The 1153433-nt window shown below is 43.1% G+C and overlaps 1 protein-coding gene, 1 long non-coding RNA gene and 2 other non-coding genes across 5 annotated transcripts in view; 1 reads left to right on the top strand and 3 right to left on the bottom strand.

Annotated features, from left to right (window-relative positions):
- Positions 1 to 186478: 186478 nt before the first annotated feature.
- Positions 186479 to 712071, bottom strand: LOC126251445 (cyclin-dependent kinase 14). 2 transcript variants are annotated; one of them, XM_049951872.1, is made up of 11 exons: positions 712053 to 712071; positions 380964 to 381098; positions 319961 to 319993; positions 245076 to 245269; positions 218954 to 219045; positions 218558 to 218732; positions 217905 to 218091; positions 215550 to 215764; positions 206434 to 206595; positions 198111 to 198201; positions 186479 to 188923 (listed from the first exon to the last, which is right to left on the bottom strand). In XM_049951872.1, the coding sequence occupies exons 3-11, from the start codon at positions 319965 to 319967 to the stop codon at positions 188853 to 188855; spliced, it is 1194 nt and encodes a 397-aa protein (XP_049807829.1). In that variant the 5' UTR covers positions 319968 to 319993; positions 380964 to 381098; positions 712053 to 712071; the 3' UTR covers positions 186479 to 188852. The 2 variants fall into 2 exon arrangements, with proteins under 2 accessions (XP_049807829.1, XP_049807828.1); XM_049951871.1 differs by lacking the exons at positions 319961 to 319993; positions 380964 to 381098; positions 712053 to 712071 and adding an exon at positions 282363 to 282447.
- Positions 468113 to 468187, bottom strand: Trnat-ugu (transfer RNA threonine (anticodon UGU)). Its single transcript has one exon. It is a non-coding gene; the product is annotated as a tRNA-Thr (tRNA).
- A 310163-nt stretch (positions 712072 to 1022234) lies between the features above and the next one.
- The window catches only part of LOC126251444 (uncharacterized), a 313933-nt gene continuing 182734 nt past the window's right edge, over positions 1022235 to 1153433 (bottom strand). The window contains exon 3 of the long non-coding RNA XR_007545737.1: positions 1022235 to 1022321. This is a non-coding gene — a long non-coding RNA (uncharacterized LOC126251444). The remainder of the gene's footprint in view (positions 1022322 to 1153433) is intronic.
- On the top strand, positions 1151912 to 1151983 carry Trnat-cgu (transfer RNA threonine (anticodon CGU)). Its single transcript has one exon. It is a non-coding gene; the product is annotated as a tRNA-Thr (tRNA).

Below are 1153433 nucleotides of genomic sequence, written 5' to 3'. Positions count from 1 at the left end.
CAATCTATTGGTTATGAGCTGTAGATTAAAACTGAAGAAACGGCAAAAAGGTGGGAATTTAAGGAGATGGGATCTGGACAAACTGATTAAACCAGAGGTTGTACAGAGTTTCAGGGAGAGCATAAGGGAACAGTTGTCACAAATGGGGGATAGAAATACAGTAGAAGAAGAATGGGTAGCTCTGAGGGATGAAGTAGTGAAGGCAGCAGAGGATCAAGTAGGTAAAAAGACGAGGGCTAGTAGAAATCCTTGGGTAACAGAAGAAATATTGAATTTAATTGATGAAAGGAGAAAATATAAAAATGCACTAAATGAAGCAGGCAAAAAGGAATACAAACGTCTCAAAAATGAGATCGACAGTAAGTGCAAAATGGCTAAGCAGGGATGGCTAGAGGATAAATGTAAGGATGTAGACGCTTATCTCACTAGGGGTAAGATAGATACTGCCTACAGAAAAATTAAAGAGACCTTTGGAGAAAAGAGAACCACATGTATGAATATCAAGAGCTCAGATGGAAACCCAGTTCTAAGCAAAGAAGGGGAAGCAGAAAGGTGGAAGGAGTATATAGAGGGTCTATACAAGGGCGACGTACTTGAGGACAATATTCTGGAAATGGAAGAGAATGTGGATGAAGACGAAATGGGAGATACAATACTGCGTGAAGAGTTTGACAGAGCACTGAAAGACCTGAGTCGAAACAAGGCCCCGGGAGTAGACAACATTCCATTAGAGCTACTGACAGCCTTGGGAGAGCCAGTCCTGACAAAAGTCTACCATCTGGTGAGCAAGGTATATGAGACAGGCGAAATACCCTCAGACTTCAAGAAGAATATAATAATTCCAATCCCAAAGAAAGCAGGTGTTGACATGTGTGAGAATTACCGAACAATCAGTTTAATAAGCCACAGCTGCAAAATACTAACGCGAATTCTTTACATACGAATGGAAAAACCAGTAGAAGCCAACTTTGGGGAAGATCAGTTTGGATTCCGTAGAAATATTGCAACACGTGAGGCAATACTGACCTTACGACTTATCTTAGAAGAAAGATTAAGGAAAGGCAAACCTACGTTTCTAGCATTTGTAGACTTAGAGAAAGCTTTTGACAATGTTGACTGGAATACTCTCTTTCAAATTCTGAAGGTGGCAGGGGTAAAATACAGGGAGCGAAAGGCTATTTACAATTTGTACAGAAACCAGATGGCAGTTATAAGAGTCGAGGGACATGAAAGGGAAGCAGCGATTGGGAAGGGAGTGAGACAGGGTTGTAGCCTCTCCCCGATGTTATTCAATCTGTATATTGAGCAAGCAGTAAAGGAAACAAAAGAAAAATTCGGAGTAGGTATTAAAATCCATGGAGAAGAAATAAAAACTCTGAGGTTCGCCGATGACATTGTCATTCTGTCAGAGAAAGCAAAGGACTTGGAAGAGCAGTTGAACGGAATGGACAGTGTCTTGAAAGGAGGATATCAGATGAACATGAGACACTTAAAGTAGTAAAGGAGTTTTCCTATTTGGGGAGCAAAATAATTGATGATGGTCGAAGCAGAGAGGATATAAAATGTAGACTGGCAATGGCAAGAAAAGCGTTTCTGAAGAAGAGAAATTTGTTAACATCGCGTATAGATTTAAGTGTCAGGAAGTCGTTTCTGAAAGTATTTGTATGGAGTGTGGCCATGTATGGAAGTGAAACATGGACGATAAATAGTTTGGACAAGAAGAGAATAGAAGCTTTCGAAATGTGGTGCTACAGAAGAATGCTGAAGATTAGGTGGGTAGATCAGATAACTAATGAGGAGGTATTGAATAGAATTGGGGAGAAGAGGAGTTTGTGGCACAACTTGACAAGAAGAAGGGACCGGTTGGTAGGACATGTTCTGAGGCATCAAGGGATCACAAATTTAGCATTGGAGGGCAGTGTGGGGGGTAAAAATCATAGAGGGAGACCAAGAGATGAATACACTAAGCAGATTCAGAAGGACGTAGGTTGCAGTAAGTACTGGGAGATGAAGAAGCTTGCACAGGATAGAGTAGCATGGAGAGCTGCATCAAACCAGTCTCAGGACTGAAGACCACAACAACAACAACAGGATAAGTGTGCCAGAAGGAAAATGTAGCTATAAGTGACATTGTCACACGGATTAAAATCATGATAAAATATCACAGAAACGCCGTAATGTTGGGGTCGTCGCCTGCCTACAGTGCTTACAATGCCAGTGGAAACAACTCACTGGGCATGGCCGCTTGAAGTAGTTGGGCGAATACAGTTTGCAATGGCGTAATACAAAATTAGAAATGTAATCTTAGACCACGTCTGCATACAACTAAATTGAATGCATAAAATGCGATTAAAAGGAGACAGACAGCGTTATAACATGAGTCAGAGGGAAATATTAGCTTAATTTCAGAAGGGTAGCTGCAAATAAATGTATGTGCCACACGCAATACTTCAAGGTAATTGGCACCAGCTTGAAAAACGATTTTAAAAAGTTGACAAGGGGCGAAGAGGTGATGAAAATGGACGGACTGAGGAATAAAAGTAATGAATGCTCCAAGCCTAAATGAGAGTATGATGAGTGTTCTTTCACCAACGGCATTTAACGTCTACACCAATGATCAATCACTTCCGAAGAGCATAAGGATCTTGCCTCGTGCCGATGGTGTGGCAGCAGAGAATCAAGCGAAATCTTTTCAAGATGTTGAAGCACACCCGACGGATTTATTGAGGGAGCTGACTGCCTGTTACTCTAACAACTCACTTCGTCCAAACCCAGCTAAAACACAACTGTGTACGTTTCATCTGAAGCATAATCAGGCACGTCGCAAACTTGACATCACATGGCAAGAGACGCTGTTAGTAAATATGGCCCATCCGAAATTCTGGGAGTCACACTGGATTGTGGTCCGATTTACAGGCAGCATTGCAAGAGTACGAGAATAAAGATGGAAGCCAGAAATAATATCCTTCGCAAGATCACTCGTAACACATGGGATTCTAGATCACAAACCCTGAGAAAGATAGCACTTTCCAATAACATGTTAAATCCTGCAGAGTACGTGTGCCCAGTTTGGTACAAATCTACCCTTCCAAACGTAGTAGATAAGGCGCTAAACGAAACGTATAGGCTTGTTACAGGCTGTCTTAACCTACGCTACTTGTAAAATTCTACAAACTCACTGGCATAGCGCCACCGGATATTCGTCGTCGTGAAGTAGTTCCAACGAAGAGAGAATAAATCAGGCTCATCAGAAAAACCATCCTCTGCATGGGCACATTCCATCAGCCCCGAAGTTGAGAGCCAGAAGTTTCCTCAAGATCGCTTCAGTCTTGCAATCAACAGCAGCTATAGCAAGGAAACAGTTGTGAATCTGTCGACTTGAGAATAACTCTTCCTGGCCTCTCTCTCCGGAAACCTTCCCAATTGGGCATGAACTGAACCGGAATGTGTGAAGTTCATCCAAGCGTCTTCGTTCTAGAGTTGGAAGATCCAGGAGTAGTCTCCAGAAATGGAACTTCTCTGTGGATATCACCAATCACCAACTGCGAGTGCAGAGAAACACAGACCATGGAGCACACATTGTCAGCTGCACCCTGGATCTTGCACAAAAGAAAATCTGCTTGCGGCACTGCTTGCAATTGAAGTTACAAGATTTTGGTCAGGGGTATTGTAGCTTAGTAATTCTTTCTTTAATTTGTCTGTAATGGTAATTACCGCGTATTGTATTTGATTCCCAACTCGAATACATAATAATCTTTTATACATGTCAAGAAAAGCAATACATCCAGGAAAGAACCCTGTGAACCAACCTGCTCCCCTTCCCCCATCTTACAGGACTCCAGTCAGATCAAATCTGTTTCCTGTTTGTTGACACTGGACGACAGCCTCCTGCTTCCTACTTTTGAACTGGGAAGTGAAATACTGTTGAGCTTTTTTCCTAATCCCATATTGTACCAACTTACGAAAGAGTATTGCAATGGTTAAGGTACTGTACATACATTCGGGATGAGCGGGGTCCAAAATCCCCATTCCGCCATCCTGGCGTAAATTTTCTGTTTTTGCCAAAGCGATAAAGGCGAATGCCAAGCTGGTCCATTTGAAAAGGACACAGATCACTTCCTTCCCTATCCTTGTTCTCTTCTAGTTTGTGCTCCGTTTCTATCAATAGCTTCGTCGAGTGAACATTGAATTCTGATTTTTCTTTTGGGTCTAACCTCTTGTCTGGCGTGCCTAGTACTTAATCGCCAGCCACTAAACAGGGAATTGCAAAATTGATGATACCGCGGACAGCAGGCCCCTCGATGTGACTGAGTAAGGGCTGAAAAAAAAAAAATGTTCACGTAACTTGTTTCACATATGTTTATTTTCTTTAACTAACATAATTACGACACTGTATTTTAACATAAACATTATTTACCCAATTCAATTTGAGACATGATAATCCACTAAGTGCACAATTGTTTTGATGTTTTCGTCACTGACAAGAGCAAAACTGACTCTTAAATTTTCATTCGTGCTGCGGTTGCTATTTTTTGATTTGTTACTGTTTCTTATGGAAAAAGTTTGCTTACATATATATGTTGATAGAAAGAGGCTAGTGCATTTTAATACATTGTATGCCAGTAACTTGTAATTGTTTCTTATCTAAGAAGTGCGTTTACACAGGCTTTGTGACCCCCTTTCAGCTATCGTTTTAATCTCTTAGAGAAGCTTAACGTGAAGTTTTGTTCCGTGATAGATCATGCCGTAAATGTTTTCACTTCCAAAACAGACCGGTACCAACCCGTGAGAATATTACCGAAATATCAGTTTAATAAGTCTTGCCAGCAAAATACTGACATGAGTTGTTTACAGAAGAATGGAAAAATTAAGAGATGCGGATCACGGGGAAGATTAGATTAGGTTCCGGAAGAATTGAGAATACGCGAGGTAATACTGGCTCTACAACTTACGTTAGAAGATAAGCTGAAGAAGGACAAACCAATGTGCCTAGCTTTTACGGGTTTAAGAGACAACGGTTTGCGGTACTGCTATCTTGTTACCTTCGGGTCAAATTCCACGCATTCCTTGATGTAATCTTTTAAGACTCTTTCGGAAGCCGAAGAAAAAGTATAAAGTTTCGTTAAAAAAATTCGGAGTCATAGTTACGTAGCTGTTAACGCTAAAACTTACTGGCGACCTCCAAAATTTCGCCACATTGTGCTTTATAGCTTGGCAATAACGGCAGCTCGTAATATCTTCTAGCTCCAGATGTACGCGGACGGAAAAAAAAAAAAACGCAACACCATGAAAGAGCCAGTCACATATGAGTGGCGCTAGTAGCGCCACTTTGAGGATGCAAATCAGATTTGCTTTAAATACTTTCTGTGAAGGTTGTTAGGTTTTAGTTACCTCTGAGATTGGATGTTGTGAGCTGTGTTTGTCAAGAACGCCTTTAAGACGACAAAATCGTCATATTAACACTCTACTGAGTTTGAACGCGGTCGTGTAATAGGGCTACGACAAGCTGGATGTTCCTTCTGCGGTACTGCAGGAAGACTTGCCAGGAATGTAGCCACTGTACATTATTGCTGGCAGCGGTGGTCACAAGAATACGAGGTGTGGCTAGAAAAAAACCGGACTAGTACTGGTGAAACAATAAAACGAATGCAATAAGGCTGAAAGTCGCGTGGCCTGTCACGTGACTCTCGCTCCGCCTACTGCTCGAGTTTCATCTGCCTCTTGCACTCAGTCTGCCCGTGGCGTCTGTTTTAAGTAGTTGACGTTTTGTCTGTGCGTCGGAAAATGTTGAGTGTACAGAAAGAACAGCGTGTTAACATCAAATTTTGTTTCAAACTAGGAAAATCTGCAAGTGAAACGTTTGTAATGTTACAACAAGTGTACGGCGATGATTGTTTATCGCGAACACAAGTGTTTGAGTGGTTTAAACGATTTAAAGATGGCCGCGAAGACACCAGTGATGACATTCGCACTGGCAGACCATTGTCAGCAAAAACTGATGCAAACATTGAAAAAATCGGTAAACTTGTTCGACAAGATCGCCGTTTAACAATCAGAGCAGTGTCTGAGTTAACAGGAGTTGACAAGGAAAGTGTTAGGCAGATTCTTCATGAAAGTTTCAACATGAACAAAGTGTGTTCAAAAATGGTTCCAAAGTGTCTCACAATTGAACAGAAGGAACGCCGAAGAATGATTTGTTCTGACATCCTGGAAAACACTGAAAGTGATCCCACCTTCTTACAAAATGTTATTACTTGCGATGAATCGTGGTTTTTTACTTACGATCCCGAAACTAAACGCCAATCGATGCATTGGAAAACTCCTGGTTCTCCACGACAAAAAAAGCACGAATGTCAAAATCGAAATTCAAGACAATGATGATTGTGTTTTTTGACATCAAAGGGATTGTGCACATTGATTGGGTACCAGAGGGACAAACAGTGAATCAGCATTACTACATTAGCGTCCTGGCTACCCTACGTGAGCAAGTACGGAGAAAACGGAACAATTTGTGGAGAAAAAAGTCATGGATCCTTCACCAAGACAATGCCCCAGCTCACAGTGCGTTGTCAGTGAAGACGTTTTTGGCAAAACACAACATTCCCATCTTAGATCATCCACCCTACTCACCTGATTTGGCCCCCTGTGACTTTTTTCTTTTCCCTAAAGTCAAGTCAGCTTTGAAAGGAACTAGATTTGAGAATGTTGAAGCAGTAAAAGAAAAAGCGACGGAAGTAATGTATGGACTTACCGAAAATGATCTGCAGCATTGCTATGAACAGTGGAAAATTCGTATGGAGCGGTGTAGAGACCGAGGAGGAGAGTACATTGAAGGAGATAACATGAAATTGTAAATAATTGTAAATAAATGTTTTTTCCAGCATCAGTCCGGTTTTTTTCTAGCCGCACCTCGTATGTGGTCGCAAGGAGACAGGACTCAGGACGGCCACGCGGTGCTACCGAGAGTTGACCTGCGTGTTGGTGTAAGGCTCTGACGCATCTTAATGCATCTGCAGTAGAAATTTGAGCAGAAGTTGTCACCAGAGGGACACAATGAACTATTACAAATCGGTTACTTCAAGGACAGCTCCGAGCCAGATGCCGTGTAGCGTGCATTCCACTGATCCCAAACGACCACCATTTGTCACTTCAGTGGTGCGACGCGAGAGGTTATTGGAGCGTACGGTGGAGATCTGTTGTGTTTTCTGATGAAAACTGGTTCTGCCTCAATGGCAGTGATAGCCGTGTATTGGTTAGATGGAAACTGGCTGAGGCCCTACAACCAACCGGTCTGCATACTAGACACTCCGGACCTATACCTGGAATTATGGTCTAGTGTGCAGTTTCGTATCTACATCTACATTTATACTCAGCAAGCCACCCAAAGGTGTATGGCGGAGGGCACTTTACGTGCCACTGTCATTACCTCCCTTCCCTGTTCCAGTCGCGTATGGTTCGCGGGAAGAACGACTGTCGGAAAGCCTCCGTGCGCGCTCCAATCTCTCTAATTTTACATTCGTGATCTCCTCTGGAGGTATAAGTGCGGGGAAGCAATATATTCGATACCTCATCCAGAAACGCACCCTCTCGAAACCTGAACTGCAAGCTACACCGCGATGCAGAGCGCCTCTCTGGCAGAGTCTGCCACTTGTGTTTGCTAAACATCTCCGCAACGCTATCACGCTTACCGAATAACCCTGTGACGAAACGCGCCACTCTTCTTTGGATCTTCTCTATCTCCTCTGTCAACCCGACCTGGTACGGATCCCACACTGATGAGCAATACTCAAGTATAGGTCAAACGAGTGTATGACGGCAGGAGCACTCTTGTGGTTACCCCGCAAACCCTGCCGCCAAATCTGTTCGTCAACCTGGCGGTTCGACCTATTGTGCTGCCGTTCATGAACAGCATTCCTGGGGGTGTTTTCCAACAGGGTAACGCTCGTCTACATACCACTGTTGTAACCCATCATTCCCTACAGAGTGTCGACATATTGCCTTGACCTACTCGATCACCACATCTGTGTCCAATCGAGCACGTATGGGACATCCTCGGGCCATAGCTCCAGCGTCATCCACAAACAGCGTTAACCGTCCCTGTATTGTCCGACCAAATCCAACATGCATGGAACTCCATCCCACAAACTGACATCCGGCACGTGTACGACACATTGCATGTACGTTTACATGATTGCATGCAACATTCTGGCGGTTATTCTGGTTATTAATGAACCAGCATTTCACATTTACAATGGCTCACCTCGCGCTTGCGTTAACCTTTGAACTCGCAGTGTCAGTCACTTAAATATGTTATCCAAACAAATATATTCTCGAAATTCCATCATTCTGCAGTCTACATTAATTATTTTTTGGTGTTGCCATTTTTTCAGCCGATATACAGGGTGGTCCATTGATAGTGACCGGGACAAATATCTTACGAAATAAGCATCAAACGAAAAAACTACAAAGAACGAAACTCGTCTAGCTTCAAGGGGGAAACCAGATGGCGCTATGGTTGGCCCGCTAGATGGCGCTGCCATAGGTCAAACGGATATCAACTGCTTTTTTTAAAAATAGGAACCCCCATTTCTTTTTAAATATTCGTGTAATATGTAAAGAAATATGAATGTTTTAGTTGGACCACTTTTTTCGCTTTGTGATAGATGGCGCTGCAATAGTCACAAACATATAAGTACGTGGTATCACGTAACATTCCGCCAGTGCATACGGTATTTGCTTCGTGATACATTACACGTGTTAAGATGGACCGTTTACCAATTGTGGAAAAGGCTCTGGCTCTGAACACTATGGGACTTAACTTCTGAGGTCATCAGCCCCCCTAGAACTTAGAACTACTTAAACCTAACTAACCTAAGGACATCACACACATCCATGCCCGAGGCAGGATTTGAACCTGCGACCGTAGCGGTCGCGCGCTTCCAGACTGTAGCGCCTAGAACCGCTCGGCCACTCAGGCCGGCTGTGGAAAAGGTCGATATCGTGTTGATGTATGGCTATTGTGACCAAAATGTCCAAGGGGCGAGTGTTATGTATACTGCTCGGTATCCCGGATGACATCATCCAAGTGTCCGGACCGTTCGCCGGATAGTTACGTTATTTAAGGAAACAGGAAGTGTTCAGCGACATGTGAAACGTCAACCACGACATGCAACAAATTATGATTCCCAAGTAGGTGTTTTAGTTGCTTTCGCGGCTAATCCGCACATCAGCAGCAGACAAATTGCGCGAGAATCGGGAATCTCAAAAACGTCGGTGTTGAGAATGCTACATCAACATCGATTGCATCCGTACCATATTTCTATGCACCAGGAATTGCATGGCGACGACTTTCAATGTCGTGTACAGTTCTGCCACTGGGCACAAGAGAAATTACGGGACGATGGCAGATTTTTTGCACGCGTTCTATTTAGCGACGAAGCGTCATTCACCAACAGCGGTAACGTAAACCGGCATAATATGCACTATTGGGCAACGGAAAATCCACGATGACTGCGACAAGTGGAACATCAGCGACCTTGGGGGGTTAATGTATGATGTAGCATTATGGGAGGAAGGATAATCGGTCCCCATTTTATCGATGGCAATCTACACTCCTGGAAATGGAAAAAAGAACACATTGACACCGGTGTGTCAGACCCACCATACTTGCTCCGGACACTGCGAGAGGGCTGTACAAGCAATGATCACACGCACGGCACAGCGGACACACCAGGAACCGCGGTGTTGGCCGTCGAATGGCGCTAGCTGCGCAGCATTTGGGCACCGCCGCCGTCAGTGTCAGCCAGTTTGCCGTGGCATACGGAGCTCCATCGCAGTCTTTAACACTGGTAGCATGCCGCGACAGCGTGGACGTGAACCGTATGTGCAGTTGACGGACTTTGAGCGAGGGCGTATAGTGGGCATGCGGGAGGCCGGGTGGACGTACCGCCGAATTGCTCAACACGTGGAGCGTGAGGTCTCCACAGTACATCGATGTTGTCGCCAGTGGTCGGCGGAAGGTGCACGTGCCCGTCGACCTGGGACCGGACCGCAGCGACGCACGGATGCACGCCAAGACCGTAGTATCCTACGCAGTGCCATAGGGGACCGCACCGCCACTTCCCAGCAAATTAGGGACACTGTTGCTCCTGGGGTATCGGCGAGGACCATTCGCAACCGTCTCCATGAAGCTGGGCTACGGTCCCGCACACCGTTAGGCCGTCTTCCGCTCACGCACCAACATCGTGCAGCCCGCCTCCAGTGGTGTCGCGACAGGCGTGAATGGAGGGACGAATGGAGACGTGTCGTCTTCAGCGATGAGAGTCGCTTCTGCCTTGGTGCCAATGATGGTCGTATGCGTGTTTGGCGCCGTGCAGGTGAGCGCCACAATCAGGACTGCATACGACCGAGGCACACAGGGCCAACACCCGGCATCATGGTGTGGGGAGCGATCTCCTACACTGGCCGTACACCACTGGTGATCGTCGAGGGGACACTGAATAGTGCACGGTACATCCAAACCGTCATCGAACCCATCGTTCTACCATTCCTAGACCGGCAAGGGAACTTGCTGTTCCAACAGGACAATGCACGTCCGCATGTATCCCGTGCCACCCAACGTGCTCTAGAAGGTGTAAGTCAACTACCCTGGCCAGCAAGATCTCCGGATCTGTCCCCCATTGAGCATGTTTGGGACTGGATGAAGCGTCGTCTCACGCGGTCTGCACGTCCAGCACGAACGCTGGTCCAACTGAGGCGCCAGGTGGAAATGGCATGGCAAGCCGTTCCACAGGACTACATCCAGCATCTCTACGATCGTCTCCATGGGAGAATAGCAGCCTGCATTGCTGCGAAAGGTGGATATACACTGTACTAGTGCCGACATTGTGCATGCTCTGTTGCCTGTGTCTATGTGCCTGTGGTTCTGTCAGTGTGATCATGTGATGTATCTGACCCCAGGAATGTGTCAATAAAGTTTCCCCTTCCTGGGACAATGAATTCACGGTGTTCTTATTTCAATTTCCAGGAGTGTAAATGGTGCAATGTATGCTGACTCCCTACGTAATGTTCTACCGATGTTACTTCAAGGTGTTTCACTGCATGACAGAATGGCGATGTACTTCCAATATGATGGGTGTCCAGCACATAGCTCGCGTGCGGTTGAAGCGGTATTGAATAGTATATTTCATGACAGGTGGATTGGTCGTCGAAGCACCATACCATGGCCTGCACGTTCACCGGATCTGAAGTCCCCGGATTCTTTCTGTAGGGAAAGTTGAAGGATATTTGCTATCGTGATACACCGACAACGCCTGACAACATGCGTCAGCGCATTGTCAATGCATGTGCGAACAATACGGAAGTTGAACTACTCGCTGTTAGAGAGGAATGTCCTTACACGTATTGCCAAATACATTGAGGTTGACGGACATCATTTCGAGCATTTATTGCATTAATGTGGTATTTACAGCATGCGTTCTCAGAAATGATAAGTTCAAATGGCTCAAATGGCTCTGAGCACTATGGGACTTAACATCTATGGTCATCAGTCCCCTAGAACTTAGAACTACTTAAACCTAACTAACCTAAGGACAGCACACAACACCCAGTCATCACGAGGCAGAGAAAATCCCTGACCCCGCCGGGAATCGAACCCGGGAACCCGGGCGTGGGAAGCGAGAACGCTACCGCACGACCACGAGATGCGGACTAATGGTAAGTTCACAAAGGTACATATATAACATTGGAACAACCGAAATAAAATGTTCAAACGTACCTACGTTCTGTATTTTAATTTAAAAAACCTACCTGTTACCAACTGTGCCGGCCGGGGTGGCCGAGCGGTTCTAGGCGCTACAGTCTGGAACCGCGCGACCGCTCCGGTCGCACGTTCGAATCCTGCCTCGGGCATGGATTTGTGTGATGTCCTTAGGTTAGTTAGGTTTAAATAGTTCTAAGTTCTATGGGACTGATGACGTCAGAAGTTAAGTCCCATAGTGCTCAGAGCCATTTGAACCATTTGTTACCAACTGGTCGTCTAAAATTGTGAGCCATATGTTTGTGACTATTACAGCGCCATCTATCACAAAGCAAAAAAAGTGGTCCAATTAAAACATTCATATTTCTTTAAGTACTACACGAATATGTAATAAAAAATGGGGGTTCCTATTTTTAAAAAACGCAGTTGATATCCGTTTGTCATATGTCAGCGCCATCTAGCGGGCCAACCATAGCGCCATCTGGTTTCCCCCTTCAAGCTGGACAAGTTTCGTTCTTTGTAGTTTTTTCGTTTGACGCTTATTTCGTGAGATATTTGGCCCAGTCATGATCAATGGACCACCCTGTATAAGGAGCACTCAGATGAATACGAGACATATGGGAAAAAAGTAAGTAAACTGTTTATTATTTCAAAAGTAATCGCCATAGCTGCTAGCACACTTATGCCATTGTGAGGCTGGTCGAGCGGTTCTAGGCGCTTCAGTCCGGAACCACGCTGCTGTTGCGGTCGCAGGTTTGAGTCCTGCCTCGGGCTTGGATGTGTGTGATGTCCTTAGGTTTAGTTAGGTTTAAGTAGTTCTAAGTCTTGGGGACTGATGACCTCTGATGTTAAGTCCCATAGCGCTTAGAGCATTTGAACCGTTTGAACCACTGTGAGGCAAGATGGTCAGTGCCTTCTTGGAAAAATGTCTACGGTTGCCTACGGAACCATGATTGTACCCAGGCGTGCACAACTTCACCTGAAGCGGACTCTCTTTCTTCAGGACTCCAGAAATATGGAAATCGCACAGGGAGAGATCAGGACTGTATGGAGGAGGTGTAAGGGCTTTCCAGCGAAACTTCTTAGCTTAGTCGAAACAACCTTGGAAACATGTGGGCGGCCATTGTCCTGCAACACAATGATTCCGTCCGCCAACTTTCCTGCGCGTTTGCACTTGATGCTGTGCTTCAGTTTGCAAAGTGTTCACATGCCGCTGCGCTATAATTGTGGCGCCGTGTTCTGAATGTCAATCAGCAGCAGGCCCTTTCAGTCGAAGAAAAAGGTCACCACGACTCTCCCGCAGCTGGCGCGCCTGTTGTTCAGACTATGCTGCAAAAGTTTCGCTGGAAGGCTTTTACAAACCCTCCATACAGTCCTGATCACTCCCCATTCGAGTTCCATGTTTTTGGAGTCCAGGAGAAAGACATACGAGGCCGTCGACTTGCTTCGGAAGTAGAGATGCATGCCTGGGTACAGTCACGGTTCCGTAGGCAACCGCATAGGTTTTTCCATGTATGCATTGGATACCTTTTCTCACAGTGGGATAAATTTGTTGACAGATATGGCGATTATTTCTGAAATAGTAAATAGTTTATGTTATGTATGAGCGGAACTATGGGCCTCATGGAAAAAGGGTGGCCGGCCGGGGTGACCGAGCGGATCTAGGCGCTACAGTCTGGAACCGAGTGACCGCTACGGTTGCAGGTTCGAATCCTGCCTCGGGCATGGATGTGTGTGATGTCCTTAGGTTAGTTAGGTTTAAGTAGTTCTTAGTGCTAGGGGACTGATAACCACAGAAGTTAAGTCCCATAGTGCTCAGAGCCATTTGAACCATTTTTGAAAAAGGGTGATCCGGCTGAGTCACGCAATTTGACTCTAAGTCTGATCACGAGGTGTGGCCATTAATTGCACGCGTTGATCACGTTGGCTGACGTGAGGATCAATGAACTATACTTGACGGGATGTATCTGGAACATCTTAGGTGATTAGAAAGTTAGTAGACAGGAATACAATTAAATACTTAGCTTTAATTCAGCATCAGCGGTGAACGTCGATCTTGACTTTGTACAATAATATTTACAAGTGCAGTTATAGACTGAGCTGTGAATACTTCTTTACAATTCTGATGGCTTCACACATATAGATCAATTTTCAATACATAAACTGGAAGTGGCGCCTGGATAGGTCTTAGCCACTGACTTAGCTGAAGGCTATGTTAACTAGCGTCTCTGCAAACGAGATCTCTGAAGCTATAACAAGTGAACCATTCCTATTACAGTCGACTGTAGAACTGGCCAGTGCGCTAGCTTGTCTCGTAAGACCAGCCGAGTGGCGGCGCTCGGTCTGCTATCGTCGACAGTGGCGACTTGCGGGTCCGATGTGTACTGACGGACCGCGGCGTATTTGAAGCCTACAACCTAGCAAGTGTGGTGCCTTGCGGTGACTCCACAGTTTAGTTACTGTTTTTCCATCTGCCTCGTTTTCAATTGACTGCCCCTCATATTTTGTAAGGCCAATCTTACTTGCTTCGCCGTATTCGTGACTCAATATTGTGCATCAAGCCTTTGGGACGTAGAATAGTCTGTAGCAGCTTTAACAATGTGAATATTAAAAGTAGAACAGAGGGTTGTGTTTTCTGATGAACTTACAGATCAGGCTGAAAATTTTTAAGCAGCACCCCGTATACTTGAATCCATCCACACGAAAAATACTGTCAAGAAATACTTACAGAATGAAAATACTTGTCGAAGCTGACCTCGGCGAACATCAGTTTGGGTTTCGGAGAAATTTAGGAACAATACCAATCGTCTGGCATATCTTAGGAAACAAACTGAAGAAGGCAAACCTGTGTTTGCAGATATAGAGAAAGCACTGGGCAATGTTGTCTGGAGTACACTTTTTAAAATTCAGAAGTTAGCAGAGGCAAAACACAAAGAGCGAAAAGTTGTCTACGACTTGTACTAGCACCAAACTACAGTTGTGAGTGTCACGAAGGGGAGTGAGACAAAGTTGTAGCATATCTACATCTACATCAGTACTCCGCAAACCTCCTGAAGGTGTGTGGCGGAGGGTACTTCTGATACCAATAATTTTGCATTCCTTGTTCCAGTCGAGAACGGCGCATGGGGAAAATAAGTGTCGGTAAGCCTCTGTATTAGGTCTAATCTCTCAAATTTTTTTCATTGTGATCTTTTTGCGAGATGTATGTGGGGTGAAGTAATATGCTGTCCTACTCTTTCTGGAAATTACTCCTCTCCAAATTTCAATAGTAAACCTCTTCGTGGTCCGCAATGGCTCTCTTGTAGTATTTGCCCCTGGACTTCGTTGAGTATCTTCGTAACGCTCCCGCGCCGATAAAACGATCCAATGACAAGACACACCGCTCTTCGTCTGACCTTTTTCAATTCTGCTATCGGTCCTACCTGATAAGGGTTTCAGACTGATGAACAATACTCAAGAATCGGTCGAACAAGCGCCTTGTAAGCCATTTATTTCTGGATGAGTTACATTTCCTTAAGATTTTCCATACGAATCTCAGTTTGGCGTCTACTTCTCCTACTATTTGTTTTATGTAGTCATTCCACTTAAGGTCGCTCTGGATAGCAGCTCCTAGTTGTTTTACAGTGGTTACCCTTTCCAGTAGTTAGTCATCAATAGTGTAGTTGTACAATAGTCGATTTCTTTTTCTATGTATGCGCAGTATGTCTCATTTATTTAGGTTCGTGGTCAACTGCAAGGTCCTGCACCATTCCTCAATCTTCTGTAGGTCATTTTGCAAATCGATCTGTCTTCTGGCGTGCTACTTTCTTATAGACAACCACAACATCTACGAATAGTCTTACAGAGCTTCCAGCGCTTTGTACTATATCATTTATATAGATTGTAAACAGTCATGGTCCTCTTACATCTGTCGATTTCGTTCTGTTCAGAGCGACATGTTGAGTTCTAACCGCAAGGAAGACCTGAATCCAGTCGAAAATCTGGTCCGATGATCAGTAAGCTCGTATTTTTTTCACTAGACGGCAAAGTGGGACGGTGTCATGTGCCTTCCTGAAGTCAATCTGAGCGCCGATGCCTCCAGCGCTGTGAAGCTCCTGGAAGAACAGAGCGACCTGAGTTTCGCAAGATCTCCGTTTGCAGAATCCACGTTGATTTTTCTATGGGAGATTTTTATTCTCCAAAAAGGTCATAATTCTTGAACATAAAACGTGTTCCATAGTTCTACAGCAGATTGACGTCAACGATATAACCCTATAATTATGTGCATCTGTCCTAGTTTCCTCGAAAACGCTAATGACCTGCGCTTTTTCCAGTCACTACGTACCCTTCGTTGCTGCATCGAACTATGATAAACTGGTGATAGAAGAAGAGCAAGTTATGTCGCATAATCTTTGTAGAATCTTACAGGTATTTCAATGTTTCCTGATGCCTTCCCACTATTAAGCTATTGTAGCTGCCTTTCTGATCCGCGATGGCTTATGTCTGTATTCGCCATTTCGAAGTTCGTACGATGACGGAATGGAGGAACTGTATTAAGATCTTCCACGGTGAAATAATTTCGGAAGACCAAATTCAGTATTTCGGCTTTCTCTCTGTTGCTCAAAATGGCTCTAAGCACTGTGGGACTTAACATCTGAGGTCATCAGCCCCCTAGACTTAGAACTACTTAAACGTAACTAACCTAAGGACATCACACACATCCATGCCCGATGCAGGATTCGAACCTGTGACAGTAGCAGCAGTGTCTCTCTGTTGTCTTCCGTTTCGGTGCCTGTACACTGATCAGCCAGAACATTATGACCACCGACCTACTGTCGATATAAACACGTCCAGGAGATAGCAGTTTCACTTGCTGGGGAATCACTACTAGTCAAACACACTCACGGTGCATGTAGTAATAGTGAGCGTACAGTCCGTGTGTAGAATGGGGAAGGCGCGATGTATACGAGTTTGACCGAGGGTAGATTGTGATGGCCTGGAGGCTCAGCACGAGCATTTCGGAAATGCCCGACTCGGCGGGTGTTCAGGGAATGCTGTGGTGGTGTCTTCAACACGTGGTGGTGAAACCGAGGTGAAGCTACATCCAGACGTCATGGCGTTGGCCGGCGACCCCTCATTACAGATGTCGGACGCCGTAGGGTGGGCAGACTGGTAACACAGGACAGGCTGCGAATTGTGGAGCAACTAAATGGTTCAAATGGCTCTGAGCACTATGGGACTTAACTTCTGAGGTCATCAGTCCCCTAGAACTTAGAACTACTTAAATCTAACTTACCTAAGGACATGACACACATTCATGCCCGAGGCAGGATTCGAACCTGTGACCGTAGCGGTCGCACAGTTCCAGACTGTAGCGCCTAGAACCGCTCGGCCACACCGGCCGGAGGAGCAACTAACATCAGACGTCAGTGCCAAGCAGAAGTGTGTATGAACACACAGTCCATTGAACCCCCTAACGATGGGCCTTTGCTGGCGACCCAAACATGTGTCAATGTTAACACCACGACATCGGCAACTTCGACTGAAATGGGTACGTGACCATCGGCGCTGGACGTTGGCACAGTGGCACAGCGTAGCATGGTCTAATGAACCCCGATACCTTCTTCATCATGCCGATGGGAGGGCGGGAATCCATTGTCTTTCAGGGGAACAGCTCTTTGACACCTGTACTGTGGGAAGGAGACAAGCTGGCGGTGGCTTCATTATGCTCTGGGGAACGAGCGTTGGGCATTCGTGGGTCCAATGGAGCTCGTGCAAGGCACCATGACGGCCAAGGAGTATTGTACATTGATTTCAGATCATGTACACTAGTTCATGACGATCATGTTTCCTGATGGCAGTGGTAATTTTCAAGAAGATAATGTGCCATTTCACAAGGCCAGGAGTGTGATGGAGTGGTTCGAGGAACACAGTGGTGAGTTCCAATTGATCTGCTGCCCCCCCCCTCCCCCCCCCCCCAACTCGCCAGATTTGAATCCGATCGAACACATCTGGGATGTGATTGAAAGTGGTGGCGTCAGAGCTCATCGCCCTCCTCCCTGAATTTACGGGAATTAGGTGATTGTGTGTGCAGATGTTATGCCAGCTCCCTCCAGCGCCGTACCAAGGCCTCATTGCTTCCATGCCACGACGCGTCGCCGTTGTTACCCATGCCAAAGGTGGACATACCGGCTATTACGTAGGTATTCGTAATGTTCTGGCTGATCAATGTATGGTCACAGAGTGGCTGAACAGACGATTTAGAACCGTTTACTGATTTTGCATAACACCAAAACCTCGTAGGATTTTTAGTCAGGTCCGTTGACAAAATTTTACTTTCAAAGTCATCGGATACGTCTCCCATTGATCTTCTTACACTCGTTTTCGCTTCTTTCAGCTTTTGTTTGTCTGCTAAGTCTTAGCTTCTCTTGAATCTGTGATGAAGCTCTCTTTGTTTACGTAGAAGTTTTCTAACACAGCTGTTAAACCATGGTGAATATTTCCCATCCCTTAAGACCTTGCTCGGAAATTACTTGTCTAAGACATATTGAACGATGCTCCTGAATTTTTTCCATTTGTTCTCCTCATCTTCGCCCTCAGCACTGAATATTTCTTTTTGACTACTCAGATACTCTGCAATTTGTATCCTGGTACTCTGTCCTGTACATTGAGCAAGCAGTAAAGGAAACTTATAGTCTTTAGTCCTATCATATCTTTACTATTAGGCGCTAATAGTGAAAATTTCAGACAACTCGAGCTACCTATGAATGCTTGCCTGTGGCATGTGGGTAACATTCGATAGTTTGATGCTGTCAGTCCTTCCTACGCTCAGTTAGGCTGGATGCGAGTGGATAAGCGACGTGATTTTCACACAGTATATTTACTTCATTGCTTTCTAAACCACTGGTGTCTTCCGTATCTCTCCTCACATATTAATAACTTTCGTCGTTCCAAAACCGCAATGCCAGATCGTATACATTTAGAATCTTGGCTGTACCTTTGAATAGCACTAAATCTTCACCAATCTTCCTCCACTTTTCAGCCTACGACTGTGTAGCAAATTAGGCTGAAACAAGCGTCTTATCGAAAACCAGTCTCCATTCAGGAGGAGATTTGAGCTTTATTTTTTGCCTTCAATGTAGCTTCGCACTTGGCATATAGCAGCTGTTGTCCTTCTGCCCAGCAGGGAACACAAGTCTCTGTCAAATTGTGTAAAACGTAACAGCTAGGACCTTTCCTCTTCTTTAAAGTTAGCCACCACCATATTATCACTCAGTAATTAATTGGAAAGCTAATAACATCATCATCATTCATCCCCATTACGGTCGGAGGAAGGCAATTGCAAACCACCTCCGCTAGGACCTTGCCTAGTCGGCGGTGTGGGTCTCCCGCATCGTCCCCCTACGCTCCTCAGAGTATGGGACCTCATCATCATCAATAACATGGCAACAGCAATCCTAAGCATAGCCAAATAGGGGCAATACAATTAATACCACACTTTGGGAACAGTTATGAGGAAATGAACCTGTACAAAGTATTCCTTATGCCTTATTTAGACACTGTAGTTGGTAGGAATGTTTGCAGCAGTATTATTTACTTAAAGTTACCAAAATATGGTTACAATCATTATCTATGACACATATAAAATCTGATATTATTTGAAACTAAAAAACATAATTAAATTAAAATATGAGTCTTACTAGGTAATTGCAAAATATTATCGTTTCTGTGTGAAATGTAATTATTGGAATTAACAAGAATTTATAATTGTAAATAATGTAAAAAGTTACTTCAAGGAACTTTCCAAAGACTGGTACTATTAAAATTAAGTACATTTTTATTGAAGCTAGAGGATATGCTAAGCATAAATTATATCTGATATGTTTCATGTAATCCATTAAGATGCAATAAGTATTGTTATATTTACATATCTAACTATTTTCATTGTTAATAAGACTATTGGGATTCATATATGCATAACGTAATTTTATTTTACTGTTTATACTTTCAATGAATTTCATTATTTTTCTTTCTCAACAATCATTGATATTGTAGCAAAATGTATATAAGGGCCATGCAGGACAACTGTTGTAGATCAAGATCAGTTTTGCCCAATCCTTCAAGGTGGCCTCTGTGACAATCTGATTCGTAAATGCATCATTGATTCTTAAAGCCACACACTGTAGCAGTTTTAGTTCAGTTGTACCATGGCTTGTTTCATTACCTGAATGACTTCAAGACAGAAATAATTTACACTGAAACTCAAAATCATGAACAGCATGAATAAAAGTGAGCATTTTGCTCACTTAAATAAGTCATTGTTATACCAGAATTTGGACTTCTTTTCTTCTTTTCTACAGCTACAGCAGTAAATCAACTCTATGATGCAGATAACTTGAGTTAATTATATGTTCAACGACTTCACCCATTGATTCATTTTCTGCATACACAGGATAATTAACCAATAACTTCAATAATCTTCATTACAGCGCTATTAAATTCAGTAAATTTGTTAATTGCTGGGTATTAATTGCCTTTCAAGTATTTGATCCAAGCCTAAGGAAATTTTACATTTGTAGGAGGAGCTGGGTATATTTCGATGATGTATTGTAAAACAAAGAGCATAAACAAAAGCGAAGAACTGTTTGGACAAAATACATCGCAAATTTCAACTGTGTGTACAGTAAACTACAACATTATACAACTGAGCCAGCAGCAACATCATCATTTGCAACAAGGTATTTACAACAGTTATTTCCAGTTTTCTTAAAAGTTATAGTGTGTATAGGTCATGTGAAGAACTTTTGTTTAAGTCTGCAGTTTAATTTTTTGATTTTATTTTGAGTGATATTTATGAGCAGCTAAATACTGTGGAACTTTGGGAGATGTAAATGTATAAAATGTTGGTGAAAGAAGTGAGTTTGAGGGAGATGTAGAGTCTGAGATGGAGGCAGTAGAACATGAAGTAAATAGTGTCTGTACGCCTTTACTGTTGTTTGATGAGACAGAAAGTATGAATAGTAGTAGTAGCAGTAGTTTGATTGATACACTAGCGAATTTAATAAACGAAACTTCAGAAAAACAGAGTCAAACTAGGTAAACTGAATAAACAAGACAATGAAAGCTTCGATAGGCTAGAAAATTATGTTAAGAGACAAGGAGAAGCTTTGAAGGTAGTGAAGAAAGACTTAACAAAACAAAAGTCAAGCTAAGATGAACAGCAGAAAAAAACAGACAAGCTTGAGAATAATATGGTTAATATAAAAGGACATCACAAATTCAGTAACAGATTTGAGAGAAACACAAACTCTAAACAAAAGGTAGGAGAAACAACTAAATGGTATAATATAAGTCTGTCAGAAATTAAAAGTGATGCTGAGGCATGTGTTAGCAGTATTTCTGATGTAAAGTTAATGGGTAGAAAGTAATGCAACTAGAAATTTTTACAGTAAGAACAGTACTATCTGGAGTAATATTAATATCAAAAATGTTCTAGGTGATAATAAAACCCATCCTGTAGATTTCAATGCAAAGATAATTATTTCTCCTACACACGAGAAAACTTGAAAAACAAATTTGCAAGAAATTTTTAGACAATATAGCCCTATCATTGTCAAATTCTGATTATTAATCCAGATACGCACTTTGTAGAATTTGAAAGATGTTTCATGAGCAAATTGTGATCATAAACCAAGCAACTGAGAATAAAGTAAGAGTTTTTAAATGGACCTTGGTTTAATGATGGTAGTGACAGACTAAAAACCTGTTGTGAAAATCAGATTAAAGTATGCCTCAAAAAAACCTTTGGACAAAATGATTCAGATTGTTGCCCTTAACAGGTGATTACCATATGCAGATCAATGGCGGCTGGTCTATAGACCAGATGATTCAGTAAAGGAATTTTTAAGATATGTGGATAAACTGGATGGCCTGTGGGAAAACGACAGACAAAGGAAGAGAGGAAGCGAAAATGAATTTTATGGGAATGAAGGTGTTTCCAATGATATCATGAAGCAAGAAATAAAAGGTGAATAAAAGAAGGAATTATCAGGATAATTATAATAGTAATGGGACAGATAATCACTGGAATGACAAGCATAGAGTTGAAGAAAGAAGTCATAAGCAAAGAAACAGATGAGGGAGAAATAGTAATGATAGAAGTGTTTCTAATTGTTGTCATGGAGAAAGAAAGTGGAGGGATAAAAGACGCAAATATCAGGATAATTATAAAGTAACAGGACAGACGATCACTGGAATGATAGGCATGGGGGTGAAGAGAGAAGTCATGAACAAAGAAACAGACAATGGAGAAATAGTAATGATAGGAACTATAGTAACAGGAACTAAGGAAATAGAAAGAGAAACAAGGAAAACTGAGACATGCCTCAAGGGCAGTCTGTCAATCTGAGGCAAGGAATAATAGATACCAAAATTAGGCAACAATAATTTCAGAAGAGGGTAGAGGTAATTACAACAGAAAAACCAGAGTGGATACACCAGTAGATCACACACAATGAATAAACTTGAATGAAGTAGAGAATTTTGGGAGGGTGTTGTAAGAGAGATGGAAGAAGATAATAGCAAGGAAAAAATCTGAAGTATATCTTGCTAGCGATGTTTTGACAAATTTGTTGGATGAATCAAGTTACAGTAGGGAAGTAGGGTCTCTTTTTGATAATAATGTGAGTTATGATGAATATGATATTGTGAGAGTAATGGAAAATTCTCAGGCAATGGTGTGTAGTGAACCTGTCGGTGCTGAGGTGGAATGTATAGAGGTAAAAAGTCATGTGCTTGGGGAGAAAGAAGAGACTGTAGGGAGATATTTAAGTGATCATGCGATGAAGAATGATTGATTATTGATGATGATGATGATGATGATGATGATGATGTCATTAATCCTGATTTTGTTAGGATTACTGAAGTATCTGATGACAATTTGGATGCTTTTGATGATTTTTCTGATTAAGGTCATAGAAATATTTCTGGTGGTAATGACAATATTGATGATGCTTTCCTATGTGTTGAGTTAGTTGTAATGATTCATGTGAAGATTAACGATAATAATTTAATGCAGAATGAAGTCAGTAGTGTTATTGCAGATTTGGAGGACGATTCTATGTTAGGTAGGGAAGTGTATCATAATTTGCTCTGCCCAGTTGATGTCATTAAGATTGTGTAAAGTTATTCTGATGATAGAAAGATGAAGGACTCAATTAATAATGCAATATTGAAAGTAGCTTATGATTTTTGCCCATTATGTTGACAATGGTAATAGATTGTATGAAATGTAGAGGGAAGTTTGTCAAAATATAAACTCAGGTAATGAAATAAAATTTCATTCCAATGAGAAGTCATATTGAGAGGCACCCACTTGCCTTTCTCATACTGTGGCATCAAGCAGTCAGGCCTGCAAGATGAGTGGTTTGCCAAGCGAGTGGATTCTTCCTTAATTTATCGAGCAACATGAATTCTCGTATCTTACTATTTAGTTACAAATTATCCTCCTGCATGAATAATACGCAACGGAAACACGCATCTGACTATCAGTGATTTATAGAACTCTGACTGCACACTACGCACTGGCAATACCACATTTACTTTTTGTCTTTGATTTAACGGCTTTTATATAAATTCGGGACATTATGACAACATACAATTTAATGAAAAAAGGCCACCAATCTCTTTCTATTCACTATCTGATTTATTCCTAAACACACAAATTCTACAACCTACAACAAAATCACATGAGAAATTCCGCCCAGTGGGCATGGCTTTACGTTAGTGAATCTCTATACTATGGTCTCGTAATCTATTTACCGCAACAGTGCACTCCCTGGATCGGATGGTGGATCTTTTATTATACCTCACACTTCGCCTCTCACAATCATCCACACGAAACTTTCCTCCAGATCGAGCGATACAGAAGGAACAGGCATACCCACAAATCTTTCGAAACTACCTTGCTACCCCCATGCAAAACACACATACCCAAATTACATGACATATACAACACAACAATATGAAATACAACACAGAGAACGGTTACAACTTCATCACTTTCCGCTTTCCCACTTCAATCAATATTTATCCCAGTTTCACACGACACTGCCCCACTTTGTAATTCTACTTTCCTACTGTGAACTCTGGAGATAAACGCACGTCTTCCTGTGCAATGCAAGCCAAGTGGCGTTGCTGGAAAAACGGCCGACTCACCTTGATTCTCTCTCAGAGTTTAAATTTAGCGTCACACGGAATGATATTTCTTAAATACTTCAACTTATGATACACACGCTATTTCTTAAATATTTCAGCTTATTGTACACACGCTATTAATTCTTAAATATTTCAGCTTATTGTACACACGCTAGTATCTCAACTTATAACTACACGTGGGCTCATTGTGACCGTTGGTTTACTACAATCCCCTTAAAATTACCTGCCTCACTTTGTAATTTTCCCCACAAAAGTTCCTGGGAAAGAGAAATGATTAGTTCTAACTACTCTTAAATATTCCACATCCATACCATGCCTCCACACTTTCATTACGGAGCACAACAAAAAAACAGGTCTTTACAGCAGAAGGTTCAGCGCCAGAGTGCCGAGTCTGAAACATGGCCGTCTTCCGGTTCTCTCGCACCTCTCTCGAAGTGGGAGAAGCACCTTGCTACCTTATTGGTCAGCCACATTTCAGACGCCCAAAGCTCTGGTAAAATTTTCATCTCTTTGGTCTCACCAAAGGTAGCCAAAGGATCGACTCAAAGATGATCATATATTCCGATTCACTATCTGTGGTTAGCAGACGACCATACATTCATTCATTTCACAGATCTCACCAAACTGGATGTAGGGATTTATTTTGAGGGAGTGCACATGTGATCAATTAAATAAATAAATTGTCATTCTTCCCCACACTGGTATCCAGCTTCGCTGTATTAATTGAAATTGAGTTACTTTTACACAAAAAATGTGTTGTTCTGACAAGAATTTCGTACCTATTTTCAATGTTGGGCGGTACTGTTCCCTTTCACCACCGGCTACCCATGCAGAAAAAAATGGCACGGTACTATCCTTGCAATGCGAGGGTAGTTCCGAACATTTTTTTAAGAAAACTGTATTAAAACAAACGTAGCAATTCATCAAAATAACCAGGAGGAGACCTTAGCCCCTGGTGACCTCAAATAGACGACCAAATTATTGACAGTTGTTGCATTATTGTACTCTCCACAATCCGGAGTAACGTACACATACAAATATATAACAATCCACATGACAAATAAAACATCACATCATAGAAATGAAAAAATAATATTGAGGTAAAAATTTGCTTTAGTTACTGGGATCTTCGTTATTTTTATGAGTGATCCAAATTTCAATAATTCTAAAACAAATAAAAAAAATACTAATTGTACTCATGAAATTTTAAATAGCTCACCATCCAAACACAGAGCAAGTAATCTGACATTCATAAATTGCGCTGTAAAAACCCTTACACAGCAAAGTCTAAATACAAAACAAAATCAACAAAAGAAAAAAATCGTACACTAGTTACACGTAGAATGTCAGGCTCCATACCATTACTCTAAAATTTACCTCAAACCTACAGAGAAATAAAAACTGAGAAGAAAAACAATGAAATACACCACAAGTTACATACTGGTTACGTAATATAGTTCGTCTAAGACATCATGTCATACCTCATTAACTATCATCACCTAAACAATTGCCACAGCTACTCGACAGTGAGTTTAACCTTATCCTATATCCATCAGTACAAATACCTGCTGCTAAGCTAGTCAGTCCATCAACTTTGATCAATACTCGCAATAAATAGTTAGCAATAAGTGCTTGAATCTACCAGTAGCTCTCTTATCTTACTCTACTGTTCATTTCTCTGTTGTCACACATATAGACGACAAGAACTTGCATTTCGACTAGCCTTCGTTACACTTTAATGTGAAATATCACCACAGTGATAATAAAAATAAGTGGCTTCAGTCAAAACACCAACAAGATTATTACTATGCACGACATCAAAATACATCAGTTAATTCCGATATTTGTTGTGCAATGCAAACTCTTGTCCCCTGTGACAATCTTACTGATCAATGCTACATGAACCGCTACGTTAGTATTACGCCACTGGCTTATAATTAAAGCATCATTGTACCAAATATTCTAATAAACATGCTACGTGAACTTGATAACCCAGAACAAACAAAAAAAAAACACTAACTATTCTAAACACAAATATTAATAAAATACAATTACGCTTGCTGTCCCTTCAGGAATGAAACATATAAAAAAAACATTTACACAATTACAAATACATTATTCCCTATCTTGCGAGTCCCACGGAAACATTTCATTCTGTGATTTTCTTGGGGTCAAAAGGTTGCTGATAGTTTTCCTAGAACCACTGTCTCGGTGTCAAAGCTCTCCCATGGTTACCCGGACGAAAGTCTTTGAGTCACTCAATTCGGCATTTTGAACACGCACTGAACAGTAAACTGTATCTCTCATTAAACACAAATGTCATAGTCACTCTCAGAGTACCATCCACACGAATCTGTTCGTCCAAAAAATGGCCCTACAACTACTATTACCCACGGTTCTGTCCTTTCAGTTCATGGTGTAATTAAAAGTCGTAAGTTTCAACAAACAGCACTTATTCCCGCGCCAATTCAAGAAATGTCTCCTACTACAGACGCAAATGTCAATGTCCCACTCTAGTTTCTTGCCTTCATACAATAATTGTTCACCATACGACAACTGTCCTCTAAGTATACCAAGTGTCCCACATACAATTCACAAAGCACACTTAACAAGTCACTGTCAAAAGTTTATGGATCCCACCATTCAGTGGTCAAGACAAAACAAAACAATCGTCCTGTCTGCTACAGACAAAATCTTTTCCCCCACTCACAATGTGGAAACACCAGTCCTTCACTTTCCACATTATGGAAAGTCGCAGTCATCTTGTTTCACGGCTCCACAGTCCAGTACTAGTTATTAGCTGCTGGTAAAAAAAAAATGCTCGCCGGGCTCTGCCGCGCCTCGTCCATTCTGCAGTAGCGCCGCTGCGCGCGCCGTTGAGCAGAAAAAACCACCCGCTGTTGCCTCCGCGGGATACCTTCCCCAGTCGTAAGGGTGGCGGAACTCATGAATGGCCAGTGATACGTGCGTGTCGCCCCAGGCCGTTGACCTGCTGTAGCGGGCGCGTGGAGTGTACCTCGTCCGACAGTGGAGTGGGGAGTGCCGCGGCTGTGTCGCCTGTCGCCATGGCGACGTCAGCTCGGCCCGTTAGCGGTATGGGCGTTACGACACCCAATTAGCCAGATCTTCCGTGCATCTCGCAACATTACAGACAAAAGGAAATTCTTACATTAAAATTATACACCCTAGTTTTCTACACATACAACATCAACATTTATCTCTTTTCTATAGACACCCCACACTCGTGCTATTCATTGTACCTGTCGTCCCTCATACAAAACATGAAAGTGTAAAAAAAAAAAAAAAGGAATAATAAACAATCTATACTGCTCATAATTACAATATCAAATAGTAGGCTACTCTATCATCCTATCACAGTGAAAGTGTTCGAAACTGTTTATTCTAAAACTACAATATACAATGAACTTTTGTGCTTGTGACAGACTGAAATTAATAGCCCTTGAAAGTGCTCTAACAAAAAATAAGAATAATCCACAAGGCTCACAATTACCTACCACATGTTATTAAATAGTAAACTACTTTAACATCCTAACACAACAAACATTTTAGAAACTGATGACTCTAAATCTACAACATACAATGCACCTTTGTGCTTGTGACTGACTGAAATTAGTATCTTTCTATATATTTTACCTTTTTTTTATTATATATAACAACATTTCTAGGACATGTATGAACCATCCACATGATGTCAGATCCTGACCTGCCATCGAGGTTCATCCCAATCAAACAATACATAATAATGTTTTAGTTACAGATCGGTAGCATCCCCTTTACAGGAGTGTGCGCATTGATCACACTACTCTACGACTCTCACTCACCAGACATCACATTTTCCCTCTCATTCAATCCATTAATACACTAACAGAATAGGTCTAGAAGTCAGCTAACCTTAACACCACCACACTCACAACAACATACCATACCTTTGCTCCCTTATACTCAACCACATAACACATGAAGCTGTTTCGGAGATAGCATTCCAGTCTCCGAATTCGTCCTTTCACTCTGGCACCTCTCTCCAACGGCTTACCTCTGCATTCACTTTATGCTAAATATCAACTTAGAATCGCGACATTTCATCTAAGAACAAAAATACACAAATTAATCAACCTGCAAAAATAACTGCACACATTCTTGGTACCGTTTTGATTGGTTATACTGGTACCAGGCTTCAACAACAACAAAAAATATTATTTTTGCCCAATCGCAAATTTTATGCTAAGAATTAGATCTACACTTATATCACATCTTACGTCAGTATTCCACAACGTTCACCATCTGGGTCTCATACTCCCTTTACGTCCTTTCACATTGTGCAGTTGTCCTCATCTCTTCATTCGTATTTCGGCTCTCCGTCCGTCCATTACTCCATCATTTCCTGGTCTTCCTTCGCCATTGGCATCAATCTCTATTGCAGCATACACAGGCCTCTCTGTAACATACATCTAAGACATCTCCACATTATTCAATTCTACTCACCTTTATTTACCACTGTTTCATCACGTCGAATCTCTCTTTATTAATCACCTTGCTTCACGTCGCTTCTCCTCATATACCACCTTTATCCACTACTATTTATCACGTCGCTTCTCTATCTACTATCTTTATTCGCTCATTAATCATCACGTCGTTTCTGCTTGATCCTTATTCATATGACAAAAAATACGTGCATACACCACTCTGTCGACTCCTGTTCATGACTCATTTGACCAGTCTATTCCGTCATACTTCCTGACATCCCGCCTGAAAATTCTTACGTTCGATTTGACCCTGCACAACGTTACACACCACAAATAAATACACTGACTATTTACCATAAATTGACTACTTTAGATCTATCCTTAACTTTTCCATAATTTGATGTTAGAAATGTGATGAAGCCCACGAGATTGTTTTCCTTTGATCGCCTCAATCAGTACAGCATTTTCATGGACAATCCGCCTCACTCTGAATGGTCCACTGTACACCGTAAAGAATTTGCTAGTTAGGAATCTGTGCTTCTTCGATAATCGATGAGTTTTTATTAGAACCTTGTCTCCTACTGCCAATTCGATCTTACGGATCTTTCCTTTCTGCTTCTCCTGCCTATCCTTAGCTGCTTTCTTAATTCGCTCTATCGCAACCTTGACAATTTCTGTGTGCCTCTGCTTTCCTGATCGCGGAAAATCTACCAGCTCCCTGACTCGATCTGGTGGTGGTTCATTCTTTAGTACCGTAATTGGTGATAAACCAGTTGCTCCATGTGGTAGCTCATTGAGGATGTCCTGAAAATCTTTGAGAAAAATACTCCAACTTCTATGTTGCCTATGGCAATAGATCTTACACAATTTTCCCAGTTCTTTTACTACTCTTTCACTGGGGTTACTTGCAGCATGGTATCGGGATATGAACACCGGTTTTATCCTTCTTCTCTTCAGTGTGGTTAGCCATTGTCTGGATCTATATTGCGGTCCATTGTCAGCAATGAACTTTTCTACAGTTCCTACTTCTCGCAAAAAGTTTTTAACGATTGCTGCTGCTACTGTCCTTCCTGTCGCACGTTTCAATGCGGTAAAGGTCACATACTTTGACACCAATTCCACTGCTACTAAAACATATCTATATCCCTGCACTGACTTAGGTAGCGGGCCAAACAAATCTGTTGCTCCGAATTCCCTCAGTCTACCTGGCACGATCGGAAAAAGCGGTGCTTTGCATGAGATAGTTAACGATTTTGCCTTCTGGCACAATTTGCAACTACCAAGCACGTTCTTGATCCTCCTCTCCATACTAATGAAATAAACTGATTCCCTTAACTTCTTACCGGATTTCCTTGCCCCGTAATGCCCGTAACTTAGGTGCGTGTACCAGATCAACTTGTTGACTATTTCATTCGGTATACACAACACCCAGTCCTGTGTGTTCGGATTTCTACGGTAGAAAAGGACCCCGTTCTGAATTGTATAAAAGCGAGCTATATTGGCATCTAAGTTAGCTCTAACTCTGTCCTTCACCATTCTCCATGACGCGTCTTTATCCTGCTCTTTCGCGATATTTATGAGTACTGCCTCTATGTATTTCTCGAACGGCACGCCCTGCATATGCAATATGTCATATCTGTTCTCGTTTACCTCCTCATCAAAGCATTGACCATGACCTACTGGGTTCCTTGACAACGCATCTGCCACTATATTCTGTGGCCCAGGAATATACGTGACCGAAAACTGAAACTCCTGTAAATAGAGTGCCCACCTAGCGAGTCGTCTATGGTTAAGTTTGGCCGACATCAGAAACTGTAGTGACTTGTGGTCAGTATAGATTTTAGTATGCCTTCCATACAAATAGTATCTAAACTTACTAAAACCCCATACTATTGCCAAAGCTTCAAGCTCAGTTACCGTGTAATTTCTCTCAGCTTTGCTAAGCACTCGGCTCGCAAATGCAATAGGTTGTTGTATCACTTCTCCTCCTTGCTCTTGCTCTTGGAACAATGTTACCCCAAGTCCACTACGGGAACTGTCCGTGGCCATACAAAACTCTTTCCCTAGGTCTGGATGTCCGAGAAGAGGTGCCGATAGCAGTGCCTTCTTTAACGCCTCATATTCTTCCTGCGCGACAGGGTCCCAATTCCATACCGTTTTCTTTCCAGTCAGCTGACATAGTCTAGGTGTCGCTGCACCCCCAATCTTAATGAACCTCCTGTAAAAATTGATTAATCCTAAATAACCCTGTAGCTGACGTTTTGTTCTCGGCACCGGAAAATCTCTGATTGCTTCGAGTTTGTCTGGATTTGGTCTTACTCCCTCTGGCGTCACAATGTGACCTAGAAACTCGATTTCTTTTCGTCCAAATTCTGACTTTCCCAAATTCACGGTCACCCCATGTCTCTCCAGTGCACCGAGCAATATGCCTAACGTCCTATTGTGGTCTTCCCAGTTTCTTTCGGCTATCAGGACATCATCCACGTACTGTGTTACCTTATCTTTTATTTCATTAGGAATGACAGTATTTAGCGCTCTGATAAATGCCGCGGATGATACATTTAACCCAAAAGGTAGTTTCCGGAATTGATACGATTTCCCGTAGCACAAGAAAGCAGTGTATTTCCTACACCCCCTGTCTAACTCCACCTGCCAGAAACTCATTCTCAAATCAACTGAGCTGAGAACTCTGATCCCGTGGAACTTTTGTAGCAATTCGTCAAGTGTCAGCGGCCGATCTGTCTCTGGCTCTATTATCTTATTAATCCTTCTTGCGTCCAAAACTAATCTAATTGACCCATCCTTTTTTTCAACACAAACTAAAGGACTGTTGTACGGACTGGATGCTGGTTCGATAATCCCTTGTTGTAGCATGCTTTCGATCTCAGCTTCCACTCTTTCTTTGTACACAACAGGTATCGGGTACACTTGGGCCCTAAACTGTTTATGTGGCTTGACCTTGAATCTATACACAAAATTTCTTATTGTACCCGCAGCATGTTTAAATACCTTTCTATTCTCGTATAAAATTTTCTGCAATTCCCCGTAGACCGTGGTCCCTCGTAAATGCCAGATTTTCTCCCTGATCTCCTCCTCCAAACATTTATGAATTTCCTTCTTCTCTTGTTCGAACCCCGCATTCTGTGCCTGTCTTCCGGACTTTACCGCCAGACATAATGCTAAGTGTGCGTTATCTTTACCATGTAAGCAATCGTCGAATCTTAACGTAATTTCCTCCGAGTCTCGTTTCAACTCCATCGAACCATTCCTCATGTTAATGACTGCTTTATATTGGTTCAAAAAATTAACGCCTAATATCCCTTCAACAGTTAGAGATGACACAATCATGAACACTGTACTAAACCTCTTCGCCTGGCACACAAAGTCTACCTGCGCTTGTAACTTCACCTCAATTCCCTTTCCTGTAATTGCCCCTCTCACCGTTGTCCTTTGCAATGGCAACGTTGGCCATGGTTTTGTAAGACTACAACACTTAAACACATCTTCCCTCAAAACACTCATTACACTGCCTGTGTCGATGACACAAGGTACGATTATATTATTTATTTCTACGCTAATTATTGGGTGGACTTCACTCCTCACATCTCCTGTCTCCTCTAACAGATTCTCCCTTAGTTTTCCGTAATCGATATACCTAATATTTACATCATTAATAGTCCTGGTTTGTACCCGTCTATCAAGTAGTCACCTTCTTGTCCCTCCGTCATTGTGACAATGATTGTCCTGTCGTGAACCCAATAACTGCCTATCCTCTCTTCGCCCATCATTTTCATTTTCCCTTCTTCTTCCATCTCTGTCCCATCTTCTATTTTCCCGGTTTGCTGGTCGATTTCCCCATGAATTCTGCCCCCTATTTCCTCGCCATCTTCCATTTCCGTCATTCCTCTGATTCCATGCCCTCCTGTCATTCTGATAGTTTCTACCGTTCCTATCCTCAACTCTGTCTGACCTATGAGTCATGTCGCCGTTCACAATGTTGCTCTCATTACCCAGTTCCTGTAAGAAGTGCTGAAATGACGCAGAATCGTTCAAGCCTCTGCCTGCTATCACTATATCTCTGCGCAATCTCACTGGCAACTTCGTTATACAGATCCTAATGAGCTCCCCAGTTTCGTATGGCACGTCCAAATACCTGTTTCGTCTCAGCATTTCCTGATAGCACGACACTGGATCTCTTATACCACCTTCGTTACAATTTGGCATCATCAATATGCTTTGCTTAACCTGGTCCTGCTTACTTTTCGACCAGAATTCATTTAAAAATTTGTCACAAAACATCTTGTAGCTACTACAGTCTTTAATAACCTCCTGCATTTTTGCTCTAGCCTCGTCCCTCAAATGGTTACACACAAACTTCATTTTGAGGAGCGGTCCCCACGATGAAGGTAATGAATCTTGAAATTGAGGCAGCCACAGGCATGGATGTTGGTAATTATCAGGATCCGGAAAGCAAGTGTACGTTTGTACCGACACGAAGTGCCTCCTACATTCTTCTTCCGCATCTATGTTTTCCGACCTTGGGCTATACCCAGTTGGGTTTGCCACCTGTTTTATCCGACACAACCGTTCTTCTAACTCTCTGAGTTCGTCTTCCTCTTTCTGCCTATTTTCGTTTTTTGAATTTATCTCACTCTCCCTCTGCAGTCTACCTGGTGGTGTTTCACCTTCGCTTCTGCACGCTAATTGCAACTGTGCTAGTTCTTCCCTATGTTTCCTATTTGTTTCTAATTGTGCCTCATTAAACTGTAATAGTGATTGTATCTCCTCCTGGTCGGCATAAACCTCTCGCTGCGTACTGTCAGACCCTGTTTCGCCTCTCATACTGATCTTTTCTACATCTGCGCTAATCGTATTCATTCTGACCACTACCTCCGCAACTTCTTCCCTGTGTTTATTTAGCGCCACTTCCTGTCGGGTGACTTGAGCTTCCACGCTGTCTAATGCCCCTTGTTTATCTGCAAGTAAGTCCTCCACTATCTCTTTGATTCGCTCATCCGGCAACACGTCCCTACGTTCTGTAATATCGCTCTCTATTGCACTTATTCGTACCTCCAGATTATTGGCTTTTTCTTTCACGGCATCACATACTTGCTTCACCGCACCCAGATTCTTCTCTCCCTCATCTATCCGATTATTAACTGCGGACAGACGCTCATCGATAACTGTGTGTAGCTTCTTCATTGCCTCTTTATTTCCCTTATCCATTGCCTCCAATTTTTCCTTATTTGCTTCCAATTTTTTCTTAGTTGCTTCAAATCGTTCCTTATTCTCCCTATCTCTCTCCTTATTATCTCTATCGATTGCTTCTAATCTTTCGTTATTTGCTTCCAATTTTTCCTTAGTTGCTTCAAATCGTTCCTCATCCTTCCTATTATCTCTATCTAATCTTTCGTTAATATCTCTATTCATCGCTTCAAATCTTTCCTTATTCTCCCTATCTCTTTCCTTTTCCTCCCTATCTTTTTTCTTATTATCTCTATCTAATCTTTCGTTAATATCTCTATTCATCGCTTGTAAAAACTGCAGTATCACATCGTTATTTCCTACTTTCGACGCGCTCACCTCGTTCACCTGAGAGACCGTAGCTTCGCTAAGGGTAGCTGCACTTTCACTCTCTACCTGACCGAGTCCCTGCTCGCCCGCGTCGTCAGGAAAAGCCCGCGTTTGTGGACAAAGCCCGCCGCATAAAGGATCCCCTTGCAGCGGTCCACTGAACAATACGGCCTCTTCGGAATGTTTGTCTTTCTCCCTCATTAACCCATGGTCCACAGCTACTTCCTGCTGCACTGCTACGTTCACGCCAGAATCGTTATTCTCCATGGTGACTATACTTTTAGCCTGCGACCTAGTTACTACGGACATTACGCAAAAAAAATTATAAAACGATCCTCTAGCCTTGTGCGATACCGCAATTAATTACATAAAACAAATAAAAGATCCTCACCAATCCAGAAAGAAATTGCAAACAGAAAAAAATTTTACTTCTTAGCGCTATCACAATACATTCCATAAAAAAATTTAACAGCAAACCCTAACAACAAAATATCCTAACAAAAATGATCCTGGCAACAAAATTATCGTGACAAAAACGGAATCCTCGCAACAAAATATCCTAACCAATAAAATAATCCTGGCAACAAAATAATCCTAACAAAAGGAATCCTGGCAGCGTCGAAATTATGAGAGGCACCCACTTGCCTTTCTCATACTGTGGCATCAAGCAGTCAGGCCTGCAAGATGAGTGGTTTGCCAAGCGAGTGGATTCTTCCTTAATTTATCGAGCAACATGAATTCTCGTATCTTACTATTTAGTTACAAATTATCCTCCTGCATGAATAATACGCAACGGAAACACGCATCTGACTATCAGTGATTTATAGAACTCTGACTGCACACTACGCACTGGCAATACCACATTTACTTTTTGTCTTTGATTTAACGGCTTTTATATAAATTCGGGACATTATGACAACATACAATTTAATGAAAAAAGGCCACCAATCTCTTTCTATTCACTATCTGATTTATTCCTAAACACACAAATTCTACAACCTACAACAAAATCACATGAGAAATTCCGCCCAGTGGGCATGGCTTTACGTTAGTGAATCTCTATACTATGGTCTCGTAATCTATTTACCGCAACAGTGCACTCCCTGGATCGGATGGTGGATCTTTTATTATACCTCACACTTCGCCTCTCACAATCATCCTCACGAAACTTTCCTCCAGATCGAGCGATACAGAAGGAACAGGCATACCAACAAATCTTTCGAAACTACCTTGCTACCCCCATGCAAAACACACATACCCAAATTACATGACATATACAACACAACAATATGAAATACAACACAGAGAACGGTTACAACTTCATCACTTTCCGCTTTCCCACTTCAATCAATATTTATCCCAGTTTCACTCGACACTGCCCCACTTTGTAATTCTACTTTCCTACTGTGAACTCTGGAGATAAACGCATGTCTTCCTGTGCAATGCAAGCCAAGTGGCGTTGCTGGAAAAACGGCCGACTCACCTTGATTCTCTCTCAGAGTTTAAATTTAGCGTCACACGGAATGATATTTCTTAAATACTTCAACTTATGATACACACGCTATTTCTTAAATATTTCAGCTTATTGTACACACGCTATTAATTCTTAAATATTTCAGCTTATTGTACACACGCTAGTATCTCAACTTATAACTACACGTGGGCTCATTGTGACCGTTGGTTTACTACAATCCCCTTAAAATTACCTGCCTCACTTTGTAATTTTCCCCACAAAAGTTCCTGGGAAAGAGAAATGATTAGTTCTAACTACTCTTAAATATTCCACATCCATACCATGCCTCCACACTTTCATTACGGAGCACAACAAAAAAACAGGTCTTTACAGCAGAAGGTTCAGCGCCAGAGTGCCGAGTCTGAAACATGGCCGTCTTCCGGTTCTCTCGCACCTCTCTCGAAGTGGGAGAAGCACCTTGCTACCTTATTGGTCAGCCACATTTCAGACGCCCAAAGCTCTGGTAAAATTTTCATCTCTTTGGTCTCACCAAAGGTAGCCAAAGGATCGACTCAAAGATGATCATATATTCCGATTCACTATCTGTCGTTAGCAGACGACCATACATTCATTCATTTCACAGATCTCACCAAACTGGATGTAGAGATTTATTTTGAGGGAGTGCACATGTGATCAATTAAATAAATAAATTGTCATTCTTTCCCACACTGGTATCCGGCTTCGCTGTATTAATTGAAATTGAGTTACTTTTACACAAAAAATGTGTTGTTCTGACAAGAATTTCGTACCTATTTTCAATGTTGGGCGGTACTGTACCCTTTCAATATGATCATAATGTAGATATGGAAAGTTGGCAGTCTATAAAGAGTAATGAAGTTTCAGACTTATTATATGAAAATTGAATTGATTAAAATCTGATGAACTGATGATACGAAATTATATAAAGTTGCACATATGTTGGTTACGTATGGCAACATATGATTGAACTTTTACCTCTTTCATTACATGGTAGAATTTATGAACATTCACATTTTGTTTTTACATGTTTCACACAAGAATCATATATATATATATATATATATATATATATATATATATATATATATATATATATATATATATATATATATATATGCAATTTTGGAAGGACCTAATATGTTATTTTGTGATTTGTGGAGCCAGTTTCTCATCCTATTACACCAGCATATACACTGTACTAGTGTACCGCAAGTCTTTAGAGGAAAGGAAGGTTCCAAATGATTGGAAAAGAGCACAGGTAGTCCCAGTCTTCAAGAAGGGTCGTCGAGCAGATGCGCAAAGCTATAGATATATATCTCTGACGTCGATCTGTTGTAGAATTTTAGAACATGTTTTTTGCTCGAGTATCATGTCGTTTTTGGAAATCCAGAATCTACTCTGTAGGAATCAACATGGATTCCGGAAACAGCGATCGTGTGAGACCCAACTCGCTTTATTTCTTTATGACACACAGAAAATATTAGATACAGGCTCCCAGGTAGATGCTATTTTCCTTGACTTCCAGAAGGCGTTCGATACAGTTCCGCACTGTCGCCTGATAAACAAAGTAAGAGCCTACGGAATATCAGACCAGCTGTGTGGCTGGATTGAAGAGTTTTTAGCAAACACACCACAGCATGTTGTTCTCAATGGAGAGACGTCTACAGACGTTAAAGTAACCTCTGGCGTGCCACAGGGGAGTGTTATGGGACAATTGCTTTTCACAATATACACAAATGACCTAGTAGATAGTGTCAGAAGTTCCATGCGGCTTTTCGCAGATGATGCTGTAGTATACAAAGAAGTTGCAGCATTAGAAAATTGCAGCGAAATGCAGGAAGATCTGCAGCAATAGGCACTTGGTGCAGGGAGTCGCAACTGACCCTTAACGTAGACAAATGTAATGTATTGCGAATACATACAAAGAAAGATCCTTTATTGTATGATTATATGATAGCAGAACAGACACTGGTAGCAGTGAAATGAAATGTCGTGTGACGAGGGCCTCCCATCGGGTAGACCGTTCGCCTGGTGCAAGTCTTTTGATTTGACGCCACTTCGGCGACTTGCGCGTCGATGGGGATGAAATGATGATGATTAGGACAACACAACACCCAGTCCCTGAGTGGAGAAAATCTCCGACCCACCCGGGAATCGAACCCGGGCCCTTTGGATTGACAGTCTGTCGCGCTGACCACTCAGCTACCGGGGGCGGACACTGGTAGCAGTTACTTGGGAGTATGCATACGGAACGATTTGAAGTGAAATGATCATATAAAATTAATTGTTGGTAAGTTGGGTGCCAGGTTGAGATTCACTGGGAGAGTCCTTAGAAAATGTAGTCCATCAAAAATGGAGGTGGCTTACAAAACACTCGTTCGACCTATACTTGAGTATTGCTCATCGGTGTGAGATCCGTACCAGGCTCGGTTGACAGAGGAGATAGAGAAGATCCAAAGAAGAGCGGCGCGGTTCGTCACAGGGTTATTTGGTAAGTGTGATAGCGTTACGGAGATGTTTAGCAAACTCAAGTGGCAGACACTGCATCGCAGTGTAGCTTGCTGTCCAGGTTTCGAGAGGGTGCATTTCTGGATGAGGTATCGAATATATTGCTTCCCCCTACTTATACCTCCCGAGGAGATCACGAATGTAATATTAGACAGATTTGAGCGCGCACGGAGGTTTTCTGGAAGTTGTTCTTCCCGCGAACCATATGCAACTGGAACAGGAAAGGTAGGTACTGATAGTGGCATGTGGAGTATAAATGTAGATGTAGTTGTAGAATAAGGAATTAGGATGTAATGTGAAAATGTTCCTCTTATAGTATATTTATATTTAGTTTGATAATTGGAGTTGAGGATATTATGATTCATATATATATAAATATATATATAAATAAACAAAGATGATGTGACTTACCATACGAAAGCGCTGGCAGGTCGATAGATATACAAACAAACACAATCATACACACAAAATTCTAGCTTTCGCAACCAACGGTTGCTTCATCAGGAAAGAGGGAAGGAGAGGGATAGACGAAAGGATGTTGGTTTTAAGGGAGATGATGACTCCTTACCCTCTCCCTTAAAACCCACATCCTTTCGTCTTTCCCTCTCCTTCCCTCTTTCCTGATGAAGCAACCATTGGTTGCGAAAGCTAGAATTTTGTGTGTATGATTGTGTTTGTTTGTGTGTCTATCGACCTGCCAGCGCTTTCGTATGGTAAGTCACATCATCTTTGTTTTTAGATATATTTTTCCCGTGTGGAATGTTTCCCTCTATAATATATATATATATATATATATATATATATATATATATATATATATATATATATATATATATATAAAATTAGTTTTGCCTTCTGCCCCCTCAGACTCCAAAGATTGAAAAATTAGACTCTTTTTTAGCAGCAGCAACTGAACAGCCTCTGTCATTTGTATTTGTTATCTGTCATATTATGTAAACTACATTATTATGAATAATTTATTTTTCACTTAACATTTATACTTGTTGGCTTATTTAAATGTCTTGTCACTTGAATTACAGTGTCAAGTGTTACCTGAAATTCTATTACCAATCAAAAAGCTGCAAATGTAGTATTATTTTATGAAATCCGTTAATTGATACTTATAAGTGTATTGCGTTATTACCTGTAAACCTGCATACACAAAACAACAGAGGTAACCACACTTAAGTATTTACTTTTTATTAAATATTGTCATTACTTCTTTAAATTTTATATCTTATTGGTATCCTGAAAATGTAAAAGTCTGTTTAATTTGGCTTGTTCTAAAATTCATAATGTTCACCAGAATTAGTTAGGAATGATACAACTGATATATACTTAAGTGGCTCCGGAAAGGCTCAAAATCATGAAAAGTTCAATTTTTACTTTTTTGCGTTTTCTGAATCTGCAGACTATTACCTTTTAATAGATATATAATTTATTCAATTCCGAAGACTACAACTATTTTTAAATTTTTTTTGAAATGTGTTCTACATGGGCATGACCCACTGTGGCGCTGTTAAACTGCTGTTAAATGGTGTTATTATTAACGTCCGTGTTCATCAGGTACATTTTAGTGATGTGAGATAAAGTATGTGTTGTGGCTAACCTGTGATGGTTCAATATATATCGCTGGTGTGGTTGTCGATTGTTTCATGTTTATTTACTTTGTCGTTATCTCGAAAATATTCGTAATTAATTCTGTTTCTTCAGTGTTTTGTTGAAGTATAATAATGAGTAAAAGTAAAGTTATTAGAAATCCTCTGGAGGCTTTTAAGAAAAGGAGAAATGTTGGAAAGCCAAAGGTATGTGTTATTACTGTAAACAACAAAGACGATAACCAAGTGATTGAACCTAACCTCTCAAGTACACCTGCCCATAGCAGTCAAAGTGGGAAAGAAAATACTTCACAGAAAAATCTTGGTTCAATGAGTGAAAACTATGAAAACTATGAATGTTTTATGGGCGAATCGGATGTGAATGAAATATTTGATATGTCGGTTCTCAAAAAGTGTATTCACGGAAAAACTCAAAACCCCAATGAAAGTGTAAATACTGTTATATGGTCGAGAATCCCCAAGACTGTATTTGTTGGAATAGAAACACTTCACCTTGGTGTGTATGATGCTGTTGCGACTTTCAATGATGGCAACATTGTAAGGTGCAAGGTATTTAGAAATATGGGAATGAAGATAGGTTCTAACATGGTATGAGCGATGCTTGCTTTAGACAAGGAACACCTTCGGGCTGCAGACAGGGCTGTAAAGAGTCTAGAAATACAAGCAAGAGTAAACAGGAGGAGGAACAAGAGAAAGCTGGAGGAGGAGTTTGCAGAGGATGAAGATAATCCATCCTATGGACCTGAAATGCACTAAAAAGTTAATCCAATCTTTGTCGCTCGATTCCCAAAACTTTTATTTTCTCATACTAATTACATGTTTTCTAAGGAGTGCCTTCTGCGTAATTTAACACAGCCTTTTTCCAAGAAACCGTATATTTTTGAATATATAAATAAAAAATTGCAAAAAAATGTTGTGAATTTTCATTACAATTGGAAAAAAATTATCTTTAATAACTGAATTAAAATTTTGTAAAATCCCTGTGTTAAGTTGTAGCCCATATTCCAATAAATAATCTGTAAAAAGTTCAACTTCCTACCTCAAATACTTTGTGAGGAAAGATGTAATTTATAAGCGTTATTTTAACATTGCAAGTATAGGGCGTTCCAGAGCCCCTTAATGTTTGTACACCTGTGTTTCTCGCAATGTGGTACCAAATTTGAAAGCATACAATCCATCTTTTGTTCAAATAGGAACATTTTGAAGAAATGTTTATGCCACTGGTATTCCGATTACCTAAATTAGTATCATGCATACAAAACAGAAGATTTATGTTAACACTTTCACTTGTAACTCATGAAAATGAAAGAAACTGTACCTACCTCCTGCTTCTTGAAGAAGCTTCAAAACCTTTGATCAGACTTCTGCTGCACAGACCTTTAGTGGAGGGGGGGGGCAGGGGGCAGTGTGAAATGTAACAGCTAGAACCTTTGCTCTTCTTTGTTACCACCAGATTCGCATTCACATTCATTAATTGAAAAGCTAATAACATGTCAACAGGATTCCTAAGCATAGTCAAATATAGGCAGTATATTAATATTACACTTTGCGAAGTGTTATGATGAAATATACATGCACAAAGTATTCCTTATGCCTCAAGTAGGCACTTTAATTGGTAGGAATGATTGAAATCATACTTTTTAGTCAGAATCACTAACAGAAGTTATGATCATTGTATATAACTCACATTTTAAAATCCATCGTTATTTGAAACTAAAATACAGAATTAAATTAAATTATGAGTATTACTATGTAACTGCAAAACTGTCTTGTTTGTGTGATGTGACATTATTGTAATTAATTAAAACGATAACTGCAAATAATGTAAAAAAGAAAGTACTTTAAGGAACTTCCAGACTGTTTTTCTAAAGACTGCTACTACTAAAATGAAGCTCATTTTTAGTGAAGCTAGGAAACATGCTAGGAAGAAATTATATTCGATATGTTTCATGTAATCCACTAACTGCAATATATGTTGTTATATTTACGTATCTGACTGTTTTCATTGTGAATAAATCTGTTGTGTAACAAGATTCATATGTGTGTGATGCCATTTTGTTTTACAGTTTATTCTGTGTTATTTTCTAGTCTGCTATGTGTCAAAATTCATTGCATTTTATTAATTTTCTGTTTCAACAATAACTGATATTGTTGCAAAATGTATATAAGGACCATGCAGGACCACTGTTGTTGATCAGTTTTGCTCAATCTCTCGAGGTGGCCTCTGCACCAATCTGATTTGTAAACATGTCATTGATTCTTAAAGCCACACACTGTGGCAGTTTTAGTTCTGATGTACCATGGCTTGTTTCATTGCCTGAATGACTTCAAGACAGAAACAAATTACGTTGAAACCGAAAATCATTTGTGGCATGAATTAAAGTAAGCATTTTGCCCACTTAAGTCAGTTGTTGTTGTACCACTATTTGGACTACAGAAACAGCAGCAAATCAGCTCCATGATGCAGATAACTCAAGTTAGGTATATGTTCAACGAGTTCACCCTTCGATTCATTTTCAGCAGATACTGTTAATTAACTGATTACTTCAGGACTCTTTAGTACAACACTATTCAATTCAGCAACTTTATTGAGTACAGTGTAGTAATTGACTTTTATGTATTTGAACCCAGCCTAGGGAAAATTTACGTTATTGATGTTTTTCTCACTATTTCTGTCTTCGTTTCATTCTTCCATCTCGTTTGCTATCTTATGCTACTATTTCCTGTGCTTCGTCCAATCAGTCAACCTCTTCTCTGAATTAATTCCTTTCATACACCTACCACATATTTCTCATATTTCTGTTACATCTGATGATGGGGAAATTGCTTAACACAATGTTAATGAGAGTGACATTTCTTACATACCACATATTCTGTATATCATATTACTGTTATCATGATCATCAATATATTTTGCTCAATTACTACACAAACAGTGAAGTTGACTCACTAAGGACGTCTGTTTACACGTAAAAGAGAGTCTGAAGGCCATAACCTTGCCAGGTGAAATAAATGCTTAAATAAATCAAAAGGTAACCAAGGAAAAATTTAGAAAGGAAATTCAAGTTCACCGATTTGAAATAAAAACTTTGAAGTTTGAATTTGCCAATGACATTTTGATTCTGTTTGGACTTGGAAGATCAGTCGAACAGAGAGAATAGTGTTCTGAAGAGTGTTTTCAAGAGGAATACAACAAAAGTAGAAGGGTAACGGAAAACAGGCGAACCGAAGCAGGCAATGGTGAGGGAAATAGGATAGGAAACTAGAAATTGAATATAATAAATGAGTTTAACTATTTAGGCAGCAAAATAATTGATGAGGCCCAAAGCATCGTTTCTGGAAAAGAGGAATTAACATTGAATGTAAATTTAAGTGTTAGGAATATTTTTCTGGAGTTATTTGTCTGGTGATTACCTCTCTGTGGAAGTGAAATGAACAAGAAGAGAACAGAAGTTCTTGAAATCTGGTACTACAAAAGAATGTTGAATACTAGATCATATAAGTAATGGAAAATATCAAATCGAATTAGGAAGAAAATAAGTTTATGGCACAGCTTGGAAGAAGGGATCAGTTAATATAGTACATCCTGAAGCATAGAGGAATCATCAGTTTGGTAATCATGGGAAGTGTGGGTGGTAAAAATTGTAGAAGGGAACCTAGTCTTTACTACTCCAATCAAGTTAAAACACACATAGGTTGCAGTAGTTATGCAGAGACGAAGAGATATTTACAGGATAGACAAGTATAGAGAACTGCTTCAAACCAGTCTTTGAAATGAATTCAATAACAATAACAGCTTATTTCCAGATGCACTATACTAACCGAACATGATATTATTGTACTTCATCTTGTGTGGGTGTTATTTAAAGTATGCAGTGATTTTACAGAAAAAAAGTATATTGTAGACTAAGGAAAACACACCACAATGTGAGTGCTTTCAGGACAGTTGTACAGATGATATGTGGTGATTCAGCAGTCCTCATCTCCCAAAACGCTTTGGTAAGACTTGTTCACATGTTACGATTTTGTCTTATATTGATAAATCAATTGTCTTGTCAAGTAGTAGTCAAAATATACTACGCCATGTGCCTTCATTAGTTATGACAAAAGTGGTTTTAATAAGTAACAGCTCACATTTCATGTACTATCTTCTGTTTCACAACTAACTTTGGCCCATGCACATTCTCAAGTGATGAGAAATTTTCTTACGCATTAAGAACCTTGTTGCAAGTCCATCAGTCCTCGAAATACTCTGTTTCAAGCATTGATCGACCAGAAACAAGATTCGTGTTGAATAAAAAATTCCTAATCAAGTCTGTGAATAACCTTTTATAAGACTTTCTTCAATTAACACCACTAGGAATTTGTGATATGCTATTCTGAACTCACACAACTTTAACTTGGCTTGAGAAGTTAGCGCAAAATAAGACACAACATGGTATTGAGAAATTAGATGGAGCAACATATGATTGATCTGACACACTGAGAAACACAAGGATTCAAGCCTCAATATCCTACACATATTATGAAAAAATTGTGTACCCCCTTTATCTTACAAATATTAATTAATATTGAAGATTAAATTTATAATTAATACTAATTCACAAAATTTATACATATAGTTTAGTGACGATATTGTCTTTTGACAGTTTGACAGTGATAAACGGAATGTTATCTGCTTTTGACTTTTGCATCAGGTTGCATTTTTGATGCTTTGAGAACTAATTATATCACAGTAGTGACAATACTTAGGCTGAAGATATGCATATCACCAGTACTGATAATATGTAGGCTGTAGATATGCACATTTTGTGTACTTCAGCTTCTGATTATATATTACCTATTTCTGGTCTTTTTAATGTTTGGCATTTTCTCTTATAAATCCATGTTGTTAAAATATTTTCAAGACTAACAAGTATGTACACATATTTTATTCTATTGTGCTGTATGGACAGAGGGATTTTTCTTAACGCTGATAGTTTAACTCTGTAATTTTAAGGGCTTTTATTATTGCCTGTCACTTTCTATAAAGCTCGCTGTGGTATAGCTTGATATACATTTATACTCTTTTTATTACATGGGGGCGTGAAGATTGCGTAATGAATTGCCGAAACTAGTAGTGAAAATAAAATAAAGTAACTTCTCAATTGCATGGCTGTTTGGTGAATTTAATTGTTAAACAAAAACTATCCATTCTTTCAACTTCTCTTCCATTTCATTTGTCGTCTTTGAGAAAATTGAAATGTCATCAGCAGACTGTAAAGATTCTATTTCTTCTTCCTGAACATTAATTCCTCCTTATCTTTTTATTTTTTACGACAGAATCACAGGAACATTTCACAATGCTGTATCAGGTATTCACCAGCAGTCATATTCAGATTGTCGGTAGATTTGAGGAGGAAACATTTTCTCCAAATTTGTGTTTGACTTTCTTCATAGCTCTTTCGATGTAAGAATTGAAAAACATTGACGACTGACTCCAATCACACTCACCCCTTTCTCACCTACTGCTTCCCTTTCATGCCCTTCGACTCTTGATAAATGCAGTCTGGTGTATTTATTGCAAATGTAAAGACCTGGTACCTGACATTTTAAAACAGGTCGTACAAATACAGTTATCGTTAGACATTTTGTAGTTCTTTGTTTTGTTTTTATCTGCAACATTGGAAATGGAACAGATAATTTTGTAAAATAACAAATGATATGAGGCTGAAATATAAATAAAATTTTATTGTTTTAAGCAGAATGTAAATAGATGATATGATAGAGAAGAAATTTGTTACTGTCATCACCAATTGTGACTGCTGGTGAGTACCTCAGAGCGAAATAGTTCATAGATAGTAGCAGAGAAATGGTATTGCTGATCATACTTATTATGTACAAGACTGAGTGCTTTCTTGGCTAGACTGCCAGACCCTTACACTACATTTAATCTGATATTCGTTATCCTTAACTAATACTTCACTGATGTGTATATTTTGTCAGCGCATTTTGGCATGTTACGTCTGGACGTTGTTGTCCAGCCTCTGCAGATTGATGTTATGTTGCATATAGGGATGTTTGTTATGTCATGTTCACAGGTACTCTTCAAGTGTTGTTTTTGAAATACAGTCTGCTAATGCATTTAATTCTGCCCATTGTTCCTGGTCTCTCATTGGCGAGTATATATGTTTTCCTATTTATGTGTAGTCAAAGTGTATTGTATGTCCATTGGCTGGCTCTGAGCACTATGGGACTTAACAGCTATGGTCATCAGTTCCCTAGAACTTAGAACTACTTAAACCTAACTAACCTAAGGACATCACACGACACCCAGTCATCACGAGGCAGAGAAAATCCCTGACCCTGCCGGGAATCGAACCCGGGAACCCGGGCGTGGGAAGCAAGAACGCTACCGCATGACCACGAGCTGCGGTGTATGTCCATTGTTCGCGTACTGCCTGCAGAAGAAGACAGTGTGTTCTAGGGAATCTTCTTCCCACATATGCTTCTAGGTGTCTTCCCAGACTCACGTGGCTAAAATGCATGGGATAATGTCCATGTCCAGTTAAGAAATGTACTATACCAAGGCTGGGGTCGATGTATTTCTTAACTGGACACTGATAATATCCCATGCACTTACACTATGTGAGTCTGAGACAGACGCCTGACACACACATGCAGGGAAGAAGGTTCCCCAGAACACACTGTCTTCTTCTGCTGGCAATATGCAAACAAAAGACATACATTACACTTAGACTACATGGAAACAGAAATACAATTGTATATTGGTTTCTGCACAAGCTGGGGATATGAAACTTCATGGCAGATTAAACTAGAGATCAGATGTATAGGTGTAGGACAGCTGGATAACCAGCAGCCGAATGTTCAGCATCACTTGCCACGGAGCATGTAAACTTTAGATCTTAGCGAGCCCATGGAGCTCAGACGTGGACAGTTAGGCAGATTTGGGTAAATTCGAGCATCATGAGTAAAGCGACTGAATCGCATATTGGTTGACTGAATTGACTATTGATTTGTTGCTTATTGCGACCACTTTCACTTCTTGTAATTTGAGGTCACCACTGAAAATAATTAGTTGATTGGTAAATGAATTACGAGAAACGTCATTTAAGAATATTTTGATGTAGGCAGTGAAAATAATAAGTTTGCCATTTGTTGTTGTGCCGAGTACAAATTTCTCGTGACAGAGTTGCGATCATTTTGCTATAGTACGACGTTCTTATTGTGGGGTAACCTTGGTATTCAGCCAGCAGTACGTATCTAAAACAGCATTAAGATAATTTAATGATTACAGATTCATGTATGCTTTCGCGGTCTGAATGTGGGCATTAATTCTATAATGCAACAGGTAGAAACCGGTTTTATAATCCGTCACAGTCAGATTCCAGAATCTCTCCGGTGTCATACCAACCCAGATATCATTTTTAAATGCAGAATCTTCCTGATTCATCATCTCGGCTAGTCACAATATCTTTGTTCTCTATAAATCACTTAGTTACTCTACTGGGAGTTTCTTGATGAACAATGTTTGATTTAAAATGTTCTTATCTTATTAGAGATTATAGGCCTACAATGCCACGACATTTCAATCGTTTGCACTTTGATTTATATAATCAGCATAATTTGTTTACACCAAGGATCATAACCACTTCCGTGCATTGAATAATATAGTCTCCGATGCGTAATATCCAGCTTTCAAACTAAATGCAAATTGGGTTTAAATTTCAGTGCTCGCTTCCCAGAACTGTTTATAACATTCTATATAAAGAATATTTCAGAGTCATTTATCACTTTGAACTGATCTGATAACGAATGAGATTAATAAATTTGTGGTTCACATTTACCTAAGTTTTCATAAGCCAAAGGTAACTTTCACTTTCCCTTGAGTGTTGATAAGAATCTCGTCTTCAAATATGTAATTTCTGAAACTTCTTAATGCCACATTTCAAATATTATCTTAGCAAAATTGTCGAGATAATCAAAACACGAATATTTACTAATAAATCTGAAAACTTCACGTATGTTTAAGTCCGACACATGCATACAGCGCCATGTTACTTAATAACTTTTAATTTCTATATTAGGTAACAACTCTTGACATTTTACATTACAAATTGTATCTGTTTTTCTTTATTCATTGATAACAAAAATAGGCTTAGCAAGAACTTGATCCTGTTGGTATTTTTTTCATCTCTCTGGCCGCCGACTTGATGGCCAGTACCTCTGGTGGTGTTAACTACTCTCTCGGATGTGAAGACTGCCGTCGCTGCCAGTTTCTTGCTGAATAAAATAAAACAGAAAATTTTGTAGTTGTATGCGAACAGTGCAAATTACATTACATAAAATCAAATGTTATAATTACATTAAAATATGAATTTGACTTACTACATATCACTGCTGTTGGAAAGACCAGTAATGATAGAACTGACAATTTTGTTGATTGGCGACTCCATGGAGTGCTGTGTGCACAACAACCATATATGTTAAATTAAAAGGAAGGTCAGCATTGGCCGTAATATTGATGGTTTATTGATAGCAAAATCGATTTTCAATCGTATACTGATCATCTTCAGTGCTATGGTGTACAAATTAAACTCATAGGCACTGGTATCAAGTTATTATCAGTAACCAAAACTGAGTTATTGTGATCTTTTCTCAGTTTTGGTTACTGATAATAACTTGATACCAGTGCCTTTAATTTGTACACCACAGCGCTGAAGATGATCACTATGTGATTGAAAATCGATTTTGCTATCAATAAACCATCACTATTACAGCCAATGCTGACCTCCTTTTAATTTTGATAATTCTGTGTTGCTATAATTTTCGCTTTTTATTATTCGACGTTACCACTGAAAATGCCATTTGGAAATAGTTTCATATAAACAGTGACATTATTAAGCGTGCTGTTTGTCACCCTCTTTATTTTTCTCTGTGGAAAAGAGTGTGTACCACATACCGCTTCTCAATTTTATATTCATATTGACAGCTTTTTTCTGTGTTTGTTAAATAGTTTCCTAAAACTTTGCTTTTTATCCTAGTGACTGTGCATAACTAGTGCCAGTTCTACATTCTGCTTATAATATAATTAACAATCTCGATTACATTACATCGACATAAACATTCCAGTGTGAATCTGTTGTTTAGTGCCATCTCTACATTTTGAATGAAACTAACTTAATGCTGGAGAGTTATGTGGCTTCCCCAACTCAGTTTAATCTAGACACTATGACTTCTGAGTACCTCCATGTAGTATTACTGATCACAGGCTTATTGTAAGAGACATAGACTAAAGTAGCAGCTACGTCTGTGGATGGACCCTCATACTTATATTACAAGTAAAGAATAAACTGTACATATATTAACTGTTTTTCTCACTGCCATTACCATTGTACATGAAGAGCGTTATAGCCCCAGTATGACAAATGTCAAAGATACGCCAACAATGCACAATTCCTCTAAATTCTAATATCATTGAGTTATGGGTACACTCTGTCTCTGCCTATTCTTAAATACATCCAACCCTGGTCACTCCTAGACCAATACTAGTAAGTCCTGTAACTCATCTTATGTAGTCCACCGCAGCAGTGTCTCTCTGAGTAGTCAACACTATTTACCAGTTTACATTTTCATGTACAACTATACGTTACGTTTACTGGTTCATCACATGCATGGCACTTTTTTTCCAGTGACAAGCATTGTTATCTTCCAACATTGTTTATTTCATGGTTCCCTAAGGTCCGTCTCTTGTTCCTCACATGATACGCTCTGAACCACTCTGCCATTTATGCATTTTCGGTGCTCGAATCCGCTAATAACTTTTTCTACTTGTCGTTCGATTAAGTTTATACAATGTGTCTTAATGTGCAGGTTTATGTGTCGTGTTCTTAACTGCTGTCTCCTAGTCCTATTTAACTTAGACTATACCCTGTTAATGTACTTTTACTCTGAGTTTTCCTACATACAAGTAAGCTTGAATATCACCATACAAAATTTCAAGCACAGGTCTACCACATCATTTTTTCTAATGTTTTTAAATTCAACGTCTTAGAGGCTTTTCACACTAGCAATATTCTGTACTAATGGATATGTTCTATATTATCGAGACCTTTGCATTCACCTGTAACTGAGTCTTTCAGTGTTACTGGCTTATGATGTTTAGCTGCTATGATTTCCCAAGGTCCATGGTTTCTTAGGTAAAACTTTTTTCTATTCTTTTTAGAATTGACACTATGTTCCTGTGCCTGTACCATTACTAGATCTCCAACACCAAACTTAGGTACCTTTGTACCTTGTTATGTGCTTTTATTCACTTCCTGTGCACTCTGTTTCAATTGTTGTTCAACTATGTCATGAGTAACAATTACCTCCCTTTTACACTGAGGTGGCCGTATTAAATTGTTTAATAGAGGCTCTCCTGTTATATTACTGCCCAAGATTTCTAATGGTATCAACACAGTACTCCCATGTGATAACTCATTCAGTAATGTCTCAAACTGATTAAGACATTATACTCACTTAGTATGCCTATTCATGCAGTATGTTCTGCACAGTGAGCCTCTTTCCCTCATTACCCATGCTACGGGTTTTCCTTGAGGATGGAACTCGGATATTCTTATGTGCTGCACTCCAACACTCCCAAGGGACTAAGAATGTTGTGAACGTTTTCCCAAAAAATTGTCAACCATTGTTCAATAAAAATCGTATTGGCACTCAGTATTTTATAAAATAGTCGTCTCTTAAACACCCAATTGCTATCGAAGCCGTAGCTGGTTTTAATACACATGGACACACCACCTTTGACCAACATTGTAGAGTGCGATCCCTATAAACCCAAACTACTTTAATGAGTCATAACATTTTGACTAATAATGGGACACATTTGCAGTTCTGGGAGATGATTACTCACAAATGGGACAGTACATACATACAAAGTCCTCACAACAAATATAGGAAGTGCCCTCTATCAGCATCGATGCACAATTATAATCGTTTCACCACATTTCGCGACGTTCTGGGAACGTATCCTCGCTGTCGTTGCTTTTTTCGAGGGTAATTGTCTGTGGTCTATTCTTATACACTCAGTTTTTAAGATACCCTTCAGAAAAAATTCCATGTTGGTTAAGTCGTCGGGTGATCAGTAGGGGGAACCACAAATCTTTTGTGATTCTTTGGTCACCAAAGAAACTAGCTACAAGTTGCATGGAAGCATTAGATGTGTGACATATACCTCCATCTTGTTGGAAATAACTTTCCATAAGTTCGACATCATCCAGCTGCTCCAGAAATGTATTGAAGGTGCCTGTATAAGCTGTAGTGTCTACAGTCATATCAAAGAAAATGGGGTCAACAATTCTCGAAACTGACATGTGCACCACACTCGAATCTTTTCATCACGCAGTGGTGTTTCATGCAAAATATGGGGGTTTACACCAGCCCAATACCTGCTGTTTTGTGTGTTCATGTAACCTGATAGATGGAACCACGTCTCATCTGTAAACCAAGCTATGAAAAGAATGTCTGCTCTATCAGATTGCTTGAGGCAATGGTGATATGTCATATGTAGACCAGACAAAACGCACCATTCATGAGAGGTGCGTGGAAAACCGAAGATACTCACATTTACTACCACCAGACAAGTCAGCTGTGGCAGAACATTGTAGGTATGTATCATTCGATGAACTACAGTGACATACAGATTTTAACATCCTCGTCTCCCTTCTGAGATTCTATTTTCATGGAAGCCATAGAATTAGAATAACCAATAACTTAATAAATAGAGATAATGGTTTTAATATGGATAAGGGATGGAATCCGGCTCTTGGTGAAAGGAACCTGCAGAGAAGTCGTCAAGGCGTTACCGCCGCCGGACATACATTGATAAGCGAATCGATTTTCTGAACGTTTTCATCACAGGTGCACGAGTGCCGCCGAACAGCGAATGTGACCGCAGGCGCAGTACCACCGCAGTACAGTATGTACGAGGGATGAATGAAAAGTAATGCCTCCATCTTTGTTAATTGGGTTTGGATGGGAATATTTTAATAAATTAAATACAGAGATAATCCTTAGGATGTGATCTTTAATTACCAATATTCACTTTTCCACATTATCACCAGCCAACTGGATACATTTCTGCCAACGATGAAAGAGTTTTCTGAAGCCGTCATGGAAGAAGTCGACACTCTGTTTTCTTTCCATGGACTGACTTTTCGTCTCCGGGTCATAATGGTGTACCCACCTATCGTCTCCAGTCACAATTGAATGGAGAGAAGCGTTACATCCATTCTCGTAAATCGAGAGGAGTTCGTGGCAAATTTCAACTCTTTGCGCTTTCATTTTTGGAGACAGCATCCGGGTTTCCCATCGTGTACAGGTCTTCCGATATCCAAGCAAAGCAATAATGTGACCCACACGTTCTTGTGAAATGCCGATTGTGCTTGTAGTTTCTCTCTGAGTGATACGACGATCGTCCTGAATCAATCAGTCAACATTTTGCTTGTTACACTCGGTGGTTGCTGTCAGAAGACGTCCCACTCTTTGTTTGTCACGCAGGTCACATGTTCCCCCTCCCCCCCCCCCTCCCAGCATCTTTAAACTTACTCGCCCAACGACGCACAGCAGTCACATCAACACAATCACCATAAACTGCTTTCATTCTCTGATGAATCTCCTTTGGGGTGACACCTTCTGCTGTCAGGAATTCAATGACTGCACGTTGCTTAAATCGCATTGATCGACCAACTGTGCAGGGTTCTGTACACATTGTAACAACACAACTGTTCAATGCTAAGGATTCCCGCCAACTGGAGCTGTAGAGAAGAGGCTACGGAACAAGCCAGTACCTGCCGCACACCAATGCTGCCAACTGTTGAAGAGTTACGAAGGTGGGGGCATTACTTTTCAGTCGACCCCCGTATATAAGGCCGCGCTTGGCACCTTGTCGTCAGCCTTGCGACTCATTCTGAGGATGACGGACGATACGCGGCCGAAATATCAGACTCCACGCCCGAAATTTAATAGATTGATTGTAATCTAATCAGTGCAAGAATTTACATCGATTCTGCAGACCACCCATAAGATTCTCTACAGCTTGACTGAGGCAATAACAATATGAGTCTAGTGCACAATATGTACGCTATGAAATGATAATAAAATCAAGAACCTAAGCTGTCGACAGGCGATGATATACATCACGGGGGCAGCTGAAAATGTGTGCCCCTACTGGGACTCAAACCCAGGATCTCCTGCTTACATGGCAGACGCTCTATCCATATGAGCCACCGAGGGCACAGAGGATAGTGCGACTGCAGGGATTTATCCCTTGCACACTCCCCGTGAGACCCACATTCCCAACTTAATGTCTACACACTACATTCGTAGTGCCCCTGCCCGTTACACTCATTACTCGCGGCAGACAAGAGTTTGGGCAATGCGTGTGGATCCAGCACAGAAGAAGAACGTCAGTGGTCGGTTAGCCTTAACTTTATGAAGATGGTATCTGCTCTTTCGGACATGTCCGGCTTTGTTGTCGTCCTACGCTGCTACCTGTAATGGGAGACCGTTTTTGGGTCGCTACTTATATACTGGTTCTGCCACACAGTCCAGCGCCCCTGTGATGAATATTTTTGGAGCATTGGGCATGTCGATTTTGTTTGCCACTCTCTGTTTCGTTGCCTCTGTTACAAAATAGACACAGTTATTCTAACAACTGAAGGCGTTTACTTTAAAAATCCCCTAGAAATGAATCATTGCATAGACGAACACACAGGTACTGCTTCACATCTAAGAATTATATGTTTACTGTAGTTTTTAGTAGGATGTTACAAGCGAATGAGGAAATCGACATGTCACTTTGGATTCATCTCAGTAAGTTAGTGTCCTCTCATATTTACCTTCCCATAAACCTGCCATCCTACACATATTCATAACTGTTGTAACACAAGGAAAGGATGAACCTATCAGTGATGTCACTCTAATACGAGGGGCATTCTATAAGTAATACAACACATATTTTTTTCTGAAAGCAGGTTGGTTTTATACTGGATTCCAATACACCACATTATTCTCCGCTCTTTTGGCTACAAAACCCTATTCTTGAACATAATCTACATTCAATGCGTTGGCCTTACGCCACTTTATTGGGAGGGCCTGAATAACTGCTTCATACAACTCTACTTGTCGACGTCGGAGCCAACATTTTGCTGTATCAATAACCTATCGATCATCCACGTACGGTTTCCCATAGAATGCATCCTCCACTGGGAAAAACAGATGGATGTTGGTAGGAGCGGCCTATAGGGTGTAGGGTGGATGAGGAAGAACAGTCCAGTGAAGTTTTGTGAGCTCCCTTCGAGTGTGCTGACTTGTGTGAGTCCCTGTGTTGTCATGGAGAAGGAGAAGTTGGTATGCATTTTTGTAGCGACGAACACACAGAAGTCATTTCTTCAATTCCCTGAGGGTTTCACAATACACTTCGCAGTTGATCGTTGCACCACGAGGAAGGACATCAAACAGAATAATCCCTTTAGAGTCCCAAAAGACAGTCGCCATGACTTTACCGGCTGAGTGTGTGGCGCTGAACTTTTTCTTCCGAGGAGATGTGTGGCGCTATTCCAAGGATTGCCATTTTGTTTCCGTTTCGAATTGGTAAACTCAAGTTTCATTACCTGACGATGTCTGACAAAAAGCGAACGTGCAAGCAATCCTTTGAGTACCCCAACCGGTGGATGAGTGTGTCAGCACTGCCAACAGAGGCGTCTAGTTGAGGAGCGAGGTGTTTAATTGTGATCCATCGGTCACCTCGTATGAGAGTGTCAGCACACTCCAACATCGCAGGAGTCATGTATCTACAGCTGACTGCAAACGGCACGCATGTGGAAGATCGGACAGGTTTGCACAACCTTGTTGCGATGATGACAGGCGTGTCGCCCAACGACACACTGTGCTGGAATGAGATTTTCACTCTGCAGCGGAGTGTGTGCCGATATGAAACTTCCTGGCAGATTAAAACTTGTTCCAGACCGAGACTCGAACTCGGGACCTTTGCCTTTCGCAGACAAGTGCTCTACCATCTGAGCTACCCAAGCACGACTCACAACACGTCCTCACAGCTTCAGTTCTGCCACTACCTGATCTCCTACCTTCCAAACTTCACATAAGCTCTTCTGCGAACCTCGCAGAACAAGCACTTCTGGAAGTAAGGATACTGCGGAGACATGGCTTAGCCACAGCCTGGGGGATATTTCCAGAGTGAGATTTTCACTCTGCAGCGGAGAGTGCGCCGATATGAAACTTCCTAGAAGATTAAAAGCAAGGCAAAGGCAAAGTCCCGAGTTCGAGTCTCGGTCCGGCACACAGTTTTAATCTGCCAGGAGGTTTCACTGTGCTTTTGTTGTCTGTTTGGTCTCCGTAGACATTCTGCACGTGCCTGTGAATATCTGGGAAGCTCGGGTTTTCCACCAAAAGAAACTCAACGACTGCTCTCTGCTTGGAATGCACTTCCGTTACAGACGCCATTTTGAATGCTACGCATAGCGCCGCCACCTATCGATACTTCATGAAACTATAGGAGCCGAAGCAGGCATTTTTTTTTTTTACCGAAATTGACCGAGGAAACTTTTGTCTTGCGTTACCCGCTGAACGTTCCTTGTACATCGACAGTCGCTGGGAACCACATTAATAACTTTTTTGCTCCACGTTTGTTAATTCACTCACGAAATGTCAGTGACGCAGCTGAGTGGACACGCGGGCCGGTAGTGAAACACTTATCATCTGGTGTTCAGACAACTGTTTGGCGATAAAATTTGATTCTTTCATGTCCTACAGTATGATATCTTCGATCGATAAAGCACTGAATTTTTTTTTCATTATTCTTCTTAGTTACTGTGCTGAATCCAGTTAAATAAAATATTTAACGAAATTTTAAGATTTTTGCAGAGGTAGACTTCGCGTGTGGCTCGTCTTAAGTAACTTATTGCTTTGTATGAAAAATAGCTAACATCTAGAAATTTTGTTCAAAACTATGAGCAGGGCGACATATACCACCGTTCTCCAAATATTCGTTCTTATGTCTGCGGGATGGTTACACGAATTTTGGCGATGCGCTTGAATGGACATGCTGACCGTTATGAAACACATATTATCCGATTTTTAAGAAAACTATTTGGTGAAAAAGCTTGATTCTTTTGCATGTTGCAGTGTCATATCTTCTCTTGATAAAGGATAGAATTTATTTTCGTTATTCGTCTTAGTTACTATCGTGCTTCTAACGCAGCGAAGCATTGTACGGCATTTTAAGATTTTTGCAGAGGTAAAAACACACTGCGTAGCCTATGCGTAAGGTTCGTTTTACCTATTGATTGCTGTATGTGAAATACAGGATTTTCATGATTTTTTTAAGTATATGTATGCAGATTGTTCTTTTGATTTTTGGATATATCAATAGCTGTTTGGAAATTAATACATTACATTTGAAGTTTGCAATCGTTTTATCCATATAGAAAACCTTAAGCATCATGAAAAATTATAACTTGCAGAAAGCGAGTGTTGAAAAAAACCATCATTATTTGACCCTCGACAGCGACAAGAGACGTGCGACATCCTCAAATGATACCGACCCAAAATATGACTGACCATCTTCAAATCCAGGTATTCCTTGCCACGCCATCGCGTCCCACAGGGGGAGGGGGGAACGTAGCGTTTTTCTTATAGGTCGCCTAGAGGCCAAATTGTTCGTGTGGAGACGGTTGCATAATGTTTGGGTCGACGAAGGTCTCCCGGTCGCATCCTCCTAGGGGACCTAAGAGCCGTAACATGTACGTAACGGTGTTGTTGACCACGAGATCTTTAATGTTTCGTGTTTTGAGATAGCGGTCCAGTGGTCGAGTGGTCGAATGACGTCGCTGTGATTAACACGTGTTCGGCAGGTAACTGCAGCTCGAAATGAACCTTTCAAGACACCGCGAGAGACTGCACAGTGCACACAAGACGCGTTGTCCCGTTCACGGTTGGAGACATAGTACGCTCTGTTGAACCCCACGGAAAATGCACGTGTACTTTTGTCTCCATAATATATTAACGCTACTGTAAAAAAGAGTATCGGAGAGACGTGTCCCATCTACAGTACATAAGTTATGCCAGTTATGAGTACACCGCAGACCTTTAGGTTAAAAACTATTCTTTTCCCTGAATTCCTAGTTGCAAATAATCTTGTACTTGCGCGTTTCATGACTAATTAAACTCGAAACCATTAATTTTATATCACCTAAACGGCCTGTTTCGAAGTAAACGCCTATTTTAACATTGCAACCCTAAAAGATATCTATTTCATTAATGTAACACAAATTTCGCGTATTTTCAAAACATAAGAATTGCTTACAATAATGTCTCATGGAAGGGCGATATGTGCGAAAAAAAAAATGCCTGTACCTCGTAGAATCCAGGCTAACTGCCTCTTTCCACAAAAGATTTGTTTGTGCTCTCTGTAGATTAGTGCAGACGTTCTTTGCACAACAGTTTTTAGCATGGATAGGGACTGCAACTGCTGTGTTCGGATGAAGGCTGAGTTGGCATCCCTTCGCTCCCAGCTTCAGGCAGTGTTGGCTTCAGTCACACAGCTTGAGGCTGTTGCCAATGGGCATCACTGTGGGGGTCTGGATGGGGGTTTGTCGGGGACGGCCAGCTCGTCCCACGCATCCCCCGATCGGACTACGACTGTGGCTGCCCGGGATACTGCCCACATTGAGGCTGATCCCTCACCTGTGGTAGAGTGGGAGGTCGTCTCGAGGTGTGGCAGGGGGCGAAAGACATTCCAGAGGGCTGAACGGTAGGCTTCTCCAGTTTCTCGGATGAACAGGTTTCAGGCTCTGTCTCAGGCTGATACTGATCTTCGGCCGGACATGGCTGCTTCTCCTGTTCCAGAGGTTGCCCCTCAGTCTGCAATATCCGGGCGGTCGCAGAGGGTGGGCATACTGGTAGTTGGGAGCTCCAACGACAGGCGCGTAATAGGGCCCCTTAGGGATATAGCAGCAAGAGAGGGGAAGAAAACCAATGTGCACTCCGTGTGCATACCGGGGGGAGTCATTCCAGATGTGGAGAGGGTCCTTCCGGATGCCATGAAGGGTACAGGGTGCACCCATATGCAGGTGGTCGCTCATGTCGGCACCAATGATGTGTGCCGCTATGGATCGGAGGAAATCCTCTCTGGCTTCCGGCGGCTATCTGATTTGGTGAAGACTGCCAGCCTCACTAGTGGGATGAAAGCAGAGCTCACCATCTGCAGCATCGTCGACAGGACTGACTGCGGACCTTTGGTACAGAGCTGAGTGGAGGGTCCGAATCAGAGGCTGACACGGTTCTGCGACCGTGTGGGCTGCAGATTCCTCGACTTGCGCCATAGGGTGGTGGGGTTTCGGGTTCCGCTGGATAGGTCAGGAGTCCACTACACGCAACAAGCGGCTACACGGGTAGCAGGGGTTGTGTGGCGTGGGCTGGGCGGTTTTTTAGGTTAGATGGCCTTGGGCAAGTACAGAAAGGGCAACAGCCTCAACGGGTGCGGGGCAAAGTCAGGACATGCGGGGACCAAGCAGCAATCGGTATTGTAATTGTCAACTGTCGAAGCTGCGTTGGTAAAGTACCGGAACTTCAAGCGCTGATAGAAAGCACCGAAGCTGAAATCGTTATAGGTACAGAAAGCTGGCTTAAGCCAGAGATAAATTCTGCCGAAATTTTTACAAAGGTACAGACGGTGTTTAGGAAGGATAGATTGCATGCAACCGGTGGTGGAGTGTTCGTCGCTGTTAGTAGTAGTTTATCCTGTAGTGAAGTAGAAGTGGATAGTTCCTGTGAATTATTATGGGTGGAGGTTACACTCAACAACCGAGCTAGGTTAGTAGTTGGCTCCTTTTACCGACCTCACGACTCAGCAGCATTAGTGGCAGAACAACTGAGAGAAAATTTGGAATACATTTCACATAAATTTTCTCAGCATGTTATAGTCTTAGGTGGAGATTTCAATTAACCAGATATAGACTGGGACACTCAGATGTATAGGACGGGTGGTAGGGACAGAGCATCGAGTGACATTATACTGAGTGCACTATCCGAAAATTACCTCGAGCAATTAAACAGAGAACCGACTCGTGGAGATAACATCTTGGACCTACTGATAACAAACAGACCCGAACTTTTCGACTCTGTAAGTGCAGAACAGGAAATCAGTAATCATAAGGCCGTTGCAGCATCCCTGAATATGGAAGTTAATAAGAATATAAAAAAAAGGGAGGAAGGTTTATCTGTTTAGCAAGAGTAATAGAAGTCAGATTTCAGACTACCTAACAGATCAAAACGAAAATTTCTGTTCCGACACTGACAATGTTGTGTTTATGGAAAAAGTTCAAGGCAATTGTAAAATGCGTTTTTGACAGGTACGTGCCGAGTAAAACTGTGAGGGACGGGAAAAACCCACTGTGGTTCAACAACGAAGTTAGGAAACTACTGCGAAAGCAAAGAGAGCTTCACTCCAAGTTTAAACGCAGCCAAAACCTCTCAGACAAACAGAAGCTAAACGATGTCAAAGTTAGCGTAAGGAGGGCTATGCGTGAAGCGTTCAGTGAATTCGAAAGTAAAATTCTATGTACCGACTTGACAGAAAATCCTAGGAAGTTCTGGTCTTACGTTAAATCAGTAAGTGGCTCGAATCAGCATATCCAGACATTCCGGGATGGTGATGGCATTGAAACAGAGGATGACACGCGTAAAGCTGAAATACTAAACACCTTTTTCCAAAGCTGTTTCACAGAGGAAGACCGCACTGCACTTCCTTCTCTAAATCCTCGCACAAACAAAAAAATGACTGACATCGAAATAAGTGTCCAAGGAATACAAAAGCAACTGGAATCACTCAACAGAAGAAAGTCCACTGGACCTGACGGGATACCAATTCGATTCTACACAGAGTACGCGAAAGAACTTGCCCCCCTTCTAACAGCCGTGTACCGCAAGTCTCTAGAGGAACGGAAGGTTCCAAATGATTGGAAAAGAGCACAGGTAATCCCAGTCTTCAAGAAGGGTCGTCGAGCAGATGCGCAAAACTATAGACCTATATCTCTGACGTCTATCTGTTGTAGAATTTTAGAACATGTTTTTTGCTCGAGTATCATGTCGTTTTTGGAAATCCAGAATCTACTATGTAGGAATCAACATGGATTTCGGAAACAGCGATCGTGTGAGACCCAACTCGCTTTATTTCTTTATGAGACCCAGAAAATATTAGATACAGGCTCCCAGGTAGATGCTATTTTCCTTGACTTCCGGAAGGCGTTCGATACAGTTCCGCACTGGCGCCTGATAAACAAAGTAACAGCCTACGGAATATCAGACCAGCTGTGTGGCTGGATTGAAGAGTTTTTAGCAAACACAACACAGCACGTTGTTATCAATGGAGAGACGTCTACAGACGTTAAAGTAACCTCTGGCGTGCCACAGGGGAGTGTTATGGGGCCATTGCTTTTCACAATTTATATAAATGACCTAGTAGATAGTGTTGGAAGTTCCATGCGGCTTTTCGCGGATGATGGTGTAGTATACAGAGAAGTTGCAGCATTAGAAAATTGCAGCGAAATGCAGGAAGATCTGCAGCGGATAGGCACTTGGTGCAGGGAGTGGCAACTGACCCTTAACATAGACAAATGTAATGTATTGCGAATACATAGAAAGAAGGATCCTTTATTGTATGATTATACGATAGCGGAACAAACGCTGGTAGCAGTTACTTCTGTAAAATATCTGGGAGTATGCGTGCGGAACGATTTGAAGTGGAATGATCATATAAATGTAGATGTAGAAGAAAGATATTCGCAGCCCTTGAACTGGCCTTGGATGAAAAAAGGCATATACACAATGGGAGAGTTAAAGCTGCCAAGCTACTGTAGTAAGCAAAACCTTACTTCTCCCCTTGGTTATAAACGGATCCTCGTTGTAGGGAAACGAAGCCATTGTCGAATTCTTGTTATACACCCGCCAAGCTACTGTAGTAAGCAAAACCTTACTTCTCCCCTTGGTTATAAACGGATCCTCGTTGTAGGGAAACGAAGCCATTGTCGAATTCTTGTTATACACCCGCCAAGCTAAACAAGTATGTAGTATGCCGACGAACGTATAAATTGTAACATGTTCATTGCTCAAAATCAATTTTAGTATCTGAAGTGTGCGAATAGTTCAACAGAATAAAATGCCAAAAACATCTAGTTAAATGTCTAGTTGTATAAGACTGACTGCCAGAGTTTCCATACTAGAGGGTAAATGGAAAAATTATATTCTACTAACAATGCAACAAAGAGGTTAGTTGTTATGTTTTCAGGCTTCTTAGTTTTTCCTGTCATTTCGGAATTGCGAATTTCTTCTTACTTCTTCAGACACCAGGTCATTTGTGAGGCAGTTTATTCCGTAAATATTGTTTAAAATTGTAGTAAGAGACACCAGGGCTCAACTGTTCATTTTTATTATAATTCTGAAGTTGGTGCCTTCAATTTTGATACAAAGGAAAAGCATGCAACGTGAAAATGTCATACCTATAAGACAAAATATAAATGTTTTGAAAATGACACAGCAAGTTCAGTTTTTTAAAGTTTTGAGTTGCAACAAAAATATATTCAGTGACTGGACACCCGGGTTCCCGGGTTCAATTCCCGGCGGGGTCAGGGATTTTCTCTGCCTCGTGATGACTGGGTGTTGTGTGCTGTCCTTAGGTTAGTTAGGTTTAAGTAGTTCTAAGTTCTAGGGGACTGATGACCATATATGTTACGCCCCATAGTGCTCAGAGCCAGTGACTGGACAATTGGAAACCTAAAATTGCAAAAACTGTATTGTTTTATTTTCTTTTGCTGAAATTAATTAGCGGTCTCCCTTATCAACACCAAATACTTTTTATACACTGGAACACTTAGATAGGGTTTTAGTCACTTACTGTGAAGCCAACTAAGGTCTGAATGTTTGAAACCACTGGTTTATCCGGCATTTGTTAAATTACACTGCTGAGCTGAAACATTATGACTACCTCTTTAATAGTTTGTTTGTTCATCTTTGGAACGAAATAAATCACTGAGTCTGCGTGTCAAGGATCCGACAATTTGTTGGCAGGTTTGTGGAGGTATGTGTCAGTAGATGTCTACGCACAGTTCATGTAATTCGCGTAAACAACGGGCTGCTGATTTGCGTACCAGGTGATGGCACCCGATAGCGATTCAGATGGGTTTCATAAGATTTACATCTGACGATTTTGGTCACCGAGACTGAGACCTGGAACTTACGGAAAAGGCAGGATTCGGTGTGGACGGGGCTGTAACCAGTTACCGTTGGTTGCTCAGTTTTTTTTTTTAATCACGTACCCGTTATTTTGAAACAATTGCAAATAAGGTTCACAATAAGGAACAATTATCAAATTTGACTGTTAAACACATAATTCTAATTTAAAAAATTCTTAAGCAAGTTGCACTCATGGCTGAAGGCCTTATTGACCAGAAATTCAAATTATATGTCGGTTGAAGGCCCCAATAGTAATGACTCAAAAACAGTTGGACAGCTGAAGGCCTGGATAGCAAATTTTTGAGAAGCAATTAAACTTCTTCGAGAGATATTTAAAGAACAATGATCATCGTTTCAGTGTTAAGATATTTTGTCAAATTAAAATTTCTTAAGACAAGTTACACTCACAGCTGAAGGCCTTATTAACAAGAAATTCAAACTCTTCATCGGCTGAAGGCCCAAACAGTAATAACTCAGAATTAAAATATTTTAAAAAAGAAAAACAATCATCACAATCTGACCAAATCAAGAGAGAAGTGGGCCTCAGACAGTGCTCCAAGGATTGACCTGGGAAAGTCGCTCATCTTAGTAAACGATGAAACAGGCAGCCAAGAGTTGTATTCACTTAACCGGATGGCAGCTCAAACTAGTGACAGTTTAAACGCAGACCAACACTCGTGCAAAATCTACCTAACGTCTGATAACCAATACAACGATGAAATAACTCAGGCAAGGCGGAACCAGTGGACAGCACTGTGTCTGCAGAATCCGGTGTTTAGAACATCCAGAAGCAGAAGGAACCACTACGACCAAAGTAGTCCAAAAGAAACAAAATATCCGAATCACAATCAAGGAGGCTGTCGAGCTACACGCCTTACCGGACAGCAGCGGGAAGATGAGGAAAAGCACACTGTTGCGAAAATACGCAAACCTCCAGGGCAGGTAACTGGGGCGTTAGCGGCCACTAGGCAGAAAAATACCGCTGGTCGAACTTCACCAATAATAACACAAGGAATTCAATGATTAATAATAAGAAGTGGAGGACACGTAATTAATTTCGCCAACTCCAAACACTCCACTCGTTGCTCTTCATCTCAGCGACCCTGCAAGCAGCAACGAGCGAACAAACGGCGTGATGTGAACAGAGTGGAGGTTTCACTACTGGGTTAATGTTCACTCAACTCAGACGTCCTGGGGCTGGTGGACAACCAGGTTGTGGCCCTCACAACTACAGCCCCTCGATCCAGCAGTGCTTGTGTACTGCCAGTAGTCCCGGCATGTTCTCGCACTGCCGGACCTCACTGCTGCTCCGTCCCAACTGAACTATGCGACACACTCCGGCCCCAAAGATAGTACCATCGTACTGGATATCGATAACCGCCGCTGCAGCCACTCCTGGACAGAAACACAAGAAGAAAACGAGACGCCACTATCCCTATTACACGATGCCAGCCTACCAACGGCACTAATGCGAGCCGCAGCATGACTCAGAGACATCAACGTGAGTTCACTACAATGCTCCTCAAACCGTTGTAACACGGATCTGGCTCCGATAAACAGGCAATTATACTGCTGAGAGATAACATTGCAGTTGGGGAAAACATCAAGCATGAAGGGATGCAGGTGGTTCAAAAATGGCTCTGAGCACTACGGGACTTAACTTTTGAGGTCATCAGTCCCCTAGAACTTAGAACTTCTTAAACCTAACTAACCTAAGGACATCACACACATCCATGCCCGAGGCAGGATTCGAACCTGCGACCGTAGCGGTCGCGCGGTTCCAGACTGTAGCGCCTAGAACCTCTCGGCCACCATGGCCTGCGGGATGCAGGTGGTTCGCAGCTGTCAGCGTGTCTTTGATTACTACCTCAGGTCCCGTGCAAGCGCAGGATGAAGTATGCCATAGCACAATACTGCTCCCACCAGCTTGTGTCCATTGTGCGCTGCACGTTTCGAGTTGCCGTTCACCCGATGACGGCATTTGTGGAGACGAACATCGACATAGTTAGTGCAGCAAAATCGTGATTCACCCGAAGAACCGACACACTTTCACTGATCGACGGTCGAATCCCAATGGTCCCGTGCCAAGTGCATTCGTAACTGACGATGTCGTTGGGTTAACATGTTAACACGTAAGGCTACTCTGCTGTGGAGCTCCATATTCAACAACGCACGATGAACGGTGTGCTCCGAAACGCTTGTGCGTGCACCAGAATTGTGCTTTTTCGGCAGAGATGCAAAAGATCACCATCTATCCTATTTTACAGATCAGGAAAGCCTCTGAATCACACGTTCTGTGAAGAGTCGTGGACGTCCAACGATTTATCGCCTGGTGGTAGTTTCACTGTCCTTCTGCACCTTCAAGTAGATGCTCACGACACGTGAACATTCGTCCAGTTTCGCCGTTTTCGAACAACTCATTCACAGACTCTGTTTAATGACAATCTGCTCTTTGTCAGAGTCACTTATCTCAAAAGGAATTTTCCATCTGCAGCCCATATCCTCGCTAGGGTGATACCCCGTTCATGTCTATTCCGCTTACATACTTTTGTTACAGTATTACGTTTCCTCAACGCCACCAGGCGGCATCCAACATCGTGGTGTGCAGTGATCATAATGTTTTGGCTGATCAGTGTACATGCTACACATATTTCAACATATGGCTATAGGTATTGTGTACAGTATTTTCATCTTGGAAGAACTAAAAAGATCTGGGGGCAGTTTGATCATTAAACTAGTAAAATGTTTGTTGTGTTGTGCAACTGTGCATCTTTTCATCTCCTTGTTTTTAATTAATAATTATGTTCTCATATGTCAAAATTGTGTATTTTACATCATATTTAGTTTTTCTGTATAATACATTTTATGACCTATTTTAGGGTGTATATAGTGTAAATGAGATACTGGAAGAGACGGTTTTAGTCGCCTAATGGTTCAAATGGCTCTGAGCACTATGGGACTTAACATCTGAGGTCATCAGTCCCCTAGAACTTAGAACTACTTAAACCTAACTAAGCTAAGGACATCACACACATCCATGCCCGAGGCAGGATTCGAACCTGCGACCGTAGCAGTCGCGCGGTTCCAGACTGAAGCGCCTAGAACCGCTCGGCCACACCGGCCGGCTTAGTCGCCTAAAATACACTTCATACAACCTAAAAATCTGCGGTCTAGTTATGAGGTTGGTGCAAAGAATTTTTTAATTTTTTAAAGTTATCGGCGCATTTCTGGAGCTGTTAGAACTGATCAATGATCATCCGTACGATGCAAGAATTGTTGAAGACTTCTTATTGTCTCTCAGTTTACCAGCGCTAATCTGGCGTGTACATTTGACGTGTAGAGTGTTGGAAGATGCCTGGAATGTTGTCGGTTACTGGCACACCCGTGAAGGTGCTCAAGCAAAAAAAAACAGCTTGACCTTGGCCTTGAGTAGAAGCTGTGTGTCATCCTTCACTGACGGCAGGCTTCAGAGCGCGCTGCTGGACTTAACGAGTTGCCACCTCTCTTCGGCCCCCAGTTTCCGCACACACATACGTCACTGTATTCCTATTTTTGGTGTAGTCGCGAGAGAAGAGAACTTGTATTCAGGAAATATGGCCATTCGTCTCTACCCAAACGCCGTATCGTAAGAGCATAATCAAAGCAAAAGTTATTTCTTCAGAGATTGTCTTGTATATCGGATACTGGTTTTCAAATATTTGTTCTTGTTTTATAGCTCTGAAATACAGTCACTTGCTCATATCTTTGTACGTCATATCGGACTATGCTTCCCAGTAACGACATTAAAATCATCACGCGGTGCAGTGTTTAGTACATTCCCATAGCGACGCCAAGCTCTGTTGTGAATGTGTGCACGTAATGGCAGTGGAACAACGTCCTAACGTACTCATCGTTTCTCTCCTTCTAGTTAACTGTGAAACCTACAAACATTCACCATCCTAATGGAGAGAACTGTGTGCAGATAACAGAAAAGAGATCCCCATCCTTGTCCACATCTGCTTCCGAAAGCCTCTTATTCCCATCCTCGGATGTTAAAATTTTACAAACCATTTTAACCCGTTAGTCAAGACAGAGGCTCTGCCGGTAGAGTTGCCCTTGGCCTAAAGTTTAGTTTGATAAAGTCGGACCACGCAATTTACATTTCACACACTAAGAACGAAGATGCCGATCTTGACCTCATTTCAATACAACATTACCTGTCATATCCTCTATAATGGTCCAGTTGTTACAACTTTCTGTCGTAATTAATGTAACGGACTGTGTGAAATGTTCTGCAGGGCATTTACGCAACTTTTGGAAGGCAAACGAAGTCGTCTTGCAAGTGCTCGTCACATATTGCATATTTAAGGAGAGCTTTGATAGATTCACTGATTTTATACCGATTATTATTTGTGACGTTTGTGGCACACAAACAGGTATCAGACAAGGAAGCATAGATCCTAATGGTTGGTGTATCGTAGAGGAGACTTCAGGTAGCTTTATGGCAGATTTCGGTAACTGTATAAGTGACCTCTGTTGCTGTAAATGAAACAGGATTGTTTTTCCTACTCATCCGCATTAACTTCCGTTTTTCTGCATTTAGATCAAGCTGCCACTCATCATAGCAATTAGAAATTGTGTGCAAGTCATCTTGTACGCCCCTCCCCCAATAGCCATTTAAGGACGACACTTTCCCACACATCACGGCGTCATCAGCAAACAGCGGTAAATTACTGTTCACCCTGTCCGCTAGATCATTTTGCGAGGTGCTGGGGTGGAGAAGAGTTTTTACCTCTTTAATTCAGGGGTTGGCGACTGCTTCTTTCATCACGATCGAGCACCTGTTCATAATGCATGACCTGTGGCGGAGTGGTTACACGACAGTATCATCCCTGTAATGGACTAGCCTGCACAGAGTCCTGACCTGAATCCTGCAGAACACTTTTGCGATGTTTTGGAACGCCGACTTCGTGCCAGGCCTCAGCGACCTACATCGATACCTCTCCTCAGTGCAGCACTCCGTGAACAATCAGCTGCCATTCCCCAAGAAACCTCCCAGCACCTGATTGAACGTATGCCTGCGAGAGTGGAAGCTGTCATCAAGGCTAAGGGTGGGCCAACACCAGACTGAATTCCAGCATTACTGGTGGCCGACTGAAATAAGACTTCTGTTCAGCAGCCGAACTTCTCACGATAGGGCCTCGCGTCCAACAATACCACATGCTCAATTCATTTTTGTTCTATGCCAGTCTGCAAGTGCGGGTTGCATACATTCAGAGGCAAGCCTATTGCTCTCTTTTGAATGATAGATCCTTAACCTGTTGTTCTGCTAAGTGGAGTATCACCCCCCCCCCCCCCCAGGGTGTAATCCATCCTTCTGAGAAATCCCCCACCCAGCCCCCTTCCCTTCCTCCCCCCCCCCCCAACCCCTCTGAAACCTCCAACCCTCCTCCTTATCCTCCCCAATACAAGTACATTTCCAGACCTGAGTTATTCGAATAGCCCTCTCCCACCCTATCAATAAATCCCCCAGCCCTCTTCCTCCCCACATCCACCTGGAATTTATGGGTCTGTACCGGAGAGAAAGGATCTCACAACAGGAAATTCAATTGCATAACAAAGTACATACTGTTTCTTTATAAAAAATTCAGTTCGGAGGGGTTGGATTTCTCTTGCTCATCATCTGTACCAGCAGCAGCTATCATTGGCTCATCACGATTTGCAGCAAACTCTGTCCTGTCAGGACCAGCAGCAGCGCCGTGGGATCACGTAGTGCACCTGACCAGCATGTCAGAGCAGGACAACGAGCTGCTGTTATCCATCCCACTCATTGATGTGGACACCCAGCAAGTCCCTGACTCTCAGGAGAACTGTGCTGGTGTGGTTCAGCGTTGGTCTCCGTCATACACACCATCCCAGAACAATCCAGTATTACTGCAAGGACAGAGTGCCAATGTGGTGGATGAGAAGCTGCCAATTCATCCTAGTGCTCTACTGGTTTCCACTTCAACTTATAATTTAATAGCTAGCGGTTCAAACTGCTTTAATACTGATATGGAAACATCAGTGGATAGTGACTGGCATGTTCTGTTAGAGATTGAAAATCCAGTGAGAAGTGTTACAGTGTGGTTTATGGAGTTGGAATGGGATGAACTGTGTCGTGCAGAACACCACATCAAACAACAGATGACCTCCGAGTATTCTCCAACTCCAGACATTTACGGTGCTGGTCTGATGCTATCTTTAAAATCACTGTACAACAGTGCGACTGTGCGGCTGGTCCCGGCGGAGATTCGAGTCCTCCCTCGGGCATGAGTGTGTGTGTTTGTCCTTAGGATAATTTAGGTTAAGTAGTGTGTAAGCTTAGGGACTGATGACCTCAACGGTAAAGTCCCATTAGATTTCACACACATTTGAACATTTTTTGACAACAGTGTGACACTCATGGAGAGATCTGGAGGTAGATCCATGTATCTGCAACGTTCCACAGTTAACCGGTCCTTTACACTTTTCTTCCATAAGTAAAAGTTCTCGCGGAGGCGAATATCCGCAGTAATATATATTTTGCTGATAAAAGCCTGCGCCGATTCGTTAGCACGTGTATCTGCGGTCTTAACGTTAACATTTTAACAGAAAATTTTCACTTATAACTCATTTTTAATTTACTATTTCCAATCGTTTTAATAATAATAACTGTATATGTAACGAATTTTAGCAATAAATACAAAATATGCACGGTAATTTTGAAATTATGCTACTTGTGTGGAAAAAATTTGTATCTGTATTTTATATTGATGCATATCTTAGTGTAACGTAAATAATATCCTAGTTATAAAACTATGCGTAAAAAGTTTTATTGGATCAAGTTGTTTACTAATGCTGCATATTGTGTTCCGCCACTTATACAGTTACCGAAATCTGCCATAAAGCTACCTGAAGTCTCCTCTAGGATACACCATCAATTAAGGTCTATACTTCCTTGTCTGATATCTGTTTGTGTGCCACAAACGTCACAAATAATAATCGGTATAAAATCGGTGAATCTATCAAAGCTCTCCTTAAATATGCAATATCCACTGTTAAAAACTTGTTCAGCCTACAGATGGTGCTATCCCTGAATCGTGGGTTACCGTGTGTTCACACTGTTTAGAAAGACATCGTGAGCTCATTAATGCAGTGTCAAAAGAAGAAGCTAAAGGACACCCATGAGTTTGAGAGAAATATGTGCGTAATTCACTGCATACAAAGAACAGTTATTCGGGAAGTAGTGTAAAAAATGAATCAGTTTTTTTGTTATTGTTGATGTAATGCAGTCTATGTATCATTGTTGAAATGTAAAAAAATATATATATGTAATCGCAAATATTTGTTTTTCTCTTAATTAACTGTCTTGCCATTACATGATATAAGGTGTAGCCATTGTAGCTCAGTCGGTGAGATGATTGCACTCTAGGGACTACAAATAGTATTATTATTAGAAGTGTTCATTTTTTCTATAAAAGCCCATTGCACACCTAAACCTGAAATAGTCGGTATCATGGCCGGGTGGGTGAAGCATCAGGACTTTATTGTAAGTGACTGGTCCTGTGATGGTGTGGAAGAAGACCATAAGAAGAAGAAGAAGAAAAATGGGGTTCTCCTACCTGGTAGAGCAATAATCGTGGGTCTGTCCTACTGTGGCAAGACAAATGTTCTCATGTCACCACTAACACACCCAAGTGGAGTCCACTTTGAGCATGTATGTGTATTTTCAAAAATGCCGTTTCAACCGAAGTACCAGCTACTGCAAAGGATACTACAGGGTGTTGGTGGTGTAACATACATGACATTCAGTTAAAGCAGTCAAATTCCCACGCCCAAAAAAGTAAAGCCAAACACAGGGTTCATATTTGATGATGTTGCTGTGGAAAACCAAGATCAAATTCTACGATATTTCTGTCTTGCTCGTCATGTTAGTACTGATATATTTATATTACAGAATTCCAAAACAGTTGGCGAGGGGTAATGCAGATCTCATTATAGCTTTCAGACAAGACAATTTGATGTAAAACACCTTTACCAGCCACACATAGGAACTGAAATGTCACCTAATGATTTTGCAAAGATATGTGCAGATTGCTGGAATCACATACAGTGTGGGTTTCTTGTTACTGACAGATCAGGAGGACTGAGTTTGTATACGTATAGCTATAAAAAAAGTGATCAGTATGTTAGTATACTTCACACCATGGACAAGTTCAAACGTATGTCAGGCACTCAGCCCAAGATGATAGTTGTGCATAGACGGAGAATGCATCCGTTTGTAGGTGGAAAATTTCAGTCTCCCAAACATAAAGTTAAGGAGCTAGGGACGTATGCCTAGACCCTTCTGAGACTGATGAGTGAACTAGATGCTAGGGTTAAGAACTAGAAACGTACACCCTTTCACGGCTAAGTCCTCTACTTTCTTTCTCAGAATAATTTCTAAGAAAGGAAGTAGACGACTTAGTTGTAAAAGTTGATGAAATTGAAAAGAAAGTAAATGACTTAACTGTATAGGTTGAGCGAAATGTATATAAGGGGCAGCGCGTGAAGCTGCTCACTTAGTATATAGTGAGATGTCGACTAAGCATAAGGTCATCGCTGCACAGAAGGCCATTCGAGAGAAGTCATGGTTGCTGATGTTAGGACATTTAGATCGAGAGTAGACACTGTGAGAGACGTTTAAAACAATTACAGAATCTCTCGATGAACTCTCAGAAAAATTACACAATAAGGATTATGACACTGTTGCTGGTTTCATTAACCATAACAGCAACAAAAAAATGGTTCAAATGGCTCTGAGCACTATGGGACTTAACATCTGTGGTCATCAGTCCCCTAGAACTTAGAACTACTTAAACCTAACTAACCTAAGGACTTCACACACATCCATGCCCTAGGCAGGATTCGAACCTGCGACCGGCCGGCCATAACAGCAACACTAGGATAGACAAAACATTCGGTGTCAGTGCTGAAAATCATACATGTTGGGCATGTAGCCTACAACTTTATATGAAAAAACAATACAGATAGGTGATAGGAAATTTCGAAGAACACCAGGTCTACTGACCCTCATTTTCCTAAAACCCTCAAAAAAAGTAAAATTTTCACCCAAAGATCTCGAGATGTATGGTCAACTACTACAATTGACCAGTATACACAGGAAAGCAGGAAACCAACGCAGTGCAAAATATAGAGACGTTATAAAGCCGTTATTATTATACACTCAGTATAGCAGTGGTGATGGTACTGACATTCAGCACAAAAGAGTCAGCTATTTGCCTCCTCAGTATATATACCACGACAACCCCAATGAGATAATAGATCGACTATGACTGCTCATGGCACCAGCTGCTGCGGGCAATATAGCGCATTCAAATAGGGTTGTCTCAGTAATTTCAGAGCAGTATAATCGAATGAGTATGGAGCCAATAGTACGAGAACTGCACAAACCAGCACACAAAACATACTTTCGTAGATGTATTATGATGAAAGGTTGGATAACTTATGGCAGGCTGATCTTGTGGATACGAGGGAATATTTACATGAGAATAATGGATTCAAATATTTTTAATGGTTATTGATACATACTTCAAATTTGCCTGTGCATTTACCTGTTAAAACAAAAATGGGGAGAAATGTCGCGGATGTGTTTAAGCGTTTCTTGCACACAGGGATGAATCGATGTCTAGACAACCTTCAAACCGATCACGGTGGAGAGTTTTACAACAGATATTTCAAGACTGTGATGCAGCGGTATGGAATACATCACTACTCAACATTCACCTACCTGAAGGCGAGTATCGTGGAATGTCTGAACAGTACAGTAAAAGGTCAAATGTGGATGTGTTTTAATTTTCACGGCTCATGCAAATGGACAGATAGCGTTCCAGAAGTAATTGTACAGTATAATCGAACCAAATATAGCAGAATAAAAATGAGAGCATCGATGTTCGTGATGATGGACTGTTGGATACGGTATACTATCTCATTAAAAAGCTGGATCCACGTAAACAGATATTTAATGTAGGTGATTTGGTATTATCTCAAAACATAAGACTGCATTTGAGAAGTCATGCCTCCCAAATTAGTCGAGTGAGATATCCACAGTTTCCAAAGTGCAGTGAACAAATCCCAGAACTTACATCTTAAAGGGTGGGAGTGGCAATTAAATTTCGGGATGCTTTTACACCGAGGAAGTGCAGAATTGCTCAGAACCAAACTTTTTCGTAGAACGTGTCGTAAGACTTCGAGGGAATAGAGCACTACTTAAATGGCTTGGTTTTCCTGTGACATAAAACAGCTGGAGAGACGCTGACGATTTTCTGTATAATGGGATGCACAGAGTACAACCAGTACAGTAGCATAACATGCGTGATAGTAGACGCATTATAGGAGGTGGTGGTATTCTCGACGAACTACCATTCGAATTGCACCTTCCGGGGTACAACTGCTGTCGACCTGGTACAAAGCTTCGAGACCAATAAATTACTTTAAATCACATTAACAGTTGTTCCATAGATCATGAATATGTCATTTCAGTCATTTTATAATGATGTGAAAGGTGTCAGTTTAACATAAGTTTTCTTTACAAAATCCATTTTTTTTACAGCTACTGCTTCATATCTAAAAATTCATCTATTGAGTAGAAGGAGCTGTCATTCAGAAACTCTTTGAATTTGTTCGTAAATGTTGGTTGGCTGTCTGTCGAATTTTTAATGCTGTTTAACAAATGAGCAAACATTTTTGTGGCAGCATAATTCATCCCTTTCTGTGCCAAATACAGATTTAACCCAGAACAGTGAAAATCATCCTTTCCCCTAGTGTTGTAGCTATGCACTCCGCTACTATTTTTGAATTGCGATGGGTTACTAACAACAAATTTTAAAGTGAATATATGTATTGCGAAGGTTCTGTGAATATCCTGAGTTCATTAAATAAATGTCTGCAAGGTGATCTTGAGTGGGCTCCAGCTATTATTCTGATTAAACGTTTTTGTGCATTGAATACTTTTTCTTTTCAAAATGAATCACCCGAAAATATGATGCCATATGAAAGCAGTGCATGAAAATAGGCATAGTAGGCTAATTTACTTATGCTTATCACCAAAATTTGCAGTAACCCTAATAGTATAAGTAGCTGAACCTAACCATTTCAGCAGATCATCATCTTCTAATTCAATTTCTCATCAATGCACACAACTAGAAATTTTAGTGTTCTGCCTTAGCAACTGACTTCTGTTCAAAGTTTATATTTATCAATGGTGTTAAGCCATTTACTGTACAGATTTGTATGTATTGTGTTTTCTCAAAATTTAATGAGAGTCCACTTGCAGAGAACCACTTAATAATGTTCTGAAAGACATTATTTACAATTTCCTCAGCTGATTCTTGTTTGCTGGGTGTGATTACTTCACTTGCATCATCAGCAAAAAGAACTAGCTTTGCATCTTCATGAATATAGAGTAATAAGTCATTAATATACACTACTGACCATTAAAATTGCTACACCAAGAAGAGATGCAGATAATAAATGGGTATTCATTGGAAAAATATATTATACTAGAACTGACATGTTATTACATTTTCACGCAATTTGGGTGCATAGATCCTGAAAAATCAGTACCCAGAACAACCACCTCTGGCCGTAATAACTGCCTTGATATGCCTGGGCATTGAGTCAAATAAAGCTTGGATGGCGCGTTCAGGTACAGTTTCCCATGTAACTTCAACACGATACCACAGTTCATCAACAGTAGTGACTGACGTATTGTGACGAGCCAGTTGCTCGGCCACCATTGGCCAGACGTTTTCAGTTGGTGAGAGATCTGGAGAATGGACTGGCCAGGGCACCAGTCGAACATTTTCTGTATCCAGAAAGGCCGTACAGGGCCTGCAACATGCGGTCGTGCATTATCCTGCTGAAATGTAGGGTTTCGCAGGGATCGAATGAAGGATAGAGCCACGGCTCGTAACACATCTCAAATGTAACGTCCACTGTTCAAAGTGACGTCAATGTCAACAAGAGGTGACAGAGACGCATAACCAATGGCACCCCATACCAACACTCTGGGTGATACACCAGAATGGCGATGACGAATACAAGCTTCCAATGTACCTTCACCACAATGTCGCCAAACACGGATGTGACCATCACGATGCTGTAAACTGAACCTGGATTCATCCGAAAAAAAAAGTCGTTTTGCCATTCGTGCACCCAGGTTCGTCGTTGAGTACACCATCGCTGGCGCTCCTGTCTGTGATGCAGCGTCGAGGGTAGCCGCAGGCATGGTCTCCGAGCTGATAGTCCATGCTGCTGCAAACGTCGTCAAACTGTTCGTGCAAATGGTTGTTGTCTTGCAAACGTCCCCATCTGTTGACTCAGGGATCGAGTCGTGGCTGCACGATGCGTTACAGCCATGCGGATGATATGTCTATCATCTCGACTGCTAGTGATACGAGGCCGTTGGGATCCCACACGGCGTTCCGTATTACCCTCCTGAACCCACCGATTCAATATTCTGCTAACAGTCATTGGATCTCGACCAACACAAGCAACAATGTCGCGATACGATAAACCGCAATCGCGATAGGCTACAATCCGACCTTTATCGAAGTAGGAAACGTGATGGTACGCTTTTCTCCTCCTTACACGAGGCATCACAACAACGTTTCACCAGGCAACGTCGGTCAACAGCTGTTTGTGTATGAGAAATCGGTTGGAAACTTTCCTCATGTCAGCACGTTGTAGATGTTGCCACCGGCGCCAACCTTGTGTGAATGCTCTGAAAAGCTAATCCTTTGCATGTCACAGCATCTTCTTCCCGTCGGTTAAATTTCACGTTTGTAGCACGTCATCTTCGTGGTGTAGCAATTTTAATAGCCAGTAATATATATATATATATATATATATATATATATATATATATATATATATATATATATATGTGTGTGTGTGTGTGTGTGTGTGTGTGTGTGTGTGTGTGTGTGTGTGTGTGTGTGTGTGTGTGTGTGTGTGTTTAACTATTTATTCACAAACGATACGAAAACGTTTGATGTTTGCACCTGTTACTGTCCTTCAATGTAGACACCAGCATTGTGTAGGACCCATTGCCAGAGATGTGGAAGGCGTAGTATACCATTAGCAGAGCCTGTTCTGTTGATGGTGCGAATGGAGCAGTCTAAAGTGATGGTGATTCTCTTGTACGGCTGTGATGGTGTTATCCTAACTCATTATGTTCCTCCACAGCAAACAGTCAGTGCACAGTATTACTGTTTGTTTTTGGAGCATCACCTGCGACCAGCTTTGCGAAAGAAGCAGAGACACTTCGTGCGCAACCGACCCATCATTTTGCACAACAATGCGTGGGCGCATACAGTGCAATCTGTGGCTGCTATGTTCAATCGATGGGACTGGGACGTGCTGTACCATCCACCATACTCCCCGGACATAAGACCTTGTGACTTTGATTTAATTCTGCAGATGAAGGAACCACTTCGTTGCATTCACTTCGGAACTGTTCCTGAGTTTCGCACCATCAACAGAACAGTCTCTGCTAACAGTATGCTATGCCTTCCACATCTCTGGCAACAGGTTCTACACAACGCTGGTAACTACTTTGAAGGACAGTAACAGGTGCAAAAATGTAACTCTTTTGTATCGGTTGTGAATAAATAGTTGCCACTATTTAAGTTCCAACCATCATAAACTGGAAGAATGCATAAGGTTGAAATTAACAGTACAGACAGTCTGCAAAAATCAGCAGAGTCCTCTAACTGAGGAGGAATCATATATATATATATATATATGTGTGTGTGTGTGTGTGTGTGTGTGTGTGTGTGTGTGTGTGTGTGTAGAACCAAAGGGACCCAAGACTGAAGCCTGTGGGACACCATTCGTGATTCATCCTCAGTCAGAGGACTCTGCTGATTTTTGCAGACTATCTGAACTGTTAATTCCAACCTTCTGCATTCTTCCAGTTAAATATGAATTAAACCATTTGTGCCCTGTCCAAATCATATCACAATACTTAAGCTTATCTAGAAGAATTTCACGATTCATGTGGTGTCACAGCCAGACACCACACGTGCTAGGTGGTAGCTTAAATCGGCCGCGGTCCTGTAGTACATGTCGGACCCGCGTGTCGCCACTGTGTGATCGCAAACCTAGCGCCACCACAAGGCAGGTCTCGAGTGACTGACTCGAACTCATCCCAGTTGTACGGACGACAGAGCTAGCGACTAGACGTACGAAGCCTTTCTCTCTCATTAGCCGAGAGACAGAATAGCCTTCAGCTAAGTTAATGGCTACGAACTAGCAAGGCGCCATTAGCCTTACAGTGATTGTAATTAGAGTCTCACTTGTGTTCACCATAGAGATGTACAAGAAGACATTAAAGATAAGTATATGAGAAGCTCCGTTCTTTTCTTCATAGCATTAATTACGTATCCTGTTCCAGTACTTCACGCCCGTCTGCGTTAGTCTCGCGTGCATTGTAAGCCACCTCTGTTTACAAGGTGTTGGCCCAGCTGCCGACACATCAATTCACACAGTCAAAAGCCATTGAGAGATCACAAAATATCCCAATGTGTGATGTTTAGTTATTTAAAGAATTTAATATTTTATCATTGAAAGCATATATAGCATTTTCTATTGAAAACTTTTTCTGAAAACCAAAGTGAAATTTTGTTACTATTTCATTTTTACAAATATGTGATGCTTCTCTTGAATAGGTAACATTTCAAGAATTTTGGATAAATCTGTCAGAAGTGAGAGTGGGTGGTAGTTGTTATCATCAGACCTATCCCCTTTTTTATGCAATGGTTTAATAGTAGCGTATTAGGATGATGATGGCATCCTCTTTCGTTAAATTTTCTGGCAGTAAAATAGTCCCTCTTTTCAATCTTTCCACCAGGAAAATGAAATCTGGAATTCTAATTGCAGAAGTTTGGAATGTTAGATCCCTTAATCTGTTAGGTTAGAGAATTTAAACTCTCTGACCTATGTTGAAGATATATACAATGGAAAGTGCTGAAGTGCAATGTCAGGAAGAACAGGATTTCTGGCGAGTTAAGTGCAGGGTAGTCAACGTAAAAGGAAACGGAAGAAATGCAGGAGTAAAACAAATAATGAATGTGAAAGTAGAAATGGGAGTCAGCTACTGTGAACGGTAGACTAACACATTATCGTTACCAAGATAGAACGAAAGCCAGCAGTAACCACAGTACCCATAGAATAAGTTTATAGGAATACTAACTCCACACATGATGAAGAGATTGGAAGAGTGTATGATGTGATAAAAGAGGTTATTCAAAAGTTGAAGGAAGGTGAAAATATTAAACTGTGATGGTGGGGAAGAGGAGGCTTGGAGGGAAGAGGTTGAAATTCTGTGTTAGGAAAAGCAAGAGAAGGAAAAATTTTAGGAGAACATGGACTGAGGAAAAGGAATGAGGGTAAGTTTTCTGGTAGGTCTTCATTTTCCAGCTGCATGCCCTGTAGTACCTCCACAAACTCAGCCGAGTTTTTCACATGGTGTGGACTGTAACTGTGTTAAAACCCTTGGTGGGTGAGATGAAATAGTTAATGCAGTTAAGGATCAAATAGGCAAAAAACACAGCGTCCAGTATAAGTCCAAGGCTAACACATGAAGTATTGAATTTAACTGACAAAAGAAGTACATAAGAAAATTCATTAGATGAAGAGGATATAAAGGAATAAAGACACCTAAAAATGACAGTGAAAGGTTGTATACAATGACAAATCAGAAATGGGAGAGGAGAAATGCAAAGCTGTAGAGTCATGAATGCCTGTAGGAAAGATAAATTTAGCCTATAGAAAAATCCAAGAGGCCTTCGGAGAAAAGGAAATATGCATCTATGATTATTACGTCAGATGGTAGGTGAATACTAAATAAAGAAAGGAAGGGTGAAAGATGGAAGTCGTATATAAAAGGGCAACACAAAAGAAACGAAGTTGAAGACAATATCATGGAAAGGGAAGAGGAAGTAGATGAAGAAGAGATGGTACCTATGATAGTGTGAGAAGAGCTGGGCATAGCACTGACAGAACGAAATCGAATCAAAGTATTTGGTGTAGGTTACATTCCCTTAGAATTACTGAGATCCTTGGAAGAACATACCATAACAAACCTGTTTCACCTCATATGCAAGATGTAAGAGACAGCTGAGATCCCAGACATAAAGCAGAATTTAATAACTCTATTTCACTAGTAAGGTAGGTATTAACAGGTGAGAATATTACCGAAACATCAGTTTAATAACTCTTGGTTGCAAAATACTGACATGATTGATTTACAGAATATTGGAAAGACTGGTAGAACCGACAGTTTGAGCTTCAGAGGAGTGTAAGAACGCGCAGGACGATATTGACTTTATGACTTGTCTTAGAGGACAGGTTGAAGAAAAACTTAATTTACTTTTATAGTGATTGTAGAATCAGATAAAACATTCGACAAAGCTGACTGGAATAAATCCCTTGAAATGTAACTAAACTCTGTCCACAGGTCCAGCGAAAAAATCGGTACCGCCGACCGCCGTGTCATACTCTGCCAATGGCATCATGGGATGCAGTATGGAGGGGCAAGCAATCAGTACACCGCTCCACTCCATTGTCAGTTTTTGTAATCTGGAGCCGCTACTATCCAGTCAAATAGCTCCTCAATTTGCATCACAAGGCTGGGTGTAGCCCGTTCCAATCCACCCACCTCGGGAAAACACCAGGCAGTATCAGAAATCGAATCTAGGTCCTCCACATGGCAGTCAAGCCGTGCTGACCACTCATTTACGGAGGCTGACGAAATTCTTAAGGTAGCAGAGATAAAATATAATTAGTGAAAGTTTAACAATGGCCTGTTCAGACACTAGGCTGCAGTTATAATAGTCAAAGGGTATGGATAGGAAGCAGTAGTTGGGAACATAGTGAGACTGGATTGAAGTCTATTCCCCAAGCTACTCAATGCATAAATTAAACAAGCAGTAAAGGAAACCAAGGAGAAAATTGGAAAAGGAGTTAAAATTCAGGGAGGAGAAATAAAAACTTTGAAGTTTGCTGATGACATTGTAATTCTGTCAAAGAAGAGAAGTTGAGCAGAATGGATAGTGCCAGTAGCAGGATAGAGTTTGTTCTGTGTCACTTTGTTAGTGCAGGTTGCATACGTTCAGGGAGATGCATAAATTCAGAGGCAACCCTATTGCCCTCTTTTAATTGACTGGTCCTTATCGTATTGTTCTGCTAAGTGGATTACGACCCTCTGGGAATAATTCGTCCTTCCTAGAAACCCCCATCCCTTCCCCTCCCCAACCTCCTCCCCAACCTCCTCCCCCACCCCTCTGGGAACCTCCAGCCCTCCCTTCCCTCTCACTGATAAAAATACAGTTTCAGGCCTGAGTTATTCGAATAACGCCACCCACTCTGCCAGTCTGATTGGCTAATCAGTTAAATCAATCAATTAATTAACCCCTTCACCTCTGATAAATTCCCCAGCTCTCACCCTCCCCACCTCCACCTGGAAACAGCGGGTCTGTGCTGGAGAGGAAGAATCTCACAAGAGGAAATTCATTTGCATAGCAAAGGATATCTACATCTGCATCTGCATCTACATCTATACTCAGCAAACCACCATGACGTTCATGGTAGAGGGTACATCCCATTGAACCAGTTATTAGGGTTTCCTCCTGTTCCATTCACATATGGAGTGCAGGAAGAATGGTTGTTTGAATACTTTTTTCTTTTTGCGAAGCGCAAAATTGTACATATTGCTCAGACCAGCATTCATAAGCAAGTGGGGGGGGGGGGGGGGGGGAAGGGGGTGATGCTGCACTCCTATTGGCTCTCTGTGTGTGAAATGGTGGGTGGAGGGGGTAGAGGTTATATAAACTCTCGTTTTAGTGCAGTCACTCTCATTGTCATTGTCAGTTTGCCTGGGTGGCCACTTGTGTGTTCTTGCGTCAATATTTTTTGGGAAAAAAATGAAGCACATAGTTTTCTGGACAGCATCAGCGGCGGCAGCAGCAGCAAAGGCCTTCGCCAGGACAGCCTACCATGTAAGTTAAGTGTTTTATTCATTCAATGAACCTGCCTGCCCCATAATTTTAGTATCCCTCACAGCAACTATTTATGTCTTTGTCGGTAGAGGCATACCTCCATACTACCAAGCTTTTGAACGGTTTGCTACTGTAATTTTAGTGTGTGACGAATTTTTATCCTGTAACGGGTATTACAGTCCTTCTTTTTGTTTCTTATCGTAGCAGCGTTCGTCCCTGCGATGCTGCCTGAGCTGGACCACCAATTGGGGACGAGAGGGTGCTGTAGTAGTTACCTCCGCAATCAATATTCCATCCAGATCAGCAAGAATGTAAGAGTATTCGTTTTTTGGTGACTTGTAGATGTTAGAGAAAATATATTTTTGCACTTAATGTACTGTGGTTCTAATGGTGAGGGCTGAGGAATGTATATATATTTATTTTTTCGTAACATGTTGAATTTAGTTGTCTGAGACATATTCTTTGCTTTTCTAGGCGTTTCTATGGACAAGGAAGGAGACGTAGGGATATGTGTTGAGGCTGAGAGCCAGGAGCCATCGATTCAGTCTTGTAAGTAGCGGAATATGATTTTCAAAATCAGTGCGTGTGTGTGTGTGTGTTTTGTGTGTGTGTGTGTGTGTGTGTGTGTGTGTGTGTGTGTGTTTCATATATAAATAATTTGTTGTGCTTAATTTTTTTCGTTATTTATATGCTACAGAGGCACCACAGACACCACAACGGCTGTGGCACGAGTGCCTAGAGCAGTGGTTGCGGGGGCGGGAATGAAACACGCGTCCAAGCGGCGTACACCGCCGTGCAAAGCGCCGCTCGTGGCTGCGCGAAAGGTGGCAGCAGAATCGGCTGCGGACGGCGCAGTGCCGGCCCCCACACCACTGCGTACACTCTGGAGCTCATGGACGCTTCAGTTGGAGGAAGAGCAGCAAAGATCTTCCACTGCACGAGGTCCAGCATGCAGTAGCAGAACCGTCATCAACCTGGCTGATCCCACTGGACGTCACCGCCGCCACCTCCTCCTACTGCAGGTGTCACTGTTCGCGCTCGCCGGCAATTAAACGTATGTGCGCCTCGGCGCATACCCCTCACCCCTGCAGGCGCCCCATCCCCAACGCCGTCATTCACCATGTCGACACACCCGCCGGCTTCCCCTAGACCTAATGTTATTGATATTGCTAATGATAATGAGCTGTGGCTACCGGCAATTGCATCTGCCGTCTTTTTAGTGTAGGGCATCAGGTCAGTGACACCAAATTGCAGCTACAATACTCGGTTATTCCAGACGCCTTCGAGGACCGAATCTCGTTCACAAGGATCGAGAATCCGGCAGGATGGTACCGCGACGCTGTTGGTTTTCTAAGAGCGTGCCCTCCTGTCATGGAAACGGAGCTACTCAAGGTCTTCAATTACCCGCGGTTCCCGCCTTAAATGCGGTGCATTGCTCTGCATCGAACGGTCGCACCCCCCCCCCCCCACACCAACCACCCCACAGCCCCCAGAGTTCTGGTATTGAAAAGACAAGTCTTCATTATCTTTGGTGGAAAAAGGCGTGGTAGCATGGAGCACCTCATTCACAGACTGGTTTTGTGAATCCACCTTGAGAGCTGCACAGGACCTATTTCCCGAGATGGAAGGTAGAGGGCTGCTAAAACGCTCAGCCGAATGGTACACCTGGACACCCATACACATGTATATGATCCGATAAATGGAGGGTCCCGCTATATCAAGCTCCGCAAGGATTTAGCTGATGGGGACATGTACTACTGTCGAAAATAAAACCGATCAGGCTTGTTTTGCATGTCAATCCTGGCATCATGATACAGTAGATACCTTGACGTTCGTAATTGTTATAACTTTGGCGGTATCGAGTTTCTTCGGAATCGAGGTCATTGGAGACGGAGCACGAGCTCTGAATGTTTGAAGGATGAATAAGGAAATCGGCGGTGCCATTTCAAAGGAACCACCCCTCATTTGCCTGGGGCGATTTAGGGAAATCAAGAAAAACCTAAATTTGGATGGCAAGATGCGGATATGAACCGCCATCCTCCGGAATACAAGTCTGGTGGGCTAATCACTGCGCTAGCTAGCTCGCCAGGAAATTATAACGGCTGTAGCTCTCCCTTGATTTCAGACGTTCGTAGTACCAACATAGCCAGGTTGTGTTGTTGAATGTTACAAGGACAAATCAGTAAATCATCCAGACTGATGCGCTTGTACCTACGGAAAAGGCTACTGTCACTCTTCAGGAACTATATTTAGTATAGCCTGTCCACAGATATCATTCCGAAATGGTTGCACCACAATGCGACTGTGTGTATCGTTGAGTTGCACAAATCACACCACCGCTGCTAGCTATACGGTTCGTTCGGGCGAGATTTCAATAAGACATCTTATTACACACAAGAATCGGCAAAAGACACCCTCCAAATTTTAAATGGTACTAGCTGTGCCCGGCAAGCGTTGCATTGCCTCTTTTTACTTTCTTAGTAGAAGCGCATATACAAAATACACGCACACAATAAGTGAATAACAGTGATATTTTGTGCACTAAACTAATTTAAACTAACTTACGCTAAGGACAACACACACACCCATCCCGAGAAGGAGGTCTCGACCCTCCGACGGGGGGTGCTGCGCGGACCGTGACAAGGCGCCCTAGACCGCGCGGCTACACCACGCGGCCGACAGATTGTACTCCATACATTTAAAGTGTTCCACGTTAACCAAAGGCAAGAAAGAAATGCCTACAGGTCGGTTTCGAACAGTTTTACACGTCACTCGTTCTCATCCTCGCCTCACCCCTAGGGATAATAAGTGTAGACCCCCCCCCCCCCCCCCCATGAACCGTGGACCTTGCCGTTGGTGGGGAGGCTTGCGTGCCTCAGCGATACAGATAGCCGTATCGGAGGTGCAACCACAATGGAGGGGTATCTGTTGAGAGGCCAGACAAACGTGTGGTTCCTGATTAGGGGCAGCAGCCTTTTCAGTAGTTGCAGGGGCAACAGTATGGATGATTGACTGATCTGGCCTTGCAACACTAACCAAAACGGCCTTGCTGTGCTGGTGCTGCGAACGGCTGAAAACAAGGGAAAACTACAGCCGTAATTTTTCCCGAGGGCATGCAGCTTTACTGTATGGTTAAATGATGATGGCGTTCTCTTGGGTAAAATATTCCGGAGGTAAAATAGTGCCCCATTCGGAACTCCGGGATGGGACTACTCAAGAGGACCTCGTTATCAGGAGAAAGAAAACTGACGTTCTACGGATCGGAGCGTGGAATGTCAGATCCCTTAATCGGGCAGGTAGGTTAGAAAATTTAAAAAGGGAAATGGATAGGTTGAAATTAGATATAGTGGGAATTAGTGAAGTTCGGTGGCAGGAGGAACAAGACTTTTGGTCAGGTGATTACAGGGTTATAAATACAAAATCAAATAGGGGTAATGCAGGAGTCGGTTTAATAATGAATTAAAAAATAGGAGTGCGGATAAGCTTCTACAAACAGCATAGTGAACGCCTTATTGTGGCCAAGATAGACACGAAGCCCATGCCTACTACAGTAGTACAAGTTTATATGCCAACTAGCTCTGAAGATGATGAAGAAATTGATGAAATGTATGACGAGATAAAAGAAATTATTCAGGTAGTGAAGGGAGACGAAAATTTAATAGTCATGGGTTACTGGAATTCGTCAGTAGGAAAAGGGAGAGAAGGAAACATAGTAGGTGAATATGGATTGGGGGGAAGAAATGAAAGAGGAAGCCGCCTTGTAGAATTTTGCTCAGAGCATAACTTAATCATAGCTAACACTTGGCTCAAGAATCATAAAAGAAAGCTGTATACATGGAAGAACCCTGGAGATACTGACAGGTTTCAGATAGATTATGTAATGGTAAGACAGAGATTTAGGAACCAGGTTTTAAATTGTAAGACATTTCAGGGGCAGATGTGGACTCTGACCACAATCTATTGGTTATGACCTGTAGATTAAAACTGAAGAAACAGCAAAAAGGTGGGAATTTAAGGAAATGGGACCTGGATAAACTGAAACAACCAGAGGTTGTACAGAGTCTCAGGGAGAGCATAAGGGAACAATTGACAAGAATGGGGGAAAGAAATACAGTAGAAGAAGAATGGGTAGCTTTCAGGGATGAAGTAGTGAAGGCAGCAGACGATCAAGTAGGTAAAAAGACGAGGGCTAGTAGAAATCCTTGGGTAACAGAAGAAATATTGAATTTAATTGATGAAAGGAGAAAATATAAAAATGCAGTAAAAGCAGGCAAAAAGGAATACAAACGTCTCAAAAATGAGATTGACAGGAAGTGCAAAATGGCTAAGCAGGGATGGCTAGAGAACAAACGTAAGGATGTAGAGGCTTATCTCATTAGGGGCACGAAAGATACTGCCAACAGGAAAATTAAGGAGACCTTTGGAGAAAAGAGAACCACTTCTATGAATATCAAGAGCTCTGATGGAAACCCAGTACTAAGCAAAGAAGGGAAAGCAGAAAGGTGGAAGGAGTATATAGAGGGTCTATACAAGGGTGATGTACTTGAGGACAATGTTATGGAAATGGAAGAGGATGTAGATGAAGATGAAATGGGAGATATGATACTGCGTGAAGAGTTTGACAGAGCACTGAAAGACCTTAGTCGAAACAAGGCCCCGGGAGTGGACAACATTCCATTAGAACTACTGACGGCCTTGGGAGAGCCAGTCCTGACAAAACTCTAGCATTTGGTGAGCAAGATGTATGAGACAGGCGAAATACCCTCAGACTTCAAGAAGAATATAATAATTCCAATCCCAAAGAAAGCAGGTGCTGACAGATGTGAAAATTACCGAACAATCAGTTTAATAAATCACGGATGCAAAATACTAACGAGAATTCTTTACAGACGAATGGAAAAACTAGTAGATGCCGACCTCGGGGAAGATCAGTTTGGATTCCGTAGAAATATTGGAACACGTGAGGCAAAACTGACCCTATGACTTATCTTAGAAGCTAGATTAAGGAAAGGCAAACCTACGTTTCTAGCATTTGTAGACTTAGAGAAAGCTTTTGACAATGTTGACTGGAATACTCTCTTTCAAATTCTGAAGGTGGCAGGGGTAAAATACAGGGAGCGAAAGGCTATTTACAATTTGTACAGAAACCAGATGGCAGTTATAAGAGTCGAGGGACATGAAAGGGAAGCAGTGGTTGGGAAGGGAGTGAGACAGGGTTGTTGCCTCTCCCCAATGTTATTCAATCTGTATATTGAGCAAGCAGTGAAGGAAACAAAAGAAAAATTCGGAGTAGGTATTAACATCCATGGAGAAGAAATAAAAACTTTAAGGTTCGCCGATGACATTGTAATTCTGTCAGAGACAGCAAAGGACTTGGAAGAGCAGTTGAACGGAATGGATAGTGTCTTGAAAGGAGGATATAAGATGAACATCAACAAAAGCAAAACGAGGATAATGGAATGTAGTCGAATAAAATTCTGTGATGCTGAGGGAATTAGATTAGGAAATGAGACACTTAAAGTACTGAAGGAGTCTTGGTATTTGGGGAGCAAAATAACTGATGATGGTCGAAGTAGAGACAATATAAAATGTAGACTGGCAATGGCAAGGAAAGAGTTTCTGAAGAAGAGAAATTTGTTAACGTCGAGTATAGATTTAAGTGTCAGGAAGTCGTTTCTGAAAGTATTTGTATGGAGTGTAGCCATGCATGGAAGTTAAACATGGACGATAACCAGTTTGGACAAGAAGAGAATAGAAGCTTTCTAAATGTGGTGCTACAGAAGGATGCTGAAGATTAGATGGGTAGATCATATAACTAATGAGGAGGTATTGAATAGGATTGGGGAGAAGAGATGTTTGTGGCACAACTTGACTAGAAGAAGGGATCGGTTGGTAGGACATGTTCTGAGGCATCAAGGGATCACCAATTTAGTATTGGAGGCCAGCATGGAGGGTAAAAATCGTAGAGGGAGACCAAGAGATGAATACACTAAACAGATAAAGAAGGATGTAGGTTGCAGTAGGTACTGGGAGATGAAGAAGTTTGCACAGGATAGAGTAGCATGGAGAGCTGCATCAAAGCAGTCTCAGGATTGAAGACCACAATAACAAGTGTAGACCAGATGTGGCAGCAGTTCAAAGAAACAGTATCGCAGCAATTGAGAGATTTATACCAAAGAAATTAATAAGCGACAGAGCTGATCCCCAATGGTACACAACGCAGGTCAGAACACTGTTGCAGAGGCAACGAAAAAAGCTTGCCAAATTTAAACTAACGCAAAATCCCCGAGATAGGCGATCATTTACAGAAACTCGAAATTTAGCGCTGACTTCAGTGCGGGATTTTATAATAGTTTCCAGAACGAAAATTTGTCTCAAAATCTGGCGGAAAATCCAAAGAGATTCTGCTCGTATGTAAAGTATGCTAGCGGCAAGACACAATCAATTTTTTCTCTGAGCGATAGCAATGGAAATACTATCGATGAAAGTGTTGCTAAAGCAGAGTTGCTAAACACGGCCTTCCGAAATTCCTTCACGAAAGAAGGCGAAGTAAATATTCCAGAACTCGAATCAAGAACAGCTCTCAGCATGAGTAACTTTAAAGTAGATATCCTATGAGTAGTGATGCAACATAAAGCGCTTATTAAAAGCAAGCCTTCCGGCCCAGACTGTATACCTATTAGGCTCCTTTTAGAGTATGCTGATGCAATAGCTCCATGCTTAAACAATTATATACGAGGTCTGTTAAAAAAACTGCGAAACTTTGCCCACAACATTTTTCTACGCTTACCTTTTACTTATGTGCATGGTCTCTTTCGGAATACTCTCCTCCACAAACTGATACACGGCTCCCAACGCCGTTTCCACTTCCGGAAGCAGTCTTGGTACGCCTCTTGCTGGATGGCGCCAGGTGCTGTCTGCGAATTTTCCTTTATCTTGTCTATTGTTGCAAATCTTCGTCCTTTCAACGTTGTTTTCATCTCTGGGAATTAGAAAAAAGACCTACAGGCGTCAGATCAGGAGAGTCGGAGGATGAGGGAGCACAGTGATTTCGTTTTTTGTGCAATAGTCTTGCACCAACAAGGATGAGGTGCGGCCGCCGTTATCGAGATGCAAGAGCCACGAGTTGTCTCGCCACATTTCAGGTCGCTTCCTTTTCACATTTTCTCGCAGGCATCGCAACACGTCCCGATAGTACCATAGATTAACAGTTTGTCTTTGTAGCACGAATTCATGACGAACTAATCCTTCAAAGTCAAAGAAAACTATCAATATGGCTTTGACATTTGACCTGACCTGACGAGCTTTTTTTGGTCTTGAACAGCCTTTCCCGACACATTGTGAAGATTGAACCGTGGTCTCAACATCATAACCGTAGACCCGCGTCTCATCACCAGTTATGATTCTCTTAAGGAACATCTCGTTCTCATTTGCGCCATCCAAAACTCTTCACAGATCGCGCGGCGAAGGTCTTTCTGGTCCCGACTCGTGAACCGTGCGACGAACTTGGCGGCAACACGATGCATTCCAAGATGCTGTGTCAGGATTTCATGACATGATCCAACTGAAATGTTACATTCTTCTGCAATCTCTCGGACAGTCAGTCTTCGATTTGCACCCAGAATTTCGTTGACGCTCCTGACGTGAGCGTCGTCGGTAGACGTCGAAGGGCGTCCTGAACGAGGGTCATCTTTAACTTTCGTCTGGCCATTTTTAAACCGTGTGAACCATTCGTAACATCGAGTACGGCTTAAGCACTCATCATTGTAAGCTTTCTGCATTATTTGGTGTGCCTCTGTAAAGGTTTCCTTGAGTTTCATGCAAAATTTAATACTCTATGCCATCTCGAAATTTGCAAACTATGCAATACAACGTTCTACTCGATACAGCACTGAACAAAACCTAACAGACATACAACAATGAAACTTCCAGCAGTTACACATTAAAAACAGGCATGTGCAGGGATGCCAATCGCATGTCGCTCCAACAAACCATCGGCGCGAAATTCCGAATGTTGTGGATTTTTTTCAGCAGCCCTCGTACAACGTGAGATCCATATCCAATGCCTAGAAAGTTGCTCACATCACACCAACATTCAAGAAAGGCAATATTAGTAACCCGCTAAATTACGGGCCCATATCACTAACGTCGATATACAGCAGGATTTTGGAACATACTCGAACATTATGAACTACCTTGAAGAGAACGGTCTATTGGCACACTGTCAAAACAAATTTAGAAAACATCGTTCTTGTGAAGCAAAACTAGCTCTTTGCTCACACGAAGTGTTGAATGCTATCGACAAGGGATTTCAAACTGATTCTGTATTTCTCAATTTCCAGAAGGCTTTCTACCCCGTACCTCACAAGCGACTTGTAATCAAATTGCGTACTTACGGAATATCGTCTCGGTTATGCGTTTGGATTTGTAATTTCCTGTCAGAGAGGTCACAATTCATATAACTGATGGAAATTCATCGAGTAAAAGCTATACCCTAAGTGACTTGTGGCTTTCCCCAAGGTGGTGTTACAGCCCTCTGCTGTTACTTATTTATAGAAACGATTTAGGAAACAATCTGAGCAACAATGTTGGGTTGTTCGCTGATGACGATATCGTTTACTGCCTAGTAAAGTCATCAGACGATCAAAACAGATTGCAAAACGATTTATAAAAGATATTTGTATGGTGCGAAAATTGGCAATTGATCCTAAATCACGGAAAATATGGAGTCATCCACACGAGTTCTAAAAGAAATCCGTTAACCTTCATTACACGATAAATCAATCAAATTTAAATGCCATAAATACCTAGGAATTACAATTACGAATAACTTAAATTGGACAGAACACATAGAAAATGTTGCGAGGAAGGCGAAACTCTGTGATTTATTGATAGGACACTTAAAAGATGGAAGAGATCAGTAGTGGGACAAAGTATGATGTGGCCCATTTTGTTAGTGTGGGTTGCCTACATCAGGGGCAGGTGTGCACTCAGGGGCAAACCTATTGTTCTCCTTTGATTGACAGACCCTTAACCTATTGTTCTGCGAAAATGATCCTTCCTTTTGAATGACAGGCACTTAACCAACCGTTCCCCTTCCCCTTCCACTCCACTCCCCCCTCAGGAAACCTCCCCCCACACTGCTATAGTTACACTTTCAGATCTGAATTGTTGGAATAGCTCCTCTCACTCTTATCAGTTTGATTGACTACTTAATTAAGTTGATCAATTAATTAACCTCTCACCCCCTGGTAAACCCCTCCCCTCCCCCTCCCCCTCCCCCTCCCCTGCCCTCCCCAGAAAATGGTGGGAAGTTCAAATTCAGTCAGGATATTGCAACACACCGCGGCTACCTCCACTAACCTAAGAAAATGGCGGGAAAAAGGGGCACTTTGGCTACCTCCACTAACCTAAGTCATCTGACGACCACCTCTTCCTGGGAATTGGCTGGAAAAGGACTCAGCCTGTGCTGGATAGGATGGACACAAGTCTTTATTTTCAGTCTTTGGTGTGGACATAATTAAAATAAAGGTGTTTCTCATTAGGGTAGGATCTTCTCACGAAATTTCAGTCACCAACAATCTCTGAATGAGAAATGTGTAATTTGCTGACTATGCATGTAGATATAGATGAATGAGACATGAATGTATAAAATTTGGTTGAAATATCTCCAAGCGTTCCTAAGCTATGCTTTTGTCTCATTCCTTTTATCTCCACCCACATCCATAGAGATGATAGGGATGCCTTACTGTCACAGTAATTTTTTTGCAATGATGCATGTACCTAGTTTAGTGGAAACTGCGGCAGTGGTTATAGAGGTGGTATGCAGATATGCCTCTGTCTTTGCGCCCCTAACCCCACACACCCTCTGCTCCCAGGAGTGCAAATTTATGGGCACTGTCACCAGTGAGTGTAGCAACTCCGAAAACTATGGATTTGATACTAATAGCGATCGTTACCTAATATTTGTACGTTGTAAATGTCATGGTTTCTCACCCGCCCCCGCCCCCCCCCCCCCTACACACACACACACACACACACACACACACACACACTCCCATTCTTATGGTTGGTGGGGGCATAGTATCCACACATTAGTTTTATACAAATATACAAATCAGTCATGCACATAAGAAATTTGGTTGAAATTTCTGCATATGTTCCTGAGTTATACTGCTACACCAGCCCCTTTTCACCCGAATCCTCATTCCTATAGAAAGTAGGTGATCCTTGCCCCCTTGGAAACCTTCGCAGGTGTGCGCGCGACAACTCACCAAAGTTCGCAGTCGGATGAATGGAACAGGAACGATACGAGACGAACCATTAAATAGTTTTATATATTAGATTACCATAGGCAATGCATATTAGGCACAATATGTGCTCATGTTGCAAATAATACACCTTGTTATGAAACAAACACTATGCCTTTGTATGAGAAAAGGAAAGAAAAAAATTTTAAATACTGCAAGATATAACTATAGTTGGAGTCGCGAACGATGGCGGTCGACTTGAGGCTTGTTCTGGGTATCTACATCACGCATTCTCCGACAGTCAATGAGCGTTCAGTAATGTTTTCAGCGGTCTCTTGTAAATGTCGTAGCCAATGCGAGCTTTAAACGTGATCGTAGCGAGTTATTTAGTGAATTTTTATTTCATTTGTTGTGACTTACCACGGCTGCTGGTGGTGATAAACGACAAATTCTGTACAAGGAAACGAGAGACATCATCTGCAGTACACGCGCTTTCTTCAAGCGCGGAGCACGTGTATGTGCTTACCATAAACGACGCTTGGAACAGGCAACAATGCAATCTCTGCCCGTGTCTCGAGCTGCGCGAGACGCCATCGTTCGTGGATCGAATTAGTCACAAGCAACCTAGCAACTGAAGTTAATTTTACTGAATATGTTCCTGTGTCATTCAGAATCAACATCCCTCTAATGACGACGAAATCTCGCTGAAACTCTGTTGCTGTAAATTATCCGTCTTAACAGCTGCTGCGTAAGATGGCCACACAAACAAACGCACTCGCTGAAACTAGTTGGAGTGAGAGAGATAAGCGATTTTTACCTATGAAATCTGCGAATATCGCAACCTGTTCTTCAAAGAAGGACCAATAACTAAGGAGAAGAGCAAGTGTACCATGGTTATCGCTGCAAAACCAATGACGCAAACAGGACATTTTAATCTTGAGTTGGAGGGAGGGGATTTCCTTGGACGAATGTGTATCCTAGTATTAAAGAAATCAGTGCAGTTGCAGATATTCGCAGGTATCCGCAGTAATATTCACTTTGACGATGGAAGCCTGGGACGCTGCGGATATTAGTAGGTGCTTCTGCGGTTATCCGCAGTAACTAATACTTTGCGGTTTTAAGTTAAAGGACAGTGGCAATATTACGTTTTACGTCTATTTTGCGTTACTACCTGTAGACAATAGTAATCATCATTGCATAACTGACTGTTTCATTTATTATTGGCAGGCGCGACACTGATGTAATGTTTTAGAATATTACTCCAGTGTCATGTATTTCTCATTCATAATAATAATAATGGTTTGAGTCATTCCAGGCGCAATGACATTAAAGAACAGATTTCAGTTGCTTATTACAAACTATAACATACAGAAACACATCAGCACAAGCAGATTTATGACTGCCATACAAAATTCTTGGGAGCTGCTTGCATACGCAAAGGGGAGAGCACTGGTCGGCGAGGCCAGTAACTTCAAGTTCGTCAAAGAACGGTGTGGCGTGTTCTGAAACGACGCAAGGTTATGAAGCCTTACAAGCTGCAGTTACTGCACCAGTTGCATTCCGGCTACCGTAACAGAAGGTACGAGATTTGTTTTTCTCTTCTCCAGGAAATGGCAGAGCAAATTTTTTTTCCGAACGACTCATCTCTTCGGACGAATCGACGTTTCATCTATGGGGTAAAGTAAACCGCCATAGTGTAAGAAACTGGGGTTCACAAAATCCTAGCGTCGACATCGAACATGAAAGAGACTCGCCGAAAATGAATGTGTTTTGTGCGTTTTCTGTCCACAAAGTTTATGGATCTTTCTTTTTTGCGGAGGAAACTGCGACAGGAATGTGATTTCTGGACGTGCTGCAAAACTGGATGTTTCCTGACCTTCACGAATATCAATGATGTCATTTTGGTGCATGACGGCGCCCCGCCTCTCTTTCACCTTGAGATGCAGCGTTATCTTAACAACACCGCCCCACAACGTTGGACTGGAGTGGGTGGACAACAAGATCTTGTTCATTATTTTTTGCCTCCCAGGTCACGAGACCTCACACCTTGCACCTTTTTTTCTGTGGATGTACACAAAAGTCAAAGCCTTCGTCCCACCTATGGCAGCTACTCTTCAAGAATGGAGAAATCGGAGTGTTTAAGCTGTCGATTCAGTGAAAAGGGAGCTGTTGATTCGTGTGTAGAACGAAATAGGCTACCGTTTCTCGAGCAACGCATGGTGCTCATGTTGAATATATGGTATAGTGCTTGTGTGAACATAAAACTTCGAACGAGTCTATCAAGTGACATGGGCAATGTCTTTCTATCTTTCACAGTTTTTCTGAGTAAACAACTGAAATCTGTTCTTACTTTTTGAATTACCCTGAATTGGCTTGAACGCGCAGTGTCCTGGAGACGTTAGATGCATTGTTGACATATGCGAGAGACAAAGATGGGCGAGTTGGCGATGTTTCTCGTTATCCTCACAAGTACAAGGGTATCCTTTTTCCATCGTGCCAGCAGCTGCCTTACGTATGATTCATTCCTGTACCGTTTACGCCAACATAGCTCACTTACGTAATCACGGAAAGCTGATACAGAGACATAAAGGCTCTCTAGAAAATTCCATCCATTTGGAATCTTCGTTTCATAGTCTGCCCCCCGTTTGTACATCACTTACGACATAAATAATGTCCGGTACAAAATCAGCGAATCTATCAAAGTTTCATTTAAATATACACTCCTGGAAATTGAAATAAGAACACCGTGAATTCATTGTCCCAGGAAGGGGAAACTTTATTGACACATTCCTGGGGTCAGATACATCACATGATCACACTGACAGAACCACAGGCACATAGACACAGGCAACAGAGCATGCACAATGTCGGCACTAGTACAGTGTATATCCACCTTTCGCAGCAATGCAGGCTGCTATTCTCCCATGGAGACGATCGTAGAGATGCTGAATGTAGTCCTGTGGAACGGCTTGCCATGCCATTTCCACCTGGTGCCTCAGTTGGACCAGCGTTCGTGCTGGACGTGCAGACCGCGTGAGACGACGCTTCATCCAGTCCCAAACATGCTCAATGGGGGACAGATCCGGAGATCTTGCTGGCCAGGGTAGTTGACTTACACCTTCTAGAGCACGTTGGGTGGCACGGGATACTTGCGGACGTGCATTGTCCTGTTGGAACAGCAAGTTCCCTTGCCAGTCTAGGAATGGTAGAACGATGGGTTCGATGACGGTTTGAATGTACCGTGCACTATTCAGTGTACCCTCGACGATCACCAGTGGTGTACGGCCAGTGTAGGAGATCGCTCCCCACACCATGATGCCTGTGTGCCTCGGTCGTATGCAGTCCTGATTGTGGCGCTCACCTGCACGGCGCCAAACACGCATACGACCATCATTGGCACCAAGGCAGAAGCGACTCTCATCGCTGAAGACGACACGTCTCCATTCGTCCCTCCATTCACGCCTGTCGCGACACCACTGGAGGCGGGCTGCACGATGTTGGGGCGTGAGCGGAAGATGGCCTAACGGTGTGCGGGACCGTAGCCCAGCTTCATGGAGACGGTTGCGAATGGTCCTCACCGATACCCCAGGAGCAACAGTGTCCCTAATTTGCTGGGAAGTGGCGATGCGGTCCCCTACGGCACTGCGTAGGATCCTACGGTCTTGGCGTGCATCCGTGCGTCGCTGCGGTCCGGTCCCAGGTCGACGGGCACGTGCACCTTCCGCCGACCACTGGCGACAACATCGATGTACTGTGGAGACCTCACGCCCCACGTGTTGAGCAATTCGGCGGTACGTCCACCCGGCCTCCCGCATGCCCACTATACGCCCTCGCTCAAAGTCCGTCAACTGCACATACGGTTCACGTCCACGCTGTCGCGGCATGCTACCAGTGTTAAAGACTACGATGGAGCTCCGTATGCCACAGCAAACTGGCTGACACTGACGGCGGCGGTGCACAAATGCTGCGCAGCTAGCGCCATTCGACGGCCAACACCGCGGTTCCTGGTGTGTCCGCTGTGCCATGCGTGTGATCATTGCTTGTACAGCCCTCTCGCAGTGTCCAGAGCAAGTATGGTGGGTCTGACACACCGGTGTCAATGTGTTCTTTTTTCCATTTCCAGGAGTGTATTTACAATTACACAACACAGTGCTTAATACATTGGTAAGTGTAATAAGTTAACATGATTTAACACCACGCTAAATTAACGTGGAATGTAGTCGAATTAATTCAGGTGATGCTAAGAGAATTACATTAGGAAACGTAGTAGATGAGTTTCACTATTTGGGCAGCAAAATAACTGATGAAGCCCCAAGTACAGAGGATATAAAATGTAGACTGGCAATGGCAAGAAAATCTCTTCTGAAGAAGAGAAATTTGTTAACATTGAATACAGATTTAAGTGTTAGGAAATCTTTTCTGAGGGTATTTGTCTGGAGTGTAGCCATGTATGGAAGTGAAATATGGACGATAAACTGCTTAGACGAAAAGAGAATACAAGCTTTCGAAACGTGGTGCTACAGAAGAATTTTAAAGAGTAGATGGCTCGACCGCGCAACTAATGAGGTGGTACTGTACAGAATTGGGGAGACAAGAAATTTGTAGCACAAGTCGACCAAAAGAAGGGATCGGTTGACAGGACACATTCTGAGACATCAAGGAATCACCAGTTTAGTACTGGACGGAAGTATGGGGATAGAAATCGTAGAGGGAAACCAAAAGATGAATATAGTAAGCAGATTCAGAAGGATGTTCAGTAGGTTGCAGTAGTTATTCGAAGATAAATAGGCTCGCACAGCTGCATCAAAATCAGTCTTTGGACTGAATACCACAACATCGACAGCAAATTTACGTATATTTGATAAACGAACTACATGAGTAACATTTAACAATAGGCAAGATGCTGTATTAAGTTGTAAGAAGACTTCATTCGACTTCCAAATCTGAGGAAATATTCTGCAGACATATTCACAAAATCCGTTCAATAATTACGACAGAAAATTGTAACCTAGCGTATGTACCATGAATGTAACAAGCTACCGTATATATTATTTCTCAACGTATACAAACCGTATAGGGATGAAAGAAGTTTCTTTAGAAAGGTGTTCTAACCAATTTCTGACACTATACCGATTTGGCTCTGAAACGACCTATTTGTGCAAAATTTTGACATAAAAGAGACTTTTAACTATTACAGGCAAAAAAGCGTCATGGATGTCAGCTCCGTACCTATATTTTACGAAGCTCACTAATTACTCAGGAATAAGAAACTCCCTTTTCCTATTATCTTATTACAAATACCATTTTGTTTGTTTTAAAGTACTTATTAACTAGATAATTTGTATACAGCAGTGTCATAGATAACAACCATGACCACTGCGGTGGTCAATTATCTCCACCTGTCATACAACTTGATTTTTCTGAACGAATATACTTTGTGGAACAACAAACATACACTGAAGAGCTAAAGAAATTGGTACACCTGCCTAATATCGTGTAGGGCCCCACGAGCACACAGAAGTGCCGCAACTCGATGTGACATGGACTCGTCTAATGTCTGAAGTAGTGCTGGAGGGAACTGACAGCATGAATCCTGCAGGTGTGCCCATAAATCCGTAAGAGTACGAGGGGATGGAGATGTCTTTAGAACAGCACATTGCAAGGCATCCCAGATATGCTCAATAATGTTCATGTCTGGGGAGTTTGGTGGACAGCAGAAGTGTTTGAACTCAGAACAGTGTCTCTGGAGCCACTCTGTAGCAATTCTGGACGTGTGGGGCGTAGCATTGTCCTGCTGGAATTGCCCAAGTGCGTCGGAATTAACAATTGACATTGTAAGGTGGCAGAATAAATGAAGGTCAATTTCGCACCTTACATAAGAGTTTTATACATCGTAACGGGAAGGTGAGTGTGACACCTAACTTACTTCGGCAGTCATGAGCAGATTTCCCTGTAAGTATGTTATGCAAAAGGGATGACACTCAATCGACGGTATTAACACACAGCCCCTATATGATGCATGTCAATGAGCAGAAGGTGAAACAAGCAGCAAGAGGAAACGTTTTGTGAGGAAATGAGCACAGTCAGAAGCAGAGGCCACACCGTCAGAAGCACCATGAAAAACTCTTAGGGGGCATCCAAAAAAAAATGGTTCAAATGGCTCTGAGCACTATGGGACTCAACTGCTGAGGTCATTAGTCCCCTAGAACTTAGAACTAGTTAAACCTAACTAACCTAAGGACATCACACACATCCATGCCCGAGGCAGGATTCGAACCTGCGACCGTAGCGGTCTCGCGGTTCCAGACTGCAGCGCCAGAACCGCGCGGCCACTTCGGCCGGCAGGGGGCATCCCACGGTGGGAGTCAGCAACTGGACAGGTGACGCATACTGGAGAGCAAGCAATGGGCCACCAGAAGTAGGACAGAAAGAAGCTTTAGAAAACTGTGTTTCGGAATTCCAAATGGATGCAAACAAAACCAGTGATGCAGTTGATCATGGGAACAGTGAATGGAACACATGTGATGTACACATGTAACTTTTAGGCATCTGGAGCAGACACAAAACGTCGGATTGGCGGAAACGAACTAGAAAGGAGTAAAGTGCTGAGATTTCGACACAATTCAATGGAAGGGCCCTTGCGATTGACAGAGAGAGTTTTCACAAAATAAGAGGAACACTCCCATTGGTCAAAAAAGCTGTGACACGTAGAACGAAAGAACCCAAGTGGGGAGACAGTTCGGCTACGAGAAAGACAAGAGCGAAATTTTCGTGAACTCTTCTCTGAAATGGCGTCAAGTGCAGAACGGAGCACAACGCTCTGTACGACACAGAGGAGAAATTTGAGCGAACACTGTGTTCACTGCGGCTGACATTCTGCTAGATATTAGCTGTAGTGCTGTTGAGCTCCAACTGGGGAGAAATGAACTAGCCAGTTCGATAATTGTTCTCGCGAGGACTGAGAGGGCATTTTAATATCCATGCACGTGCATATCGCCATGTTCCAAGATTAGGGATGAGTACATGTTTTCTCGCATAATGGGAAACATAGAGACAGTTTCTGCTGGAAAAATTAGCAAAGGCTTAATTAGTTTTTATAGGAATTTCAGAGGACGGGAGCAGCCATGCCCCCGACAGCTCATCGCAGCTAAGGTAAATACCGCGAGCAGAGTCGTAAACTTGTTGGTTCACCAGCTTGCGTCCACTGTAAACTCGAGCGACCTTGGGTAATCGTTTGCTCAACTTGTCACAAAACTAACCATCCTCCATAGACTTGATTGTCATCCTAAATAGTACCGAACTTTGAGCCGGAATTGGATGATTTATCATAATACTGGCTAACATCATGACGTGGTCGTAAGAATAATTTTGTAAAGAAACTTCTAGTTAAAATTTACCATTGTTGAGTTTAGGATTATATCACTTGCTGAGGATGAGACATGTTCATTTGATAACGGTCGTAACATTGTCACATTGTAACTGGATAAATGCATGTATTTCTGTGTTAAGATTTCAAAATTAAACAAAAAAATGACAGCTTATACAGTTGTTGTTCTGACCACAACTTACAATATGAATTGCTGCAGGTGATCCGACAGAATGCTTACATACGTGTTACTTGTCGAAGTTTTATCTAGACGTATCAGGGGTCCCATATCACTCCGACTGCACACGCCCCATACCATTACAGAGCGTCCACCAGCTTGAACAGTCCCCTGCTGCTATGAAGGGTCCATGGATTCATGAGGTTGTCTCCATACCTGTACACGTCCATCGGTTCGATACAATTTGAAACGAGACTCATCCAACAAGGCAACATGTTTCCAGTCATCGACAGTTCAATGTCATTGTTGACAGGCCCAGATGAGGTGTAAAGCTTTGTGTCATGCAATCATCAAGGGTACACGACTGGGCATTCGGCTCCGAAAGCACGTATCGATGATGTTTCGTTGAATGGTTCGCACGCTGACACTTGCTGATGGCCCAGCTTTGAAATCTGCAGCAATTTGCGAAAGAGTTGCACTTCTGTCATGCCGAACGATTCTCTTCAGTCGTCGTTGGTCCTGTTCTTGCAGGATCTTTTTCCGGCGGCAGCAATGCCGGAGACTAGATGTTTTACCGGATTCCTCATATTCACGGTGTACTCGTGAAATGGTCGTACGGGAAAATCCTCACTTCATCGCAACCTCGGAGATGCTATCCCATCGCTCGTGTGCCGACTATAACACCACATTCAAACTCACTTAAATCTTGATAACCTTCCATTGTAGCAGCAGTGACCTTTCTAACAACTGCGCCAGACACTTGTTGTCTTATAAAGGCGTTGTCGTCCGCAGCGCCATATTCTACCTGTTTACGTATCGCTGTATTTGAATATGCATGCTTATACCAGTTTCTTTGGCGCTTCGGTGTATTTGTCGTTGTCACCTTGAATTATGGTTTCCACTACGGCCTACGCCCTACGGCCTAACGTGCTTACCTAAAGTACGAAGCGCAATTAAAATCACAGAATGCAACTGTAGGTTATTGTGGCGATAATGAAGCACCAGGTAAGAAGCAAACACTATGTTTTAACTTATATGTATTTCACATTATTTACTTCGTTGTATTTTATACTCGTATTTCACATTAAACTCCTCTTCAACAACGTCAAAGTTAAATACAGGGTGTCCCAAAAAGAATTACCCGATTTTAATTTATGATAATATTGAGACAAATGTCACTAGATAACTGAAACAGCGCTAGATATAATCGGCATGGTGTAGAGTTTCAGAAAAAATCCTCTAGGTGTCGCTACGAGCGCTGACCTGGAGCGTGGACATGGAAGATGACACTTTTATGTCACGGTTGATATTAAGAGATGAGGCAACTTTCCATATTAGCGATAAGGTTCACCGTCATAATGTGCGTATATGGGGGCTCATGAAACAATTGAACACAACGTGATTCACAAAAGTGAATGTTTTTTGTGCTGTTTCGCAAAGCATGGTTTATGGGAAATGGCTCTGAGCACTATGCGACTTAACTTCTGAGGTCATCAGTCGCCTAGAACTTAGAACTAATTATACCGAACAACCTAAGGACATCACACACATCCATGCCAGAGGCAGGATTCGAACCTGCGACCGTAGCGGTCGCTCGGTTCCAGTCTGTAGCGTCTGGAACCGCACGGTCACTCCCATGGTTTATGGACCCTACTTTTTTGAGGAAGAAACTGTAACAGGACAATCATATCTTGCACTGCTACGGAACTGGTTATTCCAACAACTTGACTCTGACAATTTCATCTGTCAGCAAGATGGAGCACCACCGCAGTGGCACAACAACGTGCGCTGTTTCCTCAGTGCCAACGCGCCTCAACGTTGCATATGGCGTAAAGGACCGCGAGACCAGGCTTTACACCCTTGGCCTCCTAGCTCCCCTGACTTAACACCATGTGATTTATTCCTTTGGGGATATGTTACACAATGGGTTTACGTTCCACCCTTACCTCGTGACTCTGATGAACTAAAAACCAGAATATCAGCTGCTGTAGCTTCAGTAACAGAAGACATCTTACGCTCAGTTTGGGATGAATTCGGCTATTGGCTAAATGTCCTCCGTGCAGCCAGTGGAGGACATATTAACGTTTATGATGGATTTTTATAGACTTCTGTCTTTTCTGAGTAATTTAGTATGCAATTCATTGATTTTAAGCCGCCCTTATACCTAATAAATAATTCTATTTAAAATCGGATCATTCTTTTTGGGACAGCCTGTATTACTTTTGAAAGTTTTAAATTACAGTAATACTCGTAATGCATGGAAATGTATATGCAGCGATGTGTCAGAAATTCATGATTATTGTTTCATGTCGTTCGGTTCATTTCTAAAAATGTTTTCTTTTCATTCTCACACACACCCTCATCCCAGTATTCCAAGTACTGTCATTATTTAAAACTGTAAAAGCGCGAAAGTTTCGCACGGGTCGCCTGGTGTTGTATTAAAATGTGCTCATGACAGACCTCTCAGTCTATCGAATAAAAATTACAAGATCGTACTTGAGCAGACGAAAACTAGGGCCAGGCGTAAGCGTAGCGTCAGAGCTACACCGTATGTAGCGGGTTAACGCGCTCAACTTTCAAAATGTACGTTTGCGGATGAAAGCTTTACAGAAGTGGACCAGGAGCGTGTGGATGCGGTGCAGATGAGGACAGCATTTTTCTCATTCGCGCAGACCTACGCCAGGGTGGAAGAAATTCAGGGAGAGAGGAAGAAGAGAAAGCTGAGTGAGCGAGAGCTGAGGGACGGGTCGCGGTACCTGGAACCGTGGAAGGGGTGCGGCGGCGGCGGCGGCCGACAGGCGCACGTGTATTCGGGGAATGCGCCGAGGGCGGCCGGCCGCTTTTGTTGTGCGTGGAGGCGGAAGGCCGCGTCCACGTAACGGTCCACGGCTCGCAGCCGCCAGCTGGTGGATCCAGGCAGGTACCCGCTCTGCTGGAATGCAAACAACTGCGGGAGACTGCTGTCCAACGTGGAGGAGACACAAGCGACGAGTCGATTTCAGCGAGCTAGTATAAACGGGGATGAAGATCTGCGCGGATGAGAAAAATCAACAAATTGTCTGTAACGGTATCCGCAGGTACTAAATCTTTGTAAACCACCTCAACCCGTTCGGTAGGCCAGTCCTCTATAAGTTGGCTACAGCTTGTCTTCAAATTTCGTCTGCTAAAATCGGACGTTGTAATTTACATTCTGCAGCTACGAACATAGAGGCTGTTCATAAGCACTCTGCAACACGTGCATCTACGTGACTATTCTGTAGTTCATACTTCAACGTTCTGCAGAGGCTTCATTCAGTCACTTTCGGACTTATTCTCGACCGTTCCACGTCCTATTTCATGCGGGAATAAGGAACACCTATATCCTTCTTCCTCATAAGATGGGCCCTGAATACTGTGTAGGTTGGAATCAACAAAATAATTTGGTATTTGGAGCAGAAAGTAGGCGACTGACAAAGGGACTGTCAGACATTTTGCTCACGACTTTTGATGAATCTTAGGTAGATTGTAGAAGGGCCTGTCCTGAGCACCTGGCTAGCGCCTTTTCATGGGACGGCCTCTAGTTTTCGAAAAATATTTTACGCGTACTTCCTATATCTGTAACTATACATATGTTTCGATTGAGCAGCCATAGTGCAGGGGCCAGTGTTCAGGCTAGCACGCTGGCGGTACGGGTTCAAATACTGTCTCTGTACCTTCCTTTTATTTTTCAGTTTCATCTTACAGAATATTATTAAATAGTATACGACATCCAAAATTACTCAAATATAGCCATTTTCGCCGTAGTAATTTCTTAATAAGTCAAACATTACAGGAAACTTTCTTCAAATGTTTATTCAATTTGTTATAGAAATGATTACAAATCCGTCTTACACGCTATCGCTTGCTATGTTAGAACAGAATTCTGGATTTTATTTGTCGCAGAAGCAACCGAAACACAAATTCACATAGCACTACGCGCATTTAATGACAGCTACTGTCTTGCAAGAATTCAGATTTTTTGGAAGTGATACCAGAAAACACAATTCATTTACATTCAAAAAGAGTGTTCTATCTTCGATTAACTTCGGTGCGAACCACACACATTTGATAGTTCCTGTGAAAGCGGATGCACTAATTGATCCAGAATTAAGTAATGTATTTTTTATGGAATCTTACCTCTAAAGATTTCTCTACTAGTTGGGAAAATTTTTAATTTTTCCGTGAATATTTTAAGCTGCCTATAAGAGTAAACATCACAGGGTTGACAAAGTGGGGTACATTTGGGTGGAATAATTTGCAAGGTACAGGCGCACATATTTGTCTTTAATTCACAGAGATTTGATCGTCAAGTGTCTGATCAATCTTGCCAATTCAACGAATCATTAATGTAAAGAAATATTTCTTGTCCCATGTACGGAAGAATGATGGATTTGAAAAACTTTTCGTGTAGCACTTCTTTGAATTTCACTGATTTCGCGCAGGTTACAATTACGTTTTTTAATTTGCGAGCCAAGATATCAACTCTTTTTGAACAACCCGACCAAATTTTCCGGATGGTCCTCGCTTACATAAGAAAACAGAAGGGAATATCTTTCCTGAGGTAGTTATCTATACAGTGCTGTAAAGGAATGAGTAATCTTGTACAAATCGGAGTTCGTCGTTTTCCCGCAAGGGATCTGTTGTACATCGATTGGTACTACAACCGGTTTGATCGATATTAATTACATAATCGAGATCAAAATTAGGAATAGGTGCTTTCGTCTGTATTTGGAATACTTCCGCAGCTGCTAATAATTCGTCTATCGTTGAGAACTCTTAGAAGGTATTCAGATATTTGGAACTTTCACTACGAACCACAAACGGAGTACACATTTGAAGAAGGTTTGCTGTAATGATTAATGAAATCACTAGGACGGAATGACTATTATTGAATAATTTTGCATGTCGTGCGCTATTTAATAATACTGTCTGCGATGAAATCGAAGAAAAAAAAGTACCACAAGCTTGATAGCCCAGAATATCATCTCGTGCACTAGGCTCGATTGTTCGAAATACGTGTAAAACTACGCTTATGGGATGTACGCGTTAAACTTCAACATCGATTTTCTCGGGAACTAAGCACCGTCGCACGAGAAGCTTCTATCTAATTATTGGGGACAGTTACCTCTACAAGATACCTAAACCTCACCACAAACCGTAATTAATAAGTCTGATGGTCCCCTTGTGATATTACGTGAAACGATCTCGCCGCAACGAAGACACCTTTGTTTTAGTAATGGGCAATGGAAACCTAAAGTCACCTGTTATATCTATGACACTACCTTCGATTAATTAATGGCATCATGATACCACCAACAGCTATTGCAGTGTCTGCTCATTTACCGACAACCAGTTTTGATCTAGTGACCATCTTCAGGTCGCTTACATATTAACAGGAATTCGTAAGAAATATTACATATCAAAATAATGCGGTGAACTATTGTGTTTAGCAGATAATCAGCGTATAATAACATTAAATCAGGTTACAGTTAGATTCCTTGGCATCAAGTACATAATAAATCTCAGGTGCAGCATCCAAATAAAATAGTTAAAATGCCTTGTGCATAAAGAATTTAAAAAAAAACGCATACATATGTATACATGTTAAAGATATCCATATACAGAGTACATATCACTCATACATTATTCCACTAATCATCAGCGGCAAAAAATTACACTTTGTTGCACTGACCTATATACTGTCACACTAAAGTCCTGTCGTGGGAAGGGTGAATGAATCAGCTGATGTTTGTTTTCATATGACTCCAGTAATGATGCTTACGGGTTTGAATAACCGATCGCAGCTTCGTCAGAGATGCGTAACGTACTATACCAATGTCTTCGCTTGTAGACAGTGAGTAAAACCAATAAAACTAATAGAACAGAGCAAGTCACATGGATGTATGGTGTCAAATAGTACATCGAAGAGTGTATAATTTTGTTTACATAAATAAACACAGAGCTTTTCACTCATTGGTAGCCTATGACAGGGAATCCCAAACTTATCTTCTGAAACACTTTGAGAATCCTGGTAATGTGGTGGAACACCGTGTTTATTTTGAAGGCTAATAAAATTTTTAAAAATGAGAAAAACTTGTTTTATGTACTGATTACTTCAGTTTTTACTAATATCAAAGAAATCATAAAAATGTTTAAAAATAATTAGTATCGTCCAAATGTCAGAAAAGTTCTGCATGTTATTAACAGTTTTTCGCGGAGCACTTATTCACTTCCCACGGAAAAACCCTGTCCTATTAGTTAAACACATTTTAATATTGTACTGTTTCATAAACAGTTATGTTATGTCTAAAACAATGCACCTCTATCGAAACTGCATTATAAAACTTAGCTTTTGTAGTGGACATTGTATTTTTAACTATTTTACTTAATGCTACAACTGACAATAATTATGTAGTTAACACCAATGAACTTTCCTTTAACCTGATGAAATGGTATACGTGAATATTTGCTGTACACAAAAAGTTCAACGAAGTTATTTCGATGTGAACCATTTCTTATACCCGCCTTCGCAGTTGAGATAGCTAACGCACACTTGTGCGCTGGTGCTCGACTCGGAGGTACGCCGATTCGAATCCTTGTGGTGGAAAATTTTCCCTCCCAGTAATTGGCAGGCAAGTGGAGGAGAGTTAGTGGCGTAAAGTTCATGATCATCAGTCTTTGCGCTAGTGTCCTGGATTAAATTTCAAGTTTTTAAATTCTACCACCACAGCATGCTGTGGCCAAAAAGTTTTACCTGTTCTCAGCCGTTTCTAAATACCGGCGAGTTTCTTGGTTAGTGTATATGCCAGTACAGCGCCTTTAAGGACTAAATTTCATTTGCGACTCGATTTTTTCTTCGCATCATTGTATATGCCACTCATGAGGAATGCTCGGTCTTACACTTAGCCGGAACACTTGCCAAGGTCTATATTCATTAAACTGATTTTCGAATAGTGATACAGACTGATCTCTGACCTGAGTAAAGGAGGTAAATTATTTGCATATCTTCAAGAGACAATGATGTCCAAAACAATCTTTCACTGTTTTAACACAGCGTAACACTTTTCTTGACTGATGGATTTTACTAAATTTTGCACATGATATCTTGTTTGCCATCGTCCTGGCACTATAGTCGCCATTGTTTAACGCTGTCTTTCAGCTGTAAGCAATTTGTACCAATATAATTTGTAGACAACCTTTTCGCCATTGTATACCCCGTGATATTGCACGAGAATTAACAGATGGCCCTGAGAAGACTCTCGGAGCAGTGGCTGACGAGAGTAGCTATTTCAATAGAAGTAGAAAAACTGTGTATGTCTTCTGACTAATATTTGCTGTTACCGGTCGCTAACCGTCTCATGTGCAGTATTGTATTGTGTGCAAACAGTAACTTCTCCGAACGTAGCCACAAATTTACACCATTTTACATTCCATTACGAGTAACATTTTCGGTCTACGGGTACTTTTAAGCGCACTGAACACAGGACCGTGTGCAACTAAAGCTGACTAAATGATTCGCGTATCTTTATGTGAAAAAGGTTTTCGAACCCAGTCTTGAGTATTTCAATATAGGTAAGGACTTCATCTGACCGATCGATTTTACTAATTTTTCAGGTTTTAGGTCTTCCTTGTTTCTTTTTTTCTTTCTTCTTTCAGGAACGAGCGGTCCCTCATCCTCGGGGCACCTGGACAATGTCCCGGTTGTCCAAGCCTAGTCACCCCCGCCACCTTGCCCATAGGCAGCTGTTCACCTGGATGGGGGTGTATCCGGACACAATCTTCGACCTCGCTTAGCAAGAAACGTGATTCATCCGACCGGGCGACGCGTTTCCATCGACCCACGCCCCAATATCGATGATATTGTGTCCACCACTGTCGTAACTGACGATGTCTTTGGGTAAACATGGAAAAACGTAGCAGTTGTCTGCTGCAGAACGCCATGTTCAGCAGTACGCGCTGAGCGATGTATTGCGAAACATTTGTATGTGCACTCGGTCGCCAGCCATCTGTCCTGCATTGAGCTCCTTTTACACGATCGACGTCCTTGTGTCGGTTGAGTGCTCGAGACAAGTGAGTCTACTGCAACGCCCCTGGCGTTTTTTTTCTGCACTGCGTCTCGTCTGTTTCGAGTGGTCATTTTCTTACAAGTCAGCGCCAGAGCTGCGTTTGCTGTGAGAGCTGTCTGCTGTGCAGTTGGTATCTGAACGATGAGAGTGAGGTTATAAGGAACTATCCTTTTTACGACAAAATCGATATACAGTAACAAAATGTAGGAACACGCAATGATAATAGAGTTTATTAATGACCAAAGCAGAATTCATAGTGGAAGTTCTTGTCAAAGGTAGTGTGATAAACTCTTTACACTCCTGTGAACTGAAAGAACAGAAACAGTGTCATCCAAATATTTCACAACAAGTTCATTTACTTGCTCGAGAAAATATAAATTCGCAAACACATCAAACAATACCTAGAACTCGGTAAATAGCGACTTTTTGCTTTATTCTTCCTTTTTTCATGTTTTCTTGCTAAGTGCCAAGTAACATAGAAAATTATTTTTGTCGTTAAATGATTCTGACTTTATCACTGTTAAAATGATTTTCATTAGAACACGTCCATCAGCTTACGTTATTATTTATGAATTGTGTAGGCTTTTTCTCTGTAAAATGTAAAAATCATTTTGCCTTCAGATATTTCGCCTTTCTTGCAGAAGGACACTCTCTCATCTCAGTAGTGCTCAGTCCTGAGGTAGGTTCGCAGCAGTACGCCATTCCCCTCTTCTGTCTGCCTTTCTCGTAGGTAATGCATCCTACGTCATTCATAATCTGCTGTATGTATGACATCCTCGTCTCATCTCTTGTTTTCCTGTTGTTCAAATTTCTCACCCGTATATGGCAACGCTCCAAGCAAGTGCTTTCATGACACGTTTCCTTACTTACAGACTGGTATTCTTGCTTGTGAATAAGTTCTTCCTCAGATTAAATGCAATTTCAACCTGCTATATTCTGCTTACAATTTCTTTCTGGCTTGTGCCATCTCTTGTAACCCTGCTTCCCAAATAGGTCAATTCCTCCATCACTTCTATCTTCTTTCTTCCAGTTCTTATTCTTAATGGTTCATTCTCTTCTTCAGCACTGCATATCGTTAGTTTAGTCTTTCGCTCGTTTATTCTCATATCACACTGACCACTGACTGCAGAAAATCTTTTCCATTGTGATGACGACCTTCCATAGGTCTTCTTCCGTCTCCGCGATCACAGCAATATCATATACGTGACGTAGTATGTCAATCTTCTGCCCATTCATTTTGATCCTCACCTCAGCAGTTCCACGAACTTGGTCTGTAGCTTCCTGGGCGTAAGCACTGAATATAAGAGGAGAAAGAGCACAACCTTCTCACACGCCTTTTCTAATTTTTGCTTCTTTTTCCTGATGAAAATTCCTAATCACAGCCGCTTCGTTCTTATAGAAGCTGTGTATCACTCGCATCTCTGCATTTTAGACCTGCTTTCTTCAACACTCTGAACATCTCTTGCCACATAACATTATCAGATGCCTATTCCAGGTCTACAAAGGCAATGTAAGTTCGCTTATTTTTCTGTATCTGCTTTTCGATAAGAAGCCTCAGTACCAGAATCGCGGTGCTGCTTCATACTATTGCTTTCATCGACTTTTGTAATGTGAATCGTAATATTGACGCTGTCTTCTAACTTTTAGCGGAAAAGCGACTATTATTGTACATACCCGCAGATTAGGCGCGGACATCTACATCCGCGCAGTCATATAGTCGGGGGCCATTCGAGAGTAATTCCTGAGAAATGACTCAGATCATTACGCACCCGTTTTCAGAAAAGATCGATATCCAAGGTTGTGGAACAGGTAGCTCATGATCCAGACTCCGTTTAGGACCAGGTAGAATCGATAGGACAGTCGAAAAAAGGAAATATCATTCAGTGTATCAGGCACGCCACCTAATAGTGTCCGAGAAATCGGCGAGCTAGTGATTTCTATCCGTTTTAGATACACCTAAGTAGGCGTATATGAAAGAGGTATGAAGCTTTCGAAGACATTGTCACAGGTAATAAATTGGTGCGAGTGGCAGCGAGCACAGCATGCACGTGATCTGATTCCAGAGTAAGAATAGAAACTTCACTTACACCCCCATCTATAGCCACTTCTTGAAAACAGTATCGCTCAGGCCGAAAAACAACTTCTGCGCAGAGGCCGTGAAGTTTCAGTCACACTCTAAGTGCACGTCCGCACATGGTACTTTGCGGATGAGCCACAGTCAAGGGGCCAAAAGACCACATGTGGCTCGCGAGTCACGTTTTGCCGACCAATGCTATAAGGGACCCTTGGTCTCCAGTGGCTCGTTACAGAATAATTACGTTACACAGGGATGCCACCTTTCAATAAACCCTGAGTTGGACAACTTCCCGATCACGCGGAATCAAGAAAATGCTGATATTGTAGTTTACTACAAGCGTCATGAGTGATATAACCGCCGGCCGAAGTGGCCGTGCGGTTAAAGGCGCTGCAGTCTGGAACCGCAAGACCGCTACGGTCGCAGGTTCGAATCCTGCCTCGGGCATGGATGTTTGTGATGTCCTTAGGTTAGTTAGGTTTAACTAGTTCTAAGTTCTAGGGGACTAATGACCTCAGCAGTTGAGTCCCATAGTGCTCAGAGCCATTTGAACCATTTTTTTGATATAACCATATCGTTCTACCTATAACTTCTAATCACATCAAAATTTAGTTTTAATATTTTGTTAATATAAAAATAAAAACGAAATTCTTAACCTTTTCGTTCTTATTTTTAATGTATCGATTTGTCGCTTAAACATGAAATGAATTTTTAAAGGAACATTTTCAGACAATGTAATAAGTTCAATTCAAAGTTCAGATACAGAAGAGAGATAAAAAATCTTGAGGAAAATGTCCAACAGTTGCATGATCACAGTTTTGTATTTTTGAACGTATGTTTTGTGTTGCTCTTCGTTGCTAGCAGTAGTCTTTCACTGTCCCTCCTCTCTCTCAGAAAATTTAAGATTTCTCCACAACTTTCAGAGAAGTCCATTTTTATTTGAAATTCTTTTTTCAATAAGACCACGGACATCTGATTTCTTTCCTCCGACTGCTGTACTTCATCACACTGAAGATTCTTTCAGCAAACTATTTACTGTTATGAACCGGAAATTTGCATGATATAAGCCTAAGCAATTCGGAATGGGAGATCTTAGTTCTAGTCTGCTGCTTGAAGAAATCTTCCCAGATCTGGTCTTCTGTTTTACTTTTATCAACTCCAGCATATGCATCCGGGAATGACAGAATTCATTGTATAACTGCTCTTCATGCAGGTTCAGATCCTGTTTGATGGTAACATTTAAAACACTGCCATTTCAGACGAAAATCTTTACATTCTTTAAGCGAAAAACTTGTAAGCAGACTGAACACATTGTTCTAAAAAAAGTGATAGTTTTGGGACAAATAATCAATGCAACGTGACAAGAAAGGTTGTCCATCATTTTCAAAAATCAGTCTCTATAATTTTGCTATTTCTACCCTGATCTCATGAACTTTCTTTCTTAGGGATTTATCTTGTTTCCTGATTCCTGACTTGCTCCTAAGGTCCCCTGTTATTCTGTCCAACTCAATAAAAGCAACCGAGCTATTTTCCAGTTTTCTAACAGCAGTTTCAAAATGGAGCAAAATATTCTGCAGAAAACGTAGGTAGCACCCAGGAAATGAATATTCAGTTTCTTCAGCATCATGCTCCCCATTTGATGTCACAAACTGCCAAATCAGTCTTGGAACAAAGTTCCTCGACCTTTGAAATAAAATATGAGTTGATGCCAGGCCAGGAGCATACAATTTCGTCAATTGCAGGAAGTAGCGACAGCGATCTTGTACGGACATCTCATAATATTTCCTTACACTTTCTCTCCACAAGCTATGAAAATTCTCTCAGTGAGTGAACATTTGATACAGAGGAACCAAATTCACTGCAGATTGTGAGAACTAATCTCTCTACATGATAATGACATGTTTCAAGACCATGTTTTACAGTATTATTTATAACATGGCAGTTGCAGTTAGCTCTCAAAATGGATGGATTTTATTTTTTCAGCAAGACAAAAGCCGAATTGTTTTTGCTCTAGTTCACTGGAGCATTGCTAGACCTGCGTGCACTTACTTGATTCAGATGAAAGCTATTAGATTCTGTAATGTTCTTTATTGCATGGAAAATGATAGAAAGTGTCTTTGTGGATTTCTTTGGAGTCTATATAAAAATAGAGCAATCTCTGACGTATCCCATGATTAACATGAAAGTACTGAATTGCATAAGGAAAATTTTTCATATTTCCTCGATGTGAGCCATCTGAGGACAGAAAAACAAAAATGCTTTATAAAGGTCGCCTATGACTACATCTTCACTGTATGGACCAAGAGCATTCTTTGAGATAGCCGTTCCTTAGTCCTTCCACACAAAATTTTAGACGCACTATTACTGTCTGAAAAGAAACAATGATGAAATTTCATTTGGCAATCCAACTTTACGCTGAGATAAGCAGATAAGACCGGTGTCCTAACCGCACAATAACCCAGGGTTCGGTCTGGGGCCGCGGAGGGGTGAAGTGGACTGCGGTAGTCGTCGTGGGGTTGTGGACCACTGCGGCTGCGGCGGGGACGGAGCCTCTCCGTCGTTTCTAGGTCCCCGGTTAAACATACAACATAGATACATACAATACTTTATTACTCTGTAACGAGCTACAAGAGACCACAAGTCCCTTGTACCCAAATACTCAGAAAATGTCCCTGAACAACCTCTGAAATTTTGTCGGCGGAGTTTTTCCCCCTACGTACTTCTCGTGAAAAGAGCACGAAAGCAAAATTAGAGTGTTGAAGGCCACACGGTGGCTTGTCAACAATCATTCCTTTCGCAGGGACACTGTTACAGAAAGTACCCTCCGCCCTAAGGTGGCTTTCTGAGTACAGATATTGACATAGATTTGTTGCAAATACACTTCCCCGGTTTGCAGCGGAATAACACTATGTAAATCTCATTAAAATCCTTTTGTGCATACTGCCGCATCATCTTATAAAATACTTAAAGAAGTTCAACACTGCGCCCTGACGAAGGCAGCGACAACACTCTCGAAATATCGGATATTTTAGCATGTCATGTATTTTATAAGATGAGGCGTCAGTATACTCAGAATGATTTTAATGAGATTAACACCGACCACAGAAGTCGTAACATTTCTTCTATGCAATTGTCCGACATCACTGGGTGGTTATGGTAGTTCCTACTTGCAAGACGCTACCGTTGATTGCCTGTTTCGGCGTTCCCGGTCTATAGGCGTCTAGAGCAGGATTTGATTCAAACTGATAGTGTGTTCAGGGCAGAACTGGGACTTCGACATATGTAAACAGGGAGTCGAAACCCTCAACCGTTTCGAGAAAATCGAGTCAGACAATTTTAGTCGTGCTTATATGCCTTGGTCGCTAACATTCACCGAGTCCGCATCCAAGCGAATAAGCTCTTAGCTTCATAACGACGAGGTCTCTGGATCGAATGTCACTGCCGGTACTTTCTTTTTCTTGCCCCGTAGTTCTAACGACAAATACACGTGGTACGCAACGAAATTGTGTGATTGCGGAAAACGGTATATGACTGTAAGCCGAGTTTGTGTTGCAATAGACACAGCGAGAAAACCATGCACATGCAAAAATTCCGCTTTCATCATATGTGCTGTATGTCGCAATAATTATTGTTTTCCTTGTTGATTTGTGCGGTGCTCCATAGGTTATACATCATACTTTTGACAAATGTAGATACAATGATATAAATAAAATGGCTATATTGATGGAATTGAAGTTTTTATGTAACCTATTTTTATATCCAATCTCCTTACGAAAAAAAATTCTACTCTCATTTTTCGCTGATATAGATTATGAAAACAATAAATGGATCATTAAATATCGATAATTTGCACAGTGATACTAAACCTGTTGTTAGAATAACGTGGCGATGAAAAAAAAAAGAAAGTTGTACCAGCAATACGATTCGAAGCAAGAGATTTCGCGTTTATGAAGCTAAGCGCTTAATCGCTCGGCTGCGGACTCCTTGGTCGATAATGACCATACGAAGTATATAAGAACGCCTACAATTTTCAAACTCGTTTTTCTCGAAAACGGTTGAGAGTCGCGTCAACCTGTTTGCATATCTTGAAGTCCTAGTAGTGCCCCGCGCACATGTCGACATGAATCAGATCGGTGAGGGGGTGTTCGTACCGTTCCTTTGTAAGCAGCGTGTTTCCTGCGGCGAGTCGAAGACTTCGAGCGTGCGCCATGGGCAATGACAGTGCTGCCGGGGACTGCTGTTGTCGAGGCCACGATGAATATGGACGCCGCCGTGCCAGTATTGTCAGTTGTGTCTTGCAGCACTACTTATCGTAACCACATCAAAATGTCTAACAGCTGCTTCGAAGACATATTGTGGGACTTGCACAATATTACCCGGCGGCAATACCGTCGTATGCTGACACATCGGAAGCTTAGATTTCAAAACCCTATCGCCAGAAACAATCCAGGCTATTGTTAATCTTCTAGAGCCAGAAAAAAGTGGGGTGGGGTGTGGGGCAGAAAGGAGAGAGAGAGGGGGAGAGAGAGAAAATTTGGAAATTTGTCGTAAGGTCTTATGGGACCAAACTGATGAGGTCATCGGTCCCTAAGCTTACGCACTACTTAATCTAACTGAAACTAGCTTTCACTAAGGACAACACACACACCGTGCCCGAGGGAGGACTCGAACCTCCAACGGGGGGAGGGGTGGGGGGGGGAGGAGAGAGAGGGAGTGAGCGAGAGAGAGCGAGGTGGGGGGGGGGAGGGGGGGGCGAGAGAGAGAGAGAGAGAGAGCACATATTCTAAGAATTCGCTAGTGATCTCTTCTTTTGTTCTGCGTAGGCCTATTGTGCTGGCTCAACGTTGGAAATTCCGAGTCCGGAGGATTACACAGCATCTCCATTAACGGCAGATGTCCACCTCAGCAGTTAGCAGATGTTCCAACTGCTGGAACAGCAGAACTCTAGAAACTGCGTGTTCAGTATTATTACCAACGGTCAAAAGCTTGAAAGGTAAGACTTGGTGTAAATTTTAGCTGTTTTTTTTACTTGTTCCAATGACCAACTATCGCATTCAATTACTAAGTTATGTCGCATGTCCATTGAGCCAAAAATTTCTACCAAAACGAGAGAAATTAACGCATCTAGCAGTAACAAAACTTACGGGACAGCCTGCAGATCACTTCGTTGTGACAGGGACTACTTTGTTCATCATAAGAATAAACTTGAAACGAACACAAACGCAATGATTGGTCAGCAGCCATAGCTCACGCACGCTACCGTTGTTACGCTCTTGGAAGTAGGTCCTACTTCAGTACATATTAGGTATACTGTTACTTTGTTAACAGAAACTTCAAGATATTCTATTGTATTAACAGCCATCGACGTTTTTCTTAATCTTACTTTAGCTATGCAGTGTTTATTCAAAAGATCGTGTACAGTCGCAGTCTATGTATTGTTGTGCTCTGATTATCGCGCTGTCAATACGTGTTACATAGTGTGAAAATATCTGACGTTGCTTCCTGCTCCGTAGTGGAACACGTGCATGGAGCTCGTTGTGGCGAGGAACAGATTTTCCTCAAAGTTTTTCTCAAGTTCATAGAAAATAACAGTTTGAAGTTTTCGGAGATCTTTATTTACTAAATTCGAGGCATCTTTGTGATCAGTAGCGCTGTAGAATCGTAAAGCTGGAATAGTATATTGATCTCTGGTTCAAATCTCGCTTTGGTATTTTTTCGTTCAGTTTGAAATACCTACATTCTTTAAATACAATATTCAGCAAATATAGTCTAATTAACACATACAGAATCATCATTTTTTGTGAAAAGTGCACTTATCCCTGTTTCTAATAACATATTGCTAGCAAAATCCCAGTTTTAATTGCAAATGTAAATTTTTAATTACCCATGATTGTTAAAATTAAGAAAATAACAAATTAAATTTGACGACAAAAATCAAAATCAAATACTCTTATTTATTTGGACTATGTACATTGTTTTATACCACAGATGTGAACTCACAGGAGCCAGCGCCGTAGAAACATGGAAAACAATAATTTTCCCGGCAACAGACACACCATACCAATGTTGTACTTTTACAGTTGTCCAAGAAATGTCCGGTTTTGTTGGAACTGCTGAATGCTATTTCATTCTACTTAAAAATTAAACGATATTCGAAGCTACATGTTTCTCTGTTCATTTCCTTTTACGCCATAACTGCTACTCCTCACATCACGGCAAGTTAGTTGGGCCGTTTAGTCTGTTTCTGCTGTCCAAGTTAAAAGCGCCGGTAAAGCTGTTGTTCTGTATTATCGTTCAGTCGACGTGCGTGTAACACAGAGCATAAAACGTATCCCAGCTGTAGCACCTGACTATACTCGAAATAGCTTGCCTTCCACTCCACGTGAAATGAAATCCAATGAGATTCCAACAAACACGGAAGAATACATGGTGTTATGTTTGTATCAGATTTGTTCTTCCAATGAAAAAAAAAAAAAAAACACTCCGTCTACAAGCCACAAATGGTCCATCGGAACCATCCGACCGCCGTGTCATCCTCCGAGGAGGATGCGGTTAGGAGCATGGGGTCGGCACACCGCACTCCCGGTCATTATGATGGCATTCTTGACCGAAGCCGCTATTATTCGGTCGAGTAGCTCCTCAATTGGCATCACGAGGTTGAGTGCACCCCGAAAAATGGCAACAGCGCACGGCGGCCTGGATGGTCACCCATCCAAGTGCCGACCACGCCCGACAGCGCTTAACTTCGGCAATCTCATGGTAATCGGTGTATCCACTGCGGCAAGGCGGTTGCCGTTCTTACGATGAAAACAGTTATATTGAAGCAGAGTTCATACTGCAGTTGACGTGATTCAACCTCCGTAATGGAGTAAATGCTCATCAACACGATATTTGGAAGCACATTGGATATGAAGGCGTGCAGTTCCGTATGACGAGTTTTTGCGGTAATGGCGGTAAGTTTCATACCATGCTGCAGGGCTGTCTGTATTGTGGGCTTAATAAACTGTCAGCGGCGAATCTTCCGTCGGGTACGCACGGTATAGGTGCATTTACACCTGCACAACAGTCTGTGCGCCCAAGGTGCAAGCGGCAGTTGGACGAAGAGGCGTGGAGGCGCAAGCAACGGCGTAGTCATGTACACCATTGATCTCTCCGTGGGCCACTCTGGCCAGGCGTTGGACTCTCCTCGCCCCAATCGGGGAGACAGGTGTAACTTTCGGGTGTTATTTTCAATTGCTGCTTCCCTTTACCGTCACTAACTGTGGAAAGATTCCGTTTTTCGTAAGCTTTTCAAATAAGCCTTTGTGTTAGTACTATGACTGCGTGGTGTAATGAGAAATGCATGGAATCTGAAGAGGACTGTCGTGCCTTTCTTTGTTTGCGGTTGGTTAATTCCCCCAGTGTATAAGGACGCCTTTAAACGGAAGGACTGTTTACAGTTCTCGCAAGTAAGTAGGACGACCCTTTAATAACTAAGGCAAAACATTTTTTTCTTGGCCAATTTCGATGAAAAAATAGGGACTTTGTTGTGTGACACCGTGTAATATACCCGCTTCAGCCCCACAAATTCATGAAGCTGACGGGTGGAGTCGCTATACGTAGCCTTCAATGTGGCATCTTTAACGTAGGGGCTTTCCCGAAAAAGAACTTTCAAGTCGCACACTCAGTCGGAAAGTCATGGCGACAGTCATGGTGCAACGAGTATATTGAGCTTCCCTCGGGCTACTAAGCAAACGACTTCATCGTGTTTGTCGCCACAAAAATGCAGACGAACTCTTCCATGACAACGCAAGGCCTCACACAAGTTTGCGCACCCGAAAAAAGCTCAGAAAACTTCATTGAACTGTTCTTCCTCATCCACTCTACAGCCTGGAATCTCGCACCTTCCCACTTGCATGTGTTTGGCACACTAAAGGATGCGTGGGAAGCAGTACATGGTTCATAGCTCCGACGACGATCAGTAGAGTGCAGGTATAAGGGTCATAAGGTAGCGCAGGGCCGTCACATTAAACGACGATTATGTTGGAAAACAGGGTCTTTTAGTCATAAGAGTGTGGAATAATATGATGTATTGGAGTCCTGAATAAGAATGAACCTGCTTTCAGAAAAAAAAGTTTTGCATTACTTATTTAACGCCTCTCGTACAACTTGGAATCACAGAGACAAGCCTGAATGAAGTAAAAAGACTTGTTGAAGGAGAGTGACTCAAGAGCCATTGACGTGGTAAAGCCGCGTTAATTCACAGCTACTTTACGTCTCAGAGAGTAAATAAAAGAACACTGAAATCGTGCTCATAATTCTTCCACCGTTGAAAGGGCGATGCATGAGCACACGTTTGCGGACCAAAAACAGACAGTGCAGCGAATTCCACCATAGTTCGAAATCTGTAAGACGTCCAACCATTCCTCTCTACAGTTTGCAGACTGAAGGTAAACAAAAAAGAAACTAAAAAATCTAATGAAAACCTCTTGACAAAATAACATCCTGCCCCTGTCTCACTCCCCCTGTCCCCTCCCCCCCCCCCCCACCAACCCACTCCTGCCAACAACCGCACACCAAATGCTTCTTAGTTTACTGTATGAAGGGCGATCAAAATGTTGTCTTTGAATGCCGTACACTCCAAAATCGGTATGCCAATCAGGCAAAATCGCCTCGTACATTGAGGCAATCAAACCACCGAAGCACAAGGTTTAAGATAACCGTTTGGTAAATCACCGTGTCTTGCTACGTGAAGAAGTCCATAACTGCCTCCTGTACAACCTCGTCCAACAGGAATCGTCGATCCTTCAAGGTCTATCCCAAGGGACCAAAGTTGATAATCGCATGCGAAGATATCAGGACTACAGTGCGGTTGCTCGCGTGTCTTCCACTGAGTTGAGGTTACGATATTTGCGAAATGGAGCGTGAGTTACCATGAAACAGCAACACCACTTGGCGTACCATTTCACAACGGTGGGTTTTCAAGAGGTATGTTGCCCCATTCTTCATACTCCGAAGGATGTCTACCGATGTTTGTCCTTCGATATTCAAGAAAAGAATAACAGCACGTTGGTGCTACTTGGAGCTTTCAGTAATATCGTCGCCGTACTTCACGTTTCCCCATTTGCCGGACGCACGTCGGAAAGACACGACGCCACACTAATCCCTTGCCTACATGTCGGTATTTACATAGCCGCATCGGAGTCGCGCTACGTTGCATATACACTGCAGCGACGTCCCCAACCGGAAACTTTTTGATCACCCTTTCTAGCAGTCCAGAGATTTCACCAGAGCCTGAAAAACATCTCTGATGATGTTGGATCTCGTTGCACTAGATGCTTTGAACTGAAACGTGGAACTGAGGTAGCCTCATTGTCCCCGGCAGCAAGATTTTGAAGTGTCACAGCTAACATTGTCGCCACTGGTGCAGTGTCTCTCTATTTTGTATTCTCATTTCGGTATCGACGGCCTAATAAGATGAGGTACAGTTTTTAAACGTAATGCTCCGTACCATCCCATACTCTCAAAAAATACACTCCTGGAAATGGAAAAAAGAACACATTGACACCGGTGTGTCAGACCCACCATACTTGCTCCGGACACTGCGAGAGGGCTGTACAAGCAATGATCACACGCACGGCACAGCGGACACACCAGGACCCGCGGTGTTGGCTGTCGAATGGCGCTAGCTGCGCAGCATTTGTGCACCACCGCCGTCAGTGTCAGCCAGTTTGCCGTGGCATACGGAGCTCCATCGCAGTCTTTAACACTGGTAGCATGCCGCGACAGCGTGGACGTGAACCGTATGTGCAGTTGACGGACTTTGAGCGAGGGCGTATAGTGGGCATGCGGGAGGCCGGGTGGACGTACCGCCGAATTGCTCAACACGTGGGGCGTGAGGTCTCCACAGTACATCGATGTTGTCGCCAGTGGTCGGCGGAAGGTGCACGTGCCCGTCGACCTGGGACCGGACCGCAGCGACGCACGGATGCACGCCAAGACCGTAGGATCCTACGCAGTGCCGTAGGGGACCGCACCGCCACTTCCCAGCAAATTAGGGACACTGTTGCTCCTGGGGTATCGGCGAGGACCATTCGCAACCGTCTCCATGAAGCTGGGCTACGGTCCCGCACACCGTTAGGCCGTCTTCCGCTCACGCCCCAACATCGTGCAGCCCGCCTCCAGTGGTGTCGCGACAGGCGTGAATGGAGGGACGAATGGAGACGTGTCGTCTTCAGCGATGAGAGTCGCTTCTGCCTTGGCGCCAATGATGGTCGTATGCGTGTTTGGCGCCGTGCAGGTGAGCGCCACAATCAGGACTGCATACGACCGAGGCACACAGGGCCAACACCCGGCATCATGGTGTGAGGAGCGATCTCCTACACTGGCCGTACACCACTGGTGATCGTCGAGGGGACACTGAATAGTGCACGGTACATCCAAACCGTCATCGAACCCATCGTTCTACCATTCCTAGACCGGCAAGGGAACTTGCTGTTCCAACAGGACAATGCACGTCCGCATGTATCCCGTGCCACCCAACGTGCTCTAGAAGGTGTAAGTCAACTACCCTGGCCAGCAAGATCTCCGGATCTGTCCCCCATTGAGCATGTTTGGGACTGGATGAAGCGTCGTCTCACGCGGTCTGCACGTCCAGCACGAACGCTGGTCCAACTGAGGCGCCAGGTGGAAATGGCATGGCAAGCCGATCCACAGGACTGCATCCAGCATCTCTACGATCGTCTCAATGGGAGAATAGCAGCCTGCATTGCTGCGAAAGGTGGATATACACTGTACTAGTGCCGACATTGTGAATGCTCTGTTGCCTGTGTCTATGTGCCTGTGGTTCTGTCAGTGTGATCATGTGATGTATCTGACCCCAGGAATGTGTCAATAAAGTTTCCCCTTCCTGGGACAATGAATTCACGGTGTTCTTATTTCAATTTCCAGGAGTGTAGTAAGTATCTCAGTAATTGCTCTTTTTATCAAAATAATAGTGCCTGAGGTGACAGCTGCTGCTAGCAGAGCAGACACCTTGGTTACTAGAATAGCGTGGATGGTTCTGCCTATGCGTGAATGGATCACATATGCACACATCTCGAGAGAGAGTCTTGCGCCTTCACGCATGCATCTTCATGCGTCTGGAGCAAGCGAGGGCGCATGGCGATTAGGCGCATGATATATACGTGTAATAGCACTCTTTTCCAAGAACGGTAAGACGAGTCTTGGTTCTGTCAATCGCACCTTGCTTCTCATTCTTATACTCATCCAAAATAGCTCCGTCCAAAACATAAGACCTAATCATTGCAGTCATCTACACTAACCATTTATTCGCGTAATATACACGGTAAAAAATTGTGGGAATACAACGGGTCTTTACCCTAAAAGAAAATGTGTGAGTTCAGCAGCGTCCAAGCGCCACCTGGCGCTGGTCCCTCATGATCTATCGTGAGGTGCACTTTTTTTGAGTAACTTTACAAGTATTGCAGTTAAATATGACTTCAGTGTCATTGTATTGAGTTTGCAGCATCAGTTGAACCTACCCAGCTGCCGATAAACAACAACAGATATCGCAAATAGCGAACACTTCTGCATTTACATCTCCATGTTTACATCTACATGGATACTCTGCAAATCATATTTAAGTACCTGGCAGAATGTTCATCGAACCACGTTCACAGTAATTCTCTATTATCGCAATCTCGAACAGCGTGCGGAAAAAACGAACATCTATATCTTTCCACGCGAGCTCTGATTTCGTTTATTTTATTATAATGGTCGTTCCTCTCTATGTACGAGGGCAGTTCAATAAGTAATGGAACACATTTTTTTTCTGAAACAGGGGTTGTTTTATTCAGCATTGAAATACACCAGGTTATTCCCCAATCTTTTAGTTACACAACACTATTTTACAACGTAATCTCCATTCAATGCTACGGCCTTACGCCACCTTGAAATGAGGGCCTGTATGCCTGTACGGTACCATTCCACTGGTCGATGTCGGAGCCAACGTCGTACTGCATCAATAACTTCTTCATCATCCGCGTAGTGCCTCCCACGGATTGCGTCCTTCATTGGGCCAAACATATGGAAATCCGACGGTGCGAGATCGGGGCTGTAGGGTGCATGAGGAAGAACAGTCCACTGAAGTTTTGTGAGCTCCCCTCGGGTGCGAAGACTTGTGTGAGGTCTTGCGTTGTCATGAAGAAGGAGAAGTTCGTTCAGATTTTTGTGCCTACGAACACGCTGAAGTCGTTTCTTCAATTTCTGAAGAGTAGCACAATACACTTCAGAGTTGATCGTTTGACCATGGGGAAGGACATCGAACAGAATAACCCCTTCAGCGTCCCAGAAGACTGTAACCATGACTTGACCGGTTGAGGGTATGGCTTTAAACTTTTTCTTGGTAGGGGAGTGGGTGTGGCGCCACTCCATTGATTGCCGTTTTGTTTCAGGTTCGAAGTGATGAACCCATGTTTCATCGCCTGTAACAATCTTTGACAAGAAATTGTCCCCCTCAGCCACATGACGAGCAAGCAATTCCGCACAGATGGTTCTCCTTTGCTCTTTATGGTGTTCGGTTGGACAACGAGGGACCCAGCGGGAACAAACCTTTGAATATGCCAACTGGTGAACAATTGTGACAGCACTACCAACAGAGATGTCAAGTTGAGCACTGAGTTGTTTGATGGTGATCCGTCGATCATCTCGAACGAGTGTGTTCGCACGCTCCGCCATTGCAGGAGTCACAGCTGTGCACGGCCGGCCCGCACGCGGGAGATCAGACAGTCTTGCTTGACCTTGCGGCGATGATGACACACGCTTTGCCCAACGACTCACCGTGCTTTTGTCCACTGCCAGATCACCGTAGACATTCTGCAAGCGCCTATGAATATCTGAGATGCCCTGGTTTTCCGCCAAAAGAAACTCGATCACTGCCTGTTGTTTGCAACGCACATCCATTACAGACGCCATTTTAACAGCTCCGTACAGCGCTGCCACCAGTCGGAAGTCAATTAAACTATACTAGACGAAGCGGGAATGTTTGAAAATATTCCACAAGAAATTTCCGGTTTTTTTCAACCAAAATTGGCCGAGAAAAATAATGTGTTGCATTACTTATTGAACTGCCCTCGTATGTCGGCGTCAACAAAATATTCTCTTATTCGGAGGAGAAAGTTGGTGATTGAAATTTCGTGAGAAGATTCCGCCGCAACAAAAAACGCCTTTATTTTAATGATGTCCATCCTAAATCCTGTATCATTTCACTGACACTCTCTCTCCTATTTCACGATAATACAAAACGTGCTGCCCTTCTTTGAGATCTTCCGATGTACTCTGTCAATCCTATCTGATAAGGATCCCACATTGCGCAGCAGTATTCTAAAAGAGGACGGACAAGCTTAGTGCACGCAGTCACTATAGTAGATTTTACATTTTCTAAGTGTCCTGTCAATAAAACGCAGTCTTTCGTTTGCCTTCGACACATTTTCAGTGTGTTCATTCCGATTTAAGTTGTTCGTAATTGTAATTCCTAGGTATTTAGTTGATTTTACAGCCTTTAGATTTGACTGATTTATTGTGTAACCGAAGTTTAACGGATTTGTTAATGATATGTAAAGACAAGACATGGTTTAACGTTGTTCTCAAAAATCTCGAAAAGTTCTTGACTAGTTTACTGCAGATATATACAGGGTGTCTCACCTAACTCTGCCGCCACAAATATCTCTGTAGCAACGATAGATATTCAAAAACGGTTTTCCTCAGCATGGACGTACGGCAGAGGCTTAGAAAACCAAATACTATGCGAAATTTTAAAACGTAAACAAATACTATTTTCAGCACAAACTTATGAATTTTTAAATGGACACCACCTACAATTTCGTATGCAATCAGTAGTATGAAAAATCACAAAAATAATGGCGTCGGTTGCATTGCTATACGTCAATTACATCACGAGAAATTGCGAAGCGAAGTTGACGCTTGAAATAAATGAAGGGCACAGCTAGCGCACGTCCTGAGACTCAAGTGTGCACCTCACGCTGCCGGTAATTCTGATATGATTGACGTACTACGTCAGTGGAGCGTTAATATATGGTGTGGTACTGTATGACAACACATCATTGGCCTACATTTCATTGATGGCACTCCTAAAGGGGGATAGTTTAGCCCCGTATTGAGCTATACCTTACTTGAACCAGTCCACCTCTTATAATGTGTCAAATAAGGCGGTATCAGAATGATGGATGACCTGCACATAACGTTTATTGTGGTGAAATGACAACTAGAGGTACAATTAGTGGTAACACACTTGGTTTCACGTTTCTAAACCTCATAAGTTCTGAAATATGTGGCTTGTAAAGGATAGCAACGGCGTCACAGTTTCTAACCTATTGCATCGTATACAGTACTGCGCTCAGAACAGGGGTTGTCAGCTCTGGAGCCTGTATCCTGCCGCAAACATACCAATATCACCATGGTACGCTCTACCTTCAATGTACAAGTGTCTCCTAATCTGGTCTGCTGAACTGCTCTCATACTGTAACGTAATTCACATACGTTACCACATTAAAACCTGTTTCCTTGTGGCTTGTTACATTTGCCGTCATCTAGTCGATATGCCGGCCTTCAGTAATGAAGAAAAACTTTACTTTAATTTATGGCGAATGCCACAGAAATGCAACCGCAGCTGTGACACTGTATGCTGAACGCTACCCAGATAGGCGGTGTCCGTCAATACGAACTAGTGGCAACATCTGCAAGACACTCACGGAAACAGGAAGCTGCCTCCCACAAAACGTCGACGTACAACGCCAGAGACTGGCAATGGAAACGAAATTGCTGTTCTGGCTGCTGTAGCGCACAATCCTCAGGTGGGTGTACGAGGAATTGCACGAGGTGTAGGAATAAGCCACAGTAGTGTGTGCAGAATCTTGCATCGGCATCGGTTTCATCCCTTCCATGTCTCACTGCGCCAAGAACTGTACGGGAATGACTTTGAATCCCGCATTACATTCTGTCGTTTTGCACTTCAGCAGTTGCAAGGTAATCCAGTATTCCTAAGCAATACGTTGTTTACGGACGAGGCTTCATTTACAAATCACGGTAATGGGAATCTGCGCAACATACACTACTGGTCCGTGCAAAATCCCCACTGGATTCGCCAAGTTGCTCATCAACGACAGTGGAGTGCCAATGTTTGGTGCGGTATCATTGCTAACGGTATTGTAGTTTCCTATTTTTACCGTGGAACATTGAATGGACAGCGATATGCATCATTTCTTCAACACACACTAGCGCTCCTCAAGGAGCATCTAGGATTGGAAACTCGTCTATCAATGTGGTTCCAACATGACGGATGTCCCGCACACAATGCAAAAGTTGCCAGAGACGTTCTAGATGCGACATTTCCAAACAGGTGGATGGGGTGGGGAGGTACTGTGCGATGGCCAGCACGGTCCCCCGTCTTGACGCCATTAGACTTCTTTCTCTGGGGCGCAGTGAGAGACAGTGTATCAAGAACAACATACGCAACATCGAATTACTGCGGCGTGTGCGGCAATATCTATAGAAACTCTACAATCTGAGCAACACTCTTACCCGTCTGCAAGCGTGTACTTATGCAAACGGAGGCCACTTCGAACATATGTTGACGTGACACAGTTTCATTGGTCAAGATGTGGGTGTATTTTCTATGCTGGATGTAATGCACAACAATGCAGTTTCTGTGGGCGACAGGGCACTAGTAAATGTGTTTATCAAAGTGAATGCAAGTGTGTTATCTCTAATTGTAGCTCTAGTAGTCATTTCGCTAGAATAAACATACATTTACAATTTGAAAAACGCAATTTTGCGTTGGACGTGTTACTTGTCTATTTCTGTGGATTGTGCATACCTTCCCATTGTGTGAGCCCCTGAGACAGGCAGGGTAAGGTGCACACTTGAGACTCAGGACGTGCACTAACTGTGCGCTTCATTTATTTCAAGCGTCAACTTCGCTTTGCAATTTCTCGGGATTTCATTGACGCATTGCGATGCATCTAACGCCATGATTTTTGTGATTTTTCATGCTATTGATTGCACAGGAAATAATAGAGGGTGTCCATTTAAAAATACACAACTTTGTGTTGAAAACAGTATTTGTTTACGTTTTAAAATTTCGCATAGTATTTGGTTTACTAAGCCCCTGCCGTACCTTCATGCTGATGAAAACCGTTTTTGAATATCTATGAGTATTGTTGTTCCAGAGATATTTGAGGCGGTAAAGTTAGGTGAGACACCCTATATATATATATATATATATATATATATATATATATATATATATATATAGGTATAAGTTATGACATCACAACATATTATGCAAATATTAACAAAACTTACTATGAAAATGTTTTCAGTATTATTTAACGACAAATATGCTCTCACAAAGACTGTTTGTAAATGTTAAATGAATACCACAGGACGAATTATGATATTACGTAAATTTACCAACAAAAACTCTCTTGCAAAGACTTTACTTGTTAAAGTAAAATCACTGTGTTATAAGACAAACAAACACCGTCCGAACTGGCCGTGAAGGCCCGACGATACTGACCGGCCGCCGTATCATCGTCAGCCCTTAGGCGTGCCGGGATGCGGATATAGTCATCACACCGCACTCCCGGCTGCTGTCAGTTTTCGTGACCTGTGCCGCTACTTCTCAACAAGTAGCTCCTCAATGGCCTCAGAAGGGTTGAGTGCACCCCACTTTCCAATATACTCGGCAGACCTGGACAGTGACCCATCCAACTGCTAGCCAAGCGTAACAGCGCTTAACTTCGGTTATCTGACCGGAACTGGTGTTACCACTGTGGCAAGACCGTTGGCATCACTGTACTACACATAAACAAATAAACTTTTGCTATGTCATTCTTACATTACTAGTGTGTGTGATTTTAGAGTGTATTTATTAAAACAAGCGTGTTCTCCTATTGGCATAAGTAATGACGTCATAACATATTATGCAAATATTAACAAAATTTACCTCATAGCAGACTTCTGAAATTTGCTTATTTCCAAGATGCACGTAAATACGGGATCGCCGCTGTCAGCCTCAGTAGCTGCTACAAGTCAAATGCGGAAAATAAACTGCCTGTAGAATACGCAGCACTTTGAGTGTTGATGCACAGTGAGTTTACAATCTGGCTGCAACTGACTCAGGACTGGGAGCACTATGCTAGCTGCCACCCTGCTAGCGCAGAGAAATTTACAGTATTTATACAATGCAAGGATAATCGCCCCAATGGAACTGATCTTGTTGCTGGAGGAAAAGAAATTTGCACCCATGAAGGGCTATCCCACCTGTGTGAATATCAGCAAACAGTCATCACGCACCACGCGACAGTCGCCACCACGGAGTACCCAACCTCCATCCAAAGTGCCTCTGCCTCACACAAGGGATGTCCCTCCCACCACCTTCCAATCCAGCTAGCCCCTCACCCCTTCACCCAGGCCACTACGCCAAAAAACCTCCCATGTGCCCAAGCGGGGACCTCGCCTGCACCCTCTCCTCCAAAAAGCCACCACCCACCACTCTTCCATCTGATTCCCACATCCCCAGCCCCCACCCTGTATACCTTCCTCCTTGCTGACCCCGATCCCAAATTCCTAGATGACCGCACGCTCACACTTGACATCTGTAAGTACATCCCCAGTGCCCCTATTTCTCAACTTATCACCCACAGAGACTCTGTCCTCATCAAATGCCCCTCCGCCTCTTTCCACACTGATCTCCCCTAGAAACTTCCCCGCATCACCTTTGGCCTACATGTGTCCCTCACCCCTTTCCTTACCTCCTCCCCTCCTCATCAGCCCCAACCCCCTTGTTGTCTGCCACCCCTCACCGCTGTGATCACAAAACTCACCCCTGTGATCGCAGGGTGTTGGAGGAGCTAAATGCCCACCCTGCCCTGGAAATCAGCTCAGCCCACCGTATCTACTACAACTCTGGCCCTACCTTCCTCATGCGTGTATTTACAGAGTCCACCTCTTCCATAGATCACCTCCTCACTTGGGGAGCCCTGATTTTCAACTTTCGACACCCCGTTGACCCATCCAATGCCCCTCCTCAATCCTATCGCTGTCAACACTGTCTCCTGTACAACAACCACCTCACCCAAAACTGCAAGAACCCTCCACCTGGTGACCGAGTGGTTCTAGGCGCTACAATCTGGAACCGCACAACCACTGCGGTCACAGGTTCGAATCCTGCCTTGGGCATGGATGTGTGTGAGTTCCTTAGGTTAGTTAGGTTTAAATAGTTCTAAGTTCTAGGGGACTGATGACCTCAGCAGTTAAGTCCCATAGTGCTCAGAGCCATGTTTGAACCCCCCACCTGCCTCCATTGTATAAACTCCCACTTCCTCAAACAGAGTCATAACCTCGTCTCTCCTCCTTCCTGCAACACCTGCAATGAACTCCACACCACCTACTTCTCCACATGCAAAGCCAAATCCCTCCCACCAACCTTGCACACACTGACCCTGTTCACCCCATCGAACAGCCCATCCACGCCAACAATTCCCTCCATCCTCCTGCTATCATCTGGTTCATGACCATTGTCCTGCAGAATATCCAGCATTTCCAATGCCCTCACACTCTCCAGCAGATCTCCCTTGCCATCCACTTTTTCTTCCATTTGAATACCTATGCCACCTACTCCCACAAACCGGCCCACTTTACCTTCACCCATCTAGACACCCTCGTTTATGCCCCTCTCTCCTCCTTCCTCTGCTCCCTCCCCTCCTCCCACCTCCTGACACATCAATAGTGTCGTCTCCTGTACCTAATCATTCGCTCCTTTCCTGCCAACAAATACTTCTTCATGCGTTCCCTGTTCTAGCACCAGGTCGACTCCTTCATCATTAATGAAACCTTCCTCGAAACTCACAATGTTGTCCGCACCTCTCCCTATCTCCTTCACCACACCGACAATCCTCCTCCCCTCACACGAGTTGGGGTCACTAATGGCCACCTCAAGCACATCCCTGTCCAGCCACAACCCCTGCTCAATGACCTGATCGAACATATTCTCCTCAGCGTCTTTTCTCCCTCCCTCACCATCACCTGTGCCACTATCTATGTCTGTCCCACAGCTCCTCTCCCCTATGACTTCATTTCCCATGTTGAAATGTACCTTCTCCACTTATGTGATTGCTGCTGACCATAACATCCACAACTGTGACCCTGCTGCTCTTCAGCAGTGGCATCAGTTTCTTGCCACCTTCCACGGTGACGTCATTCCTCTCCCACAGCACGTCCATCCTGAAAGTAACTCCGCCCCAGATATCGTCCTCACTTCCCCCAACCTCCTTGATCGTATCGCCATGAACATCCTTGACCCCATTGGTAGTGACCACCTCATTGTCCTTCTCACCATCTCCACCCATTGCTCCCCTCCTGCCCCCAACCTGCTGCCCCTCCAGAGCCCATCCATGAATAGTGCCACGCGGACTGGGATGCCTACCGGGAATCCATCACCTCACAGGTCGAAAGCCATCCCCTCACCTTTCACTATCCTGTTGACATCAATCATGCCTCTTCTTTCCTCCAGCAGATCATAACTGATGCTGTGGAGGCTCATGTTCCAACCAAACTCTTCCACCCTCACCACCCTACACTTCCTCCACAGGCCGCCATCCTTCTCAGTGAATCCTGCAGGGTCTGCCGCTCCTTCCTCCACACCTGTGACTGGGATACACTCTTCCGCTAACGGCAATTACAACGACATATCCAATCTTAAACATCCTCACAGCAAAGAAACGCTGGGACTGGCGCCAGACATGTACACACCTTAACTCTGCCCTCCCTGTCAACTTCTTCAAGTACTGGTCTGCCTTCCACTGCCTTACTGGTAGCCAACCCTCCATGCATTATCGTCTTCTCCATGAGAACCGCCCCTTCCCTGACAACTTCAGTAAGGCTAACGATTTTGTTTCCCACCTCACTGATGTCTTCTCCATTCCTGACGATCCCCATTTTGATTACTCCCTCTTCCTCACTATTCTTGAACTCACTTATACCTATATCCCGCCACTTGCACCCAGTTTCCAGTACTTGGATCAGTTACCCACTTCAGACATAAACACTCCCATCACCACACACAACATCAAACTAGTCCTCCACTCCAAATGCAATGCCGCCGCTGGTCACGATGGAGTCACCTATTGCCACCTCAAGGAATCCCCTTCTCCTTCCTGGCTGCCCTTACTACTATGTATAACCTCCTCCTCTCCATCCTCTCTACTAGCTTTTACCATGACCTGTGGAAGACTTCCTGAATCCTGCTGCTCCCTAAACCCAACAAACATCCCTCTGGCACCTCTTCCTATCGTCCCATCTGCTGCATCTCCATGTCCATCCTCTCCTGCTGTATTCATCACCACCTTCACCAGCACCACCTCCTTCCCCTTACCCAGCGTGACTTCTGGCCCTTCTTCTCAGCTGACAACCAGCTCCTTAACGTTACCAATCTTCTTTCCCACCAACTTAACTCCTGTTGCTCTGCTATCTTTGTTTCCTTCGACCTCCAGAATACCTATGACCATATCTGGTATTCTGGGCTCTTCTGGTTCCCCTCCTGTTCACCTCCTCCACTCTGCTGATGACACCGCCTTCCTGGGTCTTTATCCTACCTTTCAACAGTCCCAATGTACCCTTCATACCCACCTCGAGCTGTTGACTGCCTGGTACAACCAGTGGCTCCTTGCATTAACCCTTCAAAGACCCAGGCAATCCTCATAGGTTGTACCACTAGCTCCTTCCAGGTCCACGATTTTTACGTCATCATTTATGGTCATTCTATCCACCTCACTTCTACCCTGAAATATCTTGGCCTCACCCTCGACTGTCACCTCACCTGGACTCCCCATCTCCTTACAATCCAACACAAAGCCAACAACAGACTCCACCTCCTGAAACTCCTGTCCAGCCAGACATGGGGATGCATCCTTTCCCCATCGTTCACACCTACAAATCCTTTATCCACCCCGTCCTTTGTTACCCCAGAGTTCATTGAATTTCCACCCCTCCCAGGTTCTATAAAGCCCTCCAAATGCTAGAACGCCATGCTCTCCGCCTCACCTTCCGTATCCACCTTCTGTCCCCCACCCGAATCCTCTATGACCTCTTCCCGTTCCTATATCTTCTTCTTTTCCTCAAACACATCTGCATTCTGTACGTCATCCGCTGACTCGATCCCCCCACCCCCTGGTGTCTTCTATCCTCTCTACTCCCAGTCCATTGCTGCGCCTTTACTGTAGGGTCCCGCCCTCTCTCCATCTCCACACCCTCCACCTCTTTTCCCAATGCAACTTCCAGCACCTATCCCTCTGGGATGATGAGCTTCACCCTGATTCTTACCCCTCCTACCTACTCTAACCCCACCTTCCCCCTCCTACTCCTCAGCGCTCCCTCTGCCCTCCTCTTCCCTTCCCCTGAGCGATTTTCCTCCCTCCTACAACCCCTCCCTTTCCTGTGCCCCCTTCTGTGTCTCTGCACTCCCTCCCGACTTGCCTTCCCTCTCCATCTCCCACACTGCCCGTCTCCTGCCTCTTAGTGCACCCCCAACCCCCCTTTTTTCTTTTCCTCCCAGCCCCTCCAGCCCCCATGTCCCATTGCACCATCCTCTCCCCTCTTTTTTCCTCCTCTCAGGCCGCTTCTCCCTTGGCAGGTCCCTCGTGGCAGGTTTCATTCTTCGTGTGTACTCCATCACTTACAGTGGTTTTTTAAGTGTCTCTCATTCTGTGTGTTTTTATATTGCTGTCAACTTTTCACTTGTTCATGTGACTCCAGTGTATTATAAATGCTCAACATCTCACCAGCTGTATTCTTTTAACTTTACGTCGACTTCTTTTAACTGTCCCAGGTCTTAACTGTCCCATAATGAACGTCCACATGTCAGTTTATATTTTAACGCCCATTGTTTCCACTTATGTTGTTATGTCCCCCTTTTTCCGCCTTTTGTATGAATAGTTTCCTCTTTTTTTTAATGTACTGTTATTCGGCTGAAGAGCGGCGGATTGTGCCTCTGCCAGCCCTCCTCTTCCCATATGGGGCAGGGGAATGAAATCACAATAAAGGAAACAAAAACAGATCTTCGTTGATCCATTGTGGATCGTGGGACGACGGCTGGTATGAACTTCTTGATCCAATAATTTACCAACAGCCATATGTATTGTAGAAATTTATTTTATTTTATGAACTTCTATGTGCTACATAGTTAACATGATACCTGTCAATTGTTAACATATGTTCTATATTTTTATAATTTTTTATAATAGTACATTTCTTCTACTCATTGTACAGGGGCCTGAAGATGGCATCAATGTAATGCCGAAACTGGTAGCACATAGAAGTTCACAAAATAAAATAAATTTCCACAATACATACGGCTGTTGGTAAATTATTGCCTCAAGAAAAACAAAAACACATGGATCAATGACCTGGGGCATCTCCCTTGGTGGTGGAATTGCAGAAATCAGCTGTGCTCATGGTTGACCCTTGCCGCAGCCATCAGCGTACCCTGTCGTCTTCGATTGGAGCAAGTCATGGAGATGATAAGGTCCACACGTTATCCATCTGGTAGCCGCTGTCACAGTTTATTAGATTTTCCACAATGCGCATTTCCACAGATTATTTCATAATGGAGTCTCAAAAACCTGTTGTTCGGGCCAAAGCCATTGATTTATCACACTCTATTGAATGTCCATTGGGGGATACAATGTCTGACGATAGCAGACTTGCTTGGGTTCAAAAGGCATAGTGACATGATCTGGCTTAAATAAGTCATACCTCACTGACACACTGTTTTGTAAATTCCAGCCTTTCGTAACAAGAAATCTTCCCAACACGTCGGCAGTCTTAGACTGTGGGCGGCAAACCACTGTAACCTGTAAATTACGCAGAATTCTGCCTATTTTAAACGAAATATTGCCAACGAATGGAAGAAAAGCTAGAGATTTTGCCTGCGTGCTCTAGTCTTTACCCACTCTCTTGTTCTTGGTTTTTAATCAATACTGCGCCGAGTGAAATATCCATTTTCTCTTAACATTTTCTTCAGATTGGTAAGTTATTTGGTACGCTTTCTGCATTTGAGAGTTGTGTGTAAAAGTGTTTGAAGTACTCTCATAGTTTGCTACAGGTAATAACAAATCGACGACTGTAAATACGAATCGATATGAGTGGGCTTACCGTAAACTAGATGCCATCATTCTCTAATTCAATAGTGAACCGGTTATTCTTATGAATAGAGTTGAAGTGATGTAAAAACGCCATTAATATCTTCTCTATGAGGCTACGCTATGAAAATATCGCTCACATACCTCCAAAACAAGTTGGTCTAAGTGTCAATTCTCCTCAGTCAGCACACAAAATAAGCGATTTTTACTTTTTCGGTAAAAATAAGGAAGCAATCAACGTAAATCTTTTTAGATATTATCTATCGATTCTTGGACAATATTTTATGATTTTTAAGGAAATTCAGTCATCATTAAGCCCCCTATCCAAAGAGTTAAAGTTGCTCGGTCTAGAATGAAGTGTGTCCATGATGGAAGTACTCAGTCTGCAAATATTATCTGAAATCAAGAAGCAAACCATTTTCTTAAGCTATAGCATATTGCAAACGGATCAATACTACGATTTTTTTTTTAAATTGGAAACAATAATAAATTGACGGACGTTTGAAACAGAGATGTAGGTGTCTGTATCAATGTAGCTCGAGCTGAAGGGACGGATTCCGGTGCACCAATACAGATATCTTTCGAAATTTGGAGGAATTACTCCTTGGGCATGTCTGCAATGAGTAACAGGCTAATTTTTTTTCAATTTATTCATTACGTATTGCAAAAGATGTGACCATAAACATACGACAAAACTACAGCTTCGTTTCGAAAAACCATCAGTTTATTTTAGTTTCAAATTTCAAAAACTGTGCTGCTACTCCGCGCACAATAGCCTATAGATTAAGAAAATTGTTTACTATTTGATTTCAGATAAGATTTGTAGAATCCAAAACTTCCGTCACGGATACACCTCATTTTGGACAGAGCAACTTTAACCCATCAGATGTGGGACTTAATGATGACTGAATACCTTTAAAAAATGAGATATGTTGTCCAAGAATCAATAAATAATATGCAAAATGGTTTACATTGATTGATTCATTAGTTTTCCGAAAAAATCGTAAAAATCACTTATTTTATAGACTGACTGAGCGGAATTGACCCTTAAGGGCCAGTGATTCAAGCGCTTTCTCCTCAGAAGTCCCCCATCACAAGATTGGCTACCAGGTGAGGCAGAGGGCTACCCATGGCGACGCTGTCAGTCTGCTCAAAATATTTATAGCTGAAGATAAAATCAAGTAGATTAAGTTAATAGCGTGCCGAAACGAAGTAGTGATGTCCACCTGAAACTTATTACCAATTAATATCAAAGAATCTGCGAGCAGACATTTGTTAAAGGAGGCTACATCGAAGCTAACTAAAGGGTCCGAACTATGTACACACACCTTCCTCGTGACTTAGTCGTCTATTAGTGAAAACCGTATAAAAAAACCCTGCGGTACTTCCTCAGATTAGCCTTGACATACAGACAAAAATACGCGGTGTGGGGATTTAATTTGTAATATGTAGAGACATTATTGTAATTGTAGTCGGTTAGCCATTTTCAAATGGAACAATGTAGATATTTAATGCTTCTCTACATATCTATATTTTAAAATTAGCATATATATTAATTCTTCACCGCTTCCATAGTATTTAATGTTAGTGGAATCAACAGAATTTTCCGTCGTTTGTGGAAGATTGAAATAATATTTAATAAGAAATACTTGCTAATGTTCTGCAAAATTAAATTTAATAGGCCATGAACTGGCCTTCGACTGCTTACGCCATCTTCATGTCATAATTGAATGTCACAAACACAGATAAAATGACATGCACCTCACACAGATGTTATGTATATTGACGATATAAATATGATGTACATGTAGAGTGCTTACACATAAAAGCATTACCTTTATCGTCACAGGAAAATAATTACATTAACTTAAAAAAGGAACAAAGGTTATTATGTGGAGATAATTTAACAACTGATGAAAAGTCCAATTTACAATTTATTTTTTACAGTTTTAATCTAATAGGTACTAGATTAAAACGGTAAATTCAACTTCAACAGTTGCTAAACGCATTTGCACATAACAAAGACTTTGTTTACTTTTTTATTTAATGAAATTATTTCTTCATGACAGACATGTAATGGTTTCTTGTGTGAACACCCTACATATCATCATTTTTGTACACTGTGTATAAATAACGTCGGTGCAAGTCGCATGTCATTTTATCTGTTTTGCGACGTTCAGTTGTCACCTGAAGGTGGCCTAAGAAGCCAATAACTGGTTCGTGACCTATAAATATAATTCTGCTGAACATTAAGAGTGTTTCATATTTACACTGAAGAGCCAAAGATACTGGTACACCTGCCTAATATCGTGTAGGGCCCCCGCGAGCACGCAGAAGTGTCATAACACGATGTGGCATGGACTCGAGTAATGTCTGAAGTAGTACTGGAGGGAATTGAAGCGATGAATCCTGCAGGACTGTCCATAAATCCGTAAGAGTACGAGGTTGTGGAGATCCCTTCTGAATAGCACGTTGCAACGCATCCCAGATGTGCTCAATAGTGTTCAAGTCTGGGGAGTTTGGTGACCAGTGGCAAAGTTTAAACTTAGAAGAGTGTACTTGGAGCCACTCTGTAGCCATTCTGGACGTGTGGGGCGTCGCAGTGTCCTTCTGGAATTACCCAAGTCCGTCGGAATGCACAATGGAGATGAATGGATGCAGGTGATCAGACAGGATGCTTCCGTCACCTGTCAGAGGCTTATCTAGACATATCAGGGGTCCCATATCACTCCAACTGCACATGGCCTTCACCATGACAGAGCTTCCACCAGCTCGAAGAGTCCGTGGATTCATGAGGTTGTCTCCATACCTGTATACATCCATCCGCATGATACAATTTGAAACAAGACTCGTTCGTTCACGCAACATGTTTCCAATCACGAAAAGTCCAATGTCGGTGTTGACAGGCCAAGGCGGGGCGTAAAGCTCTGAGTGGGACCACCTCGATCGGGCTGTACGTGCCATGGATCCTCAACTGCAGCTGGTCTCGGCATTGGCATGGCTCCACATACGATCAGTACCTTCCAGAACCTCTTTGACTCTCTTCCTGCACGTCTCGCCGCGAAAGGGGGTTATTCAGGTTTGCGACACGTGGTCTATTAATGATAAATCAGGATTCACAGTTGTGGACGTTGTTTATTAATGATGTTGTGAGGACGTAAATTAACTGGCTTTTCATTTGGGTCGCTAGTGTTTTTTATTAACAGGTGTAATGTCATCGAACGACTCGGGGCTTTGCCGCGCGGGATTAGCCGAGAGGTTTAAGGCGCTGCAGTCATGGACTGTGCGGCTGGTCCCGGCGGAGGTTCGAGTCCTCCCTCGGGCATGGGTGTGTGTGTTTGTCCCTAGGATACTTTAGGTTAAGTAGTGCGTAAGCTTAGGGACTGATGACCTTAGCAGTTAAGTCCCATAAGATTTCACACACATTCGCCACTTTGACCCATGGCTTTCAACCAACGCTTGTGAGAAGGCAGGCATCGGCCGCAGTCCGACAGGAATGCAGCTACGTTCACCAACAGTGACGAAGCGTTGAGCGATCGTCCAGCAAACCCTCTCTAACTCCCCTGTAGTTCGTGAAATTCGCTCTTGGTTTGTCTTTTCTTGTGATTGGCCATCTTGGGTTCTTCATCCCGCTGACAGATTTCTTTGCTAACTACTGTTGTTTTCGAGTAATATCCTCTTTTCCCATGCGAAAAATACGCATTGTCTATAAATGTATTCTCCCACAATATTCCTGGGTAAAACTTAATTTGGCAATGTCTTTCTCAGAACTTTCACAGTCTGTGTCTTGTTCTGTCGTAAAGTCGTAAGTCTTCCCGGCCAGAGCTTTGATCCCTCCCTTCTGAATTTATCGTTGCTGACCTGCAGATCAAATAAACGAGAGATTCTATTTTGTTTTATTTATTCATTTATTTATAATGTGCCGCGGGACCGTGTGAGCGGAAGCTTCTTGGTCATGGAACGAGTTTCGAGGCGGTAATATTGAATACAGAAAAGAGAATGCAGAAAATTTACCCTCACCGCTCTGTACTTGCACGCTACCAGCTGGCATCACCCGTCACAGACGCGGACGAGTCTGTACATAGTTCACGAAAAGCTGATAAAAATTTTTGTAAAGAAAAGAAACTATGTATCTATTCTCTGCTAATAATAAATCTGTTAAACTGTCCTATCTATCTGTATGTCGGTTTGAAAACGCTTCTCCCAAGAATTTTGATGGAATTTATGCAGGTAACTTGAGCGTAGCTTGGAGCACCACACACTATTTATTTCGTCAAAATCAGCTAAGGAAAAAGAAAAAAGACATCGTGATTTAAAAGTTTAGCTAAAACTGTCGTATCTGTTTCTCTGTTTGAACATGCTAATGTCCAAAATTACTAGGCAAATTTTCATAGGATTGTCACAGGTAACTTGGGCATAACTTGGGGCACTATAGATTTTCTCAAATCAAAATAAGATCATGGAAGAAAAGATATCGCAATTCAAAATTTTGTTCGTATTAATATTATCAATGCGAAAGTAACTCTGTCTGTTAGTTTCCACGACTAACTCGCTGAACTGATTTCGATGAAATTTGTTATGGAGATAGCTTGAACCCCGAGGAAGAACACAGGCTGCTTTAGAAAGTGTGTAGTACAAATACTTATTGGTGTAAAGAATATTATGCAAATTAGGGAAAGATATTTATTCACTGAAAAACTATTTACTCTTTGACTTTTGATCTTTATCTATCATATTTGTGAAAATGCTTTTATTGGTCGATAGCTGCCACATGATTGGATACAAAGTAATGAATACAATGCTTATAAATCTTCATTGTGTTTAATTCATACTTCCACAGTAATTGTTGCATAATGTGCATATTGTATAATGTATAGCTGCTTAAGTAGCATGATGCATAGATGAGCACTCCTGCCCATGGCCCTCTGTATGCACTGTTCGGCAGTGAAGCTGGGAGAGGGGAGGGAGGGGGGGAAGGGCACATTACGAGCGGTGCTTACCTGAACGCCGACACGTAAGGGCAACTGATGTTATTGCATGTACAATAGCTTATTTACTCATTATCACTCAACAAAACTACCAACATCCAAGCGCAGCTGCGGACAACGGGTAATACAATTCATAAAACTCAAAACTTATTGTGAGATAATATATGAATAAGTAACACACCACAAAGAAAAATTCTCATCTACTGTGAGGAACTCCTGTACCAGATAAAAGGAGTGTAAGAAAGGTAACCTCTCAATCAAATCTGAAGACTTTTTCTGTTCTGCTAGTAGCCTATCGAAAATGAATAGTTCGCGCTTTTCTGTAGAATGCTTAACTAAGTGTTACAGCAGTATGATTCGTTTTTCCTTTTAGTGTCCACTGAAATAATGAATGAATCACTACTGCCAAACGCGAATCCTGTGATGGATAACAGGTGCAGAGATGGTAGAGTTAGCATTATTAGACACCTGAACAACGGCCCACGAGAAGTTGACCTGAGTACCATTTCCTGTGATAAGAATGTTCTTGCTGCTCAAAGTATGGTACCGTAGGTGGTTATAGAATGAAAGTGGACGAGCCTCCGCATTTCTTTGCCAGAATCAGAGGAGATTATACGTATATTGGAGACAGCAACATTCGGTTTTGGCACAAGATTTTGAATGCGTTACTTCCAAGAAAGCTTTCTATCCATCCTCCGCCCTAAGACTTTAAAATTGTCGACTTCATTTGCTGTTTTATCACCTGCAGCTACAATGGCCCCTGGGAAGGTTCACACGAGGCGTAATCGTGTGACGGATGCTTTAAACCAGAGTCAGACAAGCTGTTTAGACGAAGCTTACCTTAATACAGTTTTTAATTAGTTTTGTGGATAAAAAATTAAATAAGTGGCTCAATACAAATTACAGCTTTGATAGTTGAGTACAAAGATTAATATTTCCACTCTAAACGTATAGCAGATACGACAGTCTTAGTCATGATTTAATTCCACATATAATTACAAATTATCTGTCGCATTGATTCGAAGGAGTAGGAAGACTCTGAATAGCGCTAGTGTATTTAGAATCGTTCATACTAACCTGATTTTAATGATTACTCATCAGTAGGCAATCAGAAAACACTTCCTGGACTCTTCCAGTTTCCGGTTTTTTTTATGTACAATTAAATTTGTGTACTTATTCCATTAAAATGAGCGTTGTTTCGAGTATGACACCTCATTTATGCTGTAAATCACAGGATTTGATTTATGGATTTCATTAGTTCAGTTGTGGTGCATAAAGTCACAGTGATTAAACTAACAGGTTTTCCTTCTTTCTTCACATATACGGGCCATTAAGTCCCGTCAGTGTCGAGATCATTGTTGTTGTTGTTGTGGTCTTCAGTCCTGAGACTGGTTTGATGCAGCTCTCCATGCTGTGCAAGCTTCTTCATTTCCCAGTACCTACTGCAACCTACATCCTTCTGAATCTGCTTAGTGCATTGGTGATCCCTTGATGCCTCAGAATATGCCCTACCAACCGATCCCTTCTTCTAATCAAGTCGTGCCATAAATTTCTCTTCCCTCCAATTCTATTCAATACCTCCTCATTAGTTATGTGACCTACCCATCTAATCTTCAGCATTCTTCTGTAGCACCACATTTCGAAAGCTTCTATTCTCTTCTTGTCTAAACTATTTATCGTCCATGTTTCACTTCCATACATGGCTACACTCCATACAAAAACTTTCAGAAACGACTTCCTGACACTTAAATCTATACTCGTTGTTAACAAATTTCTCTTCTTCAGAAACGCTTTACTTGCCATTGCCAGTCTACATTTTATATCCTCTCTACTTCGACCATCATCAGTTATTTTGCTCCCCAAATACCAAAACTCCTTCAGTACTTTAAGTGTCTCATTTCCTAATCTAACTCCCTCAGCATCACCCAATTTTATTCGACTACATTCCATTATCCTCGTTTTGCTTTTGTTGATGTTCATCTTATACCCTCCTTTCAAGACACTGTCCATTCCGTTCAACTGCTCTCCCAAGTCCTTTGCTGTCTCTGACGGCGAACCTCAAAGTTTTTATTTCTTCTCCATGGATTTTAATACCTACTCCGAATTTTTCTTTTGTTTCCTTTACTGCTTGCTCAATATACAGTTTGAATAACATTGGGGAGAGGCAACAACCCTGTCTCACTCCCTTCCCAACCACTGCTTCCCTTTTATGTCCCTCGACTCTTATAACTGCCATCTGGTTTCTATACAAACAGTAAATAGTCATTCGCTCCCTGTATTTTACCCCTGGGACCTTTAGAATTTGAAAGAGAGTATTCCAGTTAACATTGTCAAAAGCTTTCTCTAAGTCTACAAATGCTAGAAACGTAGGTTTGCCTTTTGTTAATCTTTCTTCTAAGATAAGTCGTAAGGTCAGTATTGCCTCACGTGTTCCAACATTTTCACGGAATCCAAACTGATCTTCCCCGAGGTCCGCTTCTACTAGTTTTTCCATTCGTCTGTAAAGAATTCGCGTTAGCATTTTGCAGCCGTGACTTATTAAACTGATAGTTCGGTAATTTTCACATCTGTCAACACCTGCTTTCTTTGGGATTGGAATTATTATATTCTTCTTGAAGTCTGAGGGTATTTCGCCTGTCTCATACATCTTGCTCACCAGATGGTAGAGTTTTGTCATGACTGGCTCTCCCAAGGCCATCAGTAGTTCTAATGGAATGTTGTCTACTCCCGGGGCCTTGTTTCGACTCAGGTCTTTCAGTGCTCCGTCAAACTCTTCACGCAGTATCATATCTCCCATTTCATCTTCATCTACGTTCTCTTCCATTTCTGTAATATTGTCCTCAAGTACATCGCCCTTGTATAGACCCTCTATAAACTCCTTCCACCTTTCTGCCTTCCCTTCTTTGCTTAGAACTGGGTTGCCATCTGAGCTCTTGATATTCATACAAGTGGTTCTCTTTTCTCCAAAGGTCTCTTTAATTTTTCTGTAGGCAGTATCTATCTTACCCCTAGTGAGATAAGGTCTACATCCTTACATTTGTCCTCTAGCCATCCCTGCTTAGCCATTTTGCACTTCCTGTCGATCTCATTTTTGAGACGTTTGTATTCCTTTTTGCCTGCTTCATTTACTGCATTTTTATATTTTCTTCTATCATGAATTAAATTCAATATTTCTTCTGTTACCCAAGGATTTCTATTAGCCCTCGTCTTTTTACTTACTTGATCGTCTGCTGCCTTCACTACTTCATCCCTCAGAGCTACCCATTTTTCTTCTACTGTATTTCTTTCCTCCATTCCTGCCATTTGTTCCCTTATGCTCTCCCTGAAACTCTGTACAACCTCTGGTTTAGTCATTTTATCCAGGTCCCATGTCCTTAAATTCCCACATTTTTGCAGTTTCTTCAATTTTAATCTACAGTTCATAACCAATAGATTGTGGTCAGAGTCCACATCTGCGCCTGGAAATGTCTTACAATTTAAAATCTGGTTCCTAAATCTCTGTCTTACCATTATATAATCTATCTGAAATCTGTCTTTATCTCCAGACTTCTTCCATGTATACAACCTTCTTTTATGATTCTTGAACCAACTATTAGCTATGTTAAGTTATGCTCTGTGCAAAATTCTACCAGGCGGCTTCCTCTTTCATTTCTTAGCCCCAATCCATATTCACCTACTATGTTTCCTTCTCTCCCTTTTCCTACTCTCGAATTCCAGTCACCAATGAGTATTACATTTTCATCATCTCCCTTCACTACCTGAATAATTTCTTTTATTCATTATACATTTCATCAATTTCTTCATCATCTGCAGAGCTAGTTGGCATATAAACTTGTACTACTGTAGTAGGCACACCGAGCGAGGTGGCGCAGTGGTTAGCACACTGGACTCGCATTCGGGAGGACGACGGTTCAATCCCGTCTCCGGCCATCCTGATTTAGGTTTTCCGTGATTTCCCTAAATCGCTTCAGGCAAATGCCGGGATGGTTCCTTTGAAAGGGCACGGCCGCTTTTCCTTCCCCATCCTTCCCTCCCCCGAGCTTGCGCTCCGTCTCTAATGACCTCGTTGTCGACGGGACGTTAAACACTAATCTCCTCCTCCTCCTGTAGTAGGCGTGGGCTTCGTGTCTATCTTGGCCACAATAATGCGTTCACTATGCTGTTTGTTGTAGCTTACCCGCACTCCTATTTTTTATTCATTATTAAACCTATTCCTGCATTACCCCTATTTGATTTTGTATTTATAAACCTGTAATCACCTGACCAAAAGTCTTGTTCCTCCTGTCACCGAACTTCACTAATTCCCACTGTATCTAATTTTAATCTATCCATTTCGCTTTTTAAATTTTCTAACCTACCTGCCCGATTAAGGGATCTGACATTCCACGCTTCGATCCGTAGAACGGCAGTTTTATTTCTCCTGATAACGACGTCCTCTTGAGTAGTCCCCGCCCGGAGTTCCGAATGGGGGACTATTTTACCTCCGGAATATTTTACCCAAGAGGACGCCTTCATCATTTAACCATGAGAAGCAAAATTTCGAATTCTGGAAGGAATTCGGCCAGTCTTTTGCTTTAACCGATTTAGGGAAGCTAGTGGAAACCTGAACTTGGATTACCGGATGACAGGTTTGACCCACGGTCCTCCCATATGGGAGTACACTGAATTGAGCTCTCTGCCACCTCACTCGGTAACACGTTAGGTCCCCGTTATTACCTCAAGTCTTTTATCTAATCATGTGCTAGCAAACAGAATGCATACTTTATCTCTTTGCGCGCTAGATACCATATAACGTTTCTTATCAGTTGGCAGTAAGGTGGAGTTCCAAAATAGCAGAACTTCTGTGAAAATCAGAGTCTCCAATGATGAACAATGAATAGAAGAAGTGTCTATTCATACGACGTAACTTTCGAAGGAAGAAGGAAGGGAGGAAGAAATGAAGGAAGATAAACGTACAAAGGCCCACGGAATGCGGGGTCATTAGAAACGAAACATGAATGTAACTGACGCTATTAGTAACAAATGAAGTGTTAGATCGATATCAGCATTTTTCTTAATCCAAGCATTGCCTTTCGAGAGTGTGAGAAACAGGGAAGTACATACGACAGAAAACGAATGGATAGCTTTCGGAGATGAAACAGTTAAGGCAATGGTGAATGAAAGGCAAAAAGAGAAACGGAAAATAATTTACAAAAGGATAAAATATAAAAATGCAGTAAACGGTGCAAGCGAAAGATAACACAAATGTCTAAAAAATTAAATTGACAGAAAGTGCAAAATGGCTAAGCAGGAATGGTTGGGGGACATATGCAATGCTGTAGACACATAAATGACTAGAGGAAAGATAACTCCTTTCTATAGAAAAATGAAGAGATCTTTGGAGAAAAAAGAAGCAGGTCTATGAATATGAAAAGCTCATATGACAAGAAGGGAAAGCCGAAAGTTTTTCTCTTTCATCTCTGAAAGCTATTCATTCGTTTTCTATTGCGTTTATTTCTCCCGTCTCCCACACTCTCGAAAGGTAATGCTTGGATAACGAAAAATGCGGATATCGTATCTAACAGTTCATGTACACTGAAGAGCCAAAGGAACTGGTATACCTGCCTAATATCGTGTAGGGCCCCCGCGAGCACGCAGAAGTGTCGCAATACGACGTGGCAGGGACTAGATTAATATCTGAAATAGTGCCGGAGGAAACTGACACCATGAATCCCGCAGGGCTGTCCATAAATCCGTAAGAGTACGAGGGGTGGAGATCTCTTCTGAACAGCACGTTGCAACACATCCCAGATATGTTCAATAATGTTCATGTCTGCGGAGTTTGGTGACCAGTGGCAGTGTTTAAACTCAGAAGTGTTCCTGGAGCCACTCTGTAACCATTCTGGATGTGTGGGGCGTCGCACTGACCTGCTGTAATTGCCCAGGTCCGTCGGAATTCAGAATGGACATGAATGGATGCGCCGGCCGGAGTGGCCGAGCGGTTCTAGGCGCTACAGTCTGGATCCGCGCGACCGCTACGGTCGCAGGTTCGAATCCTGCCTCGGGCATGGATGTGTGTGATGTCCTTAGGTTAGTTAGGTTTAAGTAGTTTTAAGCTGTAGGGGACTGATGACCTCAGAAGTTAATTCCCATAGTGCTCAGAGCCATTTGAACCATTTTTTTGAATGGATGCAGGTGATCAGACAGGATGCTTACGTACGTGTCACCTATCAGAGTCGTATCTAGACGTATCAGGGGTCCCATATCACTCCAACTGCACACGTCCCATACCATTACAGAGCCGCCACCAGCTTGAACAGTCCCCTGCTGACACACAGGGTTCATGGATTCATGTGGCTTTCTCCATACTCGTACACGTCCAACCACTCGATACAATTTAAAGCTAGATTTGTCCGACAGGCAACAAGTATCCAGTCCAATGTCAGTGTTGACGGGCCCAGGCGAGGCGTAAAGCTTTGTGTCGTGCAGTCATCAAGGATACATGAGTGGGCCTAGGACTCCGAAAGCCCATATCGATTATGTTCGTTGAATGGTTCGCACACTGACACTTGTTGATGGCCCAGCATTGAAATCTGCAGCAGTTTGCGGATGAGTTGCACTCTGTCACGATAAACGATTCTCTTCAGTCGTCGTTGGTCCCGTTCATACAGGATCATTTTCCGGCCGCAGCAATGTCCGAGATTTGATGTTTTAACGCAGGGCTTCCCAACTTCTTCAGCTGGTGGACCCCTTCTTCAGTTGAAAAATCCATGGCGGACCCCTAGTCAGTCAAGCGCACAGTAACTTTAAATTTCAGAGCGAAACCCATGGGAACTGAAAGCTTTTCTAATGCAAGTTCCAAGTTCCCAATGCCCCCTCCCCCCCCCCCCCCCCCCCGAAGTATCAATAGTCTTTGGTTTAGAGATGAGTGAAAACAACATGAAGGTCAAAAATCGACTTATGAAATAGGTAGTGCACTGACAAAGCAAGTTTAACATTTAGTGATGCCTGGGGCCGCTTACGTCCCAGCAGCGCTGTGATTAGTCGACAAAGCTCGCTCCGCGCATGCGTAAAAGGTTTCAGCGCATCTATCGCCTCGAGCCGGCGTACAAACGACCCCCGTATTGTTGCGAAACAGTCGATCAGAGAAGCCGCATCCTCCGACACTAAACTGTGTATGCGTTCTCACTTAGGAACCGCAAAGGCTGCTTGGGAATATGACCTGAAGTAAAAGTACACACGTTTTGCACACGAAAAAAAAAATTGTGATGAATTTGATTTTCACATTTTTATTCCATAATTTTACTCATTATTTTACACGATTTGGTGAAGGGTGGCCGCGGACCCCCTAGAAAAAACCGGCGGACCCCTAAGGGGTCCGCGGACCGCACGTTGGGAAGCCCTGTTTTAACGGATTCCTAATATTCACGGTATACTCGTGAAAAGGTCGTACGGGAATATCCCGACTTATCGCTACTGCGGAGAGGCTGTGTCCCATCGGTCGTTCGCCGACTATAACACCACGTTCAAACTCACTTAAATCTTGATAACCTGCCATTGTAACAGCAGTAATCAATCTAACAACTGCGCCAGACACTTGTCTTATATAGGCGTTGCCGACCACAGCGTTTATTCTGCCTGTTTACATACCTCTGTATTTGAAAACGCATGCCTATACCAGTTTCTTTGGTGCTTCAGTGTATAAACGTGAACAGCACTCTGAAGGTGGACCTGTTTGAAACCAGTTAAGGTGCTATTTGCGTAAATAATTACCCTTATCAACAGTCGCTGTTTGCCGTTTTCTCCTTTGCAAGAATCAACTTCTTGTTTAAACAATGAGCAACCAGTTGCATAAAAGAAATTTTATTTCTAAATCGGTTTCAGGCATCTAGTACCCTTCTACAGAAGGCTGTACAGAAAAATATACCACAAATACGTACAAGTTAGGTAAAGATATTAAAATTTAAGAACGAAAAGTGTAAAAAAATAAAGATAAAAAGTGGTACACATTTATAATTATCGCATTATTTGTGAGTGTGAGAAATAAGTAGATGTAAGCAGCTTACTTCCGTGGTCCTAATAAATACAAGAACAATATGTAATACAATAATAAAACCACCAATGTAGAAAGAGCTCGTAAATGCTTACATGTGAATCGTAATGGCTATACAGAAATGGTAATTTTACCCACACCCTGAGATCAGCCTCAAGATATGTGTGTCATTAGCTGACTAGCTCCAGTTCTGACATGATGTCTACACTTGTTTATTTTCCTAATACCGTTTTTTACGCTGTCCAATATTGCGATAATTATAAGTATGTACCATTTTCTATCTTTAAATTTCTAAACTTTTCGTTTTTAATTTTAATATCTTTCCTTAACTTGTACTTATTTGTGGCATATCTTTCTGGGAACCTGAAAGCAGCAAATGAATAAAATTTCTATTGTGCACCTGGTTGCTCATTATTTCCAAACAGAAGTCTATTGCTTAAGATGGATAAAATTCTAAAGAATCGACTTGTAAAAACTTTCTTATTGCCACATAGAACCAGTCAGTTTCCTGTTATAGCACTTAGAACACTGTTAATAAAGTGTTTGATGTGATGTTTAAAGCTTTCCCGGCGTACTGATTGTTCCATAAAAACACGGGAGAACTGCCGGATATCAGTAACTTCCTGCCACGATATTTCCTTGGTCAACCGTGCCCATACTATCTCTGACGCCGACAGTCTTCAAGCGGAACTGGAACACCTGCAAAAAGTATTTTTGAAGAATGGCTTTTCACATAGGCAAGTGAACAGAGTGATGAAGACCTACAAACGACGGAACAAGGAAGAGGAAGAGGCCTTCAAAAAATGGCTCTGAGCACTATGGGACTCAACTGCTGTGGTCATCAGTCCCCTAGAACTTAGAACTACTTAAACCTAACTAACCTAAGGACATCACACACATCCATGCCCGAGGCAGGATTCGAACCTGCGACCGCAGCAGTCACACCGTTCCGGACTGCGCGCCTAGAACCGCGAGACCACCGCGGCCGGCAAGAGGCCTTCAGGTCGACTGTTTATCTACCATTTATTGGGAATATTTCTTCACAGATAGGCAGAATATTGAGAAAGTATCAAGTGAGAGTCATCTTTCGCCCTCCTTCCAAAATTTCATCACTGGTGGGATCCGTTAAAGACGACCTTGGCCTGCGTAAACCAGGTGTTTACAAAATTCCGTGTGAATGCGGCAAATCATATATAGGGCAAACAACACGAACTGTGCAGGAACGCATTGTGGAACACCAACGGCATACTCGCCTTCTCCAACCCACCAAGTCCGCAATCGCCGAACATAGTATTTCCACAGACCATTCCATGAATTACGACACAAAAATTTTGGCTCATACATCAAACTTTTGGAGCTCGATTATCAATGAATCTGTGGAAATAAGATTGTCTGACAACGAGACTCTCATCAATCGAGATAGCGGTTATCAGCTGAACTCTGCTTGGAATCCTGTTATAGAGAAACTTCGTAGTCGACGTAGTTATCTGCATAAAGATGGAAATCGACCTGACACCGATACGCCAGGCTTTCACAGTGGAGGGCGCGAGGCGCAGCGCACGGAGCCGTTATGAACGCGCATGCGCAATGTCACCTCAGAAGGCTTTAAATAGCGGAGCCCAGCGCGTACTCGCCCGAAATGTGTGAAGCCCCTCCTATGTTACCATCCATAATGCCACTTCCTACACCTTCTACCCCTCTGCAGGTGTGCCCCAGGGCTCTGTCTTCCCCCCTCTTCTCTACCTCCTGTACACAGCAGATATGCCCCAACCCCCCCCCCCCACCAGTACACCTCTTGCAATATGCTGATGACACCGCATTCATCGCCCTCGCTCCTACCCTCCAACGGTCCCAACGCCTTCTCCAGAATCACCTTGACCTTTTTGCTTCATGGTGTAACCAGTGGCTCCTGAAACTCAACCCTTCCAAGACCCAGGCAATCATCGTAGGTCGTACCACTCGCTCCTTCCGGCTCCTGGATTTCTCCCTTACTGTCTGCGCCCGTCCTGTCCGCCTCACCCCCACCCTCACCTACCTTGGCCTCACCATTGACCGTCACCTCACCTGGATCCCTCATCTCCGCTCCATCCAATCCAAAGCCCACAACCGCCTCTGACTTCTCAACCTCCTCTCCGGCCGGACTTGGGGGTTGCACCCCTCTACCATCCTCCACACCTACAAATCCTTAATCTGTCCCATCCTCTGTTATGCCAGTCCTGCCTGGATATCTGCCCCCCCCCCCAAATTCTATAAGTCACTCCAGGTCCTTGAGCGTCATGCACTCCACCTCGCCTTCCGTATACGCCTCCCGTACCCCACGCGGATCCTCTATGATCTCATTCCTTTCCCCCATCTGCTCCTATTCCTCGAACATATCTGCATCCTCTACACCTCCCGCCGTCTTGAACCCCCTCACCCCCTGGTTGCTCCTCTCCTCTCCGATCCCCGCCCCCTGCCACGTCTTCACCGTTGTGTCCCCCCTACCCTCCATCTCTACACCCTACATCTCCTTTCCCAAGGTGGCTTCCATCAACTCCCCCTCCCGGATGATGCCCTCTCTCCCTCCATTTATCCCTCCTATCAACTCCGATCCTCACTCCCCCTCCTTTCCTCTGTCCTTTTCCCAGGCTCCCTCTCCCCCCCCTTCCATCCTCTTTCTTCCCCACCTCCCCTCTCTTTGCCCCCTTCTCTCCCCAGCGTCCTTTTACATTTCCCTCCTCTCATTCCCTCTCCCCCTTCTCACCCTTTATTAGTCCTCTCCCTCCTTGGTCCCCCCCCCCCTTTTCGTTTTTTTTTCCTCTCCTCCCTCCTTGTTTTTCCCCCTCCTGAGGTCCCCCCCCCCCCCATCTGCCTTTGGCTCAGGAGTGTCATCTTTGTGCTGCCACTTTCGTGCAGTGTTCTCCAGTGAGTGTTCTACAGTGCGTGTTTTACAGTGAGTGTTCCACGTTGTGTTTTTTGGGACTTTTTGCGAACGGCCATCATACTGTCGCTGGGTGTGCCTTTAATCTCTTGCGAACAGAATCCAGACTGTCGCTGTGTTTTTTAATTGTGTGTCTACTATGTTACTTGTCTGATTCCTGTGTATTTTATCTACATTGCCAACCCCTTTTGCTTTCTGTTTTAACTTTCCGCATTTTTACGTCATTTGACACTTTAAATCACCATTTTATCGCCTGTTTTACCTTGTTTCTTTCTACTTCCTTTATTTAAAAAAAGTCTGTAGGCTGTAGAGCAGCGTAGTAAGCTGCTGCCAGCCCGCCCCCTTCGGGGGAATTGAAAATCAATAAAGAAAAAAAAAGCGTACTCGCCAGTACTACTACAGTGGCATTCACCTGAAGATGGCCAGAAGACTGCGCCGAAATATCGTGGCAGGAAGTTACTGATATCCGGCAGTTCTCCCGTGTTTTTATGGAACAATAAAGTGTTTGTTTCCAATTTGTCTCATTATTTTCATGCAGTGATGCAATGAGCAGCATAATTTCATGGTATCTGGAAATATTCTCAATTTTTTAAAATACAAATCACCTGTAGAAACATAGATTGTTTTTTCATTCTCCTGACAACTGTCAGTCTGGCACACGGAATGATTTCCATTTCCACTCATCGTATGAATGAGGGTAATTATTCATTTTAGCTTAGAACTGTGAGAATTTAACATCCGTTCTTCGTCAATGGGATGTGACGCTGTGTTATCGGCTTTAATCGATTTGGTTTGATATGAGCATAATATTTATTTCTGATTATTTGATTGGTAAGGCAACGTTTAAAGCTCAAGTTCCATGGGAGGGAATTTGCTTTATACTATTCAAGAAAATCACGGAAAACCTGAATCTGAATGGCCGGAAGCGGGTTGAACCGCTGTCCTCCCGAATACGAGTCCACTGCGCCACCTTTCTCTGTCGTAACTTTTGTGGTTCTTTCTGACAAGAGTATTTGCATTAAGTTTCGAACTCGCGTCTGACTGCGTGAAAAAAGTCATATTTGAGACGAGCAAGAGCTTCTGATAAATAAATTGTTATTAACTACCGGTTTCAATCTTCTGATCATCATCAGGTATCATAAATATTTTTACAGCAGCCATCTTCCTGTGGCGTCAAATAAATTAAATAACCCTCCTTCGTCACTGCTATCAACTCTAAATGCAACACACTCCCTCCCTTCCTTTCCTATGCCCTATAACCTGCCAATGGCGGATCAGGACTGATGTAGTACTTCTGCAATTTCCACGGAAAACCAACCATACATTTACAAAGGCTATTATTACTATGATGAGTTCACTACTTCCAAATGCATTTTAAAGTTAATGCCAGCTCCCTCGTGAGGAATCCCTCTAGGAATCATCAATTTGGTAATGGAGGTACTGTGACGAGGAAAAATTGTAGAGCCATATCATGGCTTGTCTACAGCAAGCAGCTTCAAATGGATGTAGTGTGCAGCGGTTATGTAGAGGTGAAGAAGCTTAGACAAGATAGAGTGGCGTGGTCTGCTGCATGAAACTAGTCTTCGGTCAGAAGACCACAGCAATAAGAGCACCACCTGTTTATCTACACCTAATCTCACATTTATCAACGCTCCGTTAAACTGTTCTTTGCAAATCTACCACCTCTAGTCAGTATTGTAACGCATTATCGTGCAAGAATATTTGTTTTGAGAACAGATTATTTACTAAATAGTGCAAATTAAATAAATTGCAAAACGTTGGTGAAGCAGATTCAATTTGAGATGTCGCACACTATCAGCTGTCCACTGAGAGCAAGTGACGGTTCCGTTTGTCTTGTATCGGTACGTGGACGGAACACCAAGTGATTCTGCGATCTCGCACAATGCTGGCAGAGTACACTGTTCGTCGCGGAAACGCTTCAGTTTATTCTTGTCATACTTCGGCAAATCATTCGTAGCAGAACGGATTAAAGTTTTATTAGCAGCGGGAGACCAGCAACACTGAATGAAGAAGACCCGTACAGACAGGCCACGCCATTAACTCCATAAGCTCTAAAGGAAAACCGCGTTATCTCGGCGCCAGATAGCGATAGCGTAATCATCATTCCCGTTAGCCCGGCGTCAGACATAACGATGCTTATGAGTCTTTGTATAGCGGGATAACAGGAAAATTTCAAGAAGGAAAAGCACACGGATGGACGAACAGTTATTCCAAGACGCACAACAGGGTCCAAGAAAACATCAGGTTTAAAAGTTGAGATACGTTGTGGAGGAGACATTTGTAGAAGATTTGCGTCACAGACGTATCGTCCACAGTGTGTAACAAGAGTGCAACTCAAAAAATCAGTTCGTAGATAACAAGAGTAGAAAGTTCGTCTCAGCAGAGCAAATAAAAACCATACTATCATTAGGCCAGATACGTCCCTCAGGGATTCATTTATCGGATGATTAACCCTTCTGTTTTTCATTCTGTTCTTCATATTTCGTTCAACTCTGCAGCAAATTTGGTCCCTAATAATGAAATAGCGTCTCCTCTATTAGTCATACTTATAAAGGGACCGCACCCACTTGTCGCCACCCGATTTCGTCCAAATTTCTGGTACATACGGGGATTAGCCAGAAACGTAAGTTACAGAAATTGGGGCTCCACATGGACAAGCGTTTAGAAAAGAAATAGCGTTTTTTGGCGCGGGTCGAGTGAGACACGAGTCGGTTAGATTAAGGTAACCTACAGACGGCTCTTGGGGACGCGGAAAGGGTACAGAACGGAAGTCCGAGGGTCGGTGGTTCGATTCCTTCTCTGGAGGCTTTCTTTATTTATAATATTTACGTTACTTACATTGAAAATAAATCGAATTGAATATCAATACAGTGTATTTATTAATATTTTCATAAATATGCAGAAAAAATTTGGTGGATAGGTAAGCGTCATTGTTCATAATCATCTTGGAAACGTACAACTACTTTATACATACACACACACACACACAAAATACTGATGTGATGAAGCCTTATGTGTAGGAAAACTAATCTCTTCTGTATATTGACTGATGGTGAGGGCGAAAATATCAACGAAAAGATTTTTCGAGATGAAGGGTTGGCATCACACAGTATTAGTGAAGGCCCCCTTCCCCCCATTGCATTCGTTAGTGCAACCTTGCAATGTCTGTTTCCATCGTCAAGTTAATTATTTTATCAAAAAGCTCTAAAATTGCTCTTATCTCATAGAAATAACATTTACATAATAATGCGTTGTGTCCGCTCTTTCGGATATGCCCGAAAAAACAGACAACACACATTCACATGTAATTGACGTGCCTAGCTGGGCAGTGGATCTCCGTTCATCAGTACGGATGCACAAATACGTCCGACCTCCTGTGGGAATCTCAGGGGGGAATAGGAATACAATGGACAGGGGCTGCGGATAAGTGGTGCTCGGTAGGAGTGTGGATCGGCCGTGAGGCGTGTCGAGATAATCCGTGCAATAGCGATAACGCTGTGTCCCGGATGGCGAGAGCTGGCTGGTCTCTGTAATAGAAAACTGAGTGAAGGGATCTACAACGAACTTAAACAGATGTCATGTGACGTCCGCTACAACCAAATACAACGAACAATAACGAACAAAATGCAAAAATAAAATAAATAAATAAAGAGGTGTAGTGGTTAAGGCACCTGCCCAGTAAGCTCGAGCTCCTGGGTTCGAATCTCAGTCCGGTACACATTTTCACACGTCGCCGCTGATTCCGCGTAATGTCCCGCTGCAGCTGACAGCAGTGATCCCCTTCAATTTACAAAAAAATACATTCTGTTGTCAGTATTTAGTGAAATGATGTATTGTGTGTGGTTTGCTGGGACACTGTGCGATAAGAGAGAACCTTTTATAAAGGTAAACCAAGTTTGTTTTGCTATAGAAGCTCTGAAAACATCATGTAACTGTAAAAATGTGGCGTTTATAAGGTGTGCAAGATGCAAGATAATTACTGCTTCCTCGGTTTTAAGATGAATTTCACAGTGGCACGTGTAACTTATCAACTGTGAAATAGTAAAAGTTCCTAATTTTATGTATGAAATTATCGTGTATCCCTTACTATTCCTTCCTGGAAATTGATTCGCAAGCCCAAATTTTCGTTGATGTTCCCTTTTCATGCATTTTATGAAAATATTAATAAATACAGTATACCGAGCGTTATTTCCATTTGTTTGCAGAGTAAGTAATGAAACAATAAAAATTAAAAAAGAAGTATCCTCAGAAAGAATCGAACCCACAACCCTCATATTATCGTTATGTAATCTTTTTAAAATTCCTCTTCTATAAATTTAATAAACTTCTTCCTCTTGAAACAACATTCTTCTTCTTAGGCGTATGTTATTACTAATTTCGTGGTGGTATTTTACAAGAACTAAAATTATGTTCTGAATTTATTTGAAACAAAGGAACTAAGCTATAATTCTACGTAGACTCGCAACTTCCTCTGAAAGATAATTGTTTGAGGTTTTCCTTTTTAAATATTCTTGTTTTTATAAAAAGAGTACATATGGGTCAAATTTTTCCTTTTTCCATATGCTTCTAACCAATTTGTCCCTTTCTTGGTGCAAGTACAGTTTGAATCAGTTACTGGTGTACTTCCATCGTTGATCACGTAGCTTATATAAGAATATATAAGGCACGTGATTCTTCTCGTCTTTGAAACTGGGAACGTTCTGAAATCTGTGTACATCATCTTCTTGGTGTTAATTTCAGCCGTTGTTGTCGTTAATAGCATTACACATTTAAATTTAATCCACTTCCACAAGCCTAGAGTTCGTGAACAGCCTACTGTTCGGTGCAGCGCTGTGTCAGTCAAGCCACAATGTTCACAGTAATGGTTTCCCGTCAGTCTCAGCTGGAAACATATCATTTAAGACCATGTAAGCGGACGAGCGCAGCGTTGAACTTAAAGTCGCATCCGAAAAGTTAGACCACACTACTTTCCAGTTTAGATCTTTCTGTTTCATTTGGCTGACTTTTGTGTGGACTGTTTCCTTCTCTGATTCTTCCAAAATCCTTTTCGTAGCGAAGTCCTTTTCATTTGGCAGTTTTTCTATCATTCACGAGTGCGTGTAATATACGTTGGCTTCTGTCGTTGAGTTCTACTTCTTGTGGTAGTCCCCCATGCGGCCTTCAATAAATCCGACTGAATTGCTAATTGTTTCAAGGGTTTTATAAGATTTTTAACGATGAGTCTGTGCATTTTTTTCTGACAGTCTTTTAAGTCAAATCCGCCTGCATTTGGCGGTTTTGTTAACTGGTCTCTCGCTACACGGAGTAGTATCGCATTCCATATGAGCCATCCTATACACTTCTTAATTTGAGCAACGTATTTTCGCCCGTTTTTTCCACTGCGCAAATCGTTGCTTCTTTTAGCGAACTACAACATTATTGCACCTCGGAGTGAGGGCGCTTTGGCCGGCTCGTGCGTTTACCTTTGCACTTGAAACCGAATGTGCTCCACTGTTCCAACGACCAGACAACTTCCTCGTGAAGTCATTCGAACTTCCACACTGTATGCGTCAGTCGAAGAAATGGATGTTGTTTTCGTTTACCGTAATGTCACCTCTTGTTTTAGCCGGGCGGAGTGGCCGAGCGGTTCTAGGCGCTACAGTCTGGAACCGCGCGACCGCTACGGTCGTATGTTCGAATCCTGCCTCGGGCATGGATGTGTGTAATGTCCTTAGGTTAGTTAGGTTTAAGTAGTTCTAAGTTCTAGGGGACTGATGACCTTAGAAGTTAAGTCTCATAGTACTCAGAGCCATTTCAACCATTTTTCCTGTTTTAGATTGCGGGCATGGGAGGCCAACCGAAGGGATGGCGGTTATCGCTGCAACAACAGGTTTTCGGTTTATCATTTTCTTTTCAACGCCAGTCGAACCCGGGGACTTAACATCTGAGGTCATTAATCCCCTAGAACTTAGAACTACTTAAACCTAACTAACCTAAGGACATCACACACATCCATGCCCGAGGCAGTCGCGGTTCCAGACTGAAGGGCCTAGAACCGCTCGGCCACAACGCCCGGCGCCGAGAGTTAAAACCACTCAAAGTAACCTGTTTCTGAAATAACGGATTTTCGATTTCTTTTTTTTTTCCTGTTATTTCCTGTAGTAAACGTAGAAACCGGACAAAGACTGAAAAATTTTAATTCCTACAGTTTTAAGAGACATAGATTCAAAACATTAAATTAAACGGGTTAACAAGAAAACTTAGTCGTCCACCGTTCTCTTCTTTACTCAAAAAATGATAAATGGTTAGTAATACGATCACCAGCATTCTCTTATTGATTCTAAGTTTTTGTAAGTGCATTCAAAAACCATGCTGTAATCGAAGATCATACCAGTATTTGGGCATTACGAACAGTCAGTGCTGAAGGGTGAAAAGTGAGGTTCCAGAACTCAGTTTTTCGTTTTGATTTGTCCGTAGCCAATGGTGGCGGCGTGTTTATTGCAGTACAAAATTCGATAAAATCTAGCGATGTTATCACGGATTCCGGATTTGAATTAATCTGGGTGAAACTGAGTATCAAAGATCGGTCAAAAATGGTGATCGGATGCTGTAATAGAGCATCTGGGTCGGGATCTGTAGTTGTAGAGCGCTTCAGACTGAACTTGCAGAAAATCATTAGCAATTTTCCTGATCATGCCGTTGTAATAGGGGGTGACTTCAACTTACCAGGTATAGATTGGGAGTGTTATGCCATCATAACTGGTGCCAGAGACAGGGATTCGTGTGGCATTGTTCTGGATGTCTTGTCCGAAAATTACCTTGAGAAGATAGTAAAAATTTGCAGAACAACCTGCAGAGAATTGATGAATGATGCAGGCTCTGGCAGTTGACCCTGAACGTAAATAAATGTAACATATTGTGCATACATAGGAAAAGAATCCACTGCTGTACAGCTACATTATTGATGACAAACAGCTGGAGACAGCGTCTGCCTTTAATAAGGCGTAACTGTCCACAGCGACCTCAAGTGGATTGACCACATAAAACAGATAGTGGGAAAAGCAGATATCAGACTCAGATTCATCGGAAGAATCTTAAGGAAACGTAATTCGTCCACGAAAGAAGTGACTTATAAGGTGCTTGTTCGCCCGATTCTTGAATATTGTTCATCTCTCTGGGATCCCTATCAGGTAGGACTAATAGACAGAAAAGATCCAACGAAGAGCGGCGCGTTTCATCACGGGATCGTTTAGCTGGCGAGAGAACGTTATGGAGACTGGCAGACGTTACAAGAGAGGCGTTGTGCATCACGGAGAGAGTTACATTTGAAATTTCGGGACAGTACTTCTCAGGAGGAGTCGGGCAACGTATTACTACCCCCCCCCCCCCCCCGCCCCTCCCCCCGTAAATCTCGCGTATTGACCACGAGGAGAAATTAGAGCCAAAGCCAATACAGAGGCTTACCGATAATCATTCGTCCCACGCACTATTCGCGAGTGGAATAGGGTTGGAGGGATCAAATAGTGGTATCGAAAGTACTCTCCGCTACACACCATTGGGTGCTACACAACGTGTTCGTCGGATTACCGATTCTGTCAAGATGACTGTTGAGCAAAGTTACTGCAACAAATTTTTTTAAAAGCTTGATGATTCTCAAAGCGTAACAATTCGTAAGATTCAGCACGTGTTTGGAGAAGATGCGATGAGTGTAACACAAATTAAGGAGTGGTTCAACCTATTCAAAAATGGCCACACATCAGCGGAGAATGACTAACGTTCTGGCAGACGCAAACTGCTCGGAGTGCAGTTGTTGAGAGGGTGCAAAATTTTTGTGATGGCAGATCGTCGTTTGACCATGCGGGAGATTGCCCAAGAGTTTGGAGTGAGTAAAGATTCTGCACATGCAATTTTGCGTGATGATTTGAACATGCACCGAGTGGCTGCGAAATTCGTGCCCAAGTTGTTGTCGCCGGAACAAAAAGACCTCCGTTATGACATTGTTGCACTAGACCTTCTGGACACCACCAACACTGATCCTGGGTTTCTAAACACGGTGATAACTGTAGATGAGTCATGGGTGTACGGGTACGACTCAGAAACAAAAAGCCAGTCGTCGCAATGGAAGCATCCAGAGTATCCAAGACCTAAGAAAGTGCGACAGGTGCGAAGCAAAGTCAAGGTGATGCTGACTGTCTTCTCTGATGTCCGTGGAATTGTGCATCACAAATACGCACCGGAAGGACAAGCAGTGACAAAGGAGTACTATCAAGATGGTTCTCCAGCGACTCCGTGACTCAGTTTGGCGCAAAAGATCAGACATGTGGACGGCGAAAAACTGGCAACTGCATCACGACAACGCCTCCGCACATTCATCCCACTTGATCCAAAATTTCTTGGCCAAACATGGAATTACAACCGTTCGCCAACCTCCCTATTGTCTAGACGTGGCCCCTTGCGACTTCTGGTTATTTCCAAAATTGAAGAAGCCACTGAAAGGATCCCGTTTTGAGAGTAGAGAAGAGATAATGCGGAACACGACGACGGAGCTGAACACCATTCCAAAAGAAGAATTCCAGAGGTGTTTCCGGCAGTGGAAGGGCCGGTGGGCTAAATGTGTGCAAGCACAAGGGGACTACTTTGAAGGGGATTAGGGTCCCAACCCTGTCAGGTACTGGGAATATTTTTTCTGGCCAAAGGTCGGATACTTTTTAGACAGGCCTCGTATTTATGCACAATATGTTTACCGGTACATTTATTTACTTTCACGGTCAACTGGCATTCCCCGAACGAATCGTCAATTATTTGAGACTCTTCTTGCAAAAGTGCAATTGTTACAGCCCTGTGGTGTTGCTACCTTTTATAGCCAGCGGCCTGCACAGTGGTAACACCGGTTCCCGTCAGTTCACCGAAGTTCAGCGCTGTCGGGCTTGGCTGATACTTTCATGGGTGACCGTCTGGGTCTGTCGAATGCTGTTGGCAAGTAGGGTGCACTCAGCTCTTGTGAGGCAAATTGAGGAGCTACTTGACTGAGAAGTAGCGGCTCCCGTCGTGTGCACTGAAAACGGCCAGGACTGAGGTATGCTGACTACATGTTCCTCCATGACTGCATTCAATGAGCTTTTGGGTTTAGGATGACACGGTGGTCGGTCGGTACCGTTGGGCCTTTACTGCCTGTTCGGACGGAGTTAGTTACGACGAAAATAGCCTCATGGAACCTCAATGTTGGCCACTAGATCAGTGATTCCCAACCTGGAGGTAACTCCCCCACTGAGCAGTAAAAAGTATTTTCGTGAGGGGTAAAAAGAAGAGTTCAATTGTATTTCGATCACGAAGCTAAATTATTTTTAAAAGGTCTTTGCTATTAACACTATTTCATAAGACTATAATACTGATCACACAAGTTACAAATAATTTCATTTTATTTTTCAAACACTAGTATGAACACATGAAAGTGTTGTTCGGGTTTCAGCTTGTGAAACGAATGTACGAACAGTCTCTTCCTCACATTGTCCACCCACTACACTCATACTTTGTGCTTTACACTGAAGTGACAAAAGTCATGGGATAGCGATATATATGTATACAGATGGCGGTAGTATAGCGTATAAAAGGGCTGTGCGTTGGCAGAGCTGTCATTACTACTCAGGTGATTCATATGAAAAGGTTTTCGAAGTGAAAAAAATTGAAATTTGTGGCAAGTTCCTATGGGACCAAACTGCTGAGGTCATCGGTCCCTATGTTTACACACTACTTAATCTAACTTAAACTAACTTACGCTAAGGACAACACACACACACACACACACATATATATACACACACACACATGCCCGAGGGAGGACTCGAACCTCCGCCGGGGGGAGCCACGCAAACCGTGGTAAGGTGCCCTCGACCGCACGGCTATCATGCGCGGTTTTTCGAAGTGATTATGGCCGGACGACTGGAAAGCGGAAATGTTAGTTGGAGCTAGACACATAGGACATTCCATTTCGGAAATCGTTAGGGAATTCAATATTGAAAGTTCCAGCGTGTCAAGATGTGCCGAAAATACCAAATTTCAGGTACTACCCCTCACTATGGACAAAGCAGTGGTCGACAGCCTTCACTTAACGACCGAGAGGAGCAGGATTTGCACAGAGTTGTCAGTGCCAACAGACAAGCAACACTGTTTGAAATAACCAGAGAGATCAATGTCGAACGTAAGACGATCGCAACCGTTAGGACAGCGCGGTGAAATTTCGCGTTAATGGGCTATGGCAGCAGACGACCGGCGGGAATGCCTGCCGCGCCTCTCCTGATCTCGTGAAGGTATCGGTTGGACCCTAGATGAATGGAAAACCGTAGTCTGGTCAGAAGGTCCCGACTTCAGTTGATAAAAGCTGTGGTAGGGTTCGAGTGTGGCGCAGATTCCATGAAGCCATGGACCCAAGTTATCAACAAGGCACTATGCAAGCTGGCGGCAGCTCCATAATGGTGTGAGCTGCATTTATATGGACTGGACTTGGTTCTCTGGTACAGCTAAACCGATCATTGACTCGAAATAGTTGTATTCGGCTAATTGGAGACCATTTACACGCATTCACAGATCTCATGTTCCCAAAAACGATTGAATGTTTATGGATCACAAAGAACCATGTCACCAGGTCAGAATTGTTAGCGGTTGGTATGAAGAATATTCTGGACAATTCGAGCGAATGATTTCGCTACCCAGACGGCCTGATATGAGTCCCATCGAACATTTATGCTACGTAATAGAGAGATCGTTTCGTGCACAAAATCCTGCTCTGGCAACACTTCCGCAATTGTGGACTGCCTTAGAGGCAGCATGGCTCAATATTTCTGCAGGGGACTTCCAACAACTTGTTGAGTCCATGTGAGAGTTGCTGCACTACGCCGGGCTAAAGGAGTTCCGGCACGCTATTAGGAGGTATCCCATGACTTTCGTCGCCTCAGTGTATACATTCATCTATGACAGTAACAATGGGACATGTAGATCACATATGCTAAAATACCTCATGAAAATGCGTTCTTCGAGTTGTAGGTAGTTCTCGCAATAGACCAAAAATTTACCATTATCCACTTCGCGCAATAAACTAATTGATTAACAGCACAATACAGTTGTAACTATGTAATGGCTACTACGCTGTTGCATGGCGTACAGTGTATTACTTTCATTATTATTATTATTATTATTATTACTAGTAGTAGTAGTAGTAGTAGTAGTAGTAGCATGGAGAGCTGCATCAAGACCACAACAACAACAGTAGTAGTAGTAATAGTAGTAGTAGTGGCGATGGTCAGACACAAAGCATTGGCAGTCAGAGTTATTCTAATTTCCGCCATTTCAGAAGTAAGGATTCCAGCAATCAAGTGATTTAGAAACAGTAGACCTAAGTATAGTGCAACATTTTAACGTTTTTATCTTAAAGTGGGGTGATGGTTGTGAGTGAAGCAAGTGTCGCCAGGGAGAGAAGTAATGCAGAAGAAGCACGGTTTGTTACAAGTGCCTTCCCTCATTGTGGACAGTTAGCTTCCGTTTCTGATAAACAGCTGTAGCTAGTACTTCTAATGCAGTGACAATTGCTTCATTATTCTATAGAAAAAGGTTGTTAGAAATAAGCAGTACCAATTATCTCGCTCACTCTTTAGTTCGTGGATTAATAAAACATTAAAAACTGAATACCATCTATCTTTCATCATTTAAAAAATTAAAATGTTCGAAGAAAATTGTTTTTCATTCTAAAGTTTGGTTAGGCTCTAATATTTATGATGGAACCACTCCACTGGATCATTAATATATACTGTATATCTTAACGGCCCTTGAGGTATTCCCGAAATCACTTTATATTTATCGATTGTGTACCTTTAAGAACGACGTGCTGCGTTCTGTTTGCGAGGAAATCCGGAATAAAATCACCAGTCTGGTTCGATGCTCGGTACGCTCGTGTTTTGTTTTGTTCGCTAAACGACGGTGTGGAACTGTATCGATGAACTTCCCGAGGTCGAGGAACACAGGATCGACCTCGGCACCTCCATCTCCGGCGCTCCGTGTCTCACCATGGAGGATGCCTCCCATTATGAACTGTTGTACTGGGAACATATCTGTCCAGTGCACAATCAACTATTCTTTTAAACTTGAGCCATAGTTCCGCTACATGCTGCTGCCCTGTGCTGAAAGCTTTAACTTCATCACTGAGTTAGGACACAACTGATTTTGTATCTAGTTTACTGAACATATATATCTTTCTGCTTGTTTTAGTTACCCTTTGTACTTTGCTCCTCATTACTGCCACAACCGCATCATGGTCACTGGTACCAGTTTTGATGTGGACATGCTCAGAGAGGTCAGGCCTACGTGTTCTGTTCTAGGTAGTTTCCAGAGAAGAATTAATAATACTTCACAAGAAGTGTTATCGCACCCACCCAGAGGGCACCGACTTATAAAAAATATTTTGGGGGTGGGGGGGCATATTCGGGGTCTTGCCCCGGGAAATTTTCTAAATTTTAAATGAAAAAAGTGAGTTTTAAAGTTTTTTTAAGCATTTTAGTGTCATATGATCAACATTAGAACCCCGAAAACTGGACTCTCGATAACTCGACACTCCGGGAAACTCGAAAAGCCTAACACTTTCTTTGGCTTTGAAAAAAGGAACAAAACATAACCGCGCTGGGTATTTTCGTAAAAAGCTACTTTAATTTACAGTAATAATCATGCTTATAAACTATTACAGAGCAGTGAATATATAGCTCTCAAAAGACTGAAATTATATTTAAATAAATCCTAAACAATCATTAAAATAATAAAATATTAAATATTGCTGTTGCATGGTAATAGCACTTTGATTAATAAGTGAAATAGCTAATTTAAGCTCACTTTGAATAAGGCTCAGGGTTCATTAAATTAAAAAAAAAAATCTCGAAGTTAATGCTTTAATACAGATAATAAAGTTAATACAGTGTGCCTTATACTTTCAGTCAAAAAGTATGTAAATAGTGGGCTTTAATTGGGTCTTACACCCTAAAAATATTTAAGTGTTTGAAAATAACTAATACAATACTGTAGTAATATAGTAATACAGTACTAAACTAGTGTTAATATTTCGAAACTGAAAATTTAACATTATGTATGTATTTAATTCTCTATTTTATAAAGATTTTTAATATTGCTCTAAATGCCATTATTAGCGCTAGAGTGTCTTTAGAAAGGTGCAAATGTCGACCATCTGACTGGATTACTGAATATGAAGTCGTTGATGACTGGTCGGATATCCAATTCCATCTGCACATCTGGGCGGGCACGAAGAACAGCCAAGCTGTTCAATCGCTCATGTCCCATTGTTGATCGGAGATATGACTTCAGACGTCTAAGGGCCGTTCTGCTGTTGCTGTCGTGATTGGAACTATTTGGAGAAGCTTAATGCACTTCGCTACTTCACATAACATTTCTCCAACTGCAGGCTCTTGTGTAATGTACTTTCTTACACCACGCATGTTTTTTTTAGACCAGTTGCATTTTATTAGCGATATCGGCTAACGTATTCAAGTGTAAGCTCAGTCTCTCAATGTCTAGGTCATTTTTGAAAAAGTCAGTTGATTTTTCCAAATTTGTTTCAGCTCTGTTTACTAAAAGCAAGCACTCTTGTTCAACTGCAATGACCTGTGTGAGTCCAGTTGAAGCAAACCGCTCAGTAATGCAAGATTGCACTATTTCACAAACTTCAATGTAAATATGTTTGTAGTATTCCTTTGGGGATTTGAAAGTGTGAGGTGAGCTGGCTTCGTTGTTTTCATACTTCTTTGGTATTCTTCGATTCCGAGGAAGCGAAGGATCATCAGCTTATGAAGGTTTTTCTTTTAAACAAAATTCTCAAAAGTGTTCAAAACTATCACGCCCTCCAATCAATATACAAATCAAGTCCTCATATATTTTTTCCAGGTCAGCAACAGTTGGACGAGGGCATTGAATGTTTTCATTGACATCATCTACTGGGTTCATTCCATGGCAATAAAGACGTCAAAATAAATAAGTCTTGAATTGTAGCCTGCACATTTGAAATCTGCCTCTATTTTGTCCTCTGAAGAAAATGTTTCAAAAACCTCTTGAAGTTCTTCAAAGTTTTTCAATATTCTCAAGATACTAGAAGCTTGCATAGTCCATCGAATCGGGCAAAGGGGTCGTAGACCAGCTTGGTCTTAGGCACTCTCACAGCGTATACTTCTCGAAAGTCCCATCCTTTTGTTGGGTTCCCTTACGGCGTTTATCAAGTCCTTGGCTAAAGCCATAATACCCCTCATAGACGTAAGATGGCGGAGACTGCCAACAACTGCCAAGTCTAAACTGTTAGCAGTGCAGAGCACATAATGTGCCTTTGGTTGTATATCCAAAACTAACTTTTGTAGTCCTTTGAGCTTACCTCTCATTTTTGAGGCACCGTCATAGCACTGTCCTCTTAAGTTATGCATTGACAAATCAAGACGAGCAAAAACGTCTTTTTATAAGCCAGTGAAGTCTTCGTTGATGATTAAAGAATCATCGACAGTATGAATACAAAATTACACTTGTTCGTGAATCGAAGAATCACCTGTTTCGTCGACCATAATAGAAAAATGTTCAGTCTTCTCGATTGAAGCCAATACCTTTCTCAACACAGACTTTCCTAGTAGATCAATGATCTCGTTTTGAATATCATGGGACATCCATTTATACCCCGAACGCCCTAACCACTCTTTAAACTCAGGTATGTCATTCTTTCGGAGTTCCAACAATTGAAAAAAAATTAGTTTACATCTTCGTGCTCTCTAATTGCTAGTCCTTGTCGGCATAGAAATTGCACGGTAGTAAAAATTGTCTCAAGAGCTAAACGGTCTATCTTCATATCAGTATCCTACTGTTCATTCAATTGGCAGGCTACTAGAGACAGAATTTATTTTCAGAACACCTTCTTTACGCGTAAACATATTTTCATGTAGACGGAATTTTTCCAAAGCCTTTTTACAGTTAGAAAAACCTACAGAAGTAAATGCATCTTCTTTTTTTTTTTAAGAAAATTGTAATAGATTTTTAGCATCTGCCTCTTTGCAGGTTTTTCAAAAAACTTTTTCTGTAGATGCTTCATATTCTAGCCATGTATATTTGATCAACCAAGACTTCTGAAATGATTGTCCAGGTTTTGGCCTGAACCGACGAAGCAATTGTTGTTGTTGTTGTTGTTGTGGTCTTCAGTCCTGAGACTGATTTGATGCAGCTCTCCATGCTACTCTATCCTGTGCAAGCTTCTTCATCTCCCAGTACCTACTGCAACCTACATCCTTCTGAATCTGCTTGGTGTATTCATCTCTTGGTCTCCCTCTACGATTTTTACCCTCCACGCTGCCCTCCAATGCTAAATTTGTGATCCCTTGATGCCTCAGAACATGTCCTACCAACCGATCCCTTCTTCTAGTCAAGTTGTGCCACAAACTTCTCTTCTCCCCAATCCTATTCAATACCTCCTCATTAGTTACGTGATCTACCCACCTTATCTTCAGCATTCTTCTGTAGCACCACATTTCGAAAGCTTCTATTCTCTTCTTGTCCAAACTGGTTATCGTCCATGTTTCACTTCCATACATGGCTACACTCCATACAAATACTTTCAGAAACGACTTCCTGACACTTAAATCTATGCTCGATGTTAACAAATTTCTCTTCTTCAGAAACGCTTTCCTTGCCATTGCCAGTCTACATTTTATATCCTCTCTACTTCGAGCGTCATCAGTTATTTTGCTCCCCAAATAGCAAAGCTCCTTAACTACTTTAAGTGTCTCATTTCCTAATCTAATCCCCTCAGCATCACCCGATTTAATTTGACTACATTCCATTATCCTCGTTTTGCTTTTGTTGATGTTCATCTTATATCCTCCTTTCAAGACACTGTCCATTCCGTTCAACTGCTCTTCCAAGTCCTTTGCTGTCTCTGACAGAATTACAATGTCATCGGCGAACCTCAAACTTTTTACTTCTTCTCCATGAATTTTAATACCTACTCCGAATTTTTCTTTTGTTTCCTATACTGCTTGCTCAATATACAGATTGAATAACATCGGGGAGAGGCTACAACCCTGTCTCACTCCTTTCCCAACCACTGCTTCCCTTTCATGCCCCTCGACTCTTATAACTGCCATAACGAAGCAATTAACGACACAATAATTGTTGGAGGTTGACGTGCAGTATCATTAACTTCCAAGCGCGCCTTTTTGGTAACAAATTTATCCATTGAAAACTTAATTCACAATACACTAAGGGACTAAAGTAAGCGAATAAAACATAGTCATATATAAATAGTCTACTAGCCACTAAAGTCGAACACTAAACACGTCTGCAGCATGCACTGAACGAAACTACCCACACTGAATGACTGCGACAGCAGGGTGGGCTTTGTATAGCCACGGCGTCGTAGTGTCTCGAAGCGTCTAGGCGACGCGAGGCGGAGGGTTCCAGGCGTTTCTGCTCCAGTCCTTTTGACGTCGCCGCGGCCGCAACGATGGTCGGTGTCAGACTTTACCCGAGCGTTCGCGCAGCGGGACAAATTCTAAGTGTGCCCGCAGCACCGTAACTCTATCATGATTCACACCACTCGTTTTCAGTTAACCTGCTTACTACCGTAGTAATTATTTGATTTAACTCGTTACTGAACGTATTTCAAAAGATAACTATCGTCAAACAAGGAAAACAAAAAAATCCAACATAATTTTGTGATTTTACAAAGCATAATATAACTAATAATTTTCTTCAATTATTGGGGGGTCTCCGCCCCCCAAAAGAATTTTTGACGGGGCTCAGGCCCCATGGAGTCGGCGCCTGTGCACCCACCACTAGCAAAACTGTAATTTTCGCAATTGATTGTTGGATTATACAGTGCGATTGTGGAACTTACGTACAAGAGAACTGAGATCTTCAAAGTTTTCAGTTACATCAGGAGATGAGACTAGCGGACAATAGAAGGATCCAATTATCATTTTATACTCACCCCTGATATTGAGTCTTGCCCAAGAAATATCAAGTGCAGCTTCAATTTCTGTCTCGGTGGACTTAAGTTTCTTGTCTGCTGCGATAAATTCACCATCTTCATTTCCCACTAGTCGATCTTTTCGATGTACACTTAAATTTTCCCCAAAAATCTCAATGCTATCAATTTTCTATTTCAACCAGTTTTCTGTATCTACTTTTTTTTTAAATTTGTGGTAAGGTCTTATGGGACCAAACTGCTTGGTCATCGGTCTCTAAGCTTACACACTACTAAATCTAACTTTAACTTACGGTATGGACGACACACACACCCATGCCCGAGGGAAAACTCGAGCCTCCGACGGAGGGAGCCGCGCGGACCGTGACAAGATTCCTAAGACCACGCGGCTACCCCGCCCGGCTATCTAGTATTATGTGAACACTTTGTTGCATATGTTTCGGCAGTTAAACACTAGGATTTTAATACTCTCACCTATGGGAGGCATTTCTTTCAATGTTACACTGATACTAATTGATTTCCTACAGCTGCCTTTATTTGTATTGGTTGGAAAGTCACCTAATCTAAAATATACTTGTGTGCACCCCACAGACACTTTTCCTGGGTAGCAGCCTCTGATATGTAGTGCACACCTGACCCATTTAGTGGGAGCCTACGGTTCTCAACCCTATGGCGCAAGTCCGGGAAGTAGCAGCCTAGCCTGTCGCAGAAGCTTTGAAGTCTCTCGTTTAGTCGCTCCACACGACTCAGAACCAAGGAGCCACGATCAGTTCTGGGCACAATGCTGCAAATGCTCGTATGTTGAAATTCCGTGCGCAAGGTTGGCCTTCTCAACCTCAGAGTCCAGATGTCAGGCATCATTTATTCCAACGTGAGCCACAATCTGCTTCTGGTTGCACCCTGGTTGTCTTTCACTCAGCTATAAATATTTCGAGACTAGGAGCTAAGACATAGCACTTTCATCTGACATCATAATCTTACGGCGAGCCGTTAATACTGGAAAAGCTGAAGTAACTTTCCACATGAATTCGTCACGTACAGATATCATGATCAATTAATTCACTGTTAGCTATTAGGTGATCTAAGGCATTTGCCCTCACGAGTCAGTTCTCTAACTAGCTGCGCGGAATAATTTTCCGGTGACACATTCAGAATAATTTCACACACATCTCTGTCTCTGGCTCCAGTCTTAGTTGCACAAATCTCCCATTATAATGCCTGGCAAGTTAAAATCACTCCCCATTACAAAAGCACTACCAGGGAAGTATTTCGTGGCATTCTCCCCCCTTGTCTGTGAAGCGCTCTGTCACTACAGCTTCTCACGCAGGTGGTCTGCAAGAGCATCCGATTACAATGTTTGACCCACTTTTGATATTGAACCTCACAGAAATTACTTCACATTCTGACTCTGTAGTAACCTAAGCCATTCTTAGCCATCTCTAGTGACCCTCATTTCACGAAGGCAATTGTAGAATGAACAATGCTGATAATTTTCGCAGACTTGTTTCAGAAGGGAACAGTAGTTTAACAAAGTTAAAAGAGTGGCCATTTTCCGTCCAGTGTTTTCGTACTCAGCGCTTGATCTGGTTGATTCTTGGTGCCACCCGTGATTAGACATTATGATACAAACATATCCAGGAATATCAGTGAAGTGTCACGAGAAATATTTCTTGTGGGTGAATGTTCTTCCTCAGAATTAAAATAAAATCCATTCCAACTATAAATCTTAACTGAGACTAATGGAAAAAGTCGTTCAATTATGTATCACGCCTTTTGGCAGGCCCACACGCAGCCAAGGTTGTTTCGAGTACGCTGCAGAAGTTTCGTTGGGAAGCCCTTACACATCCTCCATACTCTCCCGACCCCTCTCCATGCGATTTCGGTGTTTTTGGAACCCTGTAGAAAGACATTCGTGACCACCGATTTGCTTTGGACGAAGAGGTGCATACCTGGATCCAATCATGCTTCTGTAGGCAACCGCAACTATTTTTCCGTGAAGGCACTGACCGTCTTGTCTCACAGTGGGATAAATGCAGTAACGGTTATGGCGATTACTTTTGAAATAATAAAGTTTATTTACTTTTTTCCAATCGTCTAGTTTTCATTTGACTGTCCCTTACACATCAATATTCCGTTAAATATGATTTATCTTGAAACGAAGTATTAGAATTTTATGCAATCAGATACGCATACAAGAGGAATTACTTTTGCTCCGCATTTATTCATCGCTGAACACAGGTTTTACAGCACCTGGTCTTACAATGTTTCCATAGGAATCGCTAGCAACAAGTACCAATTCAAATATTCTCACAAGCGAAATATGCAGACATTTCAGACGTCGGCTATGAAATCGATTCATGAGCTGGCTATGAAGCGAACTTTTGTCTGTCGTCTTCCAGTACAAATTTTCTCCAGTGGCGTTAGCAAGCAGCAAAGAATAGCACACAGAACCCTAAAGTATTGCACGCAAATACCAACCCTGGTTAGCAGGAAACTGACCAGATAATGCAAAATTTGAGCAAAGTGAGCGTTCTAAAAATGAAATACTACAGCTTTGTTCATCACGGGGAGATTTCCTGTTGAAATTTCGAGGTCATACATTCCAAAAACAGTCGGGCGCCGCATTATGTTTGTCACTCGATCATCCGTAGTCATTTGTCTCTGTACTTGATTAGTAAAGACAAGAAAATAAACTGTTATTTTGTTTGAAAGTCAAAACCTAGTCCCCGCGTTCTCATTTAACCCGAAGTTACTAAATAATCGCTATTTGAGAGAAATCATTCCTTATGTCAGAAACAAGCGAGATCTTAAACTGTGGAATATTAACAAGTATAAAACAGCTGTCAAAGAGATACTTGAGTTACAAATGAACGCAAGATACGTAATCCAAAGTATTTACAAGTTAAAGAGCCTTCACTTCAAGATCATTTCATTAATAAAATCATGATAAAATAATTAGGACTATAGTTTGTGTTTAAAAGGGTGTAAGAGTGTTGTTATCGATACAAAGTATAGAAAACACGAAGGATTGGTTTTTTTTCCAAAGCTTACGAAACGTAGATTCGTAGCAAAGACAGGGATATTGTTTATATTATTGAAGGGCGTTGCCGTAGCAAAAAAACAGATCGCTGGCTGTATCTGTCAAAATTCATACATTTGAAACATTTGGGATTGTTGGTGAAGATAGTACACGTAAGTAAGATGGTAGCAAAATTTACTGTGATTTTACTAAAAGCTCAAAAGGGAAATGAGTGCATTTAGGGTCTGTGACATATGTTATCGAGTCGTCTGACGTGTGTATTGCTAGTTACTCTTTAAGTTGACGAGTAAGAAAATTAAATTATTTCTGTTGTAGTGACCTTTCTAGAGCCCTACCTCTTACATATGTCTTTAGACAAAATAATTTCAGATTAATTTTGATCAATTATGGTATTTCATCCGTGGTATTACTCGACAGTGTACTATACGCAATTGCATTTTTCCGTTGGGGTGTTGACGTCAATATAGGAGGAACTATCTATTCAAAGTCACTGCTATTGACCTTAACATAACAGTTACACGTAACGGAAAGGTATTTAAAAACTATGTAGATAACAATCGCCGCAAATGCTGCAGTTTGGGGGCACAATTGCAGTTCCCCCTAACATAAACTTCTGTGTAGTGAGAATGTTACCGCTGCGTTCCTTCTTCTTAATTCTTAAGACTATTTAAAAAGTTTTTTCCTTCTCAGTTTCTTCTCTTAAGGGCTGGGTTGTATCTGCCAGCAAGAGGACTATTTACGTGAAGTTATAGGCGGCAATTCCGGCATAGCGCTGCTATTTAAATTTTTCCGCCCCTACCGACATCTACAATTCGATACTCTATTTCACAATCATATTAATTAAATTTTTTTCTTTTAAATTGTAACTTTATCGTTATTACACCATCTCTTACCCATCGTCCTATTTACATCACATTTTTCCCGTAAGATTGTGAACTAGGGACAGTTCCTAGATTATTTTTACAATCCAACGATTTTGTTAAGGTTGCGCAAAAAATAGTTTTTAGGTATATTTCTGAGCCAATTAAAGCTCAGTCATGGACTACAAATGAGGTGGGGTAAGGTATGCCTTAATACTATATGCACAATAATGTATATTCGTAAGTTATGAAAGCTTTACAATTCCTTTTCGCGCAAGTTTCTATTCGCAAAATCATCAGTTATGTCGTCCTTTGAAATCGTATTCACTAATTTAGACTTTGTGCACAAAAGAGTTGATGCGGTTATCTTTTCTTGGCTCAAGGTAGGTCTTTGACATTTTTCGCCAATTTTAAGCAAGAAAAGCTTCTCTCACCCGAACAGTTTGTCGCTTGTGTACAGTACATAGATCCATGCGAACTACTGTATCCAAGTTTGGATTAACGTTTTGCAAATTCTGTGTTCACAGGAACGAGGATAGTCCATTCAATGATCCAGAATGTGGTTTTACCGAAATCCTTTCAGAAGAAAGGTGGCATTAAAAATGTACACATTCGTGAACTAAGTCAATCTCTAAATCATTAGGATACATTTCTCATAAGAAAAGGTATTTTCCGTAATGGCTAATGACAACAGTTCACTCATTTTGGTCAGATGTGAAACTTTTCGTTGCACCTATTGTAGGTCTCCTGCCGTTTTTTAATTCTAATCCGAGACTACATAAGAGGACGAGAATGTGTTAACACTGAAAATATCACTCGCAGTCATTCTCATTTCCTCATCGGGCGTTTCATCATAAATTCCTTTCCTTTTCGTTTATCTTTTTCCCAAGTATTCTGTATACAGCTTCGACGCGCGTAATTCCGTCGCTTTTTCTTCGAAATACTTAAAATTTTATCGTTCAGCTACGAAAAACATGCAAAGCGGCAACGGTGATCACATCTTCGGTAGAAGTCTGAATTTGGACAGTCACTTTGTTTATTGTTTCAAAAAAAAATATTCCACACAACAACCATTACCGCCGTTTCCAGTTTTCTAAATTCAAAAGTATTGCCGACGCTTCGTTTCGCGTTACAGGCTTTTCGGTACAATCGTCCCGGATTGATTCCAAAGTTTTAAGGATTTCGTGCCAAGTATCTCTCAAAACTTCTACATGTGGCCTCTGCAGCTGGCCAACGTGTCAGATTTATTCTCTTTAGCGTTTTCCCTTTCTCGATTTCAGTCCTTAATTTTTGCCCCTTTCTCGATTTCAGTCCGTAATTTTTGCCAGTGTTGTGCCAAACTACTACTTCTTCTTCTTCTTTTTTTTTTAAAGCAACATGAAGACATGCTGAAGGAAGCTTCTGTGCAACATTTAGCAGCTGTCGTTGCCACCAAATTTAAAGAGGGGCAGAGAAAGGAACGAAAAAAGGAAAAGGTGCTTGGCTCTGAATTTTAGTCTGTAAGCCATTGTACACACCAGACATGTTCACTGTATTATCATATGATTGTCCATGACAGTCCAGCATTTATGTTCAGTGCTTCGAGTTCCGAAATATGGCAGAAAACATTTCTCCAGCTTTACGTCCCACTGGGAGTAAAAAACTTTTCACATGATTCACCTGTGTCCAAAATGTGTCTAACGGTCCACATGTACTATATACGGTCTTGAATCGATGATTAACGAAAAATATTTCGCCCTTTAAAGCGCATCTCCAGTCTGTTTTAAGACTTTATGAACTATCAATAGAGTAGACTCATCGCAAACGTGTTTGATAAATGACTGGTATTTCCAGATCTTTGATTCCCAAATCGTTCAATATGACTGGCTAAGAAAGGGTCGAAGTCAACTAAAAGTTCCAAAATCATACAACAGTTTCCGTTATGAGGATCACCGAACTTTTCATTTTTTCCTCTGAAAGTGAGGCCTCTTGAGCACAGTGGCTTCACTAGGGTAATAACCCCCTTCGGTACATTTCTCCAATAAGTAATTTCTTCATCAATCTGGAGGACATGCAATAAGTTGTCGAGCCGGCCATCAATCTCACTACTAACTTTCAAACTAAGGATACTAGATTAATGACGCACAGAGTCTTCACTAGATGTTCTGCATTTTTTCAGTCATTTAATCATTTGTTGGTCAAACTGAGTCTTATTCTCTATTGGACCAAATGCCGGACAGGGCCCTCTATATACATATCTTTTGCTTTGAGAATAAACCAGCCAATTTTGGTCATTGATTTCATTATTTTTCGCTTTTCTTTGGAAGATACTCACTGGCAAGAAAAGACACTGATCAGCATACATTTTGTCACTTTTAGAGAACTGTAAGACTTGTTTTGATCGAAGCCTTATCTTGTGATAATCTCTCTTAAGGCACTGTTGATTTCCCATAAAGCTGGATCTTTGGTTAGATTTACTAATGTTTGCACTTGGTCTTACTTAATGTCTGATTCTGAGATGCATCTTCAGTTTTTATACTTACTCATGATTCCTCTACCACCTCTTCAGCAAAAATATAAATATCCATTTTTTCCCCCCAAAAGTAGCTTGTTCAACAGATGACTGTTGTTGTTGGGCTGCAGAGTTCAGAACCATTTCATCTTTTCCAGATTGTATTGTGTCAGTGTATGTTGTTGAAGTTCACTGTCTTCCAGCACTACTTCCATTTCCACTTTCAATTTTTATTGTTTTACAGATAATCTCTTCTTGTTCTTCTTTTTTTCATTTTGGCCTTCCTTTTTTACTCAGCTCTGCTAAGTCACCTTCTCCCATCATTCATTCTAACAATTTTTATCCAGGAACTGAAATAAAACAAATTACATTAGGAGTTTTATATTTCATACATAATTAGCAGTATCCTTTCTTCAGACTTCAGACATTGAATTATTACCTAACATATGAACAAAAATTGAAATTTCTTTGCATAGTTTCCGAAACAGCTATTTATGAAGTTATGCCTTACTAATTGGTTATATGTGACTTATTGTAATGTATTACGATTACTTACTTACTATTAAGTTTTTATGCACTGGTAATGTTATGTTATGAAATTATTCATACAATCCATGAAACACTCTCAAAAATTACAGTACACAACCAGAAAAATGTGCCAGAGAAATATTCATATGTATTACTTGGCCACGATAACTTAACGATTGCACTTGTGCTGGCACAAGCAGAGAAAACCGGCACTAAAGTCCGCGTTGTATTGAAAGGCGGCCCAATTTTCATCTGTTCTGCACATCCCCCTCCACTAGCCACTGGCAGCCAATAATATTCATTCTCTTTCCAAGCAACTAGCAGCGAGTTACAGATAGACCGCGAAAATCTTGCTCCTACATGCTGCACTGTTGCCATACTACATGACAACCGAATTATTCATTCAACCGTCAGTCTTTTTTTTTTTTTTTTTTTTTTTTTTTAAATCCTGTAGCTGGATAGGTGTGAATTTATATTTGTAAATGTTTAAGTGCAATTTAAAAAAAAAAAACAGCCTGTTGATGGCAATAAATGTGAAGTGCTTCACAAGCAGGCGAGGGGGATATTCTTTACCGCATTTATAACTTTTTCAAATGTGAATTTGAAAGCAGGTCTCCCACTGCTGACAGTTGAAGTCACAAGAACGGACTTCTGAACCATGTGGTGTCGGCAAGAGAAATGTAAAGAGAATTGTAAACAAAAATGTCAGAGCTGTAGGAACCATAGAAAGTTGGTTTCGTGTCGCCTGGGAAGCATCGAAATCACAAGGAACCTGTAACACAAATGGATGGTTGTAGCAACAATGTTTAAAAGTGCTCCATGTGAATGATGAATGCCCGACATCACAAAAACGTGTTACAGTTATGCAGGAGAAAAATAGCTTCATTGGTAAATGCTTCGTCAATGTAAAGAATTTTAAAAGACCTTGGTTCCTGATATGTTAAGAAGAGTGTTTTTAATTCAAAGAAGTGACATAGGTGCAGCACGAACTTCAATCCATATAAAGATTCACGATACAAGAGAAGGAGGTAGTTCAACAGTGTATTACCTTGATGAAACATGGGCCAATTAGAATCATTCCAGGAAGATCTGCTGGAAAACGAGTGGTGGTTCTGGCGGTTTTAAAGTTTCTTGTCGTATCTTGCATCGAAGTGGGTTATTACCACTTATAATTCAACTGTTACAGAGAAAACACCAAGTATAAACACCAGAAAAGTGGATGTTTTTCCCTGGCTTAAAAATAAAAATATGAAGCACAGTATAAACCAGACTCATGCCAATCTCCTGCAGCTCGTTAATTTATAAAAGTCATGTGACAGAACGCACAAACTTGACTTCCTTGCACGTGAATGGGGTCACACAGTTTTGTGTTTACCCATGTGTCACTGTGTAGCCCTATGGAATTAATTTGGGCAAAGGATAAGGCTTTATGGGGAAAAACAACATTCAAGTCAACATTCACTGAATCGCTTGTGCACAAGGCAATAAACAACATCCCACCTATAGTGTGGACACATCTGTGCGGCATGCTGAAAAGCTTCAGAAACAATAATTTGACAGGGAAGTGATGATGGATATAAGCCTTGAACCTATCATTGTAAATTTATAATTAGATTGTTCAGAAACAGACTCAAATGAAAGTGACGGTGGTATTACGATGTAGACTTTGGAACAAAGTAATAATATTTCTTAGTTTTAAAGACCCGTGGTTTAAAAAATGTTTTTGTCATTATATCAGTTGCATACATAATAATGAGAACTTCCTAGCCTTTTTGATTGGGACTTTGTATCCGTTGAATTATACAGACTATAATGTTCAACATATTGCCCAAGGTGAAGTTACACTTCTCCCACCATGTTGTATGTTCTAATAACACATGAGAATGCAGCTGGATGAATTCATCAAAAGTCCGATATTTCCACATGTAAACCCCTGTCATTTTCGAGGAACGAACTGGATAAGGTCCTAAAATGACAGTATCTGTTACTGGTCAAGATTTCAGTGGTTTTCAGTGTTATTGGTCACCATTCCCTGGAGTTATTCACAGATGATGGTTAATTGTTTGCTTGTTCAATGTATTATAAATGCGGTCTCTTACTGTAATGTCGAACGAGTTAGCTTACAGTCATAATGCCCGTTAACAGCGAAAAATATGACAACTTACTGACCATTTTGACAATAGTGTTTTCATTAGTATTTCCTACCACTAATTCTTTTTTTATGTATGATGATTACACTCATCTACAATCAAACACATCAACACACACAGCTTATACAAATTTTTAAAAATTCTACTGAGCAGAAGCATTTGTCAAGCAAATATAATGATTTTGTTTGTGCTTGAAGTTAATTTTGTTTGGTATTAAATTTTTACTTATAACACAGTTTAAATCACAATAAATCATAATTATTGCAAGCACTTTCAATAATCTTGTCGCTAGAGAATTGTCATTTTGAGAAAAATTGTACTCCACGTCTTCACAAGGCTGTGTCAGCTGTTCTCATCTCCCAACGTCATGCAGAGTAAATCTGTGGAGCAGTGGGCGCAATATCGCCAAGATGTAAATTAATATTTCTCTCATGACAACTGAACAAAATTGGTTTTAATGTTTACTATTCCCCTCTTAGATTTGAATGTATAATACAATGTACTGTATGCGAATGAGCCTGACTGTTGTCTGCAGCAACGCAGTTCGGCAACGTGGACGTGGTTTGCCCGCTCTATGCTGCTGCGCATGTGCAGTTCTCATCCCTCCACTGCTCCGCCTCTATGCGCAGAAGTGTTGTCTTATGTGGCGCGAGCTATAGTTGAAAGATATTCACTTATATTCTCTGAGCGTCGCCAACGTTACAGCTGCCGTAGACGCGAAGTGGTACTGTACAAATTGTTAAGGGTAATGGTGCTGCTGCAAGGGCAGATGCTGCCTTCCCCCTACCTCTCCTCCCTCCTGGGGAGCTTTAATGTGGGGAGGCAAGGCTGATCGCAACAGCCACTGTGCAAATCGTCAAGTTATTGCAGCCAGATAGTGTTAGAATTTGCAGAATGCACTCAAACGAGGTGGCTCTCCCGTTGTTCTTGAAGTAAACATGAGACAGGACTTTCCCGTTTGCATCAATGACTGTCTCTCTCGAACTCCATGCCAGCACGCGGTGTATGCTTACAACAGCATGACCTCGCTTCGGCTCCTGCAGCGGATGCAGAACCAGCTGCAGCATGCTTCTGAATACGTCAGAGTTCCTGCTGCAGAATTTTTGCCCACAGACCTAGCATACCACTGGAGTTTACACCAGGAGTCACTTCTCCCTCTCCGCCAGTCACAGCCGAGACCTTGCACAGTGGTGCCAAAGGAGGCTGACACCATGCCGCTGCAGCTACTGTCACCACTGCCACCACCATTGATGATGTCACCAAAGTTGGTGCCTATCCTGCAGCTTGAACTGATGTCAGTGGACACACCACCCCGAGATGGTCATTGTACTGCCCAGAAGATCCCCATGCAGTTTGCCCAACCATCGACCACTACAGCTGCATCTATGGATGTGAACATGCACCCTATGACTTGTTTTTCAGCTGCTATTCCCACTCACTCACAACGTGGATACTAGGTTGTGGGCATGGGGCTGCCATCGGCTACAGTTACACTCCCTGTTTCCTCTCTGCATCTTATTCAGTACTCCCCCCAGCCATTGTCATGTGCTATGTTCTTACTTGATGATGATGTGGATGTTTGGGGGGAGGGGGGGGGATGTGGTAAAGAGTGAGCAACCACAAGCAAATATAGTCACTGCAGGCCACATCGATGAATGAGCGACACCAGCATAGCCATGCCTAGAAATATTTCACTACGCCACTGCAACAGCTCTTCTGCTTATGACTGAGTACAGTACTGCCCAGCCCAGTCCATGATCATTGACTAACATGGCAGCATCATCTTCCATTAGGCCAGCTGCATGATCAGTGTATCAGGGAGACCACTAACTGAAAGTTGTCATTAAATGTACTTTAAGTGAGAGATTTGCAATGGTTCTGTATCAAGTGATATGTTAATGTTGAGAGACAGTCATAAATACTCATGATAATGCTGAGGAAATGGGCTGTAGAAAGTTAAGTAATTCTTCCTATCTATGTTGTGATAAAGGGAACTAATATTTTATGCATTGCAGTATCCACTCCATCTCTGCCCAGAGCAAACCAAAGAACTCCCTGTTGTATCTATGAGTGTATTTCACTCCAGTACAACATCAACAGCTCAGGGTAATGAAAGAAGATCTAGCAGAAGTGAAAGAGATTGTCAAGGTTGACGTATCACGACTAAGTTCTAAAAGAAACTTCCGTGCAGAACCAGTGCATGAAAAATTACCACGTACATAGTACATTTCATTAACCAACCTGTCACTGAACATAATGTGTGGTGTTGGTGTTGCCATATTTTGCTTAAGTAATGTTGGAAGAAAATCTAATTAGGTATTGCCAGTTCCAAGCTTTTATTCCGGATAGGAAAAATGTGCATTCAGTCATGTTCATAACAGCATTCCAAAAAGCTATGCCACGTTTGTGGTTGAACGCCATCCACGTTCCTCCAAAACGTCAACACCTTCTCTCGATTCACTTCAACTAGTCCTCTTCAACCCAAAAAGCCACCTTCCTCAATGCTGACCTCCACCTCACAGGTGGCTACATCAGTACCTGCATCCATATCTGATCCACCACCCACCAGGAATACCTCCACTTTGACAGCTGCCACCCACTTCATACCAAGAAGTCCCTTCCATACGACATAGCCACCCATGGTCATTGCATCTGGAGTGACGGGCAGTCCCTCTCCAAATGCACTACAGTTCTCACTGAGGCCTTCAAAGACTGAAATTACCTTTCCCACCTTGTACAGAAACAGATCTCCTGTGTTTTGTCTCTCCTGCCACTTACCAACTCCCACATACCCATCAGCCAGCCACAAAGCAGCACTCTCCTCATGACTCAGCACCATCCAAGACTAGAGCAGCTGAATCATATTTGCCACCACAGTTTCAGCTACCTCCCACCGTGCCCTCAAAATGAGGAATATCCTACTCCTCCCACCGTGGGATTCCACCACCCACCAAACCTACACAGTATCCTTGTCCATACCGACTCCACTCTTGCACCCAACCTCTCACTTCATGGCTCTTATCCCTGGAATAGACCTAGAAATATGAGCAACACCTAGTCCAGTCTGGTCACAGGCGTCCCCTGTCACATTAAAGGCAGGGCTACCTGTGAAAGCAGTTATGTGATATACAAACTAAGCTATAACCACTGTGTTGCTTTTTAGGTAGGCACGACAACAAACAAGCTGTCTATCGGCACCAGTGGTCACCGACAGCTCGACCATCCAGCCAACAGACTGCTGGACCATCCAATTGCTGTTCATTCTGTCCAACACAATGACATCTTTACAGTATACCAACACCAGGTTTTCTGAATTAGGCAGTTGGGAATTCTCCCTGCAATATATCCTACATTCCCATAACCCAGCTGGCCTCAACCCTTGCTAGTTCGTGTCCTCCACCTACCAGTCCTCTTCCCTGCTCCCACTCCTGCACTTCACAGCCTTCTATGCTGCCAGTGCACCCTCTAGTCTTTTTCTATTCTCTACTTCTCTCATTTTCCATTCTGTTTCTCCGTTCCCTTCCGCAAACTGTCCCACTCCACCTAGCAGCCCTACCCTGACCGCACCATGCATCCATATGCTCCCACATGTACCATTACACGTATCCCCACACTGTTTCTGCATGCTCCCACAGCCAGCACTACACCTACCTCCACCCCCTGCCGTCTCTCCCCCACCCGCCCCTCTCACGCCTCCTCCATCATACCCACCATCCACACCAGATTGCTTCTCCCATCAGGCACGGTTGCAGTCCGCAGTCCGGCCACAGTGGCCAGAGACAGTGATGGTGTCTGTGAGTTGTGCTTGTGTGAATGTGTATATTTCTCTAAATCAGAAGAAGGCCTTCTGGCCAAAACCTTAAATGTATAGCAGTCTTTTCATTGCCCCTATCTGTGACTCAACGTCTCCTCTATATGGTGAGTAGCAATCAATACATTTCATAATTTGGTTTGCTTAGCTGATTACAAAAATTTATCTGCTCATAGTTAATTGCCTAATATTGATAAAACTTAACTTCCATTGTAATATCATGCTTTGTAGTGTATTTAGTTCATGGTGAACAAGCATTCATTGATGGACCACTCTGTTGCTGAACATGCTGCCAAACATGATCTCCCTCATCTCAATGACTGCTTCACAGCCTGTGCCAAACACCAGCTTTTCTGAATTGCACAGGGGGGAACTTTCCCTGCAATACATCCTATGTTTCCATAACCCCCTGTGGCCTCAACCTTCGTTAGTCACTGTCCTCGCCCGTCCAGCCCCCTCCCTGTTCCCATTCCAGCATTACATAGCCGTCATTTCACTGCCACACCGAGTCTTATTTTCTCTCCTTTCTGTTACTTACCCCCCCCCCCTTCCCCACCTTCTCTCCTACCCTCCGACTAAACTACAGCACTTCACTGACTGCCACCCCCACCATAATTTCCCTCCCCCTCCCTGCCCCAGCCTCCTCACCTCCACCCAGTCGCCACTCCCATCATGCACTGCTGCTGCTGCCCCTCGCAGTGTGGTTTCAGTTGTCAGACTGCAGACGTGTTTGCAAGTTGTGTTTGCGTGAATGTGTGCGTGTGTATATGTGTGTCTATTGCTGACAAAGGCCTTAATGGATGAAAGCTATAATTGTGTGAATCTTTTTGTTGTGCCTATTGCGACGCAGCATCTCCACTATACGGTAAGTAGCAACTTTCCTTCTCTAATATTGATTTATTGTTGAAGGTATTTACATGTGTCAAAGAGACCAGCAGTTGTACAAACATGACTGTAGTATAATTGTCAGTTTCTGACCATCACCAAATGGCCTGAATTACTTATAGCCTTGTGCCATTCAAAGCATAATTTCACTGCTGATCTTCTGTTTATTGATTCCATATTCTCTTTTGAGAGAAATTTTTGCAGACACTATTGTTTCACAGCAGCAGCTACATTACTTTCCATCATATTTGTTTATTGCACTCTTATTGTATAATTGTCATCATGACAGATAAGATTTCTCTCAAAAATGTAATGCCTATCCCCATGCAGTATCACTGTCCCACACACGCCTGCATGCGCCTGTAGTTATAGCTGAGTTAGACACTTGATAAAGAGTACATCCTTTGACACTCTTGGATGCTCACTTCTTCCTCTTGGCTCACACTGCTGATCTGTGAAATGTACATTCTCTCAGTGCTTTCCAGCTCAGGTGGATCAATGTGCAGGTGAGATCTTAATAAAATAAGTAACAGACCCTATCTTTTGTTAAACTGAAACCTCCATGAAAGTTTATTGGGTTTGCCAGTATCTTTATTTTGATAGACTCCTCACATAGACAGTCCCAAAAATATTTTTGCACCATAATACTGGTCTCTCATTTCATTTGAAGATTTTATTTGAGTCAGTGGTCAGTAACTGATGATTTTCTTGGTTGTTTTACTCAGGTATGTAGCCAATATTCCTTGTGTCTCACCTCAGCTGTTGTGATATTCTGCCCCATGTAACACGTGCCACATCCACATGTAATGCATTTCATATCCAGCTATCCAAGACTTAGATCACCTTTGACATTACAAAGAATACTTTTTATCTTAGTTGAAGGAAGCAAAATGCATTGGATATCACATTTCCATACTGCAGACTATTGATTCTTGGTTTTTCTTTTTCTCTCTCATTCTCATCTCTTCCTCAGGCATATATGATTTTTGCTGTCACACCTGTTCAGTTCATTGATCCGAGTACCACTTCTTTATGATCCTTAATTGTAGTTCTTATGTCTTCAGTGAGACCCTCCTTGTCTGAAAATGTTTGAACTCTATGGACGAGAATCTTTAGTATTGAATTTATTTGTTGAGGATGGTTATCGCTCAATTGACATTTTTGTACACGTTATTGGCAACGTTGTGAGGAGTGTTAGACCTTTTTTTCTTCCAAAAGCCTCTGTTATGATGGAATATCAGATCTAAAGGTACTTTTGAAGAACAGTGTTCTGTGATCCGATTTTACTTTCTGAAAGTGTACAGCAATCATAAACATTCTCTCAGATGAACATACAGTATGTCAGAGGTTGCATGAACGCTGGTTTTTCATGTGTGGGAGTAAAAGTTTAGAAGGGGCTGTGAACATTTAACCGCTGAGTACTGCTCTTGGCATCTGGTAGCATCAACATCAGCAAGCTAGTTAATATTAATTCATTTATCCAAGAAGACAGTAACTTACAATTTAACTAACTGCTGGAATTGTTGAGCAAGTGTTGACATAATGCATTCCATAATTCTAAACAAAGTGAACTGCTGTAAAATTTTTGCAATGTGGGTTCCCAAAGAGCTCACTGTTCATCAAAAAGAACAAATTTTTCATTTTAAATGAGCTCAAAAATAGTTCCAGTAGTGGAGGTGGTGCACTTCTGTGCAGTATTTTAATCTGTGATAAAATGTGGATGCATCATCTTGGGCAGGAGCCAAATTATCAAAGCAAACAATGGAAAAAAATATTTCATCACCTATGCTTACAAAATTCAAATTGCAACCATACACTGCAGAGACTTTGTTGTTTACCAAAACCTCTGGAGCTTATGGCTGCTACATTTTGGAGCATCCATAATCCAATTGTTTGTGATTTTTGCAAAGAGCACCACACTATCAACAGTCTATACTACTCAGGATTGATTTACAACCAAGTCAAGCCTGCAATGAAGAGGAAATGTCTAAGATGGCAGAGGACGCAAGCTGCTTCCTACAAAACATCATTCTACCTCATATGGCTCAATTAAATGTAAACTGTTAACAAAACGAGGTGGAGCTCTGACCCCATCCTCCTCACAGCCTCTTACCCTGCCCCTGTGGATTTTTATTTGTTTCATTTGATGAAATAAGCCTTGGGTGGTATGGCATTAGCAAGTTTAATGGCAATGAAGAGTTCAAAAAAAGGTACAAAATTGCTTCGAGATCAAGGTAGAGAATTCTTCACTGAGAGGACAAGAAGACCCCTAAGCAGTTGGGACAAGTGCATAAAGTTGGTTGGGATTATGTAGAAAAAAAGAGAAAACTTCATTTATTTAATAAACCATTTTTGCTGTATAACTATTTGCTTTGTTATTGAATAATCCTTGGATACATGCTGTGGCCCACGTATCTGTATGTTGTTCTCTTAAGCAATGTATCAAAGAAAGGTAGCTGGTCTTTTTCCAATTCCATGTAAATAGATAGAGTTTAAGTTTTCAAGTAACCCTCCAAGTTTATTCATTCCATGTGGCCACACCACAGACGTGTACTTGTATCAACACAAACATGTTGGACTGAACTTGGCAGATTCTACTGTGTTTGCTTTAAAGTGTTTCATGTATAGCTTTAGCATGACAGGCATTAACAGAATACCCATTGCCAGTCTATGAGTTTGTTCATTATATTTCAGTGAAAAAGGAAATATACTTACTTCTCAGTAAGTCAGGCTTGCCATGTAACACCATTAAGGGTGTCACAACACAAGCACTTGTACCATTGTCATTATATGGGCTTTCTTATGCACACAAGGAATGAATTCCCGTAAGACCCATGGTTAGTGCAACTGCATACCAACTGGCAAAGCATCTGAAGTGCATTTCCACAAGGAATACCTTGAGTGCAGTGTCACAAAGGCCAATGATGTTTATGACATTCACCACCTCACATATTGCCTAGCAGTTTTGACTGTTAATGTCAAGGGGGTGTGCGACTGGAGTTATCCAATGATGAGCATAGCACAAGGCTATGGAGTTTAGTTGGAGCGTTTAGTCAACGAGTGAGTCACAAAGTTCTACAGTGCTAATGGTGTTGGTACAAGCCATGTAGTTTATCATCCTTGTCAGACAAGGAGGCACAAATCGTGTCTCCGGTGAAATGTAGTAAAGGACAATCATCATTCAAGGAGTGGGTACTAAACATAATTACATGCATGAGAGATCATCTGTAGCATAGTAAGAAAACAGTTACAAATAGTGTTTGAATAAGTCCACAGCATTATTACTGTGTGGTGCATAGGAAAAAAATCTGGATTACAAAAACAGGTGTTTGCGCATTTCAAGGATGCTCAGTACAATTTGCAGGATATAAAATTGCACATGTCAGATTACAGTGATTTCAAGGGAAGTAGTGGATGGTGGTTAGTGCACCTTCACTTCAACCAGATCTACAGAACTGGAAGACAAGATAATGAAATTTAACAGCAAGCATCAACTTTACAATGCCAAGCAAACTGGAACTGGCCTAAAAATTTGTAGATGAGGTAAACAAACTAATCCCATTGTGCAGTAAGGTATTTGTTTCCAACTCCAACAAATTGGGATTTGAAGAGGAAATGGAGATGAAAGGAACCCTTGAAATCAGAGGTACCAAGAGGGTTGCATCAGTTAGCATCAATATCTCAACATACTCATACACAATTATGCCAAATGTTACTCTGGATGGTAAAGTTATTGTGCTGCAAGAAGTTGGATGTTCTCTGCCCTTTATGATTCCTTCTCATGTGTGTCATCTTGTAAGGACAGTAAGGAGTATTTACGACTCAGCAAGCAAGAGTAGGAAATAGACATCAGCGAACTATGACTATGGTATGAGCACTTGTTTTGACCAATAGCTTGACATCTGGTGTGCATAAAAAAGAAAAAACAATATCATACTCTTTTAGAGTGAACTACCCCTCCTGAAAAGTTTATGACTTTGCAATTAATACCACCTGGAACATATGCAGCTACGCCTTAGAAGATAGCCAGTTTCATGATAAGCTCCACGACAGACTGTTTCAAACTGGGTTGAATGCCATCATATTCCACCAGTTCTCATCACTCCATTACACCAACATAGCTGAAAGTCCCACACAGTTTGTCACTCCCAGGGAGTTTGTCTTTAATCTGGTGGAGCAAACTTTTGTGATCACTGTGGCACACCATTTTTCACTCTGTGTTCATGGTGCAAATTAATGGTTTGTTTTGAACATTCAAGAAATGTTGGTGATGTCCATTTTGTGAAGTGTAATACATATGTCCAATAGGAGATTGATCTCTGCACCTTCAGGACACACTTTTCTGTTGCTCTACTGATGCACATGGTGAGTCACTAGCAACTAAAATTTTTCCTCTCATAATTGTTGACACAACACTTTCAAATGTGCCAAAGACTGAACTTGTGATTACAAAGGGTTCCTTGTCAGTAACATGAGAATACCATAACTGTGGAAGTATGAACACCACATTAACAGCTTCTCTCAATTAGTTCTACTATTCAGTCAATTATGGCTGCATTGATATTACAATCAGTTTTGATGTGTGCATCTTCATATTTTCGCAGCACAAAGACTGACCCATAAAATTTCGGGAGTGCAGCCGCATAAATTTGACTTCTAATATTTTGGCTGAATACCGTCCACCCATCTTCAGAGTGAGCCATCTTCAGAGTGGGCTCACTCTGAAGTTGGCTGGACAGTATTCAGCCGAAATAATAGAAGAAGAAGAAGAAGAAGAAGTCGAATTTATGTGGCTGCCCTCCAGAAATTTTATGGATCAGTTTTGATGTGGTCACCCTTTGTATGAGAAGCCCACTTTCTAAATCCTTTGAATTAATTGTGGAAGTACTCCTTGATGTTTCACTTAACTCTTTACGGATATTCGCAAGCCAACATATTTCCTGTTTGGTTGAAAAATAACCTCAACAATCTGAAGGCACGGTTATGGATAGTCCATTACTCCTGTTGCTGTGATGCGATATGTTGCACACACATTGGACGTTCATTAATCATAAAATGTTTTCTTTCAGGAGATATTAAAGAAATCACTGGGTTCCATACCTCATCCAGCTGAAAGTCACCATCACAATTAACAAGGTGGTGATCAACGCACTTATGACTAATGACATGTCCAGTGACAGTTAATTTTGTTAATTTGACGTCTGAATTTTAACTTCATTTGCCCACTTTTTGACAAAGTGTACATGCAAAATCACCATTACAACTGCACCTGCGTGCCATAGATGGAGCAATACTCGAAGAGGGTTTCTAAGCTGACAGAGATCACATGTGTAGTGGTTGCCTTTATGCAAGCATTTCCATGCCAATTTTAGTGCAATGTTAGCAATGTTAACTAGCAATCTCCAGTATATCACATTCAACTGAAGATGTTCGAATGGTTTTCAGCCAAAATATCAAGGCAAGGAGTCAACATCATCAGACTGCAATCCCAAAACTTCATGGAATACTCTATGCTGGGAAAATTTTAAGAATCGTATCTATCCTAATATAAAATTCATCATTGTCCTTCCTTGACATATTTGTTAAGATAAGAACTGATGATTCCCTGGGTCACAGTGCTTACAGAAAACCCGCACCCTAACCTCTATCTCCACACCTTGAACCATCACCACTGGTCACATAGAAATTCATTGAGGAAGACTCGTCCACCAAGATTTAACAGTCAGGCAAGGATAGTCTGGTCACACTGTGGGTCTACAACACGTACACATTGTGTTTTGAAGGTCTTTCAGTCAAAATCAGCAACATTGGAGTAACAGATTAAGGCTGATGAAGAAACATTCAATTACCTGCATTATGCTGGTCCAGTCCCCTGACAAAAATCAACAGATTCCTATGGAACCGCGCCGCACTGTGTATTTCACTCACCTCAACAAAGGTAAAGTCTTCTTTATAATATTAAAGACAATTTAGGTTTCAAAGTCTGGAGCGTACCACATTTCACATGAATGTGGCATGTTTTTCATGTGAGCAGATTATTAGAACAGTCAGAAAGAGGTGGAAACTATAACAACTAAGCAAATCATCTGTTGTCACACACTGTCTCAAATACAGATGACTCCAAAAATGTATCCACTGTTTAAAAGCCCATAACTGGCAAACTGACGGAGTTGTCTCATCTTTGGTAGTGTAATAGTTTGTAGTTCCGGCAATCGCCACACAAGTGTTGTACTGCGTTGTTTTGTTTTGTCAGATGACAGTCGCTAGAAAGTTAGTGTTTTGTTCTTAGTTGCACCTAGTTACTCGAGTAAACATGGCTGGTGCAGACTTTCATTTGATGAAAGAAAGTCAATTTTGAAGTGTTATTTTAAGTACGAAAACATTAATGAGGTTCAACGGCAATGGCGAAATGAGTATCAAACAGAGCCACCAACACGTTTAATGATTCGTCGCATTTGAGACAAATTTGAAGCTGAAGGCTGTGTTAAAGATGTACACGAACAACAATCTGGATGACCTGTAACAGTAGCAAGTCCAGCTAACTCCCGCCGTGTGTTACAACAATTCACTCGCTCACCACAGAAGTCTGAGACAGCGTGCCCGTGAAACTGGAGTGAGTCGCTCAAGTATTTGGCAAATTTTGAAGACAGCAAAGTGGAAGTGCTACATCCCGCGATTGCTACACGCAATAAACGAGGACGACCCAGATTGTAGAATGGAGTACTGCTAGTGGTTTACTAACATGGTGCGCAACGATGAAGAGTTTGCAGAGATGATTGTGTGGTCTGATGAGGCACAGTCCACACTCAATGGTACAGTAAATCACCACAATTGCATCTACTGGGCCGCCGAAAACCTGAACGTCCATGTAGACAAAGCCGTGAATTTGCCAGGAGTAAATGTGTGGTGTGGGTTGTCTTACCGGGGCTTGACTGGGCCGAGGTGTACCTTCAGAAGCTTCAGATATCCATTTTACCTGCCATCAGAGATTTGTATGGAGATGGAAGAGTTTACTTTCAACAAGATGGTGTCCCAGCCCACTACCAAAATCACATTACGGTGTATCTCAATGAAAATCTACCAGGAAGATGGATAGGCCATAGAGGTGCTGTGGAGTATCCACCATGTTCCCCAGACCTAACTCATCTGGACTTTTACCTGTGGGGAACACTAAAGGACGTCGTCTATCAACAAAAGCCACACATAGTCGTTTATCAACAAAAGCCACACATATTGGATGAACTTCGAGAATCCATCGTATATTCATGTGCAAATATCCAACTGAACACGTTGCAGTAAGTAATTCGTGCTGCAGTTCGGTGGCATCGTTTGTGTGTGGATGTTAATCGTGACCATTTCGAACACCTACAGCGATATCTTTACGTTGGACTTTAAGCTACACTTTCACAAAAAATGAGACAACTCCATCAATTAGTTTGCAAGTTATGGACTTTTAAACAGTAGATACATTTTTTTGGGCCCCTCTGTATAATCACGGATTCAAAGTTGTTGAGACCAGAATAATGTTGTGAATAATAGATTTCTGGGACAGTGTAATTAAGGAGTATCATAATAAAGATGTTGGAAAACCTAATGAACTGGCATGGAGGTTTCAATTTAAACAAGGCTTGGTGTCTGGTACTCAATTTATTAGGCTCTCCCTGGCCCTCTCATCAACCAGAGCCGGAAAACACTACGGTAATGTGTTTCACAGCATAACAGTGTGGGTTCATAGAAACAAATAAGCATAGAAGGGGCATAAGAGGCACTAGGTTTCCATCTTCGCTATAAATAGTAGCACGACACCAACAGGAGTTCAGTCTGGTTAGAAACCAGGCAGAAAGTAGAAGAACACAGTTTGCCATACCTGAAATTCACGAGTGGACTGGCCATCAAAATATTGTGCAGAAAACTGAATCAATAATTAGGCTGAATACTTGAAAATACAACTTTATTCAACCATACTGAGAAAACCTGAGAGATCATGACATCAGGATGTTTCACAAGTTTGACAGATATCCAGTGAGAGACCTTGGATTACAAGTGTTCATGGCAGACACAGCCAGAACAATTAGCTTGTGTATTCTGCATACTGCAATATTAGTTATGCTTAGACAGGAAAATGAGGTTACACAAGCAAATTTTGTAGGTCGTGCTGTCGGTAACTCATTCCTCAGGACTGTATGTGGAGTTCGTAGAGTCGTATTGGTTACAAGGACTCCATTTCTTGGCAAATATTAAAATTTAAGTATTTTCCACAGCTGTGAAAAACAAATAGTGACGAATAAGTTTGGATAGAATAAATTGATATTAAATACATTCTGCAGAATGTGCTAGACATTCACAGGCATTAACGTAGCTACTCTACTGTGACTACATTTAGCCCATCAACATCTTTAGTGCTGTTTCTTCAGAAGCAATGTTCTTGAATCTAGATCTTTGTAAAAGATGAAAAAATAAATACACACTTTGTAAGCAGATACATAGCTAACTGCATCATCAAAATAAGAAAAACAAATGTCTTATAAAAGCACAAAAATTAAATAATGATAAAAAGGTCAAAGTGAAGGGATTACAAAAACCACAATATTACAAAGAGACATTTATTAAGTATCCGATCATGATTTTTAGTGGTATAAACAACCAATAACTATTTACATTTCAAATTTTACATGTATATTATCATGTATAATATTAAATTACTCTTTGTAATGTAAACTAAGAGGTGCTGAAAAGTCATACAAATTTTTGTAGTCTGTTGCTCTTTCTTTCAGTACACAAGCAGAAGATGTATGTGCTACTAATCACCTCTTAATATCTGTATAACTGCTTTGTCTGAACATAATTGTTTCTCAAATGATTTATTTGTAAAAACTTAGGACAAGGGTTGGTGCAGTATGGAATAGTGCTCTCCCTTTCAAAACACTTCTGAATTTTTTCCCTAGTTCCTAAACATAGTACTGTGTTACCCTCTATACCTAAATTTGACCAACCCACTTGAGGTGACATGTTGGACCTAATACTTCTCATCAAAGTAATGAAGAAAAAGTAAGTTTTACGTCATAAATACAGGTGATTAAGAACTTCGATCTTAACCAGAGACAAACATTTTGGTTTGCCCCCATGTTGGTAAGTTAATGTAATGTTACTGTTAATTCCAGGATAAAATCTGGAATCTGAAGCAAATAACAGAAAAAATATTGTCTGTTTCTGAAAAACTGTAAGAAGGTTTTCGTGTGATTCACAGTTTTTCCCAAATTACAAGGGAGAATGTGTGCTGATCATAATTTACACTAATTCAAATGCTTATAAAAATATACTAGTAAACTCTCACAGTTAATAAATAAATGGGTGGCTGAAAATGATTTACTGTATCTAGAATTACCAACATGTCACATCATCCTACTCTAATTTTTTTATTGTACTTCATTAAACTAATGAAAGTAATTTTAAGCCTCACTATTCCACCGTTTTGGTTTTAGAGCAAGGGAAGTAAAATGGGATTGTCATCAATCAATTCTAATGCTCTGAAAAATCACAGTTCAAATGCCACAGACTGCTGACTGCAGAAACACTGCTACTTAAAGAGTTATTTGGCACATCATGAATACATAGTCAACTAAAATATATTACATAGAATCTGACAGTTCAGTGCAGTGTATATCGTTCATTGATTTTTCTTTAAAATAGAGAAACTGCAAATCGAATTTTAAGAAAATAGCAACATTACCAACAACAGCACATACACTCTTCAAGGCCAAAAGCAAGTGAACCATACAAGAATATCGTAGGAATCGAAACACCCTGTTCATGAACATTAGAAGTATCCAGTTACCAAGCAAATCCATTTGTTTTGCTATATTTACTGACAATTTCAGTCAGTATCTCAACACAAATGTGCGCTTACAGTGTTATTATTTGAAAATACCACCAGACAGAATTTGATGGTTCAACAAATTTATCCAGTTCTTATTTTACTTACATATAACTGTTGGCCCCTTATCATATACAGTTGCTAAAAAATATATGTAAACAGAATGAAACAGGAACATTTTACATGCTGTCAATAGAGAAATCACATTTCAGATCTAGAACACACTGATCGGGTCTTCCCGAAACAGCTTATTCCCAGCAAACTATTCCTTTGCCATAATCCACATAAATTTTTATACAATGACTATGAGCAGTACATGACACATTTGGGCATACGTTACTTCAGACTATTGAACAAAGCACAGAAAGTATACACTGTAAGAAGCAGAGAGATGTCTTCACATTAACTTTTATTTACAAATCAATACATATCACCTTGCTAAACAGCCTGAATAAGTAGATCAACAATAATAATTGAGCACTCTGGAAGGAATGAACGTGCAGAGCCGTGCAAAATTTATGGCAACAGGTGAGAATGTTTTCTTCGATGAAAGCCATTAGAATAGATTTGCTAATGCACTGCTACTTTATCCTCTCCGCTTAAATTTCACCATTAAAAGTACTTTTTTTTTTTAATTTCATTCTACTAATTTTTTCACTCACTGGGGAAATTTTCATCTTCACTATTAAAATTCGAGTTGTAAAGTACTGCAATCATAAAGGGCAGTTCTGAAATACAACATTGTACCTATTTAGAAAAAAATGTTCCGTCTGGTACATATTGCCTTGGCTATTACAAAACTGCATTAAAGACAGATCACACATGTGCTGAGAACACTTTTATTGTACTCTCAGTAGATGTAAGCAAATGTGATTTGAGCAAGCAATGTTCATAACGTCAAAATCTCAACAGTCATAACAATCGTCCCTGAGCTGTTCCATCCGAAATAAACAAAAATATTGATGGTGTCAACAAGTTACAGCCAATCGAGTCACTTTTTTTATCTGTCTCTCTCTCACACACACCAAGGCAATTTTATGGCCATCAAAAAGCTTCAGTGCAACCATCAGCCACATTTTTCATGATGGTGGTGAATAAATGGCAAATTCCCACGAACCTCAGGTCTTCACAGAACAAGACCGTCCTTCAGGAAACAGGTAGACTCCCTCTACACTAAAGATGGAGTTTTCTGAAAAAGAGGATTATGTACGTAAATACACATGTAGTTCCAGAAAACACTATACATTTAACAGTTTTTCAGTTCTGTGGCAGAGAAGAAAATCTCTTTAGTGCCCGCCAGGAAGACAAGAAGACAACAAAGATATGCAGATTTAGAAATACAACAATGGCTAGTTTGGATAATTTCCAACATCTCTTATGATCATCATACATGCTGCCAGATTAGTTTTCCTTTTTGAATATCATCTTCAGCAATGTGAGAGAAAAGTAAGCCAGACATTATGAGCACATAGATTGCCTGTGAACCAGGAGAGTGTGTGACCTTATAGTAACTAAATACAATATTTGAACTTAATATAATAAAGAACGATGATTACATTATCATTAGAAACTCTAGCTTGACAAGAAGACGATAACTGATTCATTTATTTAAATACTTGTATATATTTCATATCCAAAGGTGTAACCATGGGTATCCCAGAGCAAATTGACTGAACATTAAACCCACTCCAAGACACAAATGTACCACGACCTAGCTCCTGATTGTGTGTTCAAACGATGTGCAGCAAATCAAAAAAGAAGTCAAAAGATGAACACTTAACTCTGTTGACACTTAACTCTGAGAGAATAAAGACGAAAGAAATGTTTAGAAATAAGAAAGAGCAGCAAACAAAGTAGTTAAAGCACAAAGAGGGTGATAGAGAAGAAGAGCAATGGCAAAAACGTCCCAAAACATACAGGAAACACAAGAGAAAAGGGGGGGGGGGGGGGGGCAAAGAGCAAAAAAACTAAATGGTATCTTCACACCAATGCAACATTCTGAGGTTCTGAGACGAAAAATGACTTTACAAATTTGAGTTCCCAACTTTTTTCTCTTATTATGCTAGCTGCTAAGCACACACACCTCTTCTCCCAAACATATTATTAGTACTAATTTTTTTGTTTAATTTTGACTAGTTATTAATTTATTTCAGTGGCATGTGCTATATGCTAAACAAAGAAAGTAATCTAAAATTAACTTAAAGGAAATCTACAAAACAAAAAAAAAAACAAAATATGGAAATAAACAGTTTGTACATTAAAAATGCAGCTTCTACTAGACATAATACCCCATTAGCACCTGACATTTAATATGACAAAACTTCTCGAACTTCATAATTTTGATTACAATTTTAGGTACATGTGTACTAATGTCATAGTTCCTTTAAGTTCATGACAGAGAGAAATCTGTGAATTTCTCTACCTGCATCTACACCTGTACTCTGAAAACAGTCTTATGGTGTGATATGGAGGGTACTTTGTACACCAGTGTCACGCCCCTTTTCCGGTTCCAGGCACAAACGGTTCATGGGAAGAATGATTACTGGTAAGTCTGTGCAAGCTCAAATCTGATTTTATGTTCATCTGTCTTTTCATGAGCATATTAGAAACCAATATATTAGTTGGCTCTTACAGGAATATATACTCTTGAAACTTTAATAGTAAACCACACATGACGCAGATCGCCTCTCTTGCAGTGACTGCCACTTGCATTGGCTGAGCATCTCCATGATGCTTATGCACTTACTAAAAAAACATGTAGCAAAATGTGCCGCTTTTCTTTGTGTCTCTTCTATTTCCTCTATCAATCCTGTCTAGTACAACTCCTAGACTGCTGAGAAATATTCAAGTACTGATAGAATGAGTATTTTGTAAACTACTCCCTTTGCTGATGGAATACATTTCATGTGGATTCTTCCAAATAATCTCAGTCTGACATCTGCCTTGAATGTGGTTAGTTTTATGTGGTCATTCCAATTTCAGTCACTTCATATACATACTACTGCACGTTTTAAGGCAATGACTGCTTCCAATGTTTGCAGAATAGTCATATAATCGTACAATAATTAGACTTTCTATCTATTCATGCTCAGTACATTACATATGCTTATGTTGAGGGTTAGTTACCACTTCCTGCACAAAGTGTCAATCTCAGCAGGTCTTCCTACATTTCCCTACAATTTTCCAGCATTGCAACTTCTCTCTGTACAACAGCATCATCCGCCAAAAACCTCATGGAACTTTCAACATAGTCCACTGTGTCATTTACATACACTACTGGCCAACACCACGAAGATGACGTGCTACAGACGCGAAATTTAACCGACAGGAAGAAGATGCTGTGATATGCAAATGATTAGCTTTTCAGAGCATTCACACAAGGTTGGCGACACCTACAACATGACATGAGGAAAGTTTCCAACCCATTTCTCATACACAAACAGCAGTCGACTGGCATTGCCTGGTGAACCATTGTTGTGATGCCTCGTGTAAGGAGGAGAAATGCGTACCATCACGTTTCCGACTTTGATAAAGGTCGGATTGTAGCTTATCACGATTGTGGTTCATCGTATCGCGACATTGCTGCTCGCGTTGGTCGGATCCAATGACTGTTAGCAGATATGGAATTGGTGGTTTCAGGAGGGTAATACAGAACACCGTGCTGGATCCCAACGGCCTCGTATCACTAGCAGTCGAGATGACAGGCATCTTATCCGCATGGCTGTAACGGATCATGCAGCCACATCTCCATCCCCGAATCAACAGATGGGGACGTTTACAAGATGACAACCATCTGCACGAACAGCTCGACGACATATGCAGCAGCATGGACTATCAGCTCAGAGACCATGGCTGCGTTACCCTTGACGCTGCATCACATACAGGTGCGCCTGCGATGGTGTACTCAACGATGAAACTGGGTGCACGAATGGCAAAACGTCATTTTTTCGGATGAATCCAGGTTCTGTTTACAGCATCATAATGGTCGCATCCGTGTTTGGCGACATCGCAGTGAACGCACATTGGAAGCGTGTATTCGTCATCGCCATACTGGCTTATCACCCAGCGTGATAGTATGGGGTGCCACTGGTTACACGTCTCTGTCACCTCTTGTTCGCATTGATGGCACTTTGTACAGTGGGCATTACATTTCAGATGTGTTACGACCCGTGGCTCCACCCTTCATTCGATCCCTGTGAGACGCTACATTTCAGCAGGATAATGCACGACCGCATGTTGCAGGTCTTGTACGGGCCTTTCTGGATACAGAAAATGTTCGACTGCTGCCCTGGCCAGCACATTCTCCAGATCTCTCACCAATTGAGAACGTCTGGTCAATGGTGGCCGAGCAACTGGCTTGTCACAATGCGCCAGTCACTACTCTCTATGAACTGTGGAATCGTGTTGAAGCTGTACCTGTACACGCCATCCAAGCTCTGTCTGACTCAATGCCCAGGCATATCAAGGCCATTATTACGGCCAGAGGTGGTGGTTCTGGATTGTGATTTCTCAGGATCTATGCAGCCCAATTTAAGTGAAAATGTAATCACATGTCAGCTCTAGTATAATATATTTGTCCAATGAATACCCGTTTATCATCTGCATTTCTTCTTGGTGTAGCAATTTTAATGGCCAGTAGTGTATAACATGAAAGCTAATGGTACTTTAAGACTCCCATGGGATAAGCCCAAAATTACTTTTACAACTGAAGATTTACCACCACAGGAAATGATATGCTAGCTGTGATGTGTGTGCCATAAATTGTTCACTCCTATCACACAGCTGGTCTGGTATTGTAGATGCTCATATTTTGTTCTTTAGCGGACGTGCAGAACTGTCTTGAATGCCTTCTGTAAATCAAAGAACAGTGCATTAACCTGGGCACCAGTACCTACTGCTTTATGGGTCTCAAAAACTAACAGAGTAAGCTGGGTTTCACAGAATCTTTTTCGTAAATCATGTTGATTCCTACAGCGGAGATTCCCAGTCTCCAGAAATGTCATAATATGTGTACAAACAAAAAACATTCCAAAAATCAACAACTGGCCCAAGTCAGAGATTTAGAACTATGGATTTGTGTGTGTGTGTGTGTGTGTGTGTGTGTGTGGGGGGGGGGGGGGGGGGGTGTTCAATGACCCACTTTGAAAATAGAAATGACTTGCAATTTTTTCTGTTCCCAGGATCACTTCACTCCTCCAGTGGCCTGATGTACACTGCAGCTACAAGAGGACTTCTTTCTGTAGCACACTATGTAGAATCATATTAGTATCCCATCAGGCACAGTGGCCTTTCATCTGTTAAGCAACTTCAGTTGCTTTTCTATCCCATGGTCACACATTTCAGTATCTGTCATTTTGATGTTCATGTGACAATTTGAGGAGGAACTAAAATGGTAACTTTCTCAGTGAAACAGTTTTGGAGAAATATGTAGTGCTTTGGTCTTTTTTGTGTCATCCTTAGTTTTGATAGCGTTATGATCTCTCAATGTTTAGACAAATGGATTCAATCCAATTCTTGATTTAACGTAAGACCAAAACTTCTTACAATTTTCTGTTAAGTCGGTATATAGAATTTTACTTTTGAATACATTGAATGCTCCACAGACGTGTCTCCTTAACATGAGTTTTGGTTTTGTTCAGTTTTTGTTTGTCAGTGAGGCTTCAGCTATGTTAACATTTGCAATGAAGCCCCCTCTGTTTTTGTAGCAGTTTTCTAACGAGGCTGTCTAACCACACCAGCTCTTTCCCGTCCTTCACTACCTTGCTTGGCAGATACTTTCTACGGTGTATTTTACATACTCTAACTTTGGCCATTGATGCTCAACATTGTCAGTGTTAGAGATGAAATTTTCATCCTTATTGCTGACCTAACCTGAAACAAGCTACTGGAAATGACAGCAATGTACATTAAGCCTCGCATCAGTAAACAAAAAAGTTAATACTCAGTTGATAAAGACATTATGATGTATTGTATGAAAACTTTAGTCTCCATTTCCTCCTCTCACAACAACTGGTAATTCTACAGTCATCATTAAGATGGAAACATGACTAAATTGAGTTTCCTGATAGCTCCCTGTAGGCATTCTGGTTCAAATTATCCATCACCTCAGCTGAAGGACTCAATTCTGTATAACTAAAATGTCCTTACATCATCTTTAGAAATATCTCCTGCTCTCACCATCCAATGCATGTAATCCACTAGATAATCTTTCTGTGGATTACAATGATCACAACACTGCACATCATATGTGTATAGACAGTTATATATATGAGCACACAATCTGATTAGAGTCTTCTGTTGTCCACTGTGTGTGCCACTGTAGCTCTACTACTCACTGTAACAGTGTATTTTACAGGCAAGAGTGACCAAGAACTTCATCTGTGCAACTCTAGTTCAAATGTCCCAGTGATGCAGTGCACTCTGCATTGATTGTTCACAAAAGAGCTGGCAAGGACCAGTATTAATGTCCTACAAATATCTTTTTGCCTGATGGCAAACAAAATTTTAATCTTGGGCCAAGACATATGCTGTTTATGTGCTTCTTTGTGGTCAAATCTTGGCTGCAGTTTGGTTAGAAATTTCTACTAGATCAACCACCAACAAGAAGGTGATGTATTATGTGGCAATACACTTGTGACATACAACAACTGGAAGAATTACATTTGCGACATCTGTAATTTTCGTAACATGTTTCATTTTATCTTCCAAGAACAAGCAGGAAAAATTAACACTACGCTTGCTTGACTGTTTACAGCACCTATAACTTATCCAGTACCATATACATGCAGATACTACGAGAGGCATTCAGTAAGTAATGTGACACACTTTCCTTTGGCCAACTTCGATTGAAAAAATGCAGAATTTGTTGTGGGACATCTTGGAATATTACCACTTCAGCCCCTATAATTTCATGAAGTTCTGATAGGTGGCAACACTATACATAGCCTTCAAAATGGTGTCTGTAATGGGGATGCATTCCAAGCAGACACCTGTCATTGAGTTTCTGGTGGAAAACCACAGATATTCATAGTACTTAATGATGACAATAATGATGATTGGGATGATTGGTTTGTTGGGCCCCGTACAAACTCTCAAACTTTGCTCAGCCGAAGCTCACCACGTTCATGAATGATGATGAAATGACGACAACACAAACACACAGTCATCTGGAGGCAGGTGAAAATCCCTGACCCCGCTGGGAATCTAACCTGGGACCCCATGCTCATGAAGTGAGAATGCGACCACGAGCTGCGGATGGTACTTAACGAATGTCTGCAAAGACCTGGCAATGAACAAATGCATGGTGAGTCATTGGACGAGGCGTCTATCATCATTGCAATAAGGTCAAGCAAACCAGCCCGACCTCGCGCATGCTGGCTGGCCGCATACAGTGGTGACTCCTGCAACATTGGAGTGTGCGGACACTTTCATTCATTTCATTCTGACAGACCACAATCAAACATCTTGCTGCACAACTGGATGTCTCCATTTGTAGTGCTGACATGCTCATCCACCAGTTGGAATACTCAAATGTGTGTGCCCGCTGGATTCCTCACCACTTAACAGAAGACCATAAAGAGCAACAAAGGACCATCAGTGTGGAATTCCTTGTGCATTACCAGCCCTCACTGTTACAATTTTTCATCGCTTATCATCACAGATACTGAAACACGTGTTCATCAGTTTGAATTGGAAACAGATGGCAATCCATGGAAAGACACCACACCACCTCACCTACAAAGAAAAAGTTCAAAGCCACACCCTCAACCAGTAAAGTCATGGCGACAGTCTTTTGGGACTGAAGGAGATATTCTATTTGATGTACTTCTTCACAGTGCAATGATCAACTCTAAGTGTACTGTGGTATTCTCAGGAAATTGAAGAAAGGACTTCAGCTTGTTCGTCACCACAATAATACAAATGAGCTTCTCCTTCTCCATGACAACATAAGGGCTCAATAGAGGAGCTCATGGAACTTCCATTGGACTGTGTTTCCTCACCCACCCTACAGCTCTCAGGTGTCACACCTACCTACTTCAATTTGTTTGGCCCAATAAATGATACACTCCATGGGAAGCAGTACCTGGATGAGGGGAAGTTTATTGCTACAGCAAGACATTGACTGATGTCAACTAGCAGAGTGGCACCATACAGGTCCTTCCAGTAAGGTGGCACAAGGTTGTCAGATTGAAAAGAAATTTGGTTGGAAATAGGATTTTGTAGCCTAAAGACTGGAGAACTATTTGGTGTATTGGAATTATGAACAAAACCAACTTGCTTTCAGAAAAAAAAAAGTTTTGCATTGCTAGCTGAACACTCCTCGTACTACCTTTAACATTCGAGGTGATTAATTTTCTATTCAAGCATACTATTAAGCTGCTGGAAAACACACACACACACACACACACACACACACACACACACACACACAAGTGCAAGTAGTTTCTGTAGCAGATTAATGTGAACACATATTTTGCATACATACAGGTGTGACCAACACACTTTGTAAATGATCTGTCCAACAGAGAGCCATTTAAACTGATGTTCCCTGTTACATTACTGAATAAATGGAAAGTAAGACAGGTTTGAGTGTACAGTCTCACCAATGTGAATATCGCAAAAGGTGGAAATAGTAGTTAAGATGGCCAATTTATGGGAAGGAAGTGAATGCAGCTGATTTAAGGTGACATCCTGGCACTCACCTCCAGTAATTTTGCAAAATGGTAGAAAAACTGAAAACCTTATGCTTCTGAATACAAATTGGGTATCCTAATTAGCGTAACACCCTTCACACTGACAAAATTATAATGTTTCTGTTTCAACTTAAGGAAAACAGGACAACAACAAGATTGCAATATGTAAAGCTTTTTGTATTTGTGGTTTTCCTTCAAAAGACAGCCTCATATGTTATGGCAATTCAGTGTCTGTACCATAACATTTATTCTTCTTCCTCTTCTTCGTTTGTTCCCAATATTTTTTCTTTTCCATCAACACAAACTCTAGCAACAATAGCTCAAGATCCTGTGAACATTCCATGCTGTTTGACACATTTTGTATGCAGAAATTTGTACTGCACCGAGATTTAAACTTGTAAAACTTAATGAAAAGCTGTTTAACTGGCTAAAGATGAAGTATGTGCCTCCATAACCAATGCATAACAGTTAACTGAGATGAACACGAAGGTAGCCAGTTAAAAATCAAGACGTAGAAATTTTCTTCTCCAGAATTTGATTAGTAGGAGGGGCAGAGGTGAAGAAGGTGGTGGTGGTGTAAAGTTTTTTGCTATCAGGCTTTGTGCTAGTACCATTTAATAATCAAACTTCTCTACAATGTGTCACATAATGAAGACAAGGACACTTTATGGTGACTCGTACACCGGATGGCTATGGTAATGTAACACTTCTTTGGTAACATTTGACAAGAGTGGGTTATCTACTCAATGAAGTTGCTCCCTAGTCTTTTCTTGCTTTTTGTGCTCATCCGTAACATGAACTTTGCAAAGTACAAAGAGTTATCCACAGAATACAGAGATACACTTCAAACTACATAATAAGCTGTAGAAATGCAATGGCAAACAGTTTCCACTACAACGTTGTCAAGAAAACATCTTTGAATTCTCATATTGTCCTTAACATAAAGTATAACTCTTAAGGACAGCACTAATTTAATATTCAATAAATGTGTGGAAAACATGAGACACATTAATACCAATGAGGTGATATTTTTCTACTCTTTCTAGTAGTAGATCTTAAAGTGAACATTGGTAGTAAGTTAAACTGTTTCAATGGCAGTCTTTATTTTCACTCTAAATAACAGAACAAGCAGATGTGTGCATCTCCTGGAGAGCAGAAGAAGTAATATACAGAGGTCCTAAAATACACTCTAGGAAAAAAAAGCAATGCACATGAAGGATTTATCAAAATGGGATGGAAATCAGTATATATGATGTACATGCACAGGCAAACAAATTATTACAATTTCAGATAAAAATTGGTGCTTTATTTAAAAGAAACCGCTTCTCAAATTGACTAAGTCAATAACACATCCTCTCTCAAATGCTGACGTATTGTTCACGCATCTGTCTATGAGACATAGTTACTTTCAGACTCTGTATACAGAACGAAATTCATGAGGACTTTATGCCCTGGTGTGGACATGTCCTCTATTTACTATCATTGCAAGCTGTGCAGTGCAATTTTGCTGTAGCATCACACATTCATCCATCAGTCATCAAAGTTTACAGTTTTCCATTTTCTGATAATACCTGTATTAATATCGATTTGCGACCAATTTGCATAGCTTGTTAGTGGTGCTTTTTGTCTTAGAATGTACTTGCAATATGAGTAAAAGGAAAACAATTTTAAATGGTAACATACCATCTGGTAATTCATACAGCTTCCGAGGAAGTGAGGCAAAGTAACGATGCCTCAGTGCATCTTCTGCACCTATCCTGTTGTCTGGATTGAGCTGTAAAATGAGAGAATAGAAACTGACTGAAGACTCTACTCTGTTATTATGTTACAGAGCCAATAATTTCACTAAACACTTTTATGGTTAATACTTCAGTCAAATATAATACTGGTTGTCTCACAGTTTGTTCCTCTAGCCTCAATTGCAATACCTGTGACCTATTCCGTACTCAAGTTATTCTCATTTATCTTATGAACAACACTTCTCACTTACAAGGACATATGTGTGTTTTATTTTTAACTTTCAGCAATGTAAACAGTTTTCCTTATCACAAAAAACATGTAACAGCAGATATTGTCTTTGAGAGATACAGGAACTGTTAATGAGCAATAAGTGGTACTTATTTGTCACCACTGTAGAAAAATAAAAAGAAGTTCACTTCACAGAGCTGTGACAAATTAAGACAGGTTGTAACTGCAATACATGTTTATCACAGTTTTTTCTCCATTCTGCATATGCTGTGCACAGTGTATAAATCTTCATGACAAGATATGCAAGTAATTATTTGTGTTTACACATAAATTTGCTAATTTTAATTTGGTTTATTGCTGTATTAAGCTGGCTTGTCTAATATCACTATCCTATTATCTGTGGATGAATTAAAAACTAGTTGCTATGGTGTTCATTCCAAAGATGCTCGATACCAGTCTATCCTGCAAAATCCTCTTAATCTCTCAATAATTACTGTATTCACACCCTTGTCTCCCTCCACAACAGTTACTCCTCACACTTCCAATACCAAATAGACAATTTCTTGATGTTTCACATGAATTGATTAGTTGGGATATCAACAATATGATGAAAAGGATAGATTGCTACTGATCATAAAGATGACACATTGAGTTGCAGACAGGCACAACAAAAAGACTTACTCTCTGAGCTTTCAACCAAAGCCTTCTTTAGAAAGGAAAACAAAACTGAATACCCTGCACTCCAACACCTGAAAGAACACTCCATTTATCAAGCCTATTGATATCCTATTGCCGCCTTAGGGCACCACTATCCAATTTCTGTCCTACCCACTGTTCCTCCTCATCAACCCCTCTTAACACCCAGACCCTGCCCTCCAGTTAGCCACATCCAGGAAACTCCCTGCCAACACTACACTAAATGCAAAGACGAAACAATCCCAGAATACTGTTGACAACATTTCCACCAAAATCCTCAGCCACAGACAAGTTTTAGCCCTATCCTAAGAGCTCACCTTCAGCATTACACCCTAATTTAATCAAGCTGGACTTGCCAAAGACTTGCTATCCTCCTCCCAGTCCCTGTCGTGAAACACTTCCTTGCCACCAATCACTCCAACCAAAGGCAACCTAATCCCAACATTAAACCCTGCCTCTCCAGTTCTAGCATCATCCAACATGATTCTCCCTTCCCTCCCCCCTCCTAACCATCACCTTCCATGTTTTCCTTACCTCGAACTTGGCCTCATAATCCTTCTCCAGGTTCCTTCCTAAGAACAACCTTTTAATTTTATCCTAACACACAACCACTTCAGCCGGCCGGAGTGGCCAGGCGGTTAAAGATGCTACAGTCTGGAACCGCGCGACTGCTACGGTCGCAGGTTCGAATCCTGCCTCGGGCATGGATGTGTGTGATGTCCTTAGGTTAGTTAGGTTTAAGTAGTTGTAAGTTCTAGGGGGCCTGATGACCTTAGAAGTTACGTCCCATAGTGCTCAGAGCCATTTGAACCATTTTTGAACACAACCACTTCTTGTTTGATGGGAATGTATTCAAACAAATCTGCAGCACAGCCACAGGCATCAGCATGGCACCCTCCTATGCCAATCTGTTTATGGGCCATCTGGAGGAAACCTTCCTAGCCTCCCAATCCCCTGGTTCATGTCCACTGATGATGTCTTCATGATCTGGACTCAGGGCCAACACATCTTATCCTTATTACTTCACAACCTCAACACCTTCTCTCCCACTTGTTTCACCTGGTTCTCCTCAACCCAGTGTGCCACCTTCCTGGACCTTGCCCTGCTCCTCTCTAATGGTTCCACCCACATGTGTGCCCAAATTAAACAAACCAACCACCAATAGTTACCCACATTTTGAAAGCTGCCATCCCTTCCATACAAAAAAATCCCTCCCATCCAACCTTGCCGTCCTGGGACAGCATATCTAAAGTGACAAGAACTCCCTTGCCCAGTATGCTGAATGTCTCACAAAAGCCTTTACAGACAGGCACTATCCTCCAGACAGAGTCAGCCATCAGGTTTTCCATGCCATAAATCCATACACCTACGATCCTACCACCACCCCCAAGAACAAGTTACAAAGGAGCACCCGCTTCGTCACCCAATACCACTCCAGACTGGAGCAACTGAACCACATCCTTTATCAGGGGCTTTGATTACCTATCATCATGCCTTGAAATGGACATCCTACCCAAGAACCTTCCACCCTTCCTAAAATGGCATTCTGACACTCACCCAACTTCCATAATATTACAGTCCATCCCAATGCCACTCCCAATCAGATCCCCTGGCTACAGGGATTTTAACCCTTTAGAAGACCCATGTACGAGACCTGCCCAATGCACCCACCCAGCACTTCCTACTCTGTCCTGTCACAGGACTATTTACCCCATCAGAGGTCGGACCACCTATGAAAGAAGCCATGTCGCATATCAGCTCTGTAACAATCACTGCACAGCTTTTTATATTGGTAAGACTACCAACCAGCTGTCCACAAGGATGAATGGCCACCACCGAACTGTCCAAGGGCAAAGTATACTACCCTGTGGCACAACATGTAGCTGAACATAATGTGCTTGACATCAATCACTCCTTCACAACTCAGGCGATCTGGATCCTCCCTTCGGGCACCAGCTTTATTGAACCACGGAGATTGGAATTATCCTTACAACATATTCTCTCTCCCGAAATCATCCTCGCCTCAACCTACAGTAACCTACTGGCCCTCCTCACCCTACACTCAATAGTTTCTGCACCATCCCATCATCATCTCCCAGTTCACATTCCTTCACCCCATTGTGCAGTGCTCTCTGCCAGCACACCCACCTTTCTTTTCCCCTTCTCTGCTTCTCTTCTGTTCCACACTCCCTCCCCAAAGCCTTCCAAAATTGCACATGACAGCCTTGTCCTGCCACCTAGTCCCTGCATGCTCCACCAGGCAGTGCTGACTATTCCCCCCCCCCCCCCCAACTGTCTCCCACTCCCTCCCCCATCACTGCCCCACTCTGAAGTAAGCAACTCAACTGTCACCTTTACAGTGAGTTGCAAGCAACCTTTTTCATAATATTGTTAACTAGTATCAATATTTTGCAAGCATGACTAATTAAACTGACAGTTCAGTAATATTCAACAACTGTCAGCACCTGCTTTCTTTGTAATGCAAATTATTACATTCTTCGCTGAGTCTATGCAATTTTCACCTCTTTCATGTATCTTGCATACCAGGTGGAACAGTTGTCTTACTGGCTCTCCCAAGGATTTCAATAATCCTCAGGGACCATTGCCTGCTTCAAACACCTTATTTCCAGTTAAGTTTTTCAATGCTGTGACAAATTCTTCTCACAGTACTGTATATCACCTATCATTCTCAACTACTTCCTTTTTCCTTTCTGTAATATTTTCTTCAAGTTCATTTCCCTTGTAGAACCCCATGTAAATTCCTCTCACCTTTTTCTTTTTCCCTTCTTAGCATAGTACTGGTTCACCATCATTTTTCTCAATATTCATATTGTCACTTCTCTTTTCCCAGAAGGCCTCTCTCTAAACTTCCTATAGGTGGTACATATCTTTCCAATAATTGTGTGTGCTTCTAAACCTTGGCATTTGTCCTCTAGCCATTCCTGCTCAGCCATTTTGTATTTTCTGCCAGTCATTTTTACATGTCCACATTCCCTTTGATCTGTGTCATGCTATTTTTCTTTTTTATTTTCTCCTTTTGTCAATTAAATTCAATACCTCCTGTGTCATCAAAAGATTTTTACAAGGTCTTGTCTTTCTACCTATTTGATTCTTTGCTGCATCAGTCAAACATTGCCTAATGCTTCCTACAAAACTGTCAACAATCTCTGGTTCTTTCAATGTATTTGCGTCCCATCTCCTTAATGTTTACCTTTTTGCAATTTACAATGTACAATTCATAACCAACAAGTTGTGGTACGGTACATGTCCACATCTGCCTATGGAAATGTCTCAGTTTAAAATCTGGTTCCCAAATCTCTCTTACCATTATGTGACCAACAGTAAACCTTCCAGGTCTCTTCCACATATTATTACATCAAGAGTTAGCAATGATTAAATTATGCTCTTTACTAAATTCTACCTGACAGATTACTCATTCATTCCTTTCCCCCAGTCCATGTTCTGCTGTTTTTCCTTCTCTTCCTTTTTCCTAATATTGAATTCCAGTCCTGCATCACTCTTCAATTTTCATCTTCCTCAACTATGTGAATAATTTCTTTTGTCTTACAACTATTATAAAGGTAAACAGGGTCTTTTTTCATAAGATCTTCTTGTCTGCTATTCACTAGCTATTTTCTGCTCCTAAAATGAAACATTAATATAGATGTACTATGCAAGTGAAGCATGATGATTGTGACATGATGGTATATACCCCTCACGTTCCTTAGGAAACCTAAAAACATATGTGGTATCATCATCTTGTTGCTGCATTTATTGCACTATTCAATGCTCCCATCTGTAAAAACCATTGTACACACAAAAATAAACTACTGTTCGCTTTCACTTTCACGATCACGCCTAACTCAACAGTTTTACTTACTGACTACTTGGCACGCCACTGGCGCAGTAGGCAACCAAATCGAGACGAAGTGTCACAACTGTTATGTTAGACTATGGGAAAGATCAATTTGGATTCAGGAGAAATGTAGGGACATGCGAGACAATGCTGATCCTACGACTTATCTTAGAAAATATGTTAATGAAAGGAAACCTACATTTATGGTATCAGTAGACTTAGAGAAAACTTTTGACAATGTTGACAAACATTCTCTTTCAAATTTTAAAGGTGACAGGCGTAAAATACAGGGAGCAAAAGCCTATTTATAATTTGTACAGAAACCAGATGGCAGTTATAAGAATCTCCCATCCCTGATGCTGTTCAATCTGTACACTGAACAAGCATTAAGGAAACCAAATAAAAATTTGGAACAGGAATTAAAGAAATAAAACCTCTGTGGTTTGCTGATGACATAGTAATTCTGTCAGACAGCAAAGGACTTGGAAAAGCAGCTGAATGGAATGGACAGTGTTTCGAAAAGAGGATATAAGATGAACATCAACAAAATCAAAACAAGGAAAATGGAATGTAGTCAAATTATATCAAGTGATGCTAAGGGAATCAGATTAGGAAACAAGACACAAAGTACCAGGCGAGTTTTGCTATTTGGGCAGCAAAATAACTGATGATGGCCGAAGTAGAGAGAATATAAAATATAGACTGGCAATGGTAAGGGAAGTGTGTGTGAAAAAAAGGTATCTGTTAACTTCAAATATAGATGCAAGTCTAGAAAGTCTTTTCTGAAGGTATTTGTCTGGAGTGTGGCCTTGTATGGAAGTGAGACACGGACAATAAACAGTTTAGATAGAGAGAGAATAGAAGCTTTCTAAATGTGAGACTACAGAAGAACACTGAAGATTAGATGGGTCCATCATGTAACTAATGAGTAAATACTGAATATAACTGGGGTGATAAATTTGTGGCACAGCTTAACCAAAAGAAGGGACATTCTGAGACCTAAAGGGATCACAAATTTAGTACCTGAGAGAAGTATGTGACGTAAAAATCGTAGTGGGAAACAGATTTGAATACAGTAAGCAGATTCAGAAAGATATAGGTTGCAGTCGTTATTTGGAGATGCAAGGCTCTCACAAAATAGAGTAGCATGGAGAGGGGACATCAAACCAATCTTCAAACTGAAGACCACAACAGGAAGAGCCCCTCTCTAAGGTTACTGATAAAATCAAGTTTGTGATTTCAAAGGCAAGAGAGAATTTTCATTCACAATGCTGAAAACATTAGGAGGAATTAGCCAATTAAAACACTGGGGTGGGTGAGTGAGGTTTATGGGCAATTCAAATTGAATAGCTGATCTTATCTAGGAATCTGTAGCTCCTTCCATTTTTAATTTCAGCTGCAGAATGGAAAATCCCCTAAAATTGCTCCACCTCAGGTGACAATCCAAAGAGGAATTCACCATTTCATCATGAAATGCAACTGAACCTAAGGTGCTAGCTAGAACAGTCCAGACATCTGCAACCACTAAGGCAGAGTTTAAACATGCTTGGAATCCCTCAAAACTTAAATTTAAAAAGAGGCAGTTTATAGTTACCAGTACTTAAAACAGCAACTCCTTACTGAAGACCAGTGAATAGAAAGCATATGAATGTATCCAGACATCTTCATTTTGTCACAGTTTCTTGTTATATTTCTACCTCATTTTGAATGTCCCAGAATAATTAGCATGATTATCATTATTGTTCCTTTCTGAAAGAATGTGATTTGTTGTAGTGATAGAAGTATTTGGTGGAAGATCAGACAAAAAAGAAAATGGTATGACTCTAAAGCAGCTCAGGTACACTTCTAGACTGTTGCCTTAACTGGTTGCAATAATGTGCCTGTTCGATGGTTGGTATTCTTGTACGGTATTCGAAAGATTAATGAAACTGAACAATTTCTCAAAAACACTTGAGAATGTTTCTTACTAGAGCAGCATTTATTACATCAATCTATGTACTACTATCACACAATAGTTTGAAAGAATAGTTGACCATGCATAGGACATTTGTACCCAGGTAGAATAGTACATAATGAGAGGGAACCTCCATGGTATACAGTAACCGTGAACAAACTTCTAAAGAAACAGAAATCACTGCATAATAGTTGTAAAACAAAGCATAGGGATATATATTGAAAGATGCTGAATGAAACTAGTCTGGCTGTCAAGACAAGAATGCATGATGCCTTCATGACCACCATAGCAGAGTATATTCAATGATATTTTACAAAACATGAAGAAATTCTGGTTATATTTAAGTTAGTGTCCAGTCCCTGCAGAATGATATAGGAACTGAAATTGAGAGTAGCAAAGCAAAAGCTGAAATGCTAACTCCTTTCTCAAATGTTCCTTTACAAACCAAATGCAACATAATTGCCCCAAATTTAATCCTAGAACCTCTGAAAAGCTGCATAAAGTAAGTATTAGTGTCAGCAGTGTTGAAGTCCCTCTTCTAACTATCATAGATCCCTTGAACGAAAAACCGCACCCTGTTCTTGGGAGAAAAGAACAGGTGACACTCATCTACAAGAAGTGCAGTAGAAGTGATCCACAAAACTACTATCTCTAAATAAAATAACCAAAGAATTCACTTTTATATCTGCACTGGCAAATCTAATCCTGAAACTGGAGTTGAACACCAGTGAAATACTAAATTCAGATTAGAACAGATATATAACAAGGATAGACTAGACATCAGGTACTAAATTCATGGATGACTTTCACGAAATCTAGCCCTTTTCCTAGACTTCTTCAGATCTTTTCTTCCACCCCTCTTTCTTCCCCTTCAACCCTTCTGCCTGAAGGAGGAGCCACTGGCTCCAAAAGCTTGCTTAATTGCAACCTTCTTTTATGTGCATGTTCTGCCGCTGCTTGGTGAGTAGATTTTTTTTATCTATCCAATTTAATTTTCTGTCAAAAATTGATTGTTTGAGGTGTTATATTTCAAATATCTGGTAGAAAGAATTCAGAAACTTTTGGTTAGCAAAATATGCAACACAGAATGATGATATGAATGACTTAAAATATTTTCAGAACAAGGTTCATATGAGATGTATATAAACACCATTACATTACTTTAGTGAACCAGAAAACCTATGTTCCAGTGAATCCTTAGTATTGAATCATAACTTGCATGAACTATAAATACTAGAGAAAAGAATGAAAAAAATTTGGTTTCAATTGGAAGTACAAAAGCCTAGAAAGTAAAAGTGAGAAAACATTTTAAAACATAGACACTAAAATAAGAAAAGATACCATAATTTTACATTTATACTGAGTGGACAACAACAGTCTAAGAAAAAAGCAGTAAGAGAACAAATGTCTATGGAAAGAAGAAAGTGAAGAATAACTGAAATCAGAAAGAAATGAAATATGATTTTACTCTTTACCTGCCCATGAAATTTTAATGAATAAATTCATAATTTATGAAAGTAATGATTTTTAACCTGTAAGAGTGCAGATGCCATATTCTCGCCTTCCATTATATCATAGAGCCTTGGAAAGGTCAAGCCAAGTTTCTGACCACGATAGAACCCCAGCTTGTGTGGTTTATAGCCAGGCAAGCGAGTAACTCCTTCCCACGTCTCTTCTGTTGGTGTGCCAAGCACCTGCACAAAAAGAAGCATACAAATGTAATTGCTATGAAAAACAATTTCCATAAGAACATTTCATCTCCATAATCTACTCCATCGGTTCCAGGACTGATGAAGTATTGTCACACTCTCTTAACAGTTGCTGAAACATAATTCAAAGCAATGATATGAAATGAAATGCCCTGCATGTGTTCCACAGAGATATTGAATACTATTTGTGTTCTGATTAGTAACAGTTTGCAGTCTTCATTACATGCCTGTTCAGAAACAGCATGCAACTTTTAAACACTTTAGCGCCACTGAAAATGAATGTCAAAACATTCCTTCACCTGATTACTTGCAGGAGATTCTCACTGCCCATCTTGCATTACATTTCACTCACAGGACCGTTCCCAATAATACAAACTTCTTTACAGTTAAGATCAGTGAACGACAGCCCTAAACAGACCCCAACTTGATCATCTTAGATTGATATAAAGGCTCCTCCATTGGGGTCATGAATCATATTAGCTAGCAGATGGTCTCTCTCAATGGTCATGCCTCTTCCACCAGCATGCCTTGCCACAGCAATGAAATACCAAATGCTCAACAGAATCTCCAAAACATCCACCCCCTCAACCCTCCCTGCAGTTTCCTCTAGCTTCAATACGAAGCCCAAAATTCACAAACCTAGCCTACCTGTATGCTTCTATGTAGCTGGTTACTGTGCTCCCACAGAAAAGATCTCTGTCCCAGTTTACCAACTTCCCCAACCGTTGCATGTAGCGTAAGGCCCTGTAGCAAGGAAACCATGAACTTTCTTCATTGACTCAACACAATCAGCTTAGTTCCTAGCCCATTACCAACCACCTCCCTGACTGTCACCACTGACATCACCAAACTAAACTTTAGCATCTTCAACACTCAGCCATGCTGCATCAAACATTATCCTTACAAAATACTACCCCTTACAAAATACTACCAATATGAAACCCACTACCTCATTCCATATTCAGATGATCAACTATGTCCTTCATGGCAACTACTTTCTTGGAAATACATTCTAATAAAACCATGGCATAGTCACAGCAGTCACATGGCATCCTATTAAGCCAATTTTTTGATAGGCCATCTAGATGAATGATTCTTAACTATCTAAGTATCTAGGTCATTATTATGAAAAAGGAAGTTGCCACTCACCACATAGCGGAGATGCTGAGTCGCAGATAGGCATAACAAAAAGGCTGTCAGAAATAAGCTTTCAGGCAGCAGGGCCTTTGCCAGAAACACACACACACACACACACACACACACACACACACACACACACACACACGTACATTTGTAAATGCAACTCACACACGACTGCAGTCTCTGGCATCTGAAGCCACACTGCAAGCAGCAGCACAGTGCATGATGGGAGTGGTGTCTGGGTGGAAGTAAGGAGGAGGCTGGGGCAGGGAGGAGGGGGCGTAGTAGGGTAGGAGTGGGGGACAGTGAGGTGCTGCTGGGGAGTGCGCAGGGATGAGGTGGAGAGAGGGCTGGTGAGAGGTGGGGGGAGGTGGGTAGCGGAAAAGGAGGGAGATAAAAAGATTGCGTGTGATGATGGAATGAGGACTATGTAGTGCTGGAATGGTAACAGGGAAGGGGCTGGATGGATGAAGACAATGAAAAATGAAAGCATTGGCCAAAAGCTTATTAGTGGCAGTCTTTTTGTTACGCCCATCTGAAACTCAGTGTCTGCACTATATGAAGAGTGGCAACTTTCCTTTTCATAATACTGTTATGTTCCATCCTGTAATCTCCATCATTACCAGGGGTCATCATATACCTCTTGCGGTTGTCGAGGGCAATTCTCATCTCAGTGGTATAGGGACGACATTCTGCAACCAATAATGGGACTGTATTGGCAACATTTTGTGATAATTCTGTCTTGATGGATGATAATTCATGTAATTATTATGCTGTTCTTCAAAACACGTTCCTTCAGCATGCTAGGATCACTAGAATGGAGTTGCTTCCTTTGCCATGGACATCAAACTGTGTGAGAAGCTGAAATGAGTTGTTTTTGGATGTTGGCAACAACCATGTACTTTGTGTCTCTTATGCAGAATCACCATTTAAGAGTGAGACAATTTAGATCTCATTGATGGTGCACCACAACCAAATTAAGCCTGCATCTGAGCAAGACGACATTCCATCACATACTGATACCATTCTGGAGTACTGTGAAAAAGACGATTTTGCCACTAGACTATTTTTATTGTATTTGTTTATCTTGTGATTTGGACACAGTGAAAATGAATATTACACATGGCTCAGAGACAATTTTTGTTTTCTGTGCCATGAATTTTAAAATAAAGGGGTGATGCCAAACTTTTGCTGATGTGTGTACATTGTGATTTCCACTACCTTTAACAATGCTCTGAATATATTCATTCGCACCACATCTGAAGTGATACATCACAGGTCACCAAATCTATATAAAGAACATGGTCCACAATAAATTTTTTCTCTGAAACTGAGAATGCGGAGACTTGAAACTTCTTGGTAGATTAAAACCATGTACCACATCAGGACACAAAACCAGGAACCTTTGCCTTTTGCAGGCAATGCTCTTAATGCCTGAGCATCAAGACAACACATGACCCACCCTTGGGTTATTTTGGGGGGGGGGGGGGGAAGAGACCCAACAGCTAGGTCATCAGTCTCATTGGATTAGGTAAGGATGGGGAAGGAAATCAGCCATGCCCTTTCAAAGGAACCATCCCAGCATTTGCCTGGAGCGATTTAGGGAAATCACGGAACACCTAAATCAGGATGGTCGGACGCGGGATCGAACCGTCGTTCTCTCGAATGTGAGTCCAGTGTGGTAACCACTGTGCCACCTCACTCACTGACCCACCCTCACAGCTTTATTTCCACCAGTATATCTTTCCTATTTCCTGGATTCCACAGTTCTCTGGAATAGTTTGTGGGAACAGTCCTCCAGAAAGAAACAGTATAGCAGTTAAATGGCCTAGACACAGCCTAGGGGATTGTTTATAGAATGAATTTTCACTCTGTAGTAGTGTGTCCACTTTGAGAGCATGTCATAGGTCATGCCTGGATATTCCGTCAGTATAGCATTTGACTGCAAAAGGGAAAGGTTCCAGTATTGTGTTTAGGTCTGGCACTTAGTTTTAATCTGACAGGATGTTTCATCCTAGTACATCTTTATGTCATGCATACTCCCAACCCCTTGCCATTCGGGTCATGCACTACCTGCTCAAACATTTTGAGATGGATTTTATTCCTGCCATATAAGCGATGGACATCAGAGCAGTAAATGCAGTGGCAGTTTAAACTAACAACAGATGTTTAGTTGACCAGTTAGTTGTAAGTAGGCAGTGTTAAGTAGTGGATGTGTAACCATAGTGTGTCAATGTTGTTGTTGTTGTTGTTGTTGTTCTGTTATTTTTTTTGTATGGGGCACTGATCAGTGTCCTTAATTAAACTGCCTGGGCAAGCTATCCATTCAGAGGACGCTGACCTCCACTCCCCATCACTTTAAGGTTGAAGCCACGTTACACTGGTGTCGATATCAGCGAGGCTGGTGGGGAGATCTCCAGCCAGTGTGTGTGTGTGTGTGTGTGTGTGTGTGTGTGTGTGTGTGTGTGTGTGTGTGTGTGTGTGTAAAACAGAGGGAAACATTCCACGTGGGAAAAATATATCTAAAAACAAAGATGATGTGACTTACCGAACGAAAGCGCTGGCAGGTCGATAGACACACAAACAAACACAAACACACACACAAAATTCAAGCTTTCGCAACAAACTGTTACCTCATCAGGAAAGAGGAAGGAGGAAGGAGAGGGAAATACGAAAGGATGTGGGTTTTAAGGGAGAGGGTAAGGAGCGGAAAGACTTACCTTAGGGGGGAAAAAAGGACAGGTATATATACACACACACACACACACACACACACACACACTCTCTCTCTATATATACACAAGCAGACATATTCAAAGACAAAGAGTTTGGGCAGAGATGTCAGTCGAGGCGGAAGTGCAGAGGCAAAGATGTTGTTGAATGACAGGTGAGGTATGAGTGGTGGCAACTTGAAATTAGCGGAGATTGAGGCCTGGTGGGTAACGGGAAGAGAGGATATATTGAAGAGCAAGTTCCAATCTCCGGAGTTCGGATAGGTTGGTGTTAGTGGGAAGTATCCAGATAACCCGGACGGTGTAACACTGTGCCAAGAAGTGCTGGCCGTGCACCAAGGCATGTTTAGCCACAGGGTGATCCTCATTACCAACAAACACTGTCTGCCTGTGTCCATTCATTCATGCGAATGGACAGTTTGTTGCTGGTCATTCCCACATAGAATGCGTCACAGTGTAGGCAGGTCAGTTGGTAAATCACGTGGGTGCTTTCACACGTGGCTCTGCCTTTGATCGTGTACACCTTTCGGGTTACAGGACTGGAGTAGGTGGTGGTGGGAGGGTGCATGGGACAGGTTTTACACTGGGGGCGGTTACAAGGGTAGGAGCCAGATGGTAGGGAATGTGGTTTGGGGATTTCATAGGGATGAACTAACAGGTTACGAAGGTTGGGTGGACGGCGGAAAGACACTCTTGGTGGAGTGGGGAGGATTTCATGAAGGATGGATCTCATTTCAGGGTAGGATTTGAGGAAGTCGTATCCCTGCTGGAGAGCCACATTCAGAGAGTGATCCAGTCCCAGAAAGTATCCTGTCACAAGTGGGGCACTTTTGGGGTTCTTCTGTGGGAGGTTCTGGGTTTGAGGGGATGAGGAAGTGGCTCTGGTTATTTGCTTCTGTACCAGGTCGGGAGGGTAGTTGCGGGATGCAAAAGCTGTTGTCAGGTTGTTGGTGTAATGGTTCAGGAATTCCGGACTGGAGCAGATTCGTTTGACACACACACACACACACACACACACACACACACACACACACACACACAAAACATACTGAATTGAAAATGGTACACTACAAACTTCACAAAGTAGTGGATCCTCATGTCGGAGGAGGAAACTGTGCATTAGTGGGTAATGTCCTATGCCCAGTTTGGTGTGGTTCACTTCAATTCCAGTACACCTGCGTGGTAGATTTAAGTGATGGCAGTTTGTTGTCCATCAGTTCCAACCATTTGGTTTCCAAATGATGCATGGCTCTTCTTTGAACAAGAAGACAATAGTGCCAGTGGACAGCACATCAATGCACAACAACATCCCTACATGCTGCTTTGTCAGCTGCACCATTTCCCTGTCTCCCGATACACCAAGGTACCCAGCAAAAGATCATCTCCTTGCCTCTGTGTTGTATCGACTGAAGTGTCATTTGTGATCTGAATCAACTGGTCTACTGGATACATTTGGTCGACAGTGTAGAACTAGTCAGAACAGACGAGAAACTTCATACTTAACTTCACACTTCACACTTCATAGTGTGATGCCTCTGAATCCACTCCAGTGCCATTCTAATGTCTGTATCAGAATTTGGAAAGTATTACACAAGGCATAGTATGAAAACCCTATAGCGGAAAACAGCTTCCCTTGCTGGAAGCCATCCATATACAAAATGATAAAACTGCGATACATACTTTAAGGAAACAGGTTTGTAAAAACCTGATGCGGAACAAGAGTTTTCTTGTACTGTATGAATCTTAAACTCACTTTTGCACTCTGAAGATGCGATGCAGGCAATTTGTTCTTTCCCTGGCTGCATATTTGGAGCAATGAGCCAGTCAGTAGCACAAATCCCAAATGGCTTGGTCACATGGGGTTGATTCCTGAACAGCCACTCAAAGTTGGGATGAACTGCCATTCTAAATGTCAATGAGACAATTCTACGATTTTAAGGGCCTGTTGAGCTAGGAAAAGGCACTCCTCAATATGGAACAGTGGTCCTGCAGGTTCTGCACACAGACTTTGAACTGTGCTGGTCTGATAGGCTCCAGTTGATATCCAAATCCTCTCATGGTGGAAAGTATCTAACACCTTGAGAGAAGTAGTGTGTGCTGAGCAATGAACTATCTGAGAAATGTCCTGGGTGAGATTCTGTCAGCTCCCCAAGCCATTCTGCTGAGGCATTTCAAAATATTCATTAAGTTGATGCTCTTTGTTCATAGGTCTTTCAGGTGCAGGAGCCAAGTTAATTTGGTGTCAAATAGTAAGACAGCAATTGCACATTGTACTTAATATTTAAAATATTGTTCACCATTGTGAGCTTTAGTTGGTTAAAACTTCAATGAGCACAGTTAAAACTGAAAAGGAGTCTTGTGTAGTGATAAACTAAAACCAGTTTTACTTGGCCAAGCTTCAAGCCTCCCGATGGTCAATCGTAGTTGGCTCATTGTATCTTAAGATTAGAGCAAGAGGAGAAGATTGCAAAGTCATCCACAAATGAAGATCATTTAAATGGGCTCCTGACTGCAGAAGAGATGCCATTGATAGCAGTTGTAAACAATGTGACACTGAGTACACTGCCTTGGAAGACACCCACTCTCCTGAATAAAGCAGTAACACAGTTCAGCACTAACATGATAAATAACTCTCAAGGAAGGATTGGATAAGAAGAGGCAGGTATACAGGTAGTTCCCATTCATGAAGTTTGTGCTGGATGCTGTACCTACAAGAGGTATCTTTTGCTTTCTGAAGATCAAAAAACGTATTGGCCAAATGGTTTCAGCATAATGAAGACTCCTGTATCACCTCTCCAGTAGAATTATGGTGTCAAGGGCAAAATGATAGCACTTGAATCCACACTGGGAATGACAGAGGTGACCTCAGGATTCGAGGAGCCAGACGAGACAGCAGTTGACCATGCCCTTAAAGGCCCTACTCATAAAACTGGTAAGAGGTACACTCTAGTACAGCACGATCCTTGCTTGATTAATACCTCTTTCTAAATTAATACCTCTTTCTAAAAGGCTGGGAGTACTGTCCATCAAACCACATCTGACTGAAACAAAACAGAAGCTTGCCTTTGGCTTCAGAGCACAGAAGACTTGAGCGTGGCATAATGAATCTGATCCAGCCCTGTAGCGTATGTCTGGCTGCAGACAGAGCTGAATTCAGCTTTCACATGGAGAATGAAAGATTGCAGACCACATCATCACACGAGATGATGTGGAGCATCCTCCTCTCCAGTCCTGTAGAAAATCTGCACCTCAACTGTTTGTCTGAATGAGGCATTGACAGTACAAAAGTGTTCAACTAAAGCCCAAGTCATGTCTTCTTGTGCCAACAAGGCCAGAAGAGGAGGTTTCTCATCTTTGCCTGAACACCGCCTTACTTATGACAAAACTATCAGTTAAAGTGGACCGATTAACTAAAGTTGTGAATTCCTTCCAGGAGTTTCTCTTCTGTTCTTTATCACTCACTTTGCTTGCACTCTCAAAGAGCCAAAGACATGAAGATTTTCTGTAGTTGCAGGTGTCTAAATTTCTGCAAAGTGTGTGCCTGGCTCAGATTGTCAAGTGACATTCTTTGTCCCATCAGGAAACAAGCCATCATCTGAGGTGGTTGCTAGATGGGGGAACTGGAATCAGCAGCAGCATGGTTGGTCACAGAGATAATATGGTCCACCATCTCCTGGGTACATTCCATTCATTCAAAGATGGCCTCCTGACTGTACTGCAACAAATTTGCCTTTTGAAGCATCCACTTTGCAGTCTCCTGTCGACTGCCGTCCGAGTCAGCAGGTGGGTTCACACGAGACAGTGGTCACTGGAATGCAAATTTGTGACCACTTCCCACTGAAATGAGTCACCAATAGTTGGGGAGAAAAAATGAAGGTAAGTGGTTGAAAAAGATCCTGTAGCTGTAGAGAAGTGTGTCATCTGACCAGATTTCAAAAGGCAGATGCACACTAAATGGACAAGGTTCTCAATAATTTGACTCCTGGGCATGTGGTAACTGAGCCCCACAGCACATTGTGAGCAATGAAGCCCTCAATAATGAGGTATGGGCAGCGGAGTTTCCAAAAGAGGTCTGTCGGTGCCTCAGATCCTAGAAGCTTAGCTGCTTGGTGTGACTTGGCAATTTCAACAAGAGTTATTCTGTTATGGAGTTATTAAATACTTTAAGGACCCACCAATATCCAAGAATGCTTTAAAATATAGAAAGGGGAGGCCTTTCCTAATGTTCCCTCTGTTCTCTCAATAACAATGAAAATGTTACAACAGACTCGTGCCCTGTTTTTGTAATTCTGACTTGGATGGACTGACCTTCCAAGCTCTCTTTGTTGGGTAGGTGTCAGTACTACCTGATGGTACACACATCCTGTCAGGAGCAGATCTGAGTTGAGATATCTCCATGGGAATCCCACAAGCCGCTATGCCCCAGATGTTGCCCGCTAGAGGCTGTGTTACTTTCCTGTAGAAAACTGTCATGGGAGACGAGACTTAGCATTGCCAATATGAACCTACCACAAAATTACGAAGTGCAGAAATTCACATGAAGGGTCAATGCTTTGTTGATGTAACCAACATTCAAACCAAAGTAATAAGTGAGTTCTATAACATCCCAATGGAGGACTTTTCTGACAGTTTCTCAGGGTTGTGCGAATTTTTTGAGCTTATGGGGTATCCCACAAGGACATGCTAGATGTAAGACCTGCCTCCATACACTTACCTAGCACATCCTATTCTAGTTGTGTCACAGGCATGTAATATCCATCACAGGCAGTGCCTTGTGCGGAAGTGGGCATGTCATATAATCATTGTTGTACCCTTGCACAGCCCTTTACATAGGTATCATCACTTAGATGAATGGTGGCAGTCAAACTGCAATGAAGAGTTTTACTGAATACCCAATGGCAGGAAATGGCACTGAGCATAACTTTTTTTTACTTCAGTGGCTGCTTCACTACTCATTTGATCTGTATCTTTATCTTTACTGTGGTATACTTACAGGATACAGTTCTTGAAGAATAACATTTGTAGGAAAAAAATATATTTACCATAAAAAGAAGATTAGACACTGACCTTGAAAATTTTATCCAGCTGGTCATACGTATCCCGAACTCCCGGGAACGTAGGTACACCTGTGATCATTTCAACAAATATACATCCAACACCCCACATATCTAATGAGGTGGAATACTCTGTACTGCCAAGCAACACATCTGGTGGACGATACCACAGAGTGACTACTTCATGGGAGTAGGTGTGTGAGGGCACAGATTTTGCACGGGCAAGGCCTGTAATAGACATGTTTATTATACATATGAATATATTTGATAAAAACTAACACAGTAATAAGCTGGAAATTATAGAATGTACCAAAAGAGATCCTGGTATGGCGAGTGGAGGCTACTGGTAGTTATCACTGACTGACTTTTCTTCCTTTGTCTGAAGGTGTTTCTATAGCTACTTTGGAACAACTAAAGATTGTTATTCACGCCCACAGCCAGGAAAAAAGCAAGTGTAAAACATTAGTATTAGATCTCTCAACTTTATATTTCAAATTGCCACACTTTTTTTGCGAATTTCTGTCCTGATTTTGTACTGAAATTAAATTTTGTTACTATTGGTGACATTTAGTTTTGTACCTAGTCACACTCAAAGAGATCAAGCACTAAAATATCCACACTTGCCAACTGCTCGTGATGTGTGGTCACCTGGTATGGGGAATGGGAGAGTGGGTGCCACTGCCCGTAGGACAAGGACTATCCAGAAACTAACATGGATTTTCATGTAACGTGAGAAATAGCGGAAGGAATGGGACAGCTGTTGCATTGACTCGTTCCCTAGGTCAGTGTTCTTAGAGTGAAATAGTGAGAAAGACACATTTCTTCTCATTTACCTACAGTAACCATCAAAAATAAACACTGTATCTGAAAATCTCTAACTCTGAAATTCACTCCATGTAATGCAGCTTTAAGTGGAAAAAAAAAGAAATCTCAAATCTTTTGGCTTGCATCACAGAATTTGGGCTGTATGTGGGTCAAAGGTAACAAGTGAAGGAAAATTTTGCGAGAACCAGCATTTAACGAGATCTCAATTTGACAACTTTCTGCTGATTTCTGCGCAAATGTTCTCCAGATGATCATGACTAAATAGTTACGGTAACATAAGGTCTGTGCTCAGTGGGTCCCACAATTTCTGAGAAAAACTAAATCCATTCTTTATCTGATTCTCTCTTATTTATTGATTAGTTAGTTACAATACGGAAATAGAAGGTTCACCAAATAGAATTGTTACTGGGGAAGAATTTCTGATATTAATGCAAAGAAAACAGTGCAGTCAGTGATGACAAAACACCCTGCCTCACCCAACAAGAAAGCATATGAAGTTGTCACCATGCAATGTAACAACTACAATTTTTTAATTTTTTTTTTTTTTATGGTACAGGAATACAATGCAGGGGACAGAATATAAAGATAACGTTTGCGTAATTCATTTCAAACTCTTGTACCCAATTATAATTTTAGTTTCAAAGCATTCTTACACACAACAAATTGGTATCTTCCTGCCATCCATATCATAATTACCAACCACATAAATACAGTTTCATAGGAATGATACCTTAAACTATTTTTCTTCAGACGTATTAAAAGCAGTGAAATAACTGAAATTATTAAACAGTGGAAAGTCACATGATGGGATAGACCCATGGCTGTTCTACTTGTGACTGTAACCTAGTCAATCACAAAACATTTTTGGTTACAATAACGTCACTGACAAATAATTTTGGTCCTTGCTAGTTCTAATGTGCATCATCAGTTATTCCTGTACTGACATTTACCTGACATTTAGGTAACAACAATATTAGAAGGACAAATTGCTACTTACTACATATAAGTGCCACAGTTCCAGACAGGCACAATTAAAAGACTGCCGAGTCTTCATACTTAGTTACATTCATTTTACTAGCATGTTCTAAACATTAAAACTGATATTTCCTGTTTTATAATCATAAGATGCACATTGCTGACATGGTTTCTTGTAATTGAAAGTTGCCAGAAAGGGCAATATATTATAATGTATTTTGAAGACAGAAGTGAACAGGGATGAGACAGGCATGGGGACACTAATTTTATACAACAAATTTAATTTAGTTACAGTTTCCCAAGAGTTTATTACTACATCTGCAATTTCTGCAGAAAATGGAGAATTGGAAAAGTTTAATGCGGAATATAAATTTCAGAAGTTCACATGTCTTGCTATCTTCTTTTATGGTATTTCCACGTTTTGCTTCTGACTTTATTTCAGTGTTTTGATCAGAAAAGTTCAACTTCTTAGAATTTCTAATGCAGTTTTCTTGGATTCTTTAGTAGTTTTATAATGATAGAATACTTAAATATTACATTAGAAATAAGACAGTAAACATTTTCATACCAAAGTCAGCTAATTTGAGCTCTCCTATCTCACTGATGAGAAGATTTTGAGGTTTGACATCACGGTGCAGGACACGACGGCGATGGCAGTAAGCCAAGCCACGAAGTAGTTGAAAAAGGAACAGTCGCACATTGCGTGGCTCCAGCCCACCGCTATGCTTCTCCATATACTGAGAGAGGTCAGTGTGCTGTGACGGAAATTTGTAAATTTCAGGAATATTAGTAGAATGAACAACAACTAAAATTTTTGTGCAATTAGAAACTATGCTGTTACTTTTGTTGCAAAAACTCAATTACATTATGGTACCAACACAAACACAATACAGTTAAATATGATTCTGAAGAAGGTAGTTGAAGGTGTATAATCCAGGTGAAACCGCAGCCATTCCATTACTGAATATAAACAGTACAATAACAATAACTTAAGGATGGAAACAATTAACAAACCATAGGAAAGGCAACCATTTGTGACTAAGTACCCTGTGTGTGAAAATACACACATCAACCGAATATAGGTACTCACGTTTCCTCACTTATTTATTATAAAGATAGAGGAATACTTGAGAACAACCAGAGTTTGTGTTTCCCTTTACCAGTATTTGCCTTAGCAAAGTGCAACTCTGAGGATGGAAAACAAACAATTACGCCACTTACCACATATTCAAAAACAAATGTAAGTGTCTCCCGCGTGTGCACAATATCGTGCAATGTTACTATATTGCAGTGCTTCAACTCCTTAAGCAGAGATGCCTCTCTTATGGCTGTGAAAGGGGCACCTTCCTGCTCTTGTAATCTGATCTCCTTTAAGGCCACAACTTGGTTCGTCAGGCTGAAAAATGAAAAAACACAAAGAAATCTTTATGAACAACAGTACTGACCAAATTTATGTTGGGGTTTATACATAGTTACATATCAGTATCATAGTGACAAAATATGATTTTATTACTACTTAGAATTAAGTGTTAATATACTGTGGAAAAAGAATAAAATTGTAAAGTAGTAAAAAATTATACAGTGACAAAGTATAACAAAAAGATTCTCACAACTTACTTGCTGTAACCTTTGAAGACAGTCGCATATGATCCCTCTCCCAGCTGTTCCAGTTTAATGTACGCCTCTGACTTGCCAAAAGGCGAATCACCCTGCAATGGACAATCACGGAGTTGAGTATAGAGTGAAGATTACATCACATATTTGCTACATTAAATGTAAGAGCAGAATAAAACACAGTAAAACCCACACAAGATGCATTTAAACTCAGCAATATTGCAACCAAGTGTTCCCTGCTGGCATCTGAAACATTCAACGGTGCAAGGAGGAAGATTGAAGAAATGTTGTGAACCTATTTTCACATTACATTTCGAGAGGATATGACCACATACGTTCCTGGAATACAAAGACTGACTCTTTGCCAGTGCATGCTCAGAAAGCTCAAGGTGCCACAATGACCCATACTGAAGTCTCACCCTAGTCCTCAAAGCCAAAAAGCTAAGCAACAGCATTGGATGTAATTGTGTGCTGCATGTTGTATTACCAAACTACAAATACCGAATAGGACAAAGAGGGGATTGAGAATGCATATACGAGTGAAAATGGGAACACATTGTCACAGGATGGTTGTACTCACGAGAATGCATCACAGAAATGCTGAAAAACTAACTGGCAGACACTTGAATATATACTGCATGTGTCTCACAAAAACCTACTTACAAACTTTCACTCATCAGTATGACTTGAGGAAATTTAGGAATCACTCCAGTAAAAACGGCAAAGACAAAATTATATTAATTACAGCTCCATAAGAAAATGGAATGGAAATAAAACTCTAATATGATGTACAATGGCAGATATCCTTCACCATGAATTTTACAGTGGTTTGCAGAGTACGATTACAGAAGTATATGCGGAACAGTCGAGCATGTTTGGAGGTAGCCTCAGGCTGGTTATAACTAACCTTGTGTTTAGATATGAGTCTGCTGGAATGTGGCAGATCTATAGCTTCTTCAGATACATGATCTGGTTCACTCAACAAGCTATAATTGGGACTTATGGTTAAAGTGAAGATCGAAACCGGTGCAACTTAACTTCAGTCTCATATTCAGATATTTAACTCACTCTCTTGTGATGGCACACAACTTTCAGATACTCTATTCTAATTTTTGGTGTAACAGGTTTCCATCACACACACACACACACACACACACACACACACACACACACACACACACACACACACACACACACACACACACACACAGAGAGAGAGAGAGAGAGAGAGAGAGAGAGAGAGAGAGAGAGAGAGAGAGAACATACACTGAGATTTCCCGTCAATTTTCTGGTTTAAATTCCAAACCTATCTGCAGTGTCTCATTGAGTGAGGGCATGTAATACTGTTGATGGTGATTCATCCGCTGAATAGGGACGTTAATCTCGACGGCCAGCACAGTGCTAATCCATACCAGTACGCTGTGTTTTTATACATATTTGTGAATACAGAAGCTGCACAGACCTTGGTTAAAAATGATGAAAAATATTAGCAATGTGTTTTGAAAGTTTATAAAAGTAAAATTGTATGTTTCACAAAAAGCAGGGAAGTAATGCCCTACGACTACAGCACCCATGTATCGCTACTGTAGGGATCGTGGAGACGAAATTAGACTCATTACAGCACGAACAGAGGCATTTAAACAGTCATTCTTCCCGCGCTACATATGCACTTGGAACGGGAAGAAAATCCACCATTTAGTAACATGCCAAGCACCCTCTGCCATGCACTTCACATTGGTTTGCAACGTGTGGATGAAGATGTAGATAAACGCGATGCTATGCAATCGAAATGGCGACTGAAAATTTGTGGCAGAAGTCGTCTTCGGTAGCCTAATGCCGAAAAGCACAACAAGACCAGGTTCGAGTACGGGTCCTGACACACAGTTGTCTCCCATCATTTAACATATGTAGGCTACGTGACGGAATCAGGTTTCATCTGGTCCCTCCACTGCAACCACGCCACAGTACGCCCGCTCATCATCCACACAAAACTGAAACTTCTTAGAAGTAAGCACTAAGATCACGGCAGTCAACTTCCAGTAAGACTTCCCATCGGTTTGCAGCACAGTTCTTGAACATATTCTCACTTCGGATACAGTGAACTTCCTTGACACGAAAGAGCTTCTGTCCACAAATCAGCACGGTTTTAGAAACATTTACATCTACATGGTTACTCTGCAATTCACATTTAAGTCCCTGGCAGAGGGACTACTCTACCATTCCACTCTCGAATGGCGCGTGGGAAAAAGGAACACCTAAATCTTTCCGTTCGAGCTGATTTATTTTATTATGATGATCATTTCTCCCTGCGTAGGTGGGTGTCAACAGAATATTTTCGCATTCAGAAGAGAAAGTTGGTGATTCAAATTTCGTAAATAGATCTCGCCGCAAAGAAAACCGCCTTTGTTTCAGTGACTGCCACCCCAACTCGCGTATCACATCAGTGGCACTCTCACCCCTATTGCACGATAACACGAAACGAGTTGCCCTTCTTTGCACTTTTTCGATGTCCTCCGTCAATCCTACCTGGTAAGGATCCCATATCACGCAGCAATATTCCAGCAGCGAATGGACAAGCGTAATGTAGGCTGTCTGTTTAGCGGGTTTGTCGCATCTTCTAAGTGTTCTGCCAACAAAGCGCAGTCTTTGTTTCGTCTTCCCCACAATATTATCTATATGGTCTTTACAATTTAAGTTGCTCGTAATTGTAATTCCTAGTTTTTTAGTCGAATTGACAGACCTTAGGTTTGTGCGATTTATCATATACCCAAAATTTATCGGATTTCTTTTAGTACCCATGTGGATGACCTCGCACTTTTCTTTGTTTAGTGCTAATTGCCACTTTTCGCACCATACAGAAATTCTCTCTAGATCATTTTGTAATTGGAATTGATCGTATGATGACTTTACTAGACAGTAAATTACAGCGTCATCTGCAAACAATCTAAGGGGGCTGCTCAGATTATCACCTTATTTATATAAATCAGGAACAGCAGAGGGCCTATGACACTATCTTGCGGAACGCCAGATATCACTTCTGTTCTGTTCGATGATTTACCGTCTATCACTACGAACTGTGACCTCTTTGTGAGGAAATCACAATTCCAGTCACAGAACTGAGACGATACTCCCTATGCACACAATTTGATTAACAGTCGCTTGTGAGGAACGGTTCAAAAGCCTTCTAGAAATCTAGGAATATGGAATCGATCTGAGGTCCCTTGTCGACAGCGCTCATTACTTCATGGGAATAAAGAGCTAGCCGTGTTGCACAAGAACGGTATTTTCTGAATGCGTATTGGTTATGTATCAATAAGTCATTTTCTTCAAGGTGATTCATAATGTTCGGGTACAGTATATGCTCCAAAATCCTACGGCAAATTGAGGTCAGTGATATGGGTCTGTAATTCAATGGGTTACTCGTATTTCCTTTCTTGAATATTGGTGTGACATGTGTAACTTTCCAGCCTTTAGGTATAGACCTTTCATCAAGTGAGTGGTTGTATATGATTGCTAAGAAAGGCGCTATTGTGTCTGCATACTCTGAAAGGAACCTGATTGGCACACCACCTGGACCGGAAGACTTGTCTGCCTTAAGTGATTTGAGTTGTTTCACAACACCTAAGATATCTACGAGGGCTATTCCGAAAGTAAGGTCCGATAGGTCGCGAAATGGAAACCACGGTAAAAATCAAAAATGTTTTATTTGCAACAGTTAGATACACCTTGCAGCTACTTATCTCCATAGTCGCCGACCCGACTTAGACGTGTATCGTAGCGTTGTACCAACTTTCCCATACCCTCGCTATAGAAGGCAGCCGCCAGTGCTCTCCGCCAATTCTCTACGCTGGCCTACGGCTCGTTGTCTTGTGCCGAAATGTTGTCTTCATAACCAGCGGTTCATGTGACCTGAGCTGAAACTCAGAGGGAGACAATTACGGGCTGTATTGTGGGTAATCTCACATTTCCATTTGAAAACGATGCAGGAGCATCTTCATTGCCCCTGCAGAATGCGGCTGAGAATTGTCTTGAAGACGAAACAGCACGACAGTTATGTAATGTTAGCTGCATAGCTTCAGGGGAAATTTCTCACCAGGCCCCCGTACTTGGCGGCAGACACTATTTTCTAGACATCTTTACGCACTCACTGCGAGCTCAGAAATGAGAAGAGCGACGTGATGCTAACTGGGGTTATACTAGAGACACTACCCAACACATCTGTGCAAAGCTTTATCGGATTTTCATAGTCGTTTCCATTTCGTGACCGATCGGACCTTACTTTCGGAATAGCCCTCGTACATTTATGTCACTCATGCTAACAGCCGTTCTGGTTTCGAATTCTGGAATATTTACTACTACTTCTTTCGTGAAGGAATTACGGAAAACTGTATTTAGTAACTCCACTTTAGTGGCACCACCATCGACACCATTTCCAGCGCTATCGCGCAGTGATGGTATTGACTGTTTTTTTGCCACTGGTGTAATTTACATAAGACCAGAATCTCTCTGGGTTTTCTACCATATTTTATTTTGAGACCATATTTCATTGTGGAAACTATTAAAAGCATCTCGCATTGACGTCCGCGCGAAATTTCGAGCTTCCGTGAAACTTAGCCAGTCTTGGGGATTTTCCGTTCTTCTGAATTTGGCATGCTTTTTTCGTTGCTTCTGCAACTGTGTTCTGACGTGTTTTGTGTACCATGGTGAACCAGTCCCGTCTCTTATTAACTTATGCGGTATGAATGTATGAATCTATCTATTGCTGCCGATACTGTATCTTTGAATTTGAGCCGTATCTGGTCTACACTTACATAATTGGCTTGGAAGGAATGGAGACACTCTTTTAGGAAGGCATCAAGCGAATTTTTATCTGCTGTTATAAATAGATATATTTTGCGTTTTGGTTGATATGGTTTTGAGCCCCGCTACAATGACCTTGTGTTCACTAATCCATGTATCCCTCATGACGCTCTCTATTAGATCAGGATTATTTGTGGCTAAAAGGTCAAGTGTGTTTTCGCAACCATTTACAATTCGTGTGGGCTCATGAACTAATTGTTCAAAGTGAGAAAACATTTAGTACAATTTCGGAAGAGGTTTTCTGTCTACCACCGGCTTTGAACATGTATTTTCGCTGATAAAAGTCTCCAACAATTATAACTGTATGAGTAGGATCCTTATTTGTGATGAGATTCAAGTTTTCTTTGAGCCGTTCAGCTATTATATCATCTGAGCCTGGGGTCGGTAGAAGGAGCCAATTATTTTTGATACGGCTGTTGAGTATAACCCTACCCATAATAATTCGCAAGAACTATATTTCAGCTTCACTACAAATAAACTACTACCAACAGACACAAACACCCCACCACCTACTTTATTTAATCTATCCTTTCTAAACACGTTTTGCGCCTCTGTAAAAATTTCGGCATAATTTATCTCCGGCTTTAGCCAGCTTTCTGTTCCTATAACGATTTCAGCTTCAGTGCTTTCTAGAAGCGCTAGAAGCTCTGGTACTTTTCCAACACAGTTTCGACAATTTACAACTACAATACCGACTGTTGCTTCGTCGATTCTCGCAAGTCGAGGAATCGGCTGCCTACACGGTCGCAGAACCGTCTGAGCCTCTGATTCAGACCCTCCACTCGGCTCTGTACCAAAGGTCCGCAATCGGTTCTGTCGACGATGCTGCAGATGGTCAGCTCTGCCTTCATCTCGATAGCAAGACTGGCAGTCTTCACCAACTCAGCAGAGAGAATCTCTTCCGATCCATAGCGACACATATCATTAGTGCCGACATGAGCCACCACCTGCAGTTGGCTGCACCCTGTACCCTTCATGGCATCCGGAAGGACCCTTCCCACATCCTGGATGACTCCCCCCGGTATGCACACGGAGTGCACACTGGTTTTCTTCGCGTCCTTAGCTGCCATATCCCTAAGGGGCTCCATCACCCGCCTAACATTGGAGCTCCCAATGACAAGCAATCCCACCCTCTGCGCTCGTGCGAAACTCAGCTCGCCCCCCCCCCCCCCCCCTCTTGTTATAACCTGCGAGGTATTGATGAAGGGCAACAGGCAGATACCATACTCCTAGATTTGTGTAAAGCTTTTGACATGGTGCCCACCTGCTGACAGTTGATCATGGAATAGGTTCCCACATACGCATAGGGCAGTTTCATCTTCAGTAACAGAACCCAGTATGTTGTCAACGACGGCGAGCGTTCATCAGAGGCATGGGTATCGTCAGGAGTGCCCCCAGGGAAGTATGAGAAGACAATTGTTTTCTTTATACATAAATTAACCGACCGGCCGGTGTAGCAGGAATCCGTGACTGTTTGCTGAGGACGCTGTGGTGTACGGGAAGCTGTCAAATGGCTCTGAGCACTATGGGACTCAACATCTTAGGTCATAAGTCCCCTAGAACTTAGAACTACTTAAACCTAACTAACCTAAGGACCTCACACACACCCATGCCCGAGGCAGGATTCGAACCTGCGACCGTAGCAGTCCCGCGGTTCCGGACTGCAGCGCCAGAACCGCACGGTCAACGCGGCCGGCGGGAAGCTGTCGTTGAGTGACTAAAGAGATACAAGATAACAGACAACATTTCTAATTGGTGTGGTGAATGGCATCTAGCTCTAAATGTAGAAAAATTTAAGTTAATGCAGGTGAGTAGGAAAAACCATCCTGTAATGTTGGTATACAGCATTGGTGGCGTGCTGCTTGACATGTCGATTAAACATCTAGGCGTAACGTTGCAAAGCTTTATGAACTGTAACGAGGATGTAGCAGGGAAGGCGAATGGTCGACTTCGGTTTATTGGGAGAATGTTAAGGAAATATGGTTCATTGTACAGGCGGCCATATGTAGAGCAAGAGTGCGACCCAGTACTGCTCGAGTGTTTGGGATCCGAACAGGTCGGTTTAAAGAATGACATAGAAGCTATGCAAATGGTAATCTTGGGGAGAAGGCGACATTCTTTTGGAGGAACTGAGTAAATTTAGGGAACCGGCATTTGTAGCCGACAGCAGAGCGATTCTATTGTAGCCAACGTACATACTGCAGTTTTTAAACGCTCTATTCATAAATAATGCAGACATTAAATTGCACTCGCGCCACCTAGGTCTGAAGATGTGCACGAAATTCCTCACAATTAGCTTTAGGAAATCCTTAATTTATATTATGAATTAAATTGATACAAGAACAAATGTTAATCAAACCTGTACGATGTTCACAAACGCAATTTACTTTTGTTCAGCCAATAAGTGATGTCATAAACACCACGCATTAAGTGCCATCTGGCGGTCTGTTTGCTTAAGATTTCCTAGGGCAGTTTCATCATTTTGGACTTGGTATGACAGTAAGTTGAGGAGATACTGTGTATCTGTATCGCAAAGATTCATTCTGCTTTCTGTTACTCATAACCTTCTTGTATTTTAGATAAGTGTCAAGTTTTATTATGCATCATTGTGTTCATAAAATTTCTGGTTGTTACTACATGCTCCTCATTGAGAATTTTTGCAGAACCTTTAAAAAATTGCGTAACACCGAAACGCATAGGAGATAATACGAGTTCCGTTCAAACAATTCCCGAAAATTCGTAATTTCGCGCCAACGGTGTGTTGGAGCGAAATGCGGTTGGCATACCTGCACACGCCTGTGCCAGAAGTTTCATTGTTTTATGTCTGTTGGTTATTGTTCAGCATTGTATTGTGTAGAACGTTGTCGCACAGTTTGCGAATTTCGAATTTAAGAGGGGCAACGCGTCTGCATTACATTTTGGGTGAAACTCATGAAAACCTTTACAGACACACACCAAATGATGCACGAAGCCTACGGTGGTAAGTGCTTAAGCCGTGTTACGAATGGTTCACACGTTTGAATGGCTGAACGGAAGTCAAAGACGATCCTCGTTCAGCACCACCTACCGACGTCGCCCATGTCAGGAGCGTCAAGGAAATTGTGGGTGCGAATCGAAAATTGACTTACCGAGAGATTGCAGTAGAATGTAACATTTCAGGTGGATCATTGAGAAGGAAACAGCCTGAAATGTGGCTTGACAATTCATGACTCTTGCATCACGATAACGCACCCACACATTCATCTATATTGCTACATGACTATTGCACAAAAAAAAACCATCACTGTGCTAACCTCATCCTCCATACTCTCTATACATGGACCCAAAGCTAAAAACTCCGTTCAAAGAACGAAGATTTGCAATGATAAACGAGATAAAAGAAAATTCGCAGACGGCGCTTCGCACAATCCAGCAAGACGCGTACCAAGACTGCTTCCGGAAGTGGAAACTGCGTTGGAAGCGGTGTATCAATGGTGGAGGAGAGTACTTCGAAGGAGACCGTGCACATTAAGTAACAGGTAAGCGTAGAAAAAATTTTTGGACTAAGTTCCGGAATTTTTTGAACAGACCTCGTGAAGTGAATAAAATACTGTGGTCAAGACAAATATAATTTAATTACAGGGCATAATCCTAAAGATGTAAAAGACGTCCAGATCTTGCACTCAGAGAAAAAAGGCTTTAACCTTAATATCTTCGACGAGCTCGAAATTTTTCAACACCTATCTCTGAAGGACGGTCTCATTCTTAACGAACAGTTGTAATTACAGAACAAAAACTTTTTTCAAGGTATAGGACCGCTAATTAAAATTGTCTGAATGGCAATACTCTCCTCAATGTTCGTTTTTCCTTCAAATCTTATGTTTTCTCCGTATATTACCTGAACTGTATTTTCTTCTGTAAAAAAAGATTTACGTTATGTCGTACACTGGTTCCTGTTTTGTTACCGGTAATGTTTAAAATTGCCCCTTTGCAATGCCTCATTTGCTCTAAGTTGTCTGTATTTCGATTACTTCCTGCTAGATAGCGCGAATCAGTTTCTGTGTACTCCTCGTGTCAGCATCGTCGTGATAGCCGTTTAATCTGACGGCGGCGGCTGTATTATGCCGCTCTTGGTAAGCGACCTTGCGGTTGTCATATTCCATGGTGTATTTTATCTGGCTGACAATTATGTTATATCTTTACATTTTAGTCTTTATTCCTACGACATTTGTTTGACGAGAGCACTTTTGCTCAAACGTTTTAAACCATGGCGTGATTCCAAGTAAGTAAATTCTGTTTTACGTAATTTATGAAAGTAATCCTATTAAGCGTATATTATCTCAACCCATGTCATATTTTTAGGTAATCCATGCAACTTTTTATTCTGATGAGTGCCCTAATGCAATCGAAACCGTGGTTAACTGACAAAATTTTGTGCAACCGAAGTGGCTGTATATATGACCTGTAATTAAATAGCGTACGGTTGTTGAATCACAGCCAATCAAATGTTTAAAATTTTTACAAATAGAATTATTAAACTTATTAACGTGTGATTGATTTCATCGTTCTGCTGACGACACTGCTCCCAACCAATAACACGTTTACCTATACCCATGTGCATTGTCTTACATTTGTCGATATTAGAAGACGTCACGCTTCTCTGTGCGAAGTGTTTTACCGCTGAGATTTTCTGATCTCTCTCTCTCGTCTGTGTCCAGTAAAATCACTAGTCAACGTTATTTTAGTGGTGCTTTTTTTAGTAGATAAGTTACATAAAGTGTAACCCTCTTAATCTGTCATGAAGTATAAGATAGGCGCGCGCACTTCGCTGCAGAGTGGCGCATTCGTTCTGGACGACCTTTTATATCTTCGCTACAATTGTATCGCGCTGTTTTAATTACGTTATTGATGTGTGTTATTTCTTTTGCATGTGTAATGAAATTATTCGCATCACACAGCTCCGCGACATATGCAAAGATTTGTCACTAGCGGCATAAACTGACGCTTCTGATCTCTTGAGTATCGCAGGACAGAACAGCAGCACAGCCTCCTAACATCACCTTCAGCTGTTGCGTGTCAAATGTTGGTGTGTACTCTAGCAGCTGCTCCGATATTTTTACAAGCTATTCAGACGCCGGTCATAAAAATGTTTTATTTCACTGCATACTACTTCTGTACCTACGAATTTCCGCGTATCAGTATACTGAGGTCTATCACTTGAAGTCTCACAATCATAGTCTCTATAAATTATCCACTCATATTCGTTAATGACTTTCCTAACGTAACCTGTATATGAGAAGCCGTAATTATCCCGAAGAGGGAGGAGGAGGAATAAGAACCTAGTACGCAAACCATCACGCTCCGGGGCATTGACCATCACTACTGTTAGTGCAGTTTAGGTACCTAAACCAGTGCGATCGGACCACCCGTCGGCAAACTTGCGTACTACTGATGTTACCTGTCCTTTCTATGTCGAAGTCTCGATAGCTGATCACAAGCCAGAGGAGAGGCAAGGAGACAGTTTTCTCGCGATTCTCTGTCAGAAATGTCAGTTCGTTGTAATTGACAAAGTCATCGAGTTAAACAGAACTGATATCTGGGTTCCCCATTTATGTGTTTCAGGCCATCTGCTGCTCCTAATCAATATCAATAATTTATGAGACAATCTTTAAGGCCCTCTTGGATTGTTTGCAGATGCTGTAGTTTACCGCCTAGTAAACTTATCAGATCAAAACATATTGCAAAATGATTTGGACATGGTATTTCTATGGTGCGAAAAGTGGCAGTTGTTTTTCAGTAAGGGAAAGTGTGTACAAAAAAAGTGAGTACAAAAAGAAATTTTTTAAATTTCTATTACACGACAACAAGCACGAATTTAAAAGCTGTCGATTCAACTGAACGCTCAGGGATCACAATTACTAGAAACTGAAACGATCACATAGGTGATGTCCTGGGGTGGGGGCACAAAGACTGAGTTTTATTGGCAGGACACTTAGAACATGCAACAAATGTACTAAAGGGACTGCCTACACTAGGCATGTGCGTCCTCTACTGGAGTATTGCTGTACGGCATTAAGACTGACGGAGGGCATCGGAAAAGTTCGAAGTAGGGCAGCTAGTTCTGCATTTTCGCGAAACGGAGAAGTGTCACGGATGTGATACGTGATTTGGGTTGGCAATCATTAAGACAAAGGCGTTTCTCGCTGCAGCGAAACTTTTCACGAATTTTCTCCTCAGAATGATAAAATACATTTCTGGCGCCTACCTGCATAGAAAGAAATGATCATCGCGATAAAATAAGTCACACCTCGCAAGGAAAGAATTAAGTGTTCCTTTTTCCTGCGTGCTATTCGAGAGTGGAACGCTGAAGAAACAGTTCGAAGGTGGTTCGATGAACCCTCTGGAAGCACTTAACTGTTAATTCCAGCATAGTCACGCAGGTATGTATGTCCTCTGCTACATCTCGTAAAAGCTTGAAGAGGAGATGTTTACTGATTTTCAGCAGCAATAAATTTTAGATTATAAATTACCATTTACAGTAACAGACCAGGAAAACTGATAGGGAAGCGCGCGTCTTAACATCCGCCTTGTCTAGGAGATTTTTCCTGTCGATAATGGGTTTGCTATTAGGCATGTGTCAGGCGAGTTAACGTTTCGATCGAGGCTCTTAAGTTAACATTAGCCACTCGTATCTAGTTACCTGCTATTATTTGCCAATTTTTCTGGCTCGAAGGTCCAGTGAAGGTTGCACAGCTGAAATAAGTTAGGTTGGCTTATTTTTGCCAACGTTGAAACCTCTGAGTTCCATGACGATAAATTATGATAGCGTTTCACTGTACCAGCCACTGATAGAACTGTTTGAACTTGTTAATTCTTGCTACTCTGAGTTATTTAAATTTTCCTGAACCCTCAATTTTCGGACTGATCTTATGAGACCCACTTTGAATTCTCTCCTGTGGTAGCCTCTTCATCTTAGAGTAGCACTTGCACCCTACGTTTTCCATTATTTGTTGGCTATAATCCCATTTTTATCTACAGTTTTTATCCTCTACAATTCCCTCTAATACCACAGAAGTTATTCCCTGACGTTTTAACACATTTACTATCATCCTGCCCTTTCTTCTTGTCAGTATTTTCCGTATGTTCCTTTCTTCGCCAATTCCTAGGAGAGCCACTTCATTCCTTACCGTATCAGTCCATATAATTTTCAACATTCTTCTGTAGCACCATAAACATTCCGATTCTTCCTCTTTCGGTTTCCCTACAGCCCATGATTCACTACCATGCACTGTTCTGCTCCAAACAGTATGTTCTCAGAAATTTCTTCCCCAAATTAAGGCCTATGTTTGATACCAGCCTGGTGTTTTATACCAGTAGACTTCTCTTGGCAACGGATGTCCTCTTTCCTTGTGCTGGTCTGCTGCTCAACATCGTCTACTTTGTGATCAATTTTGATGTTAAATTTCTCGGTATTCTCATTTCTGCTACTTATCCTTGCTTTTGTCTTTTCCGATTTCCTCACTATCCATATTCTGTACTCATTAGACTGTTCATTCCATTTAACAGACCATGAAGCTCTTCAGTTTCACTCAGGACAGCAATGTCACAAGCAAATCTTATCACCGATATCCTGTCACCCTGGATTTTAATCCAGCTCTTGAACCTTTCTTTCATTTCAGTCACTGCTTCTTCGATGAAAGACTGCATCGTTGTCATACCCCTTTATAATCCGAGCACTTCGTTCTTTGTCTTCCAATCATTGTTCCCTCTTGTTTCTTGTACTTATTGTGTATTACTTATCTTTCTCTACAGGTTAGTCCTATTTTTCTAAGATTTCGAACATCTTGCCCCCTTTTACAATATCGAACGCTTTTTTCAGGTCGGCAAAACTATCAGCGTGTCTTGATATTTCTTCAATCTTGCTCCCATTATCAAGTGCAATGCCAGGACTGCCTCTCTGGTGCGCTTTTCTATTTTAAGTAAAGTAAAACACGTAAAAGGGATTCATGTCAGTATGTCTACCCATTGTTCGGTTACAGTTATGAACTTTGATTCCGTTTGTGACTGCAGAAATCAGTTAAAACGCAAATTATGAACTACTTTTACTGAAGACAGGGCCTCGTCATCAATGGTACTTTTTATGCTTTTATTATTTATGGTGTATCATTTAATGTGTTGTGCAAAAGCAGTAACATAACTCTGCTGGTACGTAAGTGTGAGAAAGAGTGTTTTGTTTAGACTTTAGACATTCTCATCGATTATAGAGGTGTGATGTTCTGAGCTACGATGCTAAATCCTATGCTTATTTGACGGACGTTTCGCTGAAGTGGAGAAATGTGGAGTCCGATCATACAACTAATTATCTCGGCCGTACTAGTATCACTACCATCGTTAATTAGAACACAATTACGACGGGAGTAAATGACTCTGCACTCAACTGAAGTTAAAACTGACACGTTGTGACGAACTGTTACCTATTCAAATGGTTCTGAGCACTATGCGACTTCTGAGGTCACCAGTCCCCTAGAACTTAGAACTACTTAAACCTAACCGACCTAAGGACATCACACACATCCACGCCCGAGGCAGGATTCGAACCTGCGACCGTAGCGGTCGCGCGGTTCCAGACTGTAGCGCCTAGAACCGCACGGCCACTCCGGCCGACTGTTACCTGTTCGTCACGGATATTACGAAGCGCATACGAACATAAAGAATGCCCGAAACACAAATTTTAATAATTGGCAACCAATGCTGTACAATCGCAATAAAGTCATGAGAATAACATATGACTGCGACATAAACAGTCTTGAAGCAAAGCGTATACTCTGCTTCAAGGCTGCTTGTGTCGCATTCATATCTTATTCGACACATTCTTTGAGTTGTCAAGGCTGTACGCCTGGTTGGTTAGGAAGGAGTTGAAGTTTGTGGTCTGAAGATGAGTGTAATCCCGAAAAACATGTTCTAATGAAAGAGCCAATCGAACATCTCATGACTTTATTGAGATTGTACAGCATTGGTTGCCAATTACTAACATAAAAATGATCGCAGACCTCAGACGGGATTTTATGTCCTGCATATCACCAAATTTTACCCTGTGTCGAGTTGGGCCATTTGGTTGCATCACTCCCAAGTGGTGATCTTTCTAGCTCTGCCGCGTGATGGAATTGAATGCAGCAGAAAGGGTAAACAAAGATCACGAACTGTCTCCCAGACAGACAGTAGAACAAAAGCGAAACTTCCATAACGGGAGCCAGTCTGCACTGTTCTGAAAAATGCCTCGTGAATCAGTGTGAGGTGACAAGTTTACTGCTTCTGTTCAGGCAAGAATGACATGCCAGCCCCCTCCCTTTCATGTCGTCGGTGCGGAGGACGACAGGGTCACCATTCGCGTGTGCTGGGATGCCGCTGTTAACAGCCCCGCGCCAGTAAAACTTTACTGCAGCCGTTTCTGTCTTCCTTATTTATACGCGGTCACCCTTGCCGGCTTATAGCCGGCTGCAGCGAAGGCGAGGACACCATTCTGCTGGCGCATCAATAGGAAACCGGAGTATATGTCTACGAAAGCTATCCCGCGGCCATCTCTGGACCCAGTGTCCTCAGTACTTTTTTCGCTCAGGTTATTCGTACCGAGCGCTCGCTGGCAGAAGCGGGTCGCGTGAATAATGCACATGGCCGCTGACATGGCAGCGGAGCGACATAACACGTCGCCGTAGGTACTACATTTCTGATACAGCACCAAAAAACGGGACGTGACTTGGGGTATGATGAGGCGAAAAAAGGGAGGCGGTACGTACAGACGACGAACGTATTTCAATGCTGCGGGAGCAAACGAGATCACGAGTGCTGTACAAATTCAAGCGAAAATTAAAAATTGCTCTAATTCAGGCATGGGAACCTTTCCTAATTATGGAGACAAATTATTATTGTCACCTAGTCCTGAGCGAACTAATTCTTTGAACAGAATTAAAGTAAGTAGCTACTAAACACTCCATACTTTACAATGCTCTGGCGTAACCTTTGCATAATTTCGCAATACTAATTGGAGTGAAAAACGCTCTTGTGCTTTAATTACGACATCGTAAATCTGACATTGTTTAAGCAGCGTAGAATTTGTCGAGCTGGTTATACTTTCGCACATATGTGCTTTTGCGAGGGACAGGTGTTTTTCCTGAAAAGGTGCGCACATATATGGGGTACATCTCTCTACCATCAGGCAAAATTTATAAAACCCCTACAAAACAATATTGTTATGTTTATGTTTCAGTCATGTTCAGGACAATTAAGAGTAATTTACAACTAACTATTAAGAAATCAAGTACTGCCTAACTATTAAGAAATCAAGTACAGAACTAAAATGTTTCAACATGTTTCAATATCCCGCTGGTCACTATAAGTAAGGTACCTTGACAGAATAAGACCTGGTATTCTCTGTATATTAGCTGAACATAAATTACGAGTAGCTCTGAGACCGTATTTTATACCATCATGAACCACTCACTCAGCTGAAAGAGGTTAGGATCAGATCGAATGAAATGGAAGGCCGAATCTGGCGTCCCGTGGCTCAGTGGGGTGGGATGGGTGTTGACTTTTGCCGTGTATGCCTCAACAGCACTCATACCTTAACTTAAATACAACTTATGCTAAGTAACAGTCTTTCCAATAATTTACAATGTAAAGGGCACGCCGTCAAGATACTTACCAAATTCCTCGGTGTTTGTATGTGCTGGTAAATGAAACACGCACTAGAGAAGCCAACTTCAAGTCTTCCAGCAGCTATTCTAATTTACATTTCCCTCGATTTTCCCCAAAACAGTTAGGGCGATTGCCTACGTGACACAGTAGTAATGTCAGTGTTGCTCATTGCTACATGGTTTACGTTACATCACTGTTGTATTTCTAGACGCTGGCTCAACAGATTAGAGATTGTTTTACCGCTTCCCGCAATAGACTCCATTTTTCAGTGACCACCAAAAAGTTAAAAAATCCACACAAGGGCGAGTAGGACTCGCACTGCCAGGGTTTAGTGAAAACTTAATTACATATTTAAGGTAGTTATCTATAGCTTTTGATGAGTGAGTTTGCGAGTATCCAAATACGTGGCGTGAATGGCCGTATCTTTTAATTGCACTGACTTAGAAGATTATTTTTTTTACTTAGCCAAGGGATCGTAGACCTAAACATTTGACACAAACTTCAACTTGATATCTCTAACCGTTCCTGAGGAAAAGATGTCTAAACGGTCGGACGAACTGACGTACAACAAAGTGATCCCTTAAGGATTCCTGTTTTACTGACTGAGGTACGGGACCCTAAAAACGAAGTTGGAGCAAGTTTCACCATGGTTTACATTTTGGTTCAGAATCAAATATTCATTGTCCAAAGAACATTAATAATTTCCCATCAGTTATCGGGAGCTCGTATTCAGGATTTCTCTCAAAGGCTCATTAAATTATGTAAACCACAGACTTTTCATCTACACCAGCATGAATACTCAGAAAATCACGTTTAAGTGTCTGGCAGAGGGTTCATCGAACCACCTTCGCAATAATTCTCGATTATTCGTCTTTCGAACAGCGCGCGGAAAAAAAAACATGCACCTAAGTTTTTCCGTGCGAGCTCTGATTTTCCTTATTTTATTATGATGATCGTTTCTCCCTGAGTAGGTAGGTAGGCGTCAACAAAACATTTTCGCATTCCGAGGAGAAAGTGGGTGACTGAAGTTTCGTGAGAAGATCCCGCCGCAAAGAGAAACATCTTTGTTATAACGATGTTCATCCCAAATACTGTAACATGTACGTGACATTCTCTCCCCTATTTCTCGATAGTACAAAACTTGCTGCCCTTCTTTTAACTTTCTCCATGAACTCCGTCAATCCTATCTGGTAAGGATCCCAGTGCCGCAGCGATATTCTAAAAGAGGACGGACAGGCGTAGCGTACGCAGTGTCTTAGATTTGTTGCATCCGCTAAGTGTTGTGCCAATAAAACGCAGTCTTTGGTTCACCTTCCCCACAACAATTTCTTTGTGTTTTTTTTTTCAATTTAAGTTGTTTGCAATTGTAATTCCTTGACATTTAGTTGAATTTACGGCCTTTAGATATGGTTGATTAATCGTGTAACCGAAGTTTAACTGATTCCTTTTAGAACTCATGCGGATAACTCTTCATTATTCCTGCTCAATCACCAATTTTCACACCATACAGATACCTTTTATAATATTTTTGCAATTTGTTTTGATCTTCTGGGGAGTTTGCGAGGCGATAAACGACAGCACCATCTGCAAATAACCTAAGACGACTGCTCAGATTGTCTCCTAAATCGTTTATACAGACAAGGAACAGCAGAAGACCTATAACATTACCTTGGAGAACGTCAGACATCACTTCTGTTTTATTCGGTGACTTTCCGTCATTCACTACGAACTGTGGCCTCTGACAGGAAATCACGAATCCAGTTGCGTAACACGATATTCCCAAGCACGCGATTTGTTTACAAGGCGCTTGTGAGGAACGGTGTGTAAAGTTCAAAAATGGCTCTGAGCACTATGGGACTCAACATCTTAGGTCATAAGTCCCCTAGAACTTAGAACTACTTAAACCTAACTAACCTAAGGACATCACACACACCTGCCCGAGGCAGGATTCGAACCTGCGACCGTAGCTGCAGCGCGGTTCCGGACTGAAGCGCCTAGAACCGCTCGGCCACAGCGGCCGACGCGAGTAAAGAGCTAGTTGCTGTTTTACAAGAACTATGTTTTCTAAATTCGTGTTGACTGCGTGTCAGTGAACCGTTCTCTTCGAGGTAATTCATAATGTTGGAACACAATATAAGAGGGTAGCCCAGAAAGTAATGCACCGCATTTTTTTCTCATCTGAAAACAATGCTAGGAATGCAAAACGTTACATACGTATTATTTGAAGTCCCCTGTGCGAGCATGCAAAGTTTCCGTCACTTCCGACCGATAGCGTAGCTGCAGGACAGTTTCAAAACGGCGTCTTGAGGCGATGTACAGGGGATACGTAAAATAATGTGAACAGTCGTAGAAATGGGATGTTTGTCTTTGACTGTCAACAACGCAGGTAAGGCACGTTTCACGAACTGTGCGTTTTCAGTACGGATTGCAGGTTTTTTACGAGTATTGCACACTTCGTATTTACATTCAGAGGTCGAAGTCGTCGTGTAATGAAAGACCTAACAGTTCCAAAGAGAGCACTTTGTGGGGTCCCGATAAGCTGGAGCATTAGTAACCAAGACAGCCAACTTGCTGAATGTTTCAAGAGCAACTGTTTGAACAATCATAATAGCCCACACAAAACATGTAAAGACATCATCGTGTAAACGCAATAGTGGGCACAAATCAGAGATCGTTGTACGCTAACAATAATTGTGTCAAAACAACACAAAACTACGGCGGCTAAAGTGACTGCAGAACTCAGTATCCATCTTCGAGACCTGTACCTATTGACACTGTCTGCCGAGAACTCCATCAAACGAATATTCATGGACGAGCTGCTACACCGAAACCATAAGCGACGACAATGAACGCAAAGAAACGTAAAACATTTTGTCAGGAGCATAAATCCTGGACAGCTGATCAGCGGAAACACTTCATATGGTCTGACGCGTCAGCGTTTTCTTTATCTCCAACATAGGGCCGGGTTTACGTCTGGAGGCCGCCAAAAGAAGTCTACATCCTGATTGCTTGTTATCAACGGTTAAATATGGAGGTCGAGGTGTGAAGGTGTAGGCAGCTATATCATGGCATTCTGCTGGTGCCATCATTACTCTCGAAGGCCGTGTTACAGCCAACGATTAGGTAAACATTTTAGGTGATCAGGTGCACCCTATGATTCAAATGTTATACCCAACAATGCCGCCATATTTCAGGACGATAATGCACCCTTTTAAACAACCAGGACAGCACAATCGGGGTATAAGGAGTATGCAACTGAAATGGAGCATCTTCCAAGTCCCCGGACTTGAACATTATCGAACCCCTGTGGCTGGTATTGGAGTGCAGACTCCAGAGTTAGAAGAGATTCTGATCGAAGAGTGGCCTAACATTCCACTGGGGACTATGCAATCATTATATGCCAGTATTCCAAAAAGAAACGCAGCTGTATTACGGACAAATGGAAATCCAGTTCCTTATTAATAAGCCTTTCCCAAGTAAGTACATTGTTTTGTCTATCCCCTGTAAGTTACAAGCAATGTGCCGTCATTAAGTTTCTCGCTGCAGAGAAAGAAACCGTGGGGAATGTTCATAAACGCCATTCTATGGAACACCTGCTGTCGACAGAAGTACAGTTAGTCCTGGGCACGGACGGTAAGGTGTCACCAGAAAGCGGTTTCGGCGGAACTTCACGATTTGCAACGGTCGGGGAGACCGTCCACGGCTGTCACAACTGATGTTGCAGCGGGCTGCTGACGTCATTCGCGAGGGCAGAAGCATTACGACTCTGCAGTTGGCGCTGCATCTGTCAATCAGCAAAGGAAGTTCACACAGTGAAGCACTGGCTCCGCCACCAGGACAAGGATTGGTACCGACAGGGCATACACACCCTTGTTTCGCGTTGGAGGAAGGTCATAGAACGGGATGTAGATTATGTGGAAAAAAAGTGAATGTATATAAAACAACATTCCTTCGTGTGTGTAATTCTCATTAAATTCAATAAAGAATTGTTGAAGAAAAAATGCGGTGCATTACTTCCTGGGCAACACTCGTATGTTCCAAAATACTGCTGCATATCGACACATTACTTTGATCTGTTTAATGCTGCTCCAGAAATCATTCAGTTTTTTTGTTGCCGATGCTAAGTGATTTTCGTAGTAGCCCTATCCAGACCACCCCCATCAGAATGCTATAGTGCATAGGCAGACAACCGGCGCATCGCCGGCCCACGATTGCTTAGAGTACGGTCCTGCAGAATTTTGCAATGGAAGATTGTAAAAAGCCGCAAATAAAGAATTTTCATGACATCTAAGTAAATGTAAACATCTGAATATCGGGTGAACATAAAATGAATGTAGTCGCAAAAACACGTGTTTTGCGGCATAATTCGTTGGCATGGCGTGTCGGGAACGGGGTGCCATTCACATCGGTGAGTTATCCTATAAACATATTAACGTCACGGACGTCATAGTTTGACTTGACGCGCTAAGAGCGCTGCTTCAAGCGACGAGATGGTCCGCGAGCTTAAGTAAGTATATGTATCAGGCGCATAGATCACCAAAGATTGCCATGCCTGCTACAGCAGGACCAAAAGAGAGATGCTCCCCGGACGAGTGTATAGCGATATGGCGCAGAGATTAACAGCATGGACTGTGATGGATTTAATTTAGCAGCGATTATCCTCATTTAGGTGTTTCGCATTTTCGCCGAAATTGCTTTAGGTGAACGTTGCAATTGTTTCTTCAAGACTATGGTCGACATCCTATCTCTGAATAGGAGTATCTTAATCGAACGTATGAAATTCTCACAAAATTTTGAGCTATGCATCATTAATTTTACTTTCTTATCCAACTGGGCCTGCCGCGTTCTTTAACCGCTTCGGCGACGCTAATTTCTTTGTGTTTCCTCCGTTCGCTGGAGGATGTTAAAGAATTGCTGAGATATCTGAACTTGCAGGTATCAAGATATCGCACAACGTATCCATAGAAGGAAAAGCTTTTTGAGAGAAGGCACAATTAATAACATTAAAAAAATTAAAGCGTGTGACAGCCTTTTCTGGAAGCTTTTGTCTCTAGTGTAGCTTTATACAAAAGTGGCAGATGTACGATAAACAGTTCGGACGAAGAGAATAAAAGCTTTTCGAATGTGACGCTACCGAACAATGCTGAAGAGTAGTTAGGTAAATCGAGTAATTAATGAGGGACTAAACTGAACTGAAGGAAAAGAACGAATTTATGGTGCAACTCACCAAAAAGAAGGGATAGTTTTGTAAGACGCATCCCGATCATCAAGGGAGGGTTCACTTGGTTATAGATTAAAATGAGGAAAGGGGTAAAATTAGAGATACTGTAGGTTGACTACTGTAAGCCTGTAGTGGATGTAGTCTGCAATAGTCACGCAGAGATGGAAGTTGCGTAGGAGAAGTGCATCAACCGCGTCTCCTGCTTGGAGGGCGCAACAAAACAAATTTTTCCACAATAAAATTTTCACTCTGCAGCGAAGTGTGCGCTGATATGGAGGTCCTGGCAGATTAAAACTGTGTGCCGGACCGAGACTCGAACTCGGGACCTTTACCTTTCGCGGGAAAGTGTTCTGCCATCTGAGCTACCCAAGCACGACTCACGACCCGTCCCCACAGCTCCAATTCTGCCAATACCTCGTCTCCTACCTTCCTACCTATCAGCGCGCACTCCGCTGTAGAGTGAAAATTTCACTCTGGAAACATTCCCCAGACTGTGGCAAAGCCATGTCTCCGCAATATCCTTTCTTCCGAGAGTGCTAGTTCTGCAGGGTTTGCAGGAGAGCTTCTGTGAAGTAAAGTATGGTGAAAGTTATGGTGATTCTCGTGTACGACTGTGATGGTGTTATCCTAACGCATTACGTTCTCCACGGCAGACCGTCAATGCACAGTATTACTTTTCGTTTTTGAAGAATCACTTGCGACCAGCTTTCCGAAAGAAGCGGCTACACTTTCTGCGCAACCCACCCACCATTTTGGACGACAATGCACGGGCGCATACAGCGCAATCTGTGGCTGCTCTGTTCGATCGATAGGACTGGGATGTACTGTACCAGCCACCATACTCCCCGGACTTAAGTCCTTGTGACTTTGATTTGATTTCGAAGATGAAGGAACCACTTCGTGGCATTCGATTCAGAGCTTTTCCAGAGATTCGACAGGCAGTAGAACGCTCTATTCGCACCGTCAACAGAACAGGCTCTGTTAACGGTATACTACGCCTTCCACGTCGCTGGCAACGGGTTCTACACAACGCTGGCGACTACTTTGAAGGACAATATCAGGTGCAAACATGTAACACTTTTTTATCGGCTGTGAATAAATAGTTGCCACTATTTAAGTTCCCACCCTCGTAGTAGTAGTAGTAGTAGTAGTAGTAGTAGTAGTAGTAGTAACGAGTGCCTGGTCAGGATGGCAGTACCGTTCTTTTTGCGCTGGAGGAACAGGGCAGAAAGGTGGTGACTACAGTATACTCTCAAATGCTCCTGGTCTTACGCCCACGCCCTGCATAGCACAACGAACTTGCACCAGATCATTTGAGAACATTACTCGGACACTATCACTATTCACGTAACTGAACCACTCCTTATTTCTATCCTTAAGCCTCATTTTTCCGTGAAAATCATTTTGAAGCCCTTCTCATTCGCACATAATAAATAAACCCCGGAAAGCGTACGAGATAAACTTACTCATCATCCATTAAAACAGCAACAGTTTTCGAAGTGGTGAAGTAGTCGTGCGTGTACCATGTTTGACATTTTTGGGGGATCTATGGTTCGGAGCAAGCTGTGTAGTAATTTTTGTGGGTATCAAAATGCGTTGGTGTATACGACAAAGTACGGGAGAAAACCGCTGAATTTAGGTTGTACGTTGGTTTATGCATGCAAAATTACCGGAACTACAGTGTTTGCAGAACGTTAGTGACAAAGTTTCCCCTTAAATTATTGAAAATTAAATGCATCTGTGGCAAGGCGTCCACAAAATGTTCACAGCGCAATGTGTCACCTACGTCTCAATGACAGCCATCTCACTAAAATTATAAATCTCGCCATAATAAATTTGAAATCTTATATGAAATTAATTTTAAGTTCTCTCTTTGTCATTATTTTGTAACTAAAGTATAAAATCGCTTATCAGCTGTTAACAAATGTGAGATTAGAGCAATAATAAAAAAAGAACAAAATTCGCTTTGGATTGGGATAAAACCAACGCATCTCAGCGTACTACGCTGGCGCATTACACTAGCCTATTGAGCTCTCTGAAACATCGTGGCCATTGTTAATGGATGGTAAGTAACCTCGACTGCTTTCTAAGGAACTAAATGTCCTGAAAGAAGGCTTACCAGGTAGGACGGCTTTAGGGCGAGAAAACTGACATCTTAAACCACACCATCCTTCAATCTGTTATCCGATACCTATCCGCGACCCCACGCCATTATTCTTGTCCAGTTCATTTGCTATTCGGGTAAGTCCAGCTCTGTCCAACACAAGCCGCTAAGTTCTCGTAGAGTTTGCATTTTCTTGTGTTGTTCACAATATCGCAAAGACTGCTGCATAATGACCCATTTGTCCATATCATCAATGATGTAGTGTGCACTCTGCTTGATTCTTTGGGCGGAATATTTGTTATACTAATCCCAACATCGTGTTCCTCCTGCTGTAATTTGCGTACCATCGACTTACCCGGTTTTAATATTTTTCTCGCACGTTCCATATGCACTTTCCCTGCCTTCGCCTCATCACTAGTAAATTTAATTTTGTTACTCGCAATCCGGCGCGGCTGGCCGCAATGGTATTTTCCGCGATCTCGCTCATTCTTTTACACTCAGTAACATCACACACTACTTCAAACTGGAGCATGTCTGATCTTCAGTTAGCTTTGCCTCACAGTAGGTAAAGGGTGTACATAAAGTCTTGCTCTCATTTAAAAAATCATGACTTGGAAACCATTACACTTAGAGAAGTGGTTTTTTTTCTAAACGTATAGCAGCTCTCAATTTTTTCTTTCCTCCTCTGTTGCAGTTTTGACTGATGCATCAGAATTGGGACACACCAAGAGAAGGCGCAATGTGTCATCTGGTATGTAGAATCCAAATCTGTGATAACTATAATGGAGAATTATGGGTGTCAGTATGGGAGTGGCCAACTGGTGTAAATAAGCATAATGAGGTAGTTCAAAAATCTTTCCTGGAAGTCTACATCTGAAAGCACATGTTAGAGTGCAAGCTACATTTCTACGCTGCCCCCAGAAGTCAAATCGCCGCGGATCACACGAATAGCAGGAACGAAGGTGTACCCTTCATAAACTGTCACATAAGCGTAAGATGTGCAAATGGTCCAAGCTCTGTATCTAAAGATCGTTCTCTGTGCTATGGGTTCTCATATTCCATGCTGGCCTCCATAGATTCTGGTAACGGCTACCCAAAAAAGTGCCTGTTTTCAGATGACGCTACATTCTTCATTTCTGGAAATAAGAATCGCCACAACATTAGGATTGGGGGCTCCGTGAAACCAAACAACTCACGTTAACACATATGTGATAGCCCGGAAGACGATACGGCCATAGGTCCATTATTCGCAGAGAAAACTATAACGCCGAAATGTTTACCTGTGCTTGCGGGAGTAGTTCCTGCGATCACACATCGAAGCGCTAAAGCCGTCTATCTTCTCCCAGAATTGGAACTTGAACGTGCGCGTTGTACTGAATGACATTTCCTGAGGGGTGGCTGGGTTGTGATTGTACCATCGCATGGCCCCGTGCTCTCCACGACGTAACGCCATTAAACTTCTTTTTGTGAGGTTACTGTGGCGTTGTCGATAGGCGCAGCGCTAGCTATCGACACCACAAAGACACTCCTTGCTATCGGAGCATCGCGGGGCACACCAATGAGACGAAAGTAGCAAGACACACCCACTGAAGTTTTCCGTGCCACCGTAGGCGGCCTGTCTTCAAACAGACCCACACACGGACACGAAAGCTCTACGCCCGGCTACGCTCCAGTCGACGCCTAGTCCACAGCAAGCAGCGGAAAGAGTATCATGTTCGCCGGAACAGAGTTAGACTTAAGTTAATCTGCCAGTCCTTGCACGTGTTTGTCAACTCTGAACAGTGCTTCGAGTTTTATTGCCAACGACAGCCTATTTCAGCACAAGTGTCACACTAGTTCGATCTTTGTACGTAAATGTATCTCCCCTCTGACCCACTGCCACCTCAAAGAAGAAGTTCACTGTAAGTATATTTCAATTATCACATTTTACGCGTGTTTGCATGCAATAATCATGTCATTTAGCACCTATTTGGAACCCAATTTATTTCTGACTACCCGTCACAACAGTTTCGTCAAGAATCGCTTATACAGAACACCAGTGAATGACACTACTGCCCTTCGTGTACAGATAGACGAAGCAATCAGGACTTAATACCGCAAAGCTTACTCGTACACGGACAGAACACTAATATCGCCTTGATATTGTACGAGTGACGAGTATGGAACACACGGAAATTGTAGCATAACATAAAAATATTTTCAGAGCTTCTAAACGTTTCCGAACAAACCACGAAGCTATGTATCTAATAGTTCCCAAGTTATGATTTTTAGAAATGATACGGGTACAGCGAAGGTCCTGGAAGAGCATCTGAACGGAATGGACAGTGTCTTGAAAGGACGATATAAGATGAACATAAACAAAAGCAAAACGAGGATAATGGAATGTAGTCGAATTAAATCGGGTGATTCTGAGGGAATTAGATTAGGAGATGAGACGCTTAAAGTAATAAATGAGTTTTGCTATTTGGGGAGCAAAATAACTGATGATGGTCGAAGTAGAGACTAAATAAAATGTTGAATGGCAATGGCAAGGAAAGGAAAGCGTTTCTGAAGAGAAATTTGTTAATATCGAGTATAGATTGAAGTGTCAGGAAGTCGTTTCTGAAAGTATTTGTATGGAGTGTAGTCACGTATGGAGTGTAGTCACGTATGGAGCGTAGCCACGTATGGAGCGTAGCCACGTATGGAGCGTAGCCACGTATGGAGCGTAGCCACGTATGGAGCGTAGCCACGTATGGAGCGTAGCCACGTATGGAGCGTAGCCACGTATGGAGCGTAGCCACGTATGGAAGTGAAACATGGACGATAAATAGTTTGGACCAAAAGAGAATAGAAGCTTTTGAAACGTGGTGCTGCAGAAGAATGCTGAAGGTTAGATGGGTAGATCACATAACTAATGAGGTATTGAATAGAATTGGAGAGAAGAGAAATTTGTGGCACAACTTGACTAGAAGAAGGGATCGGTTGGTAGAACACGTTCTGGGGCATGAAGGGATCACCAATTTAGTATTTCAGGGCAGCGTGGAGGGTAAAAAATCGTAGAGGGAGACTACGAGATGAACACACTAAACAGATTCAGAAGGCTCTAGGCTGCAGTAGGTACTGGGAGATGAAGCTTGCACGGGATAGAGTAGCATGGAGAGCTGCATCAAACCAGTCTCTGGACTGAAGACCACAGCAGCAGCATGGCTACTTTTCAGGATATCATGTATTTCCTCTTTACGAGATTTCTGTGAAAGTGTGGCCCAGCAAGCAGCGTGGCAGCTCACCCCGAAGGCGGAGTAGCGTTTGGTGCGGCGCTGGCCCTCCTTGTTGAGGAAGACCTCGGACTTGGGCCGCGGCGGCTTCTTGGGCCGCAAGATGACTCTCGCCTCCTCGCGGATGTCCTCGTCCAGCAGCTTGGAGTCGCTCGACACGGACAGCTGCCGCGTCACTCGGTCGCGATCGCCCAGGCCATCCCAGTCTGCAAAACAACAACGCCGCCATTACGGCTCCGCACACACTGCGAGATCAGAGCTCAAAACATTACAACGGGCAGCGCGCAGAGTAAACTGGCAGGGGGACCATCAAACCTGTCACTCACAGAGTTTGACAGTCTTTGGTATTATGTAGATGGTTCTGCCCCGACTACCTGACTAAGTGGCTTTTCGTGCGACGGCCCCTGGTTTCAGGGAAGATAGATGTAAAAGTTTTATATAGTCTGTCGGTAAACTGAAGAGCGAGCGAGCGAGTCCCCACTCTGCCTACCCAGCTACGTCACGAGGCGCTTCTACAGGCTGTTTCACAACGTAGTACCGGCCCTGCCGCGGCGCGCGCTTCAAATCTGTGGCGACGCCGTGTACAGATACGTCTCGGCTGCGTTCATTTTTAGACAAATGCATTAAGACCATAAGGAATACAAAAAACGATAGCTTCTTCCGAAACACAACATTATAGAGTAAATAATATTAAGATAAGAATGGAAGTCAGGATTATACTACAAACATAGAACCGAATTCCTGTTTATGTGAATATATTGTATGTTCCTCTATTATTATTCGTAAAACGAACCCCATATAATGCAATCAATCTGTAGAATTTAAGGCTTGTTCTTACTTTGTGTTTCTACTAAAAGGCAGAAGTTTTTATTGAAGGACTTGCAACACGAAGAGTGTTTAAAAGGTAAGCAGAAATTTATAATTTTGAGTATTGTATTAGTCTTATTTGCACTACTTTCTTGTCACTGTCTTCGTAAACATGTCTCAAAAGTATGTACACAATGTTATGCATATTGGGTATTTACTCTGATGTCAGCTGTCAAAAAGGTTACATGTGTTTTTGTAGCATCAAGGATTATTTGTTATAGGAATGGAATGAAGTGTATGAAATTTTTAGAAATGTTAAATATTGCTTTTGATGAGTCTGTATATGAGTGAACCAAGGGCACACAAGTGGTATAAACATTTCAAAGTAGGCCTTAAAGGACAGCGGTTTTACAAGCATGGATGAGATTAAAAATGCACAGTTAAGAGACTTATAAACTAACCCGAAGAAACAGTTCCTAAATAATTCTAGGCGCTCAGTCCGGAACCGCGCGACTGCTACGGTCGCAGGCTCGAATCCTGCCTCGGGCATAGATGTGTGTGATGTCCTTAGGTTAGTTAGGTTTAAGTAGTTCTAAGTTCTAGGGGACTGATGACCATAGCTGTTAAGTCCCATAGTGCTCAGAGCCATTTGAACCTAAATAATTTCGGGAACTGGAAAAAGCACTGGCGCAAGTGTATAGTATGTAATGGGGAATATTTTGAAGATGATAACATTGCTATAGATTAACAAATAAAGTTCTTACCAAAAAATAAAAATTAATCTGTGAACGCACCTCGTATGTCAAGCTTTCTGCTTAGAAGTCCAGAATCGATGTACATGTTTTGAAGAAAATTTCAACAGTGTTTAGAAAAGCTATTGAGCACGTATTTCAAGCAATATGTCTCAGAAGCAGGTGAATAGTGACCGAGATAGAGATTTAGTGTCCCATAAGCATCAAAGGTGTTACGTGATTTTGAAACGGTCTATAACGATCGGTTTCCACCCAAGATTATTAGTTTTCCTTCATGGCGATTCCATTAAACTATGCGGCTTATTTTCGCGTGCGTTCATTATGCGTCCTATTGGATGAGGCTGACGTGTGCATAAATTGCAGCCCTTTGGTTGGGACTGGTAATATTAGCCAACATTTCTTTTTGGATCGCCTCTTTAATACGCGCTGTAATAACATTAGAGACGACCGAACGCTCGTTATTCCGCAAATACCTCCTCTTCCTCGTATTCCGCACATTTTCTTGCAATGCTAGACGATTATCCATCACTTCCGGATATCGAAGTATATCATTAAGTATACAGAGTTAACTGACCGACACTGGCAACTAAGATCCCACGAACAGAAACGACGTATATCACTGCACGCCGATCTACACCGCTAGACCGATAACGGGCAATACATTTTGGGTGCCCCTGTAGGCCGGTGGCAGCGTTCTTCCGGGAAACGCCGCTTCCCCCACCAAAAGCGCTGCTCGCTCTTGAGTTTACAGACAGACTATACGTACCTCCTACATGTGTAACGTTAGTCACGATTCAACCGAGCAAGTGCAGCGCAGCACCTAAGGTTCACGGCTATGTAGGAGGCGATACGGCTTCAAATCCTGCCCTGTGTAGTATTCAATGTCATTGCACGGTATATTAAACAGAATGTCACGCAAAATTATTAAAAATATTCATTTTTGTCACAGCAATTTCATTAATAAATCAGTCATTACAGCACACTTTCTTCAAATTATATTCCGTTGGTAGTGCATAGCTAAAATCCAAATATATGGAAAACATTCGCTTCCTGAGTTTCCTGGACGTGATCTCACGTCTTGATGTCCCCTCTCCCTTACAGGCCGGTACGGAATTGCCAGGTCCCGTAAACCGCCAGCTGGCATTTATCGCCAGCGTCAGGGGTTCCCAAACGCATCGTCAGAGCAGTGTCAGTGGAAAGAGTACACCTAAATGGAAGAAGCAAGCGTTACAAGGACAGCCCGAAGAAGATCCACCTGAAGTAGAGGAATTTGATGAAAAATCTAAGGGCGAATTCACCAACTCAAACAGATACATCGAAAGATTGCTTCAGGATTTGCATGGCCTATACTATTTAATGATACTCTGTAAGATGAAATTGAAAAATAAAATTACTTCGATTGTTCAGCAGAATTTAAACCTGTACCGCAAACGCGGTAGCCACGGACCTTAAGTGCAGCGCTACGATGGCTTGGTAGATACATATTTAACGTTACAGGTACAGTAGATTTGGATAAACCAACATTGATACTGTCGGAAACTACGGAACGTCGCACGAAAGGCCGCTAGCCAAGTACCCATGACATGTCCCTCTACAACATACCCAAGGTTCATTAGAAACCGTGGCTAACAAGTCTAGTTGTCTCCCTGTAAGCCCAGTTCCTTCACTGTTTCCTCGAGGCACGACTCAATCCAATGGCATCATAGCTGATGTGGACTTAATAGAAAGTCGAAAGTGGTTACGATATCAATTCTGACCCACAGTTGGAGAAACAAAAGAATTTTTCTTTACTAGACGTGAAATGTGTTTCCCTTAGGCAGTGAGACTCGTTTAAGTAATGTAAACTTAGTGTGTGCCATAGTTTCATGAACATTAGCCTTAAGCCGTCTTCATATGGGATGTAAAATTTTATATGGACGTGGAAGCTGTACCGAGTTTTGTGACCTCCGTTCGTATTTTACATTGAGGAGGCATTGCTACGTGTGAATCACGAGGTAAGTTCTGCTAATTTTGCCAACGTGCAACTGAAAGATTAACCAATAAAAGGCAAGAATGCTCTACGGCACAATCAGAACTTGGTAGACGCGACATTGGATTTCAATGTTTACAGTTGAAACTCATATGTGAAGGGTTTGAAAAGCAGCAGCACATTGATGATCTCCCGAAAATGCGTTGTTATTGGTACGATTTGTTGTAATAATATGACTGGAAAATCATGTTAGTGGTTAAAGAATTTCCGTTTGTTATTTTCGTATTGTAACTTGTCTGTTACAGAAGTACAAAAGTGTACAACAGCACAGTGAAAATTCATTTGTTCTTGGTAAGGCTTGCTACAATTAAATTTCAGTTTATAACATATCGGACATTAAAAGCCTTCAGGAGATCCTAAGGTAAAAGAAATGGTTGTACGTTACCCACGTTCAACATAGTGTAGTGGCTAAAGGTGCGGAGTTAACAAGTAATGGGTAGCTTTCCACGTCCTACAACACCCGAAATCTTTTTTGTGCACCTTCGCGGTTCCTGAAAGGTTCTGGGACTTCCTTATTAAATTATTGGATGTATATTTTGTAATACTGTATGTAAAACTTTTTTAAATGTAGTTGCAAGTGTGCGAATAAATGATAAACTAACTTGTTCCCCATCATTTCGCTAAAAGAATCATTCAAATGATTTATGGAACATGTAAATAACAACTACCTATTTGTCTAACTATCTAGCTAAACTAATGTAAGAAAACACACACACACACACACACACACACACACACACACACACACACACACAGACACAGAGAGAGAGAGAGAGAGAGAGAGAGAGAGAGAGAGAGATGCGTTGGCGTACGTTGTCACCGCACCATACGCCAACGACTGGGCTCAGATTCCAAACTTCTCTTAGCGTCAGAAGAAGACAGGATGCGTAATGTTCTGGCGTAACCACAAGCGCCGGAACTTAGAGGAAGAACGCAGGACCAGAGAAGGCGGGGAGGAAACGTCAGCCAATAGCCCGCTGACAAGGACCACGCCGCTACCTCTGCAAGAAGTGAATATAAGCGTCGCTCCTGTCAGCGTCGGCCGCTCAGATCGGCTCAGTATACGGACATTAGTCATCAGTGACGTGTGTAAAACTTGCAGGAACGTTGAATAGCCAAGAATATTACTGTTTGCATGGACCGGAACTCTAACGCGGAACCTCACTTTTCTCGACTTAACTACCCACAGACGCGAATCACACCTGTCTCCTCTTCTACCTATTTTCTGATCTCTAAATGTCTCTATACCACGATGGAATTGCACTCCTGGGAGAAACAGCTTAGTCACGATCTAGGATTGATTCCAGAATGGTTATTTCACACGGCCAAACGAAAGTCATTCTGGACGGATCCTTCGTGAACTGCTTCTTTCTTTCGAACTTTTACTTACGTCTTCATCCAAGTTTAAAATAATTATCTATACCACGAAATATAGCGCCAAATAGAAGACACAGTTTTAAAGGATAATGCCATCTGATTAATGATAAGGAGAGCAAGCTTAAGCAAAAAACGCAGTATTGGAGGGGAGGGGCGGAGGAATGATTTAGTACTAACACACTTCTGAAAACTGAATATGTATGGTGGACGGTAGGTACTGGGAGATGAAGCTTGCACAGGATAGAGTAGCATGGAGAGCTGCATCAAACCAGTCTCAGGACTGAATACCACAACAACAACAACAACAACAACAACAATGGTGGACGGTGAGCTCCTAGTTTAATTACCTGAAAGCGTAGCGAATAACACCGAAACAGATGCTGTTAATTCCGAAAACGTGCCCTAATATCGATCGCCTATTAGTGCTTAACAACCTGAAAAGTCTGCTCTTTGACCAGTATTAGTAAGTGCAAGTAGTTCGCCTCTCCCGCTGAAGGTTAACAGAGAAACTGCATCAGTGTCAAAATTTCCCTTACAGTCTGGAAAGCACTTTCAGAAGAAAAGTTCAAAAACACGCTAGTGAAATGTGTCCCTCACGTACTAGGTTCTATGTATTATGTGAGCTCGTTTGCAGTGATTCAGGGAAAAGGACGACGCAAATAAACGGATGTGTGTATGCTGACTGTATTGACAGTCTGTAAATTGCGTAAGGAATCAAATACACGATTAAGCACTGGCGGTTGTGCTCAAACGCTGACGCAAACATTTTAGATGGATTCTGTACAGTATTTATAAACACTTTAATAAAATCGACGGGAATAAACGTTACGTAATTTGACAAACTACGTGCAAGTCACCTGAAACTTAGGATGCCTGTCACTGGAATATATTTGGATGCCTGTCACTGGAATATATTTCGGACCACACGGGCTATAGGAGTGCTAAAGGAGGTTTTACACCTGTGCGACTTGCGCGTAGCCGCCGTGCGACAATGGCTAGCCCCACACGCAAGAAGAAGCAGAAGTGTAGGTTGCATGCCTCTTACTCGACATGTGCGTGTGATTGATTCCCTTCACACCTGTGTCCATACTGGGCGCCTCTTCCGTGTGGGGCAAGGTGGAGCCGCACAGCGACTAGCCGCGAAGCGCACCACAAGTCCAACAAAGCCCTGCATTTGCCACCCCAAGCTACCAGATATAAAGCAGCGCTAACCATTTTATCAAAACCCGATAATCCTGTAAAGTTCATTTAAAACTGAACTAAATGCAATGTGAGTGGCGATATGCGTCTCACCATATTTCATACACGTGTACTGCTAAAAGGCTTCCGTCTCGTGCACTAGGCAAAGGTCTAAAAAACTGCCTGGTATGGCGTCCCGTAACGGCAGCGAGCGATAGGTCAGCACGCCTGCCCCTCCGAAAGACGACCAGCCGAGAAGCAAGCTGCGGGCCAGAACTAACTAAAGTACCGCCTAGCATTCGTATTGGCTGACTTTGGTTCGAATACCTTAGCGTCTTAGAAGGGGTCACTGCATTCTCGCACTAGCAAAAATGCATTGCTCCCACGTTTCGCAGTGGAGACGTTGATCGACGGCCTAACCTAGTAAGTTACATCTTGAAACTACGAGTAATCGAATTTTAGCAAACATTATGATGGTAACTATTATTCTCTTTGCTGTGAATCATATTTTAACATTTGGTTCACTTTATGCCTAGTCTCACACGGTGCATGGAAAGCTTCCTTGCTGGTCGTGTCTGCCGAGGTGCAAGACATGGCGTTACTCGCGTTGCCCCCCAAGACTTGCCGACGTCACAGACAGTTCCTACAATGAAGTCATGTCCATGCACCACTGCAAAGAACGCCGATGCACTAGACAGTTCTACGTACGGGGGAATTAGTGCACGCCGCAGATCTACCGAACCACACGCTCGAAACCAGAATTCCAAGACGCAACATATTCGTAGAGGAGCACCACTGGGACCTCCGGCTGAACGAATTATGGCCTTTGAGTCGACTCGCGGAAAATTGCATCCGCAGAGGGAGCTGCTAGTCGCCTTGAAATATTGGCTCCTGAGTTATGGCCGCAAGGAAAGGCGGACGCAGTGGGATCGCGAGCTTTTTAATCGCTGCTCACGACGGGCAGGTGAACTGAAAAACGAGCTGTCCGATTACACCCTGAAGGAGGTCCCAGGAAGCAACGTGTTGGCTTCAGCTACGCCGAGAAAGTGCTGCAAAATTTATGGCGCTATCGAGTTATGTGCAAGGTGGCTGCCCAGTGAATGTGGATGCAAGAAAGAAAATATAAATCGTGGTCCGTGTGCCGCGGTGCCATGATATATTTATGTAACACTCGACATGAACTATGCTAGTATAAATACCACAATCGTTCGTGTAACACTCAGCTGTATTGTCCCGTCCTCTCTTACGTCATTTACTCATTTTATTAGAGGAAGAAGTCCAAAATGACGTACGTCAAAATGAGGAAGTTTTAAGCAAGGGGGTGATCAAACCTGTGCGCACGTGCCTGTTTTTCGAGAGGTTGCGACTACCGAACCATCCGTCGAGGAACAATGCTAATACTGTTCTTTCAGATCCATTTTATTTGTACCTAGTTACTTTCCCTATTAATGCATCAAGATATAGATCCTCGCAATCAGGTTTCGATCGGCGTCCTCAGTAAAAAGTATTTTCATACAGTACTTACCGGCCAGGTGACAAGCGTCGTATACAACATATCCCTGTAACATCAATCGTACCATAACGATATGAAGTCAACCCTGAGAGTACAATGGCATTTTGCGCAGAACCGCGTGCATATTTGCACGAAACGGTGTAATATTGGCTGCAGAACTTTATTTCCACGCCGCTATTTGAAAACATTTGGATGCACGGTTAATTCTCTCTCTCTCTCTCATCTTGCAAAAACTGTAGCGTGCGCTCCTATAGGGAGAATATGGAGCTCAGATGATTCTTCACACATTGGTTTATCGTGAGGTTCTTATTACTCCTAAGAGGATTTATAGTCTTTAGTACGGCGTGACTGTGTTCTTCCCTAATATTTTTTCACTGAACTCTTGACAGTTCAGATTCAAACATCTGAAACAGTTGCCCGGTCTTGGAAAATTTTCGATTTCGTGGTTTCATTATTAGACTCTCTTCGTAATATTCATAGAGATATAAGTGAGGTATGTGTAAAAGAATTAGTTAAGGATTTTCAATTGTTCAGTGCAATATAACGGGCCAAGCTTCACCATGGTGTCAGATACCGTTCGCGTCAATATCTATTACGCAAAATTTTAAGATGAAATTCAAAATATAGCGCGGTTTTTCAATTAAATGCAGTATATTTGTGATGTAATACATTTAAGGACCTGTTTAGCGGTTGCTAAGGTAATTGATATAAATATTTTAACATAAAGCTACTAATATTAGCAACATTATCGACTGCAGCAAGTTTCTGAAGACAATCCCCATTCTTTCAGCCCCGTACATGCGTTTACGAATTACTGGTGCACTGAGAGGCAGCTGTTATGACCGGTGTTTACCGCCTTACGGCAGCAACGCTTTGGAGGATGTGCGGTAACATGGATAAGCGGAGCAGAGAATCCAGTGTTGCCATTTTGAAAGAGGACGACTTCATGCCCGAATAATTTAATTTCTTTTCGTATTTTGATCTTGAGTGGTTTTGAAGAGCATTTTGTGTTGGATTAATTTAGACAGCCAGATGATAGGAGCTTCACTCCCGAAACGCGTTGCTGTAGATTATCTTCCTAATATTTGTGGTTGTGTGTTAAAATATTTATAACGAATAAACGCACTCGACCTTTGCCATTATGCATGATCTAGCAACTTCTCGGTGCTGATGTCGAGAGGCCCCTAGTTACGTCCTGCGAGAGCAACGCCGCAACTGTTACAGTAATAAGTTGAAAGCAGATAGTTATTGCTCTTGAGACCGTGTTACGACATGTTAATAAGGCTGTACGCTCGCTGTATGGGCTCTTGATGCTAGGCTTCCTTGTGCGACAGTGCAAGTACGAAGGTCATTTTGAAACTAACGCCTCATTTATTTTCAAGGGAACTACAACAGAAAGCACAAAAACAATTAATAGAGTAAAATTTCTGCTGCATACCATCATTTCTCCATATAGTCACCACTATTCATTATGCACTTTTCCGACGATGAATAAGACCCTACTTGCCGTGTTTGTAAAAATATGAACTAGCGGAGCCTATCGACTGTCTTACGGCTTTGACGACAGAATCTGAGTCTCGAAAATGTTGGACAGGTGGTCCATCTTTCATAGGCTCTGGAAGGTACTAAACCAGGACAATACGACGTATGTGGTAGGGCAGTCCAAACAGTTTAGCAATGCGTTCATGGACACACAATTTATGAGGATGGACGTCATTTAGTCGCAAGCAGAAGATTGCCTTCTCTGAACTGACAGTTGCTGTAGGGCTCCAAGACACGCGTAAGAACCGCATCATACCTTTCGCAGAAGACTAAGCACACCATTTGGCTGTCTCTTGTCTCTTCAGTCAGACATGGACCAGCAAGTCCCGAAAAATTTCCATTCGATGATTTTTTGGTTTTGTGTAAGCATCTGCGGAAAACATCTCTCACACAATTTATGATAACCATAATTTTGTAGCATTTTGTTTATGGCATTACAAGCAACATTCAGCTGTGCATACAATTTTTTGGCCGTGATCTTCCGATTATCATGGATAAGTTGATCAAAACGCTGTTATGACGGCTGGCAGCAATATCCATCGCCTCATACTACTCACGTCTGCTGTATCGTCAGCAGACAATTTTAGCAAGCGTCAATAGGTTTCAAGTGAAAAATTCAGTGACATTCCCCGTTTTATACTGATCTATACGAGATGCCATTTAGGAACGCTCCCCCACTGCTTTTATTTGCCGTAGGAAAACGAAACAGGACGTTAACCGTTTTCCGAAATTCCTTCGCCGAGGAAGACGAAATATAAGGGGCGTTCAAAAAGAAACGAGCCGGAGGCATAATTACAGAAACCAGTACCTCTATGTTGGATGTATTGACCCTGGCTGTTGAGACACTTTTTCCACAGTGACACAAGGCGGTGAATGGCTCTCTCAAAGTTCACCAGTTCCGCACGTACAGCTGGACGACCTCGTCCGAGGTGAATCGTTTACCCCTCAGAGCCTTTTTAAGGGGACCAAAAATGGCGTAATAGCAGGGAGAGAGGTCCAGACTGTATGGAAGATGACCGAGAACCTCCCATTTGAATTTCCGCACGAGTGCCGCGATTTTGTTGCCCGTATGAAGCTTTGCATTGTCGTGGAGCAGAATGACCCCACGGGTGAGATTGCTTGGTCGTTTTGATTTGATCGCTTGACGAAGGGTGGTCAAGGTTTGCGAGTAACGCTGGGCATTCACTGTTGTCCTGTATTGCAGTAAGTGAATCAGAAGTGGGCCATCTTGGTCGAAGAAGAACGTCAGCATAACCTTTCCGATTCACCTCGGACGAGGTTGTCAAGCCATACGTGCGGAACTGGTTCACGTCGCAGCCCCGGGAATTTTATGAGACAACCATTCACCGCCTTGTGTCACAGTGGGAAAAGTGTCTCAACGGCCAGGCTCAATACTTCCAACAAAAAGGTACTGGTTTCTGTAATTATGCCTCCGGCTCGTTTCTTTTTGAACGCCCCTTATAAATGTTACAGAACTGAATCTAGAATAACTGTCAACATGATTAATTTAGAAGTAGATATACTTGGCATAGTGAAGCAGCTTAAATCACTTAATAAAGGCACTCCTCCGGTCGAGATTGTATCGCATTTAGGTGCCTTTCAGAGTTTGCTGATACAATAGCTCCGTGTACAACCTCTCGCTAGTCGAAAGATCCGTACCTAAGGACTGGGAAGTTGCACAGGTCACACCAATACCCAAGAAAGGAGAGTAATCCGCTGAATTACTGACCCACATCACTAACGTCAATTTGCAGTACCGTTCTGGAACATATAATGCGTCTGAACATTATGAATTACCTCGAAGAAAGCGAATTATTCACAAATAGCCAACACGGACTCAGAAAATATTGTTCCTATTAAATACAACTAGCTCTTTATTTTCATGAAGTGATGAGTGCTATCGACAGGGGCTGTCAAACTGATTCCATATTTTTAGATTTCCAGAAGGCTTTTGACTCAGTCCCCCACAAGCAACTACTATCGAACTGTGTGCATGCGTCTAGTACGACAGAAGTGATGTATGACGTTTTCCAAGGAAGTCTTGTCGGCCTTCTGCTATTCCTGATCTATTTGAACGATTTAGGAGACATTGAACAGCCCTCTTATATTGTTTGCAGATGACGCTGTCATTTACTGTCTCGTAAAGTTATTAGAAGATCAAAACTAATTAAGAATGATATAGACAAGGTATCTGTACGGTGCGAAAAGTGGCAAGTCATCCACATGAGTACTGAAACAGCAACGACCACTTAGATAATGCCGTGGGGAAAGCGAACCGAACACTGCGTTTTCTTGGTGAAACGCTTGGAAGACGCAACACGTCTTCTAAAGAGACTGCCTACAATACGCCTGTCCATCATTATCATCTGGAGTACTGCTGCGCGGTGTGCGATACGTATCAGATAGGATTGATGGAGGACATCGACAAACTTACAGCGCTTATTAAAGGACATTGTGTAAGAAATCCAGTAGAAATCTGCCACACACCACTTACAAATTAAATATCCCACTTTCTGACCGTGGCATGTTACGACTACGACGTATCGAACGTTGAGACGAGTAGTAGCGGCTGACGTTAAGTAGCGCTGTCAGTAGCTCACATGGGACCGTGATAATGACAGTCACATTCGTAAGGAATTTCTTTCAGAGTGCACGCCTGCGAGCCTTATAAGGCGCATCTGGTGAAGAAGCGGCTGCGAGCTGCTGAACGGTAGCAGCCGCGCCCAGGGCCAGAGGAAAGAGAAAACCCACACAGGCACAGCAGAAGAGAGGACAGGAGATCCCGGCCGAGTGGCAAGTTTCAATAACGGCGGGCTGCGGGAGACTTAACAAAACGGCGCCACGCACACCTGCTCCTGGTCCTCGTCCTCTGCAGCTACACCTGCAATACCGATGGCAAACACGCCTCAGTCCGCTATTACACAGCCACTAGGCGGCTTTGCAGGCTAAAATCGAGGCTCGGCTCAGAAAGCCGAACGCGGAAAAATATTTGCCACATTTTTCGCTGCAGCACCTTACCGACAACGTTCCTCACTCTGCGGGGAGCATATCGACAAACAGTTCTCTCTCTCTCTCTCTCTCTCTCTCTCTCTCTCTCTCTCTCTCTCCCCCCCCCCTCTCTCCCTCCATCGAGTACCAAAGGATCTTTCAAAAGTGTCGTCAAATGACATAGAAAAACACCTTTTTGAATGTAGATCTGAATGGTGCTAGATGCTTAATCAGCACGACTGTATTTATCAACAGAGCAATTCACTCAACATTCATTGTTTACACAGTGTATATGGAGTACGTGAAAAGATTACCTTTCAAGCGATTCCGAGGTCTCAGGTATCGACCAATGCTGAAAGACTCGTAAGTAGCCTCCTCTGGCAGCAATGCAGGTGCTAATTCTGCCATCCAGTCGATTGTGCAGATGGCGATACGATATACCACGCCTGCTCGACACGTTCACGTAGTTCTATAAGAGTTGCTGCTTGACGAGTCGCACAAGTCACTTCTCGTCCCATCACATCCCACGTGCTCGATTGGACGACAAGTCTGGACATCGTGGTGGCCAGGGATGTCGCTGCATATCTTGCAGAGCACGTTGAGTTTAGTGGACAGTGTGCAGGCGATCATTATCCTGTTGGAGCAACACATCACCTTCCAGTTGTAAGAACTGCAAAACAACTGGTCTAACACTATTCTGCACGCACCGCACGCTGGTTAGCGTCCACTTGAGAAACACTACAGCTGAACCGGAGTTGTAGCTTATCACACACGAGACCATAAGGTCATGGGTGGGGCCAATGCGTTGAAGAATGCACTCTACAAGACAGCTGTCACCAGCTCGAAGTCATACGCGCACATGACTACCACTTGAGTGGCAGAATCTTTCATTGCTCAAGACCACTGCATATTAGTCCATGTCCCAAGTAGTACTCTGATCGCACCAGTCGAACCATATATGTCGATGTTGTGGCCTGAGTGGAAGACGGACAAAAGGTGTGCGTGCACGAAGAGCCATTGCTAATAACCTTTTCGTGTTGACATGTCTGGGCTCACAATCCCTCTTTCTGTGCTGTGGTAACTGTACGATCTGCAACTGCTGCCCTTACAGTACGTCCTTAGGACGGTCCCAGAGGGCGTCTGTGCTGTGTGAAAGTACGGAAACTCGTCTACGGGTGTGAGAATGTTCACGTGACCACTGATTCCAGCAGCGTTGCACAACTGACGCAGTACGTCCAACTAATGAGGTAATTCTCCGAAAGGACCATCCCGCCACTTGGAAGGCCACAATTTCACCCCTTAAAAACTCGCTCGGCTGGCTGTAGGACGCCCAAGTGCACCTCCTTGACATGGTTGCCTGCTCGCTTCACACGTTTGCAACATGATGAGCCTTCTGGTTGTGAGCATTCCCTATTAAAGGGTAGACACAGATGACGCACTGATAGCTCTGCCACTACGCTTTCTGTTGGCGGACGACGGTGAAAGCATCATCAGCACATCTACATTCCCCCAGGAGGCATATGTCATCATCGAACCAATATCGACGTCGTCTTCCCAGGTGTACTAATTTTTTTCTGGCAGTATTTAAGATTTGCAGTGATCACTTGCTTTCTCCCGTTTAACTTGTCACGAGATCCACTACACAGTTATTTCCTATACGAGGTAAAAAATTAATCGGAAACTGTTTTTACGAAATACGAGCTTGATCTGAAGGTGCGTGGTTTGCTCCTTACTCCCAGAGGTTGGTGGAATTTTTGATAGGATCTGTGTGACATTCCGTTCAGTAGCTCGTTGTATGCAGTTACCTGAACAAGGCTGTGTGAGTGAATTCTAGGAAATCCCAATGCTGGACAGAGGCAAGTTTACGTAAAATAGGGTCTGACGCTACCGTAACTAAAGTCATTCAGTACTCACATACGTCGATAGTGATTTCTCCTCCATATGAAACTTCCTGGCAGATTAAAACTGTGTGCCGGACCGAGACTCGAACTCGGGACCTTTGCCTCTCGCGGGCAAACGCTCTACCAACTGAGCTACCCAAGCACGACTCACGCCCCCTCCTCACAGCTTTACTTCCGCCAGTACCTCGCCTCCTACCTTCCAAACTTTACAGAAGCTCTCCGGCCCGCGAAAGGCAAAGCTCCCGAGTTCGAGTCTCGGTCCGGCACACAGTTTTAATATGCCAGGAATTTTGATATCAGCGCACACTCCGCTGCAGAGTGGAAATATCATTCTGGATTTCTCCTCCAGTTTACACTGTAAAGAAATGGACTGTCGAATATAAACGATGCCGTTAAAGAGTCCAAGATGATTCACATGAAAGGCATACGGAAATGCAAGCACACCAGAACTCTCCGAAAAAGCATACTATCTGACTTCGCGATATCGGCATACGAAAGTACCTGAATGGCTCAAATTTGTGGATTTCCGAAGAGCCTGTCGGCTACACTGCATGATTAATCGCACAGAGAAAGCTTCGTGCACGATTGGTGGCGCACGTGCTCACGGCAGACCGGAAACGAATTCATACAGTTTTAGAAGTGTTTGGGGCATTTTCGAAAAAAAAAAAAAGCCAAGTTATTTTATACGTTAGTATCCGATAAGAGATAAAACATGACTCCATCAGGACTCACGAAATTCAAAACAACCTAAATAGTGGACAGAAGCCGATTCTTCAGTTTGAAAGAAGGCGAAGACCTTACCAGCGGAAAGACTCGTGGCGTAGGTGTTTTGTGATGCGAAAGGAATTCTGTTGTTTGACTATCTTCAAGAACGTAAAAACAGCTGACTATTACTACACTAACTTACAGATCAAAATGCAGAAACTTTAGCGGAGATACCTGGTTAAAATATAAAAACCTTATTATCACTACTTCCAACCAAAGTGTCTTGGTAATGGGAAAAATTGAGGTATATGCGCTATCCAGTGTTTGAACACCCGCCCTATTTCCCAGATTTGGCTCCCTGAAACTGCCATTACTTCCCAAAACTCAGTTTCCTTGCAGCTTAACGTTTTTCATAAAAAAATCCAGCTGTAGATGAGTATTTTGCAGCCGCTGCAGGACAACAGTTAAGAGGCTGACACTGGAACATTGCTAGATGAGGTATTAATATCAAAGTTAATTACGTTGAAAAATAAAAGTTTTTCAGATCACACTCTTATGATGTATGCCAACGTATTTCGAACAGAAAACATGTCAAAACAGAGTGAAACAAACAGAATATGGGATTGATTAAATTAATCTGAGACTTTCGCAACTACTTCTTGGCTTATTGCTTCCAGGCTTTGTTTAAGGTTCTTCAGCTGACGACTGGAGCCATCAGAGGGACTAGGAAGCGGGATGCATCGTTCGCATCACAATAAAGCAATACAGGAGGGTTTTATCAGAATAATACTGGATAAAGCCAGGCAGTCATCGAAGTATAATTTACTATCCTAAGGGGAGCGTAAGTAAATTTGAGAGTGACAACAGAAAATATACCTGTTGTAAAGCGTCACTCAGCTTCTGAGTAGAAGAAGCTAGCCAACAATTTTTATACAGCCCGCACCGGAGCTGTGTGCAGTACCTTCGCAAGCTGTTAACACGACGAATCATTATCGGCTTAAATATCCAAGAGAGGAAAGAATCTATTCCGGCTAATTGTGCCTAGTTGCAACAGCCTTAAAAAGAAGTTAATGAGGAAAAATCAACAGGAGATGCACGCACTGATTCGAAAGTGGCATTCGACCTTAGTTTGGCTGGAATGTTTTAGCAACACTTAAAGCCATTTTAACTCTGTAAAAATTACATGCACTTTGCATTCTTCAAAGTGTGACAGGTGACAGCAAATGGACTGCAGTTTCAAATTATGCTCCTCTTAACCGACTGTGTGAAATTGCTGAAGTCCGAGGAATGCACGTATGTACAACCATAAAAGGATAATGTCCAGTAAAGCATTGGAATACTCTAACAAATCTTCAGTTTCATGACTCACTTCTGAAAAGATTAAATTGGAAAATGTCCTGACTTACTGTAACACTGCTCGTTCATAGCGTCCACGTTTTCTGCAGTCAAACTTAAGCTTAGTGCAGGCTTCTATATTCATGAGACAGCTACTAAACCGCTAACTTTTAGGTGAAACGTAGCGTCATTAATACATACGACGCAGTCCTGTATTTTTAAATTCTTAACACCGAAATTTATAGCCAGTAAATAACTAGTTCTGGTGGTATTCATAACAGCAGATATGAAGGAGTTATTTGTTGATATCTTACGTCTGTACATGTTTTCATTCAGTTGCCCGTGGCACTTTGAACTATCAGCACTAATAGCTTACAGACTTCAGCTATCGAATAAAAATTTCATTTGACAATCCTCAAATTTTGCTGCTTTAAACTTCAATAGCTTCATTTGCAGTTACATTTTTATGTCTAACCAGCCGTACTTGAAAAACAAATTCATTATGTCCTACAGACCTGTTGTGCAACATAATGGGGTGTAACTGGAATAAAGGCAAATCGTTTCCTGGGTCAAGCTGTAGTCGGATGCAACCATGTCGCATTCCGTTGAATGCCTATATCAGTTGTATTTGTTCGCGTAATCACGGAAAATGTTACTAGTAATTTTCTGAAGATTAACGTTTTAACTACAACATAACAAGAGATTTAATTTCGTAAATCCATCTTTTAGTGGATAACAGCTGTTGATTTGTGTGTACTATTGTCGCTACACAAACAGTTATGTTTGTATTTCATATGTCTTATTTCTAATTTACTCCAAAACAAACAACGTTGTGCCGTTTGATCACTGAAGACTTCATCTCGCCAAACTTCTCGGCGTTTACGCAAGAGATGGATAGTAGTTGGTTTACGACTTAATCATATCGAAAAGTGGTCTGAGGGAAGTAATCAAAAATTTTATACCGTGTAAGAAAAATTGGAGATTTTGTCGTCAGTAGTCACAACACAAGCGCTTGCTCACACGCAAATACTCCATGAAGTTTGAAGTCGATCCCGTATCAGTTCTAGAGGATCCTTAAAAAATATAGGCTACAAACTATGCACATATTATGCGATACGCATAATGGACAATGTATATTATGTTTTGATTAGTGACAGACATGGGCCTATAAAAACACTTTTTCCGCTACACAGCCTGATACGTACTCGATAATAGAACTTTGTGCCGTGAAACCGTTACAGGCAAAAACGAGACGAAGCAAGCCATTTACAAAAATACTTTCCATCATACAGACAAGTTTATATAAGTGCAAACTGACAACTGTATCAATGTGGTAAAGAAAAAAAAAGAAAAAAGATGAATTACTCGCAGCCAGAGAGAAGATTACTAATTATCTGTACTACTCGTGCGCTTGTACTTGAGCTAAGAGCGAATCACGGAAGAAACGTATGTGCAATGTGAAACACACAACAGAATTAGCAATTCATGTATCTATGCAGACAATGCACATTTGTCGTTAGTCTTAGGCATCGAATTGCTAGCGTTAGGTAACTGTTCGCAGTTGGGTTGAACTCTCTCACATACTTTTATGTTTCTAATTTCAAACTGGGAGTTTTAAGATTTGCGCTTGTCTTCAGCTCACCAGTATAATACTGGCTGAGAACGTATAACATAGAACAACATAGGTTACTGTTATGTACTTATATCCCGTTGCTACTGTTACTACTGTGGCCTATGTTCGTGTTTCTATTAGATGAAACAAAATTTAGTAGACGTGTCAACTCGTTTTTTAAAAAGTTCCACTCATCAATTCACCAAACGCTTCAACTCCATTATTAATTTCATCATCAGCATTTCCGTAATTGCACTGAACACTGACAAGTATTTGTAAATATAATGTAATTTGAGGTAAATGTACGAAAAAGTTAATATTTTTGTCTCTTCTAGAAGGAAAATACATGTACGGACAGAAACATGTTTGACATTGTCAAATCGGGAGATATGCGACCTGATGTTTTAAAATACGTGGATAAATCTTACGTCAATATCGGTAGAACACCTTTGATAACTAGTTTCAGCTCATTGACGAGCCATCTTCAGATCATTAATTTTTATTATTTGATACCTTGTACACCAATCACCAGGCATTACACATTGTCAATCTATTCAGATGAATCGCTCTTATCGTAATGTGCAAAACTAATTAGGTCGCCATGGTTTCGTACAGTCTTATCAGTAGCAAAGTGTGTCGCACAGCCTACAAATGAGCCTCCTTTTTCTCCCAAAACAAGAATCGTTTCTTCTGGGAACAGCTGGCTAGGGTTATCAAAGAAACCACGAACCTGAATGGCCGGAGTCCAGAGACATGGCCGCTGCACCACCTTGTTCTATACAAGGAGTAGCGGCTCAAGAATGCTCATCGCAACTATGAAACTTGAGACTGGGTTGTTGATATTCGGCTATGGGCTGCAGGTACACTTAGTTCTAGAGCCGTCAAGTCACTCGGCTGGATATCAAGAAAAATTATGAGTTTAAATTATATTGTTGCCATACAGCCTGCGTATGTTACATTCTATTGTGACTAAGTTAATTAACAGATCTGCAGTTGAGAGCTAACTTCTTGTTGTAAGCTGAAATAATTAACTTTTGACATTAAACATCTGAAGCGCTAACCTTTAAGCCTAATTTTTGCGGCTCGTAAATAAAATTTCTTGCAGTGTAACATGTGTTCAGTGATGTAATTCTATTTTGGGGCGTGTAATCTATTTTTAAGCGTGGTAAGTGAGATGTTGCTGTAGAATAGTCAAAGACTGAGTGTTATGTCTAGCCTGTGGGTTGGAATCACTTGGACTGCAGTGGGGAAATGAATGGGGTGCTAAACGAGGCCCGTCCCATGGAACTGTAGGCTCTGCAAAACAGATAAGAGAATCGCTGAACAGGAAGCAAAGATTTCTGCCCTTCCGGCTGAATTAAAAACGCGAAGTTTGAAGTAGGCAGGTTGAAGTGGGAAGCAAACGGTGGGAACTGGGTAAAGGTGAGCGAAACGGGAACAGCTCCTCAGCTTCATCTACATTTGAGCTTACAGTATCGAATAAATATCCTGAAGTAGTAGGGGATGAGCCTCGTCCAGCTGTAGGTCATATTAGGGTGCACCAGACTTTTAGCAAAGGAACTAAGTTTAAATCGATACCAAAAGAATAGGTAGCGGCCATAGGAGGGGGTGTGGGTCAGATGGTACATGGAGAATTAAGAAGAGGGTACCAGGTCGCTAGTATTGCGAAGCTTTAGCCACGTGACAACATAGGGAAGTTTTGTGGAGGTTCTAATGCCTGGGTTAGCACTACCGTGTGCCGTGTTACCACTGATCTAAGCAGGCTACTGTCCACTAAAACGAAATCCCAGTGCAGTGCCTGTTTCTACTATAGGGGGATGGAGGTATACTAGATATGATAAATGACAGAGGAGCTTACAGTATGGATACTCCTCAGTGGAAATCAGAATAATTATTGACTTCTCGACAAATATTCGTAAGAATAGTTTAGAAGAGACGAAGTTTATAATGAATCAAATGCTAACAAAGTTTAATCAATTCGTTTTTTGGATTATGATTTTAGGGCGCAAAACAGCTACGGTCTCAAGCGCCCACTCTGTGGCTTAGTGAAAGGTAAAAACAGGAATTTAATCAGCAACAATGGGAGCGAAACTCAAGGAAGAGGCAAACTAAAAACGGAAGGAAATCTTAGAAAAGTGTTATTGAAGGGGGTTGTTTTCTCCGAAGAGAGCTTCAAATGACCGATGTCATCTCACTAACACTTATAAACTCAAGGACAGGATCGGCTGAGCGCGCTTCATCTGCTAAAAGGGAAAATTTATTCCATGATAAACTAATATCTGAAAATAGCTTTCTGCATAAGCTGATCGGAATAGCCATTAAACAGCCATGTAAATAAACCATGGACCTCTAGAGGGATTACACAATCTTCTAACCTTGTGAAAGGGAATTAATTATTAGCAAGAACTAGAGATCCTGCAGTAGTTGCACACTAGAAAGACTACTGAAAAATACTAACAAACCAACATCCAATAAACATGCACAAAACGCCAGGAATCGGTGATTCGGACCACTGACTTAAGGCTGTATGGAATGCAGTGAAAATAGAGACAGTGCAACAATCCGCAGACCAAGATAGCAGCACTAAGGAACTGAACGGCACGGCTATAAATGAATCGTCACAGGTAGCAAATATATATAATAAAATCACTTCTTAGAGTAGAAAGTATAGGAACGAACAGTTCAAGAGAAAAATCACGGTAGTATGTTGAAAAAGCAACTCTCGTAAAATTCAATCATATGAATTTATCATGAATTTAAGAAAATTATACATCCTCTCAAAAATAAAAGCCCATCTGATTTTGATGAGGTTTCAAATACATTACTAAACATTTGTTCAAGCCTGGTCTTATATGAAATATTTAAGGCATCACTAACTCAAAGAATTTTTCCAAAGCCTTTAGATACATCATTGTTAAATCCCTCTTCAAGAAAGGTAATAAGAGAAATGTCAGTAACTACCTACCTGTTTCACTGCTGACATTTTCCAAAATATTTGGTGTGGTGATGTATTCTAGAGTAGTATCTCACCAAAGGAACAAAAACTATCCTCGGCAAATCAGTTTGGGTTTCAGAAGAAATGCTCTACTCAGAATGCCACTTACATGCTGACTCACCAGATTCTACAAGCGCCAGTTGGTATTTCCTGCGACCTATCTGTTGACCGGGGACATTATTTTGACTGGGGAGAAATCGTGTATGATGGGGTTCCCCAAGACTCAGTCATATGTTAATGGTATTCCGTCTAATATACGCCACGCAGAATTAATTCTTTTTGCAGATGACTAGTATTATAATCAATCCAAGCTTGCATACAGAAACAGAAACAGAAGAAATGGTAAACAATGTTCTTAAAAATATCATTGACTTTTATTCTGCGAATAGTCTCACTGTCAATTTTAAAAAGATAGCTTTCAGTTCTGCACATTTATTTGAACCCACAATAAATTAATTCAAATCAAACAAAATTATACAAACTTCAAAAGTATTGTGTCAATACTGATAAGAATTTAAACTGGAGAAGCACATTTTGGAACCCCGAAAACAACTTTTTTCAGGCACATCTGAACTTAGAATCATCGCAAATTTTAGAGAGACAAATAAGTAAGTTAACATATTTTGCACATTTTTATTCAATGTTACGCACATTTCTGGGGTAACTCATCTCTAAGAAAAAGTTTTCATTGCTCAAAAACGCGCTGTAAACATAATGTGTGGTGCTCAGCTACGATCATCTCATCCGTTCAGGTGGTGTGCATTCCGACTACTGCTTGAAAGTACATTTATTCCCTCATGAAGTTTGTTGTAAATAATCCACTGCACTTCAGAAGGAACAATGGTGAACATAAATACCAGAAGGAAAACTGACGTTCATTATTGCACATGAAGGTGTCTTTCGCACAAAAAGGGGTGTACAATGATGCAACTAGAATTTTTGTTGACTTACCCAATGATATAAAATGTCTGACAGACAGCAAAGTAAAATTTGAAAGCGAACTGAAAAAGTTCCTCGCAGACAACTCCTATTCTGTAGAACAATTTCTGTTGTTATGGATAAAATGTGGTGGCTATGAATTACTAACTCGCATCTGTATATTTAAAAAGAAAGGAAAAAGAATCATATAAATGTACTTAATGTAGCTATATTTACGAGTTAATTTGCGATGTGAATGTAAAATGACTCGTCGCCCATCATTACGTTAAATCGTGCAAAATGATCTATGGAACATAAAAGTGCCTAGAAAAGAAATTAAGTGCTGTACGTACAATTTTAAGCCAGTCACAATGAGACTATTAAACCAAGAATGCATTATGAGACATACGCTGTCCTCAATAGGGATACTTAACGTATACAAAGGGCAGCTACATGGAAGCGCTGAAAAACCTAACTGGCAGACGCTTTAAGATAGACATCTATCATTCCGCGAAAGCCCACTTACAGTGTTTCGAGATCTAACGTTAAGCGAAGAATCTTGAGTGTGTCTCCGATAAGAACCGCAAAGACAAGATTAATTGCAGGTGCAGAAAGGCGTTTAACGTCATTCTTCTCGCGATCCTAACGCGACTGGAACGGGAAGAAACCCTAATATGAGGTACCATGTTAAGCATTCTGTTTCACAGTGCGGTGGTTTGTAAAGTATGTAGGATAACAAGATCTGCTTCCTCGATATCAAATTTCTTACGCTACTTTAGGCATCTGGGACAGTCAATTGCAGGGTAAGTCCATTAACCAAGCACCTGTCAAATCAGTGTTCACTTCTATATTCGCAAATGGCATCTAACACTAGTTAACATCATAAAATGTCCAAGTCAAACGATGATGTGCGGTTTGTGGGGTACTTAACCGCGCGGTCATCTGAGCCCGCACAAAGTCACAATTTTTACACAGTCCAATCTAGCCAGTGTCACAAATGGTGATGATGAAATGATGACAACACAAACACCCAGAGAAAATCAACCCGGCCGGCAATCGAACCCGGGACCGCGTGATCCAGAGGCAGCAGCGCTAGCCACTATACCAAGAGCTGCGGATTCAAAATCACACGTTCTGGGATCGCAGTTGCAACTTCAGCCGTATTCGTTAGCACGCGTTATACAATCTGGGGGCCATAACGATCGAGCACACGTCGTTGACTCGCTGTGTATTCGGCGTGTAAAATGGCCAGACTCTTCCGGACTATTGTCTTACTGACCAGTTCACACACCAGATTCAGTACGCACGCAGGTTCTCTGGTCGACACATTCCTTCTGGTCAAGTGAAACGGACTTACGTTAGCAGCGAGCCGGTGGTGTTTGTCGTGGAGACAGACAGTACCTGATGACGAATCGTCCGTGGCTGGTGCGCAGCAGCACATGTTGCGTCTGTGGCAAGGCGGACTTTCCCCGCGTCGACCTTGTCCCCGGCACGCGAGTTCTGTTGATAAGCACGGACACGACTGCCGCCGCATATACGCCAACGAACGGTGACTGACCACTGAGCGCGCAACGTGTATAATAACATTGGTCCTGACCGACACGACAGCAGCGAGACATCACTGGCCCAGGAAACGGCCAACAGTGAACACAGGTTTCGAGGCGACGGTGCGGAGCATACTGGAATACAATCATAGTGGCACATGCGTCTCACACTTATTTTCGGCCTGGAAGAAATTACACATATTCCTTTTACATAAGCTGAACGTACTTTCTTGACTGAGTGAATGTATCTGTCGGTGAGAATGAGTAATCGACCGGCAGTAATTGTCTTGTTTCCTACAATAGCCAAAGCGGGCATGCAGGACGCATGCATTCCTTGTAACTGGACAGCTGACGTGTTGCCACAACCAAAAACAAAGAGTCAATGTGAAACTTATAGTTACTTTGAGAGATACAGCAACTAGCCTAGCCACTTCTTATACGGCTTCATTTCCGCCAAGAAGCGTTTATCGCTACGACAAAGGTTTTCTTTATTTTTTTACAGCATTCAGTTTCCCTGTTCACAGACGTGTAGCTATTACGTTCCCGACTTGCATACTAACTTTTAACTATTAGTTAGGTGCAATCATTTTTATTCTGTAACTTGTAGCTCCTTTTCTCGCTCTTGATGCGCATGAAAGACCTGCAAGTTATAGAATAAAAGTGTATCGTACTACTAAGGTTACTGATGTTTTTGCTGTGTTTTTTTTTTTTCCCCCGAGGACTGATTTGATGCAGCTGTCCACGTTACTCTATCCTGTACGTGTCTCATCATGACTACTGCAGTCTGCTTCAATGTGAACCTGTTTACTGTATTCGAGTCTTCGTCTCCTCCTACAATTTTTAGCCCCCCCCCCCCCCCCCACACACTTCCCGCCCTGCATGTTAATTAAACGTAAATGAGCAACACAGGAAACGTGGTGGCTAAACGAATGTTTATTTTGCACACGGTGACTTCGGTGTTCACAATGCAGTCCACAAAAACGTTTGAATTGACGAAGATATAAATGGAGAAAGGCCAAACCCCGAAACGTCTCTTGGCGAAATGTATTACACGTTGTCTGATTTTCACTTCATTTAATGCGTAGCCACGGACCTCAGTCACCATCAGCGTGGATAAATTAACGAAATATATGGACCAGAAAAGCTATTTGCGTCACGAAGTTTGCAGTTGAAAGTGTGATTTATAAACTCTGAAGCCACCGAATGGACCTACAAGGGCGTGCTGAAAAGTAATGCTCCGATTTTTTATGTGAAAGTTCAAAATGGCTATGGGACGTAACTTCTGAGGTCATCAGTCCCCTAGAACTTAGAACTACTTGACCTAACTAACCTACGGACATCACAGACACCCATGCCTGAGGCAGGATTCGAACCTGCGACCGTAGCGGTCGCGCGGTTCCAGACTGGAGCGCCTACAACCGCTCGGCCACCCCGGCCGGCTATGTGAAAGTTCTTTAAGCTTTTTAAATAAAACAAACATTATTAACAGTCTACATCTTTAGTCTTCATGTCTACAAATTTGCAACCCTCTACCGCTAGAGGGCTGAGCGTGTAAGATGGAGTTGTGTAACGTAACTGTCCGTGCGTGAGAAACAGTGTGCTGTAATCGTGTTCCGAATACGAACAGTTCACCCGCACATGGAGCACTCTCTCCTTCAGCATTATAATGCCAGACCACACACGAGCGCGCGCTGCGACATCCGCAACAATACACCTTGTGTTCACTGTCATCTATCATCCACAACAAAGTCCCGACTTGCTCCCATCCGATTTTCATCTGTTTCCAAAACTTAAAGGACACCTTCGAGGACTTCAGGAAGCTTGTGGCGCTACTTTTTAATAATAGCTCACTTTTCATCTGAAAAATAATTAGTTGAGAGAATGACGTATGGAGAACTACTTACTCTTCATTCCTCTATTCAAAAAAATATTCGATAGGGTAGTTCAAATGGCTCTGAGCACTATGGAACTTAACATCTGAGGTCATCAGTCCCCTAGAACTTAGAACTACTTAAACCTAACTAACCTAAGGACAACACACACATCCATGCCCGTGGCAGGATTCGAACCTGCGACCGTAGCGGTCGCACGGTTCGAAAGGGTAAGGAAATGAGAAAACATCCAATGTATATTATTCGATAGAACTCGGCTGTTTTCTCAGAGTATGCTTTTGTCCTGACTTCAAAGGTTGCAGGTTTCCTTTCAATCTCTTATTTCGGTCTTCTGTATTTATTCTTGTTTTGAACATTATTCATTTCCCTCGCATCTCGACGTAGCTTATTTGCTGTTTCCATATTTATACACTGATTAAAAAATGGCGATGTGGTAACGTACAGCAACAACCGCGAAGTTCGCAGTACTGTAGCAACAAATTACTGACGGACTGTGGGGCTGGGAGTACGTGCTTGAGTGACGTATCGTATGTGCACGCAGGTCCATCGGGGAGAAGTGGCGCGACTAGTGTCCACAGATAATAGGCTCAATGTATCACGATGTCCCGTGACGGTCTTGGGCAACTACAAGGGGACAGAGCTGTTACCAGGCGCGCCAGCTAGTGAATCAGTGGCGCCGCCAGTTGCCGTTGGCTAATAGGCTCTCGCCACTGCCTGTGAGACACAAGGCACCGAAATCTCTGAAAGCTAGCGGCAGCACTCGTGGTGTCAAGATTAAGGCCCTAGTGCCCCTCGACTAATAGAAGCCTATGGGAGACTACTTCGGCGTGCTACGCAAAGAATGGTGTCCACATTTAGTTTGATTCAAGGAAAGCTGGAAGCTGAATCATCTACTGCGCTGCTGAAAGAACGGACTATACCGAAATTAAACAAACTTGCTGAAGTACTTTTTCGGAAAACGTTTTACTTGATGCGTACAAAATAAATACCACACATTTTGGATTAGCATGTTTTTTCGCTATGTAAGTTATTCTCAAACGACTGATTCTCAAAAGATTTAATTATTTCATATTTTAAGTCTCACATCACAGTCTGATGATGTTTTGGTTGTCTTTTCATTGTTGATCATATTTATTACGTATTCAAAGTTGAGTAACTCACTGCAGTAAAATAAGGGTGTGAACTGCGAATGGTAATCTGAGGGAAACAGAAATTGGTAGTCTGAAATTGCCGTCATATTTCGAAATGCGTCCCACAAGTGTATGTAGAAGTATTTCGACTTCAGGGAACACGTCTGGGATGTGGGCTATACTTTGGATGTGTGAGCGGTTGCTCCATCTTGTTGGAATAGTACTTACAGTTTCTCCGTATCTGTTAACTGTGCATAGAAAGAGTGAAAGACCTATGATATCTGGCACTGTTTCACGTTTAACCGAAAAATACGGGGCCAATAATGCGCATGACAGACAATGCGCACTAAACACCTGTCTTCCCTGAGTGGAGAGGTTCTTCATGCAGATTTTCTGTGAGCAGTATCTGCAAGTCTGGGAGTTCACATAATCTGACAAATTAAACCAGGCCTCATCTGACATGACGTAAACCAAGGACTCAAGCAACCGTTAGCAATTGACGTTAACAGCCAGTTACAACAATGAACTCTTTTTTTCTTGATACTCAAATTGCAACTCTTGCGCCACACTCACACGACAGGCTTTTAATTTCATATCTTTTAATACACGATGTACGAGATACACCAACGTGCTGTGATAGCCTCCTTGCTGATTTGTGGGGACTTTTCGTAATGTCCATGCGAATTGTACCTATAGTTCGGGGGTCCTCACTGTTGGTCGTCAATTCCTCTGAACATTTTGAACGGATCCTACAGCCCGCCCATGTCATGTACAAATCATGAATAGTGCTGGTCGTGGGCAGTTTCCTATCAGGATACTTCGCTCGAAACATTTTTTTTACATTCCTCTATGGAACCTGTCTTTATGAAACACTCCACAATACAAAATCCATGTTCTAATGCAAACTGCCCCATTTCCGTAGCAACAGTACGAACTTCTAAGAAAAACTGACGCACAAACACACGACTGCACTCAACTTTCCGATAAAATGCAGTCTAGCCAACTTTCGTGACACTGCTGCCACTTCACAAGCAGTTCGACTAGAGATGATTAACCGGTACGCGAGGCGTACCAGTTTTATGTGGGACACCCTGAATTGTGTATTCATTCGGAAGAAATTTTGAGTCCCATTCACGAAGATCGTGCCCATGTCTTTATGATGTTTAAAATACTTAAATCTCTTTCTCGACAGTGGAGATTAGTTTACCAGTCTTCTGCATAAATTGAAAGTGTCCAAACAAATAATATCTTTCACCCCAGCATGCAGAGAACCGTGTTCACATCTATGTTTGACTCGAGGAAAGCAGAAAGTTGAAAGCTGAGTCATCTGCTGCTCTGCTCCTAAACTTACTTTATACAAACGAAGTAAAGCTTCATCCCATGCTGCTTTTCACTTAATGCGTAAATAAATGAAAAGCACAGTTTTTTCGCTATGCAGCAGTTCTGAAACGACTACAATCAATTGAGTGTCACTTAGGCGACTTCCATGTCCCTAACCAGTTATCCAAAAGGGTGACATGGAACCCGAGCCACGTTTCGTTTCTGGCGAATCTCCGCATCACTGAGAGGTTAATGCTACGTTAAAAGGAAAGGAAGCGTGCAAAAAGTGACTCAGCGGCGATTCGATTACACAACTTTTCGACTGACAGCCACATACTCTACCACCGACCCACTACAACATGCATGCCAAAGGAACTCCACTCCGCCTCGTATTCGGAATAACACAGGCATTGCAATATCATCTTTATCCGCCGATACTGGACGAGCTACTTTCACGTAAAATTTCTCGCCTGTGAGGAAATATACATAATGGATGTACGAGTACAGGTTGTCGCACATGGCTGACGACATACGGAAGTTTGGCTATCCGTGCACGATTCGGGGCTAGACCCAAATGGTAAGGCGATGCTCCCGTTAAGCGGTAAATCTGGGTTCGCGTCACGATTCGGCACAAAGTCTATTGTCGTCATTCCATTCTACAGCTGACTGTTGTCCGTATTTGCAATTGCGAATACATTTAATCAACTGTATGCCGTTTGCTGCGTTCTCGAGGCACTGCTGCTCTCTCGAGTTGTACCAGCTGATCGCTATGTGGTAATGGCATCGTTTTCAAAACTGAACTTCAATTCGTCATAATTCAGAAAATTTGTACGTAATATTTACAAATTACATACAAAAACCTTCCTCGTGAATCAGATATACATCTTTATTAGTGAAAACCGGATCAAGATCCTTACAACAGTTCCTGAGATTCGCCTACACATGCAGATGGACTGGTTGGTTTCGAGAGAAAGGGACAAAACCGACAAATGCAGGGGGCAGATTCCTGACTTGAAATGGAGGAAAAAAGGTCCTATGAACGTGTGCCCGGAAATGCATCATTGCCACGGTAGATGGCGTTGACGAATGAAAGTTCCTCTAGCCACGTGGCAGGTGTCCCTTGTGTTTTGCAGGCTGTGAGATAGACGCAACGTAATTCACGCAGCAGAATGGTCCGGTATTCATGTCGGGAACAGACTGGTGGGTCTGTGTACGGCCAAGCAGAGGGAAGCGGTCGAGAGGCAGCATGGTTATAGCAAAACAAGCATTCTCACAGACACGAACCACACCACAGAACATTTCAAGCCCTTTTTGAGCATTTCTATGAGCATGGGTCCTTTCAGGCAGACGAACGTGCAGGGAGGCGGCGGACTATGTGTACACCAGATTTTGAGGACCAGGTTCTACAGGATATTCAGACGAATCCAAGTACAAGCTCCAGGCAAGCGGTCAGCCAACATGATGTAAGCGAAATTACGATTATATGTATACTGCATGACAACCGTTACTATCAGCAGCAGATCTCCCTCTAAGGGTAGGATTTTGTTGATGTTTTTACACCAGACCATCACAATGGTGATATTTCTGCAGTCAATCCTCTTTACCGACGAAGGAACATTTACCAGAACTGGCGTCACCAATCTGCATAATCGTCACCTGTCGGATACAGACAATTCTCGGGGAATGGTTGAGGCATCGCATCAGCATCGGTTCAGCATGAATGTGTGGGCTGGAATTCTTGGCGACCATGTACTTAGACTAGTTATTATCCCACAGTGCCTTGACTGAGGAATGTAGCTCACTTCCTGCGGAATACTCTGCCTTTGGCGTAACGACAGGTTATGAGGTTTCTGTATGATGGAGCACCACCCCACTTCCACTTTACAGTTCACCGACACCTCAAAAAATGTTCAAATGTGTGTGAAATCTTATGGGACTTAACTGCTAAGGTCATCAGTCCCGAAGCTTACACACTACTTAACCTAAATTATCGTAAGGACAAACACACACACCCATGCCCGAGGGAGGACTCGAACCTCCGCCGGGATCAGCCGCACAGTCCATGACTGCAGCGCCCCAGACCGCTCGGCTAATCCCGCGCGGCCCGACACCTCAATAACATCTTCGCGGGATGGTGGATAGGAAGCGGAGGCCGTGTAACATGGCCTGCCAGATCCCCGGACTTAAACCTCCTGGGTTTTTACCTCTGGGGGCATCTGAAAAGCGTTGTGTATGCTGAATCAATTCCTGAAGTGCAGACCCTTCAATAGCGTGTTCACGACACCTGTGACGTAATTTAGAGGGAGGCTAGAATATGCGAAAGAGAGCGGCAATCCATAATGCGAAGTATGAACACGTGCATTGCATCCCATGGTGGCCACTTTGAACATTAGATATATGTATGAGAGAGAGAGAGAGAGAGAGAGAGAGAGAGAGAGAGAGAGAGAAAGAGAAAGAGAGAGGGGGGAGGGGGGGGGGAGGTGCTGCATTCACGAATGCTATTGTGTCCTGCAAGGTTCGCCGAGAAACGTCTGAAGAGAGATCGTGAATCGTGCTTCGGTAGCTCAGTTGGTAGAGTCCTTGCCCGTAAAAGGCAAAGGTCCCGAAATCGAGTCGCACTCTGGCACACAGTTTTAATCTGCCGGGAAATTTCATATCCGCGCACACTACGTTGCACAGTGAAAATTTCTTTCTATCTCCTCAGTTGTCCTCGCGAGGTTGAACTGGGAAGCATACAACCAACGGGTGGCACGTCTGTAGTAGATGGCTGGAAATTAAAAATGCTGCTGTAGTATGATGTGTTTTCGTGAAATCGGGTTTCAAATTTTACGAGCCTGTTGAACATCACACGAGAGCGCAAGCCGCCCAATAGCCGCGTTGCAGCAACCAGTTAAGGCATACAAAACAACAACAACAATAATAATAATAATAATAATCATTATTGTACAGTGCTGGGTAGGTATAATCGAAACAGAATAATGAATCATCGTGTGCACGTATTGGTACATAATGTTTATTATATCACTATTCCTTATTATACCACGATTATACCTCTCCACGAATGTCCCATAATAACTATCATTGATATTATCCTAGTCCCTTTCCGAAGAAAGGTGATTCACTGCTGCGATACGAGTGTATCCCTCGAATGCTATACGAGCAAATTACACTAGTCTGTCGCCTCCGCCGGTTGCACTTGGCGCCGTTGCTCGACTGCTGGCGTTCTCGTGTTGTATTCAACACGTTATTAAAATGTGTGAGAAGCGCATCATACTAGAGCAGCATCTATTACATCTAAGCATCTACACTGGCGTGCAAAACTTAATGACGAAAGTAACTTCTGCATGATGCGTCACTGCCAAGTAACATAGCTCTATGAAACTTGGACCAAAAATAGAAAGAACTGCTACACTGCAGTAGAGAAGGTAACAAAGTAATTAGGTGAACAGATATACCATATTTATTCAAAGACAATAATTAGATTCCACAAGGTTTGGTGAGGAGTTCTTGCGGTAGAGCGTTCCATTTCTCTATCAGCGCGATTAACAATTGCTGAATGGTGGTGCATGTGGATTTGCTGTAATATGTGGATATGCTGTAATATGCATCCCACACGTGCTCGATGGAATTTAAGTCGGGCGAACGGGCAAACCAGTCCATTCGCCCCATATCCTCATGTTCCATGAGTACCTCCACCTCCGTTGTTCGATTCGGTTGCGCATTTTCATCCATAAAAATGAAGCCAGGGCCGAATGTACTCCTGAAAAGACGCACATGCTTAAGGAAGACAGAGTCACAATAATGTGTACCAGTGAGTGTGCCACGTTCAAAGATTTGGAGGTCAGTACGTCGTCCCAACATTATACATTCCCACAACATAGCACATGGACCACCAAAACGATCATGTTCGACAATCCTTGACGTACAACCTATGGCGCGAAGTGGAAACATGAATACACCCAGGAACATTGTCGAACATATTCGCTTTGTTGGCCCAAGTGTTGTGGTGTGGGGAGGAATTATGTCGCATGGGTGTGATGAGAGAATCTTTGAAGATGGTACACTCACAGGTCAACGTTATTGTGACACTGTACTCCTTTCCCACGTGCGTCATTTCACGCCATTTTCATGGATGAAAATGCGCGACCGGATCCAACAGCAGAGGTGGAGCAGCTCTTGGAACGAGAGGATACTCGGCGAATGCACTGACCTGCCCCTTCCCCCGGCGTAAATCCTATCGAGCACCAACGACCCTCTCCAGTAGAAGTGAACCACGCTGGCGGAGGAAGGGTACGCCTTATGACAAGAACTCCTTGCAAATATCACGGCCAGCATGAGAGCACGTGACAGAGAGTGTACAGCCGTCCTTTGCGATCACACACACTGTTAAGATCCATGCTACGCTTTTTGTAATGTCCAGGGGACCGTCCTGAATCGGCGTGCATTTGTCTCTGAATAAAAGATTCATTTCTGTTAGTCTCATTGTGTGTTTCTTTCAAGTTCCATTCTCTACTATATTGTAGCAGTTATTTCTGTGTATCGTCCTAGTTTAATTGAGCTATATGTTACTTGGTAGTAATACACCATGCGAAAGTTGCGTTGGTACTTATGCTCTGGACAACAGTAGATATTACTAAACGTCTAATCCGGTTCATGAGTCGTGGTTCCTAGTGCACGGTCCAAGTTGCAGTTTGCCTATCTAATGTATAAAATATTCTCGGACTTCTTGCCGCGTTAATTCACAGTAAAACCTCGAGGCTTCGACGGTTACCTCCATCGTCTTCATCAGAAGCAACTGACTGTCAAAACTGCTGCTGTGGCCTTGCATAGCCGATACATGATTTCTGATTGGTCGGTGATTACGCACTGGTGTCGCAGATGGTGTCAGCGTCTGCGCTGGTGGCGCCGCCGCTCCCGTCGTAGCGGAAACTTTGCGATGAACATATCTCGCTGGCTCTTGTCTGCATCGACAGCTCGATTCCGTGCACCTCTAACATTATATCCGCTGTCACGGTTGAAGCTCTTCTCACACATTCTTATTTCTACCCCCTCTTTAATTACAGAATCCCATTATGTAAGAGCCTGGGACAAAACTTTTGTTTCGTCAAACAATATTTTCTGTTTGTTTGTGAGGCTCTGTTCAGCAACTGCAGATTTCAAAAAAAAAAAAAATGTTCAAATGTGTATGAAATCTTATGGGACTTAACTGCTAAGGTCATCAGCCCCGAAGCTTACACACTACTTAACCTAAATTATCGTAAGGACAAACACACACACACACCCATGCCCGAGGGAGGATTCGAACCTCCGCCGGGATCAGCTGCACAATCAATGACTGCGGGGCCCTAGACCGCTCGGCTAATCCCGCGCTGCAGATTTCACCAGTTTTCTACTTTTAATATGCCACTGAAGTTCTGCACAGCGGTCGGAAACGGTGCGGATGGACGGACCGATGTAATTGCTTCCGCACTCACTCACAAGGGATGTCGTAAATTCCAAGAATCCTAAAGCCGAGACTGTCCTTAACAGCACACAGCATCTCCTAATCTCTTAGGAGGTCGAAATATACATCTTACTTCGTCTTCCCACGACTCTGCCTATTTTTCTGGAAGTAGCGCCGCAGAAGGGAGGGAATGCAATCGGTGGCTCGTCATGTGAATGTTCAACATTTTCACGTTTCTTTTTCTTCGAGAACGCTGACTTTGTATCACGTGATCCGTTTCCGTTCTTTCGCAACACATACTTCAGATGATTAATTTCGGAAGCCAAACGATCCTCGTCAGCAACTGTTTTTTTCTCTGTGTATCAGTGCATTTCAAGGTATTCTCTTCTGGACTGGATAGTGAAAACTCTGGGCGCTAATATATAAATCAGTGTGCGTCGGCTTGCGGTACACTGAGTGGCCGAGACGTCCATCACCTCTAAAAATGGCAGTCTTCCCTCTTTCTCTGTGTCGACGGTGAACTGAACGTTTGGGTGCATACCGTTCATACGTTCCTGGAAGTGCTAAAGAGCTCTTATGCCGAGTAGCCAGACCATAAACCACAGCAGAAGCTTGACAGTCAATCGACGAAAGCTCGAGGTTTTACCCTGAATTCACGCGGCAAGGAGTCCGAGGTTGTTGTATACAACAGGGCCATCGTGAAACAGTTCGTTGCCTATCAAATGCCTTCCATGAACAACAATTTTTTTTTTAAATATTTCATGTAACTCTCGAGCGAACTTAAAAATTTTACATGTTGTCTTAATCTACTCATTCAGACGTATAATCTTACGTTAAAGCTTAAATACAATAGAACAAGTATTAAAGTTAGAAACGGTGTGTACTCCTTGAGGCAGCGTTATCTGACGGTGCGCCTGTTATACAGATTATATTCATCCAGTACTTGACTTAGCGACACCCAACAAACTTTACACATGCTTTTACGAAACTTTTTCGCTGTTCATGCAGGAAAACGGCAGCGTAAGACATGACGTATTAATTTATTACTTCTTTATCTCTGTTCACAATATATTTTGCACACAGAAACTACATACACCTCTGAATGCACCTGCTGGATTATATGACAACACAATAAGTAGTTCAGGAGATATGACGTCATAAATATTGAGATGTGCAGGAAACTAGCATTTGTTTAAAACGGAGCGCAAATTACCTGAACTACACTCATCGAGTGTTTGATAATGAGCGTACTTAGCGACTTCCGACAAACTTTGAATTTGTATTTAAATTTTTTCTCGCTTACAAGCTTAACGTCAATTTTTAACACACTGGTGTACTAAAACCGTGCGAAAGATGAGCAAACTCGGTGGCTCGTTGGGAACATGCTTTGCTTGTGAACAGTCTTCAAGGAAAATCATTACAGTGTCGGGGACCCATCGCATGTTTCGCATCAGGTAACACTGTCAGCTCAGATATGGGAGCGGACAAACTTCGTTACGGTGTAAATGTGCTTTGAAACTGTCGCTAGTTTGCCTGTGATCTTAATTAGAAGAGCACGTGGAAAAGTCTCGCCCTGGTAAAAGACTGCGTTGATAACGAAATATTTTTAAGTTTGCTTTTGATGTTTGAAGATGGTCAATAACGCAAGTGAAATGACAAATTGATTTGTGCGGTAGTTTCATTTATGCAGATTTTTAAAGAAGTCATGGTGCGTATGTTTCATTAAAATGGATGAAATTAAACAGTGTATATCATTATTTTTTCCTTTACTCTGGACGGCCTACTCTCAAATATAAATTAATCTAAAATTGACAAGCTCCGCAAGGCTGCCCAAATACTGCAACTACATGTGAAAACTCTGGTGTTGAACGATCGACAATTAAAGGCGTATGTAAAAGGTGATGAGTTAACTATTAGGATGTTAAGTCCGCTATTGGTGAAATAGCAATTCAATGCTGATCAACAGAAAATGCGCGGAAGAAATTTCTCGGTAACATTTGGACCGTCTTCATAACATTCCAACAAAATTATGCGCCGATTTGTTAATTTGAATGAGATTTGAGACCATTCTTTCAGGCAAGAAACGAAACAGCAAAATCAGTGGTCCTGCGATAAAAAGTCGAGTTCATATGCCGGCATTGATATAGAATGTTTTCGTGGATGCCAAAGGAATCGTTAGTTTTTATTATCTCGCAAGGGTAAATCGTGTCCTAGACATTAGGTAAGTCCTATGAACCAGGGGGAAAGTCAGAAGTGCGGTGTGTAAAATTAGAGAGAAAAGCGTTATGAAGACGCATATATCCACGAAACTGATTTTGTAACGTGAAAATCGAGAAATATGAACTGTTGAAACTTCCGCTTCACACAGTCCCGAGTCCAAGCCGCGCGGGGTGGCAGCGTGGTCTGGAGCGCCTTGCCACGGTTCGCGCGGCTCCCCCCGTCGGAGGTTCGAGTTATCCCTCGGGCATGGCTGTGTGTTGTCCTTAGCGTAAGTTAGTTTAAGTTAGATTAAGTAGTGTGTAAGCCTAGGGACCTATGACCTCAACAGTGTGGCACCAAAGGAACTCACTACAAATTTCCAATTTTCCCAAGTCCAAGGAATATTGTTGTTGTAAAGTGGAGGCGTAATCGCAACCACAGAATGCTTATTTGGCAGGACTCGCAGAATCGCAGTTCAGTACTGAATCTATTTACGGGAAAGACATTCGGTTAGTGTACTAACTTGAGGAATACTGGCACTCATAATTGTCAACATGTGTTTTAAGAGTGTTCTATGTACATACTACTATTACTGTACACGTAAAGGAACACATTTATTTTGCTATTCTTTTACTGTATTCAGTAACTGTTGCTGTCCACCACGGCAATAGACGAATTGAATACAATACAATAATGAATGTGTTACAACCGATACGTGTTCCACACGTAAATGGCCGTCTGAAGAGTTCCTCAGTCAAGACAGTCAAGAACAGAACCAGCGGTAGGCGACAATGGGAAAACGAGTGCACTTGTGAACAAAGATCCTCAGAGACATTGTCTTCCTAGTAGTTTTCGTTTACACAGCAGCTCCCGCAAGAGTGTGTTTCATCGATCATTAGTAAATCCAGTTTAAGTCTAGTCGCAATCTGAATGGGCAGGTTTCTTCCTGTGGTATAAGTGGGGCACTGCACAAATGGTTTAGTTCATATTTAACTGGAAAAATGCAGACGATTGAAATTAACAGTACAGATAGTCTGCAAAAATCAGCACAGTCCTCTAACTGGGGAAGTATCAATAATGGTGTCCCACAGGGTTCAGTCTTGGGTCCCTTATTGTTCTTAATATAATTATTAATGACTTGCCACTCTGTATTCATGAAGATGAAAAGCTAGTTCTTTTTGCTGATGATATAAGTATAGTAATCACTCCCAACGAGCAAGAATCAGCAGAGGAAATACTAAATAACGCCTTTCAGAAAATTATTAAGTGGTTCTCTGCACATGGATCCTCACTAAATTTTGAGAAAACATAGTTTATACAATTCTGTACAGTAAATGGCACAACACCATTGATAAATGTAGACTACGGACAGAAGTCTGTTGCTAAGGCAGAATATTCAAAATTTCTGGTTGTGTGCACTGATGAGAAATTGAATTAGAAGAAACACGTCGATGATCTGCTGAAACTTATACTATTAGGGTTATTGCAAATTTTGGTGATAAACATATCAGTAAATTAGCCTACTATGCCTATTTTCATTCACTGCTTTCACATGGCATCATATTTTCGGGTGATTCATCACGAAGAGAAAAAGTATTCAATGCACAAAAGCGTTTAATCAGAATAATAGCTGGAGCCCACCCAAGATCACATTGCAGACATTTATTTAAGGAACTCGGGATATTCACAGAACTTTCGCAATACATATATTCACTTATGAAATTTGTTATTAATAACCCATCCCTTTTCGAAAATTACAGTTAAGTGCATAGCTACAACACTAGAAGAAAAGATCTTCACTATTCTTGATTAAATCTCACTTTGGCACAGAAAGGGATGAATTACGCTGTCACAAAAATCTTTGGTCATTTGCCAAATAGCATTAAAAGTCTGACAGATAGCCAACCTACATTTAGCAGTAAATTAAAAGAATTTCTGAATGACAAATCCTTCTAGTCAATAGATGAATTTTTAGATACGAAGTAGTAACTGTAAAAAAAATTAATTATTTTGTGCAAAGAAAACTTATGTTAAAGTGACACTTCCACATCATTACGAAATGTCGTATTCACGATCTATGGAACAGCCGCCTCCAGCAGGCAGGCAGCGGGTACTCACTGGCAGCAGTGGGTTCGGCAGGTTCGGGCGCCGCAGTGCACACCATGCTCACAGCCGGGATGTGAGTGCGTGCTGCTCACGCGAGCGTTAGGCGCACTGCTGTTCTCTCTCTTCCCCTCCATGTCGTCACCACACGAAGCTGGATGCGTTGCACGCAAAGGAAAATTACTAACCACAGAGGCAGGTGCCGAAGCAATCTGCAGCGTTACCAACCATTATGATCTGTGGTATCGCGTACACCGCCTTTCCAAAAAGTTACGAGACTGATTTTATTGTGGGCCTATACGCGACGTCAGCGCAGTAACAACGGAACGGATGCAGTTTGAACTAATAACTACCAACAACAGATGTGCTATCGACCACTCAGACGTGAGCAGGCAGTGTTAAATAGTGGCCGTAGTTCGACAACACTGACGCGCCTCAAATTGCAATGGAGCACCATCTCTAAATCAAGTGTTCAAGACATTGTCTGTAAAGTTTTGAAGACATTGTCCAGAATGTTTTGAAGAATAGAAAAGTGTGTGTAAAGTCTGTGCCGCACACATTGTCTCCTGAACAAATACAAGGACGCGTTGAAACATGGGGCGACCTGAATGAAATGCAAAACGAGGACAGCCCTTTTCTGAAAAAAAAAAGAAGAAGAAGAATCACCGTTATGGGACTTAGTGTTATCAGTACGAAGTGCAGAAACTCACACAAAGGACCAATGCTTTGACGATATAACAGACATTCACGCCAACGCCATGTTCGAGTTGAAGAACATCCCAAGGAAAGACTTTTCTAACAGTTTCACATTGTTGTATGAATGATCTGTGCGTTGTACTCAAGAGGGGAAAAGACTACGTAGAACACCTGAAGCACTAAAAGCACCACTTTAACGTCTCTCTCTCTCTCTCTCTCTCTCTCTCTCTCTCTCTCTCTCGCTCTTTTTTTTATTTTTTTTTATTCCAGTCTTGAAACATTTTGGAGTGGCGGAATGTATGTCGCCAGCAAAACAAATTTGGTCTGCAAAGAGACGCTAGATAGAGAGAGTGAGACACACACTCACGGGGAGAGGGGGAGGGAGAGGGAGAGGGAGAGGGAGGGAGAGGGAGGGAGAGAGAGAGAGAGAGAGAGAGAGAGAGAGATACGGCGTAACTTACAAGACGAACAGAGGATGTATATACAAATGCCATTAGTCCATTACTGTGAAGCAGCCGTTTCATTACTATATAGGGTGAGCCCAAACTGGAACCATAATATTCTGGTGATGAGGGGTATTTTCTTAGTATTCTGGTGTATGATACCCGTGGTCTGGCTCGTTACAGAGTAATAAAGTAATTTCAATTAATTCGGTTTGGTACAGCAATTGCCTTAATAATGAAAAAGCCTGCAATATGGAATCATCAATGCGAATAATACAAAACATGCACTAACCTCAGACGAAATAAACACACTTTTATCACTGTGTATGATCTGTTCTCTTTCTGTAAAGTACAGCAAGTGACAAACGCAAAATTGTTCAACCATAAGTATTGTTCGAAGTGTCAACCATCACGACCACGGTAGAGTGTACAGCGAAGCACCATCGACTGTCTTACACTCTCAAGAATCTCAAGAGATCACTACTTACGCGGCTGCGACAATCCTAGCAACTAGCTCCAAGCTAATATCGACTGGAGTCTCATAAACTAGGCTCTTCGCATACCCCCCCCCCCCCCCCCCCCAAAAGAGTCACTCAGTTCAAAATGGGTCTGAGCACTATGGGACTCAACTGCTGTGGTAATCAGTCCCCTAGAACTTAGAACTACTTAACTAACCTAAGGACATCACACACACCCATGCCCGAGGCAGGATTCGAACCTGCGACCGTAGCAGCAGCGCGGCTCCGGACTTGAGCGCCTAGAACCGCACGGCCACCGCGGCCAGCAGTCACTCAGTCTCGCCTCTGTTATGTAACAGGACCTCCGCGACTACCTACTGTTGTCCAAACGAAATGCAAATACTCTGTAACAAACCACGGAGACGACAGGTCAAACACTTAGAAAATATCACTGAACAGTCCTAAAAATTTCTGGTTCAAGTTCGGGTTCACTCTGTATACTCGTACATGATGTCACATGGTACATGATGTGTCAGATGACATAACATGGGCATCCATAATTTTTCGGCAGACGTTCAAGAAGTAAGCTTTACGGCATTTAAGATTACACGAAAGAGTGTGGACTTTGTTGTATGATTAATGATATTATCATCATGCCACAGACTTTTTTATGCTTTTCCAGCCCGTTTTCTAATATCATACATCCATCTTCCGTTAGCTCATCGGCACTGTCTCATCTCTTCGAATCCAGCAAAGAAATTCTTTGCTCCCATTACCATCCATTCCCCCACCTCCATACCATTTTCATTACAGTCATAATTATTTCTTCCACTCCAGTCTGTTCTCGTATTCATTTACTTGTTTTCCAATCTCCACTAGTAACTGTAAGCATGCATCTCTCTTCAGTTTACTAGCCGAACATTTCGTAAATGGTTCCAGCTATCGGAAGAAAGTATCTTCTTTGTCTACCGAAGTACTGAAGCAACTACGGTTTTTAAATAGAGCTATATACTATTAAGGGCATTCGAATCCTCTCGGAAAGAGTAGTTCACTGGCATGTCTTTTTCTTAAGGTTTGTAGCGAAATTTTCGCAAAAATAGCTAATTACTTTTCTAAAAAGAAATGCCAAGACAAACGACAAGACTTTATCTATGCTTCACATCGCTATGTTTCCGGAATCTGCCGGAGTCCTGTTCGGCTACGTTACGCCATCAGCGAATAAGGGCCTGCGTCTGCGAAATTTCCCACTCTCCTTTAAAGAAACGGATATATAAAATGATAGGACAGGGAACTGAATGACGCAAGCATTATGCATTACTACGCCATCACGTTCTCTGTGCGAGTGGGCTTGTTAGATGGTTCAAATGGCTCTGAGCACTATGGGACTCAACTGCTGAGGTCATTAGTCCCCTAGAACTTAGAACTAGTTAAACCTAACTAACCTAAGGACATCACAAACACCCATGCCCGAGGCAGGATTCGAACCTGCGACCGTAGCGGTCTTGCGGTTCCAGACTGCAGCGCCTTTAACCGCACGGCCACTTCGGCCGGCAGGGGGCTTGTTAGAAACCGCTTTCGGTTCAGCGCGGCAGCGAACGTTCGGCACGTGCGCTCTACAAACGGCCCAGCTGCAATCCATTGTCGCGCCTGCCTGCTCGGGGCCACATTCACATGCTGGTTTATTAAACAAGCGAGACATTCGAAACTCATTAGCAGCACTGCACACAGACACAGAAAAAAAATGTAAATCCTGAGCACGACATCCTGTCTGTAGCTTTCCACACACTTATGCTCATAATATTAACTCCTTCTTGGTGAAATGACATTAATTCCTAATGATTCTGAATTGAAGATGAGTATTAATACTTTTCTTTTTGAAAGGTTGCTGTGCTAATTAAAAAGTAAATTTTCCTGTTTCATTGCACGCAAAGCAATGAGCGGTGAGCGCAGAAGTTCTCGCAGTCGGAGAAAAAGTTACATCAACCGTCTTTTGGGATGCGCATGGTGTGATTTCGTGGTATGTAGAATGACTAAGAATTAAGAGATATTGCGATAACCTGTTTGATTACATGAGTCATTCTGGACAACTGCTGCTGTAAATCAATGTCACGAGGGAATCACATGGATGATTATTTAAAAAAAAAAATGAGGAATGGTGCAGCAGATTCTCTTCAGTAGTAACAAAATACGGGAACATACTTTTAAACTTACTATATAATGTATGATAAATGTCCTACGTTATGTCTATCGTCATATCTCCAAACTTCAACAACTCAAGTAGTTGACAAAACTCAGCATTGCCTGGGTATTCATTTTGCCAATTTTCTATTAGAAGCGAAAACAAAAAAATGAACTCTGTTTGTAGCGTAATATTGAAAAAAATTTATTACCATGTATTCGTGGGAACACCTCTGAAATTATGAAACAGTTGTACAAAGGAACATGCATAATGCACGAACATATAAGTACGGCGTCCAAATTGAGAAAAAAAGTCTGCAAAATACAAATTCTCTGTAAAGTTTATTCAACACTGGACTTGATTACAAACAATATATCTAGTTACATGTCCAAGCAGCTGGGCGCAGATGCTTCGAGTGTCTACAACGCGAATTTGTACAAGTATCTATGTCAATTCCTCTTCATAGCTCTGTAGACGGCTATTGTTTTCATCTACAGCCGTTTGTGCTTCGTAGTTAAAACCTGTCAAAAGTGCTGCCACGTGTCAGGGAGTCCACTATAGGGGTGTCCCAGCAGTAAAGAATAAATGTATTAAAACTTTATGCACGATGCGGCATTTTTTCACACATCTCAATGTTTATGATGCGAATTCTCTTGAACTATGTATAGTACAGTGATATATTTGTGTATGTAGATTCAGCGGCATAAGTGGATATTGTCTGCAAAATTTATTGCGAATAGAGTTCGTAGCAATGAAGTAATAAAATTAAACGTCACGCATGATGCGGCAATTTTTCACCCATCTCACTGTTTAAGACGTTATGATAGGCAGGTGGTTTTTGCAGCTATTGTTGCTAGACTATATAGGGTATGTGTACCATGTTGGGCTGAAATCTGTCCAGTGGTTTAGGAGATGTGGAACATACACACTTAAATAAACCCATTTTTATAATATGTCTGGATGGATGTGGATATGGATGCCCTTCTCAAGTCAGTCTGTGAATCAACATATTCAAAATTTCAGATTTATTTTAGCGTATTTAGAAAAAAAATTAATTTTAAACCCGGCCACGGTTGATATCTTTAGAAGCAACACTCCAAACTAATCTTGCGACTGAAGATGCGCGAAGACGGATACACGTAATCCACAGTTTAGTTTGTGGTATCGCCCCAATGGTGTGTCATGGACAGAAGCACCGAGCAAGGTGGAACACTCTTAACACACTGTATTCGCGCCTGGATAAAGCACGCCGGTAGCGATCCGAGAGGCATCAGAGTATCACTTATCACAGGCGTGTGTACAGGGTTTGTTACTGTCTCCCCTCCCCCTCTGCACCAACACCTCCCCCCCCCCAATAGCATGTCCAAAATATAGCTTGCCGTCACCCCACATTCAACGTGTTACAGATGCCTACGATTTTACAAATATATACCTACCAGTTCCACAATTTAAATATTTCTGTCAAATCATCCAGGAAAATGGGATCGAAACAAAAGCGAAGGAAATAAGATGCGAAAAGATGAAAACTGCATACCGACTTACCCAAGGTACCTACAACAAGAAGTTATCTCCAGGCACACTCAATACACACTGCCTCTATGGCTGCCGTACACTTAAAAAATGAGAAAAAGGAGCGCTGAATCGTAAGAAAAATTTTAGGCCGAAAAATTGTAGACGAACAATAACGAATCAGAGGTAGACAGGAAATCAAACAATATAGAAACATCCATAAAGATATTGGAAAACGCAACTTAAGATTCTATGGTGACATTAAGAGACTGAACCCAGACAGACTTTCAAATCAAATAGTCGAATTATTTCACAAAAGGCGCAAAGCCAAAATGGACACCATGATATGGACTGGCGAGATCAAATTTCATCTTAAATTGGCAAGATTATACCACAAAATGTCAAATACCGCGATATCATATATACGAGTATTGTCGCACCTCCTTTTACCCGGCATAGTGCAGCAAGTCGACGTGGTATGTACTTAAAAGTGTTTGGAAGTCCCCTGCACAAATATTGAGCCTTGCTGCCTCTATAGTCGTCCATAATTGCGAAAGTGTTCCCGGTGCAGAATTCCATGTTGGGCGATCTGGGTGGCCAAACTATTCGCTCGAAATGTCGATAATGTTCTCCAAACCAATCGCGAACAACTGTGGTCCGATGACATGGCGCATTGTCATCCATAAAAATTACATCGTTGTTTTGGAACTTGACGTCCATGAAGGGCGGCAAATGGTCTCCAAGTAGCCGAACATCCGGAGGACCCAGTCCAGACCAAGTACACACAACCCACACCATTATGAGGCCACTATCAGCTTGCAGAGTGCCCTGTTCACACTTTGTTCCATGGGTTCGTGGTCTCTGCGGCACACTCGAGCCCTACCCATCAGCCCTTACCAACTCAAATAGGGACTCATCTGACCAGACCACAATTTTACGGCATCTAGGGTCCAACCGATGTGGTCAAGAGCCCAGAGAGACGTTGCGGGCAATGTTACGCTGTTAGCAAAGGCACTCGCGTCGTTAGTCTGCTTCCATTGCCCATAACGCCAAATTTCGCCGCACTGTCCTAATGGATACATTCGTCGTACATCCAACATTGATTTCAGTGGTTATTTCAAGCAGTGTGCTTGTCTCTTAGCACGGACACCTGTTCGAAAACGTCGCTGCTCTTGGTCATTAAGTGAAGGCCGTCGTGAGAGAGTGCCTGAAATGGGGTATTCTGGGCACACACTTGACACTGTGGATCTCGTAATACTGAATTCTCTAACGAGGCCCGGACTACCGTTCTGCATTCTGTTAATGCTCGTCGTGCGACCATGACCACGTCGGAAACATTTTCACATGAATCACCCGAATACAAATGACAGCCCCACCACTGCACTGCCTTTTATACCTTGTGTACACGATTCTACCGTCATTTGCATACGCGCATTTAGCTATCCCATACTTTTTTCACCTCAGTATATATATATATATATACACACACACAAACATATACACACTCTGAAGCGCCAAAGAAACTCATATAGCCACACGTATTCAAATACAGAGACATGTAAACAGTCAGAATACGACGCTGCGGTCAGAAACGCCTATATAAGACAACAAGCGTCTGGCACAGTTTTTAGGTCTGTTACTGCTGCTACAATGACAGGTTATCAAAATTTAAGTGAGTTTGAACGTGATGTTACAGTCGGCGCACGAGCGATGGGACTCAGCATCTCCGAGGCAGCGATGAAGTGGAGATTTTCTCCTACTCCACTTCAAGAGTGTTCCGTGAATATCAGGAATCCAGTAAAGCATCAAATCTCCGACATCGCTGCGGCCAGCAATAGATCTTGCAAGAACGGGACCAGCGAAGACTGAAGAGAATTGTTCAACGTGACAGAAGTGCAACCCTTTCAAAAATTGCTGCAGATTTCAATGCTGGGCCATTAACAAGTGTCAGCGAGCGAGCCATTCAACGAAACATCATCGATATGTGCTTTAGAAATCGAAGGCCCACTCGTATAACCTTGATGACTGCACGACACAAAGCTTTACGCCTCGTCTGGGCCGTCAACACCGACGGCGTTGGACTGTTGATGACTGGAAACATGTTGCCTGGTCGAGCGAGTCTCGTTTCATATTGTATCGAGTGGATGGACGTGCACGGGCATGGAGACAGCCTCATGAATCCGTGGACCGTGCATGTCAGCAGGGAACTGTTCAAGCTAGTGGAGGCTCTGTAATGATGTGGGGCGTGTGCAGCTGGAGTGATATGGGGTCCCTGATACATCTAGATAGGACTCTGACAGGTGAAACGTACGTAAGCATCCTGTGTGATCAACTGCATCCATTGATGTCCATCGTGAATTCCAACGGACTTTGACAATTCCAGCAAGACATTGTGACACCCTACACGTCTAGAATTGCTACGGGAACACTCTTCTGAGTTTAAACACTTCCGCTGGCCACCAAACTCCCCAGATATGAACATTATTGAGTATATCTGGGATGCCTTGCAACGTGCTGTTCACAAGAGGTCTCCAACCCCCTCGTACTCTTACAGATTTATGGACAACCCTGCAGGATTTATGATGTCAATTCCCTCAGACATTAGTCGAGTCCATGCCACGTCGTGTTGCGGCACTTCGTCTCGCAGGGGCCCTACACGATGTTAGGCAGGTGTACTAGTTTCTTTGGCTCTTCAGTGTATATGTGCATGCGTGCGCATGTTTCAAATAATTTCTGCAGCTGGTCAAGCTGTCTTACAAACTGAGAAGTATCCAGTGTTGAGCGCAGCTTTTAATTTTATAGAATTCCTTGCCATCTTTGACACACTTGGTTTCTTGTAACTTTATTCTAGTAAACTTAGCCGAAACAATTGGAAACTAATTATTTAAAAATAAAAAACGATTTTAGTGACATTTTATTTGGGATCGGTGAGGCAGACGTCACGACCACCCCGTCTTCTTGGATTCATGCCTGGTGTGCGCTAATCGATTGACTACAAAATGCCTTCAAGGGACTGCGTTGACTTGTCTAGTTTTGATATGCCGAATTGTCTTGTTATAGTCTTTGTTTGCGTGCGTATAATTCGTATCTGGATAATTATCCTGCTCAAGAGCAGTTGCTTTCGGACGCTGGGACACTTTCTTGTCTCGTTTTTTCTCGCTGCATACGACAGCTTAGCTAGGACTGATACCTATCGTTCGCCCAACGGGTATCTGTGCTGACTCTATGTGCCTGCAATAGAGTGTGTTTGTACCGCAGATATGAAAGATTTCCGCTCATTAATCCAAACTAATCATTCCCTAGGTTAATGTTGTAGTCAACAATAAGCCGCGCAGTTGCATTCGTCGACGGTGTCCAAATTCCGGCTAATGTTACATTGTTTCCTATTAGAAGGGTGTCACGGAAGGACAGCTCGTAACAGAAGCGGCGCGTGCGACATTGCACGCCGACAGCCGGAAACAGCAGCAAACACAGCCGTTTGTGGCGCTGTGCAGCAGAGGTGAAAATCCGCGAACCGCGGGGGACACGGCGCGAGCCGCTGTCAAAGCACGAGTGTCACTCTGTTTGCTTAACTCGTCCACATATTCGCTTAATGATGGTCAACACTGATACGTTTACGCACTGTTAACAACCCACCGCTATGCATGTCGCGCCGATAAAGTAACTCATTTGCTATTCGAGTTTTAGAAGAAGTGGCATGAAGGTAAATAACTGTGATTCTAGTTATCACGTCAAGCACGGCATTATGCTGCACAGTCTGACGTACCAATGGGCGCTACAATAAGGAAAAACTTCTAATTACGGCAGGGATACAGCCTATAAAAAGACAACTGCTTGCTGTAGTCTGAGGACAGGCATTGTTTAAACGGGATAAGTGGCTTTTTTTTATATATAATTCTCGGTACTACTTCTGAATCAAATGTTACATTTTCACGACGTGTGGAGAACACTTAATTCATATCTTTTTTACACATTTGTAACAGCAGTGTAACATCGCCTTTGAATATGCCCTTACAATGATAAGTAGAAGCTACAATACAGCTTCCCAGCACAGATTCTCACCTCATGAAGATAACACAGTAATACCTGGGCGACCATCACATAACTGCTGAAAAGCAGTCTCTGTATTGTAAATATCTGTATTACATTTTTATGTTGATAAACACTGATAGTTACTTGATAGTGGCCGGCCTCCTTGGCAGTATACAAAAGGTGACCTGTCGCGTAATACACGAAAAAATTTATAAAGGTAATATGGAAAAATTTAAGAAGTTATTATATACATAACGATAGGCTGGAGCACCAGAAATTCGAAATAAATCACTTAAATTACCCAGTACATTTGCTGCGATAATGAAATGTACTGATTCGGCGGAGTGCGAGATACGTTGTAGTATAGGTAGTTGGTAACTTTTACAGGGATATTGGACATATTATGGCATTACAGTTAAAGAACAAAGCAACATAATTCGTTATACACTCAGACATTTATCTACTTACGGGTCCAGTTTGACAAAGATAGAATACGTAGCAGGCCGTGGCCTTATAGTGGGAACCATCCAGGCGTTTTCCAAAATAATTTAAGGAAAGCACGTAACTCTAAGTCTGGATGGCCGGACTTAGATTAGGCCATCCATCCTCCGATTACACTGCTACTGCATAACACTGTTTTGCAAATAAGTCATTAAATAACAAAAAACCCTAGAGCTACACTCTTCATTTCTCATCACCGGTTACCGCACGTAATACACAGGCTATTCGCAAATTAATTCATAAAACAGAACTAAACACACTATGACGTAACCACGGCAAGGATGCTTGATTTCCATTTTGTGTACCGCAAATCCTCATTTGCTTGTATGGAAAATTGAGTCAGTATCATTCCCCAATGAGTAAGACGTCGCGTATAGGTTACGCAGAGGACCTCCTTCGCGTACTTCGAGTCTATGTATTTGGCATTCACATTCGTTGGCTGCGCCAGTTCACAAATAAATCATGACCTTGTTACCCAACCTAGACGTCGGGAGCTACAGATCAGGGTGTCACCATGACCACGATTACAGAGCAGGGGGATGGGCAGTCGACTTGAGAGAGAGAGAGAGAGAGAGAGAGAGAGAGAGAAGAAGAAGAAGAAGAAGAACAGAAGGGCACTGTATCTTCTTCTTTTTTGTTGCTCATCTCGGCGTATGACGTTCGTCACTGCTACCTTACGGAAGAGGTGTCATTGTCACAGCCGTTTCGGGTATGATCTGTAGCAGATTGAGGTCGTTTCCGTATTTCTCAACCTGGGTATTGTGGTTTTGGGATTTGAATAAAAAAAGTGGAAGATATTCTTTGTCGTCCCGAACTCATCCATTCGTTTGAAGTGACTTTAAAATCCTACACGTCCTTTGCGGATTTAATCTGTAATTTTTTTCTATTTTATAATAGATTTCCTTATAATTGGTTCCCATGATTGCCCGAATGAGTCTGCGTTCTCGAGTAACCCTTTATTTGCAAATAGGGATAAGGTTTCGGCTGCATACATAACTACTGGCTTCAGAAACGTTTCACAGTGATGTTTTCTACTGTTTTGTGAAAGGCATTCTTTGTTGTTGTAAACCGTGCGCGACGTTTGCCAGACTATGTCAGGTTTACGTATAGTTCCTTTCGTGCTTCCTTGTCTACCTTTCTTCATAATGATCTCATTAATTTTTTCTACTCTGCTGATGTCTCCGTGTTTCGCCCCAACTTCTCCAGGGGCATCTTTGATGTTAGTTATTACTTCTGTTTTATTAATTATTATTATTTACTTCTGTTACATTTTTTACCAGAACCCTACTGCCTGTTATCTTCGTAATTTTTCACTGTACAGAATGTACAGCTTATTGGTACTTTTTAAACCCTGTTTAAACGAATTCGTTATATTAGCCTATTTAATGTCCTTGAGCAATTTACTGTATAATTTTATCCATAGGTAGAAAATGCTGTTAAGAGTTTATTCTTTCGTGCTAAACTTAAGTTCAGACTAGCCCTTGTTCCATGGTCATGGACAGAGCGGTTGGAAGGTTATTTCTGATGTGCATAACCGATTGGTATATGCACTCCAATAGCGCAGTTAAAATCCCAAATGTATGACATAGCTCTTTCCAACGAGCTCGATTACTATTTTTGGTTATTACTCTTTGAAAGTGTGTTCGTGTTTTTAGGGCCTTATCAATCTGTAAAAATGGAACTGTTACAGGACCGTCTGTCTGTCGGAGTGTCAAGAAATCTTTTTCTTAGAACAGGTCGACGATCAAGTTCACATTTAAGTCACATATGGTCCCTTGGCGGCGTAAAAATTGGAAGCTTCTATGCCACTGCAATCAAAAGACAGTCATTTTTGTCACATATTTTGATACTCGAAAACTCACTCATAAAAATCATGAAAAACGGCAAGAAAGAAAGTTTCACAGTACAAGTAGAGTAAACACACAAAATTGTTGAACTGTAATTATATAATATAAAAAATATACTTCGCCATTTGAACATACATTGTATTCATCACCTGTCAAAAGAATAATAGACGAACAGTGCTGCATGCAACCATAAGATGTAAGTTGTAGTCATATTTTAGTAACTACATATTACATATTCTCTTCCTACATATACAAACTGAAGTTCCCTGCTCGCTTCTTTTTGTATATCGGGGTAGGAATTACAGTAGAATTTTGATACGGTTTTGGAATTCCCGGGACCAATATCTAGCCAGTATCGATACAGATAACAGGCAAAAATCTGTTGAGATTCTCGATTCCCAGGATGGGTGAACAACATATATACATAATTATGTTTTTACGGAGCACTCAGTGCGACAGGCCTACTCCCATTTGGCTAATTTTTTGCATATGTTCCCTACAAAATAATGCATGGTTAAGAGTTGAGCGTGCATATAAACAGAATGACTTTTCACTGAGCATGTGTGTACGCTGAACATCAATACTTCGCAACCAAAAGGTCACGGCTGTTACATACTGAAAACAGCACATCCCAAGGACTCACAAATCGCGATGCAACCTTCTGAAAGAAGAAGAGTCTATTCTCCGTGGCGGTACTGCAATAAACGCTTACTGGAAGTTCTTGCTGCCGCCGGCGCCTCTCCCTCTTTACTCTGGTGAAGAACGGTGGTATTCTTCTCGAGCGGGCGCCTGTCTCCAGCCTCCCTTCTGTCTTTGCTACCACGCAAAACCTGCAGGTCGGTCTATCAGGGTATAAAGGGGATCACCGTAAATCCGAAACAACACCGGCGTCTGGGGAGCATGCAGATTGGCCGGAAAGGAAAAAGGCGGCGGGAAACGGAGAAGCAGTCGCAGGAAAGGGGATGCGATCCCGCTTAAAGGCGTCCGCCGCGTGGAAAGCGACGAATAAACATCCACGCGGCCGAAGGAGCTACGACCGTAGATATGAAGTACCGTAGCCAAGTGCGTGTGGCTTGCATAAAATTAAGGTGGCTCTTCTTAAATAAGATCCTTCATGCACTGAACTGAATGATAACGCCACGGCAACAGAGATAAGGTGGAAAACGAGAATCAGTAATTTCACGGAAGGAAAAGGGTGATAAGAGAACGTATGTCATTGTATCTTGACCTCCACGTAAGAAAGTTCAGCTGAGTTGAAGAATATACCGCACCAACACATCTGTCGTAGAGTCATATAGTTAGGTATCATTTGAAAATTGTCTTGGAGTGAATTCGAATTTTACAGAACTCTAGAACGCTATCATTTTGTTTGGGTGCATTGCAATTTTTCTATTTCACTATGTTCCCGGAAGTTCGGCGCGTTATAAACAAACTCTAAAGCAAGTGAATCCAATAGGACGACCAGGCGACAAGAATGACCGGCAGTAGTAGCACGCCCAGAGCGGTAATGGAGGGACTGAGAATAGGTTGTCTGGACGAGTGCCAAAAAGACTTGCGCGAGTCATGCCTTACTAAAGTGGACAAAATAAAGGAAGATTAGGATTTACCGACCCGTCGACGATGAGATCGTTAGAGCCGGAGCATAAGCAAAGATTGGGGGAGGATGGGGAAGAAAAGCGGTCGTGCTTCTCCATCCCGGCATTCGCGTTAATCAATTATGGAAATGACGAAAAACCTAAATCTGGTGGCTGAACGGGGATATGAACCGCTGTCCTCTCGACTGAGAGTCCGATGTCTCACCCACTGTGACATCTTGCGCGGCGTGAGAAGAGATGGCTAGTTAGATCAACAATGGCATTGGCAACTTGTTGAGGCAACGTGTAATCGTCAGCGCCGATGAGAGATGAATAATGATGACAATAATAATCATGACGACAATGGTTAGTTGGTTGATTTGTGGGAGGGGACCCAACAGCGAGGTCATCGGTCCCATCAGATTGGGGAAGGAACCATCCCGGCATTTGCCTCAGTGACTTAGGGAAATCACGGAAAACCTAAATCAGGATATAATTTTTTCATAATGCGAGGTCACAGTTATAATATATTTCTTTAAATCCAGTACCGCCATGAGACTGTTGTTTATTTACAGTGTAACATTTACACTTACACAATCATGATTTCGGCTTCAAAGTGCCAGTATAAAGTGTTTTAAGTGTTATAAATTGCCTAAGATGGCATACTATCGTATTAAACTACACTATTAGACACACTGTCTAAGACCCGAGCCTACTGCTTGTTTGATTACTTAGTACACCATCTTGGCTGTAAATAAACAACAGCCTTATGGCGGTACTGACTTTAAAGCTAAATCAGTATGGCCGGACGCGGTTATGACGACAATGTACGACAATATGTAGTGACGCACGTTAAGTGGAATTCAACTTGCTGTATTTGCCGGCATGACAGTGCTGGCAAATGAGGGATGAAAACCGTCAATGGCGAAAATAAGCGACACTGAACTTCTGTATCTGGCAATAATTCACGCCACACTTGGTAGTTACGCGAGACCGTATCATAAAGGTATTGAAATTTGCGAACTGTTTTTGTGTTTTCTAAAAGGAAAATATTGCTTACTGCAGTTATATTCACTTAGTTGGTCATGTCTAGGTAGTAAATTAACTACACCACATTTTTATGAGTAAGGATGGTAAACTGTTAACCATTTTCTATGATAAAAAGTAGCCCCAATCCTCCGATTGAATGTAAATTATCAGACTGTATGGTGGTTCTACTTTGATGCCATAATTTGAAATAGCAACAAAAAATTAGGGCACATAGTTTCTATTAGAAGCACCACAAAAATATTGCAAGGCCAAAATCGCCAGTAAAAGGTACGTTGCATAACAGTTTGCTACGTGGTCCTATCTGTTCTACCTAGGACAAAAACAGTTTGTTCGACGAATTAGAATCGAACTGTAAGAAAGCACAGCGACACATGAGGGGGTTTTGCAGCACTCATCAACATCCACCTGACGGCGAGTAAAAACTTCATTTTGAGAAGACATTATTTCTGAATAAAAATGTAAAACTGCAAAAAAGAAACTGTTCACATTGTTGCACAAAAATATTTTAACACACGGTGAAATTCAACAAAGCAGGTCACGTATTGTGCCACCTGCGATCCAAATAAAAGACTAAATTAAGTGTGAGTTCTTTGTTAAAGTTTATATGGTACTGGCCACAACACGATGCGTTTGATCTAAATGCGTAACTGACAAAAAATTCCAAAACGTGCTTTCCCAGTAACGATAATTCTACGTTACACAATAGTAAACATGTCTATGTTTCACGGAGTCCGTGGAAACAATTTGAAAAATATCTACTGGATAGAAGCAGCTGCTGGAGCACTGTCGATCATTCGGTTAACTGTAGTAGTGTATAGGATCAAAAAAGAACTGCACGGTTCGTGACGCATTATATATTTCGATCGTTTTAATTTCTAGTTAATCACCAGTTCATTATTTCCGACATTACATGCACATGCTGTCCGTCTCGTTTCCGATTAATGTGTTTTTGAATTACTGTTATTCTTTCTATTCGTCTCCTTTTCAACTCAATCAAAACCACTGTAATGAAATGACTGGAAGGAAGGAAGAAAGGAAAGAAGATTAGAGTTTAACGTCGCATCGACAATGCGGGGCAGAAGGTCGGATTACGAAAGTACGCAGAACGAAATCAGCCATGCCGTTTTCAAAGGAACAATGCCGACACTTGCCTGGAGCGGTTTAAGAAAATCACCGAAAACCTATATCTGAGTGGCCGCACAGAGATTTGGACCGTCGTCTGTGTTAATCCATGCGTCACATCGCTCGATTGAAATTATTGGAGTCAGCGTGCATGAAATGAATGAAGATGCCACCGCATGATACAAGCGAAAACGGCTGAGAAATGCTGACCTGGAAATACAACCGTGGAAGCAATTCAGAGGTGGGCTGCTAGATTTGGTACCGTTAGGATAAAACAAAAATGGGAATTCTTGGGGGGAAGGCAACGTTCTTTTCGAGAAGCAGTACTAAGAAAATTTAGAGAATCGGCATTTGAAGCTGACAGCCGAATGATTCTACTGCCACCGGCACACATTGCGCATAAGGGCCACGACGATACGATACGAGAAATTAGGGCTCATACGGCGGCATATAGATAGTCGTTTTTCCCTCGCTCTATTTGCAAGTGGAACAGGAAAGGGAATAAGTACTGGTACAGGGTACCTACCGCCACGCATCGTACGCTGGCTTGCGGAGTAGCTATGTAGATGTTGATGTAGATGTAGATGCAGGTGTAGATAATGAATATGTAGTGAGAAATAAAAACTTGTGCCACACCTGGATTTGAAACAGAATTTTCTTCTTTTCGCGAGCAGACGTTACCCATATTTCCAAGGCAAATTCAGATTCCCTTCGTCACTATGTTTCCTGCTATTATTTTCAAACATTCAACCGCAGCAACTTTCGCAGACACTATGGGAATAACACTACTGGGGGAACGGAATTTATAGTACTGAAATACAACTGACATTGGAACTTTTTCGGTGGTCGGGAAGTCGTGGTTGGAGGCCACAAAATCTTTAAGATAAGTTTTCAAGAAAAGCTGGAGATCCATATTCGAGTCTAGTTTGGCATAAACTTTCATTTGTCACGATTTACTCATTACTTTGCAGGTTCATCACTTCTGAACGGTTTTCACTGCTACAACTTCACGTCACTTCGTCTTCATGGATTTCATGCCCACTGCGATTATTCTTTCCATTTCACAAAATTTAATTCAGTATACAGTGCGTCGCTCCTAAGAGTCGTCGGGAGTATTTTTTCTGGTGTTTCGGTAGATATTTGAAATTCCTTTTTGGTAGCATGCAGCTGGAGTCAGCGCAGCGTCAATGGGAAGTGTAGGTTTGTTTCCCCGTTACAAGCAAAATTATTTTTAAATCGGAATTTTACGTCGGCATTCGATGGTGCGATATTCGTTTTGCCGGCATGTATTAAGAGGAACAGTAAAACATGAGGAATAACGAGTACTCCAGCAGCGACAACATTCGCCCTGGCACCGCGCTGACTGCTACCGCCATGCAGAAGGTCGCTGTGGAGTACTCATTATTCTTCGTGTTTTACTGTTCCTCTTAATAGATGCCGGCAAAACGAATATCGCACTACACTTACCTGGTAACGCTCTATCGAATGGGCACGTAAAATTCCGATTTAAAAATCATTTTCAGTGAAACGTAAAAAAAAAAAAAAACCGACGCATTCCGTCGACGCTGGGCGTCGCATGAAACGTTTGATGAGCAGTATCTGTTTGGGCTGACACCGTCTACATGTTGCAAAAACAAAATCGCAAATATCTGTCGAAACACCGTATATGTAGGCTTATACATCTCCTTGTGGTAGGAGACATCTACTGTCCTCGAAGAAAATTATTCCCCAAATTACGATACTCCCACGTACAACCTCGGAGAAACTATACAACGCAAACCAGAATTATAAATATTTTTCATGGAGACCACTTACGTTTTACATCAATAAAACGAACAGAGTTTGGTGATTCAATTGTGTATTTTCTAGTACTTCCGCAGAGAGACGTAAGAAAGGACTGTCGATTATGACACTGCTTACACAGAGAGACGTAAGGAAGGACTGTCGATTATAACACTGCTGTTGCAGAGAGATAAACTGCCACATAAGAAAGGAAACGAAGTAGTTATGGCGAAAACTGCTTCATTGGAAGGACGGTTTCTCCTTTAGATAATGCATGATACGCTTCTGGGAGCTCGTCGACGTTTAATATAGTATATTGACTCTAGGTTCCGCTAATTAGCGGCAATGCAGCCACTCAATGACTCGTCACCTCATTCGATCAATGACGGTTATTAGCACCCCTGTCGGGATTCAAACCCGGGCACTGCTGGAAGAGAATCGTGAACGCTACCAGTGAGTTGCTGGGTGTTAAATACTAACAGTTTAACGCAACATTAAGCATTTCCCAAACAGTTTACGAAAAAATTAATTTTCACAACAGATAATAGTGGCAGTGAGATATTTCTGAGGCTCCCCGAATAGCAATGCTCCATGAGGTTTTCAAATTTCCATCTGAATAAATGTCAAGATAGCCAACAAGGTTACAGTTTACTCCGTCACACATCCCGCTCTTCTTAAGCTTGTGTTGGACCGTAATCAGGATGGGTACCACCACTATACGGAAACAAAAATTGAGCCGTCTGTGGAACTTTTTCATATACGGATGGTGTACAGTATTCATTCAGGTTGTCAGTAATGTGAAGTCAGTGGTCGATGTGGCGTGGTGATATTCGGCACCAAACGAGTATGGAGGCAAAGTGATTAAGACACTATATTCGTGTAAGGACTAACCAGAGAACAGAACGGCATATAAGATTTGCGTATCTCCATGAAGTCAGTGGCAAATCTAGTCCTGGAGCCAATAAGAAGTAAACCGGTTAATGTAAGGGAATTCGAATGTGTTTGCAACGGCCAAAAAATCTGGAAAGCTAACAAAAAAAAATATCAGCTTTTGGAAAAAGTTTTGCGACAGCCGGCCAGTGTGGCCGAGCGGTTCTTGGCGCTTCAGTCTGGAATCGCGCGACCCCTACGGTCGCAGGTTCGAATCCTGCCTCGGGCATGGATGTGTGTGATGTCCTTAGGTTAGTTAGGTGAAGTAGTTCTAAGTTCTAGAGGACTGATGACCTCAGATGTCAAGTCCCACAGTGCTCAGAGCCATTTGAACCAAGTTTTGCGACGTCATGTAAAAACTGAAACGTTCCTTTGCTTCAGTGGCCCGTAGCGTGGGCAAAGCGATCCCTCCTTATACAATGAATTATTTGTCGACGAAATTAGAATACCCTGCGAAGTTTCGACTGTGTCAGAGAACGACCCATGAAGAGTTTCACTTATGAGTGGAGTTGGAATTCCCGACCGGCCGTTTCACTTCGTGTTTCCTATCATTTCCTTACACTATTCCAAGCGACTGTAGGGGCTTCTGCAACAAAGCCACGGCCGAATTCCTTGCGTATCATTGTTCGTCTCTAAAAAGCTTAATGTCAAGAGAACGTTTAACTTCCACTTTTCTCCCTTCCTTTATGTTCGGTTTGACAATAGTGATGAAGGCAACTTCCGTCGCCGGGACTGTGCGTCTGTGTTCTAGATTCCGTGTCTGTTCAAAATGGCTCTGAGCACTATGGGACTCAACTGCTGAGGTCATTAGTCCCCTAGAACTTAGAACTAGTTAAACCTAACTAACCTAAGGACATCACAAACATCCATGCCCGAGGCAGGATTCGAACCTGCGACCGTAGCGGTCTTGGGGTTCCAGACTGCAGCGCCTTTAACCGCACGGCCACTTCGGCCGGCTCATTCCGTGTCTGTCTTCGTCCCAATGATTACTGGAATAAGACCATGAGGCACACTGATGGTTACCGCCGTCGGACGGTAAAGCTGAGATTGGTAGCTGCTTGGTGTTTTTCGCAGACAGGGCACTGAATTGTTTTTTCTACATTCAGCTATCGTCATACATCTACGAAACGTCTCGTTCATAAACACTACAGAAAAATTCTCCTTTCTAATTCGACTCCGTCTTCGTTGTCCTTACAGTTACTATGGTATCGTCACTAGTATTATTCGTGCATTTCTGCCTTTCATACATTATGTCTTACATCCATTTTCTTTCTAACTCTATGCTCTTTTAACATTGCACTTGCGTGTGATGTTCTGCAGGGTTCTCAGCAGAATACAGTCACACATTTAATTGCGTTACCAAGCTTTAGAGCTTTACACGCCTGAGACAAATGTAGCTCTGAAGTAGAGATGTAACGAAGCTCCCATTCCCACTAAGAAGTGTAAGGTCGTCTGACTGAAATTACGTTGCAACTCCGCCGGCCGTAGTGGCCGTGCGGTTATAGGCGCTACAGTCTGGAGCCGGGCGACCGCTACGGTCGCAGGTTCGAATCCTGTCTCGGGCATGGATATGTGTGATGTCCTTAGGTTAGTTAGGTTTAAGTAGTTCTAAGTTCTAGGCGACTGATGACCTTAGATGTTAAGTCGCATAGTGCTCAGAGCCATTTGAACGTCGCAACTCCGTCTCCGATAATTTGGAATCTAAGGTTTTACCGAACGTGAAGGTACAAAAATGGGAGTTCAAACTTAATGAATTATAACATGCGACAGCAGCTAAACTTTGCAAACCCCCAGTTTGCAAGCCGTCGCTTCTGTCTTTTGAAGCATCTCGGCCCACTATAAAGGGGTGTTGCTGATTAGCAATCGCCACAATTATGTCCAGTCAGTTTGGTTGAATTTCACCGTCTTAGACACGCGATAGAAAACGAAGTTTTTCAGTGAAGCCGCTTAATAAATGTTTCAATACGAGCTAACGAGTTTGATGTCAGTACAAACTGAAGTTTCTGACGATGCTGCCCAGACACATTTAATGCGACACTGTCACGAAGATAGGTAAATGCAATGTCCAGTTTCTTTTCAAAAATGGTTCAAATGGCTCTGAGTACTATGGGACTTAACTTCTGAGGTCATCAGTCCCCTAGAACTTAGAACTACTTAAACCTAACAAACCTAAGGACATCACACACATCTACGGCCGAGGCAGGATTCGAACCTGCGACCGTAGCGGTCGCGTGGTTCCAGACTGTCGCGCCTAGAACCGCTCGGCCACTCCGGCCGGCGAGTTTCTATTATTAAGTATTTTAATCCGTTAAGCCCTCTTGTTAGTGGGCTCAAATTTCACTCGTGGTCTATCTTAAAAGCCAGCACATTACTTCAGCTTGTAACAAGCTACGATTTACTGTACACCCGCACTGGCTGAAGGTGGTCTGTAACGTTCCGTCCTCGCTTCCGGATGCAATACTGTACACGTCTCTGCAGTGAGTTACGAATTTAACTCCGAATCATCCCGTATATCCTGACAATACTACAAAACTCGCTGTTCCAGTTCTTCAGCCATACAAACAGGAATTGTGCACTCTTCATTTCTGAGATGATCACGCACAGAAAATTCTAGACAAGTGCAGTCACGTAATTTCAGACACCAGATGCAGGCCCTGCTACATTTACCCAGCTTCGAGCATACTGTCGGGGGCCGATATTTACACGAACATTTCTGCTTCCTTTACCGTATACCTTCACCTCTGTCAGTTTTCGGGATTTTTTATGATACACTTACTAATTTCGTAATCTCTTCGTCTGATTGTCTTAGTGTACATTTTATCTTGCAATCGTTAGTTATTTTCATCATCTTGTCTTTCCTCCCCCGTAAGTAATTTACTAGGAAGCCAATTTTGTTGTAAAAATAAGATACCGCTGAGTTTTACAGAGTGCTGCTGTTATTCTTAAACGGTAATTACCTAAATACGCTCAGATCATCCGAAATGGGCTTCGACGAAATAACTGCAAAACCTCAGATTTCGCTACCGATAAAACCATGTCCTAGTCAACACTGAGGTGACAAAAGTCATGGGATAGCGATAATCACATACACAGATAGCGTACACAAGGTATGAAAGGCCAGTGCATTGGCGGAGCTGTCATTTGTACCTGGGCGATTCATGTGAACAGGTTTCCGACGTGATTATGATGGACGACCGGAATTGCCAGACTTCGAATGCGGAACGACAACATTCCAAGTCTCCTACAGTCGGCGCTGCGAAACCTGTAAAGCAAACAGCACGTACCGTGACAGGGCATCCCGCAGTCTAAGTGTCGGAGCGCCTGTGGCGAGAGACAGGCCGTCTACTTTCTCCTCGTCCTACCCAGCTCTTTAGGAAAGAGTAGTGTGCAGAGTGCAGGTGTTCGCTGCAGGCGGCTCCTCTGGAGAGACGGCGCCCGCAGGTAGTATAGCGGTAGCGAGTCTGACGCACACAGTCAATATTTGTGGCTAGCCGTATTTACTCGGTACGGCCGCCCACGCACAGCAGCCCCCGGGCGGTCCGGGCCGCTGCAGCCCCGCCCCGGCTCGCCTGCCGCCGCGCCAGTCCTGCAGCCGCCACGTCAAACAATACGTGCTCCCACCCACTCCTTACCCTGGTATTAAACCCAACTCCGTGTATCAAAGCTCAGCACCTCAAACGCGTTCCAAGCCTAACACAGAGTTGGCCTTAAAGTGGCGAAAATACGTTACCATAAAGAAAATTGACCAACCCGATGAGACATCACACCAATACATCTACACTGACGGAACAAAAGTCATGGGGTACAAAAGTCATGTGATACCTCCCAATATCGTGTCAGTCCCCCCTTTTACCCGGCGTAGTGAAGGAAATCGACACTGCACACGCTCAACAAGTCGTTGGAAGTCCCCTGCACAAATATTAAGCCACGTTGTCTCTACAGCTGTCCATAATTGCATGATTTTGAGCATGTACTGACCTCTAGATTTGCACCATAAATATTCGATGGGATTCATGTCGGGTAACCTGGGTGGCCAAATCATTCGTATAAAGTACCCTCAATCTTCTTCAAACCAATCGCGGACAACTGTGGCCTGGTGATATGGCGCTTTGTCATCCATAAAAAATCCATCGTTGTTTCAGAAAATGAAGTCCGTGAAATGCAGCAAATATTCTCCAAATAGCCGAGCATCCGGAGGATCCAGTCCATACTATGTACACACACCGTACGCCATTATGGAGCCACTATCACCTTGACCTGTCGGTCCATGGTTCCGGGAGGGGGGGAGGGGTGCACCACACTCGAACCTTACCATCAGCTCTCCCCAACTGAAACCGGGACTCATCTGACTAGGCCACGGTTTCAAAGTCAAATGGTTCAAATGGTTCTGAGCACTATGGGACTTAACTTCTGAGGTCATCAGTCCCCTAGAACTTAGAACTACTTAAACCTAACTAACCTAAGGAGATCACACACATCCATGTCCGAGGCAGGATTCGAACCTGCGACCGTAGCTGTTGCGCGGTTCCAGACTGTAGCGCCTAGAGCCGCTCGGCCACCCCGGCTGGCTTTCACAGTCAGTTAAGGTCCAATCTATATGGTCACGAGCCCCAAGAGAGCCGCTGCAGGCGATGTCGTGCTATTAGCAAAGGAACTCTCGTCGGTCGTTTGCTGCCATAGCCCATTAACGCCAGATTACGCCCCATTGTCCTAACGGATACCCCTTGTCGTACGTCAGACATTTATTTCTGCAGCTATTTCACGCTCTGTTACTTCTCTATTAGCACTGACAACTCTATTCAAACGCTGCTGTTCTCGGTCGTTAAGTGAAGGTCGTCGACCACTGCGTTCTCAGTGCTGAGAGATAATGTCTGAAATTTGGTATTCCCGGCAAGCTATTGAGATTGTGGATCTCGGAATACTGAATTTTCAAACGATTTCCGACATGGAATGTCCCTTGCGTATACTTCCAACTAGCATTCAGCTTTCAAAGTTTCGTAATCCCTGTCGTCCAACTATAATCACGTAGGAAACCTTTTCACATGAATCACCTGAGCACAAATGGCAGCTCCGCCAAGCACTGCCCTTTCATACCTTGTGTACGCGATACATGTGCATATCGCTATCTCATGACTTTTCTGACCTCAGGCTGTGCTCTACAAACACCTCGCGCTGTGTAGCGGAGGGTACTCTGTGTACCACTGTTACCCTCTCCTCCCGTTTACTGTTCCAGTCGCGAATAGTTCGCGGGAAGAATGAGTGCGGTGAAGCTTCCGTGTGGGCTGGAATCTCTCTAATTTTATCTTCGTGGTCTTTTTGCGAGATATAGGTAGGAGGAGGCAATACGTTTTTTTTGACTGTTCTAGGAACGTATACTCTACGAACTTTAACAATAAAACACATCGTGACGCAGAACGTTTCTCTTGCAGCGACCACCACTGGAGATGGTTGATCATTTCTGTGACGCTTTGTTCAAAATGTGTGTGAAATCTCCTGGGACTTAACTGCTAAGGTCATCAGTCCCTAAGCTTACACACTACTTAACCTAAATTATCCTAAGGACAAACACACACACCCATGCCCGAGGGAGGACTCGAACCTCCGCCGGGATCAGCCGCACAGTCCATGACTGCAGCGCCTTCACCGTTCGGCTAATCCCGCGCGGCCGTGACGCTTTCGCGCTAACTAAATGAATCTGTAACAAAACGCGCTGCTCTTGTTCTGATCTGTATTTCCTCTATGAATCCTACCTCATGCGGATCCCATATTGACGAGCAATTTTTTTTTTAATTTTAAATGTAAAATTGAGGAGCAAATCTCCAAGGTCATGGAACGTGTCAGTACATGAACTTACAACATAAAAAGTAATAACAGATAAAAATAAATGTTCATGAACCTGAAAGAAAATCAGTCCAGAAATTTAAGCAAACGCTATCAGCAATACAATGAGAATCATCTTAATTTTTCAAGGAACTCCTCGACAGAATAGAAGGAGTGACCCATGAGGAAACTCTTCAGTTTCGATTTGAAAGCGCGTGGATTACTGCTAAGATTTTTGAATTCGAGTGGCAGCTTATTGAAAATGGGTGCAGCAGTATACTGCACACCTTTTTGCACAAGAGTTAAGGAAGTCCGATCCAAATGGAGGTTTGATTTCTGCCGAGTATTAACCGAGTGAAAGCTGCTTATTGTTGGAAATAAACTAATATTGGTAACAAGAAACGACAATAAGGAATATTCATATTGAGAGGCCAATGTCAAAATACCCAGGCTCGTGACAAGACGTCGACAAGAGGTTCGTGAACTCACACCACTTATTGCCCGAACCGCCCGTTTCTGAGCCAAAAATATCCTTCTAGAATGGGAAGAGTTACCCCAAAACATAATACCATACGACATAAGTGAATGAAAATAAGCAAAGTAGACTAATTTACGTGTCGAAATATCACTCACTTTCGATACCGTTCGAATAGTGAAAATGGCAGTATTATGTCTTTGAACAAGATCCTGAACATGGGCTTTCCACGACAGCTTACTATCTATCTGAACACCTACGAATTTGAACTGTTCAGTTTCACTAATCATATGCCCGTTCTGTGAGATTACAAAGGTCAGGTTTTGTTGAATTGTGCGTTAGGAACTGTAAAAACTGAGTCTTACTGTGATTTAACGTTAGTTTATTTTCTACAAGCCATGAACTGAGGTCATGTACTGCTCTACTTGAAACCGAGTCAATGTTGCACACAACATCCTTTACTACCAAGCTAGTGTCATCAGCAAACAGAAATATTTTAGAGTCACCCATAATACTAGAGGGCATATCATTTATATAAATAAGGAACAGGAGCGGTCCCAACACTGATCCCTGGGGCACCCCCCACTTGACAGTACCCCACTCAGATCCCACATCACAGCCGTTATCAACACTGTGAATAATGACCTTTTGCTGCCTGTTGCTAAAGTAAGAGGTGAACCAATTGTGAGCTACTCCCCTTATTCCGTAATGGTCCAACTTCTGGAGCAATATTGTGTGATCAACACAGTCAAATGCCTTTGTTAAATCAAAAAATACGCCCAGCGTTCGAAACTTTTTGTTTAGCCCATCCAGTACCTCACAGAGAAAAGAGAATATAGCATTTTCAGTTGTCAAACGACTTCTAAAGCCGAACTGTACATTTGATAGCAAATCGTGTAATATAAAATGATGAATTAACCTTGCATATACAGCCTTTTCGATAACTTTTGCAAACACTGATGGCATAGAAATAGGTCTAAAATTATCTACATTATCCCTTTCTCCCTTTTTATAAAGCGGCTTTACTACTGAGTACTTTAATCGCTCAGGAAACTGACCATTCCTAAAGGAAAAATTACAAATATGGCTAAATACAGGGCTAACATGTGCAGCACAGTACTTTAATATTCTACTACACACTCCATCATAACCATGAGAGTCCTTAGTCTTCAGTGATTTGATTATTGTCTCAATCTCCCTCTTGTCTGTATCACAGAGTATTTCAGACGTCAATCTCGGAAAGGCATTTGCTAAGAAATTTATATGATTTCCTTGAGATACTAAATTTTTATTTAATTCACCAGCAATGCTCAGAAAATGGTTGTTAAATACTGTACATATATCTGATTTATCAGTAACAGAAATACTATTACTGCAAACTGACTTTATATCGTCAACTTTGTGCTGCTGACCAGACACTTCCTTCACAACTGACCATATGGCTTTAATTTTATCCTGTGAATTAGCTATTCTATTTGCATACCACATACTTTTTGCCTTGCTAATAACATACATAAGTATTGGTCGAACGAGTGTTTAGTAAGCTACTTCCTTTGTTGATGGATATTTCCTGAGGATTCTTAAAATGAATCTTGGTCTGGCATCTGCCTTACTCACGACTAATTTTTTGTGGTCGTTCCATTTCATATGGCTCCGTACGAAAACCCCTAGGTCTTTCATGGAAGTAACTGCTTCCAGTAATAACTCTGCATTTGTGTAATCATACAATAAATGGTCTTTCTGTATATGTATTCGCAACATGTTACTTTTGTTGATGTTGCACCTCTATGGACAACCTTCTCTCCACACTGCATGGATTTGCGGTTTCAACACACGGACATAAAAGCAATCGACATTGGTCGTTAAGCGACTGGCTGCCATTCACACGAGGGTGATTCGCGAAGTAACTTCCACAACCGTTAAGAAAACTCCAGGTAATATACAAAATGAGCATAAAATCTTACTCCCATGTTGTTGTTGTTGTTGTTGTGGTCTTCAGTCCTGAGACAGGTTTGATGCAGCTCTCCATGCTACTCTATCCTGTGCAAGCTTCTTCATCTCCCAGTACCTACTGCAACCTACATCCTTCTGAATCTGCTTAGTGTATTGATCTCTTGGTCTCCCTCTACGATTTTTACCCTCCACGCTGCCCTCCAGTGCTAAATTTGTGATCCCTTGATGCCTCAAAACATGTCCTACCAACCGATCCCTTCTTCTAGTCAAGTTGTGCCACAAACTTCTCTTCTTCCCAATCCTATTCAATACCTCCTCATTAGTTACGTGATCTACCCACCTTATCTTCAGCATTCTTCTGTAGCACCACATTTCGAAAGCTTCTATTCTCTTCTTGTCCAAATTGGTTATCGTCCATGTTTCACTTCCATACATGGCTACACTCCATACAAATACTTTCAGAAACGACTTCCTGACACTTAAATCTATATTCAATGTTAACAAATTCCTCTTCTTCAGAAACGATTTCCTTGCCATTGCCAGTCTACATTTTATATCCTCTCTACTTCGACCATCATCAGTTATTTTACTCCCTAAATAGCAAAACTCCTTTACTACTTTAAGTGTCTCATTTCCTAATCTAATCCCCTCAGCATCACCCGATTTAATCTGACTACATTCCATTATCCTCGTTTTGCTTTTGTTGATGTTCATCTTATATCCTCCTTTCAAGACACTGTCCATTCCGTTCAACTGCTCTTCCAAGTCCTTTGCTGTCTCTGACAGAATCACAATGTCATCGGCGAACCTCAAAGTTTTTACTTCTTCTCCATGAATTTTAATACCTACTCCGAATTTTTCTTTTGTTTCCTTTACTGCTTGCTCAATATACACAATGAATAACATCGGGGAGAGGCTACAACCCTGTCTCACTCCTTTCCCAACCACTGCTTCCCTTTCATGCCCCTCGACTCTTATAACTGCCATCTGGTTTCTGTACAAATTGTAAATAGCCTTTCGCTCCTTTTATTTTACCCCTGCCACCTTCAGAATTTGAAAGAGAGTATTCCAGTTAACGTTGTCAAAAGCTTTCTCTAAGTCTACAAATGCTAGAAACGTAGGTTTACCTTTTCTTAATCTTTCTTCTAAGATAAGTCGTAAGGTTAGTATTGCCTCACGTGTTCCAACATTTCTACGGAATCCAAACTGATCTTCCCCGAGGTCCGCCTCTACCAGTTTTTCCATTCGTCTGTAAAGAATTCGCGTTAGTATTTTGCAGCTGTGACGTATTAAACTGATAGTTCGGTAATTTTCACAGCTGTCAACACCTGCTTTCTTTGGGATTGGAATTATTATATTCTTCTTGAAGTCTGTGGGTATTTCGCCTGTCTCATACATCTTGCTCACTTACAAAAATTTATTTCCAGGGAACTACACTGTCCATCCAAAAATTTCAAAAACTGCTTTATTCCTGACGCATAAGCGACATCAGCGGAGTAATTACGGTGGCAGCTTCAACTGACAACTGTAAACAATAGATGTGCGTTTGACCAGTGAGTTACGGACAGGCAGTGTTAAGTTGTGGTAGTGTGACAACGCTGTTGAATTCACAGACAGCAGTGGAGCAACATCTCTAAATCAAGTTAGCAAGACATTCTCCAGAATGTTTTGGAGAAAAGAGTGTGCAAAGTTTGCCCCGCACACCTTGACTCCCAAACAAAAACAAAGTATCGTGGATGTCGGGCGAGACTTGATTCAAATGCATAACACGGGCAATTCTTTTCTGGAAGAAATAATCGTAGGTGACGAGACTTGGTGTTATCAGCACGGACATACCACAAAACAGAAATTCACATGAAGGTTCAGCGCTTTGACGACACAGCCAACATTCAATCGAGTTCAACACTACCCCAAACAAGATTTTGCAGACTCTTTCGTATGGTTGTATTAACGTTCTCTGCATTGTATTATTGTAGTCAAGTAGGGGGGGGGGGGGGGGCGGAGTGAAGGACTATGTAGAACAACCGAAGAATTGAAACACCAGGTTAACGTTTCTCTCCCTGTCTTTTTTTTTTTTACTCCAGTCTCAAAATTTTTTTGGACTGCTACAGCCATGCGGTTTGTCGCAAATGCTAGCTCAACTCACGAAGTTGTTATCGACGTACATGTCAATGGACTCTGACATCAGGGTTACATGGATTTCAACCAAGGTTAGTATTTCTACAGGAAGCTGTACCCACTCTGGGGATTACTTATATGTCAGTCCTTGGATGAAACTTTTCTGAACAGCCGGATCTAGAGAGACAGTGCAACATCATGGCTATCACGTTCACCAGTCACAAGCAATGACTTTTTTGAGGATTTACATTAAGGATAAACTGATAAACTGTTCAGTAAGCAACCAAGAATAGTAACAAATTTCTTGTGCATTCCAGATCACAGTGGCATTTTTATAATGAAATAGCACACAACTTAGCGAAGCGAGCAATGAACTTAGGTGAAATTCTAATTGGTGGACTTATTTATCAAGAAACGCTGAGCTTAATCAACTAAAAAGAGAGAAACGACTGGCAGGCGCAATGGAGTTCTATCAAGATCCGAAAGGAGTAAAATATGGCTAGCTGCAGCCTAAATAGCACTATGCTCATGGTTTACTGGTTGGAATCGGAGAAGACGATTCATAACAGCGATTACGCGCATGCACTTAAATCATAGAAAATTCCCAGCCCACCTGTTCTGAATAGGATTTAAGGAATCTTCGTAATGCGGTTAATGCAATGGAGAAGGATACGTGACTCATCTAGTGTTTTCCTATACCAGATATAAAGCAACAAAAATCCTTTATCAGCGCATTGGTTAAAGCTTATATTTCTCTTCCAACGTCGGATGCAGTGTTTTCTGTCAAACCAAAAAGTGCACTAGTTTTAAATGTGATGTCCAACCACTTAAATATGTGTGACCAAACTATCTACACACAATGTGTACATGATTCTTGGATTTTTTTATGTTCTATTTTCTTTTTTTATTATTGTGGTATAACCACTTTATGAGTAGTTAATAGTGGTCACATGTTTCAATCTTTTGTTCATACCCTAAATATTTTTAAAGTAGAAGTTCAAGACGTGTACAGTAGGATAACCATTAAGAAAGATACTCTGCAAGTGTGATGGATGGTAGTACGGCAATGGCCAAGTGTCAATAAAAAAAACATCTGTTCTGTTTACCAATCCCTGATGTGAAAACTGGTATGGCGTAAATACGAGATGATGTAGACACGGTTACGAAAGAGATGGCGGTAAAACAGGGAGACAAATTGAATTTCTACGAGATGTTCTACGGGCAACAAACGGAAGGCATGTGGAAGTGTACCCATAAAAAAACCCTATGGGTTAAGCTGCCGCTTGCAACGAACCGCGTGGCTGTATTTATCATATTAGAAACACCGCCTCTAGCATTGATAATGGCCCCACCGCCAGTTATGCCATATTTAGTCGAAACCACTCATTGGATAATTAAAAACAGTCCTGATCGCCAATTTCTTTTAATTGGAGTGACCGGTTTCAATCCTTAAGGAGCATCGTCAGACTCCAGAACCGCAGGTGGACTTCCATAGAGCAAGCTGGGTCGACCCACGACGCTGAACTGACTGGGTCGACGCAGCTTGCTCTATGGAAGTCCACCTGCCGTTCTGGAGTCTGAAGATGATCCTTAACGATTGAAACCGGTCACTCCGATTAAAAGAAAATTGCGATCAAGATTTTTTTAATTATCATATTAATATATTATTTGCTGATAACGTTTTCAAAAAATTTACACTCATTTGAAATTGGAAATTCGTGTAAAGTTCCTATCGAACCATACTGCTGAGGTTATCGGTCCCTAGTCCTACACGCTACTTAATCTAAATGGTTCAAATGGCTCTGAGCACTATGGGACTTAAACTTCTGAGGTCATCAGTCCCCTAGAACTTAGAACTACTTAAACCTAACTAACCTAAGGACATCACTCACATCCATGCCCGAGGCAGGATTCGAACCCCCGCCGTAGCGGTCTCGCGGTTCCAGACTGTAGCGCCCAGAACCGCTTGGCCACCCCGGGCAGCTACTTTATCTAACTTATGCTAAGGACAACAAACACAACCATGCCCGAGGGAAGACTCTAACGTCCGACAGAGGGAGCTGCACGAACCGTGACAAGGCGCCCAAGACCCCACGGGTGCCCCGCGCGGCGAACCACTCATTCACGATTAGATCCATATAGCTAGCAAATTGTGGCGATGTTGGTTGCTACGTTTCACTCGCTGTTCCAAATAATCCCAGAAACTTTCTATGGGATTACGATCCGGTGATTCAGTGCGCCAGTCGAGGTGTGGTAGGATCCCTGAGTGTCCGTCACACCAAGGATGTATGTACTGCCCTATGAATACGGCTGTTGTCATCTCTGGAAGCGAGTCTGTCTACAATATACCCACCATGAGGGTGTAGATAAAAGGGCAGCACTTGGTTCATACTCGCAGTAGTATGAATCACCTATGCTACGCGAAACAGCTTCCGAAACACCTCACTAACATCTACAGCCTGATCTACACCCGCCATACAATGCGGTTAAAAGCCTTCGGAGCTTGCTTCATGTGAAAATAAGTTAAATCGCAACTCGTAGAACCACACGTCACGCCTCCAGTCAGCTACTGTCCAATTTCTGTGTCGTTTGGTCCATTGAATAGCAATGATCTTTTGCGTTGTACCCGACTGTAAATGTCCACAGCATGCAGTTCCCTTCGAAATGTTCACTTGGATACTGATTGAGAAGGACCTGCATTCACTGACTGCAGCAATTTCCATCGTGTTTAAAATCGTTTGTCACTGACAAGCGCCGGCCGCGGTGGTCTAGCGGTTCTAGGCGCTCAGTCCGGAACCGCGCGACCGCTACGGTCGCAGGTTCGAATCCTGCCTCGGGCATGGATGTGTGTGAAGTCCTTAGCTTAGTTAGGTTTAAGTAGTTCTAAGTTCTAGGGAACTGATGACCACAGATGTTAAGTCCCATAGTGCTCAGAACCATTTGAACCACTGACAAGCAGTGGGAGTAGTCTGCGGTCCCTGTCGGTTGGAATCTTCTTACGACCACAGTTCTTATGTCCTATTACACGACTGCGTAAATACACCAACAAAACGGGCAACTTCATTCACGGTGTATTCACGGACGCGCCCACACACGACAGCTCCTTTCTGCAATTCTATCACGTCGTAAATACATATCACTTGATTCCAGTGGCTTATGCGGGCGGCGGGTGGGCTGCAAAGTTCGCCTGTGTAAATGACGTACTGTGAAGTTTAAGAAATTTGGACATTTGTGGTACGATCCTATGGGACCAAACTACTTAGGTCATGGGTCCCTAAGCTTACACACTACTTAATCTAACTTAAACTAACTTACGCTAAGGACAACACACATACCCATGCCCGAGGGAGGACTCGAACCTCCGACGGGGGAAGCCAACCGTGACAAGACGCCCAAGACCGCTCGGCTAACCGTGAGCTGTTGTCCAGGGGGTAGCGGAACTGGCTGCATGTTTTGTACGTTCGACACACATTATTCGAGTGATAATGAATCACTATGGCATACTGAATACTTCTGGAAGACATATCGCTGATCAATGGCCAGTCACAGGTGACGCACGATGGTCCTCGAGTTGAATGAAGTGCCGTTATCGTCTGTGAATGACAAGAGGGTACAAACTTACCACGGAGACACTACTCTTTCTGCTTCAACCCACGACTTCAAGAAAATGATGGACGTGAACGGTTTTCTTACTGTCGCCAGTTGTTTTGCTGTCCATATACAACAACTCGCCTACTGCGTTTAATGCCACATTTCCTAATATAGTTCCATCGGCAATGCCTGATAATTCAATTTACTTCATAGTCTGAAGTTTTTCAACTCTTGTGGTGTTTCCGTAGCCTTGGAGAGCGAGTTCAATTCATGGGGTAACCAAATGTTCAGGAGTTTGTTCTAAAAAATCTAACAGCTCATTAACAATATAAATAGAAAAGACCAGGTGATATTACAGCATATTTCAAAGCTATGCGTTGGCGGGTGATGTCGCAACTCCAGAGAGACGAGGGCCTGTGCAGGTAATTGGAGGGGGTCACAGTAAAGGACGTCCGGCCAGTCGCAGCGACCCCTGCGCCGGACGCGGGGCGCAGCCCTCTCGCCAAGTTGCTCCATCTCGTCGAACGAAGCTAAGCGGAGCCTCTGTAGGAGGAACACGCTCCCACTGCGCCCTGTAATTGGCCTCAAGAAAATGGCGCACCACCGCGGCGACAGGGGACCGGCCCCTGTCGGTATGGGTAATCGACATGATCTTCTAATTAGGTCCTCTTTGAAACACTTGGCTGAGCAAAGGAGATTAATTAAACGTTTCGTCCTGCTGACGGGTGGGCAGCCGCCGGCACAAACCTTTCATCTCGACTTCGGTAGCAGGCCGCATCAAACGCCTTCAGAACTAAATGTATGCAACCCGTCACACAGGGGAGCATACTCGGCCGGGCAAACGGACGTAAGCGGGCAGCTTCCGGTGCCTGGAACGCGAAGGATTCCTACAGCGGTACGACGCGAATTTCGTTCTGTACGGAATATGACACCACGTATTGGACAGCACTCTTAATACTGCCCGCTGTAAATACTGATGCAATCATCTGGCTGAGATTTAAGTTCTACAACAAGACCTCCTTTTTCACATCAATGTTTTTTTTTCCATTTTTTAATATCTGAAAAGGGTGAAACGACTCGAGTATGAAGTTGCTGCGTGTGACCCGTTCATGCTTGTTAAACAAAATATTGCTACCTGCTGCAATGTTGGAAAAGCGCTTGTGTAGAACTTAGTTAGCGAAACTACCTTATTGGAATCGGTCTTTTTTATGCGGTGTAGGACTGCACAATACAATCCTCGTATATCTTAAAAAACTGTACTTTTGTAGAAAGATATGTTTTTGGATTCAAAATCATATGCTAAGTCTCTATGGAAAGTTGTTTAACGAGGAGGGCGATGAAACTACAACGCGAGAAACAAATGTTCCGGTTTCGAGTCCCGGTAGGGCACAGAGATTTAATCTGTCAGTGAGGCCCATATGTATATATGCAGTTTCTGAACACCAGCAAATTGAATAGCTCTTTAAAACCCATCATTAATTGTATGATTCGTTGTAATAAAATGACGAGAAACGTCATATTCGTGGTTACAGAATTATTGTACCTTGCGTGTTATGAGACTATGCCGTTTGAAGGCAACTGCACATTGAGGATCCATCAAAAACGCATTGCTCTTGGTTCAATTTGTCATGATTAAATTGCAATTTGAAAAGTACCAACGATTAAAGCTTTCAGGAGATGTAACATGCTAGGTGCAGTCATCAAATACTTGTGGTTGGTTTAGCGCAGGGAGTAGTCCCAGATTCAGAAAGGAAGATATGATATATTAGTGGATCACGTCCTCGTATATCCAAATTTTTTTGTACTAGCCTTCGCGTTAGTAATAGATTCTGACAGTTTTTTATTAGTTTAATGTAAGTATATACTATAATATTGACAACGGCCTTACTGCAGTGGATATATCGGTTCCCGTCGGGTCACCCAAGTTAAGCGCTGTCGGGCGTTGGGCGCCACTTGTGTGGGTGACCATCCGGGCTGCCATTTTTCGGGGAGCACTCAGCCTCGTGATGCCAACTGAGGAACTACTCGACCGAATGTAAGCGGCTCCGATCAAAGAAAACCACCAGAACGACCGGGAGAGCGGTGTGCTGACTACACGCCCCTCCTATCCGCATCCTCAGCTGCGGATGACACGGCGGTCGGATGGTCCCAATGGGCCACTTGTGGCATGAAGACGGAGTGCTTTAATGCTACAATATTCGATGTTCTGTAAATGTAAGTCCGCTCTTTTTGAAGAGCGAGTTTGTTCGATTGGCTTAATCTACACGACAGCTTGCACTACTTGCAGAAAATTATTTTGCTCTCTCTTCTTTTATGTTTTGTACTTCACATGTTGTAAGGATTCTGCTACTGAATAGGAACAGTGATCAAGTAAGAATAACCGGGGTTTACTAAAAAGTGAGAATGATGAAATAATTTTTACCTCATGTGGAGGACTGTTGTAAAGCTGTAACGCACTATTAGAAATGTAACTTTTATAAGCCGATGTCCTTACTGACTGGACATGGTACTTTCTTTTTTGCGTTATAATATGTTCACGAATATTGAAGTTTTTATTTATATTTCAGGCAGAACAACATGACTAATATACGAACAAGCGAGGAAATGTACGTTTTAATAGAGTTAATACAATAAACAGTGTGATTTACGAGCCAGATACAGCCGACGACTGCCGCTGGAGCGCGTTGCAATCGCATATACAACGTTGGGGCACACGTACCGTATGCACAAACCGCATCGTTCTGAGCGTTCAGCAGCACGTTGAACTCGACACGCTCAACGCTGACATTGGACAGCTCGGTCCGTCTATACAAACCTTACACATGTGGACGTTGGTGCGCCCTGTTTGCACTCTTGGATACAAGAATAATCAAAGGCATGAAACATACTCACTGGCGATACAGACTGATTTATTAATTCCAAATCCTTAATTACTATGCAAAACGTGACAACTGCGAATACGTCCGCCCACACACGTACAACAACAACCTCCATAGCTCCTCCAACTCAGCGTTTATTCCCCCCCTTCTCTCTGTTTCTCGATACACACACACACACACACACACACACACACACACACACACACACACACACACACACAAAAAAGTTTTGCATCACCTTGGTTCCGAGAGTTCCGGAACCTGTACATAAAATTGGAATAGAGGTCAACATAATCATTTCCTCCCTTTTTATTGCTCATGAAAACCACACATTGCATGTTGTACCACCATACAATGAGATCTTCAGAGGTGGTGGTTCAGAATTCTGTACACACCGGTACATCTAACACCCAGTAGCACGTCCTCTTGCGTTGACACATGCCTGTATTCATCGGGGCATACAACCACAAGTTCATCAAGGCACTGTTAGTCCAGATTGCCCCACTCCTCAACGGCGATTCGGCGTAGATCCCTCAGATTGGTTGGTGGGTTACGTCGTCCATAACAGCCCTTTTCAATCTATCACAGTCATGTTCGATAGGGTTCATGTCTGGAGAACATGCTGGCCATTGTAGTCGAGCGATGTCGTTATCCTGAGGGAAGTCAGTCACAAGATGTAAGATGTGCACGATGTGGGCGCGACTTGTCGTCCATGAAGACAAATACCTCGGCAATATGCTGCCGATATGTTTGCACTATCGGTCGGAGGATGGCATTCACGTATCGTACAGCCGTTACGGCGCCTTCCATGACCACCGGCGGCATACGTCGGCCCCACATAATGCTACCCCAAAACAGCAGGAAACCTCCACCTTGTTGCAGTCGCTGGACAGTGCGTCTAAGGCGTTCAGCCTGACCGGGTTGCCTCAAACACATCTCCGACGATTGTCTGGTTGAAGGCATATGCGAACTCATAGGTGAAGAGAACGTGATGCCAATCCTGAGCGGTCCATTTGGCATGTTGTTGCGCCCATCTGTACCGCGCTGCACGGTGTCGTGGTTGCAAAGATGGACATCGCCATGGACGTCGGGAGTGAAATTGCGCGTCATGCAGCGTATTGCACACAGTTTGAGTCGTAACACGACGTCAAATGGCTGCACGAAAAGCATTATTCAACATGTTGGCGCTGCTGTCAGGGTTCCTCCGAGCCATAATCCGTAGGTAGCGGTCATCCACTTCAGTAGTAGCCCTTGGGCGGGCTGAGCGAAGGATGTCATCGACAGTTCCTGTCTGTCTGTATCTCCTCCGTGTCCGAACAATATCGCTTTGGTTCACTCCGAGACGCCTAGACACCTCCCTTGTTGATAGCCCTTCCTGGCACAAAGTAACAATGCGGACGCAATCGAACCACGGTATGGACCGGCTAGGCATGGTTAAACTACAGACAACACGAACCTTGTACCTCCTTCCTGGTGGAATGACTGGAACTGATCGGCTGTCGGACTCCCTCCGTCTAACAGGCGCTGCTCATGTGTGGTAGTTTACATCTTTGGGCCGGTTTAGTGACATCTCTGAGCAGTCAAAGCGACTATGTGATACAGTATCCACAGTCAACGCCTATCTTCAGGAATTCTGGGAACCGGGGTGTTGCAAAACATTTTGGTGTGTGTGTGTGTGTGTGTGTGTGTGTGTGTGTGTCTGTGTGTGTGTGTGTTTTCTCAATCTGTCTTCTTAGCAGTCCGGCTTATCATGTGGAAGGAGAAGTAAGGAATATTTGGGTTTGGTGTCCTGTCAACAGCGAGGTTATTACTGAAAGACAGCGAAGGAAATCGGTCATGTTCTGTCACAGGAACCACCCTTGAATTTGCCTTAAACTGAATACTGATACAGGATGCAGATTTAAATCGCCTTTCTCCCGAGTGCGGTTCCAGTGTCTTAATCACTGCGCCACCTAACGCGATTATTCCCGTTGAAGCTACTGCAGCTATTTCGTCTACTGCTTTATAATCACTTTCGTTGTCTTCCGTTCCTCAATCGTGACTGAATATCCTCAAAGAATTTCCATTTGAAACGCGTCAACTTTGCACACTATTCAGGAAAATCTTTCACAGATCAGTTACGAACAGATATTTTTAGAACCACTTAAACGCAATATTACGTTAGCTTCCAGTGAATAATCGTCTCTGTAATCCACCAACATCTGCTATTCCAGCAACCAACAGTGCAAGAAAAAAATAGGTTCTTCAGATACTATCGTGGATACAAAACTCATTTTCCGTATGACTATGCGAACTAACATTAACAAACTACAGCACTGTGTAAAATGTTCCATGCGGAAATGTTCTGCGTGGGTAAGTTACATGCTAAGATTTATGAAATAATAGCTCAGTCAACACTAGAACATACAATGCATGCTTCTAACTGATGCTTTGTTCAGATGTCATATTCCTACCATAGCAACAGAATGAAAGATACGAACAAAGTTACAGTTGTTCTCATTCCAGTATTCGTGAAAAACAAATATGTATTGTTGGACAAGGGTGAGAGAGAGGCGAATTTTGTAAATGGGATGCAGCTGCTACAGTCCAGGACATCTCTGTTTAAACAACAGTGCTACACTGATTTGAAAAGAGAAGCAAACTTTCTCACTTACCTGACATAGCTCCGCCTGACGTCGACCTCAGACCTGTATGGAAGAAGAACTTATAAGTAAAGATTCATTTCTAGCAACACAATCTAAGTATGATACAGTGCTTAGGCAACAAGCTGTGACTGCAGAGCCGCCCAACAGCAGTGTAAAATATGACTGGCTGAGCCGGCGTTTGACTTACAAAATATGGAGTCCAGAAATGAGACGAGCGAACGGCGGCCTGTGGAATTTGTCGCGAGAGCGGGGTAAGTGGGTCGGACACGCGACGCCACGCCCAGCTAATACGTGAAGTAGACGGCAGCACGCACGCGACGTAGGCGAGCGCCGGCGCGTCCAACGCCAGAGTTATGCTGTTCCCACGTATACCGAGGAATCCTCAGACGTCCCTTCTAAGGTCCAATTTAGAGTGGTTGGCATACTTCTACAATCCGACTTAGAGTAGTTTCCATATCTCTATGACAGCTACCAGGCTCGACCGCTCCCGCCACCAACACATCACTGGCAGCTGTATAAGCCCTGTCGGTACCCAATGTCAACCACCTCCGCTGCGCAAACCATTAAGCCTAAATGCTCTGAGCAACCACTGTAGTAGGAAATCCGCGTAAAGTGACTGGGTGTTACAGTAACCTTCTAAGCAAAACGTCTTAACCCCTGCACCGCCTCTGCCAGACTCTACGCCCTAAACAGTGTGATAATGATGATGATACACTGGAGGCATGAATTAAAAAACACCTTCAGTCACAGCTTTTCGTGTTTTATGAAGAACACGACGCATTTCGGACCCTGTGGGTCCATCATCAGGTGTAATTTGTCTTAATACATGCTTTATTTTTTCCCTTGAATGAGGTGAAATGCATATTCCTGTCGCGAAAAGGTTTGATGTTAGGTTAGGAATTTCGAAAGTCAAACGGGAAAATTTGTGCGAGACAGTGGAAAGAATGAACAGTGTAAACTTACCACAATCCAAGAAAAGTGTTTTTAACATTTTAGCACCAGCATACACATATGTGGTAAGTTTACACTGCTCATTTTTCCACTATTTTGCACACATTTTCCGCATTTGACTTAAATTCGTAACCTAACATCAAACCTTTTCGTGACAGGAATACGCATTTCACCTCATTCAAGAGAAAAAATAAAGCATGTATTAATACAAATTACACCTGATGATGGACCCACAGGGCCCTAAATGCATCGTGTACTTAATAAAACACGAGAAGTTGTGACTGAAGGCGTTTTTTAATTCGTACCTCCAGCATCATATTGAATACAGTCACGTTTGAAGCTGCGAAATATGGATAAAATTAAGATGATGATGATGATGTGGAGATTATTATTATTATTACTATTTCTTTCGTATCTCAGACGTTATGTCTGGTCAAAAATGGAAAGTGACGCGGATCTTGATCAAGCGTGACTTCCTTTTAACTGTACGGTATATGTTATATTGCATTTAGGAACTTTCGGGTAATTGAACATGTATCAATAATTACGGATTTCTGTAGTTGTATATATCAATTTGGATGTAGCTGTATTGCATTGATGTACTGGTGGATATTGTGTGGTATGACTCCTGTAGTTGATAGTATAATTGGTATAATGTCAACTTTATCCTGATGCCACATGTCCTTGACTTCCTCAGCCAGTTGGATGTATTTTTCAATCTTTTCTCCTGTTTTCTTTTGTATATTTGTTGTATTGGGTATGGATATTTCGATTAGTTGTGTTAATTTCTTCTTTTTATTGGTGAGTATAATGTCAGGTTTGTTATGTGGTGTTGTTTTATCTGTTATAATGGTTCTGCTCCAGTATAATTTGTATTCATCATTCTCCAGTACATTTTGTGGTGCATACTTGTATGTGGGAACGTGTTGTTTTATAAGTTTATGTTGTAAGGCAAGCTGTTGATGTATTATTTTTGCTACATTGTCATGTCTTCTGGGGTATTCTGTATTTGCTAGTATTGTACATCCGCTTGTGATGTGATCTACTGTTTCTATTTGTTGTTTGCAAAGTCTGCATTTATCTGTTGTGGTATTGGGATCTTTAATAATATGCTTGCTGTAATATCTGGTGTTTATTGTTTGATCCTGTATTGCAATCATGAATCCTTCCGTCTCACTGTATATATTGCCTTTTCTTAGCCATGTGTTGGATGCGTCTTGATCGATATGTGGCTGTGTTAGATGATAAGGGTGCTTGCCATGTAGTATTTTCTTTTTCCAATTTACTTTCTTCGTATCTGTTGATGTTATGTGATCTAAAGGGTTGTAGAGGTGGTTATGAAATTGTAGTGGTGTAGCCGATGTATATATATGATTGATTGCTTTGTGTATTTTGCTAGTTTCTGCTCGTTCTAGAAAGAATTTTCTTAAATTGTCTACCTGTCCATAATGTAGGTTTTTTATGTCGATAAATCCCCTTCCTCCTGCCTTTCTGCTTAATGTGAATCTTTCTGTTGCTGAATGTATGTGATGTAGTCTATATTTGTGGCATTGTGATCGTGTATGTGTATTGAGTGCTTCTAGGTCTGTGTTACTCCATTTCACTACACCAAATGAGTAGGTCAATATTGGTATAGCATAAGTATTTATAGCTTTTGTCTTGTTTCTTGCTGTCAATTCTGTTTTCAGTATTTTTGTTAGTCTTTGTCTATATTTTTCTTTTAGTTCTTCTTTAATATTTGTATTATCTATTCCTATTTTTTGTCGGTATCCTAGGTATTTATAGGCATCTGTTTTTTCCATCGCTTCTATGCAGTCGCTGTGGTTATCCAATATGTAATCTTCTTGTTTAGTGTGTTTTCCCTTGACTATGCTATTTTTCTTACATTTGTCTGTTCCAAAAGCCATATTTATATCATTGCTGAATACTTCTGTTATCTTTAGTAATTGGTTGAGTTGTTGATTTGTTGCTGCCAGTAGTTTTAGATCATCCATGTATAGCAAATGTGTGATTTTGTGTGGGTATGTTCCAGTAATATTGTATCCATAATTTGTATTATTTAGCATGTTGGATAGTGGGTTCAGAGCAAGGCAGAACCAGAAAGGACTTAATGAGTCTCCTTGGTATATTCCACGCTTAATCTGTATTGGCTGTGATGTGATATTATTTGAATTTGTTTGGATATTAGGTGTGGTTTTCCAATTTTTCATTACTATGTTTAGGAACTGTATCAATTTAGGATCTACTTTGTATATTTCCAATATTTGTAGTAACCATGAGTGGGGTACGCTATCAAAAGCTTTTTGGTAATCAATGTATGCGTAGTGTCGCGACCTTTGTTTAGTTTTAACTTGATATGTCACCTCTGCATCTATTATCAGTTGCTCTTTACATCCTCGGGTTCCTTTGCAACAGCCTTTTTGTTCTTCATTTATAATTTTGTTCTGTGTTGTATGTGTCATTAATTTCTGTGTAATGACAGAAGTTAACATTTTGTATATTGTTGGTAGACATGTTATGGGGCGATATTTAGCTGGGTTTGCTGTGTCTGCTTGATCTTTAGGTTTCAGGTAAGTTATTCCTTGTGTAAGTGTATCAGGGAATGTGTATGGGTCTGCAATGTAACTGTTAAATAATTTAGTTAGATGTGAATGTGTTGAGGTGAACTTCTTTAGCCAGAAATTTGCTATTTTATCTTTTCCAGGGGCTTTCCAATTGTGAGTAGAATTAATTGCTTGGGTGACTTCATGTTGCAAAATTATCACTTCAGGCATTTGTGGTATCATCTTGCATCTTGTATGTGTCTGTTTCTGCTTGTATCCACCGGGTTTGACCATATGTTGCTCCAGAAGTGTTCCATGTCTGTTATGTCTGGTGGATTGTCTATTTTAATGTGTGTGTTATCTATTGTCTGGTAAAATTTCTTTTGGTTTGTGTTGAATGTTTGGTTTTGTTTCCTTCTATTTTCACTTTTTTTGTATCTTCTAAGTCGTTTGGCCAATGCTTGTAATTTCTGCTTCTTTTCATCTAATCGCTCTATTGCTTCTTGTTGTGAGATTTTACCTAACCTTTTTCGTTTTTTTTCTGACATTTCATTTCTTATAAATTGTGTTAGCTGTCCGATGTCTTTTCTCAGTTTTTCTATTCTGATCTGTAGCCTGTGTTGCCATGCTGGTTTTGTGGGTTTCTTCTGTGTGTTGGTTGGTTCTGATCTCTACCTAGTGTGTGTATTTAGTGTAGTGAGTGCTCCTATATAGACCAGTAGTTGTAACTCTTCCATAGTTGTGTTTTCATTTATTTTGTTGTGTATGATTGTGTTGATAGTTTTTATTGTTGTTTCGACTTGTGGGTTATTTGGCGGTCTATGCAAGAATGGTCTAATGTCTGTATTTGTGTCTTTGTATTCTATATATGTCAGCTGAAATTTTTCTTCTATATCTAACATGTGTGTCACTTCGTGTTCTATTTGTGCTTGTTCTGGTGGCTGTCTTAAGATTTCGTTTTCCTCTGATTGTTTAATTGATGCGTGTTGTTCTTTGTTTGTTTGCTCTGGGATGTTTGAGTCCATTACTGTATCTTCTTCTTCTTCTTCTGATTGCACATTATTTTGTTCCAGTATTTGTTGTACTTGTTGTTTGATGTTTTCTAATTCTGACTGGGGTATCCTGTTATTTTTGATTATTACGCGGATCTGATCAGCTAGTCGTTCTGTTAAAAATTTTAATTCTGGGTATCTGGTAATAAATGTTGTGTATACTTGTGATCTGTATCCAGTTGTGTTGGTTCCTAGGTTTGTTGCTTGGTAATAACAGAACATGAGGTGTCGATTAACTTCATCTGACCATCTCATCCTCTGTCTTTGTTTTCCTTCTAGGGTGGTTGCAGGAAGCATATCCTGCAAAACACCTCTATTTGAATTTAAATCATTTTCCAGTTGGCTAGCAGCGTCGTTACCATTGTGGGCGGGCATAGGGTTCAAGCGTCGTCCCCGACCATGACGGCACTTGTCCGAGGCTTCTTTAGTTCTGTCCTGAACCAACTAATCACACTAAAAGGGCGGTTAGCCCTATTAGTGGTTTGTTCTTTTCGTCGCCTTTTACGACTGGCAGAACATACCGGAGGCCTATTCTTTTCCCGGGCCTATTATTATTATTATTATTATTATTATTATTATTATTATTATTGTGGTGGTGGTGGTGGTGGTGGTGGTGGTGGTGGACCATTACGGTAAGACCGCCATACTCAGAAATTACCAACAGATCTACGATAAATAAAACTCATCAGTGATAACTGTAAGGTATCTATTCCCTTATTCGTATCTTTCACGGCCAAGTGTCTCTATAAAACCAGCTGGGTTGATGTAAGCACAGCGATCGAAGCAATCTTTATGCTGCGCAGGTTAGAGTGGACATCTTACTCCCAAGGAATATGCACCTGAAGAATAAAACTGGAACTGTGTGCCTACCGGTACATGCCCTATCAAAATCACCAAGCTTTCCATTAAAAACCTTCACACTCAGAGTCAACAGATATGAAAATGATTCTACAGCAGACACTGAGTACACTGAACTGGTAGGTTTATTGTCTCTAGTACAAGGCACGGCACAGGCAATCATTGCTTCTACCGATCTTTGGCTGGCTCTGAGCACTATGGGACTTAACATCTATGGTCATCAGTCCCCTAGAACTTAGAACTACTTAAACCTAACTAACCTAAGGACACCACACAACACCCAGCCATCACGAGGCAGAGAAAATCCCTGACCTCGCCGGGAATCGAACCCGGGAACCCGGGCGTGGGAAGCGAGAACGCTACCGCACGACCACGAGATGCGGGCTCTACCGATCTTTGCCAACGACTCGCTTCTAATACTGATAAGTTCTCAATCCCGTCCACGACCATTGCTAAATTTAATGGACCTATCGAACTTGTCACAGCACGCGGCCTTGTATCGTCCAACCACATCTGACGTCCAATCACGACTTCCCACTACTCACTGCTCACTGATCACTGCTTTCCGTGCCACCCCTGTAACAGCTGGCGCCAAACCGAGCTTCTCGATCACTGGGGTTCCCCAGGTGACAATGATGCTGTGCTAGGCCGCTACATGTAAGTTTCTGTTTGAAACTATATATCTAACCTTACACGGTGAAACAAACCGCCACGTACGGAAATCTGTCGAGAAAGTGGCGAACAGCACCACCCACACAAAAGAGAAAATCCGCTGCGTGCAGGAGAAAGCTTATTTGAAATATATGAAGACACCGCCAAGCAAATATTTGCAAGACACCTTGAGGAAATTGCCTACAAACTTAAGGTACCGGAGACCGCACTGTGTTACTGTACAGCGTTACTCGCGCAGTAAGAAATAGATCACGCGGAGTACATTTCAAGGAAACAACAACTCCGAAATCCTAAGCTACCTGGTAATTACTAGCTTAAGTTTATTGATCGCGAGCAACGCGGAAGCGGTCGTAGGCGGGAGCGGAATTAATTAGGAAACGCCAAAAATCGTCAAATCTGCCTTCCCCAGGAGCCGCCCGGGGCGCTGCGAAAATAACTGACATTTGACAGCGTCCGCTGGGTAATAGCCGACGGTGGCGGTGCCGGAGGCGGGCGCTCTGCTGATGAAATAATCTAATCAGATACCAGCGCCGGTAATCACGTTCGAAGAACCAATTAAGTCGGTAACCGCCGCTGCCGATGAATCATTACTTCCACAACCCTGCCGGGAGTCTAAACATCGAGATACTATCGACTGCACGGCTATGAGGTGGTTGTGCGACTCATTTGTAAACTGCATAGGGATGCTGAGGGACAAACATTCTCCACGCATTCGCCAAACACAAACACTTTCATCGGATTGTCACAGGGTCTAGCGTGATTCCTCACTCCCGATGACTCGTTTCCAGTCATCAACTGTCCAGTGGCATCGCTTTTTTTCGCCACCTCAAGCGGCACTTAGCAGTAACTGCAGGAGACGACGAGCTCCTAGACCATTGCACCTCATTGTTTTTAACTCCCTTCGCACAGTCACTATGCTAGCTCGACTGCTTGTAGCACTTTCATTCCGCTAATTTCCTGCGATCTTTTTACAACCACCCTCCGCAAATATAAACGGTCCCTGCCCGTCCATACGTGAGGGTCACCTGGTCTTTGTTTAGCTGTGGTTATTCCTTCGCGTTTCCACTTCACAATCACATCACCGACAATCTACTTGGGCAGCTTTACAAGTGTGTAAGTAGGCTGTTTAGGTTTTTATGTTGGTAACGCCACGTAGTGCTCTGTATGAAAATCACTGACTGTGCTGTGTGCAATCTGTGGCTGGTTGGCATTGTTGGAACATTCGCTATTGTAGTGTTGGGCAGTTTGATGTGAACAGCGCGTAGCGTTGCGCAGTTGGAGGTGAGTCGCCAGCAGTGGTGGATGTGGGGAGAGAGATGGCAGAGTTTCGAGAGCGGATGATCTGGACGTGTGTCCATCAGAAAAAGGAAATTTGTAAGACTGGATGTCATGAACTGATATATATGAGTTTTGAACACTATTAAGGTGAATGCATTCTTTGTTCCCCATCAAACTCTTTCATTTGCTAACTATGCCAATCAGTAGTTAGTGCCTTCAGTAGTTAGAATTTTTTATTTAGCTGGCAGTATTTGCGCTCGCTGCATTGCAGTAGTTCGAGTAACGAAGATTTTTGTGAGGTAAGTGATTTCATGAAAGGTATAGGTTATTGTTAGTCAGGGCCATTCTTTTGTAGGGATTATTGGTAGTCAGACTGAGTTGCGCTAAAAAAAAAAAAAAAAAAAAAAAAAAAAAAAAAAAAAAAAAAGTGTCAGTTTAGTGTTGATCAGAATAAGTAAAGAGAGAAATGTCTGAGTACGTTCAGTTTTGCTCAGCTGTTCGAATATCAAATGACGTAAGAGGTTTACCAGCATTGTCAGTCTCAATTTTTCTAAGGGAATGTTTCAAGTGTTGAATGTCTCCTGTCGATTTGCTACTCATGTGATCTCCAATGACCAGTTAACGTTCCAAGTCACTGAGATCTCCTGACCAGGTCATTCTTCTGTTCCTATTTCTCTACTGACAACACAATACTCGCCGTTTCCTTTTATACTGGCGGGTTCACCTCTCGTGAAATCTTGCGGTCAGTTCCGCATTTCCAAGGGGTGTCCAGATACCTTTGATCAGACAGAGCATGTATATAAGGTCATATACAAAAATTCCTCTGCTGTGGACGTCTTCACCTCATTTCCTCTCCCAAGCGCCTAAGAACACCACGACAGAACTCCTTTTTGACAGTCTGACTACAAAGGACGAACTCGTTATGAATAGTCCCGTCAATTTTTTTTTTTAAAAAAAAAAACCACACATTGGTTTTATGCTCAGTTTGGCCGAAGGGAATGTGGACTCTTCCATTCCGACGATTGCTGTTTAGTTTCAGGATCATTGGCGTAAACCCAATTCTCGTCACTAGCAACAGCCTTTGAAAGGAAGTCTGAATCGTTTTGAATCAATCGTAGCACAGACTTCGCCGCAATCCCTCTCACGTGCAATTCTTCTGACAGAACACAATCGGACGTACCATAACATACTCCTTATGTGTTGCACAGATCTTGGATGGTCTGTCTATAATCTTGCATTAACTTAAAGCGCTTACTCTGAAAGGTTGCTTCACATATGGTGCGTTTCTGCATTTCGTGGTTAAATAATACCTTATACAGATCTTTCAGGTAAACCATCGCGAACTCAGGGAAACACGACAATGGAAACATACTCATACTCACCAACAACTGACTGGAGCACTCAGTGTGCAGCCAGTTGCCATACTGATTCAAGAAAGATGTATGGGAAGACATCTAGCGATACTTCGGTGTAGCTAAAAACATCTGCGCACAAAACTTGAATTTCGGGAATTTTTGGACACAACCTCGCAATATTAACTTTATGACCGGTTTAGACTTTACGTGGTGATCATATTATGTTGTGAGCTAAGTGTTTTACGCCATCAGAACTGTTAAAGAATTATTACGATGATTAGCTTCTGCCATTGAAAGTATATCCGCAAAAGAAGTTAAAAAGCCCAAGGCACTCTCGTACTGAGGTGGTGAATTACTTCTGACTCGGTATGAAACTGTATTTATACATTTGTATCGTGTGAACGATCAAAAAATATAAACCGAGAAAAAAATCGTCATAAGCTACGTCTGAAGCACAGTTCTGCACGAATGGTTTGAAGCCTGTCAAATGTTATGCTGCAGGAGACTGCTGAACATTAGGGATTGTTAGAGTAAGGAATGCACACATCCTGCGACGAGAAAAACTGTCTAATAAATAACGTAATGAATCGAAGAGAGAAAATGGATTGGAGCATATTACGATATGAATGATTGCTAATATCTTTACTTGAGAAGACAGTGCAAAGAAATTCGGAGGGGCAGGTCTAGATAGGAGCATATAAGGAAGATCTTTGATGGTGTGGGATGCAGCAATTATGAGGACTTAATGAGGATAGCTGGCGAGTGACAGGACTGGATAGCTACATAATCAGTTCAACCTTAAGGATGGCGATCGCGACAATAATCGTGGCCCCGGAACCGTTTGGGGCCGTGTTTGTGTTGTCAAAGGCAAGCCTGATATGAATGGACGTGAGAGGATGAAACCTAGTGTCAGCACAAAACCTACTCTTTTCGAATAGCATCAAGGAGGCGGGTTAGCTTAACATCGCCTTCTGAAAGACGGACAACGATCAACAGCGTTACACGAAATGTTTAGCCAACTTAACTGACGCCGGGCCTGGTGACATCATCTCCTTTCTGGCATTCTGTCGCGTCTCCACGACGACCCACCTTACTGCGTTGATTCCATATAACTAATTGCCAGCTACGGTCGCAGGTTCGAATCCTGCCTCGGGCATGGATGTGTGTGATGTCCTTAGGTTAGTTAGGTTTAAGTAGTTCTAAGTTCTAGGGGACTGATGACCACAGATGTTAAGTCCCATTGTGCTCAGAACCATTTGAACCAACTAATTGCCACATACACACCACTTCACTGCTATCACGTCAGAAGTGAAGGGTCACGTGACCGCCTGGTAAGAGATCTACACGATCTAAAGAGCTACAAAGCGATCAGTGCGCTCTTTAGATGAACTGATTAATACCGAACTTTTCAGGAGGAATAGTAATTATTCACAGAGGTAGCAGTATAGACTTATTCGAATAAACATTCCATATAACGCGTATTCAGGTTGATTGATTGATTGATTGATTGATTTGGGGCAGGGGACGAAACAGCGAAGTGATCGATCCCATCGGATTAGGGAAGGTTGCGGAAGGAAGTCGGCCGTACCCTTCCAAAGGAACCATCCCGGCATTTGCCTTAAGTGATTTAGGGAAATCACTGAGACGCGGGATTGAACCGTCGTCCTAACGAATGCGAGTCCAATGGGCTAACCACTGCGCTACCTCGCTCGGTACACGTATTCACCCTTCAATAGTTACAAAGAACAGCTGGTTAGAGAGGTAAGTCTTCTTTTCAGATTTTGGTGTTCCAGTTGCATTGGTTTCATTTATCATCATTTTTGTTTTGAAGTTCAAGTTGTAAAGTTGTGCTAGAGGTTAGGTAACTGAACTTCTCACTGCAACTGTAATTTATTGACCATTGTAACATGTAATTTAAGGATGCGGCGTATATTTGTACAGGGTGGCCAGAAACAGTCTGAAAAGCTTGTAAGGGTGTTGCAGGTGAGGCTATACTAAGAAATAAAGAGGTTGTGCTGAGAAATGATGGTTAAGAAAAAAAATTGATACGTTGCGCCGTTCCAGAGTTACTTATCGTTGCAAGTAGCCAATCAAGTAGTCGCGCCCGCAATTTCAAGCAGCTTGCCAGAGGCGGTGTCGCTAAATTTGTTCTTCCGTTGGTTTCCTCAAAGCAAACTAACTTAGCTCTTGTTCACTTAGCTTAAATTTATCACTTCCGGAAAAAGACACTGAGGCGAGTACAAGTGTTAGAATTTTCGCGCGCAACGATTTCATTGGTTAACTGCAATGCTACACAACTCGGAAAAGGCGTTAAGCTATGATTTTTTTATTAAAAATTATTTATCAGCACAAGCTACCCTGCAACATTCTTACAAGCTTTTCAGACTGTTTCTGACGACCACGTAAATGCCGAGTGATATTAATGTACGGCTTTTTTTTTTTTTTTAATGGAATACGATAGATGATATCCTAAACGGAGAGTACCAGATTCAAGAATGTTTGCTCGTTTTTTCACTAATGTATGCGGAAGTGATGCAGTGCCAAGCAATCATACTTCATCTAAACGTGCAAATGAACAGAGTGTGGAGGAAGTAAGAGATATTACTCAGTTGGTACAACACCGTCTTTCAAGAAGCACACGCAGACGTTATACGCGTAGCGGTGTTCCACTTACAAAAATACGGCGGAAATTAATATGCACAGTCTATATAAGGTGTCCCAGAAATGTTACGACAAACTTTGGGGATTGCAGGTGTTTTGAGGAACAAGTCGAGGATAGGAACCCTTCGTCCGGAAACGTTTTCCAACGGCGCTACAGAGCGTCGAAGTTGTAGGCGCCGGCGCTTGATACTTGACCACCCTGTCTGCAGCAAACGTGATTTTTTGCGCAGACAGACTATAGGCGGTAAGTCCCGCAATGTTGTTTGTTATTAAGTGATCGTTACTGATGGCCACAATCGCCAGCGGAGAAGATGGAGCTAGCTGCTGCGTAGAAAGGTCTTGTGTCATATGAATGCGATGATCTGTTACATCGGTGAATGATGGTTCCGGAGACGGGTTTCCATCCACACAGTTTATTGTTATCCTGGAACTCTCTAACTTCCATGTTTTTCGGTATAAAGTAGAAAAACTGCAGATGGAATACCATGTCCTAAACTGTCATCCGCCAAGGCAACAGTGCATCTCTTATTCATACGAGACAAGGCTTGTCTACGCAGCAGCTTCTCCGCTGGTGATCGTAGCAATTAGTCGCGATTACTGAATAACAAAGCTGCGATATGTTTCGCCTACAGTCCCTCAGCGTACAAAGTAACTTTTGCTGCGGAAGGAGTGGCCTGATGGCCACGCTTCGTACACGGGTTCGTGTGCTCGATTTATTCCTCAAAACATCCTCTACAACCCCTCGATGTTTACTGCAACATTTCTGGGAGACCTTGCATACAATCATTTATCCACGAGAAAGAGATGAAGGTGGACGATTGTAATTTTGTCCAGAATGAGATTTTCACTCTGCAGCGGAGTGTGCGCTGTTATGAAACTTTCCTGGCAGATTAAAACTGTGTGCCGGACCGAGACTCGAACTCGGGTCCTTTGCCTTTCGCGGGCAAGTGCACTACCATCTGAGCTACCCAAGCACGACTCACGCCCCGTCCTCACAGCTTTACTGCCGCCAGTACCTCGTCTCCTACTTCACAAACTTCACAGAAGCTCTTCTGTGAACCTAGCAGAACTAGCACTCTTGGAAGAAAGGATATTGCGGAGACATGACTTAGCCACAGCCTGGGGGAAGTACAGCTGTCAGGACGGGGCGTGACTCGTGCTTGAGTAGCTCAGATCGCAGAGCACTTGCCCGCAAAAGGCAAAGGTCCCGAGTTCGAGTCTCGCTCCGGCACACAGTTTTAATCTGCCAGGAAAGTTTCGGTGGAATTTTGTCGCTGACTAACAGCAAATCGCCCATTAATCCCATTAATACAGTTATTGATGAAGCGACAAACTCGTAACGGTATAACTAAGTCTCGTGACTTACATCAGTGGTCCGTTTCAGGAACGCTTCTTGTACATGTGGTGTGATGTGGTAAGATAGATAACTAGTTGATTCGGCCTGTTTGTTATCACATCATCTTTCAGGACCCTTTTATCTTCATTTTCTTGAAAACGAGTTTTCAGCATTGCTGATAGAATTTCTTCTGGCTACAAGGAAGGTCATATTTTTCCAGCAAGTTGGGAGGCCTGCACATTGTAGTCATCAGGTGACCATAATCGAAACCTAATATTCCCCGGAAGATGCATCTTCACAAACAGTCACGTTTCTTGGTCACCAAGGTCCCTAGTCTTTATCGTTTTATATTTATGCCTGTGTGGATGGCTAGAAGGCGAATCCTAAAAAGCAAAAATAAACACGAGGGACGAATTGATCATTCGGATTATGAGTAGCGCCGCGTGGAATTTATTGCAATAAACTTTCAACTTAATTATTTCCATCTGCTTAACACCATCTGTGAGCATTTGTTTTGGTTATATTCTAGCAGCTGTATCTCTGTAACCAATAAAAAATGGACGCACATTATATGGAATGTTTTACAGTAATTCGTCTACACTACCAGCTCTTAAGTATTCACCATTCCTCCTGAAAAACTGTGTATTTTGCCCGGTAACATTACCTCGGCACTAGCAGAGATTAGTATTTGGAAACACAAATCACAATGGTTGGTGAGGGATTTGAAGTAACATTTGAATGTCTGAAGTAATATAATAAAGTTTCAAAAACTCTACGAAGTGCCACAGTGTCTTATGATGCGCTCTGTGCGACATCAAACTACGCGTCCGAAAATATATTAAGAATAGCAAAATGCGAAAACAGCATAGAAATGTTTGTCTTGAGAGAGAATTAGTGAAATTGACGAGAACAAGGTTGTAGAGGCTCACTAGCTGAGATGTTCACTAGGAGAGATTTCACAGTGCTAACAGGTCTCTACGTAGAAAGGTAGCAATATTCCTACGAAGTTGTAAGTTTGGGAAGCACCAAACCGGAGCGATACTGTGCTAGACATAAATAAGTGACCAAGAATTCTAATAAATTGATTGATTAATTGAAGGGTGTTATTAGACTAAACGGCGAGGTCATCAGTCCCGCGATTCCAAAGTTACACACGGAAGAGAGAGGGTCCGCTAAAAGTTTATGGATCCAGCCAGAGGAGTCAAACTACAAAAGCGAGGAAGTTAAAACACATGCAGGAGAAGGTATAAAAGGGTAGCCCAAATCTAAAACCTGGGAAAACAGAGGGATGAAAGTGCAGTCTTTGCAAGGGAGAGTGGTCATAACCACTGTGCCCCTGCGCCAGCAGTAAAGCAAAACCTCACCTCTGAAAATGAAAACCACTTTCACGGAGGAAACTGATGACCAGTTCAACCATCCGTGAATCGTCTGCTAATATTAAATTTAAGGAATTTGGAAGACTATACTTAGTACGAAGGGCCAAAAGAAGGGGACATTCCACCTCCACCAATATATGGGATGCCGTCAGTCTGGCTCCACAATCACATTGTAGGGGTGGTTCGTTACGCAAGAGGAAACAATGAGTGAGCCTGGTATGACCAATACGTAGACTCCTTCCAAGAGGAACGGAAGGAAGAGCGCGAAACTGCAGTAGCCTCTTGGATTTTGCGGAGTTTATTACTGAGAGCAGTAGCGCACCAGATGTCATTCCACTTTTGGGCAAGAAGACATTTGATGTAGATCGGCATATCCACAGTTGGAATCATGAAAGGGAATGGGGGGTAAGTACCTCCTTCTCTAGCCAAACGATCAGCCAGTTCATTCTCTGGGATGCCTAATTGACTTGGGACCCAGAGAAAGGAAATTGAGCGGGCGGCACGACCAAGGGCAGAGATAAGGTCACGGATAGCAGAGACCAAAGGGTAGCATCAGTATATAGCCTTAAAGATGCTCATTTAGTCGGTACATATTAAAACACTGTGGAAGGAGGCCTGAGAAACAAAATGGAGGGCCCTGTTGATGGCTAGTAGCTATGCTTGAATACACTACATGATCCCAGCAACAAATGGTGTTCTAAGCCAGTAGGAGACGTGAAAGGGTATCCCGCCTTATCTATCGTCTTAGAACAACCAGTGTAGGTAAAAGATGCCGGAAAACCATCGGGGCGACAGAGATCTTAGGACCCTGGAACATGTCGGTCCTAATCTGTGGTCAGGTACCTTCCAGGGGAGTTGCAGGGTGGGAGAGAATACATGGGACACATTCCAGTGAGTGGAGATGGAGATCGGAACAGAGGGAAGTCAGACGCATCCCAACCGGCAATCCCACCCGTGGGCGGTTATCAGGAGGGAGACAGTCCTCGTTTCCAAAGAGGACTGGGTACAAGGGATGGTCAGGGAATCGGCGATTGGTGATTGCGTAGGAAACTAGAAGTTGGTTTCATCGTGTTTGTAGAGGGGTAATCCCCGCTTCGGGAGGAAACTGTCAACAGGACTAGTGGGGAAAAGCACCAATAGCCAGACGCACCCCACAATGGTGAACATGATCAAGTATTTTCACAGTGGAAGGAGCCGCTGAGCCATAAACCTGACTATCATAATCTAGTCTGGACAACACCAGAGCACTGTAAAGATGGATAGCACGATCTGTACCCCAAGATGTGTGGGCCAGAAGGCGGAGAGCATTAAGCTTCTGCATGCATGTAGTCTTCAGGTGGCTATCATGGGGCAACCACGTCACCGTTTTATCAAAAATCAGGCCCAAGAAACGGGACTATGCTACAACACCGAAGAGTTGGTCACCTGAATGAAGTTCTGGATTGTGGTGTACTGTGAGACGACAAAAATGTCTTCCGCGTTTTGGAGGGAGAAAACTGGAAGGCATGGGAGACGGCCCACACAGAGGCCCGTTGGATGGCACCCGGCGCTCAGTAGATACTACCGAGTGGGAGCTGCACCAGATGCAAAAATCATCGACATACAACGCCGGGGTAACCATAGGCCCAACACAGGTTACGAGCCCATTAATGGTTCACACTAAAAACAGAAAATTTAGAAGTGGAGGTCAAACCTTAAGCGGGAACCTAAACGTCAAAAAGGATGAAAAAGAACAGGCAGAAGGAGCAAAACTGCAAGCAATACGGGGAACCAGGTGGATAGCAAGGTCGACATAAATCAGAACACCGAGGGATGGGAGGAGGGGAGAGCGGGGAAGGAGCGAGGAAGAAGCGAGGATTGGGAGGGAGTGTCAGGGTGAAGGAAATGCAGACAGGAAGGAAGAATGGGCTGCAACAGTTCGGGGCTCTGTGCGCGCCACACACGAACTCACGAAAGAACCGTGAGCCCCTGGGGGGGGGGGGGGGGGGGGACTGAACTCTACAGTACGCTTTACTAAAAAATCGTGATACCTTAGCTGCTGTAGTGTCCAGACCAGTTTAACTACAGAGATCAGTGAGGAAACGAACTGTCGAGCCGCGATCGGACTACGACTCAGGAGCATGCACAGCCTGACGCAAGCCACCGGCCATAAGAATGAATTAGAGTTGTCGGTGGGAGTGGGTCAAACAACGCCGTCACTGTTCGGTACAGGAGTGCAAGACGGTTAAATGAAGTGCTGTCTCGCATCCCATGGCGTGGTCTTCAGTCGTGTAGATCTAGCCAATGTCCGCAAATAATTTTGGCAGAATGTGTTGTGACGGCACTGATTTTCGGCGGAGGTGGAGGTTGTTTTTCTTGTTTACACTCCAGCAAAGGCAAAATTATAAAATGAATTCAGCTGCTTGCAAAGCAGTTACGAGTGAGATCAACTGGCCGAAAACCATAGCAATAATTGTTTACAGTGCATCAGTAAGTATGGAAACAATTCTGCTTTCAGTGAATCAGCAGCTAAAGAAAAACCTTCCTTGAAGATTACAAATTGCAATAATAGGCTCCTCTACTTGCACGGCTGGAACCCTTGAAAACGATGTACAAGTAAGTGGCCGCTGACAACTGGCTGGTAAAAATTATGCTGGCTGTATAAAAATCTCGACACTGCTCTTCTGGATATTCAGTATAGTAATACGGAAAACTGAAAAGAAAATCTACGGCGTCCAATAGTGATAACTATCCTCAAAAGTTGAGGAACGCCGAATAGCACCCAGAATGGCCATTTCATGTGGTGTAATTAACTTAACTGCATTACTTTACTTACTAACCTGGATTACCCTTGCACTCTGACATGCATACGAACTCTCTTTTTCCTGTCGACAGGAAATGGGAAATGTAACGCCAACTACCGAAAATCCATCTGTATGTAAATTTTTTCCGAGGGATTCCCGAAAAAGGAACAAAATTGACTGGCAATTCTACTTCAGGGTGCACAGGAAAAAGAGGAGACTAGTAGCTGACGATTCAAATCTCGCCTCACACTGGCACCGTTCCGCGCGCTGCGATCCAACAAAATTGGCTGCAAAATGAAAAAGAGCCAGTTTCGTGGAGTGTTCCGTAGCGGCCGTGCGTCACCAACAGTCACCGCGTCAGCAGGCTACCTCGGTGATCCCTGCTTCAGCTCGAAGCTAATAAACCATTTGCAGCGTCCAATTGAGCGATATTAATATAAACCGCTGCATTTGAAGTGTCTTCAGTATTTACGCAGCTACGCGGCATACTATTTAGCAAAAGCTCAAGCACTTTTAGACAGCTGTCTCGCAGTAGGATACAACCGCCATTTTCATTTCGAAACTAAGGCTATAACTAATTTAGCTTCCATGTATCGGGTAGAAATTACAAAAGCCGATAATTCAGGAAACTTGAAGTATCTAATCCGAAACTGAGTTTCGTTATAAAAGGAAGTCTGCGACAACGTACTATATCAAAATCAGCTCTGAAGTAATTTTTAATCATAGGTTGACAGTCGCGAAGACTGAGCCAAGGACAGCGAACGGTTCCAAAGCTCACGAGAAACTTGGAATTGTGCTTTCTAAACAATTCTAAACTCTGAAACTGAGCACGCTTTTGTAAGTCTCTGAATTACCTATTTTTATATTTCAGCAATTCTTTTTTATACTTTGACGTCGTGTTGAAAACTTTTTTCGCAGTTTTATTAATTAAAACAAAATGTAAAAATAGCTTATCAGTATTTGAAGAACTCGATATCCAAAAGACGTTAGGTTTTATAGATACAAATACAAAATGTTTTATTACTGCACTGCTTTATCAAGTCATTCCTTTTTGAATAAGGATATTTGAGTAATTTTGGACAGGCAATGTATTTCATAAATGACCTTTTAAAAATATGTAAGGACATCCCTTCCTTGGTCAGTTCCCTGCGCAGTATTAACGTTGTAATTATCTGTGCCCTAAATTACGTCTCCGTTACTTCGCATGTCGCTAGATGGCACTATTATTGTTTTCACAACATCTAGTACTTATTTCTAAAATCGTTTAACTTAACGCGAGAAAAGATTTGCTAGTCTAGTGCCACGTCAGTAATATAACACCACAGGTTCATTTTTATAGTACTTACTTTCAGCAAATACTACTTTTACTAGCAGGTCGCGTTTAGATTATATCAGAATTTAATTTTTTACCTTCATGGACCTGAAGCAGACCGAAACCGGTAATACAGTGTAATAGCGTGACTTTGTTGAATAAATAATTTTAAAAAGGTGTTTTTTGTTATCCACTGGCGTGTCGTCTACGAACTGCAGGCATCGGTGGGGTGAGAGCATACCGAAAGAGACATATTTCTATGAATGTAATAACACAAGATTACTAATTTATTTAATGAACGGTATACAACATGTTTTGCGAAACTGATGCTCACACTGTGACGAAAAACAATGAACAGCTCACTACACACATTTTTCAAACTCCCTTTCTCTTTTAGGCGAATCCTGACGTGGCGCCATCTATTTGCCACAGGAAAACTGTACGCAAATAATCAAAACTCGGAAGTACGAGTATCCCGAATAGAATTAAAGCAAATCGGAGGCAAATGGCTATCACGAAAGTATAAACTGAATTCAAAAAGGAAAGCTCGTGAATTCTGATTCATCACAACTGAGGATTACAAATATTCGCTAAAGCATGTGCATACCCTATGTAAGTTTTTCTGCATAATGTTGAGATTGTATTTGAAATAAGTGAAAGTCTGTTCCAACTATCACAGCGACCTTAGAGGAGCTGGTGTGCCACTAGTTTCCACCAACTCCTCATAGAATGTACCTTCACCAATGGATCACCATCGACAATGTCCTATGTTCTCATTTCCAATTTAACTGTCCGAATTTTGAAGGATAATGCACCCAAAGTGGTAGAACTTGGTGTTCAACATCCACTCATTATCACTTTCCCGAAAAAGCAGACATCATGCATTCATATGATTGATTAGCCTCGATGGGCAATGAATCCACAGCTTTAAGTGCGGATGCACAGTTACGTTCAAACTTCAGCGGGAATCTAAAATTAGAGAGCATGGACGACGTGGACGGGGAATGCGGATAGGTGACGCTGGGTGGACACGTGGATCGCCCGAGGGGAATGCGGAGATGGTGCGCGCATTTGCGATATACACTGTGTCTAGATTAAACAGTGGTCACTGCAACTTCCTAGTAAGCAGGAGATCGCGGGTTCGAGTCCCAGTCCGGCATGCATTTTCACTCGTCGCATGAAGTCCTGATGCAGCTGATATCATCATTTCCTTTCCTCTCCTTTTCTTTCTCCCCCCTCCACCTTCAATTTACAGAATCAAGTTTTTGTTCAAAATAGAGCGCAGTGCTACCTCGTTCCGCGAGGTAGGAAATTAACAGCGGGAAACGCCTTCGCATATAGTTGTGTCGGCTTGCTGACATTAAGCTTAATGTCCATTACAAAGGTATGAGAGCAGAAGGCGACGCGTCATCCTCGTAAGATGTTACAGTTTACTAAGTCATTGGCCAGCGTGAGGGAGATGAAGGCGAGGACAGTGGGATTGGACAATGTACATCGAAGAAGGGGAAACTACAAATGGATCACAATATCGGTAAACTAAACAGAGCATTCAAAACCAAGCTTCCGAAGCGGAGTGTTACAATCAGCGAGTATTAACAGTTTTCACTTATGGCAGTGAGACAGGGACTCTTAGCTTGAAAACGATTCAACAACTGAGGACTCTCAGCGAGCAAGGAAGAGATGCATGATAGGACTTACGAGGGAAAGGAAAACAAGCAAATCGACCAGAGATCACAGTAGAACACGTAGTACCAGCTTCAACGAAAATGAAAGAAAGCGGGCGAAAAAAACAATAAATCTTCGAATCAAGCAATTCCATTATTGCCTAAACACACAGTTCTAATGAAGACACTCGAATCATCGATAAGGCGTTTTATAGACTAACGCATAGCATTAAAAAATTACTTAATGTCTTCCAGGAGTATCATATACTACGTTTCTTAAATCTAAGTGTGCTCTCCAATGGATGCTTTTCGACGATATGTAAATCCGACACGGAAGTCACACAGCCATAAAGATATCGTTCCATATGGGAAATAACCGGGCAGTATTGTTCCGATACTTCGGTTGACAACCTTTCAGCCGTTTTCAAGGTGAGTCGCTTGCCAGATTTTTATATCACTTTTCCCAATACTGTGATGCAGTCGCGCATGCGTCCAGGATACCAATGTTGGTAACAAGAGCGTCAGTCATACGAGATAGATAAAATTTCCCGCGTCTAAGACCAAAACAAAGCAAGCGCAGAACCAGTGAATCCACAGTGCTTACCAAGTATTTGGTTGATTGTTATGGATGGGATATGTTGGAATGCCAAGCAGTGGACACTTACAACAATATTTCCTTTAAGAGCGCAGGCGTGAAATAAGAGTTTCCATTATTCGTCGAGCTAGAAACACTCGTCCCGGTTGCGTAGGTTGTCTGCTAACAGTATTTCCACAACTTTCTTGACCACTGAAACCCAGAAGGATGACGCTGTAGCCAGTACCTTAACTTGCCCGACAACCATAAAATAGCTGGCGAAAATACATTTTCAGCTACTGCAGATCTATTAGGCTGCAGAAGGCGGGTGTATCAGTGGCGTTCTACAGTGCGTATTATTTATCCTTCACAGATTCCATTCCATAGCATACCTCGTCGGGGAAAAGATGACTTTATACGTCCGAATGTTGGACAAGCCATCGAAGCTGCAAGCAAGATAATTAAGTCCAGTGAGCTTATTACTAAGATATGGCAGACGTGATGTTATACATTCGTGGTACATTTCATTAAAACTGTAGCTGCTAATACAGATTACTTGTAAAGCAAGCTTAAAGACAGAATGCGGTAAACATTTCAGCGTTTGGGCTTGACCTCGGAAGGGGTGTATCACTTCCACCTTACAATAGCAGCCAGTCTCCCTCCTATTACCTGGGAATGGGTTGATGGCATAACTCGGACAAAATCAGACTGGCCTATCAAAACTGGCTACTTTTTCTCAACATGAAACGTCATTAAAAAGGTCTATTTTTAATCTAATAAGTATCTGGACAAGTCGACGGTCTCTGTTTTAGGAAAGGGCTTGAATTTTGCTCCTACGCCGAAGCCCTGTTATCGGAGGAATTAAGGAAACCATCAGAAAACTACCCGATGACGCCGCTGAAGGAATAAGGCGTTAAGTATGCCGAGCGCTAACAAGATCCTGTCCACGAAAGATCATATCCGAAATTAAGCAGATTTTATTAGTTGGTTACAAATTTTTGGAACTTAACACCTTAGTCAACCATGACGTCGTTTCCTCGTTCGCTAAAGTACCTACTATTGACTACAAATGACCAACAGGAAGTTTGAAGAAGGCGTAGAGGCATTATTAAATAGTGCTTAGATTTTAAGCTTGCGCTAACCTACACTTACTTTTTACTTGATAACCAATATTTTGAACAGACTGATGGTGCTGCAATAAGCAGTCAACTCTCACAAACAGCAGTTTATTTATTTATTGAGGATTTTGAAGAGAAAACACTGCTCTGCAGTTTTAAAACCTGCAGTGTTCTGGGGATATGTCGATGACATATACATAGACTGGCCCCACGAATTTTTTGAACATCGAGACTTCCTTCACGAAAATAATAAATTTGCAATGGACGAGAACTGAATGACTGTCTACCGTTTTTAGATGCATTAGTTCGCCGTAGGAAAGATCAGTTTTTAGGACACAATATTCAGCGTATGCACACACATACTGATTTATACTTGCAGGCTTCCAGCTACCATCACCTTCGCAAACTATAAGTGTACTTACAACTTTAGTACATAGGGTTCAAGTGCTGTCTGATGCTGACTTCAGCGAAATATTCCATAAGAATATATGAACGAAACAGCATATTAAGAGCGCTCTGGAAGTGAAAATGCCAGACCAATAGAAAGGAGAGCAAGAAGAGACATGTGTAAAGTCTATGTCATTTTTACCGTACATGGGAAATATTCATTCAAACACTGTGTTAATAATGAAAAAGCATAAAGTGGATGTGATCTTCCTTCCCCCAGCCAAGATAACAGCCCTTCTGTGAAGGCAAATATATTCGAAACTCCTTATGAGTGTGGTAAAGGGCACATAGGACAAATAATAAGCACTGTAAAATACGTTGCATCGAACACCCGCCTTTTACAGCTCAATAAATCTGCATTGGCTGAACACAGTATTTCGACTGCGCCGTTCCATGGATCATGAGAACATTGAGGTACTAGCCACAGCCTCATCTTACTGGGATTCAGTTGTCAAGGAAGTTATGGAAATACAATGACCAGAAAATCCGCTCAACCGAGACGAGTGTTTCAAGCTTCCTCATTTAAAGCCTGCGCTCTCAAAGAAAATACTTTTCTAAGTCTTCAATGCCTGACATTCCAACACGTGCCATTCATAATAATCACCCAAATACTTCGTAAGCGCTGTGGATTCGCCGACTCTGCGCTTGCTTTGTTTTACTCTTAGAGGCGTGAAGTTTTATCTCTTTGACTGATGCTCTTGATACCAAAGTGTTATCTCTGACGCAAGCGCGATTACTCCACAGTATTGTGTAAAGTGGTTTTAAAAGCTTCTAAACGGCTCACTTTGAGAATTACTGAAAGGTTATCAGTCGAAATATTGGAACAAGAATTAATAATGCCCAAATGCACACCCGAAAGGTAATGGAATGTCTGAGCGTAAAGAGTGCAAATCGGTAAGAAATCTTCAAGAAACACATTCCAACAGCTGTTTGGCCAAGTTGAGATCTGGAGCAGCTGAGACTGCTAATGATATTCATGGTTCCGGTATTACTATCTAGAGTGCACACAGATAAACCATACAGTGCACACCTGATTGCCGTCCCAACCCAAGGAAAGACAGACGGCCCAAAAAATTGGCTCGTACGCCACACCCACCAATAATTCTAGTGTAGGATATCAGAGTTTCAGTGTCATTTTCTAGCGTGCGTTTCGAGCCTTACACTAGATGAAGAATGGACATGATGCTAGAAGGCGCCACAATTCATATTTGGCCGCCAGAATTACTACTGATAACTATGAAGTCTCAACAGCAAACGTAGCCCGGAAGATGTAGAAATTAAAATCAATAACCTCTTCTTGAATCGATCCGTATAACGCCGAAACACTATTTTCAGAATCTTCTCGGTATCTCCAAAACAGCCTCATAGATCTCCAGTCACGTCGTCGGATGGGAATGTACAGTAGATAGTTTCTCGCAATCTGGCTTATGCCTATGCCACTATTACATCTCTAGATATCATTGAAATGCAATGATACTCTTGGAAGTCTTCAAGCACGTCTTTAATTTTATATCGTATAGAGGCTCTTGGTTCAATTTCTGATAGGTGCGTAACATTCTGGTACGTGACAATCGTTTGGTCGTATCAGTCGGATATTTCAATTGAATACTGATTATTGGAAATGTATGCGTTAACATGATTTTCCCCAACTGTTTCTTCCTAGAGATGCGTTTTTGCTTATTTTTTATTGATTTGAGTTTTGACGCGCAAAATCGAAGGTCCGCGATAGTGGCATGAATGCTCAGGTAGGTCACCTGGAGAAATACAGTACAACACAAAATGTTACCTGTGGAAGTTTTTTTGCATCCAGTAGCTGTGTAAACGTCCACTAACAAATTTACGTGCGACGAACTACGACTAATATATTTACTGATACATTACGGCCCGTTACATAGATACTAAAACGGGCTGTGCTACTTCTATACACTCTTCTTATCCTATTACCAATACTGCGTTATAAGTTCGAAAGCATAATAGGTCGATATTCATTACTACTAACTACACGTATGGCCAGTTAGCCCCACATAAGGCGGGTTTACCTCCTAGCCAAGGGGAGGCGTAATCCTACTGTGTGATACTACTTTATTCTGTCCAACCTAAACCAACCAAAAGTAACGATATTAATTAACAACTCTAAGACAGAATCTATGGAACTACTGCTTTTGAACAACTTTAAGTTTCAGACTCTGAGCTAAAAGTCTACAGACGTACTCCACTACTGGAGCAGGCAAACTACTACAATAAGAGTTTATAATTCCTGGAGAGAGACGGGAGAGCCTCTGCCCGATACTTACATGCTTGTTTAATATCAGTGCTGCCATCCGTTGCTCAAAATATGACGCAAAGCTAGATTTTTTGACTGTCTACCTGAATAATTCATTTTAGTTTGAGGATAAACAAAGTTTACAGACTTCCAGGACTTGTATTGGGGAGTAAGTATATAATATTTTTAATAGGAACCGATGTCCGGAAACGTAACGTTCCCGTTAGACGACGACTTGAATTCAGATATGTAACGCATCCACGTCTGATGAGGGAAAGAGAAAAGTCTCAGTGTTGCCTGTTCTGGTAAGCAATAGGGTGGACAGGATGTACTACGTCAGACGGTCACCTAACGTCACTTAATGTCTGTGTTGCTGCGAGAGTCGTGTAGGGACAGATGGAGATCTGGTGCAAGAGTTGTGGCCGCTGCACTTGAAGCTAAAGACACCGGGCGGGATGGAGAGAGAGTGTACCAGAACATATGATAACGTTGGTGGTCGCCACATCGAGCAGCTGTTGTAATGCATTATTACTGTTTTGTACGTATACTGTGCCGGGTTCTTTTTCGTTTCGGAATAATGTAAACACGTAACATTTAAGTGTTAATACAAACAAATGTGTTCAAGTAATAAATGGATGTTTAGTTATGTTTCTTTTTGAACTGTTACCTACTGCGTCATGCCTAATATAATTCCTCAAGCAGAATTGGATGAGTTAAACATATGAACTGAAGCCGTCGTAGAATGGAAGCATGTCCGGCGTTTCCGGACATGGGTTCCTATGTGAAACATTATGAACCCATTCGCCTCTAAGTCCTAGGAGTTCCTGGCGGGAATTTCCGAATACCATTCAATTTGATGGCTGTTTCCAGATCACTTCATTGAATTTTATGTGACATTTGAATAATAATGACTTTCATTTCTTCGTTAAAATTTCAGTGCTGAGAGGTCGTGGTCGATATATGAAACTGTTTCCTAACGTTCATCTTCGACTGTGGAGACGTCTCCGGAGATGAAACGACAACTGTATCAAGGATTCTAGAGGGAACCATGATTCGTCAGGTGACGCTCATTGCATGCTCATCTCTGACGTTATAGTTCATGATTAAAAGTGATCGATCGTCATTATGTTACCGCTAAGTCGACATCCTTAATTCATCTAACATAATACCACCTTCTTTTTCGCTATATTATTCTGGCGTTTGTAAATATCTATGCCTTTATACCCACAAGCGCTCCTCAGTGGGCTTAAATCTACAATAACAACAATAATATGCCTTTATACTTGCCCCCATCAGAATGCGTTCTCTTTGCTAACACTCTCGTCTCAATGAAATTTATTTTGTGATTTCCCTCTCGGAAAAGGTGCTCTACTTTAGCCGCTTTGTCAACATATCCCTGGCGGGAATTACTTTTGTGCTCGGCTAAACGCGTGTTAACACTTCTTTCCGTGGTTGCCTAGAAGTGGCCATAATGTGCCGCTGTGACTATCCCATTATTTGCTATTCAAGAAACGCTTGGCATCATGTTGATTATTTTAATGTTTAGTAATGTTTTGGTAATGTACTAAAATATTTTATCATCGATTGTTAATCCCTATCGTTTGCAATTGTTTCTTAATTCCACTTGTATTTTATTGCATATCAGACCATTCAAGATTTTAACAACGTACTGACTGTAATCCAAAAATATCTTATTTTTTCGTATTTTACACCACACAACCACATAAGCTTTCCACGTTTTGTGATACGTCGTGAAAATGTAAAATCAAAGAACATAATCGATCAATCAAACTGCGTGGACAGTATGCCATTTTTTCCGAATATATTCGTTCAACGAGTTCTTCCACGTAAATTCTCTGATATGGTATGTAACTTTAATTTTTATTCCGTCGTCCAAATAACTAATAATTGTTTTATATTTGTACTCGTATTTTAACGATGTTACATCTTGTACGTATTTCGGACACTTGAAAGTGTAGTGATAAACTCCGAATGTAGACTTTTCAGATGGATGCTGACCTACTTTAAAATCTCCATACCGACAGACGTACATTGTCGGTTATAACGCAGTTTCGGACAGGAAAGAGTTCTGTAAGAAAACGAGAAATTACATCCTATAGGACAGCGTGATATTACAATCTTTGCCATCGATGGACGAAGACGCATCGATGGGAGAGACCAGAGACGTTCGGAGATAAGAACAGTAAACATACCACAGGACAGGCGGGAGTTAGTTTCACTTCGGCGAGCCAACTCAAGAACATCATCGACAGCTTTGCTAAAGCCGTCCTCACATGGGACGTGATAACGCACGTGGACGAGAGGCTGCTGACGTCACTGCGTGTAATCCCTTGTTCCACTACACTGGACAGCGTGAAATAAAAAATATGGCATGTCTGATTTTTGCCTCGTGGAGAGGAGACGTCGTATTTGGAGGGTTTTCTTTATCACATAGTGCGTGGTATGAATATAAGCTGCTCCAATGCATCAGCAAATTAAGGATCTCTCGAAAATGCCTCGTTTTAGCTGCAATTCGTTATAGTAAAATGACCGGAAGCTACTTATCGGCAGGCAAAGGCTTACTATAGTTGATGTTTTTAGTGTTATAACTTTTGTTCTACGAAAGTATGCCTTTCAATGCTACGGCACAATGATGATCTCTCAAAAGATCATCTTTCTAATGAAGTTTGGATATTAAATATCAAATAATGATATACGTAGATACTTTTTTAGACATTGTATGCCTTACGGAAGCATCGCTGTCACGTTGAAGTCGTGACGAAGATGATAGCGTCGTGAGCTGTGAAGCGAAAGGTAACATGTTCGTGTCCACTTCATGCCAAAATTTTCTTTTTCATCTTTTCTTTTCTAAACGACTCTGGGTCTTTCTTATTAAAGTAATACAAGTATTACCTGCATTACAAATAGTGTATTTGCTGCAGTTCTTGTTGGAAACGCCAACGACTGGTATGTCTCCCCAGCGCCCAGAAATCTTAACGTAAGTATCAGTGCACATAAGAAAGTAAACACAAGTCACAGAATGAAAGTTTTTGCTATTATGAAGCTCTTTGTAAAACATTCAGGAAGTCGAATACTTTTAGAGGTGGTTGTACTCGTCGAAACAAGAAAAGTTCAATACACAACATGGGTCTTGAAATGCGTACTTTCAGTAATAAACACGCGTTTACAGGAGGTGTTTAACGTGGCGTCCATGCATGACAAGCACCCTTCCGCTCTCCGGCGTAAGGAATGACGCACCGTTTGAAATACATCCGGTGGTTGTACCCGCCAGGATGCACTCAAGACGCGATCCTGTAGTGCCCGCACATCCTTGACAATGGTGGCGTAGACAAATTCCTTCAAGTGTTCCCATAACCAAAAGTCTAGGGCACTGAGGTCTGGGGAGCGAGCATGCCAAGGTGTACCCCTCCCCCCATCCTCTCACTAATCCAGCGGTCCTGAAATGTCTGCGTCAGATGTCCTCGCACATTCTGACGAAAGTATGCTGGTGTGCCATTATGCATGAAGCATATTTGTGTTTGTTGCTGCAATGGCACACACTACAACAAGGTAGGCAATACATTAATGATGAATTCCAGATAATGCGCCCCAGTTACGCTTTGTGGTAGCACATATGGCCTTGATACCCTATTAATCTATCGCGTGCCCATACGTTGACTGAACATGCTGATTACGGAAATTCACAACACCTTCTTTTGTGAACCGTGCCTCATCGGTAAACAAAATCTTGGACGTGAACAGTGGATCTGCGGCACACTTCTGCAGCAATCATTGACAGAACTGCCATGTACCATGACGATACTGTGGCCTTAGGAGCTGAACACGCCATAGACGATATTGGTACAGCAATTGTTCATGAAGTACCCCCAGATAAGAGAGCGGGACACGCCTTCTGCTGCTGCTGATTGTCCCAGACTGGTCCCAGGGATTTCTTCCACCTAACGTACCACACGCTCCTCCATGTCAGGTGTAGGACTATGTGGGGCCTTCCACTGTCAATCTTCCGAGGTGCAAGGGCACCTGTGTGCCTCACACGCTGGGAAAGTCTGCCCAACAACTATCAGAGAGAACTCTGCGCTGTGGATATTTTTCAGCGTAGAGGCCATAGGCTCGCAGGCTACGTTCATTTGCTAAACCATAGCAGAACATCATATCCGCTATTTCACTTGCCGAGTATTAGGCGTCCACTGCTAACTTTACTTGTAAACAGCGCAACAACAGTGAACAGGTAAGCGAATCTGCGTTTGGAAGAAAGTAAAACAACATGATATGTACCCATAGTTGACAGTATCGTACAATAAGGCACATAAAAACGACGAAAACTAACACAGCCTAAAACACGTCTCAAACCACACAACTGACTGCACACCGCCTAATGGTAAGTACAGTACTGTCAGTAATATATTATAATACCCTGATGACACATATGACGGCGCGCGAATGCGGCGACTGTGCTCTTTTCCGCAACCAAGCGACACGCAGCTCTAAAATGGCTCTGAGCACTATGGGACTGAACATCTTAGGTCATAAGTCCCCTAGAACTTAGAACTACTTAAACCTAACTAACCTAAGGACATCACACACACCCATGCCCGAGGCAGGATTCGAACCTGCGACCGTAGCAGTCCCGCGGTTCCGGACTGCAGCGCCAGAACCGCTAGACCACCGCGGCCGGCGACACGCAGCCTTTCTGTAAACATGTGTATCTCAAAAAGTATGTGTTTCCGGGCCCATGTTTACTGAACTTACTTTTCTTGTTTCATTGATTACTACCACCTCTCAAAATATTCGATACTCTTTTTGAACGCCCTGTATACACCTAGCTCTTGGTTAATGGGCTCATGTTCGTATCTTGCCGGTAATTATCTTCTTTTTCAGTGATGGTGAGCAGCTTCGAAAAAATCTGCTCTTCCCGAAAAAATCTTCTCTTCCATTCCAACGAAATTACGAAACCAATCGCGATCTAGAAATATAGGTGATGAATTACTGATTTCCGATTGTTGGTACCTTACGCGCGTCCACTTTCATAAAGAAATTGCGTAGTTTGGGAACCAAATAGAGCCGACAACGGCCGCTCAGACAGCGCAGATCACGGTAAACAGCTCGTCCCTTGTACAGACGGCACTGTCTCTCGTGAGGTCGGATTTCCCATCCGCGTTCACGTTAACGTCGAGTGGGACTCTCTGAGCATGCTCATGTTACTACCAAGTGATAGCCGGCTGGTGTGGCCGAGCGGTTCTAGGCGCTTCAGTCCGGAAGCGCGCGACTGCTACGGTCGCAGGTTCGAATCCTACCTCGTGCATGGATGTGTGCGATGTCCTTAGGTTAGTTAGGTTCAAGTAGTTCTAAGTTCTAGGGGACTGATGACCTCAGATGTTAAGTTCCATAGTGTTCAGAGCCGTTTGAATCAAGCGATAGACTATGTCCTTCTGGAACTTTCACGGGTCTGCTTCTGCTGCCTCGTTTATTTCTTGTGGACTTCAATTTATCCCAGACAGAAGGATCTGGCGATTTAAGTTTTATTAGTGTCTGATGCCCAGTACATACTGTAACGGCGTATGTGCTGTTTGCTGTAAGTTACAGCGGCTGATTTGACGAATCTGGCGTTAATGCGCAGCGCCTGTAGCCATGCCGAGGAAGCCGGCGCAGGCGCTGACGGGATAATTAAAACACGGACGCGGGCCAGGGCTCTAAACAGGCATTAGTCGGTGGCGGGGCGCGATGTGATTTTAATAGGAGGCGCGCACCTAAGGCCGGCCATCCATCTGCGGGAGAGGCCGGATTACCGGCGCGGCCGCCAGATAGCGCTGCCTCCAAATTACGCCTCGTCCGCCGACGTGTCGGCAGCTAATTAAAACAAAACAGGGGCTCCTCCCGCGCCTTCCTGCGCCAGCAATATGCGCCGCGCTAAATCCTCGCACCTGCCAGCCAGACGGCGCGCCCAATTTACTGGCGGGATCGTTTGTCGCGTCTGCGGCCTGCGGTCTACCTGGCCGGCGCTGCGTCTCGTTAGCGCTTCCTGGGGCGTTAACGCGCCGCCTACCGCGACACTGGCCACCGGATTCCTATCTACACCACTGGCCATTAAAATTGCTACACCAAGAAGAAATGCAGATGATAAACGGGTATTCATTGGACAAATATATTATGCTAGAACTGACATGTGATTACATTTTCATGCAATTTGGGTGCATAGATCCTGAGAAATCAGTACCCAGAACAACCAACTCTGGCCGTAATAACGGCCTTGATGGCGTGTGCAGGTACAGCTGTCCATGCAGCTTCTACGCGATACCACAGTTCATCAAGACTGGCGTATTGTGACGAGCCAGTTTCTCGGCCACCATTGACCAGACGTTTTCAATTGGTGAGAGATCTGGAGAATGTGCTGGCCAGGGCAGTAGACGAACATTTTCTGTATCCTGAAAGGCCAGTACAGGACCTGCAACATGCGGCCGTGCGTTATCCTGCTCAAATGTAGGGTTTCGCAGGGATCGAATGAAGGGTAGAGCCACGGGTCGTAACACATCTAAAATGTAACGTCCACTGATCACAGTGCCGTCAATGCGAACAAGAGGTGACCGAGACGTGTAACCAATGGCACCCCATACCATCACGCTGGGTGATACGCCAGTATGGCGATGACGAATACACGCTTCCAATGTGCGTTCACCGCGATGCCGCCAAGCACGGATGCGACCATCATGATGCTGTAAACAGAACCTTGATCCATCCGAAAAAATGACGTTTTGTCATTCGTGCAACCAGCTTCGTCGTTGAGTACACCATCGCAGGCGCTCCTGTCTGTGATGCAGCATGGAGGGTAACCGCAGCCATGGTCTCCGAGCTGATAGTCCATGCTGCTGCAAACGTCGTCGAGCTGTTCGTGCAGATGGTTGTTGTCTTGCAAACGTCCCCATCTGTTGACTCGGGGATCGAGACGTGGTTGCACGATCCGTTACAGCCATGCGGATAAGATGCTAGTGATACGAGGGCGTTGGGATCCAGCACGGCGTTCTGTATTACCCTCCTGAACCCACCGATTCCATATTCTGCTAACAGTCATTGGATCTCGACCAACGAGAGCAGCAATGGCGCGATACGGTAAACCGCAATCGCATATCTGTAGTTTCCACTTTCTGTGGCATGAGAGTAGACTAAGGTGACAAAAAGTTATGAGACAGCACACTTACAGACGGCGGTAGCATCGCGCATACAACGTACAAAACGGCAGTGCGTTGGCGGAGCTGTCATTTGTACTCAGGGGACTCTCGTGAAAAGGTTTCCGACGTGATTACGGCCGCATTACGGGAATTAACAGACTTTGAACGCGGAATGGCAGTTGGAGCTAGACGCATGGGCCATTCCATGTCTGAAATCGTTACGGAATTCGATAGTCCCAGATGCACAGTGTCAAGAGTGTGCTGAGAATACCACTTTTCAGACATTACTTCTCACCACGGACAACGCAGTGTTCGACGGCCTTCACTGAACGACCGAGAACAGCGGCGTTTGCGTAGACAAGTAACACTGCGTGAAATGAACACAGAAATCAATGTAGGACATACGACGAACGTATCCTTTAGGACACTGCGGCAAAATGTGGCGGTAATGGGCTATGGCTGCAACAACCGACACGAGTCTTCTGCTAACAGCGCGACATCGCCTGCAGCACCTCTCCTGGGCTCGTGACAACATTGGTTGGACCCTAGATGACTGGAAAGCCGTAGGCTTGAGAGATGAGTGGCGCTCTGAGCTGGTAAGAGCTGATGGTAGGGCTCGAGTGTGGCACAGTCCCAACAACACCATGGAACCAAGCTGTTTACAAGGCACTGTGCATGCTAGCGGCTCCATAATAGTACCAGCTATGTTTACATGGAATGGACTGTGTAATCTGATCCAACTAAACCGATCATTGACTGGAAATGGTTATTTTAGGGTACCTGGAGACCATTTGCAGTCATTCATGGACTTCATGTTCCGAAACAACGAAGGATTGAAGCTTCCTGGCAGGAAGTTTCATATCAGCGCACACTCCGCTGCAGAGTGAAAATCTCATTCTGGAAACGAAGGATTTTTTATGGATGACAATGCGCCATGTCACCGGGCCACAATTATTAGCGATTGGTTTGAAGAACATTCTGGACAATTCGAGCGGATGATTTGCCCACCCACATCGCCCGACATGAATCCCATCAAACATTTATGGGGCACATTGGAGAGGTCAGTTCGAGCACAAAATCTTGCACCGACAACACATTCGCAATTACGGACGGCTATAAACGTAGCATTGCTCAATATTTCTGCAGGGTACTTCCATGCCACGTCGGCTTGCTGCACTATGACGGACAAAAGAAGGTCGGACACGGTATTAGGAGGTATCCCATGACGTTTGTCAGCTCAGTGTAATCTGTGAATGACTAAAACGCGAGACCCAGTAGAAGAGAAACATAATGCGCGAGGTGATGTAATTGGAAATGTGGACCGTTTTGGGGTGCTTCTACTTGTCATCTATACTCCGAAATCCACTTTATAGCGTGTGGCAGAGGGCTTTGTGTATCACTGTCACTGCCACCCTTTTCTGTTCCAGTTGCGCATGGTGCATGGGAAGAAAGGTAGTTGGTAATGTCCTATTCGAGCTCAAATGTATTTAATTTTGCCTTCATCTGCCGCTCCGGAGTCAGCCGAGTATAGTACGAGGGTAAGTCTTTATTATCCGGAAAGTAGTTATGAAATTTTATTGTAATCAAATAGGAAACTTACAAGAACATCATTTTTCGACATAGTCTCCTTGACTTCGGACATGTCCGAAAGAACAGATAGCATCTTAGTGTGTGTGTGTGTGTGTATATATATAGTTAAGGCTCACCGGCCACTTAACCATTTTCTTCTTCTGTGCGGATGCACAAATAGTGCCCGAACTCTTACGGGAATCGGCAACGCGCCGCGAGTAATGAGTATAATGGGCGGGGGCACTACGAATGTAGTGCGGGACAAACCGTTGAGAATGTGGGTTTCGCAGGAGATGTGCCAGAGATAAATCCCTGCAGTCGCAATATCCTGTGTGTCCTCGGTGGCTCAGATGGATACAGCGTCTGCAATGTAAGCAGGAGATCCCGAGCTCGAGTCCCGGTCGGGGCACACATTTTCATCTGCCGCCCGTTGACATATGTCAACGCCTGTAAGCAGCTAAGGGTTCTCATTTCATTGTGACTTCAAACAACACATACGTAACATTTCTCATTCGTAGCATTCTTTTCGGTTGAGAAAAGAAAATGCGGTGCATTACTTTATGGGCAACCCATGTAGTTTCAATGCCGATCGTACTATCTGACTACGATAATATTGCACTTGGCCTGCCATCTCGTCATCGGAAACATGCGGTGACAAATAGTGTGGTGATTAAGGAAAACGTGTCGCATTGTGAATGGTTTCAAGACACAAAGACTATCAAATGGTTCAGCGTGTCCTCGTGAAATCACACATTAAAAACTCACGAGAAGCCGACCGAAGCCCTTCACGTCCTGCAACAATATTTTGATGACTAATATATATCTCAAAATATATATACAACAACATCTACGCCGGTTTCTCTTTGTGTCCATTCTAGAAGAGACCATAAATTAAGTATAAAGCTGGTTTCAGTGACTGATCAATCTTTTATTGCTATACCAGTTTTCATGTGGCCATTCTCTATCAACAGTTCATAAATACTTCTTGCCCGACAACACCAGAGCATATTAGGAGTGAACGTGTTCGCGATGCTTCTACTCCAGACCTCTAGTAGGACCGACATGAAAATGCTGACTCCTAGCACGCTCTCACTCAGGCACCGGCAACGCTGTTGATAACCAATAGGCAGGTGAAACTGGTATAGGCATAAACAGTTGATATTAGTATAGAGTAAAGTAAACTTTACCGTCAAAATATTTACTTATTGATGCTCTCTGCCAAATAACATGGCAAATATGAAAAAGTCCATAAATTATTCAGATTACAGTCTGAGAGCCTGTGAAACGAAAATAATGTATAAAACATTCGCCGCAACAGGGATCACCAACAACTGTCACCTGCGGAAAGTAAAAAGAAGTGACGGTAGCAGAAAGGTGGGCTCCCGCTTCCGCGTGACGCTGGAGCACGCTACCCTCACTCCCGAGTGGCGTCCGGCAAACGCTATTAGAGGTAAATGATTGAGACAGATGCCAGGAGGGAGTGGAGCTCCTGTGTTTAATCTATTAGAGGAGTGCGGGGCGTGGTGTGGGCCGCACAATGGGCTATCAATCACGGGTCGGCGCGACCCTCGCACGTGCGGCGGGAGCCGGTGCCATCCGTCAAGCAGGACGCGCCGTGCCGGCTCGCGCTCGTTTTTAACTTGACCCCGAGGAGTGCCGCTTTCCGCGCGTTAATTACGGAGGGCCTTCTCGCCGAGATTTGCCGGCCGAGTCATCTTAGGCGCCCCCTCGGCCGCCGCCGGCGCTCCGCTCCTCGCTTTCTGCTGCGGGTCTCGCGCGATAAATGCGCCTGCCTCCTGCCTCCAGCCTCCTCCCGCTGCCGCTGTTAGTACCGGAGCCGGCCGTCCCCAGCGCTACCTGCAGTTCCCGCCCGTATCTTCGCTTTTTGCCCCGCCTCCAGCTCTGAGTACCCGCGGTTTTGCCTGTCGACACTTCAAAGATGGTCTACGGGGCGACGTCCTTTGTGCCGGCAGGCGGAGCGTGAAATGCAGAGTAACGCGTAACGTGTGTTACGTGAAGGGACTCCGAAAGAGAGAGAGAGAGAGAGAGAGAGAGAGAGAGAGAGAGAGGGGGGGGGGGGAGGGAGGGAGGGAGGGAGGGAGGGAGGAGGGGGTAACAAATTTGCTGACTCAGATAAGAAGCAGATGCGACTGTCGCACGTCTACTCAGTTACGTCTGTTTCAAAAGTAATATTCAGTACAAATACAGACAACTGAAAATTCATTATATTCACTTGGGATGACGACCTGCAACTGCTTTTTAAATTGGAAGCTTATTGGTATAATATGCAAGCAGTCGCGTTCTTAACTGGATACGATTAATTGTAAATTAACTAGTTCTGGAGCTATTGCTACAGGCTCATCGTCCGATGGATGTTACAGGAACATTATTAACATTATTTTCTGGACAAAGTGTCGTGGTGATTGCACCTAGTTCAGTTCAGCGCGCGCGCGCGCGTGTGTGTGTGTGTGTGTGTGTGTGTGTGTGTGTGTGAGAGAGAGAGAGAGAGAGAGAGAGAGAGCGAGAGAGAGAGAGAGAGAGAAAGAGAGAGATATGAAGATGATAATTAATAATAATAATGAGCGTATGGCATTGGTGGCCGGGAGACCCCTCGCGGGGCGGTTCGGCCGCTGCTCCACAAGTTCTTTAACGTCACTACGGCGACTTGCGAGTGAATGAGGATGAAATGATGATGAAAGACACACAACACCCAGTCATCTCGAGGCAAAGAAAATCACTGACCCCGCCGGGAATCGAACCCGGGACCCTGTGCGCGGGAAGCGAGAACGCTACCGCAAGACCACGAGCCGCGGACAATGATAATTTATGTAGCTGTAATTAATCTAGGACTGTAATTTAAAAAGTAACGTGCTGTAGAAGAATGGAAAAGTTAAAACTTCACTTGTACTATTGGTTTATGCATAGGGCATGTAGGGTTCGTGATCATGTAAAACATGGAGGGAAGTCCTTCCGCAACGAAACGGGCTTGGCGAGAATAGAGAAGGTGGATTTGGCTGTCGAACTGCAAAGCTCTTTTGTGGCATGAGTCAATCGATGGCAAGTAGGCAAAGTGTGTGAATCTTGTGAACTGAAACTTGCCGCCTTTTCTCTTCTAATAGCACAGGAGATCGACAATGCCACCACCTTCATCTCAAATTAGCTGTTGAATACTCTATAACTGCATGGGCCAGTTATGTGGCTTCTCTTTGAGTAATAAGTTTGTGTTGAACCATCGTTTTTTATCCATAGTCTTTTACCTAGACAGGTTCGTGTCTCAAGCGCTACGGTAATTCTGATAATCCTATTTTAATGTACTGAAAAGTAATTACGTTCCTCAACAAAAGTTAATAACATTAGTCGAGCCGTGAAGTACATGATAACTTAGTGAGCATAAATTTTTAAATACTCCATGTAATTTTCTTTAAAGGGTAGTTAACGTTTCATCAAAGTAGAATTACGAAGAGAAGTTTTAAAGTATACAGTTTAAAGATTCTTCTTATTCAGATAACTGTGTTTTTTATTCCATGTTATATAGTTAACCGTGTTTCTAACCTTGTATTGTGAATAAATGTTCAGCCTAGATCAGTGTCCAATGATAGACAAGTTTCCGCGTCCCCATGCTAATAGCTGAACCAGATTTAAACAGTACTCAAGAGGTAAAATTGTCATTCTTGTAAGTGTGTGTACTATAGTAAGCAAATAGCTACAACTATTCAAGTTATACTAGATTCACGTACCACATGTCCCATCTGAGCTAAACAGTATAAGAAAGTGAATGTTCCTGGAGAACACAAATAATAACCAGTAGAAAGATACAATTACTTGATAATTATTTCAAGGGTAGTAATTTCCAATAATTAACCTGACAAAAGAACTCCTTGCCCAAGTTAGTAGCGCTCCATCATTAAAAATAGTTTACATATAATGATCATTAGCTTCCTTCTGTAACATACAGATTGTAAGCGTTATTTAGAGCCAGTTGCTGCTTAAACGAATTAATACTACTACTGTGTAGTACATTTCAAATCACTCGTACATTGGTTGTTGAAATACGCTACTGTCTCTTATCTTACCAGTAAAACAGAATTTCAACATCAAGTAAAGTCAATCCCAATAGCTAACTTACTTTATGAATCATGCTAGTAATTAGTACGACTTTGTCTAATTGGCCTGCCGACCATTTTCTTTCACATAATTACAGGTTACTTGATTACTAATAGAACACTGGTTCAACTCCCGTTTGTTCTGCTGCTGTTTCCTTTCTACAGAAATCTTTAGAAAAACAACAATTGTCCGATACGTTTCCATTACGCGCCATCAAAGTAAGTATCCTTTCACACGAGTAACATTATCGGTGTACTGCTAATTCAGCAGTAGCCGGTAGCGTTATAAGCCTGCAATGGCTTGAAACCTAGGGAATGGCACAATAAATTATATGAAATTAAAAACGCGACTGCTTGCACATTATACCTACATAAACCTCCAACAGATAATTGCGACCACTAACTTAAGAATTTTTATTTTCATTAATTAGTTTTAGAGCTTATCTTTCGAGGAGGCATGCATAACTTACTTATTCGCGCTTGTAGCATGATGCTACGTACCGGAAGTTCCATTTCTGTGGCTAGAAGATAGGAACATGTTTAATGTATCGTCTTTATGTTGTGTTGTTTATATGACATATTCTACAATGGATTTCAGCACAACGTTTCATGTACCAAACATAAAAGGCTCTACATCAGAGTGTCTCCTATCTTTCTAAACTATATTTGTTCAAAACACATGCCATGTGAAATGAAAATCATCTTCGAAAGACGACTCGTAAGGTGTCTCCAACAACGCTGCTGTAGGTTTCCAGTGGTACCCCCCCCCCCCCCCCCCCCAAAATACCTCAAGGTTGTTCCATGAAAGAAGGCAACATCCATTTTCCCTACCAATCAATGCGAAGTATTAGTGATCCATGTCTGACTACTTCCACGTTCGACTTAAATCTTCCTTCATTTGGCTTTCGACGATGGGACACCAAGAGATTATTATGACAACGACTGATAGCGACATTACCCTGCAACAAAATTAAATCTTCTTCTACACCCGTAAACTCTGGAAATATTGTTAACCGAGTTTGTTAGCGCACACGTTTCGTACCTCTCTCACAATAAGTTCCCAGGAAGGCTGTCACCGATAGGGACTTTCCTTCCCACTCTGTATCGCTATTTGCGTAGTACAGAAATGAATTTACTATTAACTTAACAACTACAAATTTTTCAGCTTTCTTGATAGGCCAAAAGGATGTCCTTCCTAGCTATTATTATCGTTGTTGCTATTTTTGTGATAGAATGGCAAGATGCTTAGCGACAAAGCACAACACATTTTCGAACAGGACATAAGAACCGATTCGGCGTAATCTTGTATCCTTTGAAAAACGCAATCCCATAAAATCCAACAAAGTCTTTATCAGAACGGTCGTTTCATAGCTTTAATCCAATTGTGGCCTATTACGAGTATCGTAACCTATTCATAACTCGTTCTATACCATTTTAGTTTGAAAAAAACGGAAAGTTTTACCAGATTTCGATCTGAGGAACAAGAAAGCTGAACAACTAGAGCTTCTACGTCTACGTCGATACTCTGCAAATCACACTTAAGTGCCGGGTAGAGGATTCATCGAACAATTTTCACAATAATTCTCTATTATTCCAATCTCGAACAGCACGCGGGAAAAAAGAATACTTATGTTTTTCCCTTTTTTATTATGATGATCATTTCTCCCTATGTACGTCGGCGTCAACAAAATATTTTCACATTCGGATGGGAAAGTTGGTGATTGAAATATCGTGAGAATGTCCGCCGCGAAGAAAAGCACCTTTGTTTTAATGATATCCACCGCAAATCGTCTATCATGTCAGTGAAACTCTTTCAACTAAAATTTCATTGCTAGGTATCTTGGTGTGAAGCGGTCCATCGCTTACGGGAACGAGCACTGCGAGTAACGCAGAAAGCGCGTATACATATGTTCTAGCAAACAATATACAAGATGATCCAAAATTGGTGCATTCGGACACCACCAGCGCGAGTCCTTGCATAATAACGGTACAAATATGTCTACAAAAAAATTTTCGTTCCGTGTATATTTTCGGTAGGAAGTAGACGTCAAAGGAGGTCACTTTGGCGGAAGTAGTAATTTGCACACCTAGTTCTCTATTCAATTCCTTACACCTGAGCTGACCCGTTAGTGCATCGCGTGGAGTTTGGCGACAGAATACTCGAGTTCGATTCCAGACCTAAGAGTATTTTTTATTTTAATTTCTAATTCTGGACTGTGTGTTGTAGTGTCTGACTTCTTAATTGTTGCACACAATTAGACTACAACAGTTCCTTGCACAAAACACGTGAAATTATTTAATAGTAACACAGAAATTTGAGTACGTTCGTCTTGATTGTTCCACTTTAAAGATGTGTTTTACCTTTACACATTTACTCTGTTCTCTCTGTTCTCTTCCACGCACTAACAGTCCATTATTACCACTGCTTCCCTTTTCTTCAGTTATACTTCTTCCCCCACAGTAAAAAGAAACGGACTCAACCCGTATTCTTCTGGTCTGTCCCTTCTTCCTTTATCCTCGGTAGTTCTGCACATTGTCTGAGTGTACTGCATCGCACTACTTTATCAACTACATTCATACCATGTTTCCAGTTTACCCTCCTGGCCGCGCGGGGTAGCCGAGCGGTCTGAGGAGTCTTATCACGGTCCGCGTGGCTCTCCCCGTCGGAGGTTCGTGTCCTCCCTCGAGCATGGGTGCGTGTGTGTGTTGTCCTTAGCGTAAGTTAATTTAAGTTCGATTAAGTAGTGCGTAAGCTTAGGGACCGATGACCTCAGCAGTTTGGTCCCATAAGACCTTACCACAGATTTCCAATTTACCCACCAGAAGTTCGTTCTATCGGCTCTAACCACTACTATACTCACCACAATGACAAAGATTTTATTTTATGATTGACTAATGCTCTTCATGAATATTTCTGACATATCTAATAATTTTTATGATCAACGTTAAAAATTGCAGTTTTAAGATATGTATCACTTAAGAAACGGTATATACCACAGCTTCAATGAGCAGTACAGAATTAGACACCATAAAAGAAAAAATACACCTAGGCCCGAAACTAAGTAGAGTATTCTAACGCAAAAATACATCCACTGCAGTAACTGAGTAGCATTGGTACAGGGTACAGCAGGGGTGTCCAAACCGCGGGCCGCACTTGGCACAAGAACTGAGCATCTATCTCACGAAGGGCATATAAAAAACTATGAAATTCCATTCATGTAAAGTTATGGTGAATTGAATATTTTCATTTTGAAACTCCCGCCGCACAATGCTGTTCTCTCATTGATTCATCCCTTTTTCTTCCAGCGGTTATTGTTAGTGTTAAGCATATTACGTGTTGCCCAAAATACTCGTCTTCTTCCGATGCGGCCCGGGTAAGCTAAAAGGTTTGACACCCAAGGGCTACAGGTTTAACTGAAGATATTTATCGTACCTGCGATTACAATGTTGCCAAATTATCTCTCTTTCACGTCTATGTTTTACTGAAAATATACACGAGACAAAATTTTGGTACACACAGTTTTGCGCTGTTAGTGATCAAGGAAGAACGTGATGGCGTCCGAGTGCGCCAATTTTGGTACTCCCTATACACACGACGGTCAGAAAACAATCTGAAAAGTTTGCATCGTTGTTGAAGGAAAAGCTGAGCTGAGAAGTAACTGTTAAGAAACAAATTCGATACGTCGCGCCGTTTCATAGTTAATTAGAATTGAAGTTAGCCAATCACGCCTTTGCGCGCGCAAATTCATGGGACCCGCCGGATACATCTAGTGTCAGTTCTTCTCACAGAGTAGATGACAGCGCACAAGGCTGATGAGCCACTGGCTCGGGTTCGATCCTTACTGCCGTCCTATGTCCAGTTTTTGTACCGTTCTAGGAAACCAAACAAAGAACAAGTTTGGCGATACCGCCTCTGGCGAGTAGCTTGAATCCTGCAATACTCTTACATATTTTTCAGATTGTTTCTGATTACCCTGTATAGAAAGTTACTTGTGTGGCAATCCTCTGCAGCAAGCACAGACACAGAATTACTTGTTTTGTAAATAAAACTGCCTTTTCTTCCTGCAACTTAATTTATTTTTTTCCCAGGTGCGTCTCGTTTTTTTGTTCTAGGGCATCATCACAGATCAGTGGGATCTATAACTATCCAGTTTCGCCATTTTCAGTTTATCAAACAGTTGACGTCGCGACATTTTATGTAAATAAGTAATAACTTATGGTTTGCTGTGAACCAGATGAGAGGAAACGCAGCTCACAGCAAACCATAAGTAGTTATTTATTACATAAAAATCGAGAAGTCGACTGTTTGATAAACTAAAAATAACAAAACTGTATCGTTATAGATCCCACTCATCACTGATGATGCCCTAAAAAATAAAAACAACAACGCCTAGGAAAAGTAAATTACGTTGCAGCAAGAAAGGGCGGTTTTATTTACAAAACAAGTATTTCTGACCCTGTATAGTGTTTCACAAATCACATTACAGGGTTGTGAGGGGTTGCAGACGGGGCTTAGAACATAAGGAACCCATCTCTGGAAATGTGCTGTTTGGATGTCAAACAAGTTTGAAGATCGTATCAGATTCAAATCTCCCGACTCACGGTATGCTCACAGCAGAGACTATGAGCTCCTACCTGTGCGCTCTACAGGAGCACATGGCATGGCCAGTGTTCCGTGTACTCGTCGTCTGGTTCTCTTCTACTGGACGTCACGAAAGTCTTAAAGAGTGCGGCTCGTCCGTGGAACCCCACCCCACGATCAGCTCTCCTAGTTGCAAACGTAGCAGATTCTCCCAGCCGTTGTCGTAGTCGAACGAAAATGGCATGTGGTGTCTTCGGATATTCGAAAGTGATACGATATTCAAAAGCGTTTTATATCCAAACGGAACATTTCCGGACGTGGTTTCCTTATCAAGACTTTATCTATAAGGAGCAGTCAAACGAAGAAGAGAGATATGGAGAAAAGTAAAGTGTTTATCATTCCAAACGTAGCCTTATAATAAATTTACATCATTGAGAGGGGAGACCTTCAGTGCCTTTATGGAAAAATGTTTGCAGTTGCCCGAAGGAAATCGACGGCTGCGAATGTGTCTTCAGAACATCAAAAAAATGATAATCGCATGTAGAGAGATCGTCAACATGGAACTTCCTGGCAGATTAAAACTGTGTGCCGGACAGACTCGCACTCGGGACCTTTGCCTTGCGCGTGCAATTGCTCTAGAAGGTAGGAGACAAGATACTGGCAGAATTGAAGCTGTGGGGACGGGTCGTGAGTCGTGCTTGGGTAGCTCAGTTGGTAGAGCAATTGCCCGCGAAAGGCAAAGGTCTCGAGTTCGAGTCTCGGTCCGGCACACAGATTTAATCTGCCAGGAAGTTTCATATCAGCGCACACTCCGCTGCAGAGTGAAAATCTCATTCTGGAGATCGTCAACATGTTGCCAAGGTTGTTTCGAATAAGCTGCGTAAGTTTCGCTGGGAAGCCCTTACACGTTCTCCATACAGGCCCGATTTTCCCCCATGCGATTTCCATATTTTTGGAGCCTTACAGATAGACATTCGTGGCAGTTGGTTTGCTTAGGACGAAGAGATGCACACCTGGGTACAATCATGGTTCCGTTGCAACCGTAAGCTTTTTTCCAGTATGGCATTGACCGTCTTGTCTTTCAGTGGAATAAATATGTTAATACGGCAATTATTTCTGACATAACAAATGGTTTATTTACTTTTTTGATGTGTCTCATTTTCATTTGACTGCTCCTTATACTAAGGCCCATTTGCAACCCTTAGAAACCTATAATATCAAATTTGTAACAAGACAGAATCACATGCATGTGGTTATGTAACTGGGCTTTGTTCATGGCTCTACAGTCTTGGGGTGAGAATAAATTTCATCCTCTACTGCTGATTATTGTTTCAGAATCATTACCAAGAGTGATATGCAGTGTCGGCAGAAGTAATTTTGGTGAAAACAATGGCTTAGCAAAGACTTCTGGAAGATATGTCAAGAACTTGCTGAATATCGCTCGATCCGAATAATAAAGTTTCTGGGTGTGACACTTTTCACAACACCGTCGTCCTTAAAAGTTGAAAAACTTGTGTATCTTAATACACGAGGCTGTAATGAAATTTCCACAGACGTTCAATATTGTTTCTTTATCTGGCACCATGCTTATGCGAATTCTGTGCAGTATATACCAGCACATCGCAATCAAATTAGTTCTCTTCTACTTTTGTCGTAAGACAAAACGTAAGTTTGGAAAGAATAAATACAAAAATAAGCCGGTGAGGTTAACGGAGTTCAAACCTGGGTAGATAGGTTGCGTGAGTAGCCTCATTACATTTAAATGCCTTGCAGCTGCTTCATTACAGACATATACACTATGACCACCGACGAAGGTGCACTGAAGTTAAACATCTCGTTGACAGGTAGGTCATTACAAACCTAGTACACGATCAACTGTAGAATTACGGATGGAACCATATCGACATTCGCCTACATGCGGTTTAGGAAATCAAGAGTTCAGGGAGACCGTGCCTAAGACTTCGCTCGTTATTGTTTACAAAAACGGGACTATGTTTCTCATGTTTTGTACGAGCTAGTGAGAATTTTGATCATCGTATCCACCATAACAACATTAATCGTAAGTCCAATGAAGACATAATACGTTGTGAAAACAGACGAATAGCAAGTGTATCCATCTTCTCCAGACCAGCTACACGCAAGATTCTGTGTCATCCCGCACCACTGGTAGGAGACTAGCAGCATCCAGACTACTGACCTACCGTCGCATGTGTAGGCTGCCGTTAACACCACAACACAAACGGTTGCATTGGGAGTGGTGCCGTAAACGGGAAGCATGGGCTGCTGAGCGAATGGCGTCGATGAATCGCGGTTCTGCACTGCTCCGGATGATTGTTGTCGCAAGTACAGTATGACGGCGACCTGAGGAGAAGCACAGCGATGTTACTCGTTGCGTCATGATGTGGGGATCCGTCAGGTGCGAGAGCAGATCATGACTGGTAGTGACGGAGGGTATTTTGATAAGCAATGTTACGTCATGGACAGCCTGTTTCCTCGTGTATTACCTCTCATGTAACAGTGTCATGATGCCATTGCTCTTCCACTTCGAGGAAGCCATATGGGTTGGCAACACTGTTATAATTATTCATATAACACTTCATTGACAAACGTTCACCACATTAATGCCGCATCTCGTCAGCGCGTCCATCTCTGTCGATGTCTCGTAAGGTCCGCCCTATGGCACAGATGATGCCTCCTCTTGTAGCGCGTGCCACGAAGAGCTTCCTTCATTTTGGCGAATACGTCGTCATCGCATGGGTGTTCCAGTATCTCCCCCCCCACTCCCCCCCCCACCTACAAAGGAGCTCCGGCAAGGAATTCACCGTGTGGTATCGTGCCCTGTCACGAAGTCCATTGGCGATTCACATCCCGCGGGAAGCCAAGGAGGTCAATTACCATGATCATGTTGTCCGTGGTGGGGTCGTCCCGAACGGGGCCGGTATTGAGTGACATCCCTGCCCTCTCAAAACACATGCACCCGTCTCGCCACCGTACGATACGGCAATGCTGCATCGCATCACGCCTCACGCAGTCCCTGAAAACATTGGTGTTCGCTCCAACCACGTGCTACTTCAGTTTTGATCCACGCACGTTCTTCATGTTTCCTAAACATATTGTTGTGGCGCTTGAAGTGGCCTTCCGCACTTTCAGACAGTACACATTGCAACTGATTCAAACACAGCTGTCGCCGCTCACTGCACTACTTTAGCTGACCTGCTATCAGCTACAGACAGCGCGCATGCCATCTGCCGCACATCCTTCGTTTTACAGCAGTGCTGCCACTAATTTTTATCCAACCCTCGCAAAATTCGCATACAAAATAAATGTGCTGAACAAAGGCACGCGGTCGTCGATGTGAGTTGCCGCACAGTGGTAGAAGCGAGCCGCCCGGGAGTATTTATAGACGGTGACAGCGTGCGGCTGCGGCGGCCGGCGAGTACTTAGCGGCCGACCTGTCACAATGGACGGAGGGTCCGCAGGTCGGCGCCGGACGGGGGCGCTCTCCAATTACATTAGGCGCGCACCGCCTGCCGCCTTTCAAGTCTAATCACGCGTCCCCTCTGTACCGTGGCGAAAACAGTGATCAAAGCCTACACGCTACACGCGGGGGCACTACCGGCCCGCTAATGGATTGAGACACCAGGGGTGGCGAACGACCCGCTGTTCAGTCCCTGGCCCGCCGCTGCACGCTACAATTAAAACTACTGGCGTTCCGAAACTCATCACGCCGCTTCCGAGACATTCCTCAATCGTGTACACACCGCACCAACCGTCACCAACGCACAGAACGCAAAAGGAAACTGGTAGTAAGGATCAGAGTAGTGAACGTCGAATCGAGCAACATTTCCCAGACAGTTAATTGTCGGAAATGTTCCGTTCTAGGCTGCGACTGCCACACGCAACCAATCAACGAGTGAGACAAAGTCGACACTCGTGAAGAACTGGTGACGAGAATTTTTGCGGCGACGATCGTCCGCAACAGGCCAGGACTTCCCGAAAGGCTGAGCTAGTATTCCTCGAGGATGTTAACTTTAGTCAAAAAGTAGTTCCTATTAAGGGAATGAGCGTAGTGGAGCAGATGCAGTAACCTAGCATCGCCTGCTAGCCAAGGTCCTAGTGAGGGTGATTTGCCGCTGCCTTTCTCCGACCTGTTACGAATGGTCAAATGTGCATCCGTGTCGTCGTGTGGATGACTGTAATGCGTGCATGTACAATGTAGTGGCGGGTTTGTGTTGTCAACGATGAAGAAATGGAGAGAGTGTAGGCCGGTGCACGTAAAAACCTACCTACTCACGTAAAAACCTACCTACTCTCGTATAGACCACAAGGGGGCCGCCGTGCTCCACGTCCCCACCCCCCCCCCCCTCCCGCGGCTGACTGATTACCACATACCATCACTCAATGAGATAATAAGGAGAGATGGGCGCAAAGACTGACGACCAGAAACTTCACGTCACCACCTCTCCCCTCCGCCTGTCCGCCGAATACTGGCAGTGAAGCTTTTCCGTCAGCGAGTCGAGCGCCACCGCACAGGTGACCTCGGATACGATGGCGGGTGCTAACTTAAGTAAGATGCAGTAATATCCAGCAATTGCGGTAACAATGATATTTGAGAAAAAAAAGAAGAACGTATAAAAGTTAATTTCAGTTTTCTTTGTCATCAGTGTCATAATAATTTTAAGTCGCAGATCTAGTCGTTAGAAGGAAAGTTTAATCACGGTCTCCGTAAATAGGCAAAAATTAAAATACGCGGTCTGTAGATTTCTTTGTCCTTGCAGTACCACTTGTCATTCACCTCACTACTCTACTGTTACTGTATTCTAGCTTAGTACGTTAAAAAACTGTAATTACATTACTTATAGCATAGTTGATTTAGTGGTCTAGTTGCAGCCAGTAAAAATAACAGAAAAATCGCGTATAACGAAAAACGCTGTGCATGGGGACTAATTTGGAGTGTTCAGGTTAAAAATTACCTCGAGCCAATTTAACCGGTAACTGCGCTTTTGGATATAGTACGTACTTCTGTGGCAAATTAAGATTCGCTGCTGCTTTGTGGCTGTGGTTTCTCACGGGTACATTTACAACCTGTGGTTTGCAAATTTTCCTATATTTGAAGTCCGATACCCTGATTTGACGTTTCCAGACTTTATCTTTTTTACCATAATGTACATCATGAACAATAACAGCACTGAGGCACTTCCTTGAGGTCAGCTGTTTGCTACCGTTTCTGGCTCCCGATAATAACGACTTATGAGTTCTGTTTTTAGGAGGAGGAGGAGGAGGAGGAGGAGGAGATTAGTGTTTAACGACGCGTCGACAGAGGGGTCATTAGAGACGGAGCACAAGCTCAGATTAGGGAAGGACGGGAAAGGAAATCGGCCGTGCCCTTTCAAAGAAACCATCCCGGTATTTGTCTGAAGCGATTTATGGAAATCACGGAAAATCTAAGTCATGATGGCCAGACGCAGGTTTGAACCGTCGTCCTCACGAATGCGAGTCCTGTGTGCTAACCAGTGCGCGGTCTCGCTCGGTCTGTTTCCAGGAAGTATTTAATCCAGTGGTATACGTTTTCCGATATTGCTTAGACCTGTAATTTGTTTACTAGCTGGCGGCATGGAACTTTACAGAACCATACAAACACAAGGTGAGTAACACTTCCTTGAATTACTTCGTCAGATCAGGAGATCAAATTTTTTTTCGGCCCAAAATTGAGCTATGTCCGATTCTTCCCTTCTTCCCCGCCATAACTGGAACTGTTACGAAAGATCCTGAGATGTTCCATATCCCCATATTCGTCACTGTCGTATCTGTCGTCATATTTATCTACAGGGTGTGTCATAATTAAAAGCGTCAACGCATACAGTTGAAAGTACACGATACTAGAGGAAAAAATTCTCACTTAACATAGGCTCTAAAACGCATACTTCAAAATATATGAGCACGTGTTCCTCTTTGCTACTACGAAATACAACTGTTCCACTGAACAAGAACTCATAGCTCGTAAGGTATGCACTTTAGAGTCCACGTTTACTGGACATTTTTTCCTTGTTTAGGTCCGTACTTCCTCCCCCCAAAACGTGGACAGCAAAGAGCTTACAGTAGAAGAGATGTGTTTCACAGTACCCAAGATGAAAAAGTGCTCATAGCTCTTAAGGTATGCGTTTTAGAGCCAATGTTTACTGAGGCTTCTTTGCTTCTAGTATCGTGTACTTTAAACTCTGTTCTCCAGTTCTCGCCGCTGGGCGTGTCCTGTAGTGGAGAGTAGTAGCTTGGAGGCTCTGAAGGTTCTTTGTTCAAGAATCTGTTGCCAAATTTAAGTCTTGCAGGTTCACACGAAGCTCTAGATGAGAAGTGGCATTCATCGAAGGTATGTTTTAAGCCTCTCGGCTCTTCGGGAGTTGGGATCCGTAAATCGGCCCGCTTTCTGTAGTTTATAGTGTGGTCTAGGGGTAGCGTCTTTGATTCATAATCAAAAACGTCTTCGGTCCCGGGTTCGATCCCCGCCACTGCCTAAATTTTGATAAATAATCAGCATTGGCGGCCGAAGACTTCCGGCATAAGAAGTCAGCCTCATTCTGCCAACGGCCTTGTCAAAGAGGGCGGAGGAGCGGATAGAGGTTCGGGACACTCTCTTGTCCTAGGGGTGGGAAATTGCCCCTAAAGGCGGAAGAATCAGCAATGATCAACGACATGAGGATGCAGAAGGCAATGGAAACCACTGCATTAAAGACACGTAACGTGTATCCACAGGACATGTGGCCTGTAATTGAAGAAGTGTCATGATGATCTTTCCATTGGCAAAATGATTCCGGAATAGTCCCCCATTCGGATCTCCGGGAGGGGACTGCGAAGGGGGAGGTTACCATGAGAAAAAGATTAAATAATCAACGAAAGGATAACGTTCTACGAGTCGGGGTGTGGAATGTCAGAAGCTTGAACGTGGTAGGGAAACTAGAAAATCTGAAAAGGGAAATGCAAAGGCTCAATCTAGATATAGTAGGGGTCAGTGAAGTGAAGTGGAAGGAAGACAAGGATTTCTGGTCAGATGAGTATCGGGTAATATCAACAGCAGCAGAAAATGGTATAACAGGTGTAGGATTCGTTATGAATAGGAAGGTAGGGCAGAGGGTGTGTTACTGTGAACAGTTCAGTGGCCGGGTTGTTCTAATCAGAATCGACAGCAGACCAACACCGACAACGATAGTTCAGGTATACATGCCGACGTCGCAAGCTGAATATGAACAGATAGAGAAAGTGTATGAGGATATTGAAAGGGTAATGCAGTATGTAAAGGGGGACGAAAATCTAATAGTCATGGGCGACTGGAATGCAGTTGTAGGGGAAGGAGTAGAAGAAAAGGTTACAGGAGAATATGGGCTTGGGACGAGGAATGAAAGAGGAGAAAGACTAATTGAGTTCTGTAACAAGTTTCAGCTAGTAATAGCGAATACCCTGTTCAAGAATCACAAGAGGAGGAGGTATTCTTGGAAAAGGCCGGGAGATACGGGAAGGTTTCAATTAGATTACATCATGGTCAGACAGAGATTCCGAAATCAGATACTGGATTGTAAGGCGTACCCAGGAGCAGATATAGACTCAGATCACAATATAGTAGTGATCAAGAGTAGGCTGAAGTTCAAGACATTAGTCAGAAAGAATCAATACGCAAAGAAGTGGGATACGGAAGTACTAAGGAATGGCGAAATACGTTTGAAGTTCTCTAACGCTATAGATACAGCAATAAGGATTAGCGCAGTAGGCAGTACAGTTGAAGAGGAATGGACATCTCTAAAAAGGGCCATCACAGAAGTTGGGAAGGAAAACATAGGTACAAAGAAGGTAGCTGCGAAGAAACCATGGGTAACAGAAGAAATACTTCAGTTGATTGATGAAAGGAGGAAGTACAAACATGTTCCGGGAAAATCAGGAATACAGAAATACAAGTCGCTGAGGAATGAAATAAATAGGAAGTGCAGAGAAGCTAAGACGAAATGGCTGCAGGAAAAATTTGAAGACATCGAAAAAGATATGATTGTCGGAAGGACAGACTCAGCATACAGGAAAGTCAAAACAACCTTTGGTGACATTAAAAGCAACGGTGGTAACATTAAGAGTGCAGCTGGAATTCCACTGTTAAATGCAGAGGAGAGAGCAGATAGGTGGAAAGAATACATTGAAAGCCTCTATGAGGGTGAAGATTTGTCTGATGTGATAGAAGAAGAAACAGGAGTCGATTTAGAAGAGATAGGGGATCCAGTATTAGAATCGGAATTTAAAAAAGCTTTGGAGGACTTACGGTCAAATAAGGCAGAAGGGATAGATAACATTCCATCAGAGTTTCTAAAATCATTAGGGGAAGTGGCAACAAAACGACTATTCACATTCGTGTGTAGAATATATGAGTCTGGCGACATACCATCTGACTTTCGGAAAAGCATCATCCACACAATTCGGAAGACGGCAAGAGCTGACAAGTGCGAGAATTATCGCACAATCAGCTTAACAGCTCATTCATCGAAGCTGCTTACAAGAATAATATACAGAAGAATGGAAAAGAAAATTGAGAATGCGCTAGGTGACGATCAGTTCGGCTTTAGGAAAAGTAAAGGGACGAGAGAGGCATTCTGACGTTACTGCTAATAATGGAAGCAAGGCTAAAGAAAAATCAAGACACTTTCATAGGATTTGTCGACCTGGAAAAAGCGTTCGACAATATAAAATGGTGCAAGCTGTCCGAGATTCTGAAAAAAGTAGGGGTAAGCTATAGGGAGAGACGGGTCATATACAATATGTACAACAACCAAGAGGGAATAATAAGAGTGGACGATCAAGAACGAAGTGCTCGTATTAAGAAGGGTGTAAGACAAGGCTGTAGCCTTTCGCCCCTACTCTTCAATCTGTACATCGAGGAAGCGATGATGGAAATCAAAGAAAGGTTCAGGAGTGGAATTAAAATACAAGGCGAAAGGATATCAATGACACGATTCGCTGATGACATTGCTATCCTGAGTGAAAGTGAAGAAGAATTAAATGATCTGCTGAACGGAATGAACAGTCTAATGAGTACACTGTATGGTTTGAGAGTAAATCGGAGAAAGACGAAGGTAATGAGAAGTAGTAGAAATGAGAACAGCGAGAAACTTAACATCAGGATTGATGGTCATGAAGTCAATGAAGTTAAGGAATTCTGCTACCTAGGCAGTAAAATAACCAATGACGGACGGAGCAAGGAGGACATCAAAAGCAGACTCGCTATGGCAAAAAAGGTATTTCTGGCCAAGAGAAGTCTACTAATATCAAATACCGGCCTTAATTTGAGGAAGAAATTTCTGAGGATGTACGTCTGGAGTACAGCATTGTATGGTAGTGAAACATGGACTGTGGGAAAACCGGAACAGAAGAGAATCGAAGCATTTGAGATGTGGTGCTACAGACGAATGTTGAAAATTAGGTGGACTGATAAGGTAAGGAACGAGGAGGTTCTACGCAGAATCGGAGAGGAAAGGAATATGTGGAAAACACTGATAAGGAGAAGGGACAGGATGGTAGGACATCTGCTAAGACATGAGGGAATGACTTCCATGGTACTAGAGGGAACTGTAGAGGGCAAAAACTGTAGAGGAAGACAGAGATTGGAATACGTCAAGCAAATAATTGAGAACGTAGGTTGCAAGTGCTACTCTGAGATGAAGAGGTTAGCACAGGAAAGGAATTCGTGGCGGGCCGCAACAAAAAAAAAAAAAAAAAAAAAGTGTGGCGTTGGTTGCATGTAACCGATTATTAGTCAGCGGGTATTGCTTTTAGTCTTAAGTTGGCCTTCTTGGCATGTATATATCTGAAACACACCGGGGAAGCATATCCTGTAGTGAAGAAGCACAGTGTCTGGATCGTGATCCTCAGCACCCTTGGTCTAGCTCCCCGTTTGCTCTTAGGTGCTTTCTTCAGTACTTCACTCCTTGTTGCAACATTATGACGGGTCTTCTCGCAGTCTTGCTTGTATGACCAGTACGGCACCAAAGTGTGTCGAGCTATCTGTGTGTTCCAAGCTGATGCCATTCCAGATTAAAATCAGCTGCAGACTTGCTCGTTTTGAGAGACGATGGAAGGTGTTGACGAGGCTTGTCTTTCAGCAATTTCGTATAGGGAACTTCGTGTATGCGGATTTAGAGTGCGTTCCAGGTTTTGCTCTGCATCGAATGGTTCAAATGACTCTCAACACTATGGGACTTAACTTCTGAGGTCAGCAGTCCACTAGAACTTAGATCTACTTAAACCTAAGTACATCACACACATCCATGCCAAAGGCAGGATTCCAACCTGCGACCGTAGCGGTCGCGCGGTTCCAGACTGTACCGCCTAGAACCGCTCGGCCACCCGGACCGGCTGCTCTGCATCCTCAAAACTCCTTCCTTAAACTGTGATAGCTACATCGGCTTATAAGAAGTGAGTCGTGTAATTTGGTGTTGGCTGGTCATGGGCATACAAGTTAAACAGGAGCAGTGGCCATAACACTACCCGGGGAGAACGCATTTTTCTGCCGTTGCCGCCGGCTCTTTTTGTCCTCCAGCCTGACACAGAAAATCCTGCTTTCCAGTAACAGTCCACTAATTTTTACGAACTGGAAATCTTTAAAAGTGTCATACTGTTGTTTTCAAAATCTACTTACAATGGGGTGACAAAAGTCATGGGATATCTCCTGATATCGTGTCGTACCTCCTTTTGCCTGGCGCAGTGCAGCAACTCGACGTGACATGGATTCAACAAGTTATTGGAAGTCCTCTGCTGCCTCTATACCCGTCCATATTTGGAAAAGTGATGCCAGTGCAGAATTCTGTGCACAAACTGACTTCTCTATTATATCCCAAAAATGTTCGGTGCGATCCATGTCGGACAATCTGGGTAGCCAAATCATTCGCTAGAATTGTCCAGGATGTTCTTCAAACCAATGGCAAACAATTAAGGCCCGGTCACTTAGCGCATTGTCATCTATAAAAATTCCATCGTTGTTTGGGAACTGAAGTCCACGAATGGCTGGAAATGATCTCCAAATAGCCGAAGATAACCATTTTTCATTCAATGATCGGTTCAATTGGACCAGAGGATCCATTACATTACATGTAAACACAGACCACACCATTGTGAAGCCACTAACAGCTATAAATAATAGCGTGTGACGAGGGCCTCCCGTCGGGTAGACCGCTCGCCTGGTGCAAGTCTTTCGATTTGACGCCACTTCGGCGACTTGCGCGTCGATGGGGATGAAATGATTAGGACAATACAACACCCAGTCCGGAGAAAATCTCCGACCCAGCCGGGAATCGAACCCGGTCCCTTAGGATTGATAGTCTGTCGCGTTGTCCTGTCAGGTACCGAGGGGCGGACACCACTAGCTTGAACAGTGCATTGTTGCCGACTTTGTTACATGATTTCGTGGGGTCCGCGCGACAGTCGAACCCTATCATCAGCCGTTACTAACTGAAATTGGGACTCTTCTGACTGCGCCACGTTTTCCAGTCGTTTAGGGTCCAACCGATACGGTCACGAGCCCAGGAGAGGGGCTGCAGGCGATGACATACTGTCAGCAAAGGCACTCGCTGTCGGCCGTCTGCTCCCATAGCCCATTAACCCCAAATTTCGCCGCAGTGCCCCAACAGATAGTTCGTCGTACGTGCCACATGTGTTTCTGCGTTTATTTCCCGTAGTGTTGCTTGTCTGTTAGTTCTGACAACTCTACGCAAACGCCGCTGCTCTCAGTCGATAAGCGAAAGCCATCACTGCTTTGTTCAAATGTGTGTGAAATCTTATGGGACTTAACTGCTAAGGTCATGAGTCCCTAAGCTTACACACTACTTAACCTAAATTGTCCTAAGGACAAACACACACACCCATGCCCGCGGGAGGACTCGAACCTCCGCCGGGGCCAGCCGCACAGCACTGCTTTGTCTTTGGCGGCAGGTAATGCCTGAAATTTGGTGTTCTCGGCACTCTCTTGACACTGTGGATCTCGGAATAGTGAATTCCCTATTTATTTCCCAAAATTGAATATAGCATGTGTCTAGTTCCAACTACCGTTCGGCGTTCAAAGTCAGTTAATTCCCGTCGTGCGGCCATAATCACGTCGGAAAGATTTTCACACGAGCTCAAATAACAAATTCGCAAAAACACTGCCCTTTTATACCTTGTGCACACGATATTACTGCCATCTGTAGATGTGCATATCGCTATTCCATGATTTTTGTCGCCTCAGTGTGTAGTACACTGTGTCCTACGCAGCGTTTCTGTCAACGAATCTGTGGGAATACAATAATAACGAGCCGGCCAGAGTGGCCAAGCGGTTCTAGGCGCTACAGTCCGGAACCGCGCGACCGCTACGGTCGCAGGTTCGAATCCTGCCTCGGGCATGGATGTGTGTGATGTCCTTAGGTTAGTTAGGTTTAAGTAGTTCTAAGTTCTAGGGGACTTATGACCTCAACAGTTGAGTCCCATAGTGCTCAGAGCCATTTGAACCATTTTTGAATAATATGGTGGTGGTTAGTGTTTAACGTCCTGTCGACAACGAGGTCATTAGAGACGGAGCGCAAGCTCGGGTTAAGGAAGGATTGGGAAGGAAATCGGCCGTGCCCTTTCAAAGCAACCATCCCGGCATTTGCCTGAAACGATTTAGGGAAATCACGGAAAACCTAAATCAGGATGGCCGGAGACGGGATTGAACCGTCGTCCTCCCGAATGCGAGTCCACTCCCGAATGCGAGTCCAGTGTGCTACCCACTGCGCCACCTCGCTTTTGAATAATAATGAAGCTTAACGGCAGTATCACTGGGCATTACAGTACATAAATATATAAATAAAAGCAGCAAGCTACTGACTAGAGAAATTGTAATTAGGCACGAACTGTGGATGTGAAACACGCGTTCCGCACTCGTGATGTTTTGCAGCGGCTGGGAACAAGCCGCAAACAGCGCGGGGCTGCGCGCACAGCAGCAGCACGGCAGTCGCAGTGCGCGGCGCTCGCACCACGAAGTGCGCGTCCCGCCGCCAGATGGGCTGCCCGACCGGCGGGGTTAGCACCGTGGGGGCACGTGCGGCTCGCGCACAGCACTGCGTGCAGGCCGGTTTACCCACACACCACGTGTGTCGCACATGCTGAGGTCTCCGCTCTGTCAGGGGTCCTGCAGCCCAACCGACCAGCTTTTCGTGGGAGAGAATGGTGTGTGTTTGGGGGGGGGGGGGGGGGGGGGGAGATTAGCCGACTGCAACTCTGAACTGAAAATGACCCAAGGATTCTGTGTGCACGATTCATAACACATCGTATTACGAACCGTCCCACGTGCAGTGACAACCGCATCGGCGGCCGTGCAAGGCCGGATAGAAAGTATGAGTCGGGAAGACATTAATAAATATGAAGTAGGTGACAGATTTGGGATCTTTTGATGAGGAACAAGTAGCTGCTCTATCCATAACTTGCATAAAAATTTTATTTCGATGTATCCAGAGAGAGATTCAACCGCGAACTGAAGCACCTAAATAATTACAGAAACGAGAGAAACCTTGTAATAATAAATCACTACCTCTGTAAACAGATTTCGGTTTCAAATGGTTCAAATGGCTCTGAGCACAATGGGACTTAACATCTGTGGTCATCAGTCCCCTACAACTTAGAACTACTGAAACCTAACTAACCTAAGGACATCACACAACACCCAGTCATCACGAGGCAGAGAAAATCCCTGACCCCGCCGGGAATCGAACCCGGGAACCCGGGCGCGGGAAGCGAGAACGCTACCGCACGACCACGCTCATGGTTCAGTATTCCCCCTCCAAAGTGTTCTCAGTTAAACGTTTATAGCTATTGGTGATTGTTATTTATACACGTCGTTCTGTAAATGTGTCTGTATCAGTGGAGTCTGCCCTCAGTTAAGAGTATGCTGTTTCGTGATAATTTCAGAATATATCTCGTTGCGTTAGTGTCTAAATCTTTTATTTGTGTTGCGATGTCTACCACCTATTCTCCCCGTATCCAACCAAATCGGTGTCTTCCTGCAAGTAGGATCGTATTCTACGCCTTCCCACAGTCTGATAATAGGTAGAACGATAACACGAGATCCTGTTCGCCTATCGATATGTATCCCGCCCGATAAATGGGGCGACGCCGCCTGGGATACGAAAACCGTGGCAGTCCGTTTAGGTGAGGGAGCGCAGATCGTGCAGTATTTTTAAAGCACTGAAAGCAATAGATACACTGCATGCAAACAGAGGGGGACACTCGTATGCGCAAGAGGAGGAAATGTAAGGGAAGAGAAGAGGTACTGCGCTGTAGCGGACGAGTAAAGGGGTAGGATTCAATTATGGGGTGGTATAGAGGAAGTCTTAACATTGGAAGACCATGTTCGATTAAAATATTGTCTATTTTATAAGTCATGTGGCCTTGATTGTTCATTTTGATCAATGTGTACAACTGACATCTCAGCGTATTCTTGTAGAAAGGAACTCTCTCTTCAACGGTACGAGGAAGGGCAGCATCGGTGTAATTTTTTAATCTGTTTATTCCAGACAGGTTTCAGCTACTGTTTAGCTATCTTCAGTGCATTATATCCAAGTCGTAATGATTTATCTTAAATATAATAGCACAGGGTACCACTTGACATTACAGATAAAAATCATCTTTTAGCTGATGTTTATTACCTGTAATGTCAAGGGGTTCCTTGGGCTACTGTAATTACGGTAAGTCATCATGACTTGGACATAATGTATTTAAGATAGCTGAACAGTAGCTGACATCGACCTGCAATAAACAGATTAAAAATTTATGACCGATGCTGCCCTTCCTCCTATCGTGGATCTCGTTGATACGGTCGTGGAGCACGGTGTTCCTGATGGAAACAACCTGATTCCCTTTCCTGTAAACCAAAACATCATATCGCTCCTCGTGGAGTTAATGGTTGACCACGAGTTACATGCTTATTGTGACTTACTGTGACAAGGAGCGCTACCTATAACGAGGACAGTATGGGGCAATAGATTAGCTATTAATCTCTCCTTAAGCCACTTTTTATAATTTGACGTGTCTTTGTGACAATGCCCTGTTTTCTGCCCAATTTAAATCTTATGTAGGCATTCGGTACAAAACCGGCCTCCTCGCTAGCAAAACTGATGACAATTCTGCTTTGTTTCGAAACTGGTTTCAAGAGACCCTATAGTGAACTGTCACTCTATCCGTACGACGCTGTGTGGCAAGTGTGAATGTATGTCTCGTCCACACAGACGACGACATGCACGTCTATACTCCCGGATACTTCCTGAAGTACGCAATTCGTTTTGCCTTGTTGCTATTTCGTTTGTTCCTGGAGAACTTTTTAGTTGTTCGTCATCTTCTTCTACGTAAATCCTAGAGTGCTAAGTTTTTTTATGAAATGAGTTTACACACCCTTCAGACTTCATTAAACTCTGTAAATGTTTATGAATTTCCTTTAAAGTGGTCTTCTTTTATCATTAATGTAGAAATTATTCACCACGCGGCGTATGATTTGCTCATTAAAATTTTCTGAACTGGCCTAAGATATTCTGGACCTTTCCTTATGATATGCTGAAAGCGTAGAGAATTCACCTGCATGGGCCCTTTCCGGTTCTCTCTCGATTCGCCGACGTGAACGATACGCAAGTTGTTTCCGCCACTCGTTTGAAAGGACCATCTACCACAGCTTCTTTTTCATAAACTGGTAGACATTTGCAACCATTTCGCATGTTTGGCTATGAAGAAATACGCCCTTATTTGTCTTTTACTGGTGGCTCGTTCAACTTTGAATGTGTTCTCCCAGAGTATTTACTAGTGGAGCGCTCCGCCGACTCGCTGGAAACACTTCCGACGCTGACAATCGACTGAGGGGGAGGAGGGGGGGGGGAGGTCTACTGTGCGTCTTGTTTAAGGTACTTACATCTGTATGCATGAACTGTAATTAACATAAAATTTAACTGCAACAAGTTTTCGATCATCCTGCTTTTGGTTATACGTGCATACTTTCCCGATTCAAAAAACAAACAAAAAGAATCTTAAAGTACTCAGTTACATGCAAGCATGACATTATTTCAAAGAGAGGTATGTATCAGCGACCACTATACTTTTAATATTTTTATTGCAGTCTATGTCGCATTTGTTGATAATTACCGGTTTCTTTCCATTTTGAAACATCTACACATCTATTGCAGTTGCATAGCAGCTACTGAGTTAAATGCCCTGTGTTCAGGCTCCATAAATCACTGACTTACACCCATTACAATGTCAGGAATTATAAAGAAGTGTGGGGGCACTACGTTATGAGGGCTCGCTCCTATATGTGGTACATCAAGATGACGGAGGGAAGCAGGATATCGACCACCTAGCAACAATGTACCTCCAAATGTCACCTTCATGGTTGAACACGAAGAAAATCGCGAAACTACAAACTTTTTAGACATTACCATATATAAAAATAATGGACAATACATGATCAAACTATAGAGAAATCCGAATTGTTCGGATGACATATATTGTCAGCAACTTCGTACATTGTTATGTAAATGATTAGAATTGCAATTCTCTCTAATACGTTGAACGTCCAGCAGAGAGTGTTAGTATCGTTCGTGTTTAGTGTTGTTACCAGGCCTTGTAGGATACATAAGGGGCATGAACACCGCTAGGTGCCAAATGATTCAAGTGAAAGGCACAGAAATGACACATACTCTTGTGAGACAGCGTTATCAGCGCCAGTCAGATGTTTCAAGTAATCCCAATGAGAGTTCCATTTGACCGGCTGGTCGAATCGTGAGATGTCCATATTTGTGGGGCATTCTGCTGTGACAGTGGCCCGATGTCTGACTGCACGGTGACGTGCTGGCAGGCGTACTGATCGTCACGTTGCAGTCTACCACGTCTGACTATCACAAGTGACCAAGCCCTTTGTAATCCTTTCGTAACCGCGTCTGCCATCCGAGAGCAAGTAAGGGACACCCTGCAATATTCTGTGTCATCCCGCACCATCGGTCGGAGGCTAGTAGGAGCCAGACAAGGAATAACACAAACGGCTGCGTTTGGAGAGGTGCCGTAAGCAGGAAGCAAGGGCTGCAGATAAATGGCGTCGCACTGCGTTCGGTGATGAATCGCGGTTCTGCACTACACCGGACGACTTTTGTCGGCGGCTATGATGGCGACCTGGGGAGACGTCCCATTATTTCCATGTTTTAGAGAGCACAGCGATATTGATCCCGGCGTCCTGTTGTCGAGAGCCATCGGGTATGACCTCAGGTCGCGGCTGGTAGTGACTGAAGGGACTATGAAGGCACAATGGTACGTCATGGACATCCTGCGTTATCCTCATGCGACAGTATCGTGGTGTAATATTCCAACAGGATCATGCTCGTCCACACAAGGCACGTGCTTGTATGAACTGTCTGCGTGATGATGTACTCCGGAGGCCAGCAAGATCTGTCCCCGATATATCACGTGTGGGGCCAACTGGGACCTCAACTCTGTCCTATATACTGCCAGGAGCCGGGATATCAAGGACCATTACAATAGTTGTGGGCCAGCTCGTCAGGAGACGATACAACAACGGCTTAATGACACACCAGCCGTATAAGTATATGCATCCAGGCCAAAGGGGTGCAACGTCATACTGGTAAGGGGGTTCGTACTTCCAAGTTATTTGTAAATTCGACTCGATTTCGTGATCACCTGAACGACATCACAAACCTGCTCAACCCGTGAATTGGAATTTCGTTTCCTCCTCCCCTTCTGGCTGCTGCCCCTTTTTTGGCAGAAAGTGTAGCCTAATAAGCGAGAATTCCTGCCAGCCAATGTAGCACGGTTAGTACACTTTCAGAACTAACCTTGACGGAATTCGAAGAGCAGTTCTAATTAGTCATCCTCAAGCAAGTGGCAACGGCTTTAAAATGAGTGACGTAATCAAAATGCGTAAAAGGATTTAAAGTAAAATGCAAAACCTCCGAAACCAAAAATACACGCACCAATAATACGAAGTATATAACGGTTACATACAGAGGAAACATATCACAAAAAATAGCAAGATGTTTTCTTAAAACAGTCACCATGGCATTCTGTACGCAATGTTCCATCAAAATGAGACTGCTATGCATTAAAATTCAGTATATCAGGAGTGTGTAAAATAAAATTTGCAGATTGTGGGAAGTTTCACATAGGGCAGACAGGGCGTAATTTCCATGCTCGATTTAAGGAACACGTAGGCACAAATAAAGAAACTGCGTTCGGTACACACATAAATCGGCAAAGCATAGGACACGAAGTATTGGACAGAACATGGATTTTTGTTTGTTTTGGTGAAAAGAGTAGACTAATGGGTACATTTGGCAATTTGTTTAGCGCTACAACGCTTTTCCAATGCCTTTCTGAATGCTATGTTTTCCGTACAGTTGCTTCCGAGTCGGTGGCTCAAAGTGCAACTAACAGAGAGAATTAATTCAGAAAAAAAAAACATTCTCAGTCTTCTCGATAGAAAGCATCACTTGCCCCGATCTCTGTTTTAGTCGAATTGGTGATTACCAAAAGTAATGCAACACCCTTTCATTATTTGCTAGATGGACTAATAGAAAACATTTCGCTACTAATAGCAGTACACATTGCTTTCTTTTACGTTAGATTTGATTCTAATGTCTTGGAGACCACATACTGTTCTTTGAACTTTGTTTTATTGTTTTGGAGTCGCGCAGATTATACTATATATATATTATAGTGACGAAGAACGAAGATTTCAACTCAGTGAAATGATATATATATATATATGAGAGAGAGAGAGAGAGAGAGAGAGAGAGAGAGAGAAAGAGAGAGAGAAAGAGAGAGAGAAAGAGAGAGAGAGAGAGGGGGGGGGGGGGCGAGGGCTTACGACAAAACAAGATGGACTGAATAAATAAAAATGCTTGCAAACTTAGAAAGATTAAAACGTAATTGCTTTGTGAGGTCCAATAGGGTCCAAGAGAACCTTGGGGAGGGGATATGTACATCAATAACAGAAATGTCAGTCTTAGACGAAAGCAGAATGTGACGGAAAGACGGTCCACAAAATACGATTAATTAGTGTATGTTACCAGCATGAGGAGATATCTAGCTAACGATTGTTGATTTGCTGTCTCCATCTTGACAGTCATCCTTTGCCAATATCTGCTCTATACCACTAACAAGCGCAGCGAGTGGGCGGCCCTTCGTGAAGTTTAGCCGGAAATGCAATCTGACGGAACTGACCGATATTCTCCTCGTACTATACCATGCAGATAACTTGTCTTGCAAGATGCAGAAATGTGCTAGGTAGCAGCGTAATTACTCACCATATCCTCGCAGGTCCTTGTCGGCGGGGATATTGCCGTTGGGCTCGAGACGGTCGAGGAACTCGTCCGAGTAGCCATTGTACGGCAGCTTGCCGCCGCGGGAGTTGGCCTCCTCGGATTCCTCCTTCGAGATGGCTGCAACAAATAGCAGGTGCACACGTGTAAGTTACCGCGCTTCTCTATTACGGAGGTCATATGTCAAAAACATTGCTCATAAGACATCTTCTGTAAGTGATAGAAAACATCATACCGTAACAACTTCTCTCCCGTATTAGAGGACCACCAGTAATGTAAAATCGTTATTCATTTCAAGACGTGTGAGCTTTATTAGGCGGAGTCCTTCCAGAGCGACTTGACATTCTACGACGCACAAACACGCTTAACCTGCCAGTCATGGCAGGTTGTTAAGTTTGAACACTAGGTGTGACGTACGATTTATACGCACACGAAATTTCGCGAGTAATTGATTTATATAAAATATGACTCTTAGGATCCCATCATAGTTCTACAAATATGTAGTTTACACTCTCTGACCATTTTGAAGACTGTGAAAACTAGATGAATGTATGAGTCTGGAGTACTGAAATGTGCCTCTTGCGTTTTACTATCTTTCTCTGCACATTTTGCCAAGTCCGTAGTCAGGATTTGCACGTCTTCATTTTGTAAAAACCAAATAGCAGTTATCATGGGTATTGTCTCTTCATATCATATGAAACAAAACTATTACGTCTGTTTGTGACTGAATAAATGTGTTTAATTATGTTGATGCGGTATGGGACAGACTAAGCAATGCTTTTCTGGGGTACACTATATGCAGAAAACAAAAATGGTTCACAACAGAGAGGAAAGCTACTTTTCGTCTAACATCTGCTGAAGAAGTGAAGACAGCTGTGATGAGTATAATTCAAGATGGCATCAAAAAGTTGTGGCAGCAGAAAAACAACACAACCTCCCTAGACAGACTCCGGAAGGTTAGTTATCTTAAAGGTGCAGTAGATGGAAATGTACCGGTAAATACTGATGTAAAGCCAACAGGGCAGATCAGATATAACAAGACAACAACAACACAAGCTGCAGCTAGTAGCTGTTCAAAATGGTTCATATGGCTCTGAGCACTATGGGACTCAACATCTGAGGTCATCAGTCCCCTAAAACTTAGAACTACTGAAACCTAACTAACCTAAGGACATCACACACATCCATGCACGAGGCAGGATTCGAACTAGTAGCTGTTTAAGCAGTTCAAGACTCTTGGTATACCCAAGAAATTCGACCTCTTTCCAAAAGCAACTACCAGTAAGACAACAGCTTGGCATGGAAGAAAAAAAGGAACGACAAGAATTCTTACTAATACCCCAGACAAGCAGGAGCTTCTAGAACGTGAAAATAGGAAGAAAAAAATTAGCAAAACTCTCAAAATCTAACAACCAATAAGCACGTTCCTAAAAATGTCAGAAGGCAACTTCAGCCATAGAACAGTTCAGGAAGGCTTTGGTGCTCTTCAGGCGAGTGACACTGTCGATAAATCGAGTCTTCACGATAAAGAAGAATTTAACTCGGAAGGTGAGCTCGAAGCGAATGACTACGTTACTGTGAAAGTGGCAACAAAAGGAAAAGAAATACCGTTTCTTCATTGCGTAGTGCATACCAATTCTGTTAATAAAAATGAAAGCACTGCAATTGTAACTTAACCGCAGAAGTCATGTAACTTTGACAGACATTTTCTGCTTGTTGCAGATGCAGAAGCACGTGAAATTAGCTTCACAGATGTCATCTGAAGACTACCAAAGCCTTCCACTGTCGGCGGCACAAAACGATCTGTATCAATATGTATTTCTCCCCGACATGGATACTTACATTGTCCCTTGAGTTTATTATGTACAAATACAGTGTAGTTATCAAATAACGTTTACTAAGAAAGATAAATATTTCCAGTCTGTCCGTGGATTTGTTTACTGTCGCTCAGTGTGTCACACACCAATGCTCGCTCATGGCGCCCCACGATGATGGGGGGGGGGGGGGGGGGGCTCAGTGGGCGTATCACATCACTTTGCTGTCAGTTATTCTGTTTGTAATGTTTTTATCAAAACAAAACATACAAATTAATACTAGATGGTACAGGCTTCCTACATGAAATGAAATAATCCAAAAATATCACATTTCATCACAAAATATTGTAAAACATAAAATATGCCCACTGTGTCCCCGTCTCTGCTATGCAGATTTTAGAACTGCCATAATCAAAACACATGTTTAGTTATTCACTGGCACAAAGAAATTTTTCGCCACTAATGTGCATTACCAATTGGTATGCCTTTTTACACATACAATATTATTCTGTACCAACATTAGTAGTGTTATCATTTTTAAATTTTTATATTATTCACAGAAACTTTTATTAACAACACTGTTATTCTCGCATTTACGGCTACACAACGATGGAACTTTACAATTACTTTGTTTTGCTATGGAGAATAAAGACTAGTTGTTTCCTTCCATTCACCTGTAGTCATTCTTTTAATTTATCCGCAACTCGTGGTCTTGTGGTTGCGTTCTCGCTTCCCGAACACGTGGTCCCGGGTTCGATTACCGGCGGGTCAGGGATTTTCTCCTGCCCCGAGATGACCGGGCGTTTGTGTTGTCCTCGTCATTTCATTATCATTCATGAAAGTGCGACTTCAGCATTAGGCACTCTGGCACTGATATATATGTTAAGCGTTAGTTAAACTTCCACATCCTTCACTGACTCATAGCAAATATTAGATAAGATAGATGTTAGACATTATGGTATCTACGGAAATGGAAATTAAAACTCCCTGTAAGAATTAGAAAAAACAATCGGAAAGCGACAAGCAGATTTCCAAATATATAGTATGTTGGCTACTGCAAAGCAATGGTAAAAGTTGAAACACTCTAACCCGCTTGAACTGTGTGCTATACATTAATTCGAAACAGGTAACGCTCTAGCACTGCGCCATGGCTTATGGCCCTACAATCATACTTCAATACGCCAATACTTCTCTTTGAATTATCGTCTTTCTTCTGTCTGGGGTTAACTCAAGACTACGTTTCCTGTTTCACAACATTAGTAAAGACGGAGGTGATTAGGGCCATTGATAACAGTTTCACTTCTTGCTGCAGTTTCAGAAAGTTGAAATAAACCCATGATATTGCTTATACCAAAACTGCAACAGGGTCATTCTCGGGTTAAGGATGTAACATTCGTACAATATATATTGAAAAATGAAAATAGCAATTAAAAAAACTGATACTCCCAAGGTTATGGTCCCGGGAATTCCAAGGCTGTCGAAAATGTTTTACTCGTCAGTATGGAGTCCAATAACAAATGACAAAAGAATTACAAATTAACAATTTTCTAATTTTTTCCTTTACTTGTACTATGAAATCTTGCTTCTTCCAAATTTCATGATTCTAGGTCAACGGGATATACCCTATTGGTTTTGATGGGTGAGTTTGCGAGTATCAAGATATGTGGCATAAATTGTCGTATCTTTTGGCTGCAAAACTTCAATTTTTCATGGAAATCTCACACACGCTACGTTACTCGACAGCAAGCAATAGCAGCACAGAGCAAACAACAAAATTTCACCAAAATAAACAAATTTTGCAAGTATGATGCTTCTGCTATGAAAGTACGAAACAGTAGATACAGAGTTTTGTTCGCAGCTCTCAGAGGAAGGAGACAGGGCGAGTGAGTGAGTGGAGGGCGGAGGCTTGGAAACGCCAGCTGCGATCCCCTTCGTACCTCGTGAACTCTGTCGACAAAGGGAGCAGAAGCACAAAAAGCGTTTCCTTGTAAGAGGATTCCTGGCGATACTTTCCCCGAGATTCGAATGACCCGTCAACCTAGAGTTTCGAAATGAGGGGCAGCGTGAAAGAAACTTTTACAGGGAGGACCCTGTTCTTCAGAACGATCTGCCCGTACGGCACACCTCGCCGTGACTATGGTCTCGGCAACGGCTTCTGCTGTGACGAATGTTCTCCGAGCCGATTCCTTGGACTTTAACAGCGCATTATTCCTGGTAGCAACAATGGGAACACCGTGTCGCGGTTCGGCACAGTCTTCCTCTCGCATTCAAGCAGTTGCCTCGCCCGCAATACGATAGCCGTTTGAGAGGTAGCACTACCTCACAGCCGAATAAGGCTGCGAATGGGGGGGGCGTGGCAGGGGGAACAGGAGGGGGAGGGAGAGAACGGCAGGGGGAGGGGGACGGAGGGACGGGTGACGGCAGCGTTGGCGGGTATGAATCGCTGGCTGCATTCGAGAAAGTTGCACGACATTCGCCAGCCAGGAATTTATATGCGAATTTTCGCCATAAAAAGTCAAGTCCACAATATCGTATGCCCTCATGGTCAGAGCGGTAATTTAAGTACGCTGTTTCTAACTAACACCTGGGAGCGATCACAGATATGGTGCAATGACAAGGAAATTAATATCTGTCTTAATTTTAATATCTGTCTTAATGACTGTCTATGAATCTAGTTCTTTTCCAAATCATGGGAGTAGAGTAACAAACACCAGTGGATAATTGAACAGTAAAACTGTTTTCTTTTTTCATGGATATTTTTTTGTAAGGCGAGACAGTGAAATGAAGAGAAAACTTAATAGTAAAGTCAATCTACTGCCTTTCAATAGCGTTTTCACTAGGTGAAAGTAAATCTCAAAGCACAGCTTCATTATCAGGGCATCGGTTGTTATCGAAGGCTTCTCTGCCTCGTGATGACTGGGTGTTGTGTGATGTCCTTAGGTTAGTTAGGTTTAAGTAGTTCTAAGTTCTAGGGGACTGGTGACCATAGATGTTAAGTCACATAGTGCTCAGAGCCATTTTTTTAACAAATGGGGAGAAAGTGACTAACGAAGTTGAAACTCAAATACTACACTGCTGCTGGAAAGGAGAAAGTAAAACATCTAAAAACATTTCTGATTAAATGTCGCGGTTAAAATACAGGAAAGGCTTGCGAAAAAAGTCGACGGCGACACTTTTCACAGTCAATTAATATACTGAAAAGAGGAATTCGCAGATAGAGAGGAGCGTGACACCATACAATCAGAAAGTATCACACTTCCACATTTCAGATCGAGTGAAGGAACGTTGTAAGATCAATTACCGATTTAATCTGTGAATTATTACGGGGTGAAAGTAACTGAAGAAACGCAGAAAACATATATTAGCAAATTCTTATTAAATCCGCTGTAAACAATTAAAATTATCGCGGAGTTAGATAAGTAACTATATCAATGAAGAAATCTTGAGATCATTAGAAAACTGTTAGAGTACCATAAAAGCAAAATAGTATTTCTTTCGTTCTAGCGATCACCACCACATTAAAGTAACTTTGCCTGACATTTGAAGATACAAAGTGGCTTACTAATTTTTGGGAGAATATTAGCTCAAGCGGAAGCCTTGTTCGCTTCACATTCGTCACATCAAACTGAGGAATGAGTCTTGTCAAGTCTGCGTGACTGATTTTGAGGAAAGCTCTTCAGGCACAACTGGTACTTTGTCTACCAGCCTACAACGAAATTTCAAGAGATCTATCCAAGTAAAAAATTAGGCTCCCAAAAATGACGATGATATGGATCGTGCTTTTTCAACAGCAGTTCACAAAGCATCTGTGATTCTAGGTGGAACAATAGGGAAGACCGGGGACACTTATTACACTTTTTTTCAATAATTTTTTAACAAGAAAGCTGTCGAGATAATTTAACGCCATGTATTTAAAAAAAATTACGAACAGACGGAGAAACTTTTTCTCTCGCAGTCTCTCGCTAATACTGACGGCCCGCCCTCCAGCGAGCGACATGAGAATTCTACGATCTGTTGCTACCGTCTATCCGAAGGAAACTGCGCCGCTGTCATCCTTTAGTTCCAAATTCGCCTGTAACGAATTGCCCCGTGTAACAACCAGCCTCACTCTCCCCTAAACATGGCATTCCATCACAAAATGATAAAATGCTTGCTGCACCTAATTCAACGAGTTAGCTCTGAGCGTTTCACATCTAGTGATATCTTTATAGATATTTTTTCTTGTTGCTGCATTCGACTCATTCGGCAGCAGTTAACGACCACTTTCTCGTTAAAAGGCAAGTCTCATCGTTTCACAATCCATATTTTTCATCAGAGTTATCACCTTTGCAGTACTTTTCGGTCCCAGAACTGAAAATGCACCAGAAAGTTATCGATTGAGGATCTGAAGAAGGCCGAGAGAGACAAACTCAAGAAAATTCTCGAAATAATATTTCTATGAGACTTTATCAAGCCGTATGCGTTGCACTTGAGTAAATAAAAAGACAAATCTTATACGACTCTGATTGTGGATTTTTATTGCCATAGTTCATGAACACAAGGACCGCAGTGTGTATTTACACCGCAAAGAGAAATAGTAGTTTATCTGTTACCTTCTTATTTTGTAAATGAAAGTCGCAAGATAAGATTAGATGTTGATCAACACGCTAAATGCAAACTATAAGTAAGGAAAATCGTAGTGAATTTTGTGTCAATTCATACCTCATAAAAATCCAAAATTTTTAACCAAGAATAGATATAGCAATGGTCCCAAGGGAATGTAGTAAGAACAGAATCATTAATCTCATTCCTTATGCCGCCTAGATAGTGTAATGGATCGTACACAAAAAGCTCGAAATAAAAACTAATGAAAAGTTAGCTGAGAAGCAATTTGGATTTAGAAGATACACTGGGTGAAGGCACAGAATAGGACCCTTACGCATTCTAGGTGAGAGTTATTGAGAAGCGTTAGAGCTTATATAAATCTTCTCGTAAGACTTCTGGGCTGAGAGGCCGTGGTAGTCGCAGAAGACTATTCACCAAAAGTTTTATCCACGACTGTGGCAAACATATTCAGAGATGAAAATAATGGCGTCAGCATAGAAATCTCAAGGATGTTCCAATTTATAGGGGCGTTATGAGATGTATAGAGGACACTACAATTCGTCACGTGAGGCCAAGTGCATATGATTATCGCTGACAGGTGGCATCATCTTCGACTCCACGTAAGCTTTCTTTGTGCAAAGTCGTCATCCATGAAATCCATACGTACTTACATTACTTTACTTTTTCGTGTCCGGGAACCAGGTCACAATCTTTCAGCCCAGTATAGGGTCACGTCCAAGGTTTCTTTCTTGTTCAGCCGTAAATCGTCGGGGTTGCACCTATAAGGGCAGTCTGGTCAGGCGAGCAGATGCTCCATACCTTGCCAACGCCACAGTCACACTTATCATCCGTGGTTCCAAGACCCCACCTGATCACATTTTTCGGTTCAGTGTCCTCCATGTCTTCCAGTTGTGGTGAATCCGCTGGGCACTTCCTGTGAAGGTGGGTAACCAGCTGGTAGTTCTTCCCTTATCGTGGCTAAGAACCTTTTACAGGATTTCAATCGCCGGGTTTACACTCACTGCCAAAAAGGGGATGCCGATCGTCAATAGTTTGTCTGATCCTCTCTGTGAATTCATGTGTTGTTCTCAGAGAGCTGGGATTCGCAAACCCTGCAGTTCTATATAGTTTTGGTAGGGCAGTAGGTTTCATGCATCCCGTTGTCAATCGACATGTTTTATTAAGACTTATGTGGTCCTTCTTTGCATGGATTGATCTGGACCATACTAGGCAGGCATATTCGGCTGTAGAGAAGCATAATGCTTGTGCCGTGGTTCTTAATATGGAAGGTTTAGCACCCCACTTGCTGTTAGTTAGTTTCCACAGAATATTATTTCTGGCAGTTACCTTTTATCGCGTCTTTTCGCAATGGTACCTGTATGTCAGACATCTATCAAGCACCACGCCCAGGTAAGTTGGTTTGTCAGTACGCTCCAGTGTGATACTATTCCAAGGGACGTTAAGTTTACAGTTAGCCTGCCAGGATCGAAGGAAGGCGCTGACTTGTGTTTTGGCCGGGTTTGGTTCAAAATGGCTCTGAACACTATGGGACTTAACATCTGAGGTCATCTGTCCCCTAGAACTTAGAACTACTTAAACCTAACTAACCTAATAACATCGCACACATCCATGCCCGAGGCAGGATTCGAACCTGCGACCGTAGCAGTTGCGTGGTTCCGGACTGAAGCGCCTAGAAACGCTCGACCACTGCGGCCTGCGCCGGGTTTGCCTTACAACAGTTGTTTTTATAATACTCATTTCTCTAAGAGCTTTCTCCAGCTTCTGTTCAACATCCTCAAAACTCCTCCCCTGTGCTGTAATTGCCAGGTCATTCGCATACAGAAAATGTTTTGTATGCTTAGGCATCGTTTGGTCGTTGGTGTACAGATTAAATACGGATGGCGCCAAAACGCTTCCTTGGGCCAGACGATTTTTCTGGTTTCTCCATCTGCTCTGTTTCCCACTGAGGACAACATAAAATTGTCTATTTTGTAATAGGGAATCGATAATCTTAACAAACTGATGGTCTCTTAGCTCATTATACAGCTTCTGGAGCAGCAGCCTGTGGTTAACTGCATCATATGCAGAACTAACATAGACCCAGGCTAGCCCTGTTATCTTTTTATTTTCGTATCCTTTCTCTATGTGTTCTGTTAAGCACAGAATTTGGCTAGTACACGATTTTCCAGATCTAAAACCAGCTTGTTGAGGAATGAGTTTCATCTCAATGAGTCTGTCATACGATTTAAAATACGTCTCTCATACAGTTCGTAAAGCTGACACAGGAGAGATATTGGGCTGATAGTTCTTTGGTGAACCACGTGCCTTCCCGGGTTTCAAGAGTGCCACTATCCTTGCGTTCCTCCACATCTTCGGGATCTTACATGTTTCACGACATTGTTTGAAAAGTCGCAGGACCCAGTTCTTTGTGCCCAGTCCAAAGCGTTTTATCTGCTCTGTTCACATGTCATCCACCCCAGCTGTTTTGCCGCTTTTCATATTGCTGAGACCCTTGTTGAATTCCTTCATTGTAAAGACTGTTCCAAACCTATCAGTTTCTGATTCTAACGTCCTGTCAAGTTCATAAAACTTAGGTGCCTTTGAGATTTACTGTTAGTGCTACAGAATCTCCCAGCCAAGCATCTAGTCTCGTTAGTGAAATCCTACGTTGCCAGTCGTTCATCTCTATTGATGTTTCCCAAAGGCGTGTAGTAGTTTTATAAGTCGACCATGGCTTATCAGTCCTGAACGTCACACAGAACCAACTTCACTGATTTTATGTGTGTTTCTCATAGAATTAGATAAAGCTTTTGAGAGCATGAATTGGGAAAAGCTTTCGAATATACTTAAGGAAAAATCAGTGTACTGGAAAGATGTAAGTCGTCACTAAGACTGAAAGGAGAGACTACCACCTGAACCGAATTAGAAAAAGTACCCGACCAGATACCCGTGCATGTTGAAGTGCCGCTTCCGCAGTAGGGAGAGGCGTCGGCCCCGGATTGAATCCGTCCGGGTGATTAACGACGAGGGTCAGTGTGCCGACCAGTCTGAATGTGGGGGTTTAGGCGACTTCCCTCATCCCACTGGTGAATAATCGGCTGGTACCCACGTCCTGCCGCAGTTACACGATTCGCGAACATCTTGCAACTTACGCAAACTAACTCGTCCAATGAAGTTCTTCACAGAGAAATGCGAAGTGCGCCATGAGTGCCGTGTTAGTTGACTCGAAACCAAAAACTCTCGAGGCATAACGTTTTGAAACCGGGTTAGAGAAAGTTGAAACAACCGAAGGACTTACGGCTTCATTAAGTGACCTGTACGACACATGGTGCCACCATGAAACGCTCTAAACAAAACTTCTGTTAAAACAATGACTTGAATGAAGGTGAAAAAGGGCAGAGAAAATCGAAAAAATATTTAGCGTACAGAAATTACTTTAGTAAGGCTATTCAAAGGAATAGTTCTTTCGGAATTTTTATATATTTGATTTACCTTTGCCAAACAAGCAAACTGTCCGGGAAGCAGCTTTAAACTGATAGACGTGGTTTCTAACAACTTGTTCCTCCAGTTTTACAGTAGGGGGTTAAGTTGTTACAGTTCTTTTGGAAGACTTACTGTAAGGACTTTGTAGACCCGCCAGGATAGCCGAGCGCACTAACGCGCTGCTTCCTGGACTCGGGTGGGCGCGCCGGATCGGATCCGCCTGGCGGACTGACTACGTGGGCCCGTGTGCCGGCCAGCCTGGATGTGGTTTTTAGGCGGTTTTCCACATCCCGCTAGGTGAATACCGGGCTGGTCCCCACGTTCCACCTCAGTTACACGACTTGCAGACATCTGAACACGTTCGCACTGTTCCATGAATTACACAAGTCGCAGACAGCAGGGGTACACTAATTCCGTCCCGGGGGGCACGGGGTGGCAGCAGGAAGGGCATCCGGCCACCCCTTTCCACTAATCTTTCCAAATCCGTTCCTAACAATGTCGACCCTGCGTCAGCGCGTACATGGCACCAGTGAAAGGAAGACTGTGAGGGCTTTGCCCTTGACGTTTTTTAATACTGTTGAATTTTAATACAAGTATTTCCATGCACAGTGCACAGAAATTTTACTTTAAGTGGAAATGAACAAGACAACAAAGATAACCTGTATCAAATATTTTCACTATTAAACTCTTACATTTCATTGTACGAGTTCCAGTTATGGCAAATATAATACGCAGCAGCAAAATCGTAAGTAACACCTTCAGCTCCTGAATTAAACAGCTTTATTCGCTACAGGTTCCAGTCTACATGACCATCTTCAGTTAAAAGTTGAAACTCGTATCTGTGTTAGTGGCATATCGTTTCATTCGCAATGATGTAATAATAGTACTCAGAACCCGGCAAACAACCGCTGAAAATATGCACCGCACTGCGGACGCAGACAAGAGCGGGCAGTCTCTTCACCTGGACTTGTGTGATATTAACGAATACATCATGATAGTTGTGGACTATGCGAACATTACAGGGGACAACCAGCAGTCCTGCATGTCTGAGGTCTTGTCGACGGCGATGGTATCTTTCAGCACCGTAAATGTCCGTGTCACGAGTTTAGAACCGCGTTAAAGTGGTTAAAGGGGCAAGACAATGAACTCGCGTTAATGTTTTGGCCGCCAGCTCCACTTGATCTAAACACAATGGGCGCATCTGGAACGCTATCGGGCGACAGCTCTGCGGCCCGCTATTTACGGGAATTGTTTAACCTCTGTTTAAACATGTGATGCTCCATGCTTCCGGGAACCTACCAAGGACTTGTCCGACTCAAATCACGCATAATCGCTGCTGTATTGCGTTTCAAAGGTGCATCAGGACGCTGTTCAGCAGTTCGTCATACTGTTTCCGCTCATCAGTGTACATCATCATATTTATCAAAAACCTTTCACATATAATACGTATCATTCACGCCAATGCACCGAGCGGGGTGGCGCAGCGGTTAGCACACTGGACTCGTATTCGGGAGGACGACGGTTCAACCCCGCGTCCGGCCATTCTGATTTAGATTTCTTGTTATTTCCCTTCATCGCTTCAGATAAATGCCGGGTTGTTCCTGTGAAAGGGCACGGCCGACATCCTTCCCAATCCTTCCCTCAACCGACAGGGCCGATGACCTCGCTATCTGGCTCCCTCTCCCCGAATCAACCAACTAACCATGCCGCAGCACCTATTGTTGATTGTGACTAAGGTTTCAAATATTTAACGCACACAGTCTTACTCTCACACTAGAACTGGAAGGTGAAGTGTCCCGTTCTGCAAGTTCTGTACAAAAAAATAGGCCATATGAGTGCCGGTTCGGCTTAAGTGCCTTAGCTTTATGTTTTTTTTCTCTGTTTTTTTTCTTTAATGTCTTATTTTGATTGTTCTGCTCCTATCCCTGCTTCACCAGAGAGCTAGACAAATCTCCCGTTGACTGTTTTTTTTTTTTGCCGTTCTTTAGCCAGCAAATATGAGTTCAGATCTTACAGACTGTGCGACAGACTAACAACGTACCACCGTACTCCTGTAACAACAAATTTCAGTGTGTTGGCATGATGGCAAAGAGCCTACTGAAGACCAATGCTTGCAAAGCAACATAGTCAATGCTACAGAAATATTCCGAGTGTACAGGTTGTTTCAAAGTCTTTGCATCAAACGTCTAGGGGTGACAGATCACATCATCGGTAATAACTTTTGTCAGAGATAAAATGCTCGTTGAAGCTTCCCGGCGAAGACAGGAAGAAAGACTAGGGTTCATCCTCCCGTGGGCATCGAGGTCATTAGAGATGGGGCACAAGTTCCGACTGTGTCCTTTCGAAGGAACCATCCTGGCATTTGGCTGAGGCTATTTAGTGAAATGACCTAAATGTGGATGGCCAGACACGGATCTGAATCGTCGTCGTCCTCCCGAATGCGGGCTCAGTGTGTAACTACTGTGCCACCTCATCGCGGTGCGTCGTTTAGTATTCGCTGCCCCTGGGTCGACAAGTTTGCACCGAACTAGCAGAGTCTACTAGCTATGTATGGTTCGTATTACCTACCCCAGTATATGCTTACAGCAACTTTCAACACGAAAACGTTAAGAATCAGTGCCCTATCACTATTCATAAAGTGCAGATGACTTACAGGCAGGCAACATACAAGGTATACACAGGACGCAGAATGCGCTTCTGTGGGGCGCAAACAACACAAAACGACGCCTACCGTCACCGGAAAGAGTCTGCCAAGATTTTGTCTCTAACAAAAGTTGTTACCCATGACGTCAGATATGATCCCTAGACGTCTGATGAAAAGACTTTGAAAGACAATGTATTTTTTTGAATCACCAGTCTTCTGTCTGGTATGATGTGGCCCGCTACAAATTCCTCTCCTGCGGCAACCTTTTCATCTCGGAATAGCACTTGTAACCAACGTCCTCAATTACTTGCTGTATGTGCTCGTGGTCTCGCGGTAGCGTTCTCGCTTCCCGAGCACGGGGTCCCGGGTTCGATTCCCGGCGGGGTCAGGAATTTTTCCTGCCTCGAGATGACTGGGTGTTGTATCGTCTTCATCATCATCATTCATCCCCATCACGGTCGGAGGAACGCAACGGCAAACCACCTCCGTTAGGACCTTGCCTAGTAAAGCGGTGCGGGTTTCCCGCATCGTTCCCCTACGCTCTGTAAAGAAGCATGGGACTTCACTTCCATGTATTCCAATACCCGACTCCTCGTATAGTTTTTATCCTCTACAGGTCCCTCTAGTACCCCAGATGTTACTCCCTGATGTCTTAACATATGTCCTATTATCCGAGCCCTACTTCTTGTCAGTGTTTTCGATATATTCCTTTCCTCGCCGATTCTGCGGAGAACATCTTCATTCCTTACCGTCTTTAGTCCACCTAACTTTCAACATTCTTCAGCAGCACCACATCTCAGATGGGTTGATTCTCTTCTATCCCGGTTTTCTCCACAGTCCATGTTTCATTACCGTACAATGCTTAGTTCCAAACGCAAATCCTCAGAAACGTCTTCCAGAAATTAAGGCCTATGTTTGATACTAGTAGACTTCTCTTGGCCAGGAATGCTCGTTTCGCCAGAGCTAGCCTGATTTTGATGTCCTCCTTGCTCTGTCCGTCATTGGTAATTTTGTTGCCCACGAAGCAGAATCCGTCAACTTCATCTACTTCGTGATTCCCAATTCTGGTGTTAAGTTCCTCGCTGTTCTCATTTCTGCTACTTCTTATTAGTTTCGTCTTTCTTCGAATTACTCTCAGCCCATATTCTGTACTCATTAGACTGCTGATTATCCATTTAAATTACTTTGAGGATTGCAATGTCATCAGCGAATCTTATCACTGATATCCTTTCACCCTGAATTTTAATCCCACTCTTAAACCTTTCTTTTATTTCCGTCATTAATTCTTCGACATACACGTTGCACAGTAGGGGCGGAAGACTACATCCTTGTCTTACTCTCTTTAATCCGAGCACTTCGCTCTGAAATATGCACTGCTTGTTTATATCGGTTTTGGAGCTATGGGACTCACTCCAAGACGAAATACAGGGTTATTCTAAATGATGGACCCATTTTCAAAAAATCGTTTGTATTCAAGTACAAATCCAAATTGAACAAGCTTTATACTAATGAAAAGAGGAAGTTTCAAAGTTTTTAGCGGGCAGGCGATGGTAGTTTCAGAAGTGGCCGGTAGAGTTCGCGCGGCATTAAGGCCGTCATTCCGTTTCACTGTCAATTGTGAGTGAGATGGCGACAGTGGAGCACAAGATTTTCTGCGTTCTTGAGTTCGCGAAACGTGAGTCGCAAACTGTGGTGCTGTGAGCGTTTCCTACCAAATTCAGTATTCAACCACCAACTGGTAAAATCATTAGCCGTTGGTTTAAGCAAGTTAAACAGACTTTAAGTGTGTGCACAGGAAGAAGCACAGGCCGAACGCGTGCGTCAAAGGATGATGTCCGACTGATTCTAGAAAGTTTTGTGCGCAGTCCCAGAAAGTCTAGCAATAGAGAGTGTCGAGAACTTGGAGTACCCCAACCAACTGCATGGAAAGTTCTGAGACGGCGTTTGCTGTACAAGCCCTACCGATTACAACTTCTGTAGGCTCTCAACCCCAATGACAATGAGAAGCGTCTCGCATTTTGTGGTTATGTGCAAGCAAAGATGGAGGACGGCGCATTTCTACAGCCTGTAATTTTTAGCGATGAAGCGACGTTCCACCTTAGTGGAAAAGCCAACAGACACAATGTTCGCATATGGGGTTTGGAAAATCCACATTCACCATTGCAACACGAAATAGACTCACCGAAGATGAACGTGTTCTGTGCCGTATCCCGTAAAAAGGTTTATGGACCATTTTCCTTTGCGGAAAGAACTGTAACGGGAATCACGTACCTGGACATGTTGGAACAATGGCTGTTCCCTCACGTTATGGAAAATTCCCAGAACTTTATTTTCCAACAGGATAGAACACCGTTCCATTGGCACCGTGATGTACGAGGCTTTTTGAATGACTATCCTCCTCAGCGCTGGATCGTTCGCAGGGGACTTGAGAACCTGGCTCTGCACTTCTGGCCACCGAGATCTCCTGATCTCACACCCTGCGATTATTTCTTATGGGGTTATGTGAAGGAAGCTACTTACGTCCCGCCTCTACCAACCACCTGAACGATATGCGGAACCGGATCACTGCTGCCGGGCACTCAGTAACAGCAGATAGGCTTTCGCGTGTGTGCGACGAATCTGGCTACCGCGTCGATGTTTGCCGTACAGACAATGGTGGCCACAGAACATTTATAAGGTTTATCACATTTCTAACTATTACAAACTAATTAATTCAAATTATTAAATTTAGTACCCCCCCTGAACCATGGAACTTGCCGCTGACGGGGAGGCTTGCGTGCCTCAGCGATACAGATAGCCGTACCGTAGGTGCAACCACAACGGAGGGGTATCTGTTGAGAGGCCAGACAAACGTGTGGTTCTTTAAGAGGGGCAGCCTTTTCAGTAGTTGCAGGGGCAACAGTCTGGATGATTGACTGATCTGGCCTTGTAACACTAACACCAAAACGGCCTTGCTGTGCTGGTACTGCGAACGGCTGAAAGCAAGGGGAAATTACAGCCGTAATTTTTCCCGAGGGCATGCAGCTTTACTGTTGATAGGGTAGCATGGAGAGCTGCATGAAACCAGTCTCTGGACTGAAGACCACAGCAACAACAACAAGTTTAGTAAATTGATACCAAACATTATGTAAAAACTTAAAAACTTCCTTATTTCATTGGTATAAAGCTTGTTCATTTTGGATTTGTACTTGAATAAATACGAAGTTTTGAAAATGGGTCCATCATTTACAATAACCCTGTATTTAAAAAAATTAAAACAGTCTTGAGCGCATAAAATATTTATTAAAATTGTAAGTTTCCAACGATTATGATGTCTTCAGACCGATCTCTTGAGGTGATCAGCAGAGGCGGCGGACGGAGCACGAATCATACGCGCAAAGACGCAAACGTCGACAGTGCAGCCGTGGCAGGAAATGGGGAGGGTGGCGAGAAGGACAGCCCCGTGATGCTGTGGTGCCAAGGACGTTCTGCTTGTAGCACCGCTTACGTGGAACACATTATAACAACTTACCCTTTTCACTTCTGACCCCACTTTCCCTTTAGTGCGCGTCCCGTAATTCAGCAACAGGTGAAGTTTTGCATGCCCCAGTTAAGAGCTGGGCAGAACACCGTTCGCTTTGCGTAGCTTCTTACTCCTCGAATTTGGCGAGTCTCTGTGGGGATGTCTCCGAGCGTACACATTCATAGCTGGCTGCTCGCTGAAGACGACAGACATACGAGACGAGACGAGACGGGAGGTCGGCCGTCATTTCGCTGTGGCTGTGTGCGGTAATAACGCGGCCGAGGGGAGCGCCGTGGCGTGCCCATGTGAGCAGGGGCGGCCGCCGCTGGGTCACTCTGCGGAATTGGAGGCGGCGCGCCGTTACGGCTGAAGAACGACCGGCCGCGTGCATAAAGATGGCGAGGCTCGCGTGTGCGCCGGCTATCCCGCCTCGCCGGCGTCGGCCGACGCTGCTACCCACGCCCACCCTCAGCGACGTGGGAAACTGCAGCCAACACCATCCTAGTGGCCGTAACGAAGAAAATTTCTGTGTGCGCCATTCGGATCCGTGCCGTGGATTTTTCGTGGGAACGTCGGAATAAAATTACTTCTATTAATGTCTAATTTAAGTAACTATCTCTTTAATACAATCCTTACATAGAGTCAGATTAATGTGATTACCGCCAATGTGGAATAACCACTCACAGACAGGTGGCAGCACTAGCAGTGGAGGGTATATAACGGGGCGACGCGGTAAATAGCGCAATCGTTGTCGTAATGCAGAAACTGAGCGATTTCTATGACGTCCAAAACGGCATGATCATTGGCTTTCGGGCCAAGGGTAAATGTATTTCCGAAACGGCTAAGTTTGCAAACTGTTCGCTTGCCGCCGTGGTTTATGTAGACTATATTGTGTATGAGAAAATGCCGCTATCTAAAACCGGCGCCGAGCCAACTGTGGTGCATCACACAGGCTATAGATGAACGATGGCTGCGGAGAAGTGTACGGACGAATAGACGTGCAGCTGTTCAGCAACTCACCACCCAGACGAACCAAGGGGATACCAACAGTGTCTCCTCAACGACTACTCAGCGAACGTTGCTGCGCATGGGACTCCGCAGCAGGCGCCTATTTCACGCACCCTTGCTGACTGCTATTCATCGGCGACGAAGGCTGAAATTTGCAGACCAGTACCGTAACAGGACGTCCACTGAGTGGCGACAGGTGGCCTTTTCAGATGAATCACGTTTTATGCTGCATCGGAAACTCGGCCTTTGGCGTGTAAGGCATGAAATGTCAGAATGCATCTATCTTTGGGGAACATGTTCATCCCTACATGCAGTTTGTTTTTCAAAGCTGCTGTTACTCTCTCATTCGTTCGGCACTGGACTCATTAGGCTTTCTGGGTTCCTTTTGATGCGAACTTTTCTCTGCCTTGCGATTCCTATTATTCCGAGCACATTTAAAAGTGCTATCTGCGAATACCTTTTGTTATTTTGTTATTTTCAATTTCATACCGATTTTCGCTTAATATTTTTACTGCCTCATTTAGGTCCTCCGCAACCTCTCCATAATGACACCCTAACCAATTTCGAACGCGTTTCTAAGCTACACCAGTTCATAATATTACACACAGCTAATTCATAACAATCACCGCATCCGCCTACACTGGTACGATGACGTCATAGGAAAACAAACACAGCGCGACAAATATGTATAGTCATGATCTACTACTGCTTACCCATAATTGGTCTTGTAGTTATTAGTATATGAAGATGGTATCTGTTCTTTCGGACATGAACGAGAGAACAGAAACCATCTTCATATAGTTAAGGCTAACCGGCCATTGACCTCCTCCTCCTGCGCTGGATGCACACGCATTGCCCGAACTCTTACGAGACTCGGTAAGATTTTCTGCCGCGAGTAATGAGTGTAATGGACAGGGACACTACGAATGTAGTGTGTGGACATTAAGTTGAGAATGTGGGTCTCACGGGGAGTGTGCAAGGGATAAATCCCTGCAGTCGTACTATCTTCTATGGCCTCCGTGGCTCAGATGGATAGAGCGTCTGCCGTGTAAGCAGGAGATTCCGGGTTAGAGTCCCGGTCGGGGCACACATTTTCAACTGTCCCCGTTGATGTGTATCAACGCCTGTCAACAGCTAAGGGTCTTGAGTTAATTATCATTTCATTGTAATTATTGGCGTTTCAAATCTGGTGGTATTTTGTCACCCAAGAAAGTTCGACCGACGAGAGAACAAATGTTTTGACGTCAAAATATTGCCATTACTTTGAGCTCTACCTACATTTTCTTTTCAGCATTTAATTTCAGTCTCTGTTCATAGTTTCTCAATTTCTTAACTCCCATGGATACACTAACTGGGTTTGCTTTGCCCAAGGTTACGGCATCAAACTTCGTATGTTGTCTGGGGTGATCTTAGAGGTTCAAATAACAAAAACATTACGCAATGGTCGTTCATTAAAGCACGGTGCCACGCGGGAAGTAGTAAATTTTCATTTGGTAACTATGCGATATAGCGTATATTTACACCAAAATAACTTATACAGAACTGTTGTACACACATTGCCGTTACTGACATACCAAACGCAGGTTTACTCCTTAAACAGTACTCCACACAAATTGCTTCCATCATTGGCACTGTATTGCTGAAGACGTTCGCGGCATAAGCTCATTATATTCTCAATTATTTCTTGAGGAATAGTCTCCCTTTCTCACAGGAGTGCGACTGAACAATTCGTCAGCATTGTGGAGTCACTTTGAAAAATTTCTGTTCTTGAGACGACCGCACAGAAAAGAAATCAGGGGATGAAAGATCAGATGATCCCGCAGGCCATCGTATATCACCGAATGGCAAGACTAATCGACGTGGAAAGTGCCGCCTCAGTGTATCGTTGAATTACGTGCCGTATAGGATGTAGCCCCATACTAATGAAAACATATCGCGTTTACACGGCACTGAAGCTGTTGAATAAAGAAATTATTAATCACGGCCATACAACAGTAGGAACTGACGTTCAGTGGCTGGCCGTTCTCTTAAAAAAATAACGACTGCAACAGACTGTCGGACGACATTTAGACTACTCTGGGTCTTTTCATGAATTAGCTGCGGATATGTTTCCGAGTGATATCGGAAATTTTGATTATTGACAAACCCATTCAGATCTAAGTGTTCGCCATCATACATTACAAGAATTGTCAGAAATGCGTCATCCTGGTCAATTCTGTCCAGTAATGTTGTGCAGAAACTGCGGCTACTCATTTTATCTCCTAATTCTGTCCAGTAATGTTGTGCAGAAACTGCGGCTACTCATTTTATCTCCTGGCCGTAACTGTTGAGTCACTTGCAGCTTATAAGAAAGATACTTTAAATCTTGTTTCACAATCCTCTGCGAAGAGGTGAGAGAGACTGGTTATGTTCTGGAATGGCTACGAACTGATGGCTGTGGGGTTCCCTGCATAGTCGCACGAACTAGGCGGGTATTTTCCGGCATTCGAACTGTGATTCCAGGTCTCTTATGCTTCACTTTGGTTACAGAACCTATCTCAAGTCAGTCTTTTATCCACATGGATATTGTCCTTCTGTCTGGAATACGGAAACTGATGTCTCTTGCATGGCGTGTTTGCGCGCCGGACAGTCGCAACGCTCCGTACACGACAAAACTGCTCCACTGCCTCAATACCAACCTGTACTGGCCAAAGTTCCATACCGAACTGAGAAATATATTATGTGGGTCCGATTAAATGCTGTAGATGGCGCGGGTACATCTACATTTTAGGAGGATGATCAAATGAAAATGTACAGTTTCCCTTGGGCCACCCAGTATTGACCTCCAGCAGAAGTAAAAATGTGGATAGTGCAGACACTTCAACGCGGCAGTCGGCTGCGTGATTAAAAAAAGCGGCACTTTAAACCTCGCGGGGACGGGAGCGGTGCATGGTAACAAGCTCCACCTCCCTATCGCATGCCGACAACCTACAATCGCGTTTCGTGCTTCTGCGAAAGCTGAAACGACTCACGGTGATACCGAACGCCGATCCTATTTCGGTTAGCCGGAATCTTACTTGAACACTACGATGGACTGCCGTAGCCTCGTCACTCGATTCGAAATAAGAGAAGGAAACAACGGACAACGCACAGCACAAAGCAAAGCAGAGAACACATAGCAATCGGAAAGGGCTACAGCAAGTTTTTGCTGGGGTTGGCAGTACCATAACGAGGTAGTACAGGCCTGTTACTGGTGTCTTACGTAACCCTCTCCCCCCCCCCCCCCCACCTCCGCCTGAAACTGCCACGTTAAAATACACAATTAAATGTGGCCGCCATAAGTGTTGTCAGAAAGCAACTTCTCAGAAACGAAAATACTGTGTTATTGGAAGCCGTCAAAACTAAATTACCACCTATCGCTTCCGTCACTCTGTTACTAACTGCTGTAATTGCCTGTCAGTGGCGAGGAAGCTATTTTTATAATGGTGGCTTGTGACGCCAGGGTGTTAACCATCTCATACGCCAGAATTACACAATGATTTCTGAGAGAATATAATTTCAAATGCCGCTGAAGACCAAAGAAATTTGGGGAACCTCACAGATTGTCGGTTCTTGTGAGGACTGTTACGTAATCAAAAGCGAATTTTTCTATCGAACACGATATGTCGAAGTCACAAGTAGTCACTAGAGATGGGCAAAACTGTTCTTTTCAGAGATTGGATCAGAACTGTTCACTCCCTGAAATGAATTAGCTGTTTTTCATGACTCACCACTCATTTACAAAAGAAAATAAATGAAAGGCACATTGCCCTTTAAACTTGGTTTATTCCAGTACTATACCTGTATTTTGATCTTATTTGATCCTATTTTGAAGTAACATAGATAATGAGTAAGAATTTTGTATTGTTTATTGAAATTTCCACGATATGACAAAGTTTTTGATTATTGATTTATTTTGCACTAGCGTGGTTTTTTGGGTGATCGGAAAATGTTGTAGCTTGAGATTTACATTAACAATATATTTGGCTATAATGTATTAAAATTTCATTAACCTCATACAAATACATCGCAAGCCATATATTTTTCCTTTCGAAGACGCCTAAAATCGCAAAATCCGTACCAGAATAAGAAAAAAAAATATAAATTTGACTGTAAAACGAAAGTGCTGCATATAGCCTTACGCAGAATAAAACAAGGAAAATATTGGTGTATCACATTTTGCGATACGTTTATCGGTTCGCTCGTAATTAAAGCGTAAATTCGCGTGTCCATAATAAAAATCCTATAGTAAGAGTAGTCATCAGGAACCTAATCTAATCAGTTTAAACAAATAAAAATAAAATAAAAACAATTGATGTATACATAACATAATAATGTAATATACATAGCGGTATTACTACGAAGAACAATATCCAGTGGGGACAAACTCCGATGCAGAGGCGCTGAGTCGAGCAGGTCGAGCCGCGAGCTGTATTACTGCGTGAGCTGAGACCGCAGAGACCAGAGTGACACCAGAGTCGCTTTGCTCGACGCTCTGGCTAGAGTCGAGACGGTGGGGTGAGCGTTGAGCGGGCGAGTTCCGAGGGTGGGGGGAGCTCACCCGCTCCGAGACAAATCGTCCGCTCCCTTGCGAGCAGGTTTTTGCAAGTAGTTCCTATGTTATCCGCTAGGTGGCTCTCTGTCCTGTTGCTGGCATCAACTGCCCAGAGGGCAGGACGTGCGACTGAAACGATCGCCGACAGAGTGCGATGCGAAGTTAAGCTGCGCTAGACACTGCACAGTGCACACGACAGACGACGCACAGAGACGGCCCGGCATATGTGAAACACAAAATCCAATGGGGCACTGCACAATGCAGGCAGCCAAGGTAGAAGCAGGGCAGAGGCCGGCGCTGGCTGTGTTGTGTGGCGTGCACTGTGCTCTGACCAGCAGAGGCGCTGCTGATATGCTCCGTCTCTCTCTCTCTCTCTCTCTCTCTCTCTCTCTCTCTGCCTGGGAAACGTTTGGAGCTACCGTTCTTTTTTTCTGAATCACTGATTGTTCACTCCTTTGAAAGATTGAACTCTATGAATTAGTTCAAGAGCGGATCCCCCATCTCTAGTAGTCACCCAAGATTCATTGCCCAATAAGTGACCCTGGAGCCGGAGGAAAAAAAAAATAATAAACACGGAGCACTAGAACTATCCCAAGCCAAGTGAACTTTACTTTCAATCAAACGCACCTTAATCAAAGCCGGAATTGGCTGCCTACAAATGGGGAATTGCTGCAACGTTGGTGGCAAGACGATTGTCACAAAGCACACAGTACCACAATCGACACTAACGTAATCACTTGACGGTACTTCCACCATAAACATTGGGCTAATCTTAGAAATGAGAAGCACATGATAGTCAAAAATAGTGCAAGTACAAGTTAAATATTGCACGCGAATCACTCTATAAATGAAACTATTCGCACGCAAGACAATTTCGAGCGGCTGAAGGAGAGTCAGTCTGTACCAACGGAGGAAGGCAACAAAAAATCGAGCATATACTGAATTCGTGGATGTGGGAATTGAGGCTAGAAACAGACGCTAAAGTACAAAAGTTGCAAATACATAATTTACAACTTGAATGCCTTTGAGTAGCACGAGGGTAATTCAGAAAGTAGTAAAAAATGTTCAAATGTGTGTGAAATCTTATGGGACTTAACTGCTAAGGTCATCAGTCCCTAAGCTTACACACTACTTAACCTAAATCATCCTAAGGACAAACACACACACACACATGCCCGAGGGAGGACTCGAACCTCCGCCGCGACCATCCGCATAGTCTATGACTGCAGCGCCTTAGACCGAGAAAGTAGTCCTCCGCCCAATACGGTTGCTTGCTGCTTAGCTGTGCGATTTTAAAATGTGTGACAAGATCGACGATCCCGACAAGTCTGAGGTGTGCAGTGTTATCCGCTTTTTAAACGTGCAAAAAGTCTGACCCATCGAAATTATAGACAGATAACTTTGTTTTACGGTAATGTGATGAACGAAGCGTTAGTTCGGAAGTGGTGTATCATTTTTAATGGAGGATGAAGGAACGGACACGGCGAAGATCGCTCAGGCCGACTCAAAGCAAGGATTGAAACACAAATTCAAGAAGATAAGGCGTTTCACTATTATTGGACTGTATTCATTTTTCTAGACTTTTCAAGAATTGTTTTGTACGAGATTGTTAGTGCAGATCTACGCTATACAAAATGTGTGCCAGGTACCGGGCGGGTTCCTCGAATTTTGTCAGACGAACACAAAACCAAACGAATGGCAGCTGCACTGACGTTTCTCAGCCGCTAAAAAAAGGATAGTGATGAATTTTTTAACCACATTGTCGCTGGTGATGAGATCTGGTAATCACATTTCACACTAGAAACAAAGCGCCAAAAAAATGGAATGGCATCATTCACAATCCCCAACGAAACCGGAAAAAGCAAAACAAATTTTGAGAACCAAGAAGATTATGGCTACGTTGTTTTGGGATTGTGAGGAAGTCCTCATCAACTACATGCCTCGAGATGAGACCATAAATGCAGCGGCCCACTGTCAAAGACCTCAACGACTTCGTCGTGCCATTACAAGCAGGCGGCGTGGAATGCTAACCACTGGAATCATCCTCCTCCAAAAAATCCACGTCCGCATGCAGCGGGAGTGACAAAGGACTTGCTTCAGCGATTTCAGTGGGAAATGTTTGAAAATCTGCCATACAGTTCGGACACAGTCCCAAGTGATTATCACTTGTTCCCCAAATTGAAAGATTTTTGCCTAGACAACGCTACGGAAGTTATGTTGAACTTAAAGGAGGCGTTAGTAAGTGGTTCAACAACTTGGCGGCAACTGAGTATGCAAGGAATAGAAAAACTGGCAAGATGTTACTACAGTTGCCTAAGTTTGATCGGTTACTACGTAAAAAAAGTAGGTTTGGTGTCAAACTGTATGTAAAATACAGTTTCTTTTAATTATATCACATACAAATTTCTGTAGAAAAAAAATTCTTTATTTTCCAAATGACGCTCGTAATTGGCACTCTGTAGAAAGTCGAAGTTGATGACCTTAAGATTTGATCAGTCATAATTTTGTTTTGTATTCAGAATGAGTTGGCAACCAGACATTGTTTCTGAAAAGATATCCTTCTTACAGCTTGATTTAAGATAGAACAGAAGTAATTCTGCCATCTGTCTCCACAAAACACTCTTCAGTAATAAAGGGTGGTCGCTCTGAGAAATCTAGGAAATTATTTAGGGAAAAGACATAAACGCCTGCTCTGTTTAATTAATACATGTATACCAGCAGAATGTGAAGGCGAAAGAGCCATACGTCCGCGTAATTGCTTCCTTTAATAAAAATCAAGGTCTGTAGGCGCTATTGCGTCCTTGAACTTCCTATTAATTCACCTAACACAACCAAATATTTCAGTGAAGACCAGAATTTCTATTTCCGAAGTCTTTACTGAAATATCATTCTTCAGAATTCTGTTACCCAACTCTAACTCTCCGTTAAGGCGCTGGTAATGTAGCGATTCGCAAAGGCTGAAACAGCGGCTCATTACATTGTGTTCACATGCAAATCATGTTAGTCGTATATTGATTGAACTGGACTGGCTTAGGGATAGAAGGGCTAAAAAAATACAAAAGCAAAAATCAGTACAAAAACGTCAGATTAACCAGACGCACATGTACATAAAAATATTGCATTTGATTAGGGAAAATCAAATCTGGGATAGGATTTTGGCAAGGCAAATTGCCTTGAAAGTAGTCGATGCATTTATAGCGACGGTTTAATTAATTAAAACTAACTAAAACATAGTCTTTCTGTAGAAACAAGTAACCTGTATCGAGGTATTTTGACCACATACTTCGGCCGGGATAACTCACCTGCTTCAAAATGTTTTATAAGTTGAGCAGTGCTCTCGATGCAGCCGGGGTGGCTGTCGTGGAGGCTATCCCAAACGCAGCCTATTATGTCACTGCGAATAAGACGAGATTACGACAGCCAATAAAAATGTCAGTAGTGTTGGGATGATTGTAGAAATGAAGCCCAATGCGAAATGTTTAATCGCAAGATGAGATATGATGCAGTAAATACAAGTAAAAACACTGATATGAAAAGAGACCGATAGTTTCTAGTCATTTTATGTTATAATCGAAAGCGTCTGCAATGTTACATCATCAGATTCAATTTATTACATGAAATTTACAATATGATCTACAAAGAGATTTTCGCGTAAATCAGTCACCTTAGATAAACGAAAGAAACAGAGAATTCAGCACAATTATATCAGAGCTTGCCGGCAAAGTAGCTGGAATATTTAATAGTAAAATATACGGATCTGTCAAGTTTCTGAATCTCAGTTTTTCACTAAACAATACACATTTGAGAGTGCAAGCTCCATCTTCAGGAAATAGAACATATGACCGCCTAGAAGCTGTAACATTACATAATTTACGTCTAACTCCGATAATACCTTCTACAGACCGCTTAAAATTACTTTCTAGCTGACGTCTGTCACTTGCCGCTACAGTGTTGCTCCGAGAAAACAGCCGTCAGCTATCAGCGGCAGAACTAAAATCACGATCGCTTTGTTCACGACGATTAAAACCAACTTTACGAGCAAACTCAAAACAGAAAAAAAATCCAGATTCAGCGTTAAAAAACAAACTGTAATTCCTCGCTATCATTCATTGGCTACCTGAAACTATGCTCACACTGGCTACACGAACTCCCGCTTTACCAACCGAAGAGCAGTCCTTGTTGGCACTTGGTTGTGAATTATAGAAGATGTGGCAGACAGCAAATGAGAATGATAGGAAGAATAATAATAGAAAACAAAAAAGTCAATACGTTAATGAAAATGACGCATCAAAGTATTAGAAATTTTTTAAAAAAGTTACTTTTAAATCAATTAATTGAATAAAAACAATATTGAAAATCTTTTGATTGGATTTAGAAATTTAAAACAAAATTGGCTGCATTACGGGAATTCCGAGCCCTACACGAGAGATTGAAGCGCTACGACGCTGTGTTACAAGTCTTTATATTTATTACTGTGGTAGTCCAATAGTAAAGATGAATTGCTGCCTTGAAAAATTTGGATTTACGTATTGTGCGGAACTTTCCTAATGTAAGCCTATCTCTGTGATTATAATAACTGTACCCATAGTGCTGAATAGCGTCTAGTGCGGAAGGATCCAGTAGTATTTGATGAGTGCTGTGTATGAAACGCGTATATATCGTTAGCATCGGTGTGTGGGGGGAGGGGGGAGGGGAGAGGGGGGAGGGGAGAGGGGAGAGGGGTGGAGGGGGAGGGGGAGGGGGGGGAGGGGGAGTGGGAGAGGGGGGGAGAGAGAGAGGAGGACAGGGTGAACTAGTTTTCTAGAGTTACTATATAGAGTGAAGAATCTTTTGTAACAGTACCTACACAGCTACACTTACGAAAATTTTGAACAATGCTTAATGATTCACGGTAACGCCTAGCTCGCGAGACAATACCCCCCTCCCCCAGCGTGTGCATCCCCCCTCCAACTCGACCCATACGATGGTGTCACGGGCTCGACACGGCCACGCAAGGGGAGCGCGCATCCTTGCAGGAACTGTAGACGGATAAACGGCGCTTATACTGCTGCCATGTTTATGCACTGTGACGCAGTGTGTGTGTGCGCATCAGTGTGTTAACCAACCCGTACACGATCAAACTTTTTTTGTCAAATTCGGTCTTTTCTGTCGGTTTGTAATGCAACATCTACGACGTACCAACAAAGCTTGTAAGTTTAACCTCACTTTCAAAGCAGACGCTTCGAAGTATTTTGACGTATTGAGAATGGCTACTACTGCAGACAAAACAATTCTTGCATTGATCTTAGCACTATGTATAAAGAGGAAAAAGAAAATGTTCGTCCAGGGAATTTCTGAAACTGAGAGAGAAATACGTCCATGAAAGCTTGCTAAAGGAAATATTACCCCAGAAACTGATGATTACATCAACTTTGTCCGCATGGTGAGTCAAACTTTTAATAACCGAGCTACTTCGCCCTCACAATTAAAGACGTGACAAGTATGTGAAACTTAATTCTCTTCTTCTTGGTCCTCTGAAAGTTCATTAAAATATCACAAAGTGGGAACAAATACATAGTCAATGGAAGAACCAGAGAGCTTCAATTTTTTATTTTACTGCATTAGCGCTTGTATGTTGTGCATAAGATATTGATTTCCTTTCTGACCTCTTCCTGACTCTGAAGGACGCAACACCACTACCATTTTGGTAATAGCTAATGCTAATTTACTTTTATCCTTGATAGCAGTTTCCTTACTTGTTGAAACTCACGACGCAGTGAGATAAACAGTAATAAAACTCGTTTTCGCTAAACATGTATACCGAAACATCGACACTAACAACGTCTGCCATCTAGGCACATACGCCGTCAATCAGAGTATCTCTCCAACATGCAAAATACTCTCTATATTTGACAAACACGTCAAACTGTGCCATGGAGGTCAAATACTTGGCTAACCTATCGAAGTTTGACAAACTGTTTGCTTGTGTACGGGGTGCTTTAGACCGGCTCCTTTCTGCAGCTGGGTACGGACTGAATGAGGAATAGGTAGAAAATGAACGAAGGCGTCACTTCAACAAGGTACTGTAAAAGTTCGTATCCATCTAGACTACAAATCAACGTCGAAACCGCAGCCTCACCAAGAAATGGCATAATTTCCTGGAATAGAGAGACTTATAGGGATTGCTAAGGCTGCAGAATGTCTCGTCAGGGTCGGCAACGCTAAATTAGCTGTTCAGTGAAGTCCCAGACAATGATTGCCAGAACTGCGAGATAATTCTGTAGTGAATAAAAAGTCTGTCCTGGGATTTCTGAGAAAATCCGACTCCTTTCGAATAGCATCAAGCGCGTCCCAAGTTTCTTTTCAACTGAAGTATCACCATCAACAGTGTCACTTGCTCTCACTCCTTGAGAGAATGCGGACAATATCCCATAATCTGAACCTCTATGGCACCACATCTCTTCTCCCTGTTAGGCAAATAATGATGTCGAATATTCCTTCCACTAAATTAAGCCACCACTAGGAGCGGTGCCAACATAGTAACGTGAGTCAGCGATCTCGTACACGGAGGGACGTGTCGATCATAAACTTCACGTCGGTCTTTCGCCAGTAATGATGTACGCGGATACACAAAGACTGTGGAAAATACTAGACGAAGATCAGTGATTCCCGACGTTTTTGAGATCACTGACCCTTAACGAGATCGCATATCAGCAAATAATGACGACTAAAGAAGAGAGCTTCTGTGGAGACTGGAAGGTAGAAGACAAGGTACTGGTGCAAGTAAAGCTGCGAGTACGAGTCTTGAGTCGTTCTTGGGTTCTCAGTTGGTAGAGCACTTGCTCGCGACAGGCAATGGTCCCGAGTTCGAGTCTCGGTCCGGCACACAGTTTTAATCTGCCAGGATGTTTCATATCAGCGCACACTCCGCTGCAGAGTGAAAATCTCATTCTGGAATTCCACCTAAGTTTAGCACACCAGTAAACTTACGTTTGGAAAAAAAACCCAGCACTCCTATGAATATTTTAAAAATGACAGTAGATAAATAATGTATAGTTGGCGTTCGAACACATTTAACATAAAATATTTTTAATTAAACCAGGAGGTCATGAGATGGTTGGTTCTGCATTTTTTCTAACAATGTTCGTATACGGTTTGGTGTTCTCCCATGTACATCGTCATGACGCTCAAAGACCAAACAATACCTCGGTTTTGTTTGCATTGCTACCACAGTCGAAAGCATACTTTCACACCTGCAAAGTGTGGTGAATGGCGTCAGTAGTTTCCAGACGTTTTCCGATGATAAGCGATACTTGCCACATACCTTTCACCAAAATATGTTTTTACTGTTTTCTTCGCGGAGTCTATGATATTGTACTTTAGCTCTGATTTTAGAATCTGAAAATATTCCTTCGTTCACTGAAAGTATTTTTGGACCTCAGGAATTTGTGTGTCGTTTATGAAATTAGGGAAATAATTGCTCGGTCGGTCCCGGCGGAGGTTCGAGTCCTCCCTCGGGCATGGGCGTGTGTGTTTGTCCTTAGGATAATTTAGGTTAAGTAGTGTGTAAGCTTAGGGACTGATGACCTTAGCAGTTAAGTCCCATAAGATTTCACACACATTTGAACATTTTTTTGAAATAATTGCTACGAGAGTTTTTGTTTACTGACGGCAAGTGAGGACTGCTGCGACTGGACGGACAGCGAAAAAACAAACAAAAGCGTAGACAAACACCAGTAGTTATTTTGGTAAACTAATAAGTTTTCAAAAGGGATCTTGCGCTATGTCTGAAACCCAAAGTTTCCATTTACAGTATAATACCAGCCTTGACATAACGCAAAGATACAGACTTTCAATGAAAAAAGAAAAACACTTACAAAGTAAGGGTTGTTCACAACTAGCAACGATGAGGTGCATTTAACCCTACAACAGTCGCGTCGCTTTTCCTCCAATCCAAAGTCGCGCTGCACATGTGAGATGTTTTATTAACAGCTACCAACCGTCAGGGAGCTTAGTAAACCCTAAGATAAAGTAATTTTATGTAAATACTAAATCTTAAGGAATCTGAAAGTGAACAAATAAGTCATTGGCTGAGAATAGCTCTGTTACGCCTCGGACCACAGCCGTGGGAGTACTCCCTCTGCTGCAGTGGAGTTTAGAAGAGGGCGAGGCGCCAAAGCAATGCGCATGTAAGTGGCGACAGATACAAAAAGTTTATGCACTTGTGAGGTGCGCGCTCGAACAGATAACTTTTCTGGGTAGGGTGCTGTGTCGTGTTAGACTTGCGCCATCCTGGCTGCCAGCCGTCAAAGCCCAACAGGCCGTGCAAACAACTCGAGACGCGAGCGTTACCGGCGGATCCACACGCCATTCGCGCTGCAGGCGCTCACGCCAGTCGACTGCTGCCATAGTCCATTAACACCATATTTCGCCGCAGTGCCTTAACAGATATGTTCGTTGTACGTTCCACATAGATTTAATTCACGCAGTATTGCTTGTCTATTAGTACTGACAACGCTACGCTAACGCCGCTGCTCTCGGTCATTAAGTGAAGACCGTCGGCCACTGTGTTGTCTGTGATGACACGTAATGCCGGAAATTTGATATTCTCGGAACAATCTTGCCACTGTGTATCTCGGAATATTGAATTCATTAACGATTTCCGTTGTGTAATGTACCAAGTGTCTAGCTCCAACTACCACTCCGCGTTCGAAAACTGTTGAGTCTCGTCGTGTGGCCATAATCATACCGGAAACGTTTCCACATGAGTCACCTGAGCACAAATGACAGCTCCGCCAACACACTGCCCTTTTATACCATGTGTACGCGATACTACCGCTATCTGTACATGTGCATGTTGCTATCCCATAAGTTTTGTCACATCAGTGTCCAACAAAGTGCACCAATAGACGTCGAAGGACGTCACTGTAACCGTAGCCAGAAAGGTTGTTTTTTTTCCATTGATAGTTATCTTAAAATATCACGCGGTACCAAACCCGGGAAACCTCACGTTAACTGACTCTCGCCGCAGAAGCTTACGCAAATACGACGTGAGATGCTTGCTGGGAATTACGACGGAAGACAGCAAAACAAAACGGAAAGAGACTGGGGTAGAAGACATAATTATGACTCTAATGACAATTAAATGCGGGGAAGCACGTGAGCCAGGTGAATAGTAACTGAACCACGAAAGTTCTTTGCTGGGTACTAAGAGGTAAGAAAAGACCTACATGACGACCAAATGGAGGGTGGGAACATCACATTAGTAAACACGAGAGAGCAGCATGAGCGCGCGTCCTTAAATACCGCACGCCACGGAAAATTCTAAAGAGTGCACTTACCCAGCAGCGGGTGTCGAATGGTTGTTGTTGTTGTTGATGATGATGATGGTTTATGACTATGAACAAATACTAGTGCGTAACGAAGTAATGATAGCAGGCATTACTAATTCAACTATAATCGAACTTTTGTTTTGTTTTCTCCCTTAGAAAATTTCATATTACCTTCCAGAATGTAAATACTGCCAGGCTGGGAAACAGTGAGGGAGACAGAATGATTGTCGAACGACCATCACTGTACCGACATTGGTACCTGCAGCCTCGGGGGGAAACGCTGGGCAGTCTCGGGAGGAAGGCTCAGCCGAGACAGTATCTCTCGTGCCGAATGGCCGCTAGGCTGAGCTCTGGCCGAACGGTCTATCGTGGCAGCGGGGGCGGCGAAAACAATGGCCATCGGGCGCATCGCGGCCTGGGGCTGCGCTATCGACGAGCTTGACCTGGCACTTCGCCAGCTCCGTCCCCCGTTGCAAACTCCGATGGCACTTCTCGAACATCGCACGCGAATTTCTCTAACTGCGGCTAACGGAAAGCTTTCGAAAGCTATAAATTTGGAGCGAACATGTAGCGCACGTCTGAGAATACTCATCAAAGTTATTTCCAAGATACAGAAACGAGATATAACAATTCAGAAAAATAGTTGATTCGCCTGGTGAAACAGTTATGTCAAAACTACAACAACTACGGCTGGTGACGAAAAAACAAGCACACTGGAGTTTCTGTGAGACAAGTATAATTGTTCCACTCTTTGATAAAGGTGGAGAGTGGATTGCTTCACCAATCAGAAAAGAACGAACTGTTTATTTATTTGTTGCTTACATAGACTTGCGGAAAATATGCAGTATTCACGTCACCTGCAGTCAAATACGTAGATAAATCAATCATCAAATTGAAAGCAAATTTATTTTGGGATTCCGTTATAAACGAAACAAACCACCTGGACAACAGAGCGCGCTAATGCACCGCTTCTGGGATTCAGGAAGGCCCTGGGCCATATCCGCCCGACAGATTAACGATGAGGTCTGATGTACCGACCGACCTGGATGTGCTTTTCAGGCGGTCTCCAACATCAAATTAGATGAGCAGTGATCTCGTACCTACGTCTCACGATTTCACAAGACGAAACTGAAATTCCAACCTTAGCCGCAATCGGACTCTGACATAAAGTCAATGGCGAACGTCAAAATTTATGCCGGAACGGGACTCGAACGAGGACTTCCCGCTTTACGTGAGTGGTTGCCTTAATCGCTCAGGCTATCCGAGGCTGCTTCACGCCCAACCCAAATTCCCATCTTGTCGCATACTATACTGACGTAGTGTCTCCTGTCCATTATCCCCGCTGCTCGCAGCATCACACTGATTACCACAAGAATCGGTCAAAGAGTGCATCTGCAATGAATGATCATTAATTGCGGTCAACAAATTCCACAAGTATAAAACGACCTCACACTTGAACATGTACTTTGCTTTAAACGCAGACAAAGCGACACACGAATTCTGTCCCGGGAGGAGGTGTGGGGTCAGGAAGGGCATCCGGTCACCCACCGTTACTAAAATTTTTTCAACCCATGTAGCAGTGCCGACCCCGTAATCGATCGGGACAACCAAGGACGAAGAAGATATAAACAAGGCAATACACAGGGGATTTCTTTAATTTGAGACAGTTAAATATCTCGAATATGGTACACAGTATGAAAAAAATGTTCTAGGTGAAAAGTTAACATTAGTGACGGGGCATCCGTCTGTCTTAACCACCCCTCCTGCGTAGGCAGGGTCGACTTTGTATTTTCAAATGGGAACTCTCCATTTTTACTCCATATTCGGATTCTACGTCAATAAATACGTGCGGTTTTCCATTCGTGGTAGATGGTGCGGTAATCGACAAATATCAAGAGTGCCTATTTTTGTAATTAAGAATCAACGCATCTGAGTCTACATTTCATTTACAATGTAAATATAAATCTTTGTCTTATAACGGTTAATATTTATGTTCGAAATTTACTTTAGTGTCGCAATTTGATTGTACAGTACAATATGGCTGACAATTTCAATATCTGGTTAGAAACAACGTTTAGCTTGATCCAGGAACAACAACGTGGCTGTAATAGTTTTCTGTTCGAATCACATGTTCACATGAGTGTGAGTTCCTAAGGGACCAAACTGCTGAGGTCATCGGTGCCTAGACTTACACACTGCTTAAACTAACTTAAGCTAAATACAACACACACCCATGCCCGAGGGAGGATTCGAACCTCCGGCGGGAGTGGCCGCCCGATTCGTGACATGGCGCCTTTAACCGCGCGGCCACTCCGTGCGGCTCTGTTCGAATCGGGATGCTTCTTATCGGTGAGTCCACTTGCCTCTCACCATAATTATAGCTTATAATAATTACTCAAATCGACGATACTTTTATTAATTCGTGCGTGGAACACATACACACAACGTAAAAGCATGTCTGTGGAATCTGAGTAAGCATTTCCGATACGGTCTATCATGTTCCGTCGAGTATTTCGTACTCCTGCATACACTTTGTCCTTCAGATAATTCCACAAGATAAAAATCCGGTAACGTGAAGTCGGATGATCTGGCAGGCCACCTTACGGGACCATCTCTTTCGATCCAGCGACCATTGAAATCGCGAGTCAATGTTTCTTTAGCTCTTGGGGAGTAATGTTCTGTCGCACAACAAGGGGTACATCTTCCACCAGAATGTGTAGCTCCTATTGCAGTAACTTACGGTATCTTTCCCTGTTGAATGTGTGTTCCCTAACAATGGAGCCGATTAGTTTGTCACCAAAGATGCCGGACGATACGTTAACAGACCACGGATGCTGACGAGCAACATCACATATCCAGTGTGGGTGTTCCACACTCCAGCAATGCTTGTTGTGTTGGTGATCGAAAATGTTGAATTTTTTTCGGTCTTTGCTCTTCGGAACGACTGGGCTCGGTTCGACGTCATACCCGCATACCCACGTTTCGTCTCTTGTTATAACCTTCTTCAGAAGTTCTGGATCGCTGCCGACTTCATTCAGTAATTCCTGAGCGATTTCTAAGCGACGTCGATTTTGGTCGAAATTCAACAGTTTCAGAGCAAACTTTGTTGCTACATATTTCATGCCCAAAACATTGGAATAAAACTTGCTTGGCATGAGCCAAAGGATACACCGACATCGTCAGCAACCTTTCCGATGGTGATTCGGCCATTTCCCAGAACCATTTTCTTTACTTCTTCCACATTATCCTCAGTAATTGATCTGTGAGGGCGTCTAGGGCGGTCGTCTTGAACGTCTTCTCGACCCTGTTTGAAACGTTTATACCACTCGTAAGCTCCTGTCTTACTCATGGTACATTGGCCAAAAGTCACAGTCAACAGTTCGAAAGCAATATTGCACTTTCTTTTAAGTAAAATTTAGTGGAGATTCTTTGAGCCACCTTTTCGAAAGTAAAAATTCGCCGAGCACTCGAAAACACGTAAAATCTTGTCGACTGTCAGCAATAAACTAAATATTCAAAACAACTGAAAATGCAAACAGGCATCAAGAACGTATGCATCAAAAAAATAAAACAATCGAAAATTGGATGTATAAAGCGTGGTAAATTACAAAATTCCCGTTACTTTTTGATCACATCTCGTAAAGTGCCTATGAAAATGTTCACTAAATACACTCCTGGAAATGGAAAAAAGAACACATTGACACCGGTGTGTCAGACCCACCATACTTGCTCCGGACACTGCGAGAGGGCTGTACAAGCAATGATCACACGCACGGCACAGCGGACACACCAGGAACCGCGGTGTTGGCCGTCGAATGGCGCTAACTGCGCAGCATTTGTGCACCGCCGCCGTCAGTGTCAGCCAGATTGCCGTGGCATACGGAGCTCCATCGCAGTCTTTAACACTGGTAGCATGCCGCGACAGCGTGGACGTGAACCGTATGTGCAGTTGACGGACTTTGAGCGAGGGCGTATAGTGGGCATGCGGGAGGCCGGGTGGACGTACCGCCGAATTGCTCAACACGTGGGGCGTGAGGTCTCCACAGTACATCGATGTTGTCGCCAGTGGTCGGCGGAAGGTGCACGTGCCCGTCGACCTGGGACCGGACCGCAGCGACGCACGGATGCACGCCAAGACCGTAGGATCCTACGCAGTGCCGTAGGGGACCGCACCGCCACTTCCCAGCAAATTAGGGACACTGTTGCTCCTGGGGTATCGGCGAGGACCATTCGCAACCGTCTCCATGAAGCTGGGCTACGGTCCCGCACACCGTTAGGCCGTCTTCCGCTCACGCCCCAACATCGTGCAGCCCGCCTCCAGTGGTGTCGCGACAGGCGTGAATGGAGGGACGAATGGAGACGTGTCGTCTTCAGCGATGAGAGTCGCTTCTGCCTTGGTGCCAATGATGGTCGTATGCGTGTTTGGCGCCGTGCAGGTGAGCGCCACAATCAGGACTGCATACGACCGAGGCACACAGGGCCAACACCCGGCATCATGGTGTGGGGAGCGATCTCCTACACTGGCCGTACACCACTGGTGATCGTCGAGGGGACACTGAATAGTGCACGGTACATCCAAACCGTCATCGAACCCGTCGTTCTACCATTCCTAGACCGGCAAGGGAACTTGCTGTTCCAACAGGACAATGCACGTCCGCATGTATCCCGTGCCACCCAACGTGCTCTAGAAGGTGTAAGTCAACTACCCTGGCCAGCAAGATCTCCGGATCTGTCCCCCATTGAGCATGTTTGGGACTGGATGAAGCGTCGTCTCACGCGGTCTGCACGTCCAGCACGAACGCTGGTCCAACTGAGGCGCCAGGTGGAAACGGCATGGCAAGCCGTTCCACAGGACTACATCCAGCATCTCTACGATCGTCTCCATGGGAGAATAGCAGCCTGCATTGCTGCGAAAGGTGGATATACACTGTACTAGTGCCGACATTGTGCATGCTCTGTTGCCTGTGTCTATGTGCCTGTGGTTCTGTCAGTGTGATCATGTGATGTATCTGACCCCAGGAATGTGTCAATAAAGTTTCCCCTTCCTGGGACAATGAATTCACGGTGTTCTTATTTCAATTTCCAGGAGTGTATTTTATTGGAACAATTGATTTTTTTTTCCCTATTTACTGTACAGTCTCCAGTCAAGGCAAATACCGGGAAGATTTTTTTGGAAAAGATACAGCGAATTTCCATCCCCACCTTTCCGGTCCGTTTCTAATTGACCTCGCCATCGACAGGTCGTGAAACCCTAGTAGTTAATCCGTCCTTTATTAGTGTGATACCGGTCCTACGAGTTGTGTTTTCAAGAAGGGAGCGAAAGAAAAAAATATGAGAATGCTGTACATGTTTGTATACTACCTTGTATGCGGCAGGATGATTCACATGCGGCGAGCTTCATCTCCGTGGCAGGAAGAAAACTGAGCGCGAGCCTGTTAGGCGGCTGTCAGACGGGAAAAGGAGACGAGGAGACAGGTTGGCAGGAAACCGCATTTCCTCTCCGGAGGCGGGCGCAGTAGCTCCAAGTATGGCGACAGCGGATATCTTTACTGCTGCCGCGGGGCCGAAGAAACCATATTTTATGCTCCCGGAGCGCAGGGCGGAGAAGTTGCCGGCCCGCCTCCCGGGGGCTGGCCATCTCCGCGTAACGCGGGCCGCTCAGTTTACAAAAGCGCCGGCCAGACAGCGCAGCGCAGAGCCGCGCCCTCACGCGCCAACGGCCGACCGCGGTAACAGAATATCGGCGGGGGCCGGCCACGCTGAATGCATAATACAGCGTCAAAACAAGGTGGGGAGTTGTCGCGCCGCGACGCGCTCGCACCCTCGCAGCCAGACAATACGCACATATGCCGCGCAGATTGGCACGCCAGCAACGCAGGCCGCGGCGTGCCGGGGCTCCCGTCCCAGCTAAGCATACTCAAGGTCGATCCGCCCGAGACGGAAGTCTCGGTCATTAACAGAAAACCAGCACAAACAAAGTTTTTTTCTGGGACAAAGGACTACTACTCTGTAAAAACTGTTGCCGGAGCACTTCTCGCGTTAATTCAGTATGAAAATCCGAGCTTTTGATAGTAACTACCGCGTCTTCATCAGCGAAGCAACTAACTGTCGAAGAAGTAACGGTATCACACAGATTTAATAGATGTACTAGCGTCCACCGCGACCAGCTGTGACACTGTGCCAACGATGAAATATCACTCGCAGCGTCTTTGTTTCCACCACGATGTACAGGGTGATTACAATTAAACTTTCGCTATTTGAGACGGCCCCGATAACAAACGAGTGATTGTAGGACAATGAAACTTCGCGGAAACACTTGTAAGGGCATGCGGACGAGAAATGACGAATGAGCGACAGAAATGAAACACATTGTAATTTACACATAAAAGGGTAACATTCATTAACAACGTAGAATGCTTATGAAACAGATTAGAAACTTTGCTCTGTGACGTACACCTGCATCCACGACAAACTGGAACCGCACTAGGTATACCATTGCACATTTGTTCACAACACTTTTCGAACGATGGACCGTGGAATATTCAGCTGTCGTGACACAGCTCGTGCAAACACAATTTCTCAAATTTTATTTGGCACAACTGGCCGTCGGCCTCTTCCAGAAGCAATTCCCAAATTGCCAGTTAGTTCAAACTTCCGAATAACTAGTATTACTGCACCTGTAGCGGCGAGGCTGACCCGAGGCGGCCGGTTCAGCAGTGATGCTTCCACAGCGGTCCGCGTGGGTGCAATGTACAGTCCATCTAGCTAGCCTAGAAAACTAACAATCTGACATCGGATAACAAGAAGACAAACGAAATAGGAGCCTACACCAGGTACACAGAAGAAACTTGAGGTAAAGCACTAAGTGCTAGCACTCTATCCCACCAACGACTGAAGCACCTCTATGAAGACCGCAGAGCGCACTATGTAGTCGCCGGCCTGCGATCGATAGCGACAAAGGGCCACTGCACATGTCAAGCAAGTCATTGTCTTTCCAAAGTACACTCAGGAACAAACTGAATTTTCAGACAACCTCGTCTTCCATATGTTTTATCAGGGACACACACGGTACGGTCACAATAAAGAAACCACCACCCGTGTTCGATGTCAACGCCCAATAACCACTTACAGACGGCATGTGGCAGCACTTGCAGTGGAGGATATAAAAACGCGTCGGGGGGGGGGGGGGGGGAGGGGACGCTGGAAGCAGTGCAGTCATTGGCCCATTGTGGAAATGGATCGATTTATCTGACGTCCAAAACGGCATGACAACTGGCTTTCAGGGCAAGGGTTGAATTATTTCGGAACGGCTAAGTTCCGAAACTGTTCTTGTGCCGCCGTCGTTAAAGTATACCGCGTATGGCAAAATGTACCTGTCAGAAACGGCGCCGAGGCAACTGTGATGCACCATGGACATACAAGACAGGGGTGAACGACGGTTGCGAAGATCGTACGGATAAACAGACGTGCAACTGTTCAGCAACTGCCCACCCAGATGAACCGAGTGGCTACCAGTGTCTCCTCAACGAACGTTCAGCGAAAGACTGTTCAGCGTACATTGCTATCTTTGGGCCTCTGCAGTATGTGCCTGGTTCATGCAACCATGCTGAAGCCCGTTCATCACGATGGCGCCAGTGCCCGAAAGAACTGAATGTCCACTGAGTGCAGACAGGTGGTCTTTTCAGATGAATCATGTTTTAAGCTCAATCGGACAGATGGCCATAAGCAAACACCCTGAACAAACCTTGGGAGGGTCCAGACCAGAGGAGGGAGCTTTATGGTCTGATGAATGTGTTTGTGGCATTCCCCAGGTCATCTCGTGATTCTGGAAGGCATAATGGACCAACACAACTACGCATCTATTCTTGGGGACTATGTTCCCCCCTCCCCCCTCCCCTACCAGTAGTTCGTTTTTCCTCGGGAAGATGACATCAACCAGCAGGACAGTGCAACATATCACGCAGCTCGCCGTGTACGTGCGTGGTTGAAGGAGCTCCATGATGAGTTTACTGTACTCGTCTGGCCACCAAACTCCCCAGATTTAAACCCAACCGAAACTCTTTGGGACCACCTTGATCGGACTGTTCACACCATGGTTCCTCAACCGACAAACTTAGCGCACCTGGCCGCGGCATTGGAGTCGGCATGGATCCACATCCTGTCAGTACTTCCAGACCCTCATCAACACTCATCTTAAATGTCTCACAACAGACCCCGCTGCAAAAGTTGGTGATTCTGGCTTTTGGCACGTGATCAAATTAATGTGACAGGGCAGTATATTATCGCGGCGTTAAGCTAAAACAGTTACCATACCCCAGTTTTGACCAAGATTTTCACGAGGTTTCCCCCTTGGTTGTAAGGTCAATGCCGGAAATGGAAATCGTCTCATAAATTTTCCCAACCTCGACTCTTTGCTCCACCATTAGCTTACCGGGCACTTCGTTCGAAAGTCCTTGACTCCAAAAGGGGTCGTTACTCGAACTGCCTGCTCTACCTTTAACAGTAGGAAATTGAAGGTATACAATAATGCAGCCCGACCAAAGATTTTTGGAGGCTTCCATTGGTCATCAGGTGTATTCCCAAACAATCCCGACTCGGATTCCCTCTCCCCTCTTTCAGCCTGCTGGAATGTTTGCCTAGAACCAATTTCTAAAAAATCTTTCCTGCTCTCAGTCGTTGGGCTAGCAAGATGTAAAATAAAGCAATGTTAAGTGCTTGCTTCGACGCACTCCTCATTTTCAGTCCCGTATCTCCATTACAGTTGTTGACACACATTTTAATTTCCACGGTCACTTTGATCACTGAGTACCAGGAGCTTGCAGAAAAAATTTGTACTTATTCGTAAGCCTACGGCAGATTTGTCTAGATTCCTGGACTTGATGTGCCGCTCATGTTCGGTACTTTTGGGAAACACCTCAAACACACTGAATCACAGAGATATTGCCATATTCGCAGGCAATATTATAAATGCTTGGGACTCTTTTTAGGTCATGGCCATCTCTCAAAGGGCGCATCGTATCCTTCATTTTCTAGGCATCTGGAAGGACGTTTTAATCATAGGTCTGTTGAAGATTCGTTCAATTTTACTTTACATTACTTCATAGAGCGAAAGTATCGCGTACGCAGAGCTCGTTATGTTAATCTGCTAGACGGTGATTTGTGTTTCTGAATACAGCTACTGTATGTCAAGTGCCCCACAGGCATTTTTTCTGAACAGAGATGTTAGATGTCTTACTTCGGCGCCGATATGGTATCCGTCCGATATGCTTTTAGTTCTATGTAATAGAGTGTTCATTACTTTTTGGGCAGGATGATGGAAACAGTGCCCTTTGGTACAATGGGCAATGTAGGTTGGTTAATGGTACAACAACTCTCCACATCAACTGTCTAACTCTCGCTCAACTAGAACGTCTAACAAGGATAGCTTCTTCCATCTCCATCTCCGCAGTGATGTATGGTTCTGTTCCAGAAATAAATTAAAAATACTTCCAATCTCTCCGTTCTCATCAACATTTTCGGAACGTTTTCCCTTGGTTATCATGCGAATACGGCAACTGCAATGCGGCAATTGCAATTATCTCATTTGGGATCCGTTTGCTCGCTTTCATCTTCCTGGAATGTGACTGATAAGAATTTGGCTCTGCAACAGGCCGCCATGCTATCAGGGTAAGGTGTGAAAGATGGGCAAAAAGATACAATGCGCTAAATGTATTATCACGGAATCGCAACAGCCTGTCAATTATAGAGATGGGGGATCCGCTCTTGAACTAATTCATAGAGTTCAATCTTTCAAAGGAGTGAACAATCAGTGATTCAGAAAAAAAGAACGGTAGCTCCAAACGTTTCCCAGGCAGAGAGAGAGAGAGAGAGAGAGAGAGAGAGAGAGAGAGACGGAGCATATCAGCAGCGCCTCTGCTGGTCAGAGCACAGTGCACGCCACACAACACAGCCAGCGCCGGCCTCTGCCCTGCTTCTACCTTGGCTGCCTGCATTGTGCAGTGCCCCATTGGATTTTGTGTTTCACATATGCCGGGCCGTCTCTGTGCGTCGTCTGCCGTGTGCACTGTGCAGTGTCTGGCGCAGCTTAACTTCGCATCGCACTCTGTCGGCGATCGTTTCAGTCGCACGTCCTGCCCTCTGGGCAGTTGATGCCAGCAACAGGACAGAGAGCCACCTAGCGGATAACATAGGAACTACTTGCAAAAACCTGCTCGCAAGGGAGCGGACGATTAATTTTTGTCTCGGAGCGGGTGAGCTCCCCCCACCCTCGGAACTCGCCCGCTCAACGCTCACCCCACCGTCTCGACTCTAGCCAGAGCGTCGAGCAAAGCGACTCTGGTGTCACTCTGGTCTCTGCGGTCTCAGCTCACGCAGTAATACAGCTCGCGGCTCGACCTGCTCGACTCAGCGCCTCTGCATCGGAGTTTGTCCCCACTGGATATTGTTCTTCATAGTAATACCGCTATGTATATTACATTATTATGTTATGTATACATCAATTGTTTTTATTTTATTTTTATTTGTTTAAACTGATTAGATTAGGTTCCTGATGACTACTCTTACTATAGGATTTTTATTATGGACACTCGAATTTACGCTTTAATTACGAGCGAACCGATAAACGTATCGCAAAATGTGATACACCAATATTTTCCTTGTTTTATTCTGCGTAAGGCTATATGCAGCACTTTCGTTTTACAGTCAAATTTATATATTTTTTTCTTATTCTGGTACGGATTTTGCGATTTTAGGCGTCTTCGAAAGGAAAAATATATGGCTTGCGATGTATTTGTATGAGGTTAATGAAATTTTAATACATTATAGCCAAATATATTGTTAATGTAAATCTCAAGTTACAACATTTTCCGATCACCCAAAAAACCACGCTAGTGCAAAATAAATCAATAATCAAAAACTTTGTCATATCGTGGAAATTTCAATAAACAATACAAAATTCTTACTCATTATCTATGTTACTTCAAAATAGGATCAAATAAGATCAAAATACAGGTATAGTACTGGAATAAACCAAGTTTAAAGGGCAATGTGCCTTTCATTTATTTTCTTTTGTAAATGAGTGGTGAGTCATGAAAAACAGCTAATTCATTTCAGGGAGTGAACAGTTCTGATCCAATCTCTGAAAAGAACAGTTTTGCCCATCTCTAGTCAATTATAAATATAACCTTTTTTCAGATCCCTGCAGAATAATATGGAACATGTGAGATTAACAAGGGCATAATATTGTTAATATGTTTTAGCGTTTAATAAGAGCAGCTACGGATACCGATAGTTCCTAAATTCTATGTTTTTGCAAAAAGTATGGTCCCACATAACCATGACTTTCTGTGATGTTTGACGCTTACTGCACTTTATTTATACGGTGGGGACAGTACTGTCAACTAGCGAAATCTCGCTTGTCTATCGTGTTTGGTGAAATCGCGTACCATTCCTGTGTCCTCATTTGTTCTTGTATTTGTGTGCCTCTCTTGTTACATAAACAGAGAAATTGGTAGAATGATACGTTTGCTACATCTGCGCACGAGGCAACCACACTTCTGTTTGGAGCATGTTTACATACGTCGACAGCTGTTGCCGACAAAATGAGCTGTTTTACCCTATCTGCACCAGCACTGCTCTTCGACTAACATCAACACACGTCTACGATCACCGGGTGGTTGCGGTAGCTCTGCGTGGAGACACCAGCAGCTCCGACAGCCCGCCGATCGCGCGCCGCAGCGCATTCTGCTATCGGCGTTTGCCGGCATTGTTTCCTGTCGTTATACATTCTGTCAATGGAAAGTGGTGCAATATTATTTTTTGTTGTGGTCAGTGAATACTGCATGATGATGCAAACAAATCGCAAGGAAAAAAAAAAAAGATCGCGTGGCACATCTAAAAAAATTATTCATACAGGTTATGTAAGCCTGTTCATTACACTAATTTCGTAGCAAAGTTAAAAGAAAAATAACTGGAATGTTTAAAGATGAAAGTCTCCCTGTCAGACCCCAAAACTATCGGTCAGTCTAAATAACCTCCTTTGTTGGCATGCAGGTAGCAATGTAACGCATAGTATTTGTGACTAAGACTGTGATTGCAACAGCGCTTGACTAGGTGCAAATGTGCTTAAAACCGCCCAGAATCAATACCCACATGGCGTTCGTTCAACCATAATAACGGGTTCGTTTAGTGTGCGCGAGAGCCTCACTGAGATTCCCACAAAATCCAGTAGCAGACGCTACACGACAAGCTTTGTGCATCATGGACAAGATTGCTGTTAAAATTCCGAGAGTGTACATTCCAGGAACAGGCAGGTGACGTATTACTGCCACTCATATACATCTATTAAAATGACTACGATGGGACTAAGTTCACATGGAGGCTTACGGACAGCTGTTCTTTGCACCATTCCCGATTAGAACAGGAAAGGTGGACACACTCAAATGATACCAGAGACACCATTCGCCACACTCGAACGGTAGCTCAAATGGCTCTGAGCACTATGGGACTCAACTGCTGAGGTCATTAGTCCCCTAGAACTTAGAACTAGTTAAACCTAACTAACCTAAGGACTTCACAAACATCCATGCCCGAGGCAGGATTCGAACCTGCGACCGTAGTGGTCTTGCGGTTCCAGACTGCAGCGCCTTTAACCGCACGGCCACTTCGGCCGGCCCGAACGGTAGCTAGCTGAATATAATTGTAGATGTAGAGGCACTGATACCGATGTTTTTGTGAATTGGAAACGTCGCGGAATCGTTAATTCGAATTATCTATCCAACAGACCCAAGCAAGACCTATAACCGTACGGCTGGGAAAGGATTTGAACCATCATCCTCCCAAATACGAGTCCGGTGTCTTGTCGCTTTGTCACCGAGCTCGGTTTGTATTCTATTGATAGCTATAAGAGTGGTTGGGCAGTGCAGTTAAGAGTTGTGTTTGTGTTATTGTGGGTGTGTAAAGCACGCGAGGAAAGCAGAAATGTGCCAACAGCTAACCTAAATTCACAAACAGCATCAAAACAACCGTGAAGTTTAACGTCCTTATACCAGTGTGACAGACGGCTCGCTTTTGGCAGTGTCACGTGTTCTCCGCTGAGACTGGGCTGAGCTATTTGTAATTTAACATGGGACAGTGACGCAAGAACCTTGACGGCCAAATGTTGGTGACGAAACATTGAAAGGTGGCTGCACTGAGCCACAGCGCCAGAGATCGCGCTAGAGAGTATTGTTCCCCCGCCTCCACTGGCAGTTCTTGTCGAGACGAGGGAGTAGGCAGTGATTATTGAGATGTCGTAGTGGGCAGTGCTTGTCGAGGACTCGTGGTAGTCAGTTCCTGTCGAGAGATCGTGGTGGAGTGTGCTTGTCGAGATGTTGTAATAAGGAGTGCTTGTTCCATGTTTTATGCAGTTGTTTGATGGAATAGACAGCAGATGTTGTTCTAATGGAGATATTGTAATGATTTGAGTGGTTTTCATCAATATATGAAGGTAACAAAACTTGATTTATTTTTCATTATTTTAATGTTGTAAATAATGCGTCATTACAGGTTCAGTCAACAAAGCATCTGGCTTGTGTTCTTGTATTAGAGTGTAATTCTGGGTTTCTTGCGTAATTATAGTATTTCTATTTTCTTTAATTACTTCAGTATAAATGGTATTTGAAATTTCTTGTCTTATTGAAGAAGAACCGTGCCAGATGTGTACGTTGAGTCACACTTCCACACACAGAACAGTGACACTTGTGCTTTGGTTTCTTAGGTTTTATAGTTGCTGGGGACTTAATTAATTAATTGTGTTAATGAAAATTTCCATTTCATTCTTTGTTGTTGTTCTATGCAGTCAGATAGCGCAATAATAGTCAGGGCCAACCGTTACGAGACTTCGTAATCGGACAAACAGTTACTGAAGCAAAAAATAAAAAAATATTTGCATTCTATATTAATTAAGCCCCCATGCACGTGGCGACCGCTGCTTCGGATCGTCCCTTGGAATTCTTCTGATTGTAAAAATAGTAGACAGTAGTATTGTTGTAGTAATTTGTAGTTTAGTAATTGTAGTCTATTTTGCATGTGTAGATTTGGTAATTGTCATTCTTCTAATGGTATTTTTTTTCAGAATTTAATTTTGTTGTCTTGCATACGCGTTTGACAATTTAGTGCAATTATTTCAATTGTTCGTTAATCGTGTTTGAGGGAAACATTTCGTGTGAATGGTATTGTTGGCGATAAAGAGTCATTGTGTGTAATTTTCGTACAGTGACGAGTTTTGTACATTTTGTAAATGATTACGCGATCAATGAAAAAGGCAAAAATGATGAATAGTGAGAATGACGAAATTGTTAACATGGCGAACTCGCCAACAGAGGAAAACAGTATCATGAATAATGAAGTGGAAAACACAATGTAATAAGTCGGGAAAATAGACCGGAACCATTTCAAAATTTTTCTCAATCAGAAAATTCACAGAATACGAGATTAACGACAGAAGATATGGAGCAGTTGATGAGTGCAATATTAAATTTGGGAACTGAATTAAAAACAGTGGGATCACAAGTGGGAACAATTAAAACAGAGATGGGAACTTTGGCAACACGGTTAGACTTACAAAAGGGAACAATGGAGCAGTTAGGATCTGAATTAAAAACAGAGATAGGAACAATTAAAACTGATATGGGAACAATGGAAAGACGGTTTGACTCACTGGGATCACAGTTAGGATCTGAATTAAAAACAATGGAAACACTGTTAGATTCGCGAATAGGGACATGTTTCAAAAACATGAAGGATGAATTAAAGAAAGAAATTAGAGAGGAAGTACAACCGATTTTGAATGCTCACAATAATAGATTAATTGCAGTAGAGATTAGACAAAGGGAACAGGATAGAGAACAGGAAGAAAGAGATCGCGTGATAGTACAAAAATTTTCAGAGTTAAATTTACAACGCGCACACGATAAGGAAGAAATATTTGAGAGAATCGAGGAATCCATACCAAATGACAGATTAAATAATCTAACACAACAATATGAACAGTTAACTACCAAATGTGTCAATACTGAAACCCGAGTCGCGACACTTACGGAAGACGTAAATAAACAGAAAGAAAAAATAGGTGACTTATCGGAAAGAGTTGAGGAGATTTCAGATAAATTGACAAATCTTAGTTTACATGGGGACAGAGAGTCGGATGATAAAGCTCCATTACCATTTGCAGAAACCGAAGAGTACCAGAACATAAATAAGCATGTTGAAAATCAGGGAAAATTGAATGAACGTGTTAAAAGGGAAGTTGAGGCATTACGAAAGCAAGTCAAACAAATTGAAGGGGAAATTGTAGGAAAAGACAGCAAAAGAAATTTGGAATCACAGATAGCAGAGGGGTTTGAAGAAAATAATTTGTTTCATTTACGAGATGCAACAAGAGAGCGCCAGACGCGCGAACTTGACAATAATCAACACTGGGACTGGGACAGACGCGGTAGGTCTTTGTCGCCACGAGGCGAAAACTTTGACTATAAACACTTTTTGACTGTTCGGAAATTTAAGATCTTCCGCAATTCTAAGAATGACATACATCCATGTGCATGGTTAGATCAATTTATGTACGCACTTCCACCAAATTGGCCACTAAGTCACAAACTGGAATTTATGTGTGGATATTTAGAAAACGAGCCGGCGACGCGGATGCGCGCACTCATTAGAGATTGTAATAATCTGAATGATTTTTATCATGCATTTCTATCGGCATATTGGTCCGAAAACACACAAGACAGAGTCAAACATAGTCTGATTATGCAGCGTAATTTTAAACAGTCTGAGTTCCGCACACCGGCAGAATACTTTGAAGACATGATTCGAAAGAATCAGTTCCTGTCCAACCCTTATAGCCCGACTGAATTAATTCGCATTTGTTTAACTAAGCTGCCACAATCCATAAGACAAATTGCTTTAGCCGGAAGATGTAAAGACGACATTGAGACTTTTAAGACTTTGCTACAAGAACTTGAGTATGACAACGACGACGGGACTTCTTGTAATTTTTTCAGTAGCAGTAATTACGATAGATTTTCAGAGAAAAGGGATAGTGATCGGAACGGGCGTTATATGGGTAATTTTGAGAATGACAGACGTAACAGACAGGACAATAGATACCAGCCTTATGACAATAACAGACGTTCTAATAGAAATTACACAGACAATTATAATAACGGTAATTCTTACCGGAATGATCAATCACACGGAAACAGTAATCGGTATCATCAAGACAGAAATTATTCATACAATAATAGAAACTCTTACTACAGAAATAACCAGGGTAGTAGGTCTAACAATAATTTCAGAAGTGACAGTCCAAATTATACAAGAAGTAGTTATGCAGACAGACAGGAAAACAGAAATTTTAATAACAGACACAACCAAGAATTTGCATCTAACAGACAGGAAGGACCTAATTGGCATCCTCCGCGTGACAGAAATTCAGAGAGACAAGTGGAAATAGTAGAAATTGATCCGCGAAATGACGGGAATAATCAAAGACGTGACGCAAACAATCGACCACGAGTTGCAGCTTCGGCTTCTGGCAGCAATATAGACGGTTCAGAAAGTAATGACACTACAACTTTACACTACGTACGCCTGGAAGATATGAGAGACATTTTGCTAAGCGAAAAGGAAAATAATGTAGACGCATTTTTACATCCTGTTATTGAAGTATGTGTGGGTAAGAATAAGTTCACTGCAATTTTAGATTCTGGGAGCCCATTGAACGTCGTTAGTGAATCAGTTTTTCGTATATGTGAAAGAACTATTGCCTGTCCTGTGTTACCTATTTCTAAAACTACAATTCGAGGAGCGATTTCTGGAAAAGGTGTGGAAGTTAAACAACAGACCAACCTAAATTTCATTTGTCAAGGATACGAATTTTCTGCTAATTTTATTATTGTTCCATTACTCAGTACACAAATTATATTAGGTATGGAGTTTCTTAACACACATAAGGCAATTTTGAACTTTAAAGAAGGAAGTGTGAATTTGACTGTTGCCGGAATGCCGAAATGTTTGAAATTTTTCGAGTGTTTAGCAAGATCTGAATCAGATACAAAATGTTTAAGGTTTCTTACTTCTGATGTTTTCGTTGAGCATTATGACGACAGTGTGTTTATTCATGACAATGACAATAGCTACAGAGACGCGATGGAGGATATAATTAATAGCGAAGATTTAATTAATGAAAAGGTTAAGAAAGCTGAAGTGCCAGATGACGTTGCAAGAGAAGAGCTGCACCACATTTTGACTTCACATGCTACAGTGTTTAGTCATCACACAGGAACTATACAAGGCTTACAATATTTATTTACAGTGAAAGAACACACACCATTTCGCGGGAAAACGTACGCTATTCCTTTGGCTTACAGAGACAAGGTTAAGAGTGAACTACAATACATGATAGATCAAGGCATTATTGAGCCAGCAGTCAGTCCTTATACCAGCCCATTTCACGTTGTTCTTAAAAAGGATGGGTCAATTCGTTTGGTTCTGGACTCCAGAAAGATAAATAATATTATTATTCCTGAAACTGACCGTCCACAAAATTTAGATGAACTTCAACATTTCCATGGAATTAAAATTTTATCCACGATTGATATGCGCGCAAGTTTTTGGCAAATAGAACTCCATCCTGATTGTAGAAAATATACTGCCTTTTTAGCCTTTGGTAACTGTTACCAGTTTCGGAAATTACCGTTTGGACTTACTGTATCTTCTGCAGCATTTATTCGCAGTTTAAATGAAATTTTACCTGTTTATCTTCGTGACAATATTACTTCATATGTTGACGACATTCTTATTGCTAAACGTTCTTGGAGTGAGCACAACAAAATTTTGGATTCATTATTACGTATTTTTGCAAGAGTTGGCATTACAGTGAACTTGAAAAATCTGAATTTGGTCGTTCTCATGTGAAATTTCTCGGTCACATTATTTCTACAGAAGGTATTCTTCCCGATCCAGAGAAGCTAGATGCTATTCGTAATTATGCTGTTCCTTCCACAAAACGTGATGTTCGTAGTTTCCTCGGTGTCTGTAATTTTCTTAGACGCTTTGTTAAATTGGACGATTTGGCCACAGCTCATTTACGCATTTCAGTTATGCGCACTTTGGTCCCAGAAAATGCTTTCATAAATTACGAGAAAATTGCTACTTTAGTAATATGGAAAACATATTCGATCGGTTCTTGCCAAATGCAAATTATGTCAACAGGCTAAACCACCAACTATTTCTCACAGAGCACCGTTGTTTCCTATCACTCCAGCGAAATTAAAGGAGATTGCTGCAGTCGATTTGTTCGGTCCAGTGGTTCGTTCTACTAATGGTTTTGCGTACATTTTGGGAGCAGTGGAACTGACATCAAAATATGTGTGTTTTACACCTTTACGCAAAGCAACAGCTCGTTCAGTATCTAATACTTTCATCAAACATTTTCTTAAAGAAGTTGGTCATGTTGATAAGGTTATATCAGATAATGGATCACAGTTTCGCTCTAAAATTTGGCTTCGTACTCTACGGCGTCGTAAGACTAAACCAATTTTTATTTCACTTTTTCACCCTCAATCTAATGCTTCAGAGAGATGGATGAAGGAAATCAATAAATTGTGCCGTCTTTATTGTCATCAGAATCACAGAACTTGGGATCAGTATCTTAGAAATCAGCTAAACGTCCTGGTCGTTTAAAAATCTTGTCAGTTGGTCAAAAGGTGTTAATTAAGTCTCATCGTTTGTCTCATAAAGGAAAAGGCTTATGTCGCAAATTTTTTTCTGCTTTATAACGGTCCATATAGAATTCGCAAAATTATCCATGATAACACTGTTGAAGTAGAAACTCTTAAATCTCGACGCTCCAAGGGAATACATCACATATCAAACGTTAAAATTTTTGTGGAATGACATACTTTAGAAAAACTAACAGCTACATGTAAACAGGCAGAGAATACAAGGATACCGCGCTATGTTTTGGCGGCGGCACATACTCAAAGCAACAGTCAGTCTGCGCGCCGCACAAGGCAGTCGTTGACCGCAAACAATTACTTCCTACGTCACGCGCCTACAGCTGATCGAGCGCTCAGTGCGAATGCACTGACAGACGTAAACAAATACACAGTCTAATTTTCTGGGATTAAATTCAGTATAAAGCTATAGTGACTTGATAAATTATGTTATTAACGTTCAGTATTTTTCAGGATATGGTTGTATAAAATATTTAAGACCTTCAGGTAAATTCTGTGCGTGTCCGACGTTAAGACGACTTGCTATGGAGAAAATTTCAGGAAGAATGTGATTTCAAAAAAAAAGTAATAAATTAAAAAGGGTAACTATTAATTGAGTTTATTTTTCAGGTAACATAATTCCACTTAGGTACGTATTTTAGATGTAATTTGCTGCTCGCGATTACGTGATTCATACTTTGTGCTAATTTCATGTTCTATGAATTTACTTGTGAAGCGACGTGCTTGTGTACATTTGCTGATTTTGACAATTATTGATTAATGAACAGGCTTGTTAATTGTATATTATGCATCGCTTGGCTGCTATGCTTTTTCACTGATGTTATATTTTGTTATTATGTGCCTGCTGTGCTTATTTATTTAAATTGTAATTGTCAACTGATTAATTGTGCTGACTGTGGTTATGTATGTAAGTTATACTTTGTGATTTATCTGCTTGCGCCTTCATGTTTACTTATTAAGATTACGTATGAACATTTATTTGCTTATGCTGATATGATGATAATGACCTGTTTATTATGTAAGATATATGTTTGCTGCTGTGCGTATGGATTGCATATTTACACATTTCTGTTTTGTTGTCATAATTACTCTTCAATTTAGAATATAGCAATGCTGATGTACTGTGTACAAACATAGAGTTTAGGTTACACTGTGGTATTAATTATAGATTGTTCACTTGGCAGAGCCTCGTTGTAGGAATTGTGCTGCATCCACTTGTTAACATTCTGTTCTCTACTGGTATATTTACTCGCTATTGCATGTTTTGCTTACGCTCAGTGCCTGATATTTTTAAGATAAGAAAATGAACTGCTATAATTCGACGAACGACATTAGTACGAGAAACTTCATAGAAGCCACATGAGCTGGAGGTTTTATGGAAGCTGTATAAATTTATGCTAATAGGAAGGAAGCTAACGACATGACATACCAACACTAGGGTTAGACCATTGACAGTTATTACACGTCATTCTTCGTGAGCAATTGAAATAGTAAGTGACACTTGACACAAGAAATATTCCACATGTTTGCTTCTGTTTGCTATAATTCTTGAAGTGGTGTACACACTGAAATATCACGATTATTCACACTTCGTAATCGTACTTACTTACTGAAAGTTCTTCGAACTAAAGGCTTTTAGAGGTCATGTATGCATTTCTTTTATTTAATGATGGACAAAGTAACCAAAATATATTTTATGATTCATAATGAGTAGAAGATTTGGGTCAGATGGATTACACAGAGGTTGTGTGTTGACATTGTGTCTTCTGATTGTATGGGATGATGAATTGAAGTTGCACTAGGATTTTGTCTGTACTTGTTCGAAGAGACTGACTAGAGGAAAGAGTTGTTATGAAAGTGAAATGATATTGGTGCTGAGGTTTATATGTAGACATAAGAGGTATTACTGAAGTATTAAGATTAAGTGATGATGATTATTTGAGTTTTGGTGGATAAGAGGCAAAGTAAGTGAGGAGCATATTTTTTTTGTTGGTCTATATGGAACAAGGAGGATGAAGATGGTAGACTAGAACACTCAAGTAGAAGGAAGATTGTCTACACACACACACTTTGTCAAATCACTAAGCAGTATATACTTTTTTTTGAGAGAAGAAGCATTTGCATATCTTGGCTCACTGACAGTTGTTCAGCAACCGTACATTTGATCTGGCTTGGCAAACATTGGTCTTGACATGATGACTATGACGTTGAATAACTATTATTGACTGTTATACATTGCTGCCACTACTACTTGATACACACGATGAACATAAAATTTGACAGAATTGCATTTACACAGTTAACACTATTCAATTACACAGTAGCACTAATGTGGATGAAAGATGAGTGAGTGTGTTTTGTGTGTTTTCCTTTTCCTATCCCAAATTGGTACCAACCTATCTCCTAAATATTATTTTACTTGTTTGTTGTGGCTTGCAGTGACACCCATAAATATTATAGGTTTACTGCTATTTGTGTATTGTAATAGTTAATATGACAACTACTTGATATCATTTGTGCGTTTATTATGATTTGTATGTTTAGTGTATGAGCATTGATAATAATTTTGTTAATTGTGTGTGCACTCAAACTATGGTTCATGACTGAACTGTCTCATTAGTGATAGGGAATATTATGGACTGTTACTTGCACTTTTTCTACATGATTGGTGCCACTAGAACATGTTTAATTTCTGCTGATGAACTGTGTGATTAGAGATAGTGAATATTATGGACTGTTACTTGCACTTTTTCTACATGATTCGTGCCACTAGGACATGTTTAATTTCTGCTGATGAATAGTGTGATTAGTGAAAGTGAATATTATGGACTGCGGTCAGCACCTGTTCAACATTGCTGGGTGCCACTGGTGGACTGCTTCTACTGAAATGATGTCACTTGTTGCTGTCTGCACCTGCTCAACATTGCTGGGTGCCACTGGTGGACTGCTTCTACTGAAAAGATGTTACTTGTGGGTGTCGGCACCTGTTCAACATTGCTGGTGCCACTAATGGAACTGCTTATACTGAAATGGTGTTACTTGTTGGTGTCTGCACCTATTCAACATTACTGGGTGCCACTGATGGACTGTTTCTACTGAAAAAATGTCACTTGTTGGTTTTTGCACCTGTTGAACATTGCTGGGTGCTACTGCTGGAACTGTCAACTACTTGTTTCTTGGGCTATGGAAAGCGTTTATGTGAATATTTGTATAAACTGATTTTTTGTGTATTACTGTTTGTGAAAAGTTATGAGACTCTTACCTGCACATATTCGTCATTGCTGACGCTATTGATTGAATTGTTTAACCACACAATACTTGTGTAAACTATTATGTAAAGTCACATGTATGAAAGAATTTGTATTGCTTACTGTATTCTATATATTAGGTTATTGAAAGGTCAGTGCAAAGCCAAAATTTTATCTAGTTATATGATATTTACGCATTAATATTATATTTTATTTTTGTCTGTATTTTTTTTTACGAATTTGATGGTATTTTCACCACCAATGCTGGCAAAAATACCATCAAATTCTAGCCCGTGGAGGAAGGGCATATGAAAGGTGGCTGCACTGAGCCACAGCGCCAGAGATCGCGCTAGAGAGTATTGTTCCCCCGCCTCCACTGGCAGTTCTTGTCGAGACGAGGGAGTAGGCAGTGATTATTGAGATGTCGTAGTGGGCAGTGCTTGTCGAGGACTCGTGGTAGTCAGTTCCTGTCGAGAGATCGTGGTGGAGTGTGCTTGTCGAGATGTTGTAATAAGGAGTGCTTGTTCCATGTTTTATGCAGTTGTTTGATGGAATAGACAGCAGATGTTGTTCTAATGGAGATATTGTAATGATTTGAGTGGTTTTCATCAATATATGAAGGTAACAAAACTTGATTTATTTTTCATTATTTTAATGTTGTAAATAATGCGTCATTACAGGTTCAGTCAACAAAGCATCTGGCTTGTGTTCTTGTATTAGAGTGTAATTCTGGGTTTCTTGCGTAATTATAGTATTTCTATTTTCTTTAATTACTTCAGTATAAATGGTATTTGAAATTTCTTGTCTTATTGAAGAAGAACCGTGCAGATGTGTACGTTGAGTCACACTTCCACACACAGAACAGTGACACTTGTGCTTTGGTTTCTTAGGTTTTATAGTTGCTGGGGACTTAATTAATTAATTGTGTTAATGAAAATTTCCATTTCATTCTTTGTTGTTGTTCTATGCAGTCAGATTGCGTAATAATACTAGTCAGGGCCAACCGTTTACGAGACTTTGTAAACGAACATTCAAATACTAAAAATTAAAATTATTTGCATTTTATTATAATTAAGCCCCCATGCAACATTTTTAACTTGCAGGATTCGAACATGTAACCCCAGTGTCGAGCGCCACCGCGTTATCGTGTTTATTGTTTGTAGAGATGGTTGCATATGGTGTGACGACTGCGATGTTCTATTTACGGGTTACACGGTAGACTCCAATTTTCTTTATCTTCATAGCAACTAATAAATAATGAAGTCCACATTTCTTAATAGTGCTCTTCACGAAACGGAAAAAAAACATAATATCCTATGAAATACACACTGGTGTCCAAATTAAAGCAACAAACGGAAATTTCCGAAGGCAAGGTTGTGTGTATTTTGCCACAAAAAATTACAAACACGTCGTAGTAACGTAGAAACAATGTAAAAAACACAGAAAGCAATCAACTGGAACATGAATAACGGTAGACAAAGATGTTCTTAGTTTTTTCCAACTTAACGGTTTTGTGCACACATTCTGAAAACTGGTTAATGCGCTCAGTATGGAGTGTGACCACCTCTGGTACCAATACAGGCCTGACAACGACAGGACATGCTGTGAATGATGTCATCAATCTCATGTTGAGGCAATAACGACCATTATTCCTGCCAGAGCTCCTCACAAGTCTTGGGGAGTGGTTGGTGTATGCAGACGTGACGCAACACGTCTCCCTAGGGCATCCCAGATATGCTCTATGGGATTCAGGCCACGTCATGTGTGCCATATCATGTTAAAAAAAATCCGTTAAAAAAAGCCATCAACCACCGGTGCTCGAGCATTATCGTCCATAAATACGAATTCTCGGCCCACAGCACATCGCAACCACCCAGCATGAGATCCCAAGATCTCCTCACGGTACCTGACAGCAGTTAAATCTTGCCGATTCACCTGTACGATTTCATGAATAGGCGTTCGTGTGGTCAACATAATCCCTGCCCACACCATTAGGGATCATCCTCTTCATCGGTCTCTTTCCACAATGTTTGGGTCTCAAAATCGTCTTCCACGTGCCCTTCAGAAGCCCAATCCGTCGAGAATCACTCTTCTGATCAAATCGGGACTCATCTGTGAAAAGAACATTGGCCCACTGTTCAACGTCTAGGTTGCATGTTGGCGACTCCACTCTAGACGTTCCCTTCTGTGAAGACGTGTCAGATGTACACAAACAGCAGCTCTCCGCCAATAAAGGCCACTCTACCTAGGCCTTCTGTACACCGTTTGCTTCGATACAACAAGTCCAGTGGATGCTGCAACGTCAGATGTCAGTTGCTTTGCAGTACTAGGCGGTACCGTCGCGCCCTTGCAGTCGAACAACAGTCCTCCCTTTCTGATGTCTGTACTGGTCATTGGGGCACAGTTTCGGTCTCTATAAACTGTCACCATATCCGAGAAACAACAGAACGATTAACTTTAAGCCATCGGGTCACATAAGTTTGCGACTGTCTTGCTTCCAGTCTTCCTACGGTCCTCTACCGCAGAGTGTCTGGAAGGTGTCTTCTCTGTGCCATACTGCACCGTCTCTGACTGGATGTGGGACTACCATGCAAACGTTACCTCCCTTAATAGATGCCCTGACGTCATTGTTGGCATGGTTGTCCGTTGATGGGAATGCCATCTTCCGTTCAGAACACGATCGTGACAACATTTGTTGACAGTTTGTATGATTATATTGTGAATTTGACAAATAATGGGGAAATAGCAGATTATTGCTTTAATTTTGGACACCAGTGTAATATCAGCGAGTCACAGCTGGAATCTGTAAACTCACACAAATAACTTGGTGCAACACTTAGTACGGACATGAAAAGGAACGATCACATAGGCCCAGTCGTGAGTTATTGATAGAATACTAGGGAAATGCAATCGGTCTACACAGGGGACAGCTTAGAGATCACTCGTGCAACCATCCCAGAACATGCTAAAGTGCGTGGAACCCGTACCATACATGACGAGCAGGAAATGTTGAACGTATACAGGAAGGGCATCACGAATGGTCACAGGTTTGTTTGGCACGCGGGAGAGCGTAACAGAAATGCTGAAAGAACTGAACTGGCAGACTCTTGAAGAGAGACTGAAACTATCCCGAGAAAGTCTGCTAACGAAGTTTCAAGAACGGGCTTTGAGTGATGACTCTATGAATATACCAAAACCCCTACATTTCTCTTCCATAGGGATCTTGACGACAAGAGTAGATTAATTAGAGCACGCACAGAGGCATTTAAACAATGATTCTTCCCTCGCTCCATACGTGAATGGAACGGGAAAAAGAGTTAATCACTGGTACAGTGGGACGTACCTTCTGCTACGTACTGCTCGGTGATTCAAAGGGTACAGATGCGCAGGGTATAGATGCAGATGTAGATGTAGATAGTTCTGCTGCGATTTTGTACTGCCACTTTTCAGTAACAGACATCAAAGACTATTTATTGTAAACGTATAGCACGTTTTCGAGTTTCTTTAATGTTGCACTTGTTTCCCCTTGTGAGAGAAACATTCAAACCAGTCACTTGCTGCAGATAAGACAGCATCATAAACGTAACAGTATCCTGTGCCGCTTAAAGACGTGTGATAGGACCGTTACTAATTACTTTATATATATGCACATAATATCTTAAACACTCTATGGCTCTCAATAGTTGTGTACAGGAAGTGACGTCGTTAAGAAATTGTTGTGAACTGCGAAATGGAAAAGAAGATTGATGATGAGCTTTAACATCCGCCTACGATGAGATCATCATTAGAGACTGAGCGCATGCCCGGAATGAACAAGGGCACGGACCCATTTCTGCATTCGTCTTATGAAATTTAGGGAAATCCTAATGTTACGTAGGGATTTGAACCCAGCTTCTTCTGAGCGCGAGTCGAGTCTCTTTATCAGTGAGCCACCTCTTTCGGTGCTATGAAATGCAATAAGACTAGCCAATGATTAGCGGTTGGTGAAACGTACATCTCCCAAGATGAATTAATGTATTTAAATATACGTAATTGGAGGGAAACCCAAATACAGTTTTGACTATACGATCAGCAGGTACTCAACCAATCACAAGTGTCTGCTATGTAGTAGTAGCCCTAGACAGTGATTAGTGGTGAAACGGATAAATATAAATACCGCTATGGCGAATTATCAGGAGAAACTAAACGAAATGCGTATCATCAGCGAAGGACGCAGTACATAAAACTCTCGTTCGACAAATGCTTGAGTACTGTTTGTCGATCTAGGACACTAATGAAGTTGAATTAACAAACCAGACAAAATAAAATTGAAATATCTGCGAAATTCATGAACTCCACAAAAAAGATGATGTGCATCGATAGCCTTACTCACAAACGTATCAAGAGACATATTTTGCAATATACATCTCGTGTGACGTAAATGAAGGCAAAATTTTTGGAAGTCGTGCTTATACAAAGAGGTACTAATAGTCGTTCGATCTGCGTGTCATCCACAAATATAATAGGCAAGAGGGATGTGATTATGACTCTATTTACCCGCAGTACCGCGCTGTGACAAGCAGAAATTTGGAAAGGGAATTGAAGATCAGGGAAAAAGATATTGAAAATCTGAGATTTGGCGATGACTGTAATTCTGTCATGGACCTGGAAGGGTAGTGAAACGGAATGTATAGTGTCCTGAAAAAGGGTTGCAGGATGGACATCAACAAAAGTAAAACAACGATACTGTAATGTAGTGGACTTAAATCAGGCAATGCTGCGGGAATCACATTTAGGAAATAAGATACTGAATGAGCTAGATGGGTTTTGCTATTTCGGAAGCAAAATAACTGATGTTGGTCAAAGTAGTGAGGATGTAAAATATAGACTGGCAATAGCAACAAAGGCATTTCTGAAAAAAAGAGAAATTTGTTAAAATTTAAAATAAATAGAAAATGTTAGGAATCTTTTCTAAATCTATTTGTGTGGAACGTAGGCTTATATGAAAGAGAAACGTTGGTAAAATCGAATAGGGGAGAAAAGAAATTTACGGTACAACATGGCTAAAAAAGGGATAGGTTAATACGACACACCCTGGGATAGTAAGGAATCGTCAGTATTGTAATGGAGGGAAGCGCAGTGGTGAGGGGATAAAAATTGTAGAGCGGGATCAAGGTTTCAGTAGAGCAAGCAGTTTCACATGGATGCATGTTGCAATAGTTGCCGTTTGAGACATACTCCATACGACCCCGAACTCCCCCCTCCCGCCCGCAATACCACTGGCTACCGAGATGTAAATTAAAGCGGTGTGGCAAACAGTGCAAGTGTCTGTACTGGCTGGCGGCTCTTAGGATGCACTTTGCTGGGAGAGAGAATCCATAATGAAGGGCCGTGCGCGGCGCAGGCGGGATCCGGGCCGCGGCTGGGCCCGCCGGCTGTGACGTCAGCGGCCGGTGACGCAAGCGGCGCGCCGCTGCAAGACCCACATGCTTGGCCGCCGAGCGCGCTACTGCCAGTGCCGGGGGTAGGACCCCGCAAGCGGAAGAAATCTCATTGGCATTTGATAGTACTACTGGCATTGCGGGGTGCGGTTAGGTCCATACCGAACATAGGTAATTAGGCTGCAACCAGCTACAAATAGCTATGAGCACAGCACGTGAGTTGGGCACGATAATGTAAGGGGGCAGTCAAATGAAAACGAGACAGATGGAAAAAGTCAGTAAACTGTTTATTATTTCAAAGCAATAGCCGTACCTGCGAATACATTTATACCACCGTGAGACAAGACGGTCAATACCTTCACGCAAAAATGTTTGCGGTTGCCTACGGAACGACGACTGTACCCAGACGTGACCTCTTCGTCCGACGCAAACCGATGGCCAACAATGTCTTTCTTCGAGCTCCAAAAATATGGAAATCGCATAGGGAGAGATCAGGACTTAATGCAGGATGTGTAAGGTCTTACCAGAGGAACTTCTGCAGCGTACTTGAAACAACTTGGCAACATGTGGCCTTTTGGACTTGATAGCGCGCTTCAGTTTTCGGAAAGTGTCCACTTACCGCTGTGCGCCGTGTTTCTAGAAAGTCAATAAGCAGCGAATCTTTGCAGTAAACGAAGGATATCATCATCACTTTCCCGGAGCTGGCGTGCACGGTTGCGGTGAATCCACGTGCTTCCATTGTTGGCTCTGACACTTGCTTTCCGGCTCAAGACGGTGACGCCATGTTTCACCTCCCGGGCCAGCACTGAATATGAAACAGTATTTACCGCGATACCGTTCCAGGTAATGCAGTGGTGTCGACATTCTGTTAAACTTCTATTCCTTCGTCAGGCTGTGGGGAACCCACTGCGCATAGATTTTCCGTAACTTCGCAGAACGTGAGTGGTGCTGTGACTGTACTCAACGTGAGCCAATTGTCATTCGCCGTTCGCTGTCGGTCATTTCTGACGGCAGCATTCACCGCTGCAATGACAGAAGGGGTAACGACCAGAGGTGTATAAATTCCCCTTCCAGCCCGCCTCCGCTACCTCTGCCGCAACCATTTAGCAGCTCATCCTGCCGCAACGGAGACAAGAGACGGCGTGTATTGAAGCAACTTGGGTTTCCACAAGCCTGCCGAGTTTCAGGGGACCCGTTCAGCCTGCTGAACCTGAAAGCAGGTTGCGCTGTCAGTCCTGCTCGACTAGCCAGATGTGTGTTTTCGTACGAAGTTTCACTGCAGCACATTTATCGTAACGGTGGGAGGAACAGTAAAACGAACTAACTAAAAAGAGAAATTCTCAAATGTGTGTGAAATCTTATGGGACTTAACTGCTAAGGTCATCAGTCCCTAAGCTTACACACTACTTAACCTAAATATTCCTAAGGACAAACACACACACCCATGCCCGAAGGAGGACTCGAACCTCCGCCGGGACCAGCCGCACAGTCCATGACTGCAGCGCCTGAGACCGCTCGGCTAATACCGCGCAGCACTTAAAAGAGATTGAGGAGAAATTAAGAATTGGAGAATATATACCAGTCAAGAAGCAGACCCCAAGTTCAGCAGGAGAAAAGTTATCGTGTGTTTCTGAGGCAACTTCAAATAAATCGGTAGGTGCCTCGCAATGCAAACCGTGTAAAAAGTTACTAAACAATCATTCGGGAACCTCGAGCATGTTACATTTTTGTAAATCTGACCATCAGTTTCCTCACTCCATAAATCTTTTTAAAGAGGACAAAGACTTAGTGGTTGACAAGTGTGTGGAAATGTGTACTCATGACGTGGGGCTATTTAGCAGTATATGGAATTTCTAAATTTAGGGCGAACATTGAAACAGGAAAAAACATGGCTCGGTGTATGTTAAAAACCACATTCGGGTGGTAAGCAGCGTAGTGCGAAGAAAGCTTAGTATGAAAGAAATCTTTTTCATTTAGACATGTACTTTTTAGATTAACATAACAAGAACAACAAACTTCGTGTCTGCTAAAATGTGTTTGGGACATTTAAAATGCACTATTTTGCCCGCTTAGAATGTGTTCAGCGAACCCGCGGTCATCATCATCATCATCATCATCATCATCATCATCATCATCATGTCCTCCTCGCCGTGTCCGGCGACAGCGACTCCATCAGTCGTTTAGTCCGTATTGTGACGGGCTCGGATGTGGCTTGCAAAGCCGAGCTTTGCTCTGAAGATCCGGTCGCACGAAGTGCAATACAGTTGCCCAGTGGAGTTATACGTATAGATGTAATTAGGCTTGGGCTTAGATTTGCGGAGCCTTCGTTTACCGTCCACGTTCTTTAGGCGGATATGCTGGAATTATTCCACTCTCTTGTGCACAGTTGAGCGCCACTTTGATCGGTGCAATACAAGCTCCTCCCAACGTTTGCTCGGAATGCCACAGGCTGTGAAGTGGCGTTTGATGGTGTCTTTATATCGCAGGTGTTGGCCACCTTGCCGCCGCTTTCCACACGAGAGCTCTGAGTAGAACACCGCTTTGGGAAGTCTACTGTCGTCCATGCGTATCATATGGCCACTCCATTTCAGTTGGTGTTTCATTAAGTGAGCTTCAATGCCAGGCAGTTTCACGCGACGCAAAATCTCCGTGTTTGTAACACGGTCTTCCCATTTCATGCGAAGAACTGATCTCAGACAACGAAGATGAAACGTGTCTAGCCTCCTAATGTCAGCTTTATAACATCACCAAGTTTCCGAGGCGTAGATTAAAGTTCGTAATATTATTGCTTTGTAAACCACAATTTTAGTTTGTAGTCTGAGATCATGTGATTTCCATACTTGGTGATTCAGTTTGCCGAAAACTGAGGCTGCATTGGCAATACACATGTTGGAAAAGTAATTAAAATTGGTATAACTCGAGCCACAATCGGCTGGAGCACGCTAAGGTTACAAAAACTAGACTTCCAAAACCTTACTTTAGTTGGTGTTTCATCTTCAAGTTCTTAGGTGCAAAGGATCTCGATTTCAGAGATGGTTCTGATTACTACAGAAAACATATATTAGAGGTGAGCTGACGAGGTTCGAATTGATGATGTGATGATGTTTTGGTTTGTGGGGCGCTCAACTGCTCTGTCATCAGCGCCCGTCCAAAGTCCCAATTTTTACACAGTCCAAGTTTTTCACAACGCAATCTAGCCACTGCCACGGATGATGATGATGATGAAGAAGAAGAAGAAGAAGAAGAAGAAGAAGACAACACATATATCCAGTCCCTGGGCAGAGAAAATCCCCAACTGGCATCTACCTGCTGTAAACCACATCGTATGGCATAATATTGGTACCTACATTGCCTTTCGAGTTGTATGTTGAGACTATGAGTTCCAGGTTAATCTGATGGTTCAAATGGCTCTAAGCACTATGGGACTTAACATCTGAGGTCATCAGTCCCCTAGAACTTAGAACTACTTAGACCTAACTAACCTAAGGACATCACACACATCCATGCCCGAGGCAGGATTCGAACCTGCGACCGTAGCAGCAGCGCGGTTCCGGACTGAAGCGCCTAGAACCGCTCGGCCACAGCGGCCGGCCCCAGATTAATCTTAAGATGCCACACAAGGGCGAAACGCGGCATTGGCAATAAATATATAAAATAATTTGCAAACAACAGTGTCTTATTTCAAGAAAGTATTTCGTTGGGCCTCGTCTTGAGATACTCGGGTTTGTAAGACTTTTCATCAACTTCCGAACCTTACTTATAACCTACAGTGAAAGCTTACAGAATAAACGTAGCGTAGCTCAGCGGGAAGACAAGATTCCTTTAGCCTGCTTGAGTTGGGCATAGCTTGGCTTGGATGGGGGTAAAGCTTGCCCGTTCTGTTGATAACGTGTGGCTGCTTGCCCGCATAGCTAAGAGGCAAGCATGGGCAGGTTAATGGCGGAATTTGTACGCCACTCTCCTGTCCAACTGCTATCTTTCAGTGACACCGGACCTTCTCGAAATCGTTTATTTCACGCAAACACATGTGCACGTGACATACTGTGTTCCATCCGTAGTCTCATACCGCATTACAACTCAATGTTCCTCTTTCCCAGTCTCCATATAGTGAAGTCGGACGTGCGCATGACTCATTGACCTCACGTCGAGCACACCTAACACACAAATGGCATAGCGGCGAAAGTCCGCGCTGTCCCCTCTTGGTTCTCAATAGAGGGCATACACCTACCTGCGTTACTAGTGTTGGCGCTGTGCTTGTTATTTATTGTGCCTCGTCTTCATTTGACAACAGTTTTCACAGAATTCAGGACATACTGATACCGACTCATTTCTGCAAAATAACATCAAAATAGAAACTCAGACTAAGCAAAAACAAACCTGGAGAAAAATCTATGCACAGTCACCCAAAGCGCCTAGATAACTTACTTTGTAACAGAGAGCAATGCTTCTGCAGCTTAGAAGAGGAAGAAAGAGGGCAGTCACAAACTCTAGTAACTGCTGGCCCAGATCATGTCTTGAGGACGAAGAAATATGGTGCAAATGGTTCAAATGGCTCTGAGCACTATGGAACTTAACATCTTAGGTCATCAGTCCCCTAGAGCTACTTAAACCTAACTAACCTAAGGACATCACACACATCCATGCCCGAGGCAGGATTCGAACCTGCGACCGTAGCAGTCCCGCGGTTCCGGACTGCAGCGCCTAGAACCGCATGACCACCGCGGCCGGCACGAAGAAATATGATAAAGTTATAAATGAAAACTATTTAAGATAGATCGATATCGATTATGTGAGTACATTTTATATTCACGGACCACATAACAGGACCAAAGAATGAATACGTCGGGAGAAACAACAAGGTGTGCCACACCTTGCCTAGTAAACACGCACGGCTCTAGGAGCGCCGGATATCTCCAACAAATAGCACGACCATAAACCTAAAGCGGTCACGACAGCAGGATGCTATCCTGTCCTGTTCTACCAACAAATCCATACCGACCAAAGGGTTGCAGCTAACAAGCCTGAATTGTAGTATGTCAGGTAGGTAAAAGTTCGTGCTTCTTGATCGATGTATCAGTTTCGCGGGTTGGAAACTGTAATTTCAGTGCGGCTCAGAAAAAAACGGAAACACACAGATCTGAGCATCGATGTCAGTCGAATATGGAACTAAAAACCCGGTATCATCCCCGTCACCATGGGTGCCTGGGATCAATACCACATAATCTGAAGAGCGCTCTGCCAAGAATCCAAGTATTTAGTAAACACAGTGAAATGTAAAATACAATACTGTTCTGAACTGCCCGTGAAGTACTGTAAAACCACGTGTTATCAAGAACCAGAGAGAGCTGGAAGTAACCTGGAGTATATTTGGCTGTATCCAACCACGTAGCCTCTGTTGTGAAAAACACAGATGATATTGGTATAGTAATTAATATAGATCACAGTAATGTGATGATAATTAACATTTTCTTAGGTATATTTTCATTGAACACCTTTCCTGTCCAATGGCTGTAATGAAATACCAACAGAAATGAATGAAAGCAGTACAAACGGAATCACAGCGGAGAAGAAGTTAATTGGGAGAAGTACGAGAAAAAGGGCAAAACTACACTGAGGAGCCAAAGAAACTGGTACACCTGCCTAATATGGTGTAGGGTCCCCGCGAGCACGCATAAATGCAGCAACACGACTAATGTCTGGAGTACTGCTGGAGGGAACTGACACCATGAATACTGCAGGGCTGTCGATAAATCCGTATAAGTACGAGGGGGTGGAGATTTCTTCTGAACAATACGTTGCAAGGCATCCCAGATGTGCTCCATAATGTTCGTGTCTGGGGAGTTTGGTGGCCAGCGGAAGTGTTTAAACTCAGAAGAGTGATCCTGGAGCCATTCTATAGCAATTCTGAACGAGTGGGGGAGTGCACAATGGAAATGAATGGATGCAGGTTATCAGACAAGATACTTACGTGCGTTCACCTGTCAGAGCCGTATATAGACGTATCAGGGGTCCCGTATCACCCCAACTGCACACGTCCCGCACCGTTACAGAGCCTCCACCAGCCTGAACAGTCCTCCGCTGTCATGTAGGTTCCATGGATTCATGAGGCCTCCATATCCGCACACGTCCATCCGCTGGATACAATTTGAAACGAGACTCGTCCGACCAGGCAACATGTTTCCAGTCATCAACTGTCCAATGTCAGTGTTGGTGCGCCCAAGCGAGGCGTAATGCTTCGCGTCGTGTAGTCATCAAGGGTACATGAGCCGGCATTCGGCTCCAAAAGACCATAGCGATGCTGTTTCGTTGATTGGTTCGTACGCTGACACTAGTTGATGGCCCATCATTGAAATCTGAGGAAATTTGCGGAAAGGTTGCATTTCTGTCAAGTTCAACAATTCTCTCCACTAGTCGTTGGTCCCGTTCCTGCAGAATCTTTTTCCGGCCGCAGTGATGTCGGAGAGTTGATGTTTTACCGGATTCCTGATATTCACGGTACACTCGTGAAATGGTCGTACCTCGGAGATGCTGTGTCCCATCGCTCGTGCGCAGACTGTAACACCACATTCAAACTCACTTAAATCTTGGTAACCTGCCATTGTAGCAACAGTAACCGATCTGCGCCAGACACTTGTCTCATACAGCCGTTGCCGACCGCAGCGCCGTTTCTGCCTGTTTAACATCTCTCTGTATTTGAGTACGCATGCCTACACCAGTTTCTTTGTCGCTTCAGTGCACAAAACAAAGACAGAAAAAAAACAGAAATAAATAAGGATGAGCAAAAGTAGGAGATTGTTGACAGTGTGAGAGTAATACCGATTCGCTATTGAAAAGGACGAAGACAGCTGGGATATTCGGGAAGGAAGCTACGCCGACAATAACAGAAAACACTAATTTTCTTTTAGAATCAGCATGCGCGTGATATATCGAAGAATGCCACATGCAAAACCTCAGTCATGTTACGAACAGTGTAATGGTATTTGGAATAACAACCAATTTTGGTTAACGTTTAAGAAATTCATCGCTTATGGAAGAACTACCACGAAGAAATTCTGCAAAACAGTCGAGAAGTTATTTTTTTCTGAAGGTGATTTCTTACCAAAAGTTGAACAAAGCGGTCCGATGCGTTATTGTTGAGTTAGACATTAACGAAATTTTATAAAATCATGACCTTCGCGTGAAGTTTCCGTTTTTTTTTCACGACCCCCTTTCATTAGAGGCTCACTACGAATACTAATCATCCAGTTTCTGAACTGCCACTGTTTTAACGATAATCCATCAATTTTTAAAACAACAAGCAACAACAGCGCCGTCTCCTGGTATTTTGAAGAAACTTAAAATGTGGTTTATTGAAATTGAGGAGGAGATGGAAAATGATGCACAGGTCTGGACGTATAAGATATCATACTGAAGACGTCACTACGTAAGAAAACGAGGAAGGAAACAGATCGTGTGAAAAACACGTTTCTTATTTGACCAAGCATAAGGAGGACTGATATGATTAGACATTCGATTGTTAGACGAACAGCTTACGTAACCATTCATGACTAGTTTGAACCGCGGGGGTTCGGCGGAATCTAACGAATGTACCAGCTTTTGTGGAAAAAGATTTTCTTAATTTTTGGCATGCATATAGGCACAAAGACAGATTTACCGTGCTGCGACAATTTGTTCTTCCCACGTCAGAGGGTCATCGAATATAATGCAGAGATCTTGCATTGTTCGTTCTTTCTTTATATCAGGCATGAATGATGACATAGGTTCATTTTCACAATGGTCACAAAATCTGGATTTTAAACTACATATTAGATACGTTTTCCTGCTCTTCCATTTGGCTCTCATTCTATCCCCGTGGGCATTTTTCTCTCTCGAGTCCACTTCGTTCCTGTTTTTTATTTTATCTTATTTTTTAAATTCCTTTTGGTGCCTCATTCTCTGACTGTATTATCCAACATCTTACCTTTCGGCTGAGAGGATTACTGTCAACTATTTTCACTGCTTCAGTATGGGCTTCCTCAAGGTCTTTTCTAACTTGTTCGACTCATGGTATATTCTTTAATCTTCCTACATATGTCGTAATCTTGTGCGTAAGTCTCGCTGTTGGGAGTATTTCAACATGCCCTTAAATGTTGATGTTCGTTCTCTAGTGTCTGCTGCCAGGTTTGATAAATTCTTTGTTGCTTTACAGGATTTCAGCAATTATCAGTCCTTCGTTTTTTCTGGGCCAAAAATTTTCCGTATAATCCCTTATTCTTCCTACAGGACGTTTAACAGATCGGCTTTTTTTTTATTGAGAATTACAGTATTACTCGCGCACAGAGCTTCTGGTTTGATGTTCTTGTTGTAATGTCTACCATTTGTATGTGTGGACATGTACTTTTTGTTGAAGATTTCATGCCTTCTCCCGTACGCTGTGCAATCGAACTCTCTGTGCTTACTTCAGTGCTGATCAGACACCCCTGCACAATTGAATTCCTTGAATAAATGTATGTTTGTCAACTGAGAAGTTAAAATAATGAGGGAAACGGGAACTGCAGGATGCCAAGCTACTTCCGCTTTTGACAACAGCACGATGGTTCTACAGGACTGATGTCTAACTGTATACAGAGCGGTTAGAAACAGTCTGAAAAGCTTACAAGGGTGTTGCAGGGCACAATGCACTGAGAAATAATTGCTAGGAAAAAAAAAAAATTCCATGCGTTGCGCCGTTTCCGAATTAATTAGCACAGAAGTTTGCTAATCCAGCCATTGCGCGCGCAAGTTCAAGCGGCCAGCCAGAAACGGTGTTGCCAAACTTTTCCTTCGTTTGGTTTTCTAAAACCGAACAACAGAGCGAAACATAAATTGGACATGGGACGGTAGTGGGCTCGAACCCGAGCCAAAGGCTGAGCAGTCCCGTGCGCTATCATCTACCCTATGAGAGCAACTCACTTTAATGGTATCTGGCGGGCCGCTTGAATTTGCGCGCGGAAACGCCTGAATGGCTAACTTCACTGCTAATTAACTCGGACGATGATGCTGGAACATTCAGCGACAGTTACAAAGACACGCTTCCCTTTGACCGAGAAGTTTTTAGCAGTCAATGGAAAGACGGCGAGAACAGGAACGTAGCTACTGATGGATTTACGTTCGAAATTAGTTAAAAGACATTTTCGCGCAACTGTGATTCCATACGTTGCTGCAATGGCTAAAAACAGCAGCATCATGTACCGAACGTCTGAGAAAGCTATGGATACGTTTTTGTTAACAAGTACCTGTATGCGTGTAGCAGTAATAATGGCCATTCTTTTCTGTAGTTGCTGTGACATTCCGAGAAACACTCAATCTGGATCGGAGTTGTTGTCCACCAAATGACCAAGTTTGAATGTACCAAAGAGTTTAAAGTACTAAAGGCATATATAAATTGTGTGGACGCAAGAGCTGCTTAGCTTATAAAATTGGTCGTCGCTCAGATTACGGCAATTAGAGGGAGTAATTGCTCCAGATGCAGCTACAATTTCGTCGGCAGTAGCACTGTACATCCATTCCCCTATCCTTTACAAACTGAGTTACTGGCCTTTCTATGAAAAACTCCATGACGACGAGTTGTCAGTCTTTATAACGAAACAGATTGAGACTAAATTCGATAAACAGCGAGCAGTCAGATTTGTCTAAGAAGCCGCGTGTGACAGTACAATTCACAATAAAGGAGTTCAAAATCTGCTTCACAAAGCAAACAAATTGCCAACGATTCCTCCCACTACAGTTATCATCCATACTCAATGTGTTCTCTTTCAAGCAATTTGAAAGCTTCGACGAAATACAGGGCGACAATTATTGAATTATATGAAATAAAATCGTCATAACTTCTGGATGGTTTGCGTTAGGACGTTACAAATGCTCGGTTGGCCGCGGGCATGACGGGAATTAGCAAGCGCGTGGTTTCGTTTGGTTTAGCGACGAAGCCCACTTTCATTTGGATGGGTTCGTCAATAAGCGAAATTGGCGCATTTGGGGGACTGAGAATCCGCATTTCGCGATCGAGAAGTCTCTTCATCCCCACCTGATGACGTGTGGTGCGCAATGTCCAGTCACGGAGTAATCGGTGGGATATTCTTCGAAAGCACGATGACTACCGAACAGAACGTGAAGTTTTTGGAAGATGATTTCATTCCCATTGTCCAAAGTCACTCTGATTTCGACAAAATGTGGTTCATGCAAGACGGAGCTCGATCCAATCAAAGCAGAAGAGTGTTTGATGTCCTGGAGGAGTATTCTGGGGACCAGATTCTGGCTCTGGAGCACCCAGGGGCCACTGGCATGGTTGTCGATTGGCCGCCATATTCTCCGAATCTGAACACATGCCACTCCTTTTTGTGGGGCTATATTAAAGACAAGGTGTACAGCAATAATCCAAAAACCATTGCTGAGCTGAGAAAAGCCACTCAGGTCACCGATAGCATCGATATTCCGACACTTCAGGGGGTCACGCAGAATTTCGCTATTCGTCTGCGCCACATCGTCACCAATGATGGCAGGCATATCGAACATGTTCAAAATGTTCAAATGTGTGTGAAATCTTATGGTACTTAACCGCTAATGTCACCAGTCCCTAAGCTTACACACTACTTAACCTAAATTATCTTAAGGACAAACACACACCCATGCTCGAGGGAGGACTCGAACCTCCGCCGAGACCAGCCGCACAGTCCATGACTGCAGCGCCTTAGATATTGAACATGTCGTAACCTAAATTCGAATATCTGTAGTGATGTTTACATGCTGAATTAAGTGTGTGCATGCCGTAATTTGTAAATAATTTACGTTTTTTTTAATATAATTCAATAATTGTCACCCTTAAAATATACACGCGTAAAGATGGAAGAGGTGGGGAACTGCGTACAGATTTCTAAAGAGGTTGAGTACTATTCTGTGAACGGAAAGCTTGCCGATGTCTTCGACTGACACGACGAGGATAATTGCATAGGTTCCAAAATCACACAGAAAACTTCGAGGAAACCAATTCTAACTTAGGAAAAATGACGGCTGCAGAACTTCTCAGTCAAGCTTCTTGAAAAATCTTGAGCACATTTAAATCTTACTAACCACTACAGAGCACTCACAAAGCCAAGTGCTGATATCGCGACTATATGAAAAGAATCATTTTGTCACCGGAATATGCCATCGTTTCGAATGTACCGTATAACTGTGTCGACATGATCTCCTGTCAGCATTTCTTGACGAATATCCTTGTGAGCTACAGTACAATGAACGAAATTTGCGTCCTTAAATCTACAGAGGCTTCGGTTAATCTGGAACTACAATTGAGCAAAATTAGCAAACAAATATGCACTATTACAGTAACGTTTTGAATTGCTCGTGTAGCCTTCCGCACATGCTACACGGGTTCGCCATACAGGGTCGAGGCATGTCGCATGTTGGTGGCTGAAACAGCACCGTTGTCCTCTGAGACACATTAATGGATTACCATTACGAACACGGCGTGCAGTGGCAGTGCAGTGTGTCACAGCGGTATGTTATGACAGACTCTAATGAACCTGCACATGGTCAGCAAAACTAGATTCCAAACCTAGAAAAACGGTGACAAGATAGTTCTGTGTGGCGCTATTCAAAGCACAGTGAAATCGATTAGTGTGTGAAAATTAAGTCTTCGGCAGTGACCCACGTGCAGTTACTCATTGTTGTATCGTAATACGCTCGTTATGACGAACTGTAGGCGAACTAGAGACAGATGGGTGAGGGAAGCCATAACGCCCTGTTGAAGGAACTGTCCAGGATTCCTTTGAATACCAGAAACAAAATGATACCAGGGCGTCTCTGGAAGGAGCTAACAATAAATTTGCATTCCTAAAATTTTACACCTGCTGTCAAACAAAGAGGTGGCAACGTAATACCTAGGTTTCCATGGTTTCCCTCAAGAGTCGTAGAGCCAGCTGCAACTAAAAGCAGAGTCGAGGGTATAACTTAGACAAAACATGGGAGTATTTAAAAAGCATTATTTCGAAATTGAACTTAAATTTCTCTATGTTGTACCGATACAGAATTTGTTATTGTCTGCGACTGTATTACAAAATTTTATTATTATTATTTTATTACAAATGGAAGATCTCAGACACAGCCAACCGATTCAGCTCATATGTGGCAATTCGTTTGTGTAGAACCTAAAGTGTAAGACTAAAATATTTTGGCTCAACATCCCCCTGTTTTTGAGAAAACCGCCCCTGGTGTTCAAGACGCGAAATCGACTCAAAATTTACGGGATCGACAGATGATTGAAAATTGAGCATTTTTCATTGCCATGTGTAAGGCCTGTAAATGCCTTGCAAAGGAACTATTACGACTGCCGCGTATGTGCCCTAAGATAAACGCTGCTCAACGCAAGCGCGTGATCGAGATTTTTTTTCGACTCCCAGACGTTTTCTGGATGTATTTTATTTGTATTTTCTTACCTGCCGAAATTCATAGGAATGGGTAAATTGATAAGGTGAGTACATCAACAGGGAATAATAACAAGGTAGATAAATAAATTTCTCAAGTGACTTTGATTAGTAAAGAATTAAAATTTTAAGCCTCGTTGTATGAAAACAATTCCGAATAAGACCTCTGCGAATTAGTCACGAAAACACACACACACACACACACACACACACACACACACACACACACACACACACAGGCAGGCAGCCAAATACGCGACGCTGTTTCGAGCTGGGAGCAGGGCAAAATTTTATTTCGAGGCCTCTAGATCGCAATTTTCTTCTGAAACCCAGCGGGAAATGACCAACCGCGTGGATTCAACGACGACTCGCATAATAGTTCATTAGCAGAATGCGTTTGGGAATCAAATACAGGTTCCCCGTTCCCGGTTCAGATGCCTTGATCGCTACGATAGCGCCGCTTTCGATGGCCAATGCTTGTCATAAATAAACATGTAAAATGCAATGTGTTGACTGGATGATTGACTGATTCGTCGTTGCTCAGCTCAAACCCTAAGGGTAGAATCATGAAATTGGGAGACTGTGTTTATCTTTTACTGTAAGAATTGTTTAAGAAAGGGAATAAAATAGTGCCTCAAATGTTTTTTTGAAAACATGTCGCTATTACGGCAATTTTGAAACTAGAATTGCGAAAATTGGTACCTGGTTACTCGCTCGGAATAGAGAGATTCGTGTTCAGCATTGTTGGAAATTTAACACCTGTCGGTATGAAATAATGGGTAAAAGCTTTTTTTGAAAATAAATCATTATTAAAGAATTACTAAAGCTCTTTTAAAGCTACGTCTATGGAAATCGATATCTAACTTCGCGGCTAAAAAAGGGGATGAAACTTTATATGAAAATTTTTCATTATAAAAATATTTTTAAAGCTTCATCTAAGAAAATTTGTATTCGGCTTCTCGATTAAAAATAAAAAATACGTGTTTCAGTGATTTTGGAAATTCAGTCCCTAAATGTGTTTGGAAACTCAATCTCTAAGACGGTAAAATAGGGGACGAAAGATTTTATGTAAAAGTCTCATTATGAAACTATTATTGAAAGGAAATCTCTGTAAATTTGTATTTGGCTTCTCTGTTAGAAATTTAAAAAAATATGTGTTTCGGCGTTTTTTCCAAGTTCAGCCTCTAAGGAGTGAAATATGGGATGACAATTTTTATGAAAATATTTCTTTATATTAAAACATTTTTAAATCTAAATATATGGAAACTGGTTTTTTACCTGTAAATAAATGCGTGTTGCGGGATGAAAGTTTCGAAGGAAAAGTCACCACAAGAACTTAAAAGGCAGTATTACCAAAGACCTAAGACCTAAGACTACAGCTACCAGAATCGATTTTTGGTCAGAAGTACATCCTGAAAAGACGATGCTTTTACGGCCTTCATTAGCGTGAAAAGTTTAGATAATGTTGGAATTTGCGAACAACATAAAAATTCGACTAAACAAAAAAGATCTGTGTAGACCATGCAGTCTATGCGAGCGAAGCAGGCAGCGGGCGCAAGGTAGTGTAAAGCTCATTTCCTCTATTTCTAGAAAAAGGGAGTTTGCGAACCCTATATATGACGATGAAAAATATATATTTTCAAATTATCTGTCGATTTTTAGTCAATTGCACGTCATGAACTTTAAGGGCCATTTTCTCAAATACGCGGGGGTGTTGAGCCAAAATACCTTACAATCTTTCGTTTTAAGCTATACGCAAGCTACACGTCAAATATAAGCCGAATTGGTTGGCTGTGTCTGAGGCCTTACCCATTGTTACCGTTAATCCCGTCTAGTGCGGGATCCGTTGTAACCGAGATCTGTCAAATTTTCTTTATTTTATCTTTAGCGGCTGGATTCCCGTCCTGTCACCGTAATCGCCAGCCACCTAAGGCAGGGAAATAGTGTGCGCCGTCTGTCTGTGAATAGTGTAACTTCGGTTTATGTGTGATCGCATTTGAACTGTTTGTGTATCGAATTTTCCGAGGCGGAAATTGCGACCAGCACAGTACCTGTCTAAACGAGCGTCGGAGACTGCCTAAAAACCAGACAGACAGACTCGCCGGGACACCAGCACGACCGTTAATCCGTGCGGATTCGAGCCGGTTCTGGCTAGCTCTCGCCAGCAAACGCGCTGCGCAATACGCTAAAGGAGATGGTCATTGCAAAATTATTTTATAATGTTGCAAATTGTAATTAGGAGCCAGTTTCATATTATAACAAGACAGTGATCCTAAATATACGATTGCAGCGAGAGGAAATACATTGGTGTACAAAACTAAAGTAACAAACCGCTATATCCCCGTCCTGTGTCTAATTCACGATATAATCATACAAACTGTCAAAAGATATCTGTGCGATCGTGTTCGCCACGGAAAATAACATCCCAGTTGACAGATAACCATGCCAACGATGATGTCATGGTTCCTACCAAATGGGGTAGTGTTTGCCGGGTAGTCCCACATCCATAATCGCTGTGTACACAGACACAGACGATGCAATATGAGACTGTGCAATATGGCACAAAGAAGACGCTTACCAGATTCTCTGCGGTGGAGAACCGTAGGAAGACTGGAAGCAAGACAGTCGCAAACTTATGTGACCCGATGGCTTAAACTGAATTGTTCTGTAATTTCTCGGATGTGGTAACAGTTTACAGAGTCCGAAACTGTACCAGAAAGACCAGTATAGGGCCGACCACGTATGACATCAGAAAGAGAGGATTGTTATTTGGCTGTAAGAGCGCATCAGTACCGCCTAATGCTGCACGGCAACTGGCATCTGAAGATGCAGCACGCATTGCAGGTGTTGTATCGAAGCAAACGGTGTACAGAAGGCTTCCGCAGAGTGGCCTTTATTGTCGGAGACCTGCTGTATGTGTACATCGGACATGTCTTAACAATTGGAACGTCTAGAGTGGAGTCGTCAACATGCCACTTGGAGGTCGAACAGTGGGCCAATGTTCTTTTCACAGATGACAGATGAGTCCCGATTTGGCCTGGAGACTGGTTCTCCACGGACTCGCATCTGGAGGGCACGTGGAACACGATGAAATTGTAAGGGTGAATCGGCAAGGTTTAACTGCTGTCAGGTATCGTGACGAGAACTTGGAACCTCATGTGCGGTTGTTGTGCGGTGCCGTGGGCACAGACTTTGTGCTTACGGGTGATAATGCTCCACCTCATAGAGCACATGTGGTTGATGTTTTCTTGGAACAGAGAAGATATTGACATCTTCAACTTTTGTGGTCCTGTCCTCCTCAGTTGCGCGTAATACTACGGTATATTGATAATTTTCACTTATGGACCGTCTGCCAGCAACTGAATAAAACACAATTTTAGTGCCATACGCGTTTCGCCTTTATTTTCTGCAAGGCATCATCAGTGGCCTGGAATATGTACATATGTTAGCTATTTTATTTACATTTTTGTCACTGTGCCTATAGGTTATAAACAGTTCTAGTGGTTGGTATTTCCTATTAAGTAGTAATGTTTTGAACTGTACTTACAGGTTGCGTAGACAGTTTCTTACATATTACGCTCCTGTTGCATTTTTGGTGTTGTTCTTCTTCCTATGAGCGCCAATTTGCTGTTTTTTCCGCATTCCACAGCACTAAGCACTGAGCGCTTGTTTTAATGCAATGTTTTGGTTTCTGTTGCCGACTGTCAAATGTTTTTGCCAAATATCGAATATTACTGCCAAACTTATGAGTGTAACTATTGAAGTATCTGTGGTCTGTTCGTGTATGCATTTGTGTGTGTGTGTGTGTGTGTGTGTGTGTGTGTGTGTGTGTGTGTGTGTGAGTGTTTTTTGGTGTCGTATTAATTTAATTTAATTTTATTTTATTGTATTTATTTATTTATTTTTGTTTTTGTCCTGTGTATGTGTGTGTGTGTGTGTTTTGGTGTAAGTCGAAATCATTTGCAGAACGATATTGGTTACTACATGAAATTAAGATGCTCTATTCGAAAAAACAGCACCTAAACATGATGCTCTATGAGACTCATCTAGAATTGGCAAAAAACGTAGGAAACGCCGCAGTTTTCATGGCACTAGTAGAAAAAACTGAGCACAACACATACATAGCAATGAAACATTTACAAAACAAACATAAACACAAGATAATGAAACTAACAGTGAAAAAGACGCAAAAATACATTTACATTTTAAATGTGAAACCACATGAACACCAACACACATTCCATCCACGCTTAGTTAACCTAACAGAGACAGAACTACACGAAAACGAAAAAATGCTCTTGGAAAAAGGTTTGAAACACTGTACCAATAGCAAAGTGAACAATCAATACATAGAAAATCTCATAGTAGAAACCGAACACATCCTTACACGTGAAGAACAACAAAATACTTGTGAAATAAACATAGGACTGACAAGAGAACTAGTAAAAGAAGAAATAAAAGGCATAATAAAACAAACACAGCAGACACACAATAAGAACAACCAAACAGAAGCAGCTACTATGAAAAGGTTAAAACAAAAGTTAACAAACAACAACGTATTAATAACAAGAGCAGACAAGGGAAATGTAACAGTACTCATGGATAAAGAGCAATACATCACAAAAACCAAGGAATACATAAACACCAACGCAATACAAAAACTGAAGTCAGATCCAACTACACGATTCCAGGGAAATGTGAAACGAACACTGAAAAACACTGAACACACACTCACAGACAAACAGAAATACTACTTAACACAGAAAAACCCACAAGCACCAACACTCCGCAGTCAACCGAAAGTACATAAAGACGGAATGCCAATGAGACCTGTTATCAACTTCAAGAAAGCCCCAACATACCGCATAGCCAAACACCTCCAAAAGTTAGTTACAAAACACTATAAAGTAGAAAACAACAGAACAGTGATAAACACAGGAAACCTAATAGAAAACATACAGAACATACAGGTACCACACACAGCATCACTGATTTCATTCGATATAGAAAATATGTATACCTCCATCCCTATCACAGAAACAATAGAAATCATAGAACAAAATCTCTCATCCCACAGCAACCTCACCACAGACGCAATAAAAGAAATAACAGATATGCTCAGACTGACAACTGAACAAAACTACTTTCAGTTTGAGGAAGAATATTATCTACAAACTGATGGACTGCCCATGGGATCCCCAATATCAGGAACACTAGCAAACATTTTCATCAGTCACCTTGAAAATCAGATATTTGATAAAATAACCACAAATGAAAGTTTCAAAATCATATATTGGTACAGATACGTGGATGACATTATTTGTCTGGTAGACGAGCCAAGTGAAAAAATAGATGAACTCCATTCAGAAATAAACAAAGCTCATAAGAACATAAAATTCACACTTGAAAAAGAAAAAGAAAATCAAATAAATTTTCTTGACATTACAATTAAAAAAGAAAATGGAAAACATACATTTAACATCTTTAGAAAACCAACAGCCACGGACACAATAATACATTCCACATCCAACCACCCCCAAAGCCAGAAACTTGCAGCACTAAGGCACATGTTACATAGATTAAACAGAATCCCACTCAGCAAGAGAAACTATGAACAAGAAATGAACACGATCATACAAATAGCTAGGAACAACGGATATGACACACATGTGGTACACAGGCTCAATCAAAAAATAAAAACACAAATAAAAAACAAACACAACATTTCCACAATACAAAAGAATTCACAAGCTGAAAACTTACAAACACACTCAACAAACACACACAATGACAACACCACACAGAAAAGAACCAGATGGTACACCATGACCTACACACATAAACTAACACACAGAGTTGCAAACATCCTGAAGAGACAGGGCTTCAAAATAGCATATAAGCCTGGGCAAACCCTTCAATCACACCTAAGCCAGCCAACTACCAAGAGGGACAAATTCCAACAATCAGGAATATATAAACTTGAGTGTCAAAGTTGTGATGCAGTATACATAGGCATGACATGCAGGAATTTTGAAACAAGATACAAAGAACATATCAGATGTTGGAAGTATGAAACAAACCATTCCACATTTGCAGAGCATTTAAAACACTACAACCATCATCCTACAAACATGGAACAAGAAATGAAAATAATGAGAATAAGCAACCATGACAAACATCTTATACAAATGCAAGAAAACTTCCACATCCAGAAAGCCATAGCAGAAAACAAACATGTGATAAATGAACAAACACACATCAACACAGGCTCCCTACTACACTTAATAAAGGAAATGATAACATAATATATATATATAACACACACACACACACACACACACACACATACATACAAAGCCCCCCTCAAAAAAAAAAAAAAAAAAAAAAAAAAATTACATAACACCAAAATACAGACACACACACACACAGCACAAAAAATATATATTACACCAAAACACACACACACACATACACAGGACAAAAACAAAAATAAATAAATAAATACAATAAAATAAAATTAAATTAAATTAATACGACACCAAAAAACACTCACACACACACACACACACACACACACACACACACACACACACAAATGCATACACGAACAGACCACAGATACTTCAATAGTTACACTCATAAGTTTGGCAGTAATATTCGATATTTGGCAAAAACATTTGACAGTCGGCAACAGAAACCAAAACATTGCATTAAAACAAGCGCTCAGTGCTTAGTGCTGTGGAATGCGGAAAAAACAGCAAATTGGCGCTCATAGGAAGAAGAACAACACCAAAAATGCAACAGGAGCGTAATATGTAAGAAACTGTCTACGCAACCTGTAAGTACAGTTCAAAACATTACTACTTAATAGGAAATACCAACCACTAGAACTGTTTATAACCTATAGGCACAGTGACAAAAATGTAAATAAAATAGCTAACATATGTACATATTCCAGGCCACTGATGATGCCTTGCAGAAAATAAAGGCGAAACGCGTATGGCACTAAAATTGTGTTTTATTCAGTTGCTGGCAGACGGTCCATAAGTGAAAATTATCAATATACCGTAGTATTACGCGCAACTGAGGAGGACAGGACCACAAAAGTTGAAGATGTCAATACAGCTATGTCAAGCATTCCCTGTCAACGTGTACAACAGGTTCAAGAAAATACATCTGAGACTCCATAAGACGATACAGCATATAAAATTCAACAGAACATGCAAAAAGAACGATTTAATTCCAAGTTACATTAATGTAAAGGTTAAAAACAGTTCTACAGTGGCACAAAAGTCGAAATCATTTGCAGAACGATATTGGTTACTACATGAAATTAAGATGCTCTATTCGAAAAAACAGCACCTAAACATGATGCTCTATGAGACTCATCTAGAATTGGCAAAAAACGTAGGAAACGCCGCAGTTTTCATGGCACTAGTAGAAAAAACTGAGCACAACACATACATAGCAATGAAACATTTACAAAACAAACATAAACACAAGATAATGAAACTAACAGTGAAAAAGACGCAAAAATACATTTACATTTTAAATGTGAAACCACATGAACACCAACACACATTCCATCCACGCTTAGTTAACCTAACAGAGACAGAACTACACGAAAACGAAAAAATGCTCTTGGAAAAAGGTTTGAAACACTGTACCAATAGCAAAGTGAACAATCAATACATAGAAAATCTCATAGTAGAAACCGAACACATCCTTACACGTGAAGAACAACAAAATACTTGTGAAATAAACATAGGACTGACAAGAGAACTAGTAAAAGAAGAAATAAAAGGCATAATAAAACAAACACAGCAGACACACAATAAGAACAACCAAACAGAAGCAGCTACTATGAAAAGGTTAAAACAAAAGTTAACAAACAACAACGTATTAATAACAAGAGCAGACAAGGGAAATGTAACAGTACTCATGGATAAAGAGCAATACATCACAAAAACCAAGGAATACATAAACACCAACGCAATACAAAAACTGAAGTCAGATCCAACTACACGATTCCAGGGAAATGTGAAACGAACACTGAAAAACACTGAACACACACTCACAGACAAACAGAAATACTACTTAACACAGAAAAACCCACAAGCACCAACACTCCGCAGTCAACCGAAAGTACATAAAGACGGAATGCCAATGAGACCTGTTATCAACTTCAAGAAAGCCCCAACATACCGCATAGCCAAACACCTCCAAAAGTTAGTTACAAAACACTATAAAGTAGAAAACAACAGAACAGTGATAAACACAGGAAACCTAATAGAAAACATACAGAACATACAGGTACCACACACAGCATCACTGATTTCATTCGATATAGAAAATATGTATACCTCCATCCCTATCACAGAAACAATAGAAATCATAGAACAAAATCTCTCATCCCACAGCAACCTCACCACAGACGCAATAAAAGAAATAACAGATATGCTCAGACTGACAACTGAACAAAACTACTTTCAGTTTGAGGAAGAATATTATCTACAAACTGATGGACTGCCCATGGGATCCCCAATATCAGGAACACTAGCAAACATTTTCATCAGTCACCTTGAAAATCAGATATTTGATAAAATAACCACAAATGAAAGTTTCAAAATCATATATTGGTACAGATACGTGGATGACATTATTTGTCTGGTAGACGAGCCAAGTGAAAAAATAGATGAACTCCATTCAGAAATAAACAAAGCTCATAAGAACATAAAATTCACACTTGAAAAAGAAAAAGAAAATCAAATAAATTTTCTTGACATTACAATTAAAAAAGAAAATGGAAAACATACATTTAACATCTTTAGAAAACCAACAGCCACGGACACAATAATACATTCCACATCCAACCACCCCCAAAGCCAGAAACTTGCAGCACTAAGGCACATGTTACATAGATTAAACAGAATCCCACTCAGCAAGAGAAACTATGAACAAGAAATGAACACGATCATACAAATAGCTAGGAACAACGGATATGACACACATGTGGTACACAGGCTCAATCAAAAAATAAAAACACAAATAAAAAACAAACACAACATTTCCACAATACAAAAGAATTCACAAGCTGAAAACTTACAAACACACTCAACAAACACACACAATGACAACACCACACAGAAAAGAACCAGATGGTACACCATGACCTACACACATAAACTAACACACAGAGTTGCAAACATCCTGAAGAGACAGGGCTTCAAAATAGCATATAAGCCTGGGCAAACCCTTCAATCACACCTAAGCCAGCCAACTACCAAGAGGGACAAATTCCAACAATCAGGAATATATAAACTTGAGTGTCAAAGTTGTGATGCAGTATACATAGGCATGACATGCAGGAATTTTGAAACAAGATACAAAGAACATATCAGATGTTGGAAGTATGAAACAAACCATTCCACATTTGCAGAGCATTTAAAACACTACAACCATCATCCTACAAACATGGAACAAGAAATGAAAATAATGAGAATAAGCAACCATGACAAACATCTTATACAAATGCAAGAAAACTTCCACATCCAGAAAGCCATAGCAGAAAACAAACATGTGATAAATGAACAAACACACATCAACACAGGCTCCCTACTACACTTAATAAAGGAAATGATAACATAATATATATATATAACACACACACACACACACACACACACATACATACAAAGCCCCCCTCAAAAAAAAAAAAAAAAAAAAAAAAAAAAATTACATAACACCAAAATACAGACACACACACACACAGCACAAAAAATATATATTACACCAAAACACACACACACACATACACAGGACAAAAACAAAAATAAATAAATAAATACAATAAAATAAAATTAAATTAAATTAATACGACACCAAAAAACACTCACACTCACACACACACACACACACACACACACACACACACACAAATGCATACACGAACAGACCACAGATACTTCAATAGTTACACTCATAAGTTTGGCAGTAATATTCGATATTTGGCAAAAACATTTGACAGTCGGCAACAGAAACCAAAACATTGCATTAAAACAAGCGCTCAGTGCTTAGTGCTGTGGAATGCGGAAAAAACAGCAAATTGGCGCTCATAGGAAGAAGAACAACACCAAAAATGCAACAGGAGCGTAATATGTAAGAAACTGTCTACGCAACCTGTAAGTACAGTTCAAAACATTACTACTTAATAGGAAATACCAACCACTAGAACTGTTTATAACCTATAGGCACAGTGACAAAAATGTAAATAAAATAGCTAACATATGTACATATTCCAGGCCACTGATGATGCCTTGCAGAAAATAAAGGCGAAACGCGTATGGCACTAAAATTGTGTTTTATTCAGTTGCTGGCAGACGGTCCATAAGTGAAAATTATCAATATACCGTAGAGAAGATATTACTTGCATTTCGTGGTCTGCTCGCTCTCTCGATTTGAATCCCATAGAGCATGTCTCGGATGCACAGGGGAGAATGGGAGTTATTGCCTCAGCATGAGATGGATACATCATTCACAGCACGCTACCTCGTCAGGCCTGTATTGCTGCCAGAGTTGGTCACATCCTATACTGAGCACATTAAGAAGTTGTCGGAACGTCTTTGCAAATCCGTTAGCGTGGGGAAAAAACGAACATTTTTGCCTACCGTTATGCATGTTGGAGTTCTTAACATTCTGTGTTCTTTACATTTTTTCTACTTCACCATTGCCGGTTTATACTGTTTTGTGTCAAAATAAACGCAATCTCGCAAAATTTCCGTTTGTTGCTTTAATTTTGGACACTACTGTAACTTCTTTCGTACCACCAGAAATCTTGAAAAAATCCCATAATCGCTACTCTTTAACCCGAACAAGAAATTGTATTTAATAGTGTTTAAGAACTCACTAGAGGGAAGTTCACCTGAACAGATGAATTATACAACCATAGCCGCGTGGAATAAATGTTCAAATGAAATGAAAATAAAAGCACCTACAGCTGTCTCTTTTTCCATTTAATTTATTTACGCGACCACTTTCGGTGTTCCATTGCATCATCTTCACGCCCCTCGACCAATGTAAATCGGGAGGAATCCAATCCCGTGTGCTGTCACAACCGGAGGCAATATTAAATAAACGGCATCCGTAGATCTCTCGTTTAAACGACTCGTTCATGAGTTGTCGGTTGATGAACGAAGTGACAGTGTCTTATAAACCGGAGATCTACAGACACCTGTTATTTAATAATGGCACCTGTTATAACTGTACACGAGACTGGACTCCTTATTTACGTCAGTCAAGGGGCCTGAAGATGGTCGAACAGAGCACCGAAACTGGTTGTGTAAATAAATTAAATGCAAAAGAGACGGCTCCAGGTGTCTATAATCATCTAATATAAGGATGGACATATATTGAAGAGCCAAAGAAACTGGTAGACCTGTTGAATATCGTGTAGGACCCCCGCGAACACGCAGAAGTGCCTCAACACGACGTGGCATGGACTCGACTAATGTTTGAAGTAGTGCTGAAGGGAGGGAAATGACACCATGAATCCTTCAGCGCTGTCCATAAATCCGTAAGAGTACAAGGGGTTGCAGATCTCTTCTGAACACCACGTTGCAAAGCATCCCAGATATGCTCGATAATGTCCGCAGCTCGTGGTCGTGCGGTAGCGTTCTCGCTTCCCATGCCCGGGTTCCCGGGTTCGATTCCCGACGGGGTCAGGGATTTTCTCTGCCTCGTGCTGACTGGGTGTTGTGTGCTGTCCTTAGGTTAGTTAGGTTTAAGTAGTTCTAAGTTCTAGGGGACTGATGACCTCAGAAGTTAAGTCCCATAGTGCTCAGAGCCATTTGAACCATTTTTTGCTCAATAATGTTCATGTCTTCGAAGTTTAATGGCCAGCGGAAAAGTTTAAACTCAGAACAGTGTTTCTCGAGCCACTCTGTGGGAATTCTGGACGTGTGGGGTGTCGCATAGACCTACTGAAATTGCCCAAGTCTGTCGGCATGCACAATGGACTGAATGGATGCAGGTTAACAGACAGTATGTTTAAGTACGTTTTAACTGTCAGAGTCGTATCTAGACGTACCAGAGTTCCCATATCACTCCAACTGCACACGCCCCGCACCATCACAGAGCCCCCACCAGTGACATGCAGGTCCATCCGCTCGACACATTTTGAAGTAAGACCCAGGCGAGGCGTAAGGCTTTGTGTCGTGCAGTCATCAAGGGTACACGACTGTGCTTTCGGCTCTTCAAACTCACTTCGATCTTGATAACCTGTTATTGATGCAGCAGTAATCGACCTAACAACTGCGCCAGACACTCTTTGTCTTACGAGGGTAATCCCAAAAGTAAGGCCTCCTATTTTTTTTATAAGTACATAGATCTGTTTATTTCTACAATGGTTTACATCAGTTTACAGCTTGAACATTTAGCCGTTTTTCGACATACTCAACATTTCTGTCGATGTTTTTTTGTAGACGCTGTGGCAGTTTTTGTATGCCCATGTCATACCAGCTCGCCGCCATGCTGTTCAGAAAGTTATGGACCTCTTCTTTCACCTCGTCGTCGGAGCTGAATCGCTTTCTGGCCAAATGTTCTTTTAACCTAGGGAACAGGTGATAGTCACTGGGCGCCAAGTCAGGGCTATAAGGTGGGTGGGTGATTATGTTCCACTGAAACTGTTGCAGGAGAGTAACGGTTTGCCGAGCAATGTGTGGGCGAGCGTTGTCATGGAGAATGTGTACGCCCTTGCTCAACATTCCTCTTCTCTGGTTCTGAATTGCCCGTTTGAGTTTTTTTTTTTTTTTGAGTCTCTCAGTACCTGTCAGCGTTAATTGTGGTCCCAGCGATTCAGCTCCGACGACGAGGTGAAAGAAGAGGTTCCCAACTTTCTGAACAGCATGGCGGCGAGCTGGTATGACATGGGCATACAAAAACTGCCACAGCGTCTACAAAAATGCATCGATAGAAATGGTGATTATGTCGAAAAATAGCTAAATGTTCAAGCTGTAAACTGATGTAAACCATTGTAGAAATAAACAGGTCTATGTACTTATAAAAAAATAGGAGACCTTACTTTTGGGATTACCCTTGTAGGTGTTGCCTACCGCAGCGCCGTATTCTGCCTGTTTACGTATCTCTGTATTTGAATACGCATGCCTATTCCAGTTTCTTTGGTGTTACATTATATAAGGATTTAATGCTCAAATGAACAACTTATCCCAAAGGTCAAAAGTTTATGTTCGTTCACTAAAGATTTGTGCATGTCTTTACTGATTTAGTCGTTGGAACGATAAGCTCTCATTGTTCTCCAGTTACACATTGTTTTTGTAACAAATGGTTAGTTCCTTTATCGTTTTTGTTCGTATTGTAAGAGACTGAAGTAAGTTGAGCATAATCTCTTATAACACAACTTCAAGAACATCATTTGCGGTTTTGTTTATTATGAAATATTTTATGCTGCCATTCACAGTTTTTCCTGATTTATTTGCCGCACGATGCGCTACTGGAAATAATTTCCATTATCTAATGCGTTTTCGTGTACTATGACATTTTAAGAGTGATGTTTGTAATATGTCAGCTGCTTAAAACGTCACGCACACGAAAAAGCCACTTGATAATGGCAATTATTTAGCGTACAAATCATGCGAAAAACAAATAAACTGTGACTGGCAACAGCAAATGTTACTGAATATCAATCAAAAACCACTGTTTTTACAGTCGCAGGCTTTCACGTGCATTCTGACAATGGGGACAACAACTACCGTAAAACAGCTGAGAATAACTGTCCCAGAACAACCGAAAGTGGAATGGCAACATAAAAGTAATAGCACGAAAAGCGGAAGCAATGCTGCGATTCATTGGGAGAATCTTCAGGAAAATTAATCCATCCTCGATAGAAGTGGCTCAAGAAACACTCATTCGAGCGATTCGTGGTACTGTTCATCAGTCCGGGACCTTTACCAAGAAGTATTAGTAGACGAGACAGAAAAGGTCCTAGGAAAAGCGGAACGTTTCGTCACAATGTCGGTTCTCCGCGGGAGAGCGTTATCGAGATGCCCAACAAACTCTAGTGGCAGACACTAGAAGAGAGGCGTTGTGCATCATGAAAAGGTTTACTGTTGAAATTTCGAGAGTGTACGTTCCAAGAAGAGTCGGGTAATATGTTACTTCTGCCCATATATGTCTCGCGAAATGATCACGACGAGAACATTCAAGGAATTAAATGTCAAACGGAGCCTTACTAACAACCATTTTTCCCTAGCGCCATTCTTAACCCCTTACCAATAATTGTATTCGCGACACATTTTACAGACAGGATACACGTATACCACAGCATGTAACTGTAAAATTATACTCATGCTCATAAATTAAGGATAATTGCAGAATGTGGTGCCACACAACGTGGCACTACACAAAACTGGCGCTAATGGGAATAGGCACATAGAGAACACACACGACACAGATCTGTAAATCCACGGTGTTGGTTATAAGTTGAGAAAACCGTCCCGAAACAGATGTGCTACAAAACGCCACTGTTCCCTGCGCATGTACCGCGACATCAATATGGGAAATGATCACCGTGCACACATACACAGGCCGCACAACGGGTTGGCATACTCTGGATCAGGTGGTCGAGCAGCTGCTGGGGTATAGCCTCCCATTCTTCCACTAGTGCTTGTCGGAGCCCTGAAGTGTCGTAGGGGTTTGAAGACGTGCAGCGACCGACAGAATTCTAGACGTGCTCGATGGGGTTTAGGTGTGGAGAACAGGCAGGCCACTCCATTCGCCTGACATCTTCGGTTTCAAGGTACTTCTCCACGATGGCAGCTCGGTGGGGCCGTGCGATATGATGCATCAGGAGGAAGGTGGGACCCACTGCACCCCTGAAAATGTGGACATACTGGTGAAAAATGACATCCCTATACACCTGACCTGTTACAGTTCCTCTGTCAAAGACATGCAGGGGTGTACGTGCACCAATCATAATCCCACCACACACCATCAAACCACGACCTCCATACAGGTCCCTTTCAAGGACATTAAGGGGTTGGTATCTGGTTCCTGGTTCACACCAGATGAAAATCCGACGCGAATCACTGTTCAGACTACACCTGGACTCGTCCGTGAACATAACTTGGGACCACTGTTCCAATGTCCGTGTACTGTGTACTCGACACCAGGCTTTACGGCGTCTCCTGTGACCAGGGGTCAGTGTAATGCACCTTGCAGGTCTCTGGGCGAATAAACCATGTCTGTTCAGTCGTCTGTTGACTATGTATCTGGAGACAACTGTTCCAGTGGCTGCGGTAAGGTCCCGAGCAAGGCTTCCTGTAGTACTCCGAGGCCGTCTGCGGGCACTGATAGTGAGATATCTGTCTTCTTGTGGTGTTGTACACTGTGAACGTCCCATACTGTAGCGCCTGGACACGTTTCCTGTCTGCTGGAATCGTTGCCATAATCTTGAGATCACACTTTGTGGCACACGGAGGGTCCGTGCTTCGACCTGTTGTGTTTGACCAGCCTCCAGTCGCCCTAGTATTCTACCCCCCATAACGTCATCAATATGTGTTCTCTGAACCATTTTCAACACACAGTCGCCATTAGCACGTCTGAAAACGTCTGCACACTTACTCTCTGCACCGCACTCTGACATGCACCAACACACCTCTGCGTATGTGGACTGCTGCCAGCGCCACCGTACGACGGCCGCAAGTCAAATGCACCGCATGATCATACCTCGAGATGATTTAAACCCGCAATCCGCCCACCAGAGCGTTGTTTCATCATGTATCAGCATTATCCTTAATTTATGAACATGAGTGTATATAATTGTACAACAGATAGTTTAGGAGATACGGAGTCAAGAACAACGATATTCGTGATGAGTTGCTGCATAATGCTTGGCTTTTAAATTTAGTACTTCTTTGCTACTGACTCTAGTCGCAAGAAATTTTGCAGACAATAACCACATATGCCGCTGAATGTATCAACAAAATTATATCATTGTATGACACATACTTCAGGTGATATGACTTCAAAAGTGTTAAATATAAGGCCAGACACTGCATACTACGGGCGTGCACGCACAGCTATGAGTAAAAACTGGGGCAATGCTGCGTTTCTCCACTACTACATAAAATGGTGATGATGCAGTCGTACCTGCTGCAGTCGACGAGGACGATAACAGCAGCTACCATGAGCAGCACCCTGCACGATATTTTCACCGAACGATCACTTCCACCTTCAAGGAAGAAATTATGATTAAATGGACACCCTAGCTGCAAACAGGCGTTGATGTACTTCATGGGGGACATGTTGAAAATGTGTGCCCCGACCGGGACTCGAACCCGGGATCTCCTGCTTACATGGCAGACGCTCTATCCATCTGAGCCACCGCGGGCACAGAGGATAGTGCGTCTGCAGGGACTTATCCCTTGCACGCTCCCCGTGAGATCCACATTCCCAACATGTCCACACCACTACATTCGTTGTGCGCCTAATAGATGTTTGCCCATCATACTCATTACTCGTGGCAGATTAATCTACCAAGTCCCGTACGAGTTCGGGCATAGCGTGTGCGTTCGCACAAGAAGGTCAATGGCCGGGAAGCCATATTTTAACTATATATGACGGTAGTATCTGTTCCCGAAAGAACAGTTACCGTGGATGACCATGCAGCTTTGCTAGAAATGAAATGATGATTAAATGGACACCCTAGCTGCAAACAGGCGTTGATGTACATCATGGAAGAATTCACTGACAACCATTTTGGAAAGGTACGGACTGCGAACACGCCAGCATCAGATGCGAGCGTTCACACTAGTCGATCACCAGGCAATAATTAATACAAAGCCTGGAAATGTCGTTAAACTTAATAATAACCTATTCAGTACGTAATGTACTTACGAAACGCAGAACTTACATACAAGCGCGACATTTATTACGAATACGGCAGCAGCATCTACGGGCAAACATCGTGCGAGCATACAATAACCGAATTCCAGATGGTTGAATACGCGTAGCGTATGAATGCGAATAACGGGAAGCACAGCGCTCGTAATTGGGAACTAATGTTCCCGTATTAGCGGCATTAACAGGAATTAGTCTCTCCTGCGACATGGCCGTTCTGCCGCCTGCGAGTCGCATAAATCCGTACGCAGCGAACAGCCTCTCCGCTATCTCACACGCAAACTGCAAACCACGGGCGGTATAGCCGCACTGTAGTAAAGCTGCGACGGTACATTAACGGTATAGGCAACCTGCGCTGGGCACTGCGTGGTACTTCCAATAGAGCATTCGGACATACAGAAACTGAGGCTGGGTAAACCGTCTGGGCACTAATTACACGATAAGCTTCACGAAGTAGGTTCCAGTGATCGATAAATAATCGCCTATTAATACATAGACTGAGGTGACGAAAGTCATCAGATAGGAATATGCGCATTCACAGATGACGGTAGCACCGCGTGCAAAAGAAATAAAAGGGCAGTGCATTGGCGGAGCTGTCATTTGCATTCAGGTGATTCTTGTGAAAAGGTGTACGACACGTGATTATGGTCTCACGACGGGAATTAACAGACTTTGAACGCGGAGTGGCAGTTGGAGCTAGACGCGTGGGCCATTCCATTTCGGAAATCGTTATGGAATTCAGTACTCCGAGATCCACAGTGTCCAGAGTGCGTCGAGAGTACCACATTTCAGGCTTTACCTGTCACCATGGACAACGCAGTGGCCGACGGCCTTTCCGTAATGAAGTGCTAACAAGCAAATCTGCGTGAAATAACCGTAGAAATCCATGTGGGACGTACAGCGAACATATACGTTAGCACAGTGCGCGAAATTTGGCGTAAATGGCGATGGCAGCTGACGACCGACAGCGAGCGCCTTAGCTAACTGCACAACATCGCCCGCAGCGCCTCTCCTAGGCTCGTGACCGTATCGGTTGGACCCTAGACGATCGGAAAATTGTGACCTGTACATGTGACTTCCGATTTCAGTTAGTAAGAGCTGACGGATAAGGTTCGAGTATGGAACATATCCCATGAAGCCACGGACCTAAGTTGTGAACAAGGCATTGTGCAAGCTGGTGTAGCTCCACAGGGATTGGGCTGTGTTTACATGGTATGGACCGGATCATCGGGTCCAACTTAACCAATCATTGACTAGAAATGGTTATGTTCGGCTACTTGGAGACCATTTTCAGCCATTCATGGACTCATGTTCCCATACAAAGATGGAATTTTTATGGGTGACTCCCTGTCATGTCATCGAGCCACGGCTATTCGCGGTTAGTTTGAAGAACATTCTGGACTATTTGATCGAATGATTTGTCGACCCAGGTCGCCCGACATGAATCCCACGAACATTGTGGGACATAATGAGAAGACAGCACGTGGATAAAATCCTGCACCGGCAGCACTTTTGCAATTATTGATCGCTCTAGCCGCAGCATGGGCTCAATATTTCTGCTTGGAACCTCCAACGACTTGCTGAGTCCATGCCACGTCGAGCTGCTGCACTACGCCGGGAAAAAGAAGGTCCAACATGATATTAAAGAGATGTCTCATGACTTTTGTCACCTCGGTGTACGCACACCATAAAAAAATTAATCACCCACCAGAAAACAGACAGAAGACATTGCAACAACACCTGTAACCCTGGCACTGGTCGCAACTCGACCTCGACGATGAAGTCAGTCGCCAGGTTTCTTCAGGTACGCCACATTCACCTGAAGCCACTTGTTGGTTATTACATGTCGCAGAGCTACCAAACTGCGGGGATGTCTGAGTCTTCGTCAACCCAGGAACGTCTACATGTTCTCATCTTGCAATATAGGAGTGTCCATAACTTACTTCTTGTGAGTATGTAGAAGAAAGGCAGGGGTGGTGGCAAGGAGCGAGCGGGGGCTATGGGGGCTTTAGCCCCCCCCCCCCCTCCCCTATGAAGTATCATATTACACTGGATAAAATGACTTCATAAATCAGCGAATATATTACTGTAACACATTCAATCATTTTTTTATAACTATGTAGCAATATAGGTTCCAATGTATCTCAAATACATTTTAACAAAAGAATAAGAGCGGCAAATAGCTTACTATCTAAACCAATAAATATCATTTAACTTAGAATGGGCGTCTTATTATTTATTAATGCACATTTTTACCCTGAACTCCAAAACAATTAACAAAAACTACTTTAAGCAAAATCAAATTTTACCAATTTGTCAGTGGAGGACCCCATCTCTCCTTTTGTTTAGCGATATTCCATTCCACCAGCCTCCCCCCCCCCCCCCCCGCCACCCTTGACCGACTTCTAGAATCGCCCCTGAAGAAAGGACTGCACTTGACCAACTTGACTGTTGAAATAAACATCCTGGTACACATTCACGGTAACATCGACCAGAGTCAGGATACGAAAAACACTCGTGAAACATCACAGAATCATCTCTGATCTGAAATACACCCTCCACACATTATGGATTAATCGCCTCATTGGTCAGTTCGGTACACTCGGCGACTTGCATCACTGAAAGGAGGCAAAATCATTACTCGTCCGACCCCAAGCCTACAGTTCGCTACTTAAAATGTGTGTGTTGTCTGACTCAATGAAGACGTTCAAATCTATGTTCTGTCGTGCCAATGGACTTTTATGAGTTACCCTACGCCAAATGTGCGTTGACTGCAGTTTCTCTAAGAATGTTTGCACGGAAACTGGGTGAGATGGATCTACGGAAGCAATTCCTGTAGGGGTGTGAAATCGAGTGGGCACTTGATTCTGGTCCCTGTAGGTTAGGATCTTTATACGACCACTGTTTTCACGCCATGTTACATGGCTAAGAGTCGCACAACATTTCTTGTATACACGTTGGACTGTCCGCACTGACACACCAACAAATTGAGCAACTATATTCACAATGTGGTCACGGGAACGTAATTACACGATAGTTTCTTTAAGCCAATTCCGCGTCCAACCGTTTTACTGCGCGGACTCTGTACGCCATCAATTCAAAAAATTCCGCGACTGATTTTATTCTCGGCGCATAAGCGACGTCAGCAAAGTAACAACGGCGGCAGCTTGAACTCACAGATGTGTATTTTACATCACTTCTGATCGTCCCAGCTCGTGGTCTAGTGGCTAGCGTTTCTGCCTCTGGATCAAGGGGTCCCAGGTTCGATTCCCGGCCGGGTTGGGAATTTTCTCTGTCCGGGGACTGGGTGTTTGTGTTGTCCTTATCATTTCATCCTCTTCATTCGTGACAGCAGCTAGATTGGACTGTGTAAAAATTGGGACTTCGTACGGGCGCTGATGATCGCGCAGTTGAGCGCCCCACAAACCAATCATCATCATCACTTCTGATCAGGCAGTGTTAAGTAGTGGACGTGCGACAGTAGTCAACGCTGTGTCACTAATCGCAATCGAGCAAGGAACTGAACATCTCTAAATCACGTGTTCACGACATTCTCCACAGAATTTTGAAGAACAGAAAAGTGTGTGGAAAGTGTGTCCCGTACACCTTGTCTCTCGAAGAAAAACAAAGAAGCGTGGAAGTCTGCCGTGACTTGATTAAAACGCGGACAGTTCTTTTCTGGAAAAAATTACAAAGGTGACGAGACTTGGTGTTATCGATATGAACCTACTACTAAACGACAAGTGGACAAATTCACATGAAGGGTCAACGCTCTGATGACGTAATCGACATTCAAGCTAAAGTGACAATCGAATTGTCCGCATCTCGTGGTCGTGCGGTAGCGTTCTCGCTTCCCACGCCCGGGTTCCCGGGTTCGATTCCCGGCGGGGTCAGGGATTTTCTCTGCCTCGTGCTGACTGGGTGTTGTGTGCTGTCCTTAGGTTAGTTAGGTTTAAGTAGTTCTAAGTTCTAGGGGACTGATGACCATAGATGTTAAGTCCCATAGCGCTCAGAGCCATTTGAACCATTTTTTGACAATCGAATTTAACATCCCAAAGAAGAATATTTTAGACAGCTTCACATGGTTGTAGGAAAGTTCTGTTTATTGTACTCCAGTGGGTGTTATTGTCTCATTCATCGTGACGCCACTGTAGCTAAGTCTTTGCAATCTCATCTGAAAATCCGATGAACGAAGCAGTAAAGGACGTGAACTACATCAAATCGTGTCTCTTAAATATGCGGCTTTTTAACGTGTTGTATTAACGAATGGTATCACGGCACACTACACTTCTGCTACATAAAGAAGTGCGGTGGCTACCTCGAGGTAAAGTGTTAACGCGATGTTTGGACTTGGAGACCAGGTAGTTGCATTTTTGCTTATTGAAGGGCACGATTATGCGGTTTTATTTGCAGACGATTAATTTAAGTTCCGATATTTTCGTACACTTAAATGAGTGAAACAGAAAAACGCTAGGTAGAAACGAAAGTAATTTCACTAGTATGGACGTCATTCTTGGATCTAGTAATAAGTTAAATTTGTGGACTCGGGCAATTGAAAATGGATCGTGTGAGACGTTTCCAATAGTATGGTCCCTTACTGAAGATAATAAGGTGTTGATGGACTTAATTAAATAACATTTAGCACTCTTGCAGCAAAATTTCAAAAATATTTTGTACAGTGTGTTGAAGATTTTGACTGCGTTTGAGATTCACTCGTGGAATAGAAACATATTTCGAATAATTTAGGTTTACGCTTACTACAGTAAATGGCAGATTTGAAAGCAGACAGAACACTGATCCCAAACTTTTTATATGTGCCTTTGGACGCCTTTTCGCCGTCAATAAGCAGTGAATAGCAGGCTATCTCCGAGATGGCAGTTTATGTGTTATAGATACATATCAACTTAGAGACGACGTCCAAAAATCGATTCTTTCAGTGCGGATGTACACCAAGCCCGACCTCTTGCGGGAATCCGAAATGGTGGGTAAGGGATTCACGGGTAGGTGACATTACGCTTCTAGTGTGTAACAGGCTGGAAACTTAGGATCGGTTGGGATGTGTGCTCAGATGGTCGAGGTAATTAAGGCAACCTCTAGCGTTAAACTGGACATCCAGGTTCCAGCCCCGATCCAGCACGAATTTTCGCTCTTTACCACTGATTCGGTTCAACGCCCAAATGCGGCCACTGTCAAAGAAACTCTTTGAGTAAGCCATGTGTTATCACCATTTCCAACCGCATATTTGTGAGAACTGGGCTTCTCGACGTTTATTTGTGAGAACTGGGCTACTCGACGTTGACTGACATTAAAAATTCAAAGACAGACAGAGAGACGGAGGGAGGGAGGGAGGGAGGGAGGGAGGGAGGGAGGGAGGGAGGGAGGGAGAGATAGAGAGAGAGAGAGAGAGAGAGAGAGAGAGAGAGAGAGAGAGAGAGACTAAGATTCATCGATGAAGAAATGAGCCTTGCCTTGTCAACGATTCTCCCACCAGTCAGCCGTCTATGTGCAACTAAGCAGGCTAAAGTTGTCACACTGAAGGTATGAGCAGAGTTACACTATGTGATCAAAAGTATCCGGACAACTGGGCTGAAAATTTCTTACACGTTCGTGGCGTCCTCCGTCGGTAATGCTGGAATTCAATGTGGTGTTGGCCCACCCTTAGCCTTAATGACAGTTTCCACTATCGTAGGCACACGTTCGATCAGGTGCTGGAAGGTTTCTTGGCGAATGGCAGCCCATTCTACACAGAGTGCTGCACTGAGGAGAGGTATCGATGTCGGTCGGTAAGGCTTGACAAGAAGTCGGCGTTCCAAAGCATCTCAAAGGTGTTCTGTAGGATTCAGGTCAGGACTCTGTGCAGGCCAGTCCATTACAGGGATGTTATTGTCGTGTAACCACTCCGCCACAGGCCGTGCATTATGAACAGGTGCTCGATCATGTTGAAAGACGCAGTCGCCATCCCAGAATTGCTCTTCAACAATGGGAAGCAAGAAGGTGCTTAAAACATCAATGTCGGACTGTGCTGTGATAGTGCCGCGCAAAACAACAAAGGGTGTAAGACCTCTCCATGACAAACACGACCACACCATAACACCACCGCCTCCGAATTTTACTGTTGGCACTACACACGCTGGCAGCAGGTGACGTTCACTGGGTATTCGCCATACCCACACCCTGCCATAAGATCGCCACATTGTGTACCGTGATTCGTCACTCCAATCGACGTTTTTCCACTGATCAATCGTCCAATGTTTACGCTCTTTACACCAAGCGAGGCGTCCTTTGGCATTTACCGGCGTGATGTGTGGCTTATGAGCAGCCATGAAATCCACGTTTTCTCACATCCCGCCCTACTGTCATAGTACTTGCAGTGGATCCTGATGTAGTTTGGAACTCCTGTGTGATGGTATGGGTAGGTGCCTGCTTACTACACGTTACGACCCTCTTCAACTGTCGGCGGTCTCTGTCAGACAACAGATGAGATCGACCTGTACGCTTTTATGCTATATACGTATCCCTTCACGTTTCCACTTTACTATCACATCGGAAACACTGGACCTAGGGATGTTTCGGAGTGTGGAAATCTCGCGTACATACGTATGACCCAAGTGCCACCCAATCACCTGCCCACGTTCGAAGTCCGTGAGTTCCGCGGAGCGCCCCCTCCTGCTCTCTCACGATGTCTAATGACTATTGAGGTCGCTGATATGGAGTACCTGGCAGTAGGTGGCAGCACAATCCACCTAATATGAAAAACGTATGTTGTTGGGGGTGTCCGGATACGTTCGATCACATAGTGTATTTACTTCAAAATTGGTATAAGAAATGCCTTTTTTCTACAGTGAATTAAAGTTAATAAGTTGTTAATAAATGCATGAGTGCATTCCTGTCTTATAATAATAATAATTTATTACATTGTTGTTGTTGTTGTGGTCTTCAGTCCTGAGACTGGTTTGATGCAGCTCTCCATGCTACTCTATCCTGTGCAAGCTTCATCTCCCAGTACCTACTGCAGCCTACATCCTTCTGAATCTGCGTAGTGTATTCATCTCTTGGTCTCCCTCTACGATTTTTACCCTCCATGCTGCCCTCCAGTACTAAATTGGTGATCCCTTGATGCCTCAGAACATGTCCTACCAACCGATCCCTTCTTCTGGTCACTGTAGTAGGCGTGGGCTTTGTGTCTATCTTGGCCACAACAATGCGTTCACTATGCTCTTTGTAGTAGCTTACCCGCACTCCTATTTTTTTTATTCATTATTAAACCTACTCCTGCATGACCCCTATTTGATTTTGTATTTATAACCCTGTATTCACCTGACCAAAAGTCTTGTTCCTCCTGCCACCGAACTTCACTAATTCCCACTATATCTAACTTTAACCTATCCATTTCCCTTTTTAATTTTTCTAACCTACCTGCCCGATTAAGGGATCTGACATTCCACGCTCCGATCCGTAGAACGCCAGTTTTCGTTCTCCTGATAACGACGTCCTCCTGAGTAGTCCACGCCCGGAGATCCAAATGGGGGACCATTTTACCTCCGGAATATTTTACCCAAGAGGACAGTAAAGCTGCATGCCCTCGGGAAAAATTACGGCTGTAATTTCCCCTTACTTTCAGCCGCTCGCAGTACCAGCACAGCAAGGCCATTTTGGTTAGTGTTACAAGGCCAGATCAGTCAATCATCCAGACTGTTGCCCCTGCAACTACAGAAAAGGCTGCTGCCCCTCTTCAGGAACCACACGTTTGTCTGGCCTCTCAACAGATACCCCTCCGCTGTGGTTGCACCTACGGTACGGCTATCTGTATCGTTGAGGCACGCAAGCCTCCCCACCAACGGCAAGGTCCATGGTTCATGGTTCAATTATTACGTAACGACATAATATATCGTAATTACATTAAGGTTCAAATGGCTCTGAGCACTATGGGACTCAACTGCTGTGGTCATCAGTCCCCTAGAACTTAGAACTAATTAAACCTAACTAACCTAAGGACATCACACACATCCATGCCCGAGGCAGGATTCGAACCTGCGACCGTATCAGCAGCGCGGCTCCGGACTGGAGCGCCTAGAACCGCACGACCACCGCGGCCGGCAATTACATTAAGATTTGAATTATTCTGAGGTACAGACATTATGGTGCACCTGTTATATCAGAGCTCGGAAGGAAAGATATAGGTGTTCGTTTTTCCGCGCGCTATTCGATAGTGAAATAACAGCGAATTATTGTGCAGATCATTCGATGAACCCTACGACAGGCGCTTAAGTGTGATTTGCAGAGTATCGATGTAGATGCTCACTTAATGGAATGAACAAAACACGTAGCAATGATTGATGGTCGTGAGAAAACACACAAGCTAGAATTGAAACCAATTTCCAAGTTCGTTTTTCGATAAATTTTTGGCGTGGCATCATCGGTAACGTGTTGATGGGTTTAATCATTTTAGAAGAGCGAGTGACGGAGTAGAGGTACTTGCATTTTCTGGAAAATTCGTTTTTTGAACACCTCGAGGACGTTCCTTAGGCCGCACGGATTGCAGTCTATTTCCAGCATGACGGAGGCAGTCCAAATTTTAAAAGACGTGGGAGGGAACATCTCAACAGCACTTATCCTAATAGCTGGATTTGTTGTTGTAGTGGCTACAGAGATCGCTAGACCTTACGTCATATGGTTTTTGTTTATGGGCTTGGATTAAGTCTGAAGTGCACAAAAAAAGGTGAATACGTGAGATGAACCGGTTGGTAGCATCATGGACGCTGGTGCAGTCATTGGGCGAAGTGCAAACGCACTCTGCCAAGCTATACAATATGATCTCTTAAGACTACACAAATTCAATGAAGTTAACGGTCGAATATTTGAACATTTATTGTGAACTGTACAACAGCTATAATGTGACGTGTACGATAATGGGAATGTGTTGTATTTTTCAACTGATACTTTGTAAAACGCATGTTGTAATGTTTACTAACTGTTGTACGTATGTACATATCTAAAACTATTAATGAACCTGTTAATGAAATGAGTAATATATAAGATAAATAACAATATACATTAAATGTGTTCTATACTGGAAACTATCCGGAATAGTGCGTATGTCCTTGTGAAGTTTATTGTTTCAAAAGATCTTTCCTGTCATCCCTGAATATTCACCATTCCAACTGAGAAATGTGAGCAATTTGAATTTGATGTATTTACCAAAGCCAGTGCCGGATCTCACACTTTAGTACGAATATGTTTCATGTCCATTATTTACTGCCGGACTGAAGGCAAGTCAGAAATCATATCTTCACTACTTGAAAACAATATGTGGCGTTTGAGGATGTTGTGATTCTGGTTAGTCAAATTAGTAGCCCTGTCCAAAAATAAAGAAAAATGAAAGAAGGAAAGATGTTCACCCGACAGTATTCACCCCAGCGGAAATTCAAACATCAGGCCTTGACGTCGTTAACAGATGATCACAGGAAACGCTGGAACAGCTACTGGACAATTGAGTTTCGCACCCCACGATCGACGTCCTAGGTCCCTGCTGCTATCATTACGCAGCTGATAACCTGAAGAGCCGAGCTGTTACGGGCGGAACGAGTATGAACCTTTCGCAATCAGGTTCTCCTCCTTGCACCCTGCAATAATCTAATTGCGACAGTGACGTCCTTTGGGATGCTGTAGGTATTGATTGCCTAGCTTCCCTCAGGATGCAATTAGTAGCGCGGGCGGCAGGGGGATGTCCCGGCGGTAGTCGACTGCAAAAACGCAGAGCTGCCCCGCTGCACACGGGTGGCCCTCCGCACGCCGGCGATCGAAGGCGAAACCGTCCGGACACAAGACTGATGGCGCGCACAAACATAAACCGCACGTGCAACTTTTTATGCCGACACTCTCGACGGAACGACTAACGTCCGAAGGGCGGCAGCCACGGCGTCTCTGTTGTAACAGTGCACGCCGTCTGCTTCAGATTCGTTAAGTGACGGTTTTTCTCAAGTAGGACCTATGCACTGTGTGTATTGTTACTACTTGACTAGTTTAAATATATTTCTTACATTATGGTTTAATTTCTCTCTTTCGCTATCTCATTTCCTCAATTGACCTAACGTCATTATATTATCCACATTGTCTAATTCCAAACCACCTTCTGACTCGTTATATCTAACCATGTAGTTAAGCACAATGTATGCGAAGTACGAAAACCAGTTACAAACCACCTCAAAAATTTTAAGAATTGAATACCAAGGATTAGAAATTGCATGTGAATTCAGATCAATCTATTACTAAGGTTTTCTCCAATTAAATATCATTGACTTAAAAACTAAAAAAGTTTTCTGCATATTTTCATTAGTAATAAGTGACATTTTTTTTTCCCAATCTTACAGAGGCGGAACTTTCCCGAATATAGAAGTGTGCTTTCAATAACAATAAAAGAATAATAATAATAATAATAATAATAATAATAATGTCATTTTTATTACCAGCCGACCGCTGAGGTCGAGCTGTTTTAAGCGCTTCAGCCCGGAACCGCGCTGCTGCTACGGTCGCAGGTTCGAATCCTGCCTCGGGCATGGATGTGTGTGACGTCGTTGGGTTTAAGTAGTTCTAAGTCTAGGGGACAGATGACCTCAGATGTTAAGTTCCATAAGTGCTTAGGGCCATCTGAACCATTTTTGTTATTACCAAAATTTCTGTATCTCAAAAATAGTGTACATCAAAATTATAGTACTAGAACAAAAAAAACTTCACGTAGTCACACTGGCTGTCCTTGGTAAAGCAGAGGCAGAGAAATAAATAGGAAAGAAGTTCCGTCTGCCGCGCGGGATTAGCCGAGCGGTCTGAGGCGCTGCAGTGTTGGACTGTGCGGTCGGTCCCGGCGGAGGTTCGAGTCCTCCCTCGGGCATGGGTGTGTGTGTTTGTCCTTAGGATAATTTAGGTTAAGTAGTGTGTAAGCTTAGGGACTGATGACCTTACCAGCTAAGTCCCATAAGATTTCATACACACAAGTTCGGTCTACTTAGCGTTCCCACTGCGTCAATGTACATTTCGAAGCCACTCATCGTCAGGGCTTCAGTTATTATATAACGACCAGTACTTTGATGTCAACTCGCCAAATTTTGTTGATCTGTTTTCTGTATGTGAATTCACGATGAAGCAAACCCCACATGCTGTTTACTCTGTTAATATACGTGATTTTGGCATGTTGTGATTTTGGCATGTTGACATCGCAATGAACAAACTGAACAACTAAAGCCTTGATGATGAATTGCAGCTTCCAGGTGTATGTTGGCACAGTAAAAACGTTACTGAAAAGAAAGCAGCGGAACTTCATCAATTTAAAAAAAAAATACAACCTCTACAAAAATGTCATGGTTTAAACATTAGTACAGAAAAAATACATCACGTCGAACATGTGTCTTCAACACTTTGCCAGAAATTATGCGTAAAGCAGTGGATTTTACGACAATCAAGGAGAAGTGACAAAGATTTTCTTCACGCAGATCCTTAAGAGTAATGTCTTAAGTTATAATTAATATTAACATTGTATTACAATTTTTTGCTAATTTATGTCATTCTGCTGTACTAGATTTACATTTCTCATTGCATTCCACACAGATTCCTCGCCCCAGAGTTCACTAAATACCTAATGTCAGATAGAAAAGTTTCGCAGGTAATTAACAGATACCGGAACCTATCTATTTACAGTTCCTAGATTGTTATGAACTCCACAAACAATGGAGGTCTGAATGTCGTCTTGAGACTGATGATTACAGAATTCCTGAATGTCGTTACATTAGCTTTTGACTTGGGTTAAACAAAAGCTATCACAAACTAAGTGAAACGTCTCAAAGTCATCAGAAAGATTTTAAATAGGTCTGCAACAACTCATCATTCATGAAAAAATGTAAATTAACAGATAAAGTTATAAAACAGACGAGTTTTCCAGCGTGCATGTCTTAGTAAGAACGTTGTTCTTTCATAGCACAACCATATCAAAATGATCAGATATTAAGGCGGTGAGACTATAAAGCTCTCTCTGAAGGACCAATAGAACGCATAATACAGTTTGGTAAACGCATCCCACCAACGCCAAAGACTAAGTGTCGCTCCACAACGGATACTATCTCAAAGGAGCAGAAGGCAAGACTGATCGCGAGAAAAGTGACAAATAATAGCCTGCGAAACACCACCATCTGCTGGGACAGAGCCGAAGAAACTAAGCAGTGAAATGAAATGATCGTATAGCACCTAGGTCCGCCGAGTTGCACGTCTTTTCGGTCGACGCCACATTAGACGACTTATGTGTCTACGATGAGGAAATAATGAAGATGACAACAACACAACATTCAGTCCCCGCACAACGAAAATCACCGATCCTGCCGGGAATCGAAACCGAGGCCACTGCAGGGCAATCAGACGCGTTGCCCACTGCTTATGGGGCAGATACTAAACAGCTATCACTTGCTACTCACGTGATCAAATAGCAATAGATGATAGCTGAGAAAAAGATCGTAAAAACGATTTAGGTACATTGGATAAAGCCCCAAAAAAAGCACAATCGTAATATCCTAATTTTCTCCCTTGCCTTTAATACGCAAAATGAGAGCCTTCAACACGGAAGCGAAATTCTTTGTATGCTCCTATTAGTTATTTCCTCTGTGCATTGCAGGTTTATCAAAACTTTCACATGTTTACGTCATCTTGGTCTTCCTGTGTCTCGGTACAAATATTTGTTACGCCACATAAAAATGTTCAAACATAAAGGCAACTACGTGCAGGCCCAGAAGAATTCGTATTTCCAATAAATGATCCGAGAAGAAACGCTTAGAGGTTATACATAAAAGCACATCGAACATCGGCATCGCTAGAAATTTCATAATGGAAATGATACACTTATTTTTAAGAGAAATAAATATTTTCAAGAAGAATAAAAAAATTAAAAGTATCGTGAAGATTGAAGGCAACACCACACGGGAATCCCAGGTCACAAATCCCCCAGAACATCATGATCTACAAGCGAATGGGAAAAGAAATACTGGAAGACCTCGAAAAAGACCAATATTCCAGAAAAATACACCTAACTTCAAATTGAATCTTTGTCGTTATACGACTTCTCGATACAGTAAACATACATTTTTGCGCGTCATGTGAGTGATTGTAGATGAACATCTCGTTGATACCGGTTTCATCAGAGAAGGAGAACTAGCTCATTTGAATAAGGACACAGAAGTAAACTCAATCTTATTCCTCCAAGAGGAATGAAGTAACGAAGAAAAACAGGGACAACGTAAATCAGAATGGTCGGACGGTGGTTTGAATCAAATATCTCGGTCACAGTACACCTTACACTGTGAGTCTGCAGGCGCACTCAGCCACACAGTAAGAAACTAAAAATCATTAGCTATAATGGCTCTTACAGAATACTAACCACTACGCGCCTGGAGCCACAAATTTCAAATAATGTACGTAGATTTATCTGCGTTGCTCACTATCTGAACAAAAATCCTAATAAACACATTGCTCAAATCTATTAGCAATGTTTTCTGTTCAAGTGTTCAGAAGACTGCATACTACTTGGCACAAAGAGATATAATTAACAGTGAGCAGACACGGTTTATTCGTACAGCTACGGCCCTAGCTCTGTCCGTAGCCCCGCTCACGTGATACCGCCCCGTCCCCCCACACAGAGTCTATATTGGCGGGGGAGGGGGGGGGGTCGTTAATAGCTAAGAATTTGAAACAACAAAACACTGCACACAGTACTGAGTTGTATTTATAGCACTAGATACAGCAAATCACTGGCAACATTATATATTTTCAAGCGTTTGAAGCAGTGGTCGTCAAGAGCCAATACTGATTTTGTGGGGTGGCACTTCTGGCTGCACATGTACTGATCTCATTATTAATTCATAACCTACGTCAACCAGTATGTGTTGTGAGCCCAAAATAGGCCAGCTACAGAAAGGGCGCGATAAGTTGGTCACCAGGCCTCCAGGTACTCATCGTTAAAAGTTGCCACCATTCCGAGCATTTCGTGTCGACTGTTCTCTACTTCAGACTGCTACCACCCTCAGCAACTTTAAAGTTATGGCACTGTAACTGTTTTGACTGCCGTTTTTCTTCCGCTTGTTGTGTTGTCTTACAACATAACACCATATTCCTTGATACAAGTAAGTACCGTACTTGAACATGACTGCCTTTGTAATGCGCGTTCACGAATCCATGTTACTTACGTGTCAAAATTTATACCACAGCAGCTGATTGGTGCGAGTCGCGCACGCCTGAGAGATGTCAACAGTAGAAGACACGAAGAAAAACATTCCCCCTCTCACGTCCTTAACTCCGCAGTGGCTGCGCTCCTTACCCCTCTGCCGCTAAAGTAAGCGATCCACTTTACCTAGCTCATGGCCGAATTCACCAACTCCATAAAAATTAAGTACATCATTATATATTACTGTCTCGAAGAATTTTTGTTTGTTACTGAACAGCGAACGTACACTCTTATATTATTTGACGTTTTTGGATTCAACTGTTAGTTGCTAGATGCAAATTATTGCAAAATACGGCTTAGAACCGCGGGTCCATGAATATTTCAGTTTGACGGCCAATGGATTGAAATTTAGTTTTGTTAAACCACGTACCACGTATTATAATTTGTTACTAGAGTTTTATTTTCACTCTCTGTTCCACTACGATGTGTTATGAATTGCACTGCGCATCAGAAATGAAGGATCACTTTTTTCAAACCCCGTAATTCCCACCCACTGCGACGCTCAAGTTTGGAATTTGGATTAAAAGTGCGTACAACCTTCCTCTATAATGGTGCAAAGGCGTGGCGCCCTGCGACGCCCCTCTCGAGTTTGGCGACGCTTCAAACAGCAAAGAATCGACATATGCGAGAAAAAGGCCACAAGTCCATGTAACGTGTAACGTGGGTTAGTTATGTCACACTGGCACCAGACCTTACCAAAATTCTGCCCAACGCCACTGTGGACGTGTCACACGTCCGGAAGGTCGTTACATCCCGTCTTACCCGCCCCTTTCCCTGGGGCTTTGATTCCCACACACTTCGCGGTCGAAAAAGACAGTTTGCAGCGCAGTGAAGACCAGGAGCCAGCCGGGGTGGCCGAGCGGTTCTAGGCGCTACAGTCTGGAACCGCGCGACCGCTACGGTCGCAGGTTCGAATCCTGCCTCGGGCATGGATGTGTGTGGTGTCCTTAGGTTAGTTCGATTTTAGTAGTTCTAAGTTCCAGGGGACTGATGACTTCAGAAGTTAAGTCCCATAGTGCTCAGAGCCATTTGAACAATTTTTTGAAGAACAGGAAGACGTTTGTGACAAACTTTGACACTGCTGACACCCTCCGACGTATAAACCCTTCTCTAAGGACACCCGCCCCATTAAACGTGATCTGCTCGCTTTGGAGAACAGCACGACAGCAATTTTTGCTCTCGTGTACAGGTTGGAACCACTAGGGACCATTAAAAATCATTCGACAAAATTTGAACGTGATACTAAGTAGATAAGGGTGCTTATCCTTAGTAAGCACTCGTATTTTGTGTCTTCCAGTGGCGTGACTCAGGGGGGGATGGGACACTGACACATGTCTGAACAAAATGGCAAAGCCCCCCCCCCCCCCCTCTCAGTTCGACAAAACCCTCGAGGTACCTGCCCACGTTTACTGTGAATTTTAAAGACCGGCAACCCCTCCAACACTCTGATTCCGGATGGCCTACTATTAGGGGCAAGAGCAGCAGCGTAGCGCAGGAAGAGCAGCAGCGTAGCCTGCCTACAGGCGCCTGGTACTATACTCTTGGGTTCTGTCCGTCCAGCCACATCTTTAACGTACTCAACGAAGGTGAGTGGGTAGCACTGAGGGTTTTGCCGAAATGTGACGTCTTAGAAGCACTCTTTGCCGTTTTATTCACATGTGTCTCAATGTCACACCTTCTCATTACGCCACGCCACAGGAGAACGCGAAATAGGGAGGATGAAAATGCATAAGCACCCTTTGCTGCTTCGGATCACGTTCAGATTTTATCGAATGGTGTTGAACAGACCACAGTGGTTTCAACCTTTACATGAGAGCAAAAACTGCAGTCATGCCATGCTCTGATGGGGTCAGATTATGTTTAATGGGGTTGCAGCCCCACAATTCCTTAGAAGAAAGTTTGAACGTCCAGCAGCGTCAACAGTGTCAAAGGTTCTCAAGAACTTCTTCCTGTTGGTCACAGTACATTTCGACCGCGAAATGGGTGGGAATCAAAGCCGCTGGGAAAGGGGTTGTTTTATTAACGCCCTTTACGCCGCCATCCGAGGGTGTTTCGTGCCGATTTTGAGCGGCTGTGTATTTGGAATATTTTCCTAGACCACTCATAAGAAAACCGCGTTATTTCGACGATGTATGTCGCGGTTTTAACCTCGATTGCAGCAGCGTCACAAGAAGGGGCGTAATTTTGGTGAGAGAGTCTGTGACTACCTTCCGATCGAGTGAAACGTCCGCCGATGCATTGGGGAGAATAGTGGTGAAGTTTGGTGGGAATGTGGCCCCTCACACGTCACATGTACTTCAGAGCTGCGGCCTTTTTTTTGGCATGTATCGACACCTTGCAGTTTGAAGTGTAGTCGAACCGGGGGTAAGTCGCAGGGCGCCACGCCTTTGCACCATTACAGAGGCAGGTTGTACGCACCTTTGAGCCAAATTTCAAACCTAAGCGTCGCAGTGGGTGGGAATCACGGGGTGTACGACGTTTCAAAAAAGTGATCCTTTAATTCTGTCGCGCAGTGCAGTATGAATTTCTACCACAATATTGTTGATACAGTGTGTCCTTCACATTATTAACAAAGCTCGCCTAATAATCGTTTGCTGACATAACCTCGCACCGCACGACGTAGACGGCTCAGTGGAACAACTGGGCAACCAGAACACTGCCAAAGGCTATCTGTCTATCGTTTGCCTGAAGGATACTAATAAGTACCTCTAGTGTTTTTGAAGACGGCTGTACAAAAACTGCCGGCTGGTGTGGCCGAGCGGTTCTAGGCACTTCAGTCTGGAACCGCGCGACCGCTACGGTCGCAGGTTCGAATCCTGCCTCGGGCATGGAAGTGTGTGATGTCCAGAGGTTAGTTAAGTTTAAGTAGTTCTTAGTTCTGGGGGACTGATGACCTCAGCTGTTAAATCCCATGGCGCTCAGAGCCATCTGTACAAAAACTACAAGACACGTATCAGTATACAGAGCATGTCTCCAAACTTTTTTTTAAACTCATATTACACATGCTAAAAATGGGCACTGTTTGCGACTCGGAAACGTTAATATGGGAGGAAAAACACTTCACGCTATTCACTGCAGTCGCTGCTGCCCGAGAAGGCACAATGGCAGCAGCCCTCATTGGAAATCTGTTACTCTGGTGGCCTATCTGCAGGCGCAAACTAATTCGAAGCGATGATACGGAATGCAGGATTTGTCTAGACGTTCTGAGACGCCTACCCCCTTAGCGATGCGCTCTAAAACTACGCCACGGGGAGTATTACGTATCGAAACTAAGACAGAATTATTATCCGTGAACAGTGATTGTTTGGTGTAGTCGATAGAGGTAGCGCTAGCGCCTGATAACGACACTACAACGATGCTCCTTGCTATCGAATCATCGCTGGCCACACCAGTGAGAGGGAAGATCTCCACGCCGCCGTCGGCGGCCTGTTCTGAAACAGGCGGGCACACGGACACGAGAGGTTACTTCTATGCCAGGCTACGTTGCAGTCGACGTCTAGTCCACAGCAAGCAGCGAGAAGAGTACCGTGTCCAGCGACAACAAAGTTAGAGATAACCATTCAGATTCTTCAAGTTATCTGCCAGTCCTTGCCTATGTATGTGAACTTTGTCTCTGAACTGTGCTTCGAGTTGTATTACTAACACCAATCTATTTCAGCGTAAGTGTTAGACTGCTCCTATCTGTGCACATAAATGTACTTACGTTCTGACCCATTGTCACATCAAAGAAGGTGTATAACAGAAGATAAATGTTTATTTTGACTGTAAATATATTTCAATTCATATATTTTACGCGTGCAGTAATAATGTTATTTATCAACTGTTTACAACATAATTAATTTGAGGCAACCCGTCACAATAATAATTTGTCCTCGCTATGTGAATGGAGCTAACAAGCAAACGGTGATGGGTTGTTTTAGTGCCCTGAGTAAAGTTGATACACTACAATAGCACACGTTAGTGCTTAAATCGGATGAAATAAAACGTTGTAGAAGTTACACATAGATATTACACGAAAAAAACAATATATATGAAAAAATTGTGAGCACATAATACTGAACAGGGGCTCTACAGTTCACCAATTCTACGGGCTCCGCAAAACGTTAACTGATCCTGATGAGGGTACAATCCACAATTTTTAAGTACATCGTTCGTCACATTATCTATAGAACAGGACCGAAAAAAAATAAAGATAATCCTGGTAGGGATATAACTCGCCCGTTTCATGCGTGCCAAAAACAGGATTTTTTCCCAAATTAATTAACGTGTCACATGAGCCTCGTAATATGTCTCTTCACAAGACGTAACAGTTTAACGAGACAAGGGATTAATGTTGGCGCGAAAATCAATTTTAAATACATCAGCGGAAGGCGGTAGCCAGTGCGGGGGAGCCTGCCATTAATCTGTGGCGCTTAATGATGTGTTTTGATACTGGGACCCCATCCCCGATCGTCTATTTATAACTGGCTGTAATCTAATACTTGGGCTGTCTGCTTGAGGCGTAACCTCGAAGGGTGGAGTGCTGGACGACGACAGATTGGTGGTGAAATAATGAGCGGCGGGGAAGCGAAAAAGTAATAAATCTCTTTGCATCCAAAAGGTTATGTACCTGATTTAACACAAAGGGTACAGTTTATTGCAATAGTTTGCAACTGGTGACCGTCGCAAAGCCCATAATTAAACCCGCACGCCAAAGATATACACTGGATCATTCATTACTGTCTCGAAGCGAAGAGATTATGTAGAAGGCAGAACAAGCATTAACACCTAATAAAAAGTATACTCACCAGATAATGGCACGTTACACAGCCTGCAACAATGACACTCAATGATTACAGTAAATAAAAAAAATCAGATGCGGGTGCGAGTTCCCAAGACCTAGTTGTACATCTCTAAGTTTCGTTCTCAGTTAGGAAATTATCGTCGTATCTTCACTTATCTTTCCACATTCGTTCACCGAAGTGGACTACCAACCATGCACTGAACAAGTTTATCTGGAAGATCTCAATTAAACAACAGAATTAAATTTTCGTTCTGATCTCATAATCATTTTCATTCAGTGATTCAACTTCCACGTTTATATTTTCTACGACTTGCGCACGAACTGAACAGTTCTGGGTTCAGACGCGTGTCGAGTTCTACGATGCAAAAACACTTGAATGCAAACGCATTTAAGGATCACATCGGATTATAGCGTCAATATTGACTGAAAATCCAACAGCAAGAGGTAAATCTTATTATTAATACCAACTGCATTCACTTAATCGGGTAGGAGAACTGTCAATTTATCAGCCCATTATGTCAAATGAAATGTACTGAAAAAGTTCTATACCTTAGTCCATAAACGTAAAACAAACAGAATAATGTACAGTCCGTTAATTTTGAAACCTTGCTGTATTATCAACACTATCAAACGTGTGTGTTGAGTTTTTCGACTCCTGCGCAGTGCATTACTGTTTCAGCACACAGATTCACGCGAGGATCTCATGAGGTCAAATACAATTCATTTTCACTGAGTTCAGTATCTTTTTTTATACGTTTACCGTTCACTCTTATTGCTACATGGTGCCTAATAAATAAATTTAAATTTCGTACAACTGTCTACAATTATCATGGTTCTCGTACTAGCAATTACTGCCAACTAAACGTCGCATGCTTCATCTGACAAGCACAGGCATCAGATATCATCCAGATTTACATATTTACATCATTTCCGGCATTTTTTTCCCTCAATAGGAACTCTTAACAAATTGATGCAGTCAGTACACAAGTATTATTACAATGGTTGGTGCCATCCGAATGTGTCTTCAAAAATCCTTCTCCCCTTTCTTCTTAGCACCAAAGTATTACATTCAAATTACAATTTTCGTTTCCTCCAATGCCAAATTCGGCGATTATTACTGAAGACAGTATGAACTTAATAGAAATAGGAACAGTTTCTGTTGATGTGCAATCCCGTAAAATGCTTCTATTCGCTCTTGCTTATCTTAAAATGCAATTGTTTCATCACATTACTTTCGAATCTGTTACATAGCATGTAACACTTATCGTTGACATCTCGTGTGCTTTCACTACCAATAGATAAGCAATCTCTTTCTTATCATGTTGTGAAAATACGTGTATCGCTGCTGAAACAGTTCAGTTGAATTCTCGTGTTAACATCATTAAAAATTACCCTTAGGAATATGTTGCGAACACTACACTCAAATTGAAACCATTTACTTCACCTGAAAACGAAGATAACGTTAACAGCCTTTACTCTGACAGAAATATTTAATCTAATCTTCAGATTCACAATTTACCAAATCTTATAATACCCGGTGGTGTAGAACATGAGAAACTTCACATAATACTGACATGACTTTTATCGGTTTTCGGTTGCAAATTAGTTTCTGACAATAATAGTGTGTAACTTAATAACAATGTGTGCAGCAACTCACCCAAAGAATATAATTCATTCTGGGTTAGCTTTAAAGAATCTGAAAAGGAGGAACATCCTGGAGGAGTGCTACAACTGTTGTGTTTTGTTTAATAAAGAGTGCTCTAACAAAGTGACATCTCCGTTCAATCGTGTAAGCAGGCACCAAAACAAAAACACGACAGATACAGTTTATAACATGTATTCTGTTTGTTCCATAAATAAGACGCCCGGATTCAGAAGTGTTTCCATCGGGGACGTTCATGATTAGGACATAAAACGACACCCAGTGATCGACAAGCGCGCCGACGTCCGGTAAGCGAACGTGCTTCGTTTTGCGTGGCAATGCGGTTTTGTTCGACAAAGCTACGGCTGTCTAATGCTGTGGCATTGTGGTAAGTTCAGCGAAACTGGTTGAACAGTAAAGCTTTACCCAGTAATAGTAAAAAAAAATCATATCTACCGTACCTAGCCATGGAGAGAAAGTTTGCCCACTTTTGACTGATCATATGAAACCACTGTCTGTGGCTGATTTCATTAGTAATTGCACTTTACCGAGCGAGGTGACGCAGTGTTAAAAAAAATGTGTGTGAAATCTTATGGGACTTAACTGCTAAGGTCATCAGTCCCTAAGCTTACACACTACTTAACTCAAATTATCCTAAAGACAAACACACACACCCATGCCCGAGGGAGGACACGAACCTCCGCCGGGACCAGCCGCACAGTCCATGACTGTAGTGACGCAGTGGTTAGCACGCTGACCCGCATTCGGGAGAACGACGCTTCAAACCCGTGTATGACCTTCCTGATTTAGGTTTTCGGTGATTTCCCTAAATCCCTTCGGGCAAATGCCGGAATGGTTGCTTTGAAATGACACGGGCGGCTTTCTTTCCCATCCTTCCCTAATCTGATGGGACCGATGACCTCGCTGTTTGGTCCCCCCCCCCCCTCCCCAAACCAACCAACTGCACTTTTTAGCGTAACTGTTATCAGGTGGGGTAACTTAGTTTCAACTGACTCACTTCTGCGCGATCGTCACTGATTGGCTGGCTTTTTATGGCTGTAGAACAAAACGATACATTTTCGACCTATGGCCGTTTGGAAAATTTTACTCGATTCGACAGGCTACCGTGGTCTCCCCTTGTCACTAGGCTGTTCTACTCTATCCAGTAAATGTGATACCTAATGATAAATCGTTGGTCGAAGTTAGCTCGCATAATAGGGGACTAAATCGAAAAGTTATTGCGTTTTTGCCTTATAGTACAGGGCTTCCTTGCCACGCCGAGAGATGTTTTCCTTTGCCATGGTATTAGCATCGACTGTGTCATTCTGTGGCCCATTCCTATAAAGGTGTTGATGTAATAAAGCGGCTGGTGGAAGAAACGAAGCGGCAAGGGGCTGTGTATCACGCGACGCACTAGTAACGGCATTATACTGCTCCGTCTGACTGTGTCGTGCGCTTCGGTATGCGCGTGGAGCATTTAGCATTGACATGCATGTTAGTTCAGGTATGATGTGGGTATTTAGCAGCTGTAGAGTTAATTATGGATGGCACAATGTAAACACTACCAGTATTATGTTAAGCTAGTATTACTTTCGGAGCACTTTAATTTATCCACGGTGAGTGAGAAGCAGAAACCGTGGCCCAATATGGAACTTACCACAGCGTTCCCACTTAGAAGTGGAGCCAATGGCTGGAGCGTGTGGCGTGGGATAAAGACAGAGAGTATAATGATGGCACTGCTATATATGCTCCCTCCCCCTCTCCGCAGAACGCATCACACACCAGCCTCCTTGTACACTCAACAATCTGATCAAAAGTATCGGGACACCACCATGTAATGCGAAACTGACCACTTGACTACTTGATATCACGGGAAACGAACCCGCCAGTATAAAACGAGGCGAGGAGCATTGTGTTGTCAGTATAGAAACCGGAGCTACTGAGTGAGTGTCAGGAAACATTAGCGATCTCTAACGTACACATTTCTCTGGCAGTCACGTAGCTACCAAAACCGTCGGGGATATTTCAATCTTTCAATAGCTGCCTAAGACGAGTGTTGGCAATGTGATTATGAAGTGGAAACGCGAAGTAGCATCCACAGTTAAACCAGGGCCAGTCAGTTCTCATGTACTGACGGACAAGGATCGTCCAACAATGCGGAGAGTGGTTATAAAAAATCGCATGAACCCAACGGAAGGATGCACTCGTTAGTTCCGGAGTGCTCTTTCTAACCCAGCTAACAAAATGACTGTGCGTAGGGGACTTAAAAAGAATGGGATACAATGGTTGAGCAGCTCCTCTTAAGGGGCTCCGGAACGCCCTATACTTGCAATGTTTTTTCCGTGAATACACTTTTTCAACAGTTCAGGTGCTGCTAAGTCTCTGAAAATAGGTTTTATCACCTCCATTATTGCATGAGACAGACTATGCTTATGAGTGTACACTTCACCAGTTAGCAATCCTTTGTTATATTTACACCAACTGTCTTCTTCTTTGGGACACAAGCTATGTTGGTGATTTTCATCGGTTGAAGAAGTATGAAAAAAAAAAAGAGCCCAAACAGCCTTCTTCATTTCGTCGACACTTTGTGTATTTTGCCTAATAGCCATTCCACAATAGTTCTGTATTTTGTCAATTACACTGTCAGTTAACCTTCCCTTCCCATCCAACCCTTTACCATCACTGAGTTTTTGTTTTTTGTACGAAGCTTTCAGTCGCCGAAGTCTTGTTCCCATTCGCTTCTGTACGTGTCCAATACACTCAAATTTCTGCACTACAACATCATCACCATAGGGCTTCAGTCCTTGAACATGTTTGAAACTTTTAGAATCACCGTCACCAAGGTAATTAACATATCGCACTTTATCACACGCCCCAGAACGCTGGAATATACTGGCAACACCAGCCACTTCCATTCCTCCACTACTGCCACTATAGTTAGCTTTGCAATTATTTTCATGTGTACCTTTATATTTTTGTAGACATCTACAATACTTTGATATTACTGCTACATCTAAAACTTTCCCTGTGTACATACTGGTGGCAGATACTACACCATGAAGAGATGTGTGTCCCCGTTTATGCCAGGTACCATCGAACGCTGCAGTCAAATCTCTGTTACCATTATTTTCCATTACTGCCTCTTCCACAGCGTTCTTCATAGATTCTATACAGACATCTTCTACTTTAGACCCTATTAATTTATTATAGGTCGTAAACTTGGTTGGGGGATTTGGAAGATTCATGATGCCACAGAAAATTGCACCTGCAGTAGCACCCTTACCAACTGAACGCAAGGAATAAACAAATCTAATGTTGTGTTCGCAGATTTTGCTACCATTTTCTTCAGTTGCAGTTACTGCAACACTGTTCCAAAAGGTGGTCATGTATGAACACTTATCACATTTCAGTTGTATTTCACTAGCAAGTCCTACGTGCTTTATTATGGAGAGTTCCAGACCAACTTCACTACAATGAATACATCTTACACAGTTTGAAAAAATTCCTTTGAGAACCGACATATCAAATATTTCATTCACATCCGATTCGCCCATAAAACATTCATAGTTTTTACTCATTGAACCAAGCTTCTTCTGTGAAGTATTTTCTTTCCCACTTTGACTGCTATGGGCAGGTGTACTTGAGAGGTTAGGTTCACTCACTTGGTTATCGTCTTTATTGTTTACAGTTATAACACATACCTTTGGCTTTCCAACATTTCTCCTTTTCTTAAAAGCCTTGAGAGGATTTCTAATAACTTTACTTTTACTCATTATTATACTTCAACAAAACAGAGACTCAAGAAACAGAATTAATTAAATATTTTCGAGATAACGACAGAGTAAACAAACATGAAACAATCGACAATCACACCAGCGATATATATTGAACCATCACAGGTTAGCCACAACACATACTTTATCTCACATCACTAAAATGTACCTGATGAACACGGACGTTAATAATAACACCATTTGACAGCAGTTTAACAGCGCCACAGTGGGCCACGCCCATGTAGAACACACTTCAAAAAAAAATTTAAAAATAGTTTTAGTTTTCGGAATTGAATAAATTATATATCTATTAAAAGGTAATAGTCTGCAGGTTCAGAAAACGCAAAAAAGTAAAAATTGAACTTTTATGATTTTGAGCCTTTCCGGAGCCCCTTAAGTCTCACATTTCTGTAGTCAGTGCTAAGTGACGGTTGAGTGGGTGTAAAAAGCGACATCACTGGTCTGTGGATGTGTGGAAACAAGTGATTTGGAGTGATGACCCACGCTGTACCCTGTGGCAATCTGATAAAAGGGTTGGCTTTGGCGAATGCCTGTACAACGTCACATGCCATCACGCAGTAGTGCCAACAGTGAAGTATCGAGGAGGTGGCGTTACGGTGTGAGCGTATTTTTCGTGACTGCGCTGTATTTCCCTTTTTGCTTCTGAGAAAACGCTAAATACGTAAGGATATAAACACATTTTCCAGGATTGTGTACTACATTTAGTAGAAGGCTAGATCGCGGACAACTATTGTAATAACATGTCCGTGTACCCTGTTATAAAGCAGAATCTGTGAAGCAATGGTTTACGGACAATAGCACTCTCGAAATGATCTGGTCTGCCAGAGTCCTGATCTGAACCCAACGGATCACCACTGGGATGAATCGTAATGTTGACTTCGCCCCAGATCCCAGTGTCCTTCTCGGGTTTCGGCTCTTGCTCTTGGGTAAGAACGGGCTGCCATTCCTCCGCAGACATTCAGAGAACGCACTGAAAGTGTCCCAGCAGATTTCATAAAGGTGAGGGGGGGGGGGGGGGGACACACACCCCATGTTAATGTCCATCAGCAGGTGTGTGGGTACTTTCAATGAGAAGCAAACAAAAACAGTCGACGCTGGTGCTTCATTTCATTTAGCGCCGCTGCATTTCTTTTTGTGAACAGCTTTTTGGCTGCTACACGACACGTAAGGTCAATCATACTAAGGCTTTTTGTATAAATACATGAATCATGCCAAGATAAAAAACATGAAAGAGGATTTGGTGCGTGTCATACATGGATGCGCTAATCCGATCTTGACGCAAAATTAAAATTTGGCTACGTGTCGAGGATCGACAACACTTGACGTGTAACGCGAGTCAAATGCGCATTTAATTACAGAGCAAGCCGACGCTACCGCTCTTTAACGAAGTCGTGGCGGAAGCTTCGTCGAAAGCAAGCAAGACTGCAACGGCTCGATATCGGCCCTGAAACGGAATTAATTACCAGCAAGCCTTTTTTCAGAAGTCTGCCCCGGCGGAGAACTCAAACGGAAAGCGCGGGCGGAGGTTATTAACTTTTTTTTGGCGGCGCGGCGCGCTATCGGTTGAAGAGGCGGCGACTGCAGCTTGCTGCACTCGCGCAACCAGGCCAACCCGGGGCCGCGCCGCGGCAGAGTTCCCTTTGAGCGCGCGGGCCGACGGAGCGTGCTGAACGGCTGCTGTCCGGCCCGCGCAATACGCCCGAGAGACGGGAACAGTGGCCGGCTATCACAACTGTCGAGGATGGCTGCACAGCTGCCAACACGTTACTCTCCCAAACAATCTGCTCGTACCCACATAGAACCACTCGTGCGGAACACAGATTACCTTATATATGGGGTGAATGTAGGTAAATGAATGGGGAGAATAGTTTTAAATTGACATATAATACAATTTATTCGTTAATTGCATCCAAAAACGCAACTGCATAAAATTTTACTATCAAATTATTCAGATGTACTTGAAATAAGGATCGGAGCACCTGATACGCATTCGGACCTTAAATCAGAATTAATTGTTCCTGATATGCTATCTAACATTGAAAGGTTAAAGATTCTCCACGTGCAATGCGACTTCACAGTAAATCAAACAGTCAAAAACGTTATCTGACTATAAAGTTAAATGGGCACCTGTGATTGTGAAAGCAGTGGGACCCAACTAACTGAATCTAACGCGCAACTCAGAGACGAAAATGCATCGAAGAAATTGTAGTTGAAATCAAATCATAAGCGAATTCAAGCCTGAATCTGGATTCTAAACTGGAATAAGTGAAGCTTATTGACCATTGCTCGTCCTGTAAATTCCGTACACCCTAACTTGATCTGGTTCGGTTCAAAAATGGTTCAAATGGCTCTGAGCACAATGGGACTTAACTGCCGAGGTCATCAGTACCATAGAACTACTTAAACCTAACTAACATAAGGACATCACACACATCCATGCCCGAGGCAGGATTCGAACCTGCGACCGTAGTGGTCGCGGCGTTCCAGACTGTAGCGCCTAGAACCGCTCGGCCACACTGGCCGGCGCTGGTTCGGTCTCACCAAGTTATCTATTAAGATGTCGAAGCGTGCGATGGCTGCAAGTTGTGGAATATTACGCCGCCTGGTGTGAACTTACAGTCTCTCGAGGGCTGTACTGGATCGGACAGCTACGGCAGCAACAGCGGCGCTTCTCGGACGAGGTCAGCAACAACAGTCGCACTCGACGGCAGCACCAAGTTCTAAGATTTCCCTTTTCGGTTCGTTTTATGTGGGCGAGCTGCCTTTCAAGTTAGCTCAGATGGACTTTGGCGAATCAGAGCTGTTGTTACTTTTATAGACTTCTACTTCCTACACTTAAGCTTATTGTGGTTAGCCACTAGTTTTCAGGCGGAACCGTCCTTTCGACTCCTACTGGACTGGCCCCAGCCAGCGGTGGTGGTGTTCGCGTCACCTTCCAACATTTACTTTCCTCCCTAGACCAGTCCTCTCGGTTACAACTATTTCCCGTCTCCCTCTGACTGTCTACATCGCTCTCTTCGATAGTCTGTTGCTGTGAACGAATGGCAAGCTTGCATTTAAGTGGTGTAAAACATCCCCAGATTCTCGTTTCCTTTTCATGTGGCTGAAAGTGGAAAAATCTCCTTTTTTGGGGGGGAGGGGGGCAACATGTCTCTCAAGATGCGCTTGGTGTATACGTCTGACAGTCTTCCGCGTTGCGAATTTCCTTACAGTAAACTGGGGAAGCGAGCTTTACTTCAGACCAGAGTGGTTCCCCTAATCTTGCCAGGCGCGCGTTGTGGACCAAGGCACTGGAATGGCCCGGCAGCCTCACGTTTCTGATCACCCAGAGAATGTGAGCGTCCACGGTCGCACAGCCAAGCTGCGGTTCTCGACTTGAATTCACAGGGTACTACTAAAGAGAACTGCATGTGAAATAAATGAATCGTAATACTCTGGAATGGAGCTCTAACTGACCTCGTATCAATGGAAACTGCATATCGTTCTTCTCACTCTCGTATAACTTCATAGCTCTGGGGCAGAATAACGCTCTCTGACTGGCATATCCTGTTGTTAGTATTAGGAAGAATCGTCACTCCACAGTATCCATGCACGACATATTACGAACAACAGATGCGGGTGAGAGAGTTCTAACGCCGCGCCAGGATAAGTCGCAGCAACTTGTAAGCATGCGAGCTGGCTCCTGTGCTACAGACTGAAATGCTAAGACTGGCCCACTTTCTACATTAGCAATGAGACAACGGCGCTAGCACTTCGCCACTCGTGTTCCGCATCCCTCACATAGCGGACACATCAGGGCACCACAATAGTAGCTTCAGGTTTCTTACAGTCCGATTCACCGGCGATGGCAGTTCGCACAGGTCGAGGCACGAACGGGGATCGCAGTGTTGCTGTTCCAAATTACTGTTAATGTGCGCGCATACATGTGCCTTGACACTGAAGAATGCGTGTATCTTGCAAATTATATATCTCATTACCTTATGTAGAACTTGTCGCTTACCACAACCATCAGCGGTGGCAATTCGCAAAAAATGAATGAAAAAAAAGCACAAATAGCTCGCCACCATCACATTTAATAATCGCATTGTCAACGACGTCGACAACAGAGCGCCCAGAACACTACTGAACACTCCCTGGCTGTAGGAGAACGAGGTGACGTAAGCGCGTACAACAAGCCTCAACTCGATAGCCATCATTCGTGACTCCAACTATAGGTTTCCGTAACCCGTTCGACACAGTACATATCCTAAAGTACCAACCAAGTTACTACCTACCATACGGGGTTTCTTCGCGAATATGTGATTAGCTCAAGGAATGTGTGACGTACAGATTTGCTCTTGAGCCAAGTTTCTTTGACAGATTCAGCAGCAGTACTGCTTGAACACCAGAGTCTGATCTACGGTGCCCTAGATATTTAGGGACGTAATTATGGGAAACTTCGACCCCGTCAAATAAAGCTCCCTGCATACCTCCTGTTATCTCTATTTTACTTCGGTTTGGGTAGAGCCTCCACTTGAAAAAAAAAATTCGTTCTGTACGGTGAGTTGCTTCTACATCTACATGATTACTCTGCAATTCACATTTAAGTGCTTGGCAGAAGGTTCATCCAACCACAATCATACTATCTCTCTACCATTCCACTCCCGAACAGCGCGCGGGAAAAACGAACACCTAAACCTTTCTTTTCGAGCTCTGATTTCTCTTATTTTATTTTGATGATCATTCCTACCTATGTAGGTAGGGCTCAACAAAATATTTTCGCATTCGGAAGAGAAAGTTGGTGACTGAAATTTCGTAAATAGATCTCGCCGCGACGAAAAACGTCTTTGCTTTAATGACTTCCATCCCAACTCGCGTATCATATCTGCCACACACTCTCCCCTATTACGTGATAATACAAAACGAGCTGCCCTTTTTTGCACCCGTTCGATGTCCTCCGTCAATCCCACCTGGTAAGGATCCCACACCGCGCAGCAATATTCTAACAGAGGACGAACGAGTGTAGCGTAAGCTGTCTCTTTAGTGGACTTCTTGCATCTTCTAAGCGTCCTGCTAATGAAACGCAAACTTTGGATCGCCTTCCCCACAATATTATCTATGTGGTCTTTGCAACTGAAGTTGTTCGTAATTTTAACACCCAGGTACTTAGTTGAATTGACAGCCTTGAGAATTGTACTATTTATCAAGTAATCGAATTCCAGCGGATTTCTTTTGGAACTCATGTGGATCACCTCACACTTTTCGTTATTTAGCGTCAACTGCCACCTGCCACACCATACAGCAATCTTTTCTAAATCGCTTTGCAACTGATACTGGTCTTCGGATGACCTTACTGGACGGTAAATTACAGCATCATCTGCGAACAACCTAAGAGAACTGCTCAGATTGTCACCCAGGTCATTTATATACATCAGGAACAGCAGAGGTCCCAGGACGCTTCCCTGGGGAACACCTGATATTACTTCAATTTTACTCGATGATTTGCCGTCTATTACTACGAACTGCGACCTTCCTGACAGGAAATCACGAATCCAGTCGCACAACTGAGACGATACCCCATAGGCCCGCAACTTGATTAGAAGTCGCTTGTGAGGAACGGTGTCAAAAGCTTTCCGGAAATCTAGAAATACGGAATCAACTTGAGATCCCCTGTCGATAGCGGCCATTACTTCGTGCGAATCAAGAGCTAGCTGCGTTGCACAACAACGATGTTTTCTGAAACCATGCTTATTACGTATCAATAGATCGTTCCAAAAAAAATGGTTCAAATGGCTCTGAGCACTATGGGACTTAACTTCTGAGGTCATCAGTCCCCTAGAACGTAGAACTAGTTAAACCTATCTAACCTAAGGACATCACACACATCCATGCCCGAGGCAGGATTCGAACCTGCGACCGTAGTGGTCGCGCGGTTCCAGACTGCTGCGCCTAGAACCGCTCGGCCACTCCGGCCGGCAATAGATTTCCTTCGAGGTGATTGATAATGTTTGAATACAGTATATGCTCCAAAACCCTACTGCAAACCGACGTCAATGATATAGGTCTGTAATTCGATGGATTACTCCTACTACCCTTCTCAAACACTGGTGCGACCTGCGCAATTTTCCAGTCTGTAGGTACAGATCTATCGGTGAGCGAGCGGTTGTATATGATTGCTAAGTAGCGAGCTATTGTACCAGCGTAATCTGAAAGGAACCTAATCGGTATACAATCTGGACCTGAAGACTTGCCCGTATCAAGCGATTTGAGTTGCTTCGCAACCCCTAAGGTATCTACTTCTAAGAAACTCATGCTAGCAGCTGTTCGTGTTTCAAATTCTGGAATATTTCATTCGTCTTCCCTGGTGAAGGAATTTCGAAAAACTGCGTTCAATAACTCCGCTTTAGCGGCACAGTCGTCGGTAACAATACCATCGGCACTGCGCAGCGAAGCTATTGACTGCGTCTTGCCGCGTGTGTACTTTACATACGACCAGAATTTCTTCGGATTTTCTACCAAATTTCGAGACAATGTTTCGTTGTGGAACCTATTAAAGGCATCTCGCATTGCTTTACTGACAATACAATTCTCTCCGCCTCCTTTCATACTGGCGTATCTGCCTCTCGCGACATCTAATGGTCAATTTCACATTACACCGTGGTGTCCAGATACTTTTTATTAGACAGGTTAGTGATGTACACCGAGGCGGCTGTGTGATGAGCTCTGGGCCGAGGGAGGATGTAGCTTGCTTTCCCAGTGTGCTCTTTGTCTCTGTCCCGGTGTTTCGATACCTGGAACGGTTTATGAAGTACTACGGGTGAGCAGTGACGTGAGGGAAGACAGCCGCGGCGGCGTGTGCAGGTGGCGGCTGGCACGCGGCGGCCACCAGGAACGTGCCGACGGCTCGGTAATTGCATAGCTGGCCGGCACGCACTCTCGCGGTCCGCATAGCGCGCGCACGCGTCCTGCGCCCGACCGCCTCCTTAGCCGAAACGAGTAGCATTCATCTCACTCTAGGTGAGGAGGAACCTACGTCATAGTGACGTAACACTACGTCGTCGTGACGTAAATAACCTAAATCGACTACATGAGTGCGTATATCGATCTTTGCGGTTGTACCGATAACGTCAAAGCTAAAGGTAAATACATGTGTACAAACGAAGTGACAGGAGTTATCTGTTACGCTCATCCCAGTTGAATTAATTATTAAGCTGTAATCCCAACAATTTGGGATGGTATGTGTTTCAGGAACATAATGAATTTCTGAATGAAGGAATCATAACCATAACGAAAGTGTCTTGTTATTTTTCTAGCCTGAAATGAATGCTAACATATATATATATATATATATATATATATATATATATATATATATATATATATATATATATATAACGATGAATCGTATCTAAATCCTGTGGATAGAAACATGAAATAATTAATTATTAAGCTGCAATCCAAAGAATGTGGGATGTTATTGTGTGTTTCATGAACATTACGAATATCTGAATGAAGGAATCATAACTATAACGAAAGTGGCATTTTTAGTCCGATTAATCGTGCATAAATCATGTGGATAAAAACGTGAAATAGGGAGAAATTAAAGTGTTTCGTATTTTTATGAAAGCCAATGAATTGTACATAATTCATGTGGGCAGAAACGTTAAACTGAGAAACTGAAGTTCGAAGTAATTCCGAATATTGCTGGAAATATTAAACCACCTAGTTCCATTTAATTTTGCCTTCGTCTTGTAAATCAACTAAGAACAATGAACAGTGCAGATTCAAGACGCACACGACAGTCGATGTATACAGAATGCACACAACAGTCGATAGGACAACTCGTGAAACTCATGATGACGCGTGCCTACGTCACGTTGACTTAGGGCTCTCCTCACCTAGCGTGAAATAAATGCCACCCAGCCGAAACGACCGCTGCCAGCACAAAGCCGAGGCCAACGCGTCTCAGTCAGTTTCTGCCGCTGCCCGCTACGCAGACACACAGGTGTCTCAAATGGGAACGTTCAACTACCTAACAATTCGATAGATGTCTCTCCGGTCACGCTCCCGCGAAACTTTGCGGGCAGGGGTGCTGATTTCTGTTATTTAGCTCGAGAGAAGCCAATTCGAGCCAACGGCGCGCTGAAGATTTATCACAAAAAGTCACTCTTTTTCCGAAGTTATAATCAAATGCAAATTAAGGACATATCGGAGTTAAAAAGCATTCAGACAATTGTTAAAATAATACCTGAAGACTAATTTCGAGTAACTAGGTCATATTGTAGTCACGGTAAATGATGGCAGCCAAAACAGTTGCAGGATAAAGATTTATTGAAATTTCTGAACACGGTTTCGGTATATCTAAATATACCTTCATCAGAAGTAAAATACACTAAAATTACATCCTGCAATGGAGATTAATAAAACAATTGTGCCAAAGGCGTCGTCAGTAGTTAAAAATCGATCCTATCCATAAATCGTTTTCCTGCAACTGTTTTCGCTGTCATCATTTACCGTGAAGAATTTCAACAGTTGCTGATTCAGCCATGTTTAAAATCTTGTCACATTGTAGTGTGCTAAGAGTCTGGCAGTTTTGAATAAGAAGGGAGCAGGTTCGTGTCCAAACACGTTTCAAATTTTTTTCACCTTTGCTTTTGAAAGAGATTCCCAGGCTTTCATATTAATTTAATGAAAGTGCATTCTGCAATATTCGATGTTATTTACATGTAAGAAAGCTCTCTCCCCGGAGTGACTTTGTTGGGTTTTGTGGCATTAGTCTTATTAAAAAACGAAAGATTACATTGTTGCGAGTGAGGCAAGCAGTAATGACATTCATATTCATCCTCTTCACATATATTGCCTTTTTATTTCCGAGGACGTTACCATCTCACAAATATTGGCTTTTTACTTCCGAGTGTGTGTACGTATATAATACACACGCATCAAAACACTCGCCTCGGAATTGTCCATGATCTCGCATAGATTCTCCGATTTTACCTTGCAGTTCTAGTTTTTATAACGAAAGGTTCTTCAAATATAGTAAAATGTGAATATAGAGCGAACGTGAACATTAGGTTACGCTACATGCGAGTCGTATCACAATCGCCGTTTTCTTCAACTCACAACTAGAATCTCACCTTCCAACATAACCTAGAACACGGGCTATGCTGTAGATCATCTGTCACAACAACCAAGATTTGAGGGAGAGGAAGGAGGGGTCAAATACAACATGCTAGCCTCTTTTCATTCCTATATGGACACAACAATATTTGCAAATTAATTAAAACATCAGATCATGAAAACAGAATAAGCCGTTCTGATTTTCGAACTTTGTCTTTTCTGTAGAATATGTATGTATATGGTTCGAAAATTCTCCCGGGAATCTCACAACTCCAAATGAACTCCACTGATGAAAAGAATGTGTTGAAAACGAAGGTGGTGCGTACAAAATCGGAAGTCTCAATTTAAGTGAAACTGTGCTGAACGACAAGGAGGTAACACATGGTATTTGATTCCTCCTCCTCCCCCCAACCCCTTTCTCTGCAATCTTGGTTGTGGCGACCCATAACTGTAGCATAACCCGAGTTCTAGGTTTTGTTGGAAGGTGATATACCGATTATTGCCGAGCAGACTCACATTATTAACTAAAATAGTACGACAAATTCGGAGAATCTCTATTAGATAATGGACGAGTCTAAAGTGAGTGCTTTGATGCGCTTGATTTACATATACACATTTGGTAATCGAGACGTACTCGGAAACGAACAGCCAATATTTATGACAAGGCAGAACAGAAATGTCACTGCTGCTCGTCTCACTCGCAACAATATAATCTTTCGTTTTTAATCAGACTGATGTCACAAAACCCAACAAAGTCGCTGCTGAGAGAAAGCGTTCTTACACATAAATTAAATTAATACTTAAGTCCGAGAATCTTTTACAAACGTAAAAGTGAAAAAAAAATTAGAAGATGGTCGGACGAGAAACCTACTTTTGCTTCAACACTGCCCAATTCTTCGACTGCACTATGCTATAGTTATACTAAATTAGACTTCAGCTTTTAACAATAACCTGAAAGAATTTTAACAATGATCTTTCACTGACATTTAATTAGTATAAATCGTAAAAAAGAGTGACGTATTTATGATAAATCTCCAGTGTGCCGTTGCCTTAAATTGGCTTCTCCAGAGCTAAACAACAGAAATAGGAAACCAGGACTCACAATGGATCATGGTAGGGTGACCGTAGAGACATCTATCTGATTACTCGGTGGCTGAGCGCCCACATTTCTATTAGCTCTGGATTCCTGCCACAGAAGCCGTCGGAGGCACCCCAACGAACAATACCCCATAATCGAAATTTCCGCAAGAATATTTTGTGTCGAGCGGTGGCTGCCGTTTAGCAAACTAGTAAACAAATGCTCAGCCTGACTAACACAACTGCATCGAACCATTCTGACGCAAGAACCACAGCACCAGACTTTAAGCCATTCTCTGCACGCAAGAGCGACCACTATATGGATAGATGCTCACACAGCATATCTCACATTTCACTTTTGACACATCGAGAAAGTACACATCGCAACTATCTGCGGGACCAACATCAAAGATCAAGGAAAAATCAAAACATAAAGAAATCTTCATGAATTCCTAATAACAGCGTTAGACAAAGTCTTTAAAAAAATTGTGACATATGTCAGCAAACACTTCGGCCAATAAACTGTTCCACAATAACACCAAATCGACGGACTGCACCAGCCGGAGGAACGAGGCAACCCTCTACAAGGAGTCAAGCTTTCCTGGAACACCCAACCACAATGTACCCCCAGCTGCGAATACCATCGAAATATCTGTTTTTTATGAATTACTAACTTGTAAGTTTAGTTTTGTTATCCCTGTAATTATTCTTTTTATGCCGTCACTGCATCAAACCATTTACATTGCACAAATGTTGAATTAACAACGTGATATCCTTAAGATAGCAATCAAAAATGTAGTATTGGAAAAAAATGAGGCGCAGATTACTAAAGTTCACACCTAACACGTTTTTAAGCGTTATACTGGAGAAAAACGAGAGGCATTTTGCCTCGTCCACATATGTCATCGATGATGACAACCGTCACGAACTGCGGATTCCCTGAGCAGTAGAATAGTGTCACTACACCAGTGACATTGTTCTAACAATACAACGCCAAAAGTGACATAATACAAGGTTTTCATTCACATCACGGAAGTAAGCATACCCAGATGTATAGCGAACTGAACAGGAATGCTGTAGACCCAATCGGGAAACAACCTGTCATTGTCTTCCAGAGATCAAAGGAGCAAAACACTGCGGACATGCATCGACACTATTCGAGAGAGGTAAGTGTGCGACTCTGTAATTTATCCACCGGCGTACGGAAGTATTTTTGCGTGATTATAAGCTAATCTAGCACAAATTTTGAGACAATGATGTGGGAGTATTGGTATGAAAACTTAATCGCTTACTAGTATAAGTAGTACTTACATATGAGATGAGTTTCATATTCCTACTACTCCAAAGTAGTGGAAACGTTTCTCTAAGAAGTGTGCACTGTGGCTTGTTGACGTATCACCAGCAAGCAGAAACATTTCCAACCCAATTTAGAAAGTAACCGTGCGAGATTATTTGTGTACATCTACGTTGCGTTATTTCTGGCTGTGATTTAGGTGGACAACAGAAATCACTATGTTTTTTTTCCTATGGAATCAACAGGATCCAAATCTTTCTAAAATCTGTAGAGCTCTTTCGAATATGTACGTTCCTCGCGCCTATAGGTTCATATTTATATCTGAATATCAACGACAAATATGAACATATATACCGTCAGGGAAGTATACGGTTTCGCAAGTCGTTTTAGGTCCATGTGAATGTCAAATAAGACATAGATTTCACCTTGACCGCTGTGTGTCCACAGATCGTTTTGAAAGACATTAAGCTATGGCATGTCTTACGTAGGGAAGTACCATCGCGTGTTTCGTTTCACATGACTTTTGCCTTGGTAACATGACAAAAATGTAGATGAAATTGTCGGTACCTGTATCTTAAGGTGTTATCAATAAATTCTGTGTAGACATTGCATCACAAAAAGAAAACTATTTCCACGCTGACGAGAAAGAAGAACGTAAGATACTCACTCAGACGGGATTAATGGCTCAATACGGTCATCGTACTCACCTGTAACAGAAGAAAAGTAGTAAATAGTGGAAACAAAATGTAACGCAGAGTAATCACGTTTAAATGTACTCCTGAGGATTTAAATACTGCTGATGTGATTGTATGTGTTAAGCACCTTAAGTACATTACACCTTCTGACTTATTTCACTGTAACATGATATAACTTGGAAGAACAGTACGAGTAGACACAATTTATGAGTGAAAACGGTCGATGCAGGAGACCGTGAGCAGAATACGAGTGTCGACAATACGAATCGACAGTCGAATTGCGCCTTCAGAGTTCCAGACAAATGAGGTGAAATAACGAGTATACTTACAAAGCTCAAACTTGTCGGCGAGTAAAAAAAGAATTATAAAAAGGGAAGGTTAACAACTACGCTTATTAACGTTTAAATTCATTTCAGATAGAGTACAATGTGCGACGTAGAAGCTGATGATAAAAATGGATCACCAGAGAACACAGAATATTGTAGCGTGTCAGAGTAACTACAGTGAATTACAATAACATTTCCCAGCCGTATAGTAATTTAGTAGCTCTGTACCACTATGTAGTATTTCATGTATCTACACTCGTCGCATTAAAGTAAAACAAATGTGGCAGAAATAAAACTGATAAACGTAAATGCGAGGTATTCCATTACAGGCTACGATTTCAGAACATACATCAGCAGAATAAAACTTTCTGTACGCTCTGTCACGTTTTTGTCCCCATTAGATTTTCAACAGGAGGCGAAACTAGTGTTTACTACAATGAAGTGCACATATCATTTTAACAGTCTTCATCGGGTCTGTGTAGACGATAAAATCGCCTGAATAAAATGTAATTTAACTGTTAACTTCGGCAGATGTCAGTGCCTCAAAAGTGAACTACAGTAATTAAGAAAATTATTTTTTAATGTGAAATACGGTACGTAGAGAGTTGCCAAGCTCCCTTTTGTTTTCTCTCGTACAGTAAAATACCCGGCAATATTCCGGGACGCCATAAGTCTGTGATCGTTGTGGCTCAACGGCGAAGTTACCATCACGTCGAACACCGACGAGGGTAAAATGCTGATATCCTCTTCGATAATAATAGAAATTATACTTGATCTGCCTTTGAAGTGTCTTGAGAGGGTACAGTGTACGTGGAAAAACTATGGTAGATAAACATTATAAAGAAAGAATAACAGATTTACTCGCAAAACAAATTTACTCGCAGATGCCCGAGGGCACTCATCGTTAAGCCTAATATTAAGACCGCTATCAGGTCAGTAATTTCTGAGCTAAAGTAAGTACAGATAAGGCGATACCAATGATAACAGTGCGACTACAACTGCATTACCATACGACTAATGGCAGAGTTTCTGATATCAAAGCCGTTGTAATCCAGGTGAAGGCAAAAGGGAGATGTCAATGGTACAAGCAACATAATAGCGTTATCACCGACCAACAGACCCATGTTATGTTGACTGAATAATCTATTTTTACACTGTTTTCTGTCGTAGTATGCGTTTACGCATGAAAGACACCAAGGAAAGCCAACAGTGCAGACTGTCTTCTTCCACTTGTGAGACACAGGGAGAATTCTGTAAGATCGAACGGTTGGTTGGTTGATTTGGGAAAGAGGACCAAACAGCGAGGCCATCGGTCCCATCGGATAGTGGTTGGATGGGGAAGGAAGTCGGCCGTGCCCTTTCAAAGGGACTATCCAGGCATTTGCTTGAAGCGATGTAGGGAAATCACGGAAAATCTAAAACAGGATGGCCGGACGGTGGGTAAGATCGAACGGTCAGAAGGTGAAACATACTTGTAGAATGAGGCGCTTTAAGCGACGTGAGGAAGGAACTGAGATTTTATACGTCCCTATATCTCATAAAAAGACTAAAAAAGTTCTCCGCTATTCAGTGATCGGTCCCAGAGGACCGCGCGTTACCGACTATCCTGCGTTTCACCCTCTGCCATATGCCGTTATTTGGATCTGATATGGAAGGACAGGGATCGGCACTGTCGGCCTTCCAGACCTTGGAATTACTATTTCATTGAAATAGCTTCTGAATTGGCATCACGAGGCTGAGTTCACCCCGTTCCAGCTTTCATCAAGGAAAAATCCCTGGTATTACCGGGAATTGAGCCCGGGTACTCCGCATAGCAATCAGCCGTGCTTACTACTCCTCCACCGTGTCATGAGAACAAGTGGTTATTACAGTAAAACTATTATAAAATCACCATTTCTGTACAGGTGTATGGGGCGGACTTTGAGGATGAGAAACTGTTCGCTGTTTCGATTTCTCCCTACCTAGACATTTCTAAATTGACTTCCACAGAGCATCAAACAACAAAGTCGTCCCACAAATCAATCTACTTGTGGGAATTGGTACTTCAGTGGCCTCCACAATACCCAGGACCGAATATGATTTAGCAGCTATGGACAATGTAGTACACTGTTCACCATTAAAATTTGAACACCACTGACGATAGAAAATAACGAAATTTTGTTTATTGTGGGTTTACAGTACATAGGAAGCATACGTGATTAAATTTGTATGTGATGTGGGGGTACACCGCGAAATTTAGTACGCAGACCTGCAATCTCTGGCAGCAACAATGTCTCTAATCTACCTGTGCATCTAGTCGACAATGACAGACACCGGTACGTCATTCCATGCTGTCCCAAATCTATTGCCGAGTTCATTAATCGTTATGGCTGGCGAGCGATGGTGTGCCAGTCTATCGCCACACTATAACCAGATCTATCCAGTGGGTGCGAGTCCTGGAGAACGTGCTGGCTAGAGCAACAGACGAGTACGCTTCGTATCGAAGTAGATCAGGACGGCACAGGCTACATGCGTTTTCTGGTTGAAAGATAACGTAACGGAGACTCCGAACATGAGGGCACGGCCACCGGCGTCAACACGTCAGAAATGTAATGTTGCTGTCCAAATTACCAGCAATGATAACTAATCATACTGTGTACCTAATACCTTCCCGTACCTTCTCGTCCATGAAATGGGCCCATGAGAAGATTATGAATGCAATATGGCAACGTTCGTTCTTCTTGGAGCTTCCGTACACGGATACGCCACGTCCACCGCGATGCTGTACGCAGAACCGAGATTCCTCTCAAAACACGACGTGGTACCACTCTTGTGTCGCGTGTTGTCGTTGGTCGGACCACTATCAGTACGCCTCTCTCTGTTGCTTCATCAAGGGGAGCCACAACAATGATCACTATGCTGACAGTCGGCAGTGCTACAGCCGTTGTCACGCTTTGCGTGTGAATACTTCTTTTATTGCAATTAAGCCCATTTCCCGACTTAAGGTATATGGGGTGGCTGTACGATCCTACACGGTTGAGCGAACATGTCTCTATTTTAGGGCGCTAGTTGCGTGGGTGCGTTGAGATTGTGCATGTCCCTCCCTCGATTCCATATTCGAAGTATGATAGACGTACGATCCCAACCAAGCGAGCAAACAATCGATAAATATCAGTCTAATGAGGCAACGATCCTCCCGCAGTTAATTTCCTACACGTGCTGCGTTTCTCCTCGCACAAGGCATGACAATTTCTCACCAACGATCAACGTTTTAAAGCGTTTTCTGATTCAGAAACCGTTTATATAATCTTCCTGCACATGCGGATATACATGGCGTTACTCATGCCTACTTTGTGCGGTTGTGCTGAAAAGATAATCGTTTGCATATCCAAGCATGTACGAGGGCGTGCTGAAAAGTGATGCCTCCGATTTTAGTATGTGAAAAGTCTTAAAGCATTTTAAATAAAACAAACGGTATTAACATTCAACATCTCTATTCTTATCTACATATTTGCAGCTTTCTGCCACTAGAAGGCTCCGAACTGTCGTGCCTAACATGGTGGTGTGTAACGTAACTATGTCGGTATGTGAGAAACAGCCAGTTATAATCGAGTTTAGAGTTCAAAAGAGTTCGTCCACACATGGAGCACCCTCTCCTCCAGTACGATGTCAGACACACACAAGTGCTGCGACATTTCCAACAATCAGACGCCTTCCGTTCACTGTAATCCATCAACTTCCTTATGGTTCCCAGTAGACCCCAACCTATTTTCATCTGTTACCAAAACTTAAAGAAACCTTCGAGGACTTCACTTCGATAGTGATGAAGCTTTGCAAGCAGAGGTGAAGATGTGGCTCCGTCAACAAAGTAAAACATTCTACAGTGACGGCATCGAAAATTAGTTTCTCGCTGGAGAAATCGCCAGGATGATTATGATGACACATGAATAAATAGACATGAAGAATAAAGATGCAAAATGTTAATAAAGGTCGTTTTATTTAAAAAGCTTTTTTCTACATAAAAATTTGGAGGCATTTCTTTTCAGCACGCCCTCATAGGACATACACGTCAATCTGAATTTTCTGCTTGATGTCTTCGTGGTACTGCAGTCTTATTGGTCAGCTGTGTAAAAAGAATTAAGTGCCCGTTTCCTTGCCCAGCAACTGGAACAGTTTATTTCAAATGGATGGTGTAAAGTCTCACTGGTCACTTTTTACTTTGTATATGCACTAATATCCAAAAGAAATCAGTGAAATGGTGGTGGTGGTGGTGAGTGTTTAACGTCCCGTCGACAACGAGGTCATTAGAGACGGAGCGCAAGCTCGGGTTAGGGAAGGATTGGGAAGGAAATCGGCCGTGCCCTTTCAAAGGAACCATCCCGGCATTTGCCTGAAACGATTTAGGGAAATCACGGAAAACCTAAATCAGGATGGCCGGAGACGGGATTGAACCGTCGTCCTCCCGAATGCGAGTCCAGTGTGATAACCACTGCGCCACCTCGCTCGGTAGTGAAATGGTCCTATACCATATTAAGACGTTATTCTTATTAGTTGCTTCAGACTGCTAGTTGGTATTGCATTTGCCGCGGAAAACAAATCCGAGGTGTAAAATTAACCAAGGAGGCATTTCCGTTCTGGACGCAGGCAGCTCCTGGGACAAAGGCAGCCGTGTTCCGCGGTCCGGCCACTTGACAGCGGACAGTGGGCCCGCCTGTCGGCTTTAACAGCTGCCATTGTGCGTCCGGGCGCAGAGCACAATGCCCGCCGCTCCAACAATTGGCACTGTATCAAAACACGGGGGCTGAGACCAGAAGCGCGCGCTCTGGGGCCCCGGAAACTTTTAATTAGATTGCGTCTCCGTCGTTCCAACTGTGCTTCACACAGCTAGTAGCTTGGCCGTTTGCTTCCCCTCAGGGGTCCTACCGACATCAACGAAATTGGAGCACTGTTTCCGCTCCAGATGCTGCGGTCAGTTCTACAGAATACCGAAGTTTTACATTCCTGCAAAATGCTAAATATTCAACACTCATTTTAACTTGCTGAGTTACGTACGTCGTCTTGTAATACGTAAAGCGTAACTTACTGAGAAGCGAGGAGGAAACTCATTTGTCATGTACTATCTACGACGGCGATCGTTTCTAGTCCTAATCTTTAGGCAACCCGTACTTACTGCAAGCAGTGCGAAGTTGCCTGCATCACAGGCGTTGTTGTTAGGTAGGCCGGTCCGTCATGTCAGCCCGTCAAGTGTATTTTTCTGTTTTATATTTTGTATGACACAATCACATGAGCATTTCACAATGCTGTAACGGTTTCGATAATCCAGTGAGCTTCTTCATACTGTAGATAGAAAGAAGAGAGAATAGAAATTGATTCTTTTTGATCATCGCATAGATAATCACTTGACAGATTTTATAGGTTATACGGAGATTCCTCGTCTCCTCTTCTGGCACACAGACACTCTGAAGTATTGATCCATGCGGTTACAGCATTGTCAAACTTATGTGATAGTCCTCTACAAAACATAAAAAATTAAACTGCACAACACTCAATCATGATGGACAGTGTCATTTTCTCAGACGTATTTTTTTTCTTCCTTGTATAAATTAAGTGTTAATAACGCTTAATTTCAATTGCAAATGACATTTTAGAGACACGACATAGTGTCATAGTATCAAAGGAGGTCACGCTTTGAGAAAGTGTCTCACAACCACTATCACTGAAAACGATATAATGTCGTGAACTATTGGATCCGACATCTCATTACGCACATATGGCTATGATATTTATACCACCTCTCGATGATGCAGTACAGCCTATGTTTCCAAAAGTGTGTGACAGCTTTGGAAATTCACAGTAATGCTATTCCCTTGTCTAAAGAAATAAACGTTAGAGCGCTTGCACAGACGTCTGAACCGTGCTGGAATAACAGTATAAGTCGGCAGCGTTTCTTTGACCCTAAGCGAAAAAATACACACAGCTATTCTCTTTGTCCACTCTATGAATACAGGATATTGAAGCTTTTTCTTTGCCTGTTTTTAAAACATGTCAACAGAAGAAATTATGAATGCCGGTTGTCAATTTGCTGGGGCTCTCTACATGTTTATACGTATATCTGAGTGAAGAATTTACTTCTCAGACACACTGACGCTGAACTGGTCGGCAGTATCCCAATAAAAAAAAAACATTTTTTATTCCAATAATTGAAGTGACTAATCTCTTCGAAAGGTTCCGTGAATGACAAAACGCCAAGTCTCTCCATAGTTATGTTCTACGTCAATCCGTAATTCCTATCCCCATGCCACCTCCTGATCGGATAGTCAGTTGTGCCGTTCCATCGAATCTTCGAATGAATAACATCGAGGCACAGCTAACAGTGACATCTGAAACCTCTCTCTAACTTTTGCTACGATTTATCCGATGTATATGGGTAAGTTGCCAATGAGACGATTTGTCATGGCTGCGCGACGCGCGGTAATCTTTCAACAGGATGTTATTAACTTTGATTATTTTTTTCTGTGCGGTCGGTAGGAGACGTTCAATGGGTTAGTGCCAACTCTATAAATTCCACAGAGGAAAACTCATTACTGCGTACTCCTTTTGACCCAATTACTTTCGTGATTGACTTTGGTGGAAAAACAAATCGCAGTAGCCCACAAGAGATTGTATATTACAACTGCCGCACTAATTACACCTATCTTCGACAAATATCTCACAAAGTCATGATACAAATCTCTTGTGCAGTTGAGATCGTGAGCATCTAACTACCTTTTTGTTTTATACATACGTCATCGCGATTTCACGAAAGAAAAAGCTGTGATCATGTAATGAATGCCCTTCCAGGCAAAAATGTTATCTTTTCCTGCTTGTCAGTCAGAACGATTGTCTCTAAGGTATCTTTTTGAATTGTAGCGTAATGCTAAACAATAATCATTAAACGCACATATTTTTTGTTCCTGTCTAAAACGACAGGAAAAAGGTCGTAGAAAATTACGACTAACAAATTTGTCGCTGATTGCAACTTTTAAGTTAAATTCTTCGATACACTGAAATTACACGCGATCATTCCACGTATTTGTGTGTCGTTGTATATCTTGCATTACACTCCTTTCCTTTGTCTCGTAAAGGTTTCACATGAACTGTCACTGTCTCGTGTTCTCTCCACACACTCGTTACAGAATGAGCCGCCTCGCTCTGTCCAAAAGTACTACTCCTTATCGGGGACAGCTCACGAATGAATACTTGGAGGAAAGTGTAGCTACAAACGGTAATTTCTACTAAATTAAATATAAAACGCATACAATTAAAAATATATTAAATTACCTTTACTAATTATGATAAAGTAAGATAAAGAGGAACTAAATATTATGTGGACAGCTGAGTGATAAACTTAAAATGAAAGTAGGAGTAACTTCCTAACACACTGAAATTTCCAACCAAAAAGTTCACGTTTACGCACCGTACTTAAATTGTGAACTCGCACTGATGCCAGTGCAAAATATTTCAATCGAGACTGCGCCCGCAGTAAGAGGAGAAGCGTTATATGGGGGTGCGAGCGCTGTTGGATATAACACACCTTGATAAATCCATATGGTCCCTCTGATAACGCGATAATAAGAAATGGGCCTCAGTGGAAAAGACAGTATGATACTCTGTATCATCATCTTGTTTCTCTCCTAAAAGACAACATCGCTCCATTTCATAGAGCTTTTCTCGTGACTATGACAACGATCTGCGCACGGTATGTTCTGCTAGAGATCACATCGTCAGTGTCAGTCGCACGTCTCCCGCAAATTCGAATCTCAACTACCTGATCATTATAAACCTTGCCCTAGTGCCGCATCTCCATCACCATGCCCCACCGTCCTTACATCTCCATACACGCTACATCCAGTGCCAGGGTAATTTCATCGGGGTTCCCCCATAAGGCTACGACTTTTTTCCTGAGATCTATTCAGCTTATAAACTATAACCTACCCTTCCTCTCCATTTTTCATATGAAGTCTACAATCGAAACTGTTATTGCTTAACTGCAGTTGTATGTATCTCCTACGCTGATATTCCCTTTCCTAAAAGGAGGAGCGTTTTATTTAACAGGTATTTGATGACCTCCATTCGCGAGTTACTGTTCAGCAAAAATGTCAGTTTGTTCTTATAATGCGACTCGTGCCATGACCGCATTAAGAAACCTCATTAAAAAGCCCCTGGAAAGTCATAACTGGGACCCTAGATTTAGCATCCTGACTTCAATAAAAATTTTCCACCGCTCAGACGCTGCTAACTGAATAACTAAACACGAAACGTTAATCCACGGAAGGTGTTGTGTCTAGACAAGACAGCCTAGACACAATGAGAGGAAGCCGAAAGGCACGCGCTTAAACTCACGCAGTCTGGCGTGAGGTCTGAAACAGGATACGTAATGAATGCTATAAAGAAAACTACGTAGCTTCTGGAATACTTAACTTTAATCCACATTTGTAGAACATCGCTCTTGATGATACATTAATAGAATCTCAATATCAATTGAATACGGCGCCTTGCTAGGTCGTAGCAAATGTAGCTGAAGGCTATGCTAACTATCGTCTCGGCAAATGAGAGCGTATTTGTCAGTAATCCATCTCAGGCAAAGTCGGCTGTACAACTGGGCCGAGTGCCAGGACGTCTCTCTAGACCTGCCGTGTGGTGGCGCTCGGTCTGCTATCACTGACAGTGGCGACACGCGGGTCCGACGTATACTACTGGACCGCGGCCGATTTAAAGGCTACCACCTAGCAAGTGTGGTGTCTGGCGGTGACACCACAGAAGGTATGATTTGTAGATCAGTGCACGATTTAGAAACTACAACAGCCTACACCTTCACATCAGTTCATTTTGTAAAGGAAACAACTGCATACTGAGAACCAACACAATATTCTTTCCAGTAATATTACCGGAACTGCGCCTCGTAGAACAATGCATACTGAGAACCAACACAATATTCTTTCCAGTAATATTACCGGAACTGCGCCTCGTAGAACAAATATTTCTATCTGGCAAATTCAGCAATAACTGCAAAAGATCTAGCCTAGCGCAAATTTCAACAATTTAGTCTAACATGAACACAAAAGAAGTACTGACTACTTCACAATACAATCTCAGCTGTTTCTTTTATAAAAAATTAAAATACATGCTGGCAGGTTATGCGGTATCTTTGTGGCCTGGAAGTCATTCTACACCTGCACCACGTCCACATCAATTTCATTCCGCCGAACGCGATTCCGCGTGGCGGCTCGGACATTTTTGCAGTAGACATGCAACATATTTTTACAAAACTATCAATAAATTGAACTTTTCGCATCTTCCGCTCTTCTCCAACCACTTACAAGGCAGACTCTCCATCGCACCCTCCCTGAAATTCAGAGGTAAGATGGCCCAGTGGACAGCCCGTCAAAAACTTAACACAGATCAAGCATGAAAACAGGGAGAAGGTGTACTGAACTGTGGAAAAAAAAAAACAGCAAAATAGATACAGTGAACGGTCCAAGAACAGGAAGTGCAACGTACAGTAGCCTGAGAGAACACCTGTGTCGTGGTTAAGCGTCCATGGTGTTGGACTGCCAAGCGGACAAGTCGTGTTCAAAGCTTCCTCGTGCCTTTAGTTATTTTCTTTTTCTTCTGTTCACAATATCGTGAACTGTCCGTCCCGTCATACAATACATTGGTTATAGAATATGCGTCATGTGCTAAGAATACGTTACCGTCGCAAGTAAATGTGATGAATAGTGTACGCGAGAAACCACATAAATGTCTCATAGAAATGAAAACAACAAATAAACGGTTGTGAACTATGTTACAACAAAGGAATTCAAGAGTCAAAACTTCCAAAACGGAACGCAGCTTCAAAAACGTTAAAAACATATGTTTTGACAGAGCACAGAGAAATTGTGTTTTTGAAATTGTTGCGTTCAATTGTTGCAGCTTATGCGACAAACTATTTTTTTTATCATTTCCTTGGCAGTGATCACATTCATACGAACATCTAAATCGGGCAAGGAGGTATATCTGACTCAGTCACCACGTGCACAAATTAGGAGCGTCGATAAGAGATTCCTATAATACGACACATGTACTGTCACTAATGCCACGCATGGCACACCAGACGTGTTTTCCGATGGAGGATTCGGCTGGCTTGTCGCCTTGTCATCAAACGTTTGCGGTTCCCGTTCGAAAGCCACTTCCTTTCGTCTACTAATATAATAGTTGTGCATAAACAGCTGTCATTATAGGTCCCTATCCTACACCTCGCTGTTGCAAACGGACGTTACACCACGACACAGACAGAAATTTGAATAAAGCAAACAGCGGGGAAAAAAAAATGGGACGAGGGAAGTTTGGACACGGTTCGCCCGCTTGTCACTCCAACGTCGTAGCCACTTAACCACGACGCCGTTTTCCAAAGCTGCTGCTCTATATTGCACTTACGTTCTTGGACTGTTCATTGTTTCTGTTTTATTTTTCGCAGTCCAGTACACCTTCTTCGTGTTTTCATGCTTGACCTGTGTTCAGTTTTTGACGGGCTGTCCACTGGGTTGGGGGGCGGGACGGGGGGGGGGGGCGATGGGGAGTTTCCCTTGTCAGCAACTACATAACATTCATTAGCTTCGCATGGACCTGTAGTTTATGTGTGTGTGGGGGGGGGGGGGGGGCGGCGGCGGTGGGGGAGGGAGAGAGGATAAAAAGTCGTATTTACAGGGACCATTACACCTACCATCTACATCCAGTCTCTTAATACTTCCCAACACACATCCCGAAATGTTGCCATGCGCACGCAGCATTACCGTCCTTACACATCTAAAAACCACACCCATCACCGTATAACCAAGGTTAAGATAACTGATTTTTCTTATAAATCTATTTTTATATACTGAATTGTTTTAGTCAAGAGTGAAGAGCGGCAACGTGGTATTTTTCAGTCCACTTCACCCTGGCCTCCCTTTCTAATACAAAATGCCTAGTCCCAGCTAAAATCTTCATATCAAAAGCGTGCTGGTTGCTCTGCTATATTTCAATGACGGTGCATCGTCAAGGAATAAGATTTTAGAACTGATGAGAGTGCCTGGTGGACTAAATATACAAAGAGCTTTAATTGCCATTAACGGTACGAAATGCTTTGAAGCAGCGAAATGAGTATTGGTAGCCGGCAAAGACGGAAGAATAAGAAGACTTCTGAAAAACAAAAGGCAGGTAGAAGAACATAAGAAACAAGATGAATATAGACCTGGGATGCGTTAGTGTTATGCATGTTAGATAGAGAAAAAAGTTTTAACTTTAACATGAATTTCCCAAACTTCAATTTATGTTTTGGTACACATTAGTTGATAGTTATTAAAGATAATTGAAATTTTGAATACTACCTTAAAACGTACTTAACTGAAAGGAAGACTGTTCTTATGACTTAAATTTGAAGACTGACGATTTTTTAAGAAAAACTGAGTTAAATAGCGAAATTTTTTTATAACATAATTTATAATGTGAACACCTTTTTAAAGATCTACTTTAAGTACATCCAGAACGATAATCACATTTCTACGTGATTTTATTTGGAGATATATGTACCAACGCTACACAAATTTTAGGAATTAAAATTACTACTTTTTAAAAAATTTTAGCACTGTCACTACCGCTAATTAATATTGCGATTTTTTACTACAGTAAAATACATGTGCTATAACCGAATCCGAACATATACTGAGAAACACCAGTTTTTCAGAATTAAAATACCGGTATCTGTTTTAAGCGGTCGGTTTTTGCCATCGCTACTCCAGATCCCAGCGTCCGACATCACGATCTTCTCTGATTCACCTCACTGAAAGTCAGAGTTCAAGCTGTTGTAAAGGCGAAGGTGGCCACATTTCATGTCAATGTCCATTAATATATGTCCCGATACATTTGATCAGACAGTGTATTTTTAAGATCTGCAAAAGACTTCAGCAAAAGATACTGAATATCGAGAATAGGAAAAATGCTGCTAGACGCAGCTTTATGACGGCTGTACGTACTACGCGGTTCGGTGTACGTGTCTATTTTAGGAAGGCATGTGAGCGAAAGAAGGGCAAGGCGCGGCGCGGGCTAGGGAGCGGCCGGCGGTGGCCGTGACAGGCCCTGACAATGTGTGCCCCGCTGACAATGGCCAGCTGGCGCCGACGGCTCCCCCACCTGCAATTACGCTGATGAACCGGAACGCGCCACCTATACTTCCACGCCGGCTTCTTTCTCACGCTTACGGTGACGCTGCTTCACTAAACAAACACAGCAGCGCGTGCGTAATGCAAAAACAAGCACGCGCGAGAAAGGTACTGCAAGGGCAAAGGCTACACAAGGAGATCCGTGTACGCACGTTTCCGACAGTAGTGACGAAGGAAGTGAAACGCTAATGGAATTTTACTTCTTCCATCTCCGTAGTGACCCGCCAATTTTTACGACGGGTGGTCAATAAGTGACGCAACACTTTTTCTTTCTCGGCTAATTTCGCTTGAAAAAATTCGGAATTTGTTGTGGGACATAATGGAATATTCCCGCTTTAGCCACTACAGTTTCATGAAGTTCTGCTAGGTGGCGGTCTATATGTAACCTTCAAAATGGCGTCCGTAACGGAGGTGCGTTCCACCGTACTGTTATTGAGTTTCGTTTGCCAGAAAACCAGAGCATCGCAGATATTCATATGCGTTTGCAGGACGTCTACGGAGATCTGGCCAGTGAACAAAAGCACTGAGAGTCATTGGACGAGGCATCTGTCAGCACTGAAAATATTTCGCGCAAACCAGTCCAATCTCGCGCGTGCCGGTCGGCCACACACAGCTGCAATGTTGGAACGTGTGGACACTCTCATTCGAGGTGATCGACGGATCACAATCAAACACCTCGCTGCTAAACTGGACGTTTCTGTCAGCAGTGCCGACTCACACGACCGCGGTGCGTACCCGTTGGGTTCCTCGCCGTCTAACATTCAGACCATAAAGAGCAGCGAAGGATCATCCGTGCGGAATTGCTTGCGCGTTACGAGGCAGATCGTGACAATCTTTTGTCGACCGTCGTCGTAGGCGACGAAACATGGGTTCATCACTTCGAACCGGCGGCAAACGAACACACCGATCTTTCCTCCGAAGAAAACGTTTAAAGCCGCTGGCTCAGCCGGTAAAGTCATGGCTGCTGTCTTCTGGACTCTGAAGAGGTGATTCTGTTTGGTGTCATCCCTCATGGTGCAACGATCAACTCTGAAGTGTATTTTGATATCCTCAGGAAATTGAAGACACGACTTCAGTGTGTACGTCTTCATAAAAATGTAAGAGAACTTCTCCGTAACACATGGCCTCACACAAGTCTGCCTACCCGAGAGCAGCTCATAAAAGTTCACTGGGCTGTTCTTCGTCACCCACTTAAGCCCGGATCTCGTACCTTCCGACTTCCATCTGCGTGGCCCAATGAAGCATGCACGGCCCGTGAAGCGGTACGTGGATGATGGGGAGGTTATTGATGCAGCAAGACGCTGGCTCCGACGTCGACCAGTAGAGTATTACCATAAGGACATACACGCTCTCTCCGAATGGTGACGTAAAGCCGTCACATTGAAAAATAGGTTTTGTACCCAAAAGAGTGGGAATTAATATGGTGTACTGGGATCCTGTATAAAATCAACCGGCTTTCAGAAAGAAATGTGTTGCATTACTTATTGAATGTCTCCCGTAAATTCGAGAACTTGTTTTCTCAAGAATCACTTTTGGGTGGCCCTCAAATTTCTGCGTTCTACGTTTCGCAGCCATAGATAATCTTCATAATTTCTTGCGAAATTAAAATTGAACACTGGTAAGATGGTCCCCGTGAAACAGAATGATCTCATACACTCAGCCGCAGGTAGGACAGGTGGAAAACTCTGTTTCGTTGGCATTCCGTAAAATGCAGTCAGTCTAGAATAGGGTCCGCTTACAAAATCCTTACGTTTCATATTTTCGAATTTTTTCCAGTGTGTGGGATCCATACCAAACAGGACTAACAGCGGTTATTGGAGGCATCTAAAGAAGAGAGACTAATGGTTAAAGGTTGTTTCGACTCACGGGAGAGCGTCAGGAATACGTCGAAAAACGCAAATTATTCCGCGAAAGCTTACTTACAAAATTTCAGGAACCATCAGTACATGAATACGCTAGAAATATTCCTTATTCCCCTACGTATCATTCAAGTAGGGACCGCGAAAACAAAAGTACAGTAATTACAGCACTGACTGAGTAGTCTCTCTCTTCGTTCTCCACATGCGACTGGTACGTGAAGAAATCCGAACGTGTGGTACCATGCTAAATACCATTGCCACGCACTTCACAGTGGTTTGCAACGTATGCACGTAGATGTAGAAATACCTAGAAAGGCGTATAACAGCACGTTTAACGCAGCGACACGAGCGACAAAACGCGCGCGTTTTACGCAGCCCACCAGACGACCGGCACTTTCGTTCAAGCTGTGGTCGAACCGAACCGGTCAATTCAGCTGAACCACGGACCCTGCTACTACCTCTGAGTGACACTTGGAAGCCTAACCGACTTCACAACGTATGTGCTATCGCCAGATACTTATACTGCACGTCTAGTATTATTTTATTCTTGTGCACAATTGTTTCCCTGTGTCACTAAAGGTCATCTAGTGACTACATTTCATTAATACGCAGTGCCTTGTTAAGAAGAACGATGTATTCCTTCGGATATGCATGCATGTTCACAGGAACAGGCACTGCAGCCACTATAGCCTTTTTGAAATGTATTCACACTCGCGAATACGGACATCCATCAGCTGTATACAAGAAAATTGTGGTGGACTAGGACTGAACCCGGATTTCCCGCTTTACGCGAGTGCTCACCTTAACCGCTTTGGCTATCAGTGCGGCTAGACCCAAACTTTCATACGTCGTCCTTTCTGCGCCACAACATTATGTGAAGCCGTACAGGGAGACAAACACGGCATTGTAGTGCCTGTGTTGTTAAAAGAACGATGCAACGTTTCGAAGGAACAGGCACTGCGGTGACTACACTCGTTATGAAATATATGAAATGTATTCGCAGTTGCGAATACGGGCAACGATCGGCTGTGTAACCGTGAGTCGTGCACGGATAGCCAAAGCGACTAACCTGATCGCTCGCGTACAGAGGGAAATTCGGATTCGAGTCGCGGTTCGGCACAAACTTCCACTGTCATCATTCCTTTATACAGCTTTATACAGTCCCTTCTCATCGCCGTTTCGCGAGATACTATCTGCATGTGAAAGCATTTCCTGTAGTCCCTTTCAGGGCCTCAATACTTTCTGTTACTGCTACTTGTCTACAGCAAGGGACTTTTTATACAGGGCCGATCAAATGTTTTATTTTTTTCCTTTCCTCTCCTGAACTAGCATTTCTTCACACACTTTTAGGTTTTTAAATTAGGAAGCGAAGTATAATAAAAGTCCCATCTCCATGTGGGCTAGAGGGGAAACTATACTGCCGCAATAAAATGCAACATCCTCACGGACTGTATTCAGTGGCACCAGGGCATAAGATGTGCATATTGAGGTGTTACAGAGGTAGGTAGTAATTTGTCACTGTCATCGGCAATCAGATGGCGCTCAGGAGGTCTCTCCGAGTCCCTTGTTTTGACTCTGCAGGCAAGAACTGTGCTGACTTTACAGGTAAACAGCATCTGCGACATTCATTCTAGGGTACAACCATCTCCCGCCGACAAGTACGTACTCCTGTTGGAAAACTGCATCCATTTGAACAGTATCGCATTGTGGGTCTCCGGGACGCTCGATGGACGTATTGACGAATTTCTGCTCGCGCTGGGCACAATGAATCGGAGGGTCGCTGTTTTCAGTGGTGGTCCGTGGAACACTCCCACACCAATAGTCCAGGTTCTAGACGTCCGCGTAGTAAAGACACATGTCAATACCGACGCATTGTCCGAACAGCGGTGGCCGACCGATCATCAACCAGTGGCAAAATCCGAGCAAATATTGCACTTGCGAGCGTCTGCTCGCAGCAGCACTATGATCCGTATGTGTTTGGATAGGGTCCACCTTTAGCAAAGCACAATTTTGTTTTTTAACCCAAACATGTTTCACTGCAGTTGCAGCATCTTCAGTGGGCTTTTATTTTTCATCTGTTAAACATAAAGAGTGTACTTTGCTCTTTTTATAAATTTAGCTATTAGTTTTTAAAGTGTAATTACAGATATTTGAAAAAACGCATAAATTACGAATTCATACTTTTTTACCACATGGTGTTGTTTTCCTGATTTGTTGTGTTTCTACAGTGACCGTTTTGTTCCACAGTTTGTTATCTGCAACCACTTATACCTTAAAGTAGATAAATTGTTTAAGCCAAAATTACGATTTGAAAGCTTGTTATCTCTCTCTCTCTCTCTCTCTCTCTCTCTCTCTCTCTCTCTCTGTGTGTGTGTGTGTGTGTGTGTGTGTGTGTGTGTGTGTGTGTGTGTGTGTGTGTGTGTGTGTGTGTGTGTGTGTAGTTACATAATGGAGGGACTTTCATTTTCCTTTTAATCATCTTTATCACTGTCAAACACTATAAAGGGTGTTACGAAAAGGTACGGTCAAACTTTCAGGAAACATTCCTCACACACAAAGAAAGAAAATATGTTATGTGGACATGTGTCCGGAAACACTTACTTTCCATGTTAGAGCTCATTTTATTACTTCTCCTCAAATCACATTAATCATGGTTGGAAACACAAAGCAACAGAACGTACCAGCGTGACTTCAAACACTTTGTTACAGGAAATGTTCAAAATGTCCTCCGTTAGCGAGGATACATGCATCCATCCTCCGTCGCATGGAATCCCTAATGCGCTGATGCAGGCCTGGAGAATGGCGTATTGTATCACAGCCGTCCACAATACGAGCACGAAGAGTCTCTACATTTGGTACCGGGGTTGCGTAGACAAGAGCTTTCGATGCCCCCATAAATGAAAGTCAAGAGGGTTGAGGTCAGGAGAGCGTGGAGGCCATGGAATTGATCCGCCTCTACCAATCCATCGGTCACTGAATCTGTTGTTGAGAAGCGTACGAACACTTCGACTGACGTGCAGGAGCTCCATCGTGCATGAGCCACATGTTGTGTCGTACTTGTAAAGGCACATGTTCTAGCAGCACAGGTAGAGTATCCCGTATGAAATCATGATAACATGCTCCATTGAGCGTAGGTGGAAGAACATGGGGCCCAATCAAGACATCACCAACAATGCCTGCCCAAACGTTCACAGAAAATCTGTGTTGATGACGTGATTGCACATTTGCGTGCGGATTCTCGTCAGCCCACACATGTTGATTGTGAAAATTCACAATTTCATCACTTTGGAATGAAGCCTCATCCGTAAAGAGACCATTGGCACTGAAATGAGGATTGACACATTGTTGGATGAACCATTCGCAGAAGTGTACCCGTGGAGGCCAATCAGCTGCTGATAGTGCCTGCACCCGCTGTACATGGTACGGAAACAACTGGTTCTCCCGTAGCACTCTCCATACAGTGACGTGGTCAACGTTACCTTGTACAGCAGCAACTCCTCTGACGCTGACATTAGGGTTATCGTCAACTGCACGTAGAAATTCCTCGTCCATTGCAGGTGTCCTCGTCGTTCTAGGTCTTCCCCAGTCGCGAGTCATACGCTGGAATGTTCCGTGCTCCCTAAGACGCCGATCTATTGCTTCGAACGTCTTCCTGTCGGGACACCTTCGTTCTGGAAATCTGTCTCGACACAAACGTACCGGGCCACGGCTATTGCCCCGTGCTAATCCATACATCAAATGGGCATCTGCCAACTCCGCATTTGTAAACATTGCACTGTCTGCAAAACCACGTTCGTTATGAACACTAACCTGTTGATGCTACGTACTGATGTGCTTGATGCTAGTACTGTAGAGCAATGAGTCGCATGTCAACACAAGCACCGATGTCAACATTGGTTCAAATGGCTCTGAGCACTATGGGACTTAACACCTATGGTCATCAGTCTCCTAGAACTTAGAACTACTTAAACCTAACTAACCTAAGGACATCACACAACACCCAGTCATCACGAGGCAGAGAAAATCCCTGACCCCGCCGGGAATCGAACCCGAGCGCGGGAAGCGAGAACGCTACCGCACGACCACGAGCTGCGGACGAAGTCAACATTACCTTCCTTAAATTGGGCCAACTGGCGCTGAATCGAGGAAGTACAGTACATACTGACGAAACTAAAATGAGCTCTAACATGGAAATTAAGTGTTTCCGGACACATGTGCACATAACATCCTTTCTTTATTTGTGTGTGAGGAATGTTTCCTGAAAGTTTGGCCGTACTTTTTTGTAACGCCCTGTATATTGAGTTGCCACTGTTACTCTGTTTCACTGCTTTACCAGCTGTAAAAACAAACATGGCGGGCAGCGGAACAATTGAAGGTGTAAAAACAAGATGGTTGACAGAGGAACAGTTGAAGGTGTTCCTGGCGGTTGTTCTGCATCTTTCAGAGGTGTCTGATTTTGTTTTTGTTTTGTGTGTGTGTGTGTGTGTGTGTGTGTGTGTCACTGATGTCTTCAGTGATGAGAGTGGGTTCCGTCTGTATGCAAGTGACGGAAGTACACGTGTACGGCGAGGCCTGGAGTGCGGCCTGCTCCAGTGTGTGTTCCCCCACAACACACAGGTTACGCGTTCCATCCTGGGCTTCATGGTGTGGGGGCTACTAGTTACAACACTGTCACATTTGGTGCTCCTGCAGGGCAAAGTAACCAGTGCTCGCTACACTGCACAGGTTTTTATCCCCTTTCTACTGCCAGTTCTTCGACAGGAAGGTAATGTCCCTTAAAGCACGACAATGCACGTCCTCGTACGGATGCTCGTCGCAACGTGCTCTTCGTGGTCCACAACAACTGTCCTGACCAGCAAGTCCATCAGATCTCTCGCCAACTGAACACGTGTGGGATATGGGCTACATTCGCAGTAGCTAATATGAACCACCTCCAACTGTATAATGGAATGACGACAATGAATTCGTGTTCGTATCGGATATGCTGAAGTGGGAAATTACTCGTTCTCCAGAGCCTGAGCCTGAAAGAACCACTGCAGAATGCCAAGCAACAGTGCAAGATGCTTGGAACATTCTATCGCACGATATTATTCGGCACCTTTACGATCGTTTGCATGCGACACTACACGCTTGCGCTGCCGCCACAGTCTGGTGCTATGTGCATTGCTGTCAATGCTTTGGGCAGCCTCTACTCTGACATGAGTGCCTTTTTTGGTCTGAATTTGATATCATATACTCCTAAAGGATGAACTATCTGTCACTCACTCGACAATAAAATGACATTCTCCTTGAGTGTGTTGCATCTTGTTCCGGGCAGTGCAGTTTCTTCTTCTTCCTGTTCCCCTGTAATACATTACTAAACAATTTTGTTCTCACATAAGATATCCCCTATGCCCACAAGCCCATGCGGAAGTGCATAATCCCGAAGTCTTTTACCTTAACTGACTTTGGGAAGATTAACAAGGAAAGCAAGACGGGAGAGAAGTATGTAACATCTTGTCGAAGGTGAGCTCATTACAGACGTAGAAGCCCGCAGCTCGTGGTCGTGCGGTAGCGTCCTCGCTTCCCGCGCCCGGGTTCGATTCCCGGCGGGGTCAGGGATTTTCTCTGCCTCGTGATGACTGGATGTTGTGTGATGTCCTTAGGTTACTTCGATTTAAGTAGTTCTAAGTTCTAGGGGACTGATGACCATAGATGTTAAGTCCCATAGTGCTCAGAGCCATTTGAACAGACGTAGTTGGTTGGTTGGTTTGTTTGGGGAAGGAGACCAGACAGCGAGGTCATCGGTCTCATCGGATTAGGGAAGGACGGGGAAGGAAGTCGGCCGTGCCCTTTGAAAGGAACCATCCCGGCATTTGCCTGGAGCGATTTAGGGAAATCACGGAAAACCTAAATCGGGATGGCCGGACGCGGGATTGAACCGTCGTCCTCCCGAATGCGAGTCCAGTGTCTAACCACTGCGCCACCTCGCTCGGTGAACAGACGTAGAACAAGTTCGTACAGGACAAGTACGGTGCGGGAAATAGAACCTTGTGCGTTTGAAAGGAGCCATGCGCGCGTTCGCGTTAACAACCAAAGGAATAGTTTTCCCAGATTTGGTGTTTATTTGGAAATGAATTTTTGCAGCGCCGCATAATCTACGAGTCTATATAACGTGCATAAAAGTATACATACCCGAAACAAGATACGTGCGCTCTGATTGCTGCCTCGCCATCGTTTCTGGAAGGGCGCCACAGCATACCTTCGCAGCGCACTCCAGCTACAACTTGTGTAAACACAGGCAGCCGGCTGCATGGCCCTATCGGCTTCAAACGAGTGCAATGAAAGATGCAGCGGACATCGACCGCGTGGCTAGGAGCCAAGGTCCGCAGAAGGGGAACAGCGGCATTATGGATCAGCCGGGGTGACACAGCAGACAATGGAGGGTAAGGTCATAGCGGCGTCGGCACCCGCTAAGCCACTCAAGCAGTACACCGTTACGGTGCCGTGCCGTCGACAGCTGTCTATCTGGGCCGTTCGCTTCTCCAAATACGCGAAATCAAACGCAAAATACACAACAAAACATGTATTGGGTTGTCAACACTCTGTCAACAAGCAAAATAACGCAAAAGATAAATCCAGATAGTTTAATAGGAACTTTGATTAGAACACGTCACTATGTCGAGACTGATTTCTCCGCCCCTAACTCAGGTAGTGAGAGCACTCTCGTTTGCGCATATCTCTCTAAATATATCAATGATGGGGACTACCAATTGCCCCTATTCGTCTTCACACCTATTAGGTCCCCGAATTTCCATGTCCGGGACGGTTGCGTCAATGATACAAACAGAAAAATGTATTTTACTGATCTCGTAGAGAGGACGCAAAATAATTGCAGAGGAATACATTCATCCTTTTTATGGATACTAGATCATAAAAGAATAATATTTAATGAACAGGTTGAATGTTTTGCCAAAAGGCGCTTCAGCTAAAGCAATTATGGTAAATAAAGCTATTTCACAATCTGGTCTTTCATTGTGAATGAAAAACTAAGCTTGAAAACGCTGGGAAGCAGACTGCAAGTACTCTTGTGGTATCAAAGACAATTGGTATGCCACCAACCAGGCGGCATTTCCTCTGAAACGTTGGTGCTTCGACCACAAGAGTTGCACACATCTTATCACAAGCATATCAAGAATTATACTCAATCAATGAAGCAATAAGGTGTCACATTTCCTTCTGGTTAACCCAAAATGTTATTCGGAAACCATATACACGTAGATACGAATTTACACAAATTTATCAGAGCGTGTCAACTTAGCTTTTCGCTGATTTCGTACTCTCAATATGCTCCTTAATTTATTACAGATGTAATTATAGGCTATAAACCTTTAAAATTAAATGTGAGTTGTCGAGATAATTTTATGATATTTATATGTATAGTGTACATATCTTACGTACATAATACAATATATTATAACTGATTTTGTTTAATGATGCATTGTGTCGTAAGCATGGTTGTGTGGCGTAATAATAACCAAATGAAAAATAAAGAGGAAAAACATACTGTTATGGTGGTTCGGGTCATGTTCTGTTTTAAAAGCATATATGCTCCAGGAGTGTGCGACAGAAGAAACGTAAACAACTGCATACTGTCAGCCATCTAAGAAATTCTATGATAATGGTGCAGTGACAATAATGCTGAACAATACATACAGGCAGGAAACCAATATACATAAAAATCAACTCGAGAACGTTAGCTCATTTATAAGATAAACAGGTGCAGAATAAAAACAAAAACTTACAAAACATATTAAGCAGAATTTAACAGTGGAAACAGGTATTTCCTCAAGAAGTTCCCTGAAGCAATGCTATTTTGATGAATACTAAGTGCACACTGCACCGAAAGATAAGACAAAAGAGTTAAGATCCAGAAGAATGCAATGCTCATCTGTGATTATACTTATCGACGTCTCAACTTAGACACGGGTGATGCATAGTCATCCACACTTCACTACTTCCGCGTTCAATCTATTTTAAAAACTTGCGATTTATCGACGTGTAGGGTAGGTTGTCTGTCTTACAACTATCCTGAGTGTGAGGTCATAAGTTCACTCTTTAGTAAGGCTCATTTTAAAGTGTTGTGTTAACAATAATGACAAGAAAAAATATTAGCTGCTAATCAGTCACCATGTGCATCAGGAGGGCGACTGAAAATGAGTGTCCTGGAGGTAAAGAGAGCAACCTTCCATGGGATATATGTATTGCACTTCACAAAACGGACATGGTCGACATTCAAGAAATATTCAAACAAACCATTAACTTGCACCACGAACACAGAATGAAAACTGGCGCGTCAGTGACAACAAAGGTTCGCACCATCAAGGTCGAATGCGAACTCCTTGGGAGTTACAAACCGAGCAAGACCTTCAGTTACGCCGGCCGCGGTGGCCGTGCGGTTCTAGGTGCTTCAGTCCGGAACCGCGTGACTGCTACGGTCGCAGGTTCGAATCCTGCCTCGGGCATGGATGTGTGTGGTGTCCTTGGGTTAGTTAGGTTTAAGTAGTTCTAAGTTCTAGGGGACTGATGACCTCAGAAGTTAAGTCCCATAATGCTCAGAGCCATTTGAACGTTCAGTTACGTATCCTCTCCACCCTTAAAGAATTCATACAGAATCATATTGGTGTATCGGGGTGATGAGAACTGATGGAATGTGACGGCATGCAACCGAACGGGAAACAGCATGTCATGGAACTTATCGTGAAACTGGCTATCCTTTAAGGCGTCGCTGCAGATAGTGCGATAATATGTTTTATAGGCATGGAAAAAAAGGAACATCTGAGGGATGAATTTGTCCAGTGGTTCGAGGTGGTATGAACTGCAATGTCACACTCTTTTTCAGGAGGAATAGTTTGCTCTAAAGGAGTGTAATTTTTATACGCAGACCAGGAATCAAGCAAAAGCCAATTTACCGTCCGGACTTACTCGAAATCTGTTTATAACTGTTTTTTTTTAATACGCTGCGTATAATCTTCCATGTACGTAGTTATGTTTAGTACCCGCTTCTTGGACAACGATAATCCTTTACTAAATTTCACTGGAGACGGATTTTGTGGCTCCCTGTCCGACACTGATGATGAACTACATGGCTTGACACTTGTTTCTATATCACTTTCACTTGTTACGTAAGTATCGTCATCACTGTACTCCCCATCTACATTGTCCGCACAGTGGAGGTTCCCTTACTGGCGAGGTATTCGTCTTCGTGGACGACAATTCGCGCCCGCATCGTTCACATCTTGTGAATGACTTACTTCACGATAACGACATCGCTCGACTAGAGTGGCCAGCATGTTCTCCACCACTCTGCGGGATCTACGCCGAATCGCCGTTGAGGAGCGGGACAATCTGGATCAACAGTGCCTTGATGAACTTATGCATAGTATGCCACGACGAATACAGGCATGCAGCAATGCAAGAGGACGGGCTACTGGGTATTAGACGTACCGGTGTGTAAAGCTATCTGGACCACCACCTCTGAAGGTCTCTCTGTATGGTGGTACAACATGCAATGTGTGGTTTTCATGAGCAATAAAAAGAGCGTAATTGGCGTTTATGTTGATCTCCGTTCCAATTTTCTGTACAGGTTGCGGAACTCTCGGAACTTCTTCCTCACTCTGTGAAACTCCTTGGGTTCCTTTCTGATGAAATGCTAACTTCGGCAACTCTGTTGTAGGTATAACGAATTGTTTGCTTCGTTTATCGTTGGCATTCCTCTGCTTTGTCTCAACACACTAGCACTGTGTCACTGTTGGTGAGCGGCGGAGGAGTCGCCACGCAGTTAGAGGCGTCATGTCACAGATTGCGCGGCCCCTCCCGCCGAGGTTCGAATCCTCCCTCGGCGTGATTGTTCGTAGCATATGTCAGTTTTAAGTAGTGTGTAAATCTAGGGACCGATGACATTTCGTTCTTGGTCTTCCGGTCTTACTGTTCATTCTTCGCTCTGATACATACTGTAATTCACTCGTTTTTACCTATAGCTTACACCTATTTTGCACAGAATCTCTAACATCTTGCACCATTTTAGATAGTCGAAAGCTTTTTCTATGTTGATAAATTCTATGAAATAGTTTTGATTTTTCTAGGTTTTGTTTCCATTCTCAAACTTAATGTCGGAACTACCTTTGGGGTGCGTTTAACTTCCCTAAAGACGAAATGTTCGTAACCTAACATGGCCTCAATTTTCTTTTCCATTCTGAATACATTCTTGGCAGCAACTTGTATGGGATGTCAAGCTGATTTGCAATAATTCTCGCCCTTGTATTCCCTTGCCATCTTCGGGATTCTGTGGATAATATTTGTTCCGGAAGTCAGATGATGTCTCCAGTCTCACAGATTCATGACACCAACTTAATAGTTATAAATTCCGAAGGGATGTTATCTGTGCCTCCTGCTTCATTTAATCGCATGTTTTCCATCGCCCTGTTAAACTTTGACACTAATACTGGTTCCCATATATCTTCCAAATCGATTTCCATTTCTTCTTCCATCACGTGCGCCTTCGTGGAGGCCTTCAATGTATGCTTTCCACCTATCCGCACCCTCCTCTACTTTTTAACAGCGGGATCCCTTCTACACTCTTCATATTGACACCTTTGCTTTTAATTTCCACGAAAATTGATTTGACTTTTCTACGCTGAGTCTGTCCTTCCACCGACCATGTCTTTGTTGGTATCTTCACTTTTTCGTGCAGCCATTTCGCTACAGCTTCGTATTCATCTCATTCCGAAGTGAATTATAATGTTGTATTCCTGTTGTTTCTTGAACATTTTTGTATTCCCTTCTTCTGTCTTCTACTGCCTACAGTTTCTTTGCAGTTACCTTCTTTGTGTCTATATTTGTCCAACTTCTGAAGTGAGTCAAGGCATGAAAACCTTAGCAGATTACCTGCTACAATGGGGAACAGTGCAATTGTGAGCTTGTCCACGTTAACTGGCACGCTGTCTTAAAAAGGAACGCTCCTAAATATTAAAGGTTGTCAAAGATATTATAACGTTCAGTGCGCATCGAAAATTGCGGGTGAAAATTTTGATGTTATACAGTTGTGCAGGAGTAATGTAGAGCCGTTCCTTATTCGATTCTGCCGGCTGGAGCACGTGACGGCATTTTCTTCCCTTAAGCCCTGAGTGCGGAGGCAGTGCAGGGAGTTTTCTGAATCTGGGGGCAGCTGAGGAGCGCAGGTCCGTAGAGGGCGCTTCCGCTTCCTGGTGTATTGATTAGGAATCGCTGGGCGCGCTTCGAGCCCCGGCTTAGGCACAAACCGTACGCTTACCTTCCCGGTGAACGTGCCAACGGAAAGCATCTTCCGTTACCAAGCTCAAATACAAAATATCTTGCCAGCTGAGCTTCTGACACTAAGAAACATTTCAAATACAGTAATCAGTGAAGCTTACTAAAAACAATATGACACCTGCATGGATGAAGCCGAGTCATGGTACGAAATGCACAGCCAAAAACGTCACAGAAACAACTGCGGCGCGAATTACATCCTCCACATACTGCGGGCTAAAGCGCCTCGTTTGTCCGTCGGTGCACTCGACGCCTCACATCATCTGAGGGGAAAAAACGACAAAATCGCGACTCGTCGTACCACATTACATGTCTCCGGTCAGTTACAATCCAGTTTCTGTGTCGCCTTTGGCCCACTGAAACCGTTCAGCTACCTGGTGATTATAATTAAAGTGCAGCTAATCACAGAGGTTCAGTGTGAGCTGAAATTATCGTGTGGCAGTAAAACTTGGTAGATAATCTAATGCGGAACCGATTTACGCTGAAAAAAAAAAAAAAAAGTTAGTTCCAGTTTTGGCCGCCTGGTGCAAATCTGTCACTGTGAATGCAAGACGTATATAAATGTTTCCATATGTAATGGATTACGAATGAGACGTGGGCAGAGAATGTCAAGCAAGTGAGAAAGGCGTACTGTTGACTGTATTAATAACCGCCGCTTACACAATTTGTTCAATGTGAGCACCTGAGACGTAGAGATGCTGTACAGCGTAAATCGGTTCCGCATCAACGCATCAGCATTTCTACCACTTTTCGCTGCCATGCAGTAATTACAGCCCACACTGGACCTCTGGAAGTACCTGCACTTTAATTAAAACCAACCCCCAAACATGTCCTTTATATACAGTTCCCATAGCAATGTTCGTTCGGAAACTAGTTGAGATGGACCTGCATTCATGGAAAGAAGTATACTCTCAGATCTGAAACCGATTCACAATGATAAGAAGCGACACTCGTCTCCGATCCCTGTTGGTTAATACCTTTTAACGACTACTTTTCTTCCGCCTTGTTGATACACCATAGCTTGTGTACACGTTGGACAGTCGACGTTGATAAACCAACGTATCAGGCAATTTCATTCACCGTGTGGTCATGGAAACGTTCAGACACGGTAGTAATAGCTACCTACTATCCAAAGCCCTTCGTTTAGATTTGTGACGTCAACCCAGCAGGGCAGTGCCCTATCCGTGACGTAACAATACACACCCGCTTTTCAATGTCACGGCGGTGGGAAGCTTAAAAGTTGCAAGAAGGCACTGACGAGAAAAATTTTTATCCGACACAGCACTTACAAAAGGACGGCGCTGGCAGGAATGATTTTTATCCAAACACAGCGCTTAAAACAAATGCACGATGGCTATGGCACGAATGTTAAGGTTAACAGTTCTATTGAATCGTTCCAAAACTGAGGATTTCAAAGTAGAAAAATCGATGAATACTGATATTGCAATAACTGCTTGAGATGATCCCTACCTTCTAACGGTGCCACCATTACCCGTCAATTACGGCGACTGTCAAACCCCAGTTATGGTGACTGCCATTACCCCGAATAGTGATACTTATTACCCCATTCATGGTGACTACCATCACCCCGAGTACATGGTGGATATTATTAGGGTAATGAGGGTTAGCTGACTCAGTGACTGTCATTACCCCGATCTTGGTGACCATCGTTACCCCCCATATCAGATGTTCATAAAACACTCATTGCCCCAAATCAGACAAATTCATTCGATCCAGAACTAGACATAGGAAGCAAACAGAAGATAAACCTCGTACAGCGTTGTTACTGCCAGATTATCAACACCACGCGTGGGAATTAAATGTAAAATCACATACCCTGACACCAAACGAAACGGAAGTATAAATCTACATTAACGGATTTTAAAGTAATGAACACATATTGGGAAACTCTCTAATGCTACGTGATATTTACGAAGATAATACCAAGCAAATGAATCGAGAAATACGTTACGAATTATCGAATAACTATCTGCTTGCAGACTACTGGAAGAATTAAAATCACGACACTCGTATACTGCAGTTAAACGTTTACTAATCTAGTTAACAATACGTACATTCTCTTTATGCTCCTAAGAATCTGATCTGGCACGTTCTATGTCGCTGACACCCTGTAACTGCTCTCTTTAGAAGTTTTACCAATTAAAATTTAGGCTTGCTTATATGTCGACGACATCACCTGCTTCCAACTGTCACTGATACTAACAACAAGCATGTTTTGTTAACTATTCATTAGTACATGGTAATTGATTTAGCTGCGAACATTTAAAAATCCGATGGTACCTCCGCTATTTTTGTATTCCCGCGTATTTCTGTCATACAGTTACGCGTTGGTATTTATCAACATACGCTGCAAACAGCATTTATTGTCTTCTTTGAGCTACAGCTGAATAGTTTACAAATGGTTAGTAACTTCTCACTTCAAAATTATAAGGTCGGACCTGAACCTCAACAAAAAAATGAGTACCTCAGTGCCAGCGATTCTCTCTCTAATTTCTGCTAAGTCTAATATTTAATGACGCTAATGAGAATTATTTAGTGCTCACTCAATGACAGAATTTGAGAAAACAATCAACATTTATATCCCAACATGATAATATAGGCATTTACATAAAAACAACTGACCAACAAACAGGGCAGCACATTGTCATCTCTCCTCTTCATTTTGCTCTTGGAAGAGATAACGACTAAGGTATCACAAAAAAAACTGGAGAACACAAGATGAAAACAATAGTGTTCGCAGATGACTTCATGATCTGGAGAAGCAAGGAAGACGAGATGTCTCAGGAACAGTAGGATGCTTGAGAAGAAACAAATGCGAGATCATTGTTGCAACTAGAAAGAAAGGTAGACCAACTAGCAGAATAAGGATTGAAGGTGAATAACTGAAGGAGGTGGAAAGTGTCAAGTACTTGGGAAATGTGATGGAGGAAAACGAAAGAAATGAGAAAGACATCAGTGAACGTGGCAAACAGACAGAAACATTCCTGCGAAGTGTTAGCAGCCTTGTTTGGAACAAATAAGCTCCACGAAAGAGCAATGAAGTAATAGGAGGACAGAAACATTTAAGGCTTTAATGGTAAGGGCACTTAAAGAGAATGGAAGATAAGAGGATTTCCAAGAAGATACATGAAATGGAGATGCGAAGGAAACGACAAACAGGGAGACCAAGGAACAAATGGCTGAAACGGATGGAGGAGTGTATTGAAAATAGAGGCGAGGACTGTACCAGAGTGAACAGACGATGATGATGATGACGATGATCAATAATCATCTTGCATATTTGCTGACTGGCTGAGTAAGAGCTGTCGTCCAATCTCTAGTAAAAAAAGCTCATAACAGACCATAACTTTCTATTTCCTCGTATGTCATTTACTAGCGAAAGTGAAACTAAGGAAATCATTAACATGTCACATTGAGTTACAAAACCCGAATTACTTGAGAACGTTTTAAGGTATTGCTCGAACGGAAATAAGGAGAATAATGGAAGCAGCTGTTGATAAAATTAATGAAACATCTAAAGCAACCTGCGTATGTATGAATTTTGACTAAACAGTCTCCATCAATAGCAACAAATCATTGTGAGAAAAAAATTTCTCAGTTTTGGAGCTCCGAGGACTGGGCAAGTAGACTTATTGTAGGACCAATGCTTTAAGTTTAACAAATTATAAACATGAACTTGCGTAGTTTTCTAAAACTTTTTCCAGAGTAATCGCGAGAAACAGTGTGTTATATTGGTTAAGTATTTAAGGCCTTGCACCTCTTTGTAAAGCTGTTGGTTCCCGTTAACCCGTTTCAGTGCATTGTGTTTTTCAGTCTTTAATGTTGTTTGCGAGGCATGGTGTCGTTTGTAGCTCTCTTAAGTGGGAACGATGAAAACTTGCTGCAAAATTCTTGAAGACAGGAAACCACGTGTCTCGCAAATGTAGATGATACTGTTTGAATCAGGCAAAGCGCCTATCCGGCGATATTTCGAAACTACTTGGATTTTGAGACACAACAAGGTGCTCCCGAAAAAAAAAAGTACAATATACAACACTCGCTTCATACACGGAAGACTGCGTGGTGTCCTACACCGAGACAGGCAACAGACGCACACCTCAGATTGCAAGTGATGACACACTCCGAGATACGTTGACTGCAGCCCCACACGAGCTGTCATGTTCGAAAGTATCCACACGATTTGAATTTTGCATAAATTTGTGATTGTTCAAAAATTTTCAAACAATTTGTTGGATGTTTTAACAATAGCCGATTATTTATCATAATCAACAATGCATGCAGGTCTATGATATGGAGCTTGAGATGATAAAGCTTGATGTTTCTTACTGACGTCGTGCATTCAAGGTCATTCGTGACGTCGTTGTCCATGGCATGGCAAGCCCCTGCTCCTGTGTGTAGGCAGTCCAGTACGAGCCTCCGTCTGACACAGTCCGAGGAACGGCCGGTGGCCAGAAGTGAGTCAGAATGCCCATAGATATGCTGTACTTCTCACCACACCTGCTTTATAACACGTTTCTACGTCGATCATCTCACTGCAACCGACTGGCACATACACACTATTTCAAAGCCAAGTGGTGACGGATCACATTATCACCTGATACCAGTTGTACACCCCGTACAGTGCCCCAAAGCGTCCACTATACTCTTTTAAGGGAGTAATTAATATTTTGTCCAGTAGGCTTATATTTCTCGATTTGCGAAAGGGCTTCCAAACATTTCCTCGCTGTCGTTTAGGAAACAAACTAATGCCTGTGTGATATTAGGCTGAATGCAATGACAAGGGAATGATTTCTTACCTGACGGAAGAATGTACGGGGTGGGTCACATAAAACTGACGCGGAAAATATTTGTAAGACTGAGTCTTGTTAAAGTAAAAGACAGCTGTCCATCAAGGAAAATGCTGGTAACTATTTAAACGTGTTCAGTCCTGTCGATGGTTACTGAGTTAAGTGGAAACTTGATTTTTGGATCCTAGACTTTTCATTTCTTCAGCTGAGGCCTGGTTCAGCATGTTACGGTATGTGAACTCAAAAGAACATGCGATATTATCCCCTTCAGTGCTCCATAGAGTTGTTGCATAATGTCATGAAAGGTGTTCGAAGAGCAATGTCTGGTGTCCGCTTCAAACAAGATTTTTTCACCAAACTGTTAATGCTAACAGGTATGTCCATAAACTGTCTAACCCATACATGGATCATCTGTGTGGATATTTTGAGCAACCCAGAGCAACAGGACACACTGCCTTGGCAATCACGTCGCGAGTGTATGAGGTGTTTGGTGAGGACAGCACAATCAGCAGAGGCATTGCAATCTCCTGGCCACCTAGGTCGCCTGATCTCTTCTTGAGATTTTCGCTTGTGGAGCAAACTGAAGGGTCAGATGTATTCAAATAGTCTTCACACACGCAAGAGCTACAGCGGAACACTGTAAACCCTACTGCTCCTATACCTCAAGCAGAGGTGATACGCATGTGTGTGTTTCAGAAGCAGAGTTCATACAGCGCTGCATCGACGTCTAACGGTGGCCATTTCCAGCATCTTCTGTGTGCCGCAAATCTATTGTAAGTACCCAGCGGGTCAGGTTTCTTTGGCCCACCCCGCGGGCATCTTCAATGTAAAAACGCTGTTAATACCAAACGCAATGGTCAGCGTAAGTAAAATACGTGCGATAGAACCACTTACCTACCGATGTTCATTTACGTGAATACCGCCAGTATTTTAAAAGCTGACATACTGCCTGTTCGCTTCTGTCTCGGGTTCTTTGGCCGAAGAGCGCGGGACAGAAGCCAACAAGCAGTATGTCAACAAGTTAGCACGAAAGCCTCAACAATTTTGTGTTTCAAAAGCTGTTCGAGATATCGAAATAACGTTACGCAAAGGGTTCACGTACCATGCTATATGGTTTGTCCTTGTTACTTTTTATTTATCGTAAGCTGAAGTTAAGTACTTTTTTAAAAAAGAAAGTGAACGATGACACACTTTAACAGTAGCCGAAAGTTCCTGGAAGACGAGTTGAATGATAAAAAAGTGCTAATTAATATCTGAGTGGAACTTTCGGTAAAATATCAGAGAAATGTTCTGAGATATGAAATGGATGGAAACTCAGTTACATTTCTTTTTTATGGATAATTCTGCAAAACAACGAGTATGGCTCTTTAAGCACTGGATTGCAGTGTTTCACCTACATGATGTGGATATTCGGTTACATCCTGTTCCTGTATCGGATACAAAGAATGATAGCATTTCACAGTTCCAAGAAACGTTTTACATCAAAACTACGCTCGCCTGATAAAATCACCTTTTCAATTACCTCTTCTAGGTATAAACGAATTTTGCTATAAATCTGCGAAAAATAAACTTGGCCAGTCATTCACTTACACAACCAGTATTATTTTACGTAGCACGTCGTTTTCGGAATTCATTATTCTCGCGTATTTCATTTCGTCCTTTAACGTTTGTTAATTATGATTCCAAGAAATTCACGTCTTCAGGCAGCGTGAATTCGTTAGAATGGTACGCTAAAATTAGCTCATTATCTTCCTGCACGTTTTCGAAGAATTCGCTGGCCCGGAAATACAAAAGCTTTCTATTATAACACATCGCTGGAAGAGGCAACCTGATTGCATCGAGTATAATTACGATTCTATTTTCGACGTGTCTTCACAATTTTCAGAAGTAATATTACTTCAACATTCCGAGAGGTGCTTAAGGATGTAAAACTGTGAGGAGGGACCCTGGACGGTAAGAATATAGCCCGCTTCAGGCAAAGCTTCAAGTCCCGGTCCGACATATAGTTTTAATCTGTCAGGATTTTTCATAACTTAATCATTTTTATTACATCCACAGTTACGCTCCATTCGTCTCGACATTCAACTAGCCAAGAACAGTATTCTTCAATCTGTAATACCTGGTACAAATATCACACGAAACCGCTGTTAAAGTTACCAATGAACACACTAGTACGTCAATATCTCTGGAGTCTTGTGTTTAGATGAGAAATATCTAATTTTCGTACGTGAAGTTCTCCACATTCTTCATTACAAGTGTGAACATGATACTGAAGAGGAGTTATTGATAAAAAGTAGTTTGCAGTCTTATTTCTATAGACGTTACCCTGAATTTCTTCATTTGTATACTGAAATGACGTGGTGATAGTAATACAAATGGGGCTATCGAAATGTACCACCCGAACGGAAATTTTGCTCTGAAAGGTATTGTAAACTTCAAAAACGAGATCCGCAGTGACATGTTTCCTTGTACAAAATCTTTATAAATCTACAGTTATGGAACAGGTCTGGCCGTGGCACATCTGTGTAAGAATGAAATATTACCGATATGTTACTCATTTATTAGACGGTCTGGTTATGTTAAAACTGCAGACACTTGTCCACCGACTTAGTGCCACAGAGGCCACTACATATCAGATGGCTTGCGTGGGATATAATTCAGGGCATATTGGCTAACGTATGTGACCTCAGAAGAAATGCAGCTTGGTCGTACACGAACCGATAGATGTCTCTGTGATTAGGGCTTTGTGATAATGAATGATGGTTGTCTTAGACCCGCGTTTCTCAAACCTTTTCTGGTTTCGGTCACACAAAAATACGTTTCAAACTATCGCGACACCCCTACATCTGATTGTTTTCTTAGATGCAGAACACCAAACACAATGTACACACAATATATTATTTTATTATAGAACGACAGTAAGATACAAATTTTACAAATATATTATCTAAGATTCTTGAACAGAAACATATGAACATAAATATAATCACGCAATAAAAGAAAATTATGGCTCTGAAGCAAGAAAATAAAAACTAAACATATATTAATCGACAACGTTCTACACGCTAAACAAAGAAGAAAAAAAGTTGCCCTGCGTGTTTGCTCCCTCTGCACCAACAGTCGTATCTAAAACCAACTTGTGTATTATCCCACATTTAGGAAAGCTATCCGACAAATCAGCCAAAACTCTCAAACCCTGCAATTATAATAGTTCGTTTTATGTAAGAGGCACTAGAGCTGATACTTTATTCAACAGTAAGGACAAAACGGATTAATTAGGTAATTGTGGTTGTTTCTACAACCACTTCCCATGACTGAAACAAACTGTATATTGGTCGGACAGACAGGGCTGTAGCAACTAGGTTGACTGAACACGAGCGGAGCTGGATATTACGGAAGTCAGACTCCGAATTTCCCGAACATGTGGTGAAGGACGGACACAGATACCTAGTCCATAAGAACTGCTACATGTAGCCAATAAAGGAAGAAAACTAAGGCTGTTAGAAGCATTTGAGGTAAACAGCTGAGCACATCCCCCCATTTAAACTTCACATGCAATCAATTAGCCACATATCCACAAACCGCCACAAAGACTCATACCGCTGCACAAAATTAAAACAAAACAGAATTTCAAATTTTTTACCTTTCTTACGTCTCAAGCTTCAACATTATAACGATATAACTTGTAGTACAGTAATATTGTGTATTTTAATCACGTACTGTGTGTAATATTGTCCACTGCGTAAGCTGTAATCTAAAATGTCAAACATGTTTATTGCGCAATGTAAGTGAATACTGTTCAATTAGACAGTTCTTAACTAATGTCAGAACAATCCTTGTCTTGAAAGAAGCTCTTAACAGCAACAAATATATCAGCTCCATAGTTTTTGTTCCCAGTTCTCGACAAAACAGGTTATAAAAAAGAGCTTCACAGAAACTAGCAAACGCACGAAAATGCAGAAACTAGTATAAAATTGTACCGAGCAGTTATGGTTCAAATGGCTTTGAGCACTATGGGACTTAACATATGAGGTCATTAGTCCCCTAGAACATAGAACTACTTAGACCTAACCAACCTAAGGACATCACACACATCCATGCCCGAGGCCGGATTCGAACCTGCGACCGTAGCAGTTGCGCGGTTCCAGACTGAAGAGCCTAGAACCGCTCGGCCACCGCCCGGCACCGAGCAGTTAAACAAAAGGCACGCGACAACTGCTTCAACAAACAACCGATGACTGCCCTCTTATATACAAACAGCCAACTGAAATCCGCTTTAAGTATCCACCGACAGTTTTCATCGACAATGCAGACAAAGAGTCAACGATAACCGTTTCCGCGCGGAAAATTGATCAAAGGATCGAAGGATACCACCTACCGCAAAAAATGGGAATTTTTTGGTGAAGGTTATTCATGAAATGAGGGAGCTATCATTATGGAGTTGAAAGCAAAAAAAGTATATAATTATTATGATAAACGATAAAAGTCTAAATTCGTGTACTCATGTATAATGATGGGTGATTTTTTGCGAACTGGGCTACTCCAAGAAACGATTTGATGATAAAATACGTAGAACATAAAAAACGTATCCGCGAAAGATTAGAAGATATTAAAAATCTCGTGATACACGTGACATGCATTCGAGACACACTAATGTGTTGCAACGGGGCGGTTGAGAAATGCTGATCTTAGACCATAGATCTGCAGCAAATGAAATCAAGCAGCAGCTCATTATAGCTTCGATTTTGAAAGCTACTGCCGTCTTCTTGGCCTTAGTAACTGAGTAAAGAAATCTATAGCTCCCCCCCCCCCCCAATCCCCGCTGGGAAAATACTCAATGCTTGTGTTTAACTTATATTGAGTGTCGGGTTGGACAGCTCTCTACGTACAATACTGGAGCAATATTCTGAGAATCTAGGATTCAATCACCCACTGCTGTTATGACTTTCCTTTTTTCTCATACATCGCATCTTTCACCCTTGGCAACATCTGTGCAAAGTGCTAAGTTGCACCAGGGAACGGAGATCTTGTTAAACTAGATAAGCCAGTTCTAAGGTTGGGTTAGTATCCCCCGTTAGTGCTATTTGATATGGGACCCACATACTTGTGAAATAATCAGAGATGGCAAAGATGGGACGCACGACTGTTTTGTAAGTAGTTTCCTTTAACCATTCTTGGAGCAGTCTGCAGCTCGTCGTCTCGCGGTCGCGTTCTCGATTCCCAAGCATGGGACCCCGGGTTCGATTCCCGGCGGGGTCAGGGATTTTCACCTGCCTGGAGATGACTGGGTGATGTGCTGCCCTCATCATTTCATCATCATTCATGAAAGTGGCGAGACTGGACTGAGCACAGGTTGAGAATTTGTACGAGCGCTGATAACCGCGCAGTTGAGTGCCCCACAAACCAATCATCATCATTATCATCATGGCAAGCCGCTTTACAAACCTGAAATTAGTTTCCTTGCAATATGACCTTTTCTATTTTTCCAAAGGTTGCACTGCCTAATTCACACTCAGTCGCCATAGCAGTCCCATGTTAAGGGAATGTTACGGAGTATTCTTCAAATACAATTTGTATCCGCAAATTGGGCATATCAGTTCTCTCACAGTCGTCTTTGTCATGCACCGGAAAAACGTAACGGGAAAACTTTTACGACAAACGATGCTCTGGTGGCAACGAGAAGTTTCGTGGATCCATTTAATATGCGACGTATTGGGAAACTTGTGAAACTCTTTCAACATTTCGCTGCGACATTAATTTTGATTACCGCTGCGGTGGGACACGGCACTTCGCGCAAGCTGCAAAGACAGCATGGACAAGTATATGGCCGTATTCGTTCTAAACAACCAAGCTGACTTCCTTACGACGCCATGAACGTTAGCAGATTATCAGCCCCAACGCCGATATATTCCGAACGTCAAGCCACATGGGCGATAGCAGCCCAAAGAGGTTATGTCGTCGGCACACGGGACGAGTTAGCTAACGCTGACGTGGCGTTCTACGAGTTTTGTAACGTCATTTCCAGCTATTTCTAGCTGAGGAGCCAGTTCTTCACATGAAAGGCACAGTGATGATTCATGAAAAATATGTCACTGCAGTTAGGATCTGTTATAATTAAATGTAAACTAATAACATTTCGGCGATTAAAGCCTACACAACAGTACAACATAAAATGCAAAGTGGCCTGTAACAGAGCTCTAGTGTAGTGAGTAGAGGTATTATGTTATGTTACAGAAATTAGGATGGTACAGGATTCGAGTCCTGTTGTATCTAATTTTTTTTTTTTCACTTTCGCTTGTTACAAAAGGTTGTGCGTTTTTCTTACGAAATTAATAGAAATAATTTCTGTAATACTTGATTTTATGTAAATAATTTAAGTGTAAGTGACTTCTCCGTCAGGAGTGAGTTTTCTTCGATTTGGTGAACTTTTACAAGCTGACTTCCTGACTGACTGCACATGTATTTTTACTTTTTGTCTTATTACATGTTAAAGGATATTGAACTTTTTATTTATGTATACCACAGACAGAACAACATTACTAGCTTATGGAGAAGGGAGCAAATGAGCGTTTTAATAGAGCTAATGCAGGAATTTTAGCTCGCCCATTTTGATGAACAAACTGTATGGTTTGCGAGACATTTACAGCTGACGACTGCCGCTGGAGAGCGCTGAGATCGCAAAATCACGTTAACCACAACGTTCCGTGTGCCGATGACGTAGTGTCTCGTGACTGTGTAATCGAGTTTGCGTGCGCGTCAACGTAGCTGCCTCGTCTCGTGTGCCGACGGCCTTAGGATATACCGTTCAGGGCACACCGGAAACATTAATGTTAGCCAATCAGCAGCCAGATGCCGGTGTGGCCCTAAATGCATCTGCCTGCGTGGGCCTTTGCAGCCGAAAGCCCGCGCCGGAAGTTGTCCCGCTACGCAAGACGGAAGTCACCGTGAGAAGCGCGGCACGTGGTCGGTCGGTACGGGATGCGTCCATTCGGAAGGCAGCGGCCCCTCGACCGCAGGGGCAGCTGCCGCCTCTCACATTGAGTGCCCTTCAGCACTCCCGCCACAACCATTCCCTTTCCACACGCGTGCCGACTTTTTTTCTCCCCGTCGCATAGCACCACTGCCTGAGAATGCAAATTCCATTCCGCAGGAACAGACGTAAAAAATAAAACGTCGTGTGCACCTGCGATCCACCTATTTTGTTTTTTAAGTGCGGCATATTATTTTCACGTCATCCGCTTGCTGGTCAGAGGATACAGTGAAGTAAACAGACGTTCCCTTGGGATGCCGCACTTACGCTACTGATGTAGAACCGCGTCGATGAACATAAACACCTTCGGTTACGAAAGTGTTATTACTTTAATGTTCTGGAACTTGGCATATTGTCATTCGCCTTCTTGCCTCCCGATACAAGTCTGAATTCTAATCACTTTATTTTGTACAGTTGTAAATATTGTTTGTTCATGGTCGAACCACTCTTCTGACACAGCACACATTCTGGAGGCGACAGGATGAAGATCTTATGCACATGGGCGGCCAAACGGTCATGTCCAATGGTCAAGCGGAAGATACATAAGGTACTATCGAGTTGTTCAAAAGTGTGTGTGTGAAATCTTATGGGACTTAACTGCTAAGGTCTTCAGTCCCTAAGCTTACACACTACTTAACCTAAATTATCCTAAGGACAAACACACACACCCATGCCCGAGGGAGGACTCGAACCTCCGCCGGGGCCAGCCGCACAGTCCATGACTGCAGCGCCTTAGACCGCTCGGCTAATCTCGCGCGGCTACTATCGAGTTGACCATGAGGTATTTCTAGATGTTTCCCTCAGATGAAATTTTACTGGATCGTTTTAATTCTTCTTGAAATGTGTTGTTAATAATACGTTTCACTGCAAAACACGACGTGTTAGTTTTTCCAATCTGTTTAATTTTTATGCTCTTTTTGGCTAGCAAATCTTCCTTTCCGTAACCTTCTAAGCCACAGTGAAATGGCATCCGCTGAACTGCAGTTCTCTTGTTCTTCTGTTGTACATGGTTCATTACTTCTTGGACTGCTTTAGCTTGAACGATTTTTGGGTCTTGCTCTGAAATCACAAAATGTAACTCTTGAGTGTTTAGCGTTTATTATCATTGTCAATGGATTGGACTACGATTGAGCGCTCCCTGTAATTGAGCTGCATCTTCGGAATACATGTGAGTCAACATACAAAGGCAACAACAGCCTTTGTGACAAGTGGCTACAATACCCCTGAGTTTAAAGAATGTCGGCTGGGCTCTAGTCCACTCTTATGGTCCTATAAAAAGCGGATTAGCGGCTTTAAACCTGATTTCCAGTCATGAATTTTAAAGCAGGTTCAGCCATCAAAATGTCATGGGCTTACTATGTACTATGCCCAATATTTGGGCGCCGCCAGCTATGGAATTGAATCTCTTGGAGAGGATGTCTGATCGAGAGCCATGAATTTGTTTCCATCAAAGAAAACCGGTTCAAGTTCGAAGACTGACTAAAGATATCACCTACTGAACTTGTTAGAAAATCAGGTTATTTCTGCGATTGGATGAAGTCGCCTTTACGAACATGCATGCGAACGGCAGTCCTCATATCACTAAGTTTCAGTTTGGGATATCAGCCCATACTTAACATTTCGAGTTATCTCAACAGGTAATGTTTCATTTCACGGATCAAATTCTAAATTCATTACCACAACTAGTGAAGAAATGTGTGCGTACAAATTTGACAAAGATATAAACCGTCAGTCACACGTGTGACTCTTGTCCGATGAAAAATATTCAAGAAAAATGATGGAGCCTGAAACTGTTGTGGATTACCTATGTAAAGTGGACACATTACTATAATCATGGCAGAAATATGCCCTTTCACATCCACTCACAGCTGAAACCTGGTAACACCTACTTTCCTCTTCCAAAAGAGAAATAAATTATCCGTTGGAGTGGTTTTAAACTTTTTGAACTGACATTGTCTACCCCCGACCTGAATAACTTTTTAAAACAAATATATTGCAAAGCCGGCCGCGGTGGCCGTGCGGTTCTAGGCACTTCAGTCCGGCACCGCGTGACTGCTACGGTCGCAGGTTCGAATCCTGCCTCGGGCATGGATGTGTGTGATGTCCTTAGGTTAGTTAGGTTTAAGTAGTTCTAAGTTCTAGGGGACTGATGACCTCAGATGTTGAGTCTCATAGTGCTCAGAGCCATTTGAACCATATATTGCAAAGTTTTTCACCAAATGGCTGGCTGTGTACACCAGAGACCCTTTCCGAAGATGTGGAGCTACATTTCCTCATTATCAAGGATTGTCATTACTTTCTGAAATCTTCGGGGGTAATTGCGCCCTCTGATGAAAGCGCACAGATATGATATACCTTCCAGGTTAAGTGTGGGTATATCCAGCTTCCTATGCCCTTTTAGATACAAGAAGAGCTGGTTTCTAACGTGCGCCTAGTAAAATACACTATTCAAAGCGCTGAAATATGATAACTTGCACCGAAGAAACATTACACGATTCACAGACACACGACCATCTTACTTTAGGCTAACTGATGACCTCGGCGCAGGAAGTGCATCGTGTCACGACGTTAAAACAAATAACTGCCACATTATGAAATAAATGGCGAATCACTGACCACGAAACAACGTTAGAAAGAAGAAGATGGAAGCTCTTGAAGAAAGTACAGGATGCAGACGATGCTCACCAAGACGTAAGTGCTGCTTATACCACGAAATTTATTGAAGCGGTTCTGGAATGCCCAATATTTCATTAGTGTTCAAATCACTGTCTCCGCTATTCTCTTTCTCTGATCGGTATTAGGGCTGTAGAATCGGAGACAATCTTCGGTGTAATGTATAATAAAATGTAGCATGAAAAGACAGTAATGGAACGGGTTGACGTTGGTAGAGCAGTGTCTGAGAAAGCAGGTATTTTGTCAGTCTCGGTTCGACGCATGCAGTATCACCGCAGAGGGAGAATTCAGTTAAAAAGTGAAAAATATTTCTGTATAAACAATCTTTACACTGTGGTAAAGAGTTCTACACGTTGTGTCCTTGCTTGGATTGTATTTGCCATGCACACATAAAAGGAGAGACCCTAACAAGCCTGAAGCCTGCAGACAGAAATACTGGCAAGTTAAAGGTTTGGCTCAGGTCTTCACCAAACGCTCAGAGCAGGGCGAAAGAGACAAACATCACAATTAGAATTCAAAGATTGTGTCTCACCCGTGAGCTTCGTACCATGAAAAGACGGAACTGCAGCTACACAGCGATATACACACGCCAAAAAAAGTGTTGCATCACCCCGATATGTTATGTAACTGTGCTGCTATTGTGACTGATCCTGTACCGATCGGGAGATTACCTCCGACGTTGTTTGTAAACACACACAGTTATTACCATACGCACTGCCTACGGGTATAGTGCGCGCAAAATGCAGTGGCCGCTACGGAGCGCTGTAGGGGAAATGCCTAGCGCTGGAGGGGAAGTACCGTTCTAAACTGAAGCTTACGCTCACATTTTTTGCAAGTATTGCATGGTGACTACTCAAAGAGATCTTCTGTCATCCCTGCTTTCGTTAGTATCTAAAAATAATTCCGCTGAAAATTCAGTTATTTATTTTCGCCTGGCTTATTAACCATTTGCAACTTTCACAGAAGCGTCATGAGTGGCGAATTTTGAATAAAACCTACAGATTTCTCTAGCTGACAAGTCAGAATTTGCTTCTTTTGCCAAAACACAATGGAATTTACACTGTCTCACCTCACTAACATGTTGTGCAGACACAATTGCGACAGAATTCTGAAATAGTGTTTCATTAAGTTTATTAATTGAGGAATTGTGGAAAAGTAAAGTTAGCAGCTTGTGAAAAAGCAGATCCTCCACACAAAATAAATTTAATACATTGGATTCCGTAGAAATGTTGGGACACTTGAGGCAATACTGACCCTACGACTTATCTTATAAGAAAGATTAAGGAAAGGCAAACCTACGTTTCTAGCATTTGTAGGCTTAGAGAGAGCTTTTGACAAAGTTGATTGGAATACTCTCTCTCAAATTCTGAAGGTGGCAGGGGTAAAATACAGGGAGCGAAAAGTTATTTACAATTTGTACAGAAACCAGATGGCAATTATAAGAGTCGAGGGACATGAAAGGGAAGCAGTGGTTGGGAAGGGAGTGAGACAGGGTTGTAGCCTCTCCCCGATGTTGATCAATCTGTATATTGAGCAAGCAGTAAAGGAAACAAAAGAAAAATTCGGAGTACGTATTAAAAATCCATGGAGAAGAAATAAAAACTTAGAGGTTCGCCGATGACACTGTAATTCTGTCAGAGACAGCAAAGGACTTGGAAGAGCAGTTGAACGGAATGGACAGTGTCTTGAAAGGAGGGTATAAGATGAACATCAACAAAAGCAAAACGAGGATAATGGAATGTAGTTGAATTAAGTCGGGTGATGTTGAGGGAATTAGATTAGGAAATGAGACACTTAAAGTAGTACAGGAGTTTTTTCTATTTCGGGAGCAAAATAACTGATGATGGTCGAAGTAAAGAGGCTATAAAATGTACACTGGCAATGGCAAGGAAAGAGTTTCTGAAGAAGAGAAATTTGTTAACATCGAGTATAGATTTAAGTGTTAGGAAGTCGTTTCTGAAAGTATTTGTATGGAGTGTAGCCATGTATGGAAGTGAAAAATGGACAATAAATAGTTTGGACAGTAAGAGAATAGAAGCTTTCGAAATGTGGTGCAACAGAAGAATGCTGAAGATTAGATGGGTAGATCACATAACTGATGAGGAGGTATTGAATAGAATTGGGGAAAAGAGGAGTTTGTGGCACAACTTGACTAGAAGAAGAGGTCGGTTGGTAGGACATGTTCTGCGGCATCAAGGGATCACCAATTTAGTGTTGGAGGGCAGCGTGGAGGGTAAAAATCGTAGAGGGAGACCAAGAGATGAATACGCGAAGCAGATTCAGAAGGATGTAGGCTGCAGTAGGTACTGGTAGATGAAGACGCTTGCACGGGATAGAGTAGCACGGAGAGCTGCATCACACCAGTCTCAGGACTGAAGACCACAACAACAACAACAACAACAACAACAACCTTCATGTACGTTGTTTCAAAATCCACAGCATTTCTCGTTTACCAGCTATCGATGGCTCTTAAAAATTACATTCCTTCACTGAAAAAGTCTATAGTTATTGGAATAACGCGGTAGATAATGAAGTTTTACAAACAACGATATGGTAAAATACTCTCCTCTTTGCGTGCTATTATTTGCCAAAGTCTCATTTCGGAATCTGAAACCTTTTATGAAATATCAGGAGTGTTGTGGATCTTTTACTCTGACTTCATCGCTGGCACGGCGCGATCGCAAACGAGTGTGCTACATCAGACCAATTTTCTCGAGATTGGTGACAGATATATACCTGTACTGAAGTCTAAAGAAAAATTCAATATGTTAGCTAAATTCCATACGCAACAACATGCTGTGTAATATGCACCAAATTAAAAATCATAGCGACCTCTATTTTGCATTGCACACTTTATCGAATTTCGTGTAGTGTCTTACTTTCACGTAAATACCACAATAACTATGACCATTAACGAAACGACGAGCGCATCATCATGAACCTGACATATAACGCTATAAAAGCAGAAATTAAATTTTTTACCGAATAGTTTTTGAGAAAGATTGCAGGGTGCGCGCCTCGATTCTGTCATCGGTGACCGGTCGAAAGGTGGAGAACACATAATGGCCTCCCTTTCCGAACAAACGAATGAACTCATCCAGCGCTGTGGACGAAAACTGGTCACTGCGCATCGCTCACCATTTCCTGCGCGAGCTATAGAACACTGCGCTCGAACAGATGGCAGCATTTCAATTGAAAGTAAAGCACCAGCAGGGACGCTTCAAGGGATCTCACTGGAATAGCTGAGTGAGCATTCATCATGCCACGAAGGACAACCACGACCAATGGTCGGCCAGCATCAGCACGTGCAGAAGGCTTCTCAACTGGGAAAGTTGCTCGACGTGTGCACCGGAGTCGTCGTGATGTGGTGAGGACTTGGAATCGGTTCAATTGACAGATACAGTTGAGGACTTACACCGCACAAGCCGTCATCGTTCGGCAGATGTACTGGATGATCGATATCTACGATTTATCAGTCAAAGGGACCGTGAGCTGAGTGCTCCAGAACTGAATTCAGCGTTCGAAGAGGCTACAGGACGACATGTGTCGCATCAAACTGATAGACAATTTGATGCGAATCTCCATTCCCGATTACCACGGCGTGCACCACGTCGTACACGACATCAATGACTCCGTTACAAATGGGCAGAATCGACACTTCAGGATTGGCATCGGGTGTTGTTTAGGAACGAAACTCTGATCTATTTGTACCCTTATAATCGTAAATATCTTTGGAGACAACCTGGTTATATCGAACGCCTCCAACACTTTGTCCCCACATGTTCAACAAGATTATAGTGGAGTGAGTTTATGGGGTGGCATTACATAAGGCCACCGTACACCTATAGCGATTGCTAAGGGCAATCTCAATGCTCTGCTGTACAGAGACGATATTCTCCAACCAATAGTGGGACCAAATCACCAACATTTTGGTGACAATTTCATCTTGATGGAGGATAGCTCGCATGCTCTATTAGTGAACGCGTTCCTTCAGTATGCTAGGATACCGGAGTTAAGGGAGTCTGCCCGTTCTCCGGACATGAACCCAATCGAAAATGTGTGGGATCGTCCAAAACGAGGTGTTTTTCGACATCGACAACAACCACATATTTTTCGAGACTTAAGCAGAATCGTCACTGAAGACTGGCAGAATTTGGATCAGATCATCTCATCGATGGAACGCCACGGCGGATTCAAGCCATCATCCAAGCAAGGGGACGTTCCATCACGTATTGACGTTACTAAGGAGTGCTGAAGAAGAAGAGAAAAAAAAAACACACACAGGGAACAGACGATTTTGTTGTTACACAAACGTATGTTTCGTTTGGTGATGCGGAAACGTTGCAAATGAATATATACGTATGCCTCGCAGCCAGTTTAGTTTTATGTGCCATGAATTTTGGAATACAGAGGTGTTGCAAAACTTTTGTTGATGTTAGTAGTTCGACGTGTTCGAGAAAGAGACGACAGTTTTGCGGAAGCGGACAACGTAGACCAAATTTTCCTCTTACGAGAAGACACTGCCAGGCTTCCGAGCAGGAAGGCACATCGCGGCTGGGAGCGGATGGCCAAACGCGAAATGCCGCGCCCTAGTTACGGAAGGCGGCCCGGAACAAACTCAATCATCCTATGGCTGCCCGCAGACGCCCCACTACGACCAACACCGGCAGCGCACGCTGCCTCAACACAGTTCCCTGGTTCGCATTCCTTTCGCGGAACGCTTGATTTAATTTGTCGGCCCGCAAATATCAAAACCGGAATTCCAAATGGGATAACCGGAACATTTAGTAACGAGCAAGCCAAACATAATTGAATTAAATGCTGAATGTGTGGCAAGCTGAACTCCTTTTGTGAATGTCCGTATCAGAATGAATGATACAGTGTAGAAATAGGTGTGTACCCGAAATTTAAGCGTCAGAGGAAAATTTTGCTTCGGCGTCAAAGAGAGAGTAAAATGTTTCATGCAAGCTGTAGTAATATTGTGATGGATATCGTTCTGCTGTCGACACTGCTACTACTACTACTACTACTACTACTACTACTTCGTGGCGTCAGCTGCCAGTTTGATGAGTGCTCACGAAATAGGTTTTAGATGTTTGAACCAAGGGTACGTGTTAACAATAGAATGCTCCGTATTTGTTGACAGTTTTATGTACTAGCTCATAGCCTGGACTGAATGGAGTAGGATCTTCGTAAACGGCCGAAGGCTTTCTTTCTTCATGAATTTATTATTATTGTTGTTATGCTCCTAAAAGCGCAATTCTCGTGGTCAAATCGAGAAGTCTTGCACTTACAGTGCCAAGGAGAAATACGTGAGCCTACTGGAGAGGAAAAAAGTAGCACGGAGAATTCGCCTACAGAAACTCAAGAGAGCCTGTGGAAGAACCGACGACAACTAGAACATACGAGGTCTGCTCAAAAAATTCCGGAACTTTGTCCACAAAATTTTTCTGCGCTTACCTTTTTTTTTATTGTGCATGACCTTTGAAATTGATACACCACTCTCAACACCTCTCCACTTCCAGAGGCATACTCGGTATGCCTCTTGCTAGATCGCGCAAAGCGCCGTCTGCCGATTTCCTTTTATATCGTCTATCGTTGTAAATCTTCGTCCTTTAAAGAGGTTTTCAACTTTGGAAACAAGAAAACGTCCGCAGGGGCCAAGTTTGGAGAGTACGGAGGATGAGACAGCACAGTGATTTCGTTTTTCGTGCAATAGTCGTGCACCAACTGGGATGAATGTGCGGGTGCGTTATCGTGATGCAAGAGCCATGAATTGCCTCGCCACATTTCATGCCGTTTCCTTCTCACATTTTCCCTCAGGCGTCGGAACACGGTCCGACAGTACCACCTATTAACAGTTTGTCCCCGTGGCACGAATTCACGATGAAATAATCCTTCAAAGTCAAAGAAAACAATTTGACATTTGAGCTCACGATGTTTTTTAACGTCGGTCTTAACATCATTACCGTAGACCCACGACTGATCACCTTTTGTGAGTCTCTTAAGGAATATCTCGTTCTAATTTGTGCGATCCAGAAGCTCTTCACAGATTGCGAGGCGAAGGTCTTTCTGACCTTGACTCAAAATCTGCGGGACGAATTTAGTGGTAACATCATGCATTCCAAGATGATGTGTCGGGATTTCCTGGCATGATCCAGCTGAAATGTTACATTCTTCTGCAATCTCTCGGACAGTCAGTCTTCGATTGGCACGCACAATTTCGTTGACGTTTCTGACATGATCGTCGTCGGTAGACGTCGAAGGGCGTCCTGAACGGGTGTCATCTTTAACTTCCGTCTGACCATTTTTAAACCGCGTGAACCATTAACACAGAGTTCGGCTTAAGCACTCACTAGCTTAGCCTTCCTGCGTCGTTTGTTGTCTCTCTGTAAAGGTTTTCTTGAGGTTCACGCAATATTTTATGTAGACACGTTGCTCTTCTCTCTGCCGTCTAGAAATTGGCAAAGTGTGCGGCCCAACGTTCTACTCAATACAGCATTGAACAATAACTAAGAGACATACAACAATGAACTTTCGGCAGTTACAAATTAAACACAGGCGAGTAAGGGATTCCAACCGCATTTCACTCCAACCCACCACTGACGGGAAGTTACTAATGTTCCGGAATATTTTGAACAGACTTCTTAAAATGTCTCTCCACACATACACAAATCACGTCCTATAACACCACACTTGACAAACAAGAAATCCTTTATGCCAGTAAAACACTCTACATAAAGACGACATGGAAAACATTTCTGAAAGAGAAATGTATTATTACGAGAAAAAATTTTCGGCCCAAACAGCACTCCAACCTCGCATCTGACATAAAAAAAAGGATACTAGTATTTTATAGGCTCATTCGCATAGTTACAGCAAAAAGGCTTACCTAGCAAATTTTAACATACATATTCCGACTGAAAGCTACCCTTTATTCAGTGAGTCATAAAAGATCTGGAAAGAGCCCAGACATATTGCTCTGAAGTATTAGACAGAATCTCGTACAGACAAAAAATTGACGTATGGAAAGTATAATTGGAGAACGAAACTGCTAAGAAAATACGAATAAAATGGACTGATGAGAAAATAGAGAAACAGAAAAAAACGAGAGCAACATGGAAAGTTAGAAAATGGAATCATAAAGCGTTGCAAGGTCCAACAGGTATAATAATAATAATAATAATAATGTGGCATCAGGATAAAGTTGACATTATACCAATTATACTATCAACTACAGGAGTCATACCACACAATATCCACCAGTACATCAACGCAATACAGCTACATCCAAACGTATATATACAACTACAGAAATCCGTAATTATTGATACATGTTCAATAACCCGAAAGTTCCTAAATGCAATGCAACATATACCGTACAGTTAAAAGGAAGTCACGCTTGATCAAGGTCCGCGTCACTTTCCATTTTTGACCAGACAATGTCTGAGAAAAGAAACAATATAATAATAATAATAATAATAATAATTTATTATTATGTGCCATTAGGCTCTAGTGGATCATGAAAAGCCTGAAGGTCCAATTAATAAACATTATTATTGAAACTTCCTGGCAGATTAAAACTGTGTGCCCGACCGAGACTCGAACTCGGGACCTTTGCCTGTCGCGGGCAAGTGCTCTACCAACTGAGCTACCGAAGCACGACTCACGCCCGGTACTCACAGCTTTACTTCTGCCAGTACCTCGTCTCCTACCTTCCAAACTTTACAGAAGCTCTCCTGCGAAACTTGCAGAACTAGCACTCCTGAAAGAAAGGATATTGCGGAGACATGGCTTAGCCACAGCCTGGGGGATGTTTCCAGAATGAGATTTTCACTCTGCAGCGGAGTGTGCGCTGATATGAAACTTCCTGGCAGATTAAAACTGTGTGCCCGACTGAGACTCGAACTCGGGACCTTTGCAGAGTTCGAGTCTCGGTCGGGCACACAGTTTTAATCTGCCAGGAAGTTTCATATCAGCGCACACTCCGCTGCAGAGTGAAAATCTCATTCTGGAAACATTATTATTATTTTGGAAACTCATACAGCTATCAACACACACGTACTTGACCCAATACACACAACGTGAATTCCCACCATCATTGTCCCAAGAACAACTAGCGATCGACCACTGTGTAATGATTGTGCTGCCATCGTCAACATCTTGGCAGACAGACCAGAATCATTACCTTCAAATTTTCTATCGTTAAAAGTCCAATCTGATGTTTAAGGGAGAATTTAATCTCTCTTCAACGGTGAAATCATTAAATGAGCTCTAAGTGGTAAAATGATGGGGGAACGATTTGACTCTGAACTTTGCAACGTAATCTTTTCGATTTTTCCTTTAATTGATTTGGGGATACCAAGAGAAACAGATCTAGATGACGAAATGAAAATTTTTATACTGTTCCACTGATATGCGAGGCTAGACCCTTAACAAAGCAAGCAACGTCGTTCGGTCTCAAGGTTATTTGACTCCAAATGACAGTTTTTATGCTCCCCCTGTTATTTTACTCACGCTGCACCAGTCTCCGTAGCTCTGATAATATTGAGTATCACTCCCTTTAAACCAGGTTTCTTTCCAAGCATTCCATATAAGACCGCAGAAGGGGCAGCGATTATATGCAGTTTTAAGTGTTTGCCTTGATGTTGTGGTAACAGTGAAAGCGTACTGATTTTCAATTGCATTTCATTACAAAGCATCCGTATGACAAAATAATATTCGCCGCCTTTCTGTCCTACCCTTAAACCGCTTACGCTTTTATACCAACAAAATGCGATTGCTGGAGTCTTACTGAATGGTGTCTTTTAATTTCTTCTTTATTTGTCGTTAATAATTCGTACAGAAACATGAAATTGGACCAATGTCCGCCGATTCTAACGGTTCTTTTGGGACAATTAGGTCGCTTGGCGAGATCGAATGCCACCCGGTCTCACAGCCCGCGGGCCGGGCATGGCCGTGCTATCCACGACATCGCCCTCTTTGGAAATGGGGAAGCACATTGTTAAAAAAATAATATTTACAAAATGGCAGCAGAGATGGAATTCTTCAGACCCAGCAAGGGCAACGTTTCAATTTCTTCCTGGTGTAAACTACACGCTTCAGCTAGAACATACTGAGCCAAGTAGGGGCCTGATCCACAACTTTTCCGGACACTGACCATACCACATACATCTGAGTAGAAATGGTACAAGGGCGACTACCACCTGGAGGTCCGAAGAAGTCAAAAATGGTTCAAATGGCTCTGAGCACCATGGGACTTAACTTATGAGGTCATCAGTCCCCTAGAACTTAGAACTACTTAAACCTAAGGACATCACACACATCCGAAGAAGTCAGCAATAGATATCATGTCCCCTAGTTGAAGATAAGCCAGGACTGGCAGGCAAGCTTGAAGAGGCAAAGCTGTTAAGAATGTTATTATAGTAATAGAGGACATCGATACTCTAAATCTTCTATCCGATGCTGTCTCTGAAAAAGCAAAGCGTAGCCATAGTAAAAAGATTATACAGCCAAAACGTCTGAAGCCATTAGGCGAACCTAGGGCTCGAGAACGAAGCTCGATAGCTCTACAAGAACAGTGAAGGAAGAATGGCACAAGTGTGCATGGGAAGAAACGGTTAAAAATAAGTGATGCGCTCCGGTACGTTTCCATGGTGGCTGGAGGCTGCAAGATATTTGTGGACCCGACAGCATGCACAATCTGATACGAAACGTTCAAAGAACATAGATATATTCCAATAACAGTAAAGTGTCTGTGCGCCAATCTCACACAACAGTGAATAGAAATTAAGTGAAGCTACACAAGGCAATATCCTACTGTCTGTGGTTTGAGGATCAGTGACCTCAACATTTTACCACACGTCATCTTAGTTGAAGCATTGGCATTGGTGCCACAAGTTTTGTAGAAGTAGCTGCTGCAAAACAATCGAGGCGGTAGGGGTAGAAATAGGCCGTCTTACATCTGTAATAGCTGTGTTGCAGCAGCAGCAGCAGTAGTAGTAGTAGTAGTAGTAGTATATGCAGTTGCATTAACATTAATAGCAGAAAGCGTTAAAGATAATTGTAAAATCTGAAGCAGCGAAAACTATTATTCTTCTTCTTCTGTCACAGCAGACCAACAACCAACTGAGAATGAAGAAGGAAGGCACAGGATAACTACACTGAAGCGAGAAAGAAACTTGTTTAGGCATGCGTATTCAAATACAGAGATATGTAAACAGGCAGAATACGACGCTGCGGTCGGCAACGCTTATATATGACAACAAGTCTCTGGCGCAGTTGTTAGATCGGTTACTGCTGCTACAACGACAGGGTATTAAGATTTAAGTGCGTTTGAACGTGGTATTATAATCGGCGAAGGAACGATGGGACACAGCATCCTCGAGGTAGCGATGAAGTGGAGATTTTCCCGAACGACCATTTCACGAGTGTACCGTGAATATCAGGAGCCCTTGATGTCTGTGCGACACATAGTTTTACGCTTCGCCTGGATACGTCAATACCGACATTGGACTGCTGATGACTGGAAATATGTTGCCTAGTCGGACGGGTCTAGCGGATGGACTTGTAGGAGTATGAAGACAACTCATGAATCCATGGACCCTGCATGTCAGCAGGCGACTGTACAAGCTGGCGGCTTGTGCAGTCGGAGTGATACGGGATCCCTGATACGCCCAGATACGACTCTGATAGGTGACACGTATGAAAGCATTCTATCTGATCACCTGCATCCATTCATGTCCATTGTGCATTTTGACGGACTTGGGCAATTCCAGCAGGACATTGCGACACCCCAAACGTTCGAATTGCTGCAGAGTGGCTCCAGAAACCCTCTTCTGAGTATAAACACTTCCGCTGGCCACCAAACTCCCCACCAGACACGAACACTATTGAGCGTATCTGGGATACCTTGCAACGTCCTGTTCAGAAGACTTCTCAACCCCCTAGTACTCTTACGGATTTATGGCCAGCCCTGCAGGATTCATGGTGTCAATTCCCTCCAGCACTGCTAGACATTAGTCGAGTCCATTCCATGTCGTGTTGTGGCACTTCTGCGTGCTCGCGGGGGCCCTACACGATGTTAGGCAGGTATACCAGTTTCTTTGGCTCTTCAGTGTATGTGTACGCGTACGTAATATAAGAGCGACAGTAGCAGAAACAGAGAGGAGAAAAATAATACGCTAGGAACTATTTACTTAGTTCAGTATTCAGAAAAAAAAACAAGAACAAAAACGTTTTCGTAATAAGTCATATATATATCTAATTTGATATCTAACGATTAATTGTTATATTCAGATATTAGAATAAATAAACGAATGCTACAGAGAGTCTGAGCTGATGCAACCTGTTTCTAGTTTTCAAGAACGAGCATGTCAAATGCTGAGTATGTACAACGAATTAGAAGTACTCCATCACCAGAACATGTCGAGAAAGTCACAAGATTGCAGACTTATACCTGTGCATGTCACAAAATGCAAATACTCCACGCATAAGAAGGCTATCTGACTATACCATCATTTAATCATGCATATGAATAATAGGCTTGCTTTTCACGTAGAGAAAGACAGTCGCAAGGCTGTCTCGCAGCTCTTGTCACCACCATCCGAATACGTCCGCATCTCGTGGTCGTACGGTAGCGTTCTCGCTTCCCACGCCCGGGTTCCCGGGTTCGATTCCCGGCGGGGTCAGGGATTTTCTCTGCCTCGTGACGACTGGGTGTTGTGTGCTGTCCTTAGGTTAGTTAGGTTTAAGTAGTTCTAAGTTCTAGGGGACTGATGACCATAGATGTGAAGTCCCATAGTGCTCAGAGCCATTTGAACCAACCAATGTTGACTTCGGTGCTTGTGTTGACATGCGACTCTACAGTACTAGCATCAAGCACGTCAAACCTTTGTTTTAGTAAGAGAATGGCTTTACCATAAAAAACACATAGTCTTCCTTACACAGAAGTCAATGTCATTCGAAAGCATGAAATAGTTCAAGTGATGAACTTAGACACGAAACGGCAATTGATACTCCCTCGGACAACATTTGTGTTATCCAAACTTTGCCAAAAGAGATCAAAATAAACTTAATTAAGATGTTTTATCCATTATATTCGTTTATACTCGACAATAACGATTAGCTGTTGATACACTAACGTACCGACGGCTTTGCAAGGCAATTACAATCGGTTTCAGGACCATCGCGAGCAGACGCAATCGCCATTATCTTCCACGCTCAACTGGCAATTGCATTAGACGTGCGATTAATTACGATTTATGTCAGCATTCTGGAGAAGAGGACTGTTCTCTCACATTGATAGACACCGCATGCTCCGACACAGCTAAGATTAAATTATTGGTCTATGTAGCTTCAGCAGTAAAATCGTAAGAAGTTCTACAACGGATCAGTACAACATTTCATATACGAATGACACTGCCTCAAGAAAGTTTGCACCGATTTATCAGTTCACCCCCGAGAATCGTGAAAGAATTCGTCCAAAAAGTTCATTTAAAGATGGTTACGCATATAAATACTTTCTGTGAAAGCAGAACTACTAACAGAAGACACTTAATAGAATCTGCTTTTCTTTCCTAACACCGGGTTAATGGCGAGTCACTTCCCATACATTTATTAACACTCGAGTCTTTCGGAAGCGAAATACAGAGGCCGTACTCTACCTACGCAAATTATTACATCGTACGTTAAAAAGCGAATTACTTGTTATAAAAAAATACTAATATGTCTAATCAGAAGAAACGATGAACCGCTAAGGCAACCACGAACACAAATATTTTGAAACATTTCGGCTACACCTGTTTTGCGTCCCTTATTCAACAAACTCTTCAGGGCAGAAAGCGACACGTACGGTTCTTCCATTCGTGATTCTTCTATGGCAGTTATTGATAACAGTAAATATAATTTGCCTCTGCACACAGTTATTTACTAAAGGTCACCGTTTCCGAAAGTTTAATCTATTTGCAGCCATTTTATCATTGACAACTGTTGTTGTTGTTGTTGTTTGTCTTAAGTCCAAAGAATAGTTTGATGCACCTATCCACGCTAGTCTGCCCCCGAGCAACCTCTTCACCTCTGCATAACTACTCGATATATTTCAACCTGCTTACAGTATTTGCTTGGTCTCCCTCTGTAATTTTTACCCCTTATACTTCGTTCCATCAACGAACTGACGACTCTTTTATGCCTCAGGATGTGGTCTCTACACTGATCCCCTCTTTTAGCCAAGTTGTGCCATAATCTTTTTTCTTCTTCTCTTTTTTTTTGGGGGGGGGGGAGAGGGAGGGAGGGCGTTCACTATCTCCTAATTAGCTATGAGATCTACTTATCTAGCACCTCAATTCAAAAGCATCTATTCGCTTCTTGTTTGACACAATTATAGCTTATATAATTGGAGATTAGTAACCATCCTATGCTATCTGGCTGTAATTGTCCACAGTAAAAAGTCTGAAGATGGTAGATTAATCTTCCGAAATCATTAGACCTCAATAAACGACAGTGTGACAGAAGCGAACTATATTTACTGTACCATCATTTTACTTTGGTTCTCTGATCTCTGTCTAGGAATCTTTCGGAGGCTGTTGTGTTGACAATGTAAAAATGCAATAACTCTCACGGTGAATCATCTCACTACCTAATGTTCTCTGAGTCATTCCTCGTCCGATGGTGTCATTATGTGTATACACGGATCAGCCAGCTCATTATGTCCACCTATCTTACAGCCGATATGTCCGCCTTTGGCACGGATAACAGCGGCGGCGCGTCAAGGCATGGAAGCAATGAGGCCTTGGTAGGCCCATGAGGGAAGTTGGCACCACATCTGCACACATAAGTCACCTAAATCCCGTAAATTGCTGGGAGGGGAGCGACAAGCTCCGACGCCGCGTTCAGTCAAAACCCAGATGTGTTTGATCGGGTTGAGATATGACGAGTTGGGGGGTGAGGGTGGGGCGGCAGCACTTCAATTGGAACTCGCCACTGTGTTCCTCTGTTCCTCGAACCACTCCATCACACTCCTGGCCTTACAACATGGCGCATTATATTGTTGAAAAATGCCACTGCTGTCGGGAAACGTGATCGTCATGAAGCGAAGTACCTGGTCTGTAACCAATGTACGATACCGCTTGGCCGTCATCGTACATTGCACGAACTCCACTGGACCCACAGATGCCCACATAATCGAGCCGCCGCCAGCTTGTGCCCGTCCCGCAGTACAGGTGTCAAGAAGTTGCTTCCATAGAAGACGACGGATTCGCGAACTCACATCGCCATGATTAGGAAGATACCGAGGTTCCTCAGACAATGCAACGCTCTGCCATTGAGTCCTCATCCAGTGCCGATGGTTAAGTGCCCGTTTCAGTCGTAATTGCCGATGTCGTGGTGTTAACATAGGTACATGCATGGGTCATTGGCTGCGTAGGCCCATAAATAGGAGTGTTTGGTGCACTTTGCGTTGAGATACGCTTGCACTTTGCCCAGCATTGAAGTCTGATGTTTGTTCCGCCACAGTTCGCCACCTGTCCTGTTTTACCAGGCTTCCCAGCCTTCGGCGTTCGACATCTGTATCAAGGGGTGGTCGGCCAACATCACGATGTCTGGGCGTGGTTTTACCTTGGTTTCGCCACACACACCATAGCACTCCTCGAATACCCGACAAGTCGCGCAATTTCGGAAATGTTCGCGCGGTGCCTCCGAATTATCACAATCTGTCCTCGGTCAAACTGAGATAGACCGCGCTGTCTTCCCCATTCCACACAAGGACAAAACGCTCACTGATTTCACATGCACCGTGCGTGCGTCTGACTAGCAGTCATTCAGCGCCATGTGACGCTGCTATTGCCTTGACGGGATTATATCGATAGTAGGTCGATGGTCATAATGATCAGTTTATTTCCAACGTTCAAAATTAAGCACACCTGTTTTTTAACCATTCTTTCTCCATCGTCTCTGACTGCACACAGCGCGTGCGCTCGTGTGTGTGTGTGTGTGAGAGAGAGAGAGAGAGAGAGAGAGAGAGAGAGAGGACGATAATCTACAGCCCCTGTCACTGTTTAAGCCTCCTTTTTAAAGACGCCTATCGGTAGACCAGCCGTGTCGCAGATTGGTTCGGCGGGCAGGTCGAACCTCCAGGCGGCGCCCACTCATCAACGCCGTCTTCACGTGGGGCGGAATCGGGCGCTTGATTGACACTCAACCCCGTCACCTTAGTCAAGAGGGGTGAACTTGCTTCAAGTGAGGGGGAGCACGTTTGTCACCCTCTTCTAGGGCTGTCCAGCCGTTACCGCCGCGTCAAATCAATCACAGCAGGAGTGTAGGAGTGGTAAAGAACACCGCCCGAGTCAGAGGTTTATCACTTCATAGCGGCGCCTGGGACACACTAAACAGAACTGCTGTTGTAATTTAATACATACAAAGCATTACATCCCAAACAATCAATGTCCGCTGTAAAGCTACGGATAGATTTCTATCTACAGCACCGTTTGTGAAAGCTGTAACGCCGAGGAGGGAGGTTGCAGGGTGATGCACTCGGAGTAAACAGCAGCACTGGCGTAGCGTTACGAGATGTTTTGATTACAGTGCAATGCTTACCACAATTTCAGGATTCTGTCTTGTTATATAGTGTTGTTATAAATATCGTGCTCTATGTTTTCATTCGTTTCGTGTCTTCCGTAATTTAAAACCTACGTTAAGTGAAAATCTGTAGTGTGTTTATAAGCTACTGTTAACTTCTGTTCGCTCTATAATCATTACCTGTTGCCTTGGATAAATTACAGTGCTTTAGATAATTTCCTGATAGCGTCGGTTTACGAGTGTTGTTATTAAATATGGTGCTTTATTAGTTTTCATTTACTTTCCATCTGGTAGTACCTACGTTCAACGAACTTCAATGGTGTTATCCTACGTCTGCACAATTCACTGAAAAATAATTTTTACCGATTATTACTTTATTACAATTTAAGTATTTTGTAGTGCTTTGTATTTTTCTGTAAGAGCAGCATCAAGTGTGACAAATATGGGAGTCAAGAAAACCGTGGAACGGGGAAAAAAGATTTGTGCCCGCCAGGCACAATTAGAAATTGCACATTTTGAATTAGACAGGTTGAAGGGGAAAAGAGACAATGGGAGCTGGGAGGATGTTACGAGTAATAGGCAAAAGGAGAAAACCTCAGAAGTTACATTTCAAATCCCGGTTGGCAATCAGTTTGACTTTTTGCCTAAAATAGAGGAAGAGTCTCAACCAGTGTTTGAGCTTAACAGGGTGCAGCAGACTCACAGGAACGGCTAGGTCGGCAGAAAAGTCACATAGTAAGAGAAAGTCTTAGTACTAGGGAGCAGTTATGGGAAAGGTGTAGGGCAATTGCTACAGGAAAACCCAGGCGTAGAGCACCAGATCACAATCATCGTGAAACCTAGTCCCCAAGCTTAGCCAGGTGACAGATAATAGGGGGCTTATGTACAGATTTTGATGGTGAGGATAAGGCAGTTACTGTAGGAGGAGCAGGAAACTGCCTGGCTAACAACTAGGATACAGCATTAAAAGTGACCTGGAGAAAATAGGAGCAACAACAGCACACACTCGTGTGGGGTTTGTCGAAGGTCTGCAGCTACGTGACCAGCCCTGGATTAACATGGATGTCAGTCATGTAAACAAAGAGCTGAGCGAGTTGCTTTTGACTGAAACAAAAGTCTCAAATCTGTGTCGTGTTTGTTGCTGTGACTGGGAGATGGGGATACACGAACCATGTCCAGCACCTAAATGGGAGGGGACGTGTAAGGGGGATCACAAGCACCCAAGACAAAATCCCTGTGATTACTGGAATCAAAAGGGCACTTTTTTTTAGGTTAGAGTCAGGTTACAGGTAGAAAGCACTGAAAGAAATCAGAGCAGTACAAGACCATAATACGTGCAACAGTTTCCAGAAAAAAAATGGTTCAAATGGCTCTGAGCACTATGGGACTCAACATCTTAGGTCATAAGTTCCCTAGAACTTAGAACTACTTAAACCTAACTAAAGTTTCCAGAAAAACAAAATTAATTTGTTTCATCAGAACATTAGAGGGTTGAAAACAAGATAGATGAGCTTATCGCATGCCTACAAGATGTGGAAAATTCTGGAGGTATAGACGTTCTGTGCCTCTCTGAACATCATCTAACCACAGAGACGGAGAAGTTAAATACAGGGTGTACATAAAGTCCGGGAACACTTTCAATTATTTATTGCACAAGAACTAAATTTTGCATACATATTGCATTTTGAAGAGAAACTCTTGAACTTTTTTTTTTTTAACCAACATTCGATATGCGAACCATGATTGACCCGGCAGACGTCAAAACTGTAATCGAATTCTTGCCATACCCGTCCCACCATGGCATCGTCGACTGTGGCAGTCGCTTCCCGTATTCTCTCCCTGAGCTCTGCTACATCATGTGGTAGGGGCGGTACACGCACCAGGTCATTAATGTGTCCCCACAGAAAAAAGTCACATGGAGTGAGATCTGATGAACGGGGAGACCATTTCATGAAACAGCTGTCCCCTTCTGTAGCACGGCCGATCCATCGATGCGACAGCTCCGTGTTCAGGTACCCACGAACTTCACGATGAAAATGGGGTGAAGCCCCATCCTGCTGATAGATGAACGGAGAGTCCGATTGCACTTGAGGCATCAGCCATTGCTGCAACCTGTCCAAGTAGGAATTACCAGTGACACAGCTCTCGGCAAAGAAGAATGGCCTGTACAGTTTTCGACGTGACATGGCATAAAAAAACATTTACCTTTGGGGAATCACGCTCAAATTCAATGCATTCGTGTGGATAGTTTGTACACCAGATTCAACTATTATGCCTGTTCACTTTCCCATTAGTGTGAAAAGTGGCTTCGTCGCAAAAAATTAAGCGATCAACAATGCCATCCCCATCCTCATCCAAGTGTGGCAACTGCGAACAAAACTCAAAACGCTTGTCTTTGTCGTCGTCATGGAGCTTCTGCACCAGCTCCAATTTGAATGGATTCATAGACAGCTTCTGTCGCAGGACTTTCCACACTGTCACTGGAGCCATTTCGAGTTCACGGAATGCACGACGCACCGATTTATTTGGACTCCTTATGAATGTATCTCGTATGCGCTCCATTTCACTTCACTCACAATGGGAGGTCCGCTTCTCTCTGCCGGGCACAAGCAACCCGTCGTAACGAATTAATTGTGCCAGTGGTAAATGGCATTCCTTGTTTGTGGTTTCTTACCGTACTTGGTTCTAAACATCTGTTGAACAGCTGTAGCACACTTGTTTTTGTCGACCTCCAACACACAGAAATCTCACTCCGCACCTGAATTTGCCATGTTTGCGACTAGCGCTGACTATCGGCAAATTACCAAACTACGCTATGGCGGTATACATGGAAAAAAACATACTTTCAGTGTTTCTCTTCAAAATGACAAATGTATGATATCTGTACAATATTTGGTTCTTCTGCAATAAATAATTGAAAGTGCTCCTGGACTTTATAATCCTTTCTACAGGGTGTACATAGTCTTGCACCATTTTCATGTAGACTTAACGTGGAAAAAGAAGTAGTTGTAACATACGTAAAAGTTTGACACAAAGTGGAAAGCAATGAAACATATAATTCTTATGTTTATTAGAATCTAAAAGCATGTCCTCGTGATATGTTACTGCGTAAAACTCCTCTAGTAATTGTAACAGTCTACACATCTCCTCTAAAAAACTTCTAGCTATTTATCAGAGATCTAGATGTATTATTGAGCTACCTGTCAGACAAGCAGAAACAATAGTTTGTGGAGATTTCGGTAAAGATTTCTTAACAGATATGGACAGAAAAAATGAATTAGAATTATTATTTGGATGTTTCAATGTAATTTTAGCAGTCAGTTTTCCAAGTCGAGTGCAGCAAATACTAAGACACTGACTGGTAACATTTTTATAGAGAGTGCTCAGGATGAAACAATTAATGTGTACCCAAGTGCTATCTGATCATGTACAATTAATAGAAATAAACAGTATGGCATCTTACAACCCAGTGACAGGTTCATATAAAGCAGAAATGCTTACTAATGAGAACAGGATACAGTGTTCTAAGAGTAAGCTAAAATGGGTGATATATTTACAAAGACATGCTAATGTCGAGTTCAACATATTCCATGGTAAATTTGTGTCAATATTTGAAAGATGCTTTCCTAAAACGTTATCCAAAATGTTCTTTAAAAACCTCTCAATATTCAGTTCCGTACAACAAATAGATTCAAACCTACAATTGATGAAGCACATGAGCAGGAGTCAGTAAGCGGAGTAGAATGATCCAAATTTTTGGGTGTACATTTTGACAAAATCTTGAGCTGAAAGAAAGATAGTGCTGAGCTTCTCAAACAATTAAGTTCGGCTACTTCTGCTCTTCGCATAATTGCTAATCTTGGAAATAAACGTATCAACCTTCTAACATATTTTGCATATTTCCACTCAATGCCGTTTTACGGAATAATTTCCTCATGTAACTCATCACTTAGAAAAAAAGTATTGACTATAGAACAGCGAGCAGTATGAATAACATGAGGCGCTCACCCACGGACGTCATTTAGCTACCTCTTCAAGGAGGAAGGCATTTTAACTGCGCCGTCACACTACATATTTTCGCTAACGAAATTCTTCATAAACAATGCATCACAATTTGTGAAGAACAGTAATGTATAGCCCTACAACACTAGAGGGAAAAATGACCTTTACTACCCATTGTTAAAGCTGTCAGTGGCTAAGAAGGAGTACAATATATACCAACAAAACTTTTTGATCATTTGTCCAACAACATAAAATGCCTCATAAGTAGCAAAGCAAGTTTTGAATTTAATTAAAAATCGCTTCTCCTGGGCAACTCCTTCTATTCCACTGACGAATTTCTACTTAAAGACTGCAGTCTTTTAGCCATTAAAATTCAGCGCCTCTTCATTTTTTCACCGCACTTTCCACGTTAAATGTTCAGGGAATACAATTTCTTGAAGTTAATGAAGTGATTGCACTTACAACTTATTTATAGTCCATGTGAGACACCCTCTAACCCTGCGGCGGTAGTGGTAGTGTTGGTTATGTTGCTGCTGTTACTGCTGCTGTGGAGATGGTTGTGGCAGCTTGTGTTGGCACTTCAGAACATGTCAAGCAGATAATCCGAGATTTGTGGCAGCGCACACACTTTTCCGCCTCAACGGCAAAAATTCGCTGTTCTGTTCAGACGTTCATACCTTCTTACTTCACTATGAATACATATTCGGTTTCCCAAAGGAGCTGGATAACGAACCAATTACGTGAGGAGATGGAGGCTGAAGATAAGGAAACAATAGACGCCCGGTAATGAATTTCCATTCTTTGAGACAGCACTGAACGCCATACTTTAAGCAGTTGACAGCCTGAAAAATGGGTTTAGCTGCCATGATGCTATAACTTTAATTGGCTGGTGTAGTATTCGGTTTCTCCGTAATCTGGGTCATCTCCAAAATTAATTATATTCGCATTATATAACGCAGTCACTTCTTATTACATACTGTGCGATATACTCGTATGTCTTCATTTTGTTCTGATTCTTTTCTGTAACATTGTATATAAAAATTCGGAAACTTCCATATCAACGCAATTGTAAGAGCAGAATTTTCTCCAGTTAGCATAAATCTCACGAAAAGCGAGTGTCAGTGACGCAGAATCAAACTTGTTGGTTGGTTGGTTGGTTTCGGGGAAGGAGACCAGACAGCGAGGTCATCGGTCTCATCGGATTAGGGAAGGATGGGGAAGGAATTCGGCCGTGCCCTTTCAGAGGAACCATCCCAGCATTTGCCTGGAGTGATTTAGGGAAATCACGGAAAACCTAAATCAGGATGGCCGGACGCGGGATTGAACCGTCGTCCTCCCGAATGCGAGTCCAGTGTCTAACCACTGCGCCACCTCGCTCGGTCATCAAACTTGTTAACAAACTTGTCTCAGTCAAGTAAGTGATAAAGAAAGACTGTATTTTAACATATTCCCATAGACCCCATCAAGCAAGCAAGCATAGCTAGTGACAAGCAAGAAGAGATATTTCCTAAATCTGATACTTACAAACATAAAGCAACATATCGAGCAACTGCAAACAAAAAGACACTCCATATACTAAAATATCACACACTTCTCCAGTACTGTGGTTGAACAGTTTCAAAGGTGTGTGTGTGTGTGTGTGTGTGTGTGTGTGTGTGTGTGTGTGTGTGTGTGTGAGAGAGAGAGAGAGAGAGAGAGAGAGAGAGAGAGGGGGGGGGGGGGGGGTTAAGAAAATCAAGATGTTTTAAATCTGGAAACTGCCTTTGCTCCGCCACGTAACACTATTAGTAAAATGTAGTCAACTCGTTTACAAATGTCACTTACTAATATTTACACTAATATTTGTGAAAATTAAAGCAGACAGACAGATATAGTTTCCGAGACGATTTTGTACAGCATACAAAATACAAATAATTAGAATTACAGAACTGTTTCCGAGACGATTTTGTACAGCATACAAAATACAAATAATTAGAATTACAGAACTGTCTGTGATCTCCGACTTAGAATCCATGCACTTGAAATATCTTTATACCTGATGGAATTGACCTGGATGTCTTTGTATGAGAGAAATTAAATCGTCAACAATGCTGGCTGGAGTAATTTGTCCGAACAGTCACTCCCCAGACATAATCGGTGGGAAATATGTCACACCAAGCCAGGAAAGTAGTGACACCCGTCGTTTTTCGAAGCAGGTTTGCAGTCATCTTTACACATGGTTGCGCAGTGTCCCGCTAAGATTTGATATGAGAAGATATCAAGGGAAGGACAATAACTCGGCCTCTAACGTCTGTTTTGAGCTACCTGCAGGTCATACCACCATCCATGCTGTACTGTATACGGTCAGCCAGCCGGGGTGGCCGAGCGGTTCTAGGCGCTACAGTCTGGAACCGCGCGACCGCTACGGTCGCAGGCTCGAATCCTGCCTCGGGCATGAATGTGTGTGATGTCCTTAGGTTAGTTAGGTTTAAGTAGTTCTAAGTTATAGGGGATTGATGACCTCAGAAGTTAAGTCCCATAGCGCTCAGAGCCATTTGAACCATTTGTATACGGTCAGGGAAGGAGGGAGAAGGTTGTTATATATGCCCCTCGACGACAGTGTGCAGGAGGTCGAGCGGTCAGAACTTGAGAATGGGCATCCAGGGCTGCCGTTAAATGACAAAACAGGAAATTAGGTACAATAAAGAGAATATATTTCAGTATATGGCATACAAGAGGCACGCCTAGGGTCGGAAGTAACCAGGTTTAGGCCAGTCTAGGAGGTCGAACAATTAATTGAAATTGGAAGGTGAAGCGGTTCATGTTAACTTACGTTGGTGGCCGGTCGTGAAAAACAGAGCCAGAGGCTCTGCTTTCCGAAAAGACTTCTGTTCTGCTCGAGATCTGGATTATAAGAGCGAGAGGCAACTGTGTTCCGCACCGCAGAACACTCCAGCGTCCACACATGTGACCTGTACCCCACGCACGCTATTGGCTAAAACCAATGGCGTGAATTCGGTAGAAGTTTCAGCAGAGGTCTCACGGCGTCTCTTGTCAGAAGCCTTAACTGGACAGAACTGCCTCGGTTTTGAAAGACAGGCAACTTATTTCACGTAGGCAGACCGTATAAGTTGCTCTACGAGTAAACTTGTAAAGATTTTAACTGGGCCTTTGAAATAAATTTTTTCAACCAATTCCCTAAAATATTCCTTGACTGGCTGCCACCATGTGCAATGCGTTGGGTGTCACGATCGCATCGCATCCAACGGTCACACAAACCATTAGCGTTACTGATTGTCATATTGCTGTTCAAGGATGCACGCTGCCAGAATGAGATCACCTCGATAGCTTCTAGGGCGCCACGACTGATTCAAGTAGGACACGCCGAAAACACTACATTTTCACACTTTGAACGACACGAAACATCGTATCCTATCGGAACCACTTGTCTGAGACCGATAACATGGTCCATTCCAAATCGTTCTCTTGCCTACCTGTATGTTGTACCCTTCGACGTCGACGAAGCATACTGGCACTAAATTTCAAGTTTTCACTTCGTCTGACGTGTCTTCATCATAGTTTGCGTTCATAGCGACATTTCCAGTCACAAAACAAATTGTCGACGAGCCTGTGAGTACGAAAAGTGTTTGTAACCTTAATCACTTCTTTGTGGTTCACTTCTCTACACATAGTCGTAGTTTGTTTACTTTCAAGCATTCCTTTTGAAGTGTTACAATTTTCACAATTGCCAGGGTACGAACATACAGCTAAGTAACTAAATCTAGGTACACCTATATACATGGTAACCACGGGGAAAAGTAAGTACAGAACAGCGCACCTAATCTTTTACTCATAATTCGTGACGTAACAGAGCGCCAACGGTCTCAAATGTAAATCACCACGTTCCACACTGATTAATCGTCAACTTCGGTGTTGCCACAGAAACTGTCCAGGAGGGACAACACGTAACACACTGACTTCCTGTTTCGAATGAGTATTTTTCCATTTTCCATCCGTACAGCTTGATATAGCTCTTTCGTGGTTTCCCTCATCCCACTGCTGGCCACAGCTTATTTTATCGCCCCAAAAAGGCATAAATGAACTGTTGTCTTACCGAGACAGTTGACGCATTAGATTCGCATCAAGAGAAGCAGGGTTCAAGTCCCCGTCCGGCCTTCTATATTGAGGTTTTCCTTGCTTTTCCTGAACAGCTTATGGCAAATGCCAGAATGGTTGCTTTGAAAAGGTCACGGCCGATTCGCTTTGCCATCCTTTCCCTATCCGAGCTTGAGCTCTGTCTCTAATGACCTCGATATTCACAGGACGTCACACCCTAATCTTCCTTCCTTTTGTTTTGCTAATAACGAATAAGCTACGGTTTCTCCTAGAACAGGGAAGGGAAGATGGTTCCTGGTAATTACATAATTACTCTGACGGGTGGTGTTTGTGACCTTAATCACATTACACGGGCTGCTTACACACTTAAGCAAAGGAAACCTGTTCCAAAGGCACTTCGATATTACAAAGATTTTGCGCAGTTACAGGATTTTAAAGTGTCGCCAGGACATTCAGAGAGTTGAATTATTTGATTTCTCTTTACGATTAAGAGGAGACAGTTATTGTTCGCTTAATATGAAATGTTCACAATTTGCCGCACGCGTCGTGCAGTAGTAACAATCACGATACATCAACTTGCTTGATAGTTATGTGAAAACCACTCCTGCAGTACAACGACACCCGCTACGCATTATAAAATACTGTTTACGAACTCTCCCCATCGCCCCCATTTTTCTTTCGTCTATCGCGCGATCTCTTCCGAGTTTTCACTGATGTTCGTTTTTAAATAAAATTTTTATTTTGTAGTTTATTCTACTGCACATGGCGGTATTTTTTTCTCGCTGCACATTATTTTGAAGTTTTTCCAACCCTAACCTTCTTTATATGAAAAAGACATATCTCAGAACTACAGAAATCATCCAAATGACGACAGTGACCATGAAGGGAAAGCAAAAACAAACAGTCTTTGCGAAACAAGTACTGTGCGATACGGTCATGTCTTCCAACATATAAACGTCACTGAAGGTAGTATTGAGAGCAGAGGCGAGTTTCCGACTACTGAAAATTTCACTTCGGCCTTGTTCGTCGTGGGAGAGTTCCCCAGAACATTTAAAGGTAATGAATGGGACAGCCGGGAAATCGATCGGCTCGAGGAGAAAGGGACGATGGGAAGCATTACTGGGTAATTTGAGCCGTTCGTCTCCCTGTAGCTATTAGTCTTCGCAGTCTTCTGCTATCAATGAACCTGCAGAATGTAAACACCAGACACGATGTCACAGCTTTGCTAATCTATAAATCCCTTCCTTAGAAAGTCTAAGACAAGACTCTCTCTCTCTCTCTCTCTCTCTCTCTCTCTCTCTCTCTCTCTCTCTGTGTGTGTGTGTGTGTGTGTGTGTGTGTGTGTGTGTGTGTGTGTGTATTTTATACAGATTATGGTCCTAGCAAGTATTTTTGTTGCATACAACTTTCTCTATCACAAAATTTCAACCTAATTCAGCTGGTACCTAGATGTCCCTGTTTTATCTCCACTGCTGCAACGTTTCACGGATCTAAAATTACGTCGCTTCTGGTGTTTCAAACTGTCTAATATCTTTCGTTCTTGGAGCCCAACAGTATACTCCACACAACTTGTGGCAATTGACAACTTACTAAAATTACATTTGAACCTCTTTCCTCACATTCTTTATGAAACGTTTAGGTGCCGATGTAGCACGAGACGTACAAAACATAAGGCACTTGCTCCAGATTCGTGAATAATTATTTGATAGTCGGTATAGAGTACGGGTTCCTAATTTGATTCCCAAATGAACATTGTCATCTCTTCAGGTTTTTATTGTCATCTATGTTGATGTTAACCCTTCCCCTTTAACTACAAGTTTTTATTCGAAGTAAAACACATTAATCTATATTTATTTTAGTTAACGTCGAGTCGGAAGTAGCAATAAGAAAAAATATTTCCTGCTGTTCCTGTTTCCAGCGTAGGGAGGGCTGGGTCATCCTGCATTATTCACAGGTACCTCTGGGGTTTCAGAAGACAGCTGTCCAAAAAAGGCAAGTCACAAAAGAAACAACTTTCAACGGATACAGTACGTAAATCACATCACAGCTGTTCAGTAGGGACACCGTTTGTGTTGCGGCAAACGTCAGTAAGTGGATGCAACTGAAGTATCCGGGCTGGTGCGACAGCAACCCGCTTTGCAAACTGTTCATAGGATTACCTATCTGCAGGTGCGAAGTAATTCGATGTGTTTATGATGGGATTAAAAGAAAATATGATCAAGTTTATTAAATTGATAGAAAATCACGCTCTGGAGAAGTACGTGCCAAGTAAGTAGATTAAAGACGGAAAACACCAACCGTAATTCAGAATTCCGCAAAATAGTAAAAGAAACAGAAATTACTGTGCTCTGAACAAAAAAGTGCAAAATCTGAACACGCAAAAGTTAGTAGAAATTCGTTCGGTTATAAAAAGATCGACGAGTCAAGCATACAAGCTCCACCCTGATACGTAACCGAAAGATCTTGCCCAGAATCCTAGACAATTCTGGTACTAACAGGGTTACTTAGTCACTCGTAGAGCACCCTATAGTGGCAACAGAGGACAGCAAAACGAAAACCGAAGTTTTAGATTTTGAGTTTAAAAAACTCATTCACGCATATGGGTCGTACACACTTGCCAAAGTTTGACTGCCGGACAAACTCCCGTATGGAGGACACAGAAATAGGCACCCCTAGCGTTGAAAAACAGCTTCGAGTGCTGAAAACAACTAAGTCTCCATGTCTAGGTGGAACCCCACAAGTGTGTACTTTGTCTTTTTCTGCTTGCGAGACGCCCTCTGGCTGAGCAGCAGCGTGAGTTACATACTTTAACTTTTCGGTGGACTTTAATTATTAACTACGTTTTAACTTTGCACGACTTTACGAAATTCAGCATTGTTTGGGGGATCTGAGACACCTTTGAACAATAATTATTTGCTGCAGTGGTATTTTAGAGTACACTGACGTGACAAGAGTTATAGGATAGCGATATGCACTTACACAGTTGGAGGTAATCTGGCGTAATCAGGATATAAATTGGCGGAGATGTCAACTGTACACACAGATGGGCGTGAAACCGTTTCCAACAAGATTTTGGCCGGACGACAGGAATTAACAGACTTCGAAAGCGGAATGGTAGTTTGAGGTAGACGCAAGGAACATACCATTTCGGAAATTTATGGACTCTGCAGTGTCAAGAGTGTGCCGAGAATGCCAGATGTCAGGCATTACTTCTCACCAAGGACAATACAGTGACCAACAGCCTTCACTTAACGACCGAGAGCAGTGGCGCTTGCGTAGTGTTGTCAGTGCTAACAGACAAGCAACACTGCGTGAAATAACCACAGATATCAATGCGGGACGTACGACGCACGTAACCGTTAGGACAGAGCGGCGGAATTTAGCGTTAATGTGCAGACGACCGATGCGTGTGCCTTTGTTAGCAGCTCAACATCGCCTGCAGCGCCTCTCATGGGCCCGTGACCATGTCGGTCGGATCTTAGAGGACTGGAAAACCGAAGCTGTGGACCCAAGTTGTCAACAAGGCACTCTGGAAGCTCGTGGTGGTTCCATTATGGTGTGGGCTGTCTTTACACGGAACTGACTGGATCCTGGTCATGCTCGGCTACTTGGTGACACTTTGCAGCCTTTCATGGCTTCATGTTCGCAAATAACGATGAAACATTTTGTGGGTGACAATGCGCCCCGTCACCGGGCCACAATTGTTCGCCCGGACAGCTCGAGCGAATAATTTGGCCAATCAGACAGCCCCACGTGAATCCCATCGAACATTTATGGGACATACTCGAGAGGTCGGTTCGTGCACAAAATTCTGCACCAGCAACACTTTCGCAATTATGGACGGCTACAGAGGCAGGATGGCTCAGTATTTCTGCGTGGGACTTCCAACGACATTTTGAGTCCATGCCACGTCAAGATGCTTTGCTATGCTGGTCAAAAGGAGGTGCGACACGACATTGGGAGGTATCCCATTGACTTTTGTCACTTCAGTGTATATACATGTGAGGTGGACATGTTACATGCTTTGGCAGAGATTATTCAGGATAACGAAGGATGTCGCGATTGATAGTGGGAAACTATACTTTCGGACTTTGCTGAGTGTTTGCTGTTGATTTGTGTGAATTTAGAGGAAATTAAATCAACACTGCTCGCACGTATTTTGAATGCGATACTTTTCTCGAACTACATACATTAATTATTTATTAATTGTTTTTTATTTTTGTGATGTCACCACGTGCGTGAATATTATCAATAAACATTTATTTGGATAAAACTAGAACACACTGTGAGATCCGAATTTCTCCTGGCGTATATAATTTTCAAACAACTTACGGGAATTCAGCCAGGTAATATTTACAGCAACCAGCTGTGCATCGGATGATTGATGATGATACTGAGTCGACACCTAAGTCTACTGCCTTTTAGCCTTACGTAGGAAGCACTTCCAACAAGATGGGTCGTATTTTACGGAAATACGATGTGAAATGTGTTTTCCGACCTCCATCTAAAATTAGAGTGCTTTTAGGTTCTGTTAAGGATGATCTTGGTTTGCGTAAGGCGGGTGTATATCGCATTCATTGTAGCTGTGACATAGCATACATTGGTCAAACTATCAGGACAGTGTTGAGCATAAACGGCACACACGATTACAGCAGCCAAGTAGATCTGCTATTGCCGAAAATCGTTTGGATACTGGTCACCCCATGTTATATAACAGTACCGAGACATTGGCATGCACGTCCAGGTATTGGGACAGTGTTATTAAGGAAGCTGTTGAGATTAAATTAGTGAGAAACCTTGTAAACAGGGATGGAGGTTTTTGTTTACACTCTTCTTGGAATCTTGCTCTCTCCCTTGTCAAAAAACAGAGGGACAGAGTCAATGTTACCTCACTTGCTAGATCGTAGCCTTTCACTATCGATACCTCTGACTTTGGTCATCGTTGGTGGCACTAGTGTTCAGTGTCAGTGTGTTATCTTTCCTGAATTACTCAAAGAACCGAAGTTTTAAATTTGCCTGTACATCGCCTGTCCGTTGTAGTTTGTGCCTTGAAAATGGCGGGGTGTACTCCCGTCGAAATATAGGCGATCGCTGTAAGTATTACCTGGTTGAATTTCCGTAAGTTGTTTGAAAATAAAACCCTCTGGTTACCTCAACATCATTGATCATACAGAATATCTCCAGTTATTTTGTTTAAAAATATATTGTTCGCTAACTTGTGTAGTTAATCAAAGGGTTTGAGGATCAGTTCTGTACTAATTGCACAGGCTTTAAACGCACGAAGCTCAATCAACCCTACGATGCAAAGAGTGAAGTCAATAAGTGCATTGCCCTCACCGATAGCGACAAATAAAACTGACCAGTGACCACGGATACGTCTTTGAGAGATTATAAGAGGATGGAGATTGAAAGGAAAACAGTTTTTATTTTGTGTGACGAATGGTAGCTCGTACAGAGTGTGGAAAAACTTCAGTTAATGCAGATAAATAGGGAAAAAAACTCATAATGCTCGATAGAATATTAGTTGCGTGCTGCTTGACACAGCGACGTCGATTAACTATCTACGCGTAACCTCACAAAGCGACATGGAAGGAAACGAGCACGTAACAATGGTGGCAGGGAAGGTGAGTGGTTGACTTCGGCTTATTGCGAGTATTCTGGGAAAGTGTGGATCACCTGTAGAGGAGAACGCATACAGAATATTTGTGCAGCCCGTTCTAGAGTGCTTCGATTGGAAGTTAAATCCAGTCTTCTTTCTTCTAGATTGCTGCTCGAGTGTTTGGGATCCCCGCCAGGTCTGATTAAAGGAACACATTGAAGCAATTGCGTGACGTGCTGCCAGACTTGCTACGGCTAGGTTCGATCAACACGCGAGCATTATAGAAACTCTACATAAACTCAAATGGGAACCCCCAGAGGAAAGAAATCTTTTCACGAAACACCACTGAGAAAGTTCAGAGAACTGGCATTTACTGCAGAATTATTCTACTGCCATCAACATACGTCTTGTTAAGGACTGCGAAGACAAGGCAAGAGAAATTAGGGCTGCAACGGAAGCCTACAGACAGTCATTTTTCCCTCGCTCCGTCCGCGAGTGGGACAGGACACGAAAAGAATAGCAGTAGCCCAAAGTGCCCTCTGTCGTGTAACATGTGGTGGTTTGCACAGTTTGTATGTAGGTGTGTAACATCTCAAATCGTGTCACCACACAGTACCAGGTTCACCACGTGACTCGAGAGGGATAAGCAGCTATCATTCTTACATGTTATCGTGAAGTGGGGTCAGATGGTTCACAATACCACACTATGTACTGGAAACCTATACAGACTGACCAGCCTGCAGAGTTACAGGCAAAGAACTGTCACCACCCACCGCAAAAGAACGTTGCCCTCAAACCCTTGACGCAAAGAGCACAAAGCTTATCAAAGCACGCGAGCTTTGCTTCTGAATTAAAGTATCTACGGGAGTCGTTCACACGAATGGGTACTCCACTGATCAGATTGGGTGAGCTCTGCAGCTTGTCACCAGAAGAAATGAAGGAGGAGAACAAGAAAAGCCAAAGGCAGGAGCGACATCTTCAAAAATTTCGAAAAGTATGGCATGAAGAGTACATTATGCTCACTAAACAAGACAAGGAACGAACAAAGAAGCGTTACGCACGCCAGGATCTTACAGGATTTCATGTCAATATGGTACTGTGCTGTGTCATATAGTGGCCAAAAAAGTAGAACACTGAAGGTCTGATGCCAAGAGCATGAATAACACACACGACTGGTACAATAAAGAAAATCAGCTCTCACTGACACACTGCCTATCACTACGTGAATTACGATGCTACAAAAGTCCTGGCAGAGACGCCGATGTTCAGGAACAATGTAATTAGAGACGTGATTGAGATTAATATGTATATTGCTGACTGAAACAATGAATGAAAATTTGAACCAATTTTCATTCGTCGTTTCAGTCTGCTTATGTGCATCGTAGATGATTCAGGCCTGAAAAGGTCTCTGGAAGCATACACTCTGACGGTAAGAAAATCGCAACAGCAAAAAATAATAAACGTGGAGTATCGAAATTTCGAGAATACATTTGTATATGTAACATATTTAAATGATCAACATTGCAAGATCATAGGTTAATGTGAGCACTAGATAACCCATTGCAAATGTGAAAAGCTGGTACATTAATAACCTGTGTAAACGCCAGAATACTGAATGCAAGCATGCAAACGTGCATCCACTGCGTTGTACAGCTACCAGATGTCAGTTCGTGGAATGGAGTACCATGTCTGTTGTACGTGGTCGGTCAATACAGGGATGGTTACTGCGGTTTATGGATGACGCTAGAGTTATCGCCGATGATATCCCATATGTGCTAGATTGGAGACAGGTCTTGTGATCGACCAGGCCAAGGCAACACGTCGGCGCTCTGTAGAGCATTTGAGTTACAATAGCTGTATGTATGCGAGCGTTATCCTATTGGAAAATACCCTCTGGAATGCTGTTCATGAATGGCAGTACAACAGGTCGAATCACCAGACTGACATACAAATATGGAGTCAAGGTGTGTGGGATAATCACTACAGTTCTCCTGCTGTCATACGAAATCGCATCTCGGACCATAACTCCAGGTATGGATCCAGTGTGTCTAGCACGCAGACAAAATGGTTGCAGACTTTCAACTGGCCTCCTCCTAACCAACACACTACCATCACTGCCAAAAAGGCAGAACCAGCTTTCACCAAAAAACGCAACAGACCTAGACTTCGGGCTCCAATGAGCTCTCGGTTGACACCACTGAAGTCGCAAATGGCGGTGGTATAGGGTCAGTGTAATGCACGTTACTGGGGACTGGCTCGGAGCTCTCCTTGAAGTGATCAATTTGTAACAGATTGTTGTCTCATTGTGGTGCCACTTGCTGCCCAAATCGCTGCTGCAGATGCAGAACGATGAGCAAGAATCACACGGCGAACATGGTCGCTTCCCTCTTGGCAGTGCCAAGTGGCTATACAAAGCCCGGTCTTCTTGCCATCGTACATTCTCGTGACCATCGCTGCCAGGATTCATATGCAGTGACTACATTCCAGCCAAGTCTTTCTGCAATATCACAGAAGGAACATCCACCTTATCGCAGCCCAATTACGCGACCCCGTTCAAACTCAGTGAGTTGCTGATAATGGCGCCTTTTCCACCTTTAAGGCATCCTTGAAAAATATCAACTCACCACGTCCAGTCTCAAAGGTAACAAAGGCTCACAACCGTTACGGCGTGCATTTGAAGCAAACCTGTTTTGCATCCTCATAGTGGCGCTACTAGCGAGTGGCACGAAATTTTAATAGACATCATCTTTCAGATGTAGAAATACGCCTTCCAACTTTAGTTTGTGTACGACTTCTTGGTGCTGCAATTTTTTTACCCATCAGTGTAGTCTCATATGATTTACCTGAGAAAAGTTGGAAGAAAATTGTATCAATAAAGACCGACTGTAAAGTAAACAATGGACGGCATCAATAAAACAGAACCAGAAAGCTCTATTTAGGCCAGAAATAGGAAATTCACCCACTGACACAAGACTTGGACGCCCGTTACTGCCGATGGGAGCAAACTGCGTGGACAATAGCAACTCGAACGGGTGCGAACACCATACGGAACTCCGAAAGCCACTCCGAAAGGCAAAGGGAGGGGGTAATCGGCAGGTATTCACGCACGCGCGCCCTCGTGTATGTGTGTGTATGAAGGGAGGGGGGAGGGGATAGAGGGGGGGGGTGAGAGCGTGTGTGCCTGCATAGGCGAGAGAACATGCTGGAATTTGCCATAACAGATGCCTGAGCGTCTGCTCTAATTGTAAGTAACGGTTCCCGTGGTCCAGAAGACAGGGGGCGATAAACTGTATTGCAGTGCAGTTGTGAGGTCCTTACGTACTATTTGCTCTTCGCGAAGTTTCCTTTCCACGGCAGATCAGCAGCAAGTACGATCGGAAGTGGATTATTCCCTCGTTTCTTTATATTGTTTAAAATTTTTATCTAGATGGAGCTAATTCACATTTTTGGAGAGACTTATTAAGTGAATTTAAAAAAAGGGACAGATGCTTCGTCCGAGATTTAGCACCAAGTGAACAGGCTGCTCAATGGAGCACAAATTTTCAACCGTCTCGACTCGTGCACACGCTCGAACTTGCTGCTTACGAGTAGGATATTGTCGCTGTCAGACGATCATTACGGTACATTCTGCATCTAATGGCCCCGTTTCAAGTGTAGCACTTTTATGCACCCCTCTCGAGGACGCAACCCCGCTCCTCGAAGGCGCGCCGTAATTGGTGGAAAGCTGAGAAAATCGCCACGCTCCGCAGTCCTTTCAATTTTAATTACTCTAGCTGGCCGCGCCAACACCGCAGGACCTCGGTGAGGGCACTAGACCAGTGAAAAAAAAATCATTTAATTAGAATAATTGGTGCTCGGAGACGGGGAGTGCTGGACGCGTCGCAACACGCGGTGCGGCCCACGAGGAGTTCCCCAACAACGACGGCGAGGTGCTCTTTTTCCCCGCTGCCTTCGCCAAGGAAGAGGAGGGCGAGGACCGAGTGCTCCCCGTTGCCAAGAGTTACAAATTAATTTCTGTCGCCCGCCGGCGAAAGGAGAGCGCGAGCCGGCGCGTTAATATGCGGCATCACGTAGGCGCGTGCGCAACCGGCATCGGCGACGCACGGGGCTCCCCTTTCAGCTGCGGCGCGAGGCGGCCGACGCGCCGAGGGGCGCCAGCGTTTCTTTCCGGCTTAATGTCGCGCCGTGAAAGCGAACCGCATCACACATTTACTGCGGACCTATTAACTACTGGGGTGGCAGCAACATAATGACGTAATACAAAAAATTGCAAAGCGCTGCGGCGAAGAAAGCAATCCACATGGTTGCTGGATATGTGAGGAGAGAAAGAAAGACAGGGTGGGAGGGAGGGTGGGAGAATTCAGCTCTCTCACGCTGCCCACATTTCTACTGCGGTCTTCAGTCCGAAGATAACACATGTAACACGTTTAGGGCTCGGATGGGGGTTTGAAAGGGGGTGTGGCTGTTTTCTCAGCTTACCACCAATTACGGTGCGCACAGCAACAGGATGCTGGGAGGCGGTCGCACGAAACTTCTACATTTGAAATGGGACCATTAGGTGCAGCATGTACTATTAAGGTTCGTATGAGAACGAGAACATTCCACGATCGAAAGCACACACTGTAGTGGCCTAGCTTCAGTTTCTCCTGCAGTGTAGTGTAGCGCATGCACTGTCGAGTTGTCGCGCGTGCGTGCGAATGTACACTGATCGGCCAGAAGATCATGACTACCCACCTACTGTTGATATAACCCGCTCCAGATGATAGCAGCGTCACCCGGGGAGGAAAGACTCCATATACTATCAGCGAGCGTGCTGTCCATGTGTAGAATGGGGAAGGTGCGCGATCTATCCGAGTTTGACCGAGGGTATATTGTGATGACCCGGAGGCTCGGCACGAACATTTCGGAAACTGCACGCTTTGTCAAGAGTTCGAGGAGTGCTGTGGTGAGTGTCTTCAGCACGTGGCGAAACCACGCTGAAACTACGTCAAGATGTCGCGGGATTGGGCGGCCACCCCTCGTTACAGCTGTCGGACGTCATAGGCTGGGCAGACTGGTAAAACATCACAGGTGGCGAACTGTGGCGGAACCAACATCAAATTTTAATGCTGTGCAGAATACAGGTGTGTCTGGACGCACAGTGCACCAAAAACTCCAAACGATGCGTCCCCGCAGACGACGGCCCATGCATGTGCCAATGTTAACACCAGGACATCGGCAACTACGACTGAATTGGTGCGTAACCATCGGCACTGGACGGTGGCGCAGTGGCAGAACGTTGCACGGTCTGACGAACGCCGATACCTCCTTCATCATGCCACTGGACGGGTAGAATCCCCCGTCTTTGAGGGGAGCAGCTTCTTGAAACCTGTACTGCGGGACAGACACAAGCTGGCGGCTGCTCCATTATGTGGGCCTCCACGGGTCCGGTGAGTTCGTGCAAGGTCCCATGAGCAGCTAAGGAGTATCGTACACTGGTTGCACACCACCTACACCCCTTCATGGCGATCATATTTTCCGACAGCAGTGACATTTTTAAACAAGATAACGCGCCATGTCACAAGGCCAGGAACGCGATGTAGTGGTTCGAGGAACACGCTGGCGAGTTCCAATTGATGTACTGGCTCGCCAACTCGCCAGATCTGAATCTGATCGAACACATCCGCGTTGTTAATGAACGTGGCATCAAAGCTCATAGCCTGCCCCTCCCCTCCCCAGAATTTATGGGAAATACATGACTTGCGAGTGCAAATGTGGTGCCAACTCCATCCAGGGACCTACCCAAGGCCTCATTGGTTCCATACACGACGCGTCGCCGCTGTCATCCATGCCAAAGGTGGATATGCCGGCTATTTACATTAAATGTATTCGCAACTGCGAAAAAGGACAACCATCAGCTGTAGAATGGAATGACGACAAAGAAAATTTGTGCCGGACCGAGACTCGAACCCGGATTTCCGGCTTATCGCAGTCGGTCGCCCTACAATTTGGCTATCCGTGCACGACTCACGCCCAGACCCACACTTACATATGTCGTTAACCATGCTTCTACGTCCTGTACACGTAGACCCATTATGTATATTCTTGTTAAGGTCAGACTTTGTACTTGAAAGTCGCTTGCCCGCTATCGGCAGAGAAACATGATATTGTAGTGCCTGTATTATTCTGATTACTATGCAAAGAAACGTTATATTTATGACTTAATGGTTTGAGATTAGAATATTACAACAGAATCTCAATTTGCATTGTTCAGAATGTACTTCAAACTAACTGCGAACAACTGTGACCCGATGATATGGCGCATTGTCATCCAGAAAAATTCCATTTTTGTTTGAGTACAGGAAGTCCATGAATGGCTGTAAATGATCTCCAAGTAGCCGAGCATAACCATTGCAGTAAATCATCCAAGTAAGTATAGCCCACACCATCATGGAGCCACCACCAGCTTGCTAAGAGCCTTGTTGACAACTTGGGTTCATGCGTTATTGGGGTCTGTCCACACTTGAACCATACCATCAGCTCTTACTAACTGAAATCGGGAGTCATCTGACCAGGTCACTGTCTTCCAGTCGGATACGGACCAACCGATGTGGTCACGAGCCCAGCAGAGGCGCTACAAGAGGTATGCAGTTAGCAAAGGCATTCGTGTTGGTCGTCTGCTGCCATAGCCCATTAACGCCAAATTTCGCTGCTCTGTCGTCGTTCGTCCCACATTGATTTCTGTGGTTGTTTCATGCAGTGTTGCTTGCCTATTAGCACAGACAACTCCACGCAAAGGCCACTGCTCTCGGTCCATAAATGAAGGCCGTCGGCCACTGTGTTGCCCGCGGTGAGAGGTAATGCCTGAAATTTGGTATTCTCGGCACACTCTTTATTAGTGTGGATCTTGAAATATTGGACACTCGAACGATTTCCGAAATGGAATGCCCCAAGCTTCAAACTCCAACTACCATTCCGCGTTCGAAGACTGTTAATTCCTGTCGTACGCCCATAATCACGTCGGACACCTTTCCACATGAATCACCTGAGTACGAATGACAGCTTCGCTAATACACTGCCCTTTTATAATTGTGTACGCGATACTACTGCCATCTCTACATGTACATGTGGCTATCCAGTGACTTTTGCCACCTCAGTGTAATGTCCATAGCTCCATTTGATAAGAAGGCAACAATAACAAAAAGAAGAAGGTAAGGAAACAGCAGGTGTCTCGACACAACTGCGTGTATACATAGCGCTCCGTTATACGGCCATCATCTAGGGGCGTTTGCGACCATTATACGTATACCATCAACGAATTCTAGACGTGGACGCGCTAACGTGTGGGCTCGCGTCACGGCGCTCTGAAGCGTGAAACTGTGGATGAAGGAAAGCAGGCGGCCTAGGGGCCTTGAGGGCGCGGCGCGTGCGGCCTCTCCAGCCTCCAGAGCAGCGAGTCTTCGGCTCGGCGTCGGCGTCGCCCACGGCGCCTTGTTAGCGCCTAATGAAAGCGGCAGCCCACGGCCGCTGATGGCTCGCCTCCCCGTATCGCGTCCGTTAAGCGCCCCCTGCGGCCGAGCCAGCCAAAGCCACGGCCTCGGCCTGGAGTTCCCGCTGGGCACGAAAAACGCTGCCCTCTTACCACCGAGGCCGCTCCCACCCCACATAATAATTGCATCCTCGGGTAGCTCTTCGCGGATCCATTGTACAGTCAAAAAGCGGTTATAACGATATCGAAGGGACCGACGGTTTACCGTCGTTATCAACTCCAGGCGCACTAATCGGGTATCTGTTTTGTTTTTTGTAAAAACAGCACATCTGTAAATTTAGGCTGCCATAGAATTAAAACGACAGACAGTAGCAAAAATACGGTACAGCTACAGTACTTACACTAATGGCCATTAAAATTGCTACACCAAGAAGAAATGAAGATGATAAACGGGTATTCATTAGACAAATACTGTATATTATACTAGAACTGACATGTGATTACATTTTCACCCAATTTGGTTGCATAGATCCTGAGAAATCAGTACCCAGAACAATCACCTCTGGCAGTAATAACGGCTGGGCATTGAGTCAAACAGAGCTTGGATGGCGTGTACAGGTACAGCTGCCCACGCAGCTTCAACACGATACCACAGTTCATCAAGAGTAGTGACAGGCGCATTGTGATGAGCCAGTTGCTCGGCCACCATTGACCAGACGTTTTCAATTCGTGAGAGATCTGGAGAATGTGCTGGCCAGGGCAGCAGTCGAACATTTTCTGTATCCAGAAAGGCCCGTACAGGACCTGCAACATGCGGTCGTGCATTATCCTAGTGAAATGTAAGGTTTCGCAGGGATCGAATGAAGGGTAGAGCCACGGGTCGTAACACATCTGAAATGTAACGTCCACTGTTCAAAGTGCCGTCAATGCGAACAAGAGGTGACCGAGACGTGTAACCAATGCCACCCTATACCGTCACGCCGGGTGATACGCCAGTATGACGATGACGAATACACGCTTCCAATGTGCGTTCACCGAGATGTCGCCAAACACGGATGCGACCATCATGATGCTGTAAACAGAACTTGGATTCATCCGAAAAAATGACGTTTTGCCATTCGTGCACCCAGGTTCGTCGTTGAGTACACCATCGCAGGCGCTCCTGTCTGTGATGCAGCGTCAAGGGTAACCGCAGCCATGGTCTCCGAGCTGATAGTCCATGCTGCTGCAAACGTCGTCGAACTGTTAGTGCAGATGGTTGTTGTGTTGCAAACGTCCCCATCTGTTGACTCAGGGATCGAGACGTGGCAGCACGATCCGTTACGGCCATGCGGATAAGATGCCTGTCATCTCGACTGCTAGTGATACGAGGCTGTTGGGATCCAACACGGCGTTCCGTATTACCCTCCTGGACCCACCGATTCCATATTCTGCTAACAGTCATTGGATCTCGACCAACGCGAGCAGCAATGTCGCGATACGATACACCGCAATCACGATAGGCTACAATCCGACTTTTATCAAAGTCGGAAACGTGATGGTACGCATTTCTCCTCCTTACAGGGGGCATCACAAAAACGTTTCACCAAGCAACGCCGGTCAACTGCTGTTTGTGTATGAGAAATCGGTTGGAAACTTTCCTCATGTCAGCACGTTGAAGGTGTCGTCACCGGCGTCAACCTTGTGTGAATGCTCTGAAAAGCTAATCATTTGCATATCACAGCATCTTCTTCCTGTCGGTTAAATTTCACGTCTGTAGCACGTCATCTTGGTGGTGTAGCAATTTTAATGGCCAGTAGTGTATAATACCGTGGTTAAGGACTGCCGATGATTTTTTCTTACATTTACGCAGCAGTACGTACAGCAATAACACGCCAGAAAAATGTAAAAAGCCTTTTCTACGTGAAGAAAGAATTAGCAACAATGTAAATTGTTCAATAACAGCAAACACTGTCTTGGACAATGAATGTTGTAAAACTGGACAGTTTCTTCTGCTTTGAATGTATCACCTGGCTTGTAACCTTAACAAAAAAAAAAAAAACAACAGACCACCGCGCAGTCCATTGCGCCGGAGGTTCGAGTCCTCCCTCGGGCATGGATGTGTTGTCCTTCGCGTAAGTTAAAGTTAGATTAAGTAGTGTGTAAGCCTAGGGACCGATGACCTCAGCAATTTGGTCCCATAGGAACTTACAGTCCGTCTCTCTCACACACATAATTAGTTCCATCCAGCCTCTAATAGACATGACGAAAGTGAAAACAGGAAAAAAACCACTTCTTTGATAGCCTCCCGTCTGTTACGCCATCGGATACACCGGCAGCTTCGCCCCAGATTTTCCCGCCGATAATATCAAGGCGAACTCTGCTATGTTGTATCTATGACGAAGAACAACTGAAGTTCGGATTTCCCACAAGACGCGCAAGTTAACTGGCTTTCGCTTGAAAAATAGGTCCAACTGATGGGCACATCATTTGATCTTTTCCGCTTAGGCCATGTAAGCAAAGCTTCTTCAATATTTTTGGGCTCGGGTGATCTCGCCCGCTTGGTTTTTTAAGAAATGTGTTCTAAAAGACGCTGTATTCTGTGTATCACTCCAAATTATGGAAACCTTTGAGTGTGAGACACTCGATTCTTCGCGATGCTGAAATTTGTTTTCTCTCCTCTAATCGCCATATTATGTGTTACTCTTCTTCGGTATTATATACTTTCCTTAAGACGATGCTTCCATTGCCTGTTTAACACACATACTGATTTGAAACCAACAATCTACAGGAAACAGGCGCTTGAAAATATGTGTTACAGTGTTGTCAGTAATCCTCAAATACTTAACAAACAGAAATGATCATTGCACGTTATACCCAATATATTTCTCCAAATATGTAATAAAAATACGTCGTTTTGTGCGGTACGTCGCAATAAACGATGTCGTGGTAAGCTACTTAAAAAAAAAAAAAAAAGAAAATAGTGTTTACATAGGATTTAGACGGGACCGTTAGATTTCGCTGTTATAGTCAATTCGTCGTCAAAAATAACGATGTACTTCCTCATTCATACGATTTCGTTACAGTATTTTACTACGAAGAGAGAAAAATTATCTACACTTCCGTCTTCAAAGTTCACACTGCGTTCTACACATGCACGCTTGCACCTGGTACCACTGTGTGTTCTGTTCCGACCACTTCCGTTGCATCCTGCCAGTAACAGCGTTAGAATGTCTGAACCGCTAGTAGTTTGCACAGAGGAAAAACAACGAACAGGTTCGAATTCCTTGGTGGTATAGGGTAAAAGCATTTTACCAAAGAAAAAAATCAGCAAACAGCCATATTGTATCAGAAAGTTATTTTATTTACACGAACAGTTTTAGCATCTCATTAATGCCCTCTTCAGGCCCTTATGCACTCTATATTCTATATGAATCAGATACATCAATGCGTGCATAACCGGAACCGTCAATATTTGGATTCTGTGAATGTTTTGTGGCGTGAGTACTTCGAAGACTTGACAACAACTGAGCACACCAGCAATCCAAGGAAGTTGTCCGGTTATGCATGCATTCACGTACCTGTTTCTTTATACATGGAGTCATAGGAGCCCGAAGATAGCATTAATGAGAAGTCGAAAGTAGTCGTGTAAATAAAATAACTCTGTATACGGCTGTTTGGTGATTTTTCTTTGATAAATGTCTGACCGGCCGCTGTTCCGTATCCACGATGGATCGGCAGAGAGGGGGAGAAACTGGCTAAAAGTCATCGTAGACTTTCAGCACAGTGCAGGTAGAGTGCCGTGTCACGTTAAAGTGTTTATTTGGGGATCGAGTTTTTTGAAAGTAGTTGAACGAGTGTCACACGCGAAGAGGAAGCGTGATGCCCGTCAACGTCCAACGCAACCCAGGAGATATATCAATTACGACATACGGTTTTGGCGGATAGGTGAGTTACCATCGTTAGCTAGCGTCTTATATGGTTCTATCCACCAAAAGCTCCCTGATGAACTTGGCTTCTATAAGTTTACTGCGCATTGGGTACCAAAACAGCTTGCTGAATAACATGAGGTCAAACGCGTTGTGTTGACAACTCCTAAAATTTACTCGATCATTTTCACAAGTAAAGCGACTCATTTCTGACCAGGGTTCCCAGTAGTGATGACACACTGTTCACCATGAGCCACAACAAAATGCCAGAGCATGTAGTGGAAATACATCGGCGGGAAAGGTTATGCTAACAATTTTTTCGGACAAAAATGACCCCTTACTGGACGAGTATATGAGAAATGGAATAAACAAACAAAGAATGGAATAACCATCAACAAAGAATGGCATAACCATCAACAAAGAGTCTCACAGTGAAATGCTGGAAAACAATTCATAGCGAACGACGAGGCCTGTTGCCAAAAAAAAGTGTTGCTGTTCCACGACAACGCCAGCCAGCATACGAATCACCGAACCGTTGCAAGCATCAAGAAATTGGGATTGAAACCAGCAAGAAATTTGGTTTCTGAGATGCTAAGACACCCTCCCTACAACCCAGACCCTGCTGCTTCCGACTTTCCTTTGTGTGGGGCGCTCAAAGATGCTTAGCGGGATCGTCTATTTTCCTCAATTTCACGGCTGACAGCGGTGCAAAAGTTGCTTGTTGATCGTTAGATCAAGTGCGCTGAAAAGGAAGGAGATTAAAAAGTAGTAAATACACGGTGGAACGGAAAGTGTAGATAAATTTTTGCTCCGACTCTTAAATCATACGCTTGGAAAGTCTCTGGATGAACAAGTAAATAAAAGAGCAAACAAAGAGTAAAATTGTGAATATGTACAATCGTATGGAAACTTTGGGAAGTGATTTGTAGAAGTAAAATACTCTACATCAACAATCAATTTTCAGCACGATCAAGAAGCGAGGAGGTGAATTACCTGCTTAGGATATCGGGAAGGTAACACAACATTGTAAAGTTTCGAATGTATTACCTCTCACCGATATTACTGAATAAAATTCTCTCTAGCTGCCTCAATCGGTTATATTTCCCCGAGCAATTCGCTGAGTACTCCTTGGCTATTGTAAGTGCCAATGTGACCGTTTTACCTCACATTATTTCAGGTTCACCTACTTTTGTGCATAGTATTGTGGATTTTTTATTGTCCTGATTTTTTTAATATTCCCTTCAAATATAAATCACTATTTCCTAGATTATGTGTAACTTTGTTCTAAACGTTTGTTTGCTTCTTAACTGAGATATTGCTGTTGTCCTATTTAATAGCTTCCTCACAATCATTTTCTTTTCCAGATTTCGTCATTACTTACATTGACCGCAAAAGCGGTGCCTCTGTTGCACGAGTACGTGAAAAAAATCATGCATCCTATGAGTAACGGAGGGGAAAAAAGAGGCCATCAGAGTTAGATTACGAAAGATGTCACTTTGCACACCACTGAACAGAACTGATTTACAACGACAACAAAATACTCTATAAATGCAAAATTCAAGAGTACAATAAGCTAATTCGGCCTGTATAGACAGGTGAGTTACTACAGAGCACTGCCAGCGCGCTTTTGTGTGTGTGTGTGTGTGTGTGTGTGTGTGTGTGTGTGTGTGTGTGACTCAGAATCAGTGGTGGACGAGTTACTTTCAAGTGGAGATGCCACACCGCTTGGACGAACCAACTAAATCTAAGAACCCGAATCTTGAAGAATATATCTGAGGATCAATGGTGAGATGAACTGCTAATTAACAAGTTATCTGTATCATCTGTGTGTCACAGGTGAGGTCTCTCGTTATGATATGGAACGAATCAGTTTAACATTATGCTACACTGGCGCAGTAAACAAATTTAGCAACCTGCGGACCATTTACTTGAATGACTGTCTTTGGTTGCCTTTCCTTCAGTACAGTGATTGTGAAGCAGACATGACTTCAGTTTGCGCTGAAGGGAATTCTTACGATAGTCAAATCATTTGGTAAGTGGTTAAAGATTTATATGGCTGAATACCTCACTCCTTTCTGTGTCACACTAAGGCTAAGAGAAGGATGGCGTATTCTGTTTCTGCTTCTGGTATTATATTTATGACTGCTACTGTTCTCGAATACAGATTGATTTTTTTGACAACAAACTTCATATACCAGGAAATGTGCTGCGAGGCCGTTGTCAGTACACGCAACTTGGCTCAAATGGCTCTGAGCACTATGGGACTCAACATCGTAGGTCATAAGTCCCTTAGAACTTAGAACTACTTAAACCTAACTAACCTAAGGACATCACACACACCCATGCCCGAGGCAGGATTCGAACCTGCGACCGTAGCAGTCCCGCGGTTCCGGACTGCAGCGCCAGAACCGCTAGACCACCGCGGCCGGCTACACGCAACTGTTGAGAGATTCTCCTACAAGAGGATCGCGAGTTAGCATCACGTACTTCCACGCAGCATAGACTTTCCGTCTTAAATGCAGAGTTACTCATACATGCGTGTGCGTACTATTTGTGAGGTATCTTTAGCCCTAGCGTTCAGTTTTCATTGCAGCAAAAGGGAAGAGCAGAACAGAAAAAGCAGTAAACCTATGCAACACACCGTATCGTGGCGTGGCAGAGGGTACCTTGCACCACTACTAATCATTTCCTTTCCCGTTCAATTCGCAAATAGAGAGAATGGTGTTGTTGTTGTTGTTGTTGTTGTTGTTGGTGGTGGTGGTGGTGATATTTGGTTTGTGGGGCGCTCAACTGCGCGGTTATCAGCGCCCGTTCAAATTCCCAACCTCTGCTCAGTTCAATCTCGCCACTTTCTGCTCGAGGGAGCAGAGCGAGGGAAAGACGACTGTGTAATGTGTATATGCCTACGTACGAGCCCGAAGCTCTCTAATCTTATCTTCGCGGTCCTTACGAGAAATGTTCATTTGTGGTAGTAAAGTCGTTCTGCAGTCAGCCTCAAACGCCGGTTCCCTAAATTTTCTCAATAGTGTCCTCGACAAAAGCGTCCTACCCTACAGTGATTCCTACTTGAGTTCCCGAAGAGACTCCGTAAGAGCAGTGTGTTGTTCGAGCGTACCGGTAACAAGTCTAACCTTTGAAATGCTTCGGTGTTTTCCTTTAATCCGACCTGGCACGGATCCCAAAAGCTCGAACAACACTCAACAATGGGTCGCAATAGATACCTATATGCGGTCTTCTTTACAGTTCAAATGGTTCAAATTGCTATGAGCACTATGGGACTTAACTTCTGAGGTCATCAGTCTCCTGGAACTTAGAACTACTTAAACCTAACTAACCTAATGACCTCACACGCATCCATGCCCGAGGCAGGATTCGAACCTGCGACCGTAGCGGGTGCGCTCCTTTATAGTTGAACCACACTTTCCTAACATTCTCTCAATAAACCGAAGTTATCCATTCGCCTTCCCAGGTAAAAGTTCAAGAAGAAATAATCATCATTTTATTAGATTCACGCTCAGCGCTGATGCTGTTAAAATGCTTCGATATCAACAACGCCAAAAATTGTCTAGTATGCCGCATTATAGAAGCAGTTCAGAAGTTTTCCCGCCTAAATAAGACTACCATCATGTTTTGGCTGAAAGCGCACAGCGAAATAAAGGAAACTGATGGCGTAAATACTCCGGCCAAATCGACTCTGCACCTTCCCTACTACAATTCTTACACGCTCATTCCATTTCGTATTGCTTTGCAACGTTAAGCCTACATATTTAAGCGTCGTGACTGTGTCAAGCAGACAGCATTAAGTTCCCTTGTCTGCTTATAAGTAATCCTTTATATCGCCATCATCATCATCATCATCATCATCATCATCGCTGCCACCATCATCACCGTCATCGACATTCATGGATTGGCTTCAAGGAATCTGTTCCGGCTTCATCTTCTTAGCTCCTTCGTTTCCTGGGCCGATCCACGTCCCTTAAACGTTTGGTTATTACTGTAAATTTTTTAGGATACTTTTCTTGTTTGTTTCTGTATTTCCTGCTTGCATGTGTCGATTTTTTCTGTTATTAAGAATATCTTAAGCTGATTTCTAACAGATAACGGACTTTTGAATCTTTTTTTGTTTTCAGTTCTCTCCAATATGACGTGATACTATGTAACTTGAATGTACAGCAGATAATTGCCTTACTAATCAGTTTTATTTATTCTCATCAATTAATGTGGCACTAAGCAGAAAAATATTTGATATAACGCACAGCAGAGACGGCATGCCGCTAAATAATGTAACAGATGTGGATGCAGACATCTGAAGACGGACGGGTATAGGTAACCGTAAGTTGGCTTAAATTAAAAAGCAAACTGGACGCTACTGACGCTTTAATTCATACTGTAATTGTTGAACATAATTATTTCCATCATCCATAAACAGTTTTGCTCTGTGACCTCTGACGTGATAGCTGCTCAAATATGCGTCTTTCAAAATGCACTCGTGCCCCGAAGACAAAAGCCTTCGGTTTCCGCTCCATTCGCAATTCTGCCCTAGTTCCGTCGGCCGCACTAGAGTGGTTTCTTTGTTTCAGGCACCTACGTCCGTTGTGACACAGTGCAAGAATACCTGGGCAGAACAGTCTCTCGCTGCCGACAGAAGACACAAGGGAGCGACGTATTTGCGCCTGCCTACAAAGAATGCATACTTGCTCGACTGCACGCTGGGCTTTTCAATGGCCGTACGTGTACGTGTTTGTGTATGGGTACGCTACAGCGCAGCGCAGCATGTGGCTCGTTCGGCCAAAAACTGCGCGCCCCATATGGCAACCACATGCCGGCTCGCGTTCTCCGTTCCCACACAGAGGGTGGCGAACCGGCCTGCACCGCTTCACAGTCCTTCCGGAAGAGGGTACGGAGTAAGAACGCCAGGGAGCTCAACAAAACCTTCCTCGGGTTGTAAACCACATCAGCGGCATTCCGCACGGATTTTAAAAACGCGAGGGGATTTTCCAAGCGCGTAATATCCGAAGGTAATGACTATTAGTCGGTCGGTTGGACCGAGCAGTTCTAGTCGCTTTAGTCCGGAACGGCGAGACCGCTACCGTCGCAGGTTCGAAACCCGTCTTGGGCATGGATGTGTGTGACGTCCTTAGGTTAGTTAGGTTTAAGTAGTTCTAAGTTCTAGGGGACTGATGACCTCAGATGTTAAGTCCCATAGTGCTCAGAGCCATTTGAACCATGTTTAATGACTATTGAACAGACAATTACATAAGTAAGAATGTACAAGCTTCGGAAATTTGGACTCGAAAACAGACCAACGTCTCGATACTTTTAGCAGATCGAGCATATCGGTTATGTATCTTGTAGAACATGTGGTTGTTGATTAACTGAACGTAAACACCGGTAGCTGTACCAGTCCCTAAAGAAACATATCTTATTTCCACGAACTACTTTTCTAGCCTTTTCAAGCTCATTTTTAGAAGTGCCATTACTGCAATGTCTGCATCCTCCACCTGAAAATGAGCCTCAAATGGTTCGAAAAATAGTTTCTGGAAATAACTAATATTTTGCTGTTACCTGTATTTGCATTCAATTATAGCAGATTACGAAAATTGGGTTTTGTACTTGTCTTTAATTAGGGTTCGTTTACTATTCATCTCAGGCTTCTTTTCCTTCGTTAGCGGTACACTAACGATTATTTACATATAAGCAACTACTGTACATCTCCTTTATCTTTTGCCCAATGTGCCTCTACCTCAGAACCTTTCCTTCTAATTTGCTTTGCTGAATCTGTTGTCATAAAACTTAAAGCACATTTATTTTACCTCTGTGATGATGTTGCCTTCAAATTGAGTCAATTTTGCTCCAGATTTGCATGTATTTTTTAAGCCAATTGGACTTAATTACGTCTTTCATCGTTTTAAGAATTTTTCAAAAATGGTTCAAATGGCTCTGAGCACTATGGGACTTAATATCTGAGGTCATCAGTCCCCTAGAATGTAGAACTACTTAAACCTAACTAATCTATGGAAATCACACACATCCATGCCCGAGGCAGGATTCGAACCTGCGACCGTAGCGGTCGCGCGGTACCAGACTGAAAAGCTTGGAGCCGCTCAGCAACACCGGCCGGCTAAGAATTTTTATCGGCCTGATTCTTGGAATATGTCCGCGATATACGAATAACCTTTTCCACATTTATCTGAATTTTTTCTACATGTGTATTTACTTCTTAATTTAAATGTTGCTGTTGTTGTGCTAGTGAATATTTCCATCGCCATCACGCTATTTTCCAAATGTCTTCATTATCTTCTTAGACCGTAAGTGGTGTTTCTGCTGCGCTGAAATAAATCAAACCTACGAGTAATGGAGGGGAACAGAAACCATCGGAGTGCGATTACGAAAGCTATCACTCTGCAAGCCACCGAAAACAGGTTTACAATCAAACATTACTCTCTAAAAATTCAAAACTTCAAGTATGCAATCTGGTAATTCTGACTGAATACATGCTTTCATCAGAAAAACAGCTTGTACGATCCGTAAAAGGTTAGAATGAGATTTGGAGGACCGGATGTTACGATCATAATCATTAAATCATAACATCGATTACATAAGGAGTCCAAAACTCATAACGGTCCAGTTTTTTCGCTGCGGAACGTTCCGTGTAAGTGCCAGTAACCATACAAATGTAAAACCATCAGCTGATAATGACGTCACCTTCAAAACTTGAACCGAGCGGGCGCAAAATTTTAAAATTGTTTCTTCTGTCGTAGTTCTCAAACAGCAGCCAACGACGGTAGTGCAATCTTCTTGTCTTGTTCTTCTGTTCCCTAGCGTTTATCCCGACCACTACGGGGTCCGGTTTTTCCTGGATTTGCAAATTTTATTGTATTATTATTGAACTTCGTGGCTGAATGCCCTTCCTGACGCCACAACAGTCGTCAAGGCGACATACGGGAGAAAACTTGTGTCCTATCAGTCTGAATCGTCTGAGTTGGGTTGGGTTGTTTGGGGGAAGAGACCAAACAGCGAGGTCATCGGTCTCATTGGGTTAGGGAAGGACGGGGAAGGAAGTCGGCCGTGCCCTTTCAAAGGAACCATCCCGGCATTTGCCTGGAGCGATTTAGGGAAATCACGGAAAACCTAAATCAGGATGGCCGGACGCGGGATGAATCGTCTGAACTTTGTTCTATACGTTACCACATTTTAAATTTTGTGTATCTTAAGCTTTGAGGTGGAAGTTGGGGACCAGCCCAGCTTTTGCCTAAACGAACGTGAGAAACTGCCTCAAAACTACACTCAGCCTGACTGGTGTACCGGCTGCGACCGTTATCCGTCACTTGGATTCGATCACGGTTTGGCCCACCTCCCTATCTCACGAACTAACGTCCTGCGCGATACGCTATACGAGCAGGACCAAGTACACTATAAATGTGCCTAGAAAGTCTTACAGTGCCAATGAAGCAAGAAGACATTGATGCCTGTACGGCGTGCCAGAATGACTATCAATATAACATCTCAGTAGTGAGTTTGAATAAGCACTGTTTATCCGTAACGGTTGTGGAGCAAGACAAAATATTTATGAACAGCTGGGCATTTTTCCTGGCATGTGGATAACCGATTTCGATGAAGTTTTGAAAGGACGTTCTGTATTGAAAATAAAGAAACACGTGTTACCTCTTTTTGCTAGACATTTCCTAGATTTTGAAAAAAATCGAGGTCAATATTGATGATAGAAAGTCTACATCGAAAGATCGTCTGAAAACAAACATCTTTTATTAATATAATACGGATCCAAAGTTAATAATGTTCGACTTACTAACGTTTTTGTATTTTGATGCTGTACATTGGGAACCTGTCATTCTGTGTGCCTAGCAGAGCGAGGTCGGCGGTCAAGCGGTCAAGGCATTAGACTACCAAGCTGCTGGTCCATGTCCCATTCTTGGCTGTGACTTCTTTTTTCATTTGCTATTTTATTCGATGTATCTCATAAAATGCTGATAAGAGGATGTCTTTTTTCCTTTACTTTTGAAATAAGGCATCGAGAGGTGTGATTAATAATTATATATATATATATATATATATATATATATATACTGTATTACATCACCGTGATACATAGCGCGCTTGGATAAGACTTCTGTAGATGATGACGCTCAATCAACCTGCACCGTGAAAGTGGTAACACCGAAATGTACCTCTGTCATCCGTGTGGCGTTTAATTTTGACAAGAAAAGAATTTCATCGCATGACTTCAAAATGATGCGAGATCACAGTAGAGCGGAGAATTACAATATAGGGCGGATGCTATCAAAATTAATGCGTTGGTCCATAACCAGTTGTCCATGATATGCTTTTATACGCTTGGCTCGCATTCCACGTTGACATCTGATACATCTGTTTTTAGCAACGTGAATCAGTTATGTTTTCCACGAACAGTGTACCGGAAAACATGTCGATGCGGCTGATTTGGTTCGCGTGGCGTGCATGGCGCGAATAATATTTATGTTTTGCTTTTCTATAAATTTCATCCCCACTGATTGCTATAATGCTCACGAGTAGCCGATCAGTGAGGATTACGCAATAACATACTGTAGCTGTATTTTTGTACTATGTAGCACGATGAAAAAAATTGACAATACAACATAATACACTGAAGCGTCAAAGAAATTAGTATGGGCTTGCGTATTCAAATACGGAGATATGCAAACAGGCACAATACGGCGCTGCGGTTGGCAATGACTACATACGACAAGGGTCTAGCGCAGTTGTTAGATCGGTTGCTGCTGCTACAATGGCAGATATCAAGATTTAACCGAGTTTGAACGTGGTGTTATAGACGGCGCACGAGCGGTCGGAGACAGCATCTACGAGACGGCGACGAAGTGGGGATTTTCCCATACGACCATTTCACGAGTGTACCGTGAATATCAGGAATACGGTAACACATCAAATCTCCGACATCGCCGGGTCCGGAAAAAGATCCTGCAAGAACGGGACTAACGACGACTGAAGAGAATCGTTCAGTGTGACAGGAGTGACCGTTCCGCAAATTGCTGCAGATTTCAATGCTGGGCCGTCAATAAGTGTCAGCGTGCGAACCATTCAGCGAAAGATTATCGATATGGGCTTTCGGAGCCGAAGGCCCACTAGTGTACCCTTGATGACTTCACAACGCAAAGCTTTACGCCTCGCCTGGGTCTGTCAACACCGACATCGGAATGTTGATGACTGGAAACATATTGCCTGGTCGGACGAGCCTCGTTTTAAACTGTATCGAGCGGATGGACGTGTACGTGTATGGAGACAACCTCAGGAATCCACTGACGCTGCATGTCAGCAGGAGACTGTTCAAGCTGGTGGAGGCTCTGTAATGGTGTGGGGCGTGTGCAGGATCCCTGATACGTATAGATACGACTCTGACAGGTGACACGTCCGTAAGCATCCTGTCTGATCACTTGCATCCATTCACGTCCATTGTGCATTCCGGCCGACTTGGGAAATTCCAACAGGACAATGCGACAACCAACACGTCCAGAATTACTACAGTGTGGCTCAAGGAACATTATTCTGAGTTTAAACACTTCCGCTGGCCGCCAAACTCCTCAGGCATGAACATTACTGAGCATATCCGGGGTGCCTTGCAACGTGCTTTCAGAAGAGATGTCCACCGCTCGTTTTCTTACGGCTTTGTAGTCAGCCCTGCAGGATTCATGTTGTCAATTCCTTCCACCAATACTTCAGATATGAGTCGAGTCAATGCCTCGTCGTGATGCGGCACTTCTGCGTGCCCGCGGGGTCCCTACACGATATTAGACACGTATACCAGTTTCTTTGGCTCTATAGTGTATATACTTATTTGATTATTAATCACATTTCCCAAAGTTTTACTTCAAAAAATGGAAAGAAAGGAATTCTGATTAGCATAATATTATCCCATACACCGAAAGAAATATCGAATCAAAACGAAAGCTACGACCAAGAATCGAATACAGACCAGTAGTTTGGTAGTCTAATGCCTTGACTGCTCGACAGCCTACCTTGCTCTGCTAGACACACAGAGTGACAGGTTCCCAAGCTACAGCATGAAAACACACAAACGGAAATAACGCAAATATTATTATCTCTGGACCCTATATTATATTAATAAAAAATGTTTGCTTTCAGGCAACCTTTCGATGTATAGCACGGGAAATACTTTTTCCTCAATCAACTCTGACATCGCTTTTTTAAAAAAAAAACTTTGGAGTGTCTAGCAAAAAGCCGAAGCACGTGTCTCTTTATTTTCAATATAGGAGATCCTTGCAAAATTTGATAAAAATCGATGAACCACATGTCAGACCCTTCCTCTGTAAGAACGGCATCAGTCATACCTCTTCCTCGACACGTAATACAAATCACAGAGGCACAGTGTTGGCCGTAAACACGAGAGCTCTTCCGAGATGCACCGCCACGGCGGCCGCATGCCCCTCTGTGAGAGGAGCGGCCAGCAGCATCCGCCTGGCGGCTCCCGACAGCTGGCATCAGTCGGAGGGCCGACAAAAAGTGTGAAAAGCCAGCCAGGTCCCTGGAAACACGACGCACTGCTGACTCACTGCGCAGGCTGCGACACAGCCTTGGCAGCTCGCACGGCCAGCTGCTCGCCTCCAGGGGCTTTACGGCCGGCCGCGTCACTTAGCACACGATGTACTGCCACTCATTTCTGGCCAGGATTCAACATTTTGACGGCAGCAGCTCGTTAGGGGTCATCAAGTCAGAAGTACGAAAGAACGAGTGCAAAAAGCCTTTATATATTAAGTTATGTGTAATAATTGCCCCTCACTGGAAAATGAGCTACGAGTTTTGTAGTCCATTTCGAGCCTTTAAAAGTGAACGACCTACTTAGCTGTTTGCCATTAATTTGTTTGAGGATATTTCGTGGTACTTCGTTATTAGGGCACCATGGCCTCCAGTATCTCGTTACAGATTAGTAATGTAATGATCTCTTATTGAGTTTGTTATCGAATTATCCTGGTTGATGTGAGAACCTTCACAACAGTGAAAAAAACCAATGCAAAACAAAACAGAGAGAAATTAAATAATATCAGGATGTAAAAATGCTGTAATACCTTTGCAGCGTCGTCGTACCGCTAGCTCTTCCATTGCTTTCAGTAAACGTATTCCTGCCACTATGCATCACTGTTAACGTATAACAAACACTGACTGAAAACAAATCCGAATTGTATTGATTGCAAGACTGAAGGCGAAGACTAAAGTGAACATCACTTCTGTAAGCAAGAATCGCGAATGATCCGAAAAAGTCTGTTTCCAAAGAAGACTCCCTGTGCATACCGTTAACATTTGCTCTTTTGCGCATATCCTCTTACGGCAAAAATCGCAACACCGAGGAGGATTTGTGCGACATAAACCAAAGTTAGTAGGCTAGTAGCGCTACTATGGCTTTGCAGATAAAATTTGTTTTAAATAAGAGCTGTAACGGTCGTGAGCGTTAGTTATCTTTGAGATTGGACGTGGTCATTAGTTACCTTTGAGACTGGAAGTGGTGAGTTGATGTTAGTAAAGAATGCCTTTAAGGCGACAAAGGCGGCATTATTAACATTTCACTGCGTTTGAACGACGTCGTGTAATTGGGCCACGAGAAGCTGGACCATCCTTATGAGATATTGCAGAAAGATTTGTCAGAAATGTAGCCACTGTACACGGTTGCTGGCAGTAGTGGTCATTTGAATGTACAGTCGCAACAAGACCCGGCTCCGGACGGGCACGTGGCACTACCGAGATGGAAGAACAATTTGTTCGGCGTATGTTTCTGGAGCATCGTACTTAATCTGCAGCAGCAATATGAGCAGCAGCTGGCACCACAGTCATACAACGATCTATTACAAGTCGGTTACTTCAAGGACAGCTCCCAGACAGACGTCCCCGTAGCGTGCATCACACTGATCCCAAACCATCGCCATTTGCGACTTCAGTGATGTCAGGCCGTTGTTGCTTGGAGGGCAGGAGGGATGTCTGTTGTGTTTTCCGGTACCAGTGATGGCCGTGTGTTGGTTAGAAAGAGGTCAGTTGAGGGCTTGCAACCAACCTGTCTGCATGCTAGATGCACTGGACCTACACCTGGATTTATAGTCTGGGGTACGATTTCGTATGACAGCAGCAGCACCCCCGTGTTTATCCCACGCACCTTGACTGTAAATCTCTACATTAATATGATAATTCGACCTGTTGTGCTACCATTCATGAACAGAATTCCAGAGGGCGTTTTCCATCAGGATAACGCTCGCCCACATACCGCTATTGTAACCCAACATCTCTACAGTGTATCGACTTGTTGTCTTAGCCTGATCAACCACCTGATGTGTCTCCAATCAAGCACATTTGGAGCATCATCGGACGACAACTACATCGTCATTCATAGCGAGCATTAGCCGTCCCTGTGTTGCCCGACAAACTGCAATAGGCATGAAACTCCAGCCCGTAAACTGACAACCGGCACTTGTACAAGACAATGAATGTGCGTTTGCACGCGTGCATTCAACATTCAGGCGGTTACACCGGTTATTAATGTACTAGCTTTTCACGTTTGCGATGGCCTTATATAGCGCTGACATTAATCTGTGATCTTGCAACGTTACTCAAATGTGTTACCTAGAGAAATTTATTCCCGATACTTCTTTACACTACATAATTACGTTTAGGTGTTTCAATTTCTTTGCCTCCAGTGTATTTTCAGCACAAGACAGATATAAAGGTAAGTGGGGTCACGAAATCCAATGAAATGTAATTACTCCGTATGTTGCCACCGGACACCACCGTCTATTATACCAATACATATTACTCCCAAGAACAGTGCCACGCATTACGTTCTTAACAAACAACACGAATTGGGAAGCGTTTTCAGCACATCAGAACATTTTGCACCGATGTAACCATATATAAATCCGTCTTCCTTCATCCTGTTCCGAAGCCTAGGACTATTGCAACCATGTGTATTCGCTACTCTGTAACAAGTATCTGCGAGACTAGGTGCCGATTCGATTGATCTTTCCTTTAATCTCGTGTTTTCTTTCGCTCGCGCAGTTCGCGTGCCAATCGGTTCAAGTTGGCAGGTTTTGCATCGCAATTAGTTACCCATACTCTTAAATACGTTTCGTAGCTCCCGTGAATTAGTTGTCACTTCTCGTGTTCTGACCACCCAATTTGGATGGTTTCGCCGCAGTATTCAAAACGGGAAAGAATTGTTTCAAGATATAAGCTCCGCCATATCTGCCAATATCTGATATTGTTTGTGGAATAGAGCACTGAATTAGGCATCTCTTACACGACGCAGCTGTGGACCTCAGGCTAATTACAAGCGGTATGCTAGCGAAAGTCAAACCACCGAAATCTAATACTGTAATGAGGAAGTACGACGCGGCTTTCGTTTATTAAGTGAGAACTAGGACCTGGTTGTCTATCCAGCAGATAAAAGAAATGCCACTGTTCTTCGGAACACTGAAGACTACTACAGAAGGTACTGGATCTATTAGTGGCTGCTATGTACTAGAAGCTTAGTCGTGATCCGACACAGACCATCATCAGAGAAATAAGGACGATATTAAAGGCCACAGTTGCAACAGATAAAGTGATGAAGAATTCAATGCCACATGCCGCCATATCTCGCAGACTTCATTAATTACCGAAGATGCACAAACTAGGTGTTCCTCCCTAAGCCCATTGTTAGCGCAATCAGTTCGCCTACCTACAAGCTCGCAAAACATTCGACAGGATTAGTAGTAACCAAAATAGGACACTGCGAACGCCGCGTTGTTAAATTCCAGACATTTGTTGACACATTCATAAATATGAAGGTAGACCAAAACGATAAAATATTTAGTCTGGATGTAGTGTTACTTTTTACGACCCTGCCGGTACAAGACACGCTGGATCTTCTGGCCCAACAGCTTCCACCTGTAATCGTGAAGTTGTCCCGCGATGCCCTAACAACAATGGACTTCCTGCACCGCGACAAATAATATGAAATGACGGATGGCGCAGCGGTGGGATCCCCACTGTCTCCGGCCGCTGCGAACTACCTCATGGAGTAGACTGATGAGCAACCTCTGAGCTCTGCGACATTCCGTACGTCTTGGTTCCTACAGTACGATGACAGCACCTTGATATAGTCTAACGGTGAAAATGCACTACAGCAGTTCGTCGACCCCAAGAACGATATCCATCCCAACATTAAATTTACAATCGGAAAGGAGAGGGATGGTAAACCACCCCATTCTTGGTTTTTTAGTTGAGCGGAAGGCTGGAAGCCGGCTTGGTCAATCAGTGTACAGGAAATCACTACCCACTGACGGGTAGTTAAACGAAAATTGTTGCAAGATCTGTACTTCTGAACACGATAGTACACAGAGCACAGATTACTGCTGAGACGACTTCTACAGTCTGAGTTGCAGTGTTCTAGGTGTATGTGCAAAGACAATAGTTACAACAAGCGAAACATGGCAAACGTTTTCATGTGTTGCCAGCGACGAAGGATGCCTCGTGAACGGGTGCTGCATTGAAACTTCCTGGCAGATTAAAACTGTGTGCCGGACCGAGACTCGAACTCGGGACACAGATTTAATCTGCCAGGAAGTTTCGTATCAGCGCACACTCCGCTGCAGAGTGAAAATCTCATTCTGGAAACATCCCCCAGGCTGTGGCTAAGCCATGTCTCCGCATATTCTTTGTTTCAAGAGTGCTAGTCCTGCTTGGTTCGCAGGAGAGCTTCTCTTAAGTATGGAAGGTGAAATGAAATGAAATGTCGTGTGACGGGGGCCTCCCGTCGGGTAGACCGTTCGCCTGGAGCAAGTATTTCGATTTGCCGCCACTTCGGCGACTTGCGCGGCGATGGGGATGAAATGATGATGATTAGGACAACACAACACCCAGTCCCTGAGTGGAGAAAATCTCCGACCCAGCCGGGAATCGAACTCGGGCCCTTTGGATTGACAGTCTGTTGCACTGACCACTCAGCTACCGGGGGCGGACAGTATGGAAGGTAGGAGGCCAGGTACTGGCAGATGTAAATATGTGAGGACGGGCGTGAGTTGATTGGTTAGCTCAGAAAGTAGAGCACTTGCCCGCGAAAGGTAAAGGTCCCGAGTTCGAGCCTCGGCCCGGCACACAGTTTTAATCTGCCAGGAAGTTTCATATCCGCGCACACTCCGCTGCAGAGTGAAAATCTCATTCTGGAGGTGCTGCATTCCTTCCAAAATACGATATGGGGCAACAGCCAGCGAGAGAGGACGCGTGCTCCAGAGACATGGACTGAGACGTGTGTTCCGGCACGGCATGCCCCTGAGAAACGAGATATGTTACATACCGCTAAGGCGATGCAGGTTTTCGAGTGCCTAGAGTGTATTGTATCTCCTGCGAATGCAGCAGCATCAAGAAAGGCCATATTATTCGCCCTGTAGATGAGCGTTGTGCTGAGCACAAATGACACACTAAAAAAAGGGAGGTTGAGAAGGCGGCCGTGGCTGAATATTGCTTGGAAAACGCACACAAAATGCCATCTGAAGAGACGAGAGCCTTGGCTCCTGCGTCGTTACACTGGGATTCCGTTGTGAAGGAGGCGTCCAAGATTAGTAAAAAGCACAACAATTTTAATCAAGACCAGGGGGCACACATTTAGTAGAGCGTGAGAGGGGTTTTTGATATCGAGTGGAAGCAAAGACGGATGCTTGATGCTTGTAGGAAGGCGGGAGCGATAATTTCGAACGAAGCGCCGGCTCCTCACATCATCTGACGTCAATGGTGCCGAGCGGGACCCACGAGAAATACAGACGTTGCAACGAACTTGTGAGATCACACTTAATCGGTTTGTCCGCTACTCTTCGCGAACGCTCGGCTCCGCAAAGGGCCCACGGGAAGTCAATATGTAATTGAAAAAGTACCTACTAAAGGTCTTAACTTTGTCGTGTGCTACCGACAGCTTTCATATATTTAAACGCACAGTCAAGAATTATTAAACTCGTCTGAAATAGTTCCACGTTCCCCGCCCAAGACGGCTGCTGGAAGACCTGCGTTGTCACGTGCTGTGACGTACGCGCCACGGCCTGTGTTTGTCGTGGCCCTCGTTTCCGAACCAGGCGGAGCTGCCACAAGCTATCCGACTCGCCTACCCGCGTATGCGTCATTCGGCGTTCTCTGAATGCCTCCAGATGGTGCTTTCCCGCCAATATAAGCTAAACACCTTGTCAGCCCCTGCAGTCAGTGGCCTTTACTCCTGATAACGACGGTGGAGACAGCTACTGAAAGCTCGAGTGTTTTATACGAAGTGACGCGGCTTGGAAACGTAGATTTTATTCAGGCACGCCACCGCGAAAGACTTCTATGGTTGCATTCATTTCCAGAAGGTATTCGATACTATGCAGTATTCTGGCCCGGTCAAGACTGTACCAAATTGCGGAATATAGGCCCTGTTTTCTGATTCAAATGGGAACTTCCTAGAACATATAAATTAAAGGGGAGAATTCATCGTTGCTAAATTACCTTCTGGATGGCCCCAAGGAAGTATTCTCGTTTAATACGGCTGTTAATAATATGTGTAATAAGCTGTTTGATAGCTTCTGTAGCTCTACTTCGTTGTTCATGGATCGTGCTACAGTATGTACGAAGAAGAGGCCTTTCTGCCAAATCCATGCATTTCAATTCATAGTTTGCCGCTCCCACTACCATCATTAATCTGTAAAATGTTGCTTGCTGCCAGGACTTCCAAAAGATTCTTTCTAACACCCGCTGGTCAACACCTGCCGCCATGGGAAAGTCAACAACCTGTCAAGCCAAATAGTAGGCGTCGACCACAATCTATTTAGGAGGACGAAAGAGAACTCTTTAGATCTCAGTTGCATACGGGCATTGCATTTTGCGCCAAATCGGTACTCGAGCCTGGATGAACGGTTCTCTAGAACGGTTGCTTTAACCTCCTCAACCATCTGCGCACGCCTCCCATCCAGCCCATACTCCCACAAGCCACACATTACAGATGTAGTCTTCCATACATTATCCCCTATTTGCTCGCAGCTATTCTGCTGAGCCCCGCACTGGTTCTAACTCACACAAGACACTATACCACCGTCAAGACGCATGCTGTTTGTACTTTCAGACATAAAAATGGGGTGAACATTAATAAAACCGACAAACTGCAGAGACGGATTCCTGACTGGAAATGGAAGGAAAAATGTCCTAAGAACATGTGTCCAGAAATGCATCGTTGTCGCGGCAGAAGGCGCTGACGAATGAAAGCTCCCCTGATCACATGCCGTGTGTTCCTCGTGTTTTGGAGACTGTGTGATTGACGCAGCGTACTGCAAGCAGAATGGTCCAGTATTCATGTCATGAACAAGCCGAGATGGAGTTTACGAACAGCAAAGCGGATGGAAACGGTCGAGAGGCACCACGGCTATACCAAAACAAGAACCCTCACAGACACGAACCACGTCAAACAACATTTTAAGTCCTTTTTGAGCGTCTGTGTGATCACAGGTCCTCTCCGACAGACGAAAGTGCAGGGACGCGGCGGACTGTGTGTACACCAGATTTGGAGGACCCGGTTCTACAAGATATTGGGTCGAACACTAATACAAGCTCCAGCAAGTGGCCCGCCAACATGGTTTAAGACAAAGTACGACTATCTTTCATTACAACCGCTACTATCCCTATCATCTGCAATCCCATGGAGGCCACTGTGAACATGTTGTCGTTGCACGCACACCGTCCATTTCCGGACACATGCTCACAGCATCTTTTCTCTTCCATTTCCAGTCAGCAACCCGTGCCTGCAGTATGCTGGTTTTATTAATGTTCACCCTGTATATATTTGGGAGGATTATCGTGTACAGGCTGAACATCCCTCCCCGCTGTAACCGGAAACTGGCCCCTGGCGTGCACAACAGCGAACAGGACGAGCACACAGGGGTGTGCCAGGAACTAAATGTTATCAGGGCAGTGTGTCAGTTATCGACTGACGAAGCAGCTACCATAAACAAAAGCAACACACGAAGAATATGTACGATGAAGGGGCAGAGAAGGCCAGAGAGAGCTGGTGCGCTTGTGGCCAGGAGGCAGTGTCCCGCAGGAGCAGGGCAGGGCAGAGCAGAGACTGCGTCTCCGTCTCGGTGTGTGACGGGCGTCGCCATCGATCACGGCGCGCCGTCCCACGCCTGGGACGCCAGGGTCCCGCGCCGCCGCCCGGCCACCAGCCGTGGGGTCACCGCGGCGTCACGCGCCGTTTCTTACCCTCACACTGCTACACCGACACACAGCCCACACGCCTTGCTGACGCCGAAGACTGACGGCGCCGAGCGGGTAGCCGGCACACGCCCTAGACTCCTCTCAAGCAGACAATACACGACGGCATGCCGAAAAGTAATGCCTCCGAATTTATGTGAAAACACTTATACCTTTTTAAAATACAAGAAACGTTATTAACATTTTATGTTTTTACTCTCCTTGTGTACATACTGTATTTGCAGACTTCTGCCGCCATAGGTCTCCGAATTGTAGCGTGTAGCGTGTAACATGGAGGCGTGGAACGTAACTATGTCGGTGCGTGAGAATCTAACTGCATATTGTAATCGAGTTTCGAATCGATTATCCTCCATACCGTCCCAACTTGCCCCATCCAATTTTCATCTGCTTCCAAACCTTAAAGAACGTCTTCGAGGACTTCCTTTTCATGAAGATGATGACGATGTTTGGTTTGTAGGGCGGTCAACTGTGCGGCTATCAGCGCCCGTACAAATTCCCAATCTTTACACAACCCAATGTCGCCATTTTCACGGATGATGATGAAATGATGAGAACAACATAAACACCCAGTCCCCGGGCGGAGAAAGTCCCTAGCCTGGTTGGGAATCGAACCTGGGACCGCATGATACAGAGGCAGCAACGGTAGCCACTGGACCACAAGCTGCGGACTTTCACTTTGATAGTGATGAAACTGTGCAAGCAGAGATGAGACTGTAGCTCCGCCAACAACGTCAAACATTCTGCAGTGACGCTACAATAAATTGGTCTCTTGTTGGGAGAAATGTGTCCCTCGCCAGGTTGACTATGTTGAGAATTAAACAGGTAGACGTAAAGAATGAAGCTGTAGAACATTAATAGCTTCTGGTTTGTTTAAAAAGCTTAAATCTGTAATTTGTATGGATGAGACAGTAAAACTAATACACCCAGGCCAGTAGCAACGGCCGTTCATTCAGTTTTTCATTCGAGAATTCATTACACGTACATTAACTGCATCTAATCAGACTGCCGGCACAAGGTGACGAAAGTCACTGGACAGCAATATGCACATATACGGATGGCGTAGTATAAAAGGGCAGTGCATTGGAGAACTCAGGTGATTCATATGAAAAGGCTTCCGACCTGGTTATGGCCGTACGACGGAAATTAACATACTTTCAACGCGGAATGGTAGTTGGAGCTAGAAGCATGGGGCATTCTACTTAGGAAATCGTTAGGGAATTCGATATTCCGAAATCCACAGTGTGAAGACCGTGCCGAGAATAATACATTTCAAGCATTAGCTCTCACCACGAACAATGTAATAGCCGAAGATCTTCACTTACCGACCAAGATCAGCGGCGTCTGCATAGAGTTGTCAGTGCTGACAGACGAGCAACTCTGCATGATTAACCGCTGAAATCAATGTGGGACGTACGACCAACGCATCCGTTAGGACAATGCGGCTGAATTCGGTGTTAATGGGCTAGGGTAGTATACGACCGAAGTCAGCGCCTTTGCTAACAACACATCGCCTGCAGCGCCTCTCTTGGGCTCATGCCCAAATCGGTTGGACCCTAGGCTACTGGAAAAACGTGATCTGGTCAGATGAGTCCAGATTTCAGTTGGAAGGAGCTGATGGTTGGGTTCAAGTGTGGCGCAGGCCCTACGAACCCATGGACTCAAATTGTCAACAAGGCCCTGTGCAAGCTGCTGGTTGTTCCACAGTGATGTGGACTGTACTTACATGGAATGGACTGGGTCCTCTTGTTCAATTGAACGGATCATTGACTGAAAATGTTTATGTTCGGCTACTTGGAGATCATTTGCAGCCATTCGTGGACTTCATGTTCCCAAACAACCATGGAACTTTTATGGCAGGCAATGTGTCACGAACCGAGCCACAACTGTTCGCGATTGGTTTTAAGAACAGTCTGGACAGTTCAAGCGAATGGTTTGGTCATCCAGATCGCCCAACATGAATCCCATCGAACATTTGTGAGACATAATCGAGAGGTCAGTTCGTGCACAAAATCCTGCACGGCAACATTTTCGCAATAAAGGAGGTCTATAGAGGCAGTATAGCCTAATATTTCTGGAGAAGACTGCCAACGACTTGCTGAGTTTCTGCCAAGTCGAGCTGCTGCACTATGCTGTGCAAAAGGAGATCCGACAAGATATTAAGAGGTATCACATGACTTTTGTACTTCTAGATCATAAGACGTTCGTTCGATTTCTAAGCATGCTTATTGGTTTCAGAAAAGGTTCCCATTACTTGCCGAGTAATCTTAGACGAGTGTAATTAGGCTTTATATGGCATCGGTTCAAACCTTTCTGGACATAAAAACAAAATCGGTTGAGAGATTCCTTGTTAGGGGACAATTTCAAGTAAAAACGTTCATTACGCTGCAATGTGCTCTTTTCCGAGACAAAAGCCATAATAAATTTTTTAAGTTATTCTGAATTCGAGATTTAGGGAAATTGTTACCTGTGCCACGGGGAGAAGCGTGGTGTAGTCTCCCTTGTGCCAGGTGTAGAGCTTTTATTCAGTACTATTGATTTTCGAAGGTTACTGCTAGGTTGCATCACGGCAGGTAGCACGACTGAATAGCAGCCCTGTTGGGGTTGTACAGCTAAAAGCGTCCTGGAGAAAGATAGGACAGAAACCACGGCCTTGACTGTCTCTGAATGAACTGAACAAACTGAGTTAATTCTGTTGCAATTAAAGCGCTGTACTTTTATCTGACATCTATGCGTTCACACTTCTAAATTATCATCATTGCACTATTCGATTTGATATTTAGACCGCCTTTTTAGGAACCCTAAAGAGTTTAAGCAAAGATTGTTTACAGTCAATTGTTTCTAATCCAATAGTCGCACCATGAGTATCTCCGCATACAATAAAATAGCTAACACAATTAGGGATGTAGCAGCTGCGATCACTACCTCGTCTCAAGGAGCAAGTCTAATCCGACCTTGACCTCTGACTCTAGTGATATTGTCGACGATATGATGTTAAATGCAAATCTTTCTTTCCATCTATTTTCCTTGTAATAGATCCTTTACTCAACAACGAAAAAATCGCTGTTGTCTTACCTTTAAACATGAGAGACGAGCAGAAACGTAGTCAGACCTCCTCCGTACACTTTTCCACAGGTGTGGATCAGGAACAGGTCCGGATACAGACAGGGATTCGAAGGACACAGAAATAGCGAACTCCGCTTTCCCCGTATAGTACTGTCAATTTCCTGCGTCGTACCGAACACCTACAGAGTAAAGCCAGGTGTGTCAAATTGTTGTTTTGGTCTTCAGTCCAGAGACTGGTTTGACGCAGCTCTCCATGCTACTCTATCCTGTGCAAGTTTCTCATCTCCAAGTACCTACTGCAACCTACATCCTTCTGTGTCAAACTAATAAGCATTCAATATGTGATCATAGCTTACACTGCTCTACAAAGAAAATGTGATGGGATTGTCTGTGACTGAGCAGCTTTATTACCCGTTTTTCAGCAACGTACAAGAAACCTAAACGATACACACAAGGACGATAACGGTACTAGGTTACAGTACTGAAAAGCACAGTTAAGAGTTTAGTGTCCAGCCGACAATACTGTGATTGCCTATTACAGGCAATAAAGAGGAAGCATGACATGTGCTTACCTGGTAAAACGGACAGAATGTCTTCCCAACCGTAAAGGGACAAAACTATATTACAGCAGACTGCGAGAGAAAAACTGAGTGTCTTTTACAGTTTCTAATCAGTATAAGACAGTGGAGACTTTTCCTTCAGAAAGCGTAACGAAAGACACACGTCGCGAACAAACACGGTATTGAAGCTTCGCAATATACGGCTTCTTAATGAAAATTAAAATGTACTACTACAAAAGAAATAATTGTTCTTGTATACCAACAGAAGAAGCAGCAAGAAAAGAAAGAACGGTCGGATTTATGTTCTGCTGACGTAGAGGTCACTCAGTTGGACAAGTGTGAGAGGAATTCGGCAGAGCTCCGGAAGGAATCCTCGCAGTAGTGATTTATGGACATTACGAAAACCCTAATCTAGGAAGCCACAATGAAATTTGAGCGTCCTTTCTACGGAATATGACACCACCTTGTTGGGCGCTGTGCCACAGAACTGCATGAGAGGAAAAAGTGGCAAACGTATTATTTGCCATTATGCTTCCTAATCATCTCGATTCTGGACAAGTGGCATTATGGAGAAAATCAGCGATAGCTCAGTAACTCACTAGCGTATTAATAAGGTGGCAGCATTATGCGAAACAAATAGCGTAAAATTAAGGTTAACGTTATTTGCTCTTTGGCTTAATATATGCGCCTGGACTGTAACACAGATTCCAGTAATATTCACATTTGAAAAGCAGATGGTTAACAGCGCATATAAGTTGTAGAATAAATTGACAAAAAACTGCTCGTTAGGATACCAAGATGACTTTCCAATACATCAGTTCATCTAGCAGAATTTAACGATATTATTTTAATAGTTAAAATAACATCGTTAAATTATTGCAATAACAATTATTATTATCGCGATATGACAACACATCTCACTTTCAGTCGTATATAGTTTTATAGCTGTGTAATAAATTAACTATCTTAAGAAAACTATATGGTCCAAGACCATTTAGTTATTGTAATACGTTTCTTGGTTTCTTTGCTCGAAGTTTTAATTAATATAAAGCTCAAACAGGGAAGTTCGACACAACAGGATGTCATTCGACGTCTCGTATACTGTATTATTTCAGAACTTTTAATTTCCTTCTGCTGCATCACAACATTAAAAATTCATTTTAGACGCCTCTGCCTGAAAATCGAAACTATAAATTCAACGAATTTCCGAGAAAATATGTTTCTCATATTTTGCATATTTTAAAAATGAAATTGTAAATGAACTCATTGGTTAATTATCAGGAAATAAAACGAATAACAGACATAAATTCGTATTAGGAAGCTACAAGGTTCACTGCAGAGTTTACAGAACAAATAAAAGCTACGACGTTTCATGAAAAAGGTCATTACATTTTACTGTTTGAAAAAAATATGAATGTTAAAATCATATAGTACTCACATAGAACCCAGCGATATGAAATAGGTAACACTTACCTGTAAAACACAAATAAAATGGCATTAGAACAATAAATAATCAATGCACAGCATACAACATAACATGTCAAAGGAAGTAGCTCGGCATACAATCAGTTTAAGGAAAAATAATAAATACTCCAGCATCTCACTAAGTGTATCTAGTGATATTCGTTTGCAGAAACATTTTGAAAATAAATGACACACCGACCAAAAACAGCGGACACAGGATGTCGGCAAGGCGTGAAACAGATATACTGCATATCTTCTGCCCGTCGTTCGTTTAAGGAGAACATCCGTTTTGACCTCTGTTTAGCAGAGACAAATTACTGTAGAAAAAGCCAACATTAGTTTCAATATAACAGAGACTAAGTTCTATGTCATTTGATGTTTTCTAAAAAAAAGTCTTGACAGTTATTATGGATTGAGAGAATAACTCAGTTACGAGTAAATCTAAATGTAGTTTTAATCTTTGTATAGAACACGGCATCACTCTTACTGAAATAAACATAAGAAATAATAGAAATTTAAAAATACCAAAGTAACATCAAAGATTTCAAGTTTCTGTTTACTGAAGTGGTGCTCTCTTAAACTGTTCACAATTCGCGTGAAAAAAAAAAAAAAAAAAAAAAAAAAAAAAAAAAAAAAAAATACTAGCGTTGGCTGGTGTATTCCACCACCGATTCGAGACATACTTATCAACGTCTCCCAAAATACAGAAAGTACGAAATAGGTAAGTGGTAAGGTCTTACGGGACCAAACTGCTGAGGTCATCGGTCCCTAAACTTACACACTACTTACTCTATCTTAAACTAACTTACGATAAGGACGACACACACACCCATGCCCGAGGGAGCACTCGAACCTCCGACGTGGTGAGCCGCGTACGAAATAGGGGCGTTTTTGTCTCAGTTTAAAAATACTAGTTACGATGGATTTTATAACGTATTGGATACAAACAACGCATTCCGTTTGAAACACAAGTCTCCAACATTTAAATATCTGACAGAATATTGTACATATGCATATCGAGTAGTCTGTTCGTTCAACGGGCCAGTTGTAGAAACAGCCGACAGAGGTTACAACGAGTGTCTTAAAATTTTATTGATGTATTTTAGGTAGAACAGCGTTGAATATATTCCCTCAGTGTATTAATTCGCAAATAACTACTGGAAATATTACTGGTGGAGATGTAACCTATAAGGGTAGTTTCGTAACTGACGTAACAAGAGCTCTTACTGGTGTATAATACCCCCTGCGAATGAAATTCCATGTCTAGAGAGAAAAGACGATCAAAGCCTTTCACTGTCGCCAGTATATAGGGACAGCAGTGGCGCTGCAGTTCTAAATACAGTTGCGAGAGAGAGAGAGAGAGAGAGAGAGAGAGAGAGAGAGAGACTGATGCATAATCGGCCGACTATTGAAGTGCGAATATGAGATTTTTGCAGTTAAAGAGATTGTCCCGACCCGCAATTCACAGCCGAGTAGAAGTTTACGGAGAGAGAGTGACGTGACGAAAACAGCAGTGATTTTGGCGGCAGCAATTTGATACACGCGTAACAGATGTGTGAGAGCAAAGGTCAGAGCAGTCAAACATGTCCACCTCAGACGACGTGCGCTGTGTCGGAGGTTTGATTCAAGCCGAGCAGAATTAACATATTTTGAAAGCGGAGTGGTAGTTGGAGCTAGAAGCATGGCACATTCCACTTCGGAAATCATTACAGTTCAAAATTCGGCGATTCACAGAGCCGAGAATATCACAGTTCAGGAATTACGTTTCACAACGGACAACGCTGTGGCTGTCACTTAACGACCGAGAGCAGCAGCTTTTGCCTATAGTTGTCTGTGCTAACAAACAACAATGCGTGAAATAACCGCAGAAATAAAAGTGGGACGTGCGACGAACGCACCTGTTAGGACAATGCGGCAAAATTTGGCGTTAATAGCTTTGACTGCAGATGACCGATGCCAGTGCCTTTGCTAACAGCACACTGCCTGCAGCGCCTCTCCTGGGCTCGTGATCATATTGGTTAGATCAAATGGCTCTAAGCACTATGGGACTTGACAGCTGAGGTCATCAGTCCCTACACTTAGAACTACTTAAACCTAACTAACCTAAGGACATCACACACGTCCATGCCCGAAGCAGGATTTGAACCTGCGACCGTAGCAGCAGCGTGGTTCCGGACTGAAGGGCCTAGAACCGCACGGCCACCGCGGCCGGCATTGGTTAGATCCTCAACTACTGGAAAACCGTGACCTGGTGAGGTGAGTCTCGATTTCAGTTGGTAAGAGCCGACGGTAGGCTTCGACTGTGGTGCAGACCCTACGAAGCCATGTACCTGTCACCAAGGCCTTGTCCAAGCTGGTGGTAGTTCCATAATGGTGTGGGCTGAGTTCACATGGAATCGACTGGGCCCTCTGAGCCAGCTGAACCAATCAATGACTGGAAATCATTATGTTCGGCTACTTGGAGGCCATTCATGAACATGTTTCCAAACAACGATGAATTTTTAATGGGTGACAATGCGACACGACTCTCGCGATTGGTTTGAAGAACATTCTGTATAATTCCAGCGAATTATTTGCCCTGCTGATCACCCGATACGAATTCCATTGAACATTTATGGGACAAAATCGAGAGCTAAGTTCGTACACAAAATCCTGTGTCGGCAACACTTCTGCAATTATGGACGGCTATAGGGACAATATGGCTCAATATTTTTGCGGGGGTCTTTTAACAACTTGCTGAGTGCATACCACGTCGAGTAGTTGCACTACCCCCGGCAAAGGCCGCGGGCACCTAGTGACATGTAACTAACGATTATCGTCTCCATGATATTATTTTAGCGTCTACTTGTACGCTTCTGTTGAAGTAATTCTGCTAATAAGTCGAGGTGAGCCCAAGTGTATCTTCTGAAGGTTTTGAATGTGGTATAGCGTCCAATGGAAAAATACTCCTTGCCATAACAAACTGAGTTTACGAATACCTGCCATTTTTTAAGTCGGATACATGCAGTTGAATTTTAACTGGGTTTGAGTGAAGATTCTTATTGTATTAATTACTCATCTCCCATGCATCTGTCAGGTGAACTACCACCTTCCTCTTATGCCTCAGCCTGAGTTGCCGAACTAGATCATCTGGACAAAGAAAACTCCTGGTGTGCTGTGCAAGTTACTGGTCATTAGCGTATATGTTAAAAAGAGCAGGGACCAATGTGCTTCCTTGTGGGAAATATTTTTCAGACATTGCCATCGACTGCGTTGACCCTGAAAGTCCACTTCTTATTTTTCTTTTCCTTTTCCGCATCGGTACAGGGTCGGCATGGTTATTTTTGATTTGGCATGACTAATTTAAGGGGTGGCCGGATGCCCTTCCTGTCCCAACCCTATTATTCCTGGAACGGAATATGAGTACCCAACTGTCTGCGTACGGTGTTATTCGTATCAACGTGAGCGAAAGTTTTCTGCATGTCTGCGAATCGTGTAACTGAGACGAGATTTGGGCACCAGCCCGGTATTCACCTAGTGGGATGTGGGAAGCCGCCTAAAAACCGCATCCAGGCTGGCCTGCACACCGACCCTCGTCGTTAATCCGCCGGGTGGCTTCGATCTAGAAACGGCGCACCTCCCCGTCCAGGAAGCTGCAGTTTAACAAGCACGTATATCTGAGCGAGGCGCTGCTGGTACATCACACGAATGAGTATCGTACATTTACCCGAGGTTTTAACTTCACGAAAATTTGTGCAAATCGGCTGCCCTATTTCCTAAATACTGACAAAAAGGAGAAAAAAAAATATTTTCAGCCTCGTTTAAACTTGTTCATACAATGCACGCTTTCACAGCCGGTATTTACGTCCTTTTCATGGGCTTTAGGCCGTGCTCCAAGGCATATTTCTCTGCTTAACGCTTCGTCCCACAGTGCTAGAGACAGCATCAGCGGTCACAAAGACTCAGGAAACAGTATCAAACTACAACAAGTATGCTGAACTGTTTATACGTACCCACGTAACCATCGATTCGTGATGCGTAATATTGCGGAAACGCGTCGGTGAAGAGATGTATAGGGCACTACACCCTAAAAGATCAGGAGCTTCTAGCGAAAAAGTACCACCTAAAGGGAAACTCTTCCTTCCATTCGTACAAACTGTCACAGGTTGTATCAGCAGACTACTAAGACGACACGGCATGTACACAGTGTTTAAACCAACAAGGAAGATGCGCGATTGTTTGAACAACGCAAAGGGCGTACACCCGTCGTTTGCCGCAACAGAAGTATATAAAATCTCTTGCAGATGTGCTCAAATGAATATAACAGCTGTAAAGAGAAGCATTAACGCCCGCCTTGAGGAAACCAAGACCGACTGCCGTCTGCGAAAAAACGCATAAAACGGACCAGGAACCACCAAATTCGTTTCTCCCATACTATGATTTTGTCAAGATCCAATGCACAGAGAGGACACTGAAATTTAAAAGCACGAAAGCAACTCCTAACAGAAAAGGAAGAGGACTAAAATTAGGCAAGTTGTGGAGCTTAGTGCTAGAAGAAAATAAACAGTGCAAAGTCTTCCCCCCCCCCCCCTACAAGCCACGTCGGAGCGATTCTGCAATCTTAGGCAGTGGTTCGATGACTTCAAATACCGACCAACGCGTGGATGTATATAAAAAGTTCGACTTGCCGAGCCTTTTAAGTTTGATACTCCTTTCCGAGTCTTTATAATCACTGATGATGTCTAGTACTGGGAGACGAAACGTTACGCGAAGAAATATGCCTGATACCACGGCCTATAGTCCATTAAACAAGGATCACCAAGGACCGTCCCGGCTGTTTTGAAAGTAATGCAACTGATTTTGTTAGCGAATTAATTACTGCGGCTGAGACGAGGCTACACCACATCGCCCTACAAACGAAACAGCAACCAAATCAGTTGGTCGCCCGTGACCGTACATCCTATGGTAGGAGGAGAGGTGATGAGAGTCATGATCCTCAACGACAAAATCTGAATCCTTGGCTGCACACTGAAATCCAAGAAATTAGCAACAGACGTATCATGGCATCTGTAACACAGTCATGAAAATAATTGGCGAAACTTTAAGACTTCCTTTTCTGCTTTCATAAGGGGCAAGAGAGATTCTAACTCTGGTAAAGATAAACTTGAAGTGAGCTAAATTGTTCCTAACAGCACATCCGTCTGCAAATAAGCTTGTTACGATGGAAGCCTCTCTCGACTCTGCGATGCCTGGACACATTATTACAAGCGGACGCTGGATGCGACTCAAATTAATGTCCACTGTCGAGCTCGTTCCGGCTAATTCAACACAGCGCAGTCGGTGCTTTTAATTAATACACAACGACTGTGACTTAGTTATATCCTATTTCTTTCGTATTTACAAAGAGCAGAAGGACGTCAAGGAGAACTTGCTATCAATTAGAGCAGCGATTCATCTTCACTCTGTCCTCCTTTTATAGTGATCTTTTATTCAGGAGTAAGGAAGTTGTTCGATCCTCTGCCTCGTCAATTTCAATTTAACGCTGCGCTGCGCTGTCGGTTGTCCGACTTGCACCGCCCTCCAGATTTATATTCAGATTTATACAGGAATCTCTCGACAGTCTAATTATATATCATATTTTCAACATAAACCGTCTTTTAAAGAAAATCAGAAGATCAGGATCAGTGCCTGATGCAGCAGCGTAAACACATATTTGACAACCTTCTTCCAGGCCGTGGTTCTTAAATTAGCGCAGCTTCACGTTGCAATAGTTAGTTAACCTATGCTAGACTTTTCCTTCATAGATTTTATTAAGCATACGTCAAATCGTGTCGCTTGTAATGTTTCCTATCTGAGATAATTTGCATTTTCAATGCAGAAGGGAGAGTGACATTATACTGTTTCTACATCTACTTAAATACTCCGCAAAGTAGACATTAAATCGTCTAAAATTTATCAGTCTTCTTTCTTATCCCATCTGCGTACTGATCGAGTGGAAAATGACTGTCTTTATGCTTCTGTAGGCGCCCTAATCTCCCTTGTTCTCTCGATCTCCGCGAGAGATATGCGAACGTAACAGAACAGCTTACCCCAGTTTATTTCACAATGTTTCGCAAGGGCTACGTCACCTCTGTTTTATGAATTCTCATTCAAGTTCTCCGAGCATTTGTGTCACATTTTCGTGACACGATATACGGGCCTGTTACTCACCTAGCAGCTCGTCCCTGAATTCATTCGGTGTGGGTAGTCGAGCCTACTTGATAAGGACTCCAGACACTGGATCAATATTCTAAAATTGATCGCACTAGCATTTTGTATACGCTTTTCTTTAGTGATACACTGCTTTTTTCGAGGACCCTTCTAACAAATCGAAGTCTTCCATTGTCTTCTCTAATACAGATTTTACATAATTGTTCTATTTCATATCGCCTTTTAGCATTACCGCTAAATGTGACGTGTTCAAGGTGTTTACAACTAATTTCGTGATCAGATACCGTACGGTTTTTTCTCCCTGTTATGTGCATTACGTTATATTTATCAGCTTTTAAAGACAGCTGCCATTCAGTACACCATGTGCGAAGTCCAAGTCTTTCTTTAATTTCTTAAGACCGTCCAACGGCGGTACTTTTCTTTACACAACAGCATCAACAGCGAACACTTTTATAGTGCTGCTGGTCCTGCAACATTGTTTAGCTATACCGATAACATTAGAGACCTTATTACGCTTGTTTGGGGCACACCCGATATTACTTTCACCATCCATTGTAACGTACTGGATTCTGTCAGTCAAATATTCCTCGAGGCAATCACAAATTTGCGAAGACATTCCGTATGACAGTATCTTAATAGTCGACGACGTGGTACAGTGCTGAATGTCTTTTGGAAATCTAGGAAGACGGAACCTACCGGTTCACCTTCAACTAATCTTTGCCACATGTTGTGTGTGAGTAAAGCATGCTTTGTCTCATATGAGTGGTTCTTCCTGAATCCGTGCCGATTCACTGACAGATGCTTCTCATCCTCCAGGAATGTCATAGTTTCAGTTTAGAATATGCTCTAGGATTCCGCAACAGATGTCAGCGATAATTCTGTCTATCGATATATAGCTTACTTCGTAAACTTTCCCAGTCATAGGTGGCCGTTCGCTGCGCAAGCGATTCTCTATGAACATGAGCTGGGGAAGGAGCTTACACCGTAAGGAGCTTACAACGTAAAATCTATCTGCAGTTCCATCAGGCCCCCGTGCCTTGTTCGATTATGCAACACACACGCTTAAAAACAATTCCCAGCAATACTAGCAGGGTGTTAGACACGTGGTAAAGTTAGTTTTTAGACATTTCGACATCAGTTTACCAAAAATCGAAGTCTGCTTCGTTCTGGATTCACAGATGTCGGACAAAAATATGGAAACACCGCAAGAACTCCATTCTCAAAGATAAATGCAAATGTTAGGCGAGCCTGCAGGTTGCGCTGTTGTATTTGACAACGAACAGAACCCATACAATGTACTCAATACGCTGAAAGTGTCAATCGCGGCCGGCGAAGTGTTCTGCGTAGCTGTGAGTGCATTATATCGGGGCCGAGTGAAGTCTAACATTAGCAAATTTTTGGTGCTCCGTAACCAAGGGAGCCGAAGTGTTTGATGTTTCAAGAGGCACCGTATCGAAGATTTATACCTCATACAGGGAAAGCGGAAAAACATCATCTGCCACATCACAATGCGGATGAAGGCAGACTGAACGCGACAGACGCTCATGGAAGAGGATTATGGGGCAAAGAAAAGAGAACGACTGTTGCAAAAGTTACTGCAGAACTGAATATGGCACTCGCGAACCCTGTCAGCACGAAAGCAACATAAGGTGAGTTCCATAAGCAGGGAATCAGAGCGCGAGTTGGAATTTCAAAACCACACATCAGTGACGCAAATGCCTGTAACAAGAAAACGCCTGGACTATGCAGCAATGGAATTTCCTTATTCCATCGGGTGGGTCTTGTTTCACAGTGTTTTCATCTTCTGGCTTTGCTTGCGACTGGTGTCCTCAGTCCAAAGCCTAAGATGCAGATCGCTTGCTGCCAAGAGTGAAACAAGGCGAGAATATTCGATGATACTTTGGGCAGCCATATCGTGGTACTCCAGGGGCCCTACGGTTACTCTGCAAGGCGGGATTACTACCAAGGACTGTTTGACCATTTTGGCTGATGAAATCCATCCTATGGGACAATATTTGTTCCTCAACAGCAACACTGTGTTCCAAGACGACTGGAACCCTGTTCACACAGCTCACATCGCTAATAATGAGTTTACTGAGCACGAGGATGAATTGTCACATCTCCCCTGGCCACCACAGTCACCAGGCCTCAACACTAAGCCTTCGTGGTTACCTTTGGAGAGGAGGGTGTGTCGTCGCTATCCACCTCCATCATCGTTACCTGAACTTGCCACTAGTTTGCAGGAAGAACTGCAAAACATTCCCTTGAAAAACGTACAGGATCTGCATTTATCCATTCAGTGACGGCTGGAAACTGCATCGAATGCCAATGGTTTTCCTACACCGTATTAGGCATGGTCATGTCTTCTATTATGGTGTTTCCGTGTACTGGCCCACCTCCTGTATGCTTTCTGTTGTTCTAGTGCTATGTCAGGGCTCTGCAGTTTCTGTTGAAGTACTAAACTCTCTAGAAAGTCGCAGCCTCAAAAAAAAAGATATTGCGATTGAGATTTTTACGTTTTGTTCCTTTTCTCTTCTCTATATACAAATTCAAGTCGCCTTCTCGCGTTCGTCTGTTTGCGCAGGTTAATCTCATGAAATGCTGTGGGGATTTTGATCCGGATTTCACTAATAAATACACTGATTCACGAGCAAGGTTTTCGTGTGTAATTCATAACTATTTCGTAAAAACATGAATTATGGTGAATTAAAGTTAAGAGGTGAAAACGATGCCACTGTCACCTGGTGAACAGCCGCCATAACTTGAGAGACCAGCAGTGGCTTGAGACGACTGAAAGCGTGACCAAATTCGCATCTGATGTGATGGTCTAGCGGTAGAGCGTTTGGATAGAAAGTGAAAGGTTGCAGGATCCAATACCCGATAAGTTTACTTTTTGTCACTGTACCTTTTAATTTAGCATTCGTCTCTCAATTACGTGGAAATTCGCCAGAAACGAAATGTGGATCGGATTCCGTATCACCCTGTAGCTCCCCTTTCCACGGCTGGATGACTAGTTAGGGACATGCAAGTCGTGGAAGTGACATCCAGCTGGTTGCAATCGTTTTAGAACAACTGCATAGCGAAAAAACATGCGAATTGAAAAAAAGTGTTTTAATTTTTTCTTAAAAATTATTTCTCAGCACAAACGCCCCTACAACATCCTAACATCCTTATTAGCTTTTCAGACTGCTTCCGATCACCCTGTACAATATACTGGTTGGACCCGGCCGCGCGTTGCAGTGGCTCAGTCTGATAAAATGGAAAATTACTAAATATATATATGGCAACTGGATATAAGCCTGTCGATCTCCTCGTTATTTCCCCTCCCGCTGCCCATCACCTGCCCCCCCCCCACTCCCCCAACCCTCTGTCCATCTTCTCCTGTCACTCTACAAGAAATAAGCAACATCAAAATAACCTGCACAGTGTGAAGTTTTGGCAATCTACCTGGAGAAATTCAGAGTCTCAGTTGGAACAGAATTTTTTTTTTCCATTTTTTATTTCCATAGCACAACGTGTGCAATACCTTGGAATACCATTAGTTTCAATAAATATTGGAAACGACAACACTAATGCTTGGAGTTCTATGAAGCGTATAGTAGAACGCCGACTTGCCTTGGCTCTTGGTTATATCTGCTATGCATAAAAACTTACTCATACTGTGCTTTTTTCCAGAACGCAACCATATTGGGTTATAGTACTACCATATTTGATTATACTACTCAACAGTCCGAGCACCTTTTGGGAGACAGCTCACTTAAATGTTTCAGTAGTTTTTATTTAATGTAAATCTCTTCGTAAGCTTGCTTGGCGAGAAAGTGGATTAAACGTTCATAGGACATCATTTGGTATATGAGCAACAAACAGAAGCTTCATATAATTGCAAGCTTGAAAATGGAATTTGTGTGAACCATCCTTATTTCACACGTTGAAAACTTTTCGATCAAGACTGTGTCACACATTTCAGCAACAAATGAAGATCACCTTCAGGAACCAACACATTTATTTATTCGCGAATGCATAAAAATATTTCGAGGGCTGCAGGCCCATCATGCTGTGTTGTTTACAGTTAACACACGCTTCTACACTGACTGTTTACGGTTTCTTGGCTGGTAATAAAATTTGTCTAGATTATATATCCGTTAAATGAATGCAATAAACACTGTAATTCCAAAAAAGAAACTCAGTTAAATACAGGGTGTTACAAAAAGGTACGTCCAAACTTTCAGGAAACATTCCTCACACACAAATAAAGAAAAGATGTTATGTGGACATGTGTCCGGAAACGCTTAATTTCCATGTTAGAGCTCATTTTAGTTTCGTCAGTATGTACTGTACTTCCTCGATTCACCGCCAGTTGGCCCAATTGAAGGAAGGTAATGTTGACCTCGGTGCTTGTGTTGACATGCGACTCATTGTTCTACAGTACTAGCATCAAGCACATCAGTACATAGCATCAACAGGTTAGTGTTCATCACGAACGTGGTTTTGCAGTCAGTGCAATGTTTACAAATGCGGAGTTGGCAGATGCCCATTTGATGTATGGATTAGCACGGGCCAATAGCCGTGGCGCGGTACGTTTGTATCGAGACAGATTTTCAGAACGAAGGTGTCCCGACAGGAAGACGCTCGAAGCAATTGATCGGCGTCTTAGGGAGCACGGAACATTCCAGCTTATGACTCGCGACTGGGGAAGACCTGGAACGACGAGGACACCTGCAATGGACGAGGCAATTCTTCGTGCAGTTGACGATAACCCTAATATCAGCGTCAGAGAAGTTGCTGCTGTACAAGGTAAAGTTGACCACGTCACTGTATGGAGAGTGTTACGGGAGAACCAGTTGTTTCCGTACCATGTACAGCGTGTGCAGGCACTATCAGCAGCTGATTGGCCTCCATGGATACACTTCTGCGAATGGTTCATCCAACAATGTGTCAATCCTCATTTCAGTGCAAATGTTCTCTTTACGGATGAGGCTTCATTCCAACGTGATGAAATTGTGAATTTTAACAACCAACATGTGTGGGCTGTCGAGAATCTGCACGCAATTGTGCAATCACGTCATCAACACAGATTTTCTGTGAACGTTTGGGCAGGCATTGTTGGTCATGTCTTGATTGGGCCCCATGTTCTTCCACCTACGCTCAATGGAGCACGTTATCATGATTTCATACGGGTTACTCTACCTGTGCTGCTAGAACATGTGCCTTTACAAGTACGACACAACATGTGGTTCATGCACGATAGAGCTCCAGCACATTTCAGTCGAAGTGTTCGTGCGCTTCTCAACAACAGATTCGGTGACCGATGGATTGGTAGAGGCGGACCAATTCCATGGCCTCCCCGCTCTCCTGACCTCAACCCTCTTGACTTTCATTTATGGGGCCATTTGAAAGCTCTTGTCTACGCAACCCCGGTACCAAATGTAGAGACTCTTCGTGCTCGTATTGTGGACGGCTGTGATACAATACGCCATTCTCCAGGCCTGCATCAGCGCATCAGGGATTCCAAGCGACGGAGGGTGGATGCATGTATCCTCGCTAACGGAGGACATTTTGAACATTTCCTGTAACAAAGTGTTTGAAGTCACGCTGGTATGTTCTGTTGCTGTGTGTTTCCATTCCATGATTAATGTGATTTGAAGAGAAGTAATAAAATGAGCTCTAACTTGGAAAGTAAGCGTTTCCGGACACATGTCCACATAACGTATTTTCTTTCTTTGTGTGTGAGTAATGTTTCCTGAAAGTTTGGCCGTACCTTTTTGTAACACCCTGTATAACAAGCACTAAAACGTGGGCGAACATGTTTTGTATAGCATTGTACAGTGAAATAAAATATTTTTGTGACTGGAAGCACTTATTAATCACTGAACGTGTTTTCGGTTTACATTAGTCGCCTTTTAAGTTACTTAGCGCTGTTTTCGAATTGTGCATTGAGAACACGAACTTGTAATTACGTGACTGATGCATATTTCAATTCAGAGAGTGGCTTTAATACGTGCAAACGCCACAGCATAGCCAACATTGGTTTAGGTCCGCGTTTTGGAGTCGCATCCTTGTGATGCTTCAAATGGTCAATTATCAGTCCCACACAGGGAAGAACTTGCTGCAGTATCGTCAACCATTTGTTTCTTTTCCAAATAACCGTCCCGAAGGCAGCAAATTTCACGTCCAGTTCCGTCAACAACTTTAACTGTGCTTCTTGGCTGATGGCCTGAATCTGTCAGTACAAATTTTGAAATGGCTATTGCTCGAAGGAATATCCGCGGTTTACAAGTAATTTAGAGAACGGTCTGCGGAACATAATATCCAAAGCTGTAGCTCGTATCCATTCCTTGTAAGTCTCATTTAAACATAATCCCAGGAATGAGACTCTGCTGCAATGGGTATTTCGCTTCTACGAAATACATAAACGCAGTGCTACCTTATTTCTAACGACAATTTCCAGGAAGTAGAGGGGTACTAGCTGACAAACCTGGCACTGTCTGGGGAGCAATTCTGCCAATATCCTGTTACAAACGAAAACAATAAACGAACTGTGCCTATAGTCAAGTACTGAAGACGTTTCATTTCCATGCATTCGTGAAAACACCTTTGAAATCGTGAAACAGTTGTACAAAGAAATATGCATAATGTAAAAACGAGTAAGTACAGTATCCAAATTAAGAAATACGATCCGGGACAGTTTCTGTATGCTGGACGTAGCTGCTTCGCGTGTTTACAACCCGATTTGGTACATGTCTCTATGGAACGCCTCATCATAGCTCTATAGAAGGCTATCGCGTTTTGGCCTACAACCATTCGTGCTTCGTAGTTGAAAGCTGTCAAAAGCTCTGCCAAGTGTCAGGTATTTACTTAAGCTGACTCGACAGGAGTAGTGTCTTTGTAGCAAGGACTAAATGTATTAAAACTTCATGCGTGATGCGAATTTTTTTTTCATTTATCTCAGTGTTACGACGTCGTATGTCTTGAATTGTGTGTAGTAGAATGACGTAATTGTGTTGATACATTCAGGTGCATATCTGGATAATGTCTGAGAAATATGTTGCAGGTATAGTTAGTAGCAAAGAAGTAATAAATTTACACGTCATGCATGATGTGGCAGTTTTTCACGCAAATCACTGTTTATGACGTCATATTTCCTGCGCTATGTGTCATACAAACTTATTTTGTAGGTACATTCAGTGGCATATGTGGATACTGTCTGCAAAATGCGTTGCGAATAGAATTAGTCGAAAAGAAGCAATAGATTTAAACATCATGCACAGTGCAGCAGTTTTCATGCGTCTCATTGTTTATGACGTAATGTCTCCTGAAATATGATAGGTAGGTGGTTGTCATCCGTGTACGAAATTTGGTTGAAATCGATCCGGTAGTTTAGGAGGAGATGTGGAAAACAAACACAGACACATTACGTATGTACATACGGATGTATTAAATGAGTACACAGCTGATTTTATGAAACAGCTAGCATGCCATATAACGACTCCTGGAGGGCGCAACTGGCATTGTTTCGCGTCGCTAATGTCTTCGTCTTTTTTCTGTTCCAGTCGATTAGCAACTTCTACTGATTATCTTTGTAATGACTCCTGCCAGCGATCATAAAATATTTTCGTCCTAACAAAAATTAGGTCAAAAAACAAGAAACGACTACTTCCGCCCTGAATGAGTTACTGCATGGGCCTACGCAGTGAACAAAACGCGCCATTTCTGTACTTCGAAGATTGAAATAATGCTGGCGAGTTATACAGGCGAAGCGGTTGTTTTTGTTTAGATGCAATTTAATTACACATGAAACTGAATTTTCAGAGGCGCCGTTTTCTGAGCCTCTTAGCATCCCGCCGCTATTACGACAGGGACGGGGAAAGGGTTTTTATATTAGCTTGGAGTGGCGACTATTGATGTTAAAACGAGCTGAAGCGTGACCAGGCTGCTACATTATTTTCTTCCCGAGAACAGATAGCCGCTCGCGAAGAGCAGGAAGCCAGAGATAAACGTACGCGGCATGCGGCAAAGCGCCGGTGGAAGCGCGGTGAGCAGGAGACGGGCGGATTTCACGAACCCTGCGGACGCCGCAGGAGTTGTCTGCCGGCGATCCAATTACACGCCCCGCGACACAATTGAATCGCTCCTCTTCCGGGAGCTGCGGCCGGCGGCCGGCAGGTGTTCTGGTCAAGGGACAGACCGCAGCTGGCCGGGGCGCCCAACAAAAGGGGCCCCGCAGTCAAGGCCGCCTCTTAACTACTAATATATATGTAAAATACTCGCGCATATTCTTCCACCGCATTCTCTGTTATCACGAGGGCGTTAACCGCTATCACATTACGGAAACGAAAATTTTCACAAGAACTGCGTTAATTTCAAATGCAGGAGACCTGAAGACGCAATTACTCTCTCTTTCCCAAAGGCTTGCTGCCAAACTAATGTAATTCAACGGAACTGCAACTTCTATACGGACGACGGGAATTCCTTCGACGATAATGGTCAGTTTTACAGTGGCAGTTGTCTGACGTAAAGTAATCCACTACCTCGCTTCCCGTTAAAACTGGAACACCACGAAAGCGACATGCAACTAACGTTAAATTGGCCAGAGGTGTACTTCATGCCGTGATATGTAAATCATTAACATTTCAGCACACCTGCATGGCGCACGCAGGAGTAAAGCAGATTACGCAGTGGGTTTGTAATTCAGAAATCGCATTTCACCTGTCGAAATTCGTGGCCTGTTTGCTTTTCTTTGGCAACCTGCTCCATTAAAATATTTGCAATACTACATGTAGTGTGTGTGTGTGTGTGTGTGTGTGTGTGTGTGTGTGTGTGTGTGTGTGGTGTAGTGTAGTGTAGTGCAATGATTTTTGTGTTGTATGATGCTGAGAGAAAGGAAAAGAGTGAAGCCTGGTCCCGGCACATAGCCTATTCTTTGCGAATAGCACCAAGGGGACAGTCCAGCTTAACGTCGCCATCCGACGGACGGATCACCATTAACATTCCCTCATTTCATCAGAAACCGCAGAGAGGTTTGGTAATTAAATCAGAACATTTGTGCAAAGTCTGGTGACTAGGAACTTAACGTCACCACCTGTCCTCCACTTCCCAGCCAAATAGTAGCAGTGATAATTTTCGCCACCAGGATTCGAACCGGCTTACCCACGAGTCGAGCACCAGCCTACAAGCGTGCGTTAGCGACATCGGCCTCGCAGGCGGGTATTCCTGGCCTATTGCAGCAGCGATTTATCGTTCCGTGACATTGCCGGTCGCGATCGTCGGTACCCCATATCTGTCACGCTAACTCAGAATTGGTGGGCTCACGAGGGCTATACTCAGCGCCATGTACGATCTCCATGGCTCCACGCGGCTAGCGTCAGAGAGGACAGACATGTCCTGTCGCAGGACAGGATTGTACAGTCACGTCACGTATCTAGAGACACGATTTTTTCTTGTTCCTAGCAAGACAAGTATCCATACGGAGAGGACAATGACGTACGTAGCACCACATATCAACACAGCAATAGAGAAAAGGCATGCTCAACGACAACACTGAACACAGAGTGGCACAACGTCATACTTTCGTATTTTCAGCGTGACATGAGGAATGCCGGCTGGGTCAAGCCCGCAATGCTTTCAACCCAGCCTGCGTAAGAAATTCGATGTCCACAAAAATGTAAATACACTCCTGGAAATTGAAATAAGAACACCGTGAATTCATTGTCCCAGGAAGGGGAAACTTTATTGACACATTCCTGGGGTCAGATACATCACATGATCACACTGACAGAACCACAGGCACATAGACACAGGCAACAGAGCATGCACAATGTCGCCACTAGTACAGTGTATATCCACCTTTCGCAGCAATGCAGGCTGCTATTCTCCCATGGAGACGATCGTAGAGATGCTGGATGTAGTCCTGTGGAACGGCTTGCCATGCCATTTCCACCTGGCGCCTCAGTTGGACCAGCGTTCGTGCTGGACGTGCAGACCGCGTGAGACGACGCTTCATCCAGTCTCAAACATGCTCAATGGGGGACAGATCCGGAGATCTGTAGTTGACGTACACCTTCTAGAGCACGTTGGGTGACACGGGATACATGCGGACGTGCATTGTCCTGTTGTAACAGCAAGTTCCCTTGCCGGTCTAGGAATGGTAGAACGATGGGTTCGATGACGGTTTGCATGTACCGTGCACTATTCAGTGTCCCCTCGACGATCACCAGTGGTGTACGGCCAGTGTAGGAGATCGCTCCCCACACCATGATGCCGGGTGTTGGCCCTGTGTGCCTCGGTCGTATGCAGTCCTGATTGTGGCGCTCACCTGCACGGCGCCAAACACGCATACGACCATCATTGGCACCAAGGCAGAAGCGACTCTCATCGCTGAAGACGACACGTCTCCATTCGTCCCTCCATTCACGCCTGTCGCGACACCACTGGAGGCGGGCTGCACGATGTTGGGGCGTGAGCGGAAGACGGCCTAACGGTGTGCGGGACCGTAGCCCAGCTTCATGGAGACGGTTGCGAATGGTCCTCGCCGATACCCCAGGAGCAACAGTGTCCCTAATTTGCTGGGAAGTGGCGGTGCGGTCCCCTACGGCACTGCGTAGGATCCTATGGTCTTGGCGTGCATCCGTGCGTCGCTGCGGTCCGGTCCCAGGTCGACGGGCACGTGCACCTTCCGCCGACCACTGGCGACAACATCGATGTACTGTGGAGACCTCACGCCCCACGTGTTGAGCAATTCGGCGGTACGTCCACCCGGCCTCCCGCATGCCCACTATACGCCCTCGCTCGAAGTCCGTCAACTGCACATACGGTTCACGTCCACGCTGTCGCGGCATGCTACCAGTGTTAAAGACTGCGATGGAGCTCCGTATGCCACGGCAAACTGGCTGACACTGACGGCGGCGGTGCACAAATGCTGCGCAGCTAGCGCCATTCGACGGCCAACACCGCGGTTCCTGGTGTGTCCGCTGTGTCGTGCGTGTGATCATTGCTTGTACAGCCCTCTCGCAGTGTCCGGAGCAAGTATGGTGGGTCTGACACACCGGTGTCAATGTGTTCTTTTTTCCATTTCCAGGAGTGTATGTGAAGATCGCGTTAACATAAAACGTATGTACTCTCAAAAATACGTGTTTTCGTGAATAATTTGTTGGTATGGCGGGGTGCCATTCTTATCAGTGCCCATAAACATTAACGTCACGGACGCTATAGCTTTGACTTTATGCGCGGTGACGCGGTTCTGGCGCTGCAGTCTGGAACCGCGAGACCGCTACGGTCGCAGGTTCGAATCCTGCCTCGGGCATGGATGTGTGTGATGTCCTTAGGTTAGTTAGGTTTAACTAGTTCTAAGTTCTGGGGGACTAATGACCTCAGCAGTTGAGTCCCATAGTGCTCAGAGCTATTTGAACCATTTTTATGCGCGGTGAGCGCTGCCGTCGCGTCACAAGACGAGGCGGTCCCCGAGCTCAAGTAAGTATGTGAATCAGGCCCAGGGGTCAACAAAGGTTGCCCATGCCTTAAACAGTGTCACGGTGGCACCATATCTGTGTTCGGAGAGTCTGGCGAGAATGCAGGTTGCCAGAATGCATTACTCATCATCATACGGGCGCGGACTTGATGGTACGGGACGCTATCAGAGAGACAGCACGATCGCCTGCGGTTCACAAAGTTGTTAATTTCGATAAATGCCATTACACTTCTTACGCAATAAGGCCGCTGGCAGCGCTGTATTTTAGAGGTCTCATGGGCGTATACTTTCAAGAGGACAATGCAATCCCCGCGCCGATTTGACCTAACTGGATACAGAGAATGTTGGACTGTTAAATTGGTCAACAAGTTCTCCCCAGATCTCTCACCCAGTGAAAACATCTTGTCACGGGTTGCCGAAAGAATGACACGCCACTAACAGTAATTTATGAACTCTGGGGTAGAGTTCAAGAAGCATGCTATGAATTGCCCGTCACCCTAGTTCGAATCAATGCAAAGCCGCCTTTGCTGCCATAGCTACCAGATTTCACTGCCTCTATACTCCCAAATCATCTCAATATACTAGGGATCCACAGTAAGTGTAACTTCCTTATTTACTTTCTTTCCTTTTATTGTCAATATTAATGTTCAGCAATTTATATGTATTAAATGGATCCTCTTTCAATCCTCTTTCAGTTCTTGTCTTTTTACACCTTCCGAAAACGTTGATTTGGTAGCAACGCTTTTTAATGAGGTTGAACACGGGTCGCATGGAAATCCAGGGGCTGAACTACTTGTGGCCTGGCACGCCAGTCGGTCTCAGTATCGTCTTTACGCTGTTGCTGGAAATCATTACGAGATGCGTGTTTTCACAGCCAATATTGGAATACAGCTCAAATGTGTTATAGCAAGGTATGATACGCGGAACGTCACTGGCAGTTTGACTGGCGACAGAGAAATCCAAATGCTGAACACACTTAACCACAATTTCAAAAAACCGGCATTCCAGGGGTAAACTACAAAAATGCCTCAGCGTCTGACGTACAGATTCACTAGATGTGTTTTGTTTTTGATTATGTATTTTTGCTATTAGTTACACTGTCCAGCCTCAATAAACACCTTTCGCGAAGTGGCCAGTTGATAAAGGCGAAGGAAGAGTGTCAACGAGGTTCTGGAGGGTACCAACAGGGGTGTGGATCCGCTCCAGTGCCTTGCAACTGCGCTACGTTTCTTGGCTGAGGATCCTTGGCGCGAACAGCCCGATCGAGGGAGACGCACAGATTCTCAATTGCGTTTAAATGGGGGAAATTTGGTGGCCAGAGGAGTATGGTTAACTAATCCTGATGCTCACCGAACCACGCACACGTACTGCGAACTGCGTGCCACTTTTCATTGTCCTGCTGGTAGATGCTATACTGCCGCAAAAAAAAAAAAAAAAAAAAAAAAAAAAAAAAAAAAAAAAAAAAAAAAAAACCAACTGCATTTAGGGATGGACCTGGTTCCTAAGACTAGATGCATACTTGTATTCACCCATTGACCTGGACCATTGTTGCAAATGTTTGCTTCCAGACGCTTCACGCCGTACACGCCAAAAGCCATCTGTCGGATGGAGCATAAAACGTGGTTCATCTGAAAAGGCAACGTGTCGCCACTTAGCGGACGTCCAATTGCGGTACTAAAGTGCGCGTCATTTATGACGGCGGTCGAGTTTAGGTTCGTTCTGTGCATCTGACGTCACAAAACACAGTCAGCCAATGAACAGAGAACGACGTTGCCAGAGCTCGACTGCAGTACAGAGCACGGACGAGTGTCTTCAGTTTTAGAAACGTTCAGTCATAAACGTGCTCCCCGGAATGCGGGGAGCACGTCTCTGTAGCAGCGAAAGGGTTAATGCGGCCGTGGTGGCTTTACTTCATAAACTGCGCGCTCCCCCCTAAACGCAAGTTTGCTTGGCGCGTTCAACTGGCAACGCAGCAATCTCCCGCGTCTGGGCGGGCATGCGCGAAACGCCAAGATAAAAGAATTGAACTATAGTGCGCAAATTGTAGCCTGCGTCGTGGATGAAGTAAGTTACCATGGGTGCATGAACCAGGCGCCCATACGCGGCAACGTTCGCTGAACGGTCGTCGAGAAGACGCACTTGCTAGCCCCTTGGTTCATCTACGTCGTCAGTTGCTCAACAGTTGCATGTCTATTCTCGCGGACTCGTCTCCGCAGCCATCGTTCACCCATGTCACCTATAGCCCTTAGTGCTCCACAGTTGCCTCGGCACCGGTGTTGGATAGCGCCATTTTGCCATCCACGGTATACTTTAACCACGGAGGCACGCGAACAGTTTAAGAACTTATCCGTTTCGGAAATGCTTCCACCCTTAGCCTGAAAGCCAATGATCACGCCCTTTTGGACATCAGATAAATCGCTCCGTTTCCGCATTACGACAACGACTGCACTGTTTTCCGCGTCCCCCGACAAGTTTGACATACCCTCCACTGCCATTGCTACCACCTGCCGACTGTATGTGGTTATTGAACGTCGACGTCGAACACACACGTTGGCTACATTAAAGTGAATGGTCCGTGTATTCCAGATTAAAAACTGCGAGTAGAAATCCCTTTTGTTGTTCCACGGTTTGGTTACTCCCCAATTCTGTGCACGTGAATCGAGTCGACAACGTAAAAATTTCATGCTTATCATTAGTCACACAGCTCAATGTGGAACGACATCCGCAATCTCTCTCTCTCTGCTTCTCCCTCACGCATGAAGCGAGTAGCGCTGTAAGGCGCGCGGTTGCCTAATCTTGAAAACTGAAAGAATCGTGGTACTTTGCCATACTGAATAATCTTGGTACTTTGCCATACTGAATACGCAACTCTTCATGTAAATACAAACACCGAACATAGCAGAGAATCTGATAAAGCCGATGTTGTTAGTCCGAGAAACGAACTCGATAATGACGTGGCGTTTTTATTAGTGTTTTAACATCCGAAATATAAATGGAAGATAACATGCAAAAACATCACAATCAACGATGCAATTTTAGTGCAAGTTTGTGTGTATGTTCAACTGGTAGATATAGGCCTACTGAATATACAAGATGGATCGCCTTAGAAGTAACACTCTTTTTATGTCTTCATCAGTCAGTATTTCGAAATTATGTTTTCTGAGAATTATAATACAAAGAGGGGCACAATTTTTTCCAGGTTTAATCCTATCAAGACTTATCAATAGAAATATAGATTTTCTAACGGCATTCGAAAGCTTGAAGAGACGCGTACAGTGATTTAACTCTGATTAATGTTGGCCTTTAAATTTTTCGCAAAACTATCCCACAAATGTGCTAAAACTGACAGGCAAGCCGGCCGGAACCAGCTGCTGCGATGTAAACATCGCCAAGTTGGTCTCCGTCTTTGTATCGTACCTTTCGACTGTTTCCTCGTTTACACAAAATCTGTTTACTTAAGCACGAGTAAGTTCAGACATTTGAAATAGTTTTCCTAAGCCCCTTCTCATAATCTAAAAGTTGGCATATACATTCGTTTAAAACAGTCGTAGCTGGACCTACAGCTATGCTGCATAATGTACTGCCGACAGCAAATATGTTTTATCCTAGTAGCGTAGGTCCATCTTGCTCGTGTACATGACAACAGAAACTTTCATAAGAGCACCACTTGGCGGTGATTCCGAGCAATTAATGGCATTGGACTCTCATCATATTATGTAGAGCTACAATTCCTGCTTTTTCATCGTTATAATGGAATGCCAGACCTGTATTCTAATGACAGCGTAGTTCCTTCTGTTGAGGATCGCGAAATAAATAGTCTGCCTTACATAGATCATTAATCTCCTCACGCAAGGCATATGTAACTCTGTCGGATTCTCACCACACGCAGCTGTGATATATGAACTCTGTTCGTTGGTCATACTCCCGACTGTTGTGCCCTCCTTCCAGTACATGGTACCTAGCAGAGAAAAAAGTTTTAAATATTCAGGACCCTTATATAGCAGCAAAGAGAAGTCGTGGAGTATTGCGGGGGCTTAGCCGTGGAATGGTTCAGGATGGTGGAGAGCTGATGAAGCGCCCAACAACGACTGAGGGAAGGTGACTACAGGATACAGCCTGGTGCACTGTGACTCAATGGGAAAACACGCGTGGCTGGCAGGACAACAGGCTCCAACGTGTCAGGCACGCAGTAAGACCCTGGACTGTTTCTCTCCAGCCGTGGACGATTGACTAAGTTGTTCTTACACGCCTATGTATCGGCTACATTCCATTAACGATTTGGTTTCGGACCTCTACCGGTTGCCTGCGGTACTGGTAACGCACTGCTTTCAGCGAAACACATTTTAACAGATTATATTTTTTACGATGAGAGGATGGCAGTCTCAGGATTTCACAGACACTCAATCAGAAAGTTTATTTAGTGACACGACGAGTCCGGTAAGTATTTTAAACTGTCGCGCAGTGACAGATCCTCGAGAGGAGATTTCAACGCGTCGCTGAGTGGCTGGTCCGTCCAGTATGTTGTATAATTAACCAGCCACATGCACCTGCATATCTTGTTTTTACCTGTTGTCTTTTTGTGGACTGCTTTGCATTTTGGAGTATCTTACAAACACTGACCAATCAAGATTTTAAATGCTTGCACCTGTGTACATAATGCCGCTAGCTTTGCATGTGATTCTCTGAATATGTTCTGAGAAGTTACGCTTTTCGTCCAGCTGGACTGTATAGCGATACAGATGTTTTTTAATATAACTGCAGGACTTCTACACAATGAAAGTTGAACTTTTAGGAGTCTTCTGTGGTTAATCTGTGATCTATGCACGATCCGGAGGAGGATTCAATTCCATACTCCACCAGTTCAGCTTTCGAATTCGCCGATATCATAACCACGACATCGTCGGTATGCGCCGCCACCCCATCGACTTGTTCATCATCTTCCAACTGGCACAGGGAGGTTCGGTTGCCAAATCCAAAAGACTCGCCCGCAAATCGATCGCTGTGTGCACCCTTTAGTAGTTCTTTTTATTACTTTTTATGTTACGGCTGATTATTCCATACAGCTACCTGTATAGTAATCGACCAAGCTGTATATAGACCCTGGGGTACACGCCGATCAAGCAACCGGGCAAACAACGCGGGTCGTCATAAATTATCAACTGTTCCCTCGATGTCGGTGTTGCAATTGCGTATTTTTTGTTACATGTATCTACTGTTTCTATGAGCTTGTTAAATGCGTCTTCATTAATTTTCGCTTTTCTAAAACCAAACTGGCACTCTACCCGTTATTAAGGAATTTTCAGCAGTCTGGTTAGAAATGGAACAATTTGTACTTTTATTTGTCTGAAAACTTTGGCATGAATATATTCTGGTCCCGGAGCTTTTTCGTTTTCTTTATATTTCATTTTGTCTGAGGCTACTTCGACTTTAGCGAAGGGTGCAATACTGGAAAATATCGAAAGAGATTTTTTAGTTTCCGTCGCGTTCGTTTGCGCTGTAACTAAGTTCTAGCTACCAGTGCGTTGAGGCGGTCTCTCCAGCAAACCCCAAGTCCACCGCTGCTGCGGAGACCGCTGTTGGATGTACACGGCAGTGTCCCGCTGAGTGACAGTCGGCACTAAATCAGGACGGAGCAGCGTCGTGAATATTCCCCGTGTGACGCTACTGAAGTTTGGGACAGGCTCGTCCATGAACATCGACGCGGTCGAAACCCGTCCGGACGCCGCTCATCGACTGTCTGCCACAGAGAGCCGATTTGACCACAGCTGAGAAACAAAATTCCTACTTACAGGCCCAAGCCGTGTTCGTCAGAACCTGCGGGAGGGTAGGTGAGTGTTCGATCAAACAAAAAAATTGTTTTGCCCACAACTGAAGATCCAAATTTTCTACAGCATCATGCAGGGTCATGACGTGGCACACTGTTCGTGGTAATCCATCAGCATTTTTAGAGATGAACAAACAGTGTGCCAACAGTGTCTGGCAGAGGGCCATCAGACATAAACCTACTAGGCTCTAGTGGTCGTTTTCTGCAGAAACTGCAACTAAATGCTGTGCAATATTTTTAACAGTTTTATTTGCCCATTAGACACTATTCGAACTACAGGCTCTTCATCAGAGTGAGGGTATTTACAGGCATTTCCTATTTAGTACCAAATACAACTAGTTGCACGGACTGTGGTTATGGTGAAAATAGTGAATTTAGAATCTGCAGGACCATGTATGTGCACACGATCCGAGTAACTCGCTCCACTTCGTTCAAAATATAAAATGCCTGTAAATACCCACATCTGATGATGAACCCGTAACGGCTCGAAAGCTGGCTAATCAGCTAATGGTGGTCGCACTTTTCATAGAAATTAACCGCTATTTTAAAGACAGTCGCAGTGTTCAGCGTTCACAATGGATACGATAATATGTTAAATTTAATACCAGGCACTTCCATTTAGTGCTGCGGGAGCGTTGCTATGGTGTTACCACATTCCCTCACGGAGTACGTTCACTGTGTTTTGGCTTCTGCTGCAAGAAATAAATGTGACCACTGCGACTTTCTCTACTATTTCGCAGCCCAAATTTATTACAATAATCCAGAATGAGCGAAACTTTCGTCAATAGGTAATTTGTATATCGAACTTACTTACACATATGAAGTCACGTATAATATTTACAAAAAGAATTTTTACAGAGAGTATTTAGTAGAAAACGGTCCTTTATACTGCAAACATATGAATTTCAGTGTAACGTAAAATGAAATTAATGAAGAATAATTTGTCGCAATTGTCACTATTTAGGTTATAAAAAGCTAATGCATTACCCTTTACTGATTTTTGGCTTATTTACACCCATCTAGGGTAGGCACACAGAATAAACAGGAATCCTGATCAATGAACACCTTCCATAGGTGGATGTGAAGACACAGGGAACCGGTTCTTGTTATTGTGGTCTTCAGTCCGAAGACTGGTTTGACGTAACTCTCCGTGCTACCAAATCGTGTGCAAGCCTCTTCATCTCTGAGTAACTATTGCAATCTACATCCTTCTGAATCTGCTGGTTGTATTCGTCTCTTGGTCCCCATGTACGGTTTTTACTCTCCACACTTCCCCCCCAATACTAAATTCGTGAGCCGAGCCGGGTAGCCGTGCGGTCTTGGGCGCCTTGCCACGGCTCGCGCGGCTACAAACAGACCCGAACTTTTCGACTCTATATGTGCAGAACAGGGAATCAGTGATCATAAGGCCGTTGCAGCATCCCTGAATATTGAAGTTAATAGGAGGGAGGAAGGTTTATCTGTTTAGCAAGAGTAATAGAAGGCAGATTTCAGACTACCTAACAGATCAAAACGAAAATTTCTGTTCCGACACTGACAATGCTGAGTGTTTATGGAAAAAGTTCAAGGCAATCGTAAAATGCGTTTTACACAGGTACGTGCCGAGTAAAACTGTGAGGGACGGGAAAAACCCACCGTGGTACAACAACAAAGTTAGGAAACTACTGCGAAAGCAAAGAGAGCTTCACTCCAAGTTTAAACGCAGCCAAAACCTATCAGACAAACAGAAGCTAAACGATGTCAAAGTTAGCGTAAGGAGGGCTATGCGTGAAGCGTTCAGTGAATTCGAAAGTAAAATTCTATGTACCGACTTGACAGAAAATCCTAGGAAGTTCTGGTCTTACGTTAAATCAGTAAGGAGCTCGAAACAGCATATCCAGACACTCCGGGATGATGATGGCATTGAAACAGAGGAAGACACGCGTAAAGCTGAAATACTAAACACCTTTTTCCAAAGCTGTTTCACAGAGGAAGACCGCACTGCACTTCCTTCTCTAAATCCTAGCACAAACGAAAAAATGGCTGACATCGAAATGAGTGTCCAAGGAATAGAAAAGCAACTGGAATCACTTAACAGAGGAAAGTCCACTGGACCTGACGGGATACCAATTCGATTCTACACGGAGTACGTGAAAGAACTTGCCCCCCTTCTAAAAGCCGTGTACCGCAAGTCTCTAGAGGAACGGAGGGTTCCAAATGATTGGAAAAGAGCACAGGTAGTCCCAGTCTTCAAGAAGGGTCGTCGAGCAGATGCGCAAAACTATAGACCTATATCTCTGACGTCGATCTGTTTTAGAATTTTAGAACATGTTTTTTGCTCGAGTATCATGTCGTTTTTGGAAACCCACAATCTACTATGTAGGAATCAACATGGATTCCGGAAACAGCGATCGTGTGAGACCCAACTCGCTTTATTTGTTCATGAGACCCAGAAAATATTAGATACAGGCTCCCAGGTAGATGCTATTTTTTCTTGACTTCCGGAAGGCGTTCGATACAGTTCCGCACTGTCGCCTGATAAAGTAAGAGCCTACGGATTATCAGACCAGCTGTGTGGCTGGATTGAAGAGTTTTTAGCGAACAGAACACAGCATGTTGTTATCAATGGAGAGACGTCTACAGACAAAGTAACCTCTGGCGTGCCACTGGGGAGTGTTATGGGACCATTGCTTTTCACAATATATATAAATGACCTAGTAGATAGTGTCGGAAGTTCCATGCGGCTTTTCGCGGATGATGCTGTAGTATACAGAGAAGTTGCAGCATTAGAAAATTGTAGCGAAATGCAGGAAGATCTGCAGCGGATAGGCACTTGGTGCAGGGAGTGGCAACTGTCCCTTAACATAGACAAATGTAATGTATTGCGAATACATAGAAAGAAGGATCCTTTATTGTATGATTATATGATAGCGGAACAAACACTGGTAGCAGTTACTTCTGTAAAATATCTAGGAGTATGCGTGCGGAATGATTTGAAGTGGAATGATCATATAAAATTAATTGTTGGTAAGGCAGGTACCAGGTTGAGATTCATTGGGAGAGTGCTTAGAAAATGTAGTCCATCAACAAAGGAGGTGGCTTACAAAACACTCGTTCGACCTATACTTGAGTATTGCTCATCAGTGTGGGATCCGTACCAGATCGGGTTGACGGAGGAGATAGAGAAGATCCAAAGAAGAGCGGCGCGTTTCGTCACAGGGTTATTTGGTAACCGTGATAGCGTTACGGAGATGTTTAATAAACTCAAGTGGCGGACTCTGCAAGAGAGGCGCTCTGCATCGCGGTGTAGCTTGCTCGCCAGGTTTCGAGATGGTGCGTTTCTGGATGAGGTATCGAATATATTGCTTCCCCCTACTTATACCTCCCGAGGAGATCACGAATGTAAAATTAGAGAGATTAGAGCGCGCACGGAGGCTTTCAGACAGTCGTTCTTCCCGCGAACCATACGCGACTGGAACAGGAAAGGGAGGTAATGACAGTGGCACGTAAAGTGCCCTCCGCCACACACCGTTGGGTGGCTTGCGGAGTATAAATGTAGATGTACCCCCGTCGGAGGTTCGGGTCCTCCCTCGTGTGTGTGTGTGTGTGTGTGTGTGTGTGTGTGTGTGTGTGTGTGTGTGTGTGTTTTGTCGTTTGCGTAAGTTGGTTTAAGTTACATTAAGTAGTGTGTAAGCCTAGGGACCGATGACATTAGCAGTTTGGTCCCATAGGAACTTACCACCAAATACTAAATTCGTGATCCCCTGATGTCTCAGAATGTGTCCTATCAACAAATCCCTTCTTTTAGTAAAACTGTGTCAAAAATTTCTTGTCTCTCCAATATTCAGCATCTCCTCATTACCTTCGTGATCTACCAATGTAATCTTCAGCAGTCTTCTGTAGCACCACATTTCAAAATCATCTGATCTCTTCTTGTCTAAATTGTTTATCGTCCGTGTTTCTGTTCGTACATGGCTACACTCCAGATAAATACCTCCAGGAAAAACTTCCCAACACTTAAATCTATATTCGACGTTAGTAAATTTATCTTCTTCAGAAACGTTTCTCTTGTCACTGCCAGTCTCTACTTCGGCCATCATCAGTTATTTTGCTGCCCACACAGCTGCTTTAAGTGTCTCGTTTCCTAATCTACTTCCCTTAGCATTTGATTCGACTGCATTCTATTATCCTTACATTTTGTTCATGTTGATCTTATACCCTAGTTTCAAGACACTGTCCAAGTCCTTTTCTGTCTCTGGCAAAATTAGGGGGACAATGTCGTCAGTAAACCTCACTCAAAGTTTTTATTTCTTGTTCCTGAACTTTAATTCCTAATCCAAACTTTTCTTTGGTTTCCTTTACTACTTCTTCAATACACAGATTGAATAACATCGGCGATAGGCTACAACGCTCTCTCACTCAAATCTCGACCACCATTTTCCTTTTATCCCCCCCCCCCCCCCCCGACTTTCGTAACTGCCGTCTGGTTTCTGTAATAGTTGTAAATAGCCTTTTTCTCCATGTATTTTACCCCCACTACATTACGAAACCGGTAATGGGCAATAAATTAAATCTGAAACGAACTGAAACGTTCCTTCGTCCCGTCTTTGGATAGCTCATGGCGTTGCGCGACGTTCCATTTCCGGCCGCAGCCAGAAAGCACGCACTCCTAGTGACGTGTGGCACGCGGGACGAATTACGTGATGTATTTCTCCACAGAGCAACTAGGAAACGTTTCTTGCTGGGCCCGGATCAATTCTCTTCATTGGCTACACTTACAAAATAGCCTCAATAGGGTCAGAGCCTTGCTCTGACCCGCGAGACAGGGTTAAACTTGTTGGGTCTCCGAACTCAATGATTAATGTCTGCAGCTGCCGAACTTCACAGAAAATGATATCGAGTTCTGACTAGTCGACTGGAAAAGTATACTGTCAATAGTCAATACATCACCTCCACCACGTTCCTTTAATCTTATGCTGATAATTCCAAAAAATGCATACTTGCTCAAAGTCAGTATGTAAAAAGTCACCCAAAAACACTACACTTCAAGCGCCGTAAAACAACTGTACGAGTAATTTACTGGGTTCAATAAGAAGGCACGCGCTACCTCACTAAGCCGCAATACTCGACTAAAAACGAAATTATTAATTAAAATTCTACGCTAGCGCACGGATATGCACCTGCGAACTCTTTAGCTTTCCATATGGAAAAAAATAGCTCTACGAAATACGAAGGATCCCTCACTCCGGATTTCTGAAATGTTACCCATTTTGAAACAATATCTGCGCTCCCCAGAGATTACAGGAGCTGCCTCCTAACGGTGAGCTCCAGTACCTCCACCAAAGTGTTTAAACACTCTGGTCTTCCAGCTAATTCGTCTCACAAGCATTGGCCATTTCCTGCTGCCACAAACAGAACTACTTTCGTAGGTGCTACTTATTGCCAGGACATTTCATTTCACAAGTTTTTTTTCCAATTGGTAGTGGAAAACACCTGCCGTCATAGTAAAGTCATTAGCCATCGTACGCTCGAACCACAAATCAGCCTGATTATAGAAAGAGCTTCCACCATTTCCATGTTGATCAAAGCCCCATCCTGCTGTATGCTGCAAACCGGCTCAGCTGGTCCCAACAGCCACGAGAACGACCCCACGGTGAGGCCAGGAAGATCTGTTATTAGTTTAGTAACCTAAATAGTGGTTAGCTGCTGATAATCCATCCGGCGTAACGTATGTCACATTCACTGTGTTCCTTAATCGATTGCGTAAAAGAATTATGGCATCAAACAAGGTGTTTCCAAAAATAAATCCGTTAATAAACAGGGAAAAAAACACTGCCACACAAAGCGGAAATGGCAACAGCAAATACATTACCTGTATTATCTTACTTGTATGTCTGAAAGAACAGACATTACTGACGATCGACAGCCATACGAAATTAGTTCGAAATAAATTCGCTGAATGCACATATCTTGGCATCGGCTGTAGTAAATATAGACACACTACCTATTAATGACATATGAAATTTTGTGCCGAACCAGGACTCTAAACAGGATGTCCCGCTTATCACGAGCGGTCGCCTTAACATCTTCGGCTACCGGCGCATGCCTCCTCCAGCGCAGTCCCAAACCTTCGTATATCACACTGTCTACGTCCCTGTCCCAAGTTTCCTACATTCATAACTCGATGCTCGCAGCATTATCTTGGATTTCCGCACCAGTCAGAATGAGACTGTAAGGAATACTGACCCATGGAGTCATCGCCTTTCTGCCCGCCTTCGCATGTAACACTTATTTGTGCGTCTGAATCAAAAGACATTGCTGACGATCGACATCCTCACGAAATTACTTCGAATTAAATTCGCTGACTGCGAATATGTTAGCATCAGATGTATTAGGTATAGATACACTACCTACTAGGGACATGCGAAAATTTGTTATGAAAGTAAGGGACTTTGGTACAAGTATGTAGACGGCGTGACACACGGAAGTTTGACTCGGCCCCGCAGGCGTGCACAGAAAGACGAAGTTAAGGTGACCTCTCGGGATAAGCGGGAAATCCTGCTTCGAGTCCCTGTCCGCTACAAATTTTCTTGTGTCATCAACATGTAGTATATCTTTATCTAACAGAGTCGATGCCAAGATATTCGTATTCAGCGAATTTATTTCGAAGTTAGTAGTGTTATTATTTACAGAGTACTAGCTTAGGGCCTCCTCCTTCGCTCGCGTAGAATGTATGGCCTACAGAGATTTTGTTGTTGTTTTGTTTTTATTTAATGGAACTTTTATGTCGTTCACAAATTGCAACACCTTAAAAGCTTTCCACGCTAATTAAGGCCATATAAGCATGGTCCTTTCCGAATGTACGTCTGATCACAAAGCGACTCTCGTAGCTGGAGTCCAAAGTTTTTGTTGATCATGCTTTTTCCGTTCTTGTAGAGATATTTCCACAGCAACTTTCATCCCCTAACAAGTATTTCTTTAAGTCTAACCGAGAAGTGAAATAAAAATGTTCATAAATTTAGCGGTAAAAGTTTTTTAATGTAACGAAATATTTTCTTAAAAATTTTCATCTCCTATTGCACTCCCCTACGGGCCGAATTTCCAGAAACACTGAAACACGTATGTTTTTTATTTCGAACTGAGAAGTCAAATGCCAATTGTCATAGATGTACTTTAGGAATCCTTTGAAGTTTTTAGTAATTATTTGTTTTAAAAAAATTTCACCCTCTATTTTATCCCCTTAGTGGTTGAATTTCCAAAAATGCTAAAACACGTATTTTTCTATTTTCCTACTGAGATACTTCGTTACATCATAAAAATTTTAAAGCTAAAATTTATCAAAATTGGTATTTCATTTCTCCGTTAGACATAAAGACATGTTTGTTAGGGGATGAAAATTGCTTTGGAATATCTCCAAAAGAACGCAAAAGGCTTGATTAACAAAAATTTTAGACTCCAGCAACCAGACTCGAATTTTGGTCAGAAGTACATTCGCAAGAGGCCATGCTTACATGACGTTAATTAGCGTGAAATGCTTACAAGGTGTTTCAGTTTGTGAACAACATCAAAATTCGTTTAAATAAAAACAAAACAAAATTATCTGCAGTCTACGCGAGCGAAACAGCGGGCGCTAGGCTGGTACATATATATTTTAGCTGCTGTACGATATACGACGTGACTGCAGAAAGTAAGTTACACGCGACTTCCCACGCTAAGACCACTGCGCAATAACAGGGGCGCACTTTCAGAAGAGAGTGTGTGTTCCATGTTTCTTGAAGATACAGCTGTGGTGCTTTACGCGTAAGAAGTGCATTACAGTTTGCGATTGAAACGACGCAGCAACAGGGAGCGTACTCCAACGTTTAAGTACGTAGAACAGTACGATTTCTTGTGGGTAAAACGTATTATTACACAATGATTCATCTTGATGTTCTGGGCTATAATGACCAAATGCTGTGTCGCGTCCAGCAGTAATAAAATGCTAATGCGGCGCAGATATTACACCATGCGATTTCCCCTTTCTGGCGAGCTGAAAGAACATCAGAGGGGAGGGGGCCAAATTTTTAGGTATTTCTCATTTTTAATCATCTTCAATAACATTACTATTTACTTGGTAAGTTACAGTATGAATTTTGCGTTTGATTAATGCTTGTTTCTGCAGAAACTAGTCTACGGCATCAAATATTACTCCGAATTAAGTAACGCACATGATAGTGTGCAGTTCGCACTACTTGCTCAGTTGCGTAAAACCTTCAGGTAACCAGTGTAAGTTCCAAACGGTCTCCGAAAAAAAAGAGGTGCTAATGTGTGTGAAATCTTATGGGACTTAGCTGCTAAGGTCATCAGTCCCTAAGCTCACACACTACTTAACCTAAATTATCCTAAGGACAACGGTTCTAGGCGCTACAGTCCGGAACCGCGTCACTGCTACGGTCGCAGATTCGAATCCTGCCTCGGGCATGGATGTGTGTGATGTCCTTAGGTTAGTTAGGTTTAAGTAGTTCTAAGTTCTAGGAGACTGATGGCCTCAGATGTTAAGTCCCATAGTGCTCAGAGCCATTTTGAACCTAAGGACAAACACACACACACACACACACACACCCATGCCCGAGGGAGGACTCGAACCTCCGCCGGGACCAGCCGCACAGTCCACATTAGGAAAACAGTCTGCGAATGTAAGTGTATTAGTTGATATATTATTTCTCAAGTCCACGTTCGTTTTTCTCAACACATACTAATCTTACAGGGATCAATGAGGTATCGTTAGAAACGTATTTTCAACAGGCTTCTCCACTGCATACCGCTTTTGCGCTGAAACTCACTATTTGTGAAAAATTATAACATAAAAGAGACTTCACTATCATAGGCGAAAGAGCTTCCGTATTTTACGAAGCTAATTATTAATCACGAATAACAGCCTCCCTTTTCACATTATCTTTTTACAAATACGATTTTGTTTGTTTTAAAGCACTTATTGTGTGTGTGTGTGTGTGTGTGTGTGTGTGTGTGTGTGTGTGCGCGCGCGCGCGCGCGTGAGTTCCTAAGGGACCAAACTGCTTAGGTCATCGGTCCCTAGACTTACACACTACTTAAATTAACTTATGCTAAGAACAACGAACCTCCGGCAGGAGGGGCCGCGCAGCCCGTGGCATGACGCCCAGTGTGCGATTTGCAGGGGGGTGGGGGGTGGGCGGGGATCCCCCCCCCCCCGTCTGCATCAGACCATCCCCTTCTCTGGTTTTACACTCCTGGAAATTGAAATAAGAACACCGTGAATTCATTGTCCCAGGAAGGGGAAACTTTATTGACACATTCCTGGGGTCAGATACATCACATGATCACACTGACAGAACCACAGGCACATAGACACAGGCAACAGAGCATGCACAATGTCGGCACTAGTACAGTGTATATCCACCTTTCGCAGCAATGCAGGCTGCTATTCTCCCATGGAGACGATCGTAGAGATGCTGGATGTAGTCCTGTGGAACGGCTTGCCATACCATTTCCACCTGGCGCCTCAGTTGGACCAGCGTTCGTGCTGGACGTGCAGACCGCGTGAGACGACGCTTCATCCAATCCCAAACATGCTCAATGGGGGACAGATCCGAAGATCTTGCTGGCCAGGGTAGTTGACTTACACCTTCTAGAGCACGTTGGGAGGCACGGGATACATGCGGACGTGCATTGTCCTGTTGGAACAGCAAGTTCCCTTGCCGGTCTAGGAATGGTAGAACGATGGGTTCGATGACTGTTTGGATGTACCGTGCACTATTCAGTGTCCCCTCGACGATCACCAGTGGTGTACGGCCAGTGTAGGAGATCGCTCCCCACACCATGATGCCGGGTGTTGGCCCTGTGTGCCTCGGTCGTATGCAGTCCTGATTGTGGCGCTCACCTGCACGGCGCCAAACACGCATACGACCATCATTGGCACCAAGGCAGAAGCGACTCTCATCGCTGAAGACGACACGTCTCCATTCGTCCCTCCATTCACGCCTGTCGCGACACCACTGGAGGCGGGCTGCACGATGTTGGGGCGTGAGCGGAAGACGGCCTAACGGTGTGCGGGACCGTAGCCCAGCTTCATGGAGACGGTTGCGAATGGTCCTCGCCGATACCCCAGGAGCAACAGTGTCCCTAATTTGCTGGGAAGTGGCGGTGCGGTCCCCTACGGCACTGCGTAGGATCCTACGGTCTTGGCGTGCATCCGTGCGTCGCTGCGGTCCGGTCCCAGGTCGACGGGCACGTGCACCTTCCGCCGACCACTGGCGACAACATCGATGTACTGTGGAGACCTCACGCCCCACGTGTTGAGCAATTCGGCGGTACGTCCACCCGGCCTCCCGCATGCCCACTATACGCCCTCGCTCAAAGTCCGTCAACTGCACATACGGTTCACGTCCACGCTGTCGCGGCATGCTACCAGTGTTAAAGACTGCGATGGAGCTCCGTATGCTACGGCAAACTGGCTGACACTGACGGCGGCGGTGCACAAATGCTGCGCAGCTAGCGCCATTCGACGGCCAACACCGCGGTTCCTGGTGTGTCCGCTGTGCCGTGCGTGTGATCATTGCTTGTACAGCCCTCTCGCAGTGTCCGGAGCAAGTATGGTGGGTCTGACACACCGGTGTCAATGTGTTCTTTTTTCCATTTCCAGGAGTGTAGTTTATGCATCCCAACCTGGGATGTTTATTTCCCACGCACTGGAGTAAAACTTTACGTATCATTTAAATTTGTGGAGCCGAACACTGAAAGTTTTTAGTAAGTGTTACTAATAATATTATTAATATGTTTCAGTTTTCTATCATCAGATTAAGTACAGCTTTTCACAAATGTGCCTCTACTTTTTGAATTCCCCTCGTATACCTGTATATAGATGATTTTGTAAATAAGCTTTACGTATAATGTACTTCTAAAGATATAACAAGGGATGGCTTTTCTGATAGTGCATACGCGTGAATAGTGAGTTTCGGCATTAACATCTATTTATAAGTAGCTGTTTAAACATGCGTAACGCCACGGTCCAAGCTAGTAACATATATAATTCTCCTAACCCCCCAAGACATCCCCCCCCCCCCACTGGTAAAAGCACAAATCGCACCCTGATGACGCCTCAAACCGCGCGGCCACTCCGAGCGGCAAATCAATTATTAATGGATAATTTGTATACAGGATTGTCATACGTAATAACCGTGACCACTAAAGGTAGTCCATTACCTCTGCACGTCGTACAATTTGACTTCTCTATACGAATACACATCCCGAAACGGCAAACATATTCCTCACTGTCTCCTTGAACTGCTACGATGGCCTAACGTGCTCACATGAAGTGCGAAGTGCTATTAAAATGTCAAAATATAATTAAAGGTTACTGTGGCCGTAGTCACATACCGGGTAAGAAACCAACACTACTTTCTAACCTATACATTTTACATTTATTTATTTCTTTGTATTTTATTTTCGTATTTCTCATTGAACGTCTCTTCGAAAATCGATAAGTGTAGATATTGCGGTCGAAAGTTAGCTATCACTATAAACAAGTCGCAGGGACAAACGCTTCAAGGAGCAGGATTCTACTTACCAAATCCCATCTTTACTCAAAGACAACTCTACGCAGCCTTTTCAAGAAAATCTAAATCAAAAAACATTTTTGTATCCTTTAAAGAAAGCGAAAAACAAAAAGTACACTAAGATGACATTCTTCCGTCAAATAACGTTTACACCGAGGTATTGTAACGCTTTGTACAGAATTATGTTCAAAATTATGTATTCATGATTATTATTTCGCGTCGTTCGGTTTATTTCTGAAGATGTTTTCTCTTCGTTCCCACAATTGCTCTTTTCTCAATGACTGCGCTTATTCCAAATACTATCATTATTTAGAATTATAAAACTGTGAAAGCTTCGCACGGGTCCCCTGATTCTCATTAATGAGTGAACGTGTTACATTATGCCTACCTGGAGTGCCATCGCCTATCTCCTAACGCGACACTGTCCTTCCAAATTACTATGACTTCTGCACTACGTCAAATTATTTATCACCTCACCTATGGCGTCAGATTTATGTCTAAATATAATTTCAGCATAAGGCTGGATCTTTTCTCCTACGTAAATTTTTATATCGCGTGGTTACTAAACCTTCAGTTCCTCTTTACGAACCGGATGAGGAAGAAAAAGTATCATTTCGCAGAATTTCATCGATATGTAGAAAAGAGGAAGCGTGAAAGTCTTCTTCAAAAGGTTGTGCGACACAATCTTGGACTTCCTTAAAAATATATCCGAAGGGTCACTTTCGGTGACCACTTCATTTCTCAAATTTAGCACTGCAGTTCACTGTAATCGAAAGCATACTGATTGGTGCAAAGACAATTTTACTATTCGAAAGACATCAATAGCAAAATACGTTCAGCAAGATAATAATGGACTCATGGGATGGCGCGTTGTATGCAAACGTCATTAGAGAGTACGGGACACAACTCTGCCGGCCAATGTGGCCGAGCTGTTCTAGGCGCCTCAGTCTGGAACCGCGCGACCGCTACGGTCGCAGGTTCGAATCCTGCCTCGGGCATGGATGTGTGTGATGTCCTTAGGTTAGTTAGGTTTAAGTAGTTCTAAGTTCTAGGGGACTGATGACCTCAGATGTTAAGTCCCATAGTGCTCAGAGCCATTTGAACCATTTTGACACAACTCTTCGTTCAGACACCGTCAGGGACCAAGGGCAATGAAGCTGTATCGAAATGATCAAATCCGACTAGAGCTGCGACTGTTGGATTCGGGAACAGACTTTCTGCTGTTCCGCCAAATCGCATAGCTGCACTGCGCTTCAGAGATCATGACGTTCATAATGACGTGCGTTACTGGAATATGTGATTTACTACGTCCTTAGCTTCACAAGAGAAAAGGAAATAGTGTCGTTAACGGACTGATATGCTAAGAGTAAAGTTACCACTCTCTTTATTTAATGCTCTATGAAACATCAGGACTGAAGACCACAACAACAACAACAACAACAACATGAAACATGCTGTTCAGCAATAGATTCCCTTCTTCTATTGCGGCCACCATGGGACATTAAACTTTCTTTGGCGCTCGTACTTCTTGCCCAGGCGTTGTTTTTGGTTCAAATGGCACTGAGCACTATGGGACCCAACTTCTAAGGTCATCAGTCCCCTAGAACTTAGAACCACTTAAACCTAACTAACCTAAGGACATCACACACATCCATGCCCGAGGCAGGATGCGAACCTGCGACTGTAGCGGTCGCGCGGTTCCAGACTGTAGCGCCTAGAACCGCTCGGCCACCCCGACCGGCTTGTTTTTGGAATCCATCTTTTAATTAATCCTTAAGATGTGGCTGGTGGTGAGCTATACATGCCGACCTTAACACAGGGATGAGGGCAAGAATGCCAGATTTTTACTACCACATCACTTGTAAAGAGGGTTGAACGAGGTGAAAACTAGAATGAAGGAAAATACTTCCTCAAAATAATATCGAACACAACATTACAGAGTCTTTCCTAATTACTGCGATTTTTTAGTTCATTTAGAAAGCTGAAAATAAACGTTTATAAACGCTATAATTATCTTTTTTATTTTATTTTATGCAGTGCTGTCAACTAAACAAACGGTGCACGGTTTATAATCGACTTCTTCTAGAAATAGTTTTCGATAAGCTTGAAAAAGAAAACACCGAAGAAGGAACCACTTGCACTACCACCTCCTCCTCACTCAAAATCAAGTGAAACCACGATGAGTTCGACGTTGGAAAGAATGCCGTTGTTTTCTGGGCACGACTCAAATGTGTTAGTTCCAATACCTACAGAATGCCGGCTACTGAATTATACTTTTAAGTTTTGCTTCATCCTCACGGAAGAGACCTTGTTCGCCATAGTAACCGAGATTAGGGGGTTCTAAGGTCATTGTACTCAAGATACTGAACGAGGTGGCGCACTGCTTACAAGGGAACCTCCCCATCGCACCCCCCTCAGATTTAGTTATAAGTTGGCGCAGTGAATAGGCCTTGATAAACTGAACACAGATCAATCGAGAAAACAGGAAGAAGTTGTGTGGAACTATGAAAAAAAAATAGTAAAATATACAAACTGAGTATTCCATGCGAAGATAGGCAACATCAAGGACAATGGGAGACAAGCAGCGTCGTGGTCCCGTGGTTAACGAGAGCAGCTACGGAACGAGAGGTCCTAGGTTCAAGTCTTCCCTCGAGTGAAAAGTTTAATTTTTTATTTTCAGTTTATGTGACAAACTCTTACGTTTTCATCACTTTTTTGGGAGTGATTATCACATCCACAAGAAAACCTAAATCGGGCAAGGTAGAAGAATCTTTTTACCCATTCGCTAAGTGTACAAGTTAGGTGGGCCGACAACATATTCCTGTCATGTGACGCACATGCCGTCACCAGTGTCGTATAGAATATGTTTTCCTGTGGAGGAATTGGTTGACCTATGACATTGCGAACAAATGTTTTCGGTTCCCATTGGAGAGGCACGTCCTTTCGTCTACTAATCGCACGGTTTTGCGGTGCGGTCGCAAAACACAGACACTAAACTTATTACAGTGAACAGAGACGTCAATGAAAGAACAGACAGATCATAACTTTGCGAAAATAAAGAAAGTAAAATTTTCAGTCGAGGGAAGACTTGAACCAAGGACCTCTCTCTCCGCAGCTACTCACGCTAACCACGAGACCACGGCGCTCCTGATTTCACAAGATCCTTGATGTTGCATATGTTACACGTAGACTACTCAGTTTGTATATTTTATTAATTTTTTTCATAGTTTCACACAACTTCTTCCTGTTTTCTCGATTAATCTGTGTTCAGTTTTTCAAGGCCTATTCACTGTGCCAACTTATAACTAAATCTGAGGGGGGTGCGATGGGGAGGTTCCCTTGTTAGCACACTGGACTTGCGTTTGGGAGGAAGACTGTTCAAATGAGCGTCCGGCCATCCAAATTTATCTTTTCTGTGCCCGACCCGGAAGGGAAATACTGTTCTCTGAAGATCAAAGATACACTCTTTTTGACACAGTTCCTTTTTAATTCCATTCTCTTCGATTACCGTATTCCCAGAAACTCTATTTCATCTCTGAAATGCTATTCAAAAAGCAAAGCAAAGCTCCGCTCTCTAGCCCTATTCGACCAATCGGGACCTACCTACCGCCATGTCATCCTCTGCCAATGACGTCACTGGATGCGGTATAGACGGACGCGGTGTCAAGCACACCTCCCCTACGCCATTGCCGGCTTTCTTGGCCCTGGAGCCACAACCTTCCACTCAAATAACTTCTTCTTGCTGAATGCACGCCGTTCCAGTACTCCCATCAAGAAAAATCCGTGGCGGTACCAGGAATCAAACCCAAGTCCTAAGCATAGCAGCCAAACAAGCTGATCACTATTCACAAAGAACTGTAGAATATTTCTCGAGGAGTTTATCGGTGCTTGCTGTTTCGTAGCTCTTCCCTTAGACCATTCTTACGACAAGAAGGGCACTGTACGAAACCATCAATAATTTTAACTGTTAAAAATGTACGGGTAAACTCTATATTACCTTTCAACAGTTTTGGATTAATGTCTGTTGGCGATACAAAAGAAATAACTTTAAAACGGATAGAATTCTCCATTTTCCATCTGACCGAAGCTCCAACACATTTAAGGCATATAAATAAAATTATCAGGTACTTTACTTCACGTTAGAGTTGAACATGTACAAGGGCGTTTTGAATACAAACACATAATGTTTCACTCACTCACACACACACACACACACACACACACACACACACACACACACACTTTTTCTCTCTCTCTACCTCTCCTTCTGCCTCCTTGCCCCTCACTTCACATCTGTTTATTAACCCCAATCAAAGAGTGTAATGTATGTATGATTTTACTGTTGTAGCCAATATGATCGTTGTAATTATAGTCTGTAACATTTCACCTAATTGTTATCAATAAGTATGAAGTTTAAGCCATTTTAACATTTCACCTGATTGTATAAACGAGTACGAATGTTTGCCGTTTTAACTTGTCAGAATTGGATTTATGTACCACCTGAAGTACACACACATATATTTGACACCTCAAAACAAACACCGCCAAATGCTTAAAGCAATTATTCTGTAATAATATTGTTATGATGTATATTCTTTGCACTTTGCGATTATGTCTTCACTTCTGCTATACGAACTTTGCACCCAGCTGATTCCAGACGCCATATTTGTTTACAAATGTGGCAGTATACATGTGATGTGTTATTACAGCAAAAGGAACCTGTGATCACTGAAGGTACTGTAGTTTACTTATTTAATGTTTACCATTAGATATCAATTTAATTTTTCGTCAAAAGTTATCCTAAACCATATTCTGAAATAGTGTCTCGTTTCTCCACTAGGCAGTGCCACAAGTTCCTCCTAAAATCGTAACACAACACACACACAAATGTGATACTTACTAATGTAAATCCACCCGATGATGGAGGTTTAAACCTTCGAAACGCGTCGTGGAAATAAATAAAACGGTGACTGGTAACAGTGAACTTGTTTCATTTAAAGTTTGACTGTTGCCACAACCTCACTTCTGCTTACACCGTTTCATCATCATCATCATCTCATCATCTTCAAAGCCAAGTCCATGAAGGTTGTTCTTTAAGTTCTGGAAACAGATGAAAATCGGGTGGGGCCAAGTGGGTACTTTATTGAGGATGGTCGATGAGAGTGAATCCAAAGCGTCGGATTGTTGCCGTTATCGCAGCGCTCATGTGTGGTCTGGCAGTGTGGTGAAGAAGAGGGTGCTCCAGTTGTGGACAAATTCTTCGAATTTGAACCTCGTTTACAGGGCCCTGTTTCTCCGCACTTACGAGTATCATACGGAAAGTAAACAACGTTTTCTTCTGACACGCGACCGCGTTCCCTCGCCACCACCGCCGACCACCCTCTGATATGGTACTCATCCGCTTCAGTTTGGCGGCAGCTACGATCCAATACGGTTGCTCACTGCTTAACTGTGCGACTTTAAAATATGTGACAAAACTGACGATCCAGCCACATGTGAAGCGCGCTGTGTTATCTGCTTTTTTTAAACGCACAAAAAGTCCGACCCATCAAAATTTATACATCTACATCGATTCTCTGAAAATCGAACTTAAATCCCTGGCAGAGGGTTCACCGTACCACCTTCACAATAATACTCAATTATTCTACTCTCGAAGAGCATGGGAAAAAACGAACACCTATATCTTACCGTGCGGGCTCTAATTTCCCAAAATGGTTCAAATGGCTCTAAGCACTATGGGACTTAACATCTGAGATCATCATTCCCCTAGACTTAGAACTACGTAAAACTAACTAACCTACGGACATCACACACATCCATGTCCGTGGCAGGAATGGAACCTGCGACCGTAGCAGCAGCGCAGTTCCGGACTGAAGCGCCTAGAACAGTTCGGCCATAGCAGCCGGCTTTAATTTCCCATATTTTATTATAATGATCGTTTCTTCCTATGTAGGTCGGCATCAACAAAACTTTTTTTTATTTGGGGGAGAATGTTAGTGATTGAAATTTCGGGAGAAGATACCGGCGCAATGAAAAACGCCTTTGTTTTAATGATGCCCACCCCAAATCCTATATAATGTCCGTGACACTTTCTGCCCTATTTCTCGGTAATACAAAACGTGCTGCTCTTCTTTCTCGATGTATTCCGTTATCCTAGCTGGTAAGGATGGGCAAGGAGTTCGGCGCGTGGAAATTATTAAAACCAAGGCGCTTTTAGTTGCGGCGAGACCTTTCCACGGAATTTCAGTCACCAAACTTCTGCTCTGAATCCCAAAATATTTTGTTTACTACCACCTACACAAGGAGGAATAAAAACCGTGTGTACAGGTTCCCTCATTTTGTAATAAAGTAAGGGAAATCAGAGCTCGCACGGAAAGATTCAGGTGCTCATTTCTCCCACGTGATATTCGAGGGTAGAATGGTTAAGACCGAGCGAGGTGGCGCAGTGGTTAGACACTGGACTCGCATTCGGGAGGACGACGGTTCAATCCCGCGTCCGGCCATCCTGATTTAGGTTTTCCGTGATTTCCCTAAATCACTCCAGGCAAATGCCGGGATGGTTCCTCTGAAAGGGCACGGCCGACTTCCTTCCCCACCCTTCCCTAATCCGATGAGACCGATGACCACGCTGTCTGGTCTCCTTCCCCAAAACCAACCAACCAACCAGAATGGTTAAGAAACAGTCTGAAGTGATTCTATGGACCCTATGCAGTTAAAGAGTGGAATGTAGAGTAGTGGTGTAGATCTGCTGCCTGTTAGGTGTTACTTCCAGACGACTCCTCATCTAGTGTTTCTGCCGCGCCTGTCTGGTTAGTATTCGGATCTCTTTCCCCAAAGGCGCATATACGCATGTGACTCGCTGGAAAACTTCGCTGGCTGGCCGGGCGCCCCTTCCCTATCTGGGCCGGACGTGAGGAAGGCAGTACGCTAATAGGGCTCCGGTGCACAGATCCGAGCTTAGTAAGATGAGCTCGAAGGTTGGGGCTTGGGAGGAGGGGGTAGGTGGGGGGGGGGGGGGGGCAGTTCACAGGGGCGGCTTATCCGCGCCGCGCGGACAAGGCCGACTGCCGGCGCGGAATTATAGGAACGCTCCACTGCTGCGCACGGCTCTCCGCTGCTAATTATTTTAATAAACAGGGCGCGGCCGAGAAAGTGCCTCCGAAACGGGAAAACCGTGCACATTACGTGGAGCGAAAATTAAATCTGCTTCTCGGCAAACAATGCATTCCCGTTGATTATCCTTAAGTTGTTCCATTCTCGGCCAAGTCCTATATTAATTTTCTGCTACATGTTGGCCCACTAAAGCAAGAGGAAAGGAAAAATGAAAAGGAAACGCATTACATCGCTACGCGGGCTGCATCAGTGGAACGTTACCTCAAATATTTCCGAAACCACTGAAGATGAGGCTACTGAACTATCACAAGGATGAATTGTAACCACGTCCGGTCGGATTTTCGTTACCCCAACGTTACTTTAAAATAAAGATATGTCAACTTTTTTGGACGGGCTAATAGTGTTTTCTACCGTTAGCAGTGTCGTTTTGAAAGAGACGAACCTAACGGTATTGCGCTCTCAGAAAACTCTTAGATATTTTCGAAGAAATAACACCACTTACGATGTTAAAATATCTGATTTTCAATATTCTCCCTTCTACACTGGACTCGCATTCGGGAGGACGACGGTTCAATCCCGCGTCTGGCCATCCTGATTTAGGTTTTCCGTGATTTCCCTAAATCGCTCCAGGCAAATGCCGGGAGGGTTCCTTTGAAAGAGCACGGCCGACTTCCTTCCCCGTCCTTCCCTAAACCGATGAGACCGATGACCTTGCAGTTTGGTCTCTTCCCCCAAAACAACCCCCCCCCCCCCTCAACCTCCCTTCTCAGTAACAAGGACATTTTGAGCAGAGCTTTTGGCCAAGACAATATGTTACGATCGTGTCAGAGATAACTCTCATAGTACTTTAATTGCACTGTTTCATAGAAATCACCTCATTCATCTGATACGGAGTTTATACCTTGACCAAGAAGCCACGGTGGGAACTATGTATGGAACAACGAAATGGATAAAGATTCAGAAAGGGGTCCGGCAAGGCTGCATACTGTCACCGTACTTATTCAATCTGTATGCAGAACATGTCATGAGGAATGCGAGGCTAGATGAAGGAGAAACAGGAATTAAAATAGCTGGAATAAATGTAAACAACCTCAGGTACGCGGATGATACGATCCTGTTGGCAGAAAGTGAAGAAGAATTGAGAACACTCTTACTGAAGGTGAAAGACGAAAGTGAAAAGGCCGGTCTTATGCTGAATGTGAAGAAAACGAAAATTATGGCAACTACACCTACCAATTCGTGGGATATAGCAGGAGAAACCATGGAGGTAGTGACCACATTCAGTAATCTCGGTTCCCAGATCTCTGCTGACGGCGACTGCAGCCATGAAATCCGGAGACGCCTGTTGCTCGGTAGACAGGCGATGTCAAACCTTGACAAGGTTATGAGGTCCAGAGATATAACACTAGCAACAAAGATCCGTATTGTGAGGGCTATGGTCTTTCCAGTTGTGATGTATGGATGTGAGACCTGGACCATTAGAAAGGCTGAACGGCGAAGAATTGACTCCTTCGAATTGTGGTGTTGGAGGAAACTTCTTAGAGTTCCATGGACTGCAAAGAGAACCAACAGATCAATATTGGAGCAAATTAAACCAGATTTCTCCCTGGAAGGTCTAATGTTAAAACAAAAGCTGACCTACTTTGGACACACAATGCGAAGGCATGCCTCGCTGGAAAAAAACATCAATGCTGGGGAAGATTGAAGGAACTAGAAGAAGAGGACGTCAGAGGATGAGATGGATCGATGGCATCACAGAAGCAATGTGTTCCAACCTGGAAGGTCTACGGGAGAAAGTGCAAGACAGGAAAAAGTGGCGTGATTTGGTTCATGGGGTCACGAATAGAGAGAGAGAGAGAGAGAGAGAGAGAGAGAGAGAGAGAGAGAAATCTTATTTAGAGTTTCCATTACTTTTTATCTGAACTACATGGTATATGTAGTACGCGTCAATGACGCGCCAGTAGTAAAGAAAGGAAGGAATATTGAGGATTAACGGCTGGTTGACTAGGATGTCGTAAACTAACTAACTATCCCTACATTTGCCGTTAAGCCATTAGGGGAAACCAGAGAAAACATAAATATGGATGGCCGGCGAGAGTTTGAACCATCGTTCTCCAGAACGCTGCGTGTCTCACCAGTGCGTCACCTGTATGTGCACCAGGAAAAAAAGAACATAATGCTTGAGTGCAAAATTCGAATTAAATAAGAAAAGAATATTATATTTCAAGGCCATGTCATTAAAGACGGCGCACAATCGCATTTGTATTTAGCCAGAGACGGGGTAGGAAGTATTTGTGGCCTTTCTGAGAGATCGTCCTGTAATTAATCGGAAATGACATGGGGGATAATCAAATAAACTCTTAATTCAAGAGAGCAACCCATGGTAGAAGAGAACAAGCAACAGTACATGCTATATCGACCCGTATACAAATCTACTCGTATGAACATAAGCATTACTGTATGTACTGTTTTACAATACTGACTTTTATAATACGTAATACAAACTCTTTGATGGTGATGTCTAAGTGAACATTAAGAAATAATAAAGCAATGTTCTGCAAATGTTGCATCCGCAGAGCATTTTATTGTTAAACAAGCTAGGATGTCAGGAAGGAGCTTCAGGAAACGCCGAGATGAGGTGGTAAGAAGTTACGACTCAAAGACACTATAATGAAAATGTTTGTGGAATAATAGCGTTGCTATTCATGCTAAATAATAAGTCTGCACGAAGATGACGGAAGGACCGTAGTACACGCTGTCACGAAGCATGCAGACAGATAAAAGCTGTGCGCCGGTCTGATTCTTAAATCGAGACCAATGCGTATTACGGGTGATACTCACTGAGCCATTCATTACGCCTCACTGCTTTTCCTAGCTCCACAAAAGTTGTCTGCTTGCAAACAAAGACACACTCTGGAAACACCCTCAAGACTTTTAAACTATTCTCTGCTATAGTCTTTGTTCTTGAAGTGCTAATCTAGGAAATTGTGCAGAAGAGTTTTTATTCACTGACGCGGTGAATTAATAGAATTGTTCGAGAAAGAAACAAGTCCAGGATTGAATTTTGAGGTGCCATACGAAGTCAATCAATTAGAAACATTATCCTGTGCGCTGCTACACAATACCATAGCATCCACAGATGGGCTATTAAGACCTCCTTCTTTCCTAGCGTTTAACCCGTCCTACATGGTGCGCTGTTTTAATGGCCTAATAACCTTATTGCATTTTATCCCTGTTGTCGGATGCCCTTCCCGCCGCCACATTTTCAGTTAACCTAAGGAACATTTGTGTGCGCCACCTATCAGGGGGCCGCAAATTTTGTTCTGCTGGTTACTGTACTTTGTGTGTATCGTATTTTCTGAGGAGGAGATTAGGGACCAACCCAGAATTACCTAACCGAGCGTGAAAAACAGATTATAAACTGTGCTCAGAGTTTTCGATGTACAAAACCAACGGTCTCTGATCCGCGGCGCTGTTCGATCTGGATCTAGCTCCTCCCTCTCTAGGAAGATAGAGCGCTGTGTCTTAATCCTTTAGTGCACGTGTCGCTTCTTTTGCGTTTCCAATCACTTCACAGGCCGCAAATGCACGCAGTGCACTCCAGTGGAAATTTGCTATTGATGCTGTGTCCTGCGTGCAACTGCAGCCTGAGGACTGATAGAAAACCCCAAAGAAGCGCCCACTGACAGCTGTCCACTGCAGTGGTCATGTGCACCAAAGAGTTAAGCTACAGGAAATGGTCAGTTGCACTATTACGACTGCTAGTTCAAATTCGTCATGTCGTCGGTACTCGTGTCAGTCGCATCCAGCACATTGCTTAGACGAAACCCAATGTTACTGGATTTCGTCTTGCTTGTCCACAAACATGTACTTAAACAGCCAAGTCCCGCAGCTGCTGGCACGGTTAGCGAGCAAATTTAATCACATTAAGTCTGGTAGTTTGACAGTGACCGTCTTTAGAAGACGACTTGAGAAATGAAGAATGTGATAGATGGGCCTAGAAGTGAAGACTAGAGTACAGCGGAGCCCCCGGCCCTGCGTCGGGAAGTGTTTTCGCCTTTTAGCTCCCCCTGGCGCCGCGGGCGTCCCTCAAGCGTAATAAATGACGCGCCGACGACGCGGGACGCTGACATTACCGCAAGGGGGCGGGACTCAAGTGGCGCCCAGCAAGCGCGCAGAGCCGCACGCTCGTCTGCGGAACTATCCCTGTGTCATGTAGGGCCGGGCACTGGCCCGCGTCATATCTCTCAGACCACAGCCGCAATCAGGCACTGACATAAATCCAGTGGCGAGAAATGAAGATTTGTGCCGGACTAGGAATTCGAACCTACGATTTCCCGCTTTATGCGAGCAGTCGCCTTAACTGTTCTCGACTTTTCGGACACTATACGTGTAATGTCCACTGTCCGTTATCCTCATCCGTTATCCTCACTGATTGCAGTCTTACGCGATTCTCATGGGGGCCGAACATAGTGTGCATCCGCACCTAAGTCATCATTACCTTCCAGGCGCATGTGTGTTACTGCATGTGTGGTGTCTGTTCTGTCACACATGTTCGGAAGAACACGTACGCACATGCACACACATTATACGCACCTGACGGCAAATAATAATAATAATAATAATAATAATAATAATAATAATAATAATAATACTTTCAGTGCGGATGCACACTATGTTCGAACTCTTGACAGAATCGTGTGATAATGGACACTGGACGTTCATGAACCGTGTGTAAGAAGTCGCGAATTTCAGCTGGATGGGAAAGGTGTTCGCATAACTGAAGCTGTTGAGGTAACTGCTCGCGTAAAGACCAATTCACACTGGTCGTCAGGTCACGTCGAAACATTCTGTAATTCATTTCGAATGGCGGCATTCACTCTGGCCGCCACGTCACATCACGTCACGTCAAGGCACTGTCAACGTTTCTCGGGATAAAAGTTTTGGCGGCTGACGTCATCATCCGTTGTTGGGCACTGACTCCCCCAAGTCCATTTCCTCTCGATAGACAGCCATTCGTTCGTTTCGTCGCGGCTTTCGTGATTGGTATCAGTAGTTATTCAAAGTCTTTGTTGTTCGTTATTTTTTATTTTTTACAAATTGTTTCGCTTCGTTATTCCTTTTGTTAAAATTTATAATTTTATAATGACTGATGGAAAGATCAACTGAAGCAGTCAGGCAGCAATCTGAATTGTATAACATGATCATACTAAATTATTTGTCCTCTACTACGGTTTTTGTACATACCGGCACCATATTCAATATTTGTCCGCCACCGGTAGCTGAGTGGTCAGCGCGACAGAATGTCAATCCTAGGGGCCCGGGTTCGATTCCCGGCTGGGTCGGGGATTTTCTCCGCTCAAGGACTGGGTGTTGTGTTGTCCTAATCATCATCATTCCATCCTGATCGACGCGCAAGTTGCCGAAGTGGCGTCAAATTGAAAGACCTGCACCCGGCGAACGGGTCTACCCGACGGGAGGCCCTAGTCACTGGACATTTACAATTAATATTTTACAATGAAATGGATTACCACATGGCTGCAACTTCAAGAGAAAATCTGTGGATCGAATCAGATTGATTAGTAAGTGGTGTTTATTTTTATGTTATCAGGTATTTGTAATGTTTAAAAAAGAAATGGAGTGAAACCTTCAGACCCTGCAACAGCGCAAAATGCTTTTCTTTTAAAGTATACATCAATTAATGTATTAGAGCTGTTTCTTTAAACGTGTTTATAGCTAGCTTGTTTATTGTTCAGTAGCTCTCTGGATTGTGTGTGAAATAATTTTGCAAGCATCGGTGGTCGATATTTACGTCGTTAACCCCAGTACAACTAAAGCACTTGAACTATCAAAAGCGAAATATAAAATGTGAAGTAAACATATAAATCATGAAGAGAAAGCTATTGAGGGAGATATGACTATTGCACAAAAACTTTTGCTGGACTGTCCACTAAAGTTAAACCAATTTTTCGCAGGATGTGATGGCAGCTCGTAACATTGTGTTCCTTTTAGTAATTCCGGGTGCAATTTGACGTAACAAATGAAAAAAACTAATACTTCGACTTTCTAAAATATTTATAAAATGCAGATTACTCGTCCTTGAGCTCCTGGGAATGTTGTAATTCCCGTTCTGTGCCACGTAATGAGGTTTTTCGGAACCACACTTTTTTTCGATTTTTCGAACCCGTATCTTCCTTCTTTTATAAACCATCTATCCGTGCAAGCTGCAAACAATTTTGAATCCGATAAATGTCATTTTCGTATACATGTGAACTCCAGCATCCATGTATAAGCTACTGCGTTATACAGGGTGAGTCACCTAACGTTACCGCTGGATATATTTCGTAAACCACATCAAATACTGACGAACCGATTCCACAGACCGAACGTGAGGACAGGGGCTAGTGTAATTGTTTAATACAAACCATACAAAAATGCACGGAAGTATGTTTTTTAACACAAACCTATGTTTTTTTAAATGGAACCCCGTTAGTTTTGTTAGCACATCAGTGCCGTTTGTTGCATTGTAAAATGTTAATTACATCCGGAGATATTGTAACCTAAATTTGACGCTTGAGTACCACTCCTCCGCTGTTCGATCGTGTGTATCGGAGAGCACCGAATTACGTAGGGATCCAAAGGGAACGGTGATGGACCTTAGGTACAGAAGAGACTGGAACAGCACATTACGTCCACATGCTAACACCTATTTATTGGTCTTTTTCACTAACGCACATGTACATTACCATGAGGGGTGAGGTGCACGTACACACGTGGTTTCCGTTTTCAATTACGGAGTGGAATAGAGTGTGTCCCGACATGTCAGGCCAATAGATGTTTAATGTGGTGGCCATCATTTGCTGCACACAATTGCAATCTCTGGCGTAATGAATGTCGTACACTCCGCAGTACATCTGGTGTAATGTCGCCGCAGGCTGCCACAATACGTTGCTTCATATCCACTGGGGTTGTAGGCACATCACGGCACACATTCTCCTTTAACGTACCCCACAGAAAGAAGTCCAGAGGTGTAAGATCAGGAGAACGGGCTGGTCAATTTATGCGTCCTCCACGTCCTATGAAACGCCCGTCGAACATCCTGTCAAGGGTCAGCCTAGTGTTAATTGCGGAATGTGTAGGTGCACCATCATGCTGATACCACATACGCCGACGCGTTTCCAGTGGGACATTTTCGAGCAACGTTGGCAGATCATTCTGTAGAAACGCGATGTATGTTTCAGTGCTCTCCGATACACACGATCGAACAGCGGAGGAGTGGTACTCAACCGTCAACTTTAGGTTACAATATCTCCGGATGTAATTAACATTTTACAATGCAACAAACGGCACTGATTACTTATTTCTTTATACACTCCTGGAAATTGAAATAAGAACACCGTGAATTCATTGTCCCAGGAAGGGGAAACTTTATTGACACATTCCTGGGGTCAGATACATCACATGATCACACTGACAGAACCACAGGCACATAGACACAGGCAACAGAGCATGCACAATGTCGGCACTAGTACTGTGTATATCCACCTTTCGCAGAAATGCAGGCTGCTATTCTCCCATGGAGACGATCGTAGAGATATGGATGTAGTCCTGTGGAACGGCTTGCCATGCCATTTCCACCTGGCGCCTCAGTTGGACCAGCGTTCGTGCTGGACGTGCAGACCGCGTGAGACGACGCTTCATCCAGTCCCAAACATGCTCAATGGGGGACAGATCCGGAGATCTTGCTGGCCAGGGTAGTTGACTTACACCTTCTAGAGCACGTTGGGTGGCACGGGATACATGCGGACGTGCATTGTCCTGTTGGAACAGCAAGTTCCCTTGCCGGTCTAGGAATGGTAGAACGATGGGTTCGATGACGGTTTGGATGTACCGTGCACTATTCAGTGTCCCCTCGACGATCACCAGTGGTGTACGGCCAGTGTAGGAGATCGCTCCCCACACCATGATGCCGGGTGTTGGCCCTGTGTGCCTCGGTCGTATGCAGTCCTGATTGTGGCGCTCACCTGCACGGCGCCAAACACGCATACGACCATCATTGGCACCAAGGCAGAAGCGACTCTCATCGCTGAAGACGACACGTCTCCATTCGTCCCTCCATTCACGCCTGTCGCGACACCACTGGAGGCGGGCTGCACGATGTTGGGGCGTGAGCGGAAGACGGCCTAACGGTGTGCGGGACCGTAGCCCAGCTTCATGGAGACGGTTGCGAATGGTCCTCGCCGATACCCCAGGAGCAACAGTGTCCCTAATTTGCTGGGAAGTGGCGGTGCGGTCCCCTACGGCACTGCGTAGGATCCTACGGTCTTGGCGTGCATCCGTGCGTCGCTGCGGCCCGGTCCCAGGTCGACGGGCACGTGCACCTTCCGCCGACCACTGGCGACAACATCGATGTTCTATGGAGACCTCACGCCCCACGTGTTGAGCAATTCGGCGGTACGTCCACCCGGCCTCCCGCATGCCCACTATACGCCCTCGCTCAAAGTCCGTCAACTGCACATACGGTTCACGTCCACGCTGTCGCGGCATGCTACCAGTGTTAAAGACTGCGATGGAGCTCCGTATGCCACGGCAAACTGGCTGACACTGACGGCGGCGGTGCACAAATGCTGCGCAGCTAGCGCCATTCGACGGCCAACACCGCGGTTCCTGGTGTGTCCGCTGTGCCGTGCGTGTGATCATTGCTTGTACAGCCCTCTCGCAGTGTCCGGAGCAAGTATGGTGGGTCTGACAAACCGGTGTCAATGTGTTCTTTTTTCCATTTCCAGGAGTGTACAAACGGCGGCGAAGGAGACTCGTCTCTGTCACTGAAGCAGTACACTTATATTCTTCAGCAAGGAAAAACAGGTTTATCGATTTAGGAAAGGGATGTAAAGCGTTCTACATAGCCATCAGCAGCAAAATGAAACTGGTTCCATCTGACCAATATCTCCCAGTTAAAGCTACTTCACGCCAGTAACAGTAGAGGAAGCTGTCATCAATCAGAAGATTGGTTTGAACACGCCAGTGGTTTACTAGGCAAGGTCCTGTTGAAGGTGGCATGCCGTTACCTCCATTTTCCTAGACCTACAGTTTGTTGTGAACTCTGCACACGATGCAAAGCTACATTTTCCACATGAAGAACACTGCCAGAGATGAAAAAGAGATAGATAAAAACCATATGACCGGCCAGGAATAATCTTAGGATTGATTAGGAATCAAACAGGAGATCTTTGGATCCATAGCCTGGCACGTTACCACTTGTTAGCTACCGAGCCACACTTTATAATAGTGTGACTGCTCATATTCCAAAAGCAAAGCTCATAATTTCTTTCAAACATTTCGTAGCTCTGCAGAGAACAATGTCAGTAGTATTGAAAAGTAAAATGACAATACTGGTTCTATTTATTGTTCGACAGCGCGAAATAGATTCTTTTCAATTTTGCAGTTTTTTTCTGTGAAAGTGATTTGCAGTAAATCATTAAAATCAAGTATGTTGTGGCAGCAGCCAATCTATCACCGGGATACTCCTCAGTTTCAACAACATTAAGACCGTTTTGCATGGTTTGAGTCTGTTTATCGATCATCTTTGGAGTGAAGTGGCACCTGAAGTGTGATAATGCGAAACTGGCACCGTTTGCGTATAAACATGTGAAGACTGAAGTTAGCGTCTTGGCTCTAATATTCCTGTTCGCGATGTACGTCTCGAAAAGGTAAACAAGCGTGACAGCATCTTTTTTAACCGCCGACAACCGTAAACACACTGCCAATATTTCCACTGTGGAGATTTTGGTGATTCACTGCTGAACAGCCAGATTACAGAACCAAAGGTCTGGGGTTCGAACCCCGGTCAGACCTAGAATTTTTATCTGTCACTTCTCATTACTTTCACCACTGCCGGTGTTCGTTAATGATAAAAAAGTTAAGTTCCACCGTTGTTCGGACTCCACGATAAACTGTTGATGTCCCTGTAACTGGCTGGGCAACTCAGTTCAAAGGTCGGGGTAAGATACAGTACACTGCCTAGCAAAGCACTCTGGTGTTCAAACCTATCTCCGTGTTGATGACAGCTTTATCATTAAGTAATCTTAACTATCTCTATGGCCTTCACACTTGTTAATATGTGGAATAATAGCACAGTGCACCACACAACACCAAGACGGCTTCGGAACCTGAAGGAATCAGATCTTGACAGATCGCTTGGGAATCTGAAATCACGACGACTCCCGAGCTTCGCACTAATTTCAAAAGCTTTGTGGAACAATTATTCACACGGCAGTTGTGACTCAGATGTGAATGAGGAGAGAAGGTGTCGCAGTATCGTGCACATATACATTAATTCAACTGCTAATTCCAGTTCTGAAAATGAAAACAATATTCCAGCCATGCTGTGACAAACACTTTAGGGACGCAGGCAATCGTGACTACAGGCATTCGAGAGAGTTCTCAGTGGTCATGCTAGTGCACGCTATCTGTGGACCACGGATATGCGAATCAGCGTGTAATGCGTAAAATGACACTGCCCGCATTTACAATTGCAGCACCAGGAAAGGTACCCCAAATTACAAAATTTTACTTTTTCTCTGTATGTACATTTACGTCACCGCTTTGCAGTTCACACTTAGGTGGCTGACAGAGTTCAAATGGCTCTGAGCACTATGGGACTTAACATCTGAGGTCATCAGTCCCCTAGAACTTAGAACTACTTAAACCTAACTAACCTAAGGACATCACACACATCCATGCCCGAGGCAGGATTCGAACTTGCGACCGTAGCGGTCGCGCGGTTCCAGACTGAATCGCCTAGAACCGCTCGCCCACTCCAGCCGGCGACAGATGGTTCTTCGAACCACTTTCGCACTATTTCGTGAAAATATCTCGCCGCAACGAAGAAAGCCTTTATTTTAAGGATTGCGACATCAACTCGCTTGTGAAACCCGTGACTCCCCCCCCCCCCCCCCGTTTCGATAATACAAAACGAGCTGGCCTTCTTTGAACTTTTTCTATGTTCTCTGTCAATCCTAAGTGGTAAGGATATTACATTGTACAGCAAACTCAAGCAGAGGATGGACAATCGTTATGTAGTCAGTTTCTTCAGCAGACCTGTTACACTTTCTAAGTGTTCAGCCAGTAATACGCTATGTCTGATTCGCCTTCCCCGCAACATTATATAGGTAATCATTAGAATTTAAGTTATTCGCAATCGTAATTTCTAGGTACATAGTTCAATTAACACCCTTTGGAATTTTGGAATTTATCCAGTAACCAAAATTTAATGAATTCCTTTTAGTACTCACGTGGAAGAACTCATTACTTAGGAGCAATCGGAATTTTTCGCATCATACAGATCTTTTGTCTAAATTATTTTTCAGTTGGTTTTGATAATCCGATGACGGTAAATGACAGCATCATCTGCAAACAACCTAAGAGGGCTGCTCAGATGGTCTCCTAAATCGTTTATATAGACTTGGATCAGCAGAGGGCCTATAACCCTTCCTCGGGGAACACCAGATATCACGCAAGTTTTACTCGATCATTTTTCGTGGGTTACTAAATACTGTGACGTTTCTGACAGGAAATCGTAGATCCAATCGAACAGCTGAAGCGATACTCCACAGGTACGTAATTTGATTAAAGATCTCTTGTGAGGAACGGTGTCAAAAGCATTCTGGAAACTTAAAAATACGGAATCAATTTGAGATAGCCTGTCGATAGCACTCATTACTTCTTGCGAATAAAGAGTGATATTTTCTGAATACGTGCTATGTATCTACAGATCCCTCGAGGTATATACTGGAAGAATAATAATTACGGTTGTAGATGATTTGTGAGTATAAAGGATATGGCGTTTAGTACACAGAGCTTCCACCTCTGGATGCAACAACGGCTCTAACCTGGAAGGGCATCGAGTCGAACTTACTTGGATGACAAATACAGTAGTAAATCATTCCATCCTGATACAACTCTGTTCCAGAGTCCTTAGTTGGCAGCGACTTGCAAGTCTCTCGGCAACCCATGATCAGTTGTTTTCAACGAGTGAGATATCTGGAGAATATAATCATGCTGTCCATGGTAACATCCTTTATATAGAGAAGTAGGTCAAGACAAACGAGATACATGCGGTCTTGGCTTATATTGTTGAAAGATAATGCCACGAAAACCTCCAAAACAGGCACAGTTACTGGCTTTATCTTGTCATAATTGTGGCGCCTCCTGTCTAAGCTACTGACAACAGAAACTAATGGTACCCCATACCATCACGCCGGGTGCTGGATCCTCATAACTATGACGAATGCAACCTAACAACGTTCGTTCTCCCAGGAGCCTCTACCCACGCATGTGTCCATTGTGATGTTACGAACAGAACCAGGAATGGACTGAAAAGGCGAAATGGTGCCACCCCTGTGTTCAGTCTTGTCGATGGGCGCACCTCTTTTTTAGTGCCTCTCTCTGCTATCGCACACGCGAAGTTAGGACACTCGCCTTGCTCACCGTCCCTAGTGGTCCAGACATTTGTTGCGTAGGCCGTGTGCATACTAGTCACGAACTAGTCAAATGCCTGTCTCACGGAAGGGACGAGGTTGTACGACAATACAGCGACAAACAAACAATATGTCAGTCCTGTCGTAAGTGGTGAGATCTTGCATGGCGTTGTTATTAAGGCCCTCCTGAACCCATAGATTGCACGTTCGCACGACAGTCGTGAGATCCCGCACAAAAAGAGCAGCACTGTCACGCCACGGTGAACCACAGTCTCGGCGAGCCACTATTCTGCCGCTGTCGAACTTCGACACGCGCTGGTAGACCTTCCTTCTTCTTACACGAGGCATAACACAACGTACTAGAAAACTGCCAAGAAAATGCGATTTCGAATGACAAACAAGCTGCGTAATACACTGCCCAGTCACACGACTGGCACCACCGCCTATGTTTGTCGTCAGTGTGCAATAAACACTCACAGAGGACATGTTGCAGCACTAGCAGATCAGGCTATACGAAGCGTGTAGAGTGGACGCGAAAGAGAGTGCAGCCGTTGTCGTAAAGTAGAAACGAAGCGATTTATCAAGTGTTTTCGGGCTAAAGATGGAGGATTTTCGAAACGTCTAAGTCTGTACACTGCTCCCGAGCCGCCCTGGTTAAGTGTACCGTGCATGGGAAGTCGTCGTTAAGTTATATTCCACATGGCAAAACGGCGCTATCCAAAACAGGTGCCGAGGCAACTGTGATGTACGACGGGCCCTAAATGACCGGGGTGAATAACGGCTGCTAGATGTGTAGGGGCGATTAGACATACAGGCGTTAAGCAACTGACCTCCAGATGAACAACGGGCTACCAGCAGCGTCTCCTCGACGAACGTTGCTGCGTATGGGCCTCAGCAACGGGTGCTTGCTTCATGCACCCATGTTGACTGCTGAGCATCGGCGACGAAGGCTGGAATTTGCACCCTAATACCGCAACTGGACGTCCACTGAAAGAACAGGTGGTCTTATTACATGAATCACGTTTAATGCGCCATCAGGTGACCGTTGGTGTGTACGGCGTGAAACGTCTGAAAGCAAAAACCCTGCAAACAGGAGGGAGCGTTGAGGTCTGGCGAATGGTTTAGTGACATTCCCTGGACGATCTCGTCATTGTGGAAGGCACAGTGGACCAAAACGAATGTGCCTCTATACCCGGGGACCATGTTCAATCCTACATGCAGTTTGCTTATCCTCAGCACGACGGCATGTATCAGCAGGACAATGCAAAGTGCCACACAGCGAGCAGTATAGGTGCGTAGTTCGAATAGTTCAATGATAGGTTTACCGTACTTCCCCGGCTACCAAACTCTCTTGATTTAAACCCAGTCGAGAATCTGTGGCCGGCCGTAGTGGCCGTGCGGTTCTAGGCGCTGCAGTGTGGAACCGCGAGGCCGCTACGGGCGCAGGTTCGAGTCCTGCCTCGGGCATGGATGTGTGTGATGTCCTTAGGTTAGTTAGGGTTAAGTAGTTCTAAGTTTTAGGGGACTAATGACCTCAGAAGTTGAGTCCCATAGTGCTCAGAGCCATTTTTGAGAATCTGTGGGACCACCTCCATCGAGCTGTTCACGCCATGGATCCTCAACCGAGAAACCTAGCGCAGCTGGTCACGGCGCAGCTCCACATCCCTGTCGGTACCTTCCAGATCCTCTGACACTCTCCCTGCACGTCTCGCAGGGGTCCGCGCGTTGCGGAAGTTGGTTACTGTGGTTTCTGAAAGGTGGTCACATCGACGTGGCTGGACAGTGTATTTCGTGCGGTTGCGGTGAAATGCTAATCGTGGCCGAGCGGTTCTAGACGCTTCAGTCCGGAACCGCGCTGCTGCTACGGTCGAAGGTTCGAATCCTGCCTCGGGCATGGATGTGTGTGATGTCCTTAGGTTAGTTAGGTTTAAGCAGTTCTAAGTCTAGGAGACTGATGACCTCAAATGTTACGTCTCATAGTGCTTGGAGCCATTTGAAATGCTAATCATTCGCGCATCCGAACATGTAGTACACTTCTTGCTTCTATGAGGTTCGTCGAATGCCGTAGTAATAGTGTTGTAATTTTAATGATCAGCAGTGTATTTCGGTGTCCCGGAAGGAGTAGTGTATACAGGTCAGTGACCCTAAGTACTCGACACAACCCTGAATATGGCGGTCATACCAATGGACGGTATGTGTGGAGATTTAAAGCCGCCATTCACCGACCCAGAGAGGCACATAGCGATGCTTGCAGTCGACAATAAATGTCGAGCGAAAAAGAAAAAAAAAAAGCTCAGCGACAAAGGCGTTCCGCGACCGGCGCCCCCAGAGCTTCCGGCGGGATGTGCCGTCGCCGCAGGGAGCACAAGGGGACGCAGGAGCAGATACATGGCCAACACACGCCAAAGACGGGGCGCTTTACGCTGGGGGAGACGTTGCCGAGAGTAAAAATCCCTCGCGGCGGCACAGAATTTCACTACTGACAGCGCATCATCCGGAATGATTGAAAGGCAAAATTATATCTCCCCTTGGCAGAGAAAACGGCCGCACTCGAATCCTCCAGGATTACACAATAGCTCCACTGACTTCCCCATCCAACGCTCAAGTTCTACGTAGGTAGCAGATTGCGAGAACGACTTCTTTTTTTCTTTTCTACAGGTTTTTTTTTTTTTTTTTTTTTTTTTTTTTGTGGTTTTCGGGCGCACAACTTCAATGGTCATTAGCGCCCTGACTACTCTAAGAATGCACCGCGAGGCACAAGTTGACAACAACAACTAAAAGGGAAAACACAATAAAAGACAGACTGACAGGCATAGGATTAAAAAACATCATCAAATGTCCTTAGCGAGGTTTGTCAAATTGATAAAACAAAGAACACGAGCAGCTGCTCGTGGGTCATCCGCTAAAATGGCATCTAAAGTAGTAGGCAGGTTAAGATCGAGGCGCAGTGTTTTAAGATCGGGACAGGACATTAAAATGTGACGAACTGTCAGCAAGTGCCCACATGGGCAGAACGGCGCCGGCGCAGCCGTCAGCAGATGGCGATGGCTGAACCGGCAGTGTCCAATTCTTAACCTTGCTAAAACGACCTCCTCCCGCCGAGAAGGGCGTGAGGAGGACGTCCAAGCCACGGGATGAGGTTTTAAGGCCCGAAGCTTGTTGTCGGTAAGTGCAGCCCAATCGGCATGCCACAGCGACACAACGCGCCGACAAATGACCCTGCTAAAATCGGACGAAGGGACACAACAAGAAGCTGTCCGAGGCTGGAGGACCGCAGCCTTGGCCGCGGCATCTGCAGCTTCGTTCCCAGGGATACCGACATGGCCAGGAACCCACATAAAGCTAACCGGCGTACCGACGTCCACCAGCTGCTGAAGAGAGCGTTGGATCCGGTGTACGAAAGGGTGAACCGGGTACGGATCACTGAGGCTCTGGATGGCGCTCAGGGAATCTGAGCAGATGACATAAGCAGAATGTCGGTGGCGGCAGATGTACAGAACAGCCTGGTAGAGGGCAAAGAGCTCAGCTGTGAAGACCGAACAATGGCCATGGAGCCGGTATTGGAAACTTTGTGCCCCGACAATAAAGGAACACCCGACCCCGTCATTGGTCTTAGAGCCATCTGTATAAATGAAAGTCATGGTGTTGAACTTCGAACGAAGTTCCAAAAAACGGGAGTGGTAGACCGAACCGGGGGTGACCTCTTTTGGGAGCGAGCTGAGGTCGAGGTGAACGCGGACCTGAGCCTGGAGCCAAGGTGGCGTGCGGCTCTCGCCCACTCGAAAGGTTGCAGGGAGTGAAAAATGAAGGTGTTGAAGGAGGCGACGAAAGCGAACTCCAGGGGGTAGCAAGGCAGAGACATACAACCCGTATTGAAGGTCAAGAGAGTCGTCAAAAAAGGAACGATAAGAAGGATGGTCGGGCATTGACAGTAGCCGACAGGCATACCGACAAAGCAGTATATCGCGCCGGTAGGTGAGTGGCAATTCGCCAGCGTCAGCATGAAGACTCTCTACGGGACTGGTATAAAATGCTCCGATCGCAAGTCGTAAACCCCGATGTTGTATGGAGTTGAGGCGGCGTAAGATGGATGGCCGTGCAGAGGAGTATACGAAGCTCCCATAATCCAGCTTGGAGCGGACGATCGACCGATATAGACGAAGTAGGACGGTTCGATCCGCTCCCCACGACATACCACTGAGAACACGGAGGACATTTAAAGAACGGGTACAACGGGCGGCCAAATATGACACATGTGGAGACCAGCTAAGTTTCCTGTCAAAGGTAAGGCCTAAAAATTTGATTGTCTCCACGAGTGGGAGAGCAACGGGACCGAGTCGTAAGGACGGTGGGAGAAACTCTTTGTAGCGCCAGAAGTTAATACAGACCGTCTTCTCGGCAGAAAAACGGAAGCCATTGGCGACACTCCAGGAGTAAAGACGGTCAAGAGAACGCTGAAGACAGCGCTCCAAGACACGTGGACACTGCGCGCTGCAATAGATGGTAAAATCGTCCACGAAAAGGGAGCCTGATACATCAGCTGGGAGGCAATCCATTATTGGATTGATCGCGATGGCGAAGAGAGCGACGCTCAAAACTGAGCCCTGTGGCACCCCATTCTCCTGGCGAAAGGTGTCGGACAGGACAGAACCCACACGTACCCGAAACTGGCGATCCATTAAAAAGGAACGAATAAAAAGAGGGAGGCGACCGCGAAAGCCCCACGTATGCATGGTGCGGAGAATGCCCGCCCTCCAACAGGTGTCGTAAGCCTTCTCCAAATCAAAGAACACAGCCGCGGTCGGGCGCTTCCGCAAGAAGTTATTCATGATGAAGGTCGACAAGGTAACCAGATGGTCGACAGCAGAGCGGCGCCTTCGAAATCCACATTGTACATTGGTAAGTAGGCGTCGAGACTCGAGCAGCCAAACCAATCGAGAGTTAACCATTCGCTCCATCACTTTACAGACACAGCTGGTAAGCGAGATAGGTCGATAACTGGAAGGCAAGTGCTTGTCCTTCCCCGGCTTAGGAATCGGGACAACAATAGACTCGCGCCAGCATGCGGGAACATGTCCCTCAATCCAGATGCGATTGTATGTACGAAGAAGAAAACCTTTACCCGCAGGAGAAAGGTTCTTCAGCATCTGAATATGAATAGAATCAGGCCCTGGAGCGGAGGACCGTGATCGGCCAAGTGCGGTTTCGAGTTCCCGCATGGTGAATGGGGCATTATAACTTTCACAATTCGAGGAGCGGAAGTCACGTGGCCTAGCCTCCTCGGCCTGTTTGCGGGGGAGGAAGGCAGGGTGGTAATGAGCGGAGCTCGAAACCTCGGCGAAAAAGCGGCCGAAGGCATTGGAGACAGCCTCAGGGGCCACAAGGACTTCATTCGCGACCTTCAAGCCAGAAATTGGGGAGTGGACCTTAGTGCCAGATAGCCGGCGCAGGCTACCCCAGACAACAGAAGGAGTAGAACTGTTGAAGGTGCTGGTGAAAGCAGCCCAGCTGGCTTTCTTGCTTTCTTTAATAATACGACGACACTGAGCACGTAATCGTTTATAATTAATACAATTCGCCACTGTAGGGTGGCGTTGAAAGGTGCGTAAAGCACGTCGACGAGCACGTATAGCGTCCCTACATGCTGCGGTCCACCAGGGGACCGGTACGCGACGTGGAGAAGAGGTAGGGTGAGGGATGGAATATTCAGCAGCAGCGAGAATGACTTCCGTGAGGTGTGCGACCTGACGATCGCAGCTTGTGAAGGTTTGATCCTGAAAGGTCGCCCTGGAAGAGAAGAGCCCCCAGTCTGCCTTGGAGATGGTCCAACGAGAGGAGCACGGAGAGGGAGTATGCTGCAGGAGATGGATAATACACGGGAAGTGGTCGCTCGAATATGTATCAGCAAGGGCATACCACTCAAACCGGCGTGCAAGTTGGGGAGTACATATAGAGAGGTCTAAATGGGAATAGGTATGAGATGTGTCCGAAAGAAAAGTAGGGGCGCCAGTATTGAGGCAGACAAGATTGAGCTGGTTGAAAAGGTCTGCTAACAAGGAGCCCCTCGGGCAGGATGCTGGAGAGCCCCAAAGAGGATGGTGGGCATTGAAGTCTCCAGTTAACAAAAATGGTGCAGGTAGCTGAGCAACAAGTTGCGTCATGTCTGCCCTGGTAACGGCAGATGACGATGGAGCGTAAACGGTACAAAAGGAAAACGTAAAAGTGGGGAGAGTAATGCGGATGGCAACTGCCTGCAGGCCAGTGTGCAACGTGATGGGATCGTAGTAAATATCATCCCGGACCAGCAACATAACCCCTCCATGAGCTGGGATACCTACCACAGGGGGTAGGTCAAAACGCACAGAGGTGTAGTGTGCCAAGGCAATTTGATCGCATGGGCGTAGCTTCGTTTCCTGGAGGGCTACGACGAGCGGACGATGCGAGCGGAGCAGCAACTTCAAGTCCTCTCGGTTGGAGCGAACGCTGCGAATATTCCAGTTAATAAGTGCCATCGGAAGAAAAGGAAGATGAGAGAAGGGGTCACCTCGAAGGCCGCTGAGGGCCTGGCTTCGAGCGAGCACTGCCGCCGCTATCAGTAGGCGGACAGTCATCGTCCATTGGTTCTATAGGGTCATCGGCCATCTTGGGAAGATGGCCGGGAGGGGGAGCTTCCTCCGCCGGTGAACGGCCAGATGTTCGGCTACCAGCGGTGCGGCCAGGCGAAAGGGATGACGGCCTGGGGCGGCAACCGCTGGGTGGCGCAGGAGAAGAAATGCGCCGTGGCGGAGAAGGAGAACTGTGCTTCCTATTAGCCTTCTTGGATGGTCGTTTGGTGGCAGTACCGGACGAAGGCTGGGAGGTCGAGGTACGTAGGAAGTCTGCACGGGACGGTTCCTTCTTGAAGGCCCGTGCATCTGACTTCTGGGTCTTCGTCTTAGCAGAAGCTGATGAAGGGGCTGGTGTCTGTGGGGTGATGGGACGAAGAGGAGACGTCGACCGCGCGATCTTAGCACTGGCCGAACGGACGACCGTGGTGCTGAAGGTCAGATCGCATGTCTGGGTTGCTACCTCCCGGGTAGTCCGAGGAGAGGCGAGGACAGTGCTGTATTTCCCCGCTGGGAGCAGCGTGGGCTTCCTACTAGCCAATAGCTTGCGAGCAGCCGAGGTGGACACTTTCTCTTTGACTCGAATTTCCTGGATACAGCGTTCTTCCTTATAGACAGGACAGTCGCGGTAGGATGCGGCATGGTCACCCTGACAGTTCACACAACGAGGAGACGGAGGTGGACAGTCACCCTCATGGGCATCCCTGCCACAAGTGACACATTTAGCCGCATTGGAACAAGACTGTCGAGTGTGATTGAAACGCTGACACTGGTAGCAGCGCGTAGGTGTCGGGACATAGGGGCGAACAGAAATAACCTCGTAGCCCGCCTTGATGCGCGATGGCAGCTTAACACTATCGAAGGTTAAGAAAAGTGTCCGGGTCGGTACAAGGTCATTGTTGACCTCTTTCATGACCCGATGGACAGCCGTCACGCCCTGCTCAGCGAGGAAAGATTGAAGCTCCTCGTCAGTCAATCCGTCGAGAGAGCTACTATAGACTACACCACGAGACGAATTCAAAGTGCGGTGGGCCTCCACCCGGACAGGGAACGTGTACAAGAGTGTGGCCCGAAGCAGTTTTTGTGCCTGAAAGGCACTCTCAGTTTCTAGTAATAAGGTACCGTTACGCAACCTGGTACAAGATTTGACAGATCCGGCTATGGCATCTACGCCCTTCTGGATAACGAAAGGGTTGACAGAGGAAAAATCCTTTCCGTCCTCAGATCGAGAAACTACGAGGAACTGTGGGGCAGGCGGTAGTATTTTTGTCACTGTTGGCTGGTCACGTTTCCGTTTGTGGGTCGAAGTCGAAAGCGATGGAGTAGAATCCATTGCGGAGGAATCCCCCATGATTGCCAGCGTCTCCGATGGCGCGCTCCTTCCTTGTGGGGACCCTCTCAGAGGGCACTCCCGCCTTAGGTGAATGTTTACACCTCAGGTCACACCTCCCGAGAAACAGACGGAGGGACCAATCGGCATGGTCAGAAGGTATCAGCTCAGGCAATCACCCCTCCCCGGGCCTGGCCTTTACCAGGGGGTACGCGCGTGCCTTACATGTCTACCCAGGGCGGGGACTTACGCGTTACCCCGTCACCGGCTACGCGTGCGAACGCGTGGGTCGGCCTTCAGACACGCACAGGGAGGAAGGAAGAAGAGGAAAAAGAAGAGAGAGGGAGAAAGAGGACAGACTGTCTCAAACGCCGAGGCGGAGACCAGAGAAGGCAAGGAGAAGAAGGCAATGAGAAAGCAAGGAGAAGGAGGCAAGGAGAAGAAGGCAATGAGAAGGCAAGGAGAAAAAGGCAATGAGAAGGCAAGGAGGAGTCAAGGGAAAGAGTAAGGAAGACAGTGAAGTGGAGAAGAGCAAAGAAAGGAACCAACAAAAGGAAGGAAGAAACGAGAAGTGAAAAACCAAAAAGACCACGATTATAGGTCGTGAAACCGTCCGTCTCCGGACGCAGGCGCTAACTACCCCCGTGAGGGGGATGGACTCCTTTTAGTCGCCTCTTACGACAGGCAGGAATACCTCGGGCCTATTCTAATCCCCGGACCCGCAGGGGGGTTTTCTACAGGATGCAAGTGTGCAGAGAACCGAACAGCGAATGAGTTTCACTTCAGTTAGGTTGTTTCTAAATGTCCAAAGAACGCTTCTTTTCTTAATAAAATGGTATAATATGGAGATTATAACCATTACAACATAAGAACAAGCGCTGACAGACTGTACCTTTTCTGACAAATACAACCATGAATGTTCGAGGGGCGTTCAAGAAGAAATGTAACATAATTTTTTCGACCAATATCTGTTAAAAACATGCGGAATTTGTTGCGGGACATCGCGGAATATTCCCGTTTCAGTTCCTTTACTTTAAGGATGTTCCGATAGGTGACGGTGCCATACGTACCCGTGAAAATGGCGTCGGCAACGGAGGTGCTTTCCAAGAAAACCAAAGAATCGCAGATATTCATAGGAGCTTGCAAAATGTATACGGTGACCTTGCAGTGAACAAAAGCACGCAGAGTCGTTGGATGAGGAGTCTGTCATCATGGCCAACAATGTTGCGCAAACCTGTCCTATCTCCGGCGCGCCGGCCTGCTGCAAACGGTTGTGACTCCTGTAATGTTGGAGCGTGCGGACACTCTCATTCGAAGTGATCGATGGACCACAATCAAACACCTCGCTGCTCAACTGTACGTCTCCATTGATAGTGCTGACACACTCGCCCACCAATTGGGGTACTCGAAGGAGTGTGTCCGTTGGCTTTCTCGCCGCCTAACAGAAGACTATAAAGAGCAACGAAGAACCAACTGTGCGGAACTGCTTGCGCGTTACGAGACTGATCGTGACAGTTTTTTGTCGAACATTGTCACAGGTGATGAAACGTGGGTTCAACACCTCTAACAAGGAAAAAAACGCCACCTCTCCTCCGAAGAGAAAACTCAAGCCGCACCGTCAGCCGGTAAAGTCATGGCGACGGTCTTCTGGGACTTTGAAGGGATTATACGTTTGATGTCATTCATCATGATGCAATGGTCAACTCTGAAGTGTATGGTGCTATCATCGGGAAATTGAAGAAACGACTTCAGCGTGTTCGTCATCACAAGAATGCTAACGAACCTCTCCTTTTCCATGACAACGCAAGGCCTCATACAACTCTGCGCAACAGAGAGGAGTTCGCAATACTTCACTGAACTGTTCTTCCTTATCTACCCTACAGCCTTACGACTGCGTCTATTTGGCCCAATCGAGGACACACTCTGCGGGAAGCAGTACGTAGATGATGGGAAGGTTAAATATGCAGCAAGAGGTTAGCTCCGACGTCGACCAATAGAATGGTACTATGCGGGCGTACGGGCCCTCCCACTGGGGACTGATGACCATAGATGTTAAGTCCCATAGTGCTGAGAACCATTTGAACCTCCCACTGGGTGACGAAGGGCAGTAGCATTGAAATTCTGAATAAAACCAACCTAAATCAGAAAAAAAATCGTGTTTCTGGAATGCCCTCGTATATACAGTAGTGTATGTCTGGATGGCAACGTATAGTTAAAAATACACTGACGAAAAAGAAATATGTTTCACAATCACCAGGCCGATATTTGTGAGACGTTCAACGCACAATGGAGTATTAAATCAGGGTGTACACGCGGACAAGGACAAAAAAATCCCAGATTTCCCGGTTAAAAATACACTTTCTCCCGGGTGAAAATACATTCATTCCGTGTTAAGTGACAGTATACTTCTCATCGGAAATGTAAAACTTATCAATCCTTTCAATGGTTATGGTTTTATACACCGGCGTAGCATTTCCCGGCACTTTAGAAAACGTGACCTCAGAAGTCAAGTCCCATAGTGCTCAGAGCCATTTGAACCATTTGAAGCATTGAAATCGAGATTCCGATGCGCTTTTGTATGCCAGTCATTGCTCATTTCACGTGATCTCGCCTGCCGATGACAGGGGATATTCAGAGCATAGGACACGTGATGTAGTTAGCAAATAGCAACATCACTGTTAAGTAGCGCGAACGCACAAATAAGAGAAATTAATAGTTTAAATTAATTTACATAGTGTTGCTACAAGAAAAGAAAAACTTTCACATATAATCTCTAAGATTAATAAGCTGATCATCCGGCGTTCGAAATTCTTCTAAATGTCTTCCTCAAGGAGTTGATTTTTAAATGAGAGTAAAACGATGTTATTTCAAAAATTTATCGTACATTCTCACATAGTTCATCTTGCTTAAAATGAAATTTACTACGAAAGTAACGTTTTTCATACAACCATTCGCAATATTTTGCCGCGGCCTGTTCGGCAGTTGCGAGAGAGTGCCAATAACGGGCGTCATCGCGCTTGCGCAGCTACGATGACGCAGGAAGCCAGTATGTTCTTACGTGTAAAACATTAAAAGATCATACATTATGTCATAAAAGAAACAAGACATTAGAGTATATTCCATGAGTATCCGAATTTCGTGAACCATACTAGAATGCATAATTCGGCTTAAAGTGCACATTCGTTATGTCCAGATTCGGATGTAAATTTTCTTGGAGTACCAGTACTGTATTATCTCATGTTTGGTTCTTTATTATGGTATAATGCCATACGTGCTAGACGATGTAAACGAGCGCTTGAAATGCAGCGAACAGTTGAAACTAGCCAATAGTGTGGAATTAAACACTTCGTTTCAAATAAATTGACTGTCTCAGCGGAAAACATTAATAAAAGCCAAATTTCTTCAGGAAACCGACACAAATAACTTCATTGTTCTGCAAGACGATTAATGCTTGTCTGTCAGAAAGGTGAAAATAAAATAAAATCTGAAATTCATAATATATTTTAGCCTTCCGTAATTATGTGAATGTATTTTAATTCACTTGATAGTTCCCGGCCACAGAAGTCTGTTTTGTTTTCATTTGACGCGAAAAGGGAGCAGCAAAATCACTCAACGCAAACACGGGTCACGTGGAGACTACACACCTCCCCACTACAACTCAAGACTGTTCTGTGCATCAGCCCCGGATCTACGATATTTCCGAACCGGGGCAATACTAGATAGTGGCGCCCCCCCCCCCTCCCCCTTCCCTCATGAGTTTAAGGTAGGACTTTTTAAAAATTTGTTCACTTTTTAGCATACATATTTCTGAAGAGTCTAAATGGTTCAAATGGCTCTGAGCACTATGGGACTTAACATCTGTGGTCATCAGTACCCTAGAACGTAGAACTACTTAAACCTAACTAACCTAAGGACATCACACACATCCATGCCCGAGGCAGGATTCGAACCTGCGACCGTAGCAGTCGCGCGGTTCCGGACTGAGCGCCTAGAACCGCTAGACCACCGCGGCCGGCTCTAAATGGTTCAAATGGCTCTAAGCACTAAGTGACTTAACATCTGAGGCAGGATTCGAACCGGCGACCGTAGCAGCAGCGCGGTTCCGGACAGAAGGGCCTAGAACCGCTCGGCCACAACGGCCGGCTAGAAAACGTATGAGAGACTTTGTTACGATGGTACAACAAGGCAACGCTATGACTATCAAAACTGAATAAAGCCCCAGTGTATGATATCTTTGTAACATCCGACTAACAGGGAACTTCGGGCATACCCTCTGCAACTTCCTTGATAATAACTTGTATGTTGTAGTACAGTACAGTATATTACACTATAGTATAAAATGACACCTTTTTCATTTTTCGTCATTTTAAAACGCGGCACAAGTGGTGCACTTTATTTAACCCTCGATCATTAGTAAAAAGTTAACACTTTTTTCCCTTTATTGGCTGAATTTTTAAGTCCCCACAGGAACAGCCACCGAAGTCGATGCAGACATGGACTTCTGAATCTTAAGAATGAGTGTGTCTAAGCACAGAGAGTTATTTTAGAAGCTTGGCCTACAGCCTTTCACGAGGAACAAATAACTGCCTTAAAGGCATCACGCACTGTATACGAACGCTGCAGAGTGCCTATGTCCTGCCGCCTCACAGCGGCATAATCAATTATTAAAGCTGTCTAATGTCGCCGGGAAGCGTCAGCGAACGTTTTGCCGCTAACGAAAGTTGTTGTCCTCCTGACGTGATCTACGCCCATAGAGATTTGTCGTGATCACTTCAAACTCCATCTACCAACGAAAGATTTACGCCTTTATTTTGAAATTCATAGCTCAGAAGACAAAACTGGTTCTGAGGCATGCGTATATATCCGTTTGTAATGTGTTCGGATGACAAAATAAAAAGTAACACATTGTTCCAATGACAAAACTGTCTGTTTTCCGTCAGGGGTTTTCATAACATTACTGCGCAACGTCAGTACCCGGTGGAACCCTGCATTGCTTGGATGCTGGCTTGAATCCGCCATGGCATACCATCGACGAGATCATCAAGCCAGTCAAGGTTCAAATTATTGCACTCTTCAGTGGCGATTACGCGTAGATCAAACCGAGCAAGTGGGTGCTGTATGTGTCTATTAAAAGCTCGCCTCAATCGATCCCACACACCTTTAAAAATGGTGCAAATGGCTCTAAGCACTATGGGACTTAACATCTGCGGTCATCAGTCCCCTAGACTTAGAACTACTTAAACCAAACTAACCTAAGGACATCACACTCATCCATGCCCGAGGCAGGATTCGAACCTGCGACCGTAGCAGTCGCGTGGTTCAGGACTGAAGCGCCTAGAACCGCTCGGCCACAACGGCCGGCCCCACACACGTTCGGCTAGGTCATGTCCGGGCCATACGGGAAGGGGGGGGGGCGCCCAGGCGCCTTGTCACGGTTCGCGTTGCCCCCCCCCCCCCCCTGTCGAAGATTCGAATCGCTCGGGCATGGGTGCGTGTGTTGTCGTTAGTTTAAGTTAGATTAACTATTGTCTAAGCCTAGGGACCGATGACCTCCGTAGTCTGGCCCCACAGGAAGTTGTTACCACCACCACCACCACCACAACCATCACGTCTGGGGAAGAGGCAGGCCATAGCATTCTGGTGATCCTAACATACTGAAGGAACGTATTCACCAGAACAGCGTGATAGGAACGCGAGTTGTTATCCATCATGATGAAATTGTCACCAGAATTTTGATGATACGGCCCCACCACTGACTGCAGAATCTCGATCGGTTCCTGTACCGTAGAGGAGTGAGATTGCCCTAAACAATCACAAGAGGTGTACGGTGGCCGCGCCATTTAATGTCACCCTAAGGTATCATTCCACCACGAGGTTGTTACACGTGTACGACACACTGTTGGAGGAGTACGACATTGCCGTGTTGTCTACAAACACAGTGTCTGCGACGAACAAGGTACAAACAAATCCGAGTTTCGTCTATACACAATTCCCGACACCAATCCTGGGGCGCCCATTCTTCATGATTTCTTGCTCATCCATAACAGAGTCCATGGTGGTGTTGTGTACGATAAGAGAAACCAGGGCTCGTATGGAAGAATAGAGACAATCTTTTCCCTTCGCTCCATCCTCGAGTGGAACAGATTACGGAATAACTTGAAGTAGCTCGAAGTACCCTTCACCATGCACCGTACAGTGATAGATACAGATGTAAACGTGAAGAGTGTAACGTTATGCATGTTCATGCGAGGTAACCGGTGGCCCAGTAATGGCACGAAGTAAGATGAATTTGTTGTACGGGTGAGCGACAGCGGACAGTCGCAGGGCCGTGGAAGCGTCGCGGCCAATGTAGTGGCAGTGACCGGTGCTGGCTAGTCCAGGTGCGTGTACAAAAGCTTCGCCGGAAATTGGGAAAATCCCGGCACGGGAAATTTTGGCGCTTAAGAGAACACACATTGCCCCAAGAAATGGCGGAGTGTCAGACAAACTGAAAGACGGCTTCTTACAGCTCTCTGAGAATCTATAATGATTTACAGTGAAGTAGTATGCAAATCTGACTACATCTGCGATCTCAGAAAAATGAGATACATCAAATGGCACAATAACATCTCAATATCTTTAAAACTATAGAAAGTATCTCAGAGCGAATAAGCATTTTCACAATGAACCTCTGGATTAACATCTTTTAAACGCTACATGCGATTTCAACATACGATATCTCAGTTGAAAGCAGTGCACTACAGCTATCATCCCTGAAAGCTATCTATCTGTATCTATTTTATTTACTGATTTACGACTTTTTAAATATATTTTTCATTATGCAAATGTTCGTCAAAACATTGTATACCCCACAATTACACGGCAAATTTATCCAGCATGAATAACTCATACTGTGTAATACTTGTGTATTTATTTAATGAAGGGTTTACTATTTTTCCAGTAACTTTATTCAAATATTGATTGCTAGTTCTGTTAGCAAACTGTGCTAGTTTAAAAGTGCTCTATCACATGTATTAGTGGACACCACAATTGAAAAGAGGGCCAAAAGACGCCTCTGTCAAGAAGGCACAAATAATTGTTTAAACAACATTTGACGACAGTTGTCCTCATTTAACGTGGGCGCAATTGCCCAAAAATACCAGCTTATTTATTTATGAACAAACCTTTATTTGCTATTATTGTGAATGATCTAAGTGCTACCGATGTTTACGACATTTCTTTATTTAAGTATTGTTGTAATATTATTTTAGCCTGGAAAGTGGTCATGCTGAGTCAAATGATGACTGTAGATCTTATGGACGATGTATTTTTGGTGGGGACGGCTTCAGCCAATGGAAAAGCTGACGGTAGTGGAACACTACGGGAATTAAGAGGAGACTGGGACTTTTTCGAGTGACGAGGTCAAGAGAGCGATTCTGAGCACTCTTATGCGAGTTGTGGAAGGAGGAAGACCTGTGGAATCGTGTGGTTTTTGATGGAGTGGGTAATAGATTCTGGGTGGTGAACAACAGTTACCATACTTTAACTTCTGAAGGGACTTTATACTTCGAGAGGTGTGAATGTGCTACAGAGTAGGATTGTAACTTCTTCACGTATTACGCATCTGAGGATAAACAGAGTATCGGGGTGGCCTAGCGGTTCTAGGCGCTACAGTCTGGAACCGCGCGACCGCTACGGTCGCAGGTTCGAATCCTGCCTCGGGCATGGATGTGTGTGATGTCCTTAGGTTAGTTAGGTTTATGTAGTTCTAAGGTCTAGGGGACTGATGACCTCAGCTGTTAAGTCCCATAGTCATAGTGCTCATAGCCATTTGAACCAAACAGAGTATGAGTTATTACCCTTAGACCGTATGCGCCAATTTGTGAATCATGTTGAACTCTGAACTTTTTTGAACTGGTGAATCTTTCTTGTATTATGATTACGAAATGAACTTAGTTTTTGCGTATCTTTGGTTACAATTTAGTTTGTGTTGGGAATCTTGCTACCATTCTCGTAAAACTCTCAACGTAATTTTACTGCATTTGATAAGGGTAATTTCTGTCTGTATTTTAACTTAATATCGTAGGACTGCTTTCAGTTTACTTGAGATGTGCTTTTTTGAATAAAAACATTATTCAACATGAAGTATCTGTCATCTCCATGAATTACAGGCGTTAGAACACATCCCTTGTTATCAAATTATTTGCTGAACTTTTAGCTTGTATTTCTGAGCATTTTATTAACTCGCAATTCTAGCCAATACACAGAGTATCTGACTGCAGGATCACAGCTACAGGTTATTATTTGCAGCGAATTAGCTGCGGGGCATGAAAGTAGACGTGAGCGGCTGGACCCTACGACTACATCGAGGTATTCATTTTAAAAAAGAGCCATGCGTGGCCCAAGAATCTAATGTACGACTAGCCAAAGGTAAAGACGCAACAAGTTTGCTGTTTCGAAGAGCAACTACCCGGCAGCTGTAACCGTCACGTACAGTCGCAACACTGCCAAGTTACACGCTACAATTCGGTGCCCTGCAGGAAAGGCGACAGAGTAATGTAATACCTTAACCGATACTGAGAACGAATAAAAAAATCGGGGGCATTATTTCTCAGCACGCCCTCGAAATAATGAAGGTAATAAAGTAGTAATAAACATACGCTGGCTGGTATATTTAGAAATAAATTCTTCAAACGCGTTTTCAGGTTGCTGGACAGCAGCCTCCAACTGCGGTGTATTTCGCGGTGCAGCAACGGCAGGGCCCGCCAGAACCGAGCGTCTCGGCGAATGTGGAGCCGCCGCTACAAAAAACCTGGAAGGGGCGGCGTCGGCGGCGGCGGCGGACAGCGGGCGAGCGCACGGTTCCGCGAATCGCGCGGCCGGCGCGCTGGCGCATTCAGCCGGCGCGGCGCGGCGTGATTAATGGCGATCCGCGCTCAGCGCTGCGCGCCATTCCGCCGGCGACGACGGCTCTTTCTGCTCCACCTGTCCGCTCCGAATCCTTTCTGCCCGAACCGACTTCAGCTGATTGTGTCTAACAGCGTGCCGTCGGCGGAACAGTTGCCGGACGCAGCTACTCAACATTACGTCGCTCTGTCCATTTTCTTGTTTTGTATGTTTACAAAAAAAACTACGAACATTTTATCGGCACACTTCTCATACTCAGTCCTTTGGCGGACCCTAATGGAGATATTTGAGATACCAACACTGCTTTCCTTCTTCCTACCATACTTATAATGCGAACAACTTTGTCGAGGTGCTTACACTTCTTAATAAATGTTAACTATGTATCACCTGACGTCACGAGCACTATCAGATTGTTTGCTGACGACGCTGTTTAGAGGAACACAATTTACACTCTATAAAGCCAGATAAATCTAAGAAAATTGCCCCAGGAAAGATAAAGAACCTAACAGTATCCGCTTGCTATATTATAAGAGGGCGGTCAAAAAGTTTCCGTTCAAAGGCCGTACAATCCAGAATCTGTATGCCTACGACGCAAAATCTCTGTGAGTATTGAGGAAATCATCCCACAGACGCACCAGATTGAACATACCCTTTTGGTGAAAGACCGTGTTCTGCTGTGTGAAGAAGTCTCTTAAATGCCTGCTGCCCATACTTTTCAGACAGGAATCGTCGACATTTCAAGGCTTTTCTTAAGGGACCGAAGGTGGAATAATCGCTTGGGGAGAGATCAGGACAGTAGGGCGAGTGCTCTTGAGTTGGCGAACTTCTGTTGCACTCCCAGATCGACCGCCGTCTTTGTCGAATCGTTACCAACTTGGAACTTGGTGCGTATTCCTCGACGGTGGTTTTCGACAGACATGCTGCCCCGTATACATTCTTCATTCTCAGGGGGATGCCTACCGGTGTTTCTTCTTCGCTTAGTTGGTTGATCGGAGGGGGGGGGGGGGGGGGGGGACCAAACTGCGAGGTCACCGGTCCCTTCAGATTAGAGTAGGGTGGAGAAGGAAGTCGACCGTACCCTTTTAAGGGAATCATCTCGGAATTCGCCTGAAGTGATTTAGGGAAATCACGCAAAACCTAAATCAGGATGGCCAGACGCGCGTTTCAACCGTCGTCCTCCCCAATGCGAGCCCAGAGTGCTAACCACTGCGCCACTCGCTCGGTTTCTTCTTCACCAGCCAAGAAAAGAATAATAGCATGTTGGTCTTGTTTGGACGCCTCTGGCAATAATGTCGCCATACTTCACGTTTCCGCATTTACCGCATGCACGTTGGAAAGATATGAATGCCACATATCGGTGCTTATATACGTGCATCGGAGTCGCACTACGCTGCACTCACGCTGCAGCAACACCCTCGAAAGGAAACTTTTTGATCGCTCCTTTATAGGATTGAAGGTTGGAGCCCATTACATTGTTTTAGTATTAAAGGGTAAGAATGCGTAAAATCACTAGCAAAAGTTCTGGGGAAGTCTGGCGTCTATTTAAAGGAAAGCGCCGTACCAGATGCAAATGTGGCCATATGTAGAATACTGTCGCACGGTTAGGAGTCCGTATCAAGTAGGTTTGAGGTTGGCTGGGTTGATTTTGGGGGAAGGGACCAAACAGCGAGGTCATCGGTCCCATCGGACGAGGGAAGAATGGGGAAGGAAATTGGCCGTGCCTTTTGAAAGGAGCCATCCCGGCATTTGCCTGAAACGATTTTGGGAAATCAAAAGTAGGTTTCACAATAGACATCTAATTCAGAGACGAACTGGGAACCTTAACAAGTCGGTATAACCAAAATGAGAGAATGACAAAAATGCTCGGACCATTTAAATGGGAGTCCTTTGAAGAAAGAGGACTCTTGTATGGTAAATTCAGAATGCGGAATAGGAGATAAGACATCATGCCCACCGCGTGACTGAAAGCCACCGGAAGCAACTGCAGACACGAGAAGGGGAAAGGAAAGTTTATAAGCATAGCAGTGACAAATGGGGAATAATTCTAGGGACGATACGTGCGGAAAATATGGAAATACACCGACATATGCGACTTTCACAAAGGGCACATTCTTACATCACAGCGCTTGGTACGAGCGACTCGGAAACGGTGAAGCTGCCGGTCTATTCTCGTGCTACTGTAGTGAGAATATGCAATGTGATGGAAGGACAGTGAAACCACGAGGTGTTGGACGCCTCATCACACAGCGTGCCCGCTCCGTAAAACAACACATGCGGCGATCTATGCCAGATATGAAGATAAAATACAATGCTGGTGCAGGCTTAAGTTTTTGGAAGGGCAACTTTCGGCGCAAATGTTTGAATGTAGGGCACAGCAGCAGGCGAATCCTAGGGGTTCCCGCAGTAACGTGTCGGCATACTCAGTCACTGTTCCAATGTTCACGAGGTCACCGAGTTCGGCCCGAGGATCAATGGAAACGTGTCGCCTGATAGGGTAAATCACGTTTCTCATAACATCAAGTGCAAGGCTACGCTGTCACCCACGCGAACTGCTGCTTGAAAATTTGTACCAGCGTCAGGATTCGAATCCAGGTCTTCTGCTTACTAGGCAGGTGCACTGGCTAGCACTATTCCGTCTCCTTAGTACTGGGGCTGTCCATATTAACTAAGCCGGCACGCACTATACGACACACAGAGTTCCCCAGCTATTCAGCTATGATTTCATTAGTTGAGCTAATATTACAGCAACTACTTCCGCCTAGCTCTGCCTGACTACTCTACCGCTTCTATCCCTCGCTGACTTCACTGACTTCCCTGCTGGAAGCGTCTTGACCCCAAGTTTTTTCGGCTTTCCCCTTCGCCCCCACCTATCCCTGACATGAGGTGACGTAGAAGGCCTCTCGCCCCCTCATTGGCTCTAACTGTGCACTGCTCTTCAGTAGCTATCCAGAGGCTCCTGGGTGGAGGGAGACATGCGTCTGTCCGTACATCGTCACACACGGCGTCCTCTCGTGGTCGTGCGGTAGCGTTCTCGCTTCCCACGCCCGGGTTCCCGGGTTCGATTCCCGGCGGGGACAGGGATTTTCTCTGCCTCGTGACGACTGGGTGTTGTGTGCTGTCCTTAGGTTAGTTAGGTTTAAGTAGTTCTAAGTTCTAGGGGACTGATGACCATAGATGTTAATTCCCATAGTGCTCAGAGTCATTTGAACCATTTTGAACCACGGCGTCCTCAGCCTGCCACTGGTTTTTCGTGACGTTGCCTTTCTAAATGTTTGATGTCTTTCCCAGAGGTTACGGCATCTTCTAGCAGGATAACTGGCCGTGCCATAAGGCGAGAATCGTACTACAGTGGTTAGGAGCGCCCCAAATTCGATTGGTATGAACTTGCTGAATCTACGATAATGATGTAAGCTGAAGCAATGAATTAAAATTTGTACCAGCGTCAGGATTCGAACGCGGATCTTCTGCTTACTAGGCAGGTGCGCTCCCTGTTGCGCCATACTGGCACTGCACGGACTATAGTAGCACGTCTCCCTTCCCGATACAAATTGCAATACACGCCTCGACCCATTGCTGTTCCTCTTCTAAAATCTCATCACTACTGCCACGGCTCTCCGATATTGGAATAGTACCTTAGCAATTAGCGAAATGGGGTTAATCTTGCCTGTAGCTCAGGCGTAGGTGATACATAAATTACATACATTTGATGTACCTGAGACGTATTGTGTCTCACCTTTATCTAGGGCATGGGAGGGCACGTGGGCTGCTAGCGGGCACCGTGGGCATTTGTATCGCCTCGTAGCTCTCATTCCCATTCTCCGAACGGGACTGAAGACTGTCGGTAATACACAATTGGCAGCTGATGATCAAGTTTATAGTCGCGATCGCATTTTCTGCATCGTCATAATTATTGCAGTTCGACAATGTAGTCAATACTTACGACACTTCATAACGCATGCATAGTATTTGACCATTCATTGCAGTAGTTTCATCTGCTGCAGTCAGCAAAAGTTATTCCCAACGCAGGCTATTCTATCAATAACGTTTCCTAAGCAATAAAGTCAGTCGGGCGCCGTTGTTGTATCGTACACTGGCACTTAAGGAGTTCATCAAGCTGAACTCAGCGTTATCATCTCTCATAAATAGAGCACTCTGAGCAACATCCGTTACACCCATGCATTCATCCCACCCAAAGAGTAGGAAAAAAAGAAAAAGAAATGTTCAGTCTTATCTTTCGGTTGCTTTTCCACGTCGTTTGCTATCTCCTAGATGCGTCTACAAACTGTTCTCCGTTACAAAGGAACTGTTTCCAAAACCGCAAGAGTCCCTGGCCACAAGGCTGTTACGGCAGCAACGAAACACACTTTCACAAATTCCCCATCGCTGAAGGGACTCACTGTTTTAGCTACTTTAAATGGTATGTGATGTCTCACTCTCATTGCACCCTCATTGTGTATTGTATGGTTCTCTTCTCTAGATACGTTACAAGGACAAAACTACATAACGTTTTATAAATAACAATAGTAACCTTCTGTAGACTTAAAGAAAGCTTTTGACAAAGTTGACTGGTATACTCTTTCAAATTCTGAAGGTGGCAGGTGTAAAATACAGGGAGCGAAAGGCTATTTACAATTTGTACAGAAACCAGATGGCAGTTCTAAGAGTCGAGGGGCACGAAAGGGAAGCAGTGGACGAGAAGGAGTGACACAGGGCTGTAGCCTATCCCCGATGTTATCCAATCTGCAATCTATATACTGAGCAAGTAGTAAAGGAAAAAAAGAAAAATTTGGAGTATGAATTAAAATCAATGGAGAAGAAATATAACTTTGAGGTTGTAATTATTTCAGAGGCCTTGGAACAACAGTTGAACGGAATGAAGAGTCTCTTGAAAGGAGGATACAAGATGAACACAACAAAATCAAAATAATAATGGAATGTAGTCGAAGTAAATCAGGTGATGTTGAAGGAATCAGGTTAGGAAATAAGACAAAGTAGTAGATGAGTTTTGCTATTTGGGGAGCAAAATAATTGATGATGGTCGAAGTAGGGAGGATACAAAATGTAGACTGGCAATGGCAAGGAAAACGTTTCTGAAGAAGAGAAATTTGTTAACATGGAGTATAGATTTAAGTGTCAGGAAGTCGTTTCTGAAAGTATTTGTATGGAGTGTAGCCATGTATGGAAGTGAAACATGGACGATAAATAATTTGGACAAGAAGAGAATAGAAGCTTTCGAAATATGGTGCTACAGAAGAATGCTGGAGATTAGATGGGTACATCACGTAACTAATGAGGAGGTATTGAATAGAACTGGGAAGAAGAGGTATTTGTGGCACAACTCGACCAGAAGAAGGGATCGGTTGGTAGTGCACATTCTGAGGCATCAATGGATCACCAACTTAGTACTGGAGGGGAGCATGGAGGGTAAAAATCGTAAAGGGAGACCAAGAGATGAATACTCTGAGCAGATTCAGAAGGATGTAGGTTGAAATAGTTACTTGGAGATGAAGAAGGTTGCGCAGGATAGAGTAGCGCCGGCCGGGGTGGCCGAGCGGTTCTAGGCGCTACTGTCTGGAACCGCACGACCGCTACGGTCGCAGGTTCGAAGCCTGCCTCGGGCATGGATGTATGTGATGTCCTTACGTTTGTTAAGTTTAAGTAGTTGTAAGTTCTAGGGGACTGATGACCGCAGAAGTGCCACAGTGCTCAGAGCCATTTGAACCACTTGATAGAGTAGCATGGAGAGCTGGATCAAAACAGTCTTTGGACTGAAGACCACAACAACAACAACAACATTTTTAAGAAATGACTGATGTACATGATTTTCTTCTTTCTCTCTTGCCTGTTGCAATTAGAGAAATTTGCCTTTCCTTTCCTCAGTATGCAAAGCGATCACGAATTTCTCAAGGAGATGAAATTGTCGCTTCACACTGTATTTCTTCCACGCTGATAAAACAGCATCAAAAATTCTGAGGGCCAGTATGGGTTTCAGTTATAAAGTAATCTTCCCACTGTGGACTGAAGCGCAGGGATTTGATCGACTTTCGTTTTGAGGACCTTAAATTTTCCTCAGCTATTTTCCTCTAACTTTGGTCTACTGTGAACGCCAGAGAGACTTCGACACCGACGACACTAACGCAACGCAGCAAACAAGCCTGTCACGTCGCGCGTGTATCCATAACAAATGGATGGTGTTAGCAGAAAGCTGGAGGGGGCCGGCTGGCTGATAGCGCCCGCCGTCAAGCAGTGTGTGCACTCAAGCGCGCTCGCGCCCGCAGTCGCGCATTTGGCTAACCCTGATCTACGGTAAGGATGTCGGCTAAAGCAAAAAAATTAACATTGATACCTCGCAGGCATAAATTTTAATTCACTGCTTGAGCCTACATCATTATCATAGACAAAGGCGAGACTCCGTATGTCTCAGGAAAATCAACTGTTTGTGATTTATACTTGTCGAATGAAATGGCTCTGAGCACTATGGGACTTAACATCTGAGGTCTACAGTCCCCTAGACTTAGAACTACTTAAATCTAACTAACCTAAGGACATCACACACATCCATGCCCGAGGCAGGATTCGAACCTGCGGCCGTAGCGGTCGCGCGGTTCCAGACTGTAGCGCCTAGAACCGCTCGGCCACCACGGACGGCCTTGTCGAATCCATGAGAATCAAAATGTACTGCGTTTCAAAGGTGTATCAACGCGCCGTCAAACAAACTGTCATAATGTTTTGGCTAATCATTGTGTGAAGAAAGATGTCCTGAGTCTGGGGTGCAAGGTGTTCACAGTGCGCCGCTGCCACTCACATGCACGCTGCAATTGGGGAGAGGCAGGTTGGCGTCCGGCCTGCGGGCGGCTACCTGTAGCGGGTGACCGGCCGATGACCGGCCCGCGCTCTGCGCCGCGCCGCGTCGTGCTATTATCGTTACGTTTTACGGCAGCCGGCCGTGCCGGGCTGCGACGCCCTGCCTCGCCGTTCTGCAAGGCGTTTTCGGGCTGCCCTTTCCTCCAACCGTATATCACCAGAAAGTCCTCTGTAGCGCTTTGTGGCACTCCTAGCTGCCAGTACATTTCTATTTGTTAGTGTCGAGGAACGACTACGGATGCGCTGCTGCTGCTGCTGTTGGCACTGTGAAGCACGATCATTTAGTGTCAACATTCTCTATAGATTTTCAAATCCAACCGTGGGGAAACAAAAATTAACATCATGACGAAACAATATTACATGGATGAAGCAATGGCCTGCAACACGCCACGATAAGAAACATGTAGGGCAATGGAACCGTAATAAGCGATTTTAATGGCAGAGGGGTGACGTGCACATATGCCCAAAGCGCCCTCTTTTGTGTAAGCAGTCAGGTCAGTGCTATTCAACGCTGAGTCAGTACGGAGTCGTCGTACTAAGTGGAAACGTGTAACCAAGTGCAACTATGCCTCCCCACATCACAAGTGGAATATCGGCATGTGCGTGCCGAGGCGTACGAGAAAGACAGGACGCGGCGCGTACGTCACAAAGGTAGTCCTGTGCTCGCTCAAATCAGCAGACAAACTACGTTTCTACACCTGTTAACTCGTAACTAGGCGTCTCCGTGCAAACGAAAAATGAATCTTGTACGGGAATTCATTATTATGGAATCTTACTGTTACTAGTCCTATAATTATGGGAAGTCCATGGGCCTACTTATAATTTGTTACGGCTGTACTGGCGTACAAAAATGGGTCAAATGGCTCTGAGCACTATGGGACTCAACTTCTGAGGTCATTAGTCCCCTAGAACTTAGAACTAGTTAAACCTAACTAACCTAAGGACATCACACACATCCATGCGCGAGGCAGGATTGGAACCTGAGACCGTAGCGGTCACGCGGTTCCAGACTGAAGCGCCTAGAACCGCACGGCCACACCGGCCGGCACTGGCGTACAACAAAATAAAATCATGCTAAAAAGATTATCAGTTGCATAAGGCACCACTTCCAGCATGTAATGAGTACTGTGAAGCAGAAGAGACTATGTGCAATAAACAAACATTTATATCGAGTATTGATCTTTAATTGCCTGACTGTGTGGCCGAGCGGTTCTAGGCGCTTCAGTCTGGAACCGCGAGACCGGTACGGTGTGTGTGATGTCCTTAGGTAACTTAAGTTTAAGTAGTTCTAAGTTCTAGGGGACTGATGACCTCAGATGTTAAGTCCCATAGTGCTCAGAGCCATTTGAGCCATTTTGATCTTAAATTAAATTTTGCTGTAGTACTGTTAATCAGTAAGACTTCATAATAGCAGATTCCAGTGGAAGATGCAATTCTCGTTAGTACTTACACGCCCAGCTACGAGTTAACAGGTTTAGAAACGCATTTTGTCTGCTGAGCTGAGCGAGCGAGTTCAGGACTACCTTCGTGACGTACGCACCGCGGCCTGTCTTTCTCGTGAGCCTCGGTGCGTGCGAAAGAACGGTGTAGAGTGATTGGTCTCCGGGAGGCGTGTCTGTTGTTCCGTGACGCTGAGCTCATGCAGCGCACGCAGCTTCAACATTGAGGTGTATGTGGAACCAGTGGAAAGAAGAGCGCCGATCACTGCGCCGACAGGGTACTGGACAAGATAATGCGACCGCAGTGCAAGATCACAGCCATCTTCTCCACTTTGCCGTAACGGACAGAGCAGCTCCGTCCATAGTTGTGTAAATTGAAGGCGGATGACTGCTATCAGCTGCAGCGGGACACTAAGCGGAATCAGCGGGAAGGGCGAAAATGGGTACCGGACCGGGATTCGAACCCGCGATCTCCTGATTGCTAGTCAGGCGCGGTAACCACTGCGCCGCGGGATCTGCGTGGTGTCTGTTCTTTTGAAGGAACAGAAACCATGCATTCAAATAATTCGTCCACAATGTCGCCGCGATGCTGGAGCACTGCAACGGGTGCAGACATGTCTGCTGCGGACTGGATTGGTGGCATGCATACCACTGCGTCGGTTTCCATTGACCAGAACCCACCAACGCTGCAGACTGCAATGGGCACAAGAACACCGACATTGGCGTACTGAGTGGTTAAATGTAGTGTTTTGGACGACTCCTGCTACAACTTGTCCTACAGTGATGCCCGCATACACGTTCCTAGCCGCCGTGGTGAACGCAGTCGGGCTGACTGCATTAATCAAAGGCATAGCGGACAAATGGCAATTGTGATGGTTTGGGGCGCTATTGCCTATAACACGTTATAAAGTTCTAGTGTAACGTTCTTTTATTAATTAATTTGTTTGTATTGCCTTTAATGAAGTCTAAACTGTAGATACAAAACTGTGGATACAAAATTCGAATTGTCGTGTTGCTTGTAGTAAGTGCAAGTGGTGTGCTTACTCTGTGTTATTGTTAGCAAAACTTTACACGAATTTATTGGGCAATTCAACTCCCAATACCAATACCAATAAAGAAATACCGTCACTGCAAAATACAGTCAGCCCCTTAGGCACTGAATCCTAACGACCTGTTCAAAACTGATAACTTTTGTCCCTGTGCACATAACAAATACATTAAATTGTCTTACCTCTAAAGCAGCAACGGAATAACGCGATATATTCTGGCCTCTCATGAAAAACAAAACAAAACACAAAATGCTAGGTACAGGCTCAACAGTGTGCAACGCTGGCCATAATACTTTGAAATTCACACGAAATTCTTTTGGCTGAAAAGCGAGAACATTTAAGAAAGTCCAACTTCTTTAAAAAATATACGACCAGGACAGGGAGGCGGTACTGATTATGATGAATTACTAACACTGAGTTTATTTTTTAAGCAAAATTATAGTGCAAGTTACGTTTGGTTTTTCAAAAACATTGACAATTGAGGTCACATTACAATTCATTCACGAACAATCACATTTAAACAGCACGTGTTATCTAACCTCATTAAACCAGTATAAACGAGAATCATCAAAATAAATATCGCTCTGTTAACAAATCTTAGAAGCATTACAAAAATGAGATACCTAACTAGCCTTTTTATCTAAACAGTCTACGTACATTCTGGGTTTACTCAGCAATTACAAATTATCAGCCAACACATCCATACTAACGCGCAGGTAAAAACAAAAAAATCATAATTATTTAACATTTTTACCTTTCTTGTATGAAGACTTCTGCTTCCAAGTCTAACAATAAGGGTATATCCAACTTAATCTAACACTTGGTGGCTTCACACAGCACACCACAAAAACTGCGTACTCCATCGTCTTTCCCTCACAGACAGCTACCTACAACTGTGCGCCAAGCGCTCTCTTACTCCAATACTAGCAGTATCTCCGGGTCTTCGATATCAAGCATATCAAAGACATACATCGTTTATAAAATCGTATTCGGGTGCCACACACAAATGTGCCCCAGTATACGCCTTTCAACGTGATCTCGTCTCCGACCTATGGAGAGCTATCTGAACAGCTACCGATACTTCAGGGAGGTTTTATAACCTGAGGCACTACCCCTCCTGCAGGCCGTTCCACATGCCGTATTTCAGGAGGATAACATCTGGCCTCATGTGGCGAGGAAATCCAAGCCTTTTTCGAATAACGACGGGTATCGTGGGTTCCATGGCCTTACACGTCACTCATCAAAAATGTTGGTAGATGGTCGGTCGGCAACTTGTTCTTTCAGGTCCCCCTGAAGCCACAGCCGATGCTTTGTGAACGCGCCTACAAACCGCGTGGTACAATATTCCCAGCAGCATATTTTGGCGCACTTTACTTTCATGCCAGCATGTCTACCTGTTCTGATTGCAGCACATGGTGGCGCTACTCTGTAGTGAATTTTCACAGTCACAGTGCATGTACATGTCTATAAATCTAACCATTTGAGTCAGTATTTTGTCTTTAGTGCATATACGTCTACTTGTGCCATCCGAAAGTCAGCCATTCCTCACGTCACTGTCTGGTGTGTTCCGCGGTGATCTGTGAGTTTCAAACCGTACAGGATTCATTTGTTACAAGCCCTTAATGATAGTGATAAACAACAACGTGTAGAATTTTGTGGGTTCATTCTGGCCGTGGAGGCGGAACACATCAGTTTTCTTTCACGTTTAGTGTTCCGTGATAAGGAGACGTTCCATCTAAATGGAAAACTGAATCACCACAACGTAAGAATATCGCTGCCGTGTTCCGAACATATCACAGTCGAGCACAAGTTAGTTAGTTTCGTGTTCCAGGGGTCAAATGGCTCTGAGCACTATGGGACTTAACTTCTGAGGTCATCAGTCCCCTAGCACTAAGAACTACTTAAACCTAACTAACCTAAGGACATCACACACATCCATGCCCGAGGCAGGATTCGAACCTGCGGCCGTAGCGATCACGCGGTTCCAGACTGTAGCGCCTAGAACCGCTCGGCCACAATGGCCAGCGGGAGTGAACGGTTAGGTTATTCAACATCTGCTCACATGCAGTGTGGCATGACGTCAGAACTTATGAGACGGCAATTAAATAACGCTTTTAAAATAAATGTAGTGCTTTTAAAATAAAAGGAAAATTGTCTTAGGATTAGCTATTGACAGAATGTAACACGTGAAAAGTGAGTTTTGTTTATCAATCTAGCATATGATGCATGTAGCTGGTGCGGAATATGACAACGCCAATAAACGTGTTAAATGCAATCTTTTGCTTTTATATTAAATTTATTTGAATGTTTTGCTTGCATTTTAAATTTTGAACATAGAAAGAAACATATTTGGTTTACAAGCAAAAAATTCCCTTTACTGGATAACTTAACTGTAAGAAGATATAGTAGGATATGATGAAGGATCGAGGTAAGGTGTGACGAAGGCTGGTGAACACAGAGGAAAACGTTGAAATATATTTGTATGCCAAGCCACAACAACCAGGACAATATTCATAACAAAAGCAAAAAATAACTGCAAAAATGCGTCGGAGGGAAATTGTAGCAATTTCCAAATGATTTTGGCAGTGTTTAAGTAATGCAACATCATCTTACATTCGCGGCAGTTTTTCTAAAATACTTCAGTCCGACGTATCATACTAATGGGCGGCAAAGACTGACATTTGTTACAAACTCACCCATATGTTACTAACTTAAGAAACGACCAACGCACCTCGCAGCATGATTAATTGAATCTCAGGCGCCAACCTACGCGTGTATCTAAGAGCAGGGCGCGCATTGACAGACCACCAATGCAGCTGGCTAAACTTGTGATGCTAAAGAAATTGCCAAAAGCGTTATCTGGTCCCTGAACTTACAAGTCGCCGTTGCACAGCAATGGCGTAAAAGCTACATAAAGCGTCTTCCGTGCTCAGAAAGTGTGCTGCCAACGGAAAATGTTGGATGGACGAATGTGCTTGGTGAGGAGTGGGGGACAGGGAGGGGTGGGAGGGGTGAGAGAGAGGGAGGGAGGAAGGGGGGGTGAAGGTATGGGTTGTGTGAGTGGCTCTCAGTCCTGCGCTGAGAGCTCTACGCCACAACTTCGACGACAGCTGTCAGCGAACTCTTCCAGACCGAAAAAGTTGCGTATACCGAAACCAGCGCAGCGTTAACCGTAGATGTGGCGCAGAGCATACTTTTTGTCCGTGAACGTAGGGAGGAAAACATAGACACAGCAGCAGACGTATGACGGTCGTTTCAATATGACCATCTACTTACGAGGACCTGTCATTTTTCTGACAGAAGAATCGCATGCAGTAACTGATCTGGATAACAACTTACAGTATGTGTCCTTGGAAAAAAGTATGTAAATTTTGCTGTCATCAAAGATCAGAAAGGCGTAGGTATAAATATTCCTATGCCACATGTTGCTGCGTTATCCGCAGTTCTGTGGCTTTGCGTGCTCTATGCTTACGTTATATTATGTACTGCCCAAGATTTTTTTTACCGCTCCTTTATGCTGTAGCCTTGTTATTTCCTGTCAGCAGATTCTCCTCTGTACATCGCTGTTACATTTCTGCGTAAGTCAGCTTGTTTTGAGTAATGTATGCTTCTCAGCAGAAACTTTTAGTATTTTATCTTTCAGCGAACAAATGTCACCGTTCTATATCTACTTCGCTTCACAACTTAGCATGTAGGAAAAGGCACACAATACCCTGATTTTTTCTGCAATGATTTAGGCACAATAAAATGAAACAAATGGATCTGTGGGGATGAACTAAAAGAGTATACACTAATGAGCTAAAACAATATGACCACCTGCTTAATAGTTTGTCTGTCCGTCTTTGGAACGAAATACATCACTAATGCTGTGTATCAGAGATCCAACAATTTGTTGGTAGTACAAAATTGTTAAGGCTTTCGTGGCCACTTGTTGACGAACTGCCTATTGGCTTCTGTCTCGGGTTCTTCGGCCGACGTTCATCTAATGATTTTTCTGACGTTTCGCCAGCAAGAGTGGCTGGCATTGTCAAAGCTTCACCCTCCATTGCCGGTGGTGAACTGGAGGCGAGCTCGCGGCCGCAGACTATGTACCTGGCGCGCCAACGTCCGAGGGCTTCTCCGCGGTCATTTCCGGTGCGGTTCTCCTCTTGCTACCTGCGACGGTCGTTCGCTGCAGTACGGGAAGGCTTATGGTTCAAATGGCTCTGAGCACTATGGGACTCAACATCTTAGGTCATAAGTCCCCTAGAACTGAGAACTACTTAAACCTAACTAACCTAAGGACATCACACACACCCATGCCCGAGGCAGGATTCGAACCTGCGACCGTGCAGTACGGGAAGCTAGGATCCGTTTACCTTAAGGCTTTCCTCTTTCTTATTGAAACTGTTCGCGTGTTTTTGTACTTCTTCAGCTTCTCTGAACAAGCGCGTGTGATAGTGCTTCTCTACAGCTAGAACTTCCGTGTCGGCGAATTTTATTACGTGGTCGGTCCCATTCAGTGCGTGCTCTGCCACGGCCGATTTCTCCACCTGCCCCAACCTGCAATGTCGCTTGTGCTCTTTGATCCTGGTGTTAATTGATCGTGACAGCAAGCATGCAGGGATGCAGGTGGTTCGCAGCTGTCAGCACGTTTCCGATTACTACCACAGGTCCCATGCTAGTGCAGGAGATGGTCTCCCATAGCCGAATACTGCTCCCACCAGCCTGTGTCCGTGGCGCGCTGCACGTTTCGAGCCGCCGTTGATCTCGATGAGGCGTTTGTAGAGAAGACCAGCGACCTAGCGCAGCAAAAAATGTGACTCTCCGAAGATCCGACACGTTTCCACTGATCGACGGTCGAATACCGATGGTCCCGAGACCACTGCAATCGTAATTGACGATGTCGTTGGGTCTACATGTGAACACGTGGTGGTGCTGTGCTGCGGAGCTCCATGTTCTACAATTTACGATGAACGGTGAGCTGCGAAAAACTTGTACATGCACCAGAATTGTGCTCTTTCGGCCGAAATGCCACAGATCACCATCTAGCCTACTTTACAGAGCAAACAAGCCTCCTTCTGTGAAGAGTCGTGGACATCCAACCATTTAGTGCCTAGTGGCTGTCCTACTTCTTTTTGTAGATTCTCACGATAATAGCACGTGAATATTCGATCAGCTTCGCCGTTTACGAGATACTCGTTCACGGGCTCTGCGTAATAATAAGCTGACCTTTGTCAAATTTGGTTATCTTAATAGATTTCCTACAGAAGAATGCTAAAGATAAGGTGGGTAGATCACGTAACTAATGAGGAGGTATTGAATAGGATTGGGGAGAAGAGAAGTTTGTGGCACAACTTGACTAGAAGAAGGGATCGGTTGGTAGGACATGTTTTGAGGCATCAAGGGATCACAAATTTAGCATTGGAGGGCAGTGTGGAGGGTAAAAATCGTAGACGGAGACCAAGAGATCAATACACTAAGCAGATTCAGAAGGATGTAGGTTGCAGTAGGTACTGGGAGGTGAAGAAGCTTGCACAGGATAGAGTAGCATGGAGAGCTGCATCAAACCAGTCTCATGACTGAAGACCACAACAACAACAACAATAGATTTCCTCGTCAAAATCGCTTATCTTAATAGATTTCCTCACTTGTAACCCGTATGTTCGTTAGGACGATCCACCGTCCGTGTCTGCTCTGCTTACATAATTTTCTTACCGCGTCACGTGCCCGCAACACCACCAGCCGGCATCCAACGTCGCGGTGGGCAGTCGTCATAATGTTTTGCGTTATCAGCGTCTAATGACGAAATGTTGACAGCGAAAGCCGTTGAGGTATGCTGAACCTGCAATATAGTCAGTGGCAGTATTAGTGACAGATGTGCAGATGTTTAAGGCTACTGCCGCGAAAAGCAGGATAACCGATTCGATTCCCGGTCGCAGACGAATTTTCAGCGACTATCACATATTTATCGTATTGTAGTTCTTCGTTTCAAAACAATCTGACAGTTTTTGTAAAAAAAACTTCGCGATTAGTGCTGCGATGCAAAAACTTTATAGTTCATAACTGTTATCTCAAATATGTTCTGCCATCGCGCAGAAACAATCAAAAACATAACGGACTTGTCTCCTTGCGACTAGACCAATTCTCCTTATATATGGGATGAGTACTCAAAGGTTAATTTTACGACCAGTCAACACCGATGCCAGCACACATGAAATAAGACATCGGTTGGAGAAGGATTGGGCAAGTGTAATCGTTGGTTTTCTATAAATGGAATCCTGTCATACATGACGCACATATTTACGATCGCTGGCTAGCATCGAAAGTAACTGTCCTGTAGAGCAAAGTCAACAACCAGCCTTTCTGGGTGGGGCTCACTAAAGAGTAACTAACTTGTTTATGTTATCTTGGGTCACTGTGTCCAGTGATGCATGAGGCAGTCCGCAGATACCCAATCTCCATCCCATTACTGCAGGCACCGGGAAAGTAACCCAAAACTGTCTATAATATTTCTATGACTGGTGTTTTGTTATTCTGGAAATTGATTTAATATAAGACACGGATTTAGCGAGATACAATTGATGTCAATAAATCGTTAAAAATAATCGTTAGTTGTCTACTGAACGTGCCGGCTGGAGTGGCCGAGCGGTTCTAGGCGCTACAGTCCGGAGCTGCACGAACGCTACGGTCGCAGGTTCGAATCCTGCCTCCGGCATGGATGTGTGTGATGTCCTTAGGTTAGTTAGGTTTAATTAGTTCTAAGTTCTGGGGGACTGATGACCTCACATGTTAAGTCCCATAGTCCTCAGAGCCCTTTTTGAACCTTGTCGTGCCTGAGTCATGTTTTTATGATACCGGCCGACATCAAATGTAACCGGAAACAACCACACGAGCTAGCAGGGATTAGTTCAGTAATTGTGTCGCTGTGTCCTAAAACGCGCGAGGTAGTCCACAGATATCCAGTCTGCATCCGGTGACTACTGGCACCAAGAAAATACTCCCAAGCACAGTGTAACATTTCTACTACTGGTCTTTTATTACTTCTCTTGTATCACTACTTTTGCCAGCCTCGGAGTAAGTAATTAACCTAAATGGAGTACACAACTGATGGATTGAGCCCACAATTATATCAATTACGCCTAAGTTCCACTTGGATGAATGCGCTACAAGATCGACACGTTCTCTAGACTATAACGCACTTGCTGACAGTGTGTATTGTTCCATTTTGGCCCTTAGTGTGAGCACCATGAGACCGCCCTCTTGCCTGTTAAGGCAGCAACAGCTTGCATACAGGGGAATTCGACTTTGTCCAGTCTGCAGGACATGGCTTGCTTTTTGACTAATGTGCTTGATGTATCCTACCACGAATATGTACGACGCACGCTGTGTTTTGTGGTCGGAGCCTACTAGGGTCTCTTTCCAAACAAGGCAGAATTTTCCAGCGTCTTTTGAAGTTTGAACTTTCAGATAGCCCATGCAAGAAGCAGCACGTCCCATAGGAGTGCTATTAATGAAAGACAATGCCTGATTTCTGTCCTAAGGCTGATTGACTGAAAGGTCAGAACGTATAATGAATTTCAGAAGCTTGTGGATGATACATGACATAATTACATCTATTGCAAACGGTAAACAAGGTACACTTAATATTTTATTTGACGCAGTCACTGAAAATGTTTTATATCGTTAGCCAGTATCGGCTACCACTGGCCATCAATCGCCACGTCTGAAAGCAGTGCCAGACGGTTACCCAAGCAGTAACTGCTGACAATCGTTCTGACGCTGGCCAGCGACAGCCGACACCGGCTATCGATTCCCTGTGTTTGTGTTTATTACATATGCTGCACTGCAACACACTCACTACTACCTACAAAACATGGAATAGTATAATCACTTGATAGTTCACAGTTCCAGTCCTCGACGAGTCGTCAAATTCTTGAGCACACCAACACAATCGCGTAGACAGTCCAGGATCAAGCCATTCCGTCAATAATGTGCAGAGCAGCAGTCTAAAATGTAGTCGACTTGAAAGCCAGTAAACAGCAAGGTCACGAAAGTGTGGTGTGAGCGAAACAGCGACATGAGCACAGTATGTTTGGAGGTGTGTCAGAGCAGTCGAGCGAACAGGTACCTCCTGGCCTATCTGACAGCCCGCCGGCGCCTCTTACTGGGCGCTGAAGGAGTCGTAGATAGCGGACATCGCAGGGTATATGTCTTACTGACAAATGGCAGAGACTGAGCACAGCCAGAGAAAATATCAAGTGTACCATTAAAAAGCCAGTCACTATATCGATGAGAAAATGTCCTTTTCCCCCATAAACGATGTTTTTGGAGAATCTGCAGTAGTTATCTCCTACAGCGAATTAATAATGATGAAGAGAGCTGAGGCCTGAACAGGAATTTTTATTGAGGGGAAAGGCGTGCTAGGGTATTCCGTGCAGCTGTGCACAGCAACTGTGACAGGATGGCTTATTAATTAGTGCGTCTGCCAAGTGAGCAGGAGACATTGGTTCGAATCCCGGCCTTGCATTCGTTGCTTCGGTCTGCGTATATACTACATATTTTGTTATTTAAACCATTATTAATTATATATAATTATTTGTTCAAAAATGGCTCTGAGCACCATGGGACTTAACAGCTATGGTCATCAGTCCCCTAGAACTTAGAACTACTTAAACCTAACTAACCTAAGGACATCACACAACACCCAGCCATCACGAGGCAGAGAAAATCCCTGACCCCGCCGGGAATCGAACCCGGGAACCCGTGCGTGGGAAGCGAGAACGCTACCGCACGACCACGAGATGCGGGCAATTATTTGTTACTTAAATCATTATTAATTATATATATATAATTAATAATGATTTAAATAAAGTATTACACCAGTTACATTCTTTTCAGGCGTAGGACAACCGAGAAGTGAAACCCATTCTCGATTTCTGTGGGAATGAATGTACCTGTGCAATCATTTTGAACACATTCCATTTTCGTATTTTTATGTTACTTTCATTGTCTGACTAGGTACTAATAACTTATTTTCACCTGTCATAAACGATGTGTTTTGAAAAACTGCACGTGAATCCCCGCAGTAGACGAAAATGGGAATTACTTGAAGTTCTCGAAATGCACTGTGCAACGCCATGAAGAAAAGTAACTTGTACAGTACTTTATCATGTAAACCATCACTGTTATGTTACAGCCAGTGCATAACGACTCGTGATGTACTTCATACGGCAAGTGCTGCTGACAGCTGATTTAGGAAACGTTAATACTGTGTATAATTTTAATTCTAAATGCGCTGATAAGTTTGATTGCTTTTATTCTATGCCGGCCGGGGTGGCCGAGCGGTTCTGGGCGCTTCAGTCTGGAACCGCGCGACCACTACGGTCGCAGGTTCGAATCCTGCCTCGGGCATGGATGTGTATGATGTCCTTAGGTTAGTTAGGTTTAAGTAGTTCTAAGTTCTAGGGGACTGATGACCTCAGAAGTTAAGTCCCATAGTGCTCAGAGCCACTTGAACCATTTTTATTGTTTAGCAGGGCCATTTCGACTGAATTGCCGTCATCAGGTTATCTGTAAGTGAATTCTGGTGCATTATTTCTAATTCTATAGGTAATTTTTAAATGGAATTCATTATTAGACGTTTTTACATACGTCTGATGGTTTTGACATCCATGCTGTGTCGGTGGTTCTGTCACTGTCTATTTACTTGTTGATTACGTTTCGTTGGTGTTATTGTAATAATGGTTTGTTATCATGCTACAATAACACCAAGGGAACGTGATTAGTAAATTAGATCTTAATACAGTGATTCGATAATATACTACGGAGTACAGAAGCCCTCTGGAGACAAGGCAGTAAGAAATGGTAGAGGGCCCGTGTGCCTGTGGCGTCATAACGCCGTGGCCCGTAATTTGGTAATGCGGCTGCGGCCAAGGCCAAACGCGGCAGCTAGCTACCTTGTGCCAGTGACCCACAATAAAACGCCCGCCCCCAGCAAGGCCGACGCCTAGGGCAACGCCTCTCTCCTCGTCCATGCAACGCCGGCTCACAAAACACAGATTAACTCTAACCGACTTCTCGCTCTGTCTGTACAAGTCAGCCTTATCTGTGTACATCGCTCGTGATATGGAACGCATTTAAAACAATGGTGTGTGTGTGGGGGGGGGGGGGGTAGGCGCGCGAGCAGCGAGCAGATTCTCTTGTTTATCACGTCAAATACGTACGCGTAACTGAGCGTTTTAACTGCTCTCTCTCTCTCTCTCTCTCTCTCTCTCTGCCTGCGCAACAGTAATATTTTAAGAACCACTTCTGCTGTAGTACGCTTTTGTTCGTATTACTACAACCTTTCCTGTAACAACCACGTAGGAACAACAACACAAAAAATATCCCTTCATTACTTTTAATGACAAACTTAAGTGCTAGATACTTAATGACTTTCATTTATATGAGTATCCTGCCCCTCACATTGCTATAAAACTTAAAAAAAAAAACATTAAACTGCTTTTTGATAGGAACCGCTTTGCCACGTGTACTCCCTGGCTCAATAAATACTTATTCTATGAACGCGTGGGATGTGTTCTTTCGTACATGCCCGAAAGAACAGACACCGTGCATTCACAGGATTCGCCTCGATGGGTAATGAATCTACAACCTTCGGTACGGATGCACAATACCGTTCCACCTCCTGCGGGAATCTGAAATTTGCGGGGATAGAGGGCATGTGGTGCTACAGGAGAATGTGGGTCGGCTGGGGAGTGTGCTGAGATAGTTCGCGCTTGCGATAAGCACTGTGTCCACTGTGTCCACTGCGCCAGTGGTTAAAGCAACGGCCTAGTAAGCAGGAGATCCCTGGTTCGAGTCCTCACCCGGCACGTACTTTCACTCATCGCCACCGATTCCGCATGAAGCCCCGATGTAGCTGATATCATCAGTTTCCTTCCCTTTACTTTCTTCCCCTCTACCTTCAATTCAAATAACATTTTTACTCTCCATAATTTCGATCTGTTCCTGTACGTAAATTACAGCAGAGGAAAATTATGTTCTCAACATATTTCTACGTATTTCAATCTTCTGCACGATCGGAATTTCGAAATAATCAGTCTGTGAGGGTTTGAACAGATACGCTCGAATTTTGGCATTGGTAGGGGATTTGTTGTAGGTTCAAATTTTCCTCTACATTTCCTGCAGAATTAGAGCTCTGCTATAAATGTAAATAAAAGTAAATCAAATATACTAAATTTACACTGCTACTTAACACGTTTTTCTCAGAAAGTCAGTGGTTTAGAACTACTACCCCTATAAAATTTGATTACTTCTGAATTAATTGTCCCACTTATTTGTTCGTTATAAACTTTTTAGCATCCCAAGGTATCCAAAACGACAATAATTTGGTGACAATTCGCGCAGGGGCTACAATTAACTGATACCAGCGCATTCTCATCATTTCCGCTGGACAGTTGCTGTAGAAGAGCGCAGTCGTGAGAGACTAGAGCTTCGTCACTATGTTGATCCTGTATTTACAAAGGCATACTTGTTTGCCGATCCGCAAAACGGAATACTAAAACGTGTGACTGACTGATCAGCATCGTGCGAGTAAGGAGTAAATACACACACTACCTTACTACCAAGGATAAAGGGACGGAGGGACAGCTCTACGCAGGATCTTCGACGGCATTTGTCAGCGAAATCTCTAACGGCCCAGAAAAAAATAGGTAAACTGTGACCAGCGGACCACTGTCTCGAATTGCAATATTTTTAGCTGTTTGTGGTCTTCCATACTTCTTGCAATTTTTGAACATATTGCACGAACGTTATGCATCAACAATCCGTTTTTCCTAGCAAAGTTACACTAAATGTTAAATTTCCAGAAAGACGAATAAAACACAATGTATAACTAACTACGACCTTGTAGACATAAGTAGGGGGAGAGCTTTTAAAAGTAGTGAGTTTCCTCTTTATTGTATTGTGTTACATTTAAATCGTGTTAAGCCCAAAAGAAATATTATACACTATGTGATCAAAAGTACCCGGACACCCCCAAAAACATACGTTTTTCATATTAGTTGCATTATGCTGCCACCTACTGCCAGGTACTCCATATTAGCGACCTCAGCAGTCATTAGAGATCGTGAAAGGGCGGAACGGGGCGCTCCGCGGAACTCACGGACTTCGAATGTGGTCAGGTGATTGGGTGTCACTTGTGTCACACGTCTGTATGTGGAGCATCTCCACTCCAAAACATCCCTAGGTCCACTGTTTCCGGTGTGATAGTGAAGTGGAATCGTGAAGGGACACGTACAGCACGAAAGTGCACAGGCCGACCTCGTCTGTTGACTGACAGATAACGCCGACAGTTGAAGAGGGTCGTAATGTGTAATAGGCAGACATCTATCCAGACCATCACACAGGAATTCCAAACTGCATCAGGATCCACTGCAAGGACTATGACAGTTAGGCAGGCGGTGAGAAAACTTGGACTTGGATCTCACGGTTGAGCGCCTGCTCATAAGCCACACAACACGCCGGTAACTGACAAACGACGCCTAGCTTGGTGTTAGGAGCGTAAGCATTGAACGATTTAACAGAAGAAAAATGTTGTGTGGAGTGATGAATCACGGTACACAATGTGGCTATCTGCTGGCGGGGTGTGGGTATGGCGAATGCCCGGTGAATGTCATCTGCCAGAGTGTTTAGTGCCAACAGTAAAATTCGGTGGCGGTGGTGTTACGGTGTGGTCGTGTTTTTCATGGAGGGAGCTTGCACCCATTGTTGTTTTGCGTGACACTATTACAGCACAGGCCTACATTGATATTTTAATCACCTTCTTGCTTCCCACTGTAGAAGAGAAATTCGAGGATGGCGAGTGCATCTTTCAACACGATCTAGCAGCTGTTCGTAATGCACGGCCTGTGGTGGAGTCGTTACACGACAATAACATCTCTGTAATGGACTAGCCTGCACAGAGTCCCGACCTGAATCCTACAGAGCAAGCACCTTTGGGACGTTTTGGAACGCCGACTTCGTGCCAGGCCTCACCGATCGACATCGATACCTCTCCTCAGTGCAGCACTCTGTGAAGAATGGGCTGCCATTCGCCAAGAAATCTTCCAACACCTGATCGAAAGTATGCCTGCGAGAGTGGAAGCTGTCATCAAGGCTAAGGGTGGGCCAACACCATATTGAATTCCAGCATTGCCGATGGAGGGCGCCACGGATTTGTAAGTCATTTTCAGCCAGGTGTCCGGATACTTTTGATCACATAGTGTACATACCAATACCTCTTGTCTGTTCGATCTATGAAATCATCACAGTTACGGACGCAAACCTCCCCAATGTGTGTAAAATACGTGCCATAACAAGAATTATAGTTACTCTTGTGACATATGTTGCATTCGGCAATTCACAATTAAACTAATACCTTACGACGGGTCGATTAAATCTGCCCATGCCGGACGTCTTGTGTGAACGGTCACCAAATGATGATGTGGGGTGTGACGTTGTACGCGCGCAAACGGAGATGAAACAGAAGAATATGAATATATATTTTTACTCTGCGAGGGGGTTTGATATGTTTGCTAAATTTCCTGAAAGAATGTAACATTTTTTTTGCGCCTTCACGATTGGTAAGTTTGATTATTCCGAGGATCGTATAAAGAAATTCAACAATGTACACCCTACAGTTCCTTGTTGACAGCCATCTGAATTTGTCAGTGTGTGGACTGCGATTGAGAATGGAGAAAACCGTGTTTCAAACTGTTATTAAACAATTTAATTTGAAGCGTTTGACTGTTGTTGTTGTTGTGGTCTTCAGTCCTGAGACTGGTTTGATGCAGCTCTCCATGCTACTCTATCCTGTGCAAGCTTCTTCATCTCCCAGTACCTACTGCAACCTACATCCTTCTGAATCTGCTTAGTGTATGCATCTCTTGGTCTCCCCCTACGATTTTTACCCTCCACGCTGCCCTCCAATACTAAATTGGTGATCCCTTGATGCCTCAGAACATGTCCTACCAACCGATCCCTTCTTCTGGTCAAGTTGTGCCACAAACTCCTCTTCTCCCCAATCCTGTTCAGTACCTCCTCATTAGTTATGTGATCTACCCATCTAATCTTCAGCATTCTTCTGTAGCACCACATTTCGAAAGCTTCTATTCTCTTCTTGTCCAAACTATTTATCGTCCATGTTTCACTTCCATACATGGCTACACTCCATACAAATACTTTCAGAAAAGACTTCCTGACACTTAAATCTATACTCGATGTTAACAAATTTCTCTTCTTCAGAAACGCTTTCCTTGCCATTGCCAGTCTACATTTTATATCCTCTCTACTTCGACCATCATCAGTTATTTTGCTCCCCAAATAGCAAAACTCCTTTACTACTTTAAGTGTCTCATTTCCTAATCTAATACCCTCAACATCACCCGACTTAATTTGACTACATTCCATTATCCTCGTTTTGCTTTTGTTGATGTTCATCTTATATCCTCCCTTCAAGACACCATCCATTCCATTCAACTGCTCTTCCAAGTCCTTTGCTGTCTCTGACAGAATTACAATGTCATCGGCGAACCTCAAAGTTTTTATTTCTTCTCCATGGATTTTAATACCTACTCCGAATTTTTCTTTTGTTTCCTTTACTGCTTGCTCAATATACAGATTGAATAACATCGGGGAGAGGCTACAACCCTGTCTTACTCCCTTCCCAACCACTGCTTCCCTTTCATGTCCCTCGACTCTTATAACTGCCATCTGGTTTCTGTACAAATTGTAAATAGCCTTTCGCTCCCTGTATTTTACCCCCGCCACCTTTAGAATTTGAAAGAGAGTATTCCAGTCAACATTGTCAAAAGCTTTCTCTAAGTCTACAAATGCTAGAAACGTAGGTTTGCCTTTCCTTAATCTTTCTTCTAAGATAAGTCGTAAGGTCAGTATTGCCTCACGTGTCCCAGTATTTCTACGGAATCCAAACTGATCTTCCCCGAGGTCGGCTTCTACTAGTTTTTCCATTCGTCTGTAAAGAATTCGTGTTAGTATTTTGCAGCTGTGGCTTATTAAACTGATTGTTCGATAATTCTCACATCTGTCAACACCTGCTTTCTTTGGGATTGGAATTATTATATTCTTCTTTAAGTCTGAGGGTATTTCGCCTGTTTCATACATCTTGCTCACCAGATGGTAGAGTTTTGTCATGACTGGCTCTCCCAAGGCCATCAGTAGTTCTAATGGAATGTTGTCTACTCCCGGGGCCTTGTTTCGACTCAGGTCTTTCAGTGCTCTGTCAAACTCTTCACGCAGTATCGTATCTCCCATTTCATCTTCATCTACATCCTCTTCCATTTCCATAATATTGTCCTCAAGTACATCGCCCTTGTATAGACCCTCTATATACTCCTTCCACCTTTCTGCTTTCTCTTCTTTGCTTAGAACTGGGTTTCCATCTGAGCTCTTGATGTTCATACAAGTGGTTCTCTTATCTCCAAAGGTCTCTTTAATTTTCCTGTAGGCAGTATCTATCTTACCCCTAGTAAGATAAGCCTCTACATCCTTACATTTGTCCTCTAGCCATCCCTGCTTAGCCATTTTGCACTTCCTGTCGATCTCATTTTTGAGACGTTTGTATTCCTTTTTGCCTGCTTCATTTACTGCATTTTTATATTTTCTCCTTTCATCAATTAAATTCAATATTTCTTCTGTTACCCAAGGATTTCTACTAGCCCTCGTCTTTTTACCTACTTGATCCTCTGCTGCCTTCACTACTTCATCCCTCAAAGCTACCCATTCTTCTTCTACTGTATTTCTTTCCCCCATTCCTGTCAATTGTTCCCTTATGCTCTCCCTGAAACTCTCTACAACCTCTGGTTCTTTCAGTTTATCCAGGTCCCATCTCCTTAAATTCCCACCTTTTTGCAGTTTCTTCAGTTTTAATCTACAGGTCATAACCAATAGATTGTGGTCAGAGTCCACATCTGCCCCTGGAAATGTCTTACAATTTAAAACCTGGTTCCTAAATCTCTGTCTTACCATTATATAATCAATCTGATACCTTTTAGTATCTCCAGGGTTCTTCCAGGTATACAACCTTCTATCATGATTCTTAAACCAAGTGTTAGCTATGATTAAATTGTGCTCTGTGCAAAATTCTACCAGGCGGCTTCCTCTTTCATTTCTTAGCCCCAATCCATATTCACCTACTACGTTTCCTTCTCTCCCTTTTCCTACACTCGAATTCCAGTCACCCATAACTATTAAATTTTCGTCTCCCTTCACTATCTGAATAATTTCTTTTACTTCATCATACATTTCTTCAATTTCTTCGTCATCTGCAGAGCTAGTTGGCATATAAACTTGTACTACTGTAGTAGGTGTGGGCTTCGTATCTATCTTGGCCACAATAATGCGTTCACTAAGCTGTTTGTAGTAGCTTACCCGCGTTCCTATTTTCCTATTCATTATTAAACCTACTCCTGCATTACCCCTATTTGACTTTGTGTTTATAGCCCTGTAGTCACCTGACCAGAAGTCTTGTTCCTCCTGCCACCGAACTTCACTAATTCCCACTATATCTAACTTTAACCTATCCACTTCACTTTTCAAATTTTCTAACCTACCTGCCCGATTAAGGGACCTGACATTCCACGCTCCGATCCGTAGAACGCCAGTTTTCTTTCTCCTGATAACGACATCCTCTTGAGTAGTCCCCGCCCGGAGATCCGAATGGGGGACTATTTTACCTCCGGAATATTTTACCCAAGAGGACGCCATCATCATTTAATCATACAGTAAAGCTGCATGCCCTCGGGAAAAATTACGGCCGTAGTTTCCCCTTGCTTTCAGCCGTTCGCAGTACCAGCACAGCAAGGCCGTTTTGGTTATTGTTACAAGGCCAGATCAGTCAATCATCCAGACTGTTGCCCTTGCAACTACTGAAAAGGCTGCTGCCCCTCTTCAGGAACCACACGTTTGTCTGGCCTCTCAACAGATACCCCTCCGTTGTGGTTGTACCTACGGTACGGCTATCTGTATCGATGAGGCACGCAATCCTCCCCACCAACGGCAAGGTCCATGGTTCATGGGGGGGGGGGGGGGGGGGGGGGAGCGTTTGACTGCTGCACAAATAAAAACAGATCTCCATGAAGTTCCGGCAGACTCTGCGCCATCATTGAATACCATTTACTTTTGGATTAATGAATTTAAACGTGGCGGACAAGCACCAAAGACGAATCGCGTTCCGGCCGTCCAACTGACGTTACCAGAAAGAAAACTACTGACAAACGATCACTGAATAACAATTCGAGGGACTGTAGGCAAGTCAACTGAGGGAATGCATAATATCCTACACAGAGAATTGGCTATGAAGAAACTGCGTGCGAGGTGCGTGCCGCAATTGTTCACAGTCGACCAAAAGCGCATCGGACACAACATCTCAAAACGGCGTCTGGCGATGTTTAACTGCAATGGTTTTTGCGTCAATTAGTGACCCATCAGTACACACCAGAGTCAGAACGGCATTCAAAACAATGGGCAACGGCTGGTGAAAGTGCACTGAAGAAGACAAAGACCATTTTGTCAGCTGGTAAGGTGATGGCAACTGTTTTATTGGATTCCCTGGGAATGATCCTAAAAAATTACTTGGAAAAAAGCGGAATCATAACTGGTCCCTATTATGCATCATTGTTGGATCGCTTGAAACTTCCGTTGGCTGAAAAAGACCGAGGTTGACAGGCAAAAAAGTGCCCTTTCACCAGGATGGTACACCACTAACGATAACTATGGCAAAAGCGCAAGAATTGGGCTATGAACTGGTTCCTCATCCACCCTATTCACCAGACGTATCCCAACGTGAATTCTTCCTGTTCCGTAACTTGAAACTTTGGCTTGCTGGGGAGAAATGATAGCTACAGGCAACAAGTATTTAGCACAGTCTGACATAACAATTTTACCGATGGGATGAAAAAGCTGGAGGATCGCTGGACCAAGTGTATAACCCCCAAAGGAGACTATGTCGAGAAGTAATGTGAACTGCTTGTAAAACACTTTTTTTGCTTTTTTACCAAATTTATCAAACCACCCTCGTATCTTAGTACACAGTAATTGAAATGTAAGTTGAAACTTCCTGGCAGATTAAAACTGTGTGCCCGACCGAGACTCGAACTCGGGACCTTTGCCTTTCGCGGGCAAGAGCTCTACCAACTGAGCTACCGAAGCACGGCTCACGCCCGGCACTCACAGCTTTACTTCTGCCAGTACCTCGTCTCCTACCTTCCAAACTTTACAGAAGCTCTCCTGCGAACCTTGCAGAACTAGCACTCCTGAAAGAAAGGATATTGCGGAGACATGGCTTAGCCACAGCCTGGGGGATGTTTCCAGAATGAGATTTTCACTCGGCAGCGGAGCAGCGCTGATATGAAACTGCTGTAAGCTTCTGAGAGCTTCTGTAAAGTTTGGAAGGTAGGAGACGAGGTACTGGCAGAAGTAAAGCTGTGAGTGCCGGGCGTGAGTCGTGCTTCGGTAGCTCAGTTGGTAGAGCTCTTGCCCGCGAAAGGCAAAGGTCCCGAGTTCGAGTCTCGGTCGGGCACACAGTTTTAATCTGCCAGGAAGTTTCATATCAGCGCACACTCCGCTGCAGAGTGAAAATCTCATTCTGGAAATGTAAGTTGTTGCGGCAGTTTACTCTGTAGGCTAAGCCGAGGTCTAGTTTCGGTTGGAAAATGACAGTCTCAGTGTGAGTTGTCGAAGACAATGCATGTAATATCATAAAAATAACCACAGTTCCTATTATGGCGCGCATTTTATGCACTATGGGTACCAATGAGTGAAGTACGTCCGCCATTTTCGTAACTTTATGGAAGATATGGGTAAGGTCAATATTTTCCCATGCGGACTCTAGTTGTGATACCTCGTCAACAAATGAGCGCAGAACACCACCAGGAACAGCAGTGTTACTAGTTAAAAGGGGCGGAGGAATGTAGGAAGAACCACAGACACATCGTGTATAATGTGTGATCGCAGGGATAAAATACAGAGAAGTTGATTTGTACAGGAACCAGACATTAGTTACAAGAGTTGTAGTGCATGGAAGGGAAGCAATAGTGAAGAAGGGAGTGGGACACGATGGTAGTCTATCGCTGATAGTTAATCTGTAAACTGAGCGCGACAAAAGGAAACCTACGGGAAGTTTGGAAATGGGATAAAGATTCAGAGAGAAGGAATGAAAATTCTGAGGTTTGCCGATGACTGTGTATTCTGTCAAACTGCGAAGGGCTTGGAACATCAGTCGAAGTGGATAGAAACTGTCTTGAAACGAGGTAACAAGATGAATATCAACAGAAGTATAACAAAGGTAATAGAATGTAGCGGAATTAAATCAGGCGATGCTGAGGGAATTATATTAGGAAATGAGATACCTAAATTTGTATATGAATTTAACTATTTTGGCAGCAAAATAACAGATGACGGCAACAATAGAAAGGATATAAAATGAATGAAAACAATTTCCGAAAAAAGAAAATTTTTTTTAACATGGGCTATTAATGTGCCAGGAAATTTTTTTGCGGGTAGTTTTCTCTTTGAGTGTAGCATTGTACCGCGCTGAAACGAGGACGACAAACAGATCAAACAAGAAGAAAAGAGAGACTTTAAAATGTAGTGGTATAAAAGAATGCTGGAGATTAGGTAGACAGATGGAATAACTAAAGAGGAGGTACAGTATCGAACTGGGCAACAAACGATATTTATTGCACAACTAAAACACGGAACTGCTGAGGCAGCAAGCAGTAGTCAGTTTCGTAATGGCAGAAAGTGTGGAAGATACAAACTGTAGAGGGAGACAACGATTGAATGCAGCAAGCAGGTGCAAATGGACGTTGTTACGCAGAGGTGACGAGGGACGTACAGGAGAGACTACCGAGAAGAGCTGCATCAAACTAAAGATGACGACGACGACGACGACGACGACAACGACGACAACGACGTCGTGTGGTGGGGCCTGGTTGTACACGGCCACGATATTAATGCACTTTACCTCCCGTGGCTATTATCAGAAATACGAGGTGGTGACGTTACAGTAAACAAGTATACTGGTTAGGAACGTGCAAAAAATGTTAATATATATCAAAATATCGATGCTTTTTCTTAATAATATCGACGTATACTGGCGCATCTAAATTATCGATGTATCGATTTAGATATCAAGCGCAGTGTATCGAAAGTGATATTTTTTACTGTCTGTCTTTCCTTGACTATGTTCTTATTGGCAGATTTCTTGCCCATGCCCGCTATCATCAATCGTTGCAATCTATCAGCAAAAGTCTTATAACGGGCTTAATTTAATTTCACATTCAGTACCAAAAATGAGCAACAGATCTCAACATTAATGTATCTGTAAAGCATATTCCTGAAAGTTTGTTACTTTCGTGTGTCATTTCTACCATTGCAAATTATTGGTACGAGGCACGAGATGCAAAATGAAATTGTATGAGAAAGGTGGAAATTACCACTCCCTACTCCCAACTACGAGCCAGAATGTGGGCTCTTGTTATTCCCTGAGCGCGTGGGTCAAGAAAAGATGGACGCACTGTAAAAATAACATATACTCGGCACAGAAGTCGCACACATTACTGCACTGGTATTTAATGAAAAATGGACTCTTTTTGTCTGAAATATTTATGGTAAGTGTTCCGGCGTAACATCAAACGCCGGCACGTAAGCCTGGAACGTTACAGCAGAGAGGACTATTAGACGACGTCAGCCAATTGTACGCCGACTAGGACGACACCCAGACAGGAGCGGCACTTACACGAAGAAAATACAACCGCCACGCCGCGCAGACGCGGCCGGAGTGGACGAAAAGCCGTCATACAAACGCTATAGCAGTGACTTGTGAAGTGTTGTGTTTAGCTTGCATTGAATTTGTACATACCAAAGGACATTGATTATTTGCATGCCGCCATTTGCTTGCGACGCACTGGTTCAAATGGCTCTGAGCACTATGGGACTCAACTGCAGTGGTCATTAGTCCCCTAGAACTTAGAACTACTTAAACCTAACTAACCTAAGGACATCACACACATCCATGCCCGAGGCAGGATTCGAACCTGCGACCGTAGCAGTCGCACGGTTCCGGACTGCGCGCCTAGAACCGCGAGACCACCGCGGCCGGCGCGACGCACTGGTGAATACACAAAGTTAAGTACTGTCAATTTAACTTGCTGTAATAAACACCATTGCCGTGCGGTATTAGCCGAGCGGTCTTAGGCGCTGCAGTCATGGACTGTGCGGCTGGTCCCGGCGGAGGTTCGAGTCCTCCCTCCTGCATGGGTGTGTGTGTGTTTGTCCTTAGGATAATTTAGGTTAAGTAGTGTGTAAGCTTAGGGACTGATGACCTTAGCAGTTAAGTCCCATAAGATTTCTCACACATTTTTTTGAACAATGAACTCCATTAATACTATTTGCTTGTTGTCTAGCAATCGGAGCAAACAGCTTCCTAGGCACCCTATATTAGACGAGTTGGCAGCATACTACAGTAGGTACAATATTCCATGCGCACAACGCATATCAGAAGTGTTTCACTCCAGAGACTTCTCCCGCGTACGGATGGGCCACAAATATAGATGTTTCAAAATATTTATAGGTTTTTTCCTATAATGTCGATGTCTTTCATAAATATCGATACGATATTTATCGTTGATTTTAAAAATTTGTACATACCTAACACTGGTGATTAAGGAAAGCGCATCGCACTGCGAATGAGGTCGAGTGGTTCAGTGTGTCCTCGTTAAATACCGCGACACAAACTAACAGTAAGCCGACCGATGCGCCCTCGCCCTCAGGTGCAATAATATGTGGTCGGCTAATACAGCTTGAAGCACGCAGCTCGCACACAGCTGTGGGGCCCCGAGCAGTTGCAGCGGGGGCCGCGCGCGTCGTCCCACTCACAGCTGGCAGGCTCCCAGCCGCGCCTGACGCCGAGGAAACTCCGCCGCTTTGATCAACAGCAGCCTCGGACGCCAAATTGCGAATGAAAAAAGGAAACAGGAAAATGGAGCTCAAGGGCAATTTCCTCACCGCCGCTCTGTCTCGTGACGGATCCACGGCTTCTGATGAAAAAGCCGAAGCGCCGTGCGACTTTCTAGTGTTACGTGTGTTGATGCGGCGCGTAGTGGTACGTACATCACAATACTTACTACATTTTTTCAGAACTGTATAGCGCGATCGATTTTTAAACAATGTCGCTTCCAAGGAAGGTGACAAGGGACGAGAGCCTTGTATAAAAAAATTGTCCAAATGGCTCTGAGCACTATGGGACTTAACATCTGTGGTCATCAGTCCCCTAGAACGTAGAACTACTTAAACCTAACCAACCTAAGGACATCACACACATCCATGCCCGAGGCAGGATTCGAACCTGCGACCGTAGCAGTCGCGCGGTTCAGGACTGCGCGCCTAGAACCGCTAGACCACCGCGGCCGGCTGCCTTGTATAATTCGCATTTTCAGACTTATATATTCCACAACACGAGCACACACAGTTCGTAATAGTAGTGGGGACTTGCGGAGCCTGGCCAAGATAATGATCTAAATTTCAGGAACTGATAAGGGGGTTAATCCCAGGAGCAGACAAGATAACTGAATGCCGGGTGACACATCTGGTGTCATATTACGATTGAGATAACTGCACATGTCTACTTCGCTGGCAGGAGCCTCCAAAAGTCATTCCAAGAATCATGTCATCCTACCGCGTGCCGCGGTCAAGGAGGGAACGAAAGGGAAGGGAGGGACCTCCGCTTCTGCAAATTTTGCAAGAATCATCCATGCGCTCTGCAACTATGTTTGTGTTACTTAGTTCCAAAAATTCATTTAAGAACTGGCTCACTCGTCCTCAAATTGATGACTTTGATTTTTGAAATTACACAAAGTGTTCCGAAATTCCCTTTACAAACCTCTAGGACTTTTAGAGGGGAAGGGTACATAATACACTCCTGGAAATTGAAATAAGAGCACCGTGAATTCATTGTCCCAGGAAGGGGAAACTTTATTGACACATTCCTGGGGGTCAGATACATCACATGATCACACTGACAGAACCACAGGCACATAGACACAGGCAACAGAGCATGCACAATGTCGGCACTAGTACAGTGTATATCCACCTTTCGCAGCAATGCAGGCTGCTATTCTCCCATGGAGACGATCGTAGAGATGCTGGATGTAGTCCTGTGGAACGGCTTGCCATGCCATTTCTACCTGGCGCCTCAGTTGGACCAGCGTTCGTGCTGGACGTGCAGACCGCGTGAGACGACGCTTCATCCAGTCCCAAACATGCTCAATGGGGGACAGATCCGGAGATCTTGCTGGCCAGGGTAGTTGACTTACACCTTCTAGAGCACGTTGGGTGGCACGGGATACATGCGGACGTGCATTGTCCTGTTGGAACAGCAAGTTCCCTTGCCGGTCTAGGAATGGTAGAACGATGGGTTCGATGACGGTTTGGATGTACCGTGCACTATTCAGTGTCCCCTCGACGATCACCAGTGGTGTACGGCCAGTGTAGGAGATCGCTCCCCACACCATGATGCCGGGTGTTGGCCCTGTGTGCCTCGGTCGTATGCAGTCCTGATTGTGGCGCTCACCTGCACGGCGCCAAACACGCATACGACCATCATTGGCACCAAGGCAGAAGCGACTCTCATCGCTGAAGACGACACGTCTCCATTCGTCCCTCCATTCACGCCTGTCGCGACACCACTGGAGGCGGGCTGCACGATGTTGGGGCGTGAGCGGAAGACGGCCTAACGGTGTGCGGGACCGTAGCCCAGCTTCATGGAGACGGTTGCGAATGGTCCTCGCCGATACCCCAGGAGCAACAGTGTCCCTAATTTGCTGGGAAGTGGCGGTGCGGTCCCCTACGGCACTGCGTAGGATCCTACGGTCTTGGCGTGCATCCGTGCGTCGCTGCGGTCCGGTCCCAGGTCGACGGGCACGTGCACCTTCCGCCGACCACTGGCGACAACATCGATGTACTGTGGAGACCTCACGCCCCACGTGTTGAGCAATTCGGCGGTACGTCCACCCGGCCTCCCGCATGCCCACTATACGCCCTCGCACAAAGTCCGTCAACTGCACATACGGTTCACGTCCACGCTGTCGCGGCATGCTACCACTGTTAAAGACTGCGATGGAGCTCCGTATGCCACGGCAAACTGGCTGACACTGACGGCGGCGGTGCACAAATGCTGCGCAGCTAGCGCCATTCGACGGCCAACACCGCGGTTCCTGGTGTGTCCGCTGTGCCGTGCGTGTGATCATTGCTTGTACAGCCCTCTCGCAGTGTCCGGAGCAAGTATGGTGGGTCTGACACACCGGTGTCAATGTGTTCTTTTTTCCATTTCCAGGAGTGTATTTTCAATAGAAACCCACGTGAGGCAACGTACCGACTCCGTGACACAGCTGTTTGAAAACATGTTTCCTACGTAGATATGCAACAAAGTGATGGTGAGGGCTGCGTACGTCGTGTGAAGTGGTTCGAGCCTCATTCACGTGTCTGTGAGTGTTACAGCAACATGGTTTAATACACATATACAGAATACACCGAATGATCCTTCTGAATGGCGAGCTCACTGTAAAGAAAGAGCTGCTCATCGCCTTTATCAAGGTCATTGTCCACAACGTCCGACTACATCGCATACCCTTTTCGTCACAATTACACGAGAGCTTTGAGACAGGGATACCTTCATCGTCAGCAGTCGTGCCTGTGGTGCTCCAAGGAGATGATATACACCCTAACTGGAAGAGACCGTACTGCATCACGTCGAAGACAGCCCGTGAACTAGTACACGAGCAATTTATTTACCTACTAATGAGTGGAACTGTAAAACAAGTAATGTACTGGGTCACGCCTAATATATTACTTGCAAAAGTGTTCACGTTACCAACATGTTTTCAGATGGTTGCAGCACAAAAACAATACATTTCCGGATGTGTGTTCCAATTTAAAGTATCTACTCACCTCTACAAGTCCTAGAAGTTTGTAACAGGAATTTCCAAACACCTTGTATATCATTCGCATAGAAATACTGGAACGACGAGACAGCATAGTTCTCTATAAATAATTAATAACCGACAGTTGCTTATAAAATATAATGGCAATTCTAATTTGTTTAAAATGAGTTTTTTACCTTAAATACTATCCCACACGCTCTGAAAACGTACAGAAAAGTAAGTTCACGGTCACATTCTGCTTGCTCCTCTCACCAGCAGATTGCTGCACTGCAGTGAACGAGTACTTAGCGCCACCAGCAGATGGCCGCATTGTAAAATCGATCAAAGTTCGATTGTCTTACTGCAACTTCTTACTGCCACCAACAGATGGCTGCATGGTTAAAAAACGCAAGAGAATTGCATATTAATTATTTGCCACACCTAAAATGTTGCATTATTCTAAAATGTTGTAAAATATGTTAACAGTGCAAGAAATTGCTGTTTTTCACAGTGTTTGCAGGAGATAAAAAACATTAAATAACGCTGTCAAACTAAGAGTTCTGTGATACCACAATGCTGCGAAAAATGTCTCAATAGTAAAATGAAGTGAGAATTAATTTACACATATTGGCCAAATTAGTAGGCAAAATCCTAGAGCATTAATCCCCTTATCTTACTAGTTCCTGGAATTTGATCATTATCTTGGTCACAACCGGCAGTGCCCTAGTACTCGCAATCAAAAATCGGGAAGTAAACATCGGAGGAGAGTGTCGCCAACACTAGATTAAGCAGCTATCGAGGCGATTACAAAAACCGAGAACTTCCTTACTACGCTGGCCCAGTAACATGCAGCCAACGCTTCAATGTGGCGACTATACCAGCCAAATATTAGCGCTACCACATTGATCAATTCACTCTACGGCTATGGTCGAATAGAAGTTCGGAAGTCATCCCAGTTCCAATGTGTTAGTTGCAACGGAGTCCACGGAAAAAATAAATTTTCTCAATGAGAACAATCTGCCGCACATACTACGTAAACTGCACGATTTGATTCGAACGAACAGATGCAAGCCTGGGTACAATCATGATTCTGTAGGCAACCGCAAACATTTTTCTATGATGACACAGGGTGTCTTATTTCACAGAGGAATAAACGTATTAAGAGTTGTGAAAATTATTTTTGAAATAATATAGTTCCCTTACTTTTTTGCCATCTGTCTCGTTTTCATTTAACTGCCTCTTATAAATTATGCAGCTTGAACTGTGACGGTCTAACGTTGATATCCGGACGGATACTGGCAACTGCGACGGTTAAAATCTTTTTTTAAATTATTATTTTTCGACAGAATCACAAATATCTTTTCAGATTACTCTTTCCGACAGTTTTAAAAGTGGACGTCTTCAGATCCAGTTGCTTCACAAGATGTATAAAACTAATGTCTTACTTTGTAAACTGTGACAATGTAAAAAGGCCTACTAAGAAAACTGTCTACAGCTTCTATTCTCTTCCTGTCTAAACTATTTATCATCCATGTTTCACTTCCATACATGGCTACACTCCATACAAATACCTTCAGAAACGACTTCCTGACATTTAAATCAATACTCGATGTTCACAAATTTCTCTTCTTCAGAAACGCTTTCCTTGTCATTGCCAGTCTACATTTTATATCCTCTATACTTCGACCATCATCAGTTATTTTGCTCCCCAAATAGCAAAACTCCTTTACTACTTTAAGTGTCTCATTTCCTAATCTATTTCCCTCAGCATCATCCGACGTAATTCGACTACATTCCATTATCCTCCTTTTGCTTTTGTTGATGTTCATCTTATATCCTCCTTTCAAGACACTGTCCATTCCATTCAACTGCTCTTCCAAGTCCTTTGCTGTCTCTGACAGAATTACAATGTCATCGGCGAACCTCAAAGTTTTTATTTCTTCTCCATGGATTTTAATACCTACTCCGAATTTTTCTTTTGTTTCCTTTACTGCTTGCTCAATATACAGATTGAATAACATCGGGGAGAGGCTACAACCCTGTCTTACTCCCTTCCCAACCACTGCTTCCCTTTCATGTCCCTCGACTCTTATAACTGCCATCTGGTTTCTGTACAAATTGTAAATAGCCTTTCGCTCCCTGTATTTTACCCCCGCCACCTTTAGAATTTGAAAGAGAGTATTCCAGTCAACATTGTCAAAAGCTTTCTCTAAGTCTACAAATTCTAGAAACGTAGGTTTGCCTTTCCTTAATCTTTCTTCTAAGATAAGTCGTAAGGTCAGTATTGCCTCACGTGTCCCAGTATTTCTACGGAATCCAAACTGATCTTCCCCGAGGTCCGCTTCTACCAGTTTTTCCATTCGTCTGTAAAGAATTCGTGTTAGTATTTTGCAGCTGTGGCTTATTAAACTGATTGTTCGATAATTCTCACATCTGTCAACACCTGCTTTCTTTGGGATTGGAATTATTATATTCTTCTTTAAGTCTGAGGGTATTTCGCCTGTTTCATACATCTTGCTCACCAGATGGTAGAGTTTTGTCATGACTGGCTCTCCCAAGGCCATCAGTAGTTCTAATGGAATGTTGTCTACTCCCGGGGCCTTGTTTCGACTCAGGTCTTTCAGTGCTCTGTCAAACTCTTCACGCAGTATCGTATCTCCCATTTCATCTTCATCTACATCATCTTTCATTTCCATAATATTGTCCTCAAGAACATCGCCCCTGTATAGACCCTCTATACACTCCTTCCACCTTTCTGCTGAACCTTCTTTCCTTAGAACTGGGTTTCCATCTGAGCTCTTGATATTCATACGAGTCGTTCTCTTTTCTCCAAAGGTCTCTTTAATTTTCCTGTAGGCAGTATCTATCTTACCCCTCGTGAGATAAGCCTCTACATCCTTACATTTGTCCTCTAGCCATCCCTGCTTAGCCATTTTGCACTTCCTGACGATCTCATTTTTGAGACGTTTGTATTCCTTTTTGCCTGCTTCATTTACTGCATTTTTGTATTTTCTCCTTTCATCAATCAAATTCAGTATCGCTTCTGTTACCCAAGGATTTCTACTAGCCCTCGTCTTCTTACCTACTTGATCCTTTGCTGCCTTCACTACTTCATCCCTCAAAGCTACCCATTCTTCCTCTACTGTATTTCTTTCTCCCATTCTTGTCAATTGTTCCCTTATGCTCTCCCTGAAACTCTCTACAACCTCTGGTTCTTTCAGTTTATCCAGGTCCCATCTCCTTAAATTCCCACCTTTTTGCAGTTTCTTCAGTTTTAATCTACAGTTCATAACCAATAGATTGTGGTCAGAGTCCACATCTGCCCCTGGAAATGTCTTACAATTATATAATCTATCTGAAACCTTTTAGTATCTCCAGGGTTCTTCCATGTATACAACCTTCTTTCATGATTCTTGAACCAAGTGTTAGCTATGAATAAGTTATGCTCTGTGCAAAATTCTACCAGGCGGCTTCCTCTTTCATTTCTTAGCCCCAATCCATATTCACCTACTACGTTTCCTTCTCTTCCTTTTCCTACTGTCGAATTCCAGTCACCCATGACTATTAAATTTTCGTCTCCCTTCACTACCTGAATAATTTCTTTTATCTCATCATACATTTCATCAAATGGTTCAAATGGCTCTGAGCACTATGCGACTTAACTTCTGAGGTCATCAGTCGCCTAGAACTTAGAACTAATTAATCCTAACTAACCTAAGGACATCACACACATCCATGCCCGAGGCAGGATTCGAACCTGCGACCGTAGCGGTCGCTCCGCTCCAGACTGTAGCGCCTAGAACCGCAAGGCCACTCCGGCCGGCATACATTTCATCAATTTCTTCGTCATCTGCAGAGCTAGTTGGCATATAAACTTGTACTACTGTAGTAGGCGTGGGCTTCGTGTCTATCTTGGCCACAATAATGCGTTCATTATGCTGTTTGTAGTAGCTTACCCGCACCCCTATTTTTTTATTCATTATTAAACCTACTCCTGCATTACCCCTATTTGATTTTGTATTTATAACCCTGTATTCACCTGACCAAAAGTCTTGTTCCTCCTGCCACCGAACTTCACTAATTCCCACTATAATTTATGATATTGTAATTTAAAACGGCTCCTGAAAAACTTTTTTTGTACGGTACTGCATTCCAGATGGTGGCAGTCATTTTTTATACGTACTAACGACTGAGTTTCAGGTTTGCTGCAAGCATCTATCATTGTGCTGCAGCGCAGGAAAAAAAACTTGAATATTTTTTTACTTTGTAATTAAATAAAAATATTCACTGAGGCATGTTAAGTACATTATTTCAGTTACCGCCGTGAAACCTGCCTTAAATAAGGACATGACATACAAAAGTTAAATTAAAGTTCTTACAGCATTTCTAACATACAATTGGCCCCTGAAATCACCAACGAATTGACAGACCCACAACAGAATCTATGTTACCAAAATGCGCCAAATTCGACTCTGAAAAACTCCGCTAGTTTCTGGTTTGTGTCTGAAAGTACTTCATACATCTGAAAAATGTCAAGCTACGGGTGTCTTCCTTTAGAACCTCACTGAATACGACCTCTCTCTCCAGAACCACGAGTTCCAGAAACTTCCGTGCCTAGACTTCTTACTACCCTGCAACACTTCCCCTCTCCATCACACACCGCTAACTTCCAACTTCTGTCCAGATCCTGTAAGCCCCCTTTTCTCTAATCCGCACCCTCTAACAGTGCACAACAACTCCAGCGTTCCATGCTGTTTAACCAGAAACCCCACATCCGCTCTTAATCACGCAGTACTTTCAAACTGACAGTGGATGAGCAACAGTTTACACGGCCATTCGACATACCCTACGGTAGCTCAGTCGAGGTCTTGCTAAATGAAATTAGAAGTCCTAAACAAATAGATAACACTTAAATACGTTACTACTGCTTTAACATCAAATTACTTACGTTAGTAACAAAATCTGTAGGACGCAGAAATTCTCGTGTACATTCTTTCTGTGATCCCTCATGGAGAGTCGTGGACGAAAGTTGCGTGGGAAGTGACAGTAGTGAGAATGGCGCACGTGCGTTTGGGAAGTTGACTGAAGGGGCTTGCCAGAGTGGTTGCTTAGCAGTCAGCTATACGAAATCTACCTGAAGCCTGCTATCCATGGCTGACTAAAACAGGGCCAGTGCGCCCTGCCTTGGTCACGTACCATAAAGTTCCCCCAAATTGACTAAATTTTCCTTTTGCATTGTATTACACCGCATCCAGGTAGTGGCCAAGAGGACGTCACTGTACGTTCACGCAATTTGTACTTGTGTTTATATTCCTTGAGCGTGTGATGCATGTTCATCTGGTGCCCATGGACACAAAACTGCAAAATTTCGTAAGTAAATTATTTGCTACTTGCATGTACCATTTTCACTATATTGGTTAAAATTAATTTCTTTCTTAATGAAATCATAGTTTGCTACTAACTATAGCTATCTTAACCCAGTTGTTCTCAACCAGGGCGCGACAGCGCTATGGCGGCGGGCATCGTGTGTTTCTCTAGCTACAACATACAAATCCACATCCCACGGATGGTACTTCATGTATAGTTGTCACTTACTTTCAGTAGAAAATAGCGAGCGGGAAGAACGATGGTCGGTAATCCCTGTTATGAGCTCGATTCTCTCTACTCTTGCCATTACGGTCTTTTCGCGAAATACACGTAGGAATAAGCAATGCATTGGTTATTTCTTCTAGGAACATACGCTCTCGGAATTTTAACAGCAAACCACACCATGATACACAACGCCTCTCTTGTAACGTCTGCCAATGGAGTTGGCTGAGCATTTCCATTACGCTTTCGCGCTTTCTACACGATCCTAAGGCAACAAGCGCTGCTGCTGTTTGTATCTTCTCAATTTTCTCTATTAATCTTATAGGGGGTGTTAAGCGAAACAAGCGCTGTATCGTTTGAGAGGTAGAGGCGAGCGAGTGTGCCGGGACTTACCCCAGTTCACTGCTAATAGCGCCTCGTCACCTTAACGCGCCTGCGCGTAGCACCCAAGTATTGCACCATAATAAGTATAAAATTAAAGTCAAAATTTTATATTCAAACTTGGTCAGCATATACTTTAGTGTAATAACGTTTTATATGTCAAACCTTAAATTTAATTTTAATGATAGAAAATTTTGGTTCCAGCATTTGATAAAACCTACTAAATAATAGAACTATAACAAATTTTGGAATTGTGGAATTAATAATAGCGAATACAAGTTCTATGAAAGTTATAGGCCAGAGGTAACGATCTATCGTTAGTCCCACTACATAAATTCTAGAATGCAAAGTTTTTATTCAAGTGAGCTGAAACTTCTTCTATGTTTTCAACCAACTTATCAGAACGTAGGTTCTAAATTAATTCATAACTTTGTTATTAAAGATTGTGTCCGAGAAAGCGGTCGATCAGAGGCTGCTGCCATGTGCATAAGGCAGATAACAGCAGATGTTCCCTTGGCCGTCCGCTGCGGCACATACGCACATCAATAAAAGGTTTTGCATCACCCAAGATCCCAGAACTCCTGAAAATAGACGTTGACTGTGGATACTGTATCACAGACACAGTCCCTTTGAGTGTTCAGAATTTCACTACACTCGCCCAAAGATGTGAACAACCATGCATGAGCACCACCTACTGCACGGAGGGGGTCCGACAGCCGATCAGTTCCAGCCATTCCAGCAGGAAGCAGGTACACGGCTCGTGTTGTCTGCAGTTCAACCATGCCTAGACGGTCAATACCGCGGTTCAATTGCGCCCGCATTGTCACTTTGTGACTGGAAGGGCTCTCAAGAAAGAAGCGTCCATGCGCCTCGGAGTGAACCAAAGCGACGTAGTTCGGACAAGCACGAGATAAGAGAGACAGGAACCGTCGATGACATGCCTTGCTCAGACCGTCCAAGAGCTACTACTGCAATGGATGACCGCGACCTACGGATTATGGTTCAGAGGAACCCTGACAGCAACGCCACCATGTTGAATAATGCTTTTCGTGCAGACACAGGACGTCGTGTTCGTGCGCAACAGGCTGCATGATTCGCAACTTCACTCCCGACGTCCATGGCGAGGTCCATCTTTGCAACCACGACACCATGCAGCGCGGAACAGATGGGCCCAACAACATGCCGAATGGACCGCTCCGAATTGGCATCACGTTCTCTTCACCGATGAGTGTCGCACATGCCTTCAACCAGACAATCGCCGGAGACGCGTTTGGAGACAACCAGGGCAGTCTCAACGCCTTAGACACACTGTCCAATGAGTGCAGCAAGGTGGAGGTTCCCTCTGCTTTGAGGTGGCATTATGTGGGGATGATGTACGCCGCTGGTGGTTATGGAAGGTGCCAGAACGGCAGTACGATACGTGAATGCCATCCTCTCCGATAGTGCAACCATCTCGGCAGCATATTGGCGAGGCATTCGTCTTCATGGACGACAACTCGCGCCGCCATCGTGCATATCTTGTGAATGACTTCCTTCAGGATAACGACATCGCTCGATTATAGTGGTCAGCATGTTCTCCAGACATGAGCCCTATCGAACACGCCTGGGATAGATTGAAAAGGGCTGTTTATGGACGGCGTGACCCACCAACCACTCTGAGGGATCTACGCCGAATCGCCGTTCAGGAGTGGGACAATCTGGACCAACAGTGCCTTGACGAACTTGTGGATAGTATGCGACGAAGACTATAGGCATGCATCAATCCAGGAGGACGTGCTACTGGGTGTTAAGAGGTACCGGTGTTTACAGCAATCTGGACCACAACCTCTGAAGGTCTCGCTGTATGGTTCTATAACATGTAATGTGTGGCTTTCACGAGCAATAAAAAGGGTGGAAATGATGTTTATTTTGATTTCTATTCCAATTTTCTGCACAGGTTCCGGAACTCTCGGAATCGAGGTGATGCAAAACCTTTTGTTATGTGTTTATATAAATACAGTCCAAGAGGCAGGAGGAAGTTTCACTTCGCACTCAGCCACTGTAAGATCCGCGTCTGTTAAACGTCGGATTGCTCTCTGCCTCGGGTGACGTCAGAGACGAACTGTGACAAAATTCGTATCTTCTGTAATAACTGATAGTGTACTCACGAGCACTGTACACCGTCCTGGATCGCTTAGAGTTCGCTGAAGTAACTGTTAGTGTGCCGTCCGTCATAATTACAAATCCGTGTGGCAAGTGGTGACTATTATTTCCACTTTGGTGGCGAGCATTTATTTCGAACATTTATTTGAGTATTAGTACTATGGGTGAAAGACCATTTGGCAGGAACTTACCGTAGAGGTCGCCTCTGAACTGATAAAAGTGCTATTTAGGTTAGAAAGATTTACTTTCAACTGAACATAGTGATTTTTTAAGTGTTGCGCGTGAGATACTTTACTAAATATATGTATGAACTAGAACTTTATACCTTCATTTATAATTATAATCCTGGTCCCACTAAAGTAGAAAGGGCCCACTAAAGTAGAAAGGGGATACAAACATTTCGCCGGCCGAAGTGCCCGTGCGGTTAAAGGCGCTGCAGTCTGGAACCGCAAGACCGCTACGGTCGCAGGTTCGAATCCTGCCTCGGGCATGGATGTTTGTGATGTCCTTAGGTTAGTTAGGTTTAACTGGTTCTAAGTTCTAGGGGACTAATGACCTCAGCAGTTGAGTCTCATAGTGCTCAGAGCCATTTGAACCATTTGAACAAACATTTCTTTCCGTGGGCTGGACCAGAATGTGGCCGTGCAGACTGGAAACTACGGCCCGTATGTTCTCCATCGCTTTCTGGCTGACCACAAAAATAGTTGCCAGGCTCGCGTGAAAAAGACTGCGTACGAACATATACCAACAAAGACAACAATAGACAATAACCTTGCCATATTTCACCCGCCGCCCCACAGGTGGTCGGACCACTTTGGACCGCTCTGTAGGCACACACCCACATATTTAATGAATGCGCCTGCTATAGTATTTGTCTATGGTGTACTCAAAAAATCACGAGTCTTTCGTCTACTCATTGTGCTTTTAGCTAGTAACGTACAGAACTTCAAGAGAATTTACGAGGGGCTTTCAATAAGTAACGCTACACATTTTTTTCTACATCAGTTTCTCTTGAAAAAAGGCGAAATTTGTTGTGGGGCATCGGGGAATATTCCAGATTCAGCCCCTATAGGTTCATGAAGTTACGATATGTGGCGGTGCTACACGCAGCCTTCAAAATGACGTCTTTAAAGGACGTGCGTTCCAAGCAGAGAGCTGTCATCGAGTTTGGCGAAAAACCAGTGCATCGCAGACATTCATACGCTCTTACCGAATGTCTACAGAGGCCTAGCAATTAACAAAAGCACGGTGAGACATCATCGCAACAAGGTGAAGCAAAACTTCCCACTCTCTCGTGGCCGCACACAGCGTCTCCTGCAATTTGGAAAGTGCAGACACACTCATTCCAGGTGATCGACAAACACCTCGCAGCTCAATTGAACGTCTCCGTTGGTAGCGCTGACACACTCGTCTACCAGTTGGGATATTCAAAGGTGTTTGCCAGGTAGGTTCCTCATCGCCTAAGAGAAGACCATGAAGAGCAACGAACGATCATCTGCAAACGAACTTCTCCTTCTCCATAACAACGCAAGGACTCACCCAAGTCTACGTGCCTGAGAAGAGATTACAAAACTACACTGGACTGTTCTTCCTCATCCAATCGCATCTCGCACCTTCCGACTTCCATCTATTTGGCCCAATGGAGATCCCCAGTGCGCGGCAATCAGTACGTGGATGATGGGGAGGTTACTCATGCAGCAAGACGTTGGAACGTACGACGGACGTATCCGTTAGAACAGTGCGGAGAAATCTGGCTTTAGTGGGCTATGGCAGTAAACGACTAATGTAAATGCCTTTGCCAACAGCACGACACCGCAGGCAGTGCCTCTCCTTGGTCGTGATCATGTCAGTTGGGCACTGACGGCAGGAAAAACGTGGCCTGGTTAGATGAGTCCGTATTTCAGTTGGTAAGAGCTGATGGTAGGGTTCGAGTGTGGCGCAGACCCCACGAAACCACGGACCTAATGTGTCAACAAGGCACTGTGGAAGCTGGTGGTCCCTCCACAATGGTGTGGGCTGTGTTTGCATCGAATGGACTGGATCCTCTGGTTCATCTGAACCGATCACTGACTGGCAATAGTTATGTTTGCTGCCACTCACGGACTTCATGTATCCAAACAAGGATGAAATTTTTTATGGATGACAATGCACCCCAACGAGCCATAATTGTTCGCGATCGTCTGAAGAACATTCTGGACAATTCGGGCGAATGATCTGGCCGCCCAGATTGCCCGACATGAATCACATCGAACAATTATGGGACATATTCGAGAGGTCACTTCGTGCACAAAATACTGCACCGTCAATACTTTCGCAATTATGGACGGCTATAGAGAGGAAAAAATGGTTCAAATGGCTCTGAGCACTATGGGACTTAACATCTGACGTCATCAGTCCCCTAGACTTAGAGCTACGTAAACCTAACTAACCCAAGGACATCACACACATCCATGCTCGCGGCAGGATTCGAACCTGCGACCGTAGCGATCGCGCGGTTCCAGACCGAAGCGCCTAGAACCGCCCGGTCACAAGGACCGGCCGGCTATGAGAAGATGGCGCAATATTTCTGCAGGAGACTACCAACGGCTTGTTGAGTCCTTGCCACGTCAAGTTGCTGCACTTCGCCGGGAAAAAGGAGGTCCGACACGATATTAGGAGGTATCCCGTGGCCTTCGTCACCTCAGCGTATATCAGTCGCTGTGCGATATGCAACTGTGTACTTTGGAAATATCTGTCACCAAACTCAATGAAAAAAAAAAGATTCCTGTTGTTTCCTGAACAAGATATTTACACCATTTTTTTTAAAAAAAGTACTATCGCGACACTGACTGAAGTTTGCACCTTAATCGTCAGATGCCAACGGAGTGGCCGTGCAGTGGTTTGCATCTATCGAGTTTGTCAAGTTTCGGAGAGGCTTTATCTCACGTAAATCTATAAGGGTGAGTCACAAGTCGTGTAACGATGTCCAGTAGGTAAGAGTATTGTACGTAAAAGAGCAGATTCCAGGTTCGAGTCCTGTCCGTCACACAGTTTACATCTGCCAGGCAGTTTCAAACTAGCGCATACTGTGGTGCGGAATAAAAAAAGATTCAGTCTTGGTTTGAACTTTGTTCCAGTGTGCAATCCACAGCGCCGTCCTGCTCGGAGCGCGAATTCCTGGACAGGCTATTGCCTCGTTTTCAGCTACATTTCGAATCTTTTTTAACTCCGCTTAGTGGCTCCGTTTTCTTGTGAAAGAGTTAATCATACATGAGCTTCGCTGGCATGCGAGCCAGTGCCTACTGGCGAGAGGTGGGGGCGCCTGACGGTAACCCCCCCCCCCGCCCCCCCTTCATCACTTCGCCACCGGTGAGGGCGCCTGCAATGAATACTATCTACCGTCCATCGGCGGGTGACGCGGAAATAAGCGTGACGTCACGGCGCCGGGGTCGGGTCGGTGCTAAACGGGCTCATTAAAATTAACGAGCGGCCAGCAGGCAGCCGGCTCGGGCCTGATTGCGACTGCGGAGCGGGCCGAGCTGGGCTGTGCCCGCTGGCCGCCGCCTGCGTCCTGCGGAAGCCCACCCGTAATTGGCCGCTCGCGGAGCTCGTTCATCGCTACTCTCTGCACGCTCCAGTGGCGCCTCTATCCTCACTCTTTTCATCACCCCCAGGCTCGGCACTAGAGGAATTTTGAGACAGTTAATTTTTACGGTATGTGTCAATGATACGCATACAATACATTTTGATCCTGGTGAATACCTGTTTCACTAAACGAGGGCAAGGCGAACACTTCTCGCAAATAAGCACACCCGACTAAATATTACTCACCTGCAGGAGGCTTCAGCCTAATACAATGTAATATCGCCTCCCGCCTTCAACGTCCACAGGTGTGGGAGTTTTTAGGTATGGCAAACGAAGAAGCCACTCACTGACCATCAGAACCCGTGGAGCTACCAAACTGCGGGGATACTGATTTTTACATTGCACCCTCTGTTCCAAACAGCCCAACAAATTACGATCGGGTGATTTGTTAGACCAGTCCAGATGCGATAGGGTGTTATCGTGTTAATCAAACAAGGAACTGTGCGTGCAGGACTGTGAAAATGACTGTCGCCGTCTTGGAAGACGAGTGGGTCCATAGCATTCTCACCATGAAGATGCAGAACTAAGGACAACACTTGGTCGCCAAGAACGTTGGGGGAAAAAAAGCTTCTCTACTCACGTCCACAATAAGCTGAATGAGAGGGCCTAATTCAATGTACACTACTGGCCATTAAAATTGCTATACCGCGAAGATGACGTGCTACAGACGCGAAATTTAACAGACAGGAAGAAGATGCTGTGATACGCAAATGATTAGCTTTTCAGAGCATTCACACAAGGTTGGCGCCGGTGGCAACACCTACAACCTGCTGACATGAGGAAAGCTTCCAATCGATTTCTCATACACAAACAGCAGTTGACCGCCGTTGCCAGCAGTTGACCGCCGTTGCCTGGTGAAATGTTGTTGTGATGCCTCGTGTAAGGACGAGAAATGCGACTTTGATAAAGGTCGGATTGTAGCCTATCGCGATTGCCCCTCGCGTTGGCCGAGATCCAAAGACTGTTAGCAGAATGTGGAATCGGTGGGTTCAGGAGGGTAATACGGAACGCCGTGCTGGATTCCAAAGACTCTTATCACTAGCAGTCGAGATGACAGGCATCTTTTCCGCATGGCTGTAACAGGTCGTGCAGCCACGTCTCGATCCCTGAGTCAACAGATGGGGATGTTTGCAAAACAACAACCATCTGCACGAACAGTTCGACGAAGTTTGCAGCAGCATGGACTATCAGCTCGGAGACCATGGCTGCTGTTACCCTTGACGCTGCATCATAGACAGGAGCGCCTGCGATGATGTACTCAACGACGAACCTGGGTGCACGAATGGCAAAACGTCATTTTTTCGGGTGAATTCAGGTTCTGTTTACAGCATCATGATGGTCGCATCCGTGTTTGGCGACATCGCAGTGAACGCACATTGGAAGCGTGCATTCGTCATCGCCATACTAGCGTATCTTCCGGCATGATGGTATGGGGTGCCATTGGTTACACGTCTCGGTCACCTCTTGTTCGCACTGACGGCACTTTGAACAGTGGACGTTACATTTCAGATGTGTTACGACCCGTGGTTCTACCCTTCATTCGATCCCTGCGAAACCCTACATTTGAGCAGGATAATGCACGGCCGCATGTTGCAGGTCCTGTACTGGCCTTTCAGGATACAGAAAATGTTCGTCTACTGCCCTGGCCAGCACATTTTGCAGATCTCTCACCAATTGAAAACGTCTGGTCAGTGGTGGCCGAGAAACTGGCTCGTCACAATACGCCAGTCTTGATGAACTGTGGTATCGCGTAGAAGCTGCATGGACAGCTGTACCTGTACACGCCATCCAAGCTCTGTTTGACTCAATGCCCAGGCGTATCAATGCCGTTATTACGGCCAGAGGTGGTTGTTCTGGGTACTGATTTCTCAGGATCTATGCACCCAAATTGCGTGAAAATGTAATCACGTGTCAGTTCTAGTATAATATATTTGTCCAATGAATACCCGTTGATCATCTGCATTCCTTCTTGGTGCAGCAATTTTAATGGCCAGTAGTGTATAATGCACAATCTACAAGACACCGCAAAACCACCTCCTGTCTAAACTACACCCTCAACACACGGCAAATTAAACGCCTCATTGGGCTGTCCGTACGCACGATGCCTTGTATCTTTTGAAAAGACGCAATAACGCGACTCGTCGGATCGCATTACACGTCTCAAGTCAGCTATTGCCAAGTTGCTGTTTTGTGTGGCCCAAGAAAGAAGTGCAGGTTAACGATAGTGGTTTGCTAGGCCTTCCAAAAACGCAAGAACAAACTTTATTTTGTAAACAAAGCACCTTAATTCTCGACATAATCTCCTTTGAGCGATATACATCTGGCGCAGCGATCCTCCAGCTTTTTCATCCCAACGGAAAAATAGGTTCTGTCAAACTCTGCAAAATATTCGTTTACTGCAACTAACACTTCCTCACAAGGTGAAAATTTCCCAACAGGCCAAAGTTTCAAAGTTACGGAGCAGGAAGAAGTCGCTTGGGGTTGAGTCTGGTGAATAGGGTCGATGAGGTGCAAAAAGTCTTACAGATTGCGGTTAAACATCGCCAGACATTGTGTTGAAATGTTGAGGCTGATGAGCTTTTGGTCGGCTGTGAACAATCGCAGCACCCCTCCCAGCACACGGCTTCTTCATAGCCTGTTTTCCGTGCGGGATATTATGTGCTCGCTCAGTTGAGACGCCTACTGTCTCGGCAACCTAATTTTTATTCGGTGGTCTTGCATTACCGTATCATGGATTTTGTCAATAGTTTTCTTTGTGCTGATGGCCGGAGCGTGCTTCGTCTTCGGTGCTTGTCCGACCACGTTTAAAATCATAAGTTCAAAAGTAAACGATCTTCAATGATGATGATGATTCCGCGTGGACTTCATCTAGAATTGCTTTGATTTTTGCATCAGTCAAACCCTCCAAATGAAAATATTTAATAATAGCACGAAACTCTGTTCATTTTCAATCGCATTCGACACACTGACCAGTTAAGACTGCTGTCAACAACTAATTGTACGCTGTACATTGTTGAAATTCTTTATATGATCCTTGCGATATTCAAGCCACGAAGGTGCAACAAAAATGTTCCCCCCTTTTCATATAAATTTACGAGGAATATCAGACCACCCTTGTAAGTGCTTTGCGGTGCAGTGGACTTTCGCGAAGTTCCCGTCTCCACATTCCCATTACATGGAGTTCTCTTCGCGATTTTCACTTGGAAACTGGTCGAGATGGATCTCTACGTAGCGACAGCAACATATTTGTGCGGTTTGAAGAATATTCTGCCTGATAGGGCGAGACATTTATATTCGGGTCCTGCTTGCTGTTATTTTTGATGACAACTGGTCTCATGCCGTCTTACACGGCTGGGAGTGGTTCAGTACTCCTTTGTAAATACGTTCTACAGGACGCGTTCAAACACCAACAAATCGCGGAATGCAATTGTGGCGTGATAACGGACACATCCAAACACAGTTTCTCTTTTCTGCCATTCAATCGTGTCTCCACGTCCACATTCGACATACATGCACTACTGTATTCCCATGTCTTACGTATGGGCGTTGGAGGGTCACATGACGAATTTGTACAAGTTGTTACGTCTGCAGCACTTCAAGGCGAACATTCTGCTTTTTCAATAGCAAGACTAATACTCTATCCGCTGAGCTTACAACAACGATTTACGTCGCTTTGTAGAATACGGCAATCCAAGTGTCATCTTACTGTAGATGGAGGTAAAATTATGATAGGAGTCGATCCACACTGGACGTCATGTAACACATTGGGAAGGAACGTTAAAACGTTCTACAATGCATTTGAAGCGGCGGTATTCACACAGATTGTCAACGGGACAGGACGGGACATGACCGTTGGGAGGGGAGGGGGCGGCTTTGAGGGAGAATGAGGGGGAGGGGGGAGGGGAAGCGACAGGACGTATGAGAAAATACCCAGGTACATACAATCTAATCTAACTTCAGTTGTTTGAGAGGTAATTAAACTAAATTTTGCACATGTTATTGATATAATCTACATTTTTCAGTTTTTTGTCACATAATCTGATCAGGACGTTGCTGTATCACACGAAGAACATTTTCTCAAAAGTTACTTTACTTATCACTTTCAAAATGTGGTAGGTTATTCCTAGTAATTAGATTAAAAATCTGTGAACCAGCTTTTTAAATATCAGTCTTAAAACTATCAACTTTTTTTTAATTTATCGTTGAGATACATAAAAATTTTTATTTCACAAAAATGTAATTAAGTTTGACAGTAGCGCACTGTGAAAAATACTGTACCACAGAAGGCTGTGTTACAGTATGTCCAACATCCGTAGCAAATTTCACCATTTACCTGCAACTATTCAGTAGAAAACGTTATTTACACACGGAAAAATGAACGTTGTTCGTTAGATGAATTTTTTGATACAGTAAGTGGGTAATTTCCCCAAACCCCACCAAAAACAAAAACAAACAAAAAATAAAAATATTAAGTGTCATGTAATATTTTGTGTAATGTAATATCATGTATAGACACCTTTTATTAACCTGACAAGTTCCACATCATTACGAAGTGTCGTATTCATGATCTATAGAACAAGTACTAATCTAATCTAATGCAGAAAAAAAGACTGTTAGCATTTACGGCAAAAAAAAAAAAAGTTCAAATGGCTCTGAGCACTATGGGACTTAACTTCCGAGGTCGTCAGTCCCGTAGAACTTAGAACTACTAAAACCTAACTAACCTAAGGACATCACACACATCCATGCCCGGGGCAGGATTCGAACCTGCGACCGTGGCGGTCGCGCGGTTCCAGACTGTAGCGCCTAGAACCGCTCGGCCACTCCAGCCGGCGCCAGAGTCAAGTACCTTAATGTCGACCATAAAGATATATTTGGTCTTGTCGGTCTTCATTAAGACTTTTCTCCTAGTCTGCTATTTCTGAGATGCGATATGGCCAACATCCTTCACTGACATTTCAAAACAATCAAATCCTAGTCTCATAAGGGTCCTGATGTTTCCAGTATTACTATCACTGAGCACCAGACATGCTCCATATGAGGCAATTTCAACAGTAGTAGATGAGAGAAATGTTGACTTTGGGCGTGTCTTCTAAATTAAGTAACTGAAGTTTTCGTTCGGTTTACTATTCCACCATGTGTGCATCCCTTTAATAAATCGTAATTAATAGAACCGTAAATGGGTTCACAGCCTTCTGTACTTTACACGTCTTTTCTGATTGCAGGACGTAATACAATATCTTAAACAAGGACAGAGACGAGTAGAAAAGGGGGGGGGGGGGGGGGGGGCGAGCTCTGCACACTGGTTGAAACAAGATGGCATTATCTGAAGCACTAATTGAACTCTGACATTTGGAGACAATATTTCTAACATGCTACAGAAATATCTGGCGTCAAAACAAAAGTGTGAAAATTTTTGATCAGTTTTACATATATCCTGCCTTAACGCTGCTTATGACGAAAGATGTGGCTTTAACTTTGTTTGCAGACATCAGAAGCTAACCTACTCTCGCCGCGCTCACCCGTGTTATAGTCTGGATTTTGGGCTCGTGTGTACTTTTAACATTTATTTTTTTGCTTGCTTCGTTTCTGTGACACGTTGCGATGGTTGCATGAGGGCATGCTAGTTTCCAATCATTATACTCCCATCAAAGAGAGTCCACGTCTACAAGCAAAAATGTCTTAAGTTATAGCTGGGAAGAGTAAAAGCGTGCTCTGTGCTTTAAAAAACATTGTCGGTGATAGTTTCAACTCTGAGGGAGAAAAATAGTTCTGTTGGCGTTATTTGCCAATTTGAAACAAGCAAGATTCAAAGATCTTCATCTACATATAGATGCTGCGAAACACTGTGCGCTGCAAGGCAAATGGTACTTCCTATTATAACACGTATTAGCATGGGAAGAACCACTGCTTACACGTCTCTATGCACTCTATATTGAGTCTCATCTTGTCTTCTCAGTCCCTACAGAAGCGACACGTAGGCCTTACATGTCTAGATTCCCTTCACTTAATACTGGTTCTTGAAATTTTGCAAGTGGGCTTTCGCGGGAAAGTTTGTGTCCTCCTTCACAAGTCAGCAGATTTTTTAGGATTTCCACGCTCTCCCACTGGTTAAACAAACCTGTGACCATTCGTGTAGCCCTCCTTGTAAACCTAAAGGATAAAGTAAAAAGGCGTAGTGTAACGTACATATTTTATCAACCTAACAAAGTGTTTTGAAATGCCTAGACGACATTTTTCCTATTTCTCCGTTATCAGCAGTGTATGAAATTAACATAGATCACTTTGTGGAATATCGGTTATGAATTTCCCTCTGAGCAATAATAAACTCTACTATCATTGCTAGATCATTAATGGTGTTGCTCATCACCTCATTTTCATCGATCAGTACTAGGTTGAGTGATGAGACGTTAAGTTAACGAACCGTCTAGTGTAAAACGACTACCATTTGGCTGTCCCGTTCCTTTCCATTTCGGTAACATTCGCCGAGAATCATCCGTTACAGGCCTTTTTAAAGTAGTCGTGCAGTGCATGTTTCATTGAAATGAATAAACAAAAACACTGAACCGTTTGAACGACGGAAGCTGAAATATTACTTTTGAACAATTACGAAATAGATATATGGGTACAAGCGTGACCGTACTTCTCTTGGATAGGGTACACGTAACATAGTCCCTTTATTGCAGCCACAGCAGAAAACTTCTAAAAAGTGTACAATATTAGAGTGGACATTGGGTGATTAAAATAGCGTAATAGCTGATGTCTTGGGCATATCAAAAGAAACAGAACTGTACATTTCACACGAAGAATTTAATACCGAAAACAAATGTGTTAATGAATTTTTCGACAGAAATTGAAAAGTTTTAGAGAGACTGCTAGTGACTTTTGGGCCGATATATTATTGCGGTTGAGACTCGGTTTCACTATTTCACGCTAGAAATGAAAGAACACAGCAGTCGTTGGAAGACTGTGTCCGTGTGCCAAAAAACTTGATACCCATTTCATCTGCCAGATTACCAGGTAAATTATGGGGCGTGCTCTCTGGAATAATTCCGTGTACCGCTAGTTACACTGCAAACTGTACTGACTAAACCAATTGAAAATCATTTTATTAATATTCAAATTACGCAAACAAAAAGTTCAAATTGTTTAAATTTAGTTTCGTTTATGCGTGATGACGTTTCTAAATCATAAATTTTTCCTTAACTTCCCCCCCCCCTCCCCCCGCAAAGGGCACTGTGGCTATGCAACGGTGATTGTTGACTGGAACCCAGATGCCTCGGCCATCCGGACACACTTTCCACCAGTCCCAAATTGCCAACACGTCGGGCAGACCAGACAGCACTGATATCTATAATTATGAGGGGGTTAATCGGCAGGAATAGTTGCTTAGATGCTGTGCGGCGGGCGGGAAGTTGGGTCTGACGCGTGTCGGATGGGATGGCGGAAGCGGTTGGGGGCAATCGTTCATAGAAACGGAGCATCTGGGTTCCAGTCCCTGTCCGACACAAACTTTCTATCGTCGCCGCAATGCCTTCTGCGGCTGGAGGGCATTATTTCTTTCCTGTCTCTTTGCCATACAGTTTCCTTCCCATTCCTTTCACCTCAATTATTCATCTATCAAATTTGGCCTCACCACTCAAATTTTCCCGACGTGGCACCCAATGACTTCTTCCTCTTACTGAGATAATGAAACTAGTGCTTGTCAAGTATTTCCAGAATGGAAACAACCAAGCTGCAAAAGTCTACAATCAAGGTCTTATCAAACTTAGTCATTGTTAAGAAAATGCATCGCATTGAGGGGGAATATGTAGGAAAGGAATAACACCATCGCCTTATTCTTATTTCGGGGCCTGATTTGCTCCACGTGATAACAAAAACATTCTGAGCAGCCCTCGTAGATAAAAGTACTTTAAACAAAGTTAAGTTCATCTTATACATAATTTCGCCTGTGAGTGTGTGAGGCAGTTTAAAAGTAAACAGAAAGTGTCTTCAAAAATAAAATGCTCTCCAAGAACACCTCGATGCGACATCAGGCTAAACACGCGAACGACAGCAAAAAAAGAGATGACGTAGGCGGCTGCAAAGTAGTCTCTACTAATCGTATATTAGTCTCGAGGTTTTGCTGTTTCATCACAACTACATTACAGAGAACTGCGGAGACACCATCAGAGCGGACATAGAGACGCGATGTGTGGCTGGCGCCGATGTGGACGGGACGGGACGCAGCGTGTTATCTGCGCTACGCGCCTGCCGCCAGACCCAGCCAGATTGGCGCGCCTGCCACAACCGCCGGCCTGCTGATAACGCTATCTGCAGCGCCATAACACACGAGAGAGAGAGAGAGAGAGAGAGAGAGAGAGAGAGAGAGAGAGAGAGAGAGAGAGACTCGTCCAGCCAAACACAATGCGCCACAACAAAAGTCGCCCAGCAGCTGCCGAAACAAAGGAGAAAATAGTATGGAATGTTCATAAGTATTAAACTCTGTGTTACTCAACATGCAACTCACCGTGATCGCGTGAGGTACACTCCAGGATAGAATTATTAATGGGTCAATTGAATCTACCAATACTAGACGTCAGTTTTCACAGGTGATGTAATAATGATGTGGCGTCATTAGCGCGCAAGCAGAAAGAGAACACAACATTGAAAATGCACTATTTGATAGAAAGTATCCGGATCCATTAATATGGGGTGTACCCGCCCTTCGTCTTTAAGAGTTCCACTGGGAATACTTTCTATGAGGTATCTGAGTGTCTGTGTAGCAATGGAAGACCATTCTTCAACAAGAGCAGAAACCAGGCAAGGTAGTGATGAACGCCTGTGTCTGGAGCGAAGTCGACGTTCCAGCTCATCCCAAAGGTGTTCCATTGGTTTCAGCTCGGTACTCTCGGCAGGCCAAACAGTGTCGCAAACCAATCCCTCACAAATGTTTCCTTATGATAGCGTGCATTCTCATGCTGACACAGTCAATCATCGACTCTGAACCACCCCTCTATTGTACGCAGTACAAGATGCTGTAAAATGTGTACACATCCTTCGGCACTTAGCGTATTCTTAAGCGCAATACGTAGACCACTCCCCGCCATCGTAGCCCAGGTGAACAACGCAAGCTTATGTGGTGGTGCTCGAATCGGAGATATGCCGTCTCGAACCCTGACGGTGCGTGAAATTTTCGCTATCAGTATTTGCCCAGTAGTGGAACGAGAGGTGATGGCATAAAGTTTCTGATGACCAGTCTTTGCATTAACATCCTGGATTCTTTGCACAAACATTCTTCACCATGATGCCACACTACAAAAGTGTCATCTACATATCGCCAGAAAACTTTCGGTTTAAGTTCTGCCGAATCTAGTGCCCTTTCCTCGAAGACTTCCATAAAAAGTTTGCTACCAAAGGCAAATGGCAACACCGCCAGTCTGCTCAAAATCTTTGTTGTTACATAAAAAGTTGGTTGAGGAAAGGACGTGATGGAAAAGCGCTGTTATGTCGGCCGTGAACTTATTGTTGATGAGCGAAGAACAACTGTCGCGGTTCTTGCAACATCTGAATGCAATCCACACGAATATCCAGTTTATGGTGGAAATAAAGGATGGTTGCTTGCCGTTTTTGGACGTCTTGGTTACTAAGAGAGTGGATGGGTCATTAGGGCCTTTACCTGCAAGCGTCACGTTGTCATCATCCTGCACAAACTACCGGCGTCCTTAGAACGTTGGTGCACCGGGCTCATGTTTTTCCCGATGGAGACAGCCTTACAAAAGAGCTGGAACATTTAGAGTCGGTGTTCAGAGGAAATGGTTACTCTCCACATCAGATTAGAACGGCGCTGAGAAGGAAGAAACGTGACCACCTACAAAATCAAGAAGATAAGGAGCTATTCGAGTCCAGAGCGTTCCTTCCATACGTCGGCAGCCTTTCATCTAACATAGGCAGGATTCTAAGGAAACATCAAGTTAAAGTAATCCTCCGGCCACCGGCGAAGATTAGTGCCCTTTTCGTTTCAGCAAAAGACGATCTGGGTCTGCGGAAGGCCGGGATCTATAAAATTCCTTGCCCGTGTGGCAAACCTTACTTCGGTCAGACGACACGCGCAGTACATGAAAGGTGCGTTGAACACGAACGCCACACTCGCCTTTCGCAGCTCAGTAAGTCGGCCGTAGTTGAGCACTGTATTACCACAGGACACGCTATGGATTTTTCTGCCACGAAAATCTTGGCCCCAGCGAAAACTTTCAGGGATTCAGTAATTAAAGAATCTGTGGAGATATTCCTAGCGCAAAATCTTATAGATCGTGATGGCTGTTTTCAACTGGACAAGGCTTGGAACCCGGAGATCTCTCTAATTTCCTCTGAGAGAAGACATTTTATACATAATGACACGTCTGGCGACATCTGACTTCTATTTTTAGCGACGCGGGCGCGCATTCCGACAGAGGGCGGACATGTAGTTTTCACCTATACGCATGCGCCGGCGTGCCACAGATAGAACAGTAGCTCCAGAGGGAGCGGATTTCGATAGAGGACGCTCCTGTGACGGAGCCCAATGCGCATGCGTTTTCGCGCCAATTTTCTGCTATAAAGTTGACTCCGGGAACTTGCAGTCTCCAGTGACGGACACTCACCATAAGATGGCTAGACGGTTGCCAGCCGAAATATCGTGGTAAGAAGTCAACATGATCCGGTTGCAATCCCGAAACCTCATCGAACATTCAACACGCCGGGAAAACTTCGAGAATCACAACAGATTCTCTTTTGTACGGAGATTCTATTGCATATCAACATACTAGGTTAGCGTTGCATTACTTTTTCCGTCGGTGTATTTCTACCGCGGAGTTCTGTTTCTCTTCATTCATTCTATGGCAGGCCAATCGGGATACGGCGTACTGAAACACTGGTGTACTTACGAATGCAGGGTGGCTGTAGACTACTGTCAACTTACCTGCAAAGGCAAAAGAAAACAAATATTAATGTTATTATAAAAGTAACTAAAATCGCCGTAACAAAGATACGTCATCTTAATTTTGGAGTGCAAAACGATGTATTCTCAGTAAATAAGTTTAATTTTTCTTCATTTACGCCTCACAATTAATTAACAAGATGATGTCTTCTCGCTAAAGTAACAGAAATACATACGATAATGATACATGAATGACAGACGTCAAACCACAAGGAAAACGTTTAGTAGGAAATTACTTATAACAACACACAATTAGAAAATGTGAAGGAAATTTTTTTTCCGCTCTTACAGAAGTTACCGTATTACGGGCGCCTAGTGATGTAACGGAGGAATGAAATAATTATAGGGAGTAAACAGAAACAGACTTTGTATAGAGAGGTTTAGATGTTCCACAGCTCGCAAAAATCAAATAACATTATAACTGTCTAATGCAAATATAATTTCAAACCTTATTTATTGAAAACATAGCGAGCATCTATGCACACAATGCTGTGTAGTTAATAGCCAAGTGTAACGATCAGAAGTTAACTGACTTTTAGCAAATGGAGAGAATGGACACCGGCGACAGTGAGACTGGAGAAGACACTCAGAAACATCTCATTAAAGTAAACATGATAACCAGAAAGGTGGCTCCAGGACTGCCTACAGCCAGACGAAGACCCTAAATACCTCTGTGTATTGGGGAGCACCAAACGGCCCCGTGCAAAATGCGGACAAATTTTAATAAGTGAGAGAATATAGAACAGGGTGTAACTAGACCAATGAAGAAATGAAAGAGAGGATCAACCTTCTGTAGGACCACAGATGATGATAAAAAAAATGGAGCTACAGACGCACTTGGAGGCAACAGTGACGTATGTGTTGTTATATGTCGCTGAGATGCTAATACACACATCAAAAAAAGTTTTGCATCACCTCGGTTCCGAGAGTTCCGGAACCTGTACAGAAAGTTGGAATAGAGATCAAAATTAACACCATTTCCGCCCTATTTATTGTTCATGAAAACCACACACTGCACTTCGTACCACCATACAGAGAGACCTTCAGAGGTTGTGGCCCAGATTGCTGTACACACCAGTACCTCTTAAGACCCAGTAGCACGTCATCTTGCATTGATGCATGCCTTTATTCATCGTGGCACAGTATCCACAAGTTCATCAAGGCACTGTTGGTCCAGATTGTCCCACTTCTGAACGGCGATTCGGCGTAGATCCCTCAGAGTGGTTGGTGGGTCACGCCGTCCATAAACAGCACTTTTCAATCTATCCCAGGCATGTTCGACAGGGTTCATGTCTAGAGAATATTATGGCCACTATAGTCGAGCGATGTCGTTATCCTGAAGGAAGTCATTCACAAGATGTGCACGATGGCGGCGCGAATTGTCGTCCATGAAGACGAATGCCTCGCCAATATGCTGCCGATATGGTTGCGCTATCGGTGGAGGAAGGCATTCACGTATCGTACTGCCGTTACGGCGCCTTCCATGACCACCAGCGGCTTAAGTCGAACCCACATAATGCCACCCCAAAACAGCAGGGAACCTCCACCTTGCTGCACTCGCTGGACAGTGTGCCTCAGGCATTCAGTCTGACTGGATTGTCTCCAGACATGTCTCTGACGATTGTCTGGTTGCAGGCATATGCGACACTCATCGGTGAAGAGAACGTGATGCTAATCCTGAGCGGTCCATTCGGCATGTTAGACGGTTGCGCCAACGGCGCTCACCGGTATGTGGCGCTTTCGCGTGGTATTTGTTGAAAACGCTCCAGACGTGCATCGTGCTAGGGCATCGTTCGTTACATCTAAGTCTGCATTACAGTCGCGCGTAAGATGAGCTGAATCAATAACTCGACCGGTAAGTTAGTTCCCCTTATCGGAGCAGAACACACCGCACGAAGGCAAAAATAGGTGAAGATTAGACTGCGGCCCCGACTAGGAGCGCCATTACCAGAGTTCGATCCGGGGAGTCCCGCAGGAGCGGGTCGCGGCCCACAATGCTGGCTGGCGGGGCTCCCTGGGGACGGCGGTGCGGCGGGCAGTAAAGTGCCGCCTGAAATATGCAGCGGGCCAGGGCGCGCCGCCTAATAACTCCGGCTGCCAGCCATAACTTAATAAACGCGACGACAGCCTCGCGCACACCGCACTACCGCTACTTGTCCAAAACAGACATTCGAAAATTGTGGCTGTAGCACAATTATGAGGATTATACGACGGTTAGACAGAAAGTAATACCGCCTCCTCTTTTTTCCTTCATTAACCCTTTAATGCTGTGGATGAGTTAACGCGTCATACTCCGCCGCTCCCCAGGTGACTAGGACGTATCTAAAACGCGGTCCGGAGGGTTTTCCTGAAGCGCTATTGACGTGTTTACAAGTCCCGTTCCGCCGACCTCTTACTGCCGCGGACGAATTACTCGTTTCGTTATCTGAACAGCGAATAAAGTATGGTGATTTTTATGACCACATGATTCCCGATGCGCAAGGACGGAAACGGGCGCCTCTCGCGCGACCGTTCGTCGGATATTCTCGTAAAAACCAATAACTCGGGAACGAAGTGAGGCATCGTTTTCCTATCAATTTTAAATAAAACCAGTGTATCTTCATTTCATGCGCAGCTAAGTATGAGCTAAACTCCACCATATGCAAAGTTTACGCAACGCTTTTCTACCTCTGCAAACTCTTCAAAATTTCGTAAATATTTAATTTAATGCAGCGCAGTGGCTCTGACGAATAATAAAAAGGAATCAGGCCTTTATCCAGCGAAGATATCAGACTACAAGATGCACAAAAAACAAATTACTTCACACAACGGCTTTCTTAAAATTGGATGATACGTATTTCATAGCGGCCGGAACGTTGTCTCCCAGCATATATAGCAGCATTTGGTGAGCAGCGCAGCCGAAACAACGCCGCGTTGAGCACGGAATGGAGAGAGCACTTCTATAGCAACAAAAGTTTCCTTCATTAAGTCGATAATGTAGCAATCGCGAATTAGGCGCACTTCCGCAAACTTCCTTCTACAGATCACCGCAGGAGCACCGTCCTACATTAACAAATGTAGAAGACAGGTTGGAAAAAATCCAACATGACGTTCTGCGATGGACTTTATCACTGCAGAAGGCGAAACGCCCAACTGCATTCGTGAATGGCTGAAGGTGTATGAAGATGTTACGGTGGACAGCAGCACCGTTAGACGATGGGTTTCTCCCTGTCGACAAGCTAATCGATAGACACGTGCATCACCAAATTTTACAAAGCCTCCCAAGACCGCTACGTGTCGTGCCGTGCGGGTGTGGGCGGCCGCACACGGCCGAAAACAAAGGGTGAGGCAGCCAGAAATTAATAAGTAATAATTCAGGCCACATATTAAGGACCATTTTACGTCGAACAAGCCGTTGGTATACTCATAATTGCAATAATTTTAATTACAGAGAAACCAGGTGTTGACAGGTGTGAATATCACTAAACCATCGGGTTATGGTTGACAAATACTAACACGAATTCTTTACAGATGAATGGAAAAACTTGTAGAAGCCTACCTCGAGGCAGATCCGTTTGTATTCCGTAGCAATGAAGGAACACCACTGGCAACAGTGACCCTACGACTTACCTTGGAAGATACGTTAAGGAAAGGCAAACCTCTGTTTATAGCATTTGGATACTTAGAGGAAGCTTTCGAAAATGCTGACTGGAATACTCTCTTTGAAATTCTGAAAGTAGCATGGGTAAAATACAGGAAGCGAAAGACCATTTACAACTTGTACAGCCACCACAAGGCAGTTATAGGGGTCGAGGGCATGAAAGGGCGGCAGTGGTTAAGAAGGGTGTGAGACAGGGTTGCAGCCTATCCCGGATGCTATTAAATCTGTGCACTGAGCAAGCAGTAAAGAAAACCAAAGAAAAATTTGTAGTAGGAATTGAAGTCCAAGGAGAAGAAATAAAAACTTTGAGGTTTACCGATGACATCGTAATTCTTTCAGAGACAGTACAGGACTTGGAAGAGCAGTTGAACGGAATGGACAGTGTCTTGAAAGGAGGATATAAGATGAACATAAACAAAAACAAAACAAGGATAATGTTTTTGGAATGCTGTCGAATTAAATCACGTGACGCTGAGAGAATTACATAAGGAAACAAGACACTTAAAGTAGATACTTTCGGTATTGGAGTAGTAAAGCCCGTAATTGAGAGGATATAAAATGTATACTGGCAATGGCAGGTAAAGCGTTTCTGAAGAAGATAATTTGTTAACAAAATATACATTTGAGTGTTAGAAAGACTCTTCTGAAGGTATTCATTTGAAGTGTAGTCATGTACGGAAAAGAAACATTGACATGAACAGTTTAGACGAGAAGAGATTAGAAGCTTTTGAAACATTGGGTTGCAGAAGAATGCTGAAGTTTAGATGGGTGGAGTGCATGCCAAATGAGGAAGTACTGGAAAAAATTGGCGAGAATCTAAATCTGTGGCACAACTTGACTAAGAGAAGGTGTCAGTTGATCAAGAGATCACCAATTCAGTAGTGGAGAGAAGCGTGGGGAGGAGGGACCGTAGACGGGGACCGACAGATGAATACAGTAAGGAGATTCATAAGGATGTAGGCTGCAGCAGTTGTTCAGAGGTGAAGACCGTTGCACAGAATAGACTAGCATAGAGAGCTGCGTCAAACCAGTCTTTGGACTGAAGACAACAACAACAACAACAATAACAACAAGACATCAGTTTTATTTGCAAGTACTTAAAGAAATTTCAGAGAGGAGATAAGCTTTCTTGTTATAATTCCTGACATAGTGGGAAAGGGATACCCTGAAAACAGGTTTCGACTGTCGTCATTGTGAGAGGTATTAATAATTTTCTCAGTCAGCCTTCGTAACTGCAGAGGACCCGGGTTCGATATCCGGTACTGCGAAGGATGCTTCATTGGTGGGAGGACCAGTACTGCGTGCACTCAGCCTCGCGAGGCCAACTGAGGACCTGATCGACCAGTTAGTAATGGTTCTAAGGTCAAGAACCACGACTGCGACCGGGAGAACCGTATGCTGAGCACATGCCCCTCCATACTGTTTCCGCTGACGCCAGTGGCAGAGGATGACGCGGCGGTCACCATGCTCACCATGACCTTTTACGTAATAATTTACGCAGTATGGAGGCGATCATGAAAAAATGATTCGAGATTCTAAGGAGCGTCTTCTTGTTCGTGAGTCGTGCAGGGATACAGAGAAGCCCGCTGATCCGACGGTCGAGATTGCGCCGGAGTAGGGAACCTGTGGGGCAAAAAGAAAGTGGCTGTTTCTATGTCAGAGCGAGCAAGAATTACACTTGAGTCGGTGTAAGTTGGTCCCTGACAGTTGCAGTGGGCTGGGTGCGGCAGCTCCATGGGCCTACCTCGACCAATAACGTAAAGTGATTTTTTAAACGTCTCTATGGAACCAACATCAAGTGCTGTCACAGCTCTCTAGACGGCTACTGATTTCGCCTGCAGCCGTTAGCGCTTTGCAGTTGAAATCTGGCAACAGTGCTGCCTACTGTCAGGGATCTTCTTACACAGTCTCGACTACGACTGCTTTCCGCCCAGCAGGTTGGCACCGGCACTATTTTTTGGAGTTGAAGTTATATCACAGTGTGGGGCCGGTCGGTTTTTAAAAGGCCTGACCGCCGCCAAGTTCGACCATTCCGCGAGACCTTCCGAGGACGGCCATCAGCTGCCGCCTCGACCGCGGTCACACGTCTTTGCTACAGGGCGTAGGCCTTCACCGGCATGCTGTACTACAGTTGCCTGTTCGTTACTTTGAACAGAGCTTAGTTACGTCTGTCGACTTCGATCGCCGTATCTCTGACTGGTGATATCGAGTCTTTCGCCATACAACGGCAGAGCATCGGCGCCAGCGGCAAGATTCATGAAGCTCCCTTCCCTTTTGTCGCCTAGATCCGCTTCTTATGCTTCAGTATTCTCTGTCCGATGGGTTCTGTTTTTTGCATGTGTGGGGGGTGGGGGGAGGAGGGGGTTGTAGCTACAGTTCAGTATTTGTTTTCTATGTAGTACTGTGTTTGTGTAATGTCAGTGAAATCTGTTCAAAAATGGTTCAAATGGCTCTGAGCACTACGGGACTTAACATCTGAGGTCATCAGTCCCCTAGACTTAGAACTACTGAAACATAACTAACCTAAGGACATCACACACATCCATGCCAGCGGCAGAATTCGAACCTGCGACCGTAGCAGACTGTAGCGCCTAGAACCGCTCGGCCTCCCCGGCCGACGTGAAAGCTGTCTTCGGCTGAACAGTATCTTTTACGATTCCCGTTTCAGGATGTATAACTGTTTTTATTGCTTCTAAATCTTTTCTTATTAATGCTGCAAATTCCTATCACCCTTCCACAGTATCGAAACAAATCAGTGGTCCCTTTAAGTAGGCACGTAGTGGAACAGTAAAGGAAATGAATAGTTGCGGTACAAGGCACCCTCTGTCACGCACCATACGGCGGCTTGCGAGGTATATAGGTGTACGCAGATATGTACAAATAAATGAAAAAAGATGATGTGCCTTAAGCGAACCGGGAAGAGAGAGGGAGAGGAATGCAGATACGAATTTTAATTTAACATTAATGACAAAAGAAAGTCAAATTGAAGCAGTCTGAAATTTGAGAAACAAATAGAAAGTAAATCACGGGGTTAAAAGGCGCCTCTGACTAGAAAACTGCAAAGGAAGGAAAAAAAGTCGAAGGCCTAAAAAAAATCAGAGGGTCGAGGAACGGTGGAATCATCATCAGTGTGAAGGGTAACATTCGTTTTGATTAAAAATATCATTCTAGATCGCAATGATATTTATTTATCATGATGGGTTTTGACTGAGTTAAAGTCGTCTTCGGAATGTGAGCCCCCCTATGGCTGGTACCGGCAGCTACTCGGCTGTTCTCGTGGTAGAACGATTTTAACTGTCGACTTACAGTGGGCTCACAATCTGAAGGAGCCTAAGCTAAAGTCGAAACCCGTCATAATAAGTAAATATCACTGCGATCTAGACTTATTTTTAACCAAGTTAAAGCATCAGATCGCTGTTCTTCTATGGACAATGTTGTCTGAATTTATTAACAATTGTTTCATACGATGCCTATGTGCTTTTCGTGCCTTCGGCAAACGGCTACGGTAAAGGCATCAGAAAGTGCGGGCGGCTGGGGGGCGCGGCGGCGGACGCCTCGCCACACAATAGGCAGGGCCCGTGGGAAGCGCGGCGCGGCGGCGCATGCGCGATGAGCGGCCATTGTGGCGGCGCGGACACAATTAGCGGCGCCTGTCGCCGCGACGGCTCATTACGCGCCGAGGAGCAGGCCTGCCCGCACGCCGGGGGGCCCCAACGCTCGCCCGCAGACGCGCCGCGTCCTTAAATACCGCGGCTCCCGTCAGAGCCATTACCAGCAAAAGCTACGAAACCAGAAAGTTTTTTACGTTTAGGGTGTTTTGTGATTTAGCTGAAGATTTTTACTGTGTGAAGCACGATATTCTCACGCAAAATTAATAATTATGGTACATTCGACACAGCGCAAGTCCGCAGCTCTTAAGTGCATGATGGAAAGTCCATTATTTTTAGATACAAAGTCTACATTCGGAATTCTAAACAGAAATTTCGCAGGGGAACTTCTGAGAGTTTGGTAGGTAGGAGACGAAGTACTAGCAGAAGCAAAGCTGTGAGGACGGGTCGAGAGTCGTGCTTCGGTAGCTCAGGTCGGTACAGCACTTGTCCGCGAAAGGCAAAGGTGGTGTGTTCGAGTCTCGGTCCGGCGCACTGTTTTAATCTGCCAGTAAGTTTCAGTTATTCAAATATTCCAATAAAAATAGTTGGTCGGCTTACTGATAAGGCAGCTAATAAGACAGTTCACCCCGATTCTTTAAAGAACCGAATTGCCATGTATAAAAAAACTTGAAACGCTTGATTATAAGAGTTCGGATGATATTTGTGAATCCGCACTCGAACAAACATCGAGAAGCCGTTACCATTATTTTCAGAAATGATCTGAGTGTCTGACAGAACAGACAGCACTCATATAAATGGGCCATTCGTTTTAACCAAAAGCTAGTCTTTCGCTCGCCTCAGTATGTATATCTCCTGAATTGTGAGTCATACAATGATACAACTTTGCATGTACAGTCAGTGATATATATGAATACTCTGCGCAAAATGTGTTGCAAACTGATGAAACAGTGAAGAAGTAATATATTAAAGTATCATGCTGGTGCTGGAGATCCACTGTATGAACAGCGAAAATGTAGCAAATAATGAACTTTTTCCCTGTCATTAGTTTGTGGGTGGGGGTGTCAGCGAGAAACTGTATGAAATTATGGGTAAAATTTGTTTGAAGTCGCTTGTTCTCATTTTAAATACTGGATGAATATAGACTACGTAATTTGCGCGCCGTGAATTATGCTGGCTCGAAACATACACACACTTTATTACTGTAATAACTGTTAGTGTGTTAACCGTTTCACCTATAGTTATACCTTTTAATGATTGGATTATGACACCATCTTAAATTTTTAAATTCTGTGAATAATTGTATCAAATACTGAAAATTAAATTTTTGTTTCCACTGGAATCTGTCAGGTATGCAACCTGCAGCTAGGGTAGCCGTTTAAGCATCATGATGTACGTAAGGGAACTGTCATTAAATTTCGACAATAAACAACGTACACACTTGTGACTGAACGTCAGAACCTGGAATCAATCTATTCAAGCAATGAAATGCAGTAAGTAGATAGTCTTCGGATTTTAAAACTACTTAGGCCTACTAATAGGTCACAAACTAACTAATAGGCCAAAACCCATGTTTTGCAGCTAAATGCCTTTTCTTTCATTGTCTATTCCGCAAACCTTTCCCTGTTCTTTTTCGTTCTTCACCAGTGTAGCTCCCATTCCATATCTGAATTTTCCGTAATGCTGCCATGCCTTCCTGTTAGCATTTCACTCATTTGCCAGGAAAACTGCATTATGGGAAATTACTGACACATACAGCAAGTTGTAGTATGCTTGTTACGTATCACAGTGCAACTTTGCTTTCCCATAAATATTAAGCCACTGACAGGTTAAAAAAAAGGAAGGAATATTAGGGTTTAAAATAAAGTCTATTACGAAGGCAATAGAGACGGAGCATAGGCTCGGTTAGGAGAAGAATGGGGAATGAAATCGACCGTGACGTTTTGAAGGAATCATCCCAATAACCACCTAAAGCGATTTTGGAAAATCATGGAAAACAAATCTGGATGGCTGGACGCGTCTTCAACCGCTGTCGTCCAGACATGAGAATAGTGTAATAGTGTGTTCCCACTACAAAAACCTGGCTAAGCAGAGGTCAAAGTAGCGATAACATCCTAATACTTACAAAGTAACGAACGCCCTATTTTCGGTCTTTAGTCAGACATTACTAACCCAAGCCTAACTATACACGGATATGAGTCAATGGTTTGCCGCTGTGTAGGCGCCTAAAGTGTATCTACTGTCTCAACTGTGGTCTTATTAATTGAAGCCTGTGCAAAACGTAGCTTTGTTTGTTGCCGTTTCGTGCCCCCGTTTAGTCAGGTGCGAACCCCCACGTACACAGCGCCTGACGAATGGCAGGTGGCGGCTGGCATCCAACAACGTGGGAAGGCTATAATCATTCTCCATCCGTGCAGTAGCCGTGAGAATATGGCTCCCCCAGATTGAAAATAGCGACCATTTTATCAAGCAGATTTCGACCTTACGTTCTACACTTCAGTTGACGAGCAGTGAATTACAGACCGGTTGTCGCGCTTCGCATCATCAGGGGATAAAAACGGCAACTTCACAAGCAATAACGCTCAGCTATGTTCTGAGTCGTGAAGGAACGACTGTAGACGTATGTGGAGTCAGATGGGTCCTACTCTGAACAGCGCCCACCAATGGTTCAACGCTTTTGATAAGCATACAAATTTGCTTCAGCAGTCTCGTTTCCTTTGGCTTACAACCAGGCACAGATGAACTAAAGCAAACATGATCAAATTTCACAGGATCCATTGGCTGTACGAAGTAATAAACACCATTTGGAAAGAAAGGAATCTCCTGGGAGACTGACAAAAAACATCATTTTACCCATCTTTAAAAGGAAGCAGTGGAAAACGTAGCAAACATAGATGATGTACACTACTTATCACAGACTTAAGTTGATGAAGAAAATTGATGAACGTTCTTTAAGAACATGCGCTGAACCGCAGCTTGAAGAAGAACACTATGAGTTCAGAAGTGGCAGAACAGCAGTCAGACATCATTTTTGCTATTACAATGATAACGTAAAAATAGTGGGAGAAAGGAAGCGCCAGTATCTTTGTCGTCCTAGATTTCGAGAACGCCTGTCAATGTAGATCAAGATGCAAATTACGGCAATGTCTTGTAAGCATAATTATACAACAGTCTTACCAGGAAGGTCAAAATGTTGTCCAACCATACAGAGTTGTGTCCAGAGAGAAAACGTTTATTCTGACTGTTTTAGGACAAGCAAAGGAGTGCTAAAGGGCAGCGTATTGTCAACTGCACATGCACCCTCTCCCCCACCAGCACCATCCCCTGTTCGTTACTGTGATGAATGAAGTAATGAAGAGAGTGAAAGAAAATAAATCTGATAACGAAATCAACCCATTTGCATTTGCAAATGAGACAGTGATATGGTGGAGCACAGAGGATGCAGTGAAACCCAAGTAAACACGTGGAACCACCAACTGAAGCAGTTCGCCTGAAGAGCAGCTACACAAAAACAATAGTGATGTTAGTCAGAAGACAGGGTACATGGGATTCGACTTGAGTGGGGAGAAGCTAGAAAATTTTGACCATTTTTTTGGTACATCGGTAGCACAATAATTCTAAACACCAAGTTTTCCACTAAAGCTACTAAAAGAATCAAAAAATGAGTTCACTTTTACCAACAAGTTAGGACTCTACTATGAGACAATCAGCTCTCCTTAAGAGCCACGAAAGACCTTCATCAGCAATACTTTTAATCAATAACTATGTATGCCCCTGAAAACTGTACTATCAGCACACGCAGTAGCAAAATTCACTCTGCAAAAATGAAGTTCCTGAAAAGTAAATTTTCCAAGAAACAAGAAAATATACGATCGAAAATGAAAAGATCCAACAAGCGAAGCAACCACTATCCGAAAGCATAAAAACATAAAAGTTGAAAGTATACGGTTCCAGAGGCGTTTTCAAGTCGTCAACATCTATGATGTATACACAGACTGAAGCGTTCGGGATTAGGTTCCATACCAAGTGGGCCTAGGGAATTTGGATTGACGAGGGAGGCGTGCTACGGTACTCCGTGCAATTGCGTAAATCATATCTGTCTAGTAGCCTGAGACCCAGGTTAGAATCCCAACCTTTATAAAAAAAATTCATTCATCGCTTCAGTCTGTTTACATACACCTTTCATATAACAGTTTATTATGTCAACAAGGCCTAATTACTACAGACACTCCATTACCAGTCTCTGCAAATTATTTTTTGATGTTTCGTCACGATATATAAATTTTAGTCATAAGTATGATGAACGTGCTTACTATTCCAAAGTGAGTCGAGAAATGATCTGAAAGTGGTTTGGTTCTATGAACCCTCTACCAATCACTAAGTGTGATTTGCAGAGGATGTTGATGCAGAACGCACGTGTGTGTGTGTGTGTTTTATGGATGGTCATGGAATTAATAGGCCGTAAACTGGCGTTGTTTGCTCTTGAATACGTGTAGAACCAAGGAGGGGGGCACGCCTACCACACCATCTTTATCGCCACTCCCCAAGTTCGTGATATTTAGGTTTTAGCGTAGAACTCTTGCGAAAATTCTGGCGACCAGGACCTGTATGCCAACGCCTGTCCTCCCGTGGTGGAAAATACTGATGATACAAATTTCTTCCACCACTAGGAGTAGAAACCTTTACCAATGAGTGAGTGTGGCTCGATGACTAAAGTGTAAATGCGTTGTGATATTCCTGGCTGTGGCCGCCAGAATTTGATCTTGCTAGAAGCTCGCTTGCATTTAACCCAGTTTTCAGTATGACAATCTCTCATGGTTACCCTCCTAGTCTACCGTTTTTGTTTATTAAATTTCACTAGTTTTGAGAAACATAGTAATGATATTACAACCTAAGTGCTTTGAATACCTTCAGGTAGCTTTAGCGCGCCTGGGAGACGAAGTACTTCGGCTGCGCTAGTCACTCTGTTTCGGATGTTCTTCAGAGCCGGACGTGTATCTTTGTTTCGGACGGACATGTACTCTACATCGGAGGAGATAAAGTTACCGTACTATTAGGAAAGCCATGCCGAGAGTTATAGAAGACAGTATAAAAAGTGATATTTTAAAATATAAACGAACAGGATACATTAATGAGAGGTGTCGCTTACCATCATTGTCAGTACCACAGATCTTGCCCTCTGTAGACAGAGAGAGTAAGGTGGCAAGTGGCATACCCCCCCCCCCCCCCCACTAAAAAAAAGGCACAAGCACAGGTTAAAGTTCGAGATGACGGCATAACAGCCTCCACCGAAGAAGATCCCACGACCGACGAGCTGTCTTCTGCTCTGGGGACACAACTTTAGAAGACGACAGGTTGGCGAAAAGAACGGTTAGGGACTCTCATTCAATCTCTACAGATCTCTCCAGCTTCCAGATCTGACTTTCAAAACGACAACGTATAATTTATAGCGTTACACTGTGCGACAATTGCGAAATGAGTTTATTCCTGTAACTGTGATGTGATTGTGTAAGTTGTTTCATTTATTCAATAAAACGCTTGGATGCCAAAAGGCTAGGGTACGATCCCTGGCCAGTCCTAGGCTTTTCTGTGCGTGTGTTGTCACCGCTTTCTCCTCTGACAATGACTGTTAATCTGAAAAATGCCGTAATGCACCGTGGTTCAGAGTTCATGTTGAATCGTAGGTCCCTCTATAATTGGCAAGATGAGAGTGTTTGAAGTTCAGAGGAAGAGAAGGGCACACCGCAACCAATACGACCATACCAAGTAAAAAACTGTTCGAACCAACCTTCGGCTTGATGGCAAATTTACCCTAAAACATTTGAGTGGAACGCATGTGAATGCTGTTGTGTTGGCAGAAGAGCCAATACCGTGTTACTAGAGGAGGCCGAAATGTACGCTTTTTAGCTCACGCAGGCTGGCGTGAGGAGGGAAGAACTATACTGACGTGAGGTCTGGAACATGACAAGGAATTAGAATTCAGAAAGCGGACGTAATTAGTTTCATACTTAACTTTAATCCATTAATGACGAACGTCGCTCTTGACGGTAAATGAATCACAATATTATCTGTTCAGAATAGTAACTGAATATGGCGCCTTGCTAGGTCGTAGCAAAAGAAGGCTACGCTAAACTGTCGTCTCGGCAAATGAGAGCGTATGTAGTCAGTGAACCATCGCTAGCAAAGTCGGCTGTACAACTGGGGCGAGTGCTAAGAAGTCTCTCCAGACTAGACCTGCCGTGTGGCGGCGCTCGGTCTGCAATCACTGATAGTGGCGACACGCGGGTCCGACGTATACTAACGGACCGCGGCCAATTTAAAGGCTACCACCTAGCAAGTGTGCTGTCTGGCAGTGACACCACAAATGCAGTGCAGAAACTTTGCCAACAGTGCCTGGTTTAGTAGCGTTGTTATAATTGAAGTGCAGCTACTCAGGGAGGCCCAGTGTGGACTGTAATTACCGTATGGAAGCGAAACTTGATAGGCATACTAATGCATTAATCTGGAACCAATTTACGCTAGAAACATATTAGTTCCAATTTTGCCTACCAGGTGTAAATCTGGCGGTGTACAGCATAACGTCGACGTCTGCGGTGCTCGTATTGAACAAACTGTATAAGTGGCGATTAATAAGAAATTTAACGTTGTGCCTTTCTAACTGGTTTGACCGTTTCTGGCCAAGTCCATTACATATGGAAACATTTGTATACGTTGTAAGACGTCGTGGTCTCCTGACCTTCATTGCTTACATGTTCCGCCCTCACAATCATATTCCGCACATGAAGACGCTTCATTCGAACCCAAACTCGATAAGATAAAGTCAATGTTGTATAAATTCATGTGAACGATATGCAATTGACAAGTGAGCGCACCGTGGTTGAAATACTCGAGGCTGGCGTGCACACATACATTCCAGACACGACGGTCACAGAGGCTTTTAGTTCGGGAGAGACAGCGTGGGCGCGAGTGGGAAGGTGGGAACAACCCCGTGTTCGGCTTAAAAGCAAATTCCGCTACATTGTGTGGGAGCGCCAAGCCTACGCATTATTTACACATAGAACGCAGTTTCAGAGATTTTCACAGGGAGACAGCAAACGCCAATGTTACAGGTTTCCGGGTTGGTCGCCTTAAACGAAACGTCATTCTCCCGTTTTAGAAGAGCAATGCTGATTGGCAGACGATATTTCTGACGCCTTGTGCTGAAGGGATAATGGAAGAGACCGAAAGCACGTCTGGCGTGGAGAGGCGCCGTTCCGTTGTCGCTCTTGGAGCGACAACACGTAACGAGAGCGTGCGCGCTCGTACGTGTACTCGAGAGAGCGAGGAACAAGCATCCTCAGTGCTTCACTGGGAGAGCACCTCTGTCGAGAGCGAATCAAAGGGCGACTCTATATTGCGTACTTGCGATTAAGCGTTGTTCACTGTGTTGGCCGACACACTTATTGTGCGGTGTGAACGGACAGTTAAACGCCTCCGAGCAAATTTTGAGTGGCATCGCGGTGGACTGGTTATCTGACCGGTTTACCACGCCAATAGTTAGACTAGGGGCGAATAGGAATCCTTGACTTCATCAAGGCGTAGGGAGAGTTTGATTGGCGAAGGTCAATCCAGATAGAACGAGAGTTATCTTATTTGTCGGCAGCGAGCGGCGCAGACAGCAGTCGTCGCAGCTTACGGTATTGTGCGCTACAGCTCTTGCGAGCCCCATATTTCCTCCATAACAGTACACTTCACTGCATTTCACATGAGACAGCCTCGCCCATACCTAGCAACATTCTAACGGATAATTATTCAAGTTGAGTAGGCACGGCTCTCAGCCATTCTGCCAAGTAAATAACAATCTTAAACTTTGTATAGAAATTTCATTAGCGAATCCTATCCTTGAGAGGTAACTTCACATTCCGAAAAGAACCCGGAAATAAATTGTTCAGATCATAACTAAAAGTGCCATTGTGATTTCTCAGAATTTTTGCAAAATAAAATAATAATTTTCGTTAGTTTCATGTTTTTCTTACACTAACTAGCACTGCTCCAGTACCCAAGTATCTCACTAGTCACGTAAGAAATTTTGTGAATTTTTTGTGTCATTTCCTTACAGCAGACGACTCGAGAAGATATTTATTGTTGAAAGTTTTTCAAGCATTTCTCTTTAGAGCGTTAGGAGCGTCTGTCTGACTTCTGTAGTAGTGTGGGGGTGGAAATTGCATCTTGCAGGAGCCACAGGGTGAAGGGTACATCTCAGATTAATCCGTTGCGCAGAATAACAGAATAATAGATCAACCCCACACCTCAGAACGTCTTTTTTGCATTCACATCGCCAGATTTGCAGCTGGTGGCCAATATTGGAGCTAATTTTTTTTTCTAGCGTAAATCGGTTCCGCATGCATCCCACACTAGACTTCTGTGAGTAGCTGCACTTTAATTACACCCAACCGGTATGAAAGGGAATGTACGGGAGATCCCGTCGAAAGACAAACGACATAAAGAGTACAAAAATATGGATGGTGGGACAGGAGTGTTTGTAAAAGAAGGCGACGTTAGTGGGGATACATTGATGCGATAGCGCAGAGCTTCGCAAATCACGCCACTCAGCCTGTGTACAGAACGACTCGAGCCGAGTGGGCGACTGGTGGGAGGAAGCAAGAGTTGCGGCGGGCGGAGCCGCGGCAGCGTGGCGTGGGACGGGAGGGCGTGCGTCGCTCGTAACTCTTGGCGGCGTGGCGGCGCGCTATCGCGGCAGGACACGTGCTCCCATACTTCATCCGCCGGCTCGCCTTGGCGCGCTCGATATTCCAGCTGGCCCGCGCCTCGCCGCGCCGCGATAAAAGCCGCAGCTGGCGCTGCACCTGCGCTCTGCAACGCACGCCGCCCACCTCGTCACAATATTGCCCCGCCCGCTTTCTGTAAGTGCAGCAGTCCGAGTGACTACCTCTCTCCCAAAGTATCCGTGCCCAGTCCCTTAGCGCCTCCGTCATCTCATCTAGTATCGCGTAAGTAGGGAAACGAGGTACGCCTGAACTCTAGCAAAAACAGCCTCCCCATTGATGGGACTATCTCGCCTATTAGTCACGCAAATGCCCATTGCATAGATGGTGCCAAATACAATTGGCAATATTGTACAACACGCCTTGCACCCGTAGCGATAGTTTTACTGGAAAGACGGCCACATTTGTGGGACTTAATTTCGGAACTCAAAAATATCGATTCGGCAAAGCACTTCGATGTGGCTCTCAAAAATTTTCGAGAAAATCGGTTCGATCTTCACCAAGCGACTTTATTTCACTAAAGGTACGACAATTTTCGACAGGTCGTGCCGCGCTATCGGTGGCACCCGAAACAGGTAATCGCTGGATCGCTGGTTCGAACCTTGCTTCGATGTTTCCCTTTTTTCTATTTAGCAAGACTACCCACGTAATTTTAGTATAAAAATCATCAAATATACCGTATTTTATAAACACATGCACATCTTCTTACTTATAATTATAGATGGCCTTTGTGACCGAGCGGTTCTAGGCGCTTCGGTTGGGAAACGCGCGACCGCTACGGTCGCAGGTTCGAATCCTGCCTCGGGCATGAACGTGTGTGATGTGTCAAATGGCTCTGAGCACTATGGGACTTAACATCTGAGGTCATCAGTCCCCTAGAACTTAGAACCACTTAAACTTAACTAACCTAAGGACATCACACACATCCATGCCCGAGGCAGAATTCGAACCTGCGACCGTAGCGGTCGCACGGTTCCGGACTGAAGCGTCTAGAACCGCTCGGCCACACCGACCGGCGTGTGTGATGACCTTAGTAGGTTAGTTAGGTTTAAGTAGTTCTGAGTTCTAGGGGACTGATGACTTCAAATGTTATGTCCCATAGTGCTCAGAGCCATTTGAACCATTCTAATTATACATCACGCACAAATTTCCACTTTTTCCAATGCAAAAACATTCTTAATTACCCACCTATTATAAAAAAATAGTTAATAAATATTGTTGTAAAAACAAATTAAATTTTTCGTGCAAAAATGAAAAAAATATCGGGTTGGATACCAGAAAAATGGTGGATACCGGTATATGTTAATCGTAATACTAGAGGCGTTAAGTAAGTAATGTAACATTTTTCCTCGGCAAATTTCGTTTAAAAATGCGGAATTTAATAAGGGACGTCGTTGAATCTACCAGATAGTTTGATGAAGTTCCTATTGGTGGCGGTGCCATAGGTAACTTTCAAAATGGCGTCTGTAACGCAAATGCGTTCCAAGCAGAGAGCTGTCATTAACTTCTTTTGTCAAAAAACCAAAGCATCGCAGATATTCATAGCCGCTTGCACTACGTCTCTGGAGACATTGCACTGAACAAAATCACGGTGAGTCGTTGGACAAGGCGTCTCCCACCATCGCAAAAAGCTCGCGCAAACTTGTGCGATCTCCTGCGTGCCGGCCGGCCGCACACAGCTCAGACTCCTCCCAATTTGGAACGTGCTAACACTCTCATATTAGGTGATCGGCGAATCAACAATCTCACACCTCGCTGCTCAACTGGACCCCTCTGTCGGTAGTACTGACACACTTGTCTAGCAGTTGGGGTACTAAAATGTCTGTGCCAGCTGGGTTCCTTGCCGTCTGAAAGAAAACCATAAAGAAGTACGAAGGACCATCTGCGCGGAATAGCTTGCGCGTTACAAGGCTGATCGTGACAATTTTTAGTCGAACTTCGTCACAGGAGGAGAAGCATTGGTTCATCACTTCGAACCGGAAACAAAACGGCAATCCGTGGAGTGGCGCTACACCACTTCTCCTCCGAAGCAAAAGTTGAAGCAGCACTTTCATCCGGTAGAGTCATAACGACGGTCTTCTAGGATATTGAAACCGTTATTCTGTCTCAGGACCTCACTCAATGTGCAACGATCAACTCAGAAATATATTATGCGACCCTCAGGAAGTTGAAGAAATAACTTCAGAGTGTTCGCGGGAGCAGTACGTGGATGACGGGTAGGTTATGTTATGTTAATCGGGGACCTAGAAACGACGGAGAGGTTGCGTCCCCGCCGCAGCCGTAGTGGTCCGCTACCCCACTACGTCTACCGCAGTCCACTTCACCCCTCCGCCGCCCCACACCAAACCCAGGGTTACTGTGCGATTCGGCCCCAGGTGGATCCCCCCAGCGAACGTCTCACACCAGACGAGTGTAAACCCTATGTTTCCGTGGTAGAGTAATAGTGGTGCACGCCGGCCGCGGTGGTCTAGCGGTTCTAGGCGTTCAGTCCGGAGCCGCGCGACTGGTACGGTCGCAGGTTCGAATCCTGCCTCGGGCATGGATGTGTGTGATGTCCTTAGGTTAGTTAGGTTTAAGTAGTTCTAAGTTCTAGGGGACTGATGACCATAGATGTTAAGTCCCATAGTGCTCAGAGCCAATAGTGGTGTACGAGTACGTGGAGAACTTGTTTGCGCGGCAATCGCCGACATAGTGTAGCTGAGGCGGAATAAGGGGAACCAGTCAGCATTCGTCGACGCAGATGGAAAACCATCCACAGACCGGCCGGCTCACCGGACCTCGACACAAATCCGCCGGGCGCATTCGTGCCGGGACAAGGCGCTCCTTCCCGCCGGGAAAGCCGTGCGTTAGACCGCACGGCCAACCGGGCTGGCCTGACGTGGAGGTTACTGACGAGCAAGCCGCTGGCTCCGACGTCGACCAGTGGAGTGGTATCACGCAGACATACAGGCCCTCCCTGTGAGGTGGCGTGCGGCTATCTCATTTAAAGGAGACTATGTTGAAAAACAAGGTTTTGTAGCCAAAAGAGTGGGGAATAGTATGGTGTATTGGAGTCCCGACTAAAACCAAACTGCTTTCAGAAATAAAATGTGTTGCCTTATTTATTGAACGCTCTTCGTATAACTCTGAACCTTCGGATTCGTTGTGTAACCCTCGACATTTCAAGCTAAGAAGCCTAAGGTCGCAATTTCGCATTAAAAAAAAAATTAAAAAAGGCAGAGTCATATCCACCGTGCTGGGAGACCCCGAAGGGCAGGTTCACCCGCCTAACTGGAAAAGTTTTTCTATTCTTCGAACACAATGGCATCTTTCCTTTGAGAAGCAAGAGATGTTTATTTCAATCTATCTCGTAAGTGTAGATACGGTAATGAGTGGGTACGTCATGTTTGTGTTGTATGAAGATGATGATGTTGTAAGAAGGGTGAGAGTGAAGGCCGGTGTCAGCACATTGGCTACTCCTCTGCAATAGCACCAAGTGATCTGCCCAGCTTACCGTCCCCATCAGAAGGGCGGATCACCATAAACAGCGTCTCATGCCCTCGCTTAATTACACAGTGCGGAGATGTTTGAAATTTAATCCAGGACACTGCCGCAATAAGTTGTGTTATCACCAACTTTATGCCACCATCCGTGCTCCTCTTTACTGTAAAGAGAAAGAAAAGACAGTTAACAGCACATGGTTTAGCCTGGCGGTTACCCATCCAAGTACTGACCCCGCTCGACGTTGCTTTATTACGATGATCCTGCTGACGAGGCAAGGCCGGTGACAATTTCGCGTTGTTTTTTTATGAATGCTTGCCTAGTTGTTCATGCAACAAAAAATCTTTAGTGCAAAACTAATACATTAGCAGAAGGTAGCGCGTCTGTTCTAGCCAGTAGAGTCCCCTGGTAACCTGAGATACCCAGTTTATCCCAATGACTTCGAAAGTGTTTTCAATGGGTGACGAGATAGCAGTTTAGCGCGTATTTCGACATGGTTCTGTCGACAGCGAGATCATTCCAAGTCGATTGACAGCTGAGTTGGGGGAAGACGGCGAGAGGAGTCAGTTCAAATGGCTCTAAGCACTATGGGGTTTTACAACTGAGGTCATCAGTCCCCTAGAAATTGTAACTACTTAAACCTAACTAACCTAAGGACATCATACTAGTCCATGCCCGAGGCAGGATTCGAACCTGCGACCGTAGCAGCAGCGCGGTTCCAGACTGAAGCGCCTACAGCCGCTCGGCTACAGCGGCCGGCAGAGGTGTCAGTCATGGCCCTAATTAGCTAATCAATCCGACGAAGTAATTTAGAGAAACGTCTGCAAATTTAGAACAGGATAGCTCGATCTCGAGCTCTTCAGGTACCTAGTGCGAAGTAGGAGAGGTACCTAGGCAGCGGCGTGTACCTCGAGGCGTGTCACGGGAGAGGTCCTGCGGGCGCCACCGGCCTGAGAGCAAGGCGATTGAAAACGAGAAGCGTGCGCGCGCTTTGATCAATACCAGAGCGACGCCCCTGTCTCCGAATGGAACATCGTCGTAAGTTTGTGGGCGAAGGCGAGGGGAGGCGGCCACTGCATACCGTACCTGGCCGCGGCCACCAGCTCCCCGTGCGCCGCTGAAATATTCACCGAGGGGCACCCGAAGGAGACGTAGTCCCGCGAGCAATTCGGGAGCCCGCCTCGCCGCCCGCACTGTTGCCCCTCTCTCGGACTACCGGAATATTCAAGACGTAGCATGCCATTCCACAGACATGTGACTCTGGCTTTATTTAAATGTCTTTCCCAACGGAGCAAAACTTCCACCGCAAAACGTACCGTTCCTCGAGGGAACATGATCGAGAGGGCTCGCACAGCCAGTGGTGTTAGCAACATATCAGGCATTCCCATATTCTTTTCTTGTGTATACACCCCCGTTAGTCCAGGAAGTTTCGGGACTGGATTAATACAAATAAAAACAGAGAAGTTGCTGGTTTTAAGGCTTCGGCTGTTTTACACCGTCTCTCCGCACCTGAGTACAAAGCACAACTAAGTGAAGCTGTGAGAACAATCCTTTGCATAGTCGATTAACTAGCTATGTCCATGTCAATGTCTGCAATTTGTAGTTTTGTGGTAGGTCAGTATCTATAAATCAAGTCTCGCCAACCGTCATAGCTTTTTTAAAAAAAAAAAAAAAAAAAAAAAAAACTGTTCGTATTTTACATTTCAGTCAAGTAGTGGACGGCATCGGGTGTCGTTTTTGTTCTGGAGTCAAGGTGGGCCAATATTTGCGTAGTCTTTTCTCTTCTTCAAACCACTCTGGAGGATGTCTCAAAAACTTGCTGCATTGCGATTTGTGACAACAGCGTTGACACACAGTGGCCGCACGTCCACAACTTAACACTGCCAGCTCACAACTTAATGTCCTATTGGATATTGTTTACAGCCGTCAGTTCAAACAGCTACAATACTTACTGCGCTGGCGTCACTTGTACGCCAGAAATAAAATCGGTCACGGAAATTTTTGGACGGACGGATGGGGTCTCAAGAGGAATGGTCAACATTCAGGGGTATGAGAGAAACGATAACGCGAAACAAAAAATTATAGTAAAGATGGGCTCTAAACGCATACCTTGCGAGCTATATGCACTTGTTCGTTTTCGATTATGTGAAACAAATTGTTCAAATGGCTCTAAGCACTATGGGACTGAGGTGATCAGCCCCTAGACTTAGAACTACTTAAACCTAACTAATCTAAGGACATCACATACATCCATGCGCGAGGCGGGATTCGAACCTGCGACCGTAGCAGCAGCGCGGTTCAGGACTGAAGCGCCTAGAACCGCTCGGCCACAGCGGCCGCCTGATGTGAAACAAATTCTCTTCTTCTGCAAGCTCTTTGCTTCGCGTTTTTTTTTCCTTTGGTTTCTAGTAAATATGAGCTCTAAAATGCATATCTTAGGAGCTATGAGCACTTGTTTAGTAGATGGGGAGGGGGGGGGGGTATTTCATAGTAGCGAAGACATAAGTGTGTTCTTAACTCCTGAGGAATACACTTCAGAGCCCATGTTTACTGAACTTTTTTCTTCGTAGTGGTCTATACCAAAACCTCTCAAAATATGGAAAGAAAAGAGCTTGCAGTAGAAGAGATCAGTTTCACAGTACCGCAGATGAAGTGCTCATAGCTTTTCAGGTATGCATTTTAAAGCTGCTGTTTACTAGACTTACTTGCCTGGAATGATCATTCTTGTCATATCCCTGAATACTGACCATTCTTCCCCGTATACAACATGTCTTTCTCCCACGACACGCCAAGCTCATTTTCTCCTCTTCCATTCAAATGACATTAGAAACGAATCTCGATCTTGAAATTTAGATGACGGAGTACGTAATTTCAGTGTGTTGGTAGTCAATGAGACATCGAGAATATGGATATTATTCACGTCCAAAGTGACGTAAGGCACTATACCTTAACTATAATCAATTTAAAACCGAAAACGGGATGAAAATGCATGTGTTATGAAAACTTCTAGTACTGTGTATCTCAGATCGTTGTACAGCATTATGTATTGTTCCTCTACCAGCAATTCGCTGTTTAAGCCATCAGAGGGTGCAGAACATTATTCGCGATTTCCTCCGCTCTTCTTAGACAATCTCTAACAGAGTTAACGCAGTATTTGCGCGCGCCCATTTTCGTGAAGAAACTGTGGTTTGCGAGCCAAATAAAGAGCGCCGAGAGCGCAAATCGCGTTGACCAGCTCCTTCCATGTGTGACGGGGCTGTCTCACGTGAGGTGCGATGTTGCGTCCGCGTCCACGTCAACGTTAGCTGCCTCGTCCCTTGTGAGGACGGCTTTAGGCTTTAGACTAGTCACAAGAACAAGTAGTCTCCGGGGAAGACGACCGTTCCAGCAAGTTTTAGCGAGACGTCGGGACATGTAGTTTAAGACAAACCTGTCGAGAGACTATACCTCGAGGGCAGCCTGCATGAAACTCGCCGCTGAGGCTGAAGCGCCCGCGACTAGTGGTGCAGACTTTGCGGGGGCGTCAGCTGCAGCGCGGAATGCAGGCGCGGCCGGCGGTCCCCGGGGACATGCAGTATTCAGACAGGTGGCCGGTGGCGGCAATTTGCCGGCCAGGTCGCTGCCCTGCCGCTGCTACTGCTGCCGTCCCGACCCGTCCCGTCCCCTCGTATTACCGCCGGGACCCGCCTTCATTACTTAGACATGGACCCGTCCTCTCTCTCGTCTCACCTCCCCCACACCTCCCTTTCAATTTGTCTTCCCGCGAAAAGGGCTCCTGCTATCTCTGCTGCCGCCCCCTCTCCTCCACCCCATTGTGTGCGCTACCGCTTAATGCACTGCGGAAGTCAGATTCACTTTGTGAGCGAATCGAGAAATTATCGCACAATTTCCAGCTGTATCTCGTTGCAAGGAGCAGGGCTCGTTTCAGAGACGAAATTGTCGTTGTAACTTCTTTGCGAGTTTCCAATGGGACGTTTTGCTACTCGGATTTCGACGCTATATGGTGCACTCGCTAGCGTCTAAAACAAGAACACAGGTTAAACGATATTTTTAAGGTAATAGCTTAATCTCATAGAATTTTCTGTATATCACCTCACGTTTTTCCTTTCACGTTCGGTTTTGTGACATTGTACATAATTTTAAACTAGAAAATGAGAAAACACATGTAACTGCGATCAAAACTAATTTAATCTATGCTACTACCCACAAGTCGTAGTTTGAAGCTGCAACCAACAATCTCCAGAAGACATTGCCCATTTTACGTCAGATTTTCGCACGATGTTCTAATAACCAACTGGACACACATAGGGGAAATGATAATAGCAAAAACTTCGAAAAATATTCCACCCACTTCCTTCAAATTTTTATACGATACCCTAGTAAATGTTCGGACGGATATAAGGTAAATATTTTTTTTTAATATGCAAGGTATATTAATGTACACACAATAATATATAACGGGGAAATTTTGTTAGCAGAAAGCTCGAAAGATTCTCGACCAATTCAATTCAAATTTTTACAGTACGCTCTAATAAACGTTCGGACGGATATAAGCTGTATATTTTAAAATACATGTACTATATAAATATATATGTGTGTAAAGGAGAAACATTATCAGAAATCTCGAAAAGTTCCTGACTGACTGATTGACTTTAAATTTTTACACGGTAATCTAATGGACATGGGCTATACATTTTTTAAACAACAATATACAGGATTTCTATGAAAACAGATTGTGATAAAGAAAACGCGTTGCTCTGAAAACGTTCTTTTAACATGAACAAAGATTTTATTAAAATATAAACATACGAATTAACTGTCCATTGGCTTATACTTTCTTTCATTCTTCTCTTCGAAGTATTTAATATGGACTTTTCTCAGATGAACTGCCTGTTGTACATCTCACAGACGTGACCACCAGTAGTCTCTCCAATAAGCTGGTACTCTTAATGGCCTTGAAATCTTCATTTCATCACTTTGATATCATGAATAAAAATATCACGTTATTCTTCGCTGATTTCTCCAATTTTTAGGGACAAAATCTAAGTGACCGTTCAGAAAGCGAATCTTGACTTTCGTCAAACAGACTAACTTCTCGGATTTTTCCCGAGTGTTGTCTACAACGGAAATATAATGTGGGTTCCTTTTGTTGCCTGAGAACTTAGAAACAACCTCCTTGAATCATATCCAATCCTTCCACTCAAAATTTTTCGTAAGATACTTGAAATATTCTCCACCTCTGAGTAAGGGAAACATCACATGCAAAACTAAAACTCGAATTTTTAATTCAAATGTGAAGCTTGTCCTTCTGTATGGCAGTGGAAGTTGTAAAGTAGACGAAAAGATATCACAGTTACAGAACATAAATAGGTGTATCCGGCGCATAATGAGTATCTGGTGGCCGGAAAATATGTAAGAAACGTGACTTCCTTCGCTTTCAGTTAAAACAGTTGCAATGAAAGGTAAAAAAACTCTATAAGAGTACATTCAGAGCATTTAAAACATTGATGTTAAAAAGAAGCACTTCACTGTCACTAAAACTGGAAGCACCTCTCTGGAACATGTAGTCTGTTGTTGAAGGGGAAAAGACCGGTCGTTGAGAAGGGTGGAAGGGTATTGGTATAAGGACGGAGGAGTGATCCGTAGTATAGACAGGGTAGAGTGGTTGTTGGGATACTACGAGGGATGGAGTAAGGGGGGTGGCAATAAGGCTAAAAGTTGATTTGGAAAAGAGGGTAGGAAAAGAACGGTGGAAGGGGAAAAATGGGGGGGGGGGGTACAGGGTAGGAGCCCTGTTGAGATGTGATGGGTGGAGTAGTTTTAAAGTTAGTAGGATGGGTAAATATCGGGAAGGAGTTCTTGATCTGTGAGGAGAAGACGGTTGAAGTTTCCTTGGGAGAGTATGTGTAGGGTTGGTGGGATGTGCTGGCAGAGGCGCGGCAGTACCCATTCGACTCTCAGACGATGCAAAATTAGTGTGATGTGGTTGCGTCTCAGCCGGAACAGCTCAGCATAGCATCGTTGGGCCGCTCTTCCACTGCATTCGGTAAACCCATACGTGAGATGTACATCTGCCAACACTTTCAGTAAACCTATCCATTGTATGTGTCAATGTACAACTAACATTGTCCGAGAAGCAAATCAGACAGAGCACCGAGCAGTACTATACGCAAGCTTGAAGGTGGAAAGTAAAGTGTGCCTTAATGTTAGAGTGGTTAGCACATTGGACGCGCACTCTGGAGGTCAACCGTTCAAATTCTCATACGGCCACCCTGATTTAGGTATTCCATGATTTCCATAAATCGCTTCTGGCAAATGCTGCGATGGTTTTCTTCCCCATCCTATAACATTTCGAGCTTATGCTCCGTTCCTAACGGCAATATTAAACGCTAGTATTATATGAATGCGTGATGACTGTTCATTTCAACGTGCCCGAAAGAACAGACATCACGCGAAATCCGCAGCTGTGATACATGTTACGTAAACTGAAGGTGAAGGAGGGAGATAGAAAAGGGAAGGGAAGGGAAGGAAACTGATGACATCAGCTGCATCGGGACTTTATCCGGAATCAGCGGCGACGAGTGAAAATGTGTGCCAGACTGGGACTCTAGTCCGGGATCTCCCACTTACTAGGCACTTGTATTAACCTCTTTGCCACCTGTAGACAGTGTTTATCGCGAATGCGCGCACTATCTCGGCACACTCCCTGGCCGACTCACATTTCCATCCAGCGCCGCCTACCCGCAGTTCCCGTTCATGTCATCCATGCTCGCTGATTTTAGATTCCCGCCGGAGCTCGAACGAAATGTGCATCCGCCAGAACTTCAGTGCGGATGCACATTTACTTCCGACCTGCAGAGGAATCTAAAATTAGCGAGTTTGGAGGACATGGACAGGGAGTGACGATAAATGGCTCTAGGTGGAAGTGTTAGTCGGCCAGGGAGTGTGCCGAGATAGTATTTATCGCGAATGTGCCGACTATGTCCAGGTGGCGAAGTGGTTAACAGAACTGCCCAATAAACGGGAGATCCCGGGTTCGAGTCCCCATCTGGCACATATTTTCACTCGTCGCCGCTGATTCCGGATAAAGTCCCGATGGAGCTGATATCATCAGTTTCCATCCCTTCCCTTTCCTTTCTTTTCCGTACACTTTCAACGAACTCTTATATTCCTTCCTTCCTTCCTTCCTTCCTTCCATACTGTTGTCAATATCAAGTACCATAGGTAAATGGAACAAGTTTGTTTGCAAGCAAGAAACACAGTGCATACCGTCGACATCTGCAGTGTTGTGCAGGTATTTTCAGTTCATTCCTTATATAAAGATAAACGGGATAAGAACGCAAACTTAATTCAATTACTTTGTAGCTAGCCACTGGAGACTGTGTTCCTTAAACCAAAATCAACCTATGATATTTTGTCGTTGGAGTTGGGGTTCATCCTCCAGAATAACCTAGGCGTCATTCGATCCGGTGCGGCGAAGCTGCATAGCGCAGGGGGTGATGGAGTATGCAGAACAGAGCAGGCCCGCGCAATGGCGGTCAGCCCTGGGTGGGGTAGTGGAGGTCGAACAGCAGCCACAGCGGCGCTGTCCCCCTCGCGATACGAGTGGGGCCGGCTCCGCTTAATGAAATAACAGCGCGCGCGGGGCTGTTAGCTCACTGGCCGATCGCATTAGGTCCGCCTGCATTGTAGCGTCACGGCCATTGACAGCTACTGCGCTCCACCTGTGTAACGCGAGCTTTCACTCGCCTGAACAGAACCTTCCAGTCTTGCAGACACACGTGACACTAATTTTCAGCTTGTTCAACAACAGGCCAAAACTTATCCAGCAGTAGGGGGAAAGAAGAAAACCTACTTATAAAGTATCAAGAACTGGCTTTAAATGATTACTCTAGGAATGTGCCAAAAACCCATACGTATAGTTCCCGTAGGGATCGTGAGAACAAGACTAGATTAATTACCGTACAACAAGCACGGAGGCATTCAAGCAATCATGCTTCCCGCGTCCATACGTGAACAGAACGGGGAAATCCCTAATAACTAGAACAGCCGGATCTACCCTCTGTCATGCACGTCACAGTTATTTTCAGATTACAGATGTTCGTATGTAGTATGGTATTCACTTCTGGAACTTATAATGGTCGCCTAGTCGTAGGTATTGCTATAATCGCACTATTTCACTCCCATTTACGGAGCTTGTTAGCACGTGATGTTAGGTCGGCGCCATTAAAATGCGTTGTGGTAATCGCTGATGCTTGCTGGATCGCTGCTGTGTCTCGATGCTAATGCTGGCTCTAAATCTGGTTGTCTAGGGGTAAGAAGATGAGGTCCCGTGTTTTTGATGTGCTTTTGATGCTAAATAATGAGCGTAACCAACAAATATTTAAACTTCAAATATTTATTACTCTGGTGGCCATCTTAATTCCACTGTCCACCAAAGACAATGACACAACACAAAGTAGCACTTCTTTTACATGTCTTTGCAATGTTTCTCCACCTCGAACAATAACACACTTACACTTTACCAAAGTGACATTCAGACTCCGCTCCCGACCCTTCTTGCTGCTTGTATTTATAACCTTGTCAAAGCACTACTAAAAAGAGATATAGTTTATAAGTCACATGTACATCTGTTATCGTAATTTGTGCAGAAAAGTTATTAATTTATATCGAGAGACATAATTTAACAGGTTATTAAAATGACTGATAGATTTGTTGACTTGACAGAATATTTCTTTGTTACAGAAAGGCCGTTTTTTAGAAGTTTATCAATTGACTTCTCTAATTTACATAAATAAGTAAATAACATGAATTATTACGAATTACATTGGTTTTCGTCTAAAATAGGAGTGTTTACGTGAATACTGAGTGAAAACGGTCCTAGTGAACAAATAGGTTTCACTGGGTGATTTTTATTTAAGGAGATTCAAAATACGTAAGTTGGCCACTATTTTTCGTACTTCATATTAATTATTTAAGACGAACTTAGTGTTTTTACATGATGACGTTTGCTGTATCAGTGATCAAGTGATATTAACTTTTGTGTGGGTCAGTTATTCAGTATAATTTAATGGGTGGACTGTTTATGGAGACATGTTATGCAATCATTGTTAACATACACAATAACTTTTCTATAATCATAAATACTCGTTAAACCGGTTGAATTTGGAGGGTATCGCATACTTCGGTAAAGTAAAGCCTTTAATAGGTTCCATTACAAACTCTACCTTAGGGGTAGTTTTTAACTGTCTTACCAGTGCTTTTTTAATCTCATCTATGCTTGAAGAACGACGTACCTTTACGCTCTTCTTTCTTTTTGGGAACATAAAAAAATTAAACGGGGCCATGTCTGGCAACGAAGTGTGACCAGCTCCTCTACCTCGGTGCAAAAGCTATCAATTATTTCGTCAAATCAGGGGGCGTTTCTTCGGACTGCTTCATGCAAACAACGATGGACTTACGTACTATGCCGTCAAAATCTATCAAAGCAGTTAGCATAACCTTCACACTGGACCGCACTTCTACAGATTTTTTTATCTTGACGGTCCAGAAAGTTTCTATTGGGACGACTAAAATTTACTTTTGACGACGTATCTGTAAAACCATGTTTCATTACCTATTGTGACACGTTTCAATAGCTATCCGTGGTTACTGACTTATCCAGCGACTCCTGAGCATCTTGCGTTCGCCGCTGTTTTTGTGTGAAATACAAGAATTTTGGAACAAATATTGCTGTCGCACGTTTCTTACCCAAAACATCCGTGTAACTTGTCATGGCATAAGCCAAATGCGCTAACACCATCAGCGACTTCTCGAGTTGTTATCTCCTTTCTTTAGCTTTTTCCACGATTTCACTGGCTGATGCTGTATTGGGGCGTCCGAAGTGCTCGCCGTCTTCAACGTCTTCACAGCCTTCTTCGAAACTCTTGAGCGAGTCGAAAATCCTTGGCCGGCCGGTTGGCCGAGCGGTTCTAGGCGCTTCAGCCTGGAACCGTGCGATCGCTACGGTCGCAGGTTCGAATCCTGCCTCGGGCATGAATGTGTGTAAGATCCTTAGGTTAGTCAGGTTTAAGTAGTTCTAAGTTCTATGGGACTGATGACCTCAGATGTCAAGTTCCATAGTGCTCAGAGCCATTTGAGCCATTTTTTTCGTAAATCCTTGTTTCACTCACACGCAGTCTCCCGGGGGTGGGATCGAATTTTTGAAACCATATATATGGTGATGTAGGTTAGGGTCCCAGGCATCAACCTGCAGCCACTCATCCTGGTGGACCCTCGTTTGCGCGTAATGGACGAAAAAAATTTTGTAATTTCGTGTGATGGTCTAGGGTCTTCAGACAGACAGTCGTGTTTATTGAGGCGTTGTATCTTAGTGGTTCGCAGAAGAGCATGGCGTACAGAAGGGTGTAGTTCAAATCTTGTCAAATTTTTCGATTTTTAAATCTTTATCAAAATGACTTTGATCACTATTTTTATTGACTTTGATCACTATTTTTGTTCACTTAATTGGTTTAAATGTATTTTTTTTAATTTCCAACCTTTTGTCATAATATTTTAATCATGACATTACTCATATTTTCGTCCGTATCACTGAATTCGTTATTTCTATTCCTCATTTTGCGCATTTATTTGTATCCCTTCTTTCGTTTAAATCTTCAGCTGCGTTATTTTATCCACATTACAACACGAAGTTATGTTTTAAATGTTGGCGTGACGATTAAAATCCAAATAAATGTATCTCTTGTACGTAACGAACTATATTTTTGACACAATTGCACAGTCAATATAAATATATTATTTCGTGTTTTCTTTTTAACCGACAGAGCGATATTTTCAAACGCTTCGATACTGTGACAGATAAATGAAAATAAAATACGCGCACAAAGAGTACAAATGAGAACAGAATGCTAGGAAGAAATACGATGAATCAAAGTGATGTAACAAACGATTAGCAACTAAAAAAATACATTTAAACCAATTAATTGAAAAAGTAATGATCAAAGTCATTTCGATGACTATTTAAGAATAAATAGTTTTGAAGCACCTGACGATATTTGAACCCACAATCTTCTACACATCGTAGCTCGTATGCTAACCCACTACACTACAACGTTTCTATAAGTAAGACTCTTATTAAAGCTCTAGAACGTCACGAAACACAACAACATTTTCCGTCGATTACTCGCAGACGGGAGCCCACCGGGGCGAAAGGCTGCAAGGTGAGTTACCTGGGATCCTAACCTACATCACCGTGTAGACGGTTTCAAAACGTTAATTCCACCACTGGGGACTTCTCCTCGTCAGAACTGACACACGAATAACTATATTGAACATTTTTACAGCTTTGCTGAACTTTATTCCGTTCTTATGGCAAAATTTAATACAAAGTCTCTACTTTTATATAAAATAAACATCGCCAAGCCCCGAAACATACCTTATCTTTTTGCAGCTGACAACAGACTGAGAATCCTACATCGTTGACGATGTACACATATTGAACATGTTTACGAAGACAACGGAAAAAATCGCGCGAGTCTGGCTAATATAATAAGTTAAATTAAAATATTCCCGCTACTCTAACACCGCTACTCTTTAACACGGCTTGTTTCGTTGTTTTGGCCTCGACATCCAATATACGTCCCGTCTACCACACGTATTAAATCTCGCTCCAAACCCTTCTATGACCGTGAAGGTACGGCTCAGGGTCCTTACGGAGGCTTGGCGCGTGGAAATATTACCGCCACAGTGCAGCTGAGCTAGAGAATACGGCGACGTGCGCACGCACGCCTTCAAATGACGGCGGGAGGCGAGCGCAGGTAGACTGTTGGCAGTGCAATATCCTACGGGCGCCAGGCGGTGGCGGGCATGAAAGCACAGCGGGACAAGTCCTGCCTCCAATTTGTAAGGCCGTCCGCGAGGGGTGAAAGAGAGGCGACGGCCCGCCGTGACGCGGGGACGGGCGGCACAGGGCGGATATTAACGCCCGGCCCAGCCAGCAGGTAGGGGCGCAATACGGCCCCACATTCCTCTCAACACGTCTACACCGCCCGTTTCACGACAGCCACTCCGCATGACACAGCTCCTCGCAATTTATACAAAGATGAGGCCTATGAAATTATGTGAAAACCGTGGTATAAACACTTCCTTCAACGTGAATGTTTACTCAGTTCGTAGCCACTCACGGCCGTCTTTTCCGTCTCTTTTAAAAATATCTCTAGAAGTGAAACGAGCCGCCGGGAGGTGGAATTACTCAGATGATCTATAGTCATGTTGGGCCTTACAGATTTACGTCGAGATGAAAATATCGGTGTCCGTTTACAGTTGGTGCAAACTTAGCAACAACAACAACAACAAATCTACTACGGATATCTAGAGCTGCTGTATTTAGTATCTACTCAGCAAACAGAGTTCACAGTTAAGCATCGTCTACTCTTCATAAAACTTGAGCGAAAATTTAACTTTAGGGTTGTCGATGGAGAATTCAACGAGCCACAAATACAGTACTTTTAGAAAAAGCTTTATTTTATTGCCATTGTCGGTTTCGGGCTATCACTCAAATGTTCAGATGACGAGACTTGTTTTAATACAAAACTATATTCGTCAGCTGGATGTAATCCTCTCCTGCACTGTGTAACAATATCGGCGTAGTTAGCGCCTTTTCATACGTTGTGTGGATGCCTTTAATAATGCAAAAATGATTCAAATGGCTCTGAGCACTATGCGACTTAACATCTGAGGTCCCCTAGAACTTAGAACTACTTAAACCTAACTAACCTAAGGACATCACACACATCCATGCCCGAGGCAAGATTCGAACCTGCGATCGTAGCGGTCGCGCGGTTCAGACTGAAGCGCCTAGAACCGCTCGGCCACTCCGGCCGGCTTTAATAATGCAGAAAAATATGCTACGTCCCACTGGCCCATTTTGACATCGGTGTCTCAGATGCCGCTAAGAGGTTGAAGAATACCGTGGTAAAGGCAGGACGCTGTTAGAATCCAACACAGACGAACGGTAGTAAATAACACAACATTAGAAAACTATTCAATAACTTCGACATAGTATTATGTGGCATTCGAAAGTGCCCTAAATTTCAGTTTTGTGCTCATATGGTTACAAGTAGCGCTAGGAATCTCCGTACACATCCTTCTTGTATCAGTGTGATAAGTGGCAACGAGCCGGAACATTTTTGTTTCGATGTTGGCTGAGCGTATCTCCACTGTCGTGTTCCCTTGAGCCTGCTGTTTTGCAAAAGCTGATTTGAAAGAGCAGCGGTCTGTATAACGTTTTGTTTTAAACTCGGGAAAATTGTGTCAGAAAAGCAAATTTGAAACAAGATTCAGGAGACAACGCTTTAGGCAACACATGCTCTTGTGACAGGCGAGCATTAACTGATGACGACCATTCCGGTCTGTGTCAACTCGTACCACAACCACGGCTTACTAATTTGTGCCTAGGAACCCGAACCACAAAGATTTAAAGTAAAAAAAAAAAGCCTTTGTTTTAGTGCCTTGGTAGAGGTCGCCTTGTTATGTACGTAGACGTAATTATTTTGTATGGACACATTCGACAAAAGTTTTCAGTGGACAGCTTCACCTCTATAATGCGGCAATCCTTCACCTCAATTTCCCAGTGGCGCCTGGTCGAACGAGTGGCACTTCAGACAGGAAAGTAGCTACGAATTTTTAAAACAATGGTTAACGGAATTTCCGCAGTTTAAAGTAAGTTTGATTTTGAGGGAAGTCGTTTCCTCCGATACCTCATTTTATTAAAACAGAGACCCACAAATATTTTTCTTCTTGTAGCCAGATGGGGGTTCTTTGAGCTCCCGAACCTAGATAAAATGATTTCCTGATTACTTTAACCGTCAACGTGCAAGATGTCGTAGACCCATAGCGTGGGACACACAGCTTACTGACTCGGGAAGTCACTGCAAGGTCATGCGGCCCCCATGAGTTTTCCAGTGAGAAATTCAACTTACACAGAAAGAAATGTGTTAAAATATGAATCTGTTTCAAATACTATTTCTGGCCTAATAACTATATTACTAGCAACTGGAAACAACTACAAAAAATTGTCAACACACTTATGGCAGCATTATGATGGCTGTACCCGCCATCACAATAAAACAGCAAAGAAAAGGATCACTGTAATCACAAATTCTACAGCACAGTCTTATTACTTATTTGTTTAAGTCTTCGATGTTGCGTTACGAGCTTTTAATACGGAAATTTTCTCTAAAATTTCTTTTGCAGGTTGGTTATGATATGTCAATCTGGGGGTCTACAGATCCGAATGGAGCCGTAGTCACAACGGAACATGTGCGAAAGACTTCAACACCTTTGGAGTAAGTTATGGTATAAGTGAGCGTATTCTCTTCGGAGAATTAAACCCGAGCAGGAGTGCGGCGAAGTGTATGCGATGACTGCTTCAAGACGATCAAAAACATCGTACCGTGGAAATCTGTAGGGAGCTTGGATAACATTAACTCCTCACCGATCTTTTTGAATTATTTCTGATCTTGACGGGACTGTTGACAAAAAGGCTGTGGCTCCTGGTCAGACGACCATTAAGTGTTATATCGCGATTTCCTACGACGTTTGAGGGAGGCTATGAGGATAAAACGTTGTCCGAAGTGATGTACGAACGACTGGGTACTCCGCCATGACACTGCGCGACCACACTAAAAACAGGATGACAGTTGTTCCCTGCCCACCAACTTCACCAGCTCTAGATACGTATCATTACTTCCTCTTCTCCAAATGAAAATCAAGTTGATGGGGCGACGATGTGACAATGGAGGAGATTCTAAGGGACTCGCAGAGGATACTATACGCCGTCATAAAGAAAGACTTCCAGGAATCTTTTCAAAAGTGGCAGTAACTTTCCTGTCGTTGTATTGTTTCACAAGGGGCTACTTTGGAAGTGATGTTGCAGAGTACGATATAGGTAAGACTGGTATAATTTTAGTTAATATACACTGATGGAAAAAAATCGTAACACCAAAAAGTTGCTAATGTAAAGTAATGAGATATCGGGACTGAATTTGTCTAGGTAACGTATTTCAGTGATTAACATTGCAAGATCACAGATTAATGTAAGCGCGAGATACTCCATGGCAAATGTGAAATGCTGGTGCATTAACAAAGAACCACTGTAACCGCCAGACTGTTGAACTGAAGCATGCAATCCTGCATGCACTGTGTTGTACAGATGCCGGATGACATTCTGTGGGATGGAATTCCACGCCTGTTGCACTTGGTCAGTCCAAACTGCGGCGGTTGATGCAGTTTGTGGATGACGATGGAGTTGTCGTCCGATGATGTCCCATATGTGCTCGATTGGGGACGGAGCTAGTGATTGAGCTGGGCAAGACAACATGTTGACATTCTGCAGAGCACGCTGTGTTACAACAGCGGTCTGTGGGCAAGCGTTATCTTGTTGGAAAATACCCCCTGGAATGCAGTTCATGAATGGCAGCAGGGTGCACGAGGTAATCACGACAGTGCTCCTGGTGTCATACGATATCACACACCAGACCTTAACTAAAAGTGCAGGTATAGTATGTCTAACAAGCAGGTAGGCTTGTTGCAGGCCCTCAACTAATCTCCTCCTAACCAACACACTGCCATCATTGGCACCGTGGCAGAAGCACTTTTATCAGAAAACGCAACATACCTCCATCCCACCCTCCAATGATCGCTCGCTTGACACCACTGAAGTCAAATGGCGGTGGTCTGCGGTCAGTGGAATGCACGCTACAGGGCAGCTAGCTCAGAGGTGTCCTTGAAGTAATAAATTTGTAGCCGTTGGTTGTGTCACTGTGGTACCAACCACACCTCAAATTGCCGCTGCAGATGCAGTACGATACGCAACAGCCATACTCCGAACGTGATGGTCTTCACATTCGGTACATTATTGTGACCACCGCTGCCAGCAATCCTGTACAGTGACCACATTTCTGCCAAGTCTATCTGCAATATCGCTGAAGGAACATCCAGCTTCTCGTAGCCCTATTACACGATATCGTTCAAACTCAGTGGTGTGTTGATAATGGCGTCTTAGTCGCCTTAAACGCATTCTAGACTAACTTCAACTCACCACGTCCAATCTCAAAGGTTACTAAAGCTCACAACCATTACAGCGCGTATTTAAAGCAAATACGACTTGCTTCTCTTAGTGGCGCTACTAGCACCACTATTCATACGACTGGTACGAAGCCGGCCGCTGTGGCCGAGCGGTTCTAGGCGCTTCAGTCCGGAACCGCGCTGCTGCTACGGTCGCAGGTTCGAATCCTGCCTCGGGCATGGATGTGTGTGATGTCCTTAGGTTATTTAGGTTTACGTAGTTCGAAGTCTAGGAGGCTGATGACCTCAGATGTTAAGTCCCATAGTGCTTACAGCCATTTGAAACATTTTGAACTCGTACAAAATTTGAATAGACATCATCTTTCCTTTATGTCGTACAACTCCTTGGTGTTCCGATTTTTTTCCGTCAGTGTATTTCATGAACTATCGCATACCACCTTGTACTACTACCGAGATATTTCCCACATATATTGGTCTCTGAGGGCTCATACCAGTGTCCCCACCTCGGAAATGGGAGATGGATGGTTAGCAACCCGCCTCGGGCAAGGGTGTTGTTTTTAAATGCGACAGTACTTTGTGTGTCCTGCATATATCGGTATTACAAACATTTTCGACATCTGCATTTCATTTCCTACGTTTATACTGAGTGTAGGGTATTCTGTGACGATGACAGCAAAACACGCTCAATAATCTGTGTTTCTGGCAGCTACTGACACGGGAAAGTCCCCATTACAACCCTGTCACACCTATAAGTAAGATGGCCCAGTGGATAGCCCATCAACAACTAAACACAGATCAAGCTAAAAACAGGAAGATGGTGTACTAAACCGTAAAAAAAGAAGCAAAGTAGAAACAGTGAACGGTCCAAGCTCAACATGTGCAACATCGAGCACATTGGAATACTATGGCGTCGTAGTTGTGTAGTCACGGTGTTGGCCTGCTCTTCTTTTCCATAAAATAATAAACTGCCCGTACGGTCATTGACATGTCTGGTCACTATATTCAAATTTGTGCCTATATTGTGGTGTAATGTCCGTCTGCAATAGTAAGGTACAAGGAAGAGACCTGAATACATACTTATCTCCTATTTGTTCTACTCAAGTATCTTTGTAGTAACATAGTTCACACCCTGTTATTTGTTGTTTTCATGTGAGAGGTCTACGCGGTATCTCGCCTGCTCTCACTATTTATCACATTTACTTACGACAGTATTATATTTTACCACATGACTCATTCTATAACCAATGTATAGCAATGCAACTGCCAAGACTGCAGTAGGAGAACAGACACATCAGTGACTGGACGGAAAGTTCATAATTTTGTGAAGAAAAAAAATGACGCACATGGGAGATTTTAACATGGATCTCCCGCTTCGTAGTCTAACACTGTGATTACAGAACCACGACGCCGTCATTCTTGCAATTTGCTCGGTGTTGCCAATCTTGAGCTTGGAGTATTCACTGTTTCCATTTCGTTTTTTTTTTTTTTGTACACTTTCTTGCTGTTTTCATGCTTGACCTGTGTTCAGTTTTTGACGAGCTATCCACTGGGCCATTTTACCAATAAATCTGAGAGGGGAGTTTCCCTTGTGAATACGGCTGCTCTGTGCCGCACCATCCCGTCTACTGTACACTGTCCACGGTGCTATAGCAAGCACTTCAAACTAACCCTGCTCGTGTACGACTGCGCCCACAGACTTGACACAAGAGGCTACAATGCAAGAATGAAGTAGTCTCAAAACACAGCATCCATCAGCCTCCTGCGACTTATTGTTGCGTCGTATGGCAGAAGTTCCCTATACCCTTCGTATATGCCGTTCGCATCCGATTGCTGTGCTGGTAAGGAGCACTGGAACAACTGTCTTCATTCGCTGATGTGAGTACTCATCATCGTGTTTCACTGCCACTGTCAGTGAATGGGCTTAAACCGAACACCACACCAGTCTAATTTGAGGTTGTTCTATTACATACGCAAGTAAAATAGCAAAATCACTCATTTTGTTGATACTGCACGTCGTAGAAAACACTCCATGAGCATTTTTGTTTGGGTTGACACCACTTACACACAATAAAAAATTTCAGTTTTTTGCCTAGTCTGGATGTTGATATTAAGAGAGGTTGTTTCAGTTACCCAATGGGAAATAATCTACGCTAAGGGAAGAATTAAAGGTAGGTAGGTTGGTTGGTTGATTCGCGGGGGAGGGGACCAAACAGCGAGGTTATCGGTCCCGTCGGTTTAGGGAAGGAAGTCGGCCGTGCCCTTTCAAAGAAACCATCCCCGCATTTGCCTGAAGCGATTTAGGGAAATCACGGAAAACCTTTATCAGGAGAGCTGGGCGTGAGTTTGAACCGTCGTCCTCCAGAATGCGAGTCCGCTGTGCTAACCACTGCGCCACCTCACTCGGTACAACAAGCTAATCGGGTGCTTTTACAGACCATCCGGCTCAGAAACTACAGTAACAAAATGTTTAAGGATAGAATATCGTGCGTATATTTTCCGATCAAGCTATAGTAATAGGGAGATATTGAAAGTTGCCACCTATAGACTGAGATAAGATGTTAGATCGGGTGGTAAGGACACGTAGTCGTGAGATACTGTATTAAACACCTTATCTAAAAACTGTCTTAAATAGTTACTTCAAGGAGTGACCTGTGAGGGTAAACGACTTATTACTACTTGCTAAAAGTAAACCTAAACTTTAGTTAAATACAGAGTAAGGAATTAGTGAACGTAAGGTTGGCACAGCAATAATTACTACTGGTGTCAAAAGGGATTTTATGAATGTAGTGATGCATTCCTGTTTAGCAAGTGCGACAGAAAACAGATTGTAGTTTACATGAGTAGTCAATACCGAATATTCTTCTCTTGGGCTGAGTACTCTCTGGACAAGCGTACGTCGAGCAAGGTTATGTAGGGTGGAAAACACCTACCATTGTTCAACAGCCTTCTTAGAAATATACGAAACCAAGTAAAATTTTATCTAGATCCAAACTAAGCGAAAACAAGCTTGTGGTGAGCAAAACAACAACCTTCTGTCCACCGATATGAGGGAAAATCCTAAGATTTTTGGTGGTAAATAAACATAATAAACTTATCTATGTAATATATGAAATCATTCACTGACCAAATGGCACCACAATTAGGATAAGACAGGAAAGGCCGAAATATTGAATCCAGTTAGTTGGTTGGTTTGGGGTACAAAGGGACTAAACTACAGGGTCACTATCCGTTTGAATCCAGTCTTCCGAAACTGTTTGGCTGAGGAAGACGTACTACGGTTACTCCTCTCAATCGCCACATAAAGGCCGAAACGAAGGTGATTGGTGAACTAAAGCCGCTAAACAGAGAAGGCAATTTGATGGGATGCCAGTTCGACTACTGGAACAACGAAGCATCCAGAGATTGACAGGAGGTGCAAGACATTCCTGTTTTCAAGAAGGAACGTCAGACGTAATAACATAATTACTGTCGTTACTCTGCGTTACATTCATGAAACATGTTTAAGTTCTCCTGTTATCACCGATTTGAAGATCGAAAAATTCCGCTGAAATAATCAACATGTATTCCGTGAATCCCACTACCTGTTCATAAGAAACAGATGGTTGTAGATAGCGCTGACCAAATTGATTTCATGTTCCTTAACTTTGGGAAGGCGTCTGGTGAACAAAATACGAGATCTTTGATTGGACTGAAAACTTTACAGCAAATACTCATGTAACTCAACCTCTGGCGTCTACCAAGGGTGGGTTACAGGATCATTGTAGTTCCTGATATACCGACCATCCAAAAAGTTCCGAGATTTATTTTATTCCTGGCGTAGAGGCAACTTCAGCGCAGATGTTAGTGTTTGCAAACTTTGTCCCGTACACCTGACTCCCCAACAAAAGCAAAAACGCGTGGACACCTGCCGCGACTTGATTGAAATGGAAAACAGGGACATTTATTTTTGGAATAAATCATGAGGGGTAATGATACATGATGTTATCAATACGAACCTACCACAAAACGGCAAAGTGCTGAATAGGTTTTTGACGGTTCGACAAGAAGGTGGGAATGTGACGCGAAATTTGAACAACATCCGAAGTACAGACTTTTCTAACAGTTTTACACGAATGTATGAGCTTCCTGAGCTTTGTATTCAAGTGGGAGGAAACTACGTAGATCACCTGAAGTATTAGAAACCACCATATTAACTTTTCTCTATTTTTTATTACACTGGTCTCTAAACTTTCATGATTAACGGTGTTACATAAACGACGAAGTGGATAAAATCGGGTGCTCCCTGAACGTATTTGCGGATGATGCTGTTATATATAGTAAATCGGAAAGCCCGTGAAATACAGGAACACCTACAGAGATTGACGCTTCGTGGATACCTCAGAGAATTCGCCCAAAGAAGTTTAAAGTAAAATTACAAAAATAATGTTAGAGTAGCCTACTTCTTGACTGTAACAGGACAGAGACCCTTATCAGTTACGGTTAGTATAAGGGATAGCAAAGTTCCGAAGAAGAGTGGAGTGTCTGAACACGGTTTAGGTTAGTAAGAGTGCGAAGCTCACTGAGATGATCAATCTGAGATGCTCGTACAATCGAAGTGCCAGACGCTACGGGAAAACAGTTGTGCATCACGGTGAGACTGAGTGTTAAAATTAACAACAGCTTATGTTCAAGACGAGTGAAGCGAAGTACTGATCACTCGTATACGAACCTCGCAAAAAGACGGCGACAGTGAAAAAGAGGATGTGGAACTCATACAGGAGCTTAGAGACACTCTTGCTTCTCACACTGCATTCGGCATTGTGTGAAAAAAGGAGGGGGGGGGAGGAGGAGGAGGAGGAGGAGGAAGAGTGATACTGGTACACGAAGTACCCTCCGTCACACAGGGAGTTTGTGGACTTCAAATGTACATGGGGTTCGCTTGGTGATGGATGCGTTTATTGACGTTGGGCAAAAGCCAATAAAGTAATAAGTAAATAAATATATAAAAATAAAGCTTATATACTCTTGAAAATTACACTATATTACTTAGTGTTCATTGTAACTCAGAAATTTACACGTTGCCCAATCCTCGCCGAGTGAACAGCTTTGTGTTATCCAGACCATGTAGGCTTCATAACATCACCAATGGCTGGCTCTGCGGATGACCCTGAAATAAGCTGTAAGAACCAGTAAAACCTTACCAAAAAAGTCAACTTTGAGACACAGCGGTTTCTAGTTTTCAGCCACTACTGGAGGTTCTTTCCTTTACATTTTAATTATCAGTGTAATTTTCCACAAGTGTGGTGACCATGTTTAGTATGTCCAATATTAAAACGCTAAACACAGATGATGATGGCTCACAATGCGGTAAAAGAGTGCCACAGCGACAGCTAGGACAGAGCCAAGGGTCCACAGTTAGTGGCAGGGCATTGGGAGGGAAGGGAAAGGACGCGACCTGCGGAAGTTGAGCGGAGCACTCGCCTGACCTGTGACCTTTTATCGCGGAGCGCTCAGTAATCCTCCGGGAAGACCTGCCACCCACTCTGGGAGGATTTAATAACGCGTCTCACCTGCCTCCCTCTACGCTTTTCAAGGCGCCTCTCGATGCTTCGCTTCCAGTGCACGACGGCGCTTTCGAAAACCCTCGACCGATTACACAGAAAACCACGATAACGCCATAACCGGATGTATTGACGGGAAAGTACTGATCTCCAATATCAAGCACAATGTACGTGAATTTCTGTGTCTGGTGTAAGTAAATAAATTGAAACTTATCAACAGGGTGTACAAATTTCTTCTGTAACAGGCAGTGTGCGATTTGTGCTTTTACCAGTGGGGGGGGGGGGGGGGATGTCTTAGGGGGTTAGTATAATTAGATATGTTACTAGCTTGGATCATGGCGTTACCCATGGTTAAACAGTTATTTATAAATAGATGTTAATGCCGAAACTCACTATTCACGCGTATGCACTATCAGAAAAGCCATCCATTGTTATATGTTTCAAAGTACATTATAGGTAAAGCTTATTTACAAAATCATCTACATACAGGTTTACCACGGGAATTCAAAAAGTAAAGGCACATTTGTGAAAAGCTGTACTTATTCTGATGATAGAAAACTGAAACATGCGTTATTTTTCTACGTAACCTCACTAGACTTCAATGCAGTTTTCCCGACGTTTTACGAGTTTTTTTTTTTTATTTCTTCAGAAAATACGTTTTTCGGTTGCATCTGTAACCAATTTTGCACCGCAGCAATGACGTCTTCATCACTTTCAAATCTACTTCCCTGTAGCGCTTCCGTTAAGGGTCCAAACATGTGAAAATCATTTGGAGCCAGGTCTGGACTGTGTGATGGTTGTTCCAACACCTCGAATCTCAACTCCTTTATTGCGTCGGCTGTCCGTTTAGCAGAATATGGGCGAGCGTTATCTTGCTGCAGGATGACACCTCTTCACAGTTTTCCACGACGTTTGGATCTGATTGCAGGTTTTAGTTTCGTACGCAGCACATCACATCCACCATACAATACAGACCTGGCTCTAAAGCCTCGTTTACGCTGGGGCGACGTCTTGCAACATTGTGGCATGCTACGGAAATGTGGCGTGCGTCGTCTTGTAGCATGCTACAACAGGCAACATCTTGCGGCGTATGTTGCATGCGGCAAGTTAATTTATACCAAAGCAACAGAATTTGTGCCACACGTGTGTCGGTCTTGCAATATAAAGGACGATAAAGTATCGCAGCGGCGGCCTACTTGGTACTTGCACATGGAGCTAACAACGGAAATGAAAGCCAAAGGAAAAGAAAAGGATGGTGGAAGAGAAGAGTATTTAAAGAAGGTCCACGAAATAGTATCGTAGGAATAAGAAGCAGACGATGGTGCGTTATTTAGTAATGTGTGCTTTCGTCCCAGGCGCGTTAGTCCGCGCCATACCGTTGCCAAAAGGTGGCCTAACGGTAACTGTTCGCACAGGCACCGGGCCGGTCACCACCCTGTGTCAGGGCCCGGGGTGGGACTTCCAGCCCCCAGCTCACCCAACTCTGCGGCACGACTAAAAACTTTCAGTGTTCGGCACCACAAATTTAAATTATATGTCAAGTTTTACTCCAGTGTGTGGGAAATAAACATCCCAGGTTGGGATGCATAAACTACATCCAGGGGAGGGGATGGTCTGATGCAGAGGGGGGGAAATCCCCCCCATCCCCCCCTGCAAATCGCACACTGGTAACAGGTCAGGAGCTTAACAGCTAACGTACAGAGGCACACAGGGGGCCTAGGTGGTTAGTTTTAAATTCATAACACAGAGTCTTCTACTTCTTTTATACCACAGACTTCAGATAGGTGATGAATCACGAGATTTTCAGTAATTTATTTCTGATAACAATGTCAAAATTAAATAAACGATTTTGAATGCAACTTTTTATGTTCACGATTCATAAATGTAACTGGTTACACAACAGCATGTGAATATTTCGAGGATATGAATGAACAAAAAGTCCAGCACATAATACTAGTTGTCCATTGGATGTATCGTGAGTTACGTTATTAGTTAAGAGCGAGCACGCACGCGCACACGCACACGCACACACACACACACACACACACACACACACACACACACACACACACACACACACACATTGCGTTACCAAGATGCAATGCAACATCTTAAGGAGCTTGAAAGGCAGTTCTTACTGCGACTAGAACTTCTTTTGTGAATGCTTGTCACATGCTGTTCACGTGCAGAAGATATGAAAAATTCCTTTCTTTTAGTCAACTGCGCAATCAACGCAGGTCGAAATTTACCTCAGCTCACTTCATCAGATACGAGGGCTATGGGTGATATTCAGATCTACAGAACAGTCGGTAATTCTTTTTAAGGAGAAACGACACCCGCAAAGAACCGTATTAACTCACAGAGGGTTTCCTATTACATAACAATATCTTCAAAGTTTCAGAACCATCGTTGCTCTGCGGAACGGGATTATTTAGTATATAATTTCTTCCTGTCATTAGGTTATAATTCTGTTGATTTTCTGCGTTATTACAACCATACCACGTACTTTATATTGAAGATTTGTCTGATTGTTTGAATAAATAATTCTTTAAAGCGTTTACTGATGGTTCTGTCAACTGTTTGCAGTATTTATTAGGCGACTAGTTTCGAACCCTTACAGGTTCATTACCAAGCCTCGCCTACTGAGGATGCATTCACAGTGCGTAATCTTAATAATAAATATTGATTGGTAACACATGCTGTATAAATATTTGCAGGATGAATGCCACAATCCACAAATGCCTCTCACCAAGTCATTTGGTGTGTGTGTGTGTGTGTGTGTGTGTGTGTGTGTGTGTGTGTGTGTGTCGCTTTCTGTTCCCTTTTATCAATCTCAACAGTTAGCATTCAGTTATTTTGAAAAGCGCGAGTCGTTACGCGACGGCGACTGTGCTACGATGATAGGTGATGCGGTTCCTGACATTTGCATATCCTAACGCAGAGGGAGGCTGCAAGGGAGGGAATTTATGCGGGCCAAATCCTCCACTGGAATTTACGAGGGCGTAATAACGTAAATCAGCACTAAGTTTAGATTTGCGTGGAAACCAGAGGGGAAGAAATGGACTCCATGAAAAAGTTTTATTTTACTGAGCAACAAGGACAAACAGATACATACATCCGAATAAAATATGATGATATAGCTCTCGCCTCGCAGCGATTAAAACGCTGTTAAAATAATTTAGTATCTACTTATGGAATTACACAATGTGCCGTAGAGAAAAATTGCGCTCTGAGAAACATAAAATGTTTTTGAGAGCTGAATTTCTATGTAAGTACTCCCTTGTGTCAGCTCACTCATTCAGACACATGCGCTGAAACCTCCACACTGGAGACTCCACTTTTGATACCAGGTTCCTCCAGATGATGATTAATGTGACACTCGAGTAAATGTCCCAGTATCTTAATACTGCCACGCGGCTCGAATTCCGAGACCTTTTCAACAGTAAAACACTCCGGGAAAGTGTACCCTCACACGTGATACCGCTAAGTTCCTTGATTCTTTTCATCATTCTTAATCGTTTTGGCTATTTACAAAGTGATTGCCAACAAAGTTATGCACACCCGAGAATTGAGCGTATTTAGAATGACCCTCTTCAAAGAATAGATTACACAGGCTATTGAATATTATCACTACAAGAGTACCATTGAAATACTTAGAAATCCGGAATAAAGAGAATTTAATATCTTCTTTGTGAGCTGGAAGTATTAAACCAACGTACTGTTTTCAATGCTTCAGTCTTACTTTGTGTACAGATTAGGCACTGAACGCCAGCAGTCTCGCCCACAAACTGAAGTACATATTATTTCTTTCCATTTTTGGTAAGAGGTCTTTAAATACAAACTAGAATTATTATTTTTAATATATTAGGTTGGTGCATGAGTTTGCAGCGCTTTCTGTAAGTTTAATAAACACAACAGTAAGACACAACAGAGACTTTAGTCATCAGTAATATATTCTCCTTCACAATTTACAACAGTCTGCCAACGCTGGGGTAAATTTTCGATCCTGTCACTGTAGAAATCACTTGGTTTGAGGCGAGGAACTCGTCGAGCCATGTTCGGAGCGTATTTTCATCCGGAAAGGAAGTTGCTTGAAGGTTGTTCGATAGAGAGCGGAATAGGTGAAAATCTGAAGGCGCAAGATCAGATGAAAACTGTGGGTGAGGAATGACTACCCAACCCAACTCCTCTATAGCGTTCTACGTCAGTCTAGCTCAGGCTCATCCAAGAATTACGCCCGGTGGGCGCGGCCGCAAGGCACTGTAGTTCAGCGCCCGGTACGCACCCGTGAATCGCTGGTGTCGGGTGGGGAGGAGGATGGAGGGGGGAGGGAGGGGGAAAGAGAGGGGGAGGTGGGAGGGGGAAAGAGAGGGGGAGGTGGGAGGGGGAGAGAGAGGGGGAGAGAGGTGGAGGGGGGAGGGGAGGGAGGGATGGAGGGAGGGGGGAGAGAGAGACCGCACAGCACTGGACTGTCCCGCGGTCAGATCCAGCCTAAACAAAAGAACAGAGGAAGCGCAGCTCTGTAAAAGTGGTCGATAAGCAGTAAAACAAACAAATCAATTACTGTACAGGTAACAATTAGTGTTCCTGTGGCAGAACTACCACGCAAAGCTAGAAAACAATATCCAAAATAAGAATCGAAGAACAATTTAGTAGTTTTCTGCCCCACAGGTTGATTCTATTGGTATTGCACATGCACACTCGTCATATGTACAGTAGGCGTCTTCTGAAAGATATATCCAGATCTTAAATGAACTAGTGCCATAAATATTCTATTTTAGAAATAATTTTACATAGGGGGTATAGTGTCTCATTCTTACTGTTAGTAGTTACAAGTAAATATTTTTGTTGTACTTTGTGCTAAAACTTTTTGTATCCCTTTTCAGAGTTTAGACGTCGGATCCTACTAGTTTGCTGTATCGTACGCAATAATTATAGCTAACCAAGTTTGAAAACTTATTAAAAAATAGAATTAAAGTTATAAAGACCTTTAACCCTTACAGTCAAAATTGTTAAAAGAAAACAATTAACATTTTACACGTTTTTCTTTTTTGTCTAGGTTTTGTACGATATTCCAGGAAACTGCTAACCTCACAGAATTAGTCAAATTTTTATCGCTAAGTAGTGAATGGTTCTTAGTTTTAGCAAGCTTTAAAAGGGAGAAAAAACAATGAGAGAACTTTGGCCGCGTTCTTGTACAAAAGAGGATACTTCTCTCGTGGAAAACAGCTATAAAAGTCATCCAAAGTTTTACACATGAGAAAGCGGTCCTTCGGGCGGATATCGCACTGCAGGTCAATCAGCTCTAGTTGAAACATGTGACACATCCCTGCCCAAAGGGAAAAAGGGCTAACAAATATATCTAAGGCCGGTTGAAGCTCAATTATCTCCAAAAATCAGTCTTCAAACTCTTCTTGCAATTCGCAAATGATTTCAACGTAATCTGAAAAAACCCACACCTTCTTTAACACTGTCTAATGCATGGAAGTATCCACAATTCTCCTCGCGCAACTGGTTTTCCCGAAAAATATATATATTTTTTAAATCTTGAATCGTCTGCACTAAATCAACAACAGAGTTATTCTCGCCTAGTAGTGAAATGTTCGAAGTATTTAAATGACCGGTTAGTTCACTCAATAAAGCCAAATTCCCCACCCACTTCACGAAGTAATTCTTCTGGACTCCTTTCAGTTCCAAAAAGGTATTGATTTCGTCCATAAAGGAGAAAAACCGCTGAAGCACCTTCCCTCTGCTCAGACGTCGTAAGGGGATGTCCGGGTGTTCCGCTTCGATGTCAGCTCGAAATTCTGTAAAATAAGCGATGTGTGAGTCCATGTGAGCGAAGACAATTAACCGTGCGAACAACTGTGTGCATAAATTTTTTTTTTATGTTTGCAATCTTCGCACAAAGCGCCTCCTGGTGTATCAGACAATGAACTGCCGCGAATGAGGAACGGGCGACTTGTGCCATTTCTGACGTGACGTAACGTAACCCAGGAATCCAGTGCGTATCCCTCGTAGCGCAGGGGCTCCATCCGTTGTTACACTGGTAAGGCGTTCCCATTTATAACCACTGACTCTTAACACGTTTTCCACGGCTAGAGAAATATCCAAACCCGTGGTTGTGCCTTTTTATGATATACGGTCGAGAAATTCTTCGGTGACACGCAAATTGTCGACGACACCCCGAATGATATGACGAGCAGAGGTATGTCCGCAACGTCCGTGGTCTCGTCAAGAGCGATAGAAAATGAAACGAAGTTTACCGCTCTCTCCATTAATTGCTACTCCATATCTTTGACTCGGCGAGCAACAGTTAGGTTAGTTAGGTTTAAGTAGTTCTAAGTTCTAAGGGGCCTGATGACCACAGATGGTAAGTCCCATAGTGCTCAGAGCCATTTGAACCATTTTTGCTAACGACTGTAGCTGATAACAATAAACTTGGTTAGTTAAAAATCAACGCGTTGTTAATTATTGTTCAATCTACTCAATATCTGGAATCTGTCCTCAAAATATGTTGAAATCAAATGGTTCTGTTGCACCAAATTTAACGAAAGTTCATACCCAGCTATCCTGACACTTACCGATTAATGTTCACTCGTCTGTCTGCTGTAATTTTAAGTCCAGATAACAACCTGTCGCCAAGTCAACAATAGAATGCGTATAATAAATGGCCACGTTCAATTAAAAGTAAAAGTACTGGACAAGAGACGAGAGAGAGAGAGAGAGAGAGAGACAGAGAGAGAGAGAGGAGGGGGGGTTGGATCTACGTTCAGCTCTTCACATGCAAGAGTCCAGCAAAATGCTTAAGAGTACATGCGTCACTTCAAAGACTTGCAATCTCGCGTAAGTTGAAGTCGGTGAAAATCTTCTACTACCACAAACAAACAGCACACAATATGATTGAAGTATCGCAGCGGTATGAGTTATTTGGCGCCAAAACATTGTCTCAAACTGCGACTAAAACTGAGAATCCGAACAGAATTTTCCAGAATGAGATTGATCATAGAACTCACATTCAGTAGCAGAGTGCTGCACCCCCCCCCCCCCCCCTCTCGTGGTCCAACTTCAACTGTTACCTTACGAAATACAAAATAATCAACCACACGCATTTCACAGATGTTGGTATTACAAACTACACTCCTGGAAATGGAAAAAAGAACACATTGACACCGGTGTGTCAGACCCACCATACTTGCTCCGGACACTGCGAGAGGGCTGTACAAGCAATGATCACACGCACGGCACAGCGGACACACCAGGAACCGCGGTGTTGGCCGTCGAATGGCGCTAGCTGCGCAGCATTTGTGCACCGCCGCCGTCAGTGTCAGCCAGTTTGCCGTGGCATACGGAGCTCCATCGCAGTCTTTAACACTGGTAGCATGCCGCGACAGCGTGGACGTGAACCGTATGTGCAGTTGACGGACTTTGAGCGAGGGCGTATAGTGGGCATGCGGGAGGCCGGGTGGACGTACCGCCGAATTGCTCAACACGTGGGGCGTGAGGTCTCCACAGTACATCGATGTTGTCGCCAGTGGTCGGCGGAAGGTGCACGTGCCCGTCGACCTGGGACCGGACCGCAGCGACGCACGGATGCACGCCAAGACCGTAGGATCCTACGCAGTGCCGTATGGGACCGCACCGCCACTTCCCAGCAAATTAGGGACACTGTTGCTCCTGGGGTATCGGCGAGGACCATTCGCAACCGTCTCCATGAAGCTGGGCTACGGTCCCGCACACCGTTAGGCCGTCTTCCGCTCACGCCCCAACATCGTGCAGCCCGCCTCCAGTGGTGTCGCGACAGGCGTGAATGGAGGGACGAATGGAGACGTGTCGTCTTCAGCGATGAGAGTCGCTTCTGCCTTGGTGCCAATGATGGTCGTATGCGTGTTTGGCGCCGTGCAGGTGAGCGCCACAATCAGGACTGCATACGACCGAGACACAGGGCCAACACCCGGCATCATGGTGTGGGGAGCGATCTCCTACACTGGCCGTACACCACTGGTGATCGTCGAGGGGACACTGAATAGTGCACGGTACATCCAAACCGTCATCGAACCCATCGTTCTACCATTCCTAGACCGGCAAGGGAACTTGCTGTTCCAACAGGACAATGCACGTCCGCATGTATCCCGTGCCACCCAATGTGCTCTAGAAGGTGTACGTCAACTACCCTGGCCAGCAAGATCTCTGGAGCTGTCCCCCATTGAGCATGTTTGGGACTGGATGAAGCGTCGTCTCACGCGGTCTGCACGTCCAGCACGAACGCTGGTCCAACTGAGGCGCCAGGTGGAAATGGCTTGGCAAGCCGTTCCACAGGACTACATCCAGCATCTCTACGATCGTCTCCATGGGAGAATAGCAGCCTGCATTGCTGCGAAAGGTGGATATACACTGTACTAGTGCCGACATTGTGCATGCTCTGTTGCCTGTGTCTATGTGCCTGTGGTTCTGTCAGTGTGATCATGTGATGTATCTGACTCCAGGAATGTGTCAATAAAGTTTCCCCTTCCTGGGACAATGAATTCACGGTGTTCTTATTTCAATTTCCAGGAGTGTATATATGGACGTGTGTGATTCTCCCGCCATTTATTTTGAGATGTCACAAACTATAGAATATGTTTTATCAAAATTACGCATTATTAAATTAGCTGTAACTTTCGTAGTGTTTGTATTAGCGGCTGTCTGAAAAAGTCATGTTCTACATCTACATCTACGTCCATACTCCGCAAGCCACTTGACGGTGTGTGGCGGAGGGTACCCTGAGCACCTCTATCGGTTCTCCCTTCTATTCCAGTCTCGTATTGTTCGTGGAAAGAAGGATTGTCGGTACGCATCTGTGTGGGCTCTAATCTCTGATTTTATCCTCATGGTCTCTTCGAGAGATATACGTAGGAGGGAGCAATATACTGCTTGACTCTTCAGTGAAGGTATGTTCTCGAAACTTTAACAAAAGCCCGTACCGAGCTACTGAGCGTCTCTCCTGCAGAGTCTTCCACTGGAGTTTATCTATCATCTCCGTAACGCTTTCGCGATTACTAAATGATCCTGTAACGAATCGCGCTGCTCTCCGTTGGATCTTCTCTATCTCTTCTATCAACCCTATCTGGTACGGATCCCACACTGCTGAGAAGTATTCAAGCAGTGGGCGAACAAGCGTACTGTAACCTACTTCCTTTGTTTTCGGATTGCACTTCCTTAGGATTCTTCCAATGAATCTCAGTCTGGCATCTGCTTTACCGACGATCAACTTTATATGATCATTCCATTTTAAATCACTCCTAATGCGTACTCCCAGATAATTTATGGAATTAACTGCTTCCAGTTGCTGACCTGCTATTTTGTAGCTAAATGATAAGGGATCTATCTTTCTATGTATTCGCAGCACATTACACTTGTCTACATTGAGATTAAATTGCCATTCCCTGCACCATGCGTCAATTCGCTGCAGATCCTCCTGCATTTCAGTCCAATTTTCCATTGTTACAACCTCTCGATACCCCAGCATCATCTGCAAAAAGCCTCAGTGAACTTCCGATGTCATCCACCAAGTCATTTATGTATATTGTGAATAGCAACGGTCCTATGACACTCCCCTGCGGCACACCTGAAATCACTCTTACTTCGGAAGACCTCTCTCCATTGAGAATGACATGCTGCGTTCTGTTATCTAGGAACTCCTCAATCCAATCACACAATTGGTCTGACAGTTCACATACTCTTACTTTGCTCATTAAACGACTGTGGGGAACTGTATCGAACGCCTTGCGGAAGTCAAGAAACACGGCATCTACCTGTGTACCGGTGTCAATGGCCCTCTGAGTCTCGTGGACGAATAGCGCGAGCTGGGTTTCACACGACCGTCTTTTTCAAAACCCATGCTGATTCCTACAGAGTAGATTTCTAGTCTCCAGAAAAGTCATTATACTCGAACGTAATACGTGTTCCAAATTCTACAACTGATCGACGTTAGAGATATAGGTCTATAGTTCTGCACATCTGTTCGACGTCCCTTCTTGAAAACGGGGATGACCTGTGCCCTTTTCCAATCCTTTGGAACGCTACGCTCTTCTAGAGACCTACGGTACACCGCTGCAAGAATGGGGGCAAGTTCCTTCGCGTACTCTGTGTAAAATCGAACTGGTATCCCATCAGGTCCAGCGGCCTTTCCTCTTTTGAGCGATTTTAATTGTTTCTCTATCCCTCTGTCGTCTATTTCTCAACGGTACACTTAAATCTGTATACGTAAATTTTCTGTGGCTCTTACAAAACAAGACTTATGACGTTGCCGTTAAACGAAAATTCGCCGCTTTGTCCACACTGTCAACGGAAAACAACCGTTGGCCGTTGGGTGCCTACAGAAAACAGCGCGGCAATGTAAACACCGTCACCGCCTTACACTCCAACTTATCGGTTGCCTGCTCCTCCAACCCTTCCTTGCCTGGGAGCAGCTTCACCACCAATCTCCGTTCAAAGCCAGCCAGCCCCAGCCCCCCCCCCCCTCGCCCCTTTCCACACGCAGCGCCCATCACTGTCTGGCGCATACAGCCTTCTCATATTACACCCCCATATCCTGTTGCAACATCAAAGACACGTAGAGGATACGAAGAGGGCGGGGGGGGGGGGGGGGGCTGTGCCTTGATTTCTTCGTCTAGAGTGTCATAAATAATAATAATAATAATAATAATAATAATAATAATAATAATAATATGGACAAACCAGAGGTACTGCAAAGAAGGATTATTAGAAAAATAGTGGGTGCAATGACAACTGCGGATGGTTGGAAAATCAGAAGTAATGAGGAGATCTACAAAAATATACAGAAAATTTCTGAAGTAATGGCCAAACGAAGATTAACCTTTTTTTGGACATCTCTACCGAATGAATGGAAACAGACTAACAAAACAAATACGCCTATATTTCTGGAAGAAGAAATCGACAATAGCATGTATTACAGAAGTAAGAAAAGATCATGAAAGAAACAACATCAAAGAATCAGAAATAGCAGAAGGAAACCGTTTTAAAAACAAATTACTAAATTTGGAAGGCTTTCTAACCAGAAGAAATAAAAAATCGGGAACAACATGGACGGAAGAAAGGAAGAGACTTCATGGGGAGAAAATGAAGGAATACTGGAAAAATAGGAAACAACAACAAAGGAAGAAGAGGAACTGAAGTTGTTAACGTGATCCTAGTTGGTCAATAAGATTGTAATAATAATAATAATAATTATAATTATAATAATAATAATTATTATTATTACGTGTGGCTCAATGACCAGGTGCAACTCTTTCAACTGGACGCCACTTCGGCGACATGCATGTCCCAAAACTTACGCTAGTAATACTACGGGGGAAAGGTGACCCACAGTGGAACATGGAATCCGAACCACGCATTGTTCCTAGCGACTCTTCACATCGTTGGGAGGCGAAGTTTTAAGACAGACTGATAATTTCCATCGTCCAGCTGGGATTCGATCGTAGACATCTGTGCTTCCAGTCACGCGCTTTACCATTAGACCACGAAGCCCGACTATAGCGTCATTGCAGTGTAGGCATAGGTGACTTAAAACCAAAGACTACTTTCCACACTGCAGTGCTTCACCAGGTTTGCTCCTATTTTAGGTTGTATTCTTTTGCGTTCCTGCGAACTTGAACTCTAACTCAGCCAGTTACAGAGGGGTCTACAGTTTAACGTGGGTTCCTAACGATGGTGCACCAATATAGTATTTTTCGCAAACAAATATGTCACAGATGGTACACGAGAGAATGGAATAATAGTTATGCTATAAATCAAGTACAGTTGTACACTGTTACAGCGACTGACAAGTTTCATTCAAGCTAGACAGGCTTTAGCCGTTTCGTCATTGCTATTCTCTCTTTAGCAGACGTTATAACCTCTTAGCACAGGGTATCAGTATCTTCAAAATATGTCTCATGAAAACGAACGCTTATTGGCCTTCTTTGTGCTGGTACTTTCAGCTCCATTTAAGTTCCACTACAATATGGATGTTGTTATATGGGTTATGCTTGTCAGTGCCTGTCGGCTATTCTTGCTACCGAGATTGCAAACGTACGGCTGTTGAGGTTTTAGGGGATGAGCCAATTTGTGTCCCCCGGCAGACTTCAGTCTCCATTCTTCCGAGGACGGGTCTTCTTCGGACACACGCCTGCCAACACGAGTGTGGGATCGGTGTGGCGGTTTTTGATTTACCGTACTTTGTTAGGTATTTTTCTGTCAGTGGCGGAGATGGGCATTTCGGAATACTACTTGTATTTTGTACTATTTTTTGTTGTTATATGGCTTGTGAATTTTTTGCGATTTCAGTATCTTGTGCCTCGAATTATGAAACGGTTAAGCGTCTCAGGTTGGACTGAGATTCCTGCACAGCTTCCATTTTAGTTTCCAGGCTTTAGATTTATAACCATGCACACTCCAGAAGGAGCAGGTCTAAACCATATATTGGTCGGCTGTTCTCCATACAGCGGTCAACAGTCCATAATGCAATTACTAACTGGCAGTTCCCCTGCCAACAGTATCACACTGCAATTTTTTTTTCTCAAGAAATGGAGATTCGTCTCTAAACTGCGCAAGAGAATGACAGAGTCACAGCAAGCGCGTTATTTGACTGACTCCAAGGAAGGTGCACAACCCTCAGCTGAAGGTAAGAGGACAAATTGTCTGCCGTCTTTAACTCCTTAATCGATTTTCTATTTTCACAATGTTAACGCCTAGTGTCAAGTAGTTATTAATTTCTAAAGACGAATCCCGTAAAACTTATAAGTGTTACGATTATCAATTCTTAAAATACTCAGCGCAAGACTGATTTTGCTTGTTAAAAAAAGCTTCGAATGTTAATGTGTTTATATTATTTGGAGTGATAATATATAATTAGGAACGACGACAGCAAAGTACTGAAATATCACTATAAATACGCCGCACGGTTATGTAGTTTCTAAACATGAGATACAAAGATGTAGCTGGCTAAATAGGTGGGCAGCAAAACACCATCTGTAACAAATAACTAAAAAACACGCACATAAACTGACATGAGTAGTAAAGTGACCTGGTTCAGCAAGAAGCAGGCTATACCCTGCTGTGGGAGATAAACGACTAGGATATAACAAAAAAAACCCAAATATTATAAAAGGACGATATTTTCTTAATGACACTGCCAGCTGTCAATTTCTTTCGAAAAAACCTGAGCCAAGGACTAGGGCTGACCTGCTTGAAGATAAAAGCTGTTGTGGTATCGATCCTGGACCCAACAGCTGCCTGCCCTGGCCAACCCCGCGGCGTGCCGGAGAGGCGAACTCAACGTTAAGGTCGTTACGTAATGACGAGCTCAGACTAACGACGTTCCACGGGCGCTACCCGCAAGCGCACCTTACAATCTGACAGGCCAGTCTGTGTGTCACACCCATCCACTCCCTCTGAGACCCGCTGCACCACTACGTATTTACCGTTCCTATGAATTCTTACGTGCGTCACGCGTGCCAGGTGATTCTTCAGATTTATGTCGTTGGCGTTCTACTCCTGCGCTTGTCGCTCTCTTCTCGGTTGCCCTGGGTCTGTGAAGGGTGTATTAAAGTAACAGGCAACACTTAGGTACTGGATTCATTATCTATACACACAAAATTGTAAATATTCGTTTGTACAAAATCGTAGATCTCCGACGTTCTTCGCCGATTGCTTTGAAATTTTGATACATTGTTGCATTAGAATCGCGCGCGTTTTTATACACCTACTGCAGTGCCATATGATTATATATATATATATATATATATTGTTAGCAAAAATCTCATGTTCGTCTTTCAAAATCTTAAATCTCCGAAAGTTCAACGATTCCTTCGAAATTTTGACACAACATTCCATTCGAACACGCGCGTTTTCTTATAAGCCAGTTTTTAATATATATAATGTATAAACAAATATGTAATATATAAAGGGGAGATGTTGTTACCAAAAACTCTCGAAAATTTCTTGACCAATTTACCTCAAATTTGTACACAATACATTCGGGCGGTCATAGCCTATATATATATATATATATATATATATATATATATATATATATATATATATATATAATAGCGAAATGTTATTAGCAAAAAGAAATGTTGTATTTATGGCTTAACGACTTATGATTTGAATACTGCTACAGGATCTGAATTTTCAGTAACCATAAACAAGGCTTCAGATCAGCGGGCGTGAGAAGATAGAGAGGGATGGGGGAGGAAATACAATGCGGAGAGGAGATTGGGAGAGAGAAGTGGAGGAGAAGATGGACAGAGTCGTGCTGGGGAGGAGTTGATTGACAAAAAGAAGGGGATGAAGAGATGGACAGAAGAAGGGGAGAGGAGATCGGGACGTATATTCAGTTCCCATATATGTTATAAATGTATGCTTTCTGTTTCCTTTCTTTTCCATTTAGCACACTGAGCCACTGCAACGCGTGGTAGGGAACAGCTAATTTAAAAATAAGTACGAAGCATCATTGTCAAAACAGGTCCAGAAATGTTAAGTGTCCGGGTTGAAACTACGACTCGAAAATCATTAGTAGAAGAAACCGCTCATTACATTCTCATCTGTTCCATTTTACAAATGGTTATTTACATCGAAATCCTGGTCCGATGTAAGAGAAGGCCCGATGGCCCTAATCAGATCAGGTTCAGGAAATTAAATAAATAAAAGTGAAACGTATTTCCACAGTGAGTTTACAACGCTATCAGTTTCAATGTAGGTTTTACGTCGCCACAGCAGCACTGTCATGTGTTATTGCTCACATGCTTCCACATCTCGTGCAAGGGGAAATGTTTCGTCACTTACTTGTGGAACTGCTCCAGACCTATTTATGCAGTGATCATGCTAATGTAAAAAAGGTACGCTCGGGCATGCCCACGAAATGTCAGAGAATATCAACGTACATAAAGTAACTCTCGAAGTACTGCTAGAAGTATGTCGTCCAAGAAGACAGGTAACATAAGCAACTAGAAAGGTTCATAGTTCGCTCTTTTATGCCTTGTATGGTATTATGTGGAGTTCGAACAAGCGATCAGAAACAATGCCGGACCAGATGTTGACGGATAAAAACTGTTGATGAGAATTTTCAACCGTTTCTTTTGAGCAGGTGTAGCCAACCTTTTTTACCTACCGCCCACTTTTGTACCTCTGTTAGTAGTAAATCTTTCTAACTGACCATCGGTTCCACAGTAATGGCGATTTATAAAATTCGGACATAACTTTACTTTATAAAATTTGTAAAGCGGAGTTGTGGCAAGTTAAAGCGTATAACAGTAATTACTTACCACATAATTTATGTCAAAATTTTATGAAAATCTACTGAAAATGTTTTTAAAATCCCTACCACATGCCGCTCACGATGAATGCCGGAGCGCCCACTAGTGCTTGGTCTGTAGCTATTACATCTCTTCTTCTTCTTCTTCTTCTTCTTCTTTCACTTCCAGTTTTAGCAAAAGCTATTACTATATTACTAACAGACCGAAACCTGAATACATCATTCTTTGACCCTGCAGGGACCAGGTTGACTACAACAGAGTTAGAGTTTAAAACTGCCAACAAATACAGCTTACAGAAATTTAACATGTAATTAACACACACACGCAGATTAGACAGTTGACTCATAACAAGGAAACTAAAATTTTTCAAACTCACGCTGATACAAGGTTTTTTTTTTTTTTTTTTTTTTTTTATGGGGGGGGGGGAATCCAACTCATTACTGTTGACCATTAATTTCGACAACATTTCTTACTTTCTTTGCGCAGTGGCAACATATATACGAAGGAAAGTTATAATTTCATGGGAATGAAATTGGCCGTGAGTTTGTTGTTCGCTCTATCTCCTTATCGATATCGAATGAAGCACTGAAATATAAATCAAGATTACCGAACAGGAAGCTGGCCTCTCTCCGTATATAACCCATGTACATGCTACCACGCTATAATTTATATATTTACCTAACGTTCATATATATATCTGTGTGTGTGTGTGTGTGTGTGTGTGTGTGTGTGTGTGTGTGTGTGTGTGTGTGTGTGTGTGTTTCTTCGCGGTGCTGCAATTTCCACAAATACTTGTGAATGTAACGCTAACGGATAGCTGTGCAGAATATTGGTATTAGAGTATCTGCTAATTCTCAAACTCCAGGCCCTGGAATGACCGTAACTGTTACCGTGTACTTTTGTTACATCTCTGCACAAAACATGCAGTACATTTCCGATTCCACACTTAATACTGCACTCCAAAAATCTGTAAATAGGTTTTCGGTAGATGACTGACGTCTATCTTAACGCGCCTGCCAGTTCAGGTTATTCAGCATCTCCCGTTGAGTCACGCAGACCTGTTACTGTTCGTATTGTCGCTTTTGGTGTACGTTCAATACCCCTGTTAGCCCTATTGGGTAAGGTTGACCTTTCTGTAAATCGAACACGTTTCTCCTATGCTAGATAACTTCACATCACAACAAAACACATGCGTCGAATATTCTGTCACAAGACAAACAATAGTCATTTTAAGTAACATACTACTTAGTTAATAAAAGCGTTTCCATTTAATGGAAACACAACGGTAAAACATTTTAATGTAATTTTTGAGCCCATAAAAGTGAGGAAACTTAGATTCACTGACGCGTGAATAGCGAAACAGACTGCTCGACGTGAATGCCACGTATTTTTATTTCATTTGAGTAACTACAATGCCTGTGTAAGCAATGGTTTTTGTTCCTCTTGTGATAAATGTTATTTTCCACTTTTGTTTTTATGCAGTTTCTGCAAATTGCTGGAATAACCGTATAGTGTTTTTTACAATTGACTGTCAAGAAACTTCCTCGCAGATTAAAACTGTGTCCCGGACCGAACATCGAACTCAGGACCCTTGCCTTTCGCGGGCAAGTGTTCTATCGACTGAGCTACCCACGCACGACTCACGACCCATCCTCACAGTTTTACTTCCGGCAGTACCTCATCTCCTACTTTCCGAACTTCACAGAAGCTCTCCTGCAAACCTTACCAAACGATATTGCGGAGAGATCGCTCAGCCACAGTCTGAGAGATAATTTTACTGTCATGTCTGTAATTCATTCATCTCAAAAATTTCATTTACGCACTGATGGCGTAAACAGCGTAAGAAATCATTTTGATTTTACTTTTAAATTGACACCGAATATGCACTTATTTGTTAGGTTACACTCCCACACTTACGGTCAGGCACTGTCTGAAACGATTATGATATTCTGCAGTAGATACCTCGCACTTGATAGATGCTGAGCAGGATGTATACCTCTTTCGTTGAGCGGCGCTGCCTAGACAGTCCACTACAGCGCTGCAAGGTATGTTACCAGCATGTACTGACGATTGTGCTTGTGCCACGCGCTCAGCGTTACGTACGGCGATCACACGTTTTTGACTTATGACACCGGCAAATTTCCACTATACCCCATCTTTTGGAGAATAATCGCTGTGCGTTACAACAATATATTATTTTAGATGATTTGATAAAAGTCATGGGGTAACGATATGCACATATACGGATGGATGTAGTATCGAGTACACGAGGTATTAAAAGGCGGTGCACTGGGGAAGCTGTCATCTGTACTTACGTAATTCATGTCAAAAGGTTTGTGACGTGATTATAGCCGCACGACAGGAATTAAAAGACTCTGAACGCGGAACAATATTTGGAGTTAGACGCGTGGGACATTCCGTTTCGGAAATCGTTAAAGAATTCAATATTCTGAGACCCGCAGTGTCAAGAGGGTGCCGAGAATACCAAATTTCAGACATTACATCGGACCACGGACAACGTAGTTGCCGACAGCCTTCACTTAACGGCCGAGAGAAGCGGCATTTGCGTAGAGTTGCCAGTGCTAACAGACAATAAAACTGCATGAAATAACTGCAGAAATCAATGTGGGACGTACGAAGAGTGTATCCGTTAGGACAGTGCGGCGAAATCTGGCGTTAATGGGCTATGGTACCAGACGACCGACGCCGGCCGTGGTGGCCGAGCGGTTCTAGGCGCTACCGTCTGGAACGGCGCGACCGCTACGATCGCAGGTTCGAATCCTGCCTCGGGCATGGATGTGTGTGATGTCCTTAGGTTAGTTAGGTTTAAGTAGTTCTAAGTTCTAGGGGACTGATGACCTCAGAAGTCCCATAGTGTTCAGAGCCATTTGAACCATTTTTGAACCAGACGACCGACTAGGGTGTCTCGGCTAACAGCACGACAACCCCTTCAGTGCCTCTCCTGGGCTCGTGAGCATACCGGTTGGACCCTAGACTACTGGAAAACCGTGGCCTGTTCAGATAAGTATCTATTTGACTGGTCAGGTAAGTCCTGATTTCAGTTAGTAACACCTGATGATAGAGTTTGAGGAGGCGCAGACCCCATGAAGCAACGGACCCAAGTTGTCAACAAGGCACTATTTTGCAAACTGGTGGTGGCTCCATAAAGGTATGGACTGTGTTTACATGGAATGGACTGGGCTCTCTGGTCCAACTGAACCGATCATTGACTGCAAATGATTATTGTCTGCTACTTTGAGTCCTTTTGCAGCCATTAATGGACTTCATTTTTATCGATGACAATACCACATGTCACCGGGGCGTAAGTATTCGCACTGCTTTGAAGAACATTCTGGCCACCCAGATCGCCCAGCTTGACTCCCATGACTTTTGTCGCCTCATTGTTTTACGTGCGTGTTTTGGTAGCTTTTAGCTTAATCTTTGCCTTATTGAACTTCTGGCCACCTGAAGATGTTCCTACTGAAACCGGTTGTGGAGTAATAAACGTATCTGAAATACGGCTGACGTGGTTTTTGGTAACATTCGAAGTGATACTGAACTGGAGGACTTATGTGCATCAACGTTTGTACTGAAAACTAATAACCCTACAGGGGAAGCAGACGGGGTTGTCCAGCAGAGTCGTAGCCAGGCCTGCAGCTCCCCAGAGCGAGGCGGTTGGAACGCCGGGTCCCGCTGGGACACCCGAGTCGCGCCCTTTGTGCGCGTGCGACCGCCGTGAAGCAGTCCTCGCGCCAACTCGCGTCCTCTCGCGCCGGAAGGTCGTGGTAATTAACTTTGCGCCCGTCGGCCACGAAACGCGACCAAGTTTGTTTCAACTGAGCCACGCCCCCCTCCAGCTTCATAACAAACCAAAACTTTAGATTGCCGGAATGCACCTCTTTTGTCACTGCCCTGGTTTGAGATCAGGCCTGAATTTTTTTTCTCAAAAAAGTTTCACGGATCCTAATTATGCAGTAAATTCACCAGCAAGCTGTCTGTACCGGCCCTCAAGCTGTCGTGACAATAATATTGACTGGATGGGATGTGGTATGGTCCTCATCCCAAGAGTGGTTTGATGTAGCTGTCCGTGCTAGTTTATACTTTGCAAATCTCTTCATACTTGCATAACGACTACAATTTCTAACACCCATACTTCCCTCCATTACCAAATTGACTATTCCTTGACGGCTCGGAACTGGTCCTATCAACCGATAGCTTCTTTTAATCAAGCAGTGCCACAAGTTTCTTCTCTCCTCTATTCGATACATTACCTCTTCATTAGTTACCCGATCCAACCATCTAATCTTCGCACTTCTGATGTAGCATCGCACTTCAAAATATTCTAATCTCTTCCTGTCTTAACTTTCATGTAGGCTACATTTCTGACAAATACTTTCAGAAAAATTCTAATTAGTAAATTTATGCTTTACGTTAACACATTTATTTTTCAGTTAAAAGACTTCCTAGTTATCTTATATTTTCGTTATTCCAGCTTTCACCAGTTATTTTGCTTTCCAAATACAAAAACCTGTCTACCCGTTTCAGTGTAGTGGGCAGGTTGCAATCAATGGACCACCTGGAGAAAATTTGTAGTAAAATCTTCAATATAGTAATAAATATTTTATTTTCAGTATAAGTTGAAAATCAAATATAGCATTGCACTACAGCAGACACAGATGGCATAAATACTCACCGTTAATGAAATCTGAAAAATAAAATCAAATCTCATCGGCGCATCCAAGTGGACTGGTTTCCCTTAATTGGGCCATGCAATTTTCTTGCGTGAATTATAGTGTAACAGCCATTAAGCACTACACACATCTACGTAAGTATTAACACATTTCTTATATTTTGTTTTTAGGTGTTTTTATTAGCATCTGAAAGCGAATAACGTGTATTCGAAACAAAGGAAGCTAAAAGTAGAAATGTCGCCTTCGAAGGTTAAAAAAAATAATATTAATAATGTGACTGATTATCAAAACAGGAACTATTCGAAAATATATAATGAAAACCATTGCTTAAATTTTGTTCTTAGCGGCCAATTTAAGTGAAAGATTAGACAAAAAGCGAGGTGTCTCATTGAAGGCAACTCGCCCTACATCGCATTATAATCAATACCTAGTCTCCGTTCAAACCACGTAACTTTATATTGTGATTATGACAAAATGGTATGAACTGCTCGTACTCCTTCACCGAATGGTATCACTCAGATGTTGAACAGAGATCTTCACAGCATTTGACTAATACCAATCCGTATTACCTCGATGGCTATGTCACTCCCGCCTTATATGTTGTCTGAAGGTGGTCTATTGACCGGAAGTGCTGACAACATTACGACATGCATTCAAGTTGTAACACCCGATTTTTTCTCATAAACTAATCACACGAAAACTGTGAAACTTGTGTCACTTCTCGACGTTATCTCCCTGCAGCCGTACAATTTGGTACAAATATTTCACAAAGTCGACGCCACGATTCCGTGGCCACTGCGAACGCTTCTTCAGGAGTCTTTTATGACCACTGGAAAATCGAATGCATTGTCACATTCGATGAAAATTAAGTCCCATTCATTCTATCGACATGCGTACACACTGCCTGGCAACATGCCGGCCGGCAGCATTCGTGACACCCACCCGCAGGACACTTGCCGCCACTCTCGTCGCCGCGGCTAGAGTTCTGTGAGCTGCGCACTGCTGCTTCCTCTGTAACGCATTCACGAGTGTACGCAAATTTTGAAACAAACCGCATGCTTTGTTCCCAGTTCTGAGGAGGTGTTATAACTTGAATGCAGGTCGTAAATAAACGCGACTGAAACTAATTTTTTTTTTTTTTTTTTTGCAATCAATTAAACGAAAATGACACATCCACTAAGCGTCGCTTTCTACCCTGGTGGGCTTTGGCTCTTAGTGTCGAACAAACCTGACAACTCTGAAATAAAGGGCTCGCTAGAGCAAACACATTTTCTTTCCACTAAAACTACATTCGCGGTTGAAAAATCAAAAGCTATTACTATGCGTTTAACAGAACGTCCGTAGTTCCAGAAAGCGGTTGCGATTTTTGAATCTAACACATGAAAACCATGGTATCACGGAAATATCATTGGTAGGAATTTGCTTCGTTCCACATTTAGACAGTAATAAGCCTGGTGATGGCCTGACATGCTAAAAACCATTATGTAACGAATAAATACTAGCAGAAGAATCGCAATTTCCGTTTTTACCTAAGCGCACACAAAACTTCCGATGAGGCAGGAACTAATGAAACTGGAGTTTTTGAATCACACAGTGACATGCATTCAGCCTTTTTTTATTTGGAAAGCCTACAACTGTGGATTACTTGTAAGATGCAGATCAAACGGCCGCTTTTATACACAGTTATGGAAGTCGTCTTTTTTATAGTCTGCGAACTTCATTCAACCAGTCAGCGTCTAATACATGTAGATCGAAAGCAACATATTGTACAAACTACATTGTACATCACACGTTCACTCGTATACCTCTAAGGAATGTCTTCACACTAGGAATAGCAGAGGGCACTCGCTGAAATCGTTGGGTTGCTTTTGCAGAGAAGTGACTAACAACTGTAACAGATGGAGATGTCTTTTTGTTAAAGCTTATGTTTTAACAAGTGTGTGTATGTGTGTGTAATTAAACGCTTCCACCTTGTTTGGATTGTACGACAAGTACCAGGCAATCAGCCACCGGCCCGACGGCTACTTGGGAACACACATCACAAATACAACACCCGAAGAATATGGTTCTAATGGCTCTACGCACTATGGGACTTAACATCTGCCGTCATCAGTCCCCTAGACTTAGAATTACTTAAAACTAACTAACCTACGGACATCACACACATCCATGCCCGAGGCAGGATTCGAACCTGCGACTGTAGCAGCAGAGCGGTTCCGGACTGAAGCGCCTAGAACCGCTCGCCACAGCGGCCGGCCCGAAGAATATTTAGCTAAAGAAGGCTATCAAGAGTGTTACAAACGTAAATATCTAGTTACAGAAGATACTCCACTGTAGGAATAACTATACGCACTTGTCTAGAGTAACCATCCCGATATGCACTTTTGTCTGCTCAGCTTTTAAGTTCCGCATTTTATATTGCCGTCGTGTCTACGTATCACAAAAGGCAATGTGCGAATACGTAATGCAAGAGGCAACTCTGCGACAAGTCTTCAACAGAGACGAAAGCCTCGGAACACAGGTCTAATTAAAGGCTTCGACACGTATACGCTATTTTCAGTTTGAACCCTTTCTCTGCCTCCGAAGGAAAATTTAAAGCAAAGTCGGCGCGGAACAAACAGCGCCACTGAAACGGCCGACGCTCGACTCGCGAGGGCTGGACGAATCAGCATGAATATTTAGCGCGGTTAAAAGAAACGCAGAGTCGTTAGCGAACGGCGGAGCAGCGGCTTTGAACGCTTTTAGCAGAACGCCGGCTGGAAGGAAAGCAGTGGGCGGAAAGAAATGACTGTGGGGCACGAGCAGAGTGGACGTAAAGCAAGCAAGGCGGAGAGAAGCGAAGCGGCGCTCAGCCGACGCCAAGAGCCGAGGCGGGGGCGGCACAATGCGCCGAGCGCCGGCTTACACGCGCCACGCCAGCTTTGCGTCAACTTGCCGACCTGCTTACCTGGCTTGTTCACATTGGCTTCTTCCCGCACACCGTTCCACTACTGCCGTCAACAACGAAACAACGACGTGCCACCGACTTCGACGAACTTCAGCATGCTAGTGCGGGGGGTGGAGGAGGCATTCAAAAGTACAACAAACAAAAGAGTTTGGATCACCAGGCTCCCTTTCCGAGAAAAAAGGTGGTCGTCAAAGATCAAGACGCAGGATCCCTAATGTACCACGTGGAATCGTTATAACATTTGGAAATACAAAGAAACAAGCAGCCTTGCTTCCAGTGTTAAATTTTTGGTTATATGTCCCAATGACGTATTTTACCTTTATTTAGGAACCTTCGGTTGGCATACGGAAGAAATATGAATTTCCATAATAGCGGCGTGATCCTATTTAGTGACACTGAATTACCAACAAAATATAAAAGAGCTTCCTTGATATCTGGTAGGGACGTTTGCAAGCGTTACCGCGCGTAAAACAACTCAGCAGCCAAATGCCCTTCGTCAACTCTTTAAAAATACTGCGCAGCGTCCTATAAAATACAATGCAATATAAGATCGAAAGATATCTTTAATAAATATGTAACATGTTTTGTCTCTACGTTAACAACTATCCCTGGAACAGAGATTTTGAAGAATGATTCTTGTTATTAGCTTTTGCACTGACAGACCTCTCTGTTTTATATAGGGTGCCATACACGTAACATTGGCAGTTTTTAACGTTGATGTGACTGTAATTATATTTTATGTTTCTATTTGCATTTATCAGCATCCCAATGAAGTGTATTTTACGTCTTAGATGCCGCACTTGCTTGGCATCCAGACGTAGCATTGACTCTGTTAATAGTGACAGGTACGATGCCGTGCATCAGTGGATGGTGATCACAGATTATCGTTTTAGAGAGATTCAGGTATCCAGAATGTTGTTGGATATAATGCTACTTGGGACCCTCAAAATTGCTATTCGGAGCTCCCGAATGTACTTTCATGATTTTCCGCTATAACAAAGTCCCAGAGATGGCACCACCGGCGCGTATCGAGGTCATGTTTAGTTAGTAGCGTCTTTGGAAAGAACGCACACCACGTTTCAGCCATATTGGTCAATTTATTTGTGTTTGGCATTCGTGTGGATCAAGGAAATCGAGTGATTGTCAAAAAATGGACGAAAAAGAATTTCGTGTGGTGATTAAACATTACTTTACGAAAGTCAACACGCCTCAGGAGACTAAAGAGAAGCTTGATAAACATTACGGTGACTCTGCACCTTCGATTAGAACAGTTCATAAGTGGTTTCAAAATTATCAGGGTGGGCACAAGTAATGCTGAACGTTCTGGACGCCCTGTGGAGGTTACGACTCCAGAAATCATTGATAAAATCCATGATATGGTGATGGATGACAGAAGAGTTAAGGTGCGTGAGATTGCTGGTGCTGTGGGCATCTCGAATGAACGAGTACATAATATTTTGCATAAACATTTGGACATGAGAAAGCTATCCGCAAGATGGGTTCCACGGTTGCTCACGCTTGACCAAAAACGGAATCGCAGGACTTAATGCGTCGTTTTATTCATCGTTGTTGGAGCGTTTGAAAACCGAGCTGCAAGAAAAACGCCGGCGATTGGACCGTAAAAAAGTCCTTTTCCATCACGACAATGCACCAGCACACACCTCAGCAGTTGCGGTTGCAAAATTAATGGAAACAGGATTCCAACTTGTTTCACATCGCCCCTATTCTCCAGACTTGGCTCCCTGGGATTACTTCCCCAATTTGAGGAAATGGCTGGCGGGACAAAGATTTTATTCAAGCGAGGAGGTGATTGCAGCAACTAATAGCTATTTTGCAGACTTGGACAATTCCTATTTTTCGGAAGGGATCAACAAATTAGAACAGCGTTGGATGAAGTGTATAAGTCTAAAAGGAGACTACGTCGAAAAATAAAAAATGTTTACACCAAACACGTAAGTAGTTTTTATTTTTGCACGGACTATTCAAACGCCCCTCGTACTTTAACTTTTCATTTTTATTAATCCTTATTATTCTGGCTATTAATGTAAGCACTTTATCAGCAGTTTTTAAAACACCAGTCATCTATAATAACTGTCATGGTTTGCCGTCATGACAACATTTAACAACTCAACACTATCGCAGCTCACAGCCTGCATGTGCCATCTACTGAGAGCTGCGTGGACTAGTCTTAGGGGCTTTGTATGTTTTCGTATCCAACTGCATGAACAACGAAAATGTAGTACGCGATAAACTTTAGCCCTTTCATCATTTTGTGGGGACTATAAGCGAGAAAAAGTTTCGTAAAGATTTGTAATTTGTTGCAATTCACGAAGTTCTCTCATTCTCAAACACCGGATGAACAAAATTCGGGTATTCGCGCGACGTTGGCTACACTTCTTTTTCATCCACAAGCGTTTAACTGGTAGTTGATTTGTGAACCAAGTTAGGTTGAAATCGGTCCCTTGGTTTCGGAGGAAATGTGGAACGTACGTGATATATATGGACAACTTTTCTTCTCTCCTGGATCCGATGAGATAAGCCTATACGGTGCCCCAGGCTAGGCTAAAAGTTATCTGCGAAAACCCCGCGAAAACTACTCACGTAGTTTTGGAGGTTAGCGTGTTCCGACAGACAGAAGATTTACTATTTATTTTATTTATTATTTATTTATTGTCAGTACAGATATTAGACCAGCAATCCAGTTTTTGGTACGGTGTATCTATTCTTTTTATTTGAACACAAACACTGTTTACAAGTTATGTGTAGATCGAAAGTTTCGTATACAACAAAAGCATCCGGCTTGATACTTTTCACACAGGATGGACACTGTGAAATATTGCAAGTACATGTGAAAGGTCCAAAACCAGCATAATGCTATGAGAAATCCAGCCAGCCACAAGTACCAAAGACAGTCCGAGTGTACAGCAGACTCCGGGATCACACCACATGACATGACGAAAGAGGGCAAGTCTCTGTCACGCTGCTGTGTAGTTGCTGCTTGCTGCCACCATTTGGTGGCGCCGGCAGTTGTGGGAACAAGTATATGGGATTTGTTCGAGCAGCAATCTGAAAGAGTCATGCACATGCTCACTGCGAAAATGGCGGTAGAACAGCGACGCTGGTTACTGATGACTAATAATCAGCTGCTCGAGCAGGATCTCCGGAACTGTCACGAATGATTGGCAACTGTGAGACATAGTCGGAGAATTTTCATCTAACTGCTCCCGACTACCAGTCTCGCGGATGCCCTTACTGCCCATTCGTTTCTCTTTCACGCGGATTGCAAATAAAGAGTGCTGGTTTCAATATATTTGATCATGGTACCTTTTACAGCGGACACGATCAAAATTTGTTGACTTGTCTTTTAGCCCCTACATAAAACCCGTTTGTCTGTAATGGGCAAAAAGAACAACAATACTTGTCACATTAAGGAAATTGTTTATTTTTGCAATGGAGCAACTTCTGCTGAAAAAATGGAAGAAGACAACGACGTTTATAGAAGTGATGAAAGAAGTAGCGTTCAACTGGGGAATCATGTGGCAACAATAAAACATTTGTAAATTCACTATACTGTAGTGACATATGCTGTCAAGGACATTATGTACAGTTTACATCAATTGTGTCAGATCCAGCTTGGAAAATCAATACTATATCAAATGCTGAACACACATTTAAGTAAAGGGAATGGTAAAATAAAAATACTTTTCGGTAAGAATTCTGTAATGAGTTTCTCTGTATAGAGATTTGTATTGTCTTGTTCCAGCTGAAAATGCTACATTGCGATCGTGGTTATAACTAGAATCTGCCTTAGTGTTCATTTCTCATAAATGAGGAGTTTCTGGATTTCAGCGCCAAAGATGAGAAGTATTGCAAATGAGAGATTCTAGTAATTTTTCTCGGTGTAGTTGGCAGATAAGTGAGATATGAGTTTTCAGTGTTGTGTTACTAATCACTACTCACATGCACCTTGCGTGTATGCAGTCTTGCTACAAAACAAGTTTAACAATGGTGGGATTTTCCTACTGCGATTACAGAAGTTGGACGTTACTGTCACAGATTTTCCCTGATGGGCACAACCTCAAGAGTCAACAATGAAATTTTGTAGTTGTGATGAGCACAAGTTTCTGAAAACCAGTCTGAAGATCATCTCAATCTGACAATGTTCCACAGTAACGACAGAACACTCAAAACTTTTGATTTTACGTCTGTGTACAACTTAAATGTTACTAAAAACTAGTAAAACGTTCAAGAATTTAAGATATAACAGACTGCTCTCCTCCTCCAAGAGTCGCATCATTTCCGTTTATTCCAGCACCTGTATAACTTCGCATCATATTCTTCTTACAGAAGAATGGAAAAACTGGTAGAAGCCGACCTCGGGGAAGATCAGTTCGGGTTCCGGAGAAATGTAGGAATACGCGAGGCAATACTGACCCTACGACTTATCTTAGAAGATAGGTTAAGGAAAGACAAATCTACGTTTATAGGATTTGTAGACTTACAGAAAACGTTTGACAGTGTTAACTGAAGCGTTTGCTTTCAAATTCTAAAGGTGACAGGGGTAAAATACAGGGAGCGAAAGCCTATTTATAATTTCTACAGAAACCAAATGGCTTTTACAAGAGTCGAGGGGCACGAAAGGGAAGCAGTAGTTGAGAAGGGAGCGAGACAGGGTTGTAGTCTATCCCCGATGATATTCAACCTGTAAATTGAGCAAGCAGTAAAGGAAACAAAAGAAAAATTTGGAATAGGAATTAAAGCCCAGGCAGAAGGATTAAAACTTTGAGGTTTGCCAAAGACATTATAATTCTGTCAGAGACACCAAAGGACTCGGAAGAGCAGCTGAACGGAATCGACAATGTCCTGCAAGGAGGATATAAGATCAACATCAACAAAAGCGAAACGAGGATAATCGAATGTAGTCGAATTAAATCGTTTGATGATGAGGGAATTGGATTAGGAAACAAGACACTTAGAGTAGTAGACGAGTTTTGCTATTTGGGAAGCCAAATAACTGATGATTCTTGACGAAGAGGGGATATAAAATGTACACTGGCTATGGCAAGGTAAGCGTTTCTGAATAAGAGAAACTTGTTAACATCGAGTATACATTGAAGTGTCAGGAAGTCCTTTCTGAAAGTATTTGTATGTAGTGTAGCAACATATGGAGGTGAAACATGCACGACGAACAGTTTAAACAAGAAGAGAATAGCAGCTTTTGAAATGTGGTGCTACAAAAGAATGCTGAAGATTAGATGGGTAAATCACGTAAATAATGAGGAGGTGCTAATTAGAATTGAGAAATTTGTGGCACAACCTGACGAGAAGGAGGGATCGGTTGGTAGGATACTTCTGAGGCATCAAGGATTCACTAATTTAGTACTGGACGGAAGCTTGGTGGCTAAAAATCGTAGAGGGAGAACAAGAGATGAATGAAGTAAGCAGATTCAGAAGGATTTAGGTTGCAGTAGTTACTCTGAGATGAAGAGGCTTGCACAGGACAGAGTAGCATAAAGAGCTGCATCAAACCAGTCTTTGGACTGAAGACCACGCATATTCTTATCAATCGTGACCAACAAGCCGCCTGTAACATTAAAACGTACAGAAATTGCAGTGGCTAAGTGTTACTGCCCAAAAAGTAGTGAACAGCGCTGTTACAAAGTGCTTGTAAGAACGACTGGAGACCTCCTCGTGGTATACAATGAAAACACAAAATTCGAGCAGCCCAAAAATCCCAAACTGTTTCAAACCATGGGTGCCCAGAAAAAACCAATTTACAAACAGTTAGAAATCATCACAGAGTATTGCGGGATCGTTCCTAGAACAAACCCTAAGTCTCCCTGCTTGAGTCGCTGACTATGGACTAAGTCTCTAGACAAGACGAAAAGCGTTCCTGATGTAACTTTACTATCCCCCCCTCCCCCCCAAATATATCATGTGGCTATTGTGCTCACCAACTTACTTCTCTGCAGCCTGTTCTTAGGATTAATGATAATTTCCGAAAGTTAAAAACGCCGCCTGTTAAATACGAAGCCCAATGTAAGATTTTCGGACACTATGTCCATCGTAATTATCATTTGCAGAAAAAGTAAAAATTCATGAAAATGATCGGTACTCACAATAACTGGCGAAGGATAGACTGTGGCTGGTACTTACCTAAAACAAAAGGAACATGTATACAGAATGTAGACTGGGAAACTGGGGCACAAAATATATCAATGGCAGAAACAAACGTGATGCATTAAATTACGACACCTAAGAAAGACTCCGGAACATATGAATAACACTCAAAAGTTTTCGATTCTTGTATTTTGAGAGAATAGTTCTAAAATTTACTTTCTTTAATTCCATATATTCTCAGATGTGCGGCTGGTAACGGAAACTACACACAAGATGGTCCGGCACCACGAATAACTGCGGATCAGAAGCCACATCTACATCTCTGCTATTCACAATAAAGTGCTTGGCAGGGGGTTCAATGAACCACTTTCAAGCTGTCTTTCTACCATTACACTCTCGAACGGGGCTCGGGGAAAACTAGCACTTAAAATTTTTCTGTGCAAGCCCTGATTTCTCTTATTTTATCGTAATGATCATTTCTCCCTATGTAGGTGGATGCCAACAGAATGTTTCCGCAATTGGAGGAGAAAACTGGTGATCGAAATTTCATGAGAAGATCCCGTCGCAACGAAAAACGACTTTGTTTTAATGATTGTCACTCCAATTCACGTATCATGTCTGTGGCACTATCTCCCCTATTTCGCGATAATACAAAACGAGCAGCCCTTATTTGTACTTTTTCGATGTCAACCGTCAGTCCCACCTGGTGCGGATTCCACACCGCACAGCAGTACTCCAGAATAAGGCGGACAATCGTGGTGTAAGCAGTCTCTCAAGTAGACCTGTTGCACCTTCTAAGTGTTCTGCCAATGAATCGCAGTCTTTGGTTAGCTCTACCCACAACATTATCTATGTGATCGTCCCAATTTAGGTGATTTGTAATAGTAATCCGTAAGTATTTAGTTGAATTTACAGCCTTCATATTTGTGTGACTTACCACGTATTCGAAATTTGGTGGATTTCTTTCAGTGTCCGCGGCTCGTGGTCGTGCGGTAGCGTTCTCGCTTCCCGCGCCCTGGCTCCCGGGTTCGATTCCCGGCGGGGTCAGGGATTTTCTCTGCCTCGTGATGACTGGGTGTTGTGTGATGTCCTTAGGTTAGTTAGGTTTAAGTAGTTCTAAGTTCTAGGGGACTGATGACCATAGATGTTAAGTCCCATAGTGCTCAGAGCCATTTGAACCATTTTTCTTTCAGTACTTTCTTTCACACTTTTCTTTATTCAGGGTCAATTGCCACTTTTCGCACCATACAGATATCTTGTCTAAATCATTTTGCAATTAGTTTTGGTCATCTGATGACTTTACCAGACGGTACATGACAGCATCATCTGCAAACAATCTAAGACGGCTACTAAGATTGTCTCTTATAACACTTCCTTTGGGAACGCCGGATATTACTCCTGTTTTACTCGATCACTTTCCGTCTATTAATGCGAACTGTAATCTTTCTGACAGGAGATCACGAATCCTGTCGCGCAACTGAGGCGAATACTGTTGCTCAATCTAAATCTAAATCCATTAAACTGAAGTAGTTATAAGGCTCCTCGGGGGAGGGGGGGGGGGGCACGTACAGTTTCCCTTTATTTAAACTAAATTCGTGTACCTTTTCTATATATATTGCGTGACACTCTACTATGTTAGCCTTTCTCGAGTTTAAAACGTAGTTCTCTGATTCAAGTTACATTCCATTTCTTGAACTACAGCCTTACTTTCTTACACTATCTTCTTGGCTTCACCATTATTGTCTAAACAGGCAGCTCACTACATTTCTCTTCTGTTGAGCTACAGTAGAGGATATGTATTTAATGTTTTTTATTTAATCTTAACCTATTAACTACTGTGTGTTAATGAGATTGACGGCAGCGTTTAGCAAAGGGGGGGGGGGGGGAAACATTACTTTGGCCAAAATATTTTTCCTGTCAGGACAGGGCTGATAACAGAGTATGGTTCCAAACAATAGTCGATGTGCTAGAGTGGTAGTCTTATAAGGGGATTGTTTTTTCGTCAAGATTTTCTTCGGGACTCAGAGGCCAGACTTTTGCTACAATGCATCACAACGGCATGTTCAAAGTCTGCGTTCTTCGTACAAAATCGCAGTGAAGAACAGCTTATTGCACAGCTGTTATCCTTGGTAAAGCCGTAGTCCCCATGAGAAACGAGAAACTTCATGCGTGATAATGGTTCACCTTTAAGGAGCGAACGCATGAAATTTAGGGAATAAATGTGTGACTCTCATGTCTCGAAATGAGAATATTCTACAATATCATTGCCTAGAGGATGCATACAACGAGAAATAGTGGCGCTTCAAGATACCAGGAAAAGTGGAGAGTAGAATTTTTTGCGACCTTTGTTGGTTGGATATATGCCAGAAGCTGGGTAATTCTATAGTTAGACTGACACCGACGTAACACAAACCGAACAGCCGTTACACGTCAACAGGATAGCTGTAAATTACACAGTGTAGTACTAAAAGGTCAGTAGACACGGAGAGTTTGCTCATTTGGCGAATCGTGATAGAAGAATCGGTCACGATATGCTGAACTACCTCATCATTCGCTTACAGCGATTAGCGGAAACCCGGAAAACTTAAATTGGCATGGACATGGGGTATTTGAGAATCACTGCTACAGAATACGGAAATTATGGATCTGCGAATAACTAAGTGATAACAGATGAAAATTTCCATTACAATCACCTTTCTTTCTATCCATCAGGGTACCGGTATTTCATGACTGACAGTACCCTCTCTTATCAAGATCTTTTCATTTTAGTATCAATGTCCACGTAGCATTCTACCAACTCTTCCTTTTTAATTGTCAGATACCACTGACATACTGAACCCAATACAATGCCAAACAAACTGCTTTCTCAGCACCAGCTTTCGTCGAAAATCCGCTGATCTTGCCACTGCGGGTCTTTGTAACAAAAGTGAACGGCGATGGAAATTACATTCGAAAAACACGAATAGTCCCAAGACAGAACACACTACACATAGCAAGCCACAAAGTTTGCCCTGTCGACAGCGTGCGAGACGCGTCAAGGTTTATATCTATACATTAAATAAGTAGAACAGGTAATAGAAATTATTTATTTCTAGCTGTCGTCCATGCTCAAAAAACAAGTATAAAGTACTATGGAAAGGTCGTCCGGAGTCGGGTAATGAGAATGCAATGGCAGAGGTCGGTCAACAAGCCCCCAAAACTGAACCTGTTTCACAGCTAAAAAAGGAAACTTAATACCTGACCTTTAGTCACTCGGTTTACTATCTTCTTCTGTCATACTAACAATCATTAAACAGCAAAATACTGATGTACATCGAAGTATAACCCACCTCCGTAATCGAAGGCGCTAAATTAAAGTGGAGTTTGATGACGGAGGATGCTGGTTCGAATCACGATAACAGGAAGAAATTTTCGCCATCCGAATTTTGGAAGGTAATCTGATCACTTGAGTGTCGGTTTATGTCCAGGACTAAATTATCAACCTGTGCAGGGTCTTATGAAGTGGGAGTACAAGACACCGTGGACAATTACCCAGGCTTGGGGTTGAAATATTAAGCTCAGCACCTCCTTTGTGTGTTAAACGATAGCAATAGGTTACGTCCAGCACCACGTTTCACCATACTCTTCCCACCGGTGCAAGTAACACAGATCAAACATTACACTGTGCAAGCGCTCACCACAGTCATCCACAACTTACAGATACATCACCCACAAACAGCTCATGTAAATTACATCCACTAGAAATTAAGAGAAATGATCTGTTTGTTCTACATTAGTGTAAATGGCTTAGATCATCTTATCTGAAAATTAACTATATAGAAGGGAGAAATTCATCCCTAAGATAATGTATAACGGAGAAAGGCTTTTGGTAGCAGTTGCAATAATAGCAATGTTATCTAACGCACCAAACATTTTATACGAGTTAGAACCAAACAGACCCACAAATAAAACAAATACAACAGTGAAGCCAAATTCTGAAACATGAACCTGAAATGAGAAAGCAAACAAAATTATGCACAGTGAACGGAACAACAACGAGTACTATACCACAGCGCTTTGTGTGTCAAGTCACAAGTCACTACATCAGTCCACTGTAGCGACGTCCATGACTTATAAACACATGCAAGGGGTGGGCTTTACTGAAGACACCACTGTGCACACTTATAGTTGTGGTTTTTTCGGACGCATCTCGCAGTCGTGTAACAAGTCTCTCTGATGCTACGCATTTCTGGCCACTTCAGAGTAAACAGAATTAACTGTCGCACCATCCTTATAGCCTGCCTCGCGACCTGTTTTGGGCAGCAGTAACAATCCCCGCATGCTATAATCTTCGGTAACTGCTGCGTAGCGCAGGCCAACTGTATGGCACGACGACGTTATTCTACAACTTCGCAACCAGAAAATACTCCCCACTACATCACTCTCAACAGAACAAACAAACAAACAAACAACAAATGCAAAATTATTACGAAAGCGCCGTGCGTGTTTATTTTATACACACACTCAGCAGCAACTGAATGAAAACTACCTGCTGTGTTAGATATCCTACATATCCCTCCAGCAGCCCTGGGGCTGAGGATGAACATTTTTAGCTTCAAGTTGAAAATTCTGATCAAATGGAGGCCCACAAACTAGATTCGCCGAAGATTAGTGTTTCTCTGCAATGCCATGGACGATGCAGTACGGGCCGTTTTTTCCTTCTGTGAGAAGACTGTGACGGTGCAAACTGTGAGTTTGGTGAATTTACAGTTCTATTTATGCGTCAATCATATTTGTCTATGCAATACTTTGGATAATATAGAGCTTTGGAAACGAATGAATCAGTTGCAGCAGCCCGGTATTTCCCTGAATTGGAATTTCTTGAGTGTTATGTTAAATGATGTACTACGTACTGATGTAGACAAATTATTATTATTATTATTATTATTATTATTATTATTATTACATTAAAACATTTTATATATTTTACTGTCATAAGGGCGGGAGGCTGGGGGGCGGAGGGGGGATAGTGTAGGAGGGGTTCGGAGAACAGAGGAAGTAAGTTCCGCCTACCGATTCTCAACGCATGGGCAGCGGAGGGGGGAAGTATAATTTATTCGTTCTTTTAGAAGTCTGAACTTCTGGGACTACGGCAAATAGCTATTTTAAAATACACACACACACACACACAACTTGTTCGAAAGGTGAGAGAACGAACCTCCAGCTGAGTGCTAGCAGCGTCAAAAAATGGACGTCGAACTCTCGAGTGGTCAGCTGCTTGAAATGAAGGAGCGCACAATTGTAAGGCCGGCGTGCTCCGGCAGCTGAAAGGAGCCCCGGGGCGCTGGGCGCGGACCCGCTACTACACGCCGCGATCCGTTTGCACAGTCACAATAGCCGGGGGCTGCGCCTTCTTACATTATGGGCCGCGGGGGGAGATCTATGGGGCTTAATATTACACCGAGTGCTTCCCACTCGAATGCTGCTGTGTGCAGGGAAAACCTATCAAACGCTCCACGCTCTACAGTGCGACCAGAAGGCTGTTCACGCACGCAGTGCGTCTCGTAAGTTATTACGGACATCGAAAAATATTTCTGCTGTTGAACACGAGGACCATGTTACCCACAGTATCGCTTAAAAAAGGAAAACGGGGGATTTGCTGCGAAACGCTCTGCCAACATGCACTAGAGACCCGAACAAATACATGGATTTTTTCTTTGTTTTAGGGCGCAAAAACAACTGGGTTCATAAGCGCCCATGTCATATATAACACTAATACGAAAAAGATAAAAACGACTATACGTCAAGCCCAATTAACGGAAGGAAAGAACTAAGAACAAGGACTTCCTCTTGGAGAAAGTCCACAAAATACTCCGTGGAGGCTGCGGAGTTTCCGAACCAACGATTAAATATCCTTTGCCATACGGCTACGACGGGTAAAAAGTAAAACACGGTCGACAGTCCGTGAGTCGTTCGCTAAAACGGCCGCTAACTCTGACAGGCAAACATACATTAGAACGTAAGTGGTTAAAAGAAGGCATTCGGCCAGAAAATGGCGAACCGTCAATGGTTGATGACAATGAGCACAAAGTGGTGGGGGATCACCGCTTACCAAACAACGATGGCTAAAAAGACAGTGCCCAAAACGCAACCTAGCTCGTGGTGAGAGGGCCGAGAGGAGGTCGGCCGACCCCCGGGACAGGCTTCATTCCCCGGAACTCGTTCCCAGGAAAAGCAGACCAGTGGTGACGCCAAAGTGACACCATTTGCCGACAACACGATCATCCACAGGAATGGAAGAGCTAGTGGGTCGAGTAAGAGGACTGCAGCCTCGGCAGCAGCCTCATTTCCCATCACACCGACGTCGCCAGGAACCCACATCACAACAACTCCTTCATGAGCGAGCAAGTGTAGTAAGGGATGGACTGTGCATAGCACACACAGGCTCTGAAGGGCACTGACAGAACCGGAGCATATCACACAATTAAAAAGTCTGTGTCGCCGACTGTACTGGGCGGCCTGATAGAGGACGAAGAGCTCTGCTGTAAATATTGAGCAGTGTTCCGGAAGCTTCGGTTCCAATGACGACGGCACACCCGAAACCACAGTCAGTCTTAGAGCCATCAGTGTCGAACTCCATCGTTTTACACGCCTGGGGCAGCGGTAGCGGAGCACTGCCTGGACATGGGGCACCGCATGTTTTACGAAAAGACTAAAATTGTATCCCCAGCGTCATCTTTCTGGGAATGTGTCGTTAAGGAGGCCATACGTATTCTACGGCGGACGATCTTATCAACAGGGATGCAGGTTTTCAATTAATCGCCGCATGGAATCCAGCTGCCATTAAATCAAAACAGGGAACGTTCATGATTCGACGCAACGCAATGTTGAGATTTTATTGAGATTTTGCGGCTCCCAGGAGTGGGCACTCCCCCAACACAGAGCGTCTTCCCGCGCGCGTGTATTGCCCGCTCCCGGTCTGATGAATTTGGACGCCGCCACGCGATTATCATCAGTCGCGTCTTGCATGAGTGACAACACCAACTACCACCAGCTGAAGATATCGAGCAATTGCATCGCTGAAATATTGTGCTATTTACACAACACGATCCGGCGACAAACCCGAGAACTGTATTCAGCCAGTTTCCGATACATACTGAAACACCCACACACACAGTATTTACACTGGATGTGAACATATTACTTATGTCACGATGTGCTCCCATCATTGCCATGAGAAATCACTACTAACACCAATTCATCAATGCGGAACACACAAAATTCATGCCTCCAGAGAAGGTTCCTGCCGTCCGCTTCCAATATCGCAGAAGTTATATGAAAGTAATGACTTTCATTAACATTTACTTAAAGATGTTCCCTGAATTTCATTCGCAACTCTACGCAGTGACCCGTAAATAAGTCGTTTACCCGTAGATGCTTAATGCTACCCGTGCACAGCCAGGTCAAGTAGCTTATTTAGTAATGAACAGGGTAGGAAATTTTTTTTAACCCACCAATAAACTACGAATAAGACTTCATGCATCGAATATCGGCTCAGATTTGTCATATGAGATATTTCAATGCAGGTGAGACTATGAACGTGGATTACACCGCACGACGTAAGTTATTTGAAGGCAGCATCCAGTCTACATAGCGAGGAAGGACAGTATGACATCAAGGCAAAGAGACATTTTACGTTTCGCCAGCAGGTGAGTTTGGGAAAATGCAGTGTAACTGGGAAAAGCACGCCTCACAGAGAGATTTGACGCAGCCGGTCACCCCACATTTGATTGTTACGGCATTGGTTCAAAATGTCTCTGAGCACTATGGGACTTAACACATGAGGCCATCAGTCCCCTAGAATTTAGAACTACTTAAACCTAACTAACCTAAGGACATCACACATATCCATGCCCGAGGCAGGATTCGAACCTGCGACCGTAGCGATCGCTCGGTTCCAGACTGTGGCGCCTATAACCGCTCGGCCACACCGGCCGGCTCCGGCGTTGGCCTTAATCGTTTACAGTGATTGGGGGATTGATTCCTTCCAGGGGGAATGATTCCTTCCAAAATACATGATCGATATTTCCCACTTTCTTGTTCAATCCGAGGGTTTTCTCCGTCTCTGATGACCTTTCTGGTAACAGTTTAATCCGTTACATTTGGAGAGCACATGCCAGAACACTGCTGGTATATAAATCTTGATCGAAACAGCGTTGTCCGATCAGGCACGCTATTATGGTCGAACAATGCCGACCGCCAAAGTCATTCGCGGCCAATGTCACTAATCTTAAGTAGCAAATGTTTTCGCCACGCATACCGTATATTCGCAAACTGGTACACACACAGATCATCACTGGAATCCACTGATTATGACTCTTTCGTTGAACAGAGATGGTGAGCTGCGAAAGGAGGGAAGATATGGCAGTAAGTATCTCTTGATTACAAGTTTGTTGGACATGAAAGCATAAGCCGCTGTTGAATGAGACATGAGTTCGGTGGAAACAGCAAACCTGATTTCTTTTTGAGTACATTCTGACACCAGATTTAGTTAAGAAACTCCACCTTCTTAAATACCTTATATGAGATTCGTTTGTTAACAACGTACAGGGCTCGAATGACAGTTCAAATGGCTGTGAGCACTATGGGACTTAACATCTATGGTCATCAGTTCCCTAGAACTTAGAACTACTTAAACCTAACTAACCTAAGGACATCACACAACACCCAGTCATCACGAGGCAGAGAAAATCCCTGACCCCGCCGAGAATCGAACCCGGGAACCCGGGCGCGGGAAGCGAGAACGCTACCGCACGACCACGAGCTGCGGACTCGAATGACCGTCTTTTGACCTGAAGTGTTCTTTTTGTACGAACTGAGTTGCCCTGAAACATTACTCTACATGGAACCAAAGATGGACTCAGGTAAAGAAACTGACCGTAATAGATTTGCGGTGGTCAATACACCGATCGACCGAGCGAGGTGGCGCAGTGGCTAGCACACTGGACTCGCATTCGGGAGGACGACGGTTCAATCCCGCGTCCGGCCATCCTGATTTAGGTTTTCCGTGATTTCCCTAAATCGCTCCAGGCAAATGCCGGGATGGTTCCTTTGAAAGGGCACGGCCGACGTCCTTCCCCTTCCTTACCTAATCCGATGTGACCGATGACCTCGCTGTCTGGTCTTCTCCCCCCAGAAACAACAACAATACACCGATCGTAATTTTCGTATATGCTACGAATATAAAAACGCTTTTCGAATGTTCACTTTGCAGCCATTCACGTAACACAAATAGATATTTGAAATATCAAACATAAGAGGGAGGGAATGGGGGGGGGGGGGGAGGAGGAGGAAAGGAACGCTAGGCTGAAACGCATTCAGAGGTTTCGCGATGCTTCCACGTTCCAAGATGGGTAAATCACGTCAGCGCCGACACACAATGATTTACGGGGTCCCGGCACTAGCACTTACTTTAATTAAAATTTTAAATGTGGAAAAACGTATTTATACAACGTGTTTTGTAGTGGAAGTTATTTGCAGATTCTAATGCCATCAAACCGTGGACAAAAAGGGGCGTCAGTTACAGTGCATTCATCCTTCAAAGAGATGAACGAGATTCCAACATCGACTGATAATATCCTCTGCTCTTCTAATTGATGCCGCGTGCTGTTGTGAATAAAACGCATTGTGAATAAAATTTCGTAGCTACGAGTCAATACCTGCTCTGTTTTGAGTAATTATGTGGACTGGGTGTTAGACACTGTGTAGCACATTTTCAATAACGAATCCAGATGTACCTTGCTCGCATTATTTGCGTAGGCGATGTATGGACCGTCAATACCGCAGCGACACTACAGCATATGGGCTATTTAGTTACCCGTCAGACGTGCCTCATGTCACGATCTGCTTCCTTTTCTTCGTTTCCTTCTTAGCGGCCTGAGAGAGCTAGGTCGGCAGAAACATGGTGCTTTGGCTTTTACATGGCTTTGGTGTTGTCTTGTGATGTTCTCAGTTGCAACATAAAACTTGTTTACTACCCATTAGCCGTGTAAAACGGCAACAGACGTATCGCGTGTTAATTATGACAGTATCTCCTGGGGGTTGCTTACAGATGAAAATCGGGGGCAACACCACAGCTGCAAATTTTACACCGGGGTGTCTAACGCCCGCAAAGTGACCTGAAGCACTGCATGCAGAGAAGCGTTTTGTTTGTGTATTTTCAATTTTTTGGTTTCATTCTCTTTTTTCTGCTGGGACTGGAGCTATACATTGTGAGCTCAAGTATTTTACTGCTGTGCCAGAGAGCTGCGGGTAAAATATCAGATAATACAGTCTAGCTCTTTGAATTTCCCCTTCAGTATAGTGACAAAAATACACCAATCGCATGAAAAGCGGCTTAAGTACAATCTCTTACCTTCTGGACGAGGTAACATGGATAATTAATTGTAAGTATGAGCATTATATTGATGAGAGTTTCATTCTAAATGGTAACAACAATTTGTTTATATTTCATGGATAATTCAAGTTATGTATTATATGAATAATATGTCACTAACTGATTCATTAAAGATACTGTTTCTTAAAATAATAATGTAGGAGCCACCTGCTCCCTACAACCGGCGTCTTCAGATGTACTGATGTGGATGACGACTTTTTTTGGATACTTGCTGCCACGATAAATACGTTGCCGGTAATCTTTTGTTATCGATCAGTAACTGTTACGAAGGAAGCTCCCATCGATATGACTTCTCAGAGTCTTCTGAATGATTCAATACATACATAATGCATTTTGACTGATAATGTACGTCTTCGAAATGGATCAATAGTAGAGGCTAAGTGTTAGTAGAGGCTAAGTGTTTTCTTGAAACATACAGGAATGTGTAAAATCGTAGATATGTAGCGGACCTAACTAGCAACAGATTAAAATCAGAAGCAATGGCCTTTACTTGTTTATCGCTCCAGCACTTTAGCGATTTACGTTATTCTTTACGTATCTCTCTCACTATATAGCATTAAGTTATATCTATACCACGATACATCAGGTATGAACAACCTATCAACACTGCAGATCTAAATGGTTGATAACAGTTTCGTTTAGGATGTTTCTGTGAGTGTTTCCTGTCCCTCAGTCAAAAACCTTCTTGATTGCGTTAACAGAATCACCAGCTTAAATGAAATTGTTACGTTATAGTATAAAATGATATACGTGTTACTGAATCTTTTAATTTCAGCTCTACGTGTATTCGACTGCTACGAAAAGGAGGGAGATAAAATATCCAAGAGTTCTGAAAAATTCCTTTTCCGTGCTCGCAATCATCCCATCATTTCAGACTCAGTGCACAGCTCCCCATCGATTATCCACAAGGGGAAGACAGACCCTAATGGTGACTACCGTAAAAAACAGCAACTAATAACTATTACGGTGATTCCACAGTTCTGATATTTGCTCTGACTGGTATGTTCGACAAGCCCGAAGACTTTCGTTGGTCCATTTGTATCACGAAGTGAAATCAGCGGGAACACACCCGGAAATCATGATCCGCCAAAACTTCGAAACAAAAATCTAGATCCACGTACGACAAGCAGCGTGTGACGAGTCCAGCAAACAAAGCGGTGTCACCGATGAAAGTATTCACCATATAGCTTAATAGTTTGTAATTACGTTTCTGAATAAATATATACCGTGTCAAAATTATTTACAGTACCCACGTCATCTTTAGACACGCAGACTCATGCAGCTCACTATGATCGGCGTTCACGCCCTCGGAAAGAAGTTAAGAGACGGGTCTCGGCGTCGTTCGTCTCCTGACTAAGAAAGATAACAGAAATGGAATCTTTCGTTCTAAAGGACTACATGAGCGTTGCTTTATTATCAGTTACACCGTTACCAAGTCGCAGAGCTAGACGTAAAATTATCGTTCAATTAAGATTATTAAGTCATCTTTTTCGACTAGATTATTTTCCTTTTTTATGCTTACTGCTAGTCACTTTAATAGGTGGTTTTTTTCAGTTGGTTTGCAATGAACCAGAACTAAACTGCGGAATAAAAGCCTCGTACAGCAATTTAGATACTAAATCACCGCCAATATTAAATAAGGGAGATGATATAGACGTGCTTTATTCATCAGCAATTTTCCTACAAACTATACCCAATCCTTGTCGTCTCAGCTGTTACTCAATGCTCTGTGAAAGTTCATACTACACATGGCTTTCTACTCTAACTATAAAAAATGTAAAAAGTTGAAAACTTAGTCTTCTCTAACTACTGTTTTACGATTCGCTTCATGGAATACAACTTGGTTAATTAATAAGAATAAAACATAACTTCTCTGACGTTCTAGGCAGTTTTTACTTACACTGTTCGCTTTCTTGTAAACAGCAGAGAGAAAAAAATGGTTCAAATGGCTCTGAGCACTATGGGACTCAACTGCTGAGGTCATTAGTCCCCTAGAACTTAGAACTAGTTAAACCTAACTAACCTAAGGACATCACACATCCATGCCCGAGGCAGGATTCGAACCTGCGACCGTAGCGGTCTCGCGGTTCCAGACTGCAGCGCCAGAACCGCGCGGCCACTTCGGCCGGCAAACAGCAGAGAGAGTCCATTAGTAAAACTGGCATAGATTAAGTGTTGAATATTAAACGTAAAATTTTCTGGGTGTAGTCAGTCAGAGCGAATGTAATGAAAATTTAACAGTCAATTATGTATTGTATGGCACTGTATACCCCGCCGAAAGTGGGTAAGGGGAGAATTATTTTTCACAGGAATCGTGAAAGAACTCCTGGAGGGACTCAACGAGACGACTGCTTTAGCATCGCGACGGCAGTACGTTATAGCGCTCCTCAGACGCCTCGTCGCTGGTAATTCGAGAGGAGCGCCGCTCGCCGCGGAAACCTCGGCTGGAGCTACAATAGAGCAGACATCTGTAAGTGACAGCACAGAATTCAGCCCGGACGCTAATAACGCGAGCGCAGGCTGCGGCAGCATTAAATGAAAACAAGCGGCCCCATTTATTAACCCGAATTAAAGCGCACTTCTGCGTGCAAGCGGCGGTTGTTCCGTAGGCAAAGGCCGCCTCCACCGCAAATCGCACAATTATTCAAATGAAGCGCCGCCGTCGATTTCTGTCACACATCGGGGAAGGGGGGCGGGGAGGACTAGGGCATACCAACTCGTTTAGTGGTGGCACGTGTCGTTGCATATGTTCCTTTTCACCATTTTTTTTAAAAGCAAAGCAGAAAAAATGTAATAACGAACCTGCTGTCGTATGGTGGGGTGGTTCTGAGCCATCTTCCGAATTACCCTCTTACTCCCTTTATGCCATTTGCTGCTCTTATTGTGGTCTTCAGTTCGAAGGCTGGTTTGATCTCCATGCTACTCAACCCTGTGCACGCTTCGTCACCGAATAATTACTGCAAACTACATTCTTCTGAATCTGCTTATCAGAATTCATCTCTTGGCCTCACTCTACGATTTTTCACCCCCCCCCCTCACACACACACAAATACTTTCATTAATACTAAATTGGGACTCCCTTGATGTCTCAGTATGTGTCCTATCAACCGACACCTCCATTTAGTCAAGTTGTGCCACAGATTTCTTTTCTCCCCAGTTCTGTTCAGTATCTCCCCATTTTTATGGCGATCTACCAATCTAATCTCCAGCTTTCTACTCTAGCATCACTTTTCACAAGCTTCTATTCATTTTTTCCCTAAACTATGTATCGACCTCGTTTCACTTTCATACATGGCTAATCTCCATACAAGTAACTTCTGAAAATACTTCCTAACACTTAAATCTATATTAGATATAAACAAATTTCTTTTCTTCAGAAACACTTTTTCTGCCATTGCCAGTCAACATTTTATATCTTCTCCATTTAAGCCATCAGACACATCGCTGCCCAAAGTTTCTCCTTGCTTTCAGTGTTCGCAGTACCAGCACAGTAACACGGTTTCGGTTGATGTTACAAGACCAGATCAATCAATCATTCTGACTGTTGCCCCTGCAGCAACTGAAAAGGCTGCCCCCCCTTTTCAGGAACCAAAAGCAGAGGTATTCTTTACCACGTTGGTCGTAAACAAATAGAGCACTTGGTAAAACACAGACATATGACCACAGCTCTACGTATCTCTGGCCTCTCAACCGATACCCCTCCTTTGTTGCTGTTGCACCAGCGGTACGGCTATCTGTATCGCTGAGGCATGTAAGCCATCCTACCAAAGACGTCATTTCCATTTTAAATTAGTGCCAATGGACATATTTAAGCAGTTTTTCTCACACATACGATCAGAAAGAGATTAGCGCAAAAACTGCCTCCTTTCCGCAAGTATCTGTAAAGCGAGTGAATTTTCACACATTACTGACGCCGAGAATTCTTTGCCCGTCCCATTATTTATTCCTCTGACAGAGCGGTAACAAATTCGCTTTTGACAAGTACCGTAGCTTCTTTAATTAAGACCACGCACTTGGCGTTCATATCCTTTTCCTCGAATTCTCTGGTGTCTTCGTTAATTCCAACGAACGTCAAATAAAACACAGCAAAAACCACAAAACTATCTACGTTATGAGTTTTTGTTGTAATCGGGCTATATGTAAAACAATGTTAACAGGAATTCAATATACAAGTTTCAGAAGGCAACAATTCGATCATCAGGCGGCGAAGCAGTGGGTGAATTACAGTTACGAGTCTGGGAACTCAACCTTCGTTTGCCACGAGATTAAGTGTAGGATATCATACTGGATGTAACACACTGTTTGAGGACATTGATAATTGTGTTATTCATATATAAACCAATTTGATGCTGAAGATCTGTCAATTCTCAGATGCCAGTAACATCAAATTAATAATGTTTTTGTTATGACTTGGGTTACTAGATGAATGACAAATAGTGAAATAAACATAATAGGCTAAACTAATTTTATTTAAGAAACCCGAACCATTAATTTTAAACAATTATTATTGGTTTATCTGTCTGAAGCGTACTTTAGACAGAGAGTCATAGAATATTTTTCGTCAGATCAGTTTCGCTTTTATTTGTGAAGTACCTTCTTTGCTCTTTCTGGACATACGGTAGTATGTCTAAATTCTGGTATTTATAGATTAAAACACTATTTCCTCACAAAAATGGCGTACAATTTACTTATGTTGTTTTCGCCTCTTGTTCTCATTTTCTTCAAACGACTGCTTTTTCGTTCGTTGTTAGCGGAGGTTGTGGTCGAATGGAACGTGGCTGCACATTCACTCACAGCAATTTTCCTTTCTTTTTATTCAGATTTTTTGCCCTACATTGGTCTTATTTCCACTTTTTTAAACTTGTCAAGAGAAACAGTGCTGTAGTTTCATGTGTTCCGCACTCAACATAGCGTTTAAGTTTATTCATTTATTTTCTGTGCAGGGAGTGCGTATTACCAACCAGTGAATTTTTTTCTCGTAGTCGCACGTGTGTGTGTGTGTGTGTGTGTGTATTGCGTTAGATGTTCAGCAGAGATGCGGGTGCAAAGTGACGAGAGTAATGGTTCGAGTTGCGCTGCAGGTAGTGAAAGGGTGTTGAGTGGGGAGTGGGCGATAGTGAGTGGGTGACATAATATGTAGACGTGTTGTGATATGTCTATATTTTACTAAGTGATCTATTTATTTAGACCAACTGATAAACAACACCTCTACATATGAAACACGCTCCGCACTCAGTCCCCTTTCACTGCTACCATCTCTTCCCAGTTGCTTGCCCTAACAAACGAAGGAAAAAGCAGTGGTTTCCAAAATTTGTAAACAAGAGGCAAAAAAATCTGTAAGTAAAATACACGCCAATGTTATCGGCAAATATCTTTTTAATCTATACATACCAGAATGTAGAGACATTATGTATCCATATTTCCAGAGTGACCACAAAAGCTACTTTCTAAATATAAGCGAAACGCGTCTAGTGAAAAATACTCCTTATTTGAAATAAGCTTAAGGCGGAAAAATCAATAATAACGAATTATAACAGCTTCTGCGGAAGATAGTCATGAAAACAAACGTATCATTACCTATAATCACATTCTCTCTGGCATATTCGTCACCTTTCTATTTTCATCTTATCCGTAAAATTCACAACGGGTGTTCTGCGTTGTTACATAGAATACTGATTCATTAGAACAGGGTTCCAATGCTCTCCTGGCCATCTTGATTTAGGTTTCCCACCATATCCTTATACACTACGTGATCAAAAGTATACGGACAGCGCCAAAAACGTACGTTTTTTCATATTAGGTGCATTGTGCTGCCACCTACTGCCAGGTACTTCATACATCACGACGGCAAATGCCAAAAGACGCTTCGCTTGGTGTAAGGAGCGTAAACATTGGACGATTGAACGGTGGAAAAACGTTGTGTGGAGTGACAAATCACGGAACACAATGTGGCGATCCGATGGCAGGGTGTGGGTATGGCGAATGCCCGGTGAACGTCATCTGCCGGTGTGTGTAGTGCCAACAGTAAAATTTGGAGGCGGTGGTGTTATGGTGTAGCCGTGTTTTTCATGAAGGAGGCTTGCATCCTTTGTTGTTTTGCGTGGCACTATCATAGCACAGGTCTACATTGATGTTTTAAGCACCTTCTTGCTTCCCACTGTGGAAGAACAATTCGGGGATGGCGACTGCATCTTTCAAAACGATCGAGCATCTGTTCATAATGCACGGCCTGTGTCCGAACTGTTACACAACAATAAGATCCCTGTAATGTACTGGCCTGCACGGAGTCCTGACCTGAATCCTGTAGATTACCTTTGGGATGTTTTAGAATGCCAACTTCGTGCCAGGCCTCACCGACTGACATCGGTATCTCTCCCCAGTGCAGCAATCCGTGGAGAATGGTCTGCCATTCCCCAAGAAACCTTCCAGCACCTGATTGAACGTGTTCTTGCGAGAGTTGGTAGCTGTCATCAAGGCTAAGGGTGGGCCAACACCATATTGAATTCCAGCATTACCGACGGAGGGCGCCACGAATTTGTAAGTAATTTTCAGCCAGGTGTCCGGATACATTTGATCACATAGTGTATATTAGATGAACGGCGGACCGTTTCTCCAAAGATGTTTTGGACTGTTTCTTGTCGCCACCCTAGTCCAAATCGAGTTGTGGTCTGTATGTAATGAAATCGACACTGGTTGGATTTATAATCTCAATCTTTCATCCTACTATCTTGTTTCAAGATAGGTTTGATATCTTAAGTTCTTCCTGGTGTGATCGATAGACGATATATTTCGTGTGTTTAGTTTAGTTGGAGTCCAGCAGCGAGCACAAGTTGGACCATTGTTTGCAGCACCGGAAGGAAACCCACCTGGACAGCTGAAATTCCGAGACTAAAATTTACGCAGTATGAATAACTGCTTAATAATTTAATTAGTTATTCGGCTATTAAAGTGTATTTCGCCTTTTCTGTACTGCTAGACAATCAACAACAACAGAGTCCGAAAAGAAGTGATGCACGCGTTCTATTTATTAGTTGTTGATGTTTGTAGATGCATGCCAGCACTGAAAGAAAAAGTAAATCCTCTATGTCTAATTTCATTCTGTAACACACAAACAATTAAAAAATACACTTTTCAATCCACACGCAGGCCTTGTCAAACGTAATTTAAACACCATTCATTAGCGGTTGTACTTCTATATGCTCTAAATAGTCATAGTTTTACACTGAGTAGTTACAATGAGGTCACAGACGTTCGCGAACATTGTTTTATGAAACTTGTGTTAAGAGCGAAGACAGGAAAGGCAAGAAAGAAAAAACCCACACCAGAGGCTGAGTTACACTTACTGCTTTTTTGTAGTTAATTTTATACGAATATTACACTAACTCATTATTTTACTGGCGGACGTTTGAGTTTAGTACGTTATAATTGTTCGTAGAACAAGTTCCATCACTGCATGTTGCTAGTAAGTGAAATCCCTGCAATAACGTAATTCGTATCACTATGAATAATTATGTCGGAAATAAGAGAATGAACGCGAGAACACTTCTCTATGAGAATGTTGCGATACGATTCTTACGCCTGGAGAAGAGCTATAGGCATTGTTCAGGGAAATTATCCTAACTCACTACAGTATGTAGTGCATGATGATAAGCAGTGCACCCAAATTTGTTTCTTATGCAGCGATGCATCACTGTCTTTCTTCTTTTTTTTTTTTTTTTTGTACTTTATGAGTACTAACACTTCCTTAGCGTGAACCTCTGGAATGGGCCTTGGGATATACCTTGGTTGCTTTCTTTGATCCTCACTACGATCTAATTAAGAGCTAACCTCCCCCCCCCCTTTATTGTTCTTAGCAAAGTCATCCTACAAGCCTGATAAGTTCGTCATTCGTCTTTTAAACGAATGGTATAGGGTTCTCTCCTAGTTTCTGGGTATTATTTAGTATATACCCGAAATTGAAACGAGCTGCCATTCAGTACACCAACTGTAAATAGTATCTATGCCGTTATGCATTTCCCCTTACAGTTACACAGTGACGATGATACCCTATAAACAGCAGCATCATCAGCCAACAATCAGAATTTTACTGGTCTTCTTTCATATTTTATTTGTGTACATATATAAAACATTAACGGTACTATTAAACTTCGTCGCGGCGCATCCGACGTTACTCAAAAATGGCTCAAATGGCTCTAATCAGTATGGGACTTAACATCTGAGGTCATCAGTCCCCTAGAACTTAGAACTACTTAAACCTAACTAACCTAAGGACATCACACACATCCATGTCCGAGGCAGGATTCGAACCCGCGACCAACGCAGCAGCGCGGTTCCGGACTGGAGCGCCTAGAACCGCTTGGTTACAACGGCCGGCAGTATCCGACGTTATTGTCGTTTCTGTTAAACATTCTCCATCCAGTATAACGTACGGGATTATACCAGTAAAAAAATTAGAGCCGAACAAGTAGTACGCAATTTAGGAATCATAGAGGAAATGTAGGAGCCATGTCGGCTCATAACAACAACTCCGCCCCCGGTAATTGAGTGGTCAGTGCGACAAAATGTCAATCCTACGGGCCCGGGTTCGATTCCCGGCTGGGTCGGAGATTTTCTCTGCTCAGGGACTGGGTGTTGTGAAGTCCTAATCATCATCATTTCATCCCCATCGACGCGCAAGTCGCCGAAGTGGCGTCAAATCGGAAGACTTGCACCAGACGGGTGGTCTACCAGACGGGAGGCCCTCGTCACACGCCATTTATTTTAACGACAACAAAAGTGAATGAAAAAATCTAAAACATAATACACTACCTGGGCAAATCAAACTACAAAACGTTAATTATGATGAGGATGATAATACAAAGGTCCAGAATAAGTAATAAAAGTTGAGGAGGCCTGCCGTAGTAGTTTAGCAGGTTCGAAGTTGGTAGTATTCTAAAAATAGTGTGCCGCACGTAGGCTGTAGAACCGGAACTCCATAAATTATGCGACGCAATTCTTACTTCAATACAAGTTCCCCGCCGCCGTCGCTAAGCGCGGGAAGTCGTAGCTTTACTCTGTCAGCGTTACCCAGAGTTACCGCGAGACCACATTTTGTTTGTTTCAATTTTGTATTTTGCAATAAATATCGACGACATTTATTAGGTGGGATCCAGACGTGGACGAGAAATTTCATTGCTATTCTTCCTAATAAAATGCAGAAAAATCCGAACAGAATAAACTAGCTCAACAGCATACCTGTCAGCCGATGCAGTTTCAGCATGACTGCTGTCATGCAGGCAGGGCGGAGTAGCGCGATAGAAAGGGTAACACAGGAGCTGCAGTGTGCGTGAGAGAATGGCAGCGAAGTAGGCTGACCTCTGTCATATGGGAAGAGGAAACTAACAATTACTGAGTATACTGTCACAACTCTGCTCGACAACTGAGCAGCGCAGTACAGGATGGCTGTAGGCGTGCGTCTCTACTTGTGCTTGCATGCACTGTGTGTGTACCCTACAATTTATGCAGTACCGTATGTCGTGTATCGCCAGTGATTAAATCTCGTGTACTATGATTTTGGGATAACGAATAGGTATTTGTTTCAATCAAGTACAACATAACAGAACTTGTGACACTTCTTCCTCGAAATACACAGTCCAGTCACATTAATGTAACCACCTGAATACCCACATTTCGCAGGGCGGGCCGCTGCGAGACGTGCAGGAGACAGTCAGTGAGGTTCTGGAAGGTACCGACAGGGATGTGGAGCCAAGCCGATTCCAGTCCCGTGGTCAACTGCGCTAGATTTCTCGGTTGAGGATCCATGGCGCGAACTGCCCGGTCGAAGTGGTCTCTCAAATTCTCGTTAGGTTTAAATCCGAAGAGTTTGGTGGCCAGGGGAGTACTACGAACCCATACTTGTACTCTTCGAACGACGCACGTACACTGAGAGCGATGTGACACGTTGCACTGTCCTGCCGGTAGATGCCATTGTGTCGAGGACAAATAAACTGCATTTAGGGGTGGACAAGGTTCCCCGAAGGATAGATGCAAACTTGTATTGATCCACTGTTCCTTCCACGGTGACGAGATAGTCGAGAAAAAGCCACAAAAACATCATCCCCCATACCATAACGCTCACTCCTGGTTGCAGGGTGTTCGTTTCAGACGTGTCACGCCGTACACGGAAAAGGCCACCAGTCCGCTGAAGCATAAAACGTTGTTCATTTGAAACGGTCATCTGTCGTAACCCAGTGGACCTCCATTTGCGGTGTTGGCGTGCAAATTCCAGCCTTCGTCACCGATGAACAGCAGTCACCATGAATGCATGAAACAGGCGCCTGCTGCAGAGGCCCATGCGCAGGAACGTTCGCTGATCTGTCGTTGAAGAGACACTGTTGGTAGCTCATCTGGGCGGCCACTTGTTCAACAGTTGCACGTCTATTCACCCGTACAAATCTCCGCAGACGTCGTTCGCCGCTGTCATCGATGGCCTGTGGAACACAACACTTGCCTCAGCGCAGGTTTTGGATAGCACCTTATTGCCGTGCACGGTATACTTGAACCACGGCGGCACGCGACCAGTTTACAAACCAAGCCGTTTCGTAAATGCTTCCACCTTTGGCCGGAAAAACCAACGTGATGCCCTCTTGGACTTCAATAAATCGTTCCGTTTGAGCATTACGACAAGGACGGCACTGTTCGCTTTATACAGCCCTCCTGTCAGCTGCCGTTTGTGAGTGGTTGTTGCGCATTGACGTCACATTAATGTGACTGGACCGTGTAGTTTCCTACTTTTTTCAGAAGTAAGAAATATCTTACCCAGATAGATCAAAAGAATTAACTCCTGAACACGGACTGACTTGTCAATCTGCGTCTTCTAGCCTAGAGCCTACTGAACTAAACCATTGTAAAGGAGGTTACGCTTTTAGAATGAAAGCGGCATTTAGACCACTGCCCACTACGAGACTGAAAACCGCGGTAGGGAAAGATCATAAGCTGAGCAAAGACCAATGGGGGTTCAATCTAGCGATGATACGGGCCGCAAAAAGGGAAATCAACTGACGTAAGTGATTTTGATAAAGGTCAGAGCGTTATGGCCCCGTCCTTGGTAACAAGCATTTCGAAAACGACGAAGCCAGTCGGCTGTTCGCGTGTTACAGTCGACAGTATCTATGAAAAGCGGTTGAAGGATGATGAATCACGAGCGGAGAACAAGGAGTTGGACCTCCATGCCTCATCACAGAACGTGGAGGTCGGAAGCTTGCCTACTCTTTAAAGCAGGCTACAGTGTCGATCTGTGACAGATCTGACGACAGAGTACAATGATGGTGAAAGCCCAAATGTTTTGAGCCACACTGTTCAGAACGCATTGTTCAACATCGGGCTCCGCAGGAGACCACTCCTGCATGTTGCCATGCTGACCCAACAACATCGCCAATTACAACTGCAATGGGCACCAGATTATCAAGATTGGACAGTGGATCAATGAAAACAAGTCGCCTGGTCGGATGCATCACGTCATCCAGGCGAAAGGCCACTCGAAACTCTCACCACGGCACGCACGCACGTCAGTGGCAGCAGCAGTGTGCTGTGGTAGTACCATGACAGCTGGGAACTACGTGAACATTATTGCGGACCACCTGCATTCCTTGTCGTCCCTGACGATGGTACAATCGTCCTGCAGAACATCTGTCCGTGTCACAAGGCCAGAATCGTGCAACAGTGGTTTGGGGCAGCATGATAATGAACTCATGTTGATGACTTGGTCACGAAATTTGGAAATTTGTGGTAAGTTCCTATGGGACCAAACTGCTGAGGTCATCGGTCCCTAGGTTTACACACTATTTAAAGTGTGTCGGCAACAGGAGTGGGCTGGAGCAGAGATGGACGGTAACTTCAACTGTCTCACATATGCAGATGACATAGTACTACTAAGTGAATCAAAGCCCGAGTTGAAAGAAATGTACCAGAAAATGGACAAATATTCACAGAAGGTAGGGCTCAAAGTGAATCGAGACAAAACAGAATTCATGCAATTGGGAAGAAGACAAGAGCAGGTAGAATTTCTTGAGATAGATGGCAAGAGGTTCAAAAGAGTACACCAGTTCAAATACTGGGGGTCTTGGTTTACCACGGACGACAACATAAAGATGGACATCAAGGAAAGAACAGCAGTGGGAACGAAATGCATGCATTCCCTCAGAGGGATACTTGGCTCTAAATCGATCTCAGTGAACAATAAGATGAAAATCTACAACACAGTGATATGCCCAGCAGTAGTGTACGGTTCAGAAACATGGAGCGTGACTACGCGAATAAGGGAAAAACTATTAATATTTGAAAATAGAGTAATGAGGAATATATGGGGACCAGTTTTTGATAACGGAAAATGGAGGAGGAGGAAAAACGAGGAAATCAACCTTTTGATGCGAATACAAACTATCCTACAGAAGATAAAGAGCAAAAGAATACAATGGGTGGGCCATGTAGCCCGTAAGCCAGATGGAAGACAGGCGAAAATGGCACTAGCGGGGAAACCAAACACCAAACACCCCACTGGACGATCAAGGAAGCGCTGGATGGACGACCTGGCGAAGGACCTAGCAGCCCTAGGAATTGAAGACACCTGGAGGAACCGGGCACAAAACAGGAAGAAATGGAGACAGTTTGTGGAAGCAGCGCGTGGTCTGCAGGGCCTTTGATCGCTGAATATCTATCTATCTACTTATACGTGTGAAATCTCCTGTGCGGCCTGACGGAGGCTTTAGGATGTCCACATAAGTTATTCCATATAACTTTATATTCTGTGATGTCTTCCCAATTCGTTTCAGCCTAAACATGTGTGGTTCTCCTGTAAAGGACACAGGTAAATTGTTTTCCCATATGTGTCCACTCAGACATTGTTCTCAGCCTAAATCTTCTTCCACACTTCGTTTAACCAAGTTCGATCAGCAGCACTTACGGGCATTTGAAGGGCGAGGTAAAGGCCGATTCAAAGTAGATCAGTAATTTAATATAGTAGTTCAGCTATAAACTAGAAAACAACAAAATGGTGGAGAAGGTAGAGATGGAGTATTTAGACACTGTGTAGTTGTTTGACAAGTATCATTTGCTGTGGAGTGTGTACTGTTGGATGATGTATAAAATCAGGATATTGTAAGCAATAAATCTTCAGGATATGAGTAAAAGAGAGATGGGTACGATATTGGATAGCAAAGGGTCCAAATTTGTGGTAGGGGACTAACCTTATGTTTTTAGTATTCTGATTGATCTTCTCTCGAAACCCCTATGTTGCTGAAGTGATTTTTAACCACTCAGTTGCAACTACCTTGTTTACATCACTTTCCATACGTCACACACACTTGCGTTATTGCTAAAGAGCAACAAAAATGACAACTAACAATGAACTGTTCCTGTCCAGAGGCGCGTCATTGATAATAAATGACTGGAAAAAGGATTTTTAGTCGACAATAACCTTTTCAAATTTATGAATCAAGCATACAAAATAATTTTACGAACTTCGGGCCTAAAGTGAAACCTTATATTCCATATGGCTCATAGAAAACTGTATACGGAAGTGACCCACTCGCTCTAAACAGTCCAGATGGTAAGATCCCCACGGGTAGAGTGGCGATATTAGGCACATGCTGTGAACAGTTTGAGGAACTGCTGAATGGAGAGGTTTCCAAAAAGAAGGGTGTACCACATTTGAAGCACAGGAACAAGGTCGAGGAGAGAAGTGAAGTGCTTGAGAAGTATGTGACAGCAGCGATTGAGGAAAAATGTGGAAAGTCTCCATGGAAAGTTGTGTATCAGATTCAGTCGGTAGGGATGGCGTACTGCGGAGCCTGTCCCAGATTTGTAATTATTTACAATTATTTCAAAACATAAAGAACTGTAACATCTGTAGAGAGGTTTCGCTGCTGAACGTGTCTTACAAAATACTTCACCTAATCCTGCTGCGAAAATAGAAGTTTTTGTTGAAATGTAATGGATATTATCAATCATGGTTACAGAAAGTAGATTTGAAGGTAATGACACAGTTTGCAGGCTGAGTGTGTACAGGATTCTTAAGGAATATGGGGTACAAAGGAAATTTGTGGTCATAATGAGAGCATACAGAGCTCGTGAAGTGCCAGGAAGAGACATCCAGCGTTAACGGACACAGCCCCGGTGGAGTAGGAATTTTGGTGTGGTGGTGACTATGACGGACATAGCATACAATGTAGGTAAGATCTAGCCTGAAAATCAGTGCTGAGAAAGCGCAAGTGACAGTGGTTTCCAGAGGAATGGTGGAGGGAGCTACATTGCTAGTGGGGCATATTTTACAGAAACCACTTCCATTTAAAGGTGGAGGTAAAACAATGGCTTGGTAATATACCAAAAACTTACTGCGGTTTGAAGCCTGCTATAACCTTACGCATTACATACAATGAAGTAAAATGAAGCGAATAATGTAGTAATAGTTCAGCGATACTATGTAGAACTTATCTCGTCAGTGCCACAAATGCAGATCATGAAAGCTCGGTGATATTGCGACTGCTTAAAATTGTGCAAAAATGTAGACGAAAGGACTTCGATAGGTAGCACATGTAGTTGAAAATAGCTTTTAGCCAAAGCTATGCTGTCAGGAAGGACTGGAGGAATGACGTTCTTTCTCAAAGCGGATTTGTACGCAGTTGATGGATGAAGTGGTAAAAGACCTACAACAACGCAGTTATTGTAGGAAAATTGAGATCTACACATGATTTTCTAGGTTGACAAGTACCGTAGTAACTTTATATGGAGACGTTTGGTTAATAAACGGTGCGGCACTAAATTGCTGGCATAGTAGTGAGCCAGTCCTAAGACAGGACTACTATTATCTATTGGAATACGGCGAAATGTGGCTTCTCTACCCAGCGAAGAACGTTTGGTTGCAAAGCTTCATGTATATGCCTTTACTTATGCGGCTGAAGTTAAAGTGTATCACCAGCAGGATGATTCGGAAACGATACGCGGCGCTTCACTATTCCGAGGGTGTAACACAGCTTAACGAAACATGATCACGGCGCCTAAGCATTGAGATTTCCTGATCATTATAGTCCACACAAAACGCAACACCCAATTAATGATGTGTAATTATTGTGTAATTACCTATTTAATCTATGTGAAGCACTTCAACGAATTTTTGGAGACGGTATATGTTGTTGGCGTTACTTAGCGAGCAAACAATGCCGTGTTGATTGTTTATTGCACTAGCCTCAATTGTTGGACACTAAGCTGGTACCATATTCAATCACTAGATAGTGGATTAGTGTCATAAAAATGTGATTAATTTAAAATCAATGTCAGTTTTTTGTAAGAAACTGAAGTATTTGGTTTTCAGTGACAGTCAGCGTAATAGTTCTGTCGGTGACGAGGTGTAAATACCGAGAAGAAAGATACCTTTCTGTAAAATGGAGCAGTATTCTGCTACAATACATATGACTGTTTACTAATTACCATGCATATCTTTTAGATAGTGCACAGTGATGAATTGTTATCGGTGCCTTTCTGACGAAACACATGCAATGGATATGCCATTCTTTATGAAACTGCATATGTAACATTTTGGGCTACGAGACAATCGTTATCCTTAGTGCATCAGCGAAGATCAACATTTCGAACTGGGGCCGTCCATAACGCTGTGTAGCCAACTGTTCTGAATGAGTGCGACGTATAGCACAAACCCACCTATTTTCGGCACTCAGTCTTCAGTAGGATCTGAGACAATATGTTGGATTTATTGGAAGACCTCCGGAAGTTAAACGGACTTTCCCCCACTTCATTCCTTGGCATGGTATCTAATTTGTGTAGAAACACGTTCAGCCGCTAAAAACCATAGCAACAGAAACCCGTAATACAACGATCTGCTGAACTACCTTTGATTTCACTTCTTATTTCTTCATTTTTATCGGCATATTTTCTCTTCGTACACACATTTAAGCTCACATGCTATTCCCTGGAGACCATTCTTATACAATAATTTGCTATTCTCGACAAGATGAACCAGAAACTCTACTCACCTCAAAAACAAGTTACCCTTTTTTTTTGCAATTCCCGTAAATTTTAATCATTTCCCATCATGAATTATCTAACTGGGTTACTCAAATCCAAACAGTAGCATTTAAAACAAAATGAGCTTAGGTCACCACTTCCATACATTGTCAGTTCAACTACTCTTCACATGTCTATCAAGTGTCTGTTGCTCCGTTCCATCTCGAACCGCTGTATTAGCCGAATCAATGAGTTATTTGTTGACAGAGCAGTACACACTGAGTTGACAGATGTCGTGGGATAGCGATATGCACACATACAGATGGCGGTAGTATCGAGTACACAAGGTATAAAAGGCACAAAAGGTCAGTGCATTGGCGGAGCTGTCATTTCCACACAGGTGATATACGTGAAAAGGTTTCCGACATGATTAGCACGACGCGGAATGGTAGTCGGAGCTCGACGCATGGGACATTCCGTCTCGGAAATCGTCAGGGAATTCAATATTCCGAGATCCACAGTGTCAAGCATGTGCCGAGAATACCAAATTTCAGGCATTACCTCTCACCAATGGTGACGCAAGGGCTGATGGCCTTCACCTAGCGACCGAGAGCAGTGGCGTTGCGTAGAGTCGTCAGTGCTAAAAGACAAGACTGCGAGAAATAATGGCAGAAATCAATGTGGGACGTACGACGAACGTATCCCTTACGGCGTGCGGCGAAATTTGGCGTTAATGCGCTATGGCAGCAGACAACAGCCTTTGGTAACAGCACATCGCCTGTAGCGCCTCTCCTGGGCTTGCGACCATTATCGGTTGGAGCCTGGACGACTGGAATACGGTGGCCAGGTCTGATGCGTCTCTATTTCACTTCGTAAAACCTGATGGTAGGGTTCGAGTGCGGCACACACCCCACAAAGCCATGGACCCAAATTATCAACAACGCACTGATCGAACTGAAGTGGCTTCCTAGTGGTGCGCGCTGTCTTTACATGGAATGGACTGGGTCCTCTGGCCCAAATGAACCGGTCAGTGAGCGGAAATGGATATGTTCGACTACTCTGAGACCATTTGCAGTCATTCATGGACATCGTGTCCCCAAACAACGATGGAATTCTTATGGATGACAATGCGCCCTGTCACCAGGGCACAACTTTTCGCGACTGGACAATTCGAGCGAATGATTTGCCTACTCAGATCGCCCGACATGAATCCTTTGGAACATTTACTGGGCGTCCTCGACCGGTAACACTTCCGCAATATAGTGGCAGTATGGCTCTCTATTTCCACAGGGGACTTCCAACGACTTCTTGAGCCCATGCCACGTAGAGCTGCTGCAACATGCCGGACAAAAGGATGTTCGATACGATATTAGAAGGTATTGGACGACTTCTATCACATCAGTATATTTGGTACGTGTCAATAAAAATATAATTACTAGTGAATTGTGTTTCCATGTTCGCAGACAAATACTGCTGCAATATACGTTGTATACTTAAGCTGTTGCAAAATTAGTAATGTTCAGAAACGCGGAAGTTTTATAATTCCAGATTTTTTTTGAAAATATGTGGGAAGATGCAAGATAGTCTTTACCAAATTCCGTACTGAAAGCAGCTCCTAAACTTTCCACTTTAAGATAAACGGCAGTTTTTTTCGATTCCCGAAAATTTTATTCGTTAGGTATGACGAACTGTGCAACTGGGTCCGTAAAATCCAAATGGTAACGCTGGAAACAACACTTGCGTACACTAGCAGCTCTACTTTTCCTCCGGTGTCTATCGTACGTCTTGTTATTCCCCTATATCTCGCACCGCTGTGTTAGGTACGTCAATGAGCTATTTGTAGACAGAGCATCAATATAAAACTATGCTGAAGATCGTTTGTGCGAGTAGTTTGACGCCAGTGTGAGGGCTCGCTCAACGTACACAACATATGCGTGCCAGTAGTTGTATGCCGAAATGAGCGCGTCCGCAGCCCGTGTGAGCGGGCGGCGCGGCAGTCGCGGGCCCGCGGCAGTCGCGCGCCTCGAGGCGGAAGAGTTTCGACGCGGAGCACTCGACCCGCATCCTGGAGCTGCCGCGTCGACCTCTCGCGCCGACCTCTTTAAAACTATCGACCGCGCCGCGCTGGAGCGAGGACCGCTGGCAACATTATCGTTAGCCAGCTCGGCTGGGCTCGGCCTTGCCGCGCGCTGACTCATCCGCGGCCGTATAGGACGGCAGTTATTATGAGCTTTCCTGACGGACTGCAGCGGCCGTTACACCACGCGCTTGTGGCGGTTGCTGCACTCCAGTGGCCGCACTAGGCGGGCAGTTACGTGTCCAACTTACATTACGTCAGTGCTGACAGAGCATCATAAACATCACACTCTCAACGGCTGCATCGTGCTTCGGTGTATCTGACGTATTTCAGAGACTCCATGAGTCACGAGCAACGACCTACATCAATTTCATATCATGATTGCCGGTCAGTGAAAGCATGTTCGAAGTACTTTCGATACCTGTAACTCTGAGCAGCAAATGGTGGCAGGATTCTTCACCGCACACTCTCTCCTTATTTTCGTTTTTTCATTCTTCTTCTATAGTGATTTTTTATATTAATTTTTGTACTGTTCTGTATAGCTAATTTATACACTATGTGATCAAAAGTATCCGGACACCTAGCTGAAAATGACTTACAAGTTCGTGGCGCCGTCCATCGGTAATGCTGGAATTCAATATGGTGTTGACCCACCCTAAGATCTGATGACAGTTGGGACTCTCGCAGGCATACGTTCAATCAGTTGCTGGAAGGTTTCTTGGGGAATGGCAGCTCATTCTTCACGGAGTGCTGCACTGAGGAGAGGTATCGGTCGGTGAGGCCTGACATGAAGCCAGTGTTCCAAAACATCCCAAACGTGTTCTATAGGATTCAGGTCAGGACTCTGTGCAGGCGAGTCCATTACAGGGATGTTATTGCCGTGTAACCACTCCGCCACAGGCCGTGCATTAAGAACAGGGGCTCTATCGTGTTGAAAGATGCAATCGCCATTCCCGAATTGCTCTTCCACAGTGGGAAGCAAGAAGTTTCTTAAAACATCAATGTAGGCCTGTGCTGTGATAGTACCACGCAAAACAACAAACACGACCACACCATAACACCACCGCCTCCGAATTTTACTGTTGGCACTATACACACTGGCAGATGACGTTCACCGGGCATTCGCCATACCCATACCCTGCCATCGGATCGCCAGATTGTGTACCGTGATTCGTCACTCTACACAACGTTTTTCCACTGTTCAGTCGTCCAATGGTCACGCTCCTTACACCAAGCGAGGCGTCGTCTGGTATTTACCGATATGATGTGTGGCTTATGAGCAGCCACTCGACCATGAAATCCAAGTTTTCTCACTTCCCGCCTAACCGTCATAGTACTTGCAGAGGATCCCGATGCAGTTTGAAATTCCTGTGTGATGGTCTGGATAGATGTCTGCTTATTACACATTATAGCCCTCTTCAACTGTCGGCGGTGTCTGTCAGTCAACAGACGTGGTCGGCCTGTACGCTTTTGTGCTGTACGTGTCCCTTCACGTTTCCACTTCACTACCTCATCGGAAACAGTGGACCTAGGGATGTTTAGGAGTGTGGAAATCTCGCGTACAGACGTATGACACAAGTGACACCCAATCATGTTCGAAGTCCGTGAGTTCCGTGGAGCGCCCCATTCTGCTCTCTCACGATGTCTAATAACTACTGAGGTCGCTGATATGGAGTACCTGGCAGTAGGTGATAGCACAATGCACCTAATGTGAAAGGCGTATGTTTTTGTGTCCGGGTACTTTTCATCACATAATGTATCTCGTTTAGATGCTGCAGAGGAAGCCCATCATCACGAACCACAAAACTAAATTGCCAGGCCAAAAAAATTAAAATACTGGTCAAAAAATTTTAGGGTGCGTTTATGCTCGCAGCAATGATGAAACCACCGTCTGCCCCGATGCGATCCTCACCAGGCGATGACATCAAGCTGGTTTGTGTTGCGCCGTAACCATCGCCGTATGTCCCGAAACCTGAGCTGTGTTGCCTACGACGGATGTCTGTCTTCTAGCGAACAATCGGAGGGTACTTTGCGTCTGTGTCCGTTTCGGCGCTCGCAGCACAGACAGCATTTATTCGTTGTTTAGCGTGCGAACTACTTCTGTTACTGATGGTGAATCGCGCGAGCGATGATCAGAAGAAAACGTAATGTTGCTAATAGCATAATACAGATATTAGGGGTGCTTGCGGGACTCAAAAGATCCAAAGTACAAAATCTAGGACGAAAATACATATGCTTTGTAATAACTTGCCAAAGCACTCTAAGATCCAACTAGGGACGTGAAAAAGACGATGAGGTAATTACCTGCCTCTACCAGGCGCGAACTGAGAGGAGAGACGCAAACTTATGCACTTCTTTTTATAATAAAGTGAAAGTATAATAAATTTCCTTCAATGTAAACAAATACGAGTATAATTGTGTTATACTAATTCATGTAAAATTAAAAATATACGAAAAACCTTATCTTTCTCGTGCCTTCGGTTCAAAGTAGTTGTAATTGCGTTACATATGTATCACTTATCTTAGACGATTTTGAGGTAATAACCGAATGAACAAAAATCATTTATACCCTTATGGTGGATGGTATCTTCTCTCCAACAAACGATAATGCAGCTTTCACGTACTTTTTTGGCATTATCTCCCTTATACCGTGGAACTTCAAAAACTTTTAGCTTACGTTAACGAGGTCTTTAAAGGCTGTGTCCTGTGCTGCACTAATCCTTTGACAAACAAAAACAAAAAAAAAAAAAATCTGTAAATATTCATCATGGTTTACATCTTAATAATAGATACGAACGGATACTGTAAGTTCAGGTATTTAGCATTTCAATAAATCATCACAATTATTAACAGCTCTTCAAATAGCGTTTATGTTTCAAAGACGGGAGTATTTATTTAACTGAGAACAGACCTTTCATTATGACTTTACGCATAATCTTCTTTCATTGTGTCTTTAAGTATAATCTTCAACCAAATAACTAATTAACTGCGTAATTACGTACATTTCCTTAAAATATTTGTTGTACCCATGAAGGGTTAACTGTTCTCATTTCAGTACACAGCATCATTTTAATTTTAAGAACCAGAAACTTGCAGAGAGCGATGTTACGTGCAGATACAGGGCGCTCTAAGGCAAACATCCAGGGCAAAGAAAACAAAACTACAGTTATTTATGCACCAGGTTGTTAAAAGAACCGCATTTTTGTGTTCAGTCAGTGTTATTCTACCATGTTCAAACGAAAATTATGTATAAATAAATAACAGTCATGGAAAATTCAAGACACGAGGAATTTATCACATTACCTGCTAATGGGTATTGATCTATATCAATGGGAAAGTTTGAAAATTTGTGTCGGACCGGCATTCGAACCCGGGTCCCACGCTTACTGGGCAGAGTGCTAAGCACTGCAACATCCACACACAGTGGTCGTGGCAACTGCACGGACTACCCTAGCACGCCTCCCGCCAGACCCAACTTCTCAACTTTTCCACACACTACAAATGTGGTGATCCTTGCCCATTATCCTCATTACTCGCGTCATTTCACCGATACCCGGAGGGGTTAGAGCATGGTGTGCATTTGCACTGAAGTGATCAATTGTTCTTTCGGACAAGTAAGAAATGACAGGCACCACATACACAGAAGAAACAGTTAACAACATTTGTTTACTTTATGGCTTCTAAAGATGTTCCATTCCTGAGAGCTAAACCGAAGATTACCTACTGAAGATGAGGGTAAATTTGCACAACGCTTCGTGATTAATAAATATATTAATTAGTGTGTTAGATACTCATACAATGTAGACTTTCACGGCCGGTGTTATGTTCCGGGCTGAGAGGCCGTGGTCGATGTATAAAATTTCCACCCAATGTTTCGTCTCCATCTGCGGGAGACATCTTCTGAGCTCGGTCCGGCTGCTGCCACTGAGACTCCAAATACTCTCGCATTTATAGAGCGCATAGAGGGCACCACCATTCGTCACGTGATGCCGACGGTATGCCTATCTTTGGAATGCGTCATCATTCTCGATTAAGAGTAAGCGATCGTCATTCTTCTGGCGCAACGTCGACATCCATATTTTGTCCAACTTTAAATTATTATGGTGTTCGTGAATCTCTATTGCCTCTATACATGCGTGCATGATAATGGGATGTTCATGCTAGAACGCTTGTCTCATTAAATTTAATTTCGTGGTTCGCATCTCGAAAAACATGCTCAACTACGGCCGATTTTTCGATGTGACCTAAGCGACAGTTTCTTTGATGTTCGGCTAAGCGGGTGTTTACACTTCTTTTCGTTGCTCCAATATATATTTGTCCACACTGCATGGAATTTTGTATACGCGAGGTGTTGTTAGGGGGTGTCGGGCGTCTTTTGCAGTTCTTAAATATTCCTTGATCTTCTCGATGGGTCTGAAGATTCTTTCGATCCCATACCTGGCCAGAACATTCCCGATACGGTCCGTGACTTCATTAATGAATGATAGGAAAACTTTTCCAGTAGGTGATCGTTGTTGCTCTTGACTTCTGGCTTCTTTTCTTCTTTGATGGAGGGCTCGATCAAATTTCCTTGCTGGTATATCAGTTTTTCATGAAGGCTGACCGTAAGTGATTTAATTCATCTTGCAAGTAAGCCGGCTCGCAGATTTTGTTGGCTCTGTCCACCAAGGTTTTCATTACACATCTTTTTTGCCTAGGATGATGGTTTGATTCCTTGTGGAGTTAACGATCCGTGTGAGTGTTCATTCTATATAACTTGTGGCCCAGCGTCCCATCCACCCGTTTAATTATCGACACATCCAGGAAATTGAGTTGACCGTTGCTCTCTTTCTCCATCGTAAACTGTATCTCCGTTCAATACTGTTCAGATGGCCCAAGAAGACATCCAGTTCTTCTTCACCAGAGTCCACACTACAAATGTGTCATCAACATAGCGGTACCATTTATCTGGCTTTTTACTGGCAGTCTGGAGCGCTCACTGTTCGAAGATCTCGATAAATAAATTGGCAACAGCTGGGCTGAGAGGGCTTCCCATCGACACCCCGTCGATCTGTTGGTAAAACTCGTTGTTGTACTAGAAGTAAGTTGTCGTCAGGCAGTGTTTAAATAAAGTCACTATGTCAGTTGGAAAAATATCTGCTATATATGAAATAGCTTCGTTTACAGGCACCATGGTAAAAAATGACACTACATCGAAGCTCACAAGAATATCGCTTGGGCTGACGTTAATCTCCCTCAGTTTTTCAATAAAATGCGCTGAGTTTTTAATGTAACTGTCCGTTCTGCCAATGTATGATTGCAGCAAGCAGGCGAGATATCTCGCCACCTCGTTGGAGATCCTATAGCACTCACAATCGGTCTCATCGGAACCTGTGGTTTATGTACCTATGGGAGTCCATATAGTCTGGGTGAATAAGCTTCCGTTTTGCAGAGTTGTTTTTTTATCATATACTGTTTACAGAGAGTTTTTGTTCCATTAACAGTCGAGCTGTTTAGTTGAACTTCTATTATGATGGATTTAATCTGAATGTGAAGTGTCGTTGCTCTATTGTACCCAGGTTTATGCGGGACAAATGCGAGCACGGGAACAGTTAATCGGCCTTGAGATGGTGAAAGCGCGCAGTCGCCAACGGCATGCGCCGAAACTGCCGCTCAGAATAGCTTGCACCGAGCACGACGTGGCGAGTAAGCGATGTTATGAATTTACTCTGGCGTTAAGCTGGCTGGGCCGTTGTATGTGGACTCGTACGTCTGATGGTGGACTGAACATCTGGTTACAGCTCCCGCAGTCCCTAGGTGAGTTAGCGAAAATTGTGTTGCACCGTACTGACACAAAACAGACACCTGGTGCCAATTTCACGAAAAGTGTCGAGTGAATGACTTTTATTTTTTTATTTTATTTTATTTTTTTTTTTTTTTTTTTTACCATGGTGACCAATTGCAGTCTATTGGAGAGGAAGGAGTTCTCGAAAGTACATTTTCGTACTATCTTTACGTAGGCACATGAACCTCCACACATGAAATGACGTAGTGAGTACGTGAAGACTAGAGGCTTGAACAATGGGATTTCCCTGTTTCCCGGAAACTGCAAAGCCTTCGTCATAAATAACCTTTGAATGCATCGAAATTGACCAGTGGGTTTTAGCTGGTATCGGAGATCAAATTAAAAGCAGTAGAAATGGGCATCATGGAAGAAGGAGACATCAATTATGAATTATGCGTAACTTACACCAAAGAACACATGATGAAGTGTTCTCAACGCTCAATAGTTGTACACAACGTAACTTAGCTAAAGTGCCTGCACTGATGAACGGGCCAGATTTTCAGCTGACTCGGTGTATGTATGCGACACAATGTAAATGATACGCTCATCATAATTTTAACGCTAGTCAAAGCTTTGATTCGCTGTTTATTTTTATTGGCTTATGTGTAGTTGTACAAAATACCCTTAATTCCGTGCGAAGCGAGAAAAAAACGGGCGAGCGAAGAAGAAACGTAATGTTAACCGAGAAACATTTTCTGCGACGGGGTAGATTCTGCTGCAGTGACAGAGCTCAAACAATGATCTCCAATCCTCTTGAGGGCAAATTGCCGAGGGTGGTCGCGTATTCCTCCGATATTACTGCTGAAGTTCGCCACCCCGTCCTCATTTTTATTAGCGCGGGGTCGATGGAAATGATGAAAAAGCTCATTTTGAAATGCAAACACTTTACTGGAGCGGCGAGATGAAGGCCGATATCAGGCTGCAAACTTGTGCTATCGCCATTAAGTTTGTTACTGGAACTGCCTCGTGCAGCGAGGGGAAACTCCGGCTTGTCGGAAACAACAGCGGCGGCTGCCCGGGGGAGGAATGCGGCCTCCCACAACATCGGACAGCCGGCCGTTATTAAAGATCGCCGCAGTGCAATGCGACGCAGCGGAGGGAGGAAACGGGATCGGGCGCTGAACGCATAAATGGTAAGGATCGTAGACAAACGTTAAATACATTCTCGAGGACAGTCGGACAGAGCAAAGCAGATACGAAACCGCACATTTCAAGATACACATCGGTTTAATGTTTCGCCGACGACGGGATTCTTGCAAAAGCTTGGATTAGTGAAGTAGGAACTTGGGCGTGACCTTTGTAAAGGAAACCATTGAAAATACGAATATCTGTTGCCAGTAGAGTTTTTAAACCTCAACACTGTCGAACATGAGTGTAATGCCTTAACCATTGCCTCTCAACTGCGATAGTAAAACAAGAAAATGGGACTGCATAAACGGGAACGGAATGAAATGTGAAAAAGCTCGCCTCTATCCGAACATCTAGGAGAGCAAACATGGAGGCGTCCGTCAACACACACCAGTGAAGAATTAATATTTCAGTAATCTACATGACTAGTTCATAATTCACACGTTAGTGAAGCTCCCTGGCAAATTAAAACCGTGTGCCAGATCGGGACACGAACGGGTGACCTTTGCCTTTAGCAAACAAGCTCTCTGCTGACTGAGCTACCCAAACGCGGCTCACGTTTGGCCGATGGTCCACAGACGGACTTTCAAACTAATGCTTGACAACTCGCCTCTCGAATAGGACGTGGGGAAAATGAAGAAAATCTTTCAGTGCGAACACTGATTTTTCTTATTTAATTATTGTGATCGTTGCTTGCTATGTAGGTGGGTGTCAAAAATATTTTCGCATTTGGTGGAGAAATTTAATGAAAAGATCACCCGCAGCGAAAAACGCCTTTGTTTTAATGATTTCCACCCCCACTTGCTAATCACATACGTGACACATTCTCCCCGATTTCGCGCAAATACAAAAACGAGCTACCCTCAAATTTTTTCGATGTAATCCGGCAATTATATCCGTTAACGATCCCATACCGCGTAGCAATACTCCTAAAGTGATCTGCCAATAAAACGATGTCTAATTTAAGCTGTTAGTAATTTGAGTCGCTAGACATTTAGCTGATCGACAGTCTGTAAATCTGTGTGATTTATCGTGCAACGGAAATTTAACGGATTTATTTTAAGTATTCACGTGGAAAAACTCACATACTTTTTATTGTTTCGAGTTAATTGACACTTCTCAGCACGCAGATGTATTGTCTGATACAATTTCCAATCTACTTTGATTTTCTGACGACTTGACTACCCTACTATCAACTGCAAACAATCTCAGAGGGCCGCTCGGATAGACTCCTAACTCGTTTGTCCAGATTACGAACAGAACGGAACAGAGACCCCAATATCACTTCGGTTTCACTAGAATCTAGAATGCCCCATTGGCACGCATTTAGATTAGAAGCCGCTTTTGAGGTAGGGTGTCAAACGCCGTCTGGGAATTTAGAAAACCTAGAACCAGCTTGGGATCCCTTCTCGACAGCACTCATTACTTCGTGTGAATAAAGAGCCAGTTGTGTTGCACACGAGCAATGTCTTCTGGTAATCAAGTTGTTCTTCCCTACCATTACAATTGAGTATAAAGTGAACTGTATTTCTAAAGGAAGCGACAGTTGGTACCTTTAAGAATTGGTAGGGTCAACTGGAAAATACGAGGGCCGTTCAGAAAGTAACCTCCGGTTGATTTAAAAAAATACACCAAGTTAAATAAAAATATTTTAATATATACATCTTACAACTACATCTTTGCACTATTTTTCTACATAGTCTCCATAGCGATTGAGGCACTTATCGTATCTCTTCACAAGCTTTGAAATTCCTTCTGCATAAAAATCACCCGCTTGTGCCTGGAGCCAGCCTGTGACCGCATCTTTGAGCTCTTCGTCGTCATCAAACCGCTCAAGAGAGTCTTAGAAATCTGTGGAAAACCAGTAGACAACTCCGACATTGAGAAACGTCGATTTTCACCAACTTTTGCATCATCTGTCTGAACGAGTTCGTCAGTCACCAATGATCGTCTACCACTCCTCTCATCATCATGAACGTTTTCTCGTCCACTTTAAATAAACGTACCCATTCACGGACAACTCCTTCACTCATAACTCATGGTCCGTACACGGCACAAAGCTCACGATGAATAGCTGCTGCAGAATATCCTTTGGCTGTAAAAAACCTTATGACAGCACGCACTTCACATTTGGCGGGGTTTTCTATTGCAGCACACATTTCAAACTGCCACAAAAACTAAACTAGCGCAGGTACGACGTTCACTCGACCACGGCTTGATGCCGACTGACCTGTTGAGTGCGTGAACGCACAGATGGCGTCGCTACTCCCCCCACAACCCGCACTGTGACCAATCGGAGGTTACTTTCTGAACTGCCCTCGTATCTGGAAGAATCTGGTAATCATAAAGTAATCCAAACGCAAAATTACCAACGCCTTTCCTTTTCCTGGCGGGCGAGAGCTGTGAAACAATGGCAGAATAACGACTGATGCATTTGAAATTTCGGGCTACTACCATGATCGCTGCATGTATCTGGACTCCAAACAAAAGTGCCTTCGTTCAAATGAAACAGGAAATGTTTGTTTAGATAGCAAAATAGTAATAAGCAAGTGGATTTTGTCCTGCCTTGTGACTTTTATTTTAATATACTAACTTTGAAACATCGTTGCAGAATTCCACTTTTAATTACTACAGCTATGATAGCTCGCTATCTCTTCCTGCAAGTTCAGTAATAACACATTGTTCCTGGAGCTCATGTGGTACGATGAGAGCTTATTGCTGAATTCTGGTAAGTTTAGTCAACACGGAGGATGGGGCTTTTGAGGGTACATTCCGTGGTTTTTATATTCGCTCTGAATATGTTGTAGACTGCAGCTCGATTAAGGAGGATGTTGATGGTACCATTCAGCCTATTTAAAATCTGACAATACGCTCACTGGGCGGTTTACTATTACATCGACAGAGAATGTTGTGTCTTCTATCCACGCCCTCATTTGGGTCTCAGGCGTTATTTGGGACTGGGGTAAAATGCAGTCTTTTTTTTAATTAGATATTGACCCTGCCTGATGTGTAGAAAAATATTGTTTTATGGAAAGATAATAAGTGGTGCTATGACTTGGCATGTAAACGTTCGGAGGTTTGAGACCATTATAGGATATGCTTAGTGTTAGATATACGTCTTTATTTTGAAGTTGATCTTTTCTCTCGTTTGCCATCCTCTTACTTCATCGTTTCAAAATTACTTATAACGTTGAATAAATTCTCACTCTGCAGCGGAGTGTGCGCTGATATGAAACTTCCTGGCATATTAAGACCATGTACTCGATCGAGACTCGAACTCAGGACCTTCGCTTTTCGCGAGCGAATCCTCTATTGACTGAGCTACCCGAACACGACTCACCACCCGTCCTCATGGCTTTACTTACGCCAGTACTCCGTCTCCTACCTCCCAAACTTCAAGAATGTTTTCTCAGTTTGCTGATTGTGTGTGCCAAAAAGACCTGTCTCTAAGTGGACAAAGGCAACAGGGAGAAAACGTTCGTGATATTCTCCTCTCCCCTCTGCCCGCTCCTCCTAACTGTCCTATATTCAGACGCAAGTGCTCTTAGCACAGTGTCCTAATGAGATACCATCAGTATCTGTCAGACGTCGGAAATACATTAAGGTGCAGCGCATCACAATTGCGGGCCTTTGTGACTCCTCGACTATTCGGGTATGAAGGCCATTTTCATGCAACGTTGTATTTACTCACACATGCTTTGTGACGTATGTTTTAACACCCGCATTTATCTTCAGCATAAAAATCCATTATTTCATATGAAGGAACAACTTTTCACACTCTTGGCCCAAAAAGAGTAGGATGATGACCTTAGCAGTTAAGTCCCATAAGATTCCACAGACATTTGAACATTTTTCTGTTGACTGTTGTCAAATTTTGATCTTCCATTAACATTTTTATCCGTCACACTTCCCTGCATCAGCAAATGTAGTATTAGTGATGCCTTAGGATTTATGTCTATGAACCGTTCCCTTATTTTTGACTAGTATTACTATAAACAGGGTAGGCCTAAAGGTTTCGTACAATTATCAGTATTTATTTTATAATAACTACAGAACTTACAAATTTCTGGTTTCTCACAAATGAAAGAATAAACCATCAGGCTTGTTTCCTTATCTTTCTTGCATGTAGAAACTTGACTAGAGAGCACTACTATGTCTGCTATTGTAAAGTGGCGTCATGAGAGGACAAGGCGCAGTGTATTCCATGGTATTACGACACAAAATCTCCAATTACTATGCAGCGAAATTTTCCAAGACAATACGGAAGAGAAGCAACTGATAGAACGAGTATTGTCGCGTGGTACAAGAGGTTTAAACACACCGGCAGGGCAGTGTTTTTGATCGTCTACGAACAACGCGGTCTTCGGTCAATGCACAAAGTGACGGAGTTGTGCACCAGGCGTTCTTACAAACCCCTCCATATCTACTGCCCGCATCTCAAGAATTACGGATTCCTAGGACAGCAGCGCGAAGAATTCTACACAACAGATTGCACCTGCTTACTTATTAGCGCCAGACAAGACACCTCAACCAGATGATGGAACTTGTTGAGTAGATTTTGCGGCTGAGACATTGGCACGAAGCGACACTAGCAATGAGTATCTTCAACGAATTTGTTTTTCAGGTGGAGCTACTTTCCTCGACGCAGATAAAGATAAAAAGCTCAATGTCATGTTCGGGAAGGCCACACGTTGCCGTAGATCATGGATTCACAAACTTTTCCGCTGACGTAACACTTCGAGAGTCCTGGTACTCTGATGGAACGCTTTGTTTATTCTGAAGGCTAATAAATGAAAACGGGAAAAACTGGTTTCATTCAGATTACTTCAGTTTTAAATTACAGCTAATGCACCAGCGTTCTGTGGAACGCAGTTTGGGAAACCCTGCCTTAAATCACGTTAGCGATTCTCCTAAAATGAATGTGTGGTGCGGTTTGACTCACAACAGCGTCATTGGCCCTTTCTTTTTTCTTGTCGAAAAACCAGTAACAGATAACATCTATTTGGGCGTGCTAGAATAGTTTGGAGAACCGCAACTGAATGACTTGCAGGCTGATGTGATTTTCCATCAAGACGGTGCAGCACCGCATTGGGGATTGCATGTTAGGAATCATCTTAATGAAACATTTCCTGGCAGGTGCACTGAGCGTGATAGATCCACTGTCTGGCATGCGAGACCACTAAACATAACGCCTTCAGAGAAGAAGGATAACAGATGCTATCACCAATGTTATACAAATAACATTGTCAAAAGTGCAGCGTGGAATCGAATATCGATTAGACAGTCTTCGACCAAAAAACGGCCCGCATGTTGAGGTTTATTGACGTGGTAACAAAAACGTGATGATTTAATCTTTCTTTTGTCACAAACCACAAATATTTAAGTTCTATAGGCTTTGGAAAATAAATATTGACAATTTTACAAAGACATGCCCAGTTCGGTTCAATACCTTTTTACGAGTCATCCGATCTACCCATCTAATCTTTAATATTATCCCTAACACCACATTTCAAAAACTTTCATTCTCTTCTTGACTGTCCTTATTACTCTACTTTTCCCGGGGTCACTTTTTGTACTCCCGCAATAACAAAACTCATCTACTACTTGAAAGTCTCAGTTCGTAATCTAATTCCCTCAGCATCGCCTGGTTTAATTCGGCTACCCTCCTTCACTCCCCCACTTTTTATTTAGTTTTGTTTGTATTCAGTTTATAGCCGTTTTTTAACACACTATCCATTTCGCTCAACTGATCTTGCAAATCATTTTCTCTCTGTGGCAGAATTACAATCTCCTCATCAAATACCACAGCTTTTTTCTTCAAATGGTTCAAATGGCTCTGAGCACTATGGGACTTAACTTCTGAGGTCATCAGTCCCCTGGAACTTAGAGCTACTTAAACCTAACTAACCTAAAGACATCACACATATCCATGCGCGAGGCAGGATTCGAACCTGCGACCGTATCGGTCGCGCGGTTCCAGACTGTAGCGCCTAGAACCGCTCGGCCACTCCGGCTGGCTTATTTTCTTCTTCTCCACTTGAATTCCGTTAATGCTTGCTCAATGTACAGATTGAATAACACGGCGGATAGGAAGGCTACGATCCTATCTCGCTGCCTTCTCGACTACAGTCTACCTTCCACTCCTTCAACTATTATATTGCCATTATACCGCAGTCCGCTTTCTGTAAAAGTTGCACATAATCTGTGCAATCTGTATTTTATCTCTATGGTGTTTAGAATTTCCAATATTGTGCGTATTTTAGTAAACAGCGTCAAAAATTTTCTCAAAATCTAGAAGTGCTTCAATGTATCTCATAAGGTTAAGTCGTTAGGTCAGTAGCGCCTCGCGTGTTACATTTCTATGGGATGTTTATCTATGGTAAACATCCAACAGTTGAACCTGTTCTAACTTTGTATCTTACATACATTTTCGCTACTTTCCATTAAAAATGTGTGTCCTTGCAACTAACAAACACATACCTACAACAAATACCGGTTATTTCTTCAACCAATCTGCCACTTGATGTTGCATGAACCCAAAAACGTTTGTTGATTTCGATCCAGGATGTGCTACGACGTTTTGGAAAGCAATTACTCACGACAAATATGTTTACGACGCAATAAAGCTTATAAACTGCAATACATATTTCTTTCTGCTTTGCTTTTCTGCACAAAAATAATTTTAAAATAGGTGATAGAAGTACAGCTGGCAATCGTACTAACACAGGGATGTTTATATCTTTAAGGGCCCTAAAGTCATATACTCTGCGCACCTCTTCGAGGATATTTTTGATTGTGCGTGTGCCAAAGCTGGGGAGATGACAGCCTTTGGCAAATCCACAGAAAAACAACGCCAGATAGGATTTATGCGAGTTGAAATCCTGCAACTGATGGATTAGTTTACAGAAGCTCTGAAAGATACTGTAACTCACATTCAGTTCAATTTCATATTGCTTATAGCAATCTTTAAGCTATACATAAAATGTTTTGAGTGGTTTGTCCCAAAGAGTCATTCGCAGGTTTCAAATGAAGGCTAAACATTCAGAGACAGAGCGTGGGGTGTATTTTTCCTTCTTTTCCTGCTGTTGTTTATATTGTAAGATTTGTGGTGGGTCTTATACCAGCACTAGCGGGAAGTTGCGTCACTGGCCGATATAACTGGGCAACATTAGTGCCGACCCCAATACACCGCCAGATGAAAGTATTATTACCTTTATCCTCTCTTCTCAGAGTGGTCCGGATCCTTCCGTGTCACCACCCTGTCGATCCAACTGCGGTGAAGATCCCTGGAATGCTTCCGCAAGTTGTCTCCATTGCGCTACTAAATAAATAGCCACAATTCTCACAAATGGGGAAATACTTTGCCAAACATTTTCCATATTACTTTCCACAACACAACTAACAACTGCTACGGTAATCCCACTCTCTTGAGTACATCCAAACGTCCGTACATGCGCACTGTAGGACCTGAAAGAAAAACCAGAAAAAACAACTACCACTCTTCAATTGTTCATTACGCCCTTGCTGGTGCGTCGTTTACTTCATGGCTCTCGGATTCAGGCACTTGCTGCCGTATGGCATAAATGACTCCCGGACGAGCAGTGGTTGTAACACCATTTTGACTGGTCCCCTTTTCGCCGGCTCCACCACTGTTCCACAGTCACTGCATACAAGAAAGGAGAACACACAGTTCCCCCACTACATTTACCCTTTTTCAATTTACTCAGGAGCATCTCTTGTCAACGGCTTTCCAATGGTGTGTTGGGATGTTTACAAATATCCCGAAACACTACACGCGCCACCATTTAAAATCGGTCAGATGAGAACAGAAGATGTCAACTGACTCCGTCGTCTTAATCTCATATGAGATATAATGACAGTAATTTTGACACGCAGTGACAACCCGCTTTCTTAAAGAACGCTACGACGTTGGGCATCGCATGACGTGGACTTCTAGAGTAGAACTGCACGCAACAGATCGCTGTTCAACCCACGCCTACAAAATTAAACGGATGTAGTGCGCGAAGATACATTAAACAATAAGATCTGAGGAGTGGAATGGCGTTATATATTCATCTGGATCACTTTTCTATTCCTGTGTAAATTTTATACTGTGCCTTATTCACTGTAGGCTTCAAGAAGCCTTATGAGTGGTGCAAGGCAGAAGGGAGACACTGTATGTCTGAGGATATTCTACTTACATTGGCACGAGTCGCTCGGTTGAACGGTGGTCCATATATTTTCAAGTGCAATTTCTAGCTAATTTCCTATTTCGCCTTCACGCATTAAATTTTCAAACAATAAGTAATCACACACAAAGGTTGCAAACCAAAAAGACTGGGCATATAACTTGTGGAAAAGTCTTCCTTTAAAGTCAGAATAGATGGAAGATTACCATTTAACATCAAATCGACAAAAATTCATTAGGGTCGAAACATAATTTTGTTTTAAAAGTGTATGCGGCCGGAAAACGGTTTTTTGTGAAGAGACATTCGGGTATTGTCCGTAAGTGATTTAGAGTAACAACCGAATATGAAAATAATACCAGACCATGGAAATTACTACCAGCCAAACTTGAAGGTTATCACATCTTGACCACGAAACAGCCATCAACCCAAAAGTTGGTCTGAACAAGGAGATGTGTGTTGCTGTGGGTGGTATGCACTGTCGCCTTTTCCGACCTCAGAATCGGATCATCTAACTATCTACAGAGGGAGCTGTTGCTTGATATTAAATGCAAACCACGGAACAGCGTGGTATCTCGGACATACAAGAACAATTGCCGCAAGAGAAAAACACGTTAAATGGAAACTAAATCGAGCACCGACTGGTGAATGTGTGTGACGTATGTCGCATTTTCTTGTGGAGCCAGAAACGTACCTCCTTCCATAGAACTATGTCTGGTGAAGAGCTGTCACCTTACAAAACAAGTCTTGAGTTGACAACTGTTCCGATAATAACCATTAATGAAATTTCCAGAGCAACTGGTAAACTAGTTAGATACGTGCACTGTCCTTGGAGGCAATTTTAGCAGTGACAGCACAGAAACTGATCTAAATTATCAAGTGAAAATTACTTTTCGATACTACAGGACAGTTGGTAAATTTTCCACAGACGATTCTCAACCGTTCAACATGACGTATCCGCTTCATCCAAACTGTTCAATCTGTTCTTGTATTTTGCAAGTACAATCAAGAGTACATGGTAGACATATTATCCTACATGAATGTTGTTCACTACACCTGTCAATAATGTAGGGTCACAATGCGGTCACTAATTAGAGGCAGATGCATGCGTCACACCAGTCCACAGTTTTACGCCTGTTGCTACGCTCAATACTATGGACAAAGATAGACAGCCGTTAGACGCCCACATTGTGTGGCCCAATGACCTCTCGTCGATATATATGATCCTCTTCTATCCACTGGATCGGGAGGACATAGGTTCACGTACCCGTACGGAAGTCCGTGTTTAAGTTTTCCGGAGATTCACCACGGCAAAAGCCGGGACGATTCCTCTGCGAAGGACAAGGCCTATTTTATGTCCCAACCATCATCAATCAACGCTTGTACTCCATCGCTAATGACCTCATAGTCGACGGGACGTTATGATACTGACCTCCCTTCCTTTTTCTCCCAAGTCAAAGTGTAGCGGTACGAGACCATCTGTCCCAAAACCGACCATTCTGTCCCAATCGAACACATGATAAGATGTCCTTCGACGTACACTAGGAACATTCCACTTCCCTTCAAATTCCCATTTCGTTTGACTGTTACTCAGTGTCTGAGATCAGCTTAATATTATTTATTCCCGTAACACAACAGACGGCGTTGCTGAATCTACGTGTGTACAATATAAGGGGTGTCCCAGGGGGAGTGGTCACTATTCATGGATACTGCTGGAGGCAGGATTCGAATCTGTGACCGTAGCGGTCGCGCGGTTCCAGACTGAAGCGCCTAGAACCGCTGGGCCAAACCGGCCGGCTATGAGCGTTTTGAGACACGAAGTACAGAGGAACGCCACGGGATTTCAATTTTTAGCACAAAAAATTAAATAAAATAAAATAATTAATTTTTGCTTGTGTGCAGGTACAGGTACGCAGTCCTGGTACTCTACTGGAATGCCCATGCTACAGTACCGTTGTAAACGGTTTGAGGAGCCAAACCGAAATGGCGCCGCTCATGTCCACTTATGAATAAGCTGCGCCATTTTGTTTTATTTCTTCTTGCACGTGTTACGGCACTGTGGCATGGCGATTTCAGTGTATGCCAGGACTGCAAATACGTGTCTGCAAAAAACAAAAACACTGACGAAAAAGGTCGCAACACCAAGTAGATGTGCGGCACGAGTTGTGGTAGACGTGTTTCTACATCTGAAAGATGTCTATTCAAATTTCGCGACAGTCGCAAAAGACCCGCCCTAGTAGCGCCACGATGACAATGCACAACGTGTTTGCTTTAAAATACATGCTGTAACGGTCGTAAGCCTTACTTACCTTTTTAGACTGGACGTGCTGAGCTGACGTAAAGTCAAGAATGCCTTTAAGGCAACAACGACGCCACTATCAATAACTTCCTGAGTTTGAACTAGGTCGCGTAAAAGGGCTACGAGAACCTGCATGTTCCGTCTGAAATATTGCAGAAAGAATTGGCTGTACATGATTGCTGGCAGCGGTGGCTACGAGAATGTACAGTCGCAAGAAGAATGGGTTCCAGACGGATCCGTGGCACTACCGAGAGAAAAGAACACCGAGATCGGCTTATGGCTCTGGCGCATCGTTCTGCATCTGCAGCAGCAGTCTGAGCAGCTACTGGCACCAAAGTGACACAACGAACTGGTACAAATCGGTTATTTTAAGGACAGCTTTGAACCACGCCCCCTGTACCGTGCATTCCACTGGCCCCAAACCACCACAACAACTTGCAAATTCAATTGTGTCAAGTGAGAGCACATTGGAGGGTATGGTGGAGGTCCGTTATGTTTCGTAGTGAAAGCTGGTTGTGCCTCGGTACCAATGATAGCCGTGGCCAGTTGAAGGCCTGCAACCAACCTGTCTGCGTGCTAGACACGCTCGACCTACATCTGGAGTTATGCTCTGGGGTGCGATTTCTTATAAGAGCAGGAGCACTCTCGCGGTTATCTGTACGTCAATCTGGTGATTCGGCGTGTCGTACAGCAGTCCGGGGGGGGGGGGGGGGGGGGAGAGAGAGAGAGTTGTTTTCCGACACGATAACGCTCGCCCAGATACCGCTGCTGTAACCCAACATGCTCCACAGAGTGCCGCCATGTTGCCTTGACCTGGTCGAGCGCTACGTCTGTCTCCAATCGAGCACATATGGCACATCATAGGACGACAACTACACCGTCATCCACAAACCGCATTAACCATCCCTGTATTGACCGACCAAATGCATCAGGCATGGAACTCCATCCCACAAACTGACATCCGACACCTGTACAGCACAATGCAGCCACATCTGCTTGCTTGCATTCAACATTCGGGCGGTTACACCGGTTATTAATGGACCAGCTGTTCACAATTGCGCCGGCCAGTGGCCGAGCGGTTCTAGGCGCTACAGTCTGGAACCGGGCGACCGCTGCCTCGGGCATGGGTGTTTATGACGTCCTTAGGTTAGTTAGGTTTAAGTAGTTCTAAGTTCTAGGGGACTAATGACCTCAGAAGTTAAATCCCATAATGCTCAGAGCCATTTGAACCATTTTTTTCACAATTGCAATGGCTTATCTCGCGCTTACACTGACCTGTGACCTTGCAATGTTAATCAATGAAGTACGTTACCTAGAAAAAAGTATTCTCGAAATTTCGTAACTCTAAGTTAGTTAGTTTTTAATGTTGCGGTTTTTTCCTTCAGTGTATATGACTACCCCTCATACTTCTCTTAGCACTCACATAGCTTTATGACAAATTAAATACATCCAATGACACAGAAATACGCAGTGGCAGACGAAGATGTGCTTGTTGTTTTTTACTTTCATACCGAAGTCCACAGCACCGACATACAACAAAGAAATTCTTACCTGCTCCGTTTTCTCCTTCTCTCCATATTGGCCAACCCTTGATTAAACTGTTGTAATGCAGCACTCCGTGAGAGAATATGAAAATGACCTAATGCCGACCGAACAGGGAAGCTCCGACAGCCCCTTCCTACGAGAGAAAGATGAAAGCAGGCGCGTCAGAGAAGACGCTGTGAAGCTATTTAAAGTGTTGCGACGCTGCAAAAGTAATTTGCGCTGGTAATCGCGAAGGCGGCGTGTCGGGCCGACGAAGCTCGCCTCGCTGCCTCAATCTTAAACTGGTTACCGCCTGCCACGGCAGGCATCGCATCAAACGCGACACGTTTTAGCTCTGAGAAGTGAGTTTACAGCCAAACGAGAGTTTCGACGGGATATTTTTGAGACCTGGTCATCGATTTAACCAAAGAGACCGCGAGGTTCCTCGCCGGCTTATGTACTAAATGAGGACTTGGACGTCAGAATAATATGCACTATGTGATCAAAAGTATCCGAACACCTGGCTGAGAAGACTTACGTGGTCGTGGCGCCCTCCATCGGTAATGCTGGAATTCAATATGGTGTTGGCCCACCCTTAGCCTTGATGACAGCTACCCACTCTCGCAAGAACACGTTCAATCAGGTGCTGGAAGGTTTCTTGGGGAATGGCAGACCATTCTCCACGGATTGCTGCACTGGGGAGAGATACCGATGTCAGTCGGTGAGGCCTGGAACGAAGTTGGCATTCTAAAACATCCCAAAGGTAATCTACAGCATTCAGGTCAGGACTCTGTGGAGGCCAGTCCATTACAGAGATGTTATTGTCGTGTAACCACTCCGTCACAGGCCGTGCATTCTGAACAGGTGCTCTATCGTATTGAAAGATGCAATCGCCATCCCCGAATTGCCCTTCAACAGTGGGAAGCAAGAAGGTGCTCATAACATCAATGTAGGCCTGTGCTGTGATAGTGCCACGCAAAACAACAAAGGGATGCAAGCTCTCTTCATGAAAAACACGATCACACCATAACACCACCGCCTCTGAATTTTACTGTTGGCACTACACACGCTAGCAGATGCTAGCATTCGCCATATCCAGCACCCTGCCATCGGATCGCTACATTGTGTACCGTGATTCGTCACTCCACACTACGCTTTTCCACTGTTCAATCGTCCAATGTTTACGCTCCTTACACCACGCGAGGAGTCGTTTGGCATTTACCGGCGTGATATGTGTATTATGAGCAGCCGCTCAACCATGAGATCCAAGTTTTCTCACCGCCTACCTAACTGTCATGGTACTTGTAGTGGATCCAGATTCAGTTTGGAATTTCTGTGTGATGGTCTGGATAGACGTCTGCCTATTACACATTACGACCCTCTTCAACTGTCGGCGGTCTCTGCCAGTCAACAGACGCTTTTGTGCTGTACGTTTCCCCTCCAAGTTTCCACTTCACTATTACATCGGAAACAGTGGATCTAGGGATGTTTATTAGTGTGGAAATCTCGCGTACAGACGTATGACACAAGTGACACCCAATCGCCTGACCACGATGAAGTCCGTTGAGTTCCGCGGAGCACCCAATTCTGCTCTCTCAAGGTGTCTAATGACAACTGAGGTCGCTGATATGGAGTACCTGACAGTAGGTGACACCACAATGCACCTAATACGAAAAAGGTATGTTTTGGGGGGTTTCTGGATACTTTGGATCACATAGTGTAATAGGGTCTCGCCGCGCGTTTTCTGTAGAAGGAAGATAGCCTTGCTCACAGAATTTTCCCTTTAATCAAACTTTGTCAGCACACTTGGCAAAGGCTTTTTGATTCAGAAAGCGCATTCGAATGTTGGCAGTTTGTGAGAGTTTTTGGTCTCGCTTAATGAAAAACGTCTACTAGTGCATGTCCAAATTTTGCAGTGGCAGAATCGTGTCCCACTGAAGCATTGGTTTATCGTTGCACGACACTGCTGCTCGCGTCAATCGGGACCGATGACTGTCATGCGAATACACAATCAGTGGGGATCTGGTGCGCCATACTCAACGTCGTGTAGGATCTCAACGGCCCCACGCGACTAGCGCCCAAGAGGACTGGCACGATGTACGGTACAGGCACGTCACTTATTTTGAGCCACGAAATGGGCTTGTTTGCAGTAAAACAAGTATCGTTGTGGGCTGTGAGACGACTACTGGAGCACCACGGACTGTCATTAAGGCGAACCTTGTTGCAACTTAGTATGACATGACAGCCGAGAAAAATACATCGTTTGTGACTCGCTCATTGACGACACTGGATGCAGAAGCAGTACCAAGTCACCTTTTCACATAAGTACTGGTTCTGCATACAGCATCACTATGGATGTATCTGTGTGTGGCAAGTCTGAGGAGAATGAACGTTGTCAGATTTAATTCATCATCTTCATACGAACCGCGTGATGGTACGGGGTGCCACTGGATACACGAGATGATCGCCTCTGGTTCGCACAGCCCGTAATTTAGACAGTAGCCGTTTCATTTCCGACGTGTTAAGCCCAGTGGCTGAGCCCCATGTTCGATATCTCGGCGACGTTATCTCCCAACAATGTATTAGCATATTGGTCGTGTAGTCCTATCTCGAGGAACAGGGAATATGACAGCAGGTATGGTCAACATGTTTTTCAGATCTCCCAGCCACTGGAGCCATAGGTTGCCGAGAGCCTGGCACCCACCACTCGCCATCTACTACGATAGATGAATTCTGGGACAGCACTGAAGCAGGAAGGAATGACGTACCCCCTATGTCGTCCAAACTCAGTTCGTCTCTGCCCAGCTGAGCAGAGCCATTGCTGCTGCCAGAGGTAGCAGCTCAGTGTACTAAACTTTGCAACCAGTATACCCCCAAATAAGCTATAAATTTAATCATGTATTCTCCTTATTACACTGGATACGCACAAAAAGTTTAATTCCGTTATTCTCCATATTCCTGGTGGTGCAATTTTAATGGTCAGCATTTACCCTCTTCAGATAATCGTTACTGTATATCACGTGCCGAGCAGAAGACAAATGACGTATTGAATACAATGGGGAAAAAAACTGTGGCACAACGTGACTATCAGAACAGTCGGTTGAGAGAGCACCCAACGTGACTATCAGAACAGTCGGTTGAGAGAGCACATCCCGACTCCTCAAGGAGTCATCAATTTTGTGTTGGAAAAACTGAAGGGGTAAGAATTGTAGAGGGAGACCAAGAGATGAGTACAGTAAACAGGTTCAAAAGGACGTAGGTTCCAGTAGTTATTCGGAGGTAAGAGGCTTGCACAGGATAGAGTAGCGTGGATAGTTCCAACAAAGCGGTCTTCGGACTGAAGACCACGCAACAGAAGTAACTAACACTGTGGAGTAACAGCCCTATCAGAGACAACAAGATTCGCAGACAAACAAAAAACACACACACACACCGCCCTTCCATCCCGTTACATCCCCAGAACTCTAATATTGCTCATTAGGGTTCTACTTCACGTAGATGCGGGACGCACATTTAATACTTATTCTTAACCCACTTCATTTACCAAATAGCATTAATGTCATAAAACCGAAACGCTATTTTTAATGATCTGCGATTCTTCCGTCCCTCGCAAAGCGCGGAAAAAAATAAATACGAGCTTTTGTAGGAAACGCAATGTACACACATGAAAAAAGTTTTGCATCACTTCGGTTCCCGAGAGTTCCGGAACATGTACAGAAAATTGGAATAGAGATCAACATAAAACTCACTTCCGCCCTTTCTATTGCTCATGAAAACCACACATTGCATGTTGTACCACCATAAGCGAGAGGTAGTGGTCCAGATTTCTGTACACACCGGTACCTATACTACCCAGCAGCACGTCCTCTTGCATTCATGCATGCCTGTATTCATCGTGGCATGCTATCCACAAATTCATCAAGGCACTGTTGGTCCAGCTTGTCCCTCTCCTCAACAGCGATTACGCATAGATCCCTCAGAGTGGTTGGTGGGTCACGTCGTCCGTGAACAGCCCTTTACAATGTATCTCAGGCATGTTTTATAGGATTCATGTCTGGAAAACATGCTGGCCACTCTAGTCGAGCGATTTCGTTATCCTGAAGGAAGTCATTCACAAGATGTGCACGATGGGGGCGCGAATTTCGGCCATGAAGACGAATGCCTCGCCAATATGCTGCCGATATGGTTGCACTATCAGTTGGAGGATAGCATCCACGTATCGTACAGCCGTTACGGCGCCTTTCACGACCACCAGCGACGTACGTCGGCCCCACATAATGCCACCCCAAAACAGCAGGGAACCTCCACCTTGCTGCACTCGTTGGACAATGTGTCTAAGGTGTTCAGCCTCACTGGGTTACCTCCAAACACGGCTCCGACGATTGTCTGGTTGAAGGCGTTGGCGACACTCATGGGTGAAGAGAACGTGATGCCAATCCATAGCTTTCCATTCGACATGTTGTTGGGCCCATCTGTACCGCGCTGCATGGTGTCATGGTTGCAAAGATGGACCTCGCCATGGACGTCGGGAGTGAAGTTGCGCATCAAGCAGCCTATTGCGCACAGTTTGAGTCTTAACACGACGTCCTGTGGCTGCACGAAAAGCATTATTCAGCATGGTGGCGTTGCTGTCAGGGTTCCTCCGAGCCATAATTCGTAGGTAGCGGTCATACACTGCAGTAGCAGCCTTGAGCGAGGCATGTCATCGATAGTTCCTGTCTCTATGTATCTCTTCCATGTCCGAACAACAACGCTTTGGTTCGCTGCCGGCCGTTGTGGCAGAGCGATTCTAGGGGCTGCAGTCTGGACCCGCGCGACCGCTACGGTCGCATGTTCGAATACTGCCTCGGGCATGAATGTATGCGATGTCCTTGGGTTAGTTAGGTTTAAGTAGTTTTAAGTTCTAGGGGACATTATCTCAGATGTTAAGTCCCATAGTGCTCAGAGCGATTTGAACCTTTTTTCTTTTTTGTTCACTCCGAAACGCCTGGGCACTTCCCTTGTTGAGAGCCCTTCCTGGCACAAAACAACAATACGGACGTGATCGAACCGCGGTATTGACCGTCTAGGCATGGTTGAACTACAGACAACACGAGCCGTGTACCTCCTTCCTGGTGGAATGACTGGAAGTGATCGGGTTGTCGACCCCCTCCGTCTAATAGACGCTGCTCATGCATGGTTGTCTACATCTTTGGGCGGGTTTAGTGACATCTCTGAACAGTCAAAGAGACTGTGTCGGTGATACAACATCCACAGTCAACGTCTGTCTTCAGGAGATCTGTCTTCAGGAGATTTGATCTGTGTAGTTTAATTTTATATTGGGAAACATTTTCCTAGACTCTGTCCAAGACATTACAAAATAACATTTAAAAGTGACCTTTAAAAGAGCCACCACGTCCACGTTCACATTCCACCGGTCAGAATCTTTAGTATGTAGTTCACGACACTCCCTTCTTCCATTGCGACTACACTAATTTTTCCCCTTAATTTTCGTTCGTTGACTGGACGAACGCGTGGCGGCGCTGCGCCGCGGCGGCCGGATGCTGACTCACGCGCAGGCCGTGTGAAGGACGACGGGCGACTCCAGAGGCGAGCGTCCACCTGCCTCCAGCCGCCGTCGCAGCAGCAGCTGCCTCGCCCGCTTCATACTTCTTCCAGAGCCAGGTGTTCCTCCAGAGACCTGTCTGAACACACTGATCACCGGCCAGATTGCTTCAACTCCGGCTTTGGGCACTTCGACAGGCGCCAGTGCTTTCCGCTTCACTTCGGTTCACCGGCACTCGAGCTATTATAATGGAGTGTACGTTCGTCGTCAATCACCTATTACATACTGTATTAGCTCTGTGTGACTCTTGTACTGAAGGATACGATTATGTCAAGAGAGATACGAAAAACAGAAAAGGAAAGGAAAGTTGTGTATCTGGACAAAAGGGAAATCAAGTTTAGTCCAGAAATTAAAGACAACTTATCAAAACCCTTAATTCCCAGAAGACTGAAATCATGTCTGACACTGACAAACACGCACCATTACTTTTATTCTTCCACGCTATTATCATGAAAGTCTTATTCGAAAGATTAGACAATGCAGATACTAATTTCTGCTTTTAGCATTTTGTCCATGTGATCAGATGAGCTACGGTCGCAGGTTCGAATCCTGCCTCGGGCATGGATGTGTGTGATGTCCTTAGGTTAGTTAGGTTTAAGTAGTTCTAAGTTCTAGGGGACTGATGACCTTAGAAGTTAAGTCCCATAGTGCTCAGAGCCATTTTTCGATCAGATGAAAAAAGTCCCCAGCCCGCACAAAAGAGACTAGACTATTTGATGATCCTTCGCTTGTGATGGGCGCTACGTTCGTATCTGGCTCTAAATGCCCTTCGTTTTGCGGCGTCACTATTTCATTGTAAGACGATTGATAATAATGTATACTCTGTTCTGTTGGTGAATAACTTATGGGTGCTCTTAATTTGCGTGAGGAAACGCTTAGACGGGTTACTCAAGCAGAAGAGCTGTCTGTCTTGGCACACAGTGGCCACAACTGATTACACTACCATGCTTGAAAGGAAATAGTACTTAATATGCACCATTATGTTTGAAAAACTGATTGTTTCTGTAAACATAATTCCTCTAGAATTACTGATTTCGATTCAAATAATCGCTTACTCTGTTAGCGTACTTTCCTCTTGAAATCACGCGCAGCAGAAACGGCAGTGGAAGTGTTTTCGATTGACCTGTTTCACACTTTTAAATGCTCGTTTAACATGTTTACAACCTTAATTTAATTTTCTCCGTTTCGTCCAGGCTGATGAGCGTGTGAAAATATACAGTGTGACCTTCTCAATGCCAACCAGCATGGAATTCGAAAACATCGATCATGCGAAACCCAACTCGCACTTTTCTCACATGACATAATGAAAGCTTTAGATGAATGCAGTCAAGTAGGCACAAAATTTCTTGATTTCCGAAAAACATTTGACTCAGTAACACACCTACGCTTCTTGTCGAAGATTCAAATGGTTCAAATGGCTCTGAGCACTATGCGACTTAACTTCTGAGGTCATCAGTCGCCTAGAACTTAGAACTAATTAAACCTAACTAACCTAAGGACATCACAGACTTCCATGCCCGAGGCAGGATTCGAACCTGCGACCGTAGCGGTCGCTCGGTTCCAGACTGTAACGCCTAGAACCGCACGGCCACTCCGGTCGGCGTGTCAAAGGTACGAGCATACGGGGTATCATGTGAAATTTGAGACTAGATTGAAGACTTTTTGGTAGGGAGGACGCAACATGTTATCTTGGACGGGAGTCATCGTCAGATGTAGGAAAGACTTCAGGTGTGCCCGGGGAAGCTTGCTGGAACCCTTACTGTATGTTGATGTTTTATATTAATGACCTTGCAGACAGTATTAATAGTAAAATCAGGCTTTTTGCGTATGATGCAGTTATCTATAATGAAGTACTATCTGAAAGGAGCTGCATCAATATTCAGTTAGGTTCAAATGGTTCAAATGGCTCTGAGCACTATGGGACTCAACTGCTGTGGTCATAAGTCCCCTAGAACTTAGAACTACTTAAATCTAACTAACCTAAGGACAGCACACAACACCCAGCCATCACGAGGCAGAGAAAATCCCTGACCCCGCCGGGAATCGAACCCGGGAACCCGGGCGTGGGAAGCGAGAACGCTACCGCACGACCACGAGATGCGGGCTTCAGTTAGGTCTTGATAAGATTTCAAAGTGGTGCGGAGATTGGCAACTTGCTTTAAATGTTCAGAAATGTAAAATTTTGCATTTCATAAAACGAAAAAACGTAGTACCTACATACTATAATATTAATGAGTCACTGATGGAATCGGCCAACTGATACAGATACCTTTGTGTAACACTTTGTAGGGGTATGAAATGGAATGATCACATAGGTTCAGTCGAGTGTAAAGCAGGTGATAGATTTCGGTTTATTGGTAGAATACTGGGGAAGTGCAATCGATCTCCAAAGGAGATTGCTTACAAATCAGTAGTGCGACCAGTTCTAGAATATTGCTCAAGAGTGTGGGGACCCGTACCAGATAGGACTAACAGGGGATACTGAATGTTTACAGAGAAGGGCAGCACAAATGGCCACATGTTTGTTTAATTCGTGGGAGGGTGTCACAGGGATACTGAAGGAACTGAACTATTGAAGATAGACGTAAACTATCCCGAGAAAGTCCAACTACAAAGTTTCAAAATCTCGCTTTAAAATATTACGCTAGAAGTATACTACAACCACCAACATTTCCGTGAAGATAAGACGCGAATAATTACTGCACACACACAGAGGCATTCGAACACTCATTCACTCATTCTCCCCGCGTTCCATACGTGTAAGGAGCAGGAAGAAACCCTAATAACTGGTACAGTGTAATGTACCCTCTGCCATGCACCTCACGGTGGTTTGCAGAGTACAGACGTAGACGTAGATGCAGATGTAAAAGAGGTTCCCTAGGTAATTATACAATATTCTTTCAGGTCCAAGCCTCTCCCCCCCCCCCCCCCCCTACAGCATTCTAGCGACCAAAACTACGTATGTTTAGCCTTAGGAAACAGATGCCTTATTATTACTCCTTACTCATTATTATAGTTCTGTGTGATATCGAATTCCCTCCTCCACCTTTTTGTCACTAATTGTAGCGGGATGTTACATCTCTCAGCATTCATTCTTCAACTTCGCCTTTCAACAAAAACCGTATTATCACGTTATGAATTTTATTTCAAAGTTCTAGAAAATATTCTATCCTAATTTGCCCCTGATTAAAAATTCAGAGAGAAGACAGACCGTAACAGATTCATGACGTACTGAGGAACAGTATTCCGGAATCTCAATTAGCATGCCATCATTTTGAGAGCGTCTGCTTATTTGCTCAAAATGACGTCAACTATTAAATTCAGATGAAAATTCAAACAGCTCTTCTTCTTCTTCTTCTTCTTCCTGTAGAAGTCGAAGTGCTAAAAAACGTTTCGACGGTTGTAGTCAAGGCCCCTGTGGACAAAGACGCCGTCTGTTCTGTAAGTCCCAGCAGACAGCTCTTAAGCACTGTCCTTCTTTGCAGCTGGTACTGATCTTATTTTTTGGGACCCGAAGTACAGCAGTGTGCGAACGTTCCCAAGTCATAAAATATCAAGTCGCAAGCCGCCCCTGGCCCACTGCCAGCGTCTTTACGAACCAACGGATACCGTAAGGCGACTCCGATGTGTATGCAATATGCTCTCGGCACTTACCGCCTTGACTCAGATGAAAGTGTGCCTGCTCATTACCTTGAGCAGAAGGTGGGAATGTCGATCATATATAGGCGCCACTGTTTTAAACCGGTGAGCGCGACTGCATCGCGCTGTTGCACTGAGACGACAAATTCCATGTGGTGGGCCATCATCCCCTTTTGTCGCTTCGATCGCTAGGGCATGGGTACAGCTCTCTCTGTAATATGTAAGGATTCTCCTCATATGAATTCAGTTCTCTCTGACACTTCAAAATTCAAGCTCCGTTTAAGTTTTCTGTGGTAATTATGAATGCTGATTCAAGTACTCTGTGATGACAATCTCTGCATGTTGCTATTTTATCTTGTCAGCGAAGGCTGCTCTCGGCCCTATTTTTATATCTTCTAGAAGAATATATTTCAATGATAAACTTTAATCTGTGTTAATTATGATTGTCTCTCCTGGCCACTTTCCTAAGTCTTCTAGTTAAATGGCATCCCTTGCAAGCAGAAATAATGTTGATGGTTCACACTGACTCATCGTTCACGGTGTCAAGACATATTGATGATGATTGGTTTGTGTGGCGCTCAACTGCGCGGTTATCAGCGCCCATACAAATTCGCAACCTTTGCTCAGCCCAATCTCGCCACTTTCAGGAATGATGATGAAATGATGAGGGCAGCACAAACACCCAGTCATCTCGAGGCAGGTGAAAATCCCTGACCCCGCCGGGAATCGAACCCGGGGCGCCGTGCTCGGGAAGGGAGAACGCGACCGCGAGACCACGAGCTGAGGACAAGACATTTTGAGTGGTTGCCCAATATCAAGAAGGGGATATTAAACAAAAAAAATGTTTTATACCAGATTAAATGGCAACTGATCTCACCACCTAGTCCATTTCCTTTAACAAGCTTGAAATGATGTTGAGGTTAGTCATCACCCCTGAGACATTTTTCTCTTCTTCCTATACTTACTCCTTTACCCATATAAATTTGATCCCGGAACCAGAAGTCTGCACTTGTGACCCATCAAGTTTACTACAGAAGTCTGCACTTGTGACCCATCAAGTTTACTATCAATCAAGAGGCGTAACAAGGTTAGTATACAACTTGTGAAGACATTTCGAACCGGGTTACAGGTATATTTTGAATAAATTAAGTCAACAATAGTGGATAGTTGCAGTTTTAAAAGTGGTTCAAATGGCTCTAAGCACTATGGGACTTAACATCTGAGGTCATCAGTCCCCTAGAGCTTAGAACTACTTAAACCTAACTAAACTAAGGACATCACAAACATCCATGCCCGAGGCAGGATTCGAACCTGCGACCGTAGCGGTCGCGCGGTTCCAGGCTGTAGCGCCTAGAACCGCTCGGCCACCCCGGCCGGCCGTGCTAATCAAATGGACCCCGTCATCAAAGCCAAGAGCAGATTTTTTTCACTGAAAATTGGGAATACATTAGGAACGTGACTAAGAAACCGGAAATTCTTCCGTATCAATAACAGCTATACTGTCAATGACATTAAATGTGGAAATGTGAACGAGATTCACAATTCTCCAGCTCAATACTCTGGAGACATCCGCAAACAACGAAGTTAATCCAACAGAATTCTTTTTACAAGAACATAGTCGAGAACATGCTCTAATGACATTTTCCCTCAAGGAAGATGGACACAGAGAGAAGTAATGTCTCACTACAGATAGTGACGAGAATGTCTAGAGTGTGCGGTATCGCTCATACTTGTAATGGCGATAACGCCTGATAATAAAATATGTTTCCCAAGTCTAAAGCACGTCGTAAAAACGTTTCAATCACTAGAATGCTTTCAAGCAAAACTTCGGCTTACAGCAGTTCTTTTACGAGTGCAGTTTCTCAGACCATCTATGCTCGCGCAATATACGAAGGCCTGCTGGAAAGTGATGCCTCTGAATTTTTAATGCCAAAGCTCTTAAAGACTTAAATATAACATGTGTTATAAACATTCTACATCTTTATTCTTCGTATCTACACATTTATTTCTAAGCATAGACACCCTGGCGAGAGTACATTTCACCCAACAAGAGATCAGTTCGTTGAGACCGCCACTGTAGTCACAACCTTACCTCTCCTTGCACCGCTTCATAACTAACAAAGTGATGTCATCGAAGTTTCAGAAACAAAAGTGGCCAAGTCAGGATTGTATGGAGGATGATCGATGGCAAGTGAACCCAACCAGTCATATTTTTGCAGATGTCGCAGCACTCGTGTGTGGTCCGGCGTTGTCATGCTGAAGGAGTGTGTGCACCATGTGAGGACGAACTCTTGAAATTCGTGCTGTCACTTTCCTGAGCGTCTCGCAGTGCCTTGTTGAGTTTATAGAGGTGCCTTCAAGCATGAATTCCAAATGCATCACACCTTGATCTTCCTGAACACTATGAGCATGACACACCACTTACTCTACAGGCTGCGCCATTGCGCTTTGGCTCCTCTAACGGCTTACTAAGGTACACTGTCACGGGAATTTCATTACGTACTAGAATAGTAAGCAAAAAAATAATTAATTACGTAACTTTATTAACTAAAACTTTGTGACTAATCCTCGTGCGACCAGATCTTGAACTATCTGTGTTACACATTACAATCTTTGTCGTTCTACGGAATTTCTCCAGTTTCTTGTCTACGGACAATTTCCAGATTTGCTTGTCATCATGTTTTGGTAACAGAAACCGCCAACCTCTTCCTCTCTTCTGACAAACGTTTCTCTCTACTCACATATTACATCAAGCACGTCGCAATTACGTACTTCACCTGTTCCTCCTGTGTCCAATGCGGAGACCCAATTGAGAAATTATTTACTCACGGATTTTTTTATAAAAAGGAAGCGGGCACTGTGGGCAAGACGACAGAATATGTAATTTATACGCCGAGTTACTAATGACATCGTTTCCGTTACCTTGTTCAGACTCTCATCCACGCCTACTGTGCGACACTCTCAGGAGTATTAGACTGTAACATCGCTATCTGTGTGATATCTAACTGATACGATATAATATTCTGCAATTTGTGTTCCGCGAAACAGGTAAAGGCCAAATACAGAGGTGAACCAGGCACCTTGTACTTAATGCGCTCTGCTGAACGGATTGCCTGTGTTAGTTCCAGTTAATTCTTACTTGCATTACCATTCGTGAAAGTTAAACTACCTAAAAATTGGACTGAGAACGTAATTGCGCTGTGAAAGAATGCCTTAGAATCTCGATATGGAGTCGGCTGACATGGCCGAGCGGTTCTAGGCGCTACAGTCTGGAACCGCGCGACCGGTACGGTCGCAGGTTCGAATCCTGCCTCGGGCATGAATGTGTGTGATGTCCTTAGGTTACTTAGGTTTAAGTGGTTCTAAGTTCTAGGGGACTGATGACCTCAGAAGTCAAGTTCAGAAATGGTTCAAATGGCTCTGAGCACCATGGGACTTAACATCTATGGTCATCAGTCCCCTAGATCTTAGAACTACTTAAACCTAACTAACCTACGGACAGCACACAACACCCAGTCATCACGAGGCAGAGAAAATTCCTGACCCCGCCGGGAATCGAACCCGGGAACCCGGGCGTGGGAAGCGAGAACGCTACCGCACGACCACGAGCTGCGGACTCAGAAGTTAAGCCCCATAGTGCTCAGAGCCATTTAAACCATCTCGATATGTCCTACAAAAACATAAGGAGCTCTTCCCTCTCAACCGGAAAAAGAAACTTGTACAAACACTTACACTTCCAACTCTTGATTACAGTGATGTTACCCTGCAACGTCTTTGTTAGGAGAGCTCACAGCACCAGGAACTGGTTATGAATGCCTGTTTCTGTTGTGTCTGTGTTTTTCGACTCTTTGATCTTATTTCACCATCACGCGTACGCTATCCTTGCTGTTGTGTAGACAAGCGCAGAGATTTCCATACACTCTGTCTTCTCTACAGTCTTATCAACGAACAATGTCCCTCAGATCTCTCCGCGATCTGAACGCTCTTTTCTGAACATGGCAGGAACACCCGTTGCCATCAGAGCAAAATCCTTTCTGTTCCACTCCATCGTTCAGCTACTTTCTCGAGGTCCTCCTCACAATCAGCAGCAGGAACCCGACTGGAATAACATCCTGCTTACTTTACTGAGTAACATCTGCAGCTTCAGAAGACAGATAATGATGTATCTAGAAAAGCAACAATACGGATCACCATTGCCCCGGCCGGCCGCGGTGGTCTTGCGGTTCTAGGCGCTGCAGTCCGGAACCGCGGGACTGCTACGGTCGCAGGTTCGAATCCTGCCTCGGGCATTGATGTGTGTGATGTCCTTAGGTTAGTTAGGTTTAAGTAGTTCTAAGTTCTAGGGGACTGATGACCTAAGATGTTAAGTCCCATAGTGCTCAGAGCCATTTTGAACCATTGCCCCAGTAAGCACTCGTTACCCTTGTAGATCCATCTTTCCAACCAGACCTTCATTTCTCAGTATTTTTAGCTGGTGCAGTTTCAAAAAATTTCCTTTCCGCAGAATTCGTTATTTTTTACACTCATACAGTCTTTTTATATCTGCCACTAATATTATTATTATTATTATCCAGAGCTTGATGAAAAAAAAAGAGGTTTCGATACCATGACCTTCTAGGGAATGTTTTTGAAATTTCAATTTCTTAACACATTATTTTATTGCTTTTCTGAGTATTTTAAAAGTGTAAATACAACATCTCTTTTACATCGCTACAACTGCTGCAAATGTTCTATCGTACCACATCTCAAAATCTGCGGTTTTTTTTTCGTCAGATGTATCGGTACGGCGCACCAGTGGTTACCGTAAAAAATCATGCACTGCGATTATCACTATTAGTGGCAGCACATGCGGTAGTAAAAGTAATGCCAGTATTAATTAAGTTAGTTCATAGTCAGTGTCACTTACGCACATTACCACTTCAGACATTCAAACCATTTAAATATTATCTGCCATATTAAAATTATTATTTCTTAGGTAAATATGATGCAACAAAGGTACTGTGAAACCCCGGTCCGGTGTAAGAGAGGTCCTGATGGTCCTAATCAGATAAGGTTAAATAAGTAAATAAATCATATCACACGGAGCTATCAAATTATAGCGGCAGTTACTGCCAAGAGCCTAGACGCTTCGAAGCACATTTCCGATCTCATGGGTGAAATATGAAAAACAATAGTTAGTTCAATCACTGCTGGAATATGCGTAGATCTCTATGATGGTGGATGAAGTCAGTTTCCTTCTACATCCCATAGATTCGATTGTCTGTTCGCATTTTCACTCAGGGTTGTGCAATTACAGAGAACTTCGATACGATACGAACAATATAAAGCGTCACAACAGAAAAGTGAAACGATTAAAGAATGTATGTGTAAAAATATGAAACAAAATCAGCCGTGGTTGTTGTATTATCAAGGCGGCAACGCTTTTCATGCAGGACGTTGGCCCAGCATCTGAATGCATTTTATTCGCATTTGATGGATTAAAGTTAGGCGTCTGAAGCCAACACTTCCATCTCAGCTTACGTTTAGCATATTTAGCTACATCACGTGTTAGGAATAATGTGATCGTTCTTTCATCAGGACCTATGCCTTCAACCAACTGAATAACTGTTATGTCTCCGATGTTGACGAAAAGCTGATCCTCAGTTATCGACCTCCCGCTCCCTCATGTGCTGCTGGTTCATCGAATTAAAGATCTCAACAGATTTTTTACCATTCACTGGTCTTTGTCCTCCAACATAACGCAGTTTTGAAGGCAGGTTCTCGGCAAAATCAATTTATTGTGAAACACCGCAGTTACGCCATTCTCCCATGGTGGATTCCATCAGAGGCTACCCTTCTTTAGTCTCTCGTTGCACGCAGTACCAGAAGTTCTAACTGAAGAAGAGTTTCATAGGAACTATAATAAAACGTTCTGCATCACCATGCAGAAATCACCTATTTTCTTTCGAACCAATTACACCATGACGCAGAGGGCACTAAACTAGCCAGCAGGCAATAACTGCTTTATTTACACAAGCGTCAAGATTTTTCGCTGCTATGATCAACAGATTTCACGTTAGACACACTGAACTTAAAAACACATCACAGAACTAAACTGCACTAATGGATTAGTATATTAGCTATCTCAAAAGCACAGACATTTATTCGACGGAACAACTTTTCTGGGGCTTATTGCGCAAACAAGGAATACTACATAATATTGTTCGATACCTGTAATACTCACATTTTGTTCATTATTTGAAAGAAACCCGTGCTGTTATGACTTTTTACAAATCATGTTCTGTGACGGTCAAAAAATATTATAGCAAGACATCGTTTTCTTGTTGGCGAAAGCAACTTTGCCAGACGGTCGTCTTATGTAACTGTTGCATTGCCTGCCCTGTGGATAAAGCCACGGTTTGGTGAGACACTCAGAGCGTAAACAAAGTTCATACGATCCAACTTCCGAGTTTCCTGAAACTATCTTTACATATCTGTTGACTCCGTTCTCCGCGCACGTGCGCGCGACGTGACAAAAAGCGACGTTGGTATCGTTTGATCTTGGAAAGCAAAGATATCTGTAAACAAGCACGGGACGAGATCTGAGGAAGGAAGCAGTGGCACTGTGCGCATACACAGAAGGAAAGGTGCTGACTCTTCGGCAACAAAAAGAAAAAAAATGTGGAAACACCAGTTCTCGGTATGGTTGTCATACAACTAAGACGCCTTCCTTCCTTCGCGTTTGTTGGGTGTCTTCACTGACATTCCACTCACTAAATATAGAACGCAACACGAAAAGGAAGATCCCAAATAGCTTACATCTGTGTCTGCCAAATAATCGGGCTTTGTATTAGACGTGAGGTGTGAGACATAGATGTATTAGTCGCCATTTCTATCCAAATTGTTTTACTTTCGTATCATAACAGTTGAGAGATTAAATATTATCATAACTTTACAATATTATTTAAAAATAGCCTATTACGCGATTATAATACTTTTTCTTTTTTTAGATACATCTGGAATTTAAGGGATGTTCGAGATCAACAGAGAAAAAAACTGGCGTCCGGGCAACCCTGTGTAGACCACACTGTAGCGGGACAACGCAAAAAAAATCTGTGACACACATGGCACCCCATACGAGACCACTGAATGTGCCTGGAACAACTGGTGAGAGTGGATGTCTTTTGGATTGTTGTTCTAACAGCGTGTTGTGTGCATTTGACGCATAGATGTAGAGATGTGGACGGTCACCTTGACACAGAGCGAGCATATCCACTCTGCCATTCAATTTGCAACACAAGGAACAATAGCAAAAAAGGAATCTTATTGTCTGTGCGCATACATTATTGTAGGAAGATAAACGGACTCTGTAGGTGATTTGGGAATATACATGGAACGATATTTGGTACATACAGCTGCCCTCTGGCAGTAACAACGGCTCTAGCCAGGATGGATGTCGTGTCGAACTGAGTTCGGATGACAACTATTCGGAGTAGCGTCTGGCGGTCGGTAGCCAGGACAATAGTTAAACGCATACTGTAGTCGTTGGGGGCACCAGTACACCGCGCCTCTCTGCTGCCGCCCCAGAGGAAGCCCTAACAATTGTCACCACTGACTGCTCGGTGACCTTTATCTTGCTGCAATCACGATCATTTCCTGATTCAAGGTATGTACTGTGGCTGTACGAGCCTGCACAGCCTGGCGAACAATATGTCTGTCCTCTCGGGCGCTAGTCACACGAGTATGCCGAGATCCGGTATGGCGTACAGTACAGCTCCCCTGAATCCATCGATTCCGTATCTGCATGATCGACTTGGTATCCCGTTGAATGCGGCTAGCAATATCGGAAAACGACGAATCCCCGTTTGATTGGTCACGATCGTGCCGCTATCCAATTCCAACACGTACGTCTTTTCTCCTTACTCGAAGCATAAAACGATCTTGGTCAAAAACAACACTCAAATGCGATTTCTGAATCAGAAACGCGCTGTGTAATCTTCCCTTACGTACGTAATATAGATGACATTAGTGCTAGCTACATTGTGCACTTGCGCTAAAACACTTAACATTTGCATATCCGTGCATGTAGTACATTTCATGCTAATTTGACATTTTTTACGTGCGATGCTTCATGATATTGCAGTTTTAATGGTCAGCGGGTTAGATGAGAACACACGTGGCCTAATCACTGGCAGTTTATAGACAAGCCACAGGCAGCATGAGGTACGCCGTGGTTTCAATTAGCCAACAGCGTCGTTTCAAGGCTGTTTTGTAAAAAATTAAATCAGGAAGGAAACGGTCAAGTTGACCACGTGTTTTAATACTGCGCTGGGAGAGTCGTCTTACTTGTAATACACGATGAACTGCAGCGAGTCTCTCCAGAGCGCAAGCCTAGCCTCTGAGTCACACCTCAAGTCAGGCTATCTATCGTCGATCGTAGGCACCAACATACTGCTGGGTAAGGTTTGTCGATCCTACAGAACTCTGTTCACAACAATGCACCGCATGTCTCGGTGAATATAGCATATGCATCCCCATAAACAGTGGGGTAGTGCCATGCCCATGTATGACGTTGTGAGAAGGAAGCAAATTTGGTAGCTTACGACAGGTACAATTTAACACATTAGAGCCAGACGAAGTGGAACTGCTCCCCTCTCTGCTCTGTACTGTCCTCCCCTGCTCTTCCGGGCAAACCGCGCGAATTGCCTCGCTGTGCTTTAACTAGTCAGCGCAACAACATATTGAAAAAATCGTTATAATTAATATAACGCAAACTGTAGCTTTGATTGTAGAGATACGTAAAAACGCCATATTCTGGGTTTGGCGGTAATTAATGTAATAGTTTACGTAAAAATCGGTTTTTCGTAATGTTTAGAGGTGTGAAATATTAAAGACACATTCTTTAAAATCCACTCATCATGTTCCTGTTATTAATTGATGAAACTGTACAAATTCCCTGGATAACAGATGTAATATTGCTCTGTACAGAGGTAGGGAAGTGGCAAGAATGGAGGGGAAGAGCTATGAACAGCTTCTTTATATACATTGTAGAGGCCGTGGTTGTTTAAATAAGGACTCCAAACTTCGATAGTGTATTGTAAAAACAATTACCTGAGACAGAAAAAAATAGTTTGGAAATATAATCCTAACTAGGAAAGATATTCAACATTTAGTGATGAGGGAGGAAGCTGTTTGAGCCGGCACTTGGACAGACTAGCGCTACGAAATCGAGTGTTCCCATCTTCGTCCCATCGACTGTTATAGACATAGGGATCAGTCTGCAGGAGTCAGTCGGTCTGCTAGTGAGTGAAAGCCTCATAAGACTGTATACGGACAACACTTATGTAATCGCGAGTGAGACCATGTTATGTCATTTCATGTATTTACAATTCCGTTGGGATTTTCTGAAAATCTAAAGAGACTGAGTTATCCTTCAAACTACTCGGTATTCGCAGGTCGTTCTTTGTCACCTGACTTACTGATTAATCTGGCCCCTATTTAATACAAATTATACTTGCCAGTACATTGTACGCCGCAGTACATTGCCAGTTGCTCAGCAAAGATTGACACCCATATGAGTTTTACTGTTTTTGTGCGTCTGATCAAAAGAAATTTAAAATACATGAAAATTCTGTAAGAACCGAGTTTAGTTAATTTTTATGAAAAAATTCGTCATTGTCACATATGGTCACATTACGTTAAGGATTTTTCAGCAATCTAAAGGTGAGATATCGACCAGCGAAACGGTAACTACGATTATTTTCAGGTTGCCTATATTAGCAGTTTACTCGCCCTTGTTGCGTATGTGAACTAAAGACTGGTGTAAACTTTTGAGGCTGATTTTCATTCTCGCTCAGAAAAATGAAAGTACAGAAGTGATGCTAAGTGATCTGCATCCAAGACCGTTAAGAAAAAATATCCCGCCACGACATAAGTCGCAGTTCAGCGTGGGACGTGATTATCGCCACTGATTATCACGCTCGTCCATGTGCACATTACAGTCTCGATACCATTGTTGTGAAAAGGTACTGAACTGGCGGTTGCCACCATGTGAGTCCCAGAGATACCGTGCCGGCTGTGCTTCACTGAGTTGAGATCTTGCCATCAGTGCTGGTCACGGAGAGCATTTTACGGAACCTGAGGTTGCGCGTCATTTCACGTCGGCTTCCTCCGGTTGGGCATGAAGCGTGAAAAGCTCTAGTGGGTGAATCAGGATGTCTGCTTTACCTTTTCGTCGTAAGTGTTTGGCCCATTTTAATACAAAAATCTTCAGAAGGGTTAGAAACGCAGAAAACAAGAAAACCGCTTAAAGCCTACTGCTACTTTTTGAATGCATGGGGATAAAACAACGGAATTTATAGTGGTGAACTACGATTAAAACTGTGTTTGTGTTTAGCAAGATACAGGCAGATTTTGTTTTCTACAGAGAATGAAACTGTTAGACGGGGATCGCGACTGAATTTAGAGTAACAAGAATATTGTTAGTTTTGAGGTGAAAAGCATGAAAAATGAAATTCAGAACAAAGAAACATGTTTATCTACGTAACAAGATAAAGAAAATTTGCCCCTGACTAATTATATCAAAACAAAACATTTTACTGACAATACAGTTGTAGTTACTGAAACAAGTCATTTCCACGCAGGGTAAAAAGGGAAGAAATGGTTTACTTCTCCTCTTTTAAAAAGAGTTATTACATATCTGACCTAAGTTTTGACATAAAAAATACAGTTGTCCTCCCCCTGAAGGTTGGTTTGAACACCGCAGTTCTATACTTGGCATGATCCTGTTGTCATCGATTGTCATTGCTTCATTCCGACTTGAGGACTGACACAGTTAAACGTCGACACAGTAACACAATACATGGTGTCCCTTTTTCGGTCGGGGTGATCAATATCTATACACCTAAAATAATAAATGCTTAGCAGTTCGCATGCAAATGGTTAATACGATCTTGCCTCTCCTCTCGCTTCTAGGCAAACGTAATTGTGGCGCCTCGGCGACAAAACCCCGTGATGGATGAACGCTAATTCATTAGAAGTGAGGCCCTGTCTTTCACTAGAGGACGTTCCCATGGTTGGGATCCACTTGTAGCCACCTACATTTTGGTGTAGGTTAGGATCCTAGGTATCACACCCTGCAGCCATTCGCCCTGGGCCCCCGTACGCGAGTAATAGACAAAAAAGAATTTCAGAATTTCTTGTCATGCACTAGATCCTTGAGAATAACACTATTTCCAAAACAACGCCGTAGCCTAGAAATTAAGTTACTTGGCTGGTATGCTGAGGTTGTGGGTTCGTATCCCATCGGCTGCAATCTATCGTTTTACACAGCTTCGAAAAGACTGATCTTTATTTTTATTCGATTAACAGATTTAAATATTTTTTCATTTCTAAACATTTGCTGAGCAATCTTAATCATTGAATTCACTTTTTATTTGCTCTATTTTTTCTTTGTTTTCTTTTTTCGTTTTGGAATCTTTGCTATGTGACATTTCATCACTTTATATTTTCTTCCATAATTGCATAAGATTTAGTTAGAAGGACATTTGTCACTGAGCTTCACAGTACAGTCAGATAATAAACCGCTTCAGTTGTAAACAGTTTTATTAGTTCACAATCACGACCAGTTTCAGCTCACGAGCCGCTGTCACCTGCGAGCAGCCTACTGCTCACAGTGCGTGGCGGCCACGCGCCTCAAGGTAAGAGTTACGTTAGCTGTTCGGTGACGTTCTCTTAGCATCTCTCTCCCCTTTTCTTCATTTGACCGCACAACTTTCCTCAGGTTATTTTTTAGCAACCCGGTTCTTTCATTCTGACGAAGCCGACCGTATCCACATAATATTTACAGTTTGACAGCGAATTCGCACCATAACAAACAAGTGTTATGTCTTACACTACCTCATATTATAGCTTCTTCATTTTCCCTTATTATGTCAACACTTATATATATTTTTTGATATTTCTGTGGTTTTGACGCGATAAATAAGTAAATATATTTCCCCTTTTGCGGTGTTATAAATCTAAAGATGGGCATATAATTGCCCGAAACTGGTCGTCATTTTGAACCAATAAAATTATTTACAAATGACGCAGTTGATTATGTGACTATATTTATTGTAATTATTATTTCTATTCCTCATTTTCCTTGAATTCGTTTTATTTATAAAACCTTCCTTCGTTTAAGTCTTCATCAATATTATTTTGTCAATGATGCGAAAAGAATGTTTTTAACTGATTGTGTGACGACCACCATACAAAAAGTTGTACGTCTTGGGCGGGCGCGTTGTATGCAAACGTCATTAGAGAGTACGGGACACAACTCTGCCGACCAATGTGGCCGAGCGGTTCTAGGCGCTTCACTCTGGAGCCGCGCGACCGCTACCGTCGCAGGTTCGAATCCTGCCTCGGGCATGGATGTGCGTGATGTCCTTAGGTTAGTTAGGTTTAAGTAGTTTTAAGTTCTAGGGGACTAATGACCTCAGATGTTAAGTCCCCTAGTGCTCAGAGCCATTTGATTTTGTACATCTTGTACAGGAAATTAAATGTCTGATTCAACTGCATAGCCAATATTAATAGATTATTTTGTCTTTGATTTTTAACCGATCGATCGGTATTTTTAAACAATACGACAAAACAATAATTAAATCGCATAGACAAAGATTCAGCATTGAAAATAAGGAAGTAAAAAAAGTTGACGCGATGATTAAAATGGTGCAGCAAACGATTGTAATTAAAAATTAAATTAAAACGAATTAATTAAATAAAAATAATGATGACAGCCATTTCGATACAAACGTATATAAATAGATGGCACCTGACAGAACGCAAACTCACCACCTTCGGCATTTTTTGAGTCATCAGTCTTCTGACTGGTTTGATGCGACGCGCCACCAATTCCACTCCTGTGCCAACCTCTTCATCTCGGAGCACCACTTGTAAAATACGTCCTCAGTTATATGCTGGAAGTATTCCAATCTCTGTCTTCCTCCACAGTTTTTGCCCTCCTCAGCTCCCTGTAGTACCATAGAAGTTATTCCCTGATATCTTAACTGCTGTCCCACCATCCTGTCCCATCTTCTTGTCAATGTCTTCCTTATCTTCCTTTCCTCGCCGATTCTGCGGGAGGGCCCCTTCATTCCCCACCTTATCTGTCCACCTAACTGTCATCATTCTTCTGTAGCACCACGTCTCAAATCCTTCTACTCTCTACTATTCCGGTTTTCCCACAGTCCGTGAGTCACTACTGCATAATGCTGTGTTCCAATCGTACATTCTCAGAAATTTGTTCCTCAAATTAAGGCCTACGTTTGTTACTAGTAGACTTCTCTTGCCAAGGAATGCCTTTTTCACCAGTGCTAGTCTGCTTTTTACATCCTCCTTGCTCCGCACGTCATGGGTTATTTTGCCACCAAGGTATCAGAATTGTTTAACTTCTTCTAGTGTGTGATCACCACTCCTGATGTTAAGTTTCTCGCTCTTTTCATTTCTGCTACTTCTCATTACTTTCGTCTTTCAAATCAAATGATTCAAATGGTTCTGAGCACTATGGGACTTAACAGCTGAGGTCATCAGTCCCCTAGAACTTAGAACTACTTAAACCTAACTAACCTAAGGACATCACACACACCCCTGCCCGAGGCAGGATTCGAACCTGCGACCATAGCGGTAGCGCGGTTCAAAGACTGAAGCGCCTAGAACCGCTGGCCACACCGGCCGGCACTTTCATCTTTCTTCGATTTATTCTCAATCAGTATTATATGCTCATTAGACTGTACATTCCATTCAATAGATCCGGCAATTCTTCTTCACTTCCATTGAGGATAGCAATGTCATTAGCGAATATTAACATTGATATCCTTCCACCTTTAATTTTAATTCAACTCTTGACTCTTCTTTTATTTCCGTCATTGCTTCTTCGATGTGTTAATTCAACAGCCGGCGCCAAAGATTACATATCTGTTTACACCCTTTCTAATCCAAACTCTTTGTTCTTGGTATTCCAGTCTTATTGTTCCCTCTTGGTTCTTGCACATACTGTGTATTACCCGTCTTTCCGTATAGCTTACAACATTTTTTCTCAGTATTTTGAACATTCTGCTCCACTTTAGAATGTCTAACGCTTTTTCGAGGTCGACAAATCCTATGAACGTGTCTTGATTTTTCAGCATACCAACGAAATAACTTACGCTACGGAGCTGTTATTTTCTACGCTCTAGTCGATTACAGCAAATCCCGATTTTTTTCTGATCATTACTCGCAAACAATGTATCACCAGGTTGAGTGACTCGAGGGTGTGAAACCTGCGACCCTAACCCACACCACCGCATAGATAGCCAGTATAATCTCTCTCTCTCTCTCTCTCTCTCTCTCTCTCTCTCTCTCTCTCTCTCTCTCTCTGTGAGTCTCTCTCCGCTCCCCCTCCTACGCCACCCCTCTCCCAACTGCACCATTTTTTTGTGCCAGTGGCGTAAGGGGTCATTTTTCCGGTGGCTAGGTCTTCCCCTTGGAATTACTATGGCGGAGGAGGAGCTTAACGAGGTTGCATATTTTGACCGCTAGTTAGCGAGGAGAGCAGCGCCGCCGGCGTTAATTGGGGCGCAGAGGCGGGCGTGCCCAGCGCGCCGCAGACACTCCCCCAGCGGAACAGCCAATCACTGCTCTCTCTCTAGAATCCCGCGGCTACAGACCCATCCACAGATACTAGAACCTAGCCTCCTCCTACGTGTCAGATGATGTGTGTTGCAGTGTAACATCTGCTCGTTACTGCCATGTTGGCGGCGCCATTTGTCACTATTATTACATATTTCGAAGAATACGCACACACTCTAGCTTCATAAGCACAGCCCCAAAACTGACAAGTGAGATAACCTGATTCAATGTGTTTCACGAGTAAATACACTGACGGAAAAAAAAATTGCAGTACCAAAAGGACTTACACGACATGTTGGTAAGCGTATTTCAACATCTGAAATGTTATGTCTATTCCAGTGTCGCGCCAGTCACAACGCAGTGGCGCTAGTAGCGCCACTACGAGAGTGGAAATCAGGTTTATTTCAAATACACATTGTAACGGTCGTGGGAATTTGTTATCTTTGAGATTGGACGTGATAAGTCGACGTTAGTCAAGAATGCCTTTAAGGCGACAAAAAAGCCATTATCAACACGTCACTGAGTTTGAACGAAGTCGTGTAATGGGGATACGAAAAGCTGGATGTTCCTTCTCGGATACAGTAGGAAGACTTTGTTGGAATGTAGCCACTGTACATGATTGCTGGCAGCGGTGGTCAAGAGAACGTAGGTCGCAAGAAGACCGGGCTCTAGACGGCCACGTGGCACTACAGAGAGTAAAGCCGTTGGCACACGAACGTAAACGTTGAGCTCAACGTGCTGCTGAACGCTCAAATGATGCGACTTGTGCATTCGGCACGTAGGCCCCAGCGTGGTACACGCGATCACAGCGCACTCCATTGGCAGTTGCGAAATATTTATAGAACGTAAATCACACTGTTTACTAAATGGGCGCGCGTAAAATTACCACGTTAGCTCTATTAAAACGCACATTTCCTCTATCGTCCACGAAAACGAAAGTACCATGTCCAGTCATTAAGGACACACGCTTATAAAAATTCCATTACAAACAGTGAGATACAAATTTACAATACTTCTCCACGTAAGATAAACATTATTTCATTATTATCACATTTTAGGAAAACCCCAAGGCCAGTCTTACTTGATCACTGTTCCTACCCAGTAGCAGAATCTTTGCAATATGTGAATTACTAAGTGTAAAAGAAAAAGGAGCAAAATATCTTTGTACAAGTAGCGCAAGCTGTCCTGTAGATTAAGCCAATCGAACAAAGTCGTCCCTCTAAAAAAAAAGGTCAACTTATATTTACATAACATCGAATATTATAGCATATACTTACTTTAAACTAATAATAAAGTATCAGAACCTAATAAAAACGCGAATGTTAGGAAAAAAATTTGATATGTGTCGCGAACCACTGCCCCAACAAACAACTGTATTGTTGACAGTGACGCTACTCGTTACCCTAAGCTAACAACACTCGCCTTGTATCTAATCATATTATGTTACCCCTTGCTGAAAACGTTAATCGTAGATAATTATATTACTAACTGAAATTTAATTATAATAAATTGTACCAGGAACAATGCGTTTTGGGTGGATCTTCAGTGTGTCGCTGCCTTCAAACAGCCTACTCTCATAATATGCAAGTTACAATAACTCTTGTGCCACGAATGTTTCTCATTATTTTATTGGAACGGATCACACAGTTAACAACGGGTTTTCCAGTGATTCTCAATTTGCTGGTGCTCAGAATCGGCATATATACATATAGGCTTGAAATGAATGCCAATATGGTGCCTCACAACTCTACTGAAAGGAGACGGCGTGCGTGTGACGTGGGTGGCGTTGTGCCATCTCATTGGTCAACGCTCAGACGCACGCTCAGAATATCTGACATGCCAGATATTGCTCTGCACGTTCGGAAAGACTCCCGAACGCGCTATTCCACGCTATGACGTCAGAAACTCGGCACGCTCAACGCTCGGATGCATGGTCCGTGTACCGACGACTTAACGCATCGTACTGCATCTGCAGCAGCAGCTAGTATCACAGTGACACAACGAACTGTTACAAATCGGTTATTTCAAGGACAGCTCCAGACCAGGAGCCCTGTAGCAAGCATTCACTGATACTAAACCACTGTCATTTGCGACTTCAGAGGTGTCAAACGTGCACTCATTCGAGGGCAGGGTAGAGGTCTGCTGCGTTTTGTGGTGAAAGCTGGTTCTTCTTCGGTGCCAGTGATGGCCGGGTGCTGGTTAGGACGAGGCCAGTTGTGGGCGTGCAACTAACCTGTCTGCGTGCTAGACACACTGGACCTACATCTGGAGTTACGATCTGGGGTGAGATATCGTATGAGAGCAGGAGCACTTTCGTGGTTATCCGGCGCACCCTAACTGCAAATCTGTACGTCATCTGGTGATTCGACCTGTTGCGATGTCATTCATGAACAGGACTGGAACGGGCGTTTTTCAGCGGGATAAGGTTGGTCCACACACCGCGTTTGTAACCCACCATGTGCCCTTGGCCTCCTCGATCACCAGATCAGTCTGCAACTGCGCACATACGGGACAGCATCGGACAACTCCAGCGTCATCCACAACCAGTATTAACAGTCTCTGTACTAGCCGACCAAGTGTAAAAGGCATGAAACTCAATCCCACAAACTGACAACCAGCACCTGTGCAACACAATGCATGCACGTTTGTATCCTTGCATTCAACATTCTAGCGGTTACACCGGCTATTAATGTACCAGTATTTCTCATTTGCAATGGCTCATCTCGCACTAACTAATCTAAACCCTATGACCTTGGGATGTTTATAACTTAAATACGTTACTAGACAAATGTATTCCCGAAATTTCATTACTCTGCATTAATTATTTTTTGGTTTCGAAATTTTTTCCGTCACTGTAATTCCGAATAGAGCCGAACAATTGCCGAGTCCTGTGCAACCATAATATATTGAGTATGTTTTTAAACATTGACTGTTCTGCTCTATTTGGTACTATTTACTCGTGAAACATCACATAAGTTAAAACTAAAAGAGACACTCGTACTTACGTTGTACAACGCAGATGTAACAGCGTTTACTCGTACTTACCTGAAAAAAAGGAAAATCGTAATTGAATCAAACAGATATTCACATTTACGCTGTTACATGAATATTAACTGAGTGCATTTACGTTATGAGACACTTTTTGTTCAGCCAGTAATCGAGGGGGGGGGAGATTGTTATTTCGAGCTTGATTCTCTGTTGGCCTGCAAATTGCGCAACATGTGGGATCAATGATGGGGCAGGAAGTACTCGCCGAAATAATAACTATCTTCAGTCCCCTAGAGCTTAGAACTACTTAAACCTAACTACCCTAAGGACATCACACAACACCCAGTCATCACGAGGCAGAGAAAATCCCTGAACCCGCCGGGAATCTAACCCGGGAACCCGGGCGTGGGAAGCGAGACCGCTACCGCACGACCACGAGTTGCGGACGTGAAAGTTATGAAAGAGATCAATGTGAATGTGCAAGCCCCTTTACATACAGTGTGTCTCAAACCTTTTGAGATCAAAAATAGGGGATAGTGGGTGCACAAACCATTATACTGAGGCAGTGAACCTATAGTCGGAAATGCATATTTATTTTTTCCATGGACGTACACATCGTACGAGGTGCATTCAAGTTCTAAGGCCTCCGATTTTTTTTCTCCGGACTGGAAAGAGATAGAAACATGCGCATTGTTTTAAAATGAGGCCGCGTTCATTGTCAATACGTCCCAGAGATGGCAGCACCGTACGGCAGATGGAATTTTACCGCCAGCGGCGAGAAGGAGAACTGTTTTAAATACTTAAAATGGCGACGTTTTCCTTACTTGAACAGCGTGCAATCATTCGTTTTCTGAATTTGCGTGGTGTGAAACTAATTGAAATTCATCGACAGTTGAAGGAGACATGTGGTGATGGAGTTATGGATGTGTCGAAAGTGCGTTCGTGGGTGCGACAGTTTAATGAAGGCAGAACATCGTGTGACAACAAACCGAAACAACCTCGGGCTCGCACAAGCCGGTCTGACGACATGATCGAGAAAGTGGAGAGAATTGTTTTGGGGGATCGCCGAATGACTGTTGAACAGATCGCCTCCAGAGTTGGCATTTCTGTGGGTTCTGTGCACACAATCCTGCACGACGACCTGAAAATGCGAAAAGTGTCATCCAGGTGGGTGCCACGAATGCTGACGGACGACCACATGGCTGCCCGTGTGGCATGTTGCCAAGCAATGTTGACACGCAACGACAGCATGAATGGGACTTCTTTTCGTCGGTTGTGACAATGGATGAGACGTGGATGCCATTTTTCAATCCAGAAACAAAGCGCCAGTCAGCTCAATGGAAGCACACAGATTCACCGCCACCAAAAAAATTTCGGGTAACCGCCAGTGCTGAAAAAATGATGGTGTCCATGTTCTGGGACAACGTTCCAAAGGGCACTACGGTAACAGGTGCATCCTACGAAAATGTTTTGAAGAACAAATTCCTTCCTGCACTGCAACAAAAATGTCCGGGAAGGGCTGCGCATGTGCTGTTTCACCAAGACAACGCACCCGCACATCGAGCTAACGTTACGCAACAGTTTCTTTGTGATAACAACTTTGAAGTGATTCCTCATGCTCCCTACTCACCTGACCTGGCTCCTAGTGACTTTTGGCATTTTCCAACAATGAAAGACACTCTCCGTGGCAGCACATTCACCAGCCGTGCTGCTATTGCCTCAGCGATTTTCCAGTGGTCAAAACAGACTCCTAAAGAAGCCTTCGCCGCTGCCATGGAATCATGGCGTCAGCGTTGTGAAAAATGTGTACGTCTGCAGGGAGATTACGTCGAGAAGTAACGCCAGTGTCATCGATTTCGGGTGAGTAGTTAATTAGAAAAAAAATCGGAGGCCTTAGAACTTGAATGCACCTCGTACACTGCATAGCAACAACGTAGGTCGGAGTAACTGTTCAAAAGCGACGACCGCCAGTCTCAAGCATGTACCGCAACGGCACATGCAATTCTGCCGCACTCTCGCAAAGGTCCCGGGTGTGTGCTGTATACTGGAACAGGCAGCAGGTGATAAACATCGTACACCCATGACCACCAAACAAGCATACTGTACACAGCTTAGCTTATAGCACATGTCATGTAAAGTACGCATGCATCGCACCAACGCATTAACTGGTGCCGCACGCACACTACTATGGCTGTTGTCAGTTGTCCATTGCATCAGACAGCTAGTGACGTGTCTATGGTGAGGTGTGTTACTGTGTGCAGAGCATGACGCGTAGTCGAAGACGGAACATTATATGTAAATTGAAGGTGGAGGGGGGAAGAAAGTAAAGGACAGGGAAGGGATTACTAATGTCAGCTGCATCGGGACATTTAGCGGAATCAACGGCGACGAGTAAAAATGTGTACCAGACCGGAATTCGAACCCGAGATCTGCTTACTAGGCATGTGCGTTAATCACGCCTCGCGGCCGATCCACATTCCCCCCGAGTCCCACCTATCCGCAGGCCCTGTCCATTTCCTCAATGCTTGCGACCGCACCGAAGAAGGTGGGCCCATTGCCCATCTAGGCGTATCAATTATATGGATGCGTGGTGTCTGTTCTTTAGGGTCATGATAGTTGGCAGATATGCATTTAATGTACGGTGCGGCAGGATGTAGTGCCCGCAAAGAAGCACTAAGGTATAGAGAACGCTTTCCCAACAGGCGCCATTCCAATTGGACGAAGTTAATCTTCGCGGACACCAGCTTACGAGAGGCGGGGCTGTTCACGCCACACAGAAGCGGCCAATATCCCCATCAAAGATATGTCTGAAGTTCACCAGACTTTGAGGAGATGGAGTTTGATCGTGTGGCCCAGCAACAAGCATCCGACAACTTGCCCGTGAAACGCAAACTTCGAAGGATACAAGTGTGGAGAGTAGCACTGTCCGAGATCACCTAATAGGACCTTATTCGCTTCCACTCCGTTTGACTGGTCCACTTTACATGGGGTTCCTGCGAGATGTGCTGCCACAGTAGCCCTTCTTCTCCACGAAGGAATGCGGTTTCAACACGACGTTACACAAATCCATTTCGATGTTAATGTCCGCGAGCACCAGAACAATAAATATTCTCCCCGTTGGATTGGAGGGGGAGATCCTGTCCCATGATAGCGCGATCACCAGATGTCTCACCTCTGTAATTTTTCCTCAGGGTTATGTCATGGTGTTGTTGCATGAAGTCCGATGAAGACCTGTTTGCTGGAGTCAACGTTGCCTGTCTCTTGGTACAGCAGACGCCGGGGATCTTTGAGAGAGTGCGGTGGAACTTTATGCGCCGTTGTCACGCATGCATTAACACTGGCGGTCGTCACTTTGAACAATTACTATGAGCTACGCTGTTGTTATGCGGTGTTGGCCGTGTATGTCCGTAACACAATAAATATGCATTTCTGACCATTGGTTCCCTGTATTAATTTGACCCAAAAAAGCTTTGAGACACCCTTCATTCTTTTCCTTTTGGTCAAAGGTATGAAGAAGCCTCTAAATTAGCTGCAATTAATCTTTCCTCTAGTTCCTTATTTGATCACAATCGAAGTGACTCCATAACATTTGATTCTTTAAAAAAGTTGATTATTCTAATTTCACAAATCGCTTTCAACGAAATAACAATCACCGTTTTTCAAGCGTCTGTTAACTAGGATTTCAACTGTCTCACAAGAGATTTATAAACGCTTCATTGCTGGTGCTGTAATACGATGTAGACATCCGTGGTTTCATTTATAGTCTACTCCAATATTTATGTTCGAAGTCTGTTTCAGGGTATATGACATGCGCACTTCGAAAGCAGTAACGTTCGCGAATTAGCGACTGTTTCGTAACAGTGGCGTTTCCAAAGGAACCATTACGGCCTTCATTTTGATCGAATTAGGAATCCTCGGAAATTTGGATGACGGTAGGGCTTAGAAACCCTGCTCCGCCCGAACGTGACTCTACTTTCTGAATAAGTATGTCACCTTGTTCAATCTGTTGGTCGCAATACAGGCATCTATACAGGATGTAAGTAAACTCCCTTTACAGACTTCGAGGACAGGTTTCTTACACCAAAGCAAAATCGTCTAGTAAACACGGGTCCTAAAACGCATACCTTAGGAGGAATGAGCACTTTTTCATCTTCGATGCTGTGAAGGAGATCTCTTCTACTGAAAAGCTCTTCGCTTCCCATATTTTGAGCGGAGGTAGCATGGACCAAAATGACAAAAAAATTCTAGTTAACATCGGCTCTAAACTGTGTGTCTTAGGAGCTATGAGCACTTGTTCAGTAGCATAGATGCATTTTACATTAGCGAAGAACAAGTAACAAGTACTCATAGCTGTTAAGGTATGCTTTCTACAGCCCATGTTTACTAGACTTTTTTCTTGTATTTGTCAAAGGAACCTGTCTTCAAAGCCTATAAAGAGAATTTAGTTACACCCTGTATACTTCCCACGAAAGATCAAAAAAATGTTCAAATGTGTGTGAAATCTTATGGGACTTAACTGCTAAGGTCATAAGTCCCTAAGCTTACACACTACTTAACCTAAATTATCCTAAGGACAAACACACACATCCATGCCCGAGGGAGCACTCGAACCTCCGAAGGGACTAGCAGCACAGTCCGTGACTGCAGCACCTTAGACCCCTCGGCTACTTCCGCGCGGCACGAAAGATCAGCAACACGTCTTCACTATGCTGGCAAAACTAATAATAAAGGACACATTGCTTCGCTATGCCTCGTATCTTAAGAGTATTATTGCGCAGGTTTATGAAACTCACGATTTTATTAAAGGCACTTGTAGGTTCAGCGGGGACTAACAGATGTTGTGCTTTTATAGGGGGAGTATCATTTATCTTGACCGCCCCCAGTAAATTATTGTCCAGAAGCAGAATAAAAACAATGTACCTTTGAAATAATGTTTACCTACAAGGGGTATATTAACCAGCATGTCTGCCTTTCTTTTAACTTTGTTCGTTACGAAGACTTGAACAGCAGTACGACTTTTTTTTTATAGCACCCTGATGCTTTTATTCAATAATCCACAACCTCTCATCAAGACTAGCTCAAAACGTGTCACAGTGCCTCACTCATCTAAACATGACGTTCTTGAAAACGTTACTAAGTCTCCTGTTTTAGCACACAATGTAAATACCAGGGAAAACGCAACTCGTCCACTTGCTGGAGCTGACAGTAAACAATCTGAAACACGAGGAAAACGCACACCCGTCACTGACTTAACGATCTCTAGTTGAATGTTTTTATCAATTAACTGTTTATGAGCGACAAAAAGGTAGAAATGCTACTCATCTACGAAGGATGTAATCAACTGAAGATTCTGACTGAATGACTGCTGTGCGTTTTCCTTGTGTTTCTACTTGTTTCAAGACAACTTCATCATGTCGACGGCTGCGCTAATACAGGAGAGGCAAGGTCAATTTTGTATTCCGTTTTTAATAACATCGTGGTAAGTGGATAGTACACTGTTATACGTTTCCGAACACGTGTTGGAGAGGAAGTGGATAACTAAATAAAAAATATAGTGCGCTATTTAAAAAAGACGCCCTACTGTTCTTATTTTTGTAATCAACGAAGTTACAAGGAAGGAAATAATGCTGGTTAACGTCATCTTGGTAGCTAAACAACATTTGCTAAAACTTCGTTTCTGGACAAAAAGTTATCTGGGATGATTAATATAAATGTCGTGGTGCTACGGCTACAGTCTACAGTGCAGCTGCACTATGGCCCCGAGGCGTTCCCGTGTGAAGTAGCGCATCGGACAAGATGCAGCCGCGGCCGTGAGGCGGCCAGATGGTGACCCTGTTCGCTCCCCACTACTTGTCAATGAACTCCCCGCCAGCAGTCTTTACCGCTTTCTAGTAAGTGCTACCTCCTTGTACTTCCGTGATGCTAGTCCTGGCTCAGAATACCATGTATGCACCGCAATCAAACGCAACGTAGAGAAATAAACTAACCTTCTCAACAGCAGCAGCAATATATCAAATGGAACGTAAAGAAATACATTAACCGCCTCAACAATAGTAGCAGCGATATATGTACATATGGAAAGTTTATCCTAAGCCCTATGTTGTCAACGTGGGCAGTGCGCCTTGACTTTCAGTTGGATTTTAATTGTGACAATGAATGAGGCTAATTTATGTCACGTTGATGATTTGTGATTCCAGCAATCCAAATGGTTCAATGAACATAGTGCTAACTGATGGTTTGGGTGGGGAGGGGAAGATGCGTGTGACTCCTCCTCAGCTCTCCACCTCTTACGCCTCCAAATTATTTTCTGTTGGATACAATTCAGAATATGGCACATTTCAAGTTACTACATACGGTTCAAGGTCCACAACTCAACATCTTAGAAGTATACAATATCTTCTTCCTCAGTCATTTTTGTTATATAGGCACTAGCCCGTGATCAAAGCCATATTTCTGTGCCTAATATTTCGTAATGCTGGAGACGTCACCAGAGATTCTAAAGGCTTAGGAATTTCCAACTTCGACAAACTCAGCAAGCCGACATGTTTATAAGTATCCGCGCAATGACATCGTCAGATCGGCGTCTACCATCGTGCACTCGGGCCAACTCGTGTTATGGATTTTGTAATAGGGAAGACTCGGCGCACTTTGCTTTATTTAGCATTAAGGCCCAACTTTTATAATTTCAGTTCTCCTTTCCTGTCGAAGTCGTTTCCGTGCTTTTGAATTTCTATAACGTCTGTACGTCCTAGCACAGTAATGATTGGATCTTGACAAAACTCTAGCAACCAAATAACAAATCTGGTTGTTCTCTGGTCCTAGTGCATTATCTTCTACTGCCACTTTGTGTTTTCACAACGTGTAAAAGAAAAGAAATGGGAAATGGAACACTGGATATTTACTGTGAGGTCTTCGTTTTATGTATGCCAATCTCAGTAGTTGCCGGCAGAATCGTCATATCCAGTGACTTTTAATTCACCAGCCTTCCAGTAAATCTCTTACTATTTTTGCATTTTTTCATACTGTCGAGCCGGCCGATGTGGCCGAGCGGTTCTAGCCGCTTCAGTCTGGAACCGTGCGACCGCTACGGTCGCAGGTTCGAATCCTGATTCGGGCATGGATGTGTGTGATATCCTTAGGTTAGTTACGTTTATAACTAGTTCTAAGTTCTAGGGGACTGATGACCTTTAAGTTCCATAGTGCTCAGAGCCATTTTAACCATACTGTCGAAAGCAATCTATTCTTTGTTTCAAAGAAGAACACATCACGACTGCAAAACTATGCAGACTGGTCTGAAATTGTGAATATCATTATGTAAGAGGGTTGGAACTTTAATAGTGGCAACTACTTATTTACAGCTAGTACAAAATAGATACGAGTTTAAAAGTTTTACTTACTTTCACAGTAGTCACCAGCATTGCGTATAACCCGTTGCCAGCCATGTGGAGGTCTTAGGATACTCTTAGCGGTGCCAGTTGTGTTGACAGTTCGAGCGGCGCGGTCTATGGCCGGCCAATTTGTAGCAGTTCTGAAGCGAATACCGTGAAGGGTTTCCTTCAGTTTAGAAATCGAGTTGAGCCCACGACGGCTTAAGTCAGGGGAGTGCAGTAGGTGGTACAGCACTTAGTAGCCCATGCAATCAAACAAATCAGTAACAGCTTGCACTGTGCGTGCTTGAGCATTGTCGTGCACAATGATGGTCAGGTCCTACAGAAAGTGTCATCACTTCTGTCTCTATGCTGTTCATTTTTGAAACACAACCTACGACCAGCTTAGAGACAGAAGTGATGACACTTTTTGCAGGACCTGACCATCATTTTGCAGGACAATGCTCAAGCACGTAGAGTGGAAGCTGTTACTGATTTGTTTGACTGATAGGGCTGCTAACTACTATACCAGCTACTGCACTCCCCTGACTTAAGCCCTAGTGAGTTCAACTCGATTTCTAAACTGAAGGAAACACTTCACGGCATTCGCTTCAGAACAGCTACAAATTCGTCGGGCAATAGACCGCGCCGCTCGAACTGTCAACACAACTGGCACTGCTAAGAGTTTCCTACGACTTCCACATCGCTGGCAACGGGTTATACACAATGCTGGTGACTACTTTGAAGGTCAGTAAAACTTTGAAACACGTATCTATTTTGTACGAGCTATAAATAAATAGTTGCCACTATTAAAGTTCCAACCCTGGTATACTGAAGTAAGAGGGCATGCTGGATAGTGATGCCTCCGAATTTTTATGGAATGGTCTTTAAGCTTTTTATATAAACCAAACGTAAGTAACACAACTTTATTTTTCATAGACTTTGTTGACGGGACCAAAACCTCACCTCGGCTTGCACTGTTTCATCACTATCGAAGCGAAGTCCTCGAAGACGTTCTTTAAGGTTTGGAAGCAGACGAAAATTAGATGGGCCAAGTTGGGACTAAGTGGAGGATGATCGACGACAGTGAACCCAAGGCGCCGCATTCTTGCAAAATGTCGTTACACACTCCCATGTTACACGCTACAATCCGGCGTCATCTAGCTGCAAATACGTGTACGTGAAGAACAAAGATGCAGAATGTTAATAACGTGTTTTATTTAAAAATCCACCTAAAAATTTCGGACGCATTACTTTTCAGCACGCTCTCTTATTTTTAAACCAAAATGATGTACTCATAATAACTAGTATCCGTTACGCAATGTCAGTTCGACTGCACGGATGCAGAAGCCAACAACAGTGAATAATTGCAATTAAGTTTCTCCCATTTTCTTTCTGCACAAAGCGTAGTTAGTGATGTCACGTTAAACTGACAATGTGTTTAAGCAACGTGGACATTACGAGATATTTAAAGCGGTAGTCGAAACGGCAACCGAATGCAGCTGCGAACAGTATCGGTGACCTATTCGAGGGTACACAGGACGTCCAAATTCGGTAACAGCAGCAGACAATTTGTCATCCAGATACAAAGGGACGCTTAATTCAAGGGCAGTATTGACGCGCAGGTATCTCTACGCGATCATCATAATTAACCACACTGACATGATTGACGTCAGTATACTGAACAACACCGTACCACGGCACCTGGCTCACTCGTTAACGATAGTGACTTCCATGACAGCAAGAACGGGAGAATGAATATGCAGGAGGGAAAACACAGGAAACGGCGCTTCCCACGCGGTCATAGACAGTTGCGCTGCGTCACGTGCAATGAAGAATGCGATACACGCAATGAGGAGTAATAATGGGTGGCGCAATACTAACAACACCGATGTTACAGTTTGCCGGTTTGGTCTTCAACGTTTTTTAGTCGCAGCATGCAAATACTGGAAATATATTATTGCACATTCACGGTGTCTCAGAGTCTTTGCATCAGATGTCTAGGGCCGATAGATCACTTTATGGTGAACAACTCGTATTAGAGAGGAAATATTCGTCGACGCTTCCCGGTGACATTACGTGTCTTTCTTTTCAATTAGCCGGTCCTGGAACGACGAGATTTCCCTATACTAGCAGGCTCTACTAACCAGGTCCGCTACATACTACTTACGCCAATAAATTATTAGAGTGATTTTCAACACGGAAACTTTCAGAATGATTCTCTCTATGCGGAGAAATTTACTTTAGATGCGAATCATTTACTCAGCCTTCTCTCTTTCACACGGAGCAGATGATTGGATTATAGGCAGCACACACTGCATACTCATCCCTCAGATGCCTTCGCCCTACCACCTCTCAGGGGCATAGCCCACCGTGCTATGAAAACGTAGTGTGTGTGTGTGTGTGTGTGTGTGTGTGTGTGTGTGTGTGTGGTGAACACGCGTGCTCGTGCCCCATCTCCTCCTAAACCAGTGGAGCGAGTGCAACCAAACTTGGAACACATATCCCTTACTGTCACGGAAAGAAGCACCTATCTGTCATTGTTCAGGAGATATGACATCATAAACAACGAGATGCGTGAGAAACTGCCGCATCATGCATGACGTTTAAACGCATTCGCAACATATTTCGCAGATGATATCCACATATATCGCTGAATGCACCTACAAAAGAATATAATGGTACCACATATAGTTCGGATATATGACGTCATAGACACTGCGATGCGTGAGGAACTGCCGCATCATGCACGATGTTTAAATTTATTACTTATGTACTGCTAACTCTGTTTGCAACACATTTTGCAGGCAGTATGTCGCTGTATGTACCTACAAAACGATGTCGTTGCATGACACATAGATCAAGAGATATGACGCCGTAAACCCTAGGATGTGTCAAAAATCGCCGCAACATGCGTGACATTTAAAGTTATTACTCCTTCTTTAGCAACTCTACTCGCAACATATTTCGCTGACAGTACTCACATACGCCGCTGAATGTACCTACACAAATATATCATTGTCCAACACACAGTTCAAGAGATAGGACGTCATAAACACTGAGATACATGAAAAATGCCGCATCATATAAGAAGTTTCCGTATATTTATTTTTTACTACTAAGACACTCCTACAGTCGAGTCAACTTACAGAAATCTCTAACACCTGGCAGCGTTTTTGACAGCTTTCAGCTGCAAAGCGCTAACTGCTGTAGGCGAAAACTATCGCCGTCTATAAAGCAATAATGAGGATTTTCCACAGAGATGTTTACAAAATCGTGATGTAGACACGCGAAGCACCTGCGCCCAGCGTACTTACACTGTCCAGGTTCGTGTTTGTTAATTTGGATGCTGTACTTCTCTATCTGTACACTATGCATATGTTTCTGTACGACTGTTTCGTAAATTCAAAAGTGTTTCCACGACTGTTTGGAAATGAAATTTTTCCATACTTCATTACAAACACAGTTCATTTTTTGTTTTCGTTTTTAATAGAAATTGGAGGATTCGTCATCGCCCAGCCTAAATCGCTAAGGATAGAAAGCTGATATTTGGAGATGGTGTTGATCTTATACTGTAGACATCGCTTAAGAAGGGCTTTTTCGAAATTCCACCCCTAAGAGGGTAAAACACGAGATGAAAGGTTCTTTGAAACTGTATCGCTTTCAAGGTAATTTTTAAGCTACAATTGCGACAACTGGTATTTGGTTTCTCGGTCAGAAATAAGGAAAGACTGGTTTCGCATTTTTGGAAATTTGACCTTTCCGGGGATGAAATAGTGGGTGAAAGTATTTTTTGAAAATAAATCATTATGAAAGAACTACTAAAGTATTTTAAAAGCTACATCAATGAAAATTTGTATTTGACTTCTCGGTCACAAGTAAAATAATACTTTTTTTTTTTTTTTAAAATTAAACCTCTGCGGTAATGAAACAGGGTACGAAAATTTTAAGAAAACATTTCGTTATATGAAAACATTTTTAAAGCTAAATGTATGAAAAATGGTTATTTCACTTCTTGCTTAGAAATAAAGAAATGTGTTGGGGGTGGAAGTTTCTATGGAAATATCACCAGAAGTACTCTAAAGACAAGATTAACAAAATAAATCTCTGAATCCAGTTACCAGAATCGCTTTATAGTCAGAAGTACATTCGCAAAGACCATGCTTCTATGGTCTTAATTAGTGTGAATAGTTTAGAAGATATTGCAATTTGTGAACAACTTAAAAATGCCATTAAATAGAAACAGAAAGAATTTGTGCACACGAGCGTAGCAGCAGGCGCTGAGCTGTAAATAACAACACATTGCCAACCGTTGCTACGAAGCGTCAGCGAACATTGTGTCTCGAACAAAAGTTATTCCTTATGAAGTGATCTATTACCCCTACCTTTTTATGGAAAGACTGAAACACTCCGTATGTAATGAACTACGTGTCATCTCTTATATACTGTATTTTTTTTAGCACTTGCCACACACACAAGTATTAATACATAATTAACAGTTATGTAACTATGGTAATCAGCATATCAACAGAAATATTTTCAATTTCTAATTCTGTTTGTTGCACGATTTCTCGTTATCGCTTTTCATAGGAGAAAAATCACACGCTACTCCTAAAATGTGTATACGAATCACAGCTAACAGTTGAACCAATTATAAAGAACCAACACGCAAATGTTTCATCTCTGAAGATGTTTCCGCAGATGGGACGAAACGTTGGTGAATAGTTTTATGCATCGACCACGTCCTCTTACGCCGAAAGTTTTAATAGAAGAATATTTTCTATTCCTAAGATTAGACAGCGAAACTTTAAACAATGCCTTATATTTTACGACTGAAAATACTATACTCCAGATATTTAATGAAAAACGGAAAACTACACTTACGACACATATAAGAAAGCAGTAAGGACTTTAAACAGACAACGTATTTAACAGAACTTATTTCAAAAGGAAGGGGAAGGAGAAGGAGGAGGTTAGTGTTAAACGCCCCGTCGACAACGAGGGCATTAGAGACGGAGCACAAGCTCGAATTAAGGACGGATGGAAAAGGAAATCGGCCGTCCACTTTCAAAGGAACCATCCCGGCATCTGCCTGAACCGATTTAGGTATATCACGGAAAACCTAAATAAGGATGGCCGGACGCGGGTTTGAACAGTCGTCCTTCCGAATGCGAATCCAGTGTGCTAACTACTGCGCCACCTCGGTCGGTATTAAAAATTAGATACAAGGGTTGCGCAATCTTACCCAGTTTTACTCTAATTAAATAATTTTCTTTGTATTACAGATCACTGAAGATACCTGGCATGAATAGGCGAAACGTATATGGTACACACGAATAAATTCACTTGCAAAAGACAGAAACTATGTTTTGATATTGTGACACGATCAGTGTCTTCAAAGCACGTCGCCGATGGGAATCTAACGGACAATAACAAATTTCGATTAATTTTAACTGCACCCCTACACTATACGTCTCTCGCGTCTAATCACAGAAGAAACCTAGGTAGTTGGCGTTACCGAAGTAGAATATAACACGGTGAAATGTAGAACATCGTCACGTCATCTGCGACGTATTTCTCGCTCCTCCTTTAGCTAAATAAGATGGAAGAAGTAATTCGACAGCGCTAAGTTTCACATTAGGTGAAATGGAAAACGATAAAAGTGCACAAAAATAATATAAGCTGTCTAATATCGTAAATTGTGAGCAAATAGCAACATACATTCGCTGTGACTAGCGCAGAGAGATTTTATTTCAAAACGAATGACATTATATGATAAATGACGGGCCAGAGTGTCTGTATGGCGTATTTGCATAATAAATTGGCGAAAGCACACGGTGAGTTTCAGCAAGCATTGCTCCACACTTGTGACGCTGTGCATGTTGCTTTCCGACAGGTTTTTTTTTATCAGATCCTGTAATATCACCACATTTCCATATATTTTATTTATTACAATACCTTTAAAATCATATGCCGTTCATATTGTCCTCCCGTATTTCATTCCTGCTACCTTCACAATTTCAAAGAGGGTATTTTCTCAACATTGTCATTACCATCGATGATCGCTGATGAACACAGAATTCTTACTGATGAGTTGAAACTACATTCATCTTGTGTACATCATAGATTGCCACTAGTAAAATCTGCGGTTACTGTTAATGCACACCACAAGCCTCTGTGAAAACACCACAAACCTCTGTGAAACGCAGTTACGTGATGAAGTTTCCCATTCTTGTAAATGAACAAGGTGGAAACTTGCAGTAGATACCAATTTCGCTGCAGCTATTTGGGGATAACCTAATGTATTCCATTTACTGAAATACTGCTGGGCATACCAACTTCAGGACATCCACAGGAAATACAGCAACGTATTACGAAACGGTATGACGTAATGAAACGTGCGGGCTTTGTATTCTCGACTATTGTGCTTGGAATTCCGGCCGGACAATCGTGATTTATCTCTCTCTAGTTTACTCCAGGTGAATGATACAGCAGCGGCTTACGCAAGAGTGTAAAACGTCAGCTGCAATAAATACCATATCCCGTTTCAAACTCTCTCACTCTCTCTCTCTCTCTCTTCCCCCCCCCCCCCCCCCCCCACACACACACACGCGCGCGCGGAATGAACTCTTAACGTGTTGCTGGGTCTACGTATATGACCGCACGGAATACCCAGTTTTTTTTTTTTTCCTTTATAGTTTATCACCGAAAACCTATTTCTTTTTCCTTCATAGTTTATACGCTCTCAATCTCTCAGGAACCAACACAGATTAATAGCACCGTTTACCGCTTACTTTATGGTGAAACTTGTGAAAGTGTTCTAATTTATCACATACAGAACATTTTTTTTTTTTTGTCATGGTGACGCGCCATTCTGACGAGAGATGCTGCTATCTATCTGGCTCTAAGCACTATGGGACTTAACATCTGAGGTCATCAGTCCCCTAGACTTAGATCTACTTATACCTAACTAACCTAAGGACATCACACACATCCATGCCTGAGGCAGGATTCGAACCTGCGACCGTAGCAGCAGTGCGGTTCCGGACTGAAGCGCCTAGAACCGCTCGGCAACAGAGGCCGGCAATGCTGCTATCTGTTTGTTTTCACTGTCACATTATCGTCGTGGAATACGAAGTATTTGTTTGGGCTGTAGAAGGTCGCCTCCACTAGGGGCAGATTCTAGATACTTCATTAAATGTAGAAAGTTGAAACGTCCCCTTTGAAAAATTACTGACACACAATATTTTTTAGAGCAACACAATCTGACTTTCAATAATCCCTACAAAAGAATGGCCCTGAGTAACATTAACCTATACCTTTCACAAATCACTTACCTCACAAAAATCTTCGTTACTCGAACTACTGCAATACAGCGAGCGCCACTACTGCCAGCTAAATAAAAGATTCAAACTACGGAAGGCACTAACTACTGATAGGCACAGTTAGCAAATGAAAGATTTTAATAGAGAACAAACAATGTATTTACCTTAATAGTCATAATATTCATGACATCCAGTCTTACAAATTTCAAAACTCCGCCATCTCTCTCCCCACATCCGCCACTGCTGGCGGCTCACCAACTGCGCAACGCTACGCGCTGTTAGCAGCCAACTGCCGAACACTACAATGGCAAATTCCAACAATGCCACCAAGCCACAGACTGCACACAGCACAGCCAGTGATTTTCATACAGAGCGCTACGTAACGTTGCCAATAAGAAAACATAAACAGCCTACTTACAAAGTATACAGTGTAGTAATGAATGTACTCTCAAGAATGTGCCGACAAGGCTACAGAAGACCATACCCAAGCACCATCAAGGGATCACCAGTATAGTAGGGGAAGATCAAGAGATGAATACAGTAAGTAGATACAGAAATACGAAAGGTTGCACTAGTTATTTGTACAGGAAGAGATTCGCCCAGGATAGAGTAGCATGCAGAACTTTATCCGACCAGTCTTTAGACTGAAGACAACAAACACAGAGTTTAATCTCCTTTCCAAATTTTTCTTTTGTTCTCTTCATTCTTGCTCAGTGTACAGATTTGTCAACATACGGGTTAGGCGACAACCCTGTCTCATTCCATCTTTGACCAGGGCTTCCCTTTCATGTCCTTCGCCTCTCATAACTACAGCTTTGTTTCCATAAACGCTGTATATAATCTTCCGCTCCCTGTATTTTATTCCTGTTACCTTAAGAATTTCAAAGTTTATTCCCGCCAACACTGTCAACAGCTTTCTCTAAATAATAAATGCAATAAACGTAGGTTTGCCTTCCATCAATATTGAGTCGCGTGGTCCTACATTTCTCCAGAAACCAAGATTGTTCCTGCCCGAGGTCGGCTTCTGTCAATTTCTCCATTATTCTGTAAGTAATTCGTCTCAGTGTTTTGCAATCATGACTGATTAAACTGATAGCTTCGTAGAGCTCACATCTGTCAGCGCCTTCCTTCTTTGGAACTGAAATAATTACATTCTTCTTGAAGTCTGAGTGTGTTTGGCCTGTCTTACACGTCTTGTGTACAAGGTAGAATAATTTCGGCACGAATGGCTCTTCAAGCATCTCAATAATTCCGAATGTCTACTCCATGGTCGTTGTTTTGACTTAACGCCTTTCAATGTTCTGTCAAATTACTCTCCCTGTGTCATGTCTCCAATCTTATGTTCATCTACTTCCTCTCTCCTATTCCTATAACACTGTCTTCGAGTTCGCTTCCTTTCTACAGCCGTTTATATATTCCTTTCATTTTTCAGTCTTTCCCTCTTTGCTTAATTCGGGCCTCCCATTTGAGCTCTTGATATTAATACAGCTACTTTTTTGTCTCCAAAGACCTCTTATTTTCCTATAGGCGGCATTTATCTTCTGATATCATTGAAACTGGTAGAGTCTTGCATTTTTCTGTAGCCATTCCTGCTTTGCCATTTTTAATTTCCTATCAGTCTCATTTCTAGACCCCTGTATTCAATTTTACTTGTTTCATTTGCTGCATTTTTATATTTTCTCCATAATTCTTTTCGCACATATTCTCAGCCCCCTTCGCTATTTCATCCCTCAAAGCTATCCATTCGTCTTCCATTGAATGTATTTCCCCTGTTTCAGTAAATTTTTGCCTAATGCTTCCTTTGAAACTCTCAAGAACCTCTGGTATTGCAATTTATCCAGCTCCCATCTCTTTAACGACCTACTTTTCTGCAATTCCTTCAGACTTAAAAGGCAAAGTAAGGAGATTTTAAAACATTTAGTTTCAGAGCAGAACATATGTGTTAAATAAATGAGTGTTTACATAAATTATCAATTTCCATGATATATCTCTTTATATTATCTGTTGTGCATAACTTTAAGAACTGGGAGACACGATTGCCGTTTGCATCTTCCGCCAGTACTGATAGGTCACGAAGTGCAGCGTCAATAACAAGTAGAGGTAATACTGCATCGCTCCCAGCTTCTCGGTATCGCACTATCAGGTACACAAGACGGTAAGAGGATGAGTGCGTCGCAAGCTGAACATCCACTAAGCTTTTTCACCTTACATATCTTCACCTATACCTGGTATTACTAAACATATTTAAGTAATTGTTTCATTACACCCCTCTCTTGAAACACTTATCATTAGGCTCCTGGCTAGACTATCTACACTAACTGAAGAAGTTAGCGCGTATACGAATGCGGTGCACGGAGCTCGCAGGCAACTGAAAGCGTTTTCTCGTAAGCGAACATCTACTACCACTGTTAAAGCATGACGTGTTATCCAATCCCGATAGGCGCCACCATGTACGTGAATCAGTCTCGCGTCGTTCTCCCTGACTCCAGGGAAATGTGTACGGATATCTATCCAATGGCTACTATTCAGGAAAGTAGTGCTGCGCCCACCACACCCTGCCCCCGTTCCCTAACAATCGTCGACGAGCGATTACTTTTACGGCGCATCATGATAACTCCTTTATGTTAGACATTTTACGCGCCAGAAACCACAGGACATCTGAAGATCTTAATGGGCGCTTTTACGACGTCAATTAGCTGGCCGTACACGAAATCCCGCTTCAGGATGGATACTTGCGACGCTGTGAAGGAACTTCGGCGATACCCAAGACGAAAGATAAATTAACGACGCCTTTGATCTTAAAATAAAAAGCTGGAACAGATGACCATGTTTGCTGTCCATTTCCGTTCCGACGATACAATCTAATATCGTTATTATCTCAGTCATCAGCAGCATCAACTTGGAGGACTGGGCGAGCCCTTTAGTTTCTTACTGCAGCGTCAAGCCAAAACAATTCCGAAAACACCAACGGACGTGATCACAATGAGTATTTTTAATTTAGTATGAGTGAATCAAAATGAAATGAGACGTTTGTTGATGGTGAAGTGCCAGAAATGTCATATTAAGAAACTTTTTCTTACAGAACTTTAGCTGTATGTCAATTACATTTTAAGCAAAAATTTACTATTGAAATTTGAGAGTAAGGTATATGACGTAAACTCTCAATGAAAGTACTACAGCGCTTAATTATGCGCCTCGAAGGACAAAGTAATTCATGATTGGCAATTTCATTATATTTCTACAGCTTATTTAATTGGTTTTTATGTAATTTATACCGTAAAGAACGTGCGACTGTGACTGCAGAAAGCTGGGCTGTCAGTTCCTGAAATCCGTATCTCAGGGCTACACTCAACAATAGTCTGAAAGTTTCCCCTCAGACTAAAAAACAGTTTATAATCTAAAGCCTTTGCCTTAAGCGATGGAGGTATGAAGAAAAGCTGATGGTAGGCGCACCATTTCTGTCGAGTGTGCACAACGAACGAGACTAATGAAGTATTACCCTAACGCAAATCCTGCTTTTATAAACGCAAACTGGTTTTTCAACTGTTTCTTTACTCGTGATCTAAGTGTGGCTGAAACATATACACTGGTAAATAAACGTAACTTAGATATTTGTGTGGAACGTGGCCATGTGTGAAAATGATACCTAGATAGCGGTTTAACGTATACTTTTGGAAACATGTTACAGAGGTCATGGCCGAACTACCGCCCAACACGTGAAGAATTTGAAGAGCATATGACACAAAATTGATCCATTGTTATTTATTTTTTTATATTCATCGTAATCCGTAGTGCATCACTGAGGTTAACTAATACGGACATTATACACTCCTGGAAATTGAAATAAGAACACCGTGAATTCATTGTCCCAGGAAGGGGAAACTTTATTGACACATTCCTGGGGTCAGATACATCACATGATCACACTGACAGAACCACAGGCACATAGACACAGGCAACGGAGCATGCACAATGTCGGCACTAGAACAGTGTATATCCACCTTTCGCAGCAATGCAAGCTGCTATTCTCCCATGGAGACGATCGTAAAGATGCTGGATGTAGTCCTGTGGAACGGCTTGCCATGCCATTTCCACCTGGCGCCTCAGTTGGACCAGCGTTCGTGCTGGACGTGCAGACCGCGTGAGACGACGCTTCATCCAGTCCCAAACATCCTCAATGGGGGACAGATCCGGAGATCTTGCTGGCCAGGGTAGTTGACTTACACCTTCTAGAGCACGTTGGGTGGCACGGGATACATGCGGACGTGCATTGTCCTGTTGGAACAGCAAGTTCCCTTGCCGGTCTAGGAATGGTAGAACGATGGGTTCGATGACGGTTTGGATGTACCGTGCACTATTCAGTGTCCCCTCGACGATCACCAGTGGTGTACGGCCAGTGTAGGAGATCGCTCCCCACACCATGATGCCGGGTGTTGGCCCTGTGTGCCTCGGTCGTATGCAGTCCTGATTGTGGCGCTCACCTGCACGGCGCCAAACACGCATACGACCATCACTGGCACCAAGGCAGAAGCGACTCTCATCGCTGAAGACGACACGTCTCCATTCGTCCCTCCATTCACGCCTGTCGCGACACCACTGGAGGCGGGCTGCACGATGTTGGGGCGTGAGCGGAAGACGGCCTAACGGTGTGCGGGACCGTAGCCCAGCTTCATGGAGACGGTTGCGAATGGTCCTCGCCGATACCCCAGGAGCAACAGTGTCCCTAATTTGCTGGGAAGTGGCGGTGCGGTCCCCTACGGCACTGCGTAGGATCCTACTGTCTTGGCGTGCATCCGTGCGTCGCTGCGGTCCGGTCCCAGGTCGACGGGCACGTGCACCTTCCGCCGACCACTGGCGACAACATCGATGTACTGTGGAGACCTCACGCCCCACGTGTTGAGCAATTCGGTGGTACGTCCACCCGGCCTCCCGCATGCCCACTATACGCCCTCGCTCAAAGTCCGTCAACTGCACATACGGTTCACGTCCACGCTGTCGCGGCATGCTACCAGTGTTAAAGACTGCGATGGAGCTCCGTATGCCACGGCAAACTGGCTGACACTGACGGCGGCGGTGCACAAATGCTGCGCAGCTAGCGCCATTCGACGGCCAACACCGCGGTTCCTGGTGTGTCCGCTGTGCCGTGCGTGTGATCATTGCTTGTACAGCCCTCTCGCAGTGTCCGGAGCAAGTATGGTGGGTCTGACACACCGGTGTCAATGTGTTCTTTTTTCCATTTCCAGGAGTGTATATTACGGTCGCAGGTTCGAATCCTGCCTCGGGCATGGATGTGTGTGATGTCCTTAGGTTAGTTAGGTTTAAGTAGTTCTTAGTTCTAGGGGACTAATGACCTCAGAAGTTAAGTCCCATAGTGCTCAGAGCCACTTGAACCATTATATATTACCTAACTTGTTTTTCAAATCAAGTTTTTCTTACAGAATTCATACACATATTTATTCTTATTATTTTTTAAAGTGCCCATCATATTGTGTGTTCACCTTCCCTTCCGGCGGACGGCCATTATGGTAACGTGCCACTTACAAGAAACGACGCAGGTGTCACGCACATCCTATCTTGTAGGGCACACCACAGCAGCGATCCGTCGCATACGATATCGCCTGCAATCCGTCGCTCTCGTCGACATCCCATACAGAGCCTTTTGCCAAGCAATTTCAATCAGTATTATGAACGTCACCGTGTCGAGACGTTCTGCTACGGAAAAATAACTGCTATGTCTAGCAGCAGTTGCAGTTGATTTCCGTATCACCACGAATACTTGCAAAACATACATTTAAAATAAACTATAATCAAAATTTATTAAACTCGTTTCGAAATGCTTTTCTTGGGAACTGTAGGTTAATTTATAGAATATATTACATTTTTCACTGACGCCAAATGGGTTGTGTACATCTTTCCAGTATGCCACTACAATTCGTTTTACGTTTATTAATCCTCAATTCATTTTTTATTCATTAACCTTATAGTTTAACCGCTTGTATTTACACAATTTACTCTATGTGTTGACAGAGATACTGTCAACGGCAGCATAACTGATTACCGTAACTCTCGTTATAAATTTTATGAAGGAGAGTTAGATTATATGAAATTACATGGGACTTGAGTATAATTGAATAATAGATGTTCAGTGAACATTTTAATTAATGTAATGTGTGTGAATTCCTAAGGGACCAAACTGCTGAGGTCACCGGTCCCTAGACTTCGACACTACTTAAACTAACCTAAACTAACTTATGCGAAGAACAACACACACACCCATGCCCGAGGGAGGACTCGAACCTCCAGCGGGAGGGAATGTTTTAATTAAAATATCCTCTTAACATTATAGCAGGTACACATGTTATTCTGTTTAGGTACAGGGTCCGGCATAAAAAACTCCCCGATTACAAAGTAACGTGCAGCGGACAGTAGAAGGAGCAGAGTGGTGGAGGGCGCGTCGTTAAGTAGCTGCCTACGTGCCGTTTTCAGTCTGGTGAACATCGTGCCTTCGTAGTGGAAGATTTTATTCAAAATGGCGAATCGCCTATTAATACTCAACGTGCTTTTCGCGTTCGCTTTGCGCTCGGACGACGGGACCCTGTTCCCGATAAGAAAACAATTTATTCTTGGGTTGCTAACTTTCGTGAGACAGGTTCCGCATTAAAAAGGAAACCACCTGGACGACCACGGACTGCAACAGGCCCCGGAAATGTTGATGCAGTTAGAGCTTCAGTTCAACAATCTCCTCGACGATCCGCTATAAAGCATGCGGCAGCATTACGGATATCTGATCGAAGTGTGAGAAGAATCTTGCATCGAGATCTTAAAATGCATCCTTACAAAATTGTAACTACGCAGGAACTGAGTGAACGAGACTGTGGTGTCCGTGTAAGTTTGTGCCAAGACCTTCTTCGGAACATTCGTCCCAACGATATTGTGATTTTTTCTGATGAAGCACACTTTCACCTTGCCGGAACAGTGAACAGCCAAAATTGCAGGTACTGGTGTGAACACAATCCCCAAGAACTTCATCAACGACCACTTCATAGCCCTAAAGTAACAGTATGGTGTGCTGTTTACAATTCCGGAGTGATCGGTCCTTACTTTTTCGAAGAAAATGACAGGAATTTAACCGTCAACAGTGAACGCTATTGTGCCATGCTCCGCGACTTTCTCCAACCGCAACTAAGGGAGCTTTTTGGTGAAATAGAGAACGTGTGGTTCCAGCAAGATGGTGCTACAGCCCACACAGCGCGGCAGTCACTGGCATTGGTGAAGGAAATGTTTCCTGGACATGTGATCTCGTTGCGTGGAGACATTGGCTGGCCCCCACGATCGCCGGACTTAACGCCCAGTGATTTCTTTCTTTGGGGCTATTTAAAAGCAAAAGTTTATGAACAACGTCCACAATCTTTACGAGCCCTGAAAGAAGCAATTACACAAGAGGTTGAAGCTATTCCACCTGAAATGACTCAAAGAGTAATGAATAACGTCAGGGAAAGACTCAATCAGTGTGTCGACAGTGCAGGAAGCCATTTAAGGGATGTTTTATTTAAAAAGTAAGACCATAAGAGTATTTTCTAAAATGGCATAATATGTACTTTTATTTAGTATAAATAAAATTGTTCTACCTTATTTGGTTTTGTTTTTATTAGCTTTCCTTAAAGGGGAGGTTTTTCTGCCGGACTTTGTATAATTATTTAATAAATAACTCAATCATAAGATAGTGCCCATTGTATCGCGACTGTTACTATGAACTTCCCGTCAGCTCTGCCTCTATAGCATGAGCTTAAAAATGCTAACCACTGCAAAATCTGAGTGTGTATTTTATACTACTTCTTAATATACATGGCAAACTCCGGCTTCCTCGGCACTTCTCAGCGTAGTTGGTGGTCCCTGGATAACTATAAATCCTAACAAAAATTTCTTACTGAACGTGGGCAAAGTGAAACGAAACAGAATTGCACAACCTCGCTAAACGTACAGAAAGTTATTAATATTTTTCTGCAATTTTGCTGCTAGATTTGGGCTCGCGAAGGTACTTCCAGTTCGGTTACTTTAATCGTTTACACTCACGATAAAGGTCAATTAATTCTGAAAAAGAGTGACGTTTCTTAAGTTGAAATAGTACTGCGTGCTACTACACTGAAGTAAATCACATTGCCTATTACCGAACTTAATTATAATTTTACTATTCAGTTGAATGAATCGCTTTAGGAGTAGTTTCGATGCCACTGGGCAGAAATCGACAGCTTACCGCACGGCAAAACTCATTACCGTGAGTGATCAAGTCTCATGTTGATCAATGTTGGTGCAAGACTAATGGAGGACTGCGCAAAGGTGCTGCGGAAACTAACCGACCATAGCCTCTGAGATGCTCCACAAAATGTCAAGAAGCGCTTGGAGACGCAAAGATCTCTGTGTAAGGCGTGATGGTGCACAACAGATCTGCTGGCTACATAGTTTTAGCGTGGAAATACTGAAATGTACAGGATTGTCAGAAACAGTCTGTAAGGATCTTGCATGGGGGGTTGTACTAAGAAATAACTGCTTAGAAAATAATTCGATATGTTGCGGCCTTTCCGAGTTATATAGCACTGAAGTCAACCGATCACGCCGTTGCGGGCGCAAATTCAAACACTTGCCCGCACTAAAATGTGGTAATACACAGACATCTGTGGACCTCTGAATTATCACTTGTTGGAACACTCATTCACCAGTTAAAATGTGCCTTTTTCGGAAGTGGTAAGTTTAAGCTAAGTGAGCAAAAGTTATGTTTGTTTGGTCTGAGGAAACAAAACGAAGAACATGTTTAGTGACACCGCCACTGGCAGACTAAATTTGCGCGCGCTGGCTAACTTCAATGGTAAATAGTTTGGACGCGGCACAACGTCTCGATTTTTTTCCTTAACAGCTATTTTTCAGCACAACTTCCCCTACAACACCCTTATTAGCTTTGCAGACTGTCTCTGGGCACCCGGTATAAGGGGCAGTCAAATGGAAACGAAACACATGTAAAAAACGTAAGTAAACTGTTTATTATTTCGAAAGTTCGCCAGAACTGTTAATACAATTATCCCAACGTAAGACATGCTGGTGAATGTCTTAATCGAAAAAATGTTTGCGGTTGCATAGCGAACCATGATCGTATCGAGGCGTGCACCACCTCGCCCGAAGCAAATCTTTGGCTGCGAATGTCGTTCTTTAGAGTTCCAAAAAATACGAAAATCGCACGCATGGAGAGACATCGGGACTGTATGGAGAATATCTTAATGGCTTCCCAGCGAAACTTCTGCAGCGTAGTCGAAACTAGGTGTCCTTAAAATTACTGCCCACTTATTGCCAAAGTTTATGCGAGTACGTCACCAAGTTCCAATGGGAAGCCCTTAGACACCCTCCACACAGTCCTGATCTCTCCAAATGCTATTTCCGTATTTTTGGAATCCCGAAATAAGATATTCGTGGTGGTCGATTTGCTTCAGATGAAGAGGTATACACCTGGGTGCAAAATTGGTTCCGCGAACCTTTTTCCATGAAGGCACTGACCGTCTCACAGTGGTATAAATTTATTAACATTTGTGAAAATCACTTCTGAAATAATAAACCATCCTAAGGACTTGAAAGTAGCACAGATCACACCAATATTCAAGAAAGGAAATAGGCGTAACCCATTGAATTACAGACCCATATCACTGACCTCAATTTGCAGTAAATTTTGGAGCATATACTGTAATCGAACATTATTAATCACCTTGAAGAAAATGACTTATTGATACATAACCAACATGTCGTTCTTGTGCAACACAGCTAGAGCTCTTTATTCCCATGAAGTAATGAGTGCTGTCTACAAGGGATCTCAGATCGATTCCATATTCCTAGATTTCCAGAAGGCTTTTGATACCGTTCCTCACAAGCGACTATTAATCAAATAGCGTGCATATGGAGTATCGTCTCAGTTGTGTGACTGAATTCGTGATTTCCTCTCAGAGATGTCACAGTTCGTAGTGATAGACGGTAAATCATTGAACAGAACAGAAGTGATATCTGGCGTTCCCCAAGGTAGTGTCATATGCTCTCTGCTGTTCCTGATTTATATAAATGATCTAGATGATAATCTGAGCAGCCCCCTTCGATTGTTTGCAGATGACGCTGTAATTTATCGCCTAGTAAAATCATCAGACGATCAATTCCAATTACAAAATGATACAGAGAGAATTTCTGTATGGTGCAAGAAGTGGCAATTAGCACTAAACAAAGAAAAGTGCCAGGTCATCCACGTGGGTACTAAAAGAAATCCTATAAATTTTGGGTACACGATAAATCGCACAAATCTAAGGGCTGTCAAATTAACTAAATACCTAGGAATTACAATTACGAGCAACTTAAATTGAAAAGACCACATAGGTAATAATTGTGGGGAAGGCGAAACAAAGACTGCGCTTTGTTGGCAGAACACTTAGAAGATGCGACAAACCCACTAAAGAGAGAGCCTACATTACGCTTGTCCATCCACTGCTGGAATATTTCTGCGCGGTATGGGATCCTTCCCAGGTTGGATTGACGGAGGACATTGAAAAAGTGCAAAGAAGGGCAGCTCGTTTCGTGCTATCGCGCAAAAGGGGTAAGTGTGTCACTGATATGGTACGCGAGATAGGGTAGCAGTCACTGAAACAAAGGCGATTTTCTTTGCGGCGAGATCTATTTACGAAATTTGAATCACCAACTTTCTCTTCCGAATGCGAAAATATTTTGTTGACACCCACCTACGTAGGGAGAAATGATCATCATAATAAAATAAGAGAAATCAGAGCTCGAACGAAAAGATTTAGGTATTCCTTTCTCCCACGCGCCATTCGAGAGTGGAATGGTAGAGTAGTAGTATGAAAATGGTTCGATAAACACTCTGTCAGGTATTAAGTATGAATTGCAGAGTAACGATGTAGATGTACTTACTTTTTTCCGTTTGTTATGTTTTCATTTGACTGCCCCATGCACAATGTGGGGACAAAAGTCATAGGGTAGCGATATGCACGTATACAGATTGCGGTAGTATCGTGTACACAAGATATAAAAGGGTTGTGTATTGGCAGAGCTGTCATTTGTACTTAGATGATTTATTCGAAAACGTTTCCCACGTGATGTGCTTGCAGGATGAGAATTAACAGACTCTGAACGCGGAGACGTATGGAACTTTACATTTCGGGAATCGCCAGGGAATTCAATATTCCGAGATCCAAAGTGTAAAGTGGGTGCCGAGAATAGGAAATTTCAGGCTTTATTTCTCATTACGGAGAACGAAGTGGTCGATGGCCTTCACTTAACGACCGAGGACAGCGGCGTTCGCGCAGAGTTATCACTGCTAACAGACAAGCAACACCGCATGAAATAACGCAGAAACCAATGTTGGACGTACGACGAACGTATCCGTTAGGCCAGAGCGGCATAATGCGGCGTTAATGGGCTACAGCAGAAGACGAACGACACAAGTGCCTTTACTAACAGCACGACATCGCCTGCTGCGCCTCTCCTGCGGTCGCGACCATATCGGATGGACCCTAGAAACTGGAAAACCGTGGCTTTGTCAGATGAGTCGCGATTTCAGTTGGTAAGAGCTGACGGCAGGGTTCGAGTGTGGCGCAGCCCCCTCGAAGCCATCGATCCAAGTTGTCAGTAAGACACTGTGCATGCTCCTGTGACTCCATTATGGTATGGAATGGACTGGGTCCTGCGGTCGGCGTAAAACGGTCACTGACAAAAGGTTACGTTCAGATACTTGGTGACCATTTGTAGCCACTCAAGGACTTCATGTTTGATGCATGACAATGCCTCTTGTCACTGGGACTCAACTGTTTGCGATTAGTTTGAAGACCATTCTAAATTCGCCGTGCGAATGAATTGGTTACCCAGATCACCCGATATGAATCCCATCGATTAATTATGGGATATAATCGAGAGGTCAGTGTGTCTGCACAACATCCTGCACCGGCAAATCTTCGCAGTTATGGACGGATGTAGACGCAGCATGGCCCAATATTTGTGCAGGGGACTTACAACCACTTGCTGAGTCCATGCCACGCCGAGTTGCTGCACTACGCCGGGCAGAAGGCGGTCCGAGGTATCCCGTTACTTCTCTCACCTCAGTGTACAATTTATGGTTTTGACCTAGGGGTAGGGCTAATTCATGCACACACTGTATCGCTCGTTTTGTGAAAACTTAGGTGATCTTCGAACGCCATCATACGCGTAAATTCTCGTGCCAAGTATCGCAGGTGTGCCACCCTGTTCACCTGGATCCTGGGGTAGCTATCTGGTCGACTCACCTGGACAATGAATACGGAAAGTTGCCGCTGCAGTACGTGTCTGGACGAAGATAGAGACAGAATGACGACGGCGGCGGCACGAAGCAGGGCCCGCCTCGCCGCATGCAGATAGGCGCACGGTTCGCGTGCGGCGCTGCGGCGGCGTGCCCCCGGGGCCGTATAATCGCGGGCACGTAGGTCGCAGCCGCTACGCCGCGCCGCGCCGGTCCGGGGTGTGAGTCACGGCGCCGACACTGCCATATACAGCCTGCCGGACAGACCGCTCCGCACCACGTGACTCAGCCTGCGCTGCCGCAACGGCGGGCGCTGCTGCACCACTTCCACAGCTGCTGTCCGCTCCGCTCGTTTAAATGCTCCCGGATAAGCAAGTGTGTGTGCATTCAAGCGCCCATGTAAAGGGCATCCATTAACACTTTCAGACTCGAAATATTAAAAACCAGACTTTTTGGATTTTTCTTTCTTTTAATTAGATTACTAGCGAACCCGGCAATGCTTCGCAATTGCTAAATATGTGTGTAGCAATTGGATATACGTCCTAGTCTCCTCCCCCACCCCCCTCTAATTAGCCCTCTCCTTCTCCTCGTCTTCCATTTGTCCAGATCCTCCTGGTCCTCCCTTAAGGCTAGGCGCAAATTGAGAAGCGTATAGCACGTGTGACGTGACACGAGACTACAGCGCGACACGCACGTGCCACACGGGTCGCGCGGGTCCAGCGCATATTGCGACGCGTACACCATACTTCGCACGCGCCGATTGGCGACGCTCTGCGCTGACAGAACCGAAGCGCGCGCAACCTGTTATCTTTCTCAAACGATTTTACAGAAACTATTCACTGAAAATATATGGTTTTCGCCTTACTTGTAGCGTTATATGTGAGCTCCGTGACGAAGAGCCCATCAACTCGCTAATGACCATTCTTATTGTGATGTACACATTTTATAGTAAGACACTACCACAAACCCAAAAAGTTTGCAACGAAAATTAGGGGTCGCTATGATTTTGCGTTTGGTGCGTATTACACCATATGTTGCTGCTTATGAAATTTAGCTAACATGCTGAAATTTTGTTTAGATTTGGAAGGAGGTCTCTATCTGCCTCCGATCTCGAGAAAATGGATCCCATGTAGCGCGCTCACTTCCGATCTCACGCCCGCGAGAATGAAATTCTCCCAACATCTCATATATCTCCTAAACCGCTGAGACATCCAAACGAAAGTTTGGCGAATGATAGCACACAAGGAGGAGAGTGTCTTGTATATTCTTAAACACACGGAACTTTCTTATCTATGGCGATATAAGAGTTATCGACAGCTAGCGAAACAAGAGCTTCCTAGTATGAAAATAAACATGAAATTTCTTCTTTTATGTTACTGCAAACCGACACTATGAGGTTTTTCGTAAGCTATTGAGCTCTGTGATTGCCAATTACTTGTTTAATGAGGCACTCCGTTTCGGTATTCTGCTTCAATAGCTGCTGTGAGATGAGTTTGGCAAATTACACTGTGACAAAGGAAGTACAATTAAACCATTCACCAAGAGAAATGTGGCCATTACTCACAAACGGTGATGCTTCTTCGAATGAGAAAAGATTAACAACTCACACAAAAATAGATTGCCAATTCCGTTGGAATTTTGGTGGAATCCCCGTAACCCATCGTATTTTTAACACTGGGAGACAGAAATGGAAACTTACCAAAGGATTTTATTCCTTCTCTTGATCTGAGCAGTATTAAAATAAGGACGAGCGTTCCTTCAGGCGGAATGACAGGCACATGCCAGATACTGGTTACTCACCTATGGTTTGCCAAACTGACAATGTGTGATCGCGAATAAAATAGTTGTTATTGAGAAAAATAAGCAACTGATCTGTCGCACAACACAATGGTCAGTGTATTGTCAACAGCGGAGGATAATGCGCGCGACAGGAATGAACAAGCTAGCCATGTGTGCCTTGTGAGTTGGAGTTCGAAAAACATTGTCATGAAAGTAGTTTTGCCTTTGTCAGCAGTACATTTCAACAAATTAAATGTATCTAATCATAACATTCTTTTAGGATATTCCTACTTACGTAATAATACCGACCATTTTCTTCATTTGTGTAGCCTGTTGTATAATTAGTTTATTAATGCTGATAATGTGCATGTAACAATTGAAATGCTTTTTCTGATCACGGCGAACCAATTAAAACATTGTTATTTGTGACTGCTTTTCGACTGTTTCTAGCTTGCAGTGGAAATATGTTGTTCACATGCATGTAGTACAGTGTGTCGTATTACATTATTACATCCATATCAGAGTAATCACAGTGAGACTTCTATACTTCAGATCTTGGACGCTTTTTACCAGGAGCACAAAGGGATCACACCTGTGGAGATTATCCCTTTCTATATTTTTGTAACAGATCGTACAGATACGCTAGCTTACTAGGCAGCGAGAATATAACCTTGCTTTACTTTCCTGCCTTGATTCTTAATCACATGATTTTATAATATTCCTTGCTTCCTTATTCACTACCCTATGTCCCTTCTTGCGATCTGAAAACCTCGCCGAGGCATATGGTGTAATTCCAGCGGCCAATGGCTCACCAGTTACTGAAGTATACATTTTTCTTGACAGAAGAAAACCAAAACAAAACTATGCAGATATAAATAACAGAAAAGTATAACGTGCTAACGAAGAAAGCTGGAGCGTTTAAATGGCGAAAAACGAAACAGTACCCAAAGGCAATAAAATTCAGTACACAGTAAGGCAAAATTTATCGTATTGGCAGTACTACCACTGCTGATATGCGCCGTTCCGATGTGAACATATGGCCGGACTACTTTTCGACTGCCCGCCTCAAATTTCCCACGGTGCTAGCGAGGCAAGCGCGACGTGCGGCGCGAGAAACTGTGCCTCAACCACAACGCCGCGCGACCTGGCGCAGGCGCGTGTCGCGTCCCAGTCGCGTCGCGTCGCAATTTGCGCGGTCCCATTTGAACCGGTGATGTTACAAAAACGCGCGCTGCGCTGCGTCGCGCCACACGTGCTATTCGCGTCTCAATTTGCGCCTAGCCTAACTGTGTCTATCACCTTCACCCTGCACATCTCCTATCCCACACTCTTTCCATCCATCTCCTCCCTCAACTCTCTGTCCATATCCTTCTTCCTCTTCCTTATACTTATTTCCTCCCCCCAACTCTGACGATCTCCTTCTCCCCCTCTCTCTCATCCTATTTATTGTTATTGCAAATGGAAGCTTGATCGAGAATAGTTGCCAAAATGAATGGGTAAATTTACTGGAATCATTAATACAAGAGAGAGACCTTTCCAGCTGCTGCGTCTGTGCGGATAGTAGCTTTAAAGACAGTATTTCGCTTGGTTTTGATCTACGGACAGGTAGGATTACAAAGTTAACTATGAACACAGCTTTCGGCCGGCCGGTGTGGCCGAGCTGTTCTAGGCACTTCAGTCTGGAACCTCGCGAACCGCAGGTTCGAATCCTGCCTCGGGCATGGATGTGTGTGATGTCCTTAGGTTAGTTAGATTTAAGTAGTTCTAAGTTCTAGGGGACTGATGACCTCAGATGTTAAATCCCATATGCTCAGAGCCATTTGAACTAATTTGAACACAGCTTTCCTATTTGCTGTTACAAATGACTGCGGAAAGCATAACATATTTCGATCACCACACAGGTAGCATCTTCATCAAAAGAAATGAACTATAGTCTGTCTGTAAACTCAAGAGAGAGCAGCGCTTTTGGTGGGGGAACTGGTCTTTCCAAGAAGAAGGCTGCCACCGGCTGGCACCCAAAATCTGTTGCCCGTTATCTGTCTAGCGGTGTAGATCGGCGTGCAGTGATATACGTCGTTTCTGTTCGTGGGATCTTAGTTGCCAGTGTCGGCTAGTTAACTTTGTATGCTTACGGATTTACTTCGATATCCGGAAGTGATGGATTGCAAGAAATTGTGCAGAATACGAAGAAGTGGAGGTATTTGCGGAGTAACGAGCATTCGATCGTCTCTAATTTTATTACAGCGTGTATTACAGAGGCGACCCAAAAGGAACTGTTGGCTAATGTTACCAGTCCCAATCAAAGGCCTGCAATTTATGGAAACGCCTGCCTCACCCAATAGGACGCATAAGTAAGGAACGGAAAAAAAGCCGCGCGGATTACCGGAGTCGCCACGAAGGAAAAGTAATAATTTTGGGAGGAAACCCATCGTTATAGACAATTTCAAAATCACGTAAAACCTCTGATGCTTATGGAACACTAAATCTCTATCTCTGTCACTATTCGCCTGATTCGAAGACATATTGCTTAAAACATGTGCGCAATAGCTATTCTAAACACTGCTTAAAATTTCCTTCGAAACATGTACACAGATTCTGGATTTCTAAGCAAAAAGCTTGACATTAGAGGTGCGTTCACATATTAATTTTTATTTTTTGGTAATAACTTTATTTGTTAATCTACAGCAAAGTTATCCTCTTCCAAATATTTCCCATTACATAATATACAACTATGCCAGTGCTTTTTCCAATTCCCGGAACACTTTACGAACTGTTTCTTCGGGATAGTTTATAGGTCTCTTAACTGAGCATTCTAATCTTATCCATTCTTGTAAAACTGCTGTCCTTTAAGGCCTGCTTTGAAATTCTTATACCACTTGTCTGCCCTTGGTTCACTCATAACAGGCTCACCAAAAGCAGTATTTACCATTTCTAAAAATTTCATACACTTTACTCCATTCTTATAACAAAATGTAATACGGATTCTTTAATTTATTTGTATGCTGCCAAATCACATGTAACCTTTCTGACAGCGGACAACAGAGTAAATATCCAATATGCGTAACATTGTACACATACTTTTGAGACATGTTTACGAAGACAGTGAAAAAAATGTAGTGCAAATGGGACTAATACAACACACAAAATTATAAATTTCTGCTTACTTTTTAAACACTCTTCGTGTTGGAAGAATTGTTAAGTTTCAATGCAGTCCTTCAAAGAAAACTCCTACCTTTTAATAGAAACACAAAAAAGACCAAGCCTTAAACTCTACAGACTGATTGCATTATATGGGCAATAGAAGAAAATACATTCACATGAACAGGCATTTGGTTCTATGTTTGAAGTAGAATCCTGACTTCCGTTCTTATGTTAGTATTATTTAATCTATAATGTTGTGTTTCGGAGGAAGCTATCCTCTTTTGTTTTCCTTATGGTCTTAATGCATTTGTCTAAAAATAAACGCAGCCGAGACGTATCTGTACACGACGTCGGCACAGGTTTAAATCCCGCGCCACGGCAGGGACGGTACTATGTTGTGAAACAGCCTGTAGAAACGCCCTGTGACGTATCAGGGTAGGCAGAGTGGGGACTCGCCTGCTCGCTCTTCAGTTTACAGACAGACTATACCGACTGAAATCAGTTGAATGTACGGGTATGCAGAGCATCAATATTCAATGCGTAAGTTGTTGTTATGAAAACATGTGACAGCAGAACTGTCGTACCGACCGTCAAATTTCTTTCTTCGAGGTTATCTTAGAAAAATACCATCCAAATTTCCGACTTATGTCGTGGATTTTCCAAAAATTTTCTTTCATACAAATCTTGTCCTAAAAATTACGAACAGAGTTAAAAAAAAAAAAATCTGTCGACCCGTGCTCAAGCTATGATCTTTCACACATGCGGCAACTGATTTTTATTTACATAAACTGTCATACAATGAGACAAAATAATGTGAAAACCAAGTGTTACATACATTAATTGAACAAATGGAGCTACTGCCCACGAATTCTCGTTACTTTTAACGGCATCGATGCAGTACCTTTCTGCAGTGAAAAATACATGTGTAATTAGGCAGGAATTCCTTCGATGTTATGAACAAAACAAAGGAACACCAACTTCGCGAAAACTTCACAGCTTGTATCGCACAGAACTGAATTTCAACGAAACGTTGAGAAAATTGTTATATCTGTGGCATTTGGTTTTAAAATGTGCGAGACGATGTATTTTCAACGAAGGCATACTGTAATAGATTTTTACCAAAAAATGTAGCATCCGAATTAATGAGCTCAGTGGTTTATTCAGACAAAACGTGGATTCACACACATTACATCGTCAATATGGATTGTCACATTGATAGTACGAAGAGTAGTGTCAAAGAACTTTTCAGTGTTAAACTGTTGGGCTGCGCAGGGCATTGGTATGTAGAAGAGTCGTACTCGACAGCGCTCCACTTGCAAAATACTGGAATGTACGCTAATAACTTTCCTCTCACCCTAGTTTTTCGGCTATTAATAGGACGGTGCTGTCGCCATGACCAGGTACTCATGACCAGGCGGCCGAACAACCTCAGACGAGGTGAGGTCTCTCTAACAACAATGTCACATGAGCGTTTGCTGCGTGAAACACTGCTGGACGATAAAGCTAGTGCTACAAGCAAACCACTGTCGTTTTAGACCAGAACCAAGACATCAGTACCAGGTACTAATTTATCAAACTGGGCTGAATTGAAAGCGACACGTCTTCACCACAAATAGGACAACCGTTTGAAACTTTTTCGAGGAACTGCGGTAACCATTGTTTAAGAAAGTTGGAGTGCACTGGCCAGTCAATAACCAAGCCATTAAGGATCGTACAAGAGCAATCGACGACATGTTTGGCAAATGAATAATAATGAAGAAGCGTTGTGATGAAGAGCGACGATTCTTGTACTTCAAGCAGTTATGACAGTTGTCTTGTAATGAATCAGCACTACTGTTCTTACGAGGAAGGGGGTAGGGATATGGTTTAAACCTTCACTGAAGTTCTGTTGTCAGGAGTGCTCGCAATTTGTAGACAATGTGATCATCGATCATCATAAATAGTGCCCCGTTCCATCATGTACGTTGTTCGTACAGCATAAATCTGCAAGACAGTGAACAGACGCTGTCGAAGGCTTCAGTGGGTAAATGGATACAATCATTGTCAAAAGAAGCGTACGGATGAGTGAACACTTTACAAATGAGTCAAAATCACACCTTCCAGGACCGCGACAGACTCAAAGATTTAAATAAGATTTTAAAATCACCAGATGACAAGGCCAATAATGGAGTGGCTATGGCTGTACTTGATACATAACTACTATCCAACTGTTACCCTTGATCTAGCTCTTAACGCAGCTGATACCATTGTTTAGGTGCTATACGGTGTAACAAAATTAACATATTTCGTGTCAAAAGGTGCTCTCACTAACTCGAAAAACACTTCTTCCATCGAGGGATGCACAGACCGCGGCCCGCCACTGATTTGATGGCTGAGCTTAACCATAAACAGTTGCGCATACAAATGAAGCCAGCATTTCCTTTAAATAACAAAAAAGACGCCTTACATATTCAGTACGTGTGAAGAAAAAATTGAATATATGTTCAACAGATTGGTTATTTTATGGTTTCAGCTGGGCGAGCTAAAGCCGTCAGCTAGTATTGTTAGTGTTAATCATCATGTTGTGGTTGGAAGCTCCTGCCGCCATTTACCACTATTTGGGAATTACAGCTGGATTTTTGTTGGTCTTAAATTTTTTTGAATGCGCCCGAACAGTGAGGACAAATGAAGAGCCCTTGCTAATAATCTGCAACTTAAGACTTTGGTTCTTATGAATACTGCTACAATTACTATAGGAAGCGAAATAAAAAAAGCCTGAGATCGGCAAGGAGTTTACCAGATACGTTTTCTCGGATAACTTCCTTCAGGATCCTTGATTATAGCAGTGTTGCATACGTGAAGTCTGATTTAGCTGTTCCCGTCCTGGAACAACGCGCATTCTCCACAGCATGCAGTATAATGTGTTGTACTTGCAATCTACTGACAACCATTCCTGGGATAAGAATTTTTTCGAGCAGGTTATGTTCTAGAGGTTTGACAGGTGGAGGAATTAGGCCTGGGCTTACTGAAGGAATTACTCAGGAGTGATTTCGGGTGCTACTGACATTCCACATCAAAACGGTTGGAGCGGAGTTCAAAACCCTGCTTCTACGCTTATGTGCTGCTTCGATCTTTTTACATGATTCTAACACCAAAGACAAAGAAGGGAATAAAGCTCCCTAGGAGATGCTTCAGTTAGCTGTTGAGCGTCACTGGACTAAGACAAACTATAACCCTTATAAATCGAACGGACACGATGGAAAATTCGTTTCTAGTGGAGTTAAAGGGGGTGGTCTGCAATACATGGAACCAAATATCGTGACAATGTGATACTTCAATACTGAAGAGGATTAGTGAAGCGCCATCGGTTAGAACGTCCCTTTAACGCCATCGTCATATTGAACCGTATGGTGGTATGGATCTGCATTTAACTGGCAATTAAAATTTTATAAGATATTTGTCTTCGTAAGACTACACAGATATATGAGGAATGGCACTCGACATGTATTCCACAATGGCGCAGCACGATATGTTGTGCGCTGGTACAGATATAAATATTCCTGGACGAACGCCACTTCAGAAATTATCCTGATGATGTCGTAAAATTTAACTCCTCACGGAACATATTAACGATGTCGCACGTTCAAAAGAGACTAATCACTATTCCTGGCTCAGACCGCAGGCTGGAAATAATCCAGCTTCCTCCCTTAATGGTGTTTTTAAAAAGCTACGTCCGACGAGAGAGAGGGATATGTTCGGTCAATATTTAGACGGTAATAATTCGACCCGGTTTACGCTACTCGCTAGCAGAAACAGGGCGAGCGCGAGTTTACTGCCGCCTTTACGACAGCCTTCGACGCAGGTGGTAGCGCTGACATATTTACACACTTGTCTGCTACCGCTTCCTACACGCGGCCGCTGCGGCTAGTCTTGCGGTGGTGCTTAATACTGTATGTGTGTGTGTGAAGGAAAAGCTGCAGTGGACGACGTGGGGGGGGGGGGGGGGTGAAGGCGCTGCAATTTATACCACCTAGTGAATGGATCCAGTAAGTCGCGGTGCCGTAGAGTAATTAACATTCTTTTATTGCAAAGCTAGTGAGACACTGACTTTGTAAGTATTTTGGTGGCACACACATTTCCATCTTCACCAAACGAGTTATTATCCTTGGTTAAATCTAGATTTACTCTGTCACCAATTATCATCAGGTTAATGATTTTACTTCTGTACGGAGCCACAGTCATATAAAACTTTCTGAAAAATATAACCGCCATTTGACTGTGCAACAGGTTTTATTCCACAATCTAATGATTTATAATACTTCTGAAATAAAATCTGTTGTACAGTCAAATGGCGATTATGTCTTTCAGAAATTATCATCAGTTACTTCATGTTATAAACCATGAAGCGTGAGCACCAACTAATCTTCTCAATAACGACATCAGTCAAGCAGTAAGGAGGAAGTGAGGCTGTAATCCGATTTCCCATCAAAGACGATGTCGTTAGAGACGAAATCCAAGTCCGCACTGGGGAAGAATGCGAAAGGAAGTCGTCCGTGGCGTTGTTCTAAGAAACCTCCGTAGCTGAGTGATGTTCGGTCAGAGGGTTAGCTGCCCTGTGTAATAAAAAAAAACTTAGTGAATCGATCAGCGATGAACTAGAACAAGCGTCATTTGAAGTATGAGACCAAATAACAATCAACGTTTTAATAGGAATGTTCGCAATACAAATAGTACGCTATTACCCTCCTAAAACATCACAGCACACTCATCCAGTCATAAAAAGGAAAATTTAGGGTATATAACATACCTGAATCACACGTATCTCCAAGTCAGTGAGCCACACGGCACACATAACTGATCGAATGGTTCAAATGGCTCTAAGCACTATTGGACTTAACATCTGAGGTCATAAGTCCCCTAGAACTTAGAACTACTTAAACCTAACTAACCTAAGGACATCACACACATCCATGCCCGAGGCATGCCTTTACTGCTTGCTAGATGTACAGACTGAATAACATCATCAGAGATAGGCTACAACCTTGTCTCACTTCCTTCTCAATCACTGCTTCCTTTTTATGTCCATCGACTCTTACAATGAGGTGACGAAAGTCATGCGATAGCGACATGCACATACACAGATGGCGGTAGTATTACGCACAGAAGGTATAAATGGCCACTGTCATTTGCACTCAAGTAATTCATGTGAAAAGGTTTCCGACCTGATTAAGACCGCACGACGGGAATTAAACTTTGGACGCGGGTTGGTAGTTGGAGCTAGACGCATATGACATTCCATTTCGGAAATCGTTACGGAATTCAGTACTCCGAGATACACAGTGTCAAGAATGTGCCGACAAAAGAAATTTCAGGTTTGCCTGTCACCACGGACAATGCAGTGACCGACGCTCTTCACTTAACGACCGACAGCAGTGGCGTCTGCGTTGTCAGTGCTAACAGACAAGCAAAATTTCGTGAAATAATCGCAGAAACCAATGTGAGATGCAAGGCTAATGTATCCGTTAGGGCAGTGCCGCGAAATTTGGCATTAATGGTCTACGGCAACACACGACCGATACAAGTGCCTTTGCGAACAGTACATCTGCAGCGCCTCTCCCGGGCTCATAACCTTGTCGGCTGGATCCTAGATGACTGGAAAACCGTGGCCTTGTTACATGAGTCCCAATTTCAGATGGTAAGAGGTGATGGGAGCGTTCGAGTGTGGCGCACGAAGCCACATCCCCAAGTTGTCAACAAGGCACTGTGCAAGCTGGTGGTGGCTCCACATCGGTCTGGGCTGTGTTTACATGGAATGGACTGGGTCCCCTCATTATGATCGGCTACCTGGGGAACACTGGCAACACTTACGCCTTTTACGGACGGCTTCCGTGGCACAATGACTCATTATTACTGCAGGGGACTTCTAACAAGTCGACACCATGCCTTGTCGACCTCCTGCCCTAAAACTAAACTCCGTCCGAACAGGCCACGAAGGTCCAACGGTACCGACCGGCCCCCGTGTCATCCTCAGCCACAGGCAGCACTGGATGCGGATATGGAGGGGCATGTGCCCTGCACACCGCTCTCCCGGCCGCATGTCAGTGTACGAGACCGGAGCCGCTACTCCTCAATCAAGTAGCTCCTCAGTTTGCCTCACAAAGGCAGAGTGCACCCCGCTTGGCAACAGCGCTCGGTAGACCAAATGGTCACCCAACCAAGTGCTAGCCCAGCCCGACAGCACTTTGATTCAATGACCTGTGAAGCATCCCCAACTCTCTTGTGCTTCCCTTTTTAGGTACTCCACGTCGACGTCTGCTCTTAGATACGTATCGTCGGTAGGTTTTCCGGCTTTACTTCCCGACGTGACAGCGACGACTCTCCGATGAGGTGCGGGCCTTGTGTTTTGCTATTACTGCGAGTCTTGTAAATATCGCTTTTATTTAGTAATTTGCTTGGCTAAAACTCTCCCATTTAATGATTAAGACAGCCTGCGCCACCCTTTTGGAGGGAGTGAGGACGCCAATGAGTCACAATAGTTCATATTAAGCAGTCCGTAAAACACGTAAACGTTCACTTCAGTTAGCGTGTTAGTTAATGCCTCCGCTTTCCGCTAGATGGTGCTGACTTACTACTGAATAGCTTTGGTTCCGTAAAACCTTCACTGATTAGTACTAGGTAAATGAAATAATTACAACACTCTTGTATTTCACTTTCACTCTATATTCAGGGATTAAGATGGTGATGTATGATGGCCTATTTAAAAGGTTCCTAGACTGGAGGAATCTAACTAGTCCGCAAATGCCGATATGCACGCGCTCTACGTCCAGATTCGCACATAACGGCACACTACATTTTCAAAAGTCCACACGTTGCTATCTGAATACCGGTACCTCTGAATTTACTCGTATCAGCAGATAATTTGAATTTATGTCGTCTATACGTCCGTAAAGTTCCAATCTAGCACTAAAGTCCTAAAATCCCCGTAATACTCCGTTGCTACCAACAGTCAGAGGTCGTATACTACATTACTTTTAATCTCCGTAATATTCTAACAGTTTATCGTGAATCTTAACACGATAAAGTCCAATCTAATTATTGTCTCGCTGACTGACACGGGTTCCCCGCCCTTTAACGAAACAATCAAGGAGAAAAGGCGGCAATAATGACGATCAGGCCTTTTTATAGGTTTTTCATTACAAGAGTTTAACGTCACTGCCTTCTCCATGACGGAGCTTCCGTCGCTTTGCTGTACTTAGACGTTAAACTACTAGCGGATATAGAATAATTTTGATCTGCAATTACCGAACTCTGATTCTACACTATTTTCCCCTCTACAAATTCTATTCTTAATTTTAAATTATTCTTTCTATAGCTCTTATCACTGTAAACTGAACCGAGGTGTTACACCTGACGGGAACTGGTGTTACCACTGCGGCAAGACTGTTGCGAGCTCCTGCCCTACGCCGAGCAAAAGGAGGTCCGACAAGATATCAGGAGGTACCCCCTACCTTGTGTCACCGGAGTGTGCAACCGTCGTCTCGTCTCTGTACAAGCTGTATATAATCATCACTAGACGGCAGAGTACTGCCAGTGAAATGTTCACTGATATGCTGGACAGCGCCGGCGCTATACTCGGCTCCAGCGGAGAGAATGCTGCGGTGGCTGTGGCCTCTAGCCAGCTGCAGCAGGCAGGACAGGAGAGGGCAGGATGGAGATAAGGCAGCGGCGCCGCGGCTGGAGGGGCCAGTGGCCACGCGGCAGACAGGTCTAGCCGGTGCGCGGCTAATTATAGAACCACTACAGCTGACCTTGCTGAGAGCGGCTTAATTTAAATCCCCGCGGTCGCCGAGCGCACCTCGTTGGGGCACTCCCTTGTTTACCCTCCGCAAGGCACACCAGGGTTTCCGCATCAAAAGACAGTACTTTTCTATGGAAACGAATTTTAAAAGAGGTAAGAAAACAGCAGACGTGCGAAATACGAGATGCGGTAGGTTGCCCGACTGGTCATCATACTAGGTGCGTATGCTTGTAGCTCTGCGAATACGGCTGTTGTGAGCTTGGAACTGGGTGTATCGACAGTATACTCATCATGAAAATGAAGAAGAAAGGGCAACACTTCATCTCCGAGAATGATGAAACAAATATCTTGGTTCACAATCATGCTGACCTGAATGAGTGCATCCATGTCATGGTACGAAGAACACAAATGAAACGTTACAGAAATGTACCATCCACACACTGCGGGCTAAACGCCTCTTTGGTTCGTTGGCACATTCGACGCTTTCCACCATTTGAAAAAGAAGCAAACTCGCGATTCGTTGGACCACACTACGAGCGTCAAGTTAGTTACTGTCAAGTTGGTGTGCTGTTCTACACCCTGAAAACGTTCAGTTTTATGCGTCGCTTTGAGAAATGGCCTGCTGTGAGGTACCCAGCTCCTCCTCCTCCCCATTGTAAGCAGTTCCCTTCGCACTGTTCGCCCTGATACTGATTGTGTGGCCCTGCATTCAGTGACAGCAGCAATACATGTCGGGTCTCAAACCGACTGTCATTGACAAACAAGGCTTGACGCTGTTCTCCAGTCAATGTTAGTTCAGATCCTTGTACGATCACCGTTCTTACGACTGCACTTGGCAGCCACGTTTGACCGATACGCGAGCAAGTCTGAAAATTTGATTCGCGCTGCGGTCATGGACACGTCCAAACACGATAACTTCTTTCTATCATTCCATCACATCTCCACGTCACATCTTATGGCACCGATTCCATGCAACCACCTGCCACATACCATTGCAATGTGTAATGGTAGCTGTTACCTAAAGAGAATAACACCGCCACTGAGACTGCCCTACGCTTATCATAATCTCTCCATCGTCTCGTATCACCTCCTCTCGCGGGGACCATACCTAGATTTAACGCTAGATCAGTATTTTTCCTACGGGTTTAGAGGAGTTACGCAGGAAATTTCAGCTGAAAGGAGATGTCCCCAGTCGTCGGATCGACTTTTTGAACCATTTATACTGTGTTATACGTTAAGGTCCCAGGTATCACACCCCGCACCCGTACACCCGCCTGATGCTCTACAGTCTTAAAAAAAGAAATATTATAAAGACCGATGGCGTAACGTAATGGTGATAGTACACGCCTCATATACAGGAGGTTTGGGTTAGATTTCATCAGGTGCTTTGAAATTTTTAAATTTGTCAAAAATGACTTTGATCTTTATTCAGTTAATTAATTTAAATGTATTTTTAAAGGTATATTCCTTTGTCGCATTTTAATAACTTCATTAACTTTTTCAATTTCTCTCATTTTTTCTTGCGACAGTTCTTTTTCATTTAGAATCTTTGTGCATGTGACTTTAATTATTTCCATGTATTAACATCGATTTGATTTCTTCTCTCTCATCATCCTACAATTTCGTCCACGTTATTGCATTCATTATTTATGTTCCTCATTTATTTGAATTTCGTTTTATTTGTAATACCTTCATTCGTTTAAATCTTCATCTGCGTTATTTTGTTCATAGCGCAATAAAAATTTATGCTTTAAATGTTTATATGACGATTACCAGCCCAGAAAATCTAATCTTATAACGAAAATTATATTTTGGACACCGCTGCACAGACAGCATAAAGCAGATGATTTCGTCTTTTGTTCTTTAACCGATGGCTCAAATGGCTCTGAGCACTATGGGACTTAACTTCTGAGGTCATCAGTCCCCTAGAACTTTGAACTGCTTAAACCTAACTAACGTAAGGACATTACACACATCCATGCCCGAGGCAGGATTCGAACCTGCGACCGTAGCGGTCACGCGGTTCCAGACTGAAGCGCCTAGAACCGCTCGGCCACTCCGGCCGGCGTTTTTTAACCGATAGAATGGTGTTTTCAAGTGTTCAAATATTATGATATACAAATAAAAATAACTGCATTAACATTAACGAAGATTCCAAGAGGAAAAACAACAATAGGAAGGAAAATGAGAACAACTGAAAAAGTTAATACAGTGATTAAAATGGTGTGACAAAGGAATATAAACTACAAACACATTTAAACCAATTAACTGAACAAAAATAATAATAAAAGTCGTTTCGATAAGGATTTAAAATTAAAAACAATCAAATCATCTGGCAAGATTCCAGCCCACAGCCTCCTGCATATGAGGTTTGTTCTGTAACCATTACGCTACGAAACCGGTCTGTATAGCATTTATTTTTTAAAGCTATAGAGCATCACCCCCCCCCCCCCCCCCCCATGAACCATGGACCTTGCCGTTGGTGGGGAGGCTTGCGTGCCTCAGCGATACAGATAGCCGTACCGTAGGTACAACCACAACGGAGGGGTATCTGTTGAGAGGCCAGACAAACGTGTGGTTCCTGAAGAGGGGCAGCAGCCTTTTCAGTAGTTGCAGGGGCAACAGTCTGGATGATTGACTGATCTGGCCTTGTAACAATAACCAAAACGGCCTTGCTGTGCTGGTACTGCGAACGGCTGAAAGCAAGGGGAAATTACAGCCGTAATTTTTCCCGAGGGCATGCAGCTTTACTGTATGATTAAATGATGATGGTGTCCTCTTGGGTAAAATATTCCGGAGGTAAAATAGTCCCCCATTCGGATCTCCGGGCGGGTACTACTCAGGAGGACGTCGTTATCAGGAGAAAGAAAATTGGCGTTCTACGGATTGGAGCGTGGAATGTCAGATCCCTTAATCGGGCAGGTAGGTTAGAAAATTTGAAAAGGGAAACGGATAGGTTAAAGTTAGATATAGCGGGAATTAGTGAAGTTCGGTGGCAGGAGGAACAAGACTTCTGGTCAGGTGACTACAGGGTTATAAACACAAAGTCAAATAGGGGTAATGCAGGAGTAGGTTTAATAATGAATATGAAAATAGGAACGCGGGTAAGCTACTACAAACAGCTTAGTGAACGCATTATTGTGGCCAAGATAGATACGAAGCCCACACCTACTACAGTAGTACAAGTTTATATGCCAACTAGCTCTGCAGATGACGAAGAAATTGAAGAAATGTATGATGAAATGAAAGAAAGTATTCAGATAGTGAAGGGAGACGAAAATTTAATAGTCATGGGTGACTGGAATTCGAGTGTAGGGCCGGCCGCGGTGGTCTAGCGGTTCTGGCGCTGCAGTCCGAAACCGCGGGACTGCTACGGTCGCAGGTTCGAATCCTGCCTCGGTCATGGGTGTGTGTGATGTCCTTAGGTTAGTTAGGTTTAAGTAGTTCTAAGTTCTAGGGGACTTATGACCTAAGATGTTGAGTCCCATAGTGCTCAGAGCCATTTGAACCATTTTCGAGTGTAGGAAAAGGGAGAGAAGGAAACGTAGTAGGTGAATATGGATTGGGGGTAAGAAATGAAAGAGGAAGCCATCTGGTAGAATTTTGCACAGAGCATAACTTAATCATAGCTAACACTTGGTTTAAGAATCATGATAGAAGGTTGCATACATGGAAGAACCCTGGAGATACTAAAAGGTATCAGATAGATTATATAATGGTAAGACAGAGATTTAGGAACCAGGTTTTAAATTGTAAGACATTTCCAGGGGCAGATGTGGACTCTGACCACAATCTATTGGTTATGACCTGTAGATTAAAACTGAAGAAACTGCAAAAAGGTGGGAATTTAAGGAGATGGGACCTGGATAAACTGAAAGAACCAGAGGTTGTGCAGAGTTTCAGGGAGAGCATAAGGGAACAATTGACAGGAATGGGGGAAAGAAATACAGTAGAAGAAGAATGGGTAGCTTTGAGGGATGAAGTAGTGAAGGCAGCAGAGGATCAAGTAGGTAAAAAGACGAGGGCTAGTAGAAATCCTTGGGTAACAGAAGAAATATTGAATTTAATTGATGAAAGGAGAAAATATAAAAATGCAGTAAATGAAGCAGGCAAAAAGGAATACAAACGTCTCAAAAATGAGATCGACAGGAAGTGCAAAATGGCTAAGCAGGGATGGCTAGAGGACAAATGAAAGGATGCAGATGCTTATCTCACTAGGGGTAAGATAGATACTGCCTACAGGAAAATTAAAGAAACCTTTGGTGATAAGAGAACCACTTGTATGAACATCAAGAGCTCAGATGGATACCCAGTTCTAAGCAAAGAAGGGAAAGCAGAAAGGTGGAGGAGTATATAGAGGGTCTATACAAGGGCGATGTACTTGAGGACAATATTATGGAAATGGAACAGGATGTGGATGAAGATGAAATAGGAGATACGATACTGCGTGAAGAGTTTGACAGAGCACTGAAAGACCTGAGTCGAAACAAGGCCCCCGGAGTAGATAACATTCCATTGGAACTACTGACGGCCTTGGGAGAGCCAGTCCTGACAAAACTCTACCATCTGGTGAGCAAGATGTATGAAACAGGCGAAATACCCTCAGACTTCAAGAAGAATATAATAATTCCAATCCCAAAGAAAGCAGGTGTTGACAGATGTGAGAATTACTGAACAATCAGTTTAATAAGCCACAGCTGCAAAATACTAACACGAATTCTTTACAGACGAATGGAAAAGCTAGTAGAAGCCGACCTCGGGGAAGATCAGTTTGGATTCCGTAGAAATACTGGTACACGTGAGGCAATACTGACCTTACGACTTATCTTAGAAGAAAGATTAAGGAAAGGCAAACCTACGTTTCTAGCATTTGTAGACTTAGAGAAAGCTTTTGACAATGTTGACTGGAATACTCTCTTTCAAATTCTAAAGGTGTCAGGGGTAAAATACAGGGAGCGAAAGGCTATTTGCAATTTGTACAGAAACCAGATGGCAGTTATAAGAATTGAGGGGCATGAAAGGGAAGCAGGGGTTGGGAAGGGAGTGAGACAGGGTTGTAGCCTCTCCCCGATGTTATTCAATCGGTATATTGAGGTTCGCCGATGACATTGTAATTCTGTCGGAGACAGCAAAGGACTTGGAAGAGCAGTTGAACGGAATGGATAGCGTCTTGAAAGGAGGATATAAGATGAACATCAACAATAGCAGAACGAGGATAATGGAATGTAGTCGAATTAAGTCGGGAGATGCTGAGGGTATTAGATTAGGAAATGAGAAACTTAAAGTAGTAAAATAACTGATGATGGTCGAAGTAGAGAGGATATAAAATGTAGACTAGCAATGGCAAGGAAAGCGTTTCTGAAGAAGAGAAATTTGTTAACATCGAGTATAGATTTAAGTGTCAGGAAGTCATTTCTGAAAGTATTTGTATGGAGTGTAGCCATGTATGGAAGTGAAACATGGACGGTAAATAGTTTGGACAAGAAGAGAATAGAAGCTTTCGAAATGTGGTGCTACAGAAGGATGCTGAAGATTAGATGGGTAGATTACATAACTAATGAGGAGGTATTGAATAGGATTGGGGAGAAGAGGAGTTTGTGGCACAACTTGACCAGAAGAAGGGATCGGTTGGTAGGACATGTTCTGAGGCATCAAGGGATCACCAATTTAGTATTGGAGGGCATCGTGGAGGGTAAAAATCGTAGGGGGAGACCAAGAGATGAATACACTAAGCAGATTCAGAAGGATGTAGGTTGCAGTAGGTACTGGGAGATGAAGAAGCTTGCACAGGATAGAGTAGCATGGAGAGCTGCATCAAACCAGTTTCTGGACTGAAGACCACAACAACAACAACAACAACAACAACAACAACAATAGAGCATCACGCGAAATTCCGAAAGTTTTTTCGTCAATTACTTGCAAACGAGGGACCACAAGGGTGAATGGCCTCAAGATGTAATATCAGGAACCTTAACCTAAAATATCGAATAAATGGTTTCTAAAAGTCGATCCTACCTCTGTGGACCTCATCTTGTGAGGCGTAAAATTCTGTAACAGTTAACTGCTTAAAAGAATAAAAATGCTCGGTGCTCTCAGAGTCGCCTGCACTAGGGTGAAAGGAGCGGAGTACGTTATGTAGCTTGGCACGTTTGAGGAATGTTGCTGCTGCTGTTGCCGCTTCTACCGAACGGGTTCTTTGTACAGCTCTTTGCGTCAATGGGCCGTCAAATAAACAAACATAGCCGCATTCGATCTCTGGCCTGTGGTGTGTGTCTGGTGGCTGTGAGTGCAGCGGGAGTTGGCTTCGCAGCCCGGCTCCGAGGTGTCTCCCTCAGTTTCGGATGAAAGACTCCTCCAGTTCATGACTTACCGTGGAATATCCTATATTCCGTGGGTATACAGAAACTTCGTTTCCCCTTCGATTTTGCACGTAGAACCAGAGCTTTTGTTAGTATCGTCACGATTTGCCTAGTTCGTTATTTCTCCCCACCCATTTCGCCATGCTACCGAGAACGTTGTGACGCTACCATTTGTTAATTTACTAAAAGTCATTAATGTAAGTTTGAACTTTTAATACGCTGCACATGTTGTGATTGGAACGTATCGCCAATGTACATCAACGAGAGGCAACAACATTGGATGGTAATGAATAACAAAATCAATTTTTAAAAATATACTTATCTCGTGGAAGTGTATCTCAGTTCTGCATAGATATTTTTTTAACGTAATGTAGTAACCAGAATAAAATTTCATCGACGTTCTGTTTACTCACTCCATTTGCACCAAAATATAATAAAACCTTGTACACTTAACTTTCGCGCTGACAGACTTTCACACAGACTGGTAATGCACATTACAAACTTAAGCTCCCTTAGACTAAACACAGACAGCTCCGCCGCTGGTGTACATATAAGTTACAATAATTGACAATTTTGAAACATTGTTAGTGCTTAAACAAGATTAAATTTCGAATTAAAAACTACGTTTTTACATATGTAAGTATTGAGATTTGTTCTACGAAAAATATAACTTTTCTTTCCATAAACTGAATCATTGTCAAATATGTTCTTCTGTATAAAATTTTATTACTTATGTTAACATTAGTTAAAAAACGATTTACTTTTTAATTATGAAATGATTTTTATTACTAACATTTACTCTGGATCTTGGTTTAATGGTGAAAATTATACATCTAACATCTCCGCAGTAAACAATTTGGGAATGCGATTTCTGAAACTGATGTCAAACAGATTTTCTGCAATTTTCTGTGAAAGATGCTTAACGTAAAATAATGATAGTTTGACACTCAGATGCATCCCTATTTTTAAAGGTAATTGTAACTTAAATATAAGTGGAATCAAGAATAATCATAATAGCGGTCACTACAAAAAATATATGTTCTATACGGGATTCGTGTATGGAGATGTTTATCTGTCCTGGTATCGGTAACTTTGTTCAAATGGCTCTGAGCACTATGGGACTTAACATCCATGGTCATCAGTCCCCTAGAACTTAGAACTACTTAAACCTAACAAACCTAAGGACATCACACAACACTCAGTCATCACGAGACAGAGAAAATCCCTGACCCCGCCGGGAATCGAACCCGGGAACCCGGGCGCGGGAAGCGAGAACGCTACCGCACGACCACGAGCTGCGGACTAGGTAACTTTGTAGCATCGTTTCCTGGTCCGCTACATTAAAGCACCTCTTCCTCTACTTTCTACTTTTCGTTATTAACCTTCCTCTTGAATTTCGTCGCCAACGTGCCATGAGAGCGTCTCACGTTCCGTGTAGCTCAAAACTAGCATTTCTACCCAGGGTGTACAGTCGCCGGTGTAACGAATTCTGTAAGCGCCAGTTCGCTCCTCTCTTCATGTGGGAGAACACTGCTTGCTTGTAACTGCACGCGAATACATTCAAAGCGAGACCGAAGTGAACACAGCGTCCGCCTCAAAACATGTCAATCTGAGCGTGAGAGTAGCAGACAGTGTAACGAACTGAGTCCGGCCACCTTCCTGGAATACAGCCCCGGCCAGCAGCGTGTTGGGTGACGCTTGCGAATGCTAATGTTATCCCCCCGCCGAAGGTCGCTGCTTGTCCATCGATACATTACAACTCGGGGCCAATGAGAAATGCGGGTCTCGCAACGAACTTGTGACATCCCACTAGTCGGCTTGTGCGCTACACTTCGCAAGGTCCACAGGGAATCAATATGTAAACGAGCCTTGCACTACAGGGTAACACGATATGCCGACTAACTACACCGGTCCGACTGCAGACTGCATTCTGCGATTACAAACGTGAACTACACGGAGGTTCACGTCAATAGCTGACCACAATTATGGAGCTCCAGTGAACCGGGCGCACTTCCTATTTTCGTTTTTCTCCCCAAGATGAATGAAATATGGTAGTTTGGAAATGTTTTATAAATTTCACATAATTCACACAAACTTAACAATACACAAATTTAAAAATTTTAGGAAATGATTGATATCTTTACATGCGTTGTGGGAACCTAAATATAAGAATACTGAAGATTAAAATATGTTAAAAATTACAAACAAAAAAAAAACCATTGGTCTTATGGACAGATGTGATGTGCTGTAGTAGTATCCACAGAAAACAGCCAAATCTTGTAGAAAAATAATAACAAATAGAAAATAGCGTTAAGTCCTTTAAGTCTTAGAGCGTGGCCAGAACAAGTCACAGGGCAGCCAGCGGGCCAGCCAGACGCCAGCACGTCGGAAACACGTAAAGCGATAACGCTATAATCTATGAACACAGAACGATCCAAGGGCATTATAGAGTACCATTGATAGGCACAGCTCCATGTGTATTCAGTAGATACCTCGGCAGTAATAGTGACACCAGCATTTCCTGGCTAGAGAGAGAGCGTGGGATGAGAGGGAGAAACAGACAAGGTCTTTTGATAGGTCATGAAAAGCCGATGCCAGGCTTAGGACGAAGTGTGTGACGATGTAGGGCGAGACGTCTCTCTACCTCAACCCAGCCTATGGAAAACTACTGAAGATCACACCCAATGAGGTGGCGAAAAGCCTTCGACGTCACGTAATGTCAGAGATAGGCGGGGACGAACAGGAAAGCCGAACAAAACTGGCAGGGCGGAGCAGCAGAGAAGTCAGTAAAGTCTTGGGTATTTATAAAATGTTTTATAATGATATCATCTAATTTTAATTATTTATTTCACTACTTTTCTCAAGTTCGTTGGGGCCATGTGAGCCGAAGCTATTCGGGCATGGAACGAATCATTTCGAAATTCAAAGAACAATAGCCGAATAAAGTTAAAAAGAAAAAAAATACAAAAGAAATATTTGCGTTTTTATTTACAACTGAATAACACGTCACAGCAAAAGGCTGTAAGCTACTGCGGTAACTGTAACATCTCCAACGTCCTTTATTTGGAATGCGGAGCATATGCCTTTACCCTTACGATGCCGTCCGATGAACTGTGTGTTGTTCTTGTCCTAGGTAATTTTTTCTATTTTTCATCCACTTTCGGTTTCTTCGTGCCTCGCGGACAATATTAACGTAACCTCAGAAATTTTCAGATGATGCAGTTATGTATAATGAAGTACTATCTGAAAGAAGCTACATAAATATTCAGTTCGATCTTGATAAGACTTCAAAGTGGTGTAAAGACTGGACAGCTTGCTTTAAATAGTCAGAAATGTAAAACTGTGAAATTCACAAAACGAAAAAACATAGTAGCCTATGACTGCAATACTAGTAAGTCACAGCTGCTATCGGCCGACACGAATACCTGGGTGTAACGCATTGTAAGGATATGATGTGGAATGATCATATGTGCTCGGTCGTGGGTAAAGCAGGTGATAGGCTTCGTTTAATTGGTGTAATACCGGGGAAATGTAATCAGTCAACAAAGGAGACTGCTTACAAATCACTCGTGCGACCTATTCAGAAACATTGCTCCAAAAGTGTGAGACCCGTATCAAAAAGGGCTTACAGGAGATATTGAAAGTATACAGAGAAGGGCAGCATGAATGGTCACACGTTTGTTTGATCTGTGGGAGAGTTACCACAGAAATACTAAAGGAACTCAACTGCAGGCTCTTCAAGATAGACGTAAACCATCCAGAGAAAGTCTGCCAACAAAGTTTGAAGAAACGGCTTCAAATGATGATACCAGGAATATACTACAACACCCTACTTATCGCTCAAACAGCGGTCGTGACGACACGATTGGGCTAATCACAGCACGCAAAGAGGCATTTACACAATTATTCCTCCCACGCTCAATACGTGAATGAAACTAAAAGAAACCCTTCATAACTGGTGCAATGGTATGTACTATCTGCCATGCACTTCACAATGGTTTGTTGAGTATAGATGTAGAAGCAGATAATTTTGTCATCGCTAACGTTGGGTTTAAGATTCACGAAAGAAAATTGTATACGTGGACGAGACCTGGAGACACTGGAGATTTCAGACCGATTATTTAACGGTAAGACAGGAATTTCCGAGCCAGATTTTAAATTGTAAGACACGTCTTGGAGCAGATGTGGACTCTGACCATAATTTATCGAGTATGAACTGTAGATTAAAACTGAAGAAATTGCAAAATTTTGGAAACTAAGGAGATGGGACGTGAAGGACTTGAAGAACCAGAAGTTGTTGAGCGTTTCAAGCGGAGCGTTAGTAAACGATTCACTGAAACAGTGGGAAAGAATACAGTAATAGACCAATGGGTAGCTCTGTGAGGTTAAATAGCGAAGGATCACACAGGTAACAAAACATGGGGTAATAGAAATCCTTTAACACAGTAGACATCGAATTTAACTGACGAGAGGACGAAATATACTATTGCAGCGATTGAAGCACGACAGAGCTATTACAGACGTCTACAAATGGATACTGACAGAACGTAAAGACTGGTTAAGCAAAGTTATACAAACATTTATGACTTGGGAAAGGTAGATGTTGTCTTAGGGAAACATAGAGCTCTCTATAGGGAAAGAAAGATGCTGCCTATAGGAAAATTAAGAGAGACCGTTGGAGAATAAAGGAGCAACTGAATGAATATCAAGAGTTCCGATGACAGCCCATTACTGAGCAAAGAAGGAAAGCTGAAAGGTAGACGGGGCCTGTATAAGGGAAACAAACTTGGGGACAACGTTACTGAAAGAGAAGAGGAAGGATGTGAAGATGAGGTAGGAGGTATCACACTGCGTGAAGAATTTTAACAGAGCACTAAAAGACCTTCTAAGTGGAACCCGAATGTCTTGGACTTGACAACATTTCATCATAATTACTGAGATCTGAGAAAAACTAGCCAAGACAGAATTATTCCATCTCGTGTGCAAGATATGCAGGGGAAATATTCTCAGACTCAAGGAAGAATGTAATCACTCCTACTCCAAAATACGCAGGTGCTATTAGGTGTGAATACGCTCGTGCGCAGACTACAACACCACGTTCAGACTCACTTAAATCTTGGTAACCTGCCATTGTAGCATTAGTAACCGATCTGACAACTGCGCCAGACACTTGTCTTATACAGGCGTTGCCACCCGCACCGCAGCCAGCGCCGTATTCTGCCTGTTTACATTTCTCTGTATTTGAATACGCATGCCTACACCAGTTTCTTTGGCGCTTCAGTGTACAATATAATTAGGTTTCGATTTTAGCCCCCTTAAATATCTATCCTTTGCCCTCAGAACAGTTGCATAAACTCTTGGCATTCTGGAGATGAGATTTTGTAGTGTTTTCGCACATATTGCCGTCCAAGGCGTCTGTAAATTATTGCATAGGTCTTCAACATTAGATAACCTCTGTTTTCATCCCTTAAGAGTTGAGTGTGATTTAAGTCAGGTGACTAACTTGGTCAAACCATATTCTTCAGTTCCCCACATTTCTCCTTTCTATTGCATACCTCCTGGAAATTTATAAGCGTGATCGAGATCATTGTCCTGCTGTAGAACAAACCCATGACCAATAAATGTCTTGCAAGATGGAACTGCATTATTGATCAGTATCGTGTGACATCCTCCCTTCTTTAATCTTTCATTAATTCTCAATAGATCGCCGACTTTAGCACCGTTAAACATATCACACCGTGATCGATCCTCCACGATGCTTTACCATTGGCGTCACACACTGGCGCTTCGCAACTTCTCCACGAAGTAGATAAACATTTCAAATACTTCACACTTAGATTCGTCTGTGAATGACACCTTGGACCATTGCTGCATACGCCAGTTTTATATTACTATACTCATTGTGGTCTTTTAACCTTATTTTGGTTGCGTAACAAAGGATTTTTAGCAGCTGTGCAGCCCTTTAAATGTTGGTCAAGAAGACGGCATTGCATTGCTGAGACGGAAGTAGGAGCTGCTCGCATGGTGTTTACTTCAGGTGCAGTACGAGTCCTCTGACGTTTACTCTGCACACATATGAACTGATCTTCTCTGTATGATGTTACTCGGTGTCCTCCAGATCGCGAAACACTTGCATTGGCACTAGTGTGCTTGACGTGTTGCAATGTATAGACCATTCAAAAGAAAAGGCTCTGAGCACTACGGGACTCAATTTCTACAAGAGGTCATAACTTAGAACTAGTTAAACCTAACTAACCTAAGGATATCACACACATCCATGCCCGAGGCAGGATTCGAACCTGCGACCGTAGCGGTCTCGCGGTCCCAGACTGCAGCGCCTAGAACTGCACGGCTACTTCGGCCGGCTATAGACCACTGTACGTCGGGCTACGCTCCTATTGTCCTATTAAAATAGCGTTCCTGATGCAGCACGTTTTGCAATTCCAACTTCCAGCTTCTGTCCCGTTAGGAGGCAATACTGTACGAATCTACTCAGGTATACAAACACACTGCTAGACGCACACAGTGTACTGTAAACTAATGGGAACGGATTGCCACGCAGACAGCTCAAGGAATAAGGCCTATTCTAATGGAACTATCACAAAGGAAAGGTCCCCGGCGGTGGGATCCACTTTTTTAAATCATCTATACGGTGATGTAAATAGGTTAAGATCCAAGGAATCACGCCCTGCTGCCATTCACCCTGATGGGCCCTCGTCTTCGAGTAATCGAGAAAAAATTTCGGGATTTCGCTTGATGCTGTACAGCTTTAAAAATAGTAACGATAACTGACTGCTTGGACAGTGTAACTGTTAAGGTACAGTCTTCACATGCACAAAGTTAAGGATTCGAATCTTGTCATGTGATTTAAATTTCTTTATATTTAAATTCATATTGAAAAGACTTTGATGCTACTTTTATTCAATTATTTGATTTAAACGTAATTTCTTATTCCTATTCCTTTGTCATGTCATATTAATCGTGATAACTATTTAATTTGCCCTTATTCTAACTTCGAGTCATTGTTTTTCATTTGACATATTTGTGGACGTGATTTTCATTATTTTTGTTTATACACAATAATATTTTAAGCATTTAAAAATGTCGACCTATCGATTAAAAACAAAATATACAACAATCTATTTATATTGACAGCGCAACGGTGTCAGAACTATATTTTTCGTTCCAAGAAGTACATTTTTTGGATGGTAATTATCGTACAAACATTTGAAACAAACTCTTATTGCACTATGGACAAAATACAGCAGACGAAGATTTAAAGAAAAGAAGGGATTATAAGTAAAAGCCGGCCGCTGTGACCGAGCGGTTCTAGGCGCTTGTCTCGAACCGCGCGACCGCTACGGTCGCAGGTTCGAATCCTGCCTCGGGCATGGATGTGTGTGACTTCCTTAGGTCAGTTTGGTTTAAGTATTTCTAAGTTCTAGGAGACTGATGACCTCTGATGTTAAGTTCCATAGTGCTCAGAGCCATCCATTTAAGTAAAATGAATTCATGCAAAATGAAGAATAGACCAAACGATTGCACCAACACGAACGAAAATGTAACACGATAAAACTGAAGAAATTACATCGAAGTTAATAAATGAAAATAATTAAAACCACATTAACGAAGATTCCAAGAGGACCCAAGCAGTCTATGATCGTTACTATTTTTAAAGCATTTTTGGAGCATCACGCGAAATTTCGGAATTTTTTTCTCGTCGATTACCCGCCAACCGTGAATGGCTGCAGAGTGTGATAGCTGCCATCTTAACCTGCATCTCTGTATAGATGGTTCCAAAAACTCCTTCCGACCGCTAGGGAGCTCTGCTTCTTAGATAAAGGCACGTCAGTGTTGTGGATATTCACCAGCGCCCCTCTGCGCGAACGACCAGTCTTTACATATTTATTCTTGTTTTTATTATCAGAACGGGGCTATGATAGGATATTCAAAACGAGATCCCTGTTTTAACCACAAGTCCATAGTTGTGATAGGTAGTCGAAAACTTTTGGCCGGTAGTATATATGATTACTTACGACGTGCGGGTGTTCCGAAAGGTTGCACTTCGCGGGCAAATCGTTAAAAGAGTTGATTTGGGAATGTGAAAAACTGAGCCTTTACTGTCGACTGGTATCAGGAGCAGTCTAGTCGCCTGCCTACGCTGGTCCCAGAGCCCTGCTCATCTCCGCTGGTGCAGAGCCCAGGGCGCACACTGCACGCAGAGTTGGCCACGTGACGCGGCTGCCGCGGCCGCAGTGTCGGATGTCGGGCCGACGCCCCAGGATCGCCTGACGGACCAGCCAATCACGTGGCGGCGCACCTGCGCCAGCCGGCCGGCCGCCCTTCTGTCATGTCGCTGCAGCTCTCACCGTCCTCTGATCCGCAACCCACATCCCCAGAGACCATTTGCAGCACCGGAGCTGTAGCAAACGTCACCACGATCCACGAAACCGCAATCCAAACAGCATTACTTACCCTAAAACTTCTTCGCTAGAACACTGTAGTTGAGACATCGCTTTCAACAGGGCAACACACGGGTGTAACACCTACCAGAAAATGAACTTGTCTTCAACTCGAGAAATGTAACGTAAGGGTTGTACTTACGGTCTCGTACTAGGGCTGCCTTTTAAGAGAGATGCATTAATTGCTAGGCGATATTCGAATACCAGATAAGAAAACAGTGAAGAACTCAGGCGTAACTTTGGATGTACATCTTGAAATGGCATAGAATACTGTCGCAATGTGTTTGAAGACCTCCGCTAGAAGTCAAAAAATTTCGGAACGTAATTCCACAGGATGTGAAACGTAACCGAGCCTCAGATAATGTGATGTAATTCAATATGGCACGAGTAGTGAAAACAGAAGGTGGTTAGGACTAATATGAATGCTTGTGTGCGTTACATCTCCAGCATCGGTCGATATGACCATGTCATACGCCGAGTAAGGGTGGTTGCGGCCAGATATTACCTCACTACAACGCGCTATGTCTATTTCGCTGACACTTCAGTGCGCAAGCATCAGGGACTAAATACCTTTAGTGCCACCATAGTCGAAACACAAGGACCAGTTACCTCGTATCCTAACTGTGCTCACTGTAATGTCTAGGACGGTCACATCACAGTAAGTACCGTAAACACACAACCGCGCCGTCTGTCCTCTGCACAGTGCAACATGCAAACGAGCGCGAGCAACAGTAAGACCTGCACTAGTGACAGGAGGTGCACTGTTGTGCCATCTGGTAGCTGAATAATATAACAACGAAATTTTCCGCTAGCCACCAATCGGCAACAGTGTATATTAATAATTGTAACAAGAAAGAATAATCCTTGTGAAATATGTCTAAATAAGATGTATGTGTGTCAACTGTACCTAATGTACACTCCTGGAAATGGAAAAAAGAACACATTGACACCGGTGTGTCAGACCCACCATACTTGCTCCGGACACTGCGAGAGGGCTGTACAAGCAATGATCACACGCACGGCACAGCGGACACACCAGGAACCGCGGTGTTGGCCGTCGAATGGCGCTAGCTGCGCAGCATTTGTGCATCGCCGCCGTCAGTGTCAGCCAGTTTGCCGTGGCATACGGAGCTCCATCGCAGTCTTTAACACTGGTAGCATGCCGCGACAGCGTGGACGTGAACCGTATGTGCAGTTGACGGACTTTGAGCGAGGGCGTATAGTGGGCATGCGGGAGGCCGGGTGGACGTACCGCCGAATTGCTCAACAAGTGGGGCGTGAGGTCTCCACAGTACATCGACGTTATCGCCAGTGGTCGGCGGAAGGTGCACGTGCCCGTCGACCTGGGACCGGACCGCAGCGACGCACGGATGCACGCCAAGACCGTAGGATCCTACGCAGTGCCGTAGGGGACCCCACCGCCACTTCCCAGCAAATTAGGGACACTGTTGCTCCTGGGGTATCGGCGAGGACCATTCGCAACCGTCTCCATGAAGCTGGGCTATGGTCCCGCACACCGTTAGGCCGTCTTCCGCTCACGCCCCAACATCGTGCAGCCCGCCTCCAGTGGTGTCGCGACAGGCGTGAATGGAGGGACGAATAGAGACGTGTCGTCTTCAGCGATGAGAGTCGCTTCTGCCTTGGTGCCAATGATGGTCGTATGCGTGTTTGGCGCCGTGCAGGTGAGCGCCACAATCAGGACTGCATACGACCGAGGCACACAGGGCCAACACCCGGCATCATAGTGTGGGGAGCGATCTCCTACACTGGCCGTACACCACTGGTGATCGTCGAGGGGACACTGAATAGTGCACGGTACTTCCAAACCGTCATCGAACCCATCGTTCTACCATTCCTAGACCGGCAAGGGAACTTGCTGTTCCAACAGGACAATGCACGTCCGCATGTATCCCGTGCCACCCAACGTGCTCTAGAAGGTGTAAGTCAACTACCCTGGCCAGCAAGATCTCCGGATCTGTCCCCCATTGAGCATGTTTGGGACTGGATGAAGCGTCGTCTCACGCGGTCTGCACGTCCAGCACGAACGCTGGTCCAACTGAGGCGCCAGGTGGAAATGGCATGGCAAGCCGTTCCACAGGACTACATCTAGCATCTCTACGATCGTCTCCATGGGAGAATAGCAGCCGGCATTGCTGCGAAAGGTGGATATACACTGTACTAGTGCCGACATTGTGCATGCTCTGTTGCCTGTGTCTATGTGCCTGTGGTTCTGTCAGTGTGATCATGTGATGTATCTGACCCCAGGAATGTGTCAATAAAGGTTCCCCTTCCTGGGACAATGAATTCACGGTGTTCTTATTTCAATTTCCAGGAGTGTATTTTGTGATCTTAAGTTATATGTTTTGGAAAAACAATATTAATTGTCTAACGAAGTGCACAACCCATATGTAGTATGGGAGAGAAATTACAATGAAATGAATACCAGTAGCTGCATACAGGCGTTGATATAACTCAACAGGGACGGTTGAAAATGTGTGCCTCGACCGGGACTCGAACCCGGGTTCTCCTCCTCACATGGCAGACGCTCTATCTGAGCCACCGAGGTCACAGAGGATAGGGCGACTGTAGGGACTTATCTCTGGCAGGCCTCCCGTGAGACCCACATTCTCAACTTATTGTCCCGCACTATGTTCATAGTGCCCCTGCCCATTATACTCATTATTCGCGGCTTTTTGCCGATTTCCGGCGGACATGTCCGAAAGAACAGATACCATCTTCATATATATATATATATATATATATATATATATATATATATATATTAGTTTAGCTAGCAATCTCATTATGTAAATCTATTAATAGGTTGTTGTTTATATACAGTTGGCAAGACAGCCGAGAACAATTCGGGACAAATATACATATACATCTGGAGTGATTTTAGGCGCGTTAGTAGTAGTTCTGGGGTTTACGAGACAGTGACTGACGAACTTACACGGAGGTGACAAAAGTCATGGGATGCGTCCTAATATGGTGTTGAACCTCCTATTGCCCGGCGTAGCGTAGGAACTGCCTATTGGCTTCTGTCTCGGGCTCTTCGGCCGACGTTCATCTAATGATTTTTCTGACGTTTCGCCAGCACGAGTGGCTGGCATTGTCAAAGTTTCACCCTCTATTGCCGGTGGTAAACTGGAGCCTAGCTCGCGGCCGCAGACTATATGTACCTGGCGCGCCAACGTCCGAGGGCTTCTCCGCGGTCATTTCCGGTGCGGTTCTCCTCTTGCTTGCTACCTGCGACGGTCGTTCGCTGCAGTACGGGAAGCCAGGATCCGTTTACCTTAAGGCTTTCCTCTTTCTTGTTGAAACTGTTGGCGTGTTTTTGTATTTCTACAGCTTCTCTGAACAAGCGCGTGTGATAGTGCTTCTCTACAGCCAGAACTTCCGTGTCGGCGAATTTTATTACTTGGTCGGTCTCATTCAGTGCGTGCTCTGCCACGGCTGATTTCTCCACCTGCCCCAACCTGCAATGTCGCTTATGCTCTTTGATCCTGGTGTTAATTGACCGTCCAGTCATTCCGACATAAAATTCGCCGACACGGAAGTTCTGGCTGTAGAGAAGCACTATCACACGCGCTTGTTCCGAGAAGCTGTAGAAATACAAAAACACGCCAACAGTTTCAACAAGAAAGAGGAAAGCCTTAAGGTAAACGGATCCTGGCTTCCCGTACTGCAGCGAACGACCGTCGCAGGTAGCAAGAGGAGAACCGCACCGGAAATGACCGCGGAGAAGCCTTCGGACATTGGCGCGCCAGGTACATATAGTCTGCGGCCGCGAGCTAGGCTCCAGTTCACCACCGGCAATCGAGGGTGAAACTTCGACAATGCCAGCCACTCGTGCTGGCGAAACGTCAGAAAAATCATTAGATGAACGTCGGTCGAAGAACCCGAGACAGAAGCCAATAGGCAGTTTGTCAACAAGTGGCCACGAAAGCCTTAACAATTTTGTAGCGCAGGAACTCTATGTGGCATGGACGCGACAAGTTGCTGAAAGTCCCCTGCAGAAATATTGAGCCATGCTGCCTACATAGCCGTCCATACTTGATTTGTGTTGCCGCTGCAGGATGGTGCACGAATTGACGTCTCGATCATGTCCCACAAACGTTCGATGGGATTCATGTCGGACGATGTGAGTGGCCAAATCATTCGCTCGAACTGTCCAGAATGTTCTTTACACCAACAGGGAACAACTGAGGCCCGCTGACAATTCCATCGCTGTTTTGGAACATGACGTCCATGAATGGCTGCATATGTTCTCGAAGTAACTGAACATACCGTTTTCAGTCAGTGATCGGTTTAACTGGACCACAGGACCCAGTCCATTCCATGTAAACATAGCACTCATCATCATGTAGCCTTCACCAGCTCGCACAGTGCCTTGTTGACAGTATGGATCCATGGCTTCGTGGTGTCTGCGCCACACTCTAACCGTACCATCCGCTCTTACCAAGTGGAACAGACTCTCATCTGACCTGGGCACGGTTTTCCAGTAGTCTAGGGTCCAACCGACAAGACCACGAGCCCAGGAGAGGCGGTGTCGTGTTGCTTGCAAAGGCACTCGCGTCGGTCCGTCTGCTGCCGTAGCCCATTAACGCCAAATTTCGGCTTACTGTCCTAACGGATAGGTTCGTCGTGTGTCCCACATTGATTTCTGTGGTTATTTCTCACAGTGTTGCTCGTCTGTTAGCATTGACAACTCTACGCAAACGCCACTGCTCTCGGTCGTTAAGAGAAGGTCGTCGGCCCTTGAGTTGACCGTAGTGAGAGGTAATGCCTTAAATCTGGTATTCTTGGTACACTCTTGACACTGCTTACCTCGGAATATTGAATTCCCTAAGGATTTCCGAAATAAGGTGTAACATGCGTCTAGCTCCAGCCACCATTCCGTGTTCAAAGTCTGTTAATTCCCGTCGTGCGGAAATAATAACGTCGGTAACCTATTCATATGAATCACCTGCGTACAAATGACAGCTCACCCAATGTACTGTCCGTTTATGTCCATGTCGCTATCCCATGACTTTTGTCACCTCAGTATGAGTTTTGGCTGCCTATTATGAAATAATAGGAAGTAAGACGGTTTCCACCTACTTAACTGCGAATATTGTGACGAGTTATTGCGTTTAAACACGAAGTTGTCAAACGGCAATGTTTAAAAGCTGTTTGGTGTGCAGCATGTTCACAATGTACATCGTAGCGACGGAATGGTATGAAAAGCGTGGATCCTCTATTTTTCGGCTGGTTAAATATTTTTTGTGGTTATGATTAAGTCGATTGGAGGTCGTCAAGATTTGTTAAATCACACTTCAAGGAAGTAGCCACCAAATTTTGGTATGCAGCTTTTCCGCTGTAAGTCCATCTTTCTTCAACTGTACTACAGTTGGACCTTCTCAGACAATGCAATTGACTTGCTTCTCTGGTTGACATAATTAAAAATGATGTAATGAATATGAGTTATGAAAAGTGAATGTCAGTCGTTGCAATATCCTTGAAATAGTGAAGACTTATTTCAGGTTTCCCTAAGCATTTAATAAAGCTAATTTTATTATTTAGCTATAGCAAAATATTGCTAGAGAAAGCTAAAAGAGTTCCACTAACATGATAAAACTGTCGAGCTGTAAGATGACCAAATGTGGATTTCAAGTAAGTGCAAGTTATTTTGTTTGACAGTGAAGTGGATACTAATGTGAATTGGTTAATGATTGATACAGTTTTACAAGACTACAATTTAGACTCACTTCACAAAACGTTATTCATGCTACTATTTGTAGATGTATCGTTGTTTTGAAAGCCAGAAAGAGATTCTACAATTAATGAACAGTTCACATGGTCTAAGGAATGCCATTTTCTTGTATTGATCAGTAAACGAGAGTTTCTTCTCAGTAACTGTAAAATTTGGTGTCCGAGTCTTTTGCGGGATAAATGATAATTAGTTACAGTGTTTTCGTTATGCGTTAAGGGTAAATGCATTTGCTAAAGCTACACACTACTGGCGACGGTTTACCTTTTTATTGCTATTAATAATCATTTAAATGTGTTATTCTAGTATGTCGCATTGCAGTGACTGCCTCCTCCCTTTTATTTCTCCAACTGCCTTAAAGTACACACGGTTTTCTATAAGCAAAGTGAATTACACATAGCCGAACATTTTAGAGATTATCAAATTCTGTAAACTAACAACTGATGAAGGTAGATCAGTCAAAGGAAGGGAGGCACTGTACCACTCAAAACAAAAACATTCGCGCACCTGCGCTGTCGCGGCTGTCCGCCTCTGGAACAATTTTCCTGCGCTCTGCTGTTTTTAAGAAGAAGTCGAAGCACTTCCTTCTGTTACCTTCACATTGTTTTCCTCAAAAAAGTAATGTAAGGCCGACTTCCCTCTTTCAAATAGCAAAGCCAATGCTTCTATCCTCTCCCAGTTATGATACTTTCTCTGCGAGTCACGACATATATTCATTAGCTGTATGTTACCATGTTCCTCTTTCCCTTCTTCCTCCATCCCTGTCCCTCCTGCCTACTGCTGCTAGCACTCATAAATAAAACCAAACCTGATCACAATTTCTAGCTATTCCTAAACTTCCCATTTACGAGCATAAAATGTGTATGTATGTCTTTTTTTACCTGCACTGTCGTATTTTTAAATTCCAACTGTATTATAAAATGCTAACTGAAACATATCTAACACGAAATAGAGGAATGCCTGGTTAGATTAAGAGGGGACCTATTGACCCTAATCTTGCCAGGTTACATAAATAACGCATAATTTGTACTGAAACCAGATGGCAGTTAAGAGTAGAGGGACATGAAGGGGGAGCAGTGGTTGGGAAGGGAGTGAGACAGGGTTGAGGCCTCTCCCCGATCTTGTTCAATCTATATATTGAGCAAGCAGTAAAGGAAGCAAAAGAAAAATTCGGAGTAGGTATTAAAATCCATGGAGAAAAAATAAAAACTTTGAGGTTCGCCGTTGACATTGTAATTCTGTCAGAGACAGCAAAGGGCTTGGAAGGGAAGCTGAACGGAATGGACAGTGTCTTGAAAGGAGGATATAAGATGAACATCAACAAAAGCAAAATGAGGATAATGGAATGTAGTTGAATTAAGTCGGGTGATGCTGAGGGAATTAGATTAGGAAATGAGACACTTAAAGTAGTACAGGAGTTTTTTCTATTTGGGGAGCAAAATAACTGATGATGGTCGAAGTAAAGAGGATATAAAACGTAGACTGGCAATGGTAAGGAAAGCGTTTCTGAAGAAGAGAAATTTGTTAAATTTGAGTATAGATTTAAGTGTCAGGAAGTCGTTTCGGAAAGTATTTGTATGGAGTGTAGCCATATATGGGAGTGAAACATGGACGATAAATAGTTTGGACAAGAAGAGAATAGAAGCTTACGAAATGTGGTGCTACAGAAGAACGCTCAAGATTAGATGGGTAGGTCACATAACTAATGAGGAGGTATTGAATAGAACTGGGGAGGAGTTCGTGGCACACCTTGGCTACAAGAATGGATCGATTGGTAGGACATGTTCTGAGGCATCAAGGGCTCACCAATTTAGTATTGGAAGGCAGCGTGGAGGGTAAAAATCGTATAGGGAGACCAAGAGATGAATACACTAAGCAGATTCAAAAGGATGTAGGTTTCAGTAAGTACTAGGAGATGAAGAAGCTTGCACAGGTTAGAGTAGCATGGAGAGCTGCATCAAACCATTCTGTGGACTGAAGAACACAACAACAACAACAATAATTTGGAGTCTCCGTGAGTTTAGCATACAATTACAGGCGCTGGGGTGCCAAAACAAGGAAACACCAACCCGTTACATGACTAGTATTAAGCTATGTAAAAAGAAGTAAATTATTATGATGAATGTTTATAATAATAATTATTATAATCAATATATTACTCTTTGTAATTTTACTGTATTGAAGTATCATCTCCCACTGTCCCTAGTAGCTTCTATTTAAATTTAGCTTAACGGTGCCATTCATAATCTGACCGCCAACTACCATTAGTGAGAGTGTGATTGTCCATTGAAGAGCGCATTTCCCTGGCTGCGTACCCAGTACGACATTCCTCGACATATCGTGAGCCAGGCTAATACTGAAGAAAATAAAAATAAATCTTTATTCTTGAACTATCAAAGACCACAGCAATTCCTGGTTATGACAACATGTACTAATATATAATTTAATTCGAAAAGTGCTTATGATTTTTTGTGTTTCCTGTGTCACATTTCTGTTTGCGACCTGTCGGAAAAATACTTCAAAATTTACAATCTTACATCATATTTTTTAGACTTATTCCATCATCCTGCAAAGTTTCTATCGTTAAAAACCGACTTTATGGAGGTGATTACGGAACTCATCAATTCTACTACACAGCAAAAAGCTGTATTACGAAAACAATAGTGAAGCGCAGCAACAAGAATTGACATTGTCGCTTCTGTTACTAGTGGTGCAGGTCACAGTTCCAACCGTGCACGCAATAATTTACAAAATTAGACGTTCGGAAAATTCACCGCAAAGCTCAATAAAAACTAATAAACGAGCATATAGTCGATTTTCGCCTAATGCTCCTGCTCCAAGAAATTTCTCTTGCGCACTATGTTTTGCATTAACATGGTCTGTAAAAGCTCGGAATTGTATCTAGACTCTGCAACCAAGGGCGTCGAAAGGCGACAGCCAAGAGAAGTAGTTTACCTTGGGACAGAGCGGACAGTGTCCTCAACGACGGACTTACGAAACCGCAGGCGCCCATCGCTTGGCGTCTGTTCGAATGCATACCAAGAAAGGACGTAAAGTACCGAACACAAACCACATACCGTTCTCTATTTATTTATTATGTAACACACACACACCACACACACACACACACACACACACACACACACACACACACACACACACACACTTCCTAGAAGGAGCACATACGAGGGTAAAGCTCTCTGTCTGGTGCAGAGATGGTGTTGATATCAACGATTTTAGTTGTTCTGTTTACACACGTTGTGTGATAGCGTAAATTAAGTTCAAGCTATCTTCCGAATGGTTTTGTTTGCATGCATTTTTGAAGCAGACGTGTTGTGAATGTTTAATTCAAATGCACAAACTGGAATATCAAGCCGTCACAAATAGTTTTGATTCGTTTTGCAAATCATGAATGGAAATTTATCCGATGTTCGTGACGCTTTATAGAAGATCTGTTCTGTTATTTTCAACAGTGGAGGAATGGATGGCGCGATCAAACTTAGCCATTTTTCTCTGGAAAATGATACACGTCAAGGTTTGTGTACGAACACAAATGAAAACACGGAGAAAGAGCACAACAGGGTTTGCACGATCCGCTGCGAAAGGCGTATGAAACAGTTGACGTCTGTATATCAGAAGGCAGCTTACGGTACATTTTACATGAGGAATTAACTAAGAGAAAGCTCCCTGGCACATGACTGACGTATTTGTTTTATGCCGTCAGAAACCCAAGTGAAAACTAATTCCTCGAGAATATTTGGGCCGTTCTCTTCGCCTCCACTCCTTTACTCAGAAATAAAACAGTATGCAATATATGAAAGTGTGTTTTATAGGATGCAAAGGGATTCTTCTTGCCGATCATCTTCAAATGGTAAGACAGTACACACCACACACGTGGGCGAGACGAGTGAGATTAAGTTCTGCGGAAAAGAGGGAACTCTCACACTGGCGATAGCTCAGTGCGAAAAATTTATTACTACTGGCGAGTTCGTCTCTTACAGAAAACTTAATGACCTGGGGTATCTGTGCCTTAGATCCAATCCGTTGGGGATCGGGTGAAACGTTGCTTCAACAGGGAACTCCAACTGGCGGGCGCCTCCATAGCCTTAGTTAACAGGAACCGCGTTTTCCATGCAGAAGAAAGTACGTTTTGCTCGTCGATGACCTCAACTTCCAGCCAACTGCCATTTGCATAGATTTCGGAAATACACTGTGGTCTATTTTATTTGCTATTGGCTCGCACTGTCGATTTTTTTAGCTTCTTACACACACAGATTGATCTTATTCCATGTCTATGGGCGACCAGGACTTTTAGCGGACTAGAAACACTCAATGTATAGTAACTACTGCAGTCAACATAATGCTTGGGAAGTAATACTTGTTAAACTGTATTGGACACTATGTACTGTTAAAACACTACTATGGACAACAGTCACATCACAAAAATCCTCTCTCTTGTTGCAATGTCGCAACAACAACCACCACTACTACGGCGTGAACGTGAACTATACTCAGATGTGAAACTTGGGGACAACAATGTAGGAGGATTGTGTATCATAGCATACCAATGCACAGAATTTGAAAATTTGAAGATTTGGAGAAGACTTTGTGACGGCGTAAGCTAAAATAGACTCTCTGAAATTATGAATTTATCAGGGATGAAATATCGTGAGAGGAAGGTTCTCTACAGTCTTTACAGGAACCAGACCGAAGTATTCAAGTTGAATGTCACGAAAGGGAATCGGTGGTTTAGAACAGATTGAGGCAGGGTTGTTCTCCATTTCCCAGCGTTATCCAGTCTGTACATAGAGCAAGCAGTAAAATGAACTAAAAATAAATTTATTACAAGAAGTTAAAATTCAGTGACACGAAATAAAAACTTTTAAGATTTACTGATAACTTGTAGTTCTGTCACAGCAAGGGTACTGAAATATCAGCAGCACGGAATGGCCGTTGTCTTCAAAAGCGTTTGTAAGATAAAGATCAACAAACATGAATCGAAGGTGATGGAGTATGGGAGATTTCAGTCGGGCGATGCTCGGGGAATTAATTAGAAAAACTATTTGGGCAGAAAAATAATTGATGAAGGCAGAACGTTCACGTGTAGGCAGGTAATACGAGGAAAAACTATATAAAAAAAAACAGGAATACGCTAACACGGATTACCAGTTTAAGTATTTGTCTGGTGTGTAACCTTGTACTCAAAAAGAGGACAGACGCTTTTGAAATGCGCTGTTACGGAAGAATGCTTAAGATCAGATGGGTAGAGCAGATAACCAATGCAGAGATACTGAACTGAATCGGGCAGGGAAGAGCTTCATGGCACAACTTGGATAGGTTGATAGGAGACATCCTGAGGGATCAAGAAATATTTAATTTGGTAATGGTGGAATACAAGTGAATGCGGGGACAAGATTAACTGTAGAGGAAGCGCAAGATTTAACTCCAGTAAAAAGGTTCAAGTGGATGTAGATGGTAGAAATAGTTACACTGAAATGATGACTATACCTGCAAAGTATAGACTAGTGTGGAGAGCTTTATCAAACCAGTGTTCACACTGACGAAGACGAACACAAACAACTAATCCGCATTCTGCATGTCATTTTAATAACGAATAAAGTAGCTTTCTCTGTACAACATCCGTTTTAATTTATTATGTTTATAATCTTTTCATATAATTTCTTTTGCATAAGAATTAACCTTCCTGCCCAACAGATTCCTCACACACAACAAGTTAATCATGGTCACCCACTCTACAGAAATCATACACAACATTTAAATACGAGTAAACAATTTTATTTGATGGTTACTGACAAATGAACGTATACTATGAGACCCAAAACATTATGACCATTCCTCACCAAGAGACTGAATGCCCTCTAGTGGTGTTGCGGCGACTTGACGCGATAAAGAAGGTCTGTAAGTGGGCCCGAGACGAATGAGGTATTACACTAGCGATGACGCTGGTCGCAAGTGGAAAATCCACTGACACGAACGACTTCGCTTTGGTTCGACACCTGCAAAAGGGGGGGAGGTGTCTCCCGTCTTGGAAACGGCAAAGCTGGTAGGCTGTTCGCGTGCTACTATCGTGAGCATTGTGGGAAATACTTAAATGGATGGTGAAACACAGAGCAGGCGACAAGTTGTTGGGCGTCCACGCCTCATGAAGGAACGGGGAGATCAGAGCCTGCCCGCTCTGTAAAACTGGACAGGCGGCACTGTGTGGCAGATCAGACGACACAGAACAATGCTGGTGTAGGCGCAAGTATTTAGGAGCGCACTGTTCAGCAGTTATTGTTGAACACTGAGGTCTGCAGCAGACGCCCCCGATGTTGGTCCAGTGACATTATCAATTGTTTTTGCAATGGGCACTGTATCATTGAGATTGTACCTTGGCTCAATGGAAATATGTTGCCTGATCAGATGTATCACTTTTCTTGTTACAACAGGTCGATGGTCGTCTCCCGATATGCCGTCACATAGGTGAATGGCTGCTCGAAACATGTAAAGCATCACGTCTCTGGGCCTTCGCTCCGTCGTCCTCCGTTTGGATGCCAGTGTCATGATAAAACGCTGAATAGGTGAGATAATTAGACAGAATCGCTGGCACAGTTGGAAGATGTTAAGGAATCTATCACAGGCTTGCTTGAAGCATACCGGCAGAGACTTTGAAACCACCCCCTCCAGAACACGAATTCAGTGAGTTCATTCGGAAACGGATTAGAAATTTAAATGCTTAACGGCAATAATAAGGATGTATATTTATAAACGCAGTTAAATTCGTACATAAAGTATACGGCATTCGCAGTCACTGTATAATAATGAACTACACCACGGAAAATGAAATCCCAACAATCAGAAGGTGTGCTCGTTAAACGAAATTTGGACGTGTTTTCGCACATCTGGAAGAAGATGCTAATTCAGCTTTCGTGTTGCTCAGATGACAGCCGTTGCTGTCTTAGTGCCAATGATGCTGCAAGTTAGTATCAGTAGATGAGCGCTTGGGACCAAGCTGTCTATGGCGTAGATACACTGAATCTGCACCAGGCGCTGTAGTCTGAGGAGCGATTTCCTCCGACTGCGGGTGGACGCCCCTCATTACGCGACGAAGTTTGGCTCAAGTTTAACAGGTATGGAACAGCATACTACAAAATTGCATAAGAGAGCTGTACGAAACAAGGCATGCACGTTTGCAAGCGCGAATTCAAAAGTTAGAGCGCTACAGTGGTTATTAAATGACCATCATTCCACATTTCCTTCTGTGATCAGGCAACTTGAATCAAATAAATAAATAAAAAAGGCAATCGGTTGGCTTAAATTTTATCCCTCCTACCTAATGTATTCTGCTTGGGATTTTATTCTACCCCTATGTGTATCAAAACGAGTTCTGTCTCAAGGAGGAAAGACTATGTGTAAATTTTAGCAGTGATCAATCATACAGAAAATGCTCTTTGAAAGTATAGTCAATCTCTTTTGTGTAAAAGTGCGAGTTAACGTTACTCAGCGAAATCTTTTAAGAGGCTTATAACATTCCATGGCAATGCAAGGGACCACGCAAAACTTTGCACTTCTCTACGATCCAAAACTCAAAAAACTATCATTTTTCTCAGATAATTGCCTATAGTGAACGAACAGTGCCTCGTTTCGCGAGAGAAAAATCCCTCACAAAGACAGTCGCCGGCTTACACGCGGAGCATGTCAAGGCAGCAGCTATAACGGCACCTCCACCTCGCGCTTCCCCTGGGAATCCTGCGGCACTCCACCAGATTGCGGTTCCACCCTGGCTCAGATACCTGAAGAATATACGGGGAGCATCGCGCGCCCCTACGCCTTCCCCCGCCCGCAAAGCGCCCCAAATAGTCTTGTGGAGCTACACAGGCACGCCATGTTGTGAATATACACCATAATAATTAAGTGTGAACTATTCAAAATTGTAAATTAAAGCGCAAGAGACATAACAACGTAAACCAGAAACAATATAATTACGGGAATCTAATGTTAAAGAAACATCTGTAACGACATTTCTAGGAGTTTGATCAGATCATTATTTAGGCTACGATGGGAAAAATATGTTAAATTATATAAATACCGTACATATCTTTTAAATGGCCAAAGAATGAATAATAATACTGTTATTATTAAAGCTGCAAAGCTTTTTTCCCTTCCTGTTGCCAGCGAAAATGTCCCAGAGCTATTCCACAATTGCGGGGTTCGGCTGTTTTTGCATGATTTGGCAATTATTCGTATTTATTTTTAACTTAGAGGCCGGCTGCCTTTTCTGCTGCCAAAATTGTGTGGGCCAGCTGTCTTTGAATCGTATAAACTTTGTTCAGAATTTCTCGTACTATCACTGTCTGTGTGTCGTGGTTAATTAGGCAGAGGTTGGAGACTTGGCCATCATCTGTAAAAACGAACAGGGGAAAACGCCTTAAACTATGGCGAAACAGACTAACGGTCATTAACCCGGTGTATGGATCCTGGTTTGATTCACGTCCCTGCGTCCTAGACTAGCACGCTGTCGACGTAGCTAGACGAGCAGGCCAGTGGGAGCAAGACTTTCTGACCAATTCCTTCGAGTAATGGGCACTACGTCGAGCTTTGGACAACGAATAAATGGTGAATGAAAGTTGCCTGACAGCCCTCTGAGGCTCATAAAGAACACAGTTCGAATGTTTTATTGTGGTGCCACCTCGCCCATAAAGCACAATCAACACGAAAAGACGAATGGTTGTGATAGAAAACAGCGACATTGTGCACCCACGGCATTTAAAAACGCTTTGCTCCGTGTTACGAGACAAAGCGTACATTACATAAAATTATTTATAAATCCAAGATACAATAAAAATATTTTTATCTAAACAACAAAACGAATGAATACTCTCCCTTTGCGATTCCCAGAGCGGTGTGTGTCTAAGCCAAAAAAAGTACGTTATCAGGCGAACGAGAATACCTACAATTCCCCATACTACCTCCGAAGTCCAACCACGCTGAAGTTCTCAGCCGGTTACAGATACAATACGTACTGGAGAGCCTATCTCCTCTACAAAGAATTAAGAAAACATACTGCGAATGAAGCACCACTCATTAATTGACGTGGTCGCCTATAGGAGTATACATTCTCTACAGACAGATGTACGGGACATTAAGCAGATAGGTTCCGCATTTAACCACGTGTAAACCTTTCCTGTGACAGTCCTAGTACTGTTGGGTGGTTCCAGTTTAACACTGCGGCAGGCGCGCTTAAGATTGCTCCGTCAGCGGGCACGTGCGGCACTTAAATACATAAAATAGCAGTTTTTTTAATTTTTTGGTGGAATTAATTATTTATTGTTTATTACATCATTCTTAACAGCAACTTTTAATATGATCTGTATACATATATCCAAGGTGCATGGGAAAATTAAAATTGTTACAGAATATCTGATATGCGTTTCCAGGATATTTCCTAAGCTCTACTACAATAACAAATTCTAAATAAATTATAACCACAGATATGATTCGAATGTTTACCATTGTTAAAGCAAGTTTTAAAAAAACGTGTAATATGTATAAAAACTTTGTAGTAATAATAAAGAATAAGGCAGTCAGTAAATACATATCAAGAATCACACACTTTCTTCCTCTGGAGGAGCTCTGCAATCATTACATGTGACAACATTGTGGCAATGTTGCTTGCAAACGAATCTTTTGCAGCTATTGCAAGTGATAGCAGTTTCATTAATTTTTTTACCACCACAAAGATGGCACCTCCCACACCTTCGACAGTCTCATCGTGATTGGCGGAAAACTGATGAGGTGACAGAAATCCTTGAATATTTCGTGGTAGAGTAGAGAGCTGAGCCCTTCCTTTCAAATGGCAGTCCATCACAGCCAAGGCCAGGTTTGTTAGGTAGGTTCTTCTTCTGAATCTTTTCTCTGGGTTGTTTGCAAAAAACAAGACCTGGGAATTTATTCCAGCAATATCCAGATAACGAAAAAACAATGCTAAGGGCCATCTTCTTGTGGTCCTTTGTGTAGAGTAGGATGTACACATATAATCCACAGTATCGACTCCACCTTTTGTTGCATTGAAGTCCAAATTTACAACAGACTTGCCTGTAGCGGTGTCGACTTCAGCAGTTTCATGCATTGACGACAGGAAAAGCACAGCCCTGTTCCTTTTTGTTTGGCACGAAACAAGACAGAAGTCATCTTGAAATCCGAAAAGACAATTTCCAATTTCTCGCGATCTGTTGGGCAAAAATTCCGGAGGAATTTCCTTCTTTTTCTTTTTCAATGTTCCAATGAACGTTAGCCCATTTTCTAAAAGATGCTGGGCTACAGGGTAACTACCGTAGTAGTTGTTCATAGTTACATTCCTGTGAGTTCCCTTGTTGGCTCAACCAATCTCTTGACAATATCCATTGGCTGGTTAGATGCTACATATGATCCAGAATTCTGTCTGCCGCTGTATACTTCAAAATTAAAAGTATGAAATGTGTCTATCGCACAATGCATACAACTTCAATCCATATTTAGCGGGCTTATTGGGCATGTACTGAACAAAACCACAACATCCGCGAAATGGGACACGCATTTCGTCTATGTTTGTGAGCTCCCCTGGACTGTAGTTATTTCTGCAGTTGTTCAAAAATGCTGAGTGGAGATTGCGGATGGCAGCAAGTTTATCAGTTGCTAGTCGTTCTTTCCTTGTAGAAGTATCTCAAACCTGAGTGACCGGAGCAAGAATAGAAAGCGCTTGTAGTTAAATGCTGCCCTTAGAATAATCATTCCTGTTCCATTTGATGCCCACTTTTCTAATACATTCGTGCGTCCTCCTTTATGTACAGCAATGAGAAACAGTGCTCCTAAAAGAGCCGTTATTTCAGAAGCAGAAGTAGGTTTGCAATCTCTAGCCCTTGAGTAATTCACAGATGATCTCTTGTTATTTATGTACTTGTTTGTGTTTGCAACGACATAATCAATTATCTCAGGATCAAACAATTTGAGAAAACTTTCAATTTCAGTTTTAGCTTCTCTACCATTGCGTTTCGGGCCAGGTAGGGCTTTGATTATATTCTTACGTTTTGGTCTCCCTCGTAGTGCTAACGGATTATTTATCTACATAGTTTCTTGGTCCTTACGAATATAAAAGTGGCAGTCATCATGTGGCATTCCTTTCACTTCATTCCCAAACGCATGACTGCTCAGATTCACTGGAATGATCTGCAGTTTCAATTATTTCTGCTTCCTCATCGCTGTCAGAGAAATCTGCGTAATCTTCTTCGTCAGATGATTGCAGAAGAAGACGCTCAATTCCTTCTGGTGTTAGTCCTTTCCTTTGTGCGGACCTGGGAGACAGTAAAATAATTCTAATACCAAAGCAATGTTAATAACTAAATCATCATTCACCCACAGTGTTGTAAAACAAAGCTTCTAATCATCAAACATACAACAGTTACATTACCGGGCGCGTGCGGTACGCAGTGCCGTCTCGTTGCAGTCGTCAACTCCACAGGTGAGTAACAGCTCTTATGGTGGGTATAATGACGGCGCAGTAATGCAGTTTGGCGCGTGACTAAACAATCGAAGCATATCTAGCACCACTGTTGCATGCTCGGTACGCTGACGTAATTATTGAACGAAAACAAAATTGGCGGCACTGTATGCCGCCACGGGCTACGTGGGGTTTCCTATCGAATGCCAGACATTTGCCACACTTGCTCCTTCGCCAAGTAAGCTTGAGTAGCGATCCCTCAGGTAAGGGACGCTCTTCCCCTTACTACCTCTGTCCGCTTTCAAACCGCCGTCTCCACATCTTACTCGATACAACCAGTACGTAAGGGACCTTCTTCGACATCTTGGCCAAATACAGAGCTTCTTTTCCGAAATCGAAATATAACTTTTTGGAAACGAAAGCAATACCGACGATTATGTCAGTATGTAATTAGTTCTGGCAAGTATAAATATAGATTCCTCTGTCTGTACGGTAGCTTCCTTTCACGCTTACTGATTGCGATAGAAACAGTCCATCGGCATGGGAGCAACAAGAAAGGAACGATGAAACGAGAATGCAAATGTACGCTAATCATTTCTTTTTAATCACTGCATTTGTGCCTACTTTAATTACTACAACTGCATACCCAAAAGACAATAGGGAAAGAATAAATGGATTTGTGAATGTTTGAAAAGAAGAACGACATACTCCATATTAATTTACTCTCTAAAAACATTAGTTAATAAAGTGTAGCGGGACAATGTTCAAAACATAACTGAAAACACGTTCACTAAATAAAGATAAGAACATCTATGATTGACATGTCATCTAAAGCCGACTTACAATTTTAAAATGTTAGAAAAAAGGAAATGAAGTAATACAGAATGCTACGCTTGTAACGTACGTTGATGTTCTACATTGTTTAGCTGTGATATTTACAGGGTCACAGAGAAAGCACATTAGGTTCTGGAGGGAAAAGCTGTAATTGTAATTATCTGCACTAGAACAGAAACAAGGACAACTTAAGGAAAAATAATGTAAGCTCACAATCGACTTTGAAGCCGATAGTTCCTGTGACTATATTCGACAACCGGAATAAATTAATAACTGGTTCCTTTTACCGACCCCCTCGCTCAGATGAAACAGTTGCTGAACAGTTCAAAGAAAACTTGAGTCTCATCACAAATAGGTACCATACTCATACAATTATAGTTGGCAGTTACTTCGCCGGCCGAAGTGGCCATGCGGTTCTAGGCGCTGCAGTCTGGCACCGCGAGACCGCTACGGTCGCAGGTTCGAATCCTGCCTCGGGCATTGATGTGTGTGATGTCCTTAGGTTAGTTAGGTTTAACAAGTTCTAGGGGACTTGACCTCAGAAGTTGAGTCCCATAGTGCTCAGAGCCATTTGAACCATTTTTGGCAGTTACTTCAATCTACCTTCCGCATGTTGACAAAAATACATTTTCATATACCCTATTGTAAATATAAAACAACTTCCGTAATTGTTCTAAATGCTTTTTTTAAAATTATTTTTAACAATTAGTTGACGAGGCCATTCAAATTGTAAATGGTTACGAAAACACACTTGACCTCTTAGCCACAAATAATCCTGAGCATCACGACGGATACAGGGATTTGTGAACACGCAGTCGTAGCGAGGCTCACTTCCGTAACAAAGAAATTCACCAAAACTAAACGCGAAATGTATCTATTTATAAAAGCAGCTAAAAATTCGGGTGACGTCTTTCGAAGAGATAGTCTCCAATCCTTCCAAACTATGTAAATGAAGACCATATGTGGGTTAAGCTCAAAGAAATAGTATCAACAGCACTCGAGATATTCATACCAAATAAATTAATAAGAGACGGAACTGATCCCCCATGGTACACAAAACGACAGAAATCTGTTGCAGGAGCACCGCAAAAGGCACGTATAATTAAGACGAACGCAAAAGCTCCAAGATTGGTGAAGTTTTACTGAGGCTCGAAATTTGGTGCGGATTTCAATGCGAGATGCATTTAATAGTTTCCACAACGAAACTCGCTCTAGAAATGTGGCGGAAAATCCAGAGAGATACTGGTCCCATGTTAAGTAAACCAGCGGGAAGGCTCAATAAGTACCTTTACTGCGCGACAGCGACGGTAATGTTACTGATGACAGTGCCACTAAAGTGGAGTTAGTAAATGCATTTTCCGAAATTGCTTCACCAAAGAAGACGAAGTAAATATTCCAGAATTCGAAATGAGAACAGCTGCAAACATAATTTAGAAGTAGATATCCCTGGTGTTGCAAAGCAACTGAAATTACACTGTCAGTGACAGAGTAAATGATCAAATATCTTTTCAAAAAGTCTCTAATGTATAAGAAAAGTAGGTCTTTAGTAACAATTTTCAGTAGTAAGCTCCTTGCTTTTACTGACCTGTTTAAAGATAATCAACAATTTAGTAAGAAATTTTAATTTTTAAAGGACTATATCTAAATGTACTTAAGTAGATTTACATCTACTATAAATGTTTGCAGCTAAACTTAAATAAATATTTGAGGTGCCAAAATTGTCAACCTTAGGATCAGATCAGTTTTGGGATGTCAATTTTAGATACAATTCAAAGGTTCAGTTCCCATTTTCTTTTACAAAAGCGTATACTGTCAGTTTAACAAACCATGATATTTTAGGTGATAGTTGCTATTCTGAAGCTTCAGAAAATTATTTTAAATCTCACAATTATTTAATGGTATGGTCATAATATTGGAAGGTAGGAAAAAGTTATCTTAACGTGACAACAATAGGGATACTTTTGTGAGGCTTGAAACACTTTTTAATTTTTACATTAAAGGCTGATTCGCATCACACTGTGCACAGGCTTTGAACCGTCAAAATGATAAATAACCATTTACCATTTTTGCGTGTGTAAAATCAGCCTAAACACGCTGACCTAATGTACACTCTATTTACAATTACACCTTAATATTAGCTCCGGTAATGCTGCTTCAAAGTTTTGATAATTTTATCTCAGTAATCTGTGAGGACTCAGTGGTCTTCATAATTTTTTAATACATTATTTTTAACGTATTTTAGTCCAGTTTCTGAATATGGGCAATGGCTTTCAAGCAACGCCTAAAGTTGTCTGTCTCTTCATTATTCTTTAAGATTCTCTCTATCCTGTCGTCCAGCTTCAAGTACTACTTCTTCTTCTTCTTCTTCTTCTTCTTCTTCTTCTTCTTACCTTCAAGATTCATTTCCAATTTCATGTGCATGCAGTTTGTGAGCTCTGCTTCCTTTTTCAAGCACTCCACCAAATAGTTGATTCTAGGATGAGGGTTTCCAAAAATACTATTTATTTTGTTGTGCCACCCTTCAACAGCATTCGTCGTTCGGTGCCTTTTTCCGTAACAGCCCCACATTTCTATTGCGATATCCTCATTCTCTAGCCAGTTATCCACAAAGTAGTCAAAAATTGAGAGAACCTTCCATTATCAGGAGCTTCTGCATGAATCTCAATCCATCCATTGCTTACGTCCTCCGGTTTTACAACTGCCAGCGCTGCACACATGCTGACGTGAAGTTTTAAATCCTCGTTCTAGCGGTACTCCTCAGTTAGACCGAGAGTTCGAATTCTTCTCCATAAACTCTTCTTCATGTGGAAATAGAATCCATTTATTTCATTTGTGGGAAAAACTTGACGAATGGCCGATATCGCAGCTGCCTCAAACTCCACCTTTACTTGTTTAGGACACCACTCAGAGACTGCCTGTTTTATCAAACGAAACAGACGAACATGTGTGTCTTTCATCTTATTAGGGAGCATTGCAAATACAGTAGGAAGAATGTTTGTTTCTTTAATCGGGCCTCCTAAGTCTACGTGTATGGTGTAGATCTGCGCAAACTATTTGCTGCATCTCTTAAATGTTCCATCCATAAAAAAATGGGAACATGTTTTTAAACTTTCTTTTCCTTTGCCTCCACTAAAAATCATTATTCTCACCTCTCATCTATCGTCTTCCAGAAGAAAATTACTGCCATCTCCCATTTTTAATAGATCTTCATGAAGATAAATTTCATAAGAGTTCTTGAGCTCTTGTTGATTCTCCCGCTCTCGACTCCATCGACGACGCATGGTTCTCTTCATAGATTCTGAATTAGGCATCACTGTAACAAAGTCATAAACTTTATTACGTAGATTTCCCATTTCATCCGCGTATATCTCCGATAACTGTGTAGTTTCTTCTCGAGACCTTCTCTTCGCTCTTTCCACTTGTTTTCTCACTTTCAGAGTCGCATCGTCAGGTGGTCCACAGAGATGTTCTAATACGCTCAACAGTTCTCCGTTCCTCGAAAGCAGCTTTCCCTTGCAATGATCCGCTTTTCGGCGTAAGCACATCCATGTACAAACACCTTCTTTAGATTCCCTCTGTTTAACATACGCGTAACCTTTGTAATGAGCAGGAGGCCTTCCCTTTTTCGTTGTAATAACTTCCATACTGATGGTCACGTTAGGAACTTCGACAGCAAACTGGACGGCCGGGTGAGGACGAGGATGAAGAAGAGGAGGGGGGGGGGGAGGGGAGACAAGGGACCCAACCAACCCTTCGGAGCAGGTAAAATCGTGGCAAATGTCCGGCGTGGCAACTATCCGGACACCTTCCTATCGTGTGGTTTCCTACCAGGGTGCAGCAGGTAGCGAAGCTGTCCAGAGCAACCGGTTCCTTAACGAGGTGTTTGCGAACTGAGTCTCCCCCACTGTTTGTCTACCCCAGTCGCTCACCCTCACTGCAGGTGTCACCGTTTCTCAGACAGTGTCGTCGTCTATCAGCATCAATAATTTCGCAAAGTTAACTTGCCGATTCTGGTGTTTCGTCATATATGTCTTACGTAACTAATTATTTGTATTTGGCGGATCTCATTCACAAAAGTACGCTTTTAGCGGTATTTCTGAAGTTCTAATACACAATCTGCTATTTATTGAATTTTTATCTCAACAAAACTGAAATTTTACTTGGTAAATTTCTAATTTAACAAGCTCACTCGTCCTGTGAAGCTTCCAGAATTTTTGGTGAGGAAGGCGGAATGAGGACTCAGACAGCTGGTTGTCCACTTTTCTGTCAGAGACTTTTAAACACGATCATATTTGCCTTTATTGTGCTCCAACAGGAGCATTTTTCAGCTGATTATTATGTAGTTCATTTTATGAAGATTAAATTCCAACTAGTTGAACTTTGGTGGAGTCATCTATATTAAGCAACGAATTTTATCATCTGTAGACATCAAGAACAACACTCTAGTTATCGAGACACTATACGCCGCATCTAACCAAAGGGAAATATTCTCTAATTTCTTTCAGATGAACACGCCCATTGTCGCGTAAATCTCTATCTAATTACGAACTGTAAACCCGGCGTTGCCCGGCATTTATTCATCCCAGTTTTATGTCAGTTCATCCCCTCTTCCCTCATCTCTCTTGTCCATTTTGTCCTATCTCGTCTCTCTATCCACCACCTCCTTCCGCCCATCCGTCTCTCTTTCCATCTCCTCCATCTGCCCCCCCCCCCCTCTCTCACAACACTTCCTCCTCCTCTCCAGCCTCCTCTCCTTCTCCATCCATCTTCCCGTCTCTGTCCACCTCCACCTCCGCTTTTTCTAGTAGTACATCAAATTCACAATAACACCCCTAATTTATGTATTTATTACAGTGTTCCATTAGTCATTCATCACCTTCCCCCTTTCTCTGTTTACCTGCTGCTCCCTCTCTCTTTTAATCTGCTTCTCTCACTTCTCTGGATGCACCTCCTCCCCCCTCCCCGCCCCCATCACGTTCTCCTCTCTCCGTATATCTCCTCCTCCACCTCCGTCATGCCATCTACTCTTTCCCCATCTATGAAACAATAAGTATATCTGCCAACTTTCATGCTGATTGACGAGACGATGTTGAATTTATTTAAAGGTAGGCCAACCATCCGCCATCCAGCATACGTTGGCTTGTGTAAATGGTTTCACCACGAAAACATACATACATGAGCCAACTCCCAAGCTGATCAGTCAAATGGTGTGTAATTCTGTTGTAAGGCACCTTCCGCCATACACCATACGAAATTTCACGTAGACGGTGAGGTTCCCCTTGTTTTGAAGATCAAATGTACAAAATTTCATAAGATTGGATCAACACTGTGGCTTTAGTTGAAATCCGTTAAGTAAAGTACCCTCCACCATGCACTGAACGAAGTTTTATGTAGACAGTGGCCTTCCTCTTGGTTTGGGAAATAGGAATTCATTTTTATACACTCCACTCGCTCTATGCCGACTTAGCTGCGAAACATAAATAATAGATTCGAACAACAGAAATCATGCTCTATCTATTAAACGGTTATGATCGAATGACATGTGCTGTGATCAATTTCTTGGGTACTCCTATGGTAAACTCGAAGATGGGACGATAGTTTGGCACTGAAAATATCTATTTCATATGTACACAGTCGATCTGGATGCTGCAATTTATCTGTGTCATTATTTTCTGCCAATGTGGTCGTTGTATACAGTAACAGCGCATTTCAAACTAACACAATGGACACAAATGGGACTCGACTCTGCGACCTAATTTTTGTAAGGCAGTGACACTACTCCGAGACTTTATAGGCTGGACAGAGAATTTTCTTGCAATAATGGATTGTCCATCTGTGGTTTTTATGTGGCGTTAGTAATAACGGAGCCCTCGATCATGTTGCCTCGATATAGAAACGGAGAAGAAGAGGAGGATAGAATTCAATGTCCCGTCGAGGACAATGTCATTAGGGAAGAAACAAAAGGGATATATAACATATTTAAGAAAGGCATCTTCGTACAACGTGGTTCAAAGGGGGTAGTGATGCGTAAAACACGACTTTACGCAAGATAAAGTCGCATAGCCTCGGCTACTCAATCCCATCTATCATCTCCAAGGTGGCGAACCCCGGGAGCCGGAACAACTGTGTGGAAGACTGGGTACCCAAACCCAGTGGGAAACACGCTCAGGGTTTACGAGAGCGGAAGAACTGGTCCTCCGAAGAATAGGGAGTTGAGTGCAGAGCCTACACATCTGTCTTGGAGCAAAAATATTATTGTCAATAAGTTAACAGAGAAAACACGACTGCCCTCCCGAAGACGAAATATGCTAAGGAACACGGATATGAACAGGACTCTAAAATTTGGAACATGGAATATACGTGCCAACTGCAACCAGAAGCAATGAAAGGCGTAGCCGCAGAAGTGTTGAATTACGAACTGGAATTAGTTACGCTCCAAGAGATCAGATGGAAGGATAGAGAAGAGATACGGAAGCAAAATTTTGCATTATGTTACTCTGGGGGAGATGATAGACGACGAGATCATGGTATTGTTGTCACTGTAGCAAAAAATATGTGCAAATCTATCCTTGCCTTTGCGCCATATAATGACAGAATATGCACCCACAGAATAAAAGGAAGATTCCATAACATGACTTTTGTAAACAGAAGGACCAATGAGGATCTGCATGAAGTCTGTGAAAGGATACCTGCACCTGTTTCAAGAATAGTCCTGGAGAATTATAATGCAAAGCTTGGTAAAGGAAGAACCTTTCCACGCCCTTTTTGGTAGGGTTGACAGCTATGCAGTTTGAGGCTGCCAATGACCGTAAAGCAGTAAGCACATGTTTCCCACGAAAAATTATTCAGAAAGGGACATGGAAAACACCAGGAACGAATGATGCAAATGTGATTGACCATATATTGGTATTCAAAAGACAAGCAAGTGGCACTGAAACTGTATGCACGCTTCGGGGAGCAAACTCAGACTCGAACCACTACTTCGTAGCTGCAAAAATGAGGCAAAGGACTGACATGACACATAAAGGGAAAAATACTGGGATTCTGAAATGGAATGTTGCTAAATTGGAAGACCAAGATACAGCTTTTGAATAGGAGAATTAACTGAAATAGAAACTACACGTATTGGAGCACAGTAATGATATAAAGAATGGGCCTGTGTTTCATAACTGTGGTAAAAAAGATAACAGGGGACTCCAGAAAAACTGTAAATGAGGAATGATGCGATGACGAATGTAGACAGGTGGTGCAATAAAAGAAAGAAGCAAGATTGGAAGGTCTCCAACGAAATACAAAAATTAACCAGACCAAGTATAACGAAAAGAGGACAGAAGCGAAAAGGGCGTGCAGAAGAAAGAAAAGAGAAGTCTTAAAAAGAAACACAGAAGACATGAAAAAGCGGTGTAATAGGAGTTAGAGTAGAAAATTTTGTAAAGTAGTTAAAAGAAGGAACGCAAGGATATAGACCTAAAATAGTAGGCTACAAGGATAAAGATGGAAAAGGGCAAAGGGCAAAGCGATAAACAGTTGGGGAGAATATTTTAAAGAAATGCTGTCGGGTGATGGAACCGAGGGGTGCAATTTATAGACCGTAAAGTGGGGCCAAAAATTGAAGAGTCTACTCTTGCAGAAATACGGAAGTTACTGAATTCTCAAAAAGGTCACAAACCTAGAGGAAATGATTAATTGCCGAGCTGTTGAGAGGAGGCATTACTTTACACAAACGGATATATAAACGTAGCTGTTTATCTGGAATCAAGAATGAATTCCAGATGAAAGGACTACAGATGCAATCGCGACCGTACATAAGAAAAGTAACAAGGCATATTGCTCCAACTATGGAGAGATCCCTATGCTAAATGTTGCATAGAAGGTTTTATTCGGAATGCTGTACAACGGACTAGTCCCATATGTGGAAATTATACTGCGTGATTATCAGTGTGGCTTTATGCCTAATAGATTAACAGTGGACTAAATATTCGTGCAGAGACAAATATAGGAAAAAATATAAATGTAATATAGAACACAACAATGCCTACGTGGATTTCAAGCACGCCTTCGATAGTCTAAACAGACAAGATGTATTAGAAGATATAAAACTGCTTGGTATACCATCCAAATACATTTTGGTTACAAAGGCAAACTTGGCAGGAACCAAAGTAATGGTGAGAGTGGATGGAGAATTAACCGAAAGTGTCAATATAAATAACGGAGTTAGACATGGTGGCGCTCTCCACAATGGTTGGTTGGTTTGGGGAAGGAGACCAGACAGCGTGGTCATCGGTCTCATCAGATTAGGGAAGGATGGGAAAGGAAGTCGGCCGTGCCCTTTCAGAGGAACCATCCCGGCATTTGCCTGGAGCGATTTAGGGAGATCACGGAAAATCTAAATCAGGATGGCCGGACGCGGGATTGAACCGTCGTCCTCCCGAATGCGAGTCCAGTGTCTAACCACTGCGCCACCCCGCTCGGTATTTCCACAATGCTTTTGAATATGACATTAGAAGCAATTATACGAAAACTGAAAATATCTGGACACATACATGTAAGGACCAGTAGACGAAAGATGTCATTGGAGAGAGTAGTGGTGGAAATTAAAGAAGCCGCATAGCAAAGGGAACTGGAGATTAACGAATCAAAAACTAAATACATCGAACTCCGTATAGCAGGGGACAATAAATTTGATAACAGGTCAGCAGTAGGTTTTAATGTTCAGCATGTAGAGGATTTTGAAATCTAGTGGCTAATATTAATAAAGTAAATTCCATGTCCACTGAAATAAAAGCCAGCATTTTAAGTGGTAATAGATTGACAAGGCTAATGACATATAGCTTGGTAAACCGACAGCTCAAAATGACTATATATATATATAAGGTCTTGATTAGGCCAATGGTTACATATAGATGCGAAACATGGACGCTAACCAGCACTGATGAACAAGAACTTAACATACACTCCTGGAAATGGAAAAAAGAACACATTGACACCGGTGTGTCAGACCCACCATACTTGCTCCGGACACTGCGAGAGGGCTGTACAAGCAATGATCACACGCACGGCACAGCGGACACACCAGGAACCGCGGTGTTGGCCGTCGAATGGCGCTAGCTGCGCAGCATTTGTGCACCGCCGCCGTCAGTGTCAGCCAGTTTGCCGTGGCATACGGAGCTCCATCGCAGTCTTTAACACTGGTAGCATGCCGCGACAGCATGTGCAGTTGACGGACTTTGAGCGAGGGCGTATAGTGGGCATGCGGGAGGCCGGGTGGACGTACCGCCGAATTGCTCAACACGTGGGGCGTGAGGTCCCCACAGTACATCGATGTTGTCGCCAGTGGTCGGCGGAAGGTGCACGTGCCCGTCGACCTGGGACCGGACCGCAGCGACGCACGGATGCACGCCAAGACCGTAGGATCCTACGCAGTGCCGTAGGGGACCGCACCGCCACTTCCCAGCAAATTAGGGACACTGTTGCTCCTGGGGTATCGGCGAGGACCATTCGCAACCGTCTCCATGAAGCTGGGCTACGGTCCCGCACACCGTTAGGCCGTCTTCCGCCCACGCCCCAACATCGTGCAGCCCGCCTCCAGTGGTGTCGCGACAGGCGTGAATGGAGGGACGAATGGAGACGTGTCGTCTTCAGCGATGAGAGTCGCTTCTGTCTTGGTGCCAATGATGGTCGTATGCGTGTTTGGCGCCGTGCAGGTGAGCGCCACAATCAGGACTGCATACGACCGAGGCACACAGGGCCAAAACCCGGCATCATGGTGTGGGGAGCGATCTCCTACACTGGCCGTACACCACTGGTGATCGTCGAGGGGACACTGAATAGTGCACGGTACATCCAAACCGTCATCGAACCCATCGTTCTACCATTCCTAGACCGGCAAGGGAACTTGCTGTTCCAACAGGACAATGCACGTCCGCATGTATCCCGTGCCACCCAACGTGCTCTAGAAGGTGTAAGTCAACTACCCTGGCCAGCAAGATCTCCGGATCTGTCCCCCATTGAGCATGTTTGGGACTGGATGAAGCGTCGTCTCACGCGGTCTGCACGTCCAGCACGAACGCTGGTCCAACTGAGGCGCCAGGTGGAAATGGCATGGCAAGCCGTTCCACAGGACTACATCCAGCATCTCTACGATAGTCTCCATGGGAGAATAGCAGCCTGCATTGCTGCGAAAGGTGGATATACACTGTACTAGTGCCGACATTGTGCATGCTCTGTTGCCTGTGTCTATGTGCCTGTGGTTCTGTCAGTGTGATCATGTGATGTATCTGACCCCAGGAATGTGTCAATAAAGTTTCCCCTTCCTGGGACAATGAATTCACGGTGTTCTTATTTCAATTTCCAGGAGTGTATTTGAACGAAGAATACTGCGGAAAATTTATGGAGGGATCCGAAATAATGATGGTACCCAGAGAGCAAGAACCAACTATGAGTTGGACTGTCTCATATAAGCAGCTGATACTGTAAGGCTATAGTCTGACTAGGTCAAGTCCTAAGGAGGAAGGACACAAGAACTACAAAGAAGGTCTTCTAATGGAAACCGACAGGAAGAAGATTAAAAGGGCGACCACGTAAACGACGGCTGGACGACGAGGAAAAAAAAAATCAGAGCCCTAGGAATCGGAGGATCTAGAAGGGCAATAAGGGTGAAAGCAGAATGGAAGGAAATCGTTAAGAAGGCAAAGATCCATGCAGGTTTGTCATGTCACAAGAAGACGAAGAACCCCATACTAGAGAAGACAAAGTCACAACAATAATTCCGCCTCCTCTGAGAACGAATTAATATGTTCCAGCAAACCTAATCTAAAACCTGCTATAAGGATTGTCAATCGGATAACGCATGGGCAAAATTCTACCGTAATTTCACTTATGTGTCTGGGTGTTTATTATACATTCCTCGAGAAAGACATACAATCCACTCTAAAAAATAAAAAAAATAAAAATGTTGGAATTTCCCGGAAGCAGAAACGCAGAACGCTATCCTATACTAAGAGTTATCCATAGTTACTGAAGTTATTTGAGATTTTCATCAGGAAAGTGTGATAGGGTCATTACTGTTGATGTTACACATTAATCACTTAGAGGAAAATGTTATCTTCCATCTGAGGCGTTAGCCGACGAAAATCATATCAATATCCAGTCGGGCCTTTTATCAGCCAAGTGTACAGCTGATGGCTTTCACAGATGGAGACCACTGTAAGGCAGATCTTCAGTGTTTTGTGCCTCCCGATAACGGCTGAAGATGCGAATGACGTCGCTATGGGATACGCCAATTCGGTGGCCAACATTCCATGCTGACAATTCTTCAATCCACGAACTAACAATGTGCACACCATTTGATCTTGAAATGAGCCTTCGAGGTGCGTTGACAACCGGGAAGCCGTACACTAGCCCCATCTTACTGCTCATGATTAGAGAGACAGCGCGCTCTACGTAAGTCCACTGAGAATGAAAGTTTATTCTTACCTCCATTACACAGGTGGCTTTACGTAGTGATTTCCTGTAGTCAGAATATTATTGAGAAAGTAGTTTTCAATAAAAATATACGAAATGTGTAATTCTTACGACGGGCACAAAAAATTTAATTTATATACAAATTAAAAATTTTGCACCACCATTACAGGAAAGAGGGAGAGAATATTCATCAGTCTCCAACATGTCGATCCTACTGAGTCCAGTGGGATCAACTTATGCTATTAACAGGAATTACAGAAGCTTATGAATAACTATTCTGATCGCACTTAGATCGTGAATTAAATGGGAAGGGAGAATAAACAACCGAAAAAAGTGGAAACTGCCACACGATTTTCACATTTACTTCACCTTCCAAGAAGAGTCGAACAACATATTACTTACTCCCACATACATCTCACGAAATGACCACGACGAGAAAATTTGAGAGATTGGAGCTATTATACAGGCTTAGCGACAGTCATTCTTCCCGCGTGCCATTGGCGAGCTTAACAGGGAAGTGGGGACCAGTTACTGGTACCCTCTGTCACATACCGTTAGATGGCTTGCGTAGTATGTTGTGGATGTAGATGTACATGTACTTCCAATGTTTACACACTGCAGTTCGTGAAAACTGCAAAACCCGAAAATAATGCTCCAGATGAATCCAAACTGTGAGAATGTGCAGCAAACAGAAATTAATGTTGCAGCGATTAGGCGTCAGTGTTGCTTCAGCAGCGCTCTCTCTTGTGCCACTACAAGGTCAGTGTCGTGGCCACCACAGTCATTGAATAAGCATGAAGTTTGCTTCGTCAACGTCAAAGGGCACAATATCACCACGTCTGCGTTTAAACGGGCCACATAGGACGGTCCCCTGGATATGTACGAGGGATGGAACTTAAATAGTGGCAACTATTTATTCACAACGGATACAAAAGAGTTACATGTTTGCACCTGTTACCGTCCTTCAAAGTAGTCACCAGCGTTGTGTAGAACCCGTTGCCAGCGATGTGGAAAGCGTAGTATACAATTAGTAGAGCCTGTCCTGTTAATGGTGCAAATGGAGTGGGCTACTGCCTGCCGAATCTCTGGAACAGTGCTGAAGCGAATGCCACGAAGTGGTTCCTTCATTTTCGGAATCAAATCAAAGTCACAAGGACTTTAGTCGTATTGCTGTTCGTTTTTGGAGCATCACCTGCGAGTAGCTTTGCGAAAGACGCGGCGACACTTTCTGCGCAACCCACCCATCATTCTGCACGACAATGCGCGGGCGCATACAGCGCAAGTCGTGGCTGCTCGGTTCGGTCGATGCGACTGGGAAGTACTGTGATTCCGAAGATGCACTTCGTGGCATTCGCTTCCAGAGATTCGACAGGCAGTAGGTTGGTTGTTTGGTTGGTTGTTTGAGGTTTAAGGGACCAAACAGCAAGGTCATCAGGCCCTTGTTTCAAATGTGGTCCATTCCGCTAATGTGACATCTCAGGAAAGTCAGAACAATAAAAGGAAAAATGCTAAAAACGTAAAGGGGCAGTCATGTTGTCAATGGTAAAAACAAAACAGGGGAAGTCAGCAAGAGAACGAACCCAACGCTATACTGAAGCAGCATAGGCAAGACCACTTGTGACTTAAAAGGTACAACCGCTAGAATGTAGAAAGTACGTATGGGAAAAGGAGACTAACCAAGCCTTAAAAAAAGGGTAAAACAGAGTAAAAGGGGAAGAAAAGAGGATTTCGGTAAGGGAGATGAATCGGGGATCTCCGAAACACTGCTTACAGTGGGAGACACCCAAACACTCACCGCCCTGCCCCAATGCCAGAGAGAGATTAAAAACCTTAAAACCGAGAATAAAAACCACTTTCCTGGAGGAAACCAAGAACCAGAGAGACCATCCGGGAATCGTCAGCCAACATCAAAGGTAAAGTGTGGGGGAGTTTGTACTTGAGCACGCAGAGCCAAAAGAAGGGGGCAATCAACCAAAATGTGGGCTACCGACTGGAAGGCTCCACTACCACAAAGTGGAGGTGGCTCATCACGCAAAAGAAAACCATGGGTGAGCCTGCTATGGCCAATGCGGAGACGACACATTGTGGTCGAGTCCTTTCGGGAGAGGCGAAAGGACGAACGCCACGGGCCTGGTGTCACCTTAATCGCACGAAGTTTATTAGACAGGGGAGTAGCCTCCCAAGAATTGGCCCATGACTGTGCGAAGTGGGATTTGATGTGAAGCCGTAAATCCGCTGCAGGAGGGGTTACAGAAAACGGGGGGTAAGTGACTGCTCCCCCAGTCAAACGATCAGCGAGCTCATTACCCGGGATACCCACATGGCTAGGGACCCAAAGGAAGTCAAAGGCCACTCATCGAGTCCGTACATAACAAAACGCGGTTGTGTTGGGACTGTTTAATAAAGGTAAGGGCCTGGGAAACTGCCATCAATTCCGCAGTAAACACCCCACATGTAGGTGGCAGCAGATGATTTTCCGTTCCGACAGAGGACGTGAAGGCATACCCCACATGATCAGCAGATTTAGAGCCATCAGTGTAAAAAACAACAGCATCCCGAAACTCCCATAAAATTTGGCGGAAAAAGGAACGGAACACCACTGGGGGGATGGAATCTTTTGGACCTCGGCCGAGATCCATCCGAATTCGAGGCCGAGGAACTAACCAGGGGGGGGGGGGGGCGGGTGGAGGGGAGGGAGCGCGGAAGGCAGGACAAAGAAGGAAGCTGAAAATCACGGAAAAGAGACACAAGGCGGAGCCCAACCGGTAAAGCCGCCCGAGGGCGGGAGTCGGGTGGGCGACGTCCATGGTCTGGGAACAGGATAGAATAGGAAGGATGAGTGGGAGAGGAACGGATAGTGAGTGCATAAGACACCAGAAGCTGGGACCGCCGAACAGAAAGGGGGGGGGGGGGATCCCAGCTTCAACCAGGAGACTATCAACAGGGCTAGTAGGGAAGGACCGGTGGCCAAACGGATACCACGATGGTGGACTGGATCCAGCACGTGCAGTGTGGAAGGAGCAGCTGAGCCATAAACTTGACAACCATAGTCCAAGCGAGAGAGAACTAGAGCACGATAAAGAAGGAGGGAACGATCCGCACCCCAAGAGGAGTGGGCAAGGAAGCGAAGGACATTAAGTTTACGGAAACATCCAACCTTCAGATGTCTGATATGGGGCAACCAAGTGAGCTTGTTGTCAAAAAGAAGACCCAGGAAACGAAACTGTGGGACCACAGGCAATCGGTGGGCATCGAGATAGAGCTCTGGATCAGGGTGGATCGTAGTACGGCGACAGAAGTGGACCACCCGCGATTTTAGAGGAGAGAATTGGAACCCATGTGAGAGGGTCCATGCAGAGGCACGCCGTATAGCTCCCTGGAGCTGCCGCTCTGCAGATGCCATCGAAGAGGAACTAACCCAAATGCAGAAATCATCCACATACAAGGCAGGGGCCACAAGTCCATCGATAGCAATGAGGAAAAGGACACTCAAGACAGAACCCTGTGGGATGCCCGTCTCCTGGGTCCGTGGAGAACTAAAAACAGTACCAACTCGAACTCTGAATGACCGATGGAACAGGAACTGGCGGATAAAAATCGGGAGTGGGCCCCGAAGACCCCACTGATGAAGGGTAAGTAAGATGTGATGGCGCCAGGCCGTGTCATAGGCCTTGCGAATGTAAAAAAAACCACTGCAACCAAATGCCGGCGCTGGGACGACAGGCAGTAGACCGCTCCATTCGCACCATCAACAGAACAGGCTCTGCAAACGGTATACTACGCCTTCCACATCGTTGGCAACGAGCTCTACACAACGTTGGTGACTACTTTGAAAATCAGTAACAGGTATAAACATGTAACTCTTTTGTATCGATTGTGAATAAATAGATGCCACTATTCAAGTTCCAAACCTCGTACATGGCAAACTACAATACTTTTATCTGTACAGGGTACGCAGCTACTACAATGATGCTTGTATGGAACTAATGGAAAAGAGAGGGCCATGCACAGTACAAGGCTCGTAATATTGTTACATCACGCAACGGGCCGTACTGTTCCGTCCGTAGTATGGACTTATCGTTGGGGCACCGCAACGGGTGTTAATTGTCAGTCTGGTATGCGACAGTGCTGTAGCATAGACTGGTACAGTATCACGCTTCTAATTGCGTTGGTTTTCACTGCCCAGAAAACACAAACGCTCGAGACTTCGAAGACGTTACAGATAGCGAGCAGTTACAACGTACTTGAATCTTGCGCTTGCTCAGCTCTACCGGACCAGAGCCCACAGCTGATGCGTGGATCCCCATCACCCGAATAAGAGGAGCGGTTTGGCGCCTGCCGATTTGGTGCGCGACATTTAGGACTCTGCAGAATGAGTTTCGGCGAGTGCGGTGTGCACAATTAGACACTGTACGGCGGAAAATAGGCGAAAACATTAACAATTCTTGTTAATTCAAGAGTTGTTTGGGATTTTTTGACAGATTAAAACTGTATGCCAGACAGACTCGCACTCGGGACCTTTGTCTTCGCGGGCAAGTGCTCTACTGACTGAGCTATCCAAGCACGACTCACGACCCGTCCTACACAGTTTTTTTCCGTCAGTACGTCATCTCCTAGCTTCCCAATGTTCACAAAAGCTCTCCTGCGAAATTTTCAAGCCTAGCACTCCCGGAAGAAACGACATAGCGGAGACATGGCTTAGCCACAGCCTGGGGATGTTTCCAGAATGAAATTTTCACTCTGAAGTCGAGTGTTTGCTGATATGAAACTTCCTGGCAGATTAAAACTGGGTGCCAGACCCAGGCTCGAAATCGGGACCTTTGCCTTCGCGAGCAAATTCTCTATCGACCGAGCTACCCAAGCTCGACGCAAATACTGGCGGAAGTAAAGCTGTGATGACAGCCATGAGTCGTGTTTGGGTAGATCAGTCAGTACAACACTTTCCCGCGAAAGACGAAGGTCCCGAGTTCGAGTCTGGGTCTGACACACAGTTTTATTCTGCCTGGGAGATTCACATCAGCGCACACGCCGATGAAAAATTAAAACATATAATATTTTACGGTGACCGAACCACAAAAAGGAATAGCTCAGTTGAGTGGAATTGTGTGATTACTAATGTCCTGTGAATGGGCTTTAGACATCTTAGGGACGTTTTCTAAAAAATTAAAGTATAATAGATTCAGTGTGTAGTACAATCTTTCTGATTTCAGGAGAACTTTCTCATTATTTTTATGTGTTACTGGGATAGTTATGTGGAGTACTGTCAGCAGAAGTTTGAGAGGGCACTTACGCACAGTTAGCAACTTTAATGCCGTGTAATACCTTTGAGAGTAAAGCTATCTGCCAATGCTGTCATCATCAAGAGTCCGATGCGAAACCAATACGACAGCATTCAAAAGAATGCCACTATTCAAGAACCAGTATTAATCTATAAACGGCTTTATCAACAGCGCGTGAAAGCCGCGGTAGACGGCCCCGAGTGGCAAAATTAAGGCTTTCCGAGCATGTCCTAAATCAATCGCATTTCGGTGATAGCAGCACAAATCGTACATGCTGCCTTACGTGAATCTGGTGACCGGGACTGTTCACCGACAAAGAATCTAGGTGTGTTGCGTGGGTCCAATGTCTGAATCTGTTCTTTCTTAGCAACCTTAACAACAGCCGATTCAGCAGGGAGGTTTTAGATCCCGATGTATTGCCTCTCCTTAATGCAGTTCAGAGGACATATTTTAGAGAACATTATCCTGTCAGACGTAGCGACCGCACTACGAAGAACGACAGGTGGCACTGTATCAATTTCCCGCACGTTCAGCCGTAGAATGCATGTGTGATACGGCTCTTTATCGCCTGTCCTCAAGCAACCTCGGCTGATGCTTCGTAGATTCGGATACGAAGCAACTGGTGGGAGATTTCCTAACGATCACATCTAGTCGCCCTTTAACTCCATCCGATGACTCTGAAACGTTGCTTTCGTCCGTCCACGGATCTTCCTTGGCTTTGCGCAAAGTTTCACTCGTGGCTACAGCCAGAACCCAAACACTCCTTAACGTAACTGAGGCGCTTCTGTAGTCGCGCGGCAACAGACACACCAAAGCGGCGCGCTACATGAGTGCTCGGCAGTCACCGATAAACTCCATGAAGACCAAAAGCATTACAGTTCAGAGTAAACAGGTGAAAATCAGGCAAAAACACAGTTCCAAGTTCAATAAAACCTCGCCAAGTTATCACCTTTAAACAATATCAGCTACTGACTCCGCGATCTGATACGAGACCTCTGCGTACTTAACACGGCTCATTCACTACTTCGCCCTAGTCACCCAGAAAACCGGAAATGCCTCACTCAGAATTACGTTCCCACTACGGATGGCGGGTTATCGCTAAAACAACCGGTTTTCGGTTATATCAGTTTTTTCAACGCCAGTTTAACCTGTGAATGAAGGCCGCTCAAAATATTCGGTTTCCAAAATAACCGACTTTCGATTTTTTATTTCCGTCATTTCCTGTAATAAACTTAGAAACCGAACAAAGACTGAAAAAGTTGGACTCTCAGTTTCAAGACACACAAAATCAAAATATTAAATGAAATAGGCAAACAAAGTAAACCACATCCGTCCACCGTTTGCTGCTCTTCTCTAAACGTGATAAGTGGTTGAACACTACAACAAACCACCAGTGTTCTCCCAATGGTTCTAAATTTTTGAAACTCTTCTCAACAATCATATTACAATCGAGGACCACATTACTATTTGGGCATTACAAATAGTCAGAGCTAAAGGGTGAGGACTATATTATTCATGGTAATTCGTTTTCAAAAGCTAAAAGCAGATAAAGGTATATTATATAGATACAGACAACAGATCAGCTACTTTTTCCTTTCATTGTAAACAATGAATGAACTGCTTTTTTCTCCTTATATGAGGTCTCAAGTTTGTCGTGGCTCATCCCATTCTGAATCTTTAAAAGCACGTTGAACGCTGTACTTTATTATGCCGTACTTCGTAAAATACTTCCAGACTACGGATGGTGCAATTCTGTAACACAGATGATGTCCGACGGCAACAGCGCGAAACTACCATATACAACATTGGACAAGTCTTGCACACCACATGTACCTGAGTACCATCTAATAGGCCACGCCACATGATGGCAGGTACATTACTATCTCAGCAGAGCTGTACCAATTCTTCTGCTTTGTGTAAGTTGCTCGTTTCTGTCGGCATTGTTATTAAAATAGCACTGCTCACTTCGCCCTCTTTCTGTAATAACGCAACATTTCAAATTTTAGGAATAAAAATTATTCGTTTTTACAAACAGGTTTACGTAAAACAAAAAAATTTAGCACTGTTATTATGGCTAATTCATATATTTTCGTTTTTTACATGGCTATTAGTAAAAATTTTAAAAAGCCTGTTAGAACTGAGACCAAGCAAATGCCGAAAAATAATGGTTATTCAGAACTAAAATACCGGTACCGGTTTTACCCGTTCGGTTTTCCTATCCCTAATTCCCACGCATAGGAACGCACTTCGGATTTTCCCAGCCTATCGGTCTTTGAAATTAACTTCGTTGAGCACTAAGAATCACCGACTGCCAATTTTAGATCTTTAAACAGTTCGAAACACCTGCTCCGCCGCTCAGACCCATGACTAGCCTCCAACACCCTATGAGACTGGCAGCCGAATCCATCCAAATTTGTGAGCTACATATCGCACCGAGACCGCTGTTTTAACATTCAAGCCACTCTGTCCACCACTTCCAAGAGCCCAATAGCAGGCATTTCTACTGGGCACTTCCCGCTCCCATTAGTAACCGTACTCTGCAGAATGCTGCTCCTTGCCAGGACTACCAAAATTTTATTCTCACCAAGTCATCATGGGGAAAAATTCGCCATTAAGCCAGTATAGTAAGCCTTGACCACAGCTGTAAATGGATTGCGGCAGTGGTTCCCAATCTGGGGAGGGAGTGGTGCAGGGTCTGGCATGAGAGATTTGTAGAGGAGGAGGGGGGGGGGGGGGGGGGTAGGGACACGTAGACAGCTCAAAAGGTAACACAAACATGCTGTCAGACAAACCAAAAATTTTATATTGTCATTACAGTTAGCGACTGCATTTTTATAGAGTTCGCAGCATCAGCTTTGCCCCGCGTGTCACCAAGTTATTGCGGACACAACATATTCTTCAGACTGCGCTCTGCATTCTTTGCTCAGTTACGCCTGTTATGCTCCGTAGGAGTAAATGGCATTTTTATTGGTTTTGTACTTTGAGTGAAGATGTCTGCTAAAAGAAGAAAGTATAATGAAGAATATATTAGTATGGATTCACATTTATTCAAAGAGACAACGTCCAACGTGTCACAACGTCCTCAGTAACGACTCCTTGACTGTGCGTCTAGAACGTCATCGAACAACTGACCCTGCGTTGAAAAATAAACCAAAAGATTTTTTTGTTGGGGAAAAATTATTTAAATCACATGAAACTGGACTTGCCATCATAAAAACAAAACACCACAGTCGCCCGAACGTGGAGAGTGAGTTTAGATGTCCTTTGTTTAGTTTGAAATAAAAAATTCAGTGGCTGCCTGAAGAAAAACAATTTCATCAGTCTCACTGCTGTACTAAATTTTTCTTGCGAATTCTATCAGAAAAAAATGATACCTGAGAAAAATATTGTTCAAGTGAAAACAACGACTTTCGATATTTAGCACAGACATAAAGAGATTTCCATTTTGGCTACCAGGTCCTTTGAAATGCTGTAGTTTTTTATTACTCTTCATTTGATAACCCTCTTTTACTAAAGAGAAGACTTCATATTATTGACCCCAAATGAAATATTTCGAAGAAACCAAAATAACTAAATAAATAAAGGGGGGTGGGGGTTTACAAGATATTCTGGGATTGCAAAGGTAAGCAGCACGTAGAAAAGGTTGGAAACCACTGAATGCGGGAAGACTGTCCTCTGGATACCCACCGTCGGCAAGGCTGACCAGAACGAGCACACAGGCGAGCAGACGGCTGCTGTGGCCGAGCGCTTGTAGGCGCTTCAGTCCGGAACCGCGCTGCTGCTACGGTCGCAGGTACGAATCCTGCCTCGGACATGGATGTGTGTGATGTCCTTAGGTTAGTTAAGTCCCATAGTGCTTAGAGCCATTTGAACCATTTTGAACAAGGGCGAGCCAGCTAATGACACATCCTCTCACCAAAAGCATGTGAAGCCTATTAGTCGACATTAACAGGGGATGTGTCCAGCATGCGCTTTTATGACTGCTTGGGCTCTGCTGGGAATAAATTCAACGAACTGAATGTATTTGGAAGAAAGGCACAGCATTCTTCCTCAACAGCCAAAAGCAGAACTCTAGGGTCTGGAGGGAAGTCATCCCAAAGGTGTTCACTCGAGTACAGGCCCGGTCTCAGGAGAGGTCGGTCCATTTCACGAATGTTATTGGAAAAAAGCACTGCTTCTCAAATGCTACATAACGATGGGGTGCATTGCCATGCTGGTACAATCAGTCATCGTCAACGAACTGTCCCTCTATTCCAAGCAGTAAAATGCCTTCATATCCTCCCGCACTCGCCGGTTTCTTAAACGCCCTAAGGGCACCACACCCTAACCACAGAAACCACCGCATAGCATAGCATAGCATCACTTTCTCTGTTCTTCAATGTTGGCACCACAACTGGTGGCAGGTAACATTCTGCCGGCATTCGCCAAACCCAGATCCTTCCAGTGGACTACCACAGGGTATAGCGTGATTCATCACTCCAAATCATTTATCTCCAGCCATCCACTGTTATTGGCGACGGTCTTTACCGAACCTCAGGCGTCGCTTAGCACTGATTACAGAAATGTCTGGCTTATGAGGAACTAACACCATACGCAAAGTCACTGTGCTAGCTGAACGTCTGGTAACACTTCAGAACTCACGAGTTATTCGTTATGTTCCTTCGACTGATTTCACGCGGCTTTTTACAACTACTCTCCGCAATGATCGGTTGTCCCTGTCCGTCTGTGCATGAGGTCTGCTTGGTCTTGGTTTGGCTCTGGTTGTTCCTTCGCGTTTCCGCTTCATAATCAAATCACCTTACGGCTAGAAAGGAAGAATGAATTGATTGTTGGTGGTAACAACGATCATCCTCCTTTACCTCCTCTGCATTACTGCAGATGACGTGTCACTGAGCACATTTGTTCTGTGCATGCAGTACACGTGAGGCGCCTAGTTGTTTCCACTGCACTGTGTGGAATACGAAGGTTCTCTTATAGTTCACTAACCTGCTGTCTTCAAGTTGACGTCCCCAGCGCAGAAAACAGCACGCAGGCCGTAGGTTCTATCTCTTGAGGCTGACACTGACTTTTAGCGAGGTTCTGTTCTGAAATAATGTATCACTTCTTTGGAATGCCACTCGCGTATTTTAATATAGCCACACGAGAAGACTACATGATCTTAATACAACACCTTCTGATACCGCAAAGTACATGATCAAACACTATGTTTACGAAAATGTATCTTTACACTATTTGTGGCACGTGTCTGTGCCTCATGACTACCGGAGTGAATCTTTTAATACTGAATACTGGCAAACACATCCTGTCACAGACAACATGACTGTACATCTCGACTGCCTAATCCAGAGTGACGAACAGCCGGAAACACATCGCGCGCCATACCAGAAAAGGCGTGACCCGAACACTTCCGAAGCGCTTCGACTGTAATTTCGTCAGTCTTCTGTTTTTGATTTAAATTGTTTTTAATAATTCTAAAATGACTGATCGATAGCTGTTGAGAGATATTTATATTAAAAAGTGAAGTCATTCCAATGAGTAGTTTAACTAATAATAATAACTATACTTTAACGTTTTGGCGCCCTTGCTCCGAACACAGCAGCCAATCACAGAGCAGTAGCATTATGCAGGCGGTCTCTCTAACGGGAATGGTACCGAATCTAACATCTGTCACAGGTACCTCACACCACATTTCGTCATCTATATACTTCTTGCATCTCCACTGCTCTGGGAACAGCTTCTTGGAGCCTAATATGATGGCTGACTATGCCAGAAATATTACAACCTACTGTCTACGTCGGCAAATTTAGAAGGGGTGAAAAGCCTGTGATGGATTTGTTACTCAGGTGACATTCACGCTCGAAGTCACTGAGCTATCATCAGCGACCCATTCCTGCTGTCGCTCTTCCTCTACCGAAAGTACAATACTCACTGTTTCCTTGTATATTGGCGGATCAACATCGCGCTCTCGTCGTCAGTTCTGCATTACAGAGGGGTGTCCGTATATTTTTGAGCAGCGATTATATGTTAAATTATTTTTACAGGCACTGATAGCAGGGCTTGAGGGTTCCAACGACGTGAACTCTCAACGTCAGACATGACTTGCCCCGTCGTGTATGTAATGTGTGACGTACGTCCCGTTTATTTCGTTCACATATCCTTCTTTGTGTCTCAGTTTTCAAAAAGGTGTACGTACGTGAAGTAGCGACTGCGGCGCCTCACTTTTACCCGCTGGCGGCTGCGGTCCTTGGCCTGGGGACGCAGTTGCACCTGTGCGGAATGAGAATGCAGCGGTCGGCGCCAGGCGCAGGCGTTTCCCCCGCGGGCGATGTGGGCAGGAGGCGCGGCCTTCGGCGCACAAGGCCAGCCGCGCCGCTCGCTGCAGCGTCAGCACCGCGTCGCGCAACACGTGTGCTCATCGCTGTTGTACGGGCCAACACTGCATTACCAACGAAAACGCTCCACGGAGCGCTGTAATTGCGTGTCACTTTAACCTTTTCCTAAAGTTCGGTATTCGATTTCTGTCATCCTTTTTCCAGTAAAATGCATATTGTGGTACTCATTGCTGGGCCCAAGACTGTTAATCTGTTAATAGTTACACTACTGGTCATTAAAATTGCTACACTAAGAAGAAATGCAGATGATAAACGGGCATTCATTGCACAAATATATTATACTAGAACTGACATGTGATTACATTTTCACGCAATTTGGGCACATAGATCCTGAGAAATCAGTACCCAGAACAACCACCTCTGGCCGTAAAAACGGCCTTGATACGCCTGGGCATTGAGTCAAACAGAGCTTGGATGGCGTGTACAGGTACAGCTGCCCATGCAGCTTCAACACGATACCACAGTTCATCAAGAGTAGTGAGTGGCATATTGTGACGAGCCAGTTGCTCGGCCACCAATGACCAGACGTTTTCAGTTGGTGAGAGATCTGCAGAATGTGCTGGCCAGGGCAGCAGTCGAACATTTTCTGCATCCAGAAAGGCCCGTACAGGACCTGCAACATGCAGTCGTGCATTATCCTGCTGAAATGTAGGGTTTCGCAAGGATCGAATGAAGGATAGACCCACGGGTCGTAACACATCTGAAATGTAACGTCCACAGTTCAAAGTGCCGTCAATGCGAACAAGAGGTGACCAAGACGTGTAACCAATGGCACCCCATACCATCACGCCGGGTGATACGCCAGTATGGCGTTGACGAATACACGCATCCAATGTGCGTTCACCGCGATGTCGGCAAACACGGATGCGAACATCATGATGCTGTAAACAGAACCTGGGTTCATACGAAAAAATGACGTTTTGCCATTCGTGCACCCAGGTTCGTCGTTGAGTACACCATCGCATGCGCTCCTGTCTGTGATGCAGCGTCGAGGGTAGCCGCAGCCATGGTCTCCGAGCTGATAGTCCATGCTGCTGCAAACGTCGTCGAACTGTTCGTGTAGATGGTTGTTGTCTTGCAAACGTCCCCATCTGTTGACTCAGGGATCGAGACGTGGCTGCACGATCCGTTACAGCCATGCGGATAAGATGCCTGTCATCTCGACTGCTAGTGATACGAGGCCGTTGGGATCCAGCACGGCGTTCCCTATTACCCTCCTGAACCCACCGATTCCATATTCAGCTAACAGTCATTGGATCTCGACCAACGCGAGCAGCAATGTCGCGATACGATAAACCGCAATCGCGATAGGCTACAATCCGACCTTTATCAAAGTCGGAAACGTGATGGTACGCATTTCTCCTCCTTACAGGAGGCATCACAACAACGTTTCACCTGGCAACGCCGGTCAACTGCTGTTTGTGTATGAGAAATCGGTTGGAAACTTTCCTCATGTCAGCACGTTATAGGTGTCGTCACCGGCGCCAACCTTGTGTGAATGCTCTGAAAAGCTATTCATTTGCATATCACAGCGTCGTCTTCCTATCACTTAAATTTCGCGTCTGTAGCACGTCATCTTCGTGGTGTAGCAATTTTAATGGCCGGTAGTGTTAACGTTTCTAGTTACGGATTAACTTTTATGGAATTAAAAAAAAAGTTAAAGGATTCTTTAACTGCCGTTAACTTTATTTGCGTCCGTCAATCGTTAATTAGGTACCTACTATTTATGACAAAAATGATGCCGCGCCGCCCGCGGAAATCGTGTTAGGTCGAGTTCGTGTTAAGTAGGCGTGTGAATATGGCGCGGGTCCGCGCGATTGATGTAAACAATCGAGTACGAGAGAGAATAACTAGGTATTGGCCGTGTACTGTAGTTTGTTTACAGAGCTTGCGGTAAGTACCACTTTTTGTTAGCTGATTGACTGGAAACTGAATCATGGAATTGTATTCTAGCTCTGCAACTCATCAAAATCCGTGGCTGCATTTAAGTGATTACGTTTATTTTATATCTAGATCCAGAGAACAAACACTTTTCGCCAGTGAACTCACATTTCGAGCCTTAACGAATTGAAGCAACACATAAGGAGTACACGTGAATCATGGATCATGATATGCAGTTTGAAGAAACAGTGAATGCGGGGACCGGCAGAGCAAAACCAAAAAGAAAAATCAATCCTGAGCATTCAGATGTCAACAGCGAAACAGGTAGCAGTACTCCAGTTAAAGGAACACGACAGAGAAACACTGGAAAGACTTTTAGCATTGCAGCAACTGGTAGCGGTTTGTCTCAAGCTAATGTGGACCAATGCACAGTGAACGAGCTAACAATACACGATTAGCTTCCGATAAATCTCATTTAAAGCAATGCTTTAACGTTTAACAAAATTAACTTTTTTAATATCTGATTAACAACTTGCGAGCCGCGCGGGATTAGCCGAGCGGTCTCGGGCGCTGCAGTGATGGACTGTGCGGCTGGTCCCGGCGGAGGTTCAAGTAATCCTTCGGGCATGTGTGTGTGTGTGTGTGTGTGTGTTTGTCCTTAGAATAATTTTGGTTAAGTAGTGTGTAAGCTTAGGGACTGATGACCTTAGCAGTTAAGTCCCGTAAGATTTCACACACATTTGAACTTTTTTTGAATAACTTGCGAAGTTAACTTTTTGATTAACGTTCTCCAGCTATGTTGATACTACAGTACCTTTCGCATGGTAAGAAAATCTCCGTACACCATCGGTCAGTTTATTACCGCAATTCTTTTCAGTATTCCTACAAGGCATGTGTTTTTTTTAAGTAAGTACCATTTTGAAACAAAAATAAAAACAAGGACTTTTCTTTGCAATTTCATTTTCACATAAAAGCCTGGATACTTTTATCTACCTTTCTACATAATTCGCACAAATATCAAGACACTTACCGTATCATACAATCAGTTCTTGAATACCACCCTCGTAGAAATCTGCCGCCGGAGCATAATATTCGATAATTTAAATGTTCTGTAACAATCACATGAAGCACACTTCTTGACACTTATGAGCGATGGCATGGTACGAAAATGGGTGAGAGCTTTTAAGGAAGTCCGTGCGAATATGCTTGACGAGGAACGAATTGGGAGACCTTCAGTCATTACTGACGATCTGATGAAGGAACTTGATGACTAAGTGAGAGAGAACAGACGCTTTACGATTTCGACGTTACCTGATGACTTTTCTCAAATGCCGAGATGTATGCTTCATGCGTTGTTACAGAAGGTTTAAATTATAGAAAGTTATATCCGGGTGGCAGATTTCTACGAGGATGGTATTCAAAACTGGTTGCACGATACGGTAAGCGCCTTAATACTGGCGGGAATTATGTAGAAAAATATGTTAAAGTAAAAGTAAAATTGCTAAGAAAAGTCCACTTGTTTTGTTTTTATTTCAAAACGGTACTCAGCCTCAGGTTATAAGTACAGCATGATTATCGGTAACGACTGACTACGAAGTCATCAGATGATTTGAAAACGTTTCATAGCAACTCGTCAACTGAACAGTCCGGGGAGGTGCTCATATTGAAAATGTGTGCGCGTTCACATTTTAAATGGAGAACGAACGACAGAAATTACAAGAAATATGGTAAAACTTCAATGCCGTTCTTCGAGGAAGTCATCAAAGACATCGCCAGCTTAGTTTCACAAGGTTGTGGGAAAGAATCTGCCATGTCGATGTTAAAGGAATAGTGACAAAAATCGTCAGAAGTGATGTAGAATACACACATAAAACATGCAGGAGAATAAACGGATTGGGATTTAAATATGTTTCTTCCTCATGTCTACCGCTATCGTTTCACATCTTGTTCCTTTCAGGGAAATTAATTTAGTGTGCCCCATGAGTGAACCGACTAATACGCTTCTCTAGACCTGTGCATTTTCCTTCTCTATTCATGTAGTTATTCACATTTTGGCGATTTCTTTCAAGCAGTTAAGTCACAATACGAGAATCAGTTATCGTGAGTAGCAACTGGAAATCCATGTGGACAGTACGAGAAATCATCTTAGATTGTGCTATTACCGACACCTCAAACAGTTAGCATTTCAACAATCATACATGCGTAAGAAATCAGAGGGGGAAACTGCAAAACCTTATAAGTATAAACCAAGAGCCCGAAAGGCACGGGAAAGATGGTCCCATTTCAAGATGCACTGCGTATAAACGCCCGAATGTTGCGGCGAATGGTGCCAGTGTACGCACGATACGTGGACACACTTTTACAGACAAGTGTCAGCATGTTGCGACTTAACCAAGTTTGTACGTGGGATAATAATTATGTCCAAGAATTCAGATTTCCGAGTTCAGTAGAGCCTAGCGTCTATCTTCAATATCGCAAAGACAATATTTCCACATCGTCACACAAGCATTTGGCGAACGGATTTTACCTCGCCTCAATAGAGCCAAGAGGGCTATCGAGGATGTAGCTGTCAGCTCCATCGCCGCCGATTTGAATGCGAGCCCCAGCAACCTATTTCTACCAAGATTGCAGGAAAACAAATACATTGCATAGTCTAGAGCAGCCGACGGGCCAAACGACATCTATTGCATTCCCCTGATTTTTGACCACTGAGGGTATTATGTATTTAATTCTGTGCGTATGTCGAGTCCTCGGGGAAACAGTGTTCAATGAATGGTTTATCTCCAATTGCTGGCAATAATCATCGGAAAATTGATACCTGTGTTGCTCATTATCGAATTCAAAACGGGTGGTCATATTTCAAGTAGCTCTGTAGTTTTGCAACTAATATTTTATATTCTACCATGCTTAAGAACTGTACTGCTTGTTCTGGATACGTAAAACTAATATCTGTTAACTTCCTCACTGAAGACTGCATTAATATCCTTTTTACCATCCTATACAAAAGATTCTACTTCAGCTACTTGTAAGGCAACAGTTGCCCCGACAATAAAGTAATAGTAAATGTCAAAGTGTGTCCCATACCAAAGGATATCAGTGCTGGAGGCAAAGGCGTGTATCCCACACTGTCATCCTGGGCAACGTCCTAGTACAAGTGGTTTGCCGTTACCTTCCCGTGAAATACTGTGAAGTGTAAGGAGTGTACCTGTGTCGCGTGGATGGCAGTAATGAATGCCTGTACTGCGTAGCGTTGTGGTGGATGAAAGCAGGAGTGGCACACTGCCCACTAATCTTGAGGAGCACCAAGGGGCCCACCGAGCGTTCCGTTCCAACTAAAGGACTGGCATCAACAGTATCACATGACCTATCAACTTTTGAGGGGTTTTTAGAATTTGAGTGGGTCAGTGGTGTGAAGTGTGTTGATCAGAAACTGTACATCATTTATGGCCCCTAATCGGCCAAACATGGGCGATAAAAATTTCTTCGACCAACAGCAACGAGATATTACCTCCCAGATGCACGTTACATGGATATACCGTGCCTCTTGATTGCAATTCAAGCTCGCCGAACAAAATATTACTCACCTCCTTAAAAGAGCACACATGCGCACTGTAGGAAGCATAGAAGAGCTAGCTGGCAGTCGTGTCACTCTCCACTGCCGACGTAAATCATGGTAGTAAGTGCTGCGTTTCTGCAAGTCGGATGTATGCAATCAATGGAGTAAGATTGGTCGACATGGAAAATGGGGAAAAGGAGCTGTCGTGATTAGACGTGCCCATGACGAAACCGTGAATGAAGCTGCCCGATTTTTTTGCTGTATTAACGTAGACTGTCCAACGCATCTACAAGGAATGCTGTAACACTCGCAGCCACGCAGCACGGCGAAGAACATTGGTCGTGGAAGTATCCTAAGCGATAGGTATGTTAATAAATGAACAGCACCAGTTTGCTTTATAGAACAAAAGCAAACTGGTGCTTTTCATTTATTATAATGTTGTTCTACCAAGAACCAACGGAAGATTCTGTTAATATGATAGATATGTTACTAGAAACTAGTGACACAGCTTGTCAATGACAATCTGTTTCAATCCGAACAGGAATTTCCTGCTGTCACTGAACACACGTCAACCTCGACCAGTTTCAGAGTAAACATTCCTATGGGAACTGCATATACTGGGCATTTCAACTCCCATAACTCGCCAAAGTCCACTCTTCAGAGCAGCAGATAAGGGTGCGCGTCTTCAGTCGGTTAAATAATACAGTGCCGGGCGGAGTGGCCGAGAGGTTCTAGGCGCTACAGTCTGGAACCGCGCGACCGCTACGATCGCAGGTTCGAATCCTGCCTCGGACATGGGTGTGTGTGATGTCCTTAGGTTAGTTAGGTTTAAGTAGTTCTAAGTTCTAGGGGACTGATGACCTCAAAATTTAAGTCCCATAGTGCTCAGACTCATTTGAACCAAATAATACAGCAACTGGAGAGCAGCTGAGTGGTGACGTGTAGTGTGGTCCGACGAGTTGCGATTTTCTCTCTTTTCAAATAGTGGAAGGCGTTGAGTGCACCGACGGCGCAATAAGACGTACAACCCACAGTGTGTGGAAGGTTGCAGTTCATGCCGGAAGTAGTTCTGCAGTATTTTGGCGGTGCTTTTCGTACCACAACTTGGCTCCAGTCATTCGGGTTACTGTGAACATGAACCAGGACATTCACTTCTACATTCTCGGAGACCAAGTGTTGCCCCTTCTTGTACGTCTTCACGGTGATTATGCTGTGGACACTCCCGTCTTCAGCCGGCCGCGGTGGCCGTGCGGTTCTAGGCGCTTCAGTCCGGAACCGAGCGACTGCTACGGTCGCAGGTTCGAATCCTGCCTCGGACATGGATGTGTGTGATGTCCGTAGGTTAGTTAGGTTTAAGTAGTTCTCAGATCTAGGGGACTGATGACCTCAGCTGTTAAGTCCCATAGTGCTCAGAGCCATTTGAACCATTTTTGAACTCCCGTCTTCGAACAAGACATCAGCTGTATCCGCCGTATGACGAATGCTGAGTCATCCTACTGCACATCGACTGGCCTGATGAATCATGCGATCTTAATATCATAATCGTACAGAAAAAGTCTGAAACTACTTGGAACAACGAATTAAACATAATACTAACAATGACCACAACGTCGTGACTACACTGAAGAGCCAAAGAAACTGGTACACCTGGCTAATATCGTGTATGGTCATCGCGAGCACGCAGAAGTGCCGCAACAGGGCGTGAAATGGACTCGAATAATGTCTCAAGTAGTGCTGGAACGTATGACACCATGAAGCCTGCAGGGCTGTCCATAAATCCGTAACAGTACGAGGAGGTGGAGATCTCTTCTCAACACCACATTGCAAGGCATTCCAGGTATGCTCAATAATGTTCACGTCCAGGGAGTTTGGTAACCAGAGTACGTGTTTAAACTCAGAAGAGCATTCCTCGAGCCACTCTGTAGCAATTCTGAACGTGTGGGGTGTCCCACTGACCTGCTGGAATTGGCCAAGTCCGTCGGAATGCACAAAGGACATGAATAGATGCAGGTGATCAGGCAATATGCTACCGTACGTGTCACCTGTCAGAGTCGCATCTAGACTTATCAAGGGTCCCCTATCTCTCCAACTGCACACGCCCCACCGCATTACAGAGCCTCCACCTGCTTGAGCAGTGCTCTGCTGACATGCAGGGTCCATGGATTCATGAGGTTGTCTCCATACCCGTACACGTCCATCCGTTGGTTACAATTTGAAACGAGACTCATCCGACCAGGCAACATGTTTCCAGTAATCAAATGTAAATGTCGGTGTTGACGGGCCCAAGCGAGGCGTAAAGCTCTGTGTCGCGCAGTCATCAAGGGTACAGGAGTGGGCCTCTGGCTCCGAAAGCCCATATCGATTATGTTTCGTTCAACGTGTCGCAGGCTGACACTTGCTGATGGCCCAGCATTGAAATCTGCAGCAATCTGCGGAAGGGTTGCACGTCTGTCACGTTGAACGATTCTCTTCAGTCGCCTTTGGTCCCGTTCTTGCAGGATCTTTTTCTGGCCAGAGCGATGTTGGAGATTTGATGTTTTACCAGATTCCTGATATTCACCGTACACTCTTGAAATGGTCATACGGGAAAATCCCCACTTCATCGCTGCCTCCCAGATGCTGCGTCCCATCGCACGTGCGCGACTATACCACCACATTCGACTCACTTAAATCTTTATAAACTACCATAATAGCAGCAGTAACCGATCTAACAACTGCGCAGGGCACTTGTCTTACATAGCAGTTGTCGACAGCAGCGCCGTGGTTCGCCTGTTTACATATCTGTATTTGAATACACATGCCTATACCAGGTTTTCTGGCGCTTCAGTGCATATGGGAGCTAATCAGCACTAAGACGTACCGGAAGAAATTTCTGGGCTCATCAAGGCTAGGTGTGGTGTTATACGGTATTAGCGTGGTGTCTCCTGGGGTTATACAAGTGAGCCGAGCGCAGTGTCGATTGCACTGCCATTCCGTGCCACACACTCAACGTTAGGGCCACTAATTCCCGCGTGTGCTGTGCCCGTCCCGCGCGCACGCCCCGCCCTCGGCCACAAAGGCTGTGGCGCTGCCCGGCCGTCCGGGGAAGCAGGTCAATGCGGCCGCGCCGGGCCGGCTGGCCCCAGGTGCAGCACGCTCTGGCACTGCTCCGCTCCACTTACAAAAGCACTATCGCTGCTTCACCTCCCTCTCCCCCCTCCCCCACATACAAACACACACACGCTTACTGTGTGTGCGGGGGGGGGGGGGAGCAAGGGAGGGGGAGATGACAGGTTACAGGCTAAAACAGCACAAAGGAAAGCAGAAATTACAGTAAAAGACGTCAACTAAAAGTCATCATTTCAGCTGTTCCACACATTACATTTACATGCATACATCTTCCAGAAGATAAAAACCGAACTTCGGAAATCGTTTTTCGCTGTCGTGTATACATGTTACGGTCTGAGGCAGATTTTCTACCCCTGTTAAATATGCAGGTTGGAAAACAGCCGACACAGTTTATGGTTTAGTCACCACAATCGCTATTTTTCTTCAAAGGTACACTACTGGCCATTAAAATTGCTACTCAAAGAAGAAATGCAGATGATAAACGAGTATTCATTGGACAAATATATTATACTAGAACTGACATGTGATTACATTTTCACGCAATTTGGGCACATAGATCCTGAGAAATCAGTACCCAGAACAACCACCTCTGGCCGTAAAAACGGCCTTGATACGCCTGGGCATTGAGTCAAACAGAGCTTGGATGGCGTGTACAGGTACAGCTGCCCATGCAGCTTCAACGCGATACCACAGTTCATCAAGAGTAGTGAGTGGCATATTGTGACGAGCCAGTTGCTCGGCCACCAATGACCAGAAGTTTTCAGTTGGTGAGAGATCTGCAGAATGTGCTGGCCAGGGCAGCAGTCGAACATTTTCTGTATCCAGAAAGGCCCGTACAGGACCTGCAACATGCGGTCGTGCATTATCCTGCTGAAATGTAGGGTTTCGTAAGGATCGAATGAAGGGTACACCCACGGGTCGTAACACATCTGAAATGTAACGTCCACTGTTCAAAGTGCCGTCAATGCGAACAAGAGGTGACCGAGACGTGTAACCAATGGCACCCCATACCATCACGCCGGGTGATACGCCAGTATGGCGTTGACGAATATACGCATCCAATGTGCGTTCACCGCGATGTCGGCAAACACGGATGCGAACATCATGATGCTGTAAACAGAACCTGGTTTCATACGAAACAATTACGTTTTGCTATTCGTGCACCCAGGTTCTTCATCGAGTACACCATCGCAGGTGCTCCTGCCTGTGATGCAGCGTCAAGGGTAACCGCAGCCACAGTCTCCGAGCTGATAGTCCGTGCTGCTGCAAACGTCGTCTAACTGTTCGTGCAGATGGTTGTTGTCTTGCAAACGTCCCCATCTGTTGACTCAGGGATCGGGACGTGGCTGCACGATCCGTTGCAGCCGTGCAGATAAGATGCCTGTCATCTCGACTGCTAGTGATACGAGGCCGTTGGGATCCAGCACGGCGTTCCCTATTACCCTCCTGAACCCACCGATTCCATATTCTGCTAACAGTCATTGGATCTCGACCAACGCGAGCAGCAATGTCGCGATACGATAAACCGCAATCGCGATAGGCTACAATCCGACCTTTATCAAAGTCGGAAACGTGATGGTACGCATTTCTCCTCCTTACAGGAGGCATCACAACAAAGTTTCACCAGGTAACGTCGGTCAACTGCTGTTTGTGTATGAGAAATCGGTTGGAAACTTTCCTCATGTCAGCACGTTGTAGGTGTCGCCATCGGCGCGAACCTTGTGTGAATGCTCTGAAAAGCTAATCATTTGCATATCACAGCATCTTCTTCCTGTCGATTAAATTTCGCTTCTGCAGGACGTCATCTTCGTGGGGTAGCAATTTTAATGGCCAGTAGTGTATAAACACCTAGCCGCGAGAAGTGGCCGCATGACTTGAGGCGCCATGTCACGAATCGTGCGGCCCCTCCCGCCGGAGGTTCGAGTCCTCCCTCGGGCGTGTGTGTGTGTGTGTGTGTGTGTGTGTGTGTGTGTGTGTGTGTGTGTGTGTGTGTGTGTGTTGTTCTTAGAGTAAGTTTAAGTAGTGCGTAAGTCTATCGATGGCCTCAGCAGTTTGGTGCCTTATGAATCCACACACATTTGAACAATTTTTTTTTTTTTTAAACGCCTTCACTCCAATATTTTTATTTATCCTTCACTGTAAGAAACGCCATTCCCCACTGTCCGTATTAGCCGAAATTGTTTAAAAACAAGACGAAACCTGACAGCCCAAGCACGTTTCAAAAAGGGTTGCGTTTACATGGGAGCGAAATTCGATTGCGGAATTGGGAAACCGGCAACCAGAAGTGGATTTCCAGATTCGATTCTGACGTATTTAAGTGACCACCCAGAAGAGGTATTGGGAAATCAGTTTACGAAATCCGGTTTAGATAGCCCCATGTGAACGGGCTAATTGAAAACGTCCACTGGAAGACAATGAATTGGGTGCTGTTGATGAAGCCAGACGACACGTGTTCACTTTAAGCTATGAATTGTCTTATTTAATTGCTATGGCTTAGCTGTATCAAAGGACACCGTGTGTAATAGAAAAACCGGAGAGGGGAAAAACCTAGCATTTGTGAAATTTTTGGCGTACGATGCAATAACGCGCATGGGCAGTATATCAGGAGCGGTGTACACGGTGTTCCACATACAACCAGTACGCCTGACACCCGAGATACAATTAACAATGAACCAACTACAAAAGAACAGAGAATACTAACTTTTAACAAAACATGTAGTTTTCTGTTTTAAGAGATGCTAGAAGTAGTGGACTGGGCACTCAGTCATCGCTGACTTTGTGTGATGACTTTACAAAGCAACACGTTGTATTTCTGCAGGCTTGATATTAATTTCTCTAGTAATGTTCTGCCTTAGATCGTCTAGTGTGCGAGCATTGTCAGCATACGCTTTGCTTTTAGTGTGCCCCATATATAAAAATTAAATAAAAAATAAAAATCCATGGATATTGAGGGCCAGAGGCCTCTGCTGAAGCCTGTCTTCAGGGAGCACGTTGTTGACGTGGGCCACACTTTGGCTGGATGTGTGAGCAGTCGCTCAATGTTATTGGAGTACTGCATCTGCTAATTGGGCATAGAAAAAAATGAAAGGTCCTAGGTATCTGGCACTAATTAAGGCGCAACTGAAAAGTATGGGACCAATAATGCGCATGGTAGAAGACGCACACCAAACACTTGCCTTCTCTGAGTGGAGAGATTCTTTATGCACAAAATATCGGTTGTCCTGGACCAATATCCGCAATTCTGGGAGTTAACACAAAATAACAAATGAAACCAGAATCATCTGACATGAAGTAAAGCAAGACGTCCAAGTAACTGTCAGCAGCTGATGTTAACAGCCAGGTATTATTCTCTTTTCTCCTACTACTCAAATTTCAACTCTTGCACCACACTCACACGATAGGCTTTCAACTTCGTGTCTTTTAGTACACGATGTACGAGATACACCAACCTCCTGCAGTAACCTCTCTTACCGACTTGCGGGGACTTTTTGTAATGCCCATCCGAATTCTATCTATAGTTTCAGGAGTCCTCACTGTCGGTCGTATTATTCTGCACATTCTGGACGGATCTTATAACCCTCCATTTTTTGCACAAATCTTGAGTAGTGCTGGTCGTGGGGAGTGACCCATTTGCATACTTCCCTTGCTTGAAACATTTGTGTACATTCCTTGATGGAGCCAGTCTTTATGTAACAGTCCACAAAGCCAATTCACTGTTCTAATGCAAACTGCCTCATTTCTATAACAATTCAACAATACGAGCTTCTCATAACAAATGGTGCACGAACACGCAGCTCCATTTTCCGATAAAATTCAGTGTAGCCAACTTTCGAGACAGTGTTGCCACTTCACAAGCAATTCGACTAGAAATTTTTAACCGGTACGTGAGGTGTACTGGTTTTATATGGGACACCCTGTATTATTATTATCCAAAAGCGATAATTGCACAATGAGCCACAGTTTCGCCTTTAAGACAATGAAATTCCATACCGTCTGTTTTCGGGATTATGAAGACAATGGAATATCAAACCAGAATGAAACTGTCTATTACTTGTAGTATAAGGAGCGAGCTAAAAAGTTTCCGTCTGTGGGCGTTGCTGCAGGGAATATGCAACGTAAAGCGGCTCCGGTGCGGGTATGCAAGCGCCGTTATGTAGGCAAGGGATTGGTGAACCATTCGTGTCTTTGCGACGAGCGTGGGAATGCGGAAACGAACGATAGCGACGCTATTACTAAAAGCGTCCAATCAGGACCAACGTGCTGTTATTCTTTTTTTGGCTGCAGAAGGACAAATGCCAGTAGACGTCCATTGGAGAATGAAGAATGTTACGGGCCAGCATGTCTGTCGAAAACCACTGTTGTGCACTGGTGCTCCGAAGATCGCTGCTGCTTCAGGATAATTCACGTCCCCACAGCGCAAATTCCGTAAGGCAGAAGTTACGCCAGCTCCAAATGGGAGACACTCGAGCACCTGCGCTGTAGTCCTGATCTCTCCCCATGCTCTACAGCAGACACTGACAACCCTGACGAAATGTATTTAAGCAGCTTATATACGTATCAAGTAATGCCTAGTTCCATTTGAAATGTGAAACTAATGTATTTTAATGTGTTGTACTCTGGTACATTGACAAAACTTGCATAGGGATCTCATTTCTCTCTTTCTGCTTATAGAATTGACGTATCAAATAAGGTGTAACGTCATCTGACGGTAATACCTTAGTGAAATCATATTTGTTCCGTTTTAATAGGAGTTATGCTGAATAGGGATGTACATACTGGTTAACGTGGTTATTAACGACGCAACCAGATGTTGCGCTTTCTCCATACAGATGCACGGAATGTAAGATGTTACACGAATACGGTTATTCATTGTGACACAAGGAACAAGACGTGCGTACAGTTTTTTATATGTGTATTTTTATTTTCTTGCTTCTGTTCTTGAAGCTGCTGTGACTCTTGATTGTGTTTTATTACCAGGTAGGCACAAAATGCTCAAGGAGACAAAATTATCTAACATCTAAAGCATAAAGTGATTATTTCAAAAATAAAAAGGGCCTTCGCAAGAAAATGACTTCCCTCAGATTAGATAGGCAACAATACCGTATTGCAGCAGAAATGAATACCTGACACTTAAAAAGTTAATCGTTTCACTTTCGGGAAGCCATCTGTTCGCAGGCAGTATGAAAAGCCTTTCCAATGTTTAAACGAAAATTGACTTTAGGGGCAATTTCACTGGTCTTACTGTCCCTACTGATCGTTCTGTGGTCGCTGCTATGTTGAGTTTTTAGTTTAAAATTCAGTTTACCAAGAAGAAATTAATGTTGATAAATTTAAGGACTGGTTGAATATTCTGTTTTTACGAAGTGTCAGCAGGAATAGAGTTTTTGTAAGTACGAAAGTTTAAGTTTTGGTGTATCTGAAGAAAAGAAATATAGATTTGAAAAAAAGAGTAAGTGAAAGGTGGAAATTTTAAGATGAGTGAAAAGTACATAATCGACCTATTAGCACAAAACCATAGTCACAAAGATATACGGCGTCTACAATACCTCAGTGACATTGACCCTGCCTGTGTTCTGATTCAAGCTGATGCTGCGGAGCGAAATTAAACGTCTATATGCAGAAATTGGTTGACATGGCTGTCACATCAATAGCTCCACAGAAATGAAAGAACTTTGTGAACCACGTTTGGAATGAGATCAAAATATCGAACGAAGAAGCTGGCATACAAAAAGAAACAATACGAAGTACAGTAGTTTCTCCATCAGGTGTTGAGAATACCAGTAACGGTGCCAGTACTGTCGTGATGGCAGAATATTCTGATTACGATGATCTTCATGTTTCTGTTTTTCCGCAAGATTATGAGTGGTATAGTCTTCCTTCGTTATTGTATACGGACGTTCGGCCTAGTGGTTCCTTGGGAGTGTTCAAAAAATGGTTCAAATGGCTCTGAGCACTATGGGACTTAACATCTGAGGTAATCAGTCCCCTAGAACTTAGAACTAATTAAACCTAACTAACATAAGAACATCAGACACATCCATGCCCGAAGCAGGATTCGAACCTGCGACCGTAGCGGTCGCGCGGTTCCAGACTGTTGCGCCTAGAACCGTTCGGCCACTCCGGCCGGCCCTTGGGAGTGTTGGGGCGTGCTTTTGTATGTGTGTGTGTGTGTGTGTGTGTGTGTGTGTGTGTGTGTGTGTGTGTGTGTTTTTGGCAGGTTTTTGCACTTTGCCGTTGAAAGCCGGCAACAGTGCTGCCAGCTGTCAGGGAGCTTTTCCGCGCTGTCGAGTTACAGATATGAGGCTAATTCCGCCCAGGATGACAACACTGGGCATCCGCAAAAGACATTATAGTTGTTCCTGGTTGGGGACTGGAGATGCAGAAAATGTGATAGGAGTTTTCAGATTTACAAAGATTGCACGTGAATTGCAGAGTAACGCATCCTCTCCACTGAACAGGCTTGCCACACCACTTCCTATTGAAATAGTATGTGGATTCCGTGGCGGGGAAAATGTCCACCAATAGACCTACCATCAAGAACCTCCTTTTGAAGCGTATTTTAACAACAACATGAAACTCCTGTGAACGCACTGGTGCCTAGTTAGAACAAATGTAGAGCACGTAACAGCGTCTTTTTATTTACAAAAATTCTTTTGTGCTCTGCAAACGGTTTTCTAAGTTTCAGTACTAAATATAGTAGTAAGCAATCAATAACTTGATACTTGCATCCGGAGAGGTAAGTCTGCGCAGAGTCCCACGAACGTCTCATATCCATAAGGTACCTGTACAGCTGCTCCAGTCTTTACGATAGTCATACTTTATAAGCACAAGAAGGTATACTAGCGCCTATCCAGTAGTCATCCGTGTGTGAACACGGTGTTGTAGAAAATAACTAACATAACAGGTATATTGTAGTACACTTGGTGGTCATGCGCACTAGCGCCAAGATAAATAAAAATTATACAGACGACGCATATTCGACATTAGGTAACTGGCTCGGCGAAGTCGGATTTTCCCATAGTCAGTTGCTACAGTACTGTCGAGGCGAAACTGGAATGCAGACAATACGAATACTTGTTAAGAAAACAATTTTTGACACCGGAATTTGATCAACAAGGACACAAGACGAGAGATATGTAATTCCTAGTTTTGGACATAGTATGCGCCAACATCATGCGCTACATTCCAAACTGCTCCGATATGGCGAAATGAGAACCCTACGTGCACCAGCCACCTCTCTCTCTCTCTCTCTCTCTCTCTCTCTCTCTCTCTCTCTCTCTCTCACACACACACACACACACACACACCACGATATATGTGAGGAAAGAAGACTGGGGGGGGGGGGGGGCGAGGGGGCGGTTTAACGTCTTGTCATCGAAGAGATCTCCCGTCGACGATGAAGTAATTGTAGATGGAGCAAAAGCTAGGCTAGGACAAAGAAGGGGAATATAACCGATGGCGTCCTTATCGACACATCCAGGAATTAACTTTAGTCGATTTAGATAATTACTTAGATAGAAACACCGGAAGACGAGTAGACATCGATTTGAACTCCCGTCTCTAATAGCAGTCCAGAGCCTTACTTTAGCAATTTATCTTTAACCTTGCAGAGGACAGCCAAAACGCTAAATGATGAGTTTAGGATTGACTTTGTAAGTTGGTACACGGCTCGAAGTAAGCAAGGACATGTCACCTCCAGCGGGGTCATTCCTGGTTCAGCATTGTGGTGCTCAACACAATCTTCGGTTGGTGACAGATTTACTCACATTAACGTTTTATCCAGGACAGAGAGCAGGTACTTCGCGCAGCCGACAGAATAACTATGCAACTGGAAGCAGTCTGCCGAGCTGGAAACCTTAATCGAGGTAATTGACAGAAAAGTGCAACTTCGTAGACGAACTTGAGGAAGCCACATCACACTGAGACGCTGATTATCGGGGCTAACTTCGCCAGAAAATATACATATCGCTGTCAGAATCTGACAGCTACTGTTGTTCTCCTGCCTGAGGAGTTCTTCTATTTCGAGCTGTCAAGTGTTAAAAAAATAGCATTGCCTCAAACAGTCTGAAAAACAGAATGTGCGAGACTCCGGACTGCACTGACTACACCAAGGCGAAAGAGCTGCTCCCGGTCGGTATAAATGCACTCTCTTTCGACCTCGCCATTAGTGCGCATTTACGCGCTAGTAAACGGGCGGGAATTGCCACAGCCAAAGTAATTATAAGCTACTCCAAAGTGCGGGGGTGTTAGTAACGTATTTAGAAACAATCGGTCAAAAATGGTGAAAGCAAGTTAGTCCTGAAAGCAATCAGCTACGCAGTGAACGCAGCTAGCAGTGGCGAGCAGAGCGCAGCTGGTACGTGCGCCCTTGCCCGGCCCTCACTTGGCCCCAGCGGTGACAAGCCGGGTAGCCGGCGTGCAAACTAGTTCATGCCAAGGCTGCCCGACCTTCCATAACCATCTACTGCAGTCGGCGCACGACGACGTTCATCGTCTGCTGCCGTATATCATTTGAAAAGTTGCTGGTTTAAGAGAACAATGATCACGCGCATGTGGCTACACAGGTTTTTCCCCTTATTAGGATAGGCAACAGCGCTACTTATTTTAAAATGGTGAGAGGTTAAAAGCTGTAATTCGGTTCGGTGCGTATCGTAAGCCGAATACTGTATAGCAAGTAATAAATCAGCCCATCATGAGATTTTCAGTAAGATCCAACTTCTGTGTAGGTGAATGCATAAATTGTACAAACGTACAACGAAAAATTTCAAAGCTGTGACGCGCACTTCTGTTTGAGAAAAGTGAAACCGGACAGCGTACTTCCGAGAAATGAATGGTATCCAAACAGCACTCAACACACAGGATATCGCACGTATCACGAGTATATACAAAGATTAGATATTTAAACCAAATTTCCTACAATTTACACTATTCAGAAAAGCGATTCTCATATTCGGCTGTCTTTTCGAAAATTTTATGTGTGATGGTTAACAATAGTACTGTAACTATTCTCATTTTCAATACCTCTTTTCATCCTGAAAAAATATAGGGTACATACAAACGTTACGAGTAAACATCCCTCTTTGTACACTAAAATTTATCCAATTTTTTTCATTGTGTTGACCCGTTTATGAAACAACAATGGACATCCACATTAAACCTGCCACATGGCAAAGCAATTAAATATAATCTTAGGTACATAATTACCAAGACAATGACTAATTAATGGAAGTCTATAGTCAATAAGACATTCCGAGTGGATTAACTGCGCCGCCTCGTAGGAGACTGTAAGTAAATTTTTATTGCCTTGTTAATTATTTTCCCGTTACGGTTATGTTTAATGTCACTTTACATTTTATTTTCAGGCGCGCTTTTTGCCTTATGAAATAATTTTATTTAATGACTACGTAGAATGCATTTTAATTATTGAATTCATGAACTGATTTCTCTTTTATCGTAACATCAATGCTCTCAGCTAGCCTCAATCATTTGTATGAATACATATATTATAGTCTGGGAGACGAGTCTTTGGTATTGACAGCTCGGTAGCGTCTTTCCGTTGCCTAGCGACCGCAGGCAGGCAGCCAATGACGGCCTGACTTTGAGCGGGTAGCAAGGGCCACGTTGCCGCTCTGAAACCCGGTCGCGCGCGCTTATGAAACTTACCAGTGTCTCGCGTGCAGGCGGTGCGGTCGTTCGTCGTTTGTCTGAAGTTGAATTCGCAGTTTATTTCGTTTTTGTTGTTTTTAGTGTTTCTTTGTTTATGTTTCGTTGTAAATAATGTCTAGTGCGGCGGGTAGTACCAGCCCAACACAAGAAGTGAAACGGAGGAAGAAAAGTGTGCTACACACCCAGGCCCGTGAATTCGTGTGCTCTGTGAGGGATTACTTTGAGAAAGAGAAGGACAAAGGTGGGCCCTTAATTCCTGTTGTTCAGGTTGTGAAGAGAACTGCAGCAGCATTGAAAATAAGTAAGAACACTGTTGCAAAGATAGGGAAAGAACAGTATAGTGTAGATTGTGACGAGAGTGGCACAACAAAGCTGCACACACCAGGAAAGAAGCGACCGAGAAATAAGCAGGTGACAGATTTGGACGATTTTCAGAAAGACGCTATTCGTCGTCATATATACAGCTATTATAAGAGAAGGGAACATCCCACTCTATCTAAATTACAGGTGTCGCTTCAGAAAGACGATCTTTTTAAAGGGAGCAAATTTTCATTGCATACAGTGTTGAAAGACACAGGCTTCAGCTATTCACTATTTAACGGACGCAAAATGTTAATGGAAAGGACAGATGTAGTTGCATGGCGGTGCAGATTTCTGCGCAGGATCATGGGTGTGGAATTCGAAAGTATAGTGTGGTTTGATGAAACTTGGGTCAATGCCAGCCATTCTTTACGTAGAGGCTGGAATGATGGAACGCCCGAGGGGACAATGGCAGTGCCTGTTGGCAAAGGAGGGTGTATTATTGTCTTACATGAAGGAACATCGAAAGGTTTTGTGCCAAACTGCTTGAAAATGTTTCGGTCAAAAAAGACGGGAGATTACCATGAAGAAATGAACAGTGTAGTATTTCAAGAATGGTTCGAGACATCGCTTATGACGAATCTGAAGTCCATCAGTGATTGTTATGGACAATGCGCCTTATCATTCCGTTGTTCACGATAAGGCACCAACCTTGGCAACAAAAAAAGACGATATCATTCAGTGGTTGAAACGGCGAAAAGTAGATTTCAGAGAAGATTTAAGGAAGGCGGAACTGCTCGAAATTGTGGCACAAAAGAAACCCCAATTTCCAACATATGTAATTGACGAGATTGCTAAAAGGCACGGGCATGAAATCGTTCGGCTTCCTCTATACCACTGTCACTTCAATGCAATTGAAGGAGTGTGGGCGCAGATAAAAAATTACATTGCTGCAAACAATAAAAAATTCACGATCTCTGAAGTGGAAACTCCTTCCAGCAGCTATCAATAAAGTGACAAGCGAGACGTGGGCTAAAATTGTAAATAGCACTGCAAGTGCCATCAGAGAGGCGGCCAAAACCGAAGGGGTTGTGGAAGAATGCATCGAAAATTTAATTATACATCTGGGAGAAAGCAGTGATAGTTCGAGTAGTGCTGAGGAAGACAATGTCAAATCAGATTCTGACAGTGATGTGAGTGGTGTTTTTCCATTACAGTAACTACAACGTATTCAGGAATGTAAGGAGGGAGTTTGCTATCGATCTACAACCAGATCATCATACTGTGAGTACTTTCTTCAGATTATAACTCTTAATACACTGACCAATTATTCTGTAGCTTGTAGTAGAACAAATTAATAATGCTAATACTAATGGAAACCAAAACTGCTAATGTTCAACAACTTGCGAAAATAGTTTTCATTTCAGTTGTGAAGTTTAACAAATAACTTTATTATGTTTCAGCATCTTAGATACTTGCACTAAATAGCTCTTATCAGTTTTCGAGTTAATATATTTCAAGCATCAACTTTAAATAAATTCACGCGTACCAATACGACTTGTATTTTGTCTCGCTTTTATTTCTGCTGCTAGAGAATGCGTGTAGCAGACAGGGCGCCGCGTGCTGTAAGCCACGTTCGGCAACAGCGCCGTCTGCCCGCCGGAACTGTCAGTACCAATCACTCGTCTCACGGACTATAACGCTGATAGTTTTCTTACAATATTTTAATGGTATGTGTAGCTTGTATGAGATGAGCTTTAATCATGTGATTATCTTTTTATTTCTAATTTTTTATGTATTCCTCGACCTTGTGTTGATTTAGCTACAGCCTGCTGAACGCAGTTTTTCGCATATCTGAAGATGGCAACAGCTGGCACCGGTAACTTTGAATTGCGTGACTTATGCGATCAAGATGGACCTCCACAAAGAAAAGAATCATATGATGATTGATTTGGGGGGGGGGGGGGGGGGACCAAACAGCGAGGTCACCGGTCCAGTCGGATTAAGGAAGGAAGTCGGCCGTGCCCTTTCAAAGGAACCATCCCGGCATTTGCCTGAATCGATTTAGGGAAATCACGGAAAATATAAAACAGAATGGCCGGACGGGGGGTTGAACCGTCGTCCTCCAGAATACGAGTCCACTGCGGCACCTCACTAGGTGAATCATACGACTGCTTTCCGCACGGCATAATCACCGCTACGAAGTTTAAACATTAATTCTTAAAATGCTGAGTTCGCACGACGAAGTAAGAATGGCTTTTTCCCACATAAAACTTGTACAATGAGCAAGATGGAATGTTTGAAAAATAGGTCTTACGCCGAAGTATTCTGAGAATGGTTCTTTTCTCATTTTATCTGTGTATGTAACAAGAACGGGGTCCACCGACGTAAGTATTGTTCGCCACGTACTGCTATGTTGCTTGCACAATCGAGACTTAAACGTAGACATTATTTAGGGGTTGGCATTTACAGAAAGTGCGTAGTTCAGTGCACTGTGTGTTTTCAAATCTTCAAATTCATTGTTACGATCTAGGTGATAACGCATCATTATTGTTTTGACACCGTCAGTGTCGGCGCGAATATGCAATCGTGAAACGAGAACCACAACTTCCGTAAGTCCGAAGAGGAAATGTCCGTCTGCAACAAACTGTGATGTTCCAGTATAACAACGTAGATGTAGGCTGAATACAAACAAAGAACTGAACGAAGTCCGTGACTATGCAGTCGTTGGTTTGTGAAAGCATTTGATGGCGCCTTTTCATCACCCCATCATATGACTGCAGCTATGTAAGTATATTTACACAGCGGGTTTCTGTGTTTCCGTTTGCCTATATTTATCCCAGCTGTTTGCTATGAATCATATGCCCGTATTGGCTTCACGCGTCCAACAAAATCAGGTTGTGCTTCTCAGGAAACGAAACGTATTGCTCTGTTCACTTACTGCTTACTGCAATTCCGGAGACAGACGGAGCAAGTACATGCGAGAACACGCGCACAACAAGCTAATCAGCTCAGGCGTCCAAATTCCTGGCAAGAATGATATCCACGTAGAAGAATGGAGAACAATACTGAAGAGCCGATAGATGATAACCAGTTTGCCTTTAGGAAGTTCGAAAGTGGCGGGTCTGACACTGAGCTTAATAATGGCGGAAAGATTTTAGAAAAATGAGGACTTTCGAAAGATTTACAGAGTTAGAAAAAGTAAAACGTTTCAAATTCTCAGAAAAAATGATGCACACTATATGTAAAGACAAGTAATACACAGTACTTACAAGAACCAAGAGGAAACCGGGAGGACGACGGTTCAAACCCGCGGCCGGCCATCCTCATTTAGGTTTTCCGTGATTTCTCGAAATCTCTTCAGGAAAATTCCGGGATGATTACTTTGAAAGGGCACGGCCTACTTCCTTCCCTAATCTGAAGGGGCCGATGACCTCGCTGTTTCGGCCCCTCCCACAAATCAAGCAACCAAGAGGAAACTATAGTCTAAGAACAGAAGAACAATAAACAGACTGATTAAATAGGCAGAGATGCATTCTTTCTCAGTTATTGCTGAAGCTGTACACTGAAGAGGCAATGGCGGATGTAAAAGGAAAGTACAGGAATGTAGTTTCAATAAAGGATGAAAGGTAATCACTGATAACATTAGCTGATGACTTTGTCAGTGAAAGCAAGTAAGAAATACTGGGCATTTGGAACGGAATGATTGGTCTAAAAGCAGTGATCGTCCAACTGCGGTTGGCGGGCCGCATGCTTCCGAATCAAGTATTCGCGTGGCCCGCGGTTCTCAGCCGTATTTTATAACAACATGCATCAAGAAACTAACAGCCGAACCCAAAAACGTCAAATAACGTAAAGAGCTACTTAAAAGTATATTTTTCTTGATCAATAACAAACAAAAACACTTACAGAAATAGTAATTTTATGAAGTGGTTCATTTTTACTTGTCCTTGGAGAATCCGGCCATCGAGTGAGTAAAGTTTGCCGTTTACGTCAGGGGCAGAGTGGTATATATAGCAACCACAGGAGGGTCAGTAGAAACTGCTGGGTTAATAGAAGTTACCGGGGGAAAGTTCTATGGTGTAACATTCAATGCTGACAACTCATGAGCGTGCACATCTAGCAACATCAGCTGCTATGGTATGAATGTCAAAACCGAAGTAACATGGAATCGTGAATGCGCATTACAGAGAAGATTGTCTTCAAGTGTGATACATATTTGTAGCAAATAATGTGTAGTTAAATTAAGGCTCTTGTAATACAATACAATGAGCAAAAGAAAAATTAATCAAAACATTTAGTAAACATCCGTAGCCACAACACTCATAAGGTGGCCAAGGCGTTCACCGCAATAATTAGTTACTTCCAAAAATGATGCATAATGCAAGAGATAAAACTAACTTCTAAACCCTTTTACATACAAAACTGTCATCCGTCATTCCATACCTTCGTGACAATTTTGAATTAATGAAGTTCTATTATTTAAAACTGTCTCTTTTCTGTTAAGAGTTCGACTGCAAACGGTCTGCCGCAGCCGCTTGGTATTCACTCAGATAGGAGGGCACTAAGACACCTAGAAAATGCGTACGGAAACCAGAAAAACAAACAAGGGACACTGTTGCAGTGGCACTGTCCTCATTACCCGCATACCTACGGAAAATTGGTCATTATAGCCGTTACAAAAAAAGCATGTAGTTAAAGGCAAGTTGAAAAAATGAGTGAGAGGGAGACAGAGATATTCATATACACCCATCAAAAAAACTTTTGCATAAACCCAGTTCCCAGAACTCCTGAAGCTAGACGTTGTCTGTGGATATTGTACCACAGACACAGTCCCTTTGACTACTGTTCAGAGATGACGCTAAACCCACCCAAAGGTGTAAACAACCATGCATGAGCAGCGCCTATTAGACGGAGGGGGTCCAACAACCGATCAGTTCCAGTCATTCCACCAGGAAGGAGGTACACGGCTCGTGTCGTCTGTAATTCAACCATGCCTAGACGGTCAACACCCCGGTTTGATCGCGTCCGCATTGTTACTTTGCGCCAGAAAGGGCTATCAACAAGTGAAGTGTCCAGACGTCTCGGAGTGAACCAAAGCGATTTTGTTCGGTCATGGAAAAGATACAGAGAGACAGGAACTGTCGCTGACATGACTCGCTCAGGCCGCCCAAGGGCTACTACTGCAGTGGATGACCGCTACCTACGGATTATGGCTCGGAGGAACCCCGACAGCAACGCCAACGTATTGAATAATGCTTTTCGTACAGACAGAGGACGTCGTGTTACGACTCAAACTGTGCGCAATAGGCTGCATGATGCGCACTTCACTCGGACGTCTATGGCGAGGTCCATCTTTGCAACCACGACACCATGCAGTGCGATACAGATGGTCCCAACAACATGCCGAATGGTCTGTTCAGGATTGGCATCACGTTCTCTTCACCTATGAGTGTCGCAACCAGACAATCGTCGGAGACGTGGTTGGAGGCAACTCGGTCAGGCTGAATGCCTTAGACACACTGTGAGCGAGTGCAACAAGGTGGAAGTTTCCTGCTGTTTTGGGTTGGCATTATGTGGGGTTGACGAACGCCATTGGTGGTCATGGAAGGCGCCCTTGACAGCTGTACGACTCGTGAATGCCATCCTCCGACCGATAGTGCAACCATATCAGCAGCATATTGGCGAGGCATTCGTCTTCATGGACGACAATTCGCGCCCCCATCCTTCAGGATAACGACAATGCTCGACTAGAGTGGCTAGCATGTTCTCCAGACATGAACCCTATCGAACATGCCTGGGATAGACTGAAAAGGGCTGTTTGTGGACGACGTGGCCCACCAACCTCTCTGAGGGATCCACGCCGAATCGCCGTTGAGGAGTGGGACAATATGGACCAACAGTGTCTTGATGAACTTGTGGCTAGTATGCCACGATGAATACAGGAATTCATCAATGCAACAGGACGTGCTACTGGGTACTATAGGTACCGGTGTGTACAGCAATCTGGACCACCACCTCTGAAGGTCTCGCTGTATGGTGGTATAACATGCCATGTATGGTTTTCATGAACAATAAAAAGAGCGGAAATGATGTTTATATTGATCTCTATTCCAATTTTCTGTACAGGTTTCGGAACCGAGGTGATGCAAAACGTTTTTTGGTGTGTGTACGTGTGATAAACCCCTTTCTTTCGAAAATTTCTCCCCTTCATACCTCCTCTGTGTTACCACGGATGACGTATCACTGATCACAGTTGTACTAAGATTGCAGTACACGTGAGGTACCTGTTTGCTTCCAGCGCCCTGAGTGGAATGCGTTCTAATAAATGTTCACCCTGCAGTCTTCTCTAGTTGTTGTCCCCTCCGACGTGATTCCTTATCAAAATGCGTGTGAATTCCTAAGGGACCGAACTGCTGAGGTCATCGGTCCCTAGACTTACACGCTACTGTAACTTATGCTAAGAAAACAGACACACCCATGCCCGAGGGCTCGAACCTGCGGCGGGAGGGGCCCCTCAGTCCGTGACATGGCGCCTCTCAAACCGCGCGTCGATTCCTTATCTTAACGGTGTAAGTAAGTCTTAGCGAGGAACTGATATTATGTGACTAATTAAATTTCCAATTAGTTTGTGGGATGCCACTAGCTTTTTACTGGCAAAGCACGAGACACTGCACAATTACATTCCATTTTAGTGTCACAAATAATTTCCATTCTTCAACAAAATAATGAACTGCGTATTTCCGTAATTGTGGCTCTCACATTTACAAACTAGACATTACTAAATTAAGTCTTCTTTGATACCGCGGCAGACAACATGTCTGTCGTCCGACACTGCCGAACCACTTCTCCCGCCATCCAAGTTAGGAGCGATCTGAAGATCACTAAAGTGGTTTGCCTGTTTTCGTTTAGCAGATGTTTATTACTCTAAAACTAAACTCCGCCCGCACAGGCCACGAAGGCCCAACGCCGTGTCATCCTCACCCAAAGGCGTCACTGGATGCGGATATGGACGGACATGTGGTCAGCACACCGCTCTCCCGGCCGTATGTCAGTTTACGAGACCGGAGCCGCTACTTCTCAATCAAGTAGCTCCTCAGTTTGCATCAGAAGGGCTGAGTTCACCCCCCTTGCCAGCAGCGCTCGGCAGACCGTATGGTTACCCATCCAAGTGCTGGCCCAGCCCGACAGCGCTTAACTTCGGTGATCTGACGGGACCCGGTGTTACCACTACGGCAAGACCGTTGGCTTGTTTATTATTCTGCTTGTTCTTAATACTTGTGAAGTAATTAGTTTGTCTAATATTAATAACAGGAATTATCATTTTGGCGCGCAGCTTTCGAACGCTGCAGCCAGTCTCTGAGGAGGACCGGAATGTAGGCGATCTTTCTCACGATACCCTTACCGAATAAACCATCTTTCATCGGTATCTCACATAACGTCATCTTGCCACTGCTGCTTTCTCAGCTGCTCTAAAAAGAGCCTGTAGCGCAATATGAACGCTGTAAAGCCAGAAATATTACAAGTTCTAGTATAGTATCTCTTTTTCACTTTAAAATATTTTGTGCTAAACCTAGATTCAAAATATGTTGAGTAGTAAGCAGTCAATAACCATGGTCTGATGAAATGAAATTTGAAGTGATCTTTTGGTGGCCACTTCCCTTCCCCTCATCGACCCTCCCAGCACCACCACCACTTTCTATGCGGCACGAGGTGCCGGCTTACAAAGTCAGTATTGAGTCTTATGGAGAAAAGTTCGAGTATCAAACACAGGAATTAACTCGAGGAAGAAATATCTCATCTGATTCATGACCGGTGGGGAAACCTGAAGAGAAAAAGTAGCTGAGATGTGGGGCAATAGAATGATATTAAAAATCATGTGGACTGATAAGAACTGCGGAGGCTCTCCAAATTATCATCGTGGAAAACATCGACTACTAGAATGGACAGGATGGAAGGACCTGTATTGAAGACATGAATATCTTCCACGGCACTAACTACACTGAGGCGACAAAAATCATGGGATAGGAATTTGCACATGCATAGCGGTAGTATCTCGTACACAAGGTATAATAGGGCAGTGCATTGGTGGAGCTGTCACTTGTGCTCAGGTAAGTTGTGTGAAAGGTTTCCCACATGATTGTGGCCGCACGACAGGAATTAACAGACTTTGAACGCGGAATGGTTGTTGGAGCTAGACGCACGGGACATCATCTTTCGGTAATCGTTAAGGAATCCTATATTCAGAGATCAGCAGTGTCAGGAGTGTGCCGAGAACAACAAATTTCAGGCATTATCTCTCACCACGCATAAGACAGAGCCCGACGGCCTTCGCTTAACGATCGAGAGCAGCGGTGTTTGCGCTTGCGTAGACGTAGAGTTGTCAGTGGTAATAGACAAGAAACATTGCTTGAGATAATCGCAGAAATCAGTGTGGGACGTACGACCAACGTATCCCTTATGACAGTGCGGCAAAATTTGGTGTTAAGGGGCTATGGCAACAGACGACCGACGCGAGTGCCTTTGTTAATAGCACGACATGCCGATCATTGACTGGTAATAGTTATGTTCGGCTACTTGGAGACCACTTGCATCCATTCACGGATTTAATTTCCCATGACAATGTGATATGTCATCGGGCTACAATTGTTCGCGACTAGTTAGAAGGATGTAGTGGACAATTCGAGCGAATGGTCTGACGATCCACATCGCCAGATATGTATCCCGTCGAACATATATGGAAGAAATCGAGACGTCAGTTGATGCGCAAAATCCTGCGCCGGCAACTCTTTCGCAATTATGGGCAGCTATAGGGGTAGCATGGCTCAACATTTCTGCAGGGGACTTCCAATGATTTGTGGAGTCCATGGCACGTCGAGCTGATGCACTACGCTAGGAAAAAGGAAGCTGGACAAGATATTAGGAGGTATCCCATAACTTTTGTCACGTCAGTGTAATAAATCCTACAAATAACTGATGCATTTTTAGTGTCACCTATAAAATTTATTTCTTATGACATCACATGTCTCGAAACTGAACAACTCATTTGTGTCAAAAACGGGAATTATAGAGTCTAGCCCCCGCCCCGGAAAAATTTCTATGTACGCCCACTGCTCTGAGATGATGAGGTAGGCACAAGAGAAGAAACCGTAGCGCGCCGCATCAAACCAGACTGAAGACTGGTGACCCAAACAGTTCTGTTTTTTTTTTTTAACTTCTTGTTATTACTAAAATGATTATATCTCATGTTCTCCTTAGCTCACAGATTTACGCTATACACAGGATCCTGCTATGCACTGCATTGCAGGAGCGCAACGGGCGGCAGACCATGACGTCAGCTGGCGAACACATCAGCAGCGGGCGCAGAGCAGGGGCCGAGTGATCGGAATTGCAAGCGGCAGCCTCTGGCCCACGGCTGACTTCCTATTTCAGCGGGTCCGCGTCGACGTGAGATAAGCTCGCCCTAATTGCTACTTTGGTCGTGTAGCCGCTGGGAAAAGCCACGCAGAACTCTGCTGCACGGCTTCATTAGCTCAGAGTCCACCCACCGCCTTTGCCGTCCTCCGGTACACGCGGGACCCGACACTGTTTACATTATGAACATGCTTGAGTCTCATTAACTCGTTCCGGGAGCTAGAATTGCCCTCTTCGTAAGCCTACAGCCGCTGGTGCAATTCTAATTAAAATCTTAAGTCCCAATTACTCCTCTCACAGGCTATTTCGGGAACAACCTGAAGTAATTTTCAATATGGTGCGATATTAAAGTGTAAACGAAATTAAAGATCTAGAAGAAAAACGTGCGGTGTCTGCGTCACATTCAGACGTATGCAGAAGTAACTTTATACTCATTATCGTCATCTAAAGTCGTAACTGGAATAATTTACGATCTGCAAGTGCTAACAGACAATGAACTTATTCACTATGAATAACATCTCTAAAATAGCTGTCAGTTAAGGGCAGATAGTAATTAGCGTTAACTTCCAGCTTCTCTGGAGTACACGGGACGGTCACTGACCAAACTTGTAGCTAATCAAATACGTATTGAATACAAAACCATTCAATCGCTGGCCAACGGAAACAGCAGCATCAAATAACCTCAATGGAATTCTGAGCAGTTACTAATTTTCTTGCTATAAACGACCGGCATAAGTATGTCCGGAACACAGTCATCCCGACAAATTCCACACAAAAAAGCGTGATATTGTTATGACGAAGAAAGAAGGAGTTAGCTGAAGATACTGTTCGTCCTGAATGGTAATACTTTACAGTTACAAAAGCATATCTACGTCAGGAATGGGTAAACATTGTCTAGATGAAGCTGGACTGTCGTGCTATGCTCACTGTCCCATCTATAACACGGAAGATACAGAACACAACTGCAGGAGGCTACGATTCTTAATTTCTGAATACCGGAAACACAGTAAGGCTATATAAAGCAAACAGTAGTTCTTGCAAATTTTGCAGGAAATTATACGAGCAAGCTACAAAGTTACCGTCAGTAGTTTGGCAGACGTTTTCTGGAACTGTAAGTGCATTGGAATTTCATTACAAAGAGAAAAAAGGTGTAGGTGTCAAAAATCTGAAAGTTGGTTTAAACATGCAGGTGCTTTTCACGGGATGCTCCTATTGGAAGTAACACGGCCTTCCCTTCCTCCGATCTCTACGCTAACTTACAGAGCCACTGACAAACAGTCCAATGTGGACCTCGAACCACGGTGTAACTTGGAATTTTGTTATGTTTCATTTACTTAAAAATTAAAGGGAAAAACAAAACATACTGAAGAACGTGAATCAGTTATTTCCATAGATTCTCGGGCTCTGCAGAACTGTGAAACTAACCTTGTTGCATTATGGTGTTCTAACTAGCGATGGTTTCGGAAAGTAATCACTTGACTTAAATTCAGACATATAATACGCTTGTACTGAAATGATCGTATGGCTTTATTGGCCGTAGCTTTGCGTGAACACTCTTTTCTGTGACACTACGAAATATGCAAAGTATTTTTTTCTTTTTTTTTTTTGGCGATTGGCGATCTACGGATAAATTATAGTTTCATGAACTAAGTCATTATCTGAATGTTAGGAATAAACTAAGCCGCATGTGTTCTTGGTCCTTACCCCCTTAATTTTCTCGACCTGTGCTACTCGAACAAAAAAATATTCTCGTTTTAGGACACTTTGGTTCAAATGGTTCAAATGGCTCTGAGCACTATGGGACTCAACTTCTGAGGTCATCAGTCTCCTAGAACTTAGAACTACTTAAACCTAACCAACCTAAGGACATCCATGCCCGAGGCAGGATTCGAACCTGCGACCGTAGCGGTCGCGCGGTTCCAGACTGTAGCGCCTAGAACCGCTTGGCCACTGCGGCCGGCTTATGACACTTTAAATTTACTGATATGTTATTTCGATATCAGCAACTTGTTATCGGCGTGAATAGTACATAACGACGAACATAGCGAGGTGAAAACGATTTCTGCTTTCTACGAAAAATATCAACATTACGAGTAACAATGTAACAAATTTCTTATTGGCACTCAATTTTGCAAGCAATTAATGGTCTTTACATGGGTAGTCAGGCAGCAGTTAGAGTTGACGGTAAATTGAGTTCGTGGTTCAGAGTAGTTTCAGGGGTAAGACAAGGCTGCAACCTGTCTCCACTGTTGTTCATATTATTTATGGATCATATGTTGAAAACAATAGACTGGCTGGGTGAGATTAAGATATGTGAACACAAAATAAGCAGTCTTGCATATGCGGATGACTTAGTTGTGATGGCAGATTCGATTGAAAGTTTGCAAAGTAATATTTCAGAGCTAGATCAGAAATGTAAGGACTATGGTATGAAGATTGGCATCTCCAAATCGAAAGTAATGTCAGTGGGAAAGAAATATAAACGGATTGAGTGCCAAATAGGAGGAACAAAGTTAGAACAGGTGGACGGTTTCAAGTACTTAGGATGCACATTCTCACAGGATGGCAACATAGTGAAAGAACTGAAAGCGAGGTGTAGCAAAGCTAATGCAGTGAGCGCTCAGCTACGATCTACTCTCTTCTGCAAGAAGGAAGTCAGTACCAAGACTAAGTTATCTGTGCACCGTTCAATCTTTCGACCAACTTTGTTGTATGGGAGCGAAAGCTGGGTGGATTCAGGTTACCTTATCAACAAGGTTGAGGTTACGGATATGAAAGTAGCTAGGATGATTGCAGGTACTAGTAGATGGGGTGGCAGGAGGGTGTCCACAATGAGGAAATCAAAGAAAAACTGGCAATGAACTCTATAGATGTAGCAGTCAGGGCGAACAGGCTTAGATGGTGGGGTCATGTTACACGCATGGGAAAAGCAAGGTTACCCAAGAGACTCATGGGTTCAGCAGTAGAGGGTAGGAGGAGTCGGGGCAGACCAAGGAGAAGGTACCTGGATTCGGTTAAGAATGATTTTGAAGTAATAGGTTTAACATCAGAAGAGGCACCAATGTTAGCACTGAATAGGGGATCATGGAGGAATTTTATTATGGGGGCTATGCTCCAGACTGAACGCTGAAAGGCATAATCAGTCTTAAATGATGATGATGACTCAATAGTAAGTGAAATGGCTCATAGATGAAGACGAAACATCCTGCACCATCCTCTGGAACAAGACTTTGACATTTCAAAGCACTCTAAGTATTCTGAAACAGTGAAATGTGTATTTGGAAACAGCTCATTGATCACAAATATTTCATTCCGTAATTTACTTCTTCGCTGAAAAATTATCTGTAGTTATCTATTTAGAGCACGGTAAAGAGATAATGTGAGATAAGCCTAATGTAAATTACTGATACCCTCTTTGCAATGTAGCTCACGCAAACAAATACACAAGTCTACTGACGTTCTGGTTATCTAAATCGGTCTGCTGATGTATCTTACGGCATAAATTTCTTGGGTCGAATATGCTAGAAGATTTGTTAAACACAAGTCATCCGCACTGAAATCATCTCATGTGTCAGAACATAGGTTAAATCTAAGTATCGAAACGGTAAAATAGTTCCTGTAAATTAACGCAAGCAGTCTCTCAGTGTGCAACTTGTCCTCTTTCCCCCCCTCCCCAGACACCTCTCACTGGAACACAATTCCACGGCATATCACGTTTTCGTTTGGCTTTCCACAGATGCTGTATTACCTTTTCCCAATAAAACTAAACACTGGTAATGGCTTAACTGCAGTCACAACTCATCGTCTCCCAAATTTTGTCAGGAAATGACAGTGAGTCAAAAACAGTTACAATAATAAGGACTACATGAAGATGCTGACAAATGCTAGCGCAGATGGCGTATATTCTGATTTCTTTAAGTAAATGAACCCATACCCGTATAGGAATGTTCCAGAAGTCTCCTGCCACATAAATTATTTTCTCGTTGAGACATACGTGACAGTATTTGACACTTGGATTGTAATGGTCTGCATTACCGTCTTCATATGACGTTAATTTATGTTAACCTATGGTTACCGTCGGATGTATCTTTGTCTAAATGGAAGGCAAAAACAAAGTATTTATTTAGATCGAAAGAATACGCTCGTAAAATGGTTTATTATTGATAATGAGAAGCTCTCCTTTCTACTGTCCTTTCACAGCTATAAGAAAAACCTGTACTTTCCTTCTGCATCCAACAGTGATCTTTCAAAGAGCGAAAGCTATAAACAGTCAGAGGAAACAATTTTTTTTAAATATAAATAGTAACGTTGAAAATATCCAGACAAATAAGGAAAGGACTACCCCTCTTTACCCGTGACTCAGATTCTACAGAAATGACCACACTAAAGGTTTTTATATCATTACTCGCCGTGCCTCGCCCTTTTCCTTACATGCGGCAGAAGTGCTGAGCCCGTCCCTAAAAACATTTTTAACGTTAAAGAGGCTATTCTAATTGCAACTGGAGCAGTTAACATCGTTTCTGGGATAGGAGCAGTCACCGATTTCTTGAAGCCAATGGCGTACGAGTTGGCCCGGTGTCTCACGGGAACCGCGTGTGTCGGGGGGAATCCCGTCACGCCCGCAGCGATGAATCATCGCAGCGATGACCTTGTTCCGTTCCCACTGCGGCGCGGGTGCGTTCCTTGTTTACACCCGGTCTCCGATAACAAGCTGGCGCTCCCAGCCTCCACTTCCGCTCATGCTTCTTGTCGCATCGAAACTAACTACTACTTCCTGTGCCAGCGCTGGTTTCGAAGTCACTTATTCACGAACGGGAAATATATGTATGACGGTTTCCACAAGATAAAGGAAATATTTAGTAGAATCAGCATTAGCAATACGACTTCTATCTAAACGTAAGAAAGGTGGAAACAGTGCTCATTTATAACTTTCGTTCTCTTCGTCTGGCATGACTTAACCAGCCCTTGATAGAACGGTAAATATAATTGCGCTAGGTGACTCATCGCAGTATGACGTCGACCGGTACAATGATGGGAAGGTAATAACATCGAATATCAACAGGGGGTGGACAAAAATAGGGAAAGGCGGAAAATGCAACACACTAACATGCCTCCCTTGGCATTTAAAACAGGTTCCGGTCGTCTGGAAATAGATAATACAGGTATTGTATGGTTCCTTGAGAACCTCATAGCTTTTTTTTTTTTTTTTTTTTTTTTTTTTTTTTTTTTTTTTTTTTTTTGCAAACTGCGCGAAGTTCGGATAACGATGAAGTGACTGTGGCAGCCCGGGGAGATGCGAAAATTCATCCCCACGCTCATAAAACCAGTCCTGGACGATGAGATCTATGTGAACAGGGACCCCGTCCTCTTGGAACACAGCATTGCCATGAGGAAGAAACATTGTATCAAGGGATGGACCTGATCAAGCAAATGGTCACATATTCCTTGCCAGTAATGCGCACTTGCAAATAACCGTTGCGAGCATGTGGGAGCTATTCTGTCATTCTGCGCAAGGGATTAATCTGAGATGTACCCTTTACCCTGTGGCTCCTGCAAGATGCAATTTCCACCCCCACACTACTACAGAAGTCAGACGCTCCTAACGCTCTAAAGAGAAATGCCTGAAAAACTTTCAGCAATAAATATCTTCTCGAGTCGTCCGCTGTAAGGAAATGACACTGCTACTACTAAGGCGAGTACACCGTTTGCTTCTTACATATTTTACAAACAGCAGCGACTTATTTTCAGTTATCTGTGTAATTACTAGTTTATTTTTGTAATTTCTTGCGTGTTCGAGTGCTTACTAGGTAGAACCTTTTATTTCAATAACAGTGTTTTTGTACTTATTTGCTGCGCTTAGCTTTTAAATAGTTTTTCTGGGAAAACCTAGCGTAGTTTTCGCGTCTCGTATTTCAGTGAGTGTTTCTTGATTATCAGAGTAGCTCATCAGAAGATTATCTTGGGAATTTGTCACCGTATAGAGTAGGGTAAACATAGTCATGTGTAGGGACTGTGGTTGTTGTGAGCGGACGCAAGGAGAATTGGCCACTCTTCGGGGACAGGTGGAGGCTTTGTCTGTTAGGCTCATCGAGCTCGAGGCGCAGGCGTCGGCTCGTAGTGGCGTTGGGGCAACTGTGGTGAGACCTATGCCTACTTCGGTGGCCTTGGAATCACATGGAACCCCTGATGTCGCTGCGTCTTCCGGCAGTGAGCATCTTACCGGTCAGCCATCACTCCAGGGTGAATGGCGGACAGTGGTGGGCTCGCGCGTGCCTGGCCGAAAGGCGAAGGTGGGATCTGGCCGCGTGGCGGCTGCCTTACCCCTTTCCAACAGGTACGGGGTGCTTCCTAGTGGTGATGACATCGTTTCCGAGCCACCACAGGATGCCTCGCCTGTTGGGCCAGTGGCCGATTCTCCGGCAAGGTCCCGACAGTCACAGAGGGCGGGCCTATTAGTTATAGGGAGCTCCAACGTTAGGCGGGTTATGGAGCCCCTCAGGAAAATAGCGGGTAGGTCGGGGAAGAATGCCAGTGTGCACTCGGTGTGCTTGCCGGGGGGTCTCGTCCGTAATGTGGAGGAGGCCCTTCCGGCAGCTATTGAACGCACTGGGTGTGACCGGCTGCAGATAGTAGCACATGTCGGAACGAATGACGCCTGCCGCTTGGGTTCTGAGGCCATCCTTGGTTCCTTCCGGCGGCTGGCTGATTTGGTGAAGACAACCAGCATCGCACGCGGAGTGCAAGCTGAGCTTAATATCTGCAGCATAGTGCCCAGAGTCGATCGCGGTCCTCTGGTTTGGAGCCGTGTGGAGGGTCTAAACCAGAGGCTCAGACGACTCTGCGACTATAATGGTTGCAAATTCATCGACCTCCGTTATTGGGTGGAGAACTGTAGGGCCCCCCTAGACAGGTCAGGCGTGCACTACACACCGGAAGCAGCTACTAGGGTAGCAGAGTACGTGTGGCGTGCACACGGGGGTTTTTTAGGTTAGAGGGACCCCCCCTTGGGCGAAACGATAAAATACCTGACGGCTTACCAGAGAGAACATTATCATCGTTGATAAAGAACGTCCGTCCTCAGAGACCAAAAACAGGAAAAGTTAACGTAATATTGGTAAACTGCAGGAGTATCCAGGGCAAGGTTCCTGAATTAGTATCTCTTATTGAAGGAAATAGTGCGCATATAGTATTAGGAACGGAAAGTTGGTTAAAACCGGAAGTGAACAGTAACGAAATCCTAGACACAGAATGGAATATATACCGCAAGGATAGGATAAACGCCAATGGTGGAGGAGTATTTATAGCAGTAAAGAATTCAATAATATCCAGTGAAGTTATTAGCGAATGCGAATGTGAAATAATCTGGGTTAAGTATCAAAGGTGGGTCAGATATGATAGTCGGATGCTTCTATAGGCCACCTGCATCAGCAACCGTAGTAGTTGAGCGCCTCAGAGAGAACCTGCAGAACGTCGTGAAGAAGTTTCGTGATCATACTATTGTAATAGGGGGAGACTTCAATCTACCAGGTATAGAATGGGATAGTCACACAATCAGAACTGGAGCCAGGGACAGAGACTCTTGTGACATTATCCTGACTGCCTTGTCCGAGAATTACTTCGAGCAGATAGTTAGAGAACCAACTCGTGAAGCTAACGTTTTAGACCTCATAGCAACAAATAGACCGGAACTTTTCGACTCCGTGAATGTAGAAGAGGGTATCAGTGATCATAAGTCAGTGGTTGCATCAATGACTACAAGTGTAATAAGAAATGCCAAGAAAGGAAGGAAAATATATTTGCTTAACAAGAGTGATAGGGCACAAATCGCAGAATATCTGAGTGACCACCATCAAACGTTCATTTCTGAGGAAGAGGATGTGGAACAAAAATGGAAAAAATTCAGAAACATCGTCCAGTACGCCTTAGATAAGTTCGTACCGACTAAGGTCCAAAGCGAGGGGAAAGATCCACCGTGGTATAACAATCATGTACGAAAGGTACTACGGAAACAAAGAAAGCTTCACCATAGGTTTAAGAGTAGTCGAATCATAGCTGATAAGGAAAAGCTGAACGAAGCGAAAAAGAGCGTAAAGAGAGCAATGAGAGAAGCATTCAACGAATTCGAACATAAAACATTGGCAAACAATCTAAACAAGAACCCTAAAAAGTTTTGGTCATATGTAAAATCGGTAAGCGGATCTAAATCCCCTATTCAGTCACTCGTTGACCACGATGGCACCGAAACAGAGGACGACCGAAGAAAGGCAGAAATACTGAATTCAGTGTTCCGAAACTGTTTCACTGCGGAAAATCGTAACACGGTCCCTGACTTCAGCCGTCGCACGGACGCCAAAATGGAAAATATTGAAATAAACGATATCGGAATTGAAAAACAACTGCTATCACTTAGTAGCGGAAAAGCATCCGGACCAGACGAGATACCCTTAAGATTCTACAGTGATTATGCTAAAGAACTTGCCCCCTTTCTATCAGCAATTTATCGTAGATCTCTGGAAGAACGTAAAGTACCTAGCGACTGGAAGAAAGCACAGGTCGTTCCCATTTTCAAGAAGGGTCATAAATCAGATGCGAATAATTATAGGCCTATTTCACTTACGTCAATCTGTTGTAGAATAATGGAACATGTTTTGTGTTCTCGTATTATGACGTTCTTAGATAATACAAATCTCCTTCATCATAACCAACATGGATTCCGCAAACAGAGATCATGTGAAACCCAGCTCGCCCTATTTGCCCAAGAAATTCACAGTGCCGTAGACACTGGCGAGCAGATTGATGCCGTATTCCTGGACTTCAGGAAGGCATTTGATACGGTTCCGCACTTACGTTTAGTGAAAAAAATACGAGCTTACGGAATATCGGACCAGGTTTGTGATTGGATTCAGGATTTCCTAGAAGAAAGAACACAACATGTCATTCTTAACGGTTCAAAATCTGCAGATGTAGAGGTAATTTCGGGAGTACCGCAAGGAAGCGTGATAGGACCTTTATTGTTTACAATATACATAAATGACTTAGTTGACAACATCGGTAGCTCCGTGAGGCTATTTGCAGATGACACGGTTGTCTACAAGAAAGTAGCAACATCAGAAGACTCGTACGTACTCCAGGAAGACCTGCAGAGGATTAATGAATGGTGCGACAGCTGGCAGCTTTCCCTAAACGTAGATAAATGTAATATAATGCGCATACATAGGGGCAGAAATCCATTCCAGTACGATTATGCCATAGGTGGTAAATCATTGGAAGCGGTAACGACCGTAAAATACTTAGGAGTTACTATCCGGAGCGATCTGAAGTGGAATGATCACATAAAACAAATAGTGGGAAAAGCAGGCGCCAGGTTGAGATTCATAGGAAGAATTCTAAGAAAATGTGACTCATCGACGAAAGAAGTAGCTTACAAAACGCTTGTTCGTCCGATTCTTGAGTATTGCTCATCAGTATGGGACCCTTACCAGGTTGGATTAATAGAAGAGATAGACATGATCCAGCGAAAAGCAGCGCGATTCGTCATGGGGACATTTAGTCAGCGCGAGAGCGTTACGGAGATGCTGAACAAGCTCCAGTGGCGGACACTTCAAGAAAGGCGTTACGCAATACGGAGAGGTTTATTATCGAAATTACGAGAGAGCACATTCCGGGAAGAGATGGGCAACATATTACTACCGCCCACATATATCTCGCGTAATGATCACAACGAAAAGATCCGAGAAATTAGAGCAAATACGGAGACTTACAAGCAGTCGTTCTTCCCACGCACAATTCGTGAATGGAACAGGGAAGGGGGGATCAGATAGTGGTACAATAAGTACCCTCCGCCACACACCGTAAGGTGGCTCGCGGAGTATAGATGTAGATGTAGATAGATGTAGACACAAAAAATTCACAAAATTTCTTACGTAACTAGTGGGATACTTGGGTACTGGAGTAGTGCTAGTTAGTGTAAGAATTATTTTATTTTGCAAAAATTCTGAGAAATCACAATGGCACTTTTAGTTATGAACTGAACAATTTATTTCCGGGTTCTTTTCGGAATGTGAAGTTACCTCTCAAGGATAGGATTCGCTAATGAAATTTCTATACAAAGTTTAAGATTGTTATTTACTTGGCAGAATGGCTGAGAGCCGTGCCTACTCAATTTGAATAATTATCCGTTAGAATGTTGCTAGGTATGGGCGAGGCTGTCTCATGTGAAATGCAGTGAAGTGTACTGTTGTGGAGGAAATATGGGGCTCGCAAGAGCTGTAGCGCACAATACCGTAAGCTGCGATGACTGCTGTCTGCGCCGCTCGCTGCTGACAAATAAGATAACTCTCGTTCTATCTGGATTGACCTTCGCCAATCAAACTCTCCCTACGCCTTGATGAAGTCAAGGATTCCTATTCGCCCCTAGTCTAACTGTTGGCGTGGTACACAGGTCAGATAACCAGTCCACCGCGATGCCACTCAAAAATTCGCTCGCAGGCGTTTAACTATAACTCTGTTCGTTCACACCGCACAATAAGTGTGTCGGCCAACACAGTGAACAACGCTTAATTGCAAGGACTCAATATAGAGTCGCCCTTTGATTCGCTCTCGACAGAGGTGCTCTCCCAGTGAAGCACTGAGGATGCTTGTTCCTCGCTCTCTCGAGTACACATACGAGCGCGCACGCTCTCGTTACGTGTTCTCGCTCCAAGAGCGACAACGGAACGGCGCCTCTCCACGCCAGACGTGAAGGGGTATACCTTTCGGTCTCTTCCATTATTCCTTCAGCTCAAGGCGTCAGAAATATCGCCTGCCGATCAGCTTTACTCTTCTAAACCGGGAGAATGACGTTTCGTTTAAGGCGACCAATCCAGAAATCTGTAGCATTGGCGTTTGCTGTCTCCCTGTGAAAATCTCTGAAACTGCGTGCTATGTTGTAAAGAATGCGTAGGCTGGGCGCTCCCACACAATGTAGCGGAATTTGCTTTCAAGCCAAACACGGGGTCGTTCTTCCCTTCACTCGGGCAAACGCTGTCTGCTCTATGGGCAGTCACCGGCTGACATAGATAGGCTGAGTCGTCCTCTGAAGAGACCGGCCCCCCGGCATGCGGTTTGCGTCTCCCGAACTAAAAGCTCCTGTGACCGTTGTGTCTGGAATGTATGTGTGTACGCCAGCCTCGAGTATTTCAACCACGGTGCGCTTACTTGTTATTTGCATTTCGTTTACAAGAATTCATCAAATGAAGCGACTTGATGTGTGGAATATGATTGTGAGGGCGGAATTGTAAGCAATGAAGGTCAGGAGACCACGCCCTCTTACACTGTAGGGTCTTTGGAATAGCACGATGTAGTTGCCCAAATCATCACCCAACCCCCGTCATTTTTCCCTCTCGGGACGTAAACTTGACTAGTAGTTGGAAACAGTGCAGAACAAGGATCATCCGACCTTTGCTCAATAGCCCGGGGTTTATGGTTTCGGCACCAAGTTTTCACGTTATGGGCATTTGCATCAATGATGTGTAGGTTTGGAATTCCAGCTCGCCCTGCAATTCCCTGCTTCCGGAGCTCCCTTTCTGATGTTTCGGTGCTGACAGGGTTTTCGAGAATGACATTCACTTCTGCAATGACTTTTATAGCTGCTGTTGTTGTTGTTGCTGTGGTCTTCAGTCCTGAGACTGGTTTGATGGAGCTCTCCATGCTACCCTATCCTGTGCAAGCTTCTTCATCTCCCAGTACTTACTGCAACCTACATCCTTCTGAATAACCATACAGTAAAGCTGCATGCCCTCGGGAAAAATTACGGCCGTAGTTTCCACTTGCTTTCAGCCGTTCGCAGTACCATCACAGCAAGGCCGTTTTGGTTAGTGTTACAAGGCCAGATCAGTCAATCATCCGGACTGTTGCCCCTGCAACTACTGAAAAGGCTGCTGCCCCTCTTCAGGAACCACATGTTTGTCTGGCCTCTCAACAGAAACAGATACCCCTCCGTTGTGGTTGCACCTACGGTACGGCCATCTGTATCGCTGAGGCACGCAAGCCTCCCCACCAACGGCAAGGTCATGGTCCATGGGGGGGGGGGGGGGTTGTTTATAGCTATCTTATTTTTCCTCAGAATCCTCTTCAATAATCGTCTGTCACGATCGCTCAAGACACGCTTTCGTCTGCATTGCGATGATCAAGATGATGACGATTTATGGCGGAGGACGCTAAACAGCTAGGTCATCAGCACCCTTGCATTAATGTTATATCGAAGAAGATTTTCATAATCTATGGAAACTGATCGATAAACTGGAAAACTACATTTGATCCCACCACAGAAAATGGAAAGCAACCCCAAGAAGGTGAGGTTCAGAAAAGCCCGTAATAAAACCGCAGCGAGACACAGCAGAATAACTAAATGAAATCATGGAGAAAATACCTGTAAAGATGCTGTTAAAAAAGGGGCAAATAAGCGTGGCTGGATGACGACTTAGAAATAATACGTGACCCAGCCACTCTGTGACACATTAAGATCGCTCACCAAGTATTTTGGTAAGAATTCCGGACACCACACACAATTTTAAGACACGAACAGCACTCGCCTCGTTACCAGTTAAAATAGAGAGAAGATCTTGTGGGAGACCCAGTTCAACCCTTAGGTCGTCATATAAAACACACTCAGTTAAAAAAATGTCGTACTAACAGCTGTGTCACGCATCTCTGACATACCGTGTGTTGCTCCCGACGTTAAGTGGAAGCTATGTGTCAATGGACAATGTCCCACTCTAAGCCGAGTAAGGGCTACTTCTTCACACCGTCGCAAGCGGAAAGAGGTGATCCATGACTGAAGTCTTTATGGAACGTAGTTTATTGTTCCTCACTTCCAGCCACTGGGACTCCCACCAACATATGGCCTTCCTGGTCAGAAATGAAGTGACAGCCCATAGAGGGACTGAACAGCGGACAGGAGGAGGAAGGGAGCAAGCCTCCTTAGCAGCAGCGAGTTCGTTTCCCTGGATGCCTATGTGCCCTGGAACCCAGCGAAGAATGATTTCCTTGTTTTGCCTGTGTAAGAGTAGGAGAGCGTCCTGTACCTGTTGCACCATCCGATCTCTTGCGTACATCTGTCCAACAGCGAGAAGGGCACTTTGAGAATCAGAGCAGATGATAAATACTTTGTCACGACGCCTTCTCATCTGCTCCATTGCCCTCGGGATAGCATACAGTTCTGCTTAATAAACTGAAAACTGCTCTTGGAGCCCTATCCTGAGGACAATGTCGGGGAACACGATACAAGATCCTAAAACACCTCTCCGGGTTGTGACTTCGCGGATGATGATCTTCCGTTTTCCCTGCTTGCAGTAGAAATCTTCGATACGGTGCTAGTTGGAACACCAATCACTTTGGCTACGTTGCTTACAAAAGTACTCACCATACGAGCAGCAACAATTTGTCCAATTTCGAATACAGTTAGCTCCGCCATAACGCACAACTTCTGACCACGACTGACACTTGCAACACTGAGGATATTGCACAGGTGCTGTTCGTGATGAAATACAAAGCGCAGCCTATAGTATTGGCTAGTATCTTCAATTATGTTCAAGCATGCGTTTCTCGAGGTGTTTCCGTATTTTTGTGCAACTCCTGGAAATTACAATATAGGCGCAAACTCTACTGCTCTGTTATAACTCAAGGCAGGTAGTTGCACGTTTTTCATCCCGAGAAGACACGGTGGTTTTATTATTCATTAGCTACAACAACAAGACCGAAAAAAAAACAATGCCTTTTGCTAGACCAGTGATAACTTTCCTTATTTCGGAGCGTATTTGTTCGATATCTCCCAAATCATCGCATTCAATCTGATTTTTATTCGTGGATATGAATGGTCTCTAATGTTAGTACGCCTTTCAATTACTCTTTGACTATTATTATTATTATTATTATTATTAATCAAACTAAGGAATACATTTGTGTTCAATTTAAAGGAGGCAATTAGTAACAGATTAAAAGCAGTACGGGTTTTTGACTCTAACAATGGTCAAGTCGAACTTCACTTGCCTAAGTAGAAGTCAAGTCTTCAAAAGAGCACTGCTTCGGGAACTGAAAACAGCAGCACATGTTCGCAAAAGTTTAATCCGCCATATGGTTTTGAAACGTAACTCCCAACCACTCATCGAGGTCTGTTTAGTGACGTTTATGTGCACCAACCATATCTGTATTCGGAGCCTTTCTGATGAAGGGATCTAATTATGTACTGCGATATATTATCCTCCTTTCCAGTCTAGATGAAGCTTAACTAATTAGCGTTCCTTGGGAACTCTACTAGCCAGCTAATGTTTTCACTCCAAAAGGATAAATATTGCTTTCGATGAAATAAGTAAATATGGCATCAATACAATGAGAATCTGAATGGCACACGTTATCAATAGTTGGTGGCAATTGTAACAGGGGACGAGGAGGGTGGGAGAGGAGCTCTGTTGAATTTTATTTGAGTAGCCGACTCCTGTCAGGAATTACAAAACATTGCCAATGTTAAAAAATATAAATAAACAAAGGAAGACGCACTTTTGCTCTGAAGAATAAAACCGTTTTAGTGAGTTATACAAGTTGCACGGCTGTTTTGATTATGATACCTTTAATTATACATGAAACAGCGACAACTTTCAGTGGCTGCCGATTTCTGGAACTCTTAACACTCAGCTACGCACAAGGGAAAGTAAAGCGTTTTGAGTGACCCTTAAGTTTTTTTGCCGCGCGGGATTAGCCGAGCGGTCTGGGGCGCTGCAGGCATGGACTATGTGGCTGGTCCCGGCGGAGGTTCGAGTCCTCCCTCGGGCCTGGGTGTGTGTGTTTGTCCTTAGGATAGTTTTGGTTAAAAGTGTGTAAGCTTAGGGACTGATGACCTTATCAGTTAAGTCCCATAAGATTTCACACACATTTGAACATTTTTTAATTTTTTTCCTGCTAACTTCGGCCATCATTTTGCCTTAGAGTAATGTGTGTATGTGTTTCATTAGTACAAGCATTAAGTAAACGTTCTTTCCACCCCGCTACTTTAGATAAAAAACAAGAAATAATTAATCTACCAATATTACTTGTTTCTTCTCAGGGAGGGAAACTAGTAACACGAAAGTAAAGTTTCGTTATAGTCATATGTCCTCCCAAACTGCATTTAGAAGAGGAAGAGGAAGAGATGAGTTTGGGTCCCTTCCAAACAATACGCACATTTCTCTGATTAATTTCTGTACCGTCTAAATCATCAAATGTCTGCAGTGTAATACCAAAAGTAGGTAAGACTTATTAGTGGATAACATTACGCTTGAGTTGTTCATATTTCTTACATGATATTGGTAATGTGTCCGTCACATTTAAAAAATGTTTGTTGCTGCGTATTATGTGGACACACACACACACACACACACACACACACACACACACACACACACGTCGAATGTTACAGTCTTGTTCATACCAATCAGCTTACAACAACAACTTTCACAGCACGTCATGTAGGCAAAAATCTTACTAACAGGTGGATCACTGGCCCTTGCACAATCGTTTAGGAGCATACCGTGTACTTTCCCGCACTCACACATGCACAAAACTTTTACAAATCGCGGTAAACATGTATTACCAAAGAGATGCTGATAGCTGTCATTTTGCAGAGACAAAGATATCGCCAGAGCAAACTGCAGTCACATGATCAAAGTCTTACCAACATGCCGTTAATTTGTAGTAAACTTCCTACAAGATTGACTTTGACAATACTTATACCAGGCAGAATTAAACGCCCGTTATTGCTGCAATGACGTTACTTGGTCTCATTACATCTTTTTAAAAATGGCCTCAGTTTTATGTACCATTGCTTAAATTGCCTGTATGCTTGTCATTACATAAATAAACTGACAGTGGTTACATGGTTTCATCATTTAGACGATGCACTGAGGCTGTGGACCCGTACACGAAGAAATTGATTTCCGTACGTTCGCTAAAGAGAGGAAGGGAGAGGTAGAAGAGGGTTGGAGGGGTGGGGGTGGAGCAGGTACTGAATCAAAGAAAATTTCGGTAAGGGCTGAAATGCGAGCGGCAGACAGCTGTACTCACATAGTCGTCCGAAGCTGTGGCTCAGCCTCTTCTTCAGCTTCTGGACGCGACTCAGCGCGCCGCCCTTCTTTTCTCTCATCGTAACTCCTGAAACAGATGACCTCGCTTTTAGTATCACTTGCACAAAGAACACAGAAGAGTAAAAAAGCTGTGCACCCTGGTCAGGATATTCTGCGGCGCGTATTGCGTTCCTAGAGGTGTTTCTATTCAGCAGAATTTACACATGTTTTCGATGGCACGCCTCGGCTACTATTAAGTCATAGCAGTACACCGCGCAGCTTTATGATCCCATATAATACTAATAAAAAAACCGCTAGTAAATCTGCAAGTTTTGATTTCCTTGGAATAAAATTTTTTTTAACATAAAACAGAAGGAAGAACATGATTTAGCAGCTGTTAGGCTCAGTGCTGGTAATAATTTTCAGAAAATTATCACCATTCGAAAAGCTAATTTGTTTTCACGGGTACTGCTTAGGGAAAGGCTGTAAGAAACGGGTTCGAAAGATACTTTATTATGTGTCAAATCTGAATAACTCTTACAAAACGTATATATATATATATATATATATATATATATATATATATATATATATATATATATATAAACAGCAGTCACTCTCTGATATAATAAATTTGCAATTTGTGTAGCATATCCCATAATGACATTAAAATCTCACAAATTTGCATACCTTGGAAAGTTCTCACAGGACTGAGATTAAGACGTAACAAGTGAAATAACTTAAGGAAGGATCACTCAACATTAAATGTACTTATTTCTATTAGCAGAAATTAACATTGTTACTCTATGTCCAAGAGGCTAAAAAGGTATTCGTAACAATAATGTGAGGTACAAAATCGCAATATGACATTTCAGTTACTTAGGATATTTTTCACTCCCAATGAACTCTTTGAGTGCGAGGTCGCAAGTTCGATCTTTAGTAAGGCCCATTTGGAAGAGTTGTGCTACAATTATTAAAGGATAAATGACTCGCCATGTGCATCAGAAGGGCAACAGAAAATAAGTGTCCGGGAGGTGCGGGATCAATCTTCTATTGGATGTATATATTATACTTCACAAAATGGAAATCGTCGACATTCAAGAAATGTTCAAACAAACGATTAACTCATGGACAACGAATGAAAAATGGCGCGCCTCAGTGATCACAAAATGTTCGCTCCCTCAAGATCGAAGGCGAACTTCTTAGGAATTGCAAACCGTGCAGGATATACTGCGAGCGACATAGATTACAGTGAGTTCACGGGAAGCAGTGCGTACCTTCGTACAGTGCTACAGGACTGGAAGACGTAAGATTACGAAATTTCAAACAAAGCGTCAACCTGACGATGCACAGCAAACTGCGGAATCGTCGGGAAAATTTATAGATGAAATAAAAAAATTGTATTCCATTGTTCAATAAGGAATTTATTTTCAACTCCGACCAATCGGGATTTAGGAGGAAATGCATATGAAAGAAATCCTGGAAATTTGAAGTACCAAAAGAGTTGTGTCGATATCGACTACCGTCAATGCCTTAACGCGTTCGTATTCAATTATGCCGACTGTTAATCTGGATGGTAAATTGACTGGAAAGTTGTTTATTGTGCTGCGAGAGGTTGGAGTGCTGTGACCCCTACGACTCTTTCTCGTGTGTGAGATCGTGCAAGGGCAGTAGGGAATATTTACGTCAGCTGGACGGGGTGGCCGAGCGGTTCTAGGCGCTACAGTCTGGAACCGTGAGAACGCTACGGTCGCAGGTTCGAATCCTGCCTCGGGCATGGATGTGTGTGATGTCCTTAGGTTACTTAGGTTTAAGTAGTTCTACGTTTTAGGGGACTGATGACCTCAGATGTTAAGTCTCATAGTGCTCAGAGCCATTTGAACCATTTTTTTAATATTTACGTCACAGCAAGCAAGAGTGGGAAAATTGGCGTAAAAGAACAACTGTGGTATAATCACTTCTCTTGGCCAATATCTGATCAAAATAACTCGCTTTTGCTTGATTCCTGGTCTGCTAACAAATATCATACCCCTTTAGAGCAATCTATGCTTCCTGAAAAGTGTAAGGCACTTTCATTCATACCACCTGGAGCCAATGGGCAAATTCAGCCTCTGAATGTTTTTTCTGTGCTTATAAAACAAAGTGGTCGGTAACGTTGGGCCTTCATGGCCTGCACGGGCGGAGTTTGGTTTAGTATGAAACATATTAATGCACTATCTGTAGCTACGCCTTCAAGGATAGAAAGTTTCATGATAAGTTCCACGACAGACTGCTTCGCATTCGGGTGCACGTCATCACATTCCATTAGTTCTCGTCAGCACGTCACACCAATAAGATTCCATCTTCATTCTTAGGAGTGGATACCTAGCTAAATGTCCTACACCGTTTCTCAATGAGTTCGCTTTCGATCTTGATGGTGCGAAACTTTGTGATCACTGTGGCGCGTCATGTTTCATTCGGTGTTCATAGCGCAGGTTAATTGTTTTTAACGGTTTTTGAATGTCAACGATGTCCATTTTTCGAAGTGTAACTCATACATTCCAAAGGAGATTGATCTCTGCACCTCCCGGACACTCAGTTTCTGCCGCCCTCTCGACGCACATTGTGAGCCATTAGCAGATAATATTTTTTCCTGTCACAACTCTTAATACAACACTTTCAAATGGGTCTTACTAAAGACTGAACTTGCGATCTCGCACTCAAGCTGTTTCTGGTCTGTATAATATTCAGAGAGCTACAAAATTGAAACGAAAGTATCACAAATCTAATTACAATAATCTGGAGGAGTGGTTAATATCTTTCCGAGAAAAAGAATTTTACACAGTAATGGTTCGGCCCTAGATGAACGTAGGAAACAGTCCCTTCTATTCACACATTCGCCTGCAACGGGTCCACTAGCACAACTTTGCGCCACGTAACTTGATTTCTTTTCCTTGTGAGAAGAGTACCAACGTACACAGTACACGCTATAAAGATCTAATCCGTATCATGATCTCTCAAGGCCTTTTCTTTAGCACCATTTGGCTGTTCGCTTTCTAGACTAATTAAATATTACCGCGTGGCACCATCTCTGATGACATTAGGCATGTAACGAACCCCGTTACAACTGTAGTATTATGAGCCATATATATAAATTACGCGAAATAAGATCCACGAGGATTCTGTTTTCAGTGATACTTTTCTAAATGCTTCAGTTTTGCTCGGGCAATAGCCGAAGGGCACGTGAGGAGATTACACGGAATCTCAATACGACAAGGGCAGCCTTTCTTTTGAAGTGGACTGAAAATTATTCAGTCTCTTTCTGATGATTCTTTAGTTTATCTTTACATAGGATATTGAAGGGGTTTCCCTTTTTTTTTACGCTACAGCTGTCAGAGAGAAGAGGGAAGGCAATAACGATGCTTGTTTGATACACGATCTGTTCAAACGAAACGAAATCGAAAGGAAACATCAGACAGAGTGAAACGAATAACCGTAAGAGCAGTAGGGCAGACACTTAATCGCTACTGCTAATGCTCCTCCGAGAGCTCCAGTCGATGAAATGGCACCAAACAAGCGCGGCGAGAAAGGCTGTGGCTGAGACAACTTGCCGACTGCAGCCAATCCATTACGTCACCTGCACTCCCTAGGGCTGCTGCTTTCGTCCCGCCCACAATACGGGCGGCATCTTCTTGCGGACACTTTTCCCACTTCCCTCATCCCATGAAATCGTCGTCGCAATTTCCTGACGACGGCACGGCTACAAAATAACGTCCACGAGAAAACAGTTGCAGTTACTCGAAGCAACTGTGACTTATTGTCACATCGCCTGTGGTTTCTACTCCCTTTCTCCACCTACCGCATCGTTTATAACGGCATCGAAAATAATCTCTTGCTTAAGATCTTCCGGTTTAGTCGACTGACGGGGATATTGCGTCTCTTGTTTCTGCCACCTTTCTGGATACACTGAACTGTGCTGCGTGGCGCTTGGCAACTACTAACTGGAACTCACAGGTTCCCTGATCTATTACCTGCGATTACTTCAGATCTTCCTCGAGCAAACTTCACCCAACCTCATTAATCCAACCGCAGCGTCTTTCTAAGAGTGACCCAGTTACCATATGGCAAATTTACATATTAGATCACTTGCATTAACAAGTGTCGCGTGAAGTTCTCGAATGTGCAAAATCAAAACATTTGCACAATTTGTTGTGATACTGCGACGATACATAATGACACACTGAAAACTGGGACAGTCTTTGGAAATTTATCTTCAATAATCACGCCACAATAAACTCAGAAAATAGTAATAGTGGGTGATGACAGTGTTTCTTATTCACAACACATTTGGAACCATAGTCAAGGGCACTTCTCGCATGCCGCGCGGTATCAGCCGAGCGGTCTTCGCCGCTGCAGTCATGGACTGTGCGGCTGGTCCCGGCGGAGGTTCGAGTCCTCCCTTGGGCATGAGTATGTGTGTGTGTGTGTGTGTGTGTGTGTGTGTGTGTGTGTGTGTGTTTGTCCTTAGGATAATTTAGTTTAATTAGTGTGTAAGCTTAGGGACTGATGACGTTAGCAGTTAAATACCATAAGATTTCACACACTTTTCACTTCTCGCATGGAAGACCGAAATTTTACCAACCAATTCCTTAAAACGAGAGAGACAGGAACTTTGAACATAAATAATTTCATTTATATCTACATCATACTTGCGGAAGCCACCTAATGGTGTGTGGCAGAGGGTACTTCTAGTACCAGTAACTGATTCCCCTTAACCATTTCTACTGGGACGGATAGCTATCTGTTAACCCTTTAATGGCTCTAATTTCTCCAATTTTATTGTCGTGGTCATTACGTGATATGTATGTGGAAGGAAGTAATATGTCGCTGACTCTTTTCTGGAAAGTGCGGTCACCGGATTTCAATAGTAAACCTCTCCGTGTTGCACAACGCCTCCTGCCAATGGAGTTTCTAGAGCATCTCGATAACGGTCTCGCGCCGACTAAACGATCCCGTGACGAAACGTGCCGCTCTTTGTTGGATGCTCTGTACCTCTTCTATCAGTCCTAACTGGTAAGGGTTTCAGAGTGATGAACAAAACGTTTTGTAGTCCCGAGGCAAATTGGGACGATGTTGGGAGTTGTGCTTGTAAGTACTATCTTTCTTCTGTGACTACAAACCAATAGCCAACATTACTCATGTTGAATAAAGCCTCGTAACCCGCATAATAGTAAAATATTAGTAACAAATTAAAATTTGGCACCGAGAGATCCGCCTTTCGTGTCCATTGCCTTCCAGTTTGATCCACTATTCATCGCCGAATGATTGGAAGTTTAGAACTCCATGTATATCTTTTCATTTCCTATCAAACTCCTCAAAAGTTTTTCGTCGGGCCATCCAAGTACTGTCCTAACGAGAAAGGATAGGAGTGAATTTTACTTCTTCACAGCCGCAGGGCTGTTTCGAACACGGAATTTATCAATCTTACGCTCTCACACACTTATTACTGAACATAAGTCAGGGGTATAATACAAAGCGATAAACATTTGTGGCGAGCTGATGCTGTGTGTCTGGCCAGGATTCAAACCCAGATCTGATGCATTTAGGGAGCATGGTGACCGCAAATTCTTGTGCAGTTTGGAAATCGAGAGTATCATTGGCATGCAGAACCGCTGAATTTGTTCGCTTTGGGTTAGTTCATTACGATGAAAATTTTCGAAGAAGTTTCACCACTCCAAAGAATTGCCGTTTTTTCACATGGAGGCAAAGAAGAGAATGGAGCTACGAGGGTTGCCCATAAAGTAATGTACCACATTTCTGTCTCCACCAACAACAATGGTTCGTATGGGAAAATTCAAGTACGCATTATTTGAAGTTTCCCGAGCGCACGCCCAAATTTTCCGTTTCCTCCGACAGATAAAGTGTCTAAATTAATGTTCCAAAATAGCGTCTGTAACTGATGTACGTTACAAGCCGAGGGCCACGAGCAAGACAGGCCGCGACGCGTACGTCACAGCACGTGACACTGCAGGTCTTACGAGTGGCAGCAGTCGCCTCCGGCGCGGAGCGATTAACTATTTCAGACGAGTTTAATAATTCTTGACTGTACGTTTAAATGTATAGGCTCTCGATAGCACACGACAAAGTTAAGACCTTTAGTGGATGCCTTTTCAATTGCATATTGGTTTCCCTTGAGCCCTTTACGGAGCCGAGCGTTCGCGAAGTGTAGCGGACAAGGCGACTAGTGTGACGTCACAAGTTCGTTCCAGGGCCCGTAATTTCTCGTGGGCCCCTGTTACAAGTAGCGTGCCGTCATTGAATTTCTCATTGCGGAGAAAGGAACTGCTCGGAACACTCAAAAACGTTTGTGTGCAGTTTACGGAGCACCTGCCGTCGACAGAAGTATTGTTAGTTGCTGGGCGAAGAGGGTGAGGCCATTACGAGAAGGCGATTCGGCAGAGCAAGATTTGCAGCGTTCGAGGAGACCATCCACGGCCGTCACAAGTGACATGTTGTAGCTTCCTGATGTGCTCAATCGCGAGAACCGATGTTTAGCGACTCGGCAGTTGGCGCTGAAGCTGTCAATCAGCAAAGGAAGTGTGGATGCTTCGCGACCAGAACAAGGAGTGGTACTACAGGACATATTCGCCCTTATGTCTCGCTGGAGCAAGACAATAGAACGGGAAGGATATTACGTGGAAAAAGATGGAGTGTACCAGAAACACCATTCTTTCTTGTGTGTACGTTTCACTGCGTTAAACAATTGCTGAGCGAAAAAACGAAGTCGTGCACTACATCCTGGTTGGCAAACGACAATGCGACCATACAGGATAGTGTGCATCATAGTTTGGTCCTACGCTAAGTGAAAATATAATTTTGTTATAGGACAGCGAGACAAGGACGAGTCGCAGTCATCGTTTACAGTAAAATGCATAAAAATGTCAGCAAAAAACCTTCAGTTATGCGAAATGTGGCCTTAGTACGTACGAGAGGCTGGAGGCTGTAAGCAATTCTTTCGGTAAGTTCCCGTAAGCCAAGAAGCCGGCGGGCGGAAGTGCAGGTGCAGTATGACGTAGTCGGTGGCAGCAACCTGTTACTCGCTGCAGGGGCAGCCTAACATGGAGGCCACAGCGCCCACCACTTTCTCCGTCCCATCGTAAACCGGCGACCGCCGCGCAGACCGGCTCCACCACTCACCCACGCAGCCCTGCCCAGTGTAATCGCAAGCATTACAATAACCTCTTTCATGCAGTTGTCGTAGCCACACGTTCTAATTTCTTTTATTCGAACTACCTGTTAAGTATTTTCTAGTTTTATTGAAAAAAAAAAGCAACTAGCGACAATCACACTTTTCACAGTAGTGTTAATGTTTGCACTGCTCCCCCCTCCCTCCTCCTCCCGCTTTGAAATGGGCCAAACACTGCTGAAGTTAACCTCCACGTTTACGAGTTTGTATCCAGGTCAATGTTGTCATTTTATACGACATTTCATGTCTATAATATCCATCTGCACAGTCATATTCGCTTTTAATGTCGTTCACTGATGACTGATCCACTCCAGTGAACACTAGTGGAAATACTATCCCGGTCTAAAACAAGTTACCTGTAGACTTATGGGTCCCACTTACGTCCAATTATTGTTGTCAAACAGTCAATACACTGGCCGGCCGCAGTGGCCGAGCGGTTCTAGGCGCTTCAGTCTGGAACCGCGCGACCGCTACGGTCGCAGGTTCGAATCCTGCCTCGGGCATGGATGTGTGTGATGTCCTTAGGTTAGTTAGGTTTAAGTAGTTCTACGTTCTAGGGGACTGATGACCTCAGACGTTAAGTCCCATAGTGCTCAGAGCCAGCCAGTCAATACACTGACGGTCTGATAGCGCGTACTGACATACCGTCAATACTAGAAATACTGAAGAGCACTATTGGTGGCTCCAAAAATATTCTCCGTATCGTCAATAAGGACTGAGCGTGTAAAGTTGAGCATTAGTGGTTTCACAGTATTTCCCACTCAGATGTTGATAGAGCTCCACGAACCAGTCACTCGGAGTTAGTGTGCACTGTTTATGTTTTCAGTTCGTCTTTGTGCATAACATCCCTCAGCTCTATTTTTCAAGTAGTCTTTTAGCACAAGATAGTTTTACTATGATCATGCAATGATAGCTGTAGAAACTGGTAGTAGTAGCGACCACGGCCTTAAGCCCATAAATTAAATATCAGCAATAGTCGTCATATTTACCACTTTAATGTGTTCAGTGGAGGACTTATTACGGCATTGCTTTCGTCATATTTACCACTTTAATGTGTTCAGTGGAGGACTTATTACGGCATTGCTTTCGTTATCAATCTGAAAACATAATACGCCTTGCCATATATCGGGTGTATCTCCAATGCGTTGTCAAGCGCATGTTCTTTGGTGTTTCGCCAGACAGTTGCAATTTCGCTTTTGTTACGTGTAGCTATAGTCATTCCAAACAAATACTCGTACTGCTCAACATGTTTTTCATACGACGCCCAGCGTCGACGAAGAGCGTCGGTTTGTTTCTCATCACAAACAAAATGATTTTTAAATTGCAATTTTACGTTTCCATCGATAGAGCGGTTTCATATTAGTCTAGTGCGTTATTCGTTTCATCGGCATGTATTAATAGAAACAGTAAAATATGGAAAATATTCAGTACTCCAGCAGCGATTTACCAGCGCTTCTGCAGGGCTATAGGAGTCAGCGCGGGCCACGGCGGTGCTGTCGCTGCTGCAGTAGAGGTTATTCTTCGTGTTTTGCCGTCCCTGTTAACACATAGCGATAAAACGAATATCGCACTAGACTAATATGGAACCGCTCTGTCGAATGCACACGTAAAATTCCACTTTAAAAATTGTTTTGTCTGTAAGGGGTAACAAAACGACGCTTTCCACGACGCTGGGCGTTGCGTGAAAGCCGTAACGAGCAGGATTTGTTTGGGCTGATTACAGCTACAAGTTGCAAAAACGAAACTGTCGAAACATCAAAGAAACTGCGGCTGACGACTCTTAGAAGAGAGACCCTGTATATGCAACAACTGCAAGGTGTGAGTCACTCTCGCCACATTCTCACAAAAAAGTGATTACAGGCAGCCAGACTATCCATAGGATCTCCTGGCAATGACATATCAACTAAATAGCAGGAACAGTTCTTTTCAGAGTCCATTAACAAGAAACACTGGACTGTCAACTATCAGACTCCTTCAACTGAATATCGAAAGCATTAAGGACTGGATATTCAGTTGTAAAGACAAACTTAAGTTTCTTGTGTGTCAATATCTACATATGTAAATGTAATTTATGATGTGTCTGTATTAGCCATACGCTAAATAATAAATTACGTTAATTACCTGAATATATCGTTGCAGAGCAGATATAATTACTTCACATGTTTCAATAACATTTCTACTAATTAGGTTTGCTGATATTACTGCACTAAACCTCAACCATGGAATGATCTGCCTGTTTCCAAAAATATCGAAGTTATACCTAATCTCTAGTTGACTGCGATTGCCTCTTACATTAACGTATTATGCTTCTCTACCGTACATAGCATCAAGATTAATAATTTGTCGTCAGATGCAGGACTCATCCGAAATAGTTTATGAATTCTTTCAGCTCCGTGGTGGTTTTAGTCAGAAAGTCGCTCTTTTTTCATTCATTCTCGGACTCATTTGCTGTTTTTCGTTGTTTCCTGCTGGCTTCTAGTTCTAGCTATTTAATAATTGCGGCACACACTGTAAGCAGGCTGTTTACGTTTTTATGTTGGTAACGCCACGTAACGCTCTGTATGAAAATCACTGACTGTGCTGTGTGTAGTCTGTAGCTGGTTGGCATTGTTGGAATATTCGCTATTGTAGTGTTGGGTAATTGGATGTGAACAGCGCGTAGCGTTGGGCAGTTGGAGGTGAACCGCCGGCAGTGGTGGATGTGGAGAGAGAGATGCCAGAGTTTTGAGAGGCTATCTATCTATCTATCTATCTATATATATATATATAACGCAAATACATTGTTCTCTATCAAAATCTTTCATTTGCTAACTATAGCTGTCAGTAGTTAGTGCCTTCAGTATTAGAATCTTTTATTTAGCTGGCAGTATTGGCGCTCGCTGTATTGCAGTAGTTCGAGTAAAGAAGATTTTTGTGAGGTAAGTGATCCATGGAAGGTATAGGTTATTATTAGTCAAGGCCATTCTTTTGTAGGGATTTTTGATACATTGCGTTGCGCTAAAAAAATATTGTGTGTCACTTTAGTGATGATCAGATTAAGTAAAGAGAGAAGTCATTTTTAATTTTTTCTACGGGGACGTTTCAACACATTCTTTTGGGTGTTCGACATCTTAAACTAGAAATATCGCGTTGTAAACTAAGGCTATTATTTATAGTGTGAGGGTCGCTTCAGTATACTGAGGGATTGACAAACTAGTATTGTCAATAAATACTGAACGTGTGCAGGCCCCTTTATCGATGCAGCTACCCCACTAACGGTTTGCTGACGTCTACTTAAAATTAAAAATATGTTGGTATGTGGCGAGAATAGCATTTAAGTGTGATCATAGAACACTCGAAATGGGTATACTGTAAGTGGCAGATAAATAACTAGAAAACGTAGTCGCGGTTCTCTCTTCACTATGAATGACGAGACAACTGTGGCTATTTTATCACCGCTCCAAGACCACTAAAATGAAATTATTATGAACCTCTAGCAGTGATCGTTTGGGATGAAGTTCTCACTGGATGTTTCACATGCAGTTCGTTATTCTGCGTGGGGTGCATGGCTGTTTAGACATATGGCGAATGACTATGTTGGATCGTCAGGAGAGTTGATTCGCAGGAAGGTGAAAGTTGAGAGGGCGGCTGCCAAGTCCGTGGAAGTTCAACGAATGGAATGCAAGTGAGGTGGCAATGCTTAAACGCCTACCTTGCCTTGTAGCCTATAAGAGCTTTACAGTGCAATGAGCGACAACACGAAACAGGCTGGTCCTCGTTCTTGCAAGTCGCAGGAAGACGCTGTTAGTCTGTCGACTCTCCATACAACAGCTGGACCGTAAGCTCTAGAGCTATTTACGTACCGAGCACAGACAGCATTTTACTGGAGAACATTGAAGTACTGTGAGGATGTCTCCTTACGTGACAGTTTTACTGCTTTGCGCTTTTACGCTCACGTGTTTCGGTTGTGTTTCAGAATCATCACTCGTCGTGTTATTTACCTTCTGTTGCCGTTTGTATACAAGATGACATCTACATTATTGTACGTCGAACTTTTGCATACTGTAAAGAAAATTGTATGAATGTTTCGAGTGAAACATGGCGCTAAGCAAACGTTGAGGGAATTAGCCTAAGGAATAGCAAGCGATACATGAAATGCATCCGCAGTTGCGAATATGAGCAACCATCAGTTGTATAAGGGAATGACGACAATGAAAATCTCTACCGGAATGGGACTCGGATCGGATTTCCCGCTTAACGCGAGCGGTCGCCTTAAACCACTTTGGCTATCCGTGCACGACTCACGGCCAGACCCTAACTCCCACATGTTGTCGTTCCTGTGCTCGTACACACATTATGTTCTTCTCGTACAGGGAAGACATTTTAATTGGAAGTCGTTGCCTGGCATCCGCGGCCGGCCGAAGTGGCCGTGCGGTTAAAGGCGCTGCAGTCTGGAACCGCAAGACCGCTACGGTCGCAGGTTCGAATCCTGCCTCGGGCATGGATGTTTGTGATGTCCTTAGGTTAGTTAGGTTTAACTAGTTCTAAGTTCTAGGGGACTAATGACCTCAGCAGTTGAGTCCCATAGTGCTCAGAGCCATTTGAACCATTTTGAACCTGGCATCCGCTGATACATACGACATTGCAGTGTGTGTGTTGTTAATAAGAACGATGCATTGCTCTTTTGGAGCTGTATGCATGTCCGAAGGAACATTGCATATACTTCTTAACAACAAAGCCACTGCAATATCGTATTTATCCGCCGACATCGGGCAAGCAACTTTCAATTAAAATGTCTCTACTGCAGGTTATAGACACATGGTTGATGACATGTGGCAGTTTGGGTCTGGCCGCAAGTACCTGATAACGGCTGTATTCGCCGCAGTGCCTATTTCTTCGCACATGCGTACATGTCTGAAGGAACAAGCACTATTCTTAACAAGGCACTGTTCTCCTTGACAACACAGGCACTACTATATCGAGTAGCAAACGAGGTTTACTTCAGTTGAAGATTTGTGTGAGTAATCACAAACTGCCAGTACTATAAAGAACACGTCGTTTGAAAGTACTGCAGTACTGTGATGTACGTACCCGTATTGTAAATAAGACACCGATACTGTAGTTGCTCTACACTTGCAGTCTCCGTAGCTGAGTAGCATTTCTCATTCTCTTCGCTTGTGTACTATGTACTCAACAAATCTTCAACTGAAGACGGCTGACTGAGTGATCGGAGTGCATTTTCCTTGTGTTTCGATTTGTTTACTGTCAACTTCAGCAAGTGGACGACTTGCGTTATCCTGCGTACCTACACTGCGTGCTACTACAGATAGGGCCGCTTCTACCATAAGGCAAGACAGAGCGGCCGCCTTTTGCGGCAAAATTTTTATGAGCAGCAATGAGCAGAAAAAATTAATTTAAAATCAAACAGCGAAAAACTGAGCAAATGAGGAGAAGAATGAAAAACAGGAAAAAATTAAAACACCGAAATGTTTGTTTTCAAAAGCATACGAAACAGTTACTTAATAAGTCTTTCGTTACTTTGACGAAAGTACAACACACTGCTCTCCCTACCTGAAAACTAAAGCGGCCGCTACTGAGTAAGAAAAGGAAATCACTTAGACCACTGCGCCACCTGGGCGGCTAAGAACTCTCAATAGAAAAGGGATACATGGCGTCATTTACTTATCTAATCGCTACAAAGAGGATGCTGAAAAAGATGAGATTTATTCCTAATTCTAAAAATATTGCAAATAAATCGGGAACGAAATAACACCATCATCTTATGTCTTTCATCAGTATAGCATAATTTCTAAATTAAAGGAAAAATTTATTCACACCAGAAAATAGTTCCATACCTTTAATAGTCCATTTTACTGTAATTATATAAACTAACTAATATATTGATGGCAAACTTGGTTGCACTGGTGTGTTCGGTTGTGTTCTAGTTTAAAATGTTCAGCTCATTCTTCCCACTTCAGTTATTTTGGGAAATTTCATAAATTGGAGAAAAAAATACGAAATTGAGGACACTTGTTCCCTAAAAACAAATCTAGGTCACAGTCGCACAAATATACAAACATAATAGACTACAAGCAATGAAATCATGAACTTTACAGCTATTAATTAAGAGGTGATAGGAGCAGTTTTAAAGATGTAAAGCAGTGCAGCAGAAATCGTAGTTGGCCGGTCGCTGGCCTAATAAAGGTTGAACAGTAAAACATTAAAAGTTCCACACTAAAAGTTTAGTATGGATCCGGACAATTTGACAAAATTTTAAATCGCACACCACACTCCCCTCGTCATCCACTGAAATTGAGGGCACGGCCTCACTTAAGTCTATTGCTGCTGTCTCATCAGAATATTACACGCACTCCGTTAAAGTATGTACCGAAACGTCGTATCGAGCCGTGACCCCCTCCGCAAAACGACACTTCACGTCACATCCTTGTGCCCTGAGCCCACACGCTCTCTTTTGGCTGCCAGTGACGAGACTGGAGCTATCGTTAATACGGGAAGGACACTGGAGTTACTCGTACTTCTCTGAGAGCAGACGCAGCAGCGCTGACGCCTTGGTGGTATTTTAAAAGGCGAGCCACGTGGCGGCACGCCGCCCACACTCGACTGACATTCCGAGCTGCGTGGGGCGACCGGCACGGTCCGTTACACACGCACACGCACTAAACCGGTGGGGGAGGGGAGCAGGCACCTAGCGCCGAACACAGACCATGCATGCAGGCTGTCGCATCCTCGCCGCTGTTCCTCTCGACAGTTCTGTCAGCAAATAAACGAGCAGGCATTGGACCCGTACCTACAGCGTGTACAAGTTGACGTGCCCAAACAACTGCCAAAGTGTCTGCAGTTTCACTGCAATCGAACATTGCAGTAAATGCGGCAATTAACGTAAACGGGCCCAGCAACCGGAGCGTTTTCAATTGCGTCAATTACCTGCAAGCAACGAGATGAGTCAGGTCGATGGAAACTGCCGCGCTACAATTCTGTGCCGAAAAGGTGGGACGGTCACCTCACGTCCGTAGTGTCTGCCCATTACATTCTGTGGTCCTGCAACTTATTTTTAAAAAATCTCTGTAAAACTTAGAGGCATTTACTATTATCCTTCATTCAGATAACAGACAGTACCATTTGTGGAAAACTAATTGCTCTCTACTCCGAGGGTGTTGAGTTCCAAAATAAACATTTCGCCCAGCTGTGGAGTAGCGATCCCAGCGACAGACAACGACAGTGTTAGTTTTGACTGTCACGTACAAACCAATCTCGGTACTGAGGAATCAGTGATCAATACTTATCTCGTAGTACTATATGGCATTATTATTTCAAGCAATGATCACTCGGTGGTTTGCGAATAAACCGTCTGCGAGAGAGCTCTGATACTTAGCTGTTTTACGTATTCTAGATGTGCAAACATTTGAACACTTAACTTATTGACTCTAGTTGCATGCTTCGTCCTACATGACCGGTTATTTCGTAGCATGTAGCACGAAGTTGATGTCTATCATTCTGAGTCTGCGTCGTGCTCAACGGCTGGATGTCGGAGACTGTATTCCGATTTGAATCTTCGTCGTTTTAGTTTCCCATTAAACTGCTTTTAGTCCGTGGCCGTGTTCTTCAGTAGATCAAATCCTTTAGTACCTTCATGATATCCATGAAATAAATTGGCTTTTGCAGTTCTTTTCTTATGTCGGTTTTCACTTTCATTACAACTTCAAGCAATTGGATCTAGGTGCTTCAAGAAAGTTTTTTTTCTGCATTCCAAGAGATGGAAAAGACTGGAAAGACTACCTAACGAATGGTGGTAGATGACATTACGAAACCTGCTCGAGCAGCATGGATGCGTGCAACGGAAGACAGTAATGCATGGAAAAGTCGAATGGTTGATGATTACGTCTATAGACCAAGGAGGATCTGACGGAAAAGCGTAAATCATTCGTGCGTTTTCTGTCGTAGTAGAGAGAACAACTGTGTGCACGATCTGAGCGACGGCGCGAATAGCTTTTCTCGCATTAATCTCTGACTACATTTACATTCAGACTCCGCAAGGCAAAATACGACACACTGCTGAGAGTACTCAGTACCACTGCTAGTCATTCCTTTTCCTGTTCCGCTCGCAAATGGAGTCATAGAAAAACGACTATCCATATGCTTCCGTACGAGCCCCCATTTGTTAGCTTTCTTTCGCGGTCCTTACGTGGAATGCACGTTGGTGGCAACAGAATCGTTCTGCAGTCAGCCGCAAATCCCGGTTCTCTAAACTTTGTCCACAGTGAAACTTCCTGGCAGATTAAAACTGTGTGCCGGACCGAGACTCGAACTCGGGACCTTTGCCTATCGCGGGCAAGTGTTGTCCGTAGTGTTTCGAGTCATGGATTCCAATTTGAGTTCACGGAGCATTTCCGCAGTTCTCGCTTGTTAATCGAACATAACGACAACAAATCTACCAGGACGTCTCTGAATTACTTCGATGTGTTCCTTTAATCCGATCTGGTGGGCATCTCAAACGATCAAGCAATGCTCAAGAATGTGTCGCGCTAGTGTTCTATACGCGGTCTACTTTATACATGAGCTACACTTTCCTTGAATTATCCCCACAATCCGAAGTCGACTATTCGCCTTTCCTGCAGCCGAAATTATGTGCTCGTTCCAATTCAAGCCGACTTGCAACTTTACCCCTAGATATTTAATTGACGCGACTGTGTCAAACACAGCACCACTAACATTGCATTCGAACATTATAGGATTCTTTTTCCTACTCCTCTGCATTAGCTCATTTTTTTCACATTTTCAGCAAGCTGTCATTCATCATATCTAACAGAAATTATATCCACGTCATCCTGTATCCTACAATAACTTAACGAAGAGAGCAGTCGTGCGTTGTTGCTCACCCTATCCGACAGATCGGTTAAGTATATAGGTAACAAGAGCAGGCTTGTAACACGTTCCTGGGTCACTCCTGACTGTACCTTTGTCTCTGATGAACAGTCGACTTACAGCACAACGTACTGGATTCTGTTACTTAAAAAGTCACTGAGCTACTCACATAGGCTCGGGGGATATCGTGCGTGAAAAGAACAAGCTGAGTTTCGTAAGACCCACGAGCGATGCTTTCTAAATCCGTGCTGATTTGTGGGCAGAAGTTTTTCTGTCTAACTGAAATGTATTATGTTCTAACTTCGAATATGCTCAAGAATTCTGCAGCAAATCGACGTTGCAGATATTGGTCTTTAATTTTGCGAGTCCGTTCTTTTACCCTTCCTTCGTATATACACCTCCGCTTTTCTCAAGACTTTGCTCTGTGTGAGAGATTCGCAATAAATTCATGTTAATTAAGAGGCTAATGACTTAGAGTACGAACATTAACACCAGAAGGAAAGATCACCTTAACAGTATTTCATATTTCCATGCTCAGTATAATTCAAAATGCAGACCTGTCGTCCTATCGAGGAAACAACTAGCAATTCCATTATTTATTCGTTTTCAAACCGCTTTTCCCCTTGAGGAACACTGTAAAACTCATACGAGTAGACTTTTTCTACTGACATCTGCATTTTGCTCTTGCGTTAGCTGGAAGACAATTGACGCTGTTTGTAAGACGAAATTTTGTGCTGTTCATTCTGGTCGTAAACTTTCAAGTTAACTGCAATCTGATACTTAGTTTATGTGGTCGAATATTAATTTTTAAGGCAATGCTGCTGTATGTCTTTACGTATCGTCCTCACAATCCGCTACAAATTGATAATTGTTGACTTTTGTAAGTTTTATGCAATTCATTAACGATATCTACAAGAAATTGCTTTCAAATGTACAGAATATTCTAAAACTGAATTCTTTAAAACCAAAGAACAGTAAGTACATGGTTTTTCTTGAACGACTGAAAAGAAAATCAGAGGAAGCTAAAGAAAACAACGACTTAACAAAGAACGCCACTGGAGTAAACTATGATATAGCGCATAACAAACGCGACGACATCCGTAATGAAATTCCGGTAAACGCATCTCAGTTTAAGAAACTTAAGTACTGTAGAGGAACGGAATTTATTTAAAGTCCTTACAATTCCTTCAGACTAATGGCGGTTGCCATCGACGAGGGCGGTAAAGAAATGGGGTGGCGAACAACAAGTCCCTCGCCGCAATGGGAGAAAACTTATTGTCTCGTCCGCGTATTGTGCTGCAAGCTTTAGACGCCAATGGCAGAAAAAGAAGTGGAGGTTAAATAGAGATGGAGGCATATAATTTGCGTACAGAGGTAATATCAACACTGTCTCAAAAGAGCCTTTAAGTTAAAACAGCAAGGTCGCCATACTAAAACTAGCGTACTCGACGAAGCAGCGTCGAGGCGACAATAATAAAACATTAGTTTCGATGAACAGTCACGTGTTCCTTAGGCCAGACTCTTGTTTTTCTTAGCAAATCGTGTATTTTACAATTTATGGAGACGCAACGCTTTAATGGAGCACGGCGTAAAAGGTATAAGGATGCACTGAAATGCAAGATGCAGAAATGCTTTATTATTGTTGAAAACTGGAACACTACAGCATCTGGAAGTATCGCGTCGACTTGATTATGAAGGCCAACGACACTTCCAATAGCCACGTCGAAATCATGAAGTGGATAAGCGATATGCAACAAAGAAGCGAGCAACCTCAGCAAGCAGTAATGATGTACAAATTTGTCAACATTGTGGATGACATAGCGGCACGAGAATAGGCCTACATAGCCCCAGAGAACCGACAAACAACGTACTCCTGTGGTCCGCAAGAGAAAACAACATACTCGTTAACGAATGATAGAACAGGACAGAGTAGCCTGAAGAGTTGCAACAAAATCCATCTTCGGATTGAAAACAAAAACAGCAGCAGCCGCCCATGATGATGAATCACTGGAGCGCTATTTTAGATTCGATAAGGAAGTGGAAATCTAAAATAGCGCTCCAGTGATTCATCATCATGGGCGGCTGCTGCTGTTTTTCGATAAGGAAGTGGACTTCCCCCATGAACCATGGACCTTGCCGTTGGTGGGGAGGCTTGCGTGCCTCAGCGATACAGATGGCCGTACCGTAGGTGCAACCACAACGGAGGGGTATCTGTTGAGAGGCCAGACAAACATGTGGTTCCTGAAGAGGGGCAGCAGCCTTTTCAGTAGTTGCAGGGGCAACAGTCTGGATGATTGACTGATCTGGCCTTGTAACATTAACCAAAACGGCCTTGCTGTGCTGGTACTGCGAACGGCTGAAAGCAAGGGGAAACTACAGCCGTAATTTTTCCCGAGGACATGCAGCTCTACTGTATGATTAAATGATGATGGCGTCCTCTTGGGTAAAATATTCCGGAGGTAAAATAGTCCCCCATTCGGATCTCCGGGCGGGGACTACTCAAGAGGACGTCGTTATCAGGAGAAAGAAAACTGGCGTTCTACGGATCGGAGCGTGGAATGTCAGATCACTTAATCGGGCAGGTAGGTTAGAAAATTTGAAAAGGGAAATGGATAGGTTAAAGTTAGATATAGTGGGAATTAGTGAAGTTCGGTGGCAGGAGGAACAAGACTTTTGGTCAGGTGATTACAGGGTTATAAATACAAAATCAAATAGGGGTAATGCAGGAGTAGGTTTAATAATGAATAAAAAAAATAGGAGTGCGGGTTAGCTACTACAAACAGCATAGTGAACGCATTATTGTGGCCAAGATAGACACAAAGCCCATGCCTACTACAGTAGTACAAGTTTATATGCCAACTAGCTCTGCAGATGATGAAGAAATTGATGAAATGTATGACGAGATAAAAGAAATTATTCAGGTAGTGAAGGGAGACGAAAATTTAATAGTCATGGGTGACTGGAATTCATCAGTAGGAAAAGGGAGAGAAGGAAACATAGTAGGTGAATATGGATTGGGGGGAAGGAATGAAAGAGGAAGCCGCCTTGTAGAATTTTGCACAGAGCATAGCTTAATCATAGCTAACACTTGGTTCAAGAATCATGAAAGGAGGCTGTATACATGGAAGAAGCCTGGAGATACTGACAGGTTTCAGATAGATTATATAATGGTAAGACAGAGATTTAGGAACCAGGTTTTAAATTGTAAGACATTTCCTGGGGCAGATGTGGATTCTGACCACAATCTATTGGTTATGAACTGCAGATTGAAACTGAAGAAACTGCAAAAAGGTGGGAATTTAAGGAGATGGGACCTGGATAAACTGAAAGAACCAGAGGTTGTAGAGAGTTTCAGGGAGAGCATAAGGGAACAATTTACAGGAATGGGGGAAAGAAATACAGTAGAAGAAGAATGGGTAGCTCTGAGGGATGAAGTGGTGAAGGCAGCAGACGATCAAGTAGGTAAAAAGACGAGGGCTAATAGAAATCCTTGGGTAACAGAAGAAATACTGAATTTAATTGATGAAAGGAGAAAATATAAAAATGCAGTAAATGAAGCAGGCAAAAAGGAATACAAACGTCTCAAAAATGAAATCGACAGGAAGTGCAAAATGGCTAAGCAGGGATGGCTAGAGGACAAATGTAAGGATGTAGAGGCTTGTCTCACTAGGGGTAAGATAGATACTGCCTACAGGAAAATTAAAGAGACCTTTGGAGAGAAGAGAACCACTTGTATGAATATCAAGAGCTCAGATGGCAACCCAGTTCTAAGCAAAGAAGGGAAGGCAGAAAGGTGGAAGGAGTATATAGAGGGTTTATACAAGGGCGATGTACTTGAGGACAATATTATGGAAATGGAAGAGGATGTAGATGAAGACGAAATGGGAGATAAGATACTGCGTGAAGAGTTTGACAGAGCACTGAAAGACCTGAGTCGAAACAAGGCCCCGGGAGTAGACAACATTCCATTAGAACTACTGACAGCCTCGGGAGAGCCAGTCATGACAAAACTCTACCATCTGGTGAGCACGATGTATGAGACAGGCGAAATACCCTCAGACTTCAAGAAGAATATAATAATTCCAATCCCAAAGAAAGCAGGTGTTGACAGATGTGAAAATTACCGAACTATCAGTTTAATAAGTCACAGCAGCAAAATACTAACGCGAATTCTTTACAGACGAATGGAAAAACTGGTAGAAGCCGACCTAGGGGAAGATCAGTTTGGATTCCGTAGAAATGTTGGAACACGTGAGGCAATACTGACCTTACGACTTATCTTGGAAGAAAGATTAAGAAAAGGCAAACCTACGTTTCTAGCATTTGTAGACTTAGAGAAAGCTTTTGACAATGTTGACTGGAATACTCTCTTTCAAATTCTGAAGGTGGCAGGGGTAAAATACAGGGAGCGAAAGGCTATTTACAATTTGTACAGAAACCAGATAGCAGTTATAAGAGTCGAGGGGCATGAAAGGGAAGCAGTGGTTGGGAAAGGAGTGAGACAGGGTTGTAGCCTCTCCCCGATGTTATTCAATCTGTATATTGAGCAAGCAGTAAAGGAAACAAAAGAAAAATTCGGAGTAGGTATTAAAATTCATGGAGAAGAAATAAAAACTTTGAGGTTCGCCGATGACATTGTAATTCTGTCAGAGACAGCAAAGGACTTGGAAGAGCAGTTGAACGGAATGGACAGTGTCTTGAAAGGAGGATATAAGATGAACATCAACAAAAGCAAAACAAGGATAATGGAATGTGGTCGAATTAAGTCGGGTGATGCTGAGGGAATTAGATTAGGAAATGAGACACTTAAAGTAGTAAAGGAGTTTTGCTATTTAGGGAGTAAAATAACCGATTATGGTCGAAGTAGAGAGGATATAAAATGTAGACTGGCAATGGCAAGGAAAGCGTTTCTCAAGAAGAGAAATTTATTAACATCGAGTATAGATTTAGGTGTCAGGAAGTCGTTTCTGAAAGTGTTTGTATGGAGTGTAGCCATGTATGGAAGTGAGACATGGACGATAACTAGTTTGGACAAGAAGAGAATAGAAGCTTTCGAAATGTGGTGCTACAGAAGAATGCTGAAGATAAGGTGGGTAGATCACGTAACTAATGAGGAGGTATTGAATAGGATTGGGGAGAAGAGAAGTTTGTGGCACAACTTGACTAGAAGAAGGGATCGGTTGGTAGGACATGTTTTGAGGCATCAAGGGATCACAAATTTAGCATTGGAGGGCAGCGTGGAGGGTAAAAATCGTAGAGGGAAACCAAGAGATCAATACACTAAGCAGATTCAGAAGGATGTAGGTTGCAGTAGGTACTGGGAGATGAAGAAGCTTGCACAGGATAGAGTAGCATGGAGAGCTGCATCAAACCAGTCTCAGGACTGAAGACCACAACAACAACAACAAGGAAGTGGAAGGCAACTGTGCTGGTTAAGTGAGAAAATGAATACAGTATTTGTGTAAGGTAACATGTGAGTCTGTGGCGCAAGTCCGTGAACGGGCTACTGGGCTGATTGCAGACAGATTGCAGTCTTTCTTCGCGGCATTAGGAGGGGGAGGGAGGCGGACCCATCGCCCCACCCGCCGTTTACCTCCTTGAAAGATCCCCGGTACTTATTTGATAATAACGGGCTTAATGGTCCTAGGGCCGTGCTTGAGGAACTGGAATAGATTTCCGCCCCCTATCCGGCACGAACCCGGTACGGCCAGGACCGGAAAGCAGTGCTCTACCTGCTAGACGACCATGGCCATCGACTTGGCAGTATCAGAGAATAATAAATTCATTAAGACGGACTGGACCTCAAAAACCTTGCTTCCCCGATATACAAGCCACCAAAGGTGTTTCAACAACTGACGTTCATCGGCGCATGAAAAATTCTAGACACAAAATGGAATTCACAGTAATGAGAAAGTGCAAATAGACGAACTGAATGTCATTTGAAGTACTGCGTAAAGTGAGAAAGCGATATGCCATGGGGGAACATCACTGCACGTGGGTCGGCGTCTTGGTTTAGTCCCATGCTGTCTTTAACGAAAGGGACGATGCTGCATAAGAACACGGCACATTGCGACGCTCTCTGTAGTTCGTAAACTCTCTAAGCGCTTGAAAAGTGTAGCTCACGCTACAATTTGACTCACAGAACCCCTTACTAAGAGAATATCTACCCACCAGGTAATACGCAATCCTTCATAGTTACACAAGACACGCAATCACGAGCGAGGACCTGTAAGTGTCACTTCGTTGCAGGGCAAGGCTTGATTATACACGGTTAGCGGATCGCAAGCTAAACTAGGAGCTCCTCGCTCATCAAGCACACAACCCCGACTTTTCGTCTTGTTGAAAATGGTTCAAATGGCTCTGAGCTCTAGGGGACTTAACATCTGAGGTCATCATTCCCCTAGACTTAGAACTACTTAAACCTAACTAACGTAAGGACATCACACACATCCATGCCAGAGGCAGGATTCGAGCCTGCGACCGTAGCGGTTGCGCGGTTCCAGACTGAAGCGCCTAGAACCGCTCGGCCACTCCGGCCTGCTCGTCTTGTTATTACAAGGTTTTAGGGAAACTGAGGATTATTTGGGAGAGTGGTATGGAGTGATGGAGATATGAAAGTACCTCCGTACAAGTGTAACTGTTTCTTCCGTACCTCCTTGGACCGAAAGGCCTGGTTATACCAGCGTACCACGCGCCCCCGCCCAGCCATTATACTGCAAATGACACTCGGACAACGACCTCACTATAAGCTTCTTAGCCTGAAAGGATTCAAAATATTTTGTCAGTGAAACGAATACGTGACCAATTATTAACTAGAAATGGGTCCGTATAATCTAAGAAACTGGTACGTTCAGCCCACCTTCGAACACGAACATTGAAAGACAAAGCTGAATCGTTACAATTTGAAATAGGCTCGGAATCATATTTCGTTATATAAATCAATGCAGTTTTCCTACTCCTGCATTTTTGGACATCGAATACACCATTTATGCTACCAAACATAAACTCCAGACCGCTTCTAACCTCGGTTAAGAGCTTAGGTTCACTCAACTTTAAATACGAATGAATATGTGTTAAATTACCTTGTGCAAAAGGCTCTTCAGAAATACAATACTCAATAAGATTCCAAATAGCCAATATAGAGTCAACGAAATGACGAAATCGGATACGTCCGATATGGAGACCCCGGAGGAGGTTATTTGCCTTTCGTCGGACGAGGATGGTCCGGAGTGGTCGCGCTGCACGCCCGAGGCGTTGGATACGCCGACGGACGAATCTAACTAAACCGTATTTTGGACGTATGTGTAAATGGCGCACTGAATATACGCAAACAGGAGGTGTTAGGTTTGAATATGGAAAGATGGGAACTGCCGAAAAACATGATGAATCTGCAATTAATTTTTCCAAGCTTCAACATTATGATATAACCGATGAATTTAAGTTTTTTTTCTAACAAATATGCAAGTGTAATAATTAATAAAGTAGTCACTTATGTGTATAGAATTACCCGGACGACCTGCGCCTCGCCTTCCTTGTTCCTACCAGTCAACAACGCATCGATGAATTAGCAATTACATTTTATGGAAACAAGATTAATTACTCTGCCGCTGTAATTGTCTTAGAAGAGTTATGGTATTATAAACCTAATCTCCAACAACTGATTGGGCAATTTAGGGAAGCGTATAGGGAGTTTGTGTTTATGCCTAATGGAATAAGGTGTGCTCACAGGTATTACGATTTTCGACAGGGACGATATAGGCCTTTATGCTACAATTATTAGAACCACAGTGAATAAAAACCTCAAAGTCCTGCTCAGACACACAGCCGTAGGCAATCCTAGAAAATGGCCTCACTGGTGAGTCATAAAGCCAAATCCAATTCTTTAACGAAGTATAAAATCCTGATCATCAGACTTGATAGATTATGGTAATTATTAAAAAGTTGAATTCCTCCTCTTAGTATTAAAATATTTTACGTCATAGTTCGGCTGACCCCGTTTAAGTCGATGAACGAAATGAGGATGACACGATATGATTACAGCATTATGTGCAATGAACCAGAAAGACTCAGACTTAGCCTTATTGGACCATCTATCTTATCGACAAGAAACGCAGATAGTTGCTTTTTAATCTGGATGTCTGAGTCACAGAGCGCATAAGATGAAAGGAGGCGATACTGTTGCCAAACAGTTAAGCTGATCAGAAGGTGTGCTGAAGCAACAATTAGTAAAAAATTATGCTTACTGAAGATCACATGTACTCGCCCCGCTTATCCTAAGACACGGAGGGTCGCAATATTATAAAGGAGCTCGAGTATACAGGGTGTTACAAAAAGGTACGGCCAAACTTTCAGGAAACATTCCTCACACACAAATAAAGAAAAGATGTTATGTGGACATGTGTCCGGAAACGCTTAATTTCCATGTTAGAGCTCATTTTAGTTCCGTCCACCTACGCTCAATGGAGCACGTTATCATGATTTCATACGGGATACTCTACCTGTGCTGCTAGAACATGTGCCTTTACAAGTACGACACAACACGTGGTTCATGCACGATGGAGCTCCTGCACATTTCAGTCGAAGTGTTCGTACGCTTCTCAACAACAGATTCGGTGACCGATGGATTGGTAGAGGCGGACCAATTCCATGGCCTCCACGCTCTCCTGACCTCAACCCTCTTGACTTTCGTTTATGGGGGCATTTTACAGCTCTTGTCTACGCAACCCCGGTACCAAATATAGAGACTCTTCGTGCTCGTATTGTGGACGGCTGTGATACAATACGCCAATCTCCAGGGCTGCACCAGCGCATCAGGGATTCCATGCGACGGAGGGTGGATGCATGTATCCTCGCTAACGGAGGGCATTTTGAACATTTCCTGTAACAAAGTGTTTGAAGTGACGCTGGTACGTTCTGTTGCTGTGTGTTTCCATTCCATGATTAATGTGATTTGAAGAGAAGTAATAAAATGAGCTCTAACACGGAAAGTAAGCGATTCCGGACGCATGTCCACATAACATATTTTCTTTCTTTGTGTGTGAGGAATGTTTCCTGAAAGTTTGGCCGTACCTTTTTGTAACACCCCGTATATTAACGTGTTTTTTATTGCTAAAGGAATTCCATTGCCAATTACGTCGACTATATGACTTGGATGTTGAGAAGACATATCACAACGATTAATCGCCGAAGAGAAAAGGAACATGCCAATATTTCGCGAGATAGCGATAGTATCGCGATCCAGCTAAGATACACCTAGGACTTCAGCAAAGTTAAACGTGAAATAAAATTACTCATTGGCATTATTCAATACATCGGCCAAAATGATAAACTACAAAGAACGAATATGACATTCCTAAAAACTGATGGCTGTTCAAGACTAGACAAGTTATCACTGTAAAACGCAGAGAGAAAAACGTTTGACAAAGCTAGAAATACGTACAATAAATTTTTAATGCCAATGAAGGGTGCAAAGAAAAAGGTTATTTCTATAATCCATTCTGGAGTCCAGTAGTTCGCTTATCTCACGGGTTATTAACTTTTTATACCTTTTGAGTGTCAAGAAAGTGATATTTTCTAGCACCTGAAGCTTATCACTAGTATTCGCTGCCTTTTATGCTGTTTCGAAGACGACGGGAATGTATGCATCAATGAAGTAATTGTGCAACGTGACAGTGGGGCAAAATACATAAAATGACTTCGTATTACCATATGAAAATATGCAATTCGTATAGCAAAAGTAGCTAGTGATTATGTTGCAAAATTAAATTTGACACTAGTCACTAATTGGCACTTTTCCTATTAAGATACGAATTAGGCTGACTATTAATTTTCTTTTGCAGTAAATAACAGTAATGAAAGAATGTAGTCTGCTGTAACTGCAGTGTTAATAGTGGCGGAGACGGGAGATGATATGGAAGTCCCTCTACATCTGTAGACGGCCTTTTTATGACGAAAAATACCAACAGCAATCCAAGGTTTAATTTCCCCAACCAACGAATGGATTAAAATCACGATACGTTTTACTTTCGTTTCATGTGGCATTGCCAAGATATGTGGAGCTTGAATGCAAAAAATGGTTCAAATGACTCTGGGCGGCGGGGTCAGGGATTTTCTCTGCCTCGTGATGACTGGGTGTTGTGTGGTGTCCTTAGGTTAGTTAGGTTTAAGTAGTTCTAAGTTCTAGCATCTAGAACCGCTCGGTCACACCGGCCGGCAGCTTGAATGCAAGTGGGGTGCGAATTGGGTATGAAGGAAGTGCTGTCGGACCCACTCGTTACCAATTCGTTTCCAAGGACGTAAATTCTTAACATTGTCGGGATTCGAACGGAATACTTCCGGATAGAATGCCAGTCAGTAACGAATACTTGGTGACCACAGCCACGAAGCAGAGCATTGTACTTACCTCCGGTTCCCTTTGTCCTACTTTCCTTCTAAACGATAAAAACCTGCGTCACTCCTTTGCATAGGAAGAATTAGACATTTTTTATGGGACGCAGGGGAGGGGATTGGGGCTGTGATGCACAGTTAACAACACAGTCAACTTCTGCTGTTGTCCACAGACGCTAGAAATTAAATGTACTTGACTTTCTTGTCCCATCGTCAGTTGAAAGACAGATGTTGGAAGCGCATCTTGAAGTTAAGTCACTGACCACTTGTTTCAGAGAAACGTTACGGTAAAGGAAAGAAAATTGTTTCACTTTGAAATGTTGCTGATGATACCCGGTAACACTCTGCTTACTCTAAACTAACAAGCAAATATGATGTAACACAGGAAGCCGAATAACAGCGGAATTCAAGGCATAGAGAGCTTAATTAACGTGCGCGTGGCAACACTGTACGGAAGAGAACTGTAATGCGACAGGCACGCGAGACGACTTTGAACAGTAGACTCAATCGTAATGGTTCAGTGAGAGCAATACTCAGGAACATACTTTAGGTCTTCGCATCTTCCGTCTAGCCTCTGGCACCAAAGAGATAGCATGCTTTAATCTGTCTCTGGAAAATACTTTCAAACGTATGTTTCACATTACGCTTGTTTTTACGATGTTTCCTCCTCATACAACTGTGAACACCTAACTCGCAACTGCATCACAGAGTCGTTTCTCACATCCTATAGACAATGCGATCAATGAAGAATGAAAACGTAGAATATAGAAACCCACTCTAAACTATACAGAAATCAGCATGTGCACTTCTAATAACTTTTCTGTCTTCTAGTGTAAATTGCAATTAATACGGAACTGCTTTTTAATTATGGCGACAAATATCAGTATGGAATTAATATACCCAAGAGAATAAATTCTTTATTGGCATTAATGTACTACCCCATAAAATCTTTCGGTGGGATTAATCGGAGGGGAAGTCTGCAAAACACGTTAGCACTTTTGTCTTCAGGTAAAGATGAGACGAGACCCCTTAAAGTTTCATTTTACCAATGTGCGACTCAATTTTAATCTGTTCCTCCTTCTGATAAACATCAAGATTTAGCAATGTCAAACACCGTGCTTCATTAAGTTATGATATAAATAATTTACTCCAGTTATAAGAATGTGCAGGTATTTGCATACACTGATCAGGCAGGACACTATGACCATCTACCATGTAGCCGGTATACCCACATTTGGCACGGATAACAGTCGCGACGCTTCGTGGCATGGAAGCAATGAGGGCTTGGTAGGTCGCTGGAGGGATTTGGCACCACATCTGCACACACAAGTCATCTAATTCCCGTAAATCCAGAGGAGGGGGCGATGAGCTCTGACGCCAGGTTCAGTCACATTCCAGATGTGTTCGATAAGGTTCAGATCTGTCAAGTTGCGTGGCCAGGACATCAGTTGGAACTCGCCACTGTGTTCCTCTAAACACTCCATCACGCTCCTGACCTTCTGACATGGTACATTATCTTGTTGGAAAATACCAATGATATCAGGAAACCCTTCGTCATGAAGGGGTGTACGTGGTCTGCAACCAGTGTACGATAATCTTTGCACTAACTCCAATGGACCCATCGCTAGGAGTGTTCGGTGCACTTTGTGTTCAGACACACTTGTGGTTTGCCCAGCATTAAAGGCTGACGTTAGTACTGCCACACTTCGACCCCATTCCTGTTTTACTAGTCTGTCTAACGTACGGCGTCCGACACTTGTCACCAACCTCACGACGTCTGGACGCGGCTGCAACTTCGTTTCCCCTCGAGTTGTTGACACCACACCACTCCTCGTACACCCGACAAGGCGTGCAGCTTCCGAAGTACTCATACCGAGCCTCTACGTCATCACAATCTGCCGTCGGTCAAACTCAGATAGATCGCCAGCCTTCCCCAGTTTACACGCGAACAGCACGCTCACTGATACTACACTCCTGGAAATGGAAAAAAGAACACATTGAAACCGGTGTGTCAGACCCACCATACTTGCTCCGGACACTGCGAGAGGGCTGTACAAGCAATGATCACACGCACGGCACAGCGGACACACCAGGAAACGCGGTGTTGGCCGTCGAATAGCGCTAGCTGCGCAGCATTTGTGCATCGCCGCCGTCAGTGTCAGCCAGTTTGCCGTGGCATACGGAGCTCCATCGCAGTCTTTAACACTGGTAGCATGCCGCGACAGCGTGGACGTGAACCGTATGTGCAGTTGACGGACTTTGAGCGAGGGCGTATAGTGGGCATGCGGGAGGCCGGGTGGACGTACCGCCGAATTGCTCAACACGTGGGGCGTGAGGTCTCCACAGTACATCGATGTTGTCGCCAGTGGTCGGCGGAAGGTGCACGTGCCCGTCGACCTGGGACCGGACCGCAGCGACGCACGGATGCACGCCAAGACCGTAGGATCCTACGCAGTGCCGTAGGGGACCGCACCGCCACTTCCCAGCAAATTAGGGACACTGTTGCTCCTGGGGTATCGGCGAGGACCATTCGCAACCGTCTCCATGAAGCTGGGCTACGGTCCCGCACACCGTTAGGCCGTCTTCCGCTCACGCCCCAACATCGTGCAGCCCGCCTCCAGTGGTGTCGCGACAGGCGTGAATGGAGGGACGAATGGAGACGTGTCGTCTTCAGCGATGAGAGTCGCTTCTGCCTTGGTGCCAATGATGGTCGTATGCGTGTTTGGCGCCGTGCAGGTGAGCGCCACAATCAGGACTGCATACGACCGAGGCACACAGGGCCAACACCCGGCATCATGGTGTGGGGAGCGATCTCCTACACTGGCCGTACACCACTGTTGATCGTCGAGGGGACACTGAATAGTGCACGGTACATCCAAACCGTCATCGAACCCATCGTTCTACCATTCCTAGACCGGCAAGGGAACTTGCTGTTCCAACAGGACAATGCACGTCCGCATGTATCCCGTGCCACCCAACGTGCTCTATAAGGTGTAAGTCAACTACCCTGGCCAGCAAGATCTCCGGATCTGTCCCCCATTGAGCATGTTTGGGACTGGATGAAGCGTCGTCTCACGCGGTCTGCACGTCCAGCACGAACGCTGGTCCAACTGAGGCGCCAGGTGGAAATGGCATGGCAAGCCGTTCCACAGGACTACATCGAGCATCTCTACGATCGTCCCCATGGGAGAATAGCAGCCTGCATTGCTGCGAAAGGTGGATATACACTGTACTAGTGCCGACATTGTGCATGCTCTGTTGCCTGTGTCTATGTGCCTGTGGTTCTGTCAGTGTGATCATGTGATGTATCTGACCCCAGGAGTGTGTCAATAAAGTTTCCCCTTCCTGGGACAATGAATTCACGGTGTTCGTATTTCAATTTCCAGGAGTGTATATGCACCGTGCGTGTGTCTGACTAGCAGTCATTCCTCGCCAGATGACGCTGCTGTCACCTGCGTGGGTTTATATCGATAGTAGGTCGGTGGTCATCTTGTCCTGGCTGATCAGTGAGTAAGTACCGGTTACGATTTAGTTTATGACACTGATTAAAATGCTTAGTTGGTTAGCAAAAACTACATCGTATGACAACTCTTAACGTCAATGGTTGATCGTCTATACCGGTACACAAAATTTCGCTAACTGCTGAATCTCGCAGGTTCCATATCGCTTTAGTTCCCCGCGTAGATATGTGTGGTTTGATCTTCTCAATTGGTAGAACGCTTGTGAAGCAGGGTATAGGGAGGTGAACGAGGCCTGGACCATATCCACATCCTGTGTTAAAGGTCACTGGACGGGTAAACAGGCCGGTGCAGGTCTGGCTCATATGTAGTTTCGAGTCGGTTTTTCACACTTGTCTAGGCAAATCCACGACCAGTACAGCATTCTCTACCCTCCCCGCCGCCAACTACCAATCACCGCCAGAAAGTTAAAATACGAATACCCAGTGAAACAAGTTCAGACGATTCACAGAAAAAATATGCACTCAGAATTTAAACCAAAACAACTTTAAATGGGCGACTCATCATCGTTAGCGCAACATGCCACAAGCGGGATGTATGGTGATAAATAAAAAGAAGAAGTAGATGAGAAATCTCAAGATAAGGTGTGTTTTTAATATGCCAGACAAAAAATCATAACAGAAGTATTTACGAGAGGTAGTCATAAAGCAGAGTGCTAGAGGGAGCAAAACAAATGGTGAACATCAGTAATGAAGTGGAGTATCGTGCGGTACTGCGTTTTCTTCATTTGCAGTGCCTCAACGCTGCAACAGCCCATGCTGAGTTGGTGTAAGTGTAGGCAGCCATGTACCATCATATAACATTGTGACTGAATGGTGCTTGCGACTGGATGGTGCCGACACTTCCTGTGTGATCAAACAAAAGAAGAAGAACGAAGTGGAAGACAGTCCCTTCAGTGAAGAACCTGAAATCGCAGGAGAAGTGGAGAGCCCTCGCAAGGGTGCCCATACGATAGTTTGTAGCGGGGGAGGAGGTGGGTCAGACGTGGGGGTATGGAGTATTTTTAATATTCTGGAAGAAGGATGCCCATAAAAAAGTAACATTTCTGACCCTGTTAAAAACCTACGTACTACCGACTTTCAAATCGTTTTCTTAAAAATAACTTTCTTGGGGTGGTCAGCGCAGCGCGCTGCCCCCTTGTCCCCTGGCATGGGCGCCCTTAAGCCCTGGTGGTCCAAGAGAGGCAGGTCACAATCGAGGCGATAGCTTACAAATGAAAATCAGTTACAAGTCAGCTTTCAACATCTTCACGGCATTTTGAACTTGTGAGAGGTCGTCGCTCGCTGGGTCCCGCGACTGCTCACTAAGATTCAAAAAGCCCGCTCAACCATGGCAGCAGCAGAAATGCTGCAGTTATGTTAGTTAGGCCTATACAGACTTCTTTAGCCGCTTAGTCACCATGAATGAGTGATGGGTGTATCAATATAACCCAAAGATAGAGGAGCAACGTAAGCTGTGGATTCGCCACTGTCGAAAAAGGCGAAAACCTAACCATCATCGGGCAAGGTGATGCTGCGTGCTTTTTGGATTGCTGTGGTGATGTGCCAAAAGAGAATGCTGGTAAGAAGCAAATCGTCACTGGACATACTGCCAAAGTCTACTGAGGCGACTGCGGGAGGATGTCAAGATGAAGTGTCGCAGAAAGCTGTCTATGAACGTGTTTTCGCTAGCCGGCCGAAGTGGCCGTGCGGTTAAAGGCGCTGCAGTCTGGAACCGCAAGACCGCTACGGTCGCAGGTTCGAATCCTGCCTCGGGCATGGGTGTTTGTGATGTCCTTAGGTTAGTTAGGTTTAACTAGTTCTAAGTTCTAGGGGACTAATGACCTCAGCAGTTGAGTCCCATAGTGCTCAGAGCCATTTGAACCATTTTTGTTTTCGCTCCAGGACATCGTCCCGGTTCATTCCACACAGTATACTGACGCTCATGGTGTGCGTTCTGGCTACCACACCTTCCCTTAGCGCCCCATCCCCTGCCAACGTTTTCTCTCGAAAACATTGCGCTGCAGGCATTTGCAGATTAGCGAAGACGTGATTTATGAAGTGGAACGTTTCGTTAGTGTCCAAGACCCAGACTTCTACAACTATGGTCTCCGCCACAACATCCATCAATGGGGAAAAATGTGGCGCATTGAATGTGTAGAGAAGGTCTAACACTATCGCGTTTCCTGGTGGCAGTTTGATTGTTTCGAGGGGACAACTGAACCCTTGTGACTGCCCAGGGTGGTCTGTGGAACGCGGCTAAACTGCCGACGGAAGCACAGAAGCACACGCGCGCGACGGGGCGGGATCAGCGGCCTCGGCGGGCATTCGGAGCCTGCTTCTCTGTCACTATTAGAGCCGCGACATTCTCTGGCGGCTCGCCGGACGTCTCTAAGCGGGCAGGGCAGCTCATTAAACACGCGCTGCCGGCTGCCGCACGTGTCGCCCGCGCCTCTGGCTTCCTGATCCACATCGAAAGGGTCGCTACGTATCAGTGGTACAGCGCCCACAGGCAGGTCATTTGTGCCCTCCTTTTCATTCGCCCACGAGAAGAACACGGCAAGTGCCATAACACGATTTCCCAGAAACTTTGCTCAGTGGAAGAGGCACCAAAATCAGCGAACACAAGTTACTTACTCGACCGTTTTTAAGAAAATGACATTTAAAGTTTTCGAGGTACTTCATGTGCATTTTAGCGAGTACAGTCCAACCCAAGCGGTGGCACAGTGCCTATCGTCGCGGCTTCACAGTTTTGCGTCCCGTGTTCGAAAACCGAATATTATTTTTACTTTAGTTTTTCATTTATCTAACCTGTACACAGAACTTTACTAATCGAGTGTTTTCCAATGTATAATGAAATAACGTTTTTTGTGCGTCCACTAGCTGTATGTCTGATGAATAAATTGCAAAAAAGAAATGAATGAAAATTATTTGAAATTTTTTCGGCGAAAGTCCTGTACTGTATCAATTGCAAGCGCCCGTTTTCTATAAAGTGATCAGTTATGGATGGTTTGCCAGAAATCATTGCCAACGCGTGAAATCTTCGCAATGTTAACGACATTCTTTCGCAATGAGATTCATGTGACGACATATCACTGTAGTGAGCCTGCCTTCACGTGATATTCGTGGTTTTCGAAATTTTTATGGTTAGGTTAGGTTAGTGTTTAACGTCCCGTCGACAACGAGGTCATTAGAGACGGAGCGCAAGCTCGGGTTAGGGAAGGATTGGGAAGGAAATCGGCCGTGCCCTTTCAAAGGAACCATCCCGGAATTCGCCTGAAACGAGTTAGGGAAATCACGGAAAACCTAAATCAGGATGGCTGGAGACGGGATTGAACCGTCGTCCTCCCGAATGCGAGTCCAGTGTGCTACCACTGCGCCACCTCGCTCGGTAATTTTTTTTTTGTTTCGAACGATTTTATGATCAGTATAATCCAACAGAATGCACGAAATCTTCCTGAAGAAACGACAAAATAACATACAAGACTTAATATAAAATTGATATACTAATTAAACATAATAATATGGGAATTTAAAAACAACTGTAAACCTTGAAAAAACACAGACATGTAACACATGATAAATGTGAAACACTTATTGCGAAACGCAGTCGTAATTTTCCAACTAACGTACCGCTCTTGTATCACCTAAAAACAAGTGTAATAACCTTCTACGGTCACCTCTATACGTAAGAAGCAATGTCCTAACTGACTCCTAATCGCCCAGCCCAAACCGCTAAAGATAGAAACTTAAAATTTGGAGACGGTGTAGATCTTATACTGTAGGCGTTGTTTACGAAGGGAGTTGTCGAAATTTTGACCCTAAGGGGGTGAAGTTTGGGATGAAAGGCTTTTTGAAAGTATGTCGCTATTAAGGGAATTCTGAACCTAAAACTACGAAAACTGGCATTTGATTACTCTGTCAGAAAATAAAAAAATAAGTGTTTCAGCATTTTTGGGAATTCAACCACTAACGGGATAAAATAGTGGTTGAAAGTCTTTTTGAAAATAAATAATTACTCAAGAACCATTAAAAGATTTTTAAGGCTACATCTATGACGATTGGTGTTTGACATCTCGGTTAGAAATAAAAAAGAATTACGTGTTTTAGTGTTTCTGTAAGTTGAATCCCTTAGGGAGTGCATTAGGGAATGACACTTTTTAAGAAAATATTTCTTTGCATTCGAAAAACTTTAAAGCCAAATTTATGAAAATTTGTATTTCACTTCTCGATTAGATATAAAGAAATATTTGTTAGGGGATGAAACTTGCTATGAAAATATCTCCAAAAGAACGCAAAACATGATTACCAAAAATTTTGGACTCCAGCTATCAAACTCGCTTTTTGGATGGAAGTACATTCGGAAAAGATCATGCTTATATACCTTAATTGGCGTGAAAAGCTTAGCAGGTGTTGCAATTTGTGAACAACATAAAAATTCGATTAAATAAAAACAAAACAAAAGAATGTCTGCAGGTCGTACATTCTACGCGAGCGAAGCGCGGGCGCTAAGCTAGATGGTAGATAAATGAAGAACAAAATAAAATGTAATAAATAAAAACACACGTTTCGAACACTAAGTCCTCTAAATGAAGTCGAAAACTCTGTCGTTTCTTTTTCAGAAACGGTCGATTATCTATGGGTAAGCCGAGATACGTGTTCGCTTATTGTGACTGCTCTTCCACTGAGCGAGATTTCTGTGAAATCGGTTTATAACACTTGCCGTGTTCTTCGTCATCTTCAAACGAGTCTAACCAGAAAGAATGAATTATTGGTTTTCTGCCTCTAACAGTAAAATTTTTCATTTATTAATTTATTCAATACACTCCTACGCGTTTAGATCACGTTTTTTCCATAACAAGTAATTTTTGTTGCATGTTTATGAGAACAGAAAGTTACGAAAAAATCTAAAATTACAACTTGAAAATGTAAAAACCGTGTATAGCTTAACGCGGTCGCTTTTAGTGAGAAAATGGGATGGGGGCCAGAAGAGAAAGCAACATCCATTATTGTTGTTGTTTTTGTTGTTGCTCTATTCCTTTTGGCTGCATCTTGTTGACTGTGGAAATGGCAATGTTGGATGCATGACGATGCTTTCGCATCAGTAGGTTGATTTAAGTATTTAACATTACATCTGTATGTCAGAGGTTTCACCTGAGAAGCGCCAGAAGCTTAATTGTCCCGATTTCCAGGTGGAGTCACAACAATATTTTGCAGTTTGTTCAAAAATGTTCAAATGTGTGTGAAATCTTATGGGACTTAACTGCTAAGGTCATCAGTCCCCAAGCTTACACACTACTTAACCTAAATTATCCTTAGGACAAACACACACACCCATGCCCGAGGGAGGACTCGAACCTCCGCCGGGACCAGCCGCACAGTCCATGACTGCAGCGCCTTAGTGCAGTTTGTATCTTAACATCACGAGGACTGAGCACTAAGCAGCTTGCTCCAATATTTTCTGAAATTCAGTGCAGAATTCTGTTTCTAACTGTACATTCTGCAATATGGTGAACCGATAGTTGCGACGAGATGTGGATTATCGATTCTGTCAACATCGATCTTTACGGTAATGAGTCGCTCTAAATGTAAAATTACTACCGTGCTATTTTTACAGCAAAGATCGAAGTTGACAGAAATGGTGTACTGACACGAACTTCATGTCAGATACATTGGAATAATGCTGTGAATGTTCACCCACAACTTCTAAACGAGTTCTGAAGTGAATTTCAGAAAATACTGCACCACGCTGCTTAACACACTGCCTATAACGGTGTGATGCAGTTTTCCAATTTTATAAAGTGGTTCCATAAAAAAATAAAACTTGAACGCACAAATCGTAAGTAAAACCTCTGAAATGCAGAGATAATATTAAATAATTAACGCAACATGCTAAATGACGCCAAAATATTGTCATGTGTCCAACAAAAGAAAAGCCACAATTAAGAGATGCAGCTCTACTTGACGACGACGAAGACGACGACAACAGCAACAGTTGACGCTAGTATCTCCCGTTCCATTACCAAACCCCTTTTTGTGACAAGAACCAACCTTAGACGTAGTTTGTACGTTATCAGTGAGTTAATTTTAGGCCATTTCAGTAACTTTTGTTTTCACATGTATGCAATAAAAAACGCCTGGATATGAGCTAAACACACTACAAAAGCGTAGCAAACTGTTAACTGAATAATATGAAGTAGCAGTATAAAACAACAAATTTGTTCACGACAGTCGTACAAATAGTCCTCTGGAGCTCGAGGTCATCGGAGACGGAGCACAGCTTCACATTAGGGAAGGAAATCGGCAGTGTTCTTATCAAAGCGACAATCCCAACATTCGCCTTCAGCGATCAGAAAACCCAACTGTGGATGAGGTTTGAATCTCCGTCTTCCCGAATGCGAGTCCAGTGTGCTGACCGCCGCTCCACCTCACTCGTTGGGTTTGTCTTTAGTAGGAGCCCATTTAGAGGCTAATTGGGGGGGGGGGGGGGGGGGGGCAATCCCACTGCTGTGGCAGGAGACAGGGTTTACAAACTGTGTCGTGTCGTCCATTAGGAAAGCACCTCCAACTCTACGTTATTCTCGTGTTTCGTACTAATTTAACATTTTGTTGAAATGATAACGAGAAATGTCCTTCAGGTAGCACAGGTACGACTAAAACACTACGGAACATCTCAACTAATAATTCATACAATGATAGCTCCATCTGTCTAAAGTTGACTTAAAATTAAACAATTCATTTGCAAGGATCTAATATCAGGAACCTTGCTCAGAGGAATCTATCAAATTAAACGTGAATACTCCTAATCGATGTTTTCTGACGCAGACGTAATTTTAATTTTCTACGAAGTTCAAATGGTTCAAATGGCTCTGAGCACTATGGGACTTAACTTCTGAGGTCATCAGTCCCCTAGAACTTAGAGCTACTTAAACCTAACTAACCTAAGGACATCAGACACATCCATGTCTGAGGCAGGATTCGAACCTGCGACCGTAGCAGTCGCGCGGTTCCAGACTGAAGCGCCCAGAACCGCTCGGCCACAGCGGCCGACGCTAAAAAGAAAGGTGTATGCAAAAATTTGTCCCCCACACCTCGGCTCCTAACAAAAATAAAGGCGCGTGGACGCTTGGCGCGACTTGATGCAAATGCAAAAGCGCACAATTCCTAAAAGAAAAAAATCATCACATGGGACGAGATTTGGTGTTAGCAATACGAACCTACCACCAAACGACAAAATGCAGAAATCCACATGAAGGGTGAACGCTCTGGTGGCAGGACCGACATTCAAGCTAATGTGACGCGCGTATTGAACAGCATCGCACAGGAGGACTTTTCTGACAGTTTCATATAGTTGTATTAACGTTATGTACGTTGCATTCGCGTGGAAAGAGACTAAATAGTACACCTGAAGCATTAAAACCACCATATTAACTTTTTTCTATTTATGACTCCAGCGTTGAAGCTTTTGGACTGACGGGAGCATTCATGCAGTTCCCAAAACTCAAACTGCCGGTTTTATCATTTACTTGCTGATCAATTTTTTTTTTTCAAGATAAAAACAGTGGTAGCTCCCTGTGCAACCCTCGTTGTATTGTAGTTCACACAAGAATTGTATTCATGACTCAGCCCCATTACAATTAAGTAACATGCAAAGTCTGCATGTTCCAGTCAAGGCCTATTCAGGGGATCGATACAGTTCTTGGCACAAGGTTGCTTTTTATAAGTTTCTGTGCCGGTACCGCCACCATGTTTAAATACTTATCTGCACACGAAATGGCACGCAAGGACGCTATGAGCCTTTTGCGAAGGCTAGTGAGTCAGCGATAAAGAAGAGCGATGGGGCAGGGGACGGGAGGAAGAGGGAGGGAGGGAGGGAGGGAGGGAGGGAGGGAGGGAGGGAGGGAGGGAGGGAGGGAGGGAGAGAGGGAGGGAGGGAGGGAGGGAGGGAGGGAGAGGGCGGGGGCGATAACTGAATAGGGTGTAGAAAATTTTCCGCTACCAGTCACAATAAAAGGTTATTTATTTGTCACACGACCTGTTTCGGGTTTGTGCCCATCCTCAGGTATTTATACATTCACGTACATGTTTATATTCCTGGTGATCACTGTATAAATAAAAAAAAAATTTCTGGTGACTAAACAGATACAAGTGGGACAATTGTAAGTGGCACGGCAGCATTTGTCGAAAATATATCTGTACTTACATAAAGATGAAGCATCATTATTATAGTTACGCTGTGATGACAGATATTATGTCAGAGGATAATTAGTCAAAAACAAAAACTAACTATCCTCTGATACAACAACAAAGTAATATTCTATGGAAATTCGACGTAGCAGTCATACAACAATTCAAGTGTCACTATCATAATTTGTAAAAGTCATATTGTAAACACAAGCTGTAACTGTCATAGTATAATTTGTAATAGCTTTCAAAATTTCATGTGTGTAACATCATTGTACTTCCTAGATCTAAGTTATCTGTCAACAGTGTGGCTGAAAACAGTTCTAACTGTCATTTTTTAATTTGTAATAGCTTTTAGTGATTTAATATATGTAACATCATTGTACTTCCTAGTTGTAAGTACTTCGACAAAAATATGGTTAAAAAAAATTTCATAATGTGTATCAAAAAACTTCGCAGTCTGTAATAGCTTTTTAAGTTCCTATATGTGCAACACCCTTGCACTTCCTGTGGCTAAGTTCTTTGACCACAGCCTACATGTTTCTGTATGACCAACATCTTTACACCTGCTACGTCTAAGTTCTTTTACTATAGCCCACATGTTTGTATGTAAACAGTGTATTTCACGAGTGCACATCGTAATAGTGAAATATGCAGCTAAACTTTATAAAACTGAAATATGGACGTGAAAATGATAAGTGTGCAACTAAGTGGAAATGATGCTTCATCCTTATGTAAGTACAGATATATTTTCGATAAATGCTGCCTTGACACTTACAATTGTCCCACTTGTATCTGTTTAGTCACCAGAAAATAATTTTTTTGTATTTATGTAATGATCACCAGCAATATAAATATGTACATGAAACTATAAACACCTGAGGATGGGCGCAAGCCCGAAACCAGTCGTTTGACAAATAAATAACCTTTTATTGTGACTGGTAGCGGAAAATTTCTATACCCTATAAAGGAACAGTCACGGAGTTCAACAGCATCCACTATGGATAAAATTCAAATAACTGAATAGATTTAATGAACTAAACACGATGTTTATATGTGCAACCATTCTTACTCACTTGCTACTTAGATTTTGCTTACCACGTAGTTAGATTAAAAACAAAATAAACATTCAGTTGCAAAAGACGGATAATGTTCGTTCCTGTCTATAAGATAAAAATAATAATTCTGATATTATTAGCAGCTCTGATAAAAAATCCTCTAATTAGAGTATAGGGAAGGCACCCCTTAAAATACTGTTGCCATTCCTCTGTATTCATATGAAGTAGTAATAACGGAAGAGGAACTGTGAAAGGCAGCAAAATGTAATATCCATCCAGACATTGTTCACTAGGCATTTTGATGTGGGAAAAATGTTTGTTAAGCCGGGAGATAAAACCAAAATTCCGGTAAACAACTTGGCCTCCTCCTACGAAGTATCACACGACTTCTAAGAATGTACAAAAAATACGTACAAGGAACTGAAGTTAGGGTTTCATCATTTGGAAAACTGAAAAACTGATGTATTGTCTACTTCAGTACGAAAGATGTGTTAACGGCATAAATGTACTTTGTTCTTCCTGTTTTAGCATGTCTTTTCTCTTTTGTTACAATCGTGAAAACATATGGGGAAAGTCACTTTAATGACAACGAAGGTATCAACGTTTAGTCACTTTTTGTTGATGGACCTTGCGTACAGGATGGGAAGGTACTCCACCATTAACACGACGGGACAACGACTCTGAGGTTGATGAATTATGAAGTATTGAGTACATTTGTCTCTATTAAACGATATTACATTTCAGGTGACTGACTAGCGGGTCTAGGGCCAGAAATGAAGGTGTGTGTTCACTCGGTGTAATAACTGCTAAAGCATCGGTTTAAATTTTCGAAACGCCACAATAATATTTAGAGTACGTAATGTCATTCATGTAGAATACTGTACAGGTTTCAGTGGGGTAAACAGAACTATACAAAATCCAAGAACGAACTGTATTAATTGCTGTACATCACCTGAGGACTCCACATAGAATGCAAACACGTAGTGATTAATATGGCTACGAAGTCTTTCGCGACGAATTTCTTGAATAAAAATCTCTCGGTGTACATGCCGCGTCAATTCTGGATAAAACTCCAAGCTTTCGACCACTACCTCCACTAGCTTGGAGTTTTATCCAGAATTGACGCGGCATGTACACCGAGAGATTTTTATTCACGTAGTGATTAATTTTAAAAAGCAAAAATACTTACACGTTACAGTTTCTTCTTCTCCTTCATTAACAAGCAAAATTAGCTTTCACAGATACGACCTAGAGACAACAGGGTTATATTTGAAAATGACCAATACTCTCCTGGTGAACGTAGTGCTAACGTATATTATGTTATAGAGTTGCAGAACTGTACATCAAAATGTGTCTAAAATTTCCAGCAGAAGCCCTCGGCTGTTTTCGATCAGCCTCTTTGGTCTGTACCATCGCTTCTCACCACTCCTCGACTCTGCCAGATACGCTTATTTACTTCTCTTCCACGGCTCCTCTTGCCGGCTCCATCTATGAAGAATCCAGGCAAGTAGCATTTCTGGTGGGCGCTATGTGTCATTATTTCTCTTGAACTATACTGTCAAGAAATACTTTCTAAGCAATTATTTTTCTGTGTGGGATACAAGGCGTGATCCACTCTCCCCCTTCCCCTTCTATTTTTAAACGCCACCCCCACTTTCCAAAACTTTTTCAACACGAGGCCCCATTAGTAAAGTTATGAAGTACGGCTGGACGACTGCTCCTTCGGCTATGTAGCAACGGCAGCAGCACTCACAGGTACAAGTACTCTCTTCTTCCTTTTGTATTACGTAAGAAAACAGTGCCACAACATGATTCACAGGCGTCTACTTTAAAACATTTAAAGTCTATAATTGAAACAGAACAAACCAAAAGAGACTGTGTGGTCTCCCTCTTCTTTCTTTTCTTAACGTCATTCCATCTGATCCATATGAAGCAGTGGATCGCTTTCATGAAGTGCTACGACGGTTAGAAAAGATCAGGTGTCCATACATCACACCAGCAACGAAAATTTTACAAGGGGGGGCCACGACGTTGGGCTCACGGATTTATTCAAATTTTGTACATCTTTAGTAGGCCATAAAAATAATGTGATGTGGAAGTAGTACGGTGCACTACTCAGGCAGTTCCGAGAAAATCGCAAGAGAAGTTATACGCGTCTATTATGTAACCCATGTATCTGTTCAAAGTGGTCGGCGGTACGAATCCATTATCGTGATGTAGTTAGCGTTCGCGCATTACAAGAGGATCATGGAAGAGGCGGCGGCTCAACTCTGTCAACACTTATTTTTTGATCCATATTTTTTTCATCACTGGTCTCATTTTATTTTTATAACACTTGAGAGGAAACATAATGAAAAAAATCCACATGCACGTTCATGAAGTAGTAGTGAATTTCATAAGTTATTTGAATATTTACTACTTGCAATTACATTTTCGAGGACGAGGGACAAACTTGGAATGTCCAAGTCAAACCTCGATAAATAATAATGCGAATGACGTTATTCACAATTAGTAATATAGTAACTCACAGTGTGACAGACCGAAAGAATAATGCAGAATTACTTGTCGGATGTGTTCTCGACATCACACGTTGCGGGATGTTATTTGTCATACAGACATGGAAAACATAAATTGAAACTTCATGCAAATACACGTGTTCTTTTTTTCTTATACTACCTCTCAAAAATAATTCAAATCAAACAATGAAACCAGTGATGAAAAATTGATTAAAAAATAAGTGTGAGCGGGATCCAAACAGTCGCTTCGACCACGAGCTTTTTGCCATGCACAAACGCTAATCACACGACCACAATGAATTCTTACGGCCGGCCACTTTGCACAGACACAGATTTACATAACAGACGCGTAGAACTTCTCTTGCGATTTTCTCGGAATTGCCGCAGTAGTGCACCTTACCACTTTCGTATTGTGTGAATGACCTACTAAAGGTGTACAAAGTTTGAAGTTGGTCCCAACGTCGTGGCCTCGCTTTGTTAAATTTTGATTTTTTAAGAGGTAAAAGAAAACAGTCTCGATTTTTACTCAGCATCCGCACGAAACCACTAAGATTTTCACTATTCTTGACTAAGAACCTAACACTTAACCCCTCCCCGTTTCCCTTGGGAAAAGCTGAATGCTGCACGCACGATGCAGCTTCATCACCTGACCTACCCTCGTCATCGATGGACACCGACAGATTTTTTCATACTTTGCGTCGCTTGAAGATAATCATACTTGTTTTCGTTTTGGGAGGTTTCGTTTATGTTCCAGGCGGTCTTTACTTTCAAACGATATGTTTTTTTGGCCTTTGATTGGGATTGTTTCTTCTGTCACTCTTCCGCAAAAATGGCTCTGAGCACTATGGGACTTAACATCTGAGGTCATCAGTCACCTAGAACTGAGAACTACTTAAACCTAACTAACCTAAGGACATCACACACATCCATGCCCGAGGCAGGATTCGAACTTGCGACCGTAGAAGTCGCGCGGTTCCGGACTGAAGCGCCTAGAACCGCTCGGCCACCGCGGCCGGCCGCTCTTCCGAGAAGGCTCTTTGACTGATAACGTGAGTTGGAGCTATAACATTCTGATTGCCATCATTACCTCCGTTGCCATGTATCTCTGGCTATCCAAAGTGTTGACCTATGAAATCACGGTTTTGAAACATATCAGAATCAAAAGGATGAATTACAGTTTTCTTAAACCCACTGACGATAGTTTCACAAATAGCAGCATGTTGGTATGCTTGACAAGATAAAATCTCAATTGGAGACCAACCATTGCCCTACACTCCTTGAGTATGGAGTTTTATTAATTAGCATTAATTTTATTTTGAAGAATAAGATAAGTGTGAGACACATTACATACAGGACGTCGAATGATCACACAACAATCTAAACAAGACTGAGCGGCCAGGAAAAAATAAAATATATCACAAAAAATTACATTATGATCGCTTTAAATTTGAGGATGTCAAAGGGGTCGCGGGCTTTGGTTGCAAAAAACGTTGCGACTTCGCCAGACAAAAATAAATGTCGTGTGACTATGGCCTCCCGTCGGGTACACCGTTCGCCGGGTGCACGTCTTTCGATTTGACGCCACTTCGGCGACTTGCGCTTCGATGGGGATGAAATAATGATGATTAGGACAACACAACACCCAGTCCCGCAACGAAGAAAATCTCCAACCCAGCCGGGAATCGAACCCGGGCCCTTAGGATTGACATTCTGTCGCGCTGAGCACTCAGATACCGGGAGCGGACATTTCTCCTGAGGTGACATATAGAACGCAGAATTCAAATAGTAATCTACAATTCAAATGGTTCAAATGGCTCTGAGCACTATGGGACTCAACTGCTGTGGTCATAAGTCCCCTAGAACTTAGAACTAATTAAACCTAACTAACCTAAGGACATCACACACATCCATGCCCGAGGCAGGATTCGAACCTGCGACCGTAGCGGTCGTGCGGTTCCAGACTGTAGCGCCTTTAATCGCTCGGCCACTCCGGCCGGCTAATCTACAATTATGAGTAGCTAAATGACTAATATGTGTACATTCCTCTTAAGAGTTGACCACTCACCACAATTATTATTTTTTTAATAATTAAGGCGTAAATGACCAAAACAAACCAGTTATGCTAACACCAACAGCCAGCTGAATGACTTTGGAGATATCAATATCCCTCCCTACTCCCCTGAAATAAAATACTGAACGCGCCCAAGGTGGAGACACTGTTGAGACGTACGACACAGGGGAATAACGAGAATGTAGAAGAAAAAGACAGACATGTCCTAATATACGTAAACTACTGATCTGCTTACACAAGAGTATTCCGTGATCTTTGTAATTCGTCAGTCGTGAATGCTGAATGACATGAGGATTAAACGTTTCCTTGGACGTTTCAGAGTCTGGATGAACACCTAGTGTGTAAATGTTAATCTACCAAAGTTGAACACTTACACATATAAAATAAAACACACTTGGAATAACATGCGCATTAAGTATCTACCATTCGCCCTATCAAAGACCGTGAGGCGAGGACTCCGAGGTGAATGTGTGAGTGGCTACGCCACGTGTCTTTCAGTGAACAAGCCCTTAAGCAGGAGACATGAAGAAATGTATGCTTCGTCGAGCCAAGCTGGCGAGCAAATGAGCTGTTGGTCAGTGGCGCAATGCGGGGTACTACACGCGCCATGAATAACTGCACACAGAACTGCGTTTCAGCAACAGCTAAGAATTTACTAACGGAAAAGACATGAAAATAACGCTGTCAAGTGATGAGTGGTGATCTAGGAACGGTAAAGGCTACTTTTTTAATAAACTGCGTCAGAAAGTCCCACATTACAGGCTTTCAAAATCGATACTTACTTCAGTAAAAACTTAAGAGCGGAGAGGTCGTATTCAACATACAAAACTAGTACCTGACGTTTCATCTCCGACTGCGGGAGATATCTTCGGAGGTTAAACAGCAGTCAAAGGGTCGAGGGGACCCAGATTTTAGAGAGCTGTGTGCGTGAAGCTGGGTGCGTGATTATCTGTGTATGGCATCTCACGGACGCCGCCTTTGGTCCACTAGAATGACAATCGATTACTATTAATTGACGCCGATGACGCCAGCTAGTAATAATACCGTACTCGACTTCACTTGGCGAATGGTGGTGTCCTCGATATTTCTGTAAAATTCGATGGTCCCTCATTCCTTTCATGCTGTTGCCGTTTTACCTCCGAAGATTTCTCCCGCAGTCGAAGACGAAACGTCAGAAAGTAGTTTTACATATCGACCATGGGCTCCCACCCAGGAATCTGCAGTCTACTTTTAGGGGTAGCGAATGAAAAGTATCTAAAAAACCGAAAACTTATACAGAAATAAATCAAAAAGGGTCTGCTTGCTGATTACTCGATGCATGCTACTCTCCACACTCACGTTTATTCCCCTTGGTGAGTTTCGCGTAGTTGAGGCCACGCACCCACAAACTGGAGCCGTATTTCATAATGAAGGCCAGTTAGCCAGTATGTCAAGACGTTACTGTCTGCAGTCCGAAGAGTGTTCGGATGGAGCTCTCCATGCTAGCCTCTCTTGTAAAAGCCTCTTTCTCTCTGCATAACTATTGCTAGTCCAGTGAAACTGTCGGAAAAAAATCCTGTATCTTGCAAAAGGTGGGGTAGAAGATTTTATTTTTTTAACTCGTTCATATTGTTGGAAAGATTACAAAACCAAGTTTTGCCAACAAAATTTCTCTTGGGAAAACTTTCTGCAGTCAAAAAATTCGAAAATTTCGGACTTTTTTCGGTATTTTAAAAATATCTCAGTTTCTTTTGCTCCTATCGCTTTAACGTCTATTTTCTTTTTTAAAGAGCACAAAATTCTCTACAAATTTGATTCTTACCACTTTTTTTCTACTCCCAGTATCTAAGGCGCTACAGCGCGTCAAAAAATACCAATTTTTCAAATTTCGAGCAAAGTGACAAATTACCTAATTTTTGAACACTGTTATTTCAGTTTCTATTTGTGTAGTATAAACATATTACTCATCATGTTATTCATTGGAATTTACTATCTCACTTTGCTGCAGGGCCAGGACAAACAGCATCATATTCAGTAACTACGAACACATTCACGTCGGATTGCGTGAAGTTTAATTATGTTACAATATGTAATACGATTGCATGCAGGTGCCGTACATTTTCTACAGTTGATTGACGTTAATGATCAGTTATAAGAAAAAGTATGTAGGAATTGTTCTTTAGCGGACAAAAGCGTATTTATTCTTTGGCGGGCGGAAGGCGATTATCTCTGGTGATTGTTCACAGCGCGCTGACAGCTATTAGCACACAACAATATGGGTCCTACAGTTTGGAGTCGCTTCCATTCAGTATATGTTGTGGTGCTGAAAATGAGTATGTCTGACATGAATTTGTGTTTCATTTGCGAAAAAACTGTGGTGAGTGGTCGACGCAATGTGAAAAAGAAGCCGGCCGGTGTGGCCGTGCGGTTCTAGGCGCTTCAGTCTGGAACCACGTGACCGCTACGGTCGAAGGTTCGAATCCTGCCTCGGGCATGGATGTGTGTGATGTCCTTATGTTAGTTAGGTTTAGGTAGTTCAAAGTTCTAGGGGACTGATGACCACAGATGTTAAGTCCCATACTGCTCAGAGCCATTTGAACCATTTGTGAAAAAGAAAGGACTGAGCACACTTATCGATTGTAGTGCTAAACGCAGGGAGTCTGCCCACACCCGTTTTTTGAAAACGCTCAGTGAAGTGATGTTGCATGAACATGCTACAAGAAGTACATTAATGAGAGAATGATAGCAGCTAGCCTTCGACATCCTCAGGAACCAACAGGCGTGCTACGTCGGTCGCAGGAAAAAGGTCAGTTCAATTTCAAAGAGAAATGCTTATTATTTGCAAAAGGGAATTCTGATGACTTTTTAACCAAGCAGTTATGATTGCCATATGCCAAACGAAATTTTGTTTACCAAGTAATGAAATTGGACGTGCAATCGACAGTATTAGAACAGGCTAAACGAGGTGGTGATGAATTTGGTCAAGTGATAGAGCGGATTTAAAATGTAAATGATTTGGTTGCTGCAGATGGGTGATACCACAGATTTTGCTACAGAAAGTTCTTTCACCGTGTTTCAGCTACTGGACAGAATCGAGGTTACCGACCTGCAACACAAGTAGATGAAGGCATGGAGGCTATATTTGCCTACCTGGAAACCAATACGGAAGAATGTCAGTTTTCTATGGACGATCTGTTAGAGCAAATACCCACATCACCTTGTCCTGATATTCGAACTGTCAAGGCTCGCCTTTTCCATAAACATGGTGACGATGTGGTGATAGCTGAAACAGCTTCAAAGTCAGGCACAAGAAGATGCTGACGTTATGATTGTACCATCTGCCATTTCAAGAACCAAAGATTTTGGAAGTGTTGTCATTGTAGGAGATGATGTTGACCTGCTTTTGCTCATGACCGGTTTGGGGCAAGATATTGAAAACTTATTTCTCTTAAATCCATGAAGAGGAAATGCAAAAGACAAATGGTTTTCCACTGCATCTTACAAGTTTGACAGTGAATATATTCTGTTCACTCACGCCTTTAGCGGATGTGATGCAACATCCGCTTTTTTTGGTCAAGGAAAAATTAAGTGCTGCAATATTGTTGCGAAAAATGAACACCAAACGTCAGCGCTTTGCAAGTTCAATAAACCACATGCTACCCGTGAAGAAATAATAACAGCAGGAGAACAGGCTACCATCGCATTGTATAGTGGAGGTGTCAGCAGTTCCCACACACTAGACCATTTGCGGTACCAGATATTCGCCAAGTCTGCCACAAAAGGCAAACTGAATCTTGCACGGTTGCCACCTACACAAGATGCTGCACAACACCATTCGTTGCGGACTTACCAACAAGTCCAAAGTTGGATGGGAAGCTGGAAACCTCCTGAGAAATGGGGCTGGAATCACAGTGACCACGGTCCAATATTCGTTACAATGAGCCAAGATCCAGCACCTAAAGCACTTCACATTGTTTCATGCTCATGCAAGCTGAACTGTGGCGGAGCGTGCTACTGCAGAAAAGCGGGTTTGAAATGTTCTTCAATTTGCAAGAAATGTATTGGGGTCAACTGTGAAAACGTGCCAAAATTTTTATATGAAGACAGTGAAGAAGATGTTATGGAAGATGTTGAGGAAACCGCTGACGTAATCAACGAACTTGCTGAGGCTGACTCGCTGTTTAAAGAAGAGGTCAATCTGGGATCAACTCTTATGTACAGACCCTGAATCCGTAACTCAAGGTATTTCTGGTGACACCGAGGAACCTGGCCCATCAAAACGTTGGAAGTGATGCCCATACCTGTCTCAAGTGCGCTATTACAAGTATTACACACCCAGAACTGTCAACATTTTTTAGTAACTGAAAACGCATTTTAATTGTAATAAAGCTACTTATTTTTAATGTCAACTGTGTGGCCTTTATACACAAGAATAATTACCTACCTAATTAGGTTGCCTGTTGCACTAATAATAGTTCAGTTTCCTGAGACAATTTATATTTTGTGTGTGTATGTGTGTGTGTGTGTGTGTGTGTGTGTGTGTGTGTCTCTTAATGATGTATTTTTATATGTATAGTTTTACAAATACGAGGGCTGAGGTGGCCCATAGTGAACTTCAGGTAGTGATGTAAGAATCACAATAGTTGGGTGCCCAGCAATCCTCATGTTGCATACAGAGAAATTGAATACCTAAAAGTGAGGTGGTTAATTCCAACATATAGCATGATGTATAATGTAGTTATACTACAACAAACAGAAACTGAAAAAGTGTTCAAAAATAAGGTATCTTGCCGCTACGCTCAAAATTTGAAAAAATGGTATTTTTTGACGCGCTGTAGCGCCTTAGATACTGGGAGTAGAAAAAAATGGTAAGAATAAAATTTGTAGAGAATTTTGTGCTCTTTAAAAAAGAAAATAGACGTTAAAGCGATAGGAGCAAATGAAACTGATATTTTGAAAAAACTGAAAAAAGTCCGAAATTTTCGAAGTTTTTTGACTGCAAAAAGTTTTCCCAAGAGAAATATTGTTGGCAAAACTTGGTTTTGTAATCTTTCCAACAATATGAACGAGTTAAAAAAATAAAATCTTCTACCCCACCTTTTGCAAGGTACATCTGCAATTTGACTGGACTATGCAATCTACATCCGCTTAAAACATTTTTTTTAAAAAGTCTTCGTCTCCCTATACAATTCTCTTCCCCCACCCCATGCGCCCAAACACTTCCCTCCAGTACCAAATGGCTCTGAGCACTATGGGACTTAACATCTGTGGTCATCAGTCCCCTAGAACTTAGAACTACTTAATCCTAACTAACCTAAGGACATCACACACATCCATGCCCGAGGCAGGATTCGAACCTGCGACGGTAGCAGCAGCGCGGCTCCGGACTGAAGCGCCTAGAACCGCTTGGCCACAAAGCAATTTTTTAATGTCTCAAGATGTGTCCAATCAGCCGAACCCTTCATTTGGTCACGTCCTGTAATAAATTTATTGTTTCTGAAACTCGATTCAGTACCATCCCACCAGTTACTCGATCATCCCACGTAATCTTCAGCTTTCTTCAGTAGAACCACATTTCAGAAACTTCTACGCTCTTCTTGTCGTGATTGTTTATCGCCTTCGTTTCACTTCCATACAAGGTTATGATACATACAAATACCACCAGAGAGAGACTTCATAGCACTTAAATTTATATTCAATGCTAAATTAATCTTTACAGAAATAGTTTTCTTGCTGTTGCCAGTCTGTATTTTATGTCCTCTCTAATTCCGACATCCAAATAGCGAAACTTATCTACTACATTTAATATCAGATTTCCTAATCTAACTTACTCGGCATCGCTCGATTGAATTCGACTACATTCCACTTCCCTTATTTTACTTTTGTTGAAATTCACCTTATATCCTTCTTTCAAGACACTGTCCATTCCGTTCAACTGCTCTTTCAAGTCCTTTGCTGCCTCTGACAGAATTACAGCGTCATCAACAAACCGCAAAGTTTTTATTTCTTCCCTCTGAACTTCAATTTCCTTTCCAAATTTCTCCTCGATTTCTTTTACTGCTTGCTCAATGTGCACATCGAATAGCATGGCAGACAGGTTACAGACCTTCTCGACTACTGCTCCCATGATACAACCTGATCAAGTAAGATGAAAAGTAAAATCTCTGTTGTGTTGTTGTCTGCTTGCCTAATAATTTTACTGTGCGGACGACCATTTCTCCGATGTGTGCCGCGAAGCTCTACGGTTCACCGGTGTCCAAATATCGCGCTCGTTTTTCCCCTAGTCATCAGTGCTTCGTATTGTTCGGAAAGGCGCTCCTCGCGTTATAACGTGTCGAGTGCGGCCTCTTGAGACGCTGGGCGGCAGTGAAAGTGCACTTGCGGGTTCCGCTCCGTTACCCAACGCCTCGCGCTGGGCCCAGCTGCACGTAGCGGTACCTTCAGCCCTCTGTCGGCGTTCCCTCCTCCACAGGTACTGCAGGCATCTTGTGCTGGCGGTACCCCGCATGAATGGGCAGTCCTCCGACTTCTTTTTCTTTCTCTGAATATTGAACACATGTCCATCGTACTGGCAAATGTTGCGGATAACTGTTAATAAACAATGATGTGATTTGTCAGAAACGCAAACATTTTCAGCGTAACACGTTCAGTGCGTCACTGACGTATGTCGATAAGGAAACATTATTACTCTGATCAGAATGGAAGCAGTTCGTTTACTATAAGCGTAATGTAAATCTGCACTTTGTGTGCGAGACGCTGCGTCCGAATGAAAGCGATGCGTCTCCCATTACGGTCGCTTCAGCATCTATATTACTATACGGCTAAAACGGTGCAAGGGTCTCCGTGGCAGTTGCCTATCTAAAGGCGTCCAAGGGACACATAAAATTGCTCTTCAGTATTTTACATCATTACTGACCGAATTTAAAAATTTAAAATGCTGTCAGAAAGTAGTCACTAAGAGGTACATTCTTCCATGAAGGATTTAACACATTATGTCAAATATCAAAGTTAGAATTTATATATACAGGATGTTTCAGAAATGTTGCGACGAACTTCGAGCGGTTGTGGGTGGCCTCTTGAGGAACGAATCGGGGATAGGAGCCCGTGTCCGCAAACGTCATCCAACAACGCTACAGCGGAACATCTACCGACTACAAAAGTTGCGCAGCAATGTGACGTGTTCCCCGTTTCGACGCGCAACTTGAGACTTGCGACTTCTCTATCGCGGCAGCCGCGCAACAGACCTGAGACACCCTGCGATTCGTGTTCAACTACTTTGTCGCTAGGTGTGTGTGTGTGTGTGTGTGTGTGTGTGTGTGTGTGTGTGCGTGCGTGCGCGCGCGCGCGGCTTTTACAGACGCAAAAAGAGGCACCTCTAGGCAACAGACTACACAGTAGCACATTGCAGGGAGCAGTATATTCTAGAGTACGATAAAAACCAGCGCGGCTGGGGTCAGCGGGCAGGCGCTGCAAACATGCTGGAGTGCAGGTGAGGTGAGGTGAGGTGTTGTCTGAAGGAAATTAGTAATTTGGGAGGGCGGCGGCGGAGGCGCGACCCGCACTAAGCCGGTGGCGTGACCCGGGCCGACCGTGGGGGCGGTAAACACGCCCCACCGCCGCAGTTTACCCACCGCTTATCGTGGGACTCGCGTCGCAACCGCCGCCGACCCGGAACTGTTTGTCCGCGCCTATCGCCACAGCTCCTACCAAGATTTCCCAGTAAGCCCGGAAACAAACCGTTCAGATAAGTGTCGCCTATCTGCCGCCAGCGAGATTCGTTTTGTACCTGCACGTTCCTCGGAGAACCGTTCCACCAAAACGCCTTCAGATAAATCCAGAAAGATTCTAAGTTATCCCCTCAATGCCGCTACATCAGTTGCCAGACCACCACTCTGCCATTTCGTGACGGTGATGTACTTTTCCGTGCTATTTTTTCCGTCTTCTTATGCCTGCATGAGTTATCCTTTAAGAGTACGAAGTTTACTGGCTCTGATAGGATGGGATTAGGGGAAGAATGTTATCGGTACGGTGTATCTAAGAAGAACCCGTACTCCTAGTAGGAACAGTATATTGCCGTACTATCATATAAACGCTATATATTGTTATGGAACTGTTCAGCTCACCTCTTTTTTCGTAACTTATTGTACAATCCGATACAAATTAGTTCACAACGTGATCAAATGAGATCGAAATTGTAATTTTGCGTTTACTTTAATTTTGTTGTTACAACCACAACTCTCATGTTTTATAAACAGAAACCAAGTATGAAGCTCACAGGAGATTAATTACTTTGTGAGAAACATGTTGATTTTTATTTTCGTTATATTTTAGTTACAATTATATTTGAAGTCATAAATATTTCAAGTTCGATTTATAATTATTACGAAAGATAGATTAGTAGATTCATATTTTTCTCCACGAAATATTAACACAAAGTACCTCTTTCGTTAATGGATTCTATCGATTGTATATACATATATTTGTACTAAAATTCTTGTACTGCTATCCTTGTGAATTTGTGTAACAAGTATTCGTGAGATGTGTGGCGAGAGCAGTATCTGATCTGTTTTTTGGAGTCAATGGTTGTCTGAAATCCTCCTTTTACTCTAATTTGGGACTGTTATAAATTACTATATGAGAGGTGGGAACAATAGTCAGACAGAAGCATAAGATTTCATCACACAGCTGTGTCCTTATCTTATAATGAAGCCCGATACTTCTGCCTAGACTTAAGAACGCAAATTTCCGTGACCCATATCACAACGAGCCGCAATGTCATTGAGGCGCAACAAAAAGCAGATACTGAGCGACTTGTCGTCTTCTTACTAGCTGCACATATCTAACGATAAAAGCTAGGAAAGTGCACCTTGTAACGCGCCCCGTAGATACTCATACATGCACACACACTCCCTGAACACAAGAACGGAGGCTGGATATTTAACGACAGCGCGCCTAAACTCTACGTACCTGGTTACCCCGCGGCGGTTGCTCTTCTCTCCTTCCACTGCCTGTTTCGATGTGCTCTGTAATAATTATTACCCAACAGGGCGCAGAGCTGCTCATTCGTAAACTGCCAACTTAGTCTGGTGGTATTTAGTATATTCCGTTAAACACATACACACAGGATTGATCTGCACTGTTCACAATTAACATTATTCCACAATTGACATTGTAGGTATTTGCATTCCAAACGCATAGTCCGTTGTGACTTATGAAAGTTGTTGATGAAATAATAATATTAACTCACATACGTGCAACACAGAACACACATGAAATTCACTGTTCAGGAGGTGCTCTGTAAGTCGATGAAAACAGCAGTTCTTCCGGTCAGTACTGAACAGTTCCTTCGTTCATTACATGAGCGCGCGCGTGACCGAATCGCGACACGGACGAATCAAAAAGTCGGTATGCAATGTCTGAAACGATAATTACTCGCGCTGGGAGTATTCAGACAGTACAACCCTCTGCAGCGGAGTGTGTGCTGATATGAAACTTCCTGGCAGATTAAAACTGTGTGTCCGGCCGAGACTCGAACTCGGCTGAGCTATCCGAGTGCTTGGGTAGCTCAGTTGGTAGAGCACTTGCACGCGAAAGGAAAAGGTCCCGAGTTCGAGTCTCGGCGCGTTCAAATCTTTTTTTAACGTGGTCGTGCACTGGTGATCGCGGTGCTTCAGTTTCTGCTGGTCTGTTTATTTTCCCAACTGTACAAAGCGAAGATGGGCACGGGGACTTCTCGGACACCCTGTAGTAATTAACGGACTTCTCGTATCTCTCGTCAACCTGTATGGAATGAAAACCACACAACACAATGGTGAATGAGAGGTCAAGACCATCTTCAGGCAATATGATTCGTACCTGTAACTATTACAACTGCAGATACAGCATTCAGCAAAGACTAACAGCAAATGTTGTCACAGTACTTTACTCCGCTGAAATGCTCTCACTACCGTCATTCGATTTCTTTGTCTTTGTCACTTGCGCGTGTTTTCACTGGAAAGATAAATAAAGCAAATGCCTCACGTCATGGAGGGACAAACAATGAATGTAGATGGACAACGAAAGTAGGTGGTAATGTCAACGTGGAACTAATGCAGGAAGTTGCTCAATGTTGAGAAAGAACCATAGAGTATTTGTGTCTTCCGATACACTCAATACCGGCTATGCTAACTCGGCAGTCTTCAATAGCGATGAGAGAGAAAAGACGTCGGATGGCTGTCTACGAACGTTAGAGTCTTTATTTACGCGATCAGCAAACTGAAAGTAAACAGATTCGGCGCCCTATCCCAACCAGTCATTTTTGTTGTTATATTCGGCTTAGGCCTACAATGACCCACCTCGTTCTTAATTCTGGCGACTTTTCCTTTTGATCCGGCTCAGTCTCATCCTGGCGCTGTGTGTGCTTTTCCGTTCCTGGGAACATTTCACTGCAGTTCTCGGACGAAACCAGTCATACGACACTTTTTTTTTTTTTTGTAACAGCTGACAAGACTTATCTTATGTCTGCTTGGATTCCATGGAAAACTTTAAGCCTCCCTGCAACTGGCGGAAGACCACATAACACAGCACTGAAGCACAAAAACGTCCTGCTGCCAGCAGAAACACATGCACTTTATAATGAAAAGAATCCGGGCAACTAATAGTGACAAAGTCATAGGGTGTGTGCATCCTTCGCTTTTACGAAGGTTTCGGAACATTTGTGGAGGAACAGCAGCCCGTCCTACCTCAAGAGCCGAAACCAGGGAAGATAATGCTGAACGCTGGTGTCTGGATCATAGTCGAAGCTCTAACTCATGTCAAATGTGTTCCCTTGGACTCAGTTTAGAACTCAGGGGCAGATCAGTCCATTTCAGGTAAATCAATGTCTCTCAGTTGTTGCATTCTTTCCTCAACTGTATGCAATACACAACGGTGTAAAATGTGTTCATATCGTTCCGGATTTACCCTTTTCTTTCATGCAATAACTGAACCTCACCCTGACCATGATAAGCAGTCTCATACCTCCTCCGCACTTCACTAGCAGGTAACTTTCTCCAGGATTCGGCAACTCAAGCCTTTCATCAGGCTGCCACAGGGTATGGCGTGATTCATTACTCCAAATCACTTGCTTCCAGACATACACTGTTCAGTGGCGTCGACCTTTCCGCTACCTCAAGCCTCGCTTACCTTAAACTACAGGAGGAATATATGGCTTACAAGGAGCTGCTCGATAAATGTACCCCAATTATTTTTTACTCCCTACGCACACTTCCAGTGCTAGTTCAACTACTGGTAGTATTTCGGAACTCACGAGTGATTCCTTCCGCTGACTTCATGCGGGCTTTTTTTACAACCACCCTCCGCAACGCTCGACGATACCTGCCGTCAGAGCCGTATATGATGTCTGCCTTGTCTTAGTTTATCTTTTTTTCTTCCTTTGCAATTCCACTTCACGATAACAGATAAATAAACAGAATGATAAAATGTCCCTGGTGGATATACCACTCAGCTGACATCCAGTGACTAGTCTACGTTCGAAGTTACTGAGCTCTCCTGTCCTACCTGTGACAACAGAATGCTCCCCGCTTCCTTTTATACTAGGGACCGCCTCTCGTGTCATTTAAATATCAGTATCGCATTACATAGGGCTGTGCGAATACTTATGAGATAGTGGACCCCAAAGCAATAACGTTTTGCAACCAAACTTCGGACCGTAAACTGCTTTAATGCTGTTCTTACGCAAATGAAGGTTTCACGACACTCATTTGACGTAGAACCACTTGACAACTTGTTTATCACACAAGAAGAACGACAAAATATAAAAATTAACAATCATAAAAATCTATAAAGGAATGAAGTTTTCTGTGAAACTACTTAACCGGAATATTACCTAATTAAGCAATGTGGCGTTCGAATCAAATTTCGGGTTTAGGGAAGCTTTATCTCTTGAAATACGTAGAAGGAAAGCGAAAATTTAACGTAGTTTTAAGGTGCTTGTTCACTAATCTTACTAAACTAAATAGTTATTTATTAGCAACTTAATTTAGTCCATATTATTGGCAGGAGATTGCCTACTTTGTCGACACTAAGCTCTCAATTAGCTTTCATGTTACAAAAATGACTGTTAAACGACAGGTAGCGAGGTGATTCTTCCCTATTCAATTTATATTCTTCTAACATGCCTGACAGTGCCTCCAGAAAGTTGATGACTATGTAACAGCCAACGATCGCCGCAAATTTAAGTTTTTCTCCTTCAAGAAGAATGCCAGTCACAGAACAATGGAAGGCAGGGTATTTCAGTTTCACGTCCCGCTAACATGGTGTACATTAGAAACTGTCTCATGAAAACCGACTGGACAGAGATAACGAATGAAATCTGCTGCGGTAGTCACTGAGAAACCACGGCGTATTCATATCAAACGCTCTATGAAAACCACAGAAATCACACACCAGATTGTTCGTACGGGGGTCGAACCTTGCCTCTCTTGAAGTGTCTCAAGAACATCGATCGGTACATGGAGATAGTCGGGATACGTACATGAAACTTGGGCCCTTATCAATCACTTGACAGTGTTTGACGTTCAGTTGACAAGTTATCACCTTAGCACTTGGACGTAACGCCTCAGTAGCACATAAAAAGCTTCTGAGTGGCTAAACAACGCATCGCTTACCAAGTATTGTACAACTTGAAATGCATACTTTGTACGTTATGTCACGAATGTACGCCGTGTTTTGGAAGTGCTAGAGTACAGAGTACAGTAATGCCGATCACAAGAACGTAGAGAATCATATTAAAATCTAAGTATCGTACGGAACTACACCTTACAGGCGTTATCCAGTGTTTCACAGGGTCGGCATATTAATTTGGATTTGCCAAGAGCGTGATCCGCACCCCCAACCGCCCGTCCAGAACGTAATTTGTGCCATATCTGTCGGCGTCTAGTATCTAGTGTTATCCTATGTGAAAGTGTGTGACGTGTTCCAATAGTTAGTGAATCATGGAAGTAAGGCGAGTTTGGTATCAGCGTGGTATTCACCTATGAGCTATTTAACTTAACAACACGTGTTTAATGCAAATATTTGATTTACAGGATATTTTAGAAACAGATACCAACGACTATTTTGAGGACTTTTTCTTCAACACATTTTATTATTTCTTGCTTTTACTGGTTTCGAAGATTTTGTTCGTCATCAGAGGGCTGCATTGACTTTACAGGACGAACTGTTAGTCGTTGCTGAATACTTTGGAGGCCATCGTGCTCTACAGCGAAAACATTTCAAACTTGTAAACCCTCGAAAAAGAAATGAAAATGTACAAATTCTAGTCGGAATTGCATAATAAACGTATAGCATATATACTTAACACACACTGTGCCTTTGTTGCTTCGAAGGCTTGTATTTTTCCGTGTAGCGCGAAATGCTGTACTGAATGAACGTTACCGCTATGTTACCTGTTTCGTAACCACGACCACGAATGCGTAGAGTTAAAAATAAATCATTATTTGCACTTACAGACTGAACAACCTGATTTTACATTACCACCACATAATATAAATGCAATGACACTAAACAGAAAAGCAAAGATAGATGGTGACGCGTGATGTTAATGTAAACTCAGAGTTTTTCAGCGTTTTAGTCCAAATGGTGACCCACTTCTAAATTTGTACATTGACTATTCTCAGTAAAAAAACACGAAAGACATTGGTACCGGTATGTTTATGCAGTACAATATTTCGCGCTACACGGAAACAATGCAAGCTTTCAAAACAACGACGACACACTAACTGTAATTACATGTGTTATACGTTTTTCGTAAAATTCCAACTTGAATTTGTACTCTGTTTTCATTTTCTTTACGAAAATTTATCAATTTGAAATGTTTTCACTTTTGCGTGACATTCAGTGCATTCAACCGGTGATTAATAGTTCACTTTGTAAACGCAATTCAGCCATCTGATAATGAACAAAACGTCCGAAACCGATAGTGGCAAGGAACAGTAACATGTGTTAAAAAACGTTACTCAGTTTGTGGTTGGTAGCTGTTTTTGAAAACATCTCACATAATGCAACCACGAAACCTTCATAATGTCATCTAATGACAATAGAGCTTAATTTAGATTTATTTTATACATGTAACAATTACACAGCCGATGAACAGTCACACGATAAATAAAAGGTAGATGCACGCCAAATTAATGGGGCTCGGCAAAGTAAAGCATCATCGTAACGAAGAAGATAACCATAACGCTATGGTCGGCACGGCAGAATCGCGTGTCTGTTCACAGTCATGCAAGCCGCAGAGGGCTGTTTCCCGCAGTCGCCACGCCCTCGCACAGGAAATCCACTGCCTCCACTCGCCCCCGACCTTCGGCTGACGACTAATGGCACTCGTCCCAGTCCTCGCTTCTATGGAGGCGACCCACGATCGCTATTCATAAGGTGCCTTCGTTGAGATTACCGCTTTTCCTTTTCACACACTCTTACACGGAACAAATAGTGTTTCTCTAAAATTCGGGACTGACTGTTCTACAAAAGACTTCTATAAAAATAAAACAAAAATGGGAGTAATTAATAATAATATTAATAATAATAATAAAGTGAAAATAGAAGGAAACACAACCAAACATTCAACACAAACTAAAAGAAATTTTATCAGACAATAGATAACACACACATTAAAATAGACAATCCACCAAACATAACAGACATGGAACACTTCTGGAGCAACATATGGTCAAACCCGGTACAACATAACAGACATGCACGGTGGATACAAGCAGAAACAGACACATACAAGATGATACCACAAATGCCTGAAGTGATAATTTTGCAACATGAAGTCACCCGAGCAATTAATTCTACTAACAATTGGAAAGCTCCTGGAAAAGATAAAATAGCAAATTTCTGGCTAAAGAAGTTCACCTCAACACATTCACATCTAACTAAATTATTTAACAGTTACATTGCAGACCCATACACATTCCCTGATACACTTACACAAGGAATAACTTATCTGAAACCTAGAGATCAAGCAGAAACAGTAAACCCAGCAAAATATGGCCCCATAACATGCCTATCAACAATATACAAAATATTAACTTTAGTCATTACACAGAAATTAATGACACATACAACACAGAACAAAATTATAAATGAAGAATAAAAAGGCTGTTGCAAAGGAGCACGAGGATGTAAAGAGCAACTGATAATAGATGCAGAGGTGAAATACCAAGCTAAAACTAAACAAAGGTCGCTACACTACGCATACATTGATTACCAAAAAGCTTTTGATAGTGTACCCCACTCATGGTTACTACAAATATTGGAAATATACAAAGTAGATCCTAAATTGATACAGTTCCTAAACATAGTAATGAAAAATTGGAAAACCACACTTAATATCCAAACAAATTCAAATAATATCACATCACAGCCAATACAGATTAAGCGTGGAATATACCAAGGAGATTCATTAAGTCCTTTCTGGTTCTGCCTTGCTCTGAACCCACTATCCAACATGCTAAATAATACAAATTATGGATATAATATTACTAGAACATACCAACACAAAATCACACATTTGCTATACATGGATGATCTAAAACTACTGGCAGCAACAAATCAACAACTCAACCAATTACTAAAGATAACAGAAGTATTCAGCAATGATATAAATATGGCTTTTGGATCAGACAAATGTAAGAAAAATAGCATAGTCAAAGGAAAACACACTAAACAAGAAGATTACATATTGGATAACCACAGTGACTGCATAGAAGCGATGGAAAAAACAGATGCCTAGAAATATCTAGGATACAGACAAAAAATAGGAATAGATAATACAAATATTAAAGAAGAACTAAAAGAAAAATATAGACAAAGACTAACAAAAATACTGAAAACAGAATTGACAGCAAGAAACAAGACAAAAGCTATAAATACTTATGCTATACCAATATTGACCTACTCATTTGGAGTAGTGAAATGGAGTAACACAGACCTAGAAGCACTCAATACACTTACACGATCACAATGCCACAAATATAGAATACATCAAATACATTCAGCAACAGAAAGATTCACATTAAGCAGAAAGGAAGGAGGAAGGGGATTTATCGACATAAAAAACCTACATTATGGACAGGTAGACAATTTAAGAAAATTCTTTATAGAACGAGCAGAAACTAGCAAAATACACAAAGCAATCACTCATATAAATACATCGGCTACACCATTGCTATTTCATAACCACTTCTACAACCCTTTAGATCACATAACATCAACAGATACGAAGAAAGAAAATTGGAAAAATAAAACACTACATGGCAAGCACCCATATCATCTAACACAGCCACACATCGATCAAGACGCATCCAACACATGGCTAAGAAAAGGCAATATATACAGTGAGACGGAAGGATTCATGATTGCAATACAGGATCAAAAAACTATAAACACCAGATATTACAGCAAGCATATTATTAAAGATCCCAATACCACAACAGATAAATGCAGACTTTACAAACAACAAATAGAAACAGTAGATCACATCACAAGCGGATGTACAATACTAGCAAATACAGAATACCCCAGAAGACATGACAATGTAGCAAAAATAATACATCAACAGCTTGCCTTACAACATAAACTTATAAAACAACACGTTCCCACATACAAGTATGCACCACAAAATGTACTGGAGAATGATGAATACAAATTATACTGGAATAGAACCATTATAACAGATAAAACAACACCACATAACAAATCTGACATCATACTCACCAATAAAAAGAAGAAATTAACACAACTAATCGAAATATCCGTACCCAATACAACAAATATACAAAAGAAAACAGGAGAAAAAATTGAAAAATACATCCAACTGGCTGAGGAAGTCAAGGACATGTGGCATCAGGATAAAGTTGACATTATACCAATTATACTATCAACTACAGGAGTCATACCACACAATATCCACCAGTACATCAACGTAATACAGCTTCATCCAAACGTATATATACAACTACAGAAATCTGTAATTATTGATACATGTTCAATTACCCGAAAGTTCCTAAATGCAATGTAACACATACCGTACAGTTAAAAGGAAGTCACGCTTGATCAAGGTCCGCGTCACTTTCCATTTTTAACCAGACATAACGTCTGAGAAAGGAAAGAAATAAGAATAATAATGTCAGTAAACTACTAACATAATCAGTACCTTCACTGCGCGACGTTAACTGTAATGTTGCCGATGATAGCGACACTACAGCAGAGTTACTGAACACGTTTTTCCGAAATTCCTTCACCAACGAAGGCGCACCTAATATTCGAGATTTTCAATTAAGATAATTTGGAACTAGATACCATCGCGCTGTAGGGAAGCATATTTTATCACTTAATGTTGGCGAGTCTTCCGGTTCAGACTGTGACCAATTAGGTTCCTTTTGGAATGTGCTGATGAAATCGCTCCATTTTTTGCAACAGCATACGTCATTTGCTTGACGAAAGATCTGTACCTAAAGACTGTAAATCTGCGAATGTCATACCAACACACAAAAAAGGAAATATAAGCAATCCGCTGAATTATAGACCCATATCATTGTTATCGATTTCTAGTAAGATTCAGGAACATATACGGTATTCCAACATTATGAAATACCTCGGATAAAAAGATCTAAACACATAACTAGCACATATTCAGAAAATATGGTTCTTGTGAAACACAATGAGCGTCATCGGCCGGTGATCTCAAACTGATTCCACATTTCTACATTTCCAGACGGCTTTTGAAATTATTCCACACAAGCTCTTTCTGATCAGCTTCCAAGCGTATGGAGCGCAGTCTCAGTTGTGCAAGTGTATTCGTAATTCCCTGTCAGAAAGGTCACACTTCATATTAAGTGATGGGAAATCACCTAGTGAAACCGAAGTTCCAGAGTGCCCCGAGGAAGTCTTATAGGCCCACTATTGCTATTAATCTATACAAACCATTTAGGAGACAATCTGAGTACCCCTCCTAAATTGTTTGTAGGTGATGTTGTAGTTTAACGTCTGGAAAAGCCATCAGAAGACCAAAACGAATCACAAAATTATTTACAAAACATATCTGCGTAGTGCAAAAGTGGCAATTGACCCTAAACACTAAAAAAGTGTGAAATCTTCCACATGGGCACTAAAAAAAACATCAGTTTATTTCAGTTACACGTTAAATCAAAACAAATTTGAAGGCTGTCGATTCAGCTGAGGAACTAGGGATTATAATAATCAACAACTTAAATCGAAACTATTACGTAGAATACGTTGTGGGGAAGGCGAACCAAAGTTTGCGTTTCACTGGCCGAACACTTACAAGCCGCAATAAATTTACTGGAGAAACTACATGCACTATGCTTGTTCGTCCTCTTATGGATTGCTGCGTACTGTGGAATCTTTACCAGACAGGATTGACGGAGGATATCGAAAAAGTTGTAAGACGGGAAGGTCGTTTTGTATTGTCGCGAAATAAGGAAGAGAGTGCCACAGATATGGAAAGTGAGTTGCGGTAGTAATCGTTAAGCGTTGCGGCGAGATATTTTCACGAAATCTGATTCAACAACTTTCTCCTCCGGATGCTAAAATATTTTGTTGACTCCCACATACACAGGGGGGAAATGATCATCGTAATAAGAGAAATCACAGCTCGCATCAGAAAGATTTAGATGTTCGTTTTTCCCGCGTGATACTCGAGAGCGGTAAGGTCGAGAAATATACGGTGTCCCAAAATAATGTATACACTCTTTGAAACAGAATATCTCTTTAATTAAAGGAGACAGAAATACAATTTTTATGGCTAATAATTTAGAAGGCGGTGAAAAATATAGCAACGCTTTCTTTTCATAGTATGAAGGCTTTCACGACCGGATGACATATCTTCTGGTAAACCTTCCGGGATGTAAGGTCGTGGTCCATGAAACTCTTCAGCTCCTAACGCTCTGAAGATGTCCAGCGCAGCTCTGGACGAAACGTTAGGAGCTGAAGAGTTTCATGGACCACGACCTTACATCCCGGAAGGTTTACCAGAAGAAACGCTTTCTTTTGTTTCAGGATTGTAAGCAAACCCTAAGTCGGACCATGAGGCACCTACCACCACAAAAATTGTATTTCTAACCCATTTCATTAAAGAGATGTTCAGTTTCAAAGAGTGTATACATTATTTTGGGACACACTGTAGTTTGAATGTTGTCCTATGAACCCTTTGCCAAACATTTAGGTTTGTATTGCGCAGTAGTGACGTAGAAGTAAAACCTGAAGAAAAAAAAAAAAAAAAAAGAACTTCTCTTCTTTGCGATTAAATCCTCCTATCTATCCACACCACCTAAGTTACATGGGGAGCATGACTTGAGGAAACTGTGCATTCATGCAGAGGGGAAAGGAGAACGGTTCGTTATTTCTGTTCGCGAATTTTGTTCGTGTCCCTCACGTTTGACACTCCTGTACGTGTAAGTTCTTACGGGACTCGCGTCTCCTAGTATGTAGCTATTCAAAAGTAACTAGAAAATTAATTTGTGAATACTAGACATAAAAATCTTTTTGAATTTCGATAACATTTCTTTAATCACTGTACAGATAGCTGTGCAGTATTCTGAACGTTACATTTCCAGCATAACTGAAAACTGTGGGTAATAAAAGTTAGATACGAAAAGATGAAAGCCTTCTTTGAAGTAGACTCATTTCATTCTGTACGTCCGGTCTTCACATGAGTTCAAGAGGTATTTGCTATCTTGTGACACTTTGCTGCATATGCTCGCCTTCGCCGTTTTTTTATTTATTTTCGATCAGCACATTTTGAATTTCGTATGCAGTAACTCATTCCATGAGCCATCAGCTTTGTCTCAGACGTCTCACGACAAAAAAGGAACAAATGAAGAAACTACTTCGCTCATTTGCTTTCGCAGTTGAGGGAGCATATTATGTATGACAATCACGTCTGTTACGTCATTTAATTATAATAGGGGCGATACAATAACGTCTATAGTTTCATCCACATTTATACTTAACATGCTACTGCAAAACAGTACATGATTATCATTACTGCCCCCTCGTATCCTATTCTCGGATAGAACGCGAAAATAATGACTGCCTACAAGCAGGAATCAAACGTAAGTACTTCTACCTTTATGAATACTACTGACTATGCAGGAGAGAAGCAGTGGCACGTCCCTGGAGTTTTCTCAGGATGTCTTCTCTGTTTTAAGAGATTATTTTTGTGATGCACCGCCTACTGTTTTGATTTACTATACTGGATGCCGTTAGCATATTAGCACCACTTTCCCTATCTTTAAATATAATCTGCGTTTACTGACACCTCTTCATTAGACTAAACATATTTTGTTACTGAATTACATACTGAAGGTAATCGTCGCCGCAGGACAAGATAAGCTATCTAGCTTTCGTCAATTTTGTGACAGATACTGTTTGACAATAGGTTTCACTTTATTCCTTACTCTTAATACCATTTGGTAAGGCTATGTGGCAATGTTAACACAATATATCTCCAACTGGTCTGTAAGAATTCCGTTTATTATTAGCCCATTTGTTTGATTCATTTCTTTCCATTTCAATTTAAATTACTATTAAAGGCTTTTGCTTAACTATCATCGCATTTAAAACTGTTGGTGTGGAACCAAGCAGTCACAGGCATAATCCCTGTACACTCTTAGCAGAGTGGATTGAGAAATTTTTGCAGTCGCAACACTTATTGAAACAGAACCTTGCGTTCAAATTCTGATAATATTCCTCGTGGAATTTTAACAGAGTTCGATAATAGACCATCACATGATTATTTTGTGTGTTGCTGTCCCATGAATTTTGAACCTCGGTTTATATTTTGAAGAATAATTTGTTTTCTAAGTAAAGAGCGAAAAGGCGTTTTGTGATCCACCTTTCTCCCTTTCGCCTGTGATAGGTCATTCTGAACGTTTATATCCTACAGCCCACAGCAGTAGATTAAAAAAGTGCACTTTTTAATCTTTGACTGTGAAAACGTGTGCATGACATTGCATGCAAATTACACCATGAAGTAAGTAACGATAGCACCAAATTAAAAGCCGTGTCGTTTTTAATGTGAAAAAAAGACCTCTCGAATGCATAAAATACAAGTGATTTCCAGCGTACACCAACCGTGCATATTACGTGCAGTTGGATTAACATGTTAATAACTGCTGCCTGTTTATTAAATGCAAACTGAAGCGAAGAATCGGCGTCTCTTTGACAAAAATATGATACAGGGTAATGAAATATTTCGTGATGCTACCTAATTCTAACTTAAGGTATTCGATATAGCACCGTGTTCCTTCCATCCTTCCTCGTACCTAGCTGACAACAGTTACAGATTCTGCAGCATAATCTACGTGGGCAAATATGCAATCCACGATTTGTAGGTGAACGTCTCGTCCCTATTATTACAACCGTGTTTCGATACACAGTCAAGTCTACGTGACAAATATACGAACACGGGCACTACTTCATGGACTGGTCCTATTAAGTTTTTTTTCATACTTCTAGTATTTTATGGTAAGTGTCTAAACATCAGTTTCCTAAGCAATACGATGCAGTTCTCAAACTCGAAAAACTGCAAACATTTAATATTAATAACTATGTACTTGACACAAACAGTTTACATCAAATACCTAATTACGAGTACCACTGACATACCTGCAATTTCCTTATGCTGCGAAGCATCAAATGTACAAGAAACTCGAGAAGGTGGCCATTGAAAATTCGATGATTTTGGAGTGGTGTGAAGCAGAAAAATTTCAAGCAGTTTAGCAGCGTCGGTGATAGCTTAGCGCGCCAAGTGCATTAGTGTTGTGTCCGCGAGGTCGCAAGTTCGATTCTCCCTATGACAACATTGTTTTACTTTTATTTTTATTATATAATTATTTTCAAATTGGAATGTTATTTTCATAAAAATGATTCCATATTTGAAAATTAACACTTATTTTTAATTACTAATGGCATTAAATGCGAGTATTCGCAATTAATTAAAATACGGAATAAAAATGCGCTCATGTATTGAGCTATCAGCTGCTCTATTACCTTACTCGAAATGTTTTCTACTTCACAGCGCTCAAAAATTTCCATTTTTTCGAAGTTTTTTTGTAATTGCGTCGTATTGCTAGGAAAGATATCCGGAACTATGACCACAAAATCCTGTAAGTACTAATGAAATCGAAGTGGTTTGGTCCATGAAGTATCCTCGTGAGACAAAAATCATAGACCTCAGGGAAGAAAGTACTAAAAGTATCAGCGAACTCCCCCACCCCCGCCCCTCCCCATATACGGTATTGTCAGTGCAGCCAGGAAATATATCGCACGAATCAGTTTGGCAATTTCAGAGCATCAAATTACAGTACAAATAATTAGAAATCTGCAATAAGAAAAACATTTTGAACATCTTAGTGACTCACTTACGCAACAGAAAACTTAAGAAGAAACATTGGGCCATTACTTAAATTGGGTTAAACATATCGTACAATTAGTACGGTACTTCCAAGTGTCGCTATTCTACTCTAGACGCACGGGAAGGGTTTTCTGGACAAATGAGTCGCTGCACACGTTTTGACACGCCGCTGGAATGAATATGTCGAAAACCACATGAGGTATGCATTCCGTTCGTCACAAGAGCGTCGCTCCGGCAGATAGTGAAGGTGTTCATATGAGGTGGACGGTAACGTGGCACGAAATAGCGACCCCGGTACGACCCACAGTACTGAACGCCACAGTAACGCATTCCACGCACTATTACGTATACGTGTCTGACTCAAAAGCTCAAGAGCTGCCTATCACAAGAAATCATAAGAATGTATAGAAATTAAACAACTTGAGAAATAGTTTTTCTTATTGTAAAAGTTTTGGTACCTGAACTTCATTGTCCGCGGTGCATTTGATAAGGATAAACAAAAAAAACTCAAATTAATCACGGAACATCGTCCTTCCAAATGTGTCTCTGAGAAACACCTCAGAAATATGTAAAACACTTAGGGGAAGGAAGTGCGCATCGTTTTATTTAAATTGCGTATCGGAGATGATGTCTTTAAAAAAAAACATGGCAGCGTAACCTCCGCTGTAGAGGAGTGTGTTTGATATTTCTTGGGGCTAGTGAATAATGGAACGCAAGCAATGCCTTAAACGCGTGATGGTTTCTGATTGACGGTAGCGAGCAATCTATCACGACGGCGAAAGCTCTGCACAACAAAAATCAACAAGCACTGACCTGACTTTTATGTTATTTGCAAACACGGTGTGATATGATCAGCTATTAGTATCTGAAGTCGGTTACGTTTTAAAACCTTACTAAGTTTTAAACCTTCGAACGAATTTTAGTACTACAATTGTTTCATCCCAATCCTACAGTGAACTTCTACTACCACCTACTCCACAACGAGTATAAATAGTTACTGCTGCGACAAGTGTGTCACTTTGCTCATATATATATCACTGTTTGGAGCAAGTAGAGATACGATCTCTGCACTGGTACTAGTGTTTACACACTGCATTCTTGTACCAGCTAAGGGCATTCATTACATAATTAATAACAGTATTGTCAAATCACAGAATAACTGCATAATATTTCCATTGTTATTAAAAATTGAAGACATTCATTTAACTCTTCTGCTATCTATGTAGAGCTTTCAGTTATGTGTGTGAATATCAAATTTGTGTTCGCCGAGAAACAATGTAACAGTCATATTTCGAGCATAAGCTCCGCAGAAATGAGCGCTACAGATTTAGGCATCCAGCGCTACCGGAATTTAATTACATTTTTTACGCACGGCGAGTTTTACTGCCAATAAAATGAACCGCTATGCGGAAATGAACGCCGCTGCAGTGTATTAAAATCTGACTTTCAGCATAATCTCGGTTTAACGTAGAAGGTAGTGACATACTGTTAAGATTAGTCATTTTCACAATAACTATGATAAAAATTTTAGGAACATTGATACATGAACTTCCTTGAAATGGATAATTTTATCATTTAATTATATGGGTTTCAAGCAAAACTTTGTGTATGTTACATTGTGTGGCGGGATTCGGACTGACTGGTCGTTTCGTTTTAGTCTAGTCAATACTGTCGCGACCTTTGTCCCTGCGCAAGGCTGCAGACAGTGTTTTCAAGACGTGTGTTTCAGTAACATTAATCCACGTACAAACTCACGAGACGGAGGGAGCTGTCTTATTATTCGTAACGCTGACATCGCTTAGTAGAACTTTCAGCCAAAATGCGGGAACTGGAAAAAAAAATACCATTTACTTCTTTGCTAACTCGTCGTTGTGAGAGGAACACTAAGCACAGTAACTAATAGTTTGTAAGACGTGCGGTAAGGGTGCAAAAGTGTACAGGCTGTCTTAGAGGAAAGAAGAACCGGTGGTTTGAGCTGCATAGTGTACGATTTTTTCTTATCCTTAAATTTTGCTCAATTGGATACAATTAACATTCGATTAATTCAACTGGGAACTCTGAAACATAGTAAGCTAACAGAAGGAAAAAATCCAAATCGTTATGGTGAATTCGTAACTACACTTGAGAAATTAATTACCATTAATTTCATATATTACAATGCAAGAATTTCAATAGACTGTAGATATAAATGCATCCCCCGTCACTGAATGGATAACTGTAACCAATGTAAGTTTTTTATTTCCACAACAGCTTCAGTCAATGCTGCTTTTATGGCTCTGACTTAACCCTCCGTCACTCGCGCGAAAATTCATGACATCGTCACTCGCGCTGATGACTGGTGTCATCCACAAAGCAAGCGGTCGATTTGTACACTCTGAACGGTCTTAATGACTGGTCTTATGATTTTTTATTAAATATAAATATAATACATTTAATATTTGTACACAGTATAATATATTCTAACGTTTGAAACAGTTTGACCATTTATAGAACAATATCTTCAGCTGAATCACTGGCATTACATAGTCTCTCTTGTTGCTTACGGTTCTAAATTCAAAGTGTAAGCTGTTTTTACATCAACCAAAGCAAACACTTTTAACCCATACTTTGCTGATTTGCTAGGAATATATTGCCTGAACTGGCAATTTCCTCTAAATGCCAATAGCTGTTCGTCAACAGTAAGATATTCACTAGGTGAAAAATATTTTTGACAATTGTTCTTGAATAGTTCAAGTACCTCTCTGATAGCTGCCAACTTGTCAATCTCTCTGCGAACACCTCTATCACGGATATTATCAAATCTCAGACATCTCAACAGAAACCTGAATCGGTTTTCATTTATGCATAAATAACATGATTCAAGTCCGTTTCCCTTTGAGGCATCCCACAATTTCGATATACTCTTCCTAGAACATCTCAAAGATCCACATAGATATAACAAACCAATGAAAGCTCTGATCTCTATCGCATCTCTTTCTTTAGCATCCCTTTCCCTAGAGAAGTTACCACGAACTTAATTGATGTAAATATTAGTGCATGTTGCGATAATGTTTATTATGTTTTCATACAAGAACAAATTTAGAATATCTATTTCTGTCTGTTTTACACACGCTGATTTTTTGGTCCAGGCAAATGCGTAATAAAATTACAACATCTGTTTCTAACACTGGTAGGATATTTATTTTTCCTCCGTTTAGTTATTCCATCCTTCCCTAAAAATGCGTCCTCTTGAGTTACCTCTTCCTGTGACTCATATTCATTATTTTCCAACACTTCTTGTTCTGTTCCTGAATCATGAACGCTTCCATGAACAGAATCCTCAGTCTCTGAATCAGCGCTGTCACTGTGAGGATCTTCATCGCTCAGCTCATTGAACCATTCCATCCATACATTAGGATCTCTAATAAACTCTGCCCGAGGTTTTTGCCTTTGACATTTCTTCCACAATTTAAAAATAAAGAGAATACTATGTAACTTGGAAGGTAACATCAATCAGTTTCAATACGTCTAAATTTACGTACATGAAAGATCGATCGAATCTAGGAAAGCAATAAAGTAATACAGACTTACTTTGTTTCAGATTGTGGCAGCAGAGCTCGTGCGAATGACAAGAGTCCTCCAGACTATAATAATGTTTCACAAACTATGTATCTTTCGTAACTGAAAGACGACAATGATTGGAGCTATCAGCCGGAGAGTTAACAGAAAGGTACTGAAAATGGCGCGAACTCAACCCATTCCTATCAGGCAAAATTGAGCGGGAAAGTCATGTGGATGACGAGTGTTATCCGCGCGAACAACGGAGGGTTAACAATATATGTGAGGTTTCAGTATTTTACATAAACAGCGGCGAGACCAAAAGTCATATTGAGTTTCCAAAGTTACAAATCGCGACTCCATTTCCTTTTTCCTTCTCTTATGGGTATTATTACTATTGTCGGCACTACGTTTCATTACCCGTACCTGTACTTTCATGAAACACAAGTGGGAATCACAATAAATATTAAATATAAACTTAAGTCCACAGTTTCTATATCCCTTCTTCCATTAACATCTGTTGATCTTAATGCTACAGTAGATATAAGCCACTTTTTGTATCACGACAATTCAGCCGAGAACAGTTTCTATCTGCAAATTCCATCGTGACTGCACAAAACCGAATCGAGCGTCAGATAAATTAGAAAATGATGTTTGTATTTGATGTTATTTAGGATACTACATTTGATGCCATTTCTGCCCCTACGAGTTAAGAGACTGTTCACCTTACAGAGATCAGCCATTGCTCCTTCGTACGATGTAGTTCCAGAAACATTTCAAATATTAAGAAGAAAATGAATCCAGGATTTCCATTAACTACTAAGTAATAGTTTTGCTTAACTGCTATACCAGCCGCGACTGTTTTAGCCCACAAGCCTCTTATGTTAATTCCCATTTTCGAATTACTGACTTTAATTATTTGAATAATGAGGTTGGGTTCTACCGGAGGCTATTTCATAACAGAATTAGCTGTAGACAATTCTCCGCATTTAAGTCATCTGACTGACAGATTTTCATTTTTTTATTTTGTTGCTGGCATCACTTCTGCGATACACAGCGATTTTCCTGCGATGTGATCCGAACTGTGCACGATTTTCTGTGCTAAAACAAAGTGAGTAGCCTAAATATGTTTCCTTCATATACAGGTATAGATATTTGACTTAAGTGCTACGCATAGATTTTTAAGTACAAATTATAATTAATCGATCATGTACATATTTTGGAAAAGCATTTATACTGAATACTGATAACTTCACTTTTTAAGAGGAAATCAAAGGGAACATAAAAGTGTCTTCTGAAAATGAGAAATTGTTTCTATTTTCCACTGACACTTGGGCACCCTTAAATAGAATGTTTCTTCACGATCTCAAGATGCGTCTTCTGTTTCTTTTACGGCATTACACATCCGCGCCATTGTAATGTAGCAATTCAGTCTCGTACGAATGAAAAAACAAAGAGCAGAACATGTCCCTCGTCAGCGATCTCTTTAGAATGAGTAAGGAAAAAGCGTATGATATTTGAAACTCTGTTCGGTACGCGTCGCTCAATTGTGGACATGCGCATAAAGAACTGCATTCTGAGCTAGCAAGCTACGCCGAGCCAATTTAAAAGGAGTAGCGGTATAAAGCTTGCTAGTAGAAAAATAATACTGTCAACGCAGCTGACGGGACAGCTGAAGGAAAAGTGAAGTTTTCTTACATCTGTGTTATTCGTCAAACTCAAGTAGAACGTACCGAACAATACATCATATTTAAAGTTTATTCATTACATGTTTAAAAGAGTAAGTTTATATTTGATACTCTTGCGAGATCAGTTCTGTGACTCAAGGGAAATGATATTGTCTGTTGCTATTTATTCCATTTTACTACTCAAAGTGTACTTTTCGGCTCATCAGTGTTCTATGAAGTAACAGAGGAAATAGTACCTTATGATAGGTGACCGCAGAGCGAAGTAGAAAAAAAATGCCCGTAACAGCTTCTCGGAGATCTATAGAGACAGTAGAAAATCAAGAAGACAGCGCGAGAAAATCACTCGATAAATGTCAAAAATGTGTCAGCAATAAAAAAAATGGTAACATACACGAAAGTATGTTCGTAGTACTAAGACAACTTCACGACGTCAATGGTTGAGCGTGTCTCGTAATACAAGTTATCGAAACCTGTTTATGTCGAAGGCGGTTGACACTTGTAACAAGCTTTCCGAGTTGTACTTGTAACCTCTTGAGAATTTCCCACTGACGAGACACAATGAAACGTTGAAGAACTTTTTCTTAACGACTTCTACATACTGAAATCCTAACAGACGTTTCCTAAAAACGTTGAAGATCACTTTTAATGATTACTGCAACAAAAATAATCACACAAGCAAAAGTGTGCCTAATTGAAGGAATGAAATGGGTTTACGGATTTTCATCGCGTGAAAGATAAGGTCATTAGAGGCAGAACATAATTCGAGCTTGACACTAATGAAAACATAACATGATTGTGTCGTCCGCATCTCGTGGTCGTGCGATAGCGTTCTCGCTTCCCACGCCCGGGTTCCCGGGTTCGATTCCCGGCGGGGTCAGGGATTTTCTCTGCCTCGTGATGACTGGGTGTTGTGTACTGTCCTTAGGTTAGTTAGGTTTAAGTAGTTCTAAGTTCTAGGGGACTGATGACCATAGATGTTAAGTCCCATAGTGCTCAGAGCCATTTGAACCATGATTGTGTCCTTTTCTATGGAACTGTCCCGCCTTACTCCTTAAGTGAATTATGGAAAACAACAAGGAAGCTTGTTCTGGATGCTTCAGTAAATAATTCCCCACGTTCTTTACAGCCGTTAATACATGCTTCAAACTCTTATGTTTCTTCTGCACGTGTGCAAGTTTCGAACATTGCTGACAGTTGGCAGAGCCGCAGTGAACCATCAAAATTGTGTCTGTACAAGACACTCGTTGCTTACAAGCAACGTGCTGTAGTTAAATTCTTGGTAGGGGAAAAAGAAACTTGGGTAAATATCCATAAACGTTTGCATGCGTGCAGTGGTGATCTAGTTTATAGTAATGCTGAGCGAGGATTAAATAGCGTTAAATCGTCAGGACGTGCAGGAACTGTGTTCCACGATCGGCCAAGTTCGGGACGTCCTGTTACAGCCACTGCTCCAGACAGTGTGAACCGCGTAGGTGCCATTATTCGCGCACACCGGCGTAACACAACCCGACGCTTGGTTCTACATCTATCGATGAGCATTAGAAGAGTGTGTACAATGATTGAGACTCTTGGCTATTCAAAGGTGTACTGAAGATGGGTTCACCGAATGCTCACAACAGACCACAGGGTTCAAAAAAACTGTTGGAATAGTCTGAGGCCTTTCTGTCACGGATCGTTTGTAGACGTCCTGAAGACTGATCTGATGCAGCTCTCCATGTTCCATGCTACTCTTTACTGTGCAAGCCTCTTTATTTCCGAGTAACTACAGCAACATATATCCTTCTGAATCTTGCTTACTCTTGGTCTCCCTCTACGATTTTAACACCCGACACTTTCCTCCAGTACTAAGTACTAAGTACTAAATTGGTGACAGAAGGAACACTGCATCGCTCTTCTTAACACAGGCACTGCAGTATCGTATTTATCCGCCGACACCACTTTCATTCTAATGTCTTCCCCAGTACGGAAATTACATAATGTGTGTACGAGTACAGGTTGTGACGGAGGAACGACGAAGTATGGAAGTTTGTGTCTGGTCGTGAGCTGTGCACGGATAGAATAGCGGTTAAGGTGACCGCTCGCGTGAAGCGGGAAAGTCAGGTTCGAGTCCCGGTGTGGCAAAAATTTTCATTGTCGTCGTTCCCTTATATAGTTCATAGTTGTCCGTATTCGCAACTGCGAATACATTTAATGCATTAATTCAGAGTCATATGTGAAAACCCTGAACAAACTAAAGCGACGTTTCCAACGTGACCCTTTCGAAAGGAATCCAATAGAAATCTTGCTCCAACACAAATCACACCCTGACATACGTCTCAGAACTCTGAAACACATCGTCTTGTTGGGTTGGACATCACTGCGTCAACCATCTAGGTGCTCTCGGACTTTCATCCGTTTGGGTCACTTAATAATTCTCTACGGGAGACACATTTTGAAGATAATGACAGCGTAATTCATGCAGTGAAAATATGGCTATGAGCAGAGGATATGAACTTTTACAAACATGGAATGCATGTTCTTACACAATGCTGGCGTAAGGCCTTACAACGTGATGAAGACTTTTTAGAAAAACAGTACACTTATAAGAAATGTGATTGATATTATCACCAAATTCTACCTCATGGGAATAAAGAAAAGCAAATGAATGATTTAATTCCCATGTAGGTTCAGCTCCATCGTTCTAATACAAAAGCAGTCTGTCTCCTTAAAGGAGAGTCAAGCAACAAATCAATGAAGAGAAGGGAAAGGACACCGTCCACTGCTTCCTGCCACCATCTCCTATATATGCGGTCTCTCAATGTTAAACGACTTGTAATTGAAAAAAAATTCTTTTATTCTGTAACGAAGCCATAATGACGTATCAATAACAAAATGTTATTCAATGACGCAAACTTTGCTACATTATTTTTGTGTGCATTTACTGATGATATTCTGTTACTTCTACTTGAAAGACACCAAACAGCAGGAGAGAAATATTTTTTAATGATGCTTTTGTATTTTTCACAGCCAGTATTGAATAATAAGAGTCAACGGTGTTTTCAGGCCGCAGTATCGTATTTAGCTCGTTCAGTGAGAGAAATTACAACTTGATGACGGCGTTAAATAACAGTTTCTGCAACGTTTAATCTCTGATCAAGTCAACATGCACCAAATCATGTTTTATGATAGTCTCAAATTCGAAACGCAGGAAGAAGTTACTAACAAGCCGAAAGAAATTGTATCAACATTTGCAACAAATTTCGCAATACAAGCAGCCTGTTACTATATAGGGTGGACGATAATAAAACCGACAAACTGCAGGGACGGATTCCTAACTGGAAATAGAGTATAAAAGGTCCTGTGAACCTGTGTCCGGAAGTGAATCGTCACCACGGTAGATTGCGGTGACGAATGACAATTCCTCTGACCACGTGCCACGTTTTCGTTGTGTGTTGCAGGCTGTGTGATTGACGCAGCGTACTGTAAGCAGCAGAATGGTCTGGTATTTATGTCGGGGAAAAGCCGAGATCATGATTGCCTAATGACAAGCGGAGTGAAACGGTCGAGAGGCTGCACAGCTATACCAAAACAGGTACCCTCACAGACACAAACCACATCACACAATATTTTACGTCCTTTTGGGGCGTTCGTGTGATCACGGGTCCTTTCAAACAGCCGAACGTGCAAGGCGGCGGCAGATTGTGCGTACACCAGCTTTGGAGAACTGAGTTCTACAGGATATTGCATCGAACCCTAGTACAACAAGCTCTAGGCAAGTGGCCCGCCAACACTGTGAAAGACAAAAGACGCTTATGGGTATCCTGTATGACAAGTGCTACTATCTCTATCACGTGCAATCTCATGGAGCAGCCTTTAAACATCTGTTCTTAAGTGGATGCGATGCAGCTCCGTACTGTAATCTGGGACGACTTGTCGTTGCACGCACATTGTCCATTTTCGGACACATGTTCATAGGGCTTTCTTTCCTTCATTTCCGGTTAGAGACCAATCCCTGCAGTTTGTCGGTTTTCTTAATGTCCACCTTGTATAATCGTAATTGAAAAACATAAAAGGTTTGAAACTAACAACTCAATTTGTTTACTCGACGATGATAACTAACTGAAAAAAGGTAGGAATATAATGCCTCATTATTACGAGAGAGACAGAAATGAAACGGGGAAGGAACCCGGCACATAAGTAAAACAGTGAGAGTCTTGTTCACAAGTACCATGAATAACATTTTCGTGTCGAAAATTGATATCAATGAGGTCGTGGCTGCATAAATACTTGAATGTTTACTGAAAGTAAACATCACCTAGACACTGTACATTACTATATTAATTTTCAAAATACAGGCCAGTTACACAGTTACTTTATATTATTTATATGGTGCTGACCACAAGGTGTCAGTGAGTACCAGCAGGGAAAGTCGGGAGGGGGAGGGGAGTTTATTGGTGTGTGTATGCGGAAAGTAGCTTAGTAAGTGGACAAGTGACTTAGTTTTTTTTTGTTCTGTTTCGGCAGCCAATCATACGTCGTTCCTGCGGTACTGGTGTCTGCTGTTGGAGGCATTTTTATTGTAAAGCTAAAAATGACACTTCACAGATTTTGAGACACCACCAGACTTCACTTCGACCTACACGAACGCTTGACGGACTACGGGCAAAACACTGCTAAGGATTCGCACATGGGCATAAATATGACGACCAAAGCTAACTACGTAACAGTATTTCTCTTACAATTCTGAGTTGTTTTCATATGTTATCACCATCCGTCGGAAGACACGACTTTCTTCTGGGTACGGTACCAAGCTTAGCCAGTTGCATTTGTCTCTCATTGACAGGCTTTACGTATTACATCCTTCGTAGGTCTTTTTTATGCAAGCTGGGCTATTTAATGTCTTACTTTCTCCAAGTCGATGCAGGTCTGAATGTTTACGTGAATGAACCTTTAAGATCTTCGGATTCTCGTTTATTTTGTACTTATTTTGTTGTTTAGGTTTACCACAGAGTCTCATGATGATGAACGTGTTGAAATGTGTAAAGGAAAATACATGAATTGACTGCGGCGCGATCAAAACTTTACTTGAATTACTTAAAAAATGAAAAAGATGAAAACTGAAAGTAAAATATTCTTAGTTTTTAGGCCCCGTCATAGTTTTTCTACACTTCGACGTTTCGGCTCCTCTGGTGGGATCTTGTTCTGTGCACGGTTAACTGGACACCGTCACGTTGTCTTATAGAAGGGAGTTTTCCCCACAGCTATGCTGAGGAAGATACATTATGTGATCAAACGTATCTGGACACCCCCAAACACATACGTTTTTCATATTATGTGCATTTTGCTGCCACCTACTGCCAGGTACTCCATATCAGCGACCTCAGTAGTCATTAGACATCGTGAGAGAGCATAATGGGGCGCTCCGCGGAACTCACGGACTTCAAGTGATTGGGTGTCACTTCTGTCATACGTCTGTACGTGAGATTTCCACACTCCTAAGCATCCCTTGGTCCACTGTTTCCAATGTGATAATGAAGTGGAAATGTGAAGGGACACGTACAGCACAAAAGCGTACAGGCCGACCCCGTGAGTTGACAAGTGAGACCGCCGACAGCTGAAGAGGGTCATAATGTGTAATAAGCAGACATGTATCCAGACCATCACACAGGAATTCCAGAATGCATCAGGATCCACTGCAAGTACTATGACAGTAAGGCGGGAGGTGAGAAAACTTGTATTTCGTGGTCGAGCGGCTGCTCATAAGCCCAAATTACGCCGGTAAATGCCGAACGACGCGTCGCTTCGTGTAAGGAGCATAGAGATTGGAGAACTGAACAATGGAAAAACGTTGTGTGGAATGACGAATCACGATACACAATGTGGCGATTCGATTGTATGGTGTGGGTATGGCGAACGTCCGGTGAACGTCATTCGCCAGCGTGTGTAGTGCCAACAGTAAAATTCGGAGGCGATGGTATTGCAGTGTGGCCGTGTATTTCATGGAAGGGCTTGCATCCCTTGCTGTTTTGCGTGGCACTATCACAGACAGGTCTACACTGATGTTTTAAGCACCTTCTTGCTTCTCACTGCGGAAGAGCAATTCGGGGATGGCGATTGCATCTTTCAAAATGATCAAGCATCTGTTCATAATGCACGGTCTGTGGCCGAGTTGTTACAACACAGTAACATCCCTGTAATGGACTGGCCTACACAGAGATCTGACCTGAATCCTGTAGAACACGTTTGGGATGCTTTGGAACGCCGACTTCTTTCCAGGCCTCACCGACCGACATCGATGCCTCTCCTCAGTGCAGCACTCCGTGAAGAATGGCCTGTCATTTCCCAAGAAACCTTCCAGCACCTGATTGAACGTATGCCTGCGAGAGTGGAAGCTTTCATCATGGCTAAGGGTGGGCCAACAGCATACAGAATTCCAGCATTATCGATGGAGGGCGCCACGAACTTGGAAGTCATTTTCAACCAGGTGTCCGGATACATTTGATCAGATAGTGTACATTGGTTGCCATTCTTCCTGCTGCTATCGGTGGTCCATTGCCAATGGATAGAAGCGAACAGAATAGCGCAAGCGAGCAGCGGAAATAATTTTAACCAATAAATTCTTCTTCAGCTTTAAAGCGCCACAAATCCCTTTCTATCCAATGAAGATGACCCACCAATGCCACCTACCGGAATTTCATCCAGTGACACCACTACTCCAGCATAAGCGCGGGAAAACTCCCTTTTATAAGACACAGTGTTTAGTCAACTATGGACACCGCAAGATTCTGAAGAAGATTCTAGAAGAGGGATCGAAATGTCGATCGTACAGAAGAAATACGACGCGGCCTCACGGCGCAGAAGATTTTACCTTCAGTGATAACCGCCACGAAAGCCTGCACATTTACATCATATATAATTTTCCAGTATACGTTAAATAAATTCCACACAACGATACTGACACTATATTTATATTATTTATTGGAAATATGGGAAAGTCTTTTCCGGAAACACTCGCACTGTTTTATAAACACTATTTTAGGCATTCTGTTGCGACGTTCTCCGAATTATAAAGCTGATACAGCCATTTTACAACAGTTGATTAGTGATTTATGTGTAATACACATGATCATTAGTTAAAGCTAAAATGAACAGACAACGAAAAACAGTTCCGCATACATAAATATAGTGGTAGGCCTAGTGGTTCTTTCGTCGGACAATATGTCAGTTTGTTGACTTTTACATAATGTTTCATTTTACGACATAAGCCACACAAATTGAAAGAAAATTACGCTTAGTGCACTTGGCACTATGTTATTGTCGGAATTCTTTCAGCATCACTGTTGTTTACTTAGGTTTTAAGACAAAGAGCACGTAGACAAAGTTACATAGAAATTCTGTCTTGGCTAGCTCACTTTGATCACTAAGAGGATACTGTGGAGATCTGATTTTGTGTATATATATTTTCCATATCCTCTAGGATAATAATGAAGCTGTCTTTTTCAGGATAATGCAATATTCGCACGTAATCTGAATGTTTTTCACTGTATACCGATTGAGAGCTGGTTACGATGCAGATGTATGCCCATATGTTTTTTAAATGGAACCTCAAAGCTTCTAGCTTTTTTAACCTTTACAGTGGAGCAGGAAATTTTGTCTCTGAGGTTGTATACGCCTGATTTCTCCATCTTTCAACAAAAGACATAAGGACTTTCGACGTTAGTAGCAGAGAAGACTTCGCCGACTTCACAGAATGTTCGTTGCGATGTTGAAGATGTTCGTTAAACCTGTTAAAAATGAAAAGGAATACTTTTTCCAATATCGCTACTCTCTGTACGGCACCACTGCCCTAAGAAACTTTCAGCACAGCAAAAAATAATCAACACCATCTGGCCAGCACTATGTAAACGACTTGTGGAAAAGCTGTCTAAATGTAAACATAGCGCTTTAAAACACGCAATGGTGTAGTTTTTAATTAACTACAGAAATTAATAATTGTTAATATATATACTAATAAACAATGGCTGGCTGCGAAATAAGGTTAACCTAGAATACCAGCAGTTCGTCGTTAATTGATTTTCAAATGAACTAATTATCTTTTCCTTTCGGCCAGGCCCCGGAGCATAGAATATGTCACATTGTATTTTATAACGAATAATTCCAGCCGCTAAACTGCCAATAATCTAATAAGTGATGTTTGTTATTTACTACAAGCTTGTCTGGATAATAGCGCCATTCTCAAGTAAACATCTAGTAGGAATAGATGCCCACGTTGCACCAGTGAATAAGTTGTCGACCGTGTGTCTGTTACTTGATTGTTATAATCACGTAACTTATATTTTTAGAGCATATTTTCGTAAAATACTTTTGACAGCTGCATGATTATAACAGTCTAGTAACAAATAAACAGTTGACAGTTTACTCACTGATGCAATATGGGCATCTGTTCCAACTAGATGTTTACTTGAGAGATACGGTATAGCCGAAACAAGCTTGTAGTAAAAAAAGAAACCGTTCTAATTAAACTATCAGCAGCTTACCTGGAATTACGCATTATAACATAGAACTGATAATCATGACTTGCCGGCCGCGGAGGCCGAGCGGTTCTAGGCGCTTCAATCCGGAACCGCGCGACTGCTACGGTCGCAGGTTCGAATCCTGCTTCGGGCATGGATGTGTGTGACGTCGTTAGGTTATTTAGGTGTAAGTAGCTCTAGGTTAGGGGACTGATGACCTCAGATGTTAAGTCCCATTATGCTCAGAGCCATTTGGATCATGACTGCTACTCATGCAGTACTGCAAGGATTAATGTGCAGGCATCTGCGTTCTCGCTGAGTGTCCCTTGTCGCAACTAAAATGTTAACATTCAGAAGTTTATCAACAGTCGTCGTTCCCACCCACCATTTGTGAATGGAACATGGAAGGGCAAAAATAATAGTGTTACCAAAGGTAACCTCCGTCACACACCGTGAAGTGGCTCTTTGAGTATAGACGTAGCTGTGGATGAGATGCGACATTTACCACATCAAATGTCTATTGATTCTTTGTCAAAGACGTTGCTGGTCTGGACATGGACAGCAACCAGCATCGTTCTCTGTTTAGACCACAACTGGTGTTTAGAAAGGAGGGAACAAAATAACGGAATCAGAGGGGTTACGATGTTCCCAGAATCAACTAAAACATAACAATAATTCTATCACAAAACTAGTATTTACCACTGGGAAAACGTGGCGTAACTGGCTGCAAAGCCAAAATACGAATCCATCTGGGTTCTCATTCAGACAGGCGGTCAACACAAGAGCCAAAATTGACACGCTATGACCCCGTTGATCATTTCCATTAAAAACTGCAACTACATTCAATTCAAATGCAGTCCACGTTCTTATGCCGCCAGCGTTCTCGGCAGCCTTAGCTATTTAAAACGCCGGCGGGAATACATACGAGACAACGCTTGTTTAACCAATCATGCGTGGGAACGATGACCTTAGACAGAGCCCCTCGCTGGTAGTGGCTTCCGGCCTGACAGGAAGTAAGTGGTGGCCTTGTGTGTGTGTGTGTGTGTGTGTGTGTGTGGTACGTGGCCTGCCTACCTCGCAGGTGTTGTGTGACGAGAGCTACAGGAGGAGAGTGGGTGGGGGCTGCACTACCCGTGAATTCACTCACCTGGAATACCAGCCAAGTGATTCACCTGGAGGTGGAAGCAACGCACACTGTCATCTCCGACGACGAACCTCGTGCGGCCACACTTTTACTAGGCATTACAGCGAACACAGGAAGCTGGGTTAACTTTGCGTCCATTGTGTGTGGTCTACCCAAGCTACAGGTATGAGGATTAACGAATGATGACTTTTTCATATTATTTGGGATTTAAAAATCTAACGTAAACTGCAAACAGATTTACTTTATTCATTACTAGTACTTGTTGCTGTTGGTAGTGCGTTTGGAGACGCACAAATAACGAAAACACAAATTATTCTACGCTTGTAGCATCCGTCAGCATCGAGGTCGTCGTAAAAATAAACATTAGAAAGGCAGCTACATAGCAACTGATTTATGCATATTGACGCAGAAAGGGCTATCGTATGTGGACAATAACAGAACATGGCTCCTCTGGTGCGTCTCTAATGGGCAGTAAGGTAGACAACTATAATGTTATGAAGTGAGTTTGGAACAATTTTTATGAGTAGCACTGTTTTTTACTATCTTCTATCATAAAAAGTAACAGCTTTTAAAAATAAAGTTCTGTGGTCATGCTGATAAAGCATGTCTTCGTTTCCAGTATCTTAAAAACTACTGCATAAATGGCAGCACTTAATTTTTTTTAATTAAACGGTGGCTGTAGGGCAGAGATGACAAAGCCACGTCGAAAGCGAATAATGTGGTATTTCCGATGAAACATTACAAAAAGTGCCACTTCGAAACACCAGTAAGCTGAGACGCACGCTCAACAGGTAACAAACACGTTACGGATAAAAGGCAGGAGTTTCATCCAGAAGACTGAAAGGATGCGAGCCATTACAAATGCTTATCGATTTACAACATATAAAACAAAAGGTGATTTTTTTTTGTGCGGGAGTGGTTGGCAATAGTTAGCACTCGCACTAAACTTTCGATAATGATCGAAAGTTCTTTTAAATTTGTGTAGTATAATAAATGGAGAACTTTGACACTGAAGTAAAAGAAGATATAGTATAAGGAAATCCACACTGCAACACTTATGTTAAACGTTAAAACAGCTGCCATAGACACACCACAAGCAATGTTTGACGTCGATAACCACAGACAGTATATGCTGCGAGACTAACCTTGCTGGCGCGTTCCCGCTTTACATATGCAGTACGTGGCGAAGATGTGGACACGCCGGCTGTCACAGAAACGAACGGGCAGGTCACCGTCCTGTCCTCTCGAGAATGCAACCAACGTACTACCGCCGACCGCAGTCAGACAACGACTAAACGCGCGGCTAAGCCTAATTCACAGAGGGAGCCGCACAGACGCCTTGTTACGGCTGGCATCCAATGAGAATGCATTACTGCGCCCGGCTCCTGGAGGGGGCACGTCGCAGAGCGAGAGAGAGGGAGCAGAGGGTCCAGGAGTGGGGGCGCCAATCGAGGAGAGGGGAAACCGTCGCCGCCGGGATTTCTCGGACGCCTGTGGGAATACGCAGCCGCCGCTACGGGCACGTCTATACTCCCAGTCGACTCTGGGATTCGCCGTAACAGTCAAGTCCGTTGTGAGTACGAGTGAACTGCAGGTCCATCCGCTGTTTCTAAGAGGCACAATAGAGGATGCTGGCGGTATTTTCACGAAAAAAACTCTAGGAGTTGTAAATGCATCAACTAAAATAAACACCGTTTCAGTGGATTTCTATGTCGTTTACGCATTTATTCGCGTTACTGCCAGTTGGTAATGTCAGCTCTTCAATACAGTAAGCAAGCTGTCGAAATAATGTCGATTGCTTCGTGTCTTACTATAGATTTGCTGAGTACCCGGCATTGTCTTGGTACGTATTTACCTTAAGTATTTCCTTCTGCCTCTTCTCTTTGTCCCCCTCTACCTGCCCCTCTCTCCATCCATCTGCTACTCTCCCTCTCTCTGCCCCGCTGCTCCAACCCTTCTCTTTCTCTCTGACCATCTCCTCCTCTTTCCTTTCTATCTCCAACTCCTCTTCCCCCTCCCCTGTCCATCTTCTCCTCTTCCCTTTGTCTGTCTCTTCTCCCCTCTCTCTGCCCACCTCCTCCTCCCCTCATATCTCACGAATTATGTGACTTCCAATAATATAATTTTGCAGGTACATTCAGCAGCATGTGTGTATACTGATACAAAGTGTGTCGCAAATACAACAAGCAGTGAAGTAGTCATACATTAAAACGTCATGCCTGATGCGAAAATGTAAAAATCGATACATTTTTTTCCTTTCGTCATTATGTGGGAAAGGGGGGGGGGGGAAATCAGGGCGAAAAAGTTTCGTCAAGGTTTGAAATTATGTGTAAAGTTTGTTACAGGTCACTAAGAGCTCTCGTTATCAAATAGTGGATGAATAAAACATGAGTATTCGCGCGTCGTGGCTTACATTTCTTTCTCACCCGAACCCCCCACTCTCTACGGTCGCAGGTTCGAATCCTGCCTCGGGCATGGCTATGTGTGGCGTCCTTAGGTTAGTTAGGTTTAAGTAGTTCTAAGTTCTAGGAGACTAATGACCACAGCAGTTAAGTCCCATAGTGCTCAGAACCATTTGAACCCCACTCTCTTGCTAGGTAGGTGGTTCTTATTCTTTGCACAGAATAAGCGATGTGTATGTCAAATATGTTTGAAAGCGTTCCAGTGATTTGGAAGATGTGCAATACACAAACAAGCGTACATTCATTTTTATATATGTATGTATATAATTTTCTCCGTGGTCCGATATTGATGAAATATAACCTATGCGGTGCCCCTAGCTGCGCTGAAATTACCAGTGAAGGCCCCATAAAAATCCATCTAGTAGTTTTGAAGTTCAGCGGGTTCAGACAGACTAGAAAGTTTTACTAAAACTTTTAATCAGCATATCCTCTTTTCGTGATCTGATTTTAACGAACTAAACCCTATACGGTGACCCAAACAATGCTCACGTTACCTGCGAAAACCCCATGAAAATTCGTTAAGTAATTTTGCAGATTAGCATATTCAAAGAGAGACAGGGTTGTTTTACAGATTTATTATTAGTCATACTAATAATAAATCTGTATAAAATATAAAGTAATAATAAATCTGTCTCTCTTTGAACACGCTAATCTCCAAAACGAGGACGGGTATCTGTTAAGAGGCCAGACAAACGTGTGGTTCCTGAAGAGGGGCAGCAGCCTTTTCAGTAGTTGCAGGGGCAACAGTCTGGATGACTGACTGATCAGGCCTTTTAACACTAACCAAAACGGCCTTGCTGTGCTGGTACTGCGTACGGCTGAAAGCAAGAGGAAACTACAGTCGTATTTTTTCCCGAGGGCATGCAGCTCTACTGTATGGTTAAATAATGATGGCGTCCTATTGGGTAAAATATTCCGGAGGTAAAACAGTCCCCCATTCGGATCTCCGGGCGGGGACTACTCAGGACGACGTCGTTATCAGGGGAAAGAAAACTGGCGTTCTACGGATCGGAGCATGGAATGTAAGATCCCTTAATAGGGCAGGTAGGTTAGAAAATTTAAAAAGGGAAATGGATAGGTTAAAGTTAGATATAGCGGGAATAATTGAAGTTCGGTGGCAGGAGGAACAAGAGTTCTGGTCTGGTGAACACAGAATTATAAATACAAAATCAAATAGGGGTAATGCAGGCGTAGGTTTAATAATGAATAAAAAATATAGGAATGCGGGTAAGCTACTACAAACAGCATAGTGAACGCGAGGAAGCCCACGCCTGCCACAATAGTACAAGTTTATATGCCAACTAGCTCCGCAGATGACGAAGAGATTGATGAAATGTATGATGAGATAAAAGAAATTATTCAGGTAGTGAAGGGCGACGAAAATTTAAGTCATGGGTGACTGGAATTCGATAGTATGAAAAGGAGGAGAAGGAAACGTAGTAGGTGAAAATGTAATGGAGTTGAGGAATGAAAGAGGAAGCCGCCTGGTGGAATTTTGCACAGAGCATAACTTAATCATAGCTAACACTTGGTTTAAGAATAATTAACGAAGGCTGTATACATGGAAGAGGCCTGGAGATACTGGAAGGTATCTGATAGATTATATAATGGTAAGTCAGAGATTTAGGAAGCAGGTTTTAAACTGTAAGACATTTCCAGGGGCAGATGTGGACTCTGACCACAATCTATTGGTTATGAGCTGTAGATTAAAACTGAAGAAACTGCAAAAAGGTGGGAATTCAAGGAGATGGGACCTGGATAAATTGAAAGAACCATAGGTAGTAGAGAGTTTCAGGGAGAGCACTAGGGAACGATTGACAGGAATGGCGGAAAGAAATACATTAAAAGAAGAATGGGTAGCTTTGAGGGATGAAATAGTGAAGGCGTCAGAGGATCAAGTAGGTAAAAAGACGAGGACTAATAGAAATCCTTGGGTAACAGAAGAAATATTGAATTTAAATGATGAAAGGAGAAAATATAAAAATGCAGTAAATGAAGCAGGCAAAAAGGAATACAAACGTCTCAAAAATGAGATCGACAGAAAGTGCAAAATGGCTAAGCAGGGATGGCTAGAGGACAAATGTAAGGATGTAGAGGCTTGTCTCACTAGGGGTAAGATAGATACTGCCTACAGGAAAATTAAATACTCCTTTGGAGAAAACAGAACCACTTGTATGAATATCAAGAGCTCAGATGGAAACCCAGTTCTACGTAAAGAAGGAAAAGCAGAAAGGTGGAAAGAATACATAGTGTGTCTATACAAGGGCGATTTACTTGAGGACAATATTATGGAAATTGAAGAGGACGTAGGTGAAGATGAAATGGGAGATACGATACTGCGTGAAGACTTTGACAGAGCACTGAAAGACCTGAGTCGAAACAAGGCCCCGGGAATAGACAACATTCCATTAGAACTACTGACAGCCTTGGGAGAGCCAGTCCTGACAAATCTCTTCCATCTGGTGAGCAAGATTTATGAGACAGGCGAAATACCCTCATATTTCAAGAAGAATATAATAATTCCAGTCCCAAAGAAAGCAGGTGTTGACAGATGTGAAAATTACCGAACAATCAGTTTAATAAGTCACAGCTGCAAAATACTAACGCGAATTCTTTGCAGACGAATGGATAAACTAGTAGAAGCCGAACTCGGGGAAGATCAGTTTCGATTCCGTAGAAATGTTGGAACACGCGCGGCAATACTGAACCTACGACTTATATCTTAGAAGAAAGATTAAGGAAAGGCAAACCTACGTTTCTAGCATTTGTAGACTTAGAGAAAGCTTTTGACAATGTTGACTGGAATACTCTTTCCATTTCTGAAGGTGGCAGGGATAAAATACAGGGAGCGAAAGGCTATTTACAATTTGTATAGAAACCAGATGGCAGTTATAAGAGTCGGGAGGCAAGAAAGGGAAGCAGTGGTTGGGAAGGGAGTGATACAAGGTTGTAGCCTCTCCGCGATGCTATTTAATCTGTATATTGAGAAAGCAGTAAAGGAAATAAAAGAAAAGTTCGGAGTAGGTATTAAAATCCATGGAGAAGAAATAAAAACTTTGAGGTTCGCCGATGACATTGTAATTCTGTCAGAGACAGCAAAGGACTTGGAAGAGCATTTGAACGGAATGGGCAGTGTCTTGAAAGGAGGATATAAGATGAACATCAACAAAAGCAAAACGAGGATAAGGGAATGTAGTCGAATTAAGTCGGGTAATGCTGAGGGAATTAGATTAGGAAAGGAGACACTTTGAAGTAGTGGATGAGTTTTGCTATTTGGGGAGCAAAATAGTGATGATGGTCGAAGTAGAGAGGATATAAAATGTAGACTGGCAATGGCAAGGAAAGTGTTTCTGAAGAAGAGAAATTTGTTAACATCGAGTATAGACTTAAGTGTCAGGAAGTCGTTTCTGAAAGTATTTGTATGGAGTGTAGCCATGTATGGAAGTGGAAAGTGGACGATAAATAGTTGAGACAAGAAGAGAATAGAAGCTTTCGAAATGTGGGCTACAGAAGAATGCTGAAGATTAGATGGGTAGATCACATAACTAATGAGGAGGTATTGAATAGAATTGGGGAGAACAGAAATTTGTGGCACGACTTGATTAGAAGAAGGGATCGGTTGGTAGGACCAGTTCTGAGGCATCAAGGGATCACCAGCTTAGTATTGGAGGGCAGCGTGGAATGTAAAAACCGTAGAGGGAGATCAAGAGATGAATACACTAAGCAGATTCAGAAGGATGTAGGTTGCAGTAGGTAGTGGGAGATGAAGAAGCTTGCACAGGATGGAGTAGTATGGAGAGCTGCATCACGAGTCTCTGGACTGAAGACCGCAACAACAACAACATTAAAGATATTATTGTCATTCAGTAAGCTTGTGTTCTTAGCTATGCCAACACTCCTCGTATTCATAGTTCGATAAGAAAATGACTGTGATTTCACTCCTCCTCCTCCTCGTATGTACTGATTACTCTAATTTTACTATTTCCACGTTGAAAGCTCCTTCGAAACCGATTCACCTCGTTGGTACACACTACCTGATCAAAAATATGTAGACAGATATTAGCAGACATTAATATGGGGTGTGACCACCCTTCACCTTTATGATGGCTTGAACTCTGCTCGGGATACTTTCAATGAGCTGTCTGAATGTCTCCAGGCGAATGGCAGCGCATTCTTCCTGAAGAGCCGAAACCAGAGAAGGTAGTAGTGATGGACACTGGGGTCTGGATTGAAACCGACGTTCCAACTCATCCGAAAGCTGTTCCATTGGGTTCAGGTCGCGACCGTTACTGTCCACAAAACATTGCCTCACAGATGTTGCTTTATGACAAAGTGCACTGTCATGTCGATACAACCAATCATCGTCTCCGAACTGTTCCTTTACTGTACGCAGTACACGTTGCTGCGAAATGTGTGTTTATGAGGAGCTTTTCGACTATTGTAACTCACTCCTTTTAATTCTCTATGCACACTTAGCTGGCCTGCTATTAGTATCTTGGAAATCACGTGTAATTCCTTCCGCTGATTTTATGCGATGTTTTACAACCACCTTCCGCAGTTGTTGACTCACTCTGCCGTCACTACATGAGGTCTGCCAGGCCTTGGTTTAAATATGGTTCTTCTTCCGCGTTTCCAAAATGGTTCAAATGGCTCTGAGCACTATGGGACTTAACTGCTGTGGTCATCAGTCCCCTAGAACTTAAAACTACTTAAACCTAACTAACCTAAGGACATCACACACATCCATGCCCGAGGCAGGATTCGAACCTGCGACCGTAGCGGTCGCGCGGTTCCAGACTGTAGCGCCTAGAACCGTTCGGCCACTCCGGCCGGCTCCGCGTTTCCACTTCACAATCACATTACCAACAAGCGATTTGGACAGCTTTAGGAGAGTTGAAATGTCCCTGACGGATTTGTTAATCGGGTGACATGTAACGACTAGCCCACGTCTGAAGTCAGTGAGCTCTCCTGCCCGACCCACTCTGTTTTTGCTGCATCTCTATTTACAACACAACAGTCCCTGCCTCTTTTTATAGTGTCGGGTCAGTCCTTCGTGACATTTAGCCGTCATACCGCATTATAAAGGTGCGTGCGGATACTTTTTATCGTACAGTGTATACTGGAATGAAATCTTGTGCAACCACACACGGAAACGACACACCTTCAGCCACACTGGAAAAACTGTGTATAATTTTGGGTCCAGAGAGAGAGAGAGAGGAGGAAAAAAAAAAAGACACTGCGTACCACGATGGACTTATCCTTATGTCTTTTTGGACTTCGTCGTCAAGAACTTGCCGCTCCGTAAGCATTCTTCCTCTAAAATATAGCTCCGTACAGTTCCCAGTTTAAAAAATTCTCGTTCAGCATTCCACCAACTAGCACGATTGCACAGAGTTGCCTATATGTAGCTTTTACTTTATAAATACTCTGAAGAATCATAAAGAACGAGGCAGTGATACAGGAGACAACATTTCGACGTGGCATGTTAATTCGCGAGGGCATTCAAAATCTGTGCGCCTACTGCCTAGCTCACGCGATATGTATAAGACGCAAATACGATCTAGACCAGCGGTTTCCGAACTTTTTTTTTTCCTCAGCGCCATTAATACTACGAGGGTAATCCCTAGGTCTATTTTTTCATAAGTACATAGGCTTGTTTATTTCTACAATGGTTTACATCAGTTTACAACTTGAACATTTAGCTATTTTTCGACATAATCACCATTTCTGTCGATGCATTTTTGTAGACGCTGTGGCAGTTTTTGTATGCCCATGTAATAGCAGTTCGCCGCCATGCTTTTCAGAAAGTTACGAACCTCTTCTTTCACCTAGTTGTCGGAGCTAAATCGCTGGGACCACAATTAACGCTGACAGGTGCTGTGAGACTCTGCAAAAACTCAAACGGGCAATTCAGAACCGGAGAAGAGGAATGTTGAGCAAGGACGTACACATTCTCCATGATAACGCTCGCCCACACATCGCTCGGCAAACCGTTGCTCTCCTGCAACAGTTTCAGTGGAACATAATCAGCCACCCACCCTATAGTCCTGGCTTGGCGCCCAGTGACTATCAACTGTTCACTAGGTTAAAAGAACATTTGGCCGGAAAGCGATTCAGCTCAGACGACGAGGTGAAAGAAGAGGTTCATAACTTTCTGAACAGCATGGCGGCGAGCTGGTATGACATGGGCATACAAAAACTACCACAGCGTCTACAAAAATGCATCGACAGAAATGGTGATTATGTCGAAAAATAGCTAAATGTTCAGGCTGTAAACTGATGTAAACCATTGTAGAAATAAACAGGTCTATGTACTTTAAAAAATAGGAGACCTTACTTTTGGGATTACTCTCATATCATAATTTTTCCACTGCATCCCAAATCAAAGCACTCGTAATAATTATTGAAACGTATTTTAAATTATAAAATAATTATTGAACAAATTCATCATTTATATACACTCCATTCGCGATACCATTACAGCTCAGCGGTACGTCGACGATACTCTAAGCCCCATTTGGTGGCCCTTCATGGCAAGCCATCCTGGTCTTATATTTCAGCAAGATAATGTCCGCCCACACATGGCGAGAGTTTCTACTGATTTTCTTCGTGCTTGTCAACCCCCTATTGACCAGTAAGGCCTCCGGGTCTTCCCCCTATTTAAAACGTTTGGAACATTATGGGGAGGGCCCTCCAACCAGCTCGGGATTTTGAAAATCTAACGCGCTAACTGGATAGAATTTGGCACGACAGTCCTCAAGAGGAAATCCAAAAACTCTGCCAATCAATGCCAAGCTGAATAATAGCTTGGATAGTAGCCAGAAGTGGACGAACGCGTTATTGACTTGCTCAATTTTTGAAGTTCTCACTTGAATAAATCATTCATTGCTTCTGAAACTGTAATCATTTGTTTGTCTGTACATGTACATTACATCTACCGATTTCCGTCCCATTCGGATAAGTCCATCGTGGTGCGTAGTGTCTTTTTTTTCTTTCTTGGGGTGTAATTAATGTGATGTATGAGCTTCTTCACTACACAGCTTCTCAAGTCTCGGAATCGAACTGGATACAACTACCCATATTTCCTGGTACATATCAATTTTCGCATGGTATTTACTCTTTTACCAGAAGTTTCGCACAAACGGGACACAACAAATGGAATTAGTTGTCGTAGATTTTTACTGCTGAGCAGCGGATATCTATCAATCAAAGATATCCAAAAAAACGTGATGTTCCAAGCAACTAAATTTTGTTTTCAATTTACTACTGCGAGACAATAACGATCCATACGCAAGGTAACAATAAGACTCCATGACAATTTGATATTATCTACTTGAGTTTTGCACTTGCAGTGATACTTTTGCAATAGTGAAGGCTGTTCACAGTGGCACCTATAATATTAAAAGCTAATTCGGTTCATGATTCATAGAACCATTTGCAGGTTGCCTGTCTAAGGGCTTCTCATAAGCAAGAAAAATTTGATTTTTAATATTTCATATAATTAATGATCGAATTTAAAAATTTAAAATACTGTCATAGAGCACTCATTAAGAGGGATAAGCCTATGTTGAAGGCTTAACGCATTAACGTACGTATTACAGTTAAGGTCTGTGTGTATGCCCTTGAGTGGCCGGCCGGAGAGGCCGAGCGGATCTAAGCGCTACAGTCTGGAACCGCGCGACCGCTACGGCCGCAGGTTCGAATCCTGCCTCGGGCATGGATGTGTGTGATGTCCTTAGGTTAGTTAGGTTTAAGCAGTTCTAAGTTCTAGGGGACTGATGACCTAAGCAGTTAAGTCCCATAGTGCTCAGAGCCATTTTTTATGCCCTCGGGCAGCGTACCTGAAGATGCGTAAATTATCCAGATTATATTTATCCAGTATCTGAGAAATAGCACACAGTAAATTCCAACAAATTTTTGAACATAATTTCAAACTTTACAAAAACTTCTCGCTTACATGCTTAATGTGCATCCTTATTATTGTCTATAGCCATACGAGAACTTAAGTAAGTGGGTTTATAACTGTCTGCTCTGTGTCCGTAACTGTCGCAGAAGGTTCTAAGTACTTCGACATTTTCTCGGTGCCCATGTGGTACTGCCTGCCAACCCGGATAGCCGCGACGCACAGTTCGAAACTACTGGTCAGGACTTACGTCAACTCGTTCGCTAGTCGTGTAACGTGGGCTTAATTTACCAAAATGTTGTAGAATGGGTATCTGCGGTTTACGCAGCCTTAATGAAAGTAAGCGAAAATCACATCTGATTTAAAATTGACAGGAAACTAACCGACGAGTAATATGGTCATTACAATCAGCTGGCATTCGGAAAGTGAAAGGTTCGTTACGAATACTACATCATGCCCAGATCCTTTTTTAGCTTTTCCGTTATATTCCTGAACCATCTCCGGCGAGTTCCACGATGGTTACTTCAATAACATAGATGTTTGTTTTCTTTTCCATTTTTGATTGTTTAGTGCTCTTTGTCTAACCAGCTACATGTTGACCTTTATATGCACACTACCACTGTAAAGGTTTTCCTTAAAATTTTGACTGCTTTGTAATCTGGTAGTTGACATATCTTTATTGTCTGACACCGGCTTAAGATGAAGGCAGCGACAGTCAACCCCTCTGGTGGCGAAAGTGCTTCTTGAATCACACAGTCTCGTCCCAGAGGGAGAGTGAATTACGAAATGCTGACGGATTTCAGATGCAGCAAGTTCGTGGAATACACTTCCGTTAGTGCCGGGACCAGTACCCCTGAGTGCTATCAGACATTACCTAATACCCCCTCCTTCCACCTCACCATCATGAATATCAGCCCATTAGCGACTAACTAAACTTTAACATGAAAGAATTTCCTTTGAAGACTTTTTAAAATAAGTTAAAATAAATTATATTTAGTTTTTCGTGGTTTTGTTTAGTCACGAGCTAATGAGTGCTTGAATAAAACGTTCTCGATTTTCAAGTCGCGTCAGTTCGAATAAAATTCTCGAGCTTTCGATGATCATCTCCGCCATCGTCGTCAGGAGTTCACTGACTGAACTCCTTACGACGATGGCGGAGATTGTATGCTCAATATGCTTGAATAACATCGGGGATAGGCTACAACCGTCTCACCCCCTTCTTAATCACTGCTACCCTTGCATGGCCCTCGTCTCTTATAACTGCCGTTTGGGTTTCTGAACAAACTATAAATAGCCTTTCGCTCCCTGTATTTTACCCCCGCCACCTTCAGAATTTGAAAGAGATTATTCCAGTGAACACTGTCAAAAGCTTTCTTTAAGTCTACAAAGGCTATAAATATAGGTTTGCCTTTCCTTAACCTATCTTCTAAGGTACGTCGTGGGATCAGTGTTGCCTCGCGTGTTCGTTTATTTTTTCAGAATCCAAAATGAATTTCCCGGAAGTCGGTTTCTACCAGCTTTTCCATTCTCCTGTAAAGAATTCGTGTTAGAATTTGCAAACATGACTAATTAAACTGATAGTTTGGCAATATTCACACCTATAAGCACTTGCTTTTTTGCAATTGGAATTACTACATTCTTCTTGAAGTCTGAGGGTATTTCGCCTGTCTCATACATAGAAGAGTTTCGTTATGGCTGGCTCTCCCACTGCTATCAGTAGTTCTAACCGAATATCGTCTACCATTGGGGCCTTGTTTCAACTTAGGTCTTTCAGTGCTCTGTCCAATTCTTCACGCAGTATCATGTCTCCCACTGCATTTTCATCTACATACTCTTCTGTTTGTATAATGCTGTCCGCAAGATATCTCCCTTGTATAGACCCTCTACATACTCCTTCCACTTTTCAGCTTTCCCTTCTTTGCTTAGGACTGGTTTCAATCTGATCTCTTGATGATCAAACGGCTTATCCTCTTTTCTCCAAAGACCTCTTTAATTTTCCTGCAAGCGATATCTATTTTTTCCCCCTAGTAACATATGCTTCTAAATCCTAACATTTGTCCTCTAGCCATTCCTGCTTAGTCATTTCGCATTTTCCATCAATCTCATTTTGTAGACGTTTGTATTCCCTTTTGGCTGCTTTTTATAGTTTCTCATTTCAACAGTTAAATTGAATATCTCCTGCGTTATCCAAGGACGTCTACTTGGTCTTGTCTGTTCACTTATTTGGTCCTCTTTTGCCTTCATTATTTCGTCTCTCAAACCTAACCATTCGTATTCTATTCTTACCCCTGTTCTTGAAAATGGTGCCTAATGCCCCCTGCGAAACTCTGAACAACCTCTGGTTTCAGCTTATCTAAGTCCCATCTCCTTACTTTCTTACCTTTTGCTATGTCCCCAGATTTAATCTGCAGGTCATAACCAATAAACTGTGGTGAGGGTCTACACCTGCCCCTGGAAATGTCTTAAGATTTAGAGTCTGGTTTCTAAATCTCTGTCTCACCACCATACAATGAATCTGAAACTTTCCGGTGTCTACATCCTTGATGTGCCAGCATTTCGCATTTGCAGTAGCTTATCTCGTACTTACGTTAACCTGTGATCTTTTATTGTTTATCGCTTAAATATGATATCTAGGCAAATTCGTTATTCTACATCAATTATTTTTTAGTGTTATAATTTTTTTTTTTTCGCCAATGTATTTTACAATCCCGCAAGGCGTTTCGGGATGTTCCGTGTCCAGCAGCAGGTTGACAGATATTACCACCAGTATATAATGCATGTAGTTTTTGTTTCAACAACCTGTAACACAGTATTACACTATTGTCTTCACTTTCCACATCCAGGGTGGGCTGTACGCTACTACGGGCAGCAGGCAGATGAAGCGCGCGAACACGTACTGAATATAAAAGTCAATACTGAGGTTCACGGTGCGAACTTGCGTTACAACGCTCGTTTCACTATTCAAGATGCGATGTATTGTATTCTTGACGGGAAACGTGAAAATTTAATCTTAAATTTTGATGCTATACATACGGGCTGCGCGATTTCTAACGTTAATTAAACACGCAAATGAATTTTTTGGTTACGGGTATAGGGGTGCTCTCATCCCATAGAATAGTATAACTAATCGAAAAACGCTAATTCTGCCAGCTATTGGTATGGCATTCATAACGAACCATGCGCGTGGCGGGCTGGTATTTGATTAAACGACGCAGGGGTGGGGACGTGAACTACTGTCCCCGTTAATGGCGGAATACAATTCAGTGAAAATGCATCGCGCTCGCTTCCGAACCACGCTTTTTAATTCTTTTTTCCTACAGAACGGATCATATTCACTTACACGATTACAATAGTATGTCCGTAATGCAAAAATCGTCAGCTAAACTCATTTTGCTGATCCCATGTGTTACTCTGCGATCTTGGTACCTTCCTTTCGCTGTTGACTAATTAATATTCCACTCGCCATCTCGAAGTTGTAGCGCACTGTGCACAAAAACAAAGGCCTTTTTATACATCTTGTGGAACAAGCACTATGAATAGCATGGATACACTGGGTGAGAAATAGTTTTTAAAAAGAATGAAGGAAACAAGAAGCCCCGTGGAAATAATAAAGAAATTACAGCTTTACTGATCATCTCCTGCACCGCTCCAAATGGTGCACGAATATTACTGAGGCATAAAAAAAAGTGCACGTCGAAAACTTAAGAGACTAATTTACTAATCTCATAAAGGAACGATCGTATCGCCAAACCAAGAACATGACACTGCAGAGCAAGTATCGGAGAAGCTGTCATCCCGTGCGCAAAACGTAAAGATCATTATGAGGACGACGAAGAGAAAAAGAAAAAAGAAGAAAGAAGAAAAAAGAAGAAGAAGCAGAACTTTAGCAAACCGGGAAAGCATTCGAAAAGAATTTTCGAGCACATGAGTTGGTTAGAACACAAGCACAGAACAATACTGTCCTTTATTAATCTGAGGTACCCAAACAAAATCCTCTTGAGGAGACCTCGATCGCCATCTACTGCACAGCTGTGACACCAGGAAGTGACAGCTCACGCACCCCGTTGTATTTGGAAATAAATTGCAGAATTCCTTGCCGGCCGCGGTAGTCTAGCGGTTCTAGGCGCTCAGTCAGGAACCGCGCGACTGCCACAGTCGCAGGTTCGAATCCTGCCTCGGGCATGGATGTGTGTGATGTCCTTAGGTTAGTTAGGTTTAAGTAGTTCTAAGTTCTGGAGAACTTATGACCACAGATGTTGAGTCCCATAGTGCTCAGAGCCATTTGAGCAGAATTCCTTGGAAATTCGAACCTAGCCCCTTAAAAACAGAGAGCTCCATCGCATTACTCGAAAACAATTGGTAATTATAAACAAAACAAAAAATATGGATAAGTGCGAGTAGTGTCGTGTCTAGGAAGCCTGCATATTCGGTTCGCTAGACAAACATCCAAACAAATCATACTAATGAGTTTTATCACAATACTTAACCTTTGCAATTACACAGATGTGTCGCAAGCAAAGGGCGACATAGAAAACAATCAGACTTCTTCAGTATAAACAATAAGTCTGTGCTACATAGAGAGTACAAGCGAAGTGATCTAGCATTGACGCTGCTATGTAAGTTAACTAATCTTGAAGCTGCTGTTCAACTGGGGCGTCACCAGTCGACCGCGACGCTTCTGTCCTCTTCACTTAGGGGCCGCTGTTGTCGCTTGTCGTCCTGGAGAGGGGTCGGTCAGCGTGCGATTGGCTGACGTCTTCTCACAGCCATCTCTGCTCTATCGTTCCCGACTGGCGTGTCGGCGCTTGACTTTACAAATAGGACTCACCCACCGACTGTTCCGTACAAACATAATAATGTATACAGACAGTTCATCCATTCCGTGAATCGAGAATCTCGACGATCTTTGCCTGTTATCGATATCGGCACAGACAAGATATATCTCTACCCATTTCCGAGAAAAAGGGATCTTAACAGAAGGACAGACTGTCAGATAATAAATGACGAACTTTTTCCTGTGGTATACTTACATATTAACAATTTCCAGATTTTTCCCCTTTACTTGTACTGTGAAACATTGCTTTTTACCAAAATTCATGACCCAAGGCCAACAGTAAGTATCCTTTAGGTTTTGAATTGCACTGTCTTAGAAGCTTCAATTTTTTTATACACAAACGGACCGTAGTATGTGACATAAATGTCAACTTGATACATTAACTCGTTCCTGAGGAAAAGGGTTTTTAACAATCCGACAGACAGACTAACAGACTGAAGTAAGGAACCCAAAAACTACCCAACATTTCCTCAAAGAAGCCGTATCACACTAGTAAGTACACTTTCACCACAATTCACACAAGTATAAATATGTGTAGCTACAAAGAATTCTTCGCGCACTAGCCGTTAGCTGCGACCGATTAACAAAGCAGTACTATGCAAACCGTACAAAAATTTTAAATTTTTGCACATAAAACGAAAATGAAAGAAAAATACTGGGTGAACACTTCGACACAAACATAATCAAAGGGCGTTCAATAAGTAATGCAACACTTTTTTTCCCCGGCAAATTTTGGTTGAAAAAACGTGGTATTTATTGTGGGACAACGTGTAATATTCCTGCTTCAACCCATATAGTTTCATGAAGTTCCTATGGGTGGCGGCGCTATATGTAGCCTTCATAATGGCATCTCTAACGGAGTTCCGTTCTAAGCACAGAGCTGTCATTGAGTTTCTTTTGGCGGAAAACAAGAGCATCGCAGATATTCATAGGCGCTTGCAGAATGTCTAAGGAGACCCGGCAGCGAACAAGAGCAAGGTGAGTCGTTGGGCGAGGCGTTTGTCATCGTCACAAAAGGTTGCGCAAACCTCAAGTACATTGTGCTGCCCTTAGGAAATTGAAGAAACAACTTCATCGTGTCCGTTGTCAGCAAAATGGAAACGAACTTCTCCTTCTCCACGACAACGGAAGGCCTCACAAGCCTATGCATCCAAGAGCAGCTCACGGAATTTCAGTGGATTAGGAGTGGTACCTGTTCTTTCGGACATGTCCAAAAGAACAGATATCATCTCCATATGTAGTTAAGGCTAACCAGCCATTGACTTTCTTATTCTGTGCGGATGCACTCGCATTGCCCGAACTCTTACGGGACTCGGTCAGATTGTCTGCCGCGAGTAATGAGTGTAATGGGCAGGGGCACTACGAATGTAGTGTGTGGACATTAAGTTGGGAATGTGGGTCTCACGGGGAGCGTGCAAGTGATAAATCCCTGTAGTCGCACTATCCTCTGTGCCCTCGTTGGCTCAGATGGACAGAGCGTCTGCCATGTAAGCAGGAGATCCCGGGTTCGAGTCCCGATCGGGGCACACATTTTCAACTTTCCCCGTTGATTTATATCAACGCCCGTCGATATATTAGGGTCTTGATTGAATTATCATTTCATTTCTGTGGATTCTTCTTCCTCATCCACCATACAGCCCGGATCTCGCACCTTCCGACTTCCATCGGTTCGTCCTAATGAAGGGTGCATTCACGGGAAGCAGTACGTGGACGGTGGGGAGGTTATGATGCAGCAAGACGTTGGTTCCGACGCCGACCAGAAAGAGTATTACTATGCAGGCATACCGGACCTCCCAGTAGGGTGGCGTAAGGCCGTCGCATTGAACGGAGACTATGTTGAAAAATACGAGGGAATAATATGTTTTTTTTGTAATTCTGAATAAAACCAATCTGCTTTCAGAAGAAAAAAAAATGTTTGGCTTTATTTACTGAACGCCTCTTGTAGTTTCATCGAAGTAACGACAACACAATTCCCATCTGGTTCTATACTTAAAGAGAGACCGAAGAATGAATAAGTCAAATGAAATATCAAAACAACAATAACAACCAAAAAAAGAAATAAAAATACATTAACTGAAATATTTGCGAAAGTGTAAAAATTAGGGCACCAATAAACACGTCTGCTTCCAGGCATGAAATCACCTCCAGTCAACGAAACTGAAGAAGTGTATCTGCGTCACACGGCGTCACGAATCTAAAATGAGCCTTTCTATTTCCATTACGTGCATTACCAATTCAGATGCACGACAGCAAGGCTGCGGTGTCGACTCAACAGCCTGAAGCAGCACGAACAGCTCAGGCCAGCCGGCGCAGTTTTTCTTGTGAGGCGCTCTGTTCGTTTCCTAAGGCTTCCGCATTCGAGATCCGACACCGTCAGTCTGTACTATGCTATGAGTTAATACATTTCAGACAATATTATGGGAATGAGACTCCATAACCACGGTAGGAAAAACAAACATGAATATATAAATTGCTCAGTCGATAACTTGAAAGATGCCGGAGATTGTTTGCAAATAACGCTGTTGTACACCCAGAAGTCGGAAACCTAGAAAATTACAGCTAAATGCTGTTTCCGGTTACAGTAAAATGATACAGAATGTTCTATCCCTTTTATGTCCTACCCCAACTAAGGAAGTGTGCACAAGTCATTACCATAGAAAGCAATAATGTTTCTGTATTGCCTTTATTGTCCACTGGCGTAAATCAGCACGTACTAATTAAAGTGAGGTACAAAGATGTTAGCCTACAAACACAGCACAGGAAACAATATTCACTGCACCTGGGATTTTGGTGCTGAAGTAGTTTCATCGTAGATGATGTGGCGCTGGTTATCTTTAAGTTAACCTTCCTCAGTTCAATGTATACCTACATCGATAGTATTGTTTCCTGGAGAAGAAAGGAATGAATGATTAGGGTTTAACGATGTGTGAATGGCAAGGTCATTAAAGGCAGAGCAAAAGTCAGAAGAGAGGAAGGATAGGAAGGAAAACCGAGTTTTGTTATTCTAGGATCCATCCTAGTGTGTGCCTTTGACGAAATAGGAAAACCGAAGTCTGTATGGCCAGACGGGGATTACAAACGCTGTGCTCCCGAATGCGACCGAGCGAGGTGGCGCAGTGGTTAGACACTGGACTCGCATTCGGGAGGACGACGGTTCAATCCCTCGTCCGGCCATCCTGATTTGGGTTTTCCGTGATTTCCCTAAATCGCTCCAGGCAAATGCCGGGATGGTTCCTTTCAAAGGGCACGGCCGACTTCCTTTCCCGTCCTTCCCTAATCCGATGAGACCGATGACCTCGCTGTCTGGTCTCCTTCCCCAAACAACCAACCAACCAACCCGAATGCGACGCCTATGTAGTTTTCTGAGGAAACTCACAGGATATGTAACTTGGAAATACGAAACGCAGTACCATCATGCCGAAAAAAGGATACTTAAAGGATTAAAGAATCGAACCTCCGTGTATAAAACGTCGTAACTGCAGAACTGTGTTTCGTACACTGAAATAATTTTGCAGGTATATTCATTGTTACATCTGGATACTGTCTGTAAAATGGTTGCAAACAGTTGGGAAGTTTGTTGGAAGTCGGCAAGTGCTCTCAATCTCACATATTGAATTAATAAAGTGGAGGTAATAATTTGCCGTGAGTTACGCAGAATCGAGACATGCAGTGTGAACCAGAACTCCACCGACAAACTTTCAAGGTGGTAGTATGAGCCAAAACAAGAAAAATGGGTCAAGTAAACAGGGAATCTAAAATGTATACCTTAAGAGCTATGAGCACTTGTTCAGTAGAAGAAATGTGTTTCACAGTAGGGAAGATGAACAAGTGCTCATAGCTCTTAACGTATGGATTTTAGAGCCCATGTCTACTTGTATTTTTTTTTTCCTTGTTTTGGCTCTTATTACCACCTCCGAAAGTTTGTCGGTGGAGTTCTGGTTCACCCCGTACACACAGTGTCTAGTTCCAGTATTTGTAATTGTTTTATCATATATTTGTATGGAGTGTAGCCATGTATGGAAGTGAAACATGGACGATAAATAGTTTAGACAAGAAGAGAATAGAAGCTTTCGAAATGTGGTGCTACAGAAGAAGAATGCTGAAGATTAGATGGGTAGATCACGTAACTAATGAGGAGGTATTGAATAGAATTGGGGAAAAGAGGAGTTTGTGGCACAACTTGACTAGAAGAAGGGATCGGTTGGTAGGACATGTTCTGAGACATCGAGGGATCACCAATTTGGTACTGGAGGGCAGTGTGGAGGGTAAAAATCGTAGAGGGAGACCAAGAGATGAATACACTAAGCACATTCAGAAGGATGTAGGCTGCAGTAGGTACTGGGAGATGAAGAAGCTTGCACAGGATAGAGTAGCATGGAGAGCTGCATCAAACCAGGCTCAAGACTGAAGACCACAACAACAACATAGATAAGAAGAATTCCGTCTTTTGCAAGTGAATTTGTTTGTGTGTAACACACACGTTTCGCCTATTCATGCCAGGCATCTTCAGTGATCTGTAATACAAAGAAAATTATTTAATCAGAGTAGAATGGGGTAAGTCTGCGCGGCGGATAAGACTGCGCAGGACTTGTGTCTCAGTTTTAATACCGTGAGAGGTGGCGCAGCGGTTAGCAGACTGACTCGCATTCCGGAGGACCATGGTTCAAATCCGCGTCCGGCAATCCTTATTTAGGTTTTCCGTGATTTACCTACATCGATTCAGGTAGATGCTGGGATGGTTCCTTTGAAAGGGGACGGCTGATTTCCTCTCCCATCTTTCCTTCATCCGATGGGATCGATGACCTCACTGTTTGGTCTCCTCACCCAAATCAACCAGCCAATTATTTTGATAATACAGCAGTTGGCTACTCTGCGGGGCACGAAATAGCCTGTGACTGACGCTTTGCCGGCAGGAGTGGCCGTGCGGTTCTAGGCGCTACAGTCTGGAACCGCGAGACCGCTACGGTCGCAGGTTCGACTCCTGCCTCGGGCATGGATGTGTGTGATGTCCTTCGGTTAGTTTAAGCAGTTCTAAGTTCTAGGGGACTGATGACCTCAGAAGTTGAGTCCCATAGTGCTCAGAGTCATTTGAACCATTTGAACCTGACGCTTTGTTGCCGTAGTTAGGTTGTTGTCCTGGAGTTAACGATTGCGGAATACGGTAAGAACTTTTTTACGTTATATTCATACAAAATTTTATGTTGCAGAAATAAGCTAAAACTGAGGCAATAATGGGCTCACGAATTTCAACTTTATTCCGCTGCGTATTACGATGTATAGTCTTGTGATAAGTATATCGACATTCCTACAAAGCATTTCTATGCGCAGACGAAAACTGCAGTCTCGTGGTATGGGGCAATTTTACGCGTCGCAGGTGGGGTAAAACTATCCCGTTATAATTACCACCTTTTTTCCTTGATATGGAGCTGGAGATGTTTATGAACGTGACAAGTGGACATACACACCAATCGTAGTCTTGAAAGAGTCATTTTTTTTATCTCTGCTTCTACAAAGGGAAAACCGAACGGAAGTCATGCATTCCAGAAAAGCTGGAAGCTGGAAAAAGAGGGCTTGAAAAATGTTAAGTCTAAACACAAGTAGCGAGGGAGCTTGGATTAAGTGAAGCTGCCGCACTGTTGCCTATGTGAAGATAAGCTTAAAATTAACACTCCTGCACTTGCTTTTTTCAGGATTTTGGGGGAAACAAACTGGGACGACTCGCAAGAACTTTTAATGATGAGAAGGAGCTGGCACTCGCCGAACACTGCAGATCTTTGGACGGATTTTACTATGGTATGACATTGAAATATTTCAGATTAGTTCCTGACCAGTCTGGGAGGAATAATATAAAAACAAAATTTGAAAAAACACTAAGTTGGCCGAAAAGGCCTCGGCTTATAGTCTCATGCAGAGACGAAATCTTAGCCTTCAGAAACCACAGAAAACTAATCTTTGTCGTGTGATGGGATTCAACAAACAGCAGACGAGCATCTTCTCTGATAATCTTTGGTCGCTAAGGAAGAGATATAAATTTGGATCTCATCACGTATTTAACATGTATGAGTCAAAGGTTATAAGTGTACCTAACAAACTACCAAAAGTGATGTGGTGAGAAGTACATAGGCAAAATTTCATCTGGAGAAAGAGATCAGTTGATAACGGCTGTATGTTTTATGGGGGGTGTGGGAAGTTACATTCCTCCTGAAATATTATTTCCTCGGAAATGGATGAAGGAGAGTTTGAAGAATGGTGCTCTTCCTGGGGCACTAATGATGTGTTTGGACACTAGGTTCATCAACTGAGATCTGTCTCTCACATGCCTACAACATTTCAAGAACCATACAGAGCCATCATAAGAAAATCCAGTCTTGTTAATTTTGAGCAATCACTCGTCACGCCTGGGTCTGAGAATGTCGTCCTTTACTGCAGGAACCAACATTCATGTGCTTATCATTCCCCCCCAGACAGCAGTCACAAACTGCAACCACTGGACCGCTGCTTTTTCGAGCCACTGAAGGACTTTTATTCACAAGAATGCGACCAGTAGCTCATTAACCACCCTGGATGCGTAATTACGCAAGAATTTATTGCTGAATTGTTTGGAAACGCTTATCGAAGGATGGCCATTATGACGACGGCAACAAAGACGTTCAGGATTGTGGAATTTATTCAATCGATCGTCGCATATTCAAAGAGGAAGATCTCCTGCCTTTGATTATTACAGATCAAAATGACAAATTTAAAGTTGCATCCCCAGTTGAGACTGGATCTCTCCAGAGCCAAAGATCAGAGACATTACAAATGAACCACAACCAGCACGAAGTACCTTCACGCAAGGTGAGCATTCCCTTTCTCTTGCTTTTATGTCATAAGACTGCTACATTTGTTTTTAATGGTGATCTTTTATTATATGTTCTGCATATGTAGAGGGAGTATGGGTAAATTACTCTTAAACACTCTAATATGTTCCTTGTATCTCATGTTGAATTTCTTGCAGTCACACCAATATACTAAAGAGTTGCAGCTGTTACACGGTAATTCCTTTATTCCTGAACTATTGTATTCATCTTTCCCTTGTGTCACAGTTTTTAGTTTTTTGTCTTGTGTTCTATGTCTTGAAGACTGTTTGAGATGTTACCAATCTTTTGTGTGAGTTGGTTGTTGGTATATGTGGGATGTTTTTAATTCTATCGCCTTCTGTCCGTATTTTCCTTTTAATGGTGTCATGCAGTTTGTGTACTATGTCGCTCTTGTATAGATTGTTTTGTGCTGTGTAGAAGATCTTGTTTAATTCTTCTTGGTAGTTCTCTTTGCTTAGCGCTATTCTGCACAGTCAGTATACCGTATGTCTGATGGCTGCTTTTTTTTCGAATGCGGGTGGGTTGATTGCTTGTGTAATTCCTTCCTTTCTAAAACGTTGTTAGATTTTATGATTTTGAGGTCGCGGTAAAGTACTGCCTCGTCTGTTTCTGTTTGCATAGTGAACTGAACGCTGTGTTGTATGTTATTTATCTGTTTGTGTAAACTATTTTTATGTTCTTGTGGTACATCTATGAGACTTATGATATTGTCTGCACAACTGTACGTGACCCTTCAGACAGCTCTAATGTAGCCTATGTTAGCAGTTAGGCTACAGTGTAGATTATGTGGACCCGTACTACATGCATTTAGCACATATACAACAACAAATGGACGCATGAACGGGACATGAAATGAATACAAGTAAAAAACACATCTCCGTACTTGGAGAAGAAATAGCAATATTTAAAATGAGCTGCCAAAGAATCTCTGTAAATCTCATATCGAAATATGAATAATTAAATGATTTTTATTTGTATTGCAGACCACTGAAGATGCCTAGCATGAATAAGCGGAAATGTATGGCACACCAAATAATAAATTAAGCTCCAAAGACGGACCTTTTCTTATCTGTATGATAAGAAACAACTACAGTTATCAGCCGAGGAAAATGGCTGCAAATACTAACAATAGTTAATATTTGTTTTACTGTGTTAAACTTGTAACATAAGATTACAACTTCTAATGAGTAATTTAAAATTTTTAGATTTGGTCTTGAATTATACGAAATATTGAAAACCAAATTTTTATTGCCCCCGGAAGCCGTTCAAATGGCTCTGAGCACTATGGGACTTAACATCTCAGGTCATCATTCCCCTAGAACTTAGAACTACTTAAACCTAACTAACCTAAGGACATCACACACATCCATGCCCGAGGCAGGATTCGAACCTGCGACCGTAGCGGTCGCGCAGTTCCAGACTGAAGCGCCTAGAACCGCTCGGCCACCGACGGCCGGCCTGGAAGCCGTAAGGCGGACAACCTGAAGTAGGAACACGCACAGTGCTCTGGGTTAGCTATTTAGTAATGTAGATATTATCACGGTTTGTTTCATCCTGATAAACTTTATAGCCACATTCGAAGTGTCAAATATGTGCTTATGAGATATTGTGAACATCCACTCACACTGGCTAATGACGTGGAGCAAATGGTGTACGCGCAGCGCTTTGGTACAGAGCACCGTGACGTCCCGGGTCTCTGCGCCACGGCTCGGCCGCGGCTGACGCACTGATTTCCTTGACCTCAGGCGCCGTGCCTCTTTTGGCAGCTACTTGCTTGAATGACGTGACGTCGAAATATTTACACTGCTACTTAACACGTCTATATGTCTCGCACGTGCAGTGGCGCTCGCTTGAAGAGAGAGCGCCGCTCGCTGATGTGAACTTTCTAGTAGACTCGCTGTGGTGTGTCCAATTCTAATTCAATTTCAGTAAGATGTTTTAGACTTTTAAAATTAGATAAATGCGTTATGCACATGTTTCATTAATCTATCAGTTTATCCTCATCACTTTGACACTAAAAAACACACAACATAAAAAGGAACACTACCGTATTTCAGTATAACTTTTGATCATTCCAGTTCTGACTGTTTGTTCTCCATTAACCTTGCTTTATATCAGCGGTCTTTTTAGACCCCAAAGCTCTTTGAACTATAAAGGAATAGTTTTAGCGTGGATATGCTTTTCTCATTCTCCAGATATGCCTTTTATGGGCATTTTATTATTTGGGCAAAATATCTATGGTTACATCAATGTTCATAGCACAATAATTTGAAATTGTTCGAGTGGAGTCAGAAAATACCCCAGGTATATAACATCTGATTATCAATATTATATTTCAACTTTGTAAAATAAATGCTTGACAAAAATGCACCTTCTCAATCAACTATTGCATGTCCACTGTTGTAAGCAATTCGTAGTTAGGAATTGCATTTTGCTGAAGTAAGGCGTGGTGTTGTATTTTGCTCATAATGGATCATGATATACGATTTGAAAGCAGCTACAGGCTCGAGTAGGTTTTAACAGATATACGTAAGAGTGATAGTGATAATGAAACCATTTCTGGAAATGGGGATGAGAGTGATGCTGATGTGACAGGAAGATACAGGTCAGACATGAATGGGTGTTAATGAATGTGAAGAAGATGGTAATGGTATTCGGGAAACTGGTGCGCCTACTCTTGTATCTAGAAGTGGACTGTAACTTATGATATACTACCACCTGATTTGTGCAAGCAGGCTTGCAGGAGTATAATTGGTGGAACAGGACATATTCCAGGTCGCCTTAGACCACAAATACAGAAAAGGGGAGATTGTCTCAGACTTTTTATTACCAATCACAAAGTAACAGTAATGAACACCAAAAATCGTGCAGAAGACAGTAAAATTCTACACAGATATCTTGAACGCTGGGTTGAACTTGACTCTACGGAACTACAGACATTCTTTGGTCTACCAATTCTACCAATAATAGCTGGTTTACATAACGTTTGTGGGAAACCTTTGCGAGAATTTCTATCGGATGCAAGCAGTAAAGGAAACAAAAGAAAAATTCGGAGTAGGAATTAAAATTCATGGAGAAGAAATAAAAACTTTGAGGTTCGCCGACGACATTGTAATTCTGTCAGAGACAGCAAAGAACCAGGAAAAGCAGCTGAACAGAATGGACAATGCCTTGAAAGGAGGATATAAGATGAACATCAACAAATGCAAAACGAGGATAATAGAATCTACTCGGATTAAATCGGGTGATGCTGAGGGAATTAGATTAGGAAATGAGAGACTTAAAAGTAGTAAAGGAGTTTTGCTATTTGGGGAGCAAAATAACTGATGATGGTCGAAGTAGAGAGGATATAAAATGTAGACTGGCAATGGCAAGGAAAGCGTTTCTGAAGAAGAGAAATTTGTTAACATCGAGTATAGATTTAAGTGTCAGGAAGTCGTTTCTGAAAGCATTAGTATGGAGTGTAGCCATGTATGGAAGTGAAACATGGACGATAAATAGTTTGGACAAGAAGAGAATAGAAGCTTTCGAAATGTGGTGCTACAGAAGAATGCTGAAGATTAGATGGGTAGATCACGTAACTAATGAGGAGGTGTTGAATAGGATTGGGGAGAAGTTTGTGGCACAACTTGACTAGAAGAAGGGATCGGTTGGTAGGACATGTTCTGAGGCAGCAAGGGATCACCAGTTTAGTATTGGAGGGCAGCGTGGAGGGTAAAAATCGTAGTCGGCGACCAAGGGATGAATACACTAAGCAGATTCAGAAGGATGTAGGTTGCTGTAGGTACTGGGAGATGATGAAGCTTGCACAGGATAGAGTAGCATGGAGAGTGCATCAAACTAGTCTCTGGACTGAAGACCACAACAACAACAATAACAACAACAACGAGTATGGCCTACCCATTTTTCGAGCCACAACGAGCTTCTCAAGATTTCGTATTGTTCCGATGCGCCTTCTCTTCGAGTGGAAAAAGAAAAGCAGTTTCTCGAGCCAAGGCTGAGCCAATACGGGCTGTTTCTAATGTTCGTTGACGCATGCATTTTTGTCTTATATCCCTAGGCTTTATATTACAGCTGACGACCACCTGTGTACTTCCAGGGACTGTGTGTGTGTGTGTGTGTGTGTGTGTGTGTGTGTGTGTGTGTGTGTGTGTGTGTGTGTGTGTGTGTGCGCGCGTGTGTGTTTGTTGTGGCTTATGGGCGCTCAACGTCGAGGTCATCAGCGCCCCTGACACGACGGCGTACATTCATGGTGTATATACCTTCAAAACCTGGACAATACAGGACAAACGTATGCCCTGTTGTAGATTGTGAGACCAACTATCTCGGAAATTCACAACCGTATACAGGGAAATCTGATTAATGAAAGGAAATAAACCGAAGGAAACGAGTGGTATAAGATTTATATGAACAGCTGAGTAGAAGTGGTGGGAATATTTCCACTGATAATTATTTTACAAGTTTTACAATTAATTATAGCATGCAACAATGAAGTTGTAATTTCAACAATATTCATGGGTCTCACAATAAGTCATTATCATTTCTGTGGAAATATTTTACATTTTATCGCCACATAGTTGCTAGACTCACTTTCGGGTAAAGAAAGACCTCATACACACAATATCTTTTCTAGAGCTTATACAACGCGAGGCTTAAGTGTAAACTTGATTTTATTTCAAAGATCACTCTGAGCTCCATAAGCATTTGCAAATTCTGAAGAAGCAACGTTGTGATGAGGCTTCTGGATTCGAATTAGGCAACAGTGACATTGTGCAAGTGTTCTGCATGAGATTTTCTTTAGTTTCCCTAAATCATTTGATGCAAATATCTGTACATATAACTTCGACCACTCCCTATCCAGTCTTTTCCACTCCATCTCTAATGACCTCGGTGTCGACGATCCGTCGAAACTATCACGGTCTCTTGTTGATTTTGTTAAAACATGAAAATCAATAACACTATAAAATTTTCAATTAGAAATTTATTCATCTCGTTAGTTACATAACCCGTAAATATTATCTAAAATTTTGTGACAGTCTTCATTAACGCAATGTTGCTCGTCGACTGCAATTAAATGTATCAGAGATCCCCGCTAGCATTCATTTTCGTAATATCTCCAACTGAACTGGCTGTTGAATGATAATTGTTACCAATGGGGAAATGAAAAATGTAGTTTTCTACATCGTTTAGGCTTTTCGACGTTTTAGATATTGAACAACCAAGTTTTCAGCGGAAGAGGTCTTATTACCGATAGAATGGGGTAGTTTACTATAGTCCGATTAAAATTACTCGATAGTTGATGTCTGTCGCTTATGCCTCTAGTGTTGCCACGTTGGCTGCCGCCTACCGGTCGGCTATAGATGATACAGAAACGTGACGGGTAACTTCACAAATGCTCTTAATGTGTAACCGAGGAGCAATGTTCGAAGTGGCCGCCGTGTGGTTTGTCGGAAATGTGAGATGCTCTTTCGACAGTTGATTTTAAAGCGACCGACGACTAAGCTGCGGCAGACGACGCATTTTGTAGCCTTGAATTTAAACTAAGCTAATCATAACCTCTTGATGTGCAGTGTATCCGACAAAACGGTGGTGAACATTCCGCGGCAGAACTAAAATTACAATCGCTTTGTTCACGGCGATTTAACTAAACTCTACGAGCAAACTCAAGGCAGAAAAAAATCCAGTAATTTATCGCTATCATCCATTGCTTACATGAAACTAACCTCACACTGGCAACACGAGCTGTCGCGTTACCAACCGATAATGATGATGATGTTTAGTTTGTGGGGCGCTGAACTACGGGTCACCAGCGCCCATACAAAATCCCAAATTTTCACAGTCCAGTTTTTTTTACAAAGTGCAATCGAGCCACTGTCACGAATGATAATGATGATGACAAGACAAACACGCAGTCCCCGGGCAGAGAAAATCACCATCCCGGCCGGTAATCGAACCCGGGACCCCATGATCCAGAGGCACCAACAACCAACCGATAAGCAGTACTCGTTGGCAAATGACTACAGACGACACAGATTTCAAACGAAAAAAGAATGACAGGAAGAAAAATAAGAGCAACTAAAAAGAGTCGATATGATTATGAAAATGGCGCGGCAAAGTGTTAGAAATAAAAAATTACATTCAAACCGCTTAATCGGATAACAAAAATAATCAAACTCTCTAGATTTGATTTAGAAATAAAAGAAAATTTCTCTGCATTTGACGAGTTTCGAACCTACGTCACTCTACACGCCAAGTTTATAAGCTAACTCCTGCACTATGCCGCAACACCGAATTTAGTACTTAAAAACTGTGGTGACCCAGTCGCAACGATGAACTGTGGCCTTAAAAAATTCGGCTTCACGCAATGTCGTGCGAAGCTTATCTATTAAGCCGATCGCTGTCATTATGACATCTGTAAATCGCGTCTTGTGCGGAAGAAAGCAGTAGTGTTTGGTCAGTGCAGCGTATGAAATGTGCAAATGTCATTAGCATCGTTGTGTGTGTGTGTGTGTGTGTGTGTGTGTGTGTGTGTGTGTGTGTGTTTTCAAATGGTTCAAATGGGTCTGAGCACTATGGGACTTAACTTCTGAGGTCATCAGTCCCCTAGAACTTAGAACCACTTAAACCTAACTAACCTAAGGACATCACACACATCCATGCCCGAGGCAGTGTTCGAACCTGCGACCGTAGCGGTCGCATGGTTCCAGAATGTAGCGCCTAGAACCACTCGACCACGTCGGCCGTGTGTGTGTGTGTGTGTGTGTGTGTGTGTGTGTGTGTGTGTGTTGTTTTTTGTGTAGTTATCATATATGGTGATATACGAAATAAAAGTGCCGCGCACTCGATTCGGGACCCAAACATATCAAGAAAGACTGCCGTATAAGGAACTGGAAGTGAATTGACCAATTGTTAGGCAGTTTGGCAACGGCCAACGGTTCGGGCGTGACGCTGAGTGCTCTTACTGGTGGAAACCAGCTCCAACGCGTGAAGTGTCAACTGTCAAGTAAATTTAATGAGACTATTGTTGTTGTGGTCTTCAGTCCTGAGACTGGTTTGATGCAGCTCTCCATGCCACTCTATCCTGTGCAAGCTGCTTCATCTCCCAGTACTTCCTGCAACCTACATCCTTCTGAGTCTGCTTAGTGTATTCATCTCTTGGCCTCCCTCTATGATTTTTAACCTCCACGCTGCCATCCAATGCTAAATTTGTGATTCCCTGATGCCTCAGAACATGTCCTACCAACCGGTCCCTTCTTCTTGTCAAGCTGTGCCACAAACTCCTCTTCTCCCCAATTCTATTCAATACCTCCTCATTAGTTATGTGATCTACCCATCTACTCTTCAGCATTCTTCTGTAGCACCACATTTCGAAAGCTTCTATTCTCTTCTTGTCCAAACTATTTATCGTCCATGTTTCACTTCCATACATGGCTACACTTCATACAAATACTTTCAGAAACGACTTCCTAACACTTAAATCTATACTCTATGTTAACAAATTTCTCTTCTTCAGAAACGCTTACCTTGCCATTGCCAGTCTACATTTTATATCCTCTCTACTTCGACCATCATCAGTAATTTTGCTCCCCAAATGGCAAAACTCCTTTACTACTTTAAGTGTCTTCCATTATCCTCGTTTTGCTTTTGTTAATGTTCATACTACATCCTCCTTTCGAGACACTGCCCATTCCGTTCAACTGCTCTTCCAAGTCCTTTGCTCTATATGACAGAATTACAATGTCATCGGCGAACCTCAAAGTTTTTATTTCTTCTCCATGGATTTTAATACCTACTCCGAATTTTTCTTTTGTTTCCTTGGATTTTAATACCTACTCCGAATTTTTCTTTTGTTTCCTTTACTGCTTGCTCAATATACAGATTGAATAACATCGGGGACAGGCTACAACCCTGTCTCACTCCCTTCCCAACCACTGCTTCCCTTTCTTGCCTCCCGACTCTTAAAACTGCCATCTGGTTTCTGTACAAATTGTAAATAGCCTTACGCTCCCTGTATTTTACCCCTGCCACCTTTAGAATTTGAAAGAGCGTATTCCAGTCAATATTGTCAAAAGCTTTCTCTAAGTCTACAAATGCTAGAAACGTAGGTTTACCTTTCCTTAATCTTTCTTCTAAGATACGTCGTAAGGTCAGTATTGCGTCACGTGTTCCAACATTTCTACGGAATCCAAACTGATCTTCCCCGAGGTCGGCTTCTAACAGTTTTTCCATTCGTCTGTAAAGAATTCGTGTTAGTATTTTGCAGCTGTGACTGATAGTTCGGTAATTTTCACATCTGTCAACACCTGCTTTCTTTGGGGTTGGAATTATTATATTCTTCTTGCCATATAAAAGATGACAGCCAAAAACAGTTGCAGGATAAAATTTTTTATTAAAATTCTTGACCAAGGTTTCGGTACATATAAATATACCTTCATCAGAAGTAAAACTTCTAAAATTACATCATGCAATGGAGAATAATAAAACAATTATGCCAAAGGCGTCGTCAGTAATTAAGACATCATGCCTTTGGCATGATTGTTTTATTATTCTCCATTGCATGATGTAATTTTAGAAGTTTTACTTGTGATGAAGGTATATTTATATGTACCGAAACCTTGGTCAAGAATTTTAATAAAAAATTTTATCCTGCAACTGTTTTTGGCTGTCATCTTTTATATTGAAGAATTTTAACAGTTGCTGTTGCAGACATGTTTAAAATCTTGAAATATTCTTCTTGAAAAGATAGCCTTAATGAAATTCTAAAAACGAAGTGAGCAATTATACAATCCAAAATTAGAAAAATTTTACTTTTTAGAAAAGTAACTTGGAAAAATGGTAAATGTGATGATGAAGGCATCCCCCGCTATTATTGTGAGGCTCTGAAAGTAGTGGGAACTAATGACCGTCTGTTTTACAATGCCTTTGCCATTACCATTTGATTCCTTTGCAAGCTATTGTCACGGAAACCTTTCATCAAATGATTTGATAAGCGTTACAGGTGATTATACTTTTCGTTCCAAGTGCGAGTGCAGTGAAAGTAGTACGATCGATTCTACATAATTCAGTACACCACGTCATACTTTTCGTTCCAAGTGCGAGTGCAGTGAAAGTAGTACGATCGATTCTACATAATTCAGTACACCACGTCATTTAAGGAAATACGAAAACCACACAAGTAACTTATTACTCGCCGTTCTAACATGCTGTTACTATTTAGAACTTTACATTTGCGACTTTGTAAAGCAAAACGACTGTGATATACACTTAATAGTAACTAAACAAAAAACCTTTCTTTGTTCCCAAAAATAACTAATTTCTTCGCTATGATACTCAGATGATTTGGCCAAAAATTATTTATGAATTCGGGTATTAGAATAGGAACGGAAGCTAAGTTCAGCATTTCGTTGAAGTCAGATCATTAAACAAGAACGTATGAAAATATGTCGCAGATGATTTACGTGTAAATTAAGATACTCAAAAGATGAAGGAAGTGTGACACATGACCATGTTGTGCCACACAAAACACTCCTGATTACAGGGCCGTAAAATACATTGAAGCAACTGGAAGACCATTTTTTTTACTACTGATTGCTATACGGAAAACACTGGAGGCAGCCGAGGAAAAGATAAATGTGGCTGTGTTAAATGTTCTTCCTTCTGTTATCTATAGCCTACGTCAACAGCTTGACAGTCAGAAGAATCCAGTGCAAACGGTTTTATGAACTAGAAAGGGTAGTACTGACGATCCAATTCATATTACGGTGTGCCCTTGCTGCAGTAACTGGGAGGCTGATTTCGTCGAGTATAGTACCCAGCACGCTTCAGAAAGGTGGTGTGTAACTGTCTACGGTAAGGCACCAGCCATGTGCGTTCTGCTCGTGGTTCCTTGCAGGAAAGATCGTTTGTAATGGACACACCAAGGCGTACACTGGGTTGCATATCCGTAGCAGACCTTCACTTCACCGATGAGTTCATTTCAGTTAGTAAAATATCCACGGACGCAGACTTTTGTAAGTTAACGCACTTTGTCCAATGTTTTCTCAGTGAGTATATTTTTTGGGCAGAACATGTAAAGAATTCAGCCTCAGTATAATGACAGGCAAATAAAAAAGCAATTGCTTTTGAAGGAAGAGGCTTGTAAGTTAACGTACTTTGTCCAATGTTTTCTCAGTGAGTATATTTTTTGGGCAGAACATGTAAAGAATTCAGCCTCAGTATAATACCAGGAAAATAAAGAAGCAATTGCTTTTGAAGGAAAAGGCTCCAAATGATCAAAAATTGTTGTCGATAATGAAATGTTAGAACAAATTAGATATTTTAGCTACCTAGGATTTTCCGTTACGTATCAATATGATCCACGCGGAGTTCGACTCTGTGTCCAAAATAGTTGGAGCCGTTCTTGCTGCCAGAGGCGGAAGTTGTGTCTACTAAATTTTGCACCCTGTGCTCCCCAAGTCACCTACAGATATAATCATTTATTCTTACGCACAACAAGTGAGTATTCGTTATTTGCAATCCTTTCTATCTTATGGTCAGTACACACTGACACCACTTGTGCTATAATAAACTAACACATTAACATTCATATTTCATACACGTTCTATGCACAGTAGAACAAAATGCTGGTTTTGTAGTTTTCAATTTTTTTTTTTTTTTTTTTTTTTTTTTGCCATTTCGCGATTTCTGAACGCCGTAACCATTTGAACTCATTTGACACAAGTTTTTCATTCTTATCATTGTTACTCATACTTAACTCTTGGATACCAAAGCATGTTATTTTAAAGTGTTTCTCATGACATTAAAAAATGAAGGTATACCGCTTTCATCGTTGAACACCGCTTAACACACCAGACGTAGTACCCATGAGCGATCAGACAGGCATAGAATTCCAGTCAAGATCACTGTACACCGACCGCTGACCAGCCGAAGTATCAACTTTCCAACCACAGATTGTCATCGATTTAACGGTGACGATTCAAGTAGTTTTAAGCAGGCGGAAGATTATCTGCATTTTATGGTCAAGAGTATTTAAACACGAACTGATGTTGGTTCCAAAGACACCAGCAATGTAACAAATAACATGAAGGAGTTAGAATTTCTGAAACTTCAGGGAAAGTCATCCGTTAAATTCTAGTGTAACAAAGACGGAATTTAATATTCTTTCTTAAACTTAGTGCAAAGACGTTATAAGATTTCTGGGCGTATCCATCTCACAGAGAATCGAAGCAATAATTCGCGGAACAGTTTTTTTTTTATTAATTTCACTATCACTCCCTTATACTTGCACTGACACAGCTAACATGACAATACAGAATTTCCATTCAAAAAATACCTTCAGACATGAAGTACATCTCTCACTGAATGTAATGCTTAAACAGTATAGGCATTTGGTTTATCAGCTGCAGAAGAGAGAAATACAAAAAAAAGTAATAAAAAGTGGTGGTGGTGGTGGTGGTTAGTGTTTAACGTCCCGTCGACAACGAGGTCATTAGAGACGGAGCGCAAGCTCGGGTTAGAGAAGGATTGGGAAGGAAATCGGCCGTTCCCTTTCAAAGGAACAATCCCGGCATTTGCCTGAAACGATTTAGGGAAATCACGGAAAACCTAAATCAGGATGGCCGGAGACGGGATTGAACCGTCGTCCTCCCGAATGCGAGTCCAGTGTGCTAACCACTGCGCCACCTCGCTCAGTGATAAAAAGTGGTCCTCTTATTTTGCAGACCAGTAACAACTTTGTCATTAAAGAAAACTCTAGCGCCATACATTTTTTTAAATATTTTCTCTCCCTTGCTACTACGTGGAACAAAATGTTTCTGTGTAAAAAAAATTCCCTCCTAAAAGCAAATAAAATTGTCATATTAAAATAATCAGGTACGAGAATTGGTATAATGTAACACATTGCTGTATCATCTGACGGCAGTAGGAACGCGTGCTTCGCTGCATACAACGATGCAGCTTCCATGGTCATATTCTCAAAGTTACATTCGCCCTCTCTATCCAATCCAGTTTTACTTTAACTTCAGAATTTCATTCTAAACAACTTCTCGCTAGGCCGCTGTGGAGAGTTGTTGCGAAATCTTGTAAATAGTAGTGAACGGCTAAAAGGTGTATTCGAAATTCACTTCTGTCAAGTTTTCTCCGGAATACAGAAGAGTACTGGCCAATTATAAGAGAGAACGTGGCCATTTTAAAAGCTATCTCCGCATTTTTGTGAAATTGTTTATCCCAGTCGTCGTTAAAGTGCAGCTAAGCCAACAAGTCACATCGCTCGGTCGTTTGTGTTCTTCACAGAATACAGTTTTGAAAAGAGGTTATAAGATGAACATCAACCAATGTGAAGTACGGGTAATGGAATATAATCGAATTAATTAATGCTGATAGATTCCGATTATGAAACGAGACTGTTATAAGGTCACAAGGTACTTTTTCGGCTCCACATTGCGTGAAAATCAGCTCCTGTTTCTTTCCTACACAATTACTTTACATATGTTTTACAATTTTTTAGTTTATAATAGTTAACGCATAACAGTTTCCAAACAATTTTCAGGCATTTTGAACAAATTAGGATATATTGACTTTTATAAAAACAGTAACAGGAAAATTTATGTACAAAATTCACTAAAACGCTTTTGCAAATGCAGGTGTCACTTCACTCCAAAAAACACGTATGAGGGAGAAAATTTTTTTATCAGATATCTGAGATACCAGATCTATTCTGTTTCGGATATTATGCTTCCGCGTATTACGTACTTGTTTATTAACCAGAAGAACGATTATATCTTATATTTCAAATTTGAGAATATTCTTCTACTAAAAAAAAAAGACTTATTCCTCTATAATGTAGTTGAAACTGCAATAAAGCTTAGTTCTACTAGATAGATATAGACAACTGCAGATTACGGAAAAAAATTGTGCAATGCTTTATAAACTTGAGGAGATATGTGTCGCTAAATTCTGAAAAATACAACTTCCGGATAACTGCAAACGAATATGAATTCTATTAAACTGTGCCTGAGAAAAATTGCTGAAGTGTAGTTTCTATTTTGCTACATTTCGTTGTCTTAAGAGGTTCCTCTTCTGGCTTCTTTTGTGACGAATAGCGAATCTTTTAACTTCTTGAACCGCAGCTCATCTCAGGCAATCAATAGATCATTCATATTACGAGACACTTTATGCCCTAATTTCTCAACACTTCCAATCTAAAATACTTGTAGCACGTAGGCAACAATCTTTCAGTAGGATGTACGCAAAACATTTTACCAAAGCAAAACTAAACAAGGGTAAAGATGATTATTTACAGATGTGGGAAACCAGCGATGTTAACAACATGAACAGTATACCCCCAAGAGAACCGTTAGAAGAAAAAATTTTCCTGTTGTTTGAGAAATACTAATAGTTTTCTATTTACTATATAGCGGTCATACTTCATTCTAAACCCAATCAAGTGTAAATCGGTGCAATCAGGAAAGACTAATATTTTAATTAATTTAATGAAGTTATAAAAATCATGATTATAAAGTTAAAAACCATGATTTTTAGTCATTCAAAAGTACTCTGTAACCACAAGTAGCCAATGAGTTTTGCTAATTCGGCTGCGAAATAACTACTGATGGCCAAGAGACAGAGGATATAAAACGCAGATTGGCAATTACAAGAAACGTGCTCCTGAAGAAGATAAATTTGTTAATATCGAATATAGACTTACGTGTTAGGAAGTTTTTTTCTGAAGGCGTTTGTCTAGAATGTAGCCTTGTGTGGGAGTGAAACGTAGGGAATAAGTAGTTCAGACAAGATGACAATATTAGCTTTGGAAATGTGATGCTACAGGAGAATGCTGAAAATTACATGGGTACATCAAATAACAAATGAGGTGATCCTGAATCGAGATGACGAAAAAAGAAGTTAGTGGCACAAATTAACTAAAAGACGGGTACTGTTTGCAAGACAATTCTGAGTCATCAAAGAATCGTCAGTTTAGTAATGGGAGGAAGCGTGGGTGGTAAAAGTTTTAGGAGACCAGGGCTTAATTACAGTAAGCAGGTTCAAATGGATTTAGGTTTCAGTAGTTAAGCAGAGGTGTAGACACTTGCACGGACTAGACTAGCGTGAAGAACAGTTTTGTACTGAAGACCATAAAAACAACAAGAACAACAACACTCAAGCGGTTAGTGCGTTCTATGAAACGACCCTAGTAGCGTACGGGACGAAATGTCACATATTTAAAACGAAACTAAAAGTAGCTGAAAGAAGGACAAAACACAATTTGTCATTCGAATCCACTGACTGGCAGATGTTTGATGTGAATAACTTGAGTCACTGAACGGCGCTGACACTGTACCGAAAGCCGAAGTACATTCTTAATCTGAGAGACCCATTTTCTGGAATGACGTTTCGGAAAACGCTCTCCTGAGCGTTTGTTTCGTTAATTCCAGAAGAATTACAGAAAGTATTCACTGAGACGGACTGCAATGTTTGGTTCCTGTTGATTGTTGTTTCCTGTACAGAACTTTGTGGTGTGCGAAATAATTTTTACTGTAGAGCAAAATGAACTGTGAACGTTTTGTCGCCTACAAGTTGGGACAGCTACTACTTAAACTGCTGCAGGCGGGAGGTGTTGACTGAACGGTTATCACAGAAAACTGAAATGCACAACACGAGGCGGCTTATCGCCCGCCTGCTAACAGTTTACAGCTGCTTAGCACGTGCGCTGCGCCCTGTTTACATAATTCAGGTGCCTCTGCGACTGATGTTTTTACCTGATGCCTCGTGCGCGCATTTTTCAGTTGTCTTCCGCGTATCACACAACCCCAACAGACGCTTATAACGACCGTGCAGAGTGAAGCAATCGTCTTTAAAGTACACTAAGATGACAAAAGTCATGAGATAGCGATATGCACATTCACACACAAGGTATAAAGGCGCAGGGCACAAGATATAAGAGGGCGGTGCATTGGCGGAGCTGTCATTTGTACTCAGGTGATTCATGTGAAAAGGTTTCCGACATGACTGTGGTTGCACGACGGGAATTAAAAAGACTTTGAACGCGGAATGGTAGTTGCAGTTAGACGCATGGGGCATTTCATTTCGGAAATCGTTAGTGAATTCAATATTTCGAGAATACCACGACGGAGTGGCCGATGGCCTTCGCTTAACGACCGAGAGCAGCGGATTTGCGTAGAGTCGTCAGTGTTAACAGACAAGCAACACTACGTAAAATAACCGCAGAAATCAATGTGGGACGTGCGGCGAACGTACCCGTTAGAACAGTCCGCCCAAACGTGGCGTTGATAGTCCATGGCAGAAGACGACCGACGCGAGTACCCTGGTTAACACCACGGCATAGCATGCGGCGCCTCACCTTGGCTCGTGACCATGTCAATTGGATCCCAGGCGACTAGAAAACCGTGTCGTGGTCACATGAATCCCGATTTCAGGTGGTAAGAGCTGATGGTACCGTTCGAGTATGGCACAGACCACACAAAGAAATGGATTCCAGTTGTCAACGAGGCACTGTGCAAGCTGGTAACGGTTCCATACGAGTGTGGGCGGTGTTTTCGCGGTAGACTGGGTTCTTTGGTCCAAATGAAGCAATCATTGACAGGAAATCGTTATGTTCGGCTACTTGTAGGCAATTTCCAGCCATTCATGAACTTCATGTTCCCAAATAACGATGGAAATTTTGTGGATGACAGTGCGCAAAGTCACCGGATCACAATGAATCCCGATTTGTTTGAAGAACATTCTGGATAATTCTCGCGAATGGTCTGGCCACCCGGATCGTCCGACATGAGACCCACCGAACATTCATACGTTATAATCGAGAAGACAGTTCGTGCACAAAATCCGGCACCGGCAACACTTTCGCAGTTATGGACGGCTATAGAGGAAGCAGGCTCAGTATTTCTGCAGGGGGCTTTCAGCGACTTGTTGGGTCCGTGGCATGTCGTTCTGCTGCACTAGTCCGAGTGAAAGGAGGCCCGACACGATATTAGGCGGTATCCCATGACTTCTGTCACCACAGTGTAATGTACGCAACTTATATCCCCCTTGTCAGTATGGGGATCTGGTAAATTTTGCCCGTTTTTATAACGTTATCCAATATTTGTTACTGATAAACCGGCTGAAGTTCGCATCATTATTCTAACACAGAATTTTAAAGTCTTAATGAATTTCAACAGTGATGTTTTGGAGGAGATGTGATACCCTTTATACAGGATGAGGAAGCTAAAACAGGCTTCGTATATATCCAGAGCGAGTAATATGTTGAGACATTGTTTTCGTTAATTATAGTGGACACTGTGGCGAATTTTACGATGCACGCAATTAATTTTTAACGTTTACAGCTTTTGAATTATGAAGCCGATTTTTTTAAATGGAACTACAATTTTACTGTGATATTTGAAGGAGCCTTCGATCAGGACTTCAACTATGTTCTGACATCAGAAGAAGAGGTCCATAACAGTCGTAAATTCACGCTGTCTCATACGTCGCTATCTTTTTAAAGGTTAAAGCCGCTACTTCACATTCAAATAGCTCCTCAGCTGGTCTCACAAGGCTGGGTGCAGCCTGTTACAATCCTCCCAAAGGGCGGCTACTCGAACATGAAGAAAGAAAAGATCCTGGGACTGTCAGGTATGGAGAGGAAGATGATGTCATAAGAAGCTCCTGAGAAATTAACGGTGAACGTTGGAAGGGTCGAGGTTGTGCATCGCAAAATAACGACTTTTCTTTCCTCCTAGCTGTAGTTTAACCACAATTTTTAGAAACAGATAATTTATATGGACTAACATTCGTATGATAAACGCACTTTGAAATATTAAGTACTTCAAAATTTGTCTTTTATAAAGCTCAATAAAATTAAATTCCAGTGTTTGTTTAAAAATACAGACTTCCCTGAGATTTTACAAAATTCCTGAGATTCCCTGAGATTTCCCTGATTTTTCCGGGTTAACCGTAATTCACTGAGAATTCCCGGGTACCCTGTCCCACCAAGGAAAAAGCCCTCCCAGTTCTAGAACTGAACGTATGTCCTCTGCTTGACAGTCGGACTCGCCGTCCACCCAACTCCAGAGGCAGGCTGATCCTGATATTTAACAGATCATGGGCGATCAAAATTAAACATCTGCAGTTGGGGCTTAAGAGCAACGTTTCTTTTACAGTAATCCCGGCACTGAGAACCCGACGCGTAACAAATTGTCGGAATAAGCATTGCTGATTTTCATTATTACTGGCTTTGTTCGGTACACAGCAACCAATAAATAGAAATCCATATTATTAACAGCAGTGAAACTACTTAGAAAAAGGGCTCTTAGTTTTCTCATTCAACTGCTGATTGCAAAAACTCACACACACATGCCTCACTGCGAAGCCAACCACCTGTATTACGGATATTGTCCTAACCTTCAGTCCCTACATCTCTGTAACACATGCAAAGAACCCCACGACAGCAAACCTGGACTGATCGGCCAATCTGCCACATCGACACATCACTTCAACCACAAAGCTCACTATGCCCTGCTCCCCCAACTGAAGATATCATCCACTTCATTACCATTGTCCTTCATAAATATCCATCCATTTGAGCGTTCACAGATTCCCCGTAAAGTCTCCCAGACTACCCAGCCCACGTTCAATTTAAATGCCACTGCCACGTCCTCACAAATCCCTTCCCACTTCCTGTTTTCACGACTACTCACCGTCCTATTTTCCCACTCAACCTTGTGCAACAAATCCAACCCCACACCATCCATTCTCACACCTCCCGAAACCACGACCGTCGGAAACCTCTTCTTTACGTCTGTAACTCCAATTCAATTAACTCTCCTCATCCTCCGTCCACTCACCACCATTATCTCTCCTCAGCTATCCATTTTCTGGAGTTTGTCGTCAAGCAAGAAGACACCAGCATCACCTTCCGCAACTTACCGCCTCTAGGCAATTCGACACATAACGTAAGTTTCACAACATTAGCATCAGCCTGTTTTTAGCATCTATTTTTCTCATCTCTCTATGTTTTTAAAACCACGTTTACATTTTACAAGCTGTTAGCTCTGAGCACTATGGGACTTAACATCTGAGGTCATCAGTCCCCTAGTACTTAGAACTACTTAAACCTAACTAACCTAAGGACATCATACACATCCATGCCCGAGGCAGGATTCGAACCTGAGACCGTAGCGGTCGCGCGGTTCCAGACTGAAGCGCCTAGAACCGCTCGGCCACCCCGGCCAGCGAAATGACAATAAATAAGAAAAAAGGTAATTATTATTATTATTATTATTATTATTATTATTATTATTATTATTATTACTACTACTACTACTACTACTACTACGAGGCCTGTTTTTTAAGTAAGTACCGTTTTGAAATTAAAAAAAGACGTGTTAAAATATATTAATAATTTTATTTTTACGTGAAAGCCTGTACCTTAATCTACGCACTGACGCCATTACAGTCTGATTCTTCGTTGTTTACGTTGTGTACTGAGTGTTTAAAATGCCTCCGATAATCGTGAGTCCCGCCAATTGTGAAGTACGGGCCGTAATAAGATTTCTTAGTGCTAAAGGCCTAAAAGCGATCGATATTCATCGTGAGATCTGTGCAGTTTACGGAGAAAACATTTTGAGTGATGGAATGGTAAGAAAGTGGGTGAAAGCGTTTAAAGATGGCCGCACAAATGTGAATCATGAACAACGGAGTGGGCGTCCTTCGGCCTTTAATGAAAGTTTGGTGTAGGAAGTGGACAATAAGGTGAGAGAAAACAGACGCTTTACGATTTCCTCCTAGCGGGATGACTTTCCTAATGTTTCTCGTAGTGTTTTGTATGGCACTGTGACCGAACACTAGAATTACCGAAAATTGTGCTCACGTTGGGTACCGAAAATGTTGACGGATGTGCACAAAACCAAACGTTTAGACAGTGCATTGACTTTCCTTGATCGGTAACACAACGACGGTGATGATTTCTTAAGCCAGATTGTTACGGGCGATGAAACATGGGTGCCCTACGTCACACCAGAATCAAAGCAACAGTCCATGGAAATTGAGCAAGGGCATCGGTTTGCTGCAAGACAATGCCCGTCCGCATGCGGCGAATCAGACCAAATATCTCATCACATCTTTCCGATGGGAAACTCGAAATCATCCGATCTTGCGCCCAGTGACTACCATCTGTTCCTGCACTTGAAGAAACACCTGGACTGTCAGCGTCCTCAAGACGACGACGAAGTCAAAACAGTGGTGATGCAGTGGTTAACAAGTCAGGCGGCAGAGTTCTATGAGGAGGGTATTCAAAAAGTGGTACAACGTTATGACAAGTGCCTCAATATTGATGGAAATTATGTAGAAAAGTAGATTAAGGTACAGGCTTTCATGTAAAAATAAAATTATCGAGATATCTTAGCACGTCTTTTTTTAATTTCAAAACGGCACTTACTTAAAAAACACGCCTCGTATTATTATATGCATGAAATATGTAAATCTCCTAAGAGGAATAACAATCCAATGGCACACTTCGTAGTAAGGTATGGTGTGATAACTTAATTTCTTTGGCCGGCCGCGGTGGTCTAGCGGTTCTGGCGCTGCAGTCCGGAACCGCGGGACTGCTACGGTCGCAGGTTCGAATCCTGCTTCGGGCATGGGTGTGTGTGATGTCCTTAGGTTAGTTAGGTTTAAGTAGTTCTAAGTTCTAGGGGACTTATGACCTAAGATGTTGAGTCCCATAGTGCTCAGAGCCATTTGAACTTAATTTCTTTCTCAGAACAAAAAGTATTCCTACAATTGAACTAGTCTTTTAGTAACATGTTGTTACGTAAATATTAGTAAGGGGCCACCCTGTTCACAGACAACTGGTGGGGAGAGAGTGGTTCTGCTGCGTCCTGGCATACAGAGGCAGACAAACGAGTTCTTTGAGCGGGATGGCTTATCTCTGACCTCGCAAGGGCTAACGGCGGCTTACGGCGGAGGAGGCGCTGCACTGTGGCGAACCTGTGCCCTTATGCCACCGAACAATGTGTCACTTATCATCGGCCCAACCCGTCCCGAATGAAATTAATCCACTCTTCCAATCACACAGATACTCGATGCAAATACCTTGTATGTAGTTAGGCAACGTAAAGTGATAAATAAAAAATAAGATAGTAAAATAATATACAGGGTGTCCTACAAAAGGGTTCACACTGTTCGAACTTTAATAACTAGAACAAATGTAATAAAAACTAGAAATTTTTGAGTCACACGGGTGGCCACGCTATTACTGATGTTTTACTGTTGAAGTTCATAATGTCCTCGACCGGCAGCAATATAGCGTTTGGAACGCTGCAAAACAGATCGACGCTCCTGTCTTATGGTTGCCATCGGAATGGATTCACAGGCAGTCATAACCGCCTCTCTCACGTTATCCAGCGTACGTGGCTTCGTGGTGAACCCTGAGTCCTTCAGAGTTCTCCACAGAAAGAAGTCTAATGGCGTTACATCCAAAGATCTGGGTGGAACACTTCCCAACAAATGTTTCATCCAGCACATCACGCTGGCAATATAACGGTGCACCGTCTAGTTAAAAAAAATGTTATCTCGGTACAATTTAAGAACAGTTGGTACAATTCGTTCCTGCAATATGGTTTAAGATCCTTGGCACCTGTCGCTGTTCCTTTAAAAAAAAATGGCCCTTTAAGTCCTCTGACATATTTGTACACACCACACCACACTGATAATCCAGGACAATCAACAGTTCGTTATTCTGTAACATGGGGATTCTTTCTTGCACAGTGCACACAGTAATGACGATTGATGGTTCCATTCAAATTAAACGCCGCCTCATCAAACGAAACAATGACATCAGTCAACTGCTCAGTATCGCAAATATAGTCACAAAATTCGAGGCGCGTATTAGGATCGTGCACATTCATCGCGTGAAGCAACTTGTGAATGTAGGGTTTCCAATTTGCTTACTTTAAAATGCGCTGAACACTTGATCTGCTTACACCTCACTCATGCGCAGCTTGCCGTATTGACTACTTAGGGGAATATTGTGGAAGTTTTTAGCACTGAATCTACCGCTCTTTCGACCGCTGTTGTTTTCTTCGTGCTACACCGACCCTTTATCAGATCAAGCACACTTCCTACCCTCTCAAATCTGTCGCGTTATTTCGTAAATGTTACACGCGACGGTGGAGCAGTATCAAATTCTGGGCGCCATCGTCTCTGCACTTCCTTCATCTTTCCACATTTCCACTGACTTCTAAAGCTCACGTTATTTCCTTGAAGGACAAGTTTGCACCAGTCTTGTTATTTACGTATATTTACTGGCTACTGTAAATACGTGTGACGTCAACGTGCAGTAACTTCCAGAGACGGGAGGTGGCAGCACTGGAAGTGGACGGTATATAAAGCGTGTCAGGAGAAGCCGGAAAACAGTGTAGAAAATGCGGGAACGGAGCGATTTATCTATCGTCCGAAAGAGCATTATCACTGACTTTCGGGGCAAGGATGGAAGTATTTCCCAAACGGCTACGTTTGTAAACTGTTCGCGTGCCGCCGTACTTAAAGTATACCGTTTATGGCAAAATCACGCTGTCCAAAACCGGCACCGAGGCAACTATGGCGCACTAGGGAGCCATAGATGACAGGGGTGAACGATGGCTGCGGAGACGTGTACGGGTGAATTAAGGTGCAACTTTTGAGAAACGGACCGCCCAAATGAACCGAGGGGTTACCAACGGTGTTCTCTCAACGACCGTTCAGCGAACTTTGCTGCGTATGGGCCTATGCATCATGCGCCTGGTTGATGCACCGATCCTGACTGTTGTCCATCGGCGACGAAGAATGGAATTTACACACCAGTACCGCAACTTGACGTCCACTGAAAGGCGACATGTGACCTCTTCAGATGAATCACGTTTAATGCTCCATCGGACAGACGGCCGTTGCCATGTATGGCGTGAAACGTCTGAAATCGTCGGTAGGGTCCAGGCCAGGGCGTTATGGTCTGTGGAATGTCTTCATGGTATTTCCTGGATGATATTATTGTTCTGGACAGCATAACGGATCATCATATGTATGGATCTATCCTTAGGAACCACATCCAAGTCGATATGCAGTTTGTTTTCCCTCGGCATGATGCCATCTACCAGCAAGGCAATGCAATGTTTAACACAGCTTGTAATGTACGTCCGTGGTTCGAAAAGCGACAAGATGAGTTTACCGTACTCCCCTGGGCACCCGACTTGCCGGGTTTAAACCCCGACGGGAATGTGTGGGACCACCTCGATCGGGCTGTACGCACAATGGGTCCTCAACAGAGAAACGTAGCCCAACTGACCACGGCACTGGAGTCAGCATGGCTCCACATCCCCGTCGGTACCTTCCAGAACGTCACCGGCAGTCTTCCTGCACGCCTCGAAGCGGTCCGTGCTGCAGAAGGTGGTTGCCAGTCTTTGACATGTGGCCACATTGATTTGACTGGACAGTGCGTAATCACAACTTGATCGGGGTATCATTAAAACCTCCTCAATTATTTATGTTCAAACAGTGTGAGCCTCTTTGTGGGGCACCTTTATAAGAGAAAGGACGGCAAGGTTTCGCATGTCATTGTCGACGATGACGACAGACGCGAAGCTCAAGCTCGCTTTGGAGAAGTAAATCGTGGAAACATCCCGACATTTGCCTTGAGCAATTTAGTGAAATCAAGGCAAATCTAAATCTGCATGGTCAAACGGGGATTTGAAACATCTTCCGGGATACAAGCCTCTTGCCTTACCAATGCTCTACCTTCGCTAGGTTAACATGATTCTTCGCTTTTTCCCTTGCTGCAATTAGTGTAGTGCCGAAAGGATTTAAGAATAATGTGTCTGGAATATAAGAATCGGCCACTGGTAGACATAACGTTTATATATATCCACATCAAATCATTCAACAAATACCACATAGATATTCATACTCTATGGAGTATGAGACTTTTTACATTTTTAATAGAAAAGAAATTGGTTAGTAACGAGTGCCTTGCACATTAGCTTCTTGAGAATTATTCCGCTACGGTCGCAGATTCGAATCCTGCCTCAGGCATGGATGTGTGTGATGTCCTTAGGTTAGTTAGGTTTAAGTAGTTCTAAGTTCTAGGGGACTGATGACCTTAGAAGTTAAGTCCCATAGTGCTCAGAGCCATTTGAACCATTTGAGAATTATTGTGTACAACCCAGCCACTTCAGGTGGAGACAATAGTCCTCTCAATAACTCGGCTCCGTTCGCAGCCGGTGCCCATTTATACAAGGACGGAAAATGTAGCAGCACCAAGGGACTGTGCGATATAAACGAAAGATCTCTATACCAATTTCGAGCCAGTCGCATAGGACTGGCACTGATAGCACCATTATGAGGATGCAAATCAGGTTTGCTTTAAATCCGCGCTGTAACGATGGTGAGCGGTAGTTACCGTTGAAATTGGACGTGGTGAGCTCATGTTAGCGAAGAATGCTTTTAGGCGACATAGACGCCATTATCAACACCTCACTGACTTTGAACGAGGTCGTGTAATAAGGCTACGAGGAGCTGGATGTTCCTACTGTGATACTGCACAAAGACCTGGCCGAAATATAGCCACTGTACGTGACTGCTGGCAGCGGTGGTCACGAGAATGTACGCTCGCAAGAAGACCGGGCTCCAAACGGCCACGTGGCACTACCGAGAGAGAAGACCATCGTGTTCGACGTATGCCTCCACCGCATCGTACTGCATCTGCAGCAGTAATTTCAGCAGTACTTGGCACCACAGTGACACAAAGAACTGTTACAAATCGGTTCCTTTAAGGACAGCTCCGAGCCAGGCGCTCTCTAGCGTGCAATCCACTGACATCAAACCACCGCCATTTGGACTTCAGTGGTGTCAAACGGGAGCTTATTGGAGGGCAGGATAAGATTTGTTGTAGTTTCTGATGAAAGCTGGTTCTGCCTCGGTGTCAATGATGGCCGTGTGTTGGTTAGGAGGAGGCCAGCTGCGAGCCTGTAACCAACCTGTCTGCGTGCTAGACACACTGGACATACGTCTGGAGTTATGGTCTGGGGTGCGATTTCGTATTACAGCAGGAGTACTCTCGTTGTTATCCCACCGTGACTACAAATTCGTACGTCAACATGGTGATTCGACCTGTTGTGCTGCCATTCATGAACAGCATCCAGGGCATGTTTTCCAACAGGATAACGCTGGCTAACTTTAATACAGTATCAGACGGGTTGTTCAATGAAATAAGAAGGAAATGAGAAGCTGTCCCACCAGAACCATCGAAATCTGTTTTAACTGCAGGTTCGGCTAAGTAGGACCTCAAGAGTCCAGTGAAATCAAGTAAACGTTCTGTGAAAAAAGAAAACGTCACATTTTTTAAAAAAAAAGCTTGATTACAGAACATAGCATGGAATTCATAACAAGCAAAATTTGTTTATATTAATGAGAATATTAAAGCAACATTTTAAGAAGCATTGTTGAGTTACAGAATTGAAATGATTCCATGAAATGCAGTTTTTGTTTTTGTTTTTTAAATGATCTACTGAAATGTTTGTGTCCCTCGTAATCGGAGTTGTATCAGAAGCCGGACATGTTCAGCATCCTGTCCATGTAGTGTAACGATTAACATGCTTTGCTAGAAGTTTAACTAAAATCAGTGTTCAAATGCCCACTGTAGCCGTCTTTTATATACTTCTGACAGTTCACAGTACGGCACAGTACACTGTTCTACGTTGTGTATGGAAGGCGGTATTCAACTATGAACGCCAGTGCCATGGTGTATGCCTTACGGGAGAGCAAAGGCTCAACGATCGACCTCAAACAGGGATTCAGAAAAAAACAATAGAAATCATTTCGGTTTCAACAGGCGAACAATAAACAAAGGAGTGCCCTACAACGATGTTTGTTGTGCGAGTCTATGGAATTGCTGAACTGATTATTTTCGGTGTCAATGGTAGTAACCGTCATTCCACACAAAAGTACATAGATTAAAAGCGTACGGCAGCCTGTAAATTAAATTCGTCGTAAAGGAGTAAACTCAAAGCGGTTATCGATTACCGACAACTTGTATCATCTGCCTGTGTAGACTCGGTTGCTCTTCTGAAGAGCATCGTATTATCAATGAAATGACACTTCAGTCAGCTGGAAATGTATGATTTGGCGCTTAATTCAGAGAGATCGAATTACGAATGCACACTATGAACCAAAATCTCCCGACACCACTCTGAACGCTCTTTGCGTTATGTCTAGTTGTCTATCTGACGGCATGTTAAAATACAGCTACAAAACGTCGACTTCGTTGTTGTGAATCGTATTAGTGGGACTTTTACTTTCATCTAGATCATAAATATTTGACAGTAATTTGATTTTAACACAAGTACATGATCGTAAGTTTTTAATACTGAATAATTCAAAAAGCTCCCGTGTATCATTAAAACCTTCACCTTTTGATATGTTGATTTCTATCTGGATTTGTGCCGAGTACGAGGCGTGGAATGAATGATAAGGTATTAACAGAAACTAGTATGTACTACAAGGTACCCAAAATATAATTGGCTCAAAGAGGTGTTTTCGGGATTTTGTGGCAACTTAATCTAAACAGCAAAAAAAGAGAAAAATATCCAGAACGAGTCCGAACAGCAAACATGGTTAAAATTAAGGACAGCCTGACTAAACCTCCAAAAAATCGCAACGCCTGATGGCTGTGTAAGTGAGAAGTAAGACCTCATTGTATAAGAACGTTATCAAAAAGGACCTGCATTCTTATCCTTACAAATTTTCTGCTGTGCATGCGTTACACGGGAAAGCTCCCGTATCTTCCTGCGTGTATTCAGCTCTGATGGGGGTTTCCGAACGAAGCGGCAGCGGGATATTTGGATCCTCAGTTTCTTTTCTTGAGGTCAGGTCTGGTTCTGTTTGTCGAGATATTATACATCAGAAAATCTTCATTATTTTGTAGCACACTGAACATCCGTTGCAGGATCTCAATATGTGTGTTTAGTGCGCAATTCCAGGGATAGTTTTATTTTCAGCACAATGTGCAACAAATACGACGAGGAAAACGTTTATTTGCGTTGATGATGAACAAACATTTACCTTCTGCTAATAAACACGTTCAAATAGTGCAGCTCCGCCGAAAAATGGCGTTCGGTAAGCCCTCGGCCGTACTTTCCCATACTTCGAAGATGAAAAGCTATGTACGAATCGAAGAACTACTTTGTGATGGCACTTTTGTACTCTCAACATACGTTCCTGCAATATTCATCTTCGATTCATTAATTAGCTCATCTATACAAACACTGGTTTCTAGCTTCTTAGTATTACTTTAGCTGTAAGAGCTATTCGCCGATTCGGCAGACGAACGTAAGACAGATATTTGAAATGTTGACCATTAAATTGCTCCATATAAATGTAAGGGCACTAATCACTATGAAAGTTTACTGGCTTATATTACATATAAATAATGATCACGCATTAAGGATTCACCATGACATCACGTAAGTGAAATTTCCTGCGTGGCTGCCAGTACAAGTTGAACTTCCGCGTACTCCCAACGTCTCGCATCTGCCTCTTTAGCTCAGTGGTAGAGCACTGGTCTCGTAAACCAGGGGTCGTGAGTTCAAACCTCACAGGAGGCAACATATTTTTTTCGTCTTTCATGAGTAGTGTACAATTCAGGGTAACGACAGAGCAATTACTTTTTGCATCTTTCAGGGTGCAAAATGTTTCATGTTTTAAAACGACTCTGTCCGGCAATATGCTGAAATAACGTCCCTTTTCTTTATTAGTCAGGCCATTTTTCGCTCCAAACATGTGATGCGAGTGATATGGGTACTGTTCACATTTGGATCCTTCTCAAATTTAGATCTTGGATTATTTATTTATAATTAGTAATAACTTTCGAAGTGCAGCAACATGTTAATTATGAATCATTGTCTAGAAGAACCTTCAAAATTGTGTTTCGCTTGCTTATTTATTATGGTGCAGCATTCTGTTTTCGACTTACAGATATTCAAATATAAGAAAGCTGTACATATCAAAACTTTGCTTGGCACCTGCCTTCCTGCGAACTTCAAACTAACTTGCCCCTCCAGTGATTGGGGGTACCTACTGAAGTTGGACTCCAAACAACGTTGCAACTCGATCATTTTCACATTAACAAATCACTGCCAAAGGTGGAAATACAAGTTGCGAAATTTGTTCGAGGAGACAATGTATCATTGTTCCCCCAGCTCGAGTCTTCTGAAACAGATCTACCACACTTACTACACAAAATAATTTACCTCTTAGTAAAGAACACTGAATTTTTGCGATCATCTGTAGCAGGATGTATATGTATAGCAGTTGTTGCTTCCCTTGTGCAAACAACGCAGGTAATGTCTTGGGTCATGTCCAAGTTCGTATTTACTTCTTTTGTGTCTTCTATTTCCCACCACTACGACCTGTCGTATCCAAAAGGCCTTTCTCTATGTTCTTCCACCGCTACGTGGACCATTTAGCTTCTCTTCCTATTAACCGCAAAAAAAGCTTAACAATCCTATAAAATAAAGGATGTTACTCGTGTCTATGTAACTTTCTTGCTAACTGATTTAAGGGTAAACGTTTACTTCACCTCATGACCGTCAGACCTTTGTCACGGCTGTAAACACATCACTGAATTTCATATTTTCTTTTCGACGGTATGGACTACTGTTTATCTACCCGTAAATCCTAATTGTTCACGCACCTTCCCCAAGACTGTTTCCTTAACTTTATACGTACTTCGATTCGGTCTCTCATTCTAATTTTGTCCGAAATCGTTCTTCCCAAGCATACAAACCTTAAGTAAGTTCGAAAGTTTTTTATGCGATATTTACCGTTCCTCTAATAGCTGGTTTTGTTCTTTGTCACAACTTATTGCAATACGAGCCCAATTCTATGCAACCTCGTCAATCTTGTAACGCAATTAAGGTACTGCAGTCATCTGCTTGTTTGATCACTTTCCACAGTTAGTTGACTGTGATAAACTTAACTATTTTTTCCCAAATTACATAAACGACGGACTGCTCGTCTTATATTTGTAACTCTAAGTCCATGTTTTTTTATGTT

This window comes from Schistocerca nitens, chromosome 4, assembly GCF_023898315.1.
Source record: "Schistocerca nitens isolate TAMUIC-IGC-003100 chromosome 4, iqSchNite1.1, whole genome shotgun sequence".
Classification (NCBI taxonomy): Eukaryota; Metazoa; Arthropoda; class Insecta; order Orthoptera; family Acrididae; genus Schistocerca; species Schistocerca nitens.
This window is presented reverse-complemented; position numbering and strand designations above follow the sequence as displayed.

Excerpts from the sequence above, each read along its gene's own strand:
- LOC126251445 (XM_049951871.1), bottom strand. The coding sequence starts at position 282,408 with ATGGTGTGCACTGCGGCGCCCGAACCTGCCGAACCCACTGCTGCCA. Across the intron at positions 218,733-218,953 it reads GTCTTCAAAGGTTACAGCAA|CCTGACGAACCAAGTTGTGG; the intron begins GTAAGTTGTGAG and ends TTCATTTTTCAG. Across the intron at positions 218,092-218,557 it reads CATTTGTTTTTGAATATGTG|CACACTGACCTCTCTCAGTA; the intron begins GTAAGTGGCGTA and ends TTTCCGTCACAG.